This window comes from Amblyomma mixtum, chromosome 5 (assembly GCF_055824585.1).
Source record: "Amblyomma mixtum isolate Tamu chromosome 5, ASM5582458v1, whole genome shotgun sequence".
Lineage (NCBI taxonomy): Eukaryota > Metazoa > Arthropoda > Arachnida > Ixodida > Ixodidae > Amblyomma > Amblyomma mixtum.
Genome location: NC_143016.1, coordinates 158,551,165 through 159,418,664, shown reverse-complemented (window position 1 = coordinate 159,418,664; position 867,500 = coordinate 158,551,165). Strand labels below are relative to the sequence as shown.

The 867,500-nt window shown below is 48.9% G+C and overlaps 8 protein-coding genes and 2 long non-coding RNA genes across 10 annotated transcripts; 6 read left to right on the top strand and 4 right to left on the bottom strand.

The window, feature by feature from the left end:
* Positions 1-111,336: 111,336 nt before the first annotated feature.
* LOC149344289 (sodium/nucleoside cotransporter 1-like) lies at positions 111,337-138,098 on the bottom strand. Its single transcript, XM_089547200.1, has 8 exons — positions 137,864-138,098; positions 135,669-135,830; positions 133,677-133,802; positions 121,287-121,414; positions 120,061-120,229; positions 118,479-118,637; positions 115,100-115,280; positions 111,337-111,491 (listed from the first exon to the last, which is right to left on the bottom strand). Exons 1-8 carry the CDS (start codon positions 138,050-138,052, stop codon positions 111,421-111,423), a joined length of 1,185 nt encoding a protein of 394 aa, XP_089403326.1. The 5' UTR covers positions 138,053-138,098; the 3' UTR covers positions 111,337-111,420.
* A 30,152-nt stretch (positions 138,099-168,250) lies between these two features.
* LOC149344288 (uncharacterized) lies at positions 168,251-183,181 on the top strand. Its single transcript, XM_089542587.1, has 5 exons — positions 168,251-168,382; positions 173,227-173,393; positions 176,527-176,609; positions 180,931-181,014; positions 183,042-183,181. Exons 1-5 carry the CDS (start codon positions 168,251-168,253, stop codon positions 183,179-183,181), a joined length of 606 nt encoding a protein of 201 aa, XP_089398713.1.
* A 9,714-nt stretch (positions 183,182-192,895) lies between these two features.
* LOC149344287 (uncharacterized) lies at positions 192,896-199,042 on the bottom strand. The gene is made up of 3 exons (XM_089542586.1): positions 197,858-199,042; positions 195,740-195,941; positions 192,896-193,118 (listed from the first exon to the last, which is right to left on the bottom strand). The coding sequence occupies exons 1-3, from the start codon at positions 199,040-199,042 to the stop codon at positions 192,919-192,921; spliced, it is 1,587 nt and encodes a 528-aa protein (XP_089398712.1). The 3' UTR covers positions 192,896-192,918.
* A 13,362-nt stretch (positions 199,043-212,404) lies between these two features.
* On the top strand, positions 212,405-216,481 carry LOC149344286 (uncharacterized). Its single transcript, XM_089542585.1, has 5 exons — positions 212,405-214,743; positions 214,850-214,996; positions 215,080-215,253; positions 215,333-215,530; positions 215,644-216,481. The coding sequence occupies exons 1-5, from the start codon at positions 212,881-212,883 to the stop codon at positions 216,406-216,408; spliced, it is 3,147 nt and encodes a 1,048-aa protein (XP_089398711.1). The 5' UTR covers positions 212,405-212,880; the 3' UTR covers positions 216,409-216,481.
* A 13,454-nt stretch (positions 216,482-229,935) lies between these two features.
* On the bottom strand, positions 229,936-244,277 carry LOC149344285 (uncharacterized). Its single transcript, XR_016283193.1, has 3 exons — positions 243,940-244,277; positions 233,141-233,314; positions 229,936-231,616 (listed from the first exon to the last, which is right to left on the bottom strand). It is a non-coding gene; the product is annotated as an uncharacterized LOC149344285 (long non-coding RNA).
* Positions 244,278-244,490: 213 nt separating this feature from the next.
* Positions 244,491-247,967, top strand: LOC149344284 (uncharacterized). The gene is made up of 2 exons (XM_089546233.1): positions 244,491-246,304; positions 247,638-247,967. Exons 1-2 carry the CDS (start codon positions 244,757-244,759, stop codon positions 247,716-247,718), a joined length of 1,629 nt encoding a protein of 542 aa, XP_089402359.1. The 5' UTR covers positions 244,491-244,756; the 3' UTR covers positions 247,719-247,967.
* Positions 247,968-253,935: 5,968 nt separating this feature from the next.
* On the bottom strand, positions 253,936-780,962 carry LOC149344282 (uncharacterized). Its single transcript, XM_089547199.1, has 53 exons — positions 780,809-780,962; positions 780,468-780,569; positions 779,943-780,087; positions 679,734-679,901; positions 475,495-475,621; positions 412,168-412,326; positions 401,336-401,535; positions 398,906-399,127; positions 395,886-396,814; positions 387,221-387,475; positions 380,745-380,882; positions 347,233-347,440; positions 346,056-346,301; positions 344,917-345,043; positions 344,039-344,242; positions 338,527-338,693; positions 337,553-337,780; positions 335,544-335,704; positions 333,992-334,105; positions 332,651-332,716; positions 330,981-331,067; positions 328,050-328,268; positions 326,709-326,981; positions 326,247-326,346; positions 325,524-325,740; positions 325,247-325,303; positions 324,729-324,944; positions 323,427-323,602; positions 321,971-322,157; positions 319,578-319,720; positions 318,367-318,461; positions 316,471-316,672; positions 313,457-313,763; positions 311,541-311,656; positions 304,994-305,103; positions 303,939-304,045; positions 302,250-302,423; positions 298,696-299,174; positions 297,924-298,087; positions 294,953-295,133; positions 291,728-291,812; positions 289,994-290,331; positions 276,301-276,411; positions 270,148-270,390; positions 268,406-268,489; positions 267,869-267,980; positions 266,675-266,776; positions 265,459-265,596; positions 259,891-260,031; positions 257,678-257,899; positions 255,410-255,580; positions 255,187-255,348; positions 253,936-254,518 (listed from the first exon to the last, which is right to left on the bottom strand). The coding sequence occupies exons 1-53, from the start codon at positions 780,960-780,962 to the stop codon at positions 254,507-254,509; spliced, it is 9,651 nt and encodes a 3,216-aa protein (XP_089403325.1). The 3' UTR covers positions 253,936-254,506.
* On the top strand, positions 445,867-447,281 carry LOC149344283 (uncharacterized). The gene is made up of 6 exons (XM_089542800.1): positions 445,867-446,038; positions 446,101-446,314; positions 446,365-446,407; positions 446,464-446,518; positions 446,573-446,723; positions 446,792-447,281. The coding sequence occupies exons 1-6, from the start codon at positions 445,867-445,869 to the stop codon at positions 447,255-447,257; spliced, it is 1,101 nt and encodes a 366-aa protein (XP_089398926.1). The 3' UTR covers positions 447,258-447,281.
* Positions 780,963-840,904: 59,942 nt separating the features above from the next.
* Positions 840,905-843,065, top strand: LOC149344281 (uncharacterized). The gene is made up of 8 exons (XM_089546232.1): positions 840,905-841,240; positions 841,502-841,679; positions 841,980-842,012; positions 842,114-842,173; positions 842,260-842,298; positions 842,372-842,419; positions 842,908-842,955; positions 843,020-843,065. The coding sequence occupies exons 1-8, from the start codon at positions 841,090-841,092 to the stop codon at positions 843,063-843,065; spliced, it is 603 nt and encodes a 200-aa protein (XP_089402358.1). The 5' UTR covers positions 840,905-841,089.
* Positions 843,066-858,587: 15,522 nt separating this feature from the next.
* LOC149344280 (uncharacterized) lies at positions 858,588-861,746 on the top strand. Its single transcript, XR_016283192.1, has 2 exons — positions 858,588-858,895; positions 861,580-861,746. It is a non-coding gene; the product is annotated as an uncharacterized LOC149344280 (long non-coding RNA).
* The last annotated feature ends 5,754 nt before the right edge of the window (positions 861,747-867,500 follow it).

The window sequence follows — 867,500 nt, the reverse complement described above, 5'->3', positions numbered from 1 at the left end:
CCGTGTGGTGAGGTGACTTAGCTTCGTAATCTAGAAATGTCCACAAAATGGGCATGCCGACTTCGGTTCGCACAGATTACTTCGAGCCGTGAATATGCAAGTGGCGGCTATGTAACGACAGATGGAACGCCTTTCGAGTCAGATCATCTCGGCTAATGCTGCCTTTTCCCGGGCAATAATTATAGTAATGCGAAAAGAGTATGCTTCCAAAATAATTGCTCTTCATTAGCGATTCATTATATACTCGATAATATTGTTTGTTTGTTTTTTCAAATATCATCCTTGCTCGAATGCTTTACTAGCTGTTCTTGTCACTTGTAGCCCTCACTGTGCGCCATGCAAATGGAGACGTTTTTAATGTTTCATTTGCCTGTACGGCGATAATATTTGCAAGAAAAACATACGAGAAAAGACGTAATCTTTTTAACCCCTGTGATATGTCTGCTGCTTCATTACGACAAAATGTTCCATATATTCAACTGGCCAGATTCGAAGTCCCCAACACTATGGGCGCGAAGTAATCATACCTACGTGAGATTTAAACTTAGAATGGCAATGGAGTAGTAGATTCACTGCACCTGCCCTTACCCGATGATAAAATCGTATACAGGTGGTGGTTTTTAAGTAGCGGTTTCTGTATCTAAGCCTTTATGCTGATTTGATCCGTTGTATTTGGCTTTTGCGAATCCGCGGAAACTGGACTTATTAGGCACAAGATTGTGCTCCCGTTTGACAGCGATCAGTGAAAATTTCATGTCCATCTCCGCAAGCTAAACTATAAAGAACAGACAGCAAAACGTTTCAGCTGCGACCACTCCAGACAAATTTTCATTTATTGAGCCTGTTATAAGTAGGCAAAGCTTAGGCGCTTGAAAGACGCGACAATCGCTTCTGCAACGATTGCTGAACGACCTTACAACTAGTATTGCCTTCCAGATGCCTCAGTTCTTGGCCTTGCTCCCAGCATCATAAAATTAATATAAGTAAGTATCTTTGAGGTTTTTAAATCACAACTTTATTTTTTCAGCTGAAAACTAGTGTATTGCTAACATATTTGAACCATTCGACTGACTTGATGCATTCGTGTCGTATTTTCTTCCGACAGCCTGTCACTTGTTTACATTCGCACACGAACCTTCTTTCGTAATACTGGCATGAAAATTTGTACTCCATACAGCTCGCCGAAAACTTTTCTCGAAAATGCGATGCTGAAAGGGGACGGTACTAAAGCAAGAAAGAAGTGGGGTGCGTAGAGCTCCTAGGAACTACGCTATTGTTGCGCTTCCCGCTTAGAACCAGACTATCGAACGGGCTGCAACGCCCAAGACGTCTAAGGAGCCTCATTCTTCGCTTTCACGCCGAGACAAGTCGATCGATTCCTCAAATACACCTCGCTATCCTCTCTGAAAGGGCGCTCCTGTCAGTAAAGCTTTACCTGAGCTTCTGTACGAAATCCTTGCGTTCAACGAGAGTTTTCTTCCTTTCAGACTTTTTTTCCTTCGGGAAGAGTGTGTTATGGGAAAAGGGTTTCCGCTCTTGCCTGCTGCGTAGGTGCGTGTAAAACACCACTCATGCGTCTACTGAACAAACAGCCGCCATGTTGTCGAGTGCGAGAACGTGAATCGAAATAAGACGAGGCGTGAAAACACGACGTTCGACTCTTTCTTTTGCTTTCCTTCGTTCGCAATGTGATCTTTGTCTCGACTTGAATGTTTTGCGCGTTCCGACTTTAATGCAAAACATTGCAGCACATTACCGGCAACGAAGTCTCGTCCGACGTATACAAAGAAAAATATGTAGTGCACGTCAAGACACGTTTCACGCTCGCTGCGGCCGCGGGAAAGGCGGCTTTTTTGGGGTTTAAGATCGGTGAGGCTTATGCCAGAAGTTACTGCGCCTCCAAAGCAACGACAGTCCTGCAGTAGGCCACCTGCGGAAGCCACGAGGTGGCGTAACAATCTCTGTACAACGTGCCACAGCAGCCTCGCGTGCTTAGAAAGCATGCCTGAAAGAGGTATGGTGGTGTTAGCGAACAGATTTTCTTGCAAACCTGAGGTGACACAGCTTAACGATGCCGAGGAATTTCTTCCCCACAGGAGCAGTGGAAGTGTTGAGGAACGTGTTCCGCCGTCCGGTACATAGGCGAGGATGCTGAAATCGCCTGCAACGGATCTTCGCAAATATTTAATGAGCGAGTGTGCTGACACTGGCAGACACTCGCCGAGTGTGCTCTTGGTCGATATTCGAAGAGCCACTGCCTCAAGCAGCCATGCTGTTGTTTGGCTACCCAGACAAGCCGTCCTAAAATGTCTATATGCAAAAATTTAGTTTCAGAGAAAAGATTACGGGATGCACGCTCGAGGAATAAAATTTAGTCCTGTGCGGTCAGGCAAACCAGTTCCCTGAAACCCCCATGTCCAAAATTCTTGGACAGAAGTTTTGAATATTTGAATAATGTATAGCATCCCTATAGAAATATTGAAGGTAATGGTCCATTCTTCGGATGTGTACCAAAAGTCTTTCTTTTAGAGTGTTTTCATTACTCGCAACAAGCAGCTTAGACGGCCATAGAAAACCAATGGGGAACACTTCTGACGGCAGCAAAAACGTTAATAGCAAAAAGTGCTAGCCTGCCGACGGAAGGCCTGCGGATAAATTGATTGTTATAGTGAAATCTTGCAATATACGAAAAACGGCTCTCATAAACTGGTTCCTGTTCAAAAATGCTTTTGTCCAGAATTGTTGCGTATCTTTAAACGTGAGAAACATGCCCATTGCATTAGCTGGAACAAATACTAGCAGAATGGGTAGTGAGGCAAAAAAGAAAACTTTTTTTCCGCAACCCCAAAACCTGTAAACTTCTGTTTATGAAGAATTCGAACGTCAGGCAGGTCCCCGGGGCTTTCCTAACAACAGTAAAAAAGTTAAGCTCGCAACAAGGGCGAGTTGAAGCAAGTAAAATTTTATATCATTTCTGAAATTTGGATAATAAAAGGACATGAAAGGCATCTACCTGGAAAAAACTGGCACACTGCTAAAGAAGTCGTGGTGTGACAGAAAGATTTAAATACGTTGGGTCTCGGACGATTTACAGTCAAGCCCGGATATATATTGATGTTTATGTCCAACAGTCAGAACATCCTCCTATGCAAATCCAACAGTCAGAACATCCTCCTATGCAGAACATAATCCTATGCAAATGCATAGCACTATTCTTCGCGTATGTCTAACTTGCGCTCAACCGAAGCATTCGATATATCGAAATGTACACAGCGCCCCTTAAGTGCCGCTGCTGTTAAAGGAGCTCTTCAAGCCCTCTTCACACGCCGAGACGGATCGACTGAGCAGCTTTAGGCAGCTGCTGGAAATTCTCGCGATGTGAAACTTAATGACAGGGTGAACGTTAGGAGTAATTGAGGGTGACCTGCAATCTCTTAACTAGTAACTGCCATTACCTCAACAGTGGCGTAAATTACAAATCATTTGGAGCGGCACTTCATCATTTTTGTTTAGGGAATGGGGTTCCGTATAAAGCGCCGCATTTTTCGAACCGTTTCTGCAGGTATTCAAGAAAGTGGGCTTGAATGTCTAAGGCAAGCCTTGATGCCGTTTCACATCAAAGGGAGCGGGTTGCGGTGGATTAATTAGTGCATACATTGCCAGAGCCATGTGCTCATGCAAGCCACTAATATTTATCATTCGCAAGCGCAGCGTAACTCCTGATTCGTTATTCGCTAATGGCCAGCATCTTCGGATGCGGGTGCTTTTGGGGAAAGGGCCTGCTCTATTGCAGTGCGAAACTAAATTCATACGCGAAGCGTACACCAACTTCCACGTTCTATCCCGCCCCTGATTTACTGAGAGACATGTTTTCGGCAGGCCTTTCGCAGGAGGAGACACGGCGGGAAAACCACCTTATTGAAAATGCCATAATTTCTATGAAGTGCACTACAAAATGCGCATTAATGCAAATGCAACATGAGTATCTTTTCAGACATTATATCTCCTCGCTAGGTTTCACTGCACTTCCTGTGGTAGTTAATCGCTCCTGGTAAAAAATAGAAGCCAATCTTAATCTTTGGACTTCAAAGAGACGAGACTGTCCCGGAAAAGGGCTGTAGTTCTTGTCGTAGTACACCATCTCGGAGTAAAACTACTTAATATTGCCACCTAGTATTTCCAGGTGGCGCATAGCTGACGACCACGAAGTAGGGCTCGCGCCGTGAGGAATCTGTCGCCTTTGCTGGCCAGTTTGCCTGGCCCTGTTTGTCTTCGTGTTTGGTATTAAAGCCCCCTACGTCAACAAGAACGCTACAATCTGGTGGAGTGTGTCGGGTACCCGTGCTCCCATGCAAGAGACCCTTCCAGGCAGCCGTCGCGCCAGCCCTGTACCGCTTGACACCCCGGTACATCGCTTCAGTCGGAGGATCCAGGGACTGCCTTCGGAGGTTGGACCATTAGAGAGCGGGCCATGGCGACAGCCGCTCTTCCTCCTCTGCAAACCGCCGCTGCCGTGCCATCCCACTACAATATGCGTGTAATGAAACGAGTCTATATCAATGCTGGGTTTATCTTTTCTGTAGATTATATATCTTGTTCCAGCGCTGTAAACGTTATTCAGATTATACATTTGTCCCCGCTTTGAGCGGCACCGGAGGACGGAGAAAGACAGGAAAGAAGTTCCAAAAACATCTTTAGACAAGTCCTGGATTCACGTTCTCTTACACCTTGCCCTAAGCTTACTAATGAGGGAAGGGGGGGGGGGGGGGGGATTGTGGTGAATGAGCTTAAGGGCGCGCGGCGCCACCAATGCTGATAATTTACGCATAAGGGTGGCGAATTTCCGTCCTGTTAGCCATCCGGCACGTGTTGAGCACTCCGGACGCACCTTCAGGACGAGTTAAGCATCCCAAATCTCCCAGCCAGCAACTCTGTCGTTCCTTGATGAACGCAGGTAGTAGGCTTACTTTCAGGGGCTAAATTTTGACACTGGGATCAGGAGCTTGGTCAAATCTTTTTTTTCTGAGCAGCCTGCATAGATGTGGCTGTGGTAGGCACAATTACCGCATGTAAACTAAAACCAAACCACAAATAGGCCCACAGGTCCCTTCTCGGTGGCCTCTGGACGCACATTTCTTCACAGTGACGTACGCGAATGGCTTTTCCATTTAATCCCACCTGCCCAAAACTTGCATTTTTCTGCGGCAGCACTGAGGATTTCAACCCTTCTTCTCAGGAGGTATCCAAAAAGGCGTATGAGGAATGGAAGCTACAGCGGCCATATCTCGAGTACAAACTTAGGATGAAACGTAATCTTGGTCTACGACCACAATTAAAGCAAATGACCTCGTTAAATAAGGCACGGAGTCGTGCAGGTCAGTCAGGGCACCCCGCTTACGTACGGAGCGCCCATGTTTGTGCATATGCGTGTGTTCGTGTGCTTTTTTTTGGCTCCATGCTAAACTCAAATTTAACAGCAGAACAAAGAGACGAATCTCAGCCGCTACTAAGGACAATGCTGGTCAGCGTGGCTTGGCGGTGTAAGGAGACGTCGTCGAAGCTAGGAGTATTCCCGGGGAGTTGTTATCTTTTGTTTTTGTCCCCACCGGTAGCGATGCGACGCGCAGGAAGCACGCCGTTTTGTTGTGACTGAACGGCGCCGCCACCAGATGAGGACGTTGGCTCTTGCAGCGTTCCGGAATGGCTTATCGTCACCATGCCGGTGCCCGCGACAGCTTCGCAGGTAACAATGACCGCTCGTTCGCGCATCCCATTCTGAAGTGAGGCACACAGACAGTGGAGACACGGGAGAAGCGCATTGTCGAGCAGGCTGTGCTCGCCCGCGGACTATGCATGCGAGGGTTCCCGGGGCTTTGAGGAATGCCAACTGAATAGGTCCGCATCGGAGATGAGCTCTTGGTGAAACTGTATATACTACGTTGGTCACTTATGAGTCTGTGAGTATGCCGAGGCGTGGGGAAGCGAGTGTGTTTGCTAGGATTGTGGAGAGTGAAATTACTTGTGTAGTATTGGCTGGGGAAGTCTCGAATTCTTTCACAAAGCTTTGATTTGTTGTGTCACCCTTTTCTCAGGCTTTGATTGAAGGAGTGTTCTGGGAATTTACCCAATCGGTTATTTTCCCCACTGAGGGCGAGGACATAGGGATTAAAAGAGGCTGTTTTGAGGGAACCGGGGCCGGATTCCTCAGGCCTTTCAGTGAGCAGTGATATAAATAGTTTTCTCCTTGTTGCTATTCCCTGGAGTTTTATTTTTTTTTAGTGTAATTAAGAAGTTAGCCTCTTTCGAAGTTGTGATCGAGTCATGTGAATGAGCGAGTTCAAACTAGAAAGGCGTTCTGCATCATTTTACGATCATCGACATTCTTCACTGTCAATGACATCAAGAAAAAGGGCCGGGAAAATGACAACACACGGGGTTCACGCCCAGTTCGGTCAACAAATATTTTCAACAAAGCTACGGCGAGCATGTTGGAAGATAAGGTGATAGCAAAATGTGGTTCGTTCAGTAAATGTCATGTATAATACCTTTCTCCGATCAAAAAGTCAAGCGGATTTTTTTAACGTTTAGAGATTTGTATTTTAATGTATATGTATAGGAGGGCAGTGGCGCGGGACGGAGCGCCCGCGCTAGGCCCACAGACATTAAATCATATTATCATCTGCCATCATGTCGTCCTTTTTCTAGGCTTGCCACCTCGTAACATTTGGTGTGAGGTGCGGGTTCCTCATCGTCATCCTGGTCCCTGGAGCATCTCCGCCTGCTACTCGCCTTCGTCGCTGGCCGAGGGGACCTGGACTCCGCCGCCGGCTCAACCCGAGCCCGAACTGACCACAACTGACCAGCTGCTATCCCCAGCCCCGTCCCCAGCCCCGACCACAATACACGACGACCAGGACCAGACGAAGTATGACCCGACGACGACCCGGATCAAGACGGCACCCCGCCCAAGCTGTCCGGCGAGTCCTTAAACCCTGATCTTCGGCTGTGGGCGACCGACCGCTGGACCTGAAGCTCCAGGGCCTACCATTCACCAGATCATCTCGTTCATCTTGGTGGCAAGCCATTCATCTTCTTCTATCTTTTGTGATCATGGTCATCGCCACCTCATCACTGAGAATTTAAGCAATCGATCGGGACGATCGCTCGGAGGACCCGGGTCATGTTACGAAGAAGAGGAGGGCAGTGGCGCGGGACGGAGCGCCATCGGTCATGCAGTCCTTTCTTCATCGCTTGCCGTCACGTAACAATATATACATACATACATAGATATATATATATATATATATAGATATATATATATATATATATATATATATATATATATATATAGGTTACTTGTAAACATAAATACCCCCGAAAGCAGAAGAATTGACAGCCGTCGCCGTAGCTCAGAGGTAGAGCACCGGACGCGTAATTCGGAGGTCGTGGGTTCGGATCCCACCGGCGGCAGGTGGTTGTTTTTTCTTCTGCTTTTCCAATCAGTTATCTTTAAACGATAACATATTCAGTAATATTCTAAATTGATCAACACCACAAAATAAATAACTTAAAAAAAAATCCCCTGTGCCCCTTGGTTTCTGTGGCTGTTGGCTTCTGTCATATATATATATATATATATATATATATATATATATATATATATATATATATATATATATATATATATATATATATATATATATATATATATATATATATATATATATATATATATTGTTACGTGCTTGGCACGCAGGGGGGTTTATTTACAGAGGGGATCGGTCGGAGCAGGATGGAAGCAGGAAGCCTACCAGAGTCCATAAGCTCTTTTTCTTCCTTTCTCTCTGCTGGTCCGTTCATCTTCTGCTTCTTCCGTCGAGGTTCTGCGGAAGCACGTGACATTTCCCTCCTCGCAGACGAAGCCCGTCGGGCGAGTGAAATAGACCGTCTGGGATGGAATCACTTGAGGCGGGCTACATGCACCATCTGAGACTGGCGTGACCGTCGACCACTTACAGTTAGTCGGGATATAACGTAATTAACGTCACTTCTGCACTCCAACACAACAAACGGTCCAGTGTAGTGGGATAGCAGTTTCTGACACAGACCACGCTTGCGTAGAGGGGTCCACAACCACACAATATCACCAGGAACATAAGAACCTTCTGGGTGTTGGACGTCGCAGCGGTTCTTGGAACGCTCTTGCGAAGATAAAATTCGAACGCGGGCAAGCTGGCGAGCTTCTTCAGCTCTGCAGAGTGTGGTCGCAAGAGAAGGTTCTTCGTGGATGAAAAATGGTAGAATGGTGTCAAGGCCGCAGCGTGGCGAGCGAGCATAGAGCAGGTAAAAGGGGCTGTAGCCAGTTGTCTCATGTTGCGCTGTGTTGTATGCATGAGTAATGAACGGGAGGACGCCATCCCAGTCCTTATGATCTGCAGCGACGTACATAGCAAGCATGATGGTGAGCGTAAGATTAGTGCGTTCTACCACACCGTTCGTTTGGGGATGATATGGCGTGGAGTGGCGAAAACTGCAGCTGCTGAGGCGGCGAAGTTCTTTAACAACGTCCGCTGTAAATTGGCGTCCACGGTCACTAATGAGAACTGCAGGAGGGCCGTGCCGAAGAATGACGAATTGAAGTAAGAAGTTAGATACTTCAGACGCAGTAGCAGCTGGTATCGCGGCTGTCTCACAATAACGGGTTAAGTGGTCTACGCACACAAGAATTCATCGATTTCCTTTAGAGGACCGTGGGAAAGGTCCAAAGAGGTCAATGCCAACTTGCTCAAACGGGGCTGTGGGAGGTGTGATTGGCCGCAGTTTTCCCGGTGGACTTGAAGTCGGCAGCTTAAAGCGCTGGCATTGCACACAGCTGGCTACATAGTGCTGGATAGTTGAACGCATGTTAGGCCAGTAAAATCGTTGTTGTGTGCGGTGGAGTGTGCGTGTCACTCCCAAGTGCCCAGACGTGGCGTCGTCGTGCATCATTTCAAAAACTGTGATGCGTAGGTTTTCGGGTACGACAAGAAGCATGCGTGCTCCTCCAGAAGCGAAATTCTTCTTATAAAGCAAACCGTCGTGAATGCAAAAATTATTCTTTACAGAATCTTGAGCGGCATCAAACAAAGAGGTTAATGTTTAGTCTTTGCGTTGCTCAGTTCGGAAAACTTGAAGATCCGGGAAGGCTTGTGAAAGTGACGCCAAGTATTCATCAAAGTTGTCTGCGTCGTCATCAGTCGTTTGAAGCGGCGAACGGGAAAGACAATCGGCATATGAGTGTTTACGGCCGCTTTTATGCACCACAGTGAAATTAAATTCTTGTAGGCGCAAAGCCCATCGAGCATGCCGGCCACAGGGGTCACGAAGACTCACTAGCCAGCAAAGCGAGTGGTGGTCGGTCACGACGCTGAAAGCATTCCCGTACAGATAGGAGCGGAAGCGCTGTACAGCGAAAACAACGGCGAGACATTCTTGCTCAGTAACCGTGTAATTTCTTTCGCTCTTACTCAATGAACGGCTGGCATATGCTACCACGTGCTGATCGTGACCATGGCGTTGTATAAGTACAGCGCCGATACCGATACCACTTGGGCAGACGTGGCGTAGGATGGGGCCCGAGGTCAAAAGAAATTTCAGATGTCGGAAAGCTGTGTCACATTCGCTGGTCCAATTGAACGGTGCATCTTTATGCAGCAAACACGTGAGTGGGTAAGCGATGTCCGCAAACCTAGCTATAAAGCGTCGAAAGTACGAGCAGAGCCCTAAAAAACTCTGCAGCTCTTTCACTGATTGAGGCACAGTAAAACTTTTGACAGCTTCAATTTTCTTTGGATCTGGTCGAACACCTTCTTTATCAACTAAATGACCAAGAACAATTGTTTCACGGTTCCCAAAATGACATTTCTTGGAATTGAGGATAAGGCCAGCTCGTTCCATGCAATCAAGCACAATATCCAAGCGGCTGTTGTGCTCACTAAACGTTTTGCCAAAACTTACAACGTCGTCCAAATAACATAAACAAATTTGCCACTTAAGGCCACACAGTATTGTATCCATGAACCGCTCGAATGCTGCAGGCGCATTACATAATCCGAAAGGCATAACGTTAAACTCGTAAAGTCCGTCTGGTGTTATGAATGCCGTTTTTTCTCTATCTGCAGCGTGCATGGGGATTTGCCAGTAGCCGGATCTCAAATCAATAGAAGAAAAGTATGAAGCGGAGTGCAGACAATCAATTGCGTCATCTATACGTGGAAGCGGGTAGACGTCCTTCTTCGTGGCCGTATTTAAGCGACGGTAGTCAACACAGAACCTACATGTGCCATCTTTTTTCTTAACAAGGATAACTGGAGCTGCCCAAGGACTGGAAGACTCTCGAATCATGCCTCGCTTTAGCATCTCTTGAACTTGGTCATCTATTAACTTACGTTCAGTGGCTGAGACTCGATAGGGCTTCTGGCGTATAGGAGGTGCGGAGCCGGTGTTGATCATGTGATGGATACGACTGGTAGGCGGTGGTGTAGAATCGTCTTTGGCAAAGTCGAACACGAACACGTGCTTCAGAAGGAGTTCCCCTAGAGTGCGACGCTCGGTTGTGGGAAGAGCCTGATTAATCATAGCCTTAACTTGGGTCTCCATATCTCTTTTCACGTGCTGCTCACTGACAGAGTTGGTTAACGTCGCGACGGAACCTGACACACCTTCCTCGAAACGGGCGAGTTTGAGGCCCCGGGGCAACACAGCTGGCTCTTCAGAGTGGTTCACTGTCCGCAGCTCGGTACGGCCTCTCACCACGGGAACGACGCAACGAGGCACGACGATACTCTTCTTAGAGCAGGCGAGTGTCGTAGGCTCTACCACAGCTTCAAAAGATTCGCACTGATTGTGAATAGAGGAAACCCGCACGAATGCTGCGGAGAAAGCTGGTACAATAGTGTTTTTTCCACCGCAAATGCTCCAAAATCCGGTGTCGAGTTATCCACAAGTGCTGAAAGTAGTGAAGAATTCAAAGCAATTTCTCCCGTATGACAGTCTAAAGTTGCACCACACTCTTGCAGAAAATCAATCCCAAGAATCACATCATGCGTTGTCCGTGGTATCACTGCGCATTCTGTTCTAAACGTTAGACCACCAATAACAACATCCGAAGCACTCACACCAAGTGAAACCAAAGGCTCACCACCGACACCATGGAATAACTCTGCACGGTCACCACTAAACATCACTTTCCTACCTAAACGGTTCTTAAACCTCAAACTCATAACGGATACGGTAGCACCAGTGTCCACAAGAACCATTGTTTTCACACCATCAATAAACACTTCCAGTTTGTTCTTCAATATAAACACGGGCAGAGGTATATTGGACGTCATCGACTCGCCGGCGGCCTCACCTCCATCGGCCGCGCCTCTTAGTTTCCCGGAGGCGGAGGGGATGCACGACGTCGAGAAGAGGGTGACCGCCGTTGGCGCTGAGGTGGCGGCGTCACACTGCGGTCAGATGCAGGTGATGAACTCTGCAAATTGCTCGGACGGTACGGGTCCCAAGCGGACGTTGTGGGTCGCTGCTGCGCGGTGTGCAGTTGTCCGTAAGTAGGCGCCGGGGGTTGGCAGTCTTAAGAAGTCGGGAAACGACGGCGGAAATATCTAGCGATATGCCCTGCAATGCCACACCGGTAGCACAATGGTTGAGAGCGCCAGCGACCGCCATAAAAGTCCTGGCGAACAAAGTCGCGACGTTGGCTGGAGCCAGGATCTCGCTTCTGACGAACCACGTCTTCTGGGTAGGTGGGCCTCCTTTCCGTCGGCTAGTGGCCATAACGTTGGGCAATGTTCCGATCGTCCATGGGCAAAGTGCCGTTAGGTTGAGCCCACGGAGTCGACAGGGCGGCAACATCTTCTTCCGGTTCAGAACTGTGCCGCAGATATTCTGCGCGGCAGAAGGTGTCCCGGGATCTGGACAATTCCTCGCGCACAATCTCTCGAATCATATCAGCCATAGAATTTGGAGGACAGGCTTCAACACTGGCTATAGAGGTGATTTTGGCCAATCTTCCGAATTTAGGGGGGATTCGACGCAGCTTAAGAGCTTCAAATGTTCTGCAATGTTTTATAACGTCAGCGGTGGTGCTCAGGCTCTCTTTACTAATCAGGAAATTGTAAACATCTTCCGCAATATCTTTTAGAAGGTGGCCGACTTTGTCTTCTTCAATCATACTGGAGTTAACTAGCTTGCATAACTTTAAGATGGCTTCGATGTATGCCGTGCAAGTTTCTCCGGGTACTTGCGCGCGGTGAAGCAATGTCTGTTCCGCACGCTTCTTCTTTGCCGATTCATCCCCAAAATTTTTCTTGATCTCGGTCGTAAAGATAGCCCATGAACTCAGTGTATCCTCATGATTGTCGAACCAGTCAAGGGCAGCGGCGGCAAGGAAAAACACCACGTTAGCCAGTTTAGTAGCAGCGTTCCAGCGATTGTATTTGCTCACCCGCTCGTAGTGTTTCAGCCACTCGTCAACGTCCTCTTCAGGTTTTCCAAAAAATGTGCGGGGCTCTCGATAATGTGGCCAGTTGTTCGCTGTGGATAACCCGGGTTGCTCGGCATTGTCGTCTCCTGGCATGTCCGATAGCAGTGGTGGGAAGCCCGCGAGTCTACGACTCCTTCGGTAGATCGAATTCTCCGTGGTCGATACCCAGCACCTCCACCAAACTGTTACGTGCTTGGCACGCACGGGGGTTTATTCACAGAGGGGATCGGTCGGAGCAGGATGGAAGCAGGAAGCCTACCAGCGTCCTTCAGCTCTTTCTCTTCCTTTCTCTCTGCTGGTCCGTCCATCTTCTGCTTCTTCTGTCGAGGTTCTGTGGAAGCACGTGACAATATATATATATATATATAGTCTTTCCTCTGCCCTATAATTATCAACGCCGGAAGGGGCTGTAATGTACAATGCAAGGAAGCTCAAAATACTGCTGATAATTTAATTTTTAAAAAATTGTTTCAATCTGGTTTCATCATCATCATCATCAGCCTGACTACACCCACTGCAGGGCAAAGGCCTCTCCCATGTATCTCCAATTAACCCTGTCCTTTGTCAGTTGCCGCCACTGTATCCTCGCAAACTTCTTAATCTCATCCGCCCACCTAACTTTCTGCCGTCCCCTGCTACGTTTGCTTTCTCTTGGAATCCACTCCGCTACCCTTAAGGACCAGCGGTTATCCTGCCTTCGCCTTACATGCCCTGCCCAAGCCCATTTATTCCTCTTGATTTCAACTAAGATGTCATTAACCCGCGTTTATTCCCTTACCCACTCCGCCCTCTTCCGATCTCTAACGTTACACCTATCATTTTTCTTTCCATAGCTCGCTGCGTTGTTCTTAACTTAAGCTGGACCCTCTTTGTTCGCCTCCACGTTTCCGCCCCATACGTGAGTACCGGTAGGATACAGCTGTTGTATACTTTTCTCTTCAGGGATATTGGTAAGCTACCATTCATGATCTGAGAGACCCTGCCATATGCGCTCCACCTCATTCTTATTCTTCTAGTTATCTCCCTCTCATGATCCGGATCTGCGGTCACTACCTGCCCTAAGTAGACATATTCTCTTACTACTTCCAGGACCTCGCTACCAATTGTGAACTGCTGTTCCCTTGCTAGGCTGTTGAACATTACTTTGGTTTTCTGCATGTTAATTCTTAGCCCCACCGTTCTGCTCTGCCTGTCTAACTGATTGATCATGCTTTGCAGTCCTTCTCCTGAGTGGCTTAGCAAGGCACTTACTTTTTACTTGTTACATATTGTATAACCTTTTCGACGCCCCTTACCTGCTGTACATTTCTATTCTTTTTCACTGTTATTTTTTTTCTTTCTTTGTAGTGTTCTTGTCATGTTGGTACAAATCTTGAGTTTGCTCCCCCCTTATGTAATGCCCTCGGGCCTTTAAGGGAAAAATAAATGAAATGAAATGAAATGTCATCAGCGAATCGCAAATTACTCAGGTATTCTTCATTAACTCTAATCCCCAACTGTTCCCATTCCAGTCCCCGGAATACCTCCTGTAACATCGTGGGAGGGAACAGCGCGAAACAAAACGACAGACAAAGCAAGAGGACACAAAGACTCGCCCAGTTATCCATACCTCCTGTAAGCAGGCAGTGAAGAGCATTGGCGAGATCGTGTCTCCCTGCCTGACACCTTTCCGTATTGGAATTTTATTGCTGACTTTATGGAGAACTATACTAGCTGTGCAATCGTTATAAATATCTTCCAATATTTTCACATAACACTCTTCTACACCCTGATTCCGCAATGCCTGCATGACAGCTGAGGTTTCCACTGAGTGAAATGCTTTCTCGTAATCAATGAAGGCTATATATAGGGGCTGGTTATATTCTGCGCATTTCTCAATCACCTGATTGATAGTGTGAATGTGGTCTATTGTCGAGTATCCTTTACGAAAGCCTGCCTGATCATTTGGTTGACTAAAAACCAAGGTTGTCCTGACTCTATTAGCGATTACCTTAGTAAATACCTTGTAGGCAACGGACAATAAGCTGATTAGTCTGTAATTCTTCAAGTCCTTGACGTCTCATTTCTCACGAATTAAGGTAATGTTAGCGTTCTTCCAAGCTTCTGGTACTCTCGAGGTCACAAGGCATTGCGTATACAGGTTGGCTAGTTTTTGTGGCACAATCTCTCCTCCGTCCTTCAACAAATCTGCTGTTACCTGGTCCTCACCAGCTGCTTTCCCTCTTTGCATTGCTCCTAAGGCTTTCTTTACTTCCTCCTTCGTTACTGGCAGGATGTCCCATTGCTGTGCTCGACTGCCTCCCTCAGTAACTTGATGATTACATTCGCTACTGTATAGATTTGTGTAGAACTATTCGGCTAATTCAACTATCTTATCCATATTGCTGATGACATTGCCCTGTTTGTCTTTTAGCGCATACATTTGATTTTTACCTATGCCCAGTTTTCTCCTCACTGATTTTAGGCTACCTCCGTTCCTTAGAGTATGCTCGATTTTCTCCATGTTAAACTTCCTTATGTCGGCTACCTTGCGCTTATTTATTAACTTCGATAGCTCTGCAAGTTCTATCCTGTCTGTGGAGTTATACGTCCTCATGCTTTGGCGTTTCTTAATCAGATCTTTAGTCTCCTGAGATAGCTTGCTGGTATCCTGTCGAACCATCCTACCCCCTACTTCTGCGGCGCACTCTGTAACGATAGCTGTAAGATTATCATTAATTGTTTCAACACTACGGTCGTCTTCAGTTAAAGCGGAAAATCTGTTTTGCAGCGACATTCTGAATTCCTCTACCTTCGCTCTTAATGCTAACTCGTTAATAGCCTTTCGTTTCACCAGTTTCCTCCGTTCCCTCTTCAAATCTAAGCTAACACGAGACCTTACCATTCTGTGATCGCTACAACGGACCTTACCGAGGACCTCCACATCCCCTACGATGCCAGGGTGGGCACACAGTATGAAGTCTATTTCATTTTTAGTCTCACTATTGGGGCTCTTCCACGTCCACTTCCTGTTTGCTCGTTTGCGGAAGAAGGTACACATAATCCGCAAATTATTTCTATCTGCAAACTCTACTAATAACTCTCCCCTACTGTTCCTAGAACCTATGCCATAGTCACCTACCGCCTTGTCTCCAGCCTGCTTTTTACCTACCTTTGCATTAAAGTCGCCCATCAGTACAGTGTACTGTGATTTTACTTTGGTCATTGCCGATTCCACATCCTCATAGAAGCTTTCAACTATCTGGTCATCATGGCTTGATGTAGGCGCGTAGGCCTGCACCACCTTCAGCTTGTACCTCTTATTAAGCCTAATTACGATAGCTGCCACTCTCTCGTTAATACTGTAAAACTCCTCGATGTTGCCAGCTATATCCTGATTAATGGGGAATCCCACACCCAGTTCTCGCCTATCTGCTAATCCACGATAGCACATTACATGCCCGCCCTTTAGTACTGTATACGCCTCATCTGTCCTCCTAACCTCACTAAGCCCTATGACATCCCATTTAATACCGGCTAATTCCTCCAATAGCACTGCTAAGCTAGCCTCACTTGATAAGGTTCTTGCGTTAAACGTTGCCAGGTTCAGTTTCCAAAGGCGGCCTGTCCGGAGCCAGAGATTCTTAGCACCCTCCGCTGCGTCACAGATCTGACCGCCGCCTTGGTCAGTTGCTCCGCAGCCGCTGGGGACTGATGGCCGAGGGTTAATTTGTTCATAGAAGGTTGTGGCCAAGTACTACACCAGGGTGGCCAAATCCTGTTCTGGTGAGGAAGTGCGTTGTCGGTTCTGGTCATTTAAATCAGGCCGCACTCCAAGCCTGGTTATGCAATTCCATCGACACGCGTTTTTTTTAATCCGGTGGAGAATTGCGTGGCATCGGGATGCGAACCCCGGTTCTCTTGCACGCGAGGCGGATGCTCTACCTCTACGCCATCGCTGCATCAGTAATCTGGTTTCAACACAGCTCAATTCAGTACAAATAAAAACGGATTCGAAAGGGTTGTTCATGCAAAGTGTCCCCTCCAATTTTTTTGCGCTCGTTTTCAATTAAGGTTTCTTGCAGTACATCGTGCAGTGGGGATATTTGTTTTCGCTTAATAATGGCTACACCTCTTTTTCTTTATTGCCGAAATATGCCCTCCAGCATAAGAGGGTTATAGGTACATGCGCCGGCCGGTGTCGGCTATAAATACCAAGAAGGCTGAGTATTGCGGCCCATGGTTCCCGATTCGAGTGTCTAGTGGTCGGCTGGGGTGGTAACCCTGAATTCCAAGGTGTCACCTGCGTGCCTCCCGAAGACCAGGGCAAGTTGGCATAAAGCGAGGTAACGTTGCCTCTATAGCTGAAAAGGGGCAGAAGAGGCCGTTCAGAAGCGGGGTCTGTGTTGTCCAGGAGGCCCTAACCGCATGCGTCAGCGCGGCATCCACCCGGATTCTCCCCAACGTCACCTACTCACGGCGAGTCAAATCGCCGGGATGGTTCGATCCACGCGGTGGAATTAAAGCACGCTTGGAGCGGCGGAGAAATTCCTTTTTAGGCAGTACGGCGTCTCCTGCGTATAATTTTGGTAGAGGAATCGTCTATAGCACTTGCAGTAGATGAGACGCACTGTCCACTTCCCTAAGAAGGTGCGTGTTGCGTCGCGCCCACAAAACTCGGACTATCGCACTTTAAAATCAGTCTAAGAAATGAAAAACAGTGATGTGTACTGTAGTTCAGCTCAATACACTAGAGCAGACATTACCGATGAGACGAATAGCGCGCACCTCAGTTCTATTCTTTTTAATGAATACAGCGCCTGCACGGCGTATTTGCGCGCATTTCACTTTGTGTCTGTCTTCGGCCGATTCACTGTTGCGTTCGCACTTCGCGGCGACACTCTTGCACCAACGCTGCCGCAGTTTATCTCGACGATAATCGAGGTCTAAGCTCACTCACATGACAGAAAAAAACCAGACGTCTTTATGAGCGTACACTGCACACTCAGCCACGTAGTTACAGAAGTAAATTTTTCAAGCTATCCAACTCAAATTCAAGCAAGAGGAGGAATGAGTATAAGACGAAGAAATATATAGCCACGATAGAATACAATGGCCGCTGTAGACAGTCGCTGGGAAAGAAGTCCTGCAGCAGTTGCGCAACCAGCGTAGTTCGTGCGTGTCACCATTTTCTATTTCCATCTTCCACCCTTAAGTGTACACCGTTCAGGTACTCCTTAACTTTCCGGTGTGGACTTCAACGCTCTACCAACTACTGTTCCAATGAAGACGCCACTAACTTTGCCATGAAGAAAAGGTTGTTTGGAGGAAGAAAAGTAGCGGCACCGATTTTAAAGCCTATGGAGCGTTTTTTGAGGCCATCGGACGGCGCACGGCAGTAAGTGGGAGGAGGCAACGAAAACCTAAAATTTTGGCAACACTGACGTCCAGTTCATACGCACTTTTCCGACGCAGTAAGGAAAACCGTGAACTCAGTCGCTCTTTCAATAGGCGAGTACGTCACCATTTTGAGTGCTTGTACCAAACTACTTGGCATGCTTCACCTAGATGCACCTAGAACCTTCTCACATACCAGTCTTTGAATCATCTCGAAAGCTAAAGAAACCATTTCACCTTTCCTCCAAGCAGTTTGCTTCTGCAAACCACTCATGAATACGAGATTAATCGGCGCTCATACAGCACCACTAAATTACTTCAAGGCAACTCCTACAGCGCTGTTTAATTTTCTTCCTGTTTCTTCTGAATACATCCAGAAGAACCTGTACTTGAGCTCACATTTAATGCGGGAGACATATTATTGTTTTTCAGTGGAGTTTTTCAGGCTGCCTACGGGGTGCCTGCGACGTCCGCTGTAAACGTGTTTCCAAAAAAAAACTGTTACATCTAGTCTAACGCGTAAATCTGCAGTAAATGCCTGAACAATCAAAGAAACGAACCACAAGTTTTTTTAGGGACTGGTCTTAAATGCTTAAGCCTTCAATTCTTTTTACTTCATAAGGGGAAGTCCTAAAAACATCGGGAAATATTAGATTATGACCGCGTTCGTGCCGACTCTGAAGGTAACCAAATGGCGGTTGAGCCAGCGGGGTTGACCGATTGTCATAACGTCACTTTTAATCACCTTGTGCTTGCTAGTGTGACATCTCAGGCGGCAGGTAGGAGCGAAGAAATTTGCCTCGACGTCATTACAGTCGGTCGATTGCTTTTTCTGGAGTGCTTCCTTTGAAAGGCATTATCAGTTGCTGCTTCCTTCTCACGTATCCCATTTCCCCTGTGTCATTTGCTTCGTCAGTTCAGCTTCAAAGATCGTAGCCCCAATGACAAAAAAAAATTATGCTTCACTGCTAAAATATTTAATCTTTTGTTTGTTGGTTTCTAATTATGCTGCATTGTATTTCCTGCGTTATGTTCTCATCACCTGAAACTTTGTTACACTGCTTATGTAATAACCCCCTTCCCACTCTAGTGCAAAAACGAAATGGCGCTGAGAGTGCAGTGATATATAAAATAAATAATCCAAAGTTCAGCAACAGGTCTGATGAACCACGATATACATTTATGAAGGATGAACAACCTCTTCAGCTGGTTGGTCCGCTTGTGTCTCTGCTGGACAACAACTTAATCCGCGGATACTTGTGCCACCATTTTACTACGATCGTGATAATATGAATGCAGTACGGTGTAATTACAGTGGAAGCTGTACCGAGGTGAAACTCAAATAACTGTGAAATTCCTGGCAACAGATATTCTACTACCTCTCTCGAGGCGGCAGCTTGATGTTACACGTAACATGACCAAACTGCTATTGTACATATTTTACGGCACTGCAGTCTTCAGGCACGATGCGCTCAGAGGAAGGCAGCGATCGGGTGTTGAGCGTGCAAAGGTTGCGGAACGCGGCTAAGGAGAGGTCGTATTTCAAATGAAGATATTTTTTCAACCTTAAAAGCGAATGTCATAATGTCAAACACAGTTGCACACTCCCATTTTAGTGGATTAACGGGAAACACATAACCCACGCTGAATTTCGAACACTTCAGAAAATTTGTCTTGAAACCTGTACTTTCTTATAGCGTTACTATATAAAGCGTTGCTTGGAGGCTTACCAATGCCTTATCGAGCAATGGAGCTCCATAAGGCGAGTTCTCGTAAATACTATAAACTCTCGTAAATTTTTGTAACGCTTTATCGTGAGCACTCCCGTACTGCGTCCCGTACTGCGTTCATGCACATATTCAAGATTCCGCAATAAAGCCATGTCTTACAGACAAAAATTAATAAATTGAGGACAATTGAGCTCCGCCTTGAGGGTATGATACGATAGCGTTTATGGCTCGCTTCACCAGCGTGGGGTCCTCTTTGCGTATCACTTCGCATAGCTTCTGGCGAAATGCACATATATAGGCAATTCTCTACTTTGCACTCGTGGTTCGCGCGGAGTCCTCATACGACTCCTGGCATAGTGATGTAGCGGTTAAGCAATGCGCCACTGTTTCAGCGGGTGACTGTTTCAAACTCAGCCGCCGGTGGGGCTTGTGAGGCCCAGGTCACTCTTCCCGAACAACGTCTGGCGACTAATTAGGAATTTAACGACTACCTTCCATGGTGGACATTTTGTTCACAATCCGATGGGAAGGTTGTAATGACGTCACGAGGTCACGTGACCTAAGTGGCAGGAGGACCACCTGCATATTCGCTCACAACGTCGACGACACCAGATTTTCTGCATAACGGGAACCTTAGCGCTTTCGCGTCAATACCAAGAATCGCTCACTAACATGCGCAGATTTTCACATAGGTGCCAAATAATGTTATGAACGAGGACATCTTCGACGGATGTCCTTCTTATTGGGTTTGAAATAAAAGTTGAGAAATACTCACCCCAACAAATAATTTAATTCCATCCAAACGTTTCAGGACCACCCCGGTCCCTTTTTCAGAGGTGGCCGCAGCATGGAGCGGCCTTCGCTTTCCCTTTGTTATCAAGTGGTGAAGTCCATTACCATACGCGAAGGGGAAGGTTCTCGCAGTCCTCTGTACCGCCACCTTTGGGAGCGGACCGTGCCGTGATTAAAGGTGACACCTCTTGAACGAATTACGCTTCACGGCCAACACGCTCACTTCTTCGAAGGCGAGTTTATGGTTGGAGCGCTCGGCAAGGGGGCTTCTTTCTGAATTCATTGCCCTACCCAGTTCTGTGATTGAGGTTTTTGTCTCGCCAGTGTGCGAGACCGGGAACTCGGAGCATGGAATTCTGTGGATAACAGCCGTTAGTTTGTCTCGTTTTTTTTTCTGTTTTTTTTTGGGGGGGGAGGGGGGGGGAGGGGGGACCGGTCTTAGGGCCGTGGTAGAAAACGGCTGATCATAAATTAATTATTCGTGCTCTTATTCATTGAATCACTTAATCGTAACTTTGTAACATTAAAGTATGCGTGTGTGTGCCTCATTTTGGTGTATTTTATGGCTGTTACGTGCGTTGTTTGAATGTCTCATGACCTGACTATAGCACTTATAGAGCTCAATTTTGTTGTACGCCCCCCTGCAATACTGCCTTCGGGCGCTGCAAGTATCTGTGAATAAATAAATAAATTGAAACGGATGTCTGCTCCATACAGGTGTGTTTTCGCAGAATACGTTCCAGAGCCTCGCTGGCGCTCCTCACTTATGGAAGCAGAGTGCGAGTGTGTTTCGCCGCTGCGGGGATGACTGGCTTTCCGGTCCAAAGGGCGTGACGTCAGGACACGTGTTCAATAATGGCAAGCGTGTAGCCATTTTCCTGCAAATCTGTGACCACGATGAATTCTTTTTTTTTCGCCGCTTCCTAGGAGCAGGTGGGCTTGGTTCCTCATCAGAACACTGGTGATAACGGATGCCTTGCGGCTAAAGAGGCGATTGGAAATGAAGTTCACGTAGCGGCAAGGGCGTCCGCAGAATTTGTTGCAGGGGGGCGGGCCCATTGGTTGTTGGCGCCGGAGGGGGGGGGGGGGGGGGTATGTTCGTAGCAGAAAGGCACTATTTGCGGAGTAAATTTATGTATTTATATATAAATAAAAAATAAGTTAAATACACACATGAAAGAAAAATTACAAACAGCAAATTAAAGCGTGGCTAGGAGAGATACATTGGAGTTTATCAACGAAGAAACAATCAAAATTAATAAAAAAATGAAAAAGATACTGCCACTTCGTGGAGAAGAGGGCTCAGTCTTGCTGCATACGGGTTCTCGACTCACCCGGATTGATGACCAGCACACAGCACAATATGTTCACGAACACGCAACTACAGTCACTCAGTCAGTCTTCCTTGAACTGAACAGCAACTGTAGGCGCCTCGGATTTTTCTGGGCGAATTGCGTGATTACACGGGTGATAAATTCATTTCTGTGCTTCATTACACGCTCTCGGTGCACACTCATCATACACATTGATTGGAAAAACGGTTGAACGCGTACGTTGAAAACAAAAGATGACTATATATGCAACGAAAACTTATTTACAAGATCATACAGCTTCATACACCTCGCTCCATCTTGCTCGCGCATCCGCACAGTCGAGCAACCGCACACACACTGCTCGCCGCTCGCCGTTTTCTCGTCCGCTGTCTTGGTTGTTCTCACCTTCGTTGACAACCGGCCACTAAAAACACCGAAGCACAAACACAGAGGCGCGCACACGTCACACGTACAAGGGCTTACTTGCCGCAATATCCCCGCATTCGCATTTTGGGGGTGAAAGGAACGTCGCGCGACTTCCGAGGGGAAGGGACACTCGCCACTCCGGTCGGAAAATTTGTTTTTGTGTTTTTATGGGGTTCAGAGCCCCAAAACGACTCAGGCTATGAGGGACGGAGCAGTACAGAGTTCCGGATAATGTCGACCACCTGGGTCTCTTTACCATGCACTGACATCGCACAGTACATCGGCGCTGTTGTGATTTGAGGCCCAGCCAGAGGGGACAGGCGAGCCAGGCAGGCGCCATCGGGCTGCGTTGACCAAAGGCGCTGGTTTTCGGGGAAGACGCAAGGAACACTGGTGTGGGGGCGCCTCTGGAGACTGCGTCGCCGTGAACAAAAGCCGCTAATCCCCTTTGCCGAAGATTCTGAAAGCGGCGCTTCTACCGAGCTGCGCTCTCCCGTGGATCGGAGGAGATAGCGTGCGGCGGCGGCGCCAACTCATCGCCCGCTTGCCCCTGAGCAGCCCGACAAAGCGGGAGTGGACACGGCTGATTTGTCCTTCCCCCCTGAAGAATTCATCGGTGGCCGGCGTACGAACGTATCCTGATTATAGCGAACGACGAAGGCGAAAACAAGATGCCCTGTGCACTGTCTACCTCTGTGTCGCTATCTCTCTAAAGATCAAAGAAACAGACACCCATCTCAAGACGGCTCGAAACACATGCTCGCCGGTACCGCTGTATGTCTGCAACAGGTCGCCCTTTTGTAGAGCTAACGATGGCGTGGTTTGAAAACGGCGAAACGACGCGCGCCCGGACGCGGCATTTCGCAGATGTGACCCAAAGCGTGGAAGCAGGGCAGCTTTTAGCCTTTTGGCTGAGCACACCACCGCCCCTGGCGTGCGGCCATTACTCATGGTTCGAGTGAGTGATTTTCCAGGGGGGTGCAGCCGCCCCTCCTTGCCACCCCCCCCCCCCCCCCCCCACACACTCCGGACGCCCATGCCTAGCGGCTTGGATGAGTCGGCTTCCTCTACAAACCGATAAGAGGAAGTGAAGTAATTGTATGGCGTTGTCCTTTTTCGTTCCATTTAGAACTGGATAGAGCGCTTGACCGAGCTCAGGTGTGGAAGGTAGTTTCCACCTCTGATTTCTTTAGGATGCAAAACCAATCATCACTGTCGCAAATGAAAAATTTTTGTTTTTCTTCAAAAGACTGCATTGCTTTTCAATTAAATGAAATCGCAGCGCTCATGGCAGTGCCGCTGTTTTGTTTGTAATGCCACCTCAAGATGGGAGCGAATTGGTACTTAAGCGTTGGGCTGAAAATAAATTATTGGTTTCTGTATTTCTGAACTTTGAAATGACCACTGTACCGAATGAGTAGAAGAGTGTCACTTAAGTGCTTCTACTGTAGCTCTGCTGTAGCTTCTGCTGTAGCTGTACGCTGGTGTTGCTCCTAACTTTCGGACCAATTGCCCTTTGATTGCCAGTTTGGTGGTTTACAAATCGCAAGCGTCGGGATGGTGACTGTCATTTATGCGTTGTTGGCGTGAAATTCGGATCTGGCTCGCATTTAGCTTATAGACAACGACGGCAACTTCGCTTTGCTGCATGTAAGTAATCGTCTAGAATCAGACATATTATACGACTTTAGACGTCATGCTCATTTGCATTTCCGTTCCAGCGCCGTTTGCGAGAGGCCGTCGTTGCTGCACTCCGTCGTCAGTCCATAGACGACGCAATCTGAGTCCTTCATGGCACATCGGCGTATCGGAAGCTCAGGCGCGGACTCAGCTGCGGCGCATTCGCCTGCAGTTTCCCATCGGGGATTACAAGGGCTCCGAAAACAGCGGTCTACAAATACGGAGCAAGGAAAACAAAATGCGACAAGGGCCTTGTCTACGGGGCAAGTTAGGCCGCGCGTTGTAACCAACCACGAATGGCTCTATCCGTAATAGGCTCTTCCTATAACAGAATCCCTCAAGCACTCACGCGAAGCCATATACTTCTGTCGGAATGCGCATCCGGTGGCCTGCGATATCGAATTAGGACCCTAGACAGGCAGCTTCAGCGCGCTAGCCATCTGCTGCACAGTGCCACTGTATGTACGATTGCTTCGCGTATCGATTTCCTGGTCGCCCCAGATGTCTGCTAGGCGGTAGCGTGTTGCTTTATTTTTGTTTGTTTTTTCGGCAGGAGGCAGCTTTATTTATATCTGCAAGAACCAGGCACACGTATACTAGACGGCCAGGCTCACTGATTGCTCGATTATGATCCATTTTTGTTCTCTCGCCGGCACCTCTGAGGCCTTGATCAAACGTATCAAACGGCCGTTGTTTCGGTATATACGTCCGTTTCCGATTAGATAGCACCTCCGTTTCATAACCCCTATCACACCGATACGCCTGCTCCTAATGCCAGACGGGGCAAGCCCTTTCGTGTTTACAGGGCCAATGTGAAACAGGTCTAGTATATACTAGACCTGTTTCGCATTGGCTCTGTGAAACCCATGGGAAACATGCGCGAGAAGAGAAGGTTCCTGAAGGGAAGCTCATTAACCAGATTTCGTCATTGCGAACGTCTCTTGAACCATTTTGCTCATGCCAAAGTGCGAAAGAGGCGATTTTTCAAGTTATATTTCCTTTGTCGTTTTAAGCTCGTGTTACAAGCTATTTTAACAATTTCTGACAAAGCCACTGTAAATTAGAAGAACTAGATGTCCATCATGGGATTGCAACAACTTACAAGAGCGAAGGTGTCTTTTGTCACTTTACAAACCTCGTTTTATACGTTCGGTAGTAGACGTGGCATCGAATGACTTCTTTGTTTGCATTTTTTCCTTTTTGCTTCTTTTCGCCAATTTTTCCCATGGGAGACGACACAGAATTTCTTCCCTGGCTTTGTCGACGAAGCTGAAATGTTTGCGCTAAGGGTAGTGTGTCTAATAAGAAGTATATTCTCAGGAGCTGTGCTCGAAAATTGCCGTATAGGTTTCACTACCTACTGCTTCTCTATTTAGTGCCAGTTTATTATTCACATTCTTTGTTTTCATAAAAGCAAATTAATGAAAGTATGCAAACCATGAATTTCGTCTCCTGTAGAGAGGGCTCTTTTAGTTGTTTTCTCCGAAGTTTTCTCAGCAAGAATGTTCAGTATTCGCCAACCAAAATAAAATATTCATCAACGTGTCGAACCTCCTCTCTGAACGACAAGATGTATTTATAGGAAGACCTTTTGTTGTCAGTGCCTTCTAATCTCGTTCGTGGCTTGTAGAGTTTTGCTAAAAGCATTGCTACTCTCTTGGTCCTCTGGTTAAGTTCCTAATCATCCTCATTTGTTGGGAGCTTACAAGCCTTCGTCGGTAAGTGAGCTCTAACTATGCGGCAAGGTCTTGTGTAGTTTCTTCTCTATTATAGCCCACCACATATTCGAGAGCTAACTCTTCTTTTGCAATATGCATGCATTCATGATTTCATTTCTTCATTTATAATAAAACTTTCTTCCATTGCCGAACCAGGAGACAAATCGGTGAGGCATGATCGCGGCCGTCATACCAGGCACAGGGGGTGTCTGCGGCCATGGCTTGAAATGATCAATAACGCTTTTATAATGTACAACTTCTGAACTTCTGAAATACCGCTGTCACAGCCGGTAGATACAACGCGCAGGGAACGGCTGGCTACATTGCACAGAAACGTCGTCTTGGGCCTAGTTCACCGTGCTCCCGCCGCGGCGCCACTGCTCGGGGACAACTGCTCGCAGGGAAGCGCCTCGACAGCTACCTCGGTAGAGGTCGGTGCTGACGGTTTTCAGAGCGCAAATAGTGAGCATTATTTTCCTCATTACGGATTTCAGTTTCAAGTCACCCTTGAAAGTTCTGATTACGTCTAAGACCACCGCAACAGGCAGAAATGCCCCTACTAGTGTGCGCCTGAAGGTTATCTGTAACGGCTGCCCGCACGATGCACGCCCAGGCAACGTAGGTGGGCCTCAATCAAGCGGCACTGCCTCAGAGTGCTGCGCAAATACGCTCGAAGACGTTTTTCCGTACTTTTATTTACTAATTGCGAACTCATGCATGCTTCCTAGTTGCCGCGCATCGAAAGACACAGGGACGGCTAACGAGATGGACACACACAGCTCTACACACAACCCCTGTATGTTCGCTGATTTAAAATGTTTACATGAAGGACTCGTAGCGAGTTTCCCAATTATGCACCAACTTCAGTAGATTTCCGCTTCGCGCCGGGTCAAGTTTTATATATATATATATATATATATATATATATACGTGTCTCAGGTACATTTGACCAATTTAACCAAGCCTTGTACGCACTAGCGTGGCCTATTTGGCAGTATGTTTCTGTTGTTCAATGTTCAATGATTTTTAAACACTACTTAGCTAACCTCTTAATCATTGTCTTCAGGGACAAAATACTAAAGCAGAGGTTTTAGATCGTCTGGAATCATTTCCATCAATGTGTACTTTAATTAATTTTATCTATTGGTGCTTAATAAAACGTATCACGTGCCCAGCTGCTGGCTCACATGTCTACTTAAGTGTGCACGGAAGCCCTTAATGGGCAGAACACCCAAAAAAAAGCGCATTTTTTACCCTGAGACGCGTCTGAGGATGTTTAGTGACCCCGTTGTTACGTGGAGGCTTTTTTTTCTTTATTGTACAATCTATGGCTTAAAGCAGCTAAAAAGAAAAACTGCTTTACGCAAACCGCACCTTGGTGAAAACATTTCAGGTAGCTGTTTTTCGAGACGATCTACATACATATTCTGTACTGACGCTTTGTTCCTGGAGCCAGTAAATAAAAAGTTACCTAATCAGTGCTTACTAATTTACAAAGTTTGGTGAGCGAAAAAATACCTCAGACTAGACCGTTCGACTCTCAACAAAAGTCAGCTTGTTTCACTTGGCTTGGACGCTCGGTGTTTTTTAAACCTTGGATAGATTTACCTGGACATATATATTTATTGTAATTTAGAAAAAGAAAATTAAAAAGAATGTTCAGCACAGGTGAAGTTAGGGAATATTCACATCCATGAAAACCTGAAAATGATTCAACCTGATTGATACCTTTGAAAATGATTGATACCTTTACTGCACGGTCATACAAAAAAGAACCCATTCACAGACGGAGAACCTTACTTAAGAGAAGTTTATGCATAGCCTTAAAAGTCGCTCCGCTTTTGAATTAACAATCCCAGCCCAGTTAGCTGTTATAGATTGCAACAACCGGCTTAAGGATGTCTTGAAAAAATCCTTAGTGATACTTTATGGTGGAGTCCTCTCTCGCATTTGTGACGCAGAGCGGCGCGCAGCAGTTGCACGGCATCGCTCCGCAAGAACGTGAATGGCTGCTGAACACGCGCGCACAAAAAGCTCAAACCATGCATGGTAGACACGAGGCAAACTCGCTCACATACGCGCACTCAAGAAAGTACAAAGCCAGCAGTGCAAACACAACGCGTTCTTACATCAGGCAAACGCGCTCTGACACGAAGGAACGCCCAATCTTGGAGCCCAATCCTGGCGAACATTCGAGCTGTTGCCGAACAGTAGAGCCTTCGCTAAAAGCAGCAATCGCAAATGTAAACTCCGCCGACACGGGGTCGCACATTGGCGGTGGCGCGACTCAGCTGGCCGCACCTCATTTCGGATGCATCAAGCGGCCGTGCCATTGTATTTAATCAAGCATCTATTCAAACTGCCGAAGGTGATCCTGGGCCTGTAAAGATGAATCCGCCGACACGGGGTCGCACATTGGCGGTGGCGCGACTTAGCTGGCCGCACCTCATTTCGGATGCATCAAGCGGCCGTGCCATTGTATTTAATCAAGCATGTATTCAAACTGCCGAAGGTGATCCTGGGCCTGTAAAGATGAATGGACCAATGGAAGCATAGCATCACTTATTTCTCGTATCGGCCAACTGCAGCAGCACGAAATATCACGCACCGTTTCTTGTCATCGACACTGATTTTATCCGAGCTTTATTGGGCACTGGAATTTATTTTTAACTCGTTTTTCAACTTAAAAGTCCCACATGTGCTTTGTGTTCTTGTGCATTTTTGTTTTTAGTGCGCCGAAAAAATCCACTTTTACCACCTACGACACACACCACAAAAAAAATTGGACCTTATTTTATGATGTTGAGCACTTTAAAAAAAAACTTTTATTTCATATCTGAAACAAATGGGGTCATCATGTAAACACAGCTCATAAATCCACCTTCGCGAGGAAAGGCCTCCTCTATGAACAGTCGCGACCAGCAGAAGGGCGCAACCTTCGAAAAATGACTCTGTAATGCAGTAATTCCATAACAAGAAGAAAGCGCAATGTTTTTGTTTAAGATTACAGATGTTATTTGAAGAACTGCAAGCGATACACCGGTGTTGTCTGCGCAGGGGGATTCTACAGCAAGGTGGACATTGTGTACATGATAGAGTTTAATAAATATACAACTAAAGGGAAGCCAAAGACTGTCGAATTCGAAAAGCCACGGGTGTCTGGACATGAGCCTTTTAATGAATGAAAAAATTATTGCTTGTTTATTCCATAAGTAGGAGCGGCGTGATCGCCAAATAAAAATACGCCGTTGCTCCGCCCCTTGTGGCGCCGGCAGCGAAGCGTAGAGAGTGGAAACCAGCTGCGTGACGTCACACCTTTGATCCTTCCTTCCGCGCCTCCACCAGCCGCGCTTTCTTCTATGCGTCTGCCGTTCAACTCAGCCAGGGATCTGCTCCGATGGTATCTGCTTTTGTTGATTTCTCATCAAGCTTACTAAGAGCAGCGCAAGTCCAAGTGAAATGGCAACTGATGATGCCAGTGGTCCGCGCATCCTAGCGCTGTACAACCACCAGAGGCGGGAAATTACGATAAAGTCCCACACGCATTTTCAGCATTTTGCTTGTTCATCACCACTGGCACATGCTTACATAAAAGGGATAGTCGTGTAAGCACTTGCTTTGTAGTAAATCTCGCCCCAGTTGGATGTCAAAGCCAGGAACTCCAGCTTTCACCTGCGGGAAAACTGTCAGTATTTTTATGGTGCAGTGGAAAAGGCGCTGTGGAACACCCGCTTTGCGTAATCACGTGACCCAAGTGCGCCTGCTTATTGTCCCACCTAGGGTGCGGCGCTCTTAAACAACGTAGAGCACTCATGGATCATAGAGATCATAGACTCTGCGTGAACTGTGCTATCCTGGGTTTTCAGAAGGTATTTTGCCCTAAATCTCATACGTCAGTAATTGAAAAGCCTGTAACTCATATCATTTATCTCCTGGTTATTTCTTGTGTCAGAGCCTGTCCCACGTTGTGAAGGAAGTTTGTCGTTGTTAGGGGAGCATAGTCTCGGATCGCGTGTGTCAAGTCTGGTGCACCTCAGTGGCCCTTGTTTGGTTAACTGTTATTTCACACTGCTAAATGATATTGCTAATCGCATCCGATCTCTGATGCGTTTATTCATCAATGAACGCTATTATACAGGGAAATAAAGGCTCGGGCAAAGTTCACGTTCCTTAAGAGGACTTCGATTGAATCTGCAATTGGCGCGTAAAATGGGACTGAAGTTTCCAATTAAATTAAACATTTTGTACGACATTTTTCACGGAAAAGACGCATGCCTTAAAAAATAAAACTTGATAAGTATACCTTTAAATCAAGTGTAAGATTATAATTTACTGGGTGCCATTTATTGTACATTGACGCCAAAGTGATAGAGACAGGTTAATTATGCTGCAGCGAGAGCTGAGAAAGCTTCCTGATTTTCGCCTTGAAATTTCAAAACTTTTCCTCTAAGTACTGTACAATTATGGAATAAGAAAAATGTTAAATCGATTCTTGATTACGTTCGCACAGTTGAGGCCCTCCAACGGTAGGAGACAAGAAAATATATAAAGGGCCCAGAACTCAGTGGTTCGCTTTGGGTGAGGGATTTACAACGAAGATATTAGAGTAGAGAACTTGAAAGAAACACTGCATTTGGAGCTCTTCAGAGTATCGTTACCTTCAGTTGCGATTCATGCTACTTCATGCGGTTCATCCTCATGGTGTCAGTATTGAGGATAAGAAATCCTAACTTAGAACCATTAATCTCATACTGCGTAGACATGTTCAAGGTACCAAAGATTATGTGCAAAGCTGAAGTGCTTCGATCGGTTTGTTTTTCCCGAAAGCAATCTTCCGGTGGAAGAAATTGTCTTCGAACGTTGCCTATATTTTATCCAATGATGTTTTGTCTTCTATGTTGGAATGAGCGCTTTTTCAGTTTTCCAGTGTGATGTGTACTGATGCGACTTGCGCCCTCATTCTTCACGTGTCGTTGAATATTTTCCGGTGATGTTGATTATTTATGTGGCTGACACTGCTTGTGTCATCTGAGTTGTCTTGTTTGTGTGCATACCTTCCCCCGCTATAATGCCTACAGGCGTTGTGGACAATTAAATAAATAAAACTGGCAAAAGGAGTCGTGTTAGAAAAATTCTCGACACCTCTGTTTCCCGCAGGGCAACGATATGCCCACTTCGTACTCATAACCTCGTGCATTCACGAAACGCTACTTGCTTGTAGTAGCTTATAGTCCTTTCTATAACTTTCGGACCCTGCCTTTTTTTTCTTCGTACGTATGGTGTTGGCCTAATAATAACCTTTGGCACGTCAATGCTTTAATGTGGTCAGTAGGAAAGTTGTACCCACTTTAAAATCATTCGGAGCACTAGGTAAACTGCGGGACCTGGGAACAAACTTGACACCTTGAAAGTTATCTACGTTGCATGCTTTATCTGGAACTTTAATAACTACAAATGCATAGGAAGCACTCTAATTGGAATTACAACGAAGTCCGTGAGTCCGTATTTCTTCCACGGAATTCTTTTTTTTCTTTCTTTCGCATGCAAGGCAAGCAATTTGCGCTCAATGGTCCCAGCTAGTGCATGGCGGTATGTTTAACAAAGAAGCGCATAGCATCTGAAAGTACGTTACACTAGCCTGTCTTTTTCTCCTCCTTTCCATGCTATTTCTCTCAGCACTAATCGAAGCTCTGGAATGGCGTTCCTTCGCACGACAAAACCGGTGCTCTCCGAAAGTGCACTTGCTATAGTCTGCTAACCTAAGTTAACCAACAACGCTTAACATAAAAAGTGGGTGCACGTATCGGCGCGATATAAAGCCGCGTCTTCGAACTCAGAGCCATTCGATGAGAAGATTCCATCTCAACGGAATTTTATCGAATAAGGTTTCCGTGCTCTGAAACCCTGAAATGCCGAAACAAGGCCGGGGACAACCAATTCAGTACAGAGCCGAGCGCATTTGTTTCTTTGTTACGACAATCGTGTGGAAATGAAAGGGTCGTCAAAGAAAATTAGGCCTTGTAGCATTCTGGACACATTCTCTGCGCCAAGTACACGCTCTAGAGATTCAATACCTCGTGTGCAAGCGTTGAGGATAATTGCGGTGGAACTGTGCCTACGTGCGATAAATGGACCCGCAGTAATCTTCGTTATGGTCTTCACGTACTTGTAAATCACCTCACAGATCATTTCAGAGTTTGTTTTTTTTTTGTCAGCATCTCTGTCAATACTCCGGGCGCTAGAATGAAAACTTGTGTTCCACAAGTGTGGTATATCAAATAAAGACGGCGTTTCTTGAGGTACAGGACTGCTGACATCGCGAATATAGTGCACGAAATTTCCCCGAACGAAAAAAAAAAGGAAAATAGTGCTCTGGCTTCTAGAGGGTGGGAACGCTTCCTTGCGTAGTCGCCGGTGTTAGGCTTAGTTTCACTGAGGTGCTATACAGACGACTCAAAGCATGAGATGACGAATGCAAGCGCCAATTCCAGCTATACAAAGCAGCAGTATAGAAACTGTTATCACCACGCAGAGATATCCAGTGTTTCCCTGCAAGAAATTAAATTGGACCAAATACCAGTTAAATGAGCTAAACTAGTGCGCAGCCGAGTTTCATCTTGCCTCCTTCCTTGTGTGGCCTGTGTTGCGGCACATTCTATTTAAGCTTGCAGCATGAACTAGGCCGACGAGATGTCTTGTTTATTGTGATGCTTTATTTCTGCTTACCCAGCATAAGGTGGCGTTGGACTGGCTTAAATAAATGAACTGAAAATAAAATTGCTCATGTCCAACCAGTGCGCCTTTATTTTTGGTGTTTTGCTTCAACTGCCTTTCTATATTTATTGAGTACGATGTCTGGCGCTAGAAATTCATTTTAACAGTTGTTTCTTGATACGTAGAAAGGGTAGGCAGGAGGCGATGACTTGATGATCTGTGTCGCGTTTTATACCTGTCTTTTCGACCTGTCTTTACCACCAGCTTCACGAATGCAGCCTACCTGTCGAATGACATGCGGTGCATGAGGCAAGCTTGCGACAATTATTACGACTTTGAAGGAGCCCGCCAAAGGAGGTAAATTAAATGTTCAGCAGAACTAATGGCCCTACAGCAGAAGCCGCAAGCGAAAGTTCAGAAATGAGGCGAGGCGAAGGGATGCTGGAAATCTCTGTGACTGGATCGGCAGCTTGTCAGAAGCAACAGGGTGAATGTCGTCGCCTCGCATTCGTACCTTCTACAACACAACTGCAGAAATCTTGACCCCAAGTTCGACAACGCCTTGAAACTGGAAGAGAGCAGAACGGGTTTCAAAATAAACGGGAGATAAAGACATCTTAGCAGAAATCAAAAAGAGATACGGCGCACGGACTGGGCCCGTGATGCGCACCACAGGTAACTGACGGGCCCGCAGTGTAAGACGGTTAATTCTAAGAGAAGTTAAGCGTACCAGCGGACGGCAGAGAGCCCTGATGTATGGATGATATAGCAGAAACTACATCACACAAGACAGGACGCGCGATAAAGAAGCTACGCGGTAGTCACGACTGACCTTTAATCGAGGAAAAGTTTACGGGGCATTACGTAGTTACTGCGCACGTCATAACACATCAGAAATGCAAGGCAAAGTGATTATGCGCTGTAGTTTCTTCAAGCATGGATACCTATAGGGTAGAAAGGTGGAGGTTAACGAAGAGGGTTCAGCTTAAGTTAAGAACAACGCAGCGAGCTATGGAAAGAAAATGATAGGTGTAACGTTAAGAGATCGGAAGCGGGCGGAGTGGGTGAGAGAACTAACGCGTGTTAATGATATCCTAGTTGAAATCAAGAGGAAGAAGTGGGCTTGGGCAGGGCATGTAATGCGAAGGCAAGATAACCGCTGGTCATTAAGGGTAACGGAGTGGGTACCAAGAGAAGGCAAACGTAGCAGTGGGCGGCAGAAAATTAGGTGGGCGGATGAGATTAAGAAATTTGCTGGATTATGGTGGACGCGGCTAGCTAAGGACAGGGTTAATTGGAGAGACATGGGAGAGGCCTTTGCCCTGCAGTAGGCGTAGTCAGGCTGATGATGATGATGATGACACTAGCACAGCTTACCATTCTTCCGCAAATGAAATAATAAAATTTTCGACGACAAGATGGCTGAATATTGGGCAGGACAGGATTAATTAAATGGTCAGCGCGAAAAGCCTTAGTCCTGCAGCGAACATAGTTGGGAAGCTGCTGGTGATGATCAATTTGAAGTTTACTTTATATTCATAAACTTCAGAACCGCGGCAGCTTCCAAGTTGTTCAAAAGGCTTAAGATTCGTGACTAAGTGTTTATGCACGCACTTAGCCAATCGCGGCAATCAGCGGAGACGCCCTAGACTGTGTCCCTAGTCACTCGCTTATATGCTCATATGGGAGTAAGCTTAGTGAGATGTCGCCTAGCGCATTCTCTTTTAAAAAAGAGGGTGCATTAGCGGTCATCGTACTCCCTTTTTACTCCCTTCTGTTCATGGTGCCGCTCTCCCAGTTTGGGTACGCCACAAAAGGCAGATATTATGCTACATACATTACGCTGCATATGCTCCGGATGACATTCCCGCTGATTGTTTTGAACATTGTCTTCGCGGTGAAATACAGCTCCCCTTAAAGTAATGACTCCATGCAAGGGCGTTTATTTTGTCGACGACGCTATATAGTACCCATCTGATAGACCTTTCCATGCATCTTTAACCGTTTAAACATACTAAAACGTCCACAGTGATCACCTCGTCATACATAATAAAACAAAATTTCCAAGTAGGCTATGTGGCCGCCAGCTTTACATAATTATTTTGCAGCCTTGCACATGTGCCACAGTCATTTAGAAAGTTAGCTGCATTTCGAAAGCTCCCTGGTATGCCCTTTCGCCGCACACACGTCACGAATTCCTTGCGAATAACTAACTCCAGCTAGTTCAGCGCAATAAGAAAGAAGTGTGTTGCTTGCACAGCTCTACTAAATACAGCTGTACTAGCTGTACTATTATTCGATACTTCGCTTCTTTGGTCATATGACCGAATCAATTTTCTTTACAATACTTTTGTTCGCGCAACAATTTTCGTGTTGCCATTAAAACTCCTGCCTACCATTGTCTTCCCCTAGGAATGTGCATAAATTTTGTTCCTTTCCCTCTCAGTCACAGTTTCTGTTAACCTTCCCGTTACCCAACGCTCCGTCTTGGAAAACGTAAAATACACGGAATAAAAATAATTGAGTAAATAGTTCTGCGCAATATCTCGGAGCAGTCTCTTGTTCTGTTTGCCCCCATCTAGAAGAGAACGGATGGTGTGCTTTGTAAAAGTACAGTGTTACAAACAAAACGACAAACCGCGACTACACTCACTGATACGTAATGGGCGGGCAGCCATCCCAGACACAAAGCAGGGGAGGACCGTGTGGCTGAAACATCGGCAATGGACTTCGCCGCCAATGTCCCGAACGCATTTGTTACTTGTGCTTGCTTACTCTGCACGTCTCGAACCATCCGCACGCTTTGTGCTGGCCCCGATAAGCACAAATGGAGCGCCCGGCCACTCCGCACAATTGCTCCTGCGGGACGCAGTAATTGAATTTGCACCTACGGGGCGCCTGGTGCACTTGGAAACACACGGCTCACCGTCGTCCTTTCTTTCGAAAGGAATGCGACAGAAGCAGGCTCGAGTGCTAACTAGCTGCAAGCCGTGAGAGACATGGCAGCATGTTTTATCATCAAATGTCTTATTGAGGAGAACATTGAAAGGAGGTTCGCAATACCTTGAGGCGTGCACCTCAAATGATAAAAAGAAAGCAAGCGTGCCACAGAGCCGCACCGAAACAAATACGTGGGCCTGCCCGCCTTACTTCATCAATTTATGCTATTCCTGTACGCGGATCCTAAAGCTCTTCTGAACTGCCACATAAAGGGTTTCATACGCTTTTAAGGATATAAAGCTTACGCTCATAGACAGTTATTTCAAAAGTGCGAAAAATGAGCGCATGCTGTGAAAAACTGTTTTAAAACAATAAAAAAAGGTTTATTGTACGGACGCAGTACAAAAAGCGAATGTTGAAAAATGCATCTCAATATTGACCGATGAAGATAATTACGCATTCATGGCAAAAATACCATGATATCGCGCACTTGATAAAATAATTTATTCATGAAGACAAGAGCATTCAATTACTAGAGTGAGTTACACACTATTCAGATAGCGTTTGCCGTTTAGACCAGGCGCATTGTTTCCAACGCGTATATTGCTGGACAGGCTGACATTCCACGCCAGCGCTCACTGTTGTTGTCGTTGGATGTCTGTGTGTATTGTGGGCTTTAGGTAGACTGAGAATAATTAATTATCAGTATGAACCTGTCTAGTGTATCATGAAAGTAGTATCAAGATACAGGGTGTTTCACCCAAAACTTTAGACAATGTTTCAAAATATAAGACCGATTTTTCTAGCATAGCATTGTCAGCGGTGTAGAACAGGAGAACAAAGCTAAGACGTGCTAACTAGCCGGTTTGCTAACTAGTACTGATTTGTTAAAATTTAACTATTACTGTTAAGCTCATTAATTATTGAGAGATGTGTTCCTTACCGTAAGTAATATCCATGTCAGTTTTAGAATTTTGAAAACGTGGTTTACCACAGCGTTGTGGCCAAAAAAACTTTTGCCTGTTTTGAAGAGCTACGTGCACTGAAGAGGTTGCTTTGCCTGCAAACTTGTCGAAAACCCATGTGCTTTAGCTCGACGTCGGCAGAATTTGTTGGGCCACAGCGCTAAGGGTAGCCACGTTTTGGGAATTATAAAAACAGATATGAATATTTCTTATGACGGGTTACAATCCTCTAATTAAGGAGCCTAACAGTAATAGTTAAAAAGATAAGTGTTCAATATTAGTGAACCAGTCTGCTAGTTGGCACGTCTTAGCTGTATTGTGATGTACTTCACCGCTGGCAATGCTATGCCGAAAAAATAGCTCTTACTCAAAGAGCCTATTTTTATAAATTGAGTGAAATCTTAAGAGAAACACCCTGTATAATAACTACAAGGTGCGTTGCGTTCATTATTCTATTCACTTTAAGCACAGTCCTGTAATCGAGAGCTCAATGGAAAGGTATGAGTTTATGGTATGTGTAGAATTGTTTCGATGGTGACGTCACGGTAACAGTGCTTTCATCCTAATCCTCTTTTCTGAACAGCAATAAGTGGAGGCAAGTACAATGAAAAAGCGAAGCCCCATGGGTGAATTCTATCTCTCAGATGAAAAAGAAGTACCCTTAAAAAGATCGAGTGTAATGTTTCATGGCTGAAGTGCTTACTCGCATTAATCAATGTAAGCACACCTCCGCCTCCTGTGCAAGTCTTTTGGCAAAGGACAGAAATTTAGTAATAATAATGAATAAAGATTTCTGATGGTGCTCCAAGTTTTGCCGAGCAGCAAGCCCAATTTACTTGGTCAGGTAGCGGTCTGTAAGTTGCGCATTATATTACAATGACCTCGGTCGACTAACGCGTACTGCCAACAATACCATTGTCATGGAAAGTTAAGCTTGTGTGGCAATGTGAACCACGCGTGAGTTTTCTGCTTTTCTCACGAGAATTGTTTCCAGAGCGATGCAAACAAAAATCCAATTTTTTTTTTCCGCAACAACCATATTAAGGAGGGTCTTAAATTTGATGCAAAGATTACGCGACATGCGAAAGACGTGCGAAACATGTGTTTAGCCTGGCTGGCTAGTTATACTAAATTTAATTGGCTAATTATACTAATAATTATACTAAAATTAGGCTCTAATCCAGGTTAAGCTGATCTTATCTGTTCGCACCGCAGATGGAAGTTGATGAAGACAACGATGCGCAATGCACAGCGCGAGAGTGTGTTGCAGATTAACGCGAGGCGTTAATCGGCTTAATCTGCTGCGGCGATACCGCAGTGCTCTCGTGCAGTGCACAGCAAACCTGACCTGTTCGCGCCGCCGCGGATTCCAATCCCAGTAGCGGCAATATTTAATCAAAGTCAAGGTCAACGCTTCAGTGATGGTCCGGCTTTTGAACCTTTGATCGTGCAGTAGAGTTTTCGCTCCAACCTTCATAGAAAGCGCGATCTCATTAGCCACAAACAGTCCCTTTTTGCTGTTTGCAAGACTTCGTCTTCTTTTCACTTGTTGTAAACACCTAAGAGGGAGAGATAACTTTTATTGAAGAAATGAAAGCGACGACGATGTCCTCTGTAGAAGGGCATCCAAGTTTTGCAGCCCTCTAGTGACGACCTACCCACCAATTCTGGACAAAAGCATTTTTGAGCGGTCAATCATTTATGAATGGATTTCTTTTCGTACAATGTAAGATTTCGCTATAACAATCAATATTTCCGCAGATCCCCCGATGGCAGTCTTGCACTTCTTTTTCTATTAACGTTTTTGCTGTCGTGAAAAAGCGTTCCCCATTGGTTTTCTATCGCAGTCTTGACTGCTCGATTCGAGCGATGGAAAATCTCTGAAAGAAAGATTTTGGGACATATAACAATGGACCGTTACCTTCAATATTTCCGTGACAGTATCTTACAGTTTTCAAATCTTTTGACCGAGAATGTTGGACATGTTATTTCTGGCCGCATAGTGCTTTCGCTGCCTAAGACATTGATAATACTTTTCAGTTGATCCTCTGAGTGACTCAGCAAGGCAATGTTATCACCGAATCGCTGATTAATAAGGTATTCTTCATTAACTCTGATCCTCAACTCTTCCCAGTACAGTGTGGGGACGCCTTCGTCCCCTGCGTGCACTTTCCCGCATTGCACCCCCTACTGTAGTTAGCTCCTCCGAAACGCGCTCTTCTCAGTTTTGGTTACTTTAACTAACAGGGGAGGGCGCTCGCGTCGTAGCGACACCAGCGCCACGGATGGCGTTTTGCTGCGCACGCGCGAGGGATCGCTGGCTCTCTTCTGTTCGGCACCGGGAACGCAAGCGGACGTTTCCGCGCGCCACTCCGCTCTTCGCCGCAGGCGCCTCTTAGTCGGAACTTGCTCCCGTCGAGCCCGTCCCGTCGGGCCTCGGAGTTTATCCCTTTGCCCTACCGTGGGCGAACGTTCGCTCGTAACCGTGCTGGTGAGTCGGACATCCTCGATTCCTCAGTGTATTTTGTTGCTAGCTGGCGTTATTGTTGTTATAGCAATAAATGCCTTCTTTGTGTCAGCCACTGTGGCGTTCCTTTGTTCCCGCAGAGCACGGCCCGCCGTGGTCGGAGTGCGCTCGGTAGCGTACGCGACCACGGGGTGGGGTCCGCGCGGCTTTGAACTTGGTCAGCCGCGCTTAAACGGGGAGAACGTGTTTATCTCCCCCAATTAAACCCCACATCTGGCAGCCCAACGTGGGGCCTGCTCTTGGAACATTGGACGACTGTCGGTTCGGTTCGAGGAACGCTCTTTGTCCGGACTTGACAAGTGGTAGGCCTAGTGTGAATTTTGATCGCTAGGACCTGCGGCATGCTTTCTTGAGTGCGAGGTGTATTGCGCTGCAGCATGTTTGAACTTTTCGACATGCTCAGCATGTTTTTTTGTCAAGTTTTTTCTTCCTGGAGTTGCTTCAGAACCACTTGGTCCGCATCGAGGGAGCGCGAGACCTAGCGCCCGCGGAGTTGCCGAGCCCGAAGCGAGTAAGTACGGAAGCCGCGTGGGTGGTCCGAGTTTTCTGTATATATTTTCTCGCTGTCTCTTTTTCGACTCTGGGAGTCGCGGCTCCGGGAGCCGGGTGGCCTGCAGCCACGGGTGCCGCGACGAGCTCGCTGGTATTGCAGCTCGGCACCGGGCGTTCCGACACCGTCCGATACGGTGGGCGCCGATCGCTCAGAAGCTGCTTTGTGCAGTGAGCGGGGAGGACCATCCCACAACGCTGATGTCTCCTCGCGGCTGCGCGCACGAAACCCGTTTCGGGTCTTTCTTTTGTTGGGGGTCGTCGACCGCCACTATTGTAGTGAGGCCTAAGGCTATTCATAGCTGCCTGCACCTTGTCAAAAGTGACACGACTACCGGACCGTGGTGTTGAGAGGGGGCGCACTTTGCTGGCCCACCCGTTTTTTTAACCTCGCAGGAACCGAGCATTCTCGTTCAACTCAAGAAAGGGCTTTGTTCACTCGAACTCTGCGTTGCACAGCCGCCCGACACGTTTTGCTAGCGAGTTGAGCATTGAGCCACGGGGCCCTTGTGTACGCCGTTTCCCCTCCCGTGACCTACGTTAAAGGGATGCGGAGTGTGTTTCGGAAATTTTGCAGATCCAGTGGAGCCACTCCGGCTTGCTGTCCTGTGCACATCGTCTCGCTGCCGCCTGCTGCGACGGAGCGGCCTGTATCCTGTTCGCCGCATCCATCCGGGGCAGCCGTGGCGAGACCAGACAGCAGACACGTCTGGCTGCTGTTCCCCTGGAGACTACTGCAGAATCCTGGCCTGCAGTGGTCAACCGGCCCTCCTTTTCGCGGGCCTGCGGACACGTAGTCCGCGGGCCATGCGAGTCGTCCCAGCGGAGCCCTTCACGCCGCCTTCGGAATACCGCGGAAGACTGCTGTCGGCGTGACCTCCGCTGCACGACCTGCCTCAAGCGCATGAAGACCAGGAGACTCTTCCATAGCATGTAACTTGCAGGCGCGTGGGTCTATTTAAGGTTGGGGGATGTGGGGACGCCTTCGCCCCTGCGTGCACTTTCCCGCATTGCACCCCCTACTGTAGTTAGCTCCTCCGAAACGCGCTCTTCTCAGTTTTGGTTACTTTAACTAACAGGGGAGGGCGCTCGCGTCGTAGCGACACCAGCGCCACGGATGGCGTTTTGCTGCGCGCGCGCGAGGGATAGCTGGCTCTCTTCTGTCCGGCACCGGGAACGCAAGCGGACGTTTCCGCGCGCCACTCCGCTCTTCGCCGCGGGCGCCTCTTGGTCGGAACTTGCTCCCGCCGAGCCCGTCCCGTCGGGCCTCGGAGTTTATCCCTTTGCCCTACCGTGGGCGAACGTTCGCTCGTAACCGTGCTGGTGAGTCGGACATCCTCGATTCCTCAGTGTATTTTGTTGCTAGCTGGCGTTATTGCTGTTATAGCAATAAATGCCTTGTTTGTGTCAGCCAGTGTGTCGTTCCTTTGTTCCCGCAGAGCAAGGCCCGCCGTGGTCGGCGAGCGCTCGGTAGCGCTCGCGACCACGGGGTGGGGTCCGCGCGGCTTTGAACTGCGTCAGCCGCGGTTAAACGGGGAGAACGGATTTATCTTCCCAGTTTCAAACCCCACAATCGATATCTGAATATCTCCCGTGAACAGGCGGCGAATATCATTGCAGAGATCGTGCCTCTCTGCCGGAAGCCTTTCCATATTAGAATTTTAGTGCTGTCTTGATGGAGTACTATTGAGGCCCTTCTGCCCCGTGATTGCGTAATTCCAACATCACTTCTGAGGTCTCGACTGCGTCAAATGCTGTCTCGTTGTTTATGAGGGCTATATAGAGTGGTTGGTTATATTCTGCGCATTTTGCTAACACCTGATAGTGTGAATATGATCTATTGTCGAGTGCCTTTACGAAAGCTTGCCTAGCCCTTTGGTTGATTGAAATCTGAGGTTGTCCTGATTCTATTAGCGATTACCTTTGTATATACCTCGCAGGCAACAGCCAGCAAGCTGATGCGTCTGTGATTTTTAAAATCCTTGTTGTCTCCTTTCTTATGGGTTAAGGTGATTGTAGCGTGCCTCCTAGGTTAAGCTACACTCGAGGTGATAAGGCATTGCGTATAGGGGGTGAGTAGTTTTTCTAGCGCATCGCCCCATTTTCCTTCAGAAAACCAGCTCTTATGTGGTCCTTACCAGTTGATTTCCCCATTTACTCAGTCCTACAAGCATTTCTTACTTCCTTTTTCTTGTGGCGGGAGTCCAATTCCTGTGCACTACTGCATCCCTCATTATTGTCCTGAATGCATTGACCAATATGTACATTTGTGTAAAACTCATCGGGTCTTCAACTATTTTGTTCATATTGCTAATGGCATTGCCCTATTGGCCTCTTATCGCATATATCTGTTTGTTTTTTCTTTGCCTATACCTAGTTTCCTTTCGACCGCTTTTATGCTATGTCTGATTTTTACAAGGTCTCTTCTCTTCATATCATACTTTCTCGTGTCGTGTAGCTTGTGCTTATTAATTTTGATAGCTCTGAAAGTTCCCCTCTCTCTGTGGGGGTAGAGGCATCCATGTTTTATCTCAATCAGATCTTCCGTCTCTAGAGAGAGCTTCGCGGTAGCCTGTCTAGCCAATCTGCCAGCAGCTTCTTCTGCGCACTCTAGAATGCTAGTTGTGAGGCCATCGTTTATTCCTTTTACATCAATATCTTCGTCCTCGGCTAAAGCCGAATATCGCTACGGCATGATATTCTGAATTTCCCTTCTTTACCTCTTACCGCTCACTCGTTGATGGGCTTCTGCCTCGCTGGTTTCATGCGTTCCCTCTTCAAGTCTGAGACAGTTCGACTCCTTACCTTCACGTGGTTGCTACAACGGGTGCAACTCTGCTAAATTTGTAATGCATAAGCTTTAGGAGAGCCACGCAGGCGAATACTGCCCGGCGTTGGCGATGACGGCGGCGGCGGCTGGTGCGGATTCGGCGTCGGTGTCTCTGCAAACCCTCCCCCTGCCAACTGCGGCAGGTGCTGCTCAGGAGTATTTCTCTCTCTCCTCTGTCCACCTGCCGCCTGTCCTCCTTTGCCCCTAATTATGAGAGAGTGGAGCAAACTGCGACTAGGGGCAAAGCGCGGCACTTTTTCACTTAAAGCCACCTAACTTCTGCACTAGCTATCAAACTGACTTGTTATTTCGGTGATCTGATAATCAGTATGTCGTCCACTGCAGTTGAAAGGACAAGGCTTATTTAGGGAACATTAAAAGCCATAAGAAGAAGTTTCTTGAGTGTTGAACCGTCGGGGAAGGTGTGGGTATGCTGCGCATATTCCTCGGTTAAGTAGACGAGGGTAGCCTGCAGAGGCGCTGCTTGTGGTATGCGGCTGTTTGCATGCACACCTGGAACAAACTTCTCCACCTTTAGAGGCGAGAGTGTCCCGGAGGGGGGGAGGGGGGGGGGGAGGTCAACGGTAGTAGTTCCTGGGCTGATTAATTAAATAGTAGGGAGGGCAGGAGCTCCACATCTCGGCCAAAGCCAGGGTTGCAGTGAGTTAGGTGGACACGGCGTAGGAAGCGCTTCTTCCCTTGAAGGACACTGCAGAGATGGGTACGCATAGTTTCCTGGACGGCAATCACACCTTGCGGGATACAGCCTGTGTTCACTACTGTTTCGATGCAGAGGAACCCATTCGGAGGCCAAAGCACATCCACGGGCAGTTGCTCCGTGCGGCCTCGAGAATATTCTTGCTTGTTGGAGATAATCTTTGAAGCACCGGTACACATTAGCGCAAGGTTTCTTTAACGTAGGCTTTTTCCAGCAGAACCAATGAATGGCAGTTGCTGCCCCACCATGTTCCTGCGATGAACCTGAAGTCTTGCGATATCCTGTCGCTGAGTTTTTTTTTTCTTTTTTTTTGAGGAAACGCTGCTCGGTCTGGTCTATACAATCACATTCAACCCCTCGTGTTCACGTGCTACGAATCAAAACTCATCGAATCTCCATTGGAGACAGCTGAGCAAAGACCAAGAACTGAGGCATTAAAAGAAAAAAAGCTGCGAAGACGACAAGAAAGTAAAAAATTGGTTCGAGCCGAGCCCGGCGGTAGAAGCAGATTGACGATGGTTGAAAATGGGAAAGAAAATTACCGGTTTCGGTTTGAGCGCACTGTCTGTCATTCGAATAGGCTTGCTAAGATTGTCTACTTGTCTGTGAAGCCAAATTCGTGTGCATTCATTGCAAGTATAAGTGATATGGCGTCTTCTTTTGCCCCATGCACTCTCACTTTGCCCCATGGGGCTGGGCAAAATGCAACATTTTGAAGTTAATGTTTCATTAAATTTCATTTTGTTGCTATTCAGTTGTACTTTTCACATTTAGTGATCTTGGAGTCCGGGTGGTAGGGAATAATTGTTAATTAATACCCAAAAATAAGAATATAATAGCGCTGGTTTCCAAATTTGTGTCGTGTTTTGCCCCACTCCCCCTAATACCATTACGATAGGAGGGCAATGAACGTGAAAGCACCCCGGCGTCTCGGCGTGTGTCTCACCTGTCAGCAGTCCCCCTCGTTCGACCCCCGCCGCGGTGGTCGCGCTTCGATGGAGGCGATGGGGAGACGCTTCAGCTCCATCTTAAGGGTATGACGTGATGCCGTGAATGTGTCCTTTTTAGAGAACTGGGGTCCTCTTCACGTATCGCTTCGCAGACAAGGACACTGTTATAATGCTTTAACGCTCACTCCCAAGTAATTACTCCTTCTCTTTCCCTAGGTTCTACCTATATTCCCAACTATGCGGTATTGGTCATTCACTACTTTACATGCATAGATCGCAGGAAGCTCAGTACCACTACTGGTGCAGTGGTGCAGCGGCTAAGCGATGCGCCACTGCCCCGCAGGTGGCCCTTACCAACCCAGCCACTGGTGGGGCTTTTGAGACCGAGGTTGCTCCTACCGTGCTTCCCCAAAGCTCATGCGCAGTGCGAAGTTCTGTATGCGCAGTGCTTTTACGTGGCTAACGGATTCAATTTATCTGAATTGATTTCACTGCCACCTGCCACGGGGGACAGGTTGCTCACAACCCAGTGGGTAGGTTGTCGCCTGCCCATGGTGGCAAGGGGCCTAGCTGCTTTTCTGAACGGGATCCTTAATGTTATCGGTTTAAATGCGCCCGTGTGCTGTGTGATGTGAGCGCATGCTAAAGAACCGCAGGAGGTCGAAATTATACCGGAGCCCTCCACTAAAGCACCTCTTTCTCCCTTTCTTTTTTCACTCCCACCTTCCTCCCTTCCCTTACGGCGCGGTTCGGGTGTCCACATAGAAGTTAGGCAGTTAAAGCGCCTTTCAATTTCTCAAATAAATATTTAATTTTTCTGCTTCTCCTCTTCCTTCTCCTCTTCACTTTTAGGGAAGAAGAGAGGCACACCAGCCTAATAATGGATCAGCTTAGCTCTAATGAAAAACGACTGAGATTGACTAAATTAAGATTAATAAAAAGCGATTATGGAATAGAAATGGAATAAGAATAGCACCATGAATGGAATGGATGAATGGTGATAGAATCAGAACTGGGATAACATAAGAATTGAAATAAATTTTCTACTAAAAAAGAAATGCTGTTGCATATCCCCCACATAAATCCAATTGATCGCCTTTAATTGTTTTTTTTTGCAACTGAATCTGCTTATTTACCATTGTAAGGCGGTTGTGATCGATACGGAATACCTCCGCTGTTGAACGCAGCTAGGTATTGCGTTTTCTTTTTTGTTGCTATGGCTTATGGTTTCTTTTTATGGTTTCTTATGGTTTCTTTTTTTTTTCTCGCATAATTTATTTACCCTTTTTTTCCCTCAGTGCTGTGACTTTTTTCTTATTTCCCCCCCGAAGACCTTGGTGTGGAACTTTTTGTGTAAAACTATGTTAAATGACTGTTTGTGCCAAACTGTATGCGGGGCAAGAGCCACCGTCAGGCGTTCCGCCTTTTGCTCTTGCTCCTCTTTCTGTATCAGAAAGGAAACAAATAAATCAAATCAAATCAAAGCAGTTATCAGCTGCACATGTTGCCCTATGCCATTGGTGGACGAAACGCCATACGGATAGCTGTGGAATGCCACTGGGAGATTTTCATCGATCATCACCCTATTGCATGCGTCAATACAGAGAGTGAGCTGAAAATTTTGAGAATACCTCGGAACACGCTCTTGCTACGAGAATTTACGTTCCTACCTCTGGGGCCTTGGACACAACGCTCTGGGACCTTGGACACAACCTTCCAGACAACGGAAAGCGGTGAAAGCGCTCCTGACTTTCTTAAGGGACTCGGGGTTGCATTCCCGCCTATAATCTTTTAAGTTTTCAGTGCGCGCCCTCTGTCTCTGTGACATAGTGGTCGCTGGACACTTAGACAACTCATTTCCTTGCCGCTCTTTTTCCTTTTTTCCCCTTTGTTCCCCTCCCCAAGTGTAGGGTAGCCAACTGGGCATCGCCTGGTTAACCTCCCTGCCTTTCCGTCCTTTTCCCTCTCTCTCTCTCTCTTTCTCTAAAAAATATGTAGCAGTATAGCATTGCGACTGCTTCTAAGTGTGCATAATCAACTTCTTGCTAATTGCAGTGCCTAAAATATTTATTAATGGATTTCAGGCACTTGTGTTTGACGACGACAATAATCCGCCTGGTTACTTAACCAGCGTTCAAAACTGACTTTGGTGTACTGCTCACCTTTTTACTTCCTATAAAATCCTAAACTCAAATTTTCAGCTCTGTCCAAGTGTATGTTTCTAAAAGGTAAGGTTTTTTTCAGCGTCTCGGTTCCTACGTATCGCATTCAGTTACCCACTCCAATCAAGGCGAACGTTTAGCCGCGTAAAAATAGTATTAAGGGTGGCCGAATCTGACTGAAACGCTAACAAGAAGTCAGAGCGTGGTTAGGCGAGTAATCCAGCCATAGTAATACTTCCAATAAAAATGAGGCGGCAAGCATAACCTGCGATGTCCGCAAGCACTAGAACAATCCTGTTATATCTTACTTCTTCAGAATAATCTCTAAGCCCATAATAGGGGTTCTTGCACTGCTTTGAAATTTCAGGGGTAAATGAAGCCCGTTGAAAGCACTTCAGTTGGAGCTTGCCGCTCGAATCGTACTCTACTAACGCGCGGAGCAACGCTCACTGATGTAAACTGCCGAACCGCTCTTACCAAACTATTTTGTTTTGCTTTCGTCTGCGGAAGGACGATTGGGAAATGGAAGCCAATTGAACGTTCCCCTCGTGAATTGCGCCCTCTGGCGCGAGCTCCTTGGGAAATCATCCGTCGCTATAGTGCCGCCGCACACTCAACGTGGAGAACTGCACTGTACTTGGCCTGGAGGAGTGCCGTTTGGTCTGTCGGGATTACATCAGGGTGAATTATCGTCTCTCAAGTCTCGAGAGCAATCTTGCTTGAGCGGAGTATTTCTACCAAAGTGATCTTGCTAGATGAACGCCCGCAAGATATATTTTACGGTCTTTTTTGGTGGTCAAGCTTGTTTCCTGGCACTTCCATTGCATTGTTGCTTTGAGAGAGTAACGTTATCATGACTTCGTAGAGAAAGTTTTGGGAAACGATCGCATTATCAGGTTGAGGTTATGACAGTAGAGGTTACTGTTACACCGATACTTTCTCAAGAAACTTATAAAACCACTCTTCCCTGTCTCATGTTTTTTTTTGCATTCCAACTTCATCGTCGTAAACTCAGTGGCTTGCATGAATAATAATGCCCTCCTTCCCCCCCCCCTCCCCCCCCCCCCCCCCAAAAAAAAAAAAACCTGCAACGTGCACCTTCATGCGCCATCTGTCTCTCGTTCTGATATTTCATTTGAGTCACTGTGAATTTCAGTTGTGTCTTCAGCTTGTCGCCACAATATCTGCCCAACCAACTTTTTATTATTGTTAGAGAATAATAATAACGTTAGAGAGGAAATAAAACATGAAATATGGTGTGCATTCTCTCGTTTCGCGATGACGATGAAGTCAGGCGCGTTCGTTCCGCCTAGTATAGTCTGCAGAGGCTTTAAGGGGAAGTGAGCGTACTGAAACAAGTGCCTTTATGGAAGGCTGAAATTCATCCAGGTAGCTTAGCAAAGCTGGGCCAAGACATTTGGTAGTTAAAAAGCTCAAGTGTATTCTATGGCTACAACGAAAGTTTTTCTATGAGAAGTCAATATACGTAAGAGTAATTTTAATCACAAGCCCCAAACGAGTCGGTTGCAGCAATTTCAACTCGTCTGAAGAAGCTAAAACCGCCAAACGTGAACTCATTATATCACGACTGCTTATAATACAGCGACATTGGTGGTCTCCATGGCGCTCCCTTTCTTTTTTTGTCCGTCGCTGTCGCCATCACCGCCACTATCACCACGGTAGATTTTACTGCAGAAGAAATATGTCTGCCGAAGCTATCCTGCGTTCACGGCCGCACTATCGGAGGAAATTTTCTAACCTCGTCCCTACACTTCACTCTCGACCTCCCCTGATCGAGTTCCTTTTTATTGGCATCCACCATAACGTCTTCCTAAATCTCTATACCGGATATTTCTTTTTTAAACTGGCTTTTTGAGTTTGAAGCGCACTTTTTTGAAATAGCATTATAAGTGGTTTAGTTCACGCACTGCTACTGGTGCAGTGCAGTGGTGCAGACATGCAGATATTGAATTGTTAGCTTTATAACTATTATCTTTGGTCTCGTCATTTATGGAGAGGCGTGTATCGCACAATAAGTAATATTTATATCAGTGTTTAGAACTTGAAAATGCAGTCGCCCTCGGCGCAATGGCCCTACGAATTATGGCTATTTCGGCGAGTTACATGCATTGTAGGGGTCGCTTTACCTGAAAGCTTTTCGAAAGCGCATGTATTTTGGCGCACTGTAGCCAAAATTTGTAGGGCCACAGCACCGAGGGTAACTGCGTTTTCAAAGTTCTAAACACTAATATGGATAGTACTTATCGTGCGATACACGCCTCTCAGTAACTATGAGACTGCCAGCAATAGTTAAAAAGCCAACTATTCAGTATTACTTATCCAGCCTACTAGCTAGCACGTCTTAGCTGTATTCTCATCCGCTGCACCACTGACGCTACATCGCTGACAAAATCCTGTTTTTATAAATTACATAACTTCTTACTTGAAACGCTGGCATGAACGGCACTTCGTCCTGTATGTTTGTCCCTCTCCTTATTGTCATAGCGTTCACCAATACCTTCAAGAATGTGTTTCCAAATAGCCCCAGTAGTAGCTCTTTTGAATGACTTTGTTGTTCCTGTGTTATTCTCGCGAACAAAGGAACAACTTATGCCTATCAGAAATTCGGCCATTGGTTTACTGCGCAATATGCCATCGTTTTGCCCAAATTATTCTCGCATCTGTGACGTACGTTGAGAAAGTAACTGTTATTAGACATCACTGGTACCAGCAACAGCAATTGTTCGTCCGAAGAAGCCTCCAAAAAAATTGAATGAGCCTCTGTTTCAGGGAGCATCACCTCTTCACCATGTAATCATATTGCTGTGGTTCCGAAACGTATTAAAAGCAGTTTTTGCTACGCACTAGCCTCCTTAGAGACAGAATTCACCACAGGGAAAAAAACAGAAAAATAAAACATCTGCCCCAGTAACCGAACCGGAGAAACCACAGAAAAAAACGTTCTACTTCAAAATTCATTAAATAACTATAGAACCAGAACCTTCTTTGGTCCATACCTTCCACTGGTTATTTTTGCCGTGGATTCTACAGTGCAAACAAACGAGCTTGATATTGGCATCGATGTCATCTAGAATCGTTCTCAATCGTAGCCCTGAATGTGCAAGCAAAATACACTCGATTACTTTAGAAGGCGAAGTAATATCAAACGCACGTTTGGCAAACTCATTCAATGAATATTTTGTATCGCTATCAAGCAGTACTCATGATTCAAGCTGCGTGCAATATTTAGGTGCAGGGACGAGCGACAGTGCGTTTTTAGCGCCAACTGATACAAATGAAGTTTTCAGCACTTTCATGTCAGTAAAAAACAGCAACTGCTGCGATATTGACGGGCTTCAAATACGACCGGTCAAACATGTCTTAGACCTAATCTCTCCTGTACTCGAACATATTTTTAACCTCGTTTTTCAGCATGGCATTTTTCCGAAACAGTTGCAGCTTGGAAAGGTAACAGTTTTGCACAAAGGCGGTGACAAAAACGAACTCACAAATTACAGGCCTATTTCAATTTTACCAGTTTTTTCAAAAGGTCTGGAAAAAATAATCCATTCCCGCGTAATGTCATTCGCAACAAGACATAAACTAATCACAGATGCGCAATTTGGGTTTATGAAAGGGCTGTCTACCGAGACGGCACTTTTGATACAGAAGGAAATAATATTAGACGCTTTCGAGCGAGAAATGTGCGCATTAGGCATATTTATAGATTATTCTAAGGCCTTCGACACCATTAACCACGATGCCCTGTTATTAAAGTTGCAACATTATGGCTTCCGTGGCGTTTTTCTTCAGTTGCTAAAATCCTATCTTCAATACCGCCGCCAGCAAGTTGTTATCAATAATCATTTGTCTGATGTACGAGCAGTTCACGCAGGAGTACCTCAGGGAAGTATTTTGGGGCCTCTGCTGTTTTCTTTTTACATCAATGATTTGGTAAACATTGACAACACAGCAAAATTCATCATATACGCTGATGATACCAGCATACTTTTAATAGGGTCTGATGCCGAGCTTCTTATCTCACGCGCAAATGTACTTCTAAATAAACTACATTCCTGGAGTATCGTTAATTCGCTTGCCATAAACAACAGTAAGACAAAAGCTGTTTTTTTCAGGCCGAAAGACCGAAACATAGACACGCAGGCCATACTCCATCTCGGCACTGCAAATATTCAGATAGCGTCGCAAGTTAAATGTCTTGGTGTTCTGTTCGAAAAAAATATGTCCTGGAATGCTCACATAGATGCAGTTGCAACTAAAATTTCTCGCATTAATGGGATCCTGTGCAAATTGCGATATTTTGCTCCTGTTTGCATTAAACGCCTTATTTTCAGTGCCCTTTTTACTTCACATATTAACTACTGTCACCTAGTGTGGGGTACAACTACTTTGTCAAATATTACTAAACTTCACCTCCTACAAAAAAAGGCAATTCGTATAGTTGCAAACGCTGCATACGATAGTCATACTGCACCTCTCTTCAGGGAACTAGACATTATCACACTTCCTGACATTTATAAAACAATGCTCCTTGAGCGTTATTCTAACGGAATTAAACAGAATAAAAACATTTTAGGCGGCATAGCAAACCTGACACCTAAACGAAAAACACGGAATACCCGCAGCACTGAACTGTGGGAAATACCTCGAGCACGCACTAACTATGGATACCAGATGCTACATAATATGCTCCCGTCGCTTCTAAACAAACGAGTTGTTTCATAGCCACAATACTGTTTTTTTTGTTGTAAATATATCATAGCCACAATAATTGCACTTTCTACCTTTTTCTGTATTACACCGTACATTGTATACTTCATTAAACACTCTACTAATCTTGTAATTGTTTTGCTTATGTCCTGAATTTGTGCCACATCCTCCCATGTCTGATGTGTTGTTTGTATCCTAGTTTTGTTGCCAATGCCATGATTTTTAGGGGCTGTGAACCCCGTCAAGCCCAGCTAGAGGCTTTTTGTTCACGGTCCTCAGCATCTGTAATGTTGATGTTGGAATAAAATGATTATGAAAATGATGATGAAGTAAAGCAAACCGTTCAAACAATTACAAAAAAAATACACGATGAATTTTTTTCTACCTTTCGGTCAGAACCCGTTTGAATACGCAAAAAATGTTTCAAAACAGAAGCGAAACTCGCAAGGAAGTAAACTGCGACCTCAAACCGACAGGCGCAAACACTAACCCAATCCGAAATCGAGACAGTCGCTGTTCTTTGCTCTGCCGGTGAATGACAAGTAGTTCAGACTAAGCAAATGTTTTGAAAAAAAAAAAAAAAGTTCTTCCTTGGGATCTTCACTGCGAACCTTTTCGAAAGCGACGCTGTTATCATTATACATTCTTTCATCCAGTCATCTAGGTTCGACCAGGTCGTTAGCTCGTGCGTAATGCAGGGCTGGCTCACGGGATGCGAATGGCCAGCCCTAAATGTGCGTGTCTTGTGCGAAAATGCAGTATTGCTAGCACTAATGCACCGTAGAAAAGCGAGGAGTCTGGAGCTTTCTCTTCCGTCATGCCCACCGGTGTGCGTTTGGCGCACAATACTAGCTGATAGAGCACACGCTGCAGGATCTCACAGGTTCACTGAAAGTTCACGGCGGTCACCCGAATGAGGGCTTTGTGGTAATATTGTTGTATATATACTAATCGCCCTCTTAATTAAGATACCCTTGCGATGGTTCCTGAACAAGGAGCCTTCTGTAACTCCTCTGAGACCTAAACCATTAAAATATGCGTAGTTTCCTATTTCATGTCTATAGATATCAGTTTGACACCATACTCTTTATCCAACTTAAAGTTAGCCGCCGCGGTGGCTCAGCGGTTATGGTGCTCGGCTGCTGACCCGAAAGACGCGGGTTCGATCCCGGCCGCGGCGGCTGGAATTTCTTTGGAGGAGAAATTCTAGAGGCCCGTGTACTGTGCGATGTCAGTGCACGTTAAAGAACCCCTGGTGGTCGAAATTTCCGGAGCCCTCCACTACGGCGTCTCTCATAGCCTTAGTCGCTTTGGGACGTTAAACCCCATAAACCAAACCAAACCAACTTAAAGTTACCGACTTTGTTGTTAGTGTCTCAATTTTATCTTCGAACGTCCAGTGTCCCGCCAGCTGCAGCCGGGTGGACAGCGCGTGCGAAGATGAGCGAGAAACTCATTTATGTGCACATGCAGATGCCTGAAGGAAGATGTGAAGGGTGAAGTCGCCGGAGGAACGCACTGTGTAGCAAACGAAAAATCACGGATGAATGCCGTCCTTCGACAGGTTACGAAGCCGAACGACATGCTGAACAGCACAGCAAAAGAAAAAAGGGCGGCAACGTGAATCTACCAATCCACTGGATATAGGGAGGCGGCAACATGAAGCAGAGAGGCCAGTAGAATACAACCTTGCTAAACTGGATGCGCAAACACGTGAAGAGCGAGAAACGCGAAAAATAGCGAAAAAGACGAGGCGAATGATGAGAGAGAGAGAAAGAGAGCAAACTTTTTACTGTGAGGGATTGCGCAAGTGGTTAACCCAGGTCCGGGAAACCATTGTCGAAGACCCCGCCGCGGTGGCTCAGTGGTTACGGCGCTCGGCTGCTGTCCCGAAAGACGCGGGTTCGATCCCGGCCGCGGCGGCTGAATTTCGATGAAGGCGAAATTCTAGAGGCTCGTGTACTTTGCGATGTCAGTGCACGTTAAATAACCCCAGGTGGTCGAAATTTCCGGAGCCCTTCACTACGGCGTCTCTCATAGCCTGAGTTGCTTTGGGACGTTAAACTCCAATAAGCCAAACCAAACCATTGTCGAAAACAGCCCTCCAGGCTTCGGCCGACCAGCTGGCGTTGAAGGGGAAGCTCTGTGCGAGCCAGCTTCTCCTATAACTGCTCATTGATGAGTTCTAGAGCTGATTGCTGAGCTCTAGGAGGCTCCAGGCTGTTGCAAACCATGTGGAAAATGTTGGATGTTGGGCCTAAGAAGTGCAAAAAAATGCTATGCAGACATAATTGTAGGCCCACATATACCTGGTTAAGCTCACTGCGACTTAAGTTCACTAGCACCTTTGCTCTTTCTTAGGTTTGTTTCCACTTATTTAGCTTGAAAATTCGAATTGCACCCAAAGGTTCTTGTACGCATTCCTCGGTTTTCTCGGTGAATTGACGCACAAACCTTAACGTACAGGGCGAAGAGAACATGCATTAAAATGCGGCCACTCGCTGGCGAATCGGGTTTCGGTCTATTTTACTGCGGAGGTACAAAGTGGCGCGAATTCCCATTGTCGCGAATGGTCAAGTCGCCGGAGGAACGTACAGCAGAGATGCGGGTGCAAGTGGCTTCAGTTACCGCCGAAGGGAGAGAAGGACGACTCAAATCTCAACGAGCAGCTCGGACGGCTTATCAGAAGACGGGAGCCAAGATACGACTCCAAGAACATTTGGCTGCAACTCGAACTGTCAAGCTAAAAAAATAGCTAAACAAAGCTAAACAAGTCCAATATGCATTACCTTGTGTAGCGACTTGTCCTGAAGCACACACGTTACGAACATAATTTTATCTGCTAATAAAACACTTGGATTTTTAAAACATCATCTCCGCCAAGCCCCTAAACATGAAAAGTTATTAGCATACAAATCTCTTGTCAGACCAAAATTAGAATATGCTTCCCCCATTTGGGACCCGCACCAAGCTTACCTTATAAATACACTCGAATCAGTCCAAAACAGAGCAGCCAGATTCATCCATTCATCGTATTCTTACGACATTAGTGTATCAGCGTTGAAAGCTGAATCCGACGTATTGCCCTTATCACTTCGTCGTCGCATTGCCAGCCTTTGTTTGTTCCATAAATTTTTCCATAGTTCACTAGGCCGCGCAGCCTACATCGTCCCTCCAGCCCGCATATCTCATCGCACTCGTCATCCTTTTCAAGTTTCCAGACCTCGTGCCCGTACTACCACCTTTGCCGCACCATTTTTTTCCCGTGCTGCAGCAGACTGGAACGACCTACCCAACTACATCGCAGCCATCATGTGTGCTCATCGAACTTTGCTAATAATATTACCAGTCATGTTTCCTTGTGTTAACACTTGCTCACCAAAATATATGTACAGACCCCTTATGTAATACCCCTCTTTACGGTAATAAAATTAAATTGAATGAAATGAAGTCCAAACGTGTAAGCGCACCGCTATCCAGTTTAGCTTAAAGCGATAAATCGGGGGCCAATTTTTTTGCATAAAGATTGTAACACTTTTCTTAGGCTCCCGTGGGAAAAAGGCTCCTGAAACATTTCAAATCTGGACAATAACTTTCTCAATACTAGTTTCTCGAGAATTAGCGACAATGGGCATTCGCGCCACTTAATATATCTTAAGTAAAATATACTGAAACCATTTCGCCAAAGGGTTCCCGTGTTTCAGTGCAGGCATACATTTTACACCTAAATCCCCTCGTTCTGTACGCGAAGTTTCGTCCGCCCGTTCATTTGATTTAATTTGTTCGTTTTGTTTTCTTTTTCATGCAGAAATGGGAGCAAGAGCAAAAGGCGAAATGTCTGATGATGGATCGTGCCCGTTACACAGTTGGCGCACATTCATTTAACATGCACTTGCATAACACATTTTAATAAATTACAACAGAATACAATACAACACAACAGCAAGATACAAGACGATAGTGTACTAACGGAATATAGAAATCCTCTCTAGCCCGTCCCCCGTGTAGCCCTCTGGAAAACTACCGAAAATAAAGTATAGCCAAACCAAATATTATGCCTCAATGGGCTCAGAACCTGAAACACTTGAGTGCACAACCGGAACTGTGTTTACTCTTTAAATAGCTCGCCATCGCCGCATCGCGCAGGAGCATGCCCTGTATGCTAAACTTTGAGTAGCTACTACTTCATTACGGGAAACCCTCGCGCACACACTTGAAGCGGAACCAAGGAACACAAGCGCGCGTTGGACGGTACATCAACTACCATAAAAGGAAGTTGGCCGCATCGATGAGAGTAGAATTTTGAACGAGACAGAAGAGGTGAAAGAAGGCTCGTGGATCAATTTTGCACCCCGCTCCGAACGCCGGGACGAATTAATAGCGCCTTGGTAGTGGATGAAACATAGCGCAAAAAAGAGAAACACAGCCAAGAGACTCAAACGCAAAATCGACTCTGTATAAACCAAGACAATAATAAGTTAAGAACGTGGCCACATTGTAAGGAAGAAGAAGAATGGGCCGGATCGGAGAGAAAAAAAGTTCATGGGACAGTTTCGCCCGGCAACACGGATTCCAGGACAAAGGAACAGAGCTGACAAGATCAAGATCGTCCCCACAAGCAGTCATCGAGAGCCAAGCAATGGAAACATCTTATACAGTAACGTCTCCAGCACGTGGGGCAGCTAATCCTTCATGACAGCTTTGTACACTAGGCCACGAATGGCGCTAGTTGGATAAAGGAAATTTAACCAGAAGTTTTATTTCATTTTTTTAATTTCTCTATAATAAAATAAACGGTCTCGCTGCGCCGCCGGTGGTCTTCTCTCTCGGTGTCGAGCACAACTAGGTCTTGTGGGTGGCGAGGTTCGCGAGGACGAGAATGACTAGCCTGCTTTTCATTTATTTTGTTTTGGCTTCAAGCGCGGTAAAGCTCTATTGGTTCGGGCTCCCTCCATCTTTCGCTTATATTTTTATCTTTCTCTTCAGATCACAAATAAAAGGGTAAAGAAAGAAGCTGATGCCCAATCCTCACGTGCTTGTCTTGGGTTTTGTTATTTTCTTTCTCTGTCCACGCACAGAGTTAATCCAGACTGAGCTCCCTCTCCCCGAGCACTTCGCTTCCGGGCTGCTGCCGCTCGGGGCAAGATGAAAACAGAGCCAATTAGACCAGAGTGGTTCATGTGGCCGCCCTTGCGGCTGCAATAGCGAGTGGTGGGAAGCATCGATTATATTGTTACGCGGCGGCCAGCCGAAGAATGAGACGTGGTGAACCATGGCTATGAGATTATTTAATGGCCGCTGGCCTAGCGCCGGCGCTCCGTCCCGCGCCACTGCCAGCTTCGTCTTCGTCACGCTACCCGGGGCCTCCGAGCGATCGTCCCGATCGGTGAAGAACAGACGGCGAAATGGCGATGGTCTTGAGTGAAGGATCGAACAATATGTAGAAGATGGTGCAGTGCTGGCCGCCACTATGAGAAAGATGAGAGAATGAGTCCCGGTCCACGAAGCATCCGGGCCGTAGGGTGCCAGGAGCTGACGGCCGAGGTCTCTGGACGCACCGAACGGCAGAGGCAGGGGGACGGTGTCTTCACGTTTGGGTCAGTGGGGTCTTGGGTCGGTGGGGTCTTGGGTCCGTCGGGTCTTGGGTCGTCGTGTAGTGTGGTCCGGGCGGGGGACGGGGCTGGGGTGAGCGTCGAGGTCGGTTCAGGTCGGGCGGTCTGGGGCACGGCCGTGCGGCGCTGACCAGGTACTCACGGCCGACGTCCACGGCAGGCCTAGGACGCCGAAGCTCCGTGACCAGGATGGCGATGAAGGGACCCCAGCACCTCCACCAAATGTTACGCGGCGGCCAGCCGAAGAATGAGACGTGGTGAACCATGACTATGAGATGATTTAATGGCCGCTGGCCTAGCGCCGGCGCTCCGTCCCGCGCCACTGCCAGCTTCGTCTTCGTCACAATATCTTGGTGCGGGCTAGTCGGTGATTCTTCATGAAAAGTGGGAGCACAAATGAAGCAGGGACGCTGATGTGGAAACATGGACGACCGGACAAGTGCTGACCTGTCATGCACGTTTCTGCATCTTCCTCCTCGCTTCATTAGTGCTACCACTTTTCACAATAAATCACCGACTAGCCCGTACCAGGATATTAATCGTTGCTATTTCTCCTACATTGGTCTCCTTCCTTTGTCAACAGGCCACACAAGATGCTGGCATCATGTACGTCAACTTCATTCAGCGCTTGTCCTGTCGCCCATGTTTCTACATCTTCGTGCGCGTTTTCTTTGCGTTGCCGCTTTCCATAGTGGGACGCACAGCTGCGTTTATCTCGTCTTTCAACCCCTCTGTCAGTAACAGCGTCCCTACATTTTCTCCCACTACTTGTTCCCTCCTTTCCCAATCGCCGCCGCACCGTTCGTTATCTCATCTTTCTGACCTCGCCGTTTCGATCGGTAAGCTTGGATGGGCTTTATCGACGTGACAGCTGGAGTTCGGTTCTCGATAACTGCTCACGCCATAAAGAGTCCGTATCAAACCACGTTGGCAATGGAGTGAAGATATCAAAATATCAGCGTCAGTAAGGCTATTCCAGTTAGTTGCCGTTCTTAAAAAAAAAAATGAAATACTTCAAGCCGTCATGTGCGCCTGAACTTAAATTGCTGTTAGTGCATACCTTACCTATTTTTTTTTAATAAAGTTTACCTGTGTCGATAGGGTACTGCGTTTTGATCACAAGGAGACCCTTGTGCCGTTAAGAGATCGTAAGCGGGCGGAGTGGGTGAGGAAACAAACACGGGTTTAGAGATATCCTAGTTGAAATCAAGAGGAAGAAATGGGCTTGGGCAGGGCATGTAATGCGAAGGCAAGACAACCGCTGGTTCTTAAGGATAACGGAGTGGATTCCAAGAGAAGGCAAACGTAGCAGGGGGCGGCAGAAAGTTAGGTGGGCGGTTGAGATTAAGAAGTTTGCGGGGATACGGTGGCCGCAACTGGCGAAGGACAGAGTTAATTGGAGAGACATAGGAGAGGCCTTTGCCCTGCAGTGGGCGTAGTCAGGCTGATGATGATGATGATATAAGCTAAAGAACACAAAAAAACGAAGTAGAGGTGGCGACACGAAAAGCCAATTTTGGAAAGAGAACGCGTGCCTCGACATCGATTTTTTTGAGCGGATCTCAGAGGCTAGGCTACACTGCCACTGATTTCAAAGCAATGGCAACCCGTCCTTTTTGGTCGGCAAGTCACTAGTTTGAATCGACCGACGAGAAGATTTTTAAATAGAGTTTTCTCGCCAATTAATTGCTCTTGTGCCGCCGGACAAATATGAACGTAGCCAGAGAAAGCAAAAGAATCAATGTTAGTGCGTTAGCACTTAAGCCCGCGCTCGGCGATTTAGCCCACCTGCAGTCTGCTTGACCTTGAAGCTACCTAGGTGGCTCCCCTTGGTGTCAGGTGGGCCACTTAGGTCACGCCACCTTGCGACGTCATTACAACCTGCTTGCTTGCGAAACATATTTATTTATAGAAACAGAGAGGACGCGGGCCGGCGAAGATGGTGGATGCCGGCCTCAGTTGGTCAGCAGCCCTAATCGGTCATCATCATCGTCAGCCTGACTATGCCCACTGCAGAGCAAAGGCCTATCTCATGTCTCTTCAATTAACCCTGTCCTTCGCCCTCATCCAGGCAGTCGCAAGTGTCGGCCGCCTCGAGAGCACGACGGGCAAGGGCCGCCTGGGTACCGACCGTCGAGCACCCGGGGAGCAAGGCCTCCCAAGCCTCTTTAGTGGGGGTGTGATGAGGAGGGAAGTGGGGACTGGATTTGCATGCCCACACCATGTTGCCCACACTCGTCCTTCACGTTCGAGTCGAAGCTAGCAGCCCGGGCCATACACCAACCACCATGGCCACAAACTGCCCACCTTGGCAGGTGGCAGTAAAGTGATTGATTTGCCGCTAGAGGTTCAATTTAATTCACCTTTATTTTCAACGTTTCACAGTGTTGACGGTCTCCCAGGCAAAAAGCTGTAGGAACTCCTTGACAAGGCCTGGGAGCCGGCGGCAGGCAACTGTGAGAGCAGTACAACAGTTCTATACAAGGTATCTAGTGCGATAGCTAAAAAACTAACATTTTATCGTAAATTTACAAAAATAAGAGGTGAAGTAAAGTTATTAGAAGATATCAAGGCGTTATACAATGACTACCGTTAACATGTACACGATATTACAACCAAACCGATTATTGCACACGTGACAGAAAAACTAGCTAGGTATGTTTATTGCACGCGGTACCATTTTGTGCCAGAAACAGCAAACACAGGGCACCCTAGAAACATTGAACGCAAAATTTTGTGTGTTATTAAAGCGTTATTAAAACTAGATAGCCTGAGTTTATTTAGTAACACTGGCACTGTGTAGCTTAATGACTGCAGAAGGTCATTAGTTCTGCGGCTTGGAATCAGCTATTTTTCAGGGGTACGTGTTTTAGAAATGTTGCAGCGTAACGTTGCACCTGCGAGTGTCATTAGGAATTCTTTATACTTTTCATTAGCAAAATAAAACTGATACAAGAGACGGTAACCTAATAAAAGCAAGCGGTTGCTCAAGAAAAATAACCTTGGTCACACAAGCCCCACCAATCGCAACACCTGCCATTGCAGGGGAGTGGCGAATCGCTAAACCGCTGCACCACTGCGCCAAGAATGGTATGCAAGCCTTCATTCCTTGACTGGGGTAGCTCAAGCGTAACACGAATTGAACGACAAAATTTTGTTCTAGAACATAATTTTCCAGCACTGAACGCGCTTGCTTGTTTTGCCAGGAGTTATTCTAACGACGGCTCTACGAACCATAATTTTGAACAGGGATAGGGAGCGCAGGAATATATTAAATCTTTTTTTCCCGATATATTCTCCCCCCTGCTTTCGAAGCAGTTTCTCCAGAAAACGTATGCCATACCCCATCTTCTTTGCCACAACACAAAGTCAACTTTCCTAATTCCACTTCTTCTTGTTTTTCTCGCACATAAGGTACCTTATAATCTGGGACAAGAATGGCCACAGCTGCCTAGCCGAAGACCAGCCCTTTTTGTCAAACTCTTGATCAGCAAACTCAGGCTTCATATCTCCCTCTCTTCATTCAAGTTTGTTCTTCCCGCGCTATTTCCTTTTCTTCTAACAAATGCGGCTGCGCGAGTGAGCGCGACTGCGAAGACCCAGACTCACGTGTGTTGTAGACAGGGATTAAGAGTTCAATATGGACAGCAGTAATGATAACAAGAAGTGCCGTGATAAAAGCCAACGGTTGTATGAGTTTGTTCTTCGTTACAGTGAGAAAAATACGGAGTCCCAAAACGTTACATTGCCCGTCGCACGTACAGGGTCGCCCAAAAGTTCCCAGGCCACAGGGTCTGCTTTAGAGCGCTATAGTTGGGCAGCTACGACACCCCTGGAGCCAAAAATCTCTGTAGAGGATAGTAGAAGTACTATTCTCACCTCTGAGAACCTTGATGTCTTTGATGCTATCGTAAGTGGCAGTATACGCCTCTTGAAAGCAGACCCTGTGGCCTGGGAACTTTTGACGGACCCTGTACTTCGCTATAAATGCAATCTGCACCTCTGTATAAGCAAAGACTTTTTTTCTGACATTCAATTCGGATACAGATCTGCGAATTGGTGTTCCACAAAACTTGGACTAATTGATCGAAATGTACCGATGTCAGGTGTCACTACTTCATGAGGTACGAATTTCGAGATTTTAGAGCCGGTATTATAACCTTCGTGTTTGATTTTTCTGTGAGAGCGCATTAGTCCGCATAATGTACCATTTATTATTCTTTTTCTCTGGTTTCTTCCTAATTCGGTCGTTAAAGGCTTAACATGCAAACGACTTCGAGGTACCGTATCAGGTTTTCTTACAATGAACAAACATGTTCTGAGGTCGGGGCATGCAGAATTATAAGAATATAATAATTGATCTGATAATTGCTGATAATTGGACCTAAGAAACATATCTTCCTTGAACCAGCGTTGTTTTTTAAATGTCAGAAGAGAGGAAGAAAGATAAGTTTAAAGACTGAAAGGAAAAGCAAAGTATGCCCTTGATGGTCCTATTGCCCGTTTCGTCCCAAATACTATTTACTTGACTCAAGCACGCTTTCAGCGATTCCAGCGTTTCCACACCTTGAGCCATGAGCCTCTCCTCGCTGCTGCGGATTTTCAACACCTGGCATTTCCTGGGAGTGTGCGGATGTGCAGTTCGAGGCAATGTGAGGTGTCCATGACCCTTTTTCGCTGCAGGATACCGCAGCTAAATCTTTATTTATGCCGATCGGGGCTTTCGATATCCAACCTTTGTGAGTCTTGTGGCGGAATTGAGTATATAGAACATTTTTTCCTCTCCTGCCGGCGGCTCGCTGCTCTCCGTAGAATTTGCTTGGAGATCCCCCTCGCTCGGCTTGGGCTTCCTCTATCTATTCCGATTCTCTTATCCTTCGGGGCAAGCGCCAAGGGATATGCCCTGAAACTAGTGTTCGATTCTATTCACGATTATATAATTTCATCTGGTAGATTCCTCTGCTAAAATGTGAATTCACAACTTTTCTTTCTCCGTATTTTTGTATTGTACAAATTCTAGCTCTGCGTCCCAAATTTTAGATTTAATTATACTCCATTCCCTGTACATGAGTGCGTTTGTATCCGCTATGCACCCTGGCCAATCCCCCGCCGTGGGTACGTGCCATTCAGCCCGAGGACATCATCATCATCATCAAATAGGGAAGATCGCTGCAGCCAGCCGCTCTTAGCCAATCATGCCAACAGCCTGAGGCAGCTGGCAAAACGAAGCAACCCGGTCGGCATACCATTTCTTCAAATGTTTTTGCAATAGTCAGTCGGCAGATGTATTCGGGATGAATTCAAGTACAGGCGCATGTACAAGCCACAATGCTTGCTTGTGCGGTTTATTGGTGTGAGAGTGGCAGTAGCTGGGTCATCTTGAAAGGTGGTGCCCTGTTCAGGCGCTGTAAAGCGACAGAGTTAAAAGACAAATAAAAAACTTTTGGTCGCTGCTGCCGCTGTCAAAATAAAGAGCTCCTTATATATTTGACGATGGCCAGCAGTGTTCGAGGTGCCTCCTGTTCAGAGTCTGGTTAATCCGAAAAAATTGCACAGTGGTACAGCAGGGATTGCCTCGTTGCTTCTTTACAAAAATGTCTCGCGGGTAAATGCATCTAAGAATGCTACGCGATCACCTATGGAACACTCTGCTTAAATTGGTCCTCAGTATTTTCAAAACGACTTTGCCATGCTTAAACCAAAGAAATGCCCCAAAAGTTGTTTCTCCCACTCTTGAAAGGAGGTAGTTGAGTTAGCCTTTGTGATCCTCAAAAGCCAAGACCTGAAGTTTCTCCTTTAAACAGCGGCTTCATGACCGTCCTCTTTCATTCGCCTGACAGCTCTCGTTTGCACATCCCCAGAGAACGAAAATCTTTCCGTACAATCGTCTGGCCTCATCCGCAAACGCTTATCGCGGGCGCCCCTTTTGTCCGCCGGGTAACAATTGCGCTGCGACGGTTTAAATCTACAACATCAGTTGAAACCAAATTCCTTTTGTTAACAACTGTGTTCCGGCGCCTACAGCAATGACAGTCATCGAGTCGTACAATGAACCGCTGCGCGATTCAGATATTTGGAATTTTGATTGCGGCGGGAGAACATTCTTTGTGAGGAGTATGAGAGCGTGGTTCAGCCGCCCTGTTCTCGAAAAAAGGAGACTAAATTCTCCTCGGCCAGTTTGTCCGTGCGGGGGTATTAGTGTGCTGCTTAGCGCGGGAATGCACATTTCGGGATGGGTGTATGTTAGTCGCGGATAATAAACAGTGCTGAAACGTTTCAGAGCTGGTCATAAACTCAGACTGTAACAAGAAGGGATACTCTAGAGGGGCTGCAAGGTGAACTAGTAGGCCCATTTTTATTTTTCTCTGGGGTACTATGCTTGCAACTGGATTTATTATTATCATTATTTCACTGCAGATGTGTCATCCTTCATCCTTCTTGGAAAGAATGGAAGGAACATACTGCTTTTATATGTACCAGGTTAAACCTGAGACGATTGCTTGTAGATGTGCGCACGATATATTAGCTCAAAGAGTTGATGTAAAGATATTCGTACACTGCCTTCCAGCGAATGCAGGCGCATGCGCTTACTTGCGCGAACGTACCTTACGCTTATCACCATATTTCTGAGGCGCAACACCGCCTAGAGCTGCACAGAACTGTCCCTCATCGGTGGTGGCGATTGAAAACATTGATGAGCTCAAAAGGAGGCCACTGTGCAGTGATGGTACGGAATCGGCCTCGTTAACATCAGTCCGGAAATAACATAAATGCTCTACTGCAGGCGTATAAATATATCTCATTCAGAGTTCCTATACTTTTCCCAAAATATTTCAGTGGCTCAAAACCAATTCATTTGCTATTGCTTAATTTCCATTCGGTCGTACTTTACAGAAATTGATTTTCAACGTGTTCAGCTAACCTTTTCGGTCGCCATACTCAATGCGCTCTGCATACTAGTAAACACGATTGTGAGGCCATGGCGGGCCTAACGGGCAGGCTGTTTCCAGCGTAAAATAATAACGCTGTGTCCCTGATTTGGAGGGCAGGGAATTTTATGTGCGCAGAAACGACTGAAAAAGCCCAGTTAGCGCATGAAGCATGCATGGCCCAGCACTGGGACACAGTGGCTATGGCTTTCGACCGTTCATCTGGACGGTTACCACCTGTAAAGCAAACTAAGCAGTAATTTTGCTGGCACGATCTGCTGACTGTTCGCCACTATACTTTATTGCCTCGATTTCGCCGGCACGTGTATCTGCCTGTTGTGATCTGCGTGATCTTGTAGCGCACTGCGCTTGCTGCCAGGGTTCAGAGCCCGTTCATTCTACGCATACCACCCGCCGCACGTCTACGGATTCCTGCATCTCGCTGCCATGCAGCGTTCCGAGAACGACCCTTTCGCTCGGCAGCATCCACAGACATCTAGCGCTCGCATTCACTCTCTCTTCGGGCTTCGGATCCGCAGTGAAGTAGGTCTTCGTCGGGTCTGTGCTTTCGTTCGCGATCTGGCGCCTGGCGGAAGGTTGGTTGGTTGGCCCGCAGGGCATGCATCTGCATTGAATCTGAATAATTCACCCAAGATGTTTTCCAAATGGCAGACACATACAAAAGGCTCGCGGTCTTCTACATGGGCGCCTTCTCTCAAGCTTCCATCTCTCAGTGCAGGCAGTGACTACGCAATCCTGAGGCATTGCCTGATGAAAGTCACAACATTATCGTCGTGGTACGAGTTTCTACTGTGCGTTGTCTGTGCTTTTTAAAGGGATACTGAAGGAAAACTTAACTGCGCTCGTATCCTTACACTTCCGCATTCTGATCACGAAGAGATTACTTCCAAGGAAAACGATGGTTTTCGAAGCCGTAAGAGACCAAGAAATTCAATGCATCTGTCGCCCCTACCGCATGTTTCTGCCGACCGGAAAGGCGCGGGTAAGATCTCGGCCGCGGCGGTCGAATTTCGATGGAGGCGAAATTTAGAGGTCCATGTACTGTGCGATGTTACTGCACGTTAAAGAACCCCAGGGGTCCAAGTTTCCGGTACCCTTCACTACGACGGCCCTCATATCCTTAGTTGCTTTGGGACTATAAACCATAAAGCAAGTTTCTGCAGCAGACTGCGCGGTCGTCATGGCTAGACTGCACCACCCTTCATTTCCAAGCGGTAATAATTAGCTTCCTTTTCTATCTAATTTTACCAACATGAATCCAATGCCGCGAAAAAATATTTCCCTTTCATAAAATTTTCACGCTAATAAATGCCCATTTTGCTGCCGAGCAAACATCCTTAGAACCATCATCATCATCGTCACCCTGACTACGCCCACTGCAAAACAAAGGCCTCTCCTATGTCTCTCCAATCTACCCTGTCTTTTGCCACCTGCTGCCACCGTATCTCCGCAAACTTCTTATTCTCATCCGTCCACCTAACTTTTTCTGCCGCCCCCTGCTACACTTGCCTCCTCTTGGAATCCACTCCGTTACCCTCAAGTACGATCGGTTATCTTGCCTTCGAACAACAGAGAACCAAATATACAATAATTACTACGAACAAAAATTTTATCAAGTTGCGCTCAGCGTCGCTTCAAAGAGCACAAGCTGGCCTAAAGTGAATAATCGGAACCACTTCACAGGAAAGACTTTTTCTCTCTTTCTTCTCTCACTGCCTCCTTCGACTCTTCCCTCTTAGCACGACTGATATACCCACATGAGAGAGAATAGTTACTTCGCCTTTGATTTCGTCATACTATTCTGACCTCCACGTTAGTTAAGGCCGCAGTTACACAGGCATACATGAGTATGTTAATGCCGAAATGACATGAAACACTTGCGGCTGAAGATATTCATACGGAAACAAAAAAAAATGCCGAGCGCTAACGGAAATGTGCCACCAGCGCATAATGAAACGCGAGCAGAACAGCTAGAAAGGCTGATACAGAAAGAACAAAAACATCTGCTTCTAGGAAGAAAATGCAGGCGGGTTCCTTGGTTCCTTTAATACTGTAAGCTTCTCTCAAAACTGACCAAAATTAACTGATCTGACATCCACCGGTTCTCAACTAAGCTGTTCCCGTTTTGTTTTTAATTTTTCGCTTGGTGCTCAAAGCACAAGTGCTGACCTAGAGTTTTTCTTTAGTGGCGCCTTTATTACTTTCCTAAGTGCAACCGCAATGGCATCGCCAATGATGTAACAAAATGGGAGGATATTTTTTTCCAGTTATTTCCACAAGTGTGCAGTTGCTGGCCCATATTTTTTTGCTTTCTGCGCAGTCAGGACGCAAAGACGCAATATTTTCAGCACTTAAATGTCAGATTAGCGACCACGTCAGCATTTTGATACAGGCCAGTAGCGGAAGCATGGTAAACATACTCCAAGAGGAAGCGCCGTCATCCCTACTGAACATCCCTCCTGCACCTGCGCTTCTAACAGGCGCGCATACGGTAATTCTGTTTGCTTTTAACCGAACCCGTCTCTCCTCTTCGACCGATCAATAATCAATTTTGTAAAGTACCAATAAAAAAACCGTTGGCTCTCAGCAGCTGTGCTTTAGCGAGTGTGTTTTCTGCAAGTCTCGAAAAGCTTTCCCTTTCAGAGCTGATAGCACAGTAATGTTAATTTATGATGAAAGCAGTATTTCACTTTCTCATTTTACCGAGATCTCTCGCGCCCCTCCTTAAGTAAAGGCGACTACAATCGAGGTTGAAAATTAGCGTCCACCATGCTTGTTTGGCTAAATACGGACACAACTACGTTGTATTCAAGTCATAGGAGCTCCTGCACTTGTTCTGAAACAATGTTGCTCGTGATTCTTTCGGTTTAGCCGATGGTTTCTCGTTTAGCACTCGCTCACGCCAAAAAAAAATCTTTTTAGTAATCTCCGCCACATTAGGCAGCATACTGTAATAAATCTCGTCCCGCAGAATGGCGTAATCCCGTACCAGTCCCACCATGTTTGTATAGACTGAAACGATTTCCTTTCTTATCAGATCACCTCTTACACCAAAAAATTCATGAAAGCTTACATGAGATACCACTGGTCGTCGAAAGATGCCGCGCCACCTAAAGTCTGCGGATGTCAGAACTACAAACGAGAGAATCAAAACTCAGCTACCCATAGACGACACTTCTGGAATTCCGGTGTGAACGCTGAGTGCCGATTTAATCAAAAGGTATACTACAGCTTAGCGAATTTCGGTTTGTCTTTGAAATTTTTCTTTTTTTCTTTTCATTGTGAGACTTCGCGGTAAGAAATCATTTGCCCTAGACAAACGCCCACCGCTCTCCCTCCCCGCAGTAATGCATGATCGACATTTCAAAGCCTATCTCGAGCACAGAAAGGTTTCAATACAAAAGCGAAAGCCTCTTCCGACACAGAGCGAATCACACGTCCCCCGCGGGTCTGCAGACTCTTACCATGCACATATATATCTATATATATATATATATATATATATATATATATATATATATATATATATATATATATATATATATATATATATATATATATATATACATACACACATAAGGGTAGGGGTATGAGGGGCTCGTTATAAATATGAAAGAAGCCAACAGCCACAGAAACCAAGGGGCACAGGGGATTTTTAATTAATTTATTTATTTTGCGGTGTTGATCAATTTAGAATATTACTGAATATGTTATCGCTTAAAGCTAATTGATTAGAAAATCAGAAGAAAAAGCAACCACTGCCACCGGTGGGATCCGAACCCATGACCTCCGAATTACGCGTCCGGTGCTCTACCTCTGAGCTACGGCGACGGCTGTCAAATCTTCTGCTTTCGGGGGTATTTACGTTTACAAGTAACCTAACCTTGAGAGTGTTCATCAGCGCCACCCACGTTCATAAGCGACGGACGTAGAACGTCCTGAGTTGCCGCAGGTGTGACGTAGAACGTCATCGAACGGAGAGAGTGGAAGCTGCGTGAGAGCCCTCTTATGCTTCCTATGGCGTCAAGGCTGCCAGAACAGAGGCCCTCCCTAAGCAATTAAGCAAACAAGGGTAGGGGTATGAGGGGCTCGTTATAAATAAGAAAGAAGCCAACAGCCACAGAAACCAAGGGGCACAGGGGATTTTTAATTAATTTATTTATTTTGTGGTGTTGATCAATTTAGAATATTACTGAATATGTTATCGCTTAAAGCTAATTGATTAGAAAATCAGAAGAAAAGCAACCACTGCCGCCGGTGGGATCCGAACCCACGACTTCCGAATTACGCGTCCGGTGCTCTACCTCTGAGCTACGGCGACGGCTGTCAAATCTTCTGCTTTCGGGGGTATTTATGTTTACAAGTAACCTAACCTTGAGAGTGTTCATCAGAGCCACCCACGCTCATAAGCGACGGACGTAGAACGTCCTGAGTTGCCGCAGGTGTGACGTAGAACGTCATCGAACGGAGAGAGTGGAAGCTGCGTGAGAACCCTCTTATGCTTCCTATGGCGTCAAGGCTGCCAGAACCGAGGCCCTCCCTAAGCAATTAAGCAAACAAGGGTAGGGGTATGAGGGGGTTCGGATCCCACCGGCGGCAGTGGTTGTTTTTTCTTCTGATTTTCTAATCAATTAGCTTTAAGCGATAACATATTCAGTAATATTCTAAATTGATCAACACCACAAAATAAATAAATTAATTAAAAATCCCCTGTGCCCCTTGGTTTCTGTGGCTGTTGGCTTCTTTCGTATTTACAACGAGCCCCTCATACCCCTACCCTTGTTTGCTTAATTGCTTAGGGAGGGCCTCGGTTCTGGCAGCCTTGACGCCATAGGAAGCATAAGAGGGTTCTCACGCAGCTTCCACTCTCCGTTCGATGACGTTCTACGTCACACCTGCGGCAACTCAGGACGTTCTACGTCCGTCGCTTATGATCGTGGGTGGCGCTGATGAACACTCTCAAGGTTAGGTTACTTGTAAACATAAATACCCCCGAAAGCAGAAGATTTGACAGCCGTCGCCGTAGCTCAGAGGTAGAGCACCGGACGCGTAATTCGGAGGTCGTGGGTTCGGATCCCACCGGCGGCAGTGGTTGTTTTTTCTTCTGATTTTCTAATCAATTAGCTTTAAGCGATAACATATTCAGTAACATTCTAAATTGATCAACACCACAAAATAAATAAATTAATTGAAAATCCCCTGTGCCCCTTGGTTTCTGTGGCTGTTGGCTTCTTTCGTATATATATATATATATATATATATATATATATATATATATATATATATATATATATATAGGTTTGGTTTTATGGGGTTTAACGTCCCAAAGCGACTCAGGCTATGAGAGACGCCGTAGTGAAGGGCTACGGAAATTTCGACCACCTGGGGTTCTTTAACGTGCACGGACATCGCACAGTACACGGGCCTCTAGAATTTCTCCTCCAAAAGAAATTCAGCCGCCGCCGGGATCGGATAACCCCCGGGATAACCACTGAGTCACCGCGGCATATATATATATATATATATATATATATATATATATATATATATATATAGGTTGCGAAAGCGTGAAGTACTAGACTGCTTATAAGAATATATAGCGAAGTATACGCTTCGTTAAAGGAAACATATTTATTAAACTCGACGTTTCGATCGGAAGACCGATCTTCTTCAGGAGTGATTTTACATTGTGAATGCATCCCCTTTTATAGGGGCGGGCACAGAACAGGTCAGTGGGAAACACAAAGCACATAGCAGAAAAATACGCATAAAAAATTATTAGAGGCAGTGCGACCCACACACACATACACCAAAAAAAAAGAGTACTAGGAACAGGTACTCAGTCAGAAAATACAACGTCCAGATGCGGCCTCTGCTTTGTTAAGCACCACAGGCTTGCTTATTGACAGTCGTGTCCAGCTGGGAGGTGCTCGACAGGTGCGTGGCCATGCAACAACTTTCGTAGAAAAATGCGAAAACTTGTTCCTTCTCCTGGCCGCGAGAGCAAAAAAATAAAATATGACCCTCCAACAGAGGGAGCAGACAACAGAAAAAAAAGGAGAAAAAAAAGGAAAATGAACAGAGCAAGGAAGAAACCTCGAAAAAAAAGTGAAATAGGTAAAAGAAAACCTTTAAAGTAGTGCTTTTTCTTCGCACCCAGCTATAGTGCACCCACCCCTGGTTGAGGGGAAGTATTGGAAGGAATGTAAAAAAAGAAAAAAAAATATAAGAAAAAAAATGTGAGCTCACATAGTAAAATTAAAAAGGAAAAAATAAAAAAATAAAAAAAGAAATTGTGCGGCATTCGCGTGACCACAAGGTGAGCACACCCGGGGGGGGGGGGGGAAACGGCACAGGTGTGGCACAGGTGTGGCATGCAGAAAGGGGTATGACCTCAGACGACTTAGTCAGTGTTGCTTTGTTTAATTTCGTAGGCCCCTGACCTCGGAAGAGAGGTGAGGGTGCCGTAAGTTTCATTAATGCCATTTTGCACTGTGTTAAATTTAAAAATAAAATATGATTCTCGTTGCTCGCGCTGACGAGTGTTTTTGAAGCCACTCTGTAGTATTTTTACTTTAAGTTTGTCAAACTCGTGACTTTTCTCGCGGAGGTGTTTCGAAAGAGGGAGGTTGGGGAGGGATTGGGTATGTGAGCGGTGGTTATTAAATCTGAAACGGAAGGAATTGTCTGTTTGGCCTATGTATTGCATTCGACAGTCGCCACACTCGAGCATGTAAACCACGTTGCTGGAATCGTAGGGGCCTACGAAATTAAACAAAGCAACACTGACTAAGTCGTCTGAGGTCATACCCCTTTCTGCATGCCACACCTGTGCCATACCTGTGCCGTTTCCCCCCCCCGGGTGTGCTCACCTTGTGGTCACGCGAATGCCGCACAATTTCTTTTTTTATTTTTTTATTTTTTCCTTTTTAATTTTACTATGTAAGCTCACATTTTTTTTCTTATATTTTTTTTCTTTTTTTACATTCCTTCCAATACTTCCCCTCAACCAGGGGTGGGTGCACTATAGCTGGGTGCGAAGAAAAAGCACTACTTTAAAGGTTTTCTTTTACCTATTTCACTTTTTTTCCGAGGTTTCTTCCTTGCTCTGTTCATTTTCCTTTTTTTTCTGCTTTTTTTTCTGTTGTCTGCTCCCTCTGTTGGAGGGTCATATTTTATTTTTTTGCTCTCGCGGCCAGGAGAAGGAACAAGTTTTCGCATTTTTCTACGAAAGTTGTTGCATGGCCACGCACCTGTCGAGCACCTCCCAGCTGGACACGACTGTCAATAAGCAAGCCTGCTTAACAAAGCAGAGGCCACATCTGGACGTTGTATTTTCTGACTGAGTACCTGTTCCTCGCACTCTTTTTTTTTTTGGTGTATGTGTGTATGGGTCGCACTGCCTCTAATAATTTTTATGCGTATTTTTCTGCTATGTGCTTTGTGTTTCCCACTTACCTGTTCTGTGCCCGCCCCTATAAAAGGGGATGCATTCACAATGTAAAATCACTCCTGAAGAAGATCGGTCTTCCGATCGAAACGTCGAGTTTAATAAATATGTTTCCTTTAACAAAGCGTATACTTCGCTATATATTCTTATAAGCAGTCTAGTACTTCACGCTTTCGCAACCTATTTTCTTCAATGGCTGCCATTAACGCTTCAAGGAAAGTTTTCTGGAAATTCCCACTCCACGCACCAACATGGGCCTTAATTGGAGATTCGCAGACCAAGCACTTGTACAACCATTTCGACGCTTCAAGCTTGTGCGCCCCGGCCTTCATTTCGCTACCCGGAGCCGGCATCAACGATGTAAGAAACCTGCTGGACTTGGTGCCTCCCAGTGTCACCGGACTGATCCTTCATTTGGGTACGAACGACATCTCCGGTTCAAGCACGGACACGGTCCTTCGCCACTATGAGGAGGCCCTAAAGTTTATCCGCAACGCACGGCCTAAAATCGAGGTGGTGTATGCCACATTAGTATTACCCCGGGCCCCTAACCGCCGACGAGGTTCCGGAAATAGGCGGACAGTGGAGAAATTCAATGAACGAGCCATTGAGTTCAACTGTAGACTGGCCCAACTGTGCGCCAAAACACAAGACGTGTTCTACATCCACCACTCCCTGGAGGCCTTCCCCGCGACCAGAGTCCTAGCCGCTGACGGGGTGCACCCAAGTTTTGGAGGCGTTTCGGTGCTCGCCTGGAATATTTACAACCTTATCCTCACTGCCAGACAACACTGCTTGGTCCCATGGCAGGATCACCTCACTTCCTCAGAGAAGACCCTCCCGTCCACCCGCATAGCTTCGAGCTATTTTGAGGTCTCAAGCAGAACAAATCATCACTCCAGTGGCCCTGCAGGGCCAGATTTCCCGACCATCGCTGAAGCAGATAATCTCATCAAGCAAAGACAGACACCTGGTTTGCAAGGCTTCCGTCAGAAGATTCCTCCGAAAAATTCCTCACGGAATCCGCCGCGAAGAACTTCAGCTGACGCCAGGCCCCCGAGGGCAGCTTTGCTACCAACCCCAACACAGAGAGCCCCAGAGTGTACGGTGTCTTCATTCAAAGCCGCCAAACCAAGCAGAGTTGCGGCGCGAGACCCCACACCCGAGAACCAGAGCTCAACAGCAAATGCCCCGTCCCCACTACCGGCACCCATTGTACAGGCCGAGGTGTCACCGGATGCCACACCAACGAGCCCCGGATCACGGATGGCCCCCACCTCAGCACCAACAACACCGGCTTCTGGATCCCGGCAAGCTTCCGTCATCATCCAGGACTTCGGGAATGACGCCACCACGCCGAAACAAAGGTATGACCTCAGACGACGCTGTGGCTCAGCCCAACGGCTAAAGTTTAAACAATACTGACGGGCCGACCAAGCTCACGCGCCCACCAGCTCTCCCTCTACTTGTGCCACACGCTCTCGGAATTTTTTAAAGCTAAGAAAAATTATTGAGAAACGAATCAAGCACCAGCTCCACGTAAAATCCCTTCAAATATACCTTAAATCAGAAACTGTGCCGAAAGGACTTTTTGTATCTTTAACCCCATCCATTAGCAACCTTCCTGAATCCCATCGCCTAGCATGGAGCACAGAACTACTTAAATCATCCATAAACCTTTTAAAAATAACAATTGAGCACTTCAAAAAGACGTTGGCATCACTAACACTAGAGGAGAGGCGGGCGCGTCAAAGCATGATACTCTCAACATCCGAGGTAAATGAGCTTGAGGTCTTCAAGTCTAACAAAACTCAGCAAATTTGGACGAAAAAACTTACTAAATTTTCCCGTGATGGCATCCTTGTCGAGGATTGTATAGAGCTCACAATGCCATTACAACTAGCAAGCCACATACCCACACCCGACAATTACAAGGAAACCGTAAACCAACATCCAACCACATTAGACCAAACACCCGAAGAGCCACACCTTCCGCAAAATATAATTAACCTGTCAAGCTCACAGCTCAACCCCGAGGAAAAGTCACTGCTGTCGCGTGGCCTTAAATTCTGCCCAAGCCATAGCAAGTATAACGAGTACAAGTTACTCCAGGATCTAGATAACTTTTCGCGAACTCTCAGATTACGGGAATATTTCTTCGACAAACCGAGCACAAATAATGTGCGGTACCCCCAATCTCAGGAACAGTGGACACCCAAAACTGGTAGGGACAGACATCTAGACCTATATATAAAAGCGGTACAAAAGGAGATTCTTCAAGCTTTTGGGACACTAAAATCTGGGCCACCTAACCTCACAAAAAAAGAACGTAACGCCTTAGGCTCACTTAGCAAACGAACCGACATTGTCATCAAGCCCGCCGACAAAGGTGGAGGCATAGTTATTTTAGACACAGATAACTACATTCAGGAGGGCAACCGCCAGCTCAACAACCCAAAATTCTATACTAAACTCCCATCAGACCCGACCGCTAAGCAAAAGAACATCGTACAACAAACTATAAAAAAACTAACAGATCAAGGTGAATTACCACCGCGAGTAGGTAAGGCGCTCACGCCAAGAAATTCCTCCGCGGGGCGCTTCTACATGCTTCCGAAAATACACAAACAGAATCATCCAGGGAGACCGATTGTTTCTGATATTGGCACAATAACAGAACCGATCTCAGAGTATATCGATTCACTCATCAAACATATACCTCCGAAGCATCCATCTTACATACGCGACACTAATCACTTCCTGAAAGAATTATCGAATGTCACCTTCCCTCAAGGCGCTTTCCTAGTTACTTTGGATGTGGTATCACTTTACACTAACATCCCACATGACGACGGAATTCAGGCAATGGTTGGATCATATAAAGAATACAAAATTCTAGACACCCCTAGTCCAAGTGCCGTCGAGACACTTGCAAATTTGGTCCTTAAACTTAACACCTTTGAGTTCAACAACTCATATTATCTTCAAACTAGCGGTACAGCTATGGGCACAAAAATGGCTCCAAATTACGCCAACATATTTATGAACAAAATTTAATCTGACTTTCTGTCCTCATATCCAACAAAACCAGCTTTTTACAAACGCTTTCTGGATGACATATTCATAGTTTCGACAGAAACCGAGGACGAACTCATCCATTTTATCGCCTCATTCAACAAAATCCATCCCAATATCTCTTTCACACACACCTACTCAACCAATAAAATTAACTTCCTGGATGTTCTGGTTCGAGTAGAAGGAAGTACATTAATCACTAGTGTCTATAAAAAACCCACAGACAGACAACAGTATCTTCATTTCAACAGCTGCCACCCACGCCACTGCAAAACTTCAATCCCATACTCACAGGCCATCAGATTCAAACGAATTTGCTCACGATGGGAAGATTTTCACGAAAATGCTAATCGCATGCGGGACACTCTAAAAAAACAACATTACCCGTCTTCTATAATCAACGATGCCATTAAAAAGGCAGAAGCAACTAATATTAATCATGTCATTAAGGAATCTCAGCCATCATCACAGCGCTGTAATCTGATACTAACCTTCACAAAAAATCTCCCGAATATTAACAACATCCTAAAAAAACACTTTAATATCATAGAACAGAGTGACCGTCTTTCAAATATTTTCACAATGGTCCCCCAAGTAACATATAGGAGACCAAAAAATCTGCAAAACCATGTTGTCCATTCGACAGTCAATAAACCGAGAGCTGTAGGTTGCACACCATGCAAAAAAAGCCGATGTCAAGTCTGCAAACACATGGAAACCACGGCACTGGCTAAAAGCACCCATTCAAATTTCAAGCATTCTATCCGGGAAGACCTTAATTGCGATTCCAGCAACGTGGTTTACATGCTCGAGTGTGGCGACTGTCGAATGCAATACATAGGCCAAACAGACAATTCCTTCCGTTTCAGATTTAATAACCACCGCTCACATACCCAATCCCTCCCCAACCTCCCTCTTTCGAAACAGCTCCGCGAGAAAAGTCACCAGTTTGACAAACTTAAAGTAACAATACTACAGAGTGGCTTCAAAAACACTCGTGAGCGCGAGCAACGAGAATCATATTTTATTTTTAAATTTAACACAGTGCAAAATGGCATTAATGAAACTTACGGCACCCTCACCTCTCTTCCGAGGTCAGGGGCCTACGAAATTAAACAAAGCAACACTGACTAAGTCGTCTGAGGTCATACCCCTTTCTGCATGCCACACCTGTGCCACACCTGTGCCGTTTCCCCCCCCCCCCGGGTGTGCTCACCTTGTGGTCACGCGAATGCCGCACAATTTCTTTTTTATTTTTTTATTTTTTCCTTTTTAATTTTACTATGTAAGCTCACATTTTTTTTTCTTATATTTTTTTTTTCTTTTTTTACATTCCTTCCAATACTTCCCCTCAACCAGGGGTGGGTGCACTATAGCTGGGTGTGAAGAAAAAGCACTACTTTAAAGGTTTTCTTTTACCTATTTCACTTTTTTTCGAGGTTTCTTCCTTGCTCTGTTCATTTTCCTTTTTTTCTCCTTTTTTTCTGTTGTCTGCTCCCACTGTTGGAGGGTCATATTTTATTTTTTTGCTCTCGGGGCCAGGAGAAGGAACAAGTTTTCACATTTTTCTACGAAAGTTGTTGCACGGCCACGCACCTGTCGAGCACCTCCCAGCTGGACACGACTGTCAATAAGCAAGCCTGTGGTGCTTAACAAAGCAGAGGCCGCATCTGGACGTTGTATTTTCTGACTGAGTACCTGTTCCTAGCACTCTTTTTTTTTTGGTGTATGTGTGTGTGGGTCGCACTGCCTCTAATAATTTTTTATGCGTATTTTTCTGCTATGTGCTTTGTGTTTCCCACTTACCTGTTCTGTGCCCGCCCCTATAAAAGGGGATGCATTCACAATGTAAAATCACTCCTGAAGAAGATCGGTCTTCCGATCGAAACGTCGAGTTTAATAAATGTTTCCTTTAACGAAGCGTATACTTCGCTATATATATATATATATATATATATATATATATATATATATATATATATATATATATATATAGCAGACGAGGAAAGTGGAATGAGGGGCTCGTTATAAATATGAGAGAAGCCAACAGCCACAGAAACCAAGGGGCACAGGGGATTTTTAATTTTGTTTATTTATTTTCTGGGGTTGATCAATTTATATTACTGAATATGTTATCGCTTAAAGCAAATTGATTAGAAAAGCAGAAGAAAAAACAACCACATGCCGCCGGTGGGATCCGAACCCACGACCTCCGAATTACGCGTCCGGTGCTCTACCGCTGAGCTATGGCGACGGCTGTCAAACCTTCGGCTAACGGGGGCATTTATGTTTACACATAACTCTGCTTTTCTAATCAATTAGCTTTAAGGGATAACATATTCAGTAGGACAAATTGATCAGCACCACAAAATAAATAAACAAAATTAAAAATCCCCTGTGCCCCTTGGTTTCTGTGGCTGTTGGCTTCTCAGGACGTTCTACGTCCGCCGCTTACGAACGTGGGGATGCGCTGATGAACACTCTCAAGGTTAGGTTATTTGTAAAACATAAAAACCCCCGAAAGCAGAAGATTTGACAGCCGTCGCCGTAGCTCAGAGGTAGAGCACCGGACGCGTAATTCGGAGATCGTGGGTTCGGATCCCACCGGCGGCGTGTGGTTGTTTTTTCTTCTGCTTTTCTAATCAATTAGCTTGAAGCGATAACATATTCTGTAATATTCTAAATTGATCAACACCACAAATTTAATAAATTTATTTTTAAAAAAATCCCCTGTGTCCTTTGGTTTCTGTGGCAGTATATATATATATATACATATATATATATATACATATATATACATATATATATATATATATATATATATATATATATATATATATATATATATATATATATATATATATATATATATATATATATATATATATATATGACAAGCCAACAGCCACAGAAACCAAGGGGCACAGGGGATTTTTTTTTTAAGTTATTTATTTTGTGGTGTTGATCAATTTAGAATATTACTGAATATGTTATCGTTTAAAGAGAACTGATTAGAAAAGCAGAAGAAAAAACAACCACCTGCCGCCGGTGGGATCACAACCCACGACCTCCGAATTACGCGACGCGTAATTCGGAGGTCGTGGGTTCGGATCCCACCGGCGGCAGGTGGTTGTTTTTTCTTCTGCTTTGGTCGTGGGTTCGGATCCCACCGGCGGCAGGTGGTTGTTTTTTCTTCTGCTTTTCTAATCAGTTCTCTTTAAACGATAACATATTCAGTAATATTCTAAATTGATCAACACCACAAAATAAATAACTTAATAAAAAAAAATCCCCTGTGCCCCTTGGTTTCTGTGGCTGTTGGCTTCTGTCATATTTATAACGAGCCCCTCATCCCCTTCCCTTATATATATATATATATATATATATATATATATATATACATATATATATATATATATATATATATACACATACTAAGCGCAGGCACTCAGGGCCAGCGCTAAGTAGGGCGGCCTCCCACTGGTGAGAAATTGGGGAAGGGTTTTGGGATATGGCTTTGTTTTCCTGGTGGGCCCACAGCAGGTGGTTGAGGCCCACAATTTCTCCATAGTGCCAACATTCTGGCCAGTAAAATTCTGGGAACCAGGTGTGTAGTGATTCGCGAGCATCCTTCCTTCGTCTCGCATACGAAAAAAGTAAACAAACAAAGAGCTCTTTATGAAGTTGCCGAAACTTTAGACACCTTCCTAAAAACACCTGTATGCTATTCTGGGAGCGCTAGTGTAAATCGAGAGAAAAACGTCGCCAAAAATATGACGAAAGTATGAAGAAAAATAATGAAGCTCGAGGAGTTAAAAGGCAGAGAGAACTAGAATGGTTAAACATAAATAGCATCACCAGCGTCATCCCGATAAGCTCACGCAGACAAAGCCCTCACAAACTACATGCCAATCTTGCCTACTTTCTGCCAGCCGCGCCTGTTTTGTTTCAGCAAATCTCGTGGTCTCTATTTGCTCCATTTTTATAATTATTTTCTCTTCCTCGAAACCTATTTCCTCTTTTTGGTTTGAACACATAATATCATCCGCTTCGTAAAGCATAGAGGTTAACTCAATTCGTAAGAAACAATACACGAACGCCCAATGTTTACCAGCCAGCAATTATGATCTTGTTGCAAAAGTAAAGGGCTAGCTGCTCGTAAGAAATGCCACCTTTTTTCCACTGTCATCTGCGGTGGTTGTAAGTTTATATGAGGCCAAAATCACCCAGCGGTTCGCCTGCGCCAACAGTTCTTGCTCTTCGGACGCCTGTGGGTCTGCCCTCAACATTACATTTACTGAGGCCATTTTACATGCATAATGCCAGAAACTCTTTTTTCACCATTACCAAATATTCTTAAAATGTTTTGGGGCGAAAATCAGTAGCAAGGACAAGAAACTACAGAGAATGTTTACTACATTCGAATCGGAGCAAAAGCACGGATTGCGTAGAAGACGACGGTGAGCAGGCAGTGCAGCGGGACGGACCAGACGGAAGTTGATGAAGACCACGCTCTCCAATTCACAGCGCGACACTCATTGTACATGAGTGCGTTTGTATCCACTATGCACCCTGGCCAATCCCCCGCCGTGGGTATGTGCAATTAAGCCTGAGGACATCATCATCATCATCACTGTGGTGTGGTTTAACACGAGGCATGTTGGCCGCGGCGATAGCCTTGTGGTCTCGATGAGCGGCCCTTAAAGAAGATCTGTTCGCGCAGCTGCGGGTTTTACTCGCAGTCATGGATATTTATTCAATTTATTTTTCTCTTTTTCATTGTTTAACCTCTTAACTGAGCTGAAGGTCAAAACTAGGCACCCGGTGACCGAAGCACGAAGTCCAGTAGCGAAACCTTCGCTTCAAAATTTTTTCCTTTTTTTTTAAGTGTTGCACCATCCCATGTAGGAACTGACCTTCTCGCGTCCACCTGAAAATTTATCCGCTAAAGCAAATATCGAGGTGTCAAAAACTGTCGTCATTTAAGACCAGTAGCATTTTAATGACACAACACTGCATTCACCTTCATCTTGAATTGGAAGATTTGTTATGACCGCATTTGACATCATGAATTTGTCTTATTTGCTGACCACCAGCTCTATAGGCTGAACACTTCCTTCTCTTCCAAACAGTGTGGTTATTAATTATTGTGGCACCCATCTATCGGAATTCTACGGTTCCGCTTAATTGAAATCATCCTTGATGATGCCGTCATTGTTGCAGTAATGAGAACCGCTGCGCCAGAGTCAGATGCATCTGTAAACCTGCCGTCAGTTCCGTCTTTCCCTGAAATTGTACACGTATTATCGGGCACCTGAATTTGTAGCTTTTGTTAACTCCAAAGTGTGATCTAAACCATTAAGCGCTCATTCGAGACAGAGACAGGGGAGTTCTGAATTCATCATAACGAATACTGTAACCAAGTTGTCATTCGCATTAAAATACGCAGCTCCTACGAAGGCGTTTTGCAACTAGAGAGACCATGCAATATTATCGCAGAAATTTCCAACAATAAAGGAAATGAAAAGTGTGTGAAAAACAAATTAAAGGCGTGCTAGCAGAGACGATATCTAACTATTGATTGAACGTGAAGTTTTATATGGGGAACGGTACACTCGCAGTTTCATTCTCCGTGGTCTGTCCAGTATTGGACATTGCGATCTGTAGCGTAATGTTTTGAAATGGTCTTGCTGTTTAACGCGCTTCTCGTTCTCGTCTCGACCAAGGAACGCCAACTACGGGACAAACAAAAGTTCCTGCGGGCGGGTGTTTACACAGGCGGCTTCAGAAATTGAATATCGCGCTGGAAGCAAACAAGATTGCTCGGCTCGCCGCATACGTCGCAGCGAAAGGAACTCTTCTTTCACCAGCTCAATTCTATGCGTGCGTCCAATATGGGAAGCTTGAAAACCAACCATGACGAAAAGAGAAGCACAAAAGGCATCTCCAGATGCTTCCCACTGACTTCTGACGCGCTCATTTTTCTGCCAAAGTCTTCTCCACCAAGAAATTGCTGGAGAACTTCCAATTTTCTACAGACGGCTTTGTTTAAAAATCGATAGCGGTGCGCTTTGTGAGGATCACTAGAAAAAAATGATTTTCTAGCAATAACGCTGTTCTTTGCATAACGGAACGCAGCGCTAGAAGTTGATGTTATACTTTCATTTTCGAACGAGACGCAATCTTGTTTCAAACCATACAACCAGATTATTTGCCAAAACTAATCACAGTCATCATCATCACCAGTTACATTTACTGCAGGACTAAGGCCTCTCCCGTTGAGATGCAGTTAGCACTGTCCTGAGCCAGCTGCGGTCAATAAAGTATACTGCAGGGCACGTTGGTCATACATTCCAACCGGCCGGGCCTCGCCTTGTCTGAGTGCATTCCCAACTCTACGTTCTTCGTACAAACAGCGGCAACCACCCTATAGCCGCAGATTTGTTCACTTTTTCTCCCTCCCTGACTCGCTGCCGTTTCTTACTGCGCTTGCCGTCTCTTGAAATCCAGGAGGAAAACGGCGCAAAAAAAACGTGGACAAAAGAGACAAACACGACATGACCAGCGCCAACTTGCAACTGAATTTTATTTCGCACCAAACCCGCCTTTATGTAAGCCAACACGCCGTAACATCCGTGTAGGCACGCACAGGCAGTATAAAACATCACTGTAAGATATCTAACACATGAAGAGCGATAGCAACCACGTAACATACTATCATGGCTAAAAAAACCCAACAAATGTATAGCAAACCACTTCGCTACGCTTGAAACCCAATTCGCTACCTCAAAGGTTATTGGTAATCTGCTTTTCGCATCGCACGGCCTCCCATGTCAATTTGCTCTCCGTGACTTCAGCTATCATTACTTGATGTAATCCAGGCAGCTCTCTTTTGATCTCCTAGCATTATTCCTGTTGTTTTCCTTTCCATGTCAAGCTGGGCTCTCTTCCAACCTAACTTCAAGCCATTATCAGAGGCGTAAAATCGTCGAATTTATAGGGTGGTATAGTGGCAAGATATACAAGTTGCATACCTTTCTCTTGCGGGATATTCGCCAGCTGCTCTTCATGACTTCAGACTTCCTGTCCAACGCATTCCGACCCCTGAGTATTCTCCTAGTTATTTCGTTATCAGTGTCCATATCTTTAATTGAATTGAATTGAATTGAATTTATTTTCTCCAGAACAACTGGAAGTATTTCAAAGCAAAAATCTGCTTTTGCAGCTTTCCCGGGCCCGGAGAACCGTTAGATAGCAGTGGCTTCGACATATCAGGTGATAGAGGTTAAGATAAGAAAGATACAACAAAGGAGAACAAAAATACAGACTATAGAGTACAAACAATGAAATGCACTTAATGAATACAACTGTATAGTTAAAACTAGCTTCTAGGCTCGTCTAGTCCAAAATAATACATAATCAAGAAATACACATATAATAGAATCACAAAGATGTACTCAATGTTCACTAATACAGATATTGAACATAATGTAATGTTATGTCGGTTCGAACAACCCTAATGTATTGCATTTCTGTACCATTTTTTATATGATTTAGTGTGTATTATTATTTTATTATCTGTATATATTTACAAGAACTGTTTATGATGCGTCTGTTGTGTAAGTGATGGCAAAGACAGCCTTTTTTTGTTGTATAATGCAATACCGCTCCTGCTGCTGTACCCAGGCGAGGACAAGACCCAGTCAGGAGATTTAGCACCTCCTTTTGTCTTGCCTCGTGGGCAATACCTGTATGTTGCCCGAAGGAGAAATAAACAAAAAAAATATACATACATGAAGAGCAAAATAAACACATCAAGTTGTATGAAATAATCAAAATTTTACAGAAATGCACAAAATTGTCTCTGCAGATCACAATGCACCTAGTGAATCAGAAGTAATAAATGTAAAAAAATACCTCACATGCTAACAAAATGCCGTCGCAATTCTTTGAATCTGAAGTTTGTGGTACGTTTACATTCGTTGAGTACATGCGGAAGATTGTGTGGCAATGTCTGGAGTTTATATTCAGTTCTAAAAGGAGGAACAAGCCAAGTATCCCAAACCAAGTATCTGCCCAATATAGATGTTGAGCAGACAAGGGAAGAGAAAAGTGGTGCTCGTTATGACACACATGACGGAAGTCAAACAGTCACCTGAACCAAGGAGCATAGGAGACTTTTGTTTTTATGTGGTTGTTTTTTGTTCTCATTTATTATAAATTATCTTTAAGCCATAAAATAATAACACTTAATTTCCAAGTAATCAACACCACAAATATAAAAAAGCGCCTATACAGCTTGGTTTCACTGACTGTTGACTTCCGTTCATATAGATGTAGTTTCTTATTACTTCCAATAACTCGGTTCTTATTGTAAAGCATAGTCTCCCTTTCCAAGTTTGCCAGTTAATGAGTACAGATTTCAAAAGGCGTCTCGTCAAATGCCTTAAGCAGCAATAAATGCGATTAGTTCCTTATTATTCACCTTTACTATCTCATCATTATCATCATCAACATCAGCCTGACTACGCCAACTGGAGGGTAAAGGCATCTCCCATGTCTCTCTAATTAACCCTGTCCTTTGCCAATTGCGGCCACCGTATCCCCGCAAACTTCTTAATCTCATCCGCTCACCTAACTTTCTGCCGCCCCCTGCTACGTTTGCCTTCTCTTGGAATCCACTCCGTTACCCTTAAGGACCAGCGGTTATCTTGCCTTCGCATTACATGCCCTGCCCCAGCCCATTTCTTCATCTTGATTTCGACTAGGGTGCGATTAACCCTCGTTTTTTCCCTCACCCACTCCGCCCGCTTCCGATCTCTTAACGGTACACCTATCAATTTTCTTTCCGTAGCTCGCTGCGTTGTCCTTAACTTAAGCTGAACCTTCTTTGTTAGCCTCCACGTTTCTCCCCATAGGTGAGTACCGGTAAGATAGAGCTGTTGTATACTTTTCCCTTGACGGATATTGGTAAACTGTCATTCATGATCTGAAAGAACCTACCATATGCGCTCCATCCCATTCTCATCCTTCTAGTTATTTCCCACTCATGATCCGGATAAGCGGACACTACCTGCCCTAAGTAGACATATTCTCTTACTACTTCCAGCACCTGGTTACCAACTGCGAATTGCTACTCCCTTGCTAGGCTGTTTAACATTACTTTGATTTTCTGGGTGTTGATTTTTAGTCCCACCGTTCTGCTCTGCCTCTCTAACTCATTGATCATGCTTTGCAGTTCATGTCCTGCGTGTCTTAGCGAGACAATGTCATCAGCGAATCGCAAATTACCTGGGTATTCTCCATTAACTCTTATCCCCCAACTGTTCCTATTTCAGGCACCGGAATACCTCCTGTAAAATGGCGGTGAATAGTATTCGCGAGATCATGTCTCCCTTTCTGGCACATTTCCTCATTGGAATTTCATTGCTTACTTAATGGAGGACTTTGGTAGCTGCGCAATCGTTATAAATATCTTCCATTAGTTTCACATAACACTCTTCTACACCCTGATTCCGCAATGCCTGCATGACACCTGAGGTACCACTGAGTCAAATGCGTCCTCGTAATCAATGATTTCTATATAGAGAGGTTGGTTATACTCTGCACATTCCTCTATCACCTTACTGATAACGTGAATATGGTATATTCTTGAGTATCATTTAAGAAAGCCTGCCCGATCATTTGGTTGATTGAAGTCTAAAGTTGTCCTGAGTCTATTGTCAATTACCTTCGTAAATACCTCACAGGCAACGGACAGTAAGCTGATCGGTCTGTCAGTCTTCAAGCCCTTGACGTCTCCTTTCTTATGAACTAAGATAATGTTAGCGTTCTTCCAAGCTCATTGTATTCTCGAGGTCACAAGGCATTGCGTATACAGGTTGGCTAGTTTTTCTCGCCCAATCTCTCCTGCGTCCTTCAGCAAATCTGCTTTTATCTGATCCTCCCCAGCTGCTTTCTCCTTTTTCAGTGGTCTTAAGCCTTTCTTTACTTACTCCTTCGTTACTGGTGGGATGTCACAATGCTGTGCTGGACTGCCTCTCTCAGTAGCTTGATAATTACATTCGCTACTATATAGATTTCTGTAGAACTCTTCGGCTACTTTAACTACCTTATCCATATTGCTGATGACATTGCCCTCTTTGTGACTTAGCGCATACATCTGGTTTTTACCTAGGCTTAGTTTTCTCTTCACTGCCTTTAGGCTACCTCCGTTGTTTAGAGCATCCTCGATTTTCTCCATGTTAAACTTCCTTATGTCGGCTACCTTGCGCTTATTCATTAACTTCGATAGCTCTCCTAGTTCTACTCTGTCGTGGAGTTCGACGTCCTCATGCTTTGGCGTTTCTTGACCAGATCTTTAGTCTCCTGAGATAGCTTGCCAGTATCCTGTCGAACCATCCTACCAACTACTTCTGCGGCGCACTCCGTATCGGTCGCTGTGAGATTATCGTTCATTGTTTGAACTCTACGGTCGTCTTCCTCTGTTAAAGCGGAAAATCTGTTCTGCAGTCACATCCCGAATTCCTCTACTTTCTCTGTTCGCTAACTCGCTAACGCTAACGCTAATAGTCTTCCGCTTCACTAGTTTCCTCCCTTCCCTCTTCAAATCTAAGCTAATGCGAGACCTTACCATGCTGTGGTCGCTACAACGGACCTTACCGAGAATTTCCACATCCTCTACGATGCCAGAGTGAGCGCACACTATGTAGTCTATTTTATTTTTAGTATTCCCCGCAGGGGGGCGTCTGCAGCATGCAGACGTTGGTGAGTGGCGACACCACGTGGTTAACCCGAGCATCCGCAGGGACGTCCCCGCAGGGGGATGATGGTGAACAATGCGTCACCACGGACCCGAGCATCCGTGCGTGGCATCGCCGTGTCCGGGGAAAAGGGGATCCTGGTGGTTGAGCCGATGCCGAGCGTTTGGACCCTTAAGGCCCCTCGGTGGAGGCAACACACTACTTTGGCCCCAGCTTCCTGTAGACGGCACCTCCGGCCTGACCCAACCGGGGGAAATCGGCAGTCGCCTTTTCCTGTTCTTCTCTCCATCTTTCACTTTCCTATCTTCTTTCTTACAACTTTCCTGTATCCTCTTCCCTTCTTGGTTTTTTCCTTTTTTCCTGGCGGCGAGGGTTAACCTTGCGTGGCCAACTACCCTGAGTTGCGTCATATTTGGTTATAGTTAAGGTGTACAGCTGGCGTGGGCAGGACTTGCCTTCAAGTTCCTGACGCGTCCCCTTGTTGGACTCCATGGTGGGTGGCTGCCACCATGACCGAAAAACCAAATTTTTTTATGGCTTCCCCCCCCCCCTTTCAAAACCAGATCGCTCTCTGAAAAAAGGGCGGAACGAGGCAGCAGACTTTTTTGCGAAAAAGAAGCCAACTTTCACAAAATTTCATGTAATACACAGCAACTGTGACGAAAAGCAAGCCCGAATCATATCCCCCTTCCTTGTTACAAAATGCTTAACAGATGCCTTGGGGCCTGGCTACAAGGTATCAAAAATGGCCAGTGGCGACCTACTCCTTGAACTGCGTGAGAGCATCCAATGCTCGAAACTCTCCAACATTGCTTCTATAGGGGACATCTCTGTCTCCGTGACTCCACACCGATCTATAAACACAGTCAAAGGCGTTAGTTCAGAGGCTGACTTCATCCATCTAACAGAAACCGAAATGTTTCAAGGACTTTCTGTTCAAAATGTAATTGACGTGCACAGGATCAAAATCCGCAAGGACAACAAAGAAATAGACACCAAACACATGGTCCTCACATTTAACACCAGCAGTTTGCCCGAAACGATCGATGTTGGATACCTGAAAATCACCGTCAGACACTACATACCGAATCCCCGCCGCTGTTTCAACTGTCAGAAGTTTGGCCACGGCTCACAGAGTTGCCGCGGCCGCAAAACCTGCGCGAAATGCGCTTCAAAGGACCACCCTTCTGAGGAATGTGACGCAGCCCTACGCTGCGCGAACTGTGAAGGAGACCACGCTGCATACTCCAGGGCGTGTCCGTCCTGGAAAAAGGAGAAAGAAATCATCACCATAAAGACCAAAGAAAACATTTCATTTAAAGAAGCCAGAAGGCGTTTTACACTGACAAATACATTCTCTTTCACAGCGAAACCAAACTTCGCTGATGTGGTGCGCAGGGGCGTAGCACCACACAGCACTCCGGCACCTGCCGCGGCCACTTCCACCGCGCCTGTGGCAGTGTCATCCACGCCTCAGGCAGAGACAGCGAAAGCTGCTCTGCCAACTCCAAGCCAGGGAGTGCCGGCCCACGGGTCAGCATCCCGCAGGACTTCCCCCCGTCGGGAGAGGCCTGACACCCGCACACCCGCGGCTTCTCCGCGGTCGTCTAGCACCTCTTGCGAGGTGATGGACCAAACTCCCAGCCCGCCTGCTTTATAGCCGCGGAACAGCTCTCTTGAGCGAAAAAAAGGCAGGGCCACCATAACGGCCCCAGAACATAAGTAAACCCCTCGTCGTTCCTACCCCAAAACATAAACATGGCTTTTCTAGTTCAGTGGAACTGTAGAGGAATATTGAGAAATTACAATGACATAAAAAATATTTTAGGGTCAATGTCACCCGTAGCCTTATGTCTCCAGGAAACCAACTAGGTCCACAACATATGAACATCCTGAAGCATTATAAAAGTTTTAGACGCGATCGTGAGCAGGCAAATAGACCCTCTGGAGGCGTCGCGATTATCGTACTAAGCGGCGTTCCTGCTCGAGAAATCAAACTCAAAACAAAACTTGAAGCCATTGCGGTCAGTGTCGTCAGCCATAAAACAATTTCTATCTGTTCTGTATATATTCCTCCACATTTTACATTAACAGTCCACGATTTACAAGAACTTATCAATCAACTTCCAAACCCGTATCTAGTAGTTGGGGACTTCAACGCTCACTCCCCTTTTTGGGGAAGCGAGCGCTGTGACTCTAGGGGTCAAATAATCGAAGATTTTATCCTCCCAAACAATGTATGTCTTTTAAATACAGGAAAAGCCACCTACTGCTCCCCTACCTCGGGGAAAATGACCTTTTTAGATTTGTCATTTAGCTCACCTTCTGTTTTTAATGATTTTAAATGGGATGTCATTGACAACCCATATGGCAGTGACCACCTCCCTATACTAATCACTTTAACTTCCTCACCAGAAATAATCCCAACAAAGCCGCGACGCTGGAAGCTGCATTTAGCAGACTGGGAACTTTTTAAAGCAAAAGCCACCTTAGAAAATATAGTTTTAGATAATTTAAGCATTGACCAGATAAACGAATTGTTCACAAATTGTATTATAACCGCCGCACAGTTAGCTATTCCGCAGTCTTCAGGAGTGGTGTCACAAAATCGCAAACTGTGGTGGACAAAAGACTGCAAGGAAGCAAAAAAACAACAAAATAGAGCTTGGGGTAAGTTTCGAAGGTATCCGACACATGAGAACCTCCTAAATTTTAAAAAGGCGAGAGCTAAAGCTCGGTACGTGTGTCGCAGTGCTGAGAAAGCCTCATGGCAGAGATATGTTTCATCCATCAATAGTTCAATAACATCAAAAAAAGATGTGGGAACAGGTGCGTAAATTAGACGGCAAATTCTCTCCCTTTACAGTACCATTTCTAACAGCCCCTGGAACACAAACAACTATAGATGAACAGGCTGACATACTAGGAAAACATTTCTCTGACGTTTCAAGCTCTTCACACTACACACAGTCATTCTTAAAACACAAAAACACAACTGAAAAGCAGAAACTTCCAACGACTGGCAGTACAAACGAAACATATAACACAATATTTACAATTCAGGAGATCCAAAACGGCAAACAGACAGCACCTGGCCCGGATGTTGTACATTATCAAATGCTTGCCCACCTGTCCGAAGCTGGTGTAGGAGCAGTTCTTCAATTTTTCAACAAGATATGGGTGTCCGGAAAGATGCCGGAGGCTTGGAAAAAAGCAGGTATCGTACCATTCTTAAAACCTGAAAAACCGGCCACCTCCCCTAATAGTTATAGGCCGATAGCTCTTACAAGTTGCATAGCAAAATCATTTTAAAGTGTGCTCAACGTTAGGCTCATGTTCATTCTTGAATCACGCGAACTCTTTGACATCCACCAGTGCGGATTTAAGAAAGGATGTTCGACAACTGACCATCTCGTCCGCTTAGAAAACACAGTTCGAGAGGCATTCATACATCAACAACACTGTCTGGCAGTCTTCTTTGACATGGAGAAAGCGTACGATACCACATGGAGATATGGGATTCTACGCGACTTGGCAGATCTTGGCATCCGGGGTAGGATGTTGAACAGCCTGAAGGATTTCCTGTCAGACCGGTCTTTTCAGGTGCGCCTGGGTGCAACCCTTTCGAAGACCTTTGTCCAGGAGAATGGGGTACCGCAGGGCTGTATCCTAAGTACCACTCTTTTTGTCGTGAAAATAAATTCCATAGCGAAAATAATTCCCAACTTCATTATGTATTCCGTATACGTCGACGACCTTCAGATTGCTTGCACGTCCTCCAGCCTGTCAACGTGTGAGAGGCAGGTACAACTCACATTAAACAAGCTAGCAATCTGGGCAGACAAAAATGGGTTCAAGTTCTCTCCACAGAAAACAGTGGCTGTTGCTTTCTCGCTTAAAAGAGGCTTGCAAATCAATCCGAACTTACACCTAAATGGAGCCACACTACCGGTAAAACAAGAACATAAATTTTTAGGAATAACATTTGATAAAAAACTTACATTTGTGCCGCACATAAGTAACTTGAAAGTAAAGGCCTCCCGTGCAATGAATATTCTTAAAGTACTGTCAAGGAAACGCTGGGGATCTGACAGAGCATGCCTCCTTCACATCTACCGTTCTCTAGTGCGCTCATGTCTAGATTATGGGAGTATAGTGTACGGCTCGGCAAGGCCTTCATATCTAAAAAGATTAGATCCAGTTCATAATCTAGGTATCCGCCTTTCTTGTGGAGCATACAGAACGTCTCCGGTAATGAGCCTTCATGTTGAAGCAAATGAGCCATCACTTGAAGATAGAAGAAAAGCACTTACATGCTCATACATTCTTAGAATTAGGTCGCGAACAAAACACGTGTGTTATTCAATCGTCACAACATGCCCTTCTCGAATAATATTTACAAATAAGCCCCAAGCAACCAGGCCTTTGCTAATGCGGTTTGAGGAGGTCTGCCGAGAACTTGACTTATTAGAAACATTACCAAATGTTGCAGAACGTTGCGACGCATTTGCCCCTTGGTACAGTTTTCCATCGGTCTGTGATATAAGTCTTACACAGTTCAACAAGAGACAAACTCCAACAGAACACATCATACAAGAGTTCCTTACACTAAAGGAGAAATATGGTAGCTACACCGAGTTCTACACAGACGGATCGAAAACTACAGGTTATGTTGGAAGTGCAGTAGTGGAAGGGAACTGGGAAAAGATAGTAAGGCTTCCTCAGTGTGCATCAGTTTTTACAGCCGAGTGTTATGCTGTGTTTCTTGCTACGGAGAAAATAATAAGCAAGAACATCGAAAACAGTATTATCTACACAGACTCCCTCAGTGTACTGAAATCACTACAGTCCAGAAATGCAGTCATGCCATCAATAGGTACTGTCATACACAACATAACAAGGATCATAACACAAGGACATAACATAAAATTATTTTGGGTTCCAAGCCATGTTGGAATTGATGGTAACGAGAGAGCGGACGCATGCGCCTCTGAAGCCCACAACAAGGAAATACAGAAAATAAGCATGCCACATAATGATTGTATGAAGCTAGTTTAGAGCAGACTGAGAAACAAATGGCAGAGCATATGGAATAGTCAGATAAATAACAAGCTACACTTAATAAAACCAATATTAGGAGAATGGAATCAGGGTGTCGAACCGGAACCGAACCTGAACCCGAAACCGGAACCGAACCCGAATTTTCACCCGGAACCGGAGCCGAACCGAACCCATATTTTTTTCGCCATCTTGGAACTGAACCCGAACCGGAACGATTCAAAGGAACCGCTCCGAACCGGTTCGGGACTCGGTTCAGCCCCACTTTGTTTCAACCCGGCACACTTTTTTTTTTTTCAGACAAAAAGAGATAGTCTAGTGCGTAGGTTTCCCCATCCGAAGCTGTCTGCTCTAGAAAATGCGAAAATGGCACCCAGTATATTCGACAACAGAACTGAATGGAGTGTGGTGTCTAGGAAGAAACCTAATTGAGGCTTCTGTAATGTACTGGCACCAATTTCTTCTATTTATTTATTTATTTATTCGCAGGGGCCGAAGTATTACAGAGAGGAGTGGGTAGTAATAAGAAATATACAAGAACAATTTTGGTACAGCAGAATTAGGTTATATAATCGCTAACAACATTCTTAAGAAACTCGGGAGTTTGTAACCATGCGATGGAAGCGGGAGGGTGGTTACATTCCTTAGCTGTCTTGGGGATGAATGAGAAAAAATGAAAGTCGGTGCGACTGCTTGGCACTTCAACCTTGAACTGATGGTCGCTGAGGGAATAAATATATGAAGGCGGCAGAAGTAGCGAGTCTCTGAGATGAGGGTTTTAAAAGTAGATTTTGTGAAACAGACGTGAAATAGATATAGACATAAACAGACATTGTACGTCAGGTTTATATGAAATGTTGAGTTGTTACTTCTCCCCCTTTATATGTTTGTGTAAGGTTGTAATAAAATTGTTATCACTGATCTAACTCAATAAAGGTCTATAGACACCAAATTTTTGCTTGCGTGTTTCCTTCTTTCAAACGATGCTTTCGACATTGGTGCTCATGGAGCACCCCGTGGTTTTCGCCTACTACCAACAAATAAATTATATTTGAATTTCTTCTTGACGCTGTTCTTGGTTTATCAACAGAGCGATGGTTCTGACGTGTAGTTGAGTTCAGGTTACATTAGGCACGAAAAAAACGGCAATATAACTGCTAATATGTAGTTTGTTGCAATACCAGCCTATTAAGCACGCTGGATTAAGTGCAGTAGGGACAAAAACAGCGTATCAGCGTTTATATCACTGTTTTCCCGCGCCTCACGTGACATAAAGTTCAACTACACGTTATGCCATCGTTCGGTTGATGAAACCGATACCGAAACAGCATGGGAAAAGAAATTCTTTTCTGAATTATTCAGCGGCCGTAGGCGAATACCACACGGTGATACAGGTATTCTATTATCTAGTGCATCATTTAAAAGAATAAAACACGCAATGAAATTCCTTGTGTATAGTACTTTAAACAACTATTTAGAATACCTTCCCGTTCTTTGCGTCATTTACCAAAAATTTATAAAACATTTGCGCAACGACCCAACGACGTTGTGGTGATAGATTTTGAGGAAAGGAAATGGCACAGTAATAGTCTCACTTCTCGATGGACACCTCAACTGCGCCGTAAGGGAAGGGAGGAAGGTGGGAGTCAAAGAAGGAAGGGAGAATAGGGTGCCGTAGTGGAGAGCTCCAGAATAATTTGGACCAACTAGAGACCTTTAACGTGCGCTGACACCCCACAGCACACGGGCGCCTTTTGCGTTTCGTCTCCTTCGAAACGCTGCTGGGTCCGAACCCGGGTACATCGAATAAGTAGCCGAGTGCCCTAAAGTCTGAGCCACCGCAGTAGGTAGTACAACATTTACTGTTTAAGCGCTCGTTGTCTCCGACAGCTGACGACACTGAGACTAGGGCGGCAGAAAGTTAGTCCCAACAATCTGCCTCACAGGTGGGCAATGGGGGGTGGGGGGAAGGTGAAGGCTTTTGGAAGTGCATTTTTACTAGTCAGTGCCCGGATGTGTGCCCACTGGGGTGTGGTGTGCATCAAGAGTGGAGGCTGCACGCACGCACGCAAACGCCCCCCCCCCCCCCCCCGCAAACACAGTGTGGTTATTTTTGGTAAAGGAGGCTATAGTGCTAACGCAGTGAAAAAAAAAACAACTAAAACAGTATTCATACTCCGAGTTGGATTCGTTCTAGTGGCGGCGCAACAGAAAAGCTCCGTTTAGAGATGCCTTAGGCTACTCGGCCATGTCCTAGGCTTCTTGTTATCTTGTTTGCATGGAATATTAGTAACCTTTCTGACCCTCCTTGTGCCTCGCTAGATCTCATCGAATTCAAAGATCTCGGTAGAAGTCCTTACGCCACCAAGACTCCCTTACTCCGCCCGCACATAAAAATTCCGGAACCAGTCAGGAGCCTGAACTTGCACAGCATATTCCTCTTGCTGTAAAGAGCACTGTTCTCTCAACAGTGACTTCGCTGAACGCGGCAGTTTTGCGTGTTTATCCATCATTTGGGTTTTCCACACGCCCGCACATAAAAATTCCGGAACCAGTCAGCAGGCTGAACTTGCACAGCATATTCCTCTTGCTGTAAAGAGCACTGTTCTCTCAACAGTGACTTCGCTGAACGCGGCAGTTTTGCGTGTTTATCGAGCATTTGGGTTTTCCACACGCCCGCACATAAAAATTCCGGAACCAGTCAGCAGGCTGAACTTGCACAGCATATTCCTCTTGCTGTAAAGAGCACTGTTCTCTCAACAGTGACTTCGCTGAACGCGGCAGTTTTGCGTGTTCATCCATCATTCGGGTTTTCCACAAGCTAAGTGGTCCTTAAACACGAAGAGTTCGCACGGAATGCCGAAGTCTTTCATCGCAGGCTGAAATGTTGCAGTGAAGTGCATGATCTCAATGTATTTTTTAGCAGACTGCTGAATTATGTGAAAAAAAAAAAACACAGCATCACGACAAAAAAAAAAATCATTTTTTGGCTCAATGGTTTCTCGTTGCTCGCACAGGTGGCTGAATGACCACGGCACACTTACCACGGCACAAACGCCTTCTTGGCGCGAAGGTACCGCCTAACGCGTAATGTTCATGTTTGAAGCGTGAAAAAGGTTATACCGGCCTTTTGAAACTACAGTCGAGCCCATTTATCAGGAACCTGACGGTCACGCGGATTCCGTTCGTTATATCCGATTCTCGTAGTAAGTTGACTCTCCGTACAACAGCCAACAATACTAAGGCCGCTAAAAGTGGCGTTTACTTCTTATAGAACTGCGTTATGCGCGCCTGCTTGTGCAAAACAGAGCCTGCAGCGCCTGTTTGCAGGCTATCCAGGGCAGCCATCTAATCCTCGTCGACACCCTTGTTTCCAACAATCAAATTTAGGGACTATGTATAACTAATCATGGTTGAAGTATCCCCGGCAGCTGGTGGCACGCCAGCCACATAAATAAAATTCCTGGCAGTACGGGAGGGCTCGTACTTTTTGTTCAACGTCTTCGTCAGAGCACGCGCTTCTGCGATTTTGTGGTCCGCAAGAACTTAGTTATCCGAGGAAATATCTGGACAGCTAAGGGTAAACGAAGCGTTTTCACAAATCTACATGCGTCTGGTCACGTGTGTTTCGAGCTTCTTGTTCCGTTCCTGGGCTCATGCAGCGACGAAAGTAGCGCAGCGCTCGTGGCACCGAATGCATCAGTTGTAGCGCCCGCTCTATGACGCTGCCTGCACTTGGTAGCAAAAGATGGAGCCGACTGGGCAGGCAATGCATACCACGTGACCAGCATGACTAGCAAGGCTTTCAAAATTCTCAAATGACTGCTGTTAGTTGATCCATGACCATGGTCAGTAGCTTCACTTTCGGTGGTGTTCCTTTACCACGCCCACCGCGCTTCTTCCACCTGGGATGCTTTGGCCAGCCGGCGAACCCGCAGGAAAATATTGCCCTCGTAGGCCACCGACGCGGGCTTGGCCGGCGATTACTTACTGCTTCAATAGAATTATACTATATCGTTACCGTGTTTACGCTACCGTTTACAGTGTTTCCAGACGCCGGACTTTCCGGTTAGCGCGGCGCACTGCAGTGCCTCCTTTTATTGCATTTTTGGGTCGACGTATTCTTTTCTGGGCGGTGTCGTGAAGGTTGAGAGGCGCTCTCTCATATCCGCGCTTACTGGAAGCACCACCTCTTCAACTCCGGGGGTAGTTTACGGCGCGTACTCGTTCGCTATAACCGAGTGGAGCGGACAAACTTTTTGACTGTATCTGCGACGAATTGCCATTGCCCTTATGCATATTTTGACGGCAGCACCGTACCCGTTCGTAATAAGGAAGCGTATATCTGCGGCCGTTATAAGTAGGCTCGATCTACATCCGCTGAATTCGCTTTAATATATTACACAGGTATCAAAAAGGCTAGGTAAGGCTGCAGATATATGGGTAGAGGAAGCAATGACCGATCACAGCCTTAGTCATTTTTTGCCTTGTGGAGAGATCGTACAGGTGTCCGAAGGAAAAGTGAATAGTGAGAAACCCGAATGTATTGGCATAAAGTTCTCTCACGACCATGTCCAGAAAAGACAGACAAGCACTTGATGGGCTATTTAGCACAGTGGCCAGAAAGGGGTTGTTTCGTAGGTTTGAAAGTAAATCCCCTGAAACAAGTGTGTGGACAAATGGCGCACGGCTGATTCACCAGACCCTATCAAGGGCCCAAAAAATCTGAAGACGCACAGGCTCTCTTTGATAGCGCCCCAGAAAAAGTCACAAAAATTCTATGTAGTGCAAGCATACTTTCTTCCAAGCAGAATGCTGCATTTACAAGAATGATGCAACACAACATCCCAACGAAGATGTTACCAATTTGCATCCGTGCAGAAAGGAAGCGTTCTCAACCCATCCAAGAGTGTGTTTTTTTATCTAACTCTTTTTATCAGATCAAAAGACGTCGACGTCATCATAATAAGCTAAAGTTGTAATTTGTCCCTGTGCTAGGGAGAAGCCACGATTAGCTGTGTTTTTGAAGATACTGAGTTATAGGGGCTCGAGATATATAACACGAGTCACAAAAGGCGGTATCGAAGAGGTGATTGAATTAAAATATGTTTGGTAAGCTCTGGATAGGGAGAGCCAGTGCTTCCAAAAGGCTCTCGTTGGGTGGGGGATGAGCGGTTGAAGGGTTCTCGCATATTCCCGTAACATGTAGGAAAGAATGGGGGGGAGGTGACTGGCAAGTCGGTTTCGGGGTGACAGAAAGGTGTCTGTATAAAGGTGCCGGTACATGACGGCTTCGTTTCTGAATAGTGCGCGGGAACGCAGAGGCCGCGTGCGGGGGTCATGTCGGCACCCGCGTAAGTGCACTGCGCACAAGAAATTCCTGACTGACTCCAGCTTCAGGATGACCAATCACTCGCGCGACGGGGTCTCCGAAAGTGCTCAAGCTGGTGGGTTTTGTAGATGCAAAATCCACTGGCTTTTCGCCTTATACCTAATCAGACGGATTATACCGTACCCAGCCGATGTACGTTAATTTCGATTTCATTGCATTTTGCGGATCTTGCCGTAAATACGTCTTTTTGCCACGGAAAATAAACAAAGTGGGTAAAATGGGAACATATCGCATTACGCTAATTTTTGCATTTTTACTTTATATATCGATGCGCCAGAAAAAAAACTTAACAGCATAAAAAGGTTGATTAAGACCTGTCTACATTCTAATTTTTTTGTCCTGAACCCGTTTGAACCGGTTCAGTATGGTCCAAACCGGTTCGAACCGGAACGGAATGTCGCTCTGGAGCCGAACCCGGAACTGAACCCGAAAGGTGTGAACCCGAACCTGAACCGAACCCGAAAAAATTCCGGTTCGACACCCTGATGGAAATCATGCACTCATCAGGAACGCTTCTTTGAAGTTATTTTATGTCGTTTACGTATTCGACACACACACCTTACCCACAACTTTCTACTAACCAAACAAGACAAACCTGTTTGCGAAGAATGCGGAGACGAACTTACGGTTAACCATATTTTAATCTCTTGTGTTAAACTTGAAAAACTATGAAAAATGTACTTCAGTCAATTTTATAAAGAATGCATTCTTTTCCATCCAACACTGCTCTTACATGATAATGCCATTGTTAACATACGTTCTATTTTTAACTTTTTAAAAGAAGCAGACTTACTCGAAAAACTGTAAACACTGAACCACTGGCTCGTTTTATTGCATGATACACCTCAGCCGCTTTCTCATTCCTGAGAAGGCTGAGGCTTTTATTTGATTGGTTGGGATCCTCGACATCCTTGGCCAGCCAAGGATGGCCGCTGAGGTTGCCTGACCTTTTTTTAAAGCTTTTACCATTAGCCATTCTCAAATCTCGTTTTGTCTGTTATTACTAGCTAGTTAAAATTTTTAGGCCCTTTACACCACATTTTTACTAAATCACACAGAAAACATTCCCTATTACCTTGTGTTTGGCGCATGATGGCCTTAGATGCCTATGTGCCATTAAACCCAACACAACACAACACACACATTTTTAGTATAACCATTGGGGCTCTTCCCCGTCCACTTCCTGTTTGCTCGTTTGCGGAAGAAGATATTCATGACCCGTAAATTATTTCTATCTGCGAACTCTACTAATAGCTCTCCTCTGCTATTCCTAGAACCCTATGCCATAGTGACCTACTGCCTGGTCTCCAGCCTGCTTCTTGCCTACCTTCGCATTAAAGTCGTCCATCATTACACTGTGCTGTGATTTTACTTTGGTCGTTGCCGATTCCAGATCTTCACAGAAGTTTTCAACGATCTGGTCATCATGGCAGAATGTAGGCGCGTAGGCCTGCACCATCTTCAGGTTGTACCTCTTATTAAGCCGAATTACGATAGCTGCCACCCTCTCGCTAATACTATAAAGCTCCTCTATGTCGGCAGCTATATCCTGATTGATAAGGAATCCCACACCTAGTTCTCGTCTCTCTACTAATCCGCGATAGCACAGTACGTGTCCGCCCTTTAGTACTGTAAACTCCTCAGCTGTCCTGCTAATCTCACTAAGCCCTATGACATCGCATTTAATACCCGCTAATTCCTCCAACAGCACTGCTAAGCTAGCCTCACTGGATAAGGTTTTAGCGTTAAACGTTGCCAGGTTCAGTTTCCAATGGCGGCCTGTCCGGAGCCAGTGATTCTTAGCATCCTCCGCTGCGTCACAGGTCTTACCGCTGCCTTGATCCGTCGACGGGTCATAAAAAGTCGTTCGGGACGAAAATAAGAACACATACCCCAAGTCTGCGACAAGCCCGCTAATTTCACATTTTCGCTGTGGTTATGAGTTTACACTCTCACAGCCTTTTCACTTTGTCTCGTAGCCCTGTCCCAAGAAAACAGACGTGTGGAGCGCAGGTGTGCAGACGTCGACAGACTTGTCTTCAGGGCTGGAGAAGTGCGCTGCGTTACAAATGAAGTGAGATCTCAGCGTATCTGCTATACTGGTGCCCAGGACTTTTTCCTTTGCCGTTATTATAGAAAAGCTGCGCCACTTGAGCTCAAAAACTTTCTGTGATAGCCACTACCTCGCGCAAATTTCCTTCCTTTACTGCAGGGAATACCTCGCGAGCTTCCTAGACAAAGTACGGCGTGATGTCTCTACGGTCTCTGTGTGTAAATCTGGATATTGTGAAAGTATTCGAATGTTTATTCATGCACCTCCTGCCACGCTTGTGCGGCGTGTCAGCCTTACGTGCAGTTTCTTCAGAATGAATCCTTCTAATTGGGTATCTGAGAAATCACGGCCAACAGGCCGCAGAATAACAGATACCGCAGTGAAATATTTCATTTTATATTTTATACAAGAGTATAATGCAGAGCTATTGTCTTGGGTTACGTGACAAAAGGTAGGAAACTGCCTGACCAGGTCACGCCACCCTGGGGCAAACCGCCGTTGACGCTAATGCTCAGGTCGAAACAGCATAAAAATATTTTTACAAAAAGGGCAAATCTGAGAATAAATGTGTTTTTCCTTTTTTTTCGTTTTAGAGGGAACAAAAATCACTGCACAAAAAAAATTACATATATAATTCTATAAGCAACGCATGCTTACGAAAACACTGTTAACCGAAGTACAGTTTTTGTCAAAAGTAACCAGGCTGCGTAGTTTGCTTCTCATTAGTATAGTAGACCCCTCACGTCTTCCCTGAAGACCAAAGCTTCTTTGAAAATGAGGACAGAGGTTCTCCTTAGCATACAGAGATTCAGAGCTTGAGGGCTGGCATAATAGCTTTACTACACGACTGAAAAGTAAACTGTGCAGCCTGGTTACCTTTGACAAAGACTGTACATATACAGGGTGTCCCAGCTAACTTTAGCCAGGGTTTTAATGTATGCTGCGACACTCTGAGAAGACGCGACGCGAAGAAAAAGGAGGCAGTATTTTGTGAGTTTTTTATGAGACATAGTTTTTCCGTCTGAAAAGCTTAGACCACTATTTTTTTCATGAAATGTTGAGGGAAATTACTTCCGACTGCGCAGCAAAGAGCCAAAATATTTCTTGAAATTGAAGGGGATCGAGGGAGCATCCTCCCCCCCCCCCCCCCCCCCCCAACTCCCATTTCCTAACCACAACATTCGAGATGTTGGGGAGGAGGAATAACCGCAAACTTGACAGGACTGAAGATCGAGAAGAGGACAGGACGAGCGGTATACCGCTCGTCCTGTCCTCTTCTCGATCTTCAGTCCTGTCAAGTTTGCGGTTATTCCTCCTCCCCAACATGTCTGACCAACTGGCCCAAAGCTTCCCCTTGCACAACATTCGAGTCACTGGAAATGCTTTCAGAGTACCACAACTAGTTATGCCTTGCGGCGTAAGCAACTATTTTCATTCCAAAAGGTTGGAGACGATCCACTCGCCGCGTTGTATTCCAACGGCTAAACCCGTTACCTCTGCGATAGCTCCCGCAAGATTCAGTCATTATCGAATGTAGAAAGGAAGCGAAAACCTGGTAATGAGACTACGCAGTCAGATCTCTCCTATGCGCTAATTACCCGCCGTCGCGGCTTAGTGGTCGCGGCTCTCATAAGGTCGCCTTGTCGGCTACCGGACCCGGCTGTAGCATTTCGACGGAGGCAAAATTCAGAAACCGTTGAGCGCAGTGCGATTTCAATGTACACAAAAGAATCCCAGATGTTTAAGATAAATTCGAAACACTACACTCATGCACCTTTTCTCTCTGCCTATTTTCCCACTCCCGTCCACAGTGGCACCTCTTCCTCCCTTTCTTCCTTCACTGCCTGCTTTATCCCTCCCCTTAAAGGGGCACTGAGGAGAAATTGAAGTTGGCTTGTATCAATAAATCAGTGTTGTCGGTAACGCGTTACAAGTAACGGCGTTACCGGTAACGCTTTACTTTTTTCAGTAACTTAGTAACGTACTCGTTACCATTTCGGAACTGTAACGGGTAACGTACTTGCGTTAACATTTTCCGGTAACGTGAGGTGTCACGTTACTAGTTACTTTTTATTTCAGTTGTCCCCATCCGCCTCTTTTTCAAAAAAAAATGCCGAAAATGATGTTCCAAATAAACAAAATCTACTGGTGTTCTCGACGACCCTTGTTGCGGATCGCATGCATGCCAAAAAACACCTGCCTTGATGACGCACTCAACTAAAAAATAGCACCAACACGCAGTCACACACTTGTCTTCACCTCCAAACCACTCACACCGAGCCACCAGTGGGCCATTTGCACAAATCTATAAGTCAGTTTCTGCGTAAGCTTGTTTTCCAACCAAAAGGTCTCCTTCCCAGGCGACACTCTCGCATTCTTAGTGAAAGCAGTTCCCTCTTCTGAGTAAACACAGGAATGTCGCCAGTTTACTTCACGATGGTCCCAAGAGAGCCGTCGAAAGAGTACAATGGTACAGCACAAAAAAGGGGATTGCAGTCAACCGGCTTTTTCTATCTGCAACTGCGGCTACGTCTCTGGTTATTGTGTTCCTAAGTGAGCGAAGCTGACCTTGAACACCTTGACGTAAACACTCGCATTTTAGCGACAATTATGCAGGTTCAAGTAAAAAACAATTGTTTATGTGGTCAAATATATTTTTTCCGGAACTATGACATTTAAGCATTTCTTTATTGCTACACAATTTCCGCGTAATTTCGTAAGCAGAAGCACACCAGAATTACTGTAAATTTGTTTAGTTCAACTGTTTTCTTTGTAAAGTGAGAATTATATGAATTATGAGCTTTATAAAATTGTTATCTTGAGTTCTTACAGCGAAGACGCACTGATTAAAATTTATGGGCATGGAGTAACGGCAAAGTAACGCGCGATACTTTTTTTCGGTAACGGTAACGGCAACCCATTACCTTTTTTTTGTAGGTAACGTAGGGCGGTAACGCGTTCCTTTTTTTTAGTGTAACGAGTAACGTATTTAGTTCCTTTTTTTCGGTAACGCCTACAACACTGCGATAAATTACCCGCTCCTGATTACAAAAACGCCACTCATACTGGCAACAAAGCTCTTGTAACGTAGAAAAAAGCAAGTACCAAAATACAGGTATCGCCGTCACAGGCCAAGCTCGCAAGTACAAGCGTGATGACGTCATAGGACAAGACAGTGTTGCTAGAACCATTGGTTCTAGCAACACTGCGACACGAGAAACCACGAATCAAGGCTGACAAACGAAGGTTGCGCGGTTGAATACTGAAGTAAGTTGTGTTTTGAAACCAATAGTGCGCTTTTAGCACACAAGGAAGATCGACAAAAGACAACCTGAATGTTGTAAGCGACGAAAATCAATGCTTAGCGGCGCCACAGGCGCCCAGATGATTTTCGGTATATCATGGAGCTTCGCGTCTATGCGCTCTACATGCTCGCGTGGTTTCGTTTTTGACGCGCCTCGACTTACAATTAAGCGCGGAACAGCAGAGGAACTCCAAGTGCCGCTCCAAGTGCCGCTCCAAATGCTAGTTAACTTTTGAAGGAGCCTGTTAAGGTTGGCCAGATGATCGCCGCGGTCGATGAAAAAATATGATGGCACGATTTTCGGTGATCGTACAAGGCAGTTTGCAGTGTAAAGAGCACCTTGAGTCTTCGTATGCTCGCCCAGCGAGACGTTCCCGGTTGTGCCAGTCAACTTCCAACTACTTGACGCTCTGTGGGGCTGAGGTCGCTGAAGTGCAGGCCGAAGGTATTAGACACTATTACCATACCATGTACCGTGTTCGCGTTACCGGTACCAGAGTTCCGGGAGCCCGCGCGCAGTCAATGCATGCGCAAATCTCCTTAACGTCGCCAGATGGCGCCATGTACCTGGCAGCTACGCACGCGCCTGCTCACCGGCGGTAGGCGGGCTCCCGGTACTTCGCTAACGGTAACAAGGCACAGGGTATGCTAAAGGTCTATCTGCGAGAACTTCGTTGACAACTTCGAGAACTGGATCCGTCGTAACGCTGGCAAAACGCCGCTGCGAACGTAAACGAAGCGACGGTAGCGACGGCCGCAATAGCCGATAGATGCCTTCAACGTGCGGGCGGCGGCAGCTTTCATTTCGGCTGCTGCTAGGCCGCACCGCTAGTAATCAGAAATCGCGGAGTCTGCGCTACGTCATGCGCACGTCATGTTTCACGTCACTTAGTCCTGTGTCGTCATAAGAGAGTCCCAAGTTTGAATCAGCGGCGGGAAAAACTTTTTCAACTTCGAATCCAAATTTCTTAGAAATAAATGCACCTTTCGCTGCCTGCCAAGTGGCAACAAAGCCATGAAATGCCGAGCTATTGGATTTTGCTTTAAAAAAAATATTAATAGAGCTCTCCTCACTGTCCCTTTAAGGAGCGGTTGCATTCTTCACTGAGGAGTTCGGCAGTTAATGCGCCACTTTCTTTCCTGAAACACAGTTCTTCAAGGATTAAGCCTGCAGCCTACCAGCAAACTCGCGACTCTGCGGCGCCGTCTCAAACGGGACCAACTTATGTATCAAAATTCTGAGTGAAATTATTCAAACCACACGCGTGCGCTACCTGCGAATGACCTTCCCATGGTGGTGCTCCTTCGAGGAGGTTAAAAGAATCTAACACTATAGTAGGATACAACTTAAAAAAACAGCAGTTGCTAACACTGGGCCGCGGTCCGCGGCGTCCTGTATTACTCCGCTGACCAACCGGAACTGTAAACGAAACCAGCCTTTTAATGCTTGACTATATCAAACAATCCACGTATCAAAATCCTAGAGCTCATAATGTTTTTCTTGTGATAAGCTTCTTGTTTACGTAATAAGAAACGTTTAACCAGCGGACTAATTTTTCGTCGTGGAGGAATTCTGTGCGCGGAGGCTGAATGTGGGCGAAGCTTCACTGCAGACTTAAGTTGTATCTGACTATACTTGTCCTCCCTCACAATTTGCTGGCACGGGGGTGGCACGTTTGGCAATCCTTAGCACTCTTGCGCCATCTACTGACCTGGCTGTGAGGCTCAGAGAAGCTTTCACACGCCGTTAGTAGAGGGCACGATAGGCGGTGCTCTCACGGTAAAGTCGACCTCGCGGTTATGTCAGCCGGGGCTCGCATACCGGAAGTACTAGTGATAAGAGTCTTTGGAATTTGGGGGAAGGTAAATTTAGAGGCATGGAGGAAGGAAAAAAAGAGGAGAGGCCCTTTCCACGCGACGCCCTGGGAGAAAAGTGTGGAGGAAATCACGTGGTTTTTCAACGATCGGGAGGCCATTTTGTCCGGGCAGCTTAGCAACGGCGTCGTAGTTGCTGCTTGCAAACCGGGCGGTAGCAGGCGGCCGCGGCGTAGCAGTTGCGGTTCGGCGTAGGCGTACTTTTCTCAACTGCTCGAGTTTGTTTTTGATCGTTGGCGCCGTTCACTCATATCTCAGGTGTAATTCCCTGCAAAACTCTCGTTGTTGCGTGCATTGATTTCAACGTGCTCGGCGACCACGATCGCACGGGCATTTCGTCTACTGCGTCACTGCTCAGAGCCGTCGGGAGACCGCCGCTGCTCACTGAGGAGCACTCGCGCTGTTCGTTCACCAGTGATTCAATACGCCGTGCGCTAGAGAGGTCGTCGGCGTATTGTGCGGACGTTTCGCGTCCTGTGCGTGCAGTGTGCGTGTGCCATTCGCGCTCCCGTTTCCATCGGCAGTGAAACCTCCTCGCTATTAGGCGTGTTCTGACAACGCTCCAGTGATCGTCACTGGTGTTGGTGTAACTGTCATTTTCATTTTTAGGGATTGCGATTGTGTGAGCGGCGGGGGCCATGGCATGGGCGGAGGGCGATATTTTAAAGGAAGCAGCGGCGCTCGCTTTGCTCTTAGTATACTGCAGAAACTTTGTTACACGCCCGTTTCAAGCGTGTAACGTTTGAAGCGTCTAGCGAGCTCTAGCTTCTGGGACGTGCCGGGCTCAAGTATATTCGTTCATATCATGGCCAAGTCTGTGTTCCTGGTCGCGCGCTATGCTTATACCGGTTTCCTGTTGCAGGTTTGCAAATTCTTTTCTATGTGATGTCATGGTCAAGAAGTGCGGAAAAGGCGAAGCTCTAACTGAATTATGAGGCCTTTTCTCGCGTGTTTATTGTGCTCATGTCCTGCGATAGAGTTATTTGGGGTAAAAAGTACTTAGTGAAATGAGGATCCACATGTGCGCTGAATTTCATTGATGCCTGTGGTTATATGTTGAAGAAAAATAATTGGATGCATTCATTACGTACCATAGATCGACTTTCATTTTATGTATTGTCGGTCACAGGTAAAGCGTGCTACTATGCAGTGACATTACACGCTAGTATTTCACCAAGTAGCAAAAAGTGGTGCGTACAGCTGCAGCTCTGCACATTAAACATGAAACACAGCATTGAAATGATGCACAACACCGTGAAACTTATACTGCAGCCAATGGATACTCCTAAACTTCTAGAAGTCTGAAAAGCTACGGTAATATATATTATGCGCAATACTAGATCTGTGGATATGTGAAACATGCTATGTTGTCATGCTACAAAGGGTGGAGTTATGGAGGGGGGCAGTCACATTTTAAACATGTATTTCTTTGACTTTTTTCATTGAAAAAAAGATGTTCATAATGGTTATCCTGTGTAAAATTTCAGATAAATCCTCCCCTGCCGTCTACTATATGCACTTTGGCCCTCTCCATTTCTGTCACCTGTGTGAGTGGCTCTTGGAGTTGTGAATCAAAAGTCATTGCTGGCACGGCCACCATTACAACACGTTATGATATTACATTTTGCGTTCATGGTCAAGAACTCAAACTTTTTAGTATACTTGCCCATCCTCACTGCTGTATACGAGAAAGCATTCCTTGCATCACCAGCCGCACGAAAACATGCTATGAAGATAAGTATAGTATTTAAGACCAACAACAAAGTACTGCGGAATTTTTCTTACCCTCACTTCTGCAGCAGAAGGCACTGTTGACACAGCCAGCTTCCCAAACGTATGCAATGGAAGCAGATTGCAACATTCAGCAACAAGAGCTGCATTAAAAGGCAGGTTGAACACTAAGGTGGGGTGTGACCATGCATGGCAGCATTGTTCACGACTCAGCCGAAAGCAGACAAGTGGACACTCATTCAGCATAACACTGAGAGGTTTGTGCTATCCACCAGAGAGCGCAATTAAAGTGTGGCCAGTATATGGAACACTTTTATGCGAGAAACAACCCAATCAATAACCTTGCTCAGAGATTTCATGCATGAACCTCTAAACTCATTCTAGCAAAGAAGGATTTTTTTTGCAACCTCATGAGCACATTTGACAGCTTTGCACTCAAAAATCATTATGCTCTCAAATAGAAAGTGTTGCAGAGTACCATTCAATTATAAGCCTGGTGCCTGTGGATATGTGAAACATGCTATGTAGCCATGCTACAAAGGGTGCAGTTATGAAGGGGGGCAGTCACATTTTAAACGTATATCTTAGACTTTTTCCATTGACAAAAAGATGTTCACAATGGTTATCCTGTGTAAAATTTCAGATAAATCCTCCCCTGCGGTCTACTATATGCACTTTGGCCCTCTCCGTTTCTGTCACCTGTGTGAGTGGCTCTTTAAGTTGGGAATCAAAAGTCATTGCTGGCACGGCCACCATTACAACACGTTATGATATTACATTTTGCGTTCATGGTCAAGAACTCAAACTTTTTAGTATACTTGCCCATCCTCACTGCTGTATGCGAGAAAGCATTCCTTGCATCACCAGCCGCACGAAATCATGCTATGAAGATAAGTATAGTATTTAAGACCAACAACAAAGTACTGCAGAATTTTTCTTACCCTCACTTCAGCAGCAGAAGGAACTGTTGACACAGCCAGCTTCCCAAACATATGCAATGGAAGCAGATTGCAACATTCAGCAACAAAGCTGCATTAAAAGGCAGGTTGAACACTAAGGTGGGGCGTGACCATGCATGGCAGCATTGTTCACGACTCAGCCGAAAGCAGACAAGTGCACACTCATTCAGCATAAAACTGAGAGGTTTGTGCTATCCACCAGAGAGCGCAATTAAAGTGTGGTCAGTATAAATAATAATAAAAATAATAATAAATAATAAAAATGTACTCATCTGCTTTGGCGCACGTGTCTACCTTGAGTTTAGACTAACCTAAGGGCGCGTGTGATCAATGAATACGTTAAGTCGGGATCTAATTAATCGCAGGTATAACCAAGATGCCGGTAGAAACTACAGCGAGTGCATAAAGGTATACGCAACAATAGTCGCATATAAAATCAATGATAAATTTCACATTCGACCGAACGAGCCCTTGCATTCTTTACTGAGCATTGCATGCAATAGTCACCGGTAGCTCAGGTTTTTTGAGTCGTTTCTGCAAAAATATTTTATCAAATTTTATAAGAGCTTTGGGGAACGTTCTAAAATTAAGAGATTTCACACAACACAAGGGGACTTTCACAAGGGGGGGATTTCACACAAGGGGACACAACAGCGCTGCTGTTGTGTCCCCTTCTTCAAAACCTTCTAAATTAAGGGTGCTGGAAAGTGAAAAAAATCATCTTTAAACTGGTTGAGACACCAAATTTTTAGTCTACAAAAAGCTCGTTTTATGGGCTTCCTTTGCGTGTAACGCCACCCCTGGCCAAGTGTTCTACCAACGCTTAAAATATATGTTAATTCAGCTCCAAAGAGTCCTTAAATGCTTTTTCTTACCAAAGAGACCCATCGCTGGCACGATAGTTGGTGACGTATAACAGTGGGAACGATATCAGTTCAATATTAGTGACATCACAGCACAGTAACCTGACGTACTATGAACGGCGATGCGCGACATCGACCAGGCGCTGCGTCGGCGACTCGGCGGTCGGTGTGCTCATCGGTAAGTATGCCTTTGCTGACGCACCAGCCGACATCATGCAGTATCAGCGCCCGAGCAAAACCTTCACTGCGATGAGACCACGACTACCTGCCCTTGGCTACACCTGCTGAGTACTGGGAAAATGAGCTACCACATTTCCTACGTTCGCCGTTCGACACTCACCCAGCGGTACGAATAGGCCTAGCGAGTCCGCGAGGTGTGTATGTGCAATGTTGGCAATTGTGGAGAGCGAGTTCACAACCTAGTTTTAGCGATTACAAATGGTGATCGAGCATAGCTTTGACAATAGGGACCTGAAATCGACGATTGCTTACAACTTAGGACGCAAATACATCGAACAGTAAACGCCTTTAAAGCAGTGTGGCAGTCTGCCGATCAAGGCTGCAGGCGCCCGGCATCTTGCTAACGTCGGCGGCGCTTGAGGACCACAAATTAAGCTATTTTAATTATGCCATATGGGCCCCGAACGTACTAGAGAAACCAGTTTAGGGTCGAGTACTGGATACTTGGGAAACAAAAAGTTTTTTTTTTTTGGTTTTTATGGGGTTTAACGTCCCAAAGCGACTAAGGCTATGAGAGACGCCGTAGTGGAGGGCTCCGGAAATTTCGACCACCTGGGGTTCTTTAACGTGCACTGACATCGCACAGTACACGGGCCTCTAGAATTTCTCCTCCAAAGAAATTCTAGCCGCCGCGGCCGGGATCGAACCCGCGTCTTTTGGGTCAGCAGCCGAGCACCATAGCCGCTGAGCCACCGCGGCGGCAAAACAAAAAGTTACAACGAGCGAGAAAGCCGGTCCTACACGGTGTCAACCTGATGGCTATGAAGCGTTCCTCAGGCAGGCGCTCGCATTCTTCGGCGATTCTTGCAGAGTTATGGCACTGCGTAAACAAGTACACGCACAACAGGCGCAAAAGAGACAAGGCTGTTTAACCTAAGTAGAACGCAGCTTACATATCGTGCCAAACGAACGCGCAGTTCCTGTCTGTGTGCATGCAGCTATGCAAGCTGAAGAGTCTGAGGTGCAGTCTTCGTCATGGGCGCATTCCTGGGAGAGTCGCGTACTCGCACTGTAAATGCCCAATCCTGTAGAAGTATCTTGAGCATGCATTTAGTGAACACACTGACTGTTTGCTAAACAAGCAGCAAGAAAAAGAAAGCAGCGGAGAAAAATAGCAAGCAGCCACGGGACCCTGAGCAGTTTCGCAGCGCGGCTGCGCGGGCGGAGCGCAGAGTAGACAGCGACGGGTATTGGTCGGCACGAACAGAAAATAGATGAGCTCAAAAGAAGGAGGGCGCCCCGCTGCACAAAAGTACCGCGGGGATCGGCACGAACAACGAGACATCGTTTCGCTCTAATGTGAGCAAGGGATCGGCCGACTGACGCACTGTCAGCTACGGGCCATACAGAGACGTCCGCTGAGCATCGGCTTCAGACAGACAGACAGACAGATTTATTTGACATCATGTGTACACAATGTCGGGAACATGGGCAAAAAGCCGGAAAAAGCGCGGCTTGACAGGGCCCATCTTCCCTATTAATAAAGGCTACATATGTTATGAATTCTGGTAACAAACACAATTTGACAACAGCAACGATTAGGAAATGGTACGAAGATCACCTTTAAAAAAACATAGTTTAGAATTCAATTCGACATAGGAGTATGAAGTAGCAATGAGGGTTATTAAGAAAGTCAATTTGGAATACAAGTGATTAAGATATGTGACAATAATAATGCTTATTAATAGTTTACTATACAATTCAACATAGCAATATGAAGTAGCAATCAAAAATGCAAAACAGAATTTGGAAAATACAAAACTATCACAAATTATCACAGTTCAAATCAAACAGTATGAAAAAGTCGACGTGGCAATGCGAAATACAATGCAGAAACCGCGTTGGCATGCGCGGTTGCCGACTGAAATCGGCCCGATAGAGCCGCTTGATTCAGAACTCGGTGTCGTCCCTCGCTTGCTTGGCTTTGCTCGGCATATCTCAGTACCGGCCAAGTTCGCCGGCATTTCGAAACGCGCTGCTATGCACAGCATGCGTACGAGAGCAGACGACGCAGTAGTCTGTGGGTCACATCGTTTTGCGCCCATGTGACCAGGGCTGCTGCTTTTCCTTGGTAGTGATGTCGTAGCACAACCCGGCGCTCAGAAACTGAAACCGAACTCACTCAATATAAATAATGCAATACTATATTATTTAGCTCATATATATTAATCGCGAAGCGTGTATCACGCGTCCTGGGGCAATGCGCAACGATTGAATTGAAGCACAAACAATTTGGTGTCTCCACGCCTTTAACAGACTTCAAGGTTGGTTGAAGCAGAGCGTCGTTGATCTTGCGTCTCTTTTGTTCAAGCATCCTTCACAACACCGTGATAGCGCCGCAGGGGGTCAGCACAACTTCCTCCGCACGCTTTACTCCTCTATATAGCTTGATAGATAGGCCAATTAATCGCTGGCTCCGGATTTAGATTCCACTTGGCGCTAAGAAATTGAGCACAGCTTGGTGCCACTTCCCGGCATGTATACTACCTGAGTATATCAGAGTCCCTACTGTTCCTACCTCGGCGATTTGGTACAAATGCAAGCGGCGCTGCCTTTTGAATGACGCTATGGCGACTGAGGTAATAGGGCGAAGCGACAGGAGCGTTGGGATAAGACAAAAGTCCATGCACTAGTTCTTTTTTGGTGCTAACCTACCACCGCCCCCATTTCCGGACATCGGGTGCCCCCCCCCCCCCCCCCCCTGGAAAAAGTAAACCCTTGTAAACGGCCTCTTTAAACGGACACCGACGACCACTCCATGCAGTTATCGTCCTCAGAAAAAAATGTATTATCTGGTTCTGTGTGGCTGCGTTGACGTCAACAAAAGAAGCATCTATAGCCGAGAAAATCTTCCCGCTAGTCAAACCAAACTCGTGACGTCCTTGGTTGCCACCGCTTTGAAGTTAATGGTGATCTAGCGTATCCTGGAAACCCGCGCTCAATAGTCAGCGTAAACGCAAGCGTTTACATGCGAAATCAGCCAATGTTGGTTCCACCTGTATTTCGTTTTAGAGCACAGCTCTCAGGCGCCCGTTCCTACGCTATAGAGTAAGTCGTCGGCGGCGCAGGCGTTTTCGGCGTTGTCGGCATAACCGGTGATCAAGTTGCAGAGCGCAACGCCAACTGCAAGGTAGCTGCCATGAAAAGATCCCGGAGGATGGCTATCAGCGTAACACGCCACTCGCTAGCCGTGCAGATTAGCACTCAAGTTCGTTACATCAAGCCGCAGCGGCGACTGTGCTCACAAAGTGAGCGGGCGGGCTCGAGTCTTATCACACGTAAGCAATATCAAGCGTCTGTGCAGATTTTTCTTGTTCTTTTAGATCTTATAAAAACTGAGTTCTCGCTGAGAGTGGTCTCTTTGTGATTAGAAAGCGCTGGCCTAATGATACACAACCTTTATTTGTCCCCAGTGTTCCTTTAACTTTCTTACGGCAGGAAAAAAAATTGGCTGGGGCTTAGCTAATGTTAAGCCTGGATATCTCGAAGCGAAAAGCTGCGGTGATCCGCGATAAGCACGCGCTTGCGGCGAACGTCAAACGATGACGTATAGCGAGCAGCAGCGTGCGCCTGTTCTATGAGCAAGCGCGCCTCATATACCTCTCCTTTCAAATGCGGCGAAAGGTCAAACGGTGGCGAGGAGGAGAAGCGGCGCAGTAGCCTGGGCAGTAGTATGCGCAGTAGCCTGCGCCGTGCGTGACGTCACTCGTGCTCCGACATACGCCGGCTCACGCGAAGCGCGGTGTTGACTAGCGTAGTGAAGCTTTTCGCTTCAAAAATTGGGCCCAAGCCCATTTCTTTTCGATTAGACCAGAATGTCGTTAACTTGCGTTTGTACCCTCAGCCGTTCTGCTCTCTTCCTCTCCGTTAACGCTACAAATCATTTTCGGTGGCACAGCGCGTTGCGTTGTCCTCAGTTTGAATTGAACCTTTTTCGTTAGCCTCCACATTTCTGCTAGATATATGAGCTATTTTTTAGAGAAAAACAATTTAACTATGATAAAATTTAAGTTTAAAGTTTTCCCGACACACTATTCAAACTTCTCAAGTCCAAACCGCCTACTCCTTTTCGAAATTTTTAAACGAATGACGGCGCAAGCGGTTTTCTTGCCGAATCGGCCGGTGTTTTTTCGCTTTTTGAGCTTTTTACGCTTATAAAAGCTCTGTTTGCGGTGAAAGTGGTCTTTTTGTGGTTGTAATGACGTAGCCTGTCGTTACATGCCAACCTGAATTTATTCTCAGTGTCCTTTTAGAACAATTTTACTCGACTCTAGTGAATGCCAGGCAATACGCTTCGAACAATTCGGCTTTCCTCACAGGGATGTTTTCCTTTCTGATCGCCTGGTCAATGGGGGCTGTCGCACTGGCGGCAATCGATAACTCCAGATTTGAAATGACATTTTGATCATACAGCAGCAAATATTTAATAACCGGGGACAGATCTTCGACGCATATGATAGAGTGTACGATTGCAATCAGCATGCCATAGAATACGATTTTTTTTTTTCTTGGAATGCTTGTGCTTAAAATAAAGATGCGTACTGCCCACTAACAGTTTACACCAGTAAACGAAAGTTATCGGGAATGACAAGTGGAACCAAGCCGAATAAACACACTACCATTTGACAGCATTCACGTATTTTCCTGTACGGTCAGCAGAGGTGAGCAAGTAATCATTGTTTAACAGCCGGCATTCGTACCTTCTTTATTTCTCTAATGAGTGCTGAACAAGCAGAGCAGGGGCATCGAGATGATTCAATATGGAAAGATCTCGAAACTGCGGTGCAGTTGCTCGAAATCAACGGAAGCAGCGCTGAACGCTCACTCGTAAAATCTTCCAGCGTGGAACAGTGTTATCATAAACAAGTACTGTAGCTCTACATCTTGAGCTGAATTCAGATCAGAATTATGATACTTGAGCAGATAAAAGCAACACCGAGAATTATTAAAAGGCAAGTCATTAACAACCAGATGAGCGCTGCTTGCGAATCTGTCCAGCACAGAGGAACAAGAAATGCCGAAAATGAAAAGCATAGACAGGCACGGACACGCGACCGCCGTAAGGAGAGAGTGCAGTGAAGTTAGCGCAGGCTGTCTAACAAAAACGTTTTGTGAACAAAACAAACAAAGAGTCACTAAGTTTAAGTCATACGTTGAAAAATGACTGGTAGAAAAGCGCTATACGAGATAACAAAAAAAAATGTTCATTCGCACTAAGAACGCTCATCGCTGCGAACAGAGATCAAAATACATGACTAATGGGTGATGGAAAAATAAAGCTCGAAACTACAGGATTCCTATGTAACAAAAAAACAAACAAAAATCACTCGCGTTGCCGCAAATACTGAACGTAAGCACGGAAAAAAATGCAGTACAGAGTCTGTCGACGAGAAACTGTGGTTAACGTCACGGGTATAACCAACAGTATATGTCTGGACAGTCTTCATGCTATCCGTCCAGGAACTGCGTAGCGTTGAAGACGGTGGACTCCTGGAACACGCCTATCGGAGTCAAGGCACCTGCAGCGCAAATAAGAATAATGTATACCTCGCCTCAAGTTTAATAACTTAAATGTCAAAACATTTTCTTAAAAGAACGCAGTTCAAACGAAAACATCGTTAGTGCCAGGAACAACGCACTCGTTTAGAAACCATTAGCCGACAGTAAGGAAAATTAGAAGAATGTAACAGTCGCCTTCAGAACAATTAAGTGATCACCTCACTTGTACACAACTTCCAGTATTTTCCTCAAGGTCACATCTATGAATCTCACGTGCACGACTATAAATCATTGTTTACCTGACCCTTAGTTCCCTGTCACATTTATGGATTCACTGTCAAGACAAAAGCATCGAGCGTTATTCGCTTCTCCATTGTCGGTATGCTAGGAAAGAACTTGCTCGTAATGAACAAGTTTGGCGGAAGCCGAGGGTAGGAAGATAGAGGAAAAGTGCATGTTTAAAAACTGTACTAAGCGTAAACAGCTGGGTTAGTTGGTGGTTTGTAGCACTGTCAGTCATGCTTCCAAAGCAAACCCATACACGCGAAGAGAGGCCGAGTAGACACCATGGATGCTAAACTTCAACTTAACTTTATTCTTTAATAGAAACCTTTAGACACACTAGGCGGAGCAGGGGACACCATGCGCACGATACAATTCTGGGAACCAGACGGCAATCGTCGAGAGCGGCGAAGACAAATAAAAGCATATGTTTCAAACAACACGTTTTTTCTTTCTCATCTCTACTTTTTTCTTTTCTACCTGGCTGACGTGACCTATGTAGCAAATGGCGCCTCGGCCAGACTGCACCTTGTGTTAATGAACGCCTGCAAGAGCATGGCGAGGCTATTGCTTCTGCAATCGGCGGAGGGCATTAACCCGACCACACTTGTCTTTGCTCGCGCAAGCCACCATGCAAGGCGTTCCGGGACGCGTGTTCGCCAAATGCAGCCGGTACAGCCAGCGATGACAGCGCCGCTCACCGGCAGGTAGCAGCCACCATTAAGGCTGATTATAAATATTCATTCAGAACTACGGCTTGACATCGCTGCTATGGCGCAGTGGATTAGAGGCACGTGTTGCGTATGGAAGGTCGGCCGTTCGACTCCGGTCTCTGTACTGTAATTTAATTGTTTTTTAATTCATTTTTAAATTTTTTCCCCTTTTAGGTCACAAACCGTCATGCTTAGTGCCATATAACGCCGATTAAGATTTTCAAAACATTTTCTGCATACTTTTACACAGATTATTCAGAGCGCATGAATATCAGTTTTGAATTTAAACTAAATATTACATGGTTAGTAACAATATCTTGGTATAGACTTTTAAGCATTATTTAGGAATTTATTATCCCTTTTACGTAAGCCGTTGTGACAATCTTCAGTCACCGTAATCAATTCACCGTGGTTTCAAGCCTTGTGGCTGTACAGGCTGCAGTTGGCGAATACGCTTCCGGGAACTGAACACGCGCGTTGCGCAAGTTTATTATAGAGAAAAGCTGAGAAATTTTCGAAGCCTTTTGTATTTTTATCGAAAAAGCTAACTTCATCGGTGCTCCATTTGTTGCGCTCGAGAAAAAAGGAATAGGTCATTTAAAGGCACACATGTCCGTCGTGTCAACCAGGTATAGTAAGAAAGAACTAAGTTGCCAGAGTGAACGTGAGAACGTGAGTTTCCTGAAACATGACTTTGTCTTGGTCGCTTCGGATGATGTCTTGTTATTGAAATGATCTCGTGTGCGGGATTCTTCTTGGGGCTTATCTAAATGTACCCTTTTCCCTCGAAAAATAGCTGATTTCAACTCGCTTCCTGGCTGCACCCGCACAATTCAAATGGATGTCTCTTGACCACATTGAAGCTAGTGTTTGGCGTTGCGTGTGTACGATATTTGCTTGTTTATGTTTTTGTTTATGTTCTCTTGTAAATGACTGGCGCCTTATACTTATATACCAACTCCTGCTATATCCCGGAAAGGGCCGCAGCATGTATAATAATAAGTATAAATAATAAGAATATATTTATTGCCACGTAGAGAATTACAGCATTCATACTAATAATAATAACAATAATAATGCCTCCAGCACTGGGCTGTGTCGCTATTGCGGAATAAAATTTAGTAGAACTTCGGTGTCCGTGCTGCCATTCCGGCCCTGGACTGAAAAACTATGGTGACTTTTGAAATGAGAACCGTTCAAAAAAAAAAAAAACGAACGAGAAGCCAATCCGCCAGTACAGCAGCATTTCGTTTCCGCTATTCGAAAATGACTTTTACTTTCTTTCTAAGCTGTGAACTATCCTTGCATGACTGTAGCATTTGAGGATGAAAATGTTACACTTTTAGACCACAACTGAAAACACGCGCATACTTTTTGATGAGATTCATATCAACGACGAGTTTTGGCCGCATATTCCAGCTATATTGAATAACATTATCATTTCCATTAGTCGCGCTTAGTTTACTGCAGGCATGAGCATTTTAGAATCACCTCAAATTTCATCTCACGTGCAGCAGCCACGGCTGCGCTTTCCCAGACGATTTCCTGATCCGAGGCTGCCACCACTCACTAAGAACGCCCGGATGCGTAGGTGAAGTAGACATACAAATTAGCGCAAATTTATTCATAATATGTGAATAAACAAAATAAGGCCAGTTTCCCGTCGTTACAGACTCCTAGCTTTCCACCTCCTTATCTCTTGTCAGTACATGCGGGATTTTGTGGCACTGAGCACTTACGCGAAAATGCTCGTGTGGAACATGGATATTAATATCAGTTATATAATCTTTTTACACGCAACAAGTCTTTTCTGGGCATCTATGACAGAGAGAAAGAATGAGAATAATTTTACTTGCTCAAAATCAAGTCGATTCGAAGCATTCTGTGGTTGAGGCCCCTATTCCGGGGCTCCTGTGGCGTCAGTTGCCTTGTGGGCCTTACCTGTCAGCCAAAGGTTACTTTCCACTTCCTAGCTGTACAGCGCTACCTACAATCGCTCCGATGTGGCGTTGTGTATGACTAGAGCGGCTGTTATTTGTCAGCTAAGTACCTCTTACCAGAGTGACCTATGCTACACTTTATCCTAATACAGTATCAGACAGAACACAAGCTTGTGAGTAGATAACTACATTGCCTTTGTTCATCCAGACTGGGAAACTGAAGCAAAAATTTCACCGTAAGGAAGAAGATATATCATAATGTAAGTCTAAGGAGCCGTGTAAAATTGTACATGAACTGGTGGGCAAGTTGGTCTGACATATCTAGTGAAGCAGCGCAACGGCACAAGGCCAAGGGAAGAAGAGGACAAACACAGCGCTGTGTTTGTCCTCTTCTTCCCTTGGCCTTGTGCCGTTGCGCTGCTTCACTAGATCTGTAAAATTGGTATATGGGGTTTAACGTCCAAAAGTCAGGTGGGTACCTTGTAAAACCATTGGCGCGAGTAAGCGCATCACAGTAAACGCTATTTCCAGCTCCTGCTGTGGTTAGCTAAGGAAACGGCTCTAGAAACGCGAACAACTATTAATGGGACAAAATAAAAAATATTCTAACCTGTTGGGACGAAATGCATCAATTCAAGAAAGTTTTTTTTTTTGCTTTCTCAACGTTAAAATATTTCAGGAACTACCACTGACCCGCCACGCATGCAGTCATGAAGTCGCAGAGGATGCCGGCGACGAGCGCTCGCACGCCGATGGCCGACACCTGCTGCAGGCGCTGTTGACCCCAGGTGGACCAGGCGGACAGCTGGATGCCTAGGGAGCCCAGGTTCGAGAAGCCGGCCAGCGCGAACGTCGCGATGGCCTGCGAACGGGCCTGCGAGCAGCCACAAGCGACCGAAAGGTGGGGCTTTGTGAAGCGCAAGTTTGCAATAAACATCCAGCGCTGTCGTGCACCCTACAGCCAACCTTGGCAACAACACGCGTACTGATTACATAATTATGCCGCAAGCACTAAGAAGTAAAGCTATTACTGGCATGGAAGAATCAGATGTCTAATCCCTATTGCATTTTTCACGATCAAATCGGCTGTGACTGGCTCGCGCTTGTACAGTCAGGGACAAAAGTCTCCGGACCACGTGTTCCTCTAACGCAGCCGATAGCTCTGCTATCAGTCGGCGGCTGGAGACCACACTTGTGGAGGTAAAAGTTAAAATTTTATCGAAGCAACAGTATTAAGCAAGAGCTCAACTGGGACTCTTTGGAGGAGCGCCGTTTACGAATAAAATTATAATTCCTTTACCGCATTTATTTTTAAAAAACTGCTATTAACCCCGAAACTTATCTGCTGCCTCCTCATTTTGTATCCAGAAGGCGCGACCACGACTGGAAAATACGTGAAATAAATTGCCGTACTAACGTGTTCAAACACTCTTTCTTTCCGCACGCCACAAATGAATGCAATAAGCTGCCTCATAGCATTGTTCAATGCCAGTCCGAAGAAAAGTTCCGAGCACTGTTGTCGGAACTGTGATGTACACCCATGTTCATCTGCTGTTTTCCTGCTTTTCCTCTTCCTGTCCTTTCCCGACCAATTGACTGATGTGAATGCTCTGTTGACCCTCTTTTTCACCCTTTGCCGTCCATTCTTCCCTATCCTGTACAAAAAGTTGGCACATGCTGTACGATTGATTGTTTGTATGTATTCCCCCCTGCAATTATGCCTTCATGGCGCTGCAGAAATGTAAATAAATAAATAAATAAATAAATTTTGTTTTTTCATCTCTACAGGTGTGGTCTCCAGCCGCTGTCTGAGAGTAGAGCTACAAGCTTCGTTTGAGGAACACGTGGTCTGGAGACTTTTGTCCCCGACTGTACTTCAAGCAAAAAAGAGTAAAAGAGAGTAAGCTGTAATCAAGCAGACCCCTTTATAAAAAGGAGTGTCCTCTGGCGCACAAATTACTTCATTTCTACTCCGACATAGGCGCAATCGTGTTTTGAGTGCGGGACTTCGGCAGCCATGGATACCGGCCACTCATGGACGTTTCTAACATGCGGAAAGTTCCAAGAAATTTGACCTGTGTTCTAATCTTGCTCGACATTGCTTGTACAACGCTGCAGCATTACGGTGAAGCAGCATATTACTATATACATAGCAGAAGTTCTTCGTTCATAATGCTCGAAAAGGACGTGGAGAAAGTCAGAAATGGAATACCACACGCACAAGCTTGATTGCGTTTTTTTTTTCGTTTCCAGAATTTTCGCCTCAGCAGAAACGAACTACAATAATTAAACAGCTAGTCCGTCACATTTTATAGCAAGGTATTTGTGCCATTCAGGAGTGCTTCATATCTCAAAGTGCCCTGAAGTATTTATAACATAAGCAGTTCATAATGTCAGTACTTTGGGTAGAAGCATAGTCTAACTACATAACTACATTAATAAGAAAAACAGAAAGTCAGCTGCATGTTTGCCCCACGCAGTCTTCCACTAAACATAAGATGATCGCCACGATGTGAACGCCATTAGGTTCATTTCCTGCTGCGCTCTTGCTTCGTTTTTTGACAGAAAACAATGCAAGCCTAAATATATCCGCATGCACTCTTTACTGTTTAGTACATCGAAACACTGCAGCACACAGTCTTATCTAATGCAGCGATTTCGGGCAAAGGACGAGTTCACAGCACGTTCGCCTCTGCGCTCTGCTAAAATATTTTGCGTGAGCACTTTCATTTTCTTCTCATGTATTAAACGTTCTATACTTCCTCTGCTTGATTTTATCTTTTTTTCAGGCTCCCGTACAAAAGGACATCGGCTGCACAAGAAATTCTTTTTGCGTTTCAGTCCGCGAGAGTTTCTTTCCTCTTTTCCGAAGAGCCAGGTACGCGGACAGCGCAGTCCTCCTAATTCACTGCGCAGCTCTGACGGGGAAATCCGCTTCCTCGATATTAACTTTTCACTCACCGACAACCACGTTTGCTGGAGCTACGAACCTCGCTGCAATAAACCCCTCTTAGCTTTCCGCTCCGCCCACTCTAAGCTGGTAAAGCGAGGAGTGATTGCACTTTGTTTCAGAAACGCATTGACAAAATCTTGCCACCACTGCATGCCCCGTAGTTTCCACAAACAAGTGAACCGGTTATCCGCCGCTGGCTACCCGGTTCCACTTCAGGTCTCGGTAGCAGAACGCGTTCTTAGGAACCTGAACGGTCGTGACGAAATCGCAAATCAGTCTAGTGAGAGAAAAAAGGTTGCTGTGCTCCCTTACGTGCACACTGTTTCCCACAACTTGAAAAAGGTAGCGCAGAAAGCAGATGTTAGAGTTGTTTTCACGGCCCCTAACAAGCTTAACAAGCTTTGCAAGCTGACGAAACCCTACTCTTCTGTCAAACAATTATGTGGCATCAAACACCAAACAGCGTACGTGGACTGTGTAGACTGTGTTGTGTACTGCATCCCTCTATCTTGTGGCAAAAAGTATGTTGGGCAAACGGGCTGTTGTCTCAATGACCGGCTACGCCAGCACAACAACAATGTTAAAAATTCCTACGGAAGCAACCTAGCCATTCACTGCAGTAAGTGCCGTAATTGTACTCCTTTGTTAAATCAGTGCCACATCATCGGACGTAGTCGCGATCAACTAGCCCGAGAGATTATAGAAGCACAGAACATAGCATCACTGGGTAGCAATTGTGTAAGCTCACCGTCTATTTCATTGTCAAAAAAAGAACTTGCCTTCTTCAGGGTATCAACGTAATCGTGCACTTATATCTTCATAGTTCTGTTAGTCTCGGTAGCTATACTGTGTAATCGCGCACGTGCAATTTACTGCCGTGTCATAAAAGCGTTCGAGAACTGTTTTAAGCACTTGCGGTTTTACGAAATAAACAGTTGGAAGTAGCGCTCGTCCTTGTCTGTTCTTTCTTCGTCCTTGTTGTCTTAGCGCTTGAAAAATGTCAGATCTGCACCAACTAGCCCGATCCGCTACCCTTCTAAAGAGTTTGAATATAGGAGGTCGCAACAGTGACATCGCGGCCCGCCCAACAAAGGAAGCGTATAGTGAGGGAAGCTGTACCGATATGATCCCCGCCTCGGCGTAGGTAATGAGCTCCAGGTAGGCGACCATCTCGTTCACGTAAGTCTTGACGCCGATGAGCCGCGCCACAAGCTCGCACTCCTCGTACGGCACGCCCAGAATCAGCGACATCGGCAGGAACAGCCGTCCCACCAGCCACTGAGCAAGGACACGGAGTTTCGCGCACGCAGCTTTTAAGACGAAAGCCTTTAATGGCTCATCGTTGTCGACATGAGGTAGTCAGCAGAGGCGTCACGCTTTTCGGTTGGTCGAAATGGTTATGACGTCAGAGTGTGCGGATTCGAAGTAATGAGGTCACCCACGGATGCCCGACGCCCCCTCTTGGAGCAGACGACAACTAATAAAATAGTTGTCGTCCGCTCCGGCAGGGGGCGTAAGGCGTCCGTAGATGACCACAGTACATACCTCATTACTGCGAACAGAGCCATGAACACAACCGAACTCATCGAAGCAGAGAAAGAGTCCTGCTAAAGGGGCAGTCAAAGTCTGCAGTAATTGTGTGTAGTTGAAGTGTTTAGTCAAATAATGCACTAGCACAGCACAAACAGTCTCGCAGTCAGGGCTAAACAGTGCACCAGGAAAGGCTTTCGCCTTGCAGCACTTTAGAGAGCCAAAGTTCCCCCTGAATTTTTCCCAACAACGTATGCAACGTTGCGTCATTTCGTGCCAGCAGAGTTCTCTGTTGATGAATGAAAAGCTTTCATTCTCGACAAGTCGTCTCAGCAAAGTTCGTTTTTCCAATAAGGGAGTAATTATTCATTGTCATCCACCCACGTGAAGTCATAGGGATGTAGAGAGCGGGGCAATCATCATTGTCAAAGTCAAAGTCATTTTATTCAGGCAGCTGTAATAGGCGCTTAGGAGGCAGACATAAAGGCAAATTAATGCTTGACTCAGTGTCAGCCCCCTCCCCTCTTCCCAAACACATCACTCAACACCAGTTACAGTCACGTCATTGAACAAAATTTCGATCAGTAATCACCACCATAAAAGGAACATACTAAGACAGCATATATCATACAGGGCTAAGTTATATTGCGAGGAAGCAAACAGCTAAAATAAGTGGCATGTAGTAATAGGCAGAGAAAATACACAAGCAGGAACAATAAAACGTATTCATAGCGAAAACCATCTGGTGTCTACTTAGAACCCGGAAAAAAGAAGGAAATAGGCACCATTGTGTGCTCAAAAATAATGTGTTAATGTTTTTTTTAAAGGCTTGACTCGAAAAACTGTCAGTAATGATATTCATAACCATGGCGTGCTTATTCAAGAATTCAGGAATCTGATGAGTTAACTTTTGTGCTCCATAGTTTGTACGAATCCTGTCTTTGTTATAAATGGTATGCCAGCGATTATACATGTGTTCTTTATGAACATATTTCTCTACGAACGATAATGCATTCTGTTTGATTTGACTGTATATGGCTATTGCTAGTTTTTTTTACATAGGATTTTTGTGATAGTCAGGATTCGGTGTTTTTGGAATAACGGGGTTAATTTGGAGTAATATAGGTGTAATTTTATTGGCCTCGAAAACGCTCCTGGGTGCATAGCTCACCTGGACGTCCGTGGACTGCCAGCCGAGCTTGGTGGTGGCCGTGTGCAGCAGTCCGTTGAGGAAGTCCAGGAAGGCGAGGAAGCCCACGAGGTTGGCGCACACGATGGCCACCACGCGCACGTTGCTGCGCATGGCGCGCAGTGACGCCTCCAGGGCGCTGCCACCCTGGCTGCAAAAAGCACACACCACTGGTCAGCTCCGCGCTGTCTCAGAGTTTAACAGAAATAACCACAACAACCTCCATGAAAAAACAATATTTCTGCCCAAACAAAAAAAAAACACACTGTACGTTATCACGCACGCTAATGCCGTGGCTTTGGCACATTGGAAAAAAAACTCAGCAGCAGGTAGCTATTATTGCTTCCGTGCGCCGCATAAGAGAATGAATCATAAGTACCTTACAATATAATTAGAGAAAACTGGCATGCACATGAAAGTGATAGCAGCATGCTGTACAGTCACTGATAAATGTAAATTTAAAAAAAAGAGCATATATTGTAGATTTGTACTGATTTGTCATCGAAAACACACTCGCCAATGATGCAAAGAAAATAAAAGGAATTGACGTTTCGGCGCCCGTACCGATGCCTTGGCCACAAAGAAGCGAAGGACGGGAAGGGGAGCTCTTTGTGATCAAGGCACCCGTACAGGCGCCGAAACGTCACAAAGCACACGGAAGAACGAACGTTAGAAGGCTTTGCGACAATAGGTTTAAACTAGCCGACTTATTATTTATTTATTTATTTATTTATTTACAAATAATGTAAGCCTCTACACGCTCATACAGGAATGAGCTACCAGACAAACAAAAAACACAACACACTTCTTTCGTGCTTCGCGTATGTTACGTCTTTTTAGCTCACAAGTTTGCTCCATGATTCAAATTCGTGGTTTCTGAGCTACGAAGACTCTCAGTTGCAGATTTTGGTCGGTCCGATAAGAGTTTGCGACAGATGGAAACGTGAAATGCAAAACTGTTTGTGGGGAACTTCTCCTCATTGGAAAACTGCCATTTTGATATCCGTCTTCAGCCCTTAGCGCCGCATCGTCCTTGCGTAGAAGATTGCAGATCTAAGTAGAGAGTATATGAAGTGTATTTAACATTCTAAGTCCTTTATCCATAGCATTTAGTTTTATTTCGTTCAGTGAACTACGTGGTCTGGTATCCTTTAAAACCATTTAAACAATGGCCCCAAAGCACAGCTAATACCGCAATGCATGCCAACCTTTTGAGCCTCAGCAGGTATTCAAAGGTGCCATCGGGCTTCTCGCGCTCAGGCAGGAGCAACTTGGAGGTGACCAGCACGGCGGGCGCCGACATGATGCACGAGGAGATGAGGGACGTCGCGTCGACCTGAACGCAACGAAGTGTATCGATAGTAAAAAAGGCATCAAAGCGCGTTGAAACAGCCACCTCGGCCACTACGATAAAGCAGCTCCGAATCGCTTTTATTTCGTCCACTCCCTGCGTTACCTAAGAATGGTGTAAGAAAACAACTTCGAGAACTGACCATTCTTTGTGACATAAAGGAGTATTAACGGCCTACAAAGAGAGTACCACCATCTACGGATTTTCTAGTGAAGAATAAAACCAGAGCATGCACTCCAGCCTGTCAAGTAATAGAAGGCAATGCAACATGGTATGGTTACGGACAACTTGACTACCATCGTTGAGGATGGTAGAGCGCAAAACAAACCAGACGCGGAACAGGACAACAAAGACGAGCGCTATCTGTCTGTGTTGTAGTCATCTTGCGTCTGTTTCGTGCTGTACCATCCACAATGAACTGCTACCAACTCGCCTAGCTTCTGATGCTTCTTTAGTGTTGCCTAGCGTCATTGAGTTTAAAACTGTAACTTGGACAGCTTAAACACACCTTATGGGAAGGGATAAGGGGAGATTGAAAGAAAGGGGAGGATGCTTTGCGGCGGAGTACGAGGTGGAGGCTCCCGGTCGTAATTATACTCGGCGACAGTTTCCCTTGGCAACAAAGAGAAGGCTACAGGGGCGGAGCGTCCATTACTGCGCCACTGCGTTAGACAGTTCGGCTGCACAACAGCGCGCCTGGCCTTCTGCCGCATTGCCCTACCCGCGGTAGCTGCACAATGCTGGATGGATGGATAGGAGCGCCCCCTTTGAAACGGGGTGGTGGCAATTGCCACCATGCTCAGCTTTTCTTTCTTTATTATTTTTTGTTTACTGTGATGGCAATTCTCATTAAGAATCGTCATCATCTTTACCTACGGTTTCCTACAATTCTAACCTTATGCCCCATCTCTGCTTTTCAGCCACCAATCCTCTAATCGCTTTTTGCTAACTTCCACTGCAGATTTATTTACATGACCATTGTTATCTTTAAACCCTAGGGTCTCGGGAAGAGTGACTGCGCCTGCATCGACATCCGGATGGATACCATCACATTTCATTATGAGGTGTTCATTTGTTTCCACAGATCTACCACACACTGCACATGTGTCATCTTCTTCGTTAAATTTCTTTTTGTAGCTGCGCGTTCTAAGACACCCTGACCTAGCTTCAAAAAGTAGGGCACTGCCTCTTGAGTTATCATAGAAAAATTCTTTCCTGACCTGCCTTATCCAGCTGCTAGGGCCAGCTGGCGCCATCTATGAAAGCTTCATGCAACTAGACATATTGCAACGTTTCCACAAGCAGCCACTAGGCGGCTGCTCTTCGCAAGTCGCGTGCACCGCCGAGTGGAAGAAGATCGGTTCCGGCCTCCTCTGGGTGCTCTTGGCTTGTTCTCCGGTGCCGTCCACGTCAACCCCCCATTAAAACCTTTCGGTTACGAGCCCCAACGGCTACGTGACACTGGTGGAGGTGCATTCAAGATCCCATGTCCCGGACCTCTTCTCGCAGCGGTTCATCGAGTCCCGACCGACTCCCGCTGGTGTCTACGCCCGTGCATCGCAGCAGCCGCCGCATTCACGGCCTCTCCCCCGAGTTCGGTCTCCTTCCCGCCCGCCGCCCCGTTGAGCTTCATCCCATGGCGCAGGCGAGTTCCCCTCATCTAACCCTCCAGCAGCGCCGTGTGCCGACCAGTTTCCATGGCGCTCCTGCTGAAGACGTCGACGACTGGCTAGAGCAGTTTGAACGGGTGGCCAACTTTAATCAGTGGAGTTCTGCCATGAAGCTGCGCAACGTATTCTTCGCGCTGGAAGACGGCGCCAAAACCTGGTACGAGAACCGGGAGACCGGTCTTCAAAGCTGGGATGCCTTCCGCCAACAGCTGCGCGATACGTTTGCCAGCCCCGACCGCCGCGATCGAGCGCGCCGCCTCCTGGAAGCCCGTATCCAAAAGCCAAACGAGAGCGTCGCCATGTTTGCCGAGGACGTGACCCGTCTTTGTCGGCGGGCTGATCCCGACATGACCGAGGCCGCGAAGTTGCGCCACCTGATGCAGGGGGTAAAAGAACACCTTTTCGCTGGTTTGGTCCGGAATCCCCCCCCCCCCCCCCCCCCCCAGACCGTTGCCGACTTCATCAGCGAAGCAACCCTCATTGAGCGAGCCCTGCAGCAACGTTCTCGACGTAACGAGTCTGCGTGCGTTCAGCCCTTCAGCACGGTGGCCGCTTCGTGCAGCACCAGTGAACTAACTCTCTTTGCGAGAGTTGATCCGAGGCGTAGTTCGCGAGGAGCTCCGCAAACTCCACATCATCTCGCCTGATCCGCCAGCCGCTGCCCTCACTGAAGTCGTGCGCGAGGAGCGTGCGCTGCGCCATGCGCGCTACTTCTCCTCGCTCGATCTCAAAAGCGGTTATTGGCAGATCGAAGTAGACGAACGGGATCGTGAGAAGACAGTGTGTGTCACGCCGGATGGACTTTACGAGTTCAAGGTCCTACCGTTTGGATTGTGCTCCGCTCCAGCGACATTCCAGCGTATGATGGACGCAGTCTTATCCGGCCTTAAATGGCAAACTTGTTTAGTATATCTGGACGACGTTATTGTGTTTTCCCCAACGTTCGAGGAACACCTCCAACGTCTTTCCACCTTGCTAAGGGCTATCAGATCTGCCGGCCTCACGATAAAACCTGAAAAATGCCACTTTGGTTATGAAGAGCTCCTGTTCTTGGGCCACGTCGTCAGCCGTCGAGGTGTTCAGCCCGATCCCGCCAAAACTGCAGCCGTCGCCAACTTCCCTACTCCCTCCGACAAGAAGACAGTCCGGCGTTTCTTGGGACTCTGCGCCTATTACCGCCGATTCATTGCAAACTTTTCACGAATCGCTGCCCCGTTGACGCGACTCACCCGGGATGATGTCACCTTCACCTGGACAGACGAACAGCAAAAGGCATTCGATGAATTACGGCACCGCTTGCAAACAACGCCTGTGCTTGCCCACTTCGATGCCCATGCCGATACCCTGGTTCACACGGATGCAAGCAATGTAGGCCTCGGCGCTGTGCTCGCACAGTGGCAGGACGGCGCTGAGCGAGTCATCGCGTACGCTAGCCGGACTTTGTCTCGTGCTGAATCCAATTATTCCACCACCGAGAAAGAATGCCTCGCTGTTGTCTGGGCAGTGATGAAATTTCGCCCGTATCTTTATGGCCGCCGTTTCCAGGTCGTGAGCGACCATCATTATCTTTGCTGGTTAACGAACTTGCGCGATCCCTCTGGACGCCTTGCACTTTGGAGTTTACGTCTCCAGGAGTTCGACATGACCATCGTGTATAAGTCCGGGCGCCAGCACAACGACGCCGACTGCTTGTCCCGTTCGCCTATCCAGTCGGCGAACGAAGACGAAGAGCCCGACTTCCCTCTCATCGCAACTGTCGACGCAGTCACTGTTTCGCAGCACCAACGTGAGGACCCGGGGCTCGCACCACTCATCGACTTCCTGCAAGCGCGAACTACGGAAGTACCCCGTCCCTTCGCCAGAACGCACTCTTCGTTTTGTCTCCTAAACGACGTGCTGTACAAGATCAACTTTTCTCCAACGGGAAGGGATTATCTCCTTGTCGTGCCAGATATTCTCCGCGACGAAGTCTTGCAGGCATGTCATGATGAGCCCACCGCCGGTCATCTCGGCTATGCTCGAACTTTGGCTCGCATTCAAGAGTTTTTACTGGCCCAAACTTGCGGCGGCAGTGCGCCACTATGTACGGACGTGCCACGATTGCCAGCGACGGAAAATACCGTCTGTAAGGCCAGCTGGTTTACTGCAGCCTGTCCAAGTGCCCAGACTTCCATTCGAGCAGGTTGGCATGGACTTGTTGGGCCCTATTCCAACTTCCTCCTCGGGCAACCGGTGGATAATAGTCGCTACCGATTACCTCACGCGCTATGCTGAAACAAAGGCCCTCGAACGAGGCACGGCCGCCGAAGCAGCGAAATTTTTCGTAGAGCGCATCGTCCTCAGGCACGGCGCCCCGTCAATTGTCATCACGGACCGAGGCACAGCTTTCACGGCCAAGCTGCTGGAATCCGTCATGCAGCTGAGTGGCACTACCCACCGTAAATCCACCGCCTACCATCCGCCGACGAATGGCCTGACCGAACGTCTCAACAAAACTCTCGCCGACATGCTGTCTATGTACGTGGATGTTGAACATCGGTCTTGGGATGACATCCTGCCGTCCGTCACATTCGCGTACAATACGGCGCAACAAGAGACCACGCGCATGACGCCCTTCTCTCTCTTGTATGGCCACGAAGTGTCCACCATGCTAGAAGCCATGTTGCCCCATCACGGCCATGCTCCCGAAGTTGGTACCGAGGAATTTACTCAGCGCGCCGAAGAAGCACGGCAGCTTGCGCGACTGCGCATCCGGAACCAGCAAGGCCGAGACGCTCAACGTTACAATCACCGCCACCGAGTAGTGACCTTCGAACCGGACGACAGAGTGTGGGTGTGGATTCCGATTCGACGCCAAGGGCTTTCCGAGAAACTGCTAAAGCAGTACTTCGGTCCCTACAGAGTGGTCCGTCAGCTGAGTGACGTCACATACGAGCTTCTTCCCGACGGCTCTTCTACTACTCATCGCCGCCAGCAGAAGCCCGAAGTCGTCCACGTCGTGCGAATGAAGCCGTACTTTTCGCGCGAGCTTCGCTAGCAGCCTACCGCCACGCCATAACCGCATGCTTCTTGTGACTGTTCATTTTCTCACCATCCTTGCTTACGAACTGCTTATTTTGTGCCATGTTCTTGTGAACTGCTTTTCTTACCTTCTTTTCTTGCGCATGCATCGGGTCGATGTTTTTTTTTTTTAGGGAGGGGGGTAATGCCACGTTTCCACAAGCAGCCACTAGGCGGCTGCTCTTCGCAAGTCGCGTGCACCGCCGAGTGAAAGAAGAAGAAGATCGGTTCCGGCCTCCTCTGGCTGCTCTTGGCTTGTTCCCCGGTGCCGTCCACGTCAACCCCCCATTAAAGCCTTTCGGTTACGAGCCCCAACGGCTACGTGACAGTATCTAGCAAATTTGTTGCAACCAATAAAACTTCTTTTCTTGTCCACCAAAGCTGAATGTTGGCAACTGTGCTAGAAATATGCTTTAAATAGCAATTATTGTTTAAGGAGAAAATTACTAGCTACAGCCGGGGTATATTCAGCTGCGTAGTAAGAGTGGACGTGTCTCGGCTCCGCAGCTTCTGTTCCACTGCGAAGAGTTCTATCGAAGTATAAGAAAGGGCCAGTAACTGCCTCACTCAAAGTGGACACCCGAGGCGAACTGCGAAGTAAGGGATGGAGAAAAAAAAAGAAGCCAAAGGCGAAGGAAGAAGCAGTTTACGCTGTGCAGGGCTCCGTATTAATCTTCATCACGTGCAATTATGTTACGAGCAACGAGAAAGAACAGTAAACGAGAGTTTTTGCGATTCACCGCTGTCTAAATGTGGTCGCCGCGGCCTCGATTCGATCTGCGGCACCGTGCGCTGTGGCCGAACGGCAACGCCTTTGTTCCAACTAGGCCGCCTGTCGAACGCGTGTATTTTCTAACGAATCAAGCTCGTTATATTATACCATGTGCCGTGGGTGGGTCATATTGTTTTTAGTTCCATTTTGGGAGTCCCACAATACGTTCTGACGCTTCGACAGCACTAACTGCGAAATTAGAGAAAACAAATAGAATAATTAAAAAATCTTGTGGGGTCCACTGGTTCCTGTAAATAGCTATATTAGATGTGTAAAAAGTTGTTAAAATAGAATGTTTCGCTGCCACCCCCTGTAAGATGATATGAACGAAAATGAAAAAGAAAACTGATACATACACATGTAGCTATGCTTATTCTCTCAACCGGTAGAAGCCACAGACTACAGTCATAATTTCAAGTGCTCTGTGCGTTTTTTCCAAGCACAGATGATTCAGTTCAATAGATTTTAGTTGACGTGAGTGTATTTTATCCTCTGTCCGATTTTTTTTGGACCAATGATTCCGGAGCGTTTCTAAGATGAACTTTTCATACACGCAATGTACCTGACCACAGGTTCATGTCTTCGGGTCTTCGTAGTCTGTGACAGTAACACCTGCGTATATTCGGAACGCGGGCACTCGATTCCACGTCGTCGTGGTTCAGTCGTTATGTCCCGTTGGACTCTTCATGACCATATGTGCCACAGCGCGCCAGGCCTTCCGGTAATCCGCTGTCTCTCGGAATTCACAGTTTCACCTTCATTTCATTGGTGATGCCGTCTAACCCCCCACGAGTGCTCCGAATATGAAGAATATAAAGCCTCCCGTTACATCCTTTGGTGCAGACGTTTCTTGTTCTTTCTGCGGCACTTGTGATGAACAAATATGTAAAACTTGCACAATAACACTGAGCGGCTCTATTATGACGTTAGTAAGCGAACATACATGCAACCGTGCCCAAAAATATATTTTTGCAGCGAAAGTCGGACAGCACCGTCTGAATGCACCGGCGGACCATTCAGGCACAGAAGCAAAAGACTTGGCTGAGCGCGCGCCCGTCATTCTTAATCTTTACTCGACGACAGCATTTAGGCTGTCTCCTCAAAAAAAAATTCCGCTTTCTGAGCAACGAAATTCCCTGATTGGCCAATTTCATTATGACGCCTGCATGGTCATGCAACCTCAGCTGACCAATAAGAGAGCACCACGAAATTTGAAAGCTCCCACGAAACCCTTTGATTGCTAGCAAGACGTCACATGACATCGTGGCGTCATCATAACCTGCCCGCCATGGAAGGTGGCAAGCAGTAACCGGACTGTGGGCAAACTGCCCACCGCTGCCTAATTCAATGCAGTTGACAGCTTCCCCCCGTCGCGCTGCACATGAGCTTTACGAAAGCTCGGGAAGAGCAGCCTGGCCCTGACAAGCTTCATCGGTGGACTTGTTGAAAGAGCCGCATGCCGACGCAGTGGCGCATGGCTTAACCGCCGCACCACTGCGCCAGGAGTGGTATGACGACTCCGCGCGACCTATGAATGCGACTCAGAGGGTGGTGACGTCATAAACACTGCGCGACCACCAATGAACCATTCATAGGGCACCACTAAAGTTGAAAATCTGAGGACCCCAAAAACTTGGAAGTTGTCCCACGCCCCAATATTCCTAAGGACTCCGAAAATTTTGGAAGTAGGTTTACCACAGAGAATGGATTAAGGCGGAAAAAGTGGGTCAGATTAGCAAAATTTCATATGATAATCCAGTTGAAGTACTGGGACTTTCTGGAATGTGATGAATAACGGATACTGGTTTCAACCGGAGTTTTGGGGTGAAAATGGCAAGAACATTAGATACTCATTGTAGGCACCAGGTAGGCAACCTAAGCATTTACTTTTTAAAATGTGGTTAAAAAGGCCCTCAACTTATTTCTTGATAATGAAGGGAAGGCGTGGCGGAGCGTTATAACTGGCATTCTGCCAAATAGTTTGGCCGAACGATGGCGCGCCGCTGTCTACGCGGTAAACTCACTCCGTTCATAAGGCAGCTGGCGTCATCTGTGCAAGCTTCTTGTAACTAGGCTTGCTTTGAATTGTTGCAGTACTCAAGAAAGCTTTCCTGTTTGACTTTTAACGCTGCAAGTTGGCAGCTGTGTTAGCAATTTGCCTTATACGTACAGTGAATACTCATAATTTACTATGTTTTCAGAAGACCAATAACTGCAAGCGGGGACTTTATTCCGCTGCGTATGAAAGTAAGGCGGGTTTTGGCTCCGTTGCCGGCGCTCCACTGGCAGAAAAGTTGTCGCGGAGTAAACCATCCGTTTCAAGAAAGCCCGCCTCTAATTTTTGCAACCTGGTTGCAATTAGAAGTTTGTAGCTGAAAATTAGTAATAACCATGTCTGTTTTTGGAATTTAGAAGACGTGATTTTCCTCACTGTGGCGGCTCAACATATTTTGTCAATTTCTCGCACAGTTTGGAAATTGCACGCCTGCTGTGTGCGTACAGCGACGTCGGTCAAATCGCGTTACTGCGCGGTGCACTCGCCACGTGTGAAGCTTCTCTCTCCCGCCCGCGCTAACCGCGCTGGGCTGCTCGCCGCTGCGCACTTCTCCTAAAGAGGGAGAGACGAGGACGTCGAATAACACGTGCACCGCGGAGTAACGTGATTTGATGGCCGTCATTGTGCGCACGTTGGAGGAGCGCGATTTTCGAATTGGGCAAGAAGTGTCCAGAATGTGTTGAAGCACATCCCCTAAGATAATTGTGTTTTCGAAATTCTAAAAACAGATACGGCTATTACTAATTGTTAGCTCTAATTCATTAATTGTTGCAGGTGCCCGTCTGTAATAGTATAAAACGTTATCTATTATAATCTAATAAACCAGGTTAATAAATAATATTGTTCACCTGTCGTCTGACGTCCGTCAACACAGGTATTACATTGCTAAAAAATTTTAAACTGAAGGGGACAGACACTAAAGCTCCGAATTAAAGTGGGACGCGAGAGCGTTAATGGGTTGACGCCCATATATGCGGATTGAGTCATTCTTTATATTCACAGATCGGTAGAAGTCTTCATACCACTACTAGTGCGCTGTTAAGCGGTACGCCACTGCCCCGACAGGTGACTGTTTAAACGGTCACCTATCACGGCGGGCAGTTTGCTCACAATGGCCAGGTAACCACCTGCTAAGGTCGGAAGGTAGTAATGACGTCGCCAGGTCAGGTGACCTAAGTGGCAGGTGGTCACCTGTTTTCCCGCTCAGAGCGCCGTAACTGTCGACGACGACACCAACGACGACACCAACGACGACGCCGGATTTTCTGCAGAACGGGGGCTTAACGCTGTCGCGTTAGGAATTTATCTTTTTACATAAAAAAGCTACTTTAAAATCGCAAAGCGCTTTCCCTGAAACACCCAACAGTTGGCTGTGTCATTGCACCGTGCCGTCTATTAAAAGGGTCGTGAAACGTTTTCCGAAAATTTTGAACGACGTGTGTATTTAGAATTCTGACCCTTCATTCTATAGTATACCTTGGTTCGTTTCATCGTCTGGGTTGATTGAATAGCGAAAAAAACTAAATTTCGGTTTCCCAGCACGCGTCCCCCTCAACCATGCCCTCAACTCACAGCAAACGTCATTTTAAGAAGCCAATCAGAGGCTTCTGTCGTCAACACAACATGGCGGCTTAGCGAGTCCTGTTTAGCCATAGTTGACCGAGGTTACAGCACGCATATTGACTCGAATGTGGCACTGTCGTCTGCTCAGAATGGAGTCTGCTAGCTGTCAAGCTGACATATGTGCGAAAACTTGGCCGGCGCGCCGCACCAGTCGCCGCTTGCGAACGGCCGCCTACTGCAAGCAGGGACACGGAGCGGCAAGCATCTTTGCGCCGCTAGACTCATGCCCGGCCCACATCCGGTGGAACACTTTGCCACCGCACACCAGCGCCAGCGCGCTGCTTTGCTACTGAAGTTCGCACCAGAAAAGACAAAATAGCGGTGTTATAAGAAAGACTACCGGCTGTACTCGGGCGGCGACAAAGCATGCCTGCCCACGAAGCGCGCTTTCGGCAACGGCGCTGGACGCGGGCGCGCCGGGCGACGAACTGCACTGCTCTCTGGCTGCCCTGGTCGTCGCTAGGCCTGTTTCGCATCGAAGCCGCGGTGGACAGCGCTTCGGAAGTAGCCTGGGTTGTAATAAAATGCCTGCTTTTGGCATCGCTTTACTGTCAACACCATCGTCTCACAACAAAAAATATGGTCATTGTTGCGGTGCGCTCGGCAGCGGAGCTATATAGCGGACGCCACGCGCGCAAGCCGGACCGCAACGGCCGGGCAGCGGCAGCTGAGCGGCGGTTGTGGCAAGAAATTTGCTCGTATTGCAGTTGCTGCTTCTACCAGCTACTCGGCATTGTTCAACGCGCCGGGCGATGCCGGGCGATGAACTGCGAGGCTTGGCGGCGGCCCTGGTCGTCGCTAAGCCTACCTGGTTTTGCATCCATACTATCGATACCGCAGCTGAGGGAGCTTCGGAACCGGTCAGCGCTGTAAAAGGTACTACTCTCGTCACCCCTTGAACTGCGAACCTGTCCCATAATAAAATAAAGATATGCTCGATTTCCGCGACGCCAGCGGAGCTAGCAAATGCCAGCTATGCGAGCGGCGACCAGGCAGTAAATAAAGCGGTCATGGGATGAAATTTGCTTGTATCGCCGAATTAAATACTGCCAGCAACTTGGCATCAGCCAACGATCGTCAAAAATAATTCATTTTTGGCATTCATCTATTCCAGGGCTTGTTATGAGCGTGAACAAATAATACTAGCGTGTTTTTCTAACGCCGGCGGCCGGCATCCAGGCTGACAGGCCGGCCCCGAGAAACGCGCCCCCGCGTCATTATGATGCTGGCGCTCTGCGCGCTCGCATATCCTGCCACTTGTCAGTGCGACCCGCCGCGTGCCGCGTGCGGCCTGTCTTTGACATCGGTTGGGCGCAGGCGGCGAGCTGCTGTCAGTCGTTGTTACGCCGCTCGCAACGGCACGTCGCGCGCCCGGCAAGTAGCAGTCATGCCGAGAGCCCGCGACACCTCTGCCTGCGGGAGCCCCGACCTTGAACCTCCTAACCCGGTCGTGGACTCGAGTCTTCATCTCTGTCGCAAGGGGCGGGTTGACTCGCAGCCCCATCTGCAAATTATGCCTAACCCTCTTCACGCTTCTGGAATATATTTTTCTGCAGCAAAGAAGAGAAGCGCGGAGCCGATGCGCGCCGCGATAGCTGACTCGTTCGTATCGAGTTCATATAAACAGAGAGTCGTCGAGATGGGCTGACCTTACTCAGCTCGATTCTCTGACTCAAACCACCGCTGTCAAGGAACACCACCTAGATAGGTTCACGTAAGCAAGGCTATGCGAGCCTCTGATACTGAAGCCAAGGAGGATGGAGAAGCAGAACCGAAACCGAAACTGGTCCCAGGTCAGTGATTGATGTATGATCACGCGCTGCAGTTTAACAGAGTGCAATTACGCGTGCAAATAATTGGAAAACCTTGTTTCACTTTCTGAATTTCTCATAAAGCTATTATTTTAGGGCAAACGAAAGTTGAAGATATCCGTACGTTTCTGAAGATCTTAAAATGACGTGGTCGAGTAGTGCGTGTGCCAGCCGACGGCGGCGCATGGTCGTTTCATGAGCACAAGGCAGCGATTTCGGACGGGCTTTATTAAATGCAGACTCAATATTGAGTCGAAATATTTCGGAATCAGCATGTTTAATGTTTATGGAAGCAGCAAAAATTAAAACCGGGCAGCTTCATTTTCTTTTCACAACCCCTTTAACGCTGTAACGTAATGGCTACCGTTCTGCAGAAAATCCGGCGGCGTTCTCGGCATCGTCAGTTCCGGCTTTGTGAGCGGGAAATTCCCGGAGAAACCTAGGTGCATCACCTGGATCACGTTGACTTGTGGCGCCATCATAACTTGCCCACTGGATTGTAAGCAAACTGACCACTATCGCAGGTGGTAGTTTAATTAATGATTGGTCGCGAGAAGTTGCTCGGGAAGAGCAACCTGGGTCGCACATGCCCTCTAGGTGGCAGCACCTGCCATCGCACGGCAGCGGCGCATCGCTTAAGCGCAGCACCACTGTGCCAGGAGTGGTATGAGGACTCCCAGGGATCTATTGATGTAAAGTCGAAAATAACAAATTCCACATAGAGTATTGTGCATTTTTATCGTGAATATTTTCACATATTCACGATAAAATTCACGCCATCAGTTTCCTGCTTTCCACTGCAGAAAACAGATGGCCCCACTGTCATCCTTCAGAGAAAAAACTGCGTTTGCGGGTTCTGGTTCACCGATCTCTACGTAGACAATTACGTTTTCGCATCATGCACGGCTCAACTAGGTACCGTTGCAATACTTTTTACGATACAAAAGTTACCATAATACGCAAGCTCTGTGTGCTGTTTCACCGCAAACGAGCTAGCGGTTGAGGCGGGAAAATGTTTGAAAATATTTACGATTAAAACGCACAATACTGTATATGGTCATTAAATATTAACGCTATCGCATCATACCCTTAAAGCGGAGCTTAACTGTCCCCGCAAAATTTTTCTAAAAATTGCCAATAAATCTACAGAAACGCTGAAATAAGTGTGGCTCATGTGAGATCGCGCAGATTTGTGTCCTTCGATTTCTTGCGGACAGCAGCAGAACACTGTGCTTCATTACCTCCAAACGCTCACCTGGTAGCTGATGAGCGCAGCGAAGATGGCTGCCGAGATGCTCCCGAATCCGGAGGCCATAGCCGTGTGAAGCTGGGACAGCGTCATCTCGCTCACGAAGGCGCGCAGCATCCAGGGAAGCTCGTTCTGAATCATGCACATTCCCGCCTCGCTTTTAGGGGAATTGCAGTAAACGCGCGGTTGCTAGTCATTGTGATGTGCTATCAAGCACTGAGAGAACGCTCTTAATTGTTATAGAAGTTGTGCCCTTTTTTGGGATGGGCGTGTATTCTAAAAATTAAAAGAAGCATTCTACACAAATAACATCAATTACGCGTTTTGAATCTTGCATTGAGTTCCGCCTAATTTTATTTCTTTGCCAGTTACGTGCTCGATTTGTTAATTAGGCTACAGCAATTGTCCATGAACAACCTCTTGCAAACTGCCAATTGCGGCAAAAATTATTCGTGCCATTATATAGCGTTGCCAGGTTTGCCTACTTTTAAAGTCTATATGAAAGCCAAATAATGAAATAGTCACTTTTTACACCAATTCTTCGACTTCATTCTTGCTTGAGTACAACAGAAAGCTATATACGAAAATTGTCATCCTCTTGTACCATCCCTGTCGTCGAAACATTACGTGGTATCGCCTCCTAAACTTGGCAAAATACCTCTTGCTCCTGACTTGTTAGTGGGCAGCTTAGTGCTTTTGAATGGGCAACCGATGGCCTTGGCCGAATTGAAGTCAAAGACTGCAGCTGTCACCGCCCCCTAATTTCTTTGTGTTGGGGGCCGCAGGTCTGCCTAAACAATCAGTTAAGTTTGATTTCGCCAGCATGCCTTTTTGTGAACTACGCCAAATATCTGTTTGTCTCAGGTGCCACGTAGTACGTGCTATGTGCCAGCGAGCATCAGAATCAGAAATGCCCCACAAAGCTCAACATCTTTCTTGAGTACATCTCAGTGCTGAAGGCAATTCCGCACGCTCACCCAAATCATGAGCAAAACGCCCGAGTCATATGTCAACCCGTGCAGCATTTTAGCGAATAAACAGCCAGCATGACCTGCGCACCGCTGTCACGAGGTTCACGAAATTTAGGAACAATGCACAAAAAGCTACATCGTTGCGTTGTGGCTAGCAATAATAAGTACGCATTAGTACCAAAGATTTCACCTAAACGGTATTCAGCCTGAGCAGCTCTGTCGCCAGCGAACGTAACTGCGCGCCTTATTTTGGAGTTGGAAGTGCAGCGCTCGTCCTTTCGTGATCATTCTCTCTCGTCATCCCCGTTTCGTTCGCGCTGGGACAAGTTCTTGTACCAGGCACGTAGCCAGAATTTTTTTTTTTTTGCGGGGTTCCAAGGTAACTCTGTTTCAAACGGGTAAGGGGGGATTGGATGCTGGACGTCACACGCCCAAAAGGACTACAGAAAATAGGACCGGGTTGGGGTTAGCTTGATTTCGGAGATGGTTTGGTTTGGTTTATGAAGTTTAACGTCGCAAAGCGACTAAGGCTATGAGAGACGCCGTAGTGGAGGGCTCCGGAAATTTCGACCACCTGGGGTTCTTTAACGTGCACTGACATCGCACAGTACACGGGCCTCTAGAATTTCTCCTCCAAAGAAATTCAACCGCCGCGGCCGGGGTCGAACCCGCGTCATTCGAGTCAGCAGCCGAGTACCATAACCACTGAGCCACCGCGGTGGCGTTTATTTCGGAGATGGGGGATTTGGATACGTGCCTGCCACGACCACAGGTCCATACATCTACGACACCTCGAACATTCGGTCATCAGTCCCCATTTACTCACTGCTCATACAGCGTGAGTCCCCGTGCGATCGAGCTCGTTGTTGTCAACTTGATGGCAAATCACAAGACTCGAGAAGGAAACATGCAGCAAGTCATGCGAGGAATTCCAGACCAGTACCAATTAATGTGGCGATACGCGACCCATCCCGATACCAAATGCCGGGCCTCGAATTTCCGCGGTGTTGGTCAATGATTGTCGTACCTGCGCCGCGAAGATGTTGGTGGAGACGCAGAGCGCATCGCACGCCGACACGCCCATGCTCCACTGCAGCGAACTGGCGACCCCCAGGATGACCTTGCGCAGCCAGCCGTAGAAGGCGACGAAGGACATCAGGAAGGAGAAGTACACCGTCATGCACATGATCTGCGCACAGCACCAATGTCCACGTATTAAACAAAAACAAGAAAAAAGGGGGAGCAGGGAGTCACTGCCCCCCAACACCCCTCCAGCTTTCGTGTATGCCCGCCTTAAATATCTGCTTCACCCTATCGAACTTTTCGCTGCTTGCAACTTTTGGACACGTGGTTTCTGAGCTATGGTGCACATGCATAGTAACCTGTCACTATGAAAACCGCCAATCAGGACGCTCCTGGCACAGCCCAGTGGCAATGTGGCTGCGTCCAGAAGGGCAAAGTGTAAAAGGTGTATGCGTATAGCGGGCGCTCATAATCAGTGCGGCTATGTGAATGGGCCGCCACGTTTTGTCTTCAGAAACCCTTACTGTGCTCCACACAATGTCGCTCAACATCCCATATCTGCACAACAGCCTCCCTATACCACTGACGTACACACTTTAAAATTTATAACTTACTGCGGCGAACTCTTAAACCAGCACAATTTTACGAAAGAGAGCAATGGTTGCCGTCAGCACGAGAATGCCAAAAAAGGCGAGATAATAAACGTAAAAAACCCTGCTACTAATTAAGGCTTCTGGCCTTGCTTCTGAAACAGTGCACGATTAAATGGAACGGAGGCTTGCAACCGCCTTTCTTCACGATGAACACGGTAGTGTCTGCTTTTGACGTCGCGAAATAAACTCACTGGAAAATTGTTCTTCTAGAGTACGAGAAGGGCTCGTTCCCACCGCAAACATTAAGCATAGGCTATAAAAATTGCTTTTCTTTTCAGAATTCGACTGTATTTCGGGATTTGAATTGTCAAGTTTCTAGGTAGAGCATGCCAAGTCGGATTGCGCTAGCATTTAAAATTGCGACGTAATCACCGATTAAAAATGTTCATGCATCTCCTCGCTGCGTCGGGGAAATACGGAGAAATTTGTGATGGCGTCACTCTTGCCGAAATATTACATTTCCGCTCCCTTTAACTTGAGTGTCGCTGGTTTGCTGTCTTCAAGCAGCCGTTTCTTCGATGCAAACGAAGCGCCGTCGTCCATGACGTGATCACTGTGGTCGCCACCCAGCGCTGTGCCCTCCAGAGCAGCCTGAACGCCGACGCGGGCTTTATTCGCGATACGTCACCAATTCAAATTCTGGCGCAAAAACACTTTGCATGCTCTGCCATCAAGTTTCACTTATTCGACCCTTTTTGAACTCGTCGAATTGCAAAACGTCTTCAGTTGCCCACGAATCTCTATTGTGCATTCCGCCATATGTCAGGCATAGAGTTTCTTACTATTACCTAGAGGGAAAGCTGGCAACCCGTCTATGGGAGTTTGCGTGGAGGCCCCTCGTGACCACTTCAGCCACTATGGGCGCTCAAAGCATCATGGGGCGGTGAGCTACCGATTGCAGAACTACAACTTTTGGCGTAAGAATAATGCAAAACTAAGCGCTATTCAATAATCAAGAATGTCCTAACATTCAATATCCTGACTTTAAATTGCAACAAACGAGCAGAAAAGCATTTAAGTGCAAAGTTTGCCCAAAATAAGAGATGGCTAGCTTTCCTAGTGGCCAAGTAATGAACACTACAAAAACTAATATTTCGTAATTAACCGGCGCATTTGTAAAAGTAAATATGTTTTAAAAAAAATGTTGTTGTTGAGACACATTAAAAGGTTTTTTAATGGCATTTCAGAAAAGTGAAACCTTTTATTGGCGTCGTATGCTGTTGCGTTTTCCCTTCTACGGCTTTTGCACACTGCGTTCGCGCCAAAGCCGTCTGCGCACGCACGAACAGCGTTTTCGGAATGAAACATCTTAGTAGTGACACTCCATGTTCCCGAAAAAATACGACTGTCCCGCACCAAGTAGCTCACCGGCCCATGATGCTTTGAGCGTCCATGGTGGCTGAAGTGCAGCGCCGCCAGCTTTCCCTCTAGGTAATAATAAGAAACTCTATGATGTCAGGGGATGGCGTGTTCTGTATAGCCCACGCTCGGAGCAAATTCTCACGAAGAGTCGTCGCCGTACCAGGGATCGTACGGGCTCGCTTACGTAGAAGGCAAAGACGTGCGGTTGCTGCGGCAGTCCTTCGCTGATGAAGCCCGTGGCCGTGTAACCGAAGGTGAACTCTGCGCCCACGCGCGAGTAGTTGATCATGGTCTTCAGCTTGTCGCCCAGGCACATCATGACGCCGCGGCCGACCGACGAGCGGATCACGACGGCGCCCATTGCGAACTGCATCAGCACGCCCGTCAGGACCACCTGCCACGCGATCTGGACGGGAGGCGAAACCGTACGTCAGCACCACCGTCCGCTGTCGAGAAGTTCTGTGTGTTTAATGGCTTTCGAATTCGACAGAAACGAGTATTTTTCTATTTCTGCAAAGCCAAGTCCTACCACGGCCATGAGTAGTACTCAGGACGCCATTGAATATTCCGCTAGAATCCAGTATTATACCGCTGTCACAAGGGCACTTTCGATCCTCATTGAGTCAATGCTCATCGAACTCAATGCAGATCGACGGTTGTCACACGGCCACTTTCAAGCGCAATCGAGCTCGATCCTGCTTGACTCGATGCCGACTCCTCAAGAGGGCTTGAGGTTCCAAGCACAATCGAAAGCACTCTCGCTCTCACGAAGCTATAAAAATAAACACTAGTTAACAAAACAAAACTACAACTGTTATTGTAATTGATTAAAATGCAAGACAGAACATTTTCAGGCACTATGCCTCCTTATATGAAAACATATTTATAAATAATTTCGACACCATGCTCCAAACTTCGCCGTCAGTGTAAACAAAGAAGATGGGTCCTCCTGTTCGTTGACGCGCGAACTGTGGAGCGAGCGCGAGACAGCCGCTCTCATCGACTGCTGGCTAGACCGCCTAGATAATTTGCGATCCACAAGAGAAACGCCGTAGTCTACGCAGAAATCGCGGAGGCGTTGCGGACCCTCGGGTTCCATCACACAATAGCAGAGGTAAAGTGAGCTAGAAGCTCACTTTAGCAGAGGTACAGAGGTGCGTCGCACGTCTGGCTACGGATTTGGCTGCCGCTGCCCCCGACTGCACAGTGTTGCCAGACATCACCTTGTTATGGCTGTTGTAGGAACATCTGGCGCCACCTAGCACACATGAGGAAAATTTCTGAAGGAGCATTGAAAATGCCCGTGTAGCACCGGATGTTTCAAGCGTGCTCGAAAATCTCGATGCAGATCGAGTTCAATGAGCATCGAAAGTGCCCGTGTGACAGGGGTATTAAACTTTGGTATCGCTTTGCCCTCGATAGCGCAACGAAACTGTAATCCTATGCTCCGGCTTAAACCTTGCAATACAGCTTCGATTTCTTCTGTACAAGGTGTCTTGTTTCTTGTTATAAATTTTGTCATGTTGTAACAAACATAAATGCTGAATATTGTTTGAAATGCTATAAAATTTAAATCCTATTACTAATGATATATGGCATTATTAAATTCTCTAAATAGCCGACAATACGCTTTAATGTAGTCATTTTATTCTGAAACTACCAACGATACTGAACAAACTGAGTTTCTATTGGAAGTCCACATTTGAAACAGCAGTTGGTGCCGCACAGATTTCTTTCCCCTGCATAAAATGCAACACAATGAATACAGCGTTCCTGAAAAAAAATTGCGGTCAAACTAAGGTGGCCGTGAATTTTTATCTGAATCCGGAAATGCGAAAAGAAATGTTATATGCTAGACTCCCTTCGTTTATCCACATTCTTGTCCTCCATAAAATAACAGCCGCGTTTAATAAAGTCCTCCCGCGTCAGGTAAGTGCTCGGGCTGTAAGGGTGCTGGACCCTTCCCTGAGCACTTCAGCAAAAAACGCTTTAATCACAGCAATGGAGTCTACCCTCTCTCACACACACCTATGTGTACAAATCTTCTGAACAGCAAACTGCAGCACTGATGCCTTCCCCAGGGACAACGCAGAAAACTTAGTACTTGCGCCAGAATACGTCCTTAGTAATACGAGAGCATATGTTCCCGGTGCTTTCCGAATACATTAAAATACCTAATTTTCGCCCCCAGCAGAGTTCTGTTATTATCGTTAATGGCCCAAAATTTATAAAAAAGCCGCTGCGATGGCTCAGTCGTTATGATGCTGCTGATCCGAAATACGCGTGTTCAAATGCTGGCCGCGCCGGTAGCATTTCGATGAAGGCGAAATGCTAGATACACGTCTACTGTGCGATTTCAGAGTGAGGTAAAGAACCTCAGTTTTTCAAAATTATCCGTAGCGCTCCAATACGGCATCCGTCATAACCTGAATCAGTTTGGGACGTTAAAATTCATAAAACAAATAAATAGATTTATGAAAACTTTGTGATCATAATATCCAAGTGTTATGCTTCCTTTGGTGTAAATAAAAGTTTAAAAAAGCTGATGCTAAATATAATGTTTGACCTTAGGGGATAACCTTAGCGAAAGTGCTTGTGTATTGTGAAGATAGCCTGAGTTTCTTCTTCCATATCGTAGTAAAGCCCATGAGCAGTAAACTAGAACAGACTGTCCCGAAAACGCTGATGCTAAAGCCAGGCTTATTCCAATTCAATGTGCCTCTCTGTCCAATCAACAACATCTATGTGTAAGACAATCGCTATGAATAAAGGCCTTCAAGCTGGTTGTCTATGCAAATTAAACTAGCTGGCAGAAGTGCACAAAATGCCCGTTGTCACCAATTCGCGATGAACCAGTTTTTCAAATATAAGCGGCAGCGGCACTAACCAATTTTTGACCATGAATTTTGAATGTGGGCACTTTATCTGACTTAACATAGTGGTTATGAATTTTTCTTTCATTCCTTCATAGTTGAGGCAATAAAGGTTTGAATTATTTTTTTGCTTGCCAAGAGTATCCGAAACATTGGAGCGTGACATGGCAAATATTCGCTGGAACAATTCGAAGAATGCATGTCCTGCCGTTTCGCCATTAGCAATATTTGTTAACTGTACATACAGATAATCTGCCATACCGAGGTATTTGTTATCTTTTTGCTGTAATATTCTAACGTGCGATATCATAACAACCCTCTGGAATCCGCATCTGAGTTTGTACTGAATTCAGCTGCGTTGAAAGCACATTGGAAATTTTTTAGATAAAATTATGAGCCCTATTTTGTGATTTCCTGTATAGTGCAATACTACTCTTCAGGTGCTAACAATTATTCAAGAGCAGAAACAGATTGAAACCTTCAAATTTTTAATACACAATTCCAAAATTTCGGGAAAAAAAGGTCCCAACGGTCCAAATGATTATTAATCAGACTTCTGTCGCGTCGCCATGTGTCCACACCGAAACCCGCTACTTCTTATATGGTCAGTTATACTGGTCCTGGCCCATCCCTCTCATGACAAGATATGGCTGTGTTTTTTTTGTTTTGTTTTTTATGGGATCTAACGCCTCAACGAGACTCAGGTCAGAAAAAACGCCCGTTTTAGGCCTTTTAACGTGGTAAACATTCAAGTGAAAACACAATCACCAGGGCTATTCTCCAGAATGAAAACTAGCCGTCGTAATATTTCGGGGCTTTAAGAAGACTTTCGACACAGTTATCCATTCGACACTCCTGTAGAAACGTGAACGCTGTGGATTCAGCGCCATTACTCTCGAATTGTTTTATAGCCATCTTCGACAGACAGCCGCACGTTAGAATTAATGCCTTTACTTCTGTTACAACTGGTGTGCCTGAGGCATCCGTCCTGCGATCTATTTTATTTTCTCTCTATGTTTATTTCCCTTCAGTTTTCACCTCTGCCAAATCGGTCATCTAGGCGCATACTACCACACTAACTTTTACCGGGAAATCAAGTAAAAATATGCAAACAAAACAAAACTAACAAGGATCAAGCACTAGCGTCAGTCCGACAGCCAACGTTTCGACAAGAGGGCTTGTCTTCGTCTTACATAAAGTACATTCCTAGCACAGAACTACTTTCCATTTCATCTTGGTTTAGGGCTAATGAACTTACACTAAACAATCCCGAAACTCAGATATATTCGTGTTAAGAGCGCATCTCTGCAAATGAATTTTGAGGGTGGCATTCTGGAGTAAGTCAAATGCCATTAATATTTAGCCCCTACACAATATATAGTAATTTGATCTGGAAGCCGCACATTGCTAACCTGTGTTCTCAACTAGCTTCAGTGTGCTATGTTCTCTTAAAGGCAAGGGCATGTTTTCATTTTTCTAATTAGAAATTCTTAAACTCTCTATCTTTCTAATAAGGTAGTAATTACTCATTGGCATCCACCCAGGCGCAGCCATACGGGTACACAAGAAAGCTGTACTGCTTCCACAGTAACCTCGAAGTTAGAATTCTTCCTGATCTGCGGTTTGGTCATCTCTGTCTTGACAATCTCTTTCTGACTATCTCTATCTTTTATTGTTCAATCCCATACTCGTTATTTTTATCCAGTCATTGGATTGGAAAGAAGAGCGTTGCGGGTAATTACGTTTTGAATTCAGTTGCAGTCAAGTGCTCCATTATTTTGCAGGTTAACAATGCTTCCGTTTGCGCTGTCTTTAAAAATGAAGTCGGCATATTGTTCAAAATTTACGGAGAGCACTTGAGACGACTTACGTGCTGTGAATGCGAAAGCATGCACGCGGATGTTCCGCTCCGCAGATGGCGCACTACGCTGATGCAGTGGCGTTTCTCGCGAACGGTCAACGCCATATTTTCGGACTGATGAGCCACACAATTGTTGGCATCATATATAACAATCACTCCTTATCCATCAGTATGTATTTGATTCCTACTTGTAGGTGTTTAAGACAACACAATGTAGTGATTGAGCGACCTTATGTGGCTCCTCAGAAAGCGTTTCAGAGCCCCTTCAAGATTGTGGATACTTCGCACAATTGTCATTCGGGTGAGAATTTCTTCCGCTTCTCAACACACGCAAGCCTCCAGCACCAGCATGCAAGCTGGATTATTCCGAGTAACGGTGTGATTTCTTCATTTCTTGACGTCTTTCCGACTCGGTCATTACTTCATGGCCAGTGAAAAAAACTAGAGCCCAATGTTTTCGACGCGTTAATGTTGCTGATTGTCAACATCATTTTCCAATTACAGGATTCTTGGAGATCGATTTGCATTGTGAGGCGAGTGTACAATATTGTAATGTCCTGTTGCAGAAATATTGACGGTAATGGTCTATCTTCCCGATGCGCTGCAAAATCTTTATTTTAAAATTTGTTCATCGCCCGAATAGAGTAGTTAAGACTTCCATAGAAAACCAGTGGGGAACGTTCATCACGGTAGCAGGAACGTTCACAGCAAAAAATGAACGCCTGCCGAGGGCACATCTGCACTTATATTATTTGTCATAGAGAAATTTTGGGATACATGGAAAAAATTCAGTTCATAAATTATTTCCCGTTGAAAAATGCGCTTGTCGATCATTTCTGGGTGTGGGGGACTCACGCAAGAAGTGCTTGCTTTAGGTAACAAAGACAATTATTATAGATTACGCTATCAATTAGGCGCGTAGGGGAATAGCGGGGGGGGGGGGGGGCAGTGTGCAGGCGCAGGACAATAACCCGAGGGAGGGGCGTTGTTGTCCTGCGACTGCGCACTGGACCCCCCATATTCCCCCATGCCCTTAACTAATAGCGTCCCTATTGTAGCGGCGTACTCCCAGCGTCTGGTCACGCAGCACCCGCCTTAATGAGCGTCAGTTGCGCATGTTGCCCGTCACGTTCTCTGCGCTGACCTCTCTAATAAGACCCCTGAAAGCTGCGAACATACGCATCTCATTCCCCTTCAGTATTAATTTGGACGAACGCAAATTCTTCCGACGTGATTAAATATACTCATTCGAGTGCATTTGGAAGAAAGCCCATGGCAAGCACATCAACTTTGAAGCACATGGTATATCAGGAACGTGGAATGGAATGCAAAGCACATGGTGCGAAGTTACGCGAGAAGAAAAATAGAAGGGTGTGGCTTAGGGAACCAACAGGACTCAATGGTATCCAAGCTAGCATCACATGCAGGAAATAAACAGTGGAGAAAACAGCAGAAATAACAACGGAGAAAAGGCATCAATTATTTCGCTAAAAGAGCGGAGTGCATTTCGAGCGAAGGAAGGCATGTCACGGTACTACAGAAAGTCATGTGAGCAGGTGAAATTATGAAGTTTCAAGGGACTTCGTAATCGCTGCTGGCCCAGGAGAGGACTATTTGGATGCGAGAAGCGTTCTTTCTGCACTGGACGGACTCGGAAAGAAGGTTGTTGTATGAAAAGTGAACCAGAAGCAGAAGAAAACCGATCACAAAGCTGACGTGCAACACCGGTTGATTTCTGATTGACTCTCGTCTCCCTCAGACAAAGGCCATAAAAGACGCTTACTGGAGATTCTGGCACACATCAAGGGTTCACAGTGAAATCCAAAAGTTTCGGGACCAACTTGGTCCCTTCTTCAAAGGTGACTAAATGGTCAGCGCGCAGCAGTCACTAGGCCTGGCTTCTTCTCCAAGGTCACGTGTCAGAAGCTAAGGTTTGCAGCCTGCTGCGAGATGACCCCTTATTGTCCCCGAAGACTCATTTCGTCTGGAACGTTGGAATTTTCAACTCTTTGTTGAAGCCAGAGTCCCTTCTATGCTACTGACCCAACCAGACAGACTTCTGCCAAATCTGTTCAAATCAGGCTTGTGTGTGGCCCCTCACTTCCTTTAAATGCATTTAAAATATGAGTGCCGTGGGAAAGGTTTTCCGAAGTCTCGCTTGCACCCCCCGAAAAAATATTTACTTGGCACTTTCCGGAACCAATAAATCGACGTAACGAATAGGCAAATGCATGTGCAAGTGGTCTATGAAAACAGGGCAGCGATGTTGGCGCCACAACGGGAAGCCAGAGTTACTCTGAACTGGGCCACCGACCATGGCGCCATATTTAGGTAACACGTGGTGTCATTATACAAGAACTTCAGCTTTGCATCTAATAATACATATTTGCAGAGTAATAGGTTTATAGAATCATGCAGCCCGTTTTTTTTTTCGAAAATGACTAGTATTTCCGACTCGGGGCTTCCGCAATAAAGAAATCTTTTGGCTTCGAACTATTCAGTAATAGGCGCTTACGCAGTAAAGTAAAAATGCTGTATGACATCGCAGCAAAGCTGCAATCGACAGAGCTCTGCATGTTCAGCTGCCACATTTAGCATCTGCACGTTCTGACGTGCAGATGCTGTGTTTTTAAGGTTCTGTGTTTCTAAGGTCCAGTGTTTTTGAGGTGCGATAAATCGGACGTCGAACCAATGCTTAAACTCTTTCTTTCTTCATGTCACTTCTCTGTGTTACAAACTGCCAAAAATTCCGGACGATTGCACATCTGTGGTATCTCGTGCATGTCTTCTTACATTCATTTTATATTTACATTGTCTTATACCCCTCTCACACGGGAAATCTCACTGCCCATTGAGACAGTGGCCTTTGAAATTTTCGAGAACCATAGAGATGCACCGCTGCCACAAAGCGAATTTGAATGACTGATCCTGAAGTGAGCGGTGAGCATACGATCCGACAGATGGCGCAAGTGGTAGAAACATTAAGTAGAAAATACGAAGTCAAGCTTAGTAAAACGAGCCAAATGTTAGAGTAAGTGCTATTTCTAATTGAAACTTCGATCTAAGAAGCTATTCAAATACTTCACAGTTCTTCACAATTTAGAGACAGCGATGGCGGGGCCATGGCGGGCAGCGATGCGCACTTCATTTCAGAAGCATTCACTTTCCGCCGTGGTAGCTGTCGGTGACCGTTAACCGTCTTTTAGTGTTCATAGTTACTATCGTTGCAACATTTGTTGTGCACTTCACGGTCGCGATTTGCTATACACCACATACAGAGACGCACCCTGACACCTTCTCTCCAACTGGAGGTCGAACGAGCGGTCTCCGCACTGCAGCCTTCCATCGTTTTCCTCCGCTGGGTCCCTGGGCATTCAGGGATTGACGGCAATGAGCTGGCCCATCAGCTCGCCCGCGACACACTTTTCCGGGCACCCTTGATACCCTGGCCCAAGCCCTCGGAGGACGGTGGGCGACTCACCCTTCGCAGCACCATAAAAGAGGTCTACATCGAGCTCCGCCTAGACAAGCGCCTTTACCCTCCCCCTCATCCATCACTGACGGTGCCGGAGGCTCGCCTTCTTCGGCACATCCAGATGAATGCAGTTATCACCCCGTCTCGCCTCTTTCTCTATCGCTCTCGATCAGATCCTTCCTGTCCCAACTGCCCCTGTATCTATGCGGACCTGGTCCATTGCCTCTTCTACTGCCCGGCTGCTCAGCAGTCGGGTTCCTACCCCCCCCCCCCCATCTTCTCTATCCATCACCACCTGGCTCGACTAGCTTGGCGCTGAAGGGGAGGAAGAACAGCGACTTCTGGTCGCCCAGGCGGTCGACATGCTCGGCCTATAAATAATGGTCGAATACAGGTCTTCTACTACTACTACTGTCACAAAGTGCGATGAGAGGCAAAAAGAGAGAAACTGAGCGGAACACCACGACGCCGACAACAAAAACAGCGTTGGTTTGTTTACATCTGATAAGTGGACGTTCTGCGCAGCTCATTTTGACTACAGAATAAAAATTTGGTTATGAACTAGCTAATGTAGTTAAAAACTTTCTCATTAAATCAAAATGAAATTTTTCTTTATTTCGAGTTTTTGTGTCCAAGGTATGGCGAGTACGAAGCAGTTCTCAATGGCGCTTCAGGTTCGAACGGCCATTCAGGAACCTCCATTGAGTCGATGTCCATCGAGTTCAATGGTCATTGAAAGCCGCCGTGTGGCACTGGGCGATCTTCATTGAGTTCCATGTCCATTGACTTCATCGGCATTTAAACTGCCCCTGTGGCAGGGTATTATTGAATGGTACGGCAAAACAGCGCTGACGGACGGGACGGAAGAAGATGAGACAAACACATGCGCTGAACTAACAACCAAATGGTTTATTGTGAAAGAGGGGTGCAATATAAAGCATAGAAGGGAAAACTGCGGTGTAAACATGACAAGGCATACATTCCGGATATCATCAATGAACTAACAACCAAATGGTTTATTGCGAAAGAGGGGTGCAATATAAAGCATAGAAGGGAAAACTGCGGTGTAAACATGACAAGGCATACATTCCGGATATCATCAATGATTAATCATTGATGATTAATCATCATTGATGATATCCGGAATGTATGCCTTGTCATGTTTACACCGCAGTTTTCCCTTCTATGCTTTATATTGCACCCCTCTTTCACAATAAACCATTTGGTTGTTAGTTCAGCGCATGTGTTTGTCTATCTTCTTCCGTCCCGTCCGTCAGCGCTGTTTTGCCGTACCATTCAACATGAACCAACCAGTCCGACTCAGCCCTCTCCTTGAGGGTATTATTCAAGGTGCAGCCTTTGTCAAAAGTTTAGAGCCCAGGGGGTTTGCTTCTGGGCCACACTGCTTTGCCCGTAATGCGTCCTCAGCGTCGTAAATCTCCTGAAGGTAAGAATATTTTTGGTCCTGCTCCCTCCGATGCGTAGGGCTTCCATGAGGGCTGCAGGAGCGCCACAGTAGTGCTTAGAAGTAAACCCCCTGGGCTCTAAACTTTTGACAAAGGCTGTACGTGAGTATGTGCATGAGTTTTCCTTGTCTTCTATGGCTTTTGAATGTGCTACTGAAAGGACAAGGATTGAACGGACATGGGAGAGGCCTTGACCCTGCAGTGGGCGTAGTTAGGCTGATGGTGATGATGCCCCTACAATAATTTCCTCTTGGCGCTGCGGGTATTTTTGATTAAATAAATAAATTCATAAATTTAAAGCCCATAGTTCGAGGTCGCAGATTTTCGTAAAAGCCAGCAGCGCGAGTAAATTTAGCTTGTAAAAAAAAAACAAGCAGCACATTAGGTTGCGCGTCGTGAACCGGGAACAGGAGTAGTTTGTTATAGCCTTGAGTTTCAACCGCGTATTTTTCACGCACTGGATAGAGTCGCCGCACCTTGCGCCGGTTGTAGGAGAATGCGTAGCAGATCGCTACGATGGCGCCGACGCCTGCGGCCGAGTATATGCGGTTCATGTTGGGCAGGCTGTCCAGTACGATGCAGCCGGCGACGAAGGCGTACACCACCGACCAGGCGACCCTGCACAACGAGCACTTTGAAGCGGTCCCGTCGAGAAGAGATGTGTGAAATATGGGCTCGCTGAAAACGTGTTGTTAAGCAGTCGTTCATATGTGAAAATTTACGGTGTGCACTTAAGGTGGATGCGAAAGTATCATTTGACCTAACGTACTTATACTAGGCCTTAACCACAAAGGCTTTTTACCTAAAGGCACTATACCAAAAACCTTTGCCACAAATGACTTAAATATGAAGGTCTTTCACCTAAAGGCCTTGGCCATAAATGCCTTTACCCGTAAGGTATATGACTAAAGGCCTTTGGCATAAGTGCATTTGACCAAAAGGCCATTACCCTGAAGGAATTTACCTTGAAGGTCTTCACCCTAGAGACGGTTACCTGAAGGCCTTATCATCGCCATTAATGACCCTCATCATTGTTGAGCAACCTGTTTTATCATTGCAAAACTGCCATTACCATTATCAGTAACTATCCCTATCGCTACTACAGTCTCGTCTAATGCCTTTGCTTCATTGTCTATGATCACCCATTATTATGTAATGGTCAACCTTTCTTGGTCAACGCCGGGGGGTTGCTGATGCGCAAAAAATAATACCATGTACGTATTACAGTACAGCAACACCTGCGCGGTTTGTTGTTGCAATATCGCTTTGATATGCCACATTTCATTGATAGTTTCGCAATATCCTGGCTATAAGCAGCATGGCAACTGAGGAGAGTGGATTAGCGAACACCTCTCCTTACCAAGCGGAACATTTTCATTTACTGGACGGGAAAAACTAAGAAATTAGTTGAGAAAATAGAACCATTACTTCCCAGAGTTACTCATAAAAGCACCCGGCGGTGCTTAGCAAGTTAAGTTGTTCCTTTCCTGGAGTTCACAACACCGGCGCACACTGGGCCTGTGTTCACTCTCGAAGCTGTTGCCGCTTGTGCCTACAGTCCTCAGTCTATCTGTATGAGCTGTCGGTATGAACTGTCCGTCTGTATGAGCATACCTTTGGGTGGTCGCTTGTCATGTAAAGGTTAAAAAGAAAAGCACAAGTGATCTTAGGATGTCATACGAAAAATGTGCTTCTTTGAATTTGATTTCTCTGCCACTTTTTCACTCCGCTGCTGCGTGAGCTTCAGAGAGGTGGAGGTGGTTGCAGCTTCTGTGGTGCGGAGGTGGGTGGATGTTTGGGGTGTGTAGAGGCTCGTAGGTGAGAGACGCATTTTTACAGGTGGGTGCCTAGAGGTGCACCCATCGGAGGGTGCTGCGATCCGCCAGGGGCGCTGGAGGGGTGGAGGCGTCACACAAATAAGCACACAGGCCAAACCTTTTCCGCTGAATGAGGATTATACCGCTAACATACGGATATCTATTTTGCACAGCGCTTCAACCATGACTGAAAGATTACTTCGACTTTCTGGACATCGCTGACGCTTCATTAGTGCACTAGAGATAACATGTGAGCTATCCTTGAAAGCTGACCGCCCACACCCGCTTTTCAGGAGCTGTTCGCCAACATATGGCTCGTAGGAGATCGACGCTCACGTGTCGTATCCGCGTTCGACAGCACCAGCGATTGCCGACTCGAGCCGGGCCCCGCGCTCCCGGTAGGCGCGCCTGGCGAGCCGCAGCAGGTACAGCAGCGCCCAGAAGGCCACCGTGGCAAGCGCGACCGCCGTCTGGAATTTGGGCTCCGAGCACCAGTCGGCGGCTGCGTGCCACGACAGGTAGACGGCGCAGGACAGGTAGGTCGCGTACAGCGCCAGCAGCGCCCACCATACGCGCGGCTTGACGCGCCGCCGGTACCAGAGGAACCAGGCGGGAGGGGCGCGGGCAGCCGGCTTGCGCGGCTGGGCCTCGCCCTGGGCACCCTCTTGCGGCACTGGCGTGGGGTAGAGCGCCGACCGCGAAGTCTCCTCCGGAAGTGGATTGGAGGACTGCGCGTGCCGCGTAGAGTGGATATACTATAGGTCAAATGTTTAATGGAATCCCCCAAGGTGGAGTAGATTTGTAGTAAGGGAGTAATTACTCATTGACATCCACCCGAGCGCAGCCAAACGGCTACAAAGGAAAGCTCTACAGGTTTCTCAGAAACTTCGCAGTTAAAGAAAAATTCGTCCTGGTCCGGGGTTCGAACCCGGCACCACCGCTTCACCGGAGCAGCCGCTCTACCAATTGAGCTAACCGGGACGACAAGCCTATGGTAGGGCGAGAGCGAATTGATAAATAACTCGAAGTGCGAACAGTGTTGGTCAAATGTTTAGGGGAATCCCCCAAGGTGGCCAACTATACTCTGTCTTTGAAATCAAAAGTTAAGCATTGCTTCCATGCGGCGCGCGTGCCTCTAGCGGTTCAACACCATCACGTCTCTAGAGCATCTAACGACACAGAGAGGCCGTTGCCTATACACCGATTGGCATCAGCCTGCAGTCGAAAGCTTGACGGTCTTTGTTTACAATTAGCTGAACAATTTCATAAACTACTATTTGTTCTCTCGAACAGGCTGTTTTAGCGGCAAGTTTAGCTCTACTGGCCGGCAAAAAAATCTGTTCTCCTTCATTATCATCCTAAAGATTGTAAGTAGGGGACAGTGTGACTCTCTGTCCTTGGCTGCGCAGCCTTCGAGGTCGGTACATGGAACGTAGTAACGAAGACAGTCAAAAACTGCGGCCGGGCGCTGGATGCAAAGCAATGGCAACAGTGATGTATAAGCTTTCGTTTCAAAAGAGCAAGGCGCGATGCAGATCGGCAGCGGCCAATTTCTCCACGGGACGAGTGATGTGTTTGAATGGAATGTCAATGCTTCTGACGTTCCTAACGCCTTGTAATTTAAATTTAGCTTTCGTACCAACATACTGCTTTCCGCAAATTATCGTGTGCTGTTGTCAACCGATCCACAAAAAACAATGTGGATCTGAATAATTGGCAATGAAAGAAACTTTTATTGCAAACCCCCTTTAAAACTACCGAATAAATCACTCCAGTCTGCTCTTTCCATTAAAGAGTCGCCATCTTTCGTAAGTTTACTGCGCCTTTCTGGAGTCACAAAAACAAAACTTCGGCGTTGATCACATAGCCCTCGGATGGAAGTGAGAAAAGCAGGTCGGAGAAAGTCCCGTGTAGACAGAAAAACAGCCGCAGAGTGCATTGCTTGTGAGACACCGCAAGGCGTTTGTGCGTTATTCCAGCCTGATGACAATGCTTAGAGGAAAGAGAAAGGGAGAAATTGGCCATGAGATCTGCTGCGCGTACATCACAGGCGCCATGGTGAAAGTCAGTGCATAGCTTCCAGGGCGAACCTCAATATATTACTCTTTGGCCGGAACCTGATCTCAGGCATGGCAGCCATTATGAAGTCAGTGCAACCAGCCTTCACTCTGATGCAGGTTGGAAGCTTTCGTTAAGTCGTCCCCTAAACAGTACCCATCGTCTCTTTCGGCTCTTGCAGAAACGTCACTTTAGGGAAGAAATACCCCTTCCACTTCATCAGTAATTAGAGGAATATCTGGGGTAGAATCAATCCCGCCTCAAGTAGGACAGGTCAGAGCTACGTTTGTGTTGCCAAAAATTAACTTAGGGTCCCCAAAATCGCATAACTATCTCACCAGTTCGATGCCGTAGTCGAGTTGAGGCGAGTAGAATTTGCTGGCATGCATGACGGCAAGAACAGAGAGCGAGGGCAAGACAGTACGCGGAGGACTGACAGAGCCGCCTTCTTCTCGGTCTTCTTCTTCTGCTCACGCGCCATCAGTCCTTTTTTTTTTCTTCATCTAATGCAAAAAACTGGTAGTCACTGCTTGGTCATGGCCACTGCCGCTTGTGGGTATGAGCCATTATGTAATGAGGACAACAACAACGGTGTCCACTTGGCTGAATATCAAAGGGAAGTTACGCAGTACTAATTAATTGGTTGTGCACCCAACGAGCAGTATTTCAAGGTCGAAATGGGAAAAGAAGAAGAAAAATAAAAATGATTTCAGCGCGGATGCATAGGGCGGTGAGAGAAAAGAAATTTCACAGAAGCGATGAAGTTGTTGTTATGTGAGTAAGCGCCCCTCTATCATATACAACCAGACAGATATTATTCAAACAACGTCGACAGCATCACTTAACGCAGTTTTATGCAGGCCGTTCAGGAAGCCCACCCTCCATTAAAAGTGCGTATTCCTTTTACATGCCTTCGGAATTCGATGGCAGTTGCAATCGCTACGAGCAAAAATAAAAACAAAGAAACAGTGGAAATACCTTTATTGGCTTAATGAGTAATACGTACAGCATGCCAGTTCATTCTAGCATACTATGAAATTTCGGAAGCTGAAAAGATGGATGATGTAGCTTGAAAAGATCTTTGGAGTCAGAATTACAGGAAAGAACTCCTTACAAAATGTAACGCGTTAATAATAACAAATATCCATTCTTACGGACGGTCCGGTCGCGTTTGTAGTTTATACTACCCTTTGCAGCGAAGGCTTTACTGCATTCGAGTGGCCCGCACTTGAAAAGGAGTATTGGAAGGATTGTCCGAGTGCCGCTGATCGAAGTTGTTGCATAAAGATGATGATGATGATGATGTCCTCAGGCTTAATGGAACACACCCACGGTGGGGGATTAGCCAGGGTTCATAAAGGCTGGTTTCGTCCTTCTTATCGTCCTTCTTTTTCCCTTATTTGGCCGCGTGCCGTTCCGCTGGAAAACTATGAACTTAAATCTACTACGCCAACTAGTCCAGCAATTAACTTCACTGCGGAATCCTCCCGGGATTCCACGGAGAGCATATTGAGATGCGCAGCCGAGTCGGAAGCCAAACACTTGCTGTATTTTTCTTAGCGTTACCTCCTGATCCTTCGCCGCAGCAGCGTCGCACCTGAAACGGCATGCGCGTTTGCGTCGGCGCGCAGGAAGACCTCCGCCGCCTCCACCGCTGTGTCCACTTCACAGTCGCCTGTGCAGCCTGTGCGCTTCCTTTTTCTTTCCTCCATGTTTTAAGCCATAGTGCATTGAAAGTGACGCATGATCGCGATGGTAGCTCCATCTTCCGCGCCTATAGAACATTTACAAATAGCAGTTCGCTTTACATAGTAGAGGGGGCTCCACAGAGACGTTTATTTGCGCGTGTTTTCTCGGAGCGTCGTGAGATGACGCTAGCAGATTAGGGGGTCAGTGGGCGTCTGGGCGGCGTGTGTGCCGCCGACTGCATCTGGAGGAGAGGTAGTGATCGCTGCGCTTGTCTTTGTGCCACGTGTCTTTTTTTGACCATTACATTTTCCGTCATACACTCATGTGTATTGTGTGAAGGGTAAAAGCTGTTTCGTTCCTCCCTGTTGATGACAAGCGTAGCATATTTGCCTTTTCGGATGCTCCACATCTTATGAAGTGTGTGCGCAACCGTCTGCATTCCCAAGAGGTTCTAAACTTTCCTGGTGGCCGTGTCCAATGCGCACACTATGATAAGCTTTTTGTTCAAGACCAAAAGCAGCCTGGACACTTGCGTGTTTGCCACAAGCTCACATATGCCCATGTTATTCCGTCGAACACGGAGAAGATGCGCGTAAAACTCGCTACCCAGCTGTTCAGTCGAAGTGTGGCCAGCGGGCTGGAGTTTTACTCGCAAAGGAAAACAGTGGGACTGGAGAATGTTAAAGGCACGGTAGAATTCACCTTGAAATTTAACGATCTGTTTGACGCACTCAATCGCAATCTTCCCAAAGAAGGCATCAGTGAAGGCAGCAAAGATCTCAGAGTTCTCGCCTCCTTCTTGTACTGGCTCAACAAGTGGGAGGTGGAAGTGGTGGCCGGAAGGATATCTCGCGATCATTTCCTGACAGAGCATACTGTAGCAGGCTTATGCGTGTCACAGTTTTGTCAGCTTTAGAGCTGACAAGATATTTGCTCAAACAGTGTGGCTTCAAGTACGTACTGACTGGAAAATTTAACCAGGATGTATTAGCGCGTTTTTTTGGGACAATCCGCCAAGCAGGCGGTCAGAATGACCATCCCTACTTACCCACATTTCTTCAGCTATATAACATGCTTTCAGTGTATATCCTAATCAAACCACCCAAGCTTGGGAACTGCGAGGTAGAGCAAGCTCGGGAAACACATATGCTTACGTTGGCTGACCTAAAGCTTGCGTTCCAAATGGACGGAAAACAAGAGACTCGTCTTCATTAGCTAAAATGCAAACTCGATGGATTGGTTGCCGCTGAGGTTGAGTGTGATGAAGCGTTTGGTGAAATATGTGCAGAGCGAGAGGCTGCTGGCTGCATTGTGTATTACCTGGCTGGGTTTATGTGCAGAAAAATGTTGAAGTGCTCAACCTGCCCCGCATGCCGACAGAGCCTTGTTGAAGAAACTGAGGTCCATGCTCATCCTGAAAGCACACTTGTGCAATGTAAGACAAGAGGTGGGCTCCTGCACCCAAATCTCAGGATTTTTTCTTTGCTGCAGATCGCTGAAAAAGAATTTCAGCAAAATTCCACACGCATGCATGCGTATGAGGTAACAATTGAAGCTATGCTAGCAAAGCATACATTCTCGTTCCCATGTGAGGAGCATAAAGAAGATGGTTTAGTTTGGTTTATAGGGTTTAACGTCCCAAAGCGACTAAGGCTATGAGAGACGCCGTAGTGGAGGGCTCCGGAAATTTCGACCACCTGGGGTTCTTTAACGTGCACTGACATCGCACAGTACACGGGCCTCTAGAATTTCTCCTCCAAAGAAATTCTAGGCGCCGCGGCCGGGATCGAACCCGCGTCTTTTGGGTCAGCAGCCGAGCACCATAACCGCTAAGCCACCGCGGCGGCCTCATAACGAAGATATGATGGCAAATTTGTTGCACTATTACATTGCTATGCGAATGGCGCAGGCCTGCAAATAGACAAAAATTGACTCGTAAGCGAAAATGCAACATCTTAGGAAGCTTTCAAAGCTTGGCTAGAATGCCAAACGCCTTGAAAAGCACTGCAGTCCTGAATTTAGGTTTGGTTTGGTTTATTGGGGTTTAACGTCCCAAAGCAACTCAGGCTATGAGGGACGCCGTAGTGAAGACTCCGGAAATTTGGACCACCTGGGGTTCTTTAACGTGCACTGACATCGCTCAGCACACGGGCCTCTAGAATTTCGCTTTCATCGAAACTCGGCCGCCGATGTGATATTGTGTTGGCGACGTCGGCATGAATGCGAAAAATGCCGTGTTGCCGGTTGTTTTATGAGACACTGCGAGAGCACGGCCTTCAAACTTTACTTTGCGTGCCTGTACGCTTGTGGCGGCAAAGCAGAGGTGGAGACAGTGCATTTCGCGAACACGCGGCAGCCCGCAGTTTGCGTGGGGCCACTGTTTTCGCGCAGATATGGAATTGGAAAGCGAGCACCTACGTGAGCAATAATGCCCGACACAAAACCAAGTGGGAACCAACGATCACCTTCCGTTATCGGGAGCTAGCGTATTTGACATGCGTGACTAGTATTTCTTGGCATCTTGATAGCGCGTATTTGGAAATTTCTTTCTAAGAATTCTGCCATGTTGTGGCAAAATTGAGAAAACTGCGCTGAAGTGCAGGTGACGCAGCTGTAGTCAGCTGAAATAAACTCATGTATACAAATTCCTTTAATGCAAAATTTTACCCCTATACCTCTCATAACCGTCGTTATCAACGCATTGCCTATGCCGCGCGCCGGGTCAGACTTCATTTTTCTTTGTTATTTCAATCATCAACTATACGTGTTGCGCGCGTTGCCATCAACCGCTATCTACGACTCACTTGATATGCGATACAAGCAGAGGAGCAGCAATAAAAGTAACTTCAGGGGCTGTTCTGCCCTTACACAAACAACGCAATAGAGAAGACGCCGTAGCATGGCGACAGTTACAAACGGGAACATTCCCGTGCCACAATACTGTTTTGCGTTTGTACAAGCTGAGCACTAGTAAATACGCGGGCGATTCCCCTGTGGTCGATATATTGGACTTCTACGAGTATCAAAGCGCGCTTAGGTATGAATAGCATTTCTAAGCTGAAATAATCATGAGTATATACCTAAGCTTGCTTCCAAAGGCTTGCCGGACGTTTATTCTAGTGTACAGACATATATCGGGCAATTAACTTGTCATTCTTACGCGCGTGCGAATGTTTGTGGAGGTCCGCGCGCCGCGTCGGGTGCTACGGTTGACCCCCCAACGATCCACGCCATCTGCTGAGAGAGGCGTAAACTACGATCAAAAAAGTCGCCGGCGCGGCAGCCGCCTTTAGACACCTAGTCTGTTTCTTCCACCGTGCCCGCGACTACGCGTCGTCACGTGGGCAGCCCTCATTCCGCTGTTGGTAGCTGCCCTGCGTGCACGCCTTACTAGTCCTTGTTGGACTTTCAGGATGTCGCTGGATAGCATCCTCTTCCACTATTCTGCACTCGGGTTTTCTATTATGGCTAGCTCGTCTATTTTCTGGCAAGCCCATGTGGTATGGTATATGGTTGGTTTGTCTCCACACCACGGGCACTCGCTCTTGTACTGCGTGGGGTAGATTTTACTTAGCATATGTTTAGGCACGGGAATGTTCCCGTTTGTAACTGTCGCCATGCTACGGCGTCTTCTCTATTGCGTTGTTTGTGTAAGGGCAGAACAGCCCCTGAAGTTACTTTTATTGCTGCTCCTCTGCTTGTATCGCATATCAAGTGAGTCGTAGATAGCGGTTGATGGCAACGCGCGCAACACGTATAGTTGATGATTGAAATAACAAAGAAAAATGAAGTCTGACCCGGCGGGCGGCATAGGCAATGCGTTGATAACGACGGTTATGAGAGGTATAGGGGTAAAATTTTGCATTAAAGGAATTTGTATACATGAGTTTATTTCAGCTGACTACAGCTGCGTCACCTGCACTTCAGCGCAGTTTTCTCAATTTTGTCACAACATGTAGGAGCGCCGCGAGCACTTAAACCGACTGACGAACAACTTGCGCCGTTTCCCTACGGAAGCCAGGATGCTAATGGGAGATAATATATGGGTTGTAAGTGGGTGACCACATGTGCGTGAATTTTCAGTTGTAAATTTTGAACAGTGCTAGGCGGCGAGAAAATTTTTAGCCTGTTCGTTTTTGTTCTTGAGGCCAAAGTACTGAGAGCTGGAGAGAAAGCTTTCAGACTAAGGTGAGTTTGTAATTTGCGCAGCTTGAAAATAAATTAACTGTGCCGCAACGAGGGTCAGATGCTGAAATGAAAAAAAAATCACGACAACGGACTGCTCGCAGGCGGCTGTCCTGTTTTTTCGGCACACTGGGACCGATCCGGGCAGTCAAAAAGCGACGAGTAAAAATTCAGGAGATGTTTTGGCTCTCTAAAGTGCTGCAAGGCGAAATCGCTTCCTGGCGCATTTTTAAAGCGAAAAGCTTCACTAGGCTAGTCAACACCGGGTCTGGCGTGCGCGGTGATCAATTTTAGCCACAGCGGCGCATGCGCGAGTTCGCCCCGCGACGTCAGTGGAGAGGTGCCGGTCGACCTTCGCCGTCGTGCGCGCGCTCCGCGCGTGTTTACCGAGTGAGCATCGGCGCGCGCTCGGCTTCCTCGTATGACGCTACTTGCAGCAGCGTGTTTACCAAAGGTGCTACGCATGCGCAAGGAGGGCTATATAATGCGCTTGCCTACACCGTTATCGTGGTGCTCCCAGTGCATTGTGTGCGAACTGCGACAGCCATGACGTCAAACAAAGCATAACTGCAGCTTTTCGCTTGTATATCCAGGCTTAACCAGAGCCAAGCCACTGCCAATTTTTATTTTATTTTTCTTATCTTTCATATTTTATATTTGTTTATTTTATTTATTTATTTTTATTTTTACGTTTTTATTCCTTTTAAGTTATTTATGAAACCCATGCATTCACTAGATGCGCCTTTATTCATGCTCAAATCCCGAGCCTTCGTGGCGGAGTGGTAGCGTCTCCACTTCAAATGCCAAATTCCCTGGCTCGATTCCCAGCCTCGAGACAGTTGTTTTTTAAGTAGTGACGCCGAAACGCGCACACATCTGCCGACAAGGCTGCTAACGACAGTATGAGGCATTAAAGGTTTTCGCCTTAAAATGTGAACTTAAAGCGAGCATTCAGTAGCACAGACGCGCAAAAACATATCTCAGTACGACGTCTTTGCATCGCCCGCCAGTTCATTATACACGGCGTGAGCTCGAAAATTAACTTGCCAGACGGTGCGAGTGTACTTGCAGCCACCGGAATAGTCATTGCGCAATGGTGGCGGTATCATGTGACCAAATGTGGCGGCATCCATGCTCACGTGCTGTAAAGCGTCTATAGGGGAATGTATGGTTCATTTTCGTAGTGTACAGCTAAATAAGAGGAGGGCGCCACACACCTGATTACATTTTAGATCAAGCGTACAGGTGACGTGGCGGAGCGTAACTCGTTAAATACATGTATTTCGTGTTGACCATGCAGTGTATGCAACAAACCTGTAGAAAACATCCGGTGAGCACTTTTGAGAGGTGTACACTGATATAGACGGCTTCCAACGACGTCATAACAGTCGCATTTATGGTTGGCCAAGACCGCGTTGATAGGCTCAACGTTTATCTGTTCTGGTTTTCGCCTTTCATGTATACCGTGGAAACTACCTGTAGTCCACCATCACGGCGCTCATGCAGCCATAACAAGCCTGCACGTATACGACAGTTTCTCGTGGGGGGATAGATGTGGTAATTGCTTTCATTGAGTCATCATTATCAAGGTCTGTGCAAGCCGAAATGGCGACTGCCGTCAGGCGTGACGTGTTGCAACCTTGTGACGTCATCACAACCTGCCCACCGGATTGTAAGCAAACTGACCACCGTGACAGGTGGCAGTTAATGACTTGTCTCGAGAGGTCACTCGACAAGAACAACTTGGGTTTCACAAGCCCCACCGGTGACTGTGTTTGCAATAGCCACATGCCGGGACAGCGGCGCATCGCTTGCATGCGCCACTGCGCCAGGATTGGGATGACAGCTCCCAGATATCAACGAATGTGAAATAGATAATGATCGATTCCCCATGTATGAGCATTAGCTACAATAGAATCACCACCAACAGAAAATGCTACCGAATTCAGATGAAAGTCTCAGGGTCATCTAAGAGTTTTTTCCACTTTTCTTTCCACACGAAACAAGGTGGTCCGGGTTTCGAGCCATGGAATGTATTCCGTATTATTACATGCTTCAGCACGAAATTTGTCGTCCCCTATATGCTCCCTGCTATCGAATCTATCTAAATGTCACATTTTTGATGAAAGTGTTTGGGACCAGCCACTCTGGGAACTTCTATTCAGTGAAACCGTCAAGCATATGCTGCTGAAATGTGCATCTATGAATACATGAAAACATGTGAAACATAAAAACATACAAAAATATAAAACATGAAAATATATTAAGAGCTTAGGTTGGGGCACTGAAGCAAATGCCACTGACGATGGATCCGTATCAGGTATTTCTCCCTACCTTTCGGAGCAGCGCCATGCTTTGAAATTTCTGTTGGCCTCTCTGTAAGAAACTGACAGCCTCGACAAACTTCAGCTTTATTTACTCTCGTTCGAAATGCCACCATTCATGCTCCGTCGCGGTGGCTCAGTGGTTACGGCGCTCGGCTGCTGACCCGAAAGAGGCGGGTTCAATACCGGCCGCGGCGGTCGAACTTCGACGAAGGCGAAATTCTACAGGACCGTGTACTGTGGGGTGTCAGTGCACGGTGAAGAAGCCCAGGTGGTCGAAATTTCCGGAGCCCTTCACTACGGCGTCCCTCATAGCCTGAGTCGCTTTGGGACGTGAAATCCCAATAAATCAAATGCCACCATCTGACATTTATGGCTTGCCTTTTGTTTTTTCCTTCTTTTAGATTTTGATCACCTCTTGCAGGGCTCTTGTTTTTCTTTACATCCTCTCTCCTAAGGGCAGTGCAGGATTCCAACACGTCGGGAGCAAAATGTGGCATTCAAATAAAGAGGCTAATAGTGACAAGCTACGGAAATATTATGCTAACAATTTTTTTCTACGAGCCTTTACGAACATTTGCGAATCTGAAATGTTGACTACGAAACTTCCGTCGACATATTGGCTGGTTTCATCTAGAAGCCTGTTCGAGCTGACTGAAGAAGCTCGATAGATGCATCTCTCCATCGCAATGTTGCGACAAGCTGCAGTCGTAGCTTTTAAAAATCCAAGCTTCCTTAATTACATTGTATGAAGTCATGGGGATAGCTGCATTGCCATAAAGCAGTAGAGGCGAAATGTGCTTGCTGATTTGTGCTGTCTTCGAGGTGGTGCGATATTTCACTGTCTTACGTTTGACCACAAAAGCAGTAAATCTCAGAGGGCGTGGTCGAACTTATTTGCAAAATAAAGGGTCTGTACGGAGTTTAGAGGCTGTACAAAAAAACATCTGCGCATGAGCGTTTTTTTCCTTAATCTTCCACCTCAATGCACCTACCGCGTGCAGAACTCGAACCACCAGCCTGACCTAGAGCACCTGCTAAACTCTCTATTCTGTTTTCAAAATTTGACGACCGACCTCGTCCCCCCCCCCCCCCCCCCCCCGCCGTGAAGTGCTGGTGCCAAGCGCTAGCAGCGAAAACTGGACATCTGAGCCATCAAGAAGGTGACAGTGCAAGCATGGCCCAAATTACAGAGCCATTCGATTTTCTCCGTACAGCTTCCGAGTATTGTCGTCATCTCTTCGGACAAGTCAATTACGAAAATTTGCCGTAAAGCTCAAAGCACGCTACGCCAATTCCTAAAATGTTTATATGTCCTTTGTTTTCTGCTTCATGGCTTCTGAGCGCTTAGTTTCTTGGCTGCTTGTGCTTAGTAATATCTTTCCCCGCACTTGTGCGGTGTTTCAGATGGTGTGCTCCCGTTAGTTTACCAAAAAAGGGGTTTGGATTCAAATTCAGTGTACTTTTAGACGAAAACATTAGATGGCTGAGCAGCAACGAGACCCGACGTTTTCGTCCAGACTAAACGGTCCGAAAACCCCCCTGATGTCATCAGAACTGCTGCCTTGTTAGCAACCATAAACGAGTCAACATAGCACCGAATATGCGCGTATACATAGATATCCAATGGCCTTTACGCCAAAGGCATATAGGTGCAAGCCTTTAAGTCAAAGGCCTTGAGGGTGAAGATCGTTGGGGTAAACGCCTTTGACATAAAGGCCGTCACCCTAAAAATCTTTCATCTAAAGGGCTTCTACCTAAAGCCACTACCGTAAAGGACTTCAACCTAACAGCCTTCACCCTGAAGGCCTTTGTTCTAAAGGCTTTTGAGACAGTAGTGCTTGTTACTAACTAGCATGAACTAATAAACAAATACAATTAACTAGTAGCCGATAATTAAATACAAATGCGTTTGCATTCACAGCACGTAAGTAGTCTTAAGTGTCCTGCGTAATTTTATTTTTTTGCGACATATTTTTTAATAAAAACGGGGGTGCCTCGCATTTAAGAAGATCGCTTGCATATGCAATGGAAGCCGCAAGCACGTATGCGACTCGGGCGCAAAGGGGCGTGAGCCACCGTAATAAGTGTAGAAAGCCCGGCGAAAGAAGCGCCCAGTAGGCACCGAAGGAAGAGTAGATTTTTTTTTCCTCCTTCATATATCAGTGTCTGTATGCGTTGCAGTGCCCGGATTAACGCCTCTTCTCTATGCGAGGGAGCCGAAAGGCATTGTCCCATTAGCATTCAGATACAAAAGGCAGTAAGTATGGGGGAATACAGACAGAATGCCACATCAGAACAAGCATGCGCGTTAGGTCCGCAAAATTCTTTGTTCGTCATGTTAAGGCACACAAAAAGAGAGGACAAATAAAACGTGACAAACTAAATGTCATCGGATCGAGAGACAAAATAAAGGCAATTTTTAACTGAAGAGTACTGCTGCTGGTGGAAGCGACACGGCAGAGCACGGAAGTTTACCTAAAAGGCTGACCTGAAGGAAGACAAGATTGTAAAATTCTTGTTTACCGATCGTTCACTGTTTAGCGGGTTCAAGAAGAAACTTATGAACGCTAATTTCAGTCGAAGTGGCGAACTTAAAGAAGGCAGTGCATAAACGCGATTTCGAAAAGAACCGATCTACCACATTTACTTGCACAATGAGGATAATCCCTTTTTTTTTCGCTAAAATCACTCAGTACTCAAATGTGCGCGTTTGTCTGTGGAGCGGAGAAGATCGTTTATGATACGGGGCAAAATATTCACAAACACATTTACACCAAATTTCCCTCCCACCTTCTTCAAACCGCGCGAGGTCTTGTGCTCATAAGGAAGGACTTCAAACTTCCTCCTCTCGCTTTCAGTGAGTGATTGTTGGCTTTGTTTCAACCGTAGGGTTTTCAGCAAAGATTCACAAGCCTTGTACTTTTTCACATGCACAGTAGAGGGTGCATCTTATATGAGAATATATGCGGTCTTTCGGGCAACATGTACTGAAGCAAACAAAGGATCGCTATAAAAGCTTTCGTATTGTCGCACAGTGCTAGCGACAAGCGGTAAAACAATGGTATGAAAGGGGCCAGAGGCTTGGTGCAAAACTCTAATACAGCTGCTTGCTGGGCGAATCTATTCCCACAAAAGAAGTGAACAAACACGGTTAGTACATTTGAGTCAAGCGCTCAGGGCTGCTTCAAGGTCCGGATCGGCACTGATGTTGGCCGTGTCCAATTTAAACGTGGCGCATAAAATTTTAGATGGCAAGTGGGCATAAGTCGGCAACACTCTAGATTGTGCTGGAAGTGTCCTCGTAATCGAGATTTCCTTTTGGAGCATTGCAGTCACGTCCAGTAAGCATTCGTTATCTCGCGTCACTGCGTGAAGATAACGATGGGGACGTCGATTGGTTCTAAGGGCAAACAAGTTCCGGGGCATAGAACGCCCCCTCCCCCTCTCCCTCCACCCATGCCTGCTACAGAATTATTACAAAGAGTATACAGAATTTAAAAAAAAACTAAATTTAGCTCTCATTATTATGCCTAGTAAGGCGCAAGGCGATGACATGCACCACTTGCGTAAGGGAGCTGCGGATTTGGCGGTCCCTTCATCGCAGACCTAGTCGAACTAGCGATGCTGCAACTGGGGCAAGCTCGGTGATGCATCATTAGGCATCACAAAATCAGCATGACCGCACGACTAATAAACAGTTGCAAGATCCCGCAGTTCTTCTGTGTTTACCTTCTCTGTTTCAAGTGTCCAGTTTCATTCGCACGTAGTAAGAAGGATACCTAGTCGAGTTCCCCAAGAAATCGAAGGATCTTGAACACGCAGAAATAAAACCGTTTTGATGAGCTCTAAGCACTAAGCAGTGAATCGGCGTCCGCTGTCATGTACAATCACCGGCATTTTATTCCACGTCTTTTCACCGTAGATTATGCACCATCAGACATCGGCTGAGTTTTGGTCTGTTATGTGCAGCCTGGCAAGTTGCCTCCCCCCACATTATATCCACACACATGCCCGCTTTGCGGAGAACGCACAACACTGCACCAAAGTAAATTTGCTTCATAAGCCATGCCCGTCAGAAGTAAAGGAGGAACTGCGGGGTTGACCTCGTTCGTTCACTGCGGCTCTGCTTCCCCGCGATGGCTTGGGCGCGTGGGACAGCGGACAACCGACTGCCCAGCGATGTCGTCTCAGGCCTTACTCATGTCTCTACTGACTAGCTTTTCTCGTTTCTTTTCCCGTTCATTAGGGTGATCCTTCTTTCCAGGCTGGAGCGTCTCCCTCGCCCTCCTCTCAGTGCCTGCGCCTGCGGCATTCGCCGTCTTCCCCCGGACCTCCCGTCGGCTTGGGTCTTTTCTCCTCCAGTCGGCGCCCCTGTCACTCTTGCGGGGTATGCTTGACCATTTGAATGCTTGTTGGCGTGCGAATAAAGATGACGGCCAGGCTGTCGGCCTTCGGACACCTAATGAGCTTTGGCCCCCGACACGCGACGAATCCTGGCGCCGTACAGTCTCTTGCTCAAGCACCTCCGGGGTCCCACAATGGACAGATGTCGCCGGAGATAACGGCCCTCCAGAGACGCGCATCATCGCTGTCGCAGTACGGCTTCCGACACGACATGAAGGGAAGCCTCTGACAGCGTACTGAGGCGGCGTAATTCATTTCACTGAGGGCGTTGCGATTGCTCCTTCTCGCAGGTTTGATTCCTCCTGTGGTCTCCTAAATTACATGAGGTCTAGCGTGCACTATGGACCACTCGAGCTTACAAATGAACCCCTACTTTCGCTTGTTTGCTGCCTGCACACTCGTACTATTTGCGTCTCGGCATAGCACAAAATTTTGGTTTTTGCATATTTTAGAGAAGTTTTCCTAAATGCAGTGCAAAGCCCACAGTGCTGCTGTGCAAGTATTCGAAATTTCGAGCAAGCAATCGAAAATTCTGCTCTGCGATTCCATCTTCGTAATGAATTGTCTAGATAAAAGGTTGCGGCCAATTTTTATAATAGACTCGGAAGTATACCTCCAATAGTCTGCCGAAAGCTTTTATGATCATAGATGAGTAAGTTTTAACGCACTGACAAATATCACGCATTAATTTTCTGCCTCATATGTTCTGATTTGAACTCAAAAATTCACGCGAATAAAAGCCCCTCCATAAAAAAGGTGGCAATGTATTCGTACCAAGCTCGGATTGCATTATCAGCAAGTATTGCCTTTGCCCTGCAGTGGGCGTAGTCAGGCTGATAAAGATGATGATAATGATTCCGCTCTCTGCTCCATATGGCAGTCAAAGAAACCTAATGTGTTCATCGGTCAAAGAGAATTACTTTTCTTAATTATTCAGTGCGGTTTGTCAGTGATCACTGATCAGTTTCTCCGCTCAGTTCCTCCATTCGATTGCTCTTGACTTCCGGCAGCCATGTTCGCACCGCAGGTTGCGCGAAGGCGCAGCGCCACGACTAATGGACATTTTTGTTGTATTCGCAACGCTTGTTTTAAAAATAGAAAAAATAGCTGCCTCCAGGAGCCAAACAGCGAAGTTCAAGAGAAAATCGCTAACACATTGGAAAGTTGACCAAGTTGAAAAGCCGTTCCTGAGGGCGGTAAAGTAGCAGCAGTTAATCCAAAATGATCATTGAATGGGCGAGAAAGGAAAGAAATGGCACCATAGTTGAAGCCGCACTAGGCTGAGTCCACACTGGATGCTTGCCCGGCCATCACTACGGAAACCTGCAAGAAACACCAACTGAAAGCGCACCTTGGATATATTCGCTTCCAAAGTCATTCCGGTGCCTGTAAGTTGGTGCCAGAAAGGCCCTTCAGTTTACCTTCAACTTCATTGCAAATGGGGCTTACGGCTGAACGTTGGCCATTTCTAATTTTGTTAAACATCCTGGTTTCGTCCTCATTTTCAGTGTAAACTATTAGCCAAGTAAACTCGCCTTTGCCGTATTAACCTATCGTCGTCCTCATCATCGCTATTGCGTCCACAGCAGGACAAAGGCTTCTGTCACTGGATTCCAAGCAGTCTTGCGCCACCTGCGTCCACTTTATCCTCGCAACGTCCTAATTGCAACCACTAACCTTCCCCCTTGTCGTCGCCTGCTACGCGTACCTTCCTTTGGAACCCACTCTGTTAACTTTTGCGACTGTCGGTTGTCTGCTGGCGACCTTACTTAGCATGCCCGTGTCCATTTCTTTATTTTGATAGCACTTTTCTGCTGTGGGCATGACAAGGATTCGCACCGCTTCGCCAGTGGTACAGGAACAACTTCGCACTTTTGTAGCTTGTTCGACTCTATTAGCGTGCCAGCAGTACATATGTAGGTAAAAATAAGAGGACCCACACCTTCGGCTTCACATTATGTCTATAAGACACCACTGCACCACCCTAGCTAACAAGTGTCGACCCTCAAGAGGACAGAAACATTCGCCACAAAGACTGCACAAAGAGATCAATCCGCTACATGAAAGTCAAACCATTTGTGGGTTCCCTTCACACTACTTCTACAGAGAAAGTGTTGCCATCATTTTCCGAGCCATAGCTCTGAACGCTTGTCGAAGACCCTTTAATGCATTGCTTTTGAGAAGTCCCAGACACAAGGAAGTGCAGTGCATGCAGAATTTAATTTGACATCAAACACGAACTTTGGGAATGGCTAGAGGTAGCTCTTAACAGTATTATCAGACATGCAATGGATAGCTCAAACTCTGCTCAATCGGCGTGGACACGATCTTCACGTTCTAGCCTATGGAATGTCGCACACAATTATAGATGTCCTAGTGACTGGCTCTTGCAGCCGGAAATATAAAGCTCTCGTAATGTTCCAACGTCCTGACATTTCTAGTATTCTATTCTTCGTTACCAGCAACCCTTGATTCAGATAGGAGGAATGTTAACACGTTAATGCAAAAGCCACAGTTCATTTTCGCGTGTTTGTGCTAGCCACAGCATAGAAATCAGATTGTTGAATGGAAGTGAAAGGCAACTAGTCGCCAGAAGTAGACTGGAGTGACTAAAACGTAGGCAATAATGATGAGAAAAGCTACAGTGGTTATTCAGCACATATACTAGAGAAAAGGTTATCATCCGCGTACACCAAAAAGAGAAAGATTATATGTGCTTGAACGTGTTTTTGTGCGAGAGATAGAGGCATGTGCTGTAATAGATCGGTGTGCACGTAATCTGATGCGTGCGGCTGCTTGTTACCATTAAAATACATGCAAAATGCTTCGGTTTTATTTATGAGCTACCAGCCATTAATCGCATTGCCTTCTCTACACCTGTCAGTAGTGTGTCAGTGGTCACAATAGGTGTAATTTTTAACGGTTGCCTAAAAAGAAACGCGAAAATCGCTTCGTTGTACAAAATAGAGGACTACAGTACCCCAGCTACCTCCAAATTCGTAAAAGCGATCTTTTAAGCCAGCAAATGCCAAGAAAATTAACACAGTCGGAGGCACACACGAACCTACACGCTTACAGCCCCTTCGATAGTCAACGCAACAGCCATAGCATTGAGCATAAGTGGCCGCACGTGCCTTGTAGGGGAGTAAGGAAGGTGCCTGACCTAGCGGAAGCAACACGCACTGACAGCGAGCCAAGAGCGTGTGGTGCGTATGGCGCGTTTTCCGGCTCAGACACATGGGGGTGCCGCAGTTGAAGTGACACTGCAGCCTCAGCGGTGTCGTAATAACAGCCAACCCACTGAAGGCGCCGCGGACAGAAAACTGAAAGCAACCGAGGAACCTGGTGGATCAGTCCTCACTCTGAACAAAGAATCATTGCCACACCGTCCCAGTCATGTGAGTACTAGGCAGTAATTTTTGTTCCCATGCTTCTTTTGTAGGGCGTCTTGCGCTCAGTCTCAATAGGAAAACTTTATTGCACTATTTTGCTTTTAGGCATTGGTTGACATAATATATCAGTGTTAGGCGTGAGAGCGGCTTCCGAAATGTCCCTTAAGAACTTCTTTTAGTAAGCCTTAGAGTAGCAACAAATAATCAAAAACGACAGCGTGAGAAAATTGAATTCACTTTGCAGCTGGATTTCAATTATTTTTTTTATCCTGCTACGCACATCCAATAGCGAGGCGAGCTCGTGACGTTCTAGAAGGCAAAATCCTTTTTCTTCTTTTTGCCATAGGTAGCCACATGAATGCGACGTATATCTTTCTATTCAGCATACTTATTCACTTAGCAAATAATACGCAGCAACACCAAGGCCTCACAACCATCCAGCTGCAAAAGACACGTTCCTTCTCTAACTACATAATCAACGTGCGCTGTAACGCGTAGAATTGCCCCACAGCAAACACTCTTACAAGTACTAGGGCGTCAATGAGCTTGACCTGGCGACTAAGTTGGTGCTCAAATTCGGCTCGTGTTGCACTCTCACTGCCTGGAAATCGCAGCAAGCCTTGAATTATAGCTCTGCCAATTTTTATACCTGACGAAAAACACAACATAAAACGTTCTACTGTGAAAACAAATATTTGTAGTATTTCTTACCGTGCGCTTATAGTAAGAACAGAAATTTTTGTAGTCACAAAATTTTCTGTGGTATTGTGCAATCCCCTATCGTAGCGATAGAAGTGCAGTACATTTTGTTGTAGTGTGGGCACAATTCTCTCGTTTTTGTCGACACAGATAATTATAATTTCTAAATATTCCATGACATCGCCAACTTTCCCATGATTGACAGGGTATACCCGGCCAGTGAGCATTCACTTAAAAGATCATTTGCGACTCGTTCGACGTCTTTCAAATTTCCTGTTTCCTTTGCGCAGCACGAGGAGCCGCTCGCAGCCAAACGAAGAGAACTATGGCGGCGACAGCTACCACTAAGCTACCTCTCCTTTGCATGCTGACTGCCATGGTCTGTTCGCTCACCGCGGCGGTCACCAACTTGCCAGAACTGAAACCCTACTTGTCGGAGCATCAAGACTCCTTTAAGGTAACCGTCTCGTATGTGATATCTCGTAATGGTTAGGCATTCACCCACCCAGAAAAACTATCCCTTCTGCTTGCATGGTATGCTGGTCTGCAAGCAGACAGCATGCTGCTTGTTTTATAGCGCCGAGAAGGCGCTGGTTTGGTGGGTGCCCGGCGGAAAAGCAGTTGGACGCAGGGAAGAGTGCAAGGGTAAATTGTTACTCCTATAATGTTACTCCTTACTCCTATATTTTTACTCCTTACAGTCATGAGAATATTCCTAGATGTCCGAAGTAAACGGTCCTGTGCAGCCCGTTACTGAGCAAAGGTACTGGTTCAAAGTAGAGCCATTTTACCCTTTTATTGTTCCTCTCAGGAAATGTAAAAAACAGCATAAAATAAAGAGAGACGGAGCCCGGACCAGCAGAGCTTTGCCAGACTTAGCACCAATTCACGATAAATGAAAAACAGCTAAATGCTTCAAAGAAAAAAAAACAATCTGAAAAGCAAATCAGAGCACTAAAAACAAAAACTCAAACAAAAAGAGGAAACAAGAAGCACATCACAGTCACAAGCAGACAAAGCCCAGCGTGTAGAAAACGACAAAAAAAAATGGGAAAACCAAAGTCACAGTATATCCCTGTGCGCACCGGAACTCCCTTGGATGTCCTTTGGCGTCCTGGATGTTCGCAGGACGTTCGTTGCGGTTTTAACGTCCATTGAAATATACTCATGGTCTCAGTAGCAATCACAGACAAAGCACAGAGGGCAGGCCACGACAAAGATCAGGGAAGTAAAAACATAATCAAAACAAAAGAAGACAAAACCAAAGTCATAACACAGTCAAGCTCATAGTCACACACTCAAAGCACAGTGTACAGTCCACGACTGAAGGCACCCATGCCCAACAAAGGAGCTCGGAGCCCTCCTCTGCGCAGAGCTTGTGGGAGAGAAATGAGAGGAAAGAAAGAAATGAAGGTGGATAATCAGTAGTGTTACTTATGAGGTGAACTATATATGAAGGAGAAGAGCACAAGCAGTAGGGTCTCTGGTTTGGTTTGGTTTATGGGGTTTAACGTCCCAAAGCGACTAAGGCTATGAGAGACGCCGTAGTGGAGGGCTCCGGAAATTTCGACCACCTGGGGTTCTTTAACGTGCACTGACATCGCACAGCACACGGGCCTCTAGAATTTCTCCTACAAAGAAATTCCAGCCGCCGCGGCCGGGATCTCTTTGAAGGAGAAATTCTAGAGGCCCGTGTACGGTCTCTCAGAAGGGTCGGTTAAGTAAATGGTGCAATGTCTGATGAGCACACAGATTTCAAAAGAGAAACTAAATAAGCAGTAATGAAACATTTCCGGGGGTAGTGACGGAGGTCTTCACATAACATTCCACAAGAACAAGTTGAAGATGGAGATAAGCCATCACCCTTTTAGCGAACCCTTTTAGCTAGTACCCTCTTAGCGCGTACAGCACCTTACTCTACGTCTAACACGTACGCGAAACCTTCACAAACAATAGTACAAGTCATTATTGCGTCACCTTCTCGCTCCGCCCCTCCCCAAAGAAAAAACACGATTTTGTTTGCCCGTGTGGCTTTCCTTTATGACGTTGCGTCTAGTATTTTACTCTGAATTTTCGAGAAAATGCTGAATGCGTGCAAGTCCATCTCCATGTCACTTAATCGTGACTGCTTATGTTCAGAAAATACGTTTACAGTGCACTCATCTTCTTTTAATTGCAAACGTTGCTCGACAATATTACTGCACAGAAACCTTAGGTTGGGTGCTTTCTGTACCATAAAAACACACTAGCCGTTATAGCCCCGCAAACTTGTTCACCATTTTCGTTTCTTTAGTAACTATAGTAAATAGGGTATAAAGCTTTCTCCTCTCCTTTGTCGTTAGCTCCCCTCTGTTTTTCTTCTTGCCATCCTCTTACTGTTCCTTTATTTTCACCGGCCGCGAAAATAATCAAGCACGACTACTACAGTCTTACAGAATGTTCATGGCAATACTTTGCGAGAAAAGAAAATTACTAATAAAAGCCTAATTACAAGTCATCGACCACTTGTATATTAACAGCACTCATTTTCAATGAGAAAAAAGTATTGTGATTTTTATTGTTTAATCGCCGCATTGTAGGTGCCATCCGCTAGACGGACATTTTAATGTTTTAATTTTCGGATTACGCCGGTTTTCTACGAATGTACATCAAGATATGCGTTCAAAGTCCATTAGAGTCTTTCTTTCACACTTGTAGGGATTAAGATTTTTCCCAAAACCACTGCAGCTTTTGAAAAACAACAACTCAGCACAGTGTATTCACATAGATGCGTTGAACACTGATGCGCTTGAGCGCACTTGGTGCTCGGTCAGTCAGAATAACTTCATTGTGGTGTAGTGAGTCTAAGACATGGGATTTAGATCGCCTACTCGCCCAGGGCTTCCTGGTTGCCCGCCTCTGCCTAGTGTAGCCAAGTGCTCCAGGTTGTGAGAGCGAAGTAAGAAAAATAAGCTAAAGTTTGAGCACCACTACGTGCGAAAAGTGCAAGCACTTGGTTGATGCAGGACTTTTCGAAGTAACCTGCTCCTTTTCCTGCGCACGCTGTACACATTAGACAGCCGCGACAGCTATTCTGTTCCGGATACGACGCACGATGCAGCCGTAGCACCACGCCGTGCGCGTACTGATTGCGAGTGCGGGCACTAGCACCACACTCATGCGCTAAACCGAACCGGGGTTGACGACCCTAATTCCACAGCAGATAGCCACTATTTTCAATTGTCCGGTAATCGCTATGGCCCAGCATTGCCTAGCAGCTTTGCCAGCCAGGAGAGAAGTTACCTGCCGGTATAGGCAGCGGCTTCTAATTTTTCAAAGGAATATTAAAGTTGTGCTTACAGATCTTAACTTCTAGCATGGGTTACACGTACTTCAGCCATAGGAAGTTTCCGAGTACCCCCATGACCTGAAGCACACGCATCAGTGAAATTAAATCTCTATTTTTTTCATGCACTGAGTTGGCACCTGTAGTTTAATACTATAAGATAATCTGCATGGTAAAAGGGGCTGTTCCCGCAGTGAAAAAGCAGTTGAACGTTATGCAGCAATTGCATATACGTTTCGTGTAGTGTCTTGATAGGTAATTAGTGCGTTCTGGTCATGATGACAAAGCAATAATTTGTTAATCGGGCATCTGAAAGAGAAAAAAAAATGGCCTGGCTTAGCTTATGGTTAAGCCTAGGATGCGAAGCATAGTTTTGCGGTCTGGCGAGCCGCCCTCTGCCTGGCCGACATCTCGCTGCTCAACTTACTCAACGAGTGCGTCGCCTTTTGCGTGACGTCAGTATCTCCTAGCGGTAGGAGCGGGAGTTAGGCCGCCGGCGGAGGCTGCGCGTCCGCAAGCGAGCGCACGAGGCCCCAGCTTTCACAGCTGTTGTGACGGCATATCACGTGGTGCGCCGATGAAGGTCAAGTGGTAGCTACGCGGCCGTGCGCGGCGCAGCAAGGAAGAGCTCGGTTGTGCGAGTAATATGCTTCGCATAAAAACAGTTTTGCCACAAGGGGGTCTGGTGCCCCAGTGAATGAAGCATCCCTTGCGTAGATGCTAAAGTGTATTGCCTGGATGTAATCAGCCCTAAAACACCAGCACACAGGGATTCCCAAATTTTTATTGCTCCTCGTTTGCTGCCGAAACCTCCGTTTCGGGTAGAACCGCTAAAAGCTGTTCTCTCTTCGTGCATAGTTTTTTCGCACGAATTCCATCAGATATGTCGGCGCTCCGGGATGCACTCTGTGAAAAGAAAGATGATAACCGAACCGCCTTTACTCAAGACAGGAGCAGACCCTGAATCCGTCCCGAAGCGAGCCGAGCATTTCTGAAAGCTGAGTTCTCGCCACTGCGTAGTCTCCAACTCTGGCTGCGGACAACCACAAAGTTGGGACCAGCGAGTGACCCACGCTGCGATGCCAATGCCCGCGCGATACTAAATGTGGCCGGATAACGTTCTTCGTAGAAACTCCCAACACACCCTGGTCGACATCGAAACCAAAGCAATTGTTTTCAACCATTTTAACTGCTCAAAATCTAAACAGCACCGCCAAAAAGTGCTTGCGTCGTACAAACTCTATGCCAGAATGTACGGCTACAAACCTTCTTTTCGCCAGCCACAGCCATTTCTGCATAAAACACAAGAGTGGGTATTTTGGTCCTATTAAGAACATGCTATGAACTTACGCATACAATCCATAAACGTAGCAATGTGTACCTCTCAAGCACAAGTGCGTGCGAGGTGGTAGCATTGTAACGACTAGAGCTTGGCTTTTCATCATTCCCAGTACTTCAGCAGTCGCTTTCAGGCAGTGCATGAAGGTCGGTGTACCACATTTTAATGTAGAGCTGCGGCATTTTTTTATTCCTTTGGCTCATTTTCTTTCTTTTCTTCCGGCCGCGGCGGCCGAATTTCTATGGAGGCGAAATTCTAGAGGCCCGTGTACTGTGTGATGTCAGTGCACGTTAAAGAACCCCAGGTGGTCGAAATTTCCGAAGCCCTTCACTACGGCGTCCCTCATAGCCTGAGTCACTTGGGGACGTTAAACCCCAATAAACCAAACCAATCTTTCTTTTCCCATGGCCTGCAATAATGTGACGAGTGGGATCCAAGGCAGCGTCGACGTGGGAGTGAACGCGACCCAGAATGCGTAGTACCTCTGGTCACAAGTATAGAGGCTGAGCTTGGGAAAAGGTCTCTGGTAGAGTAATACACGGCCACCATTGGCATTTGTTCCCCTCTTGAGACGGTGGACCTTTTTTCTTCTCTCGTTATTATTTTTTGCAGCAAATTGTGCCCTTTTCTGTCGCAGGCGCTATCGCAACCACGGTACTTTGTGTTGTTGCAACGCTCGTTCGAGCATGACCCTGGGTTCTTTTGGGACGGAGACTGTATCTACGGCCGCATGTTCGAGTTTTACCCTGAAGAAAAGTACGCCATGGGCATCGCACTGCACTGGAGCCCTTCCTCTAACACGATGTAAGTGTCCGAATCATATTTGGAAAGAAAGCAAAACATGCATCAGGTTTCTGACATAAGTGAGCGCTTAATAGACTTAGTCCGTGAAAGGCTTACTTCATGTATAAGGGTCGTGTAATAGAATCAATACAACACATTTCGAGAACAAGCGCGCGTTGATTATTTAAAGTACATTGACGACTTTGTATCGTTGAAGTCAATTGTCGCTGCCAGGATGTATGTACCGTCTTTGTCAAAAGTAACCAGGCTGCATGGTTTGCTTCTAGCTTGAATAGTGGAGCTCTGATGGCTTTCCTAAAGATCAAAAGGTGTCGGAAGGTAAGAACGCCCCCAGTCCTTACCTTTAACGACCATTTAAGCTTCAGGGAAGCTGTAAGGGCTCCACTGTACGAGCTAGAAGCAAGCCATGCAGCCTGGTTACTTTTGACAAAGGCTGTACATCATGTTGGCACTGTGTTCGTAACGCGCTTGGGGCCTGACCACCTGAAAAGGGAAGAAAATTATCCGCAGGAAAGTTTTAAAGTTAGCAAACGTCCCTACGAAAGACGGTTACTTTCGTCATCGCATTCAGAGATTACGACCGAATATGTCACACACAACGAATTGGCTGTGACGTAACGGGGTGCTTCCTACTATATTTTATATATTCAGACTGTCGGCTTATTTCTGTCTCTATGTAAACTGAAATACGCCACTATGTAGTTGCCCTTACCGGAAGGTGACTTTACGTGACCTTGCATGTGTATGCGAGCTCCAAACCATGTTTACTGCTCATTCCGCTCGTTTCAAGAAAATTACGAGAGACACTTTGCTTTTAAAGACTCCCGTTAGAAGTTTCATTGCAAATGATTTAGCGTTACTGCTGTTTAAGAATTCTAATAGAAAGTGTTCTCTTTCAGGAACATCATAGCATGGGCTAGTTGACTCTACTGCCTATATACCTTATTACTTTCCGCAGTCCTAATTAAATTTAGGCAAGCAAATATTTATTTCTCAGAATTCTTAAAAAAAGTGTTTCCGCACCATAAACATAGAACATCATGAACTTCTCTGAGATGTAAGAAAATGCGTCGATTCGGCAATCAATCTTCAAAACACAGAGCGGGAAACATATTATTTCATTCTTTTAGCCGTACTTGATGATAATCATGAAGCCCTCATATATACGCAGTACTTCTTCGGAGAAACCAAGCGTTATTTCTATACCCCCGTTTCACTGTTGCCTCTATGTATACCGTACAGTTCAGAGAAGTGGAAATCCAGCTTCTGCGATTTGTAACCCTAATTGATTCGGAATTTCGCAGCTCTTCATTACTTCACGGACATCATGGCTGATAGCGAGCAAGCCATGTCATTCCCCTGCTCTGGTAGCCAATTAAGGGCTGGCCATCTATAGATAATAGTGACACGAAGCTATCGATAAATTGGACATCGATAGTACCGATAGCCGTTTTTCTACTATCGATAGTATAAAAAAGCTATCAATAGTACTAACAATAATATCACGATAGTTCGCTAACATTTGCTATCGATAATGCTATCGATAGTTTTTCAATTGTGGACTACGTATATTACCAAAAATGTTTTGGCAGTCACTATCAGAACAGTTGAAACAAGTTCGCTAGCTTTTTTGGCGAACGAAATAAATTATTTGTCTCCGCTGTCAAAGTCCGAACTGAGGCCATCACAAATTCATACTCAAAACGAACTAGTGTTGAAAAACAAACAGCACAATGCTACGCGTGGGTACCATACCATCAAATTTAGCTGTTGTTGCCTCTAATTTAAAATTTCAAAATGCAATGAAATTCTTTGCGGAACAGTTGTGCACATCTGTAACAGCTTTCTTTCCGTCACAAGTGAACAGTTAAAAGTGTTACTTATTACATGTCTGCCTTGCGCTCTGGCGGCGAAACATAAGCATATTAACTTTCTTCCCCATCAGTCTGTTCCCCTCGTGATTCAAACTATCTGCCCAGCAGCTGAGAACACGCGTTCGCCTGGTACTGAGGTTGCTGGAACGCACAAGTACTTCATAGCCGCTTCAGAGAGTGGCCTTGTGAAACTTTGGCCAAACCTGCATAATTTTAAAGGTGGCTGTTCTTTGCTTGTGGTTGCCGCTCCAGGTACTGGCAAACCGTTAGCTCTACGTTAGAGGTTTCGGTTCAGGGCTAGAGTTATCTACATCGTCTGCAACCTGGATTTGAGCGCTCCGTACAAGCCTACCTGGCCCCACCAGCAGCTTCTACTGCTTTGTAAGCCGCAGCTAAACTCCCATGGACACGACAATCGGCACATAACCGCTGAAGAAATAATTCTTTCCGATTTCGGATCAGACGGTACGTCTACAAACGGTTGGAAGCCTTATGGACGTGCCGGTCGCTGTTTCCAGCACAGATGGGACCTTGGCAGTATATTCTGAGTACTTCATTCAGTGACTTTATTAAGGGCATGTCTGCAGCGCTCGGTTATGCGCGGACAGCGAGAACGGAGAGCCCTATCATATAGCTAACACCACATGCATGCCGCGTGCTCGCGACACGAGGGAAAACGTCGCGAAGTTTATGCTGCACTGATTACCGGTAGTACAATCAGTAGTTTTTTTTTTTTTGGCTCTATCGATAGCTCTATAGTGACTAAACTACCGATAGTACTACTGGGAGTGTTGCATCACTAGCAGGGACACAAAACAATGGAAACGTGAAATATACTGCAATATGCGGACTTATAAACCGTGAGAAGAGCGTGTTTTTTGTACACTCACCGTCAAAAGTAAATGGAAGGTGACTTTGTGAAAACAATTTAATTTCTTTAAATCTAAAGCATAATGGTGCATGTTTTTGATACAGAGTGCAACCCGCACAATCACGATTAGGCTGCACATATGTATTGAAGGATGCATGAATTAGGGGGAGGAGGGTGGGGGGGGGGGGGCAATGATTAAATTTTTTCGTTAATATTGCCTTCCATTTACTTCTGATGGCACCTGTACATTTTTGCAATAATAGGCGGCTTGCGAAAGAGCTGAATATGCACAGCTCACAATGTGACATTATTAATACGGAGACTTTCGGCTGCATTCTGACTGTTGTTTATGCCTGTGTCCTACGATAACGATGATGTTTTATTGCAGAGTCAACAGAACACTGTACACAACCGTGGAAGCCACGGAAGGTTACTCGTTGGGCAACGCTTACACCTCATCCCCGATTAGCAGTAAGTCTGGCAAATAAAATCGGGCAAGAGGCGGAGCATGCATTAATTCCTTTGCACGTAGCACAGATGGTCGCTTTCTGCCGAGAGGTTTTTCTCATGCATTGCACTCAGCGCTCCTTCAGTTACCGTACTCACTGCTGTTTCTCGATCAGCTCTCGTTTACAACCATTCTAGTTACTCATTCACTGTAGAGGCGGCGCTTTGGCCTCACCGGGTATCAGAGGCAAAAAGGAAGTTACAGTCGATGCATCAGGGGAGAATTAATGGGCAACTCTTAGGTGGAGCAGTATTAATTGCGAAATGCATTTCTTGCACATTTTTTTTTTGCGATAAAAGCGGGGCTTAGGGGGTTTCCTAACGAAACTTCTTTAATCACGGTTGCCCTTTACCCTCCTCCTGTTCACTTAAATCCGACTATTTATGCATAAACCCATCAGTTATTCCGTGGAGGCGATTGGTGATGGCGGCGCTGCCACGCTGCGGTCCGGGCCGCTAACGGGAGAGACGTAGCGACGAATCGAATGGTGCTTTTAAAGGAAAAGTATTTAGGGTCGCCTAACAGTCCCTCCATCCCCCTCTTTTCTTTCTGTCGCTCCCCTATATCTTTCCCCCTCCCTCTCCTCTACCTGTCGCTTTCATTCCCGCTGGCTGCAGCTCAGGTGCTTCTAGTTAGGATGGCAGATGCCTTGGCCAGCAAAAATCTTTTCTTTTTAGAGCGCAGCTCTTTGGCGTCCGTTCCTGGGTTTCGCGTCGTCGTCGGCGTCGGCCTCGTAACCAGCTCCGCCCCCAATGTCACGCTTTTCAATTGGTCGAAATGCTCGTGACGTCACAGTGCGCGAATTTCAAATGGGGCCAATTGTACTTTGGCTAGTAACCATGCAACCTATCAAAGGGATCGTATAGTGATGCTGCAACTAAGTTGGACTGAGTTCAGTTAATTGCTTAATTAATCAATTAGCCTAATTAATATAGAAGAGAATGAAGAGGTCACAAGAAATGAAAAGAAAGACGCGCGCCGCAGCGACAACAGCGTCCGCGGAAGGAGACGCTGCTGAAAAAAAAACAGATAAGTACGAAGCCGCGTTCCCTCCACCACCACCACGCACTTCCCCACTCAGTAAGACGTTGCTCGTTTCATATACGTTGTGTCGAACATCCTAGACAGTTCCAACAATTGACAGGTTAATGACAGAACACGATGGATCGAAATACAATAATATAAATATGAAATAGCCTAATTAACCTTTCTAGTTAGACCGCATAAATCAATAAAACCGAGAACGAAATTGGTCGAGTTGGGGAATCGAACCAGGTCTCCGGAGTGCGATACGAGCACGCTAGCCACTCCGTAATGCCAGCTGAATGGTTTGGAATGAACAAAGGCGCGTCTAGCTAATACGGCGTCTTCGTTCACTCCCATCTTCCCCCTTTCCCTTACGGCGAGGTGCAGGTGTCCACCCAGATATGCGAGAGAGATACATTTCCTTTCCTCAAAAAATAAATTTACCGTCCAGCAAGGCGTACAGCCGAATTGGCGATGGCGTTCTGTGGACTCCCTGGCAGCGTTGCAAGACGCTGTCGCGTTCCACTCTAACAGGCGAAGCTTAACATGTTAACCACACATCAGTAACACACGCAGACAGCCAATGGACGCGTCATTCGCTGGCAGCACTTGATTCATCATTCACAACCACATTCTTAACGTACGCTCCCTTGCCGCACATGCCAAGGACGTACACCACGATCACATTCTGCGCCATTCCTCTGTACTTTGCTTTGCTGAAACCTGGATGGATCCCGAAGAGCCTCTCGAAATCATAGATTTCCTATACTGCTGTGGTGCTCGCAGAGACCACAACAGAGCGGCGGGAGTCGCTATCTACTTGCGCACAGGTCTCTCTGCAATACCAGTCGAAATGTTTGGCACGTCACATGAAGTTGGCGAACTGTGCGCCGCAAAGTTGCCCAACGGCTTGCTGGTAGTAGCTGCCTACTTCGCCCCTACCGCACTCACGAAAGACGTCGTGCACTTCCTGCAACTCGCATTAACCGTCCATCGATCCACACCGATGTTAGTAGTGGGGGACTTTAATGTTGACATAAAGACAAACAGCAATTTCCTAACACTTATGCGGGAGAACATCCCGTTCCTCTCGCTCGTAACGCGTCCCACGGCTGTGACAACCTCGCGAGGCACTTGTATAGATCTCGTCTTTGAGAATCAAGCATTGGTGTACGAAGTCGAACATATATGAGTCTATCTCTCCAACCACAAAGCTTCCTTCATGACTGTCAAGAACTGTTAGTGGAGTCTTTGTTAAAGGAATACGTGTGAAAAATTAAAAAAAAAATTCTGTGATAGCGCATACATGTGTTGCTCGATTTCTTTGCCTCAATCTATCGAAAAGGTGAAACAGCTTATTTGCTGCGCTCAAATTTCGCATTAGGAAGTAACGTAATCGTCGGTAATTTTTTTGTATTTTATTTTGAAATAAAGCACTAAGCATAGCTGCGAGAGTGCGACGCCACTCGACGAGGATGTGGGCAGTTGGTGTTGTCGAAACGCGGCTTTAAGCGCAACAGCTTACAACAGGATGGCTGTCGTCTTTTGGGGCGTTAGTATCCATTTCTTCAGTTTCTCTACCTCGATAGCACAAGCGCAGATACCGAGGGCAGGGTATGATGAAACTGACGGCATAATCAGGGGACGGCGCACTTCCAAATGATTGCAGCTTCGTGTCAGGTTCGCCGAAAATGTGTGTCCCCAGGGAAGAGCTCAGGATGGCCAAAGCTCTCACATGAAAAAAAAAACGTAAAAATAAGCACGCATGCAAAAGACAACCTACATTAAAGCTCTACGAAACAAGGTGAAACTGCTGTAGCAGCTCTTTAAGATGCTACTTCAAGGTTTGCTGCAATGAGTGAATGCAGAGAAATGCTAACCCGCATGTGAATTGGAAGGTTACAAATGTAGATCTCTTTAGATTCTGTAAAAACGGCCTGTAACCTTTCTATACACTTCTTAATGGACTCTACTGCCTTCTTATAAACATTTTCTTTTGTCTATTCATAGCCTATAGGTGGTCTATAGACAAAGTCAGTGTATGGCAATAAATGCATAGTGTGTCTGTAGACTGTCCAGAGGATTTGTATTGCCTATAAACTAGACTATAGGTTTTATCATTAAAAATTTTATACATATAATATACAAAACTCTCATTTACATTACTTAGACTGTCTAAAAAAATTTTTGTGAAGGAGGGGCGATGATCGAAAGCCTTTCTGCAGTGTTGGATGCCAATGAGTAATTACGCCCGTGTTACCCTTTCTGCAGTAGAGAGAGAGAGAGAAAAAAATTTATTTGCTCGAGCTAAATACGACGTCTGCTTAGACGCCGTCGATGGGAGTGGTTCCCTCTTCACGGGACCCATATGTATCCCTAGCCGCCTGGCCCCTGGAGATCAGGACGAGCTGGTCTTCCACGGCGGGGCTGGTTAGCAATGTCTCCCATCGCTCGGTAAGGGAGGATGAGGGATGGGGTGGGGTAGTGGGGCAGGTACGAGATGGGGGGATTTCCTTGATGAAGTTGCATACTCCAATGACACGTTGGAGCGTGCCTAACTCAGTCTTGCAGAAATCACATTCCTTCTGGTACCTTTCCGAGTACATCTTGTGTTGAAGGTAAGGGTGCGGGAAGGATCCTGCCTGTATCTGCCCGTAGATCGCTTGCTGTTCTCTGGTAAGCGATTTGTGAGGACCGGGTTAACGTCGCCTCTCCGTCTTGTAATAGTTCGTAATTTCCTTATAACTAATAATGGACTGTGGCTCACCTTCCTCTGCCCGGTGTTCCATCTCTCGGGCGAACTGGTGGGCAAGCTCGTTGCCCTCCAGCCCAGAGTGAGCCGGTGTCCATATCAACTCAACTTTCCTTTCAGGAAAGTCGCGTTTACTTTTGAGAATTCCTAGTGCCGCAAGAGACACCCACCCCTTTCTGTAACTGTTATACGCCTTTTGCGAGTCGGTGACAATTCTTCCCACTTTGGGCTGCGCGAGTGCAAGCGCTATCGCGGCCTCTTCTGCCACCTCTGGAAAAGACGTCTCAATAGAGGCGCAGGTTACGAGCATATCCCGTGTCGTAACTGCCAGCGTGGCTTTCGATGAAAACATGGGTAACGAAGCGTCTGTGAAGAGAGTGACACCTTCTGCAGTACACGCACCCTAATTTGAGACTGAGCTGTGGCTAAAATTAATTTTACTATTACAGACAGCAGCGGCTGGAAGTGAGAATGTTTTATGAATTGATAATCGCGTTTTATTGCAGCCAAGATCCTGTCACTGCAGTATATCTTCCTCGCATCTGAGTACGAGAACTGCGACATAGTACGAGTTCCGCATCGTGACAACGGTAAGAACACAACCGCTTAATCAGTCCTATTGCTCTAAACGGCCATCATTAATGACGCTCATTTAGAGCCCCGCAGTTAATGCTTTTTTTTTTCAATTTGGCATTCTGTGATGGCGTGTAGAAACCATGTTCTGGTAGAACCATTAGTTCCAGCTTAAGTTTCGTTCCCACGAAAAGATTATGACTGACACATACGCGAGGATTGTACGTTATACGAGTTGGCAACGTGACAACATAACTGGTGGAAATGGCGGAAGAAAGCCAAAAGAGTGCTGTTCTATGCTGAGTGCTCAGGTGGTGTGCGTTCTTTTTTGTTGCGAAAGCAACACTACGCGAGTCGCCGAGCCATTTCGCGGAACCGAGGAAAGGCCATACTGCGCATGCGCGAGGAGCAGTGACGTCACACGGCGCACAGCTGGTGCGCCGCCGCCGTCGCTGCGCGGGTGACTCAGAGGTGCCGCCGCCGCGCTCGCCAGTTGAGCATGCGCAGTAGCGGCACATAGCTAGCGTGCCGGGGCCGCCGCCGCTGCCGAGCGCTCTCCATCGCTTCTCTCTCTCTCCTCGTTCCTTTCGCAATCCTCCAGGTTTCACCAGAGCTACACCACTGCCAATGCAATTTTCCTATGCTCTTTCTACTTTGCGCTGTTTTCGTCACTGTTGTTGCTAGGGGTTATTTTAATGAGATTACTTCAGGTTTGAGCATTTGCAAGTGCCGCAGAACGCAGTAGCGAGGAGTCATGACTAGATTGCGGACGCGTGCTGCTATTGCCGATTTTCACGACCCATAGGGGTGCCTCAGTTCATCCAATATGACGGCGATATGGAGGACAGCTTCTGCGCGCAGCCTGGGGTCACACCCACATATTTTAAAATTACGCAATAAACTCGTGGTTTTTGTGGTGACGACTTCGTGTGAGTCAATCTTTCATTGCTCGACAGTGTAACAGGACTGAACGGGAAACGACAAACAAATCGTGGTGTGGCGCGTGGATGCGGAGCGATGGTCGCACACTTTATAGATAATTTAAAATAATATCATCGACGTTGGAAATTTATACAAAGGCTGAACGGCAGAACTAGAAGACAATTCTTCGCATTTATCACTGCACGTATGCAAGGCAGTGAGCGACTGGCATAAGCCTTAAATGCGCAGAAGAAAACAAGCTACGAATGTTCTCACTGTGACATGAGTTTAAACTGCTAAAGGTGGCCCCTGTTTGCGTTTCATCTTGCTCATAAGTTTAAGTGACCACGTGCTACTTTGGACAGGAACAGAGATTTTGATCGTATTTGCAAGTGGAAAGGGAGAACAATATGAGGTCGCCTTCCACGAGCATCATATTCTTGGTGCAACCGCATCATGCATTCTCTGTTTTATCCTAAGCAGTGAATGGAAGGTACGTAATGAATGCAAGGCCAATAGATACTCTTCTCGCCCGATTCTATTCGGATTTTACCATCCGCCCGCCAGAGTGTATGCTTCTAGTCACAGCGCACGGGGCAAAATTACGGAGGGAACAAGACTGCTTATGTGCTTCGAATGCGAAATCATTGTAGCTTTGTTACGAGGTTCATTAAAGGCTCCTTCCTTTCTAATGACGCACCTCCTCATTAACATACAGTTGTAAGGAAACGGTTCCACTGTGTTCACCTTTATTCGCCAAGAAGTAACGCGGTTCTCTTTCATACGCAGTGTCCATCTCTTCGTCTCCCAAAAAGGGGTGTCCATTATCGCCACTTCTGTTTGCACTCGACTTAGAGCCTCTATGTATGAGCATTCTGCAGAGTAGTGACATTCGAGGTTTCCGTATCCTAGATAGTGAGCTCAAAAAGCTAACTTATGCAGATGACCTGACTTTTTCCTGCGCAGACAAGGATGACAATGGGTTTTCTGAACAACGGGGCCTTTAACGGTTTCTTGTTGATAACTGTGACTGTGACTTCAAATGCTGACAGAAATTAAAACCAACCTCTACCACTGTTGCTACTTCAGACGCAGTTTCGCATTTTGTTTTTACTAATTGCAGGTTGCGAAATGTGGGTCCTTCTTGACGAGATTGAGAAAGTCAACAGCCTGTGCTTTTTCATCTACGACCTGCTCTGCGGAGCCCAGAAGTTCATCACCTACGATCAAGAAAAGTGTCTGAACAAAACAATCATTTATTAATAAAAAGACCGAGTAGTGCCCACGGGCACCGGACTGTTACTCTTAAAATCTGTGTATCTTAACCCTGAATGCACTGCGAACCGGCATATATGCAAATGCCGCACGCATCCGCTGACATTGCTTACCTCTCTAACCACGCAGGCAGATCGAGCCGGGGACAAAAGTCTCTGGACCACGTATGCGGTAAACGAAGCCGATAGCTCTATTAGCCGCCGGCTGGTAGCTGAAAGAACAAGATTTTGTCTTTCGCCTCCAAAAGTGTGGTCTCCAGCAGGAGGCTAATAATAAATATATCGACTTCGTTTACGGAGCACGTGGTCCAGATACTTTTGTCCTCGACCGTGCGTATTGTGCCCTTAAAGACACGTGACTTCGATTTGGTCTCGGGGCAGGACAGTGTCTATGTTCATTCTCGACGTACTGACTGCTTTTAAATCATTTTTACATGTTCCAGCCCCACTCGGCCTATACTTTGGAAGACGGCTCTAAATTTGTTTTGCACACCTTGAGCTGCTTAAAGTAGGCGAAAATGTCCGACTAATTCGTTTTTTCTACGCTGGCTCTGTGGAAATGTGGACGGCTCAGACGCGTTTTCATGGAGCCATTGCACCTAATCTAGCCGCCACCACCTGGCTGGCTTGCCAGTAGGAGATTCACCCTCATATGCAGCAGAAACGGGATATACCGCTTAAACAACCAGCGTGGATCACTAATTTTGAGCCGTGGTTTGGTGGTTCCTACACGGCGGGGAGGTTGCTCGTTCAGGTGTCATATTTTCTCGCTGTGCATGCTGGTTACATAATAAGCTTGCCAACCGTGAGTGCAAATATAGTGCAGCACGTACAGCCTTTGTCAAAAGTTTAGAGCCCAGGGGGTTTGCTTCAAAGCACTATTGCGGCGCTCCTGTAGCACTCATGGAAGTCTTACGTATCGGAGGAAGGAGGACGAAAAATCTTTTCTTCAGGAGATTTGGGCCGCTGAGCGCGCATTACGAGCCAAGCAGTGTAGCCCAGAAGCAAAGCCCCGTGGCTCTAAACTTCTGACAAAGGCTGTACCTTCCCACTGCTGTGCTGCCACGCTCAATAGTTTCCTGCATCTGCAAAAGCTGACCTGTGTACATTGGCGCGCAAAGTTCTCCAGAAAGAGTAAGCGACTAACTGAAAGACAAGTCTCTTATGAGCCGGTCGCTTGAAACCACGCCTATGAAGAATGAGGCCGGTTTTAACATAGTTTGCAGCAGCTAAATAACGCGTTCATGGGAATACATGGCGCCTAAGCGTTTAGATCGCTTTTCTGCGTCCCGGCGACTTTTACTACCTATAATACATGAAGAAGTGGGCACGTCAGTGCTCGGTTTCGCTACTGCTGACGTCCATCATGTCGGCAGCAAAGCTGTGGGAGTGAGGCTGAAAGCGAGCGATGAAAGGCGGTCTAGAGGAACGCGAGCAGGGCGAAGGTGCATAGCGAGTTTTGGAACAGCGATGCCGCCAGGAGCCATGCCACCTCGGAGCGCCTTCCAGCACATGGCATCCTGTTCTTGAGCAAATGCGATCAAACCCGGTCTTCTCAAAAGAGGCGTGAGTGAGGCGGCCTGACTGGCGCCAAAAAGCCGGCGAGCGAGACAGTGCAATGATCAAAGCGTTGACCCTGCTGACAGAGAACGTACTGCTGAGTTTTGTTGCAATGCCGAGGCCAGTAAAAACGTTGCCGCGCTCAGTGGAAAGTACGAGAAAAGCGTTGGTGACAGGAAGCAACATCGTCGTAAATGCCATGGAGGACAACATCACAAAGACTGCCAGAGACGACCAAAAGCAGACGTGTACCCTCAACGCAATAGTTTTTCTTAAACAGCACGCCCTCCGATATGATGAACCGTGTTACAGGTGCAGACGTGCGGGCTTGATCGAACAATGGTTGGAGACTAAGCTCGTTGCCTTGCTCGTGCTTAAAAGTCGCAAGGCTGGGAAACTCGGCGGAGAGGGGAGAAATATAGTATATGAATCCGCCTCGAAACTCACCGTGTCTGGCAGAATGAAACGGGACAAACAGTCGGCATCAGCATGGTGGTGACCACTGTTATATGGCATAGTAAAGTCATATTCTTGAAGGCGTAAAGCCCGAAGAGCAAGTCCACCTGAAGGATCGCGGAGGCCAACACAAAAAAGTTGTGGTCCTTAACGATCTTGAAGTGATGTCTATGTAGATATGGTCGAAAGTTTTGCGCAACAAAGACGACAGCGAAACACTCGATTTCCGTCACGGTGCTTTCCGTTTTAATCAAAGTACAGCTTGCGTATGCGGCCGTGTGCTTGGGCGCCGTTGTGGACTTGGACAAGCACCGCACTGACACCCACACCTGGCACCAGTGTGGACTTCAGTCGGCGCCGCTGAGTAAAAGGGGCGCAAAACAAGTGCAGAAGTGAGTAAAAACTTCAGCTGCTGGAAGGCGGACTCACATGGAGACGACCATATAAACAGGACGTCCTTATAAATGAGAGAAGTCAGGGGGTGAGCGAGATAGGCGAGGCCTTGAATGACGCGGCGGAAATAGGAGCAGAGGCCCGAAAAGCTTCTAAGGTGTTTCAAAGAGCGTGGTTGGGGGAACTCCCGTACGGCAGCTATCTCTGCGGGTCGGGCCGGATACCGTCCTTATCCACAAGAAATCCGAGGACAAGGGTTTGCAGTTCGCCAAAACGGCATTTCTTAGAATTCAACACCATTTTAGCTTGCATGATGGAGTGGTCTTGAACAAACACTGTCTTCTCCCTGTCGGATGAATGCATGTGGACTTGCCAGTACCCAGTGCGCAGGTCAACCGACGAGAAGCACGACGCAGATTCAAGACACTACACGGCATCTTCTATACGGTGGAGCGGGTAGACGTCCTTCTTCGTGACAGAATTTAACCGACGGTAGTCTACGCAGAAGCGCATCTTTCGCACCAGTATAAAAGGGGGCAGCCCCCGGACTAGGCGACTCCCGGATTGCACCTTTCATCTTGCACTTGCTCACTGATCACCTTCCGTTATGCCTCGGCACGAGATAACACTTCTGTCTGATGAATTGAGCGGTACCGGTGTCAATCCGGTTCTGCATGCTAGAAACTGACAGCGAAGAGGTAGTGGCTGGCTAAACGAAATCAAACACTGACGCATACGACGAAAGCGACTTATTAATCATGCGCTTGATACTGACGGAGAAGTCTACCTTTATTGGAATGCTCGCACTAAGACACGTATCACATAGTTAGAGTGTCGTATCCACCACACACAGCGAGTTTAAGCCCCGACGGGATCAAAACATTCGCTGTCCACACTTGTGCGCGACCGTCAACTACGGTAATAATGGCCCGTGACACGAGAACATTGTTTTGCGGCATTGTGCCCATCTGTCTCAACAAGCAAATGGCGGGTGCCCGTGCGAGTGTCGGAAGAGTGAACCCGAACAAACATTGCTGCCTTGGCTGGTAAGAGGACATCTTGCGTGAGTCTAAATGCACCGTCACTGCGGTCGGGTGAGTTATCCACAAAAGTTATCCACAAAAGAAATTTGTCCAGCCCCGCAGACCAGTGTGGCCTCGCATTCACGTAAAAGAGTCAATATCTAACATGAAATCGTGCGGTACACGGAGTAATACGACGAATTTTGCGCGAAATTTATCTCCAGCGATGGAAATTGACAGGAAGCAGATACCAACAGTGCACAAAGTCTGAACCGCAACACCACGGAAAGAGGTATTCTCGTCCCGAGCAAACATCGCTTTGTGTCCAAGGCGCTTTTTGAAAGAAAGATTTATCACCGGTACAGCGGCACCGGTTTACACTAAAAAAGGTATTTAAGCCACCAGCACACACAGACACTTTGTTCTTCAACGTGACGACAGGCAGTTCAGTTGGGAAAGACGACTGTTTCGTGACCTCACCTCTATCGGCCGCAGCAACTAGTTTTCCGGCGGCGATGATGAAGAGTGACGACGGGCAACGGCGAACGGCAGCATCGCAGTTGGCGATGGTGTGAGTAGGTATGAGGCTGCGGTCGGAAACGGGAGTCAATTTGGAGGGCGTTTTGTTTGTCTTGACTTGTCTTGGAGGCCTGGGGATCACGGAAAGCCAGTTACCGGGTCTGGTCGATGATCGTGCAAAGGAGTGTGGTGGTTTTTCACGACGCGGACAGTAACGAGAAATGTGCCCACGACGACCACAACGGTAGCAAATGGGAGCCTCACGGAGAGCGGAGGGAACAGGGAAGTCGCTGGGAGGGTGGTAGTAGATGCAAGGCGCAGAACAGCTCTCTTCATCGGGGTGGCGTGCGAACCAGCGTGCTGGAGGGTCAGGGACGCGGTCCTGGCCGGTACGAGTGCGGGGACCAGGGTAGGTCTGTCTAGCCCACGAGACTTGTGGTTCAGGGGGCGGAGCCTGGATCGAGCATTCGTGGTAGAATGGATCGTCGGTGCGGCGATGAAATTGCTGGGTCACCTCTTCGTGGACGATGCGTCGGACAAAGGAAGCAAGGTCGTCACTACCAGCAGAGTCCACGCTGGCGACGATGGGCACGTTGGAAAGACGGCCAGAATTGGGGGAAATGCGGCGGTTATTTAGTGCCTCAAACGTCCGCAATGGCGATGAGGTCAGACTAAGTGGCGAGGTTGTCCTTAGTGATCAGGAAATGGTAGACGCCTTCAGCGATACCCTTCAGAAAGTGGCCGACCTTGTCCTCTTCAGTCATGGTGCAGTTCACAGTGCTGCAAAGCATTACAACTTCCTCTTTATACTTTCACATCAGGCAAGTCTCATTAGGTCGCTCGGCACGCACGTTGGGCAAGTATTTGCATGGCTATTTTTTTTTTCAAACAACGTGTCCCCGAAGCACTCCTTGAGTTCGTCAACAAGACTGACCTAAGTAGCAAGCGCGTCCTCGTGGTTCTCCAGCTGAACTGGCTTGTCCCAGCGGTCATATTTGCTCACTCGCTGGTAATATTTTAGCCACTCCTCTGCGTCCTCGTCCGCCGCTCGAGTGCAATGCAGAGTCAAGACGGTCACAAAGAGCACTCCAACGAGAGTGCTCGAGTGAGGCGCAGTGGGCGACGATCTCGGCCCGCAGAGCAGTGATCCGGGAAGAAAGTTGGGCATTGTGGGGTTGGCAGCGGAAGGAGCGTTGAAGACGTTTACGGCGACGCCATAAACGGAGTAGGTGAGGATCTGGTTAAAAGAGTAGAAAACTGAGCTAGTTGGTTCATCTTCTTGGTGGGAACAGCCGAAATAACAAAACGCAGACACAGAAAGGAACACATAGAACGTAGACGAAGCTGACTGTCAACTAAAATTTTATTGGAAAACCCGCGCTTTTTGTTTCCTTGTCAAAAAGATCTTGCTTTTATCTCCCGTGGGGTTCGTTCAAGAAGGAAATTTCTTTTCTTGATAGAGAGATTGATGGTGTACTAACGCACCGCTGTCCTGTTTCCCGTATCGCCAATGCCTCAAGGATCTCACGTGTCACTTGGTCTGCATACCTTTTCATGACTTGAACTTCATGCAACTTGGGCTCACACTTGCGCACTTTTCTGCCTTTTTTGTTTTCTTTACAATCTCTGCAATGCAGGGCTAGATTGCTGCTTGGGGCAACTGATAGCGATGATGCATGTTCCCTTATCCTATCATTAAGGCACCTTCCCGTCTTCCCTATATATTGTTTGCCACAAGCCAGAGGGATATTATAAACCACACCTTTAACACACTCGCTGAATCTTGTTCGGTGTGCGACCTGGCATTGCTGCTTCTTTTGCCTGTTGACTCGAGCACACATGCTCATTGCCTTGTTCGGTGCAGAGCAAACAACCCGGACCCCGTGCCTCTTGCCAATCTTCATGAGGTTGTGGGTCAATCCATGAACATAAGGAACCACTGCTAATTTCTCCCTTTCATTGCCTTCTTCCGGTCCACCTTTCCTTCCTTGCACTCCTTTTACTTTCCGCAGCAAGCTTTCAGCTATGCTGCTGAGCATCGGAACGGGGTAGTCCGCATTTTTTAGCCTATCAATCTGCCGCCGAAAACTTGTCTCCATCTGATGCTCACACGATTTCTTCAGAGCTGACAAGAGAGCAGCACTCGATATTGCCCTTTTCACGGTCTTTGAATGGCTTGATGAAAAAGGGAGAAACTGTTTCTTCGCCCTAGGCTCGTACCTCCAACATAAGTGTCCGGGTTGGAATTCAAGGCGTAAGTCGAGGAATTGCAGCGAATCCTTGGTTGGAAGCTCGTGGGTGAATTTCAACTCTGGGCAGGTTTTGCGAAAGGTCTCCAGTACGCTATCCTTGAGTCGCTCAAAGTCTGTTGAATTATCTAGCTGTTCTGCACAAAACCAAGAAATCATCCACATATCCACACCAAGATGAGGATCTGGGTCTGGGACTGGGTGACAAGAGCGAACACGACGGCTTCTGGACGTGAGCGCTGCAGTGATGCGCGACGTCCAGTCGTCGTAGGATTGAAAGGAGTCAGAGGCGAGATTAGCGCGGAAGGCGTGCAAGTCAGTATGAGTGACCGGATGACATCGAGGGATGTGGGAAAGAGAGGTGGAAATGTGGGCAAGATAGCGGTCACTGAGAAGAGTTTCGGCTGTCACTTGCCAGTGAAATGAAAGTGAACCCCGAGAGAAAGTGAGATCGGGTGTCGTGGGGCGCTGTGAGGATGTGCCCGCTCGAGTAGGGGAGCCAGGAGTATTGAGAAGGGTGAGGTGGCGTTCCTGGGCCAGACAGTGGAGGAGGCGGCCGGGTTTGAGGGTAGCCCCAGAGTGTGTGAGGGGCATTAAAGTCACCACCAAAGAGGAGATGGGAGTTAGAAGGAAGAGAGTGAAGGAACTTGCCCAGGGTGGAAAATAAAGAGGAGGTAACAGGGGGGTTGTAGAAAGACAAAAGGGCGAGTGAGACGCGGGAAGAAGGGTGGTAATAGACCACACCAACTAAATATTTAAGAAGGACGGAGGGGATATCAAGTGGCTCCACGAGCACGTCGCTACGTACATAAATAGACGCAAGTGGTGTGGCCGTAGTGGCATGGTAGGCGCGGTAGCCTGGGACAATGCGGGCCGTCCGGGTCTCCTGGAGAAGGAGAAAATGGGGCAGGGAGGGGCGGGCGAGTAGATACTGGTGGAGGGGGGTCTTATTATGGCACAGATTTCGGCAGTTCCACTGCACAATCTCGAGGTCCCCGCCAAAAGCCATTATGATAGTGTAGAGGTAGAACTTCGTGAGGGTACGCGTTCCTTCTTTTTGGCCGGGGGCAGTGACTCATGTAGGGATTGGAGCGTAGAAGTGAAGAATTCTAATTGTTTGGATTGTGCTTGGAGGGAGGTAAGAATCTGCAGAACCGATGTCTCTAGCTGAACCAAGCGAGTGTGGTGTGCCTGTGTGGTGGTTTCGAGAAGATCAGCCAAAGGGGCGACCTGGGCGGTGGAGGAGGGAGTGGTGAGTGTGGCAAGGTGCTCATTTAGCTTGGTAAGCTGGGAGGTAAGAGAGGAGGTGGTTGTCTGGAGTGTTTGGGTCAAGGCGTGGATCTGTTGTTGTAGGTCGTGGGAAATGCGCTGTTGCTCTCGCTGCTGGCGTTCCAGCATAGCGAGCCGGAGATCGAAGGAGCGGCTCTCGTCAGTCAGGGATGGAGAGGGTGGTGCAGTGGAAGAGACGCTGGAAAGGGACGCTGGAACCGAGGAGCCTTTAACTTTGGCGGCGTAGGAGCCTGGTGGTGACGTGACCGGAGCTGACGGAGGTTCATGATTAGAGGAGGAGGAGGGGGTGGGTTGCGTGGCCCGGCGCAAAGCTAGGCGTCGTAGGTACGCAGCTTTGGCACACTCGCGTTGTTTACCGAGGAGAAAGGGGCAAGTGGGGTCGAGGGAGGGGTGGGTGTTTACCTGGCAATGAACGCACCAGGGCTGGGCACATACATGAGCGGAAGGGTCGGCGGGTAGAGGAGCAGCACAGCGACGGCACTTTGCCGGAACGCTGTGCTGTGGACACTGGTGGGCGCGGTGTCCAAGAGCAAGACAACGGGTGCAGGTGGGAGGCTTAGGCTTATGGGGACGGCACCGGAAGGCAACGCGTTTGAAATACACAAAGTGGGGGATTACGGTTCCAGCGAAAGTTATCAGCACCGATTGAGTGGTGCCCATCATACGAGCAGCAAGAATATCGGTTTTGAATGATTCGATATCATGCATGAGGTCATCAGGGGTGAAGTGGCCACCGACGTATATTTTGGTATGCCGTTGCTTGTTTCAGTGCCCACCCCTATCTGGGTACGTGTTAGGACCGATAGTATGAATGAATAAATAAATAGAGTACTTAAGCTCCACCCATCAGTGGCCGAATCTACTGCTGCGAGCTAGCACTTTTCCTTCACGGGAATCCAAGCGTAAGAAAACAAAATAATGAGACAGTCTAGCGCACACGATAACAAAGCGGTAGCCGTAATAGCGCAATGCATAAAAACTCAAAGAATGGTTTGTAACGCCAATGTTTGATTGCTATCTGTGGAGTGAAGTCGAAGAATTTTTTTTTAATTTTTTTTGAAAGGGCATAGAGCAACAGCTTGCTCATAGAGCTTATCATTGCGCTCAGTCATTAGGGCGCTCGACTATATACTGAGCCAAAGGAACCCCAGCCGGGAACTACGGACTCCGCAAGCAAAGCTTTCCCCGCCACAGCATGAGCACACTATCATTCAGATGTCATTTGCCACCACTACGACAATACAGCCTTCATTACAGTTCGGTTAACTAGCGCCTCCCAGCGGCAAAGAGGAGGCACGTCATGACACATAGGAACGTATAATGACGCCTTTTGGTTTTGTGGGGCTGGAGATTCGTAATGTGTTTCGGACGCTGCAGAAGGCACTTAGTGCCGCCTTCCTTAAGGCTACTTTTTCACTTGTAGGTCATGCTCAAAATTAACCGGATATTACATTGGTTTGCGTTACAGCTTGACAAAAACTGACGGCCTTCGTAACTGAAATCGCCGCTGGCAGACAGCTTTTAGGAGAGCTGCGAGGCATAAGCGAAAGTTGTGGCATTTTTTTGACAGAAGGGAACTACATTTCGCGTCATGGTAGGACTGACTCATTGCAGTAAGAAAAAAATACCACTCACGGCCGAATGGTTGTTGGCACCATCATTCAGCCTAGCCGAGCACTCTAGCATGGAGGTTGGAGAGCAGTTAATAAGTACAGTCCGATCTTACCTGTTCTTCACGCACATCATTTTCCGTACGCTATATTCACAGTAATGAGCGATACCGAACTTTTTCTGAAATACCATTTCGTAAGAAAATATCAGGGGCAAAAGATTCGAAATAACATCGCATGAACGCAGCTAAAGGTTGCATCAAGACCAACGGTTTCAATAAACCGACCTTTTAGCACAGATATGAACAGCTTTCTACTAGCAGTTTAATTGAAACGCAGTAGCAGGCACAGCGCACCGTGTCCAAGCATATCAGTTACAACTCCTTCTAGAAATTATCAGGTGCTGCTTTGGCATCGCTACCTCTAGGCACTGTAAAAAAAAAAATCAGCGCAGTGCAATCAACCTCGAAAACCTCGCGAGGTCACGCAGTTTGGCGCTGTCACAAGCACACAAGCGCCGGCCATCTCACCGGCCATGGGCACTTGCCAACACATACTGTTTACAAAAACAAAAAAAAAGGCGCCCGACGACAAGATTCGGAGCCTGCGAGTACCGCGGGACGCCGCTCAGTCGCTGGAACCAGCAGCCGTAGGCGCTGAGGTTCTAGGCTGAGTACGCATCGAATGGCCACTTCCTTTTGTGGTGCCTGGGAACACACTCTTCGCGACGATGAGCGACGACGTGCTGTCCCAGAACACTGTAGCTGAGCCTTTGCGCCTCGCTGCAGCTCTTGTCCCCTCAGAATGAACCTTTCTGGGAAGTCGTCCTGTGCAGCAGAACAGAAGCGTATTGGAGACCACTTAAAGGCTGCCTTGAATGTTTGAAAGTGCCCAATAGCTCTGGCGGAAACAGCCCTTATGAATCGTATTCCGGGATCAATCCGCATAATGTTCGGCTCTACCGCTAGTCAGAAAACAGCAACAAGTATCTTGCACAAGCACTCGGTTGTTGGTTCTTCAACTCGCGTCAGAGGCTCCAACGTCAACAAATTCTTTACATTTGCCCACGTTTCATACCAAGTCGCCGCTTTTCGTACGAATCGTGAGCCGCCCTTCTGATATTTGCCAGAAGTGTACCACGCAAACGGCTGCGGTGAGTGCCCGGTGGGAAACAGTGTCGACAGAGGGGGCACGTTCACTACCCTCAGCACGGTCCCCATTGAGCCATGCAGGTGCTCATTACTGCAAACGAATCCTCTGCGAGGCAAACCACGAAACATGAGCAGACACCGTGGGAGTAAAATTGTTCGGACTTGTAGCTAGGTGCATACATCGTCAGCACTAAAAAGGTCGTGCTCCTTAGCGAACTGAGCTAAGATCCCTCACCGCGTGTTTTAAGTCACGATGGGCCTGATCACGGTGCCTTATTGTTGTTCGCATGTCCGAGGCACCCTAATCGCAATAGGCCAGAGGCTCCATACGGGTTCCAGAGTTTCGCGCTTGTTTTCCCTGCACCGGTCGCGCCTCTGTTGGCCAAAAGCGATCACGCGGTTCAAAGGTATCCATGCATTGCGGAAAAGCCAACATATCCGCATCGTTTCGCATTATACTCCTCCTCACAAGTCGTTTCAGTGCTGTTAATGCTGCGGCGATCTCAGCCAATGAGAACGGCGTGTGCTGCGAAACATGTTCATCCGCACCCTTTACACCGCGACTGGTGGCTCCCTCCCAGGGAAGGAAAGAGCACAAGTGTCCAGCTGCTGCGCGCAGGAGACACGGCCAACTAGGCGGACGCCACGTTTACGAATGGTGGCGCACCAGTTTGCAGCAGGCCTCCGCAGCGCTGTGTTTGTGCCGAATTTCTCTGCGAATTTAACCAGTGAATGAAACTCTCGCTGTAATTCTAAAACACCCTGCTGAACTACTTTATCATTTACTCCCCCGCCGTGGTGGCTCAGTGGTTACGGCGCTCGGCTGCTGGCCCGAAAGACGCGTGTTCGATCCCGGCCACGGAGGCCGAATTTCGATGGAGGCAAAATTCTAGAGGCCCATGTGCTGTGTGATGTCGGTGCACATTAAATAACCCCAGGTGGTCCAAATTTCCGGTGCCCTTCACTACGGCGTCCTCATAGCCTGAGTCGCTTTGGGACGTTAAACCCCAATAAACATATAAACCAAACTTTCAGTTACTGCAATAACTGTTTGAAAAACAGTCATAACACTGGTCAAATATTTGAGAGCCTATTCAATGCCTTCCTTAGCCTACTTTCCACAGTGCTGCGAACACCTGGCGAGATGACGTATAGACTGCTACAAGTTCATTGGCTAACCTGCTTTTCTCGTGCTTTGCGTCATTCCATTTCGTATAAATGTCTATTTTCAATGGAAAGTCGTTTATGTATAAAAACACGCAATTTTGTTAGAAGCTTTCTTATATTGTTAAAAAGAAAGCGCATATGTGACTTGTGGCGTTTTTCAACAAACGGCACCACCCATCGACATAGCAAGTATTTTGTTATAAGTCAATTTTACATCTTTTGCGGCGGCCTATGAATTACTAACAAGCTGCGTTATTCCCTTAAATAGCATTTTTAGAATAAAGCAAATTTGACAACCAAAAAAAAAAGCTTTTGGGGCGCAAGTTCGTCTTAAGAGCATGACTCGAGCACTAAAAGGTCCCTAAAGTTGGTTGCGGGTGCCCAGCGCACTTGGACGGGCGCCCGGCGAAAAGTAGTTGCGACGATGAAGCACAGAATAGACGCAGGACAGATGAAAAGTAGTCACGAATTTAAACATAATACCTTGAACAAAAGCAGCCATATAAATTAAATAACCAGTTAGCCTGAGCATAATGCAATTTACCGAATGGATATGACAGGGTAACTATAGACCTTGTGGGCACGCTCATGCCTTGTAGCTCTGGATATGAGCGCCGTTCTCTAATCATTACACCTTTCCTTCTGATTGTTTCCATTCAGCCACAAACTGACAATCTGTATTGAAATTATTTTCATGAATCCTTAATTCCTATGCGTACATCCAATGCTATCAAATCTCTTTGATGCAATAAAAACGAAGAGCGGCTTTGCAACCACTTGCTGTATTTCTCAGCAACACGTAGCGTTACCACGGAAATATAATTTCAACAGTCATTAATTTAACTGCCACCTGCCACAGTGCGCAGTTTGGTGACAATCCATTGGGCAGGTTGTGATGACGCCACGAGGCTATCTCCGATTTAGGTGGCCCATCTGCCTCCTAGTTTGTTTCTCTGGGCATTTTTCGGAGATTTTTCGCCCACTGTCTACGACGCCGACGACGACGCCGGATTTTCTACCACACGAGCTCCTTAACGCTATGGCTTTAAAAAATGAGGGGCATTACTTTTTGGACATCTCTCCTGCGTTGCAATAATTGAATTTTCTGTCACAGATGCTAAGTAGCTTACCAGCTGAATCCTGCCTTGATGTCCGGTGCGCAGAAGCATTGCCTAAAGGGGTTTCACTTCTTTTCGAGGCTCCGCCAAGACCGGCACTAGGACCGAAGGTGACGATTTCATTGGCTTTCGAGGACCCTCGAGTGCGACTCCGCTTCATCATCGCTATAGGTGGTGGCAGACTCACCGGAGGATGCTGACCACGCTTCCGGGCCTGTCGAAGGCAAGTAATGAAAGTCACGTTTCATAGCATAGCCGACCTCTAGAGTCGTCTATTATGGTGTCTATGAGCTACGAATTCATGATATGCCGTGGATAATACCGGCGTTTGTGTACGCATGGTTTTGACTCGATATGGCAAAACTATCGACTCAAAAATGAATCAAAGACCATAAGTTGTGTGCGTTAATCGCCTTCATGACAACTTTACTCAAACTCATTACAGTGACACACAATTAGCATGCATGGTGAAACGATTTGAGTGTTCAGACAAGTGTAGAATAAAGCGTTCACTGCACAATGTGCCAAAAGTTTAGGGTTTCGAAACATCGAGCAAGTTACTTTTCAAGCGGGAACTGAGCACGACGTCTTATCGTTTTGAGCACCGTTTTCCAGTAACAAGAAAGGTGCCAAACATTCTGAATGAATTTATACGACTCAGACTCACTTTAAAGGCACTGGTACGTCTCACGGTGACACGCATCATACCTGAGCTGAATATCTGTAACGCAAGAGGCCGTTCCTGCATTCTGCTCTAAAAAAGCATCTGAGAACAATAATGTAGCTTACGATGTGTACGGTCCACAGAAATCGATACACGAATGTCTGGAATTAAATTAAAGCCGGCATTAAATTCCTGACTTCTAAATGTGAATTGTGTATTGGTCTTATTTGTGGAAGCGCATTCCATTTCAGTGTTTACTTACAGTGGGCATAAAAAAGTACCAGATGCTTCTCCACTCCTCAATTTTTAATATGGGGCGAATTCGAAGTGCTTTGATATCCCGTCTTGCAGCGACATCACAATGCCCGCCATAGCCTCGCGAGTAGACGGTAACGTAAAAGCGACCATATAATATGCGTTGGTGTGGTTTATCGTCATCATCGGTAGCAAAGCGGCTACCTCCCCTGGTAAAAAAAGGTTCTTCCCATGCATCCTGAATAATCCAAGTTCTACGTCAGCTCTAAAGAAAAAAAAAGCCGAAGGATGCAGACACAGAGAGGGACACAGGACGACGCTGGTTTTTTTCTTTAGAATTATGTACCACCTGGCCCCCAGCTCTCTACCTTACGGGTTCTACGTCAGCCTCGGCCGATCCATACCACAAAATCTCATGTCTTGGCTTAACTCCATGTACCGCTCCTCTTCGGATTCACCTGGCTAACCTCGCTGATCATCGCTCATATGCCCTCTGCACTACAGCTTCCACCGGAATCCGTTTCTTCCTTTTCACTTCAGCAATAATATCATTGCTCTGAGCTTGCCCTTTAATACAAGCTGCTCTGCTCTCGGCTCTTGAAGCTACAGCCATTTTTTCTCGAAGGCTCACTCTGCATTCCCCAAACGATTTCAAGGTTCTTTTCAAAGTTATTTTGTACCATAGCCTGTACAGGTAATCAGCCCTACCATTCGAAAGCAGTAAATAAAAATTCAGGTGGCACTTTGGCTCTCTAAAGTGCTGCAAGGCGAAAGCCTTTCCTGCCGCACTGTTTGGCAGTGACTGCGAGACTGTTTGTGCTATTTTAATGCTTAATTTAACTACACACTTTGACTACACATTACAACTACACACTTTGACTGCCGACTTTGACTGCTTCTTTAGCACAACTCTCTCTCTGCTTCGATGAGTTGGGTTGTATCCATGACTCTGTTCGCAGTAATGAGGCATGTAATGTGGTCACCCGCGGACGCCTTACGCTCCTTGTCGGAGCAGACGGCAACTATTTTATTAGTTGTCGTCTGCACCAAAAGGGGGTGTCAGACATCCGTGAGTAACCTCATTACTTCGAATCCGCGCACTCTGGCGTCATAACCATTTCGATCAACCGAAAAGCGTGACACCTCTGCTGACAACCATCTTCGACAACGATGAGGCATTAAAGGCTTTCGCCTTAAAAATGAAAACTCACCTTCTGCCCCGAAGCAAACAACAAGGCATCGCCCCATGAGCCGGTTATTTCTTGCACGTCGGCAAGCTTGTGTCCTTCACCATGATCGCCAGTCGTTGCGGCAGCATCGGTCGACAGCGCACGCTGCGAAGTTTCTTCCGCTTTATCGGAGGGCTGGTCTCTCTCCGAATCTTCGCGAGGGCGACTGCGGACCACGACCTGGGGTCCTTTGCCGCCACCGACGCCATTGTAGACGCGAGGTGGATCCCAGCCAGCACTTTCGTCGGCGATCCCCATCGGTGCTAGCGTGTTCTCCCGGTCAGCCGCAGCGTCGCGGTCGGATCCCGACAGGCTCTGGTGAAGCGTCGTCGTCGCCGCCACGACCAGGAACAGAAGCAGGCCTGCCAAGATAGCCATCGAGGCGCATCGCGGATATGTGGCATTCCGCGCCTCGCCATCCTGAGCAGCTACGCCGCTGAGAGATGGACCGAATGCAAGCGGTGAGATCACACTGCCGCCGACGTCACTGTCGCCGGCAGAGTAATGGCTCGGGACCTTGGGCCTCGCCTCCTGCTGAAACCAGCGCATCACGCGCGTTTTACGATTGTCGCGAGAAGCGCTTCTACCAGTTGAGCCGTTCTGCTTGAGGCCTGCATCGCCTTCGCTGCCACTAATCGCAGAGGCAGCGCTTTCGCCTGCTGCCGACGGTGACTTGGCAGAGTTGGCCTCAGAGTACGCACTGGTGCAGCTCTTCGAGTGCGACGGCTCACTGCTGTTAGCAACCTCGGTCTGCTCGTCCGTGGCGACGGTCAACGCTTCTGAATGCTCGTCCGTGGCGACGGTCAACGCCTCCGAATGCTCAGAAGATTGCACTGGTGACAATAACACCTCGCTGCTGCCCGGTGGTCGTTCTTCCTCTGAGGTCAAGGTGGGTGAGCGCGCAGTCGAGGGCACTTCGCTCGGCGCTTCTGTCCCCACAGCGCCTGTTACTTCTTGAGTGGTCGGCGTTGGCGGCCATGGGTCTACGCTGAAGCGCAAGGTCTTGGGAGGTTGTTGTTTACTATCATACGCCAGGGATTTTCTGGACTTGAGTATGCCCGGACGCGCTGGCTCCTTGGAGACCAAGGGCAGCCAGTGAGCTTGCGTGCCTGGTGCAAAGGCGCCGTGCGGCGGTGCGTACCATAATTGCGGTGAACACGGCTCCATAATGGCGGATGCGACTTCTTTTTCTTCTATTCTACGCTGCACGTGCACTCGCGAGTGGGCCAAGCCGTAAAAGGGGGGTGAACGAGCGTAAAGGCTCTGACGACCGCAGAGGCTAATAAAATGGTTTGGTTTGGCTTATGGGTTTTAACGTCCCAAAGCGACTCATGCTATGCGGGGCGCCGTAGTGAAGGGCTCCGGAAATTTCGACCACCTGGGGTTCTTTAACGTGCGCTGACATCGCACAGTACACGGGAATACATACAGGTATACAGTTTCACTCTGTTCTTGCCAGAAAGCCGGACGCCCTGTCGTATTCCACGTGCCAGGTTCCCAATAGACTAAGCCCACCAGAACCGCGCGAAATGATGATTAAGTGCGAAATGTTGATTAAATGACTGCGAAATGATGATTAAATGGAAAACTTTTATTCGTCAGTATAGGTCTTTACTAGTTTGGTGGGTAGAGCACCTAATCAAGTGACCCTCCGGGTGCTGTCGCGATAACAGCCTGATCGATCAGTCTCCTCCTCCTCGAACAGTCTAAATAGGTCTTCCATGTGGTCGCTAGACACCGCTGTCTACCACTGCTATTGTGGTGGTGGTGAAAACTTTTATATTGTAAAAAAGAGTTTGGGAGCCACAGAGTGGCCCCGCTACATGGTCGGCGTCCCTAGTCCGGGACACCGCACGACGAGGCCCCGTCTCTCGCCCGTTTCACCAGAGCCCTTTGGGCCTCAAGCGAGGAGCAGTTGAGGAGGGCAGTCTCCCATGCCTCTCTGGAAGGGGTAGGGGAAGGGGGGAGGTGGGGATTTTGAGTACATGCCCACACCATGTGGAAGATATCACAGGTCTCCCCACAGTGTGGGCATCGCCCATCCGTGTTAGGATCGTAATGTTTTATTATTGCAGGACAGAGTAGAGTACCTGTCTGCAGGCGCCTTAAAGTTCGCTCCTCCGTCTTACTCAGCCCTTTTGCAGGGGCCGGGAAAAGGCGGTGGTTGTCGCTATAATGTGTTAATATTTCCCTGAATCGCAGCAGCGGCTGGTTAGTCTCCGAGCCAGAAGAGCTGGGATGAGGAGCCCGGTGAGTAAGCGCTCGGGCAGCCGCGTCAGCGGCCTCATTACCTCGTAAGCCCTGGTGGCCAGGAGCCCAAATGATTCGTTTGGGTGTTGGATCAGTGGCAGTCCGTCGTAGAATACAAGCAGCTAAGGGGGAGATCTCCCCTGCCAAGTAATGTTCACATGCTTTTCGGGAGTCCGTGATGATTATTCTCGAATTGGCGTGGGCGGCAGCAAGCGCTATCGCTACTTCCTCGGCCCGCATTGAATTCGGGGCTCGAAAGGAGAGTCCATCAACGTGCATTTCCTGGTGAACGACAGCGGCCGAGTAAAATCCCGTGGGCGATGGCCCTGCTACGTCTACATAATATACACCGGCGCTTGGTATGTGAGAGACTACCGTGTTGGCAGCCGTATGTCAGGTGATAAAGTTTTTAAGGCGAAAGCCTTTAATGTCTCATCGTTGTAAGCAGCAGTTGTCGACAGAAATGTCACGCTTTTCAGTTGGTCCAAACTGTCGTGACGTCACAGTGCGCGAATTTCAAACGGGGCCAATTGTACTTTGGCTAGTAACCAGGCAACCAATTGAAGGGATCGTATAGTGATGCTCCAAGTAAGTGGGACTGAGCTTAGTTAATTGCTTAATTGCTCAATTAGCATAATTAACTTTTCTAGTCAGGCCATATAAATAAATAAAACCGAGTAAGAAATTGGTCGAGCTCGGGAATCGAACCCCGGTCTTCGGAGTGTGAGACGAGCATGCTATCCACTCCGCCATGCCAGCTCGGTGGTTTGGGAAGAACAAAGGTGCGTCTAATGAATACGGTGTCTTCGCTCACTCCCATCCTCCTCCCTTCCCTTCCGGCGAGGTTTAGGTGTCCACCGAGATATGAGAGACAGATGCATTTCCTTTCCTCAAAAACCAATTTACCGATGAGCGAGGCATAGAACCGAATGGGCGATGGCGTTCTATGGACTCCTGGAAGCGTTGCAAGACGCTGTCGCGTTCCACTCTTAGAGGCGAAGCTTAACATCTTAACCACACATCAGTGACCGCACTTTAGGTCAAAAAAGTGCCCCCCTGAATTTTGACGGGTGTCCACCGAGATATGTGAGACAGTTACTGGTTGATTTCCTTTCCTCAAATACAATTTTCATTTTCTTCATTACGGGCCGTCTTTGTCCTTCTTCTTTCACTGCCACTTCCTCCCTTCCTCTACGGTGCGGTTCAAGTGTCCACCGAGATGACAGAGAATTACTGCGCCCTTTCCTTTCCTCAAAAGCGTTCAAAGGGCAAGGCATCGCGCCGAACGGGTGGTGGCTTTCCGTTGACTCCCTGGCAGCGCTACAACACGCTGTCGCGTTCCACTCCTAAAGGCGAAGCTTAAGCGTCATTAATTAGCAGTTAATTAGTATTCAGGCACAAATCAGTAATTAACCATTAGTTAGTGATTTGTCGTCACTTAGCAACTAGTACTCAATTACATGTGACGCCACCAGTGCCACAGAAGCAGTGAAAGTGGTGCGGAAAACGCTTTCGCCTGTACGCACTTTGGACAGTCAAAGTGCCCCCTTAAATTTTTCCTAATATATTGTCACAGAGAGGTGATTGTGGTAGGGCCCTATGGGCTCTTTCTTCTCAGAATACCAGCTTGAGCCCCTATTCCGGGGCCCCATTGGCAAGCAACGACGCCCGCGTCCGTTGAACCACGGCCTTTTGGGTCTTTAGGTCTTGACAGCCGAGCAGGGCCGCATGGGAGACTTCCCTCCTCAACTGCTCCTCGCTTGAGTCCCAAAGGGCTCTGGTGAAACGGGCGAGAGACGGGGCCTTGTCGTGCGGTGTGCCGGGCTAGGGACGCCGACCATGTAGCGGGGCCACTCTGTGGCTCCCAAACTCTATTTCATCAATTAAAAGTTTTCACCACCACCACCTCCCTGTCCTCTCTGGTGGGGTTGGGGGGGGGTATATGGGTTTGTTTAGCAGGCCCAAACCATGTACCATGTGGAAGGTGTCAGCCACGTCCTCACAGAACTGGCACGCGCCATCAAAGGATGTGTTGCAATTTTAAGCACCGCCGAGCACAGTACAGTGTTTGTGAGAATTTTGATGAGGAGGCGCTCATCAGCGCGATTCAGTCCCTGCTGCATGCGCTAGCGCTGACAACGTTGTGGCAGACACGCGGCACTGCTGCAATAGGCCGCAGCGTTCATTGGGTGAGCAAACTCTCGCGATCAACCATTAACTGCCACTACCTGCAAGGGTGGCAGGGTGGGCGCACTGCCTATCCAGTGTCCCGAACACACTCAACGTTACAGACGCCAAGCCGCTTACAGTTTTTCCGATACGCTGTAGCTTTCGCTCAATAACCAGGCTCAGCAGTAGTTGATCCGCAGCTTTTTTTTTTACTTTAAAAACCACTAACGCGCAAGAACGCTGAACTGCCTGAGCTCGATGCGAAAGCAAGTCCGAGAATTAGTAGCCTCGTTTACGTGAACCCGACTGCGGTGGATCGAGTCAGGGGTCGAGTTGTGTAAGATCAGCCCGATTCGAGTACTGCGTGTTTACAAGAACTAGATTTCAGCGAGTAGAGACCAGTTCATCTGCAGCGGCACCAAGCGTCGAGTAGCGCAGTGAGTGAGGGCAGTGGCAGCCTCCAAGATTGCGTCACAGCACCGCTGTCTCGCAGGCGCGACGGCGCAAGCGAGAAACAGGTTCGCATTTATCCTCTCCCCTCCCGCTAACCCGACTCTTCGACTCGTTCCGGTTTACGTGCTATCTGCCGTTGGGGTCGAGCGAGTCAAACCACCCCCTGCAGCGGAGTTCACTGGACTCGCTCCGTCGACTCCCGGAACCGACTCTGCAGTATTTACATGAACCCAGTAACCGGTTTCCAACACAACTCCTCAACTCAATCCCGTCATGCAAACGCCACTAGTGCGCTCGCTCGCTGTGCCACGTCCCTCGCTAAAAACAGCAACGAGAGCGCATCCAAAGACGCGGGGCACACTAATTCGTCGATCGTAGGATCGCCCTGTCCGCGAGTCACACTCGGGCTGTGCCCGGCAGCACTCAAACATTTTGACCCCTCCTTTAGCGGCAGCTGCCCGCACTGTAGTGCGGTGTCTTCTGACACATATCACATGGTGTGGGCCTGCCCCTCCAACCCGGCTATTCCCCCCATCCCCAACCCAACTCGGGAGTACTGGGAGGCGACCCTGCTCGGCTGCCACGACTTACAGGCCCAACAAGCCTCAGTCGGGTGCGCCCGGGCGGCGGCCACCACCACTGGGGTCCCAAACTAGGGACCTCCACCAGGTGCTTCTAAGGATCATTCCCTTACGGGCTAATCCAAACATACCTCCTGTCCCTTACTAATAAATGTTTTCACGACCACCACCTCCGGCTTTCCCTTCGCGCGGAAATAGGCCTACGCCAAATTGCTCCGCTCGCTTGCTGTGCATGCGGTTTTAATGCGAAAGCACTATATTTCCATTAGCACAGAAGCCGGCGTCCGCCGCCGGTTATGGCACGAAAGTCGGATGATGCAGTACGCCGGTGTACAATGTCACTTGTAAATGAACATGTATGGTAATGAATGATGGAATGTAAGGCACTATGACCTATTAAAGTTTTGACTCATGGCTCAGTCATTCTGCGACTTATCATGACTCAGCCTTTACAAGTAACGTAATTTAAGGTGCATAGAGTTGTACAAAGTATGCGTAAAAAATATGTCACGACGCGCAGACATAGTCATAACTCATAATGATTGCGCAACATAGCATAGCTCAGCCCTTTGCAAGTAACGTAAGAAGTATAGAGATCGTACAAAATATTCGTAGTCATGAATCGTAGTCATAGTCATAGCACATAATCATTCTGCAATGTAGCATGACTCAGCACTTTACAAGAAACGTAAGGTAAAGTGTATAGAGTCTGTACAAAGTACGCGCAGTCATGACGCGGGACTCAGCCTTTTACTTCTGCATCGTAGCATGTCTCAGCGCTTTACATGTTAGGTAATGTAAGGTACATAAAGTTGTACAAACATTATGCAGTAATGCCTCGTATTCATAGCCATAACTCATAGTCATTCTGCATCGTAGTAAGACTCAACACTTGACTCTAACCACCCTGGTGACGTCTACTTGTACACGGTAGACTGATTCATCGACGACAAAATACACCGCTGGCACATAACGCCTGATCCCGGAAAAACATCGAACATGAGAGCGTTGACGCATGCTATGAAATGCGATTTAGCCGGAGATACCAGCCGCCGTCGCTGCCGTCGCAAATAGTTGGCAGGCGTCATATCATGTGGCGCAGGTTTGGTGTTCTCGCTCTGAGTGGCTCTAAACATGACGTCATAAAAATGACGTTGACGGGAGCTAGTTTCACGGGCGATTTGAATGCGGAAGGGTTTCGGAAATTTCATTTGTTATTTTCTCGAACGTGTCGCCGGCATCAACGGCCGCCAAAGTAACGAACCACGTGAAAAATTTTGAAGCTGCAAATCGCAATGAACTGTTGCCACGAACCAGTCCCAGGAAATCGTCGTTTTACTTTTAAAAAATTGTAGGGTTTTGAACACAGTTGAACCGAGTAGGACGTGCTAAAGCACACAAGGCAACGTCTCCACAAAGGCAACCGCATGAAAAGACATGGCACGAGCAGTGCGCGTCCATCGGTGCCGCGCGGTTGCTCTTGCCATGTTTTTCATGCGGTTGTCTTTGAGGCGATGTTCCCATCGGTGCCGCGCGGTCGCTCGCGTGATACCGGCGCCGGTGGCTCATTCGTTCGTTCAATGATTATTAATAATATGGGGGGGGGGGGGGGGTGAAGTTTTGGTTGTTTGCGAAACGCGTAGGGAGCGAGGACGAAGGAGTGCCCCGGCGACGCAAGGCGAAGAGTCCGTTTCCTATGGCAACAGCAGCGGGCAGACCGAGAGAAGGAACATACGCGAAGATACAATTCCGCCAGGGTTGCCAGATTGGGCTATTAATAGCCAAATTGGGCTACTTTTTATCCGAGTTGGCGTCAGAAATTTCGTTTTGGCTATGTGGCTACTTTTGGGCTACATCTTTTTCATGCGTGAAAAAAAAAGTTAAAGCAGTTATAATGTGCTCTGTTACAATTACTCAGGGACAGAAATAAAAGTAATTGAGCGCGTCTGCTACAAAATGACAATTTGAAAACGCTGTGTTCGAGAAAACTTATATGCGTCAGGCAGTCAAGGATCACGGCCTTTTGATTTATTTTATAGAGTGGACACTACGTGAAAGTTGCCCCAAGGAAACACTTTAGGGCCTATAGGCTCCACTTAATCCGCGCACTAACGCCACCCGCGCGCGCGCGCCACCGAACATAGACTCTTGCCGTCTGCACATGTGAGCGTTCTCCCATTGAAGGCGCACCGCGGGTGACCTTGGCGCCAGAATAGAGGGAAAACACAAAAAGAACTTAAGTCTCCCTACGTGGTGCGAATGCTTAAGCATTAAATGCTACTGTTTCGCTTCTGTTCCGTGGTTTCGTGATGCTCACAAACCGTAGACGTGGCCTAGTGGTTTGGGCGCCCGCTTCGGCTGCGGTAGGTGGCTGGTTGGAAACCCAGCAGCAGGCATGTCTTTTTCTTGCATTTTTTATCCTTGCTCTGCAGACACATTCTGCTCAAGATACGCATGAGGCAAGTAATGCGTACGCATTAATAAAGTCTTTTTCTCTCTCTTCCTATTCTCATGGTGGACACAGCAAGCGCGCCACTCGCAAGAGCCTACGCTGTTTTCTGCAGCCTCAAGCGGCACACGTGCAGCCCTCGAGATTCATTGCGAGCTACGCGAGAGCGCCGTGTCCGTCGCGTAATCCGCGTGCACTCATGCGGAGCCATGGCAGCCATGGCGCCATCCTTCAGCGCGGCGCAGAACCCACTGTACCTAATGAGGGCGGCGGAAGTTAGTGGCATAACATGGCATTAGATCCGTCGCTACGAGAACTTTAATCAGAATGGGCAAGTTGGCGAAGTACATCCCGAACTACAAGAAGGAATGGAAAAATGAGCCGGAATTCAAGGGTAATATGTTTTTCTCATTATTGCGAACGTGCTGTTAGACTGAAGATAAAATTGACATAGATTATCAGATAATGACATATATCTTTGATTTATTCTGAGCTCATGCATATCACCGAATGTAGCTTCAAGATGGCGCATGCTAGATGTTTGAGGTGACGCCCTCAATGAGAACTTTTCTCTTAATGCATAAAATTGAAATGTGAGGCTGCGTAAGTATACAGCAAGGCATTTTCACTGTCGATATGCCTAATCTGCGCACGAACATTTAAAAGGCGAAATATTTCTAAACTAAAGCTGCGATTGCGTTATATCGCGCCGCCGTTCTTCTGCGCGTAAAGACTGGCTGTCGTCATCAGCCTGAGGTGATATGGCCTATTGCCGCGCCTGCAAAGTGGAACTGCGGCCCCATCTTCAGGACCTGGTTAGCCGCACTGGTTAGCGCGCATGACGGAGGCGAAACGTAACAACGGAAAGAACATGCCGTGTGGACCACCTCAGACATCATGTGCTGGAAAAAAATGTAATATGCGAATGTTCTTGCCAAAAATTTATTTAGTATGCCTAAGAAATGTCACAAAAATATTTTTGGCTACTTTTGGGCTACGCAAAAATTTCGCTATTGGCTACGTTTGGGCTACTACTGAGGTCAATTTGGCTACCTGAGGTCGGAGCGATCTGGCAACCCTGAATTATTCCGCGGCAGGTTTACCGGCGGCGGCACGAGCCTCCACACTCTAATGAGCAGAGTTGCGCGAAGGTCAGCCATTCTGTTCCAAACTCTGCGCAAAAAAGCCGCTTCTCGTGTGGCAGGAGCCCCACGAAAAGGCAGTTTAGAGGCACCTCTCCTCCTCCCTCTGGTGCTTCATATTGCCCCCTCAGTCGAATACCAAAGCAGCCGGCGTACAGAAGAATAAAACTAGTTGGCACTGTTGGGACTGGGCATCCCATCCTGTCACCGCTATTGCGATTGGGGCATCCGAGTCTGCTGCCACTGTTGCCAGAGCTGAGAGACGAAACGGTCAAGGCGACGGTGAATCAACGAAACATTTATGCACAGCATATACAAGGAGGCTACGTTGTCGGCACAGGGCCCGAGACCATAACTGGCTCGCACAAACAGCGCGGCGATGACCCGGGAGGACGTCTCTCTCCCCTTGATGTCTCAGTCTGCTCTCTCCGTCGCCGCGCTCAGCGCCGCTCTGTTTTGATGTTGTTGTTGGCGGTGGCTATTTATTGGTAATAAAAAAATGGCTGAAGCTTAACTTGGTTAACCCTGGTCAGATGCGAAGCATATTCAGGGCTAGGCTTCGTAATACATGGCTTTCCTTGGTTGAATACGTGGTCATTTTAATACAACCACTAGAAGCCTTCGTCGTGGGGGAAGACAACGGCATGGCCACGGAAGCCGCGTCCGCCTGCCCGGTAGAGCGAGCGTTTCACCTACACCGAGTGTGAACGCGCGTTCGAAATGCGCGGGAATGCCGCTCGAGGACATTCCGGTGTCTGTGCGATGGCATCGATCTCCCTCTCCCAGCGCGTGACGACGCTCTGTCGTGACGTCATTGTGTCACGTGGTGTGACGTCACCATACCACGTGGTCTGCACGGCGTGCAACCGCAGCGACGGCACAAGTTGGAGCCCCGTCTCTCATCTGTCGTGACGTCATTGTGTCACGTGGTGTGACGTCACCATACCACGTGGTCTGCACGGCGTGCAACCGCAGCGACGGCACGAGTTGGAGCCCCGTCTCTCATCTGTCGTGACGTCATTGTGTCACGTGGTGTGCACGGCGTGTAACCGTCACGAAGGGCTTGGGTTACCTATTGTAATATGCTTCGCATAAAATAAAAATTGAAGGAACAGATGTTCCTAGCCGCGGCATCTGCTATCGAAGCCTGAAGCACTTGAGCTGCGGCTAGCGGGAATAAAAGGACTGGGAGAGGACAGGAAGGAACGAAAGGGGGGAGCGATAGAAGAAAGGATAGGGGTAGGGCGGCGCTATACACTATGTGCAAATACAAGATATTAAAATGTGGGGGAGTACGCGGTGCGCGGGCGTGGTGGAGAGGGAGCTGCCGATTGCGGCCCACGCGATGACTTTTACACCGGCATGCGTTGCCCTGCGCCAGTGAGAGCATCGCGCGGGGCCATTGTTCGTGAGGGAGCATCAGATGCGTAAACATTTCTTGGCTCATCAGTGGTGTTCGTCCGACGAGACAGATCCATATCCAATCCATTACTAGCCACATAATAATCCATACACTCTAAACTGTAGTTACCTATAGCTAAACAATCCTTTCTTTGCAGAAAAAACTCAAATAAAAACAAATGAAACAAAATAAGAAGAAAATAGTGGGGTTTATGGGGTTTAACGTCCCAAAGCGACTAAGGCTATGAGAGACGCCGTAGTGGAGGGCTCCGGAAATTTCGACCACCTGGGGTTCTTTAACGTGCACTGACATCGCACAGTACACGGGCCTCGAATTTCTCCTCCAAAGAAATTCAACCGCCGCGGCCGGGATCGAACCCGCATCTTTCGGGCCAGCAGCCGAGCACCATAGCCACTGAGCCACCGCGGCGGCCAAGAAGAAAATAAAAAACAACAAAAATAAAAATTGCAAGCAATAATAATAAAAACAAAAATAGTGACAAAAATTGAAAGGATAAAGAGTGGGCAGAGAAAGGCTTTCACATTTCCGCTCTAGCCAGCATAAGTGCAATCCTGTAAGTTTTTATAGCCTCGGGAACCGTAGCACTAGTCAACAGTTCGAGCTATAGTGCTTAGAATATACTGGCTAGCGAGCCGACCGCGGCCTCCCTGGTGGCAGCGCGAGCGATGAATGCCGACTGTCGCCGCATAGAGCGCTACAAGCACAGGAAGGTCAGAATAAATTGCTATATGAAGAAAGCCTGAGGGAACTCGACGATAACAGGTGGCCAGCTAAGGTATTTAAATACTTATACAGAAAGAGCGTTGACTCGCAATAGCCGTAAAGAACTAGGAAACTAGCCAGAAAGTATGCCGGACACGAGGACGGAGAAAGAAAGAGCGTTAAACGACGGCTGAAAAACGCGGGAGGTAGAAATTGGATGAATTCAATGGAAAAGAAGCATTGTTTAGAACTATAACGATACCGGAAAAGGATGATAAGGAAGGTTTGGTTTATGGGTGTTTAACGTCCCAAAGCGACTAAGGCTACGCTGTAAAGAAGTCCGTAACTTTATGGAGACTTACTACGTGAAAATACGGAACCATTTGCCTTTTTGGAAAACATAGAGGGGCAGGCCATACTTCAGTCCAGCAATGAAGGAAACGTCCTTAATTACCCGTGAATGTTGAAGGAAGAGAAAACTGCAGGGGAGAAAGGGGAGACACAGTGGTTGACTCCTTCGGCATTGTGTTACCGCAAAACGCATCAATAACTTGATTGAAGACAGCAAAAACAGAACAAAGGTTGTCATGATTTGACGCCGCTGCTTATTTTCGTGCGTGTATGATCAATAATAATTTGCCATTGGAAAGAGCGCAATATCTGGCTCACCGTTTCAGTTTATACCTGAGCCACCCCAGGTAACACGGGAACCAAGAACCAAACATGGGAACGTCACAGCAGTGTTACGTTTTTGTCTTGGTCAGACGTTAATGACCTTGTTGCTAAATTATTTTTTATAGTATTTGTCAAACGTTGCAAATGAGCGAATACCATCGTTACTAGCGTGCTTTTTAAATATTCGCTTCTGTGCAACCCACAAAGCCTAAGTACTCCAGGGCCTGGCATCTAAGATTTTTGTAAAGTAGTTATTGTGTTAACACTTATGGCCATCGGGCTTCAATTTGCAAATGAAATATTGCCTCTTAAATCGATAATTAAAACTTAGAAGCGTTTTTGTTAATTGACAGCCATATTTTCAACGATGCCACATTTGCGGGGCTGCCAAGGGTTATAGTCTGACAGCAGATGTGAAAACGAGCTTACGCAGCACCCTTTCTTTGAAAATTTGGTGCAGCAAAAAAAAGAAATAAACTCCTGTACGCCTGCTACATTTGCGATCTCTGGGAAGGAAAGGAGGGAGACCAGAGGTATGTGCGCAGCCAAGCAAGCTGTACTGATGCTCATACTAGAGCACTGCACGGGCCTTAATCTGAGGCCCGAGTCCGGCCCTGGCCCGAGACCTGAAACTCGATTGCAGCGCTGTTAGTTCTCGTAACCGCCACTGGTGCCATTTTCCGCTACTGGTCGGGCGCTTTTCTTATTCTGCTTGGAGACATGAATGGCCACATCGAGGATCTGGATGGATACACAGATTGTAAAGAGAAGTTAATGCTAGACTTCTGTGAGCGGCACAACTATAGTGAGCTAGATAGTATTCTAGTTCACTATAGGCACAACCTAGTTATTGTGAATAGAGAAACTAAATGTGAGGGACAAGTCACGTGGAAATCCCGTAACAGGCAGACAACCATTGGCTACTGTCTAATGCTTGGAGGAAAGAAAACTAGGAGAGAGTGCGCTCAGCCTCTGCAAGCCATCCTCACGTCCATGCTCACGCCGCTGCCGAGGGCACTTTTGCGCCCTGACTATTGGGAAATAGGCCCTCCACAGTTGCCAGACTGCCAACCAGCGGTGCTTTTTAGTGAACGTCCGTGCTCCGATGTAGCGCAGAAGCGCAGCGCCTGTGTTACAGCTTTGGTGGAATGCGTACCGAGCTCGAGGTTGTCTGAAGGCTCCGCGTCTCAACACTTCTGTTGATTACACTCTTTAGTTTTTGGGAGCACTGTAGAAAACTGCAGGTAAACTTTCCATCAAAGGGTGCGGCCGGGACCTCGTCACTGTTCAACTGTGGTTCATAAAGAGAATAGAGAGGAATTCTTTTCGTCATTATACACACATACGGAGCGTTTATTTCAGCGCATGCTATAAGCGGAGAACTCGAGAGTGGGCGAAGAAAAAGAGCCTCTAAAAAGGGCGCAGTGGCTTCCAGAGCGCTCACGGCGGACGAACTGTTTAACAAGCGCTCCGGCGCGCTGCGCAAGATTCTGTTTCTCGGGCAGGCGGACTTCGGTCCGCCCATGGGCCCGCCGTTCTCCGCTATTCTCGAGACACAAGTCGCGCCGAATAGGCTCGCGCACATACGCGGTTCCGACGTGAAATGCAGCAGTGAAGTATTTCTCTCTCTCGCTGTCGAGAGAGATTGCCGGCGGCTTTACGTCTGCCCCTGCGCGGGGTCTCCCGGCCACTGCGCACAATCACTTACAAAAAGAAGTAAACTGTATGTTCTGCATAGCCGCGCGCGCGGCACACTGCACTAGCGGCCGGGGTGGGGCGCCCGGCCGCGTATACCGTCCGAGGTAGCACCCACGGAGCGTTCGTGTCACGCGTGCACTACATGGCGAAGAGCAAGCGCGAAGTCAAGTCCGCCTGCTCGATGAACGCACAGAGGCTCACCATTGTCACGGATGCGCTCACTGCCGCGCGGCCACAGGAGCGCTTCGAGACTGTCCGGGATGATTCAGAGCGCCCTGTAGGCCGCGAGCATTTCGCGACGCGGCACTGCAGAAGCGGCACAGCGAAGGAACTTGTCTCCACTGCGCCGCAGTCAGCGCACGCGTCGCTCAGGGATGGTGGCCGCTGCGGCGAGCGAGCAGTTTATGCTCACCACGGAGCCAACGCAAGCAGATGGTCGCGCAGTTGCTCGTAGAGCGAGAGAGCGAAACCGAAACCGAAATCCGGCTAGGTACCGCTTTCTTGTCACGTGAGGGCCTTTTTCCCATGATGCTTTCCACTATATTTTTTTTTTATGACTAGGATGGATGGATGGAAAAAACTTTATTGTTAATAAATTGGTGTTCTTGACCCTAACGGGACACTGGGCGCCATGGTCGATCCTTGGTCCAGGATGCCGCACTTGGCTGCTGCCATCGTGGCTCGGCGCACTAGGAATCGTTGCGCTTCCTCGTCCTCGCTGGCCAGCAAGTGCTCCCACTGCATCACACTCGGGTTGTTTATTCTAGGCTTCAAGATTGTGACGTCATGCTCCCTCCTAGTTTTTTCTTCCTCCATGGTCTAATGTCCCAGGGCTAACATGATTTTAGTTTCGATACCTGGGCGCCGCCATGTTTGTTTTACTCGAGCGCCGCCTACCGCCATGTTTGTTTTACTCGAGCGCCGCCTACCGCCATGTTTGTTTTACTCGAGCGCCGCCAACGTTTTTAGATTAGGTCAGTTGGAAAACTCCCCGTCGGAGGCGGCCCTATCGCGTATCCTAGCCGAGCAGTGGCGCTGGCGTCGCGTTGAGATTGGCGTGGAAAGAGGCCGTCGCCCGCTGCAGCCGTGCCAGCCGAGTTCGGTGCTTTGTTTGCTGTGCATTTTTTCGGTGTCGATCGCTGGTGCGCGCTCAAAACAGTTACTTCACTCGCACTGTGTCTTTCTGTGTTTCTTTCTAGGAATGTGACATGATGATCGTGTGCCGTTGTGTTGTACTCCAAGCTTGACGCGTTATCAACATGCCGACGTGCCGACGTGCCCGCTGCAGCCGTGCCAGCCGAGTTCGGTGCTTTGTTTGCTGTGCATTTTTTCCGTGTCGATCGCTGGTGCGCGCTCAAAACAGTTACTTCACTCGCACTGTGTGTTTCTGTGTTTCTTTCTAGGAATGTGACATGATGATCGTGTGCCGTTGTGTTGTACTCCAAGCTTGACGCGTTATCAACATGCCGACGTGCAGCGCGCCGGGCTGCCGAAGTGGATATGCTTCGGAAGAAAAAACGTGCGGTCTGCGCCACTTCTTCAAACCTCCGAATGACCCCGAAGTGCTCAGGGCGTGGGCAGCTGCCATTCCGCGAAAAGCCTTCAAGGTGACAACAAAGACGTACATTTGCGATGTACATTTTGAGCCGGAGGACCTGATCACTTGCTACGAGCACACCGTTAACGGTAGCACTGTTCGAATTCCACGAGGACGGTGGACTCTTAAGCCAGGTGCGGTGCCACGAATTTTTCCAAATATTCCTGTGCACCTCTCAAAGCCAAAGGCATCGAAGCCGGGAAGGAAACCCCCGAAACGAAGAGATACAGTGAATCACGATTTTCCCTTGTCGGAAAGTAATAATGCGTGCTACGTAAACTGCGAAAATGTCGTTCCCGATGAAACTGGGACCCCTTCCGAAGCAGAACTGGAGTCAGATGAAACAACTTGGATTCCTGCATTCCAAGGGCGCTCAAAGTTTGAGTCCTGGAATGTGGAGCTCGTGACCGAGGAAGTAATTTTCTTCAAAATTGCTGCAAGCAACGGTATTGTTACTATTGACAGGGCTGTAGTTGTGAAGAAAGACTTCACTGTTGCTGTGAGCTCAAGGGGAAAGCTTGTTCCTCCGTGTGTATATACCGAGTGCGGTTCGGGAAATCAACTGCAGCTCTCGAGCTTGAAAAAAGTGTCGTCCTTTCTGAACTATGTTGACAGCTTAAATGTGTGCACGGGTTGCCATTGTAGTTTATTTCCGTCAATTGCGGCCGCAACAACTGCTCTCAAAAGCCACAACGTGTGGAGGAACACAAAGTGCTTTGGGCTCTCTCAGCAAAGCTTGTGCCCACCATGCAAAAGCACAAGGAAGAATCTCTGTGCTCGAGAGAAGCGAAACCGAGCAATGAAAGGAAAGGATTTGACCAAACCTGAACAAAGATTTTGCTCAAAAGCAAGAAACTTAAGGAAGAAAGTTATTAGAGCCACTATTTTCCGGCAAAAAGCGAAGAAAGAAATTCGTGCAATGAAGATGCAGCTTAACAAAGTTTCAAGCAGTGAAATTGACAAAGTTGTAGAGGGTCTTCCTCATGCACAACAGCTCGCTCTTCGTTCAGCATTGAAAACTTCCACAGCAAAGTCAGCCAGAGGAAAGCGCTACGAATCCGAATGGTTGATGACTTGCCTCCTCCTAAAGATCTCGAGTCCTGCGGCTTATAGGCTGATGTCGAAGATGAACCTATTGCCATTGCCTACTTCTTCACGGCTGAAACAAATTATCAAAGGAATGCCTTGCGAGTTTGGCTTTAATAAGGTTTCACTTGCCAGCATTGGTGCATTTATGCAACGAGAAGAAGGAGCCAGGTGCAATGGAACGCTCATTCTAGATGAAATGAAAGTGCGCCGAACTGTCGCATTTAACAAACAAACCTATAAGGTTGATGGGTTTGTTGATTATGGCGATGACGAGCAGTCAACTGCAGTGGCAGATCATGCACTTGTTCTTATGTTTGTGCCGCTCTTTCATTCGTGGGTGCAACCAATCGCCAGCTTTGCAACAAAAAGTGCTGCTCCTGGGAGAGTCCTGGCAAGGATAGTTTTAGAAGCCATCATAGAGCTTCATAAACAAAAGGCCACAGTAGTAGCAGTTATCAGTGATGGAGCAAGCACAAACAAGGCCATGTGGTCAACATTCGGCATCACAGGCAACTTTCATGCACCCAAGCACAAAACTGAGCACCCATGCGATCCCGACAAGTGGCTGTACTTCCTTTGTGATGTGCCTCATATCATTAAATGTGTGAGGAACCATCTCCTTCGCCACAAGTACGGCATGGTGAGTATAAACTATTCTTAGGTTAGCTTGAACTAAGGTTTTCCTGCACACCTAAGGTGTTTGCTTCTACTCTCAAATAATATTTTCTATATATTTTTACTTACAGATTGGTGAACACAAGGTAAACTTCGATCATTACCGTGTACTGCAGGAAGTCGAGAGCAAACAGCAGCTTCGTGTGGTACCGAAGCTGACAAAGGAGCATGTGAACCCTGACAATTTGAGGAAAATGAATGTGAGACTGGCTGTGCAGGTTGGTGCATACAAATATTGTTTGCAGTTGGTCCAAATTCTTCCATGCATGTGCTTAACCTGTCGGAACTTCGTACTGTACAGCTTTTCAGCCGTAGCACTGCAATCGGCCTAAAAGTGTACAAAAGACTTCAACAGCCCGGTCTGGAAAATTGTGATGGAACAGCTCAGTTCACATCATTGGTGAACAATCTCTTTGATGCCCTAAATGTGAAGCTGCCACGGTTTGGGATCCGAAGCTCATCGAAAGAAATTGAGGTATGTAAAAATTAGCCTAATGGAATGTAACTTTTTTTTGGATATACTAATGAATGTTACATGCCGGTTTGTTTTTAAGGTCATAAAAGAATTCCTCGGGCTCGTAAATGCAACTGAGGAGAACAACATCAGGAAACGAACTGTCATGTTTGCGTCACAAGTGACCATGGAGTCTCTCCGAGTGACTCTGGCATCTGTCCTAGACCTGATCACCGACCTGCTTTCCCAAGGAGCGCAATATGTTCTGACTGGAAAACTGAACCAGGACCCCTTGGAGGTAAGAAATCTGGAAACTTTATGCAACGTTACATATCTGCTATTTCAGAGGTGCAAATGTTTGTAAATTTTCTGGCGAAGCAGACTTCACTTAATATTTTCTCTGACTTTCAGAGATTTTTTGGAGTCACTAGAAGCTTTGGAGGGGATGAAGACCACCCAACCATCGTGAGCTTCTCGCACATATACAGACTACTAAGCCTGTACACGCCCATAAAGACTTGCATCACTGGCAATGTTGCGGCAGAGCCAACACTCGTGCTTGCTGCTGTTCAAGAAACCATGAAGGCAGGAAAGAAAGAACGCCTGGCAACACATGAAGAACTCCAAAATGTGATCACGTTAAAACTTTCCAAGCTCTGCAGTCCTTCAAAGGATGTTCCGGCTAAGGGAAGCACTGCTCCAGATCATGGATACAGCATGCCTGATGCACAGGACTGTGTTGTGTACTACTTATGTGGTTATCTTGTGCACTCCTTTTTGAAGCACGAGAAGTGTGCTGCCTGCATCAGCAAAATTCAGTCATCACATACGCAGTGCCCAGAAGCTTTTTTAACTCTGGAAAGAGAATTCAAGGAAGGCTGCCTTAAATATCCCTCGTGGGAGCTATTCAACATGTTTAGAAGCATTGAAAGCAAGATCTCCGCTCTCCTGCAAGAAAACAGCCTCTGTGTAGACACCTTCTGGGAAATTCTGGATTTACTCAAAGGCTCTGGTGTGCTAGGAGTTGGGTGCTGTACCCACAGGGACACTCTGACAGCAGAACTTCTGAAGTACTACATAGTCTTGAGAATGCACTTTGCAGCAAAGGATGCTTGCAAACAGTTAACTGCATGTGGCACAATTGCCTCGGTCAGAAAGAAGGTGAAGTTGATGTAGACTGGCTTCATGGGCAAATAAATGAATCCATAGTGCTTAAAGACATGCACCAAATAAAGATTATAGAAGAAGATGCTTTGACTTTATATTTTTCACGCGAGTGTTTGTTGCATTTTTGTTGTATTTTTTTTATATTGTAACAAGACTGCATTTGTAACATTATTCATTTCCTGCGCGAAAATCGCATGTGCTGTGAATTGTTCTCTTTTAAACATTCAACATTTCATGCATAACTGCTGCACAAACTGCCATGTAAAGGGGGTGGGGACCCAGTCAAGCTTGCCTCAGAGCAGCTTTTTGTCCCCACTCCCTGCGTTTTTATTTGTACTAAAAATGCAAAATAGAGATTGATTGATTGATTTGTATTGAACTGCGCTCCTTGCATTTCACTTAACCTTGAGCTTATTTCTCTTCCATCCTTACAAACCTCTTCCCAGCTGTTAAGGACATTAAGGGTAAAGTTAGACATCCCAGAAGTGAGACGAGTTTACCGATCGGAAGCAAGGTATCATCGCGGAGCCTAATCGCATAAAAAGGGCAGTTTCAACTCTGAAAGGTGATTAAGGATACATTTTTCACGTTGTAGTTGGTCGTTTTGTAAATACATTCTTGCACTCAATTTATGAGCCGGCCTAAACATGCACTTAGAGTGACCATGGGCACGCCTGCTTGAAAAGCGCAGCCGTGTGTCGAAATATGCCCGACTGAGGTATAGACTAGCCCTATTGGAAGCGACAGCGCAAAACCGTCTCGAATATGGTTCGTGTTAAGAGGGCCGCGCCGGAGCGTCAGCGCGAAGCAGCCGCCGACGTCCGTCAGCTGGCTCAAGCCGATTGCCTAGTTCAACCATTTTTTTCCCGAGACTACAACCACGGCTTTTATTTTATTTCGGTGTGTAACTATCATTAAACCAGCTGTTCTGAGCTGCTTTAAGGCCTTTGCATTGATGCGAAAGCTGATTGCATCTGCCGTTCAGCACGGATTGCTCGGAGAAATAGCAGACGAACCCAGACGCAGCAATCCTAACGCGACCGCAGCGCCGCCGCTGAGCGGGATACGGAAGGGGCCCGCTCCGTCTACATGGCGAGCGCGCGCTCTTCCCCAACTGACCTAATCTAAAAACGTTGAGCGCCGCCTACCGCCGACGCCATCTTGGGCTGATAATTTGCAGCCGGTGGGCTGCAGACGAAGCAGCGTGCGATCTCTTAAAGTGTCATTCGCCCGTTTTATTCCTGCCAAGCCTAGAAATTTTGGGTGGGCGTTCGCCTCGTGTCCATCCTCGTGTATGCTATGCCATTAGCTCCTGCGATAACCAACTGGGAGCAAGCGACCATTCCTCGACGCAGCGAACGATCAGCATCGGTGAGTGCCATGCTCGCAGTTCACGCGTGCTTTTTTGTCGCCGGTTGCCTGTAGGGCGAATGCGGCACGGTGTTGCATGTTAGAAAAACGAAAGCAAAATGTGTTGAAACACAAGATCGCGGAGAGCAATGAATATCTAGTTTTTCGTGGAGCGCAGTTTTTCATGAACGCTTTCGCTGCCTGCTTGGACACGGCGAGTGTGACAGTTTAGATGCTGAGCTTGCGACAGAGTACCCCATTTACAAACTGAACATTTTGGAAACAGCGAGTACATGATCGAAACGAATCCGCTTCTGATGATTAGAATGTTTGTTTCAGGAGATACGCGCGATGAAATTGAAATTCGGCCCCTCCTGCCGCTTGCGTAGGGCTGTTTGTACTACGAGCGATACAAGCCAGTTGACTGAAAGCAGTTCGCATTCTCGCCTTCTCCGCTCCCGCCAGTACTCACTGGTGCACAAATACCAGAAAATGTGCAATTACACGATCTAATAGGTTGGTACGCTAATGGAACGCTATTACCACTTACTGACAGGCAGAATCGCCGCACCTGTGTTGAGAATTCCAATCTCAATCGGGTCGGGGCACTGCTCAAGTCGCTGCATATGTTGTATCTCTGGCACGGTTATGCATAGTGTGGATTTTTTTTTACAGTGCATTCAATGCGACTTCAGTCGAATAATTTATTACAATGCGTGGCAGAGTTTACCGTCCCGTGCATGCCGTGTATTTTTTCATCTTACGTTGCCATGGCTGCATTTTTCCTCACTTTGCAGTTGGGTATAAGTTCATGTCGCCGCTTCTATTCATGCCATGCTGTGCAAATTAAATTAGTATTTTTGCACTAACTACATGTCTATTTTTTTTTTCAGGTGGCGATCCCCACACCCTCCCGATATTGACGATCATGTGGGGCGGCGAAACGAAGTTGTGGCCAAATTTGTGAAGGCCTCACATAGTGTACTGCTGAATTAAAAGAACTCTGCCAAGGCCGTCCAAATACTTGATCTCTTAAAGTTATGCACAGATTATAGTTTGGTAACCCAGGCGCTGCGCTTCGTTCCGCGCCCGATATTAGGCACAGGCAGTAGGTTTGTTTCTGTCTGCATTTCATTCACAAAGTGCGCTAACGTTTAAGCTTTTTGTTGGCGCAAGTATTTTTTGTTCAACTACGCCCACTGCCAATGCAACTCGGGACCGGCGAAAAAGCGGTGAAGAAATGGGCACCGCAGACGTGCTGAGACCTTCACATAACATGGTGCGCGTACATACTGGTGGCGTTTGTTCTTTTCTACTTTCGTCGACTCTTTCCGCAACCGACAATAAAACAATGTCTTGATGAGATTCACTGGTCACTGACCATGGTCAAACAAAAACAGTGACCAGTGAATCTCATCAAGCCATGATTCCTGACCAGACGGTATGCCGTCGAACCCTTGACTATAAAACAATGATGTCTAGAAGACGTTGGTGCTCCGTACAACATTGCTGTTTTTGTTGTACAGACGCAAACACGCGATTGACAGGCAGCTAAGCAGCCGCGGACGTTGCTCCGCGCGCCGGATTATCAGCCCAGGGGAGGCAGGCAACAGTGGGGTGTCGCGCGGCGCACGTGTTTGAGAGTATTTCTCCCTCTCCTGCCCGCTCCTCGTAAAATGGTGTTTAATGGAAATAGACGAAGAGGGGAAGTACAGCCTCATAAACGTTTTAGTCTACAGATGAGAGCCCTAGTCAAAAAAGAAATGCAGCGAAGTCAAAAAGGCAACGCAAAATTAAACGATGAATAGCGCTAACAGCAGCCGACATAGAAGTAATCTAGCAACGCCCCATGGAAAAGTGGGATTATAATCAGAACTACTCATCGCTACAAACATGAAACAAATGAAAGGAGTAAACCGCTGGAGAGGAAAGAGGAAGCCACGAAGCTGGTGGAATATGGAAATTAAGGAGGCCATCGAACAACGACGGGCGGCTTCAAAGGAACACAGAGAAGCAAAGAGGGCGCAGTTAACTGAGGAGGAAATAGGCGACAAGTGTGAATCTTATCGACAAAAGGAACAGCAAGTTGAGGTCCTAGTCCAGGCTAAAGTAAAGCAGTCATCTGATACATGGCTGGCTGAAGTTCGCGAGGCAAATAAAGGGGGAGGAGGCGGGGGGGGAGGGGGGGGCAAGAAAAGCTGGTTGAGAAAACAAATCAAAGAAAGCAGGAACAGATTAAAGATGCTAAAGGAAAATGTTTAGAGGGAGACGATGCTGTGAACTACATTACGTCATCTATAGCTGCGTCTTTTAGCAACGACAATGGGGTAATCTCCCCAAGTGAGGCGGCAACACAGAACAGCTCAGAACTGACTAGTCTTAACTGGAAAAAGGCGGAAGCAAATATTCCTAAAACCACATCCGCAGGGATAGATGAAATTCCAATTAAGCTAATTAATGAACTTGGCCCAAAGGAAGCGCTGATAAAAGCATTGGAGACAGTCATAACTAATAAGCAAATTGCGCACAGCTGGAGACAGAATAAAATGTGTTTGATATAAAGGGAAAGGAGATCGCCACGATCTGTTGTGGTCAAGGTTGAATTTCGTACTGAGGCGTGAGCAGCCACAGGCTGCCCCGCGGGCTTTAAAGCTTGATAATAAAGATGTATCCGGCAGAGAGTTGACAGATGCCTTCAACAACTTTTTTACCACCCTTGCCCATAACACCCCGTCAAGTGATTTCAACACCTATTTTAGCTCTTACAATAGGGACACAATATTTCTGAACCCAGTTACGACAGAGGAGGTTATGTCAGTTGTACAAAACCTAAATAACAGTCATAGCTGTGACATTGACGGCATTCAAGTGAGGCCTGTCAAGCATGTTATAAGAGTTATTGCCCCTGTTCTTGCAGATATATTTAACTTATGCTTTACTACGGGCACATTTCCTAAAAAATGCAAATAGCCAAAGTAACAGTTTTGTATAAGAAAGGAGACCGCAATGATTTAGGAAATTATAGACCAGTATCGATACTCCAAATCTTCTCGAAAGCTTTTGAAAAAGTTCTGTATACACGGTTGTCTGATTTTATTGATAAACATGACCTTTTGTCACCTAATAAATTTGGGTTTTGTAAAAATAAATCTGCCGAGTTAGCACTACTCCAACAAAAGGAATATATACTAACACAGCTTGAAAATAAGGCCTTTGTTATTGGTGTCTTCGTAGACTTCTCGAAGGCATTCGATTTAGTAAACCACAGTGTACTCCTGAAAAACTTGGAGCGTTGTGGTATTCGTGGACTGGCTCAAATGATCATGAAATCATATCTTTCGCATAGAAAACAGGCTGTAAGCATAGACAATGTGACATCTGGACTAAAACTTGCTACTTCTGGCGTTCCCCAGGTTAGTATATTCGGACCATTACTTTTTAATATGTACCTAAATGATATCTCCAACATTAACTCCGCCGCTAAATTTATTATCTACGCTGACGACACTAGCATCTTTTTTACTGGAAATGATCTTGATCTCCTTGTTCGGGAATGCAATGACACCTTGAGTGAATTACGAAAGTGGTCTGAATCCAGATACATGCGTATAAATGAGAAGAAAACAAAAGCTGTTATATTCCGTCCTAAAAACAAAGTACTTCCTTCCCCCCTCGAGATTAAACTAAACTCACGACGTATAGACATAGTTGAACAATGTAAATGCCTTGGAGTAGTTTTTTCTTCCAGCATGTCTTGGGAACACCACACGGACCATATTGTCACGAAACTGGCTCAAATAACCGGAGTCATAAGTCGGCTCAGATACGTCATTCCAAGAACTCCTCTATAATTCACTTTTCTACTCCTATTTAAACTAGCTGCCATCTAGTGTGGGGCACAGCTACGGTTAGCTGTCTTCAGCGTATCTACATTCTTCAGAAAAAGTTTCTTCGTCATGTTTACAATGTCCCCTGGGACTCGCCAATCAAAGATCTCTTTCTACAAAGTGGTGTGCTAAAAATACACAACTTGTATAAATATCGCTTGAGTGTCCGGTTTAAACTCGAAACACGTAGAAATGTAAACCACATACGTAAATACGTAAACTTGCTGAACTACATACCCGAGATGCAAGCTACACAACAAGGTATGCGGAGACATGGATAGTCCCGACCCCACGGTTAAATTCGGGTAGAGAACGCCTGCAGTTCACTCATCCGTCCCTGCTAAACGCGTATATATATAGTAATTTTGACCTTTTCAGTTCGTCAAGCAGGTCTTTGCGTGCTTTGTATGCTAGCGTGTAGGATTTTTGTTTTTGTGCTTTTTTTTTCTTCTTCTTTCTCTTTTTCTTTCTTTGCTGCCATTACCTGTGTCTACCCAATGTGAATATTGTGTCAATATTGTATAATGTTCTTTCGTTTTCTCTTGTACCTGCTCATTATTGTATACTTGTTATCATGCTTCGCAACTGCCTTTTGTATTAAAAGCCTTGCTGTCAAGCTGCTGCCAAGCGAAAGGGGGCTGCGGCTTAGTCAAGCTGTCACTCACAGCTTTTTCTGCGCCTCCGCTGTCTGTATCTTTACAAGGCAGAAATAAAGAATTTGAATTTGAGATAAGATGAACATAAAATCCTTGAGTCCGATTACGATAACATCTGTTTTATACAGGCTGGTGATGCAGGCGGTGAAATTAAGACTGCAGTCATGGGTAGAAGGTAATAGAATACTCGGAGAACTTCAGAATGGTTTCAGAAGGGGTAGGCGCTTAGATGATAGCCTGTTCGTGCTTACCCAATGCATAGAAATAGCTAAAGCGGAAAACAGACCTCGGTATTTAGCCCTTCTGTACATAAGCGGTGTATACGATAACGTGAACAGACAACGCCTGTGGAGCATTTTAAAAGATTTAGGTATCGGTCATGAGGTAATTGATTTTCTACAGGAAATCTACCGATATAATAAAGTTGAAATTACATGGGAAGGGAAAGAAAGTACCACAACTGTGGGGGTGCACAAAGGATTAAGGCAAGACTGTCCTCTATCACCGCTGCTGTTCATGCTTTATGTGATAAATATAGAAAGAAGGCTACAAGAAAGTAATCTAGGTTATAATCTGTCGTACAGATTAAGCGGAAATGTAGTTGAGCAGCGACTCCCGGGTTTAATGTATGCGGACGATATTGAACTCTTAGCAGATAGCCAGGAGGATTTACAAACTTTGGTTAATTGTTGTGGAGACGAAGGAGAAGCTCTAGGATTCAGTTTTAGCGCAACTAAGTCAGGTGTGATGATTTTCATGGATACAACTGATCAGGTGCAATACAATACAATACAAGGCCACGAAATACCCAGAGTGCCCCAATACAAATACCTCGGGATATGGCTAAACGAAGGGCAGATATAGCTCAGTGGTTATGGTGCTCGGCTGCTGACCCGAAAGACGTGGGTTCGATCCCGGCCGCGGCGGTTGAATTTCTTTGGAGGAGAAATTCTAGAGGCCCGTGTACTGTGCGATGTCAGTGCACGTTAAAGAACCCCATGTGGTCGAAATTTCCGGAGCCATTCACTACGGCGTCTCTCAAAGCCTGAGTCGCTTTGGGACGTTAAACCCCATAAACCAAACCGAAGGGCAGATATACGCGGAAAAGCATGAACAGTCTCTTAGGGCAAAAGGACGAAGAGACGCCGGGATAATGAAACATAGGGCATTATGGGGGTACAACAAATATGAAGTACTGAGAGGTATTTGGGAAGGAATAATGGTGCCGGGGCTTACTTTCGGCAATGCGGTTCTGCGCTTAAGGGCTGAAGTTCAGTCGAGATTAGGCGTAAATCAGAGAGCTGTTGGAAGATTAGCACTAGGTGCCCACGGCAAAACCACAAACGAGGCAGTACAAGGGGATATGGGCTGGGCATCGTTCGAAGCACGGGAAGCTAAGAGTAAACTACTATATGAAGAACGCCTGAGGAAATTGGACGATAACAGGTGGGCAGCTAAGGTATTTAAATACTTATAGAGAAAGAGCGTTGACTCACAGTGGCGGAAAAGAACCAGAAAACTAACCAGTAAGTATGCCGGTCATGAGGACGGAGAAAGAAAGAGCATTAAACGACAGGTTAAAAACGCGGAAGTTAAAAACTGGATTAATTCAATGGAAAAGAAATATAGTGTAGAGCTATATCAATACTGGAAAAGGCAGATCAGGAGAGGCAGTGCCCTACTTTTTGAAGCTAGGTCAGGGTGTCTTAGAACGCGCAGCTACAAGAAAAAAAATTCAGTGAAGAAGATGACACATGTGCAGTGTGTGGTAGATCTGTGGAAACAATTGAACACCTCATACTCAAATGTGATGGTATCCATCCGGACGTCGATGAAGGCGCAGTCACTCTTCCGAAGGCCCTAGGGTTTAAAGATAACAATGGTCGTGTAAATAAAGCTGCAGTGGAAGTTAGCGAAAAGCAATTGGAGGTTTGGTGGCTGAAAAGCAGAGATGTGGCATAAGTTTAGAAGTGTAGGAAACCGTAGGTAAAGAAGATGGCGAATCTTAATGAGAATTGACAACACTGTTTTTAAAAAATAAAGAAAGAAAAGCTGAGCATAGTGGCGATTGCCACCACCCCGTTTCAAAGGGGGCGCTCCTATCCATCCATCCACCCATTCGGGATGGGAAGCTGCGAAACTGACTTGTTCTAGTGACGTTGGCTGTGGCTGCGTAGATGTCAGTCGCGCAAGCATGGGACAAGTTCCCCAAAAATTTGGCGGTGGTTTAGCTCTGGTTAAACCTGGAGGACTGCGAAAGCAACGAGGAGAGAGAGAGAGAGGCGATGGGGAGCACGCGGCAGCGCGGCGGCCCCGACACGCTAACTATGCGCCGCTTCTGCGCATGCGCTAGTCACCCGCGGAGGGACGGCGGCGGCGCGCCGTGTGACGTCACTGCTCCTCGCGCATGCGTTGTATGGACTTTCGTCAGCTCCGCTAAATGGCTCGGCGCCTCGCATAGTGTTGCATTCGCAACAAAATGGCTGAGCACTGCCGCCACCGTGGCAGAAAGGACATCTCAGTGGATTAGCCTTTGATATCCTGTCCAGGGCGTGGAAACCGCAGTAGTCAGCACAGCATCCACTCGAATTCTCGGCGCGACCTCCTCACGGCGAGTTACCCCGCCTGGGTTACACCCATGCGGTGGAATTAATGCACACGAGTACCTCAGAAATTTTTTATTTTTTTTTTTGAAGAACGGCTGCGTCTACGTCTGAACTCGAAATGACGATTTTTAGCTGGCAAAGCAACTTTCCTTTTGCATGTGGCGTTTGCTTTTACAGTTCTCCGACGAGAATCGCCGATATCGTCCCCAACATCGCAGAACTAACACGACTCAATGCATTTGCCATTTCTTTACAAGTTTCAGCTTATTTGTCACTTTTTTCTTCAAGCTGGATTTCATATTTTCGAGCTAGGAAAGTTTAAGCTGGGAAAGTTCGATCCAGAAAATGCAATATCCAGCTGGAAAACTTTCTGGCTAGAATTCGTCGTTTTCCAGCTGGAAAATGCCATTACCTGCTGGAACAGTGCATTTCCAGCTGGAAATGGAACTTCCATTTTCATCTATTTCCCATCAATCGAGATCTCAGTATATTCTGGACTTCTTTTATCATTTTCTAAGCCATAGTGCAAACATTCGCTGCTGTCAACACGACCCCGGCATAATAGCGATAGGTCAGTGAACAGTACATGAATACAGAACGCAACAGAACACAATTACAGCTTGTGGGCGCGGTTGAGTTGTTCACCTCGAGACATTTTAGCACGCCTTTCCCTTTATTTCAGAGTCTTTTCCTCCTTCTGCCTTCCTCTGTTACGTTCTCTTACGGTAATTTTTTTCAGTGTATCCGTGGTGCGTATATCCACCATGTTTGCCTTTATTCAATCGCATGGATTATGCACCTCTCTGTTGATCCATAGGCGCTATAATTTGTAGTCAGTGGCAGTGGATCCGACACAGCCGTGCACTGTGCAGGCGGATACTTATTTTGTTGAGAAGTTGCTGTTTATAGCGGGAAAAAGTACTCAACGGCATGATCAGATGCAGCGCACTACGCGCACGGCCGCCTGATGCAAAGTGCAAAGGCACTTTGCATCAAGTGGTCGTGCTACGCGCATCTGGATTTCTGAAATTTACCAAAACTGAAACTGAAACTGGGTAACAAAGTTACCCAGCGTCGTGTGGCGACGGACTCATATGTAAATACAGAAGTGGCTTTGTCGAGTTTGTCAAAAAACTTGTAAATTTTGCAGCATGTTTTTACAAATTAAGTTTCTTACATGACAAAATTATTGTTTAAGCATTAAATTTTGAAACACAGCCTTCGTTGTCATGACAACAGTGGGAGGCCACCGCGGGCGTCTGCTTGCAAATGGCGCCGCTCGGTTGCTTCCAACCATGCTTCCAACCATGGAGAAAGGAATGCTTTCATCCTTGTACACCTCGGTCTTTTTACTTCGCAAGCTCGGCAGGCACAAACCTGTGTGCTGTGTCCAGTGCGCCTTGAAGAGTGTCTTTTAGCCAAGCACAGCAAGGAGAAGGGACGCTGTCATACTGGATACGTTCGGCCGCACAGTGTACGGCAGGCGCAGAAAAACAGGATGCGATTGGGAGCGGCAGCTACTGCTAAAGAAAAAAATCGGACCTCGTCCCTCTTCAGCACTATGCAGAGGCCCGCTACTGCCAAATGTGTTGTTTGTGCTGCACATACACGCATGTCTACGATGACATATCTGACCATAAGATGGTATCGCTGAATTTCGCATGCGCTTCTGCTACTAAGAAAAAGAAAGACATACGCGTAGTCCCGCATTTCGCACGTGCCAACGACGTTGCTATCTTGGATTTGTTGGACAGTCCGTTCTCAGATTTTGTTGCATTAAGTGAATCTACCGATTGCTCTGTCGATGCACTGTGTGTTTTTTCAAAAGTATTTTGTGATGAAGTGTGTGAAAGATTTTGTGCCGGCTGTGACGAAACGAGTACGAAATACTAGTCCTTGGATGACTAAAGAAGTTATTCAGCTAGAGCGAAAAACAAACAAATCAAGAAAGCAAACCCGGCTTTCTTCTTCAGCGGCCAACAAAAATAAGCTCGGTGTTCTGCGCAGGTAAAGGAGTGCATAAAAAGAAACAAGGACTACTATTTCAACGTTACGATGAAGAGCTTTCTGCTCACCGCACCAGAAAAGTTCTATCGACACTTGCCACCTAAAAAGAAAACATACAAATTATGTATAAATGGCAGAACAATAACGACACAACCGCAAGTGGCATCAGCTTTTAATCAATCTTTCTGTTCAGTATTCACAAACGATGATGGTAAGAAACCTCATTCCGACCTAGCGTTACATTGCCAGCCAAATAATAATGTTGTTTTTTCTGAACAGGGCCTTCTGTCGTTACTGCTGAATATCGACAGCAAAAAGTCACCAGGTGCTGATGGTATACCCAATGCTTTCCTTGTTAGGTATGCCGAGTGGTGCAGTAAATATTTATGTATTATGTTCAATTTTTCTTTGACTAAAGCAGAACTTCCTTTTGATTGGAAATGCAGTAAAATCGTGCCCATACCCAAAGCAGATAATTCATCATAACTTTCGTCTTATAGGCCGACATATCATTATTGTGTACATGTCCCAAGGTTCTTGACCACATTATTTTTAATCATATCTCGACATTTGTTGAACATGATAATCTAATCGACAACAGACAACAAGGGTTCCGAAAAGGACTCTCCACAGTAACAGCACTCCTGGAGCTAACTCACGATTTCGCAGCAGCCATTGACATTCAAAGCCAAATCGACATTATATTTTTTGATTTTGAAAAGGCCTTTGATCGCGTCTTGCGCCCTAAACTTCTTTCAAAACTAGAACCACTGTTGAAAAACTATTCGCTTCTTGCATGGATTGAAGCATACCTATGCGGCCGATGCCAATGCGTCAGAATAGATCACGTCTGTTCTGCTCCTGCGCCTGTTAAGTCTGGTATACCACAGGGATCTGTTGTGGGGCCTTTATTCTTTTTAATATTTATTAACGACATAGTTCATAACCTCCCAGTTAAAATCAAGCTATATGCGGATGACTGCATAATCTATCATGAAATTCACAATTCTAGCGATCAGGTTCTACTTAATAGTGTCTTAGCAAGGATTGCAACCTGGTGCTCAGATTGGCAGATGTCAATAAACACAAAAAAATCTGTTGCCATGACCATAACACGCAAGAAGCAACCGTTAATTTTCTCATATTCCATAGGCAGCAGCGCTCTCACAATGGTAAATAACTATAAATACCTAGGCATAACCATAACATTGGTTCTAAGGTGGAATGAATATATATCGGATATCGTGAAGAGGGCCATGCGGAAATGAAAGACTCTACGACAATGTACAAACAAAGTTAGACTAATAGTGTACAAAACCTTAGTTCGACCAGTAATAGAATATGGATCAATTGTTTGGGACCCGCATACTCGTGGCAACATAGACAAGCTGCAATTTATGCAAAAGAAAGCGTCTAGGTTTGTATACCGATCGTATAGTTGGCGTACTCCCGCTAGTGCTCTAGAAAAAAAGGCAGGTTTAGATGGTTTACAAAAACGGCATCAGTATGACCAATTAAAATACATGCACTTGCTGTTTCATGATAAGCTAGGTATACGCAAACACGAGTACATAGAGCCTGTGCACCGACGAACCACCCGATCGCATCATAGCAAAAAACTTGAAGATTATTCTGGTCACACTGAAACCTTTGCCGACCCCTTCTTTCTGAAACTGTCCGTGAGTGGAACCGGCTTCCGGCCAGCATTGTAGAATGCCCTTCTTCTGAAGCATTTATGAAAGCTCTCCAGTTGTAACTGTCAATTACGGAGTGTTCTTGCAATTGCTTTGTGTTTTTGCGCGCAACTTTGCAACATCTGTTTTTGCTCGTGAGTGCATCTCGTTGGTTGTGAAGGCAGCTTGTTGTGCCTTGATTTGTTTTACACATATCACTTTGTGCTTTTTTTTTCTTACCTCCCACTCCTGCTTACAGCCTCACCTACAGGAAAGCAGTACTGTGTAAATAAATAAAATAAATAAATAAGTGATGATAGCTAGTGTGCCCTTCACAACGCGGCGTGGCGGTGTCTTCTTGCCACAGTAGCACCCAGAATGGGAAGAAAAATAAACCAAAAGCAGAAAAGTAAAAACAGGAGATGGTTGGTTGGTTTGGTTTATGGGGTCTGACGTCCCAAAGCAACTCAGGCTATGAGAGACGCCGTAGTGGAAGGCTCCGGAAATTTCGACCACCGGGGGTTCTTTAGCGTGCACTGACATCGCACAGTACACGGGCCCATAAAATTTCTCCTCCAAAGAAATTCAACCGCCGCAGCCAGGATCGAACCCGCGTCTTTCGGGTCAGCAGCCGAGCACCATAACCACTCAGCCACCGCGGCAGCAAAAAAAAAAAAAAACAGGAGAGAACTTTGCAGGTTTGTGCACTCGACATTTAAACGTCTCTCCACTGCTGCTGTGCGTGGCATTGATATATCTCAGAAAAAGACAGTAGAGTAGGTTCATTATTGTCATAGCATCCTACCTCATCACCGACTTCAGGCAATATATGGAATGCGCATATTAACTTGTGCATAACAGCTGCAGTAGTATAGAACACTGAGATGAGGAGGTGCACGCTAAATAAAGTGCTTTTATGACTGGCCATGAGTTTGCGTAATATTTTTCTCTACACTAAAGCACTTGCTTCCATGAGCGCTTCAAACATGGCATTAGAAAATGATCCCAATTGTGAGGGAACAACTTACAAATCAGTAACGCCTCCTCACATACCAATACAATATGAAATAATCCATGCAAAAAAGGCCATCTGATGCAGTCATTATAGACACCTGTAATTGACAGATCATGCTACCCAAAATGGACCGTAGGTAAATCACTCATCTCATTGATCAGTTCTGGCACATGAAGCACATTGGACTGACCCACTAGGCGTTTTTTTTTTGTCACTACGATGCTCCCCTTGCATGCATTGTTGCCTAAACAATTTTTTCTAGTAAGTCTGATTCTGTTACTTTATCCAGCTGCTTTATTGCAAGGCCTTGTGCCCCCCCCCTCCTCTTCTAATTTTGTCGAGTCTAGCAGCACCGTTTTTGAATAAAAAAAAGAATGAACTTACCTTCCTGCATTTCTATGCTTACAAGCATGTGTGCACATAGTTCTGCTCAGAAATTTTGGTGCTACTTATTTGCTTTGAGCCAAGTCTGCATACTTCTTAGGATTCAAGGTGCAAAGAAGGATACAAAAATAACAATACTGTAGTTGCCTCCACTTTGGCAGACTGCGCAGGTAAAACCAGCTGTTCCCGAGTGACATCAGTCCAGTGCAAAATTGCTGAGATTCCTTCATGACATATCTTTTTGTGGCAGGGTCATAACTTGACTTACATGAGATGAAGCCAGCGTCCTGTACTAGGAGGCTTAGCCCCAGTAAAACATTGAGGTAACAGATATCTGGTCAGTGCCTCGCAACTGCACTAACGCCCTAGCAGACCGCTCGCCACAAGAGGCTGCAAGGCCTCCATCCTGCCTACAAACAATGGGGTCACTCAGTGCACCAAAACAAGAGTGCCATCATGCTGAACCTACAAGAGGATTAACTGCAACATAGGGCCAAACATTGCCAGGTTTATTATTTAGTTTTTAAATGCCAGCATTATCAAAGTACAAAACTGTCCTTTACTAACAATTAGGGGTGTGCGAATATTCGAAATTTTCGAATATATTTCGAATATTATAATTTTAGTATTCGAATTCAATTCGAGATCCAAGTATTTGTGTTGTTTCGAATATTCGACCCGACGCGAATATTCGTATCTAGCCGAATATTCATTGTGAGCACCGGCGTTCATTTCGATCCGCAAGCCCTATCTACAGATACATAACAACATGGCGGCGCCTACACGGAAGGAAAATTCTTTCTTCCTCCAAGGGCCATGCCGTAGCTGACTGCGCTGGTGAGCTTCTTTGTGGCTATACCTGCGAAGCTGGTATAGTCAGAGGTGTGCACGAAGTACCTCGCAATACGTGCCAGGTCAGTGCCAAGTGAGAGGGCATTTTCTGTGGCTGGAGGAGTCGTTTCAGTTAGAAGGGAACTACTTCTGCCTGACCATGTGGTGCAGCTGGTTTTCCTTCACGACAACCTTTTACGTCATCCCAGCAACGCGCTTTTGTGCTGATGGCAAGTTAGCCTTAATCAATGCTGTGTACTAGCCATCTTCTCTGATATTTCCACTCTTCTAAGAATAATGTTCGAGACTTTGATACTTTTTGTGCAGCCACACACATATTTTGTGTTAATTTATTCATCAATAGTTGAACTGTGATGTTCTTGGGTGCCCAAATAAATGTTTTGTAGTGATTAAATGCGTCTGTCCTTGATTATTCGATATTCAATTCGATATTCGGAGCTAAGTATTCGTATTCGATTCGTATTCGAAAAATTTGATATTCGCACACCCCTACTAACAATGCATTACATGCGTAGGGAGATCGCTCTGAAGGTGCGTTGATGAACATATTTTAGTTTCCCTCGGCACGTATGCTAAACATTTGCACGTCTTTACTGAGCCTGAGAACTTGTCAGTGTGCTGGCATTGTCCATATGCTGCTGCAGTGAAATAAATATTAATTAGTCAGCTCCATGCTTCTTTGGCTCCCATTTCAAAGTAGGCCTGCCCTTTATTCTTGCAGACGCTGTTCCGGAATACATGGCACCTGGAGATGGTGAATGTGTTGTGTTGTGGAAAATCCAGCAATCTTTGGATGAATGGAACAAACATGTCAAGGGTCAGGACTCAAACATTTGGCAAAAGCACCTAGGAAAGGAAAATTTATAGCACAATTTGGACAGTTCACTGGTAATGGTACATTATTAGCCAACAGTAATGCACTATACTTGGTCTTGGGACACATACCTTCAGAAACTGTCTCGATCATTTTATTGGCGCTGGTATGCAATGGACCCCGGCTAAGAGTCAGCCAAAATCCTGTTTCGGAAAAGCTCTATAGGTGCATACTAAGTGGAACATATATTTGGATTTTCAAGGACACTGCTATCAGCTGAGAATTGCATTCAACACTCAGAATTATACAACCATGCCCCTATTTGCATTTGGCCAGTTGATACAATGCACACTTTACCAGTTCTGACCTCTTTTCTGCGGAACCATTGTGTTCAAGGTATTATTCGGGCTCTCCAAGCTCTCCAAGTCAAAAGTCTAGGAGTGCTTTTTAATGAACATTTATCTTGGGATGAGCACGTTTCAAAGGTCAGGGACAAGTTGTCCAAGGTTGCTGGTATCGTGTCCCGACTGCGATACCTTTTACCAAAACATATTAAGCAGATGCTGTACAATGCACTGTTTTCTTCTGTTGTTAATTATTGTATTTTGGTATGGGGCACAACATCGTTTATTAATATTAAACGGGTACATATACTTCAGAAGAAAATTGTTCGGAATATTGTTAATGCTTAACGATTTGAACACACCGAACCGATTTTTGCATCTCTTAGCATTACCCCCCTGCCACAAGTTTTTGAAAGTATACTGTTAAGGCGGTATAAAACAAGTATTAGACAAAACAATCCATTTATGATGAACCTGTCGAACTTAAAATGTAAAGAACAGAAGTACACCACACGTACTGGTTTCACATGGTTCGTGCCAAAAACTCGAATTACAGTCGCCAAATGCTTTGCTATAACCTTCCGTGCTCATTAAATAAGGCATCTAAATTGCTGTAACCCTAGGTATCGTCGGCACTGCGTGTCACGGAGATTTTTACTCATGATTTGTACTTTTTTTTTTTCCCCCTGTGTGCTCACTTGCCGTGGACTGTACAACATTCTGGTGCTGCTGTCAAGTTATTGTAGGGTGCGTCGACCTCTGTCAAGCCTTCTCTCTGGCTTTTTGTCGGCGCACCCAACATCCTCAAGATGTTGAATAAAATTGAATTGAATTAAATTAAACCCATCCATGCCACAACCCCCGCTTTCCTTTTAGCGCCTCATTTTCAGGCTCAAATGTAGCACACTGTTCCAATATATGCCATCTTGATAGCATTTGGGTATTTTTATTAGGGGCTGTGCCCAGGGGCAGATTTATAAGTCACCCTTGGAGGGGCGGTCCCATTTGAACCATGTCTACATTATTCGTAAAGAAAAATGGGGTTCAGCGTTGTTTTCGAAATTGAAATTTCTTGCTGGAGGGGGGGCAAAAATTCGCCCCTGGCTATGCCTCTGCATTCTCTTTGCATACGTGGCACGCAGGAAAGGGATACAGGCCAAGGCATTCCTAGGCACCACAGAAAGCCTTGGGGGTCCTCCAGGGCGAAGTTTCAAGGCTTGCTCAGCAACCCATGCATTTCAGCACATTTATTCTGTCCAAAACTACGAACACATCTTGTAGTGACGGAATAATTCTTGAAAGGTAGATGTTTGCCACTTGATCTTATCTGGAAAAGAAAGAACAGTGAGCTATAGTCAACATTTGTCCACTCCTGTGGATAATTCCTAACCAGAGTTCATCATGTAAGCTTTAGTACACCTTTAGTACTGAGAAATGAGTATTTTGCTAATGAAGCACGCCTATCCAGTAGCCAAAGGACATGCCTATATGTTGGACTTGTGTGCACTGTCGGGAAGTCTGCCAAACTACTCTTTTCAAACTCCCTGACTTTTGCATGTTTTCCCCACTAAAATTTCAGCCAAAGTTCACTGACCAATGAAAAGACTACAAAACACAGTCACCTGTAAGATCATGAACAGTATTGTAATTCAGTTGGAACAAAAAAAAAACAAGCACTATTTATTGAAACTGCAAATACTGCAGTGAAAAAGGATCTCTTTTGAGAAAGCGTTTCTTTTTTTTCCTGTACGAAGTCCAGCTTTAGGCTGCAATTTATGACGCGATCATTGCTTTTAAACCAGCCCTTCAGTACGGATGGCTACCCTTTCCTTCCAAGCAACTGATGATTGCATGAAGTGTGTGCAAACCTATTTTTTTTTTTTTTTGAGCAATGGCTTCAAATAGAATAAAATGCTCTTGAATAGTTCAAATATTGAAACAGACAGTATAGACACATGCATTTCACCCAAACATAGAGATGAATAGAAACGGACCTTGCACAAAAATATTCCACATCATTTATTGCATTCTAATGCCATCCAGCACCATATAATGAGGCAAGGGATTGGTTTGGTTTGGTTTATTGGGGTTTAACGTCCCAAAGCAACTCAGGCTATGAGGGAAGCCGTAGTGAAGGGCTTTGGAAATTTCGACCACCTGGGGTTCTTTAACGTGCACTGACATCGCACAGCACACGGGCCTCTGGAATTTCGCCTTCATCGAAATTCAGCTGCCGCGGCCGGGATCGAACCCGCGTCTTTCGGGTCAGCAGCCGAGCGCCGTAACCATTGAGCCACAGCGGCGGGATTGAGGCAAGGGAAGTAATCTAGAAGCTAAATATCATACAAGGCATAACTCTGTATATGGGAAAAGTTATGATAGTAAGACTTAATTTTTACATGACAAGGGAGTTGCTGAATGTTGCCATGAAACACTGTAAACTGGCCAACATGTTCTGCAAGTAGAGATCCTCTTGTTATAGTTCAGATATAGAAAAGGAGTATTTCCTTTCAGTTGCTGATAAGGCTAGATATCCCTCACTAGTGGAGTGAGGTCAACCTGAGAGAGGACAGAGCTATGCATTGCTGTCAAACAAAACATGACTTGCAAAACGTACAAAGAGCAACAGTTTAAGATACAAAAGAGCACGACAACCCCTTTCATGCTCCCTTGTGACACCTCTTGGCATAGCTCTGGCTGGAATGGCACCCCAAAAAGTGTTCTTGATGGCACCAAGCTTGCTCAGCCCTTTATCAGTTTCGCCACACTACAATCCCCCATGGTAACGGGCCTGTAAGTGCTGTCACACTTCAACTAGGAATGAGTATAATGATTTAGGCAGCCGTTTTTGTCCCTGGCACATCGACAATGCCCGACTGATCTAAGTGCTTAGATTTTGAATGTTGTTAAAATTATGCTTACAAATTTTTATGCTACCTCATTGGTTCATAAGAGCAGAGATATCTGACGGCATTGCACAGGCTTTCACAAGAGTAACAGACAACTTCAGTAGGAGAAACTTTTGGGAAATTCCATAAATGATACTCTACACGCACACAGGGATGTCATACACTACATTTACACGTTTCAAAAAGGCACCCTTCAAGAAGAGGCCAGACCAGGCATAACATTTACCTACATATCGTCGAAACTGAGCATTTTCCTTCGTGCTCGAAGCTTCTATAGCACTGTGCAACACGAAACAATAAAGGCTACGAAGTTGTCTTTAAACCGAAACATGAATACAAAAGTTATATTTTAATATTTTAAACAAGTATGAACACCAATTTTTGGTTCATTCTTTTTTTTTCTTTAAAATGATGTGAAAGACATTAATATACATGAAGAATCGAGAAGAATTGTCCTGAGCCTGCTCAATAATTACAGTATAGAATAATATCCCTGTCACATGGTTAAGTTAAAGCCCTTTAAGATAATGCTTCTTTATATAAAAGGAGTTACATGAGGTGTCACAATGGAAAGTTAAAGGATGCGTTGCTAAAGAGCTCTTTAATAAGGCAGCACAGCGATCTCTCTCAGTGAGCTAAAGGAGCACTCCTGTTCCCAGTGAGCAACACAATACAGTGAAATATGTTATAGCGAACATGCAAAAAATCATAAAATAGTTCGCTATACCCAAAATTCATAATATAAAATTTCTCAGAAATGCGCGCAACAGCAACGCAATTTAGTCATTGAAGGGATAGCATTTCTGGCGATGCTTACTAGAGGAATGGAGAGACGTTTTCCCAGGTTTCGGTGGCATTTTAAAGGCACTCGCAGCCTATTCCAAAGGCCGCAAAAAACCAAGTGCCAGTTATGCATGTATAATGCGCTGTTTGTGCCAGACACAAACAGCACAGGTTGTGCCAGGTTTTGTCGGGCACAGCTGAGCATAACACTGTAAAGCACCGTAGCAGTGCACATAAAGTCTTTCGTACCTATTTCAGCACCCATTTACTTTTGAACAACGACCCCATTGTATTAGCTTCCATGATGTGAAACTTTAGAGGACTCTGCTATCACAAGGTTGATGTCCAATCAATGAAACTTTCTCTATGCTGTGGGAAAATTTATGCTCACAAGGCGTAACTCTGAAAGGTTTCTTTCCAAACTGTGGCTGTACACAGTGGTCGCACATATAGCCCTGCAATTTCTTTACCTGTGAGACAGCTACGGCCTTGCATAATCGAAGTGGAAAGCCAGACTCCAAAGGCTTCTTTATCTGAAGGTTAAAGGCTTCTTCACTCACAAGAAGGCTAGATTTAGTCACAGCCGAGTTAAATCCAGAGTAGGCTATGCCACATTTTACTAGCTTTGTAAGAGAACGGTCAGAGGGCAAGAAATCTTTTTGGATGTTGCCACGAGAGAAACAAACATGCCTGTTATGGTAGGAAACAACTGCAACCTTAACCCATTTGCGCCCAACGTACTTTTAAAAGTACAGTTAAATGTTTTATGATTTCAAAACGAAAGATTGAATTTTTCTTGTCAAGTAGATCAGGCTTTTGACACCAGGGGATCGGCCGAAGCCCCTTAACTAAGAAGGCGCATTTCCTCTTCTCAGTATGTCATCCTTCCATAATGAAACTTCACGATGTTTGTTTGCCATAACTGCACCAGCAGTCTCTGCCTTACAATTTTCTTGCGGCCATGTTTATGTACATGTTACGCTAGTTTCAAGTATAGAGCAGCATGAAAGATGAAAGTAAACAATAGATGCTTTGAATGTCCTGCACCAAAGCTTTCGTTTTTTTTTTTTTTGTGCTATAATGAATTACATGCTGCTGTACTTTCTATAGTACGCTGGGTCTTCCTGTGTGCACAATGGCACCCATTTATTCCAGGTCATAGCTCTTATGGTTCCTCACAATTCATTGAAAAAAAAAAAAAAACAGTTTGTCTGCTTAGCGAGGCCTCAGAGACTGCTGCACTTGTCGCTAGCTATCCTGAATATGAAGTTGGTGTGACTTTAATTGGTCACAATAAAGTTTTGGTTATAAGAACTAGATGTTCACAGAGCAGACGGTTACTGTTATGCATTTCACACCCACTGCGGAAAGTCCTCGAGTTCGGAGAAGAAACTTTTGCAAGCACGCATTGTCCTGCCGTTGCCTGAGGTAATTTCAATGCTTAGTGACCATTTCATCTTTTTTGGCAACTTTTTTACCAGTTGAGACATTCTCATAACGCTCCGCCTGGAGGAATTTCGGGCTACAGGAACCATTCGCCAAATGGGTTTAGGACAAGTCCACTCAGCCCAAAGAAAGCAACGGAATAGAAGCAGCCACGAAAAATTGGTTCTTGCTTCAGTAGTGTAGGTTATGTGCTTTTATTGAAGTCTAAGGACAACAGTGTAGTCAGTATGGCCTGCAACTGTAACAGCATTGAGCCTACATGTTTTGTAAAGGGGTTGTTTCCTAAAGTGCACAAAAAACAGGACTTCTGCAAGCCAAAACTGCAAGCCAAACAAAGGCCACTTTGCAGTTGTGAACTATCTACCATATTGCTAGACACGAGCCTGCTGACTATTTTCGCTTTGGTAAGAGCGTTAGTCGTCCTTACCTACACCTTGACATGTAGTAACCAGCGGTACGCAGACACTCTGGCTCAATCGTATCTGATGCTTCTTTGAAAAGGAGAAAACTTCCCGCGCAAATCAGAATAGCTGCGGTGCCAGTAGAGCCAGAAAAGATTGATGAGGGCCTGCAAGAGGTGTTATATCACCCTGCATACAAATCACGGACACATTAACAAAATTCACACCACCAAATTGGAGTGGAGCGCAGTAGCCACATGTGCTATGGGGAGGATTCAGCGTACTATAAAATGTACACCTGTGTAACTTTGGAACGAATGAAGCAATCATAACGAAATTTAAGTAATCTGGTTTTCTTTATAAAAAAGCATTATGTGCTAGAAATGAAGAAAATCCCTTAGATTTTTCTTGGGCCATGATGGGTTAAGGAACTATATGGGCTGATCATTGGGCACTTCTACTGTAAAGCTGATGGAAGTCGGACTGCCGCTAAAAGTCCCGAATACAACCGCTACAGTAGTTTCAACAGTAAGATGAAGAGGCAGTGCTACCACCAAAAAAAAGGTGTCGATATACCCATATGCACTTCTCACACAAGTATGTTGCAGCAGCCACGTCACCTTGCAGACAGCAGCTAAACTTAGCAAGGAAGATTTTGCAATGTATCAGCGTGACACACAGAAGCAAACACCCTTATAACAGTTTGTATATGCCTGGCTTCCGAGATGTAGGTTTCTTGCTTCGAAACCCTAAGTGACTCAACATAATGGCAACCGCCTTCCCTCTAGGGAGTTCTCTTAAAGTACACACATCTATGGGGAGCACTGGTGGGCAGGTTTCAGAGTTTTTTTTTTCAGTTCAACACAACAGCGTGCACTGCATGCAGGAACAACTGCACGACATCTGCAGCTGGGTTGATTTCAGCTGAGTGCAGAAATAAGCAAAATGGTGGTTTGAGCTAGTTGGTACATCTTTAAAATTTCACCAGCGCTGCGACTAGGAACAAGAACAGAGAAGGAAGACAAGGACAAGCGCTACTAACAACTGAAAGTTTATTTGAAAAAACACAGATTATATGCACACAATGACAACCCAAAGCGCCTGCGCTTCCCGCAAAAAGCACGCAATAGAAAGTTAAGAATCTAGATACAAAATTTCACATTCATTTAAGTTTACAGATGGTGTGCTAACGCACGTGTCGCTGTTCTTGTGAATGTGATAGGCTTCACACAACTCCCTAGTCAGCTGATCTGGATGTCTGAATTTAATCTTTGCCCTGTTAAGCAGTGGAAAGCATGCTTTTTTATTAGACACACCGGGTTTGTTCAGATGACTGTCTCTGTAATGAAGGGACAGATTTGATGAAGGAGCACCATTCAGAGAGGTTTTATGCTGACGTAGGCGTGTATTTATGCATTTCCCGGTTTGCCCAATGTAATTCTTGCCGCATTTAAAAGGTATGTCATATACCACTCCCTCTGCACATGGCACAAAGGGTGACTCATGATCCACCTGGCAGGCAAACCGGGAAATGCATAAATACACGCCTACGTCAGCATAAAACCTCTCTGAATGGTGCTCCTTCATCAAATCTGTCCCTTCATTACAGAGACAGTCATCTGAACAAACCCGGTGTGTCTAATAAAAAAGCACGCTTTCCACTGCTTAACAGGGCAAAGATTAAATTCAGACATCCAGATCAGCTGACTAGGGAGTTGTGTGAAGCCTATCACATTCACAAGAACAGCGACACATGCGTTAGCACACCATCTGTAAACTTAAATGAATGTGAAATTTTGTATCTAGATTCTTAACTTTCTATTGCGTGCTTTTTGCGGGAAGCGCAGGCGCTTTGGGTTGTCATTGTGTGCATATAATCTGTGTTTTTTCAAATAAACTTTCAGTTGTTAGTAGCGCTTGTCCTTGTCTTCCTTCTCTGTTCTTGTTCCTAGTCGCAGCGCTGGTGAAATTTTAAAGAAACAAGCAATGCAGTCAAATCACATCACATGCAGAGCAGTTCGGTGCTGCCACCTGTTGTCCACAGTTTTCAGTGCCACTCACTGTAAATGGTTGAGGCATTGCTTGCACTGTTGTTGCAGTGCTTTCCCATCTAGGCTTTAAGTGGTTGCTGTGTGGGTGCTATATTGTGCCATATTGCTAGTGCCCGGACTGCCTTTACATTATTGATCATCCTGGTATTCTACTGATGCTACACTATCCTCCTGTGCATCTTTCTCTTCTATGGTGATCTCAGACTCCCGTCATCTATGTCGTGATCATTCCTTTGCTTGGTACAACACATGCAAATCAACTGTTGGAAATGCTTCACTGTCCAGTAGTTAAATGCAGTTGCTGTTCCTGATGACTTTCTCAAAGGCTTCAGCACCATGTGATGAGGAAAGTGGAGGCAAAACCCACAGGCAAACTATATTTGCATAATGTGCGTGGTAGATCATAATGGCAGCAACCCCACCCCCTCTTGGATGTCCTCACAGGCTTTTCCGAAATATTCATGCACAGTGCATCCATGGCAGCTCTGTCTTTCTCCCAACGTGGTTCAAAAAAATCCTACAGTAGCACTCTTTCAAGGGCCATGTCATTCGTGATAAGGATTAAAACGATGCATTACTGTGATGCATGGTCAGAATTGAACAAGATCACACAATGTGCTAGTATATAACCTCATAACAGAATGATTGAGAAGGTACTTGCTGCATCGCTGCAAGTTATGTGTGTCAACCCGACCTTGAATAGACAAAACTTATCAGGAAAGACACAGCTAAATTATTAAAAAAAAATCATTAGGACCTGCCTGGCAAAGGAAGCTAGACAAAGATGCTTTAGTGCACTGTCCACGGATTTCACAGGCAAAGTTCTCGGCTTTTTATAAAAAGACACGTGTAAATCTGGCAATGCATTGCTTGGCTATGCTCACTTTTGTTTATGTACTGATGGTATCTGTTTTTCTTTGAGGCCTCTTTATTCCCCTCTGTTTTGTTACTTCATTTTGCCATGTTTTCCTGGCTTTGTGTGATGATGTTGCAGCTGTCTGAATAAAGGATTGTGCTGCTTGAAAAATTCAACTTAAAGTCAATGCTTGTCTCACCTCGCTTATTTCCTCTGCTTCATCCTTGTTTTTTTTTCACACTGTTTAACCCAGAAAAAATATGCAACAACATCTTTTGTAGCACTTACCTATAGGGCTGAAACAACGATAATAGTAAAATTTTAAACTTGACTGAGGACAGCAGAGCGAGAAATAAAAGGAAACATTCAGAGATAGATGGCTGCAAGGATTCGAGAATACACGTGAGCTGAAGTAACCTAGCTATCCGATGTCAGCCCCATATCCGAGTGCTAGCTCAATGTGTCTTCTTGCAGGGCTAAGAAGGTTGGAAAAGCTAAAGGCTGGCGCAGAAGAAACAAGCAAGAGGTGAAAGATAACTCCCAGATGGGGGGCTGTTTGTACTTGCGCTGTAGTCTATCGTCTGCCATTTTCATGTGACCATGCATATATTTTAGACATATTTTATCCACAAGTCGGAGCCCATGTGCATTAGCCAGCCATCTGTATCCCTGAGAGATAAGAATGTCATCTTCTCAGGCAAGATCTGAAAACTGGCTTCAACATCAGTTTCATGTTTGTGTCTCTTTCACTGTATGAGATGAGCCTAGGCACTGCCCACTGGCCAGATTTGTACTCTGTTTTAGTCACTGTTTTTTGTCTTGCGTTACATGTCATAATGTCATACAATTCCTGTGATAGACAGCTCTCTTCTACAATAAAGTTTTAAAGCTGTGTGTCAGTGCTAGTCATGTGTTCCCTTCTATTTATATTGTCACCTTTTCATTTCCTTATCACAAGCTCTTCTAGACTATCAAAATACCTCGCACATGATATCCTAGTTAACCAGTAGTTTATTAGAGCGACAAAGTAAGAGGCAAGACATTGGAAAAATGCAGTCGTCACCAAAGGATAAGTGGAATGATAAGGTTAAGAAATTATCTGGGAAAGCCTGTTCATGGCAAGTGCAAGACAATGATAACTAGTGATCACTGGAAAGAAGTTTTTCCCTGCAATATAATTAAACACTGCTTCTCAACATCTCCAAATTGAAAGCCACTTAAAATGTGCCACAAAGTGTTTCAGAGGAATTTCCCACGCAAATTTCAGCTCCATACCTGACTTTCCCTTTGTCCAGAAATGAATCTTAGAAATGCTAAATTATGAAGCCTCACAAAAACTTTGCCATGTATTTTTGTGCAAACGAAAGCATTTGCAGTATGCAGTGCGTGAATGTAGATGGAGGTTCCAAATAGACATGATTAAAGTTCAGTGTCCTCTGGCATACAAAACAATGTTCCACGTATGTTTTGAACTGTCACTGATTCAAAATACCTGGTTAAGAAGCGAGCATGTTAAAGTAAGAAACAATGACTATGTGGCATTAAGTTCACTTATGGCATGCATACGCTTCATTCCTGAGTATTTTCAAAATCCAGTATGCTTTCAAAGTAGAGCACTGCACGGGCCTCAATCTGAGGCCCAAGCCCGGCCCAGCCCCGCGGCTTCAAGCTCGGGCCCGGCCTAGGCCCGCTAAATTATCGCTCTAGCGAGCCCGGCTCGGCCCGTGAATCCCGGAGTGAAGCCCAGCCCGGGCCCGGTCAGTTTCACAGTAACGCTTGAGGTATACTGCTCACTCTGAGCAAGTAGACTGCTACTAGACCAACAAGAAACTGGCCGACAAAGGTTCTGAAACCACAGAAACCACGGATCATTTCGACCACCTGGGTTTCTTCAACGAGCAATGATACTACAAAGTACATGGCCGACAAAGGTTCTGAAACCACAGAAACCACGGATCATTTCGACCACCTGGGTTTCTTCAACGAGCAATGATACTACAAAGTACATGGCCGACAAAGGTTCTGAAACCACAGAAACCACGGATCATTTCGACCACCTGGGTTTCTTCAACGAGCAATGATACTACAAAGTACATGGCCGCCATGCTTGCCACATAAATACAAATGTGGCCGCCGAGGCTAGGAGCAAACCGTGGTTCCCCGGCTCAGTAATCAAGCGCCTTGACCACTAAGCCACTGCGGCGTGGAAATAAGGAAACAAATAAATGAATGAATAAAGCTTAGTTTTTTCTCAGCGCGTACTATAACCCATAGCCAATTCGTGTCGCTGCTCCGGGCCCGGGCCCGTGTTGTGCACTATTTCCAAGTACAGTACGTCCACTTTTCCCAAATCTTTATCAAATATTACCACTGCATGCACAAAAATAGCCCACACAAGACGTAACATTGCTTGGGGACAACTACTTGGACTAAGTAATGAGTATTTATCTATGTAAACACACACAAAGATTTGCCTGGGGTTCTCTTTTGGAAGAAGCATCTCCATATTGTGTGAAGGTGGGTGTCACCATAGTCGAATACAACTAAAGAATGGAACTGCTTTTCCCAGTCAAAGGACTCCCTTCCAGACAATGGTGTTGGCTGATTCTCATGGCAGGGCACTACAATATACAGAGGGGTCTATCCCCAACCATAGGGTGAAGGGATTATCCCCTTTCATCTACCACTCCCTGCTTTGTCACACTAGCAGGGTCATGAGAATCAGCCAATGCAATTGGCTGGAAAAGGGTCCTTTGATAGGGAAAAGCCGCTGCGTTTTTAGTTATGTCCAACTATATGCGAGTACATATTTATGTGGGGCCAATAAATTAAACTTTAACATATCAGTCTGCAAAGGTGTGCATGGAATCTTCCCAACCCACGCCGGTTTTTGTTTGTGCAGCTAGGTGCATCTGTGTTATGAAATTGAACTTCAGGGTTTATGTTTACGAACCGGTGTGGCCAGTGCTAGTCGTCGGTCTGGCGCACCCATACCCCGCATGCGGCCGCGAGAAAAAATGGGCACTTGGGACCTCGTTCAAAATTTCAGTCATTTTTTAAGCGCTGCAACATGACGGCCGTATAACCTGGTAGGGTGGCTTCACCACGCAGCAGTGGTGTCGCGTGAAGAAGGCATACGCCAAGCCGAAGTTCAGTTTTTATTCTCGCAACAAAATAGTTGTCAAGGAAGTTGAAGAAAAGACAGTAACATGCTTGGCTAAGCGGCACCTTCCTATAACGCCACACAGCACGGGAAGAAAGATGTCACACACAGGTTTATTGTCATACATGTCTAGCAGATGTCCTGCTTAAACACATACTTTTTTCTAGCTAAGCTCAGACCTGCTACTGCATATCGATATATTGAGCTACAATTTGCATAGCACAATCAAGAAGGTTACGCCGTGCACCCTAGTGATCACAATGCTGAAGCCAGCGTGCATCCAAAACCAGTTTACGATGCATGCATAGGCACGGCACAAAATATATAAAATAAATTAACCCACCTAAGTATTATGCTCCCGTATTGCACGCTTTACATAATCTTTGGATCAGGCCTGTTGTTCTCAGCTGAAAACTTCTCTCGGCGCGCTGAGCGACCGAGCTGCCTGCAGGCTGGGTTGGGTTCTCGAGCTTATCACCTTGTGGCCTCTCGTGGTGGCGAGCAACCTGCGAAATGAGTATCTCACTGAGCACACTGAGCACCTTTCCGATACACTGTTTCCTCCTCGCGAAACAAAAAGAGCGTGCATAGACTGGAACTCCACTTATCGTTTGTGACTGCAAGCTTGCGAATACTGAGCGGCACGCGTCAGATTGAGGCAGAGTGGCGCCATTTGCAAGCAGGCGCCCACGGTGGCGTCCCATCGTTGTCATGACAACGAGGGCTGTGTTCTAACATCTACTGCTCAGAAAATATTTTTGTCATGTAACAAACATAACTTGTAAAAACAATCTGCAACATACACAAGTTTTCTTGACAAATGCGACAAAATGCCGGACATGACGTGTGGCGCTCCAGACAAGCTCCAGCCAATCGCGCGTCCCTCTTATGTATCCACAAGCGAACGTGTGTCCCGCGCCGTGCATCCTCGTGTTCAGACATTTCTTCCTCCATGTGTTCAGAAGACACTGGGCGACGTTGGACGACTTCGGTGACATGGACGTGCATTGAACGCATTGGCAGCGCTGACAGGCAGTTGGTTCAGACAGATAAGTGGCATGCTGGAGCGCTGGGTTGGTATACGTTCTGAACTGGCACGTTCCGCAGGAAAGTGCCAGGTACGTCGTGTTTGTGTGTGACTCACTGCGACTACTAGAAACATGGAACAGCGTGCGAAACAACTTAGTGACGTTAAGTGTGTGATCCGCGCCTTGCTTGTCGCCAACAGCGGCCCTATCGGGTGTGCTACCTTACTGAGGGACTACCGTACGCAGGAGGGCCGTCCGATGCCGTACACGAGATTTGGTCACCGAGACTGCGTGGAATTTCTTGAAAGCCTCCATGACACTGTGCACGTGCAGCGCACTGGGGACGACGTGCTCATTAGTGCAAAGCTCGACGAAAGCGTTCGCCATGTGCACACGTTGGTCCAAGCTCAGAAGGCTCGTGAACCCGTCCCGCGTCCTCCTGTAGTCCGTCCACCACGGGAACGGGGCAGCGCTCCGGAACTTCCGGAAGACGTGCTAGAGAACATACTGAAGATCATGGGCGAAGGTGATGTGCACGCGCGCGTGCTGCGGGACGCGTACTATCAGCGCTTCGGTTCGTCACTCGACGTTGAGCAGTACGGCTTCACCTCGCTCGAAGACTGCCTGGCACGGGTCCGGTTGGTAGCTGAGAATGATACAGGCCTGTCCGAAGCTATCGTCGAAGTGTTGGCGCAGTACCCGGAGGGAATTTATATGTCGCACTTCGCCGAGGCTTATGCACGTGAGCGGGGCCTCCCGCTGACCTCGAGGACTATACAGCTGGTGCGCCGTTGGCCCCAACTCTTCAGCGTGCAGAAGCCCGACTCTTCGGGCGATTTCATCCTCCAGCCTGCCGTCAAGTCGGCCACCGTATTACTGCCTCCGGAAGCTCTGCCCGCCCAGTCTGCCGTGCGTGTGACCGACGTGTGTGGTAGCCCCGCCGCACTGACCGTGGCTCTGCGGGCACCGGAGAGTAAGTCGTCGCTAGCCCTTCTAGAGGCGGCCATGGGTAACTTCTACGAGCCGGCGGCCTTCGGACCACCCTTCGACGCGGAACCCGGCCGTCCCTGTGCCGCGTTGTGCGCGGAGACTTGGCGCCGCGCTCGCGTGGTCACCGTGACAAGCGACATCGTGGAGGTAGAGCTGGTAGACGTGGGCGGGCGCCAGTCACTCGCTCCGCACCGGCTCCGGCCTCTGGCGCCGCGTTTTACCGAGCTGCCCGCACTGTGCACGGTGGCCACCCTCAAGTGGCCGCCGGGAACAAGAGCGTGGTGCGAGACGGCCGGCGAACGCCTGCGCGAGCTGACCCAAGGCTGCCAGCTTACGTGCCGCTTCGATGGGACTCACGTTGATCTACAGAACGCGCAGGGATCGTCGCTGACAGAACAGCTGGCCAGTGAAGGCCTGTGCAAACCGGCCTGGAAACGTGTGACACTTTCAAATGATGTCAGCTTCAACGTTGTGTGGTTGGAAGAGGTGCGCTACATCGTTTCGTGCGACCTGTCTCGTCTGATGGGCCGGGAGGGTGACAGTGCACTGAAGGAACTTGAGCGCCGTGGCATCCGCTTCCAGTGTGTGAGCCTGCACCGCGACTCCGAGCCGTGGTGTACCCTGGGGCCGCTTTTTGGAAGCAGCACCGACGAAGTGTGCCTCTTCCCAGCCGACAACATTGCTGATGCTGTAAATATACTCTGCTATCCGGACAATCAAGTTGCCATCGAAGTCAGGCACGAACTTGCAAAGCTTCAAGACAGCTGATCAGAAATGAGTCGTGGTGTCAAATTTTTGAAGGATCTTGTTCAGGGACCAGCCATTTGGATCATGAAGTTTAACCTCATGTTACGGGTCACACAATGAAGCGACATTCAATGCATTCGCTTGACCGTTTTGTAAAAGAAAAGGACATTCTTTATACATTCTTGCATGATGCCTTGTTTCTCAGTCCCAATTTCTTCACTTTTTATAGCTTACCCTCTTCTTCCTAGACTCTTTCCGTATTCCTCCCACTGCACACAGGGTGTCCTGTGGGTGGTTTCAGCGAGACCTGGGGTGGTATTCTCCCGGTGTCGCCTTTTGCGACATGTCGCAGTCGCACTTCGCTGATTGGCTCGAGCCGCGGTGACGGCGGCGTGACAACACGGATCCGCCTTCCTGCTACGTCGTCGTGACGTCGCCCCAATTTACTACGCTTAGTCGAACAACGGAATGCGCTGAAGCGATTCGCGCGGGCGACGGGCTACCGTTAGCGTACGAACGCAATCGGCAGTTGCAGCTTTTGCACCCTTGGCGTGAAAACATGGCGACGTCCTTTCAAGCGAGAGCCGCCCGCTTCAGCCAATTCAGCAGTCCTTGCGATTCCGGTCGGCATGTTTACCGGCAACTACTGGTGTTGTTACTTTTCGCTATGACTTACCTTGCTTCGACGATAAAGTTTAAGCTGCAATTCAGCCTAGTTTTTTAGATACGCTCTCGATTCTGGAGCGCGCAAGCCTAATGGGACCTCCAGCTACACTGCTACCGTCTGCAACTGCCCGAAACGCAGCCGAAACCTAGCACAACCGTCCGGAACGAAAGAAAAATAGATTTGGAGCTTTTTCGCGGTGTTTTATAGACTTAAATGAAGTAAAGCGAGTTTATATTAAATTTGCAAATGTTTTTTTGAACATTAGACGTCATGTGATGGCAAATATTCTTGCTATAAAAGATACGAAACTACTGCTGCTAGTAAATCAGCAGTGGTAAATTGTCGCTTCTCGGAGTGAATGAATGCACCGCAGACGAAAGTGCCGGCGGCTTTTTCCGTTTCTTCGAGCATCTGTAAGCACTTTTTTAGGCCCCGCCCATATGCGACATGTCGCAAAAGGCGACACCGGCAGAATACCACCCCTGTGAGCATGGCTCATGGCTCATTGACACGATAGAGTATGTTGCCATGAGTGTATCAGCCAAGTGTCATAGTTTCATGGTATGTAGTGCTTAAGAGTCGAAGTGAACTATGTTTAATTTCGTGCAGTGTGCTGTTGCATCTGTTTCGCTGCCATCACGGTGCGACATCAGTCTCTGCACCACTCCTCGAGCAACAGCAGGCTTGTGATGCAATGGTGAGGTGACGTGGCTGTGGTAGACAAGGCATCACTCCTGGAGCCACAAGCGTAGGAATAAGGGAGAACAGATATCAAGTTAAGTGAAAAGGCAAAAGCCAATTACAGGGCCTTATATTTGCCTGCTTGTACTGTAAGGATTTTTTTTGGGATGCCATTGCTTGTAAGGCAACCCCACCTATTCGAAGGCTGTTTCTCATGATGCCCTTGCACAAATGGCAATAAAGCACTGCACTTTATTAGCTTTCTGCACACTCCTTGACGCTGCTAGCTGTGAAAAAGTGTCTGTGGGGTTAAACAGCCTTGACATTGTGGTATGTTGCTGCTGAAAACTACCACATTCCCATATGATATTGGCAAATGATTATTTCATGCTGGAAGCCAGTCAAAGATGGGAAGAGAGTAAAGAAATGTGCTGGACACACTGCCACTGTCAGCTGAAGTTTCACTGATAAAGAGAATTTATACATGTAATACTGGTTGCATGCGCATTGCATGAGAGGTCCCACAAAATAATTTGAGAACCTTTTTTCTAGAGCGCCTAAAATCATGCACGCTTACACTGCCCTGTGACCCGTTCCCTCCTGCCAACAAAGTTTTTGTCACCACGGTCTAAAAGATTTCTTCCTTGCTCAGCGCCAATAATGGCTGGCTTATACGCTCTGGGCATCTTTTTAAATTATGATATGCTGCAGCAATCTCGTGTGTTGTCTGTTCTCTGTGCCCAGAGAGGACGTCAGTTTTGGCGAAACACGAGATGCAACTTGTGGCAGTGCTTTCGCATGTGCAGTCCTGGAATGTTTTTTAATCTGTAAGCATTCTCCATCGTCGTCGTCAGCACAACTATGCTCACTGCAGGGCAACGGCTTCTCCCATGTCCCTTTAATTAACCCATTCCTGTACCAGTTACGGCCATCTGATGCCCTAACTTCCTGATCTCATCCGCCCACCTAACTTTCTGCCGCCCCCTGCTATATTTGCCTTCTCTTGGAATCCACTCCGTTAGCCTTAACAACCATCTTATCTTTTCTCCACTTTACATGCCCTGCCCATGCCCACTATTTCTTGATTTCAATCGAAATATCATTACAGTCCTGCCCTGTTAATATGGCCAGTTTTTCTGAGGACCAAACTTTTTAAATGCACTTACGTCTCATTAATATGGAATCTCCCTGTCTGGAGAATGTACAAAACAAACATGCACAAAACCCATTGGGGCCTGTGTATATCTGCCGTTGAATATGGACAGCAGTGAGAACAAAATCTTGGTTGCCCTATTGTGATGTTTCTGTTCGTGTATTTTGAAAGTATGACACCAGCAAAAGTGAAAATGCCTTAGTGCTGACACCCTCTGGTGCTTTCGTGCTTTACAGTGCCCAAGTGCCCAGTTGATATTCCCTTAAGGTTTGCCGTATTGCATTTGATGTGAAGAAAACTCAGCAGCCCGTGGTGTGTTGCTAGCCGCATTTAACAGCTATCAGCAACTGAGTGCAGATGTACTATCGTGCTCAATACGAGCTGCAACACTCGAGCTATGGCAGTAGCTCAGTTATGAAGCAGGGCGAGCTCAGTGGGGCTGAACACTGATGCATTTAGCCGTCGATGGAAAGAACAAAGTGCACTAGATGGTTGTGCTAGGTGGGTGTTATGTGTGAAGGTGCAGTGATTTACTATAAAGCAAAAACCTTTGGCTGACTTTCAGCATGTTTCAAGCCATATTGAGTGCGATACGTACAATTGGTTCAGAGGATCTGAAAAGTCATAGGAGGGGATAAGCCACCATACCATGATACACCATTACGCATGTGATACAGCCAGGGGCTTCAAAAAGCACGGCATTATTTAAGAGATGTTGGTCACAAGAATAATGCACTTAGAACTCTCAAGGTTCCGTTTAATTTTCACTTCACTGCCTACCAATATGTGCTGAAGCAGAACTCGATTACAAAGTGTTTTTATCTCGGATTCTTTTTAATGGTTCCTTACTGCAGACTACTCGTCTTATGGACAGTTTTGCTCGGGAACGAAATTGTCCATATTAACGAGGCATGACAGTGACTCATGTTTGTTCCCTGACCCACTCTGGTCTCTTTCCGTCTCAACGTTACACCTATAATTTTCCTTTCCATAAGTTGCTGCACTAACCTCAATTTGAGTTCAACCCTTTTTGTTAGCTTCCACACTTTTTCTGCATAGGTGAGTATCGGTAAAATACAGTTGTTATATCCTCTTCAGGGATACTGGTACACTGCCATTCGTGATCTGAGAGTATTTGCCAGATCTACTCCACCCCATTCTTATTCTCCTAGTTATTTCACTCTCGTGGTCCAGATCTGTGGGTGCTACCTGCCCCAAGTACACAGATGTATCCCCGTGCTACTTCCAACGCTTTGCTGCCTGTCGTAAACTGCTGTTCCTTTTAGTCTGCTGAACATTAGTGCGGTGTACTAGGCAGCCTACTGTGCTCATCATCATCATCAGTCGGACTACGCCCACTGCAGGGCAAAGGCCTCGCCCATGTCTCTCTAATTAACCCTGTCCTTCGCCAGCCGCGACCGCCATATTCCCGCAAATTTCTTAATCTCATCCGCCCACTGTGCTATGTTACTCATTTTAGTTTACTCAGAAGTTTGCAGCGCTGTTTGAAGGCTGCGGCTATCTGAGCTGATCAGAATGCCATGCCCTACAAAACATGTCCCTCTGTGCCTTTCATCCCACTACTGGTGGCTCCATCTCTGGAAGGAAAGAGCACCAGTATCCAGCTACTGCACCCAGGAGACTTGGTCAATTCGGCGGATGTCTAGTTAACGAATGGCAACACACCTCTTCACAGCAAGCCTTGTGTTTGTGCGGTCTTTCTCTGCCAATTTAAACAGTGAATGGAACGCTCTCTATACTTTCAAAACACCATCCTGAACTACCTTTTCAATTACTGCAATAATCATGAAAAATAGTTGCAACACTGCTCAAATGTTCAAAGGATTATTTGTTGTATTCCTTGGCCCTAGTGAGATGACAGCTGTGCAACATTAGCTCCATTTATTCCCACAGTTGTAATGTGCTTGCTTGCAGCGTTGCTTAACTATCACTGCAGTTGCAGTGCGGGAGCTTTTGCTCACGGTGTGCATGTATCAGTGCTACTATAGCCAGCCCTGCAAGACTGTGATGCGACTGCCAGATTAAACAATGAAATGCTGCTTGCCTATCTCGTCATGTTAGCTTTTTGTCTTGCATAACCAAATGATACTTGCCTTGAAGACTACAAAGGTGCAGGATAAAGCAGGCTTCGTACTGTGCAGGTTTTTCAACTAAATTGCGCCATACTTTAAAAAAACCGAATGCTATATGAAGATGCAACTAGTTCATGGCTGCAGGTAGCCATCTTGACCAGGGCAGCATATTTCATGAAGTGTGCCTGATTTGGTAACTGGCAAAGGTAAACTGGCAGTTTTCATGTTTAACCTTAGCACAAAATTTTTAATGTAAAAACTGTAGAGCATGTTGGTAAAGGCCATTTAAGTTGTGTACTTCGAGGTAACTTTAGCGTGGTTCTGGTTGAGCTCGAAATAAAGCCCGTAAGGTTTAAAAAATCGTTACAAGACAACATATGCTCCCATGTCACGATGCTTGCACCCTCAAACATACCCTAATTAAAGGAACTCTGTATACAAACCATCGTGCTGATGTGGGCTACTTGTTCGGACACTGATAATCCGGCAATGCTGAGCACAAAACATCATACATGCAGTGCCAGTCTTCAGCGCTCGGCACTGTGTAGGATTAGCTAGGTCTGTGCATTAAAGGTACACTGAAGAGGAATCTGAACTTGTCTTTTTGCCGCGGGAACTCGATCTACACGTTCCGAGCTTTCTTAGAAACTGCGATTTACTGCCCTGTGCGGCCGATTTCCCCAATTAAATCGAATTAACGTCCGGCTCCCGCCTTTTTTTTTCTTTTTAATTCTGCCTCATACGGTGGGCGGAGTCGACCAGCGCGGGGAGTGCCTTTCACCCAGTCCTGTGGCGGCTTGCCGCTCTGCCATCGGCGGAGTAATACGTAGTAGTCCGTAGTAGCAAATAGTCCGCACGTATTTTTATTTCTTCGGGCTTATTTTGCGGCTATATTGTCTGCGAATGAAACTATTTATTCATGGAAACCTAAAAAACAAAGCCTCCACGGGACTGGGTGAAAGGCGCTCCACAAGTTGGTCGACTCCGCCCACCGTACGAGGCAGAATTAAAAAAAAAAAGGCGGGAGCCGGATGTTAATTCGTTTTAATTGGGGAAATCGGCCACACAGGGCAATAAGTCACTGTTTCTAAGAATGCCAGGAACGTGTGGATCGAGTTCCCGCGGCAAAAAGACATGTTCAGATTCCTCTTCAGTGCACCTTTAAGCCACAATGAATAAACCGGTCACAGTGGTGTTTCTGCATTGAGCATGGGCACTTTCATTTTGCTAGAATCATAATTACTGCAATATAGGTGCAGCCATGTTAGACTACAAGAAACCTTTGCTATGCAGCAAAACAGTGACAATGTGGTTGCGTTCCTTCTGCAGCATCATGATTCTAATAAAGCAAAGTGCCCGTGTTTATCATGGCCCTATGACTGCGAGGGGTGGCATGTTTATTCACTGTGGCTTTGTGTAACCGAGTGCTCTCAGCTGGGGCATGTTTAAGAGGTTGCTGATATTCTGGCTTGGGAGTGCGTAGTCATGAGAATCTTAAAATTTTGTGGGATTTATTTTGAATACAAAGAATAGGAAAGTTAGTTGGAAAAAACAACTGAAATGAGTATTTCTCAGCATGCACCATAACTTTTACAGAAAAACTTTTTGTGCCATAGTTAATAATAAAAAGGTTGCTAATTTGTCTTTGTTAATTAGCAAATTAGATGCATTAAAAATATATGCTAACCTGGTCAAGATACCTACAACCATGCACTGATATTTTCATGCAGCGCGGCACAGTTTTTTAAAGCTTAAGGGTTCATGTCAGTCGGTCAAGAGGTCGTGAGCATAAAATGGCACTGTCAGTAAAACTTTTGACACTGTTACTGTTATGTTGGCTGCTCAGTTTAACTCGGCTTTTGCATGTGCTGTGCAGAACATGTTCATTCCTAGTCCACCCTCAAACAATTTTTTTTTTGTACTTGAGTCAGTGTTTTGGCCTCGTCTGCATGGAGGACGATATTTGATATGTATGAGTAAGCTTCAATTGGCAAAAATCACACAATCCACATGGTCTGACGGATGAATTGATTTGCAGTCACTTTGGTCAGTTCAAAGGTTCACTCAACACTATTAACACCAGAGATATCGGAAGGAGTGAAAAAATCCTAGTGATTCCGTTATACAAAAACGAAGAAAGAAATAAAGTTCACAACTACCAATGTATTTCAATCATACCATCTTTGGCGCTGATTCTTTAAAAATAAGTGTAATCTGTAACGCTAAGCTTTCAATGAATCCACAATGTGTTTTCACCCAGCTGCTTTGGATTCATCGGTGGTCGCGGCATTCAGAAAGCACTATGCGGAGTTTCAGACTGTTTAAATACTTCTCTGGACAGCAATAAATTTGTTGCTGTTTTGTTCCTAGCTATCATCATGCAGAGTGTTTGACTCTGTCTATCATGAATTTGTTCATGTAAGAGTCCAACTATCGATTTCGGAGTATTGTTTTTTTTATCTCCTGTCTTTGTCACCAGCGCTAACAATGAAATCCTCTTTGAAACAGGACTCACACTGATGGACGCGTTTATCTCCAAAGTATGTGGTCAGACTCTCGTATTCATCATCTCCCACAAAGAACCACGCACTTTGTTGACACCACTTATCTTCACAGCTGTGCTACGCTACGCTCAATGCCCGTTTTTCTGCGGTCACCGAACATGATTTGAGCAGTGAATGTCTTCTGAAGCTGCATGTCATTGATTGCTTTCACTGCTCTGACCTATTGCCATAACAGGGTGTAACGATTTATTTGGGGTGTAGTAGTACCTTTTTCCCAGACAATGAGTTGCGACTACAAGTGTACTAGTAATTTAACTTTTTTTTTTTTAATTTTTCAGCCAGAATGTATCTATGCTGACTGTTCCTTTTTCATTAATTGTTTCCAACAGACAAGCTCCGCCACACTTTGGATTGGCAAAAGCTGTGAGGCATCATCCATATGACACCCTCAAGCACACACACACACAGAAAACCGGTCATCTTCGAAAACGGCTCTTTATTTTTTGAACGTGTGATTTTCACAAATCTGCACATGAGAAGCAAATTAGTGTGGCTTGCATGTTGTGTATTGAAAGAAAAGTGAAAATAAACGAGTTCAATAAACATGATACAGATCTTCAGTAGAACTAATGCTTAAACTATAGAAAGTAGGGCCCTTACCCTGAACTACTCAGGTATATAACAGAAAATAATAGCATACAGTGAAATTGGTCTACAGTACTCCCCTTTAAGCTTGAAGCTGTTATTGGAGACCATCAATTAGCAACTACCGTTTTAAAGGCTCAAATGGGCTTCTATTTACGGCCGACATCATATGTACGACTTACTAAAACAGAGCAGACAACCTTCAAGAGCATTTGAGATCACATTTTCGGATGAACATGCCCTCAACAAATTATTGCTTTAAGACACGCCTCAATGGCCCATGTTCACCATTTGGCACCAAAGTCTGCCAAGTAGAAATCCTGTAAGAGCGAACTCTGCACAAATGGAAAGTTGGCGCAGGAAAAGCGGCAGCCATGGTGGATCCGAGCAGTTGCCACCGCACTAGTTATGGCTCTGGAAGAGCAGGGAAAAAAGAAACAAAAGCAATATATCAGATGTGCATTCGAGCAACATTCCAGGATTAAAGTCCCTGCAGCACTCAAAATTTTTGCTGCTGCACATGCTCTCGGAAAACGTAGTCATCAGCTAGAAAATGTCACCACAAAGGTCCTTCGTGGAACGAATTACAACCAGCTCTGCCGCACTTTTGATGTCTCTCTCTCTTTATGGCACATATTATTTTGACTCTCCACTAAACGTGCTCTGTTTTTGGTGCTTAACCCTTTTGTACTGTTTTTACGCCGTCATTAAAGCCGGATTTAATTTATGCACCGGAGTGCAATGCATGATCCTGCTGATATATCTTACCCATTTCACTGACGTCAAAGAAAAGTCAAACTATTTCCCTCATTTGCGCTCCTCGTCGAAGCGAAACCACAGATAAACAATGGAAGATGCAAACAAGTTACTTTCTTAGTCTTGTCTTTTGTGCCTTCTTCCTTTTGCACTGATCTTTTTAATACGTCGCTAATCTGAGCCGTAGATGTTATTGGCAATTGTATTAAAGTAAGAAAATGATCGGCCATTTATAGAAGTGCTTGTTACTAACAGTCCTGGCTTGTGAGAACATCCTTTGCTAGTGGCTCGTTTCCAAAGTCACAGTTCCAAGAAGCGCGTTCAACCTGCAATCGACCACCAGAAGAAGCGGTGCGACGTGCAGCGGCGGCCTGCAGATGTCGGGAGAGCCATTCTTCGGTCTCCCTCTCGCTCGGGACAGCAAACAGGCGGTCGGCTCTTTCCACCACCTCAGATGCCAGTTGGTCCACCTCCAGCAGCACTTTCTCCTGGGAAAAAAACAAAATGCTCAGTGCCACGACTTTTTCACCGCTCCACCTTATGACTCACAATTTCGGGCACTCTCAGAACTGGCTCCTTGTTGCAGGGTGGACTCCTCTGGCTCTCTTGACCTCGAATGACCTTCACCTTCCTTTTCAGGCAGACAAAGAAGTCCTGAACCAACAGCGTCGAGCCGGTCAGGTCCGGGTGAAAGCCTTGTTGAGAGCACAGGCGAGCCACCTGACAGGTATCAAATAAGTGAGAACTGTGTTGGCAACGACTGCATTCTGAGAAGGCTTGTATTCAAAAAATATAACGGCCTCTTTGTAGTGTCCGCCTTTAACAAGGTCATCATTAGGGTCTCCAGTTTCCCGTGATTTAGCGGAAAATCGCAGATATAAGCATTTTTCGCGGAACCGTGTGCTAGGAGCCACATTCCCATTTTCTGATGCTATTGTCGTTAATGGACATCAGTTGAAACGACAGTATGGTGGGAAAATGTCACTTTTACCTTATTTGTACAAATTTCATGCAAGGGGGAAGTTTGAAAACTCTGAAGAATTTTAAAATAAATATTGTTACGATTACATTGCAAACGCTTCAGGTCAACCATAGCCACAACCCTTCCACAAAAAAAAAGGCAAAAAAATGGGCTTTCTTTAGGAGGCAATGCTTCAGGTCTGTGCCAAAATCCAGCGAAGCCAAGCCTCCACTACATTAATGCACGCAACTTCCCGCATAGCAGCAGTAGCCACCATCACCGTGCCGTCACTACTTGATGTTTCAAGCTGCCAAGACCTGCGTCCGTTTGCTTATCTTTGCTTTCCCCACTCCTCTCAAATTTTTCACTGCTTCGTCATTCACAACGACCCACACTGGCTTCTTTCTATCCAAAGACATCTCCTTTACACTTGCTCACTGCGCGATTTTTCCCCCAGGGACATTAAAGGTGCACTGAAAAGGATTCTGAACTCGTCTTTTTGCCGCGGCAACTCGATCTACACGTTCCCAGCATTCTTAGAAACGGCAACTTATTGCCCTGTATGGCCGATTTCCCTAATTAAATCGAATTAACGTCCAGCTCCCGCCCTTTTTTTTTTAATTCTCCCTCGTACGATGGGCGGAGTCGACCAACACATGAAGTTCCTTTCAGCCAGCTCCGTGGAGGCTTTGCTTTCGCTTTATTTTGTTTTTTAGGTTTCCATGAATAAATAGCTTCATTCGCAGATAATATAGCCGCAAAATAAGCCCGCTGAAATAAAAATACGCGCGGACTATTTGCTACTACGGACTACTACGCATTACTCCGCCGATGGCAGAGCGGCAAGCCGCCACGGGACTGGGTGAAAGGCACTCCCCGCGTTGGTCGACTCCGCCCACCGTACGAGGGAGAATTAAAAAAAAAGGGCGGGAGCCGGACGTTAATTCGATTTAATTTGGGAAATCAGCCATACAGGGCAATAAGTCGCAGTTTCTAAGAATGCTAGGAACGTGTAGATCGAGTTCCCGCGGCAAAAAGACAAGTTCAGATTCCTCTTCAGTGCACCTTTAAAAATCTAGTTTCTTCGAGTGCCTCTTAAGTCTTTTTGTAGTGGCTCTTTTGGTCTGTTGGTGAAAGTCGTTTTAGCTACATTAAAAAGCTTGGGGAAAAAAATCTCGCACCATATCCCTTTGTTGGTTCCGAACATTCTGGTGTATTAAGTATTAATTGATGTCTCCCACGGTATTATGCGAATTCTTCGTTTTCTATTCACAAAATTTTAAATTTTCTTCCGCCGAAAGTTAAGGGCTTTAGGCATCACAATCATCTCAGCTATGGTAAGGGCACGGCATAAAATTAGCATGACATTTTCAGTGGTTGCTGATTATCCCCGTGTCTAGTCCCTGATTGCCCACTGTTACGCTAGCCGTGGCAGCACTGAAAAGGTTTTAGCCTTCAAGTTCAAGCCTCCTCGGTGGAAAGCAGGAAGAATTGTCGGTTACACGCTTCTCTCTCATCGGTAGCTCGAAGAACTGACGAGGTGACTCTGGTTGTGGCGCTCGGCTGCTGACCCGAAAGACACAGATTCACTCCCGACTGCAGCTGTCGCATTTCGATGGAGACGAAATTCTAGAGGCCCGTGTACTGTGCGATGTCAGTGCACGTTAAAGAACCCCAGGTGGTAGGAATTTCCGGAGCCCTTCACTACGGTGTCCCTCATAGCCTGAGTTACTTTGAGACGTTAAACCTGCTTATACCAAACCAGCTCGAAGAGACCTCGAAACCTTTCCGTAATTTTCTCGCTTAAACGGCACAGAGATAAATATGAAGGGACCACACTAGAAAGCCTCACTCACCAAAGCGCAAGTCAGGAAGGCACCTGAAAACGTCGCAAGCATCTCCAGCAAATCGACAACGTGACCGTTGGCATCGGAGTCGAAGTGTAGGGCTGAAAAGACTCTGGGTACAGTGAGGAGGCGCCTCATCGCGGCCATTGCATTGTGCAGGAGTCCACGCTTGCCGGCTTCCTTTGGTCGGACCAGCCAAGAAGTGGACACGATGTACACCACCCACAACACCTGCAGGAACAGAGCGCGCACTACGCCACACGGAAAGGGGCTGCATGACTGCAGGGTGTCCCCGCTCATTTATTTATTTGTTTATTCATTCATTCAAGTACCTCGCAGGTTCCACACTTTGAACACTGTGTGCGAAGGGGTTACAGTAACTTGAAGACAAGAGATGGTGCAAAGCGTAACAGTACAAAAGTAAACAATATTATACACTTTGGACTACAAGTGAGTATTAAAGCACGAAAGAAAAATGTCACACGTCAGTCAACGGTGGCCGCTTTTGGGGCTAACCTAGCGACATAAGTGCGCTTCATATTTCAAAGAACGCCCAACAAAAAGCATGGAAACAGTTGGCCCCTTCGTTTTCTGTCCTTCGCTGCGAGATTAATTTCTAAACTGTTTCAACTTGAAAGCCCGGCTTTGTCCAAAACGTGGAGGCTTAAAAAGTTTGCGATTGGTGGAAACGGTGTGACGCCATAAACAGAGCAGGAAAATACAAAATGTTAATCAGTAATAGACAGTATACTAGTACTTACAACTCCACAAACCACAAAAGATTAGAATAGAATTAGAATGGAAATGAAATAGAAATCAAATAGAATTAGAAAGAACAGAATTGCTTCGATTTGGCAGTAAGTTCCTTAAGTGTCTGCGATAAATTTATTCATTGCCATCGGGTCACGAAGCAAAGAAAAATTTATTTTTGGTCGGCCAATACAAAAGCAGTCACCTTCAAAGTGATCACACCAGGTTCTTTACCGTGGCGTCTGTTTTCAAAGCCGCATGGTTCGGCAGTGTGATATGCACCGCAGAAATCTCGTATTTTACAAACAGCAGTGTTGCCAGGAGGTTTCCATCATACGTAAAGATTAAAGCTCAAAATATTTTCCATGGCAGGTATTTTTTTCTAGCCACAAACTATATTTCCAGAGTGTTTTCCTTCTTTCTCTTTTCCTTGAACCACTGAGTTTAACTTTAATTTTAAACCTTATAGAATCAGTCGCAGAGGACCGCACCACAGAGGGCGAATAGTGTGGCTCTGCTTTGAGCCAGCTTGGCTTCAAGCGGCTGTTTGGAGATGAAAACACATTGCTAAGGTCTTGCGAGGTGAAAGTAGTGCACTGAACTTAATCACACATCCAGACGTGTGCTCTAGTTTCCCTCATTAACATAAATTTAAGGATGGACTAAATTTCAACCTTTGTCAGTAGCACTGGTGAAACGGCAGACTGCTGCCTTTCTATCACAGCGGTCGTATAGGCGATGAAAGGTTAATTGTTACTCTTTTTAGCAATCCTGTCATGTCGAACAAAGAAAACTTTTCAATATGCATGCACCAGCAAGCAAGTTGAAAATCCTAAATTCCAGGCAGTGACTGCGGTTACCGAAGCGGATTAAAACATAATTCACGCCGAGGTGTACTAATTACATTAAATGTGTTCGGGCCCCTGACTCTTAGTGCATTGGCCTGCAGCATCCAAAATTTATTTTGAAAAAGGTGGCACCAATAGCCGCACATACATTAGCACTAACCTACGTGGAGAGCACAGACACTCAACAAAAAAGATCAACCATTCTTGCCCTGATTGCCCTTTATGGATGCAGTATATACTTGGTCCTGACCGTACATTTGTTTTCTGGTACTGTCAAAGAGTTGTTTCCCTGCATTCTTTTGCCACATTCACTCATGTACTTTTAAGCTTCTATCCTGCGGGTGAAACACGCTGATGCAGCAGCGATTGGAACTAGTTCAGACGCCCTGCTGACACGGCTGTCGTCGACGATGCAAGCATCGCAGCTTGGCATTTACACATCTAATGGGTCGCAGGTCAATTTGCTTTAGAGCAATATTTTTATGCCCATGGTAGAGTACTGAGAAAACACTAGGTCTTTTATCATTGTACATAAGTTTCTTTGCAGTGCAAAATGTGCGTATCACGAGCCGCAAATCAAAAACAATAAAAAGTAAAGAAGAATGCGAAGAAAAATGTGCTTACAGTCAGATACAAAAGTTGTCTGCGGTATGTGCGGAACTTGTGCAAAATGGCGAACACGAGTCGATTCCTGGACGCATAAAGGCCTCGCACGATGCCCAGCGTCGCCAAGAACAGCAGACCACCGAGGAGGCGCTGGCAAGCCTGCACAAAGTCAGGTGCATGATCGTATAATTGAGCAGAAGAAAGTGAACAAGGACTTTGAAGAAGCATACAGATGAGGACGATGCTGCAACCAACTAGCTCACCAATCCACCTTAAAGGGACACTGAGGAGAGCACTATTCATAATTTTTTTATAGTAAAATCCGATAGTTCGGCATGTCATGGCTTTGTTGCCACTTGGCCGGCAGCGAAAGATGCATTTATTTCTAAGAAATTTGGATTCGAAGTTGAAAAAGTTTTTCCCGCCGCTCTGATTCAAACTTGGGATTCTCTTATGATGACACAGGACAAAGTGACGTGAAACATGACGTAACGCAGACTCCGTATTCTCTTATGATGACACAGGACAAAGTGACGTGAAACATGACGTAACGCAGACTCCGTAATTTATGGCGGCCAGCAGTGCGGCCTAGCAGCAGCCAAAAAGAAAGCTACCGCTGGCTGCACGTTGAAGGCATCTATCCGCTATTGCGGCCGTCGCTACCGTCGCTTCGTTTACGTTTGTATCGGCGTTTTGTGAGCATACGATGGATCCCGTTTTCGAAGTCGTCAACGAAGTTCTCGCAAATAGACGCCTTTAGCATACCGTACATGTACCTTGTTACCGTTAGTGGAATACCGGGAGCCCGCCTACCGCTGTGAGCAGGCGCTGATTGGTCCCGATGCTGCAGGAGCGCGCTTAGCTGTCGGGTACGTGACGCCATCTGGCGACGTCAAGGAGATTTGCGCATGCATTTGCTGCGCCTCAGTGATTCGTAGCTTCTCGTGTCCTAGTGCTTCTAGAACTATTGGTTCTAGCAACACTGTTTTGTCCTATGACGTCATCACGCTTGTACTTGCGAGTTTGGCCTGTGGCGGCGATACCTGTATTTTGGTTCTTGCTCTTTTCTACGTTACAAGAGCTTTGTTGTGAGTATGAGTGGCGTTTTTGTAATCAGGAGCTGGTATTCTGTCAATGCAAGTCAACTTCAATTTCTCCTCAGTGTCCCTTTAATAAAGTCGGGTGTAAACAACAACTGGAGGGGACCTTCTGTAGAGTGATCGGGCAGGAGTTCTAGGGGAGGCTTATGGACTTTTCACGCCCAGATCATATGGTCGAAAGTATCTTTCTCACCACAAAATCAGCAGGAGAGATTGATATTCTTATTCATGAATTTAGACATGTATTTTGGGTTGGGGAGGGTCCCCGTATCTCCACATGACCTGTTGTTGTCTAGTCAGTGTTTTATGGGGTGGTGGGAGTGTTCTTCTTATTGCCTTGTAATGTGCAGTGAGTTCGTGGTATGAAATGAATGGCTCATCGAAGGGTTTCGGTTCCTAACTTTGCGCCACGGCTCTGCCGGCTAATTCTCGAGCGTGTTGGTGGGCAGCCTCATTTCCCGGATTCCCTGCGTGAACTGCGGAGCACCCCTGTGTCACTCCACCGAATAGCTCGGCAATTGCTTAGCTCCATCACTGATGTAGCTGGCACCATCTATGGAAGGTTCTTTTAACAGGATATGCTTGAAAAATCTGTTGTTATCAATGAAACTATTCTTGCTGGGACTTTCTAGCATTGAAAATTGGCACATATCATGGAAATATGTCTCATTTAACGAATACTATCAATACACTATCTTTTAAGACAAACCGATTAACACCAGCAGAGAACTTAACTGCATAGCAAGAGAGGGCGTGCTTCGGTTTTGTAGCTTTGGCTCTATTGTCAAGAGACGTTTCCAAGTATACACCTGGGTGTGTTGGATCATTGTGAAACTGTGTGACTTTGTGCTGCTAATTAGTGACTGTCTTGTTTTGGAAGGGCATACGAACCAGATGACACGTGAAATCATTGAGGTTGAATGGATTGTGCCATTGGGAGACGATAGTGTTTCTTGTTATCTTGTTACCCTTTTGTTTCTTGCTATTAAAGGAACTGACGCTCCTCGGTGGCGTGTCATGTTAGCAGTTTTCGATGTTGCTCATGATGGTGGGAGTGCTGATACCACAGCTGGTAGAAGAATCTGATCTCGTCTGTAAAAAGGCCTTCTTAACCACATTCTTAAAGAAGAAATTGCGATAGTTTTTAGGTTGCCCGCTATGTTGTCTACAATAAGTGTCTAATGTTTTTCTAGAGATTTTTTCCGCCAAAACTCCTATTGGAACTGGTTTACTTTGCCCTTATATGCTATGCATGAGTCGTCACCTTTTAGAATGTTCAAGTACCTTCATTGGATTATCATATGGGATTATACTAAAGCGACCCACTTATTAACCTTAACCCGCCCACTAACCTACCCTAACCCATTTTCTGCAGTGGTTCTACCTTCAAAATTATGGAGCTCCTTTGGATTTTTTGGAAAGAAGGGTCCAAAGGTGTCTCATTACAAGTGAGTAGTGTGAATGACACTGAAAAGCATACAGGCCTGTCACTGGCCTAGGATGCAACTAGAGAGAATAAAGGATGTTCAAGAGAGAGAGAGACAAGAAACTTGACCAAAATGAATTTTTCATGCTGAGGCTTGGGCTCATATTACAAAAGCTCAGTGTTGACTGCAATCTCCTGTGCAAGGCAGACCAACAGATGCTAGTGGCCGGGAAAGGGAGGTCCCACAAGGCCTTTGATGGTGGCAGTTGGGCAGTTTGGGAGTGCAAGTACATTCCCCCGACCAAGTGATAGAGTCTCGGACGACCTGTGCAAAAATTTCTTACTGAAGGGGTATCAGTAGTGCAACAGGCATGCCAGTTATCAGGCAAGTGTAAGGTATCTGTCCGTAGCTAGGGAGAGTGTGCTCTGAGGTGGGGGTCATATCAGCACTTGCATACGTACTCTGCGTTGGAGAAATGCGCTCTCAAAGCCCGCCCCGCATTCTAAGCCTAACTGTCCCCGAGGCAACCTTGTTCCTTTGATTGCAGACCCAAGGACAGCCGAGTGCCGTGGCACCCAGATGATGACCGTGCTAGGCTTGCCTTCTTTTGGAGTCCAATCCGTTACCCTTCAGGACCAGCTGTTATCTTGCCTTCGCATTACATGCCCTGCCCAAGCCCACTTCTTCCTCGATTTCAACTAGGGTGTCATTAACCCGCATTTGTTCTATCACCCACTCTGCCCGCTTTCGGTCTCATTAACGTTACACCTATCATTTTCCTTTCCATAGCTCACTGCGTTGTCCTTAACTTAAGCTGAACCCTTTTCATTAGCCTCCATGTTTCTGCCCCACTGGTGAGTACTGGTAAGATACAGCTGTTTTATACTTTTCTCTCGAGGGATATGGGTAAACTGCCATTCATGATCTGAGAGAGCCTGCCATACGCTCTCCATCCCATTCTTATTCTTCTAGTTATTTCCCTTGCATGATCCAGATCAGTGGCCACTACCTGCCCTAAGCAGACGTATTCCCTTGCCACTTCCAGCACCTGGCTACCAACTGCGAACTGCTGTTCCCTTGCTAGACTGTTGAAAATTACTTTGGTTTTCTGCATGTTAATTTTTAGACCCACCGTCTCATTGATCATGCTTTGCAGTTCATATCCTGAGTGACTTAGCAAGGCAATGTCAATAGCGAATCGTAGATTACTTCCACACTTTTTTGTGGAGTGCTGAACTTTTCCACCACTTCTGCCAATAAATGTCCGTCCGTCTATCCATCCGTTCATTTGTTTGTTTGTTCGTTCGTTAATTCATTCATTCATTCATTTCCATTGCCCACTGCAGCTATGCTGTGAGGACTCTGACCAGAAAATCTGAGCTCAGTCATCTGGCGCTTTCTTTGCAAAATTAGAGGCAAAATAATTGCCATCAAATAAAAATAACAACACTCTTCCCTTATCCGTCTCTAATATTATTTATTAGTACCTCAAAGGCCGATTAGGGGCATTACATGAGGGGTGGGCATACATATCATTTAAATAAATCAGTGATGAATGATTTGAAGGATTCCAGGCCAGGATGGATGAAAGCTTCAGCGGGCAGGTCGTTCCAGTCTCTTGCGGATGACTGATGCGAAGTGAAAGGCGGTGTGTAGGGGTGATAATGAAATGACTCAAAGGCGAATGATAAAACCTGTGGAAAAGGCAGAGTCTGGCTATTTTTTGACGAGATTCAAGGCTGGGGAGGTTAGCTTTTATTTTCAATGCTGTTACGCTCGTATGATATGAATAATCAAAATATATGAATTTTATTGCACGGCTCTGGACGGACTCAAGGGTTTTGGCTAGGTTAATTTGTTGGGGGTCCCAGATTGAGCATGAATATTCAAGTTTAGGACGGACAAGAGTTGAATAGGCGGACAGTTTTACGGAAGCAGGTGCCAAACGCAAGTTATGCTTTAGATAACCAAGAACACGGGTAGTTTCGTTGGTTACGTTCATTATGTGGGTGGTCCAAGAGAAATCTTGTGTTAGGCTAATACCTAAATATTTACATGAAGATGCGTGTGATATCGTGGAACCGCGAAGGGTGCAGTTAGGAGTAGGATACGATTGACGACGGTGAAATGATACTAGCATTGTTTTATTGACGTTTAAAGACATTAGCCAGTTTGCACACCACTCTTCCACAAGTTTTATGTCGCACTGCAGATGGTAAGTGTCTCTGTTGAAGTAGTGCTTACAAACAGTGGCTGCATTATTTTTTTGGAAGGCAGATAATTAAAAAAATATTGCGCACAACTTTTCCTGCACGCATTACAAAGCAACTGCCTCTACCCCACTGTTACAACTGATGACAGCTTCGTAGATTAAACTCTGAATCCAAGCCTTTGAAGTGAATTTAACGCAAAAACGGGACACGAGAAGGAAGAGTGCCCAGTTTTTGCACTAAATTCACTTCGATGGCAAACCAACTAGCCCAGCTTCATGTGATTAAGGCTATATGGGAGTAAAGAGGGAGTAATCAGTCCTCTTGGGCACTCCCTTTTAGGGGCAGGGTATTCAGCCCAAGTCCCGGACCAGATTCGATCACTAAATGTACGGAATGCTGACTGTTGACAACAGTGGCATATTCCCACTGCAAAGCATGCAGCAAGTTGGCAGTGGGAGGAGGCTTTCAAACACTGTGCCAGAGATCTTGAGGTTAGCAAACAGAGGAGGTTCAAACCTCGGTTGAAATCTTCATAACTGCAAGAACTTTGCATGTTTTGAGGATGTAATTTGCTTCCGTTGCCAACCATAAGTATTCCTCATTTTTAGGGATCGAAATCCATCCCAGGGCCTACGTAGCATACCCTGCCTCTAAAATGGAGTGTGCTGGAGGACAGCTTAATTGGATAATTAATATTTAGAATGCATGAGCTTGAGTAGGCTCATTTAAACAGATGCAAAAGGAAGACACAAAAGCAATAATGAGACACCTCTTTTTCTTAATTTCTACCCCCTCATATGATGAACCTGCCGCAGTAATCACTGAACGAAAGTAATGCTCGCTCACCGTTTCCATCTGTGATAGTGTTTCAGCAGCGGCACCAGAGTCTGCTTCATCACGTACGGCAGTGTAGGCGTGATGTTGATGCCTTGCTCGGAGGAAACAGCAAATCCAGTAGCACAAGCCCCATATAACAACAGCAATCTGTAAGCACCGCCAAGGAAAAGCATTTTGGTGCAGGAAATCTATAAATAATTGAACGCAGTTAAAACACAGTGAATCACACTTTCCTGCTCTGCCCGCCAGCGCGTGAAGTCAGTCATCAATGCACAGCAGTCTGGATATGATACGCCTCGGATAAACAATGACGCAAGCGGTGCAGCCACATTGAGAGCAATGTTAGTGACCCATGGCAGCAGTGCAAAACAACAGGGGTGTTGGTGGTAATATCTGGCAACGTAAATCGCAATGGCTCTAGAGGTCAAGTACCACTGTGTATACACGCAGGGCTTAGAGCATGACACTGGACAGAACAATTCAAAAGCATCTATCATCGCCTCAAGCAACAGTTACCTCAAGTTCTAACATATCACAACTGCCTATTATCATCAAATTCAGAGCTACTAAATACCAGTCTCTGATCTTATGATGTTTACTGATAGAGAAACGAGAGCTATAGCTTGAAAGTGACGAAGTGCTTATTGCCAATAACCACCATTATCAGCACTACACACTGCAAGATAAACATATCCTCTGCACCAAAAGGAAAACCCCCCAGCATGAATTCTGCATTCTGTACGTGCTTATTCTGTACTTGCTTTGCATTGACCATTTGGAGAAAACTTAATAGGCAACAAAGCACCCCATGATCGCGTTCACAACCGTCGGCTGCTTTCTACATATTTCATTACTCTATTCTGCAGCGCGGCAGTCGTAAGTATATCACTCAAACACTAAAGGCTATTCAATATTCTCAGACTAGAGCCTGCGGCAAACTGTTAGGTCCGGAGCTCTAAGCTTGATTTACATTGTGTCTATATGTGTCTATGTGATACTGTATATCTCTTTGGTACCGGATGTCGTCACTACCACCGACCACCTTGCTGCCTGAAACAAGCACTCATAGAATGCGAAAATTATTTGTGTTCAATGCATTCCTGCACAGCACAAAACAGTTCTTGGAAAGGAACAATTTTAGTGTTTTCTTGGTTCAATGAGCTGCCTCCACAAAAATCCTCAAGACATTGCAGCTAGAACTGCATTGCCTTAAATTTTCACATACCTCATAGATGTTCCAGAACTGGAAGAGGTGCGACCATTTTAGTTTCAGACTTCTCCATGTTAAAGAGCGCAGCTTGCAGCAAAGCACTGCCAATAGGAATAACTGGAAGATAAACAATCACTGTTAGGAATACTGCTAAGTTACTGAGCACAGAGAGGCAAATTGCCCAGAAGAAGCAAAAACAATTTCTACAGACTGTCCGCACGAGCGATGCTTACTTCGAGGTACATGTCATCTCAAAGCTGGTTGATGCAGCTAGGCCCAAGCGATCGACAGCAAACAACGAATACCGTTGGGCTCGGATCACGTGTTCATTGCGCACAGATTAGTGTACAGAAGCAGCTATGTACCTGCCATGGTGGATCAGTGGCTTCGGCATTTGGCTGCTGATTCCAAGGGGGCCAACAGTCAGACCCTTTGCAGTTAGCCCAAAAAGGGCAAATGGTAGTGGCAGGTAAGTTAGTCCCCAAATAGATTAACCCAGCCCACACCCTCTTTTAGTCACTTTTTTTCTTACATTGTATATACAAAAGCTGGGCATGTGTAGTGCTTTTCTGAGTGAAAGTGCATTCACACTTGCGAACAACACAAGTTGTGCCACTAATATGGCTGAAATGTGACAGTCCCAGATGGTTCTATCTGTTGAAAAGTGACAATCGCAAGGCAATCACACACTGCTTAATTTTTCGCACTTTGCGGCCTCGTGTTGTAAACTGCTGAATCAAGCAGCGGTGCCTCTTCGGTCTCGGTTTGAGCAGATGCTTGTTCTACACCCGGCTTCTTGCCTCTGGTAACTGTCAAGGCCGACAACTCTCGGTCATAACGGAACCATTCGAGAAAGTGACCTGTTTCATGCCTGGGAATTAGAACATCAGCATTGTCGACTTGCTTGTCATACTTCAACGATGCGAAAGCACTGAGAGCAGTGTGACAGGTTCACTGAAGGACATAGGGGAATTGACAGACCCCATGGAGCTATATCTCAAATGCTTCGTCGCGTCATCCCATTCCTCGGGTGGAGAAAGGGCGGTTACACAATATCCACCAGACTACTATGAAAACCCACCTAATCAATGCAGCATTCTCCTTGTATAGAGAGAAGAGAACGGAGCCTCGAATGAACATGAATCAATTTTATAAAAAAGCGTTACCATAAAATTTGAAGAAGACCGCATATGTAAGCCAGTTTCTCACCTGCAGAAGTCTCACTTTAAGCGCTGCGTCTGAGTCAGGGAGCTGACACACCGAGACAGACACGCAGAATTCGACCCTCTTGCTGGCACACATTGGAAGCACCGTCACAGAGCTGCAGAATGAACGGATTCGTCAGTGCTGTCTCTATATTACTCTGCCACACTTAATTCTCACCAAGTAAAATCGTAGCGTTCCTCTTTTATAATTTCCACCTCTTCAATAAAAAGAATACAATACCGTCGGTCAGAAAACTAAGGGTCCCATTTAGGCAGCCGTACACAACAAGCTAATCATCGACATTGCCGCAAGAGTAACTTTAACCTTGAGCCCGCATGGGAAACTTCAGAAACTGACGATATTACTGGCAACTGCGCAATCCTGTGGTGAGAGGATGATGGGTGTGCGTTTGCGTTTGTAGCACCTGAAGCCGAGCAGCCTAACTTGCCACTTAAAAAAAAAGGCAAAAAGCTCGTGCACAAGGAAGTGCCAAGAAATGTATAAAGCTTTCATATATAGTAAGAAACATAAAAATCTCACCTGAGCAAATTCAGTGGTGCATTGTAGAGTTGAAACCTGAGAGCCAGTTTACCAGAACCATCTTTATTTAAGTGTTCTTCGCACCTGAGAAAGAGAAAGAAAACGGAAGAAACCTTAGAGTGGACATCGGAGTGTGTAATAAGAGACATTGGAAAACCCTGCCACCACATACTCATGTTTTCCGGAAACCTTCTCTTAATGCCAAAAACAGGTTACAGCATGACATGTAACTAATGGTACTTGTCATGTAAATAATGGTACATGTCACTAATGGTGTTCAATACACTTCAGAATGCGGGGGGAAAAAAAAACGCATTTGCTAAACTCTGCAAAAAGTAACAAAATCGGCGTCTGGGTTCTGACAAAAATATAATGAGTGCCGGAATTGTCCATCTCTAGAACACCATGCAATGCTTCCTCCCTTATGCATATAACCTAACGAGCACTCCCACTTAACTAGATCAGGTCCACGTGACCACACAGTGCACATTCTCGAGAGATCCAGATACCAGCTACGCCTCGCTAACATTGCAGGGTGGATTTATTAGGCCTGCTTTACAACCAGCATTGTTTCCTTATCGCCATAGGCCCACGGCGTTACAGCTACTGGATTCGAGGGGCGAGTTACCTTTCACTGTGGTCCCATGACGCGACACCATTCGCGAATCACCACGACCACAAATGTATGCATATTTACACTACGTTCAACACTGTCCTGATGCATGCGTGTTACCAGGACGTCTTGAGCCATATCATTATGAACTGCAACGACAATCACTGCGCTTGTATGCCAGCGTGCTTCGATGCCTGCCCTCGAAATTGGGTGACAATATTCTCAACTGCCAATATGTGAACGCCGAAGTTATCGATTACAAAATATGGCGAAGGCCGCGCCGATATGACCCTTAGAGAGCCCTCTTTCAGTTATCATAGCAAAAGAACACCAATAAACACATCCGGGCGGGTATGCTACGAATATTTAAGCTTCCCCGATCAGTTATAAAACCACTCTCTTTAATACGATCACCATATTTTCTTTTTGTCCTAGCTCAGTAGGCTGCCAGGTCATGTAAAACTGTCAAGTACCGACCTACTCGAAGAGGAGAAGTTGCTGCCCTCGAATTTACAAGTACAGTTTTGAAACATCGCCTTACCCTTTCAGAAACGCACTTTGTTCTAAGGTCGAGAAAAATCTGAAACTTTGCTTGTGCATACCTGGGATCCCCTATTTCACAAATATAACACATGAATGGCTCAAGAACTGAAGTAATTCACGTGTGCCACACAAATTGCAGGCTTATTCTAAGAAAAAAAGAAACATTTATGAGCATTTAATTATTTTCTTTACCATCCGAACCTGTTTCTACAACGAAAACTCAGCTACAGTGTCCTTTAGTAAAACACTCTAATGTGTGAAAGAAAAAAACAAGTTAAAGCACCAGAAAGCACTTCTTAAGCAACAGTAAAAATTCGTGACATCCATCTTTATTTTGGAAAGTGATTCTTTCTTCTTGGCACAAAACGTCTCTACCATTCTGTCCAGCATGAATTTCAAATGTACCTATTTCAAATATACCCGCCATCACTGACTTCGTGAAAAGAGGTTCAGACGCTTTGAAAACAGTTTGAAAAGTCGTGTGGGAAATCCATGCCATGCCGCGAAAAGTTATAAAAACACTGCTGTCCTCGACCTCAAATCTGGCAGGCTCATTTAAAAGAAATAAGAATGTAAAACACATTACCTCAGTAGTTCTGTAAGATAAGCGGGCCGATCCGAATGACGTGGGCAGGAAGCTCGGGCTTGGCTGTGTTCAGTATCTGCATATTCCGAGCCGATGCCAAGGCTGCAGAGTTGATGTGATCGTAGCAGAACCGATCCCGTGCCGAGGTGCACTTGGTCCGCGTCGCAAATCTCACGCACGAAACGGGCTGCCGCTAGACCACGCGAGCTGCACTCGAGTTCACGGGCGCTGCAGCTGGTGGTCCTGGAAGTATACCGGGAAAAATGAAACAGAAACATTGTTTGGATGTTTAACGACAACAACGCGGAGAGAACTCGCGGTGAAATGCATGGAAGGAAGAAACCTGCGCTCTGCATGCGTGCTGCGGAAGCCATCTTGTAATAATAAAGTGAATCGCGAATGGGATTGCGCCACTAAGTTTAGCAAATCTATTCGCCTGTTCTTACGGTTGGATTGAGAGATAGCCCCAGCAGCATCATTTCTATAGTCGGATACTACTCAAGAACAAAGTGGCTATTCTCCTTCAAAGGAAGCCCTAAGCCTTTCAACCAATGGCGTCAGCTGATTCTCATTACCCTGCTAGCGTGACAATGCAGGGGGTGGCAGATGAAAAGATATATCCCCCTCCCTCCATGGTAGGGGATAGTCCCCGCCCTGCATTGTCGTGCCGCTCCCTGCATTGTCAAGCTACAGGCTCATGAGAATTGGCCGACGCCATTGGCTGGAGGGGGGGGGGGGGGGGGGGGGGGGGGGGGGGGGGGGTCCTTTGACGAGGAAAAGCCACTTCGTTCTTGAGTTGCATTCGGCTTTAGTTCTAGCCTGCTTAAATAAGGGGTGCATGCAAAGAAAGCTAGAACAAACTCAGTAAAGCATAAATTCGACATCAGCGTCGATGCAGCACAAATTCTGCGTTGATGCAGCGTCGATGTGAATTCAGCGTCAATGCAGCATAAATTCTGCATCAGCGTGAACCGTCTCATGATGTGCACTTCAACAGCACGATGAGGATGATGTGCAGTCCACAAGGAAACGTATCTCTGGGCACAAATACACAGCCTTTGGAATGGGCTTACAACAACGAGATGGCATTGCAGGGGCCGCATTTCTATCGATTCATTTCATTTCCCATCACATTTGGCCATGACACCAGTCACGACCAAAGCAACTGCAGGCGGCTAAGCAAACGGCCTATCACAGGCACGGCCAGTCTGGCTGCAGAGCCGCCTTGTCTAGTCCAGCTGAGACCGACGCCCAGTTTCTTTATGGAGGCTGGATCAGTGCTGATAAAGCTCGTCAGGCGTGTCAAAGGGACAACTCTATTATGGCCTACGTTATCTGCTGCAGCGAACAATGACAGTGGACCAAATGAATGAAAAACGAAACGGGTCGTTAGAAATAAGGCCCTAGGTCATCGATCCCAGTGCACTAGAAGACATGGGCATCTGGAAAGGGGGGGCAATGGGAGGGCGGCTGCTCCCCCCCCCCCCCCCCCCCCCCTGGAATTTCAGATATTTTTTGTGCATTAGCAGAAAACAACTACACAGCTTGATTAGCACGCTTGGGTCCCGAATATCCATATGGAACGCCCTTTAGGATTGCGAGCTATACGTGCTATGATTTAGGCACTGCTGCTGACAAAGCTGTCATCCTGTTTGGTCCACAGAAGAGTCGTCACATCGTGGGAGCCGATTATGGGATTGTATGTTAACAAAATTCTATTGTTGTCACATAAACAGTCAAACCCACTAAAAACAATACTGGTTAAAACAATACATCGAATATAACAATGAACAATTGTCAGCTTCACCATGTGTCATGGTAAAATAAACGGCTTATAACAATGTTGTCATAGCCCATTATCAGTTATAACAATTTAATCTGGTCACTGAGAGCCAACTTTCAAAATACAAAACCATGGAAATGCTAGAACGACATCAGCCAAATCACGCTCAAGGCAAAAGTGCACGTTGTTGTGAAAGAGCATAGGCCTCCAGTTTCAGGAATTAACCAGTAGACTCTTACTGCTTTCATCCGGGTTGCATTGATGCCCGCAAAGACTAATTAGCCACTTAATCGTCGACTGGTGAGTCAACAGGGACCACTTCTACAAAAGAAAGCTTGCGTTAATTGCTTTCACAAACGTTCGGGATTCCTACTTCTATGGAATTCCATCAAAACAGTCAAGAAAGCCATCCCAGACCAGCCTGTTCAGCGAGCAGCACACAGCATGATGAACAAATTTAGTCTGTCCGGTTTGGGGATAACACGTCACCTGCTCTCCTTTCTTGCTTCGCTGTCCATCGTGCTGGAAGCTCAAGTCGGTTCCAGGAACCGACCGGTAAAAGTTCAGAGAAAAAGGAAGATTCCAAGCTTTAACATTGGGATATGCGTCGATGACTCTGCCAAAGGGCTGCACCCACGAAACCTGCTGCTTGGCGGTAAAGGGCGGGAAACGAAGGTGAAAATGCTATAAAAGAACGGTCGTCTGCCTCATCGGTAGGACTTCCCTCATCATTTCTTACCTTGCACAGTCTTTCATTTGCTCCATGATGTAAGTATAAATAGAAATGTCTTGTTGTTTTCCCTTACTCTCCCTCCCAGTCTCCTCCTCATTTCTCTTGTGGGGCACTACTGCGAACCGTGGCATGTAAAAACGCGCGTGCGACAAGCACCTGACCATGCACGTGGAGGAAGTGGGCGCGCCGGGGAAGCTTATGCCACAGCGACGCAAAGGAAGAGAAAAAAATTTCTCCTGTGCAAAGGCAGAGGAGAAAGTGGGGGTTCTCTTTCAGTGAGTCCATTACTTCGGGGTCTGCCACAGATAGAAAACGTGCCGATGCAATTTTTTTCGCAGACTGGCTGTGAGAACTCAAGTGCTGCCTCATCCTCCTTTCCCGATACTACGTCGAGGCTCCCTATACCCTACCACCCTGCTGCGGCAAGCAGTGCGCATGCGGTTACTCGACTGTGTGGTCAACCCTGAGAAACTCTCCAGCCAGCTTTGCCTCGAGCGGTCCCAGATGATGGGCATGTGAAGTTTCTTCAAGTGTCAGTGGGTATCTGATAGAGTTTTATCCAGCTGCCCGGCCGAAAATTCTAGTGTGCCACGTGACAACTCTGCAGCATTTGACCAGAATGATGCCAGCTTTCATCAGTGGGCAACAGCTGAGGTCGTCGACTCCATCGAAGGGACTCCAGCAAAAGTGATCTCCTGTGACGTAGTAAGCCATGATGATTCCCTTTCTCCTTGCTTGGGACTAAATTGTGGTGACACAGCGAGAAAGCAACTAACTTGTCTCAAGAATGTGACTCGGGAGAGTTTCTAGGCAAAGCTAAACTTACAGGCATCCCGGGCTGTTTGAAGTTACGCCTTCTTACTAACCCATGGTCGCCAAATGTTATATACGACTTTAAGAAAGATGTAACACCTGACAAGAGAAATTTTGTTAGCAATGGCTGGCAGATTACGCTCCTTGGCTTGCATACTCTCTGACAGCGAAAGATGCCCTTCGTTGTTTTTGCGTTACTTTTCCTCCGAACATTCACCACGGTACTGTAGGCAGTTTTATCGTGCACGCTTTCAGTAACTATAAAAAAATGCACGAGGCGTGCAGGATCACATAAAATCCCAAAGGCACTAGGAGGCAATGGCTGCATCGCAGAACTTTATGGATGCGATGCAAGCAACTACCCGTTGTACAGCAGCTGCTGAGAAGAGCACTACATGAGTATGTTCAAAGGAACCGCGAGAAACTATTTCGCATAGTTTCCACCATTATCTTTTGCACAACGCATGACTTGCCAATTCGCGGGAAGCAATCTGACAGCGAAGTCTTCAAAGATCTCCTCAACTTTCGGATAAAGCTAGAGGTACTCGACTTCAGAAACACTTCGCTTCTTCTGCTGGCGGGCTAAGTACACTTCTGTCTGCATTCATAACGAGATCATCACAATCTGTGGCGACATCCTGAGAGAGCAAACAGTAGCCAAAACTAATGCAGCATTTGCCTTTTCCGTCTTCGTGGACAAAACTGCGGATACTGCAGAAACAGAGCAGACCGAAGGCAGGAACCGAGGTTTGCGTTCGAGAGCAGTTTTTGGGATTTGTAGAGCTGGAGCAACTGAACTCTACTTTCATCGCCGCAGCGATCTTGAAGTTTTTAACGGATGCCAGGCTGATTCCTTCAATTTACGTTGGACAAGGATATGATGGATGCTCTACAATGGTTGGAAAAGAAGCTTGGAATAAGCTTGGAATAAGCGATTTGAACGAGGTTTCTGAAATTCAAAACACAATAGGGATCATCAAACAAACCATAAACTTCTTTCGTGAGAGCGTGCTCTGAAGAAAATTGGTTCTCAACGTTCCAGTGCTATGTGAAACAAGATGGCCCATAAAATACAACACAATTAGGATCTTCTCTCAGCATTACAGGGCCATAGTCGAAGCACTCGAGGAGCTCGTCTCAATGGAATCAAGCTTGAATGCTGCAACTAGGCAATGAGCTCACATCCTCTATTGTGCAACGACAAGCTCATCTTTCATCCTTTGCTTTCACACTGTAGCGAAGTACAGCGCATGATTGGAACCAGTTACGAACATCCTGCAAAGTGAATCCATTGACTTCCATTCTGTACACGACCACACCACGTAGTTGCAGGATATTTTTCGCGGCCACCGGACTAACACTGAAGAGCAGTTCTCTGACATCATGAACACAGCAAGTGAAGCAGCCAATTGGTTAAATATGTTTTTTTTTTTAATTTTTTCTTTATTTATTCTCAGAAACAGTACACAAACTGTTGTTTGGACCCATAGCCTTTACGGCTAGTGAGGGGTCCAAATACAAAACAAGTACAATATTACTGCAGACCGTGTAAAATAAAAAAACTTCAAGATTAACACGCACAATTGAATTCATTCCTACATTTCCATGGAAATTAAATAGTGTTTTAAAGATGCCGAAAAGTTATTTTTTTCTTTAACTCCATTCGGGATTTCATTCCACACATGGGCTCCGCTGTATTCTAGGAGTCTCTGGCCGTACATATTGTAACATCTTGTAACATATTGTACATATTGTACATATTGTACATATGTACATATTGTACATATACATCTTGTACATATTGTAACATATTGACATCTGTACCAAGACAAGCCTGTTAGGCCCACCAAGACAACTACAGGATTCAGCCGCCGGGAACATACTATCACGTGGTAATATATATGCCCTATTTGGACTCGCTCACTGCCTCTTTGGCTCGCCGCTTTTCTGAAAGCAATGCAAAGAGCTTCTAACTTCTCTAGCTGGTTCCAGCAAAAATAAAGCATTTGAGCCATGTTGAGTTTGTTGCCCTCAATGAAGAACTCCAAGGCATTTACTGTACTGAAAACTTCAAGGATTAGAGAATCTCATGGTACGAGATGTGCAGAAGCAAAACTGGGGACTCGTCAGAAATAACGTACTCTGGACTTCTGCTTGAGGCTAAGGCACTCTTCCTTGCTGCTGTAAAAGCCATTGAGGTGGCCCTGGCCTTGCCAGTTACCACTTGCACTGTCGAACGCTCCTTCAGCACAATGAGGAGAGTGAAAACCTGGCTACGCTCAACAATCACAAATGACATGCTGGACGGCCTTTGTATGATAAGCGTGCATTGAGAGCGGGTAATGAAGCACAAGGGTGACTTTATCACCCGTGTCATCACACAATTTGCCCAGAAGAACACAAGACATCTGCGGCTGCTATTCAAGGAAGACTGATGAACTGCATTTACATGCTAGTGAACATATTGTGTCGTGTGCTAGTCATCAGTTCATGTCAGTCGAGAACCCGCATGCGGTGAGACTGACCATTCTTCTTCACAAAGTGATAGTAACTTTTTGCATTTTGCGTATTACAAGTTTAATTCTCTGTTTATTAATGAAATCCAATGTACATTCTCCAAGTGTAGCACTAATTTGCTGCTTCTAATTTTTGTTTCATGTGCATAGTTTAGACTACAAATAGTGACTTTTTGGTGCTAACCTACCACCTCCACCTCCCTCATCCCTGGCGCCATTGGGTGCCCCCCCATAAAAAAGTTCTGTGGACATTCTTGCTTGAGGAGGAGCTGAAAAGATGCAGAGAGACGTGCATATATTTGCCTTACCTCATCATGAACTCACGAATGCTCTGGCGTTGACGGTACAAGTTGTGCACGTCTTCGCCTGTGAGGTCTGCCAGAAGTAAGGCTATGAGTACTGTGGAGGATATGTAGTGCCTGCAAAGTGTAAAGAACAAAAGACACGTACGTCACACTACAGTTAATGAAACCAATAGCTGCACGCTGATTGCAGAGTGCACAGTACGTGAGAAGTTATGAGCTAGTTTGTGATGCGGGCCTGGATGGGATGTTATCGCATGCGAGCCGTAGAATTCCACCACACTTCCCTCATGGCTTGTTTCGACTATATTCAGCCTAGCAAAACCACCGCATTATTTGTCGCATTACGGCTGCATGCTGCTTAATATCGAGACTACGTTCGTGAATATGGTACTTCCTTGCTATTGCACTGCTCTTCCCTAACGTTTAAAATGCTCATTTATGTTAAATATCGGGTGTTAACACGGCATTGTCACATGGTGGTGACAACTCCATAGCCATTGACAGACCACTAGACTGGTGTACAGCACTGAAATGAGCACTTTACTAACCCGACTTGTGCCCACAAAGAACTGAACTCAGCGCCAGTGGCAATATCAATACACATGTTCCGTGGTCATTGAAGAAAAGAATCACTGCCACTCTCAGCGGCACTCAATTTAAAACTTACGAACTTTGCAATATAAGGCACTGAGAGAACCTACAACAATCTCGAACAACGTGGAGAGCTGTGTAGCGCCACAAGCATTCCAGGCAAGTCTAGTCTCATCTATAGTCACAAAGGAAGCGATAAAGCGCATGCCGGCATTTTCGAGCATAAACAAACAAACATAAAGCTTCATGCCAGTATACCATTCGTTAAGAGGAAACTAATAAGTGCTACCGCAGATTATATTCAATCCGTATAGAAAGAAAAGGCATGTTTCGGGTCAGCACTCCACTTCCAAAAAAAGTTGCCGCGGAGTGTGACTCTACTCTTGCAGGAAGGGCCACAATGCGGGGTTGGCATGTCGATCGTTCATGATTGCAATTCGTTTAGTTAGTTTATTAGGGTTTAACATCCTAAAGCAACTCAGGCTATGAGGGACGCCGTAGTGAAGGGCTCCGGAAATTTTGACCACCTGGGGTTCTTTAATATGCACTGACATCGCACAGTACATGGACCTCTAGAATTTCACCTTCATCAAAATTCGGCCACCGCAGCCGGGATCGGACTCGCGTCTTTTGGGTCAGCAGCCAAGCGCCATAACCACTGAGCCACACTTTCTGCGAAAGCACGAACAGTCCACATAATTTTAGACCAGCAGAATTTGTTAGTCGCAAGCGCCACATTTTACCATTTGAGGTAATTTATTTATTTATTACAGATACCTGCAGCGCCCAAGGGCATTATTGCAGGGGGGGAAACACAATAAATTCTGCTCATCTGGCCGAAAGATACACGTAATAACACAAATATAATCACACAACTAATATATGAGGAAAAACATGCACTGAAGGAAGACAACCACGCTCCACAAATAAAATAACACTAATGAAATGAAAAAGACACGCACAAGACAACTGCGCGCCACGTCACACATCAGATAAAAATGCGCCGAATTGACCTTCCGTGCAGCACTCAGTGACGCCGGCTGGTAGCCTGTTCCACTCATTGATCGTCCGTGGAAAGAACGAGGTTTTGTAAACATCTGTGCGGCCCTTAATCGCTCGGATATTCCACTGATGATCAACTCGTCTAGAAAAAAAATGAGGTTGAAGCAGATACCGGTCTTTGTCAATGCTCAGCTTTCCAAAATAGATGCGATGCATGCATTGTAATCTCAAATGTTTCCTACGGTTAGCTAAAGATCCCCAGCCAAGGTGGTTTTTAAGAGGCCTGACACTAGTTGAGAAGCTGTAATTATTGGACACAAATCTCGCAGCATTATTTTGGATGCGCTCGAGCATATCACATAAGTAAGCAAACTGGGGGTCCCATACAGGACAGGCGTATTCAAGAATTGGTCGGATGTAAGTGAAATACAGGAGGTGGAAACCCACTGAGTGCAAAAGAATAGGGATGGTAGACAGGGAAGCAAGGGCATTTGGCCCTTTTAAGGCGAAAGCCTTTAATGCCGCATCGTTGTCGACAAAAGGTTGCCAGCAGAGGTGTCACGCTTTTCGGCTGGTCGAAATGGTTATGACGTCAGAGCGCGCAGATTCGAAGCAATGAGGTCACCCAGGGATGCCTGACGCCCCCTTTTGGATCAAGCGACAACTAATAAAATAGTTGTCGTCCGCTCTGACAGGGTGCTTAAGGCGTCCGTGGGTGACCACATTGCATACCTCATTACTGCAAACAGAGCCATGGATACAACTGAACTCATCGAAGCAGAGAGAGAGTCATGCTAAAGAAGCAGTCAAAGTCGGCAGTCAAAGTGTGTAGTTGTAATGTGTAGTCAGAGTCTGCAGTCAAATAAAGCACTAGTACAGCACAAACAGCCTTGCAGTCAATGCCAAACAGTGCGCCAGGAAACGCTTTTGCCTTGCAGCACTTTACAGAGCCAAAGTGCCCCCTGAATCTCTTTTTTTTACACAGGGTGGGGTCAAAGAACCATTTTCAAGCATTTCACCCCAGAGAAGCCGAGCACCAAGTCAAAGTAAAGCTTGTACCCATTGTATCACGGATAGGTGCACAGTGGCACTCAGGATCGAACGCTGCACATCCTAAACCTCAGTGTCCCTTTAACATCATTCCCATGCTGCAAAGCTATGAGTGGAAGAAACTCAAAAAAAAGAAACAGACTGGATGCAGACTTTCGTTCCGAAAGTGCAATCTCCTCTCTATTTTCCATTACTAATCGTAACAAGGTTTGATCTAGAGTACTCAGGTTCGAACCTGACTGCGGCAGCCATGTTTTGATGAAAATGAAACGCAAAAGGCACCCGTTAAAGATCCCCATGTGGTCAAATTATTCTGGAGCCCTGTACTATGGCACCTATTTCTCTCTTTCTTCTTTGCTTCCACCGTCCTCCCTTCCTTTACGACTTGGTTGATGTGTCCACCGAGAAGTGAGACAGTTACTGCGCCGTTTCCTTTCCTCAAAAAACTACTAACCACTAACTCATCGTAATAAGGGGGCTAAAGGAGGAGGGGGCGGGAAGAGGGGAGAGAGAGAGAGCGAAGTATAGCTGCACGCCATGAATTCTGTAGTAAAGGCCTAGCCCACTTGTGCTTGAGACAGTAGTATCGCAACCGGTCGCCCTTATGGTCACATAATGCCTTCTTTTATTTTCTTCGAATGAATAGCAAAATGACAGAACCACCGAGAGCCTCACACATGACTTTATTCTGCGGTCACAGTGTGGTTTCACACTTGAGTCAAGATGGAGTCTGGAAAAGCAAAAAAAAAAGGAAGAAAAATTGTGTGCGGCTAGTCACTTGCCTATATTGGATATTGCCAGTTATGTCAAACGTCTCGAATCCCTTTAGGGTTTCTTATTTCTTTTTTTTTCTTCTAGTGCACTAGTACAAGATGGCTGGCTAGCAAAAAAAAGCTGTCCTTTCTCTCAGGCGGCTTATCAAAAGAGAAAAATGATGAACGATTGCAAGAATATTTTGGTGCAACTCTAATTTTCAAGCTTATAAAAACCTGAAGAACGCTAAACAAGGGCAAACGTTCTAGCGCACCTAAGTCGCATTTAGCTTAACCAGGAAAATCGGGTGCAAAATTTTCATGTTTCGCGGGAAAAAAGACTATGTAGGAGACAGCTGCCACAAAAAACAGGATTGGTTGTTCCTTAATCCCCTCTACAATTTAACAAAATGCACGTGACCCTAAGCAAATATTAACAAGTTTTCATGATTCATCATCATCAGCAGCAGCAGCCTGACTACACCCACTGCAGGGCATAGGCCTCTCCCATATCTTTCCAATTAACCCTGTCCTGTGTCAGCTGCGGCAAACTTCTTAATCTTATCCGTCCACCTAACTTTTTGCTGCCCCCTGCTACACTTGCCATCTAAACAACTAATTAAGGAGAATTTAAAAAATATCCGAAGGAGTGCCACAAGACAGGAACCATTACTTCGTTAACTGCATGCAACTGTAGTGCGTAGTTTTTCTTAATCTTTAGTTGCATGAAACATCCTGTATGTATTGGCATTGCTCTGTAGGATCCAATTTAAGGGCTTCGCAAATATGCGACTTCCGAAAGCGAACGGAATACACTGGAAATTCAAGCAGCGTTTACTTCTACTTTGATATATTTTATTAATTTGATGACGAGGATGATGATGAGGTGGTCTAATTTCCGTACAGGGAAATGCGGAAATCCACTGTGAACAACTGGTATGCAGTCTACCACGAGACTGCAACTATCAGTAAGTGTAAGCAACTTGAAGTAAGCGCCACATGGGTGCCTAACAACCTAACAGAAACTGGATTCTCAAAGACGTGTACATACTTTCACGGACAGCGAAGAAGCGAGCCTACAGGGCTCATCTGCCGTTAAACAGTTAAATTGCACTGATAAGTAGAAAGATCGTTGTCACTGATTATTCGGAGCGTGTTTTGACTGCAGCTAGAGGAAAGCAATAGCGTTTTGCGTTTATTCATTTTCCATCTTGAAGAAAAACCGCTTTTGAGCCCTATTTTATTAAATGCAATAATCGAAAAGTGCCTTCATCTTGCAGTTGACTGTCCCCGATACTCAGCGTGATGAAATTCTCTACAAGAAAAAGCGCTTTAAAAAAGTGACGGCTCTTGTTTTCAACCCAATGTCGCACCTTTTTGATGCAAGCATCAAATCTGAAATTTTATTTCTTATTCTTCTGTCCTTAACTTATCAAGCATGCTGCAACCACACTTACCTTTATACAAGTGTTTGTGATCAAGTTGTCTTCACTTGACATGCAGGTTTACCTAAAGCACCGCTGACCAGGTTTGGGCATTCCTAATAAACTGCCCAGTGCATTATAACCAGATGTTACAATTGTATGTACCAAACACTGGTGCCATTCGCACCTCGAAGCCGATTAAAATCCCATTCAAAGCCAGTTCACGCCATCTCGCGTCGAAGCCAATCATCTTGACAATTTCACTAACGTCTAAGACATGGCCGTCAAGGGAGAGGCCCAAAATTTCTTTGGCTCGTCATCCTAATGAAGCATGGGTGAATATGAGATGTAGCACAGAATAACGTTACTTTTAATGAGATAGCATTTGAGTTGTCATCACATCAAAACACCTCTGATGTCCGAGACGAAATTTGCTGATTGGTCGAGAGAGGTCATGGGACCTACTGATAGTGAGCAACCTAGTTCCTACCTAGATGAGAATCAAAACCAAAAATCTGAAAAAAAAAAATCATATATGCAAATGGAGGCACCACCACAGCATAGTGGATACCAGCTACTGCAACTAGCAGTCCAAATATCGCGATTGATGGACCGAAAATTGCAAAGAAACTGTCTCAAACACACACAGAAGTTGCAACAGAAGCTGCGACAAATGTGAAATTTAATGTTATCACATTCCACTCTCAGGGTGACTTAAGTGCCCCATAGTTTTTTTACAGCATCTCGTCCTTTGACCATAGCGCTCGTGCTTTTTGTTGTGCCATTCGTTTTTGAAAACGCAAAACATGCTTCACAGTTTTTCTTTGACCTATCTATGCATCTTCATAATTTGCACCCTGTGCTGTTTGTTTGCACTTCGTTTACCTTTTACCGTTTACTTTTTCTTCATATTTTTGCGCCCTTCCGGGAACCTTGCGGGTTGCCACGCACCCTTGTTCGCCAGTTGTATTTATGTCACGCACAGCATGACGCACTGCGATGGTTTCTCGAGACGACATGTGCACTCAATGCCTCCCTTAAATTGGGGACGAGAAAAAGAAAATTTTGCTTGCAGAGGCTAGTCGTCCGATGCATAAAAAATGTATGTATGTCGTATGTATGTAAGGGTGTATGTCGTAGACAGTACAACAGAGAGAAGCGTGCTGACACTGCATGACTGCAGTGACTGCAACTACGCCTTGAATGAGTCTTTACGAAACTTTTTTTGCCCGCATGCTCAGTGACGCTGCTTGACAATAGGCAGAGTACAGCAAATTGTCATATAGAGGGTGGTCAGGAGGAGCCTTTTAACCCCTTAACCGTTTTGGACGAGCTGTGCTCGTCCTTTCCAAGCCGTCCCCAAACCGTTTTGGACGACTGTAGCTCGTCTTCTCTGAATAGGTTCTTCTCTTCCTCGTTTCAGACGAGCAGCACTCGTGTGTGGCTTAGATGACATTTTGCTCAACAGATGGCAGCACTGACCTGTTAATTCCGTTTTCTTCTACCGCATAAACGTTTTTTTTTCGTATGGCAACCTGGGTTTTAAAAATGGCATCCGGCGGAGGCGACGCGTGTTTTGCTGACCAGTCTTCTCGGAAAAGACGCTCTTCTTCGTCGTAATCTTCTTCAGACGATGGTGACTGAGACACCGAAGTGTACATTGTTTCAGGGAGCGAGGACGACAGTGCTGACATTGTGCCTATCAGTTCTTCCGATGAAGAAGTGGAAGCTGAGAAGCGAACTTTGCGAGCGCGCGTCAGTGCATGAAGGTCAACGTCAGTAAAATCCCTACATGACCCCCTCGGTTTCCTTTTCTTGCAGTTCCCGGTAAGATGTTCATTATAAGCTTGCCTGATGACTTGCTTGAATAAATTTATCGCTCATTACCAGCAGGAAGTTGGTTTTCCGTAAAGTCAGAAATAATAAACTTGAATATGCTAATTTGACTTCGTGTTTGCTTCAGATATTTTTTAAAGATCGAATTCGTGCTTTTTATTGCAATAATATTCGAAATCAGGAATAAAAAAAATAAGCAGTTTTGTTAAGAAATTTGTTGATATAACAAAACGGTGAAGGGGTTAAAAAAGTACAGACAGAGTTTTTGTGTGTCCATTTTTTTCTGCCTTGAAAGAGGCCTATGGGCCTAATAATCATGAACACGACCTCAAAACACTAGTGATCAGCGTGAATAATTAATTACAAATGATTTTGTACAGGCAGTTTGTCTCAGTCAGCATCAGCTCTGCAGTGCACCTTGATGTCACAATAGACTGGCCAACCTGGGCTACAACATTCTGGTGACGTCAGTGTCGCCGGCAAGCTTTGGTTGTTATTGTGAATTCAACCACTGGGTTTTGCGACGTCAAAATAAGTGGGCCAACTATACCTTGATGATACTGGATGTGGGTGGAAATAACGAATAGCTCCTCGGACATTATTCAAAATAATAATAAATTGTGTTCTCTCAGCACCTACGACTGTAACTTGCTATAAAGCATCTTATTACACCCACGACACAAGTCATATCGTTTGCTTGTGCTTGAAATTTTGTTAGGGGTGTGCGAATATTCGATAATTTCGAATATTCGATCGAATAGCACGGTATTCGATATTCGCTTCGAACCGAATTCTCGGTATTCGAAATTTCGAAGTATTCGTCTCGCGCGAATAGTGTTACTGGGACGCTTGCCCGCTTGCTTTATGTGGTTTCGGTTCCGAGTATTGCCGCATAGATGGCTTTATTTTTTTATCGCGCTTTCAACACTCGGGGGTCAGTAAATACGCAAATCGCGATCAGGTCGGGGTGCGAACCCAGCCACAAACGAAAGAAAGGTGATGGCGACGCGCTCTTGCGAAAGATCCTGTGCTCTGTCCTTCTTCGAACCTCCGCACTAAGGCTGCCATAAGCCGCGTCGCTGCCACCGTGTCGTGGCAGACGCAATGAAGGAAGAACACAGCCGAAAGTCGTCTAAGCTTAAAAACAAGAAACCTCTGTTTATTGTCAGCGAACCCTTTATATACTATTCTGGCTGGCGGTGACGTTATCGATGAGCTCGGACGCCGCAAGTATTCGAACGCGGGCATTGCTTGCCCGCGTTCATCCCCCCCCCCTTTTTTTTTCCAATAGAGCTGCGGAAAAGATTATCTGATAGGACAGATGCGAAGATAAACACGCAGCTCTACCGCGCTATCGCTTCACCCAATCAGGTGACGAGTCATGCGTACCGAACATGGGCGACCGTTCTCGGCAGCATTGAAGCAAGCCATCGTATAAGTCGAACCCGGATATATCGAACCCGCATATTTCGAATTATTGGCTATATCGAACACACAGATTACCCCCTTGAAAATACTATGTAAAAGTATAGGACAGTTGCGTTGTATATCGAATTCCATTTTCGCCGGACATTGGATATATCGAACGCCGCGCCGCGCCGCGCCCCTGGAAGGTGCGCTTTCCCCAAAGACATTCCTGTCCGGTCCTCAGCCGCCTCAGCGGAGAACATTTCCGCAGTCAGCAGGCGCAGGGCCCTTTTTTTTTTTTTTTTTGTTCCCCGTTTTTACGACCCACCGGCGCGAGCTTTCCCACTCCTCCTGTACCGCCCGCGTGTGCTCCGTCAAGGTCATTGGAGATCAGCGAAGAGAGAGCGCCGCATGGAGACGCGCGGCGACCACGCTTCTTGGGGAAAGAGAGAGAGAGAAAACGGTCGCTCGTGGGCACATCGTGGGTCTGGGGAAAAGAGAGAGCTCAGAAAAAAAAAAAAAAAACGAAGCCCAGAGCGCCGATCTTTCTCCCTGCTCTTTCTTTTCCCTTTGTCGTTCCATCGCAGCCGCGTTGACTGCCGCTCGCATAGGCTTCGCTCTTATCGCTCCATCTGCGCCTCGCGTGTTTTTTTTTTTTGTGTGTGTGCCTGTGTTTCAACGCGCGACGTGAAGCAGGCCCCAGTAGCCAACTGTTTTGGCAAGGCAGGCCTTGAAGTGGCCGGAGATTAATGTCCGGAAGATTTAGATGACGATGAGTGCTTGGACGACGCGTTTCGCGACTTGTCCAATTTTCTCGGCGCCGTTCCGTCCGAAGTGACTGTTGAGGACTTTAACGCTGACAGCGAAGTTCAAGCGGTAGCTGGCGTTCAAGACGCCGACTCCAGCGACGACGAGGGCAACTGTGTTGTCGAAGAAACGCGTCCGTGCGCAGCCACTGAACTGGCGTCAGCGTTAGCCTGATTCAGCGCTGTTGCGGCGAAATGGAAGGCACTGTGCTCTCGCACCTGGACAGTCTCGAGAAGATCGAGGCCAGTGTTTTGAACTTCGTTTCCCAGGGAAAAAGCAGCCCAAAATTAGTGATCTTTTTTTCCGCGAAATAAAGCGCTTTCACATTGCGCGCCCATACTATGTGATTCGCGGCTGTTCCAAACGGTAAGCCACAATTTGTTATGATCGGGAGTGCAGTTTTAGCCTATATCTGTATATCGAATTTTCGCTATATCGAACTATTTTCCGATCCCCTTCGAATTCGATATATCCGGGTTCGACTTATTACCGGCGAAGGCGAGAAAAATTCAGTGGCAGCGCGGAGACTTGATGTCGCCGAAGTGTATACTTTCTTCAATGGGAAGGGCGCATTTAGCGTGCGATAACGCCAAGCTTATTGTGCACCCGTGGAGGCTTACTGCCGTTAACGCTCGGCATCGGGGAGGCTGCGGACGAACTTTAGTAGAACGAAATTATCGCATCCATCTATGACTGGCGTCTTTTCTTGCTATTCTGACTGCTTGCGCATTGGTAGGAACGGAATGCCGTCGTAATCATGGGCATTGAGCTGTCTTCGGTGGTGTGCCGCACTCCGTCGCCGCAACTCAGAGCATTCTGGAAGCGCGATGCTAAAGGCCGTTTCACACGACGGTCCGTTCGCCCGCGGCCCGCGCGCCACGTGTTCATGCGTCAGCATATTGTGAGGCGCGCTGACCAGGCCACGGGCCGACAGCTAGCCTCTCAATGTGCTGACGCATGTACACGTAGTACGCGGGTCGCGGGCGAACGGACCGTCGTGTGAATCCATAGAGTTAATATAACCAACTGTGAATCGGCCTGAGGTACTACCGGGGACAATTTCGCCAGGAGGCGCGAGCGGTGCGAATGACGTTTCGTTTGCGGCGCTAGAGTTTTGTACAGCCGCTTCCATTCTTGCTAGTCTGGGAATGTAACCGGAACGATGTTCCGATCCTTCAGCTTGATAAGCGAAGCAACGCTCCGGCAAACAGCAGCCGCGAGCTGCTAGTGAAATGCAAAAAAAAAAAAAGCAACGTGCGAGTACGCCTTGTCAGAGTGACGGCATAGGCCGGGAAGAGCACCAGTTTGCCGCACTAAACCCAAGAGAGACAGAGCTGAGCCGACGTTTCCTTACGAGCACCCCTCGGATAGCGAAATAGATGCGCCAATCTCCGGCCGCAAGGTGATGGCGATGCATTTGAGCCATGGGTGGCGCGTCCTGAACGCTCTGTCCCCGACAGTACGGCCAACCTATCGGTGCTGTGGGAGCTTTGGACACGCGATGGTACGATGCTGCCAGTGCTGCTAGGAGGTCCGGTCAGCCTATGTTCCATTTTAACATCTTTGGACACAGCGGTCCCATCGGTGTAACCGAAAAGAAGGCGCAATCCAAGCCAAGAAGTAAGGATCCTAAACTATAGAAACGCAAGCAACGCAAGTGGCAAGTCGGTGCACCGAACGTGATTGCCTAGCTCACTGTTGGACATCCGACCCGTTCGACCACTGGTCACCGGTAGTGCAGAATGTCCTTTTATTTTTCTTTATTGTTCTCAGTGCTCTTGCTGCAGTGCAGTGCAGTTACTCCTATGGTTTCAGTTATTGGTTGTACTACTGGCACTGTTCTGTTACACTGTAATTTTTTGTATTTTATCTCTAATTTCTTATTAGAAAGCAGGTGGTATTTTTATGTGTTATAACTTTTCATTACCAAACCGGTAAAAATTGTTCTTAACTCATTTTAGGTGCTCTCTTAAAATTTTCAAGCATGGTTTTAAATAAAGCCTCAGTGCAGTATGTAATGTCATCGTGTGTTAGGAAAATAAATGGTTTTGGAAATGCCTACTGCAAGGGCGTCCGCAGAATTTTTTGCAGGGGGGGGCACCATTGGTTGCTGGCGCCGGAGGGGGGGGGGGGGGGGGGCATGTTCGTAGCAAAAAGGTACTATTTGCGGAGTGAATTTATTTATTTATATATAAATAAAAAATAAGTGAAATACACACATGAAATAAAAATTACAAACAGCAAATTAAAGCGTGGCTAGGAGAGATACATTGCAGTTTATCAACGAAGAAACAATTAAAATTAATAAAAATGCAAAAATATACTGTCACTTCGTGGAGAAGAGTGCTCAGTCTTGCTGCATACGGGTTCTCGACTCACCCGGATTGATGACCAGCACACAGCACAATATGGTCACAAGCACGCAACTACAGTCACTCAGTCAGTCTTCCTTGAACAGCAAGTGTAGATTCCTCGGATTTTTCTGGGCGAATTGCGTGATTACACGGGTGATAAATTAATTTCTGTGCTTCATTACACGCTCTCGGTGCACACTCATCGCACACATTGATTGGAAAAACGGTTGAACGCGTACGTTGAAAACAAACGATGCCTATACATACAACGAAAACTTATTTACAAGATAAATGCACGCTCGCAGCTTCATACCCCTCGCTCCATCTTGCTCGCGCATCCGCACAGTCGAGCAACCGCACGCACACTGCTCGCCGCTCGTAGTTTTCTCGTCCACTGTCTTGGTTGTTCTCAGCTTCGTTGACAAACGGCCACTACAAACACCGAAGCACAAACACACAGGCGCGCACACGTGCAAGGGCTTACTTCCGCGCGACTTCCAAGTGGAAGGGACACTCGCCACTCCGGTCGGAAAATTTGTTTTGTGTGTTTTTATGGGGTTCAGAGCCCCAAAACGACTGAGGCTATGAGGGACGGATGAGTAGAGAGTTCCGGATAATGTCGACCACCTGGGTCTCTTTACCGTGCACTGACATCGCACAGTACACGGGCGCTGTTGTCATTTGAGGCCCAGCCAGAGGTGACAGGCGAGCCAGGCAGGCGCCATCGGGCTGCGTTGACCAAAGGCGCTGGTTTTCGGAGAAGACGCAAGGGACGCTGGTGTGGGGGCGCCTCTGGAGACTGCGTCGCCGTGAACAGAAGCAGCTAATCCCCTTTGCCGAAGATTCTGAAAGCGGCGCTTCTACCGCACTGCGCTCTCCCGTGGATCGGAGGAGACAGCGAGCGGCGGCGGCGCCAACTGATCGCCCTCTTGCCCCTGAGCAGCCCGAGAAAGCGGGGGTGGACACGGCTGATTTGTCCTTCCCTCCTGAAGAATTCATCGGTGGCCGGCATAACGGAGGCGAAAACAAGATGCACTGTGCACTGTCTGCCTCCGTGTCGCTATCTGTCTAGAGATCAAAGAAGCAGGCACCCATTTCAAGACGGCTTGAAACACATGCTCGCCGGTGCCGCTGTATGTCTGCAACAGGTCGGCCTTCAACAGAGCTAACGATGGCGTGGTTTGAAAACGGCGTAAAGACGCGTGCCCGGACGCGGCATTTCGCAGATGTGACCCAAAGCGTGGAAGCGGGGCTGCTTTTACCCTTTTGGCTGAGCGCACCACCGCCCCTGGCGTGCGGCCATCACTCACGGTTCGAGTGAGTGATTTTCCAGGGGGGTGCAGCCGCCCCCCCTTGCCCCCCCCTCCGGACGCCCATGGCCTACTGTCATTCAGCCTTTTTTTAGTGCCAGAAGTACTATTCGAACTATTCGCTTCGAAATTATTCGGAGAAATTGCTATTCGCTTCGAATTCGCTTCGAATCAAAAAACCACTATTCGCACACCCCTAAATTTTGTGTTTTCACCCCTTTAAGTATGGGCAAGAGCCATTTAACAAGTCTCTTTATCAAGTATGCATAAGTTTTCCACATTATCAGCATTTTTATGGGTCAATGCCATAAACCAGCTAGACTGCACCAGAAAAGTATCAAATGTATCCATTGGTTTTTTTATGAGCCTGCCAGTGGGGATTACTTCTGTCTGATCACATGAAGAAGTAATGCAGGGAATCATTAGAGGGCCTTTGTGTTTAACAGATGCTAATGTAGTGTTCACTCAAACTACTGTGTCTGCGGATGTTACTTGCATGTGCTCTGGCACTCTCGTTTCCTCACTGTCGCTGTCTCAAATCTGCATTCAGAGGCTATGAACAACAAAGGTAATGTCAACACCACGGGGAGGGTCATGTTGGAGTCGTGAGTTTGTGGATACGAGATCCAGACTCCGCCTTTCCTAATGCAGTAAGAGAACCTGGTTTCACCAAGCACTTTCGACACAGTGCTGAGGTAGGGAGAGAAGCTCTAGAGCAGTTGCAACTGGCTTCGCATGCAATCATCACCCAGTCGGTTTCGATTGTTGTATGACCTTCCAGCTTTCGATAATCTTGCCACGCAATAAGTTTCTAAATCTTAAGATAATGAAATCTAACGTTGTGTTCATCACTGAATGAGCAATGACTGAAGCTTTAAAGTGCACTATAATAAGAGAGGTTAGAAGAATGTGATGAGAAGTCAGTTTGCAGAATGTTTATTAACAAAAGCGCTCTCAGTGCACACGTCAGCGACGGATGCCAAGCATGCGTGTTAAATCCATTCCTTGAGAAAGAATCGATGCGAAGGCACATGGCGACATCTTTACACAAGCAAGAGTGGTGACAGGCGTAACACTTGTAGTAGAAGTGGTGGTTGAAGGAGTGGTAGTAGTAGTAAAAGTTGCAGAAGTGGTAACCGTCACAGAAGCAGCATTGGCTGTACCTCGCCGCCTTGAAGGCCGTAGCAACGGCCAGGCACCATCTCCGGAAAGCGATGAGCTCCCTCTCAGATGGGTAGCGAGCCAGGTGGTGCAACAGGCGGCCTGGTCCCAATCGAGCGCCTCCCAAGGATCCCGGATCGTTGGCCGCGACGCCGCAACGCCTGCGGTGCCCGTGGTACCGCACTGCCAGTGACCGCGACTGCTCCGCCGTGAAGCGGTCGATGCGCCTGCGGAGCCGCTGAAGAGTGGCGTCGCACACACATGGCAGCGAGACAACTGCGCCGTGCGGCGGATGGCGGAGGAACGAGTGCACGCTCTCAGACAGTGACACCATGCAGGCCTGTGCAACAAAGCATGGGGCAGGTTGTTACGGTACTGCATAACCGTTAATAACAGCTGGAAAAGGTGCTCACGCGAAAGGCCCCAAGAGTCCTTGCGGCAAAACCCATGCAATGCACTGTCGTCGAGAAGTTGAACGAAAACGTCAGGTGAAAAACAAAAACATAAAAAAAATGATTTTTGAAATAATGTGGTGGCACATCATTATTTGAAGCGGATGATCCACTTTGAATAATGATGTGTGATTTATTCCTCCAAGAAAGTGATAACTTTGTCACTCATTCACAAATACCGATAAAAATCTTGACATGAAAGTATTTTGGCTTTGCATTTTACCTTTCCTGTTTGACCTTTCCACGACAAGGCAATATCAACCTGCTTTTTCACAATGGGTGCTAGAACGCTAAAATGACAAGACATGTAAGAAAGCCACACATGACAAGTGCTTGTCATTTCCTACGTGCGTCGTCCTTTTTTACCGCTTTAATACCAACTATGAATCAATACCAACACATCCAACTTTTTGCCCTGCTGTTTTTTCACCTTGCTGGTCCAGACAGCCGATCATTGTGTAGTGGTGAATACATGCTACCACACACACATAATACATTGCCACAGCTCTCTTTCTTATACCTTGAGCTTGGCGCACGATGGCCTTAGCTGCCTATGTGCCATAAAATCCAACACAACACAACACACAGTTCTCTTTCTAATGTCTCATCACTTTATCCTCAATCGCCCAAGTGAACTAATATATCACATACATTCTTGCCTTCCTTCTCGTCGCCGTTCTTCACCGTCTCTATTGTTACAAGATTTTATCCTTTACACCAAGTGCTGTATAAGAAATATGAGAGGAACACGCATGAGATACATGCCTGTAGTATTTTTGTGCATGATCATCTTGATGCGTCTCGACTACTTGTTTGTTATAGCATGGAGAACGAAAGCAAGATGGAAGGAATGCTGTAACAAACAACTCCATGTCGAAAAACATAACAAATTTTTTGCCAGCTCTTGTAGTAACAGCAGAATACTTTGTAGTACTACCCTGTCTCTTCTTGTAGAGACATAACTTCAGAAAAACAATACAGAAAAATCCTACAGCACTACAGAAAATACTACAAGGCTACAGGAAATCTATCGTTACGACAGAAGGAATAAACATTTAGTCATAATTTGGGCAAGGCTCAGTCGTTTTTTCCACTGGGCTCATAAAGATGGTCACATTTAACCATTATGATAATTATGACACTGCGAACCATTTTCTTTTTCCTATCCGTACTTCAATACAGAAATAACTTCGATACATGAAATAACCCCGTCATTTATAAAGCCATCCGCTCGATACAGCAGACGGCTTTAAAAATGACGAACAAAGAATTTAAGCGACTTGCCTGAGCAGGGTAAGCCACGAAAACTGAAAGCAAGACAGCCACAGCCGTCATCTGGAAACACAAGGAGTTTGCGTAAACCAGGAACCTGCAATGAAGACAATGTCAGTGCTCACAGTGGCAGACTTCTTGCAGACATGCTATGGAAAGGACATAATTTTAGCTCAAAACAAATTTTCATACATTTGCTAGATTATCTGCACCAGGTACAAAATCCAGAGGAGCAAGGTGTGCAACAAACGCATTAAAATGTACGTAAAAGCACAACATACGAGGGGGTACCCAAAAGAAACCGGACTAAATTTTTTGGTCGGCAAAGCTTCTGTGGTACCGCGTTTTGCCACTAGGAGCGCTTAGAACGAACATTCTAGAGTCAGTAAGCCGAGTGCCGTCGTTGAAGGAGGTCAGACTAGTTTAGGCAGAGTTTTAGAGTGACGACTGTTTTGTGTGAATGTCGTTTTTGCAATGGCTGATTTTCGTGAACAGCGTGCGCCTGTGAAATTCTGATTTTTTGTCGGAAAAAGTTGAATGGAAACTCTTTAAATATTAAGAAAGACGTACAAGGACGATGCTATGGGGACAACTCAAGTGTTCCTGAATCGAATCCTGAATCAAAGCAACAATCATGCCAATGGAAAACTTCAAATTCACCTCGCCTCAAGAAAGCTCGTCAGGTGAAACCAAACCTCAAAACAATGCTGATTTGTTTTTTCGACGTGAGAGGAGTCGTCCATTGAGAATTTGTTCTGCAGGGTCAGACAGTTAGCCAGGCTTTCTACTTGGATGTTTTGGAAAGATTGGGCAACAGTGTGCGGTGGAAGCGGCCAGATTTGTGGCGGTCGGGTGACTGGTTTTTCCATCATGGCAATGCCCCTGCTCACACAGCCCTGTCTCTACGACAATTTTGGACCAAAAATGCATGACCCCTATTCCTCGACCCTCATACTCTCCCGACCTTGCCCCGTGCTACTTTCGTTTCCTAGAATGAAAAAATAGGTGAATGGAAAGCGTTTCGCTGATGTTGCTGAGGTGAAGGAAAAAACGACGGAGGCACTGTCAAGCATCACAAAAGATGAATTTAAACAATGTTTTGAAAAATGGAATGAAAGATTCGACAAGCGTATCATTGCAAGTGGGGAATACTTTGAAGGAGATTGAAGGTCTGTGCTTAAAATGTGAACAAATAAGCTCAAACAAAAATAAGTCCGGTTTCTTTTGGGTACCCCCTCGTAAGTGTCAAATAACCTCGTAATAGAAGGCCAGTCGAAAATGATGCCATGTTCAGTGCTACTGAAAAAGAAAACTGCATAACACCCACCTATGGATAGTTTGCAAAGCACATAACTTCAAATTCTAAACATTTTTAAACATTTAAACTACAATATAACGTTGTTGTCAAGCAACATGGCCCTGTTCATACAGTGTGGTTAAATCTTTGATGGCAGTCTATGCTTGAAATAATGTTGCCTGTGGTGTGGCCGAAGAACATCTCTACCACTCACAGCCCAGCCACACTGCATCGCTCGTGAATGCACACTTGGCAGCTGGGACATGAAAGTGCATAGTAGCTTTGGAACTAACTTTCTCTCTCTCTACCTATGCAGTGGAATATAGTTCCCAGTTGACCATATCAGTGTTCTCTTAAAACAGTATACTGTCAACATTCGTAATTTAAGGCACATTTCTAACACAGCTGCCAACTTTCAACGCTTAAAGTGGAGGAAAAAAAAATGATGGTCGATTTGCGTAGTTAGGCTAAATGCGAATTTATTTTTTTATTATTATTTGAAAATACTGTTGGCCGTGGGGCCGTTACAGTGGTGGGGCGTGACACTTGAAAAGCAAAAAGGTTTCGTCGATTATACAAAAATACAAAGTGAATCTTCATCTATACAATCATTTCTTATCGCGTAATGTTTCACTTTTTATACAGAAGCAGTGTTAGTAAATATTAACTTGAAAAACAGTTATTTCACACAGAAAAGGAAAAAATAACAACAAAAATTTCTACATTCCCGGCCTTCACCTTAGGTGAATTGATTAGGCGTATGACACACACACACACAAAAAAGAAAAAAAAAACTTTTTAGGGCGAAGTTGAGATAGCTTTTTCGAAAGTTGTTAATGTACTGGACTGTAAGAGAGATGCTGGTAAATTATTCCATTAATTAGATGCGCTAGCAGTTTGGTTTTCACTTCTGTTCCTGTGTCCACATTCAGTAATCATGAATGGCAGTTGTTCAGATAGCGATAGTGGGTTAAGGTCCATACATGCAGAATTGGTCATTCTCTACACTCATAGATCGCCGGGAACCTTCCTGCCAATCCTGGCACAGTGGTGCAGTGGTCAAGCAATGTGTCACTGCCCGTCTATGGTAGGTGCTATAATGGATCGGACTTGGGTTGCTTGCGTTTAGTAGCGATCCAGGTTGCTCTTCATGAGCAGCCTCTCACGATTAATTGAGCTGCTGCCTGACACGGTGAGCAGGTGAGCAGCCTGTCGCAAAACCGGCTTCAAAGACAGACAAACAGACCGACAGACAGATAAACAAACACACAGTAGCTAAATGTGGGGAATGGTCTCTATAAGTGTTAGCACACTAAAAACTGTTTGATTACAACAAATTTGCTAGGCAAGTCTAGTTACAAGGTGCTTCCATAGATGGCACCAGCTGCCCCAGCGATCGTGCGAAGGTACTGCAGCACTGTTTGGTCCGGCTCAAATGGGACACAAAGTCAAATGAGACACACCATGCCAACACGGATATTCAGAGCAGCCGCTGTCTTGATTCTCACAGAAATGAAACAAATGTGAGAGGAGAGCGCGAGGAGACAAGAGAGAGTGCTGAAGGCGCAGGGCAGCTGTAGGTGTTTGATGAAGCTGGCTTCGGTTTATGCGAGGTGTCTCAGGTGACGATTGAAGTCGCGAGGCATCACTACGTCTCGTCCCCATGCCCTCTACAGTACCGCAGTGAGAGCGACATGCAAGGTGGCCAAGTGCACTGGTGCGGCAAAACTATTAGGCAGATTGAACACAGTTATGGACACTCTGCCCCTGAAGCCTTTCCTCCATTGCCCGGAAAAGCTGTAGCCAAGAACTAATTAAGGAGCCTCGAGTATCAGAAGTAACGACACAAAGAGAGCCTCAGTAGCACTTCGAAAGGAGCTGACATCCTCCTTGTGCACTTTCAGGTAACAGCGAGTGTATCACATGGAAGCTCCACTCACATTTGGGTGCAGCAAAGGAGGATGCAGATGGAGACCAGAATAAGCGCAGCGAGCACAAGCCAGCCAACCGAGCCCATGACCAGTGACAGCCGGGTGTATCTCCCCATGCGTGCAGGCGCGGGCACTTTGTACACCATTCCAGGCCTGTTCTTCTCATCCTCGCTATCCTCAGAATCGGTGGCTGCGAGAATCAGGCGGCATAGTGGAGCACATCATCACAGCCACAGGCATTTTTCATTTAACGAGGAAAGGTATACTATCGGATATTTCTTTTCTCGCGCATTTCTCGCTCATAGCTGTGCAGCAAACTACACGGAACGGCATGAAAAACATTGTTAATCTGGTACTGAGATCAGCTAAGAAGGTATATTTGCGCTAAAGAGAAACCCCTTCTCCTAAGCGAGCATGCTCCGCATGAGAAAAACGTCATATCTCAAAGCGGCGTCAAGGTGACTATCACCACCACGAGGGCAACGGGAGGACTTTCTTGCACAATATGTCCCCACCTTTACAGAGGTTGTCCTTGTTGTTAGCGGTGTTTCCTTGTGTGTCAGGCAACTTCCCAAATTGTGCTCTGCGGGATGCCAGCGGTGGCATCAAAATTGCCTCATGCTGTTCGCTGGTGCTTCCTCTGGAAACATGGGTGCCCTTCGCGGCTACCACATCCCCCCTCCTTGTGTGAATCCCGGAGCAGGGCAGATAGTTTCATGTTCCTGAGATGTCATTTTCAACTCTCCCCACCATGCTGCCACTTGTTAAATATGATGATGATGATAGCGAATTTTTATGGCGCAAGGGCACCTGCAGCCAAAGAGTGCCATGGCGCAAGGTATTTTCGACCTCTCAAGGTGGGGTCAATGACCCATTTCCCAAGCATTTCACCCAGATTAAGCCGAGCACCAGGCCAGGAGAAGCTGGTACCCATTGTATCACTGGTGGGTGACCGGCGGCACTGGACCTGTTAAATATGCTTGAGGACAAAGAGATAATTGTTTAGTGCCACTGTACTTTGCCTATACTGTATATGGTCTCATGCTGCAGGAGTACAAAATCAAACTACGATATAAGTCACTAGAGGAGCGATACAGCATGCATGCCCTTCAGCGTGTTGAGAGAGAGCACTATGATGGGCATGCCTATCGAGCAAGAGTGTGAACAGCCCATTTTCGACTAACCTAGGTGCTCACAGGCTTCGGCTGCATTTCGATGGCAGCGAGACAGAATTTTTACCGCACTTCTGCTTTGCTGTGCGACGCATGGAACTCGGCGACATCTGTTAAGCCTATCTGCGCCTGTGACGCTTTGAGACTCATGTGTGACGCTTTTGTTGCCTGCGACTTATTACCCTCATGCAAACAGGCCTGACACCTATCGCCGAGTTTCGCATCACGGCGGTCAGTGCGTAGGGGCGTCACGACCAGGAAGGCACTGCAAAGCCACCACCTGCTGTGAGTACATCGAAGAAAAAAAAAAAGGCACTGCACAAACTATAGCTGGGTTCGGATGCACACACTTAGTGGCCACTTTTTTTCCCACCCTGAAGCGCTGTTTAGACAATGGGCACCCATTTGCACCAAACCCAGAAACATTTTAATAACAGGCATCTTTGCGAAACGTCCCTATAATCAATCGCAACTGAAACATCTGCCATAGGCAAGCAGTCTGGGGCATTAAACCCCACATACCTTCTTACCTAGAACAGCTAGGCTTAGGGACAGCTGCTGATGTTGTAGGCTACACCAATTATACCAGTTTCACTGCAGAACATCTCATCCAGGTTCAAACAATTTTGTCTGGTGCCTTAGATTTACAATTCATTGTTTCCTAGGTAACATCAAGCCTGACTTTATCAACAAATGGTAGTGCCTTTTCATAAGCAATAACTAGGGGTGTGCGAATATTCGAAATTTTCTAATATAATTAGAATATTATATTTTTAGTATTCGTATTCGATTCGAAATCCAAGTATTCGTGTTGTGTCGAATATTCGATCCGACGCGAATATTCGTATCTAGCCGAATATTCTATTGCGAGCACTGGCGTTCATTTCGGTCTGCAAGTCCTATCCACAGAGACATAACAACATGGTGGCGCCCAGAGCAATGCGTAACGTTGGGCCATGCAGTAGCTGACTGCACTGGTGAGCTTCTTTGTGGCTATACCTGCGAAGCTGGTATAGCCAGAGCTGTGCACAAAATGCCTCGCAATACGTGCCACGTCAGTGCCAAGTGAGAGGGCATTTTCTGTGGCTGGAGAAGCCGTTCCAGCTAGAAAGGAACTACTTCTGCGTGACCATGTGGAGCAGCAGGTTTTCCTTCACGACAACCTTTTATATTCATCCCAGCAACGCGCTTTTGTGCTGATGGGAAGCTAGCCTTAATCAATGCTGTATCTCCTCTGATATTTCCACTGTTCTAAGAATTATGTTCGATCCTTTGATACTTTTTTGTGCAGCCACACCAACCTTTTGTGTTTATTTCATCACTGATAGTTGCACTGTAATGTTCTTGGGTGCTCAAATAATGTTTTGTAGTGGTTAAATGCGTCTGTCCTTGATTATTCGATATTCGATTCGATATTCGGAACCAAGTATTCGTATTCGATTCGTATCCGAAAAATTTGATATTCGCACACCCCTAGCAATAATCTTTTAACACATGTTGCTCGCATGTCGGTCGCTTTCAGCAGCAACTGTCAGTGCAGAGAAAATTGCACCCCTGGGAAATAAATAGTAAAGCTATGGTAAACAATTAATTGTAATTCAATCATATATTGCACAAAGCATAGCTTTCATAGGGCCCGATTTCCTCCCTCGAAGGTGATTGCAATTTCTGCTGCAAAGGTTACATGTGTATATGGTACAAGTGGTGGGGTAATTTTTAGCTGCACCTTGAATCCACTGCTTCATGACAGAGGTTACCAGCACTGGACACACGCACGAAATTTAAACAGGTCACAAAAGGTGGTTTACCAAAATCGAGGCAGGTCAGATCTGAGTCTGCGAGCGAAGGCGAGCGGCTTCTCTCAACAGGATCCAGAGGTCTGTCCCTGGCAACACTGCTTTTGTTGCTTCTGACCTGGCATTGAAAGGCTGCCAAACTAACCAATGCTGCCTCCAGCGGCGAAATAGAGTCCCTGAAAATGGCAAAAGAGAGGTGCGCAAATGTCAAGTTTCACTGCTACAAACACATTACAAATCAGCAATTGCTGCCATCACCAGTTTCACAACGTAATATATAACTATGACGTGGCTAGAGATGAAACACTCTGTATGCCCCATCATACAAATAACATGTCTGTGAGGGCTCAAGCTCAAAACTATTAGGAATTAAGGCCAAGACTTGGGCAAATTCGTGTGTTCTTGAGACTTTTTATATACCAGTAGCAGATCCCTGGCGAAAATCTTTCCCAGCCCAAATGGTTTATGGAACAATTTTCAGTTGGTCCAAGTTGGAACCAGCTGGGTTCCAGTTGGTTCCAGTTGGAACCAACTGGAACCCAGCTGGTTCTAACTTGGACCAACTGGAAATTGTTCCATAAACCAGTTGAGCTGGGAAAGATTTTCGCCAGTAGACAGCTGTGGGTGCACCTAAGCAATAATTTCGCCTATCCAACGTCCTCACAAGTGCTGTGAAAGTTCTATTGACGGCATATAGACCTGCCTGCCCTTTTAATCCCTTGTGGCGTCACATCTGCAAAGCCAATAGTGCCGAGGGGTGTATGAAGTGTGCCAGCCTACTTACCTGAAATTAGTATCAGCCCTCTCTACACTTTTGTTTGGCTGGTTTGCTTGTGCCTCCGCAGGCGATGTACTGCTGCTGCAAATGGAGCCGTTTTCATCGTCCTCGGGATGATCACGGTTGCTGTGATCACAGCCCCTCGTAGCTTCGTCAACATTCTGTGGCGGCCAAAATGGTCGGGGCCCATTTATTCGGGGCTGCACCCGATAGATGCCGTAGAGGCTGGGCAAGCTCTCAAAGCTCATGCTGCGCACGGTTGAGAAGCTAGACCAGGAGTCGCGCCCTCGTCGCCTGGCAACCTCGAAGCAGTACGAGAGCAGTGCCTGACACAGGACCCACACATCCCGTGGCAACAACGCACAGCTGTGCTGCCTGAATATCGCTGTGGGTATCTGGTGAGCGAGGTGCGCTACCACACAGATGAGGAGGGCTTCGCCTATCCACTGCGCCGATGAAGCAGGGGCGACGCCAGTGGTGGGGGGCTGAAATGAAGATGGAGAGGAATACATAAGCTTCAGGTTAAAATGAATGTAGCACCGTATGCCTACTCCTGAGCAAACTTCAGCACAGAAATGCATAGTTGAGGACGGTATGTGGCGGAAACCAACAGTCACTGAGACCATGAAGAATAGGCAATTTCTTTTTGGTTTGGGTGTTCATCAATGGCAGATTAATATGGTAAATATTTAAAGTAAATACGTTAAACTGTGTTGGTTTTTCATGACTATAGGCTGAAGGGCAAAAGACACAGACAGCGCATAGATGCAGAAGGTACACACAGCCCAGAAGCCCATGCTATGTGTGCCTTCTACACCTGTCCACTGTGTCTTTTGAGTGAGTACTCATTGTCAACATACACAGGTTGTAAAGAAAAATAGCATTAATTTTATTTAAAGAGACACTGAGGAGAAATTGAAGTTGGCTTGTATCGACAGAATACCGGGTCCTGATTACAAAGACGCCACTCATACTGACAACAAAGCTATTGTAACGTAGAAAAGAGCAAGAACCAAAATACAGGTATCGCCGCCACAGGCCAAACTCGCAAGTACAAGCGTGATGACGTCATAGGACAAAACAGTGTTGCTAGAACCAATGGTTCTAGCAACACTAGAACACGAGAAATCACCAATCACTGAGGCGCAGCCAATGCATGTGCAAATCTCCTTGATGTTGCCAGATGGCGCCACGTACCCGGCAGCTACGCGCGCGCCTGCAGCATCGAGACCAATCAGCGCCTGCTCACCGGCAGTAGGTGGGCTCCCGGTATTCCACTAATGGCAACAAGGTACACGGTATGCTAAAGGCGTCTATTTGCTAGAACTTCGTTGACGACTTCGAGAACGGGATCCATCGTAACGCTAGCAAAACGCCGGTGCAAACGTAAACGAAGAAACGGTAGCGACGGCCGCAATAGCCGATAGATGCCTTCAACGTTCGGCCAGCGGTTGCTTTCTTTTCGGCTGCTGCTAGGCCGCTCTGCTGGCCGACAGAAATCACGGAATCAGCATTACGTCATGTGCACGTCACGTTTCACGTCACTTAGTCCTGTGTCGTCATAAGAGAATCCCAAGTTTGAATCAGAGGGTGGAAAAAACTTTTTCGAATCCAAATTTCTTAGAAATAAATGCATCTTTCGCTGTCGGCCAAGTGGCAACAAAGCCATGAAATGCCGAACTATCGGATTTTGCTGTAAAGAAAAAAATTAATAGAGCTCTCCTCACTGTCCCTTTAAGGTTGTGACGTACGAGAGGCTTCAGATTAGTGACGTCCCCAAACACCACCGAGAGCAGAGCGCTGAATGGCACAGCCAACAAATCCGTATTGCAATTTTTCAGTTTGGCGATTTCATGCGAACTATGACCATTAGCAGTACCACATTGTGTTTTTGCCATCTTTGTTACTGCGTGCCCGACAGATGCCACAAGGTGTTGAAGGAAACCTGGACAGGCTTTTTATAGTTCCATGAGGTTAAAGGACTCGAATGCATCAAGCGCGTGAATGAAGCATGTCAAGCTTTAGTTTTGTGCTCACACTTAAAATGGCAATGTAATCGCAGATTATGTAGCTCAGGCTTCTCCTCACAGAACTAAAGAAGTGCAGTTAGGCTCGCTGATGATGCAACAGAAGCTCAGATTCCAAAATTTCACTCCATTCACCCACACCCTTCTGCCCCTCATCGTATGATGCCAAACAACACTCCACGGGATCTGCCTTTGGTAGTTTTGGTTTTCTTCCCTAAAATCAAATTGTTTCTGGTTTGAAAATGCACCGCCGCCATAGATGATGTCATCATGTGCCACTCAACCAGCGCTGTGCTCAGCATAGAAGTCTGAAAGCCATCGTGACTTCATTAGGCAATTACATCATCATTTCAAACGCCAGCACAAAAAACCTTCGCATATTCTACTTGCATGTTTCATGTATTCGATCCTTTTAAGCTTACCAAATCATAAAACTGCTTCAGTAGCCCGGGAGAAATCTGTTTTCCACATTCCGCAACCCGATCATTTAAAACAACTTCTGAAAACAGTTGGGTCGCTCAATACACTACCATGAATGCTGCTTTCAGTGAACACGACGTACTATGTGTCAACCCTGTTAGCGGTAGCCAACATTAAGTGCTCAGCCCATTTATTCGGGGCTGCACCCGATAGATGCCGTAGAGGCTGGGCAAGCTCTCAAAGCTCATGCTGCGCACAGTTGAGAAGCTAGACCAGGAGTCGCGCCCTCGTCGCCTGGCAACCTCGAAGCAGTATGAGAGCAGTGCCTGACACAGGACCCTCAATGCCTTAAGGTACCATCGTAAGCAAAGTTGAGAGACCCGCTCTCCAAGTTCCGGCCATTGCCACTCTGCTTGGGGATCCACCTGACAAAGCACTTCTCGTGTCAAGACGGGCCCACTTTGCCAGTCTTGACCCCAGAAGTGCTTTGTGAGACGGCACTGCCTCACAGAGTGGCTCGGGTCAGAATTCGGAGCGAGGCTCTCTTACTTTCGCTGACAATAGTAAAGTCCAGCCTCTACAAGCACGCAAGCTCAGTAAAGATCCCATACTGAAGAAATGTTGCAACGGTGTTAGCTTAATGTGCGAACTCTTTTACTCCATAGTGCCTCTGTTTTCTTCACAATTCCTTGCAGGAGCGACGAAACAAATGCAGCACGAACAAAAGGTCACTTCTGGTTTCTTTGTTCTGAGTTGCAATTAAGTTGAGTGCATATGAGGCGAATCCCTATCCTCATGATGTAAAAAATAGCGCACAGGGAACACAAGGGACGGAAAGTAAACGACGCAGACAAGCGCTTGTCTGCGTCGTTTACTTTCCGTCCCTTGTGTTCCCTGTGCGCTATTTTTTACATCATGAACGTTATCCAACTTGCCAAACTTTCCGCTTTGCTGAATCCCTATCCCACCTATCAGAAACTAATTTGCTGGCCGCACACTAGTCTAGCCTAAAGCTTTGTGCTGACGACTATTTGGCTTTGTGATTTGCCATTTGGCTTCCACTGTCAATTACAACAGATAAAAGTTGATGAATGCAGGCAGCACAATCCGTACCTCAGAATCCATGAAGAAGACACGTAGTGCACTCAGCGCACTGGACAGCAGCACCGTCGAAAGGACCACCAGCAGCCTCTGGCCAAGTGAGAGGTGCGAGCACACACTGACGTTGACAGCGGAGTTCCAGAGGTGATGCTCGTTCAGTGCACGAAGCAAAGACTGCTTCAAAGTCTGCGAGGCGAAAACCAAAATGGCATGATATATCACGAGGGCTGCATTACAAACAAAGTGTTCACGAACAAAAACAAATGTAGTCATGAGAAGGGCACTTCAGCGGAGTCAAATTATTCGCCAGCAGTGACTGCAGTAAACCAAAAATAGCAGTATGAATTAAGCACATCAACATTCATCACGGCAAGATGCCAGCCTTTAGTAATCATTATTGCTGGGCGGCTGGCTTAGCAAACCAAGGTGACCGAAGTCAGCGGTCACTGAGTTTGAATGCAGTTGACTACAGCCTGATATAATAAGGTGATTCCTTGCTCCGGGGCAAGAACAGTTAATTCTGGAATGCCCAGACATCAAAAATGTAGGAAACAAATTATGAATGTCCGGAATTTTATCACTAATCGTTCCTTAAATGAAAAAATACAAAAACAGGGAGTTTTAATAAGAAAATGATGACTACAGTAGAATTAAATTATGATAATTTTGATGATTTTTCAATGTGTGAGCAGAATAAAACTGGACAAAACACACAGGTGCCTACAGTAAACCAAGAGGACAATTCAAAACTCCTGTAACGCTTGCCAATGCAGCATTACGGCTACACAATTCTTTTGCTGTTTCATCATTAGGGTAAGCCTTTGCATGCATTTATTTTTATGCAGTCCACTTGCACTTTTGATAGTTGGCATTTTGCCATTTCTTTTATAGATATCGTTTAAAAAACTGATGTGACCAGAAGTGAAAATTACTTCCACTTTAGCGTATTTTACCATACGTAACACAAGAGGCATTAAAGGGCAGATAACCAAAGCTCATCAGTCTCATCAAGCTCATCAGTGTCTTCAGTTCAAAGACACAATCAATGCGAATTGCCCCACACGCACGCGCGCACGCACACACACGCACACACACACACACACACTACAATTCTTAACGTAATCACTATCACTGCATTAAGTGAACTACAAGGAAGGCTGTTTACATGTGTGAAATATCGCAGGCTGACTTACGTGGTGACTACACGAGCATCAGCGCATCACTTCTGAGCAGCACTGCACTCAGTCGCTTTAAGCTTGAAATGCTTCTCTCTCCCATTGTCGGAAAGCTCAGACGACCATCATCTGCTAACTGAGGCAACCCTGAAGCCGTAGATGAACCCCAACTTTCCTGGAGTTTTCTGTGTGAGCGGCATCTGGCTTGAAAAAATACTTTCTCATACAACAGCACAGAGCGCAATGTGAACCAGTGTTGGTGCAAACAAAGTAGCCTCGTTTCCCAATGCCTGAGCCCACTCGGTCATCACCACAGCGTTTCGCGCTGTGTTGTTGCTGGCATTCTTCGGGGCTAGTTGCGCGATTCTCTTTGCGGTCAGCAATGTGTTCTGTGTCTCTCTACTTCCCAGTGTTCAAGCTGACCCTTCAAATGATGGTGTTGCTTTGCGGCTGAAGAAACAACGCATGTGTAAGGTGATGTGTTGCTGAGTTCTTACAGCAGGAAAGGCATTTCCATGATACCTACCCTCAAGAAAGATGGGCCAAGCTCAGAAGCAGATGCTTCTCTGTGAATCCTCCCATCGTGGCTGCTTGAGGATAACCACTCATCAAAAATGAAGTACCAAATCCGATCTGTAAAAACCAAAGGAAAACATTCACCTTGTCATTCGAGGGACATTTTGCCTGTGTGACAAATTTATAGCAGGAAAAAAAAAAGTGAACAGAACACCTTCAGCATTTATTTTGTGGATGAGACTGTGACAGCAAGCTCCAAAATTGTACACTATCGTTAGCCATGGTCCCCAAAGTTTACGATGAGCATTATACAGAACAAAATGAGCACACAGTCATTTTGAATGATTCAAAGTCATAAAGAAATGAGTTTTGCGATGCTGAGGCAATGTTCAGGCTGAAATCAATGTCTTTTTTGGCCATTAGCACGCAGACAATGGCCTAATTCGCCTGTTAGCTCAAAGTGTGGCACTCACATACAGGCATGATAAAAAGTTTAGGTTTGTTCCAGGGAACTCAAAAGCTACGTTTCCGCTGCATTTCCACTGGAGGCCTTGATATACTGCTCCATAAATGGCTATCAAATTTCTATTAACAGGCAATAGTTGGGCTTCTATGAGTCTGTGACACTACTGTGCCAACAAACAGTGGTCATGCAAGGACTCCATTCTACTCGAAAAGAGAAAACTTGATTAGTCACATAATGGCCTTGAGTCATGCACGTGTGAGTGAGAGAGAGTGATTGTGTGAGTGAGAGAGTGTGAGTGAGTGAGTGAGAGTGTGTGAGAGAGAGAGAGTGAAGAGAGTGAGTGAGTGAGTGAGTGAGTGAGTGAGTGAGTGAGTGAGTGAGTGTGTGTGTGTGTGTGTGTGTGTGTGTGTGTGTGTGTGTGTGTGTGTGTGTGTGTGTGTGTGTGTGTGTGTGTGTGTGTGTGTGTGTGTGTGTGTGTGTGTGTGTGTGTGTGTGTGTGTGTGTGTGTGTGTGTGTGTGTGTGTGTGTGTGTGTGTGTGTGTGTGTGTGTGTGTGTGTGAGAGAGAGAGAGAGAGAGAGAGAGAGTCACCAGCACTCACCTGTTCCCCAAAGTGCCACGTTCACGTCCTCCAGAAACCAAGCGGGAAATTCCCCCACGTTGTCGTGCCAAACTTCGACGCTCAACAGGTTTCCCAAGTCAAGATTTGTTCTGGGCAATACAAAAGACTGGTGTAAATTGGGCGCCAGAATATGCATTCTTGCAGTACACTCAAAACCCCCAGTTCTTTCCTTTAGTGAACATCTGAAAGTCTGACATGGGAGGCTGCATGTACAACCTCGTCCCTGGTTTGTGGTCGACATTCGTGCGCTGCCCACGTGATTTGAGGGCAGCGTCGCAAAATTACCTTCATGAACTTTTGGCGATATGCAGATGTGTGTGTTGCTGCTTCATATTTCACGTATAGCATACGTTTCGTGGTATAGGTTTTTCACTTGTCTCTGCCTTGTTTTCCCACCAAACCCCGCCTGCAGAGTGTTGGCCTGCAGCATGACTAAACAAATAAAAATTAAGTGACCACAACAATTCACATAAGGTGCAACAGCGTTGTGATGCCTCCATCAGAGTTTAGTCGTGAAAAATACTTGGGCGGCAAGTGGCAGCCTTCAGATTGTGCCACTGGTGGTCATATGAGTGAGGTGAGGTGATGGAGACCACACGTTGGGGGGGGGGGGGGTGAGAGCAGGGGTAGCCCAAATCAAAAAGTGCTGCTCGCAACACTTTTTAACTCAGGCTGGCACCAGCACATGTGACAGGCCAACTGTATAGCCTAGCTTCTCTCTTTCTCAGATGTGCGGCAAAACCGGCTATAATTGACCCTCCTGCTGTGGAGGCGTTATGATGCCCTTAGAGTAAAGACCCTCACACAGGACAGTTACCACTGCACAGCGCATGATTCAGTGGCAGCTGTAGCGGTATTTCATTTCACAATATACTGAGGTAAAGAAGTTGAGAGCGATATGCATACATGTCGAGTTACAAAGCACTCTTTTTAGTTTTTTACAAACACTACCTCTTCGACAAGCATTTCTCACCAGTTTGCCATTCCGGGCACGAGGCACCACTGCCGCTACACTGCTCGGTTTCCACCACTCTCTTCGCACTCTCTCGCTTCCTTCCACAAAAACTACCCTCCGGATGACTCCTGTAGCAGCCATCCTCCGCTCACACATTTTTCGCTCTCGCCAAATGGTCCTCTTTCGATGGTGATCACACTCCAAGTGGTTCCTGTAGTAGCCTTCTGTGCTCACGCACTTACACGCTTGCCAAACCCTCCTCCTTCCATACCTCGGCAACTACACTCAGGTTGCACATCCCTCTGCTCTCGCTGCACCCTCGTCCTTCCACTGCAATCACACTCTAGACGGTTCCTGATGTGGCCACCCTGTATTCACGCATTCTTCCGCTCTCGTCACATCCTCTTCCTTCCACAGTAACCATCCTCCGAATGACTCCCGTAGTTACTACCCTACTGTTACGCATCCCTACCCAGTCAAAAAAAAAACCATTGGAACCAATTGGTCATTCCAGTTGGAACTAAATAAACATTTCCATTGCTTCCAATTGAATTTCCCAATTGGAACAAATTTGTTCCAGTTGTGTTTTTAGCCCCCGACCCATTGGATCCAACTGGACTAGCCAATTGGACCCATTAGGCCAGGCAGTTATTTGACCCAGAAAATATTCACAAAATATGTTACGTTCATTGAGAAAGGTAGCTAAATGTTTGAATAATATGCTCTAGGATCTTGGATGAATACTTCTACAACTTAACACATTGTAATGTGCAAAAGGAAAACTGATTTATGAGGATATACACTCGCGCCATACCATCCTCCTTCTACGATAACCACCTTCCATATGGTTCTTTAGTACCCTCAGCTCACACCTGGCCCCTCTCGCTTAAGCTACTCCTAGCTTATTTAGAGGCAGTAAATGTAAGCACCTTGCACTGACCGTGCGCGCTTCACCACTCTTTGCTCCAGCGCCACTGAACAGCGATCTCACAAATGCCCCGCCCCTAGCCTTCTCTCCTCTGACCCTTTTGTTCCCAATCCTAAGCAGCGCCATTGCACATTCTCTCCATAATAACCACTACACTCACACAACCGACTGGTTCCCGTGGCAACCACCCTCTAGACACGACCTATTATGATGGCGTGAAGCACAACGGAACAGGACTTTAACAGCTACCGCTGCAAATGCTGGTAGCCTACCAATGCCTCGCAGTGCATGCCACCAAAGCTAAGTTGAAGCGGCTACAGCTTCAACATCCGAATTGCATGCTGCACAAGCTGTAGCAAGGAGGCGCCCGAGGCAAGTGAGAGGAGAAGGAGACTAGATGGTCATGGCATTACCACCGGCTTGCCACTGTAAAATGCTAAAGGCATGGAGGAAGGAAAGAGTTAGGGAGAGGCCCCATTTTTTTAAGTCGAACGAGAGGGCTCCCCTTTCCCTGTTGGCCCCTGTCTCAGCATGTTCACCCATGCGCAGCAGATACAATGAATGACGGAGATGGCACCAAGCATCATTGGCCAGACTCCCAGCGGCCCTTGAGAAACCACGTGGCTCGAGCACATTTTTTCTCATGCAGCTCAGATAGCAAGGGCCTCTCCTTAGCTTTCCTTCCTCCATGGCTGAAGGCATTTTCGTCTCTCAAGGTGTCCACATTTCAGTTGTGCTTGAGCTGTTGCTGAATTAAGCATCATATTGCCGGAACCATGGCATCGATTTTATGCGAAGCATACTACTTTAGCGACCACTTCAGCCCTTCACCGTGGTTGTGCGCCTCCAAATCACGTGATACATGACGTCACACCACGTGACACGATGACGTCACAACAGTGGAGAAACGGGGGCCCACCTCGCGCCGTCGCTGTGGTTGTGCGCCTCCAAGTCACGTGATACATGACGTCACACCACGTGACACGATGACGTCACGACAGTGGAGAAACGGGGGCCCACCTCGCGCCGTCGCTGTGGTTGTGCGCCTCCAAATTACGCGACACGATGATGCTTCGCATTCTCCAGGCTTAACCAAGTTAAGCCTCAGCCATTTTTTTTTCTCATGATTTTCAATGACATTCTTTTCTATGGTACGAAATGCTACACACTTGCTGTCTGTCGCAGTTGAAGTGGTATTCACATGGAGGACGAATTCCTCCCCAAGCGGGGGTGACCACGCCTTGCGTGAGTGCAAAGTCATGAGTTTGAGAGGCGAAGGGGTGACGTAGCTTCCCGTCGTGCCCCAGAGGTGAGAAGGACATTATTTTCTCGACCGGCGCAATGATCGCCGCCCCTCACGCTTCTATACAGTAGGATACAACTTTAAAAACTCACCGTTTAAAAAGGTCACCGTTGGTGGAATGCGCATGCTCTGTAGTCTATGAGCTTCCACTCTCGTGCAAAAAAGTCTACATTGGTCAGACAGGCTGCTGTATTAACGTTCACCTGAGGGAACATCTTAACTCACTATCAGACACCAGATACTCTCATCTGAAAGATCATTGCCGCGAGTGTGGGAAGGAAAATGATAAAAGGAAACAGAAAAAGTGCCGCCCTTTGGTCACAAAAACTGAAATTTTGTTTAGACACCGGGATAAATTGACCAGGGAGATTATGGAAGCTTATTTCATACGGAAAAAAGAATCACAGTGTATCAGCCAGCCTTCTTTGGCATTAGTTGACAAAGAAGTATCGTTTTTAGATAATTCGTGACTTGCTTCATTTCGGTTCTCAGGGGTGCCTTTGTTCGGAGTTCACCACGTGGCATATTGAGCGTTCGGTGATCTTGATTCCACTAGACCAATGCTCGTTGCTGTGTTTGTTCACGTGATTGTGATGTATATATGTTTTTTTTTTTCAATAAAAATTCAGTTTCGAGTCAGCGCTCATCTTTGTGTCCTCTTGCTTCATCTGTCGTCTTGTTCGCGCTGTTCCCTCCCACGATGATTTAAAAACTAGCAGTTACTAATACTGGGCCACGGTCCGCTGCATCCTGTATTACACCGCTGGCCAATCACAACAGTAAAACAAATAAACTTTTAGTACTGTAGGTATTGTATCAAAACTCCAGAGCTTATAATTTTTTTCTTACAATAAGCCACAACCGGACTTCAGCGGTGGCACGTGCTTTCTTACGGCCTGCGCTCTGGTGCTCACTTATTTAGCGACGGGTAGAGCGCACCTTGGTTCGTACCTTTGCGTGGACGTTCGTGAGAGGCGGCATAGCGTAATTAAGAAAAATAAAAGGCAGAGGGTTGCTGCATTTCATTATCAACGATAAGACAGATATTTTCTTTGAAATTTTTGGCATTAAAAGCAACATAAAAAACAATGATCCTCCAATTTCCCGACACTAGAAAGAGTATAGGAGGCCTACTGAGCTTTCAATGGAAGAAGAGATTTCGATCAATTTATTTGCACTCCTGATCCCTCATAGCATTTAGTGGTTGTAGGCAAACTGCTAGCGATGACTCAAGCCGGAATGGCTAGCGGTAAAGGCAAGGGGCGGGCAAAGAATGCAGATTCGACATTCACAAGTTTTATGCTCATTCTTCGTGCCCTGTCATACATGTCCAAATTTTCTGATGCAGCACACCGCACAGCGTCATATAAACGACGAATTTCTTAACACATACATTAAGGTTAGATGTGCTGGCACAATAGCCAGAAAGATCATTCGAAACATCAGGAACTGCAGCATGTGTCGGGAGAGGTGGGCCAATAATGCTTTAAAGAAATGTATATGAAAAGCTTTTTCTTTTGCGCTTCAAGTATATTTAATTTACGGCATATGAATAATTCCCCATTGAGTGAGGGTAGTGTTCCTCTTATATAAAAAAAAAGAGATTCGGACTACCAGCAATTGAGTTAATCTGTGCGTTTTCATCTTTTGTTGGACTCCGTGGCTTTTGCTACGATATAATTATCACAGAGCTTCATTTCCTTTTCGTGAACATGCATCGTAACCATAACCAAGTAAAAGCGTATTTGTAAGGCTGACTGGAACTGCATATTTTCGATTGCAAAAAAATTGCGTTTCTTTTTTAAATTTTGTGCCTAGATTTTATTCGACATGACGTTAGCAATGCGTTTTGTTAGCAAGGTTCATCGAAAATGGTAATGACGAGGCTGCAGAAAGGCAGAACAGAGTATAACTCGGGGGCAGCTTTCACTTCGCAGAAAACATCCTTAAGTTTGTACCTGAGGCGGCAAAGAACAGAGGGAGCTATATGGTATGTATTCAAGCAATCATAAAATATTATAAGTGGGGATAAGAGCAATAAAGTGCACACGCTACTGTCTCAAATAGTGCGCATACTGTAAATAAACGTTTCCTGCAATTAACCTTTGCAGATGTCTTTTCATTGACAACGTGCAGCATGGTTTGCTTACTTGTAGGCGTTCCAGAAAAACTTAAGTGCCGAATCCATTTACTGGTATACTGAGTACTCAGTCAAAAAAGCTTGTCATGTACAATGTTCCTCCTAATCACTTTGTGTCAGAGCTTTTAGCCTATGTCCTCCTGTTCAGCAAAAAACAACAATGGCCGACGCTGCCAGGATGCCTCGTGGAACATATATATATATATGCCATGAGGCAAGATCTTAGAAAAGTTTGAACAACAAACTACATTTTCGTCATAGAGGAATTCTGTGCGGTAGTCCTAAATCCCAACGAGGTGGCTCCACTGCAGCCTCAAGCTGTATCCGACAGGGGCTCAGTGGCGTTTTTTTTGTTTTTTTTTTTCGCACCTGGAGATTAATTTCGCAGCCCATATTTTGTGGGATGCCCAAGGCGGCCTCTCGTTTTAGCTGGAGGTTCCTGTGGTAGCAGTCAGGTTCTTCTGGATTCCCAGAATGCAACAAAGCGAAGGGAGCGCCGCCGGTAGGGGAAGTCATTCCCTTATATCCCTCCGCACTGGGCTTCACCGCATTGCGAATGCCGCATTAAATGAGGAAAGTCGGCTTCCAATTGGTTTTTCTGTATTTTTCGTCTTTATCTGGCCCATGAAAACATCAAAATGCACTGAACATGGCAGGATGGCCAATAGTGATTTTATCGGACCTTTTATTTACTGGTCACCATAAGCACTATATTTTTCAGAAAAGTGCGTGTGGAAAGCAACGCCTTGATTGGGAAGGCTACTGTTCTGTTCCAATGGGATGGCTGTTTTGAACGGGTGTTGCACGCTCGTGTCGTTACTGGCTTCATGCCTGTTGACAGCCACGCGTTCACCACAGCAGAGCTCAGGGCACTCTTCACTCAAATGCCAACAGCTTGCGCAATTTGCAATGCAACTTCTGGACAAGTTCAATTTTTTTAATATCTCTAAACACTATTGCTGCTGTTGCTTCTGCTGTCACAGCCTGGTTGCTTGGGTCTAATCCCTTTTAGCTTGATATCCATTAGCTTGATCTTGGCAGTAATAATACTGTCACGTAAGTGTGGAAGCAATGTACCCCAGTGCATTAAAACAAAGAAGAGAGGAACACGAAGAAGATACTCTGAAAAAGCTAGACCCGATTCAAATTGAGCAAAGTTTCAGGTGCGGGAAAACTCTAACATGGTTGGTAGTAGCTTACCCAACCAAGAAGGCATTGCTGGAGCTTCTGTGGAACACCTGGCGATGGCTGCTCCTCTTATCTGCAAGTTTTACGACATCCGTTGACCCCGTCTCTCCATGCAGAATCATCGAGACCTGGATGAGAAAGTTCCCGTTAACCATGCGACCATCCGGAATTGCGCAAGTCTACACTGCCCCTGCACTACATGTCAACAAGACTGGTGTAAACCACCAGAACGAGTGTGTTGAGTATTGTTGAAATCGGGCGTTCTTTTTTGCTTAGTAGCTTGTAGCATTTTCAGGGGATCCTGTTATGCGCTGTGCCCTTTGAATCACCGTTAAAATTTATCAACACTGCACAGTAAGTATGTGCAAATAGCTACTATACGCCAACAAGCGAAACGACGTGATCTTCGGATGAGACAGGTTCAGTAAGGTGAGTTCTGTTATTCCAATAAATCAAGACCAATAAGAGATGAAGGTTCTGTGATGAAAATACAGTATATATCAGGAAATACAGGCATCACAAAATAGTCAAATTGAGAAGAGTCACCTAAAAAATTTGGTGAAAATAAACACCTATCGAAGTAATATTATTCTCTCCATTACTCTAAGCAGGCAGTAATGTTGCAACCCTACAGCAAACAAGAGGTCAGAAATGAACGAGCGCCTTTTAAGCTAATTCGTGTTTAAATATCATGATCTCAAAAGCCTAATTTCATTTATCTGCGACCATTACAAAGATGTGATAAACCCAAAACGATGCCACAGGCACTGCTAGCCAATGACCTCTTCATATTATCTTTAAAGTCTTAAGAGCCAACCAGCTGTCAAATTAGGTACAGTACTGCTTGCAAGCCATAGTAGCACCAATTAACCTTTCTGCTGGCCTAAAGCCCATTTTTCGCAGCTTCAACATTCAGGTATGTGAGGAACAGAGAAATGATCCCATTAGGCAAAAATTGCACCCAACTGGGTGAGATCTGTGGCCTTTAGAAAGGCTTAAACATAGTGAGTGCATAAAGCTCATAATTTCATTTTCGGTGAACATTTCATTAAATGTGCAGTCGAAGATTGCAGAATTCTAGACTATAAATTTTTTTTATGCCCAGCTTCCCAGGGCAGTCACAAAAGCAAGTATCAAATTCTGTGAAGTATACCTGCTCAAGCGTGTGAAACAGAGAGCGGTGACATCCAACATTAGTAGTATATGCACTAGTGCATAGGTTAGACGAATTTCAGCATGTCTTGTGCTCAAAATGACGGCACAATATATACAGCTGAGTTCCAGCTGAAAATTTTGTCGGCGTGTAATAATGCTAAAGGTGTAATTTGCAGTGTCTCAATATCTATTTTGTAACCCAGATACGATGCAGCCAACACGAAACTTCCTCATCTTCAATTCTAGCAAGTTTTGAGAGTTTTTACTAAAGAAGTAGGAAGACCACTTCATACCTATTTTTTGATCGCTCGCCACAGATTCAATTTTTTTTTTGACGAGAAGCAAATCAAGCCAAGGGCCTTGCAAAAGTGCCTAAGGAAGGCATTTCCGTATTCCGGAGTGCTTGAATAAGAGAACAGCAGGTCAGAGTGAGCTGAACCTTAAACTTCCAATTTTGGTTTTGTTTTGTTTGGTTTTATGGGGTTTAACGTCCCAAAGCGACTAAGGCTATAAGAGACGCCGTAGTGGAGGGCTCCGTAAATTTCGACCACCTGGGGTTCTTTAATGTGCACTGACATCGCACAGTACACGAGCCTCTAGGATTTCTCCTCCAAAGAAATTCAGCCGCCGCGGCCGGGATCGAACCCGCGTCTTTCGGGTCAGCAGCCGAGCACCATAACCACTGAGCCACCGCGGCGGCAAACTTCCAATTTTGGCTTCATCATAACTACAAATACGCCACTTCACACCCCAACAAAGAAATCAGTGCTTACAGTCGCACACGTTCCGGCGTCGAAGAAGGGACCTGTTCGGACTGTGATCAGGTACAGGTGTCTCGCTGTTGACCGTGCTGTCTTCAGTGCGAACAGGTGGCCGCAGTCTCTACGGGCCCGCGGCTTGGGTGTGCAGTGCACACGTAGCCAGTACGCCACGGCGGCGTATGCAGCGGCGGTTGCCACCAGAAAGGAAATGGCGGCCCAGTTCACCGGCTTCCCGAAGAACTCGTGCGCAGGCAGCTCGACGAGCGTGGCTTCGATGACACCCGAGACCATCGACATGATGGGACGTCCTGCTTGGCACCTGAACCACACGGTTTCAGAGAATCGTATCGCATGTCGGCACTGCAAAGACCCCTGATGCTTTAGAAGAACTTTTTGTTGGGCTAGATGGTGCATGTTGTAAGAAAAAAACAGTAGCGCAACCAAGACGAACACAAGAGAGGACCGCACAGGACTAGCGCTAAACTTCATCTAACTTTATTCACTAACAGCGCAGCAAATATAAGGAAAACCAGGACACGTGCAGAGAGATACCAGTTTCCACACAACACTATCTACAGAACCGTTCAAGATACGCCATTTCCGATTTGAAATCGGAAATGGCGTATCTTGAACGGTTCTGTAGATAGTGTTGTGTGGAAACTGGTATCTCTCTGCACGTGTCCTGGTTTTCCTTACATTTGCTGCGCTGTTAGTGAATAAAGTTAGATGAAGTTTAGCGCTAGACCTGTGCGGTCCTCTCTTGTGTTCGTCTTGGTTGCGCTACTGTCCTTTTCTTACCCCTGATGCTACAGCATTCATGCGTGGTCTGTTATCCAAAATAATTTATATGGTGAGGAATGACTTCTACCTGCTTAAATAAGTGACTGCTTTTGAAACGACAAAAAGCATGTGCTTACATGGTCAATTGCACTTAGCGGGGCTCGAAAAGCTGACGTCCTGTCATATTGTCTCGACATTGCGACAATGTAAGTCAAGCTGACCAGGCTCCCGCAGTTGGAACTGCGTGAGCCATAGAACCACGCTCCCAAGTGTTCCTGCTAAGTCTCATTGACTCTGTGCACCCGGGAGCAAAAGTTTCTGGCAGCAATTTGTGTGGCGAAATCGAGTATTCTCGAGACCTGCGCGTGAAGCGAAAACTGAAATGGAGAGCCTAAACTTCGGGAAGCGAAGGCAACAGTATACACCGGTCTGTTTTAAATTTGCAAGCTAATGCCGCTAAAAATTCTTTTTGTTAGAGGCATCCACGCTTTGGAGGATTCTGACAGGTCACATGGACCGCATGTGTCCTGTCACATGCTCTTTCTATAGTCGTTCATTCTGCCGCCACTTTAAGTGATTTGTTAGGATCGACACCAAAATGAAGAAACGCATTATTCAAGGCACACCTGTGAAAGTGTCCTTGTATGTGATCTAGGCAGGCAGCGAGAAAACACGCCCAGAACATCTCGCGGGATCTGTCGGTTGTCACTGCAGGCACTCTTCAGCCTTGTCAATGCCAATCACGCAGTCACTCTTCTAAATTTGCCTCACAAAAAAAAATAAAAAAATTAGGGGATGGTTAGACATCTAATGCGACAATTCAGCAAAAGCAGTAGGATTTACCCTATATGATTACTTTGCTGTTTTTTCAGAAAGCTGAGGCTCCACACACGCTATAGAATTTTTCTGGAGGGTGTAGGTAAGCGGAGGCGGGCTGAGAGTGGTGGTGGTTGGGTGGGAAGCCCCTGGCTAAGGCGGTGGGGAGGTGGTTGATGGGTGGCGCTTGTGTAGGGCTGATGGCTTTCCTGTGGAGGATTGGATGGCCTTTTAAGAAGCACGTCCAGCTTGCCCACCTTGTTTTTTTTTTTGTATATCTGATCTCGAGAACAGTAGACCCTTGACTTGCATGAAAGTTAAGTTTTTAAAGGAAAGACACCCACTTTCGGCTTCGCCTCACAAGAAGCCTTCTGTGGTGACACCACATTTTGAGAACCACTCCCATTCTAGTAGAGTCCAGCACCACGCACTGCTGTCCTCTGAGGCAAAGTGTGCTTCACTTCCACAGTGGCGGAAATTGCGATGGCGAGCAGACATCGATCTTCTACCCCTGTGTTCCACCTTGCCCCACACTGCAAGAACAAGGCCCCAGCTACTGAAGCAACTAATTTGGGTACGCTCAGGAGCATCCGCGAGTGCTTGCGGACATTGCTGCTAATGCAATGCGAATGAAGGAGTTCACGCCCAGAGCCACCACAGCACTCCCTCTTTCGTCCTCAAGTCCGAGGAGCAGCGATGTGGACAGATACTTCACTAGCTGACACTGACACACACAAACACTCGAGCCACAAGACAACAGCAAGACATAGTGTTGCCAGAAAGAAACCTCACAGGCCTTCGACGACAGCTCGAACACTTAACATAACGTCCAGTATCCTTTCCTAAATTTTTGTCGTGTTTCTATTGACTACATTGGCTCTTCCTGGCCATTTCTTGTTGTCACCAACAACTGGCACAGCCAGTTCTTTCGCTGCAAAATTCCGCTTGCCATTTTCACACCACCCCAGACAAAAATGTGCATTGGCTGACGGCTTTAAAATACAGTGGAGGACGTATGTAGCACATCACACCAAGAGAGATAAGAAGCTGTTGTGTATAAAGACGTACACTTTCACGGAGTGCGCAGATTGTTGCTGTTATTACTGTGGGTTTTTCAGTGTCCACAGTTTGTGAATGAAGCATCATCTGCAAATGACCGTATACATACGTAACCATCCTATAGCTCACGTGCTGGACATGCACGTTATTCCCAAAATTTCCTTTGCAATGCACTCAGCAAAGCAATTACCATACACACACTCAACACGGATCCGCACATATAGGAGTTAAAAAGAGAGTAATACATCCTATTGCGCGCTCCTTTAATAAAAGAGAGTGTGCTAGAGCACAACTTACTCTCTATTTACTCCTTTCTATGAGAGTGCATGAATTGAATTGTGAAAGGCCACGGAGATGGAAATAGAACATGCCTGCAGCCAACATAGTGAGCATCCGTCGCCTCAGTTTCGACGCAGCCAGAACCATCCCAGGCATCTTTTTCTGGCTGGAACTGCATACATCGCTGCCAAAAGCATTCCAGGTAATAGGGGAAGTTTGACAGTCCATAGGTTAGTTTCCATTCACCGAGACGTTCCAGTTCTCGTGCTACAATCAAGTGGTACTCCTCATCATCTGCAAAGAACAAGAAAAAACAACATGCATGATAGGTTCGATCGCACGATAATATTCCAAAAAAGCACCATACTCGTAAGAGTATAACTCAAAGTGGACAGAACGCAAGAGAAATGAGCAGAAGAACAAAGCACTGACTTAGCACGATGCCTACCTGACTTACGCCCTGCGGTAATATTGATCAAGACGAGCCATCCTGCTCACCGGCTTAAACATAATTAAGCAGGAGTTTCATCATCCCAAATTGTGCCGGACACACCCGAAGATGCTACCAAGGAGAAACTAAATGTGGATAGGGAAATTTAGGCCATAATGGAAAAGTTCTAACTAAAGGATATGGAAAATTTCACACCACTTAAGACTCCTTAAGAGGCAATGCAACAGTATTAAAATTTATAGCTGCATGTTCTTCGTGTGTTTGCATCAGTTTCTTTGCGTTTGTCCGAACATCGTCCGGCGCTATTAGCAACACCAATTAAGTACACGTTGCTGTGCTGTAATGTACACGCGATGTGAAGTAACGTGCCTGTACAAGGCCTCCATTTATCCTTACTTAACGAACATTCCTTGGAGGCTTAAAGGTAGCCTGCTCGACTTGCAATCCAAGGGTCAGAGGTTAATCCCTCCAAATGACTAATGATGACATGTCTACTGGGAATTGCTTTAAAGTGAATTCTTTTCTTTATTAAAGGGATCCCCTGAGGTCGAACTGACGTTGGCCTGCATTGATGGACTACGTCATTCTAACAACAAAGAGACTTCTTGCACTGAAAACACAGTTCTTATAAATAGCAAAGACCAGAAAACAAAACACGTTTTGTTTTCCAAAGCATAAAACAAAACAAAACATGCCTAGCTGTCATTGTGCAAAGGAAGAAAAGTGATGACTCTAAAGCCATATAGCATACAGCTGAAGGCGAGATCCAAATAAAAATGTAACAAACTACTTTTAAGCTTTCTGTCCTAGTATGGGGGGGAGTGTAAAACAGTATTGTAGAGAGAAAAAAACTGTGCCACTCCGACCAAAGTCTCCTGAGAGAACCGATGTTTCGGCGCCAACAAGGAAGGTTGTTCAGGGTTGGAAGCAAGAAGCGCTTTTTAGCCTTCTTTTTCCTCAATTCCATAACCGCTCTCCCTTCCCCCGCCTTTTGGGCTCACTCTCATTTACAAACTGGCCTGGTCCATCTCGACCACATGACCCCAAACGTACCGTTGTTCATAGAACCTGAACAATATGTTCCAAGTAGCCAACCATGGTACGTGAGAAAATAATTATATACCAGTAAAAAAACACAACAGAAAAGTTTGTCATCGCAACAGATTTTCTGTAATGTTTTTGACCAAAAACACATACTAACAATAGAAATTTTTGTAGTAACAACAGAATTTTGTGTAGTCATTGCAGAGAGGTACACAGATCTACAGACTACATAAAAGTGCTCCAGAAAAAAACTCTAATACAAAAGCAAAACACTACAACACAAAAAAAATCTCAGTATGACAAAACTGCAAAACATTTTGTATTTTTAACAGGTGACGTCATTATCTTTGACTGGGATGATTTCCAAGGTTAGTTTCAAACATCCTAAACTAAAATGGGCCCCATGATACGAGCCTCGAATGGAATAATGATTTTTTGTGCCATCCATCTGACAAAGTGGCAGCCCAGAGGCTGTACCCAGTGGTAAGCTCACCTTGCAGAGTGGATTTCTCAATGACGACCTCAATGGCGTCCAAACTACGACGAATAGTTACCCCGTTGGGTGTGACAGCATCTCCAGTACTGGAGCTAAGTGAAGAAAAGAAAGAAATGAATAGGTTGAGGGAACGATAAAAACGTTTATGATGTACACACATGTCGCGAGTAAGTTTCCCCACGTAACAGCTGGTCTCAGAAGAAGCTGCTGATACTGCATCCTGAGCAACACACCTGAAACTTTGCTCACCTAGACGGAAAAAGGTTGAGACAAACCTTCAGGCAGATTGCTGTGGAGCAAGGCCACTGCGCTCAGCAAAAATGGCACCGGGACGAAGAACTAGGCATGGCTGATTGCTAGAAAAATGTAAAGAAACTATATTTTTTATACAGTGAAAAAAAAAAGAAACAGAAAAAACAGCTTCTACAGGCTTTGCCCTTGGTGCAGTTATGATAGCGATACAACATGGAGAAAAACCTGTAGAAGGTCACGTGAAGACAAGCGAACAACAGTGCTAGCTCTTCCTTAATGTAGGCTTTTAATAGCTGCTTTGATAGCTGTTTTTTGCATAAAGTTTTTGACATCTTTCTCATGCCCCTCTTTTCCGCGCCTTTCTCGTCGCGCTTCCCAATGCCGGTCCTTGAATGGTGTGCGAGCCTTAACATTCAGCTTGAACATGCTGGCAAGAAATGGGCTCTGGCAGTGTACGCATGCACGTGAACCCCAAGGTGACCGTCTACACGCACCTGTAAACGCTCACTTGGGGGTGTTCACAGGATTCACCTATGTTGCACTGCCAGAACGCCCGGGAAATGTGACAATAGAAAAATTGACAAACCGCGCCATGGCAAAGACAAACGATGCTCTTAAGCTGCGTCGTCTTCACCCCTGGAGCTGCTTGCAGATGCGTCGATGACGGTAAGTGTCTGCAACACACCTGAAACTTTGCTCACCTGCGTATAAAGTCCAGGTTGAGACAAAGTTCCGGGCACACCGCTGACACTTAGGCAAACGTGGCTAGTGACCTTTCTGTCGTAGCTCGCATTGCGGACCAGAGCATAGCATTTTAAGCCCAGCGATAAGACTTCCCCGAGAACCTTATGCAAGTCATATACACATAAGAATAATGGACATGTGATGACCCTTATATGAAGGAAGGGCGTATATGAGTGAAGGCCATATACGTCCTTGTTCAACAACAAACTTACCTTACATAGACCTGCAATTTGTCGGCTGCAGGTTCAGCCTTCACTCTGATGTACAAGTGGAACTCTGAGATACGTTGCAGGTCTTGCAATTTGTGCATGTGGACGGTGCCAGCTTTCAGGAGAAGATTCGTCCCATGCTGCTTCTGCACAAAACATTATCCTCGCAGTGCCAGAATTATTGGCCAAACAAACTTTTCTTATTCCGCCCATCTTATTTTTTATTCTAAACAATCAACATATGGTACGCAACTGACGTCCCTTATGTTTCGACAGGCACTGCCGTAAATCATTTCTGCTCTTTCTCCACAAAGCATTCATAAAATCTCTTTTCACTGTGAACATAATCAAATCTGAACAAATGAACCATGAATTGTTCTTTTCAGCAAAGCCTCCCTTCCTCATGTCTGGTGAACAACAAGCAACCATCTGCTACATGTGCAAGGGAGAGAGATGACTTTTATGTACCAGGCACTGTGCCCCAGAGAAAATGTTTTCCTCAAATTACCTTTTTTGAGAAAAGAGCACAGCTCTGTGTGAACAGTCAACGGTAAGCTACGAATGTTAATTGTGTTTCTCTTATGCGAAAAACATTGTTTCTCTCATTGTTGAAAGTAGATTTCAGCATAAGATGCTCAGCAGAAGCAGCGTAGCACCGTCTACGATTAGTCGTGCCAGCAGCATTCTTGAAATGCGTCTCGCTCAGGTCATGCCACGCCACACTACAATGCACTACTGCCATCTATATCCTTGAATAGTAGAGCAAGCAAGGATTCACTAGCCAATGACAAAAACCTGTGACTTTACTGTGTCTCGAGTCAAACAACCTCGTTTCAGGGTATCGCGACTGCCAAATACAACCATACCATCCGGGGAACCACTCAGGAGCAGAGCACGCCCAGTGCCCCCACCTTTCCACTGTTCTCACTGTTCTTGTTAATGTGACATAATGTGACAGCATTACAGCTGTCATCATGCCAAAACCTAATAGATGTCCAGCATGAAATTCGCTGATTAGTTGAGAGATGTCATGTGACCTTGTGACCTCATCCCAAGCTGTCCTGATAGACCACCCTAATTGGTCCACAGAGGTCCCTTGGCCTTTGGATGTCATCATAACCAGTGGCGGGTGACAATTAATGATTGGTCGAGCAAGGTCATGTGACCTTGTGACGTCATCACAAACTGCCCATCCACTGGGTTGTGAGCAACCTAGTTTCTGAACAGCAACACTGATAGATAATTAAAAAAAAATTAGAAAAGAATGCGATGCATGCAAATGTTAGCACCATCACAGCATAGCGGATACCTGTGCAGCTAGCAGCCCAATTATGACGGTTGACGGATCGACAATTACAAAGAAACTGACGCAAGCACACACAGAAGTTGCAACTGAAGCTGCGACAGATGTGAGATCTAGTGCTATTGCATTCCACTCTTAAGGTGACTTAAGCATCCACACAGTTTTTTTATGAAGCCCCGCATCTTATTATCCTCAAGCCTCAAGTTGGAGTGCCCACAAGCACATCCTTCTCATACGAGGCTTGCGAGCAGTGAGATGGCATCGCTGCGCTACACGCTGCCCCTGGGAGCCTCATCATCGCAGTGATAACAGAGGCTCCAAAGGCCCGAACAGCACCTTTCCATTCACGGCGCGCCGGTTACTTTAGTATGCGCCAAGGTGATAACCAGATAGACAAAAGTTTCTGAAAGTTGTTTTCAAGTTCTCCCTCCTGTTTGCTAAGGTTCTTAGACAAGGTTGCCGAAAATGGAAGCTATAAGCATCTCATGCACAAAAAATTGCACACATATAGGGAAGAAGTAGCGCGTCACATGAGTAGTGATCCCCTAAGCCAGAGTAGATTTCCAACAAGGGAGCAGCTGTGCATTAGCATCCACCCAAGCGCAGCCATACGGCTACAAAGGAAAGCTTACACCTTTCGCAGAAACATTGTAGTTGAAGAAAAATTAGCCCTTGTCCGGGGTTCGAACCAGGTACCACTACCTGTCTGGGTAGTTGCTCTGCCAACCGAGTAAACCAGGAAGGCTTGCAGGTTGTAGGGCGAGAGCGAATTCATCAACAAGTGGGAACGGTGTTGATCCAATGTTTAGGGGGATCCCCCAAGGTGGAGTAGATTTGTAAAAAGGAGTAACTACTCAGTAGCATTCATCCAGCTAGCTCAGTAGGTTGAACAACTGCCCCAGACTGATGATGGCCCGGGGTTCAAACCCCACACAAAGGACACACTTCAACTATGCCAAAGGACACATTTTTCTTCAACTACGAAGTTTCTGTGGAAGCTGCAAGCTTTCCTATGTATTTGTATGGCTGCAACTGGGTGGATGCCAATGATTAATTCCTCCCTCACTGTGATATGAATAACAGTGCTACTCACATTTTGTCTGGTGAAATTCACTTCAAACATTTCTTCCTTCTGGAGGCTCACATCAGTTGGGTTCAAAACGAATGTAGATGCTATGTCCGAGTGCCGACGATTTGGAAGCGCTGCTCGGCCTCTGAATGCGACGAAGGGAAACGTGTAACCCACGAGAACTGGGAGCACCTTCGGCAGTGTGGATTCCCTGCAAGAGGAAAGCATACAAAATTGTTGCTCACAGTAAAACCTTCTAGTCAGAGTGCAAATCGAGACAGCTGTGATCATTCAGAGAGTTGGCCAGTGAGAACGCACAAACAAGCCATCGGCATGTCATAGCCAGTACACAGCTTCCATTTTTTGCCCCAGTACTTGGAGACATAGGTGCGCCATTCGGACTGGACACTTGCAACATTTGCAATTAATGAAAATGTTACGCCCAATGAAGATCATCCATAATCTCAACGTGCAATCAAGGACACACCGAATTGTGCATCCTCGGTTGCAGTCTCTGCCTTCTCAAGCTATCATTTAACTTCTCGGTCGTGCTTTTCAAGACAGTGAGCAAACGAGACTCAGCGTGAGGCAATAAAAAAAAAAATTATGGTCGATTTGCATAGTTAGGCCAAATGTGAATTAGGTGCGCTAGCAGTTCGGCTTTCACTTTGGTTCTGGTGTTTAGATCCAGTGTTCACGGATGGCAGTTGTTAGGATAGCGATAATGGGTAATGCACAGTCTTTGTCAAAAGTAACCGGGCTGCACGGTTTGCTTCTCAGTCGTATATTAAGGCTATTACGCCAGCCCCCAAGCTCTAAACCTCTGTGTGGTAAGGACAACCCATGACCTCACCTTAAAGAACTAAAGAACTTTTTGATCTTTAGAGACGCCGTGAGGGCTCTACCATACGAATGAGAAGCAAACCATGCAGCCTGGTTACTTTTGACAAAGACTATACATATATGTGGAATTGGTCATTCTCTACATTCATACATCCCCGGGAGTCTTCCTACCAATCCTGGTGCAGAGGTTAAGCGATGCGCCACTGCCCTTCTATGACAGGTGCTGCCAGCGGTGGGGCTTGGGTTTGGTTGTGACCCAGGTTGGTTTTTGTTTTCCCAAGCAGGCTCTCATGATTAACTGAGCTGCCACCTGACACGGTGGGCAGGTGAACAGCATGCCGCAAAACAGGCTTCAGAAAACAGATAGACAGAGAAACGCGCAATGGCTAAATGTGGGGAATGGTCACTATAAGCTCTAGCACACTAAAAACATCTCTAAGCAGCAGCATATCATGATAACTGCCATCTCTGTGATGGGCATTGTGATGCCTACCCAAGAAAGGGTGACTCATTTTCTCGGCCTTTCTAAAGGGTCACCAGAATGGCTGCTTGGCTGACCTCTGGCAACCAAGTGATGAAGTGATGGCAACCAAGTAGAAGCACCATAAAACGTCCAAGGAAAACGTCAGGTACGCACCTAGTTGGAGGAGTGACACTGTGAGAAGCTTCTAGGCCTGCTGGATAAGCACCGCCCATTGGCGAAGTTCTGAAGTGAAGGGGTAGCCTCTTGAAAGCAATGAATACTGAGATATTGAGCCATGCCGAGAAGAAATGCCTGCTCTCTTCAGGGGTGCAGCTGCTCTGAAAATACACCTGCAAAAAAATCATAACACGTTATTCCACAGCCTTTAAGCGTATGTATGCAGAGATGCTTACAAAAAAAGTCACTCATGCACGTTTCAATAGTTTCATTTGTTTTAAGTCCCCCATAAATCATCTACAAAAAATTTATGTTATCTACGGTATGACTAAAAGAGACTTCTATAGTAAATGCCACAATTATATGGCCTCCTAGGATAAAAGTGCTTTTCAAATTTCTTTGTGCTTGTTTCCTTTCATAACCCAATCATTCTTCTCAGGATATCTTTACTTTTATTGGCATACACCACCCGCCGACTGTAATAGATAATTATGAATAAATGATAGCGAACCAAAAGTTATCACCATTCTGAATGGAGAAACTTCCTTCAGCAGTAATCCTGGTTGAGAAAAAGAATGGCAGAATCATGCCCAAAACACTACAAAATGTTTAGTCATTTTGTCGTGACAAATTTTTCTCCAGTACAGTAGCATTTGCTGTAGTATTTTTTGGTAATTCTATCATTACAACAAGAAGCAAAGCTGAAGGTTGGGCAAGTTGGATAACATTCATGATGAAAAAATAGCGCAAAAGGAACATGAGGGATGCCTGTTTGTGTCGCTCCCTCTCTGTCCCTCGTGTCGCTTTTGCGCTATTTTTTCATCATTACAACAAGAGACAGCAGGACACTGCAGACAATTCTGCGGTGACGACAGGAGGTTCTGTTGTGATGGCAGAAAATACTGTTGTGTTTTTCAACAGGGATATTTCACCGTACCACTTGGATTAGCTTTCTGCATATACCACATGATCATTCCATACGGAAAAGTTTGATTCAATAAATTGGTTATCAGGTCTGCTCAAGGAACTTGTACAAAGCTTATGCAGTGGCTAAGCTATGTCTAGCAATGCATCAAACTCGGCGAGAGCTGCGTTGTATGAGCTCGTTGTAAAACTTTTTGCAACTTCGTGTGACATTTGCGAATGCCATCCATGCGAGAACTGAAGCTACATAGCACTGCCCTCCCCTCCTATCCCCTATCACGTTTTCCCTCACCTGCTCTTAGCTAGAACTAATGTAGGTACAAAACTCCAAACATGCAGCTATACAGAGGTATGAACACAGGCGCTGGTACCGACCTTCAACATGGCTTCAACATTGTGCGCCAACCCGTGAAAGATGTGCCAGGTGCGGGTATTGAAAGCCTGGGCCGACTTCAAGAGGTGCCCCACAGCAGTGACAACATCCCGCATTACTGCTTCAGACTCTTCTGTTGTGGCAGCGTTATTGATTTGGACATCGTGAATCAAGGAGGGCAACAGTTGTGATGCGACGGTCAGGTCATGTTCTTCCCCCTGTCACAAGAAAGCAGTGTAATCACCAACCAATGTTGCCGGTTACTCTAAATTTAAAGGCTTAACAATGCCAAGCAATGCAAAGGAGGATAGGAGTAAATATATTTTATATTTCGATGACCCCGCTCAGAGAGTCGACCAGGTGAAGAGGATTGTCATTAAAAGAAACCATTGCTAGTACCCTAAGAAAAACAATCTCCACAAGCGGATTGAAATGCGTAGATACTGAAAAGTTACCACATCCTCTTCTATGTAAAGAGATGTTACATGAAGGGAGAACTGCTTCTGTACAACTTTCTTACCGGAAATGGGGGCTCCATGATGACGCTCAGTGTTTGAAGAAAAGCTTTTCTTGTGGCCTGCAGAAACATGAAAACAAGACAGGAGAAATCAATATTTCATAACACGAAAGCGTAGCATACAGTGCGTATGGCATTATCATGAGAATGCTGAGCACTAGTCACATTAGCTGGAGGAGTGGTCTATCCTGTTACCAGAACACCCGTTACCATGGGGAACTGGAATAATGTGGCTGAAATGAGAAAAGCACATGCATAAAGCTGACTTTAGCGCGCTTACCACAGAAAACCGATCCATGTTGCGCAATGTCCGCACAGAAAATTTCCATGCTGTCTTCATCAGGTCGTGGACCGACGGCCGCGATAAACCCACTGGGGTGTCCTCAAGTCGGCAAAGCATGATGAGTAGTACTTGAAGCTGGTTGAGTGCTTCCTGGTAACTTTGGTCCCCAAAGAGCCGCGCTATTTTTGGCAACAAGGTAGGAACTATGCGTGTTCTGTTGGGGATAAAATAAGTTGACGAAACGCGCAAATTACCACCACTGCGAGAGAGTAAGATCCAATATGTATACCTACTTTTGCCCAAAATATGTTACTTATTTTTTCTTCTGTACAGCTCTTAGGTTCGATTTTAATTTAATGATCCACAATTGCCTACTGGCGAGTCAGAAAGTGCCCTATAGGGGTGCTTTCTGAGTGACCTATACTTTTCTGTGAGTGTTTTATTTTTTCGAGCTTCTTGTCACATGGATGGACAGATGGACAAAAATATGTGCACAAGGACAGGTTAAAATGTAGCCACTGAATGAATTTTATATTAAAAAGCTTGCTTGAAAATGAATAGGTGCTAGAACCGGTTGCTCGAGATGGTGGCGCAAGTAGCAATACAGTAAAACAAAGCCGAAAATTAAATTATTATACAGATTGCTAAACAGATGCCACACTACGACAAAAACAAGAACGTCTCCTAAATAGTAATATTAAAAAAAAAAAGTAAGCTTACAGCTCAGGGAGATTCACGGTGCTCAACACTTGCAGAGTGCTGATCATGGGAGCACAGATTTGAAATCCATCTGCATCCTGGATCATCACGCTCACATAAACTGCAAGAACAAAAAAATAAAATAAAAATTAGAAACTCATCCAACACTTTACAGTCAAACTAGCCAGCAGTCGATTCGCAGCGACAGTATCACTAGAAGAGAGATTAGCATCAGGCCAAATGCCTGCAGCACCATTCACGATGTGCTCATAGAAACACCAAGATTCCTGAAGCCAAATCATTAAAAATCACTGCGGGAAGTGCATAAATGGTCAAAAGGTGCACCCTCAAATTTATTTCACCTCTGTGATAGGCAATAGATGTTTGTGGACGCTATGAATGCAAAGAAATTACAAAAGATGAGGAAGTGCTGTGCACGTCTTTTTCTCTATCAACCCTCTACGGTCTTGCACTAAAACTCACCAGTGTAATTCTGTGACGTATGACCGGGTGGCAACCAGAAGGAAGACGTGCAGTGAGAGCCGCGGTACAGCTGTCGCCAGAACCCTGTAGGAACCACACTGTAGGCCACGGAGTAGGTGTACGGTTCCCGGCCACCATTCCAGCCAGAGCAGTCCGCCTTGAAAACAGTCTCTAATGCAACACCAGTGCAAGGCTGGACAGTGCACCGGCCTCCCAAAGGACCTTTTCCCACCGTTACCATTTCCATGGCTTCTCCGATTATGTCTTTCGACCCTGGGTGCATGTTAAAAAGCAGAAACAGATTTGGTAAATAACATGGTAAACGATGGAAAAAAACTGTGAAACTTCGCACCACGCTAGAACACGAAAAATGGTACATGTCTCATGTCACGTTAGCCTCTTCGCTTGCTCCCATTTCTTCAGCCAAAATTAATCAGCTAAAGTGCATGCTGTTATCAAGAAACAAAATCGTTGAGCCTGGCTTCAGCACAAAGAGCACAAAGTAGACAGCAACATTAAAATAAAAAATCAAAAAGGTTACAAACACTTGAGGCCCAGCGTTTAAACTTAATTATGCGCAAAGAAAAAACAAATATCGCATGAATGAAATGTTGCGTGAGTGAAAGTCTATGACATTGTTACCTGTAACTGAATATGAAAGACTTTTGTAAAGCTCTAAGATGGTGTCAATTATGCTGCAGATATTAGCAGAAGACTATGATGATCTCAGGAAAACAATAATAACCTAGCAGCACTCCCTTCACGTGAAATGTGCTTCCTAGTAAAGCTGTTCAAAGCAAAAGGATCAAGTGAAAGATAAAACAAAAATCTTATACCTACCTCTGAATTAACATATTGTAGGAAACTAGATTAATGCGTTTCATCATCCTGTGTGTCCAGCTAGCACTTTAATGTCTTCATTTACTCCTCTCCCATGAGAAGTGCAGACATATCTACGAAAGCCTATAGCATTTAGTGGCACAAGCCGGGATGCTTGTATTTTTCAGTCTTTGTTTAATAGTCCTGCTGAATTTAAGCGAGACTTTAGGAGAAATGGATGCATCTTAATTTTCCTCTCTCCATAACCTCCTTCTGATACTCACAACACTAAGAACCCCAAAACTGAAGTGCCCAAGAGCACAGTTCGCACTTCTCGCTACATTAACCACGCCTCTCCTCTGCTGTTCGCCTAACATGGGCTTCTGTCAAAGCTTCTGTCGAAGCCCATGTATTCTGTCTAGAATTAAGACGCCGACAAGCAACATCTTTTCTTTTCATTTGATTTCTCTACAACCAGTTATCGTTGGGAGAAAAATTTCAAAAATGAGCACGCAGGCATACCTTGTCGACGGATGCTGGCAAGCACTGCGTAAGAAGATCCAGGTATGAGCACTCCGGGTCGAAGAACGAGCCATCCGCTGTGCTGCTCTGATGAGCACTCGAAGCCTCTCGCTTCCAGTCGTTTCCCCAAGTGCATGGAATGACGCAATGACGCGGGTGCAGAGTTCGAGGGGACAGAAGAAGGAAGCATTCTGTCTGTTCGTCCCGGTGCTTTCCGAGCTGCAGGAAATAAGAGAGGGAGAAGAACGGCAAGTAACGCTGCTTTATAGAGCATGCAGTCCTTGCAGGCCTTTTCTCATCTCATCACTAGCGGTCTGGAAAGTATAGGCGCACAGTGGCGGCTCCTGCAATATGCTCGCGATTTTTGACCAACTGTTCTCCATCAAAACGGTGGCTGCGAACGGATACAAAAACCCAAAAGGCGCCCGTGTGCTGTGTGACGCCAGTTCACGTTGAACTATTCCAGAGCCGTCCACTACGGCACCTCTTTCTCTATTTCATCTTTCACTCCCACCTTCCTCACGGTGCCGCAAGAACTGAGACAGTTACTGCGTCTTTCTTTTTCACAACCAACATAAAAAATTTGTCTGCTTCACTGCAATGGGCTCAGCCCAAATTGTTTATGGAACAATTTCCAGAACCAACTGGAAATTGTTTATGGAACAATTTTCAGTTGGTTCCAGTTGGAACCAGCTGGGTTCCAGTTGGTTCCAACTGGAACCAACTGGAAATTGTTTCATAAACCAGTTGAGCTGGGAAAGATTTTCACCTGGGTAAGCGAACAATTTTTTAACCAAGGCAACATATCCCACAGTTTTCCCCGGCCAATCATAAAAGCCTGATGCTCGCGCTGGATCTTCTTTCTCAGACATGCACTGAGAAAGTATAAGTGCAGTAATTCACTGATCCTTTTGCAATCTCAGTATGTGGGAATCATTCTTTTTTCGTATCTCGCCTTCATCAAAATACAGGCACCGCTGCCAGGATCAAAACCCACAATATCGGCTTCAGCACCTACAGGCCATATTCACTGAGCATGTCGGCCTGACAGCATTGTGTTCAGATATGAAAGCAGAACTCCCTTTTAAGTCGTGGGCATGCTTTCAGAACCTGAGTCCAGGTCCAGATCACACAACTGTAACGAAGCGTCCTGTATATGACTCACACAGAACATGCAGGTCTAAACGGACAACACATACGGAAAGGCTGGAAAACATATGGAGTTCGTTTCACATCCAGTAATATACGTTGCAGGGCTAGTTGGTTCATACTCAGATTTCTTTTATGCGCACAGAAAGACGACACAATAAGACAAGGTAGACAGGACGGAGCGCTCCGTCCTGTCTACCTTGTCTTATTGTGTAGTCTTTCTGTGCGCATAAAAGAAATCTCGTTTCACATCATACACATTTTTGCAGACGTAAACCGGACACCATACTAGGAAAAAATGAATGGAAGGCAGGCATTTTTCTCTACATTTTCCCTACGCGCATGCCGTGTTCTGATATATATATTCTTGCACACGGCTCATACAGATTTTTTATAAGGAACAATAAATTTCAAGAGTTGTGATGCGCTTTCAAAACTTCTGCAGGCACCTTTGCTTTATCGGTGGTTCGCCCGCATGAAGATTCTCGCAGTTCCACATGTTTTCTGCATGACTGGTACAGAACATATGCAATCTACATGAATCTAGGGGGGGCGGGGTGTTTTGTAACGTCACCAGCCTCGCTAAAGCACCATGGTGTGGCAAAGGGGCAGCACAACAGCCACAGCAGCCATTGCAGAATTCGTTAGGCCATTCCAAAAGCTCATTGCTTTTATTTTTGTTTTCCTATTACTGAAGACGGCAAGTGTTGTGAAACCTAGCACAATACTCAACATTTGCAAAAAACGGTCCCCTGGGACATGAGGAGAGGATTTATAGCTCACTCTTGTGAGTGCAGTTCATTTGCATAATGTGTTTCATAAAGATATGGCGTCCAAAAATAATGGCTACTTTGATTTTCCCATTGAAAATTTCACGCTCATCCCCTGTCCTGTCTCTTTAAACTACCTCTATCAAGCATGGTGGCCTCTGCACTGATTGGGCTCATGGCCAAAAGTGACGTAGGTGAATACTCCCTACATGGACAAGTACAAAATGTTCGACATAGGCCGAAACTTCATGTTACATCAGACGAATAATGCGAAAACCACAATGAATGTATGTAGAAACAGTGACGCTTAAAACAGAAAGTATAAGGACAGTCGTATATTTTATATATCATGCGCACTGCCTATTCCAATAATTTTGTATGCTTAGGCCATACGAAACATTGCAGTAGGTGTAGACGTGAAAGCATCTACTTTCCTCACAGCTCTGTTCATTCTCCAAGGACCACTGACCAAGGTCAGATTCAATGAAACAGCATTTACAGCAGGGGTGACACTATAGTATCTGTCGAAATTCTAATCCAACACAAATATATTCACTATTTGCCATGTGCCTGACCTCACCATAGCATAGTTATTATCAAGATTGGCTATTCCACGAAGAGAAGATTATTAACAATGAGATGAAATAAAATTAAAGTAGTCCTTCCAGCTTACTAGCCAGGGTGTCCAAAGCCTTTACCCTCAAAAATATGCGCCATTGGCAGATGTGAAGAAGTATCCCCATCATTATGCGATTGCAAGCAGAACTTTCCATTGATGATGATGAGGTTGCGATTATTAAATTGTGTGCGTGTGTGTGGACAGGGAGGATTTCCCTGTATTCCAAGTTCTAAACAGGCAATCGACTCCCTAACGACCGCCAGAGTCGAAGTATAACAAAGGTTGGCAGTCGAAGGTTGGCATCTACAAAACAATGGTGGATATTATTGTGCCCACAAAAGGAATGAATTTATGCCCACAAGTCACAGGCCCAAGCTTGTGCACAGCACGTACCTTTTGAACGTGTGCCCTTTCCATGGCGGGCTCGGCGCCGGTACTTGTACGCCTCAAAATGAACTGCAGAGGCTTCACTGTAGGAGCCTGCAAAAAAGAAGTTATCAACCACGGAGTATAAGTTCTTCTGATCTTCCACAATTTCATTCATGCTGCCAAGATATTTCCCATAAATGTTTATCTCCTTTCTTTAAAGGAGCTACCCCTCAGTCCAAATTGCCAAGAAATCATTAATACACTAGCCTCTGCATGCCTCTCTAGCCGTGTAATATCTGGCATATAACAGCCATGTGCTGTTTTGACCACTTCAACTTGGCCTTCTCACCCAAGGTGAACAAGAAAGGAACAATACGTTAGTGAGCTAATATAGAGTACAGAAAAGGAGTTTTCTGAGCCCTTCCATTGCTCCCTTTTCACAAAAAGAAAGAAAAATTCATTGCAATTACACACATGCTAATGTGCACGATGATGCTAACCATGGAGACACAACCACATTTCAATTCAATTTATTCATCATCGATGCCACTCAAGCAGGCTGCTACAGCCTTGGTTAAAGCTTCCCGTAAGACAGCGCACGGGGAGTGAAGATAACAGGGGAACGAGCTAGTTTCTAGAGTGAGTGAGTGAGTGAAGAAACTTTATTTCCGCCAGAAGAAGACCCGTGCCCCTCCGGGTCCGCACGCAGGCGTTCGGGGAGGGGCAGCGTCGCAGCTGGAAGACTAGCAACGGTATAGTCGCGCAGCTTCTGCTGCCAGGCGGGTAGCGTATCGTTGTATGCTAAGGTCGGCACTTCTGAGTATGGTCTCCCATTCCTCTGCATTATTGATTCTGCCATATCCTGGGGCACTGGGGCATCTCCATAGTATGTGTTCGAGTGTAGCGATATGCCCGCAGAACTCGCACACCTCCGCATCCTCCCTCGTGTCACCTCCTGTCCAGCTCCTCCAGAGCGGGGATGCGAAGTTTCTAGCTTGGAGTCTTCTCCAGTCATAGGCCTCAGCCGAGCTAAGTGATCTATCCGGAGGAGGATAGAGAGGTCACTCATGTCTTCTTTCGAAGCTCTGCCTCCGCCCCATTCCTTCCTCCCACAGCCCCCATATGGATGCCTGGCCGCGTGTGTTGTAACATCTTTGGATGCTACAAAATGGTCGGCGTATAGACTCTCAATCGCAGTTGCATGGTGGTGGCGGCCGGTTCAAAAAAGCAGAACACTTAGTATCAAAGCTCGCGATGCCCTGCTGAGTCACCGACCATTGAGAGGGTAGGGGTTTTCATGGGCGTTCCTTTGCCAAGAGTGCCAGGACTGTTTTATAGCTTTAGATTCCACTTCTTCACCATTTCTTCTAGCATTCTTCCTTTCTCTTAGAAGCCTTGCCGCAGCGCTTGTGTGTCGTTGCTTTATATCTATTTTTTTTACAGCATGGGCGTGGCGGCGGAAAAAGCGTGGGGGGCCTCCGTTTTTTTTGTTTCACCGTCGACATTTTCTGACTACAAAAACTACTATGTCTTAATCGGGAACATTAGGCCTAGCAGCTGGCACTCTAAAATGGTGCTTTACACCCCAGAGGATGGTACTATATCATGAATATTCAAATTGCTGCAATCAGACTTATGTGAACAGCATCAGGTAGAGAAAACAACATAGTTTTGTTCAGTGAGGACACACATACCGTTCCGGTGAAGAGCACTGGTGTTAGTGATGTCTGGGAAAGGTGGAAACGGTGGAACTTGATTATCTGCAAAAAAAAAAAAAAGAAAGTGAACGTCACTATTACAGCACACTGAAGATGTCAGAAAAATGCACTTCTGCACTACAGCTAGAAGAACCACTCTGTTTTCATTACATGTATGCATTCACATGTTTCAGTATATCAGTGACACTTACCAACAGGCTTTACCCTCCAATATTCCAATATAATTTTTGTTATTGAGCTAGAGTTTCAATCATGTCGTTGTCTTCTACCCAGCTCCACAAGAATACAGTCCAGACCGGATTTATCGAATTATTGTTTATATGGAACAATCCAAACATCCCGTGTAAAAGAACAGCACTATTACACGCGTCTATTGAACTTGTTCTCAGCAGAACATTCTATATATCGAATGATACAGTGTGTGCTTGCAATTGGGACTGCTCTTAACTGTGCTCTTCGATTACTTTGTGCGGATGGCCTTGGACAGCAGCTGGCAGAGCCAGCACTGTGAAAACGCGTGCCGGGATGAAAGTGGGATGTGCACAAAAGTGACCGTCGGTCTCTTGCACTCATTTTCTCTGCCACATCGCTGTCATCTGTAGAGGCCAGCCAAAGTAAACCATAGTGGTGACCTTCTCTGTCAAGAGGTGCAGCAGAAACCAACTGTACCTCAATTCTCATGACATAATTCCATTTATAGTGCACTGGAAACAGTATCGGACACCTTATGATAGGAAGTGGCCAGTTTCAAAGCACCGTCCTCTGCAGCTTTGATGCGAAGCAAGTTAAGGCCTAGCAACACCCAGCAAGTAGTGCGCTGAGAGCCTGTCGGCTGGCGGCACGTTGCTGCAAGAACTGAGTCACTAGTGCGGGTGCAATACATTCTAGCTTTTAGGGTGCGGACAGGCATATTTATTGCTATTTTTATATGTCGAATTACCAATATATCGAACTATTTAGTGAACCCCTGCAATTTCGATATATCCGGGTTTGACTATATCTCGATAACAGAGCTATGTGGTTGATTATTTCAAGCCTAATTGCTCTGCTAAATGACAGCAGTGATACAGTAAGACATCACATATGAATGCTGGAAATGTATGCATGATGGAAATGCAAGGCGCCGATGAATTACCTATGAATGAATATTACTGCAAAAATTCATTTTTTTTTCCTCAGAACACTATATCAGATAACCTACTGTGGAGCCTGATTCACCAAAGCAAGACACTGCACTCGACCAGTAAACCTGTAAATGCAATTATGTCGTTAAACGTGAAGGTTCTTCACGCTATTTGTCTGACAAAATCTGCTTACCAGCAGAGCCTTGTTGACCAGGAACTCTCTTCTGGGGCCCCTTAGCACCTTCCATGCCGGCATCATGTGGTCGTGATTGTGTACCTCCGCCTTCGTTGTAGCAGTGGTTGTCAGCTGTGCATAGACCACAATGTCTCTACTGATACGCTGATGGCTAAGAACCTATAGCCCAATTTCCATTTTGCACGAACCAAGGAAAGAAACCACGAAATTACAGAGTTTACTACTCTACCAGCAATGTGCACACTTCAGATCTGGCTTTGCTCTTTCGAAGGTGAGGCATTTATAATTTGATTATTACTAAGATACCCAGATCTCGCGATTCATATTCTGCCCACTAAAACAAGCAAAAAGAATTCTTAGTTACTTCCCCTTTACAAAGGAGAACACAAAATAGTTTCAAATATTCCAGCGAGCATCAAACAAAAATGGAGACCATAGCCAGCCAGTCTCCCACCATAGATTCATTCAGGCAAATAAGAATATGTTTATGCAATTATGCGTCTAGCTGCTTGGATAGCCACTGCTTTCAAAAGAATCGATGTGTCAGTTTCCTAAGAACATACATTTTCCTGTGTTGTCCTCTCTGATGAGAGATATGACAGGCACTGTTAAGCTATGCTTGCACTCTCCAGACGACCCAAGAGGCAAATTTCAGGAACTAACTTTAACAGCAGGTCTACATTAAAGGGACAGTGAGGAGAGCTCTATTAATATTTTTCTTACAGCAAAATCCGATAGTTCGGCATTTCATGGCATTGTTGCCACTTGGCCGGCAGCGAAAGATGCATTTATTTCTAAGAAATTTGGATTCGAAGTTGAAAAAGTTTTTCCCGCCGCTCTAATTCAAACTTGGGATTCTCTTATGATGACACAGGACAAAGTGACGTGAAACATGACGTAACGCAGACTCCATGATTTCTGGCGGCCAGCAGTGCGGCCTAGCAGCAGCCGAAAAGAAAGCTACCGCCGGCCGCACGTTGAAGGCATCTATCCGCTATTGCGGCCGTCGCTACCATCGCTTCGTTTACGTTTGTACCGGCGTTTTGCCAGCATACGATGGATCTCGTTCTCGAAGTCGTCAACAAGTTCTCGCAAATAGACACCTTTAGCATACCGTGTACCTTGTTACCACTAGCGGAATACCGGGAGCCCGCCTACCCTAGGTGAGCAGGTGCTGACTGGTCCCGATGCTACAGGCGCGCGCGTAGCTGCCGGGTACGTGGCGCCATCTGGCGACGTCAAGGAGATTTGCGCATGCATTGGCTACGCCTCAGTGATTCGTGGCTTCTCGTGTCCTAGTGTTGCTAGCACCATTGGTTCTAGCAACACTGTTTTGTCCTATGACGTCATCACGCTTGTACTTGCGAGTTTGGCCTGTGGCGGCGATACCTGTATTTTGGTTCTTGCTCTTTTCTACATTACAAGAGCTTTGCTGTCGGTATGAGTGGCGTTTTTGTAATCAGGAGCTGGTATTCTGTCGATACAAGCCAACTTCAATTTCTCCTCAGTGTCCCTTTAAAGATCAGTTACGGAGGGAGATTAAACTTACACTGCTGCTGCGTGTTCTCGTCTAGAAGGGGCTGCAGTGACCACTCGAAGTCCAACACATCCTCCCGGTCGCAGTCTTGGCATGATGCTCTCAGGACGACTCTTTCATGGCTCCTCACCCGCTGGTCAAATTCGCACGATCGACAGCTTATTTCAATGAGCCTAGCAAAAAACACACGCATTAAATGAATCAATTGCCAAGGCATACCCAGCAGTTCTGGAGATCACACCACTCCTGCCAACCAGTACAGCCATTGGAGGCCCCTGTGTATGGATGTATCTTACAGAAGGTTGTGTTTGATGACAGACTACATTAAAACTTCTAGCTTCATTTCCCTCTAAATTTAGTGCTTTATCGCAGTGATCCAAGTTTCCTCTCCAAAGAAAGCAATTAAACCCCCTAGGGGGCTTGGATGAGCCAAGCTCGTCATAAGCCAACTGTCATTTCTGGATCATGACGAGTCCAGCTTGTCGTGTGTTTTCCGGCACTTGGTGTCTGGTTTAATGGGGTAGGGCTCATCCAAAGAACTTCTTTGGTTTGCCGACAGATGGCAGCACAAGAAATAAATTACCATTTTGGTGCCACTTTCGAAAAAAAATGTGTCCATTATGGAGTTAATGGCAGCTGATGGAATAGGAGAAAAAAAAGTTCTTCGCTATCACCAAGGATGACATGAACTTCGGCGTGAACTGGTAGCTTAAACCTGAAATTACTGATAAATGAGGTGGTTAAGAGCACTGCTACCCCTTAATTCAGCAACAAATATGCAATCGAGTTTGTCGCAAACCAAACAGGCAAGGCCGACTGGGCTGCATTTGAATTAACTCTCGAGTGCCCAGATGGTGTCGTCATGTTTCGTTGGTCTCGTGATCCTGGCAAAAGTACCTCGGCTTCGCAGACGTGCGTTTCCTGATCATGCCGCGGTTGCTTCATGACCTCGACGTCGCGATCTCACGCGTTGGGAGAACCTCGCCACTAAAGTTTTCTCTCTGCTTTACTGGTGCGCAACTCTGGAGTATCAAGTAATCGTCTCCAGCACTCACGTTCACCTACGACGTTCATTGAGTTCTCCCGGATAGTGGCTCGGTAAGCCCATTTTTTCTGCCAGTAGGTGCTCCCTCACCTTTCATTAGATTTTCCTTTTGTCTATATTTCTTAGTCTTAGACATTCTATAGAGAAAAGTCTACTACAAGTGCATGTCATAAACCTACAGGTTGTCTATATGCTGTTCATAGCATTTGTATAGTGTACAGACTAGTCCATAAAATATGTCCAAAGAAAGTCTATAGATAGACTTTACAGAAAGTATATAGACTTTATAGACAAAATTCTATGGACAATCTATAGGCTGTCTAAAGAAGTTTCTGTAAATATAGTGATTCGTGAGTGACTGTGCGCTTACAAATCAAGTGCCACGGGCAAAGCAGTGATGAGGTGCTCACTCAAGGCAACGCTACAGTGCCTAGAATATTCTAGGCACTATAGTAATGCGTCAGCTTTCGCAGCATGTGGTAGGTAAAAGTTCACGACATGGACTATGTAGAACGTCAGCCCAGCGTCTTACTAGCAGTTAGTGCAGCAAACAAATGCTTACAGTGGTACACCGGAGAGAGAGTCGCGGATGGTGTCGCCTGCGCACATGCAAACTGCTTAGGATCTGGCTTTGTGCCTCAATGACAAAAACAGCGCGGATGAGCTGAGACAAACACACGCACGGAACCCGGTCTTCACCATCTCCGCTGGCAATGTAGTGAATGTTACTGCATGCACTACAGTCTGCGCAAGCAAATCAGGGACTGATTTATCAAATCCTTTAGAACGTTAGAACATTTCCTGACTGCACGGAACATGGCATTTCGCATTTATTCTCCGGCGTGTGACAGCGAAACTGCTGGCCAAACACGCTACGTAGGATAGTGTACACAATGATGACCACTATGCCCCCTGCTTAGGCTTAGCTGCAACATAAGTGACAGCTAATTAGCCCTTTTCGCTGTATGTGGCGTACCGGAATCGAGGGCCACCGGCAGAGGCATCCAGGACCTGGTGCGCAGCACGGGAGGTGTTGCCCAGCGCCAGCGTAGCCGTGAAGAGGAAGGCGCCCGACAGGGGTCTCAGAGCCGACGCGGGGAAACGCAGCGTCATGCTGCTCCTCTTGGCCAGAGACGACGGCACTGGGTCCGTGAAGCAGTCGGCGCCGCCATCGCTACTCAGGCGCTCACACTTCCATGTTACCCTGCAAATGAAGGCAGGCAAAAGTGGACATGGTATGTAAGGCTCATGTCCGGAAGATGGAAACAAGCAAACAAACGAAAACTTACGCTGAAAAGACACTCCTTTAACAGAGGGTTTAGTTTTAAGTTGGTGAACTAGAGTGTTAGTTTTATGCTTTAGTGCTGTGCAATATGCGCCTGTGCCTGAGCCGACGCCGAAGGCAATTTGGTGCATACAGGGAGATGGAATGAAAACGGCGGTCTGTTCCAAGGGAAATGCATAAATAAACGCTCGTTCCTATTGGCGAGCATGCAGCTGTAATGAATGTGCATGGACTACAAGTGATACAGCAGATACGGCCCCTAAAGACTCAAAATATGCCCATTAACCATAATTAAAAATTTCTTTTTACATGCAGACCGTCAGCCTGCATGTCAGTCTGCAAACAGGCTTTACACCTTTTCTCTTTGCTTTTCACATCAAATGCAAAGCAAAGCCGATTTCTGCTTTCAAAAACACGCAAAAGTATCTTTATCTGTCTGTATCTCTGACGTAACAACATCAATACTCCGTTCTACATTGTTCTACGTCAAGCTGGCAGGCCCAGTACTGAAAATGGTTTTCAATGCAAAGCATAGCGAAACTGGTGATTCGTCCGAGTTCGATCACAACGTCGCGTCAGTTGCTCAGATGAGAGACACAGACGCGTTTGGAGATCGCCACATCTTCTCCAAGGAGCAAGGAGCAGCCAGCTCACTACCAACACACCTGTAGCCAGCGAGCTCCGGCGGGTTCACTTTTGCCTCGAGGATGACAACCGCGGAGGGGCCGATTGAACGCCATGAGCCACCCGCTATGCTGATGCCCAGTGGAGCCGGGAGGACAGCCAGGGTCACGTTCTCTACAGCGTACACAGCTGTGGGCACCATGCGGGCCTGCGGGAGAGAGGTTTGAGCACTTAGCGCAACTACTCGATTTCAGCATCTGAGTGGGGGAATGCGCTTCACAACAAGCAAAAATTACTATGACTGCACATGAACAAACTGAATGCTGGAAATTGGATCCTTGAATGTAAGAAGCGCGGAGAACCCGCACGATACAGTGACGTGGGACAAAGAAGTAGACGCAAGCAACGCAGCAATGTGGGCTAGTTGGTTGTACATTTGAGGGGAATAACGTGCTACACACGGACCAAATACGACAACTGAAACGACGGACAGCATTTGTCCTGTGTCTGTCATTTCAGTTGTCGTACATGGTCCGTGTGTAGCGCGTTATTCCCCTCAAAAAAAGTTGACAGGTGAATTCCTTTGTCCAGCTTGTGCACACCCCTCGTGCCCAGTATGCATCACTGAAAGCTCTCAGTGCTCGATAATTATACTTATCATTATGGAAACCACTGACCCGCTGAGCTGTGGCAGCCTGAGAACTTCCGCACAGACGTATTATGGAAAGCATCTGGTATTCAAATGTCACGTCCCAATGAGCGAAACCACGATGAAATTGAGACATAACAGATGCAGAACTAATCAATGTAGCACCTCGTAAGCTTCTCCCTCGATAACGTATAGGCTGCCTGAAAGCAGCATACCATGAACTGTCCCAAAAAGAATGTCCAGCAAGAAATCAGAATACTGGCGTTCGGGTGTGATGCGTACAGTTGTTGAGACAAGCGAAATAAGAGGAATGATGCATTTGCTGCAGCCATACGGTGCATGAAGTCTGTAGGCAAACCTCGTGCAATGAAAACATTTATTGAGAAGCATGCAGTTAAACGATCCAGAGGGTATGCTACTTCCTACAACTCGGTCCCTCAAACTGCCTCTATTCACAGACAGCAGCATCTATCGCAGCTCAAGGGTGCTTGGCGATGCTGGTTTCCCTGGGCATTTCTCGCACCTCTCATCCCCTGCCCAGAGATATTTCCGCCCCGGCGCCCACGTAACCGGCGCTTGCACTTCCGACATACACTCCTTCCTCTTCCACAACCGCCTGTCTGGCATGCGAAGAGACAATTAAAGCACTGCGCAATCACCCTTATTTTCACCTCTCCCATCCCTTTCAAATTAATAATAATCCCTGAACGAGCAAGGGCTCAGGCAACGCTGCTCCAACCCTCAACGCCAGCGGATTTATGGGAGAGAGCCTCGGAGGGGGTGGTCCTACTTTGCAGGACGTATTGTGAAACTTTTACCATAAAAAGATAGCAGAGGGGAGGATCAGTGTAGTTTTGCTATGGAAGATTTCTGGCTCACCAGAAAGCTCAGCCAACTTCGACCTTTAAAAAATAACATGCCGATAATGCTTTATATGCTTTTTTAACACGGTAGTGTCAAGGTTCGCATTTTGCAGAAAATCCGGCGGCGCTGTGAGCGGAAAATCCAGTTTGTGAAGGTGGGCACTTGCCCACCGGATTGTGAACAAACTGCCCACCGTGGTAGGTGGCAGTTAAATTAATGATTGGTTGCGAGAGGTTGCCCAGGAAAAGCATGCCTGGTTCTCACAAGCCCCACTGGTGTCTGTGCTGCAAACAGCCACCTGCCGTGCCAGAAGTGGTATGAAGACACCCTGCTACCTATGAATGCAAAGTAGAGAATGACCAATTCCACATATATATGGGCATGTAGGTAGAACCTAGGCAACAGAGAGGTAGCACTTGCGTGAGACAGATCTGTATGTCATTGCATTTAGATTTTTTTCAGGAGTTTAGATAAACATTGTGCGATGGTGAATGAAAAAAGTGTCCGTGTCTGCGAAGTGATATGCAAAGAGGACCTCAGGCCACTGAAGGGACCCATTAGCGTTATTCCATGTCCCTGAAAAGGATGATCGAGATTGCCTATAATACGCTTGCATTATGTAAAGTACAGGCCACCGTCGAATGTTCATGCTGCGTACTGGACCTCAAAAGCGAACCTATCATTTACTATATAATTTTAAAATTCGCGCTTCCGCGTCTCGCGGCGACCTGCAGTGCCAAGCTTTCGGCCGAAACCGCGCGCAACTCGTCATGCTGTGCTCTTTACGTCAGCAGCGCAGGGCTGCCATTGGTTCGCCGTGACGCCTCTTTCTGACGCCACGCAGCTCCATGACCGCGGCCGCAAGCTCCGCCCCTCCCCCTCTCCTCCCGGGCGCGTTGGCAGCTGGCGGAGGGGCCGAGGGACCGAGTGGGTGGGGCCGGCGGAGGCGCTGACACGTCAGCGTGCAAAAAGTTACGAGAGGAGAGAGAAAGGCGCGAAGACGCGTAAATTCAAATTTTGACGGGAAATAACTCAGTTTCCACGAAACGCAATAAGAAAATTCTTGCTGGAGGATATTTATGAAGCGGCGCCCTTTAACATCCTAGGCATACCGCAACTTTATTTGGAGTACCTTCAGAGCCCCTTTAAGAGTCCCCTCAAGTTATTTTTTTGTTGATCTGTGTCCATTCCTGGCTGCTGCCTGTGCTAAAACTAATTTTGCTAACGCTCATAAAACATCCTATATAAGCTCAACCATTTTCTTTTTGCTGGCCTTTAAACATTACACGCCCCACAGATTAAATCCAACTAACGCATAAAGAAACACCAAATGCTTCATTATCGACGACGCAATTCACGCAGCTGACAGCGCGGTCATTCACGCCACAGTCGCCCCATGCATACCGGCGAAACATTAAACGGAGGACAAACATGGACCTAATTGCTAAAGCCGCGCCGCCCATTCCGCTCGTCAGCCCTTTACGCGCGGCTGTTTGGACAATAAGAGCCGCGATAAGGGCAAACAAGATACCGCCAGGGAATAAGCAGGACAGAATAAGCGAAGCAGACAAAAGAGGAATAACAGCGGCGATAGGGGAGCCACTGCTAAGCCCAGAAACACAAACACAACGTTGGCGCACTTCGCCCGCGGTGCTCGAGCCTAGCTGGCTCTTCTGCCGAGACCGGCTGTCTGTAGCACGCGCGCATTGCTCTTTCTTCTCCGCGGTGACAAATGTAGCAAGGCCGGACAGCAAGAAAAACTGTCCCGGCTGCAGAAATCGCAGCACGCGACATCGACAGGCAGGCGCATCTCCGACGCGTATACGCACACGCTCCGTAATAATTGCGCGCCGCTGCAGTCCCGATGGCCGCCGAGCGATACGTTGGGCCGGGCCGCGCGAAAGCCGGGCGCATTAAGCATGCGCCCTCCGCGCGCACGCCTCATAAACTCTGCTGGCAGCGATAAGGGTGCGCATCTGTACCCGCTAAACGCTGCGGGAAACAAAAGAGCAAAATACGGCAGCAAAAAAGACGAGAGGAGAGCGGCTTAGGCGAGCCTCAGCCGAGCGGATCAACTGGAACGAGAGACGGAAGGCTGAAGAGGAAGATAAGATGCACACTGGGAGCGACATGAGCGGCGTCAGTAGTAAGCGCAAGACAAAAGTCAATAACGAGACGACGGCGAGGAATGAGGGAGAGACGCGCCGAGCAACACAGTAGCGTAAAAACGCGCACTTAGTGACGGTCCCAGCGGCAGCCATCCGGACCAGAAAGGCGGAGAGAAGGCTGGTGGGCCAACTAATAAAGAACGCTGCAAAAAAAGAAAATAAACGATGAGGGGGGGAAAAAACACGAAAGTAAAGAATAGTGAGAACGGCCCGAGGCATCCAGAAAATATAGCGGTCGTAAAAAGAAAAAAAAAAAAGAGAAAGCAGGGCGCAGACGAAACCGAACAGTCATCGTCGTGATTAATGATGAAGAGATGCGCCATTTCCTTCCCCGGGAGGAGAAAGGAGAGCGCGGCGGGGTGTGAGGAGCGAATGAAACGGCTGAATTAATAACAAACACAATTAATCACGTGCCACGCGGCGCGATAGTGTATGCGCGCTGCCTCCGCGGCCGCCCGAGGCGCTTTCCGTCCGCGGCCGACGACGAGTGCCGGCCGGAGCCGCGCCGCTGCTTCGCCGGCGAGCGGCTTTTTCTCTTCCATTGTACTTCTTCGTAATTTGCTTCCTTTCCTCCCTGTCGCCTTCGGCACGTCTTCGAGTATGCTAGTGCAAGCCGAATCGCGCGGTCTCTCTCTCCGCGGTCGTCAGCTTTCTTTTGCCCTCGTCTGTGTTAATGACCACGTCGTGGAAGTAGTCTCGCGTCGTTTCGACGAAGGCCGAGCCGACGCGGAGGAACGGAAATTACGAAGCCAGGTTCGCTGCGCTACAGCCCGTTTAGGTATTTTTTTCTCTCTCTTCATGTAAGCGTTTAGTCTCGGAACTTGGCCCTGCAAAAAGATGCGAATGCAACACCAAGTACTCGGGACGACAACAGCGTTGGCAAAAAGGTGGGGACACGACAGGGGAGCACAGCCGATGCCCATACCCACGAAACATAAAACGTCTTACAAACGTCTCGAAACAGCTCCAAATGACTAAAAACATGTTGCGCTCCTATAGGAGCCCTCGTGTATACTGCGCCGTGAAAATAAACGGGCATATACGAAGTGTCCCAACAAAATGCCTTTAACAGATGAAGGGCTTACAAAAGAAAATGAGAGAAAACTAATAGGCTACTTATACCGATAGCCTTTCGTGTCCAAATCTTCCGGGCATGTGTCGTGCCACACCTGCGCTTCAAATCGATCAGTTGTTGGTATACCTGCACTGATCATAGCGCTGCTAAGCGCTTTTTCCCGCTCTGCCTGCTTCGTGGCTGTCTACATCTTCGATTTTATTCTCCACTAGGCTCGCTTTTTTCGCGACTCAAGTGGCGTACGGTTTTTTGCTGCCCAATGAAACAACCGCAGTTCTACCTAGGCAGCGGCGGTTACCAATACCGTGCGCGCAATTGAACAAATGCCTATTCCATTGCGTGCACGTTGAGACATGTCAGCGGAAGCTTGACCACAACGCTTGGCGGCTGCCGACGGCGCTCCATCCAAAATCTCCACGATCGAATCCCCCTTCTTCCTCGAAACAACACGTTCCCACTTTCTGAAAACTGAGCACAACCCGGCCGCTTTAAAACCCCAAAGCATTTCAGATCTCTATGGTTCCTCGTGTAATGGGGGCCACGGTGCCATACACTGCATAAATATAAGCTATTGTTTCGCTCTCTTGCGTGGAGCAACAGAAAACAGCACTTACACCAAACGAGCCATCCTACCAACAGCCCCCAAACAACCGGCCAACAACAGCAAGCTAATATCAGTAAACTCAAAAAGTTAATAAAGCAAAAGGTTTGGCTAGCTCGACGGCAGCGCCATAAATTCAATGGTCGACGTTGGTGCAGGGCGCCAAGCGATGCACCTCGCGCACTCGTGGTCTCACCTTCAACGATAGCGTGTACCTGCCCACAGGCAGCGTTCCTGCAGGCAGAGCAAAATCTTTCCGGGAGAAGGCGCCACCGCCGTGGAAAGTGAGCACGTGTCCTCCCGTCGCATTCAGCACAGTCCAGGAGTACGTGGCTCTCGTCGACATGGGGCACGCGGTCTTCACGGCCGCTTCCACGCGTACGTCTTCGTTCAGGCGCACCTTCGGAGGAAACCGACGAGAAAGCGCCAGCGAGAGGCGCGTTAATAAGGCTGCGGAAGCCCGACGCGATAAGATGGGTTATCGTTAAAGGTATCAACCCATAGAAAATAAATTTTCTTTCATCCTGTCTTACAAGTTACGACTATGCGCCCTCGACACGTTATTAATGCGTTAGCATTAGAACCGCTCCATAGCACAAAAAGCGTCCGGCGTTGGCGGCGTGTGAAGGTTCGTGAGAGAGGAGGCACAGTAGAGAGAAGGAAAGGGCGATAGAAAGAGAGAGGAAGAAGGGAGCGGTCAGAGGGAAAGTGGAGAGAAGACGAATTGGTGGGAGGCAACGAGCGGCGAGAGGGAAACCGCCGTCGCCAATCCGAGTAGAGGGGCGGGGAGAATGGCGAGGGAGTGAAAAAACTGCAAATGCCAGCCAAAAGGAATCTTACGATTAACGACATTCAACTCCAATAACTGAGTCGGTAGAGAGATTAGTAAGTTCGTCGGAATAGTGCAACAGCAGCTGGCGCTAGGCACGGCTAACTGGAGGTCATTGGGAGAGGACTTTGTCACGCAGTGTACGCAGTTAGGATGATGACAGTGATGATAAAGAACCTTCCATTTTTTAGCCGATTGGGATGCAACGCGAAGTCAGAAGCCCATTCGTTAAGCACGGCTCTCACCTCTGTGTATGGGTTGATACGCAGTTCAGGCTTGCTGCAGGGCTTGCGCATTGCAAACAGGTTCGTCTCGAACTCGGCTCGGCTGAAGGCGTTGTAGGCGACAACCTTGATCCAGTGTTCTCCAGTCCTGCGGGTAGGAAACAAAATAACGGCGGGCGCTGGATGAGCCGAAGAAAAGGCCAGGCTTGTATTTACTGTATCAATGTCGGGTACCCGGAGGCACTGGGAATCGAACCCCGCATCTCCCGCAAGCGAGGCGGAAGCTCAAACGACCAGGCTTCCGGCGACGTGGCAACGAATATTCGCACAGAATCAAATAAAACCACTGTCGCTACAGCCGTGGTGGTGACATGGCGCTGTGGTGCCACAGAGCAAGCGCTGATTGGCTCGATAGAAACTTGTTCTCGGTGAATACAAAGTGGCCACGTGATGGCGTGGCATGCGGGTAATACCTGTTACGACTCCGAGAACCTGCTCTGTGGCCGCTATATTGCCGCACACACACACAAAAAAAATCACTACTTCCCCTCGTTCCCGGCCCCTCCCTTGGAAACGAAGTCACTGCCACAGCACTGCCCAATGCCTTACCAATGCCTCGAGTGCGCCTGCTTTTAAACTCGCCTGTCTCACTTCACCAAGTTTGTTCGGCCACCTTTCTGGCTGCATCGTGAATCAATCATGGCCCCGTTATCTGGATCATTTGATCGGAGATAACACACCATCGAGAGCACGACATATTACGGTTGCTACGAGGAAGACAATGGGCGCCACGAAGCCCGGAGAAAGTCCCTTTGCACCCATAGGAGTAAGATGCGAAGAAAACGCGCTAAATGCGTGTTATAGCGGGACAATCTTTGGGGCCAAGGAACCCTGTGTTAACATGTGTCACGTGTTGGCGGCTTTCCCGCCAGTCTGTACCCTGCCACCGGCAATAAAGGATGTAACAATGCGGTCGCTAAAAAGAAAGTAAGGCGCGATTCACTGCATCTGCAATACATAAGGACGGTTCACGAACGTGGATGCATTGCTCGTCGGCCGTCTTTACTGGAAAGATGAGGCACCACTATAATGTAAAATAAACCTTCGTGACGGTCACTGGAGCCTCTGAATTGCGAACCATGCAGCGAGAGGCTTCGCACCTATTGTAAGTGTGCCACACGTCTGGCACTCCGCTGACCACGGAGGTTCCGTCTCCGAAGTCCCACACGAAGGTGAGGTCGCTCCCACGCAAGCAGACGGCGCGCAGTCGCGTCGGCCGACCCACCAGCACCGGTCCCACGGGGCGGATGCCGGTCAGGCCCGTGATGCGTTCGACCAGCTGGAGCGACAGGGCAGGGGAGGATACAACACTCACGTGGTTCTGGCAGGCCACCCCGATCATGTACCTGCGGAAGGCGACAAGGAAAAAAAAAACAGCAGTGCTTGGTCTTATGTATTACACACCTAGTAGAAAGCGGCAAATGAAGGATTCTTCCAGCGGCATAGTTTTACATAGTGGTGGTGGTGGTGGTGTGACACTTTTATTAGAACACCCTTTCTATTAGGCGTTCAATAGGTCCTGGGCCAAGGCGACGAGGGCGCGTTGCAGTCTCAGATCCAGGGAGGCGAGCCAGATGGGCCACGGTGGGGGTGGGGGGAAAGGATAGGCGGGGGACTGGAAGGCTGCGTGGCACTGTGTAAGGCAGTGTTCTATGTCTGCATAAGTTTTACACAGTGGTCCAAGACGAGCTCCCTGAATCGCTGCGCTAAGCCGACCACTGACTGACGCGGTCGTTAACATGAAACAGCTTACGATAACAGCAGTCAAGCGACGAAATTGATGCCCTTTGTTAAGACCAACAGCGAGAAATGTATTGCAGCAGGCCGTCAAAGACATGTGCGCGCACCTGCACGCAGCCAAACGTTGACCACCATCTAAAATCGGCTCAAATCACTAGGAACAGAGGGTGAACGTTATACCGTCACCGCTTATGACGGTTGCCAGCCGCACCTCCTCGCGCGCAGCTGCCGACACCGGTGCCAGGCCCGTCGATGTCATCTGCGCATGCACACAGGCGGCTGGCGGCTACCGTAAGCGGTATAAACTACGTCAAAACTTTCTGTCGGCGCGCCATTACTTCGCGACGCAGTTGTTGGTGTGGGCGACACGGCAACTTAAGCGCTGGAAAAATTACAAACTCCAAATCGGCACGGCGCGCCAACGATCGTCTCAGTTCTTTATCCTGTCCGCCGTGATTCACTTCCGCACCCCAGTAACGCTTCGATGCCGGCGAAATCATGAACCCCGTCCCGTGACCCGAAACAACCAGTCAGTACCTTCCGGGCCGGCCAGGCCTGAAGTGCACTGCGGCATCGTGCGACACGTAGAGCTCCCTGGGGGCCGGCGACAGGGACCAGAGGAAGCGCAGCGTCCTCTCCGTGGATGGCCGCACCGAGGCCTGCAGCAGGAGGCGCCTGTCTGTCGGAAGGGCCAGCTCAGCCGGAGCACAGGTCGTCCCACCCGCGACGACGCACAGGGACGCCTCTGCGAATGAAAGGGTTGCGCGCGCGCTGTGAGTGAGTGCCCGCGGACAATGCAGCAGCATAAGCTGGTCGCCAAGTCGGTGCCCGCTTCGGGCTATGCACTGTACACACGAATTAGCCTGTACGGGAGTGAAAAGGATGTAATTTGTCCTCCAGCGCAATCCCTTTTAGGGACTGGATATATGCTGCTCAAGTCCCGCGCTAGATTTCGATCTCTAAATATGCGGAATGCTGTTTATTGTTTTACTGGGGTTTAGCTTCCCAAAGCGTCTCAGGCTATGAAGGACGACGTAGTGAAGGGCTCGGAAATTTCGACCACCTGGGGTTCTCTAACGTGCACCGACTCCGCACGGTACACGGGCCTCTAGAATTTCGCCTCCATCGAAGTTCAGCCGCCGCAGCCGACATCGAACCCACGTCTTTCGGGTCAGCAGCCGAGCGCCGTAACCACTGAGCCACCGCGGCGGTCCAATATGCGGAATGCTTATTCTTGGCAACGGAGGAATATTCTCTCCTCAAAACAAAGTAATTTGATTCAGTTAGCGATGGAAGGAGGCTTTTATACACAGCAGCGGAGGTCTTGAGGTTATCGAATAGAGGAGATTGAAAGCTCATTTAAAACTGTTAGAACTTTACATGTTTTGAAGAGGGAATTTGTTTCCGCAGCCAACTGTAAGTATCCCGTATTTTTAGTGATGGAAATCTACCAAACGGCTTGTAGTACCCCCTGGGCTAGAGACTGGGCTAGAGAACAGCTTATTCCTATTTTGCTCCCATATACGCTAATTCGTGTTCAGAGTGTAGGTTCAATACGCAAGCACGCTAATTGCAAGTCATCATACAGTGTCGTGTACTGTGATGGAACTGCATAAAAGGCGTGATATCAGGGTTTTTAAAATGCGAAACCCCCGACCTCGCAAAATAGCGGAATACAAGTGACGGCGCTAACGGAAATGTGAGCCTCCGGCGATACAAAGCAGCCCACTTACGTTTCACAGCAGCGCTAAAAAAAAAAAGGGGGGGGGGCAGCAGTGAAAAGAAGAAAACACTGTCTGCAAATGCAAGACCTATTCACCGCTATAAGCACTCCCCGGCTCTCCTTCTGCTCGAAAAAGGAAGCGCATTTTGGGAAAATTGGGCGCCCATAATATAGAGACACGGTGCTGAAATTACTGTAATTGAGAGAATCGACGCATGTCTTTGAAAGCATCATTCCCCAAATAAGTAGACCCCAACGAACATGCACACGGAAGCATGAATTATTTTGCGCAAAGGCAGAAAAATACTGAACAAGCCATTGGCGCATCGTTCACCAGGGCATCTAAAGGGTCTCAAAATTCAGTCTTCCTCTAAAAGTCCGATAAAATCCCTTTTTTCTGCTACCTTCGAAGGAAGCTAATAACGAAACACTGACTGTATGTAAAATGATAGGAGTAATGCAAGGCAGCTCGCCATTGCTACACAGTACATAAACACCCCTCCAGGTGCGACGACCTGCGTCAATATTGAAGACATATCCTCTTCGGTAAATAACCACGTTTACGACTACTACACTACTCAAAACCATGGATGAACCAACGAATGCTTTCCAAATCTTGTGATTCCCAGAGCAAGCTGGGAATCACAGTCTAAAAGGATATGTCTCCGAACGGAAATTATTACATAATTTTGTGTAATGATTCAAATACGATAGCATCGAAGACGGTTAGCCAGGCCCTGTTACAAATAGGAAGGAAATCGCTTCCTTTTACGCACTGATGCAATGAAAACAGCATTAAAAAATTTACGGACTATCTGATCGTTGGGAGCAGATATAAGCGTGAAATGCATTGCAGGAAAGGCGTAGCGCTTTCTAGAGCACTATAGCCAAACGGGCGAGTTGGTGGTACATATTGAATGCCAACAGCGCAAACGACGCAGACAAAGTAGAAGAAAACACAGGACAAGCGCTGACTCACAACTCAAATTTTATTCAAGGAAAGTAGTACATTTTATAGAAAAAGTGGCCAACTTATCAGCTAGTAAACAAAACCCATGTTTCTACGTGGCATCGAGGAATGCAACCTCACTGTCATATAATGAAATAGATGGCTTACTGACGCATAACCTTGTTTTTTTCCTCATGTGATATGCTTCCATAATCTCTGACTCCATGACTCTCTCTGACTCTGACTTCCATAAGCGCTGACTCACAACTGAATAAAATTTCAGTTGTGAGTCAGCGCTTGTCCTGTGTTTTATTCTACTTTGTCTGCGTCGTTTGCGCTGTTGGCCTTCAATTTCTAGAGCAGTACCACCTCTAGAGTCTTGAGGGGTATCTGTCAACAGCAATTTGCTTTAGAGTCACTGGAAAATTTTATTCCAGTGACTCTACTTTTCTTAGCTGGACAGCGCCCTCGGCATACTTCACCACTTTTGGTGCTCGGAGACCCGCATGACGAGGTGGCGCCAGGAGGCGCTACACAGTAGAGTCACTGGAAAAATTTTCCAGTCACTCTGCTACACAGAAGGCTGAGAAGGGGTCAACTTCCACGCAAGTACAATCAATGTTGTCACGGTCGTACAGTTGCACAGTTGTGTAATCAACCTCAACCAACGTTACTAAACTAGACGTTACCAGGTCTAGCAAGGCTGACCTCAACTGCAACCATTACCAGGAATTCGGCACAGCGCTCAGCTAGTGCCGCATAGAGAAGCCGCCTATAGCGCTTCAGTGGCACCCACTCAGTTATTCCCTTTTTCTTCTTACGGCACGGATGATGTCATCCCTCTGCTTTTTAATGTTGAAAGCCATGCGCCATGTAGTGGCAGCTAAGAGTGCTAGAAGCGCTCGTCCAGAAGTGTTGTTGTTGTTGGCCTTAAAAAATTTAGCCCATACCCACATTCGGGGATCGGCCAAGAATAGGAAGGCATCCTGGCAGTGATGACGACGATGATGTCCCCAGGCTTAAATGGCACATACCAACAGCGGGGGATCGGCCAGGGGTGCATAGCGGATACAAACGCACTCATGTACACAGCTAGTTGGAGTGCTGTTAGGAGCTGAAGTTTGTTTTTCTCTCCGCAGAACACCATTCGCATGGATTTTTAGAAATATTTCGGGTGAGTCCATGCTCATATTCCGTGCCAGGTTCGCCCTTTCGTTCGGCTTCAGGTTCGCCGCGTTTCGCGGGCGGTGTTCGCCTTCATTTACCGAGAATGGAAGCAATAGGCGTGTAATGCCACAGCCTCTCGAACAGCTACTTTCTTTCTCTTCTGCGTTTCCATCCGCTCTCAGTGTACCTCTCCGGCAAAGACGCCAGCGACAAGGCAGTGTATCCTTGAATTTACCCTCAATCGGTGGAAAGTAGGAAGCAAGTCTTGTGGCAGATAAAATGCTTCGTTATAAAGGAACGGAAAAAAAAATGTACGGACCTCCACCCGACCCCGAAAGCACCAAGCGCTCGGGGAACAATCTACTCAGAGTGATCGCAACAGCGTGCGCAGATGAAATGAAAGCTTTTTTCCTAGCACCGTACATAATTGGAATAACCTCACCGATCATGTTGCCTCGCAGGAATCATTGTATTTATTTCAAGAACATAAACTGATTTAGCCGCCACGGTGGCTCAGTGCTTATGGTGCTCGGCTGCTGACCCCGAAAGACGCGGTTTCAAATCCACTGGGGCGGTAGAATTTATTTGGAGGCAAAAGTCTAGACGCGCATGTACTGTGCGATGTCAGTGCACGTTAAAGAACCCCAGGTGGCAGAAGTTATACACAGCCCTCCACTACGGCGTCTCTCGTAGCCTCAGTCGCTTTGGGACGTTAAACCCCACAAAACCAAACCAAATCGCTCAACAGATTTTACTACTGAACTTGCCACGGTATTTTTGCTCTCTTTTTTAGCTTGTCTTTGCACTTGTTTATGGTTGGCATGTGCCTGTATTTTCGTATTTTCAAATTACGTTTTCCACCTGCTATGATCTTGTACACAAGGTCGCAGTATCCATAAATAAATAAACACGCGGCACGTAACTACATCACGGGGAAGGAGAGAATCAGAAGGAAATAAGAGATGACACGCGTGAAAGCCAACCATACGGAGCGTCAGAAGTCTCACCACGAAGAGCGAACGAGAGAGCGGCTTCGGGGGCTCTGTAAACGGCAAGGGTTATCAGAACTCGCTTTTCGACGCCGTCAGCCGCTAGACTGGGAGACGAGGGCCGACAGCCCCTCGCGTGTTCCGCGTCGCTCCCTCGGTCGCTCACGCTCCGCTTGCCCCGACGCGGACCCGAGCGACTCCAGCTGACGACGACGCGCCGCCGGGTTTGCATCGAACGTGCGGTGCAGTGCGCCACTTGCTCCGCGATTGACGCCAGCGCACGCCCAGCGGCGGTGCCTCCATCGCCGCCGCGGCTTTTTCAACCGCAGGGCGCGCTATGAGACTGTGAAGTACGGACGAACAAATGGGCGCGGAAGGAAAGAGAAAGCGGAACAGTGGGGAGAGATGCGGCGCGCGCCTTGTAATTCAAGCGGGACCCCCGACAGGGTGCTGACAGGAAATTACTCCCTGGCCGCACACCCTCGCGCTTCGGTCCACGTGTGAGAGTAAAGTTTCCTCTCTCCCTCTCTTTCTGCCAGCACTCCGGTGCATTGCTCCGGAAAAGCGCGGCAGCGCCATCCCCGGTGCTGCCCGCTGCGCTCGAAGAATGTGGATGAAGCGCTGCGCGAGGGTTCAGACAGGGGGCGCGCCTCTGCAAGTGCTCCGCTGCAGCCTTGCCTTGGGGCTATGGCCTCCGTTATGTGCGTCATTTGATTTGTCCGTGTGCCTCTGTTGGCAGCCATGGGAGCTCAATAAATTGGCTGACGCAAGATGCACAACCGTAGGCCTCGTGCGAGATATCCGCATGATGCACCGGACGCCCCGTAGTTGGTCTTTAAGACGTCCAAGTTCAAAATGCCGGCAAGGTGCTACGACGCCGTGTAACAGCGCCTAATATATGGACAGATTAGCTAGGAACGAGCACCGCAAAAAAAAAAAAAAAAAGCACCCATTTCAACGAGGTGGCACAGAATCGCGTATCCGCGCTATCAGCTGGAACCATAACCAACCTCGTGGTCTAGTCTTAAGAAAACAAAACCGCATGTTGCCACTCTCCCCTCCAAAGAGGCCATTTATTACCGGTCACGACACCACGCTAGGCTGACGAAAGGATTTGGCTACCATTGCCAGGTGTAAATAGCCTACAGAATTCTGTTGGAACCACACAGCATTGCAAGGAGCCTGAGTTACACTATGTCCGTTTCTGCAGTAAAATTTTGCCTGAAGGATGTACCTGCAAGAAAAGCGTTAGGACCATAAAAGGCCGCATATTAGAGAATCCGCAACAAATTTTGAGCGCCTGTTGTTGTTGAAAAAAGCCGCAACTTGACAAGAGGGGTAAAAATTCGCGCATTCATCATTTTTCCAAGAAACACCGATAACAAAAAAGGTGATTCGTTGTGAAAAAAAAAACAAAAAAAAAACAACCACGAATGTCACAAACTGGAATTATTTCTCCAGGACGCAAATGACGCAAGAGCTGTTCGAGATGGACGCAACAACTGGATTGATGAAGAATCGCACTGCGATTGCGAGGGGCGGCGGCGGCTGTTCGATAATTAAACGACGGCGATTAATACGGACTGGCGTTATCGAATCTCATTCCGAGTTCATGCGGCGGAGAAGACCTGCGAGGACCTTCCGCGGGAGGGGAATAATGGAAACGCTTATTAGAACAGTGCGGAACACACGAGTGGCGTTGCGTAGCCGTGCGCGTTGCGTCGGCCGGAGCATTACGTCGCGGCTCCATCTGCGTCTCGTTGGAACTCATTAGTTGCTGCGCGGGGGAGACCATCGATCGTTTTCCGTGCGGCAACGCAGTCGAACCGGGCGCGTAAACTGTGCGGCCACGGGCGACTCCCTTGTACGCATCCGTGCGCCCGTAACGCAGCAGCGACTCTGCGGCCGCCGTAATGGAGGCGCTGCCCGCTGACGCGTGCAAGAACGCGCTCCGATCTACGCGAGAACTGAGCGCCCCCTCCGCTCTCCTACTCTGCGGTGGTGGCTGGCGCTAGAGACTGAGGGGAAGGAAAACAAAAGAAGACAACAACCACGACAGCTTACGAAATGAACTAACAAAAAACTTGGCGTGCGCGCCAAAACAGTCTGATGCTGCGGAGCCGAGCAATATTTAGATGTTTAGAGTTGATTTAGCCAGCCCTAGGAGCTTTCCTCGTGAATGTCCGGCACTGATTGCGAGCTCAACCACTGGCGAGGTTGGGGCTGCAGCTGACGTGACGCATAAGGCAGCATCAAGTCAGTGCCCAGAGCACGTTCGCTTCCTTCAAGACGACAGGAGCCCTTCACAGTACAGTTCAGGACATTCTCTACCCGAGTGGAAACGAGACATGCAGAAGAGAGGCTTCACCCCTTCTTTTAACATTCCTGCAGGACACTGATCTTGACTCTAAGTGGTGACAGCAGGGACGGTCTATGGTCTTCTGTGATTTATTGTGTGCGTAGACGGTGCCTTCTGGATGGTCGATGTTATTCTGTGAGTGAGTGTGCGCATAGATGGTGGCTCTGTAATGAACTTTGTTCTACTGTGACTGAATATGTGTATAGATGGTGACTTCTGGAGTGGATAATGTACTGTGAGTGGACGTGTGCATAGATGGTGACTGCAGGAGTGGCCTATGTTCTATTATAAGCGACTGTGTGCATAGCGGGGCAGATCTGACCGGTTTTAAGACATTATTAACATATAAGGGACGCTACGGTGAAGCAGTTTCCGGCAGAATAAGCAAGGCTAATTCCACCTGTAGCACACAACTCAACTCAACTCAACTCACGAAGGGCTGCGATCGGTCTAGTGAGCCGCGCCGCAATAACGATTTTTGTTTTTAATATACTTTTCATTAAATATTCGTTGCACGTTATCTTTGGTCTTTTATTAGACGGAAGTATTTGCCAAGAAAGTACAGCAGTAAATAAAAATTGGTTATGATCTGTCATGATACAGTTCTGCGAGTTGTCACGCTTTGCTGCTCACCAAAAGTAAGAAGGAGAAAAAAAATGATGTCAACACGAAGATGTCACAGGAACACGCAAGGCCGATCGCTTGACAACTTGATCCTTAACAGCTCCGTATCTGTCGCAAGATAAAGACCGAAGGACGATGAAAAAAAAAAGTCAAACCGCCAACAAGAAAGCCGAAACTGCTCCCTGGCAGCACACATCAACGTCTTTACGAGATGGCGAGAAAGCCGAGATCCCCGGTTCCGTGCCGTCTTTGTCCAGCGCGTCTCTTCGAGAACTGTTTCGTCACTGCCCGTATATTGGCCAATCCAGGACAGTAAGCATGAGAGCCATTTTCCTTCCGAGGCTAGCCACAGCTGTCCCAGTCGTCTCTGCCAAACAGGTTACGTGAGAACGCCTCTTCTTGAGGGTCGTTATTTTCTCACAGCCAGGTTTGAAAAGGCGGGCAGGAAGCCCTACGCAAGTAAAACAGCTACTCCGGAGCGGCTTCGGCGTGGCGCAAGCTTTCCTTTCGTAATTCTTTAGCCGTCTGTCAATCTGTCGACCGTTTTCGTTTTACTTCGTCCTCTACCGCATCGTTTACATGCCCCGAGGCCCCGACGCACACAAGGACACGCATGACGAAGACGGGCGTTTAGTAGGGCGACGCAAGCACACACACACACCCAAGCACGCACGCATATATGCATAGCAAGTAAAACGACAAAAAAACCAACACTTCGGCGACGGCGTAAGAGTAAAAAAAAAAAAAAGAAAGGCGAATTGAGGCAGAGGAGGAGGTGGAAGGGAGAAGGTTAATCTAAAATGGAAATTAATGCTTGATCGCGCGCGATAATTTGGACTCGTGATCTGGGAAACGTCCCCGGCTGGAAGCCGCGGAGCTGATGCGTTCGGGAGGCGGATCCAGCGGACTTAGCGGTGACAACGAAGTATTGAACTATAAAAGCACGGGAGACGAAGCGCAGTTATCAGAGCGGAAAGAGGGGGGAGGGGGCTGGCTGAGAGAGAAAAGCCGAAAGAAGATAGCTTTCTGCAAAAAAAAAAAACGCAAAAGGAAGAGGGGGATCGACAAGCACCAAGCGGGCGCGCCCGAAATAGACGGCGTGCGCTGAGCCAGCTACAGAGGCGGCAAGTAAAGTTAATGAGCTACTGAAACAAGGGCTCAATCTTTTGTTGTCGTTTTGCAGTCGTTTCTTCCTTCTCGGCTTAAACAGCTGACACGTATTCTTCGACAGCTTCGCATAATATTCAGCGTAATTTGCAGTGTTTTTCTTTCAAACTACTGTTTTCGTACGCTTATTTGCCTATGCTTAGTTGTTTATTCATTTTGGTTGACGCAAATAACATATAGGCATAGCGATATACCAGGCTACACCGTCAATAACGGCTGACTGTTTGCATGTTTAGACGAGGCATTATTATGTACTATAGACGATGAAAGCCTCCAGGACATGCGATTCGCGACATAAGGCGTATGAGCACAACGTGCACCAGTGAACGCTTGGTTTAACAAGCACACGTTTAGAGAAGGTGAGTTCGATTACCTCCTCTAGAGGTGAGGTATCGGGCCGATGGCAAATATAGAAACTTTGCGTTTTGATAGTAATCTGCACTCCTGGAGACGTCTGCGCCCCACCGTGCGCTGTGCCCTCTTGAAGGCAGTTTCGGCACTAACGCTTCGAAACTTCTTAGACTGCAAAAGGCTCTCCGGTGAGCGAGAATTTTCTCTCCTGAACTGCGAATTCAATCCCCGCTAGACCACCGCATAGCCAAGAGCTTGACACTGATTACGAAAGAAGCTGCCGTCGACGTTACTTCGTACTGTCTTCAAGAGGAGGGCTCACCGTTGTCAACTATACGTTAACGCACAGTTAAAAAATCCGGCCTAAGAACCAACAGCCTGCAGTTCTCAAAAGGCGGCATTCACATCATCTAGTAAACGGGGCTCGAGCAGCAGCGCCACAAGATGGGCAGGTGCGTTAGTTCACTTAGGACAGCCAAAACCAGCTCGGAATATAAGAGTCCGCCGATAATTGTCATCCCCGCATGCTGTTAAGGGAGCATGCTGCCATTAAGCACGATGCTACTAAAGTCATGGTGCTTTTTTTATTTTATCTTCATAATTTTGCCATATTCTGCTCTTTTTAATAAAGAGCCTTCTACTTCACTTTTTTTTTTTCTCTCATCACGCTTCACTACTGAGGGTCCGTACATTATCAGGAGGGAACCAATGAAACGGCGCTGCACTTTCGAAACAATCTCGCCATGGCCTAATCTTAAACATCACCCCCAGCTGTCGGGGGATGAACGCCTATATGACTGTGAGGATAGAATCCTTGCTCTGCTAAGTTAGTCAGTTGCGGCACAACGCCACGAGGTTTTCAATTTGCCTTCCTTTGATTTCAAAGGTACCCTTAAAGATCGTCTGTCCAGAGTGCAACATAAAAGCATATGCTGCAATTTTGATAGCCTCGCCTGCTCTATAGTAGTACGAACTGGCCGAAACACCAAAATGCAGTGTGGAAAGCCCTAGCCGTGGACCAGGCTTGGATTCCTGTCCCGGTCATTATCCAGTGACCCGTGTGCCTCATTATCCAGTGACCCGTGTGCCTCCAACATTCAACGGTTCCCCTGTCGACGAACTGGACGATCAGCTCGAAAAATTCGGCCGTGTGAGGTGCGTTCAAGAGCTGGAAAGGAGACACGAAGCTGTGATGCGCCCTCTTTTCGCTGGACGGTGAAAACGTGGCAAGAAAAGCATGAGCCTTGGCTGGTCACATGGAAGGCCTAAGAGGGAAGGAACTCTTGAATCTCGAACGCATTCGCGAGCCACGTCCTAAAAGAAAGAGCGGCACTTCGTCCTAAGTCACGTGTCTCACATCTAAATTAGACTGTAGTCGCACACGTCGAAGAAATGCAGCGCCTACTACGACGCGTCGACCTCGATATGAGTGTAGAGAATAGCTGAGGTTTCTGACGCGAGGAGTTAGATACGGTTTTCCAGGTCTAGTACGAAATCCACCCAAGACTGCCACGGAGCTCAGGAGTGAAACATCTACCATTTAGAAGACCCGGGACGCACAGGTCCGCTGGTACCAACGGCCATATCAAGTGCTCCCATTAAGCCACCTGGATAGCTGGAAGCAACGATAACATGCGGGATACCATCCGTGGAACCATTCGTGAGGAAGTACGCCGACTGATGCCATCATCAAAGCGAACTCGAGCAGCGTCACGCACATACGCAGTTCGTGAAGTCTGGCACGCGTTACTAACGTCACTGACCCGACCTCCACAAGAAAAAAAAAAAAAAAAAACACTGCCATACGTAAGTCGCAATAGGCAGTACAGGACACCGTGTGGAAATGTCAAACGCACCTCTCACCCTCCCCATCGTCGAAGTGAACCCACTGTGCCGGTATGCCGAACTCTAAGTCAAGCCCGCGCATCCTGCGATTGACGCGCGACTTTCAGTAGTCAATCACCTGAATTACCCATAAGCCTCTGAAAAAAATAAAAACAAAAAAAGAGAACCCGAATGGGAAGGCAGCTGAAAGTAGACACTGTCAAGTAAAAGTGTTTGCTCCCCATGTTCACTACCGGTGGCTCTATTTTCCGTACAGATCTGGCTTCATATTGTTTGACACTCGCATAATACCATGCAGATATGAGCCGACTTTAACGATAACGTTAGCAGATATGCAGCTTGCATTTTTGAGTTGGTTACTGTTCTCCAGCGACAGTTAATAGACGAATACCGAAACCATTGCTTGCCACACGAAATCGCGAAGTAGTTACACAGGCACGCTCTCAAGGAATAAGAAAAAGCGTAAGCGTAGTACTATAGCGTCGTTACGCGATGGAGTAAGTGCCCTACAATTTTTTCCTTGTTTTCCAGGGAAAGCGCACGAAGGAACTAGAATTAGCGGAATATGAATTCAATAAACTAGGCTTAAGTCTCAACCTGGTCACAAATGGCTCATGCTCTTGACATTGATGAATACGGATTACGCCCTTGTACCTGAGTACGTTCGCACTGTCACACGAGAAATGAGAAACCACAGTGTCATAGACATCCACAGGCATACCATGTGTCACAATGGTGATGCACTACGCTGTTTTTTCACTTCATTTGCAATGCAGGAGTGATCTTCGTGGCATTTTCAAGACAATGGCTCGACGCCATTAAAAGAAGTCGCTCGTCGAGACGCAAGCTCTCCACAAAAGTCACCGCTCTGGTGAAGTAAAAACGTAGTACTGACTGTCTAAAGATGTAGGGCTACACGAAAGAAAGCTTTCGTAAATGGCTATACTTTAAGAAGACCGTCCGGCGCAAGACAAGCGCCGTGCAGAACAACGTGCGAGCCGGAGGCGCAAGAATAACGGCAACCAAGCGAACTTCTGCGACTCATGAAAGTCTATCAAGCTCTAGCGGTGAAGTTCGGCGAGCGCCGCGTATATGCGGCCGACTTCTCTAATTACAACGCATGGTTCCGACCGTAGCCGCATTCCCAGTTCTTCCCTCTATTTCCCCCACGACGGGAGGCGAGGATGAGAGACTAAAGTTGAAGCCAGGCCTTACGTTTAGGGCCGCGGAAAGCGAGGAAAAAAAAAGCGAACACACGCCGTTGAGCGCGCAGATAGATAGATACAAGCTGTGCCCAACTGGGGACAATGCTGTACGAAAGAAAGAGCAAAAAAATCGGGGCGAAACCTTATTACGGCCTGTCCATTTCTGCTCACCACGGGCGGCCCGAAAAACGGTATATTCGCGCGTCTCCTCCGGCAAGTGGGGAAAGGAAAGGGTGGTTGCGCCGTCTGGGCTGGCGCTCATTTGCGATCGCCCGCTGGCGCTCCATTAGAGAGGAGACGAGCGAGCGTGCGCGGTTGGATTTATGACGAGGCCATTTTTCTCGGGGCCAGGAGGAAAGAGAGGCTGGCAAACCACGCTGCCGCTTTGCGCTCATCGCCGCCGTTGGCTCGCGGTCACTGATATGGATATATATGCCTGCTATGCACACGCCAAGAGTCACCGGCGCTGCTCGCACTTGCAGGGAGACACGCCGGGAGAGGACTTCGCGCGAGAACCACCCTTCTTTTTACGACTCGTTGTGGAGCCACAGCAGCGCCGCCTATGTAATAGTCGAGAAATGAAGATATACGTCGAAGCCCCCCTTCCCCCCACCGCACGTTCGCAGTCCCTTCCAGCCGACACCGTTGGAATCCTCCGCCTCCCCATCTCGTCCGGCTTCAGTGTCGACACTCAACCCGCTTTCCTCGGGACAGCTGGCGGTCGTAAGAAGCGACGCCGACGTGTGCCGCGGCGAAGCGCGGTGGCTTTCTTCGTGCCGGACCTGTCTCGTAAATAACCGCGAGTTCCCCGTCGTTCGGACGATGCGCTACCGCGGCCCGGTGGGACCGCTACGCTAAGCTGTGCGACGCTGTCGTTGCGTGTGTCCGCGAGGAGACTGAGCACGCATTTGTGGACAGGCGAGCGTAGTAGCTGCGTATCAACGGTGGGAAAATATGCGCTGCAATGTTGCGCCCACTGCGGGAAAGCTGAAGGGAAGAGCTAGACGGGGGCGTTGAAACGATTACGTCAGAGTGGTCACTGATCTTTCTCGTGCCCGGCAGTAATAAAAAATGTGCCCATTACGCACGTTTCGTGCAGCTTGGTAACGGCGTCGGCGTAACGCTATAGGAGTTCCTCTTTGGTCATGGACAGGTAAAAGGAACGAAGAAATTTATAGAAAAAGAAAAGCGTGAACCCTGTAAAATTTGAAAGAAATATAAAAGACTATTCGCGTTTGTTTCCATCCAGAGTTTTGCAGCTTAATTGGCTTCGCTGATGGCTCCATGCGATATATGCAAGACAAAAACCATAGTCCAGAGCGCGATCGAAAAGTGTCTCGCTGGAGGACCTTTTCAGCAACCGTTATGAACTTCTCTTAGAGTGTAATTAAAAGTCAGTACTTCAATATACTGTTCTCGACAGCTAAAGGAAACCAGATACTCTTACGGGTGCATTTTCACGAAATCAGAATTCTCGAGGGAACTTGCTGCTCCTAGGGAAAGAGACAATCTACCGTGACTTTCAAACAGCAGCACGTTTCGTTGCAGACATGCGGTTCGAGATGAAGACGTTTCTTACGAGAGCGCTTAGCTCTAAAACGAAGCCGCCAGTTAGTCCACATCTGAACGGTGGTGTCCTGGAGCACTTGTATGAGCAGCACAGCTCCTCTGAGATCAAAATGTAGCTACACTTGAAAGCAGCACTGCAGTAAACTCGGTAAGGACAGGCACTACCTTTTGGACCGTAACTGGTATACCGCGATGTGCGCTGAGACTGAGGCGTTTTTAATTTCCTCGCGTAATGACTAAGACCGTGAAGTTGAAAGGATGAAGGATTAAGAACTCATTTGACCGCTCAAAGAAAGTGGCAGCGAAGCGGGGCGATCGAGCATGCAAGCGGTTCTTGCAGTTACTCCTTTCGAGGCTTGCTCATCTGTACGCGAGCGATTAAATCATTAGTAATTAAGAACGGTTCTATGGATGCGAAATCGCGTCATTAAAGAACTACGCAAGTGTTAAGCTAGAAGCCTACGGCGCCAGTAGCTCCTTTTCCCTTTTTCGCCGGTAACTGCCGTGTCTGTATCAAGTCTGGGGGGGTTAAGGATTGTGACAGCGCGTCGCCCGCTTTGGACCAGGCCGTGGAAAACGGGGAACAAGACCGCGAACAACCTTGTCAGGGTCGCAAAGGGCCGACGGCCGTTTCCCATTGAAAAGAGATGAGCTCTCAAGTGGGGTTTGGGGTCAGTAAGGTCGGCCACTTCTGAAACCACCCGACTGAGGAGCTAAGCGGATGAGTTCTGCTTTGCTGGCGCCTCGATAGGTTGCATGTTCGAGGAAAAGTGCGCCGTCCGCCGAGTCGGGCTCTGGCGAGCACTGGGCCCCGCCCGCTTGTATGTACAGTGCCATTGCAGCAGTATTGGTTGACATTGGGTGAGAACAGATTTAATAAAGCTCCGCCCAAATATCGAAGGTATTAAAACCCGCTGCAAACAATTAAAATGCGAAAGGAGGAGCGTGCCGAGCTCGGCCGCTTTTCTACAGCCCTTCTTTTAAACAGCCTTTTCTCTTAGTACTTGTATTTTGCTCCAGTCTTCAATAAATCAGTTTTTTCTGTCAAGAAGTTGGAACTGCTGTGCCAACCGACAACGTGTCGCCGGACGAGTTGACGAAGAGGTGAAGTGCCCAACATTCGACCAGACCAACCGGCCATTATTCCGACTTTCTGCAAAGAAACTTAATTGCAAGATTGGGTTTCCTGTAATAGTTTGAGGGAGCGCTTTAATTTCTTTTCGCTAGAGGTGCCACTCTTGAGTAGTTGCGCAAAAAACAAAAGTGCTTATTTAAAAAGAAATAATAGCGCACAAACAAAGTCAGGACGAACGAGAAGACACGGACTAGCGCTTAAAAATAAATGAACGAAAGCAGTTACCACCATCTTCGTTAACCTTAATATTGCGAAGATTGCGCGATAATTTGCAAGATTTTTCATGACAAAAACCTAATCCAAGACAAACCGCGTAGTAATGTCGAGTTTCCACAAAGCGTGTGGCACGGCTCGCCTTTTAGCGAACGCTAGTGCAGAATGGTTTAAAGCTGCGCCCAATTTGGCATTTTTTGCTTTACAAAAACGCACAGAGAAGCGAAAGCGTGAACGGAAGAACTGCATGTTCAGCTTGATCTGAGCGCAGAACATCAAAGCCAGGCACTGCGCTGCCATAGAGCGCAGCGCGGTTTGATGGTTCCGAAAAAGTCCAGCGCAGCGCCGAACGAAAGTTCAATCCGAAGACGTAAAAATGGTCGGCGATCATGTGGGCGACGCGTCTGCCGGAAGGCGCTAACGACTTCGGCAGACGTGAGCGCCGGCGCGGCAGTTTATGCGATTCGCATCGACTTCGCTCGAAGGCCGGGCCACGTGGGAATCCCAGGCAGCTGAGAGGGAAGAGCCGCAGAGATAAGAGCAAGCGCCATTTGCAAATGATTTCTGAGTTTCGAAGCCGTTCATTTCGCGACGACGATTAAGAAGGCCTCCCCCCACCCGCGAGCGATAGATACCTGAGCTGGCTCGGGGGGCGGGGCGATTTGCGAAAATTATGTTCTCGCCTTTACGACCATCCGCCCGACTCGCCGGACAGTTTTCTGGAGAAATAATAAAAAAAAAGTAGTGATGGCAGCGACGCAGCCGCAAATGAAATGCGAATACTGGGCTCCGTTCTGGGCCATGGCAAATGAAGAAGCGGTGAAGTCCGCCGATGCTGTGTCCTAACGTGCCACCCAGAAAGAAGTTAGTTATTAGAAAAAACTTCTCCCCCCATCCCCCCCCAACACTGAAACTCGGGCGGTCTGCCCTGCACTGCGTTTTACAGTTAGAAAAGGAATAAATTAGAACGTTGGCAAGCGCAGCAGCGCGCTCTTGCGGAGAAGACCGGCCGCCGTGGTGGCTCGGTGGTTATGGTGCTCGGCTGCTGGCCCGAAAGAAGCAGGATCGATCTCGGCCGCGATGGTCGCAATTCGAAGGAGGCGAACTGCTAGAGTCCCGTGTGCTGTGCGATGTCAGTGCACGTTAAAGAACCCCAGGTGGTCGAACTTATCCAGAGCCCTCCACTACGGCGTCTCTCATAGCCTGAGTATCTTTGGAACGTTAAACTTCAAAGAGAAAAAAAAAGAAAACTCTCCATATAATCGCTAATGCTAAGAATATTTGCGATACTTGCGGTAAAACTTCAGTAAAGCTCCTATTCCACTAAAATTACCGCTTTACAAATCTCTTGTACGCTCCAAACTGGAGCACTCAGCGTCTATCTAGAATTCAAACAATGCGACCTTATGTAAGCTTCTAGAACTTAATCAGAATAACGCTGTTCGTTTTTTCTCTTGCGAACTATAACCGTAGAGCCAGCATTACTAACATGAAGACCAGCCTGTCCCTGCCCTGTCAACCACTTAGAAGGAACTTGTCTCGTCTCTGTCTCGTTCATAAGGTTTACCATCATCAGCATTTGCAAAGTCTATTTACTTCAGTGCCAACGTATCGTACTTCACGAGTTGATCACCAGTACAATGTTCAATTGAGTCCTCGCCACACAAACACTTTTTATTATGCCATGGACCTCAAATGACTGGACCGAACTTCCTGCAGATAATGTAGCAATACCTGACCTCATCTTTTTCCGCCAGTCACTGTCTTCGTTGAGGTTTTGCGAGTAGGTTTAGTTTTCTTCAGGGTGAAAACCTTTCCTTCCTCTTTCCATTATGAACACCTTTGAAAAAGCTTACATTTTGTTCTTGTTCCTTACTCGAAAGCTTTGCACTCAAACTCCATTATTGTATTTTCGTTTGTTGTTTGATTTTCTGATTTTTGTCTGTTGTGATTTTTTATGCAACCCACTCTCTTGTATATAATGCGCCAGCGATTGAGGGTATAGAAGATAAAAGTTCGCAGTTCAAGAAAACTCGGCCTAGTCTGGCGCTCAGATCTGGATACGCCACCTTACCAAGGCAGTTGGTTCACCAAATGGGCCCACCAGGATGGAAAGTGGACAGCAGAGTGAGGGTGAGGATGGGCGGGTGAGAGTTGAGGGAGGGTAGGCATTACCGATCTAGGAGCATGACAATGTGCTTGCGTTTAAATGGAATCGCCAAAGAAGCGTGAGATGCGGAGTACCTTGAAGGTTTAGAGGGAGACGCAGGCACATTGTAGTGGTGAACAGATATTTCTGCCTGGCAGTGCACCCGGAGGAGTTCCCAGAACTGACGCAGGCGCAGCAAGTCGCAGCACAAGTGTGCTCTTGTAAAAGGTGGACAAACACACACTGCACTAGGTTACGTTGGTACTAACCTCTGAAGCAAGTACTCCATCTCAGCAGACAAGAGAGAGAGTACCACTTCTTTGAAATGGCGCCGGTCTCTTTGCTGGAGCTGGTGAAAATATCCGCCCTCCTTGAGCAGACGCACCGAAGTATATGTGGTGAAAAGGGCTACTTTCAGAGTTCCTTGAAATGAAATTCACAAGATGGTGAAAAAGAAGTTACAAAAGCTATATGAGTGCAAAGAGCAGTGCGGTGCGTGCGCGAAATACCCCCCCCCCCCCCCCCCCCCCCTCCTCCAAAAAAAATAAGTGTAACACGGCGACATGGCGTGCACCAAAGCGTCGGTAGACAGTCGGAGCGGCATTCACTGACCACGCGTGCTGACATCCCTGCAATCGGTCGTGATTGCAACACCAGTGCAGGGGTCGCAGACAATGGCATAAGCAGAGCACGCGCCAACATGCTTTTCGTTCGCTCGCTTCGAGCATCTAGCAGGGCGTTAAAGAGAGCGGACGCAAAAAAGGAAAAAAAAAAAACAGCTTGAGACCGCGAGTATCACAACCACAAAATGAGCGCTGAATCACAGTACAGGGAGCGCTCCTCGCACACTTCGCGGCATGCAAGCATGCAGGCACATGTGGAGGCAGAGCAAGACAGACGGAAGCCGATCCGACCAGCAAACGCGTCCGTCCCTAGTTTCCCCAGCACAAATAAGCGGCGCAAAAAGAAGAAGAACAACAACGCGAAGCGAGGGAAGGCGTTGGGTGAAACAACGACCCTTCGCCTCCGCCATCAAGTGTAGCGCCGCCTGTCGAGTGTGGGGGGCGCAAGCAGCCCCGATAAGAGAGACACGACAACAGCCCCGCGGTGAGGGAGGGGGGCGCGAAACTCGAGCGCCGCAGACCCTGTCGAGTGGAAAGAAGGAGAAGGAAGGAGGAGAGCCGATAGCGCCGCAGCTCTGAGCACGAGGCGAAAGACAAAAGCAGGCCGGGGCGACAGTGTGGAAGCGACCGGGCGAGAAGAAGACTCAGCCCCGGTTGCGCACACAAACGCGTGACAAGACGGCGCCGGCGGGAGTGTCCGCTCCGCGTTATTGTGCTACGTATATATACTTCGACGCCGCTTTGATTCTGCGCTGGGCTCTCCTCTTCGGCAACAGGGGATACAAGTCGCGCATGCTATAGTCGGTTTGGTTTTGTTGCCTTCACTCGGCCGGCGTCTCCTCCTCCCCCTTCTTTTGTTCTTCCCTCTTCCGTCCTCTTGTTCCTCTCCAATTTTCTTGTTCCCAGACAAGGAAAGAGAATCGGGAGAGCGTTGGGCAGAAGCGAAAAAAAAAAGGGGGGGGGGGGGGGGGGGGGGGGACCTTCGATCGGCTCGACACCGAAAAGCATCCGCGAAAACTGAAAGTGAGCCGACAGTGTACGCCGGAAGAAGACGCAAGGCTAGGGGGAGAGAAGCAAGGGGGGGGGGGGGAGACTCTGCCGCATGACCCGCGAGAGTGAGTCTTGTGACGGGCCCGAACGAAGAGAGACAGGGAGGGAAGGCGGAGGGAGCGAAAGACAATGCCGTCCTGAAAGCAAAGTTGCGCGCGAGACTGGGACCGGGCGCCTGCCAAAATGCAAATAGGCTCAGACACGCGGGGTAAACCCGATCACGCTTCGGGGATCGGCCGCCGCTGTCGCACATCCGACGTTGCACAAACACGTCGCGAGAAAAAGCGGACACCCGGGGCATAGAGAATGAAAAAAAAAAGCGACTAGAGATGTAGAAAAGCCGTCAGAGCCCGTGAACCTACAAAGTGATATGAAGAAACAAGAAAGCACGTTCTCCGCAGACCTAGCTGGTGGTTCTGAGAGTTGCAAAGTGCCTCTTATGCCGCCGGTCTTTCGCATTCTTTTCTTTTCCTTTCTGTTTCTGCAGTGCGCCAAGCGTTGTTCTAGCAACGCCAACATTCCCGCGGGCTTGAAGAGTACAGTCCGCGAGAGTGTACGAAGTACCACTCGAGTTGCGCCTGACAGGTTGAAAAAAAAAAAACTGGAAAAGGAAATATGCGTAGAATATGACACGGTACGGTCTCCTACCCACCGACCGCCTGTCTGTCAATGATTTCTTGAAGGCTACTAAAAGAAAGCAGAAAAAATTGAGGCGAATATCGCGGAAACCGCTGCAGTCAAGATACCGCCCTCAATATAAGAAAAGTATATTTTTCACACTACAGTAATTTACTTAGCTAGCTTGTCTGCTTGATATGTCACTTGCTTCGTTTATAGCCAAATGACCTTCAAAAAATGATTGAGTGAATACGCAGTGACTGAATATCTGGTAAATCAGAGAAGATACATCCCAGCTGAGCGCAATAGCGGCAACCCGTAAAGTAACTTCTGCTTGCAACTGCGAGTCGTTCGCCATGCAACTATCAAGCGCCTTAACACAAGATGCAAACACTTGAGAGCAGCGGCAGGTATAAAGGAACAACGAACATCTTGCGTCATCCGTTGACAAATTGGCTTCCTTTTCAAGATGCGCACTTTATGACGCACGAAGAGAACATGAATATGCGTCGCGTTTAATTTATTCAATCCGCATCCCAAGGAACGTATCTCCTTTCTTTTATTTTTAGTTATTTTACCCCTGGACAGTGTGCGAAGACACAGAGGCTTCAAACAATAAGCAGGCTACACTCTACCCTCAGCCTTGCTATAAGCCACCAACGAACGAGCCTCGCAAGAAGTACCAACCACGCTGCCTGACCTGGGAGCAAGCCCGCGCAGCATTCGTAACAAGTCTCCATAATTGCGCCCGGGCGCCAGCTGAGGACGATCGCCTGTAATTACAGCGTCACGCGTGCTCCGCCGCCACCGCTGAGCGAGCACGTCGTGCTGTTCATCGCCGCACGGTCGCCGCTGGCAGCGGGAAGATTACGGGCCAGTAATAAGCGGGACCTGGCACTCGAATTGCGCACACAGCGGCGCAAATGCACGGGGGCGGCCAAACGCGGGAAAGGGAGAAAGGCTCATGCGGGGGCGCGCAGGTCGATTTTAGCACGCCGTGCGTTGCTGCGCGCGTGCGAGAGGCTAAGCTTTCTAACGAGAAAGTGAAGCGAGAGAAATAAAGAAGAAAAGCGGTGGGAGAGGTAAAGTCACAAACGAATCAGCAAATGGAAGTCGCACCAAGCATGTGACCAGGCCGCTACGAAAAAAACGCTGATATGTCAAAGGAGTTCACAGGTAGGGGTGCGGTAGGTACAATATCGAAAGTGGTTAGAGTACGTGCAACCAAAGTTCAAGTCGCGCTTCGCTTCCTTCTCATTTATTCCACACTTGAAGCACGTCAGAGGCGCCACACTACAAAGCGGGGCACGTAAAATCATATTAACCTTTCTCTTTTGCTTCCTTTTAAGCGCAGCAGTAAAGTACGCACAACCTCTGACCTTCAAGCCTGCCAACGTTTCTCTGGAAAGAACTTCCGATCAATACAGCTCTGCTGGGCTTGGCGGGAAGTGGAAAGCAAAGGCTACAGCACAATCCATGTGTTGGCGCAAGAGACAAGAAAGGGACAAAACGAAGCCAGAAAGAGCTAGGGAGATTTCTTAAAAAAGAGAGGAAAAGCTGGCATCACCGCTGCGACTGCACCTTCGCTTTCTCTATCCCGGCAACCATGAAGCAGTAAAGTCCTGGAACAAAGCCACGCAACGAACTAAACTATTTTCACAGAGTTCTTTCCGCTTGTGCGGTTCAGATGTTTCCCGGAGAAAGCTTCTCCGCTTGGTGACGCAACAATGCTTTTAGCGGTTGACGTACAGAGTGACGTAACACTAAAAGACTACGTATGGGGAAACTTTTCTCACCCAGTAAAAGTTAACCTTTTGAGGATTGTTAAGTTGCCGGCAAACGAACCTGAAAACCAGCGTACCCGCCTTTCATCCGAATTCATCTCATATTACTATCTTTCTACTTCATGTGTTTAGCGTTGCCACATGGTTTTGCAGCTTTTTTCTTGTTCGCCAAACTCTAATAAACTATTCCTAGCTTTTTTAAGGTTTTCAAACGCGGCGTTATGGCCCGGAAAGTAAACCCCGGCCCGCTTTCCCAATTCTCTTAATATATATATATATATATATATATATATATATATATATATATATATATATATATATATATATATATATATATATATATATATATATATATATATAAAGTGTAAGCACAACATGCGACCTTCGTCTTCATCTGTACATATCCATCATCATCGATCATCTTCTTCTTCGAAGGGCTGGTCGCCATACTTGCGGGTGCCATTAAAGCTCTCTCCATCCTGCGCTCTGTCTCCTGCCTCACAAGTGGTGGAGTGTGCTCTCGATCCCTGCGTCCTCTCCGCCGCCAGACTGCAGCTACGTTCCGGTCGCCACCTGCTCGTACCATCCGCACCGATGGATACCGTCAGCGACAACACCACTCGTACTCCCGGTGGGCCCCCCGTTCTTCTTCCTCTCGATTCGAACCGTCTGGAGCCAGAAATGATGAGCCAACCCGGTTCTTCCCAATCTTCTGGACACCCCACTTGGACCATCACCACTCTCCAGCGCGAGCCTCCCATTTTTGCTGGTCTTCGTGGGGACGATGTCGAGGACTGGCTCGACCAATATAACCAGGTCAGTGCCTATAATCGTTGGGACTCAGCGATGAAACTTGTAAACGTGTCGTTCTACCTCACTGCCGTGGCCAAGACTTGGTTCGTCAACCACAAAGATGCCATCCCGGACTGGGCTCACTTCTCGGCACAGATACGACAAATCTTTGGCACATCTGGTGCAAGCCCCGCTGTCTACAAAAAAAAGCTAGATACGCGCGCTCAGCTACCCGGTGAGTCCTACACATCCTACATTGAAGACGTGCTTGCCCTGTGTCGACGTGTCAACAGCGCTATGTCAGAGAACGATCGGGTACGTCATCTTCTGAAAGGGCTTGGGTCATTTGCCTTCAACACGCTTGCTGCTCAGAATCCAACGTCAGTCCAAGACATCCGAACAACTTGCCATCGTCTTGACGACCTTCAGTCGCTTCGATTAAAAGACACCTGGGACACCCCAGTTTCACCCGACGTGGACTTACGCTCCCTCATTCGCTCCATTATCCGGGAGGAACTGCACGGCTCCACCTTACCGCCAGTTGATTCCCACCCGCCCCCAGCCCCGTCGTCCTCGCCTTTGCGTGATCTCATCAAAGACGAGCTCGCTTCGGTCACTCGCCCCTTGGCTGCGGAACCACCTGTACCGCGTTTTGTGCCTACCTATGCCCAGGTTGCTGCGACGCCTCCTGCTGCTGTTTACCCGTCGCATCCACAGCCCGTCCAGCAAACTCCGGTCTCTGTGTCCCCGAGCCCCGCTATGTGTCCTGTTTGGAGTCCACCTGCACGTCGGCCGGTATGTCACTACTGAGAAAGTGTAAGCACAACATGCGACCTTCGTCTTCATCTGTACATATCCATCATCATCGATCATCTTCTTCTTCGAAGGGTTGGTCGCCATACTTGCGGGTGCCATTAAAGCTCTCTCCATCCTGCGCTCTGTCTCCTGCCTCACAAGATATATATATATATATATATATATATATATATATATATATATATATATATATATATATATATATATATAGAAGCCAACAGCCACAGAAACCAAGGGACACAGGGTATTTTTAATTAATTTATTTATTTTGTGCCGCTGTTCGATTTAGAATATTACTTAATATGTTATCGCTTAAAGCTAATTGATTACAAAAGCAGAAGAAAAAACCACATGCCGCCCGTGGGATCCGAACCTACGACCTCCGAATTACGCATCCGGTGCTCTACCGCTGAGCTAGGCGCCGGCTGTCAAATCTTCTGCTTTCGGGGGTATTTATGTTTACAAATAACCTAACCTTTAGAGTGTTCATCAGCGCCACCCACGTTAGTGAAATTCTAAAAATGATATGGACGACCGGCTACATATCTCTAACTGCAACCAGGCGCCTAACTCTAATAGTTAAAAAGTTAATTATTAGATATTAGTTAACTAGCTTACTACTTAAGATAATCGGTTTTGTGGTGTCCGCCACTCTTGGCAATGAAGTGCCGCAAAAGCCATAATTTTACCCTAAAAGCCTGTCGTTGAAAATTTTTGAGTGTTTGCTGAAACACCCGGCGCGCGCGCACGCACGCACACACACACACACACACGCACGCACGCACGCACGCACGCACACGCACACACACACACACACACACACACACACACACACACACACACACACACACACACACACAGAGAGAGAGAGAGAGAGAGTATATGGTTATGCCTGTAAAGCGTGCTTCTCCTTTCATGGGTGCTTTGTGTGGTAAAGCCATCTTAGTGCGAGTGCACAAAAAGCTTTTTTTTTTTTTCTCTCGTTTTTTTTTTTCTCTCGCAGCAACACAAGACTCTGAAGCACTGTCGTGCATTTAGACGTCTCCATGCATGAGAAATGCGCAGAATATAACCAACCCCTATATATAGCCTTCATTGATTACGAGAAAGCATTTGACTCAGTGGAAACCTCAGCTGTCATGCAGGCATTGCGGAATCAGGGTGTAGAAGAGTGCTATGTGAAAATATTGGAAGATATTTATAACGATTGCACAGCTACTGTAGTTCTCCATAAAGTCAGCAATAAAATTCCAATACGGAAAGGTGTCAGGCAGGGAGACACGATCTCGCCAATGCTCTTCACTGCCTGCTTACAGGAGGTATTCCGGGGTCTGGAATGGGAACAGATGGGGATAAGAATTAATGGAGAATACCTGAGTAATTTGCGATTCGCTGATGACATTGCCTTGCTAAGCCACTCAGGACAAGAACTGCAAAGCATGATCAATCAGTTGGACAGGCAGAGCAGAACGGTGGGGTTAAGAATTAACATGCAGAAAACCAAAGTAATGTTCAACAGCCTAGCAAGGGAACAGCAGTTCGCCATTGGTAGCGAGGTGCTGGAAGTAGTAAGAGAATATGTCTACTTAGGGCAGGTAGTGACCGCAGATCCGGATCATGAGAGGGAAATAACTAGAAGAATAAGAATGGGGTGGAGCGCATATGGCAGGTTCTCTCAGATCATGAATGGTAGCTTACCAGTGTCCCTGAAGAGAAAAGTATACAACAGCTGTATCCTACCGGTACTCACCTATGGGGCAGAAACGTGGAGGCTAACAAAGAGGGTTCAGCTTAAGTTAAGAACAACGCAGCGAGCTATGGAAAGGAAAATGATAGGTGTAACGTTAAGAGATTGAAAGCGGGCGGAGTGGGTGAGGGAACAAACGCGGGTTAACGACATCTTAGTTGAAATCAAGAGGAAGAAATGGGCTTGGGCAGGGCATGTAATGCGAAGGCAAGATAACCGCTGGTCCTTAAGGGTAACGGAGTGGATTCCAAGAGAAAGCAAACGTAGCAGGGGACGGCAGAAAGTTAGGTGGGCGGATGAGATTAAGAAGTTTGCGGGGATACAGTGGCGGCAACTGACAAAGGACAGGGTTAATTGGAGAGACCTGAGAGAGGCCTTTGCCCTGCAGTGGGTGTAGTCAGGCTGATGATGATGATGATGATGCATGAGACTACGGCTCGCTTATAAACGTTGTCGAGGAGGGTCACCAACGTTCGGGAGGCTCGGTTTGTCGCGCGGTTGGGTGACTGAGAGAAGCTAAGTTCTGTCTTTGTGACGAAGCCTCCAGTCGACGCACTGACGGCGTGATGGGACTGTGTACTTATCTTTGAATCGGCACTGGAATCTTTTGTAAGGCTCTGTGAAATTGAGGGGCACATGAAACCTTCAGGCAGTAACGGTGGTAATAAAACCCATCGTACGTAGCAAAATCTGCCCCAGGGCTTCCCGCCCTAGCATCGCTTTGATGAAGAGAATTGCGGCGGTGGCAGCGATAACAACAAAGATGAGACAACAAAAAAAGCATTCTTGAGGTACTTTTTCATATTCTTTTTTCGATAAACATTTACTCAACTTTCATTATAGTGCGACTACGTTTCTCGCGTTACATGGGTGCACTTTTTAATACGATAGCCCTAAAAACCTTATCGGGAAAAAAAATGTGTCGTCGGTCATATACAGGGTCTGTTCTGAAAGTAGTAGGACTGGTTTTTTCCGGGGCGAATGGGTGGACGAGAGGTGGTCTGCGCGTGCAGGATCGTTGAAGGGGGATATTGGGAATGCTGGGGAAAATCGGCAGTCGGCTCTCGGCCATTGAAGAGAGGAGGTCGCTTGTACTGCGAACCCCTGTCGAAACGTCTCGTCACGCAGAATCGTCGAGCGTTTACTGGATCAGCGATACGCGATCAAATTTTGAGTAAATCTTGGTAAAACGGGCAAAGAGACTAACAGCATGATTAAGGAGACCTACGGTGAGGCTTCCATGGTAGATCAGGGTTTTTTTGAGTGGCACAAGCTTTTCCGAGAAGGTAAGGAAAGAGTGGAGGAAGACGACCGCTTCAGACGCCCTTCGACCAGCAAGAGCAACGAAAATGTGTAGCGAGTGAAACATTTACTTAACAGTGATCGTAGAAGGAGTATCAGAATGATTGCTGATGACTTGAGCATTCCTCAAACCCAAGTTTTTGAGATCGTGACAGAAAACTTATCCATGAGGAAAGCGTGCGCGAAGTTGGTGCCGGGAGTGTTGTCAGAGGAGGAAAAGGCCAACCGGTAGGATCTTCTTCATCATGTGAATGAGGACCCCGATTTTTTGCCCAGCACAAGGCGGCAACGCTGCCTCAGCCCCCCTAGAGCCTCGACTTGGCCCCGCCAGACGTTTTTCTATTCCCGAGAATAAAGTCGACACTCGAGGGGAAACATCACGGATCGGTAGAGGTGGTTCAACGGGCCGTGACGAGGGAGCTAAACAGCATTCCGGTCCAGGCGTTCCTGGAGGCGTACGAAAACTGTAAAAATCATTGGCAGCAGCGTGTAGGTGCGGAAGGGTGCTACCTTGAAAAATTGTAATCGTTTGTACTATTCTCTTGAATAAATTTTGTTTAAAAAAATGAGTCCTACTACTTTCAGAACAGACCATGTACGAGGGTCATCCCAAAATTAAGGTCTCCAGTTCTTTTATAAATAGAAAGAAATGTTTATGTTAAGCAATTTACAAACCATTTAAAAGGTAAACCATTCTTCTACTTTTCCACATAATCGCTGTTGCGGTCGATGCATTTTTGCAGACGCTGTGGCAGTCTTTGTGTGCCCATATCATACCAGCTCGCCGCCATGCCATCGAGGAAGCGTTTGACCGGCAGACTGACTTTGCCGGCAGACTGTATTCGCTTGAATTTTCGCAGCCTGAGCGAATAGGAGTGCCGCTACTAACGTTATTCCTTTTTGGTCTCAGGTGTGAAGTGGAATGCCCAGGTTTCGTCACCCGTAACAATAGAATCCAAAAAGGTCTCTTTCTCATCTCCATAAGGCGGAAGAAATTCGCGGGAGGAGTCAACGCATTGCCGTTGATGGTCGTCTGTGAGCATTCGCGGAGCCCATCTAGCGCGCACCTTCCGATATTGCAACTTTGCGGTCAAAATTGTATGAATAGTGCTTCTAGAAACGCCAGGAACCAAAATGCAGAGTTCGTCGAGCGTGATCCTCCGACCTTACCGCATCATTTCCTCGACCCTCGCGACTGTCTCCCGCTTCTTTCTTCCTCGTGAATTTCAGTACGACCAGCTGCGAACTCCCTACACCACTTGCGGACGTTTTTAAAATGCATGCACGACTCTTCATACACTTCCGTCAGCTGGCGATGAATTTCGATTGGTGTAACGCCTTTTGCGTTCAAAAATCGAATAACTGCGCGAACTTCGCACCTGGCGGTAGCAACCAAGTGGAGCTCCATTTCAAATAGCTGCCGTGCCAAGACTGACGATGCCTTTCGTGCTGAGTCATGGCTTGTTTGGAAGACGGGGAACAATGAAGACAGCAGTATGGCGACCAGACACGCAAATAGTTTCCCTGCGGCCGCAGCCCATTGGAGACCTTACTTTTGGGGTTACCCTCGTATATCGCCCATTGGCTGCAGGGAAGCGACGTGACCCGACCGGATAATTCCCACTGGCCAGAGAGAAGTGAGGTCACCATGGCGGAAGTGACGTCACTTCCGATAAAGAATAAAAATTTATTATGCTGCCGCACTGCATCACATAAGCTGCCCCAACAGGTTTTTTTTCACTGTCGCCTCAACAAAAGCGATCCTCGCGTTACAATTGTGGTAGCGCTGTAGCCCTCGTTGTGTCTTCTCTTCTTTCGTCCTTGTTTTTTCGCGCTGTTATCCACCCAAGGATGTTAAGCAACCGACTAGCCCAGATCGCAATTATCATTCTCACGCTACACTTGTGGAGATGTTGTATGGGATGAAAAATATATTTCATCAAGAGCAGTACAAACTCATCTCCAACCGAGGACTGAAATCGTTGCTTAGTTTCCCAACAATGGGCCTCAGAGAATGTCGCAGCAACGTGGCTAAAACAGAAGCCTCATCAGCTTTCACGCCGTCCTCATCAACTCCACTGAAAATTGGACTTTCCTACTAAATACGAGCTGCACTCAGGAGCATTTTGCGTTTTGCAGGTAGTATGACCGAATAAGGCTCGTTGTAAAGACCAGAAGCCGCATGAAAAATATGAAGCAAGAACAGGGAAACTTCTAAATATAATGCAATGAATCGAACGCGTAAGAGGAGCAATGAAAGAGAACAAGTGGAACGGCAGAACGGAATCGATATATGCGAGGAAAGATATAATCGTCACATGGGAACGTAAGTGAGAGAGAGTGAAAATCGAAGATGCAGCAGCAAGACAGCCAAAACTGCACCTGAAAAAATGAATCGATTTCTGCACTCCGGCGAATATAAAACTAGAAAATAGACGTTGCCGAGGAGGGGGCAGCCCTTTTCACGAGCGCTCCGCGGGGCAAGCTTCGTATCGCCGCCTGGACGTGGACCATATGCCGGGCGCGTAATGGACGCTTCGACAATTTCTTTGCACTCGTTGTCTGTGCGCGCAAAAAGCTGCGCGATAGTCCGTGAAGGCTCCCCCGCGCACGGCCGGATTGAGATCCATTAAGGATAAATGAGAGAAGGGAAAGAGGGAAGGGGGCGGGAATTGGGAGAGAGCGGGCGTGGGAACGTAGGCAGACCTAAGAGCGGGAGGCTTCGGAGAGACGATGGTAAAGACTACAGGAATATATGGAGAGAGTACGGAGAATATAGCAGAGGGAGAAAGTGAGCGTGAAGCGCAAGGCGGAAATAAAAGGGTGGGAGCCGAGCCAAAGAATCTTTTACTACGAAACTGAGTCACCCGAAATTCTTTACGTTTCGGGAAATCCCTGCGCTTTCAAAGGCCCAGACTTTAGTAAAAGAAAATGTCGTAAACAAAGCATTAAGAATCCTTTAGGACAAAAATGAAAGGAACGATAGCTAACTATAAAAACAAAAAGCGAGCAAGCAGAACTCCTCGTCCTTTTCGAATGGAGCATGTAGCTGCACAACAAAGCAAATACGAGACGACCACGCTCAGAACATGTTGATCAGACGGTTGAATACCCTTAAGCAAGCAGGACGCAGCAGTGCCGTAATTGTGGACCGTTTTTTTTTATGATTGTTGTCGCGCGCCCACAGCACAGAATCTAAAAACAAAAGCCAACTAAATACTGGGGGCTTAAGAGCACAACGGAAACCACAAGTGCTAAAGCACGTCGCTGACCGAGCGATAAACAGTAAATCGCGGGTAAATAACAGGTAGAAGAAGGAGGACACGCTTGCTGACACATTTCCGCCATGATGATAATTCCCGGTCAGACGGGTTTCCGCCAAACTATTTATTTCACTCATTGGCAAAAAAATAAAAAAAAAATATGCACGCCATGTAAGCAGGAAGACATACAACAACCACTCCATGACACCCGTGCTACAACTGACCAACGATTTCTTCTGGTGTCTTCACTAATTCTTCTCTTTGCCTTCCTCAAAACTGTGCCCAGCAATCTCTCGCTCTAGTCGGCATGCCCCTCCGACACTCCCCGCTATTAAGCTCACGCGCACATGACAAACACGTTACTGTCTACCGTGGGCCCGTCCTCCTGCTCAGTCTCGAGCAGCCTCCGTCGCTCGGCCGTCTACACGTCGTCGCCCCAGTCCTCCGCGCACAGCGCAGCGGCCCTTACACGCGCCGAGCGCACGACGCTATCTAAGCGAACAGCGGCGCGGGGCACGTGCTCCTCGGAGCGGCTCTTATAAGCTTATTAAGGAACGCCGGAAGGGATGCGCCGCCGCTCGATCCATCCTTCCGGGCAGGGCTGATGGCGTGCCTCAGCATCCGCCCCGCTGCCGCTGCACCTGTTCCGCGCGGGGGTAACGGCGCGGCGCGGAGAAATTGCGCCCAACGAGAGGGGGGGGGGCTCATAGAGACGCCCGGGGGAGGGGGGCGGGATGGGCAGGCTGTTACATGCCATGACTGCAGGGGGAGGAGTGAAACAGTTACTATACAAGAAAGAACAAGAAAACAATAATGAGAGGAGGAGGAGGGGACGATAAAAAGAAAAACGCATGCAATGATTTCCGCGCACGAGAATAAAAAGCAGGCGCAGGAACAAAACGACGCTCTCTCCCCCTCTTCGCGTGAACTCTCTCTCAGAACCCCAGACTCCTGGTCGTCATTGCCTGTTCTTAAGGTACGCGCAGGAGCTTCTCTAGGTCTGCGGCGACGCGGGCAACTTACCGCTTCATTTGCGGACGATGTAATTACTCGGCGGGAAGACGGTGCGGTGAGGCCGGCTACTACCTACCCCGTGTACCTCCTCTCCCCCTTCCCCGTCGTCTTCCTTCTCCGACCGCCAATTTATCGGAGGGAATCCATCCGAAGGGCGCTCAATTGAAGCGATGCACGGCCATACCACAGCGGCGCAGATGCCCTTGGAGCACGCTCGTCTGCTCTCCTTCACCGCTTTGCGCGCTTTCATTCCAAGTCCGTCCCCGAGTGGAGAGTTCGCTTGAGTACGCCTTTTGTTCTACCTTCCTGCATCATTTTCTTTATGTTCTATGGCGAAACTCCAGATTACTTCCTCTGAATTTTTTTTTCATTCGCAGCACAATTCGATACCACCCAGCAACAGAAATCAGGGCTCCCGAAGAAAGCGGAGAGAGACCTACTTCTTCTCACAGAACATTTTTTTTTTTTTACAAAACTCATTTACAACCCGCACCTTTCCTTCACTGTCCAACCCCATTGCCAAAAACCGTGGCAGTTCGGAAAGAAAAAAAAAAAAAACGCTGCGGTAGGTTCGTAAGCAGGGAAGTAACCTCGAAGAGTGTCATGTAGCGGTGTCGGCAGTCAGGCAAGCAGGCACAATGAGACGTACTGAAAAACGAATTGCTTAGCACCCATCCTCTGCCCCACGACAGTGTAAAATCAGCGTGCCAAATATGATACCACAGGACGAGCGCCAATAAATTTCATTTATTACCCGCCGCGGTGGCTCAGTGGTTACAGCGTTCGGCTACTGGCCCGAAAGACGCGGGTTCGATCCCGGCCGCGAAGGCTGAATTTCGATGAAGGCGAAATTCTAGAGGCCCGTGTGGTGGTTGAAATTTCCGGAGCCCTTCACTACGGCATCCCTCACAGCCTGAGTTACATTGGGACTTCAAACCCCAAGAAACCAAATTTCATTTATTCGCACAAAAGCACACCGGCAACGAATTCCTATTTTATTGCTCTCATTGTCGTATGTTTATGTACTTAATTCTTACGTATTCCATTTAAGCTGTCACGTCACAACTAGCCTGTTAGACTGTGCCTTTGTAATTTTTAACGCGACAGCGTTAAAGGCCCCGTTCACCAAAAAATCTGGTGTCGGCGTAGTCGGCACCGACGTTTTGGGTGAAAAACCACGGGCATTACTCTGGCAGGTGTACCCAGAGAGCAACCAAGGAGGCAGGTCGGCCACCTGGGTCACGTGACTTTTCGGCGTCATCACAATCCTGCCCACAGTGGCGGGTGGCAGTTAAATTAATTATTGGTCCCCCGGGAAGAGCAACCTGGGTCGTAGAAGGCCCACCATCGGGAGCACCGGCGCATCGCTTAACCGCTGCAGCACTTAACCCATTATCGCCACCGCGTCATACCTTTAAGGTGGGGCCTAAGTGTCCCCTCAAATTTTTATTTTTGTACGGAAAACTGCAATGCAAAGCACTGCAAAGCAGGAAGCATTAACCGCACGCTTAGTGGCTTGGCAACTCCAAAATGTTCAGGACTTAACAAGAAATTCGCGGAGTACAGCATTTAGGCACACGTTACTCTAGCACACACGTTACTATACCTGCGTTATTCGAGTGAGTATTTATTATTTTTTTTTGCCTTTCGTACCGACTGCCCAAGCGTAATCCACAAGCCCGCTTCCCACAGAGCAAGCCAAAAAAACACGAAAGAAGGAAAGAAGGATGAAATAAGGAAAGTGACGCAAGAAGGAGCAAAGAAAACTTCATCCGGAAACCTAATTTCAGTATGTGTTGGCAATGCGATAGGATGTCAGCAGCTGTTGATGCTTTAACTTCCGCTCTGGTGACGTTCCTTCTATCCGGCCAATGGGCGAATTGTATGGACGACGGCGCATTTTAATGAACCATAAGATCAGAACAACGCCTCATTTTCCACAAACCCTGCTAGCCGGTCGCTGAGCGTCAAACTTGCTCCGACTGAAGTACAGCGCAGCCCAGAAGCGGTGCCGACACTGCCCGCGTGCCCATCGCAAGTGCGTTCGGTACCGACAGCAAGACCCACCGGGAGAAAAGCACGTGCCGCGTGACACACGGAGCTTGCTGATGCTTCCAGCGGCATTTGCGACGCCGCTGTTCTTTCCGACAGCCTTCGTTGAGTGCACGTCGTTGCTGGTGGGAAACGATGCCATCTCAACGCTCCGCAGCCTCCCATCATCTTCCGAGAAAGAGACGCCCTATTTTGTTCGCAAGCATCTTCTTTGCTTCTTCAGCGCGTTTGAGAAAAGCGTAAAGGGCCCTGAAATACTCGTTTCAGCCCGGACTCGGGAAATGATCAAAGGAAAAAGAGAAAAAAATGACAGAAACGAGTGGGAAACGGAGCAACAAACATGCGAGCAAGACACGAAGCTAGGAAACCCAGCAACAGTCTCTAACCCACGATCAGAGCGGCAGCGGAACTTGGAAAGGAAGCGGACGCGTCGTAGGCAGCGCAGGACAGACGCATCTATACGAACCGAGGAGGAAGCAAAGGCTACAAGCGGTTGTTCGCTGCAAAACCGGCACTGCACGCCCGAGAATCGCAGTAGCTGTGGTTTTTTTCTCCTATTTTTTTTTTTTACCGCTTTCTTCCTAACAGCACCTCCAAGGCCTCTCTGACAGAACCGCGTCTCGGTAGCATGACCACTTCGAAATGACGCCATTTTCTTGGGGAAACAAGGAGGATTGGGCACGCGGTGTAGACGCATCGTCCAATGCGTCCTTCATAGAAGATCTTCGTTCCCCATGCACTGCGGTTGCGATCGGACAAACACGCAGGCAAAGTGAAGAAAAAACCCCTCCCCCCCCCCCCCCCCCCTCCCTAAAAAACAAACAAAAACAAAACTGAGAACATAGCCTGTCCTCCGGCGACCGAAGCGCATGGCCCGATCATCACGGCCTCCATTAAGGACTTCATTCAGCGTTCTTCTCAGGAAAAAAAAAAAAAAGTACCGAATATTTGTCCAGACGCGGTCACCGGCCGCGGCATACGTTTGTTTCTTTAGATCTCTTCATCCCACACTACTTCCTCTGCGACTTCTGAATCTTCATTTCGAGATGCCGACACTTAAAACATAGCTGCCCGGAACGTACACAACGTTTCATAAAGCGTTACTTTGCATAAGTTTTATTTTGCGCGGGCGATCCTCATTAGACTACGCTCTCAGCGGTCTTCTCGAGCATGTTGCGGGAAAGCGCTCGAGTACTGTGGCTCTCGCGTTTGTAATAGAAACCTGCCCTTTCCAAATTAGTTACTGCAACACTTTATCACGCAGCCAGCCTACTAATTTCTAACTCGTAGCCGGCGGCGGGTTTTCAAGCAACCTCTTCAGGAGAAGATCATCCGGCCGGCATTTAACATCTGGACAACCTTGTAATGAGACGCCAGTCGAAATCGGCAGCATTGAAATTTAAACATTCTGCGACGTACTGCGTCTGTACAGTGCAGCAATTTTCTGAGACACCCGCTGTGACTTCCAGACTTTAGGAACGCACTCCTCGTGTCACACGCATAGGTATGCTACAAGCGACTGGCAGCCAAAGCTCCTTCTTACCTTGCAGTATTTCCTGCACGAAGATCCTCGTCTCCGCCCTGGGGCGAGGAAGCTGCAGTCCTTCGGTGATCGGGTTGGTCGCTTCGGCCACCAGGTGGTACACTCCCGGTGAGTCGAACACGTGCTCAAACCTGTAGCCTGAACACAAGGGGAAAGAAAGCACCGAAAATGAGGAATGACAATGGATGTATTTAGTACTGAGAAAGAATGGAATTCCGGTTTCTCATATCAGTACTCAAGGTCTGCAGATAACAAGATGCGCTGACATAACACTTTAAGCTGAACTTCAAGGCACCTTTTCCTAGCGGAGTAAATGGGACACGCTCTAAAAAAGCCCTTCATGAAGTGGGTTCCAGCTGGCGTGGTTCATGCCTCAGAGTATTACAAGCGTGAGGACGCAATTCGACGGATATTACGCGCGTCTTTCATATGATTATACTTCCTGTGATTATTCTTCCCGTCTCAAAGACAGAGACGGGGACCCTATTTTGTCCAGGCTGCAACGCAGTTTCTGGCTTTCTTCGGCGTAAGTAAGACAAGCCCTCAGTGACATGCAGCCACTTTGACCAAATTCATGCGGGTGATGAAATGATCTCTGTTGTTGTGACGGGGGGAGTCTCATCAAGGCTTCCCGGCACTTTCCTTAGTCAGTGCGCTTAGCACTGACGTTCTCTACAGATACGTGCACCTTCCTATTTGCCTCACCTGTACTCGCGATACGGCCCCGGCTTACATCGTGGTCCTTGGGCGTCAAACCTCTGAGTCAAATCTCACTGGCGGCCTCGTTCGAATGAAATGTAGTGAAAAGTGAAAAAATTTATTTCGACAAACACATCTGTTTAAGTTTGAGAGAGAAGGGGAGGAGAGTAGATGCGCAAAAAAAAAACATGATTAGCCTAAAGATCCCACGCGATGGTTGAAGCAGGGAGAAAAACACAAACACCACAAAAAAAAAAAGAAACCATCGCCTATGCTCGTTGGTTTCCGTGACTGTTGGCTTCCGTCATGTACAACAGCTAGTAAGTAGTACGACCATGCTAGAGCCATTGGCATTCTTCGCGGTTACCGCTCCTTCGGGCTAGATTTTTTTTTTCCGTCAGTGATAACAAAATCCGATTTTTCGCCGGTCTACGCGACCTAAGGAGAGAAGAGAGCGTGCACTAGTTCGGAAGAGAATATCGGAAGAGAATATTAAAACAAGCCTCACCGGTGTCACACACACAACAAAAAATCTCCGAGTGTCTGTAGCGCTACACGGATGGCCACTGAGCTCCGCGCCTACCCTCTAGCTGCGCTATGTACTAGAGCTGACGAACACAAAAGAAACACCTCGAACAGAGATGAAACGACAGCTTCCACGAATGCACCACTAAGCGTCGCAGCAATCTCCATCGGCACCTGGGTTCCTTCGCTGTTTGATCCGTCGCACGAACGCGTTCCCTCCCACTTCTCCTCACCAGTCAAAACAAGAGCCCTCCTCCCTCCCAGCAACAGGACGCGCTGACGTCCTCTCGAGCGCCACGCTTGGCACAACACAAAGTCCGCCGCCTGCGGCGACCACGAGCTGGCGCTGTCGCGAGCACGCAGGTGGGTCGGCGACGAGTCGACGACAATCGCGGCCGCCGCGAATTTAATTAACCTAAACGAATAGGAGGCCCCGAAGGGACCGCAGCAACAGGAGCGAACGGGCGCCCAATCGCTCCCGGACAGAGGCGAGCCTTTTAATTAGCTTCCGACTCGTCGAGGGGCGAAAGTGCGACGCCGACCGGTTCGCTAAAACTGCGCTGCTCCCGGCATCGCTGCTGCTGCGCCGGGTGGTGAATCGGATTCCCTAAAAAAAGCGGTCGCGAGCTCCAGCGGCGAAAACACGCGGACACGCTGGAAACGCGCGCTCGCCGAAGTGCGCGAACAAAAGGCGCGCGTGAGGCCTCGATTACAATACGCGAAGGGCGTTTATTCCCGAATATAAACGCGCGCCGGGAAACAATGGTCCAGGAAAAGGGCTCGGGCACGTGCGGAAGATTGTGTGGAATGAATTCATTGCCATCGCCAGCAGGCCAGTTTATTTGGAGCCTGAAGAAGGAAGGCCTCTGCAGGCGTCCGGGAGCGGAAAGCCCCTTTGGCCGGTACTCACCTTGCACAGAGCGCGGCCTACTCTCAACGTTACTGTACACACAAACGCAAAACATCTCAGCATTTCCCGGCTTTCTTACGAATGAATGTACAGACAATATCCGGACTGGCGTATTGTAACATGGCGTTCATCAAGGCGTATTTGCTGTGTGTGCAATGCCGCGGATGCACACACAGCATGCGTGCATCTGACATATGCACACACAATGCACACCGCAGTAACGTATGTCGCAATACGTTAGTGTGGAGGCCACATGTGCAATGCTCTACCAGACTGCTCCACGAATGTATGCGCCTTTCCGCTCCCCACAACCTCTGCACGGTTATCGTCCTCCTGGGCATTCACGTGGCTTTTCGAGGCATGGGACAGGAATCAATTTTTGACCCAACTGAAGTCTCTACAACTGGGCGTCGCCAATAGAGGTGACAGTTTGCAGAAGGCTAATCTATAATCGTAACATTTTTCCAGTCAGCGCACGTTCAACAACGCGTTGCGCCGCCTGTCGTCATACCAATGCAACCTAAGGCGCCAACTCAGGCCAACGGCTGCTTACAAGGTATAGAAAATACCAATGTTAGCAATAAGGTGCATTCGCTGCGTTAAGACAAAACCACCTCACCGGTAGCTCAGTGCGTGTTAAGGACGCGGTAGAGCAGCTTTGTACCTAAAAAAATAACTTGATGCAGTTTTACACTACCACAGCACAGGGAGAATTTCATGAGTGCGATTGCTGTTTAATTTTATTGACATGTACTACGGACGTTACACCGCTAACTGAAGCTTATCATCAGAGAAATTTCAGAGAGCGATCCATGAGCCCCTTCCACACGCTCCGATTCAGTTGTCAAGGGTAAGCTGGCACTTTAGAAAAGACGACGCGTCGTATTTTGAAGGATACAACATCACTGAGATTAACGCGAAAAAGCGTGAATGCGCCGTAAAAAAAATTCTTACCGACCAGCTTTTCGAATGCAGGCGAAATGCAAAAACGCCGGTGTGCAGGTATTAGAGTGCCCGCCAAGAACTTCAGATAGCTAATATTATTTGGGACTCTCCGCGAAGGAATGCCTCGTTCATCGGGCATAGCGTCAGCCTCTAAAAATTCATTTATTTTTTCTTTCCCATTCCAGCTTGACGGTAGCAGAGCTTTGACACGAGGAACACCTCCCCCGAGCTAAAAAAGCGCTGCCTTCGATTCCGATGCAAAGCAGTTGCGCAAGCAGCACTCGACACAAGCATCGGCTTCGAAGAAATAGTTTGTTCATTGAGCAATGAATGGGCCGGCATGAGGAGGATAATACAGGTAAGCGCATTTGTATCTAGGTAATGTAGTGCAGGAAGCAAGCAGCGTTGCATGCTAGCGCCGAGCAATGAAATGCCAGCTGAGGGAGTAAAAAAACTAAAATCGGCATTTATCCAGCTGACAAACTTGCACGCCTTCCTTGTTCTGAAATCTGGTAAAAGATCATAACGTTAAGTACTCTCGCGGCTGCGCTTCTAGCGCCCTACACTGTGCCTCACTGTACCTCACAATGTACTGTACACTGTACTGTACTGTACACTGTACTGTACTGTACACTGTACTGTACTGTACACTGTACTGTACACTGCACTGTACACTGTACTGTACACTGTACTGTACACTGTACTGTACAGTCGCGAGCAAAAATATTAGCACAGATCACTGGAGATCAGAATTTGTATATCTCACCACGCGGCGCTGCGGTTCGCAGACCTGCCTATCGGGCCGTTTCCATGTTTGCAGCCTAGGGGGGGACGGCAGGAAGTAAGCTTTATCAAGCGTGCACCGCCCGAGCGTTGAATTGCCGACCCTACGTGACTGTGCATGCGGCATTTATTTTGTCTTTGATAGTGAGCAAAGATGGCTTCTTTCTATTACTTTTTTTTTTAATGTCCGCGATGGTTTGTCAAAACGAACTCGCGGGAACCATAGATGATAGCGCTGCTTTTAGCCAGTAATTCTGCTGGTCCGTGACAGTCCGTTGAACACCCCTAATACTGTAGAATGGGAACGGCCCGGCACTCTCGTTATCAGCCTCTTCATCACCCGCAGCGCCACGCGTTGTCATTCCGGCGCTCCGGTGTTCTGCCATGTGTGCTAATCTTTTTTACTCGCGACTGTACACTGTACCGTACACTGTACCTTACTGTGGGAGCACGACTGCCTAACCGGGACGGAAGGCAGCCGGCGCGCCGCCGCTCTGTCCGGATTGTGAGGCGGAACGTATTCAATTTTGCTTCCATTAATAATGCAGCGACAACGAACTTGGCCGTGACTCGAGAGGGCGACGGGGGTGCAGCGCGTTGTTCTGCCCCGAACCCCCGCCACGGGGCACGGACGGAGGCTTCTGCAAAATGCAGCCTCGATCGACTACGGCGGCGGCGAACAAGGGGGGCCACGGCGTGTGTCACTCGCTCCGTTCGTTCACCCACCCCGCATTTAGGCACTGCAGTCTTGCGGAGAAGCCGCCGTGCGCGCTGTCGGGGCATCACGTACTGGCGGCGAGCAGTGCGCCGCGAGAAGAGGCGGCGGCGCGGAATTGGACCGTTAGCCCGGCCAAGAAGATTGCGTGCCCGGGAATCCAATACGGGATCGGGCCGCCCCCGCGCGTGTCGAGGGCATCGATGTTCTATAAATACGAACGAAGCCGACGGCGTCTCCCTCCCAACACCCCTTCTTCCCCGAAGCTCGCGCCGTATACGGAGACGCACATTGTAGACGGCGGGGGGGGGGGGGGGGGAAGGGAACTTCGGCTGGATGCGCTGCCGCCGCACTGGCGCGTTCGCACGCCACACAAACGGGGCAGTGGTTCCGAGCGATGCTGCAAGTGGGGAAGGATTGCGGAAGGATGGGATCGTTCCGCACTGAAAGCGAGGCGCCCGTCAGTTGGGCCAACGAAAACGTGGAAGACGCGGTTGGCAATGCAAGAAGGCGCTTTGTGTATAACTAGGTCCTAAACTGCTATTGGGATTCCTTTTTTGGACGCGTATCCAATTCGGTAGTAGCTATGCCTAGCCAGTGGTTCGTACCGCTGCATATAGTGTATTTGTACAGAAGCTATCCGGTGTTAAAATAGCAGCGGTACACAAAAATGTACTGTGGAAAGCATAAAATCTTTCCCCAGTTCATCAAAGAAAGGTCCACCATGGTTCGGCAGAGCCGCGTGATGTAAGAATTTTCTTTTTAAGCAGCATAAAATCACCCAGGGGTGGATATATGGGGCACACTGGCGGCCGGCTGTTGGCGCTGCAGTCCAATCTCAACCATGCATTTATCACACTTTTTTCTTCAAAAAATTTCCCGAAAAACATTTCTCGCTTAGGGGGAGCGGGTCTACCCTACCCTCTTTTATACGTCCTGGCCGCCTTAAAGTGGTATCCAGTGAACTAGAAACCTCGCTCGGACATTCGCCAGAGTTCATATCCTGTGTGAAAGGAACCGTTTTGAAAGGGATGAGAAAGAACGCCCGTGCGTGTAATATATTGAGCCACCTGTAGTGGAAATAATCGAACCTAGCGTTCTGTTTATCATCCAAAATTAAGAAACCCACGAAAGTTTTTGAAGAGGCAACGCGTACGGATGCGTCCCGCCAACTGGCTTTCCTATCCCTGTCGAGCCACGGGATGTACGACAATCGCAGCACCGGTCCCTGGCTTCGTACGTGGCGTTGAATTCAAAACACTTCGGGAAAAGAAACTGGCTGCTTCTCTGCTAGTGCTCGCAAACGTTTCAAATGTCTGGTATGTATAGCGCCTCCGGGACTGAACCTGCACCAGAAACCGTAGCACGGACAGGAACCACGATAAAAGTTCACTGCACCTGCTCGGCCTCGCCACCGATCACAGGTCTCATAAACAGCGTGGTCTGTAATGCTGCGACGACGGATCAGTATCCCGCAAGCAGTCTTCCACGTCCCGATAGCGCTGTAGACGAAAGGTGTCCGGCTCCGAATACCCTTACAAAAAGTTTTAGTCAGTCTATAGATGTCTATAGACTTCTGTCTATAGACAAGTCCTAGAGAACAGTCTATAGGTAATACAAACGCCACAGACAGTCTATAGACAGTCTATAGATCTATGGCCATACACTTTTAGTAGACTTTTGTGCATAGACAGTCTATAGACTATGAATAGACAAAAACAATATCTATAGGAAGTCAACAGAGTCAATAAGAAGTCTATAGACTGCCTATAGACCATTTTTATAAGGGTAGAAAGACTCCTCGCTGGGAAGCGGTTTCCCCGTCAAGACACTTGTGTCGAGGGAATTCATCTGGAGAGGGTAAGCTTTACACAAATTCCCGGCATTGGAAACACTCACCTGTGCCCGCGGCGCGCAGTCGTAGCAGCGTCGCGCCGGCGGCCGAGCGCAGCTGCCAGGCGATGCCGGCGTCCGGGGCGCCTCGTCGCAGCGTGGCCCGGACCGAGGCCGGCCGGCCGGCGACCACCACGGCGTAGTCGCGGGGCTCGAGCGCCAGGCCCTCGGCGGGGCTGCCCACGTACACGGGCCGATCGATGAGCCTGGTCACGTTGCCCAGCGGGTTGCTGGCCGTCACCGACACCGAGTAACGTCCTCCTGCGCGGCGGCGGCGGGACATCATCTCTGCGGCGCCGCTAACTCGCTTTGCATCGACCACGGCACCACCACAAAGGGTGTGGGCACTGGTGGAACAGGCATAGACAGAGACTCCGCCGCCCCCCACTTCGCCGGCGCTAAACGGGTGTGTGTGCGTTTGTGTGTAGCCTGTCGACTTCGGCGGGACGCATTCGCGAGGCTGTCTCGAGCCACAGGGACATGGAGAACAAGTGGCGGTTCGGCGCGCCTCGACTCGTGTGAGCTGCGTACATGTCTACGACGCGCCCGACTCTTCATCTCGCGACCGTTGCAGTTTTGTTTTGGTTTTTAATGCGATAGCATTTGGGCTGCATCTCAAAAAAATTTCCGGCTTCTCCGTAACGTCATCGAGATCACGTGGCCCAGACTGACCAATCAGCGAACACCGCAAAATTTGAAATTCCCAGCGACATTCCCCGTCTAGTCAAGAGAGGTCATGTCATTTTGTGACGTCATCACAACCTACCCACCGTAGAAAGTGGTAGCTTGCCCATCGCATTGCGAGCAAACTGCCCACCGTTGCTAAATTCAGTGCAGTCGCCACCTGCCCACAGTGACGCAGAGCGTAAGCCTTACAGGAGCCACCTGCCGGGCCAGTGGCGCATTGCGGCAGTAGGGGCATAAGGTCTCTCCGCGATATGAATACGATTGAGAGGGTCGTGACATCATCAACACCACATGACCACTAATAGGCCAATCATAGGGCACCACCAAAGTTGAAAACGAGGGGGCCCCAAAATGCGGAATTTGAAAAATCGAAAAATTCCTAAAGACCCCCAAAAATTCGCAAGTAGGCCCATTAGCGGATTAAAGTGGATAAGTAGGTCGGATTAGCTTAATCGCATATGATAATCGAATAAAAAGTACTGGAACATTTTAAAAGGTGAACACTTATGCATACCGTATAAGGGCAATGGAACCGGTTCCAAGCAGAGTTTCGAAGGAAAAATCGCAAAGAGATCATTGCACGCTCATAGTAAGCACCATAGCAGACAACCGCCTAAATATTGCAGCATTTTTTTAAGAATGCGGTTAAGGAGGCCCCCAACGTTTTTTTTTTTCAAGCATGGGCACTGGGGTCGCTTCTATTGGTAACACCTGCAGCTGTGTGTGTGCTTTTTCTTCTTTTCTAGGCAATAAATACGTCTTCTGCTGCCTTACAAATGTTAACACTGGCGGAAAGAGCCACAGAATCAATTTTTACTGATCAAAACAATAACTGAATGGAGTTGTCCTGAGTCATTCTTTAAGACTTCACGATTCGCACTCTTTTCAAAAGGAGTAAAAACGGGCTAAAAAAATGGAGGGGACACATCAGCTCCACCTTAAGGGCCTGACGCGATAGCGTTAATAAGTTAATGTCATTATATGTGGCACTGGACATTCTCGACTTTGCATTCACAGACCATTGGGAGTCCTCATGCCACTCCTCGCACAGGTCACTGCCCTCCGATGGAAGGCGCTGCCAGCAGTGGAACTTGTGCGAACCAGGTTACCCTTCCCGAGCGACCTCTCGCGACTAATCATTAATTTAATTGCCACCCGCCACGGTGGTCAGTCTGACTACGATCCGGAGGGAAGAAGATTGTGATGACGCGACAAGGTCACGTGTCCTAGGTGGCCCACCTGCCTCCTACGTTGCATCCCTGGGGATTTTTCGTTGTGTTTGTTGCGAAAGCAACACTACGCTAGTCGCCGAGCCATTTCGCGGAGCTGACGACAGGCCATACGGCGCATGCGCGAGGAACAGTGACGTCACACGGCGCACAGCTGGCGTGCCGCCGCCGTCGCTGCGCGGGTGACTCAGAGGTGCCGCCGCAGCGCTCGCCAGTTGCGCATGCGCAGTAGCAGCGCATAGCTAGCGTGCCGGGGCCGCCGCCACGTGCTCTCCATCGCCTCTCTCTCTCTCCTCGCTGCTTTCGCAATCCTCCAGGTTTAACCGGAGCTAAACCACTGCCAATTTTTTCGCTCACGGTCAACGACTCCGACGACGACGCCGGATTTTGTGCGAGTGGAGCTCCCTTCGCGTTAAAAAGCTCATAGACCCCAGTGTAGGTCCCTAGCGTTCGCTACAAAACGGCAGCTTTACGTAAACCACGACCTGACCTACGTTCGCAGTCGCACAACAAAGCAGTGGATTTACGAGCCCCCGATCTCGCACTGGCACTCTTCAAAATGGTAGTGAGCGAGAACTACGAGCGATTCGTCAGCCCAAGTGCCAGAAACGCTACGAGTAATGTCCACAGAGCCCCCAGAAGAACAACGATAATGCGCTTGTGCGGAGATCGACAATGGCGAGGACAACTAGCAGCTCCGCCACAGCAAGGAGTTATCCTTCCTGTCAAAGCGAGTCGGGCGTGACGTCGGTCAAAGCCGACAGCCCAGATCCCGCCTCGGCGCTTCTGCGCCGATTCTTGACGCCTAAGCCCTAGGGCGTGTCTCTGTACACTCCCGAATCTATTTAATAAACGATGGATGGGCCGTCCAAATAAACAAACTCAGCTCGAAGACACAGTGTCCGAGCCAGCCTTGAAGCCAAACATCCTAGAGTCCACAAAGGTTCGTCCGGAGTTGAATAATGCCGGGAACCCGCAGCTAGAGGAGGGCACGTGCTCGTTCAGTGCAAGCACCGAACGAGGGGAACAAAATGGTCACAGCAGCGACCAGCCCAAACACAAAGGAAGTGCGAAAGTGATGACGAAGGCGCAGGCGGACCCTAACTGGCGGGCATAGAGCGGCAGCACTCAGTGGGAGCGATATAAATCATAACGGCCAATCGAGAGACGGAGACCATTACTCCTCCATCGCCGACTCCGCGGTCCTCACGGGAACAAAGAGCTGCCGCGCTGGGAGGAGCACCACGTGCAAAAGGGAACCGAGGAGGGCGAGGTGGAGGCGGCAAATGTAAGCGCAGCGCCCGTATTATGACGACGATCCGCGTCCGACGAACAATCGCACACTCGGTCGATGCTCTCTCTCTCGGGCCCGTAAATACAAACGACCGCAGACCCGCCCAGGGACAGCCACGAAGAGGTCGTGACGGAGTCTCAAGCACGTACAATCGTAATCCTTCCCGCCTAATAAGAAACGCCTAAAGAAAGCGCACCGACGCGACTGCCGGGGAAAGAGCCATTAAAGAGCACCAGAAACGCTTTGCCGGTGACGTTGCTTCCTGCCCTTGCCACCTCCTTTGCACCGTCTTCTTGGGCTCCGTTCACTCTCACTGGACCCTCGTCGTTGCCCCAACGTCAGATAACGTCCCAGACAGAAGGCAGCTACAAACGACAGAGCGTTTTGCACGCTTTCGTTTATGGGGCAGAAAAGAGAAAGAAAGGTCGCGAGAGGCGCCGCTCGGCCGACCAAGGAGTCCCAAGGGGTCGCCCTCGACGCATATCACCGATGAACGAGGGTAGAGAGCGCGCCCAAGTTCTTTTGGTTCCGTTCGCGGCGTCCGGAAAACCGCGACCTCTCGAAGGCCGCCGGCCAAAGGAGGAGGAGGGGCTCGGTCGCCGCCGCATTACCGCCAAATGGGCACGCGAGAGCCATCCGTTTAGGACGGAAGGGGGCACCCTCGGCGACTCGGGCAATGAGAGCGCGCCGTAACGATGAGCAGCGCGCCGCCGCTGCCGGCCATGCGAGCGGTCCCTCTTGGCGGCGCGCTCCAAGAGCGATGGGCGCCCACCTAGCAGGCGCTGTGTGTAGAAGGACGGTACGCGCGGGAGAGGCAATCACTCCTCGGCCACTCGGGGGACGTCGGCGCTAATGCCGCCGCGTCGTCTCTCTAACAACGGGCCGTACCGCCGAGAACGCCCACGACGCTGCCGGGCACCGAGACGATGCGCAGCTCATACGCGACTCAGGGAAGAGTACTAGGTGCTCGACTGTTACGCCGCGGAGACGTGCCCGACTCGACAAAAAGGGAAAACGTGCAGCTTGCTTCGCCCACTCGCTCTAGTTGGACTCTGGGGTTTGCTTCGCAAGGACGGAGTGCCCGGTCGAGGGTCGACAAGCTTGGCCACAGAAGCGACGAACATCGTTTAGTAAATCATCTCATGTACTGAAAAAAAAAAAGATTCAAAGCAGCAGAAAGCTGATTGAAGTTGGCCTCTGGTTATGAACCACACGGCGACATCATTGAGAATAAGCAGAAGGCATAAACATGGTTGTGAGTGCTAACCGACGCGGACATTAGAGGACAGGGCAAGAGGCGGCTGAGTGGCGCCGCGGGACTTGCTCTGCAGATTGGGAAATCCTGCCTGCGACTTCTCGGATGTGATCTACCTCCCCAGACTTATACAGCGCAAGCTTATACAGCTTATACAGCGCAAGCCGTGTAACTTTGCTTTATCCGTACAACGTTGCATTCTACCGTGGACCCTACAGCGGCAGCCGTAATTAATTAAGCGGGAAATAATTAAGTTTATCCAAATCAATTCAATTTAAACAATGTTAATTGTAAGGGTTCGGTAGCGTTCGCGGGGGTCATCGGAACGCGGCTGGGGGTGCTCAAAGCGAAGCGTCTCCTTTCTTGGAACGCGGCCGCTCGCGAACGCGCCGGCAGGTATACGGGTGTCCCCCCACCCGCGGTACTGATTCGCACACGTGCTGGCACGGATGTCTATTTGTTTGTTTTTATTTTGTGATGGAGAGAGTGCTCTACTTTATGGCAGCTGGAGGGCTGGCCAGGCTCTTGAAGAACCAATCATGTTGAGAGCACAATATGATTGGAAGCTACGAAATGTGGGCCGGGCCTTTAGGGCTTTAAAACCGGGCCCCGGAGCTGGAAGCAGGGTTCTGGGCTAAGGTGAGATGCAACGCATCTTCGGCAACGCCGAGTTAGGGGCCTCCCCTAGTATTAGCCAGATCCGCCTTTTTGTTGTTTGTCTTTGTGCCGTTAATTTGTCTCAAGTGTCTTAACTTGTATCTATTGTACATATTTGTATATAAATCTCCAGTCATTGCCTTTTTCATCCCTGCGGCTCTATTCATCGAGAGACCGTCTCTGACGGGGCACCGCTGGTGCGAAGAGCTTCAGTCTTCGAGTTGAAACCAACCCGTCTCTGGCGGGGCACCGCTGGTGCAATAAGGAAGACGGAAGAACCTGTGGATCTTTACTGGCGCAGTCGACAGGATCCTGCGGCCATCGGAAGACGGCGCAGGAAGAAGACAAGGCAGGGAGAAAGGTGACGACAAGGCGACAGGTCAGCGTTCGTGAACGGACCTGCGGAGACACGGCGGCAAGGACGCAAGGACCACGGCAGAAGTCCAGCGACGCGGGACTGCATACGGTCCAGAAAAGCAGCGCGTCGACAACTTGACGGTCACCGGCGGCGGAGCAGCGGCGTGCGACAGCTCATCGCAGCGTCCGGGGAAAGTGGCGGTGTACTCCGACGCCAAGGAGCTGGCAATGCGGATCGACGCATCGAAACCGTGAGTTTCCTTGGTCGCATTGTTCACGTCCCTGTGTTCGAGCCGGTAGGACAGTTGAGGAGTACAGAAGGCGGTATGGAGAGCTATCCAAGCCTGCCCTCACTCGATGTGAGGTACCAAGTGGAATTAGCAAAGGCGCGCTTAGCGTACTTTCAGGCTGAACTTGCGAAAGTGAATAGAGGAAAGGCGCCGCTGTGCGAGGAGAAACCTCAGGATGTTAAGTGCGTCTTGGATGAATTAGAAGCAAAGCGCCAGCAGCTAGCGCTGGAGCTCGCTGAGCTCAAGGCGTCCAGGAAAGCTAGTGAACCAACCAGGGAGAACTGCTCCGAGTCCCGAGAGGTGAGGCAGCCTGTGCTGGAAGACAAAGGATTATGCTTGTCATGCACAGGTCGGGGAAAAAGCAGTGAGGACGCTGAAAGCAATCAGCCGGTATGCGGGAACGCATCTTTCTTAGGAAACGCCGCGAAAGGTTCAGGAAGTGAAAACAGGATTCCTGAAGGACGCGGAAATACCACAGCTTTTCCGCCACCGCGGGCGGCTAGCAAAGAACAGGAGCAGCCCAATTCTAGTGATCTAGAGCCAATCGTGACCAAGGTGTCCGATAACAAACAGGACAGCGGTGGAATTCCTGTAGGCTCTAAGATTGTGACCTCTGACGCGGAGCTAGTAACAGCCAGTGAAAATCTGGCGTTGCCGCAACCGCACACTGTGTCGGGTATGGAGCATGAAGTGCCCCGTAGCGTTTCTGGTGGCAAGAGCCCTTCATCCGAGGCAAAGAGCGGAGGTGGGCCTGTTGGGCCGACCGGGCACAACGCCGCGCAGTTGAACGCACCCGGTGTGTGCCCGACCAGGTCAGTTGAGGACCCGGAAATGAGTGGCGACTTGCCGCAAGGCAAGCCCGGGTCAAGTGACTGTCAGGGAGCTCATGGAGCCTCGGAGTCAGACTATGCCACGGGGCCAACGGGCGCTGATCAAGCACGGAGCGGCGGTTTCAAAGTTTGCTCGTGCAGTAAAGGTGCAGATGGCCCCGGGCGAGGTGGAGTGGCAGGAGGCAGGTGCGTGGCTTTCACGCTGAAAGTCGACGCGAGGAACAGTATGTTCCGTGCTAGAGGTCGGCATATCAAGTGTAGCGAGACTGACTGTACTGCTATATTTGAACGGGCCAGGGGCTATGCTCTTTACGCACCACGCGTGTCGTACTGGTGCGCCGGAGAGAGGGTGCTCTCAAGTGCGTCGCATGGTCAGAGATTTTCACCTATCGATGACCAGGACGTTTTTGATCCTGGAGGGCACCGTCTTTTCAGTTCACGCCCCGCTGTGGCACCAGCCTGACGAGCATAGTGGCCATTAGGTGTTAATCGTGTCGAATGAGGCACGTGTGGGCTCGAACGCGCACAGGGACGCTCGGTGCGACTAAGGAGGCTCACGTGGCCCGTATCAGTGCTACTGAACGCTCCAGTTGCGAGTGTCGGTGTGTGTGTGTCGAGCAGGACGCGGGTGTGCATGCTGGTGAACTGGGTGCAACGCACCAACTTGGACGCTGTGTTACGGCGCACGGCAGGCATGCCACTGTGTGTATTTAAGTGTGCATTTTGCGTAATGTTGTGTGATGCCCGTGTGCATTTTTTTTGTTTTTGGTTTTGTTCGTGCCAGTGTTTGTGTAGCTGCGGTATGTCACCCACAGGGTGGTTTTGTGACCGGTACCGATCCCTTTGTTAGAATTCTAAAAGTGGCATTTGAGCCCTTTGTAGAATCTTGGGAAGGGCGTGTAAGGGTTCGGTAGCGTTCGCGGGGGTCATCGGAACGCGGCTGGGGGTGCTCAAAGCGAAGCGTCTCCTTTCTTGGAACGCGGCCGCTCGCGAACGCGCCGGCAGGTATACGGGTGTCCCCCCACCCGCGGTACTGATTCGCACACGTGCTGGCACGGATGTCTATTTGTGTGTTTTTATTTTGTGATGGAGAGAGTGCTCTACTTTATGGCAGCTGGAGGGCTGGCCAGGCTCTTGAAGAACCAATCATGTTGAGAGCACAATATGATTGGAAGCTACGAAATGTGGGCCGGGCCTTTAGGGCTTTAAAACCGGGCCCCGGAGCTGGAAGCAGGGTTCTGGGCTAAGGTGAGATGCAACGCATCTTCGGCAACGCCGAGTTAGGAGCCTCCCCTAGTATTAGCCAGATCCGCCTTTTTGTTGTTTGTCTTTGTGCCGTTAATTTGTCTCAAGTGTCTTAACTTGTATCTATTGTACATATTTGTATATAAATCTCCAGTCATTGCCTTTTTCATCCCTGCGGCTCTATTCATCGAGAGACCGTCTCTGACGGGGCACCGCTGGTGCGAAGAGCTTCAGTCTTCGAGTTGAAACCAACCCGTCTCTGGCGGGGCACCGCTGGTGCAATAAGGAAGACGGAAGAACCTGTGGATCTTTACTTTAATTTAATTCAGATTAAATTGAATACAATGCCAGAGTCCTGTCAGGTTTTCGCTCAAAAATTCTTTTGTCCAGAAGTGTTGGGTATGACAGGCCAGAAGGATTCCTAGTCCTCTCACAGCTAAGGCCTGCTCAGTTCAGTCAACCAGGCGAAAGTAAATGCTTCGCAACGTGCGCGCTACCGCGAAAATGTAAAAACACATCGTGCGGTGCAAAACTACTACCCAGCGAACACATAAAGTTGCAGCCGGGTCACGCCCACTTGGCTCCCCGAAGACCGCCACGGTCACCGCCACTGGTAGGCCACACCGTCGGAAAAAGAATGCGGAACGTGATCGGAATCGTTACCCTCCACCGTTAAGCCACTGTCCCCAGTCCGGGACAAAACAAATCGCGAAAGGTCACAGGACCCCTCCCCCCGTCCACTCCACTCATGGCCTCCTCTCCCCGCACTGTGCCTTCCGCTGTAGCCAAGTCAGAGAGAGAGAGAGAGAGAGGGGGGCACCACTCACCTCGCTCGTAGTGATGGGTCACGACGGCCGAAGCAGCGGGCAGTGTCATCGATCCCCCGGACACCGCGGGGGCAGACGGCTCGACGCGCTGACTGCTGCCGTCGCCGAAATGGAAGACAAACACCACGTCCGAGCCCCTGGCAACGTGGCTGCTGAACTGTACGCGGCTGGAGCGATGACACTCGCGCGGCTGCGGCAGCTCACTCTGTTGTCGCCGCCGGTGCGGTGACACGACGGCTTCGCGGTTCGATATCGACGGGCCTCTTCCTCGAGTGGATGACGGCAGGGGACGAGCATCGCCGCTCCCACGCGCCGCTTCTCCTGCTTCACCTCTTTGGTCCACCTGGCGAGATGCGTGGACGTCCGTGGGCAGGTGTGCTGCTCTGATCGCTGCAGCCACAGTATGACCAGCTCCGGCGTCCTCTTGCAGTTTCGCAAGTGACGCAGCCGGCGGCCTCGAATCACGATCATTCATGGTCACGGGTGATGTCGTGATGGGAGGTGCGGACGCAGGTATATGATTCACTGTGCGGTCCTCTTGCTCGGCTTGAATACCCTCATAATGAGCGTTCTCTATACTCCCCAGCCCCATCGGTCCTTCTTCGCCGCCACATCCTTCGAGACAGGGCTCACCGTCTCCTTGATGAGGGGCAGCGGTGGGCTTTACGGGCGGCTTCACAGCGTTGGCGTTGGAATCTCCTTCTTCGACGTCACTGTAATTTTCGCAGGGTTCTAGCAATATCACGTGGCTGCCGTTGATGACGTCGGCATGCAGGCCGTCTATGGCTTCCACCACTCGCAACGCTTGCTCCAAATAGGCGACGAGGGAACCTCCGCTGTGCGACGCCAGGCCGTTGCTGACGAAGACGCTGACGTTGTACGTTCCTGGAGCGCTGAACTGGTGTCTCGCAATGCTGGTTCTGCCTCGGCTGCGGGAGAAAGAACTTCGAAAATTACTGTCTTTCAAATGAAGCGCATTATCAGCCCACACTGACGGGCGGAGCGGCAAGAACAAGTTACGAAATCGCTCCTGCGGCATGATTTTGAGCCCCGTGATATGGCGTATATAGTTCTTAACCTTGCACTCGGCACAACTCTCTGCATCGCTGTACTATATACTTCGGCGGTTACAGCCGCTGGCAAACGTAAGAACAAACAATAGTGGGCATTTCTGTTCACAGGGGTCGTTCATATAACGTGCGGCTGAAGTCCAGTCACTCTCATCGACGGCATTTACGGTAAGGTAGGGATGTGCATAATTTTGGTAGGACGCCTTCACCAACCCTTGAGGTTCAGCATCATCGAACGCAAACCTCCACCGATGTATCACTTGCCCGTTCTACCACTCACCCTGTTCCTTAATGTAGCAAATAAAATATGAAGCAAGCCGGTATAAATTGGGAACGACACGAAGAACATTTTTTCACTCGAACTCTCCCTCCCTCTTTTGAATTATCCTTTTATTACGGGCAATTTATTGAAACATCAGGTATGTACTTCACAATTACTCGTTGTCCGAAAAAACGAGACTCACTTATGTTCCTAACAACTGCTAGCATTCGCACTAGCAGCCCGGTATAGCTCGACAATGATCGCCATGACCAATATCAGACGGATTGCGTCCTCTGCAGAATAAAAGCCCCTCCTGATGCTGTCAAGTTATGCGTTAGCCGCAGCCCAAGCAAATCTACCTTTCGGCCGCTCCAGGCTGCCGGTTTCTTCTTTTCGAAACCATCTGTCATCCCAAAGCAACATTCCTTATGTCTGCGGTGCATTGCGCATCCCGCCGAGAGGTAGTTTTTTATCTTCAGTGCTGCTATAATATCATCGACTCGCGTTTGTTCCCAAACCCACGGTTATATTTTTGTTTCCCGAGGTAAAGGTTCCACAGAATGGTGTGCTGAGCTCAGCAGTGCAGGCTTTTATCGTGAGCACGTGCAGCGGCAATGGCGACGCCAGGCGGACAGCCACTGCGCATGCTCACGTCCGGTAAAATAGTATGCGCTAGTACGTCTCTGCTATGCTAAAAGAGTAATAAAAGACGTTTTTACCATACCGGAGACGCACTATTGGAGTCGCACACCGGTTTACCGGACCCCTCCTGCGCATGCGCAGTGGCATTGTTGGGTTCAGGGGGAGCCACTGCGCGTGCAGGGGGAGGGTCCGGTAAATCGGTACTCGTATCCGCTAGTGCGTCTCCGGTATGATAAAGACGCCTAATGTAGGCTTTTAGCATAGCGGGGAAGTACCAGCGTAGACGCACACCGGTTTACCGGACCCTCCCCGTGCACGCGCAGTGGCTCCCCCTGACCCCAACAATGCCACTGCGCATGCGCAGGAGGGGTCCGGTAAACCGGTGTGCGACGATGAAGTGACACCATCTATTGTACGAGTTTGAAATCTTTTATATCGTAATACTGCCGCCATTCTTCAATAAATCTGCGGTTATCTGACCCTGAGATGTTGCTTTTCTCTTTGAACTGACTCTAAGAATCTCATTTTCTTTTATTCTGTTACCACTCGCATTGGCAGTTCTTCCAGGCATCTAATTATACCATCCATGACATGACTATTTCGGGTAGTAAGCAAATTCAAATATGAGTAAAACTTCTCTGCCGCTTTAACAGTCTAGCCAAGATAACTGTTGATATCGCCCTACTTGTCATTTAATACGCCTTTTCGTTTGGTTCCTGCACATTAAATGTCTTTTTGACGCATGGTTCTTCCCTGCTTTAACGCTTGCCCAGTCCTGTCTATTTACACAGGATGAATTGGGGATGCCCCGTAAGTGCTAATATCCTGGCGAGGAAACGGCAGAAACTAGGTACGCACAGAGGCCTACGACCTTATTCTATGTCACGGCGCAGTCTTAGGTCACGGTTTACCGCTCAGGCAGCTGTGGCTACCTTTTAATCAATGAAACCCAAGCATCATATGTGCACAGCAGAGATACCAGCGAGAATGAAACGGTATATGCGGCGCAAATCTTTTGAACTCGCCGAGGAAACAAGGGGACTTACGTTTCCACAAAACCAGGCTCCACCTCGGAGCCGTTTTCCGTCAGCCGCCAGAGAAAAGTGAGCCCCGAGCCAGAGACAAGCTTGGCTTCAAGCTCCACGGCTTGCCCGAGTGGCACCACGGGAGAGGACGCGGGCTTGCGCACCGTCACGCTCAGACACGAGACCGGCTCTTCCACGACGGCCACAGCGAAACGGGTCACAGCGCCGGCACGGTTGGAGCAGCTGCAGCAGGGGACGGACATTTCACCTAACGGAAGCTCAAAATGATGTGTCCTCCCTAAAGTTCGCGGTAATGAAGAGTAGCCCACCTGACTCAATAAAGTGGCAAGCTCTGCCGAATCTAACAATTCAAAACGTAACTGTGGTTTCAGGACAGCGAGACCAGACCAATCCGAGCCATCGAATTCAAAACTAGGCACTCTAAACACGAGAAAGCCTATATAGGAGTCAAAAGGAGGTAAGTTGTCCTCTAGCGCACTCCTTTTTTAGGGGCAGGGTATCCTGCCCAAGTCCTGGAGTAGATTTCGATCACTAAGCATAAGGAACACTTACTCTGGGCAACGGAAGCATATTACCACTGCTGTTGGAGAACTTTATTGATCTAAAAGATAAATGGGGTGGTATCAATGGCCCCCTAAAGCAAAGCTTAGTAACTTGATGCAGTTAACAATGGGAGGACACTTTTGAACGCGGCACCGGTGGTCTTGAAGTTAGCATCAGAGGATATTGAAACCTCGGTAAAAATGTTCGTATCTGCTAGAACTTAGCATATTTCGAAGAGGGAATGTATATCTGTTGCCAACCGGAAGTATTGCATATCTTTAGTGACAGCAATCTATCCCAGGGCTTAGGCGGGAGTGCGGTAGAGGACAGCTTACTCCTACATAGGCTAACTCTTGTTTACAGCGTGCACTGTAAGAAGCAAAAGCGGTGCACGCAAGTACCACGGGAGCTTCAGTTAGACTGCACTGGCACGCCGCTTTCCGGCAGCGCCTGCAGGGGAGACGGGTAAGGAGGTGACTGCTTTTATATGTAAGCAGGCTAGCTCTTTCTTGGTCCGTGCCACTCTTGCTTGTACAACACGTCGAAAGGTGCTGCAAGTACAGCGAGCCACGCAGCAGCATGTGACATGCAGTACCTATGCACTCGGACCGCGAAAACGCCACTCTTACCGGAACGACGCTCGACAGCAATCGCAGGATTCCTCCTGGTAGAGAGACTTCTCCGGTGAAGCGGTGGTCCCGGGTTCGAACCCCGGACCAGAACGAATGTTTCTTTAACTACGAAGTTTCTGTAGAAGCTGTATAGTTTTCGCTTGTAGCCGTATCACTGTGCTTGGGTGGATGCCAATAGATAATTACCCGTAATCTTAAGTGCGAAACAGGCGAGTGCGAGGGAAAGGATCCGTGTCTACAATAGTCGCGGATGCCTTGGCTCCCTGTTTTAGACTGTAAGTAGCACACAGACGTAAGATTTAAAGAAATGTTTATGGTTTATGGGGGTTTTGACGTCCCAAAGCAACTCAGGCTATGAAGGATGCCGTAGTGAAGGGCTCCGGAAATTTCGACCACCTGGGGTTCTTTAACATGCACTGGCATCGCACAGCACGCGGGCTTTTAGGAATACTTACATGCTTATGGATCCCGATCTGTACAGGGACTGACCGAAAGGATAGCAAACACGCGTTAAGAAGTGTGTGAACAGGGCTACAGAAGTAGGTTCTAAAGGTGCATGCTTCAGTTGCATAAAGCGTATAAGTGTGAAAGGGGGCATAAAATTACGTTAGGTAAGCAAGCAAAAACACGCAGCCAGAGGTATTTTTTTATTAGTGGTGTGCGAAAAAGAAGCTCTCTTCCACATGGGGCAAAATAAATGAACAAATGAGAAAATAACCTTGGCTTCGAGTCTAAGATAACAGACCAGAACCGGTTGCCAATCAAATGCGACGGAAGCCCAATCGCAAGGTTCCTCGCGATAAATTTGAAGCGTATAATATTTCAGAGTTATGGTAATTTAATAGTGCAGATAATCCGCCTTTTTTTTTTTTTTTCAGGGCCGCTCCGCGCATGCGCGCGTCTCCCCCTCCTGCTCCGCTGGTCGAAAACAAAGTGCCAACTCCTACTGCGTACACGCCGTTCACGTTAGCGACAGGCGCATGTGACAGACGGCGGCAACTATCAAGTACACACTCGCCATTTCGCTGGCACAGCTGGTGGAACCTCGTTTGCTACGCGCATTTGTTTCCAACCAGTAGCAGACGAATTTTCGCCACTCCCTAGAGGGCGCCACATCTCGTGAAAAAGGCGGATTTTAGCCGTGCAGGAGATGCAGCCAGTGAAAGTAGCGCCGCTCAGCGGCGATGAAGTCACGCGTTGTGCTAGATATGACTAGTATTAAAGCGTCGCAGGAGGTGGTAACTCGCACACTCACTTGAGCGTCACGTGGTAGGAGCCGGTCTGGGAGTAAAGGCGGCTGAAGCGGAATGTTCGCGACTGGTGGCGTGTGACCCAGCGCCTCTGGACGCCGTCGTGGAAGGTGATTCGCACGGACAGGGGAGCGCTGCCGGAGACAGAGACTCTGAACACGCTGCTCTCTCCGAAGGCCACTGCCGACGCCTTGAATTCCCGAACCTGCGCGGGCGGAAGAAGATTGAATTACGCCATTCGCATCAATGTATTTTTGGATACCAGTGCAGGCAATGAGCTACGCTGCACTGAGCACAGCGAAGGGCTTCGGTTTGACTGCGACCACCTAGGCTTCTATAACGTCAAAAAAAAAAAAAAAAAAACCTGCGTACATGGGTGCTTCTCATACTACGCGCGTACTCCATCGAAATGCGGTCGCCGCGGTCGGGTGGGTTGGGGGAAGATCGAGGCACAGTCATTTTAATTGAGAAGGGATCAGTCCAAATGCGCGAAGTGAGTTTGAACCACTTAAAGTCAGTATCAATCAGGGTGTCGAACCGGAACCGAACCTGAACCCGAAACCGGAACCGAACCCGAATTTTTGCCCGGAACAAGGAACCGAACCGAACCCGAATTTTTTTCGCCATCTTGGAACTGAACCCGAACCGGAACGATTGAAAGGAACCGTTCCGAACCGGTTCGGGACTCGGTTCAGCCGCACATTTTGTGCAACACGGCATACTTTTTTCTTCTTTTTTTCAGACCAAATGGCATATGCCAGCGCGTAGATTTACCCAGCGAAAGCTGTCGGCGCTATGGAGTGAGAAAAGGGCATCCAGTCGAAATGGCATCCAGTTCAACAAAAAACTGGAAGAAGTCTCGTGTCTAGGAAAGAAGCTAATTGGCGTTTCCACAATATGCTTTTGGCAATTATAAAGTATTTTACGCCAGATTGAGTTGAAATGTTAGATTTTATAGTATCCCCCTTTCACATGCTTACGTACAGCTTTACTCGAATGGTTAGCACAGCTTTAACTCGTAAAGCACTGAGTGAGAATGGTTTCCTTTTCTTTGTGTCGAGCATAAATATGTGAAGCATAGGCGCAATGGCCCAATCACGTTGTGCAACATTTACTTTCTGAGGCATTCCTTGTCTCAGGTAGCAGATAATGAATAAGACCCCTCACGATGGCTCAGTGGCTGTGGTGCTCGGCTGCTAATGTCAAGGCCGCGAGTTCGATACCGGCGGCGAGGTCGCATTTTTAATAGCGACGAAATGCAAAAATGCGTGTGTGCTGTGCGATGTGAGTGCACTTTGAGGAATCCCAGCTGGTCTACGCTAATCTGGAGTCCACCACTACAGCGTTCCTGATAGACTCGGCGCCGCTGTGACTCGTTAGAACACACATAATACTATTATTACAAAACAAACAAGTATACATATGCGCTTTCTTTTTAAAGAATCCGAACATTCTTTGTTGGACGCGACGGAAATAATCAGTGAAAGGCGGGCATGTAGCAGCGGTACGATACTTAGAAAAAAAAGTGATTACACAAAGAGGCAATGCGGAAATACATGCGCTCGCTGAGATGTGATAAACGCCTAGAAAGGTGCTACTGAAATGAAATGTAACTGTGGTGAAGTGATTTTCTGTTATGTCGATGCATTGAAATTGTTCTGCTTATATAAAAAAATACGCCAATCGCTAGCGGGCAGCATCGTCACGCTGTTCTCTGACTGCTGAATCTTGGATTCTCTGACGTGCGGCTTATATCTGCCTGTCTGCAGCACATGAGGGAAGCCAACAGTAACCGAAACCAAGGAGCATAGGGGATGTACTTTTTTTAAAATAATTGGTGGTGTTCATCAATAAGAGCTTAAAGAGTAATTATTTTTAACGATAATTGATTGAACTGAAAAAAAAAAACATGTCGCCAATAGGATCTGAAACCTTCACCTCCGAATTTTGCGTCCGGTGCTCTGCCAACTGAACTACGGCGACGATTTTTTTATTTATTGCATGGAAATAGTGCCGAAAAGGAAAATCGGAGTAAGCCCATGCCACAAAACACCAGGCTGTGTAAAAAGAGCCCACCATACCCCTGCACGTCCCCACCTCCCTAAACATCAGAAGTCTAAGAGGCACACCCATGCATATAAATAGGGGCGCCAGCAAAGCGGCCCTTCCAGGGCAACATATACTCCCCTCACCGAAGCGCACTGCTCACGGAACAAAGATTTCGATGACCGCGGTGATTCGGCGGCAATACATCATACGGCTCTTGAGACTAAACAGTCAATCACACGGCGCAACACAGTTTTTCTCCACTGGGGTACTAATCCGTGTGATTTCAATGCCCTTCTCAAGTGTACGTTCGCCGTAATTATGTCCCAGAAGAACGTAGCATCTTTGCACAGAATAAAACAATGGTCAATGGTCTTTGTCCAATTGCGCAGGCGGCAATTTACTGTCCATGACAAAAACATCTCCTCAGCATGAAGTAATGCCTTGACAGGCAGCGTCGGTGTGTGAAGTTTAGAGAAGGACGTTTTTGCAGCAGAAGAAATAAATGTACATGAGCCGTCTGCCTTCTGTAAAAGCGCACAGTGAGGACATTTAAGGTGTCTGCCTACTTCCGCGCTGCGGCGGCGACTGTCTTATATTTCTGGCTTTCGGGGGTACTTATGAGTAGTGCAGTCGAACCATCAGTGTTCACCAGCGCCACCCTCGTCAATAGCAGCGAACGCAATGCGTCTTCTTTAACCGAGAGTGCCACGTAAAAAAACATGGTCGAACGGTGAGGGCGGAAGCTGTGCGAGAACCCTCGCTTTGGCTTGTTTCTGTCTGAAGAGAGAGGCTTAAAGTTTGTTCACATGCAAGCGAATGGACAACTAAGCGACGCGTCCCAGCGAAAATTTCCAACTTATCGGAATCTCGTCGCTCACCACCGCGACGACTCAAAGACAAGTTTTTGCACCACAGGGGCAGGATTCGCTAGCGTTTTAGTATTTTTTTGTGGAACGCTTTGCGGCGGCACACGTGCAGCATTCACAACATTCCACCTCAGGTAGATCGGCTGCAGGTAGATGGGCATTTTAGACCGCAGCTATTATGCGCCCGTTCCCGCGTTCCGCGTCGTAGTCGGCGTAACCGGTTGTCCAAGTAGCAGATCAATTAAACGCCACCTGGAAGGTGACCGCCACGGGAAGACCCCAAGAGTGGCTAGCAGCATAATACGCCACATGCCGGGTGGCGTGTGATGAGTTGCGCTTAAACTTCGCATTACCGACAATTGCAACCGTCAGTCAATCTTTTGCCAGTGAGTGCCCGGATGTGCGCCCACCGGATGTGCACGCTTTTGCATACACATGCTTAAAGGGCAGCTGCATCACGTTTTTGAGAATTTTGCGATATTCAAGGATTAGAATCTATGTAGGCTGTAGGTAAAGCATGCCAAGTGGTTTTGCACTAGCATTTAAAATAGTGACGTAATCGACGATTTAAAATTGCGCTTCTCCTCAGTGCACCTGAGGAGTGCAGGAAAACTCAGCGTGACGTCAAAGAAGGTATTATTTCAAATTACCGCGGTCGTCAGCCACACCCTGCCCTGACGCGTTAGACGCTGCCAAACAACTCTCGGCAGGGTTCGCCTTCGGTGGCGTTGGTTTTTTTCCTTGAAAGCAGCCGTTTGTGCGTTGGAAATGTACCGATACCTTCGATGACGTCATCATGCGCCCCCCACTTGGCGTTGTGCGCTGCGGAGAAGCTTGAAGGGCGCCCGGATTTTAATCGGCAATTACTTCACTATTTCAAGCGCTAGCCCAAAAATACTTCGCATGCTTTACCTCCAAGTTACACACATTCGACCCTCTTAAGCTCATTGATTTCTAAAACCTATGCAGTTTCCCTTTAAGCGCACGCATGCATGGACACACACACACACGCACACGCACATACACACCACGGAAATTTTTGAATTTTTGAGAAAGGAGACTAAACTGCTAACGCAGTAAAGAAACCAACTGCATACAATACTCTAACGCTGAGTGGGAATCGATCCAGTGGCGGCGGCCGCAACAGAGAAGCTTTGTTTGCTGATGCCTTAGGCTACTCGGCCATCTTCGAAGACTCTTTTTATTGTTGCCGCATGGAATATCGGAACCTCCCTGACCTCGTCTTGCGTTACTTGGCTGGGTCGAATTCCGCGATCTCGGCATACGGCCTCATGCCACTATCACTCCCTTGCTCTGCCCGCACATAAGAATTCCTGAATGCGCACACGTCAAAGGGAGTTTGTGCGTGTTTATCAAGCATACAGCTTATTCACACGATAAGCAGTCTTATTAAAAGGAAAAGTTCACACGGAATTCCGGTGTGCTTCATTACTGGCACAAATCTTATAGTATTAGGCATGACCTCAATGTCCTTTTTAAGAGACTGCTGAAGTGAGCTTTGTCTCAAACGAACATAGCGTCACAAATAATTTCGTTGTTCAATAGTTCCTCCTTGCTTGCAGATGTAGCAATTCTCTGATCATGGCACAAACGTCCCCTTGGCTCGATGGCATGTCCTAACACGTATGGTCGACGTTTGAAGTCTAAGAGAGGTTTTTGGGACCTATTGAATGTAGATCCTCTGAACTCGCCTTAATATAAGGCCGCCAAGAAAGGCTAGGTTAGGGTGCACGTAGAGGAAGTAATGACCGATCAGGAGCTTTGTCAGCTGCATTCTGGAGAAGCCGTGCAGGTATTGTAAGGAAAAGCGAATATTTAAGAAATCTAGTGAGTCAGCACACAATTCCCTCACGACTATGTACATAAAAGACAGATGAGCATTTAGTCACCTAATAAGCACAGCTGCCAGGAAGCGGTGGTTTTCGGTTTCGCAAAATGAAAATCATACAGTAAAATCATAAAACAGGTTAGTGGATAAAAACTCCACGAAACACTCACCATACTGTATTAAGGTAGCATGAAATTCTGTCCACCCATGGGCTCCCTTTGTAAACGCCCCAGAAAAGTAACAAAAACTCTATTTAACGAATTTACTGTCCTCCTCTCGCAATGCACCAATTGCAGCATTGTCACAACGCAACGTTGCATTGAAGACGTCGCAAGTTTGTGTCCGTACAGACACGAAGTGCCCTCAACCAATGCAAGCCTGCTTTTTTATCATGTTCTTTTCATCAGAGCAAGAGGCGGCGACGACATCAGCATAGGCCAAAATCTTGATTTTACACTGTACTAACGACAAGCCACGATTAGCTGTGTTTTTGAAGAAACTGAGCTATAGGTGGTCAAGATATATAATGCGAGTTACAAAGGCGATGTAGATCAGGTGATGAAAATAAAATATTTTTGGTAAACTCTCTAGATGTGTGCTGCAGGTGTTCCAAAGTGCGTGTGTGTGTGTGGGGGGGGGGGGGGGAGGGGTTGTGACTGGCAATCCACTTTTATGGTGACAGAAAGATGTCTTGGCTGTATATACCTGCAAATACAAGGCAACTTCCGCTCATAGTGAGCGCATGCAGAGGTCCTGACGGCGCTCGCTTAAGCATTTTGCGCCGAAGAAATTCCCAATTGACACGAGCTTCAAGAGAGACCTATTACTCGCCTGACGGGGACTCCGAAACTGCTGAAGCTGAAAAGTTTTGTAGATGAAAAATCCATCAGCTTTTTTTTTATGTATCTCACCAGACAGAGTCTAGTACATATAGCCGGTGTACACTAATTCTGAGTTCATTTGATTACGCGGCTCTTGCGTAAATTTAAATCTTTTTGCCGCGGACAGTAAAACATCTCGCATTGAGCAAATTTTGCAGTGTTGTTTTATATGCTGATTTCACAAAGAAAAGTAAACAGCAAAACAAGGTTGAATAAAAACCTACGTTCAGAATTTTTTATAGTCTGAACCCGTTTGAACCCGTTTGAACCGGTTCGACGCTATCAGGAGCGGTTCGAACCGGAACGGAATGTCGCTCCGGAGCCGAACCCGGAACTGAACCCGAAAGGCGTGAACCCGAACCTGAACCGAACCCGAAAAAATTCCGGTTCGACACCCTGGTATCAATAGACGATGATTCCGAAAGTAAGCAAACCTGTAGTTGGGCAAGTCGGTTTCATAAGTGGAGGTATCGTAAGAGCGCAGATTCTTCTGAAGCACTCGCACAAGAAAGCAAAGAATCAATAGGCGCCACTAACGTATCAATTATTCATGCAAAAGTATTAGAAGGCTCACCGGCACGGAAACCTAGCGCCGCCCAAAAAGTGGCGGCGTTATAAAACTCGCGATTGGTGGAAACGGTGCGACGTCATCAAGTGCGGGAAAATACGGAATGTTAATCAGTAGTAGGTTTGGTTTATGGCGGTTTAACGCGCCAGAGCGACTCAGGCTATGAGGGACGCCTGAGGCTATGAGGGACGCCGTAGTGAAGGGTTCCGGAAATTTCGACCACCTGTGGTTCTTTCACGTGCACTGGCATCGAACAGTACACGGGCCTCTAGAATTTCGCCTCCATCGAAATTCGACCGCCGCGGCCGGGCTCGAACCCGCGTCTTTCGGGTCAGCAGCCGAACACTATAAGCAGTGAGCCACCGCGGCGGCATTAATAAGTAATAGTCAGTACTAGTACTTGCGACTGCACCAAACAGAAAGGAATAGAAAACTGTCAGAACAGAATTGGAATAGAATTTAAATAGAATTGAAATGGAGTTGGAATAGAATTGGAACAGAGTTAGAACGCAATTGGACTAGAATTGAAATTCTTTCGCATTACTCGCACGTAAGTTCCTCAAGCCCCCCGATAATTTTCCGAGGTTCTCGAAGCGCATAAAACAGCAGCCATGTAGCCAGGGTTTTCTTTCGGGAGGGGCCCAAGGTAGTTTCTTGTACCCTTGGAGGGGCACTTTCGCGCTGCACGCAGACATAAAAATACACACAAAAAGCCGCATCTAGCCTCCCAACATTACGCAGCACTGAGGACAAGTCTATCGAATTTGTGTTTCGCCGCTCTTTCTGGCTATTTTGGTGTCTGTGAGGCAGCTAAAGATGCATACATTTCCGATAAAAATGGATTTGAAATGTTTCCCGCCAATCGATTGGAATGCATGGCGTAAATGCACAAAAGGATTCATGATCACCTGCTCACTGCTTGGAACTGAATGGCGGTGTTAACAAGCCTCAGGAATCCGCGAGCGAAACAATTGTCTGGGTTCTCCGCAGCTTGCTTGAGAAAACGACCGGTGGTGGGAATACCATTATTTCCCACTTTAACGTTTCCTACCTTATAGCGTATGTGAGCGTTGTCAATCATCAAAACTACTCTGCATGCATGGCGCGATGAACTGCCTGCTGTGAGCAGATTACGGGCATATAACAGTTATTCATCTCAGCGCTTAACTGGAATGCGCACGGTCACATATGATAACGAATCTTCTCGCTAACATAGGCTGCGCCGCCAACGGCCCCGGGCTTCGATACAAGCAACTAATACTTGTAAACAGAAATAAACTGGTCGTGGGATGATGTGCTAACTCAAGTAATAGTGCCAGACTCGGCGGGGAAATCGCCGGGACCAACCGGAAGGCTCGTGTGGCTTGCAGTCAGCAACCACCTCAACCTCAAAGGAAATAATTTTCAGTAACGACCGCTTAACAGCAGGCTATGCCTCCGCAGGAACGCGTTCCACGCTCCGAAATGCTGCACACGTAGGCAGTTAACTGGAGGCTTAACCGACTGCTCCTGTCCGTCCACCTTCCTTCTTTCACTTTCTCCCTTCTCCCTCCCCTAATAAGGCGGTGGTTGGTTCAGGCCCGACCACAGCGGCCACGTTTCAATGGAGGCGAAACGCAAATGGCGTCCGTGTGCTGTGCGATGCCAGTGCACGTTAGAGAACCCCAGGTGGTCGAAATTACTCCGGAGCCCTTCACTACGGCTCCTCTTCTACCTTCCTCCCTTCACTCACGGCCCGGTACTGCGCCTTTAATTTCCTCAAAGTCAATACAATTTACCGAAAGAAACATCGCGTGCAACAAGGACCCAGGAGGAAAGACACGCACGAGCGCTGGCTAGCAACTGAAATTCAATTTCGGCGTGTAAATAGGCCGCACGAAGGAGCGGAAAACTGTGAAATGCTGCGCCTTCGCCGGTAATCATTGTAGCCACCTCACAAGGTAAAAAGGTTACGAAGGAGGGCGCGAACCGGAAACTAAAAGCGACAAGAACCGACGGTTCAAAGGGCCGTGGCAGGTAGAAAACTTTAAACGGGTAAAAACACGTGAAAATGATAAAAACACGCAGGCGGACAAAAGGGCCGGCGAAAGCGTGAAAACCGTGGAGACGCAAAAGGGAATGAAATTAAAAACGATAAAAACAAGACCGAAAGAGGAGTTTGAAGGCCATTAGAGAAACGGGAAACCAGCGAGACAATGAGCCATGAATGGGCACGTGGAAAAGATTAAACATCTGCGGCGCTACCCGTGAATCCCAAGTCCTTTCGAGACAAACGGAGGGAGAGTCTGCTTATAATTCCTCACTGGCATGATCGCCGTCGAGTGCTTCTATGATTTCCCGCTTGAGCATATCTCGTCGTCTGCCTGTGTATGATGACGCAACGATTGAAGTGGGGAGCGCAGTTCTTTTCGTGGACGCCGCTCATAATTTTGTATTTTCTGCAATGCCTGGCCAGATGCCCCGAGATGGTTGCGTTGCTGAGATTGCAATCTATTCTGTGCCGGTATCATGCGGGAAAAGGTAGTACATCGTGCAGACGGGTAGGTGTATCAACATCCGAGTTAAAGAGCATGAAAACAGTGTCACGAACGTAGCCTCTCCGGGTATCTGGCCGTGCGTTGCAAGAAATGTAAATTTATGAGCTGTACCCGAAAAGAATTGCACTCCCGACTTTAATTGTGCGTCATCATATATAGACGGAGGACGAGATAGGCTCACCCGAGAAATCATAGAAGCACTCGACAGTTATCATGCCAATGAGCAGTTATAAGCAGATCCTCTTTCCGTTTGTCTCGGAAGCACTTGGGATTCACGGGTGGCACGTGAAATGCTTAATGTTTTCCACGTGTCCATTCATGGATGATTGCGTCGCTGGTCTCCTGTTTCTCTAAAAGTCTTCAACTACCTTCTCTGGCCTTGTTTTTATCGTTTTTATTTTCATTCTCCTTTGTGCCCCAATGGTTTTAACGCTTTTGCCGGCCCCTTTGGCCACGTATTTTGATACTTTTACCTGCTTTTCCCCCGCCGCGTGCTTCGTTTTACTTTTGGGGAACCTGTACTTCTTTTTGTTTGTCATCCGTTCTTTACAGTTGCAATGTACAGAGTGTGCTCTAATGAAGGCACAGGCACCTTTAATTTCAAATCAGCTTTCAGGTCACTGTGCTCGGGAAAAAGATGGCGCACGTGACGGACTCCGAAAACCGCAGATGTATGAATTAAATTATTAATGCGAAACTATTACTCAGCTATGTTCGCGGTTTCGTGTCCGCAGAAAGTGGACGCAAAACGTGTCGGCAGCCCTCACGTCGTTCGCGGAAGAGTTAGGAGTAAAAGAATGAATGTGATAGAGGACGATAAAATGTTGATGCGCGCCAAATGTGATTCATGTACAGTAATTAGTTAATTAATTAGAGGCGAAAAAGTCGATTGGACGCCAAAATAGTCACGGACGTAGATATAGTGAGCGGACGTCAAAACAGTCGTGGACGTCGAAGTTGCGAAAAAATACGCAACCGAGACGGATGACGGTTTGAAATAGATTAAAAGGTGCTTAATTAACATTAAACAATACAGTGAAAAGTGTCCATTAGCATACACAAATCATTACAGACAATTAATTAATGAAATGTGCCGAAAAAATGTGATAGAATGGCTGTAAATGCGGTGCCGGCGAATCACCGTGCTGGTCTTGGCAACGCGTGACGTCATGTCTCGCTGAAATGGGGCACCGTGACGTCAGAGGACAGGGCGGCGGCGCAATGGGGTGAGCGGTGGCGCGATGGAAGAACCTTCTAGAAAGTTCGTGCGCGTCGCCCCCGCTTCGTCGTTCGTTGTCTTGCCGCCGTCGAGTGTGAGCGCTACCTTCGTATGAGTCGAATGGTTCGGTATCTCGTTGTGTCATTGCGTGGGCGTTGTCGCCTCTGCGGTCATGCACGGGGCGTCTGCGCCGTCATCAAATTCCACCAAAACGTCCGCAAAAAGGAAACGTGTGAGGGAACGTCGGGAACGCAATACCGAAGCGAAGAGTTTGAAATGTGCTTCGCAACGCAAGCGAGAGGAACCCCCGTCACCGAACACTCGCCTCCGGAAACATGGCGAAGCAAGGCGTTTCCTGTCAAGGCGTCCTGTCTTTCGCGCTGTAACTATGGAAGATCGCCACGAACTCGCCCAGTAGCCTGCTTTATGCTAATAATGACGCAGGGATCGTAACGGAGATAAAAAGAAATCGGTGAGCATAAAAGAAAAAAAAGATGCAAAGTATTACATTAAGAGATAAATGTACATGCGTGTAAGTAAACAGCAAAACAACTCTGGTTTGATTGACTGATTAATTAATTAGCTGACTTATTGATTGGTTGATTGAATGACTCACTTATTGGTTGCTTAGTTGGTTGACTGACTCATTGATTGAATGAATAATTGATTGAATACATGATTGATTGATTGATTGATTGATTGATTGATTGATTGATTGATTTTCATCGATAAATTTATTCGCGGCTTCGTTCGACCTATCTGGAACACTGGGCGTAACTCGACGCTCGAACGTGACATTTAAACATTCTTTAGGTTTCTACGCAGTAGCAAGAGAAAGAGGGACGCAGCCTGAAGGCAGGCACCCAACCTGAGCGCATCGCAGCAGGGTGACGTTGGTGGCAGCGCGGAGTGGCCAACGCGGTCGACCACGCCCAGCAACGGGATAGCCCGGCCACGCCGAAACCGCCAGGAACAGCAGAGGGGGTCCGGTCCTGTTCCCGGGATGGAGGAAGGGCTCCCACGACAGCTGCGGAGAGAACAGAAAAGAGGTGCGGCAGATGAGAGTCGGCCACCGGCAGCTGTGGCACGCCCTTCTTCACACACGGCACGAGGCGAGTCGAACGCGGATCAACAAACATCTTCCACGTGAAAGGCGTTAGAGAGAAAAACGGCCAGTAAAGCACAAAAAACGAGAAAAATTATCGCGGAGCAAAGCTGCGGCGCAGCGCGGAGAGACGACGGGCGAGCCCGGCGACAACCGGCCGACGTGACTCCACTGACAAACCGTGTGCGCACGGCCACGCACGCTTATTCAAAATGGCGGCCGACGGAAGAAATAACACGACGCCGGTCTCACATAACCAACGCGACGTGACGCGGATGTCGTCGCCGCCGTCGGCGCGCCGAGGCCCGCGCTGCCTTCTCGGTTGCAGGCGCAGCCCAGGGTGTCGCATCTCGCGCGCACCGCGGTCCCTCAGAAGTTTTCCCCGGCAGCCTCCCTCCCCCTGCCGCGTCCGGCGTTCGTCGGCATGCCGCGCGCATCGCGCCGAGGGCCACAGAAGCACGGCACGCCGCAGTCAGTCCCCGCGAAAGGGAGACGCTGTGCACGCGCTTGTCGGCCGCAGTGGGGAAAGAGAGAACGGGAGGAGGAGGAGGGAGGGCGATGTCGGCTCCGGTTCGATTAAATGCGATAGCCACGACCAATCCATGATGCCGCTGCTATCGCGGGCGCCTCTTTCGAGCGCTTCAAGCAATGTTATGGACACGACGCGCGTGTCAATCAATGCTGGCTGCAAGTGAACGGTAGGCCGATGACTGGAGTTGACAGAATAAGGATGCTCCCTGACAAATAAGGCACAGAAATTCAGAACGCTTGAAGGCAATATGGAACGTCAGAAAAATTTCCTCAGCAAACGCGGGGGCAGCGAGGGTGTTGCGCGTTGAAGCCCCTGTGAGAACAAACGATAACTGTGCTCTATTTCAGGTGAGTACCAACGAAGATGATGGCTCTGCATGTCGCTTTGCGCAACACGAATCGAAAGCATAGATGTCTTTCAATCGAACTTTTCATTGTACGTACAGTCGGGATCAAAAATCTCTGACCTCCCCCCCCCCCCCCCCCCCCCCCCTCTCCAAGTATCGAACCTTGCCGCCCAACAACACAAGCGTACGCATGCTGCGCGGCAAGGCTCGGAACTTGGAGGAGAGGTTGGGGTCAGAGAATTCCGACCTCCTACTGTACGTGATCCATTCATTGTAACGGACTCTTCGAGAAGCGTATTTCGTGAGTTTGCGCACTCCACAAAACAGCAATAAACCTGCTTCATAGGCGAGAAGTAATTGTCTCTCTGCTTCATAAGATACCCTCGCATAATGCCAGCAACACTTGTGTATGTCAATAAGGAAAGTGCAAAAACAGGTAACGCAGAAACGTCTGCCGCAGGAGGAAAACCAAGGCGAAAATTAGAAAAGGGTGTGGGTTCGAGGAAACAATTCGCGAAAACCCGCAGCGCGTCAGCAGCGTTAAGCTAGCTGCCACCATTTTCACAGTGATGACACTGAGCCCAAGCTATCGAAAAATACCCACCCTCACATTTTTATTAATGCGCCTCGGACCTGGTCTGAAGGAACTAGAATAAAATAAACGGCACAGGGTAAGCTCACTCCTCATTGTCGCAGTTGGTCAAGTGAAGAGACGTGCGCAATAGCATTATCGACAGTCGCCGACGGGACTAATGTCCGGCTAGTCTACAACCATCATTTTTCCAAGTATGAATGAGCGTTTCGTGATAAAGCCTACTCCATTATGGTTCACGCGTGTAGATAAGACTCAAAACACACTGGTCTACACAGGAGCGTATTAGGAGGAAGGAAAGTTGTGCCGAGGGCCAACCGTGTCGCTTTCGTCGCAACAGTCGGAGTAAAGGAAAACAGAGAAGCGGGCTCGAAAGGTCTCCCAAAGCCAGCAGCGGTGAATGCAGAAGTTTTGGCTGGAAGACAACGGAAACGTGTTCTCCGTTTCTGCCCCACTCCGACAAAGCCACTAAAATGAGACCTTTCACCGTCACGGCTTGCGTTGAAACGCGCATGTGATCACCGAGAGCCAGGCAGCGCAGAGCATAACGGGCGTCGAATTAAGCGCGTCAACTCGCGAACGAGCCCTGCACGCGAGCGAGCGCACAAGCGCAAAATGCGGCAGCCACCGGGCGCGCACTTTCTTGGGCGGGGGCGGCTTTTCGAGGCTGGAACGCGAAGAAGAAGGCGCGCATTATTCGGCAACGAAAAGGAAATCTCGACGCTGTCAAAAGCACTCGCGCCTGCTCCGCCGCGTGACGCCCGTGCTGCGCGGCAAAGCCACCCTCTCCGCCGCGCTGTCGCCTCTGTCTCCCGGCGGGATCAAGCGCCCGCGAGCGGACGGCGTCGCTCCGCTGCTATGCAAATAGACGGCGATTGGAAAAGCCCAACTCCTCGGAGGCCGGTCTGGGTTCCAGCCCGGGCTCAGATTCTCCTCGCGTGCGTTCGACGTGAAGGGGCCGCCTACGGCGCGAGTATGACAACTCCGCTGCGTTAGTACGCCTACCCGCGATTGCGAGCAGGGATGTATGCTTTGTGCGCGCGTGCGTATGCGGAGATTAATGCGTGAGCATTCGGGCAAGACCTCCAATACTGGACAAAGTTTACGAATCATCGCTCTGTTAGCCACTAGCGAAGTATCTCAAAATCAGTGCTGGTTATAACCCCCTCTCTCCAATGTGGTAAGATGACAAGGAATAGCAAATTATTAAAATCTACTTGCTTTCCTCATCCGCACAACTAACCTCTTCAGTTGAGCCAAACTTACTTTATTAAACGAAAATTGACAGCCTTACTTATTGACAGCCAAACTTACTTTATTAAATGAAAATTGTCGGTAATGGGAAATTTGACCGCAGCTCTTCACACTCCACCTGACACGGCTGGCAGGTAGCGTGTTAAGATGCTATCCACCCTCCAGGATCTCCCCGTGGCAGCCACCTTTTTCGGTTGCCCATTTCTCCGCTATCGCCGGGGCAGGTCACGTGTTACGCCGATAATCCCGATCACGTGTTACGACGGCGAAGACGCGAAACCTGCGAACGGCCGCGTAAGAGCTGCGCTCTAAACTGTGCTTAACAGGCACAGTCGTCAGCACGCCTGTCTAGAGCGCTGGAGCGGCAAGCTGTGGAACAAAGAAACTGAAATGTTTGCGCAGCTCATCAACTTCTGATACAGTGCTATTGTCACATTCCGAACAGAAATGAGTAGAAAGGGAGTGAAGTTGTCCTCTGGCGCACACCCTTTTATAAGAGGGGTGGGCTAGAGGGCAACTTACAGTCTTTTAACTCCCATATAGGCGTATTAATGTTTAGAGTGCAGGGCAAATTGTGCGTCTTTGCAGCTTCGCTCCAACGCAAGCATTCCCTTCTTTTCTGCGACAGGGCGGCGTTTGAGCCCTATTCATACATGCTTGCTGACGACTGTGCCAACATGGCCCTTCGAATTTGCTTTCACTGTAGGCATTAAGCGCCGTCTCTGTTAAAAAAAATTCTCCCCCATACCTCGCCCCTCGAACGCAACAAAGGCCAACAAAACAACAAGTTCTCGTTTTTGCCACGCATGATTTGTGAAATTCGGCGTGACCGCACACCCAGCACTTGTAGGACTTCCATGAACACCGTCACCACATTTGGAAGCAAATAGTGGCGGAAGCCCGCCTCCTATACAAGGTGCAGAACCTGCCTTAGCTCAGACATTACTGTTTGATCACAGCGACTTCAGCTCGCTCACCGTAACAAATGCAAGATAAAATAAGGCTCGCCAAGTTTCGTGAAGTGTTTTTCTGAGCCCCTATCGCGGTTGAACACGATGCATTCCCATTTCAACTTTAGCTTTAAAAAATATGAGTTATGAAACAAATAGATCGCTACTGTTTGGTGCCGTAAACATTGCATGGAGCGGCAAAAACCGTAGAAATACGCTTATCACCCGAATAGACGTTGCATAATTGAATATCTCGTGACTTGTACACACTATATAGTTTCGGTTTCAAATTCGATTTTTGTAGGTATCTCGGTAACTAGTCGTGGACACACAGTGCATTTCCTCTCGTTTTCAAAGCAACCTCAACACGTGCCGCCCCTGCTTTCCACAGCCTAATGCAATGTGTACCAGGCCATGCACACGTAAACAGGCTTACGCAGGCCGTGCACTCGCGTTTCTGAGCCCCATTTCACGTGTCGTGCTGATACCGCTCCCCGTAGGCTCTGACAGTCACACGGCTCGGTTGTGTGTAAGTTGAACTCAGAATAGGATATATTTTAAGTATTGCCTGCCTTCGAGATCACCTCTATACGCTGCCGCCGCGGTGGCTCAGTGACTATGGCTCTCGGCTCCTGATCCGAAAGGCGCGGGTTCTATCTCGACCACCGCGGTCGAATTTCGATGGAGGCGAAATTCTAGAGGCCCGTGTACTGTGCGATGTCAGTGCAGTTTCCGGAGCCCTCCACTACGGTGCCCCTCATAGACTGAGTCGCTTTGGGAAGTTAAACCACCCTAAACCATAAACCAAACATTTCTATTCGCCTTCTTGTACCCGTACGAAGCCATTGGCGAGCTTTCTGTGCAGTTAAAATTTTGTGTCTCGACTCCTTTGGACTTCCTTCTGAATCCTGTAGTTATTTTTCCGTTGACAGCGTAATTATTTCGCTGCAGTTCTGAATCATGAATTGCGACAAGAGGTAGAAGGAGACATGCTCAGTACATTACAAACGGTCGTTCGCCTTCCCAGCAGTGGTGTGAGCATGGACGGACGACATTGCTAAAAGCAAGCGCCTAGGAACAGTGAACCCAGCACTATAGTAACACAGCACGGAGAATTGCTGGTCCTGCGAAAAGCAAAAGCTACACAAGGTTGTGCGACTTTCGCAAGCCAGCCGCCACCGTCTCCGGGTCTGACGTTCACACGGGTTAAAGGAATATGCTCCGACACTCTCGGGTCTCAGCGCCGCGTTGCGCGCCAGTCATCAATCCAAATCTAGAGCAGATCGCCGCGGGGCAAGACACGCTTAGTGAAAGCAGCTGCTTATGTACGCCATCGTGCGTGTGCGCGCACGCACGCACCAGCACCGCCTCTACACTCACTCCCTCAGAGCGCGCTGCGCTTGCAAAGTTGTGTTCGTCCGCACGGAAGGAAGAACACCGGGGGGGTATCGAGCATCGCGCGCATGCGATACCAATTTTTTTCTCTTCTTTCGCTTTTTCTACGAGTTTTCGACGCCAGCCGACGGCCCTCCCCCACCCCTCTATCATCCGTCATCGTCAGTTGAGGAGAATGAGTCGGCACGCGAGAGGGCGCTACGGGTAACGGCGAGGCAACAACGACGACATAAAATTTGTCAGAACGACGGAGAGGCGGCAGTGTATATGACACGGTTCAAATGGTGGAAAAGTAAACAGCTAGCGAGACACGGGAAGAGACGCTGGCTGGACGACGACGCCAAGATACGCGGAGATTCGGGCGTACGTCACAGCTCGCGAAACGTCGACAAGAAGAGTATGTACCGGAATGCCTGATTCGATCATGGGCGGAGGGAGGGATTGAAGAGACAACCCTGCTGAAAAAGAGTTCTATGAGGCAATAACCTCATAGAGGCTTCGTCATAGAATATCATACAATTTGTATGATATCCTATGACATCTCTCTGATGACTGTATGACAACCCTGCTGAAAAAGAGTTCTATGAGGCAATAACCTCATAGAGGCTTCGTCATAGAATATCATACAATTTGTATGATATCCTATGACATCTCTCTGATGACTGTATGACAACCCTGCTGAAAAAGAGTTCTATGAGGCAATAACCTCATAGAGGCTTCGTCATAGAATACCATACAATTTGTATGATATCCTATGACATCTCTCTGATGACTGTATGACAACCCTGCTGAAAAAGAGTTCTATGAGGCAATAACCTCATAGAGGCTTCGTCATAGAATACCATACAATTTGTATGATATCCTATGACATCTCTCTGATGACTGTATGATTTTCCAGAAATGTATGACATTTGTATGATAACTTTCCATGATTTGTATGATTATTCTTTGACATTTGTATGACAAACGCTATGAGTTTATTGCATCATACAACTTTTTTCAGCAGGGAAGTGTGACGTTTCTACCCCTTTTAGTTTACTTTCAATTGTCAATGCATGTACAAAATACCCCTAGACTGTGTACTGTCCACAACGAAGTTCTGTGGCCTGTCTAATGAAATGATGCACACGCAACGGTAATTCGTCTTTACCATTAAGCAGCTCAGGCTTGATGCACAGCTTCAGAGACAGCTACATTGGTTTGTCGCACTAGTAACTATTATTCATACATCGGTCCCCAAAAGTGCTTCTTTCGAGGGCTCAAGAGGGGCCAACTTATCCAGTCACTACCGTTCATTAAGTCTGCTGTGAGCGCTCCTCCCAAGCAATAAAGATGAAAGTATTTCACGCTCAGCTGATCAGCGGTGAGCAAGAATTCGCGAGTTTGGCGGTTCGGTTTCAGGCTCGAGCTTCTCGACGAGAGGTTTTCTACGCTCCATTTCATCACAAGCGCCCTCGGCAAGTTTCGAAAAATAAGAAGAACAATTCTAGAGATTCGGCCAAAATCTTACACGCACCGGCGTCTATCATTTCATGCCTAAAAGTGCACTTTCGAGCACTAACCGTGTCTTTAATCTACTCGCAATCCCCGTCTTCCTGTCTTGTTTGTTTATATTTTGAGCGTTCAACAGTGACATCTAGAGGATCTGCTGTTTTCCCTGCGTTCTGTTTTCAGATGCACTCAAACCTTTATACGTCCCACCAACACTCGACCGCGTCACTCGCAGCCTTGAATTCTTACGACGACAGTCTTGCCACACACCCTGTCGCGCAATGCACAGACGCTTCTCACACCTACGCCACCTCACGCCATTGCCCGTACCACGCCATCAAATTAAGCAGCTCGCCATTTTAGCACCTAAAAGCATGTGCAAGGCGAACGCGGGTACGCTTCATCACAGCTCGGTGCATGAAACGCAGACCATTCATCTATTTTAATTGAAGTTAAGCGTAAGTGTAGTGTGACCGTTACAGAGCAGTTTGAGACCATACCAGCCCAGCAGCAAGCAAGAGGGAGAGGGTGCTTAGCGACGATATATATATATATATATATATATATATATATATATATATATATATCGTCGCTACCGAAGTACCTACAAGGAAAATAAACAGGTGAAAGTACACCGCCCTCTTTCTTGCTTCTGGGCTGGTATGGTCTCAAATATATATATATATATATATATATATATATATATATATATAGGCAAGATAACCGCTGGTCCTTAAGGGTGACGGAGTGGATTCCAAGAGAAGGCAAGCGTAGCAGGGGGCGGCAGAAAGTTAGGTGGGCTGATGAGATAAAGTTTGAGGGGGTAGGGGCGCCGCAATTGGCAAAGGACAGGGTTAATTGGAGAGACATAGGAGAGGCCTTTGCCCTGCAGCGGGCGTAGTCAGACTAATGATGATGATAGCATATATATATATATATATGTTACCTTGCAGAAATAACAATGATACCTCTCGAGGGCGAAAGCTCACAGATGCTCCTTGCCCACGTTGTTTGCATCTAAAGAAACTTAGGCTTAAATCTGAAATACGATTTTCACATAAGGCTCACCAACCAAAAGCGCGCGAGAAGCGATAGTGCCGCGACCGTAACTGCCAAGTGGACTGCAGCGGAAGCATTTTTTCACAAGAGGGCTCTCGCATTACGCCTAACGTTAGCCTGGCGCAGAGTCACAGGAAAAAAAAAAAAACTCCAGTGATTCGATCCTGGCGCACTTACTTTCAGGCATTTTTTTTTGTGCTTGTGCCTCTTGATCTCCTTTTACTGCAAAGATGTAGAATAAGCATCTGGGTTTTATTTTGATTTGTTTTCCAAACAATTTTTTTTTCTTCCTTCGAGCACGAAACAAACACTTCAGATTTCTCGAAATATGAGCAGCGTCGTTTGTCGATTCTCTAGAAGAGTATATTTTTTTTCTTTTACTAAGCTTTGAAAGTTGCGCCCTCTTCAGCGCTACCCGACGACGACTCAACGACACCCAGAATGAACCCGTTTCCGCTTCGTCGTCAGAATTAGAAATTCCGCGCGCAGACCTTTAGCGTCGACTCCGAGCCGCAGTCCGTCGCGGAAAACGGAGTTCGAGAACGCGCGGCGGAAAGCAAATGCGGCTATTTTTATTTATTTATTTCACGCGCTTTTCACTTTCGCTAGTACTCTCAGCGGAAGCAAAAACTACTTCACGAATATAAAAAAAAATGTAAGTGAGAGTTGGCGTTGAAATCTGGGAGAAAAAGGCAGTGGTGCGCATAAAACAAACGCGCCACGCGGCGAGTCCGAAGCAGGGAATTAGCATAAAGGACGCCGCGCCACGAGAAAAGTCTCGGTGATGGCGGCCACGTTTTCCCAAAGGCGCGGCCCCAGTGCGCGCAAAGAGATAACAGCTCCCGAAAGCAGAAGACGAGTGAAGAAAGAGAGAGAGGGCGATAGTGAATCTCTCACTCGATTACCATCGTCGCTTCCTTGAATCTCACTGTTCGAGCTCGGTTTTCCTTCGCTCTCATTTCACCGTCGCCGTGCCCAGGCAGGCAGACCCAGGGAAGAGCGAGCGCGCGCCGACCGTTGACGCATAATAATAATCCCCAAACGACGACCACGACTGCGAATGCGGCTGCCTGCGGCGCCTGCGGCGAACGCTCAAACCACATACGAGGTGGTGTTGAATGTGAGACAGACGTAATGCGGCGACTTGCCGAATTCGTTGAGGGGAAAAAAGGAGAGGTACGACCAGAAAAGAGAGACAGAAAGGGGGGGGGGGGAGTAACGACCAGAAAGAAAGAGAGAGAGAGAGAGAAATGAAAACAAGCGGTTATTCCAGAGCGGCATGGTCAGGAAAGAAAAGAGAGAGAGAGAGAGATGAAAACAAGTGGCGATTCGAGCTCGCGCCACGAGCGCGGTAGCAATCAGGCGGGGAAAAAGGCAGCAGCGGAAGAGGCTTCAAGGAAGGGAACCCGGTTAATAGATTCAATTGCCGCGCCATGGGCGGCGAACGCAAACAGGAACAGAAATCCCGCCGCAGTGTTGGGAGGCGCCGAAGGGAGAGGCGCGAACTGGAACGCGCTCTGCAGATGAGATGCAGATTTGGGTCCGCTCGCCCCGGGACCGCTAGACGAGGAGGGGGGGAGGCAAAACAGGACCAGACAAAATAAAAAAAGAAGATGGGAAATGTGAGGAATAGAGATGGGAATGAAATGCGAAAGAAGGAGGAGACCTTTTTTTTTTTTTTTAACTGCGAATGAAGCGAGTGCTCGCGAGAACGCTATTTTACGCATAAGCGCGCCTAAACTATGGTTATAAACCAGCGACGTGTCCTGCTCCAAGCACACCCCCTGGTGGAGCGTATGCAAATGACAGCACTGAAGAGCAGTGTCCATTCCGGGAATTATTTATTCCGTTCTCGAGCGCCAGGGGGCGGGCCGAGCGCGAGCACGCCAACGCAGCTCGAGCGACCAATACCTCTTCGTTCTCCCCACACTATTTTGGCTTCCTCTCTGTCGGCTTCGGATCCTCCTCGCCACTCCGAGTTGCCTGAAATTTACCCCGAGACCATAGCCGCAGGTTACTGAAACTCACTTCCTCCACTCTTTCATTTCCCTGTCTAGTCCGCGTTACTGCGTTCATTGTCTTAAAAGCATGCGGGAAATCGATGCTCGCGCTCTCGACCAAGAAGAAAGAAGTTACGGCAAAAGGAAAACTTTTACAAAAGTACCCCCCGTCTGCTGATGAATGCGGCAACAAAGTGAAACAGGACCACTCGCGGCACGCCCATTTGCCGCGAAATGTGACGGCGTATATACGAGCGACCGAAACGAAGAAGCCAGCGAGCTGTGCTTCGTATGAGGGCAAATAAAGATACAAAGAGTCTGTTCGGTGATGAAATGCGACAGGGGGAGGTTTAGCGATGCGGAAGGCAGAGAAACTCATATTTTGTTCTAATCCGCAAAAATTTCATTCTCGTTGATCGCAGGCGAATCACTTGACGAAAACGGAACTGGAATAAATCGATGATACGGGTCATAATCATGTGCTCGAGAGATAACTTCAAACAACGTCTTTCTGAGCAAGTTGGTAACTGTTCATCTTTGGTTATGGGCACGGTAAAAGACAGAACACAAGGCAGAAAGACGGGACGAAGCGCCGAACTGATTTATTTGAAGGCAACATGCATAAATATACATGCCATATACATGTCTTACATGCCAGGAATACTACCATCTTCAAAGTTGATATGATAGCGAACGGGTGCTGCTTTTTGACAGAATTCGTACACCGGAAAACACCGCTTCGTCCCGTCTTTCTGCCTTGTGTTCTGTCTTTTTTCGCGCCTATAACCAAAGATGAATAGGATAACTTCAAACGGGTTGATACGAAAAATTTGGCAGTGGCTCAGCTCTGTTTAAGCCTGGATATACAAGCGAGAAGCTTCAGTTACGCTTGGTTTGAGAGGCGTCCCACCTGGTTTTCTGGCGTTTCGGCCGTACGTCTAGCTTTGCGCTTTTCATTTCTTCGCTGCTTTTCGGCCAATTCCCAAGCTAGCACTTCTGGATCGGTAGATTTTCTACAACCACGTCTGGGTGCTTCTCCTTCCATGGCGAGTGCGAGCGTCTATTCTCTGACAAGCTCATTTGTAGCCCAGTAGCGCGCGGCTGCATCGGAAGGTCAAACGGTGGCGAGGAGGAGTAGCGCGCGTAGCGGTAGCGGCGGCGCATATGCGCAGTAGCGCGCGGCTGCGGTGAAAGGTCAGGCGACGGAGTCGGCGGCGACGGCTGCGGCCACCTGCGCCGCGTGTGACGTCATTTGGTTTCGCGCATGCGCAGAACTGGCAAATCTATGCACTGGCTCAAGCGAAGCTCGGCTCCGACCCTCGTAGTGAAGCTTTTCGCTTCAAAACGTGTAAAATATAGGTGGCCACCGTCGTGGCTCGGTCGCTTTGGCGACCGGTTACTGCGTCCGGTGTCAGTGGGGAAAATCCCGGCGGCGGCGGCCCCGCTTCGATGCAGTAAAACTGCCCGTTCACTGTGCGGTGGCAGTGCACGCTAAATGAAAAAAAAAAAAAAAACGCACGGTCGCCATTACTTCAGAGCGCTACTCTGCGACCTTTCTCGTCACACATGGCCAGCCGCGGGATATTAAACGACCATGAGGCACCATGACATGCCATTTGGAGAATATATCGATGTATATCTAAAACAAGGGAGTTTTAGCATCGTCTCAAGAGCCAGAGGGTGCTGCGGTACGGCTGCGCCTGTCGCTCCTTCTCCTTGAAAATGTTGAAAGGCAGTAGAGCGTTAAGGGTCCCGTTCAGCGCAAAACCCGGCGTCGTCGCTGGCAGCGGCGGCGTGAGCAAGAAAGCAAGAGAAGAAACCAAGGTGGCGGACCTAGTTGGAAGGGGCACAGGTGGTAGGTGGGCACCTAGGCCACGTGACCTTGTGACGTCATCGCAACCAGCCCACTGGATTGTGAGCAAAACGCCCACTGTGGCAGGTGGCAATTCAAATAATGGCTGGTCGCGAGAGCTTGCACGGGAAGAGCAACCTGGGTCGCACAAGCCTGAAACTGAAAGTGCTGTGAAAGGGTTGAATGTGTGAAACTTGCAGGTAAAGCATGCGAAGTCTTTTTGGGCTAGCACTTGAAATAGTGAAGTAATCGCCGATTAAAGTCCGGACGCCCTTCAAGCTTCTCCGCAGCGCACAACGCCAAATAGGGGGCGCACGATGACGTCATCGAAGATATTGGTACATTTACAACGCACAAACGCCTGCTTTGAAGGAAAAAAAAAACGCCACCGAAGGCGAACCCTGCTGAGCGTTGTTTGGCAGCGTCTAACGAGTCAGGGCATGGTGTGGCTGACGACCGCGGTAATTTTAAATCATACCTTCCGTGACGTCACACTGAGTTTCTCTGCACTCCTCCGGTGCATTGAGGAGAAACGAAAAGTTCAATCGCCGATTACGTCTTTATTTTAAATACTAGTGCAAAAACATTCGGCATGCTTTACCTGCAGCCTACATAGATTTGAATCCTTGAATATCTCGAAATTCTCAAAAAAGTGCTGCAGTTGCCCTTTAACTGCTGCACCACTGTGCCAGGAGTAGACACTGTGAAGTTACTGCGCCAGGAGCCATTTATGGCCCTCGCATCCTGCGTTCAGCAGGGCGGTCTCCCACTGGTTAGACAATGGGAAAGGATGGGTGATATGGTCTTGTTTTTCTGGCACGCCCAGAGCACGAGGTAGAGATCCGCAATTACTCCACAGTGCGAACATGCTGACCTGCAAAGTTCTGGGTCCCGGGCGTGTAGCGATTTGGTGGTGAAAAAAGTGTTGGTCTGCATCCTTCCTAATGTCATTTCTCCGTCTTTGCCTAGTTCTTTCGAGGGCTTGGGAAATTCTGATTCTTCAAGACTGTAGGATTTCAGCGAAGGTGCAGAGAAAATAAAATCCACTATCAATGAACCTTAAGGGTAACGAAGTGGATTCCCAGAGAAGGCAAGCGTAGAAGGGGGCGGCAGAAAATTAGGTGGGCGGATGAGATTAAGAAGTTTGCGGGGATACGGTGGCCGCAACTGGCGAAGGACAGAGTGAATTGGAGGGACATGGGAGAGGCCCTTGCCCTGCAGTGGGCGTAGTCGGGCTGATGATGATGATGATCCTCTTTGCTCACACTGGACCGCAGAAGCCCGAACCGGTATTGTATACGAAGCCACCGCCCGGGGCTGGTAACCCCACCGCGATGCTATTGTTCAAATTCCTATTAACAACAACAAAGCCAGCAGGGCGTTGCCGCAACGGCACTGCTTGCGAAAGACACACGACGAGCCCGGAGGAGGGGTAAGAAAAAGCGAGAAATGCGACACAACACGGCGACGCCAGTGCAACACACGGAAAGGGTGCACGCAGCTCGCACGCTATTAGCGCTAATGGCGACGCAACTCGCGACATCCGGGAAGAGAAAAATTCAGGGAATGATAAATAACCCAGAAGCCCCTGCACACAGCAGTTGCGACAGCCCGGCCCGCGAATCAGACGGGTCACACCTCGAAGATGACGACACAAAGAGGGAGGAGGACGAAGAAGAAGACGGGGCGTCGAAGTCAGTACCCTTTCCCTCTTCTTATTCCTCTATCATATTCCTCAATGCCCCCCGTCATTTTTCTCGTTCTCCCTATTCAGGCTCTCATCGCAGCCGACGCCCTATTTTTTATGCTCTGCCATTTTGTATCCAGAAACTGAGATACCTGCCAATATTTATTTTTCATTACTTCTTGCCGACATCAGCCCCGTTCCCCTCTCTCTCTCTCTGCAAGGAGAAGTTTGAGCTCCGTTCCCCTCCCCTCCCCAGCCTCCCTTTCCCCCTCACCCTCGACTCGCTAGCATAAAAAAAAGCGCAGAGCAGGCCGCCCAGGCAGACGGGGCGTGGCGGGAAAGCAGCGCCGCGGAATGCATCTTCATTCACCCCGAGGCGCATTACTGTAATAACCCTTAGGGGACCAACCGCATTGACCTCGCGCCCTTTATGATGGCTGCCCTCTTTCTCTCTTTCCCGCCTCGGTTTTTTCCCCTCCCTACGCTCCCTTCGTTTTCTGCTCCGCTCAACAGCAGCCCGAACCCGAGGAAGCGGGCACGGCTCTCGTTCGCGCGTTCTTCCGTTACTAACGCTCCCGTTCTTCTTTCCTTTCACTTCCCGTCCTTCCCTTTTCTTTTTCCTCCTCTTTTTCCTGTTTCCCTCGTCCGGCGCGCCTTGTTTCTCCTCCCTTCCCCCGTGCCAGGGGCGAGTGAGCGCGCCCGCGGACGCACGGGTCTGCGCCGGCGCTAACGAACGCGATAAATATTTACCTTAACGACCTGACGCGCGGCGCCAGATAAGGCGCCGCGAGGCGTGGCCGTCCGTCATGCATGCCGTCCGCCGGTGCCGTTTGGGAAAGGGAGGAGGGTAAACAGCCAGCCAGGGCGTCTGGGGGAGGAGGAGGGGGGCAGAGCGCCATCATGCCACGGGAGTTTGGTGCTGCGCTATGGGGTGCGGCGCGTGCGTTCTGTGGCATCGGGGTTTTTTTGCGGGGTTGTAGCCTCCCTCAAGCATTACTTTTTTCTTTATTTCGTTTTTGAGCCGCGTGGCGTGTCAGCGCCAACATCACTAGAAAAAAGTTAGCCCACTTACGAAGCACTGTGCTTGTACTGCGGAAAAAAAGGCAGAAAACGCCAATTTTGTAGCAAGAAACACAGGCCACGCGGCTAAGAGAAGGAAGGAATGAGATATGCAACAACTAAAATATAAGCTCTACAAGCAAAAGAAGAAAATAAGTACTAGCCTTCTCATGCTGCCGTACAGGATATACAAACAGACAGGATATGAGCACTGTGATACACGCTGCCAGCGTTCTCCGCGTCAGCTTGAGGTGCGGTACAGTGAGCTGTGGTGTGGTGGTGTGTGCTGCGTGGTGTGTGCTGTGCTCTCTTAACTGTGTTACGGTACGATATACGGTACGGTAGGTACGATGCAGTACGATATGGCATGGTATGGCATGGTATGGCATGGTATGGCATGGTATGGCATGGTATGGCATGGTATGGCACGGTATGGCATGGTATGGTAAGTTATGGTAAGGTTGCACATCTACATGACCTATGAAAGAGGCCGCAGTGGAATACTTGGGATTAATAGACAAACGTTGGTTCCTGAACACGTGCTGACACCGCACAAGGCACGGGCTGGCGTTTTCGCATTTCGCTGCGGTCGCCGCGCCTGACGCGACCCTGGCCTGTGACGGCGCCTACAAGTGAGCGTCCACACGTGTGCTTTCTTAGATATAAGTGCCCGCAAAAGTTTATCGAACACGAAAATTGCCCAAAAAATTTGATTACTCGGCTATTAAAGAAAGCAGCCACGAACTGACGGATGTCCTCTGCCGCTGCCTCTGCACTTCCTTATGCGACATGCACAATGCACCCAACAATACCTGGGCGCGCCACAAGGCAGAATGAACATTCACCCCTTCGTGGTTTCATGTTCGTAAAACTGATGTGGGCACCTGCGTATGTCTGCACGCGGTTCTCAGCTTCTCGTGTGTTCTGAGTGTTCTAGAAAATAAAAGGCATAAAAATAGGAACGATAAGCTCTGTCTATTAAAGCCCGCATGCCGGAGTAGCAAACGGACAGGCACCTATGGAAAAATAGCAGCGTGAGGAGTGGAGCCGATTATACTGAACAGTTACGAGTAGTATAGCTGAAGCCGAAGACAGGTGCGGTCCGTAGCCAACTGGAAGATGATGACTTACGCGACGGTGAAAGAGACAGAGATGGGACGAGGCAGAAACGTAGAGTAACGGAGCGCGAGTGACTCGTTACGCGGGGACCGCTCACAACGGTTCCGTCTTTCCAGCGTGCCCGGAAGGAGCACGACGTCACCGCAAAGCTAGCTGCGCAACACTAATGATACTCCGCCGCACACCGAGTATTTCGGCACGCGAGTTCTTTAGGCCACCAGTTCGTTAGGAAAAATCGCACAAGCAACTGCTGCTTTCGTGCCGGTACGCGCAGGAACCCGCCTGCCCTAACAGCCGCGAAGCCCCGGCCCGGCTTCTCGAACCGAGGCGGGGATTCCACGAGGATGGAACTGAACGCGGCTGCAGCGCCAGCGTTAGCACGCTAGCTTGCTGGCATCTCCGCGCATTGTAAACATATATCGAGTTGACCCAAGCACGGTGCGAGAGCTGTTTGCGTAATCATGGCAAAGAATGACGGCAATCAGAGGGACAGCCTCGAGGGGACACTGCGACGGGTGAAAACGAGAGACAAAGGGCAAGTGGAAAAGCAGGCGACAGAAAGAGACCAGCCACCACGAGAACAAACAGTCTCGACTGGGCGCGAGTACACGGAGCGATAGAACGAGTGAGCCATCACGACGAAGAGAACGAATACAGGAAACTCTGCCGTTGGGAAGGTGGAATTCCTTGACAGAGAGAGAGAGAGAAAGAAAGTAGCAACGGCGAGGGAAACGCGCGCCTGCAGAGAGCTATGAGCAGCGGTAACCAAGGGTCGCAGGGAAGCAGTATACTGCAGCCAGGCAAAAAACGTAACTGAGCGAGCCGGAGAAGCCTGGGCGAGTGCAGATAAAGCGCCCCCGTGCCACTCCCCAAGCACGTCTTCCCTAGTTCCCGCACGTTCTCCCAGCCTCGCATCCCCCCTCCCTGTCATTTGCAAAGAGCCCGAAAATGGGACCGAGCGCGGCACACACACACTCACACGGATGACGGTGAGGTGCGTTGAAACGCAGGTGGAGAAAGAAAACGCCCTTTCAACCAGCAGCCCGGCGCTTGCAAATGAGGGAGCACTGCTTGCGCCAAAGAACAAGAGGCAGGTTAATTAAAGCCGGCTTCAAAGCTCGCTCGCGCGCGCCCCAGTCGCACGGCGGCCTCCGGGGAGCGCTTACACTCGCCGGCGAGAGCGAACCGACCGCGGAGCAGCACAATAAAGAGGAGCGGCGGCGACGGGAGCCGGGCCGCTGTTTTGAGCCGCGCACGGGCGAAACAGCAGAAACCCGGGCCCAGAACTCCATCGAGTGCAGCTGCATTGAGTAGTGCAGTTGCGCTGCGTTCGCTCAGCACGACGCCGCCTGCCTCATCGCGCGTCCACAATGCGGAAACAAAGGATTTGAGAAGGCTGCCTTTACGCGTCTCGTTCACAGCAGCCGGATTCGACGTATTCTCCGGGCAGCTCAAGCGACACCGGGCTGGGTTTCTGAGCTAAGCGCCGAGAGCGCGAGCGAGAACGCGTCAAAACTGTGCTCGGCATTTCTATACGTAAAGAATGGTTGAGTTATGCAGGCGAAAGCCGGAATGCGACACCTCATCATGAATTGCCAAGTATACATCATTGTACAACCGCAGTGATGGGCAGAGAAAAACATGGCGCGCTCAGGGGGTGTTAAGGAGGCGAATACGAGGTGACGAGAGCCATATAATACCTGGAATGACTTGAAACCTATAGAACCGGATTAGAACACAGAGAAAAAGAAACAACCATTTACTGACAAGCATTTATTTATTTCGCTACATATCCACTGCAAGTAGTCGCATATACACCCCTGAAAGTATTAGGAGTTTGCCTGAAAACACGACGCAGGAGTACGAAAGAGATTCCAGGCTGTCCTCCCTCCATCTCCTTTTCAGGCTCTGTCAACGCATCTCTCAGCACCATCTCCAGCGTCGTTCGTATCGGCACTCTTCGTTCCAGTCCCCTTGGCCACAGAACACCGCGTCAGCGTTCTGCACTCGTCTGCGCTGGCCCGAACACGCAGAGCACCGGCACAACAGCGCAGGTATATCGGGCTTTCCCAATTCTCAACAAGCGGAACAGACTTTGACTTTATTTTTTTTATAATCTACTTGCATACACATGCGCGCTGTGCGTATTCTTTTTGCCATGCAGTTTGTGCTGTGTTTTTTATATACATGCATCGCATTTACATGGAAACATTGATGTTTGCTGTCATGTAAGTGGTTACTGGGCTTTTGAAGAGCTGCATTTGTGGCTTTAAGCCTAGGAATCCATCCAGTGACTACTGAGTTAATGTGAACAACAGATAGAAGATGAGTCCGATAGAAGAGGAACGGGTGATCGCAACAACACATATCTAGTCAAACAACTTTCCTGCAGGAGTTATGCGGAGCGAGGGCACGCGCCACCTTTGAGTCGAAGTAAACGCCCGCCTCATCGCCTCCCTCGCCGCCCGGTATCATTCATAGAGATAGATAGAAGGAGGAGGAGAGAAACAGGCATTCCTGTGACGCTGTGCCGGGACCACAAACTTCCTTGGAACAGCGCCCTAGCGGAGCGAACCGACTTTGAAAATTGGAAACGTCTATTAAACTTGTCATTTCATTTTTCGGAGAATACATTTCATACAACATGCGTATACATATAGGAGCACTGCCGAAAGGCAACGTCTGTGCGACGTCGTTTCTAATGCACGCCACCTCTCGCGCCCTTTTACATCGCCGCCATGCGCCTCTCCATTTTGAACGAAATGCACCCAACTGCTTCTTTCATTTTTTTTCTTTATTTCTTTACCGCTGCAGTGGAGTAGAAGGAACAAAAAAAAGGCGCGCCATATTCAACATCCTCCCGCTTTAAGGAATTGCGAAGCGCGCAGTTCTTCCGGCCCTCTGAGCTAACACGATCACAAAAGCGCAGCGCGGTCGGGTGCAGAGGCAGAACAGCGGGCGCCACACGTCGTCGCAGACGGGGGATACAGAAGCAAGACGCCAACGAAGCGGCTTTATATGCCCCATCTCCCCGATTCACCGCCGCCGAGGCCCAATCAGGGCAGGCAGCTCGATCGCCGAGTATTTTTCACTGCCGGCATACCGCGCTCTGTTTATTCCCTGCTTGCGGGAATCTACAGGATTGTTTGGCCGCGGCCGACATCGTGGCTTTTTTCAGCCAAGGGGGTTGGTTAGAGTTAGAGTTAGGGAGTAAATGAAATAGGTGCCCCGGGTTGAAAATGATGAGTTCGTAGGAGACAACACTCGACAGGGAGAATTCTTGCCCGGCGTCTCATGCAATCGTAAAGACGACCCGCACGTCAGCAGTGCGGAAGCACACAGGGAAATAATCTACCGATGAATTCCGCGCCATGTTTTTTTTTTTATGTTAATTGCTAACATCGCGCCATTGCGAGCGCGGCGGTAACCTTTGTCGCTTCCCACACATATCACTTCCGTGATTGGCTTTACAAGGGACGTCCTTTCAGGAAAAAAAAAAAAAAAAACAGCACACAGTTCATAGCAAGCCGTCTGGTGATTACTTGCGGCAGTGGCTAACCTGAGAGACGGATTGTCAAATTGCGCGGTACAGGGCAACTGGTACACATAGCGCACAGCCTTTTGAAACACGGCACAGCCCTCTTTGGTCCAGTAGGTTACTGCCCCTCTAGCAACCTTCGTTCCCGCCGGAATTATACATGCTACGCGGCACCTTTCCTCTTCTACTGAACGCAGGATTTGTGCGCGGCGTGAAGACCAGTGGAACAGTCAACAGCGTCACTGCGCGCTATGGGCGCCATCGCTCCCTGCGGGCGTCTATAGGCTAGAGCTGCCCCTAGCAAGCCTCCTCCTAGGCACATTATCTTCTGCATCCGCTTTCTGACCATTTCCGTTGCAATTCTGGTTTCCGTGCTCTAAATTGATATCTCTTAGCCAATTGTGCAGCGGTCTCTCCGTGCTCTCTCCATTTTTTTTTTTTTTTCAGAGTTAAAGTTGTTATACAGCTTTCGTTTAGCCCAGCATTCTACCGTGCAATCTACAGCGTCAGCCACAAGTCCTTAATTACTCAGCGAAATAATATAATTCAGCTTAATCATTTGAGCTGAATTTAATTTCATTTACTTCAATTCAACGGCTGCGAGGTGGAGAGCGAAAAATCCTCCTCTCCACGTTTAGGAGACTTCGGATAGCCAACCACAGCGCAGTACGCACAGCCAGAGAACAGGACACAACAAAGGGGTCAGCAGTCGTTAGTGTTTTTTCTGCAAAAAAAATTCACATTGTCGCTCCGGAACGATACAGCGGAATGGAACATCAGGCTTATGGGTTTTACAAGAAAAAAAGTACTTCCAAACAGTTTTCTTTCGCATTCTTAACAGAAGAGTGAAGCGTTTCTGCTGGGCATTAGCATTGCAGTAAGGAGGATAGCTTAACTGTGTCCTCCAGATGATCTTGGAAGAACAGAGAGATAAAAAAAAAGAAGTAGTAGACGATAGAACGAAGACAGCCTGGAAGCAATACCGGGACGACAGTGAGAAATAGGTGGGAACGTATTTGCCCAGGGCATGCACAAAGCGCTTTTTTCAAGTAGGCGGATTTTTTTGTTCTTCTTGTTACAAGATCAGAAACAAGGAACTGAATAAGGGCGAAGTGTATTACGGACGGAGAATTGATTTCCCGTACCGCATCCGACGACACGCCAAACGGGAGCGAAGCTTCGCCACGTGGCGGCGAAAGTGGGCGGCGTAGCGCGGGTTCCCTGGCGGAGACAGCGTAGCCGAAAACAGGAGAGACGATCGCCGCACGCGTGTCGCGAAAAACGGAGACCACCAAGGACAGACCCTAATCGCGAATAGCTATTCTGCGGCAGCGACAGTTGGGGCTATCGACGGGGACTGGTCTCCCGAAGACCATACATTGTTTTCACGGTGATGAACGAGAACGTTTGCAGCTGGAAATAAAGGTCCAGAAACCTAATTCCATACGCTTCCACGGAAAACTTGCTGGCACTGAGAAAAGAACAGGAAAGCGTAAGTTAGAAGGAAGGGTAAAGAAAGAACGGAAAGGAGAAAGACACGTGGAGCGAGTGAAGAGGGAGGAAAGTTAAAGTAGGGGGGTGGAATGGGGGGAATAACAAAGAAAAAAAAAGAAGCAGTAAGCAAGAAAGGGAAGCAAGAAGGAAAGATCCAAAACTAAGCACGCGCGCTTGTCAACCTGTATTTGGACGCAACACGCCACAGTGGAATATTTGAAGGCTGAAAACAAAAAAATGCGAGGACACTTTGACACTAAAGTGTTGAGAGGCGAAAGCCGAGGACACTATGCCGTGACGACTTCCGGTGGATGTAACGTCACACCGTTCCCGTGGCTATATCGACGTCCGCGCTATTTCGACGCAATTTCGACATTTTTGCCAATAATTAATTAACTAACTAACCTACAGTCATCGAACTTGGCTTATAGGTTCATTTTTTCCTCGTCTATCTGAAGAAACCATTGGTTTTCTTCTATATTTCTTCGTTCCGGAGTTAAATGCGTGTGACACGCTTCGTTAACGGACGACAGTATGAGCCATTAAAGGCTTTCGCATTAAAAGAACTAATGAACAATAACTATTCTCTCTACCCTCTATGCTCCGGCCTCGGCACGCATGTCTTCCAGTACACCCGCAGTGCCGAAGGGAGACCAGTTGATCGCGAACGTAAAGTGCAACGCCAGCGAATGGTTTTCTTTTTTCCCTTAGGGGCCCGTTTCATACGCTTCGAAAGAAAACAGATGTTCCCCTCAATCCGCCACTGCCCCACGTTCCTCGCTTCTGGCGAAAAAAGTCAACCGTGGGCATTTAAAAAGAGCCCTCCCCTGAAGTTGCGAACGACGTCGTTGAAAGCCAACACGTCGCTGCGTGTAAACAATCGACGAAAGGCTACACGCGCAGCAGGGAATCCATGTAGGGAGAGGTCTCGCCGACTTGAGCATACCTGCTAGACGCGTTAAGTGGCAACTCGAGGCAGCAGTACGAATATGGTCTTGTAAAAACCGTCGGGTTGCAACGCCTCCAGCCATCTTACATGCAAGAGAGTCTAATCCCTGAAATATTAGAAAAGCGCTACGATTAAAATAAAATTGGAGAGGACACTTAGGCTCCGCCTTAAGGGTATTACGTGAGAGCGTAGTGGGATAGGCTTTCCATTCCGAGCAGTTTGACACCTTTGAACGCATTTGTCTTTTTTTTTACAACTGTTTCAATTACTGCGTAGATCGATTACACACCGTAAATTTTCTTAATTAGCACCATCAAGCAATGGCTTTTCATTCTGAGCATTTGACACCTCTGAACCCCCTTTTTCCAATTTTCCAGTTTTTATTTCTTTAATTAATCAATTAATAATAATGATTTCATTAACTACTCATCACCTATCACACTAATCATTCATCAATCACTATAACCACAAATTATCATGATACGAGTTTTTTTTTTTTTTTTTACGCAGCCCCTATTATAGACCGCCAGTTCAATTCCATGCCTCGAGCTATAGGCTCTAACTTAACTAGTAAATTTATGCTGCACGAAGCGCTGAATCGTATTACACCACCCGGAACATTCTGCGGCAAATGATTGGCACGACACGATTTTTTTTTTAATATAGCCCCCCCCCCCCCCCCCCCCTCTTCATTTCCCACACGCGGTGCCGACTACGCGGACGGCTTTTCGACCGAACGAGCTGTATACGCTGCCGCGTAAAAAGGGCACAAAGAAAGTATTGAAAAGCAGGCCGAGCTGATGCTAAATAAATTCGTAAGTGCGAGTGCACGGCGCTGCCTGTGCAGTAACTTTGCTAGGGACACCAGCGATGTCACCATAACCGACTATTCGAAAGAAGCGAAAGGCTGCAGCACCGCGCTGTTGGACTTTGGTTGGGTCTCTTTTGTCCCCTACAATGCGCATTTCTCCAAGTTCTTTTCTAGTGCCCTGTTCCGACAAGCTAAAATGTGCCTTAGATAAAAAAGAAAGAAAGGAAAAGAAGGTTCATGGTTGCGCTTAGTGGAAAAGCAAGTTTTGAGCCGCAGCAGCCAATATGGTTTCATATTTTACATTTGAAACTTCTGTGACGGGGACAATCATTCAGTTCTGCCCGAGGGCCATCATTTTAAAATGCTGCTTGGCACCCACTGCCATTACGCGATTAATTTCTGTTATTTGTATTTGCTCCGCCCCCTCCCCCCTTTCTCGCAACAAGGATGTGTTCTACACTAACTATAAGGGGCGACACGGCAAAGTGGTGAAGGGCACAGTTGGGATTCCCTCTCTTGGATCTCGTAGAGGGAAATTGGGTTAAAGATGATGATTGAAGGATTCTTGACGTCTTGCAGATTCGTTTTGCTCAATCACATTGCAAGAGGACACTTCTGGAGAGGTTAAACTTTTATAACAATTAAAAGCACAAAGGAGGATACAAGCAAGGAGAAAACATATTTACACTTGACTGGCTCGCAGTTCTAGGTGACGAAACCAGCCCTCGGTCCTGCTGAAGCAGCTGGTTTTAAAACCAATGCCCCCGCCCTCGGTGGGAGAATAACCAATGAGGTACTCTAGAAACATCCACCCAATAACTCATTGGGGAAAGGAAAATACCACAAATCAGCAGTTGGGGAAAGAATAACACAACCAATGAATGATTGGGGAAAGAAGGTAACTCATCGCGACACTGTACACATATGCACACTTTCCACCATCACGATTTCGGATAATTATGCTTTCCCGCTGCGAGCTTCGCGAACACTCGCTTTCCCAACGTCCGGTTGCCGCCAAGTTCGAGGAACGCCATTTCAACTCATCTGTTTCTCGTCGTCGCTCCTCATGCCTGCAGCTAGCGTGACAATAGGTCAAAGCATGCCGCTGCAGACATGGTACAAAGAGCCACGCACTGTGACGCGGGTCAGCCTCGCCGTACACACGTGCACACAGGATGCCGCCTAACGACTCCGTCCATAAGGGGAGTTTGAAGACTCCTGTAATCCCCCGCCATTCGGCGCCCCCTCTTTTCCCGCCGGGTTGACTGACCCCTTCCTGTGTGGTTGTGCGGAGAGCCCAAGAAAAAGGACTTAATGGGCATTCCCATAAAGCGACCGGATGCAGCAAACAAAACACGGCACCGCGAACTTCACTCCTCCCAACCAAGAATGTCACACAGACACTTGTTGTCAGTGGGACATTAAAGTTCAGCCACGGTGTCCAACAACAAAAGTACATACGCATGCACACACACGTACGTCGGCTGTCCGGTCAGTCCACCAACACGCACACATGCGCCGGCTGTCCGGTCAGTACACCAGCACGCACACATGCGCGCACACAGCGGATATTTCAACCCGCACACAGAAGGCTGGAGACCAATCTGCACATTCCAGAATTCACCATGTCAGATCGTTGCCCCAAACTGGCAGAAATTACTTCTAGCCGCCTACATCTCGAAACAAAACTTGTTTCTTTTGGGCTTTGTCCAGAAGACTGGTCCAAAATTCCGAATTATCCGGGACAACGCCGGTTCCAAAGGTTGCCGCCACCGTCGGAGCAATAGAGCGCACCTGCTCCCCGCGGGCTACGAAGATTGCTGCTGCCCTCGCGTCTGCATTCTCCACTTCTTTCAATTTTACAGTTCGCTCAGGCCTCTCATCGGCTACTTCGCATGCAGTTTTGCAACGAGATTCAAGTAGCCCTAGCTCTTCGTACAACTGCCCGCCGACGTACGCTTCAAAGAAAATCATGCCTTCGAGCCTTCTTTTCTCACAGTTGACTCCACCAGCTTGCTTGCGCACTTCTGGCGATGAAACAGACTTTCTCTCCTCCACGCTGATACCCACCGGGACAGGTGCATTATCCCAATCCTGCAGTTCCTTATCAGCTTCGAAAACCATTGCAGTGATCAAATGCGCATTCTTTCCTTCCTCGGCATCAAATGCAGCCTCATCGCTCGTTGTTAGCTCACAATCTGCTACAAAAACTTTTGCAGCTACCGAATTGGCCTCAAGCTCTACCGGCGTCTTAGGTTTGTCTCGAATTTTGAAATGTTCTTCAAAATCAGCTCGCTCTGTTTCTTCATGCAGCCGCTCTTTTTCTGGCTGCTCTAGCAGCGAGTGCGTCTCAGGTGTTACCAGCTTCTCTACACCTTCCGCTACATGGGCTGTCAGTGCGCATGGTGTCAGCTCCGGCTGGCTACCCACCTCATCTTTGAGAGCTAGTTTCCCGCCGCCTGCAAAGAGCGTTCCCGCTGTTGGCGCCTGCTCTACCTCTTCGCCGAGCGTTACTGCGGCCTCGGAGTTAGCGCCAACCTGTTCTGGCCCAGTGCTGAACACCTGTTCACACACAATGCACTCATGTGCCTTCTGGGTCTCCTCTATCTCAGCTTGCTCTGACAAGCAGCGCTTCAAAGGCGCGACTAACGCCCCTATGCCCTCAGCCATCTCTCCTGGCACGGCACACACGGTTGGGCCCTGCTGCCTAACCGCTGCAGCTTTCACACCTATAGCCACTGGCACACAGGTCATTCTCGATACGGGAACATGCTGTTCTCGCTTCGATTTCGGACAGTCAATCATTAGATGCCCAAATTCCATGCAGTGAAAACATTGAACTGCAGCGAATAACATCTCGCTACCAGCTTTCGTTCCCTGTCCTACTTTCAACTGCATCTGTGCAAGCTTTGTTTTTTCTTGCTCAATTAGAAGTTTCAACTTCTCAATCTCAAGCAGCTTTTCTGCCTCCTCAATCTCCAAACATCGCATCTTGCCCTCCCGATCGTACCGCACGGCAGCCATCTCCCTTTTCCGTGCTATCATCTATAGCACGAAAACACTACACCGACATGGTGAATTCGGAGGAAGCAGAAAGGTCTCCTACCTCGCAGGTTGCTTTCCTCTGCCACGGTAGTCACGTCGCCCTGAGTGACGACAGCGGGCTCCTTGATGCGGATGAGTTGAGTTGAGCCCCGGCTCTCACAGCAGCTCGCTGACTTGTCCTGCCTCGTTTGACTTGCTGGTCTCCTGGTTCTTCTCTTGAACCTCAACGGGGACGCCTGGTTCCTTCCGCAGCTCACGGACTAGGCACCTCCACGACACGTCGGTCGCCTGGCTCCTTCAGTTCCTCGCCGACTTGAGCCTCCTACGTCCCGTTGACAAAGACCAGCTGTCTCTGAAGCTTTCAACGTCGCTCTACGACGCTGACGTTCCTCCTTTAGGACGTACCGCTCTGCAGCTTGTCCACCGACCTGTTCCTCCGCCCCTCCGTCAGATACCTCGAGCAGGAAGACGTAGCAAATCCTGTCGCGACTGCGCCAGTTGGGATTCCCTCTCTTGGATCTCGTAGAGGGAAATTGGGTTAAAGATGATGATTGAAGGATTCTTGACGTCTTGCAGATTCGTTTTGCTCAATCACATTGCAAGAGGACACTTCTGGAGAGGTTAAACTTTTATAACAATTAAAAGCACAAAGGAGGATACAAGCAAGGAGAAAACATATTTACACTTGACTGGCTCGCAGTTCTAGGTGACGAAACCAGCCCTCGGTCCTGCTGAAGCAGCTGGTTTTAAAACCAATGCCCCCGCCCTCGGTGGGAGAATAACCAATGAGGTACTCTAGAAACATCCACCCAATAACTCATTGGGGAAAGGAAAATACCACAAATCAGCAGTTGGGGAAAGAATAACACAACCAATGAATGATTGGGGAAAGAAGGTAACTCATCGCGACACTGTACACATATGCACACTTTCCACCATCACGATTTCGGATAATTATGCTTTCCCGCTGCGAGCTTCGCGAACACTCGCTTTCCCAACGTCCGGTTGCCGCCAAGTTCGAGGAACGCCATTTCAACTCATCTGTTTCTCGTCGTCGCTCCTCATGCCTGCAGCTAGCGTGACAATAGGTCAAAGCATGCCGCTGCAGACATGGTACAAAGAGCCACGCACTGTGACGCGGGTCAGCCTCGCCGTACACACGTGCACACAGGATGCCGCCTAACGACTCCGTCCATAAGGGGAGTTTGAAGACTCCTGTAATCCCCCGCCATTCGGCGCCCCCTCTTTTCCCGCCGGGTTGACTGACCCCTTCCTGTGTGGTTGTGCGGAGAGCCCAAGAAAAAGGACTTAATGGGCATTCCCATAAAGCGACCGGATGCAGCAAACAAAACACGGCACCGCGAACTTCACTGGCACCAAACTCATCGACACACTAGCGGTTGCAATGTCTCTCCAGTGTCGGCAAACAACTCACAGTGCAGCTCCAGCGCTATCTAGATCTCCCTCGATCGCAGCGGGCGGCTGCGGAAGCAAGCTGGACGCGGGCAGATTGATGGCCGCCGATCGCGTAGCCCGTCCGGCCCAGGAGAGGAAGTTGGCCCACCTCCATCCCTTCCTTTCCGAGAGCCCCATCGAGCTGGTTAGAATCCGAACACACCGTCGCTTCCATCCGCCATTTTCTTCCGCTCGGAACAGCTTGTACGGTCGCGGCCACAGCAGGGGGACAAGCGGCAACAGAAGCAGCAGTAACGGCAGCAGCGGCGACACCAAATGAGCATCAGACCCCTAACGGTCCGGCCTACGAGGGACGGCGGGAAGAAAAGAAGACAGAATCGAAGGGAAGAGATACATGTAGCGGAGGGGGAGGGAAGGCGGCGGGCAGCAGAAACGATTTATACCGGAACCGCAATCACAGCCCGCCGGTTATACAGCCGCGGTGTTGCCGGCGGTGGGCGCCAAGGCTTGTATTACAGCCGGGCCAGCGGCGGCAATTCGTTGCCGAAATAAATGGCTGCCGACAGTTTCTTTCCTTCCCATCCGAGCAACGCGACCCATGCATCACGCGAGCCTGCCGCAGGAGGAGAGGACGACTATCCCGCTCAGAGGAGATCGCCTTCCTCTCTCCCTCTGTCTCCTCCTCCTTATCCTCTTCAACCTCGAGTCCCTTCCCTATTTCTACCCCCCGCGGTGGTTTCCCCAATGCTTCTCTGTTCTCTTTCCTTAATTTTTTAATCTGAGGCGCTGGCTGGTACCTGTTGTCGCTGCTACCTCCGCGATCGAAGAAACACCTTGCAATCCTTCTACAGCGTTGCGCATCACGGGCAATTTAAGTGCGCTCTGCCCACAGGTTTCCATCCTCAGCGCTAACGAGTGTGGGTTCTCCACCGGCAAGAGCGTGCACAGTCGCAGGTCCCCCCTAATTGCCCTTCGGCCGTTAGGGGAAGACCGGGTGCCCGCCTCGATCGATGGCATAGGAGAATGCTTATCCATAATCTTCAAGTTCTCAACACCGCCAGGTTCGGCCGCATTGCTACGCTCATTAGGAAATAAATGGAACTGTATACAGGTACGTACTACGACAGCTATCCCAGCTCGAACAGGTTGCCAGCGCCACGGGCAAGATAAGGTTTTTCTATTGCGTAAATGGTAAATGCTAAATTCGTTTTTGAGGAAAGGAAAATGGCGCAGTATCTGTCACACATATCTTCGCGGACACCTTAATCGCGCCATAAGGGAAGGGAGGAAGGTGGAAGTGAAATAAGAAAAAGAGAAAGAGATGCCGTAGTGGAGGCCTCCGGAATAATTTCGACTCCCCAGAACGACAAATTATTCCCGCAACGCTGAATGAAATTAAAGGGCAGTAGGGCAAGGCAAAAAGCAGTTTACGCTCTGGATTGATGCGGTGTACTCTGGGCTCTACGTGCAATGCTCCTAGATATCTCGGTGTTTAACTACGCGCTGGCAAGGTTGAATTGGGGAAGAGGCATTGCTTACTCCACCATACTCATCACACTACGTGTGATGGTACCTTCCTGGTACCTTCCGACGCATGTTGGTTAGAAGGCAGCGCATACAACAGCACACAAGCCGGAAGAGGCCATACACACGCGCAGCTGCCTCTTATGTCTTTTGAGTTGTTTCGTGTGCTGCTTTCCACGAGGCAGGCACGCAAACCAACTTCCAACGCGATAGCGTTAGCACCCCCATGTCGCAACAAAATTGTCCGGCGTCGGCGACCATTTGAAGCCTCGCAGACGGCAACTTAAGTGAACCACCTATGTCACGTCACCTCGTAGCGTCATCACTGCCTGCCCACTGTACTGTGAGCAAACTGTCTACTATGGCAGGTGGCAGTTAAATTAATGAGTGGTCGCTCGGGAAGAGCAACCTGGGTCTCATACAGTCCCCACAGATGGCAGCACCTGCCATAGCAGCTGGGCAGTGGCGCATATGCTGCACCACTGAGCCAGGAGTGGCATGAGGACTTCCAGGGATCTGTGAATGCTAAGTAGACAATGACCAATTCCGCATATATGTGCATAAGTTCATTAACGTTATAGCGTCATACCGTTAAGACGGTACTTAAGTGTCCCCTCTAGTTTTCTCAATTCAATTCAATTCCGTTCTTTATTTATCACAGAACTCGACGGTATCCAGGGTTAAAAGTTTCAGCCATTTGCAAGGCAGCCGTTTGCAAGGCAGCAGCGGAACTTGGTTGTTGAGTAGGGTAACAAAATAATTACAACACTATGAAGAAAAAGGTACCAGGAAATAGAGACATGCTAGAAGATTGATCGCGACAATCGATAGTTTTCATTTTACAATTCTGAAAAGTGTAATCGTGACTGTTTTGGCGATTTAACGACTACCTGTTTGAGGATATTTAGTAAGACCGGTAGATTGTGTTTCAGTGATTGCAGTTTGTACTGAGTGCGGAAGTATGGGACGTGCCAGGGTTTAGAAATGCGAGTTAAAGAACGCGTAGCTTTAAGTTGCAGCATTGCCATGGGACGAAGGAAACTGTGACTTTCAGCTGAGAAAAATAGAAAACATGCAACAAGCGATGTTCATAGTGATAGTCAAAACTAATAACATTGTATTCTGCAAGCAGATGTCTTGTCGCAGACTGACGATCAGTACTGGGTATGCAGCGAATGCACCTTATTCGAAGAACTATTATTTTTTTCGATATTCGCCCTAGTGGTGCCTGCCCACACTAAACTTCAATAGCTTATGTGCAGGGAAAATTATGCGCGGTATAACTGAAGTTTAACGTTTTGGGGCAAGACAGTACGTCACCAAGATACAGCTCCAGTTACAGAAGAAATCTTATTTGCAACATAGTTGACATGAGTCTCCTAACACAAATGGCAAGAAAAATAACACCAAGCATTTTGTGGGTCTCCACAAGGTCAATATTTTCATCACGAATCATTAGGCACTTTTCCAGAATGAATTACTTATTTCGAGCACGAAATAAAATAGCTTTCGTTTTCTGGGTGTTTATTTTAGTGGGATTTGACTGGGACCAGACAGACAATTTTTCAAGTACATCATTACAGTGTAAAAAAAGTTCATTGGGATCGTTACCAGAAATAAGCACACTACTATCCTCAGCATATATGATGAACCGAACACTGCTGTAAATAAGAATAATGTCGTTTATGTACAAATTGAACAAAAGTAGGCCTAATATACTTCCTTGCGGTACTCCTCAAAATATTAGTAGTAAGGATGACTGTTTGTTTTAACGCAGACACAATAGCTTCTACTGCTGATACGAGTCAAGTAACGCATGAGGTTTTCCGCGGATGCCATACGAAGCGAGTTTTTTAAGAAGTATGCTATGGTCGAGACCGTCAAAAGCTTTGCTGGAAATCAACAAAAACACCGAGCGTTATGTTCAATTTTTAATGTTCTGCAACGTACTTCCTTTTACAGCAAACAGCGCCGTTTCAGTGGATTTGCCTTTTCTAAAATCAAACTGACAATTAGTCAAAGCCCATGTTTTATCCGGGAATTTTATTAGGCGCAGGCACATGATCTATTCTAGCCCTTTGGAGAAAACAGGCAATATAGATAATTAGTAGCTTCGTTTCTGTTTACATCTTCAAAAATTACAGCGACTCTTGCCTGCTTCATGCCTTCAGGAAAGGTACCCGATTCTATTGCTAGGCTAACTATAAGAAACCGCACTGGAAACTTGTAGCGCTTCAGACAGGGAGAAATACGAAGTAGACAACTGTTCTTGTCTTAAAGCACTACCGGTTTCGTCATGACAAACGGACTCGCCCCAACAGTCACCCTCAACTTGCTCACCTTCAAATCTTGTTTGACCTCCAGCGCTCTCAACGAAGAATTCCTCTCTCATCTTGCATATTCCAACTTTCTTTGTTTTTCCCCCTTGTTTTAGTCAAGCGGATATCGGCCAGCCGGCAAACGGACTTGCTCACCGGGCAATCGGGCAATCTGACAGCATCGCAATGAGGTACCGCTGAAATACCACAAGATACCAAATGGCCTTTAAATGCGCCGTTTAAAGCAGGCAGCCGCTATCGGCATCCGCTCACAGGGAGGATTGCCGGCTCCGTGCGTTGACAAAGCAGCTGCGCAAGGCCTGCGCCGCTCATGCTCCTGGGATTTTTCAGGCACGAACGACGCGGCGGAGCCTAGCGAAGCGGAAGGCGACTACTACGCCGGCTTTTCCGCCTCACGAGCTCCTTCACGCTCTCGCGTTAAAACAAAACTTGGAGAAAAAAAGAATAATCACCGGCTGCTGATTAGTTTGATTTGCCTATCCCCCTGCTTGCACCCTACGTCTGGTTAACGCGCATGCGCGGGTTAGTCACCATAGCGAAAGAGTAGCGGCGGCCCCGACGAACCGCATTACGTACAAAGCAGTTCGAGCGGCTGCTTTAATTTGACCTCATATAACGAAGTCCTCGTTTCGTCTCTTTTTCGTCATAAAAATGGACCCGCGAAATTCCGTAAGCACGCCTTTCCGCAAGCCTCCAGCGACCCAAACAAGATTTTCTACCACGTGCTCCGGGCGACCCCACTATGACAGAGCACAGTAGTTTCTTTGATCCATCTATGTGTTCCACAACTCCTGTCCTCACTTCCGAGATGACAGAGAATTACTGCTCCATTTCCTTTCCTCAAAAAGTGTTGCGTACAAAGGGCAAAGCATGGCGCCGAACGGGTGGTGGCGTTCCGTGGACTCCCTGGCAGCGCTAAAACACGCTGTCGCGTTCCACTCCTAAAGGCGAAGCTTAAGCGTCATTAATTAACAGTCAATTAGTACTTAGCGATTAACCGGTAATTAACCATTAATTGGTAATTTGTAATTACTTAGTAATCAGTCATTAATTATGTGTGACGTCATCCAGTGGTGACATCACCAGTGCCATAGCGGCAGTCAAAGTGTTGCTGAAAACGCTTTCGCCTCTACACACTTTAGACTGTCTAAGTGCCCCTTGAATTTTTTGCTCCCTACGCGATGGGTAGCTTGTGATGACGCCGCAAAGTCACGTCACCATGGCGTCCCTCATAGCCTAAGTCGCTTTGGGACGTTAAACCCCCTTAAACCTCAAGCCATTTTCACCCTATCAGCTGCACTGCCCTCATGCCGCTGTCACTTGGTTCTGGACTGCTTTTAAGCCCCGCCTGCGAGCCTCGCATATGAGTTCCGCAATCCCTTAGTGACGCCTGTGTTTTTCTTGCAGTTGAACACAGCAGATGACAAGACAGGTAGCTGCAACTGAGATGGTGGCTTTGCTGCTTCCGGCAAGCAAGCGCATGCACAGCATGCTTTGTGAAATCGTACTATTGAATGCTGAGAGAGACTCGCATTGGCCGCTTCCTTGGCGCGTTTGGAGAGTGAGCCACTCTGGGAGGACCTTGTACTGGGCGCTTGGCCGGAGAGATGGAAAACTCTCCGGGCAACGCGGGCGCTTCTGGTGGTGGTGGTGGAAAGCATTTACGTACAGATACACTTCAGGAGGTTATGCATGAGCTGACCCAGAGGGGGCCAGCCCTCACAAGTACTAGGTGGAGGTCCCTAGTTCGGGACCCCAGTGGCGTCGGCCGCCGCACGGGCTCGCGCGACTGAGCGTCTTGTACCAAACAGGTTTTGATTCGAGGATATCAGTACCCGTTCTACTGTCGGGGTTTTATATATTCCCATCTCACTTCTATCCCCACTGTCGTTATTAAGTCCGAAGCCTTTCTTGGGCCATGAGTGGCGTGGGTGGAAGTATACTGCAAAAGTGCACGCACAAAGTGTCAATCATAAGCTGTATGGTAATTAATATAAAATGTAAAATTTGATTACGCAGCTGTTTATAAGCAACATATATGTAATGACAGTAGTGATAATTAGTCAGCTGTTGATAAGCAACATATATGTAATGATAGTGGTAATAATTAGTAGATGGTAAAAATAGTGATAGTGATAATGATAGCTACTGATAGTAATAGTGCTAGAGATGGATAGTTACAGTGATGATAGTTGCGAAAGAGAGTTGGTATCACGATTTTGATTATAGCGATAGTAATAGTTGGTGATAGCGATGATGATAGCGACAGCGATAGTCGGTGGTAGCGATTATGATGATAGTAGTGATGTTAGTAATGATGATGATAGCGATAACACAAGAGGTCGTGGGTTCGAGTCCCAGAAAGTCGTGGGTTTGTGTTCCGTGAAGATCGTGTGTTCCATACCCACGAAGGCCGTTCGGACGTCGTGACAACCATGAACGTCGACATAGTTAAGCATGCTCCCCGTCACATACAAATGAAAAAGGAGAGAGGAAAGGCTTTCGCATTTCCGCTGTTAACCAGACTTAAGTGCAATTCTGTCATTTTTGCAGTTGGTGTCATGAAGCGGTAATAGGTGCATACTTACTGCTGGGGATTGGCAAGGCTTAGGCGGCGACTGACAGGTGCGCAAAAACGTTTTTGAAAACCAAACTAGCAGAAAATGCACAAGGGAAATTCAAGTCACGAACACTTCTGTCGCTGTGAGATGGGTGACCGAAAATCAGAAGAGTGCTATATGAGAAGAGTTTTGGAAGTTTGGTAACCCTCTTTCTTCTCATCTTCCTTATCCGTAGTTTAGAGCAGCCGGTCAGATGAGGAGCCTTCGGGCCGACCGCTGTGCCGTTTTCACAGAATAACGTCTGTACTACCTGTTAAATTGGAACACTGCGCGGAAGAAATGAGAGAGTTGGCTGACGCCTCCTTGATGGCAAAGAATGATCATTGAAGACAGCTGGCGTGTGCTGGACACGTTACGCATGGACATCGCCATCAGCGGTGCCTGAGAAGATGGCTTCCTCCGGTATCGCAACGTTGTGTGCTACGACGCACAAGCCTCCCCGACGCAGCACTCGCCAGCGGTTGATCCGACTGGTCTTGCCACCTGCGCTGGCGACCGCGACTGGCCTGCTCATCAGGCTGCTGGCACCTCGAGGCGTCCATCGCCCGCTCGCTGTGCCAGGTAAGTCGTACGAGGAGTCAGGCCTAGCGCCCCGCTCTCATCCGCGCTGTCGTTCCTCGCAGGGGAACTGCTCTTGCGCATCTCGGGCGCAGGCATACTTCCGCTGCTAGCGTGCCGAATGTTGACGGCCGGCGGTGGCCGTAGACCGGGCAGGCTGCTGGTCCTCGTACTCTTCCTGCAGCTGTCCGCTGGTCTGACGGGCCTGCTTCTCGCTAACCTGGCCGGCCTGTCGTCCACCGAGCGCAATGCTGCGGCCGAGCCCCTCGACTGGTTCAGGTAAGGCCGTGGAATTGACGAGCGCAACACCGAGCCGGTTTTCCGCGCAGAAACCTGGTTCCGGACAACGTGCTTCAGGCCTTCGTGGTTTCGGTAAGTCTCTCAACAGTGCGCACTATGAGGGCCCTGAGGTCGCATTCTGATCGCAGAACCTCAGCCCAGCCAACCAGACAGAGCTGTCCCGCCGCTTGGGAGGAACGCGAGGTCAGTATCCAAAGGGGGCAACGAGTACACGTGACTAGTTCTTCCCCCGCGCAGTGTCCGGAGCCAGTGGAAACCTGCTGGGCGTGGCAGCGGCCTCGGCTCTGCTGGGTTGCGCTCTGGCGCGACAACGTAACCCAGCGTTGCGGCCGCTGCTGGCAGACGCCGGCGATTCGCTTGCGCGCCTGCTGAACAGCCTATTGGCATGGTACGCTTGCCGCCTCATTCGAGCAACACGGACGTTGCGTACAAGCCCGCAGGCCATATTTCGTGCAGGGCGTGCCCTCTAGGCGCCCTGTCTCTGGCGCTGTCGGCAGACGTGGCACAGGTGGCGACGTGGGCTGCGGCAGTGGCCGCATTGGGTCTGGCGCTGCACGCCGCCCTGGTGGCGGGCCTGGTGTGGGCCTCGCACCGCCGCGAGCTTTTCCGGCTGCTGGCTGTGCTGCCTTGGCCACTGTGCGTCGCCCTCGTAGCGGGTTCCAGCTGGCCCGCGCTGCCAGCCGTTCTGTGGGCCCTGCGGGACCTGGGCGCTGGTCGACCTGCTCTGCCCACCCTGGTGCTGGTACGCAGCGGCAGTGCCCTGTGCAACATGCTGGCGCTGGCACCGCACATGCTGCCCGGTGGGAGCACCCTCGAGCAAGGCGCTCTGCTTGCTCTGGCCAATGGCCTCTTCAGCGTGGGCCCAGGCGACGGCCCGCTTGTGTACTTCGCCGGCCTGCCCCCGTTGCCCTCCGTGGTGTAAGTGGCGGTAGGGTCTCTGTATTAAAGGCCGCGCTCTACATGAACCGTCGCAACTGCAGGCAGCGCCTTGCTGCGCTTCACGATCTGTTCGGCTCCTGCGGCTGCTGCCTCCTGCTCGAGTCAGACCAGGCTACCGACCACCGCAGCCTCACCTTCCACTAGCGCCACCCTGCCGCAAGCTATCAACGAAAACCTACAGCTTTTCTTATGTGGACCACCTTGTTATCCATGTCGGTTGTCCCTTCGCTTGCAGTGGAACCAAAAAACATGTGAACCAATAAGCCGGCCCCGTTTCGGAGGAAAATTGTCCGGTATGAAGCGGATGCTATTCATAGAGCCTGAATGGTAGCCTGTATCATAATCACACGTCAGTTTAATGCACACATTACGTAAGGCACGCGAAAGACATTTCAAATTGAACATACTGGAATTTTTGAAGTACTGATTTTATATATGATCGGATAGAAAATAATAAGCACTTAGGTGCGTAATCTAAGTCTCACCTGCACCTTTGGCTAGTTTCTCCAGAGGCATGACATAAAGTGTATATTTTCTTTTGCATTAGGACCAGTAAAGTGACAGTGCGTAAACTTCTACACCTCCGCTTTGCCTGTGATGAATATATCAGTCCAAAACGTACTTCTAAAATGGGAAGTGTTTCAATCCATATTTCGCACTGCATTGCTCTTTGCTTATGGACTACTACGCTCAGTGTTTTCTCTCTGATGTGCAGTAAGTTTGTGCCTTTGAAATAAGCTCCATAATTGCGGTCTTGTTGATAAGCTCTAATCTTACCCACACTGAGATATTGGGTAATCAAGAGTAGCTAGTCTTTTCCTCTGCCTGCCTCATCGTTCTATAGGTTGCATAATGGAGTCGCTGTGCTCGTTTTACCAACTCGTAGCTCGTTACGTGGGACGTTAAATAATTCGATCCCGCTCTCACTGTTCGCAATCTTCGTGGTTGTAAAGCGCGTAGCCATCACTCTGCGCCGCTACGGTAGAGTCCCATTACTAATGGACAGTATGTAGGTCACGTCTAGTGGGTGTCGCTAGGGCGGCGGAGTTGTAGAAAGAAAACTGAAAGCGCAAGTTTCTTTTTACATTAGTCTTACACAGTTTTCGATGTAACAGTTTAACGGGGTAAATTATAACACATTTACAAAACTATTTCGAGCATTAAAGTGTTTTTGCTCGAGTGGTTGGTATTTATTTCTTAACTAAGTATTTATTTATTTCTTAACTAATTAAAATTTCAAAATTTTAATCGCCGAGGCGTCGCCAGAGAATCTGACCGGCGTAACAAAGCAGTACTGTATTATTTGTTGTGAAAGTCTGTGATATATACTATTTAGGCAAATTAAAGGCACTGGAAACCGTTTTGAAAGGCCATTTCACCTCCAACGAAAGGAGATTGCGGAACGTATATTAAAACTCTCCATGGGGATAAGTAGTTGGCGGCCCACTAAAGTAGTTTCCATTAGGTCCGCTATCAAGCTAAGATTGGACTAAAACTCTCTGATATCTGCTTAGCTTACTCAAAAAAGAGAGACCGAAACAGACAAACTTTTTTATCGCAAACAAGAATAGGAGCTTGACGGCGGGTACTCCCAGTGAAGGGTTGCGCTAGCGGCAGTTGACTTGAGGACCAGCCGGGTGACCCAGGTTTGTTGGTCCACGCTGGCACCGGTCACGGCCCCCTACAGTGCTCTTGAGTCGTGTATGTCATTTTTAGCGCTAGGTCTGGTTTATCCTGACATTCCCAATAGGAATGTTATAGCCTGTGGCTTGTTCCGCACCAAGGACAGTGACCTGGGCAACGAAGGAAATAGGCTATTGGCTTCCTTCTAGATTTCACCTTACCGTTCTAAAAAATGGGCAGCGGCATATTGTGTTCTAGGCCGTTCTTGATATTGCCTTGGATACCCACAACAATGCGCTTTTTTACTAGTTGAGCAGTTAAGGCCACAATCGAAAGAAAAAAACCGCGGTAAGCGTGCGTGTGTGTGGCCAAAGATGCCGTCCTCAGCGGCCCCTCTCGGATCGCAGCGTACAGGGACACTTTCGCGGTAGGTAGGTGGCTCCTCCACAGCTCCCTCTGATGGTTGCACATCCTGAGACCCATCCGTAAAAATCTCGCTCACCCACGTTCTTAAGCGGCGGACGTAGCACGTCCTGAGTTACCGCTGGTGTGACGTAGAACGTCATCGAACGGCGAGGGTGGAAGCTGTGTGGGAACCCTCTTATGCTTCCTAAGGCATCAAGGCTGCCAGAACCGAGGCCCTCGCTAAGCAATTAAGCAGACAAGGGAAGGGGAATGAGGGGCTCGTTATAAATATGAGAGAAGCCAACAGCCACAGAAACCAAGGGGCACAGGGGTTTTTTTTAGTTTATTTATTTATTTTGTGGTGTTGATCAATTTATAATATTACTGAATATGTTATCGCTTAAGGCTAATTGATTAGAAAAGCAGAAGAAAAAACAACCACATGCCGCCGGTGGGATCCGAACCCACGACCTCCGAATTACGCGTCCGGTGCTCTACCGCTGAGCTACGGCGACGGCTGTCAAATCTTCTGCTTTCGGGGGTATTTATGTTTACAAATAACCTGAACTTGGGAGTGTTCACCAGCGCCACCCACGTTCATAAGCGGCGGACGTGGAACGTCCTGAGTTACCGCTGGTGTGACGTAGAACGCCATCGAACGGCGAGGGTGGAAGCTGTGCGAGAACCCTCTTATGCTTCCTAAGGCATCAAGGCTGCCAGAACCGAGGCCCTCGCTAAGCAATTAAGCAGACAAGGAAAGGGGAATGAGGGGCTCGTAATAGATTGAGAGAAGCCAACAGCCACAGAAACCAAGGGGCACAGGGGATTTTTTTAGTTTATTTATTTATTTTGTGGTGTTGATCAATTTATAATATTACTGAATATGTTATCGCTTAAAGCAGGGGTTCTCAAACTTTTTTGCTTGGAGGAACCCCAATAGCCTTCAATAAGTTCCAGGGACCCCCCCCCGCGCTTTCACTTACCAGCAATGTTGTCGAGTGCATTTTTGCAAAGAGAGAGTTGAAAAGTTAAATGTTTATTGCACAGATTAATACAAATACTAATGTGATGGGTGGTACTGCTTCCCTTTTAAGAGCAAGTCAAAGCGTGGCTCAGTAGCACTCAGAGCCAGTCTCATATCAGCTGCCGGGTCAGGGCCGGTGAGGGTTCTCGCGGAACACAAGAAGACAGCCCGCGGAACCCCTGTGTTCCGCGGAACCCAGTTTGAGAACCCCTGGCTAAAAGCTTATTGATTAGAAAAGCAGAAGAAAAAACAACCACATGCCGCCGGTGGGATCCGAACCACATGCCGCCGGTGGGATGGTTGATGAAGTTCAATAAACACTCAATATGGTCAAAAATGAATGATTCGGGCCTTTTGAACAAGGGAGCCGTATATATTGTTGTTTACCTCAGTAACGCTCTGGAAACGACATTGTTTCTTAAGCATGGTCAGTGACCAGTGAACTTGCTCAACAAGTTTCTTTTTTTTCTTTAAATCACATTTCGTCTTTCGACACAGCACGGCCCCATTAAGCTCGAAAACACGTTACCTTAATAGACTGCAACAGTGCCGACGTCTTCCTGGTTGACGGAGTCAGCAGAACACTCTGACTAAGCGTGCACAGTATTGTTCCCCGGAGTTTACCACGCACAACAGCATCTAACGAAAAGCGAGGTGTTGGAAATGACGCCGCTGGGGAAGCCTAATGGGTTCGATGGTTTGGAGGACAAAGCATCGACGACTTGTAGTACAATGGAAATCACGAGGAACAACAGCGCTATACCGCCCTCGGCGAGAACAGCTGCCGCGGCCACTAAGCGCGTCGCCTTTGTCTGGTGCTCCGCGCTCGGCAACTGTTCCAGTGTGCTACAAGGAAGCTCGTTGAGCAGCCATGTTTACATACCAAAGGGCGTGGTAAGAGACCGACTTGAATGGCGAGCTTTTTTGGATGCCGGCAGAAAATGCGGAAAGATTTTCATGCAACCAGACGTGGCTCACAGGTGATCGCACGGGGATAAAACTTGGGCGAGACTATTGTGGGTAAAAAAAAGTTTCAAGGAAACAAAATGCGTCCATGCAGCCGTTGAAGCACACCTGCGCTGAAACAGCGAGTAATACTCTCTCTCCACTTTCCTCTCATTAAAGATTACTTTTTGTCTCTCGCGAAGAGAACGATATTCTAGTAAACCAGTCTCTCTATTGCGCTGTGCGATGTCAGTGCAGGTTAACGATCTCCAAGTGGTCCAAATTATCCTGGCCCTTCCAGTACAGCACCTCTGCCTTTCTTTCACTCCCACCATCCTCCCTCCCTTCCTTCACGGAGCGGTTGAGGTGTCCACCTAGAAGTGAGATAGCTACTGCGCCATTTCCTTTCCGCTATAAAAAGAATCACTAATTTATCCTTTCGTTCCCACCTTGCTCCCTTTTCTCACAGCGCGGTTGAGGTGTCCACCGAGAAGCGAGACAGTCACTGCGCCACTTCCTTTCCTAAAACCCAAATCCTCTGTTTATCACGGCTGTTGTCGTGACATTGCCTATCAGCGCCACCTGGTTTGCGGCGGGGAAAGAAATGTTGGCGAAGAAAAAGTATAACAAAGCAGCAGGCGGCGCTGTTCCTTCTCTCCCCCAAATCAACAAAAGTAAAGCTGAGCGCAGAAGAGAATGGACAAACTGTACAAATAAAGCTAATTCCTGTTCATTTCTTCGATTGCATGCTTCCCATTTGAGACGTGTCTGCAGAAATGCGAAATGGTGCGGGAAAACAAAAACTGTCTTCTGTGTTTCGACTTAATGGTCGCATGAACCAATTAGCAGAAACTAAAGTCGTGCTGAAGGGTTCCTCATTTGATGCTTTTGGATATTCAATTCAGGCTTTGGAGACGTTGAACAATACAAAAGAGCAAAACGCAAAACAAAAGAGCATAGGGCTGAAGGCTAACGCAGAACCGCCATATATATATATATATATATATATATATATATATATATATATATATATATATATATATATATATATATATATATTTGTCTGAAATGTTGCTGCACCTCGTACTGACCATTCGTTCGTTAAATACTAGGTCCTATTCAAACAAAGTGACAGAGTGACGGAAAAGTTTCCGTGAACAGAATTGGCTGACGTATCGCATGGCCCTGCATTTTGCAGAATGTGGACGGGCAATGCCGCCATATGTAAGACCTGCTAGATTCACCACAGCCCCTACTCGGGCGTCTTCGAAGAGCACAACGATGGGCGGCTGCTTCCCTCTCGTTCATTTTTGCCGTCCACATTGGAGACGAACGGAGCCAAGCAAGAACCGCAATGACTCGCGCGCGCGCGTGTGTGTGTGTTTGTGTGTGTGTGTGTGTGTGTGTGTGTGTGTCTGTGCGTGAGTGCGTACGTGTGTGTGTGTGTGTGCGTGCGTGCGTGCGTGTGTGTGTGCGTGCGTGCGTGCGTGCGTGCGTGCGTGCGTGTGTGTGTGTGTGTGTGTGTGTGTGTGTGTGTGTGTGTGTGTGTGTGTGTGTGTGTGTGTGTGTGTGTGTGTGTGTGTGTGTGTGTGTGTGTGCGCGTCCGTGTGCGCTTGCTTGCTGATGTGAATCAGGGCAAAATTGAGCAGAAAGATCGCTAGCGCTGAAACAAAACAAAAGGCGCTCGAATCGGCGGCGCCGTTCCAAAATAGCTCGGGGCACCGTTGAGCGCGGTAGAAGAGGAAAGCGGCGGGCCCTTCGTCGCTCGCGAGGCCGGCCGGCGCCGATAGAGCACGCAAAAACAACCCTCCATCCCCCCACCCCCGTGGCCACACGCTCCGTGCAGCGGACGGCACGGATTATACGCGGGCCCGACGCCGGCAGGCAAACGCCTGCGGCCAGAGCTAGGGGAGCTAGGCGGATTTATTTTCATTCGCCCACTGTTTTCTCGCCGAGCTCATGTCCGGCTGCATTTTCGCGAGCAGTTCTACACTCCCTTGCCGTTCTTTTCCGTCGCTCTATTTTTCGCCCCCTGCCCGTTTCAGTCATTCTTCGCGCATTTCCTTTCCCCTCAAGGAGGACTTTGCAGTTTTGCCGCCCTGTTCTTCCTCGTTCGCCCTGTTTTCCCTGCCGTCCACGGCCGAGCCGTAAAACAGTTTTCTCTGACCCCCCCCCCCCCCCCCCCCCCCCCGCCCCGCCCAACCTCTCCTTCCCCGTTTCTTGGTCAGCGCTTTAGGCTACTTACTTATCGCCAACTTCTTTTTTCAATCCCCTTTTTCGAGACCTCGTTTTGGCTCCATTGAAAGCAGCTTTCGGATGCCTGTTTTTGTTTCTCCGTCCGGCCACTTGGGCCGCCCTTTCCAGCCGCAGCTTTGTTTACTTTCGGTTTTCTCCCCGTAGCTCTAGCTCCAATTTTCTTGTTTGCTCTCTTTTTTTTCCTGCCCTCTCCTGCGTGAGGAGCGAGGCTGCCGCACAACCATGTAGTATGTTCTGAGAGCAGCCTGCGTAACTGTCAAACTAGCAAGACGGGGTTGCACACGGGGCACACTCCATTTTGTCATGTGTTGGATCGACTTTGACTGTACCGGAGAGAGGAGCCGATGGTGCCCTCACATATGGCTCGCGAAACCTGGCTCCCTTTCCTAACGTACGCTTCAGATGGCATAACAATGCTTAGCACCAGGAGCTGACTCTGCAAAGTTTTCGGTGCAGTGCCACCAAAATATCAGCCGGTTCCGGCATCTTTTGTGTCACTTCCCTTATAAAAATGGTCCATAGACAGTCTATAGACTTCTTATTGACTCTATTGACTTCCTGTGGATATTGCTTTTTGTCTATTCGTAGTCTACTAAAAGTGTATGGCCATATATCTATAGATTGTCTATAGACTGTCTATGGCATCTGTATTGCCTATAGACTGTTCTTTAAGATTTGTCTATAGACAGTATATAGACTTTATAGACAGAAGTCTATAGACACTCTGTAGACTCTAAAACTTTTTTGTAAGGGTTGAAGGGAGCCAGGATCTAAGAAGCTAAATTTATTCGAAGCTCCGGTTCCTTTAACGCATTTAGGCTATGGTCAAATGTTCACGGAATCACCCAAGGTGGAGTAGACTTGTAATAAGGGAATAGTTACTCATTGACATCCACCCGAGCGTAGCCATACGGTTACAAAGGAAAGCTATACTGCTTTCACCGAAACATCGTAGTTAAAGAAAAGCTCGAATGGAAGCCAATGAGTAATTACTCCCTTATGACGTATTTCCCTTATCTTCACGCTACCAGTAACTAGAAAATTATGGCTGAGGCTTAGCTAAGGTTAAGCCTAGTCAGATGCGAAGCATATTGGTGGCTAGGCTTGGTAATACATGGCTTTCCTTGGTTGCATACTTGGTCATTTTAATACAACCACTAGAAGCCTTCGTCGTGGGGGAAGACAACGGCATGGCTACAGCGGAACGCCGACTAACCCCGAGACGCGCGTTGGGTGAGCGCCTGGATTGCCACGGAAGCCGCGTCTGCCTGCCCGGTGGAGCGAGCGTTTCACCTACACCGAGTGTGAACGCGCGTTCGAAATGCGCGGGAATGCCGCTCGAGGACATTCCGGCGTCTGTGCGATGGCATCGTCACGACGACGTCACGGTGTCACGTGGCGTGACGGCTAGGGGTCCCACGGCGACGGCGCGAGGTGGAGGCCGCCTCTCTCATCCGATGTCACGTGGTGTGACGTCACGGTGTCACGTGGTGTGACGTGGTGTGACGTCACGGTGTCACGTGGTAGCTCTAGCAATATGCTTCGCATAAAAATGCACCCCGACCGCCCTCACAGCAACAAGTTTTAATGCTGACGGTCGTATGTGGCGTTAGGAACCTCAAGTTTTCATACCTTCTCCTAATGTTACGCTTCAGATGGCATAACGACGCCTAACACATGGAACTGAGTCTGCAAACTTTTCGGCGAAGTGGCACCAAAATTTCAGCCAGTTCCGGCATCTTTTGTGTCACTTCCCTTAAACTGCTTTTTCGCCCTCATACTTTCATTAATAGGTTAGATCCATGCTTCTTGATCGACGTCCCCTTCATACATAACTGTCCTATCTTAAAAGGACACTTAAGGCAAAATGATGCCGGCCTGCACTGAGAGGATGCCCCGTTCTAGTGGCAAAGGGGCTAGTTCACTGAAAACAGACCTGTTACTAAGACAGAAAGGGTCAAAAAACAAAATACGGGTGTCGCTGCCATCTGCCGTTTCTGTAAGCAAACTAACACGACATCGAGACAGTTTTATTCGCGCATGTCCGAGGCAAGGATTCAGATGCATTGATTTTTTATCGGAGATCACAGAGCCCTTTTTGCTGCTGACGTCACGAGTCCAAATCGAGAGGCGGGAAAAATAAATGTTCCATTCTGAACTCAATTTTTTTTTCAGCAAAAATAAGCGATAGGTTTAAAAGAGTCCCATGGTCGCTTGGGGGGGGGGGAGGGGGGGGGGGGGTTCTCTGGAGCACTTTTTCGCAGACGACACGGTTGCTCCCCTCAAATACTGTTTTATTAGACATATTCGTCCATATTAACAGGTGACGCTTAACAGTGAACTTAATTGAGTGTTCTTGTAATCTAATTGCCCTACTGTTCGGTGTGAGGTGCTCGTAAAGGCCTACTTTTATCCCACTCATGCGCAACATTCTCGGAAAAAAAATTTGAAAATTAGCATAATGTAAGACACTGTTGTGGAAATATTGAAGCTAATGGCCCATTCTTCTGATATGCAGCAAAATCTTTCCTTTAAAGTGCTTCCATCGATCGCACCGAACAATTAAAGACTGCCATAGAAAACCAAAGAAACCATTTTGACAACAGCAAAAACGCTAATAGACAAAAAAAAATACAAGAGTGTCATCGGGTGATCTGCGGATATGTCGATTTTTATAGTTAAATGTTACATTATATGAAAAAAATGTGTTCATCAAAGGTTTCCAGCTCAAAAATGCTCTTGTCCAGAATTTCTGGGCACGGAACAAAGTCCCTCGAGTGTGTAGATGTAAAGTGCCCGACCCCCTACCCAAAGGATAGCGGTTCGATTCGGCTTCATAATCTGTTTCCTTTTCAACAAAGATACTTTTCTACGTCACTGCCCTAAGTACCAATCAATACGTCACTGCCCTAAGTACCAATCAAGATTTTCCCAAGACTTTATGGACGCGCACGTAGTGAAAAGCCTAACCTTACCCTCTTTCATGCTTTCATCTAATGAACCTTTTCCCCCTTTCATCATTATCAAAATTGATTGATTTTCTTCGCACTATGCCGCTTTCTTTTATTTTGAATAAGATTTTCTTCGTTACCCGCGATACATTAGTGGTGCGGGCGAGGTATTCTTCTATCGACCTCAATATATAGCAAGTCACGCCGACGCCTGGTTTGCCGCCTAACTGAACCGTTAACTCTATCGCGCAAAATACGTGCCTCTTTTGGTGCCGAACAAACAGCAACGTAGCCAGAAACGCCCATACGATCCGAACTAAAATTAGACTGAGCTGTCCGCTGTGTCCCATTAATAAAGAGCCTGTATAATGCACATACGTACTGTTCAACGCTTTCTAAGCTTTATCGGTAAGGGGTCTTTAACAATTGTTTTTCATTTGTCAAAGATGCATTCAGCTTCCTAACCAGATATATATATATATATATATATATATATATATATATATATATATATATATATATATATATATATATATACCAGGTGTCCCAGCTAAATGTAACCAAGCTTTTAAAAAACACGGGGTGTCCTAGCCGTCTGAACCAAAATAATGGTTGTTTAGAGTCGCGTAACCTAGTCTGCAGTATTTTTTCGTTCTTCAAGGTTGACTAATTAGTTAAGCTAAATTAACTAACTTTTTAATTATTGACTTGAGGAACAAAGTGTCAATGGAAAAGTTGTAGATCGCTCTGAGAAACAGCTTACTGAGACATTTGCAGCAAAGTAATGTTTACGTAAAGTAGTTTTTTTACCGGCATTTAACCATAATCCGCACAATAAGAAAAAGCTTCCACATGACAACTGTGCCACTTCAACGTCCCAAGGCGCGCCTTAAAGAATAAAATCCATTTTTTCTGAAGTCCTCTGCTCGATGAGACTTCGGGTGCACATTGCGGCAAAGAAGTGAGCGAGCAGCTGGTCACGTGACAACTTTCTTTTAAGGCCAATAAATGAAGCTACGTAAATCGTAACTTGACGGAAACAACACTACTAGCGGTTTTTCGATGTGATCTAAAACTTTTGCATTGACACTTTCTTCCTGAAGTTCATAATTAGAAAGATAGCTAATTAAACTTAACTAATTAACTAACTTTGAAGAGCGAAAAAAATACTCAAGACTAGGCCACGCGACTATGAACAACCCTGAGTTTGTTTCACTGGACTAGGACAGTTCGCCTTTTTTAAAAGTTTGCTCACTTTTAGCTGGGACACCTAGTATATATATATATATATATATATATATATATATATATATATATATATATATATATATATATATATATATATATAATAAACGCCTATATTTTGCTCCATAGCGTGCAAACAAAATGGCCTTTAATTTATACAATCATCAAGAACTGCCATATCATTCTCCTTCACACAAAACACATTCATAATAAAGGCCTTACCTACATCCTTCTCGGTCGCACAGTACACGGGCCTCGAATTTCTCCTCCAAAGAAATTCAACCGCCGGCCGCGGCGGTTGAATATCTTTGGAGGAGAAATTCGAGGCCCGTGTACGGTGCGATGTCAGTGCACGTTAAAGAACCCCAGGTGGTCGAAATTTCCGGAGCCCTCCACTACGGCGTCTCTCATAGCCTTAGTCGCTTTGGGACGTTAAACCCCATAAAACCAAACCAAACCAAACCAAACCGTTCATTTCTTACGCCCTGGAGCAATCAGGCGCCGATATGACCGCAAAGGAAATATACAATAAACAAGCCCGGCGCAGGCGCGTTGGGTGCATTGCCGGACACGAGTACAACGGGCGGCAACACATGCGCACTTATGCCAGAGAATTGCGCTGACACGGCGCTATGTGTTCCCACCGTCGTTCCCTGTAGGTGACACGCGTTCTCGAGATCCGGCAGCCCCGGGCCGGCGCCGAAGCGCGCCTGGCGCTACGACCACGTTTTGTAACAGGCACCGGGAGGGCTTACGGGTATCCGGGGCTCCGAAGAGAAGAAGAGGGAATCGATGCTCGTCCTTATACAACGCTCGGCCGAGCGGATACCATCGCAGTCAATACTGCTTATGCACGGCTCCGGAGAATATGCGCGAGGTGGGGGAGGGAGGGGGGAATTCGCAACAAGGTAACAAAGAAGGGCCGCGAGACGGCGGCGTTGGGCAATGCGCCAGCTGCCGACGAAGCCCGTTTTTAATGCCTCTCGTTCACGGCTCGTTGGGCGCGACGAATCTCGCGCTGTCTCGCTTATCGACTTTCGAACGCAGATAATGCACGCGCCCCCGCGCTGCTGCTTCTCTCTCCTCCCTTCGCCGCTTGTCTCGGCGCTTTCTTTGCACATGCATGCACTTGCCGTCTTTTATCTTTTATATATGTTCTTTTCGCGCCGGCGGTCATCCAACGCGACTGCAGCGCCACTACCGGCGGCGGCGGCGGCCTCCCTCATTTATCACGCTTACAGACGACACTCTTTCGCGGTCGTCTGCCGGCGTGCATCTCTCTTCGGACACGTTTCTTGCGTAAGCCTCGTTTGTGTTTGACTTTCCGCTCCCCGCCTGACGCGACTCGAGCGCAGCTAAAAGCGAAGGACCCGCGGCGGCGGCGCTTATTCTGGACGTGGCTGGGGGATCAAAGGGGGTTTCCCCTCGGGTTCCGTTACCAGGAGACACGATGCGGCGTTATTGATCACTGCGAGTGTACACGAGCGTATCACGACGAGGAAGCAGTACTGGCCAAAGCATTGCGCTTCAATGTGATTCTCAAACGAAAGATGCCGCTTCCAGCTACTATGTTTCCACAAGCATAGCGGATCACCATTACAAAGTCAACGCAAGAAAGCTCTGTGCTTATGATTTTAATTTAGGTGACTAAGGAGACAATGCTTTTAAAGCGTGACGCTGCCTCAATCGCAGGAAACCGAGTTTTTTCAGAAAAAATTTTTTTCCAACGTCTCATACGTTGTCCTGGAGACTGCCGCAGATCCCAATCAACCGAAAGCAAGCAATCCTTTTCCGTTTCTTAGCTAAAATCTAAACGTTGAAAAGGTCGGCTGCCGAGCGCCGAAACCACTTCGGGCGGCACACGTTAAGCAACAAGAAAAAGAAAAGAACAGCGAACGAGGCACTCTCGAATTTCCCCTCAGCGGAGAAACAAGACTGACACTTGCCCTCCGGCCAAACGGGAATCACATTGCTGCACTCTAGCCTATCTACGCCGACGACGCTACGCGGCGCTCTAACCCGCAGAGAATGTCCCACGTGGAGCTATTATACTGAGATCTACAGGAATTCAGAACAGCACCAAGCTAGTGCCGCGGCCTATAACGCTTCAATGGGAGGACATGCGCACTCTGTCATTCTCTTTCTGTCTTATGTCACAGATGATGCCCACCCGTTTTCTTTTTTTTTTAATGTCCAAAGCCATGCGTCACGCAGTGGCAGCCAAAGGAACTAGAAACATTTGTCCTGAGATTCTTTTAACGATTTCAGGAACATAAGTATCCGAACAACGAGTTCATATACACAAAATATATTCAGCAATAAAAGAATGTTCGACAGCACGAAGAGAAGGCACAGACCGTAACATTCTACCCGGCACCGATTTTTTGACCCGCGCACCATGAATCTATGCGCTACATCCAGGAGCCAATAGGGAAAACCACAGCCCTCCGCACGGATTTTCGGGACGTACTAGAAAGATCCAACGACTGCCCGGCGCGCTTGACAAGAAAGGAGATTGCGCGGGCGATTTGCTTTTGAACAGGTGGAGCGCTGCGTTTTCAAGCGGTATAGTTGTTCGAACGACATTCCGGTGAAAATCGACGTCCGTCTTCCCTCGAGACGAGGAGGGTGCTATGAGGATGGGGAAGATGAACTCACCGTCGATGTCGCGTTTGCCGCTTGGAGGTGCCGCGCAGCCGGTGCAGCTTAGTGCTTTTGTGTATGCTCCTTACACGATCACCATACGAAAGTGACGACGAGGGATTTCAGTAAAGCCCCAGTTCTGGCCTGGCATGTCCCGACTCCGTAATTGCGTTCTCACGCAGTCTGTCGACGCGCAGTGGTGAGCGCGACGCTCCGGGTGGAAGAGGCGCGGTCATGATGCGACACTCGAAAGACCATCTGTCAAAGCCATATGCCAAAGCAGAGCTGCCGCTTTCACTCCGAGCACACTTTATGTGAACGTCTACAGTATGCTGTTTCTTTTTACTGCCTCCCTTCTTTGTAGCGCACAAAAACAAACGCAAACCAGTTTTCCAGTACAGTTTATCGCGTTACAAGTCCCTTGCGTTTTGACGCCTTCAGTGGCCACTCAATTCTTTGGATGATCCGGATTCCCCCAAGCACTGTCTTCACGAGCTTCCACAGCGCAGAGGCCGCGCTCAGGCTCTAGACACCAAAGCATGGAAAGGTTCTGCCGGACAAAAGCGCCGCGACTCCTAACACGGCGTTCGAGGAGTTACCGAGAGTACACAGATATTCGCTGGCGCGAGAGGGAAGGGCCAGAAGAGCGCGGCTCCGCGGACCGAGAGCCGCGCCGTCGAGCCAGCATCACGCTCCGAGGAGGCCCGGAGCGGACGACGTGGTAAGGACGGAAGGAAGGAGGCCCCGAAGATTCTACCCCGCGCAGCCCAGGGACGTGATCGATGCGCCAGCCAGTAGAGCCCCTGCCAGGGGAAATGACGCCCCGTAATTGATTGCCAAATAACGGCCCGGCGCGTTTGCCCAACCGCCGCCGCCGCCGCCGCCGCGGACGCCGATGCTGCTGCTGCTGTTTTGCACGCGACCGTGCCTCCTCTTTCCTTACAACCTTCCTTCGGCGAAGGGCCAACAGCTCCCCACAGGCGGACGGCGCCGCCTCGCTCAGCCGTAGTAGTCATTCGCTTCCGCCGGAGGAATCGCTTTTTCTTCGCCAAACGCTGTCCTTTTCTGCCGCTCCGCAGTCGGTTTCTCGTCCTGTCTTGGCGCTCGGGGAATCACTCTGAGCTTTTGCGCCGGCACATAGCGGTGGCGATTCGTAGAGCACGATTGGAAACGATGCTTTCGGGCGCGCATTAAAAGGAAGATTTCACACCGGGCCTATATAGCACCCGCACAAGGTATGTCTTCGAGTTTGTGCGTTCACACGTAGCCAACGATATGCTGGAGCCAAGACAGAGGCACGCCTGTACGCTCACGTGGTCACTGCTCCGGAGAATGAGCGAGACGGCCGCAAATTCTAAAGTCGCTCTGACGATGGGCAGAACTAGAGTTTCAGCTGATAACTGGAAGAGCTTTCTTTAGTTAGGTTTTGTGTCAACTTTTCTTCGTCACCGTCACTCCGACCTCCCGCGTGTCAGCTCGCGCGCTTGACAGGATGCCCGTTTGCCAAATGTAGCCGGTACAAGCAGTGATGGCAGAGCCACGCAGCGGTAGGCAACGCCCACATCACGGCTCTGGTCATTACCACACTCAGAAGGAAGCATCCGTATCGGGGCTACTGCAGAGCGGGGCATTTGTATCTCGTTTAGAGAGCTCCAGTGTATGAGCCCCCTTTCTGCTCTCAAAATTTTATTTTTACTTGTTTAGCAGTCTAGCCTTCTTACTCCAAGAAAAGCTGGCCGACCTAACGGTAAAACGCATGTATTGCCTACCACCGACCAGAAGCTTCAGCCCTATCACATACCCGAATGCACCCTCCCTCCATTCCAGCCACTCGCCTGCACCCGCAACCCACCTCCACCCTTCACATGCCCCACCCTGCAAAAGCCCACGCTGGAGCGGGACGAAAAAGAGAGAGGGAAATGAAATTCAAACACGCAATTTTAAGTCGATCAATGTGAAAGCGAACTGGTACGACTTATATTGCTAGCGCAGACTTGTCCGATGGCATCGTGTATGATGGCCTGCGCATTTTTTTTCCCTTTTCCTTAAAGCCTTCCCTTACGTGTTTTATCTTTTCGGTCGCAAATGACAATTAACCCCCACGTGGCGATGCGAAGAAAACCCTGTCGTCCTTAAATTACGTCCCCACTGCGTGCGCTTTTCGGCGCGGCTGCTACAACAACGAAATCGACTCCAGGCAAGATTCAACCGCAGCACGTATATAGCATCATCGAACATCCGCAAGCTCCATCTCGCTAATGGCAGCTGGGCTTACGGCCAAGGAGCCTACGACGTCCCGCTGCGAGCAGCCGTCGCTGGCTGATCACTCCTCCTCCAGGGGCAGTCCCAGTACCGACACCGCGCTCGGGTGCACACACGAGAGCCGTGACAAACGCCCCGCTCCGCAGCAGGCGGCGGACGTGCCCGGCTGACGGAGCGGCGCATTTCCAGGGCGGCTGGAAGCGAAGCGCTGTTGACGGAGGAGGAGCGCTTGTTGTCTCAGCAAAGTCCAATAAGGAGCGATCGGCGGAAGCGAGCCGGACGGCCGCCGGTCGATCCTTGTTATACACGCGCTGTTTTGCCGCGTGCTCTGGGAGCCGGATCGCTGCTCCCTAGTGGATACGCCGGATCTGGGCCGCCGCCGGACGACGAAAGGGGGGAGGGGGGGGGGGAACCAACCCGCGGGCCGTTTGAGCCTAAATCAAACGCTCGTCGTCCGCTCCGGGGTGGGGATCGAAATCGACGGGAGAGAGCGTGCGGGGAGCGGATGTGGGTCGATAACGCCGCGTTGTGTACTTGGGGCTCGGAGGGAGGACTTCCGCGAGCCACAGGTTGCGCTTCGCCGCAAGGCCCTCCTCGGTGGCCGGCGGTGAAGTTCGACTCGGCCGGTGGTGCTGACCGCGCGAGCACCAAGGACCCGGTTTTGATGCTCAGGACCACTTGAAAGGTCAGCGATTAGCCATCCGAAAGTGAAGAGCAGGTTGCAAGTGCAAATCCGGGTGAGATGACGTAATAGCACGTCAACGCGTGGATTGGCAGTGACGTGGTCCCACTCGTACGAAAAAACTTCAGTTCATGACTGCGCACTTTACGTCCGTCCGCCCGATCAACGAATTTCATCATTTCTATTGCTTTGATTTATTTATATACGTTGTTAGAGCGAAAACACTATTCCAGACGTACCAATCTCGAGCTAGAATCTTGTGTTGTGCGATCGGAGTTACTCGGGTAAGCTGGGGTTAGTTCGGAGGAGCTTCCCGTGAGCTGCCGCGAGTAGAGAGAGAACGATGAAGGACGAGTAATGCGTTTGCGTGCACATCCAGATGCAAGAAAGAAGAGTCGAAGAATGAACACATGCTTTCGCGCGTCTGCTCGGTTTAACTACGCTAATACCATACCACTTTTGATTGATTAATCGATTGATTGATTGATTGATTGATTGATTGATTGATTGATTGATTGATTGATTGATTGATTGATTGATTGATTGATTGATTGATTGATTGATTGATTGATTGATCGATCGATCGATCGATCGACCGATCGGTCGGTCGGTCGACTAATACGTAGATCATGATCTTATAGTAGAGGTGGTGATAAATACACACTATGGCTTCAAAATAAATTGTTTACAAGATCCGGCGCCGAAAATCGCAATAATATAACTGGGGGTACAACACATCACTCTATCGCGTCATAACTTTAAGGCGGCAATTTTTTTTTCGGGAGTTGTCTAGTCGCGGAGACGTAGGGACGAGTGGAGAAAAAATCTTGGAAATGGCAAGTAGAAGACGTGGACCTCAAACGCATTGCTGGACTACAGACGTTGCTCCTTGCACCTGCAGCTGAAGCTCTGCGCCTTCAGAACATCATCTTCCGTAGAGATGTAAGCCGAATTTTTAAGACGGTGCCTTCGTAAAATCTGCAGTACTGCACGCTGCTCCCTCTGAGATAAGGCCAATGGCGGCTTGGACGATCTCTAGAGAATTAAAAAAAAAATGGCTGCGGCTTAGCTCAGCTAACCCTGGTTATGCAAGCGAAAGTCACGCTTGCATAACCAGCGTGAAGTCGCGCTGCGGCCTACTGCTGCAGTGCCGCGTGTCTGCCACAACGTTGTCAGCGCTAATGTATGCAGCCCACATGTCTCTCTCTCTCTCACCACCGTCACATACCTCAAAGCGCGATTGAGAGACGTTTCGCGCATTACCATAGTCTAACCAAGCAGCGGGGTTACCAAGGCGACAGCGCGATGACGCGTACGTAGCGCTAGCAGTGGCTGCTAGTGATCCAGGAGTTCTGCTGTACTGCCCGTAGCTTCAGCTCAAAAAAAAAAAAAAAAACATTCTCAAAGGGAAATGTTTTATCACGAAAGAAAAGCTGCAATAATTGCCGGACTCTCAGTTGGCACCAGAGCCGCGCCGTGAGGGAAGGGATGAAGGAGAGGAAGAAATGAGGACGAGAGAAAAAACCTCAGTAGTGGAAAGCTCTGGATTTGTTTCTAGAACCTGTAGGATTCTTTGACGTACGTGCCTTGTACGCCGCACAGCACACGGGTGCTTTCTGGATTTCACCTCCAGCTTAATGCGGCCGCCGCAGCTGGGATTCGAACCCGTTATCTCGTGCATAGTGTGCGAACGAAATGCCCATGGAGGCACAGCGGCGGCGGATAATGCTCCCAGCACACCCAACAAGGCACAAGATAAACTTACCATGACTCCCCTCGTAACCTTCCCCTTACCCCCTTCCTAATTTGTTTAGGGATGCTTCACAAACAGGCGCAACCTATGACACGTAGTAGTGCAGAAGGAAAAAGAACACTAGGAAAATGAAGCCCTCAAATAGCAAATAGAATCTTGCCGCCTTGACAAGTACTGGAGGAAGAGGGCCCATTGCTTTGAGCGCCCAGGATGCCTCGGGCGTCTTGCCTAAGCACCCACAAAGGCCTTTTGAGAAGAAGACCTTTGTGCACGAAAATGTAGCCACAGCAAAGGCAGCGGTCGATCGTCTGTTACCTGCCGCCACAGAAAACACGGGCTGAGTGCCTGACCTACGCCATTCCGGGGGGGAGCTCTTCACGATGTTCATTCGCAGCCCCAGGCCACGAGCAAGAAACGAACACATCGCGTCTGGACACTGTCGGCGAATGATGAATCGAAGAAGGTGTTATAAAAGGAGGCATCCCTTATAAAAATAGTCTATAGACTTTGTATAGGCTTCTCATACATTATATTGTCTTCCTATAGATATGCGTTCTGTCCGTTGATGGTCTATAAACTGACTACAGACAAATTCGGTTGGGAGTCTTAGACATTTGTCTATAGATATTCTATAGACTGTATATAGATTAAAGTCGATTGGAAGTCTATCAGACGTTTCTCCATAGATCTACAGACTATAGACGAAAGTGGAGTGAAAGTTTTTAGACTTTTGCCTACTCATGGTTTATAAACTGCCAATGGACGAAAGTCGATTGGGAATCTTATAGGGTTGTCTATAAAACATCTATAAACTTTATTAATGACAAAACTTTTGGACAGTCCAAAGACTTTCTAAAGCAAATTTTTGTATGACAACAGCTCCAGACCCGAAAAATAAAAACAAATCGACTTTACACTGTTCCCAGTTATGATTCCCTTCTCACGATGCTCCTTTAAAGGGGTTCTGAAACACCTTTTTAGAAGAGCGCATAAATTCGCTCAATCACTAAATTCTCTCGTCTTGAGCCAATTCACTTGAGCCAAATTATACACTTCTACGCGCAGCAGAGAGCCCATAACCATGCGCGAAAATTCGGGTGTCCTTTCCAGCGACTATTTCATGCTCGCGCCCTCCTGCTTCGCGCGCTGCTGCGTAGTTCTGTTTAGAGATAGCTATTGGTTAGATTCTTTCAGGCGTGTGACGTAGCTACCATGGCCGCGGCCAATCAGCAGCGTCGCTCTGGAGGGTCAGGAAGCTCCGCCTCGTGGGGAATTCCCGCGGTCGGGCCGGCGGAGGAGGAGCGCCGATCTTTGAGCGAGCAAAAAGTGACGAGAGGGGAGGGAAAGGCGCGAAGACGCTGAAATTCAAATTTTAACAACAAAACACTCAGCATCTACAAAACTAAACAACAAAATTCTCGCTGAAGGATATTCCTGAAGAGGTGTCCTTTAAAAGTGGAGTAATATCTCACCTTTACTAAGAGCCCCTTTCAGAAATTATCACGCCACCTCCCCAACCATGAAAACCTTCTGTTTCAGAATGCACCCTTTCAAGCGGTGTCTCTCGGCAGTACAAATGATACGCATATGACGTCCTATCCAGTTCCGGTCTACTGTTGTAAACTTGACCTCTACACTCTTTTCACATACATCGCGTCCTGGGGACTTCTGAAGTACCCCACCATAGTACGTGATATACTGTGCGCACCAGTGATGAAGACATCGACAATTCCGCAAAAAAAACCCGGCACTGAGAACATTAACGCCACAAAGGTGGCCAAACTGGGCAGCCTGGTACCAGTCATGCGATCGAACGGCCTATCTGCTATTCGCAAGAGAATGGGCAGCCCTGCCTATCCTCCCTCTCTCTCAGAGGGCGAATGAGGCGACGCGAGGGTTTCCTCCTCCTTTCCTTCCTTCTTCCTGTACTACAAGGGGTCATCCATCACGGTGCCCGAGCCGAGAACGTCTTGTTCAGAGCATCGATCAGAAGACGGCGGGCGACGCGCCGGTCAGCTCTCGCCGGACGGCGCGCGCATGTTCTCCGGGTTGGTCGCGGGCCGCGACACATGCGTTAGGCAAACGCCAGGGATCGTTCGAGCGGAGCTCCGACCGGCACGGAGGCCTCCTCTGCCGAGACAGTTTCACAAGCTGCGATTCTCACTCGGGCTCAGCGGTGCGAAGCCAGCAGACTCGCGACGAAAGAGCGCCCGCTGTACTGCGCCGGCATTTTCGCAATCGACGGTTCATCCGCGTCGAAAAAATTGAGCGCGCGGCGCCGGCGGAAACGCCCGCTGCTCCTTGAGACTGAACATGCAGGAAGCCGATTATTATTTGCGCATGTGCGTGTGTGTGTATGTGTGCGTGTGTGCGCGCGTGCGTGTGTGTGCGCGTGCGTGTGTGTATGTGTGCGTGTGTGTGCGCGCGCATGCGTGTGTGTGTGCGTGTGTGTGTGTTGGTTGGTTTATGGGGTTTAACGTCCCAAAGCGACTAAGGCTATGAGAGACGCCGTAGTGGAGGGCTCCGGAAATTTCGACCACCTGGGGTTCTTTAACGTGCACTGACATCGCACAGTACACGGGCCTCTAGAATTTCTCCTCCAAAGAAATTCAACCGCCGCCGCCGGGATCGAACCCGCGTCTTTCGGGTCAGCAGCCGAGCACCATAACCACTGAGCCACCGCGGCGGCGTGTGTGTGTGTGTGTGTGTGTGTGTGTGCGCGCGTGTGTGTGTGCATGTGTGTGCGTGCGTGTTTGTCGGTATGTGTTAAACCCTGCACTGAATGGGCGTAGCTATTTGCGCAGAGCTTGGGCCGGTGCTGTAGTGAATGTACTGTCTTTTCTAAAAGTAAGTAACGGGGTTTGTTCCTAAACAGTGCAGTGGAACCCTTATGACGCTCCTTTTAAGCTCTAAATCTGTGCAAACTAGGGTGAACCTTTCAAGACCTTTTCGTCTTTAGCGGTGCTGTAGGGACTGCGTAGCAGAGGGCGGCAGAAAGCTGTGCTGATGAGATTAAGGAGTTTCCCGGAATAGGGTAGCCGCCAGGCTGACACAGGACAGAGTTAATTGGGAATATATGGGAGAGGCCTTTGTCTTGAAGTGGGCGTCGTAAGGCTGATGACGATTATAATGATGACAAACGCTTATACTGCTCAGGCGAAAGCCGCGTTGTCTCGTTACTTCTGGCAAAGACGGTGTACTAATCCGCAATGGCTTAGTCAACCAACCGCGCGGAATGTCATCGGGAAATGATCGTCGCATTTAGCTCATTTCTGAAATATGCAGTTAACTGCGACTCTCCCAACTCGTACAGCACGGACTTTGTCAGAAATATAGCCCACGGGGTTTGTTTCCGGACCATGCAGCATGACGGCTCGTTTTGCGACGCCAGCGTTCTAGCCATCTGGAAGCGGGGAGAACTTTCACCGGCACCCCTCCGAAGCTTAGGACGCCCAGGGTGCCAGAGAACCTCGCTAAGCGGTTCGAAAGCTAATTAATTGGGCTGCATAGGCATTTTTGATAGAGGTTCTACGCATGGGATGCTTTGGTCAGCCTGAAGAACGTTTTGTTAACATCCGCCTTACGAACTTTCAACGTGCAAGTTCGTGGCTCAAATGTACGGACAACCTCCCCATGACGAACGCTATTGCCCTTATACCCGCCGTTTCGCGAGAACTTTCTGTAGGCGAAATAGAAATGCAGATAATTATACTAGCTTGACATTAACATTCGTGGGTGACTGTTGTCTGCCGGCCAATATGCGGAACTAAGTGCCGCAAGTGGTGACGCTGTACATGGCGGGAGAAAATACGCGCTTCTGCGTTGTCCAGAACTGTTAGCTTGTGCAACGAACGCGGTAGTGAGCCCTCGCTGAGACACTCACGAACAGCGCGCTAAAAAATTGGCAGTGGTTTAGCTCTCGTTGAACCTGGAGGATTGCGAAAGCAACGAGGAGAGAGAGAGAGAGAGGCGATGGAGAGCACGCGGCAGTGGCGGCGGCCCCGCCACGCTAGCTATGCGCCGCTACTGCGCATGCGCAACTGGCGAGCGCGGCGGCGGCACCTCTGAGTCACCCGCGCAGCGACGGCGGCGGCACGCCAGCTGTGCGCCGTGTGACGTCACTGTTCCTCGCGCATGCGCAGTATGGCCTTTCGTCAGCTCCGTGAAATGGCTCAGCGATTCGCGTAGTGTTACTTTCGCAAGAAAATTCAAGGCATCCTGCCGTTCCCCGGCATCCCTCTGAGCGGGGCAGGACGCGTTCGATGCACGACTTCCGCTTTCCCGTTTCGGGCAGGCAGAGAAAGAAGCTACCAGCAGAAATGCACGCTGTAGAGAAGAAGATGCGAAAGCAAACACGGGCGGCAGAGGAGGAAGAAAGAGCGGGAGGGAGCAATAAGCTGCGTCGGTGGCCCCGTCCTGTGGCCCGAAGAACGCGCGAACGATGGCGGTGAGATCGTTTAGGTAGTTATAGCACGCATGAGCCTTCCCCTCTTACTCCCAGATGGCGCCGTCCTAACAGCAGTAACTTTGCACCATGGATGCGTAGGTTTGGCGCGCTTTTTGGAAGCGCTCAGCGAAGACGCCACGGATCGCGGAACAGACGCAAATGCCGCCAACCTGCTGCAAACAGATTGCTGAGGTAGTTCGTGCTTCATGCTTACATTCACACAGCGCGACAACGAAGACGGACACTGACAGGGAGACACTACAAAGCGCTGTGTGAATGTACTCGCCTCCTGCCCCGCCTTTCGTCGAGCCACAGATCTCCGCCCTTGCACAGCGGTTGTCCAGTCGCTTCGTGTGGCGCTCTCGGAAGAGCGTGCGCTTAATAAGGTTTTCAGTTCGGATCGAGCGAGAATACTGAGATAATAACTGTTCCCAGACTCGAAATCAAAATGCAAAAACTTTCTTTCGGAAGCGTCAGAGAGAAAGCCACTACAAAAGGAGAGGAGCGTAAATAAATCTGGGATACATGTATCAAGACACAAGCTGCTGTCTTATGTTTTGAAGCGGAAGCGCGCGCTTTCAGTGTGGAAGTGAGTGTCGCTTTGATGGTCACCACTAGCCGCAGCAGCGTGACGCCAGATTTAGAGTAACCAAAGCACAGTACACGACTATAGGCGTTGAATTACGCATGGACTGATCCGTCGCGACGTGAGCAGGACATTCTCAATGGTCGGATGGCTAAAGGTGGAACTCATACGGGCAGGAGAAGACTCCCACCCGCAGCAGCTTGAAAAGCTCGTCACCACCTGCCTGAAGACCTCCTTACAGGGGTTCCACTAGGTGTAATGCACCGCTCTACGGAAGTGCTACTGCGCTGTTCGTCAACTTGCCTAATAAGTCAATCTGAAGGAGCTGAGGCGCTCTGAAGCACGCTGCTTTGTCCCATTGGCAGCGGATAAAACATGACCTACCAAAACAGAGAAGACGGGCTAATTGGTATTTCATCTTATAGACGAAATAACAACATAATTACAAAACGGAACAAACTACAGAGGAAATAACACGATCATGTGTGCGCAGTGCAGGCCGTGCTTCTTTCCATCCCAGTGGAGCAACTTGGCGATACTTCGGCTATAAGTTTGCCTACCATAATTGGGCTGGCTCGAAGAGGTGCGGTTCATATTGCTCAGCAGCAGCGAATGCTGTTTTTTTTTTTTTTAGGCGAGCTCCGAATGGCCAACTCTACAGCCAGATCTAGTAAGTGGTCGCACTCAGATCGCTTCTTGCCACGTGCTGACGAATGACGTGCATTGCCGGGCTTTGCTCAGTACTAAATCCTCCACGCTCATGACATTTTCAGCGGGAAAAGAACGACCAGTTCGAGACGCAGAACAAAGGTTTATCGCAGCGTGTCATGGACTTGGACGATCAGCAACAGGGTGGACGAAGCGTCCATGGAACAATCGAAACAAAAAAAAAACAAGAAGAAAAACCTTCAGACACGTACAGAAAAAACAAAAACCACAGTAAAAAAATGGAGTACCTCTCCAGATGGGGAGAAATTTTTGAAAGCAAGGCCAGTTTTTTTTCTTTTCCATTTTTGTTTGATGCACAAGGAAGAGAGAAGAAGCGACGCCGGGCGGAAGAGAAATGCCCAGCAATTCGAATTCGAGCAGCGTGCGTTTTTCCTCATTGCGACGTCTCTTCCTACCTGGCCCTGCTAATACGGGCCTTCATTTCCTCCCGGTCACGCGAGCTGAGAGGCGCAACGGAATGGGTTTCTCCAGTCGCGCTAGAATGCGGCCGGGATGGAAACGAAGAAAGAGAGAGAGAGAGAGAAAAAAAAACGGGTGAAAGAAGGAGGGCAGCAATCGTCGCCGCGGAAAAGAAGCTCGGAAAAGGCGGAGAGGAGAAATTCTGAAAAGAATAACACAAACACACGTGGCGGCGCATTCTTCCCTGCAAGAAAAAGGAACATGAGGACGGGTAGGAAAGAAAGGGATGCCGGGAGAAAATGGAGCAGCAGTGGAGGAGGAGGAGGGAGCGCAGGTAGGAAGAAAACATAGCAAAAGAATGCGGCGCTCCTTTCCGTTTTTGTTTTTGAACGCTTTTTTTTTTTATTCCTGTCCCTATCGCTTATTTCTCCTATTCCTTACGCTTTCCTCCATCACCGTACCCCCTGCAAAGTACGGTGCGGCATAGGTTTCAGATGGGAGTTTGGCAGAGAAGAGAAAGAAAAGGTTCAAGTTACGACTACAAAAAACAAACAAACGCAAAAAGGCGCACATCGGCGAGAAAACCAATCTCGGGGGAGTCACGTTCGGGATATCGAAGGCTCGTTTTACGAAAGTGAGGCACGCGACTGCGTCGTCCGCGGTGGGAAGGAAGGGGGAGGGGGGGAGCGACGACCGAGGAGACGTCAGAGAGACGCCCGCGGAGAAACGGGGCGAAAGATACGTGGTGGGTTGCAGAATTGTGTCCTCCGGAGGAGGGAATCGTTGAGGACGCCATTCTGCTTCTGCTTGCGATGTGGGAGGGGAGATGGCATAAGCTGGCTACCGATGCGCACGGTGTGGTACCAACATGGGAAAGGCTCGATACCGTGACACACATTAAGGTGCAATCCATGAAGTATTCGAAGTTTCGCTGTGACAGACGACAGAACGACAAAAACAAACCCATCGCCTACGAGCGCCGATGTTAACGGCTTGTCAACATTACGTATTATCCCCTGCCGTCATGAGCAAGGAACAGTCACTATACGCTGATTGCGCACACTGTGGGATGCTTGCCGCAGAGATCAATGTTGCTACTCATTGCTTTAAGTTCGAGACAGCCCGACGAGTGTAAACGGACCCTAAGGCAAATATCTCCTGCTCGTCTTACGCCCCCACACGCATGCAACAGCCATGTCAACGACGCTGTACTTTCTCGAACCGTAGAGCACACGTGCACGCTACAAGTACGACGCTGACGGCGCCCTGGAGCGGCGAACTGCTTTTTAAAGCACCGAATTTTCTTTAAGCCACGCTTTTCCCTTTTGAAGTCTCGGCACTGAACTTATCACCGCCTGGGTTAAGTGCGTCTCCACTGCTTCGCAAGAAAACACTCTGTCACGAGCATAATCTAGGCTGAATTAATGTCCTCCTTTTGCCACAGCTTTCCACTCGCAAATGCCTTTTTTTCTCTCCCTTGAGTTCGGAAGCATATGCTAATCGCGACACGTGTCGGCGAACGCGAGAAAACGGCGGGGCCCTCTCCTCTATTCACGCTCCTTGTGCCGCTTGATCAAAGCAGCGAGAGCAAAGCGTCGATGCAAGCAGGCTCACGCATGCTTGCAACTAATTCTACTCTTGTCACAGCACGCTTTTCCCGCTTTTTTTTTTTCTTTGGCCCCATTTTCCTTCTGTATTGCTTCGGGGGACGCTCCGGCCGAATGAACACTCCGGTCTCCTATCTCACATCTTCCTAGGCCCGAACTCGCAGGGTCTCCGCGTCGATCGACGCGGTGCTCCGAGACGGAGGGAAACGCGGCCGTCCAGCCCGGCAGCAGTGTACGTGGGAGAGGGAGAAAGGGGGGGGGGGCATCATTGCGGACGGGGCGCAATTTAGATAGAGCACATCGATCGGCCACGCGCTACGATGCGAACTGCCGCACGAAAAGAGCGGGAGGGAGTTTTGTAGCCAACGTCCAGACTCCCCATTCCCGCCAGTGTCCCTGCGGCGAGAATGCGCGGTGGCCAGTCGTTGACAGGCTACTCGGACTCTGCTGGGCAGAACGGACGCCGAAACTGTGCGCAGGAGAGACAGTCTGCGTCCACACACTCGACACGAATACGCCTATATGGGAGTAAACAGAGAGGAAGCCGTCCTCTGTCGCACTCCCTTATATAAAAGAGACTGCGCTAGAGGATGGCTTACTCCCTTTTTATTCCTCTCTATTTAATAGAGTGCAGGTAGACGCCACAGGAAGAGTGGGGAGCGTACTCGAAACGACAGTGCTCGAAACCAGCGAATAGTATGCACATTTCGCTGTTGTGCAGTGCATAGTTTGCTTTCTTTTCTTTGTGTAGGCACGCTTAAATAGACATAACGAGCGCGCGGCCTTCCTGCATGTTAGCACAGTACTTACTGATGGCGGCCGAAGTAAAAGAAGGAGGAAATGAAAAATAAAATTCATAGAATATGACACAACACTGGCAGCAAGACACGCCTTCGGCTCCTCCAGTAGCTGACAAACGAATGCTCAGAATGCGAGGCGAGCGTATATTCTATTGTGAGAAGCTATTGGCGTGAGGTGTGTGGGGAAAAAACGTAAGAAGAGAGCTCTGAAACACGTGTGACATCACATGCGCGCGTGATAAGTTATCAGATAACGCAGCGTCCAAGAAGACAAGAAATAGAATATACAAGGCAAATACAAACACGGTCGGAGAATCCGTAGTTCAAGCGAGAGGGTCCACTTCGAAACGATGGGAAGAAGGCATGAAGAAGGCGGCGGCTCTATGCCTGGCTAAATGCGGAACAGCTAGGGCAGACCGAGCCAGCTTATACCTATGTATTAGCGATGGGATACGAGAAGCCTATGAGTGGCTGCAGGCTCACTGCTCTTCCTGTCTATTCAAGCTGGCGTCTTCTATTTCACGGCAGACACGCCCCAGCTCGACTTGGCACGTGAGCTCTTTGGTGAAATGAACCACACCACTGCTCTCGACTGGTGCAAGTCGTAAGGCAGTGCGCATCTTGCGGAATTCCTCGCGCTTACGAATTTTGGGAACCGAGAAAACGTCGTCTCCCTTAATGCTTTGTGCACCGCAGCAGTAGGAGAGTCGCGCAAAACTCGACCGTGCTTCCCACTGCAGTTCCTGCAATGAGGATGTGCAATTCGGACCAAAAATCTGCGCTATTCGTTTATAGGTTTCATGCTTCCAATATCTTATTTCTGAGATCCATTTTGTTTTCGTGCACAGCGATACGAATAACGACGTAGCGGTGATAATTCCCGGCAGTAAAGCTTTACGCCGTAGTTTTCCGAAAAGTATACGGCACGAATGAAAACTCGCTCAAGCCAACTCCGACCCCCGACTGCGAGCCAGCCCTCGACTGCAAGCTTTTTATCGTCCGATAAGAAGGCTAGCCAGTGCCGCCCATCTGAGGTAATGCTATGCTGAACCATGCGAAGTAAATGAGAACGGGAATGCGCTCAGATGGAGAAAAATCCTTGCGAGCTCTGGTCATGGTCCGAGGAATTAGTCGAGATTTACTGCAACACCATGCACAATCGAACGCCCGACAGAAAGCCTCATACACCGTCCTGATACAGCCCGATGCAACGGTAGACAGTGCCGTCAAAGTTCAGTTAGTTCCCTAACGCGAAGCGCTTCAGATACTGGTCACCTAAGATCAATACACCACAATGCTGAGTGCCCGCGTCAACTGGTCAGGTCCACGGTTGATTGTCGAACATTTTATTCGAAAGATCTTGGTGCTAAGAGGTGGCGTTAAGTGGTCGAGAGTACGCAGCCCTCGACGACTTTGTCAGCCCACTCCACCGCCAAAACTTGCGTTCTGGGGTCAGAGCTAGCCAGCACGGTCTCCCACCGCTCGAGAGAAGGAGCTGTAACTAGATCACCCGGAGGTGGCTCTAATTTGCAGTCCCACAGGATATGACTGTAGTTGGTTCCTTGGTCGCAATGTTTACAGTCAGGGTTGTAGAGATTAGGATAAATGTGCGCGAGGAGTGATGGGGTGCGTATCGATCTCGTCTGTAGACGACGCCACGTAAACTCTTGTCCTTTAGTCAGGCTTTTGGGCGGAGGGGGAGAAGTTCTCCTCTCTAGTTTAAAATTATTGGTTATACCATGATACGCGATCACGCGGAGTCCTTCGTCGGCGGAAACACTGAGCACGTCGCGTTTTGTTCCACGCGATCAGCCCGTGTGACAGAGCGTAGCCCGAAAAACATAAACGAAGCGGCGAACTCACCCTGCTGTCGCCTTCCGAGGTGGGCGGAAGCGGGGAATCTCCGAGCGTCCAGCGGAACAGGAAGCCGGACAGGTTTGTCGGTCGTGGGTTGTCGAGCACGGCCTCCCACCAGTCCCGGTCTCCAGCCCTGCAACGTGTACAACATCGTCGCCTTAATGCACGCAGGCCGAGTAGACATAGAAATATAAAGCTCTGCGTGGGCGAAGGGGAAACGGCGCAATACACGAACATGCCTCATATAGCAAGCGCATATACGGGAACTCACGGGGCTCTCCACGGACGCACCTTTAACCATGCTTTCGGTGTTCTCAAGAAACACACCAGAAATTCTGGACAGGCACATTTTTCAACGGCAAGTTGTTCATGAACTCATTTTTTTCATATATCGTAAGATACCACTATAACAATCAATGTATCCGTGGATCTGCCCTCGGCAGGCTTGCATTTTTTTTTTTTTTGCTATCAACGTCTTTGCTATCGTCAAATAAAAATCAGGGGGAACTTTGGTTCTGTAAAGTGCTGCAAGGCGAAAGCGTTTCCTGGCGCACTGTATATTTTTTTTATTTGTCATATTTTTCATTTCAGTTTTGCTTCTTTTCTTATTTTCATTGTTTTTTATTTTTATTTTTCATTTCATTTTTATTTTTCTTGTCTTATTTTTTTTATTTTTTATTTTTCCTTTTCTTTTTATTTTTATTCCTTTTATTTTATTTATTAAACCCATGCATTAACTAGATGCGCCTTTATTCATGCTCAAACCTCAAGCCTTCGTGGCAGAGTGGTACCGTCTCCGCTTCAAATGCCAAAGGCCTTGGTTCGATTCCCAGCCTCGACGCAGTTTCTTTTTAAGCAGTGACGCCGAAACGCGGACACATCTGCCGACACGGCTGCTAACGACAGTATGAGACATTAAAGGATTTCGCCTTAAAACGTTCCCCACTGGCTTACTATGGTACTCTTAAGTACGCGGTGCGAGCGATGGACAAACTTTAACAGAAAGATTTTGGCTACTTATCAGAACAACAGACTGTTACCTTCAATATTTCCTTAACAGTGCCTCCTTACAAGGTTGCACACTTCACAATTAATACTTATGCCCAAAGATCCTGGACCTGTGTGCACTTTATCAGTTTTATCGAAATGCTATTTAACAGGGTGAGCATGTTCGACTGATACCCTCCCGATATTGCACAAGCAGCTATTTGCGCAAAAGACGAACACGGGAGACGAGAAAGACGGCGTGTGCGAAAACTTTCAACAAATTTGACTGTCGTAAAGCCATAGCACGCATGGGCACCGACAAAAAAAAAAAATACCCCGATATTGCGCACAGCAGAGCCCTCTCGCCATTTCAGCTCGACAGGCACAGCGTTTGTACGCGGTCGTAATGACTAAGCTAATTGAAAGGATATATATACGCGTACATGATAATGAAACAACGAAGAACAAAAGCATATAAGCACAGCGCCTAAATTGTCGTCCATCGTCCCAAAGTCGCCGCCGACCGGAACAGCATCTGCGATGCGTGCACTCTAAACACCAATACGCCTATATGAGACTAAAAAGGGAGCAAGCACTGTTTTTTACAAAATGAAGTGCGCTAGAAAACATTCCCTTTTTACTCCTTTGTTCTTATAGAGTCGCAAACAGCAGTGGAACAGTTCCACTTATTATAGCTCGTATCGACAAATGGCTTCCCTTTTGTGTTATCTACACACGAGGCGTGGTACTGTTTTACTGTTTTTCATTTTTTTTTTACATCCCTCCCGCCTTGTTGTCCACGACTGTGCGGAGTGGGGAGCCGTGTTTTGCCCTCGGGAAGCGGTACTTCCCCCATCCTAATAAGGACCGACCGAGAAACTTCTGGGACACAGACGACTGAAGCCAGATCGACCGATCCCTCGCAGCGCACTAAAGCTATTTCTGCCCATCCTCTGCGTTCTCTCCGTCACGCACACACAGCGACGTACATTGTTTACATCTCGCCGTTCCTCCTATCGGAGTGGTACGCATGACTACAGCGCAACCGCGCAATGCTGACGGCAAGCAAATTGGGAGCTCTACGAATGGGGAAAGCCTGGGGAATAAAGGAACTGCGAAGCCTATAGGTACCGCACTGGCGGACGAACTCGAACGGAGAGCGGGGGAAAGGACGACGACGCGCAGTCGTCGTCGGAGGCGGGCCGGTCGTTGGAGCAACGCCGCGAGCGCCGTTAGTGACATTTCCCAAACCCGTCCGGCGGAGTAGGGAAGAAAGAGCGAAATAATTGGGCAGAATTCCGGGGCGAGAGGAAATTAGGAGAAAACGAGCGAGTCGGATTAAAACAACAAGGAAAAAAAAGCGGCCGCTTCCACGCGACTTCACAAGAAGCCAGAATTTCCTACCGGGTCCCGCTCGTCCCGCCACGATGGCGCAGCGGAGTATCTCGGCGCCGTTATAGGTTTGGGAAGCCGAGAGGAGGGGAATTCGGGGGAAAACTGGTCGACACTGAGCCAGCGTTCCACTGCGCGCGAACAGGGAATAACGGGAAAGGAAAAGGGGAGTAAGGGCAAAGCCTGCGGCGTGGGGAACACACGCACCCTGTCGATCGCCATTCGGCGGCAGTGGCGCCGAGTCTCTTTTGTTGCCTTATTTTCCATTAGCCTTGATTAAAGCCAGCGCAGCGGGGAACCCCACGTCGGAGGCTCGGCTCGGGGAGAGGCGGGGAAGTAGGGTTAGAGACGGAACCCGCCTTCACACGCACCATCGACGCCGCCACGACCACCGCCTTCTGCTGACACCTTCTTTGTTGCTTGATTACTTTGCTCCCAAAACCGCGCGCCGCTACTCCCTAATCTCGGGTGGATTCTTTTGATGGAGTCTCGCCACAACACCCCGTTCTCCCAGGCTCTTCCTTTGGTGGCGCTGCGGCCGATCCGCTTAATGTCAACGGTGCCAGACTTCCTCGTCGGTCAAACGAACAATGCGGCACTCTTCGGACGCTTGCCTTCGCGCAGGCTTAGTGTACAATATGCTGTCTGCTGTCCTACGATCAGTGCTGCAGCTCCCAAACATTTCCCTCCCCCCCTTTCCCTGCCTATATACTGGCAGAAAGGGAGCGACAGAAGCACGCTGAAAGCGTCCAAGAAACAATGAACAGCCTAGTGCGATTTGAAAGTTGTCGCCTTTGTTCCAGCAAAAACACACCAATGAATTTTTCCCCGCGTGACGTTCACTTAGCGCGCAACAAACATGAATGTGTAGGATATAGGAATCATTCGGCTAACTAAGCTCGCGTATTCTTTGCAGCTTTCTTGCGAAAATAAACTGCGCTGGAAAATTTTCATCCCAGCAGACTCTACAGACGAGCCGACCATGGGGGAGGGGGGGGGGGGGGGGGGGGTACCGTTTCAGGACAGTTGGTAAGACATTATAACAACAAAAAACCGCAAAATGACGCATGGCGCATGGCATGCGAAAACATAAGACAACAAAGCCTTGTGTTGTCGCTTGCCTCCGTCCTGTGTCTTTGGCAGTTTTTCGTCGTTCGGGTCGCTCAGTTTCGAAACTAAAAACGAAAGCTGGGTGAAACGATTATCGCACACCCTCCTTCAAGAAAACGAAAAACTGAAGCCTTAAAGCTGATTGTGCGCATGAGCGCAGTGCTGTGCAGCGAAAACGGGTGCACCTTTTGCTTCTGTCCGCACCTGCGCCTAATACACAGTTAACATGTACTTGCACTGAATCCTAGGCGCACACAAGCAAAGATAAACCTTCCGTCAAAATCACGACGGAAAGAACGAGTCCCGTGGAGAGTTTATGAAGAGTCATCCCTTCTCCAATGCAGCAGTGAAAGCCCCCTACCGATGGTTTAACATTTATCTTATATACAGAGCACCTAATCAGCGGGAAAATGCCTTTGAGTTCGAGCGTAAAGCAGCTAACAAGAGTCCCACACGAAACCGTAAGTGATGCATGTAAACATGCAGTAAACTTGTGGTTAGCGGCTCAATAGTCAAAGAACATCCGATTTGGAGTGCAGAGAGTCGGCGTCAGAGCAAGCGGACGACACTGCAACCACGATGGGGTCCAGCGGTGTCGCGTACGGAGGTGGCGTTAGCAGGAAGTAAGTATGTCGTAAGAAGAGAGCCGCCGTGAAGCCATCACTGGATCGCGTGGTCATGTTCTCGACAAACAGAAAGCATCACTACCGAAATTCCTTTCTGGTTAGCTCGCCGCGAGCTCCACCGTCTCTGGGCATAGAAATAGACCCTCTGATAGGGGTCGCCAGCGGCGTAGCAATGTCCTAGCGGGGGTCAAAGGTCTAGTGCATAAACTTCTCACGGCTCGACACGAACAACTAAAATCATGAGCAGCGCAGCTCTAAATTCCAGCATTAATTATGATACAACAAAACAAAGCGAAATGAGTGCAATATATGCGTGCAATCGGCATCAAGCGCTAAATGCTACAGACGCATTGCAGCTATAAGTCTGATTTTAAGCGTAATATAACCTTTTGCTTGCAGAGTGACCCGTTAAATCCAACTGCGTAAACAAATAAGCGCTACAGGCATGTGTCGATCATTTGCCAATTTTAATTCACATTGTTAATAGAGATTTACAGCTACAAGAGTTAGACACCATCTCGCACCGCTAGGTAGGCATGTGACTATAGTAAAAGGACGCTATCAGGAAGTTCACAGGGCAAATAAAACGCGAATATTTCTCCGTAAAGATTGAACGAAAACTTGAGGCGTCATTCGCAGCGATAACTCTAATGCCATTGCGGGTCCCACCGAACAGACAGGGCGCAATTAAGCGACAATCGTCGGCGCTAACTAAACGACGCCGATCCATAAGACAGGAGGAGTGCGCCGAAACGGTACCCCAGCTCGGGAAAAAAGAAGGATGGGAACGGGAGGAGTGAGAACGGCACTATACGCGAGCAATGAAAGGCAGGGGATCAGACAAAGCGGGGAAACTCGGGAGAAGAAAGATTTAAAGCCGCAATAAATTGCCACCGAATGAACTTCGAAGCGAAGCAGGCGGGAACAAACGTCCAAAGGTAAAAATAAATGCCCCGCAAGCCAGCTTGAGGGATGGAAGGAGGGAGGAAAGAAGGGAGTCACACGAGATATGTACCTATCTCGCAGGTTAACTTTTCTCTCCGTTCCTGGGAGAGCCGGGCACCTCCAATCGCAATCTTGCTCACGGCTTTTCATTTTGCTTTCTACGTTTGTTTTTTTATTTCGCAAAACTTGCAGTCTCATTTCGCGTTCGTTCTTCTTCATGACGTCTCCACACACGCACGCACAGACAGACTCGGCCACCTACGCTCCGTTCGACGGAAAAAAAGGAAAAAAAAAAAACAAGAGCTATAGCCCGGTGGCGGGAAGATCGTTCCTTTCGCAGGGGCCAAATTAAACCATCCAGCGGAAGGGATTTGTCACCGAGAAAGAGAGCTGCCCGGTCGCGCTCCCGGTTATGGGGAGAGAAAAAGGGCTCCATCTTTTTCCCTGGCCGCCAGGTCAGCGGCAGCGGCGTTTGAGGGGAAAAAGGCGTGCTTCAGTTTTCCGGTAATTAACGGGCGTGAAGAAACGCGAGCAGATTCACAAAAGGTATTTCCACGTTTTCGGGGATTTAAGATCTAGCCCAGCACTTACTGGAATATCAGCTCTTGCTCAGTTGCTCCTCGTGGACCTTCAGCCGAATACTGGTCACATCAAGGCCTCCCGCATTGCGGCGCATCCTGTCAGTGGCGAGTCTACTCTGACTGACCTGCCAGCGAGTCGCGCTCCAAAGCTTCTCTGCAATCCCAAAACGATGCTGCCCACCGTTCTACAGCCGCATATGAAGGTGCAGTCTCCGCGTTGATGATAACTTGCCGGCGTTGTTCGCTCGCTCTTTCAAAAGTTGCATCACGGAAAGATGCCTGACGCTGTCTATTACTTAAGTCATTAACGACAAGCCAGACTCAAAGCGCCGCGGCGCGACGTATACAAGCTGAGAGAGAAGCAACGCCGCTCGTAGCCGTTACCTGCGGTTATGATGTACTATACTCCGTTTCATGCATAGCAGGCAATGCTATGGAGGTTGCTGATGAAGTGCGTCCGCGAAACTATATTACTCCGCCACGTATCATTCGTTCTTCTCGAAACTCCGGTCATTGTCTGGACGAGTACAAAGAGCGGTATAAAACGATGTGGTAGCATTGAAAATCACGGCCGAAGCTGTGAGGTCCTCAGTTTTCGGGCTTTCTGGACATAATTTTCACGCAGTGTGAACTACTTTTTGAGCGCGGAGTTAATAGAAGCGATTCGCCCTACCAACCGCGTATCATACCGCCACGTGTACTTTTGCTTCTCGAAATCTCGACGAGTGGCAAGACGAAAATGTGGCAGGAGGTAAAACGAAGTCCGGGAGGTGCCATTCACGGCACTTAAGATTTGTCGCTACGAAATATGTTTGTGTTCGCTTTGGTTGTGCGGTGTTTTTGCGTGCACACCTAGCCTGCGCGAATAGGCGCGCTAGCTTTGGCAGCGTTGCCTGCTATGTATGAAACGGAGTATGGAGCGATGGTACAGAGTGTTTTAATGCATATCACACTGTAGCTCTGCTTAGATGCTGCAGAACGCCTCCAGTAGGTAGACGTTGAAGAATGGTATTGTGTCATCGCTCCAGCAAGCATGCTTCGCTGCAAGCATTATTGTCTAAGCCTTCCTCTGTTTCTTCATGGAGGCTCCGGTTCGCTGTCTGCTTCTCATGGATTTTTCGCTCTTCGTCACTCATCATGGCAGGCTGCTTATTGTAACCCAGCCTTCTTCAGCAAGGAGCAAACCACGCAACGATACCCTCATTTTTGTGAATCCCCGCAGGCAATTCCTTCCCGCGAGCCGAACCACTCCATTACTCACAACAACTTCCCAAAATAATTCACTGAAACACACGCCTCTGTGCAGGCCGTTTATTCCTCGTTAGGGCGCCTACCAACCCGTGCTGTTCAAACTGCGCCCAATCGTATACGTCAACCTAGAAAACTGTTTCTTTCAATGTCTTATCTCTCTGCAATCCATATACTTACTCTATCCCCCATACTGCACCTTGCGTGCCTAGCTAGGTTCTGAGGACCCGGCCAAGCAAGCCATCGCCGTAGGCCGGGCTGCAAGCGTCATGAGCCTCCGGACATGACCGTTTGAGTGCAGTGGGGCCGTGCGGGGGCCCATGGACCTGTGTGTCCCAAACTCCCGCGTTGCAAATGAAGTTTTCACCACTACCACCTAGCTGGGATCGGCACAACTGGCCGACCGACTAGCCCTGGTGCGACTGGCCGAAGACTTGCTGGGCGCTTAATTTGTCGCCAAATAAAGTGTTCCTCTCTTTCTTTATACTGTGTGTAGTGGCCAAATGACCCGTTGGCGGTCGCCCGACAGCCAGCGCACTGCTCTAGGTGTTGCTTGCCCACGCGTGATCGAACAGCTCTCCAAACGAGTCGATGAGAGCCTATAGAACCTGTCGCCTCTGTGAATCCGGGAATGGGTAAACTTGATTCTCGATGACATAATGCAATAGAACAGTGAGCGAGATTCGAATTACACCTTAATGTGTCCTCCAGCCTCCAAATGCATTCCAAACACAAATCATGCAATGTGCCTAAGTCAGCGTGTCTCCGAGTAGTGGTCTGCCTTCAGATCTCAACCGCGGCAGCGTTGGTTAATTGGTTAGCCACGTTCAGACCGTGAAAGCACTCATAAGAAAGGGATACAGAGCGCACAGTTTGTCCGTCTCTTTCTGCGTCCCTTTCTTCTGAGCCCTTTCATGATCTAAACCCCTACATCTGCATCTCCATTGATTGATTACACTGAAGGGCCCACTTTGTGCTTGAAATGCGGATTGAAATACATGGTCTGTTCTGAAAGTAGTAGGACTCATTTTTTTAAACAAAATTTATTCAAAAGAATAGTACAAACGATTACAATTTTTCAAGGTAGCACCCTTCCGCACCTACACGCTGCTGCCAATGAGTTTTACAGTTTTCGTATGCCCAGGAACGCCTGGACCGGAAGGCTGTTTAGCTCCCTCGTCACGGCCTGTTGAACCACATCTACCGATCCGTGATGTTTCCCCTCGAGCGTCGATGTTATTCTCGGGAATAGAAAAAAGTCTGGCGGGGCCAAGTCGAGGCTGTAGGGGTGCTGAGGCAGCGTTGCTGCCTTGTGCCGGGCAAAAAATCGGGGTCCTCATTCACATGGTCAAGAAGATCCCACCGGTTGGCCTTTTCCTCCTCTGACAACACTCCCGGCACCAACTTCGCGCACGCTTTCCTCATGGATAAGTTTTCTGTCATGATCTCAAAAACTTGGGTTTGAGGAATGCTCATGTCATCAGCAATCATTGTGATACTCATTCTACGATCACTGTTAAGTAAATGTTTCACTCGCTACACATTTTCGTTGGTCTCCCTGGTCGAAGGGCGTCTGGAGTGGTCGTCTTCCTCCACTCTTTCCTTACCTTCTCAGAAAAGCTTGTGCCACTCAAAAAACACCTGATCTAACCATGGAAGCGTCACCGCAGGCCTCCTTAATCATGTTGTGAGTCTCTTTGCCCGTTTTACTAAGATTTACTCACAATTTGATCGCGTATCGCTGATCGAGTACAAACGCTCGACGATTCTGCGTGACGAGACGTTTCAACAGGGGTTCACAGTACAAGCGACCTCCTCTCTTCAACGGCCGAGAGCCTACTGCCGATTTTCCCCAGCATTCCCAATATCCCGCTTCAAAGATCCTGCACGCGCAGACCACCTCTCGTCCACCCGTTCGCCCAGGAAAAAACCAGTCCTACTACTTTCAGAACAGACCCTGTATGACGAGCTATATGTATCTTATTAAATTGCATTTTCCTATATTGCAATGTAAAGGACAGCATTGCGCTGTACTGCATTGCCTTTAACTCTGTTGCATTTTAGCGAGTTGCCACGTTTATCGCGTCCTCGTTCCGCACACATCGGCTCCAACGCCTTGTGTTCCCGGTACTTTCGCCGCGTCCTCGCCAGTGCCTAGCCCCATTTCCCGTCAGATGGGCGCTTAAGCGCGGGGCCAAGTCGAGAGTCACCTAATCCGCACCCCGCCACCAGATTATCCAAATATTGCCTTCCCTCGCCCTCCTTCCTTTTCAAAGCCGGCTTCCGAGTGGTGGAGAGACTTCTTGCGCGATCTATATTCATAGCGGAGCACGAGGGACGCCCTCCTTCAAGGGAGGGGGAAAGAAAGGGCGCACAGCCGCTTTCGGCAGAGCGCTCTGGCCTCATCAGCGCAGAGCTCGTCAACAAGCGACGCGAGGACAGCTAGAGAGAGGGGGAGAGAGTGTGCGCTGAACGACCGCAGGCGCGAGCCAGGGGCCGCGCGACCTGAGCCGGAGCATAATTAAACTTTGCAAATCATCGGCTTCGTCGGCGCCCAGAGAATGCGCTCGCCGGGAGCACCTGAATTATCCTCCCGAGTCGCCAGCCTCGCACCCCCGCCCGCGCACGATCATCTGAGCCCACCTCTCCTCTCCTCAGCGAGCGAGGAGGAGCACAACACGTGGTGAGTTGGAGAGGGAAAGGGAGGGAGGGGGAGAGAGAGAGGGCTTTGTCTCGCAGAACCGGGCGCATCCATCATCCTTAACAACTCAATTTGCACAACAATGGCCGGCTCGTCGACGGCACAGAAAGAAAGGCCGGCCCCCGAGAGTTTCGAATTATTAAACGGTGCGCCCGGGGCCGAGTCCGAGAGTGCGTGCGTGCGTGGCTGCCGCTTCGGATAACGTTGAATGCTGAGCGAGCCGCTTCCGAAGGCTTCTGTCGCGATGTGGCGGCGCGGTAGACGCGACCTGCAGAGGAGAGCCTCTTCCCGAGCTCCTAGCCGCGAGTGTTCAATTCTGAACGAGGCGCCAAATTCATCATCATGATTTTCCGCGAGGGCGCTAAAATGGGTTTCTCCCGGACTCGCACAGCAAGTACCAGAGCGGGTCCAGGTTCTGGCGGGCGTATCGCGAATAATCAGGAATTCCTTGATTATACATCCACTCTCACCGAGGTGAGAGCAAGGGAGCGGGGAGGGGCATGAGGCAGAGTGGTTGTGCAGACTCCGCTGATGGCGATAAGCAGTGCGTCGTGCCGGCTGCAGGCGAGCGCGTGTTGTCGCAACGCTAGAGCTAACCTTGAGCCGTTGTCTAAATGGACGCCTGCTTGCACGCATGTGCTACGCCGTCAATGTCAGTGAGAAAGAGCGAGGTCGCGTAATGAAGGCATAAATTTAAACAAACTTCTGGCGCTGTAGTCGAAAGATTTGGTTTATGGTTTGGTCTTGGGGTTTAACGTCCCAAAGCGACTCAGGCTATGAGAGGCCATAGTGAAGGGCTCCGAAAATTTCGGCCACCTGGGGTTATTTAATGTGCACTGACATCGCACAGCACACGGGCGTGTTTTGGGTTTTGCCTTCATCGAAAATCAACCGCCGCGGCTGGGATCGAACCCGCGTTTTTCGGGTCAGCAGCCGAGCACCACAATCACTGAGCCACCGCGGCGGCTCTGTAGTCGAAAGACGAAAACACACTAACGATTAGTGCAGTTCTAGTGCCCTTTTTTTTCCTTTTGCGGTGTCTTTCACCGCCTCTTACCAGAGATTTTCTAGCTAAAGCATGCGCGCTAGCGGACAAGTTCATACCACGTGCAGGCGTGTGTAGCAAGAATATAGAAACTACGGTCAAAGCATACGGTCTTGTTTGAACCACTACCTAGAAGTAAGGCAATATGCTGCTCCTATCGCTTTTTCGTCTGTCTCTTTCGCAATTTTAGTGAAAGTCACAGCTAGAATAAAATGCCTTAAAGGTCATCCGTACCAGATAAAGCTAACGTGAGATAGAATAACACAAAAGCGAAGGCTGGAAGCAGCTAGGGAACAGAAAAGCCCTAATAGTAAAAAAACAAAGCTGAAAGTCGTTACTTTGTCTAACTTCGCCTTTTTTATTCTCTTATTTCCCGCTGTAGCTCAGGATTCAACGAAAACGCGTGAACATAAGATTAGCCCGTACGACAACATTGATTTTCCTGGGTGTCAGCATTACCACATTCAATTAGACGGGGATTATTATAACTGTCGAAGCGCGCAGTATAGAGGGACTGCTGTCCTAGAGTTAGTGGCAGAATGCTCCACCGGAGAGAAAGGCAAGAACAGTTGGCACAACAGTGATGAAAAGCTCGCGACTCTCTTCTTTCGCAGACTTTCAGGAAAATCCGCTAAAGAGAGCGCAGATTCTGCTCGCTGACTGCGTTTAGGACGTTTCGCTTTGTGCCTCCAATAAAGCATTTCTCTCCCGCCTTTACACCCTTTAATGCTAGCGGAGCTCCGAATCGTATCGCTTTTCAGATTTACGTTCGTGCTTTATTGCCACTAGAGTGAAGCAAAAGCAAAAGGCCGCCATGGCATAAGCGTTCGCTTTCTGTAATGTGACAAGAAAAAATTCACCGCCAACACTGCCTCAGTGTTCGACTTAAGAGCGTTAGCTAGAGGAGCTTCAAGTGCTTACATCGGTGTGCTCAGTAAATGTGCAGAAAACCAAATCCAAACATCCGTGGATGTTTCAGGAAACATCCCTCCCGAGACACAAGCAGCGCCACCTACCTCATGGATTTTGCACCCCTATTGCGATTTACAGCCGCCTTCGCTTTATCCGGCATATTTCCTCGTTATATAAGTTAATAATTTTCATAAACGTGTGCATAACAACACGACGACTCGTCTGGCACTATCCGGAACCCCCTGCGACAAACGGTTCCGCCTTAATGACCTGCTGAAGGTCCTAGGAATGTGCGGTTTAGGGGCGGAAAGATCGTCGCTACGAATCCCACGCATACTTTGGGCTTCATTTCAGTTAGTAAATTTATCATCAAGAACACTTCAAGTCATTTGACACCACTTGGAACATTCTGCGTCAGACGGGCGGCCGCCAAATTTTATGCAAATGGTGGTGGCCGCTATACTGGCACATATATGACGAATCGAAAGTACTTTAGGTACTAATTGGCGCGCTATGCGGCCGCTCTTACTATGTAATAAACGAGACGTCTGGGGAAGGAGCGGCGGTGCAGCTGCCACCGCCGACGCGCGCGCGCTCGTTATCATGGAGGAAGAAAAACTAGGAGGGAGCATGACGTCACAATCGTGAAGCCTAGTCATAAAAAATATAATGGAAAGAATCATGGGAAATAGGCCCTCACGTGAGAAGGCAGCGGTAGTTCTTAGCCGGATTTCGGTTTCGGTTTCGCTCTCTCGCTGTACGAGCAACAGCGCGACCATCTGCTTGTGTTAACTGACGGCTCCGTGGCGTCCGTGGTGAGCGCAAACTGCTCGCTCGCCGCAGCGGTAGCAGCGGCCACCATCCCCGAGCGACGCGTGCGCTGACTGCGGCGCAGTGGAGACATTGGAGCACATGCTCCTTCGCTGTGCCGCTTCTGCAGTGCCGCGTCGCGAGATGCTCGCGGCCTACAGGGCGCTGGGAATCATCCCGGACAGTCTCGAGGCGCTCCTGTGGCCTCGCGGCAGTGCGCGCACCCGTGACAGAACAATGGTGAGCCTCTGTGCGTTCATCGAGCAGGCGGGCTTGACTTCCAACTTTGCTCTTCGCCAGGTAGTGCACGAGCAGCGGCGTGAGCCCACAGGACCGCGTCAACTCCGAGCATCGGCTCCGAAACCGACAAACAAGCTAACGCCGAGGGCCGGGAGAGCCCGCGCAGGGGCAGACGTAAAGCCGCTGGCACTCTCTCTCGACAGCGAGAGAGAGAACATACTTCACTGCTGCATTTCACGTCGGAACCGCGTATGTGCGCGAGCGCATGGAGCCTTCCTCCATGGCGCGAGCGTATTCGGCGCGACTAGTGCCTCGAGAATAGCGGAGAACGGCGGGCCGATGGGCGGGCCGAAGTCCGCCTGCCCGAGAAATAGAATCTTGCGCAGCGCGCCGGAGCGCTCGTTCAACACGTCCGTCCGAAGCCGCTGCGCCCTTTTTTAGAGGCTCGTTTCTTCGCCTACTCTCGAGTTCTCCGCTTACAGCATGCGCTGAAATAAACGCTCTGTATGTGTGTATAACGACGAAAGGAATTCCTCTTCATTCTCTTTATGAACCACAGTTAAACAGTGACGAGGTCGCGGCCGCACCCTTTGATAAAAAGTTTACCTGCAGTTTTCTACAGTGCACCCAAAAACTCAAGAGTGTAATCAACAGAAGTGTTGAGACGCGGAGCCTTCAGACAACCTCGAGCTCGGTACGCATTCCGCCAAAGCTGCAACACAGGCGCTGCGCTTCTGCGCAACTTCGGAGCACGGACGTTCACTAAAAAGCACCGCTGGCTGGCAGTCTGGTAACTGTGGAGGAGGGCCTATTTCCCATGAGCTAGTGCGCAAAAGGGCCCTCGGCAGCGGCGTCAGAGGAGGATGGCTTGCAGAGGCTGAGCGCACTCTCTCCTAGTTTTTTTTACCTCCATGCTCGTTATACCGGTACTGTGTGACGTCACGGTTGCTATGCACAGGTGCGCCCCCCCACCGGCGCGCCAGTTGCTAAGGAGGGGAGGAGGTTGCGCCGCTGCGCGGAGGAGAGGCCATAGTTGGCACGATTCCAGCGCACGGACGGACACCGCGAGTTGAGCCATTAAAGGCTTTCGCCTTAACAGCGTGGTCACGTGGTTACTGTTTTGGTCAATTTGACCTTCTTTACAGACAGACGCGTCCTGGACAAACGTAAGTAGCAAGAGCCGACGCTCTTAAAACCAATGCGCTGGTGAAGATGCGGAAAAAGAGGAAGCACAAGTATAGGGAGAATAACGAAAAACATTCGGACACTGGGTAAATTATGGATCTGATCCATGAAAGAACAGTACGCAGAGCGTTGAATGGGGAGACAAAGCGAGCGTGAGTAACGCCGAAAGGCCCGTTTCTGACTGAAGGAACGCCACGAAGCAAGTTCGTACGACCGACATAAAGAAGTGTTCAAGTAAACCTGCGCAGGGAAGCGTCGAAAAGCGGGCAGTGGTGCCGAAGAAAGCATCGATTATATGCGCACGTGGCAGCAACACAGATGATGGCAGAGCGCATGCACACCGTGCGTCTCGCAGGAGTTCTGAAAAGACGCGACGAAATAACGGCGAAAAATTCGCCCGCCCGAGAGAACGGAGCCGTGAGCGCGCTCTCACCCACCGCGTCCGCGCGTCTGCACAGGGGCGCGGGCAAAAAAATAAAAAAGAAAAGCAGTGGCGTAAACAACGGCTCCTAGCGATAATGCTGGCGTGCCCAATTTCAGGTTATGGCTGCTGCTATAGCTGTAGCTGTACTTGTGCTCCACAGGCTACACAGCGAAAAAAGAAAAAAAAGGGGGGGGGGGGGGGGGGGGGAGGCGACTCGTGTGTACGCGCTGCGTACGCAGACGCATATAAGCGAACACATTGTACGCAGCTTCCAAAATGCAGCGCAGAACCCACAGAAAAAGAAGCGACGTTCCTTACAGTCAACAAAGGGAAGAAAGTGTGAGCGACAGAAGGCAGCAGTCGTGGGGGCGAAGGAAGGAGAAAGCTACGGGGCAGCAGTGAGCGCCGAAACGGCCGGATCGAAGCGCGCTCGCTGGGTTTCTATTCTTTCGCCCTGCTACATGGCTCACTGTGCAGGCACATGCATCGACGTGCGCGCACACAAAACGCGGGCAGCGGCGGAGAAGAAGAAGAAAAGAGCCCGAGGACGACGAAAAACTGCGAGGTAACCGATTGGGAAGGAGGCGAAGTGTATGAAGCGGGCGCGCAACACGATTCCATTCTCGAGACTGCATAGTTTGCGACGTTTCTCTTCTTCTCTTTTATTCGCCGCTTTTTCGAGCCCCGTATGGATTCGAGCTGAATGAAGAAAACGCCGAGCTGCTTTCGCGCTGCGGCCTCCTCGGTGTGCTCGTTTTCCGTCGTTCATTCGGCGTTTTTCTCTTTTTTTTTCCTTTCGCATCGCGTTGATTTCGTACCTGTTCGAACTTTCGTATTCATACGTACACTGCGCCCTCGCACTGTTGATTCTATCGACGCTTCTTTGTTCAGTGTCTGCAGCAAGAATGAAAAGCAGGGAGGAAATGCGCCGCTCCTCGGTCTTCGCCAAGAAAGCCACTCCTTCTTCCAAGGTAAGCAAAGGAGGCGGGAGCGAGGGGCAAATAAAGGAAAAACAAAAAATACACCGCGCACTCGTCGATATAACTGCACCATCCGAATGCAATTCCCCATGTGGCTTTCGATTTCGCTCGCCTCATCCTCCCCCACCTCTCCCTCTCCCTAACTCACATACAGGCACACGTGTCCGACATAGGTGTACATATACGGGCGCGCTTTGCTACATCCCGCCGCTTTATGTCCAACTCGCCGCTTTATTCGCAGTACAGTCGGCTCGGGTGGTCCCACTCTTCTTTTGTTCTCCGTACGTTCACAACCAGCCCGACTCCCCCCCCCCCCTTTTTTTGTTCCCTCCAATTCTTATTCTCTTTTTTACTTTTCCCTTTCAGCTTCGGCGAGTGCAGCTCTCCCTCCCCTAAGTGCATTCAGGTCGCTCATAACGATCAGCGAGACATGGTTTGACTTCGATCCCCGGCTCCAAGTAGCGCGCATCGAGCGACTACGAAGACGACGACGACTTTTCGCGGGCCTCCCCCGAGGTGCGCTGCAGGCACCGTCTACGGGCACAGAACAGCAGTGCGCTGCCGAGGCACAAAGCGAAGCCAAAAACGAAACCATAGCGTAGGGAAGAAAAACGCGTCGGGCGACGGGAAAGCGCGCAGAAAGTGACGTATGTACTGTGTAGCTCCGTGGCAGAGGCGGCCCATCGAAAATCGATTGCGAAGAAAATATGGCGAGCACCTCCTTTCTCCCCGTCCCTCTTTTTCCCCTCCACCCAGTACCCGCCAGGGCTTCTTTTAGCGAGCCGTAAGTTCTGGGGGCTAGCGAGTTGTCGGTCGGCCGCAAGGCAGGGCTCTCGCTACACAGTCTTTCGTCGCCAATGCCGGTCCACAGAATGATTTCTGACGCCGAGAGTGTTTCTTTCTTTTTTTTTTATATACCTCAGAGAGCCCTTAGATAGCGCTTTGATCGCTTACCTTCCTTGACGACGTTGACTGCGGCACCCCGACTGGGCTCAGTAGATGCGTCAAAAATAAGAGCGGGATTCTGGTCCTTCATTCGCACAAACCTTTTTTTTTCACGAATACGCCCTCATGTGTTCGTGAAGTTAACTATTTAGAAAACAAGACAGGGCCTTTAACAACCTTGGCAGCGATGGCCATAGAATGTCTGTTGTTCTCCTGCTTTCTGACTACTTAAAAAAAAAAAACGTTGATCATATGTGATTAATTCTCGGGTAGTGAATGCAATCGCCCCTAATGAAATGCACAAGGAAAGTGAAGGAAAAACATACTGCAACATATGGTAATCAAGCAGCAACACAGACATCAAAGGCTTACAAGGAAAGGCACTCAACAAACTCATCGTTTAGTCCGGTTCACCACACGCAAGACAAGCCCATCGATGAAACGGCGTTGACACGAACGGTGTTGCTCAAAGAATGTAAGCATAAAGCTTATCTCGAGAAATCACCACAACCTTGCCACGAAGCTCTCACGCGCGTCAAATTTCTTATATACAAAGCACGCTTCGGGCCAGTTATTACCACAAAAGCCATCAGGAGACGCACACAAACGTACTAATAATAATAATTAAAAAAAAAAGTGTACCGGCTCCGCTTGCTGAAGAACATCTAGCAAATGCGATAGTGCAAATTCGAAGAACCGTCCCATTTTTTTTTTTTTTTCACTGCGCGTTTACAGAATCGCTCCTCTGACTGTTTTCTTTTCGCGAGCAATGAAATGGAGGCTAGCTTGAAACTGTAATGCAGTAAATAAAGCTGCGTGCGATTAACTTCGTCGGACAAAGCAATACCTCAGAGGCGCTTATTCTGTTCTATTTTTCTTTCCCCTGAACTACAATCCGCACACACCAGAAGAGATGGCAATTTTTCTCTGCCACTCAGCAATGCAAAGAGCCCGCTTTTCTACAGAATTTCCCAGGCAGAGATCAGGCTTGCGGTCTGCTACGCGTGCCGCAACTTAACGAGCGTTCCTAAAGGGGGCACTTTCTAACGCAGCGCGGCCAAGTCAGAGAAGAAACGGCACCTGATGGAAAGAAAAGTGAAACTCAAGACACGCACAGTATGCCAGCACAGAGGCGAACCCAGCCCAGCCACTTTTCCGCCTCTCTTGCTCAGAAAACACGGGGAAAGTATAAAGAAAAAAGACCAAAAGGAAGACGTCAACTAACCTGCAGAATTATGCAACGAGGCGAAAACGAACCAAAAAGAAAGCACGGCCGCCACAGAGTCGCGAAAACGGCGGATCCACCAAGCGAGAGTCTGCGGGGGATTAGGGCAGGCGCGCAAGGCTGATTCTCTTCGCTAGCCTGACGTGGCCCGGGAATGCAAACGGCAAACCTGCCACCGCGCGGCGCGCACGCGCCGAAATCGGGAAGGCATGCAGGCATGCAGCAACAGCAGCAGCCGAGCTGTAGCGAACCCGCACGCACACGCACCTCGAACGACGGACCGCGGTGGCCGCGACGCAAATGAGCTCGGGCCCCGGCATCGCCTGCCCTGCCGTGTTTGGGGCCGAAATGGAAATGGAATGCTAACTGTATTACGCGCGCGCTTCACGCCGGCAAGCGCCGAGCAGCGAGAAACTGGGGACAGCGAGGTGACGGAGGGAGAAAGGAAAAACTGAAGGGGAAAAGATAAAAAGAGAGACGCCACAGCCGTCACCGAGTGCGGTATGTAAACGAGGGCGAAGAAACGGTCGGCTTTCGCCGACGCCAGCGGGCGCCGCAGAGCTGGGGCCATGCGCCGCCCAGGTCGTTTTTAGTTACTCGGCCGGTTCCGTCGCGAGACTTATTCGCTTTCTTTCCTTTTTTCACGACTCTTTCGCACTCCTCGCCCGGCACGCAAGTCCAAGGCAAGCAAGCCACAGTAAAACTACAAGTATAAAAGAATTCGCTACACGAAAGGAAGGCGCAAAGGAAGTCGCTCGGCGAAGTGGTGTAACGACCCGTATGTTGGGCTGGTAGGGACACGGGAAATATTGAAGGAAATAGTGAAGGAAACACAGAAAAAAGAGCAAGCATCTGCAGGCATCTGCCAGGTACAGGCACCTCCGTGTGCGATACGCGTGCACAGTTCCGAGTTGCCAGATTTTCGCGCCCAGAGGTGACAGATCAGCTATTGGACGTTTCTTGAGCTTCGTACCAAAAGAAAGAAAGAAAAAAAGAAGAAACGAGAGAACAGGTTGCAGACGCGAAACTAAATAAATAGAGGGCAATGCCGAAGCGCTAAGAAAACTTTACCGCAGGGAGAAGGAAAAAACATACGCACGGCGATACGCAAAAAGGAAAAGGGAAAAGAGGGATGCGAGCATAATGCACCCGGAAAAGCCGGGGAGCAGACAACACGCATACCGCCTCCATCGGCTTCGCGTTTATCGTCTTCCGTGACACCTTTCCCCACTGCTCGTGCAAACTGTGCTGTGATCCGTCCGTCCACAAAAGGAACTGTATAGTTGCGGGAATCACGTGAATGGTTCCCAGCGGCTACACAAGTCCCTACAAGTGAAACTCTACCGATATTTCTAGATCAATCTGATTAAATAATCCATCTCGGGGCCACATGACAGGTGGAAAAGTAAGAAAGGAAGTAATGCACTCTATGAGCCAACCAGGATGGTTTCAGGCTTTCACTACGTCAATCTCCATACTGAGGTGCTTGGGACAGTGCGGCTCGGTTCAGGTCACGCACGTCATCTTCGACCAAGGCGCATTGCTCAAGACACCTTCGGACGCATCAGTCAGGTCCCTGACAATCCCAGAGTGGACCACACGGTCGGACAGTCATGCGCAAGTAAGAGAATAATAATAAACGAGGCATGCGCCAAAGGACGACGACTCCCCGATGTGGCAAACACGCCATCGAGCGCAACCTAGAGGGAGGTACCCGCAAGGAGAATGAGGGCTGCGGCCGCCCGATCTGCCTTTCAAGGCTGGGAAGCCGGTGGAGATAGCTCCAGACCAACTAAGTTCGCCGCACTGGCGATGTGTTCAGGCTCCTCCATATATGCTCATCCCATATTTTCTCCCTTGACGAAAAATACAAGATTCGAATAGGACCACGCGCCCTCCCCCTTCCAAAAGTGGCCCACAAATTGACCGCTGGTAAACCTACCAAGAATCCCGCCTGTTCTGCTTCCTTTAAAAAAAAAAACAAAAAAAAACAACAACAGGCGGTGTCGTAAGAGCGACGGCGTAAATCGAATTCAAAGACGGAAAGCCAGCTGCCCTCCACAAACACCGCCCATTAGCCACCTTATATCCACCCACCCAGTAAGCACCTTCATTACAGTGAAAGCATCAAAGTCATTATCGAGGGTACTACCAACTGCTATCACAGCTTTCTCGCATCAGTTTTTTCACGATAGCCCTGTCACGCAGCCTCTCCTTGTCCTCGTAGTCACGCGAACAGCTGGGGTCAAACCGCATCTGAGCCAGGAGCGCACTAGGCGTCTCCTGCGGCTTCTTTATTCTCATATTCGCGATTATTCTCTACTTGATTCGCGGCACCGCTGACGACAGTGGCGACAGTGGCCGTGCCGCAAGCTAAGATGTGTTTACGGTGGAAGCGCCACTGAAAGAAGGGGACATCTATAGCCGGCGGCCAGGTCAGCATCGCGTCCGTTCGCTCCACTGTCTCGCAACTATAGAATAGCAGCAGGCGCCCTACGACAGCCGGCCGAACCCGACAGTCTCTTCTTTTTTACTACGCCATCAGTATAGTAGGGCTATTTCCCAAAATACCGCCGTCGTCGGTGCTGGTGTGAAGCCTCGGGAGAAAGCTGAGAGGAGGAAAGAGTGGAGAAGCAACATGGAAAGGGGGAAAGAGAGGAGGCCAATAAGAGCCGATAGGGAGGGGCCGATGGAGAGAATGAAAATGGAAAGGGCGATAGTAATCGAAGTGCTAGCGCAGGCTTTGCCGCATCAATCGGAATGACCGCCTGGAAATTTTTTGGCTTTCTTTCCTTCCTTGCCCTGCACTTCATCAACTTCATGCCTGTGCTCCCTTCCCTCCTCCGGAAGGCGGGTAAAGGGAAAATGCGGCACGCAAGGGTCGTCGCGCTTGCCGCTCGGCGCCTATATGGTAAAGGCCTTTAGGGCGAGGGCTTTCAGGTCCTCTAGATCAAACGCCTTTACGGTGAAGGCCTTCGGAGTAAACGCCTTTATGGTAAATGCCTTTACTTATATATAAAGGCCTTCTGGGTACATGCATTGGGTCAAAGAATGATTTCGCATTCACAAGTAAAGACCTTGAGTGTACATAGTAACTTTTTCCATTTCTTTTTTGCTTTTCTTTCTTTACGCGGCACATACGGAAAGAATAATGGCTTCCTCGCAGAAATCGCCCCATTGGATGTCTCGTCAGAAGCTTTACAACATTTTAATTGAGAGTCCTCTCTTACCTCCAGTGGCGACGACATCGTTAGGGATCCTAATTGAGTATTTGATCGATCACCTACCCAGAATGCGCCCACTCCTGCGGGACAAGCTTAAACAACGAAGCGCTCTCAGTTTCACCAGCGTGCAACGCATTTATTCATTTACTGAGCTCCGTCCGCACTATCATTGGACGCCCTGTGAGAGGACAGAAGATTACAGGTTCCCCGATTCAATACCCGCCGGCCCTTTACAAGCGTAGCGCTCGGGCGCATCTCGTGCTTCCTTGTCGCGTTTCTTTCCGGACGCTTTAAGCCCCGCCCCGCTCCACGCGTTGGCGCACAACAACCATCCATCTAACTCCGCAGAGGCTTAGCCCGCTCGCTTCCACCGGCGATCGTTACGCTCTCTGGCGGCGACGCTCGAAGCCATTAGCGGCGCGAACGCTAAAACATCGTCGCTTGCTCCTGCAGCGTGGCCAATATAGAAAGGCGCACCGAGAACAACGAAAGAGGAGACTCGAAAGAAGGCGGCGAAAATAAATTGGAAACCGGGATAATGTACAATGGCTGATGGGAAGAAGAAAAAAAAAACGGAAGGGAAGCGACAGGTATTGGACCGATCTCGGTGTATATGAGGAAGAGGGCCGCGGAGCTCGCGCCGTGCGCAGAAACGGACAAGCGAGGAAACAGCAGAGAGCGTAATGACAGATCGGTGCGGGTCGCGGCGACAAAACGTTCCCGATAAAAGTGAGCAGTGCGACGAGGTGTAGTATAATAACGGCTTCAAGCGAGTCAAAGATACGCGCGCAACGAGTGCCGGCCTATCGGCAAGAAATGTATCGACCCCGCTGACGCCGCATTTACAAAGAAAAAATAAAACAAATGGGTCGCAATTGTACAGAAGAAGAAGAATGTGCGCAGATAAATGACACTCTTGGTTTTAATAAAAGTGCGCTCGATACTCTCGCCAGCGTGTTGACAAAAGCTGACGGAGCACTACAGGACACGTGTTACTTATAAGCCTACATGATCGAAGCGTCATCACCTCTCGCAGTATAAGATGAATAAAGGCTACAATTAGAAAAGGCCTTAGGACACGAACAAGGACTCGCGGGTACTTGTCAAGTTTCCGCTACTGCGAATGCATTCTTACATCCATTAGCCCAGTTGTTCACAGTGATTAATATTTCCCCCGACATGGCCGCCTACCGTATCAGTGCTTACAAGTAACAGGAAATGCAATTTGTCGGTACCGATGTCAATGGCGCGGTTGACCGATGGTAAATAAGGAAAAAAAAAAAAGGCATCAGAAAAAAATTCGTCGCAAAATGCGGTTCACTGACAGGCAATATCCATACCGACAGCGACTGGCCGGCGGAATTCGCTGTAATAATTCTATATACGCTCCCTACTCCTTATGCACGATCGTGTAATCAAATGTGCTATCGGGGACAAAAGTGGCATACTCCTCGCGGGGAAGCCGGAGCAAGGGAAAACTCGCAAAACTGCATTGCGACGCCATCTACAGGCGGCATCTGGGATCCAGACAGCCAATGCGTGACCTTTATTATCAGCAGGCATGTCGCTTGGCTCGTATCAATGTTTCGTGCTTTAGGTCGCCAAAATGCCGCAGTTTTCCGCAGCTCCGGCTCCCGCCGCGTGGAGTATACCACTTTTGTCCCCGATAGTACATCGAGCGCCCTATGGGCAAGCGTGACTAACAGAGCCGCACTGCGTTTCCACGTGCATTAGAAAATTCACCAGTGCTTCCTAAACAGCTCATCCGCCTTTTCAAACACATATATACGCGGATGAGGACGGTTGGGAGGACAGAACCTTATTACAAAACTGTGCGTTATTAGGTTGTGATTACAGCAAGCTCTTTTACCGCTCACAACGAGATGGCGCGCCCAGAGTGTGGAGCAAACTATCCAGCTAGAGCCACAGCATTGGCTGAAGAGAGAAAGCGAGTTACGTTTGAGCTAGCCTATTTGCTCCCTCGTTTCCGGGCGAACAATGCTATCCTCAGCACCGGGAGCCATGTCCTTTGCTGACCGCCTAGAACACCATCGTACCCTTAGGTGCTGTCATACCCAACAATTCTGGACAAAATCAGTTTGGAGCAGGAAACCGATTATGAACGCAACTTTTTCACATAATGTCAGATTCCACTATAACAATCAATACATGTGCAGATCACCTGACCGCAGTCTTGCATTTTTTTCCCTTTATTAACGTTTTTCCCGTCGTCAAAAGCGTTCCCCACTGGTTTTCTGTGGCAGTCTCAAATGTTCGATGCATTCGGTGGAAACATTAACTCAAAATTTTTGCTACATATCTGAAGAATGGAGCATAACCTTCACTATCTCCATAACATTGTCTTATAACTTTTAAATTTTCAAAATTTTTAGCCCAGAACGTTGGACATGTATGCTCCTCCACACAAGCACTTAGACAAAAAGTAATCCCAGGACTTGGAGGAAGGGGTTGAGAGGTGGTCCAAACCTGCTCTTATATAACCGTTCGAATCCGACTAGGGTAAATATAGGGAGGATTATCCCTGATGCGAAGACTCGTATTTCTCCCTAGCTCACATCACGTGGGAACGTGAGGGCGAGCGCATCTACGAAAACACATATGCGCTTCTCGAGACCAGTGGGAGTGCCTGCTTAAGCAGGTCGAAGTGGTCGCGAAGGCTGAAAGAGACAGTGTAGTCCTTCCAACCCTGCTCTCCGAAGAATACTTTGGTGATTTCCAATAAAGGTTCGCAATCAATCAATCAATCAATCAATCAATCAATCAATCAATCAATCAATCAATCAATCAATCAATCAATCAATCAATCAATCGATCGATCGATCGATCGATCACTTTCGGGCCGCATGCGCTGAAAAGAAATAACACAGTTCCCAAACTGTCCACGAACGACCCAGCCATGGCCTCGGGCCTCGTGCAATACCACTGGTGTCCGTACGCCGTAGGCAAAGCAGGTTTACGCGGCTGCCCTGAAACTAGCCTAGGAGCTTCAATTCGAGCCGCCTACCACAGAAGCTGTGATGAGAATGATGCTGTAAAGCCCATCGATGCCTTGATACTAAAGGGAAGATCTGCGGAAGCAACAAGCTGCGCTAGGCTGAGATGACAGATTACCTTTCGGGAACGCTGCCAGCGGTTTCCCCGCGTGGTGAGGCCAAGGCTTCGCTGCCAAAATCCTCCTCCCCTCCCACCCCACCCCCCAAAAAAATAAATAAATCCCCAGTTTTCACCGATAGAAGAGCGAGCACTACTACGTCACTTTTATGGCGTGTCTGGTACGGGCAAATTATGAAAGATGGCGAATCTCCCAGCGAATCGGAGGTAACCAATACGAAATTTCTTTTCCTGCCTATACGACGTGCCTCTGCTACAGTATTTATCAAACAGGGGCTGAATTATGGAATGCTCTCAACCTGGAGACAGTCTTAAAAGAGTCCCAAAGCACCGCTCCTATCAGGTCAGGCCTGACCGCAGTCAGGGCATGGTCGGAATAGAGTAATGTAATAGGGGGCGCCTGGGGCCGTGATTCGGCCCCAGATGGTGTAACCATAGCGTTTATACATGAAGCCCGGTTTATCATTATCACCCTTCTGGAAGAGCGTCAACAACCCCGATAGTTTCTGACATGGTTTGCGCTTCTGAAGTTGTCATGTATGACGGCTTCACTCAAGCTGTCTGCGCGGTATGCCAAGTGGGCGACGCTTCAGCAGTTGCCGCGCTGCAATTTGGACGATTGTTTCCGTTCTCGACCAAACAGTGGTGCACGTGAAAGCGATGAGGCAGTTTCGGCCGGCAAACAATTCACACGACCAGGCGCATTTACGGCAATTTCCGACAGGTGACGGTACAGGCCATCGCTTTTATGCAATTTCTCCTTTATCGAAGCTCCACTGTTGGCGAAAAAAAAATTGAATATTGGAAAACTGATACCCCACTAATAGAATAGTTTGTATTCATTCCCCTCTGCTGTTCGTTGCAAACCTTCTATACCCTGAACGCACCCATGTGCATATGCGTAGGTATGGCCTGTTAAAAGGGCTCCACTCCCGCTTGGGTGCTTCCGAAGTGAGCTAAGTGAGCTAAGGGTACTTGACAATACTTAACCTCTTAATAGGCTCGTTGGTACTTAGTTGCTACTTAGTTAACGATACGCCAAAAGGCGGAATAGTGTCTTTAGAGCAGGTCTGCATGCATGGACTGTCGTTTATTTCCCTTTCTTTCAGACGGTGCCGCAAGGGAGCAAAAACAAATAAAGAACTTAAAACAAACGAGCCTTTCAGCGACTAAGCAAAATTGAGTTTTCGCCAGTGCACTGCGCACACACGCTCAACAAGGCAGGCCGCGCAAAAGCGGCAGAGCAAAAGAGGGTCATTTCTCCTGCCTCTGCCTCGGCTGACAAAACCAGCGCCGAATAATGAGGGACGGCCCGCGGTTACGCGCGCCCAGTGAGTCGCGAGCCAATTACCAGGGGCAGCCAGAGAGACACGCTGAGGCCGGCTCATTAGCCTTCCACGCAACCGCCTTTTGACGAGAGGCTACGCTCGATGCAGGTGGCACCAGCAGCAGGAGGAGGAAGAAGGGCAGAGATAAATCACAATGAAAACGGCCCGGGTGCAGACAGAGCAGCGACGAGTCGATACGGGGCTGCGCTCGCGCCAAGAGAAAAAGATCTGCCTGCTTCAGAGAGACAGACAGAGTGGAAGAGAGGGGAAGAGAAAACAGGAAAGAGTGGTTTAACAAATAATCCCCACTTGACTAGCACACACACACACGCACGCACAGCGCGAGTTATACACACGCTGGCGATGGACACAATTGTTGCGGGGTTTCCAGAGACGGGGAAAACAAATTAGGGAAGACAAAGGGCCAGGGAAACAGTGGCTGCTGTAATCACTGCTGTCCCTTCTCTCCCGGATGGAAAGGAATGAGGAGGGAAGGGAAGAAGCCCGCGGGGATAGAGGATGAGGGCAGGAAGAGGAGCAAAAGGAAAAAGCGAAAAAGAAAGCTGAGAGGAAAAATGAATTGACGACAAAAGAGGCCTAGTGGGTGGATGAGACGTCTTTCTTTCTTTCTCTCACTCTCTCTCTCTTTACCTCTCTCAGCACAGCAAGTCAGTTCCACGGCATTATTTCAGAAACCGAGCTAAGAACGAGGAAAAAAGGGAAAACCGGGGAAAGGAGAGCACGGGGGAAAAGGAAAAGCGAAGGAGGGAAGCGAAACACGAAGAGAAAAACGACGCCGCAGGTGAGCGCACGGCGCAGCGCGCACATGATGATAGCCAGTCAGCCTTAATTAAGCGAAAGTGTCTCCGACACAACGCCAGAGCCCACAGCCGGCAAGAATTAACGGGCCGGCAGCATGGGCCTGGGGATGCGGGCGCGCGGACGAAGTTAACAAATGGAAAGCTGGGAGGCAGAAAACAGAATCAGCAAAGCCGAATAAAAGAAAGCAGCAAAAGCGGGAGCCCAGGGCGCCCGTGCGGGCTCCCATGTGTGTTAGTACTTGTACGACGCGCAGGAGCGCGCAGAGAAGAATGACCTGCCTTATGATTTATATGTTCCTGTTAGCCTGAGCGTTCATTTTTCCTCCAGGTAGGCGCTTGTTTCAAAACGCCAGCGGTGTATTGCTCGCTATTTTTATGCGCACCTGCCGCTCCCTCCCCGCTCCCTTCATCCCGCCTGTCGTCGCTCCCTAACAGTCTTGTTAGAGACTGTGCCCCCAGGTAAGGCGCAGTCCGGGGTTTGAACAAGCACGTGTGTGTATGCGGGGGAGGGGAGTGGAACGGCGGAGTCGCAGAGAAACAAGGCAGGAAACAGCGCGCAAGAAGCACGCCACAAGAGGTCTCGAACGCACGCACGCACGCACGCACGCACTACACGCGGCAGCGGAGCCGCGGGGCGCACGTAGAGAGCAGCTGACGCCGGAGCTCCTCAACCCTGGGCTCGATATTACCGCGCGCGCCTTCCCTCCTCCGGTCGCTAAACAAAAGAGCCAGGCGAGCGGGGAGAAAGCGATCCCAGCTCATAAAGCAGCGGGACGGTTAATTTGTAACCGGCCCGGGCGCGCGCACACAAAACGCGGCGACGCCGATCAGAAGCACCGGCGGAGGAGGGGGAACAGCAGAGGGCCCTCATCGCCCTCTCCCGCTTCCCATTGTGCCGTCCCTCCTCCTCCTCCTCCCTATTTCTTTTCCCCAATTCCCCCGCACAGCCTCGCTCTCTTGGCTGGCTGCGAGAGAGGGAGTGAGCGGGGGCAGCAGCCCTCGGCCCGGCACAAAAACTGCCGTCATTTAATGAAGCCAATTTCCCCCCGCGGCGATTTTACTTTTGCAAATCTCCGCTCAGCGGCTCTCCGCGCGGAAGGCGACCCGACGCCTCCTCAGTCTCCCCTCGTACGTCGGTCCGCGCTATTCTGACCGTCGCCGTTAGGTCCTGTCGACAAGTATTTCTCTTGTGCTCTTGTGCCCATCCGCGAGAGATGTATTTCTTTTGCAAATAATGGCGCAGACTCAAAAAAAAAAACAAAAAAAACGAGCGCCAGGAACGATCAAAAAATTTGTTTCTCCGCAAAAAACTACCACCTGAAGGTTGAATTAAAACGAGCCTGCATGAAAAATTCTGAATTTCTTAATACCTTACTGGTAAATGCGGCCATGTCAAAACGTAAAAAGTATCTGTCTTCCTCCTACGGTAATAGTCTTCCTCCTACGGTAATACATCTCGCGAGAACGCTGTGTAGCTTTCGCAGAAGCAGAAAGCGTTGACAGTCTCAAGCATGACTTGATACCTGTACGCTCCTGTAGTATGATCTGTATAGTAAATTCGCCGACCGAGCCCAGCGCTTTATCATCTATGCTCTTACCAAATACGACTGCGCAGTAGAATTTCACAACTTTTTGTTTATCTGCAATACTCAAGTCGTGCCATCTGGAAGCTCTATGCGGCGCTTAAAGCTAACCGTCCCTCTACTGAAGAACAGAACGCCGACAGGAATATTCTTGAACAAAAAGACATACACCCGTGCCTATTAGCAACGTCTTCGTTCCCTTTCAACTCAACTAAACGCATGGGAGCAAAATAAAAATCAACGAGTTAAAAGCAGAAATATACATATACGTAAGCTTGTGAAATTATGGAGCTTCGTACGCCGCCTACTTCATGATGAAAGAAGGCGGAGAGGAGGCAGCTCTAGGGACGCCACACATTCCCATCGTATAACCGAGAGCTGGGGAAAGCGAAAATTGCTGCGGGAAAACGTGGAGCGTAAGGGAGAGAAAGAAAGCCGTAAAGAGCAGTGTTAGCGAAAGGAGCGTTAAACACACGGGCGCAGCTCTTCACAATGATGGGGAGTTGTTCTCAAGAATCACTCGGCCGCTTCTCGGGCAGCTAGACAGATGGGAAGGGGAAGGCGGGCACAGCTGCGCCTAATGTCGCTTATCTGCACGCCGCCGCCGGCGGTCCCTTTACTGCGTGCCGAAATGAGGGAGCCTTTTAGACGCGAAGATTTTAAATTCTGGACGCTAACCACCCTCGCAGTGAGCCGTTCTTCGGTGGCGTCGCGGCAGAGTTGTGCTCTCGTGAATAGCGATGCATATACAGCCCTCCCATTACTGCGGCTTCAGGCATACGTCGTCATCACCGGGTCTCCGTAGTCGTACAAACGGGGAGAAAAAGGCAGAAAGGGTGCTCGAAGAGGCGGCCGTATCTTGGGCGCGGCGGAGTGTAGGTGCTGTTGTGCCATAGAGGTGGTCCCGTAGCGCTCGCCACCCGTTTCGTGACTGAGCCCTGCCAGCGCTCTTGGCGGTAGCGAAGAGTCCGAGTCAGGCGTCGGTGAGATTAGGAACAAAAAAACCGTTTTATACACTATATACACGGCGTAGTATAGAACAAGATCGGCACGGGGGCCGAGAGCTAACAGAAAATGCGACTGTTCTCGCACAGCGACGACCGGCGAGTCTCCAGCGCGTCTCACCATCCGACTCCACTCGTGAGCAGCCCTCGACTCACGATGGGTCGGTCTCTCCCTCCAAGAGGCAGCGCTGGGGCTTATAACGCCCGAGAAACGGTTGTAACTCAAACGGTCCAATCCAAAGGCAGTACTTCACGGCAGTCCGAGAGGTCCAACCAACGAAGCCATTGAAGCCGGAACGTCGCGCTGTGCGTGCCTTTTCCCTAACACCACTTCTCTTAAATTAATTTTTTATTGCCGGCGCAACATCTTTCTCTGATACCTAAATAAGCTCTTGAACGCGACCGTCTTAAACTGGAATGCGTCTGTTTCGGTGATTCAGTGTAGAAAAAGACACTAGCAGCAAACTTTGGCGGGAAGGGAGTTCTTTTCGGCAAATCAGCATTCCATGGTAGCGATGCATTAACCACAAAGAAATACTTTTTAGAACACTGGACGGACTTGGAGTACTGGACGTACGGTTAATGCGGCTTCGACAGCAAGAGACCCCCTATTGCTTCCGATAGCACATTCCTGCCTTTTCAAGAATACGTCCAAGCTCGCTCGCCTAGAGAACGCAAGAGCCGCTCGAGTTTCCTGCCTTCCGCATCCAATATTAGACGCGCGGAAGCAACAGCGCAAACCGCGTGCGGACAAAATCCCGCCTGCACGCGCGACGGGCATATGAAAATGCCGCAGGGAAAGCCCAGGCAGCGTTCATTTTTCTTCGGCACCAGCGTTCTGCGAAACGTTGGTCCTAATCTTTCGAGGCGACGTTCCCTCTAGCCGGCTCCCCCCCCCCCCCCCCTCCTTTTTTCCCAGCTTCCCCAACGGACGAAGCGAGGAATAGGAAAATACGTGGCACGTCTCGCTTAGCGTCAATTTCGGAGACCTCGCCCTTTCCATGTTGCCTGCCTCAGTGTGCTTTTCGTTTTTTTTCCCCCTTCACTCCGGTGTCGCGCATATATTAAAAGAGCGCCTGTCAGGAGCTCTCGGCGGCTGCTCAAGTTGCGACCTCAAGCGCTTATGCGGGAGGAATATTTAAAAGGGGGAAAAAAAGGCAGAGGTAACGAGAAGCTGGAAGGTTTGACGGAAGAGCGGAGAGAGGGGGAATAGCGGAGAGAGGAACACGCGCGCTAAATCGCGACTAGAAGAGAGAGAACCGCCGCGAGTCGATCAATCTCTATATGATGTGCGTCGAGTCCCCGGCGCTATCAATAACGATCGCCGCACGGCTCGCGCCCGCGCAACGCGACTTGATGCGATGCGACGCGGGGATTCTGTCGCTATTTTTTGAGACCCAGCTTCCTTCGCGCCAACCCTGGCCCCTTGCTCCGCCTGTTCTTGCAAATATTCCAGCTTCTCCCCGAAATGACCTTTCTGCAGCGCCTCCTATCAATATTTCTTTTTATACGAGCGAGGGAAGAGCGCCGAACAACGTCACGAGATGCGAATACACATGTAGTATGTACCCACGCTTCAAATGACCTGCTGTGGTAGCCATAAGGCTCATCCTGGATTATAACAACTGAATGCACTTTAATAGGCAGCGCGAAACAAGAGGCCCAATTCCCGCTAAGTAATGTCTTTAACACAATACTAAAATGCATGCCCAGAACTGCTATTAACTTAATGCCGTTAATACGGAGTGGCACGGGCTGAAACCTTGGTTATCCTTTCTAAGCCCACCACAGCGTTTGGCCAGCGGAGACACCTTCGACTAAAGACTGCAGCGCTGGAGGTAATAGAGCTGTCTGTTGCAGCATGTCTGCTCACGATGCCCCATTTAGAGATGAATAGTTGCATTCATTCCCACTGTCCCCACATCTTACGAAAATTTGTTTGAAAGCCTAGAGACTTTTGTCAAAAAAGACGAACCTTTTAGACCAGTATATGGACACTGCAAATCCTATGGGCACTCACAACAATCTATAACTTTATGGCCATATAATTTTAGAAGACTTCTATATAGACAGTCTATAGACTATGAATAGTCAAAAAATAAATATCTAATCATCATCATCAGCCTGACTACGTCCACTGTAGGACAAAGGCCTCTTCCGTATCTTTCAAGTTAACCCTGTGCTACGCCAGCGATGGCCGCCTTATCCAAGAAAAGTAAATATCTACAGGAAGGCAATAGAGTCTATAAAAAACAATATAAAGTATATAGACCATTTTTATATACTATCAGCCCAGAAAGGTCCACTGCAAGGTAAAAGAGTCCACCACTGGTCGCCATTAACCATCTCCTGCTCCAGAGCCCCATATCCATAAACTGCCCTGTGTCGTCTGCCCCCTCAATCTATGCCCCCCCCCTCCCCCCCCCCCCCCCCCCCCCCCCACCCTCATGCTACGATCACACTCTTTCGGGATCCTTGCGGCTACCGTAAGCGACCACTGGTTGTCTGCTTTTAGCATTACACCACCTCTGCCGACGGCCACCTCCCCTTCTTAGCTCTCTAGGATATCTACTGTGTCCTCAAAGAACACGAGTGGCTGCCGGGAGACATGCGCTGAGAGCGAGTTATGCGTGCTCGGGCTTTGAACAATGTATTGCGGAATATTTTCGTCCTCACTTTCAAAAGCCGAAGATCCACTCTTCGCTTAATGGAAGTAATACATAGATTGTGCTGCATTGACGAAATGTGTAAGTACTCACGTTTGTGGAATAAGTAAACTGCTCTTTTCTCTCGTTTTTCGCTTTCCATAGCTCACCGCGCTGTTCGCATATTAATTTCAAGCATTTTGCTGTCCTCCAAGCTCTTTCCCATCGGTGAAAACTGGTAAGATACACCTTCCATGCACTTTCCTCCTTACGGATACATTACGGATGACCAGATCGAGTGCATGATACATGCACTCCAAACTCGACTGCGTTGCGACACACACCGGCGTTTTGACATCAAGAGTGCTGGAAACTGCACAGTCAACAAGTCGCCGACCGGTGGGTGTACTTTGAATTGGCCGTAGAGTGCGGCGGCGCAAAAATTTCTTTCGTGCTGCACCTCACCCCGTCGCATTTAAGTGCGCGTCGATTATGCTTCATATGGCTTACTTCAGGAACCCACGCAACGTCTGCCACTGCATGCTTTTTTTGCGCGTATACGCTGGTATGGCGAGGTTCTTCGAGTACTGAGCATTTTTTCGCGCACTACCGCTTTCGTTTAATAATGCCGCTTCATTGACACAATGTAGATTATTCGCGCTACTGTTTTCTTATCAAAGCCTGGAGTAAGAACGACGCACGCAGAAACTGCAGCGTTCCGCACCCGGAAGAAGCTTCCTCTTTCTCCGTCAGCCGCTCCCTTCGTCTTCCCGGGGGTGAGCGATGCGAATCGGAAACACTCGGTTTCAATCACTTGTCCGCACTCTCGCCGTCGCTTATCTGTTTCCTTGCACTTATTGAAAAAGAGCCAGAGACAAGCACGAATGAAAAGGAAATCGTGCGGAGACGGCCGGGGCGAGGCCCGGTTAGCAGTTTCATTACGTTCGATGCCGCGCAAAAATTGAGCCTCGTCCAGAGCGATACACTGCAAAAGAGGATGAGGAGGAAAGGGGGGGGGGGGGGGTAAATGATGGCCGGACGGACGGACGGCGGCCGACCGAGTGAGCGCCGCTCATACGGCACCACAGCGAACGTCATCAATCTTGCGCGTCCAGCCGCCGCCGCTGCTGTGTCGTGAAACAATTCAATCTGCGCACGCACGCACTTCCTCGTGCGCAGGAGGAGAACGGGAGAGCTCGAGGATCACGACGAGCGCGAACGGATGCATGGATCACGGTTACCTATGGTCAACACTTGCCAGTGCGGCGAAACGGCGTTGTCAAAGAGATTTAAAACGAGTCTTAACTATTTTTCCGTTGCTGCACAGTTATTTCGCCGACATTAGTTCACGCCCCCTTTTTTTTCTTGCTCCCTTTCCTTTTTTTCCCTCCCATTTTTTTTGTTTTGGCAACTTGCCTGTTCGGTGCATGACTTATATGCTGTCTGCTGCCGGGCACTGCCACTCAAGCTTTCTGAGGCTTTGGCAGGCCCGCCTCTGTAATGAAAAGAGGAAATAAAAAATTATTATTATTATTATTATTATTATTATTATTATTATTATTATTATTATTATTATTATTAAGGAATTCGGATGCATGTGGCAAGGCACCGTTGCTTAGTGGCTTCGGCGCTCGGCTGCTGGAGTTGAATGGAGGCCAACTCATGCCCAAAAATCCTGGACAAAAGCACTTTTGAACGGGAAAGAGTTTATGCGCGCAATTTCTTCATATATTGTAAGATTTAAGTATATAATAACGAATATATCCACAGAGCTCCCGTCCGCAGGCTTGCATACATTTCCTATTAAAGTCCTTGCTCTTCTCAAAAGCGTTCCTTACTGGTTTTTTATGGCAGTCGATAGCTGCTCGAAAGGAGCGACGGAAACGCTAAAAAAGAAAAGTTTGGTTTATTGGGGTTTAACGTCCCGAATCAACTTAGGCTATGAGAGACGCCGCAGTGAAGGGCTCTGGGAATTTCGACCACCTGGGGTTCCTTAACGTGCACTGACATCGCACAGCACACGGGCCTCTAGAATTTCGCCTTCATCGAAATTCGGCTGCCGCGGCCGGAATCGAACCCGCGATTTTGCTAAATATAGGAAGAATGGACCATTACCTTGAATACCAATACCAATGCCTCACAGTTTTGGAATATTACAAATTTTTGTTCAAGAATGCTAGACACGTCAAAACGCTCGTGTGCTGTGCGGCATGGGCGTGCAAGATAAAGTGGCCCAGGCGGTCTAAATTGTCCTGGGGCCCGCCACTACAACGACCCTCATAGCCGGAGTCGCTTCGGGGTGTTAAAACCCCACCGTCCCCAATCCAATCGAATGCGTGCATCTTGTAGGTAAAGCATGCCAAGATTTTCTCGCGCTAGCATTAAAACTATTGACACAATTGTCGATTAAAGAGGCGACTATGTTCACGATTCTCCTCACAGGGCCAAAGATGAACGAGAAACGTCGGTGGTGACGTCACGGAAGTTGCTATTTCAAATTTACTCTCTGTTCGTCTGCGCCCCGCCACACACCGTCGAATGCGGTCAAACAACGTTCCGCAGGCATTGCCTTCAAGAGCGTTACTTTTTTTCCGTCTAGCGGACATTTCCGAGTTGGAAATGCACCGCTGCGGAGAAGCCTGAACGCCGTTCTGGCTTTATTGGGCGATAACGTAACCGATTCTAGTGTTGAGATAAAAAGACTTCCAACACTTTGCCAGCAGGTTGCACACGTTCGATCTTTTAAAGTTCGTCCAATTGTAAAACTAATTAAATTGCACTTTAAAGAATAAACTACGCCCTGCATGAAGCGATGTAGCAGCGCGACACTAACGCCACATTCCGGGCGGCATCGCGAACTTGCACTCAGGCGAACGCCTCTCAACAATCTCGACAAAATAGCCTTTGCAACAGCAGAACATCGGGTCGGGCCACAAGAAACGTCGCAAGAACACCTGCAAAACTTCGCAGAATTTTTAGTGCACAGTCGTGGGATATCCAGGAGCCTTCTATTCTAATGTCCTGCACATCATTTTTTTTTTATTTCGAAAACCGAAAAAATTCGGAAAAGTTTCCCAGAAGGACATCCGGTATATCGCACCAAAGGCGCTAGTTTAACCCATCTTCAAAGCACGCTGTTCTTCGCTAGACCGCAACGTCCCAAGGAAACAGCGGATGGGCCCCGCAGACAGCTCGTCTCGCTTGAAATGTCACCGCCGCCTACCCCTCGCTTTTCCTCGTCAGTGTGCAAACCGAGCAGGGAGGGACCGAGACCGCAATGAAGCGCCCTTTTCCTCCGCGAGGTGGCGTAATCTCGCGAGTATACACGGGGAGCCCCGATATTGGCGGCGCGGGCCATGATACGCGTCGCCTTCGATTCCCGCGCCACTCAATTAACTGTTCCTCAAAACGAGTCCGCACGATGACGGGAAAAGAGCGCAGCAGGCACATAAAACGAGGCAAAGTTCGACGAAAGCCATTTCGACCAAGGGAACACACGCAAAAAAGAAGGAGGCCGCCCCGGTGTCGACAAAGAAGGGCGAAGGTAAAAACAGAAAAGGACGGGCAATAAATGCGGCCTACACTCGGTGATCCAGGGTGTGCGTCCCCCCTCCCCCTCTTCCTTTTAGTGCAGACGTAGTCGTATCTCTGCTCGGCGGCCCCCTGACAAAACAGAGAGAAACGAACTTGGAGAAGAGAAGTAAAAATAAAAAGAATAGAGCAAAGCGAGCGCTGCTTCATTACTCGCTCGTGCCGCGGTGACGATCGGGACCGGCCGGGCGCGGATGGCGAGAGCGGGCCTCGCCATTTCCGTTTATTGCCGACGAACGACACTCGCCAGGCTCTCTCCGGCATTTACACAGCGCCGCGCCGCGGTCTCGACACGAGGCCAGCCGCCTATAGAATCCGCCGAGAGGAGCCATCCGTTTTATGGAACACCATTTCTCTCTATCCATCTTTATTTGCTTTTTTTTTTCTTTTTCCAAGTTCAACCACACTGCCACGCGTTCCCAGTGTGTGCGCAGAGGTTTGATCCGCGGCCGAATTTGTCGCGGTGCAATTTATTGCCCGATGTTCGCATTCGCTGTGCCCAAGCTTCTTCCTTCGCTCGGTTTTTTTTTTTTTCGCTTTTTTTGCGCGTGTACGTTAAGGCGACTTTCTACACAGTTCCGGCCCGTTTATTCGAACGCATAGGTCTATACTTTTCACTTACGAAACCCTGCAGATGGCGTGTGCGTTCCGCACCAACCGCCTGCTCTCTGATTGGCCGACGGCTCTGACTCCCTATATCACTCTGAATCTAGCTCGCTCAATTTGCAGAGCTCTGGTGGAATCCAAACAGCTACTGAGGCAGTGGCGCTGAATTGCGATGTCCCTTTCACCACCTATCGGGCTGCGTGTTGACTAGCAGCCACCGAGGGAAGAAATGTATTAAAACGAGCTACAGTAACGGTTAACGGCTTACTACGAAGCTGTAGTTTGAGCTCAGCTCCGCATCTCCTGTTGTGACACGAGGGAAACGGTGGAAAGCTCTTCCTAGACTCAGGCCGTTTGGGTAAAATTCGGTGTATTTCGAAAACAGTTCCACTTCAAGTAAGACCAATATTTTTCTGAAAAATTTGCCCAAGCTAACTGAGAATAATTCTAAATACTTAACTGCCCCATCTGAGTGACCTTACAGAGGAAACCGATGAAAATTATGCAAATTACGACTATACTAAAGGTCGAGGCCAGAAAATTAACATCACACGTACGTTCCGTGAAGTACGAGAAAAATTGTACAGATTTCCAAAGTAATGAAACTACACGGCGTCGAAGTAAGCATGTTGCAACAAAACTGCGTTGAGGCCTCGGCGCTTTCCTTACGATTAAAGAGAGAGCTTGGACCGAAGCTATGCTGCTAAAGCTTGCAACAGTTTAATGGCAACTTTTAGACCCAAACACCGTTCGCAAATCGATTCAACAACTGCTCGGAAAAACTATTCCTCAGATGCTACTACATATTCGGCGCCAAGCCGTGAAGAGCAAAGCGGGAAATTACGGCCTGCTTGCTCGCACGTTAGCTAAAGGAAAACGGTCGACCGAAGAAAGATAAGGAGGAACACCAGGTGGAGGCCTTCTTTTTGCCGCAGTGTCTTCGTTCATGCGGGGTTATTAGGGTAATAAAGATGGCGAGACAAAAAACCTTTACTGCCAGTGCTCCTGGTCCTGGGCTGTGTGAGCAAAGAGAGACCAGCACAAGAGCTTCGCTCGCCAATTCCTTCGACAGCGTACCAGCCCTACCAAGAGGTAAGTCTGACACGTTCCTTGATCCTGGCGTCCGCGTCAACTTCACCACTAGACGCGAGCGACTGTAGCTCTAAAAAGTTTGCTAATGACTCACTGAAAAATTATTCGGGCCTGAAGGCTGCGTACAGGAATCAACAAAAAATCGGCAGCAAAAAAAAAAAAAAAAAAAAACCTCAATGTGAAGAATGTGAGAGATGGCTTTCCCTCACAAATAGTACTACTACAGTGAAGTATGTTTCCCAGGACAGGAATCTCAGAGAATGAAGGAGGAAACAGGTGTACTTGAGGTTTCTTGAACGAAAGCGATTTCATCTAGACCTCGATTTTTTTTACGCCTCTGAAGTTAAGTTTAAGCTTCATACTTAATCCGATGTGCGGCCCATTTCATACTCTTTTCCTGCAATGAAGATACGCGCCCAAAAGCACAGTACACTCTTTGCTCCTAACAGAAGTTTTTCGGCAAGGACGAAGCACAAATCACACGCCCAGTACTTTTACGCGTGCACAGCACAGTTGCGCATTGCCGTCGCTGAGTTCGTGCTAGGATGCATCGACTTTCTGCTCTACTGAGATTTTCTCACCGGAGCGCATTTCAAAACGTTTGAAGTTTTCCGGTGCCTAGCCAATCCTCTCGTCTCTTATACATGTAATATCAGCAACGAATGAAACGCGAACAAGAAAACTGAGGTGGCAATACAAAAACACCAGCGTATTAGCTCCTGTACTGTAAATACAAGCGCGGTTGAATAACACTTCTAAAGAAGAGTCTTCGTGCCTTCAAAATTAAAATAGCAGGAGCTAGTATTCAGCTTCCCCTGGCTAAGAGCTACTTATTCTGCAGTGCGTGGTTCAGTTGTCTTGTCCGCGTTTCATTTCTTGCTGATAGTACAGTCGGAGACAAAAGTGTCTGGACCGCGTGCTGCATAATCGAAGCCGATAGCTCTATTATTATCCTCCGGCTGGAGACCCTAGTTACGGATGTGCAAGAACAGGATTTTGACTTACACCTCCGTAAGTGTGGCCCTCAGCGGGCGGCTAGCAGTAGAGCTATCGGCTTCGTTGACGAAGCACGCGGTCCGGACACTTTTGTCTCCGATTGTACAGCATTACTTGAGAAACCACCCACAGGACAACGAACGAAATGTTATCCGAACCGCCAACGCCTCGGCCCACAATGCTTATATCGTCTAGACACACGTGGGCCAGTGTACTGTGCCGATCGCGTTCTATTACAATCCGTATTATTTTCTTTTCGTTCTTTGTGATCGGGTCTCCCGATATGAATGCCCAGTGTTCCCTGTTGTTAACTAAAACCCAGTGATGGCAGGCGTGGCATCGCTTGAGCCAATGGCAAAGAGAAGAAAGAAAAAAAAAGCAACAGAATCAAAATAGAACCGTTGTACTATTCAGGATGCATAAGTGGGCGCACACGTTGCAAAGGCACAGAAAGACGACTATAGGAAAGGCGCAGTTTTCACAACTGCTTTATTGGCAAGGAAAATATTAGAAAGGCAACAACAAAAACAACCAGTTAACAAATAAATGTTAAAAAAGAAAGAAGAAAAAGTCAAAATCTGCGCGCATAGCCTATTTCCCTCTCAGGTAGTGAGAGCGAAGGCTTGCTTACAGAACTTCCCCACAAGACCACTAGGAACGCTTCAATCCTTTCTCTAATTCTTTGTTGCGGGCAGCTATACAGGACCTGTGTGGCTTACTGTACTTCTATACTGCATTGTACACTAGTATGCCATACTGCACCTAGATAACGTTTCCGACAGCCTGGAGGTGAGTGCGAGTTTTATGTTGCAACATGCTAGGACGGCAATGGAAACACAGTTCACCCGAACTAAATCCCACTACTACGAGAACACTAAAAATAAAGCCGACCGACAAATATCCTCGCCAATTCACTTGCTTCATTGCGTGTGCATACTTTAATCGGCATGACAGTACAGCAAATATTTAGGCAGAACCAAGTACACGATATGCGCCGATACATGCCAGTACGGATAGGATCGCAGGACAGGGTATAGGTTGTCACTTGGGACAAGGTAAAGTCAGAACCTGACATTAGTGGAAGGGTGTTCTTTGCGACCATGCCGAGAAATTGAATATTTAAACGGAAAGCGCCAAAGTTACAGATCAGTGTAATCGGTCGAAGTAGTGCTCGCTCACTACAGCCAAAACTGTAACGGAAGCAGAAGTATGCTTATGTTTGCGATGATCTTCTGCGATGATCTTCTGACCTTTGGGGATATATAGAGAAAAGTTGCCAACGCAGATTGGAACCGCAAGCGTTCGACAGCGACAGCGAAGCGTGTCGAGCATGGCCGCGCCGGTTGATCATTCTTATCAGCAATTTCCCTGCCTGCCGCCTCTCTCCACGGCCAGCGTTTGTTCGTCCACCCAGTCCACGAGAATCCCAATCAACGAGACGTGCTCAGGACACGGCCTGTCAGCGCGCGAGGAGAAGCAAAGCCATAACGACGGGTGAAGCGGCCATCGCGCAACTGAACCCCGGATGAGGTTCGTTCGTTCAATCCGACCAGCCGTGGAAAGCGCCGCGGCTCCAATTGGGGCGCGAGTAGTCCTCCACCGGGCTGGTGTAACCAGGGCGGCGCCCGGAGCCTCGTAAACCTGCCCTAACAACAACATAAAAGAAACACACATGCACGAAGAAAAAAGCTCGCAGCACGGGTTCGGCCGCCGCCGTGTCGAGGCGACAATCGTAAAGACGAGAGGCGCCGGGCGGAGAACCACCGCCGCCTCACGATCAGCGGTCGCCTCCCGCCGCGGTGCGAACAGGGTGGGAATTAGTTAATTCGCCCCGGCGACGGAAAGAAGGGGGGGAGGGAAAGTAACGGCCTCCGACGAGTCGCGCCTAATGCTCACTCTGTTTACCCCGCGCAGCGTCGTCGTTACTTCCCTTCTTGTCTTTCCCGTTCGTGTCTTGTTCCTTTCCGTGGCTCACGCGCTCCTCGAACCCCGGCCGCAACCGGCCGCAGGGATACACGGCGGCCGAAGGGTGGAAGCGAGATATCCAATTAAGGAGATGCGCGATTGGAGACTGCTAACTGCTTCTCTCTCTCTCTCCCCCACGCAGCTCCTCCTCTCCCCGTGTTTATTGGCGCCCCGCTCCTTCCCTGCCCGCGGCGCGTGGTCTTCACTTGGCCGGCGATTTCATATCCCGCGAGTGGCGAAGAAGAACGTGCGAACGGGGGTCTTACGACTGTCGTAAACGGGCCCGGGCCTTTCTTACGGAGTGCAGGACTCGGTGCCACGGGCGCTGCTGCTGCCGCAATGGGGGAGCGGGCCCCGGGTATATTAATTACGTGATGGCGGTGCGGGTTATTGGCGAGGACTCGCGGGAGGAACGTCCTCTAGTTTCGCCCCGGAGTACCGCCGAAGTAAAGGCTAAGAGAACAAAGCGGAGAGAACAACTAAACCAGTAATACAAAGTCCAGCGAAGCTTAGACACTATTCGGAAAAACATCGTCGCTCTGAACTACACTTAGTAGACAGTCTGAATAAGGAGAAAGCAAAAGCTGGAATTGCACGCCACATTAAATGCAGAGCGTTGTGTGAGTTATCTGCCAAACTTCTCAAGGGCTCCATTTACTGGCAGGAAGTACGCCTGAACTGACACAACATCCCGACAGACCGGCTAGTGTGATAGCAGGGACGATGTCGTCGTCGTTTTATTATTACTAGAAAATATAAGCGAACAATACCTAAAGAACAGCGCTCATGAACAGACGCGGTAAAGCATACCATTGGAACGGGACACGAGCACGTCAGTTCCAATATTGACTGCTTTCGAGACAACGTGTTCGAACGCTTCCAACTAATCTCACGAGACGGCGCCGAGGCTGATATTGACGGATTGCATTACTGAAAGCCTATGAAGGACGCTGCGGCAAACATACATGATCTCGTTCACGCTACTGAAAGCAAAGAATAAACCCTATGAAACTTCCTTGAGCCGCGCTGATGGATTACACTATCATGTCACACATGCAAAACCACCGTTCGTTAACAGAGAGAACTAGCCACAGCTTGTCTTCCACCAACAACATGAACTTCGCAAATGACAGTAAATACTAACTTCATCAATAACTTTTTTTGACTAGAATACTGAAAATGAAAATAAAACGAAGATAACACGCAGATATGACGACTACGCATCTGTAAAGACATGTTCTTTGGTATGTGCAGACTTGTTCACCGATAGACATATCCTAGGGTGTGGCTTTAAAGTCGGCTTCACAGCCCGTCTATGTGCAAAGCAGTGAAGGTAGCTGTAAAATGTATTACATGGGCGTCAAAAACACACAACTGGCAGCGCGACGGATAGACCTAAGAAAGAACAATTACGGTACAGTTCAGTGTCATGGGACACCTGACAATACGCTACGGAAATAAAACGATAGATCCCAAGAAAGGGGAAAAAAATGACGATTGAGCGCAGCGACTAGTCGAAATATCCAAGTTGCTTAAAGGAATCGACGTGAACGCGTTACAAGTAAAGCAGATCATTAGACGAAATGACACTGACCGAAGCTATTAATCTGCCCTGCCAGAGAGCAATAAAAACAGTGGTAGGGTTTTAACGCAGTTAAAGCGAGTAGACGTGCGAGAGCATGTGTTTACTCCGAACTCCGAGCTCACCCGCGCTTCCTCCCATTGGCTGCAGCTTGCGCGACGCTCCCGCGAGCTAATCCGAGCTTGCCCGAGTTGCTGCGAGGCTTCACACAAAATTCTTGGTTGGAGACGTGTTAAGTTGTGCTTTAGCACAAAAAAAAAAAACTGTTGGGCCGCGAGACGGTTGGTAAAGTGTGAGCCCACATCTCTAACCTCATATCGATGTTTGAAACGTTGCCAATGGGAACTGCTAGGTCAATTTTGCCACTCTACGTGTATTCCCAGTTTTGTGAATACTTCCTGAATATTCTTCGCTCTATTTTTTAGTTCATTTACTGCCTTCCTTGCGTCTTGAACCCTGCTTCCGCCAAAGCATGACAGGGATTGAGGAGGAAGCTGAAGTGAGGGCTCTTACAAACGCAAAAGATATGTTCGAAGATCGCAAACTCACCCTTTTTCTTGCACTTTCCTCTCCTCTGGACCACGTCTGCCAATGCCAAATGACGACGCACGACGCTCAACAATGGAGCGGGTTCCCACGACGCGTTCGATCGCACAGGAAGACGCAGTTCGGCGCACGTACAAGAAAGGCTCACAGCAGCCTGCATTTCTTTCTTCTCTATCCCTACAACTATTCAAGCTCCGAACGGGTAGAAATAAAACAGCGCTATTGGATGCAAATAACGCAACTCAGCAGAGCCCGTCTCGCCTAGCTCACCATTGCTGCCTCGTTTTTTTTTGTTTTTTTTTTTTTTTGTAGACAGGGAGTTTCCACAGGCACTTCGTGAGGCGGGCGGAGGGCCCAGCGGCTGAACGCTACGCGCGCGCTGCACGTACAAACGTCGGCGCTACCGACGCGGCGCGCGCGGGCAGGAAACCGGTAATTTCGTTCCCGCGAGACACCCGCTCTCGCAACGCAGGAAGGCGGCGTTCGCGAACCACGTCAACCCGCAGCGCCCGGCATCGCACGTCAGGCGCGAACGCATAACCTTTCATCAACACAGCCACTCGTCGTCGGCGCAGCCAGTCGAGCAGACGAAAACGCCGAGGCGCAGCAGACGATGCAGACGCGCCGCTCGAGAAAGCGCTAGCAGACGACCGCTCGAGCGAGAAGCAGACGACGTGCCCCAGCGGGAGAACAAGAAAAAAAGCGCGCGAAATGGCGCCGCATATGCGCGGAGATGAACGCCGATCCGGCGCAGGGCAAACACAATAAGCCCTTTGCGCGGCGCGCGTGAAAAAGGCCTGACAGCCTTTCAACGCGCACGCATTCTTCCCGCTCGCGCGGATGTATGGGAGCAGTGCGTCGAACGCGATCGAGGATGACGGCTCGCCGCCGAGGCTGCGCGTGCGTATACCGCAAGCGGGGGCCAGGCCGCAGCGGCGGCAGTGAAGAATTAGGCGACGCGGAAAGGGGCTCGCCTTTTAACCCCTCCTGAGCAGGCGTGAGATACGGAGGGAGCCGCAGCAGGTGGCGGTCGGAAGACGCATCACGACAAGTGAAGCTCTCTTGGGAGCATATGCGCGGTCAGTGGGAAATAGGGTGCAGCAAAGAAATTGTATCGAGCTACGAAAACTGCTTCGAGACAGCCAAGAGGGCTGGCCAAAACCGCATCGTCACGGAGAAGCAAACTGTACAACTCCCGGCACAATCCGAGGACACAAGCCATGATTTCAGATCTGGAGGGTTTCCTCAAAGGCCGCAACAATGCTTAGGCAGAAGAGTCGAAAAGCTGTTTCAAATGTGTGCTAAACGTTCTTGTCCAACTTAGTCTAGCCACTTCCGAGAATAAAGATCACCAGAGTGAATAATATGTCCACGTATTACAATTTTAGTATCACGGTAAAGGCTAAGTGATCATATGGAAGTGCGACCGCGACTTTACTCCTGACTGCGCCTGTCATTTATTTGATGCTTGACAACTACCAACAAGGCCTCATGTTTTATGCGAAGCATATTGCTAGAGCTACCACTCCCGCCGTCGGCGTGGGACCCCTAGACGTCACACCACGTGACACCGTGACGTCACACCACGTGACACCGTAACGTCACACCACGTGACATCGGATGAGAGAGGCGGCCTCCACCTCGCGCCGTCGCCGTGGGACCCCTAGCCGTCACGCCACGTGACACCGTGACGTCGTCGTGACGATGCCATCGCACAGACGCCGGAATGTCCTCGAGCGGCATTCCCGCGCATTTCGAACGCGCGTTCACACTCGGTGTAGGTGAAACGCTCGCTCTACCGAGCACGCAGACGCGGCTTCCGTGGCAATCCAAGCGCTCACCCAACGCGCGTCTCGGGGTTAGTCGGCGTTCCGCTGTAGCCATGCCGTTGTCTTCCCCCACGACGAAGGCTTCTAGTGGTTGTATTAAAATGACCAAGTATGCAACCAAGGAAAGCCATGTATTACCAAGCCTAGCCACCAATATGCTTCGCATCTGACTAGGCTTAACCTTAGCTAAGCCTCAGCCATTGGATTGGATTGGATTGGATTGGAAAACTTTATTCACCGGCAAAAAGTGATTTAAGGTGAGTTCTTGGTCGCGCTAGATGGCCGTCAGCCCGTGGCTCACGGCGACCTCGTTGGCTCGCTCCACTGCCCGGAGTTGGATCCCCGGTTCGGAGCTGAGCAGCACGGCCTCCCACTGCTCGGAAGTTAGGAGCTGAATTAGGTCCGGGGGAGGTGGATCCTCTGGACAGTTCCACAGGATGTGGTCTAGTGTGGCTCTGTCGCCGCACTTGTTACATTGGGGGGAGTATTGCCCGGGGTGCATGAGCGAAAGTACCGCCGGGTTCGGGTGGGAATGGGTTTGCAAGCGACGCCAGGTGGTCTCCTGGGTCTTCGTGAGCGATTTATGCGGTGGAGGGAAGATGCGTCTTTCGAGGCGAAAGTGGTGTGTTATGTCGTGAAACGAGTTCAGGCCATCCCTCGAGAAACTCGAGTCAGAGGAGCCCACTGCCCGGCCGACGAAACCTCGGGCGTAATCGTGGGCTGCCTCGTTCCCCGGGTTGCCCGAGTGGGCTGGAACCCATAACAACTCGATCTCCCTTGCGGGGGTGTCGCGGGTGCTTTTGAGGATTTGGAGGAAGCCTCAGCCATATTTTTTTTTCATTTTCTTCGGCAAAAATAGAGTTTATTACCTATCCCCGCATAACAAAAATAAAATAATGACACATAGCTCACCTACCGACTTGGAGGGAATTGGTGCTTGTACAACATGGCGTTCGTATAAAGTTAATGACCATTTCAAAGTACAATATTACGTGATGACAAAGGTATTCAGGGAGGCCAAGGGCCGAAGGCCTGAGACAGCGGAACCTCTCGCAAAATATCATAAGAGCGCACCACTGCGTCGTCGTCGTTCTCAAAAACACATCGTCGTCCTCCAAGTGTACGTAGCACGAATCCTCCCCCCCCCCCCCCCCCCCTTTCTCCTCCCGCAGCAAGGGCACAGTCCCGGTGCGTACTGGACGGGCAAGGCAGAGTTCGAGTAGTAAGGCTTGAGGCGGTAGACATGGACGATGTCGGTGCGGAGTGCAGCGGGCGGGAACTGCGAGTGCAGCGGTGTGATCTCGTACGTCACACACGCAACATACTTCTCTTATGCTACAAAACTGCCCCCATAAGCAACCTGATTTGCCCAGGCGGCGCTGCAGTTGTTCGAATCCGCGCCTAAAAACTGCTCCCGTCACCCACCTGGGACGCCCCAAAGGCGGGAACTCATTCTGAACAATTAAAGGCACAAGCTAGGCTAGTAAAATTCATTTGCTAGGTGCTGTTGACGTAGCCGAGTTAGCTGAGCTACGTCAACAGCACCTAGCGCCAACAGCACCTGTGCTACGTCAACAGCACCTATAGCACAGAGCGCGGAAGCTTGTGACTATAATTACAGGCAGGTGGTATGGAAAAGCACTACAGGTGCTCCTCAAAAATGCTTGCACCTCTGTCTAGGCTATGTGCTGCGGCGCTGCGGTCGACACGCCAAACATCAACAGAAGTTCCCTATATAGACGACAAGCTTTCGTACAGTGCTACTCAAACATTTGTTCCCACACAGCAACCCATACTGGCTTGCCTCTGCGGGTCCCACGTTTAGGCAATGAATTTAACCATCGGTAAAGAAGACGATGGTCGTCTACCTGTAAAAACATGTCCTTTTTTATTCGTGAAGTAAGGCAAGAGGACCAATTAGGAACAATGTGTTTTCCGACGACAGCGCTGCGTAGTGAAGTGTGCTTTGTCTCCTTGCTTTCTGCTCACGACACAACAGAACAGTATTTCGATAAGCGGTCCGATACCCTGTACCACGTCGATAAGCAACTGCGCCGACGGCTACTGCAAACTGCACCACGCACCAGTAACCGCTGACGCCTCCTCCCTCGACGCCTCACGCATCCGCATCGGCCGCGCGACTCGTTCTTTAAGACCCCATTGTTCCTCCGCTGGAGCGCTCGTTTCTATGCACGCTGCCCCCGTATCGGAGTAGAAAAGCTGGCGCAGCTGCAACCAGGCGCTGCACGCCGTAATTTCACGCCCCGTCAGGTGGCTGAAAAATATTATTATTGCGGCGACCCCGCGGGGCTCGCATTGCGGCGTGGAACACTTGCGTACGCGGGGAAGATGCTACCTGCGCTAGCCAGTATCTCTCGCTCTTGCAGATCTCGCCTTCTGCGCCAACTTAGAATGAAACACGACGCGATGACAACTCGCGGCTGTATAGCGGACGTCCAAGATGTGCTTCGCCGTAGACGCGCAATGTTCTTTCATGACCGTAACTCTCGCTTGCTTAAGTGGATGGTGTAGCTCGGTAAAATCAGTTTTCAGACTTCCACGCTCTTTAATGACGCGAGCTCTCTCTTGCAACGTAGAGTGCTGGGTTTATTGCCAGCGGTTGAGTGTATGAAGACATTTCTGATGAAAAGCCCTTACGTATATCATTCAGAAGTGAACAGTTGAAAGAGTGTGGTGCGAAAATACTAGACGGATTAAATTAATGCGCCGCTAATATTGTATGAAAAGTTCAACGCGCTGGCTGACTGGCAGTTTAGTGTCCTTAGTTCAATTATTCACGATTCGCATCGCGGCAAATAGAGAAGCACTTGAAAGGAGATGTCGAAACCATTTGAAACCGTCGTAATTTATCTATCGACCGTCTGTCCCCACTATGACCGCAACCGGACTTGGATGCTGTTATTCCCAAAACTTCTCTGACGCAAGAGCGGTGCGCTACTCGGAAGCACGTAGGCACTGGAGAATTATGACCGCCAATGAGAGGAAGCGAATTACGAAGCCACTTACGCGTACGACCTCGGGACACGAGCACAACACTAGAGAGTCGTGCTCGTTTTGTCGGCTGGGCAACATCCTGTTCTCTGCACTCAATGGGTTGCGTCAAACATGCTTGCTAAAGCTGGACGGGGAAGACCGCCATGTGCACGAAAGGCCGCGCCCAACCGCTGCGGTCGGCTTCGCGATAGACGCGTCGTGGATTCCGTAGGACAGGAACTATGAGAGCGTCGTTGAAACCAGCACCGCCTGGCTATGAATAGACCTGGCTGTAACACTCGCTAGTTCTTTGATCATATTGGGTTCCTAAAAATCTACGAATCAAAATCCGGCCCTACGGATAATTTAAAACCCGGAGCGGGCTGTCGCGCCACCAGCGACGCTCGTAAAAACTGCTCAGAGCTGCTCAAAAAGAACTTTCTGGCCAAGAACAAAAAAAAAAACTGAAGGCAATAAGCGATAGTTGACTACCGAACTCATAGGCGGCAGCACCACCTGTGGATCTCTTAAAACTGGCCGCACGTCAAGCCCAAGCTTTGTGTGGCAGCTAGTCAACTGACAGAATCCAGTAAAAAATTATGCAAGGCAAGGAAATTGATTAGCGAACTCCTCGTGCACGAGCTGGACATTCTCGTCCAGCTATCACAATATGGTTCCAGTGCTCAGGAACGAATCCCCACATTTGCATAATTCAATCAATGACAAATGCACATCGCTTGAATCAGACCTCTCAAGGCTTAGGCCAGCGCTCCAGCGGCAAGCGGCGTAAAGAGAGCAGGTACGAGCGAGGCCCGAGCGGAGACGTGCAATGGCAAACTCCGGCTCCCCGCGTGAGGCACCCTCCATGCCGCGAACACGAGTGGAGCACACGAACGCCAGCGGCGGCGCGCGTGAGCAGCCGACGACGAGGAAGAAAACAGCGCGTTGCGGCCGTGTCGAAACGAGAATCGTGAGACCACCAACACCACCGAAGCGGCACCGGCCGACGCCTCTAGCTTGTACAGCGCACCTGCGCCCATGTCCCACTGTAGGCAGACGGGAAAGAGAGGAGACGTCCTCTCCCTCCTCCGCTGTCTGTCTAGCCGCCGCAGAGCCCGCCAAAACAACGTCGCGAGGCGAGACCGGGAAGACAGGCTCGGCGAACACGACGGGCGTCTCGAGCGCGTACCGCACGCCGGATGCGAGAGCGGACGAAGCTCACGACGGTGTTGTTTGTATCAGATCGGTGCGGCCATAGATGTGGGTACCCACTCCGTTTCACACGGTGGGAAGTCGAGTTTGTCTCGTGTCGGTGCGAGGTACAGGGTTGATCAAAACTTTCCGGGCCACGGGGGCCCGCGTTTGAGCAGTACAGTCGTGCCTTATTACGACCCACGTTAATATGAACGACTGGAATTATAGACATTTTTAGAGGGGGACAAAACTTTTGCAATGTATTTACGCCTCACTAATATACAAACATGCTGTCCGGTAAATGGACATGGGAAAAATACACAGCGCCCATTAGGGCCCACGTATTTTTGTGTGGTTATTGTGGACGGTAATGAGAACAAGATATCTGCTGCCCCTACCAGGTGCTCCAGTGTTTGCAGTTTAAGCGCAGGAAACCAGAAGAATGTAGTGAAAAAGTGGACATGGCAGAGTGATGCCCTTTATTTTGTAACTTCATGCTTTACGGTGAAAATTTGGCTAAGCGACGCGACTCACAATTTTTCATAATGCATGAATGACTTATGAGAACACCTTCCGCAGCATTTGTTATACGCAGAAAGCCACATTCAGCAGCTGTCAGCCGACTGAGTGCTGATATGTAGTAGCGAGTGGTTCGTTAGTGGTTAGTGAGATGTGAACAGACGTAGTAGCAGTTAGGACATTTAGTCGTCAGACGCCATCAAACATATCATGGAGACACGTTAAGCTGCACCACATAATTTCAAGCTCAATGATGATGAAGATAAGGCGCTCGTAGCGCCCAAAATTATATCTAGGTTCGACTTCGCTGACCAGCAGTATGCACAGACGCAGACCTTAATCATAGCATGATTTCTGTTTAGTTTTTATTTTCTTCGCGATTCTTTGTTACCCACGACTAGCTTAATGGACCGTTTTGCTCTAAAACCAAGGTGTTGATATTGACGAGGCGAGACTATATAACCGGCCGCTTACGACGCCTGTGACGCTACCAAGATGCTCAGGTGTGAGGATGATGCCCTTCATTATGCTGAACAGATTCTGAGATTCTGGGGCGTCGTAAATGCGCCGCAGTGGGACTGAAAGGCAGACTCTGTGGCCTACGGACTTTTAACCAGCCCTATACTATTTAACGTACGCTGCCTGGCTAGTTGGTTCCGCGTGTAAATTTTTGAACAACGAGCTACATGAACACAGGTAAAAATAGACGACGAGCACAGCCGACTGTTATCGTCGTCTTGTCTTCTTGTACGAGTGTTCATGTAGCGCCTAGTTCAAAAGTTCACCTGTACTCCTCTCTTCAACAAGGGAAGGCGGTTCCACGGTGGCCTTCTCTCTGATGCGATGAAAGCGGAATGATGAGGACAATCGTGCTTCTTGGATGCCTGAGGAGTTTCGCCGCGAAATGACACTCGGATCCTACGGAGACAGTTTTGGCAACACGCACACATACCTCTAGCGTCTTGCCAGCAGTCGATATTGATGACACAGAAAGATCATTCCTCCTCAGAAACGCATGCACGCCTAGCCGGCCCTTTTCCTCTTCAGCCGTCCCGCTCACCGCTTGCGCATAAAAAAAATTCAGGGGGCACTTTGGCTCTCTAAAGTGCTGCAAGGCGAAAGCGTTTCCTGGCCACTGTTTTGTGCATAGCATATTGCAATCCCTCAGTTCAGCCCTTGGGCGCGGCCGGGCAGCCACCAAACCACGTGACGTGACGTCAAGACAGCACGACGTCACGTCGTGACGTCATGAAAAATAAAAACAAAAAAAAAAACAAAAAGAAAAGAGCTGAGCATGGTGGCGGTTGCCACCGCCCCGTTTCAAAGGGGGCGCTCCTATCCATCCATACGTCACGGAGGAAAAGCTGCTGAGAAAATCGAGTGCCGCCAAGCAATACCTCGCGCAAAAAGACCGCGCAATATGCAACGCATTCTTGGCTTAACCAAGCTAAGCCTGGGCATCTTTTTATTTACTTTTTATTTTTCATATTTTGTTATTTATTTATTTTTTGCTCCTTTTCTTAATTTTATCGTTTTTATTTTTATATTCACATCTTATTTTTATTTTGTTTTTATTTTTGTTTATTTTCTTATTTTTATTTTTATTTACCTTTTCTTGACTTTACTCCTTTTATTTTATTTATGAAGCCCATGCATTCACTAGATGCGCCTTTATCCATGCTGGAACCTTGAGCCTTTTAAGCAGTGACGCCGAAAGGCGGACGAATCTGCCGACGCGTCTGTCGACACGGCTGCCGACGCGTCTGCTAACGACAGTATGAGGCATTAAAGGCTTTCGCCTTAAAAAACTCTGACGACGACGGGGCTTACGGTGGGCGTGTAGAGCGGCACGTTATAATTGCGAGCGCTCCACGAAAAGTCTCCGACAACGACGACAGCCGGGGACGCGGCTGTACTCGCGAGCCTCCCGCTACTCACGGAAACGCACTAGGGCGCGCGGCAATCGACTGTGATGTCACTCGGTGTCAGTAATGGTCTCGAAGCAAGAACCGTAGCGATCAGCCCCGTGTAACTGCGGCTACGCTGTACTCAACGAAAGACATGCATCCTCACATTTCATCGTTTCTATGCCAGCGCTCATATGCAACCCATCATGAAGATTGGAAAAGGCAGCTTTTAGGACTACCCGCGAATAAAATTTAAAGTTGTCCTTCACGAAGTCAGCTGAGCTTAAGCGTAAGACAGGCGCGAAGCGCTAACTTTAGCCGAAAAATTCTCGACAGGTACAGTATATTTGCAAGAGCTGACACCTGCTAAAACCCCCCCACACGCGCGCGCTGGTCTTCACTGACGTGTGCGTGGATGCGGTAGCGTCCAAAGATAAGGATACGGCAGCTTTATCAGGTTACATAATGAATAGGGATAAGTGCAGTCTACTTTACGTAGGCCTGTACACACACACACATACACACACACACACACACACACACACACACACACACACACACACACACACACACACACACACACACACACGCACACGCGCGCACACACGCACGCGCGCACACACACATACACACTCACTCACGCGCAATGCACGCAACGTAGTTTCAGAAGTATCCGTCGAGATGGCGCAACCAACGCGTGCTTCCGGACACAGCTTAACTGCCAAGGTCTGTAAGCACGCTTCCTTCGGAGAGCAGTCTGCTACGCCGCTCACGCACTCGATGGCAGCAACGACTTTACGTCGCTGTTATTATTAAGGGCACTCCCGAGTTAAGTGCTGAAAAAATACATGATATTATTACAGGTCCCAAAACCTGTCAGCATGTAAATGCTCAGTGTTATGAAAAACATGGTTTACTGAAAATTGAGCTTTGACAGCGTCTCGTTTGGTCGGGTAAAGGTTCATGTCGAAAGGAAACGGAACGACGACCGAAGGTTATTGTTACACTGTTAGACGCTTCGGTTTCCGCACGGAAGCCTTGTTCAGACTGTTTACTGCGTTCGCGAGTTAGCGTGCGGTAGTAAATCTGCCTGAAGCAAAAAAAAATAAAAAACAAACGATTAGTACAGGGTATAGTACACTTTGAGAAAAAGCTACGAGTTCGCTACGTACACCGCGCCGCAAAGGGTTTTCACGAAGCCGACGGGTGCACGACATGGTTTTGAAGCGCCGCGTCGTGGACCACCCCCGAAGACGGTAAATTAAGTGGGCAGGCGGGGGTCGCGATCCGGCGCCAATGGAGCGCCGAACGGCCTCGGCGTATCGTCGAAACACGCGTCCCCGCCACTCGACCTCTGGCCCCATCGAGGAAGCACAACCGCCGTACGGCTGTCAATTGGGGTCGGCCAAGGTCACACCTGCCGCGGCGGTGGTGGTGCGCACGCCACGCGCGCCGCCATCCATGCACGACTGCGGAGAACACGGCTTCCAGACGGTTGCCGGTTGTTGTGTCTTGGGCGACACCATTACTCCTTTCGGGATACAGCGAACGCCGCTGCCGAAATGAATGGTCGCCTGCGACGACTCTCTGACCGTGGACCTCGGTAGCGAAACTGCTTTCAAATTTATTGACAAGACCGGGCTTCTGGTACAGTGGCAGAAAATGCACTTTTTATATACGCGACACATACAAAGCGATCGCGTCTATACACCTTTCCAACCTGGGCGCTGCCATATTGTTCCCTGGACTGCAGTGGGCACCTTGCGCTAGCATGGTGGAAGCGGCGGCGGAACCGGTTTCCAGCAGTCCAGAGAGGAGGCGTTTCCCACTGCAGTCCAGGGAACAATATGGCAGCGCCCAGGGAGCCCTTTTTGGAAAGGTCTCACTGGAAGACAGATCCCATCTGCACTCTTAAAACCATCATTCCCACCAGGCCCAAGGCTTTGTGCATGAAAACGCTCGGTTCGAATCGATCACTTTCTTGTTTGTCCAACATGGCGAATGGTTTGGTTTACCGGTTTATTCGGGTTTAACGACCCAAAGCGACTCAGGCTATGAGGAACGCCATAGTGAAGGGCTCCGGAAATTTTGACCACCCGGAGTTCTTTCACGTGCACTGACATCGCACAGCACACGGGCCTCTAGAATTTCGCCTCCATCGAAATTCAGCCGTTGCGGCCGGGATCTAACCCGCGTCTTTCGGGTCAGCAGCCGAGCGCCGTAACCACTGAGCCACCGCGGCGGGGCTCCAACATGGCGAATGTTAATTGTATCTGTGTGGCTACGGCGCCATAGCTACACGGTGGCACAATACGTGGGAAAGGGCACCTTGTCGTATTTGTTTCCCGCCTTCATCTGAAAGATTGGAGACCTCCGCTCCGACATTGTCACGCAGTCCCAAAATTAGCAGTAACGTAGGCGATACTCTTGGCAAGATGCTCGACAGCAATGTATACAATAGTCACGAGGAGCCAACACTACCGGTGTTGTTGATTCAGGAGCAATAGCCGTCACGAAGTATATTATTTGTACGCACACTCGCGAACATAGAATTCATACGCACTAGTGAAATCTGTCGCAAAACATTGGCGGTATGGAATATTAAATGAAAAGCCCTCGGATTAGCGGGTCATCTTTTCCTGGCAACCGATACACGCTACAGAGATTCTGGCGTCCTTGACACCATACAACGACTTGGTAAGGAAATTAAGCTTCTTTACGGGCGGTTTCCCCACTTCAGAGATGACTGAATCATACGCCTAAACATGCGCTACATTCTGAGTACGGCGCTATCAAAGACTCGTTCAACGGGTCGCATTCTGCACCATAATAACAAGCGCCCCGTGCACTGACTGCGAGAGGAGAGGGAGCGGTGCAAAGTGCAGGAACAACGATGGAGACCAGTGGTGATTTTGCGTACACACGAGAACAGCCAGGGTGCACGCGGAAAGAAATAAAAGAGAAGAAAGAGAGCGATTTTGAAAGACAGACGTGCTCCCAGCAATTAACCTTTTCTTTTTCCCCGCGCATGCAAACGCTCCGTAGGCCCATTCACGTGACCGTTTAGGGCCGGGAATTGCGTCGAGGGCGGGCCATTAGGCGGACCCTGTCATTAGTGCGACGCGCCGTGCACTTGTTCTTCCCAGACGGGAGGCCACGACGGATCCTCGCCGTAATAGATGGAGAGATGTCCACGGAGGGGAGCGTAGAAGCCACCAATACGGCGCCTCGCGGGAGAGGAAGACTCGAGCGATAAAGCACGGCAGAGGAGATGCGCTCCCCCTTTTGTTTTTCTCGGGGCGTACGCTTAGTCATTAGTTAACCGAGCAATAGAATGTCTTGCAGGAGGGGTACGAAGACGGGTCGCAGGCACATCGGTGTCGCTACCGCGTAGGACTGCGTATACGTAATCAGAGTGGCAAGGAGTGATCGTGCGGATATACGAGAGGTTAGCGTCGTAAACGCCTTCAGCATACCCATGACGCGAAAAAGGGGGGGGAGCGATCCCAGCGAGCCCATTCGGGGAAATCGCTCCTTGCTGCCCATCGATTCCAGGGCATTACATCACGAATGACAACGCGTTCTCCGTGGGCTCCGCTGTTTGCGTCCAAGGCGTGCAGGTAAGGGAGCACCTGCCACGCGTTTCCGGCAGCTGCGCGAGTGCGCATTCAGCCAAACAGGGCGCATCCTGATCACGCGCCGTGAATTGACTCGAGCGAAACACAATTGGAAGCCAAGATCCGCGGGCCTCGAAGACATGGCACTCGTTCTAGGTACTGCGCTGACCGCGTTCGCTCGCGTGGCGGCCGTATCGCTCGCGAGAGGAGCATTGATCACGAGTGATAAAGAGGGCGATGCGAGATTAGTTAAGCACGAACTCTGCGCGGGCCGATAAAGGGCCCCGAACCGGGGTCTACTTGGCACGCCGAGGGCCTGCAAGGGAGGAACAGAATTGGCCTCGAATACATCGGCAAGTCGTGCATCATTCGTCCACTCGATTCAGCCCTAAACGACCGGCGTCGTTGAGGGCTGGTCGTCGTTGGGGAAAAGCGGAGATCGCAAGTTATACGGCGCATCATGAGAGGCGCATGAATGAAACGTCATCTCTTGGTCGATAGAGGCCAACACCTGGCGGTGGTACACAGAAAATCTAGCACCCGGATATGGCGGTCATTCCGGCCGGCATAAAAGCAGTGCATCTAATTAAAAGCATCGTTCGGGAAGACTGCTTAACTATCGTGCTAAAAGCCAGCAAACGAAATAGACGCTGAAAGAGAGAGCCTCGATGTAAATGACGAAAAGTGAAACACTGATGAACAGGAAAGCAAGCAGTCGGCTGCAACATTTTGCGTGACTGGCAAAATGTTTGAGAATGCAGCCACTGCTCAAAGATAGCGATATCACGAAAACGCCGTCAGAGGACGTTTAATTTATCGTTTTGAGTCACTTTGGCTATTGATTTCCCCAACTTTAACGGAGGCACTCCTTGTTAGTCTCATAATAAACTTTCTGGTACGCAATGCATAGCACTAACTAGAGCTGACGCAGCAAGGCACCTTCAACTGCTCGCCCGAAACGTGACTGTATAGTCTTGGTCTGCCCCTGGAGGTTGGACACCCCGCTCGCACCGCTTCAACCTCTTTCTTCAACATCATATACCATTCGGCCTCCCCCGCGGTGATACCACGCTCTTGTGCCGCCTGTGGCTGGGAGTGGCGTTCACAAACGTCTATTCCCATCTCATCGCAATGGCAGACTCTCCAGCGTGTGACCAGTGCGGTTGTGATGAAAAGATCAGACGCCTCCTCTGTGACTGCCCTCGTTTTGAGCGAGAGCGCGGTTTCCTAATTGCTACTCTGTACCGCTTGGACTCGCGTCCTTTAACTGAGTCCAACGTTCTGGGGCCTTGGACATAAGCTTCCTCAGAAAGGAAAGCGGTGAAAGCGCTCCTGAGATTCTTGAGGGACTCGGGGTTGTATTCCCGTCTATAATCTTTAAGTTTTCAGTGCGCGCCCTCTGTCCCCGTGACATGGTGGTCGATGGACACTTAGAAAACTCCTTTCATTGCCGCTCCTTTTCCTTTTTTCCCCTTTGTTCCCCTCCCCAAGTGTAGGGTAGCCAACTGGGCATCGCCTGGTTAACCTCCCTGCCTTTCCGTTCATTTCTCTCTCTCTCTATTGTACGCAATACTTCTGGTACGCAACTTTCGCAATACTAAGCACAGGAGAGCTTATTAACGTGAGCTCGCGACGCGAGAGCAACTGTCTGTCGAGAAAGACAACAGGGCCCCGTATATCCTGTTCACTTTAGAGTAATTAAGTGCGGAGATGGTTGCATGGAGTGGAAGGGGTTCTCACGACGGTAACGAAAGCTAACTTTTCACGACGGGAGGTTCTGCTTGGCGCAAGACAATTGCTCTTCCGCTGTCTTTCTGCAATGACCGTATGTGGATTCAGGCCATTACGCGCAGTACGAATACGAGTGACTGCGCAGACTAACGGCGGGATTCCCATTGGCATAGCGAGAGACAAACGAATGAGTCCGGTCGTGCATCATGAATGGGCGGCCAAGTAGCAGACGCGGAGCGAACAAGTCAGGTGGGCCCTGAATGACGCAGTTATTATCGTGCCAACGTATACGCACGCGAGACCGAGAGCGGCAGGTGCTCACACAGACCACGCGCCGACTGCGCATCTCTGCCTCGGCAACATTTCATCCGCTGACAGCAAAATAGCCGAGTCTCGAAGGCGATCGCGGCGGATGCGCTGAGCCGATTCGCACCGGGACGAGCTGGGAGCAGGAGAGAGAAGCGGAAAGAAAGAAGAAAGGGACAGCAAAGATTTACGAGCACGCTGAGTTCTACATCTGTATCACGGCATGGGCGCTCGGGTAGAGCAGGTTTATAGAAAATGGATAGTCAATTACGCCTAGTTACATCAAGCCACAGCCAGTTATCCTAACGCGGCCTGCGATGCGGTGACGCAGTTATACAGGCGGGAAGACAAATGAAACAGGCACGAACGAGGACTGCGTTACGATGAAGCGGAAAGCAACTTGCACCATGCGCTGTTCGTGAAGTTTTTGACTAGTTTTTGTTTATGCAGCCTTTGGCCACAGGCAAGGTGTACGAAAGACTGCCTAAGGGACAAGCTTTCATGGCAGTTTTTTGGCAGCGATGTTTATTGCTTCACGACATAAAGGATGGCATTAATATTAATGATATAAATGAAAGAAAAGGATGGTTAAATAAATGAAAAAATTCAGGGGGCATTTTGGCTCTCTAAAGTGCTGCAAGGCGAAAGCCTTTCCTGGCGCACTGTTTGGCACTGACTGCGAGACTGTTTGTGCTGTACTAGTGCTTTATTTGACTGCACACTTTGACTACACATTACAACTACACACTTTGAATGCAGACTTTGACTGCTTCTTCAGCACTACTCTCTCTCTGCTTCGATGAGTTCGGTGGTATCCATGGCTCTGTTAGTAGTAAGGAGGTATGCAATGTGGTAACCCACGGACACCTTACGCCCCCTTTCAGAGCGGACGGAAACTACTTTTTATTAGTTGTCGTCTGCTCCAAAAGGGGGCGTTAGGCATCCGTGGGTGACCTCATTACTTCGAATCCCCGCACTCTGACGTCATAACCATTTCGACCAACCGAAAAGCGTGGCACCTCTGCTGACAACCTTCTGTTGACAACGATGAGGCATTAATAGCTTTTGCCTTAAAAAAGGTTGACCGATATGATAAAGTCGAGGAGTAAGAGGTGATGAGGTCCCTGCGTCCACGTCTAAACCGTATATGGCCTTGTTCACACGGCCGCTCTGTGCATGCGTGTCTCTTCTCCTGCAGCTCCACTGGTTGAAAATTAAACCGCCTGCACGAACTGCGCATGCGCTGTTCATGTTAGTCACAGACGCATGCGACAGATGGCAGTAGCAGTCAAGCGCGCGCGCGCATACACACACACACACACGCACGCACGCACGCACACGCACGCACACACACACGCACACACACGCGCGCGCACACACACACACACACGCACACACACACACACACACACACACTTTCCACTTCGCAGGAGCAGATGGCTCCCTCGTGGACAGATCTCGTCTGCGTCTCCCACGTGCGTTTGTAATCAAAGAGTAGCAGACGAATTTCCACCTCTCCCCATAGGGCGCCATATCATGAGGAAAAAGTGGATTGTTCGGCTAGAGACCCGCTGCGGCCAAGTGCTGGATCGAGTTCTCCTCGGCTTCAGTGCTGTCCAGGCAAACCCACAGATGGTGGTGGATATTGGCAACAGTATTGTGAGACTTGCAGACTGGACGCCTATATAGTGAGCAGAGTTGCATCGCCTGCGACTTCTTTTTCTTTCTCTTCACGCTTGCGACAATTATTTTCGCGAGTTCAGCAGAAAGAGGCCTAGTGCAGTCAAGAACGAAACTATAGGCTAACAAAAAGCGCAGCACGGGAATTCGCAGTGGGTCACCTAAAGCTACATTATTAGAGCTCATAGCATAAATACTAATTCAGAACTTATGACCTGAGCTAAGACAAGTTAAAATAAGCAGTGTCTGAGGAATGGATGCTCAAGTGATGTTTTTTTATTGATTGCAACGGCCCTCTCTTCGTGCGTACCAAACTAAGCGACTAGTTCACGCTTCCTCCTCTATGAGGCTTATTGGTTTCAGGTTTGAAGCATGGCACGCTAGTTCGCCGAAAAATTGAATTGTGCTCTTTCCCACCAGGCTACAATCACCAAGCAACCACCAAGCAGTTAGCTACTACTGAAACTAAAAAATAAATAACACACACAGTGTATGAACCTTGTCTCTTAAATGTGAGCGCAACTAGTTGTGTTCTAACACCATCACTTCCCACCATCGCACTCTGCCTCATTCTGTAATTTTTCTTTAAAGCAGGCCACATACACTTTCCTCCGGCCGACCTCTCCACCGCTGCTCACATCAACGACCTCTCTCTCCCTCTCCTTTTCCTGTCCTCCTCCTCCCTCCCCGCGAAGCGTCATATGTCGATGGTGGCGAGCACATGTTTCAGACTACTGCCGCTGTGTACGGCGCCAGAATAAGCGATGACCTCACCCGAAGCCGCACTCTAGTGCATCGCCTAATCACCACAGCAGCCCTCACCGGAGACCTCGCCGCAAAACAAAGTACCCAGACAACGCGAGGCAAATGAAAGCGAATCTGTACACGTGCCTATGCTGCAGTTGCTGGTGGCGCAGGAATGGTCGCGTTCGGTGGCGTTGCGCCTGAATACTGCACGCAGTGAATGACGGAGCCAATTCGCACACTGCCTGAGCTAGAGAAGCAAGCAAACGCGCCGAACAACACACGAAGGACGGCGGCGTGGCCGCAGACACCCTAGCACACCCAGCGCCGAGCGGACCGAGTCAAAGGGCAGCTAGGCCTCGCCGACCGGCGGACCCATCACTCTCCATCAGCGGCTCTTTTCCATTCGTAATGAACGAGGGCCCACCTTTATTCCCTGCTACAGTTGAAGGCTGCCACAATGAAGACACGCAACGGCGGCCCCCGGCTGGCGCCAGCGCAACCGAGCGGCCCGTCTTCCGCCACCGCGAATCAATATTGCACCAACGCAGCGGGCAGCGCCAGCGAAAGGCACGGGGCAGAAAGAGGCAAGAGCCGCGCTTCGAGGGGGCTCCGGTCGGCACGAGAGACAGCGCGCATTTTTCACGCTGCTCTAGCAGCGTCTCCCGGTCCTCCTCCTCCGCATCTTTCGATGCGCTCTGCCTCCCTGTTCAATCTTCGAGATAGCCTCCAGCGAGGGCATCCTCGTCCAACAACGCATGGGCCGCAGAAGACCAGGAACTGCCCACCGCCGGCAATCGTCGTCGTGTGTGGGTCGTCGGTCGCGTCTGCACCTGGCGCGGGTAATCACGGGATGCGAGAAGATCCGCGACCCTGGCCGCTGAGCGGGCTACACAACCGCCTCATGCTACTTAAGCACGTGAATCGACGAAGTTAGTGACCGCTACGGAATTCAGACGCTCCTTAAAGCGAGCACGGATAATGCTTGTACTCGTGCTATATGTCAGCCAGGTATAATAGCAGACGTCGACAGGCTTGGCGAAATCCCGCTGTCACTACCTACAAAACTATTTCCTCTACTCCTCATTCTTTCCAATCCGAACCGACGTTGCAAAGACGTGCACAACCTTGCGCCACTGAATCATCTTCAGGAGCCTGGCCAAGGGCTTCAACCGAAGTCTCTCACATTACCTTCCTCTAATCACCGAGGCAATAAAGGACACACTATTGCCGCGAACTCTATGGAAACCAGCTCTCTTTGCTACTGTAGGCTATAGGCTCGACAGTCTGCGAGGAAGCCTTCGCAAAACCTTCTACTGGTGATAGTGACGGGATCCATTCAGGCTTTCACCGGCGCTGTCTGAACACTGGAGCAGCAGAAGAGTAATTGCGTAGGTTTGACGGGTGCCTATCAAAACAATATTTCCTATCCGACCGTTCACACCCACGCGTCTTCCATTTCGCCGTTGTCCAGCGCTCCCGTTGACCTGTCTCTCTGTAGCTCAGAAAAGGCGTCATAGTTTATACTCCCCAGTTTTATCACTCTATTCCGTAGTCTGCTTTCTCTTGAACCCGCTATCGATGTGTTTCGTATGATAAGTACGGAGAAAAACATCTTCTAACCGTTATCTTTAACTGTCAACGCCACTAGACAGGTTGACCAGGACAATTTCATCGCCCACAAAGGATACGGGTCTCACATTAGGCCCGTACACCTATGCTGACAGTGGCGGGGCTGCCGGGAGAATTCAGCATTCCTACGAACACCTCGATTCTTGAACACATCCTTTTCGGAAAACAAAACAAAAAGTTCGCTGTGGTTTAGTTCTAGTTAAACCTGGAGGATTACGGAAGCAACATCTGCGCGTAGCCATATATTGTTGCGTGAGCTACACTGCCCACAGTCTGGACGTTTCGCGTGCATGACCATACTGCGCATGCGCGAGGAGCAAGCGACGTCATTGCGCACAGCTGGCGTGCCGGCGGCCCCGGCACGCTAGCTGTGCACCGATACTGCGCATCGGAGAGAGAGGGAGAGGCGATGAAGAGCGCGCGGCAGCGGTGGAGGCCCCGGCACGCTAGCTATGCGCCGCTACTGCGCATGCGCAACTGGCGAGCACGGCGGTGGCACCTCTGAGTCACCCGCGCAGCGACGGCGGTGGTGCGCCTACTGTGCGCCGTGTGACGTCACTGCTCCTCGCGCATGCGCAGTGTGACCTTTCCTCGCCTCCGCGAAATGGCTCGGCGTCTAGCGTGCTTTCGCAACAAAAAACACGCTTGATACACACGAACTTTTTCACAGTATGTGGTAGCCTCGCTGGAGTTTGTCTTCAGTCTTATCACCAACAAACATGGCGACGTCTGCCCAAGACTGGCAGGCTATATGCTGTCATGAGATCGTTCGCCCGGTAGTAGAATCGTTGTAGGCGATGCTATGAGTACAGCATATTGCCCCGAAGCTTTGCACCACTTGCCTTTAGTTCTCTGTCTCGAAATGCGTAAGATAAACGGCGACTGAAAAATTTCGCCTCAGTCATCTGCTTTCAGGCACGAAGATATAAATATAGGGCCTGGAATAGGGTTCGCTGCGAAGAGGTCGGAGCAGCCCGTGAAGACCATGGGGTCTAATCGTAATATCACTAAAATCATAATAGGAGCGTCCTTTCTGCCTTTTTCTTCTAATTGGATTTTATTTTCTCTTGGGCGTTGGCCTCATTTCTTCTCAGTTGGCTTTGTCTGCGATAACCTCTGGTTTGGTGTGGAAGCATTTACTTTTTTTCTATTTTTTATGCATTTCTTGAGATTTTTACAATGCAGGGTTAACGACTGTTTTCTATTATACGACTGGCTTTTCTTCTTGCTCTTTTTTTTTATCTTCTTCTTTTCTAGAGGCGAAGTGGAGGAGGAATGAAAGAACCCTCTCAACCTGCAAGCGTCTCCTCTGTCCAGCGCAGCACCGTGGCTTTTAAACGGGCTTAAGAATGCTGAGCGAATTCAGGGCTACAACCATCCTTGCTTCTAAAATTTGCTGCACTCGATAAAATGTATGGTACATTAAGGAATATACTTGAAATGTGGCGCCTTCGACGAGTATCCGGAGCTCTGAGCCGATGCACAAGAGGCAAACTGTCCGTGGGATGCTTACCTGCAAGAACAAAGGGAAAAGAACGCACCATAAGCTTTCGGTTCACGAAACAAAGGAACTGCACAGTAAACATAAATTACCCTTGAGCCGCCGCGGTGGCTCAGCGGTTATGGTGCTCGGCTGCTGACCCGAAAGACGCGGGTTCAATCCCGGCCGCGGCGGCTGGAATTTCTTTGGAGGAGAAATTCTAGAGGCCCGTGTACTGTGCGATGTCAGTGCACGTTAAAGAACCCCAGGTGGTCGAAATTTCCGTTGCCCTCCACTACGGCGTCTCTCATAGCCTTAGTCGCTTTGGGACGTTAAGCCCCATAAACTAAACCAAACCAAATTACCCTTGAAGGGAGTAAAAAGTGAGTAATCAGTACTCTGGGGCAAGGGTATGCTGCCCAAGTCCCGGAGTAGATGTCGATCACTAAATATATGGAATGCTCAATGTTCGCATCGGAGGTATATTCCCAGCAGAGTAGACATTTGGGCTAGATGGTGTGAATTCATGGTGGAACAACAGCGCAAACTTAGACAGAGAACAGAGAACAAGAGGGTAGACACTACAAGCGCTGACTCGCAACTAAGGTTAATAAGAAAAACGGAACAGAATATGTACAGTAACCACCTAAGACTGCTTACGTCATAACCACGAGGAAACAGATTACGTGCATAGCGTGAAAGAAAGAAATATCTAAACAAGAGCGGCGCGCGTGTGCAGCCGGTTGTTCAAGCATCTGAATTCCATATCTGACATGGCCACTGAAGGTTCGCTGACTCGTAGTTATGACGTAAGTAGTCTTAGGTGGTTACTGTACATATTCTGTTCCGTTTTTCTTATTAACCTTAGTTACGAGTCAGCGCTTGTAGTGTCTCCCCTCTTGTTCTCTGTCTAAGCTTGCGCTGTTGTTCCACCATGTATATTCCCACTTGGAAGCATAGCAACCTGGTGCGGTTAGCAAGGGACGGTGGCTTTCAAACGCAGCCCCAAAGGTCTTGAGATTAGCAGTTAGAGGTTATTGAAGCCTAGGTTACAATGTTGGTAAATGCAGAAATGCTCATGTTTCCGTTGCCAAACGTGTGTATACCGTTCATTTTGCGACGGGAATCTACTCCAGAGCTTGGCAAACATACGCTGCCCCTTTTAGGCAGTGAGCTGGAGGAACGTTTACTCCCGTTTTACTCCCTTATAGGGTAATTCGAGTTGAGAGTTCAGGAACACGTCAGATGTGAAAAAGCAGCAGACAGCAGTGTCCTGACGCGACACATCGTGAATTTATAATGAACTACGGAGTTTTGTAAGTTTTCTTTCCTGGGCATTTCCTGGGCTCGTTTGCAAGGACTCTAAGAATACGAGACTATAGGATACCTTGCGCTATTACAGTTCGCATTAGTTTTTTTTTTTTATATAATGCAATTGTTAAACAGCAAGCTCAACCCTTCACATAAACTCTTGATCATCGTGTCCACCAGACATGTCAACCCGACGTTGTCCTTTGTCCCGTCTCTTTCAAAGCGAACACAATATTAAATCATAGAGCAGCAAAATTAGAGTGACACACGCGCCGTTGACATATAGGAAGATGGGGGAATTAAAGTTATGCACATGGGTCAGTCAAAATAAGCACCCCAGGGATTGCGGAATCCGTTTCTGTTTCCAAGATTCACAAGATGCTAGAAACTAAGCAAAAAAAAAAAAGAAAATTTCTACATAGACGATCTGCGTGATTGATGAGGCACAGTATTCGTTAGCGCTAGTGTTATGCCGGACAGGGCAGCCGCTGCCGCTAACAGGATCAGCGTGACCTTGAGAGCGGGTGGCGTGATCCGGCCCGTCGATCACCGCGAGACACGCAATGTTCTCGCTTGTTAGAGAACCAGTTCTGTTGTTATAAGCGCATAAAAAGCTACATAGTAGACGACGCGTGCACCCACCGCGGTGTATCGCGCAGTTAGGCAATTTACCGAACACGACGTAGTTATGACCACCGAGAACCTTAAAGGGCAGCTGCAGCACTTTTTTGAGAATCTCGCGATATTTAAGGATTCAAATCTATTTAGGATGTAGGTAAAGCATGCCAAGTGTTTTTGCACTAGCATTTAAAATAGTGACGTAATCGACGACTGAAATTTGCGCTTCTCCTCAATGCACCGGAGGAGTGCAAGGAAACTCAGCGTGACGTCACGGAAGGTATGATTTCAAATTACCGCTGTCATCAGCCACACCCTGCCCTGACGCGTTAGACGCTGCCAAACAACTCTCGGCAGGGTTAGCCTTCGGTGGCGTTGTTTTTTTTTCTTCAAAGCAGGCGTTTGTGCGTTGGAAATGTACCGATACCTTCGATGACGTCATCATGCACCTCCCACTTGGCGTTGTGCGCTGCGGAGACGCTTGAAGGGCGTCCGGATTTTAATCGGTGATTACTTCACTACTTCAAGTGCTAGCCCAAAAAGACTTCGCGTGCTTTACCTCCAAGTTTGACACATTCGACCCTCTTAAGCTCGTTGATTTCTAAAACCTATGCAGTTTCCCTTTAAAGATACCCAGGAGGTCGAAATTATTCCGGTGCCCTTCACTACGGCACCTCTTTCTTCATTTCTTCTTTCACTCCCTCCTTTATCCTTTCCGTTACGGCGGGTTTCCGGTGTGCGCCGAAAACACGTGAGACAGTTACTGCGCCATTTACTAAATGGGTACTTTCAACTAGTGGGTACTTTCAACTAGCTTTTATACCCTAGCCAAGGTCGAAATGAAATACAGGTGTCGCCGCACCTATCTGTTTTCCGCAAGCATAATGCGGTGACCTCAAGCTAATTTTTTTGGCCGGGTCCCCGAGGCAATGCCGCCAGTCACCAACAAAAGGTGATTGCGGAGTCCCTTCTGGTTTTCACGTCACGAGTTGCAGTCGAGTGAAGGAGAAATTTTCAAATCCCAATTTAATCGACGATAGACGAGTTTTTCGCTGTCGTGCAAACGTCAACATTACGTGTGAGCTACAGAATAGACCTTTACTAAGAACAAAAATTGGAGCTGGTTGACGCCGGCGACCCTTGTAAGAGCCTGGAAAGAACCTCTGAGCACTTTGCATGGTCTACGCAAGTACTAAACCTAAATGTGAGATACCTTGTACCTAGCACGATGACAGCCAGTGAAGAGGAACAGGCCGACTGTTTTCATTCTGGTGGCGTTATAAACAAGATGAACAGACGCCAACTCGCAGTGCTCTAATTCTTGTTCTCAACCAACAACCAGCCATTTAGAGTTCGGTGGCACAAAATCCGACAAAGGACGAATGTGTTTTCGGGAGCGATTAAAGTAAAGGCCGGAAAATTTTAACGCTAACATGGGCTTCGGTTATGAAAAAGTATTAAATGGATACACCTGAGCGCTTGAAAGCAAACAACCTTGTGGCAAAGGGATGCACTGATTTCGATCAGCGTATTATAAGCTACAAAAACACACCGTGTTTCCTCTCATCCAAGAGATGAGGAAATAACAACCCGCATCGGCCACTTCCTTTTTTGTTGTTGTTAGCTTTGCAACCAGTGAAAGAAATCAACTTTAGTGCGATAGTATAATTAGTAAAAAAATCAGCGCTCATCCCCGAGCATGCTAACCAAACAGTGACAACATCTAGCGTCATGTCCTGACTACTCAGCTTGGTTAACAGCCTAATTGATCCATTTGGTCATCTGCGCCAAAAAACAGAGAGAGAGAGAGAGAAAGAGAGAGAGAGTGGGAGAGAGAGAGAGAGAGAGTCCTATTACATTATGTGTTTGCAAAGCGATAGAAATAAATGCTGTTGACACGTTTACCACAGGAGACGTCCGTTTCGGTCTCGTGACGTCACTTCCCTCCAGCCAATGAGCGAATAATATGACAGAATAAATATATTTTTTCCCCCAGAGAAGCCTTTAATGCTATCGGATTAGAAGACACAAAAAAATGAAGCAAGACTGAGCATTGGGAATAACACTGAAACCAAAATTACTTAATTCTAATACTAATGTCGTGCCAATAACTTTGTAGCAACACCCCGCAATCAATCTATTTGCACTCTATAACAAAATGACACTCCATCGCAGGTTCTCACTCGCAGACTACATCATCCCAACAAAGAACAAAGCGTGGCCGACATATTCAAATACTGCGCGCATTTCTTTTCCCGCCATCCATTTCGTTGGGCGAGTTTGGCCGGAGTTTCGCGTTCCCTTTTCTTTCCTCAACATCATCGACCTCTTCTTTTACACCGTCGTTTTTATCGTCCTTTCCTTGCACAGCCCTAGAGAAGCCGCGATCCAGCGGCGCTCGATGCCTGCGCCCCCCACCCTCCCCCCTCACAACACCCCCAGGTCTCAACTCGCGCGACTGAGAATCCCATTTCCTCTTCGTCAGGTGCGCAACATTCGTGCCGCGTTGCGAGGGCAAGCACTGCCTAGATTGCTGGCTCAACTGTCAATCGCGACCTCGTCGGCAGGGCGAACAAGACGCGTTCTCTTCCTTTTCCCATTCGGTCAATCTCTCCTCCTCGGCTTTCGCGCTCGCTTCACATTTCCTCTCCATTTCCTTGCGCGCACTTCGCGCTTGTACTGCGTATTATTCCAATTTCCCCTCTCTCCGTTCGCGACTAGTTCCTTCGTTTCCCAGCGACGCTTCGTCTTCATATCTTCGCCGAAGCCTCGACGGGACACCCGGTTTCATTCGCGGCGTCGGAGCAGCCGTCGTTACCGAGACGCGGCTCTCCCGAGGCAGCCCGGAGCCGGCCGTAATGGAAGCAGCGATCTGGTCGCTGTCGTCGACGGCCGCCGTCATCGGCGCCCCGCTGCCGCTTTTGTCATTTCCGCAAAGACGATGCTCCGCCGATTTAATTCTCCGTTTACGCGACGGTTCCAATCGGCCGCTCGCAGTGAGACGATCCGCGAGCGAAGCCGAAAATAAGCGAAACCAAGCCACCTCATTCGGTTTCGTGCCGCACTGGCAGCCGCGATGAAAGTTTGATTAGGAATAAGCAAAAAATGAGGCCACGCATTACGTAGAACAGATACCTCAGATACGAGAGTCATTTAGGTTGCGTGTTATTTTTTATGTTATTTTTTTCTTCTGCTGCTCATGCCCAAGCCCGACAACCTTTTGCATATTAGCCGCCGCATCGGAACATCTCCTTTCATGTTCTTCCTTACTTGAGTGGAGTGCATCGCATGAAGGTACGTACTATCAGCGTCAAATGAAATGCGAACAAAACACCTGAAAGGCAAGCACAAAAAATCAAGCATATTAGAGAATGGAGGTGAAATACAGGCGTGAGCTATTAACATTTCAGAAGAGCGGTCTTTTCGGCTTCGATGGGAAAATCAACTGCTCATGGATTTTGCCTCCCTAGTTTAATATCTGCGATTTGTGCTGTTCGCGTTTCAATTGGCTTGTTCGCGTTTCAATTGACGCTGACAGTACCTAAAGCGCTGTTCGAAGAGATAAGAACCGGAACCTTCGAGGTGTCATACATGAAATTCCAGAATGTGCAGGAACAGGCATAGCATCCTTAGAAGGAGCCGCCACGAGCCAGAAGCTTAAGCAAGGCGTCCGTTCTAATTGAACTCACAACTTCGTGCAAGAGGCGCATTTCTTGTATACCCATGCACAGAGCAACCAACGCTAAGCAAGGAAGCACCGGCTCGCTTACCAGTGTTTCGAGAACGCGACTGGTCTTCGTCTCCCTCATGTAGAAGCCCCGGTGCAAGGTATACACCTGCGGACACAATAGTCTGCGCCCTTGGCAGATAAAGTAACCTAGTTTATCCAGCCGCCACAAAATGATTCTCTGCTAAGCGGGCCATTTTTGCGAGTTATGCGAACCTGCTACCGGGGCAGCAACCGGCGCCTTAAATGCAAAGCAATAACTCTCACCTCGCACCCTCTGATTCTTTGTTTGGTTCGCTCGAGCTATAGCTACCGCCTCTCCCCCTCCCGTCCATCACCTAGTGCATGATCTAGCGCAGGCGTTGCAAAAAAAAAAAAAAAGGATTATTAAACGCTCCCGGCCCATGCATGAAGTGGTTGCGCTTAACGGTGACCGACTGCCAAAGACAAAGAAACAAAGGTGTCACGCGATAGCATCCGGTTTTTATCACAACCAGACAGTTCATGTATGTTTTTGGAGTTGCTGGCGAAGTTTCAGCGATCAACCGCTGAGATCACAGCGCTGAGATGACAGGCACAGTTTGAAGGTGTAGAGGTACTCTTTGTGGACACTAGCGTCGTATTTTAAGAACTGCACCTACCTTTCACCCCTCTGCCGCGCGCACGCACGCACGCACTCACGCACTCACGCACGCACGCACGCACGCACGCACAAAAGACAAAACAAGTTCAGGCAGGACTTCCTCCACGTTTTGTCTCTTCGCGCTGTCCCTGTACGTGTCATATCAGCATTGTTTACTTCCCATTGACAGGCATCCGCATCACTTTCCTAGCGGCAACTGACGGGGCCAGTTTAGATCGCTAGCAGCGATCACCCAGCGCCGCAGCTTGACCCTCCTCGGTTTTCGTTGTAGGTTTAGGTCGGGGTTCCTCGAGAACCCGAATGGTTTGGTTTGGTATATTGGGGTTTAACGTCACAAAGTGACTCAGGCTATGAGGGACGCCGTAGTGAAAGGCTGCGGAAATTTCGACCACCTGGGGTTCTTCAACGTGCACTGACATCGCACAGCGCACGGGCCTCTGGAATTTCTCCTCCATCGAAATTCGGCAGCCGCGGCCGGGATCGAACCCGCGTCTTAATGGCAATGTGCAACGCCTTCATGGAATTCACTCGGTGCTCGCGAGACAACATCCCCGTGAGCACCGGCGCGCTATTGGCTCCTTCAGTTTGAATAAAACTCTTCTGATTGAGCCCCGCCGTGGTGGCTCAGTGGTTACGGCGCTCGGCTGCTGACCCGAAAGACGCGGGTTCGATCCCGGCCGCGGCGGCCGAATTTCGATGGAGGCGAAATTCTAGAGGCCCGAGTGCTGTGCGATGTCAGTGCACGTTAAAGAACCCCAGGTGGTCGAAATTTCCGGGGCCCTTCACTACGGCGTCTCTCATAGCCTGAGTTGATTCGGGACGTTAAATAACAATAAACCTAATCTTCTAATTGGTTTTAATAAGCGCCTTTCCTATTGGCTGCTAAAAAGGCCCCCAGAATGCTGGGCCCCAGCTCAGGTGCTTCCGGCAGCGATGGCAGATGCCGGGGCTAGCAAAAATCTTTTTCCTTCCATTTACTTTGGCCGCCGCGGTGGCTCAGTGGTTATGGTGCTCGGCTGCTGACCCGAAAGACGCGGGTTCGATCCCCGCCGCGGCGGTTGAATTTCTTTGGAGGATAAATTCTAGAGACCCGTGTAAGGTGGTCGAAATTTCCGTAGCCCTCCACTACGGCGTCTCTCATAGCCTTAGTCGCTCTGGGACGTTAAACCCCATAAACCAACCAACCAACCAACCAACCAACCAACCATTTACTTTGTTTATTCAAAACCACTTACTATACATTTAAGGGTGCTGTCTGGCACGAAGAGAAGGATCGGCCGAGATTGCGGAGATAGACCCAGCAGAGAAGGTGCGGAGGCACTCGCGGAATTCCGAGAGAGTATTCGCTTATAGGAGAGTTTGAGGAGCGAGTCAGCGCTTCGTGACAGGCAGAGCGGTGCCAGTACCACTCTGGCCTAGTGTAACTGTTTTGCTTGACCCTTGCAACAAAGTGTACATAGTGCCCCGAAGAAGTAGGCCAGTCTGATCGGAAAAGTGTCGCCGGATCACCGAACCATTAGGAAACATCAAGATCAACACCGTCGATCTTCGAACGCCAACATCGGTAATCAAAATTAACTGGGCCCAACGAAACTGGAGCTGCAACACAATTCTTATCAAGCCGCCGCGGTGGTTCTGTGGTTAAGGCGCTCGGCTGATGACCCAAAAGACGCGGGTTCGATCCCGGCCGAGGGGGTCGAATTTCGATCGAGGCTAAACTCTAGAGGCTTGAGTGCTGTGCAATGTTAGTGCACGTTAATGAACTCCGAGTGGTGGACATTTCCGGAGCCCTTCACTATTGCGTCCTTCATAGCCTGAGTCGCTTCGGTAGGCTAAGTCCCACATAAACCTAAAACCTAAACCAGTTGTCATCAAGAAATGCAACCAGCATATTGACCTCTCCTACGATTTCCAGCGGAAACAACAGTTGTAGCTTCTCGCCGAGAACGTAAGTCTGCTGTACGAAAGGACCGAGAGTTAATGCCTCGTAATGCTGCGTCACAATGCATGTGCTTTATCTGTACTGTACAAGCAAAACTGCAGCCGTCACGACGAGGCTAACGGGGACTAAACCAGCACCCCACCACGCTATACGAGGCGCCTACACACCGAAACGACGGAAGAACCGGGAGCGCCATGACACATCCGGGCAGCGCGAGCAAAATCTCGAAGCAAATCCGCGAGGAAGCCATTCTTCAACAGGCGAGCGGCCACGACCGGCCGTTTGCCGGGGCTCCCTTGAAGCACCAGGAGAGGTGGACAGGATGAAGAGCGGCCTATCTTTCCGGGTTCGCTACGAGGGACAGCGACGCGACGACGCGGGTCGACATGGGGCAGGAAACTAGCCTTCCCTGAGGTGAGGTCGCGCGCCGTTGAGTGTAGTTGAGGGAAGCCCAAGCCTAACTGTAAGGCGCTAATTAAACATTCACTCCGGCGCTATCAGCGTATTAGCGAGAGATAGCGCGACGCCTAACCTGACAGGCTGCACGTCTTTGCACGTCGAGCGGGCGGCGACGCCTGCTCCCTCGCGGCTGAAGGCACGGCTCTCAGACGGCCATACTGCGCGCGGAGGGATCAGGGAGGGTTGGGAAAGAAAGGGGGAAGCGTAAGGAACACGGGCAGAACACCGTTCCCCCGCTTCCTTCCGGGGAGGAAGTTTGCGCGGCACTTGGCCCCGGAAGCCGAACATTCCGGGCGCACCGCGCAAGACGCCGCCGCCACAGCGTCGTGGTGTCCGTAGGAAGCGCTTGGAGCCTCACTGAGATGTGTTTCTTTGCTTCGTTCTTTTTTGTTTTCTCACCGCGAGAACACCACGTCGCGCTCTTAGGGCAACCAAAGTGGTTGGGAAGAAGAGACAACGCGAGAGGCCACAACTCTCTGCATATATGACGGAGGTGCGCTCGCGTTTCGCGTGTCCGTCGCGAACGCGATGTGCCGCTTGCCGTGCTGATAACTGCTAAGACTGGGGACGATATCTCAACCGACAACGGCCTCGCAGTGTCCCAACTTCCTGCAAGCGGCGCCGGTAAGCCGTCTCATTTTCAGACTTCCTAGTCGCCAAGCAACGCGCGCTTGCCCCACTCAAGAACTTTTTTTCTGTGTCATTGCTGCATCCACCTTGCCGTCACAGAAATCTTTCAGGAAGTGCACTAACGAGGTAAACTTTCTAATGTGTAGACAGAAATAAGGAGTTGGGGAAATGTATGACCGCTACCTCAGGATAGCCAAAGGAACTAAGAAGTTGCAAATTGTGCAATATCACGGTTGAAAATATGAAGTGTGACAAAAATGAAGAGACTAGGAAGGCCTATAATCCCCGACGAGAACATTCCTAACCAATATATCTTTGTCTAGATACCATAACGATCGAGTTTCTTTTTGAACACGCTGCCTGTTGTGTAGGAAATAATACACAAAATCAAAGAAAAACAGAACTAAAAGTCTTCTGCAAACTTGGGAATAAAATTTAGGTTTTCAGTGATAAAGACAAAGAAAAAATCGCTATATGTATACGTATAACCATTGCTTACCCCACAACCATACTTTACGAAATCCGTACGTTTGTTTCGGTAACCCTTTAAACTCCGTACTAACGGCCAAGTATGACCCCTGCAAAGCTGTAACAACGCAAGCTTCACTCTTGAATACAAAAATGCATGGTTTCTTTGCCCAATAAACATAAAGCGACACAGAGATGTCAATGATCACATTTTATGGACATCAACGTCGAAAGCAAACGTACTACTGCTGCGCAAAGGTGCGGTTTTAGTGAAGCGCCAGGGATTCATAAACAGCTTCTTATCTCGGGCAGCTGAGTGGATTCCCGTAAGTCAATAAGTAAGAAAAGGTACACTTGCATTTAAAGGCCCAACGGCGAGCATCCCGATCTTCTCACGCAGCGCGCAAACTGTGATTCCAGCCAGTATTTCGTGGCCTTGAATCCGCATCACAAGCTGAATGTCGACTGGTGCTGCTACTCACAGCTCGCAATTCAAAATTTGGCCACCACGTGAAGAATGCATAGGCCGCAGTTGCCGCAACACACTCATTCTTTCTTCTTTTTTTGTTCACAAGCATCGATACACGCGCCAGCGAAATGAAGATTGATTGATTGTAAAACATTTTATTCGCCGGAAAGAGCTTGGTAAGGGGCTGCGTTAAGTGGTCGAGAGTACGCAGCCCTCGACGACTTTGTCAGCCCACTCCACCGCCAAAACTTGCGTTCTGGGGTTAGAGCTAGCCAGCACGGTCTCCCACCGCTCGAGAGAAGGAGCAGTAACTAGATCACCCGGAGGTGGCTCTATTTTGCAGTCCCACAGGATGTGATCTTAGGTGGCTCGTTGGCCACAGTGTTTACAGTTTGGGTTGTAAAGATCTGGATAAATGTGCGCGAGGAGTGATGGGGTGCGTATCGATCTCGTCTGTAGACGACGCCACGTAACCTCTTGTTCTTTAGTCAGGCTTTTGTCCGGAAGATGGAAAATTCTCCTCTCTAGTTTAAAATGATCGGTGAGATCATGATATGTGATCATGGAGTCCTTCGTGAAATTTAGGGAGCCAGACTCATCCACTGCCCGGTCGACGAAACCTCGGGCTTTATTGTGGGCTGCCTCGTTCCCCGGATTCCCGGAATGAGCTGGGACCCATATCAGTTCGGCATAATTTGGTGAGAATTTGGTTGCGTTAAGGATTCTAAGGAGGTGTTTGTAATTCGCCCTTTTGCGAAATTATTGATACCCATTTTTGAATCGCTGAAGATGATGCTCTCTTGGGTATGCGCTAGGGCGAGGGCTATAGCCGCCTCTTCTGCCGTTTCAGAGGGCGATCAATTCGATTGACGCGCCAGGAAATGCAATAACATTTTTCTTTCACTCGCCAATCTATTCCAATTCTGATTCTGTTTTCATTCCGTTTATATTTGCAGTCGCTCCTTTTATTCATTTTAGCTGAGTCAATCTTAGCCATTTTCATTTTTGCTCAGTCCTTCTTAATCAGGTGCACCATCCTCTCCCCTAAAACAGGAGAGGGGAATCTCCCTCTCTCCAGCTATAACTCGCCACGGTTTGCAGGTGGTTTCACACATACAGAGCCACAGACGCCGACGCCACCATCGGACAGTTCGCCCGCACGGCACAACTAACGATTTCGCATCAAAAGTATAACACCAGCCCACCTACGCACAGCCCAGCAACGAGACGAACAAGAAGCCGAAAAGAAGGAAGACAAAGATTAAAGAACAAGCGGAGTTCCTTTTTAAACGCATCGTCCGAAATGCTCTGTCCCCCTCTTTCCGCAAGAGCACTCGCGTGTGTATGTATAGGGCGCTCACGTCGAAGTGTATGGAGCGTCCGGAAAAACCGCATACACGTCGCCGAGTGCCTAATGGAATTCCACATCCTCTTTGCGAGTGACTACTCCGCCGAAGCAGCCGCAGAGGCGGAAAAAGTTTTCAGCCGCAAGATATGATTCTGCTCCGCCGGCGCGGCCAACACGGCAGTGAGAGCAGCAACAGAGGCAGAAGCCGCGGCCGCAGACAAAAGCGGTGCGGCCGAAGATGGGGAGAAAGACGATCCGCATGCAGAAGATGGTGATCTGCCCACGCGAAAAGGAAGAGCGCTGTTGGAAGGGGGTGAAAAAGAGGGAAAGGGGGGGACTGAACAACCAGCGCGGTAAGCCGCAAGCAACGCCCGGTCGGGGAAGACGAACCTGCGTCGCAAGATCGCGGAGAGAGGAGGTGCACAAAAATCTTGGCCGTGAAAAAGAAAATACGGAGAAAGAGAGGGTGTAGAAGCAACGGAGAGACAGATATTGCGAGAGAGAGAAGAGGCGCAAACAGAAAAAAAAGAGAGAGAAGCTGGCGAACTGCCGAAAAAAACTCTGCAAGCCGCGGAATAAGCGTTTTTCCTTTCTTTACTTTCTTTTTTTCCGTTTTTCCCTCCGTCTCGCACGCGGCGCGATGGCTGCGACGTAGAGCGCGCGAGTTACACTTTTCGGCGCAAGTCGCACGGAACATGGGGCCCGTTTTATGCCATTTCAATAGCGGCGGAGGGAGGGCGCTTGCTCGCGAGCCACCGGTGCGGCCAGGCCGCAAGCCTGGCCCCGAGAGAATCGAAATAAAAGCGTCCACCCCCTCCCTCCCCTCCTCCTCTTCCAAGCTAGCTACGCGGGGACTCCGGGCAGCAAGCGTCAGCTTCGTACCGGCGCAGAAAGAAGGGAGCAAAAGCGAAATGAAGCAAGAGCTAAGTTGCTCTGCGCGCAGACATCGCCGGTGCACGGAGAAGGTAACAAAGAAGCGTAGATATGGAAGGCACGGCACCCAGGGAGGCTGAGGGAAAAGAAAGGGTAAGAAGAGGCCAGGTAAGAGTGGAAAGAGAGAGATAGCTGAATGACTCTTCTTTTCTGCTCTCGTCGATAAGGGAGCCACAACAGAAAAGAGGGGCGCTGTTTCCTTTTTCTCTTGGGTACGCAGAAGGATAAAGGGAAGGCGTAAAGGCGGAGAATAACGCGGAATAAAAGGGAACTCCAAGCAGGAGAAGCCTCGCAATAAGTGCAAACAGCGGAAGGAGTGAGGAAAGAAAGTCGATTCAGAGCGCGCGCAAACGAAACCGCTTTTGAAATTCGTCCTCTAATGCGTTTTCCAGCGCGCTCTCGTGGCGGCAAAGGGGAAGAACGCGCAGAATGTACAAGTATCGGAATAAGAGGAAGGAAAGCGAGTGAGGATAAAGGGGGAGTGGGGAAAGGTGGGAGAGGAGGAGTGGTAAGCAGCACGACGAACACAATCTGCCGCTTCATACCTCGCCCTGGCTGCGACGCAGAAATGTAATCTTAGCGGCAGCTTTTCAATCGCTCCGCGCCACGCGAATGGAAGAGCGCTCGGGCGAGGCCGGCAGGTGACAGAAAGGGAAAGGGAAGGAGAACGAGGAGGAGTGAAAGGAATAAAAGAAAACAAGAAGACGAGGTAACGGCGAAGGTGCATGCGGGACGATGGGTGCTCTTTTACGACTGCCATTATGCCGGAGCGAAGGCAGAGGAACTTGCTCGAACGCTCTTTATCCGAGATGCGTCAAATAACGCGCTTTCCATTCTAGCTCCGTTACCTTATTCTTTGCAGTTTTTATTTATTTTTTTTTCGTTTTTAAGTCGCCTTCATTCTTCGGACTGGCAGTCTTGCATGAAGACGTTTGTAAACTAGGTATTTATGGCAGCCTTCGCTATGGCGCTGGCTCTCAACCGCTGAATATACGTGCGCAGTAAATCTGAGTTCATGCTTCCATTAGAATGATCGCGAGACACGCTCTAAGCATTTCATATATCAGGGCTTACGAATGTATACCTCCGGGAGCTTCGTGGTAACCATGAGAGGGTCATTTTACGACACTTACACATGTCTGCAATAATGTAGCAAAAACCTAATCGCTTTATTCTGCCTATAGCAATGAAGTAGCCAGCTTTTATTTACACATGAAATATTTGCAAGCACTACTATGATGCCTAAAATACAGTTGCTGAATGGGGTATGGGGCGTGGTGGGAAGGAGAGGTAGAAGCACTCAAGGATGTCTCGAGCTGAATAAATGTTTAAACAGCACAGTTCACACTCAAAAAGGGTCGCGACAGCTTTGACCACAGCCTAGTAGGAGTCATAAACATTCTTAACAGGGGCGACGGCCGCGTGTAAAAACACTGCCTTTTCATTCCTAGCCGTGAAGCTGTCTTTTAATCGTTACCCCACAGCTGAAACTCCCGGCGCGGGAAACCAGTGGCTAAGCGTTCTGGTCACAACGGCGAATTGCGGAGTGAATTTGAGCGCGGGCTATTTGGGCGAAAATGATACAAAGTCAAACTGGACGAAGCTGTTTGGATGCAAGCGGAATGCAGAGAAACGCCCGTGTGCCGACATCCTGGCGCGTGTGACAACAACCTAGAGGGTCGAAGCATAACTCCGGAGCCTTCTACAACGGCGTTCTTCATATAATATTTTTTAAGAAACAAAAAAAAAATGACCTGTTTACTTTGTCAAGTTAAACGGCCGTTCCTTTCATGTGGGAAAAGCCTGGAACTTCATCTTTCTTGTAAAAGCTTAATTTTCTAACGCTCACCGTAAAGGGTCAAAAGGGTACGTAACAGGATGAATGCTATCACCAGGCTTCTGATGGGCTCCATGGACAACTCATGAAAAGAAGATATCTCGGAGACGCTGGGCAACTCTACATTTTCATGGCCTCATCCAAACATACGGGCTATGCCGCCGTGCATGCTATCTATCCCATCACGGTGGCGACAGCATTCGTCTGGTGAGTGAGTTCGATCCTGGAGCTAAAATGTAAAAAACGTTCATGTGCATTACAGAGGACGATGCGCGGCGAGCCCGCAGGGTCACTTCTGCACGTGTCCTCCCCATTTCTGAAGCGTTGACAAGAAGTGGAAGACGGCGGTACTGTGCATTCGCGGCAGCGACACGAAAGGGGGCGCTCGTAGAAAGGCCAAGAAACGAAACAGCCAATGGCGTGTCCGCAATAGTCAAGCACCGAAAACTGGTCTGGCTTATTGGTTTATAGAGGTTTAACGTCCCAAAGCGACTCAGGCTAAAGCTATACAGATTCAAGCGAGCCCTCACGTCGCACTTCGCGCACGTATGACGAGCACAGCGCGTCGTTATCTTTTTTCAATTAAACGATGTCTGACCAGAGCACGGAGTGGGACTGCGTTGCTTACTTCCCCGTTTACCCCAAAGCCTCACTAACCACGCGTGCAGCCGGCCGTGTTGGCTGGCAGGTCTTTGTTTTGCGGGCACTGGCGCGTGCTTCGGACCAAGCGTCCCGACAGCGCTCTTTCATTCGAGCGTGTCCTGAACGTGCGCTAGCGCCACGCACCCGGCGATTAAGCAGACTGCGCATTGGGCGCCCCTCAGCACAGGTGCGTGCGGAGGCGATACCGCGATCCAGGAAGCTACCACGAAACAGTTGCCGCAATTCCTCAATGCGCAGTGGGGACGGGTGCAAGGGGACGTCGCTAACAACCCAAAGCATGCAGCCTAATAAGCGCAACAGAAAAAGCAACGATTCAAGGCCTCGCCAGCCGATGGACACCGCACGACGGCAATGTCCAATCCACGCGTCCGGCCCCGAACGAGGGCTCCGGAAAAAGCTTCCCAGAGAGCGCGACCAGGCGCACGCAAACAAAGGGAAATTTCGCGCCGCCGATCGAAGAGCAAAGTACACGTGCGCGGCAAGAAACGAGTGGGAGGGGTTGCTGCGCGAGGGCATGTCCCGGCGGCTACGGTGTCGAGTAGTGCTCTATGCGCGGGAGCGAGGGGAAAGGAGGCACACGGTCCGCGTGCAGCTCGACGGCAGCGGCTTCGTGCTACGTGACCGAGATAAGAACAGATACACTCCGACTAATTAGCCCGCTCGGCCGGCGAACGCAGCTGCTGCCGCCGCCAAAGTTTCGACTCCCGGCAAAACAATCGCGAGACGTGAGTTCCGGGGGCCGATCGCTACAGAGCGTATACGCGCCGCTGGAGCCGCTGTACGCCGCGCCGAGGGTAAAAGAATATAACAAAAAGGCACCGCGATAAGGTAGAGCGATGGCGGCTGGAATGTAGACCTCCGCACTGGCTTTCCTGCCTCGCTGTACGCTAATCGGCTACGCTTGCCCGGCTGCACCGGGTCGCCACGGCTGTTTCTTACGTTGCCTTTAAAGCGTGTGTTCCGGAAGCGCGACTCTATAGAGATGGAGCATGCCATCGCTGCAGGACACCTGAGGTTTACAAAAGAGACCCAGAACTAACTACTGATCTTAGCTAAGGGATTCATAGACCCGTCCAGTGACGCGGACGTACGAAGCATACGACCGCGCGAGTATCGACAAGCTTCGTCCATGAATTCGATCACAAAAAATGGACATGATATCGTGCGGTGTGCCCAGCCCTCTTGTACAAACATTTGCCAGCACAGTACTGCGTCCGCCAAGCGGGAAGCGTCTCAAACAGCCCTCCTACAGATCGCATCAAGCCAAATACACACTGCTGCAATACGAGCAATTGAACAAAACGTTTTGAGTACAACACAACCTTTTAGTTTCGACGTCATTCCCAGAGACCTGACCTGTCCAATCAGCCTCGTGGATGGTGCTCTTCAGCCGTAGTCGCCATTTCGCCGCGCAAACTAAACATCCTCATAATCGTATTCATCTGATCACAACAGGCATCACTAATTGATATGATATGATATGATATGATATGATATGATATGATATGATATGATATGATATGATATGATATGATATGATATGATATGATATGATATGATATGATATGATTTATTTCCGTCAAAGCGGTAGGGGCTTGAACAAAAGTGAAAAATAGTTCACTTGACGAGGTTCAAGCCCCTCTTTACAAGGCATACAACGGTTGCGCAACGTAGTGATTAATTTTCCGGACACACTTTACACACACAAAAAAAAAATGAATGTGCAAAGCCACTGCGCGAACTGAAGCAAAATAACAAAATAAGAATATTGCATTTTCATGTCGGAAGATAGCATAGGCACAATACATATATAAAGAGCAGGAAAAAAAAAAATACATCATCATTATACAATTCTTAGTGAAGGTACCATCTCTATTATGACGAAAAAAAAGTCTTCAACATTGACATGCTAATATTTTCTAAATGGATGTTATGACTGTGAAGATAGTTAAGTAACGATGGAAGGGAATACTCTAACATTTGACGGCTAAAATTTGTACGCAAAAAAGGAACCTTCCAAATTTCTGGAGACCGAGACGTCAACCTGCCTTCTCTTAATTTTAAGTTTGCTATGGATGGAATAAGAGCCTCCTCGCTATGAAGATCTTGCTTATATCTTCTGGCCAAGGTGAAATAATAAAGGCTATGTATGGAAAGTATTTGGAATTTCGTGAAAAGGCTTCTGGTGTGTGTATTTGCCTCCACACCTGCGATTAGTCGAACGGCTTTCATTTGTAGAATTTGAATTTGATTTAAGTTTGTAAATGTAGTGTTACCCCAAACAAGAAAACAGTGGTTCACATTAGACATAAATAACGCATTAAACAAATGAAGTTTAACAGCAGGAGGTAAGAAATTTTTGAATTTAGCTAGTATACCCACGGTCCTTGAAATTCGAGAAACGACGTTATTTACATGCACATCCCAGAGCATATGTTTATGAAAATATACACCAAGAGTTTTAACTGTATCGACAAGTTCTATTGCTGTGTGACCAATAGATAAATTGATACTTTTTGTAAATGTAGACTGTCTTGCGGTGAAAATTACTGCCTTTGTTTTTTCCCATTTAGTTGTAATGAATTAAACGTGCTCCATAAACTTGACAAGCTTATTCAGCGACAACAATATTCCAGTGCGAACGCTGCTCGGTTTGGAACAACAGACACGCCACGCGAAACCGCGAGCAGTTAAGTAAAAGGCTCCCAGGAAACAGTGGGTAGGTGTGGTCTAGACTCTTTAACCCCGAAACCGAGACTGCGACTGTCTACGTATTACGAGGCTTACAAATGAGGACACGCCTGCACATGGGCATAATCAGAAATAAAAATGTTTCTGCACGCTCTCAGGTCTTTTCTACTGCGCCTACGTAAGCTATAAGCATTAGCGTAAAAGAGCTGCGGCAGCCTCTGATTGGTGAACGTCGACAAAGCCCGCAATAAACAGCAGGTGGCGAAAGACGTCCCGTTAACGATACCAATGTAATAGGACGGAGGACAAATGCGCTGTCACGAGATTGAGACACTGGTCACGAGAATAAGACACCGGGACAACCCGTCACAATTCAGTTTCTAGGTTTCACTGAACGCACGCCATTTAGCGTACTTCCAATGAAAGCAACAAAGAGAGTTTGTCAAATTGGAAACTCATTGAGACCCGAATGGACCCAGTTAAGATCGCGGGCTGTTGCACAGGGGAGACATCGGGCAGGGCACACTCAGCAGCCGCATCTTGGGCCTCTTTTTTTTTTTTTGCAGCTTTTTGTAGGAGCTCCTCGACCGATTGCCTTCCCGTCGCCGTTCGAATGGGTTTGGTTTTAAATCAAGCGTCGTAAATTGCAGGCAAAAACTGCGGTTCGCCGACTGCAAAAAGACGAAACCTTGCAAGGTCACGTTCCAGCCGCAAAACGGAGCCGACACGCTGGCCTCTGGGGTTCCGAGGGGGTCGCGCGTAAGTTACTGGTTTCGATGGCACACTGAATGAGGGACCGGATGTTCATACGGGCAGCGAATGATGGAAGCGCGAATAGGGCAGTGCGCACGGCTTCGACTGTGTGTTCGCCTTGCGTGCGTATTTGCTGGCGCCTTTGTGCGTTTGTGTCTGTGTGCTGTAACTACTAAAGGAAATGCGTAACATCTTCTTGGAATTCATGCGGTGCCCGCAAGTCAACAACTGCGTGTGGACCGGCTTGCTATTGGCACCTTCAGTTTGTACGAAATTCTTCTGATTGGCTCTGACAAGCGCATTACCAATTGGCCGATAAGTAAGTCCAGAGTGCTGTGCAAAGGGATTTAAGTGCGGCTTTTTGGCGCAAAACGAGAGGTCGGGCCAGAGGCAGATCGCTTTTGGGTGCCCGGATAATAAATAAAGTACACGGTGTCCCAACGAAGTTCTCTAGTCTGTTCCGCAACGTGTTCCCGTATCACCGAACCATCAGGAAACATCAAGATCAACACTATCGATTTTCGATCAGTCCAACATTAAAAATTGCAAAACTAACTGGACCTCTGTCCATGCTGGACACAGCTGTCGACCAAGCAACGCATAAAATCAAGAAGTCGGACTGAATTTTAGGCGGTACTTGGCCCGCTAGAGCGACGTTCACAACCAGCCCGCGGCCCGCTTCGACCTCCGCCGACATTTGGGCAACTTCGCTAGCGACAGCTTGTCGCGCTCGCTGTAAAGACACAGCTGCCGAGAGACGGCGCGCAGGCTTGGAGCGGACTTCGGAGAAACCAAGTTGGACAAACACCCGAGTTTCGCCGCGGGTCTAACGGGGCGGCCAGAGCGGCGAACACCAGGCGCGCACATTCGATCGGGACATACGCGAAGCAAGCAGCGGGAATAATTAAGCGAGCAGCCAGCGACAGAAGAGAGAGATCAAGTTAATACGGACAGAACAGGAGGAGATGTCAATGAAAGAAGTCATGAGTGGAAGCACAGCAACGGCGTGTTGAGGGATGGAGCAGCATCACATGCCTACCCCGATTCATTTTGTTCGTTCAATCCACGGCATCTTAGTCTTGTTTTAGAGCTTGCTTCGTTCCTTGAATGGCTTTAAAGGTTAACTCGAAAGAAATGTCTACGTTGCTCGCCTGCTCAGACTGCGTGATTCCGCGAGAGGTCCGTGAAGCTGCCGCGAAGGCTGCTAGCAGTGGGTGCACATTTACTGGAAAAGAAATAACAATAAAGAGAGAGAAGAGACCGGCGCGGAGAGTTTCAGCGGCAAAGAAAAAATTCTGAAGACGTTTAAGTCACCTTAAGAGTGCAACGTCATAGCGGTGTGTAGCATGCCGCCCAAAGCGGTAACGCATTCGAATTTCGGCTTGCTCGTACTGGTTCCCGCGTGCTGTTGGTTTCGGACTGACTCTTGCGCACAGCTAGAAGTTGACGAAGACATTCAAAATACAGCGCGAGAGAGTGGCAGTTCAACACCCGACATTTCCGGCTGATCTGTTCGCACTGCCGCAATCCCGCTCGCGTTCATAAAGATTTTTTATGTGTTCATTACGTCGTCCGCCAACCTGACATTCTGACGATCGCAGCCGCTGCGGTCGCATTTCGATGAAGGCGAAATTCTAGAGGCCCGTGTACTGTGCGAAATCGGTGCACGTTACAGAACCCCAGGTGGTCGAAATTTCCGGAGCCCTCCACTACGGCGTCCCTCATATACCCTGAGTCGCTTTGGGACGTTAAACCCCCTGAACTAAACCAAACCATACTTTCTCTTCAGGTAGCAGTTCTCTCTCAGTCCTTGACTGTAATGAATAAAGTCTTGCCATCTGAGAAGTGGCGGGACATATGTTCGAGGTGTCGGGCCAATGTCTGATTCTGAAAGATGAAGTTATACTAATGTGATTCTCGAGATCATCTCAGCGATAGGAGGAGTTACTACTACTACTACTACTACTACTACTACTACTACTACTACTACTACTACTACTACTACTACTACTACTACTACTACGGCGTTCAACCAAGAAACGGGCCTTTAACCGCTATCGTTGTAAAAATTAATAGGATTAGCCCAAGAAGGCAATGTTATCCTGGTCTTTGATGACGGCCCAAAAACTGCAAAAAAGAAGGGCGAAACCGAATGTCTGCGCCACGCTCAGTCGACCCTCGTGGCAATTTCGCTCCGTCTCAAGCAATCGTGAACAATGCGCCAAGCTAATCAACAAGTTTTCGCCACCAATCAACAGCAGCAATATTTTATCTCACGGGCCAAAGCAACCCACTCCGACCAGGCTGTTTCGAGCGCATTGTTTAAAACCGGACACTCGTGGGGCTCGGCAGCTCTCGCGCGCTTTAGATGACGTAAATAAGATATCCGGATAGGAACCTCCCCAGAATTCACGCAAACTCCGGATAGGACGAGCAGAGGGGGAGACAGAGAGCGCAGTACAAAGCGCCCTCAGCCCACGCCATCGCTCAATCAGAGTTTGCATGGAAAGGCGAAGCGTGCGACGCTCCGCTCTCGGCAATGATAAATCGATACAAAGTATTGGCGCGAGCGCTCGCAAGCGGGGCAAACTTATTGAGCCGCGTATGAAGAGCTGCCGCCGGAGGGGGTCACATTATGAGGCGGCGACGTCGAGATGGATTAGCGACGCAACAACGGCGAGCGGGGCTGGCGCTGTAGCACACGCCTGCTTCGACGGAATAAACTTAAAATGGATGAGGCGAAGACGCAGCCGATAAGCGAAGGGAGCTAGAGTTTCAAAGTATCGCGCCCGCGATTACTATCTCCTTCGGAAAAGTTTTACGAACAGTGAGGAGGGACTCATTAGCCACAATCCTCTCTATGTCGCGGTTTAGAAAGAAGCAGCGTAGAACCGCGAGATGCTCAGTAGAAGAGGAGGCCGCTGGAACACTAGTTCAAGGAAGGAATGCGCACGCTGTTCACTTGTTCGGATTCGCAGTCACGGGAAAAACCCTGAACGTCCAGAACAAATAACATACGTCTCATAAGCCATCAGGTTAAAAACACAACATGATTTGCAATTTACCCTTCCAAGTCCAAAAGATTCAGTAGACAAAAGCACTAGCCGCCAGTGTTCGTGTACTATTGTTATCTGCTGATGCTTGTACCGCGTCGTTAGCTGTTTTGGCTCCTACGATAAACGCACCTCGCGTCGAGTTAATTTTATCACTCCACCAATGAACTGAAAAGAAAAAAGACATTGCGTATGAACTGCAATGAGTTTTTCCGCCAAGTATACATTAAGAACGTCGCTTTACGGTGACAGCATTTTTGGGAGCCTCCCTGAACCGTCGACGAAGCCCAATTCGTAACAGTTGGGTGTCGCTAGGGCTATCTGCTTTGGCAAACGTAAATTAAATTCAAATTGAAGTTTTGAATATTGATTTAAATTGAAATATAGATTAAAATTTTAAATACAAATTTCGGATTTTTTTGTTCCACGCGCCAGATCAGTAGTGAAATGCGCAACGCGGCAAGTGGTTTTATTTTCAAAGCAAGGAACCGCAAAAATGTGCACACAGTAGCTCATAGAGGTTACGAAAATCTCAGCATCAGCCTGACTACGCCCACTGCATGGAAAAGGCTTCTCCCACGTCTCTCCAATTAACCCTGTCCTTCGCCAGCTCCGGCCACCGTATCACCGCAAACCTGCTACGCCTGCCTTCTCTTGGAATCCACTCCGTTATCCTTAAGGACCAGCGGCCATCTTGCCTTCGCATTACACGCCCTGCCCAAGCCCAATTGTTTCTCTTGATTTCGACTAGTATGTCATGGTAGCGTGCATTTAATATCACTTTCTTCAATGCAGTGCTTCGTCCGCCCACGGCGAGCTCACTTTAAGAATCTTAGCAACCTATGGCTCATGTGGGCTTGCTATGGATGTACGTTTATGATAACGTGACTAAAACTACGTCCTTTTAAAGAGCTCTTAGAAAGGGTGCTTAGAAACAGTGACAATGAAAAGAATAAAACAAATCTGTGTGGCAGGGAACTAAAGGAAAAAGGGCGAAAAAGGAAAAGTGCAACATGTGGCACACCGTTTTTTCAGAGTCGAGCCAAAAAGTGAAAGAGACATCGCCATTCGTTTAGCGCCACGTTCAACATTTCTCCACCAGCACAGCCTACAAATATTAAAACACCACCAACCTAATGGGATGCAGAAAAACGGGATTCTGACGAAGGCGCTGCTTATACAATCACCGTGGGGGGAGGGGGGGGGGGGGGGGGGGGGGGGGGGGAGAAAGAAGGAACGCAACTCGCTAAGCGCGGGCGTTCTCGGAAGGGCGATGTTCACTTCCACGAAGCAGGGACTTGATCAAGGCGCCCGCCAACTGGCGTAGGCGAACAGGTGTCTGGGAGTCGTTTCGCGAAACCCGCTGTCGACACGTGTTTGTATTAGATTTCTGCTCGGGTGCACTTTATAGGCGCGTGGAAGCGATGAGGATTCTTCTAGGAATAGGCCGGCTCACTTGGGGCTTCGTATGTGCTACTGCTCTGCAATGCTCGCACGCGGTTGTGTGTGTGTGAGAAAGTGTGCGCCTATGTACGTGCGTGCGCGTGTGTGTGAGAGAGTGTGTGTGTGTGCGCGCGCGCGTGTGACAGTGTGTGTGTGTGTGCGCGTGCGAGTGTGTGTGCGTCAGCCAGATTGAGCGCTTGCATGAGGGAGGGTGAGTGTTAGTAAGTGAGTGAGTGAGGGGGCAAGAAAAGTATTTCGTCAAGCGCAAGATTCTCACGCCAACCTGAAGGTGTTAGCAAAACCTTCATTGGGACGATGACACGAGTGAAGAATAGCTGCCGAAATGCAGGTGAGGTAATAGTTAGTTTTGATGTTGGATCGAAAGATGTTGTTGGTCGAAGATCGATGGTGGTGATCTTGAAGTCTTCTGGTGGTTCGGTGATCCGGCGAAGCGTTGCGAAACAGATTGGACAACTTCTTCGGGACACAATGTACAGAGGGCAAACCACATGTCTAGAACGATCGAACTGTGTGTTCGCAAGCTCCCAAAGCCGCTATGACCAGGAAGCCAAAAAATGACGGTAAAATCCTGTGAGTTTAACTGCACATGCTTACATACCGACTATTTTTAACCAAACGCTATCCCTAGATATCGCGTGTTTAGCCTGAAGAACGCCCTGAACGTTGTCGTGCCGGCGCCCACATTTCGCTGGCGGGCCTGTCTAAACAAGCGCTGCGCGCTCGCCGACGCTCAAAGCAGGCCCAGACTTTCTCGGACAAGTCGCGACATGCAGCGTGACTCATCCAGCCACGCCGGCGCCGACACGGACCCTTCCTCCTTCCCTCCTCTCCGTCGGTGCGGGCTCCTCCGACGCGTCATCGGCCGTCGCCCCTCGACCATTGGTCCAATTTGAACGGTGGCCTGTGATTGGAGGATTTGAACGGCTGGCTGCCGTAACCGTTTCCAGTGGCTTTAAAAGCGGAGCCGCGCTGTACCCGAGCAGCAGACGGGCAGCAGAAGAGCCATCACGCCGGAGCTACGCTCGCCGCCGGGGCCGCCCTCCTTCTGTGTGCTAGCCCGTGGTGCTCTTGGCCCTTGTATCATGTAAAAGCCCTTGTACATACTGTACATAAAGTTCATTTGACTCACCGTCGCCTCGACCGTTTCCTGGCTCGGACCACCAGTCCCAACAGTGGTGGCAGAAGTGGGATGCCCCAGACCCAACAACGTGTTCTAGACAAGCGTTCTGTCCTTTGTACTTTATTGCACGGGCGCTCACCAGCGACGTGCCCTCCTATCCCTCTTTCCCGCCAAAAACTCGCCCTTAAATTCCCTTGCCCAGCATTCTGGGGACCATTTTTGTAACCAATAGGAAATGTGTCACAGCCAATCAGGAGAATTTCGTTCAAACTGAAGGAGCCAATAGCAGGCCAATGCTCAAGGAGTTGTTGTCTCACGAGCACAGCGCGAATTCCACGAAGACGTTACGCATTTCCGCCTTGGTTACAGCACCGACACACACCAACGCACAAAAATGCCAGTGGAGGCACAGGGAAGGCGAACACCCAGTCCGAACCTCGCTCACTGCCCTGGTCGCCCTCCCCCCTTTCGCATCTCGCCTCCGGGACACCCGGTCCATCATGCGCTGTGTTGTTGAAACCAATACATTTACACCCCCCCCCCCCTCCCCCTGAAACCCCAGGTATCCGCGCATCGGCCGCGTCTCGCGGCCCAAGCGCGACCTTGCAGGGCCGGGCCTCCTCACTGCCGGTTAACCGTCGTTGCCGCCATCTGCCGCGTTTGTCTCAAAACAAACCCATTTCGGCGGCTCCAGGATGGCGGCTGCTCTAGGAGCCCGGACAAGAAGCTAATACACACAAAATCAAGGGGGCCAAGCTACCGGCTTCGGGGTGCGTGCGCGATGGGTCCCTGAGCAACAACCCGGCAAAACAATTGTAAATAACGAGGTATAACAGCAGCAAATCCTTAGTGCAACAATATAGAGCAAGGCACCTGCAACCGATATGCCTATAGTTAAACGTTACACACGTCGTTGCATGGTGTCGGGGAACGGTTGTGGCCAGAATTCAGTAAAAATTTCAGCAGCTGCTCTGTGGTTGCAGGTAATGGCTACTGGTAGTGGTACATGTAGTGGCAGCTGTACAGGCAGTGAAGTCATAATGCCAGAGAAGCAGAATGTCCGCTGACACTGCTGCAACTCCATTGGTATTGGAAGGAGATGCACAAGACTGATCTGAGAAAAAAATTACTTCGCAATAAGATCAGTCCTCGTTCAACTACTAGAATCGAAAGCCAGCTACGCGTAAGGCTTTGGTGAATGCGTTAGCATACGTCGCGAGGAACCATTTACGCGCGCGAGCGCTTCTCACACTTCGTCCTCACAGGAACACAGCGATCTCGTTGCGTTACCTAATCGCCTAAATACGCGGAAGTTTTCCAAATACACTATTTTCTCGTTCGTTATCGCGAGAAACGAGGTCAGCCCGGCCATTTTGCCAGGCTGCGTGTGAAATAGACCACGTTAGTGGCAAGCGCCAGCGCCCAATGGGCCGTGCGAAAAAAGGGCTCACGTAGTACATGGCTAAGCGAGTATATCACGGGCCGCCATCGAGAGGTCCAAGCAAAAGACACAAGCGCGCAAAGAGAAGACGGCGAGCAACGCCAGCAGCAAAGTGGCTCCGCTAATGCACGCCCTGTAGCGAGAATTAATCTAGACAGCTTTTGCGATAATCTCCGCCCTGCTGGCTGCTCCTGCCGCCACTATGTTCCCGACTGGTTCGGTACTTTCCTTGTCCTTTTATCACTTTTGCCTTTAGAAAAGGATTTTCCCCACCTCTCCCCGTGGAAGGGGCGATATAGTGGAGGCAATTTCAGAGCAGCTTGAAAAGGCCATTCCTTTAATCTCGGCAAGAAAATTATGACGACGAAGCGTTCATTCTATTCATTGTTGTTTTATTTTTTTAATGGGGCTCTCAACTGGCCCGTCGATGAGCCCCGTGCTTTTCGATAACTAGAAATCAAGACAAAAGGAGTGAAGTGATTCAGAGGCTGACGTTAAATTAGTGGGGAAGGCCTGAAGACTGTCGCGTATTTGTCACTATACGAACTGAGCTATGTTGACACGTGAGTACTAATTTTTCAACAGCGCATGCTACACAAGGACACAAGACGAGGAAACACACACACTCGTCTTGTGTCCTTGTGTAGCATGCGCTGTTGAAAAATTATTATGAATAACCAACTAGCCCGTGAGCTCACCCTGTACGTGAGTACGTTCTAGTTTACAGGTGGTCGCTCAAGAAGCTGCTCAGTGCCCGACACTTGAGCGAGAATAGCGTCAAATCCGTCACACCTGTCAGGCCGTCACCGTAAGGAGTCCAACTTGACAGCCACAACTGTACAGGACACCATTTACTGCGTGGTGTAAACGACCTGCGCGTAGTACTTGTCGTAAGCGGAAACGTCGCTCAAGCTGTGTGCATTCCTAATCAGCACATGACGCAAGGTATAATCGGTTGGGGGTAAGTGACCCTTGTTGCTGATGCAAGATAAAGATTAGCACAGGTGGCACTGGCAATAATCGGTCTTCTCACGACGGCATCGAGGCCGTGCAAGAAAATCGCCAACTGGTCGGGTAAAGCTGCACAAAGTTTAAACAGAAAGGATTAAAAAGGGAGTAAGCTGTCCTCAAGCGCATTGACTTTTATATAAAGGGAGTGCGATAGAGGAGAGGTTTGCCCCTTTTTATTCCCATATAGGCGTATTGGTGCTTTTAGAGTGCATGTGCAGCACGTGGGCAGTGTTTCTTTCCTGAACCAAGCAGGTGTTTTTCTCGTTGGGACCTTTTTTTTTTCAGTTTTCAGCTTCTCTGCGGCAACACGAGCTTGAGGTCACTTTGTACATGAGAATCTTCTTCTGAACTCTTTCAATATCCAGACCCGTAAGTCATTCAGCGGAATTTCCGGCATCTCTGCACCATAGAGTGAATAGTAGCCAACTCCACAGGCAACAAAAAAATACAGAAAATATAAGAAATGCTGGGCCCCACTGCACTAACCGACCATGCACTAACCGACAGGAGTAGACCAGAGAAATCAGGATACACGAACAAATAAACAAACAAAAAGCTGCTTACTGTACCTAGGCCTTCGATTTGGTCTTTCACACAACTTTGAATCGATTCACACAGTGTATCAGTTGTTGCACCTTTGACGACACACCATTTTCGCACACTTTAGTGATGCTAACACAATTGTTGTCGACGGAGGCGCTCCGGTTTCTTGAGACAAGTGCACAGGCGACGCCGGCCGTTCGAGTCCTGCAGCGGCCGCCATTCTCCGAGCACCGGCGACCACGCTCCCCTTCTTGGAAGAGCAGCGGGAGGCCCAAGAGGCGCTGAGCCACATCTGGACACCGCTCGCCGGTTGCCGTGGCCCCCTCGACATCCGGTCGGAGAGAGGGACACGGGCAGTGCCGTACGAACTCGCTTGCGGAAAAGGACATGCGTGCTGTGCTCCGTCTTTTCTGTGTTCTTATGTAACCTTCGCAGGCTAATAAACCTGCCCATTTATTTGTTTTATCTGGACGTTTGTTGTGTCGACTACATCAACTACATCTTCAGAAGTGGGATTGAGACTGCCTTGCAAAACTGGCGCCTTCACCGAGAGCTTCGACCACGTAAGCCACGATGATGCTCCGATCGAAGCCAACGACGGAAGGTCCTGCGAGCAAGGTAGCACCACGACCGGGCCTTTCAACGGACAGCGACGCGCCCAACGATGTGGGGGCAAGGGAGGCGGCACTCAGCGAAAGCGATACTCTACGAAACGACGAGGGGCAGTCAAATTCAGGGCGGGGATCCATGAACGCCGACACGGTAGACGGCCACGGACTGGACAACCCCAACGGAAGAGCCCCCGGGGCCTTCGACTTCCAGGCGCTGATGCAGGCTGCGGTGCAGACGGCAGTACGTGAGGCCTTGCAGGGAGCAGCCCAGCTTCTGCAGGCGGCCCAAACGCCACATCACCCACCGACGGGAACATCAAGCGTCGTGGATGGACGACTGGCCACGGCAAGTGCACAACTGGTGCCAAGTTATGACCCGTCATCTAACGACCAGCCAACAGTCGAAATGTGGCTGAACAAGGTAGACAACCTGGCTGCAGCGTACGGTTGGAGCGACCAGCAAACGACGTGCTTCGCACTCACAAAGCTGCAAGGCGTTGCCAAGACGTGGTACGATGGCCTGACGAATGTCCAGCGCACTTGGGCAGAGTGGAAACACGAGTTGAAGAAGGCATTTCCATCCGCATCCAATTTCCAGCACACCTTCCGGGACATGGAAGCACGCAAGAAACAGCGCCACGAAAGTATAGAGGCGTACTTCTACGACAAGCTGGCGAAAGCAAGGTGTTGCAATGTAGGCGACCCGGCCTGTATTGAATACCTTATCACTGGACTCGACAATGAAGATCTTGTGCGGTCCCTCAGCGTCAGAGACTACGCCAGCCCCGACGAGTTGCTCAGGTGCATGAAGCGGCTCTACGAGCGTACAGAAGTCGTAAAGGAAACTAGAGCCAAGACGCTGTATCAACCACCAGCTATTCGGCACCCTCAACGCGTCCTAGGAGGACACAATTCGTCACCAGCGGCGCATCAGCTTCAACACTGCGCTGGAGACAACGGATCGACGAGGGCTCCCCGACGAAAATTCAACGACAAAGGCGAGCCACTTTGTTTTAATTGTTCTTCATATGGACATTTCTCGGCAGCATGTCCAAAACCTCAGCGTAGACCGCGCTGCACGAATTGTGGAAAAGCAGGCCATGAGAGCAAAGACTGCTATTCGAGGAAAGGCTCGACAGCCAGCGACACAGCTAAAACAGCCGTCCTAGCCCAAGAAAGCAGCAGTACAAGTGGCAGCATGGTGCTAAATCAGAAGTACTTCATGGATGCCAACGTGAATGGGAAGGCGATCAAAGCGTACATCGACATGGGCAGCCAATGCTTAACGATACGAGAAAGCGAAGCGGAAAAGTTACACCTCTCTTATGAAGCACTCAGCCGTCCATTCACTATCAGAGGGTTTGGAATGGGAAAAACAACACCCCTGGGAAGCTTCGAAGCGAGGCTGACGGTAGACCAGGCTACGGCCGACGTCAAGGTACACGTTGTCCGCGACGAAGTGCAGGCTGTCCCATTGCTTGTCGGTCAACCCTTTACTGAGCAGCCTCACATTACGGTGGTGCGCCGTAAGAACACCGTGCGCATTTTCGAGGAGCGTAACGGGTCGGAGGACGAAGACGGAACTCTCACCAATCTTGCTATACCGGCCCTACCTCCGCGACGTGTGAACTTGTGGGCGAAGGAGGCCGTTGTCATACCTCCTAATTACGTCGGGTTCATTGCGCTTGGGAGTGACAACGTTACGCACAGCGACATCTTCGTTCGCGGCAGGCTGCACGAGACGAGCGGCGAGTATGTGCCAAGCTGCGTATTAAGAGAAGATGAACAGGGCGAGATATGCCTGCCCGTGGCAAACGTATCCGAATCTCCTCTGATTGTCGCTCAAAACCAGAAGATCGCGAGAGGAACGTTGTGCATGGAAGAAGAAAATACCGAACCCTCCCTGATCGCAAACAGCAACGAAAGAAAACTGGTAAACGCGATCTCGGCTGAAGATTTGACGGTTGGCACAACGATTTCTGCCACGCAGAAAGAGGCACTCGTCGCAGTGATTAACCAGTACCGCGACTGCTTTGCGACGTGCCTTTCAGAAATCGGGTGCACGGTCGCGGCGCAAATGAAGATTGAGGTGACCACCGACGCTCCTGTAACGTACCGCCCATACCGCCTAGCCTACTCCGAAAGGCAGGCTGTGAGAACAATGATTGACGAACTCAAGGAGGCTGGAGTAGTAACGGACTCTAACTCTGCTTACGCGAGCCCTATCCTACTTGTTTCAAAGAAGAATGGCGAGAAGCGGCTTTGCGTAGACTTTCGAGCCCTCAACAAAATAACGAAAAAGGACAGGTATCCGCTACCGTTGATTGATGACCAACTTGACAGGCTACATGATAAACGACTGTTCACTAGCCTAGACCTTGCGTGCGGCTATTATCAGGTGCCAATTGATAAAGAGAGCCGAGAGAAGACAGCGTTCGTCACTCCGGATGGACACTACGAATTCACCCGCATGCCATTCGGACTTGTCAACGCACCGAGTGTGTTCCAGCGTATGATAAACACCGTCCTCGGCTCCCTTAGGCACACGAAGGTCATGGCCTACATGGATGATCTGCTGATTCCATCGGCTTCGTTTGAGGAAGGATTAGACAGCTTGGGCGAGGTACTCGAGCTCCTGCGTTCGGCTGGTCTCACGCTGCGCTTGAAAAAGTGCTCCTTCTTCCAAGAGAAAATTAGCTACTTGGGTTATGAAATTTCCGCATCGACCATCAACCCCGACAGCCTCAAGTTGAGAGGAATTGCAAATTTTCCTACACCAGCAAACGTCCACGACCTCCGACGCTTCCTGGGCCTCTGCAGCTATTTCCGACGTTTTGTGGCTGGATTTGCCATGATAGCCAAGCCACTTACGATCCTGCTGTGCAAGGGAGAAGAATGGCGCTGGGACGACGTTCAAGAGACTGCATTCAGGCAGCTACAAAGACAGCTCATGAGCAAGCCAACGCTGGCACTTTACGCACACGGAGCGAGAACGGAAGTGCACACCGACGCTTGCATGGTCGGTCTCGGAGGAGTGTTGTTGCAAGAGCAACCAGACGGCCTCATGCACCCCGTTATGTATGTTAGCCGTAGCACCACGCGAGACGAGGAACGCTACCATTCATACGAACTGGAAGCTTTAGCCGTTGTGTGGACAATTGAGAGGCTTAGACCGTACCTGTACGGAACCGAGTTTCTTGTTGTTACGGACTGCAACTCATTGAGAACTGCTTTGTCAAAGCGAGACCTGGTGCCACGTGTCGGCAGGTGGTATCTAAAGTTGCAAGAGTATACGTTTGATGTAGAGCATCGACCAGGAGCTAGAATGAGCCACGTCGACGCCCTCAGCAGGGCTCCTGCATCGGAAGCTGAAGAAGTTGACGTTGCAAGTGGCATTAATGTCTTTGTAACAGAGCTCTCCAACGAAGACTGGCTAACGCTAGCACAGAAGACGGACGTAACATTACAGTCGATCGTGGATTCCCTAAAGGGATCATCAGAGACGAAAGAAGCTGAGCGCATCAGAAAAGAATATGTCCTGGTTGAAGGCAGGCTTTTCAGGAGAACGTGTGGCAACAACGGCGACGAGCGTCTGCTATGGGTAGTGCCACGAGCGGCACGTTGGCAGGTCGTGAGACGATGCCACGACGATGTGGGTCACTTTGCAGTTGACAAAACCATGGCCTTGCTCGAAAGCAAATACTGGTTTCCAAGAATGCGCCGGTACGTGAAGCGACACATCTCGTGCTGCTTAGAGTGTTTGTATCGAAAGGTTCCGTCCGGAAAAAAACCTGGAAAGCTGCACAGCATCGAAAAAGTGGCCGTGCCATTCGACACCATTCATATGGATCACTTGGGCCCATTTATCCGCAGCAAGAGTGGCAATACACACGTGATTGTGGCAGTGGACGGCTTCACTAAGTTTGTGCTCATTCGGGCCGTGCGAAGCACCGCGTCGGGCTACGCCAAAAGCTTTCTCAGGGACATCGTCTCCATATTCGGGGCCCCACGACGGTTGGTTACCGATCAGGGAACTGCCTACACCAGCCGACAATTCGAGCACTACTGTAAGACTCTCAGCATAATCCACGTGAAAAACGCAACTTGCACGCCTCGTGCCAACGGACAAGTCGAGAGGTACAACAGAATGATAACCCCTGCGATTGCCAGCTTATCCGAACGAAGCGACGGGAAGGACTGGGACGAAACGCTCACGCAGGTGCAATGGGGAATCAACAACACGGTAAACCGAGCTACGAAGACGACTCCATTCACTCTGCTTTTCAACTTTCGCCCCCGGAACGTGACAGGGGACTCAGTTGACGACGAAATCGCACTGGAGCTGGACGCCAGTATGCTGAAACTAAGAGAGAAGGCCATCGACAACATACGCCGGGACCAAGAAAAGCAGAGAAGTAACTACAACAAACGAAGAAAGACCGCGCCGAGCTACCAACCGGGCGACATGGTGTTGCTGGAGAGGGAACCAGCTGCAACGGGGGAGTCCCGTAAATTGTGCCAAAAGTACAGAGGCCCATATATCGTCGTGGAAACACTTCCCAACGACAGATACAGGGTGCAAGACTTCCCAGAGGTCCAGCGGACGCAGCGGTTCTACGAAGGCGTCGTGGCGGCGGACAGGATGAAGCGCTTTGAGCTGGGAACGGTGGCAAGCGAGGATCATTCGTCGGACAACGACGAGGGTGAGGAAACTGAGGCTTGAAAAAAGAAAGCAGACGAAGCGAAGATGCACACCAACCGAGGGCGGCTGGAAAGGAAAAGGATGGCCGACTGTTGTCGACGGAGGCGCTCCGGTTTCTTGAGACAAGTGCACAGGCGACGCCGGCCGTTCGAGTCCTGCAGCGGCCGCCATTCTCCGAGCACCGGCGACCACGCTCCCCTTCTTGGAAGAGCAGCGGGAGGCCCAAGAGGCGCTGAGCCACATCTGGACACCGCTCGCCGGTTGCCGTGGCCCCCTCGACATCCGGTCGGAGAGAGGGACACGGGCAGTGCCGTACGAACTCGCTTGCGGAAAAGGACATGCGTGCTGTGCTCCGTCTTTTCTGTGTTCTTATGTAACCTTCGCAGGCTAATAAACCTGCCCATTTATTTGTTTTATCTGGACGTTTGTTGTGTCGACTACATCAACTACACAATGATGACAATGGTCATGTAATATGGAGGTGATAAATGTTCTTCTAAGATTCTTTCATAAAGTGGCATTAGTGGTCGTTCAAATCTATTTAACAAATACTTCTCGGCCTCTATACTATAATCCAGGGAGTTCCTTCTCCGTTTCTTCATTTGTCCTAACATCGTTGTTGCTAACAGAACAACTGGCAGCGTTTTGTTCACGTGCAGAGTATTTATTGACAGCAGATGATATGCACATGGGCGTCCGTGTGACCACATTAAGCTCGATGATAAATTCTTGTTACTAGCTTGCTCCGTCAAGCTTACAGGTGCAATGAATCTACTGTCATAAGGGCATCGCTTCGGCTATCCCCTGGCAAGAAGTACCGCAACATTTGCACATATATTGCATTTTCGGCCACACTGCGTTGTACAGCGACGCAGAAATATGAAACCGCCAGCGCATTCTCGTTTAAGTTCGGCGTCGGACGCAGGTATAAGCGACCATAGATTACGTAGTGAACATCCGTTGCCCACTGGAGAAGTATCGTGGGGCGCAGAAAAAATGTCGCCCGGCCTTTCCCCCTCTCACGCGATACCTCGTTCCCTCTCCACCACTTTCTCTCCTTCGCAGCATTTGCCGATGTTCGCCGCAGCTTTCTTCCTTCTTCTTACTTTCTAGGCAGTCTTTTTCTCCTCCTCGTGTTTCTTGCCTCTTCTTTCACCGAGGTCCTCGTTCTCTTCGCGGGCCACCCGTCTGCCGCCAAAACGCGGCCTCGCCGAAGCAGAGGGAGCCGATCTCGGGGTCGCCATAACCAAATTTCCGTTCAATATGCGTGAGCCTCCATTTTCGATTGCGCCGAGCCGACGCAGCAGCTCTCGTCGGCGGCAACCCCCTCTCCCCAGCGGCCACCCAGCCGCGCGTGCCTTCGCCGCCGCCACACACGACCGGGGAGAGGGAGAGGAGGCGGGGGTGCTCACAGAGGCACATACGACGACGGCGACGTCGGCGGCGGCGGGAAATTGCCTAAGAGAATCACGTTTCCCCGGCCGTGCTCTCAGCCGTGCGAGAGCGAGCGTAACGAAGTGAGAAGAACGCCCGTAACGGCGCGTCGGCGGTCGGCCGCGCGCTTGATTCGATACGCGGCGGCGGCACGGCCTCCTCCCCTTCTTCCGGCGGCAATAAGAGAACCAAGGTAAGACGACGCAGGAAGCCGTGCAGGTGAGCGGGACGTGCGTCTGCTGCTGCAGCGGCTTCTTATTTTCGCCCTCGTCGTCCTTTCTCCGGGCCGTGCGCAGTGCGCGCTGGCGGCCTCTCGACGACGCGTGACGACTCCGAGGCCCAGACCGCAGCAGCCGCCGAGAATTGATCTAACAATGCGGGAACCCTCGAGTGCGGTTCCGATGCGCGACGAAAGGCGAGCGGCACAAGAGGATGGGGAACGGCACGTCCCATCACAGCCAGAAAGCATCTCAAGATGTCCCACACACAAGCGACCCGGCCTGCAAATCGAACGCCACTGCGGTCCAGACGCTGTAGCAGTGCGTCGGTGGTGTTGCCGTGGTGGCCGTGCGCTACAACGGTGAAGACTGCGTCCCTTTCCCTAACGTCAATGCTGATGAGCTGCAGAACTGTTTGAAACTTATGAAAATGTCCCCTGCAGGCAAAGACTATTTGACCCGAACGCCGGAACTGACGCCGTATCTGCGTCATGCGCCTTCAGAGCGTGCCTCCGGAAATCGACGGTACCTAAGCGGGTCTACTGTTCGCCTTCTTGTGAGGGTCGCAGACCGGTCGTCTACTGCGCTTGCACGCAACGCCTATGAGAGACGTGGATCGAACGGGCTGAGTTCTCGTTTGAGACTAAATGCAGCTAGAACACGGGCCATTTAACATCGAACTGTGCTTCGTAGAACGTAAGATCCGTGCGCACACGCTAGCATCTGAGTGCGTCAGCCCTTTTAAGGCGAAGAAAGCCTTTAATGGCTCTTACTGTCGTCCGTTAACAAAGCGTGTCACACGCGTGTAACTCCGGAACTGAAAAAGAAGAAAACCAATGATTGCTTCAGATAAAGGGGGATAAATAAACCTAGAAGCCAAGTTTGATGACTCTAGATTAATTAGTTAGTTAATTATAGGCCAAAATGTAGAAATTGCGTCGAAATAACGCTGACGTCGGTATAGCCACGGAAACGGTGTGACGTCGCGTCCACCGGAAGTCGTCACGGCATAGTCAAAATTGTCACAGAATGGTCGGAAAAACGTCGGATTTGTGTCAAATTAGATGAAGAAATGTGTAATTAAGCGTAATTAACACTTAAGATTCCCGAAAGATGTATAATTTGGGTATCCATATAGCCACGGGAACGATGTTACGTCACATCCACCGGAAGTCGTCACGGCATAGTGTCTTCGACTTTTGCCTCTAAGCACTTTAGCTGCCAAAGTGTCCTCGCAATTTTTTAGTCCGGTTTAGCACAAGTTGACCGCGGTGATACGCTCGACACGCTTCATAAAGAAATGCTCGCGTGCGTGCTTGATGTTCTAAAAGAAAGAAATGGTTGACGCTGTTAACAAAATCTGTCGTGCTGTATGTTTGAACAAGAAATTAAAATAAGGGTCAGTAAAGCGTTTACTAAACAGATGCCACAATTTCGATCATAAACTCTCTTATAGCTAAGATCAAAGAAGTCTGTTCAGGCATATTCCAAGGCTCCTGGACTACATTCAGGCGCGTAACAGAAACACTCCTTTTTTTACAGGTCACAATCACTGGCCGGCTTTCGTTAGGGGAATGTTTGCTAACTTCTTTTGTGGTCAAAAAGCGCGCGCACACGCACGCACACGCATACACACACGCGCGCGCGTGCGCGTGCAAGCACGCATGTACAAATGTCAAGATCAGCGGTTGCTCTGACTTCACATTTCCCGGTTGAAAAGAAGAAAAAAGGAGGAGGCAGATGCAAATCGTTCTGTAATAGCCCGCCTGCCGCTAGGCTGAGCTTCTATGCAACCACACCCATGGAGTGGCTCACATCATTCAATCTTCATAGCACGTCCACAATGGACCGGCCGGCAGCAGCGGCTGCTTCAGGGGCAGGAACAAAAGCAAACATGAGAAAACAATGGGAGAAGGGAATAACGACACAAGCACCACAAGAGAGACGGAATCCTCGCGACGAAGTACGCTCGTCCTCAATTGAATTAGGCCCAGCGGACGAGCACCGCGGACGCTCTTTAGTCCTGCGCCTCGGCGGGCGCGTACGCGACTGGAAGCCCGCCAGTGGTGAACGATGCGGAAACAGAAAAAGGAAGAGAAAACTTGGAGAGCGGAACCGCGACATACACAGTTATAAAAGGGAGGGGGCAAACGCGTGGCACGAAAGTACGGAGCGCTCGCCAAACGAAAAGGAAGGAAATTGGCTACCAGAGACGACGAGGCAGAAAAGACCGAGCAACAAGAAGACCGCGGATCGGTGAACGCCAATGGGGCGTCAGCGCTGCAGCGTCCTTCTATATATAAGACTGCGCTTGGCTTGCCGGTGGCCTCGCTGGGCGATGCTTTGCTGCGGCCGGCATTTTTCGCTGCGCCCGCCCAATTGGCCGGAGAAGTCCAGAGATCGATCCTGGCCGATTCTTCAACGAGGATGATCATAGCTGAGAGCGACACACGAGGAGCAGGAGGAGGAGGCATCGCGGAGGCCAACTCATTCTTCAGCGCCGCTGGAGCGACCCCTGCCCTCCTCTGGAGTCGGGCTCATGTTCCGTCCTCAATCACGCAAAGCCCCCCCCCCCCCCTCCCCTTCCTGCCTGACCCCATACTCCTCAAAGTAAATGCTCTCAGAGATGCCAGCCGCGTCTCGTGAAGTTGCAGCACCTTTGAAGAAGCAGTTCAGCGACGAGATTAGTCACATGAGCTATTCCTATTTCAAGGTTTGTTTCTTTGATTCCTCTATTTCTTTTCTTACTTTCACTCCCTCTGCCTCTGTCTTTTTTTGTTCCCAGTTATCAGGCAGTTCGTGTTTCTGTGCTAATTCCTTGATACACTGCTTCCCTTCGTTAGCAGTTTTACATCCCCTGCTTTGTTCTAGGCGGTCAGCCCGACAGTCCTGCACTTTGACAGCTCTTCCTGCAACATGTTTGCTGCGTTCAACTTAACTGTATGTGGTAAGGTGGAAAGTTGGGCGAGTTGAAGAAATAGTACAGGAATCCCGGTGGAGTCTTTCCTTGAATTGCTTTCGTTTTACCTGAAGTCTACCTATGCCACATGGGAAGGCAAAACGTACATACAGAAGTCAGGTGTATGTATTGGTTCATGTGTGGCGCCCGTACTCTCCGACATCTTCCTCAGTAGCGTGGACAGATGTCTTGAAAGCCGTCTAAACGACATGTGTTCTCATGCGTTTAGGTACGTGGACGATTATCTGGTATTTGTGGACAGTGCACGCTTCACCGAAAACGCTGTGAATATTTTGAAGGTCTTTAGGGAATGTGGACATGGTCTCGTTTTCCCTTTAGAATTACCAGCCGGAGATAAATATCAGTTTCTTGATGTGCTGCTAGCTTTCAACAAGACTCATGTTTGTTGGCGCTATCATCCGCGATCAGTCAAATCCCTACTGCATTGCGCCTCAGGCCACTCGAAGTGGTAAAAAATGGCATTGTACTCTCATGCCTACGTTCAGTCCTGGTAAAGTCCTGCACGCACGACATGGCTAAAAGTTTTCATGAACAAGTAAATAGAATAAAGTCATCAGGCTATCCGGACAGCGCAATTGGTTTTACATGCGAAAAACTTATCCGCTGGGTAAAAGGTATTGCCCCAAAGAAGGATAAGGACGAGAAGATAAAAAAGAAAAAAGTGGTGATACCATATAAGCATCAACTTTCGCACAACCTTGCAAACGTGGCCAGGCGCTATGGCGTACAGGTAATCTTCTCGGCTCCAAACAAGCTCAAGAAAGTGTGCGGCCTAGTGAGCAGAACAATAGGGAACCAGAGAGGACAAAATAAAAATAAGAAGACACGCCATACTTCGGGATTCATCGCGTGCAAAACGGGAGTGGTGTATGAACTGCCCGTTTCCTGTGGCAAGACCTACATAGATCAGACAGGGCGTTCTGTAAACGTGCGGCTAAAAGAACACGAGAAATCGCCCTCTGGGTCGAAGTCCTCGCATTTGGTTGACCATTGCCAAGGATGTAAAGAGTGTAAGCCGGATTGTGTGCCGGAATGTGGGCCAGTGTGCAAGAAAAAATGCAATCCACTTTATGCGCAGGCTGAAATTCTGTCCCATCATAAAGAACGCCTCCAGCGCGAAATTACCGAGGCTTTTTATATTTCGCGACAGGGAAATTCATGCATAAGCGCACCGTCCATTTCTTTAACAGCAAAGGAGCTGGCATACCTGGATCACACGTGGAACTAATATCGTTTCCTTTTCCCTCCTTTTCTGGGTTTTTTGGGTATTTTGGTTAGCCCTTCATGATTTTGACCATGAAGTTTCCTGTTTTTGCACCTTTTATGCACTTTTTGCACCCTCAGCACTCCTCAGATGTATCGCCCTTTAAGGTTTATCTTGACGATATCATGTATGTTTCGTTTTCTTTTTGATTTACTTCACGAGATGGGTATATATGTCATGTGTTCTTCCATTAAAGTTTTAGTTGCGAAAAAGAGCTCGTGTTGTGTCTTCTCTCCTACTGTAGTCCTCGTTTTTGGCGCTAACTTCATCATGATTAACTGTATGTAGTAACGAATAAAGAATTGAGCTTCAACACTAAACTTCAATGCGACTTCGGTGAGCAATTCCGCTCCGCCTGCAGTAGGATCAGTGCGGACGGACTGACCATCTGAACAAACAAACAAATAAACAAAGAAACAAACAAACAAACTTGTGAAATCAAAGCAAAAAATAATAATAAATGGATGACACAGATCCCGGACACGCAAGAAGCGCAGACACCGAACGCGACTAGCTGGTTGTGATGGCGCGAATGGACACCGGCGAAGTACGCCCTCTGTCGCTATATTGGACCAATGAAACGGCTGTGATCACTAACGTAGCACGAACGGCCGTTTCGTCACCAGCGAAAGAAGGTGTGGAAGAGGAGACTGACGGGGGGAACTACAAGCTGGCCTTGACTTGAGTGGCTACCTTTAGCACTGCGCAAAAACGTACTAATGGGCAGAGACTAATTAACGTTGCTAACAGGAAAAGAACAAAAACGAAGGGGCCACTCCTTTTAGTACGTCTTTGCCTTTTGGCAACCATTTTGGCTCTTCTTCCAGCACTACGCATTGCGCCTGATTAAATGTGTGCATACTGGCTAAGCAGCCCTTTCAGCAACGCAAAAGGTGTTCCACTGCAGTGCACACCAATCTCTCAGAAAAGCCAGCTTTACAGAGCAACATTAAAAAACCGTCAAGCTATCACAATGTAGAGCACTCTCGGCGACCGGCCAAGAAATAATACAACTAACACAATAACCGCAGAATGATCTATATTGCAGCCTTACGAAAATTACTATCAAGTTCGGTTGGCCATTGGTTTAGCGGATTAAAAATCAACAGTTCTGAATTTTGCTCACATCTCCCTCATCACTCGGAAAGCGGCTTCAATTGCTAAAAAAAAAGAAGGGCGCTAATCAATCGACTTAAAGGCGCATTGAAAACAACTCCACATCATTACTGTTCTTAGTAAGAATCGATTCCCTGGCTCCTTCTCGGCATGTTAACGTTTGTCCGGCAGCAAAATACGCATTTGTAGTGGAGAAAACTAAATTTAAGAATTTTCCGCCACTCCACTCATTCTCGTGACGTCTACACTGAAAAAGACTAGTTGACGCCGTTTTCAACTGAACGGTGGGTAGCGTAGCCTCCGGGATCCATGGTATATAGGGTACTACGCACGCAGTTCAGTTCCGAAATCTGCCGGAGATGGCGCCATTTGCATTTTTTTTTGTCTTTTTGGGCTTATAGCAGCTCCGCTTTCAGTGAGAACGGTCTCTTTGTTGTTAAGATGCTGCAGTCTATCTATACAAGCCAACTTGAATTTGTTCTCAGCGTACGTTTAAATAGCCACGAAGTGGACAGAGCCCACATTACGGATACGCACGAAAAAAATATAAGTACCAAATCAATCACTAAATGACCCCTCATAACGCAAGAGAAGAGACCGTCAGCGGGTAAGCAGTATTCAGAGCCACGGTCAGTCCGGACTTCTCGCGTCAATCATATAAGGCTACTTTTCTGTAAACAGAGTGGAAAACCTAAAAAAAAAAATACTAGACAATTACTTTAGTAAAGTATGCCGCAAGCCTGCGCTCTCCGATACACACCAGCTTCTATCCCCGTCTTCTTTTTTTTGAACTGCGTGCAAAGCATGTCAGCAGACTGCGTAGAAAAAGCACCAAAAAGAAACACACGGGGAAAGAATTTAGAGGGCAAGTTGCCATTTACATGAACATTACAAAGAAATGACACATGCATATATTACTTGAATAACAGGTGCAGAGCGAGAACCAAAGTTTCAGCGCTTACCCCGAACGCCCAGTATTTGGCACGAAGCCGAAGAGAAAAAGCACAGCATCGCTCACCTGCAAAAGACAAGAGGAAAAAAGAGCACTAAGCATTTCTTCCAGCAGTAGGAACGTTGGTGGACACTGTGAAGGTAGAGACACGAAATTGTTTTTTCAAACGCACGCTATGTTGCCCACAACATTGTCTTCTGCCCACTGGTCCGAGATGAAGCTCCGCTTCAATTGTGGGAGCACAACTAGACGCAATAAAGCCCCGATACAGAAAAAAAAACTCATGTGTTGTTTTTCTTCTTCACTCTTCATCTTCCCATAAATTTTCCTAATGAACGTACGCCAGTAAATCAAATTTTCTCTACTAGTGCGGTACACATGTCTGACATAACACAAGACCGTGTCATCATCAACTTGGCCTGCAGTGGCATACGATCTTCACACAAAAACAAATAATACTAATTTAAGCTTCAAATAAAACACCACCCCCACGGCAAAAGTAAACGTCAGCTGGACGTCGGATAGCAAAAGTACTTCCTGCTAAAGAATGTAGCGGCCCCACGCGCGATAGTGTGCCGTGATGTTCAAGGTAACAAGCGCTGAAACAAGAGGGGAACGCTGAAGCTGTACTACAGCGAAAAGATGCCCAGCTGACTCACGTCTGAGAGCAAAGAAAACATCCACACAACCGGGACCACCTATCTGTGGAGGCAAGAATAGATATATGACGGTGCCGACAGAGCAAGTAAAAGGGCCACTGAGAAGAAATAATTGATTAAGTGGCGGGGCAATTCAAACACACGCACACACAAAAACGGCGAAAACATGCATTGGTCTTCTCTCACTCCATCGCTTGCTTTGCAGTGTGCTCTCGCGAAAATGAAGATTAAACACACACATACGCTTCCGGCCAACTCAGCACACGCTGCAGGGGCAGTAGCACTTAAAACACCGCGTCGAACGTGCCTCGCCGTTCACTCATTTTATTTCGGCACGAGTTATTTTAAGAAAGAAAAAAAAAAGAGGGGGAGCGAAGGCGCCTAACGAGCGAGTGCTGTAGAGAAGCAGGCCGAGGCAGTAATCAAGCACGCTTCCTCATTATCCGCATCCGCGAACAACGCACAGCGCCCCCCCCAAAAGAAGAGCAGACGACGACAATAACTGCCTGTCCAGCATCGCCAAGTGAAGCGGAAACAAGGAAACATGCACAGCGCGGCGTCTCCAACCCAAAGGGGAAACAACGGAAAGAGAAAGGAAAACAGCACAGCCCAAAGAAGAAAACGGAGAGGAATTAGGCGCCCTCTCCTCTACGCGCACCTACGCACCGGGCTGCCGGTGGAAGCAAACAAAATAAACAAATAGCAAGGATCGAGTAGAACCCCCGGCGAGAAACTGGAGATTCGGCGAAAAGCGGTTGTGAGCGAATAATCAAGCCGCGGCTGACGCTGTTGTTGGCGGCGGAAGCGGCGGTATTTCGTCAACTCCCGCGGCGCCTCGAGTTGTTTTTCCTCGCTCCACCGACACCGCCCACCGAAGGGCGCACAACAAAGCTGCCGCTTTACTTGCTTTATCTGTTATCAGCAACCGGGCTTTGTCAATGAAGCGGAAAGGAATAGAAAAAAAAAAAAAAAAACGAAGTTCGGAACGCCCCGAATGACGGGGGTGGGGGGTGGGGGGGAGGCAGCAGCAATTTTCTTCCTTCACTCCCTCGTTTCTGTCTGCATCCCTTTGGCGGCGGGCGGCCTTTTGTTTTGAAGCCGCGCCGGTCGGCTCTTCAGAGCTGCTTCCGGAGAGTGCAAGGAGGGGGGTGAGGCAGAACATGGAGGCGAGTTTAACGAGACGTGATCAACGCAGGGTAATGAGCCTTTCTTCTTTCTTCAAGCGCGCCAGCGGAAAAAAAAAGAAGAAGGAAACAGGAGGACCTAAATTCGGCGACCTGGAGACAAAAGTAAATGGAAAGAAGATGCGCTCAAAGCGCGCACTTCGTCTTCTCCTGGCGTCGCTCGAGAACCGCGGCCGCAAGACAAGACAAGAAGCGCGGAAGTGGAGGCGGAACTAAGCGTAAGTGGGGGAGGAACTCACTACAAGCTATGAACAACAACCAACGCGTAATAAAACGCCGCCCACACGCACGCACGCACACACAAACGCAGGCGTGCCACGCGCTTAGCCACCGAGGAAGTGAAATTAGGGCTCGCGCTTTTTCCACCCCCCAACTTCTCTCCTTTACTCTTCCATTCCTTTGGCAATGGAAGAGCTGGCTGGCTCTGTGGCCCGAGCGCAATTTTCTCCACCTTCCTGCGATCCCTTTTTATTGCTCTTTCTGGACTCATTCGGCTTCTTCACTACACCTTTATCCGGCTCTGACGGTCTTCTACGATCGCCTCCTGAAACCCGTCAAGCACCTGAAAGGGGAGGAACAATTAGCGAATCCCCATCTACGCAGTGCTCCACGAAATAGTGAAAAACAGAGTGAAAGAAACTAAACAACGCACAAAGTACGCAATAAATAAACGACTAACGAGAAGTAGCAGTCAGGTGAAAGGCAGGGATCAGGAGAGGTACGAAATCGAGATGCGAGGATGCGAAACGAAAGTATAAGAGAAGAAACACGATTTCTTTCTTTTTCTCTGATTTCATTTTGTTCCTGAAGCCCGTCCAGTACCTGTCCATTATTTTCCTCTCACCTAAGCTGTGGTAGGTCAGGAAAAAGAAACGGCCGAGCACAGTCGCTCCACGCAGTGGCAAAGCAAACGCATTAAGCGCGCTTGAATGTCGCGCGGTTTTCCAATTGCTGCTTGCTTTCAAGTTCTCTCGTGACGACCCCAGAACCGCCTTTTAACCCTTGCCGCCGCCGTTCGTGCCAGCGCTTAAACCACCAAAGAGTTGTCTCGCTTTCTTGCGCGGCATCCCCGAGGAACGACGGCGCGACTAAACACGGTGCCCGCTAAACCCCTCGACCCGCATAAATTTCACCCCAGCTCGGGCGTAACAATTGCCGACGCCGGCAACGAGAAAAGGAAGACGCCGCGCGCGCTCGGGCTAATGAATTTCAAAGTCTCTTTTCTCGGAAAAAGAGAAGGAAGAGACGGTAGCTAGCTCCTTTCTTCTGGGCTTTACAGGAAAGCAGACGCGATGCAGTCAACAGCGGAGGGAGAGGAAGAATAGGGAAAGAAAAAGAAAGAAAGAAAAGGGGATGAAAGACGACAGGCCCAGATGCTGTCTCGACAGGAAAACTTGAGCATAATATACAGTCGCCGGGCAATGCGTACGCGGATCGAGAGAGAGAGGGAGAGAGACAAGGCGATGGAAAGAAGGGAGCAGAAAACAAACGAACCGCTATTCTCGGCTTTTGTGCGGCAGCGGAACGGGAGAAGGCGCGTATATAATAGGAGGACGCGTTCGAGTGTATATACGAGGTGCAAAAAGAAAGCCAGCGGAGAAGCGAAGGTGGCGCCGGACGGTAAACGAGCGGAGGAAGACAACAAAAGCGGCATAAATTCGCGCCGCCGCTCGCCGCGGTTTCCACTTCCCTCTCGTACGCTATAGGGAACCCAAGCTCAAGTTTGGGAGCGCGACGCCAGCGCCGCAGCGGCGAGCAGCGGAAACTCGGGGCGGCGCCGTAGCAGACGCCCTGCTAGCTTTGTGTGCACGCGCGACGGCAGAGTCGCGCGAGGCGCAATCTTCGCGCTGACAGACGCGGTCTCGGCGAAGCAAAAAGGAGGTAGTACGAAGGCCGTAATGTAAAAACCAAAGCGTATGTACACGCTGATCCACTCTTACCGTGAACACGCGAGTATGCGGCCGCGCTCTTCGGAGAGCCAGTGAGTCTGTCCCCACCATGCACGAAAAAAGTGACAGACGACGCGGCAGGCAAGTCGCTCGCTGCTCGATTTTCCAGCCTTGCGACTGCGAGTCGCAAGCCGCTGAACTAATCGGCGAGACAGTCGAGCTTTTGGCAATGACGCCGTCCGCGGACAGTCGAGCTTTCGGCAACGACGTCGCCCGCGGCCACGCCGGGCGACGAGCTGCGCTGCTCCCTCGCTGTCGTAGTCGTCGCTAAGCCTAACCATTTCGCATCGATGCTGCAGCTGAGGGCACTTCGGAACTGGCCAGCGCTGTAATAAAGGTGCTACTCGCGTCACCGTTTTACTATGTTCACCGTCACATAATAAAACAATGACGTGATCGATTTCCGTGATGCCTTTAACTGCGGAGCCAGGTGACAACAGGCGAGCAGCACTGGGCATCAGCAAAGTGGCTTTGGAAAAGAAATATGCTTGTATCGCAGTTATCACTTCTACCAGCAGCTCGGTATTGGCCAACGATCCTCAAAAATGATTCCTTTTTGACGTTGCTCTACTCCAGGGTTTGGTATGAACGCGAACAAACAATATTAGCCTATTTTTCTGACGGCGGCGGCAGGCAAACAGGTCGGCAGGCCGGCCCTGAGAAGCGCGCCGCTGTCGCTGTCATCACGACGCTTATACGACTGCGGTGCACATCAATACCGTCACGACATCCTCCTGGTCGCCGTAGTGCATTGCGAATCGCACCGAGCGCGAGTGCAGGAGACGCGGTCAAAGCAGACGAAATTCTCGAAAGCGCGCAAGCAATGTTATTCCGGAGAGTTTTCGTTTCAAGCGAGAAGGCGACCCGGAGGTCGCACTTGCAAGTGTGAACAATGGTGGACAAATGTTTAGGGGGTTCCCCCAAGGTGGAGTAGAATGTTGACGAACTGTTGCCTGGTCGCATGTCCTTTCGACTCGCACGTAAGTGGATCGCCGTGCGCATCGCATGCAACAACTGACAACTACGATCAACAAGTGTCTCGCTTTATTTCGCAGAGCTGATAGTACTTCGCATATTTCGAGCATATAATTATACAGTGGACTTACCTCTAGTTACATGTCATACAGTACGACGTTAATACTCACTCGAGAAACGCATTTTACAGTCAAATGGGCCTCCTCATTGTCGATCGTCTGCTCCACACAGTAGACGCGACTAATCAGTTTCCCCCCTTTAATTAAGTTTGCATTGCAATACTGCGCGTCAGTCTGAACGATCTTATTGTGGCTCATGCAGGCGACACATCGCGACAGCGCGGGCGCGCGCACGTGCAGGAAAGCGCGCGTGCAAAGAAGCGTGGTGAAAGCAGCGCGAGCAGCGAGCAGCGCCCCAGTTTTTACTTTTCTCCCATAGATGGCGCTGCACTTCAGGCGCAGCAGCGCCACCCGGCGATGCTTTGGGAGCCTATCGCCGGCGTTTACGGACGCTTGAAGCCGGCGAAGGCTTCGTTCCAGAAATCCCTCGCGCAACGAGAGGACCAGCGGTGGAAAGAGAGAGAGAAAAAGAAACGGCGACGACCGCGGCGGCGTTGAATGCAAGAAGCCGCAGCGTCGGCTGCAATATGGCCGAGTGCGGCGGCGTCTGCTTCGCGCCGAGCAGACGAAGAGGAACGTAAAGATGGAGGCGGCGTGACGTTCATCCGGGCGCATAAATTTGCCCGAACATTCCTGAGAACAAGAGGGAGCCAACGAAGCAAGGAAAGCGAAATAAGAAGCGCGAAAGTTAAGACGGAGCTTGGCGCGAGGGAAGCACGACATAGAAAAAAAGAATCTGGGAGAAAAGCGGGAATGCACGAATGCTGGAGGGTGAGAGCGAGGAAGGAAAGACAGAGAAAAGAAGAGCGGGCGGCAGCCGCATATACAGTTGAAAAGAAAGAGGGGGGGGGGAGTTGTGCCACGGTGGGAAATGCTCTCTTCTTCGAAACAGGTTGTTGGCGGCGATGGGCCGAGTGGCTCTCCTTCGACTATAGGCTTCCCGGGGGCCAAATCTACGGCTGCCAAATCGCGGGCTTAGGCCGTCTCCGTTCCCGACCAGCGGGCAGAGAGAGATTCCGCGCATTCTCGACGGGCACTCGGCGTGCTCCCTCGCGGACCCCGAGCCTGGAGGATCCCTCACCACCACGCGCCCGTGCTTTGTTTCGGGTGTCGCAAGGCTAACTCGCCAAGAGAGGTGCTGGTTCGTGCAAGCCCATTGCTTCAAAAATGAGAGCTCCAAATTGGCGTTCACGTGGCGAATTCGAATGAAGTCATCTGTACATGTAAGGGTAGTTTCGCTCGGAGTTAGCTGACGCCAGGTAAGCAATGTACCAACCAGCTCAGATACAACGAAACTCACAGAATAGCTTCGTTCCTTCGTTTATATCTTAACATTCTACTTAAAGAGTGCCATGTGAAAGATAAACATATAACGTCAGGCACGAATTAAACACGAACAGCGCTTGTCAAAAACAAATAAAATCTGTTTCCTGCGCAATTTCAGCTCCCCTATGTAACTAGGCTGATTTACGCTTCTGGGTAAAGGGTCTACCGAAGTACATATTCGTAAGTCGGGTTGAATACCTGGCTGCTGCGAAGTGGAAGAGTACGGCATATGCGCGTTCGCTTTTCATTCCGGCCTGAACGCACATCCAGGTAAGCCGCGTTCAGATCATGTTTATAACATTTACGAAAAGTGGTTCGATGATTAGTACACTATTTTTCGAAGTGTAGGAAGCAAAGACAAAAGTCCACGTAGGGCATTATAGCTACACACTTTTGAGCGGCTATCCGCTCTCGTCATTAGTAGAGTCGTCGACGCGGTCAGGTTTACGCAGGTACACGTCTTTTTTCTCTCTCTCTCTTTCTCTATACCTCTCGCAATCCCTCCTACTCGCGAACTGCTGAGAAAAAAAAAAAAGAAGCAGCGAGGCGCAGTGAAAACCTCGCACCTAATTCCGAAGCTCACCTCGCATGGCGTGGTAATGCGGCATCCAATTAAGGGACGCCCACGCCACCCGGCCTGAGCCAGCCTCGCTCCAGCCACCTCTGTCCAGCGATTTCGAACGGCCCGGTTCATTTCGAGGAAGAGAGTCGGCGGCGAAACCCAGCAGCTTCCTCCCCCTTCTCCCCTCCTCCTCTTTCTTTGCACCGGGCGCCACTTCTCTTTCGGTGGCTGCATTAAACTCTGCCGGGCGGCTGAATGCGTCGCGTTCCGCTTTATACGGCAGAGACCAATTGGAGCCGCTGACAGCGACGGCCGAGAGAGAGTGCGCGGCGGACGAGCCAGCGAGCTCGGAATTCCTCGGTGTCGCGGTCTGCGTAGTAAGAGCGCCCGGACACCCAGTGAATGGAGACGATGCGAGACGGTCGAGGACCCGCGCTCTCATTGGAGGGCGCAGACTCGGAAAGGAAAAGAGAAGTCACAAATGGACGAAAAGGCGAGAAATGCCCGAGTACGAGAGAAAAGGGAAATCAACTGAACCAAACAGCAGCCTCGACAGCAGTCATCTATTGTTCGCAGTTTCTATTTGCGTCCCGTTGTTTCAGGCAGCTAAGAATATCTGGCTCCGGACAGGCCGCCATTGGAAACTGAACCTGGCAACGCTTCACGCTAGAACCTTATCCAGTGAGACTAGTCTAGCAGTGTGTTACAGGAACTAGCGGGTATTAAATGGAATGTCGTAGGGCTTAGTGAGGTTACGAGGACAGATGAGGTGTAATACATGCAGTGCTGAAGGCCGGGCACGTACTCAAGGGTACCAAGAGAAAGCAAGCCTAGCAGGGGGCGGCAGAAAGTTAGGTGGGCGGATTAGATAAAGACGTTTGCGGGCATAAGGTGACCACAGCTTGCACAGGAAAGTGTTTATTGGAGAGACATGGGAGAGGTCTTTGCCCTGCAGTAGGTGTAGTCGGGCTGATGATGATGATGGCGTTTCTGTTCACCTGGAAGCTTTCGCAGCTCTTCGGGATACTTGCTTCATAAGCGCTATACAGCTATTCGCGCCATTTTTCAACCCTCGGAACAGCACTGCATTGTACCGCTCTCAACCAGCTGCGCCACACTGCGCAGTGTTGGTACAGTGCGCCGCCGCTCGTCAGCTAATATGAACCCGAGTAGAACACCAAACAAGGCTTCATCACAAAAGAGTCGAAGATAGGAAAAGTTCTTCTGGCGGCGTCCTATTTGTTAACCCATGACATTAATGAAAGCCCGCGCTCTTATGAGAAAACGTTGCTTAGAATAGCTCGTCGCGCATGCCCAAAGACGAGGAAAACGCAAATACTGCGCAATATAAAAGCGAAAGGAGTAAAACGACAGTAAGCTGTCTTCTCCTGTCTGTCTGCAGTTTTTCAGTTTTTTCTTTTCCCGCCCATTCTGCTGCTCCCTCATTGGTCGCTACTGCCCATGACGTCAGAGTGGACACCCAGCAAGCAATACGTCAGTAGCGCGCTCCGGTTTCCAAAGAAGCGCGATCCGTGGGAAAGGGGGCAATGGTTGCATCGGACAAAGTGTCTCCACAAAATAACGGCCCCTGATGATTGTCCGCAAAGGGACTGCACTTTCCTTTGCCTTAGTTAGCCACCATTCTTGAAAAAGAAATCCTTGACGGCTTGTTTGATTTTTTTCTACTATCTTTCTACTACTATCTGCAGCTCCAGTTAAACTTGGGGCGCAGGGAAACAACGCGCGGCACCAACTAAAAAAAATAAATAAAAGGCGCCGTAAGGGGCAGCGCGCGCGGCGAGAAAAGGAAACGCCCGTTCGTAAACCATTTCTCTCTCTCTTTTTTTTTTCCCCCGTGTACAGCGGCGGCCTGCGAGAAGGCGAAGAAGCGCGGCATAATCAGCCATTCAGAGGCTCGCTCCGGGACGTGCACAGCATTGCGGCCGCCGTGCACCCAGCAGCCACGCCCAGCGTTTGTGGACGCGCACGTGCGAAGCGACGACGACTGCGCCACAAAGGGGCAGCCGCCGCTCGCAGGGCGCGGTTCTTCTTCTTTCTCCGCTCTTCCCTCTCTCTTCTATCTCTCCGCTGGTCTTGCGGCGCGTGCCGCCGCTAACCGCACGTTATCGGCAGTTATGCTCCCCGGGCGCCTTAATCATTTTATCGTCGAACACACGGGGCCGCATTAATTGGACCTGCCGGCAGGAGAGAGCTGGGCAACTATGGGAAACCAGCTGCCCCGGACGTGAGCTGGTGCGCCTTCCGAACGAGAAACGAATTTTCGGAACGCACGCCATGTGCGAATTTCGTAAGAGATCGGAACGTATTTCAACTCAGCAGTGTTGGTTAGACAAAACGTTCAAAAGAGGAACCATTTTGCCGTCCAGAGAGCATGGAAAGAATTTAAACCAGCCTAGTTCTCCTCCTTTAAACTACTTTTATTTAGTACGCACTGCTAACCACTATAGGTTTTCAAGTACAATATTTTCCTTCCAAAGCGCAGGAACAGCCACGCTAAAATTATGACCAGCGACTGGAACCTTCATCCTACTGGCAGGCGTAATATTTTTATTTTCATTTATAGCGCATATTTCGTATGGATCGGCACATTTTAGCGCGTAGTTAATCAAAGGAACACGGTATCATAAATAGTCGAAATTGCTAGAGCCTTAGATTTATTCCACTGTTCAGATTAAAACAAATAAACACGTGCGGAATAAGTCTCCGTCGGCAGATTTCGTCCGCAAAGTATTAATGCGGGAATTCGTATAGCCAGTTCCTAATGCAACAACAACTAAAACAGAAGACATGGGAGATTCCACATTGAAATAGTAGAAGTAAAGTATTTGCAAAAGGCAATGTTAAAAAACTGGCAGTGGTTTAGCTCTGGTTAAAGCTGGAGTATTGCGAAAGCAACGAGGAGAGAGAGAGGCGATATGGAGAGCGCGCGGCAGCGGCAGCGGCCCCGCTAGCTATGCGCCGCTACTGCGCATGCGCAACTGGCGAGCGCGGTGGCGGCACCTACGAGTCACCCGCGCAGCGACGGTCCGCGCAGCGACGGTGGCGGCGCGCCAGCTGTGCGCCGTGTGACGTCACTGCTCCTCGCGCATGCACAGTATGGCCATTCGTCAGCTCCGCGAAGTAGCTCGGCGACTCGCGTAGTGTTGCTTTCGCAACAAAAAACTTGCACAGCACTGGCAATCACTCGGCCCGAGTGCAGTCTAGGTGCCGTGGAAAAATATGCGTCTTTTTTGCTCTCGACTATCAACTCTTTGTCACATACGCCCAATAAAAAAGTAGCAGCATTTATAACTGATACAGGAAGCAATCACCAAGAACTCCAGACAAGTAGGAAGCAGAAAAGTGTCGCAATTCGTTCATAAATGCTCCGACCGAGATAGATTTAAACTTCCTTTTTTTTCTGCATATATAGAGATTTGAAATCTCCTTTCTGGCAGTACTCGGGCTATGCCTTTCAAAAAATTTAACAGCGACATAAGGTTAGTGGCACAAACGGGAAGATATCGGCCGAGGACGATGTCACCATTAGGCGAACGTGCGAGCGAAAGCGCGCACAAGTGGATTGCGCGCGTAGCCCCTTACAAAAATATTTTTAGAGAGAAGTCCATAGACTTCTGTCTACAAAGTCTATAGACTCTCTATAGACAAATCCTAAAGAACAGTCTATAGGCAATACAAATGCTATAGACAATCTATAGATTTATGGCCATACACTTTTAGTAGACTTTTGTCTATAGACAGTCTATGGACTACGAATAGACAAAAAGAAGTATCTATAGGAAGGCAATATAGTCTATAGGAAGTCTACAAACTGTCTATAGACCATTTTTATAAGTGAGTAGCTCATCAAAATGGGGCACGTGCAGGATATAAAGCCGGCTTCCCATTCGTAGCTACCATGACCACCATCTCTCAATAGTGACGTACAGGCGCTCGGGAGAAGAGGCCTTGTTCGAGCTGTAAGAGGGGGTTTTGGCTCAGCAGTACCTAGGTCGCCTTCCAACGTCCAGCAAAGGTCCAGGCCAAACGTCCGGTCTGCGAGCAAGCTTCACGCCTCTGAATCGTCGTCGTCTTTCACCCACACAGTTCCCCGCAGTGAGCGAGTGCGACTGCTACTACAGTTACCTCCCGGCGAAAAAGGAGGCATCCTGCCGACTTAAGGAGCACACACGGTAGGTGGATCGTAGTAAGGCTTGAGGCGGTCGACGTGCACTGTTTCCCGTCTACGACGGCGCGCATCTTGGGGCGGCGAAAGCGGTTCAATAATGTAGTTCACTGTAGAGGCCTGGGAGACGACACGTTGAAATCAGTTTCGTGGAGAGACCGGGACTGGTTGAGGGAACCCAAAGCCACACAAGCGAGTCTGGGGTACAGGACGGAAGCGGACTGGTAGGGGCGCGAAGGTGCTTCTGGCGATTCTGATCTTGCGTCGTAAAAGAGCGGGCAAGCTGGCGGCATTCTTCAGCATAGGTCACTGCTTGAGAAAGGGTAAGAGACTCGTACACATCAGGGCGATACGGAAGCACGGTATCCATGGTACAGGTAGGCTCGCGGCCGTAAAGAAGAAAGAACGGAGAGAAGCCAGTCGAGCTCTGTGTGGCAGTGTTGTACGCATACGTCACAAATGGGAGAATGCGGTCTCAATATGAGTGGACAGAGGCGACATACAGTCAGGGACAAAAGTCTCCGGACCACGTGTTCCTCTAACGAAGCCGATAGCTCTGCTATTAGTCGGTGGCTGGAGACCACACTTGTGGAGGTAAAAGGTAAATTTTTGTTCTCTCATCTGCACAAGTGCGGTCTCCAACCGCTGCTTAATAGTAGAGCTATAAGCTTCGTTTGAGGAACACGTGGTCCGGAGACTTTTGCCCCCGACTGTACATGGCGTCCCTCACAGCCTGAGTCGCTTTGGGACGTGAAACTCCTATATACCAAACCAAACCAGTAGTTTCAACAGGTGGCTAACGTGATCCACCTGATAGGACTTCATAGTTCCACGGGTTCAGCTGATAATGTGTTCTACGATGAATAAATAAATTTGTATCCTCAGTGGGGCTGCAACTGAGTTTCTTTCGCGCCGCTGTAGCGGTGGAGCTTAGGGAACAGCATGTCGACCAAGGTGCAGAGTGTACGCATCTCGTTGGCTTGCTCCGCTCCGGCGGCGAAGTGGCGTCGACATTTTTTTCTGTTTCGGCCCATAGTGAATTGTCGGTGAGAATCCGGCAAGACTTCAACGCGGTGCCACCGGCGTCGACGAACCGCCCGAAAAAAAACACTCCAAAGTCTGCATCACCCGCGAAATTTGGGCTCGGACTGCCATACCCAAGGTGGAAATGTTTAGATGCCGCTGATTTAAATTTTTGTGTTTTTACTATGTGCTTCTTCGTGTTTTGAAGGTATCTTTAGATGCTGCTCATTGCGACTGATATGTCTTTTTCCGCCCCTTTCCTACCAAACCCCGATGTGAGGCTGCTTGCAGTGTGCCAAAATAAATGAACAAATACAAAATCTTTGAACACCAAAAAAGGGCTTCCTCTGAAGAAAAGGGCAAACGAACAAAAAGAAAAACATATAATGCGCAAGAGCAGTGGCGCATACGCGCATTCTGGGAAATTACCTAAACTGTATGCGGGTAGTTGCGAGTTATGGGAATTAGGCATGACCATGCACAAAAATGGAAGAGTATGAAGAAACGTGGGGAGTACACGCAGGCCCCATTTGTGTAGTGCACTTTGCCAAACTGCAGTGGGACAGAGCGACGCGCTCTTCTGGAACGAAGCGAGCCTGGCTTTCAGCCATCCACCTCCGGCGCCGCCCGGCCGATGCGATCCACGCCCGCGCATTAAATCTCCTCCAGAACTCATAACTCAGCTCCAAGTAGAAAAGAAAAGCCCGCCTCGGGAATGGGGCAGCGCCAAAATAGGAGAAAAGATGGGGAAAAAAAGAAAGAAAAAGGGGAATGAAAATTTGAGAAGGATGAAAGAAGGAAGGAATCTGCACGCAAGGGGCCCGAAATTGTCCCCTCCCTTATTTATAGTGGACGCCTTAATACTTTTATTCCTGTCTCCTCCTGGAATGGGGGAGAGAAAGAGAGAGGGGGAGAGTCTCAATCCCTGAGGATTAAAACGCGCCTTGCATAAAACAGCGCATCAACCCGTCGGCACGCAGGCGGAATACAAAGAGGGCAGAGGGAAAAAATGGCCAAATACAGAAATATAAAAATAAATCCGACCAAATATTCCGAAAAACAAAACAAAAATAAAGACATTTTCATTTTATAAATCAAAGAGTATGCGCTGAGGATGGAACAAGAGCATGACTTGAAAGCATAAGTACTAGCCTCTGCGTGTAAGCGGAGGAGGGGGGGGGGGGGGGTTGTGACTGGGTATTTATATTCTAATGCAAATGGCATATGTTGGTATTGATGTCCTACCACCGCCCAGGAATGTACGCATGCGCACACACGCGCGCACGGAGGTCGCTGTTGTTCATGTCCTCTGTACGCTGCCCACATTTGTATACACACAAAAAACATGGAGAGCGAAAGCCGCGAAGTCTAGTCTCCAGGTGAAAAGAAAAAAAAAATCTTCGATAGTATGCGGGCACGGCAATAGGGAAAAAAGGGGAAATGCATGTCGGAAAGGCTGGTCGTACACACCGCTCGTGGAGGACAGCGCGTCTGAGGTAAAGCGAACATCAAGAAGGCAAAAAGATGGAGGGGAATAAAAGAAAAGAATACTGGCAGGCACTTCTAGCCAGGGAGCAGTCAAAAGCTGCAAAAAAAAAGAGAAGGAGAAAAGGAAAAAGAAACTCGTTTCCCGAAAAGCACTCGTCTATAAATGGAACATTGTACTAAAGCAGAGCAACCCAGACGGAAAAGAAAAACAAAGCGAAAGGCGCCAAGTAAGAAATAAAAAACAGGTGCGGGGGAGGGGGGGGGGGGTGTAGGGGCGTTAAGGAATATTACACAACGGCTCGATCGGAAAGGGCAGCACGGGAAATGCGGGCACAGAGGGGCGAAAACTAAGAAAATTGGAGAAAAGAGGCGCTATTCGGGAAAGCAAAAAGTGGGGGGCGACAGGAAGAACGACGGGGAGAGCTGCGCGGGGCCTGACGGCGATCATCATCCAAGCCTTCGTGTCGAGGTATGTACTGTACGCGAGCGGCGACACGAGGCGCGAAAAGGAGAAACCTCTTTCCAGACACGATGTCCCTCTCCCTGTCGACCCCCCCCCCCCCCCCACCCCTTCTGCATACCCTCCCCATACTCCATTCCATCCCCTTTTTCCTTCTTTCTGACGGTGCCACAAAAAGATCGCTGCGCCACTATAAAGGCCACAAAGAGGCATCCGACATTTCTTGGTGAATTCAACATGGCTCCTTGGTATCACGTTCATCCCGGTTATCCTTTACAGAAGAACTTAAACGGTGTGCTTTATTTTTCATTTATAATTTACCTAGAGTCGCAGAAGACAACATGTTGCACAACATGTTGTCACTGAAAAGACAGCTCAAGTTCAGGAGTGACTTTTTTATCACCGGAGTGTAAGGAACAAGAGCATCGGGTGCAGAATCAATGCTGCCGCTGTACGAAAGAGCACTCAACAATAAGGACATCAATCTACATTGAAATTCCAGCAACTGGTCGCGCCAGAGGGAAGCGACAAGCATACGAGCCATGACGCCATAGATGCGGAGACTTCCTTGCGTTTCCGTTTATACCTTGGTTGCGTTGCGATCTCGGCCCGAGAGTAAGAAATTCAGGCAATGCGGACATCAAAGGAGTAAGGCACAAGAACGGAACGCACCCTCAGGCACAGGGATGCGGTGTTCAAACAGGCCGAAAGACTGCGTAGCCACATTTCCTGACAGTTGGTATTTACGCCACAAGACTAACATAGGCGCCCAGTGGCCTTATTGCTCCCTTTCTTCCCAGCGCTCTTTTCCCATTTCCCTTCCTGCACTCAAGGTTTTACACCCACGTTTGCCGCGCAGCCGACTTGACTCGCCCTTATGCCTGTCTAACGGCAGCCGCCTCCTTTGCAGCGACGCACGCAGAGAAGATTACATACAAATCGATCAGAGGCCGAATACAGGGTATACTAGATGCGAGTTTATTTCTTCCATCTTTATGTATTTATAGTTTAGTGGTCCTTTCACCAGCTCCTACTCCGGAGAATGTCCCAAAAAGCGAAGTGAATACCTTTTGATGTATCGTGGGCGTATACCCGAGCCGCATACGCCTACTTGCTGCCTACCTCAGAAGGTCCACTACAGATAACGCCCATTAATATCTTTTGTCCCCGTCCATAGTTTTATTTGTATTTCCCTTCTATTCTGAACCTTCTCGCTAGAAGCAGTCCCACTGCTTCCGTTCTCTCTTCTTTACGGACGGCCTTAGTTGCGGCCCTCCGGGACTCCTCCGCAGCCGTCCGCGCATCAAGAGCGTTGAGAAGGGGCCGTAAATTGTGGATGTTGGCACCGCGACCCGAAGTTTAGCTCTGTCTCCTAAGGAATCTCACACGCTTGCCATGCATCGGGCAGCGTGAACAGTTCCGACGATCACGTGCTATACTCCCGGACAACTTTCTGTGACTCTGCCGCCGAGGCTAGGTGGGAAAGGGAAGAAGTATGGGCCTTTGTCCCCGTGCCATGGGGAGCGGTCTACCTCGGCCCTCGCGAGCACGCACCATCTCACCAACTTACCCCATCAGCGCGAGCCCGAACAATGAACAACCCTCTGCCCACGGCACTGCGCCGAAGGTCCGTCTCCTTCCCTTTCCTGCCGTAGTAGTGACTGCAGTCTGGAGAACAGGAAGACAGCCAAAATGGCTTCTAAACAAAACTTCATTCGGGCTCAGTTGAACACACAATGTTCTGAATCACCCGGAGGCGGAGTAGCAACAAGCGTACTCGACAGTCGTCGAACAGAAATGCCCGCCTCTCTCGGCTGTGCTCTTTTTAAAGCTGATAGCGAACTTTCGAGATAAAGCCTGTAAAGTTACTACAGCATTCTGGAACAACGTTCCAATAGGCTGCGGTCGAGGCCAAACTGTATGAGCGACCGGGGTATACGAAGCTGCTCTTTTCTCGACGACGGTGGTCATGACGGTGGCCGTTGTCAGGACGACGATACGACGCTGTAGTTGGCTTCCCTCCGGCCGCTGTGAGAAGAATTGGAGCTGACGTCTGTATCTGCTGGACAACGGTCTATATGGAAATTTCCTACCACTGGTAGGGTCGCAACGAAAAGGGGAGCGTACCTAAGTGGTCCGATGAAGTGATTAGTAACAGAATGAACTGCTCGCCTCTTTAGTATCTTCACAAGGAATACTCGGGAAGCTACAGCTGCGCAGCGCTGTGCACCACGCTATCGCATCCGAACGCCGGGCAATCACCCGCTTACAACAACTGCTCGGTTCTCGTACTGTCATAAGCAAATAGAAGTCAACAAGGCGGCAGTGCTAAACATGACGCAAAGCAGACGTGAAAACTGCGCTGCCTAAGCAAGAGTTCCAAAGCAAGGACCGACCGACCCGATGAAACTTTCGTTTTTAATCTTCGGACAGTGTTTGCGACCACGCCTCCAGAGATGTAGTTCGTAGCGCATCTGCGTATATCTCCGCTGAAACGATAACCAGCACGCGTCTTCGAGCGTCTAACCGTGTTTCTATCCCATCACACAGAGTCAGGTCCACATCTACTCCGACAGCGACTGGCCGCGCGCTGCTGTCTATAGTGCGCAAGTACTGAATGCATGGCCGCAAAACGAAGATCGGCGGCGAAGCTAGTCTGCCGGCTCCGCTATGCGCAGCGCAGCTCAAAAGGATGGATTTGCATCACAAACGATCTCGGTCGAATGGGACGAAATGCATTAGCCGGCGCATATTGGAAGGCTGGGGAGGGGCTTCAAGTTCATCACTTCCCATAGCGCCGTCCGACTGAATGCATTTCTGCTCGTCCGCTCGGCGGCGGCGATATCGAGTTGATGAGGAGCAGCACTCAATGCGAACGCAATAAAAGGCCGCTCGCTGAGGCTGCAGAAGAAGGGAAAAGGAATAAAATGGAAACAGCTGACGAGCGATATTTTTCAGAAACCCGGGCTAACAAAAAATTAGCGATTGGCGTTGGCATGTTCGAGATTCGAGGCTTAACGTTCGTTACACAGTAGCTGAGCAAGGCGGAAGCGGCTATGCGAATGGAACAACCAACGACTGCGCAACCATACTAAAGTTGCGACGCTATTCTATCTGCTAGACCACGCAGTGAAAACGACGCTGTTAATTCAATGCCTAGAGTAGAGAATTCGTGCCACAAGACTGCCTCCGGGCCTAACGCAACAACTTGACAAGATGCTGGTAATAACCGCAACCAAATATCCAAGTTTAAAAAAAAAAAAGGGAGTAAGTTTCACTCTAAGACAAACTGCAACGGAGGGCATAAAGCCCGTCATCATCGCGCGATAAAGCGTGATTGCGTTACCGTGCGGACAGGGATGCGTAGCAGCGAGTCCTTGTTAAGTGTTCGTGTTGCGGGGCGCTTTAAAGCGGGCCGCTCAGGTAAGCGTGGATTAATGCGCCACGAGTAAGGCGTAAACTGCGGCCGCTCTGCTTAGCACGTTCCGTGCAGGGAGGTCCCACGGGCGCTCCCGTCGGTGAGGCGAGCACGTACGCGCCGGCAGAGCCGTTTCAGACAGCTAATTGGCCCAGCGAGGGAGGTAGGGAAAGCGCGCGGCGGTGTGTCGAGAACGTGCTTGCTGCGACACGGCCTTCCTCCTTACGGGCTTAGCCCGCTACGTGTGAGACGCTGTGGCCCTTCGGCTGTATGCGCCACCACGGGACCTCCACCAACGAATTATGTGTAAGAGACCTAAAACGGTGCCTTTTGATTGGGGCTTGAGAACCTCAATAAAAAACGCCTGTCCCATGAGTAAATCTCCGAATCGACAGACAACACTTTTCAAATCTGATACTTTTATTATTTGCCTATAGTTTGGCGAGGTGCGATACTGCACTCTCTTTTGGGCGTTCACTTTCTTCAACCACATCAATCACTTCGAAGAAGCTTGGAACGGGCACAGTCCTCGCCTCGCTTAAGCGTCGGCAAACGAAATCAGCTTTGCGCAATCTTTTGCAAGCACTTAAAATCAATATTAAGGCGATCGCCACGTGTGAGTGCTCTATTTCATTTTATAATTGTTTTTTTACAGAAAACTGTACAGAAACCATTGCATAACCGGCGCCTTCCTTCCCATGTCCTGCATCGTAACTTCTATTTATTTATTTATTTTTCTTTATTTACCAAAGCTTCCGATCCCATTTCGGATTACTGCAGGAAGGGCACATATAAGGTTGTCAAGTACATGTAACGCACTGAAATGAGCCATGTTTGGAAACATGTTAGCTTTAACAGCAACTTGTAGCAGTTTAGGTAACAGGGTAATAAAGCGCGAAAAGAAAGAATGGGTTTACAAGCACATATTTTCATATCAATTATACATTTTTAGAAAAATAACGACAACTTGATAACAGAAAAAACTCCGAGGAAATAAATATAACAATGGCATGGTTTTCGTAAAGATGTTTCTTATAAATCATTGATAAGGAATGAAACAAAGCTATCAATTGGTCGACTGTAAAGAATTGATCGATCCAGGCTATTCCATTCACTTATCGCTCGAGTGAAATATGACAATTTGAAGCAGTCAGTACGAAATGGTTTTTCGGTTAAGTGTTTGTGAATGCTTACGTCTTGTGATCCTTAATTGTTGTATCATAACTAATGCACCTCGAATTATCGGTGTTCAAAGCAAGTGACCGTCAAAATAGGAAAAAAAAATTATTGGTCGTCTCCGGCAGGGCCAGGCCTGATTCTTTTCATATGTATTCTAATTTTACTGCAGGTAAGCTTTTGAACACCTCAGACTACACGCCCTCTGGCGAGAAGGGTTGGAACTTGGAGAGGATGGCGAAGGGTTGTCATTTAAGCGTTGTCAAGAGAGGACAAGTCAAGCTCATAGTGCTTTACGGGAAAAAAAGCTTTACAAAAGTGTTACAGAAAAAAATTGAAAAAAAAAATTAGAGCACGGTTACAAATTGGGAACGCGAATGATTCCAAGTAAGCTGGCTTGTGATCACGAAGAAATGAAGCCATATTAGATTTGATATTTCAGAGTCGATACGCTAACCGCTATGCCACTGAACCAGTGGCTGGCCTGGTAGCTACGGCCCCAGCCTATTATTCGGAAAGTACTAGGAGGTACGAGAGACGCTGGGTTCGTATGTCAGAACTGCATTTTTACGGCTGTGTTCCCGAAGATGTAGTTTTACCCGTAGGTGGCCGGCGCTGGGCCTACAGGCGCCGGTGCCAACAGTGCAAAACTGAGGAACGAGCTAAGAATAGCTAATACTGTAGCCACTAGGTCCCCGCTTGGGGGCCTTTAGGGGCTCGGGCATCCGCCTCGTAGGCGGTAGTAGCTGGGAGGTGCTGGGCCTCCAGGTGGGAGAATCATTTTTACCGGAGGACCCTTCAGGCCCCTCCGGGCCCGAAGGTTGCTCGGTGGTGGGCTATGCGGACGGCACTGCTGACGCCATACTTTTGAGGCACGATCTAAGAACAGTGAAACATGTCACGCCGAAACCATCTTGTGTTGTTGTTGTCTTTTGTATGAGTGGCTGCCGTATTTCTGTCTCCAGGTTGGTTTCCTGCGCATGGTGCGCCTGGCGCCGCCTGGAGTGCAGAAGGGTTTCTTTAGGAGGACAAAATTTAGTTGAGAAGCATCGTTCGTGGTGTCTACTCTTCCTTCGCGCTTATATCGCCACGCTGGTTGCATGGTTCAGAGTACTAACCTATTCAAACCCAGTGTCAAGGCAGAATGGGCAAAACACACAGGACTTGACATACTGTTGTGAGCCCGCGCCTTCCTTGTGTCCTTTGCCGCGTGTTCTCTGGCGTGTTCTTTGGTTCAAAGCTGTTAGCATGGCTCAAGAAACAGCCTTGAGCCTACACTTACATAACGCTCGGAATTTCGCGTCTCTACAATACACGCGCATAGCACATGCCTTTGTTTACAGTTATACTTTCAGGCGACGGTCAGCGCCATTGGACGATAAAGTCTCTAGTTACTGCAGGTCCCACGAGATGACTCTAGCTGCCACAGGGGTGAGAAGAGGTGCCTGATGAGAAAGCGGTAACTTTCGCCTGGCGTTCCCTCGTTCTTTCGATTGTTCGCTCGATCGTCGGCTGGCTGATTTGCGCCGCCCGTTGAGTCCGTCACTGCGCGCCCGGTCAAGTGCCGGCGTACAGAAAAAAAAAAGAAAAGTAAACGTTTAACGCACGTGTGTGTGAGTAATCCTTGGTGTATGTGGTTGCGCTGAACGGTGGCAGGCTGGCCAAACCCTAAGAAATAAGCGCCGCGTGATAGCACCCGGTTTCTATGGCAACGAGATAGTTTATATATGTTTTTGGTTCGGCCGACTACTCGGCTGATAGAAGACGCTGTGATCCCAGACCTGGTTTGGAGGTCGTACTTCATCTTACCGCTGGCTTGCAGTGCGTTTCGCGTTTTGTGTCCTCACGTATAGGTTATACCTCACACGTCGGACAAGGCCCAGCAACCGCAAAGAGGACGCCGCTCAAGCCACGTCCGCCAGGCGTCCACCTAGGTCCGTTCAACTAACTGCGAGGAGACCGAAGCAAGAGACTGAGTGCAGTTTCAAAGCGCGCTCTATCAGAAACGCACAGCGCCGGGATAACTAAAGTATCTCATCACTTAGCGCGATTCCTAAGCCGAGTTTTCGAAGAAGACCCACGAGGGGCGCAACTCGTATCCGACGCTCCTGTGCATGGCCTGCTCTCTCTCGAGCAAGCAATGGCCCGGTCCAGTGTAGTGGGCAACTCTTCCGCGCCGCCGAGTCAACCGTGACCCAGTCGCGACAATGGCCGTCGCTCCCTCCCTCCTCGCGGGCCGTGTCGCCATCGACCGTGGCCCGCGCGATAGCGAAACAATGAGCGGGTCGGGGTCCCTGCTTGGCTATGCAGGCTCGCCATCAAAAACTCGTTCGAGCTGCACTACTTAGCCGGATGCAGCGACGGGCCGTAATTAGAGAAGAGCAGCCCCCCTATCTGGCGGGCCATGCGCGAGCGGGTTACGCCTGCTTGGCCGCCTGCCTCGCGCATGCGTCATGCACCGACAGCAGCAGCCTTGAGCGAGCTAGCGTCGGGGGCTGCACAGCTATGCAGGGGAAACGAGGCAAGCGTCAGCTTCCGCGCACGTATGACGGCAGACCGAATCAGTTAAATAATAATCGGCGGAAAAGATGAATGTATGATGCCCATCGCGGATACGGCACGGCGAGGAACAGGTTTGGCCCCGAATGAAAACTGCGCGACTCGCACGAAAGTCATCGCCCGGCACGTCGCGTATAATGCGTTTCGGGGGCTAATGACCAAACGGCGTCGAGTATACGCGGAAACGAGAGAGATTTCGCTCTGGTGTTAAAAATGAATGAACGAATAAATTTTATTGGGAGAGTGTAGCGCGCACTAGTGCGGTCAGAAAAGCGGTCGCTCACGTGTCATGCCTGCGTTCTCTCGGCAATACACATGTGTGAAAAACCATTAATGGTTACGGAAACGTACGAAGGTCGGCCGGAAGGAGTCCTTCTCGCAGTTGAGAGCGCAAGATTTGACACCGGGTTCTTTCCAGCGAACTTGACTCTCAGTAGTTTCGATCTACGGTTGCCTCACTGCATACGATTACTCCCTTTTGAATTCCGGGATGCGCACTGGCTTCCTTGGACGCTGGGTTTGGACTCCTTGGACGGTACACTTGGATATCGCCTCTTGACTGACTCTTTAATGTTTAGCTGGTGGCAACCTTGTGATTACCTCGGCTCTGCTATAGCTCGGTAATGAGCTGTGAACAGTGCAAGCACTGATTTGTAAGCACGGCCAGCTAGAAAGGTTGGTTCATTGTTTTATTGGGGTTTAACGTCCCAAAGCGACTCAGGCTATGAGGGACGCCGTAGTGGAGGTCTCCGGAAATTTCGACCTCCTGGGGTTCTTTAATTTGCACTGACATCGCACAGTGCACGGGCCTCTGGAATTTCGCCTTCATCGAAATTCGGCCGCCGGAATCACGCATGGTTGATATTGTCGAGACGATTGCGGCTTTCCTTGAGGTCATTTTCCGCTCCCACCCGTAACCTGCTTGGAAAAAAACAACAAAAAAAAAAACCTACGAGAAGCGCCGTGCATCCAACTGGAACCAATTCTACCGTTTTCAGGTCAGCCAATGCGCCACATATAAAATGGTAACAACACATGCTGAAGAATCCAACGTATGCAGCAGAGTTGGCAACGTGCAAGATGTGCCTTTCTGTACTGCATTCACACATTCAACCTTCTGCTGCAGTAACAGACAGGTCGGATGGCTACACCGCCTGTTGTAGCGACGTCCTCCCAGCGCATGATAAGACGTTCTTGGTGAGGACACCGCAGGAGGCCAACCACCTTCACCTGAGTTGCGGTCAGATCGTGTCGTTTCGTAGATCAAGTATTTCGCTCTTTGTGTCTCTTCCGGATGCTCGTTGACTGTTTGCTGCCGTATGTCGTAGTCGCAAAGTTTAGTATACTTCCCTGACACAATATTAGAGTATGGACAGCAACGGCACAAATTCTACGTTGGAGATACAAACAGCAGGGCCAAGAATGCACCCCCTTCCCCCAACCCCCCCCCCCCTTTTTTTTTTTTGACTCATCGCAGCCATCCCTACCTATACAGCTAGCGAAAAGAAAGCAGGGAGTAAAGAAGCGCGAATAATTATCACGCGATTAATATTCCTTTCGCACAGGCTGTCTCCGGAGTGCGGATACAATCCACTTTCGATCAAATCATGCGGAACTCAAGTAAAGCATCCACGAATAGTGCCCCATTTAAACGGGCAAGCAAATAGCACTTTCGTTCTACAAAATGTGCACCATTTGAAATTAATTTTAGGACTGGTATTTTGTCTTTAGGCAAACAGCTATCGCGTGAGAACACGACTTCTTTTAAAACTGAAAGGAATTATTCAAATAAAAAAAGACACAAATCAAGCGCAAAAAAAAAATAAAGAGGGAGGGTAGGGGGGCTTCAAGTCCTTACTTCTGCATCCCGCACTTTACCCCATCGACGATGATACGCATCATTTTCCGCAGCGTAAGCAAAACAATCACTCCAGCGCCAAGCAGACCATGCTAGAAGCCGCAAAAGAAGCGGACGGTTTTCCCCGCGTGACGTGCGTTAACTCTTTCGCTTCCTGTCTCCCTCATTCTCGGGCGCCGCTTTTTCAACATTGCCAACAGATTTTCTACTGCAGCGTCTGGCTGCAAGCCTTTCCATTTTTCTTTCTGCTCTTCTTTTCTTTCCTACATCTCCGAGAGCGAAAAAGCCCGCACCGGCGAAGTTCGCTTCCAGCACGTCGTACTCTCGCGCCCCCTTGCGGTCACGGCTCATAGACTTCTTTGAGCCCCGCGCTGCCGGAGCCGCTCACGTGAAAGTCGCGGTGCACGATGATGATGGAAGACGGCCGCAACAAAAGTTGAATACGCCGCTCCCCACCTCTTTCTCCCCCGGGCTCTTCTCTTCGCACCAGCAGAGCAGACAGGCGCGGCGAAAGTGTAGACCGCGGGCGATATACGGGACCGTGAAAGGACGCTTAGAAGCTGCGAGGCAGCGGCAAAAGCGAGAAGATTAAGAAAAAAGAAAAAAAAGAAAGGCTCTCCAGCCGTAGGTTTGCTCTTCACCGAACTCCTATAGGTGCTCAATAGGCGGAGTAGCGCTGCTCCAGCCAGTGCGGTACATCATGTGGAAAAGAACGGCCAATGGCGAAAGGCGCTTCGAGAGCCCGGCTGAAAAGCGAGCACTAAAATGCTCCCCTATAGACTTCATAACTTCCTGCCTCGGTTTAGCGTTCCGCCTAGGCGATGGAGGAAGAGGACGTGGGGGGAGGGGGGGGTCGATGCGGATCGCCTCGGGGGATTGTCCATAAGTCAACAAGGTGGCCTGTCAACAGCGATTGGTTACCAGTCACATACTTGCATCTATTTGTCCGACAGCAATGTCAGCGATTGTTCTCACTGAGCACTCCAAAAAGAGAGAGAGAGAAGAAGGAAAGGCTGTAAGGTTAACCGGGAGAAGGTACCAGATTGGTACCCAGTACGGGGTTGAAGTGATGTAAAACTGGAAGAGAAAACGGAGTTAACAGGAGCATGAAGTTAGTTAAGACTTGACCACCGGCAAAGTCATACACCATCGCGAAGGCACGACGTCAATAAACGCAGCAGCGCCCGGCAGGGCTTCACTGCCATCGATGGCCGCCGTCTGAAAAATCTTCCTCGCCGTCAGCGGACAGGAATCATGACGGTCCAGTGCGGGGCATAGGGATTGTATTTCGCCGTTTAATGCAGTCCACGCACCGACGCGTCTAGTGAGTGCCGAAGAGCCGCCAATAAATAATTCTGGAATAGCCTCCTATTGCCAGCTGCGCCTTCTTATAAGCAGAAGTCTAATAAAATGGGAAGATAGCTGCGTCGGAACGATGTAGACACCCGATACTGATTTTATTCCGTTTATATAATTTTAATGTGTTTTCATTTCTTAAGCCAGCGCCACGCGCCATCACTATCAACGTCATATTCCAGTTGGTGCTACCGGCGCAGTACAGCAAATAACAATAGAAGAGAAGTAGCTGTTATCATATGCGCAGGTCATGCGAACTGTTTAAAGTACGGTGCACGTAAGGAGGATGATGCAAACTTTTTTTCTTTTCTTTTACTTAAAGGGACACTGAGGAGAAATTGAAGTTGGCTTGTATCGACAGAATACCAGCTCCTGATTACAAAAACGCCACTCATACTGACAACAAAGCTCTTGTAACGTAGAAAAGAGCAAGAACCAAAATACAGGTATCGCCGCCACAGGCCAAACTCGCAAGTACAAGCGTGACGAGATCATAGAACAAAACAGTGTTGCTGGAACCAATGGTTCTAGCAACGCTAGGACACGAGAAGCACAAATCACTGAGGCGCAGCCAATGCATGCGCAAATCTCCTTGACGTCGCCAGATGGCGCCACGTTCCGGGCAGCTACGCGCTCTCCTGAAGCATCGGGACCAATCAGCGCCTGCTCGCCGGCGTTAGGCGGGCTCCCGGTATTCCGCTAGCGGTATCAAGGTACACGGTATGCTAAAGGTGTCTATTTGCGAGAACTTCGTTGACGACTTCGAGAACGAGATCCATCGTAACGCTCGCAAAACGCCGGTGCAAACGTAAGCGAAGCGACTGTAGCGACGGCCGCAATAGCCGATAGATGCCTTCAACGTGCGGCCGGCGGTAGCTTTCTTTTCGGCTGCTGCTAGGCCGCACTGCTGGCAGCCAGAAATCACGGAGTCTGCATCACGTCATGTTTCACGTCACTTAGTCCTCTGTCGTCATAGCCGAATCCCAAGTTTGAATCACAGCGGCGGGAAAAACCTTTTCAACTTCGAATCCAAATTTCTTAGAAATAAATGCATTTTTCGCTGCCGGCCAAGTGGCAACGAAGCCATGACATGCCGAACTATCGGATTTTGCTATAAAAAATAGATTAATAATGCTCTCCTCAGTGTCCCTTTAATAGCGACATCAACTTGTGAGGTCGCGATTCGCCCATAGTGATTTCAATGAGAACTCGCAGAAAAAAATTTGAACGACTTCACCCGATCTTAATTTACGCGGTCCAAATTTTCGCCCTACTCGTGCCGTGAGTGACAAGGTACACGGTTAATGGTTTATTGGGGTTTAACGTCCCTAAGCGACTCAGGCTATGTGGGACGCCGAGGTGGAGGGCTCCGGAAACGAGCACAGACATCGCACAGTACACGGGCCTCTAGAATTTCGCCTTCATCGAAATTCGACCGCCGCAGCCGGGATCGAACCCGCGTCTTTCGGGTCAGCAGCCGAGCACCATAACCACTGAGCCACCGAGGCGGCTACAAGGTATAAGGCTAAAGGACAGATTAGCTAACTGAAGAAGAAGGTAGTTACGAGGGGTGCTATAGCACACAAGCAAAAGAGGCTGTAATGCTCCGAGCATATGAAAGGAAAAAAAAAAACAAATTCTTAAAACCGGCCACGGCGCCGCGAGATTCCGGAGCGTACGCACCATCATCGACCCCACAGCGGAGCGTGGTCATTGCGTCGCGGTCCCACGGCGCAAGGCCGGCGTGGAAAAATGCATAGTGGGAAGAAAGAGAGGTGATGGAGGGAAGGGGTGCGCTAGGAGGGGTGAATGATGGCTCTAATGATGGCTAAAAATGCACGACGGCGGCAGTAGTGAAGAAGAACAAGAGCACGACGAAGACGTTCCCCGCGCGCGTGCGAACTCGCCCGAGGGTGGGCTCCACGGCAGCGGTGGCGGCGGCCATATTTCACGTTCCGCGACCGCCGCGGTGACACCGTGCGCTTCATTAATTGCGTCCCAGAACGTTATATCAAGCGCCGAAGCCGCCGTATTCGCATTCAAAAGAGCCTCACAAAGAGGAGGAGGAGGAGGCGAAAAGGGGGGAGAGGGAGGAAATAGCGCAGGCCGCCAGCGACGCGGTCACGCGAGGCAACCTTTTCCCAGCACTGTATAGCGAGCCCTGGAAGGAAAAATAAGTACCAGCATAGTGCGAAACCAAACACCACGACCGAAAGCAGGCACGCAGACCACACACCCACACGCACAATAAAAAGAAACAACAAGAAACGAAGAGCAAACGGACCGAGTGGCCGGGGACAGAGGGCGGTAGGCCAGGAACTGCCAGGGAGAAACTGCTTCTCTTTTTATTTTCCTGCTGGTACGTAGTTTTCCGGCTAAGCTGTTTCTCGTATTCTCTCCTCGTGAACGTAAGAAAACCTCGCTAGAAGTGTGAGAGGAAAGCCACAGAGCCGAGCCGCTAACACAAGCCCAGCAAAGCGACAGACACGTTAAAAAAAGAAGCAAAAGAAAGCCAGGCAAAGAGGACACGCCACGTTACCCACACGCACCAAATTTCCCTCTTTTTCGCCTCCGTGGCGAACGCGACTGCGGGTCGTGCCCTCTGGACCTGTGGAGACCCCGGGGCGGCCGTGGCAATATGGGCGAGCGGTCATTAATATCGCCGCGCTCGGAGGCCCGGCCCCGCATTTACGCCGCTTAGGCGAGAGCGTGTCGCAGGTCGCCTTCCTCTCCTCCTCTCGCCCTCCGAATACTGCGCATACAGCTGACGTGCTCTCCTGCCATGTTTGTACTCGCATATGCGTTCTACGGCGACGCGGCTATCGGGCCGTCTCATCTGGAGCCTATTTCCGGGGAGCCGCGCCATCGTGTCCAATACAGGGCTTTAATCAGGAGTCCACGAGAGGGGACAGGGCGAAAGGGACGGCCATTTCGGGGCTGTGTTCACACCGGAGCTTTCTCGCTGCGCCGCCTGGCGCTTATGCGCGGAACGATCAGATCGCGAACAGCAGAGGATGCGTACTGTTCCCACAAGCAAGATCTTGCACACACCACTGCGGCAGAAGAGGCTTCAGCGACGGGAAGAAACACAGTGGAAAAGATTTAGCTGGAAGCCGCCAGTCGTTTTCGGTATGCGACAACCCTAAACTGTGTGCTATCTTTGTCCTTCCTTGTTTCACGTCACCGCAGTGTGCACTGCATCAAAAAAAAGAAGAAAAAAAAACTTAACGCCCGTATATATAGTACAAATACAAATACCTCAAGTCCAATAACGGAAGAGAGACTGAGACGCCAGTTGGATAAAAACAGTTTGGATCGGTAGACGCTCCGGCAATGGTAGTTTTTCCTTTTAGTGCCGTTTTTTTTTTTTTTTCAGAACAGCCAACTCAGAAAACGCGCAGAAAGCAACGACTGAAAAATATGGGCAACGACGTCTCCATGTGCTTTCGGACGCAGCGTGTGCCCGGGGCCAAAATTAGCAGAGGCCTAAACGTGATAGGAAGATCAAAATAATAGTTTTTTTTTTTTTTCATCGCGTTGCGAAGAAACTCGTCGTTGAAGAACGCACGATACGTTCGCTCAAATCGCAGTGAGCGCCACAGCTGCGCTCACTGTTTGAATAGTGAATCCATTTGCTCAGCGCACGCAATCTCCGACGGCGCGCGCAGCGAGAAGTATGACGTAACATTTCCTAATCGCCAGAACAGCCACGCGTTTCGAAGCACATTGCACAAGATTATGATATGCAAAGCCTGAACGGGGTGACTGCGCGCATTCAAGGACCCAGCAGTCGATAATATATTCCGGCATTCATGACGCCATTCGAAGGGCTCTCTTGGCCAACATTTTTCTTTCCGTTCCGCATTAAGAACGAAACGAAGGGGCAACAAAGTAGCGCGCAATCCCATCGAACGATCAAACAAAACCACAAAAGCCAGCAGGGAGCAAGCCACGAGGAAGACAATGCGTGTAACAAGATTGAAAAGCGCTGTCAGAGCCTGGCTGAGAAAGCGGAGACTGATCAGGGTATTGTTCCGTTATTGCTGCCGGCAAATCCGATCAATCAGCCCGGGATTATACACATTCTGCGCAGGGTAGGCGGGCGTTAAGCGTGAGCGATTAGGGTTCTCTCTTCCGCAGCCAGTAGTTTGCAGAGATTCTTTTTCCCGATCCGTTCCGTCATTTGTCACGTCTGGTGTAGTTGACATGTCATGGAAGGGAGCTCTGCATCGAACTTGAAAAGCTGTCAAGGGATGACGCTTTCAGAGGAAAACTGCTTGTCAAAACTACTTGAAAACAAAAATACAAGTTTCCTATTCACGATTACTGATCGTTCGCAGCATGCAAGATAGAGCGTTTCCTTTCATATTGCTTCCACCTGTACGCCAACAGCTCCGGAACCAAATTCAGCGCCCATCGATGAATAATGAACTGTAGAAAGTAACGTTATATATGGTTTGGTTTGGTTTATGGGGTTTAACGTCCCAAAGCGACTAAGGCTATGAGAGAAGCCGTAGTGGAGGGCTCCGGAAATTTCGACCACCTGGGGTTCTTTAACGTGCACTGACATCGCACAGCACACGGGCCTCTAGAATTTCTCCTCCAACGAAATTCAACCGCCGCGGTCGGGATCGAACCCGCGTCTTTCGGGTCAGCAGCCGAGCACCATAACCGCTAAGCCACCGCGGCGGCTCGTTATATATGGACCAAGATTCTTTGTGATGCGAGGCAGAGTGAGTTGCATAGGTTGCGAAGGTTGCATACGGCATGCATTGTTGGCCTGGAATAATATGTGACCGCTCCGCAGCTTAACTGTAGCAATTCGAGAGTGTTTCTCCATGCGACCTCAGCATAACACATTCTTGGAGAACAGCCGCCGCGGTGGCTCAGTGGTTATGGCGCTCAGCTGCTGACCCGAAAGCCTCGGGTTCGATCCCGGCCGCGGCGGTCGAATTTCGATGGAGGCGAAATTCTAGAGGCCCGTGTACTGTGCGATGTCAGTGCACAATAAAGAACCCCAGGTGGTCGCAATTTCCGCAGCCCTTCACTACGGCGTCCCTCATAGGCTGAGTCGCTTTGGGACGTTAAATCCCCATAAATCATAAACCAATCATCCTTGGAGAAAGGGTTTGGCTCCACTTTTATCAGAAGCATTACCGCTATGCTATCCCTCGTGCAGCCGAACACTACAGAGAAGGAGGTTACGATGAAAAGAAAGGCGCGGTATAACGGTCTGTCTCTCTCAAACTGAATGCGTTAACCACGCCTTGAGAGAAGGATTAAACGAGTGAAAGGCGACAGAAAAATAGGCGTTCAAAAAAGAAGCGTACAGAGAGTCATATTACCGATTATCGCAAAGTTGTACTGCAGTGGCTCCAGTCGCCTATATTGTTTACGGCAGAAAGTTAAGTGGGCGGATGAGATTAAGAAGTTTGGGGGGATACAGTGGCGGCAACTGACAAAGGACAGGGTTAATTGGAGAGACATGGGAGAGGCCTTTGCCCTGCAGTGGGTGTAGTCAGGCTGATGATGATGATGATGATGATGCAATTGAACGTTATCTACAATACTGCGTGTTGCGACTCGTTGCAGCCTATTTTCTTCGCAAACAAGAAGATTCAAACCTTGCGTCTTTTTGCACAAACAGTATCGCCCTGTTCCCGCTGAAATGAACGGCCTAGTCATTTTTCGTTTTCGTCTCTACAGGAAAAAAGTAACCAACAACCCTGAGAGGCAAGGGGGCTTTCAAAGATAAAAGAAAATACAACGTAATTTCTAAGCGAACAGCGCTCGTCTCCTTAAAAGAACTCGAACACGCGACATAGGCCGCTAAATACACTGCTGGATGCTAAGTTTAGGCGACGCCTTGCTACGGGGGCCACGCCACGCTTTATACAGCTACATATTGTAAGCGCTGAAAACTAGTTTTCATGCTAGAACATCTTTTCAAGCGCACAGACATTCACTGTCTCGAAAGCGCGCATATTTATATATGAATATATACTCCGTAGCAGTTCCCGCTGCTGGCACGGTTGGCCGGAGGAGGGGATCGTTACTGCGCGCACTGAAAAGCCAAATAGATCCCGGTCCTCCCCCCTCACTCGCGCATAATTACCCTTATTAATCCTCAGCGGTGAAAAAAGCTCGAACCCCCCCTCGCTTCTTTCTCCATACACTCCATCGAGCCGACACAAGAATAAAAGAACAGGGAAAGAAATCGGCGCAGCCGAAAGCAAACAGAGCGACTGCTCGACGATGGCTTCGAAGTGCGCGATCCACGCAGCATGGAACGAAGGGAAAGGGGGAAGAGGAGAGGGGAAGGAAGGAATATGCGGAAAAAGTAGCGTTCGAGGAGGCACGTTGTGGAAGGCACATGCGGCGGCCCACACTGCGGCAGGACGAAAAAGGAGAGGAGGTGAAAGAGCGACCGAATGCGGGTATCGGTGGGACAGAGATGGAGAAGGGGCCAGTCATGTGGCGTAGCTCAGGTCGGCATAAAAGCCGCTGGAAAATTTATAACATCACCACACTTCTGAGCTGACCTAACTCCCGACCTAGAGAAACGAGGAGAAATAGAAAAGAAGCAGTAACAAGTATCACAGAGAACGGGAAAAGCGGTTCAAACAGCAACCCTGTCATGCAGGGAGCTAGTGACAGATGAGACGTCGTGAAGGGTTAAAAACAAAGGAACCCGGGATAAAATAGGAATGGAATAACAGGCTCGGAGAAACACAGTGAAGAGAAGGAGAAGGAGACAAGAAAGAAGCAAGGGGCGACGAACGAAGGTGGGATGCGGAGAGATGAGGAAAGTCATCTTTTCGAGAGAAAGTGAGGAGGCGAGGCAGGGCGCCCTTAGAGGAAGCAGCAGCGGTAATCTAAGGGCAAACATGGCCACACAAATTCACACGCACGCGCCATCGCACTCCCAGCAGCGTACGCCACACACACACAAACTTCTGCCACGCGCGCCAGCAGCTCTTCCCCGTGCATCAGCGCGGAAGCGCGGCCTGTAAGAGCGGAGAAGAGAGAGTGAAAAGGGGAGCTCCAGAAGCTCATGCAAGTCAATGCGAAAGGCTTCGTTTCGCCTAGGGTGCTCCGGGCAGCCCGCCTCGCCTTTTCCTTTCAGTCTCCTGCCCTTCACCCTCTCCTTTTGTTCTCCTGCTGTCAACTGCAAGCCCGCGCAAATCGGAAGAGAAAGTCGAAGTGTTTGTAATCGATTCCTCATTAAACGGAGAAGGAACCGGAGGGTGTCGTGGGAGGGGGAGCCCTATTACGGCGGTTCCATGCCACCGCTAAACACCAGCCTCTGGGTTTCCCCCCCCCCCCGCCGCTTCGGAAACTTTGTGCAAGAACGACCTATTTTATGGGCTCACTGCGCCTGGCGCTTAATCTGCATGTAGCCGCTCCCCATTCCAGAAAGCGCCGCCATCATTCATCCCCGTCGACATGAAGCGCGGCGACTGCTTGTCCGCAGTAACCAATAACATATTTAAGGGGTTTTTTTTTAAAGCCTTTTCTTATGTTGTGCAGCCATCAAGTTGCTCTTGGGCGTTGACACAGCGTAAGATAAACAGGCGTCCATCGAATGCTTTAGGTTCAGCGTGGAGGATCCGCACAACAGAACAGTGCGTGTGAGTAAGGCAATCGACTCTACTTGGAGAGCATTTTAAATAAGAAAGCAGTTAGTCATTAGCCTCTACCGAAGAGTAGTCCTACGGCTACACATATGGCTACGCTTAGGTAGATGCTACTCCCTCAGACCACAACAGAACGCGTCAAGCCGTCGGCATTCCAGCTGTGCACCACAATTTTCCTCCCTTGCATTAACTAAGAGTACACTCGTTTACCTGAGCCGGTACGTGTCATCTATAAGGCGGGAGAGACCGGGAGAGTGGAATTTTCCTTATGGAATCGTGGAGTTGTGAATTGTATCTGTTAACTTCTACCATAGATTCATTCACATGACCGTTGTTGTCTTTAAACCCTAGGGTCTCAGGGACGTTGACTGTGCCTGCATCGATATCCGAATGGATACCGGCCCATTCTATTTTAAGATGTTCTATTTTTTCCGCCGATATACCACAAACTGCACATGTATCATCTTCTTGGTTAAATTTCTTTTTGTAGCTGCGCATTCTAAGACACCCTGATCTAGCTTCAAAGAGTAAGGCACTGCCTTTGGAGCTGTCATAGAACAATTACTTCCTGATTTCACTTTTCCGATTTCTACATAGTTTTATAGTTTGCTTCATTTCCACTAATATAATCAGTTTCTACCTACTGCGTTTTTTGCCTGTCGTTTAAAGCACTTTAATTTAATTCTTCGCGCTTGTTTATTGCATACTTAATGGTTAGTTTCCTGGCCCTTTACTGGCCACTGTGAGTCAACGCTCTTTTTGTGCACACGTATTTAAACACCTCAGAAGCCCACCTGCCACGAAGATTGTGTCGACGCGCCACCTGCCGGCATTTCTGAGAAAAGAAACCTGTGGGAGGGGGGAGCGTTCTGCCAGGGTTTACATGTCGCCGCGCCATCTATTGGATGCGCTCCGAAGTGCTGCTCCAGTGAAGCACTATAGTCTCGTACAACTCAAGAACGAAGCAGCAGATGCCCCTCAAAGGAGACACTCCAGCCAATGGCGTCGACACGATTTTATGACGGTGCGGTTAATCCTAACAAACCGTGGTCATTCCCCATTCAACTAACTCCCCCTGCGATTTCACGCTGACATGGCAAAGGGGGAGAATCGGTCTACTTTATTGGCTGGAGGGGCTTCTTTGAGGGGCATTTATCGCTTCGTTCTTGAGTATAGCATCCGACTATAGTCGCGTGCTCCTAACTGCATGGTCGGCTTTCATGTCTGTATATAGTTTCGTTCTATCAAAAGCGCGGGTTCATCCGCACGCATGTCCCCCTTCAGGCCCAACTCGAAGCACTCGTTTGGCCATTAGACAACCGCGGGAATTTTCGGTGACGACATATTACGACGGAGACTCTGACAACGGCGCCACCTACCCCGCTAAAAGTATCTCAAGCAGCTATCCCTATAAAATGCGCAGTGTGAAAGAGGCCGATACGCCGCTGCAGCATTCGCCACACGCAGGGCGGCCGAGCCGGGTTTAATTCTGGGCGACAGTGACAGAAACTGAGGACAAAAAGCGCAAGCCTATTTGGTGAAGACGGGGAAGGAAGAAACCGTAGGAACAAAATGCACCATTAGGGCACAGCCGAGGAGAATTCGCGCCGACATCATTATCTAGGTCTGCTTCCTCTTTGCAGGAGTTATCGACCTAAAGACTCGGGCTGAGGAGAAGCTTTACAACGTCGGAGCTTCGGCGAAAAGTACAGGGACGGAGAGGGAGAGAGAGAGAGCAGGCGCACGGAGGACCAGCATAGAGCACAAACCCAATGAAGAACCGAAAACAAAAAGAACACGGCAGAAGTGACATTTCAAAAAAAAAAAAGAACGAGAAGATAGCACAGTGACCCGCTGTGATGATCGAGAGCAAACTTCTTTAACAAGGTCTTCAGGGTCAAAAGAAATCGCGAACGACGTTATTCGATTGAGGGCGTTGCCTCATGCGGAGCAGGAAAGAATACAAAAACGAAAAGAAATCAACGGACGCAGGCTGGCACATTTTTTCCTTTACTTCCTTAAAATAAAAGACAAGGAACTAGCTCGGCGGAAGCAGAATGGAGTGCAGGGCCCGAATAAGGACAGGAGCCTTTCGGGGAAGACTGGCGGATCCAGGACGGCGGATTATTCGCAGCAAGTCCCCTTCGGCCTCCGTCGCTCGAGTTTGTCATCCCGATGGAAATGAGCACGAGATTCATCCGTCCCTTCTTCCCGTTCTCCTTCCCATTACGCTCCCCACTCTTCCTCCTCCTCCTACTCGCGCATGCGCAGTAGGGACCAGCCCGCCGTCCTTTAGAGCGAATCTCTTCCGTCGAGTTTCTCGCGCTGTGGCAGACTGGCCGTCGTTAACAAACCGCTATGCTTCTCAACCCCTCGCGCTCGCCCAGCGGTGGCTTTCCTTTCTGTCCCGTGAGTTCCCGCGTGTGGCGCCAGGGTTTCATTTCAAAAGGATCAGCGCGCGACGAGGCTTTGCGGCCACTCTAAATGCAGATGCACCGTGCGCTTTTCCCTCTCCTTCAATCCCGCTCCTCCTCAGCGCCAATTTGCCCGCCGCGCCCCGGGATTCGCGTTCACCGCACATCAGCAGATGCCGGTCAAGCGGCAGCGGGCAGCGCGAGCCGCAAGGCAAAGCCAGGCTGCTGCGCTTCGAGTGAGCGCGAAACGTCGCTGCTGATGCGGGCGCCACGGCCGGACGGAGCGTGTGGCAGTGTCGGAGGAAAATGTGTTTTTATTAAGAGGGGGATCCCTAAAAAGAAATAAAAATAAAAAATGCTCAGCTCTCATCGACATACTGAAAAAAAAAATTGTATAGGTTTCAGTGCGCCAGCTAATAGGATTATAGCACGTTTGGTTAAGCTTTGTAGATTTAACGTCTCAAAACGACTCAGCCTTTGAGAAAGGCCGTTGTGGAGGGTCTCGGATAATTTTACCACCTGAGGTTCATTAACGGTCCCTAACATCACAAAAGAGAAGAAAGTCACGAGCTCGGTCTTACCCGCGGTTGTCACATTTTGATGTAAGATGCCACAGGCCCGTGTACTGAGCTGTGTCAATGCACGCTAAGAGCACCAGGTGGTCGAAATTATCCGGAGCCCTCCACTACGGCGTCCCTGAAAGCCTGAGTCGCTTCGGGACGCTAACCTACAAAGCCAAATAGAATGTGTCATAATTTATTTCTTGACCCATCAAACTTATATACATTTTATCACAAGGGCGCCTAAGGTACAGAGAGTCTAGGCCGCTATACTAGAGGGATGGCGCGGTTCAGTGATGAATGCTACTTCTTGATACCCTATATTGCTTCATGGAAGTGAAAGCGGTATCGATGCAAGGCTTGCTGAACCATAAATGGTTGTTCCTCTGGCCACTTCGTTGAGCAATCGGCGCAGTCACTGATGAGCCAAACGAATCAAGAGCAGTAAAAATAAAGGTTGCCAGTCAGGAATACATTATCGCTCTCTCGCACAAAAACAGCCGCCACAGCGTCACGCTCCTGAAAGCCAAGCGCGCCATTTCATAACATGCGCAGCGAAATTTCTTCGCATGCAGTCGTAATGCGACTCCCTTTAATACAGCAGACGTTAACCATAAAGTTTGCTTCCTGAATATTCTATTCCTTCACAGTTAGTCTTAATGGACAACTCAATTTACGGCCAGTTTCTCTTTGCAAACAAACAATCCGTATTATCGAAGCAGGAATATATTTGCTCTCCCGGCCGTGACGGCCACTTGTAGGCTGTAGACAGAAAGGAGTAAAAAAGGAAGTCTCTAGCACACTACCTTTTATAAAAGGGAGTATTCTAGAGACAGCTCATTGCCTTCTAACTCCCATGTAGGCGTATTCGAGTTCAGAGTGCATGCTGGGACGCAATACAAAGACGTCAGCGTTATATAGATTCCTCACTGCGTTCTCACGAACACACGACGCAGTTAGCCTTCCATTCCTGCCCCATTTAAAACTGCTCACCCTCGCTTTTCTATTCAGCTTTCGTGCAACAACCGCTCGTCTCTTACACAACGGACAGCTTCCCATTTCCCGAATTCCTTTCCCCACCGCGGCAAGACACGACGCTCCCTCGACAACGCGATAAAGAAACGCAGCGGTCTGCCGCTGCCTGTCGGCAGGCGGCGAACTTCACCGCAACGCGCGCTCAAGCTCCGGACGAGCGAAAGCTCTCCGGCGCCACCGGAAAGGCCGCGCTACAGGCGCAGGGACGGCTGGAGGACGAAAAAAGCCGCTCCCGCTTAGCATTTGAACCGACTCCTTCCGCTGACGCAAAGCCCAATTTCCATCCGAGTCTCGAAAGGCTTGCGACGAAAGTAGGCCTCCGCTGTCGACAGCCAAGAACACGCTCGTTCGGTCGACACTCGAACGCTGCACGGAGCGAGAGGAGAAATGAAGAAAGACAAGAACCGCGGCGCCAGAAGGCGTACTCGATTTTTTCGTCGCTCCGCGCGCTCTCCCGAAGGGCTGCAAACGACTCTGAAACACGCCGAGCTCCTCCTCCTCTCCCCCCCCCCCCCCCCCCCCCCCCCGACTTTCCTCTTCCAAACTGGAACTGTTGTTCGTCGGAAATGGAAGCACGGGGAGGAGGGGAAGAGGAAGCTCATGTTTGTCTTATCCTTTCTATCGAGCTTCTCGGCCGGCTATAGACCACTGCTAAGAGAAATAACCAGGAAACAACAAAGCGATGAGTTGCGCCGGTCACCGAAAGGAGACAGAGCAAGGGGAAGGAGTGCCGCCGCCAACTACAAGCAAAGCGTCAGGAACACACCCTCGGGGCCTGTGGACCTGGCGAGGCTGCTCGAGTCGAGAGTGGATTTCTGTTCGATCGCGGGACGCCCTCGGTGCCGTTCGCGGCGCCAAAAGAATCTTGACCGAACACCACGGAAACCCCTCCGCCCGCGTGGGTGCGCCGAAGCGGAAGTCACCAGTGAGCGCCGCCGAGAGAGATAAAAAAAAAAAAAACAAGAAACGAAGCACTAAAAGATGGCGAAGGACAAAAGATGAACATCTCGAGCACTGTTGCGGAGCGAAGCAGGGGCGCATAAAGCGAAGAGAAGGACAGAAAAGAAAAGAAGGTAGAAAGAAAGCATGAAGCCAAGGTGGAAAGTAAAAGGGGAGAACGACTGCTTGGTGGTCCCGGGATAAAGAAGCAAGCGCGTCGTCGGCGCGGCGACAAAAACGGGCGCGGGAAGACAGCTAGCTCGCCAGCGAATAGCGCAGCAAAGCAGCTTGTTTCGAACGGCTGGGGGTGCGGGAACGGCAGGGAAAGGGCATGCGAGCGGGGAAGGGGGGGAGGGGGTGCAGACGCGCGATATTACGCAGCACACTATACCTCTTTCTCCGTCTTCGACAGAAACGTACACCTTCTTTTTTTCACTTTCCGAGCGAGCCTTTCCCTCTCCACGGTATCGGCGGCGGTGCCTGATCTACAATTTTCGGCCCGCTTTTGCTCGCTCTGCGTCGGAAATATATACGGACGCGCCGGCGACCGCCACTCGGTCCTCCTCCTCCGCTTTCTCCTCTCTCTGTATAAGGAGGTCGGTATCCCTGGCTTTCATCGCAACAGCGAAAGACAACAAATAGTAGTGGCCGAAAGGGGGGGGAAGGCGACACGCCGAACAGCTTGCATGGAGGACAGCGAGTTGCGAGCCTCTCGAAAAAAAAAAAAAAACACAGCAATGTAAACAGCGGCAGCAGCGCGGACACTCGGAGAGACAAAGCAACAAGGCGAGGAAGGGAAGTCGCGGCGGCGGTGCTCTCTCAGATGCGGCGCGGAGAAAAAGAAGGGAAAAACAGGAGGGAGCACATCAATTCCGACGCCTTCGGCCGACCAGCCTCGGTCTCGCTCCGACAGCCAGCGGAAATCTAGGGGAAAGCCGCCGCGACATCCTTCCGCGTTGGTTAGCTTTCGGGCTATACGTCATTTCGGTGTAGTGGGTGCGTTTGTTCCTTTAGGTGCGTTGCGTGTGCGCTCTTGCATGTGCACAGGCATGCGCGTGTACATGCGTCAGCATGCTTTGGTGTTCGACCTAAGGGCATGTTTGTCCTGTACAGCCATGATCAAAAGTCTTGGGACCACATGGTTTTCTTATCATAATGCACTTAGTGAATGATTTATGTGCGTTCCTAAAGACAAAGAAATATTGAGAGGTGACGACATCGGCTCTCCGCACCAGCAGAGAAACTTGAAACTTCAGATGTTCAGATGTTGCAATTTCATATGATGATACAGCTCTGTGTTCAAGGCGGCAATTGGGGGCAGTTGGTTTTATACATACACGGTGATAGCGCGTTAAATCCTTCAGCATAGCTCTGTTTCTGTTGCTGCCTTCTTATAGGAACGCAGCGACACTTCACATCCATTTCTTTTCCTTTTCTGCCTCTCGCTCTAGCTGATATGACGGCTTTTTACGAGAATGAGAAAGGCCCTAAAGTCACTGTCACTCCGTTCGTCTGCAAAAATTATTCACCCCTCGCCACCCAATCGTGTGGCTTCGCGGCATTCGACCCCACTTTCCATACCATTCTCATTGCATTCCAGAACCCGCAGCTCGCTGAGCTGCGTGCCGAGTTCGATGCCTATCAGTAGCTTCTTAAAACCAAGATGCCAGCGTTGCTGGTATTGACCAACGACGAGCTAGCAGCGTACGACGCTGCCGGGCCCCCCACTGTAGTTCTGTCGATCTCGACCAACCGGTGAAACACCGCCATTGTCGCTTACACAGAGGGCATGTTGAGGGCCTGGTGCAGCGAACGAACGCGAAACAGGACGACGTGCGGAATGCCTTCTTCTGTGCGTCCCGAGCTCGCCAATAATGCGTTTCACTCCATCCGTCCAGGCCTGCAAGACGACCGCGCGCCCACAGACCGGCCGAGCGCCGAACTAGGCGAAGCGAAGAAACCGGCAACAATTCTCTCCGAGGGTCTTCACAAATATTTCCCTTGCGCGGGCGGGCCGGTCAGGGCGACCGGCGGCTTTCCCCGCGGGGCCTGATGACAAACGAGCAGAGGTCGCCATCCGAGCCAACAATGCGCACGGCGAAGAGGAGACAGAGGTGGAGCTGCTGCGCGGGAATAGGGAATGAAAGACGGCCCGCAGACCAAATGGAGAGGAAGTCGTCGTGCCGGATTGTGAGTGGCCCGCGAAGCGCACTTCCGCTGCAAAAAGAAGAAGGAGCGCGGCGCGCGCCTGAGTTCCAAGCCGGCAACATTCGTCAGCGACCAACAAGCGAGCGCTGCACGAGACAACGGACGGGAAAAGAAAAGAAAGAGATAGACAGAGGTAGAAAACGGAGTAATGGCCAAGCGGCGGCGTCGCGCCAGGCCAAAGAAAACGGATCTCTCTGTTGAGCAGGACAAACGAAGGAGGAAGAGCGGGAAACACTCGACTCGTCTATCATTCGAACGCTCCGAACAGCACGAGCCGAGCTTTGCCCGGCATTGTTTTTGGGCTTCCTTCCTAACGGTGGCGACGCTTCCCTGTGGGAGCTCTAATGACTCGGGGGTCAAGGGTATGCAGAGGCATGCCCGGGATAGAGCAGCAACTTTTGTGTTTTGTGATCCGTCTTCGCAAGAGAGATATAAATCCTTCTGACAGCGGTGTGAGCAAACAACTACTGTTTACGGCGTTCCAGTGTAAACCTAAAAAAAAAATTCCATGAAAGTACGAGAAAGCCGAGAAAAATGAGCAAATGGATGTCAGAGGCCGTCAGGACGCGGTACTATTCAGATTTGGACCACTTTGATATGCAGATACACTCTGCAGCAAACCTCAATGCAAGCTTCTCGACGTTGATGAGATGACTGTAGAAGTCCCTTCTCATTCGCCTTTGTGTAGAGTAAGGGTACTCGTAACTTTGGAAAAAAACCCACCTAGGCGCAAATAATTTCACAAGGACACAAAAAGAGACGAGGAGACAACGGACACGCGCCTCGTCTCTTTTTGTGTCCTTGTGAAATTATTTGCGCCTAGGTGGGTTTTTTTTCCCAAGTTTCAACATGCAAAACCAACTACCCCGTCAACATGCCTTAAGGGTACTCGGTCTTCATGTGCTGCTTCGTATTTCGTTTATCGCTTTATCTTCATCTTGAGTGTTCCACATAAATTTTAGTTTCCAACCTGGGAACCATGTCATACTAGCAGCGAATGAAATCACTAGGCGAAGACATTCCCCAACGAGCATGGTTAGTGTGGGCGAATGCATTTGCGCTAACGCGACGAAGCCATGTGGCGTCGTGCTTTAGAGGCCTTGTTCAACATTGCACTCGCGTGGAGCAAAGCGCAGGCACTCCGAACCTGTCAAGCAGAGAAGATGTTGCAACCCTTATAAATGTGGTCTATAGACTTTTTGTAAACTCTATTGCCTTTCTCTCTCTCTCTCTCTTTATATATATATATATATATATATATATATATATATATATATATATATATATATATATATATATATATACTGCGAAGAAAAACATTCTCGACTGCTGTTTATAAGTTAGTAAAAGGAGGAACATCGCTTCATATCGAAACATTTATTAGGTCGCCGTTTCGGCCAGAAGCAGCCCTTCATCAGGACTGAGTATCAAGGTATGAAGGTATATATATGAAAAGTACACGTACTTGGTTGCTAGAGGTAAAATTCGTAATTCAGAAGATACCCTGTATCTTCAGTCTTGAAAAAGGACAGGCGCTGTCCGAAACGTCGACTAGCAATAAATGTTTACCTAAATGAAGCGTTTTGAATTTTCAATTTGTCTATGAGCAGCCTCATATACTGTGTAAAGAATTTTTTATAAGGAAAGTAAAACAAATCGCACTTGCACTCTTCCTTAACCTTCGCAAAGCAAAAAAAAAAAAAAAACCCAGTCCAGGCTACTACTCTCGGCCACTCTGTACACGTGTCAGCAGCGCCGAGCCAACGGCGCTTTTCCGGGGGCGACCGTCGGCACGCCTCAGCACCAGCCTCGCAACTCACCCCAGCGGCCGCCTTACGGCCTCGGCTCAGAAAGGGCGGCAGCCCCGGCCGAGGCCCCGGGGCAGAATCGCCAGCCAAGCAGGTCCGGCCATTTGGCCGCCAAGAGGCCGAGACCAGAGCGCGAAGCGGAGCAGAGCGCGCGGGTACAAGAGGCGAGGGAGGGGGGGGGTGGGGGGGGGGGGGGGGGGGGGAAGGGGGGGGGGGGGAGCTGGCCGCTATAGACTCGAGTGGCTTTCGGAGAGGGCCCACGGTCGGCGGTAGCTTCGCAGCCTCGTTCGTTGTGGGCCTTTACTTGCTTCATTCCCTATCCTCTGATTTCGCGCAGGGGTTCATTCGTTTTGTAGGCGACCGACGGAGCGACCGGCCTTCGTGGCCAGAGGAGCGAACTGCCGGGTGAAGGCGCGTATGCAAGGGTATGGGATTATATATCTTTGAGAACACTGATCGTACATGACAAAGCAAAATCCTGCAATAAGCAAAAAAAAACATGCGTGAATATCGTGTTAAACTTCATGAGCCCGCATTCCCACACTAGGCACTTGACCAAACCAAGACGGTGGACCCTTGGTGGAAGTGTTGTGAAGGCTACAGCCCGAGCGCCACCGGCGCAGACATGAAGTACGAAACAAGTTTGTTAGGAATCAAACAATATCCTGTGCTCTCGCCTTATGACTGCACGAAGGCCAAAGTATCTTTCTGGGCGGCAGTCATGCTTGCGGAAATACCTACTTCTGGAATTTCGCGCATGCTCCATTGTTGGCACAGACATGGCCTAGCTGCCATTTACGACGGTCCCGCCAAGTGCCCTCTTCTTTTCAAGAAGCCCGTGGCTTCTTTAACCGCTGTTCTGTCGACCTCGTTGGTCTTGCCACGGTGCAGTAGGAGGAGCAGCAATACTCAGTGGAATAACCGGCATTGTGAGGAAGGTCCTATCAGTTGGCGGTGTATCTCAGGCACTCTTTCGCGGCAAGCATTCAAGGTTACTTCCCAGTCCAGCCACGAAAACTGCACCTAAGAGATAGACAACATAGCAGTACTCTTTGCCGACGTACCCAATTAGTCTTTTCGTCACGCACACAGCACGACCATTACCCTGTATAGGGAACGCAGTTTAGGGAAGACGTGCTTCATTTTACGAACACACAGACACGCGTAAAGGAAAACAAGCTTCCTTGGGCAGCATTAAGCAGTGAATCAGATTGGCAGTAATGCGATACCAGTAATGCGACAACAGTTCTTTGATTACTAGCTGATTCACATCAGCCGACTAGTCGACTATGAGGATCAGTGTAGCTCTAGCCGTGGCGACGAAGGCCGAGAAGGACCGGATTGGAATCAAAGTGGATTATAATCTACCCATTTACACAGGCCCTGAGGACGTAAAAGGGGGAACTGTGAACGGTTTAGTCTCTGCCTTCAGTTTTTCACCGCCGTGTCTGGGCACATCGTCCAGTGGCCTTGTGGATTCCCTGCTGTTCCCGGTTTCTCTTCGTTTACGTAAACAACGAAAGCTTTCAATGAGCTCTACGCAAAAACGGCGCACGGCAGCTCCTCTCAGTGATCCACACAACATGTTCGTGGCGCGTGACAGCAATGACTGCTCGTGTGAGAATCCTCAGCAGCGTTCACCGCGTCCGAAGCCTTCCCCTCCAGGCAGCGAAAGAGCCAAGTATACGCGCACCTCCGACCCGCATGGTGCAAACCTCCGCTCATAGCCAGCTCGAACAGTGTTTCAGCCGCCACCGTAGCGGCGGCGGCTCCGACGACGCCTCCACTGTGGCGGCGCTCAGCCCCCGTCCTCTCTTTCGGCCCCTTTGGGAAGCAGTCGCGCCACAGAGGCCCGATTTATTATGCAGCAGCGAGCGTAAGCTGCGGTCATTTGTGCCGCGCAGCAGCACTGGCGGCCAGCCGGCGCTGCTGCTAATGTGATTAAGCAAATGGAATGCGCCCCCCCCCTCCCCTCTCTCTCCCGCTGATCCGACACCCTCCGCTCATCCGCCCACGCCGAAACTGCCCGAGGGAGCGGCGCTGGCTGGCAGCGGATGAGCAGCGACGCGCACGTAGCGCGGCTTCCCCTTCTTGGGGGCCTGAGACGCCGCCGGTACGGAGGAGCGGTTTTCCCACGAAGTCGGCCCGTGTGCTCGACGACGATCTGATGCGCCGCCGAGGAGCTTCGACTTTCGTTTGCTGAGGCCATCTGTTCGACAGCTCTGTGGCTTCTCGAGTTCACGATATCCGCTTCCTTGTGTTCCTTTTCTCAATTTGCCACCACTTGGCAGACGGGCATTATCTAGTGTGTAATGTGTAACGTGATTGCTCAACTTCCGCTCCGTGAGAGGAACGGAGTGACCAAGAGAGAGGAAGAGAGAACTTTGCATCTGAAAACGGCGCACAGAAAAACACGCGAAACACAGGGTGAACACGACAGAAAAGAGCACACTAGCAACTGAAGCGTGGTCGAAAAACAATTATCACTCGGTAAGCATGCGCCACGCATGCTTTTAGATGGATCATAACCAACTAGCCCAACTTTCTGCTTTACTGAACTCTATTAGAGAACTCTACAGCGACCCAGTTGCGAAGCATCTGCGTGCTATGCGATATGTACTCTGGTTGAAATCAAGCACCGACCGACGAGAGCCTAACGATTTTCCCAGTTGAAACAGGCGTTCTCCGGCAACGTACTACGGCTTTATCGAAGGTCGTACGTTTAAAACAGATATAATTTTATCTTTAAAAAAGTTGCCAAGGTTTGCTTATGTATCAAGAAAACACTGCACCGTACTGCGTACCAAGCGTTCGTTGTTCACCACATCGAAACCGAAACACCAGCTACCGCGGACGTGTGTGACGTGCAGCACCCCAACGCGGATGTTTACAAAATCTCCTATATCGTCCCATGAGGGGCAGTGCTCTACCGCTGGGCTATCGTGTTGACAAAACCCACGAGAGGAGCAGGCTGCCTGGTCCCAGATGTCAGCCCTAAATCAAGGGTCCCACGCATGCGGACACGGAAGGTCGCTGAACAGCATAGCGGAACAGCCAAAACGGCGTTACAAAACGCCGAAAGGCAACGCCCAAACGCGCGACTCATTGTTTCTTCCTTTTAACTCTGAGAGAACTCCTTTTCAAATCGCGAATGATGGAAACAAACATATCCCGTTATGGCCGAAACGTCGACCTAAGAAATGTTTCGATATGAAGCGATGTTCCTCCTTAACTTAACTTATAAAAGGCAGTCGAGAAAGTTTTTCTTCGCAATATATATATATATATATATATATATATATATAAAGAGGACCAGTTGCCTCGGAGAAGCATATTCCGAAACCGTCACTGTCAAGGTGCAGAAACAAGGCAAGCCTGCAGAGTTTCTGTCCCCCGCAAGCAATAAGGGGGCAGCCCATTTGGTAGGAGAGACAAACAAAATACGGAAAAGAGCATCATCAAGAGCGAGGGGGAAACGGGAAAGGAGCAGAAACGCGAGTATCGCTGGAGAATGCGGAAAGACCGACACAAAGAGAGAGAGAGAGACGAAAAACAAAAGGAATACCAAAGCACTGAGAAGTTTATTCCAGCCTTTTCGTTGCTTCCTTGCCGCCTTCCTTACACGGCACCGCTCGCAGACACCTGTCCCCGAAATCGCGAATATCCACTTAGGGCGGCCGCCCACTTTCGCGCGAAGCTCTAGCGCTTTGTCTCGCTGTAAGCGTTTTACTTCTGCCGCTGCGCCGACGTCAGCCCCAAAGAGGGGACACTAAATTTTCTTTATTCTCTCATAGCTTGCGGCGCTCGCCCTTTGCTGACGAATGATGAGATTAAAAAGGTCTCTCTCTCTCTCTCTCTGTCACTGTACCTTATACACATATATATATGTATATGTGTATTTTTCATTCTACAGAGACCAACAGCCCGGGCCACGGGCTCACCCCGAGGCGAGAAAATCGACTGTCAGCTACATACTGCCACCGCCGAGGAACACGCAACGCCTCTTTAGAGCCAACATCGCCGCCGCCTCGCTTTTCTCAGGCTCCTCCTTCCCCCCCCCCCCCCCCCCCCCCAATCCGACCGCCGCCGACGCCCACGAATGAACGACGTGTCGCGTCTAATGGCGACAATCTGTCCTGACACGATTTATTTAGAGCGACTCTTTCCCTCCCGGCCTACTTTACTGCGCAGTGCTCGGACGAATCCTGTTCGTTCTTGTTGGCGGCACGACATGCTCTTCGCTTCTCTTCATTCAGCTTTGCTGTTTTTTTTTTTTTAACTGACAACTCGCTGAACAACAACAACTCCCCAAACGGAAGACAGAGAGGAGCGAGAGTGGCTACATAGACGGCGCGTAAGCATCCAAGGAGGCAAAAAGGGATTGCGAGGATCATGCGAAAACACGCATACCATGCTGCTACCCGCGATGACAGACCTACAGACGTGTAATTTGGGACTGGGCATGACTCTCAGCGATCTGCGATATCGAATCAGCAAGGCTGCTTCAAAATACATTTACGCAACGGCTTTGAGCAAGCTGATACTGTAAAATACAAAGGTGGTTGTTTTATTAACGCAGTGTTTGTTCCCTAGTGAGTGAAAGTAGAATCCTTTATGAGAAATATCTTTACTTCCGCACTTATTCGTAGCAACGTGTAATCCTATATGGAGTCACCTCTAAATTATATAGAAGACGTCGCATAGGGGAGGTTACAATGTAAGCTGTGCATTACTCACAGCTGGAAGTAAACAAACGAAGGGTGGGGCGTGACCTATAAATTACTCCCAACATGTATATTTAGATAACGGTTACGGAGCTGTGAGGTATAGAGTACTTTTAAAAAATAGAGCTGCTCAAAAATTTGAAAACACCCAACTCTAGTATGAGGTATACTAGCATTAGACTCGAGCACTTATTGACATCTCGCCATAATTACATGACTCTCGGCAAAACTTTCATCAAGTCGTTTTCACAGCCGGCACAGTAGCCCTTTCAACAAGACGGATTTTTTACATCGTCATATATGCTGACCGAGTATAGCAGAGAATCTTTTGTTTTAACAGTTTTATCTTACTTCCTGATCGAAAATGCGCCAAACAATACCGCCTGCTTTTGTCTCAGAATGCTGTTTTTTTTTTTTACTTTCCATGGTTAGTAGTAGGAGCCGGTAAGCCCCAGCAATAGTTTGCAGTGTTTTTGCAAATGACAGCTGCCCTTGAATCATAAATCCCTTGTCAATGCCTAGAGTGAGAACGAACACTTTGTTCATGCGTTAGCATTAGAACGGTATGTGCAAGCGTAGATGGTGACCGCCGTCTCAGTATTTTTACTCTACGAACTTTGCATCCCGGCCTTCATCTCTTCCTCTTTATCTCTCTCTTTATACTGCCTCGAAAATAACGAACCTAAATACGCAACCTCAAATATAACGAACATTTCTGTCTGGACTTCGATGCAACGAGCTTTAGTGTGCCAACCTCGAATAAGCAGGCAGTGAGTTTACAGTCAGTAACACGGCAGTCTGGTGACAATGATATCGCTTTGTCGAAGATGGTATCACCTTGTGCCACCTCGTGCACCGAACGACCTCTGGGCATTATCTTTATTTTGCCGTCATTCCTCCGTCACAACCTGCATGCGGAAGCGTATAATGACCGGTAGCACTACGCTTGCGGATCAATGGAAAATGCAACACTTGCTCGGCTTATTAGAAAAAAAGCGGAATAATGCACAGCCTGAACGCAGCTGCTTTGATATTAACTGAAAACACTAGCGCTTCGAGAACAGTCGGCGATCTCGTGTAACATCGAGGTCTAATTATTGTCAGTAAACAACCCACGTCAACTGCGCCGGTGATGGGCTAGCTACTCGATTTCGTAACCATTCACACCGTCCGCACCCGTGAGAGTCTGACTTAGGGTGGAGACGATTACAACAGCAAGCCAGACAACAGTAGGCCACACCAAGGACAACGCACATCTAGTAATCCAGACAGTGCAGCAAACGACTGCCCTAAAATTTTTATGCAGCGTGCTTAGGTGAGGTGAATTTCAACCTCACAACTGTGTGCGCCGTGAACGATTGCGAAATTTTCGCCCTTATTCTGCTTACACAAAAACCAGACATGTCTTCACACCAGGCAGAAATACGCATCCGCAAAACGCCGGCATGCGGATCAGCAACGACGCGTTGCCGACATAACGAATGACCGAAAGCGGTGTACTCTAAACTTGACTCGCGACCCGCAAGGCGTCGAGAATCGCGCGTGCACCGCACGAGGGCGAGACCGATATCCCGGCGGTGCACCTAATCGCGCTCTCGAGCCGCCCCCCGCGACGACCGTTCTAATTAACCCAATAATGGCCCACGTGAAATATGACGAGCGCCTAATGAATGCGATACGCCGAGACGGCCCGCGGGAATGCGACCCGACGCTTCTGAGCCTCCTCCTTACGCGGCCTGTGCTATAATAAAGCCAGCGTGCGCTCCCACACAGTCACAGCACAGCGGGCCTACAGCGAGGAGTCGAATGCGTGCTTCGCCCGGTGGCGGCGTCGGCATCGCTTCGCGCGGCCTTATGCGCATAGCGACTCAGGTACACAGATAAATTAAAGCGGCCCGCGCTCGCTACAGCGCGCCTGCGTACGCGTACACAGCAGCGACAGCCGAGGCCGCGCCCCGACACACAATTACCGCGCTGCCTGGCGGCGAGGTGGCGTTGAGCTCCGCGGGTGTATATATCGGATTAGAGGAACTTGTTAATAGGGTTATTCCGCGCGCGTGTGCGGCGCCCCCTCCGACGGCGCTGTTTGCGCGGCGCGCCTTTGACGTAAGGGGACGACGCGAGAGCGCTCAGTCAGGGGCTCCTTTCTGCGAAGCCCTCCCCCGACACTTTCCTTCGCGGCGTTCCAACCTTACACCTCTTCGCCGTGCTGTAAAGCTTGAGTGTCCAAAAATCCTTAGCTTCAAACTAGTCAGCATCGTAGTAGTGCTCGCAGCTACAGTATCGTGATAGTTATTACCGTATTTAGTAGCGCTGAGAGGCTAAAGTAGCATTCAGCTTCTGAGCATAAGGTGGGTCTTCTCTGCCGTCCATGGAAGCCGCAATCTCGTGGAGGAGGAACGCAAGAATGTGCGTGCGCGACCAGACGGAGGGAATTGATGGGAAGGTATCCGCTATACGGCGTTCCTCGTGGCCTGTACTTCTACTCTGCAACGTGGAAAGTGTGAGTCGCGTGCGGAATCATAATGCGAAGATGGATACAACGGTTAAAAATAACATTAGTAATAAGAAAGAGACTCAAAGAAGGCACGGACGCAGGAGAGACCACATCGATACTGGGACTGCTGAGAAGAGAAGTTGCGTCATGAGACAACGCAGACCCTGCCGGGAGCGGCGGCGCCTTGCACCATCACGCACAGTATACTACTAGAGGGAGAGGAGACGGATCAATCGCGCTATTTTAGCGCAATTCGCCGTCGACGTTTAGGGCGCTGCTTGGACGAACGTTCTCCCTCCCGGATACCGCGCATTTCGAAACATGCGCGCACTCGTAAAGCGCTTTAAAACAATCGCTCTTCATGTTCTTTCTTTTCCAGTCGAAAACCTTCTCTCGATGTGTACGACTTTCCATGCTGTTGAATATGCCGATTCTTCGCGCAAGTTATTCCTGCTCTCTTGTGTATCAAATAAGGCGAACGAAAAGCGCGACCTACACCCGATAACGCAACGTAGTTTTCACGTACAGCCCCGACATGGTGCCGCAATGAGGAAAAGCCCTTTCGCCTACCCTTTTTCCCTTTGTGCAGCACGGGTCCGTATGAATTATCGGCGAATCTTTCTTGAGAACTGTTTGTTTTGTGCCGCCGCTCGAGGAGGAAGTTAACGCGGGTTCGCAGTAAGCGCTTTCTTCGTTGTCAGAAAAGACCGCCTCTGCGAAGACGGGTGGGCACCGCGCGAGCAAGATGCCGGGACATCTCGCTAAAACAAACTCAGACCAGCAGACTGGGCAGAGGTTTTGCGATAAATACACAAGTGACTCGCGATCTGACATAGTCCTTTTTGGACTGCGCTGTGAAACCATTGCCTATCTGTTGCGCCCCCCCCCCCCCTCCTCCCCCCTACCCATAAGGTTAGCAGGGGTAAGACAGGCCGCAGTTTAGCATGAACATCGGCAGTTTAGCATAACCGTACAGCCGCAGCGTACACAACGCAGGGAACAAAGAGCGACCAGGGCACTTTTTACACCTAATAGTTTAGGCCTCTTGGAAGGTTCACTCACGAACCACGTCAACCTTCTATTGGGGCTGATGAATATAAGGCGAAGATCCCATTTACGCCAGGGACAAGCCGGCGCCTATAATAAGTTCAGTAACGCCCAAATCGCTTCAGACAATGCGGGCGACAGCCGCAGCGGCAGCGGAGCGCGCGGAAAAGCAGCCCTTGGGACAGGCATGCCATCGACCCGCGCACCCTTGTTTCAGTGCCCAGTTTCTGGTGTTTGGGCGGTGAATCATAACTGAGCAGCATTCTTGTAATGACTACTACTACTATACAACTCAGCCAGAAGGCTGCGCTGTTCCTGAAGACATACTGTAGTTTCAAGATATTGCAAAAATAATGAGTAATGAGTATCTAATGAGCGATGTGCAACTACACACCGCTCGTGTGCCTCCTTGAATAAACTCACAACCTGCGGTCGAAATTCTTAAAGAATTCGCTCTACGAGAGGGCACAGTCTGTGCCTGTGGGCAGTGGTGAACCCTGCAAAGCGCTAAAGCCCCACCTCGATGGAGACTTCCCAGGCGTACACGCGAAGCGCCTGCGCGCCCAGCACGCGCCGCGACGGGCGTTGAAAAGTGGCATTCACCTCCATGCTCCTGGTGCTGGCTCGCTCCTCCTCCCGTGCCGACTGAAAGAATGTCAAGCCGTGAACAAAACATGGTTGGGGGGCGCTGAAAGGACGAATTAAACCGCGAAGAAAAGTTCGGGGAACACGAAGCTATGAAGAAAAGAGTCCTCGAGAGCCCCGCGGTCCTCCGATTGTTGTCAACCGGACCCCGCTTCGGACGCGCGCGCTAGCGCCCGTGCGCAGGCGCCGATATCTGACATGCACAGATATCTGCGCCCCGCCCGCGCCTGCTCGCGCGTAGCGCCTCGCGCATGCGCAGACAGGCTCCAGCGTACGCCCGTGCGCGTAGGCGCTCCGCCCGTACGCCTCGGAAGTGTCCATCGAGGTGGGGCTTAAGAAGTTTCGACCTCACAAGCGCAGGACTTTCGGGTCAATCCTTCATCACCTCTTCATTGCAAACATCGAGGCACACTGTATTTGAAGTATGTGACAACAAACATTCGCCACTTGGAAGACGCTTTGAATGGCGCGCTGTACCCTATGTGATACCCTTTCATCATTTTCGTCCCAGTGCACATAACACGCTAATTTGGAACTCTGTTCGAGGTAGGCGATTGCTCGCCGCCCCGGCGGAGCTCCGGCTCCATGCAGGCCAGAACGAGACGAACCCAGCGGCCCGATTTCTCTCAATCGAAGCCGAGGGGAGAACCGATCCATTTCGCTCCGCGCAATCCCCGAAAGTGTCAAGAAGACGGGCACGAGAGGCAAAACGCGGAGGGGGGGAGAAGAAGACAAAGCGGTCAATCGATGCAGCCGGAGGAGGGTTACCTGGCTGTGCACGGCCCCACAACGGGCAAGGGGGGGGGGGGGGGGGGGGGGGGGGCTGGAGAGAGAGAGAGAAAGAGAAAAAAAAAGTGCTCAATCGAAAGGCAAGACATACAAGTCTCCGGGAGCACTGCTTCGCGAGCGATTCACACCTGCGCATTCGAAAGCGTCAGATTTTTTTCCCCTCTCTTTTCTTTTTCCCTCTCGAGATTGCCCCCTATTTTTCCAGCGCGTTTTTCAGCGCCGCGTTCAAGAGAGCATGCTTGAGCCTCGTGCGAGGATGGAAATTGATTTCAGAAAGGGAATACAAGACTGCGAGAGAAGCAAAACAGAACGACAGAAGAGAACCTGTCTGGGCTTACGGTAAAAAGAAAGAAGAGAGGCAGAAAACAAAACGGCAACGAGAGAGAAAAAGAGGTGGCGAGGAAACGCGAGAAGCGAAGTCGCAGGAGAGGAAGATATATACGCGCTGCAGGAAGCAAGACCGAAGAATGCCGGAGAGGAATTTCAAAAGTGCGGGGCGGGCTACAAGCGAAAATTGACTCTGGGTAAGCGTGACGCTTTCATGTAAGACGCTGCAAAGAGCCGAGTTTTCCTTTCTGGTACCGTGTTCGGACGCAGGGTAAACCCCAGCGACAAAGGATGAGCAGTTGTGTGAAACACGAGATGCTTGATGAAAAAACGAGACTTCCAACCGCGGTCCCAACTGAGTGACCACAGAGATGTGCGAAGCTGTTCGCGCACAGATTGGTTTTAGTCAGAGAATGACAATGGACATTTTCCTTTCATCCCACCAGCCGCGCATACCAACCGGTTTCGAGAGAACATCCTTGCTCTTCGAGTATGAATCGCCACCAGTGAAAACTTCCAGAGACGTACACTGCAAGCGGAAAACGTCCGCCAAGGAAACGAACTAGAAAGCCACAGAGCTAGGCCCTCTTCGGAGGCGTCCTCATCGTGAGCATCAAAAAGACGCAAGCGCCGTACCCGAGCGATGTGCAGAAGGCGGCGACAAACAAACAAACAAACAAACAGGAAACAAAAGCAAGAAATCCGTGTCGGCGGATAGAGAGCCATCGAGACGTGGGAACACTCCAGCGTAATTTTCTTTTCACACCAGCCCAAGGAAAAAGAAAACAAAAAGAATGAGAAGGAAAGAGGGAGCGCGTGACACCGGAGGAACGATGGAAGCAAAAATGGCAAAGCTGCTACGGGACTCGCCTCTGCGCCGCGATGATGGCGGGGACGATGCAGGCGACAGGAGTTACGACGCTGCGCAGCTCCGCCATCTCGTCCACCACTCCGTACCCCCTCCTCGGCTTTTCGGAAGGCCGCGCACACATTTCGCCGCGGAACTGGCCATTCTGCGCGCCGCCGCCACCCCTCGGGACAGCAGCAGCCGCGGCGACGCTCTCTCCTCGATATTGTCGGCGAGACGAACGAGAGAGCCCTCCAGGAGGGAAGAAAAAGAAAAAAAAGAAATACAAGAAGGGCGCGAGCGGGCGTGCCAGTGGGCACACACCCACCGCGACCGGCTGCGGCCGCCAAAACAAGGAGACGACGGACCATAAGCATCGAGACAAACACAGCGACGCACTCGATCTGCAGAGGGAAGCGAGAAGAACAATGGGCATGGCGCCACCGCGGGAGAGAGGGCGCCGGCTACGGCTCTGAGCACTGGGGGACCTCAAGTCGTGGTGTCAGTGATCATCGCCCGCGCTGCGAGCGCGCAGCGCTAGCCTCATGGTCATCATCCAGGGATAGAGGGGCAGGTGGTGGGAGGCTGGAGGGGGAGGGGGGGCGAACTGAACGCCTAGCGCCGCCTAGCCCCCGACAGGCGAAGCGAAATCCGGGCAGGAGAAAGGCGGTAGTCCCGCGTTCGCCGTAGTAGAGTGCTCGCACTTCGTGGTTCACTGACGCGAACGGGGTCGGAAAAAATAAGCCATCCACTTCGCGGGAATGATAAACGACCGCACGTGTCGGTTGAGGTCGCTTCGCGGCAACGACCGGCAGGCCTCCACAGCTCCTCCGCACGGACCTTCCACGAGGGCCATATGCTCCGGAACAATACCGCGGGATCTTACGCTGGATTGATATCAAATCCGCTGCAAACCGTATCTCCGCGCCGCCATCTGCAATACGAAGCGTATAGCTAGGCTAGGAGAAAAGAAACGAATGTCACTTACACAACTGGCAATGGGGGAGATCAGCACTAGCTGGTGTGCGACGGCGCAGAAAGATGCACCCCATGCCGAATGCCCGTGCGAGGTCTCCCCTGCCTCAGGCCACGCCCAGCTGAGCGGACGCTTTTTAAGGCGAAAGCCTTTAATGCCTCATACTGTCGTCTGTTAAAAAAGCGTGTCACACGCGTTTAACTCCGGAACTAAAAAAGATAAAAGAAAACCAATGGCTACTTCAGATAGAGGAGGAAATAAATGCACTTAGAAGCCAAGTTTGATGAATGTAGATTAATTAGTTAATTAATTATAGGCAAAAAGTTTGAAATTGCGTCCAAATAGCGTGGACGTCGATATAGCCACGGGAACGGTGTGACCTCACATCCACCGCAAGTCGTCACGGCATAGTGAAAATTGTCACAGATTGGTCGGGAAAACGTCTTATTTATGTCAAATTAGATGGAGAAATGTGTAATTAAGCGTAATTAACACATAAGATCCCCGAAAAATGTACAATTTGGGTACCGATATAGCCATGGGAACGGTGTGACCTCCGATCCACCGGAAGTCGTCACGGCATAGCGTCCTCGGCTTTAGTTGCCGAAGTGTCCTCGCAATTTTTGCCAACTACGACGACACACGCTCACTGCCCGAGAACCTTCGCGTTAAGAGCTAGCGCTGTAATACTGTTTTCATAACAAAGTTTGCTAGGAGCCCTCTGTTAAATAAACGCAGAATAAACGTCGGCAGTGCTTTGCCAGTACCATTTTTGTAACCAACATTTCTTTTATTGGTTAGGAGTTTTACTTCAAAGCCGTGGTGTTTCCTTTAACAAAACGGAGACGAACGTTACGTTAAGTTCACGTAGCTACTCTTCGGTGACTACAATAGCGCAGACACTCAGATTCTTTGGCAAGAAAAAAACAGCCTTGAATGTGTGGATTCAGATAGTTACGAATGACGTTTCCACGTCCAGCGTTATTAGACACTTTTAGTTGCTGCGTACGTAGCGACATTGCGTACACAACGCACACTACGTTCGGTACGCTGTAAAGGACGCCCCGTCACACTTATAGTTCGCCGTACCACCGCAGAGCAGTCGCGTAGCGCGTTGTGTTGTTTCGCCATCTAGTGACAAACACTGAAAGCGCTGTAGCACTCGGCTGAACATTTTTCAGTTTCTGACAATATGAATAGTATATTAGTGTTTTTAATGGAGGAAAAAAATGTATAATGTTTAATGAAGTGCAAAAGTAGGCACATGACTAAAAAAATTTTTGACAGGTGCGGTCGCTATGACGATAAACGTACACAATGTTAGTTAGGCTTAAAGGGTCAAAAATCGCCTCATTATCTGAAAAAGTCCCTAATATTTTGGCGTGTGGGTAAGCGTAGACAAAATAAAAGCTAACAGCACAGTTTAGAGCGAGCCATCGCGTTGAAGAAAGCAGCGGCGAAGTTAAATCGGTCCGAAGCGGCCGAGATGGTCGCCACCATGTTCTCTACGCAGCACGTAGCGTCCCGCGTTGCGTACGCTACGCTATGCTTTACAGCGGGAGGGCGTCCGCAACGCGCGGCTAGATACGTTGCGTCCTGCGCATGCGCATTCGTTACCCGCGGTGTCGTTGCGTGCGCAAGCTCACTGCGTACGTGCAACTAAAAGTGTCTATTTAGTAGCACTCAAGAGGTCGAGAAACGAGTCACGAAATCGCTGCCAGTTTCAGAGCCAGTTTTATAGAGACTCCACTCGGCTGAGGGTACTCACCTGTGCCGAGAATTCAGGTCAACCGGAAGAACAAGGTCGTTCAACTCACCTGCACAAAGGGAATAGAGGAATGATGTTAATGAAGGGCAAAACACAACACCGCTTTTTGCATGTTTCAGGGGAAGGTATTAAAGTGGCAGTTTCACAACAAATGCCTCGATACCATGTTTCCGCCGATACAGAAATTTAAAAATGCCCTCGCAGTAAAGTGGGGCAAAAATGTATGCGATGTCTGCAGTGACGGCACGAAAAGTTACGAAAATCCGCCATTGAAGAGACAGGGTGCATTTATGGATTACATCTCTGATTTCATGCCATCTACAGCGCAAAGTCGCGAACCACGTAATAGCTACATGCATCCCAAACCCAGGTTGCGACAGCGCTCACTATAACGCCTGTATGACCTACGTTCCACGTGACCTACTTATGTCACGTGACCTAGGGGTCCCGCCTGAATGACTCTGTCGCCGGACACCGGGCGATTGCAAGCATTCGTTTACGATGTAGTAAGCCAGCGCCGACAGAGACTCAATTTAGAAACAGCAGTCGTCGTGAAGACAAAAACCATAAATCTCACCTGCAAGCAATAACCATGTCAGTACAATGTGTTTCATCTCGCAATGATCATAGGACCGACGGGAGCATACACGCAAAAGCAAGCCAGCGGCGCTACTGGATGGGTGTAGCATTCATCAGAAAAACGACCCGGCGCGGCACAGTGAACCGCTAAAGGAGACCCCCCCCCCTCCCGTGTCGGTGCATAGCCCCAGTCGGACGAAACAAGCTTGCGAAAGACTGAGTGAAAACCGAGCAGGGCGCTGTAGAGCACTCGGGAAGCCTTCTAACAAATGCATCGCGGGCAGCCTCGCGGCACTCAAAATAAAGCAAGCGAACCAGCCGTCCCGACGCGCCGTCAGCGCTGCACGTAACGCGGTTTCGCCTCGCAAAGTGACTCGGTCCAAATTCCCTAACCGCAGTCCTCAACGGCGTCGTCGTTGTTCGTGCCCGGCGTTCACGACATGCATATCTCTTTTATAGGTTTATTAGGTTAGAGCGCTACAAAGCGTGAGCGCACACCGCCACGCAAGTGGAAGTTTCGTTCGCGTCCCTCAGAACACGCTCGACGGTGCCGCTGTTAGTGCGCTCCCGTACGCTCACTGCCTAACCAACGGCATAGGGACCGCGAGGGAAAGAGGGAAGCGAGGTATAACTCCCTCCAGGGGGCTCTAGCCACCAAGTAACGCATACGGTGGGTCGACGTGAAACACAGTGTCGTGCTTCGCCTTCCTGCCTCGAAGTGTGAAGTCACGCGCAACGTTGCAAAAAGAACACCGCCCGCGTGAAAGGGAAGAAGGGGGATAAGAAGGGAAAATCGGGAGAGCGTCAGCAGGAAAGCGGGACATGAGGGACGCGCCGGCGGGGAGAAAGATGGGCCCGCCCGAGTCCCGCTTCCTCGAGAGGCGACGAAAGGCGCGAACGACGGCGGCGACGAGTGCTGGAAAGCACGGAAAGGAAGCGGCAGGAATTCCCCAACCCCTCCGGGACCACGTGAGACTGTACACGCACAGGCGGCTGGCCTTATTACGCACGAGCCAGCCGGCTAACGCAATCAGCAGCGCATCCGCGACGCGGCGTCAACCCAGCGGAGAGGCCGACAGATGCGCAGCAAGAAGCTGCCGCGACCGCTGCAAAGGCGCCGGAGACAGCTTCGGTGCGCAGAGGCTACAGGGAAGTCCTCTCCCAAAAAGGGAACCGAGGATCGCCGCTATACAGCGCCGGGACATCTCGGGCCAGCAAGGCGGCTTATTGGGTTACCGCTGTCGAGTTGGCGCGGCGCTAAAAGGAAAAGGTCCCTCAGGCCTCCGGCGGGAGAACACCGAGAGTGAAAAACGGCCGGAGGAAGAAGGCGGCTGTCGCCTGACCTGGCAGCAGCGGTTTGCAGGGGGTGCGCGCGGAATACGTTCAATTCAAAAGATGCGACATTACCGTGCGTAGTCCAAGGTTACATAGGAACCAACACGAAGCATCAACTGCCCGTTCATGGCTTTCATCGAGTGTCCTGCTTTGTTTGAGAGCGACAGCGGCTGCGCAGTGGCAGCCAAAGGTTGTGGAGTGCACCTGGCAGGGACCAACCCACCACAAAACAGTGGCGTTCACCGGGGCTTCTGAATGAAATAGGCGTTGGCGCAAATGAACGAAGAGGGAAGCGGACACGTGATTTCGAACTTTGTGGATGAGACAAGTATAAGAATGAGGAGAGAATTATAGCGAAAACGAAAAGTGCCACATAGAACAGTCTGCAATTGCGTGTATGTAAGAGGGGACGAATGCTCTTAATCGTGTTAGCCACCGGTTACGCTGTGATGTCCCGGAGCAAGGTCACCCATAGCTTGTGAAGGGTCACGATAAACGCCGGACGATTAGCAATGTCTGCTTATTCCAAGTCACTAAGGGCTACCTCGAAAAAGAGCACTTGAAAGGACCACGACGTAGGACGGATCGGAAATTCAGAACACTTCACACCGCCCTACATAACAAAGCCCTCCTATTTGCCGGGGGCTGAGGCGAGACTATGGCGGGAGAGGAGAACCTTGTTATGATTCTCGTTAATTTAAAATTTCTTATTTTCCTTTGGCCCAGCTGTATTTATCTTTCAAACTCAGAACGTCAAGAAGGTAGGGCATTAGTTATAATATTCATCTGGGCTTCCTCTTTAGGCGCCCTTCGAAATTTATTCAGCGGGCTATCAGAAGGGACGTTTCCCATCAGGCGGAAAGGGAGGCGCAAAAAGAATTCACGCAAAAAGAATTCACGCAGAGTTCACGCACTAACCCGACCACGCAAGCAGTAGCCGCAGAGCCATCAGCATCATATTCATGTCCTTGCTTACCGCAGCGGCAGCCTAAATTATAGTATCCTTGTTCGTAGCTTACAGCTCTCACGTAGAAAAAGTTAATTATTTACGAATCTAGCAACATCGATCTTTTCAAATCACGTGATCCTAACCAACGCCGTATTGTCCTCTATCATCGCGGACTTAAACTTAGAGTGTTTCTGTAACGTTTGAAATCAGAGTGTTCAGATTAATTCAATGTTCGGTTTAAATAGATTTCAATGCATTCGTACGAAGCGAGTCTTTAATCGTGTATCCCCCTTTTTTTGTACGTGTGTGCAAGATAGCACCAATGAATGAATGAATGAATGAAAGAATGAGTCTTTAATCTTGTATTCCTTTTTTGTGGAAGACGATAACAATTAATTGGTTATTTCATGGCACCCCATTGGCTACCACTTCCCGCATAACATAAAAAGGCGGGATCGACGGAAACTGTTCATAGAATATCTGTCAGTTGCGCAGCTTGACATTCGCAGTGGAGGCGGCCAATGTTCCAAAAACTTTTCGCATCGAACGTAATCAAGCAAAATAGAATTCACTGCCGATTAAATGTTTGACAAACGCAAATCCTCGAACAATGTCCGTGTTGATTCGAAATTTGTATGTTGACAGGAAGTTTTCATGCGCGCCCCGCCGTGCATAAACACAGGTTTATACACAAGTTGCTTCGTTTCTGTACCGCGCGGTGCAGACCTGCCCTCTCGGCAAACGCACAGCACTCGAGACGTTCGCGGGGACTCCTCAGCGGCCGCCCCTGCGCTTTCCCTGTTTGCGCGGTCGACCGGGGCCGGGTCCGCTGCTCGAGCGACGCGGTCGACGAGAGCGCGCAGGGCAAACACACTTGTCCTCCTTTCACGAGACGGTTGCGCGGCTCACGACGGTACCGCACTGCATATGGTTCGCCTCTGCAATGTGCTTGCGTGCGTGCCGAACTGTGCGCTACGGCTGTGGCCCTTCTACTTGCGTCACCACTGACGTCGCCCAAGTTAACGTTCATTTCTATTTAATTCGCTGACAACTGTGCATGCTAGATTGAGCTCAGTGTTCGCTAATGCTACCGCATGTCCACAATTCACCCGTTACGTAACGTAAGTGGTGTCCACACTGCCATGACGCAAGCCGCGTCGGCAAAGGCCAGTTGCGTTCCCTGCTCGAGCTGCAAAGTTATTGGCAGCGCGTACTGCCGGGTATCTTAGGGTTGGCGCGCTCCTGAATGACAGAATTTTGCTTCACGGCCTAGTGAGCTGCGGGCATAAAGCAACGCATCAGCGAGCGCAAATCAAAGCTGCTCTATCCCAAATCTCTGGGAAGAATAGTGCATCGGCGACATGGTGCTTTCTTCCCGAATGAGCTTCGTTCTGCCCTAGAGCGCACGAGCGCAGCGCGCGCCGTCTAGTGGCCAATTAGCGGGACGTCATGAAGATTCCACCGTGAAAAGGCTTGTGCGAGAGCTACGGCGCCTCTCAGATCGAACAATGCGTGCCTCCAGCGCGAAGTCATTCATGAATTTACAGTTGGACATGGTCGCAGCACGAACAACGATGTCAGGTGCAAACAGAGCGCAGAGATTATGCTTAGGGAGGGGGTGCTGCTTAACTTTGTGGCGAACACCATCATAGGCTAGTTTCACCTGTTTACAATGTCACCGCATTAGTGAGAGTGCCTTGTTTCCTCTGCGACGCTTCCGCCTTGTTATTAGAGAGAAAGCAATCCATAAAATGGACGCAGCCCCCCCCCCCCCCCCCCCCTCCTCTCCTCCCACCCTGCAGCTTGCTATTCCAGCCGTTGCCAGTGAGCACGCAATACGACTGATCGATTGCCAGTAAACCGGGTGACCTTCCCCCGAAAAGGAGAAAGCTCCCAGCGAAACAGCAGGCGGGAAGGTTACAGGGTAAAGTTCCGCGTTAGGGCGCCTGATGGACGACGGATCAGAGCCACGACGTCATGCAGACGTCTAGGCGCGCAGCCCGAGCGAGCGAAAGTAAAAGAAAGGACACCTGAGAGTGAGAGGGAGAGCGAAGAGTAGACAAAGAGTAAACCACCCGGACGGCGGCACACACGAAGACAAGCAGAACTCGCGGCCAGACGGCACTCGACGCGGAATACGGGCGGCGTCTTACCCCCCTCTCGCTAGGGTCGAGTACCGACGCTAACGAAATATGCGCGCCCGACGGCACCGAAGATGAGGAGACGAGGACGGGGGGGACCACTCTTGCATGAATGCCGAAATTATTCATTATGCGCGCCGACGGCGGCGGGGGCTCATGCTGCTGCTGCTGCTGCTGCCGGTGCAGGAGCTGCTGCCTCCCTCCCTTTCCCTCCGCTTCTTGTCTCCTCGCAAATATGACGCCTTCCCCCTCTCTCTTCGGCCGCACTGTGCGTGTCTCGCGTGGAGGGCTCTGAGGTCGCCTGTCTAAGCCACGCTGGAGGAAGAGGAGAGGAAAGACGAAGGCCAGCAGATTTCTCGCCGAGCTCTTGTTATGCATACATATCTCCTTCTTGGAGGCAGAACGCTTCTTCCATCCACTTTCGCGAATGGCGGCCCCGGAGAAGAGGATTCCCGAGAGCGAGAGACATAAAGGCAGTGGAGAGGGGCACCCGGATGGAAAGGGGACCGCCGCTGCTCTGGCCTCCGAGAGGTGCAATGCGAGGCACAAAAGGTGCGAGCGAAAATGAGAAGCAACGCAGAGGAGGAGGAGGAGGGGGAGAAATATGCGCATTCCGTATACGAAGGATTCCCTACCCTCCTCCAACGGGCCATAAGGCGAGACGAGGGGGAGAGCAGCGTCAGAGCCGTGCGACGCACAATGCGGACTGCATGAGGAGAAGAAAGGGAAACGGTGCTTGCGTGGAATTATGACTGACACGAAGAGAGAGAGGAGGGTGTAGGAGGAAGAGGAGCGAAGGAGAAAAAGAAAGCCTGCAGACGCCGTTCAAGAGTTCTGCGGCGGCAGCATTTTCCTGGAAGCAATGCACCACACGGGAATCTGAAAATCGCGCAGCAAGATGAAAAAATATGATATACAGAAGCCACCTGCACGGTCACACAGTGCAGTTAAGTAAGCCTACATCCAAAGGCGCAAAGCAAAACGAAGAGATTTACGAGTTTAACCGAAGGTGATCTCTTCAAGGACAGCGACTACGTTCCATTCGTACGGAATGACGCAGTTCGGATTCGTCAATGAAAGATACAGCGAAAAGAGGCGTTAGCGCGCGTACGTTTAACTTCGTGTACACAGCAGCTGTTCCACCCGTCTGTCACAGCATGCAAGGGACTGCAGTCCTGGTGAGAGAAGAAACATCATTCGCCCCGCACTTCGCCAACAACAAACGCCCGAGCAAGGCATTTCAGTTCACACGTAGCAAAGACTTCGAATACTACCGCTTTCGTTTGCCTGTGAGGCCTATTTCGTCTTGCCACCTGGTTTGTAGCTCCTAGAGTATAATGGTACAAAATGTAGTCCCAAGAATGCGGTCCAAAATACTTCCAGCGCCATCCGTGATGCTCGGCTCGTATCGCTTACTTCAGGGGCTAAACTCAGGAAGTATAGTGCAAAGTATGTCTAGCACATTAAAATGCGTCAGGCAAATTATCTGCCCACAGATTGGTGATGATACCACGGAGACTTAAAGTTAACACTGCCGGTGGCGCGGTGAAACACTAAGACAACCTGCAATCCAGGTTAACTGAGCTGGCGTTTCTTCCGTAAGAATCGTTACAAGGCTACTTCCAATGCACTTAGCGCTCTTTAGAGTCCCCCCTTACAAGTGTACCCGAACATTTCGAGCGAAAATGGAAGCCCCTTCAGAGATACTTAATATCGTCCAACCTCCACCGAAACAGAGTGAGACGTTTGAGATGCACGCCCATTTCGCTCCGGCAGTACGCTACCTTTGTTTGTCCTCGATCAAGTTTTCGACTGGAACGAATTTCAAAGCTCCGTTCGTTGAGTGCCAACTTTGCGATGAAGAACACAAAGCAAAGGAACACAAGGCTACTGTCTGGAAACTGAGAGGAGACTCACAAGCACCAGCAACAAGCCGTTCGCGGGCGGCCCTTCGACGAAGACAGAAAGGAAACAGATCCGCTTCTCCGAAAGGAAAAAAAAAGAACAGGAAAAGAAAGGATGGATAAGGCGCTCAAGTCCGCTGCTGCTGCTGCTGCTGATTCAGAACGCCCGAGCTGCTCCACCGTTCAGCTCGTACTCGCTCGGCTCGGCGGGCTTAGGGTGCTTTGTTATGCATCGGCGCCGAAGGAAGGGGGAGGGGGGGCTGCCTGCCAGACTCCGGCGCTGCCTACCCGACAGCCTTGCTCGTTCCTTTTCGCGGAGCCCGGAACGCCGATGCGTTTCTCCCATCTTCGTTTTGATTCCGTTTCCTCCAGCTCGTACTCGTGCTCCATCGCTCGCCCTCCACACGCATTTCGGTTTACGTTCCGGTGACGTAGTGCCTTCTCTTTCTTTTTTTGCTTTTGCCCGTTATTTATATACCCTTCTTCGAGGAATTCTTCTTTATAGCTTTGTCTCAATCTCAGCGCTCCTCCGCTGCTATTCCCTTACTCCGCCCTCTCCACTTCCCTCTTTCTGCCCACCTATCTCAGCAGCGAAGAAGAAACCCGCGCCGGCACCAAAGGGGGGAGGCTGCAGCATGCAGAGCGGTGCAGCCGGCTTTCCTGTCGCGGAGAAGAGCTGTGCGGCAAAGCCTGCCGACGCCGGTCCCGAAAACCGCCAGGAAACGGGATATCTCCGGACCCGAACCGATTTCTCCGCCGCGGGGAAACAATCGCATTTCCGGCGCGGCCAGACAAAAGGCGCTCTGCCTATGGACGCACACACACAGGCACGAGGATGGCTGGGGACGGACGCACAAAGCACCGAAGACCGGACGCAAATACGGACACAAGCTAGGAGATTAAGATAAGCGCGTAAAGGCTTCAGCCGACTCCTCCCCATCCGAATACGCATGCACTGCTTATCACCGAGTGCGCCTCAGTTCGTCCTGGCTCCACTAGATTGGCCAGATATCCGCGGAAACGGCAGATGTGCAGCGCGGTTGCAAAGAGGAAAATACATTGGATGGAATAAAGGCGGTGAAGTCCTGTCACCGCGGAGACGACGAGTCGCTTATTCGTAAGCCATTCAGATTAAATGACTGCGTGCAGCGTAAGATTAAAGGACTCTATTAGAGTGCACAAGGCTTCTCTAGCAGCGAGGGTCTCGAATTTTCTCGTCGAAAATGTCGAGTCTGCATGAAGCAATGGTTTCCATCCGCTCATGCTGCAAAAGTGGCAACTTTTGGCCGTGTATCGTGGATCCAATTAAAAGGCATCGGTGAAAATAAAAAATGCCGCACTCTGAAGCACCTCAGGGCGAGGTCACCTTAGCTGACGACCAAAAAAAAACTGTTCTTATTCCTCAATTAACCGCAGGTACGTTAAAATTAACAGCCGTAAGCACTATGCACACGTGTGTGACTTTAAGAAGGCAGCATGTTCACTTCCTGTGGGTGCCCTGTATTCCAAGGAGCGACCAAGCGCTTTCCCATCAATAGCCCCAACGTTATATATCTCCGCATAAATCGCACCTCATTCAAATAATACAAGGAGACGTAATGGATACGCCAGAGGTATTCTAGTGTAGAACTCTTGTGCGTGTGTGCAACATGCGCCGTGCTCTGATGACGCAACCTTCAGAGCAAAGTCGTCCCTGAGGCTCAGTGCAAGGTTATGGCGCTCGGCTGCTGACTCAGAAGACACTGGTTCGATGCCGGTCGCGGCGGTCGAACCGTGCGATGTCAGCTGCTTTCGGATGTTAAACCCCATAAAAACAAACCATAAAACCAAAACAACCTTACAGTGAGGGATGCAAGCATAATGCTACAGCTGTGTATAACAGCGCCTATGTTGTGGACTTTGCTTCGTCCCGCGTCCTTGTTCGCGTTTTCTTACAGGGTGCTAAAGTTCACCTCAAACCGAGTTTGAACACCAGGCTGAAAACAAGAGAAAGCTAGGTCAAAATAATCAGAACGTGGCGTTGCTACAACTTCAGATTTAGATGACCGCGTGCATGCGCGAGTCCAGGAACAAAAGTCGCGCCCACGGCATCACAGCCATGTCGAAGCCAGCTAGTACTAGTAGTAGTACTACTACTACTTATTAAAACATCTTTAGTGACGGGAAACAAAGACCCGCCCGATAATGCCCCTAGTCCTATGTTAGCCCTCGCAGCTTTTGTAACAATGCGTGTCGGAAACCGGAGGCTGCCAAAGCGTTGCCGCAAGTTCCGTAGGTTGCCTTGCGAGACTATTCTGAGCGTAGCCTAAAGTTACTGAAACTTCCTGAAAGCTACGCTTTTTCCTTTCCTCATGCGACAGGCTAGCGACAGTATCGCCCACTGGCGGGTGAACGGCAGGACCCAACAAAAGGACAGCGACGGGGCCACAATGTAAAGCGCAGGGAGGAAGCAGTGACACATGCTGGAAGAAGCAATCTCAGCGTGTGGTCATGAAAATGCGCACAAACGAGGCATAGAAAAGGTAATATGAAATCATATAGAGAAAGGAACGGGTCGTATGGGGGATACCACATTTTCCGCTCTGTGCACATCGTCGTACACGGTGCGGACGTGCGCGCGGGCTACGGGACCAGGAGCAGCCCACGCAATACATTCGTCCTTACATTCGAAATGTTCGCCGTAAATAGACAAACGAAAGAGGTATTAGAAAAGGTTGGAAAGAAAACGAAAGAAGGGATAAACGACAGAAGAAAGAAGGGAAACGCCCCACAGCTGTGTACAGCGACGAAAACGACCACCACGTGACGAGATGAGAGACTTGGAAAATAAGATAAACTCGAGAGAGATCAGTCCCTCTCGCGTCGATTCGAAGATCTCGGGCGAAGGGTGCGCCGCCCCGAAAACCGCCCAGGGTGCAAATTTGGCAGCAATTTGCGATCGATCGGTGGCCACCCGCAAAGGGGGAATACACGAGACACGGCAGCACCCTTATACACACACACACACACGCACACGGTATACGGCCCACCGAGCACGGACGGGGCCGATGGGGGAGAAGGGGAAGGCCGGCGCGACACGCCGGCAGAGGGGTGACGGCGGCTGCCTCGACGAGTACGCCTACACCTCCTCGGGCAGCGGATATTGCGTGCACCGCTTCGGAGAGCCGCCACAGGGCTCCCCCACGATGGCGCGACAGTCGCCACGTCGTTTCCATAGCACGAAATGCAACAAAAGAAAAGAACAGAAGACGCTGCCGGCTACAGTCTCGATCTTTCATCTTGGCGGCAGAGTTGCCGGTCGTTGGCCCAGGCCTTTACGACCGCGGAAAAATAGTAAATCCTTAGCTGACTACCAGGTTCTCCCTTGAGAGCGTAGGCTCGAAGGCGAAATGATTCCAGCGAAGGTCAAATGTACTACCAGCTTGAAGCTGGCGAGGCGTTCTTTAAATTTAGATAAGTATTTAAAGAAATGATGCGCTCGACTTACTGTGCGGTTGAATAACGTTGGTAACGTCCTTAATCATCAAGCGCTTAAGCCTGGCGTCGTGCTTTCAAAATTTACAATGTCTGCGATCTTGTACGCATCCATCCTCCAGCACTCAGCGTACAGAGCGCGCGTGTCAGCTACCATCGAGCTCTCGCACGCAAGACTTGCGTGCTTTTTAAGGCACAATAGAATCTTTGCAATGCCCGTATCACCTTAGCTAAAATCCGCCACCAGGACGGAAACAGTGCTGCCGAGGCGTATAGTTGAGGCTCCGACCATCAGCTCCGCCTTAATGACGCTTCTTGAGCAGACATTCTTTCAAAACATACATGAGGTCACAGCATTGGTGTATACTAACTATAAAACGTCCGCGCGCGGCTCATGTGTAGCAGTGACACGGTCCAAAGGCAGAGGTGGCGCACATACTTTCCCGCGAAAAAATCGGAACAGCAGGAGTCACGTGACTTGGCGACACCATCGGCCCAGTAGGGGGCCTGCACTGCACCCAACCACGGGCCCAGGCGCACGCTCGACAACTGCGTCTGCGCCGCCGAGTAGCAGCAGAACTAGCGGCGACGCACGCCCAGTCGGAAGCAGCGGCTATCTTCCTCTTCCTCGATTCCACACCCAACTGGGGGGACAGTTCCCCTTCCTCTCCTCCCTGTCCGCTCCTTTCCCCCGGCTGGCAACTCCATTCGAGCGCGTCCCTTCTCTCGGGCAAGGAACGCATTAAGCGAGGCAAGGTCCCCGACACGCCAGGGCCCTGCATTTCTCTCGGCTTCATTCACTCCTTTTTTCCCCTCTTATTTTCCTGCCGTGCTTCTAGCTCCATCCGGCCACGTAGCGGTTCTTTCTTTGCCGCTCTTTCGTACTCGCCTCTGCAGTTCTCCGGTACACTCGCGGTACTAGTGTGCTTCATTTGTTACTTTCTCGCCATTCTTACAGCGCCTTTTTATATATCTCCGTTTTAGTTTCCTTTCTGGGTATACGTGACCCTAGATGTAGGCGTGTATATATATGCCTGGCGCTAGGTCGGCCGGCGCTCGGCGTCCGGCCGCCGAAATCGATCGGAGCGCGAGAGTGGCGGAGGACGCGACTAAAACGAATCGTTCGGTCGGAACACATTACGCCCCGAAAGACGAGCGAAAAGAGTAGAACGACTGCACTGGCGCCCCGCCCGCCAGCGCCAAATTGACTCCGCTCGAATTTGCTTCGACGCCTGTTTCTTAATTCGGACGACGACACTCGAGGACCTCTAGAGTCGGACTTGGCACTGCAGGGGGCCGCGGTGCGCTGGCAGCGGAGCAGGATTGTAGATCGTCGCCGGTTTTTGTCTTTAATGCGACAGTATTAAGTGTTGCCGTCGCAGCAAAACCCAGCCGATATCTGGTGCCAGGAAATTCGCTGATTGGTCGAGAGAGGCCACGTGACCTTGGTTGCGTCATCCCAACCTGCCCGCCGGGTTATGCGCAACCTATTTTCTGCACGCCAAGCTAGACAGAGAATCAAAATTAAAAAAAAACTATCGCTATAACATTCTTCCTAATGAGTAAAATGCGAGAGCTTAAGCGTCTCAGAGTTTTTTTAACAGGTTAAAACACTATTTATTTTATTTTTAAATGTACTAAATTTACGTCTGACGACAGTAGTCGTCACTTTAATTTAGTTCATCGCAAGTGAAATTGCTTCTGCTGTCATACACGTAAAGGGAGGAACTGTGCAATGAACCAAAATAATTACTATGCCACCAATAGTCATTGTGTAAAGGGGAATAGACAAAAACGACGGTTTTCGTATAAATACCTTTTGACAAAAAACGCCGCAGTAGAAAACAAAAAAAAAAAGATTCCACGATTTTATTATTTGTCCTTCACTGCACAGCTAGATGCACAGTCTTTGTCAGAAGTAACCAGGCTGTACGTTTTTCTTCTCAGTCGTATATTAAAGCTATTATGCCAGCCCTCAAGCTCTAAATCTCTGTATGGTAAGAAGAACCCCTGTTCGCACCTTCAAAAAACTTTTTGATCTTAATGGAAGCCGTGAGGGCTCTGTTATACGAATGAGAAGCAAACCATGCAGCCTAGTTACTTTTGACAAAGACTGTACATGGCACAAGTGTACAAAGTTTAAGTTAAAAATTTCGCATAGGGACAAAGCTAGGAGGCCTCGCGTAAGGAGGAATGGCAAAAAAGTGAGTTTCGAGAAAAAGAAGAAAGAAGATTTGAAATAGCTACAGATACCACAAACCAATGCCCTGGAGGCTTAAAATCCACCTCATATGTAGCTCAGCTCCTGCTTAGTCTTGATTTTACCTGATTCTGCTCGTGTGGCAGCTTACTTTTGTTTGTGTGCGCGTTTTTTCGTTTTGTTTTTTTGCGGCATCAATATATCAAAAGAGAGATTTCCAAATATGCTGCTGGCTACCTGTCAGACAAGCTTTCTGTGTTAGCGGACCACGTTTGATCCTACTGTGCTTCAAAACATCTAGCGAACCCCTGTTACCATTTTTGCAATGACGCATGCCAATATACAAAACAAAGTTCCGTGTTGTTAGACTGGCATAACTGCTCAATGCGTTCCGAATGTCTTGCGTTGCTTTAGTGAGCTTTTTACTTTTAAATACGAACAGAAATGGCCCATGAATGAAAACAAATAGTTATTATAAGTCTAAATTGAAAGACGAACAAAGAACAATAACCAATGACTGAAGAATTAGGTGTTTGTTTAGCAGGAAAACGTATAGTTTCGGTTTCGCAAAACGTGCAAGGGAGTAAAATATTGGCTGTATCGTTGTAACGGTGATAGCTAGAAGCATCGTTTTTGTTGCAGTTCAATCAGAAATGAATCGGAATGTAATGAAGCAAAAATTTGCAAACTGAATGGTATCAAAAATATAGCTTTTTAAAAGTGGCCTCATACCTTAAGGTTGCGTGAACGGTGCGACAGGTGGCCACATCTGTATGCGTTAAAGCAAAATTCGAAAGAGAACAGGTTTATATCGCTGACTCTAACTTACTGTACCCAATATATTTTCCTGCAGCTCTCACCCGTCCTGCTTTTAGAGGTACTTTGCTTTGAATCCTGGTCTTGTACGAATTACACCGGTCACTACAACAATGAACATTTGAGAACGTGTGTTCCTTTTTTCATCGTGACCTTTGTAATTCGCGAAAGCGCAATAATTGAATGACAGGTATCAAGTGAACTAGCATCACACAAGTCGAACTTGGGGGACCGTCAACGATTTAGGTGACATAATTGACCGATCTAATTACCAAACGCTACGATGGGCGTTTCCAGATCACACACACAGCAGCACAACCGTATCCTGACTTCCTGTTTCCGTATTTCGTGCACGCGTATTTTGGAAAGCCTCAGCGAAGCTTGAGCCTGGTCTGGGGGACACCCCGGACTGTTCCACTTGTGGCATAACCGGGACTTTGCAGCATGTATAGTACAGAGGTATGTCAACTATATGCGCGCGAAATACTAAAGTTGGCAGCTTCTTTGAAGAGTTTAGAGAGCAGGCCACTCTCGGAAGACTTGCTGCTAGGCGCTTAATTGGCCTCAGTGTTAGCAGTGCAGCAAATTCGGGCGTTTTCACGTTTTTTGAGCGACATACGCATCGACTCACGGTTGCGATGCCTTCAAATGTGCGTGCTAATATTCGCATCTGTCGTCGCACCACATCATCGCCCGTCACAAGCCTCTTTGCTATCCTCTTCTCTTTCTCCAATGTAGAGCAGCAGGCCAGATATACATTTTTCCGGCCGAACTTTTTTGCTCTAACTATAAATAAACTTATCTTTCTTGCGCTTGGACTATTTGGTTGTTCATTCCAGCACAGAACATCGTGGTATAGAATAGACAGCCCCAAAGACGGGACACAAACGGAAAACTTTTGCTCAGACCTTCCGTGCTCAGGGCTAGTACGTCTTACATTTTCCTTTCGCGTCCCGTCTTTCGCACTGCGTATTCTGCACTCTAGCTTATGTTGCTTCCTCTATGACTTGAGCACAGCGTATAGAGAAAAGACCGGTAGAGAAAAGGTTGTCGGCGACGAGGCTGCAAGCTAACCGTGAATGCTTACGTAAGACTCTGAAAAGCTCAATAGGAGAGACCTTAATAATAAACCTAAGTCAATAAGCGTCGTCCTTCTTACACTCCTGCCATGCCCGGCCTTCAGCATTTACTAGAGGTAAATATTCCAAGAACTCTGCGTTATTCACTGTCATTGTTGCTTTGTGTTCCTTCCACAATTATCTCCTGAATCAGCTTGAATCTTCTTATTCTGACTAACAAGGCGTCGTATTATCAGAATATGTTTTGAAAGGAATGTGAAGTGTCAGAACAAAGGAGAGTAGATGAGGTGTCAGGTGCTCAAACCTTCACATCCCTAAACATCGCATGCTCAAAAGACACGGGCTGCGTTAAAAAGAAGAGAAAAACAAAGGGGGAGGACAGTCACTGCAACGTGCGCAGATGAGCATTCAACTAGGATGTGGTTATAATGCGTAATGAAATGAGCGTTTCGAGGCGTCCTAATCGTTGTCCTGACGAGATAGCACAGAAGAAAAACATAATTTCATGCAAGGAAGCTGCACAGCGCGAGCTGCAGAAAATAAAGCCAGCGGTAAGAGGGGAACTGCCGCACTTCAAGCGACGAATGAGAAGCAAGTAAACGACCACAAAGCCAAGATCCGCCGTCATCCGCTCTCGAGAGACAAAGAGGCCGTTAACTCCAGTGCAAGCGAGCTAACCCGATTTCAGCGAGCCAGTCGTCGTCGTCCGCCGAGCTCGTTGTGGACGCTTCGCCCTCACCATCGCGGTGAGTACAGTCCGTCGTGCACGGTGCAGTGGCTCTCTCGAGCTGTGCGGCCAGACAAAACAGGGGAACAAAACAATCGACGCAGACGGAGAGAGAGGGTTAACTCGGACCCTCCCCGAAAACAAAGGGCCGCCGGCCACGAACAAAACGGGCCGGAAGCACATTCTTCCTGCCCACGGACTTCCAGAGACGGAGGGGGGACGAATACGCGAGAGAAGCCACAACGCTCAAAGAACGCAGAGAGAGAAGACACAAAGAGGAACGGACAGCACGCGCCCTCGGGGAACGTCGAAGCGAGACTCCCGGTTGGTCCTGTAAACAATGAATCGGACCGCGCGCTCTTTGGACGCCGCGAGGTGACTCTTTTTCGAGCCGCCTTTCCACGAAGCGCCGAAAAAATAGCGGCGCGCGCCCGCATACGAGAGCAGGGTGCTCCTATGTAGGCCGCCTCGGGGTGCGCGCGGCCCCCGGGAGCGCCACGGTATCTGACGCTCGGCTCTCTCGTCGAAAACGCTGGGAACGCTGCCGGCGTCAGAAAAGCTGGATCGAAGGATGTAGTGGGGAGCGACTGCCCTTACTTCGTACGGTAACCAGGAAGTCAGTCAGCGTGACGAGCTAAACTGTGTGAGGGACGTCGCAGCTTCGCGGTCTTTTGATGTCACGAACTCTGACGACCTTTGACTGTTGGCTCATGGCAGGATCTTGGCCGAATACATCGTTTCTACATAGCGCGTGCATGCGTACTACTCTGTTAAGTCCAACAAGAATTATGAGATTCTAAATTTTTCGCTGCTTCGTCATCTATTTTGTACGTAACTAGCTCCTTTCTGCTATACCGTCGTGCCCGCTGGGCAAGGAAATAAATAAACAAATACCAGTTCACCAACACAGGTGCTTATTCCTGTTATTTTAAAACATTTTAATTTTATCGACAACCGCTATTCTTAAAATCTGCGTCACTGTTCGTTAGCACTATCGTTCACCTAGACTTCCTGCGACGTCAACTTTGACATAGCACACTTTTGAACATTGTATCAGTTTCGTCACATTTACGTTTCAGCATTGAATATCTATGCTCTCCGCCAAGCGGTAGAAATGCAACAACGTCGATTGCATACCCGGTTCCTTTATATGGCAAAGGCCGGAGTCGGCTGTCTCCTCACTGCGCTTTGTCTTTTTTCATGTGCGCTTCCTTCATTTGCCGCCATCGAGTTAAACCGAGGGCCGACGAAGTGGCAATGTGTTTTCTCGGTCTATGCAGATTCTATGCAAACAAAATGCATGTACCAAGGTAACTATGTACAATTCTGCCCTGCACGGGCTTGTTGGTCGGCTGGGCCTGTCGGTGGTTCACAATGGGCGAAACCTATAAAGGCACTGTATAGGCTTACAAATCAGCGGTTTTGGTATGCGTCCCTCTTCCTTTGTGCGTGTTTTCGTGCGCGCTTCTTCGCTCGTCACGATAACGGTCCGCCTACCCAGCATAAATCCGTCGATCGCGGAAAGAAACTTATCGCAGTTGGGACGAATTAAGCCTGCGAACTGGATGCGTATGTTTTCTATGGGCCTACGCCAAATTGTCGGCACCTTAGAACCCAGAGAAGCCGATGCGCACGCGTACGGAGGGAGGTGTTTCAATCAGTAGCGTCTACGATCAACTCACTGCTAGCCCATTCACATCCAAATAGTTTGCTCATAGCTTTAAGCAACATTCTACGAGTAAATTAAGCCCTCTACAATCTGCTTATTCTCTAGTTATACTTGCCACTGGGAAAGCATCTAAACAGTGCAGTGAAAAAGAAGCACCGTCAGAGGCGCCTAACCGCGCAGCGAGATCGCGTCAGAGCGGGAGTGGACTTGACGATACTGACGCCAACAGTTGGCCTCGCACTTGAGCAGCCGAAGCGCCCTTGGAGCACTCGCGTCGCCCAGCCGCCGCCAACCCGCGAGTAGGGATAAAGAAGCGCTGAAAGTAAGAAGAAAGTCTTTGAAACAAACAGTACCCCGCGAGGAGGGAGGAGGCCCGCCCGGCAAGAGTGGATGGAATCAGAAGAGCAAACTCGCGACGCCGACCGACGACAGCGGAAGCCGCGGTTAAGGTTAAGCCACGCGACGAGAGAGGGCGGCCGGGTGGATGCGGTGGCAGCAGCAGCAGCAGCAAACACCTACGCAGCAGTTTCCTGCCCCGTGCCCACGCTCGTTGCGTCGGGGTTCGTTAAAGGCCGGGCTTCCCGGAGGCGGCCGAATTAAGAGGAGGCGCAAAACGAACACAGGCGCGACAGAGGAGAGCATCCGGCCGCAGAATGGCCAAGAAGAAGAAGAAGGCGAGCAAGCACAAAATGGCCCGCAGAGAAGCGCGCAATAAAGGGAGAGGGGGAGAAGGAGTCGAGGAAGTTTGAGGAGCGGCGCCCAAGCGGGGGACGAAGAACATCCTGTCGCCGGCGCAAAGGGCAAACACTGAAGGGAACGCGTCAGCAATTCAGCCCCGCTCTCAGCGCTGCCGCCGCTCTGACGGCGCGTAAGCAACCGGTCGTCGCCGTCAACTGCGGCCTCTCTCTCGGGCCTCGCGGTACTTCTCAGCTGGCGCACTGCGCCACACTGGCCTTTCTCCTCTGCAATAAGGGGAAACCTAAGTTCTCTGCAATAGGAGAGACCTAACTTTCTTTTGCACTCATTTTGCGCGTGTGGGTAGTGACGGCCAGTAAGGTACTCCATGAAACTGTTCCTCCTTCTGTTCTCTCCAGTTTCACGCCTTCGACTCAGCTAAAACGCCCAGAAGTGAGCCTTTGCTGCGCCGTTCGTTCAGAAGACGCAGAGACGGGCATACTGAAGACCGTTGAAGAAGACAGAAGCATGAGTTGCAAACACATGTACAAACACTGAAAAATACGTTCCCACGCTATGGAGGTGCAGAGTAAAAAATATAAGAAGGAAAAAAATTCGGCAAGAGGTTATTGAGTGCAGCTTATTTTTCTATTGCGAACTCCTCGCGAACAGCCATTCACCCGCCTTGCAACAACAGGAGACCCAGAGCTCCAGACCTCGACCCCTTCGAAGCCAACCGACAGGCCAAAAACCAAACTTGCGAACGAACATTTTAATTCTTCCTTGGGGTTTCTCTGCCGCAATTAAAGGTTGTCCTCAATCGGCAGACCACCTTGTCTGCTTTAAGTATTCCAGGATGTAAACTTCCCGACGCGATGTCTTATATGATGCGCGGAAAACATGCTGCCACAAGATTAAAAAAGAATTCGATGCTTTCGTGCATTGTGGCAATACAACCACGGAAAAGAATATTTTCGAGACTATTATCGAGACTGCAGACTGTAGAGGGACTGCAAGCGCGCTGCCTTCGGAACGTCAAAAGGAACGGAAAATAGCAAATATACTGATGAAAAAAAATGACCTTGTATCCATCCAAGATAGATCACACATCAACACAACAAAAGACGAGACTCCACTTTCTTTCTACCTCTGTTCTTATTTTCGCGTTTTCTTTGTCTGTGGGTTGCCTTCCTTCTCTCCTTTAATTCCATTCTCGGGCACATTGCAGCACAGTCACTCCTGCAAAATTCGCATTGCATGGCTCCATGCTGCAACTGGGCTTTAGTTGCCCAATAAACGGAGCATTACGGGGATAATTATAATCTCGATGACCGTAATTGCGTGGAGGCGCGTGTTTGATCGTGCCCGAATGCACATAAGTATAGGGCTGCAGTGCGTGCGAAGTGGAGGAACTCAACTGCTTTCCGCCTCCACTTCTCGGTTGCCAGTGTACCTTCGGCAGCGCTGCACGTAAGCTGTGATGCGAAGTGCTGGGCTGCCGGCTGAACCGCTATCGGGTGGTGGCTCTTGCGAGGAGATTAAGTGCACGACTTCATGGATGTACGCGCTGGCAGCTCGCACGCTTCGCCTCAATACTAGGCAGACAGCCCGGCACTTCGCATCGCAGTTTATGTGCAGCGCTGCCGAAGTTACACTGGCAACCGAGAAGTGGCGGTGGAAAGACGCTTAGTGCTTCCACTTGGCACAACTGCATGCATCTTCACCATTTCCAGCATTCTCGGAAAAAATTTTTGAAAATTGCAAAAACTGTAAGTTTCCTTTATTGAAATATTGACGGCAATGGTCCATTCTTCTGATATGTAGCAAAAATCTTTCTATTAAAGAGTTTCCAACGACCGCATCGAACAGCTAAGACTGCCATAGGAAACCAATGGGGAACGTTTTCGACGACAGCAAGAACGTCAATAGAAAAAAAAATACAAGACTGCCGACGATGTGCGGATATATTGATAGTTATAGTGAAATCTTGCATTATATGAAAAAAAAAACTGGGATCATAAAAGGTTTCTGGCTCAAAAATTCTTTTCTCCAGAATTCTTGGGCATGTCTGTGCACTCGAGCAAGTTCATGCACGCGCCTTCATGAATACACACTTGTATGGATGATATTTATCCACATAATGTTAATTGGCTAATCTATTAAAGGTTGCCAAACCTGCTCAAAACACAACGCAGTAGGAAGTTTTCTGTAGTCGGCTTTTTAACGTTAACTTCAAGCGCGACAGACTTCTCACAAACAACGCGCATATCCGCCTCTTCATTTTTCGCCTCTGCCTGCAAAGAACGCCAAACAGCCGCTGATCAAAGCGTATAGCGGATGGCAGTAGCGTCTGCAGACGGCTTTAGCCGATGGTGCCCGTACGTAGCTCCGGCCTGCACGTCTGTTTCGAGACGAGATACGGGACGCAACAGCTGCGCCGGGGCCCAGATATCGGCGGCTTTTCGCCTCCTCCATCTAAATTGGGACTCGTCACCGAGGCTCGCTCCAGTGTGTCCAAGTGAGATACCGGCAGGTGCGCGCCGTAGAGGCTGACGGGAGAACCAGAAGTGTATGAAAGGGACGCGCACAGCTGTAGCGAAGGAGAGACGAACGCCTCTCCATTGAGGTCGACCGCTCCGGCTAGCGACCTCTGCCAGAGCTACAGAACGCGCTGCAAGGAGCGGGCACATCCCTTCTGAAGCTGTGAAAGGGAAGCAGAAGTCAGCTTCTGCTGTGCCGACGAAGAGATGATGTTGCGCCTAGGGTGCATACACCAAAGTCGCTTACTAATGTATGGATAGTCAGCGGAGATTACAACCGTACCTTTCAAAACGCCGCTCACCCCGCGGTGGCTCAGTCGTCACGGCGTTGGGAAGCTCAACACGAGGTCGCGGGATCGAATCCTGACCGCAGTTCGAAAGGTGACGAAACGCCAAAATGTCCTTATGTTCTGGTATGGCAGGCCACGTTAAAGAACTCCGTGCAGGAAAAGTCGAATACGGCGACTGTTTCTCTCTGGCTCCCTTCACTTCCTTATCAATCTCCTCCGTCACCGGGCGCGGTCGAGGCACTCGCCGTGTGTAACACTCGTCCCCCTCATTTCCTTTCCTAGTATTTATTTATTATTACAACTATCATTAATACTATTAACGCCATAACGTCAAGACTCCCGTTCTGCAGAAAATCCGGCGTCAGTGTCGTCGGCGGCGTCATCACAACCTGCCCACAGGATTGTGAGCCAAATGACCACAGTGACAGGTTAAAATTAATGACTGATTGCGAGAGGGAACAGCAACCTGGATGTCACAAGTGCATACTCGTATGAGGACCGCCAGGGATTTATGAATGTGAAGTTGAGAATGACCGATTTCGCATATATGGATGTTAACCCATTTAGGCTGTCGCTTCATACCTTTAAGACGAAGCTTAAATGTGCCCTCAAATTTATTATTATTATTATTATTATTATTATTATTATTATTATTATTATTATTATTATTATTATTATTATTATTATTATTATTGCGAGATCGCCCTGCCAGTCACAATGCTGAAGAAACGTTTTCTGCAAAGCAGACTTCAAAATTATGCGCACTGGCAGATTGCCCCATTTTGGGCTGGTCGCCGAATAACCGAGACGAGAGCGAATGACTGGGAAAGGGCGGCGGCGACATGAAAAGGTCTGCGCCGTTGCAACACTCCAGGGGGCGGGCACCTAGGCAAACTCCGGGGCCGATTTAGAGAGACGCCGGTGAGCAGAAGTCGAGAGGCAGTGCAAACAGAACGACAGCCGCCCTCTCCACTTCCTCTCGCCATAAAAGCCGAAGAGGGATCCACCAGAAGCATACCCCAAGACTGCGAGGCCACTCTGGCCATGCAGGCAGGGCGGCGAAGACCGAGGAGGACCACCTTGCCGAAGCGAGCGAGGCGGTCGCTTCTTTGCGGCTGCTGCCCGCTTCGCCGGGGCGCAGAACGGCCGAGACGCGTCGGTTCGCAAAGCTCGGCGGCTCGCCGGCGCCTCGGGGTTGAAAACGGCGCACTGGGGAGAATGGGGGAGGGGGGGAGAGTGAGCCCCGAGGTTCAGACGCTGACCCGCATTTTAAAGACGGCGCAGGCCGAGAAAGGCCGCAGCGGCATCGCCCCAGGGCTGCGGGAAGCGCCGCGGCAGTAACCGCCAGTGCGCCTCGGAGCGAAAACAGAAACGATGCCGCCGGTGCAAGTCGGAAAAGAGGGGGAGGCACAGAGTGGGGGCTATAAAGCCGTTTGTGCCCGGCTCTGCGCGCGGATCGAGCAAAATCGTGGTTTGCGTGCGAAATCGAGTCACGCCAGCGCTCTCTGTCAGCCGAAAGAATAGCAGCACTGCCTCGCGGAAAGCGAGCACGCGCGGGGTTAGGATTGGGGAAAGGGGGGCATCCGACGTACGGAGAGAACGCGGCCGCTCGAGCCTAGCCCGGCGCTGAGGTCAAGCTCTGTCGTAACAGCCGCAATAGGCGATCACGTTAGCGCGGCACGCTTAACGAACAGGAGACGGCGAAATGACGTTACGCCGTACGCTGCTGTCGTAAGCGAAAATCTTGGCGAGCCAGCGACGGCGTGAAAGCAGCATGTAGCTTCTGTTCTGTACGAGCGACTCGCACGACCTTCGTCGCTGCGAAAAAGCGCTGAAAGCTAAGCTTTTTTTCGCATGAATTCTTACGCTGGACGTTGCACAAGCAAGCAGTTTAGTAAGTGACGGCGAAGTCGCCAACTGCAAAACTGCTAAAGCTCAGCACGATAGTGGTTTCACTGGCGACGATGATCACGCGTTAGCCCGTTAGCACTGCTCTGGCTCTTCGCAGAATATTTGTGTTCTCTAGGCTCTCCTGAAACTCCAAAATTCTTTCTAGCAAGCGTGAACCGCCACTGATAGCCAGAAGAATCCAAGAGCTGGCGTTCACGTCAGTACGACACCAAACACGTGGCCTTCCTCGTCAATTAGGGCTCGAAAAAGCTGCTCTCTTCTCAAAGAAAACACAAAACAAAGAGGCCAGACACCTTGATAAGTAACTCAAGGAAAGAAACGAAAAAATGGCTGAGGCTTAGCTAAGGTTAAGCCTAGTCAGATGCGAAGCATATTGATGGCTAGGCTTGGTAATACATGGCTTTCCTTGGTTGACGTTCATCCCGCTCTTCATCGGTCTCTGTGGCACGCTGAAGCTTTCGCTTGTCGTTCAAGTCAGCCCTGCTTCTAGGCGGCATCCCAACACCTGGCCGCCTCGTAAGTGCCCGGAGAGCGAGGCAAGCTCAGCTTTATACCGCTGCTGTAGCGTCACGTGGTCGGCTGCAGCGACTCTGATGTGGAGCCTCCACCGCCGCGGCCGACCGCGCGAGCCGGCAGCCCATCTCTCCTCTGCTGTGACGTCATGTTGTCAAGTGGTCACGCTAAAGGTCAATGGTAGCTCCACCGCCGCGCTCGACGGGCTGTAGTGTAGCCCTAGTAATATGCTTCGCATAAAACATGATCGAGGACCGAGACAACCAAAGCACAGCGGTAGGTTTAAAGACTGCAATGAAGAAAAGTAATGCTCAAGAGTCAGGGAAGAGAACAGTTTACATATGCAGCAATACAGCTTGATTCTACGCAAGTACATCTACTCAGGGCAGATAGTGACCGCAGATCCGAACCAGGAGCATGAAATAGCTAGGCAGTTAGGAATTGTGCGGAGTGAATTTGGCAGGTACCCTTAGGCAATGCTTACCAACTTAGCAGTGTTCCGCACGTGAAAAGTATAAAACAGTCGATCTATCTTTCCAGTACTAAGCTAAGGCGCAGATATACATGGAGGCTAACGAAAAGGGCTCATATTAATTGAGGATATCTCACACAATGACGGGACGGAAAATGATAGGTGCAGCACTGAGAGTCAGGAATTAAGAGAGCACATTGGGCCATCGAACAAACGCAAGTTAATGACCTACTTGTCAAAGTCCGGCAGAAATGGACATGGGCAGGGTATGTAATGTGAAGAGAAGATAACCGATGGACCGATAGGGTGACGGAGTGGATTACAAGCGAAAGCATGGGTAGCGGGGGCGGCAGGAAATCAGGCGACAGGATGAGATTACAGGAAGTATGCGTGGGCAAGGTGGTTGCAGCTAGCACAGGACAGGGTTAATCAGAGGCGACTGGAAGGGACCTTTGTCCTAAAATAGACGTAGTTATGGTGATGACGACAATGAAGTCGAAAAGAGCCAAAGACCATTACAAAGGTCTCCAATTAACGGTGTCATTGCGCCAAGCGCTCGCAATTTTCGCAACATCGCCAAAAAAACGAGCTGAAAAGCGCGTGCACAGCACACGGCAGTTTCGCAACCACCGGGCGGTCTCCGAATGTCCAGCCCCCATGCGCGGGCGAATGCTGCAACGGACACGGGCTCGCTCTCCAGTGCGCGAAAGTTATCTCTCTCGTTCCGGGACGCTTGTGAGAGCACGAAGCGTTGCGAAACGCAGAGCCCATTTTCCTCCTTTTCCTCTCGGAGTTTTCCTCGGCGCGTCCTTCTGCGTCCTCCGACGAAAGGTCGGTTGCAAGGAAGGAGGCGGGAAACGCTAGACCGAGCGGCACACCGCGGCATGTTCGCTCTAAACACGAAAGGAGTCAAAGGGTAGTAAGCTGTCCTCAAGCGCACTCCTTTTAAGGGGCAGGCTGTGCTGCCCAAGCCCTGGAGTAAATTTCCATCACTGAAAGTACGGAATACTCATGGTTATCAAAGGAAGCAAATGCCCTCTTCAAAACATGCGATGTTCTAGCAGGTACGAAGTTTTTAACCAAGGTTTCAACCTCAAGAGCACAGACCTTTTGGCTATTTGGTGCATAGGAGATACGTACCAGCGCAAAAAAACAGGGACAGAGAAAACACGTGTTGTCCAAGTCGTAATCCGTCCGTGTTTTTTGCGCTTGTACGTGTCTGTTTCAACCGCCTGTATTTTCCAACCTCAAGACATCCGCTGCCGCGTTTAACAGCCTCCTCCCATTGTTAACTGCATCGCGTTAATATCCTTCGCAGTGGGAATACACCTCCGTTGCCACGAGCAAGCATTTTGTATCTTTAGTGACCGAAGCCTGCTCCGGAACATGGGCAGCATATCCAGCCCCTAAAAGCGAATGCGCTAAACGACACCTTACTCCCTTTTAACTCCCATATAGGCGTATTGGTGCTTAAGAGTGACACACGTATACAGCCGGGGCCCCCACTGCGGGAAGGCAGGAGGAACGAGTGTCGCAACGTCCGCTGTTCCCTGCGCACTCTCGCGTACAGGCAGCTCCGAGTTCGAAAACTCTGTCCGAGTCTCTATAGTTGGGCACCCCAGCGCGGCTCATCGTGTACCCACCCGTAAACGCAGTGAACCCTGCGCCCCCCCCCCCCCCCCTTCCCCCCCTCTGCGTGTCTTTCTCCATTACCTCCAGTTCTCGCAGTCAAAATCGATCCGGCCCCGCAAAAACTCCGTGCGTGGTTCTTAGCAGAGTATAACTGGAGTTTGCGCCCCGATTGTGTTACCGCCTTCTACTGCGCGCTTCTCTTTGTTGTCTACTTTGTATATAGGTCGTCCTCGCTTCATCCGAATCCTCAGAGGGAGCGCGTCGCTGCCCGAGTCGCCCTCACCGCTGCTCCCCCGCCACCCGTCAGCATCGATTAGCCGCGACCGAAATCGAGGCACGAGCTCGACGCGAGCGCGCTTCTTTCGGGGCTTGGTATAGCGCGAAGCGGATTAAAAATGCACGCCCGTTCCGGCTGCCTTGTCGCAGCCAGCGAGACATGCACTGTGCACGATATGAGAGGGGGGGGAGCGCCGTTGTAAATAATCCTAAAGAGAGAAGAACCCTCGCCCAGCCTGGAAAGCCGAAGAAGCGCCTCCGCTGTCTTTTCCACCCGTCAATATTAACTCGGAAACGCACATTCAATTCCGGAGCTCAACTCCTGAACGACGTATTCTCGTTACCTGCGCGCGACGCCAGCCCCAAGCACGCCTGATTGCGTTTCGGTCAAAAGAGAGACACGTGTTTGCAGAAACAGTGTTCCGTAGGCGTGTGTGTGCATCTTGCTGCTTGGATCTGCGTGCATTCAAACTGAGTGCGCTAAAATGAATTAGAGGACACCACGAGGAGCGAGAAAATATTCCCGTTATGATGAGAAGTATGCCACAGTTGTGGTTAAATGTCGTACCCAAGAATTCTGGACAAAATCATTTTTGAGCGGAAAACCGTTTATGAACGCAATTTTTTTCATATAATGCAAGATTTAACTATAACTATCAATATACTCGTTGATCACCCGACGGCAGTCTTGCATTTCTTATATTAACGTTTTTTCTACCGTAAAAAGGGTTACCCATTGGTTTTCTATGGCAGTGTCAACTGTTCGATGCGATCGATGGAAGCACTTGCTACATATTGGAAGAATAGACCATTATGCTCAATATTTTCATAACTGTATCTTAAAATTTTCTAATTTTCTAATTTTTTGTCCGAGAATGCTGGACATAATTAACTATGAAGAGCCGTGGTAGCGGTATGCATGGTAAGTTAAGTTCAACGTCCCGAAGGGACACATGGGCTATGAGGAATGCTTAAGTGGAGGACTCCGGACTAATTTCGAACACCTCAGTTTCTTTAAAGTGTTGCCTCTGCTGTCCAACCACAGCTTCCAAGTCGCAGCTGGCACTTCGTCATACAAACCCTGCTGAAAAAAAGTTCTATGATGCAATAACCTCATAGATCATTCATCATAGAATATCATACAATCTGTATGTATGATATATCATACAGATTGTATGATGTGTCATACAGATTGTATGATATTCTATGATGAATGATCTATGAGGTTATTGCATCATAGAACTTTTTTTCAGCAGGGAACCTAGGCGAAAATGGAAACAATGCGAAAAAAAGAAAGAAAACCAGGACCTAGGGAGACATAACAATGCGCACTGCAGGAGGTTTGAGTGTTTCTACGTTCTCTCACTTTTCTCACATTTGAATGAACCAGTTCATTTCAATATTGTTTTGAATCTAGCCACATACGACAAAACAAAAACGGTTCAACTTTTAATCCTTCGCCTTCTCATTTTAGGGCACCGCTCTCTGTCAAAGCTCCGCAGAAAACGGTTGCGGCAGCATAAAGAGTCCGGTGATGACGAGCAACGAGGCCGCACCGGTCCGCTCATTCACGACTATACGTAAGTATTTTCGTCCCCTCGCCTCCACCATACCTGCGCGCTCGGGCGATTTGAATGCGCCTTATCGGCCGCCGCGCTCTTCCAGGTCCGTCCGCGCTTCGCGTGGCGGCAAGAAAGAAGGCCGATCTCCGCTTTATCGCCGTCCGACATCGGCTCCACGCGTGAACGGGTCATTGTCGGCGCGCCGCGGCGGACGCGCTGAAAAGTCTTCCCCTCGAGGAGGCGATTCACCGGCGCGCGGGGCGGGGACTAACCCGGCCCGAAGAATGGACGCAGGGGGAGGGGGGGGGGTGGAGATAAGGGGCCACGCAAGAATGTGCGCGCGTCTCGGAAAGACAATGTGGCCGCCTGTGCTCACTTTTGTTGAAATACAAAGAAACGCGCACCGTGCGAGAACAGAAAAACGAAGGAAGAGGGTCCAAAGTCAGCCCTGCAGAAATGGTGCGCCATCTTGCACCTTTTATAGCTTTCTGTTTGAGAAACTCAGATGGAGAAGATGAAGAGAGCGAGCTGGGCAGTTCTAGTTGGAAGTTGTGTGCAGCGTTGTGGAATGACATGCATGTCCGTCCATGGAGGGGGTAAGAAGGACGCGAGCTGCGACGTCCAGTACGCCTACAACAACGCGCAGCTGATTTATTCGAAAGCTGGTTTGCGCAGATCTTTTCGCAGTAAAATTGACAGGTATCGAAGTTCAGCGGGCACTACGCGTTGTGAAGAGCCGTTGTGATATTTACCATTAATGCGGGATGGCGTCAGCTTGAAATACTACCGAACAGAAAAGTAGGCCAATTATGTCCGCTAGTAAGGCCACGACAGCCAGCGAAAGTGATGAGCAAAAATTATCGCAAGCACAGAATAGAACCCACTACGCCGTGCTACTTAAGGGTCAAATAATTTATTTTTTTTTTAGTACGAAACCTACACCGCAGCTTGGTAGGCGAGCCTTATTGTGGAGGGGTCTGGATAAATGCCGACCACGTAGGCCCCTCTTGCGTACACCAAAACCTAATTTCAAACAATTTCGGAAATTCAATCAAACCCGGCAACCCGTACTCAGCAGCTCGACGCAATGCCGCCGGGGCGTTGCGCTAAGCACCCGACATCGCGAGCCCCACTCGTCCGCCGCTGCACGCAACTACCGCGAAAGCGTCGCCGTTTCAGAGGGAGTGGCGCCGACGGAAGGGACAAGCTGGAGGCGCTGTTCCGAGGCGGCCGCTTTTGGAGGCAGACTGCGGGACACCTGCTGCGTTATTCCGCCGAGATTCGCTGCAGTCGGGGCTTTGTCTGACAGCGGACGCGCGAGGCTTGACCCTACGGGGTGACCCTTCGTCTCCGTCCGCTCGCCGGCCGTTCAACTCCACTGAGGCGCGAGTTGTTCTTCGGTCAGCGCTGGTTGACACGGGGACCACGCGGTGACCGATAGGCACATTGCAGAACGCGATAAGAAAGTTCACCAGAAGAGGGGACTATGTTCAGGTGGCCCCCGCTATTCGGTCTCAGATTTCGCACTGACGACATATGAATGCGTATATCATGGAGGACGCGTTCGTGACATACAGCTCCTTTGTAGGCACTGCCGGCTTATAACAGACCGCCTGCAGCCTGAAATTAAGGGGACAGGAGCGTTATCGCACAAGCCAACAGCGTGCCATGATATACACCTGCGAGGAGCCAAGTTTTACACACACGTACACCAATTGCCGAGGTCAGCAACAGCTTTTTCTCCGATCTGCGCGGGAGGAAATGCCGACCGCCGTAACGCGTGGCCACATTGGATATAACGAACTTACCACCTCGGATGTAACGTGGCCTTAGTATGCGACATGGAATATAAGCAACTTTAGTGTGTGTTAACCTAGGATATAACGAACCTCAGCGTGCCAACTTGGATATAACGAACTTTCGTGTGTTGACCTCGAATGTAATGAACTTAGTTTGTTGATTTCGGATATGCCGAAACTAAGTGCACCACCTCAAATATAACGAACTTCAGGGTGTAAACCTTTGATATAACAAACGTTTAGCTGCTAACCAATTCAAGAGGTCCACCGCGGATCGTCTATAGAGTTATTTTTCTTTCATAATAAACCACAGAGAGAGAAAGAGAGAAGTGCCGTAATGCGGGTGCAGTCGGTTACGTAAGAACATGCGGCAGAACCAGCTTCGGTAGATTGAATTAGACGCAAAACGAAATGAGATGACAAAAGCTTACCCGACACGTGGGGATGCCTAGTAGACCGAGCTGGCGACTGCGGTGATCTACCAAATTTCTTGCATCCACAAGACTTCTAGTGCTCTTTGTCGGGACAGCGATGCTGAGAACCCAAGCGACACACCGAAAGGAACCTAGTCGTGAGCCCATATGATGTTACCCGTGCGGCTAGGCATCCTGATAAGCCATAGCCCGTGGAGACACTAAGGGGTGGTTTTTCTCACAGCGTTGTGCCATCGACAGTTGAGCCATAATTGCCCCTGCTTCAGCCGAAAAGAAAACAAACAAATAAGTGCGCGCCGCCAGCAGAACCGACCCGGATTATGCAAAGTACGGCGACACGTCGGAACCGTCAAGAGCAGCGCGTCCGGCACCGCGCCTGCAGCATGGTCGCTGCTCAACCAGGGACGGCGAAGCCAGCGAGGCGATCCGCCGGTGGGAAAAAGGGCCGTTGAACCTCCGCGCGATGCACCTTGTGTCGCCGCTGCTACCACGTGCTGTTTGCTCCCGGGCGTCGTTCCAGAGACACGCCAGCCATATGGCCGGGCATGTGCTCTCGGCACGTGGCCTGCCTTGGAGACGGAACAAGTCCCTCGGCAATACGACCACGGAGCGTGGATGCCAGCCGTTGTCTTCTTTCAGGCGCGCTGTCTAGAGCGTCGCAGTCGTCGTGATCTCGACAGGTCGTGATCGCCGCGTTTCCTTTCAAGCACACAAGAAGAGGAGGAGGAGGAAAGGTCGTTCTTCTTGACGGCGGCGCCTCGTTGGGGAAAGAGCGGAAAGCCGCCGTTCTACGCCCGCCGCAGTTCGTCGGCACGCATGCTCTTTAGAAGACGCCAGCGCTTCTGGTGCGTGGCTACTGCTTCTTCTTCTTCGGGGAGGCAGATGCCGATTGCACAGTTTCGAGAGTTCTTCTCCTCTTCGAGGCGTTGGTGTCCTCTTGACGCGCCCAGATATTGCTACTGGCATGACAATCCATTTGAAATGGTAAGAGGCGATGTTATCGGAAGCTGCTGGCGCCCGCAAACCGGCTGCTGCGTACAAGCTTTAGGCCTGGCCTAGAGCTGTGTGTAAGCCGCGTCACTTGGAATACCATCTTGATTTCGCTCAAGCGACAGGCGACTGCAGCACTTCTGGGATGAGCTTCCACTGCGGCAGAAAAGCGTGCAGTGACGCAAGTGGGAACGGAGGAGTGCGACACGGGGGTATCCTTCACTCAATCGCGATAAGCTACGCCAATGGCGCAGCGACGCTTTGATGATCTGCTCTAGAGGATTGCAATCGTGACATGCAGAAAAAGCTCGCTGTTCATTTTTCATGTCGGCGATTCAGGGATGCATTTTGCCTTGGTTAACGACCAGAAAATATATCGGAGAGAAAAAGTTAGTTTTCTGCAAAGAAATTTAGCTAAGTCAAGAAAGAGTGACGCTCGAGGGTAACCAAGAAGTATTTTCACAGTAAAAAAAAAAAAAAATGGATCTCGGTTCGCCTTTGCCACCAGTCACGAAAGGATCGGAGGTAAAGGAAAAAAAAAATAAAAAGACGCTACACTGTCAACTGGTTCAGCCAACGGCGACAGCCTTTCAGATATTTATCTCATTTTTTGTACGCGTAAAGGCAGCATGAATGCGTAAGGTAGTTTCTCTCTCGCTCTCTTTTTGCTTGCTTTAACGTCGCTGTGCGGGGCCCATCGTACGTCTCCGTCTGGAGACATTTTCCTCTTGTCACTCGTTTATCTTTTTCTTCCGTCCATCTGGCTACCATACCATCTTCGTGAAATGTGAGCAGGCAGCTCTCTTTTTTTTTTAACGAGATATATTGCCTCACAGCATCAATGGGTGAAAGTGTGATGAAGGATACAGTAATGATCAAAGTATTAGGAATAGGTGAGCTGACTGTATGAAGTCCAGTAGTGAGCGATGGTATGGTTCCTGCGTCCAGGCAGTATATAAGGCAGTGCTGCGCGGTGAACGACCCACACATTCATTAAGCGGTGAATGTGGGCTTCAATGTCCTCCCGTTTGCATGTCGGACACCCAGGCCGAGGAAAGAAATCTCGATACTGAGGCCACTTGCGAGTAACGGCAGGTGTGAGGGCAACCCCACCCCTATCCTCCGAAGCGCAACCTCCTCTGCTCGGGTAAAACCGCGAGGGAGGGTTACCGCACACGGAGGGGTTAGAGCACGTGTGGGCAGCTCTTTGAATTGTACAGAACGAACGACTGGGTGGCTATTTATATTCCAATAAGTCCGACCAAAGTGACCTATAGTTGCCAACGGCTTTAGAAACCAGAAAAATTTCATCGCCTTCTTTTGCATAGCTGGCTGCCCACATGACACCGCAATGAAACTAAAAAAGACATTAAGATACGCTTACAATATTTCAGCGCAATTCTCTGAATATCTGAAAGAAACATGCAATCAAATTTTTTTTTTTTTATTCTGGTTATGTTGACGGCAACAGCTTTTTGTGGCAATGAAAGGAAGGCTATACAGGGACGGAGCGTTGGTAGATGTGTTACTAGTAGTTCCGCTGCGTGGCACGTTGCTCGCTGCGCTGCAGTGCTCTAGAACTAGGTGGGCGGCTACTTCGCTAAGTGGCTGATGCAGCTGGCGCCATCTGTGGATTCTTCTTGTAACCGTACACGCGTTAATAATTTGTTGTAATCAAAGAAACTCTTTCCCTCGCGACTCTCTAACGCTGAAAATTTGCCGTTATGCTAAAAATCTGCCCAAACAACGAGCATCATCAATATACTATATTTTAAAATGAAACTATTATCGGCAATAGGGGATTATATTGCGCTGCGTAGGAAGAGAGGGTGTGTTCTGGCTCTAGCTTTGGATGCATCGCAAAAAAAAAAAAAAGGCGCTGAGTGCAGTATGTTCCCAGGCATACTCCCAAGAAGCCACAGGATTGGTAAAAATTTTCCAGGCCATGGGGTGCGCTTTTGAGCAGTTTTTGTTGTCTATGTAGGAAGGGTAGAGTACGTACGTGTCCCGCTGTCCTCGGTAAACACGGATGAAAATGCACGACTGAACAAGTTAGCACTGTCAGTATCTGCGATTATTTAATCAGGCTCGTGTGCGAGTACAATATGGCGGCGCTGTTGTGGATGTATTATTCTACAAAATTTTTCATTGCTGTGACGTACTGTGCTTGGGAAATCATCGTCGAAAAAGAAGTGAGCCTTTTGCGTCACGGATGGGGGCGAGATTAGTTTTTTTTTTTCAGCCGCATGCTACCTAATCCATGCTGAAGTGCTCGGTCTGAATTTGGGTGCGCAGAAAAGATGCTTTTAATTATTTTCTAGCCGTCTACGGGCCTTGTGAACACAAGTCTAGCATTCATGGACAAAAATTCCAATATTTGAGTATAATAAGATACCCTTATGGAAATATTGAAGGCAACGGTCCACTCTTTCGATGTATAGCAAAATATTTCTTTCACAATTTTTCCCTAGATCGCATCGAGCAGTTAAGACTGCGTAGAAAACCAATGGGAACGCTTCTGACGGCAGCAAAAACATTAATAGAGAAAAATAATGCAAGCCTTCCGACGGGAGATCTGCGGTAATATTGATTGTTATAATGAAATCTTACAATAGATGAAAGAATTACGCTCATAAACTCCTCCCTGTTGAAAAATGCTTTTGTCCAGAATTGCCGGGTATGAAAGCTTGAAACGATTCTCATCTAAGGTGCTTTTTAAGGTGAAGTTATTTGTTATTTCATGGGCCTTAGTTTTAAATATGAGTCATTTGTTAGGCTGGTTTGTTAGTATCAGATATAAATACTGGCAGAATCTTCTGCGACATGTGCAGGCTCTGCAGTGAGATGGACGAGACCAAAGTTATAAAATTCATCCAGGAAATACCCTGCTTCAGAGTTAGCAGCCGTTTGGTTGCACAATCAACATTTGCAAAGCGAAAATCGCCGAATAAGAGAATGTGAATTGGAGAGAGCAGCACAATCTTATTAAATTCTGGACAGAAATCAGGATTATTAGGACAACGCTGGACTAACAACTGAAGTTTAATCGAGAAGCGGCCAACCTAGGTCACCAGAAGACGCATGCGTATCAGACTCACTGAACAAAAGAAACAAATACATAAGTGGCAGATCACCCAGGAGTGGATACACGCTCCAACACTGGCAACCAACAAAATACAGATAACAGGCCTATCAATCTTGCACGCGCACACTTCTGCGTCAGTTACAAAATAAAACCTCGCTTAACGACGAAATTTCGAACGAGGTAATAAACGATACTATTGGCATTCATTTCAGAGAGAAGGATCGTAATGCACCACTATTACTTGGAGGGCAGTAGCAGGCGCAAAGCGAGGCTCGGATGACGAGCCAAAGAATTTCGAGGCCGGAAATAAGATCAGTTGGAGCCACGTGGTTGGAGCACACGCCAACTCTTAGCTGGCCTGTATATTAGACCTCTTCTTGCGATAAGTGTCAAAACCAGGCACATTTGTGAGTGTTTGGAGGCTGCTAACGTCGTTACTGAAAAAATATTTTTTTTTTTTTAGAAAGAGATGGCTACTGTCGGATGATGATACAAGGTTGGACACGATGTCAAGTTTCGCAAGCAAACTACGAATGCTAGCGAAAATTAAGAACTCCGGGGCGTGACGAGACGAAGAATTTTTATTTTGGTACAAAGAAACGATAGCTACATGATTTTTTTAATGTTTCTGAAGATATGTATTAGTAATACCGCCTGGGGCCAATGGAGAAGGTTCTGAAGGGGAGGGCAGGGTCTGATTTATCCGCGCAAAAACAATACGGCACTTCTTAGGAGCGGTGAATACGAGACTCCTCCAGCCCTCCCGTTACACGCGGGCCCACCACGCCAGCGATCACGAGGCGCCCCGCATAAGACTCGCTCCCCGGTTCACGCAGTGAGCGCAGAGCAAAACAATGCATGGGGGGCTGCCACGCTGACTGGGGATCGGCTGCACATTCATTCTGAAGCCTGTCATAATACAGAGACACCGCGGCCCAAGATATTCGACGCTCCGGCACATAAACTACGCGTTCACGAGGTATGCCCGCATTCGGACTCCGAACTTCTCAACTCCCCAAGACTCGGCATCACGCGGCCAGCCAACGGGCGAGAACTTCCGAGGAGAACGTGATCCGCTGGCGGGCGCGCTGCTGAAAGGACCAAGCTTCGACCCAGGCTCATTCTAGAGACCAACGAGAGACGCCGACGGAACAAGGCGCGTCAGCGAGGCCCTCCCACGCTCTGCAGATCCACACAACCTCCTTAAGTTTTAATAATCCAGTCTGCTTTATTAGCGTATCCGGCTAAGTTCTAATAAGCCAGTTTGTTTCTAATGAATCCGGCCACCTCACTGCTGACACAGATATTTCCGCACCGCATTGCACCATTTGTGCTCGAGCTATATTTGCACAAATTCGAGATAGTTCGAACGAACACCTGCGGTCGCTAGCTGGGCTAAGCGAGCCGGTTCCAATAGCGAACCGTCTCGTGCATATACGCCCAGGTCCCCCGGTGTTCATCGTGCCCGGAGCATGTGAACGCACGGCAGGTTTCCTAGACATGTGATACACGCCCGCACAACCGCACCGCCGCGATACTGCAGCGCCTCATATTTTGTGCACAGGCAGTGCGTCGCTGTGTGCGATGCAGAAAACGAAAGAAGTGGGAAGAGAGAACAGGCGGTGGATTCATACAGGCCGCCGCCAGAGCAGAGAGAGACTGCAAAGAGGAGGAGGAGGAGGAGGAGGAGGCACGCAGACAAAAGCGAAGCGCCGCGCGTGATATACGAGCTGGCCGACCTTGGCACGAGCGCGGAGCTGCCGAGGAAAGGATGGTAGTGGTTGTGGCGGCGGCGGTAGTGGAGTGGGGCTGCCGCCGAAACGTGGTTCACACGCAGCCGCCGCGCCGCTTTCCGGCCGACGCCCGAGCGAGGAACGCGCATACCGCGCTTCCCTGAGGTCGGAATCTGTCGAGGAACCCGGTAGCAGGTGCTGAGGCGGCCGCCGCTGCTTTCCTCGCCATTGCGGTTCGTTTCTTTCTCCTCGCGGTTTCCATTTCTTGTTCTTCTCCCGTCGGATACAGCTCCCTTGCCGGCGGAGGCCCCTGCAGTCTCGCGGGGCTCGGGTATAAAAAAAAAGGCAGAAAGCTTGGCCGCGAGGAAGGCGGAATTCGCTTGGCGCTGGAGCGTGAACGCGGGTCTGGCACGACGGCCCAGCTCGCGCTATGACGGCCGCTCGCGTCCCGTGGCAGCGCCTGTAGTATATATACACTGCTCCTGTACCGGACGCCTCGTCTCAGGTGCTGGCGTCTAGGAGGAAAATCAGGTGGAAGAAAGCGGCGCGAGCGGAATGACCCTTGGCGCGGGTTACAAAGAGGGCGGCGTTACGTGCGCGCAATGCAGCGCCTCTGCCACCGTGTTGGGAGACTGCACCGGCACCGCGGCGACCGGCCGGAAGGAATACTCGATGGAAGAAACACAGGAGGTATCACAATCTACTGTAAGGCGATGCATATTTGACATTTCGGTCATGTATTTTGTCATGTCTATGTCAATGACAGACCTGGACTTCTTTAACAGCTGCTCCCGGACGAAACGCTTTCACCTCTATGTTCAATGTTTTGGAGAATCACACCGGGATACATTCATTCGTATCACTCCAACACACAGAGCAGAGTTCCTCTTTATGCGCCACTTTCCGTGCAGCTGTGGATCTTAGCGGACTGGTGCAGGCCATTCCCCTTGGGTTCGAAGGCCAGATATAGATATGCGATCTGCGGTCGTTGCTATGAGATGGACGTCCGCCAAGCGTGGCTTCAAGCCAATAGGTCTAGAGGTCCGCAGGCATTATATTGGCATCAGTTATGCGGTGTCCCCGTCGTCTTCACATTACATATACCTTGTCACTCGAGGGTATATTGACCTGAAAGAGTGCAGGGTAGGGGTCGATCCCATATAACGCGCCCTATCCATGTTCACTAATAAGCCGATTCGTTCCGTGGCCTTAGGCAGGCTGCATTTCCTTGCTCTTCTCTACTCCGCCTTACGGCTTTCCAAACCGCACAAGAAAACTCTGTGGCGCCCAGTGGTACCACAAGCGGTGCGGCCAAGTTTGTTCCTGCTGATGCCGTTCCATGGACGAAGGCTGTTTGTGCAAGCCTTGAAGAGTTGAAGAGCTGTCGTTCGAGCCGGGCACCTAACCTGTTCTGCTCTGCTCGCCAAGCTCTTTCTTATCGCGCGAGCAGAAGCGGTGGCGCTACAAGTCTGAATCTTAGGCACAGTTCTTCCTGTGGCTGACAACACAGGCTCTGCTCGGTAGGGTACCGGGTCATACATCAAACGGTATTACAGGTGCCCTATGCCTTCAAACAACTAAACTCGCCCACTTCTTTCATTTAGAGAACAAATGATAACTCCTTCTGATTGATGTTGACGCACCAGGGGTATAGCTCCACCCGGCGCGTCCCCCCTTCCTCCTTCATGCCGCCTCGCACGTGCACCCCTTCTTTTGTCCTCGTGTGGCGCCCCTCTCCACCGCCACACCTGCACCCCTCTCAGTACTGAAGTGAGCGGCGCAAAAATGTCCAAGGCTTTTGCTGAGGCTGCGTGTTTTCTTCTTCGTAATGATGCGTAAGCCATTAGTATGTTTATGCTTATCTTTATGGGGGTTCAACGCCCCAAAACGACTAATGCTATGAGGGACGCCGCAGTGGAGGCGTCCGGAAATTTCGACCACCTGGGATTATTTAACGTGCACTGACATCGCACAGCACCCGGGTCTCTAGAATTTCGATGTAGGCGAAATGCTAGAGGCCCTTGCACTGTGCTATGTGAGTGCACGTCAAAGAACCAACATGGATTACCAAACGGTATTTTCCCAAGACCGCTAAATAATCTATAATCGATTTGCATTCTCGTGCTCTTTCGGTTTAGATTTCAACAGTCGAACGATGACTGTGACGTCAACGCCTGATTATAAGTCACGTGAGGCATGAAAAAATCGCTACTTCGTCGCATTAATTCACTACAATGCTGAAGCCAGCCTGCCTCAAGAGACGGAATGACAACAAATGTAGAAGCAGCGGTTACATTCCAGTTTTTCCATGCATCACGTGACCTATACGCACACGTTGACGTCACATTCATCATTCGGCTGTTGAAACCGCAACCGAAACAGCATGGCAGAAAAACTCGATTAAAAATTACTTAGTGGTCGTATAGCAAGTGGTGATTCATACATAGTAGCTTCTTTGCGTCATTGCAGACAAGAAAGCATGCCACCAAAGTTAGGTACCTATACTCCTTTAAGCGTAAGCAGAATGCTAAATCACCCAGTTTCGGAACTGTGCGAAAGATGGCATAGAATCCCTGAGGTGAGGCACGCTAGATTTTCACACGTTTTTAAATCTGCATCTCACAGCCACGCATATCCCTCTGCACTGCACAGCTTACCTGTGGTACAGGTACAACCTCAGCTGGACCACAAGGAAAACTGCACACGTGTTTCGAAAGCAGGTATAGTGGACAGCCTTTCCCAAAAGTTTAGACCCAGAAAAGTTATGCTGAGCGGCTCATTATGCATTGGCAGCGTTCTAACTTTCTTTAAGGTGAGAAGAACACTCCTCCTCACCCGTCTGGAAGTTTGGGCCTCCATATAAGGGCCCGACAACACGATTTAGAAGTCGAGGCCTCTTCTGACGAAGTCGAGCATGCATGGCCGAGTAGGCAAGAGTATAGTTTGGTTAGGTTTATTGGGGTTTAACGTCCCAAAGCGACTCAGGCTATGAAGGGCACCGCGGTGAAGGGCTCTGAAAATTTCGACCACCTCGGGTTCTTTAACGTGCTCAGACACTGCACAGTACACGGGCCTCTAGAATTTCGTCACTATCGAAATTCGGCCGCCGCGGCTGGTATCGAACCCGCGTCTTTCGGGTCAGCAGCCGAGCGCCGTAACCAGTGAGCCACCGCGGCGGGGCCAAATAAGAGTATAGGTTATCATTATTATTCAGCTCAGCCTGGGAAAACAGCAAGTTGTGGAAGATGATGAGCGGCTTGGTAAAATTGTCAGGCTGAGGTTGATAGATTGAAAACAATTTTGGATTCTCTCAAGCGGCTCCACCCGTCGTTTCGCGCAGCTGTAAACTATCACCCTTGTTTTTGAACTACTATTTCGCATTCAGTGCCAGCACATTTGCAGAACAGTGGATGTGAAATTGCCCGAGACGCTTCGTAGTTCAGTGTAGTTAAACAGAAAATGCACAGAATCCAGGGGCGGTCCAGATGTGTCGACCTCGCCAAACTGCGGAGAGAATTGAGTTCGCGCTCGTGTCACTACACGCGCGTTCAAACTAGAGGCAGTCCGTGTCATTTCCTATGCCCACAGGGCGAAGGCATTAGTCGTGGAATTCATCCGGCAACAATCGACCATAGTAATCCAACGCCGAAGCGATCGAGCTCCTTCCTTTCTTAGGCGAGAGAATCAGGGTTTGAAAGGTACGCTTTTACCAGCCTCGTTAGACTGCGCGTCCACTCCGCCACCTAACGATACTGCGTTCAAAACTGAGTGAACAGCGCGCACGCCTACTCGCTCTGCCTGCAGTCTGGTCACGTACTCCGCAGGGGCACTCCATCGAAAGCGGAGACGGTGGCTCGCATTCCGGCAGAACCGTGTAAACCTAGACGCGCTCGCTCGCGCGGCCGCACGGGCCCGAAAGGGAAGCATAGCTTACGCAAACAAAAGACTCAGACGCGCGAGCGGCGAAGTTGGACCCGAGAGAAGGAAGACGGCGAGTACGGCGCGCGGCGGGAGGAAAGCACGCGAGAGCGGTGTGGCGAGAACACGGAGACTCTTTTCACACGCGTCGGCGATATGCGCGCCTGCGTGCAGCACGGATGGCTGGACGGGAAGAGGGAGAGGACTCAGCGTCAGAGAGAGGGCGCGCGAATTCCTCCCGGCGCGAGGGGGGGGGGGGGGGGGGGGGGGGGGAGTAGGCGTTCGGACGGAACTTCGGCCTATCTCCGTGGCTTCGGTATGGCAGAAACGGCGGGCGCTGCCGAAGCACCGGCATAGTCAAGAAACATCGCTGATGCGTGCGCATGGATACTGGAACGGTTCCAGCGCCCTCACGAGAGAGGGGTGCCTGAATGCGGGTTACTGCTCCTTTCATTCGCAAGTCGTACCCGCAGCTATGGCTCAGTGGTTAGCGCACTGGGCTGCTGATTCCGATGACGCGGGCTGAAACCTGACTGCAGCGGCCGCGTTTCGATGCAGGCGAAACACAAATGGCGCCCGTGTGCTGTGCGATGTCAGTGCACGTTAAACATACTTAGGTGGTCGAAATTATCCCGAAACTTTCCACTATGGCGCCTCTTTCTTTCACTCACCATCCTCCACTCCCTCCCGGCGTGGTTGAGGTGGTCACCGACATGTGAAACAGTCGTCGCAGCTTTCATTTCCTCAACACCAATTTTCTCTCTTACTGCGGCCTTAGCCGGTTTGTTTTTAACTTCCAGCGGTGGTAATAAATGTGAAAAGTATCAAAATCGCCCAGGTGTTTGCTTCTAAGCCATGTGGTGGGGCTCTTGCAGTATCCATGCAAGTGCAACGTTTCAGACGTTCGTCTTATCTTCGAGGGATTTGGAGCTCTGTTAATGGATAACGAGCCGTACAGAACGGACCAGAAGGAAGCACCTTCGTTTCCTTTAGTTCTGACCAGAGCTGTACATTGTCGACGAAAACATCAGACATTAGAAAGTTAAAGAGATGACGAATACGCGGAAAGAACGGAGTTCCCAAGGGCATTCTAGCCCAAGGAATTTGCCCAGAAAAACAAACGAACACGAGGGAAGCATCGCAGCATCGAAAGACCTCGGAGGGGTTTGCCTTCGAAGGACTCCATGTTTGCGAGCTCACGCGCGGAGCGGCCTCTCGAATATCAACAAACACGGCGCGTCCTCTCGCGCCCTACAACAAGGACGGTTTTTCTAAAGTGCGAGGGTGTGCATTCATTTACTTTCTTTTTCTCTCTCTCGCTTACTCGTGGCAAGACGCCCGAGCCCTATATAGCTAGGATCGAAGAGGCGATGCAAGGGACGCCGCAGCAGACACCATGCATGTTTCATGCTAGCCCTTTCACTAAACGGCGCATCCAGCACGCGTGTTCGGAGGCAATTGGAGCCCGCGAGTGCTGCTGCCGCTGCGGATCCCCTGACGTCACATGCTATAGGCGCGCACAAGCTGCAGGCGCGTTTGCCAGCCGAAAGCGGAGTCCGGTGTCGGCGCGACAACACGAAGCAGTACCCGGGCCTCGTGGGAGGAGAGTCTACTAACTAACAGCGCCCTCTTTCAAACGGCAGCTCGACAGAAAATCTTTTCACGAGACCGTGTCTTTCAGTGGTATCGTCGGCTTGAAACAATCAAAGCAATCACTGAGTCACTGAGGACCAGGTGCGTATCCAGGAAAGCCCTAGCCAACCCCCCCCCCCCCCCCCCCCCCCCCACCCCCCCCCCTCCACCGACCCTCATTTTTACTTGGCAGTGTTCAATCAACTGCCAGCCCTCTTCTCTAGCTAAAAGAAATTACCTTGGGCTACTCCCGAAAAAAATTTCTAGCTACGTGCCTGCTGAGAACAACTCTATTAAATTATTGTTCGCAGCAAAAGGTGATTCTCTCGTCTGGCTATGCTGAAGTTTGCCGGGCAGCAAAGGAAAATTCGAAAAGTCGATTCAAACTCGCGGCGTCCTTACCGGAAAGAAAGGGTTGCCACAGTTTTCAAGTGAATCGAGGTGAAACGTAGCCTCCGGGATCTGCCCTTCAAATCGGCGCTGACGCGTGCATTTCACTTGCGAAATCAGCCGGCGATGGCGCCACCTGTATTTCTCTGTTTAGTCTTTCCTAGGTTATAAAAGCTCCGTAATAAAGGCTTATAAAAGCGGTACACTATTGATATACGTAAATATTTACTTGTGCTCAGTGTACCTTAAGGATATCGGTCCGTGCATGCTTCTTCCGCTTGGCATGGGCGTCATCTCCCAGCCGAGCAGTGAAAATGTCCAGTTAATAACAAGAAAGTCTGCACTTCTTGTTCAGATAGAAAAAAGAGAGGGAGGGAAGGTGAAGGGAGAGAAGTTCTGCAAACAGTCTAGTTTAGTTAATTGGGGTTTAACGTCCCAAAGCAACTCAGGCTATGAGGTTCGCCGTAGTGAAGGGCTCCGGAAATTTCGACCACCTGGGGTTCTTCAACACGCACTGACATCGCCCACTACACGGACCTCTGGAATTTCGCCTTCATCGAAATTCGGCCGCCGCGGCCGGGATCGAACCAGCGTCTTTCGGGTCAGCAGCCGAGCGCCTTAACCACTGAGCCACCGCGGCGGGGGCAAACAGTCCTATAGGACTAACTGGACTATAGGCATAACTGTGCCTTGAGCGTCACGTACGGGAATATAATACAAAATCTTCCGTGCCTAAGTAATGACAGACGTTACGATAGCCGGCTAGGATTGAGTTTCGCGTAAACATTACGGTATGCGCAGCTTCTTCGGAATAAACGAAGTATTACGCAATCCTAGCCTTATAGGCCTTATACAGACAACGGCAGAGAGACATCGCAATGCTGTCATTAACAAAAATCCGCATCGTGAAGCAGGAACTCACTTCAGAAAAATTTTCAAGGGCTCTCCAAGGTTCATCTTTATCTAGCCGATATAATTCTTGCAAATGAGTATAATCACCCAGGTAATTTGCTGGGGAATAAAAAAAATGTTATATGCTCATTTAAAAATGCGGATTTGTAACACAGCGCAAAGCCCCAGCTGTTTCAGCCAACGGTTCTTCTCCCCCAGCTAACACGCCCAGCCTACTCAGGAGCCGTGTTGGACCAGGCCCCGACGAATGAGCATTTCAAAGAGCGGAGATGCGCCAGCAAAGCCTCTTTAACGCGTTAGAAGTAGCTTTTATTGTTTGTTTAGCAGAAACTGCAGTGCGTCGGAATGTTGACCGTCCCGCACGCCGTCGAATACCGCCGCCATCGCGATACAGTCCAGAAGCATGTCCAGACGCAGCGAACAACCATGTCTACACTCTGATACACGAGCACTGCATGCTGCGGCTTCCGCGGTCCATTTTTCATCGCGGCCTACGCTGCGCGACGTAACGAGGTACGAATGATCGGCTTCCCGCCTTGCGCAGGAACGAACCTTTCCCGGTGAGGTAACACCAGCTGTGAACACGTACAAGCGATAGAAAAAGAAAGAAAGAAAGAAAGGAAGAAAGAAAGAAGGGAAGAAAGAAAGAGGGAAAGGAAGAAAGAAGGGAAGAAAGCAAGAAAGAGGGAAAGAAATGAAGAAAGAAGAAAGAAAGAAGGAAAGAAAGAAAGAAATAAATAAATAAAGACAGAAAGAAAGAAAGAAAGAAAGAAAGAAAGAAAGACGTGTACAAGCGGCAGGAAAAACAGGAAAGAAAGGAAGAATACGGGAGCCAGTGTTACAGATGATTTCCCCTCATGCTGTACGCAGTTATTATTGGGCCCCCTTTCGTCCGTTCTCAGATGTGGCCGATCACCTTGTTCGACATCGGTTACTCGCTCTTAGCAAAGGACTCGTTCTGCAGCGCAATAAAGTGGTGCTCTTCAGTGCCGCGGCAATGACGGCAGCATCCCCCTCCCCCCCCCCCTTTTTTTCGGGAACAGTTCCCTTCACCGATAAACCAAGGTTCTACCTGAGCCCCAACGCTTGCAGGGCTCGGCCGGTTTCGCCTAAACCTCGTGCCTAACTATGCAGGACGCCCAGAATGAACCCAACTGACGAAACCGGCGCGTACATGCGGGGGCGTCCTTATGTTAGGAGCAAGGTTACGCCTCCCGTCGAGATAACGAGTAGCCAGCCTCTCCCCTGCTACATACCTTACGCTACTGCTATCGACTTCCTTCTGTCTCACGTGCCCCGCTCCGTCTATCCGGGCACCCTTTATTTCTCTACCTTTCTTCTCCTTCTTCGTTCTTTCTCTTTCACTTCGTCCTCGTGCCTCGCACTCGACTCTTTCACTCCTTGTGGAGCTTTCCTTTTTTTTTTTATCCCGCGACGCGGTAAACGGGTTCTCAGCGTTGAATGGCTTCCCGGGTCCATAAAGGACTGCTGCGTCGTTAAGGTTTCCAATGGCGCATAGACGGGGCACCAATCGCAGTTGGCGACGCCGCCGCCTACGCGGCTCGTGCCGCCGCCGCTGGCGTTGCCGCAGCCCGCATTCTCCGGCGCAGCGAAGCGCCGCGCGCTCGGTGGCAACGATACGCGCCAGCGATGCCGTTTATGGGCGAAAAAAAAAAAAAACCAAGAAACTCACAAACACGAGACTAACGCACACAGAGTAGTTGAAATGCACAGCGCCGCTAAAGGAGAAAAAACACACACAGGCACACCTCGAGAAATAACGGCTTCCAGAAGCTCCCGCTATAACAGCCATTCGAGTGTAGGCCTTTAGGCGGAGAAGTTGATTTTTAAGGGGCCCGCTACGCGGAGGTGGAGAGGTCTGAAACGCGCTTTATTTCCATCCGGCGCGGAGGAAAGAACGGTGGAACGAGACAGAGAGGAGAAAATGGAATGAACAGCATGCCATCGTGAATGACTCCGAGAACCGCGCATTCAGATCTGCCGCCCTCTTGTACGGAAAAGGCAAGGGGCGTGGCAGTGCAGAAAAGGGGGGGGGGGGGGGGGGGGCGCACCCATTGTGATCAAGTGAAATACGAGAATGGCCGATTGAACGAGTCTGGGAGAGCGTGCGCGGGCGCATTCAATTAAAGAGACCGCGGGAAAGAGGGTGTCTGGGCGCGCTGCTTTGACAACGTGCCTAATAATGCGACCCGCCGCGTAAGCTCCGTTCATTGCTTGCTTTCATCTAGCCTCACTAAGCCACTCAACGCTGGATCAAGTGGCATCAATTAAAGAGGTTGCGCCGCAAATATACTGACCGATCCGGTCGTTTTCTTCCTTTCCTGTTTCGCCACGAAATTACGACAAGTCGTGCGTCATTAACATGACCCTTGTTAATGTCGATGACTACAATCGAACCATGGCAGTTGTTTATGCGGACCAAATAGTTTCCTTGTATGTACGCCTCGTTAACACGAAGACTCGGTGTATGAGCAGTGAACAGAGAGCCTTTTGGGGCTCACGCATTATTGTTCCCTTAAAGTGGACAGCGGGATGAGAATGCAAGCTAAGCAATACACATCAGCAGACTTTTATCCCTATATAGGTTTCGTTAAAACATCCCTGTTGTTTTTCTTCACGATTTGTTGTTATGGATGACTGACTATAAGGACAGTTTTGTTCGGAGACCAACTTATCTATATTAATGACTGTTTAACCACAGTAACTTATAGATAACGTTTATCGCAGCTGCGCAACTGCGTTGAACCGATTTACCTTTGGCAACCTATCCACGGGGCACACGGTTGGCGATGCTTTCCCATGCCGAGGATTAAAACGCAAAAGCAGCCCCAGCACGAAATGTCATTCTCGCAAAAGGTCCTCCGCCTGTACACTCAAAACAGAAAGGAGTAAAAACGAAGTAAGCTGTACTCTAGCGCACTGCCTTTAAGTGAGGGCGCTCAAGCCGTCGGGTAGATTTCCACCACTTAACATGCGCAATACTTAAGGTTGCCAACAGAAACAGATTCCCTTTTCAAACGTGCGAATTTCTAGCAGTTACGAAGGCTTTAACCGAGGTTTGAACCTCCTCTCTTTGCTAACCTCAAGACCTCCGGTGCTTAAAAGCCTCATTCCATTGCTAACTACATCCAGAATGCTTTGGAGTAGGAAAAAACTACCGGGGGCACTTAAGTCTCCTCATGAGCTATGAATGCAAAAACATTGTGCACGACTGCTGTTTCCGTTCGTTTGCTTGTTCTTTGAGAGCTTGTGTAACTTAGTTCGCGTTGGTCACCAAACCGCACTCCATTCGGAGCTCAGTGGGTTAATGCTCATGTATGCAGCAGTGGTCATTCTGTACTGGACACTCATACATGGCAGCGCAGTGGAGCTGCGGTTAAGAGATGCGCCGCTGCAGGTGGCTATTTCTATCACAGCCACCAGTAGGAATTGTACAACCCATGCTGTTCTTCCCGAGCGACTTCTCGCACAGCTGGCGAGGCGCCCTTCCGAACTTACCCGAACTTACCCAAGTTACTTTATGCACAGAAAGTTTGGACATTTCTTGTATCACGCATTAATGTACCTCCACTGCCAATAGCAAGCGTTCCGTATACTCAGTGATCGAAATCTACTCCGAAACTTGGCCAGCATACCCTGCCACTAGAGGGGAGTCCGCTAGAGGACAGCTTGACTTTGACTCCACATAGGTTTATTAGCGGTTAGAGTGTAGGCACTGCAGCGAAGCGTCTGTACAGTTATGAAGAAATGAATACGGACGTGCAGGTACGGCCATAATATTAGAGAACGCGCTCTGGTCTTTGATATCGTCGTTTGAAATAAAAAAATACGACAAATAAAAAAGTAGACAAAATATGATGTAAATCAAATAAAAAGTTTGTCCTGTTGATGCGAAGCAAATTACAGTTTTATTGTACGAATGATCAGGAGAGGGTCTCTATGGCGGCGACCATAAGCAGCCCCAGACACTCGCCGGAGGCACCGGGCACCCTCCTTCCCCATTCTCCTAAAACACAGCGCCACCATCATCTCTCTCCCGTCGCTCTCTCCTCGCTGACGATAACCCCTTTGTACACTCCCGCTGGCAAATTGCCACCGCCCGGGGTCCGCGGCGAAAGAAAGCCAATTAGGCCACCACCGCCTCGCACAACCTGCATGCGCGACAAAGGCAACGTGGCGGACGTTCACAACGGCAGCACAGCGCGTCGTCCCTACGGGGCAATTCTTTGAGAGCGCCGCGTGCTAATGCGAGCCGCAATCTCGCGGCGGCCACAAGAGTGCGTGCTCGGATCGCGCTTTTAATCCTTCGAAACGAGTAAACCGACCGAATGAAACTCGCAGAGGATGTCGGAGCAGGAAGGGGAGCGATGACTGGGAGTGCATCGAAATAACAACTTTAACACGCATCAGCACAAGCAGCTGTTTCAAGCCAGGAAGGCGCAGAACATGTTGCTTGGCTTAATGATTTGTTGCTTATTATTAATTGTAGATGGGGGAGAGGTGCGTAAACAATGTTTTTTTTTTTTTTGTTCGAAATTTCAGCACTGTTTTTAGAGACGCGACCATACTGTGCAGATGGCCGTGGTTACCGAATCCATAATACACTCATTTGAGGCTTGTGTTGCATAAGATGCGCATGCATTGAAGTCCTCACAAAGGCCGTTGCGCCAATAGTGAACTTCAGAGGTAGCAACCGTCCCTGGTCCATGTACCTCTACAACGCTCAGTCCTGACCACGTCTTCACTGAACAGGAAGCAGAGCTCTGGACAGTTTCCGGTAGCACGGAACAAAACGTCAACGCCATACGGCACGGAAAAAGCCGCTGTACAACGAACCAGAAAAGCGGCGACGACCTCAACGTCATTTGGCCGACGCTATGTTACACAAACATTGCAGCGTAAGGCCGCTCGCTGATAACTCAGCGGTCAGTGCGGCGCTCGGCCGATCGGCGGCAACAGCGTTAGATGCGGACGTTCTGCGGGCAAGCTGCGCTCCGCGGCTCGACAGCGCCAGAGCGAAGGGCAAAACAAATCTACATGGAAATGGAGGCGAAGGCCGGTTAGCGTCATCGACAGAGCGCGGGTTCCGGCCCGCAGCCATCTGCGTCGGCGACACACTAATCCTGCGCGCCGCCGCCCAGTGGCCGAAACCCCACACGCAGGCCGCAGTGGCACCAAGCGAGCCGAGTCGGGTGCTTAGGAGGAGGAGGCCGAGCAGTGAGGAGCGGCAAATCCCCGGACGCGTCGGTCGAGGACGTCGCGTGCGAAGCGAGAAAATGGGCCCAACCACGGGTCCGCGTTTATCGTTGTTTTATTCGGCCGCCATAAGCCGGGAGCCCGGGCAGCGTGTTCACGCGTGGCGCCAAATCCGAGCGCGGCAAACGCTGTCCGGCTGGGAGACGCCGAGCGTGCCAAGCTGCGGCAGTAAGCGAGGAATCTGGCGCCAAGTGGCCCTGCTTCGCGAACGTGAGCCTGGCAATTGTCGCGCACAGAGCGCGCGGTAACGCGAACGCTTTCGTGTGCGGACCGCGTTGTCGCGTGGACTCGGTACAAATCTAGAATAACAGCTACTGAATTGCGGCGACGAAACTCTGTGCACTGTCGGAATGCAGCTGAAAAATTCTGTCACTGCAGAGAAGAATTCCCGATAGCGAGGCGGCGCCGTTCAGAACCGCCTGCTCGCCTCGTAAGCGCGTGAGAATAGAACGTCTGTGGGAGCTTTCGCCTGGCCCTTCTACCTACTACTGCAGTGTCGCAGAAAGTTATGGCAGTGTAGAGGCGAGACAGTGACATATTACGCTAAAAGTGCAAACAGCGCCTTAGATTTAGATAACAGTAATCCTACTCACTAAACGAGCGCACGAAGGAAGGCCATAAAGCGTCGAAGTAACTTACGGTTATCTCGTTCGCCGTGGCGTCACCTAGAATATTGTTAACGAACACGCCGTCCTACGCCTTCACATAGGGGCAGATCTGCCAATGATGCCTCTCACACCTATCGCCCAGTATGGCCTTTTCACAGGTGGTCTGAACTTATGCCTTCAAAGCCTACTGTTTCCGTCAGACAACCTTATAATTTGGCAAGGGTGCGGTCGTTAAACAATTTTCTGTTTCGCCTCGCGCGGCCAGACAGGCATCCTAACACCTTCTCGCGCTGCGAGGCTAGTTGTACCCCGAAGGACCACGGTCTGGCGCGTGGGAATGTCTGCCGGGCTCGGCAGTGTTCGCCACGATACAGCCAGCCTCTCACTTGTGCGGAATGTCCAGCGACTTGTACGCCACACGCAGTTTTTCCATCTGCCGACGACCACATCTGATAGCGAATTCGCTGCACTGGCGTCCTATAGGAACAAGTTCGCACAGGACAGCTGCAGTGCTCGTTACATTTTGATTATATCGTTTTTAGCATGCGCCTTCCTGAAAGGCGCTGTGCTTTATGGCTTCAGTGCAGAACGCTGCTCCGTTTCAGCTGCATCACAGCAGGCCCCCGAAGGCCAAGCTTCCGAGGCACTGTTTTGTTCCCTCGAAGAAACAAACCAGGAGGAAGAAGAGAAAGCACTGACCTGCACGACGCGACGACGGCTGGTCCGGCGACGGAGAGACGCGACGGCAGCTGCTTCCGATCGGCGCGTACGAAGACGCCCCGCGTCGGACGTCCCGGCGGAGAACGAGAGGGCGATAGGGCCGTCACGGACACCACGCGGGAGCCGGCGTCCAGTCGGCGTCGCCACCTGCGAAGACGCAATACGGTGACACACGGCCGATTGCAAAGCCTCGTGCATGGCACACACGTACATAAACGCACACAATGCGACAGCGGAGCCTCGATAAAACCACGAACGAAATCGAAGGTAACGGTAAGGCTGCGCTAAACAAAGCTAATTACATTATACAGTTCTTTGTTTTACGGCGAACTTGGAAATGTGGTGTACGATTTGTTTGCTTATGCGTGCAAACTATATAGAAAAAAAAAGGGAAAATTACGCATCTCTATTATATTTGCGAAGTTCCTGCTCTTAGTTGTGGCGCTTAGCGCATTCGGATGAGATGATTTCTTAGCCAAATGAATTAGGTCCCTAGTTTAAGGACTGCATTTTGCTTAAACGTTTTTTCACATGAAAAAAAAAGACGAAGCACAGGTTTTTAGCCGGGCTGAAGTCACCCAGCACGCTGTTTTGTGGCCAAGAGCCGTTCGAGGCAGACACGCACGCAGAGGAAACTGACCTTATCGAACAGTGGTAGACACTAGTACTGACTCAAATAACTGATTCAGGAGGAGCAAGAAAATGGATCAAGGTGGATTAGTGGAGGTTAATGGGTGGATTAAGGTGGATCAGTGGAGATTAGTGGATGGACTAACATGGAAGAAGGGTTGGGTTACAACAATCCCACGTGACAGTCCAAAAGAATCCAACAAAATGGACGAATATTCTGGTGCTCAGATTTTGAAATTCAGAGGATGGGATGACGTCACAACCCTCTCGACCAATCCGGGAATTTCGTTACGGAGAAACTGGGTGGTTTTGCAAGACGACAACCTAAATGCAACCGCATCGAAAATTGAAATTGGATGGCTGAGGAATGAGCGCTGAGGTAAGGACAAAGAAACGAGGCTAAAACAAAGCGTTCAGCAGTGATAACAAATCGCCTTTCCCGAGCTCTCTACTGACCAGCTCTGTTTCGGTACTTTTCCTACTACGCTAGCTCTCTCCAAGGCAACTAACTTGAGCCCCGAACATGCGAATCGACATCTTCACTTGAGGGCCCATGCGAGCCGACATCAGTTTTAACCATTGGTAGCAAACAGCAGAGGACGCAGGCCCCGTAACGACAAAGCACAACGCTAGGCGAATCCCGAGCCTATTCACTTGCGGAATCAACAGCGAACACCTCAGCGAAAATATCTGCACGTTAATGTTGTCGAGTCACAGCGTCAAGCATAGAGACTTTCCGCACTACAGCTCGCCCTATCACATCAGTTACGCGACCACACATCACAGACGTGGCTTAACGCCAGTTTGGCGACTGCGAATAATTACGCAATAAGAAAATGATAGCTTTCCAACCGGTTTATAGTACATATACAGCGTGGGCCTGCTAACGCAGCGTGCGCAGCTGGACTCAGCAACGGTGCAGACGCGTCAATTTTAGAGCAGGAGAGGGAGGAGTTTGCGAGTGATCCGCTTCACGACCGGATTAATTGACTGGTTTATTGGTTGGTTGGTTCATTGATTGATCGATCGATTGATTGATTGATTGATTGATTGATTGATTGATTGATTGATTGATTGATTGATTGATTGATTGATTGATTGATTGATTGATTGATTGATTGATTGATTGATTGAAGCCAAGACGGAACGGTTCAATAAACAGGCCGAAGCGGAAACTGAAGGTAAAGAAGAGCACTCGCTTGCACCAAATGACAAAACTTGCTCTCCCTCTCTCTCTTTCGAAGCTGAGCCCACGTGATAGCCAGAAGAAAGCGGTGTTCCCAGTATACTCCTCCGTGTGCATCCTTCTCCCCCCGCGTTCATCAGCGATTGAGAGCGGGCAGAACGCCACTGTCAGTGTGTGCTGTATTGCGTTTTCAGAAAAAGAACTCTCCTAGGCCGGGATGGCAGTAGCGAGGAAGAGGGCTTCCCCCTCTTCCTCCTCTAACGCGAGCGGCGGCACGCACGGCCGGCCGCGCTCAAAAACCGCACTGCGCGCGCGGCGGCCATAAAGCTGGAATTTCACCCGCGACGCAGAGGCGGCGGCGGCTTTGTTAAACTTCTCCCCCGGGGGAAATGATGCGACCGCCTCTCCTCCCGCCGCGCGGTCAAGAAGCGCCAAAAGGAAAGAGTCATCGCGACAGAGAAAGAAAGAGAAATGAAAGAAACCCCGCTCGCCACTCGGTAGCCCGCCCGCATGCTGGTCCGCAAAGCGCGGCCGCTCTGCGGAAAAGCCCGACACGCAGTGAATGCAATCAACGGAGCTAGCGGGGGAAAGGAAGGCTGATGAGAGGAGCGGCGCGGGCGTTATGAAAAGGGGGGGCGACGTGCACACACAAGGTGCAGTCTAGCGCACACGCGCGCGCGCGAACGCTTGCTCTTTTTTTTTCTTCTTATCTGTCCTTTCTTTCGCCGCCTGCCGCTTTTCCTGGGCGGCGTAATTCCTTGTTTGGCCTTCTCATTTCCTTCGCGAATGTCGCTCGTTACACACAAGGCGCTCGAGCGGAATTCGGGGGAGGGGGCGAGGCTACTTTCTTACCCTTCATTCTATTTTTTTTTTCTCTCCGTTCACTTGTTCTTTTCAGCGCCTCAGTAATCGTCGGGTAATATGTAGAAAATGAAGCAAAATTTGGCTGCCCGGCGCGACGCGCGTATTGGATGACGCCATGTTGTCCCGCGTGATAGGTGTGTATACAAGCAAAAAATGATCGACAAAATCAAAGGGGCCGGTGTTATATATAAGCCATTTTTGTAAATGTCTGGCTCATTTGTTGGAGGTAGAGGAGAGGAAGGCAGGAATGTTACTCGCAAAGCCTGGCAGTGCTAGAGCAGAGAGATGAAGCTTTGAGAGAGGAGATGAAAATAGAAATCGATGCCCTGTGCTGAAAGCGCAGTAATAGCTGTCGGAGGCCCATTCCACGGGCACTCTCACACATGTCCAGCTACGCTCGGCTGAGGTGTGTTTTTTGCTGCCAGCAGCTCTGCTTCTGGGCAAGAGAGCGTTTAGTCCCAGAGAAAGTGAAGAAGACTCCCGGACAGTGAAGCAGCAAGCGAATAAACGATTGCAGCTCGTAGCTAATGTGCACAAACCTACAGGCACTAGGTTTACTTCAGCGGAAGAGAAGCGGCTCGAAAGGAGTCGGAAAGCACGAGCGATTTATCACCTCCCCCCCCCCCCCTCTCCCCCAACAACTTCACTCTAACTTGTGATTCGTCGGCATTCGTTCCTTTCTGCGGCATCATAAATGATTAATTAAGTGCACTTGGCAAAGTCTAAAGAAACGCAGGCTATTTTCACCATTGCACACTTGAAAGGAACACCATTAGCACAGAGTTCAAGGAAATTTCGCTCCTCATTGGCACTGTAGCAGCATTGTAGCAACAGGGGTTTTTGTGTGTGTGTGTGGGGGGGCATCGCCTCTCCCAAATGAGAAACTTTATGTAGAAAAATCATGCACAACAGTATTTTTCAACCAAAAGCTCAAGAAATACACGATTTAATGGGAGCACCCCCCACGAACTCAATCCCAAGTTTGACCCATAAACAGTTTCTGCTAAGCGGTAGGAAGAATGGAAGGGGCCATCTCCGCTGCACCGAACCGGCGCACGAACGAAAGAGCAGTTCCTGAACAGGACACCCAGCCCTTTTTCCACCCGCAAAGCAGAAAAAGCGGAAAATCAGGCAGACAGCGGCTACGACGCAAAGCGAGCCAGGGCGCGTAGGGAGCGACGATTAGGACGCGAGTCCCGTACAGTTCCACCATACGTCCACGAAAGAAACGTGCTGCTATAGGCACAACGCGAAGCCCAGACTTAGGCACGCGGTCTGCGGACTACTGTGCTCGAGAACGGGCCACGCACCGCTGCCAAGCGCCGCTTAGAATGACACCGGCGTGCCCTTCGCATCCGCGACGGCGGGCCGCTCGGTAAATGAGGATACGCCGGGAGGCAATCAGCGCTCGCCTTCCTCGCCGCCGGCCGACCCGCAGTGCTGCAACGCCAGCCACGTTGCGCCACGAAGCGACACTCCATCCCTTAGGCTGGCAACATGTGTGCACGTACACTAAACAGAGTGCGCATGCGTGGCTGCCCACCATCCCGGCACCGATGCTGGGGCCCATCTTGAGTTCGATGTCCTTTCACTCAATAATCATTCAAACTGGCCGCGTGACAGGTCTGTTAGCCACCCTCGACAACTGGACCCGGTAGCCGCATTCAGCGAAGACCTCAGACATTTCTCATGGGTTCTCAGGTAGATGGAAAGAATGGGAAGATGGTTCTTGACACTAAGAAAGTGAACAAGAGAGAGAAAAGCCTCAGGATGCTAACCCTGCCAATGATGAACGCTTTGCACTGACGAAGCGAAGTCCTGTTGTCGAAACGTTGGCGAGCACCCTGAGGCTTTCGCTCTCCTTGTTCACCTTGTGAATATGTTCTAAGTTTGTCGGCGAAGGTCAGGGGAACTTTGCATTACTGAACCGTTTCTACAACGCGCAGCAATAAGTACGCACATTTCTTGTTTTTTCTACAGTCCACTTCGTTAACCACGACTTGAGAAGCCACTGTTTACGCCGTTTTGAGATGGAGATGAGCGCCTAAGCTGTAGCCCGGGCCCGGCACCTCCCAGTCGGCAAAAACTAATCGTACCACGTTAAACAATCGGAACCGAAGGCATTGGTCTCAAAGAAGAGGACACAGCAATACTGGGAAAAACTACACGGTACTGCAACGGAGCTGCTCACGGTGCAACGCTAAAAATGCCGCCACCGTCTGGAAGGCGTTGAAGTAACGAGCGTTAGCTGTTCGGTAGCGCCATCTATTGTCCATGTGATGTATTGTCACGTGATTAGGCTACTTTTCCATACCTTACGGCGAGCGGGCGCCTACCGCCATGCGGTCGGATATTTTTGACCAATTTGGGCAGAAAAAGTTTTTGACTCTTTGGAGGGCCATTTTTCCTTACCTCAAGACGGTACGTGCCTGGTCGCCATGAGGTATGAAATTGTGAGCTGCCGAGTGCTGGTGACATGGCCGCCATGTTAAGCCTAACCATAAGCAAATATTAACCTAATTAGACAATACTGGCGTGTAACATGTCCTACTCACTGAGCCCGTAACGAATATCCATTAGTTATATCATGACGTTATCGGTTAATTATAAGCAATTAAATATAAGCATAACCAGAACTAAATATTGCCTTAATAGTCAATTTTGGTGTCTAACCTGTTCTACTCATATAGAGTATTCCAAATATCTAATTTCTTTTATGATGCCTCATTAATTATTGAGTTAAAAGCGATTAAACATAATCATGTATTTTGTTAACTATGACGTCATAAAATCAGTGACGTCACCAATCACCAATTCGATATACTGATGACGTCACCAATCAATCACCAATAGGTTTGCTATGTCGATTTACTATGGGGGCCGCCATATTGAATTCCTCGGACTTAGAAAATTTCAAGCCGAAGGGAGATGGTAGCAGAGCCCAAGAAATGGAGAAACGTGATGAATACGAAGCTGCACACCGGAACCTTACCGGTTAACAAATTTGTAGAGCGAAAGGAATTATTTTTACCCTGGGGATCTCACTGTTTAATTTGCAGAAAGCCGGAAACAATAGACCACGTGTTTTTACACTGTTAGGAAGGGGTTTATTTTTGGGATGTATTGCCGCGAACCCTAAAGAAAAAATTACCACTAGACCCATATGGCACCCGGTACTTATCTGTAGACACGGCCACAGAACAGCGAGCAGTGACACACCTCTCTTTATTATTTTTTTTTCTTTTTTCGGACTACTTCCGTAGCCTTCACAGCGTTGCACTTGATGTTTGAAACGGGGTATAGCTGCGGCTGAGAGTGGACCGTGTTGAGGCGCCCTGACGGACCGTCGCCAACAAGGCCCAGTCCCACCTGGATCAGCTCTCAAACTAGTGCTGACATCACAGAGTGTTCATATTAAGATATTCATGCATCTTAATTGCGTTTTTCAGACATCGCGCTACAGCTCGGTGTCTAGGTGGGCCCCCTCTGCCTTTCTCCTATCTCTCTAGTCTTTCTCTCTCCAACTCTCGTCGGCCCACAAAACCCTCCGGTTACAATGGCCAAAACACTGCGCTTCTGCGGAAACGTAGGCTATACTCAATCAAACTAGTACAACACGATTGTTCTGCATATATTTCCACGATTTTTAAGGCGAAAGCTTTTAATGGCTCATATATACTGTCGTTCTTTAACAAAGCGTGCCACACGCGTTTAACTCGGGAACTAAAAAAGATAGAGGAAAACCAATGGTTGCTTCAGACAGAGGCGGAAAAAATGAACCTAGAAGCCAAGTTCGGTGACTGTAGGCTAAATAGTTAATTAGCTATGGGGAGAAATGTAGAAATTGCGTAGAAATAGCGCGGAAGTCGGTGTAGCCATGGGGACAGTGTGATGTCCCATCCACCGGAAGTCGTCACGGCATAGTGAAAATTGTCACAGAGTGGTCGGAAAAACGGCGGATTTGTGTCAAATTAGATGGAGAAACGTGTAATTAAGCGTAATTAACACTTCACATCCCCGAAAGATGCACAATTTGGGTATCGATATAGCCGCGGGAACGCTGTGACGTCACATTCACCGGAAGTCGTCAAGGCATAGTGCCCTCGGCTTCTGCCTCTTTCAGTTGCCAGTGTGTCCACGCATTTTTTTTTTTTTTTTTCAAAGCGCATCGACGAGGCGCAAACGCGCGCGGAACCAAATTTTCACAGCGATACTGCTGCCGAGGTTTCTAACTATATTATAGTATACTAGGAAAGTTGAGCTTTACCGCGCTGCTCCTTCACCGCTCATGCCTGGCACGCATCGCCCTGGGGCGCCCCTTTTCCGGCGGCCAGCGCTGCGCAGCCTTCGGTGCTTTGCATGCGCCGAAGCCCCGACACACAGCGGAAAGTCGCGCTCTTCAAAAGAGCCGGCCCGCAGGAGGCAGAAAGGGTGAGAGCGTGGCGCGGAACGCACCGGTCCTCGGCTGGTGCGCGCGTGGAATGGCGAGCTTGTGGGGGTCGCTAATTAACGCTGCGGCAAAGGACAGGCGGGGCAGCGACCGAAGAGCCAGCGCCAGACAAGCCGGCAGGAAAGAAAGGGCGCAGCAGAAGAGGGGGAACAAGAGAGGCAGAAAGAGAACGAAGGGGGGAGGCCTACACAAAAGGAACGCAGGTATCCAGCGATTTACGGGAAACAATTACCGGCCCCATGAAACTTTCAGCGCAGTCTCCCCAGTGGAAAGGATGCGGGGGCGAGTAGAGTAAAGAGAGCACGCTCCCGCGCTCGGGGAAGAAAAGGGAAGCTCGGGAGGCTTAACAGCGCGCGGGGCACGTCTGCGCACTACGCCGAGTGCGCGCCAAAGGCCAAGAAACACGACGTCGACAGCGCGCGCTGCGCTAACACGGCGACGACGGTGGACGAGCGACGGCGAAAGCGGCCCCAAAGCTGGCGCTGTGTCTTTCGAGGATTACTAGCTGCGCCCGCCTTCCCACCTGGCTGCTGCTGCTGTCTCCCTTGTTCCTGTTCGTCGCTCGAGTCTCCTTGGACGGTGTGCGTGGCGGTGAGCGGGGGATCCTTACTTACGCTTGGCCTCCGCTTCTTCTTACGAGGAACTCACGTACTGTGCTCACGCTCAATCAATAATTTACCCTTAGTCGGCGGTTCTAATGGAGAGCCGGCGGAGTGGCAGCCGGCGAGGCACGTGGCCCTGGAACGGGGGAGCTTGTTGACGCTGCTGTAAAGGAGGATGCCGAGTCCCGTGTCGCACGAGCGGCCTATACGGGAGGGGGAAAGTGGTGCGGAAACAAGGGAACGCGGGAGGAAAGGGAGGGCGGAAGAGGGTCGACTCTCAACAGCGTGCCAGCCGGAGACGACGGCTCTGAGCTCTTTACTTCCGGTTCGCTTCGTCGTTTCTCGCGAAACATGCTTCCCCTCCACTTTGTCGTAGCCGCCGCCGTTTCAAAGGCCACGCCGGCACCGTCGAGCGATGACGCTGGCGCGCTGCGCTCGGCGACGCATGCAGGTACAGGTTACCCGCCTTCCATGCGTTCCGTCTCCGCGGCTGCTGCCGTCGATGCCGGCGTTGCCGTCGCCGCCGCAGCAACTCGTTCTCCGCCGAAAGACGCCCCCGGAGATTATGCGGGCCCGAAGCTGTCGCAATGAGCGACTATGTTCGTTTTCCACAAGGTTGCGCGTTCCGCCTGAGCGAGTGCGCAACGAGCAACCTTTCCGATGCGCTGAGCGAATGCATCAGTGAATGAGGAACACAGTATACTACCGGCGCTTTCACGCTGCTTTCGCCTGCGGCTTCAAATCCCCATCGCTGTGGGCTTGAACTGGCACTTCCAAAAATGGCCACAATGGGCTTTACCGCCCCAGGCGGATTTTGGCCATCCAGGATCGATGATACGTCGAGAGGTTGGGGGGACGTCGGCCAAAGACCTTTCTCGAAGCACTTCACCCCAGAGCAACCGTGCACCAGGCGAGGGGAATCTTGTACCCGGTAGAAAACCGGTGGATACCAGGCGGCACTGGGGACCGAACCGAGCAGCTCCTACCGAATGCGAGGCGGTTGTTCTAACCACGAGGCCATCGCCATGGTGGCGTAGCGTTGTTTAGTGTGTGATCCTTCTTTTCATTGTCCTGGTTCGCCTTTCCTCTGGTTGCATGTCTGTAAGCAATCATCAGTTTGCCTTCTCTTATATGACGTGAAAAGTTAATTCCCGGGGTGACAGAGCGTGTAAACTGCACCTGTAAAATATTACCGCGCTGTAATGCAAAGCGTTATACAGTCACAGATAGCGCAGATGGCACGCCACTGTGATGCCTGCTTTGTGGCAGGAGGCGCACCTGCCCACCGGGTTGTGGGAAATCTGCGAGGTGCGTACACCTGGGCCTTCAAGTGGGTGAAGTCATGGCTGAAGGGTACACCTTGGGGGAAGGCCTTCAGGATAAATGCCTTTAGGGTGAGGGTAATTATGGTAAATACCTTTAGCGGGAAGACGTTCACGGTAAACACCTTCCGGGTAAAGGCCTTTAGGTGAATTGTCTTTAGCACATAAAGACCTTACGTGCCCACCACAACCAGTGTTACTGCATGAGACTCCGCACTCATTCATGCAAAAACCTTCTGCTAATTTTTTCGTTTCTCTATGCTTCTAGTGGGTTGAACCCTGGTGGAGGGTGTAGGCAGGTGGGATGGCGGTGGGAAGAGGTGCATCTGCAGGGTAGAGTACTAGTGTTGGTTGGTGGTGGATGGCGCCTCTGGAGGGTAAGGGTGACCGACGGTCAGGCAGGGAGCGGGATCGAGGAGGTCGGTGGGCGGCCTCGTAACTGGGGGGTGTGGTAAGGAGGGGGCTAATGGGTGACGCTTTCGGAGGGTAGAGGCTTCTCTCTCTGAGGCTACAGACAGAGGCCGCCATATTGCACTGGCGACACCAGTACTGATTAGGCAGTAATATATGTATAACATGAAAAGCAAGAATATCAAGTTAACAAAAGAACGATCGAAAAAAGGCACTTGTCACGCTGTTTCTTCTGTTTCGCGTATAGCAATTTTCATAACAGTGTCTACAGTCCGAGGGCGCAAACGTGGTAAACGCGGCTGGCTGGAAAGCGAATTCTGAATTACAAACTTCCCCGAAAAACGAGAAAAAAAAACATGAAGCACTACAGTAGAGAAGCGGCACACACCGCTGTGTGAGTACAGATGGGCCAAATCAATCAGCTCAATCGTCGATGCTGTTAAGGCTAGGAAAATCTAAATCAATGTAACTTCGCGCAACCTATATAGACACCCATAGGATCCCCGCAGCTGCCCGAAACAGCGAGCACTTGATCTCCCACGTCGAGTAGCCTTCCGCTTCCGGGCTGCGGCCGCGAATCAAGATTTGCCTAAGCCGCGCCGGATACGGACGACTAAAGATAGCGACCCCGTGGCACGAGACGACACGTGGCCGTCGCCGCCGAACGGGCCCTCGCGAGCCCCAGCGGCACGGTGCTCGCGCCGCATTTATGACGAACGTGATTGGCAGAGGGGGGCCGCTCGAAAGTCGTTGCGGTCCGGCTGCCGCCGCGGCGGCCGGTATTTTTAGGCGCGTCCCGGCAGCGCTTTTGGGACTACTCGGAAAACACGAAATAATAAATGCGCCTCGAGATGGGGGCAAGTGGGAAAGGAGCGGCCGAACCTCACCGTCCCTCGGAGAGGTGGTTGGCCGTTCTACCCGCGAGTATTTTGCTTATTATTTTTAGCATTTATTTACGCGCACACTGTCTGGGAAGGCAGCGCGGCCGGCGTGTGGCGAGGCTTAGACGCTGGCGTTGCCTCTTGATCTCTGTCGCATCATGCCTCGCCCCTTCTGCCCCCTTCGCTCTCTCCGTCGCGTCAGCAATGACACGCCGTTTCGGCAGGCGCGACGCTGCCCGTCAAGCATGCAGGATCAGCGCCGTCGCCGTCCGGGCATGACGCCCTCGCTCGCAAGCCACGCGTGCAAGATGCGGCGCTGACAATAAGAGCGCGACAGGCGCGGGATCCGGGCTCGGGGCTGAGAGAGGAGTGAGGGAGAGGGAAAGAGGTGTTGAGTGCGCCAACTCGCGCAGGGACGAGGAGAGTCTCCCTGTTTCCCTTAGACGTGGAGAATTAGCTCGATCGAGCGGTGCTAATTCCAAGAAGGCGTTGGCGCGCTTCGGCCAGCGTGAGTGTGTAACGCACACAGGAAAGCATGCACGCGCATTGGAGGCAATGCCGCCATAAAGTTCTTATTTTTCATTTTTTTTCTTTCGACGTGTATTTATAACGAGCACCGGCGTCGACCAAACGGCGCTTGCGCAAGTGCTTGGAGGAGAGCGCTGTTGTTGGCTCTCCGAGCCTCCCGGTGCGTGGCGCAAGTCAAGTCAAGCGAGGAGCATCCATCGCGGCGCCACCGTGGCAAACATGCCCGGCGTGCCGTGTATACATCATCGTCTGCGCCAGCACTCGGCAGCTCTCGGCCGTGCTGAGCCCACCCTGCGTTTCCCCGAATTCCTTTTTTCTTTCTTTCATTTCATTATCTGTGTATTTAGAGAGCGGCGCGAGCAGGTGCGGCACAGGTGCTCGAAAAGTACACCGTAAAGCAGGGCCCTTCGTAGACGGTAATTTCGAGCGCACATATCTGACCGCAGCTAGCAACAACTTTTATAAGGCGAATTTCTATTTTTTTTTTTTTCGCTCTTTCACTGGCAGCGATTCATTAAAGGCTGACAGTTAGACGGCAAGGCAACTTGCCAGCTCTTCTAGCTGAGGAAGCGCTGACGAATCGCAGAGGCGCAAAAATGGACGAGGAAAAGTACCACTGCCAAATATGGCAGTAGCCAGTGGCGTGCTGGCTTGAATTCCCGGAATATACGGAATATATATCCTTATGACGCCAATGAGCCTAACTATACAATGGATATCTGGGTGGCCAGGCGAGAGGAAACGGTTAAAAAGAGAGGAGGGAATGGGACGAAAATGGAAAGGACAGATCGGCAGGAGGGAGATTGCCAGGCTTCAGATTCTAGTTGCGCATCACGTGAGAGGCGACACTTACGCCACGCAGTGAAAGACCAGCATTATTAAATTGAGCTTCTGCGGGGGAGGGGTAATGACCGTGGACACGCAGCAACAGCCATGGGAGTGCAGAGAACGCTGAGAGGGGGAGAACGTCCTTCTTTCCCATCATCGCCACCCACGGAGACGCTGCCTGAGCAGGATGTCACGGGATGAAATCTCGGCCGCAGCGGCCGCATTTCGATGGAGGCGAAGCGCTAACACGCCCGTGAGCTGTGAGGTGTCAGGGCACCTGCTAGAAAACCTGGGTGGACGGAAATAATCCGCCACCTGCACTGCGGCGATTCTAGTGCGCGTGCAGCTTCGGGTATAATTCACTAGAAGATAACCACGTGCAATTAAAGTCAAGCAACGTTGGCCACATGAGTCTATGCGACTCCATGTGGTAGTGGCCGGCGGCTGGGAAACGCCATCGCATACGCAACGGGCTTTTATTTCAACAGCTATAGAGCTGGCCACATTCGCTCTGCCCACGGCCGGCATTCCCAGCCATCGCCGGATAAGCGCCATGGCAGCGCCAGGAGCAGTGGAGCGCGGCGGCCGACTGCTCTCCCATCAGGAGCGCCGCGACCACTTATTTCCTGCTCCGGGGCTTCGCCTTTCACAATGCGTCCGGCGGGAGGAAATTCGCCGCTGCGCGCTCTTCACAATGGGCAACGCTGCGAATCAGCAACGGCCCAACGGGAAACGAACGACTGTATAGCCCAAGAAGCAGCGCGGTCGCCACGTGTCGGGCCCTAATTATCGCCCGGCGGCGAAGGCGGACGCCCGGCGCTGACAGGCCGCTGACAACGGGCCTCCGGGCCGAAACACAAAGGAAGGGTCCCTCCTCTTCCCCGCTGCTGCGGTGCTGCTCCCGATGCAGCCGCACGTCAATGGCGTCGACGAGCGGTTGCAGCTGACGCGCCGAGGTTGCATCGTTGTGGGCCGCGACAATGGGCCGCGGCGGCGTCGTGACCGCGCGATGCTGTCGACGAAGGGGCGGGCGGCATCAAGCGCACTGGTTTTATGGAATCGTTCATCTCGCTCTGATCGATCGGCCATTCCCACGCGCACATAAATGAATGCCCATCGCACTTCAGCCATCCAACTCCATTTTCTTTATTTTTGCTGCGTTCTCAAATCCCGCCGCAATGAGAGAACTACCTTGCCGACTTACGAACTTAATGTGCAAGGCATGGAGTACACCGAGTGAACATAAAAAGTAGGTATTTTTTTGCCGACTTAAGTCCCATGCTATCTAAATGACACGGCAACTACCATTCCGAGACCACAAAAAAAAAAAAAAAACGAACGAAATGAAGGCACACGTACAACCCTAGAGCACCGGTTACGACAGGCACGGTCTCTACCGGATCATTCCCAGAAACCATCACCCAAAATGGGCGGTCTCTACGCGACCTCTGCGCAGTCGCTTCTTTTGCTTCCTTTTCTAACGACGCATAGCGACGATGATTCCCTTTCCCTCTCCCCCGAGTCCCGTACACAGGAAGGAGGGGGTGCTGCCTTGTGTCACCTAGACGGTTTCGCAACCATTTCGTCGGCGGCGGCTGAACACGACAGGCGGCCAGTCGCAGCACGTGCGCTAGTCCGTGCCACTCGGCCACCGCGTTCACCCCTCCTTCCTAACCCCGAGAACCGTCTCCCGCAAGAGTGTTCAACTCGGCGCGGCGGCGGTGTCGCAGTCCGCCCTAGCTCGCTCGCCGCGTGCTCGCCGCCTAATTACGGCTCCGCCCTGATTAATGTCCCAGCTGTATATCAGGAGAGTGAGAAAGGGGAGGGGGGGGGGGGGGGGGGATTCGCCGACTTCGACTAACTGGGAGCGGACACATGGGGCTCGCGCAACCCTCCGCGTCTGTCGTCTCTTCTCTGGCAACCTCCTCTCCACTTGTGTGACAGCCTAGGCCGTTCGCCGCCGCCGGTGACACTAGAGACCCCTTGCGACTCTCATGTCCTGTTTCCTGGACCCGACCGGAGGAAGGTGCGCCTCTCGTAACCTTCCTCTCGGCTATAACCCCCCCCCCCCCCCCCACCGCACCCCTAAAAAAAAACAAGAAAAAAATTACCGACGATTACGTTACTTCCTAATGCGAAATTTGAGCGCAGCAAATAAGCTGTTTCACCTTTTCGATAGATTGAGGCAAAGAAATCGAGCAACACATGTATGCGCTATCACAGAATTTTTTTATTTTTCACACGTATTCCTTTAACAAAGACTCCACTAACAGTTCTTGACAGTCATGAAGGAAGCTTTGTGGTCGGAGAAATAGACTGATATATGTTCGACTTGGTACACCAATGCTTGATTCTCAAAGACGAGATCTATACAAGTGCCTCGCGAGGTTGTCACAGCCGTGGGACGCGTTACGAGCGAGAGGAACGGGATGTTCTCCCGCATAAGTGTTAGGAAATTGCTGTTTGTCTTTATGTCAACATTAAAGTCCCCCACTACTAACATCGGTGGGGATCGATGGACGGTTAATGCGAGTTGCAGGAAGTTCACGACGTCTTTCGTGAGTGCGGTAGGGGCGAAGTAGGCAGCTACTACCAGCAAGCCGTTGGGCAACTTTGCGGCGCACAGTTCGCCAACTTCATGTGACGTGGCAAACATTTCGACTGGTATTGCAGAGAGACCTGTGCGCAAGTAGATAGCGACTCCCGCCGCTCTGTTGTGGTCTCTGCGAGCACCAGAGCAGTATAGGAAATCTATGATTTCGAGAGGCTCTTCGGGATCCATCCAGGTTTCAGCAAAGCAAAGTACAGAGGAATGGCGCAGAATGTGATCGTGGTGTACGTCCTTGGCATGTGCGGCAAGGGAGCGTACGTTAAGAATGTGGTTGTGAATGATGAATCAAGTGCTGCCAGCGAATGACGCGTCCATCGGCTGTCTGCGTGTGTTACTGATGTGTGGTTAACATATTAAGCTTCGCCTGTAAGAGTGGAACGCGACAGCGTCTTGCAACGCTGCCAGGGAGTCCACAGAACGCCATCGCCAATTCGGCTGTACGCCTTGCTGGACGGTAAATTTATTTTTTGAGGAAAGGAAATGTATCTCTCTCGCATATCTGGGTGGACACCTGCACCTCGCCGTAAGGGAAAGGGGGAAGATGGGAGTGAACGAAGACGCCGTATTAGCTAGACGCGCCTTTGTTCATTCCAAACCATTCAGCTGGCATTACGGAGTGGCTAGCGTGCTCGTATCGCACTCCGGAGACCCTGGTTCGATTCCCCAACTCGACCAATTTCGTTCTCGGTTTTATTGATTTATGCGGTCTAACTAGAAAGGTTAATTAGGCTAGTTCATATTTATATTATTGTATTTCTATCCATCGTGTTCTGTCATTAACCTGTCAATTGTTGGAACTGTCTAGGATGTTCGACACAACGTATACGAAACGAGCAACGTCTTACTGAGTGGGGAAGTGCGTGGTGGTGGAGGGAACGCGGCTTCGTACTTATCTTTTTTTTTCAGCAGCATCTCCTTCCGCGGACGCTGTTGTCGCTGCGGCGCGCGTCTTTCTTTTCTTTTCTTCTGACCTCTTCATTCTCCTCTATATTAATTAGGCTTATTGATTAATTAAGCAATTAACTAAACTCAGTCCAACTTAGTTGCAGCATCACTATACGATCCCTTTGATTGGTTGCATGGTTACTAGCCAAAGTACAATTGGCCCCATTTGAAATTCGCGCACTGTGACGTCACGAGCATTTCGACCAATTGAAAAGCGTGACATTGGGGGCGGAGCTGGTTACGAGGCCGACGCCGACGCGAAACCCAGGAACGGACGCCAAAGAGCTGCGCTCTAAAAGAAAACGGGACAAGGAATCAACAGCACACTTTTTGCACTTTCATTTGCAGTGAAATGATAAAGTACGCGGTCGAATTTCGATGGAGGCGAAATTCGAGAGGCCCATGTACCGTGCAATGTCAGTGCATGTACAGTCTTTGTAAAAAGTTTAGAGCCCAGGGGCTTTGCTTTTAAGCCTTGTAGTGGGACTCCTGAAGCATTCGTGGCAGCCCTACCCACATGAGGAGGCAGGACCAGAAATAATCTTACCTTCAGGAAATTTGGAGCGCTGGAGATGCACTACGAACCACACAGTGTGGCTCAGAAGCAAACCCCCTGGGCTCCAAACTTTTGACAAAGGCTGTACCTTGACCACGCAATCTACGCCTGGAATGCAGGAATGATAGCGATAGCATGTGTTAGGCACGGCTGGCTTTGTCTTATTATTTCACAAAACAAGAAAACTAAATATAAAAATTGCTTACTAACAGCTAGGGATTGATTCTCACTTTCCAATTGCGCTTCATCGCTCCAGTTCTATTAACCATCGCGTCACACCCATTAGAGAGTTTTAGCTGAGCGTTTTTACGGCCAGCGGAGCGGAGCGGACGAGCGCGGACGAGCGCGGACGCCACTGCGCATGCGCGGTGCGCTGGGGCGGCGAGCGCGTTTACGGCGCCCCGCTGGGAGGCCTTCCTCAGCGGAGCGCGCGAGCGTGCGTAAGCGCGCGCGGGCGTGTATGGGTATTCAAGATGGCGGCCGCCAGCACGACCGCTGGCAACGCTGTTTCGTCGGTTACGACCGCGGCGATCTTCTATCTCGGACCATTTAAGTCTCGACAGGAGTAGCGGATCTTGCAATATGCTTTTCGGCATCTTGGAAACGGATATAAGCAGAGCAGAAGCAACTAAAAAAGCGCGCGAAAGAACAACTGACCTGGCGGTTAGCACTTGGCTTCATTTTCGTAGCGTCGCAGCCGCAAACATTTTTTCTAACACAAATATTCCTCTACTGCATCCAAAACACCCCTATTTTAAACTAATATAGAGAAAACAAAAGAAAATTACATTTATTCCGCAGTTATAGCATAATAAAAAATCTCTGCCTCTCCCGTAAACGAGAGTAGAGTAAGCATGAAATGTTTACGCGCCTAATGTCATCTCGGTGGACACCCGAACCGCACCGTAAAGGAAGGGAGGAACGCCACCACCCGTTCGGCGCGATGCCTTGCCCTTTGAACGCAGCGCTTCTCCCCCGGATCACGTATGACAACGAAGTGTAACGTGGCATTTATGTGCTTTTTGCACGCGTTATTAGAAATCGGAAATTATAATTCCGTGCATTATCAAACCCACAGCTCCACTGATATCTTGATAAACATTGAGAAGGCACTGGCAGCAGTTATGTTTTGTGACTCCTTTGGAGACCAACCGGCGCTTGCATGCCGGTCGCGTAGGAGGGCTTAGAGAGTCTCGTTAAATCTCGTTAAGTCTCGTACGGTGCCCGGATGTTCTCGTTTCAGAGCCCGGATGACTGGATTTCAGTGCCCGGATGAGTGGATTTCAGTGCCCGGATGAGTGGATTTCAGTGCCCGGATGAGTGGATTTCAGTGCCCGGATGACTGGAATTCAGTGCCCGGATGAGTGGATTTCAGTGCCGGGATGAGTGGATTTCAGTGCCCGGATGATGGCTCTCGGTCTCGGCGTGACGTCCCCACACTGCCGACAACGGGAGCTAAAAGCATTTCATGCTTAAAAACAAGCGCGACGCGTATTCATATTACGCTAGCTCCAATTCTGACCACAATATGGCGCAACAGAGCGCGCCGATCTTTTCCGCTCGGGCGGGTTCCGGACCCGCCGAGCTACGAGCCGCTCAGCGCCGCTGGCCGTAAAAACGCTCAGCTAAAACTCTCTATTAGCTATCATGTCTTACCCTTAAGACGGAGGTTAAGTGACCCCTCTAATTTCAGCTCAGAAATAACCCCGAAACAGACTTTCCGGTAAGCTGGGTTTAGCACAAGAGAGACTGGCGGTGGCGGCATAGCATACGCTACGACGAAGAGGAAGAGATCAATATCTGAGAACATAAAAGTCATTTCGATCCGGGCATGCAGCTCGCACAAACGAACAGTGGCCACAAAGGTAAGTTACAGAATAAGCTTTGAGGCAGCAGCGAAAACAACACTGCGGCTAGAGTACTGCCAACGTCTCCCTTGCAAGGCTGGTGCTCATGCGGTAGCAACCATTCGGAAATGTTGCAGAGCAACGGGAGAAAGAAGCCACCGGAACGCCGGGATGAGAATTGAGGGGAGGAGGGAATTTACCCTACAGCAACTACTTGCATGCGCCCAGATATTAGCGAATAGAAATTTACTCGACTGCGAGCACACTGGGAATTACAACCCTTAATCAATTGCTCCTCATCGCAGAAACAGGGAGAGCCGTTTTGAAGGCGGAGGGGGAAAAAGCCTTGCGGAAAAAATTACCGTTAGGAGACGCGCGGTGCGACGGCTGGGGAAATAAAGGTTTTATGAATACAAAAGAACACTATTAAATTACCTAGTAACTAATTTATTTCGCAAACGAAAAGCGAAAGTGCAGGCAGCTTTAGCGGCGCCATCTCAGAAATGCGTGGTAATGGGGCCTAATAACGGAGTGCCTCCTCTGCTTTGCATATATGCTCCATTACTCAAAAAAAAAAAAAAGCGAAGGGGAAAAAGTAGAACGCGCGAAGATCTGTGTGAGTTCTACTAAAATGGTGCCTTGGCAGAAACAGCAGCCGAGAGGCGACAGCCAAAAAAGGAGCCTCTCTTTGCCAAGAGTACACGCGAAGCAATGCGGCGAAAATAGGGGAAAGCGGATGGAGGGTAAGCAGGCAATGAAAACACGCTGAATACGCTCTACAGAGAAAGGAGTAAAATAGAGTAAACTGTTCTCTAGCCGCACTCCCTTCTGTTCCTTGTTCCCTTTTTACACCCATATAGGTGTATTGGTATTTAGAGCATATGTTTCGTTACGTTTCCCCTTATGTTGCCGACGAAGTCCCTTTTCCGAGCAAAGAAGGGCGGAAGAGCCGAACCGCACCTGCCCGAACAAGTTAAAGGGAAATACCGTAGCAAGGGTACGGCGTAAGCGATACGGCCGCCGATACGCACGAGGCACACAGGCGGTAAAGTACGCGCCCGCCACTATGCATATGAGCAAGCTCGTTACGCACAAATTTTAATTGCCGGCACCCGCGTGCACACTGCGAAAGATAACACGGGCGCCCCTCCTCATCGCAATGGGGGTTTTATGAAAGAGCTATACAGTGAATGCAAATCCGCAGAAAAGAAGAAAAAAAGAACAAAATACCAGGCAGGGGTTCTAGAGCTCGGTATATGCATAGAGTAATGGGGGAAGAACAACAGTAATGAATGAGAGAGTTAAAGCGTCGTGCCCGGAGGAACACAGATCCCAGTAAGAAGAGAGGACGAGGTGGGTTCAGAGGGGAAGGGGAGGCAGGAATTCCCCGCCGGCCAAGCGGTTGGTTTTCCCTAATCGGCCTAAGCAACCCGCTCGTTTTGTCGCTTAATTAATTGCCGCAATTAGGCAGCCCGATGTTACAAGCAGGGCCGTTGAACAAACACAAGAGAGTCGGGCGGTGCTCTTTTGGGCACGCACTTAGGAGATATACTTAAGAAAGAAACACAGAGGTAGGAAATGAGCGAGAGAATACTATTTTCTCAGGAGCTGCTGTGCACCGGTTTGGGCATGCCGACGGTGAAGGGAAAAAAAAAGACAACCTAGAAGTGAACAGGACATGATACAAAACAACAGATAATTTTAATACGTAGGCAGGGTGCTCTGCATACAGCAGCCGCTACAACGAGTTCAAATAAAAAACACCAGTGGCTAGGATTAATCGCGTTAAACGCCTGGAGGGGAAACAGGGTCTTCTGCCCCGAAGACCGTTTAGTTGACCCGGCCATTTCAAACCTCTTTCATTAATGTATGTGTGGTGAAGCCTCGTCAGGCAAAAGTCAGTTGGTTTGTATCGGGTCAGCTGGGACCTAAATTGTCCAAAATAAAATGTCAGTCAAGAAATCGATATAAATTAAATAGATCCATAAATGTAAGACTCGAACAATGAAAAAACTTCATCCTTAACAACAGAAGAACCAAGAGCTTTTGCGGCTAGTCGCTGGTATTTGCAATCAGCGACTCGCCACCTAACAAGCAACTTTCCTCTTTCGCTCTCATACCCGCCTTCATGGAAATTTACCACGGCGCTTCGAAATTCAGAATGGTGAGGGGAAGCATCCTCCTCGCCTTGTAGCAAATGTCGGGGAAGCCGTACGCGCCACAGTGCAGTGCCCAGAGGCAAGTCGGATAAACTGTGAACGTTTTGAAATGAACGTCATCTCGGATTGCACAGTGTACCGAGTGTCCTATTCGTATGGTGGCCCGGTGGTATACCTACAGCCTCGAGAAGAGATGTTCAGGGGCGCAGCTGAGTGCGTGAGAATGGCAACAGCACCGGAGTGATCAGGTGTCCAGCAAGGCCCAATTTTCCGCCCCAGTAAGCGGGCGACTGCAACCGAGAGAGGAACCGTTCAGCTCCCCGGCCTTGGACCACCTCTGGCCCTTCACTAAGCTGGCTTCACGGAGCGGTGTCGATGCGAATGCGAATCTCGTAGCCGCGCAGAAGAGGCACACCTGCCGCCGAGGGACGACGCATGCTTGTACGCATGATCAGCTTCTTCCATAAGTTACCATGACTGCATTACGTCATCGCGGAATGGCACATTAATTTCTAATAAACGAAATAAATAAAACAACGTAATAGAAGATGACCGAAGACCAAACAGCAAATGCCATGAGAAACTTAGCTTTATCATTTGGCTCATTGATCTGCCACACTGTGGCTTGACAGAGATGCAGGAATGTCGGAACTGTGTCGAAACTCATTCCGCCTCTATATTCCCCCTCTCGGTTGACTGCAGTTTCACGACCCGAAATCTTTTCCAGGTCCGCCGGAAACTGCCGGCATTAATTGCGCCGCCACCGACCGTGGCTATGAGTGCGTGCGCGCCTGAGTAAGAGAGTGTGAATGAATGAATAAGTCTGTGCGTGAATGCGAGAGTGAGTAAGTGAGTGAGTACGAGTAAGTCAGAACGAGGAAGTGAGTACGAGTGATTAGTGAGTGAGGGAGTGAGCGAGTATGAGTGAGTGAGTACAAGTGAGTGAGTGAGTGAGTGAGTGAGTGAGTGAGTGAGTGAGTGAGTGAGTGAATGACTGATTAGTGAGTGAGACAGTGAGTGATTAGTGAGTGAAAGAATGAGTGAGAGTGAGTGAGTGAGTGATTGAGTGAGTAAGTAACTGAGTGATTAGTATGTGAGAGAGTGAGTGAGTAAGTGAGTAATTAGTGAGTGAGAGCAAGTGAGTGAGTACGAGTGAGTGAGTGAGCGAGTGAGTGAGTGAGTGAGTGAGTGAGTGAGTGAGTGAGTGAGTGAGTGAGTGAGTGAGTGAGTGAGTGAGTGAGTGAGTGAGTGAGTGATCTTGCGAGCGATTTAGCAAGTACCTTTATTAGGAGGGGAGAGAATATTCATAACCTTCTTGGCAGCGCTACTAGAGGTCACTGGTAGGTATGCCTGAACCAAGCTCGTTTGCTTTATTTTTCCCTGCTTTCCCCTCCTTCCAAATGTTCTGTCAGCGGCTACAGCGAAGCCATGCTATTTTGAAATTATTTATCTTTTTCCGCGAAGACAGGCAGCAACACACATACAAAAAAAAAACCTTCACAACTGACTAAAGAAAGATTTTAGCCCGGGGAGCAATTACATGCAAAACAAAGGCGAGACAAATCCAGAGTCCATGTCCCATCCTCCGGGGTCGCCAGTATAGCAACAATGACAGTGTTAAGCAATAAAAAGGCCGCCACCGTCTGGAAGATGTTGAAGTAACGAGCGTTAGATGAAACTATGCCGCCATTTAGTCCCCTGACGTCATACTCACATAGTTCCACCTCTATCCACCATATTGGACCATGACGTCATCATTGGCACGCGGCAGGTGGTAGTTTCTACAATGCTATTGCAGATGGCGCTACAAGTCCCAATGCGAGATGTGCTGTTTTCTAGTTGCAGCCATAGATGGCGCTGTGATCTCAGGGTGGTAGCAGACCCCAGGAAATCTTGAAGCGTGATGAGTAAAAGCAAACGCTCTTAAAATGCACTCCGTAAACAACGGTACAGCAACAGCTCTACACGAAGCAAGTGGAGCCCTCAGAATGAATTACATCGTGAACTCAAATGTTTTGCTATAGTTGACGCATGGCAGGCACTCAACAGACACCAAGAAACGAAACATCTTTCTCGTTCAAAGTCCTGCTCAGCTAGCGATAATAAAGAAATAGATTGGAGCCAGTTAAAGGCAAACTCCAGCACGCCGAGAAAAACGCGCCTTCGAAAATGGGAACCGGAAGGGTTAAGAAAAACACAAACAAATTAGGGCCTCAGTAGGAGAAAAACGAAGCAGTCTGCGGAGTTCGCTGCGAAGGAGAGCAGGTCGACCACCGAGCAAATCAATGCGGCGTTGCTGACAGCACTGCAGCCAAATAACTAGCAGCATGCTGTAGCAGAGCGGGGTTCAGAACGTATCGAAGGAAAAAAATTGCTCCCAAACTGAGATAAGAAAATTGGGGTGTAACAACATAAAAAAAAGGAAGCCACTTTCTTGCTCGGAAAGAAAAGTCATTGTCAGGAACCGCCCTATCGGCCTGGTCCCATTTCCATTAGCAGCATAAAGGCGGGCAAAACCACAAAGCGACAAGAAAAGGAAAGTTAGCAGAGACCCGCGCGAGCCCACCCAGGCGGTCGTGCCGGCCGCTCGGACGAGTTTAACCCCATCTCGGCGAGAGCGACCGCGCCCGCAAAATTAGTCTCCAGAGAGGCAGCGGGACACCGAACGGCGGTGCCGCGGATTGCGGAAAAATGACCCCCGAAGCCGCGAAGAACTCGAAGGCGGCGGACAGGGAGGCGCGGCTTCGAAGGAGACAAACAAACAAAAGAAACAAAAAACGAACAAAGCGCTCGCCACACGTTGGGAAAGCGAAGACACATCCTTCAAGAGTGCCTTCTCCCCACCGCTCCCGAGTCGCGCAGTGAAACACGTCACAGGCACGTCGCGCCTTGTTTCGAAGAGAGGAGCGCTGGCGAAGATGGGAGGCGGCGGGACGCTGAAAAGGGCGCCGCGTTGCGCGACGAACGCCGGAGAGCGGTGCGGCCACGCTAGCCGAGAAGCGGCAGCGCCTGTTCTCGCCGCTCGCGACCGCTAGAGAAGGAAAGCGAAGGGGGGAGAGCGGGAGCGCTGGCCGAGGCGGTGGCTAATTAATCCTCGACGAGAACGTCTTCTTGGACTCTCCCGCGCAGCGATGGCGGCCCCCTCTTCCCGCGCTCTCTCCTTTCCACTCGAGCGTGCCTGAGACGGGCGTTGTGGGGCTCCTTCCTTTCAGCCGGGCGCCAAGCTGGCCCGGATCCTCGCGCCGAGCGCGCACACTTTTTAACCGGCGAATAATTTATGCGCCTCGCTCGGCCGGTCAAGTGAGTGGTCCCCGCTTTCCCTTCCCGGCCTTTCTCTTCCCGCGCAAGATAGGGATGGAGAGGGGAGGAGCGCCACTTGATTCGCTCCACTGGGCCCCGGCCGTGTGTCACTGCCAAGCGCCTTTCCCTGCACAGCCTGCGCACCACGCGAGGATGCGCTGGTGAGCCGTCTTCGGAAGCGAACGCTCTTCGAGTGGCCACCGCCGCCGCTTTAATTAAAAGTGTGCGCGACGCCACGTGAAACACGACCGTGTTTGGCGCGCGCTTTCCATATATCCCGTGTACGCGCCAAGCGCCTGAAATACGGGGGCCTTCCTCCTCTCCCTTCACGGACACTCGCTGCCCGTTCTTCACCCCAGCGGTCGCGGGACATTCAAATTGACACTGGGGCATGTGCGCAGCGTACAGATATATACGCGACGTATATTAGGCAAGCACGAACCTGCGCGAATACGCCGCGAGAACTTTGCGGCGTCCTCTCGCTGTGCTGGCTTCTCCGGTGAGTGCACCGCCGTGGGAAGGAATGGGGCCGGCGTCTAGCAGGTCTCCCGGTCAACCGTCGCTTCCATCAACGCTTGAGCCTCCTCAGGGTAGAGATGCTGGTTCGCATAAATTGCCCGCTTTGGACAAGGGGAAGGCTCTATACCGCTGCCCACACCCACGAAGAAGTGGCAATGTGTTAATAACATATAATATGCGTTAATGACGTATAATATGAATCGCATCAGCTGTTCCGCTCCTTCCACCGAATTGGTTCCGCGCGAAAAGTTGAGATCAATGCTGCGCCGGTTATGCGGCTAACCGCCTTCAAATTGCATTTCTCGACCGCCTTCAGGTGGCATGTTCGCGGTGCCATGGAAGGGACCTCGCATCGAAGAAGTTGAACGGCCACTCCACGGGTTCGGCATGATGACGGAAGCAGGTTGAAGAAGTAAGAAACAGCGCAGCGACGACGGACAAGACAGAAGAAAGGAGAGGGACAAGCGCTTGCCCTTCGTCTTTCTCCTGCCTTGTCCTTATCTTTTTTGTGGACATCTTGGGTAGGTTTCCAAAAGCAACTAATGCGCTGCTTTCGTTTTTAGTGCCTTCATATCGATATATGATGCAGGGTTCCAACAAATGCAGGAAAGCGTGTCGGAGTAGAGTGCAATGAGTTTAAACTTACTAGCCCTCCCTGAACGTTGCGATGTGAAATAACGTCCACCTAAGGACATGTACGAATGGATCGCAGCGTTCAAGATTATGCGGGATCGATAAACAAATCGCATACGGCAACCCCCTCAAATCTCGAACACTGCGCTCTCTATCTGCGTCAAGGAAACATCCACGACCCAGTTAAAAACTCGTTACAATTTCAGCTCCATCTCTTTTTCAGAACTCGCAACATTCTTTCTTTCAATCCCGCATATCTGGCAAACGCAACCGCACAGGCAGAGTTCTTCGCTCACGCCCAAAACACACAAACACCTCGTTCACAAACGAAAGAAGGGAAATAACAGCGCACAGTTAAAGTGCTCCACGCCTTTCGCACCCCCGCTGCCCTCCCTCCTACCGCACGCGTTATAAACCGCAACAGCGCAAAAAGCGCCGAACATGTGGCGCCGGTGGATTTGGGGGGACCGCGTAATCGATTGCTCTTCGCATCGACCGATGGACCGCGCGCCAGCCGCGTTCCTTTGTGTCCGCACCTGAGGGGGGGGGGGGGGGAAAGAAGTGCGGCTGGAGTGGAGAAAAAGCCGAAATGATGGCCCCAAACGCGCCGCGGCGCCAACCCCTCCCCTAATCCGAGATAAGCACCTCACCCGAGCGACGTTCGCGGCGCCGGGCACAGACCTTAGCGTCGCCGGCGACACTTGGCCGACCCGGCGTGTCCCCAATGCGAAGAGACGTCTGCGGGGCGCGAGTGGGGGGGACGGCGCTTGGGAGCGCAGGAGATTTCCGCTCGCGTCCGGGAGATCATATTTTGGGAGATTCTCCTCCATCACTTTCTCTCGCTCCCTTTCTCGCACTTCTGGCGTCGCCCTTTCCCCTTCGTGCTCTCTGGCCGCGTTGCTCGCGAAGGGGGTCGCTGCGCGCACCATCGAGTTTCGCGCAGCGTTCATCCCATCAGAGTTTCTTTCATCTATTCTTTTTTTTTTGTCATGGCGATGATTTCTTAACGCGCAGTTACTAAGAGTTACGCTACGCTGGTGGTGCTAATTGGTCACCAGTAGCTTTGACAGTGCACCTGTTCGGACGCGAGGCGTAGTACGGTTCTGTCCCGGGAAGACGTGTAAGCTGCTGACCTGTGAAGTGGACGTTATTCTACCGGGCACTTTGGAACACTGCCAACGCTTAGCGGACGCGCGCCAAGGCCGAGGAAACATCCTGACTGAGCTAGAGCCCGCGCCCCAAAACTGACATCGCGAAACCTACGAAGCTGTGGGGATGCAACGAGCGACTTTCGCGTCGAGAAGCTGGCTCGCGGTTTCATCCGCGGCGCTAAGGAGGAAGAGGCTTTGGTAGCCCTTGCCTCTGCTGCTCAAGCGCTTTCGCGAGCGCCTCTGTGTCTACTTGTGTCGTAACTCGGCACGCAGTTCGTAAACTTAAGGTTCGTTTATTAAGACTGAACCACGGGCGCCAATGCTCGCCGCACTTGCAGCGTACACTACGAAGTGGAAGGAAAAGCGAGATTCTCAGCGGTTGCGCTGCACTTTGAGCAGGTGCAATAAATTACACGTCAGAGCAAGGGTGCAATAACCCGGTTCAGACAGACAAATATGGAAAAGGCGGGTGACAAAAATGTAACAGATGGTTTGAACTTCGGTTTCTGGTGCTCTCGATGCACTTAAACGTGCAGTAGAACGGATTCACCCCCGCCACCTTCAAAACATCTACCCCGCGTGGGGACGGATGTATTCTACATCATGCTAGACGCGTAGACGAGTGAATGCAGCGTCGCCCACTTAGAATTTCACAACACGTTTACATGTTGAATTCACGAGGCATAAAAAGAAGGCGTGCTTTTCGCTCTAAATTATGGAGCAGAAAGAGACGAGCGAAATTTAAGCAGCAGCAGTATCCACAACACTGTGTGCGCACTTGCAAGTTTGCAAATGGTCCGAGATAAAGCCTCTCGCTTCGTCTTCCCTCGCATAAACAAACCGGGAGAGACCAAATGTATGAAATAAATTGAGAACTTTTAGGAAATATTGTTCTTGGAGCCCCCCCCCCCCCCTGCTCACCCCCCTCATTGCAACAGCGTAATCATAGCGCGGGAAACAACACAGGACAAAGAGGAGACGAGACAAGCGCTTGTGCCGTCTCCCCTTTGTCCTGTGTTGTTTTCCGCGCTGTGATTACGCTGTTGCAATGAGTTACCAACCTGCCCAAGCCTATTCTGTTCTGTTCACCCCGCTCCCCTTCTTTTTTGAACTTAAAAGGTCGTAAAGGTGGCAATGCTGCTGGCTCGGTTCGTCAGCATGAATACTGCACGCGAGGAATACATGCACATGGTGAATCCCCACCGCAGCACACGCGCAAGAGGCAACGACAGAGTGCCTCGACCGCACCGGTTCATGTCCCGGTTCAGCTCGGGACGGGCGGCGCGGCCACGCGGGAAGCCATGCAACGTTCCGCGCCGCTTCATCACCGGGGCAACCGCGCTGTGTACCTCCACACCCGCCGACAGCGCGGCCCCAAACACCAGCGGCCCAGCCGAGTGGAGAGGGGGAGAATGACGAGAGAAAAGAAACGCCGAAAGAGAACGGAACAATGCAAGCGGGAGTCCGCCGTGAAAAGAAGCCTTCTAGGGCCGGTGCAAGCCCCGTCGTCACCGCCCCCTTTCATTCCGAGCAGATCCATCAGGAGGCACGGGCCGCTTTTCCCCGGCGCGGCTAAACGACAATTCGCCCCTCCTAATCTACTCCTCGCGCTTCGATCTCCGCGCGTCGCAGCGAAGAACGGGCGGCGGGACGCGGCCGTGTAACGCGAGAAAATAAATAAATTACGCGCTCTGCGGACACGCCTGGAGGCCGCGCGTGATCGAGCGGCGGCAGCGCGCCGAAGCGTCTTCTGATCAATGGCGGCTGCGGCGCAGTAGTCGTGGCAGCATCCTTCACAGCACCGCACTCTGCACAGCTGAAAAGAGCACCGCACAGAAATATGCAGTCCCCTCGCGCCACAAGATGAGCGGCCGAACGGCGTCCTCGAGGAACACGATAGGCAGCACGAACGCCGTTGAATAGCAGTTTCTCCCCCAAACGCGGAGTTACTGAAACCGTGGAGCCGTACCGACGGCGATAATTCTTGGAGCATGTTCTGCTCACCTATAGTGCAATCGCAGAAGAGAGACAAAGGGAGAATATACTGCATCCATTCCGCCTCTAAGAAAACAATTTGGAGGGTAGTGTAAGTGGCACGAGAAAAGAACACACTCGGACTTGGCTCGAGGCAACGGCTCGAGCCTCCAACCTGGCGTCTGAATAATCATGGGACAAGGAATCGTTAAAAGTGGATCGACAAACGAGCAGCCCGCTACTATGACAAGTGGAAACTTGCGTATCGCCCAGTGGATCAGCAGCCATCTATATTTCACCTTTCGCCGCGGAGCAAGAGGTTTCATTATTATTATTATTATTATTATTATTATTATTATTATTATTATTATTATTATTATTATTATTATTATTATAACTGCAAGAGGAACACAGCACAGAGGGCTCCCCGCAGCCCCAGAACGAGGGCAGTGATTGACACCTCAAGGACGCGGTGCCGGAAAGAAGACGCGCGCTCAGCCCCGATGATCAACACCACCGGCGGCGGAGACAAAAGGCGGCCAAGCCAAGCGCGGAGATGCTGCGTCAGCCGCGCCGACGACGCGCCAGCAGTCTCGCATGAGTGCGCCCAGCCCGGCAAGGGAACGGCGCGCACACGGCGGTCCGGGACACGGCGCAGCCGGCGTCGCGACAATTATTCGCCGATATGCGCCGACGAGAAGGAAGACGACTCAACGACGCGCGCCGGCCTCCCGGAGGACAGACGCGTACGCCTCTCTCCGCGGCGGCGGCGACGAGACAAAAGGCCTTTCGACTCAATTTCACGCTACGACGGGCCGAGATGAGCGGACGCAGTTAGCTGCGTGCGGCCACGCTTGTTCGCGCGGACATTAATTTCGCCCTCCCGCAGCGCTTGGGAGCTGGCGGGGGGATCTTACGCTTCGCTGTCCCCCGAAACTGCATCGATTCTGCCGTCTTTCGCGCTACGCCACCGCCGCTTCTAATAACGAAGTTCATTTTTGTAATTGCAATAACGGGAGTTAATAACAAAGACGAGCACGAGGGGGCGGAAGAATCGCCTTCTTCAACACGCTTTCCCGTTACCCTCGAGCATCGGCCGTGCGACTGCGCAGCCATGGCAGTTCGAGTGGCACTGTCACCTTCAAGCCCATGCAGTAAGCACTGGAAAGCGCAGATCTGGGTGCGCTGAAAACGTACCGCGAACACGTTTTCCAAAGCTATCTGTTAAAGCCAAGGTTCCCAAGGTAACACCTTCACTAAGTATACGAAACCTCAAGAACCTTTTGCTGCATGAACATCGACAATGAATCCACAAAGCCCGAATTGGCGAAGCTTGCCATCTCTACAGAAGCAACAGCAAATTCAAACCTTTCAGAGCAACCAATCAGGTGGCAATTTGTGATGACGCGCGGAGCAGTCACGCGCCTGTCATCGGACAGAACAATCGCGTGGCCTTCTGCGTTGTCCCTGTACGAACCTACGGGAGCTGTAACGGGGGGCCTAAGGCCTCGTTTTGCATATCGTTGTTCATCATACGTCTCCTGTACTCGTCGTCGCTCAGTGCGTTACGACTGCTCGGTTTCGTAACTCGAGGGAAAAAACCAAGAAAGAATGCGGCTCCATCGTCTGCCGCTCGCCAGTTGCCGTCGGAGCGGAAGCGTGTCGTCGACGCGCTGACACGGATCGTGACAAGCGCTGCGCTGACGACCCCCCCCCCCCCCCCCCCCCCCCAGGCACCCTCCGCGGGCCCGCTTCGAGCAGCTGCGCTACTCCTGCCCTCGCCTTCGTTCCTCGAGCCAATTTAATAAGAGTTTTAAAACACGGTCTCGATTGAACGGCGCTCGTTTCCCACTGGCTCGAACAAATTGGTCAACTGTCCGTTACGAAGAGGCATATGCAGAACAGATTCCATCCAGTGATCCATCTCCTTCTGCTTTTCCAGCTCGTCATCGCTCAGTTCACACTGCACGGCGGTTACGACCACACTCGTCTCGCTGTTCGATTGGCTCTGAGGTCTGCAGCCAGCGGCGAAACTTCGCCAACGGCTCGGGACCCGCTCCAAGCGTGGCGGCGGGGTGCTAGTGACAACTGACTGGCATGTCATTAAAGCCAGAAACACTGGCATGGTTCTCTAGACCATACGATTCGCTGATCAGTGCGAGACCCTCCGACTGTGTCAACACGAAATTCTGGCAAGCAAGTAGCTTTAGACAGGAATATCCGTCTCCACAGGCCGATCGAGAGATCGTAAGCGCTGGACAGGGCCCCTGAATAAAACAGCGACGTAAAACTGTGATGGAAAGCGGGCAAGCCTTCCTCCCCAATGCCAATTAGCGAGTTCGATCCCGACGCGGTGGCCGCATTTCGACGGAAGGGAAATGCAAAAGGAGCTACTTAAAGAGATTTGGGTGCACGTTAACTTCCTAACAGAAACATTCTTTTATACTCCAAAATGGCACCAAAACCATCATTTAGGACCTGTGTTGCACCCTGCCGGCGAACCAAAAAATGTTTTGGACGAGCCTATACTAGCTTTAAACCGGACACACAGCGCCAGAAAACGCACGACGAGCAGGACCCGTCATCAGCCAGAGATGACATTCGGCTTATGACGAGCCTGGCTCGTCCAAGTCCGCTAGCAGATTAAACAAGTCCATGTGGACAGAACTAATCGGGAGCCCTCCATAACGGCGAGCCTCGAAGTACCGTCATGTTGCCATAGCGCATGAGAACCATTAGCCACTATCCCACCGCTCTACACTTCCTGCCCTTATCCTTCGCAGCGCCGTATACTCCCATTGAGTGACACGCGTGCCCACGCATATTCCGCCCGACACGACCGTCGTGCTTCGGGCACAGGTGGCGGCGAACGGCTTCCCTCGCTGTATCCACGCTCTGCCGAGCGCGGCAAACGAGGGACACGTGTTCGACGAGCGCCGCTCGACCACGAGACACGCACCGCGTACGGCGGCGTACAATAATGAGCGCACATCCAATTTAAATCGGGGTCACGGAAGCCGCTGCTGCGCGCCGCGCCACCGACCCGGAACGGACGGCTTTCAATTGTTCGCCCAGTTGCTGCCGAGGCTGCGGAAGTCGGAGGCCGCCGGCACAAACAGCACTTCGACTGTTTGTGGCGGCATTGGCGGGAACCTGCGTGACAAGGCTCGAAAGCATTCATGCCGACAGTTCGTCGCCTCAGACACGACCGGTGCGACAGCAGCGAACGGAGTGGACTGAGATATACGGCGCGATATAAAAGAATCGGGAGGGCCTCCAATGATAAGTTCTTGCCAGTGGCGCAGGTATAGATGAAATATATGCTTAGGCTAGAAAGTGAGAAAACAGGAGGTTATTGGAAAGGGGCGCCGTATTTCGAACAAAAGACTATCACATCACTGGCGATTGGGCGCCTTGATGAAAGAAAAGTGGGCGCTGTCCTTCACATAGGCGCAGAGGGTACTCTGATTAGATGCCTACTATACAGGTAAGCAGAGTGAAAGAAACTGGCTATCACCTACCAACCAAGCAGGCCAGGGCAGCGGCGCACACGTGGCTGTAGCCTGTTGACAACTATAATCCACAGCCTCGGTCCTGCGAACGCTAACGTCACAAACTACGTGGCGTATAAGAGAAAGTTTTGACTGTGTCTTTATGCGTTTCAAAAATGCCAGAGAAAAAGTTCAGCAACAAAAATAACAAAAACACGGGTTTCTGGTCATGCTTCCAAGAACGGCAAAATGCAATTGTACATTACTGTCCCTGCAGGGACAAGAATGCCAGCTCCATTTTAATGTCATCACTGCAAAGCGGCAGTGCAAAATGGGGAACACGGGGCTGAATTCGAGAACCGCCCGAAGCAGCAAGACCAAAGATGGACATAATAAAGCCTTCAGGGAGTCCAGAGACTCATGTGAATTCCGTAATTGGTTGTGCCTGTGGTACTGACTATCCTGACAGGCTAACTCCATCTCCCCGACCGCATTTTCCGCAGGTAGCCGAGCATGCCTATGGCGAAGTCCTCAACGGCTTTCAGCTCCGCTAGTAGCCACATTGCACCGCGCAGGTTAGGCCGACAGCGCTAGTTGGTCTCTGCAGCATTGCAGACAGCCACGAACAGTGGGCGATCAACGGATCCGTCTCTACCTCTTAGCGCCGCCTTCCACGAACGACACGCGGCCACCGCCCGACACCTGTGTCCGTCAGTGGAAAACGTACACATCACGCGATTGTGAAGCGGCCTTGTCAAAAATAAAAAACGAAAACAAAGATGCCACGCAATACCACACGTGATGCAATGGACCCAAGCTTCCCCTGTCTTCATGATCGGCTTATTTGGGTGTAATGCTTGAAAAATAAGCGTATGACCTCAGCTGGTGTACATGACCTAATAACTTGTGCCATGGAGCTCTTTGAACACAGCTAACCCTACGCCATTAACAAGCCATCATCCACGTCATCATCGCATCGAGTTGTTGTCACGTAGTGACCGCGACGAGCATAAAACAAGAATAGCGAAACTTTTGGCAGCGCATTGCTTATTGCAGAGATAGGTTTATATAATCAAAAGCCATACAGGTCACCATAAAGACCAGTGGACTTCAGCCCGCAATAAAAACAACAGCAACTCGTTACCAGTGAAAGCAACACCCCCTCACAACGACCCTAACATGTCTGCCCCGCTCTACTGAAAGATGACTGACTAGATACGCTTTGCATCGTCAGCTTCTTAGAAACGAGCAAAGGTTCTGTGCTCCAGGCGTAACGCAAGAGCTTTTTAACAGTCGCCCTGTTTCCAACAAAGCAGCAAGAGCGCATCTTGATTGGCGTCTTACACCGCAATCCCATTCGCAGGAACACGCGCGGTCAGGGGAGGAGACGACCCCCAGCCTCTTCATTCGCCCCATCTCCGATTCGAAACGACGTAGCGTTCGACGAGGAAGCGTCACCCACCCAGAGCAGGCTAGGGAGCGCGCAAAAGCACATGCGGCGGCCGCCAACGAACCCCTCCACTTACTAACCCGATTTGTGCCTCGCACACACCGCGCAGCAAGCACCCCCTACCATCGCCTTCTCGGCGGCCGGGGATACGCAGAGGACGCGAGCCGCCATCGGGAGAAGGAGCCCGGCTTTATTTCCGGAACAAAACCAGCGGCGCTTATACCTTTTACACACGCGCGCGCACACACAGCGCGCCTGCCCTCCGAGACCCGAGTCCTGGCGAAGCACACTCGGCCGAACAGACCCCGCCCCGGTCCAACCTCGCCGGGCGCAGGAGCGGCCTTGAGCCATTGACTTTCATGAGCTTACGCCGCCGCCGAGCTGTTGCTCCGCTGGTTCCGGCCAGAACACGAGGTGCGAGAGGAGCTCGAGCACCCCCGCCGCCGGCCGCTGCCAGGATCAAGAGGTCCACTTCACTCTCGGCAGCATCCTCCCCCTCCGACAGCGCACACTTCCCTCCCCATCCCGCCACCCGCGCCCGTCTCTGCAAACCAGGGATTTTGTGAAGCTCCGCCGAGCACCACTGGTGGGCCCGGCTACCAGAATTTGTGTACGAGCCAGCGACCGCTCAGTTTATGCCAGGGTCGGCCACCCACGTTCTCCTAAGGGGGGGAGGGGGGGGGGGGGGATCCGAAGTGGCGAAATCCGGTTTGCAAAGTGCGCGCACTGAAAAAAGCGAAGCCGGACTGAGTAAACTTTCATACTCGAGACCGGCCTCGGCGGCGGTGGCGTAACGTAGCTACGCGTAGAAATGATCGCGCCTCAGCCTCTTCGCAAACGCCGGAACGAGAGACCACGGTCACCTAGAGGCCTCATTGGCCTCGGTGGTATTGTGCGGGACTTGCGTGTGGTCTGCCGTAAGGATACCTGGCTCCCAACGCCGCCGTCTCAATGTCTCGTGAGCGGAGGTAGCTCTCGTGAAATTGTTTTTGTGTTAGGTTTTTTTTTTTGCGCTGCTAAAGATCATTGAACCCCAGACAGTCAAACCAAACCTAAGCCACAGACATACGCCACCAAGAAGGCTTGTAAGAGGGGAAGGAAGAGCAGCGATTGAGGAAGAAAAATCCCGCAGGTATCACGCAAGGAATCAAAGGCACTCTTATTAAGAATGGCACTGACTGCCAGCTGCGTTCATCGAAGATTTTGAACACCACGCCCTCTTAGTATATGTGTAAAGATTCAAAATGAAAGCAATACAGAGTGCTTACCGAGATATTTCTAAACTTCGCTCAGATCGACGCTGTCAAGCTGCTCGCTCACGCTGCTCTTACCGCGACTTCTGAATCCATGCGCCGTCGCCCCCGGCGAAAAAAACGCGCCTCGGCCGCAGATATCTTGTTTTCACAGAAAACAAAGCTGTCCACGCGCCCAAGGAGTGAAGATTTAGAGGACATCTAGACGAAGAGTCACGAAAGAAAGAAAAGGAAGGAAAGACAAAGAAAGAAAAATAAAGGAGTGACAAAAACGCGTCAGCAGAGAGCGGCATTCTTCGAGGGGCAGAGTGTTGGCCAGAGCCGCAGCGCGGGCCGGTGGGGCTCTTTTCTCGACAGCGTACCGGCGCTCAACCCCCATCGGATGTGTGTGCGTCCAGCACACTGTGGGCCTTAACTGGAGTAACCTGAACGGCCGGCGACTGCGCAGGGCTCATCAAAAAGGGACATCGCTGGGATTTACACGATGCCGACATCGCTTTTGATGTTTAACTTCATTGATTTGGCGAACACTTTCCTTTTCAAACCGGGTGCTTTAGTGAGCCCTTTCATCACCATCAGCGTGGTTACGCTCACTGCGGGGCAAAGGCCTCTCCCATGTCTCTCCAATTAACCCTGTCCTTCGCCAGCTACGGCCACCCTAATCCTGCAAATTTCTTCTTAATCGCATCCGCCCACCTTACTCTCTACCGCACCCTTACGATTGCCCTCTCTTGAAATCCAGTCCGTTACGCTTAGTGACCGCTTTTAAAAATTCCTAAATACAGGGTGGTTGAACTAGCAAGAAATCCTTTTCAGAAGCAAACTGTTATCCGCAGCGGACGTCAGTTATTTAAGAAAGCATAACAACTTTGAAGATTTGTATATGAAATTGCAGTGGACCTACGGCTACCCTGCTTTCGCGTAGACGTCGCAGGTCGGAAGTGATGAATAAAACTTACGAAGCCTGAAACTGAGAGTGGAGATGGGCGAAAAAGATTCTTTTTTAAGGGACACCAAGCGAATGCAAGAGAGCAAGTAGCAGCTCGTGAATGGTGAGCGATGATGATGATGGCACCTTTTATTGCGTCCTTCCATGGATGAAGAAGTTTCAACAAGAATTATTAACTGACTTTTTATTCAGGACAGTCTGGTGGGTCGTGCCAAAGGCGAATTCATCCACGGGCAAGACGATGCCATGAAAATTCTTGAAACAAAGAAAGAGTAGTTCTCAAAAGCTCCGCAGCGCGAGAAAATGCAGTGCTCTTTGCTCGCAAAACCAAAACAGCACATCAGACGGGCAAGAAGTTGAATGCATACGCAACGTCCGCTGGTGACGTGTTGCAATGACTACGGCCCTTGTACTTCATTTCTTCGTAGCTTTCAAGAACGACGGCCAAGCAGTTTGCGATGACTACCCTTTTTCTACATTTTTTCTGCAAGCGACAAAGTAATCAACCCGCATGTCGAGGTACAATAGCGCAGGCAGCTTGAACTGACCTGTGGCTTGAGCCACAGACATTGAAATACGTCACCAGCGGACGTTAACTTTCACTGAACCTTCTGTGCCCCCATGTGCTCAATTTTTGTCTTCTGTGGAAAAAAAAAAAGCCCCAGATTTTCTTGCACTGCAGGGCTTCAAAGGGCGACTTTTTCATCGTTTCAAAATTTGATACAGCATTTTCTGTTTTGAAAGGGTTCGCTGAAACACCGGGTATAATTATCTTCCTTTCTTTCGTGCGGCATACACGAACTGCAAGCGAAAGCTTTCATTCCGCGGTTTGCTGAATATCCTAGATACTCTTGCCCGAACGCCGCACGTGCGATGTATAGTCGTGGACAGAAGAATTCGGACCGTGCTTTGGCGGTCAACGCCTTATGACACGTGACCTAGCGAAAAGTAACGGATATTTGATGCACATGCGAGTAATATTTACCTTTTCCCTTGCACTCAAAGGAAGCGCACATTTATATTCCCGTTACTCAGCGCGACATAAAAGTTTCAGCGCGGAAGCGTGGTCCATAATGTTCCGTCCACGGCTGCACATTCAAGACATCAAGTATAACAAGAATCCCGAAAAGCGCCATGCTCCGTTTTGTTTCACACCAACGGCTACAAAAAATTACCGACACCTTTTGGTCCCAAGCTAAAGTCGCCACCCTGCGCTCTATTTTTTATTGAAATTTTTAGCTACTCCGGTTTGGTGACGCATGAGTGGAATGATGCCAGACATCTTGGACAGGCAGTGACAAAACCAGAATTGAGACGAATAGGCTGTGGTAGTCTATTAAGTATTACTTAATAGACTACCACAGCCCGGATTCAAATAAACAAAAAAAAACCGACAGCTTAAATCATTGTAGTTTCTATCACAAACCAAAGATGCACAGTCTATCCTTTACACACACACTGACTACTACACCCGGGAATGTGTGTCGTGCCAGCATTCAGGCTCATACTGAAACCCTCTACCGAAGATGCATTAATTTTCATTTGCGCAAATAAAAGCTGAAAAAACTGCCGAGACATAAGAAACAAAAGAAGAAACCGTCCATATCTCGACGAACAAAGCACTCAATGCTTGTACTATACGCGGGCGCCAATGCTACGCTCCGCTGGCCTCATATCGCTTTGCCGCCTGGCCACCGTCCAGCGGACGGTGGGAAAACTGCTCGTCGAACTGCGTGTGCTGCGGCATCATACACCACGCCGAATTCCAGCGTCCCTTCGGGACAACTCAGCGACAGAACGGACACCCACAAAAGAGAAGAGCAGCAGGAAGGAGAAAATAAAAGACAATCGCCGACGGGCCCATTTTTTATCCCGCGACTATTTCGATCGGCCCTTTGAAAAAACGAGCTCTCAGCCGGCCGACTCATTTGTCAGCCCGCGGGGATCACCGCGGCGACCGGACGCGTGCGTTTCAGTTTGCTCTTCCGAGCGGTTTGTGCGGTGCTTCGTGCAGACCGCTGGCGAGCGAGAAATGGCTGGACGGCGAGGCTCTAGCGCGAACAGACTCTGCGAAGCTTCAAGGGCCGGCGCTAGCAAGAATAGGGGAAAAAAAGGAAAAAAAGGGGGGGGGGGAGTGGGGGGTTAGAATGCAGTGCCAATGGAGGGTGGACGCACGTTCTGTCGGCCTTGATTAGATTACCGTCTATGGACGCGGTGAGGGGCTCCATAAGAGGCGCCGGCCCGGACCACACTGAGATTGCCACAGTCCCCAGCACCCCCCCCCCCCCCCCTTTCTCCCGAAACCCTTTCGCAGCTTCCGACCAAGCCGACCGAGGGAACAACGGTGGAACTTCGACCGGGCGGTCTTCGGATCCGCTGGCCCATCAGGGCGGCCCGCCGCCTATTCTTCGCGCATCCACTCACGCCTCGGCCAGCCTCTCGCTCCTTTTGTTCCCACAAGCTTCCCTTCCATTCCCCATTCGTACCCACGCGCCCCTTGCGCCCTGCTCTGCGCCACTCAGACCTCTCGGCGTGCGCCCATCAATCTAGGGCGGCCAGCACCGTACTGTCTCCTTCCGACGATTTGCTGCCGCCCGCACTTATATTGGGCCGATCTGCGCAGGAAAGGAGTCGGCCCTTCACGTCTGAGGGTCACCCCTCGCTCCACGCCTTCCTTCCTTCGCGTTTCACCTTCTTCCCATCCCACCGAAAGCTGCGACGTCCAAGCAGGAGAGGAGAGTTCGCGAGCGCAGCGCGCGCTTTCGCTGCTTTGACGCTATCGGAAGCTTACCGAGGCGCCGGTCAAAAGCGGGCAGCGCCGGACTCTCGACGGGGAACCCGGCGGTTCGTACTGGGACGCACTCGATTAACAAGGAACATCGAATGACGACACCGCTTGGAGGAAACGACGAAAACGCGCGTTTCGCTTGCATAGAAAAGCGAAAAACGGCAGGTACAGACGCACGATGAGTGAACGAAACAGAAAACGAAAAAATAGAAAAGGAACAAAGATGAGCTCACGGTTGATAGCCATCCCCTTCGCAACGACAGACAGGAGAAGACCCATTCGCAACGAACTGCGTTCCTTCTGACTCTAATGAAACTCAAGAGTGCTATTTCGGTACTAAGCAAGCGGAAGTGGGGCTAAAGTGAGCAACCGTCTTGAAAAAAGAGAAACCTTACTCATCACAGTTGACATCGAAGTGTAGTGCTTTAGAAATGTCGAGTAAAGCAAAACTGCACACATTGCAAACAAAAAGGCACAAGGGTTCACTTCATACATAATACAAATATAAGAAAAACAAGAATGAAAGAACAAAGCGTGACTTATCAAATTGGGTCGGTGTTTTACGTCACGGGCACGGTGCAGTGTGCAATAAACAAAATAATATGTACACGTACAAGCCAAAGCCCAGGTACAAGACGGCAAGTTCAAACAGACTGCAATGCTGCGCCTGATTAAAAAAACTGGCAGCGGCTTAGCCCAGCTAGGCCAGGATATACGTAGTTTCGTCTGACATTTCGGTAGCGACACGCCGTCGTTGTCGACCAGCAGCTTGGCGGCGTCTCTTCGCGAGACGTTCCTCTCGTTCTTCGGGCGTCTCGGCCGCCCGCTTAGCCTTTCTCGCATCGCTTTCACGCTGTCGGCCGGCTTTGTAATATGCGATGTGCTATGTACTATGCGACATAGAGCCTTTGTCAGAAGTTTGGAGCCCAGGGGGTTTGCTTCTGGGCCACACTGCTTGGCTCGTAATGTGCGCTCAGCGTCCCAAATCTCCTGACGACAAGAAGATTTCTCGCCCTGCTCCCTCCGATGCGTAGGACTTCCATGAGTGCTACAGGAACGCCGCAATAGTGCTTTGAAGCAAACCCCCTGGGCTCCAAACTTTTGACAAAGGCTGCACCTTGTACTACGGTAAAGGCCTTTAGCCCATAAGGACGTTAAGTGCCTACAGTAACTGGTGCTACTGCACGATATTCCGCGCTTAGCCATGCTAAACCGTCTGCAATTTTTTTTTTCGTTGATAAGTTCGTAGCACGTCTCGTAGAGCTTCCACACGAGTTACAACACGACACGTATACTATACGAGTTATCACTATCAGAGATGAAAGGAGCTAAGTGGCGACGCTGCCTGCTAATGAAGTCTGCCACGCCGGGGTAAACTTGTGCAGTTGCGTAACAGAGTATGCAATCTTTAACGGAGCGATAGCTTCCTCTAACTCACCGCCTCCTTTAAGATATTCATTACTCATCCCATATTCAAGCAGCTCAGAGACACGTTAGACGAAATTAAGTCGACACTTTAAACCCACTGACTCCCGCAGAAAAGAAGTCTGAAAGACGAAAAAAAAAAAAACAGGCAGCTCAAGAAAGCCGAACCATGCCTTTTAAAGACAAGCAAACGCACACAAAAAAACATGCGGCCCGAAAGGTTGAGCAGACATCATTAGGGGAAACCAAAGTTTTACATTGTTGAAACTCCATCCTTCTCATAATCAACGCGAGGCCGGCAACTTGCCGAAGAACGGAGAAAGAAGAGAACTTTGGCAACGGCCTTTCCCTCACCTGCTTCCATGCCGCCCCCTCTATCTCTTCTTCGAGCTCGCCAGCGGCCTCTCCGCCTCCGAGCCTCATTTGCAAACTTCTCCACTTAGGCGCCGTTGCGACATTCGAGCCGGCGAGACGCTTTCCTAACGCGCGCCGCCATCCGACGCTGCCCTTCTCAAGAACACCGCCGCAGTCACTGTTATCATTATTATCATCGTCGCGTGTTACTTGTTCTCAGGCGAGGATCGTCACTGGAGCAGCCTCGCTGCTTCACGCTGGCCTGCTTCGCCGCACTCTCCACTCTCGCAGATCCGCTGAGACACAGTACAAGCACGGTCAGCGAAAAGTTGCACGCCGGTCACCCGCGCTCTTTCGTTCCGCTCCTTCCTTTTTTTGTCCGTCCCGGTCCCAGCGCCAGCATCGGCTGTCGCAGGATTTCAATACGCCCCGCGGCGACGCCTCGACGAAGTTTCTTGTTGCGTCACTTCGTTAAACAAACATTATCTCGGCGAGTTGATGATGGGCGCCAAGGACAAATATAAACTAACCGGCACGGAACGGCTAGCCTTTCCAACGCAGACGGCAAGCGTGCCGAGAAGACAAAAACAAGAAAGGAACTTAACGGCCCAAGCGTGCGAAGAGCAGGCCTGAAAAGGCAAGGAATGAAAGAGAGAGAAAGAGGAGGGAGACGAAAGAAAGAGCCTTGAAGAACGACCAATGCTCTCGGTGGCACGGTCAAAGTTCGCAAGAGGCGGAGTGCTCCAAGCAGAAGAGCACTTGTTAAGAAATGAGCCTGACCACGCCTTTTAAGGAAACTGCGGCCAAAGACCGGAGGTTTTAAACTACGTAATGTTACAGAAATCATAAAAATTAAAACCTATCCCGTTGGCCGGCAGCTCTTCGGGGCGTCCTTGCAATACTAAATTGACCTACAGTAAAATATAGTTTCTCACAACCAACAATCTCGCTAATTATTTTTGACCGCAGCGATTGCCTTGTGATTTGAGCATCCGCCAAACATGCTGGAGGTGCGGGGTTCGATCCCATGTACCGCCGGGTAGTGGCACAAGTTTTCCCCGGCCTGGCGCTCGGCTGTTTATGGTGAAATGCTTAGGAACTGGGCCTCGGCTCTCCCCTTCAGAAGAAGAGAACTACCGTGTGCTATTGCGCTCTTTGCATGGCCTCAGATGCTCTTGCACCATGAAAAATCGCAATCATCATTCTTATTTTCACCCTATAGGAACCCTGCACCTACAGGGTCTTGCCAATGTTGCAGCCACAATCGCTTAATGTGCCACTGACCCGGCGATGCGATTTTCTCACATTAATTTTCCCGTAAAGTGATGGTATCATCTAGACACAGCATCTTCCATGCATTTCACGAATTCGTCTTTATGATCTCCTTCCCGATGTTTAAAAAATTAGCCCACCAGGAAATCCTCTCATCGCGCTGTCCTATTCATTTCCGGTCAAGGTTTCTCCTCACAGGGGCATCCCACTTCTTCCGAGGTTGGTACGCAGTTTTCAGGCTTAAATCACACAAAACTGTTTTGGGTTTCTTCCCTGCGCCCCTGCAAAGGAAACCTTTGTAAGAGCCGGTTTGCCGCTTCAATGAGTCGTCCGCCCAACAAAGCTCACATTTTCATTTGCTGCTCTCCCTGCAATGTTTCCGCAACGCCGTGACCCCTGCACGTATACGCCAAAGGAGGAAGCACACCGTACTGAGCTACAGCGTAGACATTTACATCACAAAGGGCGCAGTCGATACATCTAAGATCTAAGCTCAGCCGGGATTTTCTTCCCACTTAGGGGAGCCGCAACGGGCACGGCCGGAGGATATTACCTCTTCCTTTTGCCAGCACGATCGAGAGTAGGTGCTCCGTCACTCTCGACCAGCGTGCGGGAACCTCACCGCGAGGAGGACGGCGCAAGTCGGTTCGGCCTGCCCGTCCTGGCCAGCGCCAGAGACCAACAAGTGCAGAAGGAAGCGGAGTGCGGCCCCAGCCTTCTCCCTCCCTTCCAGGTGATAACGCAGGGGGCAAACAGCCGCCCGCGGCCCCTCGACACCGATCGCCGACGGCTTCGCTGCACACATAGCGCTCCAGGTGAAAACGGAGAGGGCTACAGCGAAAGAGCCGGGGGAGGAGGGGAGATGGCTAGGGTTGAAGCAGGAGCGCTCCCAGAGGATGGGGAGGAGCAGCAGCCACATCGATTCATTTACAGGATCGATCGAACCTGGCAGCAGCAGCAGCAGCGCACACCAAGAAACGAGGCCAGCTCTGAGCTGTAAGCGTGGTCGGACACCGAGGGGAGGATCCTGGCGCTTCTACGCCGCCAGTCGTTACGTGCACTCGGGCCCCAGGGGGGCAGGGAAAGAAAGTTACGCGGTCTCCCGGTTTCGGCCGGAGAGGGATACAGGGAGGGCACGATGCGAGGGCGGCGCGGGGTCGGCCGCCGCCATTTCTGATGCCAAGACCCGGTCAGCTGTTTTCCGGCACCTTGAAAAGTGGAGGGCAGGTAACCGGAAAAAAGAGCGGCATAGACACTGACCATGGCGCTGCCGATGCGAACCGACAACTAAACGGTCTTGTTAGTGAGAGAGTGAGTGATTAGTGAGTGAGAGAGTGGGTGAGAGTGAGTGAGTAAGTGCGTGATTAGTTAGTGAGAGTGAGTGAGTGAGTGAGTGAGTGAGTGAGTGAGTGAGTGAGTGAGTGAGTGAGTGAGTGAGTGAGTGAGTGAGTGAGTGAGTGAGTGAGTGAGTGAGTGAGTGAAAATGCAAAATGCGCACCTCGGGCAGCATACCAAGGCAATTTTAAATGTGCACAGGCGTCAACAGCGATCGATCGCAGCTTGGTGCAACGTGTGCGTTTTAGTCTAACCACATACATACAACTGGCAGAACTGCCAAAGCTAATCAATAAAAGAAATGAACACAGAGCACACGGTTGCCACGAAGAATGAGACGGACGGACGACCAACTCTCTCTGGCGGACGGAAGTGCGGATGTTGTTCTCGAGCGAAAGGTAACTAATATAACCAAGTACGGCATGGAGATAATCGAGATGCTCTAAAGAACGGAGCAAGCCTAAATGCGGTAATGCGAAAGCCAACCAGACACAAGAACTAAGATGTGCGCACCAAGACACAAATAGCCCCGTGTAATTTGTTGTAAGATGTTTCGCATCATAACGTGTGATCGCATGGACACTAAGTGCGACAGCACTTGTAGTGCGCATTCCGCAGATGGCAGGTGGCAGTTAAATTAATGAGTGGTCGCGAGAGGTTGCTCGGCAACAGCAACCTACATGGATCCCATAAGCCCCACCGATGTCAGCACCTGCCATCCCAGGGCAAAGGCGCATCCCTTAACCACTGTACTACTGCACCAGGAGTGGTATGAGGACTCCGAGCGATCGATAAATGTAGAGAATGACGAATTGCAGATATATGAGTCTTAACCCACTGTCGCTATTCGAACAAATTCCATCCGTGAACAGTGGATCCGAACACCGGCACCGAAGTGAAAACTGAATTGCTCGCGCACCTAATTCGCACTTGGCTCAACTACGCAAATCGACCGCCAGTTCCTTTTTTACCATCCATGTGCTTCACGGTATTAAATCAACGCAGTCAGCGTCAAGACGCCGCAGTAAAAGCTCTAACGCGGCCGGGAACGTCTGGTTTGCAGCTTTAAATGGGTACTTGATCGGCACTTCAAGCAGTATATTACGTCACGCTGTCCTGCTCACACGGGCACAAGCGACGACCAATCTAAATAGAGAGCACGCATGCATCGCTCTAGTGCACTTTCGTAGTAGTGAAAGCATCAATCGTGCATGCGTTCGTCGCAGAGACAGCATGCGGGGACTACCCGGACAACTGCATACGCGGGACGTTTGCGCAACGTTGGATAAGAGGTTGGAACAGAGCGCGCCATTGTGACTCACGCCCGGCTATCATCACTCATTCTCTGGTGGCACGAGTGCTTGGTTTCAAAACGCATACGGCTATAGCGCTGTGCGAGGGATATGCAGAAAGGAAATTAGCTTGCGAGCCTCCATGACTGCGTCAATCGAGGAGAAGAAAAAACTGAAGAGGGGATGGTAATAATGAACAAAATAAATGAATACAGCCCACACGGTTGGCAGAGAAAATCGAACGACCAACGCTCTGTGGCGGACGGAAGTGCGTATGTTGTAATCGAGCCCTGTGCGCATGATGCATGCGATGGTAGATGCGCAAGCCCGCGTCGTCTATTCTGGTTTCCAGAAATATCGCGACGGTCGAGAGACTCAACCTAGTCTAGTAACGTTGGCTCAAACTGCAGGTGCATGAAATGACAGCGTACTGACAAAATACGAAGACAGAGCATATGTAGGACGGAAAGCACTGAATTCAAGGAACCAGAGACAGACAGCTCTTTGCGTTCCCGAACACTTCTTGACGGTTGTTCACATACGTATATACCTTATAGGTATGTACGAGCGCTGGACCAGGGGCGTAGCCAGGAAAGGGGGGGGGGGGGGGGTGCTTATGGGGCTTCAGCCCCCCCGAAATTCTTTCGAACTGTCATCGACCGCAGCATGCCCCAAGTACATATCGCGACTTCTGCTGTCATAGTTTTGTTCTTGCCTGGGTCGTCTGTCTTTCCGTACGTGTATGAAGTTTACTGTCTGTGATTGCGCAATATGTTTATTTGCTCTGTTTGACGCATTATATAGAGTGACTTTTGCTTAGATGCGTAGATTTAATGGAGACATACATGTATTTAAATATCTTGTTGCGAGGTTTTGTACACACATTCAGTGACTTTGTTTCCAGTTGCACTTTTTTTGTGTTTTATCAAGTTGTATCTTCGCATTTCTGATACTCCACTTAATCTTCGCACTTCGATCTAATGTATATTTTGCACAACTCCTAGTTTATAAACGTGCTCGTTGTTGGGACTAAAATTTCGGTGCAATTACTCGGCAATACATAACCGCTGACGCCTGCTGCTGCGCAGTACACTGGAACGAAGGACAGCGTCGTTGAGATTTTTCCCTGACCGTTGCATATGTACAAAAATATAAAGGTTCTTGAACGACAAAGATTCATTAAAATATTTGTCCTCTACTTACTCATTTCATGGCCTTTACTTTTTCATATCAGCGGCATGTACTGCTTTGCTGGTTTCGGACTGATATAGTTCTAGACTTCGTACTATATATTCTTTACTTATTGAGTGCTCAAAAAAATGTTAGCATTGGTATGAGTTATGTCTGCCACGATTTTTAAGACATACGAATACATTCTTTTATTTAAAAAATACATATTTGACTTGTCTAGACAGTGCGTAGCGTTATCTAATACACAATGGCATTGTAAATGGCCATGCAGTTATTCTTGCGTTTGATTCCTCCACAAATTCTACGACGAGGCCGTGCTGCAACATGAGCCCCCCCCCCCCCCCCCCCCCGAACAACATTTCTGGCTGCGCCACTGCGCTGGACTATTCGATTTCTATTTTTTGAACATTCGGCTGACTTCTCACGGTGTTTATTTGAGAACAGAATGTTCGTTTTCTTTTTTTTTTCAGCGAATCAAATATGTGATTCCCCTGAGCGTTCAAAAGTAACAGAGTTTAACTCAGGCGATCTGTTTTCAGCTCACCAGCACAAGTTACTTTTTCAGTATCAAGTTCCATCATTCGGGTGTTTTCCGGTATTTTTTTGCACCAAAGGGCAATTTTCATTAAGAATATTTCTTTGCCTGACATAAACTGCTCTAGCTGATTAGCTGATTTCATAACAGATATGGTCAGAAAAGGCTGCAGTAAGTAACTGTTCATTAGACGATATATTTCTTTGTTTTCTCGTTTATTACAGTTATGTCGTCGGGGGCATAATCATTTCTTATTTCCGCTCCGAACGAAAAGAATCGGGTAAAAGCCAGTTTTACCCGAGATCGACGGGCCATATATATACGTCCCCTGCCACGAACAGCCAATAAAGATTGAGAGACATAGGAAATAAAGGAAACTGCGCGCGGGCTGCTTTTGCATAGTCTGCAGAAGCAGCTGCCAGACTGCAGTGAAGTGTCTCATCGGGCCAGCGCATGGTCAGTTCGTGAACGCGCATTGCGAAAAACGCGGTCCACAAGGTCGACAAACCAAGTATATATAACACCGCTTAAGCGTATTTTTAAACAGTTAGATACAGTCGGGGTCAAAAGTCTCTGAGCCCCCCTCGAAGTTACGAACTGCGCCTAGATCTACGCAACGCTGCATGCGGGCGCCACCGGACGACACACTCTCGCCGTCGAGACTGGCGAACTCACTTTTGAACCGGAGTGTATACCGTGCTTGGCCTTCAGACAGCAGGGTCAAGGAACGAAATGCTTAACGACGAACGAGCACCGTGAGAGCAAATGTTTGTCGTAGCTGGGTGGTCCATATACACCCCGCGTGGCATTGTCTATATGCTCCCTCAATAAGGTCGCGAGAAACTCTCCTCCCGCTTCTGCGATGGCCTTACGCGCAGCGCCTCGACTGCTACGCCGAATGGCGCACGTTTCGAATCCTACGCGTACAGCGCATGGGTTTATTAGCCGTTCTCTGACGCCTGTCCCTCGCACTGACATTAAGCACTTGCGCATTAAAACGGAAACCTAAGGCATGCGTATGTGGACAATTTCGGTGCCCACTATACTCTGTTCTGGCGTTCATGCACCCGAGAAGAGTAAATAGAGCTCAGAAAAGCATGGCGCCGACTAAGCAGCGTTCTCCATATTGCAGCAAGAAAAAAAAAAAACAGAAAGCACACAGGCCCACTAGGGGCAATAATGATACACGCTGACGCAAAACGAAAACCACGGGACAGAGAGCCGTTATCAAGTGCAGCTCATTCTGGGGCCCACCGCGAGAACGCCGCCATCGCATTTTGGCAGCATCAAACGAACGTGTCCCGTTCGGCCGCACAGAGCAAACAGCCATCGCGAAGGAAGGCGGAAAAAAGCAATGCATTTCTTATACGAGACGGTCGGCCCGCGCCGTTGTTCGCGCATGCATCGTCGTCGTGTTTCGGCCCATTTCGACCTCTCCTCGCCCTCATCCATCTCCCATTCTCTGCTTCTCCGTCTTCGCTTTCTTTTTTTTCTCTCGCACACCTTGAACCTCCGCTTTCTTTTCTCGCCACTCGTTCGATCCCCGTCGCCGGCGCGATTTATTGCTCCCAATCGTCTCGCCCACGCTTCTATTTTACTGCTGCCCGCGCTGCTTCCGCCTCCCCCACTTCCCAGCGCGGCATTTTCAGAAGAAGCGCGCGCTCCCACCTTGAGCTATTTATCGCGTGCGAGGATGTCGAAAATGTTTCGCGCGAAGAAGAAGCGGCGCAGGCCGCGGTGAAAGCGAAGCGCCGATGCGCGAACACACAAAGCGGCCACGATAAACGGCGCCCGAAAGATCGTCAGCGGCGCGGCCGCATGCGATTACCATATCTGAGCGATTCCCGCCGGGAGCGCGCTGCGGCGAAGAGGGCGGCTCTCCAGCGGACGACGGCGTCCATGGTCCGACGGGCCTCGTGCCGCCGCAAATCGCACGAACGCGCCGGCGGAATGACCAGCATTCGCTCGCTCATGTTTCTCATCGGGGACGGATTTTCAAAGGAAAGTGAGCTGTCGCGTGACGGAAGGCGCTTGCGGTGGACACTCGCCTGAATGTTCGCAAACCCACGGAGTCAGAATCAGACAGATGCTAGGCTTTGTTTGTTTGTTTGATTGCTTTTCTTTTTGCATACTGGGACGCACAGTCTTTGTCAAAAGTTTAGAGCCCAGGGGGTTTGCTTCTAAGCCTTGCAGTGGGACCCCTGTCACATTCGTGGTAGTCCTACCCATTGGAGGAGGCAAGTCCAGAAATCTTCTTACCTTCAGCAAATTTGGAGCGCTGGAGATGCATTACGAACCAGACAGTGCGCTTCAGAAGCAAACCCCTTGGGCTCCAAACTTTTGACAAAGGCTGTACTTGTGAAGTTGGACGGTATACTTCACGACAGCGACGACATCCCTTAAATGACCTCATGCCTCCTTGGACACTTAACACGAATTACCCTAAACGGGAATGTATAAACGAAGTAAGCTGTCTTCTAGTGCACTTCCTAATAGATGCAGTGTACGCGGTCCATGTCCCTGGGGTAGATTTGTGCCAACAAATATATGGAATACTAACGGTCAGCAACCGAAATAGATTCCCTCTTCAAACCAAGGCCTCCGGGGCTGCGTTTAAAAGGCTCCTTCCATTGCTGTCTGCTTGAATAAGTTACTACGCTGTGACGCTAATTACGCCTCCGTTGCCAAAGTAAGCATCCGTAAATTTAGTGACCGAAATCTACGTCGGAACTTGAGCAGCACACACTGGCCGTAAAGGGAGTACTGCTTACTCCCTTCTTGCTCCCTTATACAGGGTAGTTCATGTTTGCAGCGTAGAAAAGCAGCTGTCGCTGAAAACTGCCCTCACCCTCCTGTTTTTAAGGAAACTAAGAACAGAACGGTTGTGCTTTTCCTCTGCTTTCGAAGCCCAGCCGGATAGCTCATACCCAGACAATAGACAACAGCAGCAATAGGCTGTCATGCAAGCTATTCAAGGAGTGGACCGAAAATCACTGCCAGTACGAGTGGTCGCTACAGGTAGTTATATCCGATCTGCGCATCCAGGTTCGGTTAGCACCAGCGCTGCGGGCCTGTGCCTCTGAGAGAAGAAATCACGAACTGCGCCCAGCAGGACTGCTTCGATTTTCCCGAAGAATTTAAATGTTCCACTTTCGGTGCCCGCCGCAGCGAAGATGCACGAAGACGTGCTCTAAAGTGGGGCAATAATTGGTACTCGACCTGCGTAAGAAGAAAACCGCCCGCGCAGGAAAGTATGTATAATTACTTAGAGTGTGTGTGTGTGTGTTGTGTGTGTGTGTGTGTGTGTGTGTGTGTGTGTGTGTGTGTGTGTGTGTGTGTGTGTGTGTGTGTGTGTGTGTGTGTGTGTGTGTGTGTGTGTGTGTGTGTGTGTGTGTGTTCGTGCGCGTGCGTGTAAGTCGGTGGGTTCGGTACTACTAGCACGCTAGGCATTCGAAAGTGTTCGACAGGCCCAACACGAGCAAAACAGTTGCCTCACCCACAACATGACGTCCGCCGCTATATAAAGCAGCGCTCAGTAGAACAGCGCAGTGCACTCTCGGGTAACAGGCCCAAACCGAAGGAGAAGGAACAGCTCGATTATCGCGGACCACCAGCCGGCCGGTCTGGGAGGACCAGGTGTGGCGCACATACGCACACACGTGTCTGTCCCCCTCCTGCAGCGATCGATGCGCGGGATCAATACGGCCTGACGACGACCCCGCCGGCACCAGCGCCACATGGCTGGCACGCGCACACGGGCTTCGCACGTGCTCCCTGAGACCCCGCCGCCAGGTGCTCGTCTCGCTACAGGCGCAGCGCCACCACCGGCGCTGGACGCCGGATTGCGCAAGGACGCAACGCCGCATGGGGCGCGATGCACGCAATGCGACAAAGCAGGAGGCACGGCGCTGCACTTATTCAGTTCGGTTCAGCTGGTGTCTGCTTGAGACAGTCATCTGAGGAGTACCGTGTAAGGGGATACAAGAATGCCTTTTTTTTTTGTCACAGCGTCTGAGTGCGAAAATGCCGGCGTCTGGTAACCGACAGTGAAGCCTAAACCTCCGAAGCACTACCCGCCAGACCATCTCCCTACTGCGCCCCCTTAGATATATGTGGCTGCCCAGACACCCTCCGCCGCCCTCCACTAACCACCCTACCCCACCTCCTCTCTCCAAAAGCGAAACCCACGACTCACATCCACATCAACCTCACACACCCACTCCCCCCCCCCCCCCAACCCCCATTGCGGAAAAATTATGTGGCGTGTGCGAAGCCTCGGCTTAGGGTAAAGCCTTCATTAGATTAAAAGTATCAAAGTGATCACAGAAATTAAGTCCAACTATATTCGCGTAATTGCGCCCGTAAGCTTTGTAACAGCAGTTTAGCTATCGTTTCAAGGAAATCTGATGGCCTGATAATGATGATGGCGGCAGTGACACGCACGGACGACTGATGTGCAAAACGCAGACAAGCTGGGGTAGAGAATGTGAAATGCTAAGATTACAGAAAGGGGCAGCAGGTGCTGTATTGGCTCTGGAAGTTATTAGCGGAAGAGAATAACTCAGCGAAATTCGCTGAGTTAATTCGTGGGACGCACCTTCTCGAGAGCGTAAGAAACTGGGGCGGAAAGAACGCAAGCCCAATGAAAACACGTGACGCGCTCGTTTCGAAGCAATGAACACTTGGCGTATTACGGAGGGAAATACTGCGCTGATGGAAAACGACGCGCCGCGCAGCGCCGTTACCGGCGACGACAGGGGCGTTGATGGAGAGTGGTGAGGGCGCGTGAACGCCCCCACATCTACCCGACGTCAAACGCCCTCGCATAATTCTTGCTGCGCGCACCGTAAAGCCACTCCACGGGCACTTTTTAGATTCGTTTTCAGCTCCTGGAAATGGTCTCTCCATCTCGGGTAGCCATGCAGTTCCTTTCCGGCGGCATGAACAGTACCCGCGAAACGCGCCCTCTTACGACGGGCAGGAATCGTATAGATACGCGCTCGAAGCTTGCGAGCGGCATGCAAAAAGAGAACGCGGACCGGTTAATACCGAAACGACCGAGGGCGCGGAAATCCAGAGTTTCTTTCCAGCGCGGCGCCGCTCCAAAACGAACGATGGGGGCGAGCGCACGCGTTCTCGGATGAACCAAAATAGCGAAAAAAAAACTAATAACCAGCGTCGCGCTGCCGCAGGAGGTCTCTCCGTTGCCGCCGTTTGCGCGTAATGGGCGGCTAGCTGCTCATATGACCATCGACTTGGTGGCAGCCGCATTTTATGGGGCGGCGCGAGCGCGTTTAAAGACGATCGCCCGCGCACAAGCCACGCACGCGGCTTCGAGCGGCCTCTTTCCAGTCGCCGCTGCCGGGAAGAAGAAAACAACAACAAAAAGCAACGAGAGAGAGAAATGGCCTGGACTCATCTAAAGCGTTTCTGCGGAGAAACTCGAGACCATCCTCTGCAGCCAGACGCACGCACAAATGCGAAAAAAAGAAAAGAAAGAAAGGGAGGAAAAGCGGAAGCGCAGTAAAGAAGACACGAAAAGGCAGCGAGCCGAGGCATGGCGTGGAACGCGGCTATTAAGGAAGCAACTGCGAGATGAGGGCTCGCGACGTCGAGCGACGAGGCCGCAACGCGGTACCGCGGGAGAAAAGGCGCGGAAAGGAATCATTTCGGACGTGCCCGAAAATGCGTCGCCCTCCCCCTCCCTCCAGTTCCCTCTCTATCTCTTTCCAACAGGCCAAAGAAGAGTCCCCGTTCACTCCTTCGTTCGTTTCCGAGGTTCAGCGGGACGACGGTGGAAAAGAAAGGACGCGAGACAACGTAACAACAACGCCTGGGAAACAAAAACAAGAAAAAGCAAGATTGCGCCACTACCGGGAGCAGGGCTCTTCCTTTCTTTCCCTGCTGCCTTCCCTGCTTTCTTTCCCGAATAACCTTCGCTTGATACGAAGTATACCGGAGCTGCACGCAAGGAGCGGCCGCGTACGACGACGCTGCTGCCACCGCGGTCGGCCCGGCGGTTCCGTTTTTGCCTGCGCCCAGCGGCCACGCGTGGGCCGGCCGTTTCCCCGCTAAATGGATGCGCGCGGCCTTGCTACACACATGCCCGTCTGCACCCCTCCCGCCTGACTGCGACACACTGGTTCGCGTGCCTTCCCGCAGGCCGGTCGATATCCCGTGGCCCCGCGCAGCGACGTCTTGGGACAAACTTGTCACGGCAGCGTCGTAAAGGTGTCCCGGAGGGCGAGTAACTTCCGCGCCGCTCCTACTCGGGTCAGCACGCGGACGCCGCGTCTCGGGGCCAACAGGAAACTGGCTGTTTCCGGGCCAGATTTTTTCCCCGCAGCGCGCCTTCCCGATTTCGCCCTTCTTTAGTGTCTTTTTTTTTTGTTCTTCGAGCGCGCCTTGCTTCTCGAAGAAGCGGCTCGGACCTTCGAGATTCAAGAAGGAGCCGCCGCTCTGAGAATGTTTGAAGCACGGTAGGCATCCTAGAGTTGAAATCGAGGCAAGCCCAGGAAATATGGACAAACGCTTCTAGCTCGCGCGGCTGCCACTAAGTGCCGTGTGGCGCTGAACACTGAAGAACAACGCGGGAGTTTTGAATATTTTGCGCACTCCACTGATCTTTATGGTCGTCGGAAATGGTGTAGGCGCAGGGCCCATTTCAGAGGTAAGATTTTGCAGCGCGCAGGAAGACTCCGCCATCATGATCAACATGTTCACGCAGAATCTTTCGGAACTGCCAAGTTTTCTGAAAGTTACGAGTTAAAAATATCCCCACTGACTTTCGCGACGTTCGCTGCAGGCGGCGAACAGTTGTCGCTAGTTAATGAATGTCAAGCAATCTGGGCAAGACCAAGCTGTGAGTTTACCCCTCTGCGTTCAACGCTCGAGCCCGTCAGGGAGCTGCTACATTTCTAACGCAATAAAAATTTTGGATGCTTAATTAATATTTCAGTTCTTTCAAGGTGGTCTGATTGTTAGTATGAGGATGTACTAAACGGACGATGTCACTCAGAATGCATCCGCTAACGACAGCGTTAAAGAAACCAAAGCACGCAAGCCCCCGTTTTCCTGTTGTTCCAAAATTATTTTCAGAACACAAGAAACTGCTGATAAGAGCGTACACTACGCCGAAAAAGGACAAAGTAGAACAAAAAGAGTGGGCAGAGATGATAGGCAGCAAGCTTAACTGCCGAATATCCACCTAAGACAGGCGAATAATAAATTACAGGTAAGAGGAGACCATGTGCGCGCGGGAATTACCTTTTCCAATCAACATTTTGAGCAGAAAAGGAAGAATGGAAGCTTTAACGCTTTTCAGTTTCCTAGAAGGCGGGGGTAAATACATAGATATATAGTGAAAAACTCAAAATGTGAAGTAACACACGCGGCTGTCTTGAAAGGACTGACAGCGGGTAAGATCATTCTATTCCGTAAACGGAATCACCAGAATTTTTTTAGTTAGACAAGTTATATCTTTTTTTGGCGATGTCAACACAAAGAGCTCGAGATATTTAATTATGGATCACTACTGCATGCAGCGATATATTTAAAACTTAGGAAACAGCGCTGCTTGATTCTACACACGCATAACCAGATGTATAGTTTGTGGGGTTAAAATAGGGGAGATAAACACGTTCTCCCCGCTTAAGCGCGGCTGACTCAGTTCAAAGCCGCGCGGACCCCACCCCGTGGTCGCGTACGCTACCGAGCGCACGCCGACCACGGCGGGCCTTGCTCTGCGGGAACAAAGGAACGACACACTGGCTGACACAAACAAGACATTTATTGCTATAACAACAATAACGCCAGCTAGCAACAAAATACACTGAGGAATCTAGGATGTCCGACTCACCAGCACGGTTACGAGCGAACGTTCGCCCACGGTAGGGCAAAGGGATAAACTCCGAGGCCGAGCGGGACGGGCTCGGCGGGAGCAAGTTCCGACCAAGAGGCGCCCGTCGACGAAGAGCGAAGCTGCGAGCGAAACGTCCAGTCGCTTCCCGATCCCAGGGAGAAGAGAGCGAGCCTTCCCTCGCGCGCGAGCGGCAAAACACGCCATCCGTGGCGCTGCTGTCGCTGCGACGCGAGCGCCCTCCCCTGTTAGCTAGAGTAACCAAACTGAGAAGGGTGCGTTGCGGAGGAGCTAACTACAGGAAATTAGTGCGCTGAGGGAAAGCGAACGCAAGGGACGAAGGCGTCCCCACAAGTTACATATTCAAAGCAGAGTGTCTAGCTCTCCTTGGTAGGTCGGAGACATGTGGAAGTTTAGGCAAGTCGGCTCATCATCTGAGCAGTGATCGCAGCAGGGAAATCCGACAACAAGCTGAGGAAACACCGAAAGCAAAAAACACAAATATGTCAAGTTAACAAACGCTTAAATGAGCCGCATATTACACCCACTTACGTTGACTAGGAAATCAAGTCAACGCGAAGCCTAAGATGGCACGGTCAGAACGTAATCATACTCTATAGGCGCTTAGATTCAGGATAGAGCCTTATTTCGTCCATAAGAGTTTATCGAAATATGATGTGCTTGAGCGGGCAGATAAATTATATTTTGGAACGAAGTACAAGGACTTTGTGAAGAGATGCAAAGCCCATATCGGTCGCCGGATAGCAGCACAACCAGAGCATAAGAAGACAAATGTCCCCATTGGTTCCCCCCTCCCATCACCCGCCGACTCCACGGCTCCCTCCAACGCGCGCACACAGAGTCCCAAAATTTGAAAACAAATTCCTCGGGCGTCTGATCCGGCTCGGCATGCATTATTAAAATGCCTCCATCGAAGCTGCATAGCGCGGAACTATCGCCGAGACACGCGACAGCGCGTAAAAGCATAAAAGTAAAACTAGGAAGAGAAAGAAAAACCTCGCAGGGCTGGGGTCCTCGCGAACGGGGCACAAGCGTGTTCTCCGCATACCGCCGATACCAACGGGAAGCCCCGGAATTAAGCTCCTCCAGTTGCGAGCACTGCACCGCTTGGAAGTTGAGGGAGAGTGCAGGATGGAAGCGAGAAGGATGAGCGTATAAGAACACGCAACGGCTTCGTCGGGAGAGCGAAGAGCCTCCCTTTCTGATTGAGTCCGAAATATTGTAGGCGACGAGAAGCGTTCCCCAAGAAGGCAAGGAAATGATCAACTTAAATATTCCCCACTCCTCCTTATACCTCCCGTACAGAAAAAGAACAGACCAACAGACACAAAAGAACAGACTTCAAATAGACACCTAATTCCATTAAGTGTTGGCAAAGCGATAGCATATTAGAGTCTGTTGATGCCGTTACAGGAAATGGCGTCACTTGCGCTCTGGTGACGTCACGACCGGTATGGTGACGTCACTTTCATTCAGACAATGGACGAATATCATAACTGACGACGAATTTTGGCCGCCCCACGGGGCTCCTAAAGGCATTAAAAAGGCATCGGTTGTGCAAAGCAAGCAAGGTTTGGCGATACCGGAGGATAGCGAACTGCTATCCTCTCTCTCATTTTCCCGCCATGCGAACGCGGCGCAAAGTAAGCAAATACATTCGCTGCTCCAGAGAGGGAGACAGAGCGAACAGGAAGAAATGCGACGCGCTAAACGCAGGAAGCGGAGAGGCACACGTTCTCGCGGCCTCCATTGCCGCATGGGGCAGAGTGGGAATTACAGAAGGCCAGCGAAAAAATAAAACGCTAAACGAAGTCGGAAGCCTAAAAGAAGTCGGAACACCTGTGCCGCACTCTTGCGAAAGCCAAGCGAAACGGTCGTCAAGGGCGACGAGAAAGAGCTAGAGGCGCAGGAAAGGACGAGAAAAAAAAAGGACACATTAGAAAAGCAAAAAAAAAAAAGCAAGTTAGCACCGTTTTCAGGCATCAGAACTGATGTAACCGAGTGACTTGATTACCCAAATTTTTTTATGCTGCTGACAGACCAAGTAATAATTGAAGCAGCAGTACATGCACCTCGTTTTCAGGACATTAAGTTAAACCTGCCTATTTGTCAACAAATCATCCGAAAACATGCGGAAGATGTGAAACAACGACTGTGACAGTCAAGGGGTTGGGGAAACTGAGAACAGCGACAGTCACATCTGCCCAATCATAGCGCTTACAACGAACTGGGACAAGGCATTGGAGCTCTCAGTTGCCCTGAAACCACCATACGCCCTCCATTCCGCCCTTCATTTGAGTTCTATTTGCCACTGGAACACAGTCATCGCTGCATCCAACGGGCAAATATAACGCCAACTAAGGCTACCGAAAAAAAAAAACTAACGAAAAGCATTCTGTTCAAATCTTTGCTAAGCTTCAACGCTTAGCGGCAGCGCCAATCAACCCAAGAGTGCAACGGTCTCCGGCACATATTTGCGTGTAGCAAGTTGCGCTGACCCCGATGCATCGTCATGAGCGTCTCGGCCAACGGTAACCGAAGTGACCGGTCAGCTCACTACCGCTCAGTCGAAGATCAGGGGCACACTCCCGAGCAGTTCACCGAGCCTCAACAAGGGAAGGGAGGGAGGTCAGGATTCAGCTTGACCCACGAGCTCCAGAGACACAGCGCCCCTCACGGAGAGCAGTCAGACTTCCGAATGACCCCGGTGAACCAGAGCAGATCCTTTTGTACCAACACAGGTCCTTTGCACACATTTTTTCTTGTAATTTCGAGAACTACGCAGTCCAGTAGGCCTCCTCACTTCCATTTTCCCTTTTCCTCTCCCCACTTCCCCGTTAGTGCGCCTTATCTCGTCGCGTGTACTCGTCCCTAAAGAAAAAGAAAATAGGAAATTACGCCCAAAATGCTTCCCGAAAAACAATATCACGCCCTGCGCTGGTCTTTCGGGCCCGACTTGCAGCGTGCCGGGCCCAGGAGCCAGCGGACCTAATTTCGCGGATCACAGGGCGGCAGGCTGTGCGCGCAATACACACACACTCACTCTCTTCCCGAATCCCTTCCCCTTAAATTCGAATGCAGATGCATGCACTCTCCACCCCCACTCTTCCCAGCCCGCTATCCCCACTTCCTTCGCACGCAAGCGCCTGCCTCCGCATATTCTTTTTTCCCTTTTTCTTAGTTTATTTCATCTTTTTTTTTATCTTACATGTAACTTTGCTCAATTCCAGCAATTTTCGGCAATGCGCTTCGCTTTTCCATTGGCCTATGTGTCTGCATGGCCGTGTGCATGTGTGAGTGACAAAGAGAGAGCGAGAGATAAAAGAAAAAAACACAAATGCAAACAGCACACGAGGACGTCTCTGCGCTTTGAGGAGCAGAGTTTAGTTGGGAAACTGTCGAGCTGTACGCAGAGGCAGGCGGGCCCTGCGAATTAAGACGGCCAAGAGGGAGGCCCCACTTAGGGGCGCTCCTCCTCCTCCGTACACTTCCTGCTGGCTTCAATTTGTCTGTCTTCCTCTTGCGCCGTCCGAGATCGTACGGCGTTCCCTACACTGGCGCAAAACGCAAGCTCGAATGACGTTAATTAAGAATCCGGACAGGGAGCTTTCGCATATATCGTGATTTCGTGTTTTGAACATTTTCTTAGCCAGCCTGGCCCCTTCGTTTATTCTGCCAATTTAAAGCATAACAAGGGCCGCTGCCAGCCCTCACAGTCCGGCGAGGTCGGATTCCAAGCAATATACTATAATCACACAGGCGGCAGACTTCGGGTAGGGCTAGAACGAAGTAGAGAAAATGAGCGACAGAGACTATCCCTGCATTGCTTTATCTCATCAGCGATGTTTCTTTCTATTTTTCATTATTTATTTCATGAAAATATCTTGAAATTCTAATTTCTGATTTGCTTCTCCTTTTAATTAGTTTCATTTTGTTTATTCGTGCTCTGTACGAATTGCCTGCGCATATTTGGCGGTTGTAAGTTTGGTTCCTTAGGGCTGGCTTTCCGGGGCTCTGAATCCGTTGGCATTGAAAATGGGTCCTTAGCATGTGATTGTGTTTGTTGCGAAAGCAACACTACGCGAGTCGCCGAGCCATTTCGCGGAGCTGACGAAAGGCCATACTGCGCATGCGCGAGGAGCAGTGACGTCGCACGGCGCACAGCTGGCGCGCCGCCGCCGTCGCTGCGCGGGAAATTCAGAGGTGCCGCCGCCGCGCTCGCCAGTTGCGCATGCGCAGTAGCGGCGCATAGCTAGCGTGCCGGGGCCGCCGCCGCTGCCGCGCGCTCTGCATCGCCTCTCTCTCTCTCTCTCTCTCTCTCTCTCTCTCTCTCTCTCTCTCTCTCTCTCTCCTCGTTGCTTTTGCAACCCTCCATGTTTAACCAGAGCTAAACCACTTCCAATTTTTTCTACTTTCTAATCAGTTATCTTTCAGACATAATATGATTAGACTTCTAATTTTTCACTGATCAACACGACAAATTGAGAAAAAGAACTTCTATGCTTTCCTCGGCTTCTATGACTGTTGCTTTTCTTTTATATGCATCACTGAAAGCACACATAAAGTGAACAAGAGAGGGGAAAGCCTCGGGGCGCTTGTCAACGTTTTGACAACAGGACTCGTCTTCAGTAGGACGAAGACAAGTCGTCTTGTCGAAATATCGGCAAACACCCTTAAGTTTCAACCTTCGTTGTTCACGTTGTGAGTGTTAAGAAACTATCTTCCTACCTTCTCTTTACCATGGGCGCGCTGACAACACAGTTACTTATACCGGGTGTCCCAGCTAAATGTAACCAAACTTTTAAAAAAGGTGAAGTGTCCCAGTCCAGTGAAACCAACTCAGGGTTGTTCATACTCGCGTGGCCTAGTCCTGAGTATTTTTTTCACTCTTCAAAGTTAATGAATTAGTTAGGTTTAATTAGCTAACTTTGTAATTATTGACTTCAGGAAGAAAGTGTCAGTGCAAAAGTTTTAGATCACCTCGAAGAACCGCTAGTAGTGCTGTTTCCGTCAAGTTACGATTTACGTAGCTTCATTTATTGGCCTTAAAAGAAAGTTGTCACGTGACCAGCTGCTCGCTCACTTCTCTGCCCCAATGTGCACCCAAAGTCTCATCGAGGAGAGGACTTCAGAAAAAAACGGATTTTATTTTTTAAGCCGCGTCTTAGGACGTTAAGTGGCACAGTTGCCATGTGGAAGCTTTTTCTTATTGTGCGGGTTATGGTTAAAGGTCGGCAAAAAAACTACTTTACGTAAATATTACTTTGCTGCAAATGTCTCAGTAAGCCGTTTCTCAAAGCGATCTACAACTTTTCCATTGACATTTTGTTCCTCAAGTCAATAATTACAAAGTTAGTTAATTAAGCTTGACTAATTAGTTAACCTTGAAGAACGAAAAAAATACTGCAGACTAGGTCACGCGACTATAAACAACCCTCATTTGGTTTCAGGCGGCTAGGACACCCCGTGTTTTTTAAAAGCTTGGTTACATTTAGCTGGGACACCTGGTATATGGAGAATTCTCACTTCTTATGCGTTCGTTCGCACAGTAAGGCGAGCACCACGAAGGCATAGAAACATCAGCGGTGGCTGATATATTTTTTCAAGGGCTGCATTCATTGCAGCACCACCTTCCACACTCAAACATAGCGAGAGGAGAACAAACAGAACTGCAGTCAGCATTGCCAAGAATAATCAACCCACCATCAGTTGGTTAGCGCCAAGCCACCTACTCGAAATTTGGTAGGCTGACAAGCAGCTGTCAAGTGGCATAAGCAGGATGCTAGCCCACACGGTTGAACACAAAACTAGTGCGTTCGGAAGTTGCGCTAGAGCTCTCCGGTTTGAACCGAGAGGCGAAGGCCGCATTTTGGATGTATATTGCTGCCCTACCTTATCCTTTTTTTTTTTTATCGCTCCCCCATTTCTCTCCCTCTTCCTGTCCTCACCCTGTCCTATTCCCGCTAGCCGCAGCTCCGGTGCTTCAGGTTTCGATGGCACATGCCGCGGCTAGCAACATCTTTTCCTTCCATTTTTATTTTTCTTAATAGATAGCCACTAACAACAACAACCCATTTCGATGGAGGCAACGTGGCAAACCTGCTGCGTCGCTGTGCTCGCCTTACGGTTCACGCTTGAGGACAATAGTTGACCAGAAATAATTTGGGGCCTCCATCACAGGGATCATTTTAGCTCGGTTGCAGTTACCCCGTATGATAAAAAACAACTGCGACGATAATACGAGTGGAATAAGCCCGCTACGTTGAGTGAAATAAGCCCGCTATGCTGTCACTAAAGTTCGAGCCACAAGCTAAACGAGAAATTAGGCAATTCGCAACAGCACTCCACTGACAGCAGGACATGCAGTACAAGAGTTGCCGCGTTTCTTGAAATGTACGACGGCACCACTTGAACTGTTTATTCTACGCAACATGTAGCGAGCATTTCTTTCTCATTTGCTCTAGGCCATAAAACGCAACAAATGCGTGTTCGAACCTGGGCGCACGTGTTACCCATGACCGGTGGCTTCCGAGGGCACGGCAGGCGTCAAAAGTTCGCGCGTGTGGCAGGAAAAAAATTAACTAAAACCATTAGTTGATCGCAAGCTGAGTGCCTGTCACAGAAGTGACACGTGCGCGGCAGCGGTCGTGCCGCCGGCAATAAAGAAAAAAAAAAGTTGCCGCGCCGCAGATGGTACATCGGTACACGTTTGATTCCTGGCTTCGCGCAGTAGCTTCGATAAAAAAAAAAAAAAAAGTCTTTTTCATGTGTTTTGCAAGCAACATCAAGTACATCGACAATATTTTAAACGAGGATCTCGGGGGCCAGGCTACATCACCATTCACTTCAAAACGGGGATCACGGGGGGTTTTTTTTTGTTTTTTTTTTCGGTGTAGACGTCACAAGCTTGAATCTACAGGCGGGAAAATTTTTAAATGTAATTTTCAAGTAATATGAGTGTAGTTTGTCGGCGACGGGGATCACCGAGTCCCTTTCGGTGTAGAATGAATCGAGCGGTGGGAAATTTTTAAAATACAAATTTCGCAGTAATATGTGCGCCGTTTACAGGCGGACGAACGTCAACAAACCCAGCAAACCCCAAAGAATTGGTTTTCACAAAGAACAAAAAGAGGACAGAATTCTCCTCAGCGTCCACTTAATGTAACGCATTGGCCATATTACACCCTCGAGGAGAAGTGATGCAACCTGCAACCACGAAATTGTGATAAGTATTCGCAAATGGTGGTTACATAAAAAGGTGCATTGATAATAACTTATTTCGCGATTCAGTTATCGGCACGGCATAGTCTTTTGCAATGTGGCGACAGAATTCGCAAGAAGGCATCCTCTAACACCCTTCGCGGTTCTATAGTGAAATCACAGCGTTGCGGAGGTCACCAATAAACGTGACGCCACTTTATGAGTACACAAACTTGAATAAAAAAGAGAGAGTTATAAAAGTAAATGCACGGGACAAGTTATTCCACAGCCAGACTTATATGGTTCTGACTTGAATCGGTGGCCGCCTGCTAGTGACACAACACCGTGACGGCATCTTACAAGTGACCCTCTCAGCCTTTTTGCGAAGACGGACGGTCGGCATCCCAACGACCGCCGCTTTCTTCGCCTAGTGCGTTACCACTCGCCCACTCGTTCCGACTGCATTCCTTTCCTTCAGGCCGCCCTTTCAGACTTCATTTCTGCCGGCAATCGCGGTCCGGTTCGCCATGGCGTATCCGCGGCTCGACCAAGTTAAAAAATGAACTCAACTGAAAAACAACTGCGCTGCACAAGGCGTTCCGAGTCCCACACTTAAAAAGAAAAATGGCGTATATAAGTTTTATACACTTCTTGCAGACTCTGCTGCCTTCCTATGGGCATTTTGGATACTCGTAGCCTATAAACTGTCGATAGCAAAATCTACTAGAACTGTAAAGTAGTGATGCAAAACTATCGGAAAATTGACTATCGATAGTATCGATAGTTTTTTTGAAACTATCGATAGTGTAAAAAACTATCGATAGTGATACTATCGATAGTGTTGCTATCGATAGTACTACTAGAGATAGTATCGCTATCGATAGCAAGACTATGGATAGCGAAACTGTCGACCATAAGACTATTGATAGTAACAATATTGATATTATGGATTTGTTGGCCAGCGATATAACCAAAGCATTTGCGATACCTGATTGGTTTTACGGACTCATGAGGCTTAATGTCCCAAAGAGACTCAAGCTATGAGGGATGCCGTAGTAGAGGTCTCCGGGTAAATTTCGACCAGCTGTGGTTCTTTAACGTGCACTGGGACAATTCGGAAAAATACCCGGAACTTCATCCGATGAAAGAACAAACAACACAGTACTACCGATAGTTTTGCGTCACTACTATACGGCCAGAAACATAGTGATTGTCAATAAGCTTTCTATAGATTTGTCTATAGAAATTCTATAGAGTTTATTGAAAACGTATATGGGCATTCTATACACTGTCTAAAGAGATATTTATAAGGAATTATTCATATACACTCATTCTTTTCTTATCTGTTCTCTATCCTGTTTCATCTTTATACGTCTCTCTCAACGCGTACAAGATACGAAGAAGGCTTCCGTTCCGAAACGTAGCCAGCGCCACTGCACCGAAGCCAGGAACCCGCCTTGGCAAAGGAGCAAATAAAAACGCAACTCCTCCTCATCCGGCAAAGGGTTCGGCGCGATCCCCGCAAAACGGCCGGGGTGTATAGCATGCAGGCGTGATATACGGCCACCAGGAGCCCTCAATCAAACAACGCCGGCGACGTCTTTCGCACGGCGAGTTTTGTCAGGTGCGCCGAGGCCGCCGCCGCATTTCTGCGTTTTCTCTCCCCCCCCCCCCCCCCCCCTTTTCCCGTTCCACGGAGGCGCAAGTCAGCGTCTTCGTAAGCGGCTAGCAGCGCAGAGAGAGAAATCATAATAAAGGCCAGCAGTTCCTGCCGGAGTCCCAAATCTGCAGCTACGCAGGAACGACCTACGCGCGTCGTGCACTGCTCAGTGTGAAAGGCAACAGTTTCCACGTAAGAACAAATCCTGTTCCTACTTCTGCACTGAAGTTGTCCACTGAGAAGGAAACTATGTAAAACAAAGAAAAAGTGTGCTTTAATGGCACACTGGGGACAACTCTATCGCGCTTGCCCTACACACGCTAATGCCCGGTATGTATTTACCGACTCAAAAAATGCACTTTTGAACTTTGCGCGAGAGGGAGTCCATGAGATTCATGAGTCAGCTTTCCGCATCCTCAGCTCGCACCCCATGAACCCATCCCTCCCCCTGTTTGCTCTCCCGCGTCCGTACAGGAGCATACAGCCCGCCTGTACCCAGTGCACACAGCCCCACGCTACTCTTAGCCACACTCTTCTTGAACGCCCTGCAGACCCTCCCCCACGGGGACCGGAGCTCCTTACCACTTGGGAGAAATGAGAGATCCTACTGCGATCGATGGACTCTGCCAGGCAGAAGATCGCCACTGACCGGTCCGCCAAATTCATGGAGCTCCGTGAACTCATGAACGTATAGCGCAGTGTGGGGTCGAGCGGGGACCCAGGAACTTACGTGTCCCAAATCAATTTCTGACTAAAGTTATTGCTGTCGCTCTCTCCATCGAAATATTATCCCCAGCCAAAACTAACTCTCCGGTTCTCTCTGGATATGCTCACGTTTGTTCGGCAGAAAATGACTCAGCTACCGGCGAGAAAATCGGATTTAGAAATCTTCCAGACAGTCGATCCAAACTCGCAACCTCCTTACTGAAAGCACGAGTTGCCGCCGTTCTGAAGGGAATAGCGGTCTGGCGTTGCCCCTTGGATCCGCGCCCAAAGGTCGGTGTCGACGTATGCATCTTTCGTGCGAAATGGGCCAAAGATGACGTCACCTATCGACACACAGGCCAGCTTCTATTTCTCCTGAGCGTTCCTTCAAGGAGCGATCATTGGCTGAATCCGGATAATGTGCTCCCTTTGATATTGCAGCCACCTGTACATGCCTACCAGTGAGCGAATGAGCCGCCTTTATAAAACTTAGCTGGCTCTAACGCATATCATGAGGAAGTGTATGTGTGCACACGCACGTACCTGACGCCGCGTAGCTCGCGTCTGGAAGGCGCGCACTCAGCAGCGGAAGCGCGCGGACTTCGGACTTCCGGCGCGGCTCAAGTGCGCTAAGTGAGACAGGCGTTCCCGCACCGGCGCGTAAACAGTGTCCCGGTAGTATAAACCTAGACTCGGCGCCCGGCCAGACGCAACGAGTGAGCCACGCAGTAAACTGCACGCCGCGCCTAGCATTACGTGCTACAGGAGAAGGGCGGACAGCAATGGGGTCGCCGGCGGTATATGGACGCGGTCGCCGAAAGGAGTGTTCCGTGTAGGACGGGAATGCGCACAGCCCTTATAAAAATGGTCTATAGACAGTCTATAGACTTCTTATTGACTCTGTTGCCTTCCTATAGATATTCCTTTTTGTCCATTCATAGTCTATAGACTGTCTACAGATAAAAGTCTACTAAAAGTGTATGGTCATTAATCTATGGATTGTCTATAGACTGTCTATGGCGTTTGCATTGCCAATAGACTGTTATCTAGGATTTGTCTATAGACTGTCTATAGACTTTATAGACAGAAGTCTATAGACTGTCTAAAACTGTTTTGTAAGAGAGGGAACCTGGCCCGTCTGCGGCGCGCTGCAAGATTGGAGGGCAACCGCTTAGTTCGTCCTGGCCAGTTTCTTGTTTCTTCAAAGCGTAACCATTGTGCGTGATTACTAGTGATGCCAAAGCAATCGTGGCGGAGGTACATAAAAATTACGCTGACGTGAAAGTATTGGTGTGTGTGGGCATTGTTCGAAAATCCCCTCAAATAGGTCTTCGCGAACAGCTTTCCATAAAGACACAATACTGCCAACTACTTTTTACCGTCGACGACGACCACGACGGTTGCCATCGCAAACCGGCATTTTAATACCGATCTACTTCATATAATGCATCACAAGTGCGTCACCCTTGGGTGCAAATGAAATTACTGATCAACTCGCTCTCGCCCTACCATAAGCATGTAATCCCGATTAGCTCAATTTTTAGAGCGACTGCTCTGTTGAAGCGGTGGTCCCGGGTTCGAACCCCGGACCAGGACGAATTTTTCTTCTGAGAAAGCTGCAGTTTCTGAGAAAGCTGTAGAGCTTTCCTTTGTAGCTGTACGGCTGCGCTGGGGTGGATGTCAATGAGTAACTATACTCCCTTATTGCAAATCAAATCCACCTTGGGGATTCCCCTGAACATTTGACCAAAAATGAAATAGAGTACGTTCTGTACAAATAGGTCCCTACTGCATCGGACTGAATTCGGAACCACGTTCATTCCCACTGGTGCCTCTTTGCTTCTTTCTTCCTTTTTTTCCTTATTCTTCCATTTATTCATGTCTCCTATCTTTCCCTGCGCGCCTGATGTTTAGTCTATAGAAATGCACGTAACACAGCCAAACAATATGGTGCCATAACTCTCACCGCTCAGTGTGTCAACATTGGCGCTTTCAGCTAGTTCATGCCGTGAGGGCACTTTTACCGGTGAATAGCAGAACAACGCAGCAGTCGAAGGGCTACTGCAGAAAGCGAGACAGACGTATACCAGCCGTGTACGCTTCGCCTCGACATGACTACTGTTTGTTACCAGATTTAGAAGACGCGTAATTCAATAACAGTCAAAATTTAAGCAGTGGATTTCGATCACGAATAAAATCTGTTGTGGCGTATAGTTGTGTGCGCATTCCAAAAGGGATTTTTTTTTTTGTTCCTATATTCGTCCCGTTCTCGGCCCTACTTTACTCACTTGCGTAAACAGATTTGCAGCCGACACTTTTCTCCCGTTACTTTATACGAAACGAGCTCTGTCGCGCTTGTTTCCACGTATGTACGGTCCCGGAAACTGCGGTGCTTCTTCTGAAACCAGCAGCGGTAACTCTACGAGAGCACATAAGCGAAAGCGCTTAAAAACAGTCGTTGCACGCCTTGTTGGCCCGCTTCATTAGCAAGTCAATCAGGCAATATCAAGTTAGTGTCGCAGCCTCGCGCCGAGGCGAGCGAGGCTTGAAACTGTCCTCCTGTGCGCTTCGACCGTCTCTTGCCGGTGATGCGAGTGCCGGGGGAAAGCGCGATCAATGCGGGACGCACGGTGCATACGTAACTGCTCTCTGGGTCAACAGCGACACAGGAGGCGCCAGCCAGCTTTTTATGTTGTTAGTCTTTTTGTGTTGTTGCTTCTCACTTTCAGTCTGTTTCAGTTTGTTGCGGTAAACGACCGCTGCATTAAAATCCGCTCGCGTTTTAATTCCGAACGCGCCGCCACCGCTTTCCCGTGGCCGGCCCCCGTGGGACAGCGAGAAGGAAACGTTGCCGGGGCCGAGTTTATAATTATTTCGGGAACTGGAAATGCTCGGGCCGCTTCAATTATTCTAATCAGTGGCGCAGCAGGAGAAAGCGCGCCACGCGTCAGGCTAATTACGCATGCGACGATAACGCGAGCGAACCCTTAAACTGAGAAATCGGGTTCCTGTTCGCCCCCACAGCTTCGAAAGCAACCCAAACTTGCATAATCGTCGGACGCGTGTTTTATGAGCAGACTGAATGGACGGGACTACAACGGGTTAAGCTGCTTTTTTTCACGCGCACATGTATAGCTAGAAAAAAAAAAAACGAAACTGGTTTCACAAGCCTGTTAACGACGATCTCGTTATTCTTAACTATTTAAATGCGCGAACAGTATTAGCACTTGAGTAGAATCACGCAGTAGAAGCACGCCGTACCTCTCCGAAGCAGCAGTTCTAAATTAGGACAAGGAGTTGTAACGAGATCGAAATTAAAAGCATGTTAATCAATAACTTGGCCGCAACAATATACGCTTTGTTCCTGTGATCGTTAGTCTTCTTCTTTTTCTCGTGCTCCTGAGGTCGGCCTGCATTGATATGGAACCACGCTCAAATCACAGAGGCCATTCTCACAGGAAACGGGGCTTTTATCGGCTATAGTAAAGACAAAAAGAGAAATACAGGTGGCGCCATCGCCGGTCAGTTTCCCAATTAAAATGCGTGTGTCGGCACCGATTTCTTGGCCGGATCTCGGAGGCTACATTACACCTCCATTCGCTTCAAAAAGGTTGGTTGGTTTATGGGGTTTAACGTCCCAAAGCAACTAAGGCTATGAGAGACGCCGTAGTGGAGGGCTCCGGAAATTTCGACCACCTGGGGTTCTTTAACGTGCACTGACATCGCACAGTACACGGGCCGAAAAGAATTTCTCCTCCAAAGAAATTCAACCGCCGCGGCCGGGATCGAACCCGCGTCTTTCGGGTCAGCAGCCGAGCACCATAACCACTGAGCCACCGCGGCGGCAAGATGAAGCACGAGTTTGTAATGAGTTGCTGGAAGATTTTTAAATTAGTTTTTCTTTCCGATAAATGCGTATTTTGCTGCCGGACAAAGGTCAGCAATGCCAGAAAGAAACAAAGGATCAATTTCTGCTGAGGACAATAACCGGATGAGAGTGTCCTCACTGTCTCTTTAAGCGTGGATTCTTTACCTTCGCATTCTAATGCATCCGTATGCTGTCCGCCATGGCAACTGGCAGATCTCTGACATACATCGGGACCAGAATCGTTCCAGCCTCTGATGAACAGCGATAAGAACGCAATTTAAAGAAAGCATGGTATAGAGTCGTAACTTAATATGCCACCATTGGGCCTGCGTAATTAAACAATTCTTATTCTCCCATTCCATTCTGCTCTTACCATGACTCTCAAGAAGAGAAAGACAGATGATTTTTTTTGCAACTATAGTTTAGTTCACATCACGCAGTGTGCACGACACTGAACGCGTATTTTTTAAGACCATGCATACTACCTTGACACTTTTTTGGAGTTAAGGAATCCGCTGCCATTTATGCACCCCCCCCCCCCCCCCCCCCCCCCCCCCCCATTAAAAAAACACCTCTTTGTTAGCGACATGTATGTGCGGTTGAGAACCCTGTTCTTTTTAACCTCTTCCAACTATGCATTTTTTTTCTTAACCCGTAGTATTGTTGGTGCCATAAGCTCGACTAGACTTGCTCTTTTGAAAATGCAAACACTCATCTAAAGAACAGCGTTAGCACTTCTCCAAACACGCGAGACAGCTTCACCAGGCAGTCGCGTTTTGCTGTCGCTCTCCGCTCACCCGGCGCAGAGGAAGGGGGTCGAGGGGAAAGAAGACGATCCTCGGTGCTCTTACCTGCAAAGATAAGAACAGGCATGTTTTAGTGGCGCTGATCTTTACTAGCCTACTCGAAAACTGCTAAAGAAAAGAAGTACACAAAGAGCAAATGCCATGCAGACGACGAGCAATTCGCAGCAGCGATATCCGACAAATCGCACACGATATTTGTCTCGCATGCTTGGCAGATCGAAGAACAGACAGCTTATACCGCCTTGACTGCCGCCCTTTGCTGTCAGAAGCTAGCGGAGCATAGGCCTAATCCCTGATCTGATCATGCGTTGCCCCGGGACATGGTCCTAGCCGATAGGATGACAACTGCCCTTATACAACATACCCTTTAGGTGAGCTAGTTGATCTTATTTGTTGCCCGCCCCAAGCAGTCTACGGCTGTTCTTCATGATGATGATTTGCTTCTGAGATTTTCCTCCCTTCAACCATTTTTTGCTCTTTTAAGTGCATCGAGACCTTTTCAGTCTCGTTGGTTTAGAATCGCCTGATACAAGCGCCCCCGCCGCCTCAGGCCTTGTTAAATTATGAGCGGCATTAGTCACATTAGGTATTACAGAGGCTTTACTTTACTTATTCTAGCTGGCTTTTTTATGTCTGTGAACTCTGAGCAATGGGAGTGATCGTCGTATCCATGTACTCCTTTAATAATAAAAAAAAAACAAGTCCCTATTACTGGTCATTTTGCCCTGCAGCTGTTATGAAAAGCCAGTGATTTAAATATAAAGAGAATTGCGAACCTTGCAATTCCTCAAACACTCATGAAGAACCCCTTTCAGCAAAAACGTTCTCCTAAAATTCCCTGAAGAAGAGAATATTTCCCGGGTGGAACATCAGTGGAACTCAATTTTTATGATAACTGCAGCCAGCAAGCCCGAAACGCTGTTGTGAGAAATGCTCATGAGAGCCGCACCATTGCTGTTCCACATGAGCCTGAACAGCGCTAGTCTTTTTAATAATTAATGAACCACCAACCAACCAACCCAACTTTCTGGCTTGACTGCAGGTGAACAATGGTCAGGTGCCTCGCATTAACTGTTCGTAAGGGCTTTTGAACGTACTGCAATACTTATTACGTCAAAGCACCTCCGGGAAAAAATAAAAAAATCTGAAACAAATAATAACTTCCCACTTTCCACCGTTCCCGACGTGGAAAAAGCGACCAGCGCGAGTACCACTGGTCACTATTGTACCTAAAGTACAATAGTGAGTAAAGTACAATAGTGGTCACTATTGTCACTAAAGTACCGCGCGTCCCTATTGTAGCATTCTTCGCCGCCGCAGTACGCACAACCGTACGCTTTATCTCATAGATCATTCACGTATAGTGCACAGAGCCGTCACACAAGAACAACAGCCGGAACCCTCCCGCCTTTCTTCCTCCCTTTCTTTGTTGGCTTTTTTTCTTTCTTTCTAGCCCCATCGGAATCTGTCTTCGCACGGCTGCGCGTCTTCTGACGACGCGTGCAACTAGCATCCCAGGGAACGCACTCGCACGCGGAGAACAGGAGGTCGAGGAAAACCTACTCTGTCGTTGAAAATCTCAGCAGTCAACCGAAAAAGAAGACGCTAAAAAGAGAGCCTCGCGCTGATTACCGACGCGCCACGAACCGTCCCGCGCGTAGAAAACACCACGCGCGGCTTTCCGGGAAGCATAAAGCTCCGCAGCCGCAGGTTCGCAGAATGCGCGCCCGAAGCGGTGGAGCAAGCGACGGGATGCGGAGGAGGAAAAGAGGAGGAGGAGGAGGAGGCCAGAGGCAAATTACGAGAACAGCAGCGGGGAGAAAGAGAGAGAGAGTGGTGAATGGGAGCGCTGTGTGCGAGCCTCAAGTGTGCAGGGGCGAACCCATAGCCGTTAGACGAACCCACAACACCCCCCTTCTTTTCCCTTTCCCCCCATCACTCGCGCAACCAAACCACGGGCCGAAACGACAGCGGCATTTACACAGGAGCGCAAGCCGCCGGCGAAGACCGCTGATGCACACGCGCAAGAAGCAGGAGAGAGGGAGGGGGAGGGGGCTGCGTTATATAATTGCAGGATCGGCCTGTTCGCACTAATTACCGCTAATGAAAAAATAATTAAAGCGGGCGCTTGCGACCTCGGCAGGCTGCCGAACAACAAGCGCTCGCGGGGTGGCGGTCGCGGCTCTCGCCGTAGCCGCCGAGCCAGTCGATACACACGCAGCCGGAGGCAGGCAGCGTGCCTGTGGCCCGGGCCCGCTGCTGCTTCAGGCTACGCGCCGCGGGCGCCGACATAGGGCGCTAGCTACCCCGCCAGAGGCGGAAGAGGAGGTAAGGGCGGCTAGAGGCGAACAACGCTTGCGAATCTTACTCAGCGGTCTTTTCGAGGGGTAGCTGCAGAAAAACTACTCTGCCTTCGCACATTTTGTGCGCGTGCCTAGGTCTCGTATTGGAAAAGCCTGTTTGGCCGCGGACACTTGAAGAAAACGAAAAAACAAAACGCGCTCCCAATGGAAAGAAATAAGACGAATGACAAGAGTGAGAACAAGCAGCACAAAAACTCGGCGCTCGAGAAAGACGTGTGTTGCGCCGCGAAGTTTCAGATGGGGCTGACGAGAAGCAGGCGCTGCCGCAAAGTGCGGGGAACTCTTGTAAGCCCGAACAAGGGGTGAAAATAGAGCGAGGATAAAATAAGGGACGGCAGAAAGAACGGAGCTCGATTCCTGGAACGGTTGCGACGTTGGATCGGCCAACAAAAGCGCGCGAAAGGCGGAACTGGGCGGCTCCGGCAAGGAGTGCGCGCATCTGGGCTACGAACGATCGCCACATCACGCAACGCACGATGAAAAGAAAGACTGAAATGAAATAGACGGTATAGCGTCACGAATGAAGTTACGGAGAGCGGCGCACCTCGCTAGCGCAAATGCTCTACTATTGCGCCTGTACTTAGCACCGCAGGAGATTCGATATACGCTTGCAAGGGCATGCAAGAGCGGGGTAATCGAAGAAAAACCTAGAACCAAACCTCCAAAGCCCCACGTCGCCCTGAGTCGCCAGAACAGACTGGAATCCTTTCTTTCTAAAAAAACACCCGCAAGTGTGGCTTGTTTCCTCTTCACTACTGTTTTTTTTTTTTTGCTTTCTTTTGAGGCTCCTGATTTGCGCGATATTCCTCGATCACGCGTGCCCCTTCAGCAAACGCTTTTTACTTTTGTAGCGTCATCTTCCGCATCCACGTTCCGTTTCGTTTTTTTTTTTTTCTGTTCGCAATCAATAAGCACCTGCCGGCTCGCAAAACACGCGAGGAATGAAATTAAGCAATGCCAAGTTGAAGAATGCACGACTGCCTTTCCCGTTTTCCTTTCCTCTCGCAGCCAAGAAATCCTCCCCTCCGAAAAGGGTTCGTGAAAGCCTGGAATGAAGCGAGGCGCGTCTTGTCGCCGTTCGAAGATGCGAAAGCTTCATTAGTCGAGGATGTGCGGCGCAGCCAGTCACACGCTTCCATCGGGTTTTTCGAATGACTTCTTTTCCCGGTGCGCGCGGCAGAACTCATAATCGTCAGCGCCATCGCCAGTGCGAACGTCGAAGCATGCGTCGGGACGCCGCACGGGAAGCAGCACTGAACCGAATGAAAAACGCAGCTGACATGTGTAGATTTTGAAACTTACAATGGCACAAAACTGCCAGTGTGGACATCTGAGTAACGCGCGTTCAACTTTCGAGCACAACGAACAAAGTTAATTCCTTCCTTCATCAGTGCCGACTTGCAAGATAACAAAACCTAAAACCGTACGGCGCCGAACTCAAGAACAGCTCTCAGCGCGCCCCTTCGAGGAACCCCTTACAAAAATACCGAAACGCATAACGAACTATGCAGATTCCTCGCACGCTTTCTTACCGCTCCCTTCCTCATGTTTGCCTTTCCATTACAATAATTTCCTTCTCACTTCACTTTCTCTTCACGTTTTGAGCATGCTACACGAAACTGGGTCCTTCTATTTTTTTATTCCCTTTTAGTTTTTCATTTTAAAGACGTGCGAGGAGAAAAGAGAAAGCTATAAACATCACACCTCCCTTCTAGTTCCGCCTTTTTATTTTCTCCCTCTGTTTTTCTGATATGCACTCCATCCACTCTCTGCTCGCTTTCCATCTGCAATTCCCCTTCTCGCCTCTATTTTTTTCTTTTCGTTTAGTTTGGAGCCAAGGCCCGGTTACGTCCAGAATATCGAGTGTCCCTAATCGCCGCACATCGTTCCCGACGGCGTATCACGGCGCAAACGGAGCCTGCCGGCCGACGTCGACGGTGCAGAAGTAATGGAATAATGGCGAAACACCCATTTGCCTCTCGCCCTCAACGTCCCCACCTCCCCCCTCTCCATCCTCCGCTCTAGAAGGGAAGCGCTTCTGCTACGCGCCGGCGCCGTCTGGCGTCATGATTTTCCTTACACTTTTGCTTGTTGTATCATTCTTTCACGACTCTGTTCTGGCACGCCAGACACGTTCTACGTTTGTACATCCCTTCCAGCGGCGTCATTCCCTTTTTCTCCACCTTTCAAGTCGAGAAGAAGGTTTTTACTTTCCTGCGCAATTTATTTATTTAGTTAGTTTTGCGCTCACTGGCGATGGCTGCGATGTCTTCGCTTTGCGAGAGATGGAGTGACGTAACACACAGGAGGCGGCTGAGGCGAAAATAAGAGACGGAGAGCCCGCAGTTAACGGTTTTCTCACGCAACACGGGCCGCCGTTGCGCATAGAAACGTCACGTCACGCCGGACGAAAAATAATAATAAAAAAAAAATAAAGCGCGAATGCAGCCGGTTCATCATCGCTGCACGCACACCGGTCGTTGTTGCATTTCCATACTGCGCTCAACCGTAGAGGCGGTCTCAAAGAGAACGCCGCCCGTCATCATCCATAAAGTGCCCACGGCGGGAGAGAATTTCTCTTTGTATGCGCAGTATTGCCAAGCAACACAGTAACGGCATCAAGTAACCGAGGCGCGTGAATGCTTGTGCAGAGGCGAGGGCGAGTTACATAACGCGAACGATTCGCCTGGTGTAACTTAAACACGCACTCCGCGATAACTGGACAGGTTTCGAAGCCAGAACCTCGGCACGCCATGTTTCACCTGCGGCGGTTGAAAAATGAGCTGACAGTGCACGAACAGGTGCGCGCAGACGGATGAAAAGTGGAGGTGCTCGATAACAAGCGAGTCATTTGTTGGCGCTACGCTGGCAACCTTTTCCTTTCATGTTCGCCCCGGATGAACTGCCAGAGCACAAAGGCGAAGCTCTGTAACCCCGGTTTTCACCTCCTGAAGCTGCACGTGGACTAAAAGGGGCGCCGCAGTAGAGGGCTAGGGATTAATTTTAACCACCCGTGGTTTTCTAACGCTCAGTCACAGGAACGGATTAAGGCAAGGTAAGGTTAGGAACATTCTCCCCCCCCCTCCCCCCACAATCACAAAATTTTAGTAGGGGAAAACATGCCAAACCTATATATTTTCTTTTTTTTTTTTTAGGGAGAAATATCGAAGAAATGAATGGTTCGATGAGACTCCGCCCTCCTCCTCCCTTCTCCCTAACCACCCTCCCCTCCAAGTGTGGAGACAGTTACAGTTACAGAACTGCTCAACCAACCCAACTTTCAACTCTCCCCTCCATTCCAAATTAACAATAATCACTGAACGAAACCCATAAATCCTCCTCTGCGCGATCATTTCTGTTGACACACTCAGGTTCACTAAAAGCGCAACAGGTAAGCTCCCCAAGAGCTTGGGAATTTCGCTGCCCCACTCTTTTAAATTAGAGCTTCGAACGAGCCACGAAAAAGAAAGCAAACAACAGCCACTAACGAGAATATACACACTGCGGCAGAACAAAGGATCCAGAAGATCCCGGCTGATGCTTCATGCATGCATGAAGCCACGGGTTGTCTTTTCAAGAACAACTAACTGTACGCAGACACAGGGAAATATCCGAAACTAGGTGACTAGGAGTGAAAAGAGTGCAGTGAGTCGACCGCCCATTCTCCCTTCACCCCCGGAACTTTTCCTCGCCTTTCTATCATTGCATCGCAGCTGCCCGAGGATGCCCACCTCCGACCAATGTGCTCTTAGCTTCTGAAGGCGAGCACTCCGTTCCCAGCCCACAATCAGGTTAAACGTATGGCCAGGAGCTAAGCTAATGGTTTCGGAGAGATTAGATAATATCTATACTACCAACAAAGAGGTGCTACTTCGATGAAGAAGCGACCAAAAGAGAGCGGCCAGGAAGCGCAGATTAACGACTCCGCGCACCGTAAAATTTGGCACCAGCCATACAATTTTTTTCATTACGCGCTGTGTTTTCAGCGCATTACGCAAATTTTTCATCGCTGTGTTTATGCGTGTCTTCTTTCTTCGTCCCGTGTTAGCGCGCTGTCTTACGGTGAAATTTTTTCAGTGGGCCGCTTTGTGCCACGGCAAACCAATGATATAAGCAGCTTTCCACGCCGAAACTGCGGATACACGTGGCCCACTATTAAAATAAAGAAATAAAATGTTCCGCAGCTGAGTTCGCAGCACACACACCGCAGCGAACAGGCGAGGGGGGAGAAAGTGAGGTCCCCGTGCACGGGGAAAGCCCGCAGTCCGCGCAAGGAAACCGCGGCGAGCGTGACGGCAGGCCAACGCGCCCGCTTGTCTCGTCAGCTGACAGGCACAGATCCGCTCCGCGCGGCTGCCGAGTCAGGGGGTTACGCTCGCAGGAGGCCCGGCCAGTCATCCGGAGGAGGCTGCGCTCCACGGCGCCCGTGCATCGGAAGCGAGAAGACAAAAAGTGAAAGCGGGAATAGGCCGCCGCGATGCACAGCGGGCGACTGCTGTTCCAAGCGACGGAGCGCGGGAGCGGCCCGCACGGACGGTGCGCGGCTCAGTTTGGCGCATGCGCGCAGCCGAGATCATCCGACGGCCGTCGGCACCATGAGGGCTCTGATCTCGCATAGAAAAAAAAATGACAGGGGGCACTTACGGAACTTACGCTGGAGTAATGCTAAAACATTGCAACTCTATTCCCATTCTATTTCAATTCTGTTCTAATTCTATTCTATTCCTCTGTAGTTTTTGCAATTGTTGAGTACTTGCGCTCACTATTACTGTTTAACATTTCGTATTTTCCTGCCTTCAAAGACGTCACGTCGTTTTGACCAATTCTGAGTTTTGTAACTCTGCCACCTTCTGGGCGACACCGGGTTTCCGTGTCGATGAATAATTTCATGCTTTCACATTAATAACGTTTTTCTTCTACTTCAGGAGCCCTTTGAAAGCGAGTGTCTGATGAGCAAATGATGTTCTGTGCTGTATGTCATACGCTACTGTTACTGGCCATGGTTACTGCTACGCTAGGTTACTGGCCATGGGTCAATCATGCGAAAATGCACCCTTTGGCCGAGCAGGGCTCAATTTATTGCTCGAACGCAGTGTTAATTACGGGGCGCGTGCGTATACGCCTGGAAAGACCATTTTACTATTCTTGGGGTACTCAAAAATAAAGATTTTGTATGCGCAACTACTTATAGATCCAAAAAGACAAGGGTAGGAAATCACTTTTTCTCCCACTGTCGAAGAAACAGTTGCTGCCTTTGCGGAACGGAACTTTCGAGATCCTCCGATCAAAACACGGTTAACCACTGCCACACTGGCACTTACGCTCGAACAGTGAGGATGCCGTAAACAAATGGGAGCGCCATGTTTACGATAAAACCAGGGCGCACTACGAGTGCGTCCGTGCGTATTGGTTCGGTTACTCTGTACAATGCCGGTTCAGCCAAAAGGCTCAAACAATCCTGCAAGTCTTCTGAGAAAACCTGCCCACGTTCTCTACAACATGCTGACCATGCTGGCCAGTTGTTGTGAATAAAACAGTTTTGCGCGTTTGATGCGCATTCTTCGCATTCTGCGCATTCTTTGGTATCCTGGGCTAGCCGTTGGTCAGTCAACATTCAGTTGTTAGTCGCGTACTCCTTCTCGTGATCACGTTTGTTCGATGCAACCAATATGTTCGATGCATTACGATTTCGATGCGGAGTTGGGAATCCGCGCTAATGAAGGGAAACTTCGTGATAATTTTCAAAATAGAAGAATAGGAATAACATTGCTTATGGAAACCGCTCGCCTCTTAATCCTTCTCTGCCCCCCCTGCGCATTCGCTTTTCCGTCACGCGAGGGCACCGACCAGAAAAAGGGGAGTCGAGTTGCGTGGCGACGTGGCCTGGTGGAACAGCCCGCCAGCGACGGCGCAGTCGTGACGGCGTTCCCTGCTGCCCCAGCGTGCGCACATCGCCGTCCCGCTGTTTGAGCAGCTGAATGTTCACCGGCCTAAGTGGCACTCGGCCGCAAGCCGACAGGGGCGCCGCCGCCTCTCCGCTGCTGTTGCTGTTGTTTGAGTGCGGACTGCCGCGGCCATACAGCGACAGAGGGCTGACGTCTCTCCCCGCGACCGCTGTTCCAGCACTCCGCGCGACCTCCCACCGGGAACCACGGCTCGAACCAAATCAGGCGCGCAATACCGTGCAGTGCGGATATTCCAGAGCGCCAAATCATGACGGGCTCGACACTGCGCTAATAATGAGCTTCGAAGAATAACGCGAGAATATTTGAAATTGCAAACACAACGGTGGCACGGATGGCAATTGTGCAAATGATAACGGGTGGTGCAGTGGTTAAACGGCGCGTCGCTCTCATCACGGCGCAGAGAGTCGTCGCAGCTGCCGGGTGCTCAGCCAACACTGCACGGAATTAACTGGGTGGGAATGACGCTCCTTGCGGGTTGTTATCGCCTGTCGGGCTCCGTCATATGTCGCGGTGTCCTCCAATCCGTCGAATGCGTACCTCTGTGCGCCGATTCTTATGCTCAATGTACCGGATCATACTGCCGGCACTCCTTGACAAAAAGTAAAACCTAGAGGCTGCATTCGACGCCAATTCTCCTCAAGACAATTCTTTGCCCCTGCGCATTGCTCACTGGCGCCTCTGACGTCAGGACTGATAGCTAGGGACCGGTCTGTCATTAGCTACACTATCAGAATCTGTGCTGGCGAGCGACAAAGAAGGAAGGGAGCGAAATGGGTAACTAATGGATAGAAAAAGCGGCCCATGGTAAACCCATGTATTTAAGTGCTGCCACGCGATCACGTCATTCATTCAGTGCAGTTGACGAGCGGCCGTTCGCTTCAGCTCTGAAGTGCACGCGGAAGTCGTGTGACACGCTTTTGTGCACTGAATACGCAGAACGCCCATCCCTGTCTTTGACGAGAGGTACCGCATCGGTAAACGCCGAGAAAACAACATCCGCAGCTTACGCTTACAGAAAGGCACGCACTTTGGGCAATAAAAAAGGTGAGAAGAGCAGCTGCCGTGGCGGCGTCATGCAGCTGCGTTCCGACAAGAAAGAAAACATACAGCTTACCGAAGCAGTGGCGTTGGTCACTGCAGCTCGAAAGGGGGAAACAGGCACAGGCCCGTCCAATAAATAGAAGCAAGCGACAGTGCATAACAGATGGATTGCGCCTGCCAGGCTCCCGAGATGCGAAGTAAAGCGAAAAAGAAAGTGGGGGAATGATAGGGGGCGAAAATTCCCCGCCGCCGCTCTGGTGCGGCCTCGCTGCCACCGATTCGTCAAAGTGGTCCCGGTGACAGGCGCTGAACGATGGGGGCTGCCTGCCGTGCATTTTCCCCGAGAAGCTCGAAATAAGACACTGGCGACCAGTGGCGGCCCTTTTCCTCCGGCTGCGCACACGCTGCCAATAAAAGCGAACCAAAAAACGACGCGGACTGCAACCACCACTCGAAGAGGCAGCCTAGCTACGGGCAGGGTGCGTGCAAGGAAAACAATCTTCGGACGCAGGTTCGCGCACGAGTGAGACGCGTCTCTGTCGGTGCGGCTGCTTGAGATTGAGACACACGCACGTCTGCAGCAAAAAAAAAAAAAAATAAAATAAATAAAACTCGGAGCTGATTGACGGGTTTCGAATCAGTTTGTGGTGAAGAGCGACGCGAAGCGAAATTTAGTCCTGTTTCCTGCAGGTTCCTTCAGACAACGGCAGCTTGAGAAAAGAAAGGCCGAAACGTAAATTAACGTCAGAAATTGGGGGGGGGGGGGGGGGGGGGGGGGGGGGGGGGGGGGGTGAAGAAAGGTAGTCCTCTTGCACGATGAGAAACTGAGAACTCTCTTTGGCGGAGTAAACTGCCGCTTCGACCACGTCTCAAACCACACGGGGAGACAGCAGACGCAGTGCGCCAGCAATTCTGCTCTCTTGCTCACACCGGAACGAATTACTGCCACTCCGACCTCCCCTTTTCGGATACTTCTGCTGATGGTGAATGGTTGGTGCTGCAATCCCCGTTCTAAATAGACTCAGTCAGAAAACTTTCATGGAGCTCCCTTTACATAATAAACGAGAGCCAAAGCCAGAAGGGCCCGCGTGTGGTATAATACAACCCCGCAGTTCATATAAGACGGCTTTCGACTATTGCGCACGAAAACACGGAAATAAGCGCGAACAGTAAAGAGCGACAAGTGTTCGACTATCTCTCTGTGTGGTGAAAGGGATGAAATCGTTTACACGGCTTGTAGCGGTGAAAACGTTAATGATAGAGCGGTGCATTTTAACGACATTGTGCCTATGAGAAAAGCAGGGGTGATAAGCTCCCGTGGCGGGAGGCGGTGGAGGCTAAGGCGTTGGCTGCGAATAACGAAACCGGTGGCATGCCCAGGTAGGCAGACTGGTGTCCCACGCGACGAAGCGCCAAGGTGAAGGGCGCCCTGTTCCATCTCGCTTCCAGTGCCACTATTCGTAAGCGCTTTCTTGCAGGAGTTCTGCGAAAGGCTTCATCCAGACGCGCAACTCGGCAGCAAGCTGTCAGCTCAACGCCGAATCGTATACTGTGCTGCCGTAAACAGGCAGCGGGGAAACACCGGGATCCAAGGATGTATACACAAGCACTGATTTTTCAGCTGAATTTGAACGGCTTTAAGCCAACCGTTTGAATGATAGAGACAGGAACTCTAGGACGCGGGGTCGTTTTGCTGCTTGATTGCCCCTGCCCGAATGCTTTCATTTTGGCAGCGTATATCTGGGCGATTAAGTTGCAGCCAACAACAACGGGGGTTGTGTCGAAGTCAAAAGGCTTTTAGCAGCGAAGCTGCTACATGCAATGCATTTCGCACATAGCTGCTAGTAATTTCATGCGCCATTTAAAAGCTACGAACGCCCCGCCGTGGTGGCTCAGTGGTTACGGCGCTCGGCTGCTGACCCGAAAGACGCGGGTTCGATCCCGGCCACGGCGGCTGAATTTCTATGAAAGCGAAATTCTTGAGGCCCGTGTGCTGTGCGATGTCAGTGCACGTTAAACCCCAGGTGGTCGAAATTTCCGGAGACCTTCACTACGGCGTCCCTCATAGCCTTAGTTGCTTCGGGACGTTAAACCCCTATAAACAAACAAACAAAAGCTACGAACTATGCTTCGCTTGCTTTTTACGTCACTTACAAAATTTTCAGACCACATTTATAGTGGTACACATTAGGGTTGCCTACCAGTATTAAAAAAAAAAAAATCTAGTCACGTGCATAGATTATGCGCTTGAAAGGTTCTATAATCCTGCAAAACGATGGCTTGTTGTTCAAATCGATGCATCACAGACTATGCATACACCATCGATAAGCCGCGCGAGCACAAGACGACAAGCAGACGTGACGGCGCTACACTTGCAACTAATCTCTTTACTCTGCGATAAAGTTCAACATGCCAGTTCATTCGTCGGAACCAAAATGTCCCGAAAGAACTGTTAGCACGAACCACGGGTACGTGTAGCGCCTAACCTGTCGAAAGCAACAATTATCAGAAAGAAAAGAGAAGCTGATTCACACAATTCCCGATTTCTTTTCTCAACTAGCAGGCTGCCAGTAACTGACGCCCAACCTTCATTTTCCTTCCAACCACGATTAGGACTTCAACGAATCGCGTTGTGTACTTCCCCTGTGCACGTATATCAAGCAACATGAAGAAACATCACCAGTGCACCACTACACGTACTGTACAATTAAGGTGCAGCGTGCTACGACAGCGCTGTATTAGATCATGGCCAGGCGTCGACGTGTCAGCAATAGTTATAAAGAAGAGCGCTCGTCCGTATTGTCAATGGGCATTTACCATCAGGTCGCAAAACTTTGTGGCTGTGTAACCGAATTTGCGGGCTAACAATGGTTGTACGTGAAAAAATGCATCTTGAATGTGGCATTTCAAAGCAAGTCATGAATTATATCAGTAGGCCTCGCGATTTTTTTTTTCTGAGAGAAAAAAAAACAACTAGTATTTGACGGGTTAGGCTCTACGCGCCCCAGTGATGCGCGATATGCAGTTCGTTCGGGCTATTCTGGTTCTGGCGCATGACTTGTCTCTGGGGAACTGTGTCAAAGAAAAAGTTAATTGTGGGCACTGCGTTCTCCTATATCCATACGCGGTCTTGTGCTCGTGTGCTTCTTCAAATGTTTCCCCTAACAGCTGGAACACTCCAGTCTGGTGCGAATTGCTCACAACATACATGCTGTCTGAGGAGCAAAAAATGGAGAAAGGATAAAGTAGACGCAACCTTAAAAAAGGCATCAACAAATACGCACAAAAGAGGATTGACCCAGATATGCATTTCTGTATGTGTATTTTCCTTTTCACTCATGTTTCTACAAGACAATTAGCGACATCTTAATTGCAGCGGTGAAACCATTCCGGCTTACTCCTTCATATTCGGACATTAATCTCGCGGTGCAGCTGGCACCCACGAGCCTTTCTAGTTCAGCCAACGAGCAGTTCACAAATTAAGAGTTGATTCTCCGCCTGCCGCTCTATAATTTAGACAAAGGAGTCATTAAGCACCAGCCTGACGTCGACCGCGTACGAGAGGGCTGGTGTAACTTGCAAAGCTGTTCTCTGCCCAGGCCTTTGGCCATGCATCGCTGTCAACAGCAGCGAAGAAAAACAAAGAGCCCGATCTATCACGCTCGCGCATGCTACCGCCGTGAGGGCACCCAATTAGGAGGGGCTCTCCCTCTCTCCTTGACAGGTCAGCAATTGCATGCTTCCTGAAACGTGTCACGCTCCTTCCCTCATATTTACCGTCCTCCCCCTTCTTCTTTCTCTCCTCATTTTACATTCTGTACACGTACGACGAAGGCTATGCATATTCTCACAGGAGTCGACACACATAGTTTAAACAGTAGCTGTGAGACGCCCGCAGTATTCCTGGACGCGTGACCTCTAACGCCATCTAGTGCCGCTCAGTTGCGACGTCTGCGAAACCAGCGCACAGGTGTAATCTTAAGGCTACACCATTGAACGCGGCAGGGGCGCGGCGCGCCACGGCAGCGTCCAATACGCCCCTTCAGAATTCATTCCCATGAACAAATCCGCAATTGCTGGTGGTGTCACTAAGTTGCATTGCGGAGTACTGCAAAGCGCCAGCCATCCAATGGTCACGACCTCTAGAACCGTTTTCTTTCTTTTTCTTTTTTACACGTACACTGCGGTAAAAGTACAGAGGACAAAACGCTTGTCTAGAACACGTTTGGGCGTGTTTCGAGCTGAACACCGTGATATCTAGTGATAAGATTTGGTTTAAAACGGCCTGGATGTAAGCATGTGCAGTTAAACCCATAGGATTTCATCATTTTTTGCCTTCCTGGTCGCAGCTGCTTTGGGAGCTGCGGAACAGAGTTCCGTCGTTCTAGACATGCGTTTTGCTCTCCGTACAGTTGATTTGTCTTCACAAAAATTTCCTTAGAGAGACTATATACTGTCCATTGACTTTTGTCTATAAAGTCTATTGACTTTCTATAGACAAATTTATAGGTGATACAAATTCTATAGAGAGTCTACATACAATCTGTACATTTATGGCCATACACTTTTAGAGATTTTTAATCGACAGTCTATGGACTATGAATAGAGTAGTCAAGAAGAAATATCTATAGGAAGGTCAGAGTCTATAACAAGTGTATAGACAGTCCATAGAGCACTTTTACAAAGGTTAAGCCTCGGGTAGGCGGCCACTGCACTCTGCCGAGCTTTCTGCTCGAGTGTGGTTCATCTCTACCTGCTGTGACCGCGCCACGGAGATCCATAGCGCACCCTCCCGACATGGGGCCGGGCCGCCGGACGCCTCGCAGCACCGCCGCCAGGGCGCGCCGGTGGCCGCAGCGGCACCGTGGTGGCGGTGCCATGATAGAGCGGCCAGACGTGCCGTATCTAAGGGTGTGGCCCCTCAACTCGCAGGCGCTGCCCTACCCTTCTTCTCCGCTGACTTTCTCGCGTATTCCATCGAGCACGAGCAGGCACCCCAAGAACATCCCTCGCCTCCTTCACGTGCGCTCCCCTGTGTGTGTGCGCGTATACTTTCCCTCTCTCCAAGCACAGAAGGGGAAAGAGAAAGAGAGACGGTGCACACATCGGCTGCGCATGACCTGCGAGCCGCGGCGATTTGTCTACGGGCCCCAACGAGGACGAAAGTGGCTATAAAACGTCGTGCGCCGCTCATGATCGGAGTGCTCGGCAATAGAAAAAAAAAAGAGAGGACAAAGGGGAAGAAGACGGATGGCTCGAGCCGTGGCCATGTTTCATGAATAATCCTGCAGCTCTCCCGCGACAGGGACACACGGTTAGGGCTATCCACGTGCCTCGCAGGGCGGTGTCGACATGTGTGCCATCGAGGTTCCTGTTATTCCATTATTAATTCTCGCTGCACAGCGAGTGCTCGACTACGAACCAACGGGGTCTTCTGTCTCGACGGACCGTGTCGGCTGTGATGATAGCAGTGCTGCACTACCATGTGCAAACTTTGCACTCCCGTGCACTGCCATCGGCTCCTCAGCAAAAAAAGAAAAGAAATGAGAACATCGGTTACTTGTTTAATTTATTTCTTGGTTACTTTCAGAAACCACACGGATTATTTCGATATCAATAACCGAACGATACAGCTACAAAGTCAGTACCAGGAGGTGAAACTTGCTGTTCACACTGCCTAACCATTTCGTCAGACCGTTGACCTCAGTTGGCTGCCTGGTAACCAGTACTCCGTGATACTCTGTGCGAGGCATCTCAACAAAATAACTTTCTCCTGCAACGTCTGTTCTTGTTACAATGTCCGTGATACGCGCATATTAACCAGCGTAATTCATGGAATTAAAAAAAAACGCCAACCTACCCCATCTCCACGCACTGTAAGTCACTGTGGCCACTCCGCCCCAGCGCCAGTTTATACTGCCCACTCCTTTTCGGAAACTTTGCAACAGACACACCAAGGCATTATCAGCGCACCAAACACTGAAGACTTGGCCGGAGGCTTAGGAATCTTTATTACCAGTTTGGGGATTACTTCGCTTTTTAGGCAGAACGAGTCTCGACTCACGGCTGTGATCCGATATCTTGGTGACACAGTTCAATATAAATGAAGTTCCCTAGTAAACTCATAGTCACCCATAACCCCTATCTAGCCGCCGGGGTGGCTAAGTGGTTATGGTGCACTGCTGCTGACCCGAAAGACGCGGGTTCGACCCCGGCCGCGGCGGTTCAATTTCGATGGAGGATAAATTCTAGAGGCCCGTGTACTGTGCGATGTCAGTGCATGTTAAAGAACCCCAGGTGGTCGAAATTTCCGGAGCCCTCCACTACGGCGTCCCTCAGAGCCTGAGTCGCTTTGGGACGTTAAACGCACATAAACCAAACCAAACCATAACACGTATCTATCCTCTCTTCTCTCCCTTGCCCATTGCAGAGTAGCGGGCCAGAGAAGCGTCACTCTGACGACCTCTCTGCTCTTCTTTGTCAATAAGCCTCTCTCTCTCCCTCCCTCAATCACATAGAGATGGCGCAAGTAGTAGCTGCATACTGAGTATCAGGTATAGGAGGTCGACAAGCATACTGGCCTGTGAGTGAGAGACAGCAAGTAAGTTAGCAAGCCAGCTCCATCTGATGCTGTTAGCAATAGGGACACAATGTAGCCCAGAGTTTTCAGACGCGTGCATGTTTCCTCTTTTGAGTGTACCTTTCTTTTGTCTCGTTGTATGCTACCTCGACTGATTTAGCACTCTGATAAAGGTACAGAGAATACAGCCAGTGCTGCTGTCGTTATTTTAGTTTTTGTTCTCCTACAACCTTTCCTGAAGGAAAAAACAAACTAAACAGCGCAGCAACCGAAGGGTGGCGAGGAAGTGAGCAAGACGGGATTCGTTTCGCGTAGTCCTCTCTCTGCTGCACTCATCACCGCAACACTGTGTTACGAGCTGGCTCAACTTTCTATTTTTTTTTTATTTCATACTGCAGATCATCTTACAGATCCAAGCAGAACAAGATAACACAGATACACGGGTAACAAGTAAAATAAAAAGAAATAACAAGTAAAATAGAAAGAAAAACTAAAAATAAAAATAAAAAAAAGCATGCAGGATGACTATGCGCTTACATTTTATCATGTCAGAGAATTCCACTCACTGATGGTACGCGGGAAAAAGGAAAATTTAAAAGTGTCAGTTCTAGCAAAGTACGGGGTAAGTGAACCGGGATGATGGTGACGTGTGATGCGTGAGCTAAAAACGATAAATAGGGTGCAGGATCAAGAGACAGTTTGTTATTTATGAGCAAGGAAAGAAATTCTCGTCGAATATTTTTTCTTCTTACCTCAAGAGGTTGGATACGGTTAGATTTCATTAGCTCAGACGGAGAATCAAAAGGTGAAAATTTAGAATAAATAAATCTTATGGCTTTTCTTTGGATTCTTTCAATTTTCTTAATATTAGTATTAGTATAAGGATCCCACACCACGCATGCATATTCGAGCTTAGGCCTGATTAGTGAGTTAAACGCGAGAAGTTTAACCTGAGGGGGAGCTTTGGAAAGTTTATTTCTTAAAAAATAGAGTTTGCGAAAGGCGGACGAACAGATATTTTCCACATGTGAATTCCAGGACAGATTGTTAGTTCATGTTACACCCAGGTATTTAAAACTGGAAACTTCCTTTAGTGGTGTTTGTCCGAGATGGTACCTGTGCTCAAAAATATTTTTTTTTTACGTGTCACGCGAAGGAAGTTAGTTTTTTCTTTGTTTAAAGCCATGTCCCATTTCTGGCACCAGGTAAGGATGTTAGTTAGAGAAGTGTTTAGGTCAATCTGGTTATCTGAACATGTAATATCTCTGTACAGCAAGCAGTCATCCGCAAACAATCGAATCTCAACGCCCGGAACAGTTGTGTCGACGATGTCATTAATATATAGTAAGAACAATAAAGGCCCAAGTACGCTCCCCTGAGGCACTCCAGAAGTGACTGAAAGAGCGCCCGATTCCTCTCCATCAATCGAGACATACTGCTTACGGTTAGTTAAATAGTTTGAAATCCAGGTAACTAATATCTCAGGAAGGCCAATAGATTTAAGCTTTAGAATTAATTTATCATGAGGGACTTTGTCAAAAGCCTTGCTAAAATCTAAAAATATTAGGTCAACTTGGCCATTATTGTCTAAGCTTAATGCAATGGAGTGAACAATTGTTACTAATTGGGTTACTGTTGAATATCCTTTACGAAAACCATGCTGAAATTTGGATAAAATGGAGTGCCGATTTAGGAATTCATTTATGCGATCAGCAATGACGTGTTCAATTAATTTACAACAAGATGAAATAAGGGAGATTGGGCGGTAGTTTGACAGCATTAAACGATCTCCTTTCTTAGGTACAGGGATGATTCGGGCGGTCTTCCAGTCAACAGGCAATTTCCCAGTTCGCAAGGATGCTTGAAACAGTACATACAAAAACTTTGCAACCGATTCGGCATATCTTCGCAGAAAAATGTTAGGAATGTTATCAGGGCCACATGCTTTTTTGGTTTTCAAGTTCAGTAGCATAGAAAATATCCCAGCATAAGAAACAAAATTGACTTCGGTGTCATGAAACTGTGCGACTATTGGGGTACATGGACTGGAATTCGAAAACACGCTTTGAAAATATGTATTAAAATGCTGCGCAATGGCTCTCTGGTCTGTGATTATGGAACTGTTGACTGATATCTGTGACACAACAGCCTTTTTTCCGGTTATGTAATTCCAGAACTTTTCTGGCGCGTTCTTTATAAAGTTTGGTAGAGACGTACTGAAATAGTAACTTTTGGAATCGCGGATTGACTGTGAAAGGTTCTCCTGTAGTTTCTTGATTATGCCAGGTTGCACTCGCTGCTTTTTTAATCGTTTGATTTTGCGCTTCAGGTGTATGACGTCACGCGTCATCAATGGAGTTTGTTTGTTAACTTTCTTACGTTTGCTCGGCACAAAGTTATCAATGCAGTAGTGGCACATGCGCTTAAAACGGTCCCACAAGATGCAGGCGTCAGTGTCACCGAATTCAGTCAGACAGCTTTCCATATAATCTACTATGCATGCGTCATTGGCACGGGAGTAATCTTTGAAAGTCCCAATCGAAGAATTTTGATGTTTCTTAGGCGATAAAAGAGGAAAGCTAACATCTACTAAATAATGATCAGAGAGCCCCTGCTCACCTTGTACAGAATATTCAGCGATATCACGTTTTATGAATACCAAATCTAGAACAGAACTGCTCGAACCATGTACGCGTGTTGGCTTATCTACCACCTGAATCAAATCATGCGCTAGCATTATATCAAACATGACATCAATGCTTTGGTTATGGTGCGAACATGTTTGAAACAGCTCCCAGTTGACGCCAGGTAAATTGAAATCCCCAATCAGAAGAGTTCGCCTCTTTTGGAATTGTGACATATGTATCTGCAGTTTGCTTAAGTAGCTCGGTGGGGAATCAGGAGGCCTGTAGATTGCGTACAGAACTAAGCTATAACCCCAACATGTCAGCTTTAGGCACAAGCATTCAAGGTCAGCGACAACGTCCAGAATAAAAGCATCTATTTGATTTTTGACTAGCAAAGCTCCGCCTTAAGGGTATGACGCAATAGCGTAATGAGTTAATTCCCATATATGCACAAGGTCATTCTCTACTCTACACTCATAGATCGCTGGGAGATTTCGTACCCCTCCTGGCGCAGTGGTGCAGCGGTTCATTGATGAGCCACTGCCCTGCGATGGACAGGTGCTCCCAACGGTGGGCCATGTAAAGCCCAGGTTGCTCTTTACGACCGACCAATCAATAATTTAACTGCCACCTGCCAAGGGGGACTATCCGGTGGGCAGGGTGTTGTGACGCCGCAAGGTCACGTGACCTAGCTAGGCGGCTCACCTGCCTTTTAGGTTTCTCTGTGCAGTCCACCCGCCAGAGCCATGCCCGTGATTTTTCGCTCACAACGCCGACACCGACGACGCCGACATTGGATTTTCTGGGGAACAGGACCTTTAACGCTATATATCGCGTTAAAATATCAGAAATAACGCGGCGCTCTAGTGGCAACAGGCGCTATGTCCCCAGTAAGCGTAACATTTTTTCACAAATATTTCCTACCCTGCATTCGTAAAGCTGACCCCAGTTATATGTATATTACGTTATACCTGCTGTTTAACGTCCCAATACTGCATGCACGAGCCATGCCAGGGGGCACAGTGGCAGGCTCCGCATTAATATTGACCACTTGATGTTCTTTAACGTGCACTAACATCTCTGAGTAAGTATACGGGCGCTTTAGAGTGAAAGCACTACTTCGCGGGGTCAAACCCAACCAAATATCTTGTGGAGTCCCTATTTCCGAGACTGCATGGCTTTCAAACCCACGGCTGCGCGAACAGGTCAGCTTCGCTGGCCACTACACGATAGCGCTATGCTATCACCGCCGCTGATCACGCCTCGTGTTAGACTGCAAAACACTCTTGTGCTGTGCACTGCCCATCGTCGCCTTCATCAACTCCCATCTGCGCGTGAACAGATCACATCAGCTTAACTTCGATCAGAGCTTAACTTGAGTCGAACATCGTCGCCAGACGTGCCGACCACCCAGCAAAGCAAAGCTATGAGGCAACCTGACTCAACACATGCTTTCACACGAATACTCGGTTTAACTACCTTAAAACCTCACGACTTTTTTGCATAATCCTCCTCATCGAAATGCGGACGCCAGGGACGAGTTTCGACACCATGGCATCATGCTGAGCAGTAGAACTCCTTAGCCTCTGTGAAAGCAACGAGTTATGTACAGTGTTTGTCAAAAGTCGCGAGCCCACCACAACAGCGGCTGCACTGCCGTGGGGTGGCGCTGTTTTGCGGCAGCGCTCGTCGGTATACCGAGTGTGCGCCAGGCGAGGAGGCATCTCTTCCTCGATCTATAGCGCCATTCCTGATAGCGAAGCTCTCCAAAGAGACAGATGAGGAGGACTAAAAGCGTTTATTGACCAATGAAAAGGTGTCGACTGAGCTGGTGGGTGGAGTCCTCAGTCCAGGACCCCCAGTGGCCTTGGCCGACGAGCGCACCAGTTGGATGAGCGCTCGCTGGCTCTGCAAGGTGAGTCTAGTCAGTTGTATACCTTCCACTCAAACTAGTTGGCCTTGAATTAAGTCTTAACCTCTTCCTCGCCTGGCGCACATTTGGCACCTATGAGCGCTGCCGAAAACAGCGCCATCGTATGGCAGTACTCCCGCTCCAGCCGCAGTTGCGATGGGTTACATATTATGCAGCTCAGAACTCCACTAGTGAAACAGAGCGATGTTGAAAGAATGGTCAAGTCAGCAGTTTTTCAGACTGCGCGGTCTAACACCAGAAATGCATCACCTGTAACCATGACTAAGGGAAAAAAAAATAACCGAGGAAAGAGGTGCAGGTGGGGGAGTAAAGGTGATGGCAGGGAAAGGGGTAGCCAGGTGCGGAAAAGAAAAACATAAATAGAGGAACAGCAACTCCGGGAACGACAAGGAAAGGGCGTGCTCGCATGCGTATATCCGGACGTTATCGCAGCGCTGGGTAGTTGCGCGATTAATAGACACATGCCCGCACACTGAGAAAACGAAACAAAAAGAAAACGATAAAGAGCGCAGAACCCAGGTGCTCCACTGAATATTTCAGGGAGGCCGGCATTTATTTTCCTTTTCCCTCTCTTCCCTTTCCATTCTTCATCTCTCGATATGCCTCCTCCGTGGGCGCGGTCCGAGTTTCGGCCTGATTAATGGACTCCGGCGTCGGGAGTGGTGGCGAGGGGACAATAGAAGTTCCTGCATGCCGCACCTCCTCTCCTCCACGTACCTTCCCCCTCAACCCTTTCCAGCGCCGCCCACCCAGATCGCCGCTCTCGCTCCCTTGATGGCACGTGGAGTGCGCGTTACTCAGTGCGTTTGTCTTAGAAACACAGATGAAAGCGAAGAAAGCTGTAATTAATAGAAGGAAAGATGAAAAGGAAGCAAAGCAAAGCGAAGACGGCGGCTGACGGGGTAGAAGCAGCGATTTTCGGAGAGGAGGAGTTGGTGGATGGCGGCGCATTTACATGAACACTTCGAGGAGCGACGTCTCACGACGAATGGAGGGAGATTAGCGGGCCGCCGAAAATGCCGGATCGTACTAAGTGAATCCGGTGTTCTTTCTGCCGTTCTTTCTCTCTCGCCCACGACGTCGACGGAACGCGCAAACGACGTCATCGCTGTCTGCGCCATTACGGAGCGGCGAGGCGAGAGCAGCTATTCTTTTCAGCGCGGACCGGCACTTTTTGTTTTCTTCCACACGTCCCTCTTTAGTTTTGTGCTTAAGTATGCTGTTAAAGACTAGATTACTTCCACCGTATATTTTTGTTTTCTTCTCTGCTGTCTCCACTCTGGTTCAGGCAGGCACTCTGTGCAAGCTGTCAGATCAGACGGTAATTTAACCCGTCTCAAGACGGCGGACGAGAACATTTAGTCGGGAGGGATACAAAGCTGGAAAGCAGCGCTCCAAAGGGTGACGCTATCTCCAGGCAAAGCGTTTACTCATTCAAAAGGAGTGCTCCCTCCCTTTTCACCGTTCAGTCTGTAGTGTGCAGTAATGCAGTCTGTCCAGCTCTCTTAAAGCACGCGAACCTCTCAACGCAAAGCATTAAATGGACACTAAAGAGAAATAGCAAATTGAGAAATATGAATAGATTATTTCTCGGGAACAGTAGCAACCCACTTTCTGAGCGGGCCGGGACACGAACTAAAGCTCCACCAGTTTTTGGCACGGCAAACAACTGGTGGATGCTGTGCGGTGTTCACAGGAGTGCGGATAACGCTGGCACCTTAAAGATCATAAACAGGAGCGTGACGAACACCGTCTCTTTTCTGCGCGCAGCCAGCCAATCAAAAGGAGCTCTGTGGTCTACGGGCGAGTCTTGTGGAGGACGGGCTGCGCCTCTACGACCCGCCCACCTAGTGTTGAGGGAAAAAAAGAGGCCTAGAAGCGCGTAGCGGACTGTCCGTTCAAATGTCGCGAGATGGACTACTTAGCCGGTCGAGGAGGAGCGAGCGCCGGAGTCCGAGACGGCACGCCTGCGCCATCCAGGCGCACCAACTCTCCCGCAGCGACATCGACGCAATGTTCACGCGTGATGGATCTTGGCGCGCTTCGGGCGCCATCCACTGACGCGAGCCAGCGCACAGCCATTTACGTGCGAAAAACTAGGCTGAAAACGGCGCGCGAGAACGCAACAACGGCGCGCTTTGATGGATGCACGCTCTCACGAAACACGCCAACGTCAGTAGCGCGCGCAGCGTCAAAAGGGCTATTGCGGAGGATTACGCGATCAGTTAGGGGAACGTGTACGGGACGCCCGGTTTGCCTGTCGAAACGGGGACAGCAGACGCCGATGGTTTTCATAGAAGCGCCCGAAAGGACGTGACGGCAGCCGTGGATGCGTTGGGACGCGAAGATGAAGACGAATGAGTGGGTGACGTCAGCTGGGCCTCTTGCGCGGACCTTTTCAAGAAGGCCCAACGCGCTTCGTCGCATTATGGCCGAACCATAGCTGCGCCAGCTTTTTACCGCCGCCTTCATCGCTTGAAGCCACGCACCAGTTCCTTCAAAGACGCGGATCCTAAGAGAAGACAACGATGGGGCGTTACCAGCTCGTGCGAAGCTTTTCGACGCCGCCAGCGTGACAGCTTTCCTATGGCGCCATATCTTAAGAAGGTGCGCAGTGAAGCGACTCATGCTGGGACTTGACATGCAAAGGAACGACGGAAAGGCGTTTAGGAGAATGGTTCATTCGAACGCGGTCGATTCTGGGGCGAAAGCTGCTCGTCGGTGTATAATGCATTTCGAGGCAGTTTAAATGAATAAGAAAGATGCCTCGGCGGGGCTCCTACCACTTTGCTGCGAATGGTTGGCGGTACATGTTCAATTTTAACGCGACGGCGTTAAGGGTCCCATTGTCCAGAAAATCCGGTGTCGGCGCTGTGAGCGAAAAGTCACGATCGTGACTCTGGCAGGTGGTCCCCCAGAGAGTAACACAGGAGGCAGGCGGGCCAGTTAGGTCACGTGACCTTGTGGCGTCATCACATCCTGCCCACCAAAAAATGGGAAAACTGCCCAACGTGGCAGTTAAATTAATGATTGGTCGAGCAATGTGGGCCGCATGAAGTGCACCGGTGGCAGCAGCTGCCATCGCAGGGCAGTGGCGCATTGCTTAACCGCTGCACCACTGCGACAGGACGGGTACGAGAACTCCCAGCGATCTATGAATGCAAAATAGAGAATGACCTTCTGCATATAAGGGAATTAACCAATTACGCCATCGCATCATGCCGTGAAGGCGGAGCTTAAGTGTCCCCTCCAATGTTTTTCTCCCCGTCTGTACAGCGTTTGCATGCACGATATGCAGGCAAGGGGCAGATTTGTGGGCCACTCTTGAAGGGGTCGGTCCCGTTTGAACCATGTATTCCTTAGGCATTTTTGCGCCAAAAAAATGGGGCTCAGCATGGTTTTTATATGTAAAGTTTCTCTCTTGGAGGGGCCGAATTCCATCCTTCCATAAATCCGACTGTAGTGCAGAGTTTTGAATACGATCGGACGTGATTGGCCCCATTGCTGCGGATGGCAAGACGACGAAAAGCGATCAGACAAAAATGCACCGGCCGGCGGCCTCACCAGCAGAAGCGTACTTTCCGTCGAAGCATCCACAGCGATATAGTTCTACCGCACGAAAACGAACATAGCTCACGACAGCTGCAACGATTTCCCGCAAATGAAGTAGTTCTGCACAATTTTTCCCTCTTGTTCCGATTTGGAGCTGAAACGCACGTGTTGCTGGAGTCTAACAAAAGTTCCTTTTTCCCTTGCATTCCTCGCTGCCGCATGGCCGCCCTCAAACCGAGAAAAGAAAGATAACAAAGACTCCCGGAGATTTTGTCTCGCGCTAAGCTCTCGGAATACACGTTTCCACTTCTCCGTGGAGCGAACCGCGCGCGGGCAGCGTGGTGCCCAGAGTGAAAACTTCCAGGGAATCTCAGGCCGCAAAAGGTTTGGTTTATTGGGGTTTAACGTCTCAAAGCGATTCAGGCTATAAGGGACGCCGTAGAGAACGGCTCCGGAAATTTCGACCCCCTGGGGTTCTTTAACGTGCACCGACATCGCACAGTGCACGGGCCTCTAGAATTTCGCCTCCATCGAAATTCAACCGCCCGCGGCCGGGATCGAGCCACAAAAGGTGCACCCAGTGAACAACCACCTCGGTCCGCTCCCTCTGCCAATCTCGCTTTCTCATCTCAGTCCTCCCCTCTCTCCACTACACGCATGCAACTCCCTTCCGCGGCCTCACCTGAGCAGCGCGCACTGGAGTAGATCCGTCTCGCGACGCCCATCCCACCTCATCCGGGAAGACGGCGAGGCACCGCAGACGCTACCTGGCCCCCGTCCGGAGGGGCGGACAGGTCCGGTCGGCAGCCGCGAACCACCAGAGGGCCCTAGGTGGCGCCGCCGTCACCCGATGCCGTGCTCTGCGGCAACCGGGAGGCCAAGAGGGGGAGTGGCCGCGGCTACGCGCGCACGACCCACCGCTAATCTAACACCGTTGTCATCGCGCGCGCACGCGCGCCCTGAGTAATTGCCCGCGGTGTGTGTGTACTACGGTCTCCGCTTACCCCGCGGCCGACCGGCCCGCCCAAATAACGCTCGCGGGGACGCGGCATTCGCCAGTGTAAATACGCTGCGCCTCATCGTCGGCCGGGCTGGTAGCGCTCTGTTTTGTAGATGTCGTTCTTTTTGCCGCGCGAATATTGGAACGTTACGTTAGCGACGACGGCAATGAGCGGATAAAGTTTCACTCTGAAACCTCCGTAAATTGCACCAAAAACTGAGTACTGTGTATAGAAAAAGTAGCCACAATATCAATCTCACGATTAACGGAAGATAACAAAAATGAACTCAAACGCTACGAGTGGAGAGGAAGCCATATGCAGAGCTCCTGCTGGCTGGTCATGGTGTACATGTGTGTGCGTGTGTGTGTGTGCGTGTGTGTGTGCGCGCGCGCGTTTTTCTTCCTTTCTAGGCAGTAAGTAAAATTTTTCGGGGCAATCAATACGTCTTCTGCTGCCTTAAAAACGTTAACACTGGCATAAAGGGCCATAGAATCAATTTTTACTGATCAGCACAATAACTGAATGGAGCTGTCCTGAGTCATACTTTAAGAATATACCATTAGCATTCTTTTCAAAAGAAGTAAAAACAGGCTAAAAAAATGGAGGGGACAGTACAGCTTCGCCTTAAGGGTATGACGAGAAAGATAGAGAGAAACCCTTTAATGAAAAGCAGTGAGTTTAGCCGGTGTTTAAAAATCACTGGTATGCTATTCTGCATGGGGAAAGGAATTTGGGAGACAAAGAGTGAGAGCAGTCATTATACTAGATAGATAAGTGTAACTTTAAGAGATCGGAAGCGGGCGGAGTGGGTGAGGGAACAAAAGCTGGTTAATGACATCCTAGTTGAAACCGAGTGGAAGAAGTGGGCTTTGGCAGGGGATGTAATGCGAAGGCAAGAGCACAGCTGGTCTTTAAGGGTAAAGGAGTGAGTTGCAAGAGAAGGCAAGCGTAGCAGGGGGCGGCAGAAAGTTAGGTGGGAAGATGAGATTAAGAAGTTTGCAGGGATAGGGCCGCAGTTGGCAAAAGACAGGGTTAATTGGTGAGACATGCGAGAGGCTTTTGCCCTGGAGTGGGCGTAGTCACGCTGGTGATGATGATGATGATCAATAGTGTCAGCCTTCAAGGAAGGCCTCAGGCAGGAGTGGACGTAATAGCGAAGAAATGAAAGAAAAAAGGAGGGAAAAACCCCATAACAAGAAGCACGTGGGGTAAAAATGTGGGTCGCACTTTCCGCGAACGCGAAAGAAACTGACAAACGATATTTTACATATCGCTTGCATAGGAACCAGTCTTGCAGATACAGCATTAGGGACTCATCAATGAGCTTTATCCCTCCCGCTGTCAACGGCGCAGTATACCAGCTAAAACTCCTTCGTTCATGTGGTTGTATCTGAGGACGATCCCCAGGTGGCGATGGAATATACTGCTCGGTGAGCTCTTCTTTTTTGCAGAATGCATGACCCCCGTAGAACAAAGCGTCCACCAATATATTATACGAAAGCGCAGCCATATAAAAGCGCTAATTTGCGCGCCCATGGAAGGTTGCGCAGTCCAACGTGGCCCCTACCATACAGACGGAAAGGGGAAAGAGGGCGGCTGCTGTGTTCTTGAGTGCGCCCAACAACTGCGCAGCTGCACCAGAGAGGGGGAGACGTAATTAGGGGGACCCGAGAGGGAGAGAGGAACGCGGCACTCGCGATCGGTCAGCAGAAAACACGGCTGCAAGGTTCAACGTGCTCCTCGGGCATAACAGAAAGCGCCATTTTTCCAACAAACGACAGAGAAAAAGCGCAGTGAAATGAGGGAGACACGCGTCCGGAATTTGTGTGAAACAAGGAAGTTAGGGCAGCCGGGGGCTGCATAATGCAAAATTGCTACGAGAACGGTTATGCGAGCAGTTTTCTTGACTCGCGGTACTAACAGGTGGGCGGGGCAGCGTGGGACTAGAACGATGTATTTAATGGGGCAATTCTGGACAAGAAAGAATAAAAATTAACTCGGTGTTGCGGCGATAGCAGGACGTTGTACTTGCCAGTCGCCGGAATCACGACTACTGTCGCTCTCTGCCAAAGTCCATTTAAAGATGACCAGGGGAGCTTCAGATAACGCGCCTAAAGAGTCGCCAGTAGTCACAAGTATCGAAACAGCAGTCATGCGTGATCGCAAACTTTCCAAGTCGACCTCGTCGCATCTAATCAGTGTGCAAACGGTAACCCGCCTCGGACGGCAGAAAAAGCGGTAAGACCCTTTAGACATAACTTCACGGCGCTTTGTGAACTGGGGTGCACCACCGCTGCTGCTATGGAGTCCTGCATTGGGACGTGGACTTGACACATAAGCAGGGCTACCCCGTTTCAGCAGCCGCTTCGATTACCCCCTAGAAAACTAGGTACTACCTTATCGAAGTATGTCAAGGAGTCTTCATTTGATCGAAGTTAATCGCGGGCACTCCGCTATAGGGACCGCTTCTCAACGTATTTGCGGTGAGCCCGCGGGGCTGGCTCAGTGGCTTTGGCGTTCGCCTGCTGATCTCAAGGTCGCGGGTTTGATCCCTGCGGCGGCGGCAGTATTTGCAAGGAGGAGAAATGCATGCACGGCCAAGTGCAATGCGACGTCAGCGGCCGTTATGGAACCCCAGGCGTTCCGAATAAATCCGGAGCCCTCCACGACGGCGTCTTTCATAGCCCATGTGCCGCTTCGGGAAAATTTATAATTACTATTTGCCGCCGCTTTGAGGCACACAAGTTTAGGAATTACAGCTGATATATGCGCTCCCTCTAATATGTACTTAATACATATTAATTAGCACAATCGGCTCCCGTGCGCGATGGTGCCGTGCCGTACATTTCACTGCTATGATTGAAGAAGAAATAGGCTAGCACTTAACCCCGCTTGAAGCGTGGGCATTGTGCGCAGGTGCCCTCCGCGAGCATATTGTACTCGCACAGAAGGCGCACCCGTCTATGTACCACGGCCGCTGCTCACAATGAACACATTCGATTAGAACCGAACGAGCGAGTAGTGAACGACAGAGACGGTTGGGTCACACCTGCTGCGGGCAGTAAACGGGACTGCACTCTTAAATCACAGCTTGAGTTAGCTGTTAGTGCTCTATTTTTATTATTATTCGTTCCGACAACAAAACGCTTTCCATACGAAAGCAAGCTGCGAACACGAAGCGCATCACGCGCAGATTTATGCAAACGGCACGGAACCGCGTTCACTCCGATTGCTTCCTTCAGAGCCCGCAGGATGGCGAGTCGAAAAGCCATCGATGAAAAATGAAGGAAGGTGAGGGGAGATGCGCGGTCGACCCACGATGGGGGACGGGGTCCAGGTATTCGTTCGCGCCAGAGCGGCTCGCGCGCCGCGGGCGCTGTCACTCGTGGACGCATCCGTCCGTGTCTAAGCCGATTCCGAAACGATGCTTCTCTCTTGGAATTATTCTACATTTTCTTTCCCTTCACTAGCGTTCAGGTAGCGTGTAAACACGCGGAGCAAGTGCGGCGGGAACCCCAACGCGCGCTGGGATTGATGCGACAGAAAGGGCCCGGCGACGGTCTTTGGATTGGGCCGGCGCGTCGCCGGCTAGCAGGAGAAGACCCGTAGAGGTAACATGCCTTAAGGAGCTGCTCTATCGCCGACAAGGCACGCGAGGAAGAGGCAAGAGCGTTGCTGAGGACGTGCTCATATGCGGTTCTCCTCGAGGCCCGCGATCCGTGCCCTGCCCCATCCTCGGTGCATGGTAGCCAGCCATGTATAGGGCATATGTTAACAATGATTGCTGCTGTATACGGGACCTTCGCCAGTAGTGAATGGCGTCGACATGGGCAATCAAGTTCAGTAATCTGTAACAGGCCCGTTTATCAGCTGGCTCATGAGAAGGTTGTTCGCATGGAACTCTCCTCGAGAATTCGCCTTGCGTCATCACGTGATCAAGGCACGCCGGCTCGGACGACTCTGTTAGTTGAATCGTCGTAATGTGGCGCCACGTACAGGGAGACTACGTCAGAGCACGAGCTGCTGGCATGCCTCATCTATAAGGGTCACTTTAAGAGAAAAAAGAAAAAATTAAATCGCCTGATTACCGCTAGAGGTCGATAGCTACGGGGTGCCCGCTTCCTCTCGCTGTACCTGCAAAGCATGCATGACGGCTAGTGAATGCAACGGATGAAGACAGTGTAGCAGGGCAGGGTTTGATTCGTTGCAACCAGAAGATCTTGAAGGGATTTAAATGCAGGAGGCACTCGTTTAGCTGAGGGGTGCAAAACAATGTTTATGTCCTCGCTGAAGACTCCTGGCGTGCTTTGCGACAGCAGAGCTCCCTAGAGCGCCGCAGTGTTCATAAAGGCGCCAGTTTTGTGAGTTCTGTTTGATATGACGGTTTGCAACTCCGGTACGTGACGAACGTGCACCGGCGGGATGGCTAAGACGGTCACGCTCAAACCGCCTCGTAAGCAGCACGATCAAGACCTCCCAGTGTGCGCCCAGTAAAGATAGCGCGGGCTTTGTTTTGTGTTGCGAAACATTCTGCTTCTCTATCACGAGGCTAGGTAGCGCTGCCAAGCATCTCTGTGCCATTTTATTGTGCACAAGTCGGTGGCATCAAACCCAGCCAACGCAATAAGTCACGATCTCGCTACATTTCCGCGCTTGGCGTTTCGACAGACTCGGTGGTTGGCGGTCCGAAAGGTAGAAGATGGAAGCAAGAGCGCATTTCTTTTTTTATTAAACATAAAAAGTTAGAAAAGAAGTTGCTTCCACCCGGAGGCACAGCGAGAGCAATGTACTAAACAGCAAGTCGGTCCCCGTCAATGCGACTGCGCTGGCAAAAAGCGTCGCATGCGGCAAAATCGCGACGCCGGACGTTGCCCCGCGAAAGTAGCGAACCAGTCGACTGGGCGCGGTGTTGCAGACCTCAAAACTCGGCTCGGGCTGTTTGGAAACACGCTGGCCGACTGGATCCATTTGTCGCGCTAGCTTTACGCCATGTCAGAGCAAGGCGCGCGGCGAAACAATTTTTTAACGCGCCCGGACCGGTGATTAATGGTCGCTTTCCGGGACTCTGTCCTCACGGAAAGTATGTTTCAGCTTCGCTTTTGTATACTTCCCGCTTCTTTTCTGACGTACACGCACGCCTTTCGCTTTCCCCGTGTGCGAGACACGTTGTGGAGTTGCCCCTTCGGGAAGGCCTCAGCTGCAGGGGACCACGGCAGATGCGCGACATCGGTGACGTTTCCGCAGCATCCGAGGAAGACGGGTATACTTGGTATTTTCAGGTACTAGAATACAAGCGTCCGTTGGAGCGGAGCGCCTCCGCTACTACTCATCTCGCGAGCGGCGTAACGGACGCCATGGGTGTGTCGTGTGGCGTCGCTGATGTCAGGGTCTTCAGGTGCGGTGGCCTGCCACGTCTCTCAGTTAGGTTCTTTTTAAAATTTTTTGCGCTCTCTATCCCTTCGCGTTCCCAAGGCGTCAACTAGCCCAACTACGGTAAGGTATTTGCAGGTGCTTAAGCTGACTATCGTTATGTGTCCGCGCAACGATCATTACCGAATTTCCACTAGCCTGCGAGTCTGCAACTCCAGCAGCGACGGAGGATGGCATCAGACCTCGAAAGCATTTCCTGTACATATTCTCGCGTGGAAGCGCAGCACTCTTGTTCGATGAGAAAGACGAAAGCAGCAGAAACGTATAAAAGAGGAGGGTATTGTCATCATGCAATGCAATGCCCAGAACGAAAGCCTCCACAGACATGGACACTATAGCGCTGGAAGCCAGAACGGATTGGAGAGATATGAGTTGCGAAGTCCTATATCACGTGTGTATGGGGGTATGTCCGAGGAGGCATTGTAACGCCGTGTCATGAAGAGAACTTTATTTAACTGCTTGTCTATTCTGCATTCTTTGGGAGGGTTTCAGTTCGCAACTCAAGTCTATTAATAAGCCTCTAAAAGTGGCAGTATTCTCATCGGGCAAAGAGACTTGTAGTTGGGGCGCAGGCGGGATAACCCTTCCATTTTAACTGTATAAGCATTGAAAACTTGGGACAAAAGTTTTGAAATTCCAGAAATTCGCCGCTTCAGGCCTCTACAAGAAACTAGGCAATTTATTACAAAAAACTTCATTACCACAAAAATGAAATAAGTTAATTAGGTTCATTTCTGCGCGTCTGAGGTGGACAAAGCTGCGCAGTCTTATTCAAACAGGCAAAATAAATCAACAATAATGCTCGAAATCGTTGAATTAGGTACTGATGTAGAAGAGTATATACCCCTCCATTGCTACTCATGTAGCAGTGGAGGGGTACGTAAACTGTTTGCGTCTAAGGTTAGTTCTTGCAGTGAATAATTTTTCAGCAAACACGCTGGATCTCCGATAGCTAGCATTTTAACTTTGCTTATATATATATACGTTGGAAAATGCAGTATACAGAATGCTGTTTATATCTGACAACCTTTCCGCGAACTGTGAAAGCGATGACCATTTCTACAGCATGTTTCGTACGGGACACGTCGGACACCACGGGGTGAAAGCTAACGTATTTGTCTCGATATTATGCTCACCCACGCTAAGCCAGAAACTGCTTTTAATAAAAAAAAATATGTTCTATATTTAGCAACTGCATGATGTTCCATTGCGCTAGTAACTTCTCAAGGCTGAAGTTGCGACTCTCAGACTTGCTCTTTCGTGATAATTCAGACAACGAAGACTTTGTACAGCAGCACAGTCGACCCGTGAAGTCCCTATTATTGTTAAACCGATGAGTCCCCGCTTAACTCTTCGGTTATCATAAGCCTTCACAGCAGAACATACAGGTCATCGACTTTCCAAAATATGAAGGCCTGTCGCTCAACCAAACCATCAAAAACTGACTCCAGTTAGAACCCGAGATTTTAATGTTCCATTGCTTTTTTTCCCCCTCCCATTGAACAAGCGTATAGAATTGACAAAATTTTCTGCGGCCCATGCGTTTAATATTTGAGAACTCAGCAATACCAGCTGAACGGACTTTGGGGGCTATGAGGAAGTGTTCTCTGGTATGAAAGTTGGCTCAAAAGAAAAGAGCCCGCTCCGGCTTCATTTTATGGTTCTAGTAAATATCAAGCATTCAAATTGTTCCTGAAGGTATATATTTTTTTTTCCTTTAGAAAACTGATAACTCCACACATACATTGTGCCCTTCAGCACTTTAGACAAAATGCAAAAGTAATAATTTTTAATCTGGCACACAACAATGCTATCTTTCTAAACCTGAAAGTGCTGATGCAAATCTCACGGCAAAAGCTTAACTTCTCTCGACACATTATTGTACTCAATACAACGGTGTTTGGGCGGGAATTTCGCAAGTAAACTTGTCCGGAAAATTCTTTTAGGTGGCATTTCACTGAAATCACTATTAGTGAACCACAGTTCCTGACGCAATGAGGTCTGATAAGCAAATAGGGCTGAAAGCCTCTCTCTTTTTCTTTAGCAAAGATAATATTTTGAGCGCTCACATGCCAAACGTAGCCACGAGTGCAGCTTTTCACATCACTGGAGTTGAAAGACCCAAGCAGGCAATAGACAATTTTGATTCTTCCTCGAGCTAACGAGATGCATCTTTAATGGAAAAACAAAACACGTCCTAAAAAACCGAAAGGAAATAACTGTGTGCGCATTACCAGGGCTGTGTGGTCTCGAATATTGCTCTGTGCCATGCCGCACAGCGTACTTATACTGGCGCCGAATATCTGCCGTGCAGCCTCTCTGAAAAGCAGTCGCAACACAACGTTCATCTACAAAATTTTGAGGACTGAACGCACGCGGAGAAATTTCTCCGCGAAGTGTTGCAGCAACTGCTACGAGCGCGTGTTGCGACACCAAATTACGCAACAGAGGGCGTGTACTCGAGGGAAACATTTCAGCCGTAAAACGTACGCGAAAATGTCGAGGAGCCCATCAACAGAGGCGCACGAAGTCGGTCGACGTTCGTCTTCCCAAAGACTCGTAAGTTGAGGGCGCTAAAGCAATTTCTGCGGGACGGCGCGGTTACGAGAGTCGAGAATGCCCTCCCAGCGTGCGAAGGACTATCCTTGCGCCAGGAATTTCTAGTAGAAAGCAGTGCGTGGGGATTTTCAAGCGCAGTGATACTTCGCACGCTGCTTTCAAGAATATTAACAGTCGTAGAAAAATATGCGCGGCTACTCCGAATAATGTTTCTACAGGGAATGGTACAATGTCGACGGTCAGAATCGCATAGCCTGGAAGGCGAAAAGGCAGTGGGCATACAGACCTGAAGTCCGAGAGGACAGGCGGGTGCGGCCGGAAGACAGTGTCCAGAGGCAGTGCCACGAAGTGCAGAAGCCGCTGCAGAGCAACAGAACAAGGAACGGTGCCGACCCACAGCCGCTGGTCACGTCCCTCGATCACCGGTTGGGCTCACATTTGCGCCGCCTGGGACGGCGCTTGTGGCATCCCCGCACCAGCACAATGACACGTCCGCCGTCCGACATAAGCAGGGGCCGACTTTTCACGCTACAGCAGCAAAATCTTGCTCTCGAGTAACTGCGAGAATTCATCCTGAGCTCCTCCTGCTTTCGAGAACTGGCCCGTTTTTTTGTTTGTTTTCTGTGCTTTTCTTCAGCGAAGCGCCCACAGAAATGAGGGCTGCGTGGACTTCGGCAACCTCCAGAAATGTGCTTAAATCCAAACACCGGTATATTCTTAATACCATGGGCACAAGCCGTATAGTAAAGACGACAGGGAAAGCGTTTAGGCTCTCCAGGTACTGCGGGCAGAAGAGAACGAGTCTTCTCACACCAAGCGATCAACCGCTTGTACGACTCAGAGGAGACCTTGGGACCACGGACTTCGCCGGCGGGACCACAAGTCCCGCCGCCCACGAGCCCCGACGAAGCTCCTGAACTCACAGGGCCGAAAGCACCGATGGAAACACCCGGCAGCGGTTCGAGGTAAAGAAGCCGGAATAATCCGATCGCCGCATCAGCGCAAGACGTCAGGCCGTCGCAGCGCACGCTTCTTCTGTCTCGCCGATCGCGGCCGGCGACTTGCCAGAGAAGAGTCGATGCAACAGCGATGTGCGCGCTCCGTGTCGAGGAGGTCCCGTCGAAAGAGTGCGGGCTCGATGCAGCCGCCTACGGGGACCTCGGGCGCCGGACTGATCCGGCCGGTCGGCGGCGATCGTCTGCCGACGCTGCGCGCGCCGGCCGGTGGCGCCACCTGGCCGCCAGCGCCGCGGCGTTGCCAGCGTCGGCAGCGTCGCGCGGACGCATGCGCCCTGCCGCAGTCCCATCACGCCCCTCTAGCCAGTGCCGCTACTCGAACTCCTCCCACCCCTTCCCTCTCCTCCTCCTCATCTTCCACGGCCCTTTCCTGGCCCGGGCCCCCGGCGGTGCGGGAAGGGCACCACGGGTGGTCATCTGGTGGACGCCGCTACGCGAACACCGCTTTCGCGAGTGAAGGGTAGAGATCTCGGACTCGAGGCTGACGGCGGTGAAGGTCCTCCTAGCTATCTGTGGGACTCCCAGGAGCAAACGGCTCCGACGTAGTCTGTAGAAAACCAAAATCAACCCCCCCCCCCCCCCCCGCCTCCGAACACCTGCTCCTTAATTAGAATGTTAGACATGTGGACTGGTTAGTGGGAGCTTGCAAGAATTTGCCCCGCGTGGACGTGGGGTCCCATCGGCAAGCCTCATCTGGACTTTGGAGTAATAGTTTCCATGAAGAGCGGACAACGTGCGCTGTCACTTATTCGGCCCAGAGGCGGACAAAATGGCCGAGTTTTCGCGCAACAGCTGAGTGACGGACACTGTGGTGATGAAAGTTAGAATACGTGATAGTCGAGTGATTACTCATGGAAACTGATGAATCTTGTAGCTGAACCCATCATGGGTTCTTTTGTCGCTTTCTCCGCGGTAATAAGATGAGTCAATGCGGTGCAACAATCGAAACAAAAAATTTGAGCACGGGGTGGCGGCGGCGCCATAAGACCGCACCTGCTGTAACTTCTTGAAACGTCCAGGAGCTTTTGTTGCTGCAAAAGAAGAGTGGGAGGAGGGGGGGGGGGAATAAGCGGTGTTCGAAGTTGTAATCCAGCACACCAGAAGGTTTCGGATGCGGGTCCTGAACCTACCTCATCGATCTGCGCCTGTATTGAAACTACCGCCACGGGACTCGCGCATTAATGAGCCAACAGCCAAACCGTGTCCCGTTTGCGACCTCGCGGCCAGCATCTGGGCGGCCACAAAGGATTTTAAATTTCATTTGCCCATCACACGTCTGCAGTTCCCATTCAGTTTCGTCGTTCCCACTATGGCCGACAATCTACCGCCCACTGCCGGCTGCCTTTTTAACCTGCTGCTATCGGTCATTAAATTAAGCCAGCTGTGAGACCTGCGCACATTTTCGGGTGTTTGGTGTCAATCAATTTATTTTTGTAATTCCTTAATTTTTCGGCAAGCATCGCAGCGGTGGTCTATAGCGATTTCAGCCTCGTAGGAGGGAGGTGGAGGCTCACACTCCGATGCCACCGTCTACCCGCCAGCTTTCCAATGTGACTAAACACATTGTGCCAGGGCGCCCTTGGACAAAGCCGCCTTGTACCATTAAAAAGCCACCGCAATAATTTATTCATCCATTCCGACATTGATTGTAAAGCATTTTATTCGCCGGAAAGAGGTTGGTAAGAGGTCGCGTTAAGTGGTGGAGAGTACGCAGCGCTCGACAGCTTTGTCCGCCCACTCCACCGCCAAAACTTGCGTTCTGGGGTTGGAGCTAGCCAGCACGGTCTCCCACCGCTCGAGAGAAGGAGCAGTAACTAGTCAATTACGCCCGCGTGTTTTTCATATAAACCTGGAAATACATTATTTGATTTGAACTGGACCCAGTCTTGATCGTTGCGCTGATGAGTGGCGTCGTCGGGCGCCAGACATTCAATACAGGAAGCCATTTCACGTAACAAGCGACTTGGGATGTTTCGTGCTTGCGGCCAACAAGAACAAGCTTACCTAATTTAATACTGTAAGAATTTTTCACTACGATGCTCACGATGCTCACAGACAATCTCACTTTCAAGAAATATTTGCGGTTAGCGGCATTCAGCACCCGGAGACGGCAGAGACAGTTCATAAGAGCCCCGTGCCTGTGCTATGTACTTTCGCACATTTGTCTAGACTTCGCGCAACTCGCTTGTCCGTGCACGTGCCTGTTCCCGAGGGCACGCCCAGAAGCAGACTGCCGAGGGCGACTATAGGTTTCGCGAACTGAACTCTTTGCTGACTACTGTGTCAATTTTTCAGCGCCTTGAGAGAGCAGCCTCAACTGAGGTGCATAGTCACGGTAGCCTTATAGGCTTTGGCGATGCTCTTGTAGCCAAGCAACACAATGCATAGTCCCGATATTCAAGCTATGTGACGAACACTTGATCGCAGGGCTTTGCTATCAAAAGAGCAATTATTTGTGTGTGTTATTGGCTCATTGCTGTCGATGTCAAAACTCATAGGGTAATACGTAAGAAGGTCAATGAACCAGAATTTACATGTTCAACGATTGCACATGCAAATGTCTGCATGGTAAAGTAAGAAAGCGGCAATTAATGAAAAAAAAGTGTGACCTGCAAACGAGTCAGTATCCACTTCATCGCATAGCTAATAGATCAATTTTCATGCGTTAGAATTATCCTCATATAAAAACAGTATGCCCTCCTTCAGGAACCACACAGAAGACATAAGCTCAGCAGTGCACTTATGTTGACCCTTTCCATCGTTCCAAGCAAAAAGGAAGGGAGAACTGCAGTTGGAAACCTTACGTACACAGCCTACTTCAAGAGCTACGTATATCTGCCTCACTTGAGCTGGCTATGGCCGAATTAGACGCAACGCGTTAACAACTGGTAAACATGCGTCATTTAAAACATCACATATTTGTTTGCCACGGGCATTTCACGCACTGAAAAAGAAGAAGAATCTCGAATAAAAAAACCTCAACAGTGCCCATCAAACTTCCTTCCGGAGCGGCGGGGGGTTAGTGCCTCCTGATCGCAACGTCAGATTGGAAAAGGTGTGTACGGCAAACAGACCCGCCGAACAAGGCCTTTCCGAATAGCGAAGATATCATCTCTATACGCGAGCCATCCTCCCTCTCTCCTCTCTTCTTGTCGAGAGAAGCTCCGCATCGAGAATGCCGGACTCTCCATTCGAACTGCGCCCCCTCCTCCTCCTCCGGCCGAACCAGGCTCTCGGACGAGGTGCAAGAAGAGGCTGCATAGCACGCGCCCCGCTCCCGACTACAGAAGGTGGGGGGGTGCAGTCCTTGAACTTGCCATTGTTGCCCGGTGGCCCCCGGCAGCGAGAGGCCCACATCCCGGCTCCGATGGAAGCGCGCAGCCTTCTCGCGGCCCGAGCGGGGTGGCCCGGCTGCGGCCGTTGCCTCGGCCGAACAGGCTCCTCCGCACGAGGAACGCTCCGAGGAGGCGGCGGCAGTCAGAACAAACACGCCAGAGCCTCGAGACCGCCACCTCCACCGGCTGGCGGGACAGAGTCCGAGGATTGGCGGCCAAGTTACGAGGCCGGTGAATTTGTAGAATGCTGACGGTGAATGCGGTCGGCGGCGAATTAAAAACATCCTCGTTGGTGGACGCGTGGAAAAGTGATGCGCACGCGTATACACTGCGCTGAATTCCGCTCAAGTACCGTCCTGACGTCCGCACGCTCTCGTAACAGGCCGGAAGAGACGTTCTCCTAATAATGGTCAGGCTTCACTAAGGCAGTAGTTATGGTAGTTTTCTATGTTTAGCATTTAGACTGAGCAACTGTCCGGTAGTCCTACACGGTCCGGCGCGATTAGAACTTGCAGGCGACGTTCGGAACTAATAAGACAGCGTTACTCAACAATGGTATTGTCGCCATGGCTGCGCACATGACATCGTAAGCCACCCCCACCGCATTAAGACATTATTTTAGCTTCGTAAGAAAAGACCAGCGTTGAAGAGAGCAGGCCACGCTTGAGAGTCCCCTCGCCTGAGATATCTGATTCGGCGGCGCGCGAGCAAAATCATTTTCTTCGTCCCGGTTCCTTCTATTGGAGGACAAAGGCCCCTCTCATCGATTTCCAATTGCATCTCGAGCGGATACAGAGTAGCCAACGAACGATCAGAGATATGGCGGCAAGTCGGCTGACGCGGCACGCACGCGCACATACATGCATTCTCCGATAGTGCCATAGACAGCCAAGAGCGGCGCTGCAGTTCACCCTTCCCATCAAGTCACCCTCGCCACCGGCATTCATCTGGCTCCTATCATGGAGCGGCTGCGTGATCGCACTTGGCAGGCTCGGGAATCGAGGCGAAATTGTGACCCCCGCGCACTGGGAGTATACAGGGCCCTCGATCTCCTTACTGCATTCATCCCCCCACCTCCTCTCGCCTATAAGCAAGAACAGCAGCACGCGCAAATCGGATCCCCGGCTGGTACGCGCATTAGGCTTCACTGTGAGCGAGGTGGGACGACATCCCCTCCCTCGCAAACAGGACGGAGGAAGTGAGAAGCGGCCATAGGAGCCCACTATACTATGCCACTGTAGTACGGCCGATGCTCTCATTTCTGTTTCCGAACCGCTCTAGAGATATTTGTTTTCGTTGCTAAGCAGAGCACGGACAGTCGAGTGCCTTGGAACCTGCGGTATTTTACAGCACTGAACACCTGTAAATTGTTGTCGACCGTTCTATAAATGAATAGGATCGGCAACCTCGTTGCATTAAGTCTCATCTCTCTCACTAAACATCGATCATCGCTTGAAGTATTTTGCATGCTGTGCTAAGACACTACGTTGATTGCATACCTTCGAAAGGAATTACCTTAAGCGTGTTTCAAAGATGCAAGTGTTTAGAAAAAATTTTATTCACATGTGTACACATGCCAAGGTTACCAGATACATTGACATTTACAAGACCGCATGACACTAAGCATGTAAAGCGAGCCAATTAAAGAGGTACCATAAACATCTCTAAGTAGCTAACAGGAATTGCTCGTGGGCGATGTAAAACAGGATAGCATACCTATTGACAGAAGAGTGGAACAGCAATAATTTGACATTAAAACACTGAAAAGGAGACCCTAGCGCCAGTCCGCTTAGACTAAAGATAGTTGAAAAACACTGCAATAGAGAAATAACCATGAATTTGGCGAAATACGTAACTACAGCAGGCAAGAAACGGAGAAGTAAAGAACCACATCTTGGCGACGAGAATAGCCACGCAAACGTTGCAGCAAACAGCGGTCGATTCTTTCACATCCCGCGTTGTGCGTTTCAGAAAAGCTTAAACCTTTCGTACATCAAATTTGCGACATACCGTTTGCATGCCGCGTACTCAGCACTGCTTTGAGCTTGGATACGAAGTCTGACGTCAGCATGCTCTCAGTAGCCAGCACATTCCAGTGAAAAGGTTTGGTGGGTAACTGTGAATAAGCGGCGCGAATGTGCAGCGACTTTCCGCCGGCGTCCAACAGTTCCTTGTATCTGATTTTCATACACTGCTGCAGGAAAAATCCGAAGATATTCGGTAGATAAAAACTTGCACACTCTGGGCCTACGAGTTGGTTAGAGGCTTTTGATTTGATCTTACACATAAATCGGGCTAGGTGCGTTAAATGGAACGAACTTTAAGTCTGACTAAATGGCGAGCAACCGATTTCTCGATTTCATCGTCATCATCAGCCTGGCTAAGTCCCCTGAAGGATAAAGGTCTCTCTCTATATCTCTCCAATTGACCAGAATCATGTGCGAGCTAACAAAAAAATTTGATTCTGAGTTTTGAATGTGGGCATATTCCCTAGCGCAATGCGCCAATAATCAATTTTCCCTTTTATTCAATAATTTAGATACTGAAGGTTTCGTTTATTGGTTTGGTTTATTGGAGTTTAACGTCCTGAAGGAACTCAGTCTATGATTGAAGCCGTAGTGAAGGGCACCAGAAATTTCGACCACCTGGGGTTCTTTAACGTTCACTGATATCGCACAGCACGCGGGCCTCTAGAATTTCGCCTTCATCGAAATTCGGCCGCCGCGGCCGTGATCGAACCCGCGTCTTTCGGGTAAGCAGCCGAGCGCCGTAACCACTGAGAGATAGTAAAGGGGTAAAAATTAACCGCAGAGCAAGGTCGATACCACAGCGCCTCCCCGGTGTTAAGTAAACTGATACTGCTATGTTGGGATCGTGAGCCCTTAATTCAGTGGATGGTCAGCCCGCAGGAAGCGTAGCATAGGCCCGGTGTCTCCGTCCCGCAAGAACCTGCGGATGGCCCCGACTCTGCCTGTTCAGCGGCGTCAGTCAACGTGAGCACCCAAACGATGGGCGCCCCGGAGCACCCCGCAGCAGTCGTGCACTTCTGCAGGCTGCCAAAAGAAGAGAGGCCAGCAGCCGGCCGAGGACTAGCGACAAGTGCTCGGCCACGGGGGTTGCCGCCCCAGCGCGTCGGGCTAAATCGATACGAAGCCACACGTACCCGCCACTGCCGCACGCACACAGACGCTGTCTCCGCACGCGGGGGAGGGGGAGACGGGCTGTAGACTCACGCGGACGAACCTCCTGTTTCTGGAGCGGAGCCAATATAACGTCGCCTTCGCGTCGTGTGTGCGAAGTTGATTGTACAAAAAACAAGAAAGCTGGAAGGGTAGAAAGAAAGAAAAAGAAAAGAGAATGGGGAAAAAAAAAGAGCGGAAGAAATCGCAGGCGCGCCAAGAAGCCAGCCGCCCTGCGGCGTCTATATAGTCCTTTCCGGCAATAACCCCTCCTGTCTCTCGCCCTCCCCCATTTTTCGCTCCCTTTCCCTTGTTCCACACAGAGAGAAGCGCGCGGGCGGACGATTCCTCTCCTCCGACCACTGGAACGGAGGATGAGCAAAACACGACGCTCGGATGCGTTAAGAAAAGGAGGGAAAGAGGCGAAGAACTGGCATTCCGTCGCGGCAGGAAGAACAGGCCACTCTTTCAGCCACCGTCACCTGAGGAAAAGCCGGAGAGGCAAGCGGTTAGCAAACCGAAGGGAAGCGGCGTAGAAGCAAAGAAATGCGAAATGCGGTTAGACTGAACACGTGGGCAACGTAGGCAGGCGCTACAATGTTTTCAGTTTTTTAGCAAATTCAAGGAAAGTAGAGTGTCTGAAAGTTGCGGTAAGTTCGCTTTACACATGCTGATAGCCGTTCAGAAGGATGCTGAACAGAACTTCCAGAAAATAAGCGAGATAGACGCGATCAGTCCAATGTGCTTTAGTCAACAAGTTGAGAAATAAGGACGGGCGATATTCCATTTATTGTTGCTCAGCTTTGCAGGAAAGGACAACTATTCTCATAGCTTACTAATGCTATTATATATTTTTATACGTTTTTTTTACAGCGAAAAGTGTCATAATTTAGGTTTAGCCACATAGCCCTGTATTCCACTGCGAAATATAGAGCCAGCAGTAAGACAATTAATTAGTGTGTTATTTGAATTTAATTCCTTAATTTAATTTCGTCCAATTTCGTTTGATTAGATTAAAATGCTACCTGCCAGCCGTGGCAGGTGAGAGAGTGAAAAGGGTGAAATGACCCTCTCCACTTTGAGGGGAGAGGAATGCGCAACTGGAAGGTGGCTGTCACGGGAAGAACCCAGAGGGCGGTCACCGTGGAAGAAGGTTATGACAAGGGCGGAGAAACACGAAACCTGAGGGCAGTCCCGCCTCAGAATGCAAGGCTATATGGATAAATCGAAGCTACAACACCTTCCGCTGATTTATGCGCTAAGCCGGTAAGCCTAACTCTACACTTTTTTTTTTTTTCTGGCAATAGCTGACAATATTTCTGCGAACGAATCTTGAGGCGTTCCCTCTGATGATTCTCGCCCTCACCCGTCTCTACTCGCGCTCTCATGGCCGCCAATATGCTTTTTTTTCCCACACCGTCCATACCTCATCTTTTCCTTTGAAACATAAGCGACAACACGTAACTGTAAGCGACGCCAGCGATAGGACACGCAGAAGCGGGAACAAAATATGGCGAATAGGCGTAAGCACCTCAGCGCCACAGAGCGGTAAAAAGCCATGCGCCTCGCCTAGTTTTCTAACCATCACGGTAAACCCAGTATAAGCGAAGCACTCCCTCCCGTTCTCTCTCTCACTTAAATCTCATTAGCGCTATTACGATGACAGCACCATTGTTAGTAATTAAAGCTGCTCCTAATTATCGCGCGGTCCGAACCCCTTAGCGACAGCGCTAGCAAAGCAGCGGCGAGTTGTGCACTCATCGGTTGTGTAATGCCGTCGATATGGGCGCCTTTTTTTTTGAATGGAAGAAACGGAAAAAAAAAAGAGAACGAAAACGAAAACTATATAAAAAAAAGGCAGACGCAAAGGGAAAAGGCAGGGAAGGGGCTCACGTGAGAGCAAGAGTGAAATAGGCGGTGTTTTTCTTTGCCGCAAGAACAACAAACAGGTCGCTCCGGCAGCCGGCGCCCCGGTTATAAAGCGTCCAGCGAAGACTTCGCCGCATCCCCCTTCCGATCTCCTTCCGCGAAGGCGCCGCGCACGGCCGCCGCTGCTTGCGTCGCCGTCTTCGAAACAGCGCCGCTGAAACGAACGGGCGCACAAACTGCCCCCGCCACGATTCGGCGTCGCTCGTCGACTTTGTTCTTCCTTCGCTTCCGCCCCCCTCCCCACCGCAAAGCTCCCCTCCCCTCTTCCCCACGGGCTCCACATCATCTTGTTTCACCATTTTGCGAGCAGTTTTATTGCCCCCTCGCCCGAAACCTCCGCCCTCCAGAAGAGGCGGCAACACGGACGATGCCTTCGGTCACGTACCAGAGCTCTTCGTCTATTTGTGCTTGATTTCCTTCTCTTCTCCGCTCCCGGCGTCCCGAGCTCCACGTTTCGCGATGTGCGAGGTGTTTCGGGAACAGCGGGTCACTATATTAGATTTGTAGCGGCTCGAGCGTGTAGTTATATTGAAACCGCCGAGGCCCAGCGCGCGCGCGCTCACTCCCGGCGGCCGGGCCGGGGGGAGCGTCTCCACTTAATATTGTGGCGTCGTCTCCAACTCGACCCCGGCGGGCCAAAGAGATTGGCCTCGGCGCGCGCCGTAGTCGATCTGTCAGTCTGACCGCGAGCCCCTCCGCCAAGAGCGCGCGCAATGACGCACGCTGGAGAGTGCGTGCGCATGATCAGTCAAGGAGGGCCCATCCGAAGGTATTAGCCGCACCGAACTTAACGGAATCGCCAACACGCACGGGTGCGGAGCGGTTATAATGAAGGCGATTGTGGCGCCCCCACTTGCATGCTGCGTCAGCGCGTTCACGGATAGAAAGAAGCCCGCAGTAAACGCCTTGAAGGAGAGAAGATTCCAGGCTCTGTCAGCTAACCGGAGTTGGACAGCTGCGGAAGGACCGGATAGTGCAGGGTACGTATGACGCATCTCTGGGGCTAACTAGCATCTGATTATGACAAAATACTACAGCGCACCGTAATATGAAAGACAAAGAAACTAACACGACGTCTTCTGCTGGGCTACAGTTTTTTGTGAGGAACCACGTGCCAACAAGCGAAATAATCCACGGTTTTGAACTATACAGCTGATTAGTCTAAAAGAACACTGTCTCACACGGTGAAGCTGTGTAAAGGCGCCAGATATTATTCCCTCAAGCCAGCCCAACTCACGACCCGCTGAGAATAGCCGTTCGAATCAAAATATTCGCACCGCCTGACTCTCTGTACCTCAGCCTGCATTGACTTACTGCATCAGACTTACTGACGCTCAGGGTAGGCGCAAACGCTCCGAGGTGGGTTGAGGATCTATACATCCTTCTCAGCTCTTAGCATGATGTGTTCCTAAACCCGGCTGATCGAATAAGGCATTGGAATCATGCAGTGGGGAGGAGGAGGAAAACACTTTTATTGACCGTCTAATAATTTCCAGACGCCTAGAATATCGAGGCAGAACGGGACCACGGCTCTCTGTAGTTCATCTGTGGGTCCGCCAACCAAATGGCCCAGGGAAGGGGGGGGGGGGGGGGGGGGGGGGGGGGGGGGGGGGGGGAGGCAGTTGAGAGCAACGGGGCAAGAGAAAGCGTAGGAGGAAGGGTAGTTAGGGGCACCGGGTGGCTGCATAAGTTAATATAGGTATAGTCTTGCAAGTGTTAAGAGTAACTGGAATCGATTTCTGCAGATTACGCGAGTTTTACTGAGGACGCATGACTCTTAGCTCTTTGGATTGCACCTTTGCATTGCATTTTCAGGGATTATTTGTGTGTCTAAATTTTAGTTTTGCGAAATTACTAGCCTAGCGAAAAGTAAGACATCGGTTTTAATTGTGAGGCTCAATGCTTCCAGTTGAGAGAATTAATTTGAACACGTGTTTCCAAGTGGGGTTTTTAGCCGGTACATATTCTACTCATTTTTCTGGTAGCAATGATCAAGTGGAACTAAGATGGCCAATAAAAAGCTGGCTACGTGTAAGGGCTGTCAAGGGTTTGTGTGCACTGAAGAAGTGAGTTTTGATTCGGCTAAGCAGTCGGAAGTCGCGGATTTCATGTGCAGGTGTTGCCTGTTGAGTGCGCCACTGGACAGGGAAGACGGAGAGAACGCCACACTAGCGTCACGAGTGGATGCTCCAGAAAGAAGCTAAAGCTAAACGACAGAAAATGAAAAACTTAGAGTAGGCCTTGTTAAAATGGCGGAGATGCCATCCCAGGGCACAAGACAAGGAAACCTGGAAAGCGCTTCCAGTGAATACTACTGCCACCACGTGCGTTGCAGCGTTCAACAATATAAACAACCGCGGGAGTTTAGTGCGCTCGGTACAGATCACTGATTTCCTATGGCCGTCGGAATTAGTTGGAGTGAGCGCACCAAACATTTGTGTACCTGATTTCGCAACGAGCAGGAAGAGTCGGCCCTAATAAGCACCGCATGTTTTCACAGAATTTCTCAAGACTCTCTATTTCCCATTCAGTCACGCAGCGTTCGCTACAGACGGCCAACAGATGCCGCTAGTTGGTGATCTCCAGGAAAGCAGGGTATGCGTGCATGTGACCTGCACTGACGTGGCCAGCGGGGCGGACGAAGCAGGTCAGGAAGCCGTGAACACATGCAGCTATGTACAGGAGAAACTAAGAAGTCAGGAAGCGATAAGAGGAAGGGGAGCATCGCAAAGCAGACGAAGGAGGTTCCGGCAGGGGCCAGCAGGGGGAAAGAAACTGGAGGAGACACTTAATCTCCGCCTTAAAGGTGCACTGAAGAGGAATCTGAACTCGTCTTTATGCCGCGGGAACTCAATCTACACGTTCAGAGCATTCTTAGAAACTTCGACTTATTGCCCTGTGTGGCCGATTTCCCTAATTAAATCGAATTAACGTCCGGCTCCCGCCTTTTTTTTTTGAATTCTCCCTCGTACGATGGGCGGAGTCGACCAACGCGGGGAGTGCCTTTCACCCAGTCCCGTGGCGGCTTGCCGCTCTGCCTTCGGCGGAGTAATACGTAGTAGTCCGTAGAAGCAAATAGTCCGCACGTATTTTTATTTCTGCGGGCTTATTTTGCGGTTATATTATCTTCAAATGAAACTATTTATTCACGGAAACCTAAAAAACAAAATGAAGCGAAAGCAAAGCCTCCACGGAGCTGGCTGAAGGGCACTCCACGCGTTGGTCGACTCCGCCCACCGTACGGGGGAGAATTTAAAAAAAAAAAGGCGGGAGCCGGACGTTAAATCGATTTAATTAGGGAAATCGGCCACACAGGGCACTAAATCGAAGCTTCTAAGAAAGCTCGGAACGTGTAGATCGAGTTCCCGCGGCAAAAAGACGAGTTCAGATTCCTCTTCAGTGCACCTTTAAGGGTATGACGCAATAGCATTAATGGGTCAATGCCCCTAAATGCGGAGTTGGTCATTCTCGACTCTCTATTCTTAGATCCCTGGGAGTCCACACAGCCCTCCTGGCGCAATGGTGCAGCGGTTAAGAGACGCGCCAACGCCCTGCGATGGCAGATTCTGCCAGTGGTGGCGCTTGTGAGACCCAGCTTGCTCTTCCCGAGCAACCTCTCGCGATAAATCATTAATGTAACCGCCCCCAGCAACGGTGGTCAGTTAGCTCACAATCCGGTGGGAGGTTACGATGGCACCACTATGCCACGTGACCTAAGTGGGCCACCTAGGTTGCTTCTCCGCGGATTTTTCGCTCACAACGTCGACGACGCCAATGACGACGTCGACGCCGGATTTTCTGCTCAACCGGAGCCTTAGCGCTATCGCCTTAAAGGACAACACAGACAGAGTGATAACAGCAAGAAGTTAGGGGAGGGATTACGCAGGTGCACATCGTTGGTGACTCTAATGTGAGAAGGTGCGAGGGAGCCACGATGAAAATGGTATGAGGAGAGAGACAGGCGCGTGGGAGCCGGGATTTTCCCCGCGAAGAAGATAAACGTAGTGCGACAAGCAACTAAAAAGTGAACTGTCGGAAAATGCTGCGGGACATTATCTTGTAGTGATAGAGGAAGAATTAAAGCGCAGGGAGTAGATAACATGCGAGAAATAGCACCGCGGGTGTAGATTGTAGTCTGCGCGGTACCAGAGGTACGATCTCGGAGAAAGGAAGGCAGTGAGGCGATTGCTTTCCTAACTGAATCAGGCGAACAGGAAGTTAGCACGTGAAAGAGTTTCGAAGTCGTAAACATAAAGGCGCCATTACAAGGACAAGGCGTCGGCGGATGTCTTGGAAAATACAGAATCCATTTCTGTGGAACGGCTAGAGGAGATAGGCTGGCGTTACGTGGGCTGCGCCGTAACTTCTTTAGGAGGTCCGCAGGAACTCCAAGCGTTGTATTAGGCGGCAGCGAAGAATACAATGTAATTGCAAATGCCAGGGCCAATCAAGTGGTCAGTGGAAAGGTCAGAAAGAAAAATAAAAGAACCCATAAATTTAACAGCAGGATAAGTTACATATGCATACAGGGGAGCACAAAGACAACGAAATGGAATAGGACAACAGCTAAAGGAAGACGATACAGATGTTCACACTCTGTGCGAGACAGAGCGCCGCGATCTCGAAGACCTACCGTACACTGACGGTTATATTTGGGAGGAGGGGGGGGGGGGGGGCAATACAACAGCGGAGAAGAAGGGAGGAGGCGTAGGTACACCGATTGATCAAGGAACGAATAGGCAAAGGTGAACTTGCAACAAGCATGTGTGGATATCAGGAACGATTGCTGGAAAAACGACACGAATAAGGCACGGCACCAGAGCAGAAGACGAACACAAAGAAGAGGCACACAGGGCACAACTTCTTCGCTGTTGCCTAGTTTAAGCCAGCAGAGCGCTTTTTCAGGAAATGTAGAAAAAAAAATTCAGGGGGCACTTTGCCGATCTAAAGTGCGCACGCAACTTCCACCAGCCAGCGGAACAGTGCGAGAGTTGGGCGTTTTGTGGGTAGAACTGCAGGACGGTGTGTGTGTACAACACCGTGGCGCTGAGGGAGGTTTATATCCCCGCGGAGGGGCTTTTCTTTCTCCTCACGTAGAGTGAAAGGCCGTTGCGCTAGGGCGTGCGTGCGCGCAGTGCCAGCGTTGGGGCTGTGCTCGCGTTCGAAACGCGTTGGCCGAGGGGCACCTACCACCTTTAGCAGGCTGCGAGGTTGTTCGAAACTGGGCTTGGCCCGCAAGGGGCACAGCGGGGTTTACGGAGCTTCTCCCAAGCGTACACCCCTAAAGGAGCCGAGCGCCAGGCCGGGGGACGCTTGTACCCATTTTACCGGTGGGTGTCCGGCGGTGGGTTTCGAACCAACCACCTCCCGAAGCCGAGACGGGCCCACAAACCACTGGGCCACGACTGCGGTTTCCAAGTTTCCACGCAACTTTGGCTGCACGGCCGTAGGCACACACGAGGCGGCTACGGGGCGACTTGGATTGGCTAGTCATGACCCATGACTAACTAGTCATAATTGGTTAATGAGTAACTAATCACGACTGGTTAATGACTAACTAGTCATGACTAACCAGTCATGACTTACATGGTTAGTAATGACTACCTAGTCACGACCTAGTCATAACTAAGCCGTGACTAAGTCCATGACCAACTAGTCATTAACCAGTCATGACTAGTCAGTCATGACCAGTCATGGCTAACTAGTCATGACTGTGAATGACTAGTTGGTCATGACTTGTGACTAGTAATGACTAGTTGACTTTCACTTCAGACGTAACGGACGGACGGACAGAGTCATGGCAGCGCGTATGAGCCACTAAAGGCTTTCGCCTTAAAGAGGGGACGGAGGGCACCCCATCGGATGTGATTATGTCCATAGCTGGTGGGGCAGGCCGGCTTGTGGAGTTTGGCATGATGTAAAATGTGGTAGAAGGGGGAGGGAGGGGGATTTATGCGCGATAAGAACGCACGAGGAAACTAGAACGCCGGATGAAAAGGGCAGAGGGTGAGAGGTGCACTAGTTGAATGGTGAAAATGCAAACTCTGGAACTATACCGAAAATGAGAAATGTAAATCGGGAAGGAATCGTTCCCTGATAATTCATCGTTCCCTGCTGTTTGAAACGAGATCAGGTTGCCTTAGAACGCGAAGCAACAAACAGAAATTTAAGCAGGGTGATGACATTTGCGCAGTGGGTGGTAAATCCGTTGAAACAATTCAAATTACGGGCGAGCCTATTTTTTACGACCACAGATATAACGAACACTCTCTTATACGAACGAGTGCTGCACTGCCGTCAAAATATGCTTGGTTGGCTTATTACGGTTTAACGTCCCAAAGCAACTCAGGCTATTAAGGACGCCGTAGTGGAGGGCTCCCGAAATTTCGACCACCTGGGGTACTTTAGCGTGCACTGACAACGCACAGTACACGGGCCTCTAGAATTTCTCCTCCAAAGAAATTCAACCGCCGCGGCCGGGATCGAACCCGCGTCTTTCGGGTCAGCAGCCGAGCACCATAACCACTGGGCCACTACGGCGGCTCGTCAAAATATGCATCAGGGCAATGGCAATTAGTCTCAGACGCAAAGAACAACTTGGCCTCCCTCTCGGTTGTAGCGAACCAGAAGGCATCGTATCCGAAGACGCAGAGGTCGCGATTCCAGCAAACGCGGACATGGAAGAGCGTCTCAGCCCTCGCGACACCGGCCCGGAAAGAACATGTCGTCTAAAAAACGCAATAAAAACACCGCATTGAAACAGTAAGTAACCACCGGCCAAGATCGCGCCGATGGCCTAAAAGGGCAATCCCAGCCTGCGTGTTCGCAGTCTGGACAAAGCATCCCAAATGGAACAAGAAGTGCCGTGGGCGCCAGACAGGGCGATAACTGAAAGCGAAGCGATTGCGTATGGTCGTAGATCAACTAACAGCAGCGATATGAGAAGAACGAATGTCTTTCTGGTAGTGATGAAAAACCACCGATAGTACTATCGATACTATCGATAGCTGAGTCACTATCGAACCATAGATAGTACAGTATAAATCGATAGTACTATCGACAGTTAGTACTGTCGATAGCAGTATCGATAGTACTATCGATAGTACTTTCGATGGTTCTAATGATAGTACTATCGATAATACTATCAATAGCCGGATCGATAAATAGTGCTATCGATTCTATAAAATCAACCACGCGTACCCACTGCATCCTAAACTTGGCTTCCCGAGTGTGTGGTATGGAAGTGAAGGTCTGAATAACGACAGGACTCGCCCGCTTTCGCGGCGTACTGATCACTGAGCTCTGCAGACGTTCCCTACGCAAAGTTGCTGGATAAAATGTTGGCGTTCGAATGTCCTAGTTGCGAAGCATGTGTGCGAAAAGCATTTCTGCAGCGGTTACGTGGGCAAGACTACGTCTGCAGTGCACGATAGTGTCCTGTAAGCCAGCACAACTTGTGCTTTTCTTTCCATCGCATGCAGTTCCAGGTATTTTTCCGAACTTTCCCACTGCACGTTAAAGAACCACAGCTGGACGAACTTTACCCGGAGACCTGCACTACGGCATCCCTCATAGCTTGAGTCTCTTTGGGAGGTTAAGCCTCATGAGACCGTGAAACCAATCCGGTATCGCGAATGTTTTGGTTATATCGCTGGCCAACAAATCCATAATATCAATGTTGTCACTATCAATAGTCTTACCATCGACAGTTTCACTATCGATAGTCTTGCTATCGATAGCGGTACTATCGCTATTACTATCGATAGTAATACTATCGGTAGACTATCGATAATACTATCGATAGTCTATCGATAGTAGCACTATCGATAGTTTTTTTACACCATCAATAGTTTCAAAAAAACTATCGATACTATCGATAGTCAATTTTCCGATAGTTTTGCAGCCCTACTTTCAGGCCATGCTGGTCACGTGGTATGCGTCGCCTGCCCGGTGGGCTCCATGTTTTGTGGCGCTACCACGTGGAGGCAGCCTAATACAGCGGAGAGTGCAGCTGATACATTCTCTGCCCCGAGCGCTCCGCTGCTTTTGCTGCTGCATGGGTCTAAGAACGATAGATGAAGCTCTAGAAAACACACGTCACCAGACGCATGTATATTTCTGGCAACGCGTCGTTCAAGCATAGTTGGCCATACGTTTCTGGGATGACGACGTCCCTGCGGACTCCTACACCGCAGAGCCGCGTGCCCTGAAAAAGCCGTCAAACGCCAAGTGCCAGCACTACCCTGCCTCTGTGAAAATGCTTAATGTGGCCAACCTGCCACCGGCTACCGTGGACGCTGCAAACACGATCATATGCAGTTATATCTCGTCTCTAAAGCTAACTGTTGGCAGCAAAAGGTATCAGCGTGGAGATTACCGCTCTGGAGAGCCGAGAAAGAGCCGCTAGGTCTGCTTTGAAGAAGTAGACGCACATAATACAGCTTTTTAAGAAATAAACGCCACTTTTGACGGCCTTAATATTTTTCGCTGCTATACGGAGAGTTCACTTCACTACAAACATCGGATATAACGAACAGAATCAGATTGTCCGCCAGGTTCGTTACAAACAGGCTCGGCTGTATTTTACTAGAATGTGGCAGCAACCATCCAGATGTCGGCGTAGACACTGCAGCTGTGAACTCGGGCACTTATTCTACTCCGTCTGGTTGCCATTGCTAATTATTTCGTTCTCCTCACCTCTTCCGCTGTGGCAGCTGATGGTTGACGTCGGACACTCATGCCCAAAAGAGTGCAGACAGGTATGCTTCGCCTTTGTTCAGCGCCGCTGCGATCACCGTGAGGCGCTTCTATCTTGTGTTCAGACGACTGACTCGTGTTCCCCAGTAGTGCAGGCTATACAGCGCTGTCACTGAAAGCGAAAAGGAAGATGCCGGCCGCACATTCACTGCCGACCTCAGTGCTGCTGCATAAATGCCGGTCGGCGGTAGAGCGACATATATATGAAGGGGATAAAGAACCTCGAGGAGAGAGAAGCAGATGGAGAGGGTGGCGCAGGAAAAGGAGCTATTTACAGGGCTATATACAACGTCTTCAGACGTCCTGCCAGTGCCTAGGCGGACCGAGTACTGCACCAGTGGCGGGTTTAGAGGATGCATTCGAAACTGTACGGAACACACGCCGGCCTCGGTTCAAAAGGCAATGACGCGCACTGGAGCGGCGCGACGGCGGAGCACGAGCGACGGCTGAGCGGGCCGTTCGTTCACCGCGGCGCCGGGCTCGGACTCCCGCCGGCGCGGCAGATGGTCGACGATAAGGGAACACGGCCTGCTGTGCGGCCAGCGGTGGCCTCTCGGGCCACCTGAATGTGCCGCCGTACATTAAACGGGGCGCCGGCGTCGATGATTGATTGATGCGCTAACGTGCCGACCCGCTGTGCCGAACAGATCTCGCTGTTGCTGCGGCTCATGATGCTACTAGTGACCAGTTCTATTAAAATAAAAAAAAACACGGCTGAAGAAAATGTACAGCTCCAAACATTAAAGGTTAGAGGTCGGGCTCATCGAGACTAACTTCAGGTACACTCCCTTTTCCCCAGAAAAAGCAAAAAAAAATAAATAAATAAATACTGCCGTGTTCAACACGTTCTCCTCTTGTACGTAGTAAGGAGCTGTGTAGAACGAATTAAAAAAAGAAAGAGTGCAATATTTCGAAAATCATACGACTTCAGAAAAAGAACAAGGTCGAAGTTTTCAAGATTCATCCTCCCTGAGGTATCATCCACGCCGCTAGCCTGACCGGCCAGAGCTGCTGCCGCCTCTTCAGCCCACTGCAATACAACACAAAATGCCGAAGTTATTAAGGGCGCGCTGAAACGCTTTTCGAGAATTCAGCGAAGATTAAAGGATTCCAAATTATGAATGTTGAGGGTTAAGTATTCCAAGTTGTGCTTTTTTTTTTCGCGCTAGCATTAAAGTGGTGACGTAATCTCCGCTTAACAACGCAACGACCTTCAGGCTTCTCCTCACAGCGCCGGAGGGGTGCGGAGAAACTCGGTAATTACGTCACCTTTCCAAACGTTTCAGCTTTCCGCTGCCTTCGGCTTCACCCCGCCGTGCGTCCGCTTATGCCGCCGAACAAAGCTTTGTGGGCTTTAACTTCGGTAGCGTTAGTTTTGTTGCTTCGAATAAATGTTTCTGCGTTGAAATATACCTCCGGAGTAGAATACGTCATCACTGCGCCACCGAACAGGCGCTGTGCGCTGCGGGGAAGACTGAACAGCGTCGTGGCTCTATTCGGCGATTATGCCACCACTGAAAATGCTGGGAGCAAAAGCCTTCGCATTCTTTGCCTGCAAGTTTCACACCTTCGGTCCCTTTAAACTTGTCGAATTTTAAAACCTCTTCAGTTTAGCTTTAGAACGGTACAGCGACTGCAATGAATGCAAGCCTAGCTGCTGCGGCTGGTAGGAGACGGCAAAAAGAGGCTGCACTAGTGATAAGTATAAAAGCCTGGCTGGCAGTGAAAAGTGGACCACCATACGTGTCTGCGGAACAGCTGATATGTAGGCAGCCACTGATGGTTCGGTGCAAAGGGGAGCCAATGAAAGAAAACGGGGTTGCCAAAATAGCTGGGATGCCGAAGCTGCTCTTACTGGGCCGGTCGCATAAGCTTCACTAAGCGCGATTAGGGCGACGTTGTGCTTAGGCTACATGCTCTTTCGGCCCGTGCGAGCTCTCAATTCCAAAGAGAGCCTGCTGATAGCTTTCCTGTTACTTTCGTGAGGAACAAATGCACGCGGTAGCATTTAATGCGGAGCGCTCAGTCTTCAGCTCACGCGGTGTACACCGCAAGAACTGTTAAGACCCGCCCTTCCGGATAAAACGGGCAAGTGGTGCTCATTCGACAGGGCAGATAGCCGGGGAGGAGGCGATGGAAAGTCATGGTTAACGGGAAGAAGAAACCGGTTTTGCGACCCTACACTGAAGGAAAGGGATTAGGGGACATAAGGGTGAGCGAGAAAACGGTGCAACAGGAAAAAGAAGTCAGTAGTATCTTCGGATGTCTGTCAGTAAACTTTACCGTGCACTTACTGACGGACAGGCGAAGATGCTGCACAGTGGACAGGAATACGCCTATACGGGAGTAAAAGAGAGTAAGCTGTGCCCTGGCGCACACCCTTTTCGAAAAGGCTGGTCATTGGCTGACCGTCGTGTTGACAGTGCTAGCAATTGGTACAGCCTATAGCGTCTGGGCTACCCTTCATCAGGAAACGCAGGAGCGGAAAAGGCAATATTTGCCATATTTCGTCGAAGCTACGTCCTCCGGCGCGAAGAAAACCGCCGCCGAGTACCAACCTGTCAGCTGGCTTTCCCCCTTTTTTTTTTTTACCTAGAAAAAGGATAACGAAAGCATGTCACGAAACTCGTCAGCGACCGAAATAATCCCCGCGGCGTCCAGACAACGCGCCCATATACAACGCGCTTCCCGTCACCCCCGTGCACACATAGAGCCGTAGAAGCACCGGGCTCCAGCTTTGAAATGATTCTGGGGCTCGCCCAAGAACTACATTCCTTGCGCCCGCATCCCTCGTCGGCGTTGCACTTTTGACTTAGCGCTCAAGCAGCAGACTGAACGGGGGAAGACAAAAAGAGAAAGAAATGCCCAGCGAGGGGCTCTTGGCGAGAAGAAGCCAGGGGTGAAACAACAAGGAGAGAGCGTCCCTGCAGGACGCCGCCGGTGCGGGTCTGCGGGGGAGCCTAGGCAGCTGCCAAACACAACAGCTGCCCCGCGTCTGCCGCCGCCGTCGACACACGGGGCCGACGGCGGTTAAACAGAAGCCCACCGCTGTCCAGGGATAGCAACCGCGATGGTAAGGGGGGTGGGCTGCGGGAAGGCGATAAGCAGGCGCGCACCAACAGAACGAGAGCACAAGAGATCTCGACGGTTGCCGGTGGCATTTGCCCGAGTTAATGCATGGGTCGATAGGCGTTGCGCAAGTCGCGGGAATGCAGTGCTGCCTGCCAATCGCGTAACGTGAATGCAACCAGCGTGAGTCCCGCCAGGACTTCAGCAACGCTGAGAGTACAGCTGGGACCATGCGCTGATGCGCTCCGTGAAACGTACTCTCTCTCTCTCTCTCTCGGGATCAAACGCGGCGCACTTGAGGCTAATGCATAGAAAGGAGGAGCGGCACCACTATCGCCATCTTTCAGTGAAGACGGAAACTAATTATGACCCTTCTTTTGGCTAGTTGTGGCAGGAGTACATCGAGCGGACGAAGTCGTGTGGCATTACAGCCAGCAAGAGGTACAACTTGTTAATTTCAACGATGCACAGAATCGCTCACAGAGCAACAAACATCTGGGAACATATCTTGCTCCTCTGAAAACAACTCCAAGTAATTTTATGATGAACGGCGAAGTTTGACCATATTTATTGCAGGTACAGTTGGGCACAAAAGCCTGTGGACCACACGTTCCTGAAACGAAGCCGATAGCGCTGCTATTAGTCGGCTGCTGGAGACCACACGTGTGAAGGTGAAAGTCAAAATTTTGTTGTTTGATTACCACAAGTGTGGTCTCCAGCCGCCGGCTAATAGCAGCGCTATCGGCTTCGTTTCAGGAACGCGTGGTCCACAGACTTTTGTCGCCGACTGTACATCCGAACACATGCGCAGCAAAGGTAGGTAGGTAGGTAAAGCATTTTATTCAGAGTCTGGATGCTGCACGAGTGTAAGCGGTAAATGACAAGGCCGGCGTATCCTAATCGGTTCAGCCCCGACGCGAAGCGTGATCAGGGGACAAAGGCAGTGGCAATTAACAGTGCCGTGAAGGGCTTTGTGCAGGAAGACAAGGTGACAATCTGCCTAGCTGCCACTTGGGGCAGATGTTTCACCGATCACTAGAGACAGACAAAACTACAGATTACTACAGCTGTAGACAACAACTTCTGGTACGATATGGATTAGTTGGTCGGCTTAGTATAACTACCACGTATGAAAATCCAATGGAACGTACTTTAACATTCTAGGCCTCAGATTTTCAAATTTGGCGGAGATGACACTGCCTTGCTAAGTCACTCAGGACATGAACTGCAAAGCATGATCAATCAGTTAGACAGGCAGAGCAGAATGGTGCAGCTAAAAATGAACATACAGAAAACCAAAATAATGTTCAACAGTCTAGCAAGGGAAGAGCAGTTAGTGACTGGTAGCGAGGCGCCGGAAGTAATAAGAGAGTATGTCTACTTAGGGCACGTAGTGACCGCAGGTCCGGTTCATGAGAGGGAAATAAGTAGAAGAATAAGAATGGGGTGGATCGCATATGGCAGGTTCTCTCAGATCATGAATGGCAGTTTACCAACACCCCTCAAGAGAAAAGTATACAACAACTGTATCTTACCGGTACTCTCCTATGGGGCAGAAACGTGGAGGCTAACAAAGAAGGTTCAGCTTAAGTTAAGGACAACGCAGCGAGCTATGGAAAGAAAAATGATAGGTGTAACGTTAAGAGATCGGAAGAGGGCGGAGTGGGTGAGAGAACAAACGCGCGTTAATGATATCGTAGTTGAAATCAAGAGGAAGAAGTGGGCTTGGGCAGGGCATGTAATGCGAAGGCAAGATAACCGCTGGTCCTTAAGGGTAACGGAGTGCATTCCAAGAGAAGACAAGTGCAGCAGGGGATGGCAGAAAGCTAGGCGGGCGGAAGAGATAAAGAAGTTTGCGGGAATATGGTGGTCGCAACTGGCGAAGGACAGTGTTAATTGGAGAGACATGGGAGCGACTTTTGCCCTGCGGTGGACGTAGTCAGGCTGCTGATGATGATGATGACGTCACGGCCCTCTAGACCAATCTATGAATTTCGTTACGAAGAAACCTGTTGGTACACGACGCGAACCTAAATGCCATGACATTAAAACGCTGTCCCATGTGCCCACTCTGTTCATAGCAACACGCGCATAGGTGCTGCAAAAGCGGGAGACAACTTCACACAGAACTTGAACAAAGTATGGCAGGACATTAAATATCGTTTGAAAGTCTGCATCAAACTGAAACGGTACGTGCAGCAAGCGGAGTGATATGGAGTACGCTTTTGCCAAAAGTAACAAGTCTGCATGGTTTGCTTCTAAGTCACATGGTGGAGCACTTATGGCGCCTATCAAGCTCCCTTTGTAAGGTAATGAGAACCTTGCCCTCACCTTTCAAGCCATTTGGTGTAAATAAGGCTCTGAAATGAACTCTCAACAAAGTGCAACTCCGCTTCACGAATATCCTCGAGAAAAGTTTTTCAAATGTATTTCGTAGAAGCTGAGTTATCTGTAGTCAAAATTTGAATTTCAGCGTCTTCGCCCCTCTTCCTCTCCTTTCGTAACTTTTTGAACGCTCAAAGGTCGGCGTTCTTCGCGAGGAAATAGGAGATATTCAAAATACCGAAAGTGCGCTTTCCCACATCACAATTTTGCCCAAGACAAGATGGCTGACCTTGAGTTTCCAGCTGAAACGAAGCAAGAAGGACTAGTTTTTTTGTTTGATTCTTCCAAAATACGCCCCGCCGCGGTGGCTCGATGGTTACAGCGCTCGGCTGCTGACCCGAACGACTCGGGTTCGATCCTGGCCGCGGCAGCCGAATTTCGATGGAGGTGAAATTCTAGAGGCCCGTGTACTGTGCGATGTCAGTGCACGTTAGAGAACCCCAGGTAGTCGAAATTTCCGGAGCCCTTCACTACGGCGTCTCTGATAGCCTGAGTCGCTTCGGGATGTTGAACGCCAATAAACCAATAAAACAATCTTCCCAAGTACGTTTGCTCCATACTATTCACCCACTTAGCGCCTGTCCTGTAGCCCTCGCAGCTTTTTTTATAAAGAACTCGGCCATATTGTCTTTGGCACCTAAGTGATGTGGGAAAGCGTACTTGCGGAAATTTAAAATCCCCTATTCCCCGGGGAGGTGGAGCCGGGGAGCTTCCTAACCTTCCAGACCGACGCTGCTGACTGCTGCCGGCATGGTATCTGCGTGACGCCTAATAAAGATCTTACCAATGGCCATCTCTGAACAGAACCACGCAGGAGCGTGCGACGGAGGAGGGCGCGAGCATGAAAAAGTCGGCGGAAAGGACTTTCCAACTTTCGTATGATGTGTTCTTTGCTTGCGTGTAGAAGTGTAACGACGGGACAATGCAGTGATTGAATGGGATTATGTACCCTCCTCAAAAGGTATACACGCTTAGAAACAGCCAGCACGCAGTCAGGAAGCTGCCGCACTACTAACTCCTCTAGTGGCATCGTACCGCTGTGGAACTTTGCGCGTCCCAGCACGTCTAAGTAAACCCACTCTGCGTACGTCAACCGTTTGTCGGTGCCAATATACGCCACGATCTCTCGATGCACTTTTGGCACAAGAGCTCCGTTTCCATTGCGAGCGAAGGATAAACTTTGGGCTTTATGTGTCAAGCACACGACTTTTTCCTCCCCAGCAGTAATCCTCGAGTGGTTTATTCAGCACCGCGGAGAGAGCGTGGATAAGTCACCTAAAAGTGCTTCGCAGTCATGAGCGCCTGAAAATCTCTTTAAATATTGGAATGACAGTGCCATACGGAAGTTGAGCACACTCACGCCACGGGTTTTGAAATTATCTTCAGTATCCTGTTCCCTAGGTGAAGCACAGCGCCAGACTACAGGATGCAATAGCTGACGAGGAAATCCAGGCAGTGAGAAGGTGGTCAGCTGTTCCATCGGCATTTTAGAAATAAAAAGATTGGATAAACTAGACAATGGCTTACGTAGTTACCGTGTTCGGTGAGAACCAAGATATCACCCATTTTCTTCCCTCGCACTTCTTTTTCTTCTTCTTTTCGTTCTCTCTTACTTCTTCTCTCATTATTCTGCCTCCTTCATCTTCTCCCTCTCGGCTTCGCTTCTTGTTATTGCTGACCTCAGTAAGCAGCAACTGTGTTTTACGCTTCTTCTTTCTTTTACTTGTTCCTGTTTTCTTCAACCTTTTCTATTTTTCGATGCTTCTACTTCTACCTTCTTCACCACCTCTTCTGTCTCGTTCGTCTTTTCTTCATTCTCTCTTCTTTCCCTTCTACTACTTCTTTCCCCTCTATTTCTAATCTCTTTTGGCTTGATTTATTTCTTTTAATTGTTCTTCTCCTTCTTAATCTTTCTCTTCTAGTCTTCTTTATTCTCTTCCACTCTGTCCATCTCTCTCTTGGCTTGGCTCATAGATTGGCTAGCCTCAGCTTGCGGACTCTTCTCTCTCTTTGCTTGGCATGACTCTTGCACATCTTGACTTGGTTTACGGATTTCTACAACTAGTACAACAAAGCTAACAAGGCTCAGCTAACGACCACTAGGGCTGGGGTCCCAATAACGGCTCTCACCGTTAAAAAAATGGGCACGGCTAGACGAGTGAATAAAATATTTAGTCAATTAGATTTATTTGTATCACGTGAAGATGCGATCGGAGCATCCGTTAACAAAAAAAATAATAAAGGGGAGAACCTGAGCGCGAGAATAATATTATCCGAAAACACCCAGTTATTAGCGCATAAAACCTAACTAAAAAGCCTGTGAAAATTTCAAAGTATAGGAACCTGAAGTGGTTACCACCCATTCTGAGCAGATGGCTTTTCTGCGCCCAAGTTTATTTGTAGTAGTCTGGCATTGAGAGCTACTGCGTGCACCACTGAATAAACAATGCCCGGCAGAAGGAAATAACGCGCCGTTGCTGCCTAAACGATATATGCTCTGCCCTGGGGGAGCGCGTTAACGCCCGTTGCCACAACGACGAGCTGCGCGCCGCCACACTCGCCATCAATTACGGGAGTGGAGACCGCACACACTCCGCTCGTGCTGCTCCGCGCATTGCTGCCCACAGCCGAATGAGCTGCTCCACTGCGTTAAGAGAGGGGGCACGAAACCAGCGACATTCCTCGGCGACATGGCAAGGCGATGCGTGGATCAGCCTGCTTATAAAAAAGAAACTGTGTCAGGCAGCAAATGGGTAGAATGAGGTTGGTATAGCGGTCACGATGAGCGCCAGAGTGTGAACTCTGGTGCTCCATTTTTCTACTCGATAGTGCCCAAGCACCTTAAAGGGGATGAAAAATGAATAGATTAAAATTTAAACAAGTTTTTCGACGTTGCAAACTCATTCGGCTTTCTTTTCATCCTATACTAGTGTTGCCTGTGGGCGAAAGAGGCCTAAGCGAAGTTTGTTTTTTTGCTCATTGCTATCAAATATATAATCTATTCAAATATATATATATATATATATATATATATATATATATATATATATATATATATATATTGCCACGTATCATTGTTGTGTTTGTTCGTTCACGCTCAAGGCTGCAGGAAAGGGTTGTTATCACTTTTGTTCGTGACGCGAGAAGCGACCAGACTAATCTCGATTGATCGCAGCCATGAAAGGATGCATCTAGGTTTTTCCAGATTAGTGTAGATGATCTTGTCCTGTTATCTGGAAGTTTCCTTGCCGGCTTTAAATTGAGCGATGCCGCGAGCGGCGGACATTCGTAGTTCGACGACCGACGAGCACGTTTGTTGCTTACGCCGCCGCCGAGTGATTCAGTTATTTTGCGGGCGCAAGTCAGCCCAAATAAAGAGCTTCGTTTCCAAGACTGGCTGGTGTCTTCCTGACCCCTGGACTGCCGTCACTACAACGTGACAATATAATTAAGCAGAGAAGGGAAGGGGAATGAGGGGCTCGTTATAATTATCACAGAAGCCAACAGCCACAGAAACCAAGGGGCACAAGGGATTTTTTTGTTTAATTTCTTTATTTAATTTGTGGTGTTGATAAATTTAGAATATTACTGAATATGTTATCGCTTCATGCTAATTGATTAGAAAAGCAGAAGAAAAAAACAACCACTGCCGCCGGTGGGATCCGAACCCACGACCTCCGAATTACGCGTCCGGTGCTCTACCTCTGAGCTACGGCGACGGCTGTCAAATCTTGTGCTTTCGGGGGTATTTATGTTTACCAGTAACCTAACCTTGAGAGTGTTCATCAGCGCCACCCACGTTCATAAGCGGCGGACGTGGAACGTCCTGAGTTACCGCAGGTGTGACGTAGAACGTCATCGAACGAAGAGGGTAGAAGCTGCGTGAGAACCCTCTTATGCTTCCTATGGCGTCAAGGCTGCCAGAACCGAGGCCCTCGCTAAGCAATTAAGTAGAGAAGGGAAGGGGAATGAGGGGCTCGTTATAATTATGACAGAAGCCAACAGCCACAGAAACCAAGGGGCACAAGGGATTTTTTTGTTTAATTTCTTTATTTAGTTTGTGGTGTTGATAAATTTAGAATATTACTGAATATGTTATCGCTTCATGCTAATTGATTAGAAAAGCAGAAGAAAAAACAACCACTGCCGCCGGTGGGATCCGAACCCACGACCTCCGAATTACGCGTCCGGTGCTCTACCTCTGAGCTACGGCGACGGTTGTCAAATCTTGTGCTTTCGGGGGTATTTATGTTTACCAGTAACCTAACCTTGAGAGTGTTCATCAGCGCCACCCACGTTCATAAGCGGCGGACGTGGAACGTCCTGAGTTACCACAGGTGTGACGTAGAACGTCATCGAACCAAGCGGGTAGAAGCTGCGTGAGAACCCTCTTATGCTTCCTATGGCGTCAAGCCTGCCAGAACCGAGGCCCTCGCTAAGCAATTAAGCAGAGAAGGGAAGGGGAATGAAGGGCTCGTTATAATTATGACAGAAGCCAACAGCCACAGAAACCAAGGGCACAAGGGATTTTTTTGTTTAATTTCTTTATTTAATTTGTGGTGTTGATAAATTTAGAATATTACTGAATATGTTATCGCTTCATGCTAATTGATTAGAAAAGCAGAAGAAAAAACAACCACTGCCGCCTGTGGGATCCGAACCCACGACCTCCGAATTACGCGTCCGGTGCTCTACCTCTGAGCTACGGCGACGGCTGTCAAATCTGCTTTCGGGGGTATTTATGTTTACAAGTAACCTAACCTTGAGAGTGTTCATCAGCGCCACCCACGTTCATAAGCGGTGGACGTGGAACGTCCTGAGTTACCGCAGGTGTGACGTAGAACGTCATCGAACGAAGAGGGTAGAAGCTGCGTGAGAACCCTCTTATGCTTCCTATGGCGTCAAGGCTGCCAGAACCGAGGCCCTCGCTAATCAATTAGCATGAAGCGATAACATATTCAGTAATATTCTAAATTTATCAACACCACAAATTAATTAAAGAAATTAAACAAAAAAATCCCTTGTGCCCCTTGGTTTCTGTGGCTGTTGGCTTCTGTCATAATTATAACAAGCCCCTCATTCCCCTTCCCTTCTCTGCTTAATTGCTTAGTGAGGGCCTCGGTTCTGGCAGCCTTGACGCCATAGGAAGCATAAGAGGGTTCTCACGCAGCTTCTACCCTCTTGGTTCGATGACGTTCTACGTCACACCTGCGGTAACTCAGGACGTTCCACGTCCGCCGCTTATGAACGTGGGTGGCGCTGATGAACACTCCCAAGGTTAGGTTACTGGTAAACATAAATACCCCCGAAAGCACAAGATTTGACAGCCGTCGCCGTAGCTCAGAGGTAGAGCACCGGACGCGTAATTCGGAGGTCGTGGGTTCGGATCCCACCGGCGGCAGTGGTTGTTTTTTCTTCTGCTTTTCTAATCAATTAGCATGAAGCGATAACATATTCAGTAATATTCTAAATTTATCAACACCACAAATTAAATAAAGAAATTAAACAAAAAATCCCTTGTGCCCCTTGGTTTCTGTGGCTGTTGGCTTCTGTCATATATATATATATATGTATATATATATATATATATATATATATATATATATGGATATATGTGTATATATATGTCTTCTCCTTTTCTAATTAATTAGCTTTAAGCGATAACACATTTAGTAATATTATACATTGATCAACACCACAAAATAAATAAATAATTTAAAAATCCCCTGTGCCCCTTGGTTTCTGTGGCTGTTGGCTTCTCTCTCTCCCTTTCTCTCTCTCACACGCACGCACACACACGCACACGCACACACACACACACACACACACACACATAATGCGTATTTGGCCCAACTACGCAAATCTCTATAAGTTTTTTTTTGCATTTCTTGGTCACAGAAAAAAAAAGGTTGTTATTGACATTAGAGACAGCCGGAGCGACCTATGCTGGTCATGTTTATCGCAAAGTTCTGCTAAGACAGTGCTTTTGAGGCATCGTTGCATATTCAGATATCGGATAACACTAACGTGTCACTTAGAGCGTTAACAAGTGCTCGTCGCGAAACATCGGTGCTTTTTTAGGTCTTGAAGGGAGTCGTTTCCTCGCCATAGCGATGTAAACAGTACAATATGAGTAGAAAGATACAGTCAAGTATGATAACACAAGTTTGAACAGGTACGTCAAACTTTAGAGGTGTTTTTTTTTATATAAGTGCACTCTAAATGCTCAAAAAGCTTGTGTTTTCAAGCGAAGAGCATTTATTTTCCGATCTGCACTATTCAGGGTACATTAATAAACAATGTAATCATTCTCACATTGAAATAACTACTATTTTGATAGCTAATGTGGCAGTCGCAAGGGCTTCGTTAGAAATGGCTTAGCTCGGAGACGCCGACGGAAGCCCCAGGAAGAGTTTTCTTTTCTCTGTGAAAAATTGTTTATTCTCTGTTTCCCGGATTCTCAGTGTGCTCGTAAAACTGCGCAAAGAAACGACGGACCAAAAGTAAGGAAGACACAGAACAAGTTTCATTTTCCCAGTTCATTTTTTTTTGCGCTGTTTTAACAGAATGTATTATGACCAACTCTTCCAAGTAAAGGCTATGACCTTCTCAATGTAATTCATATGCAAATGAGTCTGGCATACAGAATGGCGTTCGGATGCATCGTTACATACTAATATTCAAGGACATCGGCTGTAAATACCAAGTTTGCCAAAAGTATTTTGACTGACGTATTACCAACCGTGGAAAACATCGCTTTACGCAGAGAGTTGAGGCGTGCGAAAAAATGCCGAATAACGGTAAACTGCGAGAGTAGTTGGGCGTTTCCGCAAAGCAGCGGCGCAAGGCTGAGAAACTTCAGGTTAGAAACAGGCTCAACCCGACTAAGCGGGCCATCTAGAATGCAGTTCCACTTGAGTACAAGTTGATAGAGCTCTGGAACCCAAAGGAACCAGATAAATGGTGCAGCTAACTAAAAACCTTTAGCACAGGCTCAAAGACACGCACCTATTTTTACCCTAAGCGTGTGCTGCCGTCGTGGTCAAAAAAAAAGAAAAAATGCTTAGGCAATCAAACGTAGTGATGTGAGAATTTGCGCAAGCGAATTCGGTCGTTTCTTCGGTTTGGTCGGAGAAAAATAAACAATTTCAGTAGCAAACCAAGCAATGCGTCGGATGGAAAAGTTGTTTTCCGCGCTAAACGTTTCAACTTGACTGGGAAAGTTTTGCCGCCTGCGCTCGCTTCATTATCCGCTCCCCGTCCCATTGGCGCGGCACCAACGAACGCGGATAATTTCACGAATTTCACGAATTCCGCGTTTCAGAGCGCTCCTGTTGAGACACGCGTGCGCATGGTCGCGTGGGATTTTTTCATAATTTCCGTTATTTTTTTCCAACATAGAGAAAGAAAGGTAATCCATGCGGCCCTCTACAATAAAAAAAAATGATGAATTAAACTACATTTTCGGGCGGGAACGCAAGATAAAAAGTTATTTATTCAATTTATTATTTTATTCAATTTTAAAACGCACAAAAGTACTCTGACTTAGAGCGCAGAATGTACAGCGGTCAACAATGCGGTTAAAGTTGCCTTCGCCTATTGTGCTACTGTGTTTTTGAAACCTTGGCTAAAGCTACCTGGGACCCCTCATACTGCTATGACAGCCGGAGGCCCCGGAGCAAAGTGATGAGCTGCATACAGCCACATAACCGCCCTGTCCTCTTGGGAGAAATGCCAGCAAGATGCGCGGAAGCGCGTCATTTTCTGGACAGTACATAACGTATACATGTGGAGCGCTGTAAACACCTCACGAACAACACGAAAGTGATGACAGCAGACTCGTCTTGTATAAGGTCCCTGCAGTATGAAACGTAACAATGCTTGAGCATGAAATTAATGATTACTCCTTAATTGTGTGTGACAAGAATAGCTTTCCCATCTTCTAACCATAGTCTAATATAACTCTATAACGAAGCACCTTTTCTCCGACAAAGGACATCTTTTGTCATCATCGTCAACATCACCATCATCACCGTCATCATCATTAGCCTGACTACGCCCACTGCAGGGCAAAGGCCTCTCCCATGTCTCTCCAATACACCCTGTACTTTGCCAGCGGCGGTCACCGTATCCCCGCGAACTTCTTAATCTCATCCGGCCGCCTAACTTTCTGCCGCCCCTTGCTACGCTTCCCTACGCTAGTCAGGCGATTCTCATGAATTTGCTAGCGTGACAATGCAGGAAGTGGCAGATGAAAGGGTATAGTCACCTGGATCCCTCAAGGGTAGGGGATAGTCCCCTCTCTGCATTGCCACGCTGGCAGGGTCATGATCATGGCTTCATGATCATGGTCATGATCATGGTCATGGCTTATGGAGCATGCTAATTCGTTGCAGAAAAAAGACACGAACGTGTCAAGTCATTGCAGTGTATGCAAATGCGTGCCGTTCTTTGACGATACAGAATTGTTATTTTTTCATACTGACAAGACTACAAGAGAAGTCGCCGAAGCATTCCATATCACTAGAAAATCGAAAGGTTGCGTTAGTAATAGTTCTTAAGCTTTGTCAACGAAAGAAATGACATTGCTGCACAAAGGGTAGCTTGGAGGCAGGTACAACACGTGCAATCATCGTGGCTTGTTGATTTTATCTCTACTTTGATGTATGACTGTGCGCACGTGTGCCAATTTTTGCATGTATATATTGAAAATTTTTCCTTCTAATAAACTCAGTTGTACGTTCAGCGCCGTGTTTGTCTACTCCTCTTTCCGGTCCTGTTGTTTAGCGCTGTTTATATGTACTTGTCACCATGGAACACCAACTCGCCCAATCTGCCGTTCTGCTAAAGTTCATGATAATTGGCGGACGTCATTGGCTGGAAGAGGGTCCTTTGACGGGGAAAAGCCGCTTCGTTCTTAGTTGTGTCCGAATATAGGTTTTCTCCTCGTGTATAAAATCAAAAAGTGATTGAAGTTCATTTTCAGCCATAATGCAGAAATAATGAAAAAGCGTCTTTTGGAGCAAACTGGTTGTTACCTTTCACTTTGGAGGACCCTGTACACCAACCCTGCAGCCCGAGCAGGGCCCGTTCAAATGCTGTATCGTGCTACGTCTTCTGTCCCCTTACGGCCCTTCTTCACACTCGGTTGGTTTGGCGAAGACGACAGGGGAATAAAATTATTTTCACTTTACTTAAAGTGTGTCCGGTCATCGTAGATCCATTTTTTTTATCCGTTCAACACAGAACGGTTCCGGACTACGCTGTCAGTCACCGCGAGGTCTATGTCAGAATACCCCCATTGAAAGCGTGCATAAAATAACCGGTGGTGCATTTCCTGTGACACAAGCTTTTCCTGTGACACTCCGACACAAGCTTTTCCAAAGGGACCACGCTGCAACATTCGGGAAGCTGGCTTCGACTGCGTCAGTGCCATCAAGGGGCCAGGCCAGGCAACGTCTAGGTCGTCGTGAGGCCGCTTCAATGGCAAACCTCTTGTTCGTCGCAGAGGAAAACAACTTGGTAATATGGGCGCAGCTAGGATTCGAAGAACTCCGCCCACTGGGCTCTAGAAAGAAGGCAAATCACAGCGCTCATAGAAGTAAATGAGAGTTGTCTCAAGACTGCGTCTGCAAGTGTAAAGGGGTCCAAAGGACACAGACAGCGCTTGTCTATGTCCACTTTCTGTACGTCTTGCGTCTCCTTTGCGCTGCGCTGTACACCTATGCAGAGTAAGAAGCGGGAAGAGCGCATGTAGATAGGTATAGACTGTCAGTATCCAGCAGGGCTAGTGCAGAGTCATGCTACGTTTCCAAAATACTGAGTCATGCGTTATGACTGTGACTACGCATCATCCTTACGCATAGTTTGTACAACCTCTACACACTTACATTATGTTACTTGTAAAGTGCTGTTCATGGAACGTAGCATAATTACTATAAAGTGATGACAATGAGGTCACAAGTCATATTACGTTCAGTTTCATCATTAATGACTATACATATTCGCTTACATGCGTTATGACCTCGTACATCGGTGTTATGAAATCATCCGATTCCGTGCCATGGACGGCGGGGCAGACGGCTTTTGTGCTAATGGGGCTTGCAGTGCTTTCGCATTAATATGCGTTAATCATTCTTGCCAGCGGGGGAAACGCTGCAGCCTTTCGGTCGAGAATCCTCTGTCATAGAGTCTGAGCAGTACAACTTTTGCTGACAGCGCACGAAAGACGAGGCGCTCTGGGCAAAAATGAACACGTACCAACTCGCCCAAATTTCTGCTTCTCAGCAGAAGAAACATAACACGAAAAAGAACTCTAGCGAAAGAAAAGAGAGATCTAATGTGAGGCGAGCAGCAAAAAAAAAAAAAAAATAAAGGCTAGAGAAGTCATCTAAATGGGGTTTCTAATCATGAAACGAAATCTCATTACACGAGCGTTCTTAAGCTTCATCTTCAGAGAAGTGCTCCCTCAGCACGCGGGGTCGAACCCGCTACCTCGCATTCAGAACGCAACAGCCCCTGAGACAGTGCGACAGGTCACTTCAAACATGGGCAAAACATTTTGTTGCTCGTCCTCCACGCCTCCCGTCAAGCTCGGAACGCACGCGCATTCGCAGGTAGACGCACACGGGCGGAGGTATACACCGGGAAGAGGCAGCGATAACTCAACTGTCCCACGGACCGTCGCCGCTGCACCGGGCGCATCATCACGCGCGTGCTAGGAGAGGCCGGACACGCGCCTCCGTAATTGCCTCGGGGATCGGGCGTCAGGCGAGAGCGGCCTCTCCTCAGGCGCCGCATGTACACACGGAGACGAACGCCAGCGAGCGTACGCGCGCGCTGTCCGAATAATTAGTGCGCGTCGGCTTGGACGGGAAAAGGGCGGCCGAGGAGGAGGGAGAGCGAACCACCTTCACCCCATTGATTCCGGAATGATCGCCGACGCGCGACGATCGCCTACTCCCGCCCGTGGTGCAGGGGAGGGGGGGGGGGAGGGGGGGGGCAAGAGGGGTGTATCTGCGTCCATAGAACGTTTTTCTTTTTTTTTTCTTACAGACGACACGATCACAGACGACATGAAGTGGTTCGACGGACAGTGCTGAAACGTCACCGTCAAGACTCAGAGTAATATAACCACGTTCTACGGTTCCCTATGTTTCACTGACCAGGTAAAAAGTTGCTGTGAAGGAAGGTTCCCCTTGGCGCCTCGCTTAATTGAGAACAAAGTATCGAAAGCTCCCGGACGAGGCGAGAAAGTGAGGGCGACAACTGCACCCTCCCTCCTCCATCTAAATGCGACCACACCTGCGAAGGTTTGCCATTCAACAAGCCGTCTTGCACAATGCGCTAAAGGAGGAGACAGCAGTACCCGCCGCGGTGGCTCAGCGGTGAGGCGCTCGTCTACCGAGCCGGAGTACCCGGGTTCGAACCCGACCGGGGTGGCTGCGTTTCGATGGAGGCGAAACGCCAGAGGCGCCCATGTGCTGTGCGATGTCAATGCACGTTAAAGATCCCCAGGTGGTCGAAATTATTCCGGAGACCTCCACTACAGCACCTCTTTCTCCCTTTCTTCTTTCACTCCCACCTTCCTCCCTTCCGTTACGGTGCGGTTCAGGTGTCCGCCGAGATATGTGAGACAGATACTGCGCCATTTCCTTTCCCCAAAAACCAATCTACCAATTCAGACAGCAGTACATCATGAAGCCCAGAACCACCGCTCGACCACATGCCGTCAAGGCCGATGCATATCGGAAGTAGTAAAGCGCAGCACGTAGCACCTCCTACCAATCACTGACTCAAACTGCCGTGAGGCCATACTCCGCACCACGTTTTTGCTTACACCCCGCGACATGGACCCGGAGGAGGGATTCCGCACGCTGAGAAGCAAGAGCTCATCATATGCGGTTTTATTGCGAAAGCAATACTACTTGCACTTTCAAGCCTTTGCCGTGACGCGGCGGTGCCATGAATGACCTTTAGATGAACCCCGTGCGACGTCATGCGTGACGTCACGCCGGAGAGCTGGGCGACCATCTCGCGCTGTCGGAGGAAGCGGCGGTGCCTTCACCGGCGCCTAACTCCTGCGCTCTCCGCTAGGAGCGCAACAGGTGTTGTGACGTCACGCCGAAGAGCTGGGCGACCATCTCGCGCAGTCGGAGGAAGCGGCGGTGCCTTCACCGGCTCCTAACTCCTGCGCTCTCCTCTAGGAGCGCAACAGGTGTTGTGACGTCACGCCGAAGAGCTGGGCGACCATCTCGCGCCGTCGGAGGAAGCGGCGGTGCCTTCACCAGCGCATAACTCCTGCGCTCTCCGCTAGGAGCGCGACAGGTGTTGTGACGTCACGCCGAAGAGCTGGGCGACCATCTCGCGCCGTCGGAGGAAGCGGCGGTGCCTTCACCGGCGCCTAACTCCTGCGCTCTCCGCTAGGAGCGCAGTTGTGGCGTTACGCCGAAGAGATTAGGCTCAACTCACGTCGCTAGTAAGCAGTGGCTGTGCCAACCACCAGCGGCTTAACATTGTTTCGCGACGATGCCGCCCACCGCTAGGGAAGCTCGTCGCAATGCGCGTAAGAGAGAGCGGCGAGGAAGAGCGTGAAAGAAGACTCGCTAAGCAACGTGCCCAGTATGCAGCTCGGCGAGAACGTGCGAGCTCTTCAGTGGATGATGGGACTGATGTTACTGATTCGCTCAGTGTCAGTCTCAGCAGTTATGAACGTTGGAACTAGACGAAACGACTGCGACATGCCCATTGCTTTCGCAATTTCCGGGCTTAACCAAGCTAAGCCACAGCCGATTTTTTTTCCCCTTTTTTATTTCAGGTATGATCTACTCCTTAGTGTTGCGCAGCAGTTAGTCCCGTTATTTTGTTCATTCCGCCAAGAAGGAAGCCCGTGAACATTATAGACCAGATTCTTTTACCCTCACACGCAGGCTGCTGGCGCGCCCCTACTTTCGACACCAGTCGCCATCTATCGGCGCGCGCGGCCCGATGGACTGCGGGACGCGCCGGCGCCGCGCGTAGAATGCCTACCACTAGGGAATACCGACCACTGAAGCTCCACATCTATCTATCCCCATCCCCCTACTCCCTAACTCTTCCTTAAAAAAAAATAAATAAATGTTTTCACTACTACTACACTACGTGTTCGCTTCTGTTGTTGTAGTGCTTCATCATAACGTATGAGGGTGTGTGCTGTGCGTCACTACTTGCATTTTCCCTCTACCAGACAGTACTGCGATCACAAAATGAACAAGGGAGGGGAAAACCTCAGTTTGCTAGAGCCAACGTTTCGACAAGGGGACTTGTCTTCGTCTGGGCAGTACTGCGGTTATCTTGCGCGCAGTTAGTCGTTAACGTGACATCTCCGAGTTTTTTTCCGTTCATTTGAATGTGAGTAAGTGCGGCGAGGCAGTGCGCGTCTGTCTCGTTGTTTGTGCCCACCATGATGATATTGATATTGATGATTAGCGCTCGTGTCCTGTCTTCACCTTTTCTGTGTCTCGTTTTTCGCGCTACGTTTTTCAGTGATGATATTCTGCTGGCTCAGGATTCTAAACGCTGGCACCGCACCGGCGATGCTGTTCAACCGAACCGCTGGTGCGGCGGCGCTGCTCAGGGAAATTCTGGAATAGTATTGCAAACAGCAAGGATTTTTCCCGCGGAGTAGTCGGCTAGGTAGCGTACGGACTGGAAACCGGCACTTCTAAGCAGATTTCTGCGCTGGCGTGTCGTTTGTTGCCGTCTTTTACGTGCGCTATCACCTATGATAATTTTAGGCACAGGAATGTGGATTTATTGATTTGATTCAGTGGTGTAGTAACTGGATAGGCGAGCTGCAGACTGAAGGTTGTCCCGACGAAGCGCGTGTTTTCGATTACCTCCTTGCGCTGAGCTTGCTCTAGTTCCCATTAAACACATTTCGTGCACAGGATTGTAAGCACGACCGCTACCGATTTCAGTTGCTCTTTCCACACACATGTCATAGGGATCAATTGGGGGGGGGGGGGGGGGGGGGGGTAAAGGGTTTACCGTAGTGTCTTTCTGCTTTTGCTATCTACATTAATCATAGGAAAATATGCGCGATTTTAATACATTCATTCACACTTAGCCAAACGTCTACGCAATGCTGTCACACGCGGCGAGAGCTACCGAATAAAATGAACGCGACTTCGGACCTCAGAATTCGTGAAAGCTGGATTCGCTGCTAATATCTATTCAAGCTTTGATAATTTGAGAAAAAGTACGTTTTTATGCACCAGGTTGCAGAAACCATGACAAATTTTGTTTTTTGTTGGCGCTGCGACTCAGTTAAGCTCACAGCGGTAATTTGTTGATAAACTGGCGCACCACACATGCGACAAGAAAGCCCTGTTTGTGGGTGGTACTTTATGGCCGAAGGATTAAGAGTGCATGGGAATTGGAACTGCATGCTAGCCGCACACCTAATAGTTGATATTGAACAAAAAGTTTTTTTTTTTTTTTGCAGTGGAGCACCAAGACAGTAGCGATATAAGCACGAGCGCGTTCTAAGCGTCAGCACAATTCACGTGAATGCCAAACTAAATGTCATTAAAACGCATCAGTGTGCTCCCTGTGATAACGTGAATACTTCCTGCAACACAGCCACGCTGCGGAAGTATGCTCGACAATGTTTTTTTAACGCCCGAAGCGCGGCTATATGCAGGCGCGGCCAACGTTGGGCGCGGCCGCGGAGCTGCCGCAGCCCCGCAGTCCCCAAAAAAAAAACGCCCGCACCGCGGCGCACCAGTCGGCGGAAAATGGCCGCGCCCAGGAGCGGCTCTGGATTCTGGTCTATATACACCAGGTAAGCCAAGTGGAAACACCACAGAACCTGTGACGCATTGTTAAAACCTGGAAAATCATAGCTTCAGGGGAGGTGGCTTCCGGCGGTGCCGTTCAGTGGCCGGCTTGCAAAGGGCAAGAAAAAAAAAGAGGAAACAGGAAATGACCGCAACTTAGACACCTACCAACCTTGTCCAATACTTCAAAGCTACTACTCCGCCTGTTGGGCTCTTCGATTTGTCGCCCCGGGCTGCTCGGAACTGCCCGGAACCCTGTCCGATATTCGATCTGCCAGGATATTTCCACCCACCAGTCTCACTGTTACGAAGCGTATTCTTTTTTGCCAACGGATAGTTCCAGGGGAGTCTGGGGACTCTCCTCAACTGCCCCTTGGGTCGGACTGGATAGGAAAGGCAGCAGACGACGACGGTGACGCGATATGTGCTATTTATTTACTCATCTGCAAGGTCGTCCATTCTTGTTCGGACACGCAAGCTTGTGTTCGCGTCAGATGACGTATGGGATGACGCGTGAGCGTGTGAGATGACGCAAAACACCATGCCCAGGTCCCTGTTCTCCTGCTCCACTTTTCTGCGATGAGGGGCTGTGTGTCACGCACTGGCCCTCTAAAGAGTGCGGCCATGCGCTCGCGTGTTCGCACTAAGAGTGGATTATCCTGCACATACTGCGGACTATGGTTAACTCCAAACAGGAAGTGAATTTTACAGAGCGAAGAAAGAGCGCACAAAAATTGAATGGAAACTTGCAATCCACAAGCACTTGCGACATACAGTGAGCTGGCGTGGCGTACATCAAGTAAGTCAGGGTTAGTACATGCACGGGGATCAGTCAAATAGTTCCAGTCCGCTATGGTGCGGGGAAGAAATCAATACTCAATACTTTTATAAATTGGCGAGTGCAAACTACGGGGACAACAAACCGGCGCGATAACGTCCAGTGCTTCTTGATGGCTGTGAGAAAAGATACAGCGACGGATCTAGTCAACAATTTTCTTTAGTAGTAAGGAGAGCAAATATAAACGTGAATGTTTTCGCCGACACTCATTTGGTGTGATATCGTAAGATTGCATTATATCGGAAGGCGAATCATATCTCTAAAACTCGGAGTACACAAACCTAAGAGCTTCCTTTTGACCTTTTCCAACCTTTATTCTCCAGCCGGTATACTGACCCCAAATTATGCGCGCTTATTCGAGCTTTGTCCTAATCAAAGAGAGGTAACTAGGAAGCTTTACATTAGAGGAAGATTTCCTAAGTTCGTGCTTGAGGAAGCACCGTTTCTGAAGGCCGATGAACAGATACTGTCATATGAGTTGAATCATGAGTAATCGTCACATCTGAGCATTTGACTGCAGTGACTTGTTTTAGTGGCGAAGACCCAAGCTTATATGCCTGTTTTACACAATTCTTTTTACGATTGATGGAGAACGAAACAGTGTTGTCCGGACTTAGCATCATGCCCCAACGATCACAGCAGTTTACTATGTTGGCGAGGCTAGCATTCCGATCACTTTGATGTTGAGCACCATTGATTTCACAAAATAATACCCATTTGTCAGCGTACGATCCAATCTGGACACCAGGATAAACATTTTGGACAATATCGCTAATATATAACAAGAGCAACGGGCAGAGGTACTTCCCTGAGGCACACCAGACATGACAGGAAGAGAGTTGAATTGGTGCCCGTCGAGATTCACGAATTGTTTTAGGTTATATAAATAATCATTTACCCAAAAAAATAAGAATCTGCGGGAGACCAATGGATTTTAACTTGAGTATTGTGGGTTTCTAAGTGGACACAGGCCACCGCCCACAGCGGGTTCGAGCTTCGCGCGAGCCAAGGGCCCCGATCAGCCGTCACCACACACACACTGGGACACCGATGCGGTGCACTCAACCTCCGCTGGGAGGAGAGCGATTCGCCGCAAAGAAATAGGCCTCCAAGTTCACCAAGGAGACATTTATTCACGACGTCCTCCAGCAGTACACATACACTCAATAGTCACCCCGTCCCGGGGGCGCGCGAGGAGCGAGGCTCCGCTGCGCGCACGAAGCGACTCGAGTAATGCGCGCCGCTAGCACGCCGCTGCAGGAGAATGTCCCCGCGGCAGTGCTGTGATCTCTCTCTCGTGTCGGCCGTTGGGCCGGTTGCGAGAGAGAGTGGGCAAACAACGCAAGGTACGCCTGTCGGAGGTCGCTGGACCCCGCTAGACAGGCTCGAGCCGCTGCAGGTCAGAGGACACGTGCGGGCGAGCTCGAGTATGCACTGGTCCGAACGGCAGAGGCCGGCACGGACAAACACAGTAACATACGCACCTTACGCTGTCTCGGAGGGATCTCTCTCTGGACCCCGCTCGGACGGTCGCGCGGCGCGCGGCCGCCCAAAGCGGGTCCCGAATTCCCGCCAAAAGGCGCCAATGGCAAAGACCCTTGGGGAGCCGGGGCGGAGCTGTGGCTAAATGACAGTGATTAGTCACCCAGCCGCCTCTCCACCGCCTGAGGCGGGAGCAAGGGAAAGAGGAGAAACAACGCGGGCGGCCGGCAGAGCCACGCAAAGGCGACGGCGGAAAGCCAGGATTCCCACAGTATTAAGCCACTGTGAGGAACTATGCCAAACGCTTTGCTGAAATCTAGAAAGATTACGTCACTCTGACCGTTAATGTAGAGCACTTAAGCAAACGAGTGAACTACGGTGCCTTTCCGGAAACCGCGCTCGTAATTGAAGACCCGGTTGTGCTCTAAAGATTTTTGGATGCGAGCGGTGATAACATGTTTCATCATTTTGCAACAGAACGAAATTAATTGTATAGGGCGGCAGTATTTCAATACCAGGCGGTCAACCTGTTTAAAGATAGCCCGATTCGGGCTGACTTCCATTAACTAGACACTTTCTTCGCTAACAAACACATATGGAGCATAATGACAAGGAACTTGGCGACTGTTTAGGCATATCTGCGAAGAAGCATGTTTGTAATGCCATAAAGTACGGAGGAAGTTTTAGTTTCCTAGAAGCACGGGAAAACACACCTTTGTAAGTAATAAAATTTGTTTAGAAATGTAAGCGGATCTAACACTCAACGCACATCGCTTTAAGACAGAGCAAACGCTATATAAGTAGTCGTTGAAATGATGATCAATTGCGCTTTGACCATTATAAGAGCAGCTAATACTTCCCAAACAGTTTTCTTCGTGTCATTTATGAATCTTTATTTATAAAGTTTGGCACAGATATATTGAAGTAAAATAGTCTTTGCGGCCATATTAAGAGAGAATCGTTATTTAAATGCTCCTTGCTACTAAAATTGTATCCAAATCGGGACCGGCTGTCATGGAGAGCGAATCAGGAAACATTCACATTGTTCAACGACGCTTCTGGTGCACATGGCGTCGCTTCACGCTCGGTTGTCGTCTACTTTGGTACAATCTAGAGCGCGGAACGGTCTCAGATGAGTGGCGACACGACAGAATCGAGTTTTCTGTCCCTCGATTACAAGGGGTGCGTGTTCTCGACGAGAGCATACTTTTTCCACGGGGCGTACTTGATGCCACAAAGATTCCACAAAGGGGACTTGCTAGTGGCAATCCTCGCTTTGAATACAGCAGCGAGCATTGGATGAACGTCTTTCCCATGTGTCAAGCTTGCTGGTTCAGTGACTCAATGGGCAGCCTGGAGCTGCCCATATGTGACACTCATGACTCTGCTTCTGGTCTTGACACAGCACCGAGTTTCACCAATTCGAAATGACAGTTCTGAGCTCGGCAAATCGAAGAGGCCATGTAGGTCTTCAGGAAGTCAACCATCACACCGGCGTTCCTGACTCCACATTAGTGGAAACACAAGCGATCGCTAAGCACACTTCACTACCCTCGCCAAACTTACCCCATCACAGTGCACACGGCTAGCCAAAACGCCCTTCGTGATTTCGCCACTAACGTGCTCCCGAGACATATCCGCACCAAACTAAACGCTTACCTCCGCCAGCGCCCACACTTGCACGTCCTTCTCGAAGGGGTCCCCGGTCACTATGCCACGAATACCAGGGAACCGGGCTCGTGCCCTCGCTCGCGCCATGTCCCCGAGGATGGTGGGGGGAGGCGGGGGGGGGGGGGGGGGGGTGGAGGGCTATGCACCGAAAACACCTAAGACATAGACTCAAAGAGCTGCGACACTTCCTTAGCCTCCTTCCTATCCCTTCCCCTCGCGGCAATAGTTGTTTTATTTCTGCATGGCATGTTGCTATGATAGCTAGTTTCGCCAAAGTCACCTTCGAGGTCATGTTCAACACAAACTCGCTGAGCCAGTTAGACCTCGTGAAGCAGTGCTTTCGCTCTAAAATCGATTCTGCCGTTCTTTCTGGGTAAGTTGGTCTTTGCCCAGCAAGAAGATACGCATTTATTTCTGAGAAAATGCATTTAAAGATCTCGTGCTACTCGATTCAAGCTCCTGACGCCTACACCGAAGAGGACTCCGCGATCAGAGCTTTGAATAGAACGACGGTGTAGCGTAGCCTCCGGGATCCGCGAGAGACAAACTGCATCGACGTACCGCAGTGTTCTTGCGAATTCAGTCAGTGGCGGCGACAACTGTACTTAATATTGTGGCCTTTCATGACTTACGAGAGCTCTATGTTCAACGAACGTATCGTGTTTTCCGCTAGAACACGGTAATGCATCGATTAAGGCCAACTTAAGGCTGTCCTCAGTATCCCTTCGAAAGCCAAGAAAAATAAGCAAATGAAAGGGAGCCAAAGAAACGAAACTAAAAAAGAACTTTTACCACAAATAATTTATAAAGAAACAAAACCTGCGGCTCGCCACGCCGGTCTCGGAGCAATTTATACACCGAGAGGTGAGGAAGAAAGGAGTTTTCGATTACGACATACTAAGCCAACAGTAACATGCCTTAGACTAGTAAAAGCACTTACCCATAGCTGTAAAAAAACTAAAGCAAACTGAAAGAATTTTGAGACAGCATGAACAGCGGAGCGAGGCCCCAAATGGCCTTGACTTAAGTTGCACAACCATATGCATGTAGCCACCTAATTAAAATAAGTACAGGGTGTGGGAGCCACGTTCACCCCGCATTCCGGAAGGAGAAGTTTTTAAGTGGACTTTTAACTAAGTCTATCTTATACTGTGATAGTAGTAATCGGCATATTTCCTCAAATTGCGGCGACGGCGCGTGAAAGAAAAGGAGCGACGCCGTCACCCTTCAAGCAGCACAAACCACCACCCAAACTGAACTACCATCCTCCCCTCTGTCTAGAAGGTTTCCACTAACCAGACGAGAGGAGTCCACCACGCATCCACCTCTAGTCGTCGCAGACTCTGCCACCAGTTTCCACTCCGTCCACCCTTCAAGCAGCACAAACCACCACCCAAACTGAACCACCATCCTCCCCTCTCTATAGAAGGTTTCCACCCACCGGACGAGAGCAGTCCACCACGCATCCACCTCAAGTCGTCGCAGCCTCTGCCACTAGTTTCCACTCCGTCCACCCTACATAAGGCCTCCTCCACCCAGTCCACCCTCCAGAAGTCCTCCTCCCATAAAAAGCCAAAGTAGTGACGGCGAAAAAGTGACAGCGAAACCAAATTTCAGGACGCAATTGGAAGGCGACCAGTGTAAAGCGAAAGGCAAAAGCCCCCTTCTGTCGCAACTTCGCCAAATATGATCGTCCGTTAATCTTACTACTACAGCAGTAGTGCCAACAATGCGCAAAAATCCTTGCGTCGACGCGTGACAGCAGAGAAATGAAGCACGAGTCAGCGCGTGAGAGAGAAGCAGCGATGTCACTACCCCTGTCCCCCCTCCAGAAGCATCCACACACGAGGAGCTCGTGAAAAGAGACCGCCATCTACTCACACAAACACACCTCCACCCTCCAGGTAATGCGGGTAACGGCGTGTGTAAGAGCACCAACCTCCAGAAGTGCCGCCTTCGAATTACACATCTTCAGCCCACATATAGCCTCCATCAACTTTCACCCGCGAGAAACCTTCACTCATCAGAAGCCCATAAGAAGAGCCCACCCACACACTAACTTCCATTGTTAACCCACTCCAGATTCCAGATCATTGCGACGTCGGCCTGTGAGAGCAAAGGAGCGAATCCTGCTATCAAAAGAAGCGCCCCCCTCCAGTCCCCCAGATGCTTAAAAAGAAGCCGACCTACAACCACCCAGCTGCACTCTCCATCCACCATCACCCTCCAGACCATTGCGGCGTCGGCGTGTGAGAGCACAGGAGTGAAGGCTCCCCCTCCAGAAGTGCCGCCCTCTACCAACCTCCCCATTTCTCCTCCACGCACCACCCAGCCACGCATCTATCTCTATTCTCCACCAACTCCCACCTCCAGAAGCCCCCACCCACCAGAAGGCTCTAGTCCTCCACCTACCCAACTTTTATATGCTGGCCACCTTTGCCTTCAAGGAGCAGAATGATGAAGTGACGGCGAAACCAAATTCATAGACCAATGGAAACCGAAAGGCAAAAACCACCTGCTATTGCAGCTTCGCCGAAATCCCGTTGTATGCCTCCTCCGTCACAGTGTTTTCAATGAACACATTAAAAAAAGTGGGGCGAAGTATATTATAATGCTCACACTCCGGATCCTTTCCTGTTCGAACCAAGAGTCGCCTGTGTACCCGCCGTCATTTCTGAGTGAGCCTTCTGAGGCTGCGTAGGCTGGAAGCATTTTGTTGTCCTGGAGTCAAAAAAGGGCACCGAAGAAAATGACAGCGCCTGATATTTGGGTGACCACCTTTCGCTGAAAGCATCCATGGCTGTCAGCGATACGCAAGTCGCCGAGCGTCGTCGCCTAAAACAGCTCCCATCCTGCCCTGTTCCCCTCGATTTCGGCTAAGTTTTTTCTATCGTGGAAAATATTCTTACATTAAGACAATTTAATCTCTCTCTCTCTCTCTCTCTTGCATAGCGTCGCAACCGAGTGCCTTACGCCCTTTATTCGAGCGAACGCAGTCCGTGCACTGCTCTGTGTGTTCTTGTTGCTAGTCAATCGCATCCGATCACGGCGTTGCTGCAATTCCGCGAATAAAGAATCGCGGCGACCCACCCTTTTATTTACTGTCGAAGCCACGACCCTTGCCGCCGGTGCGCACAAGTCCTCCGCTGCCGGTTGACTCGGAAGGAAGCCACGAGCGTGCCGATACCGCGGCGGCGGCGTCGGGGCGGTCAAGTCGGAATTTCGCAAATTGGATCTTCGCTTCCCCCCACCTCCAAAACCTCTTTTCTTCTTTCCCTCGTAGCGTCAGCGGCTGCCTCTGGGCGAGAGGGAAGAGATCTGCTCGGCACGGTTAGGGAGCGAATCTGTCTCAATGCGTATCTTCGTTGGGGTCGACTCCGGCAAAAGGAAAAGGCGAAGAAGAAAACGGAGCAAAAAATGAAGACAAGAAGTAAGTGTCGTCTCACTAGTCTCCTCCGAGCCATGCGTGCGCAAAAGGAGTCCAGGGAGGAAAGAGAGAGAGAGACGCAGGCGGAAAGCGGAGAAAGCGAGCGAGCAAGAAAAAACAAACAGGGAAAGAGAGGGAGGGAGGGACCAGTACGACTGCCGCCGAAATCCCATCAGGACGTCTGAGCCGGCAGAAAACGGCGAATGGTTTTTGCGGCTCCCGCGGGCTTCGGTCGCTGCCGGCGTCGCGGTGCATGCGAGCAAGCATGGCCGTTGGCGACGCCGAGGAGGAGGCAGCCACGCGCGCCGGCGAGCAGTGTTTAACCAGCGGGGCCCTAACTCGACCCCCCCCCCCCCCCCCCCCCCCCCCCCCCCCCCCACCCCCCCTCTCGAGCTTGTTCTTTTTGCCATCGTGAGGCCAGCCCTCATCGTGGCCTTTCTGTGTCGCAACCATGCGGGTCGCTCAAGCCGGCCTCTTCTCCGACAAAAGAGAGCGCAGCTGTTGAGCCAGCTGCCGCGATCAACTCTCGAGTGTGCGGTCAGTCGCTCATCGGCGCGTGCGAGCAACGCACTGACCTCGCGGCCGAGCCAAATTAAAAGCTGGAAGGAGAGAACGGGCCAGCCGTTGACACCGATACGATAATACGCCGGTAAGCTGAAGAGCTGATTGAAAGAGGGAGCGATTGTAAACGCGGCCTCTAAGTCTCGAGGGGTTAAGTCAAGACCGAGCGGGTGCCCTTAACAAAGGCGGCTCCTTCACTTCCCAAAAATTTTCCCAAGCCTCAGATCGCCTATGCAGGCATCAAGGAATCCAGACAGGTTCGCAACCCAAAACGCCGACGATCTTTTTTTTTCCCTTTGCATTTAGAAAGTGTCACAACGGGTGGAGATTATGGCATTGAGCTACCGCGATTTGTGAGATGAGTACTCGACGGATCAGGGGTATCTCTTGTCTTGCTTCAAAGACACACATTATGCTAGAAACACGGAAAAAAAATTATATTACTACAGCTGACAAAGCTATTCCACCGTGAGCACCCTGAGGCTTTCTCTTCCTTTGTTCATTTCATGAGTGTCAAGAACCATCTGCCTACCCTCTTTCTAGCATTCTGCAGAAGTACGTATAAGAACGTGCTGCATTCTCAGTGTTTTGAAACCTATTATTTACTCCGTTCTCTAGCTATCCCGAAAAAGCACGCCAGTTGAGATATAAGCAGCGCTAAATTTATCTGAAACAAAGAAATCTCCGCTACCTATAGCACACTCCCCTAAAATGCAACTAATTCACAATCCACGCAGTTGTGTACGTAGAGCTCGAAAGGGTTAAGAGGGGGAGCCCCCAACCCTCTCCACTTTTACGCGCGAAATTAGACGTGGGAAAAGCCCATTCGTTTCATTTTGTTTACCGCAAAAAAATGTTTAACTGTAGTGCATCTCACCTATGGGGCAGAAACGTGGAGGCTAACGAAAACTGTCCAGCTTAAGTTAAGGACAGCGCAGCGAGCTATGGAAAGAAAAATGATAGGTGTAATGTTAAGAGACCCGAAGCGGGCAGAGTTGGTGAGGGAACAAACGCGGGTTGACGACATCCTAGTCGAAATCAAGAGGAAGAAGTGGGCTTGAGCAGGGCATGTAATGCGAAGGCAAGATAACTGCTGGTTCTTAAGGGTCACAGAGTGGATTCCAAGAGAAGGCAAGCGTAGCAAGGGGCGGCAAAAAGTTAGGTGGGCGGATGAGATTAAGAAGTTTACGGGGATACGGTGGACGCAGCTGGGAAAGGAGAGAGTTAATTGGAGAGACATGGGAGAGGCCTTTGCCCTGCAGTGGGCGTAGTCAGGCTTTTGATGACGATAGTGCATCGTGCAAACAGAATATCCTCCCCGATCACCCCTTGGAATATATGTCGCTAGATCTTCAAGCACTGTTCCGAAAGCTCAATGCGCGAGTACTTGCGTTCTAGCTGAGAACGCGGCCTAAGGTGGACAAGCCGAGAGGTGGAAAGACAGTTGCAAGCAGCACTGCGCTAACAAAAGAAAGAGAAAATCACTCAAGAAGACTACCATTGGGCAGGCTCACTTCTAGTTTTTATTTAGACACAATAGCAAATATACAAGACAATGGTAACAGACAAGATAGGCGGAAATATTTGAAAATCATAATTCCATTAATGACAAAGTTCCCCTAGCCGGCAGAAACTGCACCTCTCCAGCAAGCGTGGCAGCTGGATGCATCAACGTCGTGTTGTGTTGTGTTGGGTTTTATGGCACATAGGCAACTGAGGCCATCATGCGCCAAACACATCATGCTGAGACCATCATGCGCCATCAACAGTAACTGCTCTGATAGTATGCCGGCATTAGTTCTCGGGTCAACTTGTTACGGGGCTGATAAACTAGACTGGTGGTTCAGAAAACAGATGGACACCCACATTATTTGAAATGTGCAGTGCCCTGCGAATGTACACAGGCCGACGAAGTATTACAATGCTCCACGAGACGCATACGCTAATACGACGGCGCTTGACTGATGCACGTACATTTGACCGGGAGAAGCCGGTACATGCGTACCCAACCGGGTCGGCTTCAAATTTCTTTGAAGCCGACCTGCGCGGAAAGCCCATCATCATCTACACCGCAAAGCTGTGTGACGCTTGGGCCTGTTCTCTGAACGCACTAGAGTAAGTATGTGGAACTGTTCTTTTATGGAAATGATCTTCGGAGAGAGCGTACAGGGACATTCGCTGTGTTGGCTTTCTGCAGCACATAACAGATCGTCCGGTAACGCAATCCGTCGTTGAATCAGCACCACCAATACCATACACATTCTACAAGATAATAAAAAAACCAGATCTTGCAAACAGCAAGGAGTTAAAATCAGTTATTGCTAATAGAGTTAATACGCAACACATATGCACGCACAGTAAAAATGCTTTGAAAGACAGCGTGTGAAATTACGTCAGCCCAGCTGTCACCCTTGCCATAATTCTGAGCTAGAATGAGCAATCCTCATACCTCGCGGTTGTCCTTTGGTCGCCCTTCCTTCCTTCCTTGCTTCCTTCCTTCTTTCCTTCTTTCTCTCTTTCTTCGTTTATTTCGTTCTTTCTCTCTTCCTTTCCTTATTTCTTTCCGTATTTCTTTCTTTCTTTCTTTCTTTCTTTCTTTCTTTCTTTCTTTCTTTCTTTCTTTCTTTCTTTCTTTCTTTCTTTCTTTCTTTCTTTCTTTATTTGTTTATTTATGTATTTATTTCCTTCTTTCCCTCCTTCCTTCCTTCTTTCTTTCTTTCCTTCTTTCTTCCTTTCTTCCTTTCTTTCTTTCTTTCTTTCTTTTGCAGTGTGTTCCATGGGCCACCAGGCTTAGACTCAACCATTACAACAGTCGCCAAAGCGTCGGTTCAATTCTCAGCAAGTCGCCGCACTGCGTTAGGGCGTCGGAGGTCGAGACCCAACGCTTATTTCGGCGCAGCAGGTGCCTCCGAGAGCGAGGGGAAGGAAGGGAGAAGAGGAGAGGAGCCCACAGACAGATAGGCCAGGCCAGCTCGCAATAGAGAAAACGTTGCCACGCCACCACGGGGGACAAGGCACACGAGATACAGACACGTATACACACACACGCGAAGCTACGCCGGCGCAGACACCGAGTGAGCGCCAAACAAGGGGGCAGATTCGGTGCCGGGACTTCATTAGAGCGGGAAACAAAGCGAGAGCTCCGCGTTCCCCCTCTTCCTCCCTGCCGCTCTGAGGCGCGGTAGGGAGAGCAATCGGAACAAGCGGCAACTCCCTTCTCTACGCTTCGTTCAGGCGCCAGAAAAGCTCTCGCAAACTTGGTTGGAAGCCCTGCACAAGTAAAGCAAAACTAAACGACAAGCTTAACGGGCCGTTTAATAACGCGCGGACCGCGCGGTCTGTCCGCGCTGACACGGCGCGGAGACCCGCAGGGCGTGGCTCGACCGGCCGTATAGGGCCGACCGTTAAAAGGCGCTGCGGTACCGGCACACGCCCGACAGCGAATTCGCCATATATTGAAGAGAGGCGAGCGTATAAAGTGTGCAAACGGAGTGCGCACGCGCGGTGTACGAAAAGAGTGTGTGTGTGTGTGGGGGGGGGGGGGGGGGGGGGAGGGAGCGCGCACACATGCACATACGCCAATCCTGCGGCACGCATAAAAAGCAAAACGCCGCGTAGTCAGACGGGCCGAACGAGCGCATCTTCCCTTCGCGGCTCTTTTACGCCCGGCCGGGTCGGGAAATAATCGTTTTCCCGGGGATTACATAGGCGGCCGCCCCCGTACACACTGCTGCTTCCCTATTCCGGCGCCTATAGATATACCTGCGCCGGGGAATCATTCGGGCCATGTCCGCGGCCGAGAAACTCCACTCCCCTTCCTCCCCACTTTATTCCCCTTTTTTTCTCCCCTACTTCTTAATGCCCGCCGCTGCCGCTAGCGCCGCACGCGCGGGCTGCGTAGGCAGCGGACGTACAATATAGCCGCGCGGAACTGCGGTTATGCGTGGGGGCACAGGTTTTCACGCAAATTTGGCTCCTATCCTGCCATACCGGCGGACGGTAATAACGGCGAGGGGGAAGGGAGGCTAGCAGATTAGTGCAGCGTCAGCTAGCGCGCGCAGTGCGTATCGGAGTTAATGAGGCGATAATCGCGCGCCACTCGGCTATTGCAGTGCGCTCTCCACGACCTGTTCGCGTGAGCCCGCGCGAAGAAATATGCGCGAGCAAAAGTGAAACAAACGGACACACATCGAGTCACGCTTCCCCCGGATCTCTCGAAGCGAATAACGAGGACCTTCTGTTCTTCTCATGCGTCGAATGCATCCGCCGTTGGGGCTCGGTTTCATGGGATCTATGCACTGGATCTCGAAATGGGGTAGGTCGATTTGTTAGGTTATATCCAGTTGTGTTTAGTGAAGCTGGGTTGTATCCCGCGTTCTGCCACATGCGGAAAGGTCGGCTTCGTCCAAACGTAGCTAGCGGTTTGGTAACAAGGGAGTCGCGTTGCGCAAGCTTTATATAAAACATAAGCTGCTGAAATTTGTAGTGATGGTTTTGATTGTTCGCTGCCGTAGCCACTCAAGTTCTGTTTTCATTGCTGCAGCGAAGAATGAGCCTCACGCCACTGGACTTGCAACATGATCTACTTATCAACGCGGCTTCGGACGAGGAAGGCGTAAGCACGGTTTAGTTCAGGGACGCCAAAGGGGAAGCCCCGTGGCAGGGAAATCACGGAAGTGATGCGCCGCCGCCGGGCGAAATGCCGCGAGCTAACAGCTCTTCGCAGTGCTGCCAGTGACAATTCGTCGTCCCCTTTGCTTTCGTGCTCACGATCATGAGACCATTTCGCGCGTTCCGAATACTTTACGCCCATTACGCTAGTTGCCGCGACGTGCCACGTACAGAGCGCTCAAGAGGTAACTGAAGAGGTTTTAGAATTCGATGAGTTTAAGGCTGCCGAATGTGCGAAACATGCAGGTAAAGCATGCTAAATCGTTTTGCGCTATCATTTGAAATGGTGGCGTAATCGCCGAATAAAGCGGCGTCGGCGTTAAGGCTTCTCTGAAGTGCACAGAAACGGGCAGAGGCCCCGATAATGACGTCATGTACGACGGCATTACGTTTCCAGCGAAGAAACGGTTTTTTCATGGAAGAAAACCGACGCCATCGAAGGTGGTGCACATGATGCTTTGTTGGCGCCATCTGACGACGCACAACCGTATGCAGGCGTGACCAGCAGACATCTGAAATTTCGGCAACAATGACGTCACTGCCGAGTTTGTCCGCACTTCTCCAAGGCAGTGAAGAGAAGTCTAAAAATCGTTGCAGTTTTATGCGAAGCATATTACTAGAGCTACACTACAGCCCGTCGAGCGCGGCGGTGGAGCTACCATCGACCTTTAGCGTGACCACGTGACACCACGTGACAACATGATGTCACAGCAGAGGAGAGATGGGCTGCCGGCTCGCGCGGTCGGCCGTGGCGGTGGAGGCACCACGTCAGAGGCGCGGCGGCTGACCACGTGACAACATGACGTCACAGCAGAGGAGAGACGGGCTGCCGGCTCGCGCGGTCAGCCGCGGCCATGGAGGAAGGAAAGAAATAAGGAGAGGCTCTGACGTCACTTTTTGTGAAGCAACCTTGCAACCGGAAGTTGGCTCGGCTCTCCTCACTATCTCCTTTCTCCACCGAGCTACGGGGCGGAGAACGCGCGCGGCTCGGGTAGCGACGCGTCGCTCGATAGAAACTTCTGAATGTGTGCGTAGTTGCGTTCGCTGCGTCGTCAGAGTGTTTTTGAGACGGCCGTTTTTGAGTCAGAAAGACATTGCGCGCCGCTTATAGCTCAGCTCACCATCCTCCTCGGCCTACCGTACACCCGCCGTGTGGCCTTCGAAACGCAGCACAGCATCACCGAGAGCGGCTTCATGTTTCTGTGCTGTTTAATGAGGTGCGAAAGTTTTCTGATCAAAACAATCAACGCTTCTTCGCGTGTCGAAGCGCGGTTCCAGAGTGCCACCTTTTCGCGAGATTCATTTCAACGCATCGATCGCTCCGCGTAACGACATCAAGCTTGACGAACAAAATATCGAATGAGGGGTTATTTGCTGCATTTAAAAGCAATCTTAGATGCGTGCGTAACGTCACGACGCCAGAGATGTAGACTTTAACACGCAAGGCCGAACACACCGTGCCGAAAGCTCGTCCACCACCACCGAGAAACACTCGGGCCCCTAGCAACAACGACGCTAACGACGCCGTACGCCGTTGCTAGTGGCCCGAGTTTTCTTAGCAACAACGACAACGTTGCTAGTGGCCCGACTTTTTAAGACTAAATTTTGACGTCACTTCCGCCACATTCTGGTCAATGCATTGGGAATACGAAGGGCCTCTCCTTAGTTTTCCTTCCTCCATGGCCGCGGCGGTGGAGGCTCCACATCAGAGGCGCTGCAGCTGACCACGTGACGCTACAGCAGCGGTGTAAAGCTGAGCTTGCCTCGCTCTCCGGGCACTTACGAGGCGGCCAGGTGTTGGGATGCCGCCTAGAAGCAGGGCTGATTTGAACGAGAAGCGAAAGCTTCAGCGTGGCACAGAGACCGATGAAGAGCGGGATGAACGTCAACCAAGGAAAGCCATGTATTACCAAGCCTAACCATCAATATGCTTCGCATCTGACTAGGCTTAACCTTAGCTAAGCCTCAGCCATTTTTTTTTATCGACGATTACGTCACCATTTTAAGTGTTAGTGCAAAAACACTTCGCATACTTTGTCGAGAAGCTTAATAGATTTGAATTCTTGAATAACCTCGAATTCTCAAAAAACCATTTTATATGTCCGTTGACGCAGGGCGTACAGCCTTTGTCAAAAGTTTCGAACCGGCAGCGGCCATTGCCGGAGCGGGACATGCTGCCAAGCGGAGGCGCTCTTGTCGGTGGCGGATGACGGTAGCGCCCGACGATGAGGCACGTCTCTCTTGCGCCCTCGGACATTAATACCAGGGAGAGCAGGAGAGAGAGAGAGTGACAGACCTCCTCGCTCGGCCTTAATACCGACAAGCGCCATTCCCTAGAAAAGCAAAAGCCAAACGGATGCTGAAACCAGCACACGCCGCCCGTAATATGTGCACTCTGCCACCAACTGAGAGCTGCCACACGTTATATACAAACAAATCCGCGGCTGTGTAACTGGGTTGACCGCGACATTAATTCTCAGTCACCTGAATGAGGTCCTACTTCGCCGTTTTCATAAACACGCAGTCAGCGCAGCTGGTCGAGGTACAGTTATGAGCGCGTATGCTTTGAGTACCCTTTATGCTGCGAATTTATCGTTGTTAGGAAAATGAACGCCCTTCAGTGTAAAGGCGCGGCATCAGGCTCCCAGACGAAGTATTTTTACCTATGCTCTCGCTATCGTAACCGCAGTGTTGGGAGTGCGCTCGGGGTTTTTAATAAAGCCGCTCGGAGGTGCCGAACGAGACGTTTTAGTGGGGCGGGAACACCCTGGCAGCAACCTGCAGTCTGATCATTTTTCGAGTTTCAGAGCTTACAGTCGATTCGCGGTGACTGACCAAAAGGAAGCGCTCGCGGTGAGCGCATTCCATCGTGTTGCACGTTTTTGAGGCCCTTTGTGAAGCCTGCAAGTAAGTCCGGGATCACCCGCATGGCTTAAAACCCCCAAGCCGATTATTTCTGGTCTCCCTTCCCTCCATTCTGCTTCACGTTGGCCTACACGTCCTCCCCTTGGACAACCCCCACTCTATACTCAGGATACTGATCCATGAATTCGGTGAATGCTTTATTCACAACCGTGTCAGTCTTGGTCAGCGGGTGCAGCAAGTTCGACAGCATGCAGACCGGAGGATATAGCGAATGAAGAAGGCTAGAGAAAACACCCTGCTTTCCTGTTCATTTGTCGTGTTTACTACATTTTTTTTTTCGTCAAGTGCGCTCAATTCCTTATTCGTCCCTCGTGAGCACCTAAACAGCAGCGACTGACACGGATTGTTTTCAGCACGCTTATTTAATTTATTGTTTTTTGTTTCTTTCACTCTGCGGGGTGCTTTTAATGAGGCCATATATATGCTCAATCACTAACAGAAGAGCGAAAAGCCTGAAGTTCGCCGCTTGCAATGACGAAGGTATTCGCTTATCTTGCAACGATGTTTCCAATGCAAAGTCGAGAAACCACAGCCGGCTTTGGGAGGTTCCGTTTTCCAGACAAATAAAGCTGCACGAATAACACCGTTCGATATTCGTTGAATCCCAGAATACTTGGAAGAAAACGAACAAGCCTCAAAATCTCGAAAAACAAACACACAGACAAAATAACGTGCGAGCCGATGGAAAGTTCTTCCGGCTCTCTCTTTGGTGTTGCTCAAGGCCAACCTTCAAATTCGCGAATAGATCGGACAGCTTTCGTGCGACAGGCATGATATGAAAGTAGCCAGGAAAAGCCTTTGCCCGATTAAGTAGGGTACCGCGCAGAGAAGCAAAAGCGTTCTTAATTCATACACTGCTGTCAAGCAACCTGGCTTAAGAGGGGGATTCAGTAGAAATTCATGCAATGGCGAAGTGTTAGACAAAAATAAGAAGTACGAGGCTGATAATAAGTAAATGATCAAGAGAAACGCTCAGGGCCTTCTAACGACGACGCGATCACTGACGCACGCAAAAATCCCGGATGAAATGAATTCTGGGCGTGGATGTACTTACTATTACTACGCCTCCACGTTCAAGCCAAACTCCTTGGTGAGAACCGTCCAAAATGTGCTTGAAAAAAGGTAAGAAAAAAAAAAAGACAGAAAGCAAATGTACCAATGCAAGTAGAACACAGAAAACGGGTATTTGCCATTCTTACATTGTTTTGGGGTACGGGAACAAAGCTTAGAGACTCACGATAAGAGCAACACCCCTCCCCCTATCCCAATAGGTCCTTAGTGTGCGTCTAAGAGGAAAGCTTGAGAAAACCGAGTGAGCCAAGAAATGCAAGAAACCCACAGTATCCCCCGCATGCAACATGTGTCCAGATGCTTTTCTTTTCAGGACATTGAGCAAAACATAGGACAACATTCGCCGAAGAGAACAAGTGTCAAAGAAGGGCGCAAAAATACTCGCCCTCCTGTCGCGAGGCTGTGGGAAAAGAGCCGGTCGTAGAGGAACCCTCTCCACAAGCAGCCGCCCTTTAACCTTATATCTTCGAGGAATTTGGAGCCCGGAGAAAGAAAGCACAGGCGCACGTACTGAGAACTAGCCATGCTGAGGCGAGAAAAATAAAAAAGAATAACGCAGTAATTCGCCACTGTTCCTTTCTCCGGCTACAAAAAAACAAGAAACAAAACGAGGCAAAGTAAACAGACACTCGAAAGCAGGTCGCTCAAAGAGCGCCAACGAAAAGGCAGAAAAAGCGGCTCACATAGCGAGGAAGGAGGGCGTACGTTGGAAATGCTTCGGCTTTACAGCATCCAAAGGAGGCGGCGAAAAGCAAGACGGAAAACGCTTCAGCGTTCCCTCCACGCAGCTCGAGATGAAATGTCCAAGAGCAACACGCGGCCGGATTTGAGGACTCCAAGAACAACACAAGGGAAGAAGAGGGGCAGATCGCGGGGGGCGAGAAGCAAGCGAAACAATCACACGCGCCGCGCATCGGGGCCGTGCCTAGTAGCATGTGCGCGCCAGTGCGCACGCACAATCGCTAACGCACGCACGCACAAGCGAAGGGGGGCTCGGGCGTCGGAGCAAGGCGAAGGCCACGTGTCTGCCTTGGACGTTAAAGGGTGGGGGGGCACAGAGTTTTCGAGGGAGATGGTTTTAAAGGGGGCAGCCCCGACAACGAGGTGGCGCCGGCGGCGAGGCTGTACGCATTTTCTTTGTTGCTGCGCGTCTGCCCCTACAACGCATGACCCGACAAGTGAGAGACGCTGAGTGACAGCGGAAATCGCCACGAAATCGCGCCGCTGGCGCGAACCTTCGCAACGGCGGTGCTATCCGCGGAGAAAGGAAGAAAACAAAAAACACGAAAGGTTGCGGAAACGAAACGAGTGACGTAGGGCGCCTACGCCTGATTCCTTCAAAGACGTTCACCGCCCGCAGCGCGCTTGAAACAGCCGAAAAGAGGCTTTTCCCGAGGCGAAAACAGCAAAAAAAAAAAAAGAGAAAAGGAAAAGGAAAACGTGAAGCTGGCGGGTGTTTGCTTTGTGCCGGCGTCGTTGGCGCCTTCGGACACAGCGCGGCGGCTTGGGAAAACACCGAAGCTGCCGCCGCTGGCGCCATCAATCGAATCGCTGTTGATTTGTGGGGCTCCCCTTTTGATACTCGCTGCGTGTTTCCTTCGCTTCCTTACTTCCAGAAGAGCCCTGGCGCTTGATCTTTACTCTGCACAACTGCACGCTTTCACGCCTGATTTGGCAGCGGGAGTATGAGTGGGCGTTTCTAACACAGTGTGTCGCCCATTGAAAGAGGCTGTTTCATCAGCTATATTTAGCTTCGGATTTTCTTTCTTTTATTTTATTTGCCCTGCGCAGGTAATGCGAACATGCACTTCCGCCTTACTTATTCCTCTCTCTTGCCGCTTCTACGAGCTGCTCTGTACTCACTTTGTGCTGTGCGATGTGAGTACGCGTTAAAGGTTCTCAGGCGGTCGAAATTATTCCGGAGCCCTCCACTACAGCACCTCTTCCTCTCTTCTCCTTGCACTCCGACCTTCCTCCCTTCCCTCACGGCGCGGTTGAGGTGTCCAACGGTAACTGCGACACTTACTGCGCCATTTCCTTCCCTGAAGGACGAATATACATTTTTTTTTGACACAGAAGTCGATAAGATCGCAATACGGTATGGGCATAGCTCGCAACCGCTAGCCTTGCTAATGATCACCGATCTCATCGAACACTGAGCTCCAATCTGAGCTCCTCTAAGAGAACACACGAGCGACGAATATGTCCTCTTCAGAAACAAGTCGCTGCTGTCGTGCCGGCGCCCACATTTCGCTGGCGGGCCTGTCTAAACAAGCGCTGCGCGCTCGCCGACGCTCAAAGCAGGCCCAGACTTTCTCGGACAAGTCGCGACATGCAGCGTGACTCATCCCGCCGCCGCGGCGCCGACACGGACCCTTCCTCCTCTCCTCCTCTCCGTCGGTGCGAACCTCTCCGACGCTCGCCGGCTCTCGACCATTGGTCTAATTTGAACGGTGACCAGTGATTGGAGGATTTGAACGGCTGGCTGCCGTAACCGTTACCAGCGGCTATAAAAACGGAGCCGCGCTGAACCCGAGCAGCAGACGGGCAGCAGAAGAGCCATCACGCCGGAGCTACGCTCGCCGCCGGGGCCGCTCTTCTTCTTTGTGCTAGCCCGTGGTGCTCTTGGCCCTCGTATCATGTAAAATCCCTTGTACATACTGTACATAAACGTCCTATTACTCACCGTCGCCTCGACCGTTTCCTGGCTCGGACACCCAGACCCAACAGTGGAGGCAGCGGTGGGATGCCTAAGTCCCAACAGTGGATGGCAGCTGCGGGATCGACCGGCGTCAGCTACCTCGGCGCGGTGAGTGCCTGATGTTTTCCCCTCAATTCGCCAGACTGCTCTAGCACACGTGATTGTAGTTTAGAGTAGGGCGGTGTGTTGCACTGGAGAGAGCTTTGCTGTTTCGAGCCAAGTCGGAGCGCTTTGAAACGAAAGCTGGTGCAGAGGGAGTAAACGAGCCGTTTTGGAAAGAATTACTTGCGCGTGTCGTACTAGTAGTGCTATAGTAGTGAACGGCAAGGGAATTCTAAGAAAAGGGCAAACTACAAGAGGCTATTGTGCGCGATGGAGAACTTCAAAGTGAAGGAACTCATCGGAATTTGTGAAGAGTTGGGCATTGATTTGGGCCCCGCAAAACGAAAGCATGCGATTCTTGAGATCATGCGAAAGGAGAATGTAACGGCTGAGGAAGCCAATGAGGCCTGGGAAGAGATCACAGAACGCCGTGAGCGCGAGGAGGCCGAAAGACGCCGTGAGCGCGAGGAGGCCGAAAGACGCCGTGAGCGCGAGGAGGCCGAAAAACGCCGTGAGCGCGAGGAGGCAGAAAAACAGAGGCAGCTTCAGAATAAACGACGTGCTCGCGCTAATAAACTGATGGACCTGGAGTTTGAAGCACACGAGATCTTTTATGAGAGAGATAGAACATTGTTCGCTCTGCGTAAGACCAACGGTCATCAGCTGAGAGACAGGCCGCAGCCCTTCGTGATCGCCGAAGATATGGCGAAATATCTTGCGGAGTTCGAGCGCGTCTGCGAGAGAAAGCGCGTTGAGCGGAATGGTTGGGCACAGAAGTTGGTAGCCCTGCTTTCCAGCGAAGCGTATGACGTTGTCAAGCGCCTGTTGGACGGCGGCTTGGCGGACTACGATGAGCTGAAAAGCTTCTTACTGGCGAGATATAACGTGTCACCGCTGGACCTTCGCCAAAGGTACCTGCGAGAGAATAGCACTCCATCGTTTAACGATTTCCCGTACCAGTTTAAAGCCGACATTTTAGAGTGGCTCGAAAATGCTGAAGGGTCGGATGATCGTGACACAGAGGTAGAGTGCGTCGCTGTGGAGCAGCACTGCCAGTGCGGCACAGAGGAACGTAGTCCGTACGTGGCAGATGTAACTGCTGCTGTAACAGTGGGAACTGCCCCGCATTCGCCAACTGAGAAAGCCTCTATACGATCGGAAAAGGTAGTCACAGCATCGGACGATGCAGTTACAGAGGTCTCGCCCATTGAAATTGTGGCGGAGTTACCGGAAAGCGAATCTCCTAGCGTGTCGAAAGCAGGAGAAGTTGCCGAACAGGGCAGAGAGGACGTCCGTCTGGACATGAATGAAAACGCCTGCGCCGACGCAAGCGAAGCAGATGAGGTCGGCACACCGTGTTGTGCAGCGCGTTCGGCAGAAATGCAGAAACCCGACACTTACGATCAACGAAAGCAGGCGCATGGAGAGTTTGCGGACGCTGAGTGGTGCGTTAGTGTCTCTGGCGAGGAATGCGAAACGAGTCCCGTGCTTTCGCACTGCTCTGAGCTTTGCGACTTCCCAGAAAGCAGCTGCAGTAGCGGGAACACCGCGACTGAGTGCAGAGCCGACCCTCATCCGAAATTGGCTGAAACGCGTCAGGAGCATGACGAGAGCTGCGTGTCAGCAGTAATGTCAGTAGAAAATACTGGTTCGTCTGCGCCTGAAGAAACTAAGGTGCTGGACGACAGTGGAGAACAGAACGTTCCAGACGACATAGGGGCGGTAGACGTCAGCCCGTCCGAGAAAGATGAGGACGAATGCGCACTCAGTGACGCTGACAAGGAAGAACGCAGCTTTGAGGAACTTAGTGAAGGCGCCAAAGACAGGTCTGATTTAGGTAGCGCACGTGAATCGGCTGAGAATCATAGTGACATTGTCAGAGAACAGGAACCTAGGCGACGAAAGCAGCATGTGCTTCCTCAGGAGAAAATGATAGGAAAGCACGAGAAAGAGAGCTGCAACCGGAAGGAAAGTAACAGCCAGTTCCGAAAAGTGAGCTATCACCACAAGGTGATAGCGAAACAAGAAAAACAGTGCTGCCGTCGAAAGGAGAGGAAAGGCAGGCTCAAGAGAGAGAGCTGTCACCGAAAGACGATGGAAGGCAGGCAAAAGAAAGAGTGGTGGCGCCGAAAGATGAAAGGCAGGCATAAGAAAGACAGGCGCCGCCGAAAAGAGAGAAAGGGCAAACACGCGAAAACGGGTTTCCACCATCGGAAGCGCCAGCGTCGCCGGCAAAATGACTTCAGTAAAGTCAGTCACGTTGTCAGCCCTGAAACTAGCGTCAGAACCAGAGCTAAAGAAATGTGCGAGGCATTACTATCGCGCAAAGCAAAGCGCATAAGTGTGTCGGGGCACATAGGTCTGGGCAGTAGAATAAACTGCAAAAAGAAATCGTGCAAACATTCGCGCGGAAAAGTGCACCAAGGCACCCAACCGAGATCCAAGAGAGCGCTGCCCGGGAGGCGAAAAATTAAGGAGCGGGACAAGTGTGAATCTTGCCGCCAGCACAGAGAGAGCGAGACGCGCAAAGGCACGTGCTCTCATGCGGGCTCTCGCTTTACGCTGCATTCACGGGAGAAACCGCGCTCCCATGGAAGGAAAGCGCGTGTACGGCTCAAAGAGCGAAAGATTGTACGAGGCCGCAGTGACAGGGGCAAGAAAATTGCCAAGAAGAAACCGTCTAAGCGCTCAGCCAAGCACAGTTATCGCGATAGAAAGCCGCGATTCGAAATGACGCCACTTAGTAGGCGTAAAATCAAAAGGCCGTGTAGAGGCGAACTACACACCGAGCGGAAAGGCAAACGGATGCGCGAGAAAATCAAGACTCGTGCAAGGTCTGACTTGCCCCCACGAACAGAGAGAAAGAAAGAACGGTCCCATCGGAAGCGTTGCGCACTCGCTATGGGACGTCGCGACTGGCGCACGAAGCGCAAAGAAAGGGACAAGTTGCCCGTCTATGAAAGCGAATCGCTCTCGTACTGTACCTCCCGTAGAAACTGGAAAGACAAGTACAGAGAGAAAGAAAAGCGCGTATACCGCGAAAGAGGCAGAGACATTAGCTACCGCGGTAGTAGAGAGAGAAAGAAAAGCGCGTCTACCGCGAAAGAGGCAGAGACGTTAGCTACCACGTTAGTAGAGAGAGAGAGAGAAAAGCGCAGCACAGCGAAAGAGGCAGAGTCACTAGTTTCCGCTGTAGCGGGTGTCGTTTAAGGTACGGACACACTGGCGGCAAAACGCGCGCGGCATGCCGCTTGCCGCGAAACCTGCCGCCGCGGCGGGATCGCGTGCCGCGCAGAGGATTGGTCGAGGAGCCATTTTCGGCGGCTTGCCGCGTGCCGCGGAGCGGGTAGAACCAATGAGAGACGTCCGGCTCAGCGCCACCTCTTGGCGACTGCCGAAGTTAACTTCAATCGGCGGCGGCTAGACCCGATCGAGCGCTCCGAGCCAGCCGCGACAAAGAGCTTTCTCCTCGTTGGTGAGCAGCGACTTTGAAAAATGAATGTGAGCCGAGAAAGCATGATGGAGCAGTTTCTGGAGACTGTACGTGCATTCCCGTTTTTATACGACAAAACACACCCGGAATACAAGGATAAGGACGCCAAAATGAACCGGTGGGAGATAATCGGCAGACCATTCCATCTGACTGGTGAGTTGTTTTCATTCTTTATCTGAGCTTCCGCTGAATGTTCACGTCGGGAGGAATGTGCAGGGGTGAGCACACTTGTTTAGAGTGCTCAAGCGGTGTGCTGCGGAGCAAATGTTGTGGAATCTCGGCTTGGTGATATTGCCTGAACGGTTCGCATGTCGTATTAGGCTGCGCTGTACAGCGCCGCTTGAGCGCTCAAACAAGTTGCTCATCTTTTTATTTTGCAACCTTGCTTGGTGATAAACTGTGACATTTCTGCAGGACCGCAAGCAGCCGCAAAATTTAAAAATGTTAAAGATCGCTGGCTTAAAATTGTGTCTGCGTCGGAGGGGGCCCGGAAAAGTGGCGCCGGAGGAGAGGCCGGAAAGGTCCACACGAAGTGGACACTTTTCGACATCGTGGATGGAATTCTCAGGAACACGCCACATTATGCCGAAAGGTAAAAAAAAAAAACACCACTTAGTTGCGCAGCCATCTGCGCGAACTCCAGCCTGGCATTGATAACTTCACTGCTGTCACCCGCCCTACCACTCTTTTTTAGCCGCCTTCTTCGTGTTTAATATCTTTTTACCTGCTTTGACTGCCCAAGCTTCTGTGTTTTTAAGAATGTATTTTCCATTCAGCTGCGCTGGTAGCTTTGCTATTGTTATTGCTTTGCTATTGTTATTATTTTCACATTATTTTCCTGGCGAGAAATCTGCAGGGATTGCATCAAAACACCTCACATTTCACATTTCAGGTCTTCAACAAATGTGCCCCCACAAGAGGACATGTACGCTAAGTCTTGTTTCCATAAGTGTAACTTTAATTTATAAGGCTTCAAATGATTTAACTAGTTACGCTGAAAGCAATTGCATCTGTTCTTTTGTGCAGCTGCATTCAGCAATCTTTGCTGGCATCAAACAGCCCTTCGAGTCCAAGACTGGTGCCCAGGTGTGCACCTCATTGTTTTCTTACCATAACGATTACTGCAGTGAAACAGTTTATGTACAGCATTGCCATTTCATTAACCTGTGCAGCTGTGCCTCAAGCCCGGCTGCTGTGCTTTTCCAAGAAATGTAAGTAAGCTGTCCTAATTGTGGTGTCATCATCCACCAATAGTAGCAACATCCTATGCCTTTAATAATGCAGGTACACTGATAGCCCCAACGACGACTTCACTGATGAAGATGATTTGAGGTGGGTGGGGATTTTCAATTTTCCTAGCTGTGGTGCATCGCAGGTTCCTTATCAATACACCCTTTCCACCAGCCTTTCACGTTTAATAGTGGGTCGCTACTATTTTGCACTGTTATGCTGCACTCCCATAGAAATGGATTAGTTTTATGTGCATACAGATCTTGGCTTAGTTGCTGTCATGACTCGCCGCTGGTCTGTAGTTTCAAGTGAATCATACATTCAACACTGCATTGCAATGTACGAGAAAAATTTTTTCACTGTCTTGAGTTTGGCGCATGATGGCCGAGTTGCCTATGCACCATTAAATCAAACACAAACTTTTCAGTGTCAGATTTAATGACTGCACACCCAAAAACTGCAACAAGGTGTGAAACCAAGCTTTCGGGTACTAGATGAGTGTAATGTGTCTTGTTCGTTTTCATAGCATTGCAAGTAGACAACATGTTTTCTGCATGGCATGAATGGCACAATTTTTATTTTTTCTATAGGCTCCCCAGTACATCAGAAGTTGCGGCATGTTCTGCTGGCTCTTCAGGGTGAGTTGGTGTTCACTTTCTTGTGTCGGGATATGACACGACAACAAACATTTTTTTGAAGCAGGGTCTCAACTCCACAAGCAGGAGCCGCTCCCCCAGATCTAGGGTGAGAAAGCTGTGCACACTTTCTTTTACTGGAAGCAGACATACTTTTACAGTGCATTTCTAGAGTCCTGTCCTGCATTTGGCCTCTCCTGCAGGTCTGCCAAAAGGCGAGCATCGAATGGACCTTCCTCTCGGTACTGGTGTGGTTCACATTTCCTGCAGGATTTGAATGATAATCAGTGATTGCAAGAAAACATTGTGCTGATATATTTATATACAGGACCAAAAGAAGGCAGACCGACAGCTTTGACGAAGCTGTGAAAGATGTTTTGGGGAGCTGCTCGGCCACGCTGCTTGAAAAAAAAAAAAATGAAATGCCGGCCCCAAAAGACGACAGTCAAGAGGCAGCAAATTGGATTGCTGCAAAGCTGAGGATGCTGCCACAAAAAAAAAGATGCGAAGTGACATTCCAGATTCATAAGCTGCTGTATGAAGCAGAAATGGAGCAGTATAATTAAACAAAATGTAAACTGCGAGCAGTCTGAAAATATTTTTCTTTGAAAGCAAGCAATTTCGGCTTTCTTTCGACACGATAGTGTTTGTGCATGCTGACAAGCAGCTTCCTGTTATCGGAAATTACCTGCCGTCCTGCACGGGTCACGACACTTTCCTGCCATGGCACCTGGCCGTCACTCATGAAGTAGGATGCCAGCCTATCCCTTACTTCCAATGCAGTCCTGTAACACAGAAATGCACGAGATGTTCATCCTTTTCCTTCAGCTTATTCTGCCTGTATAACTGATGTCACAGCTTCTAATGGGCGTCTTTTACTCCTTGCCGCAAGCTGTACCCAAACATGCACTAAGCATGTTTTTGCACCGTTACAATTCTTAATGCAAACTCTAATGAGCAACATCTTATGTCATGTTGTGGTAAATGATCAAATTAAATCAAATGTTTTGAAGGTTTCACTGTTTGTTATTGATGAGCTTCAATTGCTTTAATGTAAATGAAGGAGGAAATGCAAACTAATATTGATTTCATGCTGTCTTGGAAATAATAATTACCGAGCAGAGTGGTACCCCTGGTCTGTCCATCCAGGCAGGGCACTACTATCGTTCCTCCATGCCCCATTTGTGACATTACCCTCCCAGTCTCCATGGTCGACAAATCCAGGAGGGTTGTACGTTGTCCTTGAGGACACCGAGTCTTTCATTAGAAAATTGTGGAGCGCCACACATGCCCTTACAATGTTCTCAGTGGTTTCTTCTGACGCTTGAAAGGGTCTCTTCAGTATACGACACCTACTGGCCAGGATACCAAAACTGTTTTCTATGAGCCTCCTCGCACGACTCAGCCGGTAATTAAATACTGCCCTCTTCAAGTACTCACTATACTGGCTGGCCCTGTAGGCATGAAGAGCTAGACAAAAACATAAGGTCAGGGCATTAAATTTACAGCAAACATGCACATACTTAGATGAAAAATGCAATGGCACTAATTTCAAATCAGTGAAATAAGTGGCATTAAAATTACAGCAAACATGCACATACTTAGATGAAAAATGCAATGGCACTAATTTCAAATCACTGAAATAAGTGGCAGCTGTGTGCACCCGTTGAAATCAACCTCAAAAGAAAAAAACTGATGCGACATGTTATGTCTTCTAGGTGCTCTTTTGCCTGTGCGGCCAATTTGAAATACTACATTACTTGATATTATAGGGGTTTTTATTCAATTTTTGCATGCTGTTGTGCTAACCAAATAATACATAGGGCCACCTTTGGCTGCATTTTCAGTATATTATACTTTCAGAAAAATAGGTTAAATATTACTCATGCATTTGCTTGCAATCATGCAATTAAACCATATATGTCACCACTAGATTTTATTACTGCATCATACCATTGCTTTCACACAAAACGCAAGCTAACATGTAAATTAGCAGTAATAAAAGTATATTAATACTCTGATATTGCACTGCATACACAAAATTTAGTCCTCTGAACCATTTTTTTTAATGCAGAAACTAAACCTTTCCTTGTAAGACATGCCATGTACATGCATGCAGGCTAAACTGCATTTGTAAATTTTTTGTAGAAATTGTTTGACCATTTTTACTGCATGCATGCATTGCACAAAACTGTATCTGCTATGGAGAACAGTGGCAGCAGTAGCACAGTACAGCTGCATTGATTTTTCATCTCGGCAATGAGAGAAACATGTCAGCATTAAAAGTAATTAGTGCAACTTGCCACGTCGAGGATAAGGCCGCATGAGGTAAGGCTTCAATGGAAAGGCCTCGTCGCCCACAATCAAGTATGGTATCAGACCCGCTGATCCCACTGTTGCTGCTGGGGGGATACCAAATCGGCGCTCACCCAATATGCGCGTCAACTTTGTCCTTAAGAAAACTCCCCCATCACTTTCTCCCCCGTAGTGGCCAACGTCCACATACAGAAATCTGAAATAAAGCAAGAAGTTTCTGTGTAGCCCATTAGCATCTGATGTAGCACATGACTTTCACCTTGCTCCTCCTGGAGTCACTGCTGCGTTCTATTCTCGTAAAGCCATTTCTGTGCTGCATCATAGTTGGACTAAATATACATGCCACACACGATCAGGACTCAGAGATTAACATCTTGGAATCTGTTGCAATTTGTGCACAATCAATTATGTTCAATGTCAACCTGCGTGAGCAAACCATGGTAATAATACGCCTGTCACGCTATGCCCCTTAATTCGTCATGTAACTTATAGCACTGAACTGTCCTCTTTTCTTTCAGTGCATTCAATGGCACTCTCTTTCAATGGATATAATACACTGTTTTCATGATTCTCAAGAAGAATACACCATTAGCCAGCAGTTTAATAAAAGCTTTGTTTTGCCATGAATGAACCATACCTGTAATGTGCATCGCATGTTGCCATGAGGACTGTGCTGAAGGACTTTTTGTAGTTCAAGTTCCGTGACCCTGAATTTGTAGGGCATTCAATGCTCACATGCTTTCCGTCAATGCATCCAATGCAGTTGGGAAAATTCCACTCTGCAAGCATGTCTGTGGCAATCTGAAAGAGTGTTCGAGAGGCAATATAATATAGACTGTGACAAAAACAATAGCGTAGTAATGCGTAAGGCAACATTCAATTGCCTTATGCGCGTTATGAGATGCAAGAGTTCCACACATTTCAAAAGTCAGTATGTAATGGGCATTGGGAAAGTCAGTAGCGTAACAATTAAGGTAAAGAATTGCAAGCTGGACACTTGTCGACACTATAAACACTCTCCGCAGTAAGAAAACGGGCTATAGTGCACTTACCTTTTTCCATTCTTCTGCTGTTTGTGGAAACCTTACATAGATTGGCTGAAGTATCTCCCATAATGCAGCACAAGTTTCTCTCACGATCATTCCAGCCGTTGATCGTCCTGTCAGGAAGTTGAAGGACAAACTTCTCATTGTGTCGCCGTTTGCGAGAAATCTGAAAAGCGCATTCTCATCACATACTTCTCAAAGGATAAATGGGGAGGAGGGGGGTGGGGCTGAGTTGCATCATCGTGTTCATGCGGTACGTTTTAACACAATACTTTCCGAGGGACTGTTGATCTGGCACTATGACGGGCCAGTGCCCGGTCACGGACTTTCGGACTTACCTTACTGTCATGGCAAGTCGATCGTGTGCGGATATCGACTGCCTGAACGGAGTGTCTTGCCGCTCAATCACAGGCCGAAAACACACGGCACACTACGCGTTCAAAAAGGTTGTAATCACTCACTCTCTGAAGAAGCATTCATCTCGGGCGCGCAGCCGGGGCAGCAAAGCATTCGCTTGCCCCTGAGAGTCTCGGTAGCGCCAGCACGGGTGCACCCAAAACCTTCGCCTACGTGCCGTTTGCATGGGCCGCCGTCGCAACATCAGAGAACACAGAATGACCAAAACGCTCATCGTCGTCAGAACATCGTCGTCTGCATCTGCCATTGCAGAAGTCAACGCGATCAGCGCGGTAGATGACGAGGGACGAATGCGGTCAGCTAGCCGAGCAAGAAAAAAGAGAACGAAGACCGCGAAATCACGCCTATACTCGGCCAGTTCGAGACAAGGCGAGATCTGCGCTCTCACGTGACCCCGCGGCGGCCGCCGCGCGCACAACCAATGTGGCCTCTCTGCCGCGCGGCGTTCTCGCCGCCGGCGGCGTGCCGCGCGCGCTCTGCCGCTAGTGTGTTCGTACCTTTACCGTCCGTTAGAAGCGAGGAAAACGCGAACGTAGACGCACTAAGCCGTGTGTTCTAAGCAAGGCTGGCTTCGCCTCCTCGTGACCTACATTTGTCTCTTCGCGAACAGCTGTTAAGTTCGCTCGTAGATCCGGGAAAAATTAATGTCCTCATTTGTGGCCTCAGCTGAGTGTTCTTCTGGCCGAGTGATCTCAAGAGAGCGAATTTATTTTGCATTCATTTCATTATATGTGTGACATGTGTTCTTGTATCCCACATGTGTCTCTTGTAGAAGAGGGAACAAAAAGGGGACAGAAATATAGCCAGCAGAGTTTTTTTGACTTGAAGTCTGGTGTTTTGACGGGTGACGGAGGGCACTTGCTCGTGTTGGGTGTTGCCTGTTGTCGGTCGGTTCTTGGCAACATGCAGAACGATCAACGACCGATGCTGAGAAGCAAGCTCTTCCGAAGGACCGAGCGAAGCTGATCCAGTCACCTGGGCGACTAAGCTGCGGAGCAGTGATCCTGTCCTGACGAGCGGGACCCGTTCTCGGAAATGAGCCTGGAGCTACCTGCGGCTGAACACCGGACGAGAACTTGGAGGAGCCTGGCGTACGAGGCGCCCCGCATCCGAGCCACGCGGAAGTAGCTCGTCTTCGTGGCGCATTGTCTGGCGGCGGTGGTGCTGTCGTGCCGGCGCCCACATTTCGCTGGCGGGCCTGTCTAAACAAGCGCTGCGCGCTCGCCGACGCTCAAAGCAGGCCCAGACTTTCTCGGACAAGTCGCGACATGCAGCGTGAGTCATCCCGCCGCCGCGGCGCCGACACGGACCCTTCCTCCTCTCCTCCTCTCCGTCGGTGCGAACCTCTCCGACGCTCGCCGGCTCTCGACCATTGGTCTAATTTGAACGGTGACCAGTGATTGGAGGATTTGAACGGCTGGCTGCCGTAACCGTTACCAGCGGCTATAAAAACGGAGCCGCGCTGAACCCGAGCAGCAGACGGGCAGCAGAAGATCCATCACGCCGGAGCTACGCTCGCCGCCGGGGCCGCTCTTCTTCTTTGTGCTAGCCCGTGGTGCTCTTGGCCCTCGTATCATGTAAAATCCCTTGTACATACTGTACATAAACGTCCTATTACTCACCGTCGCCTCGACCGTTTCCTGGCTCGGACACCCAGACCCAACAGTGGAGGCAGCGGTGGGATGCCCCAGTCCCAACACTGCCGTTGAAAGCGATATGTTTCTTGTCCGTAGCGTTCAGCCCGTAGCGCCGAAAGTGACGAGTTTACGTGCGGTTGCTGACGCAGAAGCCATTAGTGACTGTCACTACCTGATCGTGCTGGTCTTGCTGTCAGGGGTACTTACTTGTATAAATCTTATCACATAGAATTCGTGAACAATGCATGGTTCAGTGGTATATTATTGTTTAAGTATTTATGAACCTTTACTCTTCGCAGCAGCTCATGTTAGTTTCTAGGCTTTGAGTCTGCTTCGAAAATTTTTTGATGCACAGAAGGTGGCGGCAAACATTCGGTGGGAGCGCGTTCAGTTCCATCATCCACCGAGTGACCAACCAGACGACAGACTTACCGACCAACTGCGCGAACGACAGAGCGGCCAGGCGACCAACCGGCCAACCTACTGACCGAACAACCGGCCGATCGACCGACCTGCCAATTGAGCAATCACCGTGGACTGAACACGTCGATGTTTCTCGCGTTTAAGTATATGCGGCAGAAAGAGCACTTAATTGTAGAAAGGAACCAACCGAGGTCTAACTATTCAGAACTTTTCTCCGGATATTCGACTGAGTGACAGGGCAAGGAGAACAGCGCAGAGCTGGGCGAGTAGTCACAGATTAATGCTGCTTAACAGCACTACGGAAGTTGAATCCATCTAGTGTGAGCTTTTTGTTAATAAACAGTCTATTACAGTATACTTTATCGGTATTTTTTACTGTCCATCTGGTTCATCCGTTGAAATCTTGCACACTCTTAATGATTACTTGAACACCCAAGCATTCAGTCTGTCTAATCCAATTTCGATGGATGACTTCAATGCTCCAGGCATCCACTGGCCGCCGCTTTCTTTCTATGGTCGGGAATTTTGCATATGTCTTGAACCGGTAAACCTTTCATTGTTCTTTGGTCTTATACAAAGAGTCGACGGTGCTACGAAAGGTGACTCACGACTTGACTTGGTTCTCGCGAAATCGAATATTTATCAGTACGGTTTCGAATACGAAATTGTGGATGCAATCCCGGCGATGATTTTTTCTTTTACCTGTCCTGTTTTTGTACCACTTTTCACCGTCACTACGTTTTTTGACATCGCCATCACACCGACAGACTTGATGACGCTTTTGAATCATTTCTCACACACTAATCAAATCGACGAATTAGTCAGCTACTTTGAAAATGTGTCAATAAGTGTCTACTGTGCTTTGTTCGGCTAAAAACAAATAAAAAGTATCAGCGTCCCTTGGATGACCCGTCACATATTGCATGCATTGAGCCGTGTCGACGGATTAGGCGCTCAAAGCGTTTATCTGATCCCAGGAACTTAGAATGATAAATAACTCAGCTAAAGAGAAATTTCTCAATCTACAGCTGAGAAGTCTTTTTATATGCAATCCCCGAAAATTCTGGCGCTCGGTCTTACCAACAGAGCCTGTATCTCCGTCTGTAATCGTCAGTAATGAAACAACCAATCACCCGTTAAAAATAGCTAATATTTTTAATCCCTTTTTTAAATCTGTATTTTCGTCTCACACAGATGGAGTTCCAGACTTTGTCCTTCACAATGCAGCAACTTCGATTACTGACATTACGATTAGTGAGCGTGGTGTATGTAATCTTATACTGATGACCATACAAAAATGATGATATGATGATATACAAAAAATCAACCGGCCCTGATGGTGTACCCAGTTCGTCTCTCGTTCGTTACTTGATGCGGATTTCCTCGATATCTAACCGTCATCTTTCGCAAGTCGCTCAACACTGGCACAGTACCATGATCTTGGAAGCTGGCCAGGATACTTCCTTCACTCAAGTCGTATAACAAATAACTCTTAACTAACTACAGATCTATTTCATTAGCATATTGTTCATGTAAGACGTTCGAACACAATGCACAAGCATATCACAGAATTTTCGGAATCCAATAACATGCTTTCTAATTTTCATCACGACTCTAGAAAAGGTTTTAGCACAATAGCACAATAGCACAATTAGTTGGATTTGCACACATTTTCTGCATCCTAGATTTCGGTGTCCAGGTGGTCGCCATATTTATAAATTTTTCTAATGCTTTCGACATTGTACTAAACTCTAATCTCCTATGCAAACTTAACGCCATTTTGAAACGACCTCACTTGGTTGGTTGGATACCTAGTTTTCATTCAGGCCGGTCAGGAGGGAAAATGTGCAGTTAACCGAAATCCAATCAATAATTGCTGGTTCTAGAAAGTGTCAGGAGTGAATACAGGTGCATTAATTGTGAATAAAGGTGACCTAATTATGAATTAAGGTGAATTAATGGTACTTTAAGATGAATTAAGGGTGAATCAAAGTGAACTAAGTATGAATTAATTGAGAATTAATTTTGAATTAAAATGAATTAACTGTGAATGAAGTGGGTGATTAAGGAAGCAATTAAAAACAAAACAGCAACTTGAAGTGAGGAGGCGTCATTGCTTTCGCATTACTCCGATGCGGGTTACCGCAGTGGTCTCGAATTTTTCGATGATTACAATATCACTTCAAATGGTGGGAGAAAAATTCAAATGGTTCGATCCGGATGAACCTGGTAAGACGAGCGAAAGCTCGGCTACGCCTGGTTAAGCTAGGATAGACATTTTGATTAATTCATATACATACATTCCTCCCTGAGGCCATTATTATAGGTTACACAAGAAGTGACGTCAACGAACAAAACAATGGTACATGACGTCAAACAAAACTGAAAAAATACTGCAATACAACAATAGGCATTGTGAAAGCTAAGCAGAGGTAAAAACAAACTAGTTAACACATATTAGGCGGGTACAAAAAAAAGATAGAAAAGGAACAACACCAGTATAGTATTGACTTACACCGGATCCCGTGGCTGCCGCCTGAGTAAAATTGCTGAAGTGTCGTCAATGGCTGCAACAATAGTTCCAGGCAGCCTGTTCCATTGTTTTTTCGTGCGTGGCAAAAAGGGCGATTGACTTACTGATGTGCGGCAACCTACCTCGCGTATTATGCAAAAATGACTTTTCAGACGTGTCCCGTATATCCTAAAGTTTATAATGTTGGCCAATCAATATGCCCGTTTATCAGTACTCTCAGAAGGAAAATAAAAAAGATATTGTTACCAGTGAACTCGTTACCGTATCAGTGGACTCGACTCGTGCAAGAATCGTGAACGACGAAGTGGCGGTGCACTGGACGACGACAACGCTGACAGTGGGAAGCTGGCTCCTTGGAATCTGAGCCTAGTGCTGGCCATCGCAGCGAAGTCATCAATACACATCCCGTAACATCCGTGTAACATCTCTTGGCGAAGGTGCGGGGTAACAATATATAAAAGAGTGAAGGAGCTAGGGCCAGCAGAGCTTTTTCTGGCTTAAAGCCAATAGAAGGAGCTAAACGCTGAAAAATAAAAAGCTTTCATAATGCCCTGCACAATGACAACAACCACCTGGTTAGCCTCCCGGTTCCGTTGAGTCCACTGCCGAAAGCAGCACGCACACTCTAAACACGATTATGCTTACATGGGAGTAAAAAGCCTGCTCTCCCTTGGTTTGCAGTCGAAATGTATTGTGAAATAAATAAATAAAAGAAAGAAATTGTAGACAAGAGTCATAGGCTGCATACATTTCTCGGTTGTAAACCGCTCCACAATAGTTACTAGCGTATCTGAGGGTGCGCTGAATTGAACAATCAGAATATATATGCATTCACTACATGTTGAAAAATTTCGGACAAAAGTTTTCAAAATTGGAAAATCGTAAGATACTTTTGCGGAAATATTGAAGGTAATGTAATGGTCCATTGCTCTGATATGTAGCAATATCATTCTTTTAAAGTGTTTCCATTGGTCTCGTTGAACAGCTACGACTGCCATAGAAAACCAATAGGGAACGCTTTTGACGATGGCAATAACGTTAATAGAAAAAAATATCCAAGACTGTCGTAGGATGCTCAGCGGATACATTGACTGTTATAGTGAAATCTTACATTACATGAAAAAACTTGCGTTCATAAAAGGTTTCAAAGTCAAAAATGCTTTGTTCAGAATTGTTTGTTATCTTCTGCACTCTAGATAAATGTTGCTTATCTGATGCAGCAGTTCAGCAGACAACTCTGTAAAAGCTTCCCCCCCCCCCCCCCGGCACCGGAAGTAGGCCTGTAGAATGCCAGGATATGAATAGAGACACTTCTATACATATCCTTCACTTCCCTTAGGTCATTACCATAATGGGTGCCACTGACATTAAGGGAGTACGTGCGGGATCCATGATGGATGGAGGGAAAGACTTCTCGAGCGTCCGCACTGCGCGCATCGCTGAATTCTCCACCCCTCCGTCCCTCGGTTTATTGTGCCACGATGTTGCGAGCCACCGGTCGAAAGAGAACCGCAAAGCTATGCCGACGTAACTGGGTTTCAAGTTCCTCGCAAACGACACCGAAGAATAAAAATTACGGAGTGCGCTTTAGACTACGTGCTTTGAATTCAAAAGCAGTTTTTTTTGTTTGCCTTTTATTGATTTATTTTTATCCATTTTTTATGTTTTTTCTCTCCCTTCCAATGACACACCTATTGGTCGGAAGGCAATGCGTGTTCTGAGTTCATATTTGTTCGCCAAGAAGCAACGCGGTTTTGACGCCTGTGGGTCGCGTGCTCGCCTAACTGTCTGGATGGCCTGGGTGCAATTCCCCGGAAAACTTGGAGGCAAATTTTATTGTTCTTTGATACCACGGTGACGTCATCTGGGATTTTTCGTGACCACTTTATGTTACATGTCGCCGAGTATCGTTGCCATTATCCGTGTAATGCTTTGCGTTAAAGGGGTGAAAGAAAAAGCACAGTGTGTAAATCCGCCCGTGTTGCTTCGGTCTGCGCGGATGCGGTGCGCATGCGTGATACGTGAAGGTGACCGAGAGATATCGTAGGGATTTTCCTTTTTGATCTGTTTGCGTATATCGCGATCAAATTTTTCTGTATCGTTCTTCTCTTCTGGAACCACAGAGGTAAAGAGGCGTACCTCATTCAGTGTCCACTTTCTTTTTCCGACTTTTCTCTACCGCGGGCTTGTCCACATCTTCTCAACCGGAGCCGAGTATATGCATAGCTATTCCATCTCTCTTCATGCTTCCATACGTCGCAGTATTCTGCCCCGGTAACCGTAGCGAACCTAGCGTTGTACCGGGATAACCTGCCCGCCATTTTTAGTCACACGCGCACTCAGTCTCCCGACGTGGAACCACAACCCTGCGCCCACGGATGCCTCGCCGAAACCATGCTCCTTTCTTTTCCAACAAGCGCCGAGGGATACTTAAATCCAGAGGTGAAGAAGAACAAAAGAAGGAAAAGAAAAGAAAAGGGTACACTGCGCAAAGAATTCAAGGAATCTCCGCAATCCTGAAACATCCCCAAAAAGAGCAAAAAGTTGTGCGCGAAAAGAAAGGGGGGGGGGGGGGGGGTGGAACAAGAATGGAATCCTCCCCCGGCTACACTCCAGACCGCGAGAAATGAAGAATAACAAGGCGCCAGCAGTAGCAGCAAGATAAAGGGTGCGGTGGGGAGAGGAGGTGGGCACCCCATTCGGTGAGATTGGCCGTATCGCGGTCCGAAATAACAGGCGCCCTTCCGAAGCGCGTCTTCGCTCGCCCCTGCAGACGCACGCCGGGGAAGCAATCTGCGTCGTCTCGAAATGATGGGAAAATGAGAAGAAAAATACGGCCGCGGAGGCACCGAAGGGCGGAGAGAGACAGAGAGAGGGAAGGGGCCGCTCTTCTCTCGAGTTTCGGTGAGCGATCGAGTTTCCGCGGAGAGCGACGGCGGTGTTGGCAGCTATTATTTCGGTGCTGCCCGCAAGCTCCTTCGTGTATGGATTTTTCGGGAAACACGCGCTCGGCCCGGCCGCGAAGCGAGACCCGTGTATTTCTTCTTTATCCTCCCCCCTCTCCATCTTTTTACTACTTTTGTTCCACAAACGAGCGAAGGATGCGTTTTCATCCTCTGGCCCCTTAACCGAGTGCGAGACATAAGGTGCAGGTCGTCGAGGCGCTGAACCCAGCCCCGACACATTACGGCTGCCTCCTCACTCATGACTGTGTGGGAAGTGTCCCATTTAACATGCGGCTAGGAACCAGAGAACAATAACAACAACAAAAAACTGAGACGCTAACTAATTACGGTAATAAAACTGAAGTCCTCTTGCTGATGGTATAGTTCAGTCACTTCATGATACTGTATTGTGTTAATAAGTAAAAAAAATATAAACTAAAAGCGTGTACAATGCCCAGTTTCTGGCTTCGTAGCCTTGCTTTTCTAGCTGTGATGCAATTCGCTCGAGATAGCTGTACTTAGGACTACAGCGCACCATCAACACGGACAAGATAAGAAAAGAACGCAAAGACAGGCGCGGACAACCAACTGCGCTTATCCCTCACCCTGGCTTATTAGGCACCAAGCTCGTGAAAACACAAGGAAAGAAAAACAGTTCCCACACATATAGCACAATTAATCCACCCTTCTCCTTCATCCCTGCAATAATTAAAGTTGTCATTGTCGTTCAGAAACAGACGCTCTTTTTGCTCTGGCGTTCGGAACCCTTGCGATACATCAATCCGGGAGCTCTGAAATGGCATGAGCTTCTTTTACAACCCTTGTGGTGGTGCCCCGGCACTTACTCAGAACAGTTGTTCTTTCGAAATTAAATGCAGTTGTTAGCGCCTGTATTTGCATCCTTTTCTTGTCTTGTCCGTTTTGCTACTGCGCTGTAGCGTCAAGTATGCATGCACAACGAAGTAGCCAGCCATTACGTATTAAGCGAGATATATGTGCGGGCTTGTGACCCTACCATCCTCACGGCGACCGAGGTGCATGATAACTCGGTCGCTGCCAACTGCCACAAAGCACGTTGCTCTCGCTATGAATGAAGCACGTGAAATGTCGGATAACCGTGCTTATAACGCCTCCGAACTTGGATGACAACTCATGTCCTGCGGAACGCTCGGCAGTTTCTGGCAACACCATCAAGCGCGGACCAAGGACCTGTCACTGCGAAGTGGATTCCTGGTCATTCAGGGATCGCCGGAAATTAGCTGTGCAATCAGATCGCCCGCGACTTACAGAAACGGGCTCCGGTTATACCCTGGGTCAGCCCACCAAGAAGTGACGATACATACGCTCTCAAAAGCACCCTGAAAGAATTCTACGCACAGCTTAGGGAAAATTTCACTTGTATTCCGGCGCCCCACCCCAATCTCACAATCCCTTAAACCCGATGTACTTCGCAAAATTCATGCAAATTTCCTCGTCATCCCGGCGTGACTTTTCCTTTACTATATGCGAGCTGGCCCCTCATGCCCATACTGCCCGTCCCGGTACGCAGATCCTGAACATGGCCCTCTCTGCACCACCGCCATAGAATCCCCCCCCCCCCCCCCCCCCCCCCTGCCTCTTGGCGTACCTTGATAGTGTCTTCTTCACCAGAGGACAAACTGACCTCAATACATCAGGTCGCCGACGATATGGGTACTCATTACTACTATTATTAACAAAGTTCTTTATTACTACCAAGCGCGGGACGCTCAAGGAAAGCGCGACACGTTAAGCAAAAACATTGCATATAACGGAAACGTTCACACGTTCATCCACAACTCGGATTTCGCACGCATTGTTCAGATATCGGAAAATACTTCGACAAAAACCTGTGTGTGACAAGATTGCGTCTCCAATTAGTTCTATTTTTTATCCTAAGCAATTTTACTTACTCATTTCTTATTTATTGATTTCTTCAAAGGCCGCGTTGACGACCTCGATGACATTCGCGAAGCACACAAACACCATTGGCCCTCAAAACGTTGCACGTCAAAACACGTTAGAGCGTTACTAACATATAATATGAATAAATTGTTTTCAATCCAAATGAGTTGTTGCGTGACTTGTTCTCTAGTTAACTTCTTCCTCATTCTATGTTTCTCCCTCGTCATTGCTGCAATGCAACTGTCTGTGTGCTCATCCTTGTGAACCAGGAAGTGCTACTCTCCCTCCCTTTTCTTCCTTCTAATCTGCCCATGCACAGATGTAATGTACTTGGCACTTTGCTATCCCAGTGTGAGGATACTGCCATTGCGCTGCTGCCAGAGTGGGGTGCGTGGCTCTATCAAGCCGTAAAATGACAGCTTTAACATCGCGTCCCCCAATGTCATTTACACCGCGTCCCTACCGCGATGGTAACATAAACCGGATTGAATTGAGTTGTTTACGGCACGCGGCGGTAGATCTATCCGTTCCCGACATGACCTGACGAAAAATGACCAGAGGTAAGCGGCAGTCAGTAACAGCAATACTGTGTGCGTCGCTACCCTTATAAAAATGGTCTATAGACTTTCTATAGACTTTTTATAGACTCTATAGACATCCTATAGACTTTTACTTTTGTCTATAGACAGTCTATAGAAAATCTATAGACTAAAGTCTATAGCAGTCTCAATTTCCTTTTGTCCATAGACTATCTATAGATTCTCTATAGACTAAAGTCTATAGCAGCCTCAATTTCCTTTAGTCTATAGACGGTCTATAGATTCTCTATAGACTTAAGTCTATAACTACCTCAATTTCCTTTTGTCTATAGACGGTCTATAGACTATCTATAGACTAAGGTCTATAGCTGTCTCAATTTCCTTTCGTCTATAGACGGTCTATAGACTCCCTATAGACTAAGGTCTATAGCTGTCTCAATTTCCTTTCGTCTATAGACGGTCTATAGACTCCCTATAGACTTAGGTCTATAACTACCTCAATTTCCTTTCGTCTATAGACAGTCTATAGACTCGCTATAGCCTAAGGTCTATAGCTGCCTCAATTTCCTTTTGTCTATAGACTCTCTATAGACTAAAGTCTATAATTGCTTCAATTTCCTTTTGTCTATAGACGGTCTATAGACTCGATATAGACTAAGGTCTATAGCTGTCACAATCTCCTTTTGTCTATAGACGGTCTATAGACTCTCTGTAGACCAAGGTCTGTAGTTGCCTCAATTTCTTTTTGTCTATAGACGTTCTATAGACTAAAGTCTATAGCTGGCTCAATTTTCTTTCGTCTATAGATGGTCTATAGACTGTCTATTGACTAAGGTCTATAGCCTCAATTTGCTTTCGTCTGTAGACGGTCTATAGACTCTCTATAGACTACGGTCTATAGCTGCTTCAATTTCCTTTCGTCTATAGTCGGTCTATAGACTCTCTATAGACTACAGTCTACAAATACCTCAATTTCCTTTCGTCTATGCACTGTACACTAGAGATAGTCTGCTGTCTATAGACCAGTCTATAACAATCCTAATTTTATCTAACAATGTTCGATACACTGACTTTCGACTAAGTATAGAACAATGCCAATTTAGTTTTGCACTGCATGCTGCGGGGACCTGCATCTGGTGACCGTAACTATGTCGGGAGTCCTCCACCTCCTTCGCTATTACGGAAATTAAAAAAGTATTGCGTGAGGACATTACAACACCCACCTGTACATTTTCAGGAGCCTTGACAAGCTCCTTTTCGTTATATCGTGACGTATATTGTCAATACAGTTAAATATTTAATGCTAACAAGTAAGCCGCGGAAAGGCAGCCGTTCTTGAAGTAAAGGCGCCGCAAACTGTACTACATCGAATGAATACGCTGTCCCTTAAAGGAATCGCTCGACACAGTTCCATTCCATCTTTCGATCGTTACTGTCCAACGCGCTGAAATCAGACACATTTCATCAACGCTTCTACATTTCTCTTTAAAACGTCCTGAAAATAAAGGGGGAAAGACGGGTGTGAGAATTCAAGGAAGCGCCCATCGCTTAGAAACACCTCAGAATAGTCTCAAAGAGCCTGGTCCTCTGTGCGATTAACATCTCCCATTTATACCTTTGCAGTTTGTATTCACGTGAATAAGTTCACCGATGCAACAATCAGAAAGCCAGTATTTTTTCGTTCCTACCCTTGCACCTGTTGCTTCGGAGCCGATGACACGCTGATGTCGAGCATATCAGTTTTCTAAACACGAACACACGCAAAAAAGACGTTATGCTATGCAACATTATAATTATTATTTGAGAATTGTACCACATACTATTCGGTGGGAGATGCGGCGCGTGTATACAGTCAAGCAGTTAGATTTCGGTTCTCTTTTCACGAAAACAATAAGGTTTTTAGAGGGTATGCGAAGAATTCACGCTTATAAACCAGTTACCTTCTGTGGTCTTGGATATCAGATCAAGCTCCACACGGAAAGAGTGCGAGCGATAAAGATACGACCGTGAAATGGGTTTCTGTTTCACGTTTTACCGTTTTACCACGAGACGGCGGAAAATCATTCGGGCTGCAAACAACCCTGTGCGTGGCTGCATCGGTGGAGTCGGCGTTTTTTTCGCGGATTACGTTTTCTTCAAAATCCAGCTGCATCGTCCGCTTACGGTAAGTCTATACGTTTATATTTTATTCATTTGGTCTCCTAAACCACTCTAAGCAGAGCTGTGTGTGCAGAACAGATTATGTGCGCAGTGACAAACGTCCTATCTTCGTTTCTAAGGCGGAAGCCATCGGGTTCTCGACTAATGCCGCTTATCTCTGTGCCGCTGTCTTTACTAACGCGCGGAAAGGCAGTCTGTGCGATGCCCTTGATGATAAGCCGCTCCTCGCGAGCTGTCTACTAGAGTTTTCGTGTTTCAAGGTAGACGCGCGGCCAGAAATGTCGTTTAGCCTGTGAATGACGGCCGAAATGGAACTGTGCGGTAGTTAGCGCCGTGTGAGCTCAATTTACTTTGCACCTCCGAAAACGTACTTACATACACTCTCGTTCTGTGGTGGATTACATTTATTTTCTAATCTTTGTGTTATCGCTTGTCTGGACCTTGGAGTGCTGTTCTTTTTGAGGTGTGCATTTCCTTCCTACGTATATGGACGTTCGCTCGGTGCGCGTCGTGGGCGCCGACGTTTCAGCAAAGGTGTCTTGTAACGCTACAGACTGGAGCGCGAGACGTTTGTCAAAGTTGTAGTTAAGCAGCGCTGAAGGAATTCTTTTAGTGTGATGGTATAAAATTCATTGCCCGCGCGATTGGCCGGCGTGCTCAAACACCGCGAAGAACCCACGAGCTCCATCCCGTCTCCCCGTCGTTGCACACGTACGGATTCCTCCATGTCTGTCATCAGAGCCGTTGGCCGCCCCCGCTCGCCTGCGGGCACTTCATTTTGAAAGCTGGGTAAAGGTCGGCTCGACAAGAGGTGGCTTACATTTCTTTCCGAGTGGTTCGTTCATGAATCCCGCTCACGCGTGCACAGATTTCTCTAATACCATTTGCGCGAGAGGCAAAGTATGTGTTTCTGATTTCAGACTGCTAACTTACGAAAGCGCCGATGTAATTCGCCGCTTATTTGCGCCTAAAATTAAATTAAGCTCTCGTGTTACTATAGCTGCACCTCTTGAAAGCGTTAATTGCTTCATTTAAATACTTCGTACTTTGAGCGCGTTCAATGCTTTCGTTGATTTTTCTAGCAGCGTTGGGTTAGGCTACCTCCATGCAAGAAACACACCTCTTTACGGCGCTGTTGGGGCTGCACTTGAAGGAAAGACTAATTGAATTTCAGACGGTATTTTATCGTGACAGTAATTTGTTGTCTTAAACTCGCGACTGCTTTTGAAACGGCGCAGCTGCAGCCTCTGTGTGCAGTATGGGTTTTCTGAATAATGAGCGCGGCATGGAAGCGCTGCAACCCGCTTGTTTCTAAGAGCACGCGCAGATGTATGAGTGTGCTGTTCCATCTTTGTGCTTCAAGTTATATGCGCAAATCTGTGGTGAACTGGTCGCTTCTGCCTGCCGGTTTTGTATAGCTCGTGCCCGTTTGAGTATCGACTTACGTACACCCGGCCAAATCTTTAACTGGCTCTGGTGTTGCATCGATAAATGAACCTTGTAAAAAAGGTGCCTTTTGGCTACACTGCTGGCATATTCATGTTGTAATTTGACACGTGAGATGGCATTTCATAGTTTCTTTTTGTTAATATAACGTTTGAGTGGAGTACTTGCGTGTTTCGATCAAAGTTATCAGAAATATTCATCGTCTGCTGCTACGAACAGCCGAAACAAGCGGAATACGCACCAATGGTTCTGGTGGCGCATAGGTAAACGACTTGTCCGCCATGAAAGGAGTGGTAGTTTACCCAGAGAATGAGGCCATATGGACCAGATTCATTGCTGCGTCTGCCGCTTGTTTCAGCTGTTGTAGTGGCAGACGAATATTTCTGATAACGTTGATCTAAACACGCAAGTGCTGCACTCAAACAATATATGAACAAAAAGGAACCACGAAATGACATTTCACTCGTCAAATTACAGCATGAATATGCCAGCAGTGTAGCTAAAAGGCACCTTTTTTACAAGGTGCATTTAGCGGTGCAACACCAGAGCCAGTTAAAAATTTGGCCGGGTATACCAGGCTTCACGCAGGGTATTTTGAAGCGCTTCTTCTATAGCGGTTATAAGAATAAATGCTGCAATATTCTTCTTTTTGGATCCCTGTGTAAGGTGCGCTGAATCTGTATTTTATGGAGGTGGCATTCTTAACACCTCCTTGCGAGTCAATGCAGATATGTGGCACAATTGTTCAATGTCTTCTGTTACAAATAATGTAAAAGGATTGCCATACAGAAATCAGTATCAGTACTGGATTCAGAGTAGAGTGCTCCAGGGATTACGGGTCTTTGTTACAATGTTTTATGAAGACACTTATAATCTGTCGTGTATTTACTGAAATGATTGCGCCGGCGTGATAGCTCAGTGGCTATCATGTTCGTCTGGCGACCTGAAAGATGCAGGTTCGATTCCGGCCTATGCGGTCGCATTTTAATAGAGGCAAAATGCTAAAGGCTTGTGTACTCTGCAGAGTTGGCCGAAATTATTCCGCAGCCTTTCACTTCAGCGTCTTGTAGCCTGTGTCGCCTTGGGTCTTTGAACCCCATAAAACCAAACCAAAAGATCAAGATTGCCTTTCTAGAATGGCATAGCCAGGATATGCCTTTCATTGTAAAGCACATGTGTAGAGATGGTATGGGAATTTTTTTTTTCAGTTCCTCTGTTATTTTTTTCCTTTGTGCTGTACAGGTGAACATGCCCGGATGATTGACTGCAGACAACAGGCCGCAAGAATGCTTCTGAGGAAACTAGCGGGACTGTTACTTTCAACATTTATGTTATTGTGCATTCTTATGGTCCATGTATTGCATATTCCCGGCCTGGATAGCTTGGAAATAAAACTAAATTTGTAAGTATATTGATTGTGTCATTTGTGAACTCTGGTGACTTTTTTCAGTGGTTGTAGACTGTCTATAGGCAGTTTATAGATAATGGTCTACTAATAGTTTAGTAGACAGAGTTCTATAGACTGTCTATAGACAAAGGTGTATAGCACTGCCAGGCCACACACCTATGGAATGTCTATAGACAGTCTATAGACATATGTCTACTGGACCAGTAGACTTTTGTCTGTAGACTGTCTATAGACAGTAATCTACAGGAAGTCCATGGCCATAAGTCTATAGGTCGTCTATAGTCCGTCTATAGACAAGTGTCTATAGACGGTCTATAGACAACTCTATAGGAAATGTATGACCATAAGTCTATAGATCGTCTATAGACTGTCTATAGACATGTGTCTATAGACTTCCTATAGACCTATAGATTTTCAGTAGACATTTGTCTATAGACTGTCTATAGACAAAAGTCTACTAAAAGTGTATGGCCATAAATCTATAGACTGTCTATAGACCAGTCTAAAGGATTTGTCTATAGACAGTCTATAGACTTCATAGACTAAAGTCTATAGACAGTCTATGGACTTTCTATAGAAATTTTTATAAGGGTAAGGGCTGAGAAAAAGAAAGTGCTTATTATTTCACCCGGCCAAGTGAGTGTCACTAAAGCCGCTCCTTCTTACACAGGCGACTATCAACAGAACTGTCCAACTTTGAGGCCTGCGGAATGACCAGACGTCGACACACTTGTCTAGAGGGCTCGAACGGATTGAGTGAGTGATAACACGCTTATTGCCCAGTTTGTTGCTTATTCTTGCTACGGTGGACAGGAGAAACAAAAAATTCAAGGGGCACTTCGGCTCTCTAAAGAGCTGCAAGGCAAAAGCCTTTCCTGGCGCACTGTTTGGCAGTGACTGTGAGAATTTTTGTGCTCTACTAGTTTGGTTTTGGTTTTATGGGGTTTAACGTCCCAAAGCGACTGAGGCTATGAGAGACGCCGTAGTGAAGGGCTCCGGAAATTTCGACCACCTGGGGTTCTTTAACGTGCACTGACATCGCACAGTACACGGGCCTCTAGAATTTCTCCTCCGAAGAAATTCCAGCCGCCGCGGCCGGGATCGAACCCGCGTCTTTCGGGTCAGCAGCCGAGCACCATAGCCACTGAGCCACCGCGGCGGCTGCTCTACTAGTGTTTTATTTGACTACACATTACAACTACGTGCACATTACAACTACACCCTTTGACTGCCGACTATGACTGCTTCTTTAGCCCGACTCTCTCTCTGCTTCGATGAGTTCGGTTGTATCCATGGCTCTGTTCGCAGTAAAGAGGTATGCAATGTGGTCACCCACGGACGCCTTACGCCCCCTGTCAGAGCGAACAACAACAACTTTTTATTAGTTGTCGTCTGCTCCAAAAGGGGGCGTTAGGCATCCATGGGAGACCTCATTACTTCGAATCCGCACACCCTGACGTCATAACCATTTCGACCAACCGAAAAGCGTGACCCGTCCGCTGACAACCTTCTGTCGACAACGATGAGGCATTGAAGGCTTTCGCCTTAATAAGGGGAGGAGTGAGGAGAAGTAGAAAGGCTGCTCCGCTTTAGTGCCAGGCCCTGGCTGCAGCTGGGGCATATGGACCCCCTTGGTTCTCGAATGGACTCCTCTGTTTTGAGTTCGTGGCATTCATCGCAACCTGCTGGGTTCGATATAGGTTTTACAGACATAAGAAGTAAACCACTCTATATGCGAATATGCGCATGTGCGACAAGATGTCGTTTCGACACCTAGGCCAGCCGAAAATGACGCAAGTGTACTCCCTGGTGTGCCGTTCGAGTTCTCTATAGAAGAATGTGTGGACGCCTGTACGGGTATTATCATGAATTTCTACTACAGAACAAGGCCAGACTCTGCGGCAACCTGGTCCACCACAACGGTCGCCAGTGAGGCACGACTAGGCGCCAGCACAGACGAACACAAGGAATTCACACGGAGAGGCTCATCCGTGTTGGCTGCGTGGTTTGGTTTATTGCGGTTTAATGTCCCAAAGCGACACAGGCTATGGGGACGCCGCAGTGAAAGCCTCCGGAAATTTCGACCACCTGGGGTTCTTTAACGTGCACTGACAACGCACAGCACACGGGCCTCTAGAATTTCGCCTCCATCGAAATTTGGCCGCCGCGGCCGGGATCGAACCCGCGTCTTTCCGGTCAGCAGCGGAGCGCAGTAACCACTGAGCCACCGCGGCTGGGCCATCCGTGTTGGCGCCTAGCATATCATGCCCCAACTAACTAAGCAAAAAGTTCTGTTCGCCAGTGCCTCCAGTCCACTGCCTTCAAACTGTGTCGAAGTGTCGATAACAGCTCGGCTATTATCTGGTTGGTTTTACGCAGGTTTGGGAGGTACATTATATAGATTGGTTAAATACCGGGAACATGAGGCGTCTCGCTAGTTGTGCTCTGTACAACGGATTTCAATGCGAAAGAAAGCACGCAAGTTCTTGAAAAAATTTCCAGCTGCACGATAAATTCATTGTTGCAACTATTAAAACACAGACCCATTTTCAATGCCATTAAAACTTCATGAACTGGCTTAATCGGAGAATCCAGTAGAACCTATAGGTGGTGGTGAAAACTTTTATTTTGTGAAAAAAGAGTTTGGGAGCCACAGAGTGGCCCCGCTACATGGTCGGCGTCCCTAGTCCGGGACACCGCATGACGAGGCCCCGTCTCTCGCCCGTTTCACCAGAGCCCTTTGGGACTCAAGCGAGGAGCAGTTGAGGAGGGCAGTCTCCCATGCCTCTCTGGAAGGGGTAGGGGAAGGGGGAAGGTGGGGATTTTGAGTACATGCCCACACCATGTGGAAGATATCAAAGGTCTCCCCACAGTGTGGGCATCGCCCATCCGTGTTAGGATCGTAATGTTTTATTATTGCAGGACAGAGTAGAGTACCTGTCTGCAGGCGCCTTAAAGTTCGCTCCTCCGTCTTACTCAGCCCTTTTGCAGGGGCCGGGAAAAGGCGGTGGTTGTCGATATAATGTGTCCCTGAATCGCAGCAGCGGCTGGTTAGTCTCCGAGCCAGAAGAGCTGGGATGAGGAGCCCGGTGAGTAAGCGCTCGGGCAGCCGCGTCAGCGGCCTCATTACCTCGTAAGCCCTGATGGCCAGGAGCCCAAATGATTCGTTTGGGTGTTGGATCAGTGGCAGTCCGTCGTAGAATACAAGCAGCTAAGGGGGAGATCTCCCCTGCCAAGTAATGTTCACATGCTTTTCGGGAGTCCGTGATGATTATTCTCGAATTGGCGTGGGCGGCAGCAAGCGCTATCGCTACTTCCTCGGCCCGCATTGAATTCGGGGCTTGAAAGGAGAGTCCATCAACGTGCATTTCCTGGTGAACGACAGCGGCCGAGTAAAATCCCGTGGGCGATGGCCCTGCTACGTCTACATAATATACACCGGGTTGGGAGACGTGTTGTCTCTCAAGAGCCCGAGCCCGCGCTTGTCGTCTGTTTTCATGCATGTCGGTGTCCATGTTACGGGGGCGCGGGGAGACCCAGAGCATATGGCGCCATAGTACTGGGATACGCTCCGCCTCCTCTGGAGTGCAGTCGTGTTGGATGTGTAAGCGGTTTAGCAGGCGGCGCCCAGGAGCCGTCTGCGTGAGCCGCGTGTATTGGTTCACGAGGTGGGCCTCCCGCAGCTCCTGGTAGGAGTTTAGCACCCCCAATGCCTTGAGTTTGGCATTAGAGGTAGCCACCGGGAGATCCAGGGCTCGCTTAGTTGCCTTGCGGATGATGGCGTCTATTCGCGCCTCGTCTTGCTTAGTAATGCGGAGATATGGCACGGCGTAAAGGATCCGGCTAGTCACGAAGGCATAGACGAGCCGAAGCGCGTCCCTGCCCCGCAGACCACCCCGCTTGTTGGAAACGCGGCGGATCATGCGCCCTACCTGTTCGCCTACTCTCTTGAGTTTCGCAATAGTGGAGTCCGGTCTGAGTCTCTGGTGAATGAAAAGGCCCAGAATACGGAGCTCCTCCACCTCTCTAATAGGACCTCCTGACAGAGAGATGTGTATTGCTGTCCTATCCTTTGGGTTCACTCTGACATGCAGAAGCTCTGATTTCGCTGGAGCACATTGGAGCCCACAGTCATTAGCATACGCATCGACTATGGAAGCAGCCTGCTGAAGGCGGTCCTCCATGTCCCCAAGGCTCCCCTGAGTGGTCCAAATTGTAATATCATCTGCATATAACGCGTGTTGAATGTCTTCCACCCGGGCCAATTGGCTTGGGAGGCGCATCATAGCAATATTGAACAGGAGCGGTGATAACACTGCTCCCTGAGGGGTACCCCGTGTTCCCATCATGTAAGGGCCGTATTCCTCGCCCTCAATCCGAAGAAAGGCCTGGCGATTAGACAAGAAATCTCTTACATACGCGTAGGTCCTAGCCCCACAATCGGTAGAACTCAAGTTGGCCAGGATGCTTCCGTGTTTCACATTGTCGAAAGCCCCTTTCAGATCAAGGGCGAGGATGGCTTTGTCATTGTGTTGCATAGTTGTGGGTCGTATTACATCCCTGTGCAGCTGGAGAAGGACATCCTGTGCAGACATGTGAGGGCGAAACCCGAACATGGTGACTGCAAAGAAGCCCTTACTCTCCAGGTATGGAGAGAGGCGATCCCGTACCATCGTCTCCATAAGCTTGCCCGCACATGAGGTCAGTGATATGGGCCTCAGGTTGTCCGTATTCACGGCCTTACCTGTTTTAGGGATAAACGTCACAAGTGAAGTGAAGTGAAGTGAAGTGAAGTCTTTATTTAATAACAAAGTGTACAAAAAGAAGTACTGGTCAATCTAAGCACATAGTGCTTGTTAGAAGACCAGGCAGCCAGTGTTGCATCCTTAAACTAGGATATAAAGCAATATACATTCACAATATTGACATAACGGGAAAAAAATAATACAAGGTAAATACAAGTAATACAATCCTATGCGAACAAAATATAAAAACGATAAAATGTAAAAAAAAAACGAAAAAAAGAAACCCGTCAAGTTTCCCACTTGGCAAAAAAAAAAAAATCACACATTACAAGACAAAGTTGAACACCATTTCCTTACTTCTCTCAGCATTACAGCTCGTGATTTTAAATCGTACAGTATCTCACTTAGTTCATTGAATATCTGAGGTACATAATAATTTCTGGATTTCTTTCCATAGTTTGTAAAGACTCGTGGTTTAACATATTTCTCAATTTTTCGTAGTAATACATATTTCTTTACTAATAGCTTAAAATTGTTAGAATAATAGTAGCGGGTCAACACAGTATACTTAAATAGCTCATGCACTGGAAGTATTCCTAGTACGCGGTATTTCTCATGTGTCTCTATATATTCCCATTCAGTTCCACAGGCTATGCTATTGACAATTCTTTTAATTATTCGGTTAATATTTTGTTTCTTGTGGTCAGAACACGTACCATACAAGGTGATACCGTATGTGATAATTGTTTCGGCTAATGACTTATATACAGTTCTTCGAATGTTGACAGGACTTTTCCCTCGAAGGTTATACATCATGGCTGCGACAGCCCTCAGTTTTCTGCAAACGTAAATGACATGGTCACTCAAAGTGGTCAAAGTGACATGGTCAAAGTGACGTTTTCCACTCGGGAGGGAGTGGACGCCCGTCCCAGATGTGGTTGATGTATTCTAATAAATGAAGGTAGGCTGAGTCCGGTAGGTTCGCCAACAGGTTCACTGTTATGTGGTCC

Bases quoted from the DNA above. Each gene is read 5' to 3' on its own strand.
- LOC149344281 (XM_089546232.1), top strand. From the start codon at position 841,090: ATGAATGTGAGCCGAGAAAGCATGATGGAGCAGTTTCTGGAGACTGTA. The intron at 842,174-842,259 runs GTGTGCACCTCA...TAACCTGTGCAG, and splicing joins AGTCCAAGACTGGTGCCCAG to CTGTGCCTCAAGCCCGGCTG. The intron at 842,420-842,907 runs GTGGGTGGGGAT...TTTTTTCTATAG, and splicing joins ACTGATGAAGATGATTTGAG to GCTCCCCAGTACATCAGAAG.
- LOC149344289 (XM_089547200.1), bottom strand. From the start codon at position 138,052: ATGCAGTTCGCAATGGGCGCCGTCGTGATCCGCTCGTCGGTCGGCCGC. The intron at 133,803-135,668 runs GTACGACAATCA...TGCATGATTCAG, and splicing joins CCAACATCTTCGCGGCGCAG to AACGAGCTTCCCTGGATGCT. The intron at 115,281-118,478 runs GTACAGCTTCCC...GGCTGCTCGCAG, and splicing joins CCGAGGCGGGGATCATATCG to GCCCGTTCGCAGGCCATCGC.
- LOC149344284 (XM_089546233.1), top strand. From the start codon at position 244,757: ATGGAACAGCGTGCGAAACAACTTAGTGACGTTAAGTGTGTGATCCGC. The intron at 246,305-247,637 runs GTAAATATACTC...AATTTCGTGCAG, and splicing joins CCGACAACATTGCTGATGCT to TGTGCTGTTGCATCTGTTTC.
- LOC149344282 (XM_089547199.1), bottom strand. From the start codon at position 780,962: ATGGGACTGCGGCAGGGCGCATGCGTCCGCGCGACGCTGCCGACGCTG. The intron at 387,476-395,885 runs GTGAGTGGTGCC...GCCGCCGCGCAG, and splicing joins GACCCATCACTACGAGCGAG to GAGGACGTTACTCGGTGTCG. The intron at 255,581-257,677 runs GTGAGTGAGGCT...GATACCTGTCAG, and splicing joins CCTTCCTGACTTGCGCTTTG to GTGGCTCGCCTGTGCTCTCA.
- LOC149344283 (XM_089542800.1), top strand. From the start codon at position 445,867: ATGGCTTCCTCCGGTATCGCAACGTTGTGTGCTACGACGCACAAGCCT. The intron at 446,408-446,463 runs GTAAGTCTCTCA...TTCTGATCGCAG, and splicing joins TTCAGGCCTTCGTGGTTTCG to AACCTCAGCCCAGCCAACCA. The intron at 446,519-446,572 runs GTCAGTATCCAA...TCCCCCGCGCAG, and splicing joins CCGCTTGGGAGGAACGCGAG to TGTCCGGAGCCAGTGGAAAC.
- LOC149344287 (XM_089542586.1), bottom strand. From the start codon at position 199,042: ATGGAGCCGTGTTCACCGCAATTATGGTACGCACCGCCGCACGGCGCC. The intron at 195,942-197,857 runs GTGAGTTTTCAT...TGCCTTCGACAG, and splicing joins TGTTTGCTTCGGGGCAGAAG to GCCCGGAAGCGTGGTCAGCA. The intron at 193,119-195,739 runs GTAAGCTACTTA...TCTGCTGCACAG, and splicing joins ATCAAGGCAGGATTCAGCTG to GACGACTTCCCAGAAAGGTT.
- LOC149344286 (XM_089542585.1), top strand. From the start codon at position 212,881: ATGCCGACGTGCAGCGCGCCGGGCTGCCGAAGTGGATATGCTTCGGAA. The intron at 214,997-215,079 runs GTTGGTGCATAC...CGTACTGTACAG, and splicing joins ATGTGAGACTGGCTGTGCAG to CTTTTCAGCCGTAGCACTGC. The intron at 215,254-215,332 runs GTATGTAAAAAT...TTTGTTTTTAAG, and splicing joins GCTCATCGAAAGAAATTGAG to GTCATAAAAGAATTCCTCGG.
- LOC149344288 (XM_089542587.1), top strand. From the start codon at position 168,251: ATGGCGGCGACAGCTACCACTAAGCTACCTCTCCTTTGCATGCTGACT. The intron at 173,394-176,526 runs GTAAGTGTCCGA...GTTTTATTGCAG, and splicing joins AGCCCTTCCTCTAACACGAT to AGTCAACAGAACACTGTACA. The intron at 176,610-180,930 runs GTAAGTCTGGCA...GTTTTATTGCAG, and splicing joins CACCTCATCCCCGATTAGCA to CCAAGATCCTGTCACTGCAG.